A 1,153,433-nucleotide genomic window follows, 5' to 3' on the forward strand; every position below is an offset into this window, starting at 1 on the left:
CGAATAGCTTCCAGGGAAGGTTTCGAGGTCATCAGAGGTCAGAACAACCTGAGTGACGTCCCCGTGGATACCAGGTGAGCGTTACACAAGTGTAGCAGCAGGGGCACCAAAAGGCAAGCCATGTGCATCATATGGTAGCCTTGTACGTGCAGATGCTGGAACTGCACGAATCCAGAATACAGAAATGTAGTGTCAATGCACCAAAACATCAGAGAATAGAGATGTATGAGCTCCACTTGGGCCCTCATCTACTAGGGCAAGTAGCTATGGAAACGACCCAGCAATAGTATGTAAGGTACTATCACAATCATGATCGTAGAATGTCATCACACCTCCATATTGGAGAACAACACAAATATAAAATCCTGAGCATTAGGACTGCAAAGGCTCACGTATGGAAGTCATAAAATAGGCCCAGCAATGGATCACTCATCACCAAGCCAGGGAGCATGTTACCGCAGAAAGACAGCATCTTAACACAGACTCTTCGGAGGCAATCACAAACAATAATTCCACAGAGAGATAAGGAAAGATAAACTGATCCACATGTATGTTTGAAGGGACTTTTAAAACCAATTCTTTGAGGAATTGCAAAGGCACTATGGAACTCTTCATGGAAGGTGTATTTTCTATTAATATTTTGGTTTAATAAAATTATACATATGCATATTTACATGTGTATGATGCAAATGAATATGATCAAGAGCAGGATTTCATTTTTGCCAATCGTTTATTTTTATTTGTTGTAAAAAAAAGAATGTGTATGATGCTTGTAACACTTGTCACATTTGTCTGATACTGTGTAGACCAATTATTTTTTGTATATGCATGTTTAACAATAATAAAGAATGTAGAATGCTGGAACATTTAGTAAAATAAATTGCCAAAAATAAATATTGCACAATAATGCTAATAATTTGCACACAGTATCCTCTAGTTCAGCTAATAAGTGCAATATCACGCAAATACAACTTTGTAGGTTATCACTGTTTGAGAATGTTGTTTCTCTGTTTGTAAACATACCAAAAGAACAGAGGTAAACTTCTGGTCCACGCAGAGCAGGGCGTGCTAAGGCCACTATGAAGTTCGGAGGCCACACTGGCCTGGATGTTCTTCAGTGAAGATCATATTCTATGGAACCTGCTCAGGGACATCATGATAGTATGCGTAACATTTTTGATGTCATCCTTGATGTCATGGGTGTTAGTCTTAGCAGTGCACGAAGCACGAAGCAGTGCGAATTATGGTTGCTGAGCTTAATAACCACAATATAGATAGGTTGTTATTAGTGCAAAGTAACTATAATCTCCCTTTAAAACAGTTTTTGCACTGAATTTGATAGGTTTTTCTTTGGACAACTGAACCATAACGTCCCTTTAAGAACTTTTTTTCACTGAATTTGATAGGTTTTTAGTAGCGCAACTTAACTATAACGTCCCTTTAACAAAGTTTATTCACTGAATTTTATAGGTTTGTAGTAGCGCAACTTAACCATAACGTCCCTTTAACAAAGTTGTTTCCCTGAATTTTATAGGTTTTTAGTAGCTCAACTTAACCATAAAATCCCTTTAACAATGTTTTTTCATTGAATTTTATAGCTTTTTACCACAGTACCCTTAGTTTGTATAGATGTACCATACAACGTACTGAATCCCCTAGCCCTATGTTGATAACCACCGGATCCACAGACTATGCATCTGTCCGCAGACCTCGGGTAGCATCCACACTGCCCAAATGCTCAGAGGTTCTCTTACATTGTTGTAGTGTCCAACTAAGACACTCAACATGTTGAAAGAGCAGCACATAAGAGAATTACAAACAAAAATAAAGTAGATCTACAAACTCTATGCATAAGGAAGCAACAGTGCAATTCCATACGGTATGCAACATAATGAAATGCAGCAAGAAGTAAAATAACCGGTGCCTCCAGCAGAATTACCTCACTGCTGCTTTACACAGAAACTGAAAAGCAACTGTCAACAGCACAACTGCAAAGCACTGACAGCGCAACTGAACTACAAACTGATAAGTGTACTGCATTGTTTCCTATAACTGCACAGTTTGATCAGTGTGCTAAACTAAAAATAATATGATATATTTTTACACAGAAATGGAAAGCACCTTGGAGTGGCTTGAAGAACAATTTTCTCGGGATGAAATGAGTGAAGACAGTAATACTGTTGGTGCACAGTGCAGTTTAAAAAGTAAGACAAATAATACTCACTGCTTCACATGTACCTGATATTTATTTTTTCTTTAACAGTACATACAGAAAATCAAGGGAATGCCCCAGAAACAGTACATTATCCACAAGTCCATGAGCATATAGAATAGCAAAGTAACAGTGTAAAAAATCACCTACTGAGCTTCGAAGAAAAAATGGATCAATTAATGAACACTTTTGCTGATTTAAATGATTTTGTACAAAGACATATCGAAGAGAATATTAAATATCACTGTCCCACCTGCACCTGTACCCCTTCTCCCTGTCCCAGCCAACCATCACCACAAATTCCCTATCACCAAAGATGTTATGATGAGACCTCAATCCCTTCCTCCCCTGATGCACAACCCCTAGAAAACCCAAATTCCCATGTATATGTCTCTAAATCTGCAGCTTTCAGTTTAATTGAACATACCATCCTCATTCTCAGATGACGGGAGGTTGCTAATTTCTCCTATACTGCAGCATCTTGGATTGTCTCCTTTCTCGATCATAGAAGCATCAGAGCGTGCTCTGATTTAACAGAAGCAACACCAATACCTGTATTATACAGAGTCCCACAAGGTGCCAGCACCTCGCTGTATCTATATAATCTCTTCATGGCCCCCTTCTTCTTTATGTTAGAAGAGGAGGGGGTCATGTTTTCAAACTATGCACATGACACTCAATGTGTTATCCCCCTAGCCGGGCACCATGAGAAGGATGAGCAAGAAGTGAATAGAATTCTTTCACTAAGTGAAAAGTGGATGCTGGACAACTAACTTGCCCTCAACCAGAGCAAGACTGAACTTATGATTGTAGGCAGCTCTTATGCCTTGAGTAAACTCAATCAAGCATATAGCTCCTTTAAATTGGGTGACGACATTATATTGCCCCTATCCAAAACTAAAATTCTCTGAGTGACTCTAGAATAGACATTAAACATGAAGGCACATGTTATAACAGTTGTCCCCGGATCAGTCTATTATGTTAAATTGTTATCGTACTTGAGGTCTATGATCTCCCAGGAAAGTGTGGAAACCATTGCTTGAGCAGAAATTGGAGCTAAAATTGATTATTGCAGCAGCCTACTGCTGGGCATTAGCCAGCAAGAATTGCATAGGCTGCAAGTGGTACAGAACTAGGCCATCAGAGTCGTTCTTGGACTATCTAGGCAATACCATGTATCAGACGCCAGGCGCTCGCTTCACTGGTTACCCATCGAATCAAGGATTACATTTAGAGTCTTGGTTACAACATTTAAATGTAAACTACAAATCATGCCTCCATATCTGCAGTGTTATATTAAGGAAAAAACCAACACCAAAATATTAAGGTCTCGGAAGCAAAATCTTTTAGTGCAACCTAGATGCAAAACTGCAAAAGCCGAAAATTCAGCTTTCATCTTAAAAGCTCCTAATCTGTGGAATAAACTGCCGGAATATATGCGCAGCCATAATTCCCCTCAAGCCTTCAAGAAAGTCCTGAAAACATTGCTGTTTTCTTAAGATCTCGACTTACCTGAGATTTCTACCAAAACCATAACAGCCTCTTCAGCTAGACTCCTCTGTGTTTCTGATTCAGTTATTTCTATATCTGAATGTCCCTTTATGTATTGTATGAACAACTTGTCTGCGCCTTCATGCCTGTGGGTCTAGAGCATGCATTATAAATGCAATTTAATGTAATTTTTGCTTCCTCTTCTCGCTCATAATTTGTATATTTATGTGTGTAAATAAAGTGCTATATGTATACTGTTGCTGTATGTGCTTGTGTTTTATTTTTTTAAAACTCTGTTAGGAGTCCGTGAACCACGCGACTGTCCAGAATGTCCGTAATTAATCAGAATGAAGGTGTCCTACAGACACTGCACCTGCCCGGGCTGTTCACAATCAAAATAGAGGTGTCTGTAGAACACTGTGCCTGCCCACATGTCCGCAAAGTTGTGACGCACCTTTAATTAGTTTGGGGACCCGACCCCTGTCCGGCGGACATCTGGGCACATGTGCATTCCACCTTCAGGGTCCTACGCACACTGCACCTGTTCTGAACTGTCCGCTGCACGTGTGTCACACTTTTAATTTGTTTGGGGAGCCCAACCCTGTCCATAGGACACCTGTGTGCATGCACTCCTCTCAGCAAACAGGCCTTCTGCCACAGTCTCTCCTTACACACCACACCCATAAAACCTTATTGACCAATCCCCTGGCCTCCAGAGTCCATTTTCCATGCCTGCCAGTCTCAAAATCCCTGGATGTGGAATGCTCTGTCCTGGAATACCACATTGTCCATGGACCCCGTAACACAGGGACAGCCCTTCTTCCCTTTCCACATCACTCTCTGCACCACTCCCTCATTGGCTACAGACAAGCAGTCACACAACCTTCCACCAAACACATCCAAGAACTCTACATCTACCTCTGTGATCACAGTTCAGCACTTTAGATATACTGTTGACTACTCTGAGTACAAGTCTCCTGTGATTGAAAAGCACCCCAGCACAAAGTACTGTAGAACTCTCCAGGATTTTCTGCTTCCAGATTCATCCACATATGCATCAATTAACACAAACTACAGGTATGCATAAATCCTGTAGAGTACATTTCCAACTCTTTTTAAAATACATTTGAACAGGGTACCTGCCACTTACCCTGTATAACCTATTCAATAAGAATACTGTAATTTATCCCATCTCCTATCATCAAGTGGCACTTACAATGCTGTGTGCTTTGAAAGTTTTCTTTTACCCATATCACCCATTGCAATGTGCAAACTCCTATTCTCTTATTTCCTTCTATCATTTTTACAACCACTTCCCCCACTAACACACCTGCTATAAAATGCCTAGACTGCACACGGAAAATGAAAACTGCATGTATCTTACCTTACCAAAGCATAGCAAGTACATAGATTGCATGCATATCAAGTGGCACTTACTTACAATGATGTGTGCTTACAAACTTTTCTTTTAATGCCCACTTGCATAACTGTTTCAAACTTCATATTTCCATTTTATCACCACTCTCCCTGATGTATTTGTAATTAAAAAAGAAAACCATATTCTCCTTTCCAATCTGTACATCTTTCCGAGCCCTTTTCTCACTGTACTACAACTTACACTAATCCATTTCCAAACCAAATACTGCAACAACAACTCACACACTTGCAAAAGTGCACCTCAGAGGATACACTTAAAAGTACACCACTGGCGCCCATAGCAACAATGCTGGTGCTCCCAACTCCCCATTCAGATATCATGTTGTACAATTTCACATGCACACTAACTCCTCCTGCTAACAAATCCTACTACAATTTTAAATAATGTGTTCTCCAAGTGCAATTACTGTGCCATTAACACACATATGTACTAACTTCCTTCTTTCGCAATTGCAGTGGAGACCAGTCTCTTGAAAGCCAGTGGCGTCTCAACTGCAAAATAGAACCCAGAAGGAACCTACTCTTCACACACAACAAAGTAAGAGCAATACTATCTTAGTGTTCTGCCTCTTACTCAGACAGTGCTGTGTTGTTCTATTGTAGGCTACACAATTCTATCAACCCAACAGCATTTGCATCACTCTTACTCATTGCACCTCAACAGGTGCACACTTTATATTGTCATCTGGATGCCAGTATAGTAATACACACATACCAGTACAGCCTTCACAACCTGAACTAAAAACCCATTCCACAATCACACAATGCTATATTTATGACTACCCTCATATTCAGACACTCATTCACAGTGCACATATATACATTGCCCAACCACCAAACCCACACTTTCCTTTTTTCTCCAACAGAAACTAAACAATGCCTACCAAAAAGCAACTCCATAGAAAGCAACTCAGACGTAGAGCAGATCAAATTAAATGCATCCAAAATAGCCATCTGCCCCTAGCCGAATTTGTACAAAAAGTTCAAACAAAACAGCTAATACACTCGCTGAGCAAAACTGAAGCAGCTAGCAGAAAAGAAACTGTGACTCCTCTTTCAAAATGTAAAACTAAAAAGAAATGTATTAAGAAGATTACAACTACCACCAGTGCTAAAACTGCACCTACCAATGTTAATTTAGCCACAAGTGAACATTCAAAAAATTAATTTTACAAACCATTTTCCACCATAGGATCCTTCAGAATCTTATAAAAAACAGGGGAGAAATCACGCTCCACCCTTAAAACTTACTGCAGAAAACTCATACTGGAAGCTCTCCAGAAAACTAATACTGGAAGCTCTCATAGACAGTGCAATCCTTCCCAAAGGGAAATTATTTATATTAGTTTTAAACAGAATGAAACCACTAACAAAATGAATTACTAAACTACAACTTCGCAACAGACATAATATCAACATAGATAGCTTTGGAAACGTCTGTGCAGGTGAGTGAAGTCACACCACCAACACAGAGCCATATTACAATGAAGAGACATACAAATAAGGGCAAACAAACCCAATTGCCATACATAGCAGTGGTGAGGGTATGAAAAGGTAGACAATACCATTATGGAAGAAGAATCGCTGCTTGTAAGAATATCCCCAGCAAACTACAAATGGCCGTGCACATCAATGTGCAACGTGCAAAAACAATCTTTCAAATCTTTACGGCAGTTCCTCAATCAGTATGTGAAAGGCAAAGACAAGTAAAATATTAAAATATTACAAACTATGGACTCCTGTCCAGTGCGCAAATATGCAGGACTATGAGGACATTAATTAGCCTGCATTTCTGGACCTTCTTGCATAAGCACCTTCCACCATATCAAAATGTTAGCAACACACCATTCCACCGTACGAAATCTCGTTCACAAACTGTACTATGCAAAACGTCCTACTTTAGTACTGGAACATTTAAATTACATTCTCCTACATGGTACAGCCAAACAACTGCTCGAAGAAATAGACCACATCTAAAGCAAATATTTTGGAACTGAAGAGCACTTACAAAATCCAATGGGCCTCATTCCGAGGTTGGAGGTAAGGTACAAACCATGCCGGTAATGATTTACCGGCATGGATTTCCGCTCCATGCCATTCCGACCCTTCAGACCTTAAATTACGGCACCGTAAACAACAATGCCGTAATTTACGGTCTTGGGTCGCGCGGGCACACCGCCATGGCGTAATCAACGGCATGGCGTAAACCGGAGCTGATCGCAAGTAAGGAGCACACGTAAATAACAGTCTCCTTAAGGCCGTAAAGTACCTTACCGGCATGGAGTACATACAGGCATCTCAGAGAAGGAGTTAAGAACACTGAGCAGTGGTTTCCACAGCCACAGGTGCACACAATCAGCACAGGTGTAGCCAATGGAGTCTGGCACAGCACAAAATTAGCATACCCACACACCACACCCTCTCCCACACCAAGATGATACCAATAGTAGTGGCACAACTGGAGCTGGAGGCCTTGCTTGCAAGGTAGTAACAACAACAACCACAGCCCCAACCACAGAGGACACACAGGAGGAGACGGAGGGTGAGACAGGCCCAGCATGCACCACCAGTGCATCCACCGTTACCATGCCGGCAGCCCCCAATCCCTCGCATCTGAGCCACCTCCTTCAACCTAACACCACATCAGATCTACACCCTGTACCGGCTTGACCATGACACCATCACCACCATAGTGGACCTGATACATGGCGACATAGTGAGTTTCATAGAATAAAGCTCTGCCATCCCCCCTCCACTGAAGGTAGTGACTGTGCTCCACTTCCTTGCCACAGGCACCTACCGGCACACAGTGGGGCACATGCATGGTATATCACAACCCTTATTTACCCGGATACTGAACCAAGTGCTGGATGCCCTCCTCAAACACACAAGGGACTACATATACCTACCACGGACTCCCCAGGATGCACATGTTGCCTTCCATGCACTGTGAGACATCAAATGACACCTGCACAATGATCAATGTCCACTCCGTTTTACATTATGAACAACCAGTGTATTGAATAATTGTCATGAAACGTGTACAACAAAACCTCCACCACCCTCCCCCTCCCCCCAACTCCCAAACATACCCTCACTCCCCTCCCCCTCACCCACAACAACCCCAGAATAGTGCCATAAGGCCAACATAGGCCACATGTGTCTGCCAGCATGTTCAAGGCGTGCCCCCAGAGCCAGGGGGATCCATGTTGGGCCGGCGCAATGTACGCAATGAGCGTCGGAGCGGGCTGGTCTGGGTGGAGGAGCACTGTGATGGTGTGTCCTCCCGCTGGGGCTGTCGTGTGGGAGGTGCAGCCTCCAGGGCATCCGCGATGAGTCCCAGGACCGCACACAACCTATTGCTGCTGTCAGTGACCGCCTGACGCATCTGCCTTAGCTCATCCACCCACTCCACCCTGGCCTGGCGGGTGTCCTCCATGAACACATTGATGAGGTCCGTCAGCTGATGTGCACGTGGTTCATCAATGTATGTAGGTACATTCCTGGCGGGTCTTGGGCCTACCTGCCCTGGCATGGCCTCAACTGGTGGAATAGGTCCAGGATCTGCCGGAGCACTACGGCCAGGTGTTTCCTGCTCCACAGAGTCACTGCTTGATGGCAGGGGGACATTGGTGGGCTCCGGGGTGTGGACTGTGGGGTAAAAGTCCTCCTCAGTGGCACCACAGATCGATAAGGGGCTGTCCACATTCTCCTGGGTGGCCGTAGCTGCCAACTCCCCAGCAATGCTTGATTCTGCCGACCTTGGGGTGTCTAATGTGGCAGGTGCCGAGGCAGGGAGGGATTGTGGTGGTGCATCCTCCACTGGCGTTTGTGGTGCCTGGGTTGTTTTCTTATTCCGTGCTGGAATGCTCCGGGACCGGCCTCTGCACGTGGAGGTGGATGGACGGGTCGTCTGGGTATCCCCGCTGTCATGATCGGTGCCTGTGGGGGTAGAGGAGAGAGACAACATGAGTGATTGTATGATGCGCTAATTGCATAGATCGCTGCAGTCACATTTCTGTAATTTGGGGTTTGTGGCCCTCTGGGCGTTGCAACAGTACTAGTACATATGAATGTGAATTGAATGTACGCATGAGTACGCATGTGTCGGAGTGACTCATCCTGCCATAGTAATGTGCAGCCTGGCTCACACACTGCCGAACCTGATGCACAATGTGCATGATGGAATGTGAAAGTTACTGCACTGTGGCTGATGTGTGTTATGTACTTGCACTTGGCCCTTGATTGCGTTGCAGTTGACTCTGCATTAGTTGGATGGGGGGGTGGCTACATGACAAGGTGCCTTTTATGGCCCTTGGGGGAGTCTACATCATGCAATTGCCATTGGCAGTGTTGACTTTGGACACTCACCTCCATCGGCAGACGACGTTGCCCCGCAGTCCATTTCACCGATGCCCTCTATGCCCTCTATGCATTCCGTGCCAATCATTGCGGCGCATGTCTCCTCCCTTGGGCCCCCTCCAGTCTGCATGGCCTGACTCCTGTTGGCAGTGAGGAGTCCCCGCACCCGCACCCGCAAGTCATCCCACCGCTTGCGGCAGTCCTTGGAGCCTACAGCGCTCACCCTTTGGGCGGTTTCTGCCCAGATGTTCTTTTTGCGGATAGTGGACTCCCTCTGCATGTCGGGGCTGAACACCACATCAGCGTGTTCTGCCAGGTAGTCCACCATGACCTGGAGCTCATCAGGGCAGAATCACTTCTTGCGGAGCCGGTCCGCAGACTTCTTAGGTGCTTTAGGCATAGTTCCTGGGTTCCTGATGCTTTCCCCAACTTCGGATTGCTCCCAAGGGTGCTGCCTGATGAGGATGGCAATGGATTGTGTTTTTAAAGATGGCCGCCGCGCTCCTTCCCGTTCCTGTGCGATGACGTAATTTCCGGTTCCGTTGTTTTGCGGTGACCGTAATTTACGGGATCCGTAAATTACGGTCCCTGTTATTTACTGTCGCTGCTGCTTCCATGGCGGTGTTGTAATGTACGTGTCGCAGCAGGCCGGTAGGGGTTTTTCGGGGGGTTTTGCGGCATGCCGCAAGGTACTTTTCCGGCATGGCGAAAAGCCCGTGTCCATGATGTCGGAATGGGACGCAATTAGCGGTCTGTCACCTTGCCGGAGTCGTACTTTCCGCCATGCCGGAAACGACCGGTACTTACCTCCAACCTCGGAATGAGGCCCAATATCTTTAGAAAAGATTAGCAACAACCTTGCAGACGTCAACCTTCTATTACACACATATAAATTAGAATTGTAAAGTTTAAAAGCACATCTGGTGAAGTACCAAACCAAGTATGTGTGTGTTGCTGCAGAACTTTTTATACAAAGAGTTCCAAAATCTGTAGATATAATGTACAAAATAGAAGACAATGAGGAATCCCAATGGCACCAATTAGCTCTCAATCTTATACCAGAAAACAAATACAAAATTACTAACCCCTCAATACTGTGCACATACTGCACTGCAAAACTTGACAATAACCAAATACCTTCACGGGCTATCACTAATAACTTGGAAATATTCCCGCTGCCAAAACCACTCCAACAGCTTAATTTGTCTGAGAGCATTATAATCCAAACAGTACACCCATTTCAAGCAATAATACGCCGTCAACCGAAAACAGCGAAGTTGCCTCCCTTTGAATTACTGAAAGGCATTTGTGGCAAAGTACTTTATTTACCATTAGATCTCAAAGAAAATGTAGACACTCTAGGATTACAACGACCAATAGATCAATCTTTGAATATCCTATTGAATGGTGTACCTACAAAAGACAAAAATATTTGGCAGCAACTAATGGACTTAAACAAAGTTAGAGACGCTCTGCAATATCTTAAAGGCAAAATGAATACTACAAATAAATAAACATAGAAGAAAACCTGAACGAAAGCATCAAAATAATTCAGGATTCCTCAGCAACTGGTAAATTTGAGCTTCTAGATCCTACAAAAGCTTCCTATATTTAAAACCAGTATACAATTCACCCACTGCACTCCACAGACACCATACACGATGCATTGTAAACACATCAAATGTGGCAAGCCAAAGGATCTCTAATCAGCATATGGGAAAAAAAGTGTAGAAGCACAAGCCTTTCCTCTAGCATTTCCTACTGCAAAAGGTGGAAGTTACGATGAAAGATGCACACAAATAACAACATCAGAATACCGCTCTTTACATATGTATTCTGAAGACCCCAGATTCAGACAAAACATGGAATACATATTCCACCTCCTCTTTGAAGTGAACTAGCAACTCTATGTTACGGAGTTGCACACACATTGAAAATAGGTTCCCATTTTCTAAATATGTCTCCTACGCAGCTACTTCAAAAGTTGACAGATACAGATGAAGTTTTATAGTCAAGTATTACAGATCTCATGACAAACATGTGTGGTACGAAAGAATACTGGTTCCAATGTCACGGAGATGCACGGTGTACGCTATGCAATTTGGCCCACCCACATGGTTTGTCACTTTAAGTTGTGCAGGGTATGCATGGGAAGACATACACAATTTCCTATGCATAGCAAACCAAAATAAAGCAGGAATAGAAATTAAAACACCAGGCGATATCTGCTCTTTTGAGCCTGTAAATGTGACGAGGTACTTCCATCATTGCTTTATTGCCATGCTGCACTTCATTTGTAATAAAACAATTACTCCCCTCGGAGAAGTGGAACACATCTTTTGGAGAAAACAATATCACGCCAAAGGAGTGTAAAGACTGGTAGGGGGTGTCTGTACTTCCACTCTCTATATGGTAGAGGAGAGACACAGAGGACCCCAGCCAAGATTCTCTATTTGGTAACAATGGACGAGCAATCAAGGCCTATCTTCTCAGGAGGTGATGCGGGCTGGTTCTTAAGTACAGTGCAGTCCCCTAACCCCCACAAAGGAATGTCCACACACTGTATTACTGAAAACACAGTCTTTATATAATTAATATTCAAAGGTATGTACACGATCACAATAACGCACTTTGTACTCGGAAATCAACAATGATAAATATATGCAATTCTAAAGTGGTACCACCAATGTTATCGAATCTCATTAAAGTGCATCAACTGTACGGTTAAAATGTCACACAGATCAATAGCGAGGAAACCAGCAGTAGAGATAGGAAGGAACGTAAAATGGTTGAAACAGTAGTCTTATTTCCTCCTATTAAGGTTTTACTGCCCCAATGTACCTGGTGGAGTAGAGTTCTCCGAAGATGCGTCGACCGATCCTTCTTGAGTGACTCCCTTTTAAGCAGGAGCCACGGATCATCGAGAGGCGTCAAGGAACTCAGCGTTTGGTGTCGGGGAATCAACGGCCCTTCTTGAGTACCCTCCCTTTAAGGCAGGAGTCACGGGTCGTCGAACGTCCGACGGCGAACAGGTTGAACTATGGCAGTGAAGTGGCAGCTTCGTTCCTAGTGGTGCTCGTCGACGACAGACCGTTGGCGTCCTGCAAGGAAGAGGCATGCTGGGCACCTCGGTGACGATAGTTCTGAACCACAAAGAGATGATGAAGAACTGTGGTCCAGCAAGGGCGTCGAGTCGTCGGTGTCTCTGTGGTCCTCAGGTGGTGGGAAACCCACCGGTGGATGCTCCTCGGCACGTCGACGGTCGGGCCTTCTCCAGCGGGATAAAGCGGGCGACGATGCAGATGAGAGAGTCCGATGATCAAATGAAGTTCTTAGGCAAACGGGAGCACGGCGGCTCCGGTCGGCGACGGCGGTCGTCGACAGTGGCGGACAACAGTCCCGAGTGCTTCTCTTTGAGATTCCGCAGCACTCCCCGTCTCGGGTCGGCAGCCTGTCGAAGGTCTGTCTACCAGGGAGCTTTGGCAAAGATCAGCTGGTGCACAATGGTCCCTCGTAGGTCGGCAAGAGGTCGCCTTACCAGGTCCTCTCTGGGTCAGTCCTTGGAGGCACAGTAGCATTCAGATTGTGAAGGAGAGCAACAGCAATTCTTCTCGTCCAGGAGGGCTTCAAGGTCAAGCTTCAGTTACTCCAGTTACTCGTCGTAGTGGAATTCAGCTTCTGAACACAATTCCTAGCAGTGAGAGGTCCCCAGATATACTGTTGATCTCCCATTCATTCCGCTGGGTCACACTCAAGCATCCAATCACGACTAAGGGCATTCATGCAGGCAGGCGGCCAATCAGGCACACAAGGTATTCAGGCCATTCACTTCTCTCCAGAGACTCACAACAAGTTATGTGTATTGGGACAAGTACCGAGCCATTCAACACTCCAAACTGCATTCATACCGGTTTCGGGCAGGGTTGTCTCAGTCATTGTGTCAACCACCAGATACTAGACATCCACAACACATAATGCATATTCGTCACACACTCTATTCACCCGGGTCCCACCCACAGGAGGTACAGACAAAATACATCACTGGGAAGGCTTCAGCTAGTCTGGCTGGGCCTTCACAACAACACCATATGTGGCATTTCCACCCAACAGCCATTCAGGGGGAAGGGACAGAGTCAGGGCTTCCCAGGACTTTGGGAAAACAAGGAAATAGGTAATAGAAAGCAAGAGGCCACAGGGGCCATCTTGTTTTCCATCAGGAATCAACTGATCCCAATGGCAGGGCCGGGGTATCCCCAAAATGGAGGATACTCCGCACACCTGTCAAATTCAGCATGGAGCTGCCACCAGCCCATACCCTGCTCTGCGGGCCACCCACAGGTGCCCAAAAACATACACTAGGGGCACAGGGTTGTACCCCCACCCATGGGTGCCATAAGGGTATCCCACGGGTCCGTTCAACAAACCAAAAGAGAGAGAGCTGCACCGCCAGGAGTCCCACATGAACTCCTGCGCGGAAAACACGACAGAACACACGATAAAAGCAGTAAAGGACAAGGATACGGAGGCCCTGTCCCTTCCGATGCATTTCCAGCATCACAAGGAGCACCACACATCCACATGCTTTTGTGGATTAAAGATGCTCCTACATTTGGTCAAGACAGTGATGTCACTGTTTTGCAGTTCATTCACAAATATGTCACTTGCAAAATCCCTTCAGAAAGTACACATAGTGACCTACATGCACACAATTTGCAGTTTCAAAGACACAAATGTGGCAAGTATTGTCGACTCAAATGTAAAAACAAAAGCAAATACTGCACCAAATGCTGCATTGGTTTCCCTAGACCAGTTTTAACTGCGGGACAAGTAAACAGCTTCATATCTTCTGTTAGACAAAGTGTGAAAAGCAAATCACATAAGAATACATACTACATAAAGGGACCTGAAGCATCAAAGTACATCAAAGTACATCAATGAATACAATGCAATCATTGCCCTCCTATGGAATGGCTTGACATATCATCCTACAAAATACTTTCACAAAATGTGTACAGCTTTGGCATAAAAATGCTCTCCCATAGAGAATGTGACTGCTACGAATATGCATACCGTTTAACCAGCACCACCTTGTATAGAAACAAACTTTCAGCGGAAACTGCTATGTAGCTACGCAAACTTTTGAAATGAATGAAAATGCTCCTAATAGATGAGGTGAGCATGGTCTCCAACCTAATGTTGGCTTTAATTCACCACAGATTGCAAGAAGTCCTTAAAACAGACTACAAAGTACTCTTTGGAGGAAAACACGTTATTGGTTTTGGACATCTTCTTCAATTAACACCAGTAGAAGGTGAACCTATTTTTAAAACCTTAGGACACAAACTGTGCCATAAAGCTTTTGGCAGCATAGGAAATGTAAATGTTTGGCAACATTTCCAATACCGAGTACTAACTGAAAACGTGTCAGTGTCATGATGCCCGCTCCCGGGGAGCCGGTTCAAGCCCTGCGTCCCCGAAAGCGGACATCCAGCCCCAAGGAAGGACCCAGCAACCCCATATAGGGGCCCTTTGCCAGTGTCCTGACGCCTACGGCGCCAGGCTCATAAAAGACATCAGTCCTGGCGCCATAGGCGCCAGGCTCATTATGGATGTGATTGGGTGCACTTACCTGATGCAGACCATGCTGCAGGATCCCGGTCTCCTTGAGGCCTGAAAGGAATTACTTTACCTGTGGGACTAATTTACCATCTGGGCGTGGTTGGGGAAGGATACATACCTGATTGGAGGAAGGATACATACCTGGAACTTCTTCCAAGGCTATTTAAACCCCACCCGAACAGCCACACGTCCTTCGCGTTGTTCAGCATCTAGCAGCTGGACGCTCACCGTGTCTGCTCCTGCATCCTGACTTCTGCCATGCCTGCCAGCATCCTGGATCACCTGCAAAGGAAGAGAAGAAGAGAACAGAAGAAGGAAAAGTCCTTACCTGTTAAATCCGCATCCCGGAGACATCTCGCCGACAATCCTGAAAAGGAAGACTTTTATTTAAAAGCTCATCGCGTTGATCGCTGCAGCGCCACATTCCACTCACCTTTACTGGGCGCCTCCATGTTCAGCAGCGATCATCCGGATTCGCAGTCACGCCCCAGCGCCTAGGGAGAAAAAGACCAGAACAAAAGGTGAGAGAGAGAAGGGAATAAGGAAAGCTAAATCTCCATGTTAAGACTTACCTGTTGATTCATTCCCTCTTCATTTCGGGTTCGCGCTGCATCCTGGCATTTCCGGACCCTGGCCCCTAAGGGGAAAAAGAGACATCAGCATTAATGAGCGAATGAAAAGATATTACCAAAAAACGGTCATTAAAGACTTACCTGATTTCTACAAGGATTTCACCTCTCATCTCGGGTCAGTGCCTGTTCCTTGGCATTCCGTACCCCGGCCCCTATGGGGAAAAAGACACTAGCATTAGTACATTAATGCATGGACACCAGGGGAACCTCTTATCAAAAAACTTACCTGGAAGCCAAGCAAGTTTGGTTCTCACCAATCCGAAAATCCAGTGAAGTAACTGGATAAAAACACACCCCTGCATCAGAAGCAGGAAGGAGAGCTTGTCCTTCCAGACCCTAAGATGAGACGCTACGAGGAATCACAGAAGGGTTTCGAGGAGGGTGAGAGGGGAAAGTGGGAGGCTGATTGCATTACCCCGCAGACAGTTAATCCCCTATTGTCGCTACAGAAGGATACTTCTGCGAGCCAGACAAGCCAGATTTGGGGGCCCGGTCCAGTCCGTCTTCCGAACCCTGCGCATCACCTTAGAAGAGGTCACAGCAGCGCGAACCAGGCCAGCGCCTCCGTGGGAGTCAGGTGAGCGTTACAGAACGTGAAGCCTTCCTACAAATTCCCACCCAGGCGCTATGGAAAGTTCTGAGACTGATCAGTTGGCCCAATTACTGGGGGAATTACGGGCCGAAGTACATGCCGCTCGTCAAGAGACTAATGCCCTCAGGAGGGAATTAATAATATCAAAGGAAAGAACTGAAGACCTGGCCAGACAGCTTTTGCAAGGTCAAGCTGGGCAAACTCCTCTACCCGGTTCCGGAGGGAACCCCGCTCCTGTGGTTCCAGTAACCCTGTGCAGATTAATCTACCTGGAAACATGCTGCTGGCCCCGCCCGAACGCTTTGCTGGGGACCCCAAACGATTCGCCGTATTCATGAATCAGTGTCGTTTGCACTTCCTATGCAGACCTGGGGCCTTCCCTAATGATCAGACCAAGGTAGCCTTTGTATTGTCATATCTCATGGCTGCGCTGCCAATTGGTCAGTTCCACTGGTTTCTCAAGATGACCCGATTCTCTGTGATTTTCAAAGGTTTCAAGCAAGTATGGAAAGGTTATTTGCTCGACACTCTCAGGGGCAGGCTCTGGATGACGAACTTCTATCCCTGCGACAGGGCAATCAGGACCTCCTATCCTATATTGCAACCTTTAATAGACTAATTGTGGAAACGGGATGGCCAAAGGATAAAAGAGTCACGTTGTTTTATCGAGGCCTATGCGGAGAACTTAAAGATGTCTTGGCCCAAGTTGTAAATCCGCCCCAAGAATGCACAGAGTATATAGACTTTGTGGTCCAATTGGATCACAGACTTCAAAACAGAAAAGCAGATCGGTCCAGGTTTGAGACCCGGGTGTTGGTCAAGACCCATGCTAATCCCAAGGGAGTTGATGTCTCTGAGCCTATGCAAATTGGAGGGGTTAAAGGACCCTTAACTCAAAAGGAACGTGAAAGGAGGCGGCAGTTAAAATTATGTCTTTATTGTGGGAATTCTGGACACTTTCTACGAGATTGCCCGGCAAAACCGCCCCGAAAGGCGGTCGGAGCCGCTGATAAAAACCATGAAGACTCTGTTTCGGGAAACGACTCCGCCCGACAAGTGTAGGGGTCCGCTTGCCGAGCTTGAAAACTAACTCTCAGACCTCGCATTTCATTGTGCCAATGGTTCTCGTAGATCCAGAACAGCCTAAGCGGTTGCATGCAATAAAGGCACACATCGATAATGGGGCTATTGGAAACTATGTGGATCGTGAATTGGTCTCTAGGATTAACCTCCCTCTCCGTCCTAAAACCAGCAAAGATGTCATCACCACAGTCGATGGAACTGAATTGCCTCTGGATCGGTAACACATTCCACTACTGAGGTGACTCTTATTGGTCCCGACAGCCATCGGGAGGGTGTTGTGTTTGATGTAATCAAGGCTCCACAGTTTCAGGTTATTCTTGGAATCCCTTGGTTGGAGACACATAATCCTCGAATTGATTGGCGAGCTAAGAGAATAATCTTCCCGGATTGTACACAAACCTGCTACACAGAAAACCTGAAGATCAATCTAGCATCTGTAACCTCTGCCTCCATGCAACTACCTCCGGAATACCAAGACTTTCAGGACGTCTTCCAAAAGGAACAGGCCAACACGTTACCTCCTCACAGATCGTACGATTGCCAAATCGATCTGGCGCACCGAACCTGAGAATCTGCATTTGAGACAATATTTGGATCAATACCTAGCTAATGGTTTTATTCGCCCGTCAACGTCCCCGGCATCCTCGGCTTTGTTCTTCGTGCCCAAAAAAGAAGGCGACCTTAGAACTTGTATTGATTACCGCGCATTGAACCAGATAACGGTTAAAAACCGTTATCCTCTGCCTCTGATCCCTGAACTCCTTGACCAGGTGAAGGACGCTTGCATATACACCAAGTTAGATCTCCGGGGGGATTATCATCTGGTACGAGTTAAAGAAGGCGACAAATGGAAAACTGCCTTCCGTACTAAATACGGATTATTCGAGTACCAGGTGATGCCTTTCGGATTGTGTAACGCGCCGGCTGCCTTCCAATACTTTATGAATGATGTCCTTTGGGAACTCATCGATGTTTGTGTTGTCGTATATATCGATGACATTCTGGTGTACTCCTCTTCGGAATCTGATCACAGAAAACACGTCAGGGCAGTACTTGAAAAACTGCGCCAACACAAACTATTTGTACGGATTATTTGAGTACCAGGTGATGCCTTTCGGATTGTGTAACGCGCCGGCTGCCTTCCAATACTTCATGAATGATGTCCTTTGGGAACTCATCGATGTTTGTGTTGTCGTATATATTGATGACATTCTGGTGTACTCCTCTTCGGAATCTGATCACAGAAAACACATCAGGGCAGTAATTGAAAAACTGCGCCAACACAAACTATTTGCTAAATTGGAGAAATGTGTTTTCCATACCACAGAAGTCGAGTTTCTAGGTTTCATCCTGACACCCAAAGGAGTCCGAATGGACTCAAGAAAAGTGGATGCCATCCTCAAATGGCCATCACCTAGCTCTGTAAAAGGGGTTCAAAGCATGCTCGGCTTTGCCAATTTCTGTCGCAGGTTTATCCCGGAATTTTCACGCGTGGTACAACCCATTACTGCACTCTTGAGGAAAAATAAACGTTTTGAATGGTCTGAAGAAGCCGAGCAGGCCTTTCAGGATTTAAAAGCTAAGTTTACCTCCGCACCTATATTGAAACACCCGCGTCCAGGTCTCCCTTATGTCGTCGAGACTGACGCATCCAGCCTAGCCATGGGAGCTGTCCTGTCCCAAAGAGATCCCGAAACCAACCAACTGCATCCCGTAGCATTTTGGTCCAGAAAATTCTCGGCACCCGAGGTTAATTATGCAATCACGGACAAAGAACTGTTAGCCATTAAGTCCGCTTTTAAAGCCTGGTGGCATTATCTGCTTGGCGCTCGACATACCATCACAGTGATCACTGATCACCGGAATTTACCGTATTTGAAAACCGCCAAGGCTCAGTCATCACGGCAGCTCCGATGGGCTTTGTTTTTCGCTGAATTTGATTTTGTGATTACCTAATGACCTGGCTGCAAGAATGGCAAAGAAGACGCCTTATCCCGAATTGGAATGGGAGAATCTGATACAAACTCAGAACCAGTACCAATAATTCCCGAAAAGAGGATTCTAGGCATGACTTCGTTACAGATGCTTGAAGACATTCAAGCCAGAGTGAAACAACTCCCGGACCCTACAACCTTACAGGATTGGATACAAAATAGATCAGACTTTACCATAGATAATGGTTTACCTTATTTTCAAGGATGCTTTTTCCTGCCACATAAGGAATTACACGAACTAGTTATTTCCGGTTATCATGATGCATTAATAGAGGGACACCCCGGTATTGCCAATACAGAGGAAAAGGTGAAACGACAATTTTGGTGGCCCTCTTGGTGAAAAGATGTAAAATCTTTTGTGATGTCCTGTGGTGTTTGCGCCCAAAATAAAAGTCAAAAGAAAAGACCAGCCGGTCTCCTTCAACCTCTAGACATACCTCCAGCACCATGGCACACTCTATCAATGGATTTTATTACGGACCTGCCACCTTGTTCAGGGTACAATACTATTCTGGTAATTGTGGATTTGTTTTCCAAAATGGCCCACTTTATTCCTTTGAAAGGTTTACCTTCAGCTTCTGTCCTAGCCAAAGAATTCCTCGAAAATATTGTTCGGCTACATGGATTCCCATCTATACTAATCTCTGACCGGGGAAGCCAATTCATTTCCCACTTCTGGCGCAAATGTTGTCAAATGGCGCAGATCGACGTAAGATTATCGACCAGTCACCACCCTCAGACCGATGGTCAGACCGAGAGGACAAATCAGACCCTTGAGCAATACTTACGGTGTATGTTACAGCAATCTGAAAGCAACTGGAAAGACATTCTTTGGATAGCCGAATACACATATAATAATTCGGTACACTCTGGAACTGGCCACAGTCCTTTTTATACTTTGTTTGGGCATCACCCTCGAACCTCAAACCTTGACTCACCTCAGAACCTCGGAATGCCTGCAGTAGAACATCTGCATTCTACAATTACCCAAGCCTTCAAAGAGGCAACTACGCATTTACAACAAGCCAAGAGAAAATACAAGGAGAATGCTGATCTACATCGGAGTGAAGCACCTCCGTATCAGAATGGGGATCAAGTGTGGTTAGCTACCAGACATTTACCACTCAAAGGGCCTCGAACTTTTAACCCAAAATATCTAGGACCTTATTCTATTACGGCAATAATTAACCCAGTGGCTGTTAAACTTGATTTACCAGCTAGTATGCGAATTCACCCTGTTTTTCATGTGTCACTTCTGAAACCAGTGGTACCCGGAACCCGACTACTCAAACCTCCAGAACCTATTCTAATAGATGGGGAGCCCGAATTCGAAGTGAAGAACATTTTAGACTCAAAAATGTTTAGGTCAAAACTGTTCTACCTGATTGATTGGAAGGGGTACAGACCTCAGGAGAGGTCGTGGGAACCCAGCGACCATGTGCATGCACCTCGATTAGTCAGGGAATTCCACCGACTCTTCCCAGACAAACCAAATCCCCCGGAGGGAACAACCTTGGGAGGGGCTTTGGGGGGGAGTGCTGTCATGATGCCCGCTCCCGGGGAGCCGGTTCAAGCCCTGCGTCCCAGAAAGCGGACATCCAGTCCCCAAGGAAGGACCCAGCAACCCCATATATGGGCCCTTTGGACAGTGTCCTGGTGCCTATGGCGCCAGGCTCATAAAAGACATCAGTCCTGGCGCCATAGGCACCAGGCTCATTATGGATGTGCTTGGGTGCACTTACCTGATGCAGACCATGCTGCAGGATCCCGACCTCCTTGAGGCCTGAAAGGAACTACTTTACCTGTGGGACTAATTTACCATCCGGGCGTGGTCGGGGAAGGATACATACCTGATTGGAGGAAGGATACATACCTGGAACTTCTTCCAAGGCTATTTAAACCCCACCCGAACAGCCACACGTGCTTCGCGTTGTTCTGCATCTAGCAGCTGGACGCTCACCGTGTCTGCTCCTGCATCCTGACTTCTGCCACGCCTGCCAGCATCCTGGATCACCTCCAAAGGAAGAGAAGAAGAGAACAGAAGAAGGAAAAGTCCTTACCTGTTAAAACCGCATCCCGGAGACATCTCGCCGACAATCCTGAAAAGGAAGACTTTTATTTAAAAGCTCATCGCGTCGATCGCTGCAGCGCCGCATTCCACTCACCTTTACTGGGCACCTCCATGTTCAGCAGCGATCATCCGGATTCGCAGTCACGCCCCAGCACCTAGGGAGAAAAAGACCAGAACAAAAGGTGAGAGAGAGAAGGGAATAAGGAAAGCTAAATCTCCATGTTAAGACTTACCTGTTGATTCATTCCCTCTTCATTTCGGGTTCGCACCGCATCCTGGCATTTCCGGACCCCGGCCCCTAAGGGGAAAAAGAGACATCAGCGTTAATGAGCGAATGAAAAGACATTACCAAAAAACGCTCATTAAAGACTTACCTGATTTCTACAAGGATTTCACCTCTCATCTCGGGTCGGTGCCTGTTCCCCGGCATTCCGTACCCTGGCCCCTATGGGGAAAAAGACACTAGCATTAGTATATTAATGCATGGACACAAGGGGAACCACTTATCAAAAAACTTACCTGGAAGCCAAGCAAGTTTGGTTCTCACCAATCCGAAAATCCAGTGAAGTAACTGGATACCAACGCGCCCCTGCATCAGAAGCAGGATGGAGAGCTTGTCCTTCCAGACCCTAAGCTGAGACGCTACGAGGAATCACAGAAGGGTTTCGAGGAGGGTGAGAGGGGAAAGTGGGAGGCTGATTGCATTACCCCGCAGACAGTTAATCCCCTATTTTCTCCTACAGAAGGATACTTCTGCGAGCCAGACAAGCCAGATTTGGGGGCCCGGTCCAGTCCGTCTTCCGAACCCTGCGCATCACCTTAGAAGAGGTCACAGCAGCACGAACCAGGCCAGCGCCTCCGTGGGAGTCCGGTGAGCATTACAGTCAGTCTGCAGACCTCACCTATGCCAACATTTTGAAAAACATTTCAATTGGTGTACTTTCTAAGGAAGCACAATCTATCTTAAATAGCAGATGCATCCATGAGCTATACGGGCATAACACATGTGCTACTGATATTATGGAACAATTACCACACAAAAATGTAAACTGTATCCTTAATGCTAACTCTAGCAAGTTGTGCACAATTCAAAGTTGAAAAAAGAAATGCAACCACTAGTGCAAATTTTCCCCCACAGACAAACTAGACGTGCACGTTATGACAGTACCTATGTGTCAACAAGACACAATACGAATACATTCCTAAGAGAACTCTATCTGTAACACAGCTGGTTTGGAAATAATTTTACCATTGTGTTTACGTTGTAGAGATATGCTAAAGCATAAACTTGACATGGAGCAAGGTGTCGTTAATGGAGCACTTCGTACAATTGTTGGCTTCCAGACCTACCCATGTGACAACAGCATTCAGTTTGTCAATATTCACTTGGACAAACTTTCAGAAATTAAAAGGATAGGACACTCAACAGCCTGATTCGTTCTTTTCGAAGACATGTATGTACGCAGAGAACAGTTTTCTCTCTCTCTAGCATACGCAGTCACCATTCATAAATCACAAGATCTAACCCTAGATCAAGAATTGATTGATATTGGCAGCACAGTCTTTAAAGAAGACATGAGTTACGTACAACTGTCATGCATATGCACACTTGAAGGACTATTTCTAGTCAATTTTGATGCAAGTAAAGTCACAGCTGACATTTCTTGCATTGTAAAGTATAACAGACTATGTGCACTCTACATTACCACATCTCAAAATGTACACTGTTCCTCAAAAAGGCAAACTTTGTTAAGAGAAAAATAGCGCAAACTCAACCATTCCATGATCTCACAACAGTACCACCAAAGAAATTGAAAACAGCTGGTACTTCATCAATTACCACAAACAAAGAAGCATGTACTGAAAAGACAAATGCAAACCCAACTGCACAAACAAAGACAACTACCTCTTCAAAGAAACTATGTTCACTTCCATCAAATGAGTCAGACAAAGAACTGTTTGGTCTATTCAAATTTTCCAATACAACTGGTGTAAATTGCTATGCAAATGTAACAAATAATATTCTATTCCAATTGCCCCCAATTGTTGAAAACATTTACTTAAACAGTGCAGAGCAATTGTGTTTGCAAATGTTAACAGAAATGCAACAAACGATCCTGACAACACTTACAGTGTTTCGGGAATAAGGCAGAAATTGGACTACTGTGCAGGAATGGTGAGCTTCACTATAAATACACAAGAAGATCCACAAGAATTTCGAATGTACGTAATACAAGTACTGGAAAACAAAAACATATCGATAAATGAAATCTTCCAGATTTCATACATGTGGAAAAATACATGCACTCTCTGCAGCCATGTGATGCAAGAACAAGTCCCTAACGAGCACGTTGTGTATGTATCTATACTTAACTGTGAATCCAATCCATTGTAGGAGCTCGCACAAAATTCAAACCATAGCATATTATGTACTACTTGCAAATCCGATAATCGCTCCACCTGATAGATACAATTGCATAGCCAATGAGTAATAGTAATGCTTTTACGATACAATGCAGTTGGTACCAAAAACAACTGCAAGCTTACTAGCTTCACACATGGGCAAGTATCACTTGGCAAGAAAACCTTCACAACAGTAGGCATAATATACCACAGAGGTGCCACAGCCAGTGCAGGTCACTATATTGCATACATTAAAAAGAAATGTGGATGGTTTGAATGCAATGATACTTCCATTTCTCTGAAGCAGAGATTTTGAGAAAATTTTGCAAATGCCTCCTTAATATTCTTGAGACCAAAATGTACTCAACGATCTATAAAAGTAGAAAAACCTACTGCCCAATACCCACCATCAACATATGTAATTGCAAAAGGAAAACAACCTTCTACCCTGTGAAGGTCAAACTGCCAAAATCAACCTTCAGCAATCACAATGCTACACCCATACTCTGAACAACTTCCAAACTATCAACAGTTAGAATACGCCAACAGGTATCTTACTGGCTCCACAATTCTGCAATATTACTGTGCAATACCACAGTACTCAGAAAACATCAACAGCGACCAAACACGTAAAGGAATATTGCTGAAAAGAGGAAACAGATAAACAGTTAGAATAGGACAACTGGGATTTAACTGCAACCATACTACCACCACTTCCAAAACGAAAATCATAAACCATTTCAATTCCTCCTACTACAACAGAGTACCGTAAACATTGCTATAAGTAGTGCACACGTCACTAAAACAGACTGTGCCACATGACAACAAATGAACGTAGACATTTTTTTTTTAATCCTGCTTGGATTTTTTATTCCCACAGACACAATGATTATGCGAACAAACACAGGAACTGAGCACATTGCACGTTACACTTGTTTGAAGCATAGTACTTGTTTAGTATTAATTATGAGGGTCCACAAAGAACATAAATCTGCAATGCAATCCAATAACACATTACAAAGTACCTACCCTAACGTGTTTTGCTTTCTTTTATCAAAGAGAATGAAACAACAGTTTCTGCTGCATTTCCACATACCATGCACAAAACAGCATAGGGCCTCAACAATACCAACAGTAAGTATACAATGATTGGGGTCATACTTCTTTGTAATCTGCAAATTTCATTCTGTACACATATTGTGCAAATAATATACCAGTATCACAATATTGAGTGCATAGTTGTATTATGCTGTGGTGGTTGTGCGCAGACCCTAGACTATTGGGTGTATAGCTTACGGCCTAAGGCCTACAGCCGTGCACCCAAAAGTGTAGGGCCTGGCCACAACTGCAGTGTAATACAGTCATGCATGCAAACATCTACCCACTGACCACAACCCACACACATAACACAGCCGCCTGAGACCTTATCCACTTCAGTTAATATACTGTTACAGTACTTCCAACCAGTAGACAGATTCTTGGCTGCCCACCCAAGACCACACTAACTGCCCATAACCAATACAGCATAATACAGTGAAGTACCCAAGAATCTGTCCAGTGGCCACAACCCAAACACATAACTCACCCACCTAAACCCCTGTCCATTTCACTTCACATACCATAACATTACTCCCACCCACTGCACAGACTATGATACACCCAATAAACCCAGGGCACTCCAACAAGCCACCTGCCACACACCCTGTCCACTTCTGTACACATACTATTACACTACTTGCAGCCACTGGAAAGACTCTTGGGTGAGAGTCTACTAGCTGACACAATCACCACACCATAATAAAACCATGGACCGAACAATCTGTACACTGGCCACAACCCACACACATAAGGCAACCGCCTGAGGCCCTGTTCACTTCTATACACATAGTATTGCAGTACAGCCACCACACTATTGGGTGCAGTAAGCAAGCCACCTGAGGCCCAGTCCACTTTTCTACACATACCATTACAGTACCTCAACCAGCGGGCACACTCTTGAACTCTTGAGTGCATCACCTCTGGCCATGCACCCAAGACTATAGTACCTGTCCACAATTACCTCCCACTGCATACTATATCATACACCCAGGAATATCGAGACAGTCCAACAAACCACCTGACACACACCCTGTCCAATTTTATATACATACTAATACAGTTCTTACAGCCAGTGTACAGACTCTAGGGTGCATGGCCTCCATACAAACAGTCAGCAAACTCTTGCATCCAATAAGCCAGCCACCTAAAGCCCTGTGCACTTTTCTCGATATACTATTATAGTACTTCAACCAGTGGCCAGACTCTGGGGTCTTGGGTGCATGCACCAAAGACTATACTAACTGGCCATGATTACTGCCCACTGTATAGCATATCATACACCCAAAAATCTCAAGACAGTACCCCTGTCCACCTTTGTACACATACTATTACACTACCTGCAGCCAGTGGACAGACTCTTGGGTACATCACCTCCTATGCGATCCATATCCCACTATCAAAAAGTTTGAATGCATGGATGTATTATACTGCAGTGGTTGTGGCCAGAACTAGAGTGTTGGGTACATGGCCTATGGCCTATGGCCTCCAGCCCTATGGCCTCCAGCCATGCACCCAAGCCTCTAGGCTCTGACCACAACCACTACAGTATAATACAGCAATGCATGCAAACAACTGCCCACTTACCAAAACCAACAAACATAACACAGCCACCACAGTCCCTATCCACTTCAGTTGACATACTATTACAGTACTTGCAGCCAATGGACAGACTCTTGGATGCATGGCCTCTCCACCCAGTACTCTACTAACTGCCTGTAACAAATACATCATAATACAGTAGAATACCCAAGAATGCCCAGTGGCCACAACCCAAACAGATAAGCCATCCACTTGAGGCCATGTCTACTTCTATAGACATAGCATTCCAGTATGTGCAACCAGTCAGAACACTCTTCAGTCCAATAAGACAGTCACTGAGGCCCTCCCCACTTTTCTACACATACCATTACAGTACCTCAACCAGTGGGCACACTCCTGGACTCTTGAGTGCATCGCCTCTGGCCATGCACCCAAGACTCTAGTAGCTGGTCACAATCACCACAGCATAACACAGCCATACACCCAACAATCTGTACACTGGCCACAACCCACACACATAATCCAGCCACCTGAGGCCTGTCCACTACTATACACATAGTATTCCAGTACATGCAACCAGTCATCACACTCTTGAATCCAATACACCAGCCACCTGAGGCCCTGTCCACTTTTATACACGTACCATTGCAGTACCTCATCCAGTGGGCACACTCTTGGACTCTTGAGTACATCTCCTCTGGCCATGCACCCAAAACTATAGTAGCTGGCCACAATTACCCCCCCACTGCATACAATATCAAACAGCCAAAGATCGCGAGACAGTCCAACAAATCACCTGACACACACTCTGTCCACTTTTGTCCTCTTACTATTACACTACTTACATCCAGTGGACAGACATTTGGGTACATGGCCTTCAGCCATACACTCAAGACTCTAGTAGCTGGCCAGAAACACCAAAGCACAATACAGCTATACAAACATGCTCATATCATCTACATCCCACTCCCCTACCCTAATGAATCCTGCCTGCAGTCCCCACATAAGCTACTTGCCCGATGACCTATCATTGAACTGCTGCAGTGTTCGTGGACACGACAACTACAACACGGTCTTCTTCCACCTAAACAAATGCATCATATGACCCATCTTTCACTCTCCCACCCTTTCCAGCCCCTTTTCCCACCAGCAGATGCCCCAAAACTGGTTTTCAGCCCTGTTCACCGCCGCGCTATCCGCGGATATCCGCAGATACAACATGGCTGCCATTCCCGAAAATTATGATGCTCATTACGCTCCCATCCAGCCAAATCAGCGGCACATCATTTGTCCACAGACATCACGTGGCCCACTGGGCCAAACAGAGTCATGATCGTGGAGTGAACAGGGAAATGGGTACGCGGAGCAGACCCGGATATCACACATTTTTTGGGACCTACATTTTTCCTGTTTTTAAAAACAATACTGGACAGATTTTCACCATATTTACAAAAACATGCTTTTGGTACCAAGTGACTGCTCCTGCTACAAATTTGGTGAAAATCTGTGCAGCGGTTTGAGCTGTAGGCGTAAGCCAAGTTTTTTCCCATTCAGTCTATAGAAAAAAACGTTTTTGGGACCCCCCCTATAACTTTTCCCCCTCATAACGAAACCTCACCAGACTTACCAAAACAATTCAGAGTGGGCCATATACTTCTTTTGTGAAGTTTGGTAAGGATTCATTTAGGGGTAGCAAAGTTATAAGCCACCCAAATAGTGCTCTTCCTATGAGATGAGCAACTTAACCACAACTATACGGCCGCTAACGCAGGCCATGTAATATATATTACATGGCCTGCGTTGAAAAGCACGTTTTGAGCGGCTCATAACTTCGCCCCCCCCAGATGAATCCTCACAAAACTTGACAAAAAAGTATATGGCCCTGTCAGATTGATTCTGCAAAGTTTTCATGAAGGGGGGCAAAGTTATCGGGGGGTTCCTAAAATGTGTGGGTTTTCCCATAGATGGAATAGAAAACAAATTTTGCTCATGCCTACAGCCCAAAACGCTGGGCGCATTTTCACCAAATTTGCGCCAGTAGAGACGGCTTGGTCCTGAAAGCGTGCTTTTTCTGGTCGGATGTGACAAGTATGATGAACAAGGTTGTCAATGCAGATTTGGAATTTGACTTTGAAACTCTAATACTGGGGGAATCCACCATGCTGGACGATTTAGGGAAACATCAGATTACATGGATTTTACGTGGGGCTATGATGGCGAAATAACTGATCCTGAGAAATTGGAAATCAGATGTTCACCCGATGTTGAACATGTGGATGGAGGAGATATATCGCACAAGCAATATTGAAAATGTGATATATTCTGTGAATGGGGAAGGACGTATTTTTGATAAAATATGGAAGGCCTTTTTGGATAAGGGTTAGTCAGTCGTTGGAGCTTCTTGTGTCGAGTTTACCTGTATTCAGATAAGTATACATGCATGTTTCAATTTACTCATTATAATGTTCATGCCTTTTGCTTCTTGGTTTGTTGCTATGCCAAAGTTTTCTAGAAGGTTGTTCTCAGGTCAATGTTATGAATTGCTATTGCTTTTTGACTTTAGCATCACACCTTTTCTGCCCCCTTTTATTTATTTATTTATTTATTTATTATTATTATGTTTATTATTATTATTTGTTTAAATACATATATATATTTTTTTAATGAATTTTATTATCACATTTTTTTTCTCAATATATTTTTCATTATTATTGTATGGATAATTGTCTATTGTATATCTTTGTTACACTGATTTCTTCTGTTAATATTTAATAAATTGGTTTAAAAAAAGAAAAATGAAAGCGTGCTTTTCTAAATTTGGTATAAAGTCGTTTTTTTTAAACTGACAAAAAGTAGGTAAAAGAAATTAGCGATATCTGGATTTGGTCCACTGACCCACTTCCCTGTTCAGTCACTAATTGGATGGTGAAAAGTATGAGGTGCATCATATTTGTTGTAAATGCCCACCATGTTGGATTTGTGAACATCGTAGCAAAAACATAGTAAAAAACACAACATAACAACATTGCACTTGTCAAACTAATGAAACAATCTCTGGGGAGGTGAGGAGTGATGAGGATCGGATGGGATATGGTTATAAAAAGCCAAACACAGGTGGTTTTTCATCTCTGATGTTTGCAAACAGTTCAGGGACAGCACTGTGATATTAGCGAACATCCTAGATGTTTGGGGAGATCTATGCATATTTTTGTATTACAGGGTTGATGAAAAGCAGTTTGTGAATGGCGTATAACTTTGGCACCACTGAATGAAACTGTATTACATTTTGTGATATTCTTGATGTGACCTTGAATAGTTCTACACAGTTTGGTCATGTTTTGCCAAGAGGGAAAAAAATCAGAGGGGAGCTCCTAAATTATTTGAAAGGCTTATACATTTGGTGCCGTTTCCGGAATGTGCACAAAAGTTTGCAAAACGATTCAAGATCCAGATGTGAATGTTTTTGCAAAGTTTCGCGGGATTTTGTGAAGAGGGGCTAAATTACTGGGGGGGGTTTTAACATTTTTATATGGGTTTTACTTTTGTTGCTGTTTGATGAATGTGCACAAATGATGTTAGAAATATTATAGACCAAACCTTGAATTGTTCTTCAAAGTCTGAATGGATTTTGTCAACTGGGAGCTAAGTTATATGACTATTTTATGCACATACATTTTGACACTTTTCAAAAAATGAAACATGCATGGATGTGCAGGAAATCTGTGCAAGGGGCATTTGCAAGCACTTGAAAACATGGTTTAGCAAATGTGTCTGTGTTTCATTTTTTGAAAAGTGTCATAATGTAGGTCCAGAAATAGTGATATACCAATGGTAACTGAGATATAGCCGGTGGCCATGAACAGTGGCCAGATTGTCAGAGTGATGGCCTGTGGCCATTGGGAGTGGCCAGATTGTCTGAGTCATGGCCAAAGGCCTAAAGTGCTGTACTGAATTACAACATACCTGCGCTAGGAGAACCAGCAAGGACCTGAAAGCATGGTTTAGCAAATCTGTTTTGTGTTTTATTTTTACAAAGTGTCCAAATGTAAGCAGAAAAAATAGTTAGTTGTTCATGGACAATGGGCCTGGCCCTCGGCAAGGACAAAAGGCTCCTCTGAATTACTTGTTGGGGCATGTGGAATGGCTGAAGCTCTTGGTTTCAACGGGAAAAATAATTCTGCTTGTGGCTGCAGCCCGGACTGCTCGATGGGATATCATTAAAGTTGTGCAAGGGATATCAGCAAGAACTCGAAATGATGCTTTGGAAATGTGTCCTGTGTTTACTTATTTGAAATTGTTGAAACACAAGTACATAAAATAGTAATATAACTTTTCTGCCGTGGCCAGAGGGCCTAGTCATCGACAAGGGCAAATGTGTACTCTGATTTGCCTAGTGGGGTATGCGCTGCTGATAACGCCTCACATAATTATGCGTTGCAAAAAAAATGTTTGTTAAAGGAGGTTTATAGTTCTTTTATTTATGTCAAAAGTGGATTTATTAATAATTTATATACAGTGATGTAACATTATGAAACATTTTCACTTATGAAAACATAGTCAATTGACGGAAAAACACTTTTACGAGAGGGAAGTTACGGTTAAGATGTGCCCCACCCTTGGGACATCTCTGCGCCAGAAGTTAGCTAGTGACCTCCCACCTTGGCATCCGTTGGCACTTCCCTCCTGGGCTCCTATGAGCACTTGTCCATCCATACTGCCCCTTTTATTTAGGGGTTCTGTCACTGCACAATACATACGTGCATTTATAGGAGCACTATGTAAAATGTTTTGGTATACGTATGGGAAATGTTGATGAAAAAGATTTGTAGAACATTGTGAAGTGGCAATTGGTGGGTGGAAGTTTAATATGTTGATAAGATATATGTAGAGTTTTTTAAATGAATGTTGGATATAAGTGTGAATTGTTTATAGCAAGCAATGAGGGAGTGTTACAAACATAACCGTAAAAAGAGTAGAAGGGCTGTCATGTGTGATGGTGTGCATGTGCAATCCAGGTTTGCTTATAAGGCTTGGACCACTCAGGGGAATGCAAAGACTGTGGATAGTCATAAAGCAAATGAATTATGGTGTGTATTATATACTGGAGAGAAGAATTTCAGACAGAAATTTGCTTCTGTGCTTTTTTCTTTTTCTCTAGTATACAATTGTCCATTATTTCCATTAGCATAGTAGAACATGCTAATGGAAATGTTGGAGAATCTTATTGAATCTAACTACTGTATTGAAAAATGTAAAGTAGATGGAGTATATAAGCTTATTTTTTTAGTTCCATTTTCTAACTGTGAAAGGTGGTTCATAAAGGAATCTTTTAAAATGTTTTTTTTTCTTTTGCAGGAAGGTAAGAAAGTAAGGTGGGGAGGGAAATGGGGCAAGGGGTAGCCACTACAGATATGGAGGAGCAGGTGGACAGGGGAAGATGCTGTACATGTGTTAAATCTAAAGTAGACAGCAGTGTTTCTCATGTTCCTTGATTACAGCTTCAAAAGCAGTTCAGAATTGCTCCACCTGCAGAGTGGTGTGATGTAGTATATACAGAGTACTGTTGTTTTCAAAAGATATGGATATCTTTTATCGCATGCAAGTTAGCTTGTGGGATTTTGTGTCTACAGAGGTAGGCTGTGTGGTTACAGCATTGGTTGAGGATGATGAGGTAGAGGAAGATGGTCTACTACTTCCTAAAAGTGGAACAGATTTTCTGAGAGCATTGCAGTGGTTGGATTTGGTGTGGCGTTGCATGGAGGTGGTCCTGTAGGAGTACAGCCCAGGTTGTCTGTGACTGAGTACAATCTTGCACTCATCGCATTTCTCTTTGTTAGCTTTAGCCTTTAGTACACTTTCATCAGTGGTAAAGATCTGCCACATCCACAATTCTCTCTGGGTTCTCTCTGGGTGCTAGAGGTAGGCACTTCTTCTACCTCATCTTACCCGTCTTCTTGATTGTCTTTTGACATATTGCGCTTCTTTCATTGTGTAGGTCCTCCAGCTGGTGGCTCTTGGGGAGGAGGGATGGCAGGGCCGGTTTTACAACAGATTGCACCCAGGCATTAAGCATTGTTGGCGCCCCCTCCCCCGAGCTGTGATCTCATGCACGTGTCATGGGCTAAGCAGTGGGAGTGGGGACTATGAGTTAACAAAACTGTCAATGCTGGCATCTACTGAATTTCATGAACCTCAGAAAACAGCAATAAGAAGGTCAAACCCGAACAGGCCTGGTTATGTTAGTCTGCTTTTGCTCTTCATTTTTAGTAACAATGACCAGTTTGCTGCTGTGACTCAGGTCAGAGAATCGACAATTTCAGATCTACACTAATGTCATTCGTATGACCTCAAACATTTAGCCACTCTTAAAAGGTGATGAACTGGTCTTGAACAGTGTTACTCAAACCTCCAAGAACAAGCACCAGCAACATACCCACCGATAGCTGTACAAGCCCGTCTATCTCAGCATTAAAATACAAGCATTTATGCAATATGCACACGTAAACAGTATCACTACTCCATGTGAGTGGTACAGTCTACTTTAAACATATGCAGAGAGTTAACATGCATGTACAATTCAACATAGCTCCCAATGTTAATGTTGGAGAGGTGGCGTTCTAAAATTATGACATTACAATGTGGACTTTACATTGAAACACACTGCAGTGCATTACCGCGGCAGAGAAATGGCAGTTCGAGTATTGGGGTTTGTTTCGCTCATGCTTGTGAACTCTCAAAATTCTTAAATGTTTCCTTCGTGATCACTAGTTTTAGCTCCCGACAGCACCATGAAACTGTAAGATCACAAAGGCAAACGATGTCTACCATCCCAACATAAAAACAAAACCAATCAAATTCTTAAGGGTGGAAGATGACCTTTTCTTCGGACTCATTAAGTTTACTTTTTGCAAATTACTAGTCGCGTGCTGCTTGATTAACAGCCGCTCGTGCACATTGTGCAGTGTATAGATGAATTTCATTTCAAGGGACTTGGAGTACTGCGGGTATCAGGGGAAGCATCTCCAGTGTACCCCAAGCGTAGTGCGCTTTGCCCTCCACCCTCACCCCCCAGCCTTGCAGCCTTGCGCTTTTTCACATTCTCCATTATGGTAAAGAACATTGTCCCGAGCTTGGGAGAGAAATGGACTATGCAGAAGGAGCTGCCTCCCCAGGGTGTGTTTAGTTGCTGGTGTATCAAATGCATAAATGGGTGGCATCAAGAGCTCCACGCTTTGAAACATCTTTTGCGCACTGGTTGGTCACACGACAGAACGTGTGAGCAGGTGATTCACCAACACTTGAACCATTCTTTAGAGACCTGGCTTTGATTAATGTGGTGTTAGCTAGTCATGGCCATTTTCCAGCGTTTGTGTTAAAGGATATCGGAAGCTGCACCGTGCAGGGTATTTTAAAGGCCATGAATTGATGCTACAGCATGTCAAACAAAAAAGAGACTAGATCGGGCTATTTTATAGACCGCTTGGTTCAGCCCTCTTTCTGCCTAGGGACATTCAAAAACTAAAGAACCACACAGTCTTACTTTCTCATTCTCTTCAGTCCATTGTATACCTAATTAGGGCAATGCACCAAATCGGTCCTAAATCGTCAAATTTCTTTAAATCATGTTTTCTTTATTTAGTCAAAAAGGACCCACATATATTGTGAAAATTGATATATACAAATATTACAAACCCTAGTACATACCACTCTACAAGACACAATTCTACAATATTAGCATTTTACACATTCTAAAATTCATCCTAAAAATGAGTCAAAGTGTAAAACCATACATAAAATATTCATAAAACCACACCCTTCCTATACAAAACTAAAACCAATAGTGCAGTGTTATCACCAATTAATTCACAGTACAATGACACATGTCACCCCCAATGGAACAAAGAAAGTGAAGCATGCATCCTGCAAGTCTGGGTATTTGCATTATACGGAAGACGGGCCAACCGTCCACGGAGACAGTTTCTACTGTAGTTGCTGAGTCGCTTTCCCAAGCCAGCTGCTGTGCAGACTTCGCTCAGCTTTTGGTCCAGCGCCTACATCCATCCTTCACACCATCATTCCCAAGGCGCGTTCGTGTAGGTGTTTGTTTATCTGGTTAGACTAGCGTGATTGCTATTCCAAACAAAAGAAGCACAACGACAAAGAAGAGTATAAGACAAGTCTGAGCGAACAGTGAAATGTATGAAACTCTTGTACTAAAATAAAGTCAGCAGTGCATGCCCAAGAAAGAGGGAACGACAAACAATATGCTCGGGTGCGGGAACCAGGAGGGCATGTGACCCCCAAACCAGCCCAAGCGTGGTACCGGCCCCCAGGGCCTCGCCCTCGAAGTGATTTTGGCCCGGCCAACTGACCGACCAATCCAACCCCACTGGAACGTGCAACTGTCTATAAGATCTGCTGACGGTGACACTCTGCCCAGGTCTTCCGAGAACCGGCCTTTTGATCTCCTGAGGAGAGTCCACCACCAGTGCTCGCTTCCTTTTTCATGACTACTTGAGCCTTGACAAAAGTGTCTAGCTTTGTGGCCTCCAGAGGCTGTTCTTGGATGGGCCAGTCATCTCTGCAATACCATTTTAAAATAAATAAAACTCCTATGCAGCAATAGGCCTCACCTGCGAGGACGGGATCAGGAGGAAAGAAGTGTGCTTGCCTCGGCAGTCTGTAGTTACTGCCGGGTTTCCTGAAACAAGGCCAATCAGCGAGGGCAGGATGCAGCAACTGTTTGTATTTGCTCATTCTGCTGCTGCTTGGCAGTGTGTGCTTGTGATGGGAACAACTTCAGGATTTAGTGACCCATTCGCTCCTCTTTTCTGTAATGGCCGGGGCGACAACACCAGCCAGTCCCAATCAATCCATACTTCATTGTCAGTGCGCGCCCATAGCCTGGAGGAGGGCACACCGCATGTGCGCCCATGGGCCTGGCTGGCGCCAGCAGTGCCGGCACCACCCGGGGCCGGGGGAAGGTAATAAAGCAACAAATGTTGCAAATTTATTTGCCAATTGCCCTGCCCTGCCTGAGGGCCGAGGTCAGGCCCGTTTCTTGGCTCAGGCGAGGCGGGCAACTGCCCGGGGCGCAATAGCCCTGTGGCGGCGCATTGACGTAGGTGAAGGTCCATAGGTCAGGTGCTGGCGCTGCCCCTTCCGACTGTAATGTCACGTAGTACAAAAGTACTACGTGACATTACAGAAGTCAGAGGCTCCCTCTGACCACTTTCGCGCCACTTGGGGAGGGGGGCATAAGCACACCAATAAAAACACTTTAGGTCCCCCTGCAGCTAAGACCAGCCCCTTCCATCACAATGCCGACAGGAAACTGCTAATGGTGGCCCATTAGTCACTAAATGGTTTCGTGCTGGCATTGAGATGGAAGGGGGGGTGCAGTGGGCTGTGGGGAGTGGGTGTGCCGTGCAGGGACACACCGTGGGCCCAACACAGTACAAACGGAGACCCGTTTGGGCCCATGGTACGTCCCTGCAAGCCCAGAAAATGGCCAAAATAATAGTTTAAAGCAGCACTATTTCGTTCATGCCACTTCTTTTCCAAACTATATATCAATTACACTTTAAACCACTTCCATGGCACTGGTGATGAGTTACTTCACTATGCGGATAAAAGTTTTGACCAGTGTTGCTAAGTAAATATTCTTTAAGCTACGAACCAGTTTATTTATTTATTTATGCAATGTTTGTCGGGTACATGGAGACAGATAATTTATTTATTCATGCAATGTTTGTCGGATACCTGTATCCGACACACATTCCATAAATAAATATGCAGTTACCTGACAAACATTGCATGAATAAATTAATAATCCTGGTCCATGTATCCTTACAACAGTCAAGTCTTTACTTTATCAAAGCATACACTTGATTCCCATTCAAAGAATGTTATAGTGATTGTTTATTGGGTTCAGGTGTCTCCTTGTCATTGCCCTTTTGGCTTAGGTTGCCTCCAAACCCCCTTCAGCATCTTGTGTTCTTTGTTGTATATACTGCATCCTGTGCCATATTCATGGTCTCTTGGTTGGTGTGCCCAGTCCTCATTATCTGCAGCCTAAGTGGGACTGGGGCATAAAATTGTCTTGGGAACCCGTGAAAAAGTGGCCCACCGTTGCAAATGGCAATTCATTCCTTGTGTGACGGACTGTTTGACTTTGGGTAGGAGTTCCTTAGCGGTGTAGTTTGGGAATGGCGCGCAGGGTGCAGTGGGAGTGGTATGCGGGGTGAGTTGGGAGTGGTGCGCTGGGTGCGGCGGGAGTCGAGTGCGGGCTGCGGTGGGAGTGGCGCATGGAATGGGGCCTGGGGGGCGCCTTCCTAGTGTTTCGCCCTGGGCACCAAATGGACTAGAAACTGCCCTGGCCGAGGCCACAGCCTGCAGCAGTGCCACTGGTAGAATACACGTGTAACACGTTTGTTTCCTAACATTATAAAAATGAACAGGCACATTCATTTTTATAATGTTAGGAAACAAATGTGTTACACTTGTATTCTAGCACTGTGGCACTGTGGACTGCTGGTACAGCGCCCCCTAGAGGCCGACTGACGTCAGGCAGCCGCCTGGGCTGCCTGACGCAAAGACCGGCCCTGAGGGATGGTAATAACTGATGCCATTCTTAAGATAAATAGCAGTGTTCCTAATTTTCTACTAAGTATGTGCTGTGTCCTAGATTGCTAATAGATAATGAGTAAGAATAGGTGTAGGAACTGTGCAGGGGTACAATGATGTCAGATGTCCGCGAATGTCGGCAAGCACAAAAGCGGTGGAAAAAGTTGCAAAACGTATAGAAGTGTTAAAAATGATGCTAGAAGGTGGGGAATGGCAGAGTTTTAATGTGAAACTTTATAAATTGGACACAAATGTTGCTTTGTTGGGGTTTTCATGATATTAGTTAGTTGTAGGAAATTATGGTCCACTGGTAAAAACCCATGAAATTCACAGAAAAACCCTTTGTTAAAGGGATGTTATGGTAAAGTTTCACTAATAAAAATCCATCAAATTCAATGAAAAAACTTTGTTAAAGAGACGTTATGGTTAAGTTGCAACAATAAAAACCTATGAATTTCAAGGAAAAAAATGTGGTAAAGGGACATTATGGTTACAAGTAAAACCGAAACCCCCATATATTCTCCAGTTTGGGTAAGCTAAGCAACCATAACATGTGCCACCACTGTGCACTGCTAAGACAAACACCCAGTACATGAAAGATTACATAACAAATGTCACTGATGAAATCACATATTAAAATAATGTTGATGAATAGTCCCTACAAGGGGTAGTGTTTATAAAATTGGTAACAAGATGTCAGGAGTGATCGGGAGATCTATCATAAACTACTTAATGTATTAAAGAATGTTCTGATCTAACGAAAACATTACATTTGAGTGTTGTTGTTAATACAGGAACCTAATCATAGATACACATAGGCAATGGTTGCAGCATCTTCCAAAGAAGTACAATATTTTTTATCTGGTAATTTCCAATAGTAAAATATTAAATGCTACCTTTTCAAAGTTTTGCGTAATGTTAAATATTGAATAAATACCTAACATTGTCAAACTTACGACACACTTGTGTTAGTACAAAAATACATATAAAAACCCAGAATGCATACAACTTAAAGCCACACACAGGGAAACTAAAATAAGGAAGAAAGAAACAACAGCACCATAAAATGACAATAACATTAAAGCTAATTATCATGTACACAAACTAATTGTATGTTTGATGCCTGCTTATTGCCCCATGTATGTGCATTATGAGGTGAAAGCAAACTAAATAGAAAGTACTTTAAGAAGATATAAAAAGGTTAATGTTATAGCAGCTTCTCAATGTTTAAAATTGTCATTATCAAGAAAAGGAAAAACTAGCCAACACATGTCAGTGAACAAAAACAAGTGGCTAATCTATGTGATGTCATCAATGATGTCATCAATGACATTTGTGATGACACCTTTCATGTACTGGGTGGTTGTCTAAGCAGTGCAGGGTTGTGGCACGAGTTATGGAGTTATGTTTGTTTAGCTTACCATAACTGGCAGATTTCTGTGTTTTTCTTTATTTGTAACCATAACGTCACTTTAACAAAGTGTTTTTATTGAATTTCATAGGTTTTCACTAGTGCATCTTAACCATAACGTCTCGTCAACAATGTTATATTAATATATACATATATTAAAAGAGGTACATCGCTGTCAATTGCCCTTATATGCTGCATGTCATTTCAAATATTCCTAGCTTTATACATTGCATGCTGGTCCTTGTATTATTAAAGGATTGTTAATTAAACACAGCAGACTCAGGAAATTTCTCAGTTTTATGAAAGTTAAATAAGCATGATTTTCAGTGATTCCTCTGTGGTTAGCCAAATATGGCAAGAGCGTGTGCGTGATAGGTACCATCCCTTTGTGGAAACATCATACTGAAAGGAAAAGACTTAGATTTGTAACATAGGTATTAGGATTGCATTTGAAATAATTGACACTATTTTTACAGACCAAATCATTTGGTGAACAAAATTGTAGTGGAACAACAAAAAAAAGGAGAATGAATAACATTTAAGTTGAAAATGGAGAAAGTATGTCTTCCAAGGGTATACTGCTACTCTTACTTTTAATTCAGGGACATGTTTTTCAGGGGTGGAGCACATCATCATTTGAACATTGAGTGTTCTTCTACCACTGCTCATGCTTAGTATTAGAGACGTTCCCCTGTGAGTTCCTTCATCCTTCTCCCAGTCATGACCTGGCAAAGAGTTCTTCTATTCTGAAGTGGTGGTGGCAGATGAAGCAGCTTTTGGTGCCAGGTAAAACAAGGTTAATAAGAGTTCACCTCTATTATGAGCAAGACCAGGTCAGTGGCAGCCGTAGAGTTTTTCATTGATGGTGAGTTACTGTTTCCCCTGAATTTGCATGAGCAATCAAGCATAGAGAGGGAGCCTGAACCATCATCGGAGGATTTGAGGTGGGTTTCTCCCCTCGAGGAATTTTTCTTTAAATAATGGGGGGAAAGGGTGCACTTTACAATGCAACAGTTGGTAGAACATTTTGTAAAAAGCCATGCAATTTACAATTGGTTCTGTCGAAAAATCCTATTGAGGGATGCCATTTCACAAAGTATCCACAGGGCATTGTGAAATTGTGGCAGCACTGGCACTCTAAAGCATCTGTTTATGAGGCCTATATCTATGGGGTATACAACCATTGTCATATGAAACACTTTTCCACGCTTCCGGTGACCAGATATATGCCAGTATTGCCACTGTGAGACACTTTCATGTTAGTACCCAACATATTTGCCAGCATATGTTTATGGTGTCCATGTCAATGAACTATGCCAGCATTGGCTATAAAACATGTTTTCATGTTGCCTGTGATGAAACACATGCCAGTATTGCCACTGTAAAATACTTTCATATTATCCTGTTTGTGGAATTTGCTAGAACTGCAAATGTAAAGCACATGTTAACGGCAACTGTGTCTATGACATATACCAACATTGGCCTGCAAAATACTTTACAGTGCCTGTACTCAGAAATATGCCAATATCACCACTGTAAACACTTTCACGATGATGAATCTGTAAATCCCATTCTAGGACCAGGTTCTCACAATTCATGGAGCCGGTGCCACACACCCTAACATTCCATCGCACACACTCTTTCAAACTCATGCAAACTCACACACATACACACACACACAGACACGCACAGACACAAACTTTAAAACATATATACATACCTCTGCAATGTGGTGTTGCCGGACTCCTTGCAACCTCTGGTTTAAAGGTCCAGTCTGTAGATACCAGTTATGCAGGTGGTGGAGACAGCGATGTGGATCCATGGGAGGGGGCTTAAAACAATTAAGACACACAATAGAGATGTCCTGAACAATTGGGCGGGTTGCTTCAGAGCAGGAATGGCAGTGGACATTTCTGAAAATGAAATGGATAAAGACAAATGTAGCGCTTCGGAGCTGACATGACACAGCCTGAATCAATGACCAGGAGATTGGGAAAGGCAGGCAGACATGCGACATAGCTAGACGTCCCTTGTTGCCCTGCTTGCGTAGCATGCATTGTAGTTACAAAACTTGTGGGACCTTCCCGACCAGAATTGCAGAGTGCAATTCTAATGCCAATCAGTGGTTAAGCAAGCAATGAGGGGATGCACCGCGACACATGGAAGGGACCTAAGGGGGCAACTGCAGCACTTAATCCCCCTTCCTCCATCACTGTTCAGGCTTTACATATCCCTTTAAGAAGAAACACCTCTCTCACAAAGGTTGACAATGCCTAAAGACTTTTGGCCTCATTACGAGTTGGGCGCAAAGGGATTACCGGCACCGGTAAGGACACTGGTGCCGATAATCCCTTTGCCCCCCGATTCCCAGTTCCCTTAGAGGGTCCCTTCCTTAACGCCTGGTCTCACCAGGTGTTGAGGACGGGACCCGTTAAGGGACTTTAGAGAGAATAACGGTACCGCAAATTGCGGTACCGTTATTAGCTACTTCCCCATTCCCCTTGAGCCTTATGGGGGCTGAAATGGGAATGGGGAATGTTTTTTTCAATGGGGACTTACCGGTCCCTCCAAGGTCGGAATGGACCGGTAAGTCCCCATTGAACCAGGTCGGACTCGGTACTGGTATGGGAGGTAGTCATGGTGCAAATAGCACCATGATTACCTCCATACTCGGAATGAGGCCCTTTGTGTAGCTAGTTTCTGGTGCATGCCAAGATGTGTTGTACCATAATCCCATGTAAACCTGGTGTTATGGTTGGGGTGGCTTTGAGGTGTCAGTGGGCCATTAGAAGGATGGTCTGGGGCAACTGACTACAAATTATGGGCCCTGAATGTGTGCCCTGTCATAGCATGACTTAACATAATATTCCATAATACAGCATAGCAAGACATATAAACTGCAGAAAGAATTATTTATATGGACATACACAACTAAATGCAACCTCCTTTGATTTTTTCAAAGTCGATAACGTTTTTAGTAGTTATTGGGTGGATGGATGGAGAAAGTATGGCAACAATAATCACCTCTAAATCATTCTTCCTCCCTCCCGCACCAAAAGCGCATCTTTACACATTACTCCAATACCGTAAAAAGAAAATATGCTTTGTTACGTGTATTTTATGCCACTGCAATCACCACCACAATCGTCTTGCAGCACTGAGACCTTGTCCAATAAATAGGGGCAGAGTGACTCTGCCAGAGATTCCTAGGCCATGGTCTAGAGTAAGAAAGAGTAGCAAGGTTAAGCAAAGCAATAGAAACATTAATAGGTGAAGAGATACATGGTGGCACAAAGGAATGAGCAACATGGGCTTGTGGTATATGTGGTGTCATTATATGTATATGAATATGGATTGTGTGAAGTTGCCAAAATGGAAATGATGATAGCACAATGGAACGTACACCACCGCAAGACAGTGTGTCTACAGTAAATTTCCCTAAGCACTGCACCAACCCACCACAGATACGCCAACACAATGTTCAACACTCTCCTTACACACCCCTGTGCCAGGTACCACAATCACACACAATTGACATTACCAACCTGAAGCACACACATTAACCACTGCTCCATATAACGTTCAAAATACCTAAAAGATACACACCACACAGAGCCCTACCTTTTCAGATTCGCACACATTATGCTGCAATAAACCTATCAAGTTTCTTCTACATCTACATTAGGGCCCTACTCCACTTCTTGCACTTTCAGATACTGAAGTGCCAAAAGGACATGAAATGGCTAAAGATGTGCTATACAAGACCCAAGAATAACATAATTACATAGCAAATAGTTTATTATTCTACTATCGGGTAGAGCTGTGCCTTGTCAAAGCTACTCTTGTGACTGGCAGTAGCAAGGGAGGAAATGAATCTTGGTTCTGCTACAGCCAGTCCACTGTAGTAGAATCTCTTATGCCCTGAATCACTGGTCAGACTATATATCCCCTGCCAAATCAAGTGATGTGGGACTGAGACAGGCTCAGTGTTACAGTAACACAAACTGCCCATGAGACCACCAGCAGAGAAGCACAAAGGGACACAATTTTTCTCCTAAAAAATTGGATCTGACCCATTGTAAGGGATACTTCTTATGAATCAATTGTAGCTATTCCCAAATGTTTGTAGACGGAAAGCAGAGTGAAATTAAATAATTTGCCCACGATCATACACTTTGATTAAAAGACAGGAGTGTAACCTGCTCTGCAATTTATCCACTTGGAACAATACATTCTGAGCTCTACTTGGAACAAATATTTAGATTTTGGCTTTCAATACCTACAATAATACTATCTGATAAATAATGCTTACAAAGTACACAAATCACGTGGTAAAGCAACCTAACAATATATAATAATGGGTTATGTTAATTCAGATGCAAATCAGAAGAGAATGGTGATAAATGTGTTACTGTCCTTTCTCTCCCCATCTGCCTCATTTTGATAAATTTGTATGGGGCGGTTGGGCAGCATGGAGAACATAACATTTCCCCCTTCACCATACAAATGTGGGTGCGTTCACACAAGCATGGATTTTCATGCTGTTCTTAATGTAATGGATTTCTTTGGAAACCGGCTGAAATAGCACCTGGTAAAAAGCAGGTATATCATCTATACGAATCCATTGGATATGCCGCGCCTGCAAACCATACTTTATAGGCAGCATTTACACTTTTCCAATAATGCAGTAAAGGTGATTTTACCTATGTTTATGCCATATTGTTTTACCACTTAGTGGAAAGGAGGAACATTTCACAGATAGGACGTTTTGCAGAATACTGCAAAAGGGGCCAGTCCCCTCTAGTGAAATTAACATGGAAATGAAAAAGACCCCCTGAAATATCAAGAATGCAAAGCATTGCAAGTGCAAAAAGTCTCATCTGTTTTCACTATGTTACATTATAATAATTGTTTAGTACAAACATCCAGCATGCTGTTATGTTTAGTGCGAAGTAAATATGAATATTCAGAGCGCTCAAGTTTTCTGTGGCGATGAGTTAGAAGGCCAACGAATAATGTTGCTTTAAACATTTTCTAGGATTCTGGGACTTTTTTTCCATTTGAAATTGAGTTAAACTACGAGTCCCAGAATTTAAAACAAAGAAAAGAAGGGGATGACTTTCTCACGCATGGCCATGGGAAACTTGAGATCTCTAAATTCTCAAAAAAAGTTGTGTGTAGAAATAGCAGATATTTTGCACCTACACTAAGCTTAACAAAAGGCATTTTTTCTTCATGACTCACTTTTTGCTTAAAGGAAGGCACGTGTTTGCCAAGTGGCAGGCGCTCTCCTTCAGCCTTTCAGATGGAAATGCCCCATTACCGTTTCACTCACGTGTTACCTAGGTAATTGCCAGGCCCTTATTCAGTGCTGCAGCTAGTTCCCTGGGCATTGTAAGTCTTCCGCCTGTGCATAAGAAAGCTCTGAAGACAGGGAGGTCAATGGTCCGAGGTGAGAGGTTAGAGGGGATGGAGGAGGACTAGCACAATGGTGTTTCTGGTCAAACAGAAAGGGCACTCAAATAAAAGGTGCACCTGGAGAGGCGCTAGTGGGAGGGAGGACCCCGTACAGCAAGTCCATAGCTACCAACATGAGCCAAAAAACATGTACAGAAGAACCATCCTCAAACAGACGGGGACTATGAAGTTACAAACATGTGGTTAAGAAGTGCAGGACCCATTGACTGGATTAGATGGCGTCCAGGAAGGCAGAGTGGTTGGACGGCAAAGTGGGCTAATCCAAATCAATGCCCAAAGACTACAGCTCTCTAAAGCCCTGCCCCCAAAAACTCAAACTGATTTCAGGTTGTTGACAGGAATAGACATGAATCTGCACAGTAAGGTCTCCTTCTGGGCAGGAAAAAAAGGAACCCTTGATCCAAAGGATAGACATAGATGTATTACCAAGAAAGGAAGAAGTGGGGAGGTATTGAGATCTGTGGAGCAAGGGCAAATCTCCAAACTGAAATACAATGAACGGGGGGCTTATTCTAATATAAGTAAACAAAGGAGTTTTAGTCTGCAGCTCACCTTAAAATGCACCACCCTGCTTCTTAATATACCCCAACAAGATAACAATCTCAAAACAACAGCTATGGGCGAGACTAAATGGATGGGTACCCTGCTTTGCAGTTTCTATTGCCTCGGACATAGAAGCAGGACCCGGTAATGGAAACACGCCCCATTCAGCATAGGAAAGTTGGACTAGTCCCAGGGACATTATATTTAGAAGCGCTGCCAGGAGTTCCAGGTATCAAGGATGAAAGCCTACATGTCAAAGGCCATACTGACAAATAAAACTAAAATGGCTACCGAATGTGCATTTGAGAGGAATACAGATTGTATTTCACCACAACACACTAAAAGCAATAGAAACTCAAAAAAGTATGGACTTTATATAACAAAGATCATCCATCCACTTAGCGATGCTTCTGAATAAGAGGAACAGATAAGCATGCAGTTATTATATATACATTATTATATTTGGTTATTGGTCTGACAATTTAGAGCACAGTTCTAAAGTAGGGACCGCCCATGTTTTTTCCATAGGCTAGTGCGGTTGTCTGGACATGATTTGGCCAGTAAGATGGGATCTGTGTTGATAAAGAGTGGTGAAGTGTTAATATTATACACTTTGGTGTGACAACGCACATATATGGCTCTAAGAACCGCATAATTCATAGAGTATCACATCACAATCCTGGAAAAGTTGAGACTTAAATCCAACATTGATAGGTATGTTGTTGGGATGAAATGATATTTCTTACTGACAAGGAGATTACAATATTTACAAAAATAGGTTTTTGTCAGGTACACGACTGGACATTTGACACAAATATCAAGAATGACCTCCTAGGAGGAATTATACACACTGTATCTACCATTGACCAGGAATTCATTGTACAAGCTGTTCTGTCTGAACTAATGGATTCACACCCAGGGAATTGTGCAGAGCCAATGAGGTGGGTAGAAACAAAGGTGGGAACTGCCAGTGTTTGCCTGCGTTCCACCAGCCATTCAAACCCCTTCCCTGGGTGCTGTAATGATTTATTGTGGTGCCTCAGCAATTAGCCTCCAAGCTTCACTGCCTACTCCTTAACCCTGACCCATAGGTCTTACCCAAACCCTCCTATCCCATTCTGCCCCACGACTTACCTGCTATTGCAGGGGTATTCGGACTTCAGTGATCTGTTCATTCGCTGCACTGAGCTGAAAGAATATACTTGGAAAAGGGGCTTAGTCCCTTTTCTATTTACTTTAAAGTACGCCATCTTTGTTTATCAATTTGTTTAACAGCAGCTAGGGCTCACAGAATACACGCAGAGTGCATTTCCTGACAGAAAAAAACACTTTAAGAGTACCCACAACCCTGAAGGAGCTCTGCAGTGCAAATAGCCATCACCACCTTATCATGGGCATACTGGGCTGGTAACAGCCCCGAGCCCTCGATGAGGCCCTTGCTTCACTCCGGTCTACCAGGTCTCAGGCTGGCAGGTCGTTAATGGCCCTGTAGGCCTCCAATGCAGGGATGATTGCTATGATCATCTCATTTGATTGGAAGATATGAAAACAATTGCTGTGAATTCAGAATGCATCACCACTGACTAACCCGCATTCATAACAATCATATTTCTTTATCAAGGATCAAGAAAAACAATTGACCCTATGCCATCATCAATATATGCTCTTTCAACTAATTGTGTCCTTAAAGGCTACATGGGCCCCTTCAGCTTTGTTCTTCCTGAAAAGTATGCAGATGGTCAGCAGCTGCCTCATTGCTGCAGGGACCTATGCACCGTTTAAGGATCAGACCCAATACAGTGACATGATGGTCATCCAGCATACTGGGATATGGACAATCCTCTGGGAACCAAACTTCAGAATAATATTCAAAAATATTTGTTGAAGACATAGAGATGTCCAGAGGAAACACATAAGGAAGGCCTCACAGCACTCACCAGAGGAGGGAATCATATTGTGAAACTAATCAAATAACCACACCCATCTGCAAAGGTATTAAATCAAAGATCTTGTAGATTGAATAGTAAAAGAAGAACATGAAATAGGTCTATAGAAGTGAATTGATGTTGGAAGCACACTGACACTCAATGCAAAATTAATGTGTAGAACCCAAGTCATGGCATGACACCTGATGAAGTCCCTTTATGATAGATGAGACGGAAGCAAGTTGGGTAGCATGCAGAATTTCATGTGTAAACGATAACAAGACTATAGAGGATAGTTGAGCTTAGTTAACATTAAAATGGAGAAACGTTGAACCGGTGAATGTGATTGGTCATGTTTAAAACATCTTTTTAAAGTTAGATAGAGAAAGAATTGGTGGTGTGGTGATTTATTTTAATTATTTATTGGACACTTGTATGGTGCCTCTACCTCTACACAGGTGTTCCAGGTGCCACAAGACAATATGGGGTGGGGAACAAGGGAATCATGAACGTAGAACAACAAAAAACAGTTAAATTGGCTTTGTATCAATCCCACCGTGCAAGTGCTTGAGAAGGTGATAAGTGTTAGGGAGAATTCTCCAGAATGGCTAATTTCCCTTACCTACTGAGTCCCTCAGCAGGTTTGCTGGATTTCTAGAATTTATTTTTTAACCTGGTAAGAGTGTGACACTTTTTTACCACTCTTACATGTGTTTTGCTGTGTGTGTTTAACATTTTTGTGTTCATAGACTGTGGAACTTCACTTACTCCATAGGCATCATCTTTTTACTGTGTGTCACACAGCACCTTTAGTGCAGTGACACGGGGTTGTCTTTTTCAGACTTCCCACTTCAAACTCCATTTTCTGGGGCTGACTACTGTCTTCCAGAACATGTAAAGCTGCCATTGGCTTTAGTAGTCTTTTTAAATTCACAGACCCAGTACAAACTATCTTACATAGAGTACTGGAAAGGGTTAATAGTTATCCCTTTTTGTCTGTCTCTCATGGAACATTATTTCTTCCCCTTTCTTTAAGATGTGGCTGCTGGCAGTGGTATCTACCATATTTTTCCTACCATGTTGTATTTAAATAGCCTTGGTACTGTTTTAGGCTAAGTTAGTAGGCTTACACTTAAACTCGCTGGACCCCATTTACTTTTATTTGGTTCCAGCTCGGTTTAGTCGCCATTTCTCTTTGTAAAGGTCTTTCTCGTGTTTTACTCTGCGCCAAACCCGGTTTGGTTCCTCTTTTTGCCATCTTTTGGCAGGCCTCTGCACAGAAGCCCGCTTTAGGCACCTGAATGTCTAAGGGGGACAGGATGTGAGAGAGGGGTTTGAGACTCCCTGCACAGGGTCTCCTTGGAGACCCATGTTGCACTCTGTATGATTGGCTGTCGGGACTGTCCCGCCAGGACAGCCACCCTGCTGTGTAATTGACAGCCAGTCTGTGTGAATGGGGGAAAACTGCATACAAAGCAGGTCTCTGGGACTAGGAAGGCAGAATCGCCACTGGATCGAGTGGACCGAAGAGAAGCTGAAAGAAGAGGGCCACTACCATGACTGAACCTCTCGGTGAAGCCCTCCTGCGGGTCCGAATCTCCAAACTTCGCCGACAGAGAAGATCTGCAAGGAATCTTCTTCCCTTGAGCTGGTGGGACCAACCAGTTCACCAAACATCAAGTAAGGCCGCACTCCTCTGGACGAATTCGCTGTGCACAGCTGCAGTGAACAGGATAGCCAGCAGGACTGGACCCTGTTTGAGTTTTAAGGAGCACACTTTTATTTGTTGCTTTGCTCTGCTGCTGGTTACTTCCCTGGGGAGGGCAGGACCCTCCAGTCTTCCTACTTTGTGTCAGTCCGACTTTCGCTTCAGGAGCTGTGAGCCTGCCGGACCTGCCAGGAACTTCTGCCTCAGCTACAGCCTTCTTCTTCATTTAAGGTACTGTTCAAACCCGGTTGTTCGTTCTGTCCGACCGCAGTGAAAGTGTTTGACATCTTTCGACAATCCGAGGGCTTGTCCTTCCCTACTCTTTTAAGTAACTTTTCTTCGACCAACTTCGTTTCGAACTCTTGGCAAAGACTTAACCGCTAACTACTCTGAACTGTGTGATCCTCTGCAAAGAATCTGAACCATTAACATTGGCCCAGGCCTATTGATTTGAATCCTCATTGTAGCAAGCCTTTTCTAGATTGCCCTGCCTACTTACTTGTTGGTGCTGCTTAATTTTATATAACCTTGTCTTTCCCTCCTTTTTAAATTGCTGGAGTGCCATTTTACTCACACTTCGTTTTGAGCTTAACTTGTCCAGAATTCATCAGGAGTTGTGTAGTGTATTGAGAGTGTGATTTTTCAGCTGTTTTGCTTGGTGAATTGTTTTACAACTGATGCGTAAATAAATGTATACTCTTTTTCTCAGAAACCTTGAGTCAGTGTTTGTTTGAATCATAGTAATGTGTTGTCCTTTGTGTAACTCATTGATACTACTCCCTTTACTCTTGAGATAAGTCTGGCTGCTCAGCCATCGCTACCACTTTACTGTGTAGTACAGGCTTGTACCAAAAGTGAATTTGTACTTGCACGTGTAGCCTTAATTGTGTGTGGGGTTCCCAAAGGGTACTGCATATGATTCTGCCTAACACTGGTGTACTGTGGTGAGGATAAAGTATAATAATTACACATAGAGTTCTGATATTACCTTGGATCAACTAACCACAAGGCTAAACATCACTAAAAAACAATTTTAATCATGTCTGATATGGAAGGCTACAGTCAGGAGACCCTCCTTAGTTACACAGTGGATTATATGAAAATTCTGTGTAGAGAAAGGAATCTCTCTGTGTAAGGCAAAAAGTCAGAATTAATTGAAAGGTTCTTCTAGAAACAAAGTCTGGGGAGTGGGTCTGAAAAACCTGTCCCTCCTGCAAATGTGGAAAATGATGAGGATGATAATCTGTCTGTTATTATGGATGGAAAATGATGAGGATGATAATCTGTCTGTTATTATGGATGAGTTAGATGAGGCAGATGTGTCCCACAGTGTAGGCCTTACTGCTCCTCTAGTTGCTCAGCAACCTCAACCTTTGTCCATTGGGACCCCATCAGGTCCTAAACTAAGTCCTGAATTCATTGCTCTAAAAAAGATGAGGCTTGATATGGAATTTAAACATATGGATGTTCAAACTGAACAAAAACATCAAGAACTACAACTCAGAGAAATGGAGATGAACCATGCCTTAGAAATGAACAAGTTGTCTATTGAAAATGCTTCTCTCCCAGAGTCTTCTAGGTCTTCCAGTCCCAAGAGACCCTGTATGCCTAAAGAAATGGTTGGTATGTATGAGGCTAAGCTTGATATTTTGGATTGGTTGGCAATGTTTGAATATAACCATGGGATTCAAGACATTACAGGGAATCAGTTGCTTCCTTGGCTCTTCTCTAGGCTACCCATTGTTGCATCTGATGTTGTGATGGAGTTGGGGGATGTGGATAGGATGGATTATGAGTGTGTGAAGCCAGCTTTAATTGCTAGATTTGGGAAGACCCCTTCCCAGTACTTTAAGAGGTTTAGGACCCTCAAAAAGCATGATGGTACCCCTTGGGCTACCTGGGTATGTGAATGTTTGAAAAACGTAGATGGTTGGATTAAGGGTTACAGAATAAACACTTATGAAGCTATGAGAAGTCTTGTTATGTTGAAGTCAATTTATGATGCCTGCTCTCCTGAGCTCAGACAGCACTTGGCTGATTCTAAGGAGATAGATCCAAAGAAGTTAGTTAAGGCTGCTGACTTGTGGGTTGCCCAAAGGGCTACTCAGAAGGATTCTGAGGCAACTCAGAAGAAGCATGAGGGGAAGCAGCCAAAGAAAGATAACAAGGATAATTCTAATCCTCCAATCCAAAAGAGGGCCCCAAACAGCAACATAAGGGTAAACCACAAGGGAAACCGAATGAGGCTAGTGTACCCTCTGGACCCAAACCAGATGGAGGTCAGAACAAGCCCCCATTCATTAAAACATTTGGGAAATGTTATGGTTGTGGGTCAACTGACCATGTGAAAGGGGATCCCAGATGTAAGGGTAAACCTTCAGGGGTCCACACTGTCTCCATAGCCTTCTGCCCAGAGGAAGAAGTACCTATGGCAAGTGGAAACATTCTCCTACTGGCTGATGAACCCATGAGAGTCTCAGCTAGTGTTTCTTAAGTGTCCCTGGGTTTGAGGGAACAACATAATTTACATGTCTAAAATTCCATCCCAGATAATACTAAAGAGCATTATAAAGATAGTGTTCTTGTGAATGGCCAGGAGATTACTGCCATCAGAGACACTGGAGCCAGCATAACTGTGGTTGATGAATCATTTTTCAAGGTAGAGGATGTTGCTAAGGCACCCAAACACCTAACCAAGTTAGCTGGAGGCCCTGTGCAAATGCTTCCCCAGTTACCACCTCTCATCCAGTGTAATGATTTGACTGTCAAAATACCTGTTAGTGTGCAGAGTGAGGTGCCTGGGAGAGTCCTGTTGGGTAATGACCTGAAAACTCTTGGAGTTGTGTCTAGTACCCCCAGGCCTCCCACTAAAAGGAAACAGGAGCTCACTAGGCCTGCAAGGGAGAGGACCTTGAGAGGCTCTCCAGGGGAAGAGAAAGAGGAAACTATCATCCCCTCCCACAGGAGTTGCTCACTGCTATTTCAGGAAAGAAAGAGGCAAAGGGAAACCCAAGGCCTCCAGGAAGAAAGCAGATAGCACCCCTGTGCTACCAACAAGGACATCGCCAAGATTGTCCAAAGTCACAACTGTGACTCCTCCACCCGCTGAGGCTGAGTGTGAGGCACAACCCTGTGTGGTTGATCCAGTTTCTGAAGAGTCAGATCTGGAAGAAGACATAACTTTAGTTGGAGATCCGGATCCTGTTGACCATCCTGAGCTGCAGTATTTACTGGCAGAAGGTAGACCCAACAGGGCAGACTTCAGCAGAGGGCAAAGAGAGTGTCCTACTCTTGATGGTCTTCGCCTACAGGCAGCTTCTCAGCCCGATGGGCAAGAGCCTGGGAAGCATAGGTTGCACTGGGAAGATGGCTTCTTCTACAATGAACCGACTGAGTCTATCCCTGGGGACTCCAAAAGACTTGCAGTGCCCCTAGAAAACTGACTCCAGTTCCTACAGTTGGCTCATGAGATACCTTTGGCTGGTCATTTTAGTTTCAAAAAGGGCCAATAATGTGGCACCCCTGGTGCATCTCCCAGAGGGGGGAGTTCCTTATGAGAGGGTGGGCATAAACATTGTTGGTCCCCTTGATCCTCCCACATCTTCAGGAAACAGGTTTATCCTGGTTGTAGTAGACCATGCTACTAGGTATCCTGAAGCAATACCCATGAGGACTGTTATGGCTCAGGCTGTGGCTAAGGCTCTACTTGGTATTTTTTCCAGAGTAGGCTTTCCTAAGGAAGTGATATCTGACAGGGGATCCAATTTTATGTCCCACTACATGCAATCCATGTGGAAAAACTGTGGTGCCACAAGTTCTCTACAGCCTACCATCCACAGACAAATGGACTGGTAGAGAGGTTTAATCGTACTATGAAGAGCATGATAGGTGCTTTAGAGGAACCCCTTAAAAGAAAGTGGGACCTTCTACTGCCATGCCTTCTCTTTGCTTATAGAGAAGTCCCTCAGGAGGGAGTTGGTTATTATCCCTTTGAACCTCTCTATGGCCATCCAGTCTGAGGTCCGTTGGCCCTGATTAAGGAGGGGTTGGAGAGTGCTCCTTCCCCCAAGCCAATCAGAGTGACTGTGAGGGATGTATTAACCCAGTTATGTTCTGCCCTAAGGGCATCATTGTGTCCTGGTGGTGCTAGAATTATCAAAATGGCTACAAAAACCCTTGTGCGTGCCAAGACCTATGGAAATCGCGCTTTGCAACACAAAAAGACGGCTGCCCAATCTGCCATGCATGTTGTCAGTGGTGGAACAGAGAGCACACTCCTGAAACTGGGCTGCCCAACAAGTAAAAATAAAGCCTGCATGAAAAGCAGTGCTTTGCTGAAAGAAATCCAGAATCTTGTTTTTAAATCTTGTTCTTGGTTGCTACAACTGCAGAATGCCGGTACAAAACACCATCAAACATCCAATATTCTTGCTGGGTGTTACAAGTCACTTAGTTCAAGAAATCATTATTTTTAAGTGACTTCAATTCAGCACTCCAACTAAGTCAATGCCTAGTCTGGGATGCCCAAGGGAAGCCCTTATTTATATATTTTTATGACAAGTTCATAGATCTGGACGATAAACCCTTGTATAATGCCCCTATTTTGAATCCCCCTGACCTCACTGAGCCAAGAAGTAAGTTTGTTTTGCAAATTAAAAGATTTATTTTACAAATAAACCGATATATATATATATATCACACTTTTATAAATAAATTAATATTTGATAGCACCCTTATGAATATGACAGTGATCAACAAGGGATAATATTACACTAGCACACTTTTTTAATCACTTAGGAGTTGGTATAGAAAGGATAAGGTAGATGAGAATACTTTAAATAAACTGATATGGTTTCAACAAGAGATAATATAATCACTTTTCCCCTTGTGGCAATTCACACCCCCCTATGCAATATAAAGAGATGGAAGGAGAGCACACAATTTTAAGGAATATAATCAAATGCAATACAAATTCTAGTTCCCCCCTATCAAACTTGGAGCAACCGGTATGCTTTTAAAACATGCAGAAATACTTTTAATGTGATTTACAATGAAGTGAAAATATGCTAAAAATGATTTTAATTCCCTAAAGGAGATTCAGGGTAGGTGACAGCTACTTCGAATTAGTTCAGGTCAACACTAGCAATGACTCATGAGGGATTATCAGGTTGAAAACGAATTTCAGCAATGGAAGCAAAAGACAGCTATTTTTGACAGTTGAAGAAGTTTGAGTCAAATTGCAATTCGCGGCACTTTTTCTGAGTTCGTCGAGCGCGATTATGGAAAAACTGTTGGAAAGCTTAGATTCTTAGCTTTAAGATGACAGTTAAATCTCATTCCTAGCACGTATGGTTCAAAAGATACGGACGATTTAGTGGAGGTAGATTCTCAGAAATAAAGTAAGATTCAAATGACACATGACACTTTCACAGGTTTGAAATTACAGAATGGACACACAATTTCTATGCAGTTCTAAATAGGTGGAAATGGTTTGAATTAGATTATTTTAAACTAAGAGATTGGTTTTGCACAGCTCTGGCTGGATACTCACTCCTATAAATTTGAACTGGGCCGTCAAGATCTGGTCAGGTTGGACTGGACTTCCGGTGGGTGGTTCTGATGTCACAGCTATCTGGGTCAGCTCTGCTCTCTGGGTCTGGTTCTCTGGTTCTGGCAAAAGTTCTTGGCACTGCACAGCGGTCTGGTCTGGGTCTGGTCTGTGGTTGGGATACAGCTCTGCTTTCTGGGTTCTGGCACAGGGTTCTAGCCAGAATCAAACAGCTCGCCCGGCTTTTGAATATCAGGTTGCTAAAAGATTTTGAGGCCTGCTGAAAAGGATTCAGCTTGTGGATTGGCCCCTCTGCTTTAAGTTCTGGAGTCTTCTGGATATTGTCTGGTCCGGAAAAGTGCTTTGCAAGAAATCAGTTTGAAGTGGAAAGTGAATGTCCCTACCTGGGTCTCAGTGGCTCTTTTTATGTCTTTTGAAAGTGGGTGGGAAGGCTGACTTTCTATGCCAAACCCTCTGAGGATCCTGATAGGCTATAGGATTCTCTGTCGCCTCACTGGGGAACTGAATTGTGAGTCATCCGGCATCCAGAAAGAACACTCCCCTTGTCACTTTGCACACAAATCTATTTTTGACTTCAATGCATATTTATCTATGTGCAATTTTTCTAATATTAAATGTCCAGTTAACATATTTTCTGTAGCACCAAACCATCCGATCCCTGTCTTTGTAAGATGTCGTGTACACTTCTGTCAGAATTCTGCCCTTTTCATCCAGAACACAACCTCTAAACTTTTCCAGAATTTACACAAATGTGCGCAAGGAATATGGGCATCAGATGATGAAGTGTCAGATTTTTAACATACATACATTTGGAGTGATACCCTATTTTCCGCTACTACCCCCAGAACATACCACAGAGACCTAACACCTCTTAAAATGTGCACGGAAAAATCACAGAAATCATGATATTATTGATATCATTTTGACAATTATGTACCATGAATTATCCATCTTTCTAAAATTATGCTCTGGCCCAGAGGGGTGTGGTTTCCCAAAGCACATGGGGGAATTTCTGGTTTGTCCACTTCCTCCAAGCTCAGCTGGCTCACAAAGGCAGTTCCCCTCCCATTTCCTTCCAAGAGGAAGCCATTTACGACCCCCTGATTTAGAAATTGCTTGGAACAAAGGGAAGTTCATTGTTCTGTTTCCCTGCTCCCAGGTACTCCTCCCCTGATTCAATCAGAGAGGTGTGATCTCCTTTTGGTGGGGGCAGCAGAATGCAGCCAGGCCTGTGAATGCAGTTGCTGGGCAAGTTTCAACTCCTGTCAGGGGTAGTTGCCGGGCAGAATTCAATCCCTTTAAGCCAGGCTTCAGCCAGATGTCACTTTTGTTCCCATTTTTCTTCATTCAAATCAAACTTACAATTTTGACACATGCAGCTAGAACTCTGATTCTAAGTTCAAAACTATGACATTTAAACAGTTGCAACCTATGTGACACTCCAAAGTAAATCACTCATTTATTTTAAACATTTCGATTTTAGTGGCTTTAAGTCCAATTTCACTTAAGCTGCTGACATCAACAGCTCAGCCAGTTTTGTTATGAACATTATTTTAGGCTCTTCATCTTTTCAGATTTGGTATGCAAACAAGACTTCATTCTACCAGACGTCTGCTGGTGTTCAGTAAGATTTTTGAATATCTTGCAATGTTTGAAATAGGCATTTTGAGCTTGCATTTCAGAGAAACAAAGGTGATTTCAAAGCGCTTTTTGAGCTAACAGGCACTGCTGTTTTTCCTTTGGCACCACGTTTCACTCATGGCGCTTCTGGCCCATCCCGCTCGCACTGGTGGGTGGCAGGTCAGGCAACCATTTTGGTGTGCGCAAAACTGCGTGGTTTTCCTGGATTCTGGTGCAAATGTGGGCTTTTCGGCCATCTTGGATTTTCTAAGCCCACAGCACCAAATGTTGTAGCATAATAATTCAAACGTGGGTCAAGACACCTGACATTATGAACAGACAATGTCCTGAAAAGCTGAATTTGTCATCTAAACATTCACAGAAAAAATGTGCCTGCCTGTGAAATCTGTCAAAATCTGGGCGCAGTACCGGTGTCCACCTGAATTACAGCTGTCAGAAGCCTGCTTTAAAACTGTAAACTTATACAACTGAAATCTAATGTCCATGGTTTAGAAGCTGGAATAAGTGTTGTAGCTGCTTGTTTTGAAATTGCAAGTTTGTTTTAAACCAAGAAAAAAATGTAACAGAATGACATTGAATTTAAGCCTGACTGAAAGCAATTTAACCAGTCCAACAGCTTCCCCCACGGGGGCCAGGCATCTCCCTTCTGCTCACTCCTCCAGGAAATCACACCTCTGTGATGATTAGGTTAAGGGAGGAGAATTTGGTCTGCCAGGGGAAGAGGACAATGGACTTCCTCCAGTCAAAGGAAGGCTAATTGTGAAGAGTTGTAAAATGGCCTAGGCCTCTGGAGGAAATGGGAGGAGACTGCTTCTAACTGCAGAGAGCCAGAAGGAGGCAGAGACAAACAGCCATTTGGGGCTGGACATTCACAAAGAAACATTTTTTAAAGACATATAACTCACCAATTACAATTGTTTAAATTGCAAAAATCACATATTTGTGTATCTAATTTCTGACTGTTTGTTTTGAGAGGCAGCAAAACTGTGTGACATGTTCTAGAAGGAAGCGGTGGAAAAGGTGGTTTTAGACCAAATGTATTTGTGCCAGAAGTATGAAACGTTACACCCTTATGCCCATGTTCAACAAATATTTGTACACATTTTCGGATAAACTGGACATTGTGTTGCGGGAAAAAAGGGCAAAATTCTGTCAAAAGCAGACACAAAATCCCACAGCGATGAGACTTGGAGGAGTATCTGCTGCACAAAATATGTGATTTATATATTTTTTTGTTATAAAGATTGCACCCATGTAAATATGTATTGTACCAAAAGTAGATTTTATGTTCAAAGGGACAAGGGGAGGATTCTCTGACTCATAAACTCACACCATCATGGTGAGACCCTGTTTTCTTCTCCAATCAAGGGAGAGAAGAGATTCTAGCCAATCGCCTGCCTAAGGGAGCATGCTTAGGATAAACCAGCACACACCCCTTTTATGATAGAGACAGCTGAGGACTTAGAAATACACACAGATTCACCCATTAACAGATTGCTGGCAGAGCACCCTGCAAGAGGTCCATCCATTTTCCTTGCTCCATACTTCAGAAACTTGGCAAGCAGAAAGGCCCATTCCATTAGTTGAACCATTTGCAACTAGGCCTTGAATTTCCAGAACCAGAAAGAATCCCACAAAGCTAAGGGGAGCAAAAGAAACAGCCGGGCTGTGCTATAACTGCTTGCCTGCTAAATAATTATCTTCAGAACCAAGAAGGGCAGATTAAACCCAATCGTGTGCCGTGCTGTGCCGTGCTGTGCCAATCCTATCCAGTCCTGTCATGCGGTGACCAGAGTGCCTTGCTGATTGCAGAACCAGTCCAGTCTGGTGTGCCCAGCCGTCTGTCCCAGAACCAGCATCCCTGACCAGAATCCTTGACGGTTCTGTTTGAAACCCATATAGTGAGTATCCATAGATGGGACTGTGTCACTAGCATATGTGCTGTCCATAGTCCAATCCCTTTCTAAACCCATCCTCTCTTGTATTTATAACCTGATATTGTTAGGAGTAGTTTGAATTGTCAGAGCGTTTCTTGCGCTAAGTTTCTCTCATTTGTTTTCTAAAATCATAAATCAATAGTGTTGTGAAGAAATTGAATCTCAGAAAGAAATTGATTACCCACCACATGAAGGGTCTCTGGCCAGGATTGATGGAGATTCATGTGTGGCATTCTCCTTTTCTCTAGTCATAACCTAGTGTAAACGAAATCCCATTTGTCTTTGAAAAGTGCATCCATGTTTTCCCATTCTCGCGCCTATCTCAGAAAAACAACCTCAACTGAAACGTCCATAACTTCCGCAATTTGTATGCTAGAGACAATTTATGCATGTAGCTAACATCCTCAGCTTTCCATAGAACCTAAAACCGCATTCCAAATCCATATAGTTCTCCCGCGATTGCACCCGACCTCAATTTCAAGTTTGCACATTGCTTATTAGTATGAAATCATTGCTAGTGTTTGTCTGTAACTATCTAAAGCGGCTCCCATAAGAATTTAAATAATTTCAGTCATTTAAACCATATTTAGGGTTTTACCCAATCCATTCTCAGATAACTTTAAAACGATTTTGACAGTTTGCCAATTAGTTCTGTTTCTCTCTTGTGTTTGCTGGGGGGAACATGGGATTGACATTTTGTTTGAATTCTGCATTCCTGAATACCTGCTCTCTGTCCTCCTATCTCTTTACATTGCCTGTTGGGGGGATGAGGGGTGTGCAGGGGGAAATAGTAACCATACAGCTATTTGATCTGAACACATGCAAAAGTATTATTTCGGTGCTGAATTGTTTTGCTCACTATTGCTCCTTGTGATAAAAGAGATTGCTTAGTGTTACATCACCCCATTGTGATTATTGTGTATCCATTAAACATAGTGTGATTATATTTTACTACATAAATACATATTTTAACTTTGCAAACCAGCCTGATTCCTGGTTCAGTGTAATCTGGGGGGTTCCAAGAGAGGGGCGTGATATGTGTGGTACATCGCTCAGAATAAAAGAACTTTTAGACACAAAATAAATGAGGATTTCAGTTGTGCATTACACTCTAGGCGTTGACTTAGGTGAAGTACCGGATTGAAATCACTTACAGATTGGGGGCTCGTCATGAGATTTCTGAATTCGACATACCACTTGTGACAGTCTAATACTGCGTGCTAACTGACAGGGTACATAAACCCTGTTGGCCTACCACACTGTGTTATACTGTAAAAACACCCTTCAATAGAAACGCTCTAAGGAGTTTGGCCTGTTTTGCAAAAATAAAATAACTCCTGTAAGTCAGAAGGAAATGAATGCTGAAAAAGTAGATCTGGCAAAAAGGCAAGTACAATCATTAGAAAAAACCCAAACTGATTTGGACTCTGCAGAGCAAACACTACTAAAGAGCCAAGAATCAGAGAATGAAACCAGACAGTACCTGGTAAAAGTAAAAGGAGATCTGGTTATCCTGCAGCAAGAGAAGGTAGAGCAGGACACCAAATTACTGGCACTGCAAGAGTGTCAGGAGAGATTGGACTCTCTACTACAGAGCCAACAAAAGCTGGAGCAGCAATTGAACTGTAATAGGGCCTGTGCAGGGCAGATAGTCATTCTGGAAAATCAGATTGATGAGATAAAAGAAGAAAATAATAAATTGATTCTCAAAGATCTTGAATCTCAAACAAAATTTGATGAAAAGCGTCAGAAAGCTGGTGCATTCAAAAAACAAAAGGACGACCTGGCTGCACAGAGGGGTACTCTAATTCAAGAAAGGGACACCTTAGTTCATGAAGTCAGTTATTTAAAAACCAAGATGGATGAAAATCACCTGGCCCTTCAGGGACTGGTTGAGCTCAAAAAGGACTTACGAAAAACTGTTAGAGCATTCCAGGAGGGTGGAAGATGCTCTACCAAAGAATGGTCAGGCTAGGAAGGATTAGACTCAGTAGGTGACCCTCCTGCAGCAGAAGTTGGCCCAATACTCCAAAATCGGACAGGAAGCACAGAGAGACAATGAGGCTCTCTGTGAGACAAATGACAGGCTCCATAGACAGGTGGCTATGCAGGAACAATTAATAGAGACCAGTAAGGCCTTAATAGAAGAGCAGAAGGGTCAGATTCTTGCATGGCAATTGGGAGTAGGGGCTGAGAGAGATGAGGTCTGCTGGGAGAGGGAAACACCTGAGCATCACCTCAGGAACCCTGGCACCAGAGACTTTCATCTCTTCAACTCCATGGACTCTGCCACCCCCATGTCCACTGGCTCACATGAACCAAGGACCATGGGGATGGTAGACTGCAACCCAAGGTGAAATATGGGGCCAATAGGTCAACGCCTCCCAGAAGATGGGCGGGCAACTATGTATGGGTTCCCAAGTGCTAGGACCATCTTCTCTCATCAGGGAGACTCCAATGAGGGGAGAATCAGATAAATTGATCCTCAGAAATATCACTTATCCAGAGATCAGACAGTAAAATTTAGTGGGGAACTCCATGAGAGTAGGCCCACTAAGGGCATGCTGAAAACCTCTTCCCAGCTAGGACAGTGGAGGGGGGTGTCAGCCAATCCTGGGAGCAAGGAAGAGTCAGAAGACTCTTCTGAGCGCGACAGGACCCAAGAAACTAGACCCCCACATTCTGCCAGCCATTCCCAAGCTCGCAGAATCCAGGAGAGCCTAGAAGACCAGACAGCTTCCTCTGGTAGCAGTGCCTCTGAGCCAGAGGATGAGTGGACTAGGGTGACCCGAACTAAAAACGCCAATAATGTCAAGAGGGCCTTGCTCAAAGACCCCCTGAAACAAATAAAAGCCATTAGGAGTGTCATTACGCCCTACCACAATAATGCAAAATATTCGGTTTGGGAGCACCTTGAGCTATTTGAAGAAATGATGGACACTTTCCATCTGAAGGACAGCCAAAGATGTATTCAGTATGTGAAGTGGACATTTTCTCCTGAGTACTCCAGCTTCTTTGCGGGACTGAAGGATCAGAATCATTCCAGATGGTCCCCCTATAGGGCGGCCATCCTGAAACACTTTTCCATTCACAGGAACCCTCAAGAGGCTCGCCAGCCAGCCTACAATTTACAATGTGGGGAAGATCAGGCCCCACAGGAATTTGTTCAGGAATTAAAATGCACCTTTCCGCAGACCACTAGAAGGGTGTGCACTGACAGTAAAGAATTTGTAAACACCTTCTTTCATGCTCTCCCTAGGTATATCACGACGCAGCTAGTGAGGGACTTTCACGAGAAAAGATCACTAGACTGGGTCATTGAACAAGCCACGTGCATTTATGAGGTACAGAAGCCATTGGAAAATAGAAATAGCGGAAAAAGACCCAAAACAACCAACACCCCTGCTGCTGCTAAAGTGGCAGAGGTGAAGGTTGCCCCCATTTTAGATTTAGAGATGGAGGCCTAAAAACTTTCCTGCACAGAATCCAAACAACCCCAAACCCAGAAGGCCCTCGGGCCAATAACAAACAGGGAGCCGGGGAGGTAACCCCACAAAGGGGACCCCTAACTCCCCTGACTACATCAGCCCACGTTACAATGGTAATAGGCCCATCCTGGGTAATGTGTGGACTCCTCCAGCCCAAGAGGGGGGGATACAACCAGACAGCAGGAAACCCAGGGAACTTCCCTCCTCACTTTCCCCAGGAGGCCAGTAATCCCCCAAATACCGGACCAAATTGCTTTCCCAGATACCCGCCTAATTTCAAACCCCAAAAGAACCCATCCTTCTTTCCCCACTTTCCTGAGCCCAGACAGCCCAATCTGGGAGAGGGGAGGCCAAGTGTGGAGGGGTACCCAAACTTCCCTGACCCGGGGCATTTTGGGAGAAGGGATAGCTACCCTTCCCGGGATCAACCCAGGGGAGACATGAGGACCCCGTACCAGCCAGAGTGGGTGTCCCAACAAGAGCGCCAGGTCCAGAACTTGGCACAGGATCTCGGTCACATGCTGAGGGCTCAACAGAGCCCCCAGATGAACATGGCGGCTCAGAACACCTCAAATTCAGGATCTGGTGCTCCAGAGCAATGACAGGGGGAAGAGCCCCGACAACCCACCGGTTCCCAGGGAGGAGTCACAAGGGGAACGGGGGTGTAAAGCATTTGAGGAAGCTTCCCTCCCCACTTGTGAAAAGCCCCTGGAAACCCAGGAACCGGAACTAAAATCTCCTGCCCCCGAAAGTCTGCCACCCCAGTAGCAGAGGGAGGGTAGGAGAAATAAAGAGCCCAAAAAGACCAATTTTGAGGCTGAGGTACAAATCTCCGAGTTTGAAGGAGAGGGATACTGAGAGGATCCTGGGAAAATGATCTTCTTCTTCAGGGATGGGGGAACTCCTCCCAAAGAAAAATGGGTCCCAAAGGATAAAAATCCAGACTGGGTAGATGTGGGGACCGAGTTAGAAAGGCCCATCAACGAAACCCAGAATCATCAGCACGAAAATCCTCTGGTTCAAACCCATGCTGGTGACTGCCTCCAAAAAGGGGGGATCAGCCCAGAATCAGAACCAGGGGAACCCAAAACTTCCCCTATATCTAGCTGTCACCTTTTTCTTGCCGAGTCCCAAGAGCCCAAACAGAATCCTGCCCAAATCACCTCTTTGTCAGTGTCCAGGACAAAGAAACTAACCCACCAGTTGTCCAAAAATGTGCATTACCTCTGCCCCCTTGAAGAAAAGGAGGGAAGTTTCTATGCCCCGGTCCAAATACAGGGGCAATGTACAATTTTGGCACTGGTGAACACTCGATACCAAGCTACCCTTCTGTCAAAAAGGGCCTTTGATCAACTGAATTCAGGAAGGGGGGAGAAATACCAAATTACTCTCACCTCTCTTCCTGGACAACTTCAGAACTTTGATGGGAAGGAAATTCCTATTGAGAGGACTGCGGATTTGGACAATAAATTGGGTGACACAAGGTGGAGCACCCGGTCATAGTTGTGACTCCAGAGGGCACCCCATGTTTACAAGGGAATGACATCCTGCGTAGGTTGTCTCCCCTCATGGATGGTGTAAACAAGGTCCTCAGATTAACCGAACAATAAAATTAAAACAGAGTGTCAACCATGTTAGTTTAAAAGGCACATGCCACATGGTTGAACAAAAACTTGACCAAATAGAATTTCACTTCCAGAATAATCAAATCCCAGATGTGACAGTAATTGCAGTAGGACAACAAACTGGTGATGGTGAGTCCTCTCTATTTCTGAAAATCAACCTCCCTTCCAGTCTAAGGTGGCATTCCACACTAGAAGGAAACACTCTGAAATTCTTTACTAATTCACAATCAGAAAATCCCACTCCTATAGTCCAGAAAGATGAGAAATCAGCTCAAAGCCTGGCTGATATTCAGAAAATTGGAGAGCAGTTGTTCATCCCTATTCAGTTAAATGAAGGGAAGGACTCTGTTCTCGCCCGAGTATTTGCGAACAACGGTAATAGCTTCATCAGCAAAGCCATGTTCCGCAAACTCCCAAAAGATCCAGCCATTCCCACATTTAAACTGTTAGACAAATGGGAAATGGACCTGGAAACACCCAATTCCAAACATCTCCTGCCATGCAGGTGTATGCTCAAAATTTCCATAGGCAACAAGAGCATAGTCAACAATTTTTGGGTCGTGCGAGATGCTTCTGCTGCATTTTATTTAGGCAGTGACATTCTCAATCACTTTGCAATTAGTTTGGACCTAATAAACTTCAATGCTTGGTCCCTATTAGCGGGTAATCCCATGGACTTTGATGACCCAGAGAAAGCATTTTGGTCAGCTCAACTGCTGCCTTATGCAGTTCAAATTCAGATTGAAGAGGAAGTCACCATCCCAGAACGGACCCGACAATTCTCACTGGAAGTGAAAATTAAAAGAGGACAGAAACTAAAAAAAACCTGACGCCTATGTGCATCATAATGCTCACTTCCAACAGCAATGGTTAGGGGTAAACCCAACACCACTAGTCAACATAGAACACAACACCATTTCAACAGAGGTGGATAACAGCGACCTAAAGAGTATCACTCTGGCCGCAGGCACCATTATTGGAATGGCGGTTGATGACCGACATTTTTGCATAGATTTAGGTAATGAACTTTTAGGACCAATCCCCAAGGACTGTTTTGACAGTGATAGCGAGGATGACACAACACCAGACAGGATCTTCACCCGGCATGGGGGGAATTTTGTGGTGTACACATCATACCCTTATGGTAAGGAAGATGTGACCTGTGACTTCAGGAGGGATGAGGTGATCTTTCAAGTCCGCGTGGACTGCCTTCCCCACCTGAAGCCACCAGTCCAAATATGCACTTTGACCAGGGACTTCTCCACCCAGCTGGAGGAGGCCGCTGAGATAGCCAAACCAGAAGTCTTTCCAGGCTTCAGGCAGATGATTGAAGAGAGAGTCAACCCAGCTGATGCCTGTGAGACTCCGGAGCAAAAGCAAAAATTGAAACACGTTTTCTTTGATTTTCAAGATCTCTTTGCGGTGGACTCATATGACTGTGGTCGCACCGAAATCCACACAACAACAATTCCCACTGACCCTGGCATGTCTCCAGTGTTTGTGAAGCAACATCGCTTGCCTCTCGCATCAATGGATTCCCTTACTGAAATAATTAAGAACCTTGAGTCCCATGGGATAATTCGTCCAGTCCACAGCACCTTCAATAATCCGGTGCTGGGGATTTTGAAACCAAGCGGCCAGTGGGGACTCTGTGCTGACATAAGGGAGCTCAACAAACGGGTCCATACTTCCCGATGGCCTCTTCCCTACATTGGCGTAGGGCTGGCCCAGATCCAGGGGTCAAAGGTATTCACTGCCATTGACCTGACCAATATGTAATGGACTGTACCTGTCAGTAGGGAGGACCAGTACAAGCTGGCCTTTACCTTTGGGGGGCAGCAGTACACATGGACCCGGACTCCCTTCGGATACATCAACTCCGGCATTGAATTTAATATCTTTCTACACAAGGCCATGCCCGATCTGGGTGAGAGGGGTAACCTGGCCTATGTAGATGATGTTCTAGTCAAAGCTCAACTGTGGAGGAACACATAGCGGAGATCTGTTATTTTCTGACACAGTTGAGGGCTGCTGGAGCAAAACTCTCCTTTCAAAAGGCACAGTGGTGCAGAACCCATGTCAATTTCTTGGGGCATGAGATAACTCCTCAGGGTCTCTGTCCCAGGAAAAGAAAGTGGAAGCACTCCAGATATTAAAAGACAGCACAACTCTGTGGGAACTAAGGAGCCTCCTTGGACTAACTAATTACAGCAGAAAGTTCATTGAGGACTATGCAGAGATCACAAGACCCCTGATCCATCTTTTGAAGGGGGGGTCAAGTGGGAGTGGGGTCCAGAACAAGCCGATGCAGTAAGACAACTCAAAAGAAGCCTCTCACAAGCGTCTTGCCTAGCTTACCCTGTCAAAAACAAGGAGTTCTTCTTGGAGACAGGGTTCTCAAATACATGCTTGATTGCAGTATTATATCAAAAGCATGACAAGGTCAATAAAGTAATCTCCTATGCGAGTAAGACTTTATCCTCTGTGGAGGAAAAATGTAAAGATTGTGAGAAGGCACTCCTGGCAACGTTGTGGGCAATGAATAATTACCGCCCGTTTATCCAGGGGGAACACAGCATAGTGGAGACTCCACACTAACCTTTGCAATATCTTCAAAGTGACAGAATCCGGGCCGGAAATGTGAGTAATTCCCGAATTACTTCCTGGATTCTGTCAATGCAAGGTTTTCCTGTGGAGGTCAGATATGGCCAAAACAAGAAGAGTCCCCTCGCGCAAGGTCTGGCTGACTTGCATGATTGTGCCAGAGAAAACTGTCTCAAGGACGAAAGTCTTAAAATCAAGGACAACATGGAGGCATACCTTAATTCCCCACACAAAGTCTTTGAAGAAGACAAGTGTGAGGGAATGCCCACTGTCTATGTGGATGGGTGCTCCTACCATGTTGACAACGATGGGGAAAAGTAACTTGTGGCCGGCGTAGGGAATGCATGGGTGAATGATTCTCCAGAACCCTCCGCTGGGTACAAAATCAGCCCTTGAAGTAGTCAAGTGGCAGAGTTGATGGCTGTACATCAAGCCATCCTCACTGCTGTCCAACACCAACTCCACAAACTGGTCATAATCACAGATTCGGATTTTGTACGGAACGGGTTCGTGGAGCACCTGGTTAACTGGAAAACCAGAGGCATGCTATGTGCTAATAACAATCCATTGAAACATGGAAAACTAATCTAAAACATTGATGATCTGTTTACCTCGAATGAATGGCCATCTACTGGAAAAAGATCAGGGGTCATTCTAAACTAGAGGGACTAGACAAAACTGGAAATGACCTAGCTGATCAGCTGGCCAAAACCGGAGCCATCCAAGGGTATCTACTTGAGATTGAGTCCCTGTTGGGGGATATCCAGGTCACTGCTATCACTAGGTCCCAGAGAAATGCTCACAATGAACTCTCAACTGCACAATGGAGTAAGGAGACCCCAGATGCTGATTTGATTACGGCTCAAAAAGGGTATCCAATAATTGCTAAGTTTTATCCACACATTGAGGACCCTGAGAACTTTCCACTGATGGATACCGATTACATAGGGAAAGAGGACCTCAGAGTGTTGATGAAATGTCCAAAAATGTTCCGAATCCAAGACGGTTTGCTGGTGAGGAGATCCATAACTGCCCATGACCAGTGGGTGGTCCCTACCTCATTCCGAAGCCTGATGCTAATTCACGCCCATGATGCGGCCACAGCCGTCATCAGGGGTTTCATACATCACTAGAAATCTTGAGAGCAGTTGCATACTGGCCACACATGGGGTAGGACCTCGACCAATACATTAAGGGGTGTCTTGTGAGTGCACAATTTCAGCCAACATCACTCACACACCGTGCTCCCCTCCAAAAGAGGGGGATGACACTCTCTTTGTCAGATTTACAAGTCAATTTTATTGGGACTGTGATTCGCTCCTCTAGGGGGAACAAGTACATGTTGACCGTGACATGCTTGTTCACTAAATGTGTGGAATGTCTCCCGGCCCCAAATTGCAAGGCAGAAACAGAAGCTGCCCTGATGATCAACCACATCTTCTCGCGTTTTGGACTACCCGGAAGGATTGAGTCAGACTGAGGTAGCCACTTCACTAGCGAAGTGATGACAAAGATGTGGGAGATACTTGGGGTCAAAAGGAAACTACACATTGCCTACCGGCACCTCTAGTGGTGGAGTTGAGAGATACAACAAGACAATTGTGAGCCTATTAAAAAGTTTGTGGCAGATTCTGGGCCAAGTTGGGACATTCGACTACCTCTTGTCCTGATGGCCATCAGATCTACCCCTTCTTCTGCAACAAAAATGTCGCCGTTTGAGCTGATGACTGGATGAAGGATGGTGCTTCTCCAGCATCTGCTCTACAGAACTCAAGAGCAGACCTTGATATATGCCTCCACAACTCATGAGTATGTTGAGAATCTGAGAAAACACCTTCAACATGCTTTTGCCTATGCTCAGCAGAATCTAGAAAGATCGGCAGACATTATGAAGACCCACTATGACCTTAAGACAACTAGAAAAGAATACCAAGTAGGAGACCCGGTCTACTTGCACAATTTCCAAAGGAACCAGGCCAAACAGCGCAAATGTCTTCCTAGCTAGCGGGGTCCTTTTGAAATTGTAGACAGAATTTCACCAGTCGCCTACAAAATCCGTATCCCCAAAGGCAGTTTGGCAAAAGGGGAAGATAAGTGGGTCCACATTAACCAGCTGAAGTGTTGCCATCCTAGGCATACTCTGTGGCAACTAGAGGAGCCATTTGGAAACCCAGAGGGGGACATTCCGGATCCCTAGAAAATTACAACTATTAAAAACCATTCCACCTGTTAAAAATCAGTAGTAATTAGAGGCAGGAAAGACTGTCAATTGTATGTCCAATGTATGCATCTGCCCCACTACATGCATAGGGGAAATGTCCGTAACCATGCTCTGTTCTGTCATCATAGCACTGAAACCATGGATTCTAAACACCAAGGAGGACCACTCGGGGACCGGAAGGAAAGACCCAAGGGGCCCGGAGTATCGCTCCATACTCCCATCCGGAACCGGCAAGGAGAACCTGTCGATCCAGCACTGATGGGAGAAGCAGACACGTTTTTCCAATTGGACCAAAAAGAAAGAATGACATCCCAATCTCCCGACTTCCCTTTGACGGGCGGTCAAATTCAAGTCGTGAGGGGGTGCTTTGTGGGATGTATTAACCCACTTATGCTCTGCCCTGCGGCATCGCTGTGTCCTGGTGGTGCCAGAATTATCAAAATGGCCACAAAAACCCTTGTGTGCGCCAAAACATATGGAAATCACGCTTTGCAACACAAAAAGGCGGCTGCCCAATCTGCCATGCATGTTGTCAGTGGTGGAACAGAGAGCGCACTCCCGAAACATGTCACTGGGCTACCCAACAAGTAAAAATGAAGCCTGCATGAAAAGCAATGCTTTGCTGAAAGAAATCCAGAATCTTGTTTTTAAATCTTGTTCTTGGTTGCTAAAACTGCAGAATGGCGGTACAAAACACCATCAAACATCCAATATTCTTGCTGGTTGTTACAAGTCACTTAGTTCAAGAAATCATTATGAACAGACAATGTCCTGAAAAGCTGAATTTGTCATCAAAACATTCACAGCAAAAATGTGTCTGCCCGTGAAATCTGTCAAAATCTGGGCGCAGTACCCGTGGCCGCCTGAATTACAGCTTTCAGAAGCCTGCTTTAAAACTGTAAACTTATACAACTGAAATCTAATGTCTGAAAACTAAGTGACCTGTTATTGAGAGTAACCTAGGTTGTAACTATTTAATGACCATGGTTTAGAAGCTGGAATAAATGTTCTAGCTGCTTGTTTTGAAATTGCAAGTTTGTTTTAAACCTTGAAAAAATGTAACAGAATGACATTGAATTGAAGCATGACTGAAAGCAGTTTAACCAGTCCAACAGCTTCCCCCATGGGGCCAGGGATCTCCCTTCTGCTCACTCCTCCAGGAAATCACACCTCTGTGATGATTAAATTAGGGGAGGAGAATTTGGTCTGCCAGGGGAAGAGGACAATGGACTTCCTCCAGTCAAAGGAAGGCTTATTGTGAAGAGTCGTAAAATGGCCTCGGCCTCTGGAGGAAATGGGAGGAGACTGCTTCTAACTGCAGAGAGCCAGAAGGAGGCGGAGACAAACAGCCATTTGGGGCTGGACATTCACAAAGAAACATTTTGTTAAAGACATATAACTCACCACTTAAAATTGTTTAAATTACTAAAATCACATATTTGTGTATCTAATTTCTGACTGTACATTTTGAGAGGCAGAAAAACCATGTTACATGTTCTAGAAGGAAATGGCTGAAAAGGTGGTTTTAGACCAAATGCATTTGTGCCAGAAGTATGAAAGGTTATACCCTTATGCCCATGTTCAACGTGCATATTTGTACACATTTTCGGATAACTTGGACATTGTGTTCCGGACAAAAATGGCAAAATTCTGTCAAAAGAAGACACAAGATCCTGCAGCAACAAAACTTGGAGGAGTATCTGCTGCACAAAATTTGTGATTTATATATGTTATTGTTATAAAGATTGCACCCATGTAAATATGTATTGTACCAAAAGTAGATTTTATGTTCAAAGGGACAAGGGGAGGATTCTCTGACTCATAAACTCACACCATCATGGTGACACCCTGTTTTCTTCTCCAATCAAGGGAGAGAAGAGACTGTAGCCAATTGCCTTCCTAAGGGGCGTGCTTAGGATAAACCAGCACACACCCCTTTTATGATAAGCATAAATAGAGACAGCTGGGGACTTAGAAACACACACAGATTCACCCACTAACCAATTACTGGTCAAACACCCTGCGAGAGGACCATCCATCTTCATTGCTCTAGACTCCAAAAACTTGGCAAGCAGGAAGGCCCATTCCATTAGTTGAGCCATTTTCAACTAGGCCTTGAATTTCCAGAACCAGAAAGAATCCCACAAAGCTGATGGGAACAAAAGAAACAGCCGGGCTGTGCTATAACTGCTTGCCTGCTAAATAATTATCTTCAGAACCAAGAAGGGCAGATTAAACCCAATCCTGTTCTGTACTGTGCCGTGCTGTGCTGTGCTGATCCTGTCCAGTCCTGTCATGCGGTGACCAGAGCGCCTTGCTGATTGCAGACCCAGTCCAGTCCGGTGTGCCCAGCCATCTGTCCCAGAACCAGAATCCCTGACCAGAATCCCTGACGGTTCTGTTTGAAACCCATATAGTGAGTATCCATAGATAGGACTGTATAACTAGCATATGTACTGTCCATAGTCCAATCCCTATCTAAACCCATCCTCTCTTGTATTTATAACCTGATATTGTTAGGAGTAGTTTGAATTGTCAGAGCGTTTCTTGCGCTAAGTTTCTCTCCTTTGTTTTCTAAAATCATAAATCAATAGTGTTGTGAATAAATAAATTGAATCCCAGAAACAAATTGATTATCCACCACATGAAGGGTCCCTGGCCAGGATTGATGGAGATTCATGTGTGGCATTCTCTTTTTCTCTAGTCATAACCTAGTGTAAACGAAATCCCTTTTTTCTTTGAAAAATGGCATCCCTATTTTCCCTTTTTTGCGCCTAGCTCATAAAAACGACCTTCACTAAAACATCCATAACTTCCTCAATGTGTATGCTAGAAACAAACTTCTGCTGCTTGTTAACATCCTCAGCTTTCGATAGAACCTAAAACCGCATTCCAAATCCATATAGTTCTCCCGCGATTGCGATTACCGCGCGCAGAAAAGTTTGCCGCAAATTTTCGCAAAATATTACACGTGCGAAACAGCTTTCGATTGCACCCAACCTCAATTTCAAGTTTGCACATTGCTTATTAGTATTAAATCATTGCTAGTGTTTGTCTGTAACTATCTAAAGCGGCTCCCATAAGAATTTAAATAATTTTAGTCATTTAAACCATATTTAGGGTTTTACCCAATCCATTCTCAGATAACTTTAGAACGATTTTGACAGTTTGCCAATCAGTTCTGTTTCTCTCTTGTGTTTGCTGGGGGGAACTTGGGATTGCCATTTTGTTTGAATTCTGCATTTCTGAATATCTGCTCTCTCACCTCCTATCTCTTTACATTGCCTGTTGGGGGGTTGAGGGGTGTGCAAGGGGAAATAGTAACCATACTGCTATTTGATCTGAACACACACAAAAGTATTATTTTGGTGCTGAATTGTTTTGCTCACTGTTGCTCCTTGTGATTAGAGAGATTGCTTAGTGTTACAACACCCCATTGGTTATTATTGTATATCCATTAAACATAGTGTGATTATATTGTACTACATAAATAAATATTTTAACTTTGCAAACCAGCCTGATTCCTGGTTCAGTGTGACCAGGGGGGTTCCAAGAGGGGGGCGTGATATGAGTTGTACATCATTCAGAATAAAAGACTTTTAGACACAAAATAAATAAGGATTTCAGTTGTGCATTACACGCTAGGCGTTGACTTAGGTTAAGTGCCAGATTGAAATCACTTAGAAACTGACTATGTGATAGGTCTCTGGAGGAGAATGTCACACATGATGGCAGAAGCAAGTGATGACTTAAAAGCAGGTCAGGCTCTGGTCAAACATTGGCATGACCAGAAGGCCAGCATGGTTGAGTTTACTCAAGACCAGCTTGTACTAGTTATGGTGCCAACAAGGCAGAGGGCCTTGTAGGACAAATGGAGAGGACCCTTCAAGGTTGTGTGCAAACTTGGAGAGGTGAACTATTTGGTGGACTTAGGCAGACATAAGGAAGCTCCCAGTACTCTTTCACACCAACCGTTTGAAGGCACATATCTCTAGACTAGAAGTGGGAGCTTTGCTTCTATCTTCAGCTCAAGAGGAGGAGGAGAGTGAACCTCCACCTGGCCTACTCAGAGGTCAACCTTTGGATGAGTACATAGAAGGAGTCAATCTCTCTTCTAATCTGACATCTGAACAACAGGAGGAGTGCAAGGTTCTGTTAAATCAGCTTGCCTCCCTGTTTTCACTTTAACCAGGCTTGACCCGTTGGGGCCAGCATGATATTCTCACTGGTGACTGTTTACCTGTGAAAAGCAGAGGTTACAGAATGTCAGAACATGTGAGATCCAACATCAAATGAGAGGTCAACAAGATGCTTGATCATGGGGTTATAGAGCCCTCTACAAGTCCATGGTCTAGTCCAGTTGTTCTAGTACCAAAGGCAGGATACAGGGAGTTGGGATTCTGTGTGGTCTATAGAACTCCAAATGCAGTCACTAAGACTGATGCCCATCCTTTGCCAAGGACAGAATAACTGGTGGATAAACTTGGTGCAGCCAAGTACCTCAGTACATTTGATCTGACTTCAGGCTATTGGCAAATAGCCCTGACAGATCCAGTGGCGGCTGGTGACTTTAAAAGGTGGTGGGGCGTAAGTTTGCGGGTCCGAATTTGGTAGTGAGCGAGCGCAGTGAGCGAGCCCAACCCACACCAAGGGTGGGGGGATTGTCCCTCCACGAGAAATCTTTTGTAAAATGGCTTCAAAATGTCCAATTTTCTGTCCAAATCCACAGAAATATGATATAAAAAGCATTAGGTTTTACATACTAATGGTGGTATATTATTCTTATGTGTGCAAGTGTGATGGTGTGTTTTACAGCAGCTTGTATTTGAGAATAGCTGGTACTATGTTGTATTGTACAACATAGTAATGGCATATGATGAAATGGCATATAAGGAGGGTCACACAGCCTGTAGTTGTTGTTTTGTTATTTGACCACCCATTGCCTGCTAATGGTCCATTCCCACACAGGTCCTGCCCTTCCCCGCACAAAACACCTCCTCACTGGAACTCTGAGCTTGCCATCAAACTTTGTGCTAAAATGTGCCTGCCAGCAGTGCTTTATCAAAGCAGTCTTCCGGGAGTTAATGACTTAATTGGAGTTGGAAACCCGCTACGGGTGTAATGAAAATGTCTTAACCAGGTCTGCCTCCAGTCTGGACCGTAAGCATGATTGGGGTGTCACATTGCTATGATATGATTTCTTCAAATTTAGAGCATTTAGAGGCTATCCTTTGCACCTTTCTTTGTACCTGAATACTATGACCTGAGAGATCAATACTGTCCTTCCTCAAACGCTGGAGTCAGACTCAAGCTGCTGGGTCTGTCAGAGGGATATGCACTGTAATTGGATCAGAGTAGAGATACAGAGAGTCATCTGTCCATTCAGCACTGCCACAGCTGTCAGATGTCATCCTTTTGTACAGTTCTCACTGCAGGAGGGGCTGTGGCTCTTTTTCGGTTCTATGCTAGCCCAATGCAAATGTCCATTTAGCACATGAACATTGAAGTCTGTAGACACTTCTTTATGCTTATATGCAAAGTAAAGAGCCGTGTCTTGTGTGAATCTCCTGGAAATGGGGTGAAATGTGAGCAGTGAGGGAAAGGAGAAATGGAGCCTGTGAAATGATTTTCTTTTTCCTTGTTCCAGACTTTAAAGGATCTGCTAATGCCATATATTCCTGCAAATTAATATTATTTAATATGGGTGTGTTATCTGATGATATGTAATTAATAGTTGTGAACTTAGGGGAATCGAGAGCTTGGGAATAGTCGCCTAGAGCTAAGTGGGATACACTGGTAGCTTCATCATGGTGCACGCGAAATAGTCACACGTAAATGCATGCAAGCTACATAGGCAGGGCAAGTGCATGTTTTAGGACCTCGTTCCAGAATAGGGACAGCTATGGCAAGCTAACCACACACCAGAGCCAAGCAATATAGTTTACTATATTGAATGTACTGTACTTCAGAGTGACAAGCAGTGTGGACCTGCAGAAGACGAGACTGAATAATATCTTTGTTTAACCGAACATGCTTTATTTTTAATCTGTCAAGAAGAAGGAAACAGTTCAATATCCCCTTCATGTCCCAATGTATAATAGAGGGACACCATTTCATTGTCTGTATATGGCCTAAGGCAGTTGTTTGCCTGTAGCAGCAGATTTCAAAACAGACTGTTTTGTGTGTGTCTGTAATTTCCCATTTTATAAAGAAGAACCCTTCAAATTGTTCTTTTTCCATTTGTCGTGCTTCAAACAGGCAATGCCCATGTAATTTGCAGCCTTGCAGCAATGCTATTCTGTGATCTGAGCGACTGGCTTCCTTCTTTCTGGAGACCACACCTCATACCTGTCAATCACAGGCTGTGTTGGGTCACTGTGGGCCACGAACCCTATTTCAAATAGGTGACCTTAAAGATCAGCGCTCTACCAGGGGATGCATGGACACCATCCAGAGCATTGCTTGGTTTTCTGTCTCTGCCTGGCAATTATTCTAATACTCATGACTGGAGTCGAACACACGGCATTGCTCTACATGTATTGCTCATGTGGTGCTGTATTATGCATGGCTATGCTATTAATATGATCAGTAGCAAAAAATGTATTTTGAAAGGACACACCAATCACATGATAAACACATGTGCCGCGACTGTGTAATTGGAGAATTACGCTTGTGTGGGCTCGGCTTTAACATTTGCAATTGCTAGAAAACGGCCCTGTGCCAGGGCAGTGATTTTGTAGACTGCAAGAGGAACCTTCTGAAGAGATGAAGATAGAGAGATATTGCTTGTACTTTGAGCCATCCCGGGGCTGCACTCTCTGCAATTTAAACATCACAGTCAAAATAGGAGCATGCTTTTCTCAGCGTTGGCAGTGTGGATTTTTAGTGCCTCATTGGTTCGGAGGGGGGCTCGCAGATGGCACACTAGGGCTGCATAGTGCTGCAGCCCACTGCCAGGGCCGCACACTAGGCCATTACACCAGAAAGGCCAGTAATTATAATATCCGTGTGACCTGATAGTGCACACTAGTGCTGCAGCCCGCTCCCAGGGCCGCACACTAGGCCATTACACCAGAAAGGCCAGTAATTATAATATCCGTGTGACCTGATAGTGCACACTAGTGCTGCAGCCCACTCCCAGGGCCGCACACTAGGCCATTACACCAGAAAGGCCAGTAATTATAATATCCGTGTGACCTGATAGTGCACACTAGTGCTGCAGCCCGCTCCCAGGGCCGCACACTAGGCCATTACACCAGAAAGGCCAGTAATTATAATATCCGTGTGACCTGATAGTGCACACTAGTGCTGCAGCCCACTCCCAGGGCCGCACACTAGGCCATTACACCAGAAAGGCCAGAAATTATAACATTCGTGGGACTTGATCTCAGTGGTGCGTCAGCTGTAGGAGAGGGAGGTTAACAAAAACCAAATTTCGCAGGAGATGCAGTTCTGTGGTAAGTGATCAGTGTATTTCTCAGAATGTACACGTGTTGACAAATTAATGCGACTGTGGACAACCATGGTGGCATTAATTTGTCAACTCTTTTCGAAAATGCAAAAAGTGAATGCATATGCTGCTTATAGCGCCAATGCCATGCTACTAGGAGGCCCGGCGCTATGCACATTGGAAACGGATAGCAGTTAATAGCAGAGTTCCTTCTATGTGTTAGTGACTATCAGCAGAGACACAGTAAGGTCGATTTTCTGGAGACTCTAACATAAAATGCAAAATGCTAAGCAGGTTAGGTTGGAAATATTCAGCGTGAGTGACTGCCTAAATTATTTACCGCTGAACACCAGTCTTTTCGTAATGAAGTAAATTCCATCTCCCTCTACAGAATCATTACATGGCTTTTCCCCCAGCCCTTTTACTGTATAAAGTAACTTCCCACCCAGCATTGCCTCCATTTCACTTTTCCCAAAAATTCATCTGCAGCCAAAGCCCTGCTGGCCAGGAAGTATGGGTGATTAGCATGTGTACTGTGATGTGTACTAAAAGTGTATACAGTATGTAATATCCAGGCATTCAGCCCCTACATCTCATTGTTGTCAAACCCTAAAATGATTTAAAGCATAAAAACAGACTTCGGGACTAAACGGCACCTCCAAGCACACAAATAAACTAAAATCAGCTGTCCACTGGACACAATATCCCGACCGCAAAGGAATTATCCACCCTGACTGCATGTCCCCCTCTCAGTCGTGTCGATGTCGCCTATTCCCTGCTGCATCATGTCCACGACCACTCCTCTTAGAATGGAAGAGGAGGAGGACATGATGCAGCCAGGGCCTATTATTGACATCGACACCGACAGCCACTAGGCCCTCCCTGGCCCTGCTGCATTCCCCAGGGCAGGGCTCTAGGAGAGCACTGTCCTCCTGGCCTGGGGAATGATTGAAGGCCAGCCCAGGCCGAGCACAGTCTTTTTCCGAGTTCGAGTTGACCTTTTACTTACCGGAGTTACCAGCACCACATAGGCCGTTGGACGGCCCTCTGTCCAGACTCCTGTTCTGTGGCATGGCTGGCTGGGCAGCTGAGCCTCTTCTCAAATACTCAGTCAGCACAAAGTCATATGTGAGCCTGAGAGAAGTTCTAGAAGGAACAAGGCAACACCGACGTCACCCAGATGCCGGCACCCATCCATCACCCCCAGCCCCACCCACACATGAATGTCATTGGCTGGCAAACAGCCAATGACATTCAGGAAATACCTGTTGCTATGCCCAAGTCAGAGGCTTGTTGGTGGTGCGCTATTTGCGCACAGATTATATACTGGCAGGGCCACCCCTCTAGCGCAGTCTCCTATATCGTGAGATGTAACGTAGAATGCGTGGAGCTACGAGCTCCATGCATCTGCAATACAACTGAAGATGCGTAAACGTGGACACGCCCCTGTGTTGTTGTAGGCCAGGCCCAGTCATCAACATTGCAGAGCGCTCTGAGTCAGACCGTGCTCTGTAATGTTAATGATTGGGCTTTGGGCCCCTCAGCAGTCACATTATTTATGCTTTCGTTTTTATTGCTGCCACAGAGATGCAGCGCTGCAAAAAGAAAATCCCCAAAAAGAAAACAAATACACAGAACTTGTTCAGTGTCTGCACTCTGCAGCACACTATGGGGGTCTGTGGGTGTGGGGGCGGCACCCCCCCCACCCTATGTGAGCGGCCACCACTGGACAGACCATGCCAAGGAGAACATTGCATTCTCAACCCCAGCAGGCCTCTACCAGTTTAAGGTTATGCCTTTTGGATTAAAGAATGCACCTGCTACATTCCAAAGGATGGTCAAACATGTTCTGAATGGGATGGAGGACTTCTGCATGGCATACTTGGATGACATTGCAGTGTTCAACCCTACTTGGAAAGAACATGTTGATCACTTGGGATATGTTTTGCAGGCTCTTGAGCAGGCCCATCAGACCATAAAGGCAAGCAAATGTCAAATTGGTCGGAGAAAAGTGGTCTTCCTTGGTCATGAGGTAGGAGGAGGTGAAATAAGGCCATTGCCTTACAAAGTACAAGCTGTACAAAACTGGGCCACCCCTAATATTCAAACCCAAGTGAGAGCCTTCCAAGGTCTCACTGGATACTACAGGAATTTCATTGAGAACTATGGGTCCATAGCTTCTCCTTTGGATGTAGTCTCCTCTGCAAAATTCCCTAAAAAGGTTAGATGGAATGAGGTGTGCACTCAAGCCTTTAAAAACCTGAAGACAGCCATTTGTCAAGCTCCAGTCCTAAGAGCTCTGATTACCACCAACCCTTCATTGTGCAGACAGATGCATCAAATACAGGTATAGGTGCAGTCCTTAGTCAAATGGATGAGAAAGGTAGGGAGCACCCCATTTGCTTCATCAGTAGGAAACTGAAGGAACCAGAAACAAGGTGGACAACCATAGAGCGTGAGTGTTTTGCCATTGTGTGGTCTCTGAAGAAGTTTAGACCATACCTTTACGGATCTGCTTTTGTGATTCAGACAGACCACTAACCCTTGAGATGGTTAAAATGAAAGGGGAGAACCCAACACTTCTAAGATGGTCAATCTGCCTGCAAGGGTTTGATTTCATCATTGCGCACAGGTCAGGATGTCACCACCAAAATGCTGATGGTCTCTCTATGATGTTTATAACCGACTAGAGAGAAGATATTTATCCAGGATTAGATTAAATCCTCCTCTCCCTTAGTCTGTGGGGGCAAGTGTTAGGGAGAATTCTCCAGAATGGCTACTTTCCCTTACCTACTGAGTCCCTCAGTAGCATTGCTGGATTTCTAGGATTTATTTTTTTCACCTGGTAAGAGTGTGAGCCTTTTTTTCCCACTCTTAAATGTTTTTTGCTGTGTGTGTTTAACATTTTTGTGGTCATAGACTGTGGAACTTCGCCTACTCCATAGGCATCATCTTTTTACCGTGTGTCACACAGCACCTTTAGTTCAGTGACACAGTGTTGTCTTTTTCAGACTTCCCACTTCAAACTCAATTTCCTGGGACTGACTACTGTCTCCCAGAAAATGTAAAGTTGCCATTGAGTTTAGTAGCCTTTTTAAATTCACAGACCCAGTACAAACTATGTTACATTGAGTACTGGAAAGAGTTAATAGTTATCCCTTTTTGTCTGTCTCTCATGGAACATTATTTTGTTCCCCTTTCTTCAAGATTTGGTTGGTGGCAGTGGTATCTACCATATTTTTCCTACCACGGTTTATTTAAATAGCCTTGGTACTGTTTTAGGCTAAGTTAATAGCCTCGAACTTAAACCCGCTGCACCCCATTTACTTTTATTTGTTTCTGGCTCGGTTTAGTCACCATTTCTTTTTGTAAAGGTCTTTCTCATGTTTTACTCTGCACGCCAAACCAGGTTTGGTTCCTTCGTTTGCCATCCTTTGGCGGGCTTCTGCACAGAAGCCCTCCTTAGGTGCCTGAATGTCTGAGGGGGACAGGATGTGATGGAGGGGTTTGAGACTCCCTGCACAGGGTCTCCTTGTAGACCCATGTCACACTCTGTATGATTGGCTGTGGTGACTGTCCCGCCAGGACAGCCACCCTGCTGTGTGATTGACAGCCAGGCTTTGTGAATGGGGGAAAACTGCATAAAAAGCAGGTCTCTGGGACTAGGAAGACAGAGTCGCCACTGGATCGAGAGAACCGAAGAGAAGCTGAAAGAAGAGGACCACTACCATGACTGAACCTCCCGGTGAAGCCCTGCTGCGGGTCTGAATCTCCAAACTTCGATGAGAGAGAAGATCTGCAAGGAATCTTCTTCCCTTGAGCTAGTGGTACCAACCAGTTCGCCAAACACCAAGCAAGGCCTCCTTCACTTTGTTGAATTTGCTGTGCACAGCGGCAGTGAATCAGATAGCCAGGAGGACCGGACTCTGTTTGGATTTTAAGGAGCGCACCATTCATTTGTTGCTTTGCTGTGCTGCTGGTTTCTTCCATGGGCAGGGCAGGACCCTCCAGTCTTTTTACTTCGTGTCAGTCTGACAGTCACTTCAGGAACCGTGAGCCTGCCGGACCTGCCAGGAACTTCTGCCTCAGCTACAGCCTTCTTCTTTTAAGGTACTGTTCAAACCCGGTTGTTTGTTTAGTCCGACCTTGGTGAAAGTGTTTGAAATCTTTCGCGAATCTGAGGGCTTGTCTTTCCCTACTCTTTTAAGTAACTTTTCTTCCGACCAACTTCATTTCAAACTCTTGGCAAAGACTTAACCGCAAACTACTCTGAACTGCCTGATCCTCTGCAAAGACTCTGAACCATTAACATTGGCCCAGGCCTATTGATTTGAAGCCTCATTGTAGCAAGCCTTTTCTATATTGCCCTGCCTACTTACTTGTTGGTGTTGCTTAATTTTGTATAACCTTGTCTTTCCCTCCCTTTTAAATTGCTGGAGTGCCATTTTGCTTACACTTCATTTTGAGCTTAACTTGTCCAGAATTCATCAGGAGTTGTGTAGTGTATTAAAAGTGTGATTTTTCTGTTGCTTTACTTAGTGAATTGTTTTACAACTGATGTGTAAATATATGTATATTCTTTTACTCAGAAACCTTGAGTCAGTGTTTGTTTGAACCACAGTAATGTGTTGTCCTTTGTGTAACTATTGATACTGCTCACTTTACTCTTGAGATCAGGCTGGCTGCTCAGCCATAGCTACCACTTTACTGTGTAGTACAGGCTTGTACCAAAGGTGAATTTGTACTTGTACTTGTTGTCTTAATTGTGTGTGGTGTTCCCACAGGGTACTGCATATGATTCTGCCTAACAGTAAGTGCAGGAGTAGAAGGTAGAGGGAGAAGTGCAGGAGCGTGTTGCCCCCAGGCAAGGGGTCAGGGAAGTGCTGGGTGGGCCAAGCTGGCAAGAGCCACACGAAATAAGGGGAGAAAGGGAGCGTGAGTGCGGTGGGCAGGGAGGACCAAATTGGGTTAGTCTGGGAAAGAGAGTCTGAGGGCAAGTGCTGGCAAAGGATGCATGGGGAACTGGTGGGGGTTGGTCTGGCACTTGTATGACTCTGAAGGGACCAGTACCCAGACCCAGAGGGGGAGTTAGCATGGGAGAGGGAGAAGGAAGGAAGAGGAGGAAAGGAAAGTCTTGAGAAGTTTCTGGAACTTTAGAAGATCCGGCTCAAGTCGAAGGGGGGAAAGGAGGCCATTCCAGCGGGAGGAGTCAACTGAGGAAAGAGATCTACCTCCAACTCTCTGCTTGGAGAAACGTTGTGTCCTGCAAAGAGCTGGAGCCAGAGGACATAAGGATTATGGCTGGGAGGTATTTAGGGTGGGAAAGCTGGATGGTAATGTTGTGTCTCTAAGTGATTATATAATGAAAGGCAATAGTATAGAGAATGATACTAGAATGGTTTCAGTATGAAGATGTATTTAATTAGTACATCAAGGAGTATACAATTGCTATTTTTCAATGGCGACATTTATCTTTTCAATGAGTAGTAAATTGTGAAGCATTAATACATGTAGATGCGCATTTGATACAGAATACATTGAATAGTGTGGTTTCAAAGTGATGCATTCTTTAAACAAACACCAATTACACATTGTGATCCTGTGAAAAACGTCCTCGACCATCCTCAGGGAAAAGGTGTGAGTACCTCACTTTCAATGCCATCCAGTGAAGCCGATAATTGCCAATGATGTTAGTGCCCGGTGACCAATGACTGGTACCTGATAGCAACACCAACCATATCATGTGGTATAGAATGCAAGTACCAATAGATAGCAATACATGGTACAACCTGGCCATGGCACATGATATTAATACCAGCGCATGTGATGGCAGTGACTAGAAAATTCCAAGGCAAGAGCTAAATATGCCCACTTTGCAAATGTTTCCTTATACCATCGGTTGATGGGCACAAAACTCAGCTGGATAATTTACAGGTAATAACATCACATATGTCCTCATCCATTGCAGCAGAGCAACCTATGTGTTACACGTGCCAATGTGCAGTGGGTTGTTAGCAACGATGCCCTATGTATAAAAAACGCATTACTTTAATTAACAAAGGAGAAAGGGCCAGCTTGACATACATGCTTTGCATTCTCTAAGTCCTTGAATGTGTTTTTACAATGTAATCAGTTATTCCGTGGGATTTCTATGATTGCTGTTTCACGTGACTATTCTAAGCGCCACTTGAGTCCATGTCTGAAGCTTCCTCCTTCGTTAATAGATGTTCCATATCGTGCACTGCACGGATGCCACCAGCACATCTACTTTTTGCTGTCCCTCTTGTGGCAGGGCGGCCTGACACACAAAGCGGAATCGCCTGCCGGGAAGCAAAGGGCAGTCCGTGACACCCTGCTACTCCCACTGAGAGTTCTCCGGGGTTTTTCAAGATTCTCCAGAAGCAAAGCGCAGCGGCACAGAGAGCCTTGTCTCGCCTGACCCAGATAGCGAAGCACATCTTGTCAATTCGACTGCAAATGCTACGTGCCTTTCTCCCACAATCTCATTTCTAATAAGACAATGTAATGTGGCTATTACTGGCCCTTTTAGAATCGATATCTTGATTGGGGGAAATCAAATATGTTGACAGTTATCGGAGCCATGTTCAGATCTTTTATTGGCAGATTTGCGCCCAGTCACAATATTGAATCATTTCAAATGTTAGAAGGACCCTGTTTAAAACGATTGGACTTTCAATAAACTTGTAGTCATAGCAGCAATTATAAGCCAGACAATATTAGAAAAGCTGATGATTCAAGCAAGCAATGTAAAATGAAGTATATTATATAACGCTGAGCAAGAACAAGGCAGATATGCTTGCGTTGTACATATTTAGGGGCCGATTCATGGAACAAATGTGCGCCGAAAATCATGGCGCAAGCCAGCGCAAGCGTGAAAAAGCAAGATTCATGGAAGGCCCTTCGCGTGTTTCCCCTGGTGAGTGCGCCAAATCCGTGTGTGGCACACACGGGCACACAGGTCATTGCAACATCCAGAACGCACAGCGAAAGTGCACAATGTCAGCGCACACACCAAAAAGGGGGCATAACACGGGGCGTAATGCGCGGAATGGGGAACAACGTGTGAAAATAAGGGCGTAACTGGGGATGCACTGCTGGGAAGTAAATGGAACGCCCACACGCACGCGAACCACACGTATTCATGAAATCAAATAGGGGAAACACACGCACAGGCCTAAACACTTCCGCCACATGAAGGCAGGCATTAGCATCCCTGCGCATTACAAAAGTGAGCGCAAACAAAAAACACGCAACGCACAGGCATCCCAGAAAAGTAAGAAAAAGAGATAAGCAACCCCTGTTGCCCCGTGCGTGTAACAAAAACACACACAGTACGCTGTGGCAGCCAGGAGCCCAAAAAATACGTACGCGATCAACACGCAGGCTAGTATGCCCGTAGAAAAGGGGGTACGCGACAAACATGGACGCCCGCAGTTGGAAAAATAGCTTGTGTGACTCACCGTCTGCCTTGCGTGTAGAAGAAGAATGCGGAGCCAACACTCACCCGCTGTGAAGTAATCACATGTGAACCCCAACGCCTGGAAAACACACGCACCGCTTCCCACGAAAAGCACGTACATAGCGATGGAAACCCACGTGGGACCTTCAACCCGTGCCAGGGGAATGGCCGCGCGTGTCACATCACAGATGCGCTTACGCGCTAAGGGCCTTTCCTCCAATTACACGCTGACGTGCAGTTTTTTCACATGGCAAATCACTCCATATCAAGCTGGCCACGCGACAACATACGGAAGACCATACTCCTGCCCAGAAGGCCATTTTCCTGCCCCCCAGATCCCCGAGCACACTCCCACCTGCCATCTGCTGCTGCCTGCCTGCCTGGTGGCCACATGCCCTGCTATTTGGTGCCTGCATGTCAGCCATCTGCAGGGGTCCAGTTGCTGTGACCACCCCTGCTGGAACAGAAGACTCCCGACTGGTATTCCATCACTCCACATCCCAGCCCCAGGATCCGGTTGCCCACCAAAACCTGTCTCGGGGGTTGCCATGTCCGACACAACACCATCTGGCACCAGTGGCAACCCCCAGCAGAGAGGCAGAGGGCTGCCAGCTTCACTGCCAATGAAGTTGGCATCCTGGTGGAGCAAGTCCTGGGGCATTATGATGCCCTCTTTGGAAGTTCATGCGCCGACAATGAAGGATGGAAGAGGATCTGGAAGGACATCGTGGCTGCCATCAAGGTGGCGGGGGTGGCAGCCCGCGACATGCAACATGTCCGGAAGCGCTGGGAGGACTTCAGTTCCAGGACCCTCAGCAAGGCCCGGTACCTCTTGAAGGCAAAGCATGCACAGGGGTGCCGGGTCCACCTTACCAACATCCAGATGTGGGTCCTGGAATGCATACACCCAGCGCTCCACCTCCAGATCCTTCAGAGGCAGACCCGTCCGGAGTCGAGCAGTAAGTGTCTACGTAATGATTGAACGCTGTACATGTTGAGGTGTGGCAGGAGTGTGAAGGTTGCACTTATGTCTTGGAAGGCCCATGTATGGATGTGTATGTACAAGGACATGAGGCTGCTGCATGTGAGTCCAGTCATGTGTGAGGCACATCAATGGTCTATGTGTTCAAATGCATGGTGCCCAAATGCATGTGTCGGTGCACACATGTTTAAATTTCGGTGTATGTACTGTGGCATGGTTGTGGTGTGACACATGGATGCTGGTTCCACCTTCATGTATGTGCACAATGTACATGTATGTGTGTGTGTTTGACATTTGTGCCACTGTGATACATCATGGATGCATGTGACACCGACATGTAGGAGCCAGATTGGCAGATGTGACATGGATGACGATGATTTCACTGCGACAGGTGGCGGAGATGTACAGATGCATCTATGTCTGGTGGCGTGTGTGCATGTGTTTGGCACTTCCCGTGTTGCATCTGACATCAGGCTAACCTTCGGATGCTCATGTTGTTGTATGTGTATGGATGATGCTGCCTGCTGCAACATTCCTGTGAATTTGCTCATGTGTGTGGGTTCAAATGATATGCGTGTTGGGGAGTGTGATGTCATGTGTGAAGTTTGACACTGCCACTCATGTGCAACTGTCATGTGTGAATCAGACCATTGTACAGTGCCCTGATGCCTGTGTTCTGTCTCTCCCTGTCTGCAGCATCAACTGATGAAGAGGGCTGAGTCGGTGCTTTGGAGCACAGCGGCAGGGATCCCACCGCCAGCCGGAGATGCAAGGCCCAGCGCCCCTCCCAGGTTGTCATCTTGTCAGGGAGTGAGGAGTCTGGTGCTGCGTCCGTGGCCGCAGCTGCCGAGGGTAGGTCCAAGAGGCGGAGGTCAGAGGTGGACTCCTCGGCAGCAGAAGGGGCAGCTGAGACCCCACAGGGGCCTATGGAGTCATCCAGGTCAGTGGGAGGTTTGGTTGAGGAGGAGGCTGTGGAAGGGCCACACACGGGGTCTCAAGGGGGGATTCCACTGGTGCTAGTGGTGCAGTCCAGGGGCAGGGACATGAGGCAGCACAGGCAGCCACGGAGGTGCCTGTGTGTAATCCTGTCCCCGATCCTGTGACTGCATCATCCCGCACCAGCAGGGATGCCTTCGTTCAGACCCGTCTTCAGGGAGGGGATCCGCTAACAACAACTGGCCTACCTCTCCCTGCGGATGTGGCAATCTGGGACCATGTTGAGCCTGTCCTGTCTGGGGTGGTGTTGCGTCAACGTGGCATCCGGGATGACATGCAGGGTTCTTGTGAGGACTCTGCACGTTGTTTTGGATGCCTCATTGATTACGTTGACCTACTAGGATGGGTCACCAGTGCTGGGTTCCTCCGTCTGCTGGACCTTCTACCGACCCCCTCCTCAACAGAACCCCCTATGTGCCAGCCGTCCTCCATGCCATCTTCCGGCCATGTATCACCTGGCCACCCTGTAGAGCTGCCCCTGACCCAATGGCCAGGCTGGTGGAGGACACATCCCTGCCACAGTCGGGAGTCGGAGGTCCAGCAGGGGTAGCCACACCAACAACTGGACCCCAGCAGGAGGAGGACGTGCAGGCATCAACAGGCAGGGCACATGCAGGGCAGCAGCAGGCTCAAGGTGGGAGCGATGATGGCTCGGGGCCATCAACATCAGAGGGGCAGGCATCGGTCGGAGGGCAGGAGGACCCTGGATTTGGAGTGTCTTCCGTGTGGCAGAGGTTGGGCAAGCAAATTGATGTGGAGCAGCGGCGGGAAGAAGAGGCACGGCTCACTATGGTCAGGGCGGAGAACTTCATGCGCAGGGCGTTAAGGCGGGCTGAGTGCCTCGAGGAAATTCGCAGGGAGTTGGAGGTGGACATGGCTTTATCCCTGCGAGACCTCGGGCCAGGGAACAGGCCCTCCTCCAATACGTTGAACAGGAGTTCGATGATGCCCTGGTCCGGGAAATCAACAAGTGAGCCATAGGAATTGCCGCTGCCATTGTATATAGTTCATTAGTGTTAGTTTCCTTTCTATTTTACTTTCATTTGGGGCGCATGGACTATGCCCCACCTATCCATATATAGTTATTGATTAGGTAGGTTTTTTTTGTAGGTTTCCTTTGGATTCTTGGGCTCATGGACCCTTGGATGTTCTTTTGTAAATAGTTTTCGATGTGGATTTCATTTTCTTGGACCCATGGTGGAATACTTTTCTTTTTTTGAACTGTGAATTTCTTTATGGACAGACCATAGAAGTCATTTTACTTTGGATTTTATTGGTTGCAGCATTTATTTTTTTGGATCAATTTTGGAGTTCCGGACTTGGATTATTTCTTTTCATTATTGTGTGATTTGGTTTTATTCATTTTGTTGATTCTTCAATACACTTTTTTTCTTTACGTTACTTGTGTGGTCTTCTATCATTTGTTTTGTGCATGTCACAATGTTGTTTTTCACAGTCATGTGTCACCATTTTGTGGGTCTGAGGGACATGTATTCAAGGGCATGCTGGTTATGTATTTTCTATCATGACTTTGGGAATTCAATGTGGGGTGTTTGGACTGGGATGGCCTGGGGTGGGATTTGGGTGGCCATAAGGGCCATGGGTCTGGAGTGTGATGATGTGTCAGTTGGGGGGACATGAGTCGGGGCCTGCTGGCAGGTGCCTGTCAATGGTGGGTGGGTGGGAGGACATGAGTCAAGGCCTGCTGGCAGGTGTCCGTCAATGGTGGGTGGGAGGACATGGTTCGGGGCCTGCTGGCAGGTGCCCGTCTCTGGGGTGGGTGGATGGGTGGGGGACATGAGTCGGGGCTCACAAGTGCATGGTGCCATGTGGGCTGCCTGCAGGGCAGGGTGAGGGTTGTAGGGTAGTCCCGTGTGGTGTGGGTTGCCTGCAGGGCATGGGGAGTGGGGAAACTGCACACACGGGAGGGTCCACGATGCCAAATAGCGTGTGAAAATGACTTCTCCCTGCAAACACTCCAAATACACCTACCCCGCTCGCACAGGGCCTATCACGTGTGAAACTCCCTGCATGCCGTCCAAATACACGTACCCTACTCGCACCAGGCCTATCGCATGTAAAACTCCCCGCGCACCCCTCGGAATGCACATACCCCGCTCGCACAGGGCCTATCGCATGTAAAATTCCCCGCGCACCCCTCGGAATGCACATACCCCGCTCGCACAGGGCCTATCACATTTAAAACTCCCAGCGTACCCCCAAATACATGTACCCTGCTTGCACCAGGCCTATTGTATTAAAACTCCCCGCAAACCCCTCGGAATACACGTACCCCCACTCGCACAGGGTCTATTGTGTGTCAAACTCCCTGCGTACACCCCAAATACACGTACCCCGCTCGCACAGGGCCTATCACGTGTGAAACTCCCTGCATACCGCCCAAATACACGTACCCCACTCGCACCAGGCCTATCGCATGTAAAACTCCCCGCGCACCCCTCGGAATGCACATACCCCGCTCGCACAGGCCTATCGCATGTAAAACTCCCCGTGCGCCCCTCGTAAAACATGTACGCTGCTCGCACAGGGCCTATCGCATCTGAAACTCCCCACGTACACCCCAAATACATGTACCCAGCTCGCACCAGGCCTATCGCATCTAAAACTCCCTGTGCACCCCTCAGAATACAAGTACCCTGTTCGCACAGGGCCATCACGTGCAAAACTCCCCACGCACCCCTCGGAATACATGTACCCCGCTTGCACAGGGCCTATCACATGTAAAACTCCCAGCGTACCCCCAAATACATGTACCCTGCTTGCACCAGGCCTATTGTATTAAAACTCCCCGCAAACCCCTCGGAATACACGTACCCCACTCGCACAGGGTCTATTGTGTGTCAAACTCCCTGCGTACACCCCAAATACATTTACCCCGCTCTCACCTGGAGTATCGTGTGTGAAACTTCCTACGCACCCCCTAAATACACGTACCCACGTGCACCAGGCCTACCACATGTAAAACTCCCCACGCACCCCTCGTAATACAGGTACCCCGCTCGCACAGGGCCTATCGCATGTGAAACTCCCCGCGTACACCCCAAATACATGTACCCCGCTCGCACCAGGCCTATCGCGTGTAAAACTCCCTGCGCACCCCTCTGAATACACGTACCCCGCTCGCACAGGGCCTATCGCGTGTAAAACTCCACATGCACCCCTCGGAATACATGTAACCCGCTTGCACAGGGAATATCACGTGTAAAACTCCCTGCGTACCCCACAAATACATGTACCCCACTCACACCAGGCCTATCGCGTGTAAAACTCCCTGCACACCCCTCGGAATACACGTACCCCGCTCGCACAGGGTCTATCGCGTGTCAAACTCCCTGCGTACACCCCAAAAACACGTACCCCGCTCTCACCTGGAGTATCGCGTGTGAAACTTCCTACGCACCCCCTAAATACACGTACCCCACGTGCACCAGGCCTATCACATATAAAACTCCCCGCGCACCCCTCGGAATACACATACCCTGCTCGCACAGGGCCTATTTCGTGTGAAACTCCCCACGTACACCCCAAATAAACGTACCCCGCTCTCGCCTGGAGTATCGCGTTTGAAACTCCCCTCACACCCCCCAAATACACGTACCCCGCTCGCACAGGGCCTATCATGTGTGAAACTGCCCACGTACCCACCAAATACACGTCCCCCACTCTCACCAGGCCTATCGCATGTAAAACTCCCTGCGCACCCCTCGGAATACATGTACCCCGCTCGCACCGGGCCTATCGCATGCAAAACTGCCCGCGCACCCCCGAAATTCGCGCAGGCTGCCCATCCACCCTCCCCATGCCCCACAGGCAGCCCATCCACCTTGGCCATGCCCCACAGGCAGCCCAAACCACAGGGGGGACTTTTTCCACCCAATTTACCTGGCACGAGCGGGGTACGTGTATTCCGAGGGGTGCACGGTGAGTTTTTCACGCGATAGGCCTGGTGCGAGCGGGGTACGTGCATTCCGAGAGTCGTGTGGGGAGTTTTACACGCAATGAGCCTGCCGCGAGTGGGGTACGTGTATTCTGGGGCGTGCGCAGGGAGTTTTACATGTGTTGTCGTGGTTGGGGGTCTGTATGCTGGTACACTGGCCTTTGCGCCATGTACTGGATTTCTGCAATGTTTTTGGCGCATGGGGCGGGGTTGGGAGCATAACTGGCGCTGCTGTAGGGTCGCTGTGCCACTCTGCACCACGGCTGCTTATGGATGTATTAATCCATGAATACGCTGTGCGTCTGAATGAGTTTTGGTGTACCCGGCTGGCGCAGACTGCCGCACGCGCACTCTGTGCGCCAGTCGTGTGCGCCACTTGTGCGCTGAATTCTATGAATTACCGCCTAAATGTATTGTTTAATTTCCAAATTCATAAAATCAAAAGGACATGACCATTGCCTGGATTCCTCACAACATCATGCCTATTTCCCCAATGCCATGTGTGTTCCATACCTTGGAAGCAAGTTTGAGCAAGCAGTGAACATTCATCGTGAAGGGCACATCAGGATCAAGGCTCTGCGCTGGGGCTGATACACATAGAATTTACTGTAACTGTGACGTACTACTGGCATATACCTTCAGAGTTCTATTTGTTTACAAAAGATGTTATCCGGGGTAACCCTTACGCCTGGTTTTCTCCTGACAGGAGTAAATCCGAGTTACTCTTAGTAACTTCTCAGTGAATCAAATAACCCTTTTCAAGTTTAAGTCAAGAGGAAGTGCGAGTAATTTTTTTTTTAAATTGGTCCTTTAGGTCAACGCATAATTCCTTAAGGAAGTCAAGAGATATATGGAGAGAGAGAGAGGGTGGAAAAGAGGACTAGAGAGAGATGAAAGCAAGAGAAGGAAAGAGAGAGTGGTGACATTCAGATGCACTGGAGATGACATCATTATGAAGTCTAAAGTCTTTTAGAGAAACAGGGATGATAAATCAAAGGTCTATTAATGGGGGCGTTTCAAAACAAACACACATGTATTTTATGGGGAACGTTTTTTTATTTGATAATTGTATAGTGCCTTCTGCCATTGTTATGGCCCTGAAGGCATGTGGGGTGCAAGGACTTTTGGATGACCATAGTCTGTGCAAACATGAAAAGAGAATAGTCTGTGCAAACATGAAAAGAGAATAGCATAACATTGCATGCAAATAGTAATTAGAAATTAGGGGACTATTAGTTTCCAACACCTGATGAATTTCAGGGGTTTTGTTGCATTAAATAGACATCCTAATGCCACTTCAACTAAAGGTTCTGTTTCTCAAGTTTCAAGGATCTGGTTGCATTGAACCAATTTACCTTAATTCTCCTGTAACTAAACATGTTTTTACTGAATTTCAAGGTTTTGTTTATAATATATCTCCCATCAACTGTAATTCTGCCTTTTTATTCTTCTGATAATATAACTGATGTAGACAGGATTCTCAGACCTAGGTGTGTTCTATTTAATTGCATTGTGAAAGTAGTGTTGTCTTTGTTTTGCCCTCTTAGCAAAGTGTTCATCTAGAAAACTGTTCTACTACTGTATGACCCCTTGTAGTTTTGTACAATTGTCTTCTATTGTCTCGTCCCTCCTTGTCTCATCTGCTTGCACCCCTCCCTTTGTACTCCCCTATCGACCCCCCTTCCTCTTCTCTCCTCTCCTCTCCCCACCTACTCTATGGTGCTCTCTGTCTCTCCTATCTTGTCCAACTGCTTCTCTTTCGACTATCCTGCTCTCCTCACTAAATCTGGCACATCCTGGTTGCCAACCCAGTCCTCCCTATCGCTGACACATATACCAGTCTTTCATAAAGGCAAACCCTCACCGACATCCTCTTTGTCGTTCCCTCACCAGACCTATGGACTCTTCATATGGTCTCTGTGCTTTCCCCTTTCTCTTCTTCTCCCATTAATGGTGGCACCCTGTCGGAGGCCCTCCAGGCCTCCTTCCACTCCTTTAAGGTCATCATTAATGTTTACCTGAATGGTAATGTCTTGGTCTAAGGCCATCAGGCCAACATTCTCCTCTTTGATAGACACTTCCCGCGCCTCATCAATTTCCTTTCTTCTCCTGCTGTCCCCTCTTTTCCCTTAACGGCTTACTCACCTCTCCCTGTTGTCTCCTCCTTGGCTACCTTGCCCTCTCTTCCTTCCTCTTCTGCCCCCCCCTCTGGCTTACACCTCCGCAGGGCATACCTCTGATTTGTATCCCTCCCCGGAAGTCTTTCAAGGCTGGCAACCTTCTCCATATTGCCACTCTAAACACTTGCTCAGCTGTCAAACACTCCACTGACATCTGCCGCCTTCTTGAAGAACTTGACCTCAATGTCTTCGGTCTCACTGAGACATGGTTCATGGCCAGCTTTGTCACAAGCTTTGACACTCTCCTACCTGATGGCTATAAGATTCTCGCTGCGCCCAGGTCCAATCGTTCCAGAGGGAGTGTAGCCATGATCTTTCTGGAGTGGATTCCTGTCATTCCTACGCAGTCCTACTCCTCCTTAGAATGCCTCATCTGCAGGCTCTCTCTCCTAGCCATTCCCTTACTGTGGATACCATCTATCTGCCACCTGGTCAGATCTCCTCCTTCCTCTCTGAGTGGGCGGACCTCTCATCTTCCCTCCTGGTCTTGACCACTCAACTCCTCCTTCTTAGTGACTTTAACAAGCACCTGGATGCTTCTGTCCTTCCTCTGGACTCTTTTGCGACCTCTGCGACTCTCTCTCACACGCTATCCTCCCTCTGTCCCGACTCACTCTGCAGGGCACACTATGGATGCTCTGATCTCTACAGACATGCCCCTTTCTATCACTGTCACCACCACTCTCTCCTGGAGTGATCACTTTCTCCTTTCCTCCCAGCTCACTCTCTCAACCCCTCAGGCCAAGCCGACTCCATTACTGCCACCTACCTTCTCGGTTATCTGACCCATGAAGCATGTGTCAGCTGAGGCTTTCGCAGCCACATTCTCACCCCACATCCCTGTTCAGCTGACTCATACCCTGACACAGTCCTTTCTATGCCCCACTCTTCTGTATATGACACTCTTGATGTTCCTGCCCCTGCCATGAGGATCCACCTGAAGCCCAAAGCCAAGTGCAACTCCTAGTATGACTCAAACCTCATCACCCTTAAATGCAAGTGAAGGGTGGCTGAGAGGAAATGGCATGCTTCCTGTATATCCTCTGCTAAACTGGCCTGCTGCCTGCTCCAAAGGCAATACCGGCTCTCTGTCCACGGCAAGAAAAGAACCCTCATCCAAGCCTGTGTCTCTTCAGCATCCAACAACTCGGCGGAACTGTTTAATATCTGCAAGGAGCTGACCAATCCTGCTGCAGTCTCTATCTCTCCTGTCCCCTCCCAGGACCTCTCTATGGCCCTGGCTTCTCATTTTATCTCTAAAACTCAGAACATCCTTTCCTCTCTATCTCTTCTTCTCCTCCTCCTCCTCTGTCTACTCCTCGCTCTTCCTCTGACTCTTCTATGGCCACCCCTCCTTCTCTGCCTTTCCCCCTCGCTAGACGAGGTTTCTAGACAAGTCCGATCTATGAAGGTCTTGTCAAAACAGGTTCTCCCCTGTTCTTCTAAAACCACCAAGGACCATATTGCCACCCTGGCTCCTGCTTTAGCTGACTTCTGCAACCACTCTTTCGCCACTGGAGTCTTCCCTTGCCCTATGAAGCACTCCCTTGTGACCCTCTTCTTAAGAAATCCACAGTCGACCCCTCCTGCTCTGCTAACTACCGCCCACTCTCCATCACTCCTTTCCTGCGAAAACCCCTGAAAAGCTGGCCATCTCCCAGCTTAATCTTCACACTGAATCTGTTTGTTGTCTCCATGACCATCAGTCTGGCTTCAGAGCTGCCAGAAGCACAGAAATTGCTCTGCTGAACATCCGTGAAGACCTGCCCTTAAACCTTGACTCCAATACCCCCTGTTTCCTCATCTTACTTGATCTCTCTTCTGCCTTTGACACGGTCAACCATGCCATCCTGCTCACCCATCTCTGTGATAACCTGGGTATCACCAATCAGGCCCTGGCCTGGCTAACCTCTTTCTTCTCCGATCGACCCTCCCAGGTCCAACTTGGGTCCTTCCTCTCCTCTATCTCTTTCTCTACCTGTGGTGTTCCCCAGGGATCTAACCTCTCTCTTTGGTTGTTCAACCAATACCTGGCATGTCTTGCCCACTGCATTGCTGCTCTCTGCTCCAACTTTCAGTGCTATGTGGACAACACTCAGCTCATTTTCAGGATCCCTTCTGCCACTTCTTCTCCTTCTCTCATCTCCGACTGTTTTACCGCTATCCAGGAGTGGTATGCCTCCAATGATCTCTGCCTTAATGCCAGTAAAACTGAGATTCTCCTCATCAGCACACCTGCTCCTTCCTTTCCTATGACTATCTGGCCAGCCTCTCTGGGCTCTCTTCCTTCTCCTACCTGTGAGGCTAAAAACCTCAGGGTCATCTTCGACTCCACACTCTCCTTCTCGCCTCACATCTCTGACATCTCTAAGAAGTCACACTACCAGCTGAACCTCCTCAGAGGTATTCTTCCTTTCCTCTCCTTCCCCCAGAAGCTCACTGTCTCCAGAGCTCTTGTTCTCTCTAGGCTGGGCTACTGCAACAGCCTCTTTCTAAATCTGCCTGCTTCTACTCTTCGCCCTTTGCAACTCATCCAGAACAGGACTGCGAGAATTTTCCTTGGCCTCAAGCCCAGGGATTGCATCTCTCCAGGACTGAGATTTCTGCACTGGATCTCAATGTCTCCGAGGATTATGTTCAAAGCCATGTGCATTGTCCACAATGCCTTCCGGGGCCTAGGATATCAATACCTTCAACTCTCTCTTCTTAAATATCTTCCTTCTCGAGCTCTTCGCTCATCCGCCTCCAACTCCCTCAGAGTCAGTCACTTCACCAATCAACAAGTTGGTTATAGATCTCTTTCTTCGGCTGGGGCCTCCCTGAAACTCAAGAAGAACCATCTCTGGTTCCGGAAGCATCACAAGACCTCCCTCTTTGCTTCTGCTTTCTCTCCTCCTCTCCCCTGATGAAATCCTTACTGAAACTGCACTGGTCACCTGGCTACCCTCTTATCTTGTTATCTTGGGCCCAGGTCCTCTCCCCCACGAGCTGTACACCTGCACTGCCTCCCACGCAACCCCTGCACTTGGGGGGCTGTTTCTGTATTCCTACAGTCCCCACCAGCTCTTGACACTTGATGTCTGCACTTACCCCTGCACTTGCCACTAGCTGGCCGTACTTTTCCCTATTATTATTTTTATTTATTTATTTACTACTGTTGATCCTATGTAGTGCACTGCCCTCTCTGCCTTCCACCCACACTTGCACTTCCCCCCTGCACTTGCGCGATCGCAATGACACCTGGCCTAGTAAGATCGTTGTCTATGTCTTCCCTCTGTTCCCCCCACCCTTGCCTTGTTGTGCTCTGAAACACTTGTGTATAGGTGTGTTAGAAATGCCATATCATATCAAATCATATCATATCATATGGTGTCACATCCTTTGTTATCAATATGTGTTATTCAGAATGCAACATGGGGTTTATGAAGCATTTCATTTTTTAATTGTCCACTAGATAAGAATGGATTACTAATAGTGTACTGGGACGATGAAGAGGGAGATGGGGTAATGTACCAAATTCAATGGATTACTAATGGGTTATTTAGATGAGCAAAGAGAGGTAGGGGAATAGAGAAGTGAGATGAAGTAAAGAGAAGTGGGATAATGGGGTGCTGGACTAAGGAAAAGGGAGTTGGGGTAATGTAACAAATTACTAATGGTGTATTGGGACGAGGAAGAGAGAGGTGGTGATAATGCAAAAGGTTACTATTGGAGCACTGGGACGAGGAAGATGAAGCTGATGGTAATGTAATGGATTAATAATGTGGTACTGGGAAGAGGAAGAGAGAGGCAGTGTAATGGAGTAATCGGATGAGGAGAAGGTGGCAATGGAGTACTAGTTGTGGGAAAGAGGGAGTTGGCATAATGTAATGGATTACTAATGGGGTACTGGGACGAGGCAGGAGCTAGGACAATGCAACAGATTACTAATGTAGTACTGGGGTTAGTGAATAGGTAAGTGGGGTCAATGTAACAGATTATGACTGGGGTACTATGATGGGAAAGAGAGGGGTGAGTGTAATGGAGTACTGGAATGAGGGAGGGAGAGGTGAGGTAATGGAGTACAGAGATAAGCAAGATGGAGTTGGGGTTATGTAATTCATTTCTTATAGGGTACTGGGATGAGGAAAAGGGAGGTGGTGGTAAAGGTCGGATTGCTAATGGTGTACTGGAATGAGAAAGTGTGAAGTGAGAGTAATCAAGGTATGGGACAAGGACGGGCAAGGTGTGGCTAATTGAGTACTGGGACCAGGAAGATGGAGGCCGGGGTAATGTAATGGGTTGCTTCTAGGGTACTGGGATGAGGAAGAAGGATGTGGTGGTTAAGGGTGGCTAACTATTGAGGTACTGGGACAAGGAAGAGTGGTGTGGGGGTAATGACATGGATTATTATTGTTATGTTATGCTGATTTATACCACACACCACTACCACCCAAGGACAGTCCCCAGGCGCTTACGTGGCTCTGCAAGAGATGTGGGTGGGGAGGTTAGGATGAATGGATAGGTTCAGAACCAGGAGAAACCTGCATCTGTCAGTGTTGTTTTGCATGTGGCAGTTAGTGCAGGAGGCCCTGTGCATTGTAAATGTCTGGTATGTGCTAGTGTTTGTGTTGGTGTTAGTGTGTTGTGTGATGCTGGGGTGGGTTGTGGTTGTGCGCACTGCTTAGTGTCCAAGGGGATCCAGAGTCCTGGGTGGCCATAGCTGTAAGACTATCAGGTGTCTTGGTGTGTGCTTGCGTTGTTGACTGTTATATGGACTATGTGGGGTGGTTCACTCTAGGTGTTCTTCCAGCATCTCAGAGATGGTGGGTGTGAACATAGAATTGATTCTCGGTGTGTGTATGTGTAGTGTGGCTAGCTCAAGTTCTGGTGTATTGGAATTGGTTATGTTCAAGGAGCGGGAAGGGGTACTGAGATGAGGAAGAGGGATCTGGCGGTAATGAAACAGATTACTATTGGGGTACTGGGATAAGGAAGTGGGGTCTAGGGTAATGAAATGGATTGCTATTGGGTACTGGAATGAGGAAGATGGATGTGGGGGTGATAACATGTATTACCATTGGGTACAGGGACAAGGAAGAAGGATGTTGGGGTAAGGACATGGATTACTATTGGGATACTGGCATGAGGAAGAGGGATGTCAAGGTATTGACATGCATTCATATTGAGGTACTGGGACAAGGAAGAGGGATACAAAGGGTAATGACACGGATTACTATTGGGGTACTGGATGAGGAAGAGTAGATGAGGAAGAGGGATGTGTGGATAATTACATATTATTGATGGGGTACTGGACTTAGTAAGAGGGATGTGGGGTAAGGACAGGGATTCATATTGGGTTAGTGGAATGAGGAAGAGGGATTTTGTTTTACTGGGATGAGAAAGAGGGATGTGGTGGTAATGGCATGGACTACTATTGTATTACATGGACGAGGAAGAGGGATATGGGGGTAATTACATGAATTACATTTGGGGTACTAGGCAATGGAGAGGGATTTAGGGTAGTGGAGATATCCGCACTGCTGATGTGCCTTCTCTGTTAAGTCACTTGAAAAGCTTGTCCAATCAAAACAAAGTTTATTGAAAACTTGCACTGGCACCACTCAATCTTATGCTGCACACTTTGTATTTAATATCATGAACCAGATAAAGGCTTTTAACGTGAATCAGACACCCCCACACAATAACAGCCCCTTAACACCCTCTCTCACACAGTTTAAGTTAACATAGGAAGGAATCCCTGCATTTCTTTTAATAATATAAACAGGGATTGCTTCCTAAATTCACTTAAAATACTTCCCTCCCCCTAAATAGCATTTTCTGTGATTGCCACGTCACAATATTTTATATTTGTAAAAAAATTCTATGACAAGACTGGAGGCGAGCATTATGCTTCATCTTCGTTTAATTGTACTCTTCAGCAGTCCAACAAAACACATATAAACCATGAAAAAATGTAAAACAACATTTCTTTCTTTTCTTTTTTTTTTAAACTACAACATCCATGAGTCTCTGTAGTCCATGCCCTTTCCACCAGTCACAACCCACTTCCTGTGCCTGGACTCCTCCTCTTCTTTTACTGCTCTTCAAGCAGATAAGTACCATTTCTTCCCTCTCCGCATGTCAGTGATTGTTTTGACTGGGTTTGAATGGGAGACTAATATTAAGGCTAGTCGGGGCACGTTATGTGTGTGTGAGAGAAGAGTCGCTTATACAGCGTATGGAAAAAAAAATGTAATAATTTATAATTGATAATTTTAGTGTATATTAATAATAGTGATTTTACTAATGTTATGCTAGTGGTTCTTTTCATCAGACGACCCGTTAGCATAGCAGTTTAGGCGCGCCCAGCGCGAGGATCATGCGGGAGAATCCCTGTAGCTTTTTGTCAGGCAGGAGTTTGTTCGTGAGGCTGACGGCCCCGTGTCGTAAGCCCGGCACGCTAGGGGTTTAGTCAGCCTCGCGAACCTCGTAGCACAGGCCGTGCCTGCATCTGCGAGCCGGCCCCCACCTTCGCGTAGGCGGAGCCGGCTCCAGCGAGGCACGTAGTGCAGCCGGAGTGCTCCTCAGGCAGCAGCCCCCACCCGCGGGTGGGCGGAGCTACCGCGAGCCGAGTGGAAACCCCATCGCTCCTAAGCATTAGCCCCCACCCGCGGGTGGGAGGAGCTAGTCACGTGTTCCATGCGTTTCTGGACACCGCATTCATGCAACGTTTTATACGGGGCACACCGGCACCAGTACACTCAGGAGTTTCGGATTGATCTTAATTAAGAGATCTTATTTCACAATACAGCGATCTTCATGGTCGCGAGCGCCGTGTTCCGAGGGAGCACTTAGAGGACTGAAATCCACGTGATAAGGAGCTGCAGAAGCCAAGAGTCTGCAGGGCTCATACTCTGCTTGATAGCAGAAGATTGGCGCTACAGGGAAGAGGGCTTTCAGGAGCCATATAAAACTGATTACATTGAAGGTGCAGCCACTGGTAGTAGCAATAAAAAAAAAAAGAGTGCAAAGAAGTAAAACGACTTTACTGACTCAGAATCATCAAGAGGGGGCAGTGGGCGTGCTAAGACACCTGGTTCAGGTATTTTGGGCACACAGCACATTAAAGATGTCTGAATTCGAGTGGAGCGAGGAGGAATAGTCGCAGGACCTCGCTGCCAGCTTTAAGCAAGTGCTGGGAAGCTCCCTTGTTGATGCAGTGGCAGAGGGCGACAGACCCTTACAGGAGAGGTTGGAGACATTGGAAGCTATGCTTTCGCAACCTAGTAGCAGCACCAAGGACTGGAAGCGCAAGCCCACGGATCCCTTGAAGGAGGGACGCAAGGGGAGTACACTAGCCCTTTAGAGGAAAGCCTCTGACGACCCCTGGGGCTCTTCGGAAGGGGCAGCAGATAAGGCCCCAGAGGTGCCTGACGCGTTTGCGAAGCTTAAAGAGGCGTATCTGCAACAGCAGGCAGTGCCACACCTCATGACCCCCTCTCCAGGGGATGAAAATGCAGGAGAAGACCCTGGCTCGGAAGAGGAGCAGGTTGACGATCAGGCCTCGCAGGAAATGAAGAGGTCGAGGATGAAGACTGGGCGAAACCCAGTGGGGGCAAGAGAGCTCGAAAGGAGAAGCATATCCTGGAGCCGCAGGATTATATGTTTGACCCAGATAGCATACGGAATCCGAGGTCCACCGAGTGGCAACCATCCCCCAGAGTAGCACAATACATGGCAGCAAGACTTCGTAAGCATTTAGACAAGGAGGTGAGACAACGACTGCGGGCTGAGTGCCCACGCCCAGATCTTCCAGGAAAAGTAGCGGAAGCCCCCGAGCTCGATCCGAAGATGCTGACATTCGTGTCGAAGACAAGTAAAGATCCCCGCAAAGGCATTGATAGGTCCTGGAAAAGCTGCCAGGAAAAAGTGTTAGACTTGGCAGGCCCCCTTGCGAAAATCATGGACCTGGCAGAGAGGGCAAAGGACACAGGGGAAGAGGTCGACCCGGAAGCTCTCGCAGGATGGGCGCAGAGAGCGGTCTGCCTTCTTAGGAATGCAAATTGTGCCATTGCTTCTGAGAGAAGGAAGGGCCTCTTACTCAAAATGGATTCAAAGCTCAGCGACCTCTCATCGTATGAAGCGGGAGAAGGAGCTCAGGGCCTCCTGTTTGGAGAGAGCTTCGGGAAGGAGATGGGTCGTTTCGTCGGGACATACGCTTCTCTCGAGAAGGCCCAAGCGTCGATCCGCAAAATATTCCTGAGTAGAGTTTTTGGAGGGACCGGCCACTTCAGAGGTCGTGCAGCCGGTCGCAATCAAGGAGGGAGAAGACCTCAGAACCCCAGGGCACAATACTGGGAGAACAAGAGACAGGATACATTCTTCCCGTCCAGAGGGAGGTTCCCAAGTGGCTGCAGGTCCAGAGGATCAGGACGAGGTCAAGGATTTACGCCAGGTGAGAGCGGTTCAGTATCCTCCAGTAGGGGGGAGGACGTGCATGTTTTTAGAGAGTTGCCGCGAGCTTTCAAGCGATTCCTGGATATTGCAGACCATCAGAGGTCTGCGACTAGATTTCATAGAGACCCCAGTTCAGCGGATCAGGCCACAGAGTCAGAGACTAGCGCAAGCGGAACAGGCACGTCTAGACAGCGAGATAGCGCAATTAGTTCACAAGCAGGTGGTAGAGAGATGCAAGACGACACCCAGGTTTGTGAGCAATATGTTCCTGGTGCACAGGAAAGAGAAGGTGCGTCCAGTTATAAATCTCAAAGAGCTGAACGGATGGGTCATATATCGCCACTTCAAGATGGAGGGCATACACCAGCTCAGGGACTCCCTAAGAGAAGCAGACTGGCTGACGCGCTTAGATCTGAAGGACGCATATCTCACAGTCCCCGTACTCGAGGAGTACAGGCCATACCTAGCCTTCCGCTGGCACGGTCAGTTCTGGCAATTCAAGACAATGCCATTCGGACTTGCTTCGGCTCCCTGGGCATTTACGAAGCTGATGAAACCAGTAGCGGCAGCAATCAGAGAAAAGGGCGTCAGACTGATCATCTATCTGGACGACCTGTTACTCCTTGCGGAAGATCGAGAAGTGCTAATATACCAAACGAAATGGGTACAAGACCTCTGGTCTCGCTAGGTTTTCTAGTGAAAATAGAGAAATCCGATACCATACCAGCTCAGAGGTTAGACTTTCTGGGGTTTGTGCTAGACACAAAGAAAGCGACTCTGGAGTTGCCAGCTCGAAAGCTGGAAGACATAAAGAGGGAGATCAGACTATGCCTAGAGAAACAACTGATATACCTCAGGACATTGGCGAGGATAGTTGGGCTATTAGCAGCATCTATTCAGGCCATATTCCCAGGGCCCCTGCACTACCGGGCCCTTCAGAGGTTGAAGATAAAACATCTACAACAGGGCCTGAGGTATCACCAGCAGGTACTTCTAGATCAAGACTCCATTACAGAACTAGAGTGGTGGTTAAAGAATATGGACGCTTGGAATGGGCAAGCCATATTCGGAGACAAGCCAGATCTGATAATAGAATCAGACGCCAGCAGGAAGGGCTGGGGAGCCAGATGTGGGACCCTACAGACCGGGGGCAAATGGAGCGAAGAGGCGCTCCGTCTTCACATAAACTGTCTGGAGCTCCTGGCAGGATCTTTCGCGATCAAGGCCTTCACAAGAGGAAAAGTGAAATCATGTGTGCTGCTGAAGATGGACAACATTTCAGTGGTAAGGTACATAAATCACTTAGGCGGCACGAGGTCCAAGATGCTAGCAGAGCTAGCGAAGGACTTCTGGCACTTTTGCCTTCAGTCAGAGATGTCAGTGACAGCAGAGTGCCTGCCAGGCTCACTGAACATAGTAGCAGACCGGAACTCTCACTACCTGACAGACTCCAGCGATTGGAGACTGGACCCAGCAGTGTTTCAGAGGCTGGAAAGGAGATGGGGACCATTGCGTATAGACCTTTTCGCCTCTCGGCTCAACGCTCAGACGAGCCTCTATTACAGCTGGAGGCTGGATCCAGGAGCCCAAGAAACAGATGCTTTCCTGCAGGAGTGGGCAGGATGCCCGCATTACGCTTTTCCTCCCTTCGCGATGCTGAGCAGAGTTCTAGCGAAGTGTCGGAGGGAGAAAGCGGAACTGGTGTTAGTAGTACCCGTGTGGAAGTCTCAAGTGTGGTTTCCAATGCTAATGGAGCTAGTAGCGGGCATACCCAGAGTCCTCCCCGAAGGAGAGCGACTGATCACGGACCCAGCTGGGTCATGTCTTCCTCTGAGAGTGAGAGGGACACTCCTGCTAGTCGCGTGCAGGATATCAGGAGACGCTGGGCCCTGCCAGGAATTTCGGCGCAGGCTGCTCAGCTTATCGCAGAATCCTGGGCTCCTTCCACTAGGAGGAGCTACGATGCAGCTTGGACAAAATGGACAAGCTGGTGCAAGAACAGAGGTGTCATCCCGTTTCAGCATCTGTAGTGGAAATTCTAAATTTCTTAGCGAGCCTATTGCAGGACGGAAGAGCTTTCCGTACGATAGGAGTATACAGATCAGCTATATCAGTGGGACATATGCCAATAGAAGGTGTACCAGCAGGAGAACATCACACGGTAGTGAGGCTCATCAGAGGAGCGAAATTCAGAGTGCCACCAGTGCCCAAATATAATACAACATGGGACGTGGCGACAGTATTACTGCTCATATCAGATTGGCCAACAGATAAATACCTTTCGCTTAAACAGCTATCAGGTAAACTAGCTATGCTATTATGTCTGATTTCATGCAAATGAGTGTCAGACGTTAAAGCTCTAGAGATTAACAGACGGTCCTTCGGACCAGAAGGAGGCACATTCTCTATAGCCAGGAGAACTAAGACAGGCACCTCCACAGTGCATTATCCTTATTTTCCGAATAATTCAAAATGGTGTGTTGGACGATGTATTAAAGAATACGAGAACAGAACAGCAGAGAATAGAGCAGCTAATACTACTCGGTTGTTAATAGCGCATAGGAAGCCCTATCACGCAGTGGCATCAGCTACCATAGCTAGATGGGTAAAAGAGGTCATGCATGCAGCAGGTGTGAATGTGGACACGTATGGTGCTCATTCAGTGAGAGGAGCAATGGCATCGTCAGCCGCGAGAGCAGGAGTGCCCTTGAGTGAAATAATGCTAGCAGCAGACTGGTCAAGCGATCGTACATTTAAAGAGTTTTACTTTAAGCCAGCAGAGAGTTTGGCTAGTACGGTGTTGGGGCAGCTTTGAACAAGCATAATGCTTGCCTCCAGTCTTGTCATAGAATGTAGATTACCCCTGCTATCTGTGCAGGGAGTACTAATTCTATTAAAGACTAAGGAGGCAAGCATTAAATTCCCACCCGAGTAATGTACTATATATATAAAATGTCGATGCATTATATAAGTGAGTATACTACATACGCACCACCCTAAAAAATGTCCTATTATGTTTTCACAGGGGAAGACCAGAAGAATAGCTGAAGACAGAGTCATGGCTGAGAGTATCAGGAGGCCGGGAGTGCACCGGCAGTTGAGTTTAAAGTTCAGAAGAGCCTTCCCACCGTTGGCGAGGATCAGTTAATGGACATGAGCGACTATCAGAGCGAGTAAAAGCAGAGGAGGAGTCCAGGCACAGGAAGTGGGTTGTGACTGGTGGAAAGGGCATGGACTACAGAGACTCATGGATGTTGTAGTTTAAAAAAAAAAGAAAAGAAAGAAATGTTGTTTTACATTTTTTGATGGTTTATATGTGTTTTGGTGAACTGCTGAAGAGTAGAATTAAAAGAAGATGAAGCATAATGCTTGCCTCCTTAGTCTTTAATAGAATTAATACTCCCTGCGCAGATAGCAGGGGTAATCTACATTGCTCTTTTCTTTTACCACTTGAAACGAATCCAGATATTAATGGATGAAATCACATATGACATCACTTAGGACTTTCCAGATGTCATCATTGATGCCATCATATGAGAAATCAGGATCAAAACCATCTGGGACCTCCTTAATTACCTTATTGGTAAGTAGAAGCTATGGGGAAACATTTTGAACTGTATTTGAAGATATAGCACAGGTGAATATACCCTGTCTTTTATGAAGGACCAACAACATTTGTCAAGTATTATAAATAATGGCTGGATAACTAAAGATAGTTAGTTTTGCACATAGCAATCTAAAGTGTCAGATTCAATACAGTGGGAGTCTGCCACCTTTGGATCTCCAGAGGTTTTACATTAGGACTTCCAAAAACCCTATCCAGTGTATGCAACAGTGAGCGCTTATGGGAATCCTAGTCCAAAACATGTAGTAAAATGTAGGCTGCAAACTATGGCACTAAAACGACGACAGCTTTTAAATAGTAGTAATATTATTATTATTAATGTATTATTATTATTATTATTATTATTATTATTATTATTATTATTATTATTGGTTTTTTTATTGAGTACAGACCTAGCTTTGGGAAGCAACCGAATGCTTTACAATCATGGAGGAAGAACAAAGTGAGGGAAGGACAATTGTAAGCAAATGATCTACAAGCACCCGGGGAAGGAGACAGTGGAGAGCAGATCAGAGTCTCAGGTAGGGTGGGGAGTGGAAGGTGTGTGTACCTAGTTGTTAGGAAGGAGCCATTCCTTGAAGAGGAAGGTTTTAAACTCTTTTCTGAACTGTAGAAATGAAGGGGTATGCCTGATGTTGAGTGGGAGGAGGATCCAGAGTCTTGGAGCATAGGCAGGGAAGTCCTGCCTTCTGGTTCTTTCCTTCCAACTTTCTTCCATTAAGTACATTTGCTACTCTAGCCCTGAGACCCTTGTGTCCATGTGAGTGTTTTTCTACATTTTCTACATTGTTGACCTTTGCAGGCCACCTGCCCTAACCTTTACCATTTTACATGGTCAAGGCCTCTCTTTTGATTTGTTATACTGACAGCAAGTTGTCTGATATATGAATACACTTTGATTTCAGAAACTGTTCCTTCTCATGTATATTGTATTCTTTGGTGGTCTGGTGCAAAGTTGGAATTGTAATACCCAAATGTGTTCCTTGTACAGGGGACTGTAACTCTCATGTGTAAGAAAATATGGATGTAAACTGCAATCAAACTTGGTACTTGGTAATTGAGACCACCCCTATATGCAGAACCACACTTTTAAAATGTTGCATCTCTCGTACTTGCTCACGTGATCTGCTGTTCGATTGTAGTCACTGATAATTTCAAAATGTAGAGTCTTGAATGCTATTTTTAAACATAAGCATGAACAGCAGGACTGGATCAACAACTATTCACATCTACAAACACTGCATAATTTTAAATATATATCAACGATCAGTCATCAGTACCTTAAGACCCAACAGTACCTTTTAAAATGCCCATTTCCTGCCATTCATAATGTTATGGGGAAATTGAGAGCAAATCAACTCCCAGTGCTCGCTTTACAAGGTAGTAATAGTAATATTCCCATTAAACAAAGAATATGTTGAGTTTGCAAAAGTAGCTGAACATCGAAACACCAAGGCCCTGATTCATGGATTATTTGCGCCCAAAAAAACAGGATTTGTGCACCATTCTGCCCGCAGATCCCCATTTGTTAAACAGGGATCTGCAGGCAGAATGGCGCACAAATCCTGTTTTTTTGGGCGCAAACAATCCATGAATCAATGCCATAGACATGTTTTGACATCATGTCCAAAGTTGGGAACACTTTATATGACAACCTGGGTCACTTTGTAAGCAATTATGATGCCATAACAAATTATGAATTTGGGAATTTCGGTCTAAATTCTAACCTACAATTGGTTCAGGTAGCTCTATTTAAGATCTGGAGTGTTGTATCAAAGAATATGAACACTGCGAATACACATCATTGAGGAAAGGTCTGCGTTGTTGTCTTGTATGCATTATATAAGTAAGACTACTGGAAAATATTTGATGAAAAGATATGAAATTGAAAGAAATTAATTTTAAATGAACCGTTGATGTCTTAAAGTTGTTATACATTTTAAAATCTAGAACTTGTGTTTACATCTCTAGCTTGTTATTTTAGCTGTTTTTAGGAAGATGTGGATTGATTGTGAAATTTACCGCAGAGACCATTAGTTATAGCTGTGTCCTGCTGAAAGACAAAGGGAAAGGTTGTTCGTTATATAATTTGAGATAATTAAATGCTATTTGTTACATGTTTTAGGTTATACTACGTCTTGGGCGCTTTGGATTTTTAGATGTTTTATATGTTTAGAGGTTTATACATGTTCTACAGAATGTTTATGTGATTATATGTCTTATGTGTTCTATATATTTCATATGTTTTGTAAATATTCATAATGAATCAATACAAATAGATAAATAATAAATAATAATGTCATATGTGACATCATCAGTGATGTCATTTGTGATGTCGTCAGTGTGTTTAAGGGCTTTCCGGTTTGGGCCTCATTGTCAAGGTGGCATAGTTTTCCAACACCTGCCAAATTTCAGGTGTTTTGTTGCAGTACATGGCACCTTAAGGTCACTTGAACGAAACATTATTTCACTAAATTTCAAGGGTTTCATTGCCTAGGATTGTTTCACCTTAACAGAGCTTCAGAGAAATGTTTTTCACTAAATGTTAAGGATTTTGTTGCATTGAACTAAATCACTGTAACTGTCCCTTAACTAAGGTGTATTCACTGATTTTCCATGGTTTGTTATGCTAAACTTCCTGGAGACTGCTCGTGGGTGGTAGCGTTACACGGTATAAATCAACATAACATGATATAACATCACCTGCAATTCTGGCCTTTTTTCTGTTAACATAATGGATGTCATATAATTTGTTAACAATATGTGCTCTTCAGCTATGCAACGTTGAGCTTATCAAGTATTTCATCTTTATTTGTTGTTCACTAGATTAGGATGGGAGGTGGTGCAATGCAACAGATTACTATCCGGGCATTGAGACAGGGAAGGGGGATGTGTGGGTAATGCAACAGATTACTAATACAGTACTGGGGCAAATAAGGGGGGTGGCAGTAAAGATAGAATTACTGATGGGCACTGGGACAAGGAATAGGGAGGTGAGGGTGGTGCAGGACTGTGATGAGGAAGATTGATATGTGGCCAGCTGGGAACTGTGATGAGGCAGAGTGAGGTAATGATAGTGGGGGACTGTGAAGAGGAAGGGTGATGTGGCATAGTGGGGGACTGTGATGAGCAAGAGTGTGGTGGGGTAGTGGGGACTGTGATGAGGAAGATTTAGGTGGGGTGGTGGTGTACTGTGACAAGGAAGGGTGAGGTGGGGTAGTGGCAGACTGTAACAGGGAAGAGTGAGGTGGGGGACTGTGATGATGAAGAGTGAGGTGGGATACTCAGGGACTGTGATGAGGAAGAGTGAGGTGCAAGTAATTGGAGACTGTGATGAGGAAGAGTGAGACAGGAGTGATGGGGGACTGTGTGGAGAAAAGCGAGTTGAGCATAATGAGAGACTGTGATGAGATAGAGGGAGATAATTGGGAGTTGTGAGGAGGAAGGGTGAGGTGGGATACTCAGGGACTCTGACGTGGAAGAGTGAGATGTGAGTAATGGGGGATTGTGACAAGGTTGAGTGAGGTGTGGTTAGTGGGGGACTGTGATACAGAAGAGGGAGATGGGAGTAATGGGGACTATGGTGAGGAAGAGTGAGGGGGTACTGAAGAACTCTGACGAGGAAGTGTGATATAGGAGTAATGTGGGACTAGGAAAAGAAAGATTGAGTGGCGGCTATTGGGAGACTGGGATGAGTAAGAGTGAGGTGGGGTGGTGGCAGACTGGGATGAGGAAGAGTAGGTTGGGGTAGTGGCAGACTGCGAAGAGAAAGAGTGAGATGTGATAATGGATGACTGTGTTGATGAGAAAGAGTGAGTTGGGGATAGTGGAGAACTGTGACGAGGAAGATTGGTGTTGAGGTGTTGGAGCTTGTTGGAACTGTGGATCCCTGCGCTAATGTTTTGATTGTTCTAAATGCTTGTGTGGTCTTCCTCTGTTAGTAGCCTGCAGCCTACATTGGGATCTCAGAAGGACAGAGCTCCTGCTGTCCCAGTGTTAGTGGATGCTTGTTTTGGTAACTGAGATCCAAAAGTCATACTTTGGCGCTGACCAAGTGATACTTGATGTCTATTAAATGTTAATTTCCACACTTGGTAAGTGTTTGCAACAATTGTTGGTTTATTATTAGAAACATGTTTCAAACAGTGCTTGTCACTCTTGTGACATACATTCTAGTTGGTCAAGGCTTCCATATAGTTCAAATAAAGCAATTGCTTTGGTTTCACTGGTGCTGAGATGTGTTTCAACCTCAAGGTTTTTCTCAAGGCTGTATAGTGGTGATAAATGTGACAATGTGCCAAGTGAATGGTGGCAGAAAGAAATATGTGAGTTGACATGTTGTTAACACAGATTATGGTAATACAAGGAGCGAGACCATGGAGCACATATTGCATAAGATGGTAAGTAATAGGTCCATGACATGTGCCCGGTGTGTGAAGTGTTCACATTATATTGAGTTATTCAAATGCATAGTCATGTGTTTGTAAGCATACGTTGATCGATCGTACAAATATTTACTGTGCACCTTAACGTAGTTTTCCACTTTTGTACGCATGCAAAATCAGGCAGCAGGGTGTGGCCATTATGTGATAATCTGATCCGTTGCCACATCGCCCAAGCAGGACTGCCCTGGCGGCACTAAATCATATCCCCCACCCCTGAGGCTGACATCACCAAACCTAGTGATATTCTCCGCCTTTCTCCATGATGTTACTGGGCAGCATAGCCAAACACGCCCAGTCATCACCTATGTGACGTGACGCAGAACCCGGAAATCAACACACATCATCTCACAACACAGCGTGTCACAATTCGCAATATAAAACTGTACATTAAAATGAAATAGCAAGACTGTACAATTTGTAAAGTACTTTTATTTCACAATAAATGCTCTGAGAACATCAGGCGATTGCCATATTCAATGAAATGGGAAATTGCGTTCTTTTTTTCTCGGTCCACACATTTTTATCGTGAGTCACGACGTGTTATTTTTGGGTACACAAGGTGTTCCTTTTGGGTAAAAGAAGCGCTTTGATCTCACGGTGAATCGCTAACTATACGTTAGTGGTGCCTAGATACAAAAAGAGTACAGCTGGCGGCTCCAGTTTTCTGGTCATAGCTGCGCAAACTTGGAACAAACTCCCTCTGGATCTTAGAATGGACCAACCTTACCATAGTTTCAGGCGGAAAGTCCTCATCTGGATACGTTCCAACGACACTTAGCTTACCGATCCATTGCCACCTGCTTTAGAGACCCAGATGACTGTAACTATATGATCTGACATCTGATTAACCAACCTGAACTGTTGTTTTCGCATTTTCTTGTACATGCAACTTTGTTAGTAATATAAATTGTATAACTGTATTTTTCCTGTAACCAAGTTCTCAAGTATCCTTGTACTGTCTGCGCCCAGCTACCCCTTCGGGTTTGGTTTTGCGCTATACGAAATAAATAAACAAACAAACAAACAAGGCTTGTGCATCAACTTGGCACTAGACCACTTTAAACAATGTTATGTTGCTCCTAATTGCTGGTATCGCGTAAGGGCATATCGGCCCTTGGCGATCGTCCCAAAAAAGAGTCATTGATATCCAGCTATTGATGTGTATCTGCAGCTGCCAGTTGAAAAAGCCATCCGTTGGTATCTGGAATCGATGACATTTTCAGAATGGGAGGATGTACCTGTTTGGAAAACATAACAGAAAAGTGTCTCAGAAGCCGATATTTATTACAATTTATCATTTTACCCATTAATTCAGCATCGTGTTAAAACTAACGATTAGCACAGACGTGAAACAATGTGAACACAGAGAAAACAACGTGGAAAGTACTCCACAATTTGATTTGGAGGTTAGTGATATGGAGTATGTTCAGCTCGAAACAGGATGCGGAAGCTGACGCTACAATTCGAGGAACACATAGATGGCATTTTAATGAAATATTAGCGTTGAAACTGGAGGAACCGAGTGGTGGTCTACATGCATCTCGATGCTGGACTGCCCATGTGCCCGGTAGAAAGACCAGTACACACAAAGGTTGTACTTGCGTTTCATAGCAATATGCCACACAGAACAAACAAGTACAATGTAACCCAGCAATAACGGTCAGCTAATGATAAATTGACTTGTTCGGGTATAAAATTGTTGTAAGTCAAACTTACATTATATTGGGCATTTCCATTCTCTTGGCGTAACGAAGACTGTAACGCAGACTCTGTTCGGATCAATGATTTTTCATAAACTAAACTTACATGTTCCTTAGTCCAGTTTAGGAATGGTGAACCTTATCATATCTTACGTTATTACACCCCTCCTTTAATTCAATTCCTTTTCGGAATGGTCCCTTTCTCTCAAGGTCGAAAAACAATTGAACCTTATACTGTGTGCGATGCGTGGGCTTCCTCAGCTCGCAAGCAAAAATTCAAAGCTGGTGACCTTCACTCAGAATGAAGATACATTCTTAGTTTGCAACATCTTGTCTGACCGCATCCATGAGAACTGGAATTGTGAAGCACAGGCACAGGAGGAAAAATGTGGGGCTGTCATTGCTCGCTGTTCTTGGTGCTGCTGAGGGGTAGGGGAAACTTCGCAATAACAGAATGCCCCATAGTCCAAAATTGGAGTCGAGGGTACACATAATGGAGTCAAAGTGTGTCTAGCAATAGTCCCACCTCTGCCTATGTCAGGGCCTCCTTCCCATAGCAGAAGATGGCCAAAAGAGGCGCCCCCCATGAGTGCAAGATCAGGATGCCACTTTCGCGTATAATGTATATTAGCCGGGGGCTCAACCGACCCACCCCTTCCTTACATTAGCAACGACCCCCAACACATGCCCCCATAAATATATTGGTCAGAGTACTTCTATTTCCCACCAACAACGCACTTTGATGCGCTGTTTTGTTCACAGTCAGTAGTTCTTGCTTTCCGAGTATCTTATGTAGCCTAGGCCTCATCCCTTTTGTGGGACGAGTAGTTATTCAGATATTTGGGCAACTGTATGGTAAGGCAACTGCCAAAACCCAAAGTTTCTTTCACACTGTTATCCATCTGGCCCTCCCATGATCAGTGAAGGTCCCACAGTAGCTCGATGATACTGTGAAATGTGAAAGCACAGTGTTACATTGTATGGCATTCATAAAAATGGTACTAGTTGGAAAAAAAATTGACAAAGAGGATAGATTTCAAAAGACAAATTGGATGCTTTATTTGGACAGTTCATGAAAACATTGTTGATCAAAATGGAAATGTTGGTTTTCTGTCCAAGAGTGAATGTTGCAGTGGTGCATTAGTGACCGCCATTTTTCTAGTAAAATTCCCACAGACCCATCACAAGTTTTGGAGCTCCACCAAAGATGGTTGCTGAAAGACTGAGACCACTGTGAAATACTTTCAGAACCTTTTTTTTCCCTGTAGCTGAGATTTTTTTATTGATGGATTTGGCAACGTGCCGTACATCAAATTGATGGTGAATATTTGGAAACTGCTCTCTCATTGTCTTGGCTATTGAAACGTGTCTGTCCGTGGCTATAGGTGGATTTGCATTCCCCTCGATTGTAGATCTTCCAGTGATTTTATAAAACCAAGTTTCTCCAGGGCTACTGAGGATTTACATTCGGACACCTGCACGACCACCAAACTCACAATTTTTTCACTTTCCATGTCCTGAAAGTGGTATGTGCAGTACTTTTCTGAAAATCCGGGGCTGTCACACTGTCCATTGCCAGCTAGCCTGAACCGTTTTTCGGAGACAATTGTTCAATTTTCCAAGCTTCACTAATGGCAGGGAATAGATATTGACGTTGATATTTGTACTACTGCATTTTAGAAATGAAATGGTGTCCCACAAATTGACAGAAACTGGACAACTTAATGAAACTAGAGCCACTGAAAAGTAAAGCTGCTGCACACAGTAGATTGCCAGTTTGCAGTTTCCCCCGCATCGGTTGAGCGGACCATGAACATTTTTCATGGAGCGCTTCACAGGTGGCATGTATTTTGAGGTTACTGCCTTGTGATAGACGAGTCACATTCACCAATGGCTTCCCACATATTTCCTCTCTCACTAAATGCACACATTTCAGCATCATTATAATCTCCATCAAGCTGCTGTCGAATACTATCTATTTGGCCTCCTTTATTAGAATGTCATTGATATTGATATTGATATTTTATTTCTATCGTGCTCGTGCACAGGTGTCATCCTGCATTAATGTTGTTTCAGACTGAACTGTGGTTGTCATATCAGCCAAACTGGACATACAGTAGTCGAGATCTTTGTCTGGTTCCTCGGTCAGTTGTATTGATGCTTCAGTCTCTGTCATTTCAGCGTCTGTTACTTGAACATGAATCGTAGAAATCATCAATGTCAATTGATTTTTGGGTGGCCCTTTTTTGGCAGGTGATGATTGTGTCAAGTGGTCTGCGACTAATTCAAAAGCATCTTCAATACATTCAGTTTCATCTTCATCTGGTGGAGCAGTCGTATTTTAGCAATGGTCCAAAAACACTTTGCTGGCTTTGCCGGTCACATTAAATTCATTTTCTGCCCATTGGGCAAAAGCATCTAGAGTCTGCTTATTGATTTGAACACACGGCACCTCAAATAATAGTTGCTCCATGGTGAAATCAGTTTGGCAAGCAGCATCTCTCATTTCTGTCACTGTCTGTGTCTGCATAGTTTGTACACCATTGGACAACTAGAAGACAGGTTGGAAAAACATGTTCAATGTAAATCCAACATACAGTATTGGACAACTTAGATTAAAAAAAAAAAGCATGTTTTGAAGGCACCAGCACAAAACACTGTTTGTAAATGAAATTGTTTGTAACTTACTGTATCTTTCTTGCTTTTCTGTGAAACCTTCTTCTTCACAGTAACGACTGCACCAGCAAGCTGGTCCACCAACTAGGATCCACGTGCCTCCACTTCTATATCCCGATCTTGTATACATCCCTGGAAAAGAATATCCATCAAAAATAAGTCATTTGTATTAGAAATCAACTTATGCCTTCGCACACATGGCTTACACATATAAACTTGTACATCATGTATGTCATTTAGTCAAAATATACATTTCGAATTTCACCTGATTGATGGCTAGTTTATTTGATCAAAGTTGTCTGTGCGAAGCACACTGTTCGAAATGTTGCACTCAAGCAATTTGCAAAAACTGCTTGTTTCTAATATTGTCATTGTCTAATAGTATCAGATCTAGGTCCGACTTTCTTTCATTCAAGGGAACTGTCAGTATGCATACATCTGGCTCTGGATCAACTACGAGGGATAATGTAATTGTTGTTGAAGCTTCAGCATCTCCCTGTAACACAGTACGTGTTTTAGTAAGGATGAACAAATTTGCAATTTAACACACACAATATGACACAGACAATGGTACATATCTATCAAAAATCCACGAATGAAACATTGTGCAAACGAATGACACGATATGTAAATATGATCATAGTATCTCAAATTCCATGCATAAAACAATTCCGGAACGGAATAGCTAATTAAGACTACCTGATACGCGCTCGAAGTTGCTGTTGATTCCAGGCAAGACATGGATGCAGAATCATGCTCCTTCATATTCAGTGCATAGAGTTGTAAAGGGAAATTTAATTTGATTTAGAAATGCTAATCTTAAAAATTGGCATGTAAGGAGACAGATTACAAAAACATTATGCTATTTTCAAAGGGCACTATAGCATAGTTATCTGTGCCCATAAATCGTTTTCTATGATGCTCCTAAAACCAAGTACAGATGTTTAGCAAAATGGTATGTATTTAAAAAGCAATACAATCTTGTAAATATGAAAATATGTAAATATGAAAAGTATTATAAGGGACATTAACACCTAAAACACCAATCCGTCCATTAAGTTACCTGTTCACTACCCTGAGGGCTACAGCTAAATCCGGAACCGTGACTCACCTGATGCCGCCTGTGAACGAATATAGAATCGGAATTGCATTTGGGAGCCATTTACAAGTCGTTCTGAGTCAATTCTTCTTTGTGTACATGGATTGGTCGTACATATTCGGGGTAAAGTGCAGGCTGCAGATGCGGAATCTATCACCCCTCGTGTCCTGCAAGACTTCTTTGACTTTACTTTCAAGCTCTGCCGGCGCAAATCCGCAATATCTGACTCATTCTCTTATTCGATCTATATTCTTCGGGAATACATGCATTGTAGCGCCTTCAGTTTTGTCATGGGTCTTAAAATGGCAATGGAAAATCGTACATTCAGGCATTGTTGGAAATTCTGCAAAAAAAAAGGTCAAAATTATGTGAAAACTACTTTGCATAAAAATGTGAGAAAGAAGGAATTATACCATACATTTTTCTATGCAAGCTATGGTTTGGTCACCGCAGAAAAACCAGTGCAGAGTGGCTGGCTGTATTATAGGATAACTTTCATAAACAATTCATTAATGTGACGAAAATCAGAACATGTTACTCGTCCCTTGAATGTACTATCGTACATCAAAAGGAAACATGCTTATAGACAGGGTCCATGAAGGATGCAATTCGATCCCAATTGACACTGATGACAGTTGATATATATCGATAACATAACAAATTAAAATCAAGCCAATGGCAATGAGATGAATGAACATAACACTACTGGGTACGTTCGTTCGAAATAGATAGAAAATTGGAGATCAAGTAGATATGATTATGTGACATGCCCTTACCTTGACCAACAAACAGTTAGATTCTGCAAGCAGGGTAGTTAGTGGCAGGAGAACAGGGAGATGTTCACAGGTAGCACAAAGAGAAGCTGACTCACAGTGGTCACAGAAGTTCTCAGGTAGCACGTTCACGACTTGACTTGCAGTGCTCAAAGATGATCTCATGATAAATATCAAGTGGTTTATAAAGAATTAGAAAAGAGGATGTGTATGTGAATGAATGACATGTATATGTTGTGGTTTTATGTGGATGTAGGGGCACGACCAGCTCCAGGGGAGCATCCCTGGAGACACTGGGTCTGGGGAGGCCATGTGTACAATGGCCCCTGTGCGGAAGATACCTTTGAAGTGTACATGGTGTTTGGCACCGTGTCCATTCCCACCACTGATAGCACCCCTTGGCAGCTCACATCCGCCGGTGTGAACTGCCTTTGATAATGGAGGGGGGATGGATGGACCTGAGGCGTGCAGACAAGGCCCGGAACACTGCTGAATGGAGCCACACTTATGTGGATTGTAGGGGTGCGGCCCGCTTCAGGGGAGCCTGCCTGGAGACACTGGGTCTGGGGAGGCCATGTGTACAATGGCCCCTGTGCGGAAGATACCTTTGAAGTGTACATGGTGTTTGGCACCTTGGCCGTTCCCACCCCTGCCAGCCCACATTGGGAGGGCGCATCCACTGGTGCGAACTGCCTTTGATAATGGAGAAAGGATGGATGGGCCTGAGGCGTGCAGACAAGGCCCGGAACTCTGCCAAATGGAGACACACTTATGTGGATTGTAGGGGCGTGGCCTGCTTCAGGGGAGCCTGCCTGGAGGCAATGGGTCTGGGGAGGCCATGTGTACAATGGCCCCTGTGCGGAAGATACCTTTGAAGTGTACATGGTGTTTAGCACCTTGGCCGTTCCCACCCCTGACAGCGCCCCTTGGCAGCGCACATCCGCCGGTGCGAACTGCCTTTGATAATGGAGGGCGATGGATGGGCGTGAGGCGTGCAGGCAAGGCCCGGAACACTGCTGAATGGAGACACACTTGAATCACTATAAAACTGAAACAACCATTGATAAAACTTCAGTTGTGTTTTATTTTGTTTCTTATTTTGATGGCACAAAACTACTACACATTGTAAAGTTCCGGTTGCAGCACAGTGAGGGAAAATCCCCTGTACTGACCGCTGTCACTGGGGAAGGTTTCTCTAATGGCACCAACGGCACAGGCGAGTATTACTCATCGATCGCGGTGTCCAAGCCTTCCATGAAGCCACCATGTAAACGAATGATAGGCCACCAGCCTGTACCACCTGTGAAAGAGAAAGATACAAACTGTTTTTAAATGAACAAGATAAGTGTATTAAACCTTAATTACCAATGACAATTCTTGTATCCAATGGCATTGTTGCCAGTACAAATGCTACCTAGACACTGTACAATATTAAACAAATATTATATGACTATTACTATAGAATTGCAAGACCACATTCGTTTGGCATTGATATATCAGAGTTACGACAATATAGGAGACAACCATGAAATAGTAGTGGCCTAAGTGACATCACAACTAAAGTACACTTACTCGTTACTTGGATTTCGAGGGCCAACTCAAAGTTCATGCATAAGGACCATCATAATCCTCAACACGGTCTGTGTGAGGTGGGCTGCCCTGAAGTCTGGCAGCTCGTAACGCATTGCGGCCGTGCCTCGCCTTCCGATATGTAGGACAAGCATCCAGAGTTTTCTCGGCAGCAGCAGTTCTCCTCGGTTGGCATTAGCGTGCACCGATTGCAGGTAACCAGGTGGAGACGCCGTCCATGGGACTAGGCTCATGCTCTTGATCTGTTGAATCATCCTCCCAACTGTCGTCCGAAGCCCCATCGTTTCCACATCTTTCTCTTTCGAGAAATTCCACCTCAGAATACTCCGGCTCGTACGGGTAGGGCTGTATTGTTGCCATTTTGGGGGAAACAAAAACAATTGATAGTAATTGTACTGGTATCTGTTTGCACGGGCTACAAGCAACAAAGGTAGCTGACCAGAGCACAGAAACAATGCACATAATACTCAAAAAACGACAGTGAAACGATTTGAAAAGCAAATCTGATGTTGTCTGATGTGAAGCGGTCTGTTTATACTTATTGAGGAAAGAGGCGTCCTTCCATTTACATGGAGACATGTCATTAGCTGAAGCGCAGAGAATATTGACACGAGACGTGCTTTGCCGTTGTGAAATGGGCGGTATGTGTCTAGTGATCTCAGCCTCAGGGGCGGGGGATATGATTTAGTGCCGCTAGGGCAGTCCTGCTTAGGGCGATGCAGCAACGGATCAGATTATCACAAAATGACCACGCCCTGCTGCCTTATTTCGCATGTGTACAAAAGTGGAAAACTACGATAAGGTACATAGGAAATGTTTTTAAGATCGATCAACGTATGCTTAAAACACATGCCCAACCCTCGGGACAATAATATTTCTGAGCGCCCTATTCCTTTGAGGGCGCTAGTTAATGCAGTTTAATCAAATTGACATAAGTAGTATGTACCCCATATTGAGAGCATATGTTACAGTAACATTGTTCCAATGTCGATCACGCAAGACAACAAGTGAATGTTGAGACATTAAACATGATTGAAGTAAAGTACCCGAGTAATGTTATAGCACCATGGCGATTGTGGTGTAGAGAAAAAGGAGAGAAGAAGGGGAAATTCCTGTTGCCATTAGTTGTGTTGCTGTTAATCAGGTTAAACCTCTAGAGTTACTGGCAGCACGCTTACCAAATATGTTGGATGCGTGGTCCAGGATGGTGATAGAAAATGTCAATGAAATCACGTGTACTGGATAGTACCTAAGATTTTTATTCCAACAATCCTTCACACTTTTTTTTCAACATTAATATAAGCATCCCTTGTACAGACTTTTCATGAAAAGTAAATGCACATGTGATGTCATCAGTGATGTCATCAATGACATTTGTAATGTCATCTTTGATGTCTTGGGTGTTAGTCTTCGCAGTGTACGGTGGTGGCACGAGTTATGGTTGCTTAGCGTACCATAACTGGTGAATTTCAAGGGTTTTTAGGTTTTACGTTGAACCATAATGTCCCTTTAACAAAGTTTTTTTCACTGAATTTTACAAGTTTGTAGTAGCGCAACTTAACCATAACATCCCTTTAACAAAGTTTTATTCACTGAATTTCATAGGTTTGTACTAGCTCAACTTCACCATAACGTCCCTTTACAAAGTTATTTTCACTGAATTACACAGCCACGTTAGTGGCCGTGTAGTTATGATTAAGTTGCTGTTTCCATAGGAAAAGCACTTTTTGGGCGGCTTATAACTCAGCTACCCCTGGACGAATCCTCACAAAACTTTACAAAAAAAAGTGTATTGGCACTCTGAATTTTTTTTGCAAAGTTTGGTGATGTTTGGTCGAGGGGTGGGCAAAGTTATAGGGGGGGTCCCAAAACGTCTTTTTTCCCATAGAGTGATGATGAGAAAGGGACAGTTAACTGTCACAACATCACCACCCTGAGAATGTGTCCACGGAAGTGCCACATTGTGTGCATCCCTAGCTACTTAAACACAACCAATCCCATGTGACCAAAAGGAACACATGCAAGGTGCATATCCCCCCTGCAAAACACAGCATGAAAGTACTGGTATGCCACCCAAACCCCCATGTCACCTGTCTGCCACACCATACCATGGTATGCAATGGCAAAATATCAAACCATATGCACAGGACATGACACAATAGTCACGTGAGAAATGTAAATAGGCACCAGACAATTACACCTGACATGGAATCTGAAGAAATGACTGACCAAAACCTCACACCCTGAAAACGGTGGCACAAATGCATGCCACCAGTGGTGCAAGCAACACAAGTCAAAATACCTGCTGCCATGCACATTGGACAATAGAAAATTGGCGTTTCAAACACTGAGTTCTGTGTGTGTGTCCCCTGCAACACACCGCTCACCAGACAGCACAGTGAGTGTGCATTACGTTGGGGAAACACCTTGAGCATCATGAAAAAAAGTGTAATCAACCAGATAGTACCCTGTCATGCATGTACACGATCAATGAATTGGAAGTGAACATGGATCGTTGGGACACAGCATGCCTGAGAAGGCAATCTGGGTGCACGTGTCAACGTAGTTGGTGTGGGGGGGCATTGCCTAAGTGTTTGTGTCAGTAGGGACATGCATCGAATACATGCATGTAAAATGAAGTGAGCCTCAGTGCACTGTACACAGCAAATGTGAACATTGCACTCAAGGAACCCCCTGTGTGTTAAACCGCACCCATTCCCTGACACCTCAAAATAAAACCCAACATAGGATCAGCCATTGACCAGCAGAACATATCATGTACAGAGTACCCCACATCGACAATATCAGACATTGAGCAATCACCGATTCATTGAAAATCCTTATATGGCCTACACACAAAGTGCATCAAAGTGCCTCAAGGAGGGAGGGAACAAGGGAGAATAACAGTACATTCCTACAAGTCCTTCAAACAGTCCAAAATGTGAAAATGAACTATCAAATCAAAGTACATAGTACAAGTGCCTGGAACAATAAGGGACAGTCGAGGGAGGGAATGTGGGAAAACAAAACTAGCTTCAACATTGCTATGCCTGACAGCAATAGTTGCAGTGCAGGAGTCACATAAGGAAGGGGGTGAGTGAAGAGGAGGGAAGAGGTGAGGGGAGTAACAAAACAAGTTACAAACCGTGGAAGGTGGATGAAAAATCAAGATAGTGCTGGGGAGGAGGAGAAGAAATACAGAAGGGAAAGGGGGAACAGACAACCTGTAATCAGTGGTGGAGGGACTGAAGATAAAAGTAAGTGCCAAAATAATACTCAAAAAGATGAAGATGGGGGGCAGATGGATGGAGACAGAGGGGGAAATGTCTGCAAAGAACAAGTGGCTATGTATCACCATGTCTGAGGAAATTGGGGTAGTGCCAGAAAAAGACAGACAGAGGACAAGGAGGAGGGGAAAGGGTGGTGGAGAGGGAGAGGGAGGACAGAAGGGAGGGAGGGGCCTAGGTGTAAAGACAGGAAGGGGGAGAGGGGGAAAGAAAGCACACACGGGGGCAGAGGGAAATAAGACTGTGAAGAAGGGGAGTGGGTGTGATGGTGAAGGGGGGAGACAGAGGGAGACTGGCAGGGGCAGGTGGAGACTGGCGGGGGCATGGGAGACAGGGACAATGAAGGGACCCAGAAGAATGGTGGACAGGGGTGGACAGGGGTAGACATGGCCTCTATTGTGGGACATTGGTAGTGGTGGCAGGCTCCAGCCTCCTGGTTGGCCAGATTGTCACAAGTCCCAAGTGCAACCAATGGGAGGGGTGGAGCAGGTCCAAGCCACAAACATGACAGTCAAGTCAAAAGCAACATGGCCATATTTCCAATGGCACATCAAAACACCAGGCAGGGCTGCAAGATGGACAAAGCAGGGGAAGCAAGGAAATGGGGGTAGTTGAAATGCGTGGTGACAAGGATAACTCAGCGTGCAGTGTTCATGTGGCATATCAAAGTCACTGTAGGCCAAGTGTCCAAATGCAACATTGTCAGCACACGTGGGACCCCTCCCACCATCAGTGTGTGTTACACAGCCAAAGGGTGTATGGTACCGCCTACAGCAAGAAGTGCATGAACATAGACAGTCAATTCTTAAAAAAAACATAAGCAACAAGATGAAATGCACAGTCAACAGAATACTCATCAAAATGAAGTGCAGACATGCATTGGGGAAGCCATCCGGAATACCCACTAGGGGTGTACACACAAGAATCACTGCAGGCTGGCCACAGATATGAGGAAGCCCTATTCCCCTGTGTGAGATGCTGTCACACCGAGCTATCCTATCCATTATTATCCTTGCAAGCCCATGGAAAGGGGAAGCAGGAGTAGCATATGTGCCAGGACCCCAAGCAAAACACATACACGAGACAAGCCAGTATAGGCTCAGCTGGAACACACAGTGGTTGCCTTCACATGCCACAAAGCACCACACTGTGACATGAATGCAAAATAAATATATAATACTTCCAGGAAAAACAAATATAAAAAATGACCACATATGACCCGGGGGGCTAGGGGGAACCCAGGAGGGGGAAGGTACAGGGTGCACCTCAACACCCACATGTGTCTATGTTGAGTTAAAAAAAAAACTCTCTGGGCTCAGCGCCTGCACAGTCCGACCTATGTGGGAGATAGGTTATCATCGTCACCCTCAGGATGGAATTCAGAATGTGGACGCATTACAGTTGCCTCACCATGCCTTTCCGCAGCTTGCCCCTCAATGGCAGCAAGCATGCAAGTCTGGTAAGCCAGGTCCTGCATGGCAATGACACGTAGGTCTGCATGAATTACCTCTCGTGTCACACGTGCTTCCGCCTGCAAGGACTAATGTGTAAGATGGAGTTCTGCCTGCATGGCCTCACATGACATACAGAGTACCTCCCAACTTGCATGGAGTTCAGCTGAGATGGTTCTTTCAAGTTGCTCCATCCTGTCTTCTGCCCGCCTACTATCGTCCATCATGAGAGCACCAAGAGTAGATCTGAGGTTTTGATGTTCGACCCTCAGCGCCTCACGGTGTGCCTCTGACTGAGCAGAAATAGCTTGACAAAGAGCCACCATTTCAGCCCGGCGTGCCCTGTCAAAGGCCGCCAGGCCCAGCCTGAGTGAGCGGTACGTGGACCGCGTAGCCTGCTGCTGGAGCTGCACTTGCCTTTCAGGGGGCAGGATGGAACGGGCCACACTTTCCATACCTTGAGCCATCATCTCAACTGCTGTCCCCTGTTTGTCATGATCTCTGCTTCCAAAAGACCAGGACTTGCCCGACTCCCTTGGAAGCAGACCCATAACCCCGGTTCCGAGTGCCAGCCAGTCCCAATTGGGACCTTTTGGACCCTGTCCTGGCGCCAGTGGCACCAGGCTCATAAAGATGCCCAGTCCCAGCGCTGGAAGCGCCGGGCTCATAATGCTTGGGTGGACTTACCTGCAGCAGACCATGCTGCTTACTTACCTGCCAGTTGAGCCCCTGATCCTCTTCTGTTTGGGACTACTTTTCCTGTTGGGTGGGGCAGGAGCCACTCCCTAGGTTCAGAACACTGGAACTCTTCTGGAAAGCAGGAACTCTTTTCTTACCTAGGCGAGGCTGTGGAAGGAGACACCTAAGCACTACAGGAGGCTATTTAAACCACACCCGACGGATGAATCTTGCTTTGCGTTATTCTGCATTCTCTGCAGCAGAACGCTCATCGTGTCTTCTGCTTCTGATCCTGGGCCTAAGGGAACAAAGGCTTACCATCCTGGAATCCAGTCTTCAGCAGCACCTGTAAAGACAAAGAAAGAACAGGTTAGCACTACGGTCTTCAGTGGCAGCGCATCTCTTACCTGGTCCATCGGCTGTCACCAACGCCTCGCGCTGCATTCCGGCATCTGAAAGACAAAGGCTTACCTACTCTTCGCATGCTCCGGAGGTCTTCGCACTGCATTCCGGCATCTGAAAGACAAAAGCTTACCAGCTCTTCGCACGCTCCGGAGGCCTTCGGCGCTGCATCCCGCATCTGAAAGACAAAAGAAGGTGCGTTTAAAGACATTGGGCAACTTTATTACTCACGTGCCATTACTCCTTCCCACGCCGAATCCAGTGGGTATTCCAGCACCCTTCAGCTTCTCTAAAGCTCCGAACTTGTACCTGCAAGATAAAAGGGACAGTTAGTGCGCATCGTGAAGCAGGCTACAAGCGCTTACTTACGTGCTTCCAGGCGCTTCTATTCCTCACGCGGGTTCGATCCGCAACTCTCATCAGCCCGCCATCCGCCATCGCCGGAACCCTGCAAAACAAGAGATATCATTACAAAAGACTTTTAAGACATTTGAAGTGCCCAGAACTTACCGTTCGTGCAGTTAACGACGGACAGCAGTCCTCTGAGGTCAAGAGGCCTGCACCCTTATCCAGTGAAGAAACTGGTTACGGCACCCTGCCCCGAGGCAGATGGAGAGCTCGGCGTTCGCTTACCTAAGGTGAGGGCGTTAACCTTTGGGGTTCTACAGGAGAAGAGAAAGGGAAGAGGAGAGAGGCACCCAATAACCCCAGTTCATTAATCCCATATTTTCTATCTGCAGACATCTTACTCTTCGAGTCAGACATACAGTGCACAGAGGTCCAGCCCAAAGAGCCAACCGTGTGTTACACATCACCTTGAAGATACGGCATTCACCCAGTCAAGACCGGCGCCTCTGCGGGAATCAGGTGAGCATTACAGAACGCAAAGCCTACTGCAAAACTCCCACCTAGGCGCTATGGAAACCTCGGATACCGACCAGCTAGCCCAGTTACTTGGGGAACTAAGAGCAGAAGTGCATGCAGCCCGTCAGGAAACGAATGCTCTAAGAAGGGAACTGATTATTTCCAAGGAGCGAACAGACGATCTCGCTAGACAATTGCTACAGTCACAAGCCGGACAAACTCCGTTACCCGCATCAGGGGCAAATCTTCCTTCAACATCCTCTACGAACCCAGTGCAGATCAACCTACCTGGGAATGTACCTCTGGCTCCGCCCGAATGATTTTCTGGTGACCCAAAGAGGTTTGCAGTATTTATTAATCAGTGCCGGTTGCACTTCTTATGCCGGCCAGCAGCCTTTCCAACTGATCAAGCTAAGGTAGCTTTCGTGCTTTCGTACCTTAGTGGCAATGCGGCAGACTGGTCGATCCCTCTAGTTAATCAAGATGATCCGGTTCTCCATGATTTTCAAGCTTTTCAGCTCAGTATGGAAAAACTGTTTGCAAGACATTCACAGGGGCAGGCCTTGGACAATGAGCTCCTTTCATTGCGACAGGGTAATCAAGACCTTTTGGCTTATATTGCGTCTTTCAACAGACTGATAGTGGAAACTCAATGGCCTGAGGACAAAAGGATTACGCTGTTTTATAGAGGTCTACGTGGAGAGCTCAAAGATGTGTTAGCCCAAGTAGTGAATCCCCCGCAAGACTGTTCGGACTATATTGACTTAGTCGTTCAAATTGACCACAGACTGCAGAACAGGAAGGCCGATCGTTCCAAGTTTGATGCTCAAGTATTTTCCAAACCACCAACTCCTACCAAAGGAGTAGACTCCGGGGAACCCATGCAAATAGGGGGCCTGAAAGGACCACTAACACAAAAGGAGCGGGAAAGGAGAAAACAGCTGCAATTATGCCTCTATTGCGGAAACTCGGGGCACTTTCTTCGAGACTGTCCGGTGAAACCAGCCAAGAAGGCAGTAGGAGCTGCAGTTACCAGGGTCACAAACTCTGAGCAGGGAAACGACCTCGCCCGACAAGAATAGAGGTCCTCTTGCCGAGCGTTAAAACCAGTTCCGTGACCTCGCATTTCATGATACCTATGGTCCTCATTAGCCCTGAACATCCGGATCGATTACATGCGATTGAAGCTTACGTCGACAGCGGTGCCATCGGCAATTATGTGGATCATGAAATGGTTTTGAGGATGAATCTGACTCTTTGTCCAAAGGCTGTAAAGGACGTCATTACTACGGTGGATGGTACGGAGATAGCCTCCGGACCAGTAACGCATACCACCCAAGAAGTGACGCTAGTAAGTCAAGATGGACACCATGAGAAGATCGTGTTCGATGTGATCAAGGCGCCTCAGTTCAAGATTATTCTAGGAATTCCTTGGTTAGAGAAGCACAATCCTCAGATCGATTGGCGAGCAAGAACGGTTCAGTTTCCAGAATGTGTCTCTACTTGTCACCCTCGACCTGGTGTTGCACTGGCAGCAATTTCCTCAGAGGCTCCCCAGTTACCTCCTGAATACCTAGAATTCCAAGATGTTTTCCGGAAGGATCAGGCTAACTCTCTACCTCCTCATAGGTCTTATGACTGCCAGATAGACCTGATACCTGGATCTACTCCTCCTTGTAGTAGAATTTATGCCCTCACCGAGCCTGAGAATCTTCACCTCCGACAATACCTGGATCAATACCTAGCGAATGGGTTTATTCGTCCTTCCAAGTCCCCTGCTTCCTCAGCTTTGTTCTTCGTTCCAAAAAAAGAAGGGGACCTTAGAACTTGTATAGATTATCGCGCCCTGAACCAGATCACCGTTAAGAATAGATATCCGTTACCTTTGATCCCTGAACTCCTGGACCAAGTCAGAAAAGCATGCATATATACAAAGCTGGATCTTAGAGGAGCCTACCACTTGGTACGAGTAAAAGAGGGCGATGAATGGAAGACGGCCTTCTGCACCAAGTATGGGCTATTTGAATATCCGGTCATGCCCTTCGGACTTTGCAATGCCCCGGCCGCCTTTCAATATTTTATGAACGATGTCCTCAAAGAACTCATAGATGTGTGTGTTGTTGTTTACATTGACGACATCCTCGTTTATTCTTCATCGGAAACTGAACATCGGAAACACGTGAAAATGGTCCTCGAGAGATTGCGTCAACACAAACTTTTCGCTAAGTTGGAAAAATGTGTTTTCAACGTGACTGAAGTTGAATTCTTGGGATTCATATTATCACCTAGCGGAGTGCTTATGGATTCAAAGAAGGTCGATGCAATTCTCAAATGGCCATCGCCATCCTCCGTAAAAGGTGTTCAAAGCATGTTAGGCTTCGCTAACTTTTACCGCAGGTTTATCCCCGAATTCTCTCGAATAGTCCAGCCCATCACCGCCTTGTTAAAGAAAAACAAACGTTTTGAATGGTCTACCGAGGCGGAACAAGCTTTCCAGAATTTGAAGACTAGATTTATCTCTGCACCGATCTTAAAACATCCTCGCCCAGAACTCCCCTACATCGTTGAAACTGATGCTTCGAGCCTTGCCATGGGGGCAGTTCTATCACAAAAGGACCCAGTAACCAATCAGTTGCATCCCGTGGCATTTTGGTCCCGCAAATTCTCGCCTCCTGAAATCAATTACACTATTACTGATAAGGAACTTCTAGCTATCAAGTCCGCCTTTAAGGCTTGGCGGCATTATCTTCTGGGGGCCCGACACACCGTTACTGTGATTACAGATCACCGAAACCTGCAATATTTGAAAACCGCAAAAGCTCAATCCTCTAGGCAACTCCGTTGGGCACTATTCTTTGCCGAGTTTGACTTCATAATTACCTATCGACCTGGTACAAAAAACGGTAAAGCTGATGCCCTTTCTCGGATGGGAGTGGAAGAACATTTGATCAATCCTAAACCTGTACCTATCATTCCCGAACAAAGAATTCTAGGTGTAATCGCCACACAATCCATAGAGGAAGTTAAGGATAAAGCCAGGCTACTGGTAACTCCAGCAGACATACAGAATTGGCATCTGCAGGGAAAGGACTTTACGGTGAAGGACAACATATTATATTTCCAAGAACGGTTATACCTGCCCAGCACAGATTTACAGAAAAAGGTAATCTCTTGTTATCACGATTCTTTAATGGAAGGACATCCCGGTATGACCAAGACCTCGGAAAAGATCAAGCGCTACTTCTGGTGGCCGTCTTGGAAAAAAGATATCAGAGACTTTATAATGTCCTGTGGAGTATGCGCCCAAAACAAGAGTCAAAAGGAAAAACCAGCCGGCCTCTTACGCCCTATTGACATCCCACCTCGCCCTTGGCATACGCTTTCTATGGACTTCATCACCGATCTACCTCCATGCTCCGGATACAATACGATCCTAGTAATCGTGGACCTATTCTCCAAGATGGCGCATTTCATTCCACTCAAAGGCTTACCAACAGCAGCAACTCTGGCCCGAGAATTTCTCGAAAACATCGTCCGACTGCACGGTTTTCCTTCAGTTCTCATTTCGGATCGAGGTAGTCAATTTATTTTTCATTTTTGGCGAAGTTGCTGTTGGTCGGCTCAAATTGCTGTGAGACTTTCGACCAGCCACCACCCTCAAACCGACGGACAAACCGAGAGGACCAATCAAACTCTGGAACAGTATTTGCGCTGCATGCTACAACAAACTGAAAAATCTTGGAAAGATATCCTTTGGATAGCCGAATATGCCTACAATAACTCTGTCCACTCGGGAACTGGTAAGACCCCGTTTTTTCTTTTATACGGTAGTCACCCTCGAACCTCGGAGTTGGATCCACTCCAAGATCTTGGAACACCAGCAGTAGACCACCTGCATTCTACAATCACCCAAGCCTTTAAGGAAGCCGTTTCTCACCTTCAAAGGGCTAAAGAACAATACAAGAAAGGAGCAGACCAACATCGGAAGGAAGCCCCCCAATATCAAGTAGGAGATCAAGTCTGGTTATCCACCAAATATCTACCTCTAAAAGGACCACGCACATTCAACCCAAGATACCTTGGTCCCTATTCCATCACTACCATAGTAAATCCAGTAGCGGTCAAGTTGGACTTGCCCCCTCACATGAAGATACATCCGGTCTTCCACATCTCTCTATTAAAACCCGTGCAACCTCAAACCCGACTAACTAAATCTCCAAAACCTATTCTAGTTGATGGAGAACTCGAGTTTGAAGTCAAAAGCATCCTGGATTCCAAGATCTCCAAATCTAAACTATTTTACCTGATTGACTGGAAAGGCTACGGTCCCCAAGAAAGATCCTGGGAACCTGCAGAATATGTCCACGCCCCTCGGCTAATCAAAAGATTTCATCAAAACAAGCCCAAACCCCCGGAGAAGCCCGGTTTGGGAGGGGCCTTGAGGGGGGGTGCTGTCATGATCTCTGCTTCCAAAAGATCAGGACTTGCCCGACTCCCTTGGAAGCAGACCCATAACCCCGGTTCCGAGTGCCAGCCAGTCCCAATTGGGACCTTTTGGACCCTGTCCTGGCGTCAATGGCACCAGGCTCATAAAGATGCCCAGTCCCAGCGCTGGAAGCGCCGGGCTCATAATGCTTGGGTGGACTTACCTGCAGCAGACCATGCTGCTTACTTACCTGCCAGTTGAGCCCCTGATCCTCTTCTGTTTGGGACTACTTTTCCTGTTGGGTGGGGCAGGAGCCACTCCCTAGGTTCAGAACACTGGAACTCTTCTGGAAAGCAGGAACTCTTTTCTTACCTAGGCGAAGCTGTGGAAGGAGATACCTAAGCACTACAGGAGGCTATTTAAACCACACCCGATGGATGAATCTTGCTTTGCGTTATTCTGCATTCTCTGCAGCAGAACGCTCATCGTGTCTTCTGCTTCTGATCCTGGGCCTAAGGGAACAAAGGCTTACCATCCTGGAATCCAGTCTTCAGCAGCACCTGTAAAGACAAAGAAAGAACAGGTTAGCACTACGGTCTTCAGTGGCAGCGCATCTCTTACCTGGTCCATCGGCTGTCACCAACGCCTTGCGCTGCATTCCGGCATCTGAAAGACAAAGGCTTACCTACTCTTCGCATGCTCCGGAGGTCTTCGCACTGCATTCCGGCATCTGAAAGACAAAAGCTTACCAGCTCTTCGCACGCTCCGGAGGCCTTCGGCGCTGCATCCCGCATCTGAAAGACAAAAGAAGGTGCGTTTAAAGACATTGGGCAACTTTATTACTCACGTGCCATTACTCCTTCCCACGCCGAATCCAGTGGGTATTCCAGCACCCTTCAGCTTCTCTAAAGCTCCGAACTTGTACCTGCAAGATAAAAGGGACAGTTAGTGCGCATCGTGAAGCAGGCTACAAGCGCTTACTTACGTGCTTCCAGGCGCTTCTATTCCTCACGCGGGTTCGATCCGCAACTCTCATCAGCCCGCCATCCGCCATCGCCGGAACCCTGCAAAACAAGAGATATCATTACAAAAGACTTTTAAGACATTTGAAGTGCCCAGAACTTACCGTTCGTGCAGTTAACGACGGACAGCAGTCCTCTGAGGTCAAGAGGCCTGCACCCTTATCCAGTGAAGAAACTGGTTACGGCACCCTGCCCCGAGGCAGATGGAGAGCTCGGCGTTCACTTACCTAAGGTGAGGGCGTTAACCTTTGGGGTTCTACAGGAGAAGAGAAAGGGAAGAGGAGAGAGGCACCCAGTAACCCCAGTTCATTAATCCCATATTTTCTATCTGCAGACATCTTACTCTTCGAGTCAGACATACAGTGCACAGAGGTCCAGCCCAAAGAGCCAACCGTGTGTTACACATCACCTTGAAGATACGGCATTCACCCAGTCAAGACCGGTGCCTCTGCGGGAATCAGGTGAACGTTACACTGTTGCTGTGCTAAGGCAATAATGGCATTCTCCTACTCAGTTGACCCCAGTAGCGCAAAGCCACCACGTTGCCAGACACGACACCTGCCGGGCCCAAGGAGCCGTGGTCCTTGCTGGGTTGGTGCCACCCGCGGCTGCAGGACTGCATCCCTCCGTCGACCTGATGCCCCAGGAACATGGCCAACTGGTGTTGAGTGTGACCGTGCACCCGTAACCACCACAGGCAGACATTCCAACCCCACCTGGCCCCCTACTGCAGGAGTCGCGGACAGAAGATCATAATACACAGGATCACTTATCGGCGACGACACGTCATGATGCAGATCTGGCTCAGCATTGTGATCGCAAGATACATCAGAGCCTGACTCAGAGTCTGCTCTGGACACAATGGCCTGGAGCACCAATGGGTTCTCGTGGGCTGCCACCCTATGACCACCACTGGTGCCTGGATGGTCTGGTGAACTGACCACCTTGTCTGGGATGACATCTTCATCCTCTGCCTCCAGTGCTTCATCACCTGCAACATAAACAAAAGAAACAACAACACGCATGTCAGTAGCACATACCACACACATACAGATCACAACATTGACAGTCAACACATGAAGCAGACATTTCACACGCAACTCAAAGACCAACATGCATCAAGTGGCATTGCAATGCAAGGGTTTCCCAAAAGCAAAAAAGGATGTGTGCAAAATGTGAAGACAACACATGTTTTGCATGTTGCCCATCAGCTGTATCACTCACAACCTCTAGCAGGCACATATCCAAGTCAGAAATCAGAGATGGCAAGAAAGAGATGGCACGTAGCATAAGCATGTGGGAACACACAAGTAGCCACAGCTGGCAATCACACCAAACACACCATCACACATGTAACATGCATGTTCACGTGCATCACTCAACAATCATTGACTATGCAGAGTACATGTGTCACAGGAGGCACCTACTCTACGGCGTTTCAATACATTGAAAGGAGGGACATGGGTACATACATGGCAGGTCACTATCACACAGTAGCATTGTGTTGGCATGTTGAAGGGCTGAACTTGGCACAGGAGTGGGTGTGTGCGGTGCAGCGCATGTGTACCCCCTCAACTTCCAACATCAACATGTATGTAGTGATGTCAATCTTCAAACGTGACGGCAGTGTAAGGGCAATTGCAGCCATCATGTGCAAATGACATGCACCATGTAGCATGGATACCGTTAACACCCACCCTATGGGCAATAGCAGGGAGGCACTGCATGGCAATGAAAGGTTCCCCACAGAAGTGTGCATTGGTAGACAGTGTTGGCATGCGTTTATTGCATGTTGTCAGTCAAATGTCACTACAGCCGATGAGAAGTGGACATGATGCAGGACAGATGAGGAACCATCAATAGTAAACCCATGCATGAAGAAGACACAACACCAGAGAGGCAGTGGGCCTGTAACTGGGTGAGCGATGTGCATGACACAGATGTGGACACCCTACAGTTGTGCGTGATGACACACAGACCCACAGTGAGCATGAAATGGCTGTCCAAATAGCATCACACTTGGATCATCTTGTAGACATACTACAATGAGCAGGCGGTCAAGGACACCTAGGGGTATACACGGAATGCAGATGGAACATGAATGTGCACACATGTGCATGGGGAGCCACTGCCGTCAGCACAGTCAGAGTGAGACACACTGCACCAAGGACAAAGGATGTATATGACATGATATGACATCTCATCAAGATTGCCCTCGTACACAAGTGCTCAGAGTGCAACCAAGCAAAGGGAGGGGAACAACGGAGAAAAGGAAATGAAAACAACGATGGGCACAGTGACATTGAGAACACACAAGTGCATGGAGAATGGATTAAGGGTTGAAGACCCTTGAAGGTGGAGAAGTGGAACGTACCAAACAGAGGAGACCAAAGAATTAAAATGTCCAATGATAGAATAGGCCTCCAAAAGGTGGTAGTGCAGCCAGCAAGTGGCAAGTGCAAGATCATTTGGATAGGGCAAATATGATGAGTGCAGAAGAAGAGGTGGGGACTGTATGGGTACACGTAGAGGACCCATTGCAATGGCAGGGTGAGCAGGTACCTTGGCCTGAAGGATAGAGGGTGTGCAGGTGCAAAGTGCCGAGAGAGGAAACTGTTCAGCTGGGGAGAAGAGGGGCTAATGCAGGAGCAAATAGGAAGGTCTTGAGGTGCTTCTGGAAGGAGAGATGTTTCTCCTGAAGTTTCAACGTGTCAGGTAGGCTGTTCCAAAGGGAGGTCCCAGCCATAGACACAGATCTGCCCCCTGCTTATTTCTTCGATAAAAGACTGACCCGGAGGGAGTGTGAGGTAGAGAGCAAAGCACTCTAGAGGGGAGGTATTGGCAGAGGCATAGTTGAAGGTATTTTGGACCCAGGCCCCAAAAATCCTTGTGCAAAATGCAGGGGGGCTGAAGTATCATCATTGCATCCACTGGTAGCCAATGAAGGGATTTCAGAGCTCAAAGGATAGGATCCCAGGGCTTGAGGCCAAGGACAAGTCTTGCAGTCCTGTACTGGATTAGTGGTAGAGGGCAGAGTGTGGAGGCAGGTAGAATATTGAAAGAGCCTGTCACAGTAGTCCAACCTTGTGACAACCAGAGTTTGAGAGACTGTGTGCTTGTAGGTGAACAAGAGGAAAGGCACAGTGCCCCTGAGGAGGTTAAGCAAGATGTCAATATATCTCAAGAAACATCAGAAATGTGTGTGGAAAAGGAATGTGTGTAGTCAAAGGTGATCCCGAGGTTGTTGGCCTTGCAGGTGGGTATAGGAGGAGGGCCAAGGGGGGCCGGCCAGAGAGTGAGGGGAAAGGATGGCGAAGGTGTACCGATGAGGAGGATGTCAGTCTTTCTGGCATTTAGACAGAGATCATTGGGAGTACACCAATTTAAAATTTCAATGAGGCAATCAGAAATGTGGGAGGGAGAAGAAGTGGCCAAGGGCAGCCTGGAAATTAGTTGAGTGTCATCAGCATAGCACTGGAAGTTGTAGCAGAAAATGAAAATGCAGTGGGCGAGAGCTGCCAGGTGCTGTTTGTAAAGCCAGGCCGAGAGCTCAGACACCTCATGAACACCACAGGTAGAGAGGGAGATTGTGAAAGGAAGGACCCAAGTTGTAGCTGGGAGGGTCACACATGCCAAACACACATGTCATTGAGTAACACACATCAATACTCACTGGACGATGCATCATAATCCATCCTCTCTCCCACTCCACGGATTTGTTCTTCTGGGATGAACTCTGCAGCGATCTCCTCATGCTGAGTGACTTCATCCTCCTCTGGTGCTGGCCCACCACCAGTCACCAGAGACATGGAATAATTGGAGGCATGCTTTAGTTTTGCATCGCGTCGGATGTCATTCCAACGCTTGTAGCAGCCCTGAGCCGTGTGCACCTGGAATCCCATGGCTGTTACACCATCTGCAGTGGACCCAACGCTGATGATGCGTTGTATGGCACTGTGGGCCCACAGCATATCGCGTTGGTGTGCTGACATGTACTGCACAAGGAAGTCCGGTTCCTGCTTGCCGAAAGGCTTCTTCCTCGATGTGCTGGAGGCCGGAGCCGTGTCTGGAGTCGCAGCCTCTTGTGCAGGAGCACGCTTCCTCCTTGTGTGCGGTGGTACCGACCTTGAGTGGCAAATGTGGCCCTGATCAATAGGGGCAGTGGCGCTGGTGGACTGGACCAAGACAGTGGGCGTTGGAATGAGGACAGAAGGTTTGGCTTGGGTCTGACTCACTGCCAGGGTGGTGTTGGCTGCATCTGCCCATGCAGTTGGCACCACCCGGCTACTTTGGGCAGCAGATGTCATAACTACCCCAGCGACGTGTGCCCCAATCACAGCTACACTGGACACATGTGGCCCGCACCTCCGGACAAGATGGAAAATCATCCTGGGAGTCCTCGTCACGCAACGCAACATGCGCTGCCTGACCCCGAGTCCAGGTGGTGGTCCCCACAGCTGCACCTGCAGCTACCACCACCGGTGGGCCCTTGACAGCAGATGTAAGTTGCTGTTGGGTCATATGGGTGCCAGGTTGTGATGCAACAGCTGCACCATCAGGAGCCACACGGGGTGGTGGCATGTCTGCACCAGCACATGGCTGGGCATCCTGCCCCAGTGGGGCACCCCTACCTCTTCCCCCTCTGTAGCCACCCTGGCCACCCTGGACTCCCTGTCCCCCCTGGTCTCCACGCCCACGTGCCCTACCACGCACACCCCTGGGAGGATGGCCAGCTTTGCCCCCCCACCGTTTGGTGGCCTCCCAACCATGGCACTGATGATAAATAGCTGACAGGAGGTGCACTCAGCAATTGTCCTGGGCAATTAGGTTGAAGGGGGCAGGGTACTAGATGGAATAGGTACCCATGTGCTCCTGCAAGGCTGTCTGTGACGCCTGGGGAAAATGATGGGTCACACAACGCTCAGGCCCCCTCCAAAAATTTTTACAAAATTAAATTAAAAAAATAAACAAAAAATGACAAAAAATGTATTAAATTACAAAAGAAAATGTACTTGCGACTCCGGTAGCCCACGTGTGTGGATTTAACCTCCAGCAGTATGGTGTGGCACCCAGGGACACAAATAACACGTGGGCAACTATGACCTCCAAAACGGTACGCAATGCACAGGGGGAACCACAGTGGGAAAAATAGCATGCCTTGCGTGGAAAAGAAAAAGAAAAACACACGCGCTTGTGCGCGTAGGCAACATCCCGCCAAAAGAAGAGGTGCGAACTTCAAACGCTGTGAAGTAATCATGTGTGAATCCAGAAGAGTAAACACACACATCGGTCTCCACGAACAGCACATACAGTGGACTGCTGGCCTGCGCTCACCTTTAACCCATGCTGAAGGCAACGCCCATGTGCAAGGCAACGCCCGCACGCATAACGTCTCTGGCGTGCTTATGCACTAAGGCCCTTTCCTTGAATTACACGCATTCACATGCGCACGTGCGGATTCAATATGCACCCGTGCCGAAGAAAACATCTGCATGCGTTAAGTCACTTACGCGACCCAACGCGCTAAGGCCCTTTCCTCGAATTACACGCTGATGTGCTGTTTTTTCACGTGCCAAATCACTCTGCATCAAGCTGGCCATGCAACAACACATGGAAGACCACGCTCCTGCCCAGAAGGCAATTTTCCTGCCCCCCCAGAGCCTCGGGGAGCCTCCTACAAGCCATCTGCTGCTGCCTGACTGCCTGCATGCCTGCTGCCAACAGTGCCCTGCCATTTGGGTCCAGTTGCTGTGACCATCCCTGCTGGAACAGAAGACTCCCGACTGGTGTTCCATCGCTCCACAGCCCAGCCCCAGGACCCAGTTGCCCACCCGCACCTGCTCAGGGGTTGCCATGTCCGGACAAACACCATCCGGCACCAGTGGCAACCCCCCAGCAGAGAGGCAGAGGGCTGCCAGCTTCACTGCCAATGAAGTTGACATCCTGGTGGAGCAAGTCCTGGGGCATTATGATGCCCTCTTCACACCATTGCGCGCCGACAAGGAAGGACGAAGGAGGATCTGGACGGACATAGTGGGTGCCATCAATGCGTAGGGGGTGGCACCCCATGACATCAAACACGTCCAGAATCACTTTGGGCCTCATTACGACCCTGGCGCTAAGTGAAAAACGATGGCGGTAAATGGTTACCGCCATCGTTTTCCGCCAGGTCCGATCATGACCCGTGACCGTTAACTACGATGCCATTAGCGGCATCGTAGTTAACGCTGCCGCTAACTGCGCTAAGGGTGCGCGCACGCGACCGCCCACACCGTACTTAGCGCCATGGCGGAAAGGTACGCAAATGCCGACCCAAGCGGACATGCACCTAACGCCATCACCCAGCCCGTTAAGTACCTTACCGCCATGGTGCAAATAACGCCATCGCGAACCAACCGTAAAGGGCCATGTTAAGTGAATGCAGCTGCCACAGGTGCACAGAAACAGCACAGGTGAAGGCAATACAGACTCAGGGAAGTACAAAAAGAGCACACCCCACCCCTTCCCACACCCAGTCACACTCCACAATGATGCCAATACGACTAGCAATGTTGGGGCTGGAGGACCTGATAGCAATGCATGTGCTACAACAGCAACAACAACAACAGGCAGCACAGAGGAGACGCAGGAGGAGAAGGAGGGCAAGGCAGGCCCAGCAAGCCCCACCAGCACAGCCAGTGCCACCACGCAGGCAGCCCCCAATCCCACGCATCAGAGCCAATCCATTCAACCTCACTGCTGAGCAGATCCACACCCTGTACCGTTTGGACCGGGACACCATCACCGCCATCGTAGACATGACACACAACGACATCGTCAGCATGATAGAAAGTCCAACCGCCATCCCCCCCCTACTGAAGGTAGTATCTGTACTCCACTTCCTGGCCACAGGCACCTACCAGCACACAGTGGGGCACCTGCATGGCATTTCACAACCATTATTCTCACGAACACTCATCCAAGTGCTCGATGCCCTCCTCAAGCACACAGACGACCACATCTCATTACCACGGACTGCCCAGGAGATTGCAAACACCAAAGTGGGTTTCCATGCACTAGCCGGCATACCCAGTTGCATTGGTGCCATCGACTGCACCCATGTGGAATTGGTGGTTCCACGTGCCATGGAGGTACCGTACCGCAACCGGAAACAGTTCCACTCAATCAACGTGCAAATGGTCTGTGACTCCAACAAGATCATCACACATTGTTGTGCCCGATTCCCCGGATCAACCCATGATTCTATGCTCCTGAGGAACTCCACAATACCACGCTACATGGAGCGACATGCAGGCCCAAGATCCTGGCTACTCGGTGAGTCCAATGTCATGGAAGTGGGCAGGTGAATGACGTACCGATGCATACTCCACCTGGCAGAAAGGGGGGGGGGGATGATGCATACTCCACCTGGCAGAAAGGGGGGGGGGATGATGCATACTCCACCTGGCAGAAAGGGGGGGGGATGATGCATACTCCACCTGGCAGAAAGGGGGGGGGTGATGCATACTCCACCTGGCAGAAAGGGGGGGGATGATGCATACTCCACCTGGCAGAAAGGGGGGGGGATGATGCATACTCCACCTGGCTGAAAGGGGGGGGGGTGATGCATACTCCACCTGGCTGTGAGTGAGACAGAGAACGGAGACAGAGGATGGGCACTCACAATGCACACAACCCCTCTGCATACATTGGGTGATGGCATGCAAAACAGGCCATGGGAGCCATGAGCATATACTGGTTGCATTGTGTGAATCAATCAGTGCATGTAGAAGTGAGCCAAAGTAACAGTTGGATGCGAGCCATGGTGGAACATCATGTTCCTGATCAGACAACATGACTGACACATACATTCTCGCCTACATACAGGTGATGCAGGCTATCCCCTGAAGAGGTGGCTCCTTACACCAGTCCGGAACCCGCAGAACCAGCACGAGGAGGACTTCAACCGTGCACATACACGTACTCGTGTGGTCATAGAGCAGACATTCGGCCTATTGAAGGCACGGTTCCGAAGCCTCAGCAGGTCTGGTGGGACACTCCTGTATGGCCATGAGAAGGTGGCAAAGATCGTCATGGCATGTGTCATGCTACACAATATGTGCGTCAGACGGAATGTGCCCCTGCCCCCTGACGCAGAACTGCAACCACCTGACGATGAGGATGAGGAGGGTGCAGATGGGGCGGCACCCCATGGAGGAGGTGATGCACAGGAGGGGCGTGCAATGCGCCAAAGTATCATCGACCACTGCTTCTAGCACACACGGCTGGTGTTTATCACATGGAGACTGCACTTGGGGCACTGTGTGTCTCTGGGACATGCACACTGTGGACTGTACACCAATAAAGCACACATACGCAATGAAAATGTCCACACATTACTTTTTTTGAAAGAAAAAAGTGTATTGAAACTATGAAATGTCGTGTCACACCCCCTCCCACCTCCCCCCTGCACACCCCAACACACCCCCTCCCACCTCCCCCTGCACACCCCAACACACCCCCTCCCACCTCCCCCCTGCACACCCCAACACACCCCCTCCCCCCTCCCCCCTGCACACCCCAACACACCCCCTCCCACCTCCCCCCTGCACACCCCAACACACCCCCTCCCACCTCCCCCCTGCAAACCCCAACACACCCCCTCCCACCTCCCCCCTGCACACCCCAACACACCCCCTCTAGGTGTCAACAGATGCCTGTGACAGTGGCCACAGGCTGTTACAAGCCCCCTCTCCCGGCCCCCGGGGCACCCCTGGCTGTGGAGCGCAGGTTACGTCCGGAACGTCGCACGGGGCTGCTCTGTGCAGAACTGGCAGTGGAGGATGTCCCTGGCTGCCCCTGTGCATGCACGTCCTGTAGGGTGTGGGTGTGCTCAGTGAGCGCATGACGCAAGGCGGCAAGTTCCGCACAGATGTCCCTGGACATGGCCTGCATGGCATCCCTCAGGGTGGCAGTGCTCTGTGCTACTTCGGCCCTTAGGGTCTCCGTGGCCTGTTCAATGGTAGACCTAGCCCCCACACATTCCGCGGCATGCTCATTCAGCATCGTGGACAGTTGATGCTGCCGTTCTGTGATGTCCTCGAGGGACTGCTGGCCCTGATGGCCCATGGCCAGTGCTGGTGGAGTGATGGAGGGGCTGCTCCCCTCCTGTGGAGTGTGGACAGGGCATGGGGTGGAAGGCCACTCCTCTACCTCTGTGTGCCCCTGTGTGTGATCCTCATGCGGGCTGGCGTCTGAGAAACAGGGGGAATGTAGTAGGTCAGTGGGGCTTCTGACCTCGTGCTCCATGTCTGAGTCTGAACATGCAGCTGTTGCAGCTGTCTCACCGATGTTGCTGCTGGCCGCTGACCCCGTGCCTTCTGTGGCAGGCAATGTCGGTGGAGCAGCTGCTGCTGGCCTGCTGCCTACAGGGGTGCTTGCCGGTGGGACGTCCGGTATGCTTGCAGTGGGACCTGCTTGTAGTGGGGTCTGCCTCACTGCAGCTGAGGTTGAGGGTGCAGGGACGTTATTGATGGCCTTCTTGGCTCTCTTCGGCGCAGGGGTGTCCTGGTCCTCTGGGTGTGAATCTGTGCCTGTGGTGGAGCAAAGGAGGGAGGGCGTTATTGATGGGTCTGCGGACTTTGGAATGACAATGATTGACATTATTCTGGTCAGTAGATGAGGCAGATTTCAGGCAGTGCCATGCAGGTTGTCTCCTTTTAGTGTGGAATGTGGATGCAGGTATGCGGGTGCCAGCAGTGTATACAGGGTGGTGCTTGCATGTGGCTATGGGCAGTGTTGATATGTGTTGCATTTACACTCTAGGGCAACCTTGTGCTACACATGATTGGACTGCAGTGACTATGGCATGTCTTGTTTGAGGCACCTACCTTCATCGCCTGATGTCGAAGCTCCCCTTTCCATCCCTCCGACGCCTTCAATGGATTCCATGCCAATCGTGGTTGCACAGATCTCCTCCCACGGTTGGAGTTTTAGGGGGGATTCCGACCCTCCACCGGTACCCAGGGCAAGGTTGCGGTTTGCAGAGATGACGGCTCTAACCCGTATGTGTAGGTCATCCCAGCGCTTCCTGCACTGCTGAGGGGTGCGGGGTACGGTCCCCACCGCGCTGACGCGCTCAGCCACCAGGGCCCAGATGGCCTTCTTCTTCCCTATCGCTGTCCTGGTCATTTCCGGGGAGAAAACGACACCTGCGTTGTCTTGCAGGGTCTCCGTAAGCATGCAGAGTTCCTCCCGGCTGAATCTCTCCTGGCGCTGGTGGTCACATGCCTTTTTCACAGCTTTAGGCATTTTCGGGTACTTGGATGGGTGGGTGATAGGTTGGGACAGGTGTTAGGGTTGGGTCTGGTGTTGTTCGTTAGGATGGCAATGGATTGTGTTTTTAAAGATGGCCGATGGGCTGTTTCCCGTTCCGGCGCGATGACGCTATTTCCGGTTCTGCTTTTTACGGCCGCCGCTACTTACGGTGGCCGCTACTTACGGTGGCCGCTACTTACGGTGGCGGAAGTGCACCTTGCTCGCTTTACGATGCCGGTAGGGGCCTTTTCCGCCATGGCGTTAATTGCATTACCGCCATGGCGTAATGCTCGTGCGCGATGGCTCGTAATGTGGCGCTCTTTACGCCATCGGCCCACGGCGTAAACGCTCATTACGCCATGGCGGTAATGACGGACGATTACCGCCTGGGTCGTAATGAGGCCCTTTGATCACTACAAGTCCAGGACCCTCAAGAAGGCCCGGTGCCTCTTAGATGCAGCAGATGCAGTGGGGCACCGGGGCCAGATTACCACCAAACAGATGAGGGGCCTGGAGCGCATTCGCCCAGTGCTTCACCACCAGATCCTAAGGATGCAGTCCCATCTGGAGTTGAGCGTAAGTGCCCATGCATTCCCATTTAAACCAGTGAATGTTGCAGTGTGGTGGTAGTGAGCTACTTGGCTGTATGTGCGACATGGGTAATGTATGGATGTGTGTGTGCAGGGACATGATGGTGCTGCATGTGAGTCCAGTCAGGCGTGACCCACATGGATGGTGTATGCATCACAATGCATCATCCGGAGCAGCATGCAGAATGTACATGTGTATGCATGCCTGTGTCTGTACTTGGACATGTTTGGGGTGTGAGAGATGGGTGCTGCTGTCATGGACTTGCATGGTGTACATGTCCGGGTGTCTGAGTAGTGTGTGAGTGAATGGTAAATGCCATGGATGCATGACACATGTCCGTGACGATGTGTTGATTCACTGATACAGCCTAGTCATCTTTGTATCCACTGTGTCTTGGGGTATACGGGGCCAGATGCATGACCCTCCGGTGATGTGTGTGCATGTGATCAGCATGTCCCATGATGCATGTGAGTTTCAGCCCACCATTGAATGATTCTACGGTGCCTTGGACATGGATGCAAATGTGTGTTGCATGTGCCATGCCTGTTCCTGCATGTGTGTTGCCTGCACTGACCCATGTGTTGTGGAGGGACATGATGGAAGTGACGTTTGACAGTGCCACTCATGTGCTATTGCTTTGTGTCTAGGGGACTATTGTACAGTACCCTGATGCTTGTGTTCAATGTCTCCCTTTACACAGTGGCGAGTGAAGAAGAGGGCAGAGACTGCGCTGTGGAGGAAAGCGGCAGGGATGCCTCCACCTGCCAGCGACACATGCCCAGTCAACCTCCAAGGACAATACCATCATCCGGGAGTGAGGGGACTGGTGCCGCATCTGCCACTACAGCTGCAGTGGAAGGGGTGGGTGAGCCCCCACAGGGGCTGGCGACGGTGGAAGACAGCGCAGAGACATCCAGGTTGGTGGTGTGTACGGAGGAGGCCACATCCAAGCTGCAAATGGGGCCTGGTGGGGGTGGTACCACTGGTGCAAGTGGCGCAGTCCAGGAGGCAGCACAGGTCTCCGCGGGGGGGCCTGTGCATGTCACTACCCTGACACTGTGACTGCATCACCATGCACCAGCAGGGATGCCCCGTCCCAGGCTTGTCTGCAGGTAGGGGCGAGGTCGACGTCATCTGGCACTCCTCTACCTGTGGACGTGGGGACCCATGACAGGATCGAGTCCATCCTCATTGGTGTCGCATTGCGCACAGGTGTAATTCGTGATGAAGTGCGTGCTTCCTGGGGGGAGCACACACATCATCACGAAGAGAAGTTTGCCAACGTGGCCCAGTTGAGAGGGCTCGTGGTTGGGGGTTTCCTCCATGTGTCGCTCTGTCTTGCGGCCCTCTCCTGCTCAGTGCACACTATATGCCAGTCGTTCTCTGTGTGGTCTTCTGGCCCACATGACAGCAGGGCCCCCTGTGGACCTGCCCCAACCAACGTAGCCAGGCTGGTGGAGATCCCATCCCTGCCACAGTCGGGAGTCGGAGCTCCAGCACAGGTGGTCACCCCAGCAACTAGACCCCTGGCAATGGACGATGTGCATGCACATTCAAGCAGGGCACCCGCATGACGGCCCCGGGTGTTGCCATCTACCAGGAGGCAGTCGTGGTAGCGGCAGCAGGCAGCAGAAAAGCGGCAGCAGGCTCAGCGTAGGAGGCATGTGGCCTCTGGGCCATCTACATCATTAGGGCAGGCATCGGCCAGCGGGCAGGAGGACCCAGGATTGGGAGTGTCTTCCATGTGGCAGCGGTTGGGCCAGCAAATAGGTGCAGAGCGGCGGCGGGCAGAGAGGGCACGGCTCACAATGGTCAAGGCGGAGAACTCCGTGCACAGGGCATTGAGGTAGGCTGAGTGCCTTGAGGCAACTCGCAGGGAGTTGGAGGAGGCCACGGCTGCATCCCTGCGAGACCTTGAGGCTGCTGCCTTTGTATATAGTTATTTAGGTTTAGATTTAATTTGGTTTATATTTATATTTGGAGTGCATAGACTTTGCTCCACTTTTTGTATATAATTGTATTTTAGATAGGGTTTAGGTAGGTTTCCTTTTGTATTAGGATAATTGATCCTTCCGACTTTTGTTTTCATTATTACGGACTTGTACATACTTCTTTTTTTATTTTTATATGGAGTAATGTTTTTTTATGCTTTTCATCTTGGTCTTTATTTCTATGGACTTTGGGTATGGACGACTTTTATTTTTTCAAGTTTTGAATTTTTATTTTTCCTTGGATTTCACTTTCTTTTTCATATTGCTTTCATTATTTCTTTCTTTGTATGTGTGATTTTCATATTGTCATTTGTTTTTATTTTTAATACATTTCATAATTCTTCATTCTTGGTGTGGCCTACTATGATTTCATTTGTGCATGTCTCCATGGGCATTGGCTCAGTCATGTGTTGCCACTGTGTGGCTCTGTAGGACATTTGTTGATGGGCATGCTGGTTCTTTTCAGGCTATCATGGAATGCAGTCTTTAGTAGGGAGTGGGTGCAGTGGATTGTTGGGTGTTTGTACTGGGGGTTGGGGTGTGGGATTTGGGTTGGCATTAGGGCCATGGGTCTGTATAGTTATGACGTGGTGTTCAGGGGGACATGAGGCGGGGCCTGCTGGCAGGTGCCTGTCAATGGGGTGTGGGGGGCATGAGTCTGGGCATGCTGGCAGGTGCCTGTCAATGGGGGATGGGGGGACATGAGGCGGGGCCTGCTGGCAGGTGCCTGGCAATGAGGGGTGGGGGGACATGAGTCGGGGCCTGCTGGCAGGTGCCTGTCAATGGGGGTGGGTGGGGGAGACATGAGTCAGGGCCTGCTGGCAGGTGCCCATCAATGGGGGCATGGAGGGACATGAAGCAGGGCCTGCTGGCAGGTGCCTGTCAATGGGGGGTGGGTAGACGAAAACATGAGTCGGGGCCTGCTGGCAAGTGCCTGTCAATGGGGGTGGGTGGGGGGGCATGAGTTGGGGCCTGCTGGCAGGTGCCTGTCAATGGGGGTGGGTGGGTGAGACATGAGTCAGGGCCTGCTGGCAGGTGCCTGTCAATGGAGGGGTGGGGGGAACATGAGGCGGGGCTCCCAAGTGCATGGTGCCATGTGGCCTGCCTGCGCGGCATGGGGAGGGTGGATGGGCTACCTGCGGGGCATGGTCAGGGTGGATGGGCTTCCTGCGGGGTAAGGTCAGAGTGGATGGGCTGCCTGCGCGGCATGGTCAGGATGGAGGGGCTATCTGCGGGGCATGGGGAGAGTGGATGGGCTGCCTGTGGGGCATGTTCAGGGTGGATAGGCTGCCTGCGGGGCATGGGGAGGGGTGTAGGGTGGACCCCTGTGGCGTGGTCTGGCTGCAGGGGATGCCTGTGGCTTCTCACCACACTGCTGCGTAAATCTGGGGGTACGGGATTGAGAATTACATGCGATTGGGCTGGCGCAAGCGGGAAACGCATATTCCAGGGGTGCACAGGGAGTTTTACACGCGATTTCTCTGGACCGAGCGAGGTATGTGTATTCTGAGGGGTGAGTGTGGAGTTTTACAAGCAATGTTGCTGGGCGAGCAGGGTACGCATATTCTGAGGGGTGTGTGTGGAGTTTTGCATGTGATTTCATTGGCACGAGCGGGGGACGTGTATTCCAGGGGTGCGCGTGGAGTTTTACACGCGATTTCACTGGACCGAGCGAGGTATGTGTATTCTGAGGGGTGAGTGTGGAGTTTTACAATCAATGTTGCTGGGCGAGCAGGGTACGCATATTCTGAGGGGTGTGTGTGGAGTTTTGCATGCAATTTCACTGGCGCGAGTGGGGTACGTGTATTCCAGGGGTGCGCGTGGAGTTTTACACGCGATTTCACTGGGGCGAGCAGGGTACGCATATTCTGAGGGGTGCGCATGGAGTTATACACACGATTTTGCCGGGGCAAGCGGGGTACGCATATTCCGAGGGGTGCGCATGGAGTTTTACACGTGATTTTGCTGGGGCAAGCAGGGTATGCGTATTTTTAGGGGTGCGCGTGGAGTTTTACATGCGATTTCGCTGGGGCGAGCGGGGTACACATATTCCAAGGGGTGAACATGTAGTTTTACACGCGGTTTCGCTGGCACAAGCGGGGAACGTGTATTCCAGGGGTGCGCAGAGAGTTTTACATGCGATTTAGCTGGCTTGAGCGGGGTACACATAAACCGAGGGGTGCGCAGGGAGTTTTACACATGATTTTGCTGACGCGAGTGGGGTACGTGTAATCCGAGGGGTGCACAGGGAGTTTTACATGTGATTTTGCTGGCGCGTGAGGGCTGTGTGGCGTTTTTAGTGCATTTTCGTGGTTGGGGAGCTGTATGCTGGTACACTAGCCTTTGCACCATGTAGGGGATTTGTCCAATGTTTTTGGCGCACGGGGCGGGGTTCGGGGCGTAACTGGTGCTGCTGCAGTGTCTGTGTGCCACGGCTGATTATGGATATAAGTATCCATGAATACGCTGTACGTAAAAATGGGTTTTGGCGCACGTGGCTGATGCAAACTGGCGCATGCTCCCTCTGTGCGCCAGCCATATGCACCACTTCTGCGCTAAATTCTATGAATTACCCCCATAATGTTTTCATTCTGAAAAAAGGACATACCAACATCTCTCAAAAAGGCACAAACAGACTTGTTAACATTGCGCCTGGCTTTCTCCATTTGTGGACCAAATATAAAAGAATGCAACCACATTTGTCTCTGCGCAATATATGAAAAAATTACTCTGGAGTTTGGATACATGCCCATGACTTTCCCAAGTCCTTCTTTCATTGCAAATTGCAAAGAGATTCCAGACAGATGTCCTAAACTGTTCCCTCCACAATGAATAATTATAATGGCCCTCATTACGACTCTGGCGGAAATCGAAAAACGATGGCGGAAATGCAATACCGCCATCGAATAGCGCTCGGTGCGATAATGACCCGTCACCGTAAAGTACGATGCCATTAGCGACACCGTAGTGAACGCCAACGCTAACTGCACCAAGTACGCGCACGCGCGCCATGCGAAACCGTAATTACCACCATGGCGCAACGGTACGCGAATTCTGACCCTAGCGGACATTTACCTAACGCCATCAAGCATGGCGGAAAGTACCATTCCGCCATGGTGAGAAGTACGGCAACGCGAACCAACCGTAAATGGCCCTACTGAGTGCCTGCACACCACTCCCTGGCCACATTGCACAACTCCTCGTAGGTGCAATGAAGTCACACAATGCAACCAGTGAAATGTACAAGTCACCCATGCATGCCAACGAACAAATGAATGTAGGGGCTCCAAGTGCCTTGTGAGTGGCCATCCATATTTGCCATGTCACCATTGCCGTACTGATGCAGCACAGGCATGTGAAGGTTCAAGTACAGCAATATGAACTGAAATATGAGACAAAACAACAACAGGCCCCCATCGCTTGACACCAGTGTAAGGCAACATTCAAAGCAGTAACCTGAGGGAGACTGCACCAGCCCTGTACTCTTGCCAGTAAACAAACCAACCATCAGCATAAGCATGTACCACACAAGTTGGCAGAGTGACTGAGCAGCCAGGCCCATCTCAAGAGGGGCCAATGGGAGCTGCAGGGCACAGATGACACGAATACAGAAGCTATTCCAATGGACATGACCTCAGTCTCCCTCCAGGAAACGCACGCAAACACAGGCACCTGTGACCAGCCATATTCTGATAATCACATCATTCCACCAATCCACCTGGCTGACCGGCATCTGTTACACAAAAGCTAATCCCCCGCCCCTGAGCATGACATCATTAAAACAGTCATAATGGCAGCCCCTATCCCTGACCTCACTGGGCTTCGTAGGCAAACGCGCCAAGTACAGTACCACGCAACTATACTCAGAAGCCGGAACCCAATGCAGATCTTCTCACAATACATCGCTCCACAAATAGGAATATGCTACATTACTTGCAAAGAATAACGCTACACGGTTAATATCATAATAGAAATTTAATGCACAACAAAATCACCAAGCCCATACAGCTATTAGGTCATGAACTCCAAAATATATTTCATTATTGTGGGCTGCATCCGCAATAAATGACCAGCTTCTTCTTGTGTGACGCCCTGTTCCTTCATGGTACACAGGGGCTACATTCACGTTCAAAAAGGCAACATGGAAGCGCCTAGAACCGCAGGGCCGTCCCATTAGGTAGGCACTAGTCCAGCTGAAAGGTCGATATGTTGCTCCTAGCCACTAGCACTGCGTAAGGGCATGTGGCCCATTGGCGATCGTCCCATAAGATCGTAATGGTGCTCCACTGATTAACACGAAGCAGCAGGTGTCGGGAGTAAAAGCCATCTGCAGGAGTGGCATACAGATGGCAGCGGCAAAAGGGGAGGAGATACCTGTCACCCAAATGAAATGAAAAAGAATGGTATGGGCATCAGAACTTAATTTGAATTACTCACTTCAATGATCACACTAAATCTTCAGCCATATGCATGTTAGCCCACTCAAAAGGATTATTCCCACCCAAAAATCACTTGCGAATCATAACTATACAAATCGAGGTGAAAACACTATTACAAACGAGTCTTTGTGTGCATGCGTCTGTTAAAACAGAATCCATTAGATGGGATTAGTAACGTGCATAGACACAAGTGTTTGAAGGCGCGTCGAGACAGGGAGGGTTCAACAAGGGCAGATAGACGATGGTCCCACTATGGCAGCTCTGCATCACATAGCGCAGGGGAAGTGGATAGATTCCAAAAAGCCATGTACATGGTAAACTCTCAATTAAATCATCTGTCCATGCATCCATACATCATTCCCTCATCCCGGTATGAAAACGCCTGATTATTTACTCACATAACATGTGAAATTTCCATTGAGTCTGTGCGTAATGCAGTCTGCAAAATCCACTGTGCTCCAGCCCGGAATTCTAGTGTTGTGAAGTAACATGTATTTGGGAACGTCCTGCCTTATCGTCCACTACGTCATGCTACACAACATGTGCGTACGTAGAAATGTGCCCATGCCCCCTGACGCAGAACTGCAAGCACCTGAAGATGGTCATGATGAGGGTGGGGATGTGGCAGCACCTCAAGGAGTCCGCGAGGCACAGGAGGGCCGTGAAATTCGTCAGATTATCATAGATTCATGCTTCTAGCACTCACGCCTGGTGGCTGATACATGGACACGGGACTTGTGGCACTGTGTGTGTCTGGAACATGCACAATATGGACTGTACGCCTATAAAGGCCTCGTACACAAAGATCAATGTCCACACATCTCATTGGATGATTGTGAAATGTTTATAGCATATGTGAAATTATGTTACACACCCCATCGACCCGCCACCCAAGAAAGCCCAACACACCCCCTCCACCCTCCTACCTCCCCCCCGAACACCAGTGTCCAAAGATGCTCATTGTCAGTGGGCAGACGCTATTGCAAGCCCCCTCTCCGGGTATCAGGGGCACCCCTGCCTGTGGAGCGCAGGTTCCTCCCAGATCTACGTTGGGGGCTGCCCTGGACGGAACTTGCAACGGATGATGTCTCTGCCTGCTCACGTCCATGCATGTCCCTAAGGGTTTGTGAGAGCTCAGTGAGCACACGGCGCACAGCGGCAAGTTCAGCACATACGTCTTTGGACGTCGCATGCAGTTCCCCCCTCAGGCTCTCGGTGCTTCTCTCCATTTGTACCCTCAGGCTCTCGGTGCTTCTCTCCATTTGTGCCCTTAGTGTCTCTGTACTTCTCTCCATTTCTGACCTAAGTGTCTCAGTTGATGTTTCTATGGCTGCCTTAGTACCCCCACATTCATCAGCATGCTCCTTGAGGAGCGTGGCCAGTTGCTGCTGTTGCACGATCACCTGGTTGAGGGACTGTTGCCTCTGCTGGGCCATGCCCATTTGCGGTGGTGTCACAGAGGGGCTGATCACCTCATGTTGCCTTGCCACAGGGCTTGTGGGGGATGGCCAGTCGTCGTCTTGTGGGTGCCCCTGCGTGGTATCCTCATGGTGTACGGGATGAAACAAACAGGGGGATTGAGACAGGTCATGGATGGATCCTACATCGACAGCACCGTTTTCTGTGTCGGAGCATGCTGCCATTAATGCAGTGTCACCTATGGTGCTGCTGCCACCAGAAGCAGTGCCTTCTGTGGCATCCATTGGGGGGACCTGTGGTGCTGCTGTTGTGGGCATGCTGGCTGCTGGGGTGCCTGTTGAAGTCCCCTCCTGTGTGCTGCCACTTGATTTGTGCTGCTGCCGTGTCTTGATCCGTGCAGCTGAGGTGGAGGGTCTTTGGCTGTTGGTCTTGGCCCTCTTTGCAGGTGTGCTGGTAGGGGTGTCCTGAAGCTCGTTGTTTGAATCGGAACCTGTGTTGGAGTAAAGGAGGGCGAGCGTTATTTATGGGTCTGTGGAAATTGGAATGGCAATGTATCACATGCATCTGGGTGGTACCTGAGGGTGATTTGGGTCAGGGACTTGGAGGTGGATTCATTTTTGTGTGGATTGAGGATGCAGTTGTTTTGCAGCCTGCAGTTAGGGTGTGCATGCTGCACGTGTAGAGGGTGTTTTTAGGATTTTTAATTATTTATGTATTTAAAGTGACTTTTAAAGTGCGCTATCAGGCCAATGTATGTGGACGTTCTCCTGGACATGTGTTTCTGTTGCACTATGTGGACACATGGTACTTCACATGATTGGACATTGTGGATTTAGCATTGTTTTATTTGGCCCACCTACCTGATTCTTCGGATGTCTGCACTCCTTTCTCCATCCCTCCGACTCCCTCTATACTCTCCATTCCAATGGTGGAGGCACAGATTTCTTCCCAGGGGGTCAACTTGATGGGTGATTCCGATCCTCCCCCGGTAGCTGTGGCAATGTTACGGTTGGCTGATAGTATGCTCCGTACGTGTATCCGCAAGTCGTCCCATCGCTTTCTGCATTGCTGTGGGTTGCGGGGTGCGGTCCCCACCGCACTTACCCGCTGTGCCACCAGGGCCCATATGGCCTTCTTGTTCGCAAGTGCCGTCCTGGTCATTTGCGTCGAGAAGACGACGGCAGCATTCTCCTGGAGGGTCTCTGTGAGCACGGTGAGTTCCTCATGGGAGAAGTGGACCTGCCGCTTGCGGTCGCACGCTTTTTTCGCAACTTTTCCCATTTTTATTGTTTTCACTAGGGTGGCTAACGGGTTGGGATGTGTCTCAGGGTAGGATTTTTGATGGTTGTGTTGGGATTCTGATTTTATAGGTGTACGGCGTGCTGTTTCCCGTTCCGGGCCCATGTTTTTACTTCCGTTTCCGTATATTTACGGTCACCGTATTTTGCGATTACCGCTCATTACGGTGACCGCTATGATGGGTGGCGGAATTGCACCTAGGGCGCCGTACGACGGCGGTGAGGGGCGTTTTGGGGACATTTCCGCCATTGCGGACTTTGCACTTCCGCCATGGCGTAGTGCTCGTGCCCGATGGGTCAGAATTAGCCGCACTTTACTCCGTCGTGCAATGGCGGAAACGCTATTTACACTATGGCGGTCAGGTCAGTTACTTTCCGCCAGGGTCGTAATGAGGGCCAATGTCTGGATGACGCTGTGTCACCAAAGAAGCACAGAGAGGTACCAAATCCACCCACTTCATTCCATGCACTTCATGCTAGTGCACTTTCACATGAGAGAATCCAAGATGTGCAGCCACTCCACAGTGATCTGCATGCACCTCCAACCAATTTATCCAAGAATCTCCCAAAATCCAGACAATCTGCTTTCTGAAACACATAGCCATAGCTATCTGCTCTTCTCTCAGGAATAAGACATACTGACAAACTCCCTCCTTACAGAACACACCCAGTAAACCTTCTTAACCAATCCCTTGCTCTGCTCAGTCTCATTTGCATGCCTCTCAATCCCAAAATCCATGTATGTAATATGCGTTGTCCGTGGTCAACCGCGGTGTCTGCGGACAGATCAAAAAATCTGAACGTACGGAATGAAAATTTAAATAGTGAGCCCCATTTCCCCTTTGAGGTTGGCTCTGAAAAGAGCCTTTTTTTGTTTTTTTTTGCAGATGCTTCAAAAACACCTTTTATTTTGTATTTCTTTTTGTTTTTTTTCTTATTTTCCTCCAAAAACCTTCACATTAGCTTCTCCAAAGCAACCCTTATATTCCAAAACAGCATGGCATTTCCCAAAAAAGACAAAGTAATGCCATCTTCTTTAAAATAAGCAACATTACCAGAATCAATGTTCTTATCATCACAAAAGAACATTCCAGCTCTAAGCATGAAAGCAAACATGCCTCGGTTGATTGCACACCTATCAATATTTTGCTGAGGACAAAAAAATAAACTATTGTCCCATACTGCCCTAGGTAACAAAGCATAAAAAATAACCTTGGCATTTGGAAGGACTTTCATGATGGCTTGAACCAAGTTTTGCAGATCTTGCAAGAAAGTACGGGCACTGACAAAGCCCAAATGCACAGCACCGCAGTGCAGGACAACTACATCTGGACTATTGAAAATTGCCATATCCTGACAAACTTTCAAAATTGCCTGCAAATGAAAACCAGGCTAAGTACTCCACACCACCTCCACTCCTTTTACATCAAAATTCTTTGCCACATTCCTACATTTACCATACTGCTCCAAACTATTAACAAACATATCTCCAAGCACATACACCCTGACTTTCTCCACCTCTGCCATCTTCACTACACACAGCCTCTTTCAACACAAACCACAACCTCAACATCTGATTGGCTGATCCCTAAAGTCCCTTTTCTATGGTGAAACCCTGCATGTGGCACGCCCTGTCCGCGGACAACAGTGGTGACCGTGGAGCGCATAACACTGGAGCAGCCCTTCTACCCTTTCCACTTCACTCTCTGCACCATTCCCTCATTGGCTACTGTTAAGCAGTCACACAATCATCCACCAATCACATCCAAGAACTCTACATCTAACTCTATCATCACAGATCAGCATTTCAGATGTACAGTTGATAACTCTCAGTACAATTCGACTGTGACTCCAAAGGACCTACAGCAACAACTACTATAAAACTCCCAAAGAATTCTTTTTGCAGATTCGTGAACATCCACATCAATGAACACAGACTACAGGTATGACTATTTTCTACACAGTACATGTACAGCTCTTCTAGGAATACAATACATCCAGGGAGCATAGCTCAGCAGCAACGTGCGCGCCTTGGAAGCAAGATGACACGAAGCACACAGGTTCGATCCCTGGGTCCTCGCTTTAGAAACCTCTGGGTGTTTAAGCGCGTTATAAATACGCAACTAAGATAAAATAATTACGCAACTAAAAATAAACAATTCCTGAAACAGCGCCTCAAAGCCCACAGGCTGTGTAAGTGCTTTAAAAATGTAAAGTAAAATAAATAAAAATATATACAGAGTAACTGCCACTTACCCTGTAAAAACTGTACAATGAACTTACTGTCATTTCTCCCATCTGCTATGATGAAGTGTCAATTGCAAACTTTCTTGCTCTCCAAATTAGTGTTTACCCACACACCTATCTAAAAATATATTATTTCATATCATAAAATGGGATAAATAACAGTATAATTATGAAGAAAAAATAATGTCTACATTAACAAAAGTGCTATAAACACACATATTCACTAACTTCTTTCTTTTACAATTGCAGTGAAGACCACTCTCCAGAAAAGCAGCAGTGTCTGAAGTACGACTTAGAAGAAACCTGCTCTTTAAATACAAAAAAGTAAGTACAATACTAACATAACGTTCTAACTGTTACTCAACACACTAGCATTTTAGTATTGTAGAATAAACAAGTTTATGAACCCATTACCAGTAGATGTAGTATTAGTGCTTCCCCTTACCAGTTCCATACTTTATATTGTCATCTGAAGCCCAATATAGTAACACACAAATACAAGAATAGCCATCCCAACTTGACGTAGCTGCCCATTGCACAATCACACACCTACACAATCATCCTTACCATCAAACTCAGACACTCATGCACAGAGCACGCATACACTGCACAACAGCCCAACCCACAATTTCTTTTTTTTCTCCAACAGACCCCAAAGAATGCCTACCAAAAAGTAACTCTGTATAAAGGAATGCAGATGTAGAACAAATCAAAATAAAAGTGTGCAATATAAGCATCCATCTCTAGCAGATTTTGTACAAAAGGTTCAAACAAAACAGCTAATACAGACATTAAGCGAAACAAAACAAGCTTCCAGTACAGAAATGTTCCCTCCTCTATCAAAATGTACAACAAAACAGAAAGTAATTAACAAAACTTCAGCTACCACTACTGCTAACGCTTTGCCTATAAATCTTGATGTAGTGGCAAGTAAGCATACCAAAAAAAGTATTTTAGCTAAAATGTTCCACCACCGAGTCCTTCAGAACCTTATAAAAATGGGAGAGAAATCATGCATAACCCTTAAAACCTACTGTAGCAAATTAATCCTAGAAGCTCTCGTAGACAGTGCAATCCTTCTCAAAAGGAAGTTATTTATTTTAGTTTGAAACAGAATGAAACCACTAACAAAACTAACTACTAAACTACAAAAAGACTTCTCAATAAATGGAATATCATCAAAAATAGCTTCTTAAATATCTGTGGAGGTGAATGGAGTCATACCACGACAACAGAACCATATTTGAATGAAGAAGCATATAAACAAAAGCAAACAAAACCAATTGCCATACATAGCAGTGGATGAGGGTATGAAAAACTTAATAATACCATTATGGAACAAGAAACTCTGCTCACAAATATATCCCCAGAAAACTCAGTATCACCTCTCCATCCTACTGAACCAAAACGTCCAGTCTACAAATGGTTGTGCACATCAATGTGTAACATTGCCAAAAATTCTATCAAATCTTTACTCCAGTTCCCCAATTAATATATAAAAAGCAAAGACAAATTCAAAAGGAAACTACTACAAAATTTGGATGCCTGTCCAGAGCGCAAATACACAGGACTACAGGGACATTCATTATCCTGCATTTCAGGACCTATTTGCAAAAGCACTTTCCATCTTATCAAAATGATATCAACACATCATTCAACTATAAGAAATCTGGTCCAAAAACTACTATGCTAAAAGTCCTGCTTTAGCACTAGCCAATTTAAATAACAATCTTCTACAGGTACAGCCAAACAACTACTCAAAGAAATAGAGCATATCCAGAGAAAATATTTTGGAATTAAAAGCCACTTACAAAATGCAATAGATGTACAACAAACTAGCAACTACTCTACAAATAGCAATCTTCTATTAAACACATACAAAAAAGAAATACTAAAGTTTAAAAGTACATCCACTGAAGTACCAAACCATGTGTGTGTGTTGCTGCAGGACTTTTTTTATAAAAGTAACACAAAAACTGTAGACATAACGTACAAAATAGAAGACAATGAATATTCCAAATGGTTTCAATTAGCTCTCTACCTTATAGCAGAAAACAATTACTGCACTGCAAAACTTGACAACAACCAAACACCTTCACATGCTATCACAAATAACTTGGAATTATTCCCACTACCAAAACCCCTACAACACCTTAATGTATATGTGGGCATCATAATTCAAACAGTGTACCTATTTCAAGCAATAATATGCCTCCAACCAAAAACAGCAAAATTACCTCCCTCTGAATTGGTGATAGGCATTCGTGGCAAAGTAGTTTATTTACCGTTAGATCTCAAAATGAAAGAAAATGTACACACTCTAGGAGTGCAACGGCCAATATATCAATCTTTAATTGTCTTAGTAAATGGCTTACCTACAAAAGACAAAAGAATTTGGCAACAACTCGTGGACTTACATAAAGTTAGACAAGCCCTGCAATATCTAAAAAAACAACAATCAATACTACAAAGAAATGAATATTGAAGAAAATCTCTGAGAGAAACCATTGAAATAATTCAAGAGTCACCAGAAACGGGTCAATTTGAACTTCTAAATCCTGCTACAGAATCCAATATTTAGACCATTATACAATTCATCCTTTACACTCTAAAGACACCATAGATGATGCACTATAAACGTACCAAATGCGACAAACCAATCAGCATATGGGAAAAAAGTATAGGAGCACATGCTTTTCCTCTACTCTTTCCTACTGGCAAAGGAAGAAGGTACGATGATAGACCCACACATTTAACAGCATCAGAATATCGCTCTTTATGAATGTATTCTGACGACCCCAGATTCAGACAAAATGTGGAATACATATTCTAACTTCTCTTTGAAAAGTGAACTTGCAGATCTCTGCTATGGAGTTGCGCACACATTAAAATCAGGTAACCATTTTCAAAATATGTCAGCAACGCAATTATTACAAAAAGTTCAAGAAAAAGATGAGCTTATACAGTCAAGTATTACACATCTTTTGGCAAACATGCGTGGTATAAAAGAACACTGGTTCCGACGTCACAGAGAAATACGCTGTATGATAAGAAACCTTAGCCCTGTTACATTTAGATGTGCAGAATATGCATGTGAAGAATTACACAATTTCCTACGCATAGCAAACAAAAACAAAACAAACATAGATATAAAAACACCAGGAGAACTCTGCTCTCTGGATTCTGTAAATGTATCAAGATATTTCCATCATCGCTTCATTGCTATGCTACACTTTATTTGTAATAAGACTGTTCCTCCCCTCAGAGAAGTTCAACACTTCTTTTGGAGAAAGCGTGATAAAGCAAGCGCACATGCATGCGTGCGATTCAAGGAAGGCGCTGCGCGTGTATACCACTGGTTGTACGCCAAATCCATGCGTGGCGCAAGCGGGCGCACAAGTCATCAAACGGCGTGCGCTACGCACACAGCGAAAGCGCACATAGCGCGGCGCACACAACAAAAGTGGGCGGAACAGTGGGCGGAACACGTGGAATGGGGAATACCTCTCCTCTGCCCGCTCCCTCTGGGACATAAGCACACCCAGAGTGGATCTGAGGGAAGCATACTCCTCCCTCATGGCCTCCATGTGTGCCTCTGTGTCAGCAGAAATTGTTCGAAGCAAAGACACCATCTCAGCCAGGCGTACCCTGTCTGCGGCCGCCATGCCCTGCCTCAGCGAGCGGTCCGTGGACTGTGCCGCCTGCTGCTGGAGAAGCACCTGCCTAGCAGGGGGGAGCACGGATTGGGCCACACGCTCCATGCTCACAGCGATGTTCTCCATTGCTGCCCCCTGGCGTTCAGAATTGGCAGTCATGTCTTGCTCCCACTCAGTATACAGCGGTTGCGCGCGGCGACCGCGTTGCTGGGCTTGACCCCTGCGGGACCCAAGGACTGGTGTCCTCGTTGTGTTGGCACCGCCCGCAGCTGCATGACTACATGCCCCCGTCGATGTGATGGCCCAGGCACATCAGTGACTGGTGTGGAGGGGGACCCTGTGTCCCGATCCAAAACAGGCGGAGGTTCCAAGACTGTCTGCCCCCTCAGTGCAGGTGTCGCGGACAGAGGAGTGCCCACATCAGAATCACTCCCCCCTGACATATGGACCTGATGCTCATCCAACTCGACATGGACGTCAGAGTGGTAATCAGGGCTGGACTCATTGCCAGCCAGAGACAAAATGGACTGTAGCACATGTGGGTTTTCGTGGCCTACCACCCCACGACCCCCACTTGTGCCGGGTTGCTGTAGTGATAACAACCCTGTGCCTGGCATGACAACACCATCCTCTGGCTCCATTGCGTCATCATCTGAAAAGTAGAGAGAAAAAAGGTCACTACACATGTTAGAAGCACACAACACACACAGACACAGACATCACACAGACAACAAACACATCAAGCAGACATGTCACACACAAAAGAGAACCTGCCATGCATGCTCGGTCAACTTGACACTGCTTATGTGATTAGGCATGTAGAATGGTGTCATTTTGCGCAGAAGTGGGTTGATGCAGTGCAGCAATTTTGTACGTCACTCACTGTCTACATGTACAAGTACTTCATGATGTGTATCTGAAAATGTGAAGGCAGTGCAAGGTCAACTTCAGCCATCACGTGCAATGTGCATTCAATGGCTAGCATGGCTACAAGCAAACCACCCCTCCCCCCAGGTGCAAATGCAGGGATGCCTAGCATGGTATCAAAAGGCTGACCATAGACCTGTGTATTGACAGACGGTGTAGACTAGCATCAACTGCATCATGTGAGTCAAGTGACAACACAGCAAATGATGATGGGACAGTAAGCAGGACACATGATGAAACCTCCAGAGTACACCCACGTGTGAAGAAGACACTACACCAGTTGGACAGGGTCATTGGCCATTAAACAGGCTGAGGCCTGTGACCCACACAGACTGTCACACCCTAAACATGTGTACGACGCATGACTGAGCCACAGTGTAAATGGGAAGGCTGATGAAATGCCATGCAATGTAGGTCCCCCTGGACTCCTACTACAATGATCATCCAGTCAAGGACACATAGGGGCATGAGTGGAATCACATGGAGCATGAATGGGCACTAATGTCCCTGCGGGGCATTTGACCTCTGCACAGTCCAAGTGAGACACCCTTAATCAAGTACAAAGGATGTACCACACAGCATATGTCTGGCAGATTGGCTGCTGGAAGTTAGCATGTACACAGGATGCATGAACAGGGAAGTACTCAACGGGCAAACTTGAAGCATACCAGTGTTAAGGTGGAATTGGGGTGCAGAGGGGGGGTGGAGGGGCAAGGGAGCATGCCTACATGGAGTACCTGCATGCAGGCAGAGGACATATGCACATCAGTCATGCTATGACATAGTCCCTGGGCTGAGAGGAAGGTCACCCCACGCTACATGCAGAAGGGCCAGTGAGCTGGAACATGGACTTTAGGGGCATCCTGGTGACCAGCATGTGAGTAAGGTGCAATAGTGGTGATGCGGACAGTCCCCGTCTGCTCCACATGTCCACCATCCAGCAGAGCAGACATGCATCAGGGAAGCATTGCATTACTTGCACATCAGAACCATGTACACGTGACATGTAGTGGCAGTCATGCACAACGCATCACACAAGTAAAACACACATGTCCACAACAAACACGCAGCAACACTCACTGGACTGGGCATCAAAGTCCGGCATCTCTCCCACTCCTTCAACTGATTCAGATGGTATGAACTCTCCAACGAGTGACTCATGCGGAGTGAGGTCTTCCTCCTCAGGTGCAGGCCCACTGCCAGTCACCAGAGTCAAATTGTAATTTGAGGCACGCTTAGCCTTAGCGCTGCTTTTGAGGTCATTCCAACGCTTTTTGCACTCTTGCGCCGTGCACACCTCATGGCCGAATGCACTCACATGTTCCGCAACTTGCTTCCAGTGGGTATCACGTGGGCAGCCGTAGTCTGACATTTAGGACCCACTAGCATGTAACAGCTGTGGCCCACCACGTAGTCCACGAGGTAGTCCAGTTCCTGGTTGCAGAAAGGCTTCTTCCTCGACGTGCTGGAGGTCGTGGCTGTGTGTAGGGTCCCAGCCTGTGCTGCAGGTGCAACCTTCCTCCTCTTGGATTGTGGCGCAGACCCTGGCTGGCAAATGCCACCCTGATCACTATGGCCAGTAGCACCAGTGGATTGAGCCAAGAGAGTGGCAGGTGGAGGGACGACCAAAGGCCTGACTTGCGTCAGTGGCAGCTGGGTGCCCTCTAATGGGCCCTGTGCAGCAACATCCGCTGTGGCAGGGTCATTGACCGGGACTGTCCTGGTTGGCAGACTCACAACCGGGGTGTTGTTGGCTGCATCAGCCCCTGCACTTGCCAACACCCGGCTGTTCGGGGCAGCAGATGACATTACTGCCCCAGGGACATGTGTCTTGGTCAGGGCAGCCCTGTGTGTACCTACGGTTTCCCTCCTGGCCTGTAGGAAATCTTCCAAGGGCTCTTCAAGTGCCAACGTAGCATGCGCTGGCAGACCCTGAGCCTGGATGGTGGTGTCCACAGCTGCACCTGCAGCTACCACTACCCTTCAGCCCGTGGCAGTCGATGAAACAGACTGCCGGGTCACACTGGTGCCAGTGCCAGATGCAGAAGCTGCATCTCCCGGAACCACAGGGGGTGGGGGCCTGACTGCAAATACACATGGCACAACATCGTGCTCAAGTGGCGCACCCCTGCCTCTTCCCCCTCTGCGGCCACCCTGGACACCCTGGAGTCCCCCTACTCCCTGGTCACCCAGGCCACATCCCTGACCATACCCGCCACGAGAAGGATGCCCAGTTGAGGCGCACCTCACCTTTGGTGGCCTCCCAACCACGGCACAGCTGGAGGAGTGCCAATGGGAGGTGTACACCACAATTGTCCTGGGCAATTCGGGTGAAGGGGGTGGGATGCAAGATGTTAACAGCCCCCCTGCACCTGCAAGGCTGTATGTGACCCTGGTGATGTAGTGACGGGTCACGGAACGCTCAGGTACCCCAAAACTGCAGTAAAACCGTGCACGTAACCCTGCAGCCTACGTGCGTGGAATCAACCTCCCCCAGTACGTGGTGGCACCCAGTAACACGAAAAATCTTACGTGTGGGACACGCAGGCTACTATGACCTCAAAAACGGGTGCGATACACAGGGGCACCCGCAGTGGGAAAAATAGCATGCGCGACTCACCGTCTGACTAGCGTGATAATGAAAAACACGCGTAGCCAATACCCCCGCCAAAAGAAGAGATACGTCCTTGATCTGCTGTGAAGTTGTGATGGCGCGCGAAACAACACGAAGTAGCAACACACGTCGGTCTCCACGAAAGGCATGTACAGCGAACTGCTGGCCCCGCTCACCTTTAACCTGTGCTGAGGGAAATGCCCGCGCGCATCGCACTTACGCGAGTAGGCCCTTTCCTCGGATTACACGCATTCACATGTGGACATGCAGTTTTTTCACACGCGCGCTGAACCACTATGCCCACGTTACGAGGGAAACTCCCGCACGCGTCGCATCACAGGCCCGCTTACGCGCTAAGGGCCTTTCCTCGAATTACACGCTGACGTGCAATTTTTTCACGTGCCAAATCACTCCGTATCAAGCTGGCCACGCGAATACACACGGAAGACTACGCTCCTGCCCAAAATGCCATTTTCCTGCCCCCAAGATCCCCGAGCACACTCCCACCAGCCATCTGCTGCCTGCCTGCTGCCCACGTGCCCTGCTATTTGGTGCCTGCACGTCAGCCATCTGCAGGGGTCCAGTTGCTGTGTCCACCCCTGCTGGAACAGAAGACTCCCGACTGGGATACCATCGCTCCACAGCCCAGCCCCAGGACCCAGTTGCCCACCCACGCCTCCCTCGGGCGTCGCCGTGTCAGGGCAAACACCATCTGAGACCCCTGGTGACCCCGAGTCAGAGAGGCAGAGGGCCACCAGCTTCAGCGAGAAGGAAGTTGGTGTTCTGGTGGAGCATGTCCTGGGGTATTATGATGCCCTCTTCGGAACATCACGCGCCAACAAGGAAGGACGGTTGAGGATCTGGGAGGACGCAGTGGTTGCCATCAACACGGAGGAGGTGGCAACACACGACATCAAGCACGTCAAGAAGCGCTGGGAGCACCTGAGGTCCAGGACCCTCTAAAAGGCCTGGCGCCTCGCGGATGGGGGCCGGGGCAGTATGAGTAACATCCAGATGAAGGTCCTGGAACACGTATTTCATTGCTGTGTGAGACAGGGCATGTTGCAGTGTGCTGGTAGTCTGATACTTGCCTGTATGTATGACATAGGCCATGTACGGATGTGTGTGCAGGGACATCATGGTAATGCATGTGAGACCAGTAATGTGTGAACCACATGGATGGTGCATGTATGCGGAATGGACACATGAATGCATGCCAGTCTCTGTTCTTGGACATGGATGGGGGGTGAAGGATGGGTGCTGCTGTCATGTACATGTATGGTGCACATGTGTGTGTGTCTGAGAAGTGTGTGTGTGTGACTTTGAAACGCCATGGATGCATGACACATGTCCGTGATGATGTGCAGATTCACTCATGCAGTGCCGTCACCTTTGTATCCACTGTGTCTATCCACTGTGTCTGTGGTGTACAAGCCATGATGCATGACCCTCCGGTGATGTGTGTGCATGGGACCAATGTGAGCCAGGATGCATGTGAGTTTGAAGGCAACATTTTTGTTAACGGAGGCCCTTGTACATGGATGCTGATGTTGATTGAAGGCGCCGGGACTGTTTCTGCATGTGTGTTGCGTGCATTCACCCAGGTGTTGTGGAGGGACAGGATGGAAGTGACATTTGACAGTGCCACTCATGTGTTATTGCTTCCTGTCTAGGGAAATATTGAACTGTACCCTGATGCTTGTGTTCTATGTCTCCCTCTACGCAGCGTCAAGTGAAGAAGAGGGCGGAGACGGCGCTGTGGAGCCAAGCGGCGGGGATGCCTCCACCGGGTGGCGACGCAAGGCCCAGCCACCTTCCCAGGAATTGTCAACATCTGGGAGCGAGGGGGCTGGTGCTGCGTCTGCCACTACGGCTGTAGCGGAAGGGCTGGGTGAGACCCCACAGGGGCTTGCAATGGTGGAAGACGGTGTGGAGGCATCCAGGTTGGTGGTCTCCACAGAGGAGGAGGAGCCCGCTACTGAGCCGCACATAGGGCCTGGTGGGGCTAGTACCACTGGTGCAAGTGGTGCAGTCCAGGGCCACGGTCAGGAGGCAGCACAGGTCACTGCAGAGGGGCCTGTGCATGTCGCTGTCCTTGACCCTGTGACTGAACCACCATGCACCAGCAGGGATGCCCCGTCCCAGGCCCGTCCGCAGGTAGGGGGGAGTGCCACGTCATCTGCCTCTCCACTACCGGCGGACGAGGGGTCCCACAACCGTATGGGCTCCGTCCTGGTTGGTGTCGCGTTGTGCACGCGTGACATTCGTGAGGACGTGCGTGCTTCCTGGGCAGAGCACGCACACATCACGAACAGCAGCGTCGTGACGTGGCACTATTTGAAGGGGCCCTGGTCGGTGGGTTCTTACATGTGTCGCGCACTCTGGCAGACCTCTTCTCCTCTGTATAGACTATGCGCCAGTCGTTATCCCTGCCGTCTTCTGGCCCAGATTCCACCAGGGCCCCCTGTGGACCTGGCCTGACCAACACAGCCAGCTGGGTGGAGATCCCATCCTTGCCACAGTCGGGAGTCGGCGGTCCAGCAGGGGTGGAGACCCAAACAACTGGAGTCCAGCAGATGGAGGATGTGCAGGCATCGGACAGGGCACATGGACAGCAGCAACAGCAGCAGGCTCTAGGTGGGAGCAATGATGGCTCAGGGCCATCGACATCAGAGGGGCAGGCATCGCCCAGAGGGCAGGAGAACCCTGGAATGGGAGTGTCTTCCGTGTGGCTGCGGTTGGGCCAGCGCATATATGCGGAGCAGCGGCGGGCGGAAGAGGCGTGGCTCACCATGGTCAGGGCGGAGTTCTCCATGGGTCGGGCGTTGAGGCGGGCAGAGTGCCCCGAGGCAACTCGCAGGGAGTTGTAACAGGCCATGAGTGCATCCCTGCGAGACTTCGGGGCCAGGGCAGAGGCCCGCCTCCGGGACATCGACATGGAGTTCGATGATGCCCTGGCCCGGGACATCACAGAGTGAGCCGCAGGACTTGCCCGCCGCCATTGTATATAGTTAGATAGTGTTAGGTTTCCTTTGTTCTTCTTTTAATTTGGAGTTAATGGACATTGCTCCACTTCGTGTGTATATAGTTTTTTCTTCCTAGGACTTTTTTGTAGGTTTCCTTTTGTTTGTGGATCATGGACCATTTGGACTTACATTGTATATAGTTGCAGACTTGTACATACTTTATTTTTCTATATTCCCATGGATCAATGGTTTTTTAAAAATTTGGATTATGTTTTTATTATGGACATTGGCAATGGACCACTTTTTTATTCTACGTGATTTTTCTTTTTTTTAACTTCATTGGATTTGCAATAATTTGTTTCAACATCGGTCATTGTACATTGATTTTCAGTTTACTTCTCCTCAAAGTCAGTTCTTTATGTTTTTAATACATTTTTGAATTTCAGAATTGGTGTTGTGTTCTGTAATTGGTTTTGTGCATGTCTCATTGAACATTTCCTCAGTCATGTGTTGCTACTGTGTGGCTACGTGGTGCATTCCTGCATGGGCATGGTGGTTCATTTCATCTATCATGGCATGGGTAATTTGGGAGTGGGTTCTGTGGATGGTTGCATGCTTGGATTTGGGGGCAAGGGGGATTAGGGTTGGCTTTAGGGACATGGGTCTGTTTTGTTAGGACATGTTGTTTGTTGGGACATGAGACTAGGCCTGAGGCTCACTGCTGGGGAGTGGGGGTGCTGGGGGACATGAGTCGGGGGGCCTGCTGGCTTTTGCCCCTCACTGCTGGGGGGTGGGGGTACTGGGGGACATGAGTCGGGGCCTGAGTCTCACTGCTGGGGGGTGGGGGTGCTAGGGGACATGAGTCGGGCCTGCTGGCAGGTGCCCCTCACTGCTGGGGGGTGGGGGTGCTGGGGGACATGAGTCGGGGCCTGTTGGCAGGTGCCCCTCACTGCTGGGGGGTGGGGTTGCTGGGGGACATAAGTCGGGGCCTGAGGCTCACTGCTGGGGGGTGGGGGTGCTGGGGGGCATGAGTTGGGCCTGCTGTCAGGTGCCCCTCACTGCTGGGGGGTGGGGGTGCTGGGGGACATGAGTCTGGGCCTGAGGCTCGTTGCTGGGGGCTCTGGGGGACATGAGTCGGGCCTGCTGGCAGGTACCCCTCACTGCTGGGAGGTGGGGGTGCTGGGGGACATGAGTCTGGGCCTGAGGCTCACTGCTGGGGGTGGGGGTGCTGGGGGACATGAGTCAAGGCCTGCTGGCAGGTTCCCCTCACTGCTGGGGGGTAGGGGTGCTGGGGGACATGAGTCAGGGCCTGAGGCTCACTGCTGCGGGGTGGGGGTGTTGGGGGGCATGAGTCAGGGCCTGCTGGCAGGTGCCCCTCACTGCTGGGGGGTGGGGGTTCTGGGGGACATGAGTCTGGGCCTGAGGCTCACTGCTGGGGGTGGGAGTGCTGGGGGACATGAGTCAGGGCCTGCTGGCAGCTGCCCCTCACTACTGGGGGGTGGGGGTGCTGCGGGACATGAGTCGGGGCCTGCTGGCAGGTGCCGCTCACTGCTGGGGGGTGGGGGTGCTGGAAGACATGAGTCGGGGCCTGCTGGCAGGTGCCCCTCACTGCTGGGGGGTGGGGTTGCTGGGGGACATGAGTCAGGGCCTGAGGCTCACTGCTGGGGGGTGGGGGTGCTGGGGGGCATGTGGCAGGGCCTGAGGCTCACTGCTGGGGGGTGGGGGTGCTGGGGGACATGAGTCGGGCCTGCTGGCAGGTGCCCTCACTGCTGGGGGGTGAGGGTGCTGGGGGACATGAGTCGGGCCTGCTGGCAGGTGCCCCTCACTGCTGGGGGGTAGGGGTGCTGGGGGACATGAGTCGGGGCCTGCTGGCAGGTGCCCCTCACTGCTGGGGGCTGGGGTTGCAGGGGGACATGAGTCGGGCCTGAGGCTCACTGCTGGGGGGTGGGGGTGCTGGGGTGCATGAGTCGGGGCCTGCTGTCAAGTGCCCCTCACTGCTGGGGGGTGGGGGTGCTGGGGGACATGAGTCTGGGCCTGAGGCTCATTGCTGGGGCATGGGGGTTCTTGGGGACATGAGTCGGGGCCTGCTGGCAGGTGCCCCTCACTGCTGGGGGGTGGGGGTGCTGGGGATATGAGTCTGGGCGTGAGGCTCACTGCTGGGGGACATGAGTCAGGGCCTGCTGGCAGGTTCCCCTCACTGCTGGGGGGTAGGGGTGCTGGGGGACATGAGTCAGGGCCTGAGGCTCACTGCTGGGGGGTGGGGGTGTTGGGGGACATGAGTTGGGGCCTGCTGGCAGGTGCCCCTCACTGGTGGGGGGTGGGGATTCTGGGGGACATGAGTCTGGGCCTGAGGCTCACTGCTGGGGGGTGGGAGTGCTGGGGGACATGAGTCAGGGCCTGCTGGCAGGTGCCCCTCGCTGCTGGGGGGTGGGGGTGCTGGGGGACATGAATCGGGGCCTGCTGGCAGGTGCCCCTCACTGCTGAGGGGTGGGGGTGCTGGGGGACATGAGTCTGGGCCTGAGGCTCACTGCTGGGGTGTGGAGGTTCTGGGGGACATGAGTCGGGGCCTGCTGGCAGGTGCCCCTCACTTCTGGGGGTTGGGGGTGCTGGGCGACATGAGTCGGGGCCTGAGGCTCACTGCTGGGGGGTGGGAGTGCTGGGGGACATGAGTCGGGGCCTGCTGGCAGGTGCCCCTCACTGCTGGGGGGTGGGGGTGCTGGGGGACATGAGTCTGGGCCTGAGGCTCACTGCTGGGGTGTGGAGGTGCTGGGGGACATTAGTCGAGGTCTGCTGGCAGGTGCCCCTCACTGCTGGGGGATGGGGTGCTGGGGGACATGAGTCAGGGCCTGAGACTCACTGCTGGGGGGGTGGGAGTGCTGGGGGACATGAGTCGGGGCCTGCTGGCAGGTGCCCCTCACAGCTGGGGGCTGGGGGTGCTGGGGGACATAAGTCGGGGCCTGCTGGCAGGTGCCCCTCACTGCTCGGGGGTGGGGGTGCTGGGGGACATGAGTCTGGGCCTGAGGCTCACTGCTGGGGGGTGGGGGTGCTGGGGGACATGAGTCGGGGCCTGCTGGCAGGTAACCCTCACTGCTGGGGGAGGGGCTGCTGGGGGACATGAGTCGGGGCCTGCTGGCAGGTGCCCCTCACTGCTGGGGTTGGGGGTGCTGGGGGACATGAGTCGGGGCCTGCTGGCAGGTGCCCCTCACTGCCCGGGGGTGGGGGTGCTGGGGGACATGAGTCTGGGCCTGAGGCTCACTGCTGGGGGGTGGGGGCAATGGGGGACATGAGTCGGGCCTGCTGGCAGGTGCCCCTCACTGCTGGGGGACATGGGTTGGTGATCACTAGTGGAAGGTGACATGTGGGCTGGCTGGGGGGCATGCCCATGGTGGATGGGCTGCGTGCGGGACATGACCAGCGGTGCAGGGTAGTCCCCTGTGGTGTGGGTTGCCTGCAGGGGCCGTGGAGGGGGTAGAGGGCACAACTGGGAGGACCCACACTGCCAATTCATGTGTGGGACTCCCTGCGCACCCCACTGGATACACGTACCCCGCTCTGACAGCAGAATCGCATGTGATACTTCCCACGTGCCCTGGAAATACACGTACCCTGCTCGCACAGGGCCAATCATGTGTCAAACTTCCCGCGCACCCCAGTAATACACGTACCCCGCTCGCACAGGGCCAAACATGTGTGAAACTTCCTGCGCATACCCCAAATGCACGTACCCCGCTCGCATCGGGCCAATCGCATGTGAAACTTCCCGCGCACCCCCGAAATGCACATACCCTGCTCGCACAGGGCCAATCGCGTGTGAAACTTCCCGCACACCCCAGTAATACATGTACCCTACTCGCACAGGGCCAATTGTGTGTAAAACTTCCCACGAACCCCTGAAATGCACGTACCCTGCTCGCACAGGGCCAATCGCGTGTGAAACTTCCCGTGCACCCCAGTAGTACACGTACCCTGCTCGCACAGGGCCAATCGCGTGTGAAACTTCCCGCGCACCCCCAAAATGCATGTACCCTGCTTGCACAGGCCCAATCCCGTGTGAAACTTCCTGTGCACCCCAGTAATACGCGTACCCCGCTCGCACAGGGCCAATTGCGTGTGAAACTTCCCGCGCACCCCCGATATACACGTACCCTGCTCGCACAGGGCCAATCGCGTGTGAAACTTCCCGCGCACCCCCGAAATGCATGTACCCTGCTCGCACAGGGCCAATCGTCTGTGAAACTTCCAACGCAGCGGGGTACGTGTATTCGGAGGGGTGCGTGGGGAGTTTTACAGGCGTTTTCATGGTTGGGGGCCTGTGCGCCATGTACGGGATTTGTGTGCTGTACATGGCGCACGGGGAGGGGTTGGGGGCGTAACTGGCGCTGTTGCAGGGTCGCTGCGCCACTCTGCACCACGGCTGGTAATGGATGATAAAATCCATGAATATGCTGTGCGCGGAAATGGATTTTGGCACACGCGTCTGGCGCAGACTGTTGCACACGCACACAGTGCGCCAGCCGCGGGCGCCACTTGTGCGCTGGATTCTATGAATTACCCCCTAAATACCTTAGAAAACTCTATCTCCAACACAGCTGGTTTGGAGAAAATATAAAAATTATCTTTATACTGTAGAGTAATGCTTAACTGTAACCTTGACGTGGAACAAGGACTAATTAATGGAGCACTTGGTACAGTTGTTGGCTTTCAAACATACCCACGTGACAACAACATTCAATTTGTCGATATTCTCTTTGACAAACTATCAAAAGTTAAAAGGATAGGGCGCTCAACAGCCCACTTTCTTCTTTTCAAAGACATGTATGTACACAGAGAACAATTTTCACTAACTCTAGCATACGTAGTTACCATGCCCAAATCACAAGGTCTTACCCTAGATAAAGCATTAATATATTTTGATAGCACAGTCTTTAAAGAAGGCATGAGCTATGTAGCACTATCACGCTTACGTTCACTTGACGGGCTACTTATAATAAACTTTGATGCAAGTAAAGTAAATGCAGATATTCCTTGCATTCTAGAATACAATAGGCTGCGTTCACTCTACACCCTCCATCTAAAAACCTATCCTGTTCCACAAAAAGCAAAACGTTGTAAAAGAAAACTACTTCAAACTGAATAGATACAGGATATCACTGCAATTCCTCCAAAGAAAAAAAAGAAACTAATACTTCATCAAATACCACAACAAAAGAAGAATCTACTGGTCAAAGTAACTCAACTACTTCTTCAAAGAAGCACCACACACTCTGAACAAATGACTTTGACACAGAACTGTCAGGTCCATTCAAATTTTCAAATATAATTGCTGTAACTTGCTACGCAAATGTAGCAATAAATGTTCTATTCCAATTACCACCAATTATTGAGAACATTTACTTACACAGTACAGACCAATTGTGTTTGCAAATGTTAGTCCTTCATAGAAATGCAACCAACAATCCTGACAACACTTACAGTGTTAATGGAATAAGACAAAAATTGGACTACTTTGCTGGAATTGTTAAATTCACTATAAACTCACAAGAAGATCCACAAGAATTTCTAATGTACTTACTACAAGTACTGGAAAACAAAAAAATACCTATAAATGAAATCTTCCAAACATACATGTCGAAACATTGACACACTCTCTGAAACCATGTGGCAAAAGAAGAAGTCTCTAATGAATGCTTTGTGTATGTATCCATACCTAACTGTGAATCCATTCCATTTCAGCAACTTGTACAAAATGCAAACCATGGCAGATTATGTACTACCTGCAATTCAGATAATCGCTCCACCTTACAAATACAGACACAAATTAAATACGTAATAGTAATGCTTTTACGTTACAATGCAGATGGTACCAAAAACAACTGTAAGCTGAGTGGATTCACACATGGTCAAGTATCACTTGGTAAGAAAACCTTCACAACAATAGGTATAATCTACCACGCCGGAACCACAACCAATGCAGGTCACTACACTGCATTTATAAAAAAGAATTGTGGATGGTTCGAATGTAATGATAGTGCCATTACTCTATAGCAGAGATTACCAGCAAATCTTGTAAACACTTACTTAATATTCTTAAAACCAAAATGTAATACATAATCTGTGTATGAACATAAGCAAAACTTCAACTTCAAAACTGTGCACAGTTAGAATATGCCAACATGTATCTAACTGTCCCAAGATTCTGCAACAAGCAAACAGATCAATTAATACCACTAAAATGTAACAGTAAATACACAGTTAGAATATACCAAAAGTATTTAACTGCCTCAAGATTCTACAACAATCAAACAGATAAATAAATACCACTAAAATCAAACAAGAAATATACAGTTAGAATGCGCCAGCAGGTATCTAACTGCCCCAAACAAATCTGCAACAAGCAAACAGATAAATAAATACCACTGATATCAAACAAGAAATATACAGTTAGAATACGCCAACAGGTATCTAACCGCCCCAAGAAATCTGTAACAACCCAACAGATAGATGAATAGCATAAAAGTAGAAATAAACAATTAGAATACGCCAACAGGTATCTAATTGCCCCAAAAATCTGCACCAAGCCAACAGATAGAAGGTTAGCAAGAATCAAGAAATAAACAGTAAAACAATGAAAGAAATATATTGTACCACAACATAGAAGTTTTTTTTTTTTTTAATCCAGAATGGAATTTTTTCCCACAGACCCAATGATTTAGAAAACAAACACAGAAACTGAGCAAATTGAGCAGTACACTGGTTTGAACTATAGTACTTGTAAAGTACTAAATATGAAGGTAAATAAATACAGAAATGTCTATTAGGCAATGCAATAACTCATTATGAACTACCTACTCTAACATATGATCTTTTCTTTTATCACAGAGATCGAAAAAGTATGCCTGGTCCAATTACCCATGTCATGAAAAAACTGCATACAACCACAAAAAACTCAATCACTAAGTATAAAATAAATGGACTCACAAACACTGCAGTCCTTGTTACAAACTCTACGATCTTAATTGCATAGCCTAGCCAAAACTTCACAGACAAACTCTACAAATGAAACAGTACACAAACTTTTGGGTTGTGGATATTTGATGGGTGTTTGTTTCTATGGGTGTGTTATGCTGCGGTGGTTGTGGCCAGGGCCTAGAGTCTTGGGTGCATGGACTACAGCCTATGGCCTTCGGCCATGCACCGAAGACTCTAGGCCCTGGCCACAACCACCGCAGCATAACACACCTATGCTACCAAACAGTTTGACTGTGGTATGTGGGCTGCTTATAGGGGATATTAATTACAATCAATGCTCTACTAACAACCCAAAACCAACATCATACTAAAGTAAAATAGCCAGTAGTGCATGTTACATGTCCGTGAAGACTGCAGACATGGCAAACACATCAGGGGCACTTGCCACCTAAACAAATTTAGTATTTGACCCATCTCTTGCTCCCCAACCCTCCCCAAGCACTCCTGCACACCAACACACTCCCCAAAATTGCATTTTGCCTCTGTTTGCCGCCGAGCTGTCGGTGGATCCAAGATGCCGGGCACATCGAAACAATGTGATGCACCTTACGCCTCATTCCAGCCAATCAGAGGACACGTTGCGTGTCCAAGGACATGACGCAAGCCGATTAGCCAATTGGTGTCCTGTCTGAGGAGCGAACAGGGAAGTGTGTCTGGGGAGCGTACATAGATATCACTAATTTTTTTGCTTTACATTTTGTTCATTTTAAAAAAAACTACTGGATGGATTTACACCATATTAACAAAAGCACACTTTTGGGACTAAGCCGCCGCTCCTGTGTTATAAGTGCCTCTGCACACGGTATCTGCCACTGAGCATCTGTTACGTTCTTTAAAAGCATGCTGTCTTTTTACCCATCCCCTACCATCAAGTGGCACTTCAGTGGTGTGTGCTTGTAACATTTTCATTTGCACATATCATACATTGTAATATCGAAACAGGAGCTCTGTACTTTCCTTCTGGCAATGCTACGAAATTTTTTCCCCACTAACCCATCTCCTACATAAATTGTAAAGATAAGCCACCAAAAGGAGCACTTCATGTATTTTACCAACCTAAAGCAAGTTTCTGAAAGGTCACTGTCTGCACAGCTGTGCTTCTGGCTAGGCTACACTATTGCAACAGGCTTTTTTCACTCGTTGCCTCTTGTGTGAACGGAGGTGCAAGCTGCCTGGCGATCATACGGGGCGCTTTTGTGAGCCTGGTCAAGTATTTATTAAATTCTTCCCCTAGTACTGTCGCACTTCTGTGAGCATATGAATGTCTGCGGAGTGGGGAGTGTGCAGTATGGATGCATCTTCCTGTCACTATTTCATGGGGGGACGAATGGTGGTCCTTGCTGGGTTGATTTCTCAGTTCAAACAAGGCCAGGGGTAAACAGTACACTGAATTCTTTTTTAGCGTAAAACATAATTTCGACAACCTCCCTTTCAGGAGGCCATTTATTTTCTCAACCACGAAGTTCGATTGCGGGTGATAAATAGTGCACAATTTATGTGTTATACCCAGCATTGCTGTTACTTCTTTGACCAGATCATTGACAAAATGTGTCCCATTATCTGAGTGAATTACGTCGCAGATTCCCCTGTGCGGAAACACTTCCCGCACTAGGAACTTTGCAGCGCACTTTGCATCCGGGTAGGCGCATGGTCCAGCCTCCACCTGCCTTGAAAACGGCCAAACCACCACTATCATGTAGCGTGACCCATTGCATCTTTCTCCCATATCGGCGTAATCAATATGCAGCTCTCTAAATGGGCCGATTGGTTTGGGCAATGTTCCTCGCAGTGTTCTCAGTGTCATCCCTGAATTATGTATCTGACATGTTATACATTCCATGGCCATTTTTGATGTTTTTTCTTGCAGCCCTGGTGCAAACCAATTTTTTGTATATCTGCGGCAATGTGTTGTTTCGCATTGTGAGCCAGGAAGTGTAGCTGTTGGAACGCTATTTCTAGTAATTTATGGGGCATTAGTACTTTACCTGTGTTGTTTTGACGCCAAAGGAGGTCTGTGGTTGACTGGCTACACCCTCTTTTTTCCCATAACTCCTTCTCCTCACCTGTCACCTCTTCTTGCAACTCTAATATCTGGGAAATTGGCATTGAATTATACCCATCAGGGCGATCTTCTTCCACGTGTTTCTGTAATATGTATTCACCTGATTTTTCCTTTGCTAAATATGACGCTTCTTTTGTGGCAGCGTCTGCTGCCGTGTTTCATAAAGAGATGATGTCATTGCTGTTTGTATGGGCCTGGCATTTCACTATGGCCACAATTGTAGGTTCCTTTAGTGCCTCTCTCAACTCTTTTAGTAGCCCAGCATGCTGCAGTGGGGATCCGTTTGCTCTGTGGAATCCTCTTCTCCCCCATCTAGCCAATCCCCATGTACTGTTGTGGTCATGTATGCAGAGTCAGTATCGATTGTTACTGCACATCCCTTTGCTGCATGTAATGCCTCGATGAGTGCTACTAACTCTGCTGCTTGTGCTGAGTAGTGGACAGGTAGCCTCTGTTGGACAAGTACTTTATATTCACCTTTATTGATGCTGACCCATCTATAAAATATACTTCTCCTTCAGATAAAGCATTTTCACTTACTGTGTGTGTCTCTCCATCCTCTCCTCTGTATGTAGCACAAACTTGTGTTTGCATGTCTTCTACTGTTCGTGCTGGTAGAGAGATTCCCAGAGCCCCCTTTGTTTTGCATAAATTAACTTTGGGTTTCACCCTAAGTTAACAGGGCGATCCAGCCATGGACCCCTTGCTCACTGTTCTGAGAGAGGCAACAATTTCACCTCACTGATGATGCCCAACAAGGCTGAAACACATGTATGGGGTTACTGATGGTACTCTTGTTCATAGGAGAATTGCCTAGCATTTCGGCGCTGGACTGCCACCGGGCAGGACAAAGGCTGATATGCGGGGAAATTCTTTCTCTGTGAAAGGGACAGTGAGCTAAAGACTTGGTAGAGTCTCTCCCAGGGGTTATTCACCCAAGAACAGGTCATTGGGCTGTGTTCATGCTGGTAGAGAGATTCCTACACCCCCTTTGTTTTGCATAAATTAACTTTGGGTTTCACCCTAAGTTAACAGGGCGATCCAGACGTGGACCCCTTGCTCACTGTTCTTAGAGAGGCAACAATTTCACCTCACTGATGATGCCCCACAAGGCTGAAACACGTGTATGGGGTTACTGATGGTACTCTTGTTCAGAGGAGAATTGCCTAGCATTTTGGCGCTGGACTGCCCCTGGGCAGGACAAAGGCTGATATGCGGGGAAATTTCTTCTCTGTGAAAGGGACAGTGAGCTAAAGACTTGGTAGAGTCTCTCCCAGGGGTTATTCACCCAAGAACAGGTCATTGGGCTGTGTGTGTTCGTGCTGGTAGAGAGATTCCCAGACCCCCCTTTGTTTTGCATAAATTAACTTTGGGTTTCACCCTAAGTTAACAGGGCGATCCAGACGTGGACCCGATGCTCACTGTTCTTAGAGAGGCAACAGTTTCACCTCACTGATAATGCCCAATAAGGCTGAAACACGTGTATGGGGTTACTGATGGTACTCTTGTTCAGAGGAGAATTGCCTAGCATTTTGGCGCTGGACTGCCCCTGGGCAGGACAAAGGCTGATATGCGGGGAAATGTCTTCTCTGTCAAAGGGACAGTGAGCTAAAGACTTGGTAGAGTCTCTCCCAGGGTTATTCACCCAGGAACATGTCATTGGGCTGTGTTCGTGCTGGTACAGAGATTCCCAGAAGCCCTTTGTTTTGCATAAATTAACTTTGGGTTTCACCCTCAGTTAACAGGGCGATCCAGATGTGGACCCCTTGCTCACTGTTCTTAGAGAGGCAACAATTTCACCTCACTGATGATGCCCAACAAGGCTGAAACACGTGTTTGGGGTTACTGATGGTACTCTGTGAAAGGGACAGTGAGCTAAAGACTTGGTAGAGTCTCTCCCAGGGGTTATTCACCCAAGAACAGGTCATTGGGCTGTGTTCATGCTGGTAGAGAGATTATCAGACCCCCCTTTGTTTTGCATAAATTAACTTTGTGTTTCAATCTAAGTTAACAGGGCGATCCAGACGTGGACCCCTTGCTCACTGTTCTTAGGGAGGCAACATTTTCACCTCACTGATGATGCCAACAAGGCTGAATAGCATTTTGGCGCTGGACTGCCCCTGGGCAGGACAAAGGCTGATATGCAAGGAAATTTCTTCTCTGTGAAAGGAACAGTGAGCTAAAGACTTGGTAGAGTCTCTCCCAGGGGTTATTCACCAAAGAACAGGTCGTTGGGCTGTGTTCGTGCTGGTAGAGAGATTCCCAGACCCCCTTTTGTTTTGCATAAATTAACTTTGGGTTTCACCCTAAGTTAACAGGGCAATCCAGACGTGGACCCGATGCTCACTGTTCTTAGAGAGGTAACCGTTTCACCTCACTGATGATGCCCAACAAGGCTGAAACACGTGTATGGGGTTACTGATGGTGCTCTTGTTCAGAGGAGAATTGCCTAGCATGTCGGCGCTGGACTGCATCTGGGCAGGACAAAGGCTGATATGCGGGGAAATGTCTTCTCTGTGAAAGGGACAGTGAGCTAAAGACTTGGTAGAGTCTCTCCCAGGGGTTATTCACCCAAGAACAGGTCATTGGGCTGTGTTCGTGCTGGTAGAGAGATTCCCAGACCCCCCTTTCTTTTGCATAAATTAACTTTGTGTTTCACCCTAAGTTAACAGGGCGATCCAGACGTGGACCCCTTGCTCACTGTTCTTAGAGAGGCAACAATTTCACCTCACTGATGATGCCCAACAAGGCTGAAACACGTGTATGGGGTTACTGATGGTACTCTTGTTCAGAGGAGAATTGCCTAGCATTTCGGCGCTGGACTGCCCTGGGCAGGACAAAGGCTGATATGCGGGAAATTTCTTCTCTGTGAAAGGGACAGTGAGCTAAAGACTTGGTAGAGTCTCTCCTAGGGGTTATTCACCCAAGAACAGGTCATTGGGCTGTGTTCATGCCGGTAGAGAGATTCCCAGACCCCCCTTTGTTTTGCATAAATTAACTTTGGGCTTCACCCTAAGTTAACAGGGCGATCCAGACGTGGACCCCTTGCTCACTGTTCTTAGAGAGGCAACAATTTCACCTCACTGATGATGCCCCACAAGGCTGAAACACGTGTATGGGGTTACTGATGGTACTCCTGTTCAGAGGAGAATTGCCTAGCATGTCGGCGCTGGACTGCCCATGGGCAGGACAAAGGCTGATATGCAGGGACATTTCTTCTCTGTGAAAGGGACAGTGAGCTAAAGACTTGGTAGAGTCTCTCCCAGGGGTTATTCACCCAAGAACAGGTCATTGGGCTGTGTTCGTGCTGGTAGAGAGATTCCCAGACCCCCCTTTGTTTTGCATAAATTAACTTTGGGTTTCACCCTAAGTTAACAGGGCGATGCAGACGTGGACCCCTTGCTCACTGTTCTTAGGGAGGCAACAGTTTCACCTCACTGATGATGCCAACAAGGCTGAAACATGTGTATGGTGTTACTGATGGTGCTCTTGTTCAGAGGAGAATTGCCTAGCATGTCGGCGCTGGACTGCCCCTGGGCAGGACAAAGGCTGATATGCGGGGAAATTTCTTCTCTGTGAAAGGGACAGTGAGCTAAAGACTTGGTAGAGTCTCTCCCAGGGGTTATTCACCCAAGAACAGGTCATTGGGCTGTGTTCGTGCTGGTAGAGAGATTCCCAGACCCCCCTTTGTTTTGCATAAATTAACTTTGGGCTTCACCCTAAGTTAACAGGGCGATCCAGACGTGGACCCCTTGCTCACTGTTCTTAGAGAGGCAACAATTTCACCTCACTGATGATGCCCCACAAGGCTGAAACACGTGTATGGGGTTACTGATGGTACTCTTGTTCAGAGGAGAATTGCCTAGTATGTCGGCGCTGGACTGCCCCTGGGCAGGACAAAGGCTGATATGCAGGGACATTTCTTCTCTGTGAAAGGGACAGTGAGCTAAAGACTTGGTAGAGTCTCTCCCAGGGGTTATTCACCCAAGAACAGGTCATTGGGCTGTGTTCGTGCTGATAGAGAGATTCCCAGACCCCCCTTTGTTTTGCATGAATTAACTTTGGGTTTCACCTAAGTTAACAAGGCGATCCAGACGTGGACCCCTTGCTCACTGTTCTTAGAGAGGCAACAATTTCACCTCACTGATGATGCCCCACAAGGCTGAAACACGTGTATGGGGTTACTGATGGTACTCTTGTTCAGGGGAGAGTTGCCTAGCATTTTGGCACTGGACTGCCCCCGGGCAGGACAAAGGCTGATATGTGGGTAAATTTCTTCTCTGTGAAAGGGACAGTGAGCTAAAGACTCTGTAGAGTCTCTCCCAGGGGTTATTCACCCAAGAACAGGTCATTGGGCTGTGTTCATGCTGGTAGAGAGATTCCCAGACGCCCCTTTGTTTTGCATAAAATAACTTTGGGTTTCACCCTAAATTAACATGGCGATCCAGACGTGGACCCTTTGCTCACTGTTCTTATAGAGGCATCAGTTTCACCTGACTCATGATGCCCAACAAGGCTGAAACACGTGTATGGGGTTACTGATGGTACTCTTGTTCAGAGGAGAATTGCCTAGCATTTCGGCGCTGGACTGCCCCTGGGCAGGACAGAGGCTGATATGCGGGGAAATGTCTTCTCGGTGAATGGGACAGTGAGCTAAAGACTTGGTAGAGTCTCTCCCAGGGGTTATTCACCCAAGAACAGGTCATTGGGCTGTGTTCGTGCTGGTAGAGAGATTCCCAGACCCCCCCTTTGTTTTGCATGTCTTCTACTGTGCACGCTTCTGTGATAAACGTTGCAGGGTTAACCATTTTACATCTCACTATGTGTATTTTTGCTCTGGATAGGATGGTCTCATAGGCTATGGCTCTTTGTGTTGTCAGTGTGCTCTTTGATCTTTCTAATATTGCGAATAGTGAATGTTCCACAAACAGTGTCACAGAACATCCCATCACAATTGTTGCACTTTTCTCTATTGCGAACGCTGCGGCTGCGAGAGACTGCTCACAAGCGAAGTGTCCTTGCATTACTGCATCTAGTGTGCCACTGTAGTACGCCAGAGGCTTGTGACCCAAAGACGTTTTTTGTGTTAGTACTGCTGTCATGAGTGTCCTATTGCAATGTGAAAATAAGTAGAACTTGCGCTCATAATCTGGGTTTGCGAGTACTGGTGCTGTTGAGATCAGTTCTTTTAATGTGCTGAATGCATCCTTCATTTCTGCTGTCCATTGTATTTGTGTATTTTCTCTTTATGCTTCTTTGAGTAAATCAGGAGATCATCTACATATTGAATGATTGTGCTCTTTGTGACGATATTGCCTAGATCTTCATGTAAAATTCTGTTGAATATACTTGGGCTCTCACAGTATCCCTGAGGTAATCTACAGTGCTCATATCTTTTCCCTCCCAGGGTGAATGCTGTCAAATATTGTGACTCAGGGTCCAGTGGGACTGAGAAGAATGCGTTCTTGAAGTCTACTATTGTAAAATATGATGTATCTTTTGGTATACTACACAAGATTGATGCAGGATTTGGGACCAAAGGAAATTCTTTTTGTATGACGTCATTAAGTGGGCATAGGTCCTGGATCATCCTCTATGCCCCGCCCTTTGCTTTCTTGATGGGATAGATACAAGTATTACATGGTGAATTTGAGGGCACTATTATCCCCTGTACTAACAGAGCATATATTGTTTCTTTTATCCCTTCTTCTGCTTCTCAGGACAGGGGGTATTGCTTTACTCGGGGCAGCAACGCCCCTGGTTTAAGTTTTATTTTCACTTGTGTCACCTCGCGCAGCAGACCCTCATTGTGTGGGCCTGTGGTCCACAGTTCGTGTGGCACCAGTTGCATGTCGTCATTGAAAAAGGAAGGTGGCGGCCCTACCACTGCTATTAGCTGTATTGGCACCTGTCTTGTTTGTATCATGATATCGCAGGGGATCGCTATTGCCATTATTATTTCCCCATCGCTTTCTGAATCTGTAAAAAGGTCCTTGTCGGACAAGTCTCGCAGTGCAATGTTAGCATTAATGCACAAACCGTTCGCCACTGACATCCATGTATATCCATTCCTATGACCGCTATTATTTGCCCTGACACCTGTAATGCAGGCAAATCTAAGGACATCACTGTTCCTGGCATTATTTCTGAGCGTGCTACAGGGCGTAAAACAAACTCTGCAGGTACTCTCCACTCTTGGCGTTTCAACTCAGGGACCACTCGTGCTAGTGTTTTTAGCCCCTGGATGAACATGTCTGGGTCAAATGGTATGCCACGTACCTCTGGTGCTGTGGCTCGTGTGTGTACAATATCACTCACAATGGGCAGATCCCCGGGGTCGAGCAGACTTTCCCCCTTTCAGTGAACGATATGGTCATTGCTGAGGAGGTCCCTTCCCAGCAAGTTTATCTGTGATTCTTCATAGTACAGTAAAGGTGCTTGTACTGTATTTCCCCATACTGTTACATCCAAATCTTCTGTGTAAGGAACTTTGAACACCACCCCAGAGAACCCTTGCGTTTCCAATTTACGATTTGATAATGGAAACCTGCCTACTCGTAGGCATGATTTTTCAGCGCCTGAGTCTACCACAAAAATGAATTGTTTATTCCCTATCTCCACCCCCCCAATGGTTCCTCTGCTGCATTGAGGGTCGTTGATAGTACTGGACATGCACATGCTCTTTGTGGGCTGTCCTATGCTGGATGCCTTGTCGTTCCCCCATCATCAGAAACATTCCCCGATACCACTGCCACTCCACCAAAGGGTGTAGGTGCACCATTTGCCGCTGTGACAAAAGGGTTACCTGGTACATGTGTCATGTGTTTGCGGTATTGTGGGTGTCATTGAACATTACCCGGCACTGCTCTGCGCTCATCTGTGTATCTCTGACCCTGCAGTCCTTCTCTCCCTCCCCCTCCCATTGGCAGCCCATGTGGGCTCCCTGGGTGTGGGTGGCCACATACTGCTGTTCATTGTGAACATTATTCATGGTTCTGCTTCTACACTCCCTTGAAAAATGTCCCACCTCCCACAATTCCAACAATTCCCTTGTCCTCCCCTTGGACCTGGACCTCCGTACCCACCATACCCTCCATACCCTCCACGGGTGCTCCTGACTTGCCACTGTGGCCCTCCGTATTTTTCCTCACCATTCCACTGCTCCTGTCCATTTCCCACCCAATTGGCTGCAATTCTTGCTTGTATTACTGCTGACCCTTCCTCCTCCTCTCTGTCCCTGTCTGGGGGGAGCGCAGCTACAGCAGCTTTGACCTTCACTAGTTTTGTCTGAATTATTTTTGTCTCGTCTGCCAGTCTTCTCTGTGCTATCTCCTTCTCCCTTTCTTTGATCGTTTTGCAATGGTGTACTGTGATGCTTTGTATCTCGGGCCAGCCTTTGGCTTCAATCCCAGCTATTTTATCGAGCGCTTTCTGAATTTCCTTCGGGAGCCCTCTCTTTATTATTAAATAAAACAGGGAGTTTGACTGATCCCAGGCCATGCCCGTCTCCGCTCTCCACATCTCCTGCACCCGTAAAATGAAAGCCATTGCATCTTGCTCATCATTCATTGTGCATTGCATTACTGACTGTAAGTCTGGTGTGTCTGGGCATGTGTATTTGTATTTATTTTATTTGTATAGCGCACCAGGCCCAGGGGCAACCGGGCGCATCACTTAGTTACAGCATAATGAAAAAAAGACAGAACCATAATTACAATGTTTACAAGTATAATACAGAATTTACAGGTATAATCATAGCAATGAGAGGACAAGCAGATTATATATATGTGTACAAATTAAGCAGAGAACCCAGAGCTAAATGTCCTGGGCGGCCAGCCAGGTTTTCGTAAGGTGTTTGAATCTCGGGAATGAGGGTTCTGTTCTAAGCTCATTGGAAAGCGTGTTCCAGAGTTTAGCTGCCAAGATAGGGAAGCTAATTCCACCTGATCTTTGGAGATTGAAATGTGGAACCTCAAGGCAGTTTAAATGAGCCATTCAGAGGAGTCTAATGGAGTTGTGGAGGGCAAATCGGTTGGCCAGGTAGCAGGGAGCTTGGTCATATAGGCATTTGTGGGTAAGAGCCAGGGTTTTCAGGGAGATACGGTGTGGGACTGAGAGCCAGCAAATATTGCGTCTGGTGTTGGATATGTGTTGACGCCTGGGAATGTTGAGGGCAGCTCTAATCGCATTGTTTTGGACAATTTGTAACTTGTTTAGGTTGCAGCAATTGGTGCCTAGGTACAGTGCATTGCAGTAATCAATCTTGGATAATACAAGAGTTCTAGCCAGGGTGACACAATTGGTTGCGGAGAGGAAAGGGAAACAGGCTGTAATAAGCTTGCAGGTATATGCCGCTGCGGAAGAGACTGAGTTAGTTTGTCTGGTCAGGGATAGGGTCGAGTCAATGTAGATCCCTAGGGTTTTTGTGTCCTTGGCGTTTGGGATAATATTCCCATCGATGATGAAGGACTTGAACGCAGGGTCGAGTTTGGTAAGTTTTTGTGGCGAACCAAGAATAAGGAGCTCAGTCTTTTCATCATTAAGACAGAGGGCCTCATTACGACCCTGGCGGAAATCGCGGTGCTAAATGCACCGCGGAGCACGGCGGAAAGCTGCCGATAGCGCCATGGAGGTTGGCGGATTTTCCGCCCCATGCCGACCTTGGCGGGGCGGTAAATCCCCATTCCCCATTTTACCCTTCCCCATTCCCATTTTTGCCCCATAGGGTATAATGGGAGTGGGGAAGGCGTTAATTGCGCCACCGCAAAATACGGTGGCGTAATTAACATCAAGGTCCCGTAGCGCCATGGATTTCTCCGCCCGGAAAAACCAGGCGGAAAACGTTCCATGGCGCTACGGGAACTCGTAGTAGGGCGGACGGGTCCGCCGCGAATAACGCTGGCGTAAACCCACTCCGCCAGGGTCGTAATGAGGCCCAGAGTCTGTGTTGTGCCATCCATGCCTGGATGACCTGGTAGATGACATTGAAAGCGAGGGAGTCAGCAGTGTAGTCACCTGAGATAGGGATTAGTATCTGGGTGTCATCAGCGTAGTTGGTGTAAGTGACACCCAGATAGTCCAAGATATCGAAGAGAGGTTTGGTGAGCATGTTATACAATGTGGGTGAAACACAAGATCCTTGTGGCACGCCACAGGAGACAGGTGCAAGTGGGGCGGCTGCTAGTGGGGAGAACACGCGCATTGATCTATTGTCTAAAAAGGAGCTAATCCAGGTTGTAGCTTTATCGGAGAAGTGTGCAGCTGATTTAAGGTGGTGGTAGAGAATTTCATGATTGATGAGATCAAAGGTCGCCAAGAGGTCCAAGAGGAGTAAGAGAGCAAGTTTGCCTTTGTCTTTTAGATCTTCAATCTGTGTTTTTAAATCTATGAGGGCAGTTTCAGTGCTGTGACGTGGCCGGAACCCAGATTGCCTAAGTCCCAAAAGTTTGTTAGATTCAAGGTAATCTTGAATTTGTAGATATGCTGCATATGTGTCCCTCAATGCGTCCCATACTCTCGCTCTTACGGTGTCAAAAGAAGCACCATCATGTTGGTCACAATCGAATGTTATTCCTGGGAAGCCTGCTTTCGCCCAAACTCGATCAGCTTGATCACCCACTGCAGACACCAGCAAACCTTTAACGTCACCTACTGCCAAAGGAACCCCTGCACAGTGTTTCTGGAATGCATATATCCTATTACTTGCACCCCCTGACAACGAGGGCAGTATCTGTGCCCAGGGTATATAATTTGGCCTCACCCCTCCCCGATGTATCAGGGGCAGCTGCAACCTTCCTTTTGTTCCTTTCCTCGTACTCACCTTTTTTCCTCCTTTTTCCAACATGGCCACTCTCCCCACTCTGTTTGTTAGCCTCCCATTCCATTCTCTTCCATTGCCCGCCCCACAGGTGTTTCGTCTAGTCTCACCGGTACTCCCCCTGCTGCGATCCCTATTCTCCTTCCTTCTAACTCCTCTTCCTCTATATCACACCACAGTTCTTCTACTCCTCCCGATGCCATGCCCTCTTCTATTGTTTCCCCCTCAGGTGTGTGTTGCTCTAGCCCTATTATTCTTGTTGGTTCGTCATTTATTCAAAACTTTATCTCCCCTTCTTCCACCCTTCCTCGATGGATCTGTCGGGTGTCAGCGACCTCTGTGTCTGATCGACCCTGGAAGTACCTGATCCACTCTGTTCACATATATCCCTTAGTCTGGACAGTTCACTCCGGGCTAACGATAACCTTGGGTCTAAGGGGGTAATTCATATAATTCAGCGCACAAGTGGCGCACGCTGCTGGCGCACAGTGTGCGCGTGCGAATCCCTGCGCCAGCCGCATGCGCTAAAATCCATTTCTGCGCACAGCGTATTCATGGATTCCAGCCACCAAAAGCAGCCGTGGCGCACAGTGGCGCAGCGACCCTGCAGCAGCGCCAGTTACGCCCCCAAGAACGCCTCTCGCGCAGGGAAAAGCCATCAATATACCCAATCCAGCGCAAAGGGCTGCGCTAACCCTGTACCAGCACGGCAAGCGGGCTACGTGTATCACTGTGGTGCGCGGGAAGTACCTCACGCGATTGGCCCCTTGCGAGCAAGGTACGCGTATTTCAGGGGTGCGCGGGAAGTTCCACACGCGATTGGGCCCGTGCGAGCAGGGTACGCGTATCTCAGGGGTGCGCGGGAAGTGCCACACGCTATTTCAGCAGGGTACGTGTATTTCAGGGGTGCGCAGGAATTTCCACACGCGATTGGGGGTACGCGTATCTCAGGGGTGCGCGGGAAGTGCCACACGCGATTTCATCAGGGTACGTGTATTTCAGGGGTGCGCGGGAAATTCCACAGGCGATTTCATCATGGTACATGTATTTTGGGGTGCGGGGGAAGTTTCACACGCGACATCAGCAGGGCACGTGTATTTCAGGGGTGCACGGGAAGTTCCACACGCGATCTCATCAGGGTACGTGTATTCCGTGGTGCGGGGGAAGTTTCACACGCGACATCAGCAGGGTACGTGTATTCCAGGGGTGCGCTGGAAGTTCCACACGCGATTCCATCAGGGTACGTGTATTCCAGGGGTGCGCGGGAAGTTCCACACGCGATTGGGCCCGTGCGAGCAGGGTACGCGCATTTCAGGGGTGCGTGGGAAGTTCCACACGCGATTCCATCAGGGTACGTGTATTACAGGGGTGCGCGGGGAGCACCACACGTGAATTGCACGTGTGGGTCCTCCCAGGTGTTCCCTCTACACCCTCCACGGCCCCTGCAGGTGGCTCACACCACAGGGGCCTACCCTGCACATGTCCTGCAGGCACACCATCCACCATGGCCATGACCCCCAGCCAACCCACATGTCAACTTGCACTACTGTCCACCAACGCATGTCCCCCTGCACCCCCAGTCACCAGGGGCACCCTCCACCAGGCCCCCACCCATGTCTCCCAGCACCCCCACCCCCCAGCAGTGCAGGGGCACCCACCACCAGGCCCCCACCCATGTCTCCCAGCACCCCCACCCCCCAGCCACCAGGGGCACCCACCACCAGGCCCCCACCCATGTCTCCCAGCACCCCCACCCCCTAGCAGTGCAGGGGCAGCCTCCACCAGGCCCCCACCCATGTCCAACTCATGTCTCCCACCACCCCCGGCCCCCAGCACTGTGGGACACCTGCCAGCAGGCCCCCACCCATGTCCAACTCATGTTCCCCACCACCCCCACCCCCCAGCACTGTGGGGCACCTGCCAGCAGGCCCCCACCCATGTCCAACTCATGTTCCCCAGCACCCCCACCCCCCAGCACTGTGGGGCACCTGCCAGCAGGCCCCCACCCATGTCCAACTCATGTTCCCCACCACCCCCACCCCCCAGCACTGTGGGGCACCTGCCAGCAGGCCCCCACCCATGTCCAACTCATGTTCCCCACCACCCCCACCCCCCAGCACTGTGGGGCACCTGCCAGCAGGCCCCCACCCATGTCCAACTCATGTTCCCCACCACCCCCACCCCCCAGCAGTGCAGGGGCACCCACCACCAGGCCCCCACCCATGTCTCCCAGCACCCCCACCCCCCAGCCACCAGGGGCACCCACCACCAGGCCCCCACCCATGTCTCCCACCACCCCCACCCCCCCAGCAGTGCAGGGGCACCTGACAGCAGGCCCCCACCAATGTCTCCCAGCACCCCCACCCCCCAGCCACCAGGGGCACCCACCACCAGGCCCCCACCCATGTCTCCCACCACCCCCACCCCCCCAGCAGTGCAGGGGCACCTGACAGCAGGCCCCCACCCATGTCTCCCACCACCCCCACCCCCCCAGCAGTGCAGGGGCAGCCTCCACCAGGCCCCCACCCATGTCTCCCACCACCCCCCAGCCACCAGGGGCAGCCTCCACCAGGCCCCCACCCATGTCTCCCACCACCCCCACCCACCCAGCAGTGCAGGGGCAGCCTCCACCAGGCCCCCACCCATGTCTCCCACCACCCCCACCCCCCAGCCACCAGGGGCAGCCTCCACCAGGCCCCCACCCATGTCTCCCACCACCCCCAATCCCCCAGCAGTGCAGGGGCAGCCTCCACCAGGCCCCCACCCATGTCTCCCACCACCCCCACCCCCCAGCCACCAGGGGCAGCCTCCACCAGGCCCCCACCCATGTCTCCCACCACCCCCACCCCCCAGCACTGTGGGGCACCCACCACCGGGCCCCCACCCATGTCTCCCAGCACCCCCATCCCCCAGCAGTGCAGGGGCACCCACCACCAGGCCCCCACCCATGTCTTCCACCACCCCCACCCCCCCAGTCACCAGGGGCAGCCTCCACCAGGCTCCCACCCATGTCTCCCAGCACCCCCACCCCCCAGCCACCAGGGGCAGCCTCCACCAGGCCCCCACCCATGTCTCCCACCACCCCCACCCCCCCAGTCACCAGGGGCACCCACCACCAGGCCCCCACCCATGTCTCCCAGCACCCCCACCCCCCAGCAGTACAGGGGCACCCACCACCAGGCCCCCACCCATGTCTCCCACCACCCCCACCCCCCCAGTCACCAGGGGCAGCCTCCACCAGGCCCCCACCCATGCCTCCCAGCACCCCCACCCCCCAGCACTGTGGGGCACCCTCCACCAGGCCCCCACCCATGTCTCACAGCACCCCCACCCCCCAGCAGTGCAGGGGCACCCACCACCAGGTCCCCACCCATGTCTCCCAGCACCCCCACCCCCAGCCACCAGGGGCACCCACCACCAGGCCCCCACTCATGTCTCCCAGCACCCCCACCCCCCAGCAGTGCCGGGGCAGCCTCCACCAGGCCCCCACCCATGTCTCCCACCACCCCCACCCCCCAGCACTGTGGGGCACCTGCCAGCAGGCCCCCACCCATGTCCAACTCATGTTCCCCAGCACCCCCACCCCCCAGCACTGTGGGGGCACCTGCCAGCAGGCCCCCACCCATGTCCAACTCATGTTCCCCAGCACCCCCACCCCCCAGCACTGTGGGGCACCTGCCAGCAGGCCCCCACCCATGTCCAACTCATGTTCCCCAGCACCCACACCCCCCAGCACTGTGGGGCACCTGCCAGCAGGCCCCCACCCATGTCCAACTCATGTTCCCCACCACCCCCACCCCCCAGCACTGTGGGGCACCTGCCAGCAGGCCCCCACCCATGTCCAACTCATGTTCCTCAGCACCCCCACCCCCCAGCACTGTGGGGCACCTGCCAGCAGGCCCCCACCCATGTCCAACTCATGTTCCCCACCACCCCAACCCCCAGCACTGTGGGGCACCCTCCACCAGGCCCCCACCCATGTCTCCCACCACCCCCACCCCCCAGCAGTGCAGGGGCAGCCTCCACCAGGCCCCCACCCATGACCAACTCATGTCTCCCAGCACCCCCACCCCCCAGCACTGTGGGGCACCTGCCAGCAGGCCCCCACCCATGTCCAACTCATGTTCCCCACCACCCCCACCCCACAGCACTGTGGGGCACCTGCCAGCAGGCCCCCACCCATGTCCAACTCATGTTCCCCAGCACCCCCACCCCCCAGCACTGTGGGGCACCTGCCAGCAGGCCCCCACCCATGTCCAACTCATGTTCCCCACCACCCCCACCCCCCAGCACTGTGGGGCACCTGCCAGCAGGCCCCCACGCATGTCCAACTCATGTTCCCCACCACCCCCACCCCCCAGCACTGTGGGGCACCTGCCAGCAGGCCCCCACCCATGTGCAACTCATGTTCCCCAGCCAACATGTCATCACAATCTAGATCCCTGGTCCCTATGGTCAGCCTCCAAATGCAAAACACCCACCGAGTACTGCATCCACCCACTCATAATTTGCAATTACATCACAGAACAACAATTGCAAGTTCCGAAACAAACACATTTCCCTCACATACACCCAATGGGTGTCAGTGAATCTCAAAACACATATCATGAAATGCATGAAACCAATGAGATACCACACATTGAAGTTCACCAAAATAAATATGTATTAAAGGAAACATAAATAGAATAAAAAATGAAGATACAGAAATGTGAATGTACAAAAATTAAAAGAAGCATGTCCGTGAAAAAAAGCAATGTCCACAAAACAAAATCCAATGGGAAATAAAAAAGAAAGCCATTGCTCCATGGTTAAAAAGTGAAAAAAAATACAATCCAACAGTGAACTACGTACATGTGAACAAGCCAGGGTCCATTATCCCAACAAAAGAAAGGAAACCTATCTAACTACACTAACTAATAAAATAAACTATATTCAAAAATGTGGCCAATGTCCGAAAGGTCCAAATAAAATCAAAACAAAAATGAAACCTAACACTACCTACATAACTATGTACAAGGGCAGCGGGCTAGTTTCACGGCTCACTTGTGGATGTCCCGGGCCAGGGCATCATCGAACTCCTCCTCAATGTCCCGGAGGCGGTCCTCCTCCATGGCCCCGAGGGTCCGCAGGGCCATCGATGTCTCCTCCTCCAAACCCCTGCGGATTGCCTCGAGGCACTCGGCCAGCCTCAGGGCCCTCCGCATGGAGTTCTCCGCCCTGACCATTGTGAGCCGTGCCTCTTCTGCCCGCTGCCGCTCCGCATCTATGGCGTGGCCCAACCGCTGCCACACGGAAGACACTCTCTGTCCTGGGTCCTCCTGCCCTCCGGCCGATGCCTGCCCCTCCGATGTTGAAGGCCCCGAGCCTTCATGGCTCCCACCACGTTGCTGCTGCTGCTGTGCCTCTGCCCGTGCACTGCCTCCTGCTGCCTGCACATCCTCCGCTGGCTGGGGTGCAGTCGTAGATGTGGCCACCCCTGCTGGACGTCCGACTCCCGACTGTGGCAGGGATGCCTCCTCCACCAGCCTGGCCGCACCGTCAGAGGCAGCTCCGCAGGGCACCCAGGTGACTGATGGGTGGTAAGATGGCACAGAGGACGACTGGCGCGTAGGGGGTCCAGTTGAGGAGGGGGTCGTAGCAAGCCCCATCAGACGGAGGAATCTGGCCTGGGTGACCTGTCCCAGCAGGCTGACGTGGTCAACGAGCCATTCGAGATGACATGCAGTCTCTTCATGAAAAGACTGCAGGTCACCTCGCATGGCCCGTTGACGCAACGCCACACCAGCCAGGACAGGCTCAACCCGGACCTGGATAGCCACGTCCGCAGGCAGAGGAAGGCCAGTTGACGTGAGCTCATCCCCTGCCTGAAAACGGGTCTGGACGTAGGCATCCCTGCTGGTGCAAGATGATGCAGGGACAGGATCAGGGACAGGATTGCACACAGGCACCTCCGCGGTGGCCTGTGCTGCCTCCTGTCCCTGGTCCTGCACTGCACCACTAGCACCAGTGGGATCCCCACCTCCAGACCCCGTCTCTGGTGCTTGCACGGCCTCCTCCTCCACCAAACCCCCCACCAACCTGGATGACTCCGTGCCATCTTCCCCTGTTGGGCCCTGTGGGGTCCCAGCTGCCCCTTCTGCTGCCGAGGAGTCCAACTCCAGCCTCCGCCTCTTGGAACTCCCCCCTGCAGCTGCGGCCTGGGACGCGGCACCGGGCTCCTCACTCCCCGACGAGATGACAACATGGGAGGGGAGCTGGGCCTTGCGTCTCCGGCTGGCGGTGGGATCCCCGCCGCTGTGCTCCACAGCACCTTCTCTGCCCTCTTCATCAGTTGACGCTGCAGACAGGGAGAAACAAAACACAGGCATCAGGGCACTGTACAATGGACACATACACACATGACAGTTGTACATGAGTGGCATTGGCAAACCTCAGACATGTCATCACAATCCCCAACACACATGTCATTACAACTCGCACACATGAGCCATACCATAGCCATATCGCAACTGCCACCACCATCCATACACATACAACAGCATGAGCAGCCAAAGGTGAGCCAGACATCAAATGCAACACAGGACGTGCACCACACATGTACACACACCACCACACTTGCATGCATGTGTACACCTCTGCCAAGTGTCGCAGTGTTCAGACGGGCATCCATGTCACATCTGCTAATCAGGCTTCCACATACCGCTGTCACATGCATCCATGTTGCATCACTGTTGCACCCTTGTCAAATACACACACATGCACATGTACACAGTGCTGATACATGCAGCCAAAAACAACATACATGCGTGACATCACGGACATGTCTACTTACATACACATTCATCCAAACATGTGTGCCCACACAACTGCATTTGGCATGCAAGCCTACACACACAAGCACCATCCATGTCTCACACATTCCAGCCCTCGCATGTGTCAGCCCCACGGCCCTGTACACCCCCACCCATACTCGACCCCATACAAACAGATGTGCAACCTGCACACTACTGAATAATCACCACACGCACTGCTCACAATCAGGATGCATGTACACTCACCGCTCGACTCCAGACGGGTCTGCCTCTCAAGGACCTGGACGTGGAGCGCTGGGGATATGCGTTCCAGGACCCTCATCTGTTCTTCCGACAAGTGGCCCCGGCGCCCCTTGGCATCCGCTGCCTTCAAGAGGCGCCGGGCCTTGTTCAGGGTCCTGGACCTGAAGTCCTCCCAGCGCTTCTTGACATGTTGTAAGTCGCGGACTGCCACCCCCTCCGCGTTGATGCCAGTCACGATGTCAGTCCAGATCCGAGTCCGTCCTTCCTTGTCGGCACGGGAACTTCCGAAGAGGGCATCATACTGCCCCAGGACTTGCTCCAAAAGGACACCAACTTCGGTGGCACTGAAGCTGGTGCCCCTCTGCCTCTCTGGCCGGGGGTTGTCAGTGGTCACAGATGGTGTTTGCTCCGACATGACAACCCCAGAGGCAGGAGTGGGTGGGCAACTGGGTCCTGGGGCTGGGCTGTGGAACGATGGAATCCCAGTCGGGAGTCTTCGGTTCCAGCAGGGGTGGTCACAGCAACAGCACCCCTGGCTGATGTGCAGGCAGCAAATGGCAGGGCACGTGGGCAGCAGGCAGTCAGGCAGCAGCAGATGGCAGGTGGGAGCGTGCTCGGGGCTCTGGGGGGCAGTAGTTCGGCCTTCTGGGCAGGAGCGTGGTCTTCTGTGTGCTTACACGTGGCCAGCTTGACACGGAGTGATTTGGCACGTGAAAAATCTGCACGTCAGCGTGTAATTCGAGGAAAGGCCTTTAGCGCGTAAGCGCGTCTGCACGCATACGCATTTTCATTGGACAGAAGGCCCCTCAAGCGCAAGCGCCCCTGTGACGTGACGCGTACAGACGTGCAAACTGCACGTCCGCGTGCAATACGAGGAAAGGCCCTTAGCGCGTATGCACGGCAGCACGCATATGTGATTTCATTGGACCAAAGGCCCTCAGCGCGTGAGCGCGTCTGTGACATGACGCGCGCGGGTTTTTCCCTCATTGCACGTGATGACAGAACACAAGTGGATTTCCACCAATGGCGTGTGAAAGTTCCCAGCACCCCGGAACACACGTACCCAGGCCAATCGCGTGTACGCTCACTCCCCTCCGATCACACGCGATGACACTCGGACCTACAGTCTTACCACGTATCCGAATACGGGAAACCCGCCACGGCAAAAGATGTGCACAGGCGTCAACCCGTCCGCCCACACGAAGGCAGGCGGAGGCGTCCCCGCGCACAGCATAAAAGTGCGCGCAAACAACAAACGCGTATGTACAGCTACGATGAATGCCCCATTTGTCGCTGCACTGATCGTGGGACACCGCAGGAGGAGGAGAATAGCCAGGGCACGCATTTTCGCACCACGGACAATCCTTTTTGGGATGCCTGACGACCAGGTCTACGGCAGGTATAGGTTTCCACCCCATATCATCCTAGACCTGGTCGGGGAGTGGGAAGATGACCTCACATCCCCCACCCTTTGCTCCCAAGCATTGAGCCCCTTGGAGAAGCTGCTCAATGTCCTGCATTTTTTGGCCACTGGGTCATTTCAGCGGACCACTGCCATAGTGGGGGGGGTCTCACAGGCCACGCAGTCACGCTGCCTACACCAGGTACTGGCAATCATGACAGCGCGCCCCTCAGTCCGCAGGCACATATACATGCCCCGAACACCCGCAGAAAGGCAGGCCGTTGTCCTGGATTTTTTCAGGGTGGCACACTTCCCCAAAGTGCTCGGTGCCATAGATTGCACCCATGTGGCCCTACGTCCACCTAGGACCATTGAGCACATCTACCGAAACCGCAAGCACTGGCATTCCATCAATGTACAGGTGGTATGTGATGCAAAGGGAATCATCACCTCTGTCTATGCAAACTACCCTGGCTCCACCCATGACAGTTTCATATACAGAATGTCTGCCCTGAGCCGGGCCCTGGAAGCTGGGCAGCATGGCGACACATGGCTTCTAGGTCAGTACAAATGCCCTTGCACATGCATGCAAGTCACACACAGACAAATATCCAAACCCTAATAATCTCAACTATTATCACCTCCCCAGGGGACAGTGCCTACCCTCTGAGCAACCACATCATGACGCCAATCCGGAACCCCACCACACCACCCCAGGTAAGATACAACGTCGTCCATATTGCAACCAGGGGCATAGTGGAGCGCACATTCGGAGTGCTCAAGTCACGTTTCCGCTCCCTTGACCGCTCTGGTGGGCAACTACTCTATGCATCACCAGTAGTGTGCAGGATCATTGTGGCAACATGTGTCCTGCACAATGTTGCAACACGGCAGGGCGTCCCGGTGGACATGGTGGTGCCCCCACATCCCCAACCACAGGCACAGGCGCTGCCCATGGGAGGGGACAGGGCATGTGGCGAGGAAGCCCGGACCCAGCTTGTGGCCACATTTTTCACCTAAACTCCCACCCCTGCGGAGTGCACCCAGGCCTGGCACATACCAGGTGACAATCGATGATGACAAAGAGACAGTCAACTGTCACAACCCTACCACCCTGAGATAGTTGCCATGGAAGTGCCACATCGTCTGCATCCCTAGCTACTTAAACACAAGCTATCCTGTGTGACCAAAAGGCACACATATGACATATGACATGATATGGGCCATACACAAGTATTCCAAGGCGCAATGAGGGGGGGGGGGACAAGGGAACACAGAGAACGGTACTACTAGGCCAGGTGTCATTGAGATTGTGCAAGTGCAGGGGTAGGGGGAATGGGAAAAGTGCAAGGGGAAGGGTGGGGGGAGTCCAGTACAGGGGAAGTAGCCCAAAAAACAATACATAGGTCGCCTGGTGGCAACTACAAAGGTAAGTGCAGACAAGTGCTGGGAAGGGAGGGCTGTATGGATAGAGAGACAGTACTGCAGTGCAGGGGTTGCCAGGGAGGCAGTGCAAGTGGAGAGTGGCTGGGCCAGGGACCGAGGTCGGTGAGAGTGGCCCAGTTGCAGCTCCTGTGCAGTTCCAGTGAAGAATTCTGCAAGGGAGAGGCAGAGAGTAAGCAGAAGCAAAGAGGAAGGTCTTGAGTTGCTTCCAGAACTGGAGATGGTTCCCCTCAAGTTCAAGTCAGGCCGGAAGTCTGTTCCAGGGGGAGGGCCCTGCTGCGGGGAGAAATCTACCCCCAGATAGTTGCTCTGAGAAGCGGATGACCCGGACATGCAAGGTGTGCATCACACACACCCGCAAAACAGGCCATGGCCATCACTGTCATGTCACTCAAACCCTCCCAAACATCAACATGACATGGCAAGCAATACCCATACACCAACGCAGTAACGATAAGGTACACATTGCCATGTCCTAAATGTACAGTGGCATCGGACACTGCTGCCTGACCCGGAATCAGATGAAATGACAGACCAACAAAATCTCCCACCCAAAATAAGTCATTTCCAAATGCATTACAACAGTCGTAGATGTAACATCACAATGAATGCCTGTCTACATGCACATTATGCATTGCAAAATCAACACTGCAGCTCATGTGTGCAGTGTCCTACTCCTGCATCACACTGCTCAGCGCACAGCACAGTGAACAGCCATTGTGTGTGATGCACACCCTGAGCATCACATCTAAGTGACAGACCACGTCAAACATCAAATTAGGCATGTACTGGATCCATAATCGGTCACAGAACATGTGCTGCCGGGACGCAGTGGGCACCAGAAGGCAAACAGTGTACACATGGATATGCAAGGGTGGAAGTACATGTAGTGCATCAGAGTGCAAGTGTGTGGTCCTGCAAGGACATGCACTCCACATATGCATGTGCACTCAAGTGACCATCAGTGTTCCCTACACATCACATGTGAACATCTACCATGTGTACACCCCAGCATGTCAAACCACAACTATCCCCTCGCACCTGAAAGGAAAACACAACACATGAACAGGCATTGATCAGCAGAACACAACATGTACATAGGATACCACCATTACTATGTCAGAGTTCCCATCACACTGCAGGGCAAGGCAACTATCAACAACAACCCCCCCCCCTCCCTCACAAATGACCATGACCCACTGAACAACTGCACCTGGGTCATGGAGCCTCCAAACCTCAATTCCACCTGGCCACAGGATCACCTTTACCCTTCGTCACCATCTCCCACCTTGTGTGTAAAAAGATGCCTGAACCTCAGAATCCACACTCATTTCCAAAATCACAAAATCCAAGGCATAAAAACGAACCCGAACACCCTCCAGTAGATGACTTGACGTAGCAGTACCTCACAAAGGCCAAGTACTACCACAATGATGCAACAACCAAGGTAGCACAGCAAAACAATGTCACGACAGGATGTGAGACATGTGTGGTACATGACATAGGATGATGCACCATGAATGGATGTGTACTGTCACAGGTCCCCTGTACAGGCGCGGGAGTGTCACGAAACAACCACCCCACCATGTCCCGGGTGCCTGCAAGGTCAAACTCACACAGGCCCCTGAGACCCTGGTGGGGAATGAGGTTCAGGGATATGCAGTCGGGACAGGTGTTGACACACTGGATGACTGGAATGAGTGGTAGGAGAGGGGAGGAGGAATGACACATGAAACTAGGGAATGCACGAAAATGTACAACCTGCATGAACACATACACAATCCAAACAAACTTGGACATCATTGTCATGGCTGTCTGTAGTCCAGGCTCAGGAGTGGTGCGAACCAACCACCCCCTCTAGGGTTTTGGCGCCTGCAAGTTCGGGGCTTACACAGGCATCCGCAACCCCAGTGGGGAAAGAGGGTCAGGGAACGTTGCTTGGATAGGCTGGGGAAGCAGGAACACCGGGTAGAGGGTACAGGTTTCAAAATTGCATAGGATCACGGGTGATTAGGGAGAAAAAAACATACCAAATTGAACCACACATACATCCATGCATCAGTACACTCCCCAGCAAGCCTATGCAGAGCAGTTCGTAAGAAAAACAACAAGACACTTAGCTCTGGTTTTGAGTGCTGGCCTCCTGCCTGCGCACTCTCAGGTCCGGTTACAGGAGCACTGCAATGCTGCAAAGAGAGCCACAGTCAACAACCTGTATGTGCCAATGACACAAAAACACAACACCAAACATGCCCCATAGCAACAAACTACTCTATAAACAGACAATCTGTGCTCGATGCTTCGTACCCATATATAACATCACCCCTGTGACGGGTCATACACAGTCAATGCAGTAAGTCAGCCGCTGGTGGGTGCGTGGCAAATGGAACTCCAATGTGTCACAATTCACACAACATGCAATGTTCCCTGGGTAAGCAGACAGACCCATATAGCAAGCCATGACTACAGAGCAAGTTGCGTATCACCATGACCGAAACAAAGTTGGCAGTGCATTTATCATGAAGTACGTGGATAAGACATGCACTGCACCCGAGTATGTCCCTTGCTGTATGTCCCTGTGAGCTGCCCCTTTCCATGTCTCGGAAGGCTACATGGTTGATACAAGTGTCTCAATGGACCTTGGTGTACCGGAGGGTATGTGCCACTGCCCCTGCATGTGTCTCAGACAACCCTACTATCAACAGCCATCAGTCCACAAACACATCTGAGCTGCATTGTGTGCTTCAACACCAATATTTGTCTAAGCTCACCCTCAGTGCTGTGACTAAGCCTGCATGTGCAACTCGCCTGGTGCAAGCTTTGCTGTGTCGTGGCCCCCCTGTGATGCTCACCTTGCCTGGAGTTTTTTTGGAACATGTCAGCAGTTCTAGGATGTGGGTCTGCAATCACTGTGCCTCTGCTTGTGCACACATGTGCATGTGGGCACCAACAAACGGGTCCAGAATTCCGTCGTCCAATGGGCCATGTCTGCTGGCAAAGGTGCTCTGGAGGCTCATCCCCCTGCAGAAAGGGCATGAAACACATGATTAATGCTTCAAAGTCATCTGTGTGTGTCTCATCAGGCATCTCATTACTTGACCATGTCAGAGAGTCACATCACGAATCACAGCATCAGTCCGTCTTTCACCTCCAAAGTATGGAACACTATCTACAGCATGAATTGCAACAAGCACATGTACAGGAAAGATATGAAACATACTACACAATGCATAGCAATCAATGTCCACATTAATCATGACACACCCCATCTAGCAAAAGCTGAACAGTGGACAATGACACCTAAATCCTCCCCACTAGGGGTGTCAACACAAGTCACACAGCACCAGACATGCCACAGATATGACAGTCCAAAGCCCTTGTGTAAAATGCTGTAACACCGAACCATCCTTGCGAGCCCATGGATAAGGGAGGCAGGAGTGGCATATGTGAGTCAAGGACCCCAAGCAGCAAACACATACACAAGACAACCATGAAGGGCCCAGCTGGAACAGACAGTGGATGCCTTCAAAAGCCACAAAGCACCGCACCGTCACATGAAAGCACAATAGACTAGCAATTTTAAACTAACTCAACTATTAACTAATTACACTAACTATGGAAAACCTACATTACCTATTTAAACTAACTATCAAACAGAAACTTAACTAACTAAACTAAAAGAAAAATCAAAAATGGCCACATACGACCCGGGGGGGGAGGGGAGGCACCCAGGAGGGGGGAGGTACAGGATGCTGCTCAACATCCACATGCGATGATGCTGAGCCAAAAAGAAAATCCTCCATGGGCTCAACGCCTGCACAGCACGACCTATGTGGGAGATAGATGGTTGTCCGAGTCTGGCTCATCCTGGAAAGGAGGACGTGGCACAGTAGCCTGGCCACGCCTAGCTGCAGCTTGCCCCTCGTCAGCAGCAAGTCTGCCGGACGGGTGAGCCTGGTTCTGTGTGGCGATGTGACGTAGGTCTGCATGCAGAACCTCACGTGATACACGTGCTTCCTCTTGCAAGGTAGCACGTGTAACACGGAGTTCCTCCTGCAAGGCCTGGCTGGACAACCGCTGCACCTCCCGGCAAGCCTGTAGCTCAGCTGAGATGGTACGCTCAAGCTGTGCAAACCTCTCCTCTGCCTGCTGCCTCTGGGACATCATATGGACACCCAGAGTGGATCTGAGGGAAGCATACTCCTCCCTCAGGGCATCCATGTGCGCCTCTGCGTGAGCAGCAATTGCTTGACGCAGAGACGACATTTCAGCCTAGTGTGCCCTGTCTGAGGCCGCCATGCCCAGCCTGAGCGAGCGGGCTGTGGACCGTGCCGCCTGCTGCTGGAGAAGCACCTACCTAGCAGGGGGGAGCACAGATCGGGTCACACGCTCCATGCTCTCAGCGATGTTCTCCATTGCTGCCCCCTGCCGTTTGGAATTGGCAGTCATGTCTTGCTCCCACTCAGTATACAGCGGTTGCGCACGGCGACCGCGTTGCCGGGCTTGACCCCTGCGGGACCCAAGGACCGGGGGTCTTCGCTGTGTTGGCACCGCCTGCGGCTGCACGACTACATGCCCCCGTCGACGTGATGTCCCAGGCACATCAGTGACTGGTGTGGAGGGTGACCCTGCGTCCCGATCCACCACGGGCGGAGGAACCAAGACTGTCTGATCCCTCAGTGCAGGTGTCGCAGACAGAGGAGTGTCCACATCAGAATCACTCACCCCTGACACATGGACTTGATGCTCATCCAACTCAACATGGACGTCAGAGTCGTCATCAAGGCTGGACTCATAGGCAGCCAGAGACAAGAGGGACTGCAGCACTTGGGGGTTTTCGTGGCCTACCACCCCACAACCCCCACTAGTGCCGGGTTGATGTGGTGTTACCAACCCTGTGTCTGGCATGACAACACCATCCTCCGCCTCCATTGCGTCATCACCTGAAAAATAGAGACAAAAAGGTCAATACACATGTCAGAAGCACCCACCACACACACACACCGACAGCAAAGGCATCCGGCAGACATGTGACACACAACATATGACCTGGCATGCATGCTGGGTCTACTTTGAATAGCTCTGTGATCAGACCTGTTGAAAGGTAGCAATTTCCATGGAAGTGGGTCTATGCAGTGCAGAAAATGTGTACGCCACTCACTACCTACATGTACAAGCACTACATGGTGTGTGCCAGGAAATGTGAAGGCAGTGCAATGTCAAATTCAGTCATCACGTGCATTGTGCATTCAATGTGTACCATGTCTAGAAGCCAAGCACCCCTCCACCCCAGTACCAAAGCAGGGATGCCTAGCATGGTATCAAAAGGCTGACCATACACCTGTGTATTGACAGGCAGTGTTGACTGGCATCAACAGCTTAATGTGATTCAAATTACAACACTGCAAATGATGCTGGGACAGTGGGCAGGACACATGATGAAAACTCCGGAGGCCGCCCACGTGTGAAGAAGACACAAGAGTTGGACAGAGTCATTGACCATTGAACAGGCTGAGGCCTGTGAGCCACACAGATTGTCAGGGCCTAAACATGTGTGCAACGCAGGACTGAGCCACAGTTGACATGGGGAGGCCGATGAGATGGCAGGCAATGTATGTAACCAAGGACTCATATTACAGTGATCATCCAGTCAAGGACACATAGGGGCATGCGTGCAATGCACATGGAGCATGAATGGGCACTCATGTCCCTGCGGGACATCTGACCCATGCACAGTACAAGTGAGATACCCTGCATCGAGTACTAAGGCTGTACCACACGGCATATGTCTGGCAGTTTCTACGCTGGAAGTTAGCATCTACACAGGACACAAGAACAAGAAACTACACATTGGCAAGATTGGAGCAGACCAGTGCAAAGGTGGAACTGGAGTGCAGAGTGGCGGAGGAGGGGCAAGGGAGCATGCCCACATGGAGTCCCGCATGCAGGCAGAGGAGACATGCATGACGGTAGCATTGCATTACTTACACATCAGAACCATGTACACGTCACATGTAGCAGCAATCATGCACAACACATCCCACAAGTGAAACACACACGTCCTCAACAAACACGCATCAACACTCACTGGACTGGGCATCAAAGTCCAGCATCTCTCCCACTCCTTCGACCAATTCAGGTGGTATGAACTCCGCAACGAGAGCCTCATGTGGAGTGAGTTCTTCCTCCTCTGGTGCAGGCCCACCGCCAGTCACCAGAGTCAAGTTGTAATTTGAGGCACGCTTGGCCTTAGTGCTGCGCTTGATGTCATTCCAACGCTTTTTGCACTCCTGCGCCGTGCGCACCTCATGGCCGAATGAACTGACATGTTCCGCAACATGCTTCCAGTGGGTGTCACGTTGGGCAGCCGTAGTCTGACTATTGGCACCCACTAGCATGTCACGGCTGTGGCCCCGCACGTAGTCCACGAGGAAATCCAGTTCCTGCTTACAGAAAGGCTTCTTCCTCGACGTGCAGGAGGTCGTGGCTGTGTGTGGGGTCCCAGCCTGTGCTGCAGGTGCAACCTTCATCCTCTTGGACTGTGGCGCAGACCCTGGCTGGCTAATGCCGTCCTGACCAGTATGGCCAGTGGGTTCGGTGGATTGAGCCAAGGGAGTGGCAGGTGGAGGGATGACCAAAGGCCTGACTTGTGTCAGTGGCAGCTGGGTGCCCAATAATGGACCCTGCGCAGTAACATCAGCTGTGGCAGGGTCATTGACCGCAACGGTCCTAGTTGGCAGACTCACAACCGGGGTGCTGTTGGGTGCATCTCCCCCTGCACTTGCCAACACCGGGGCAGCAGCTGACATGACTGCCCCAGGGACACGTGTCTTGGTCTGAGCAGCCCGGCCTGCCCCAATGGTTTCCCCCCTGGCCTGTTGGAGATCTACCAAGGGCTCTTCAAGTGCCAACGCAGCCTGCGCTGGCAGACCCTGAGCCTGGGTGGCGGTGTCCACAGCTGCACCTGCAGCTACCACTACCCTTGGGCCCGTGGCAGTCGATGAAATGGACTGCCGGGTCATATGGGTGCCAGTGCCAGATGCAGGAGCTGCATCCCCCGGAACCACATGGGGTGGTGGCATGGCTGCACCGACACATGGCACAACATTGTGCTCAAGTGGCGCACCCCTGCCTCTTCCCCCTCTGTGGCTGCCCTGGACACCCTGGAGTCCACCTACTCCCTGGTCAGCACGGCCACATCCCCGACCACGCCCGCCACGAGGAGTACGCCCAGCTGAGGCGCCCCTCACCTTTGGTGGCCTCCCAACCATGGCACAGATGTAGTAGTGCTGGCACAGATGGAGTGGGGCCAATGGGAGGTGTACACCACAATTGACCTGGGCAATTGGGGTGAAGGGGGTGGGAAGCAAGATGTTAACAGCCCCCCTGCACCTGCAAGGCTTTATGACGGGTCACGCAACGCTCAGGCACCCCAAAACTGCAGTAAAACCGTGCACGCAACCCTGCAGCCTACGTGCGTGGATTCAACCTCCCGCAGTACGCGGTGGCACCCAGTAACACGAATAACGCTTACGCGTGGGACACGCAGGCTACTATGACATCGAAAATGGGTGCGATACACAGGGGCACCCGCAGTGGGAAAAAGAGCGTGTGCGACTCACCGTCTGACTAGCGCGATGCAGAAAAACACGCGTAGCCAACACCCCCGCCAAAAGAAAAGATACGTCCTTGAGAGCTGTGAAGTTGTGATGGCGCGCGAAACAACAGGAAGCAGCAACACACGTCGGTCTCCACGAAAGGCACGTACAGCGAACTGCTGGGCCCGCTCACCTTTAACCCGTGCTGAGGGAAACGCACTTGCGCGTCACGTCACTTACGCGCATGGGCCCTTTCCTCGTATTGCACGCGGACGTGCAGTTTTTCATGCGCGCTTACGCGCATGGGCCCTTTCCTCGTATTGCACGCAGACATGCAGTTTTCCACGCGCGCTTACGCGCATGGGCCCTTTCCTCGTATTACACGCGGACGTGCAGTTTTTCACGCGCGCTGAAATGCCTATGCACGTCTGTACGCGTCACGTCACAGGGGCGCTTGCGCTTGAGGGGCCTTCTGTCCAAAGAAAATGCGTATGCGTGCAGACGCGCTTACGCGCTAAGGGCCTTTCCTCGAATTACACGCTGACGTGCAGATTTTTCACGTGCCAAATCACTCCGTATCAAGCTGGCCACGCGTAAGCACACGGAAGACCACGCTCCTGCCCAGAAGGCCGAACTACTGCCCCCCAGAGCCCCGAGCACGCTCCCACCTGCCATCTGCTGCTGCCTGACTGCCTGCTGCGCACGTGCCCTGCCATTTGCTGCCTGCACATCAGCCAGGGGTGCTGTTGCTGTGACCACCCCTGCTGGAACCGAAGACTCCCGACTGGGATTCCATCACTCCACAGCCCAGCCCCAGGACCCAGTTGCCCACCCACTCCTGCCTCTGGGGTTGTCATGTCGGGGCAAACACCATCTGTGACCACTGACAACCCCCGGCCAGAGAGGTAGAGGGGCACCAGCTTCAGTGCCACTGAAGTTGGTGTCCTGGTGGAGCAAGTCCTGGGGCAGTATGATGCCCTCTTCGGAAGTTCCCGCGCCGACAAGGAAGGACGGACTCGGATCTGGACTGACATCGTGACTGCCATCAACGCGGAGGGGGTGGCAGTCCGCGACTTACAACATGTCAAGAAGCGCTGGGAGGACTTCAGGTCCAGGACCCTGAACAAGGCCCGGCGCCTCTTGAAGGCAGCGGATGCCAAGGGGCGCCGGGGCCACTTGTCGGAAGAACAGATGAGGGTCCTGGAAAGCATATCCCCAGCACTCCACGTCCAGGTGCTTGAGAGGCAGACCCGTCTGGAGTCGAGCGGTGAGTGTACATGCATCCTGATTGTGAGCAGTGCGTGTGGTGATTATTCAGTAGTGTGCAGGTTGCACATCTGTTTGTATGGGGTCGAGTATGGGTGGGGGTGTACAGGGCCGTGGGGCTGACACATGCGAGGGCTGGAATGTGTGAGACATGGATGGTGCTTGTGTGTGTAGGCTTGCATGCCAAATGCAGTTGTGTGGGCACACATGTTTGGATGAATGTGTATGTAAGTAGACATGTCCGTGATGTCACGCATGTATGTTGTTTTTGGCTGCATGTATCAGCACTGTGTACATGTGCATGTGTGTGTATTTGACAAGGGTGCAACAGTGATGCAACATGGATGCATGTGACAGCGGTATGTGGAAGCCTGATTGGCAGATGTGACATGGATGCCCGTCTGAACACTGCAACACTTGGCAGAGGTGTACACATGCATGCAAGTGTGGTGGTGTGTGTACATGTGTGGTGCACTTCCTGTGTTGCATGTGATGTCTGGCTCACCTTTGGCTGCTCATGCTGTTGTATGTGTATGGATGGTGGTGGCAGTTGCGATATGGCTGTGGTATGGCTCATGTGTGCGAGTTGTAATGACATGTGTATTGGGGATTGTGATGACATGTCTGAGGTTTGCCAATGCCACTCATGTACAACTGTGATGTGTGTATGTGTCCATTGTACAGTGCCCTGATGCCTGTGTTTTGTTTCTCCCTGTCTGCAGCGTCAACTGATGAAGAGGGCGGAGAAGGTGCTGTGGAGCACAGCGGCGGGGATCCCACCGCCAGCCGGAGACGCAAGGCCCGGCTCCCCTCCCATGTTGTGATCTCGTCGGGGAGTGAGGAGTCCGGTGCCGCGTCCCAGGCCGCAGCTGCCGGGGGGAGGTCCAAGAGGCGGAGGTTGGAGTTGGACTCCTCGGCAGCAGAAGGGGCAGCTGGGACCCCACAGGGCCCAACAGGGGAAGATGGCACGGAGTCCTCCAGGTTGGTGGGGGGTTTGTTAGAGGAGGAGGCTGTGCAAGCATCAGAGACGGGGTCTGGAGGTGGGGATCCCACTGGTGCTAGTGGTGCAGTGCAGGACCAGGGACAGGAGGCAGCACTGGCTGCCGCGGAGGTGCCTGTGTGCAATCCTGTCCCTGATCCTGTCCCTGCATCATCTTGCACCAGCAGGGATGCCTACGTCCAGACCCGTTTTCAGGCAGGGGATGAGCTCACGTCAACTGGCCTTCCTCTGCCTGTGGACGTGGCTATCCAGGTCCGGGTTGAGCCTGTCCTGGCTGGTGTGGCGTTGCGTCAACGGGCCATGCGAGGTGACCTGCAATCTTTTCATGAAGAGACTGCACGTCATCTCGAATGGCTCGTTGACCACGTCAGCCTGCTGGGACAGGTCACCCAGGCCGGATTCCTCCGTCTGATGGGGCTTGCTATGACCCCCTCCTCAACTGGACCCCCTACGGGCCAGTCGTCCTCTGTGCCATCTTACCACCCATCAGTCACCTGGGTGCCCTGTGGAGCTGCCTCTGACGGTGCGGCCAGGCTGGTGGAGGAGGCATCCCTGCCACAGTCGGGAGTCGGACGTCAAGCAGGGGTGGCCACATCTACGACTGCACCCCAGCCAGCGGAGGATGTGCATGCAGCAGGAGGCAGTGCACGGGCAGAGGCACAGCAGCAGCAGCAACGTGGTGGGAGCCATGAAGGCTCGGGGCCTTCAACATCGGAGGGGCAGGCATCGGCCGGAGGGCAGGAGGACCCAGGACAGAGAGTGTCTTCCGTGTGGCAGCGGTTGGGCCACGCCATAGATGCGGAGCGGCAGCGGGCGGAAGAGGCACGGCTCACAATGGTCAGGCCGGAGAACTCCATGCGGAGGGCCCTGAGGCGGGCCGAGTGCCTCGAGGCAATCCGCAGGGGTTTGGAGGTGGAGACATCGACGGCCTTGCGGACCCTCGGGGGCCATGGAGGAGGACCGCCTCCGGGACATTGAGGAGGAGTTCTATGGGACATCCACAAGTGAGCCGTGAAACTAGCCCGCTGCCCTTGTACATAGTTATGTAGGTAGTGTTAGGTTTCATTTTTGTTTTGATTTTATTTGGACCTTTCGGACATTGGCCACATTTTTGTATATAGTTTATTTTATTTTATTAGTTAGTGTAGTTAGATAGGGTTCCTTTCTTTTGTTGGGATAATGGACCCTGGCTTGTTCACATGTACGTAGTTCACTGTTGGATTGTATTTTTTTTTCACTTTTTAACCATGGAGCAATGGCTTTCTTTTTTATTTCCCATTGGATTTTGTTTTGTGGACATTGACTTTGGACAACATTACTTTGGAATTTTATTTTTGGTTTTGCTTTTTTTCACGGATATGCTTCTTTTAATTTTTGTACATTCACATTTCTGTATCTTCATTTTTTATTCTATTTATGTTTCCTTTAATACATATTTTTTTTGGTGAACTTCAATGTGTGGTATCTCATTGGTTTCATGCATTTCATGATATGTGTTTTGAGATTCACTGACACCCATTGGGTGTATGTGAGGGAAATGTGTTTGTTTCGGAACTTGCAATTGGTGTTCTGTGATATAATTGCAAATTATGAGTGGGTGGATGCAATACTCGGGTGGGTGTTTTGCATTTGGAGGCTGACCATAGGGACCAGGGATCTAGATTGTGATGACATGTTGGCTGGGGAACATGAGTTGCACATGGGTGCACTGCTGGGGGGGTGGGGGTGGTGGGAGACATGGGTGGGGGCCTGGTGGTGGGTGCCCCTGGTGGCTGGGGGGTGGGGGTGCTGGGAGACATGGGTGGGGGCCTGGTGGAGGCTGCCCCTGGTGACTGGGGGGGTGGGGGTGGTGGGAGACATGGGTGGGGGAGTGGTGGAGGCTGCCCCTGCACTGCTGGGGGGTGGGGGTGGTGGGAGACATGGGGAGGGGCCTGGTGGAGGGTGCCCCACAGTGCTGGGGGGTGGGGGTGGTGGGGAACATGAGTTGGACATGGGTGGGGGCCTGCTGGCAGGTGCCCCACAGTGCTGGGGGGTGGGGGTAGTGGGGAACATGAGTTGGACATGGGTGGGGGCCTGCTGGCAGGTGCCCCTGCACTGCTGGGGGGGTGGGGGTGCTGGGAGACATGGGTGGGGGCCTGGTGGAGGCTGCCCCTGGTGGCTGGGGGTGGGGGTGCTGGGAGACATGGGTGGGGGCCTGGTGGAGGCTGCCCCTGGTGACTGGGGGGGGTGGGGGTGGTGTGAGACATGGGTGGGGGCCTGGTGGTGGGTGCCCCTGCACTGCTGGGGGGTGGGGGTGGTGGGAGACATGGGTGGGGGCCTGGTGGAGGCTGCCCCTGGTGGCTGGGGGGTGGGGGTGCTGGGAGACATGGGTGGGGGCCTGGTGGAGGCTGGCCCTGCACTGCTGGGGGGTGGGGGTGGTGGGAGACATGGGTGGGGGCCTGGTGGAGGCTGCCCCTGGTGGCTGGGGGGTGGGGGTGCTGGGAGACATGGGTGGGGGCCTGGTGGAGGCTGCCCCTGGTGACTGGGGGGGTGGGGGTGGTGGGAGACATGGGTGGGGGCCTGGTGGAGGCTGCCCCTGGTGGCTGGGGGTGGAGGTGCTGGGAGACATGGGTGGGGGCCTGGTGGAGGCTCCCCCTGGTGATTGGGGGGTGGGGCTGCTGGGAGACATGGATGGGGGCCTGGTGGTGGGTGCCCCTGGTGGCTGGGGGTTGGGGCTGGGTTAGACATGGGTGGGGGCCTGGTGGAGGCTGCCCCTGCACTGCTGGGGGGTGGGGGTGCTGGGAGACATGGGTGGGGGCCTGGTGGAGGCTGCCCCTGCACTGATGGGGGGTGGGGGTGGTGGGAGACATGGGTGGGGGCCTGGTGGTGGGTGCCCCTGCACTGCTGGGGGGTGGGGGTGGTGGGAGACATGGGTGGGGGCCTGGTGGAGGCTGCCCCTGGTGGCTGGGGGGTGGGGGTGGTGGGAGACATGGGAGGGGGCCTGGTGGAGGCTGCCCCTGGTGACTGGGGGGGTGGGGGTGGTGGGGACATGGGTGGGGGCCTGGTGGAGGCTGCCCCTGGTGGCTGGGGGGTGGGGGTGCTGGGAGACATGGGTGGGGGCCTGGTGGAGGCTGCCCCTGGTGGCTGGGGGGGTGGGGGTGCTGGGAGACATGGGTGGGGGCCTGGTGGAGGCTGCCCCTGCACTGCTGGGGGGTGGGGGTGGTGGGAGACATGGGTGGGGGCCTGGTGGAGGCTGCCCTTGGTGGCTGGGGGGTGGGGGTGGTGGGGAACATGAGTTGGACATGGGTGGGGGCCTGCTGGCAGGTGCCCCACAGTGCTGGGGGGTGGGGGTGGTAGGGAACATGAGTTGGACATGGGTGGGGGCCTGCTGGCAGGTGCCCCTGCACTGCTGGGGGGTGGGGGTGCTGGGAGACATGGGTGGGGGCCTGGTGGAGGCTGCCCCTGGTGGCTGGAGGGTGGGGGTGGTGGGGAACATGAGTTGGACATGGGTGGGGGCCTGCTGGCAGGTGCCCCACAGTGCTGGGGGGTGGGGGTGGTGGGGAACATGAGTTGGACATGGGTGGGGGCCTGCTGGCAGGTGCCCCTGCACTGCTGGGGGGGTGGGGGTGCTGGGAGACATGGGTGGGGGCCTGGTGGAGGCTGCCCCTGGTGGCTGGGGGTGGGGGTGCTGGGAGACATGGGTGGGGGCCTGGTGGAGGCTGGCCCTGCACTGCTGGTGGGTGGGGGTGGTGGGAGACATGGGTGGGGGCCTGGTGGAGGCTGCCCCTGGTGGCTGGGGGGTGGGGGTGGTGGGAGACCTGGGTGGGGGCCTGGTGGAGGCTGCCCCTGGTGACTGGGGGGGTGGTGGGAGACATGGGTGGGGGCCTGGTGGAGGCTGCCCCTGGTGGCTGGGGGGTGGGGGTGCTGGGAGACATGGGTGGGGGCCTGGTGGAGGCTGCCCCTGGTGGCTGGGGGGGTGGGGGTGCTGGGAGACATGGGTGGGGGCCTGGTGGAGGCTACCCCTGCACTGCTGGGGGTGGGGGTGGTGGGAGACATGGGTGGGGGCCTGGTGGAGGCTGCCCCTGGTGGCTGGGGGGTGGGGGTGGTGGGGAACATGAGTTGGACATGGGTGGGGGCCTGCTGGCAGTTGCCCCACAGTGCTGGGGGGAGGGGGTGGTGGGGAACATGAGTTGGACATGGGTGGGGGCCTGCTGGCAGGTGCCCCTGCACTGCTGGGGGGTGGGGGTGGTGGGAGACATGGGCGGGGCCTGGTGGAGGCTGCCCCTGGTGGCTGGGGGGTGGGGGTGGTGGGGAACATGAGTTGGACATGGGTGGGGGTCTGCTGGCAGGTGCCCCACAGTGCTGGGGGGTGGGGGTGGTGGGGAACATGAGTTGGACATGGGTGGGGGCCTGCTGGCAGGTGCCCCTGCACTGCTGGGGGGGTGGGCTGCTGGGAGACATGGGTGGGGGCCTGGTGGAGCCTGCCCCTGGTGACTGGGGGGTTGGGGGTGGTGGGAGACATGAGTGGGGGCCTGGTGGTGGGTGCCCCAGCACTGCTGGGGGGTGGGGGTGGTGGGAGACATGGGTGGGGGCCTGGTGGAGGCTGCCCCTGGTGGCTGGGGGTGGGGGTGCTGGGAGACATGGGTGGGGGCCTGGTGGAGGCTGGCCCTGCACTGCTGGGGGGTGGGGGTGGTGGGAGACATGGGTGGGGGCCTGGTGGAGGCTGCCCCTGGTGGCTGGGGGGTGGGGGTGGTGGGGAACATGAGTTGGACATGGGTGGGGGCCTGCTGGCAGGTGCCCCACAGTGCTGGGGGGTGGGGGTGGTGGGGAACATGAGTTGGACATGGGTGGGGGCCTGCTGGCAGGTGCCCCTGCACTGCTGGGGGGGTGGGGGTGCTGGGAGACATGGGTGGGGGCCTGGTGGAGGCTGCCCCTGGTGTCTGGGGGGGTGGGGGTGCTGGGAGACATGAGTGGGGGCCTGGTGGTGGGTGCCCCAGCACTGCTGGGGGGTGGGGGTGGTGGGAGACATGGGTGGGGGCCTGGTGGAGGCTGCCCCTGCACTGCTGGGGGTTGGGGGTGATGGGAGACATGGGTGGGGGCCTGGTGGTGGGTGCCCCTGCACTGCTGGGGGGTGGAGGTGGTGGGAGACATGGGTGGGGGCCTGGTGGAGGCTGCCCCTGGTGACTGGGGGGGTGGGGGTGGTGGGGACATGGGTGGGGGCCTGGTGGAGGCTGCCCCTGGTGGCTGGGGGGTGGGGGTGCTGGGAGACATGGGTGGGGGCCTGGTGGAGGCTGCCCCTGGTGGCTGGGGGGGTGGGGGTGCTGGGAGACATGGGTGGGGGCCTGGTGGAGGCTGCCCCTGCACTGCTGGGGGGTGGGGGTGGTGGGAGACATGGGTGGGGGCCTGGTGGAGGCTGCCCTTGGTGGCTGGGGGGTGGGGGTGGTGGGGAACATGAGTTGGACATGGGTGGGGGCCTGCTGGCAGGTGCCCCACAGTGCTGGGGGGTGGGGGTGGTGGGGAACATGAGTTGGACATGGGTGGGGGCCTGCTGGCAGGTGCCCCTGCACTGCTGGGGGGTGGGGGTGCTGGGAGACATGGGTGGGGGCCTGGTGGAGGCTGCCCCTGGTGGCTGGGGGGTGGGGGTGGTGGGGAACATGAGTTGGACATGGGTGGGGGCCTGCTGGCAGGTGCCCCACAGTGCTGGGGGGTGGGGGTGGTGGGGAACATGAGTTGGACATGGGTGGGGGCCTGCTGGCAGGTGCCCCTGCACTGCTGGGGGGTGGGGGTGCTGGGAGACATGGGTGGGGGCCTGGTGGAGGCTGCCCCTGGTGGCTGGGGGTGGGGGTGCTGGGAGACATGGGTGGGGGCCTGGTGGAGGCTGGCCCTGCACTGCTGGTGGGTGGGGGTGGTGGGAGACATGGGTGGGGGCCTGGTGGAGGCTGCCCCTGGTGGCTGGGGGGTGGGGGTGGTGGGAGACCTGGGTGGGGGCCTGGTGGAGGCTGCCCCTGGTGACTGGGGGGGTGGTGGGAGACATGGGTGGGGGCCTGGTGGAGGCTGCCCCTGGTGGCTGGGGGGTGGGGGTGCTGGGAGACATGGGTGGGGGCCTGGTGGAGGCTACCCCTGCACTGCTGGGGGTGGGGGTGGTGGGAGACATGGGTGGGGGCCTGGTGGAGGCTGCCCCTGGTGGCTGGGGGGTGGGGGTGGTGGGGAACATGAGTTGGACATGGGTGGGGGCCTGCTGGCAGTTGCCCCACAGTGCTGGGGGGTGGGGGTGGTGGGGAACATGAGTTGGACATGGGTGGGGGCCTGCTGGCAGGTGCCCCTGCACTGCTGGGGGGTGGGGGTGGTGGGAGACATGGGCGGGGCCTGGTGGAGGCTGCCCCTGGTGGCTGGGGGGTGGGGGTGGTGGGGAACATGAGTTGGACATGGGTGGGGGTCTGCTGGCAGGTGCCCCACAGTGCTGGGGGGTGGGGGTGGTGGGGAACATGAGTTGGACATGGGTGGGGGCCTGCTGGCAGGTGCCCCTGCACTGCTGGGGGGGTGGGCTGTTGGGAGACATGGGTGGGGGCCTGGTGGAGCCTGCCCCTGGTGACTGGGGGGGTGGGGGTGGTGGGAGACATGAGTGGGGGCCTGGTGGTGGGTGCCCCAGCACTGCTGGGGGGTGGGGGTGGTGGGAGACATGGGTGGGGGCCTGGTGGAGGCTGCCCCTGGTGGCTGGGGGTGGGGGTGCTGGGAGACATGGGTGGGGGCCTGGTGGAGGCTGGCCCTGCACTGCTGGGGGGTGGGGGTGGTGGGAGACATGGGTGGGGGCCTGGTGGAGGCTGCCCCTGGTGGCTGGGGGGTGGGGGTGGTGGGGAACATGAGTTGGACATGGGTGGGGGCCTGCTGGCAGGTGCTCCACAGTGCTGGGGGGTGGGGGTGGTGGGGAACATGAGTTGGACATGGGTGGGGGCCTGCTGGCAGGTGCCCCTGCACTGCTGGGGGGGTGGGGGTGCTGGGAGACATGGGTGGGGGCCTGGTGGAGGCTGCCCCTGGTGTCTGGGGGGGTGGGGGTGCTGGGAGACATGAGTGGGGGCCTGGTGGTGGGTGCCCCAGCACTGCTGGGGGGTGGGGGTGGTGGGAGACATGGGTGGGGGCCTGGTGGAGGCTGCCCCTGCACTGCTGGGGGGTGGGGGTGATGGGAGACATGGGTGGGGGCCTGGTGGTGGGTGCCCCTGCACTGCTGGGGGGTGGAGGTGGTGGGAGACATGGGTGGGGGCCTGGTGGAGGCTGCCCCTGGTGGCTGGGGGGTGGGGGTGGTGGGAGACATGGGTGGGGGCCTGGTGGAGGCTGCCCCTGGTGACTGGGGGGGGGGTGGGGGTTGTGGGAGACATGGGTGGGGGCCTGGTGGAGGCTGCCCCTGGTGGCTGGGGGGTGGGGTGCTGGGAGACATGGGTGGGGGCCTGGTGGAGGCTGCCCCTGGTGGCTGGGGGGTGGGGGTGCTGGGAGACATGGGTGGGGGCCTGGTGGAGGCTGCCCCTGCACTGCTGGGGGGTGGGGGTGGTGGGAGACATGGGTGGGGGCCTGGTGGTGGGTGCCCTGGTGGCTGGGGGTGCAGGGGGACATGCGTTGGTGGGCAGTAGTGCAAGTTGACATGTGGGTTGGCTGGTGGGCATGGCCATGGTGGATGGGGTGCCTGCAGGACATGTGCTGGGTAGGCCCCTGTGGTGTGAGCCACCTGCAGGGGCCGTGGAGGCTGTAGACGGAACACCTGGGAGGACCCACACGTGCAATTCACGTGTGCTGCTCCCGGCGCACCCCTGTAATACACGTACCCTGATGAGATCGCGTGTGGAACTTCCCGCGCACCCCTGTAATACTCGTACCCTGCTGATGTTTTGTGGGATACTTCCCCCGCACCCCAAAATACAGGTACCCTGATGAGATCGCGTGTGTGACTTCCCGCAAACCCCCGAAAAACATGTACCCCGCTCAATCGTATGTGTGACTTCCCGCGCACCCCCGAAATACACATTCCCTGCTCAATCGCGTGTGTAACTTCCCGTGCGCCCCCAAAATACACGTACCCCGCTCAATCGCCTGTGTAACTTCCCGCGCACCCCCGAAATACACGTACCCCGCTCAATCGCGTGTGTAACTTCCCGCGCACCCCCGAAATACACGTAACCCGCTCAATCGCGTGTGTGACTTCCCGCGCACCCCTGAAATACACGTACCCTGCTCAATCCCGTGTGTAACTTCCCGCGCACCCCCGAAATACACGTATTCCGCTCGCACAGGCCCAATTGCTGTATGTTGCCACTTTTGTGATGCGCTGGGACTCTACCGCCTGCCTTCGTGTGGCGGACATGTTTCAGCTTGTGCGTGTCTTTGGCTGTGCGTTGCTTTGCCCTATTCGATTCCATGAATACGTGTGGTTCGAGTGCGTGTGGGCGTTCCGTCTGCTTCCCTGCAGTACATCCCCAGTTACGCCCTTATTTTCGTGCGTTGTTCCCCATTCCGCGCGTTACGCCCCGTGTCCCGCCCACTTTCTGGTGTATGCGCCAAAGTTGTGCGCTTTCACTGTGCGCGTCGCGCACGCCTTTCGGGATGTTGCAGTGACTTGTGTGCCATGCACGGGTTTGGCTCACATCCAGAGGTGTACACGCACAGGGACTTCCATGCATCGCACGCGTGCGCGTGCGCCTGTTTTTTTCCGCTTGCGCCTGCTTGCGCCTGCTTGCGCCTGCTTGCGCCTGCTTGCGCGGAGATTTTCGGCGCACGTTTGTTCCATGAATCGGCCCCTATATCTTCTGTGAACTTTCAGATATCTATTGCCGGGGTACTCACCTGTCCACTCGCTCTTGGGCACTCATATGGCGGGGGTGCTATGGGTTGTGGCGTGGTTGGGGAGGTGGGTTTTGACACATACACTGGGTCACTGTATCCCTCAGCTGGCACGGGTTTGTTTAAGAGGGGGTATATTCGTACAACCTCTCATGGTCCTTCCTTTTCTTCGTCCTCCTTTCCATTAGTCTCTATTGGCAGGGGAGATGCAACCTGTTCCTTTATCCGTTATTTCCTTTTTACTGGGGGTACCTCTTCAAATAATCTCCATAGGTCCAATATCTCTCGTCTATTCTGCAATTGTTTCCCTTTATATTTTACAAATAGTATAGTACCCACCATGTCCAGGACATTTTTATCAAACGATCCTCCCTGGGGCCATACCTGTGGTAGCCCTTCTTCTTTTAATTCCGTGATCCACTTATCATGGTACTTAGTTATCCTCTCCGCATAACCTCGTAGACTCTGGCAAATATGGGCCAGTGGTGTTTCGGCACCCATGTTAACTTCTCCTCCCCCTTTGTACCTCTTGCTGGTGTGTGTGTGTTATGTAGTTATAATGCTAACTATACCAGTATTGTGGCGTTGATATACCACTTCTGTACACCTACACCAATTCTTAAAGAGTGTCACACTTACAATGACCACTTATTCATAGGACATCAGTACAGTTGTTTTAGCCATTATCAAAATGCAGTGATCACAAAAAACATAACAAATTCAGTACCTGACATTGACCAACAGACTGTTTACATACAACATGTAACACATACCCTCCGTGTCTTCTCTGAATACTCTTATTAATAAGTATCTCCCTTACCTCAACACTTTACACCCCTTATCCCTTAGGTCGTCTGAATATCTTCCCATAGATCAGAAAAGAAAAAGAATAAAGCATTTCTAAGTTGTTCTCCGAGTCTTCCCTTTATGCAAGACTCCCACTGGTTCCTTCTATTTTCCACTTATTCCCAGTACTCGTCAAGATAGCACTATGCGGCGCCGCTTTCTACCCCCTTTCAGAGCTAGGTTCCCGTCTTCCCTTTTCACCTTGTAATCTCTTTAACTCATCCTAATGGCCATATGCAGGGAAAGAAAAAAGAATAAGATAGTATCTATTATACTCCCAAGAGCCCCTTTAACTCAATCTGACCTGGTATACTACGTTCTACATCCAACTCCTTTTTTTAATGTCTCTCGCACTTGATACCACGTGTCCATCTTGATTTGAGACCCTCCGGACCCGGTCTGTCCAGGCGCTGCCCCATGCTCAATGGCCGCCCCCGGCTCCGGTGAGCGGTACTATGGGTTTTGTGAAGTGGGACCTGTACCCTATCGCTCTACTGCGTGCGCACATCTAAGCGCAACAGTTGCCATAGGCAGGCAGCTCTCTTGAGGGGGCACACCGTGGTCTCCGCTGTGGACAGGGAAGTCTCGTGCCAAAAGGAAAGAAAGGACAAATCACTTCTAAGTGGTCACCACTTGAAAGTGAGCGTCCCCCAAAAAAGTCATTTAAAGCTCCACAATGAGAGTCAATAATGGACACACCCCAGATGGGAATGAGACCGGGTGAGGTAAAAAGATAAAAGTTTATCTAAACCAATATAGGGCAAGCAGAGAACTCTGCAAACTCCAAGAGCGCTCTACCCAAACATCAGAAAACGCACATTATATTACAAAATCACGCCGTCTATGACGTGTGCTATAGGGGATACATTGAATTGCGGCCATTGGACAAAGGGGACAGGACAGTATCATTCTGTAGGGGCGGTGCTCCCGGATTGGCTGGCATGGTGCTGATTACTTCATGGAGCTCGTGGGTCAGCTGGGCTCATCTGGGTGAGGTGCAGGGTCAGACGAGATGTCCAAATCATGAAGATATAACCTGCTTAGCATATTGCCCTTGTGGCCACACATACCTTGAACATTATTTATGCATTTTAACATATAAGAGTTATATCACTAGACATTTGACCTGGATAGTAAAAGTGAGACTACATGGGTCCAGGTGCCTAATCTATTCACAATATTACTTTGACACATTCATCCAACATTCCCTTAGATCTCATGAGAGAATGGTTTATTGTTTGTTAGTGTGAAGAGAATATATTGCCACACATGGGATTAGTAGTTTTGGGGTGAGCTTGGATGGCACACAAATGAGGGGCATGCACTCTTAACCAGAGTCTGGAGGTGCCTGGCAGATTCATGGTAGTATCATGAATTACGGGGGCTGAGGGGAGGGTGCATGCTTGGTACAGACTCAACGAAAGAGGTGAGAGGTTATAGTTGTTGTATCACATCATTCACAGGGCTAAGGCTTCGAATCCTGGGACGGCCAGAGGGGGATGGTAGGTGGGGGCTGTTGTTCGTGCTGTAGTACCTGTGAGGGGTGAGGGGAGAAACGGCCCTGTATCATGTTGGGCTGTATATTCGCTATGTTGTGAGGGGCACACATATAAAGCTTGCATTCAACTGAGGTAAAATTAGGTTAGTGTGTGCATTGGTGCAGGGAAAAGTCTGCAAAGTTCTACTTATAATATTACGTGCATGTCTCTATACTCAGGGGGTAAACAAATGTTACAGAGGACACTCTATTATACAGTCAGCACCCATTACATTGAAACCATACATATTGCAACACTTAATGAATACATGTAAAATTGTACATATTTAGGAAATCATAGAGTATATATGGATATCATACACTGCTTTGTGTATTGTGCAGCAGCAGTAATCCCTGATTACTAATGAAAAGACTTGAACATATATTTCATAATTATGGATGCGATCTGGGATGGGTCAAGGCCATCTTATTTCAATATGTACATCAATCTCATGGACTCAAAGCAAATGTATCATCCCTTCAGATGGCTAAGCTGCAGGGGTGAAACAGGGTGGCACACGGGGTTAGCATTCATGTCTGGCACTTCAAACAGGGAACAGGGTTGGGGTTTATCCACAGAATATGTCATGAATGTGGGGTCTGCAGGAGGACAAGACATGTTTTATGGAGGTAGCTTGTTTTTTCAAACCCGAGCTTCAGCCCGGTCATCTGCAGGTCAATGATGGACTGCGGAAGGTGAAAGATACAGTGTTTGTAATGTAGCTTGTTCACGCCTAGTTTCCTGTGAGAACAGGCCTGTAACAGAGCGGCCAAGGGGAGGAGGGTGAGGGAAGCGCCAGGCTTGCTGTGCGTGGTCAGGAGGGGAGAGCTGTAGCCCTGTAGACTGCTTGTGCCAGTGAGGCCTAAATTTGTTATTTTGAAAATGGAGTCTTAGTGTATCACAAAATGGAGTCTGAGTGTATCATACTTACAGATGAGCACACATGTGTCAGTCAACAGTCATCCTGCATCCCTGGCCTTAGGTGCATGGATGGCTGCTGGACGAGTCATAGTCTGAATGCTTGGGAGAAATGGAGGGGAGCGGGGTCATAGAAGACCTTTCCTCCCATACACTAGGCCACACGATTGCAACAGGCTTTCTGGAAATCAGCCCGCTTCTGCACTCCGCCCTCTGCAACGCATCCAGAAGAGGACTGTCCGACTTTTTTCGGCTGGGGTCTCCCTCTGCAACAGCCTACCTGCCTCCCTGAAACTTGAAGAGAACCATCGCTGGTTCTGGAAGCACCTCAAAGCCTTTCTCTTTGTGCCTGCTTCTTCTCCTCCTCCCCCAGGCTGACTGCCTGGCGTAAATTTATTCTGCACTGGGTACCTGGCAACTCTGTGATGGTGGGCCCATGCCACCACCCCCCACCTGGCGAACCCCTGCACTGCCTTGCTAGCAAACCCCGCACTTGGGGACTGTTTTCTGGATCCCTAATAGTTCCTGCACCACCTGATGTGTGCACTTATCCTTGCACTTGGCACAATCGGCCTGTATTTTTACTTATTGTCATTTCTTCTTCTACTCATGTACTGCACCTTCCTCTCGCCCCACCCATGCACTTGGGCGATGGAAGTCACACTTAGCCTAGCAGGTTTGTTGTCTCTGTCTTCCCTCTGTTCCCCCATCCCTTGTCTTAGTGTGCTTTGCTAACGTGTGCATACGCACATTACGCATGCCATAGTATACAGTTGCACATCATATGATATCATACACAGAATGCATTCATAACACTAGGCTGCCAGTCACTTACCTTGTATACTGCACAGTTTTTTTTCCCCACAGTACTCCACTTACTGCACACTTTTCAAAAATGATAGCTCACAAACAGCACTGCATTCATGTTAGGAACTTCAAACAAGTACATACAGTACATGCATACACCCAGGATGCCTGGCCATTACCTTGCCCACTTCCACTATAGCCTTCTGCACTTTTTTGTACAAAGAGACCTTCGACTACACTATTTGTGTACACACCACAACCACAAACCTCATTGAGAAGTGCCTTTCGCTACACAGTCCCATTTCCATGGCTCCCATCCTGAAAATGGCAGGATCTGCCACGTGTAATCCTGAAAGTACAGCATACTCTGCAGAGTGCTCGTGCTAGCAAGGGGGGGGGGGGTGTTGGGAAACCGGGTAGGCAATAGGGTTTGTAGTGGTCCCTCTGGAAAGGTTTTACTTTTCTTTGTTTTTGTGTTTTATGTGCTTTATTTTTGTTTTTTACGTGCTTGCAAACCACCTTTTGGTTTTTTTCTCTTTTTATGACTTTCTATTTTGCTTCTCCTCCTTCATGTGTTACCGAATTACGGGCAATGCTTCATGCACAGCGTAGAAGAAAATGGTACTGCCAATGGCAGTCAAAGAAATTCCATTTGCATGAAAGCAGTGCATGTTTTTAATGCCATTTGTATGAAAGCAGAAATTCATGCTCTCATAGTGGGTGGACAACATGCCATCAGTGCACATAAATGCAGACATGCTTCTGTTCATAAGACACCTTCCGAGCTGTGGCTGGGGACAAATTACAACGGCATGGTCCCATACTCCTTTCGGGGGAATGGGTGAGAAAACGACCTTGGCAGTGGGAAAAATTTGCATCACTGCAGTCATCAACTTCTTCAGGTGACAGCGCAAATGTCCATAGAGATGTATCCCAAATGTAGACCTCCATAATGCACCAGGACAACTTGGTGCCTTTCCTGAGCTCTCGTGCCTGTCCAACTTGGTGCCTTGGTGCCTGTCCTGAGCCCTCCAGAAGGACCCGTACATCTCGATGAGCCGGAACTCATCCCGCACTGCGGGAGCAGTGCCTGCCCTCACCCGGAGAAGCAAGTGTGCCAGGTAAGCCTCTGGCCCTGCACACCCTCGCCAGAGAATTGCCTGCCTGACATCTGCAAGTGCAGTGTTTGGTGCATATTAGCCACTATTCCACTGCTAATCCCTACTCATCGCTGCATTACTTTAGCAAAGCCTTAATAGGCTATTTGGACCCTCGGCTGCTGCCTTATTGCCAGCTGACCCCAATGGCACCATTACGATTCACGAGGGCTGACTCTGAATAAGATGGCCACCGCCTTTTCAGAATAAGCCTCCCCGACTGAATTTCACCCTCTTCACCCGCCCCCAAAGCCAGATTGGTGCTCTGCCCATTTTAAGTGCCAATCACAATGCCGGCAGGCGAGAGCTGGCATCCATGCGAAGGCGCCATACAAAGGTGCCTGGCCTGAGCCTGTCGTGGCCATCTGGGGCCATGGGTCAGAAATGCTGGACCAAGCACATCATCCATTAAGGGTAACACTGGCCCTCTGGGGCAATACTGTTTCAACTCGGTGCTTGCTACCTGGCTCCTATTCACAGACCTTCTTCTACCCTCTCACACTGCCATCTAACCTACTGCCGCTTATTAGCCTCCCGCTACTGAGTATTACCTCCAATGGAGCACACCTGCATTGGGAGGCAACAGCTACGGGCCTAATCTATCGCAAGCCCGTTTGCTCTGCTGCCAGCACTCGTATGTCCTGAGAGTGCTTCACCCCTTCACTAGCCCGCGCCCTATACTCGAACTATAAACTGTACCAGACAACCACTGCACGCGCGGATAAGCTCCTTAACGCCACCAGCCTTACTATCCACAAACAGTCTTCCCCGTGTATCGCCTAGGCATACCATCCAACGATACTCACAAGCATCCAACCTGGCTGACTCTGTGGCGCAAACTATATCCATTTAATGCGTGAGTCATTATCAAAATGTCGTGCCCTCTTTGTTACTTAGGATCCTTTAAGAAATGTACTGCTATGATCATTTGACTTGTGAATTCTTCCATCTGAAGGTTGCCCATGGGCCAATCAGTTATCGAATACTAGTGAAAGAAATTTTGTAAATTCTTAACTTACTATATATCTGAATTACATGGATGCGCAAGTGGACCTCGCAACTGTTTGACACATTGTCTCGGCCTCCCACTAAGCAATTACATTAGATTGAGGTGACTCTGAACTATTAGCGCGATTCAGATTTTTGCTAACCGGATTAGCCTAGTTGTCCTTAGTACCACCCTGTGATTGTGTTAAAATATACTCACTCTGTGAGAAGAATTTTCTTTGTAATACTGCAACTGTAGCCTCCTTTGTCTTGAACAGTACTGAATCAGATTAGGACTAGCCTAGTTGCCCACATCTCCACCCTGTAAATTCGCAAATGTATCTGTACCGAATATCTGAATATCTTTGATTACTGTGACTTATGAGAGTATATGCTGAATATCTTTGATTACTGTGACTTTAGCCCTTTTGCCATGAGTTATGCTATGTCAGAAAGAGACTAGCCTATCTGCCTGCACTACCACTCCACTAATGTGAGCTAGCGCTATCACCTAGTACCCGCCTTGCGTGTCACTGCCCCAGCCCAACCTGGCAATAACTATTATAGCTAAACAGTACCATGCACACCACAAAGAGTCAACTGTCTAACATTCGACTGACACTCCTCTGTGCCCTCATAATAATGGCCTGCATCAATCTCTTACCCTGCACCTTGCAGGACAGAAACTTGAGACTCTGAGCAAGACTGACCAGGATCCATGAACCTAAAATGTATAGAATTAGGTCCCTAGATTCCCTCTGGAGGCATAATACCCTTGCCACAGACTATATTACCACTACACCAACCTTTGACACCCTGCAAAAAACTCAGAGCCACATCAATGCTCTCCTCGCAATCACACTAAATCCAATTGTACTAAAACCAACTACCCTAAACAAAGGCCCTCCCCTCTCTAAGGGCAGAATAAAACAATTATCTCAGGAGCCCTCATCAACGCTAGATCCCTCATGGCGCATACCACTGAAATTGCAGACTTACTTTCTGCTGATGACCTAAAAATCTTGGCCGTCACTGAATCCTGGCTACATGACACAGCAGGCATAGCCCTTATGTTAGCTATACCTGACAACTAGCAAATACTTAGAGATGACAGGCCCAATTCCAGCGGGGGCAGCCTCGCTATCATAGCCAAAACCAAACTGGCATTAAGGCTCACCACACCCCCTGAAATCAAATCTTGTGAATTACTTGTGGCTAAACTCACCATGTCCCATAATAGCATATTAACCATCTTCTTAGTATATAGACCCCCTGGTCCAATAGGCACCTTTGAGGAACACCTCTCAAGCCTCCTCACCAACAACATTAAGAACACCTCACAGCTCCTACTACTAGGAGAATTAAATTTGGTCTTTAATGACACAGGATAAACAGGCCCAATCTATTGAAAACACCCTGACAGAACATGGCCTTACCCAAAAAGTCCTTGCTCCTACTCATACGTAACGACGACTATTAGATTGGGTAGTCAACCTGAACTGTTCTATTACTATCACCAAAATAACCCCCCAACCCTGCACTGACCACCACCTGACTGGTTTCTCGTCCCCAATAGAGCCCATAAGGCAAAAAAACTTTGAAACTGTACCACCGCTCCCTACAAGAAGTAAGTAAGACATCACAGCTGAAAAACTACTCCCTCTCCTCCTACCCACCCTCTCTTCAATCACTAATAACTCCGACCCTAACACACTAGTAGAGACCTTCAACAACATTATGACGAAGGCCCTTGACACTATTGCGCCAATCAAACTATGTAAAAGTAAGCAAAAGTCACACCTTAATACATGGTTCACACCCCCAACTGAAAGATCTACGACTGCAAAAAAAGGAAACTCCAAGCGATTTGGGGACATTCCACTGCAGTCGAGAACAAAACTCTACTTACCAATCTCGGAAATAGGTACAAGAAAGAAATAATCCTCACCAAAAGGAACATGTTCCGTGATAGAATCTCAAAGGCCAATTCAAACACCAAGGAGCTTTTCACCATCCTTCGCGAAATGGAAAACCCTATCCCACCCACAGATAACACCCATAAAGATAAACAATGGTGCACCAGCATCCAAAATACTTTATCTAACACAATAGTTACTCTGCAGACTAAAATAGCCAATAAGAAAGCAGCCTTGCGCTACACCAAGACACATCCTACCCCACCCATTGCTATCCCTAACATTGCCACACCCTTTAGATTCATCAATATCTCCATAGTGGAAACTGAAATGGTCATATTATCCCTAAAGCCTTCTAACTGTCAGGGTGACCGCTGCCCAGCTCAAACAATTAGGGATGCAGCTAGAGATTTAACACCCTTTATCTCCAAGCTTATCAAAGCTTCCTTCAAGTCGTGTATCGTCCCAATCAACCTCAAAGAATCTTGGGTACTACCACTCCTTAAGAAACAGACCCTAGATCCAGCCATCCCCACCAATTACAGACCCATTACAATGGTTCCATTGCTCCTCAAAATCATTGACAGAGTAGCCTACCTCCAAATCCAAAGGTACCTTGAGGCTAACCTCCTACTAGGTTCACGCCAATCCGGATTCAGACCACAACATGGGATTGAAACGGCCCTAATTGATTTAAAGACACAAATCGATGAGTTGAAGGACATAGGTAAAACAGCTACGCTACTCCTCCTCAACCTATCAGCAGCTTTTGACCTGGTGGATCATGCAGTGTTATGCGAACACCTAGCGTCAGCTGCACATTTCTCGAGTGATGCTATAGCTTGGGTACAATCCTTCCTAGCCAACCATACGATGAGAGTGTTCTCCCCTCAGCTTCAGCAGGTCCAATCCAAATTACCTGTGGTGTTCCACAAGGACAAGGTTCATGCATCTCACCGACAATATATAACATCTTTACTAAGCCACTTTTCGACAAACATGACAGGCTGGGTGTCACATATACCAACTACAAGGATGACACCCAGATCCTCATACTGCTCTCGGGCAACTTTGTCGAAGATACAGCTCTGGTAAACAGGATATACCTCCTCATTCAGGCATGGATGGCTTCACGCGACCTCTGCCTGAATGATGACAAAACTGAGATCTTGATTCTGGGCTCTGATTCCAACCTAAATAAACTTAGCCCCAGTTACACTGCCTTTAACATTAATGGTAACGTTATCAAAGCAGTTACTGAGTAAAAACTCTAGGATTTTACCTTGACTCGACCTTAACACTAAAAAAACAAGTTATTTCCATGTCCTCCTCTACAGCTTATACCTGTAAACTGATCAGGGCCTGCAGACCCTTTTTATCCAAAGCTAGCTGCATTACACTGGCCAATGCACTATTAATGTCTAAGATAGACTACTATAATGCCCTCTATATAGGCACCAATAAAACCATCCTAAATAAAATGCAAATACTACAAAATAATGCCCTGAGAGCAGCTCTAAATATACCCCTAGAGAGCACATATCCAACTTCAGTAGAGACCATCACTGGCTAAAAATTAGCGACAGGATACTCCTTAAAACGGTATCCCTTACCTTCATATGCCTCAATAATGCTGCACCTCCCTATCTATCTGCCAGACTGACTAGTAAAATATCCTCTTACCACACCAGATCCTCCAACCACCTTTGCTTAGAAATTCCTAGATTTAGACTATCAAAGCGGGCGGAGGCAGATTCACAGTCAAAGCGGCTCTTTCCTGGAACGCACTCCTGACGGCCTTTAGGGTGGAACAGCCATACTCTAGATTTAGACGTAACGTACTAAACTGGCTTCGGACCAAGGAAATCTAAGAAATCTCTCAGCCTATCGACTTACCCGTGCTCCTGACGTTAGGGCACCCCATGCAATACTATGTGTATCACACTTTGGACCTGGTACCGCACCTACATGTATCCTGCACACCTTATATTAATTGTTTGTACAGTAATTTGTTATGTTATGTACTTACTTTTTATGTTGTAACTAAGCTTCAAATATTCTTGTAACTGCTGCCCCCAGCTACCTGAGGGTTTGGTGTGCATTATCAAATAAACAAACAAACAAACTTCACCAGTAACGATGGGGGGCCACATATCTGCAAAGGTGAATCATCCCACCAAAACTGCACACATTGAGACTGGGACACAAAGCGACCACTCCTTCCAACCCTAAATTAGCAGCAACGCCTCTTTGCATGGCATACCTGTACAAATCTTGTACACATGTATCAGCCACGATCAGCACTGTGCATCTCTCCATGTCCACCAAACTCATTACGCCGAGAGTATTGGGAGTAAGTAGTACCACCCTTGCCTGTGAACCAAACCTTTGACACATGATTGATAATTCCCATAGTTCCAGTCACATGCCCACCATGCTGAGAATGGCAGGATGTGGCACGTGCGCTTTCCCAGCTACAGCGAGGGCTGCACCCCAGTAAAGCAGGGGCAGTCCTTCTCCCCTCTCCACTGTTCTTATTTCAGCACTCCCTCTTTGAGGATTTTGAAATATGCACGCATTCATGCACCAATCACAGCCAAGAAGTCTGCATTCAACACTATCATTTCTGTACAGCACTCCATATTTACTGTTCAACACTCTGAGTACACGTCTCTTGTGTTTCCAAAGCACCTCTGTACAAAGGTGTGGGAAAAAAACACTACGTCAGCATTTAAAATCGTCCAGAGCAGCACCCATCACATTTTATCATGCACAGAAGAGTCCACTGCTTGCCGACACCCATCACAACATAATGGAGCCATGCATGAAGACATGTGGCCATAAACCACAATCCACAAATGTAACATAGCCAGCGGCACTTTTACCCAAGCCCAGCACCATAACAAAGTGATGCATGGAAACATGTCACAGTTAGCAGATTCCACAAACATAACACTGTCTATGCCACCCCTACCCAATTCCATGCACAAATTATTATGTCACTGGCAACCAAATCGCACAATTCTCACAACATTGTGCCTACTCCCAGGAAGCTACAGAAACCAGAATTTCCAAGCACATCAAACATTCACTTTAACCCTACCCTCTTGTATATTGAGAGTGTTCCAACACTGCATCCAGTGGGCACACTGCAAGACTTTTAACTAAACAACCTCCAGCCATAGACCAAAAACCGTAGGATGTTCCAACAATGACTGCACCCATGGAACCAACAATGAATGCATGTTAGTGCACTTCTGATGCTCTACGAAGAGTAAAATGTGTTCCACAACCATTCTGTAAAGGTGACCACCCTCTGAGAGATGCAGTCAAAACTGCATTTGCTGCAGTGGGTGTGGTGAAGGCCTTGGCTTTCGAGTGCATGGCCTACGGCCTACGGACTTTGGCCATTCACCCAATAGTCTAGGCCTTGGCCACACCCACTGCAACGTAATGCAGCCATGCATGGCAACATTTCATAAAGTACCACAATCCACACACATACCACAGCCACCGGCACTCCTACCCAAGCTCTGCATCGTCATACGGCTATGCATAGAAAGATTCACCTTCTACCAGAATATACAAACTTAACCCAGCCTCTTGAACACCTACCCACTGTCATTCACATACAATGGTGTTACTGCCAACCCACCCAATCAGCAGTATTTGCATGTCAGCTGACTTCTGGTGCTCTATCAAGTGTACAATGTGCTCCACAAACATTCTGTAAATGTGAGGAGTCTGCGACAGATTGTTAGGCAGAATCACATGCAGTACCCTTTGGGAACACTACACATAATTAAGACTACAAGTGTCAGTATAATTTCGCCTTTGGTACAAGCCTGTACTACACAGTAATGTGGTAGCAGTGGCTGAGCAGCCAGAATTATCTCAAGAGTAAAGTGAGCAGTACAATAGGTTACACAAAGGACTAGCAATCACAGTGATCCAAACAAACACTTAGACAAGGTTTCTTGGTAAAACAATATACATTTATTTACACAGTCATTTGGAAAACATTCCGCTAGTAAGAGCAGCTCAATATCACAATCTAATACACTGCAATACACAACCAATACTTTCTTGAACAAGTTCAGCTCCCCTGAAGTGAGAGCAAAATGGCACTTCAGTTACTTTAAAAAAGGGGTAAAAAGACAAGGTTATAAGAATCAAATGCACAAATACTTTAAGAAGTAGGGCAAATAGTTTCAGTTCACTACAACCAGCAATTCAATTCAATAGGCCTGGGCCAAAGTCAATGGTTCAGAGTCTTGTATAGGATAGCAGCACAGTTCTGGTAGTAAACGGTTAAGTCTTTACCACAGTTCTTTGAAGTAGTTGGTCAGACGAAAAGTTAGATGATGGTTTAGGGAATGATAAGCCTTCAAAGTTGGGAAAGTTTCACAAACTTTCAACGCGGCCGAACGGAGTTCTGCACCGCACTTGCACATTACCTTTTAAATGAAGAAGAGCTGTAGCTGAGGCAGTTGTTCCTGGCAGTACATGCAGATCTCGCTATTCCTGAGCTTCAGTCGTGGGGACAAGAAGGAGGACATCGGGAGGTTCCTGCACTGCCCAGGGAAGAGGCCATAGGCTTGGCAAAATGTCGGTTTAAGGTGCGAGTGCCTTAAAGACCACAAACTGGTATCCTTCCCACTGGCTATCCGGTTTTCAACAGCACTCTGAAGAAAATTCGACCAGTATAGGGACGTCTCCAGGTGACTTGCGAGTTGGTTGTTCCCACCAAGGGAAGACATTAACCTTGAAGGGCTTCTCTGTCGATGGAGTTTTAGGCAATTTGTACCTGCAGCAGGGTTTCACCAGTGGACCAGGAGTTGCAGCAGTTGTCTTCCTTCAGCTCGTCTTTGGTTCTTTCGTTCCAGTGGTCAACTCCGCTTTCCAAGTCCCAGTGACCTGCTTTTAAACAGTTTTCCCCCATTCATTCCAGCATGGCTGTCACTCACAGCAGGGTGGCTGTCGTTGCCGGACAGCCACCCGGCCAATCATGCCAGAGTGCATTCAGGTCTCCTAGGAGACTGAGCACAGGGAGTTTCGGGCACCTCCCTTACATCCTGTCCACCTCAGACACTCAGGCGCCAGAGGAGGGCTTCAGCACTGAAGCCTGCCAAAGGCCAACAAACAAAGGGACCAAACCTGGTTTGGCACGCAGAGTTAAACACAAGAAGGACCTTTCCTAAAAGAATGGGTTTTTACAGATAGGTCTTGGGCGCCATGTTGGAAAACATGGCTGACCCAATTTTTAGCTACCGGTTTTCGCGGTCAGGAATAAACATGGTAGTTTGTTAAAAACCACTGCCACCAGCCATTTCAAGTAGAAAAGGGTAACATTTGACTGTTACATGTGTGTTTAGACTCAGGGGATGCTATGCAACCCCTGCAGCACTCTATAGGAAGATAGTGTGTGCTGGGCCTGTAAATTTAAAGAGACTGGTAAAGTCAATGTAACTTTACATGCTCTGGGAAACAGTAGTCAGTCCCAGAGAAGGTATTTAAACCTTGGGGAGTCTGAAAGACATCCCTGTGCCACTGCACTGATGCCTATGGAGTCGTTTTAAAACTCTAAATCCAAAGAACACAAAAGTAAAACACATTGAAAATGAAAAGTTCAAAGTCCCAAAATAAAGCAAAAGAGCTGTAGGGCTCTAAGGTAGAGGGAATTTAGCACTTGGGTGACAATTCTCCCTAACACAGATGCCGTGTAAAATGCATTGCTGCAGTGGGTGTGGGCAAGGCCTACACTATTGGGTGCATGGACTACGGCCTTTGGCCATGCACCCAATAATCTAGGCCTTGTCCACATCCACCGCAACATAACGTAGGCATGCATACCATCATGTGCTCACGTACCACACTGCACACACGTAGCACAGCCACCACCACTATTACCAAACCTCCACACCATAATACAGCTATTCATGGTAACATACAGAGCCTCCGGCACCCATACCCACTTTCATTCACATAGTACGTCTCCCAGCTTTCTATCCAGTACAGCAAAGCAATATGTTATACTGCAGTACAGAAGCCACTACTCCGCGCAATAGACACTACACAATCCGATGCGATATGCACTTTAGTCCGTCTCCACTTCTATGCACATATTAATGAAGAATTGTGCCCACTTCACACACTGCAGTACCCATACACATAGAAGGTGCACTTCATCCCTCCCTTCTTCAATGCTCTCATTATTGCAACACTGCAATCAGTGGGCTCACTGCACAACTGTTCACTCCAGTAGCTGCAGCCATGAATTGTACACTATAGGATGTGCTAAGAATCACCGCACCCATGTAATCAACCATCTATGCAATGCTGATGTACCACACACAGAAGGGAACAATGTCACACCTAATTCCAACCACAGCACACAGTTGTTGCTGCAAGGCCTCCATCCATGCAACACATCGGAGTACGCACTATCTTATAATGTGCATGTCATGTGCATTGTACTCCCCTTCTGCAATTGAGCTCCCACCAGTCACCACAGAAATAGGTCTCTGCACCAGCTAGCATGCCATAACGAAGCCTGTCTGCATGCAGCACACATGGGAGGCGGCTGTGCAGAGACCCGCGAAGTGGCACAGTGCACAAGGACACTGTAGGCATATGAACGTCTTCGTCCACCTATTGACATATCTCACTTCCCCACACTTTCCATCCCTTCTTCCCACCACCACATTGTGTAATATATGTTTTGCAATGCACTCCCCATCTGCTATTCAGATACCACCAGTCAGCCCGGTAAGAGGTTGCGGCACAAGCTATTGTGCCATTACGAAGGCTGCATGCATTCACCACACATAGTTGGGGCCTGTGCAGGGACTGGCGAATTGGCGCAGTACACACAGATACTGCAGGCACACCACCGTCTTTGTCCACTTAGTAATCACATATCTCTGATGAACCACTACTCTCTCCCCCACCCTTTCTATCCCCTCTTCCTACCACCACATGCTGTACATTATGTTTTTCAGTCCCTTTCAGCGGCGCACTGTCCTCCGATACACCATGGCGGTGTTTCCCAAAAACTTTGATGCACAACACGCTTCTCTCCAGCCAACCACCGGCCGTGTCCAAAGTTTGTCGCCAGCACGGCGTAATGCAAGCCAATGAGACTTCTGTCCACAGAGTGAACAGGGAAATGGCTCTGTGGAGCAGAGCCAAATCTCACACATTTTTTGAGACGTACATTTCAGTTCTTTGCAACAAAAATACTGGTCAGATTTCCATCAAACACACAAAAGCACACTTTCTGACCCAAGTCACCTCTCCTGCTGCTAATTTGGTGCAAATCTGTCCAGCCGATCGGCCTGTATCCGAGCACAAGGTTTTCACCCATTCAGTCTATGGCAAAAAAATATTTGTGACCCCCTCTATAACTTTTCCCCCCTGCACCAAACCTCACCAAACCTGCTGCAAAAAATTCAGAGTGACCTGTATACTTTTTTTGCAGTTTGGTGAGGATTCCTCCAGGGGGAGCGAAGTTATAAACCATCAAAAAAGTAGTCTTCCTATGAGTTTAGCAACTTAACCATAACTACACGGCTGCTACCACGGGCCGTGCAATGTATATATGTATTTACACACAATGTATAATATATATATATATATATATATATATATATATATATATATATTCAGTAAAAAAACTTCAGTGTTGTCATCAATCACATTTGTGATATCATCTTTGAGGTTTTGGGTGTTAGTCTTAGCAGTGCACTGTGGTGGCACAAATTATGATTGCTTAGCTTACCATAACTAGCGAATTTCAGGGGTTTTTCGATTTTACTTGGAACTATAACGTCCCTTTAACAAAGTTGTTTTACTGAATTTCATAGGTTTTTAGTAGCGCAATTTAACCATAACATCCCTTTAACAAAGTTTTTTTACTGAATTTCATAGGTTTTTAGTAAAGCAACTTAACCATAACGTCCCTTTAACAATGTTTTTTTACTGAATTTCATAGGGGTTTAGTAGCGCAACCTAACCATAACGTCCCTTTAACAAAGTTTTTTTACTGAATATACATTTTCATAGTGTGAATTTGATAGATATTTACTAGGATTCCCTTACTTTATATACATGTAACAAAGAACATACTCAACCCCCTGCTAATGATGTTGATGTCCGCGGACTGTGTGTATGTCCGCGAATGGCCACGGACAACATCAACACTACCCAAACACTCAGGGGGTATCTTAAATTGTTCTAGCATGCCATATAAACACTACAGAAGTTCAAAAAACAGCACATAAACACATTATATGTAATAATAAATAAGAAGTGGAACTTATATATCTAACAGATCAACCATCCATTTAAATACCACATGTACTAAAATGGAATATACCAAAACAAAAAAGATATGCTTCCAACATAACTACCTCACAGAAACTGCACAGTTAGGAGAAACAGCAGACCTACACAACAGTAAGAATACAACTTACCAGAAACTAGTAAGTAAACTTTATTTTTCTTATATATATTTCTAAACTTTTTGTATTAGGTACACTAAAATAAATATATTTTTGTTTTTTACACAGAATGTCCAGTACTTTGGAATGGTTTGAGGAAAATTTCCCACGTGAGGAAATGTCTGAAGACAGTAATACTAATAGTAGAAACTTCTCTTTATAAGCAAATTAATAATCATTACTTTATGTGCACTTAACATATATATATTGTTTTAACAGACCATACAAACATTGAAAATAATACACCAAAAGACACACTGGAAAATACTGTGCAGCGCATGGAACAAAAAATGGACATGCTCATGGAAAATTTCAATCTTTTGAAACATTTTGTGGAGGACCACATAGAAGAAAAAATTAAATACCATTGTCCCACATGTACCTGTTCCCCCTCTCCATGTCCCAGTCAACTATGCCCAACCCTCAAGATCAAGAAAAATATTATGATGAGATTTCCATCCTTTCATCCCCTCCCATCCATCCTCTACAAACCCCTAATTCCCCTAAATTTGTATCAGTTTCTGCTTCCCCCTCTCTTTCATAAATTGTGTATCTGTATATAATTAAAAAAAAATGATGTGTCTTTTAATTCAATCCTTCATGTCTTATTTTTTGTTTAAAGTCAGCACGCCTGTCTGGAATGTTCGTAATCAGCCAAAATGGGGATGTCCTAAGGACACTATACCTGTCTGTACCATTCACAAGCAAGATGGAACTGTTCTCAGAACACACTTGGTGTCCGGGATGTCCGTAAGTGAACATAATGGAGATGTCCTAAGGACACTATACCTGTCCGTACAGTCTGTAGAACATCTACGCACATGCGCACCACACCCATAAATCCTGCGAACATCGCACCTGTCCGTAAATGTCCGTTCTCACTTGTGTCACACTTTTAATTTGTTGAGGACCCATACACTGTCCGTAGAAACCTGTGCACATGCGCATGACCGTGCATGTGCATCTGGTGTCCTGCGGACACCTGTTCCCTTCGCGGACGTGTTCCTGACGTCATCATGTGACCGCACCCATGCTGAGAGCATGTCCTGATTTGCAGACACTGTCCGGTTAGCCAACATTTTAAAATAACTTTTTCAGACAATCCAAATTATTTTACAGTAAAAATTCAGCATTGCACATGTCCCAGACAATGGCCCTGGCTTTCCACATACTTTTTGGAACTTTTAAAATCTTTTTGGGTGTGTTCGATCTGTCCGCGAAGCGCACCCCTCCACCCCTATAAAAGGCCACACCCCAGAGCTGATCTTCATTGTGCTTCTGGCTATTGCAGATTGACTTTTGCTGCCTTTGCTGCTCTTGCTGAGAATTTCTCAACAACCCCGATGGCATCCATGGCTGCTGTTGCTACATCTGCCTCAGTAACACCCCCAAACCCCCCACCACCACCACCTCCCCAGGGACCTGCAGAGGGGAACAGGCGTGAGGATGTAGAGGACGCGGATGAAGAGGATGAGGTAGAGGAACGCCCTACTACCACACTCGCCGGGAGTCTTTGGTGTGGCGGTTGTTTAGCATTCATGGTAACGTACCAAAAGCATGTGCAAACACGGTCACCTGCAACCAGTGCAAAAGGGTGCTGAGTCGTGGGAGACGTGGTTTTTACAGCTTTGGTACGACATTCATGAAGCGACACCTGAAGTCGTTCCACGGTGGGGCCGTTCGCAAGGTTGTACCTTGTGATGAACGTAGTAGGTTGAGTTCCACTACCACATGCTCCGTTTTCGCTCCTCTCACCACAAGAGACACTCCTGTGGGGGAGCGCATCCCTCCAGCTGCCTCACAGGCCATTCATGATGCTGTTGACCCTTACCTTTAGAGGATCACAATATTGTGTATCTACTGCAGCGCAGTACTCTGCAGAGGGAGATTCTTTGAAGTGCTTTTAAGACTGCGGTCATGGAACACCAGAAGACCTGCTACCTACCTAAGTAAGGCCCACCCTACATCTTCATCTCTCCACCTGCCCTTTCTTATCCCCATGGTTGGTGTCCTTTCACTACCCTCCTCTCCTAGTGTGTTGTGTGTATAAAAACAAAAGAAATATAAAAGAACAAAAATTTTAAAAAAGGCTCTTTTCAGAGCCGCCTTTCACAGTTTAAAAATAGAAGTGGCAAATAAACAGTGCAGGGCACTGTGTATTTTTTAGAAGTCCGCTGACAGTTCTAGGACATATAAAGTTTTAGGGTGCTGCGCTAGTAAAACCAATGAACTTTTCTCTGGGAGGAAGTGGTGGCTGTGAAAAGAGCCTTTTAGTGGTGTTTTTGTGTGTTTGAAAAACTTGACATTGTCAACATCTACTGCAAAATAGATGACTGTAATTCCAAAAAAGGTTGCAATGCATTTTGTACATTTCTCAAAAAAATCTGATTGCCAGCATAAGTAAGATGGACTCCATCTCTGCGAAAAATGTATGTGCTACAAAACATAATATTTTCATTGTGAAAGAGGACATGCCAAGGCACAAACAGCCTTATTGACATTGCACCTCGCTTTCTCCACTGGACCAAATGAAGAAGAATGCAGCGCAATACGTGAAAAAATTACTTGGGAATTCGGAAACAGGTCCAGGACCTTCCCAAGTCCTTCTTTCATTGCAAAGAGATTACAGAAACATGTCCTAAACTGTTCCCTCCACAATGAATTATAATTATGTCTGGATGATGCTCTGTCTCTAAAGTAGAACAGAGAGGTAGCAAGTCCAGCCACTTCATTCCATGCACTCCATGCCAGTGCACTTCCACATGAGGGAATCCAAGATCTGCAGCTACTCCACTGTGTTCTGCATGCACCTCCAACCAATGTATGCATGAGTTTCCCAAAATCCAGATAATCTGCTTTCGGAAACAGACAGCCATAGCTATCTGTTCTTCTCTCAGGAAAAAGACGCTCTGACCAACTCTCTCCTTACACAACACACCCAGTGAACTTTACTGACCAATCCCTAGCTCTGCTCACTCTCATTTGCATGCCTCTCCACCCCAAAACCCAGTATGTGATACGCCCTGTCCACGGACTACCGCCATGTCCGTGGTCATATCAGAAACCTGAGCGTGTGTCAAGGATGGCACTCTGTCAAGAGTGGCACAGGGCCCCCAGGTAGGGTTTGGGTGGCTGTGTTGATGTAAGGTGACAGATAAGTACACACACAGCAGGAAACCCATCAAGAAAGAAAAGTAGGCAACTGTAGTTGTGAACAGAAAGGGGCAGGAAATACAAAGATACAAACAAACTGTATTCCCTCTTGGGGTGTATGCAGATATGGAAAAAGAGTGTTCCACGGACCTTTGGAAACTCCAGCCTTCTGCACGGATTACTATTACAGAGGCCCACTCTGTCAGCTCATGGCTGGGAACAACAGCTGTGGGTGTCTGTTAAACAGAAAACGCGACAAGGGAAGGGGCAGAGGTTGCCTGCCGGAAACCAACAGTCAAGCTCTGTACAAAGGATCAACATAAGACACAAGAGAGACAAGAACAGAAATAACCAGGGACAAGGAAGTCTAAGAGAAATCTAGCAGAAGGGAATGAAGGAAGAAACAGTACAATAGAAATGGGTAAACTAAAGGGCAGGACAGAGGAGTCAAGGAAGAGAAGGACAGGGATCAAGAATAAGGGGTTGCAAACAAGGAAGAGAGCAAGGGAGCAGCAGCCAGGAAAGAGGGGGGCTGCAAACAAGGAAGCAGGGCTGCAGTACCAAATGGTACAAGGTACAGAAAAACTGTAGTGGATTGCAGAGGACTGTAGTAGGCTGCTAGGCAGAGAGTCCAGAGGAGCAGGACTGAGAGCTGTAGTAAGCGGCAGACAGAGAGCCCAAAGGAGTAGGGCAGCAAGGAGCGAACCCAAAGGAACAGGGCGTAGAGGCAGAGAGACCCGAGGGTCAGGGCTGAAAGCAGAAGAGAGTAGCAGGCTGCAAGGCAGGGAGCCCAGCGGAGCAGAGCAGCAAGGAGCGAGCTCAGAGGAGCAGAGCAGCGAGGCAGGGAGCCCGGAAGGCTATGGCTGTAGGCAGCAGAGTCTAACAGGCCGCAAGGCAGGAAGCCCAGAGGAGCAGGGCTGTGAGGCAGGGAGCACAAAAGGCTAGGGCTGTAGGCAGCAGGGTGTTGCAGGCTGAAAGGCAGGAAGACCAGAGGAGCCGGGCTGTGAGGCAGAGAGCCCAAAAGGCTAGGGCTGTAGGCAGCAGGGTGTAGCAGGCTGCAAGGCAGGAAGCCCAGCGGAGCAGGGCTGTGAGGCAGGGAGCCCAAAAGGCTACGGCTGTAGGCAGCAGGGTGTAGCAGGCTGCAAGGCAGCACTGGAACAAAAGCAGGAAAATGCAGCAGCAGGAACAGCATACAAATTCGAGACAAAAGGCAAAAAGGGGCTGGGAGGACTCTTGATGCAAGAGACTGCGCTCTTGCAGGCAGATGCTTAAATACCGCCCTGCCCTGTACTGAGGCAGGCTAATTGGCAGCACCTGGAGCAGCACACCTGAATACAATCTGCCTCCTCCCTCTCTGGTCCTGAGATGGTGGAAGCAGCACTGAACCCTAGGGCTTCTGGGGATTGTGGTTCCAATGCTGACGAATGGGAATGGCCAGGAATTGATAGCTGTAGCAAGGTGCAATGTGGTACATGTAGTTAGTTGAGTTATATAAGAAGGCACCAAAGTCACGCAAATGGGAATTAAGTACCAAAGTGTGAATAGGGGTTGTTCCAAGAGTATTCTGAAGATAAATGAATAACAAATAGTCCATGATGGTTGCCAATGTGTGCGCCCATGGCGCAGGCATGACAGCGTGGTAAAAGTAAAATTAAATAGTGTGCCCCATTCCCCCTTTGAGGTTGGCTCTGAAAAGAGCAGTTTTTTAGTTTTTTTTTTTGCAGATGCTTGACAGACACCTGTTATTTTGTATTTTTTGGGTTTTTTTCTTCTCCTTCTCCAAAGCAACCCTTATATTCTAAAACAGCATAGCATTTCCCAAAAAAGATAAGGAAATGCCATCCTCTTTAAAATAAACAGCATTACTGGAATCAATATTCTCATTATTATAGAAAAACATACCAGCTCTAAGCATGAAAGCACAAATGCCTTGGTTGTTTGCACACCTACCAATGTTTTGCTGAGGACAAAAAACAGAACTATTGTCCCAAATTGCTCTAGGTAGTAATCCAGAAAAAATTACTTTCCCAATTGGAAGGATGTTGATTACTGCTTGAACCAAGTGTTCCAAATCTGCCAACAAAGTAGGGGCACTGACGTAGCCCAAATGGAAAACACCATAGTGCAAAACTACCAGATGCAGACTGTTCATCCTGCTCATATCTTCATAAACTTGTACAATTCCCTGTACATTCCAATCAGGCACACTGCTCTACACCACCACAACTCCTTTAACATCGAAATTGTTTTCCACATGCGGAACGGATGAAGTATGTGGATGGAACGGGTGAAGTATGTGGATGGAACAGATGAACTGATGTAGAATGGGTAAAGTGGGTGGAACGAGTGAACTGGTAGAACGGATGAAGTAGGTGGATGAACGAGTGATGTGTTTGGAACTGGTGAAGTGGGTGGAACCGGTGAAGTGGGTGGAACGGGTGAAGTGGATGGAACGTGTGAAATGGGTGGAACCAGTGAAGTGGATGGAACGTGTGAAGATGACGTATGTGGATGGATGATGCATGGAGAAAGGATAACGTGGATAGAACGCATAAAATGGTTGGAGTGCATAAAATAGTTGGACTGCATAAAATGTCTTGGAGTACATGGAATGGATTTGAGTGCATGGAATGGATTGGAGTGCATGGAACAGATTCGAGTGCATGGAACGGAATGGAGTGCATGGAATAGATTGGAGTGCATGGAACGGATTTGAGTGCTTGGAATGGATTGGAGTGCATAGAATGGCGTGACTTACATAGAATGGTTTGGAGTGCATGGATCGTTTGAAAGAGCATTGAAAGGAACGGTTTTGAATGCTTGAAACGGTCGTAATGCATGGAACAGTCGGAGTATGTAGAACGGATGGAGTACATGGAACTATTGGAGTGGGCTCGATCTCAAGCACCTAAGGTAAACCACCATATTACATCTCCACGCTTATTCTCCTCTTTACACCACCACTCAACTAGAACACAGCGATACTATGACACAGCTGTCATAGTACAGCTGTTCTCATACCATCATTTGCCTCATACTCCCCATCACCCTAACTAAACACTGCAGGTTACACACCCTCCAGCCTAGGCGTTCTCCTCAGGCCTAATGCAGCCAGAACCGGTCTGGATAACAACCTGCCAGAATGAACACATACTCTTGATCTCTTAACCACCACACCTACTGCTAAGAAGCAGCTATCACGCGAATGCCACACCAGCTGCACACATATCCGGTGCTCACACGCACCTTTTGATTCTCTCTATTCTCTCTACTGATTTGAACTTTGGTTCCCGAGGGCGTTCAACCTACCAGCGCCTTGAGAACATACCAATGGTGCATAAGGCGCTATATAAATGCAAAGTAACAAAACATGATATAACATGCCTGCATTGAGCATACTGATGTAAAGCATGCACAAACATATCTCCAAGCACAAACATATCTCCAAGCACCAACACCCTGACTTTCTCCACCTCTGCCATCTTCACTACACACAGTCTCTTTCAACACAAATCCACAACCTCAACATCGGATTGGCTGATCCCTACAGTCCCCTTTCCATGCTGGATTTGCTGGAAAACCCCGGATGTGGCACGCCCTGCCCGTGGACAGCCGCGGTGTCCATGGAGCGCGTAACTCTTAGCCAGCCCTTCTACCCTTTCCACATCACTCTCGGTGCCATTCCCTCATTGGATACAGCTAAGCAGTCACACAACCATCCACCAATCACATCCAAGACCTCTACATCTAACTCCATCATCAGAGTTCCACACTTCAAATGTACTGTTGATCACTCTGAGTACAAGTTTCATATCATTGGAAAGCACCTTCTACAAAAACTACTCTACAAGTCTCCAAGATTTCTACTTACAGCTGCATGCATATCCACATGCATGAATACAAACTACAGGTATGCACATTTTATTCACAGTACATGTACAACTCTTATGAATGCATATAAACAGAGTAATGCCACTAAACCTGCATAACCTATAAAATTTACTTATTGCAATTTTTCCCCATCTACTAAAATCAACTGTCACTTCCAAACCTGTCTTCTATCTACAACACAGCTTTAAAAAACCAAGTGAATTTCATACACTTAAAATTCTACTCATTTGCAAACCATGTTGAACTAACATATTGTAAATAAAATATAAAGGCTGCACATAGTCAAATGAAATGCATGCATACACTATGTTCAGATATCAAACAAGAATACTACTACAAAAACATAAAAATCAATGTCTAGTTTAACATCAGTGCTATAAACACACAGAATTACTAAATTCTTTCTTTTACAATTACAGTGAAGACCACGCTCCTGAAAATCAGCAGCATCTAAACTACAAACAACATATCCGAAGAAACTCATTCCACTCATTCCACAAAAAAAGAGTAAGTACATACTACCTTGATATTCTTACTGTTACTTAAACACACTGTGTAGTTCATTCATGTAATTTGTGCACCAAAAAAACAGAGATTTCTGAACAATTCTGCCCAAAAATCCCCATTTATTAAACAGGGATTAGCAGGCAGAATGGCACACAAATCCCCGTTTTTGGAACACAAATAACATAACTCAACCCCTAGAATGTTAGTGTACAAAACCAAGAACTATTTAAATTTCATACCATTAGATTTACCATTAGTGCTTCTCCACACCACTAGCTCAGTTTCTACTGTCATCTGAACCGCAGTATAGTACCACACAAATTGAAGAATAGCCTTCCCAACTAATTGTAGCTGCCCAATGCACAATCATACACCAACACATATATCTTTCATACTCAGACACTCATGCACACAGCACACATACATTGCAGAACGGCCCAACCCATACCTTCTTTTTTTTCAACAGACCCCAAAGGATGCCTACCAAAAAGCAAGTCCGTAGAAAGCAACGCAGAAATAGAGCAAATGAAAATAAAAGTGTCCAAAATAAGCATCCATCTCTAGCATAGTTTGTACAAAAAGTTCAAACAAAACAGCTAATACAGTCATTTAGCAAAACAAAACAAGCTTCCAGTACAGAAAGTTTGCCTCCTCTATCAAAATGTAAAACAAAACAGAAAATGATTAACAAGATCCCCACAAAAAACTCTGTATTAGCCTGCAACATGCCAGCCGATCTGAGTAGTGGCAAAAGTGTTCTCCGTCTTAAGTCTATATAATGTTGGCAGAACAATACAAAGTGTAGGAGATCCTCCGCTGGCCACTGACAAAGGGGGCAAGCTGTAGGTTGCACACTATCTGTTCAGCTTTTAGTTCGTGCCACTATCCATAAGCAATCAAACTGTGCTTGAGTCAAAGCCCAGCGGTCTACAGGATTATCACTATGGAGTAAATATGGCTGAATAGCATCTGTTGTTGCATACACAATGTGCCTTCTGTTTGCACCAATGCGTAAGGCAGCAGACTCCCTATTTGCCACCAAAATGGTTTTCAACAGTTGCTTTTGTGCCCTGACATACATGGGGTCAAAATGTTTGGTGGGCAAACTAGATTGGTGCTGTTCAAATGTCTGATGCATTTCTGAATATACCTGAGCCATGGGATTTTCTTTACTGCTGAGCTGCTTATGAGGGCTCTTAAAATCTTATGTGAGAGAATTGCTTTCTGATTTGCCCATAATGCCAATCAATGCGAGACCGGAGCCAATAACCACTCATCGGCAATATGGGGCATCCTAGTTCCAAATGTGTCCCATAGTTTGAAGAAGACTGCGGCAATCAAATAAGTTTTCTAAGGAAGGCATTCTCCACGTTTTCAATTTTTTGGATCCTTTCCATGCCCCACAGTACAGCACCGTAGTTAGTAGCAGTTTTTGTTTGAGCCCTGTATATTTCTAAGATAAGTTTAAAAGGGCGCCCCACATAGTTATGTTGAAAGTGTGACAGACCCCCAAGCGCCTGCCTCATCCTCAGACACTGCTTATCAACCCTCGCCAATTCTTCGTAAAGCAAATTCCCAGGTAGTCAAAACTAGTGACCCTCGGAATGGGTTTACCTCCACTCGATATCTTGCGCATTTTAAGGTTTCTAACTCCCTACCACAGAACCATATTTTAATGAAGAAGCATACAAACGAAACCAAACAAACACAATTTCCATACATAGCAGTGGACGAGGTTGAGAAAAACATAATTATGGTGCTTACAAAAATATCCCCAGAAAAGTCAGAAGTACCTCTCCATTCGACTGAACCAGAACGTCACTGGCCATGCACGTCAATGTGTAACATTCCCAAAAAATCTTTCACATTTTTACGCCAGTTCCTCAATCAGTATGTGAAAGGCAAAGACAAAATCAAAATGAAACTGCTGCAAAATATGGATTCCTGTCCAGTGCGCAAATACAAAGGACTACAAGGACATTTATTAGCCTGCATTTCAGGACCTATTTGCAAAAGCACCTTCCATCATATCAAAATGATATCAACACATCATTCAACTATAAGAAATCTAGTCTATAAACTGTACTATGCTAAAAGTCCTTCTTTAGCACTAGCCAATTTAAATAACAATCTTCTACATGGTACAGCCAAAGACCTACTCGAAGAAATCAGCCATATCCAGAAAAGATATTTTGGAAGTGAAAGCCACCTACAAAATGCAAAAGCTTTACAACAGACTAGGAACAATTCTACACATGGCAACCTTCGACTAGTCACATACAAAAAAGAAATACTAAAATTTAAAGTACATCCGCTGAAGTACCAAACCATGTGTGTGTGTGTTGCCGCAGAACTTTTTATAAAAGTAACACAAAAACTATAGACGTAACATACAAAATAGAAGACAATGAAGATTCCAAATGGTTTGAATTAGCTGTCTACCTTATAGCAGAAAGCAAATACGAATTAACTGACCCCTTAATACCTTGCAGTTACTGCACTACAAAACTTGACAACAACCAAACTCCTTCACTTGCTATCACAAATAACTTGGAATTATTCCCACTACCAAAACCCCTCCAACAACTCAATTTATATGAGAGCATCATAATTCAAACAGTGAACCCATTTTAAGCAATAATACGCCTTCAACCAAAAACAGCAAAATTACCTCCCTCTGAATTGCTGAAAGGCATTCGTGGCAAAGTAGTTTATTTACCATTAGATCTAAAAGAAAATGGGCACACTCTGGGAGTGCAACGTCCAATAGAGCAATCTTTATTTGTCTTAGTAAATGGTGTACCTAAAAAAGACAAAAAAAATTGGCAACAACTCGTAGACTTACATAAAGTTAGACAAGCCTTGCAATATCTAAAAGACAATAATGAATACTACAAAGAAATAAATATTGAAGAAAACCTAAGGGAAACAACTGAAATAATTCAAGAGTCACCAGAAACTGGTCAATTTGAACTTCTAGATCCTGCTACAGTATCCAATATTTTAGACCATTATACAATTCATCCATTACACTCTAATGACACCATAGATGATGCACTAGAAACGTACCAAATGCGACAAACCAAAGGATCACCAATCAGCATATGGGAAAAAAGTATAGGAGCACATGCTTTTCCTCTACTATTTCCTACTGGCAAAGGAGGAAGGTACAATGATAGACCTATTTAGATAACAGCATCAGAATACTGCTTGTTACGAATGTATTCTGAAGATCCCAGATTTAGACAAAATGTAGAATACATATTCCACTTACTCTTTGAAAGTGAACTAGCAATTCTATGTTACCGAGTTGCACACACATGGAAATCATGCACCCACTTTCGAAATATGTCAGCTATGTAATTAATACAAAAAGTGCAAGAAAAAGATGAGGTTTTACAATCAAGCATTACAAATCTGTTAGCAAACATGCGTGGTATGAAAGAGTATTGGTTCGGACGTCACAGAGATGTACGTTGTATGATAAGAAACCTTGGCCCACCCACTTGGTTTGTTACATTATATGCACGTAATATGTGATGTTACATTATATGCATGTAATATGCATTGGAAAACTTACATGATTTCCTACGCATATCAAACAAAAAAAACAAACATAGATATACTAACACCTGGAGAACTTTGCTCTCTAGATCCTGTTAATGTTTCAAGATTTTTCATCATCGTTTCATTGCTATGCTACACTTTATTTGTAATAAAACTGTTCCTCTCCTCAGAGAAGTGCAACACTTCTTTTGGAGAAAAGAATACCAAGCCAGCAGAGCACCACATATTCACATGCTTTTATGGATTAAAGATGCTCCTAAATTTGGTCAAGACAGTGATGACACTGTTTTACAGTTTATCGAAAAATATGTCAGTTGTGAAATTCCATCGGAAGCAACAAATAGTGATATTCATGCACAAATTGTACAATTTCAAAGACACAAATGTGGCAAACATTGTCGTCGCAAATACAAAAACAAAGGGAAATACTACACCAAATGCTGCTTTGGTTTCCCTAAACTAGGTACAGAAACAGGTGAAGTGAACAACTTCATGTCTTCAGTTAAACATAGTGTTAAAGGTAAATCACCTAAGAACACATATTACATAAAAAGAACAGCAGAATCAAAATATATAAATGATTACAATGCAATCATTGCCCTCTTATGGAATGCAAACATAGATGTGCAGTACATTGCAAACAATTCCACTGCAGTTGCACGATATGTTAAAGCCTACTTAACAAAAGCAGAAAAAAACAGAGCTTCAAGACCTCTGGAATGACCTATCATCGGACAAAACACTATCTCAGAAATTGTACAGCTTAGGCATAAAAATGTTCTCTCATAGAGAATGTGGCTCCTATGAAGCTTCAGATCGTTTAACTGGTATGCTTTGTATGTAAAATCTGAAAATATAGTATGGCTATGTCTTGGTCCTGCTAAATCTAGAAAAAGAGTTCTCAAATCATACGACGACATATAAACAATAGCCAAAAATGATCCCAACAGCCAAGACATTTTGAAAAACAATTTACTAGATACGTACTCCCCAAACAGGAGTACCACTTTGGAAACCATGTGTCTATACCACATAGCCCAAAAATTCACATACAAAAATAATATAAGACCAGATGAAAAAAAAGGAAGATATAGAGTGACAAATTGTGAAGGCAGCTTAGTGAAACTTACCAAACGAAGCTTAATTAATCACATCAAATTGTCATTAAAAACTCCTCAACATAAAGAACTATATTACATGTCCCTACTACAACTTTTTAAACCATGGAGAAAAGAAGAAGAGATACTAGAAAACTATGACTCCTATGAAGACGCTTTCAGAGAAAATAAAAGCACTATCACTGATGTAAACTTTACACAGTACAAAACAATGTTGCACAGTGAACAGCAACGCGAAGAAGAACTCCAGGCCCAACTAGATAAGGACACTCCCGACAGTAGTGAACCTTCTGTAACAGGAAGCCAAGAATGACTGAGACAGCCACTAATAGCAAATGAGGCAGAATTAGCTATGACAGAAGTAGAGAACACCATGTGTCACTACAAAGAAGATACAGAAGACTTAACTGTACCACAATCAAAATTGAACAAAGAGCAGCGTACCATTTCTCAAGAAGTAACAAAACAAATTTCACATGGTGTACAACATGAAAATGAAGAATGTACCTGCCAAAATTACAAACCTATACTACCATACGTCAGTGGTGAAGCTACAACATAGGCGGTGTCACTTTACACCAATTACTACTCCTTCCAGTAGAACACCAAAACAAATTAGAATATTACAAACTTTCTACAGAAGCTGCAATGGAACTACACAGAGTGTTAAACCAAATGAAAATGCTACTAATAGATGAAGTGAGCATGGTCTCCAACCTAATATTGGCTGTGATTCACTTTAGATTGCAAGAAATACTTAAAACAAACTACAAAGAGCTCTTTGGAGGAAAGCACATTATTGTTTCTGGATATCTTCATCAATTGACACCAGTGAAAGGTGAACCTATTTTTAAAACCTTAGGACACAAACTCTACCGTAAAACTGTTGGCAGCATAGGAAATGTCAACCATTGGCAACATTTCCATTACAAAGAATTAACAGAAAACATGGGCCATTCTGCAGACCTCACTTATGCCAACATTTTAAAAAGTATTAGAGTTGGTGTACTATCTCAAGAAGCACAAGCAATATTAAAAACCCAGCTCATCCATGCACTTTGTGGCCATAACTCATGTGCTACTGATGTCATGGAACAATTAGCACACACAAATGTCAATTGTATGTCCTTAATGCCAACTCTTGGAAACTGTTGCAAATTCAATGAAACAATGTTGAAAAAAGAAATGCAACCAACAATTGAAATTTGCTCCACAGAGAAACTGGACGTACAGCCGGAGCGCCCAGGAGGGCAGGAGCCCCCTCTCCCACCGTTCCCACGCTGCATCCAGACAGCCACGACAGCCACGCGACCCGCGACCTGGCTGCATCAGGAAGCCCACATCACGGCCTGATCTGCCTGCATCAGCGGCACGCAGGCACAACAGACCCCCGTTCTGCCGCCTGCAAGCAACGTCCTACGACATCTCGGCACACTCGCTGCCTGGCCCGCCTCGGCCGGCCCCTATAAAATGGCGGTCTAGCGCTCTGTTTACCGTTGCCTAGCAACGCTCCCCGCTCGGCGTAAAGCGCGCGGAAGATCCGCCGGCAGGCGGAAGCCGGCCCCGTGAGCAAAGGCCCACGGGAGATAAGGCCCTGTTCGCCACGGTTCGCCTTGCGGCCGGACGCTTTTCAAAGGTAATTTACTAATGGGCATCTTTGAAGTCTCTATAACCGCCATTCCTACCTCGTGACTATCTGCTCGCCATTGCTCAGATAATGCTTTTTACCTCTCTATGCGAACCACATCCTGGATCTAGGATCATATCTCTTACACTGCCGCACAGTTAGTGCCAGACGTGAATATTGGATTCATACCTGATAGTGCCTCTGCACACTCTTTGGAAAGTACTTTGAACATATCCCATGTAAGTGATTGCTTTAGCATACTATGATAAGATCATAGCGCCTATCCTAGGTTGTTCTGTTTTGTTTTAATACGACATGCCTTAGCTGTTCACTGGGGTACACTCACCTTGGCTGAACTTTACACTGCCCTGCCCAATTACTTTAACAACCTAACTTTGCATACCCCTCAGCCGGGTGTATACCGCTCTCTGCTTTAGCCAATGTGCCTGATACTTGAATCTAGCTGCGCTGTATTTTGCACTGCATTCCCTGATGTGCCTGATGTTTGAATCTAGCTGCATTGTATATTGCACTGCATTCCCTGATATGCCCGATATTTAAATCTAGCTGCACCGTATTTTGCATTGCATTCCCTGATGTGCCTGATGTTTGAATCTAGCTGCACTGTATTCTGCATATTTGAATCTAGGATATTATATATATGCTGTATATTGTGTAATACCACCTAGTCTATCTACATCCTGCCACCTTATGCTTGTCAATGCCCGTTAGCCTCAGTGAGCCTGCCTATACCTAACCTTCTTAAAATACATTGAAATACCTCAATTTTGTACCTAGCTAGTCAGACGCTCCTAGCTTGACGGCACTAAGAATTCTTACGTGCACCTGAATTCCAAACCGCACCTGGCTTGTCTGTCGCATCCAGGCTGCTCGCCTTCAACCAGTTAGCATGTACTCCCTAAATCCAGTGAAACAAACTATTACTGCCAACCTTAGGATAGCTAAGTTACCTCGCCTCATCACCTCCGCCATTATATTAGCAGCATTATCACTTAGCCTAGCTACTAAAGTTAGCATGCTGTCCCACAGCACCAGGCCACTCCATTCCCACCACCCATACCACACCATGCCGATATCACAACTAATCATAGAACCTATAGTGAACCAATATCAGGAAGTTACTATCTTACAAAGGCCTTGTAGTACCACAGACAGAAACCTTAAACTTCGCGCACGCCTGCCTAAATTGCACGAACTACCAGCTAAGAAAATTGAACAACTCAATCTCCAAAAAAAAAAACACCTACTCTCAAAACCAATTATAGATTATACCAGGAAAGATAGCAATCCCAAAAAACCCTCACAAAACTGCTCCAAATTCATCTCCACTGCTAGTCTCAGTACCACGAACCCCAAACCTGAAAGTCACAAACATCATCTCAAAGGTGCGCTCATTAACGCTAGGTCGCTAGTAGCACATGCAACAGAGATTTCAGACATCATTCTCGCAGACAACCTCGACTTCCTGGCTATCTCAGAATCTTGGCTTCATGATGCAGCAGGACCTGCCCTATCATTAGCAGTTCCAGACAATTATACCATCTTACGAGCAGACCGACACACCTCTCGAGGTGGGGGCCTAGCTATCATAGCCAAGCTTAGTCTTGACATGAGAATTAACACAACCCCCATTTCGAAATCTTGCGAATGCCTTGCGGTCAAAATTGCCACCGCTAACTCCCAAACACTGAACCTCATCCTTATCTATAGACCTCCAGGTCCTACTGGAACCTTCGCTGAGGACCTATCTACAACCATATCCAATAATCTAAAAAGCACCTCCCAAACAATAGTGCTAGGGGACTTCAACCTAGGCTATAATGACGCTAAGGATATCCAATCCACAGCCACAGCTCTGGTCCTTGAAGAACTGGGTTTCTCCCAGAAAGTTAACCTTCCTACTCATGACAAAGGCCGCATCCTAGACTGGATAGCGGAACATAACTGTGGAGTAATCATCACAGAAACTATACCCCAGATCTGGACTGACCACCATCTATTACTATTCACAGTAGCCACGAACGCGGCCATGGCTCAGTCGCCACTTGCCCCTCCCATGCCCACGAGGAACAAAAAACTTATGACGGCGGAAAAATTGCTGCCATCATTCTACCACGTCTGAACTCGCTCCCAGCGAATACGGATCCAAATGTGTTAGTTGAACAATTTAATGAAACTATCAACACAGCCCTCGACCACATAGCGCCGCTCAAACTTCGTAATAGTAAACCTAAGAAACATCTCAACTCATGGTTCACTCCTCACCTAAAAAAGCTCAGACTAATCAAAAGAAACCTTGAAACTACCTGGAGACTCTCTCCCTCAGCTGAAAACAAACTCAACCTAGCCAAGGCATCCTCCCAATATAAGAAAGACATCCTACTAGCCAAAAAGGAAACGTACAATACCAGAATATCACAATCTAAATCTAGTGTCAGAGAACTGTTCAACATCCTTAAAGAACTGGAAACTCCTATTGCCCCCCAAGAAAACTGTACCAAGGATAAAAATTGGTGCTCCAGCATACAGTCGGCCCTCACCAACAAAGTAGCCAATCTACAAACTAAAATTGCCCTCAAAAAAGCTTCTCTTACACCTCACATCCCACAGACTACAGTTCCACATCCAAAACCTAAACAAGAACTACGTTTCTGCTTCGCTAAGGTATCGACCATTGAGGTAGAAAAAGTTATCTTGGGACTAAAACCATCCAACTGTAAAGGTGATCAATGCCCTGCCCAATTAATCAAGGATGCTGCGAGAGAATTATCGCCATTCATAACCAAACTCATCAACTCATCCTTTACCACAGGCACTGTACCGAATAACCTAAAAGAGTCCTGGGTACTGCCACTCCTAAAGAAGCAAACCCTTGACCCGGCCATCCCTACTAACTTTAGGCCTATCACGACCGTGCCCTTTCTTCTAAAAATCTTAGACAAAGTGGCATACATGCAAATACAAAACTTCCTTGAATCCAACCTTTTACTTGGAACACGACAATCCGGATTCCGCCCACAGCATGGGACTGAGACAGCCCTAATCGATCTCAAGGCCCAAATAGATCAATGTAGAGACAATGGCCAAGCAGCCCTTCTCCTATTGCTAGACCTCTCAGCGGCCTTTGATTTAGTCGACCACACAGTATTATGCAGTCACCTAGATTCTGCAGCCCACTTCTCCAAAGAGGCCATATTATGGATCAAGTCTTTCTTGAGTAACAGAACTATGAGAGTCTTCTCTCCCTCAGCCTCAGCAGACCCGATCCCCATAACATGTGGGGTACCTCAGGGATCCTGTGTGTCTCCCACCCTCTATAATGTATTCACAAAGCCACTTTTTGACGAAATGGATCATCTGGGTATTGCCTACACCAATTACGCAGACGATACCCAGATCCTCCTCCCGCTTTCAGGTGACTACGTCAGGGATCTGGCTTTAGTGAACAAAATCTACAGCATCGTTCAGGCATGGATGGCCACACACGGCTTATGCCTGAACGATGACAAAACTGAACTCATTATCCTAGGCACCCAAACATACATAACCAAACTCAGCCCGGATTATGCCAATTTCATCATCGATGGGAACAACATAAAAGCAGCGAAGGAAGTGAAGACCCTAGGCTTCTACCTAGATGTCACCCTGAACTTTGCTAAACAAGTTAACTCCCTAGCCTCAGCTACCGCATACACATGCAAACTAATCAGAGCGAGCAAACAATTCCTTTCTACAGACAGCTGCATCACGCTTGCCAGAGCCCTCATACTCTCCAAATTGGATTATTGTAATGGACTATACATTGGGGCTAATAAACAGATTATTCATAAAATCCAGGTCCTCCAGAACAATGCCCTGAGAGCAGCTCTCAACATTAGTAGAAAGGAGCACATATCCTCGGTAAGAAGAGAACATAAATGGCTATCCACTCAGGACAAAATTCAACTTAAAATTGCCTCCCTCACCCACAAGTGCCTCAATAACAAAGCACCACCATATCTCAAGGATAGGCTACACCCTAGAACCTCGACCAGACCCACAAGAACAGCAAATGCTAACTGCCTACAAGTCCCTCGTTTTAAACTTGCGACTATAGGAGGACAGAGCTTCCCAGTCAAGGGTGCACAGCTGTGGAACTCACTTCCCCTTGGCATCAGAGAACCCCAGCCCTTTGCGAAATTCAGGCAGAACTTGATCAATTGGCTGAGAGTAAATGACGACTAACTTACCTCCCTGTCCTGACTGTTTCCATTGATATACTAACTGAAGCTCCACTGGCACCCCTATACCAGACTATCTAAATCAACTCCCTTTTGCACTAGAATGTTCCTGATACCTGTATATTACTACTGTATATATTATTGTACACTATATATTGTATGTATATTACTACTGTAGATATTATTGTATATTCCTGATAGTGTACCCACACCTGTAAAACTGCGCTGACTCTGGACCTAGCTCCGGCCGCGTATATTTATGCCTACTATATACTGTATATTGTATGATACCCTGTACTATTGTATGATACCTTGTACTGTTACCACTTACTATGTACTCGTAACTAAGCCGAGCATTTTCTTGTCCTGTGCGCCCTGATGCCCCAGGGTATGGCGCGCCCTATAAATAATAAACAACTACTACTACTACTACTACATGGTATGACACTACCCATGTGTCAACAAGCCACAACAAGACTAAATACCTTAGAAAATTCTATCTCCAACACAGCTGGTTTGGAAAAAATATTAAAGTTATCCTTAAACTGTAGAGTAATGCTTAAACGTAACCTTGACGTGGAACAAGGACTAGTTAATGGAGCACTGGGTACAGTTGTTGGCTTTCAAACATACCCACGTGACAACAACATTCAGTTTGTCAATATTCTCTTTGACAAGCTTTCAGAATTAAAAAGGATAGGGCACTCAATAGCTCGATTCCTTCTTTTTAAAGGCATGGACGTACGCAGAGAACAATTTTCTCTAACTCTAGCATACGCAGTCACCATTCACAAATGACAAGGTCTTACCCTAGATAAAGCATTGATAGATATTGGGAACACATTCTTTAAAGAAGGCATGAGCTGCTTAGCACTATCACGCTTACGTACACTTGGCGGTCTATTTCTAATCAACTTTGATGCAAGTAAAGTAAACGCTGATATTCCTTGCATATTAGAATACAATAGACTACGTTCACTATACACCCCCATCTAAAAACATATCCTGTTCCACAAAAACAAAAACGTTGTAAAAGAAAACTAATTCAAACAGAAATGCAACAGGATCTCATTGCAAATCCTCCAAAGAGAGTAAAAGAAGCTAATACTTCATCAATTACCACAGCCAAAGAAGAATCTATTACTCAAAATAACTCAGGTACTTCTTCAAAGAAGCAACGCACACCCCGAAAAAATGACTTGGACACAGAACTATCTGGTCCCTTCAAATTTTCTAATATAACTGGTGTAAATTGCTACACAAATGTAGCAATCAATATTCTATTTCAATTGCCACCAATTGTTGACAACATTTACTTACACAGTACAGACCAATTGTGTTTGCAAATGTTAGTCCTTCATAGAAATGCAACCAACAATCCTGACAACACATACAGTGTTCATGGAATAAGACAAGAATTGGACTACTGTGCTGGAATGGTGATATTCACTATAAACTCGCAAGAAGATCCACAATAATTTCTAATGTACTTACTACAAGTACTGGAAAACAAAAACATACCTATAAATGAAATCTTCCAGACATACATGTCGAAACATTGATGCACTCTCTGCAACAATGTGGCAGAGGAACAAATCCCTAATGAGCACTTTGTGTATGTATCCATACCTAATTGTGAATCTGTTCCATTTCAGCAACTTGTACAAAATGCAAACCATAGTAGACTGTGTACTACTTGCAATTCAGATAATCGCTCCACTTTACTAATACAAAGACATAGTAAATATGTAATACTAATGCTTATACATTACAATGCAGATGGTACTAAAAACAACTGTAAGCTGAGTGGATTCACACATGGTCAAAGCAGAGGTTAGCAGCAAATCTTACAAATGCTTATTTAATCTTCTTAAAAACAAAATTTCATAACTAATGTGTACTTAAACATTAATAAAACTTCAATTAGAAAACTATAAACAGTTAGAATGCACCAACAGGTTTCTAACTGCTCCAAGATTTTTCAACAACTAAACAAATAAATCAATACCATTAATAACTAATCTGTGCATAAACATTAATAAAACTTCAATTAAAAAACTATAAACAGAATACGCCAACAGGTATCTAACTTCCCCAAGATTCTCTAACAACCAAACAGATAAATAAATACCACTGAAACATAACAAAAAATAAACAGTTAGAATACACCAACATGTATCTAACTGCCCCAAGACTTTGCAACAACCAAACAAATAAATCAATACCACCAATAACTAATCTGTGCATAAACATTAATAAAACTTCAATTAAAAAACTATAAACAGCTACAATACGCCAACAGGTATCTAACTGCCCCAACATTCTGCAACAACCAAACAAATAAATCAATACCACTAAATTATAAAAAGAAATAAACAGTTAGAATATGCCAACATGTATCTAACTGCCCCAAGAATCTGCAACAACCCAACAGATAGATTAGCAACTTGAGAATATAAATAAAAAACTATAACCAGTTAGGGGGAAAAGTTATGGGGGGGTCCCAAAACGTCTTTTTTCCCATCGACTGAATCGGGGAAAAACTTTGTGCACGCCTACAGCCCAAACCGCTGGATGGATTTTCACCAAATTTGCGGCAGGAGCTTCGTCCCGAAAGCGTGCTTTTGTAAATTTGGTGACAATCCATCCAGCAGTTTTCTTTAAAACGACCAAAAAGTATGTCTCAAAAAATGTGTGATATCTATGTTCGCTCCGCGGTCACACTTCCCTGTTCGCTACACGGACAATATAACGATTGGCTAATGGGCTCGCGTCATGTCCACGGACATGTGACGCGTTCATTCACTGGACGGTGAAGAGCATAAAGTGCGTCAGATTGTTACGATGCGCCCGCCATCTTTCATCCGTGTTTTGGTGTCTGCGGACATCGCCGCTAAAACATATAAAAAAAATACAACATTGCACTTGTTAAACTTATCAAAAACTGTCTTGGAAGGTGAGGGTTGATGAGGCTGCGATGGGATGTGGTAGCAGGAAGAAAGAAAGTGATGTTTTTTTGTCACGAAAGTCATACGGTACATTTGAAGTTGTTGCTCAATATAATGTCCGTAAAGTACTGGCAAAGAATGAATGTGTCTGTGTTAGAATGTATTTAAAATAATATTGCAGTCGGACTGGCACCCTAGAGTTTGAAATCTGAGGCAGCCACCTGCAGTGTTTGATGGAAACAGCGGGTCTGCAAGTATATGGGAGTACCAGTTCTCATGAATGCGTTGAGCCATGTTGTTGCAAAGTGAGAATGTATTTGGATTCTGAGTGAAGGTCACTGGCTTTGCTTTTTGGTTGCGAGCTGAGGAGGCCCACGCATGGGACTGAACCCATAAGGGTCAATTGTTTTTTGACCTTGAGCGAAAGGGAATATTCAGTAAGAATGCAGGGAGTGGAAGTTTGCAATAAGGCAAATTTGATAAGGTTATGCATTCCAAACGTTTGTTAGGCACACGTAATATCAGTTCATGAAGATTCTTTGGTGCAAGCACATTGCTGTCTGAGTTTCACAAAGAGAATAGGGACGGTCAATATCGTGTAAGTTTGCTTTTGACGACTCTACACCGGAACGAGATTTAATTTTTTATTACCTGAACATTAATTTTGGCAATGTAACTGAAGTACTATCTTTCTGTGTATTTGTCATTTTTGTGTAGGTATGGGGAGTCCAGAATCTCGGTGTTTGTAGACTATCACTAGATTCACCCATGTTCAATGCTAATATTTCTTTAAAATGTCATATATGACCACATCGATTTGTGTATCAGTTTCCACTTTCTTTTTGTCATTTTTGAAATTGTTTGCTGTGTGTAGTAAGCGTTACTTTAAACTGTATGCCGAATTAAGAAATGAATAGATGTATTGTAATAAAGGGTGGGTATTGATACGTATTTTCTGTTATGTTTTCCAAATAGTTGCATGCTGCCTTACTGTGATTGCCATGGATTCCAGATGCCAAGTGAAGGATTTTTTGCACGCCAGTTGCATGTCCTCGTGAACGGCTGCATCACTGTGACTATTTTGTGAGGCGATCGCACAGGGCCCATGTGTCCATACGCTGCTCTGGCGCTTAGGAGTAACATAACATCTTTTATGGTGGTCTAGGCCCAAGTTCATGCCGACGCCCTGAAATTCACTGTGCGACCGAAGCGGTTCCTTTATCGAAAATGAATACTTTGTGTATGGGAAAAGAACAACGTGTGCCTCACGATTAACATTTTCGATCACAAGCGCAGAAACAATTTTGCAATTTGCTTGCATATGGGAATAGTCCGATGTTCTCTGACACTTTACAAAACCGGTTCATTATTTCAAATTGTGATGTGCTATGTTGTAAGCCAATGTTTGTTCGTTTTCAGGTTCTGCATCACAACATGTAGGTGCTTATGGGTGCATTTGGCTACGCTGGAGAGGAACGTCATCGAGAAAGGTGTTGAATATCAATGACATTTGTGATGTCATCTTTAATGTCCTGGGTGTTAGTCTTAGCAGTGCACAATGGTGGCACGAGTTATGGTTGCTTACCTTACCATAAATGGCGAATTTTGAAGGGTTTTTCGGTTTTAATTGGAACCATAACGTCCGTTAACAACATTTTTTTAGTGAATTTCATAGGTTTTTAATAGCGCAACTTAACCATAACGTCCCTTTAACAAAGTATTTTTTACTGAATATATATATATATATATATACATTATATAAATATATTCAGTGAAAAAAAAAACTTTGTTAAAGGGACGTTATGGTTATGGTCATAGGTTTTTAGTAGCAAAGCTTAACAATAATAACTTTGACTTTATGTACATGTAATATAGAACATACTGAACCCCTTCTACTGAATTTGATGTCCCCAAACTTTTTTGATGTCCGCGGACATGTTCGGACAACAGTACCACTACCTAAAAAGTCTGGCGGGGTATGTTTAATTGTTATATTATAACATAGTAACATTTAAAAAATTCACAAAGTAGCACACTGTTAGGACACTTACCTGGCCTTCTCGCCGCATCCGTTCCCGGACGTGGCGGTTCTACCCCTGTTACCAACTTGGGAAGCGTGGCTGTGGGCAGCGGGTCGGCGCTCGCTTGCGTGCGCGAGCCCCGCGGGTAACCAGGAACGGGCAGGCAAGCTTGTGTTCCAAGCCTCGTTCCGGTGCCCGCTCGGCCATCGCGCATGCGCTGTCCCGCTAGCGGTCCACGCCTCGCTTTCGTGCTGGACGCTGTAAATAGCGTCCAGCCCTCTACTGTTCACGTCTTAACGCGGTTTGTCCCCACTTACCGTCGCTTGGTGCCTCGCATCAGGTCCCTGCTCCTTGGTTCCTGTTTCCTTGTCCCGACTACGGGCTGCCTTACTCCTGCTACCCGCCAGTTCCTCTCCCTTCCCTGGGTCCAATTCCTTTGGGATTAGCTCCCTTGGCTCCGTGGCTCTTAGGAGGTTGGGGGGGGATTCCCATCTTGGCCTTCTCCCTCTCTTTGGGTCTCCCTGTTCCTGGGTCCATTCTCTCTTCCTGACCTCCTTGTTTGCCTTGAACTTCTTGTCACTTTGGCTCTGGGTGCCAGCCCTCCGGATTATCAACTGCCTTGGTGGATCATGCTGAAGACCTCTCGTCCTCCAGTTGTGGCTTTCTACCGGACCGCACCAGCTCAACCTAGTGACCTCCCTGTCAGTGCTTGCACTGTCCCGACGTCACTGTAATCCACAGGGAGGTGAGCCAGTGGCGTTGGGAGGTGATTCCAATCCATCCCTGTTCCATTAGGGTTGGGTCGGGGTCGCTTCCTAGCGTTGCGATATCTACATTCAGTTTGGGAACTACCAGTCTGGCGTCACCAGTGAGACCAGCAACTGAAACCCCAGGTACGCAGCGCTCCAGAGACGCACAGTTTAACAGATTAAGACGCCTAACAACCAGCTCTGGTTCTGTAATGGAAGACTCCGAAGAATTGAGGAATGAGATCAGGGCCCTACGCGCCGAGATGACCGTACTGCATCAGGAAAATGTGGCCTTACGTCAGCTGGTGGCTCAAGGGACTCACCCCGGTACCTCCGCAGAGTCTGTGATGGCTCAGACCACCCCGATAAAGTTTGACGGAGACCCCAGACGGGTAGCTGAATTCTGCAATCATTGTAGGATACATTTTTTGTGCCGTCCTACACATTTCAACCAAGATAAGGCTAAGATTGGGTATGTTTTGGGGAATCTCACCGGAAACGCATTGGCCTGGGCCACTCCTTTGGTGGCTGCCGAGAGTCCAGTCCTGGAAGACTTTGTGGCCTTTGAGAAGGCTTTTCTGGAAGTATTCCGGTCTCATAACCTTGCCGCTGCTGCGCAAAATCAGCTCATGGACCTGAAGCAAGGATCCAGTGATATAATCGCCTACATCAGCCGTTTTCGTCAGCTGGCCACCGATTCACTATGGCCTGAGATTACTCAAAAGACCCTTTTTCGTAGGGGGTTGAGAGATGAATATAAGGATGAACTCCTCCATATACCAGAACCCGAAACCCTGCAAGCATTACAAGAACAAGTGATGCGGATTGATCACAGGTTGTCGGAGAGAAGGGGTGAGAGGCGCCGTTTAGAAAGGACGGTTTCAAGATTCGTCCCAGTACCAACCAAAGCATCTACCTGGTCTGAACCAAACCCCGAACCAATGCAACTAGGAGCGGTTAGAGGCCCCCTATCTGATGCCGAGAAGAAACGTAGGCGTGACCTACGGTTGTGCCTGTACTGTGGGGCCTCTGGTCATTATCTCAGTGCTTGCCCATCAAGGCCGCTCCGAAGGTCGGAAAACTGAATGGCCTGTCATCCAGGGGTAAGGCGACGATGGGCCCCTCTCCTTCTACAGTCCTTCCCGATACGGTACTGGTTCGGCAACCCATGCAATCAGTCGTGCTTATGGTCTTAACGCTCCGGGTCTCTTGGTCAGGAAGAGAACCCATAGGGGTGCTTGGATTATTGGATTGCGGAGCCTCTGGAAATTATATGGACGCTGATTTTGCCATCAGGAATGGTATCACTTTGATCGAAAAGAACTGCGCTTCAGTGGTGGAAGTTATTGACGGTACCCCGTTGTCTTCGGGTCCGGTCCATCAATATTCCGAGACACTAGGCTTATGGATTGAAGAACATCATGAACAGATCTCTTTGGATATCATCAAGACTCCCTCTTATCCGATCATTTTAGGGCTGCCGTGGTTGTTACATCATAACCCCAACATCAACTGGCAGACTCGGACCTTGGTTTTCAGCTCTGAGCGTTGTGTGCAGGACTGTTGCCATGTCGGTTCTTCTCCAACGCAATCATCAGTCGCCACCCAGACTGAAGGGGTTGGTGTGCCACGCTTACTCTCTGTTTCTTCTGTTCCTTCTGTATATGCTGGCTTTCATGAGGTTTTCTCTGATCCTAAGGACATACCCTTACCACCTCATAGACCTTTCGATTGTGCCATCGACCTGTTGCCAGACGCTGTGATTCCACACGGCAAGGTGTACTCCTTGACCGCTCAAGAAAGGGAGGTCTTGCAGGAGTATCTCGATGAATGTCTTCAGAAAGGGTATATTGCCCCTTCTAATTCCCCGGCAGGATTCCCGCTGTTCTTCGTAAAGAAAAAGGAGGGCACCCTGCGCCCGTGTGTTGATTATCGCCAACTAAACGACATTACACGAAAGGACAGATACCCGCTTCCCTTGATTCGATCCATCCTGGAATCTTTACGTGAGTCAAGGATGTTTTCCAAGTTTGACCTCTGTGGAGCCTACCATTTGGTACAAATAAAGGCCGGGGACGAGTGGAAGACGGCCTTCAAGACCCCAAGCGGGCACTACGAATACAGAGTTATGCCTTTCGGGCTATGTAATGCCCCTGCTGTCTTCCAGCGTTTAATGGATCACATATTCTCCGACTTAATCGGGACCTCAGTCTGGGTATACTTGGATGACATATTGGTGTTTTCAAGAAATCTCGAAGAGCACATTGTCCAAGTAAAGGAGGTACTCCGGCGGCTACATGTGAATAACCTTTACGCTAAGCTTGAGAAATGTCATTTTCATCAGGACCATATCGAATTTCTTGGGTATGTGATCAGTGCGTCGGGTATACACATGGATCCAGCCAAGGTTCGTGCTATCCTAGGATGGAAGGTTCCCAGCGACAGGAATTCTCTTCAACGATTTCTTGGTTTCATTAATTTCTATCGGAGATTCATTCCGTCTTTCTCACTGCTGTCTGCGCCTTTATCCTGTTTGACCAGCAGTAGGAGAACCTTTGTTTGGGGGCACGATGCTGCCGCCTCTTTTGAGCAACTAAGGAAGGCCTTTAGCTCCGCGCCTATCTTACACCATCCCCAAGAAGACCAGCCGTTCATCGTGGAAGCCGACTCTTCGGATTTTGCTGTGGGAGCCGTTCTGCTTCAGATGGATCCGAGCGTTGGAATGGAGTTTCCTGTGGCCTACTATTCTAGAAAACTCACGGCTAGTGAACGGAACTACCCCATTGTCGAAAAAGAACTACTGGCAATCAAAACCGCCTTTGAGGAATGGCGCCATCACCTTCTTGGAGGACGTTTTCCAGTTGAGGTACGCACCGACCATCGAAACCTGCAATTTCTACGTTCCTTACAGTGTCGGACCTCCCGCCAAGCACGATGGGCCTTTTTCTTCTCACAGTATGATTTCCGTATCACCTATGTACCCAGTAACCGTAACGTGAAGGCGGATGCTCTTTCCCGTTCTTTGGCTGCTGATGTGCAACATGAGGGACGGGACCTGCCTGTAATCGCTCCCAAGCATTTCCTACTGGCCGTGCCGTCGTTCCTGCAGAGGGTGGTACAAGCTACTTCGTCGGACTCTTCTCGGGATACATTGGTAAGACGTCGCCAGCTTAGGGAGAAGGACGGATTGCTCTTTTTCCAGAACAAGTTGTACCTACCCACGGATGAGCTTCGCAAGACAATCCTACAGAGTTTTCACGATTCCAAGATTGGGGGTCACCGTGGTATACGGTCTACGCAGGAGCTCGTTTCCCAGCATTTTTGGTGGCCTAAATGGACCTTGCAAGTCAGACGATATGTGGAATGCTGTCCCATCTGTGCCCAGGTCAAGGTTCCGCGCCTGAAGGCTGTGGGTCTTTTACATCCTGTGGAAACACCACCTTTTCCTTGGCATACAATTGCCACTGATTTCATTGTCGACCTTCCGCCCTCCGAAGGACATACCTGCATCATGGTCGTCGTTGACTGTTTCACCAAGATGGCCCACTTCATACCCTTCCCTGGACTTCCCACGGCTGCCCTAGTGGCGCGTGCCTTTTTACACTGTGTATATCGCCTGCACGGATTGCCTGTTAAGATTATCTCCGACCGTGGTTCCCAGTTCGTCTCTTCCTTTTGGGGTCGATTGTGCCAGCATCTGGGCATCCGGAGGGTTCTGGATACCATCCCCAGACCAACGGACTGACAGAAAGGACGAACCAAACGTTGGAGCAGTACCTCCGTTGTTTTGCCAATGCCTCCCAGACTAATTGGATGTCGCATCTCGACATGGCCGAAGTTGCGTACAACAATGCGGTTCATTCTGCAACTGGACTAAGTCCTTTTTTTTGTACTTTTGGCCTTCATCCCAGACTGCTGCCTTTCACTCCAGTGCTACCAAGTAATGTTCCTTCGGCGGATCACCTTGTTACCGAGATCCAGGATCTACAGCGTCGAGCGGCTGGTACCCTGGCCAAGGCACGTGAGGCCATGAAGAGACAGGCCGATAAACGCCGGAGCCCTGAGCCACCGTTCCGGGTGGGTGATCTTGTGTGGTTATCCTCCAGACATTTGCCCGCATGTAACATACCCTTGAAACTAGCCCCCAAGTATTTGGGTCCCTTTCCGATTGTCAGGAGGATTTCTTCGGTGGCTTTTGAACTCAAGTTGCCTGAATCCTGGAGGGTCCATCCTGTTTTTCATGTGTCTCTTTTGAAAGCTTATCTTCCTGATCCCTTCCATCGTGCCTGCCCCCGGCCCGCTGCTATTGATGTGGGTGGTCTCCCTGAATTTGAGGTGCAGGAGATTTGCGATTCCCGTCTCTTCAGGGGTAAATTGCAGTATTTGATTGACTGGAAGGGCTATCCTGCCAGTGATCGCACTTGGGAGCCTGTTGGGAGCGTTCATGCCCCTCGTTTGGTTAGGGAGTTCTATGCCCGTTTTCCTTGGAAGCCAGGTTCTTCCGGCCTTTCCGGAGGGGGGTATGGTGTTAGGACACTTACCTGGCCTTCTCGCCGCATCCGTTCCCGGACGTGGCGGTTCTACCCCTGTTACCAACTTGGGAAGCGTGGCTGTGGGCAGCGGGTCGGCGCTCGCTTGCGTGCGCGAGCCCCGCGGGTAACCAGGAACGGGCAGGCAAGCTTGTGTTCCAAGCCTCGTTCCGGTGCCCGCTCGGCCATCGCGCATGCGCTGTCCCGCTAGCGGTCCACGCCTCGCTTTCGTGCTGGACGCTGTAAATAGCGTCCAGCCCTCTACTGTTCGCGTCTTAACGCGGTTTGTCCCCACTTACCGTCGCTTGGTGCCTCGCATCAGGTCCCTGCTCCTTGGTTCCTGTTTCCTTGTCCCGACTACGGGCTGCCTTACTCCTGCTACCCACCAGTTCCTCTCCCTTCCCTGGGTCCAATTCCTTTGGGATTAGCTCCCTTGGCTCCGTGGCTCTTAGGAGGTTGGGGGGGGATTCCCATCTTGGCCTTCTCCCTCTCTTTGGGTCTCCCTGTTCCTGGGTCCATTCTCTCTTCCTGACCTCCTTGTTTGCCTTGAACTTCTTGTCACTTTGGCTCTGGGTGCCAGCCCTCCGGATTATCAACTGCCTTGGTGGATCGTGCTGAAGACCTCTCGTCCTCCAGTTGTGGCTTTCTACCGGACCGCACCAGCTCAACCTAGTCACCTCCCTGTCAGTGCTTGCACTGTCCCGACGTCACTGTAATCCACAGGGAGGTGAGCCAGTGGCGTTGGGAGGTGATTCCAATCCATCCCTGTTCCATTAGGGTTGGGTCGGGGTCGCTTCCTAGCGTTGCGATATCTACATTCAGTTTGGGAACTACCAGTCTGGCGTCACCAGTGAGACCAGCAACTGAAACCCCAAGTACGCAGCGCTCCAGAGACGCACAGCTTAACACACACATACATATTATATGTAGTAATACATAAGAAATGTAATCCATATATGTAACACACTAACCATTCATTTAAATACAATATGTTCTAAAATGGAATATACCAAATGAAGATAAATTGGCTTCCAACATAATTACCTCACAGACACTCCACAACTAAGAGCAAGACCAGACCTACAGAGTACTCAGAACATATATTACCTGAAATAGTAAGTGTACTTCATTTTACTCATATATTTATAAACTTTCTATATTAGATAAAAGAAAATATATGTTATCTTTTTTTTTTCTCACAGAAATGTCTAGTACTCTGGAATGGCTAGAGGAGCACTTCCCACATGACGAAATGTCAGAAGATAGTGAAGCTAATGGTACACACTTTACAATATAAACCATTTAATTATTATTATTTTATATATATTTAACATATATATATTTTTTTGTACAGAGCATACCAAAATAGAAAATACCTCTGAAGAAACTGTTATGGATAACACGCTTGACAGCATAAAAGAAAAAATGGATTTATTGTTGACCAATTTTAATAATTTGAAAACTTTTGTTGAGGATCATTGTAAAACAAAAACCTCATACCATTGTCCCACATGTACTTGTCCCCACTCACCATATCCCAGTCAATTATGCCCAAACCCTCTCCATAACCCAAAACGTTTTGATGAGACTTCCATCCCTTCTTCACCTGATACCAATCATGTTGAAACCCCTAATTCTCCTGTTTTTGTTTACGTTTCTGCCTCACCTTCTCTGTCATAAATTGTTAATATATGTTAAATAAACTTACATTTTTATATTGTGTTGTAATTAGTTTCAGTTTAAAATAAAAAAACAATTTAGGTGTCCGCGGACAGCACGGTTGTTCTGAAATGTTTGTAAATAAATGAAAATGGAGGTGTCCTGAAGAACACTATACCTGTCCGTACTGTTCGCTAGCAAGTTGAAACTATTCTAGAACACACGCGGTGTCTTGAAATGTTCGTAAATAAATGAAAATGGAGGTGTCCTGAAGAACACTATTCCTGTCCGTAGTGTTCGCTAGCAAGTTAAAACTGTTCTAAGAACACAAGTGGTGTCCTGAAATGTTCGTAAATAAACAAAATGGGGGTGTCCTGAAGAACACTATACCTGTCCATATTGTTCGCTAGCAAGTTGAAACTGTTCTTAGAACACATGTTGTGTCCTGAAATGTTCGTAAATAAACGAAAATGGAGGTGTCTTGAAGAACACTATACCTGTCCGTACTGTTAGCTACCAAGTTGAAAGTGTTCTAAGAACACAAGCAGTGTCCTGAAATGTTCGTAAATAAACGAAAATGGAGGTGTCCTGAGGACGCTATGTCTGTCCGTATTGTTCGCAAGGAAGTTTAAGGGGGTAATTTATAGAATTTAGTGCACAAGTGGCGCACGCGGCTGGCGCACAGTGTGCGCGTGCGATTGTCTGCACCAGCCGGGTGCGCTAAAATCCATTTCCGCGCACAGCGTATTCATGGATTTTAGCTACCAAAACCAGCCGTGGCGCGCAGTGGTGCAGCGACCCTGCAGCAGCGCCAGTTACGCCCCCAAGAACGTCCCTAGCGCAGGGAAAAGCCATCAAAATCCCCAATCCAGCGCAAAGGGCTGCGCTAACCATCTACCAGTATACATGGCTGCCACACAGCACACGGCAAGTGGGGAACGCGTATTACTGGGGTGCACAGGAAGTTTCACACGCGAAGGGCGCTGTGCTAGTGGAGTACATGTATTACTGGGGTTCGCAGGAAGTTTTGCATGCAATTGGCCCTGTGCGAGTGGGGTACGTGCATTACTGGGGTTCGCAGGAATTTTCACATGCGAAGGGCCTTGTGCGAGTGGGGTACGTGTATTACTGGGGTTCGCGGGAAGTTTTACACGCAAAAGGGCCCTGTGCGAGTGTGGTACGTGTATTACTGGGTTCACGGGAATTTTCACACGCGAAGGGCCCTGTGCGAGTGGGGTATGTGTATTACTGGGGTTCGCGGGAAGTTTTACACACGATTGGCCCTGTGCGAGTGGGGTCCATGTATTACTGGGGTTCGCGGGAAGTTTTACACGCGAAAGGGCCCTGTGCGAGTGGGGCACGTGTATTACTGGGGTTTGCAGGAAGTTTTACACGTGATTGGCCCTGTGCGAGTGGGGTATGTGTATTACTGGGGTTCGCGGGAATTTTCACACGCGAAGGGCCCTGTGCGAGTGGGGTACATGTATTACTGGGGCTCTCAGGAATTTTCACACGTGAAGGGCCCTGTGTGAGTGGGGTATGTGTATTACTGGGATTCGCGGAAAGTTTTACACGCTAAAGGGCCCTGTGCGAGTGGGGTATGTGTATTACTGGGGTTTGCAGGAAGTTTTACACGCGATTGGCCCTGTGCGAGTGGGGTACGTGTATTACTGGGGTTCACGGGAAGTTTTACACGCAATTTGCCCTGTGCGAATGGGGTACATGTATTACTGGGGTTCGCGGGAAGTTTTACACGTGAAAGGGCCCTGTGCGAGTGGGGTACATGTATTACTGGGGTTCGCTGAAATTTTCACACGCGAAGGGCCCTGTGCGAGTGGGGTACGTGTATTACTGGGGTTCGCCGGAAGTTTCACACGCGAAGAGCCCTGTGCGAGTGGGGTAGGTGTATTACTGGGGTTCGCAGGAATTTTCCCACGCAAAGGGCCCTGTGCGAGTGGGGTACGTGTATTACAGGGGTTCGCAGGAAGTTTTACACGCGATTGGCCCTGTGCGAGTGGGGTACGTGTATTACTGGGGTTCATGGGAATGTTCACATGTGAAGGGCCCTGTGCGAGTGGGGTACGTGTATTACTGGGTTTCGCAGGAAGTTTTACACACGATTCCGCTGTCAGAGCGGATACGTGTATCTAGTGGGGTGCACGGGGAGTCCCACTTGTGAATTGGCAGTGTGGGTCCTCCCAGGTGTGTCCTCCACCCCATCCACAGCCCCTGCAGGCAACCCACAACACAGGGGACTACCCTGCAACCCTGGCCATGCCCCCCATCCAGCACACATGTCACCTTCCACTAGTGATCACCAACTCATGTCCCCCTGCAGCCCCACCCCCCATCAGTCAGGGGCACCTGCCAGCAGGCCCCCACTCATGTCCCACTCATGTCCCCCTGCACCCCCAGCCCCCAGCAGTCAGGGGCACCTGCCAGCAGGCCCCCACTCATGTCCCACACATGTCCCCCTGCGCCCCCACCGCCCATCAGTCAGGGGCACCTGCCTGCAGGCCCCCACTCATGTCCCCCTGTGCCTCCACGCCCCAGCAGTCAGAGGCACCTGCCAGCAGGCCCCCACTCATGTCCCACACATGTCCCCCTGCGCCCCCAACCCCCATCAGTCAGGGGCACATGCCAGCAGGCCCCCACTCATGTCCCACACATGTCCCCCTGTGCCCCCACCCCACAGCAGTCAGGGGCACCTGCCAGCAGGCCCCCACTCATGTCCCCCTGTGCCCCCAACCCCAGCAGTCAGGGGCACCTGCCAGCAGGCCCCCACTCAAGTCCCACACATGTCCCCCAGCACCCCCGCCCCCCAGCAGTGAGGGACACCTGCCAGCAGGCCCCCACTCATGTCCCCCTGCGCCCCCACCCCCAGCAGTCAGGGGCTCCTGCCAGCAGGCCCCCACTCATGTCCCCCTGCGCCCCATCCCCCAGCAGTCAGGGGCACCTGCCAGCATGCCCCCACTCATGCCCCACACATGTTCCCCTGCGTCCCCACCACCCATCAGTCAGGGGCACCTGCCAGCAGGCCCCCCACTCATGTCCCTCTGCACCCCACACCCCATCAGTCAGGGGCACCTGCCAGCAGGCACCCACTCATGTCCCACTCATGTCCCCCTGCACCCCCAGCAGTCAGGTGCACCTGCCAGCAGGCCCCCACTCATGTCCCACTCATGTCCCCCTGCGCCCCCACCCCCCATCAGTCAGGGGCACCTGCCAGCAGGCCCCCACTCATGTCCCCCTGTGCCTCCACCCCCCAGCAGTCAGGGGCACCTGCCAGCAGGCCCCCACTCATGTCCCACACATGTCCCCCTGTGCCCCCACCCCCACATCAGTCAGGGGCACATGCCAGCAGGCCCCCACTCATGTCCCACACATGTCCCCCTGCGCCCCCACCCCACAGCAGTCAGGGGCACCTGCCAGCAGGCCCCCACTCATGTCCCCCTGTGCCCCCACCCCCCAGCAGTCAGGGGCACCTGCCAGCAGGCCCCCACTCATGTCCCACACATGTCCCCCAGCACCCCCACCCCCCAGCAGTGAGGGACACCTGCCAGCAGGCCCCCACTCATGTCCCCCTACACACCCACCCCCAGCAGTCAGGGGCTCCTGCCTGCAGGCCCCCACTCATGTCCCCCTGCGCCCCCATCCCCCAGCAGTCAGGGGCACCTGCCAGCATGCCCCCACTCATGTCCCACACATGTTCCCCTGCGTCCCCACCCCCCTCAGTCAGGGGCACCTGCCAGCAGGCCCACACTCATGTCCCCCTGAGCCCCCACCCCCCAGCAGTCAGGGGCACCTGCCAGCAGGCCCCCACTCATGTCCCACATATGTCCCCCAGAACCCCCACCCCCCAGCAGTGAGGGGCACCTGCCAGCAGGCCCCCACTCATGTCCTCCTGGGCCCTCATCCCCCAGCAGTCAGGGGCACCTGCCAGCAGGTCCCCACTCATGTCCCCCTGCGCCCCCACCCCCCAGCAGTCAGGGGCACCTGCCAGCAGGCCCCCACTCATGTCCCCCTGCGTCCCCACCCCCCAGCAGTGAGGGGCACCTGCCAGCAGGCCCCCAATCATGTCCCCCCTACACAAAATAAAGAAGCACAATCATGGGCCACTTCTACACCAAAAAACCACATCACGCCACCCCATTCTTGAGACGCAATCATTTCCCAATCCACCCCGCACTGACATGACAGACACAAACCAAAAGTCAATATGTACATCAACACATGTCCGTCACACTGGTTGGCAATGATTGTGTAAACACACATTTTCACATGCATCAACCCAATGAGCGAATCCCACACATGGAAATAAAATAGGAATTTGTACTATGTACAAAAATAAATAAATGAAATGAAATCATACAAAAATAGCAAACATGAAATGAAAAGCATGTGCAAAAGATGAGTGAATGAAAATTATAACCAATCCCAAAAAATTTGAAAGAAAAACAGTCCAAACTCTCCCTCCACCAACGCAAATCCAAAGGAAAGGTACAAAAAAAATCCATTGTTTCATGTTCATAATGGAAAAAAAATTCAAATTATTCCATAGTCCAACTATTTACAAAACATTGTCCCAAAAAAAAAACATTACTCCATGTCCATAATGAAAAAAAATATTCTAATTAATCAATGATCAAACTATTTACAATCCATTGTCCAAAAGAAAAATCCATGAATCCATGTGCAAAATCCAAAAAATAAATCAAATCAATCCATTGTCCAACTATGTAAAGGGTCCATGAGTCCAACCAAACAAATGAAACCTACCTAAGAAACTACATGAAAATAAAACTATATACAAATGTGTGTGGCATTGTTCATTGACCACAAATAAAAGGAAAAGGAAACCTAACTCTAAAAACTATTTACAATGGCAGCGGGCTAGTCCGACGGCTCACTTCCCGATTTCCCGGGCCAGGGCATCATCGAACTCCTGCTCGATGTCCCGGAGGCGGTCCTCTTCCATGGCCCCAAGGGTTCGCAGGGACGATGACATGTGGACCTCCAGGTCCCTGAGAATTGCCTCGAGGCACTCGGCCCGCCTCAGAGCCCTACGCATGGAGTTCTCCGCCCTGACCAGTGTGAGCCGTGCCTCTTCTGTCCACTGCCGCTCCGCATCTATAGCATGGCCTAACCGCTGCCACACAGAAGACACTTCCAGTCCTGGGTCCTCCTGCCCTCTGGCCGATGCCTGCCCCTCTGATGTTGAAGGCCCCGAGCCATCATGGCTACCACCTTGTTGCGGCTGCTGCTGTGCCTCTGCCTCTCTGGCTGGGGGTTGCCAGTGGTCTCAGATGGTGTTGTTCCCAACATGGCAACCCCAGAGGCAGGAGTGGGTGGGCAACTGGGTCCTGGGGCTGGGCTGTGGAGCGATGGAATCCCAGTCGGGAGTCTTCGGTTCCAGCAGGGGTGGTCACAGCAACTGCACCCCTGGCTAACATGCAGGCAGCAAATGGCAGGGCACGTGGGCAGCAGGCAGTCAGGCAGCAGCAGATGGCAGGTGGGAGCGTGCTCGGGGCTCTGGGGGGCAGGAAAATGGCCTTCAGGGCAGGAGCGTGGTCTTCCATGTTTGTACGCGTGGCCAGCTTGATACAGAGTGAATTGGCACGTGAAAAAAGTACACGTCAGTGTGAAATCCATGGAAAGGCCCTTAGCACGTCCGCGCGTCAGCACACGTACGCGATTTCATTGGACCAAAGGCCCTTAGTGGGTAAGCGCGTCTGTGAAGTTTCGCGCACGGGCGTTGCCCTGGCACGGGTTGAAGATCCCACGTGGCTTTTCATTGCTCTGTACGTGCTTTTCGTGGGGTGCGGTGCGTGTGTTTTCCAGACGTTGGGGTTCACACGCTATTACTTCACACAGGTGAGTGTTGGCTATGCGTTCTTCTACACACAAGGCAGACTGTGAGTGGTATCCCGCTCGCCCAGGGCCAATCGCGTGTGAAACTACCCGGGAACCCCAGTAATACACATACCCCACTCGCACAGGGCCAAGCGCGTGTGAAACTTCCCGCGAACCCCAGTAATACACGTACCCCACTGGCACAGGGCCCTTCGCGTGTGAAAATACCTGTGAACCCCATTAATACACGTACCCCACTCGCACAAGGCCCTTCGCGTGTGAAAATTCCTGCTAACCCCAGTAATACACGTACCCCACTCGCACAGGGCCAATTGCGTGTGAAACTTCCCGCGAACCCCAAAAATACACGTACCCCACTCGCACAGGGCCCTTCGCATGTGAAAATTCCCGCGAACCCCAGTAATACATGTACCCCACTCGCATAGGGCCCTTCGCGTGTGAAAATTCCCATGAACCCCAGTAATACACGTACCCCACTCGCACAGGGCAAATCGCGTGTGAAACTTCCAGCGAACCCCAGTAATACACGTACCCCACTCGCACAGGGCCCTTCGCGTGTGAAAATTCCCGCAAACCCCAGTAATACACGTACACCACTCGCACACGGCCAATCGCATTTGACACTTCCGACGAACCCCAGAAATACACATACCCCACTCGCACAGGGCCAATCGCGTGTGAAACTTCCAGCGAACCCCAGTAATACATGTACCCCACTCGCACAGGGCACTTCGCGTGTGAAAATTCCCGCAAACCCCAGTAATACACGTACCCCACTCGCACACGGCTAATCGCGTGTGACACTTCCCACGAACCCCAGTAATACACGTACCCCACTCGCACAGTGCCAATCGCGTGTAAAACTTCCCGCGAACCCCAGTAATACACGTACCCCACTCGCACAGGACCTATCGCATGTGAAACTTCCCGCGCACCCCCGAAATACACGCACACGCTATTTTTCACACAGCGGCTGTCCGTGTTTGTCGCATACCCCTTTTTTTTTAACGGCCATAATGGCCTGCGTGTTGATCGTGTAGGTTTTTTTTTGGCTCCTGGCTGCCACACTGTACTACGTGTGTCATTTTTGCATGCACGTGGGCTACTGGGGGGCGCTTGTCTCTTTTTCTTCTTTTTATGGGGTGCCTGTGTGTTGCGTGCATGTTATTTATCCTAGGGAGCCACAGTTTGGGACATTAATCATAGCTGTATATACGTGCTTTTTGTTTGCGCACACTTTTGTAATGCGCAGGGACGCTACCGCCTGCCTTCGTGTGGCAGACGTGTTTAGGCCTGTGCGTGTCTTTGCCCGTGCGTGGGTTTGCCCTTTTCGATTCCATGAATACGGGTGGTTCACATGCGTGTGGGCGTTCCGTGTACTTCCCAGCAGTACTTCCCCAGTTACGCCTTCGTTTTCATGCGTTGTTCCCCATTCCGCATGTTATGCCCTGTGTCCTGCCCCCTTTTAGTGTGTGCGCGGATGTTGTGCGCGGATGTTGTGCGCTTTCCCTGTGCGCATCGTGCACGGCATTTGAGCTGTTGCAATGACGTTTGCGCCCGTGTGCGCCACGCTCGGGTTTGGCGCACATCCCAAGGAAAACACGCGCAGGGACTTCCATGAATCGCACACGTGCACCTGTTTTTTCATGCTTGCGCCTGCTTGCCCCTGCTTGCGCCAAGATTTTCAGCACAGGTTTGTTCCATGAATCGGCCCCAAACTGTTCTAAGAACCAACGGTTGTCTGTAACTGTTCGTTTGACGTGTGACGCACTTTTAATTACTTCAGGACCTGAACAGTGTCCGTAGGACATCAACACGCATGCGCAAACCAATGTCCGTGCATTTGGTGTCCTGCGGACAGCCGCTTCCTTCGCGAACATGTTCGAGGAGCGATCATGTGAGCGCGCCCACGCTGATCACGTGTTCTGAATGCGGACACTGTTCGTGTTCCCGAACAAATTAAAAGTACATTTTCAAGTGATCCACAATATTTCTCAATAAAAACTCACCATAGCACAAGTCCCACATACTAATCCTGAGTTTCAAAATACTTTTTGAAACCTTTTGAACCTTTTATTGTGTTCGATCTGTCCGCGGACAGCGCGCATGTCCGCAAACCCCGTACAAGTACCCCTATAAAAGACCACGCCCTAGAGCATTCTCATTGTGTTTCTGGCTATTCTTCAGAACACTGCGATTTTTGCTGCCACCTGCAGATTACACCATCATCGAAATGGCATCCATGGCTGAACTACTGCCACCTGGTGCTGCACCTGCTTCAGCACCACCCCCTCCCCAAGGGCCTGAAGAGGGGAACAGGAGTGAGGATGCAGAGGAGGAAGAAGAGGATGACGAGAATGAGGTAGTGGAAATCCCTACTACCCGCACTAGGCGTGAATCTTGGGTGTGGCATTTATTTACCATTGGTGGGAATGGTCCTAAGGCTCGTGCGAACCGAGTCAGCTGTAATGAGTGCAAAATGGTACTCAGTCGCGGGAGGCATGGTTCGTACAGCTTTGGGACCACAACCATGAAGCAACACCTGAGGTCATTTCACTCTGGGGCCATTCGCAGGGTTGTACCTTGCGAGGAACGTAGTAGGTTGATTTCCTCTACTTCAACCTCTGTTTCCGATCCTGTCAACACAAGGAACACTTCTGTGGGACAGCGTCTTCCTCAAGCTGCCTCACAGGCCATACATAATGCTGATGACCCTTAGCTTTCGAGGGTCACAGTTGTGTGTATGTACTGCGACACAGTACTCTGCAGGGGGGAGCGACTTCGTAGTGCTTTTGAGACTATCGTCTCAGAGCACAAGAAGACCTGCTCACTACCCAAATAAAACCCACTCTACATCTTCCTCTCTCAGCTCGCCCTTTCTTATCCCCGTGGTTGGTGCCCTCCCCTTAACCCTCCTTTTCCCTCCTCTCCTAGTGTGTCGTGCATAAAAAAACAAAAAATTTATAAAATAACAAAAATCAAAAAAAAATAAGACTCTTTTCAGAGCCGCCTTTCCCAGTTAAAAAATAGAAGTGAAAATAAATGAATCAGGGCCCTTTGTATTTTTTAGAAGTTAGAATATGACTACTGGTATCTAACTGCTCCAAATTTTACAATATCCAAACAAATAAATAATATGTTACTGCTCCAAAAAACTGAAACAAGCCAATCTATTAAGCATTAGCCAGAAACAACAAGTGAACACTGAAAACAAACAAACAAATAAACTGTAGCATAACAGAAAACGTTTTTTTTTTAATCCAACATGGATTTTTTTTTCACCCACAGACCCAATGATTTTATCAACAAACACAGAAACTGAGCAAATTGCACAGTACTCTGGTTTGTAATCTACTAAATATGAGGGTCCATAAAAAAAAAAAATGTTGATTATACATTGTAATAAGTCATTACAAAATACTAATACTAACATACTATTTTCTTTTATCACATAAATGAACAAAAAATACATGTACTCCAGTTACTAAACCAAACAGTAAGTATATTATAATAAGTACAACCATCGCAGCATATCACACCCATAATGCCTTATAACTTTGTTCCTTATAAATTTATTTTTGACTCAAAGTTATAAGCAACTATAAGTGTGATATGCTGCGGTGGTTGTGGCCAGGGCATAGAGTCTTGGGTGCATGGCCAAATGGCTATGCACCCAAGACTCTATGCCCTGGCCACAACCACCGCAGCATATCACATCCATAGAGTAAAACATTTCAACTATGGTGTATGGAAACGTTTAATGTCCGCAGACATTATGAGTGTTCTTAGAACACTTTCAACTTGCCAGCGAACAATACGGACAATGTCCTCAGAACAGCCCCATTTTTTTATTTGCGAACATTTCAGGACACCGCAAGTGTTCTTAGAACACATTCAACTTGCCAGCGAACAATACGGACAGCGTCTTCAGGACACCCCCTACGAACATTTCAGGACACCACGACAGTTCTTAGAACACTTTTAACTTGACAATGAACAATACGGACAGAGTCCTCAGAACACCCCATTTTGCTTATTTGTGAACATTTCAGGACACCGCGAGTGTTCTTAGAACACCTTCAACTTGCCATCGAACAATATGGACAGCGTCCTCAGGACACCCCCATTTTGTTTATTTACGAACATTTCAGGACACCACGAGTGTTCTTAGAACACATTCAATTTGCCAGAGAACAATACGGACAGTGTCTTCAGGACACCCCCTACGAACATTTCTGTCATGATCTCTGCTTCCAAAAGGTCAGGGTTTTCCCAACTCCCTTGGAAGCAGATCCATAACCCAGGTTCCGAGTGCCAACCAGTCCCAATTGGGACCTTTTGGACCCAGTCCTGGCGCCAGTGGCACCAGGCTCATAAATATGCCCAGTCCCAGCGCTGGAAGCGCCGGGCTCATAATGCTTGGGTGGACTTACCTTCAGCAGACCATGCTGCTTACTTGCCTGCCAGTTGAGCCTCTGATCCTCTTCTGTTTGGAACTACTTTTCCTGTTGGGTGGGGCTGGAGCCACTCCCTAGATTCAGAACACTGGAACTCTTCTGGAAGGCAGGAACTCTTTTCTTACCAGGAACTCTTTTCTTACTTGGGCGTGGCTGTGGAAGGAGACACCTAAGCACTACAGGAGGCTATTTAAACCACACCCGGTGGATGAATCTTGCTTTGCGTTATTCTGCAACCTCTGCAGCAGAACGCTCATCGTGTCTTCTGCATCCGGTCCTGGGCCTAAGGAAAAAGGCTTACCATCCTGAATCCAGTCTTCAGCAACACCTATAAAGACAAGAAAGAACAGGTTAGCATTCCGGCATCTGAAAGGCAAAGGCTTACCATCCTGAATCCAGTCTTCAGCAACACCTATAAAGACAAGAAAGAACAGGTTAGCATTCCGGCATCTGAAAGGCAAAGGCTTACCTACTCTTCGTGCGCTCCGGAGGTCTTCACACTGCATTCCGGCATCTGAAAGACAAAAGTTTACCAACTCTTCGCACGCTCCGGAGGCCTTCGGCGCTGCATCCCGCATCTGAAAGACAAAACAAGGTGCGTTTAAAGACATTGGGGAACTTTAATACTCACGTGCCATTACTCCTTTCCACATCTAATCCAGTGGGTATTCCGGCACCCTGCAGCCGCTCAGAACTCGTACCTGCAAAATAAAAAGACAGTTGGAGCGCATAGTGAAGCAGGCAACAAGCGCTTACTTACGTGCTTCCAGGCGCTTCTATTCATCACACGGGCTCCATCTTCAACTCACTTCAGCCCGTCATCCGCCATCGCCGGAACCCTGCAAAACAAGAGACATCATTACTAAAGACTTTAAAGACATTTGAATGACTCGAAACTTACCGTTCGTGCAGTAAACGACGGACAGCAGTCCTCTGAAGTCAAGAGGCCTGCGCTACCTATCCAGTGAAGAAACTGGTTACAGCACCCTGCCCTGAGGCAGATGGAGAGCTCGGCATTCACTTACCTAAGGTGAGAGCGTTAACCTTTGGGGGTCTACAGGAGAGGAGAAGAGGAAAGAGATAGGGACACCCCAATAACCCCAGTTCATTAACCCCATATTTTCTATCTGCAGACATCTTACTCTACACGTCAGGCATACAGTGCACAGAGGTCCAGCCCAAAGAGCCAACCGGGTGCTACACATCACCTTTGAAGATACGGTAGTCGCCCAGTCAAGACCGGCGCCTCTGCGAGAATCAGGTGAGCGTTACAGAACGCAAAGCCTACCGCAAAACTCTCGCCCAGGCGCTATGGAAAATTCGGATACTGACCCCCTAGCCCGGTTACTTGGGGAACTAAGGGCAGAAGTGCATGCAGCTCGTCAGGAAACGAATGCTCTAAGAAGGGAACTAATTATTTCCAAGGAGAGAACAGACAATCTTGCTAGACAAGTGCTACAGTCACAAGCCGGACAGACCCCGTTACCCGCATCAGGGGCAAATCTTCCTTCAACATCCTCTATGAATCCAGTGCAGATCAACCTACCTGGGAATGTACCTCTGGCTCCGCCCGAACGATTTTCTGGTGACCCAAAGAGGTTTGCAGTATTTATCAATCAGTGCCGGTTGCACTTCTTATGCCGGCCAGCAGCCTTTCCAACTGATCAAGCAAAAGTAGCTTTTGTACTTTCGTACCTTAGTGGCAATGCGGCAGACTGGTCGATCCCTCTAGTTAATCAAGATGATCCGGTTCTCCATGATTTTCAAGCCTTTCAGCTTAGTATGAAAAAACTGTTCGCAAGACATTCACAGGGGCAGGCCTTGGACAATGAGCTTCTTTCGTTGCGACAGGGTAATCAAGACCTTTTGGCTTATATTGCATCTTTCAATAGACTAATAGTGGAAACTCAATGGCCTGAGGACAAAAGGATTACGCTGTTTTATAGAGGTCTACGTGGAGAGCTCAAAGACGTTTTAGCCCAAGTAGTGAATCCCCCACAAGACTGTTCGGATTATATAGACTTGGTCGTTCAAATAGATCACAGGCTGCAGAACAGGAAGGCCGATCGTTCCAAGTTTGATGCTCGAGTATTTTCCAAACCGCCAACTCCTTCCAAAGGAGTAGACTCCGGGGAACCCATGCAAATAGGGGGTCTGAAAGGTCCTCTAACACAAAGGGAGCGGGAAAGGAGGAAACAGTTGCAATTATGCCTATATTGCGGAAACTCAGGGCACTTTCTTCGAGACTGTCCTGTGAAACCTGCCAAGAAGGCAGTAGGAGCTGCAGTTACCAAAGTTACAAACTCTGAGCAGGGAAACGACCTCGCCCGACAAGAATAGAGGTCCTCTTGCCGAGCGTGAAAACCAGTTCCGTGACCTCGCATTTCGTGATACCTATGGTCCTCATTAGCCCTGATAATCCGGATCGATTACATGCAATTGAAGCTTACGTCGACAGCGGTGCCATCGGCAATTATGTGGATCATGAAATGGTTTTGAGGATGAATCTAACTCTTTGTCCCAAGGCTGTAAAGGACGTCATTACTACGGTGGATGGTACGGAGATAGCCTCTGGGCCAGTAACGCATACCACTCAAGAGGTGACGCTAGTAAGTCAAGATGGACACCATGAGAAGATCGTGTTCGATGTGATCAAGGCCCCTCAGTTTCAGATTATTCTAGGAATACCTTGGTTAGAGAAACACAATCCTCTGATCGATTGGCGAGCAAGAACGATCCAGTTTCCAGAATGTGTCTCTACTTGTCACCCTCCACCTGGTGTTGCACTGGCCGCAATTTCTTCAGAGACTCCCCAGTTACCTCCCGAATACCTAGAATACCAAGATGTTTTCCGGAAGGATCAGGCTAACTCTCTACCTCCTCATAGGTCTTATGACTGCCAGATAGACCTGATACCTGGATCTACTCCTCCTTGTAGTAGAATTTATGCCCTCACCGAGCCTGAGAACCTTCACCTTCGACAATACCTGGATCAATACCTGGCAAATGGGTTTATTCGTCCTTCCAAGTCCCCTGCTTCTTCAGCTTTGTTCTTCGTTCCAAAAAAGGAAGGAGACCTTAGAACTTGTATCGATTATCGCTCCCTGAACCAGATCACCGTTAAGAATAGATATCCGTTACCTTTGATCCCTGAACTCCTGGACCAAGTCAGAAAAGCATGCATATATACAAAGCTGGATCTTAGAGGAGCTTACCACTTGGTACGAGTAAAAGAGGGCGATGAATGGAAGACGGCCTTCTGCACCAAGTATGGGCTATTTGAATATCAGGTCATGCCCTTCGGACTTTGCAATGCCCCGGCCGCCTTTCAATATTTTATGAACGATGTCCTCAGAGAGCTCATAGATGGATGTGTTGTTGTTTACATTGACGACATCCTCGTTTATTCTTCATCGGAATCTGAACATCGGAAACACGTGAAAATGGTCCTCGAAAGATTGCGTCAACACAAACTTTTCGCTAAGTTGGAAAAATGTGTTTTCAACGTGACTGAAGTTGAATTCTTGGGATTCATATTATCACCTGGCGGAGTGCGTATGGATTCAAAGAAGGTCGATGCAGTTCTCAAATGGCCATCACCATCCTCCGTAAAAGGTGTGCAAAGCATGCTAGGCTTCGCTAACTTTTACCGCAGGTTTATCCCCGAATTCTCTCGAATAGTCCAGCCCATCACTGCCTTGTTAAAGAAAAACAAACGTTTTGAATGGTCTACCGAGGCGGAACAAGCTTTCCAGGATTTGAAGACTAAATTTATCTCTGCACCAATCTTAAAACACCCTCGCCCCGAACTCCCCTACATCGTGGAAACTGATGCTTCAAGCCTTGCCATGGGGGCAGTTCTATCACAAAAGGACCCGGTAACCAATCAGTTGCATCCCGTGGCATTTTGGTCCCGCAAATTCTCGCCTCCCGAAATCAATTACACGATTACTGACAAGGAACTTCTGGCTATCAAGTCTGCCTTTAAGGCTTGGCGGCATTATCTGCTGGGGGCCCGACACACCGTTACTGTGATTACGGATCACCGAAACCTGCAATATTTGAAGACCGCAAAAGCCCAATCCTCTAGACAACTCCGTTGGGCATTATTCTTTGCCGAGTTTGACTTCATAATTACCTATCGACCTGGTACAAAGAACGGTAAAGCCGATGCCCTTTCTCGGATGAGAGTGGAAGAACACTTGGTCAACCCTAAACCTGTACCAATCATTCCCGAACAAAGAATTCTGGGTGTAATCGCCACAGAATCCATAGAGGAAGTTAAGGATAAAGCCAGGCAACTTGTAACTCCAGCAGACATACAGAATTGGCATCTGCAGGGAAAGGACTTTGCAGTAAAGGACAACTTATTGTATTTCCAAGAACGATTATACCTACCCAGCACAGATTTACAGAAAAAAGTAATCTCTTGTTATCACGACTCTTTAATGGAAGGTCATCCCGGTATAGCCAAGACCTCAGAAAAGATCAAGCGCTACTTCTGGTGGCCGTCTTGGAAAAAAGATATCAGAGACTTTATAATGTCCTGTGGAGTATGCGCCCAAAACAAGAGTCAAAAGGAAAGACCAGCAGGCCTCTTACGCCCTATTGACATCCCACCTCGCCCTTGGCATACGCTTTCTATGGACTTCATCACCGATCTACCTCCATGCTCCGGATACAATACGATTCTAGTAATCGTGGACTTATTCTCCAAGATGGCGCATTTCATTCCGCTCAAAGGCTTGCCAACAGCAGCAACTCTGGCCCGAGAATTTCTCGAAAACATCGTCCGACTGCACGGTTTTCCTTCGGTTCTAATTTCGGATCGAGGTAGTCAATTTATTTCTCATTTTTGGCGAAGTTGCTGTCGGTCGGCTCAAATTGATGTGAGACTATCGACCAGTCACCACCCTCAGACCGACGGACAAACCGAGAGGACCAATCAAACTCTGGAACAGTATTTACGCTGCATGCTGCAACAAACTGAAAAAACCTGGAAAGATATCCTTTGGATAGCCGAGTATGCCTACAATAACTCTGTCCATTCGGGAACTGGGAAAACCCCGTTTTTTTCTTTTGTACGGCAGTCACCCTCGAACCTCGGAGTTGGATGCCCTCCAAGATCTTGAAACACCAGCAGTAGACTACCTGCATTCTACAATCACCCAAGCCTTTAAGGAAGCTGTTTCTCACCTTCAAAGGGCTAAAGAACAATACAAGAAAGGAGCAGATCAACATCGGAAGGAAGCCCCTCACTATCAAGTAGGGGATCAAGTCTGGTTATCCACCAAATATCTATCTCTAAAAGGGCCACGCACATTCAACCCAAGATACCTTGGTCCCTATTCCATCACTACCATAGTAAACCCAGTAGCGGTCAAGTTGGACTTGCCCCCGCACATGAAGATACATCCGGTCTTCCACGTCTCTCTATTAAAACCCGTGCAACCTCAAACCCGACTAACCAAATCTCCAAAACCTATCCTAGTGGATGGAGAACTCGAGTTTGAAGCCAAATGCATTCTGGACTCCAAGATCTCCAAATCTAAACTATTCTACTTAATTGACTGGAAAGGCTACGGCCCCCAAGAGAGATCCTGGGAACCTGCTGAATATGTCCACGCTCCTCGCCTAATCAAAAGATTTCACCGAACATTTCCTGACAAGCCAAAACCCCCGGAGAAGCCCGGTTTGGGAGGGGCCTTGAGGGGGGGTACTGTCATGATCTCTGCTTCCAAAAGGTCAGGGTTTTCCCAACTCCCTTGGAAGCAGATCCATAACCCAGGTTCCGAGTGCCAACCAGTCCCAATTGGGACCTTTTGGACCCAGTCCTGGCGCCAGTGGCACCAGGCTCATAAATATGCCCAGTCCCAGCGCTGGAAGCGCCGGGCTCATAATGCTTGGGTGGACTTACCTTCAGCAGACCATGCTGCTTACTTGCCTGCCAGTTGAGCCTCTGATCCTCTTCTGTTTGGAACTACTTTTCCTGTTGGGTGGGGCTGGAGCCACTCCCTAGATTCAGAACACTGGAACTCTTCTGGAAGGCAAGAACTCTTTTCTTACCAGGAACTCTTTTCTTACTTGGGCGTGGCTGTGGAAGGAGACACCTAAGCACTACAGGAGGCTATTTAAACCACACCCGGTGGATGAATCTTGCTTTGCGTTATTCTGCAACCTCTGCAGCAGAACGCTCATCGTGTCTTCTGCATCCGGTCCTGGGCCTAAGGAAAAAGGCTTACCATCCTGAATCCAGTCTTCAGCAACACCTATAAAGACAAGAAAGAACAGGTTAGCATTCCGGCATCTGAAAGGCAAAGGCTTACCATCCTGAATCCAGTCTTCAACAACACCTATAAAGACAAGAAAGAACAGGTTAGCATTCCGGCATCTGAAAGGCAAAGGCTTACCTACTCTTCGTGCGCTCCGGAGGTCTTCACACTGCATTCCGGCATCTGAAAGACAAAAGTTTACCAACTCTTCGCACGCTCCGGAGGCCTTCGGCGCTGCATCCCGCATCTGAAAGACAAAACAAGGTGCGTTTAAAGACATTGGGGAACTTTAATACTCACGTGCCATTACTCCTTTCCACATCTAATCCAGTGGGTATTCCGGCACCCTGCAGCCGCTCAGAACTCGTACCTGCAAAATAAAAAGACAGTTGGAGCGCATAGGGAAGCAGGCAACAAGCGCTTACTTACGTGCTTCCAGGCGCTTCTATTCATCACACGGGCTCCATCTTCAACTCACTTCAGCCCGTCATCCGCCATCGCCGGAACCCTGCAAAACAAGAGACATCATTACTAAAGACTTTAAAGACATTTGAATGACTCGAAACTTACCGTTCGTGCAGTAAACGACGGACAGCAGTCCTCTGAAGTCAAGAGGCCTGCGCTACCTATCCAGTGAAGAAACTGGTTACAGCACCCTGCCCTGAGGCAGATGGAGAGCTCGGCATTCACTTACCTAAGGTGAGAGCGTTAACCTTTGGGGGTCTACAGGAGAGGAGAAGAGGAAAGAGATAGGGACACCCCAATAACCCCAGTTCATTAACCCCATATTTTCTATCTGCAGACATCTTACTCTACACGTCAGGCATACAGTGCACAGAGGTCCAGCCCAAAGAGCCAACCGGGTGCTACACATCACCTTTGAAGATACGGTAGTCGCCCAGTCAAGACTGGCGCCTCTGCGAGAATCAGGTGAGCGTTACAATTTCAGGACACCGCGAGTGTTCTTAGAACACTTTAAACTTGACAACGAACAATACGGACAGTGTCCTCAGGACCAATGTTCCCTGTAATGATTTTTCTCTATGTGCGGAAATTATTAGCCTTCGTGCGCACATTATTTTCCATGTGCTCAACTGAATAGGATGTAAGCTACTTTGTGAGCATGTGTAGTTAGTGAGCTACCATCTCTGAAGAGTTGCGAAGGAAATTTCCCCTTCCCAACCACTGCACCTCTTTACAAATCAGTTGTAAAAGGAGCATCTTATAACTCTTTTTCCAAACATATAGGCTACAAAATCAAATATTTATATGTGATTATAATGAGAGCCCACTAACCAGTCCAAGACTTCAAGATATGGACAGTACCTACCAAAAGTACTCCTGTGCATAGGGAAAAACGTGTATGTACAAAAAAGCTTTGCATCCTCAGGATGAACAATAGGTTTAGTTGTGCCTATTCATTCATCAACACTGCTCAGAGACAATGCAGAAAGTGTTTAATGCCATTGGGGGAAAAAACTCATGTTTATTACAAAATACAAGTATTGCTAATCACTGATGTTGTTGTCAAAAAATTCAGACATTATGCAATTCTTGCAAAAGGAATAATTGCAACTGAAAGGAATGTGTCAGAAAACATGCCAATAGGAGTTCAAGTGCCACTTTAATAGAGTAATTCAAGGGCCAGAAGAAAATGCCTCATAATTTATGTAAGGATGATAATTGCATCAGAATAACTGCACCACAGAATATGATGATCTGAATTCCTGGGCTTCTGCTTACTATCCACATTATGATGTTGTTCTGTGAGTTGTGACATTTAGTCAAAACCAGCCTTACAGCTAGGAAGCATATACTATTTTATTACAAACAGGGCCATGTACTCAACAAAAACAGGAAACCATGAACATATGGGAATCTACCCCTGCTTCTACCCACAAAGTTCCACTGATCTCTTTTTGAATCAGTGACCATCAGAGCAGTGTCATTGGTAGGAACTTTAATAATATTACTGCATGATCTCAAGAGGAATTTTAAGGGGAAAGAAAATATTTCAATAAGCATGAAATATCCCTACTGGCAAAGTCAATTACTTTCTTACTCACTGAAAAATCTTTTGATTCCAAATATGTAGTAAAATCGTATCAGAGACCTGATTGTAACCCTGACTTAGGAAGTGAAATTACAGGGCACATAAAACAGCCTATAGTTCTGCCCACCCTTGATCACCACAGGCTAGACAAAAATCCACAACTTCTCTTTTGGCACCCCGTTGAAGAAAATCAGATATATTTGCCCTTTAAGTCAATAGCAGCAATGCTCACAGTTCCAACATATTGATTACCTTCTTCTTTAACTAGGGACCCCTCTTCTGAAATTCATTGAACACGATGCATGGGGATGCTAGAAGAAGTAAATGCAAACCCATGAATATATTGATAGGTCCTCAGCAGTTGAGCATACAAAGAAATAGAAGGTGCAGTTTCCTAGGCTATTACTATAGTTTCCTCGCCTTCAGCAAACAAACACTTTTCCTTCACTGTACGGTACTGCCAAAACATCTGATTTGTTTTTTTAAAGTTGCTGATTTGTTCTTCACCCCGAAGGAGTATTCTCCTGTTCCCTTCCACCCGTTCCCCTCCCGGGCGCCTGTGCTAGCCGCGAATATTAGCTGAGAAGGCTCTGTAAAAAGTGAGGGATTGTAGCAGTAAAACTCTAACTGGGATATTTGCATACCAACAATACTTTTCAAGCAAATCCAGTTTAAAGCCTCATGATGATATATGCAGTTTAAGAAAATGTCATAAATCTGCATGTGCACAATTACTATGAAGTGCACACAAGATTGTTTGCAACATACCCCACCTTTCAATTGTTGAGTAGGTTTTGACAAATGATCAGTGAAACCATTTTGTATAGCAGCAAGTTAACATATAATTTGTTATGCCCCATGGAACTCAGAAAATGTTGAAAGGTTGCAGATTGTGTCAAAAACATTCTAGTTATCTGAATACTGTTGCCCTAATTTTATATATGAATAATGCCAGCTAGAGTCCCTACCAATTATCACTTGCAGGCCAAGTAAATGATATTGCAATGTTGCTCTCCAATCATATGGTAATATTAGCAAAAATGTATATTTGAGTGTTACAATGAGTTAACTTGCAAGGGAAGAGCTTGTGTGACATATGTACAACGAATAGGAAGCATGGGATGAGGTTAAATATCCTAGTAGCCTGCTTACTTACAGTCAGTACCCGATATTTGAGCTGACACTCGCGTCACATAATGTGGGTAATGATTTTACTAAGGCACCATGAGTAACAGAAATTCTTGTGCTTGAACGCCATTCATATTAAAACATAAACCAAGACTTGTATCTAAGTCTGTTACCTTTTGCTGAGCTAAGATAGGCAGAGTCAAGGTTGTCTGGTAACATCTGAATGTGGCTTGGGTCAGAGTTAAAGTTATACGGTATAGAGTGTGGTAGAAGTGTAGGATCCTGGGTGGGTAGGGAAGAACATTTAGTTGATGTGTGCAGGCATATCTTAGTTATATCTTCTGTTCATGGAGCCACTTATTCATATTCATATTTAACCTTGTGTAGGTGTATTCTGTTTTTAGAGTTTTTAGGATTTTAAGGTCAAGCTTGCATAGTAGGGTAATGTCAATAGGTTACACCAGAATATCAAGAACAGTTTGTATAATTTAGCTTCATGTTGAGAGAAAGGAAATCTAAGGTACCTGCTGTGGCTTGTGCCTTATTAAATCTTATTTGAATAGGGAGGAATTGTCTGTGTGCGCTGCTAAAATTCTTCAGAGCGGCACCCAGAAGGAAGCTGGGCAAGCGCACATGCGCACAGCTTAGAGGGAACATTGCTCAGGACACCCCCATTTTGTTTATTTTCGAACATTTCAGGACGCCGCCAGTGTTCTAAGAGCACATTCAACTTGCCAGAGAACAATACGGACAGCGTCTTCAGGACACCCCCTACGAACATTTCAGGACACCGCGAGTGTTCCTAGAACACTTTAAACTTGACAACGAACAATACGGACAGCGTCCTCAGGACACCCCCATTTTGTTCATTTACGAACATTTCAGGACACCGCGAGTGTTCTTAGAACACATTCAACTTCCCATCGAACAATACGGACAGCGTCTTCAGGACACCCCCTACGAACATTTCAGAACACCGCGAGTGTTCTCAGAACACATTCAACTTGCCAGAGAACAATACGGACAGCGTCCTCAGGACACCCCCATTTTGTTTATTTACGAACATTTCATGACACCGCGAGTGTTCTTAGAACACATTCAACTTGCCAGAGAACAATACGGACAGCGTCTTCAGGACACCCCATACGAACATTTCAGGACACCGCGAGTGTTCTTAGAACACTTTAAACTTGACAACGAACAATACGGACAGCGTCCTCAGGACACCCCCATTTTGTTTATGTACGAACATTTCAGGACACCGCGAGTGTTCTTAGAACACATTCAACTTCCCATCGAACAATACAGACAGCGTCCTCAGGACACCCCCATTTTGTTTATTTACGAACATTTCAGGACACCACGAGTGTTCTTAGAACACATTCAACTTCCCATCGAACAATACAGACAGCGTCCTCAGGAGACCCCCATTTTGTTTATTTACGAACATTGCAGAACACCACCAGTGTTCTTAGAACACATTCAACTTGCAAGAGAACAATACGGACAGCGTCTTCAGGACACCCCCTAAGAACATTTCAGGACACCGCGAGTGTTCTTAGAACACTTTAAACTTGACAACGAACAATACGGACAGCGTCCTCAGGACACCCCCATTTTGTTTATTTTCGAACATTTCAGGACTCCGCCAGTGTTCTTAAAACACATTCAACTTGCCAGAGAACAATACGGACAGTGTCCTCAGGACACCCCAATTTTGTTTATTTACGAACATTTTAGGACACCGCGAGTGTTCTTAGAACACATTCAACTTCTCAGAGAACAATATGGAGAGCATCTTCAGGACACCCCATACGAACATTTCAGGACACCGCGAGTGTTCTTAGAACACTTTAAACTTGACAACGAACAATACGGACAGCGTCCTCAGGACACCACCATTTTGTTTATTTACGAACATTTCAGGACACCACGAGTGTTCTTAGAACACATTCAACTTCTCATCGAACAATACGGACAGCGTCCTCAGGAGACCCCCATTTTGTTTATTTACGAACATTGCAGAACACCACCAGTGTTCTTAGAACACATTCAACTTGCAAGAGAACAATACGGACAGCGTCTTCAGGACACCCCCTAAGAACATTTCAGGACACCACGAGTGTTCTTAGAACACATTCAACTTCCCATCGAACAATACAGACAGCGTTCTCAGGACACCCCCATTTTGTTTATTTACGAACATTTCAGGACACCACGAGTGTTCTTAGAACACATTCAACTTTTCATCGAACAATACGGACAGCGTCCTCAGGAGACCCCCATTTTGTTTATTTACGAACATTGCAGAACACCACCAGTGTTCTTAGAACACATTCAACTTGCAAGAGAACAATACGGACAGCGTCTTCAGGACACCCCCTAAGAACATTTCAGGACACCGCGAGTGTTCTTAGAACACTTTAAACTTGACAACGAACAATACGGACAGCGTCCTCAGGACATCCCCATTTTGTTTATTTTCGAACATTTCAGGACTCCGCCAGTGTTCTTAAAACACATTCAACTTGCCAGAGAACAATACGGACAGTGTCCTCAGGACACCCCCATTTTGTTTATTTACGAACATTTTAGGACAACGCGAGTGTTCTTAGAACACATTCAACTTCTCAGAGAACAATATGGACAGCATCTTCAGGACACCTGCTACGAACATTTCTGGACACTGCTAGTGTTCTTAGAACACTTTAAACTTGACAACGAACAATACGGACAGCGTCCTCAGGACACCCCCATTTTGTTTATTTACAAACATTTCAGGACCCCCGTGAGTGTTCTTAGAACACATTCAACTTACCATCGAACAATACGGACTGCGTCCTCAGGAGACCCCCATTTTGTTTGTTTACGAACATTTCAGAACACCACCAGTGTTCTTAGAACACATTCAAGTTGCCAGAGAACAATACGGACAGCGTCCTCAGGACACCCCCATTTTGTTTATTTACGAACATTTCAGGACACCGCAAGTGTTCTTAGAACACATTAAACTTGCCAGAGAACAATACACACATCGTCTTCAGGACACCCCCTACGAACATTTCAGGACACTGCGAGTGTTCTTAGAACACTTTAAACTTGACAACGAACAATACGGACAGCATCCTCAGGACACCCCCATTTTGTTTATTTACGAACAATTCAGGACACCGCGAATGTTCTTAGAACACATTCAACTTCCCATCGAACAATACGGACAGCGTCTTCAGGACACCCCCTACGAACATTTCAGGAAAGGACACCGCGAGTGTTCCTAGAACACTTTAAACTTGACAACGAACAATACGGACAGCGTCCTCAGGACACCCCCATTTTGTTCATTTACGAACATTTCAGGACACCGCGAGTGTTCTTAGAACACATTCAACTTCCCATCGAACAATACGGACAGCGTCTTCAGGACACCCCCTACGAACATTTCAGAACACCGCGAGTGTTCTTAGAACACATTCAACTTGCCAGAGAACAATACGGACAGCGTCCTCAGGACACCCCCATTTTGTTTATTTACGAACATTTCAGGACACCGCGAGTGTTCTTAGAACACATTCAACTTGCCAAAGAACAATACGGACAGCGTCTTCAGGCCCCCCCATACGAACATTTCAGGACACCGCAAGTGTTCTTAGAACACTTTAAACTTGACAGCAAACAATACGGACAGCGTCCTCAGGACACCCCCATTTTGTTTATTTACGAACATTTCAGGACACCGCGAGTGTTCTTAGAACACATTCAACTTCCCATCGAACACTGCAGACAGCGTCCTCAGGACACCCCCATTTTGTTTATTTACGAACATTTCAGGACACCACGAGTGTTCTTAGAACACATTCAACTTCCCATCGAACAATACGGACAGCGTCCTCAGGAGACCCCCATTTTGTTTATTTACGAACATTGCAGAACACCACCAGTGTTCTTAGAACACATTCAACTTGCAAGAGAACAATACGGACAGCGTCTTCAGGACACCCCCTAAGAACATTTCAGGACACCGCGAGTGTTCTTAGAACACTTTAAACTTGACAACGAACAATACGGACAGCGTCCTCAGGACACCCCCATTTTGTTTATTTTCGAACATTTCAGGACTCCGCCATTGTTCTTAAAACACATTCAACTTGCCAGAGAACAATACGGACAGTGTCCTCAGGACACCCCCATTTTGTTTATTTACAAACATTTTAGGACACCGCGAGTGTTCTTAGAACACATTCAACTTCTCAGAGAACAATATGGACAGCACCTTCAGGACACCCCCTACGAACATTTCTGGACACTGCTAGTGTTCTTAGAACACTTTAAACTTGACAACGAACAATACGGACAGCGTCCTCAGGACACCCCCATTTTGTTTATTTACAAACATTTCAGGACCCCCGCAAGTGTTCTTAGAACACATTCAACTTACCATCGAAGAATACGGACTGCGTCCTCAGGAGACCCCCATTTTGTTTGTTTACGAACATTTCAGAACACCACCAGTGTTCTTAGAACACATTCAAGTTGCCAGAGAACAATACGGACAGCGTCCTCAGGACACCCCCATTTTGTTTATTTACGAACATTTCAGGACACCGCAAGTGTTCTTAGAACACATTAAACTTGCCAGAGAACAATACACACAGCATCTTCAGGACACCCCCTACGAACATTTCAGGACACTGCGAGTGTTCTTAGAACACTTTAAACTTGACAACGAACAATACAGACAGCATCCTAATGACACCCACATTTTGTTTATTTACGAACAATTCAGGACACCGCGAATGTTCTTAGAACACATTCAACTTCCCATCAAACAATACGGACAGCGTCTTCAGGGCACCCCCTACGAACATTTCAGGACACCGCGAGTGTTCCTAGAACACTTTAAACTTGACAACGAACAATACGGACAGCGTCCTCAGGACACCCCCATTTTGTTCATTTACGAACATTTCAGGACACCGCGAGTGTTCTTAGAACACATTCAACTTCCCATCGAACAATACGGACAGAGTCTTCAGGACACCCCCTACGAACATTTCAGAACACCGCGAGTGTTCCTAGAACACTTTAAACTTGACAACGAACAATACGGACAGCGTCCTCAGGACACCCCCATTTTGTTCATTTACGAACATTTCAGGACACCGCGAGTGTTCTTAGAACACATTCAATTTGCCAGAGAACAATACGGACAGCGTCTTCAGGACACCCCCTACGAACATTTCAGGACACCGCGAGTGTTCCTAGAACACTTTAAACTTGACAATGAACAATACGGACAGCGTCTTCAGGACACCCCCATTTTGTTTATTTTCGAACATTTCAGGACACCGCCAGTGTTCTTAGAACACATTCAACTTGCCAGAGAACAATACGGACAGCGTCCTCAGGACACCCCCATTTTGTTTATTTACGAACATTTCAGGACACCGCGAGTGTTCTTAGAACACATTCAACTTGCCAGAGAACAATACGGACAGCGTCTTCAGGACACCCCATACGAACATTTCAGGACACCGCGAGTGTTCTTAGAACACTTTAAACTTGACAACGAACAATACGGACAGCGTCCTCAGGACACCCCCATTTTGTTTATTTACGAACATTTCAGGACACCGCGAGTGTTCTTAGAACACTTTCAACTTCCCATCGAACAATACAGACAGCGTCCTCAGGACACCCCCATTTTGTTTATTTACGAACATTTCAGGACACCACGAGTGTTCTTAGAACACATTCAACTTCCCATCGAACAATACGGACAGCGTCCTCAGGAGACCCCCATTTTGTTTATTTACGAACATTGCAGAACACCACCAGTGTTCTTAGAACACATTCAACTTGCAAGAGAACAATACGGACAGCGTCTTCAGGACACCCCCTAAGAACATTTCAGGACACCGCAAGTGTTCTTAGAACACTTTAAACTTGACAAAGAACAATGCAGACAGCGTCCTCAGGACACCCCCATTTTGTTTATTTACGAACATTTCAGGACACCACGAGTGTTCTTAGAACACATTCAACTTCCCATCGAACAATACGGACAGCGTCCTCAGGAGACCCCCATTTTGTTTATTTACGAACATTGCAGAACACCACCAGTGTTCTTAGAACACATTCAACTTGCAAGAGAACAATACGGACAGTGTCCTCAGGACACCCCCATTTTGATTATTTACGAACATTTTAGGACACCGCGAGTGTTCTTAGAACACATTCAACTTCTCAGAGAACAATATGGACAGCATCTTCAGGACACCCCCTACGAACATTTCTGGACACTGCTAGTGTTCTTAGAACACTTTAAACTTGACAACGAACAATACGGACAGCATCCTCAGGACACCCCCATTTTGTTTATTTACAAACATTTCAGGACCCCCGCGAGTGTTGTTAGAACACATTCAACTTACCATCGAACAATACGGACAGCGTCTTCAGGACACCCCCTACGAACATTTCAGGACACCGCGAGTGTTCCTAGAACACTTTAAACTTGACAACGAACAATACGGACAGCGTCCTCAGGACACCCCCATTTTGTTTATTTTCGAACATTTCAGGACACCGCCAGTGTTCTTAGAACACATTCAACTTGCCAGAGAACAATACGGACAGCGTCCTCAGGACACCCCCATTTTGTTTATTTACGAACATTTCAGGACACCGCGAGTGTTCTTAGAACACATTCAACTTGCCAGAGAACAATACGGACAGCGTCTTCAGGATACCCCATACGAACATTTCAGGACACCGCGAGTGTTCTTAGAACACATTAAACTTGCCAGAGAACAATACACACAGCGTCTTCAGGACACCCCCTACGAACATTTCAGGACACTGCGAGTGTTCTTAGAACACTTTAAACTTGACAACGAACAATACGGACAGCATCCTCAGGACACCCCCATTTTGTTTATTTACGAACAATTCAGGACACCGCGAATGTTCTTAGAACACATTCAACTTCCCATCAAACAATACGGACAGCGTCTTCAGGACACCTCCTACGAACATTTCAGGACACTGCGAGTGTTCTTAGAACACTTTAAACTTGACAACGAACAATACGGACAGCATCCTCAGGACACCCCCATTTTGTTTATTTACGAACAATTCAGGACACCGCGAATGTTCTTAGAACACATTCAACTTCCCATCGAACAATACGGACAGCGTCTTCAGGACACCCCCTACGAACATTTCAGGACACCGCGAGTGTTCCTAGAACACTTTAAACTTGACAACAAACAATACGGACAGCGTCCTCAGGACACCCTCATTTTGTTTATTTTCGAACATTTCAGGACACCGCCAGTGTTCTTAGAACACATTCAACTTGCCAGAGAACAATACGGACAGCGTCCTCAGGACACCCCCATTTTGTTTATTTACGAACATTTCAGGACACTGCGAGTGTTCTTAGAACACTTTAAACTTGACAACGAACAATACGGACAGCATCCTCAGGACACCCCCATTTTGTTTATTTACGAACAATTAAGGACACCGCGAATGTTCTTAGAACACATTCAACTTCCCGTTGAACAATACGGACAGCGTCTTCAGGACACCCCCTACGAACATTTCAGGACACCGCGAGTGTTCCTAGAACACTTTAAACTTGACAACGAACAATACGGACAGCGTCCACAGGACACCCCCATTTTGTTTATTTTCGAACATTTCAGGACACCGCCAGTGTTCTTAGAACACATTCAACTTGCCAGAGAACAATACGGACAGCGTCTTCAGGACACCCCATACGAACATTTCAGGACACCGCGAGTGTTCCTAGAACACTTTAAACTTGACAATGAACAATACAGACAGCGTCTTCAGGACACCCCCATTTTGTTTATTTTCGAACATTTCAGGACACCGCCAGTGTTCTTAGAACACATTCAACTTGCCAGAGAACAATACGGACAGCGTCCTCAGGACACCCCCATTTTGTTTATTTACGAACATTTCAGGACACCGCGAGTGTTCTTAGAACACATTCAACTTGCCAGAGAACAATACGGACAGCGTCTTCAGGACACCCCATACGAACATTTCAGGACACCGCGAGTGTTCTTAGAACACTTTAAACTTGACAACGAACAATACGGACAGCGTCCTCAGGACACCCCCATTTTGTTTATTTACGAACATTTCAGGACACCGCGAGTGTTCTTAGAACACTTTCAACTTCCCATCGAACAATACAGACAGCGTCCTCAGGACACCCCCATTTTGTTTATTTACGAACATTTCAGGACACCACAAGTGTTCTTAGAACACATTCAACTTCCCATCGAACAATACGGACAGCGTCCTCAGGAGACCCCCATTTTGTTTATTTACGAACATTGCAGAACACCACCAGTGTTCTTAGAACACATTCAACTTGCAAGAGAACAATACGGACAGCGTCTTCAGGACACCCCCTAAGAACATTTCAGGACACCGCGAGTGTTCTTAGAACACTTTAAACTTGACAACGAACAATGCAGACAGCGTCCTCAGGACACCCCCATTTTGTTTATTTGCGAACATTTCAGGACACCACGAGTGTTCTTAGAACACATTCAACTTCCCATCGAACAATACGGACAGCGTCCTCAGGAGACCCCCATTTTGTTTATTTACGAACATTGCAGAACACCACCAGTGTTCTTAGAACACATTCAACTTGCAAGAGAACAATACGGACAGCGTCTTCAGGACACCCCATACGAACATTTCAGGACACCGCGAGTGTTCCTAGAACACTTTAAACTTGACAATGAACAATACAGACAGCGTCTTCAGGACACCCCCATTTTGTTTATTTTCGAACATTTCAGGACACCGCCAGTGTTCTTAGAACACATTCAACTTGCCAGAGAACAATACGGACAGCGTCCTCAGGACACCCCCATTTTGTTTATTTACGAACATTTCAGGACACCGCGAGTGTTCTTAGAACACATTCAACTTGCCAGAGAACAATACGGACAGCGTCTTCAGGACACCCCATACGAACATTTCAGGACACCGCGAGTGTTCTTAGAACACTTTAAACTTGACAACGAACAATACGGACAGCGTCCTCAGGACACCCCCATTTTGTTTATTTACGAACATTTCAGGACACCGCGAGTGTTCTTAGAACACTTTCAACTTCCCATCGAACAATACAGACAGCGTCCTCAGGACACCCCCATTTTGTTTATTTACGAACATTTCAGGACACCACAAGTGTTCTTAGAACACATTCAACTTCCCATCGAACAATACGGACAGCGTCCTCAGGAGACCCCCATTTTGTTTATTTACGAACATTGCAGAACACCACCAGTGTTCTTAGAACACATTCAACTTGCAAGAGAACAATACGGACAGCGTCTTCAGGACACCCCCTAAGAACATTTCAGGACACCGCGAGTGTTCTTAGAACACTTTAAACTTGACAACGAACAATGCAGACAGCGTCCTCAGGACACCCCCATTTTGTTTATTTGCGAACATTTCAGGACACCACGAGTGTTCTTAGAACACATTCAACTTCCCATCGAACAATACGGACAGCGTCCTCAGGAGACCCCCATTTTGTTTATTTACGAACATTGCAGAACACCACCAGTGTTCTTAGAACACATTCAACTTGCAAGAGAACAATACGGACAGTGTCCTCAGGACACCCCCATTTTGATTATTTACGAACATTTTAGGACACCGCGAGTGTTCTTAGAACACATTCAACTTCTCAGAGAACAATATGGACAGCATCTTCAGGACACCCCCTACGAACATTTCTGGACACTGCTAGTGTTCTTAGAACACTTTAAACTTGACAACGAACAATACGGACAGCATCCTCAGGACACCCCCATTTTGTTTATTTACAAACATTTCAGGACCCCCGCGAGTGTTCTTAGAACACATTCAACTTACCATCGAACAATACGGACAGCGTCTTCAGGACACCCCCTACGAACATTTCAGGACACCGCGAGTGTTCCTAGAACACTTTAAACTTGACAACGAACAATACGGACAGCGTCCTCAGGACACCCCCATTTTGTTTATTTTCAAACATTTCAGGACACCGCCAGTGTTCTTAGAACACATTCAACTTGCCAGAGAACAATACGGACAGCGTCCTCAGGACACCCCCATTTTGTTTATTTACGAACATTTCAGGACACCGCGAGTGTTCTTAGAACACATTCAACTTGCCAGAGAACAATACGGACAGCGTCTTCAGGATACCCCATACGAACATTTCAGGACACCGCGAGTGTTCTTAGAACACATTAAACTTCCCATCGAACAATACGGACAGCGTCTTCAGGACACCTCCTACGAACATTTCAGGACACTGCGAGTGTTCTTAGAACACTTTAAACTTGACAACGAACAATACGGACAGCATCCTCAGGACACCCCCATTTTGTTTATTTACGAACAATTCAGGACACCGCGAATGTTCTTAGAACACATTCAACTTCCCATCGAACAATACGGACAGCGTCTTCAGGACACCCCCTACGAACATTTCAGGACACCGCGAGTGTTCCTAGAACACTTTAAACTTGACAACAAACAATACGGACAGCGTCCTCAGGACACCCTCATTTTGTTTATTTTCGAACATTTCAGGACACCGCCAGTGTTCTTAGAACACATTCAACTTGCCAGAGAACAATACGGACAGCGTCCTCAGGACACCCCCATTTTGTTTATTTACGAACATTTCAGGACACTGCGAGTGTTCTTAGAACACTTTAAACTTGACAACGAACAATACGGACAGCATCCTCAGGACACCCCCATTTTGTTTATTTACGAACAATTCAGGACACCGCGAATGTTCTTAGAACACATTCAACTTCCCGTTGAACAATACGGACAGCGTCTTCAGGACACCCCCTACGAACATTTCAGGACACCGCGAGTGTTCCTAGAACACTTTAAACTTGACAACGAACAATACGGACAGCGTCCACAGGACACCCCCATTTTGTTTATTTTCGAACATTTCAGGACACCGCCAGTGTTCTTAGAACACATTCAACTTGCCAGAGAACAATACGGACAGCGTCCTCAGGACACCCCAATTTTGTTTATTTACGAACATTTCAGGACACTGCGAGTGTTCTTAGAACACATTCAACTTGCCAGAGAACAATACGGACAGCGTCTTCAGGACACCCCACACGAACATTTCAGGACACCGCGAGTGTTCTTAGAACACATTAAACTTGCCAGAGAACAATACACACAGCGTCTTCAGGACACCCCCTACGAACATTTCAGGACACTGCGAGTGTTCTTAGAACACTTTAAACTTGACAACGAACAATACGGACAGCATCCTCAGGACACCCCCATTTTGTTTATTTACGAACAATTCAGGACACCGCGAATGTTCTTAGAACACATTCAACTTCCCATCGAACAATACGGACAGCGTCTTCAGGACACCCCCGACGAACATTTCAGGACACCGCGAGTGTTCTTAGAACACTTTAAACTTGACAACGAACAATACGGACAGCGTCCTCAGGACACCCCCATTTTGTTTATTTACGAACATTTCAGGACACCGCGAGTGTTCTTAGAACACTTTCAACTTCCCATCGAACAATACAGACAGCGTCCTCAGGACACCCCCATTTTGTTTATTTACGAACATTTCAGGACACCACAAGTGTTCTTAGAACACATTCAACTTCCCCTCGAACAATACGGACAGCGTCCTCAGGAGACCCCCATTTTGTTTATTTACGAACATTGCAGAACACCACCAGTGTTCTTAGAACACATTCAACTTGCAAGAGAACAATACGGACAGCGTCTTCAGGACACCCCCTAAGAACATTTCAGGACACCGCGAGTGTTCTTAGAACACTTTAAACTTGACAACGAACAATGCAGACAGCGTCCTCAGGACACCCCCATTTTGTTTATTTGCGAACATTTCAGGACACCACGAGTGTTCTTAGAACACATTCAACTTCCCATCGAACAATACGGACAGCGTCCTCAGGAGACCCCCATTTTGTTTATTTACGAACATTGCAGAACACCACCAGTGTTCTTAGAACACATTCAACTTGCAAGAGAACAATACGGACAGCGTCTTCAGGACACCCCATACGAACATTTCAGGACACCGCGAGTGTTCCTAGAACACTTTAAACTTGACAATGAACAATACAGACAGCGTCTTCAGGACACCCCCATTTTGTTTATTTTCGAACATTTCAGGACACCGCCAGTGTTCTTAGAACACATTCAACTTGCCAGAGAACAATACGGACAGCGTCCTCAGGACACCCCCATTTTGTTTATTTACAAACATTTCAGGACACCGCGAGTGTTCTTAGAACACATTCAACTTGCCAGAGAACAATACGGACAGCGTCTTCAGGACACCCCATACGAACATTTCAGGACACCGCGAGTGTTCTTAGAACACTTTAAACTTGACAACGAACAATACGGACAGCGTCCTCAGGACACCCCCATTTTGTTTATTTACGAACATTTCAGGACACCGCGAGTGTTCTTAGAACACTTTCAACTTCCCATCGAACAATACAGACAGCGTCCTCAGGACACCCCCATTTTGTTTATTTACGAACATTTCAGGACACCACAAGTGTTCTTAGAACACATTCAACTTCCCATCGAACAATACGGACAGCGTCCTCAGGAGACCCCCATTTTGTTTATTTACGAACATTGCAGAACACCACCAGTGTTCTTAGAACACATTCAACTTGCAAGAGAACAATACGGACAGCGTCTTCAGGACACCCCCTAAGAACATTTCAGGACACCGCGAGTGTTCTTAGAACACTTTAAACTTGACAACGAACAATGCAGACAGCGTCCTCAGGACACCCCCATTTTGTTTATTTGCGAACATTTCAGGACACCACGAGTGTTCTTAGAACACATTCAACTTCCCATCGAACAATACGGACAGCGTCCTCAGGAGACCCCCATTTTGTTTATTTACGAACATTGCAGAACACCACCAGTGTTCTTAGAACACATTCAACTTGCAAGAGAACAATACGGACAGTGTCCTCAGGACACCCCCATTTTGATTATTTACGAACATTTTAGGACACCGCGAGTGTTCTTAGAACACATTCAACTTCTCAGAGAACAATATGGACAGCATCTTCAGGACACCCCCTACGAACATTTCTGGACACTGCTAGTGTTCTTAGAACACTTTAAACTTGACAACGAACAATACGGACAGCATCCTCAGGACACCCCCATTTTGTTTATTTACAAACATTTCAGGACCCCCGCGAGTGTTCTTAGAACACATTCAACTTACCATCGAACAATACGGACAGCGTCTTCAGGACACCCCCTACGAACATTTCAGGACACCGCGAGTGTTCCTAGAACACTTTAAACTTGACAACGAACAATACGGACAGCGTCCTCAGGACACCCCCATTTTGTTTATTTTCAAACATTTCAGGACACCGCCAGTGTTCTTAGAACACATTCAACTTGCCAGAGAACAATACGGACAGCGTCCTCAGGACACCCCCATTTTGTTTATTTACGAACATTTCAGGACACCGCGAGTGTTCTTAGAACACATTCAACTTGCCAGAGAACAATACGGACAGCGTCTTCAGGATACCCCATACGAACATTTCAGGACACCGCGAGTGTTCTTAGAACACATTAAACTTCCCATCGAACAATACGGACAGCGTCTTCAGGACACCTCCTACGAACATTTCAGGACACTGCGAGTGTTCTTAGAACACTTTAAACTTGACAACGAACAATACGGACAGCATCCTCAGGACACCCCCATTTTGTTTATTTACGAACAATTCAGGACACCGCGAATGTTCTTAGAACACATTCAACTTCCCATCGAACAATACGGACAGCGTCTTCAGGACACCCCCTACGAACATTTCAGGACACCGCGAGTGTTCCTAGAACACTTTAAACTTGACAACAAACAATACGGACAGCGTCCTCAGGACACCCTCATTTTGTTTATTTTCGAACATTTCAGGACACCGCCAGTGTTCTTAGAACACATTCAACTTGCCAGAGAACAATACGGACAGCGTCCTCAGGACACCCCCATTTTGTTTATTTACGAACATTTCAGGACACTGCGAGTGTTCTTAGAACACTTTAAACTTGACAACGAACAATACGGACAGCATCCTCAGGACACCCCCATTTTGTTTATTTACGAACAATTCAGGACACCGCGAATGTTCTTAGAACACATTCAACTTCCCGTTGAACAATACGGACAGCGTCTTCAGGACACCCCCTACGAACATTTCAGGACACCGCGAGTGTTCCTAGAACACTTTAAACTTGACAACGAACAATACGGACAGCGTCCACAGGACACCCCCATTTTGTTTATTTTCGAACATTTCAGGACACCGCCAGTGTTCTTAGAACACATTCAACTTGCCAGAGAACAATACGGACAGCGTCCTCAGGACACCCCAATTTTGTTTATTTACGAACATTTCAGGACACTGCGAGTGTTCTTAGAACACATTCAACTTGCCAGAGAACAATACGGACAGCGTCTTCAGGACACCCCACACGAACATTTCAGGACACCGCGAGTGTTCTTAGAACACATTAAACTTGCCAGAGAACAATACACACAGCGTCTTCAGGACACCCCCTACGAACATTTCAGGACACTGCGAGTGTTCTTAGAACACTTTAAACTTGACAACGAACAATACGGACAGCATCCTCAGGACACCCCCATTTTGTTTATTTACGAACAATTCAGGACACCGCGAATGTTCTTAGAACACATTCAACTTCCCATCGAACAATACGGACAGCGTCTTCAGGACACCCCCGACGAACATTTCAGGACACCGCGAGTGTTCCTAGAACACTTTAAACTTGACAAAGAACAATACGGACAGCGTCCTCAGGACACACCCATTTTGTTCATTTACGAACATTTCAGGACACCGCAAGTGTTCTTAGAACACATTCAACTTCCCATCGAACAATACGGACAGCGTCTTCAGGACACCCCCTACGAACATTTCAGAACACCGCGAGTGTTCCTAGAACACTTTAAACTTGACAACGAACAATACGGACAGCGTCCTCAGGACACCCCCATTTTGTTCATTTAGGAACATTTCAGGACACCGCGAGTGTTCTTAGAACACATTCAATTTGCCAGAGAACAATACGGACAGCGTCTTCAGGACACCCCCTACGAACATTTCAGGACACCGCGAGTGTTCCTAGAACACTTTAAACTTGACAACGAACAATACGGACAGCGTCCTCAGGACACCCCCATTTTGTTTATTTTCGAACATTTAAGGACACCGCCAGTGTTCTTAGAACACATTCAACTTGCCAGAGAAAAATACGGACAGTGTCCTCAGGAGACCCCCATTTTGTTTATTTACGAACATTTCAGGACACCGCGAGTGTTCTTAGAACACATTCAACTTGGCAGAGAACAATACGGACAGCGTCTTCAGGACACCCCATACGAACATTTCAGGACACCGCGAGTGTTCTTAGAACACTTTAAACTTGACAACGAACAATACGGACAGCGTCCTCAGGACACCCCCATTTTGTTTATTTACAAACATTTCAGGACACCGCGAGTGTTCTTAGAACACATTCAACTTCCCATCGAACAATACAGACAGCGTCCTCAGGACACCCCCATTTTGTTTATTTACGAACATTTCAGGACACCACGAGTGTTCTTAGAACACATTCAACTTCCCATCGAACAATACGGAGAGCGTCCTCAGGAGACCCCCATTTTGTTTATTTACGAACATTGCAGAACACCACCAGTGTTCTTAGAACACATTCAACTTGCAAGAGAACAATACGGACAGCGTCTTCAGGACACCCCCTAAGAACATTTCAGGACACCGCGAGTGTTCTTAGAACACTTTAAACTTGACAACGAACAATACGGACAGCGTCCTCAGGACACCCCCAATTTGTTTATTTTCGAACATTTTAGGACATCGCGAGTGTTCTTAGAACACATTCGATTTCTCAGAGAACAATATGGACAGCATCTTCATGACACCCCCTACGAACATTTCTGGACACTGCTAGTGTTCTTAGAACACTTTAAACTTGACAACGAACAATACGGACAGTGTCCTCAGGACACCCCCATTTTGTTTATTTACAAACATTTCAGGATCCCCGCGAGTGTTCTTAGAACACATTCAACTTACCATCGAACAATACGGACTGCGTCCTCAGGTGACCCCCATTTTGTTTGTTTACGAGCATTTCAGAACACCACCAGTGTTCTTAGAACACATTCAAGTTGCCAGAGAACAATACGGACAGCGTCCTCAGGACACCACCATTTTGTTTATTTACGAACATTTCAGGACACCACGAGTGTTCTTAGAACACATTCAACTTCCCATCGAACAATACGGACAGCGTCCTCAGGAGACCCCCATTTGTTTATTTACGAACATTGCAGAACACCACCAGTGTTCTTAGAACACATTCAACTTGCAAGAGAACAATACGGACAGCGTCTTCAGGACACCCCCTAAGAACATTTCAGGACACAGCGAGTGTTCTTAGAACACTTTAAACTTGACAACGAACCATACGGACAGCGTCCTCAGGACACCCCCATTTTGTTTATTTTCGAACATTTCAGGACTCCGCCAGTGTTCTTAAAACACATTCAACTTGCCAGAGAACAATACGGACAGTGTCCTCAGGACACCCCCATTTTGTTTATTTACGAACATTTTAGGACACCGCGAGTGTTCTTAGAACACATTCAATTTCTCAGAGAACAATATGGACAGCATCTTCAGGACACCCCATACGAACATTTCAGGACACCGCGAGTGTTCTTAGAACACTTTAAACTTGACAACGAACAATACGGACAGCGTCCTCAGGACACCCCCATTTTGTTTATTTACAAACATTTCAGGACACCGCGAGTGTTCTTAGAACACATTCAACTTCCCATCGAACAATACAGACAGCGTCCTCAGGACACCCCCATTTTGTTTATTTACGAACAGTTCAGGACACCACGAGTGTTCTTAGAACACATTCAATTTCCCATCGAACAATACGGACAGCGTCCTCAGGAGACCCCCATTTTGTTTATTTACGAACAGTTCAGGACCCCCGCGAGTGTTCTTAGAACACATTCAACTTACCATCGAACAATACGGACTGCGTCCTCAGGAGACCCCCATTTTGTTTGTTTACGAACATTTCAGAACACCACCAGTGTTCTTAGAACACATTCAAGCTGCCAGAGAACAACACGGACAGCGTCCTCAGGACACCCCCATTTTGTTTATTTACGAACATTTCAGGACACTGCAAGTGTTCTTAGAACACATTAAACTTGCCAGAGAACAATACGCACAGCGTCTTCAGGACACCCCCTATGAACATTTCAGGACACTGCGAGTGTTCTTAGAACACTTTAAACTTGACAACGAACAATACGGACAGCATCCTCAGGACACCCCCATTTTGTTTATTTACGAACAATTCAGGACACCGCGAATGTTCTTAGAACACATTCAACTTCCCATCGAACAATACGGACAGCGTCTTCAGGACACCCCTACGAACATTTCAGGACACCGCGAGTGTTCCTAGAACACTTTAAACTTGACAACGAACAATACGGACAGCGTCCTCAGGACACCCCCATTTTGTTCATTTACGAACATTTCAGGACACCGCGAGTGTTCTTAGAACACATTCAACTTCCCATTGAACAATACGGACAGCGTCTTCAGGACACCCCCTACGAACATTTCAGAACACCGCGAGTGTTCCTAGAACACTTTAAACTTGACAACGAACAATACGGACAGCGTCCTCAGGACACCCCCATTTTGTTCATTTACGAACATTTCAGGACACCGCGAGTGTTCTTAGAACACATTCAATTTGCCAGAGAACAATACGGACAGCGTCTTCAGGACACCCCCTACGAACATTTCAGGACACCGCGAGTGTTCCTAGAACACTTTAAACTTGACAACGAACAATACGGACAGCGTCCTCAGGACACCCCCATTTTGTTTATTTTCGAACATTTCAGGACACCGCCAGTGTTCTTAGAACACATTCAACTTGCCAGAGAACAATACGGACAGTGTCCTCTTGACACCCCCATTTTGTTTATTTACGAACATTTCAGGACACCGCAAGTGTTCTTAGAACACATTCAACTTGCCAGAGAACAATACGGACAGCGTCTTCAGGACACCCCATACGAACATTTCAGGACACCGCGAGTGTTCTTAGAACACTTTAAACTTGACAACGAACAATACGGACAGCGTCCTCAGGACACCCCCATTTTGTTTATTTACGAACATTTCAGGACACCGCGAGTGTTCTTAGAACACATTCAACTTCCCATCGAACAATACAGACAGCGTCCTTAGGACACCCCCATTTTGTTTATTTACGAACATTTCAGGACACCACGAGTGTTCTTAGAACACATTCAACTTCCCATCGAACAATACGGACAGCGTCTTCAGGACACCCCCTAAGAACATTTCAGGACACCGCAAGTGTTCTTAGAACACTTTAAACTTGACAACGAACAATACGGACAGCGTCCTCAGGACACCCCCATTTTGTTTATTTTCGAACATTTTAGGACTCCGCCAGTGTTCTTAAAACACATTCAACTTGCCAGAGAACAATACGGACAGTGTCCTCAGGACACCCCCATTTTGTTTATTTACGAACATTTTAGGACACCGCGAGTGTTCTTAGAACACATTCAACTTCTCAGAGAACAATATGGACAGCATCTTCAGGACACCCCCTACGAACATTTCTGGACACTGCTAGTGTTCTTAGAACACTTTAAACTTGACAACGAACAATACGGACAGCATCCTCAGGACACCCCCATTTTGTTTATTTACAAACATTTCAGGACCCCCGCGAGTGTTCTTAGAACACATTCAACTTACCATCGAACAATACGGACAGCGTCTTCAGGACACCCGCTACGAACATTTCAGGACACCGCGAGTGTTCCTAGAACACTTTAAACTTGACAACGAACAATACGGACAGCGTCCTCAGGACACCCTCATTTTATTTATTTTCGAACATTTCAGGACACCGCCAGTGTTCTTAGAACACATTCAACTTGCCAGAGAACAATACGGACAGCGTCCTCAGGACACCCCCATTTTGTTTATTAACGAACATTTCAGGACACCGCGAGTGTTCTTAGAACACATTCAACTTGCCAGAGAACAATACGGACAGCGTCTTCAGGACACCCCATACGAACATTTCAGGACACCGCGAGTGTTCTTAGAACACATTAAACTTGCCAGAGAACAATACACACAGCGTCTTCAGGACACCCCCTACGAACATTTCAGGACACTGCGAGTGTTCTTAGAACACTTTAAACTTGACAACGAACAATACGGACAGCATCCTCAGGACACCCCCATTTTGTTTATTTACGAACAATTCAGGACACCGCGAATGTTCTTAGAACACATTCAACTTCCCATCGAACAATACGGACAGCGTCTTCAGGACACCCCCTACGAACGTTTCAGGACACCGCGAGTGTTCCTAGAACACTTTAAACTTGACAACGAACAATACGGACAGCATCCTCAGGACACCCCCATTTTGTTTATTTTCGAACATTTCAGGACACCGCCAGTGTTCTTAGAACACATTCAACTTGCCAGAGAACAATACGGACAGCGTCCTCAGGACACCCCCATTTTGTTTATTTACAAACATTTCAGGACACTGCGAGTGTTCTTAGAACACTTTTAACTTGACAACGAACAATACGGACAGCATCCTCAGGACACCCCCATTTTGTTTATTTACGAACAATTCAGGACACCGCAAATGTTCTTAGAACACATTCAACTTCCCATCGAACAATACGGACAGCGTCTTCAGGACACTCCCTACGAACATTTCAGGACACCGCGAGTGTTCCTAGAACACTTTAAACTTGACAACGAACAATACGGACAGCGTCCTCAGGACACCCCCATTTTGTTTATTTTCGAACATTTCAGGACACCGCCAGTGTTCTTAGAACACATTCAACTTGCCAGAGAACAATACGGACAGCGTCCTCAGGACACCCCCATTTTGTTTATTTACGAACATTTCAGGACACCGCAAGTGTTCTTAGAACACATTCAACTTGCCAGAGAACAATACGGACAGCGTCTTCAGGACACCCCATACGAACATTTCAGGACACCGCGAGTGTTCTTAGAACACATTAAACTTGCCAGAGAACAATACACACAGCGTCTTCAGGACACCCCCTACGAACATTTCAGGACACGGCGAGTGTTCTTAGAACACTTTAAACATGACAACGAACAATACGGACAGCATCCTCAGGACACCCCTATTTTGTTTATTTACAAACAATTCAGGACACCGCGAATGTTCTTAGAACACATTCAACTTCCCATCGAACAATACGGACAGCGTCTTCAGGACACCCCCTACGAACATTTCAGGACACCGCGAGTGTTCCTAGAACACTTTAAACTTGACAAAGAACAATACGGACAGCGTCCTCAGGACACCCCCATTTTGGTCATTTACGAACATTTCAGGACACCGCGAGTGTTCTTAGAACACATTCAACTTCCCATCGAACAATACGGACAGCGTCTTCAGGACACCCCCTACGAACATTTCAGAACACCGCGAGTGTTCCTAGAACACTTTAAACTTGACAACGAACAATACGGACAGCGTCCTCAGGACACCCCCATTTTGTTCATTTACGAACATTTCAGGACACCGCGAGTGTTCTTAGAACACATTCAATTTGCCAGAGAACAATACGGACAGCGTCTTCAGGACACCCCCTACGAACATTTCAGGACACCGCAAGTGTTCCTAGAACACTTTAAACTTGACAACGAACAATACGGACAGCGTCCTCAGGACACCCCCATTTTGTTTATTTTCGAACATTTCAGGACACCGCCAGTGTTCTTAGAACACATTCAACTTGCCAGAGAACAATACGGACAGCGTCCTCAGGACACCCCCATTTTGTTTATTTACGAACATTTCAGGACACCGCGAGTGTTCTTAGAACACATTCAACTTGCCAGAGAACAAATGGACAGCGTCTTCAGGACACCCCATACGAACATTTCAGGACACCGCGAGTGTTCTTAGAACACTTTAAACTTGACAACGAACAATACGGACAGCGTCGTCAGGACACCCCCATTTTGTTTATTTACAAACATTTCAGGACACCGCGAGTGTTCTTAGAACACATTCAACTTCCCATCGAACAATACAGACAGCGTCCTCAGGACACCCCCATTTTGTTTATTTACGAACATTTCAGGACACCACGAGTGTTCTTAGAACACATTCAACTTCCCATCGAACAATACGGACAGCGTCCTCAGGAGACCCCCATTTTGTTTATTTACGAACATTGCAGAACACCACCAGTGTTCTTAGAACACATTCAACTTGCAAGAGAACAATACGGACAGCGTCTTCAGGACACCCCCTAAGAACATTTCAGGACACTGCGAGTGTTCTTAGAACACTTTAAAATTGACAACGAACAATACTGACAGCGTCCTCAGGACACCCCCATTTTGTTTATTTTCGAACATTTCAGGACTCCGCCAGTGTTCTTAAAACACATTCAACTTGCCAGAGAACAATACGGACAGTGTCCTCAGGACACCCCCATTTTGTTTATTTACGAACATTTTAGGACACCGCGAGTGTTCTTAGAACACATTCAACTTCTCAGAGAACAATATGGACAGCATCTTCAGGACACCCCCTACGAACATTTCTGGACACTGCTAGTGTTCTTAGAACACTTTAAACTTGACAACGAACAATACGGACAGCGTCCTCAGGACACCCCCATTTTGTTTGTTTACGAACATTTCAGAACACCACCAGTGTTCTTAGAACACATTCAAGTTGCCAGAGAACAATACGGACAGCGTCCTCAGGACACCCCCATTTTGTTTATTTACGAACATTTCAGGACACCGCAAGTTTTCTTAGAACACATTAAACTTGCCAGAGAACAATACACACAGCGTCTTCAGGACACCCCCTACGAACATTTCAGGACACTGCGAGTGTTCTTAGAACATTTTAAACTTGACAACGAACAATACGGACAGCATCCTCAGGACACCCCCATTTTGTTTATTTACGAACAATTCAGGACACTGCGAATGTTCTTAGAACACATTCAACTTCCCATTGAACAATACGGACAGCGTCTTCAGGACACCTCCTACGAACATTTCAGGACACCGCGAGTGTTCCTAGAACACTTTAAACTTGACAACGAACAATACGGACAGCGTCCTCAGGACACCCCCATTTTGTTTATTTTCGAACATTTCAGGACACCGCCAGTGTTCTTAGAACACATTCAACTTGCCAGAGAACAATACGGACAGCGTCCTCAGGACACCCCCATTTTGTTTATTTACGAACATTTCAGGACACCGCGAGTGTTCTTAGAACACTTTAAACTTGACAACGAACAATACGGACAGCGTCCTCAGGACACCCCCATTTTGTTTATTTTCGAACATTTCAGGACTCCGCCAGTGTTCTTAAAACACATTCAACTTGCCAGAGAACAATACGGACAGTGTCCTCAGGACACCCCCATTTTGTTTATTTACGAACATTTTAGGACATCGCGAGTGTTCTTAGAACACATTCAACTTCTCAGAGAACAATATGGACAGCATCTTCAGGACACCCCCTACGAACATTTCTGGACACTGCTAGTGTTCTTAGAACACTTTAAACTTGACAACGAACAATACGGACAGTGTCCTCAGGACACCCCCATTTTGTTTATTTACAAACATTTCAGGACCCCCGCGAGTGTTCTTAGAACACATTCAACTTACCATCGAACAATACGGACTGCGTCCTCAGGAGACCCCGATTTTGTTTGTTTACGAGCATTTCAGAACACCTCCAGTGTTCTTAGAACACATTCAAGTTGCCAGAGAACAATACGGACAGCGTCCTCAGGACACCACCATTTTGTTTATTTACGAACATTTCAGGACACCACGAGTGTTCTTAGAACACATTCAACTTCCCATCGAACAATACGGACAGCGTCCTCAGGAGACCCCCATTTTGTTTATTTACGAACATTGCAGAACACCACCAGTGTTCTTAGAACACATTCAACTTGCAAGAGAACAATACGGGCAGCGTCTTCAGGACACCCCCCAAGAACATTTCAGGACACCGTGAGTGTTCTTAGAACACTTTAAACTTGACAACGAACCATACGGACAGCGTCCTCAGGACACCCCCATTTTGTTTATTTTCGAACATTTCAGGACTCCGCCAGTGTTCTTAAAACACATTCAACTTGCCAGAGAACAATACGGACAGTGTCCTCAGGACACCCCCATTTTGTTTATTTACGAACATTTTAGGACACCGCGAGTGTTCTTAGAACACATTCAACTTCTCAGAGAACAATATGGACAGCATCTTCAGGACACCCCATACGAACATTTCAGGACACCGCGAGTGTTCTTAGAACACTTTAAACTTGACAACGAACAATACGGACAGCGTCCTCAGGACACCCCCATTTTGTTTATTTACAAACATTTCAGGACACCGCGAGTGTTCTTAGAACACATTCAACTTCCCATCGAACAATACAGACAGCGTCCTCAGGACACCCCCATTTTGTTTATTTACGAACAGTTCAGGACACCACGAGTGTTCTTAGAACACATTCAACTTCCCATCGAACAATACGGACAGCGTCCTCAGGAGACCCCCATTTTGTTTATTTACGAACAGTTCAGGACCCCCGCGAGTGTTCTTAGAACACATTCAACTTACCATCGAACAATATGGACTGCGTCCTCAGGAGACCCCCATTTTGTTTGTTTACGAACATTTCAGAACACCACCAGTGTTCTTAGAACACATTCAAGTTGCCAAGGAACAATACAGACTTCGTCCTCAGGACACCCCCATTTTGTTTATTTACGAACATTTCAGGACACCGCAAGTGTTCTTAGAACACATTAAACTTGCCAGAGAACAATACGCACAGCGTCTTCAGGACACCCTCTACGAACATTTCAGGACACTGCGAGTGTTCTTAAACACTTTAAACTTGACAACGAACAATACGGACAGCATCCTCAGGACACCCCCATTTTGTTTATTTATGAACAATTCAGGACACCGCGAATGTTCTTAGAACACATTCAACTTCCCATCGAACAATACGTACAGCGTCTTCAGGACACCCCCTACGAACATTTCAGGACACCGCGAGTGTTCCTAGAACACTTTAAACTTGACAACGAACAATACGGACAGCGTCCTCAGGACACCCCCATTTTGTTCATTTACGAACATTTCAGGACACCGCGAGTGTTCTTAGAACACATTCAACTTCCCATTGAACAATACGGACAGCGTCTTCAGGACACCCCCTACGAACATTTCAGAACACCGCGAGTGTTCCTAGAACACTTTAAACTTGACAACGAACAATACGGACAGCGTCCTCAGGACACCCCCATTTTGTTCATTTACGAACATTTCAGGACACCGCGAGTGTTCTTAGAACACATTCAATTTGCCAGAGAACAATACGGACAGCGTCTTCAGGACACCCCCTACGAACATTTCAGGACACCGCGAGTGTTCCTAGAACACTTTGAACTTGACAACGAACAATACGGACAGCGTCCTCAGGACACCCCCATTTTGTTTATTTTCGAACATTTCAGGACACCGCCAGTGTTCTTAGAACACATTCAACTTGCCAGAGAATAATACGGACAGTGTCCTCAGGACACCCCCATTTTGTTTATTTACGAACATTTCAGGACACCGCAAGTGTTCTTAGAACACATTCAACTTGCCAGAGAACAATACGGACAGCGTCTTCAGGACACCCCATACGAACATTTCAGGACACCGCGAGTGTTCTTAGAACACTTTAAACTTGACAACGAACAATACGGACAGCGTCCTCAGGACACCCCCATTTTGTTTATTTACGAACATTTCAGGACACCGCGAGTGTTCTTAGAACACATTCAACTTCCCATCGAACAATACAGACAGCGTCCTTAGGACACCCCCATTTTGTTTATTTACGAACATTTCAGGACACCACGAGTGTTCTTAGAACACATTCAACTTCCCATCGAACAATACGGACAGCGTCCTAGGGAGACCCCCATTTTGTTTATTTACGAACATTGCAGAACACCACCAGTGTTCTTAGAACACATTCAACTTGCAAGAGAACAATACGGACAGCGTCTTCAGGACACCCCCTAAGAACATTTCAGGACACCGCGAGTGTTCTTAGAACACTTTAAACTTGACAACGAACAATACGGACAGCGTCCTCAGGACACCCCCATTTTGTTTATTTTCGAACATTTCAGGACTCCGCCAGTGTTCTTAAAACACATTCAACTTGCCAGAGAACAATACGGACAGTGTCCTCAGGACACCCCCATTTTGTTTATTTACGAACATTTTAGGACACCGCGAGTGTTCTTAGAACACATTCAACTTCTCAGAGAACAATATGGACAGCATCTTCAGGACACTCCCTACGAACATTTCTGGACACTGCTAGTGTTCTTAGAACACTTTAAACTTGACAACGAACAATACGGACAGCATCCTCAGGACACCCCCATTTTGTTTATTTACAAACATTTCAGGACCCCCGCGATTGTTCTTAGAACACATTCAACTTACCATCGAACAATATGGACAGCGTCTTCAGGACACCCGCTACGAACATTTCAGGACACCGCGAGTGTTCCTAGAACACTTTAAACTTGACAACGAACAATACGGACAGCGTCCTCAGGACACCCTCATTTTATTTATTTTCGAACATTTCAGGACACCGCCAGTGTTCTTAGAACACATTCAACTTGCCAGAGAACAATACGGACAGCGTCCTCAGGACACCCCCATTTTGTTTATTAACGAAAATTTCAGGACACCGCGAGTGTTCTTAGAACACATTCAACTTGCCAGAGAACAATACGGACAGCGTCTTCAGGACACCCCATACGAACATTTCAGGACACCGCGAGTGTTCTTAGAACACATTAAACTTGCCAGAGAACAATACACACAGCGTCTTCAGGACACCGCCTACGAACATTTCAGGACACTGCGAGTGTTCTTAGAACACTTTAAACTTGACAACAAACAATACGGACAGCATCCTCAGGACACCCCCATTTTGTTTATTTACGAACAATTCAGGACACCGCGAATGTTCTTAGAACACATTCAACTTCCCATCGAACAATACGGACAGCGTCTTCAGGACACCCCCTACGAACATTTCAGGACACCGCGAGTGTTCCTAGAACACTTTAAACTTGACAACGAACAATACGGACAGCGTCCTCAGGACACCCCCATTTTGTTTATTTTCGAACATTTCAGGACACCGCCAGTGTTCTTAGAACACATTCAACTTGCCAGAGAACAATACGGACAGCGTCCTCAGGACACCCCCATTTTTTTTATTTACAAACATTTCAGGACACTGCGAGTGTTCTTAGAACACTTTAAACTTGACAACGAACAATACGGACAGCATCCTCAGGACACCCCCATTTTGTTTATTTACGAACAATTCAGGACACCGCGAATGTTCTTAGAACACATTCAACTTCCCATCGAACAATACGGACAGCGTCTTCAGGACACTCCCTACGAACATTTCAGGACACCGCGAGTGTTCCTAGAACACTTTAAACTTGACAACGAACAATACGGACAGCGTCCTCAGGACACCCCCATTTTGTTTATTTTCGAACATTTCAGGACACCGCCAGTGTTCTTAGAACACATTCAACTTGCCAGAGAACAATACGGACAGCGTCCTCAGGACACCCCCATTTTGTTTATTTACGAACATTTCAGGACACCGCAAGTGTTCTTAGAACACATTCAACTTGCCAGAGAACAATACGGACAGCGTCTTCAGGACACCCCATACGAACATTTCAGGACACCGCGAGTGTTCTTAGAACACATTAAACTTGCCAGAGAACAATACACACAGCGTCTTCAGGACACCCCCTACGAACATTTCAGGACACTGCGAGTGTTCTTAGAACACTTTAAACTTGACAACGAACAATACGGACAGCATCCTCAGGACACCCCCATTTTGTTCATTTACGAACAATTCAGGACACCGCGAATGTTCTTAGAACACATTCAACTTCCCATTGAACAATACGGACAGCGTCTTCAGGACACCCCCTACGAACATTTCAGGACACCGCGAGTGTTCCTAGAACACTTTAAACTTGACAAAGAACAATACGGACAGCGTCCTCAGGACACCCCCATTTTGTTCATTTACGAACATTTCAGGACACCGCGAGTGTTCTTAGAACACATTCAAATTCCCATCGAACAATACGGACAGCGTCTTCAGGACACCCCCTACGAACATTTCAGAACACCGCGAGTGTTCCTAGAACACTTTAAACTTGACAACGAACAATACGGACAGCGTCCTCAGGACACCCCCATTTTGTTCATTTACGAACATTTCAGGACACCGCGAGTGTTCTTAGAACACATTCAATTTGCCAGAGAACAATACGGACAGCGTCTTCAGGACACCCCCTACGAACATTTCAGGACACCGCGAGTGTTCCTAGAACACTTTAAACTTGACAACGAACAATACGGACAGCGTCCTCAGGACACCCCCATTTTGTTTATTTTCGAACATTTCAGGACACCGCCAGTGTTCTTAGAACACATTCAACTTGCCAGAGAACAATACGGAAAGCGTCCTCAGGACACCCCCATTTTGTTTATTTACGAACATTTCAGGACACCGCGAGTGTTCTTAGAACAAATTCAACTTGCCAGAGAACAATATGGACAGCGTCTTCAGGACACCCCATACGAACATTTCAGGACACCGCGAGTGTTCTTAGAACACTTTAAACTTGACAACGAACAATACGGACAGCGTCCTCAGGACACCCCCATTTTGTTTATTTACAAACATTTCAGGACACCGCGAGTGTTCTTAGAACACATTCAACTTCCCATCGAACAATACAGACAGCGTCCTCAGGACACCCACATTTTGTTTATTTACGAACATTTCAGGACACCACGAGTGTTCTTAGAACACATTCAACTTCCCATCGAACAATATGGACAGCGTCCTCAGGAGACCCCCATTTTGTTTATTTACGAACATTGCAGAACACCACCAGTGTTCTTAGAACACATTCAACTTGCAAGAGAACAATACGGACAGCGTCTTCAGGACACCCCCTAAGAACATTTCAGGACACCGCGAGTGTTCTTAGAACACTTTAAAATTGACAACGAACAATACGGACAGCGTCCTCAGGACACCCCCATTTTGTTTATTTTCGAACATTTCAGGACTCCGCCAGTGTTCTTAAATCACATTCAACTTGCCAGAGAACAAAACGGACAGTGTCCTCAGGACACCCCCATTTTGTTTATTTACGAACATTTTAGGACACCGCGAGTGTTCTTAGAACACATTCAACTTCTCAGAGAACAATATGGACAGCATCTTCAGGACACCCCCTACGAACATTTCTGGACACTGCTAGTGTTCTTAGAACACTTTAAACTTGACAACGAACAATACGGACAGCGTCCTCAGGACACCCCCATTTTGTTTATTTACAAACATTTCAGGACCCCCGCGAGTGTTCTTAGAACACATTCAACTTACCATCGAACAATACGAACTGCGTCCTCAGGAGACCCCCATTTTGTTTGTTTACGAACATTTCAGAACACCACCAGTGTTCTTAGAACACATTCAAGTTGCCAGAGAACAATACGGACAGCGTCCTCAGGACACCCCCATTTTGTTTATTTACGAACATTTTAGGACACCGCAAGTGTTCTTAGAACACATTAAACTTGCCAGAGAACAATACACACAGCGTCTTCAGGACACCCCCTACGAACATTTCAGGACACTGCGAGTGTTCTTAGAACACTTTAAACTTGACAACGAACAATACGGACAGCATCCTCAGGACACCCCCATTTTGTTTATTTACGAACAATTCAGGACACCGCGAATGTTCTTAGAACACATTCAACTTCCCATCGAACAATACGGACAGCGTCTTCAGGACACCTCCTACGAACATTTCAGGACACCGCGAGTGTTCCTAGAACACTTTAAACTTGACAACGAACAATACGGACAGCGTCCTCAGGACACCCCCATTTTGTTTATTTTCGAACATTTCAGGACACCGCCAGTGTTCTTAGAACACATTCAACTTGCCAGAGAACAATACGGACAGCGTCTTCAGGACACCCCATACGAACATTTCAGGACACCGCAAGTGTTCTTAGAACACATTAAACTTGCCAGAGAACAATACACACAGCGTCTTCAGGACACCCCCTACGAACATTTCAGGACACTGCGAGTGTTCTTAGAACACTTCAAACTTGACAACGAACAATACGGACAGCGTCCTCAGGACACCCCCATTTTGTTTATTTACGAACAATTCAGGACACCGCGAATGTTCTTAGAACACATTCAACTTCCCATCGAACAATACGGACAGCGTCCTCAGGACACCCCCAATTTGTTTATTTACGAACATTTCAGGACACCACGAGTGTTCTTAGAACACATTCAACTTCCCATCGAACAATACGGACAGCGTCCTCAGGACACCCCCATTTTGTTTATTTACGAACATTTCAGAACACCACCAGTGTTCTTAGAACACATTCAACTTGCCAGAGAACAATACGGACAGCGTCTTCAGGACACCCCCTATGAACATTTCAGGACACCGCGAGTGTTCTTAGAACAGTTTCAGCTTGCTTGCGAACAAAACGGACACATATTGCGTCCTCAGAACACCCCCCCATTTAGTTTATTTAGAACATTTCAGAACAGCCGTTTTGTCCGCGGACAAATCGAACACAACAAGAGCGTTTACCACATAAAAAAACACAACATTTAACCTATCTCATACTCTCCCACCCTCCCCAAACACTCTTTCACACAAACACACTCTACTAAATACAAATTTGAAACCAAGTTTCACTGCGCTGTCCGCGGACGTTGGCGAAACCAAGATGGCGGGCGCTACTGAAAATCTGACGCCCTCCGCGCTCTGCGCCGTCCAATCAGCGAACACGTCGCATGTCCGTGGACATCACGCAAGCCGATTGGCCAATCAGGAAACTGTCTGTGGAGCAAACAGGGAAGTCTGTCTGCGGACCGAACACAGATATCACACATTTTTTATGACCTACTTTTTGGTCATTTTAAAAAAAACTACTGGACGGATTTTCACCAAATCTGCAAAAGCATGCTTTTGGGACCAAGCCGCTACTCCTGGTCTAAATTTGGTGAAAATCCATCCAGCGGTTTGGGCTGTAGGCGTGAGCAAACATTTTTCCCCATTCAGTCTATGGGGAAAACAAAGTTTTGGGACCCCCCCTATAATTTTGCCCCCCCGGATGAATCCTCACAAAACTTTGCAAAAAAATTCAGAGTGGGCCATATACTTTTTTACAAAGTTTGGTGAGGATTCGTCCAGGGGGGGCAGAGTTATAAGCCGCCCAAAAAGTGCTCTTCCTATGGAAACAGCATTTAACCATAACTACACAGCCACTACTGTGGCTGTGTAATATATATATATATTTTCAATGAAAAGACTTTGTTAAAGGGACGTTATGGTTAAGTTGCGCTACTAAAAACCTATCAAATTCAGTGAAAAAACTTTGTTAAAGGGACGTTATGGTTACATGTAAAACCGAAAAACCCCTCAAATTCAAAAGTTATGGTAAGCTAAGCAACCATAACTAGCGCCACCACCGTGCACTGCTAAGAATAACACCCATGACATCAAAGGTGACATCACAAATATGATTGTTGACATCACTGATGACTTCACATGTGCATTTGATTTTCATAGGAAGTCCCTACAAGAGGTTGTGAATGTAATGTTGGCAAAAAAGTGTCAAGGGTCATCTGAAGATGTGTGATGAACTACATTCTTGATTATGAAATGTATTGCTCCAAAGAACATTCCATTGCAGTGTTGTTTCTAGAACAGGAACCTACTCATACAGAAACATAGGCATTGGCTGCAGCATACACCATAGAGATGTAATATTTCTAATTTTCCCATGTTGGATAGTAAAACAGTGAATGTTTCTGTATCACACATTTGCATACTGTGAAACATATACTAAGTAGGTAATAATGCATCACTTACTACATGCTTGTACTACTACACAGAAAACATTAAGAGACCACAATGTATACAAATATGGGGCTTATACAGGGAGAGTAAAGTAAGTAAACAAGAGGCAGTATCATGAGCCACTGTGTATAACCAACATGATTATCTTTACACATAGAAATTATTGCTGTGTTTCAGGCCTGCTTTTTCCCCTATGTATGTGCATCATAAGATGCGATTGAATTCTAAGGAAAGTACTGTAAGAACATGTGAGAATAGCAACGTCTACAAATGTAATACCTTTTGAATTTTAAGTTTTTGACTGTCAGTGAATAAACTCACCTGGCCTAGATATGTCAGTGAACAAAAAAAGAAGGGGCTAGACATGTGATGTCATCTGTGATGTCATCAATCATATTCGTGATGTCATCATTGATGGCATGGGTTTTATTCTTAGCAGTGCACAGTGGTGGCGTGAGTTATGGTTGCTTAGTTTACCATAACTGGCGAATTTCAGGGGTTTTTCGGTTTTACTTGTAACCATAACATCCCTTTAACAACGTTTTTTCACTGAATTTGATAGGTTTTTAGTAGCGCAACTTAACCATAACGTCCCTTTAACACAGTTTTTTCATTGAATATATATATATATATATATATATATATATATATATATATATATATATATATATATATATGTTGAACGATTGTTTGTTACACCTTTTAAACTCCGTGGCCATCTTTCAGTTATGGTAATTTCGGTCATCTTTATATTCAAATCATAATGAATCTTGCCCCAATATATTATATCCTTTTCCATTGTTTGTGGTGATTCCATGATGGGGTCTGATAGCACAGTGAGTAGAGCCTGCTCACGCAGGTTCTAATCCCGGCAGGGTCAAACTCAGCCTTTCATCCTTCCGAGGTCGATAAATGAGCGCCATACAATGTGGGTAATAATTAGCAGTGCTCAGATACCTGATGTTTCATACCGCTATATAAATGCTAAATTATTATTATTATTATTATTATTATTATTATTATTATTATTATTATTATTATTATGTTAAATAATAGTTTCTTTTTCTTAATTACTTCCGCAAAAAGAAACCTAAGAATGTGTGTATTTTGCAATTAAAGTGTTTAATTTTACACCACGAGCTCTATATCTTAATAATATTAGAAATAGCTAGTTAGACCTATGTGTAACTTGAATAGTATGCTTAACTTATTGCTTACATCGTGCACAAGTGTCATTTGTAAGACTGCTTGAAAATAGATCTTTAAATGTGATCTTGTTAACAATAGGAATATGCAACATTATAATGTTTTTATTGTCAATAGGTTGCATGCTGGACATACTAGAAGACATGCACTGATGTTTGTATATACAATTTATACCTATCATATTGTACACATTTATTCCAGCTATAGGTACTTTTTAAAATATTGGCAACAACAATTAATAAGGATCTTGTTGCTGGTTGGTGGAAAATATGTTGTAATATTTTATTGATTTCTGTATGTATAGAAGTACAACTATGTGTTTGTCCTGAATTGTTACAGAAGTTAGTTATTAAAGAATGTACTGATAAAATAAAAAAACAATTCTTATTTGTAAACTTTATTTTTTCTAGAAAAGGTTGCACTTTGTACAGCATGTGCAAACTCACCTTAGCATAACAATTCACTCCAGTATCATTAATGCAACATGGAGGGCTATTTCTAGGAGAGTTAGCTGTACTTAAAGTACTGCGTTTTACATCTGTATTCATGTTTTGACTTTTCTTTGTACATTTGGGATTTATTTGTTGTACTTTTGAAACTTTGCTTTTACCTTTTGATGTGGCAAGTGATAAGCATACATTGCATGCAGCATGTTGATTATTTTATGGGTGGAATGTGAGCTGTGATTTTAGGTACATTCATTTTTATTATAAATAAACTGCTAAATGTTCATACTGTTGACAAAGTCACATAACTCATTCCATCTTTAAACACTTTACATCCTATATCTATAATGCTGTAGTTACAATTAAACCATCAAATGTATGTTTGGTTATTGCAAATGCTGGAGTTATTACAAATTGTTTGCCTATTACATACATGTCTTTTAAAAGCTAAAAGCGTGCAGTAACTCTTTTGATTCTTTGCACATTTTTAAATGCTATCAAATTGTATTAAAATATATTCAATGAATAGGTGGCTTGCATGGTTTTTAAAATCCAACTTTATAGCCCATGGCATTACTTCATTCGCAAAGCCTTCTTCTAAACCAACATTTCTTTTTCAAAACACTTCAATATTGAAACAAACATTTAAACATCAACGAACGCCAGCTGTTCCAGAAACTGTATGTTGTAATTCTTTACATGTTTTGGAAAGCATTCTCTTGCATCTTTTTAGTTAAACAGAGTCTTCTACTTTGTCTACGTCTTGCAGTGAAATATTGTATTGCAATCTGCTAAAGTTTACATACATTAACATAAGACATACTGTTTTTGTCCTGTTTTACTAAAGCACTATTTACTTTTTCCACAGATACTTCAATTCCATAAAAAACGTATTTGGCGTTGTTCTAATTTACTAATTGAGCATTGAGTTACTTTTCCTATTCTAATTTCTTTTAGCATATCGCCATCCTAAATATTTTCACTTTCTCTTACATTTTCTGTTAACTCAAAGTGAGGGAAATAAATCCATAAAGTAAAATTGCTTATAATTCTGATTGCTTTTACATTATATTGACTGTTAATTGTTTTTAAAACAGGTTCATCATTAACTGGTGTTAACTGTTACATTTCTTCTTTCTGTATATATGAAGCAGAAAATCTGTTAGTTTGCTCCTCATACAATTCCACACCCTTCCAGCAATCTGCACCAAAGTTTGCATAGTTGCCATTATGACCCTCCAGACATTACTGGCTACATGACATTTGGATATCTACTTCTTTCCAAGGATTTCAGCCCCTTCACACATGAGACAGTTGCTTGAAATCAGCAAAACATCATTTAAAGACCGGACAAAGCTAATTGTATACATGTATACACAAATAACACAACTCAAAGGTCCCTGTAGGACCTGTAAAACCATGTTTTAGGATCTTAGGACACCTAATTTCTGTGACATTTGCACCCAATGCACTGCACCGTGCCACAGTGTGGCGACAAATGGGGAGACCGCACCGAATGTTGCAGTGTGCTGCAGCACACCAACTGCTGCCTCCACCGCACGTTTGCTCCGAGGTATGTCAGCCAGCCACACATGCCCTTTCCCAGTGCAATTTACTTCAGAGTGCAAAGCACATCAAGCATTAAGCAACTCGGAACAGCAATTTACAGGATCATTGATTTTCAACAATGGATGAGAGTGTTATCATATCTCTCTACAGAACCCGTAAAGAATATGGGAACTTTTTTCTAGTCCCTAAATAAAATATGTTTACCACCAAATATATTTGTATCATTACTTTAAAAAAATACTTGCATTCAAAGAAATATAAATGCAAACATTAAATTAGATAGTATGTTACTTTCATCAATTATTAAACGGTTCATGTTTTTAATAATGTTAGCAATATTTTGGGCAGCTTCAGCATGTAGTTTTTCATATTGTACATTTTGATCAGGTACTACAGGTAACATAAATAGTTTGTGTTGTTTTATAACACCAATATTATAAGTGACCAGACCAGTCGAAGCATTTGTAACACATTCAAAAGGGTTTTAAAATGTGTGAAGCACCAATTCAGATATAACTTCATTTCAAAAATGTTTTCCAGTAGCTGCTTTTCCCCCAATATATAAGAGGGTTAATGTAAAGTGTACACAATGGCAAAGACTCATTTAATGTAAAAAAAAAAGATGGTCAGTGATGGCAACAAAATCACGAAACACCTTTTTTTTGTACATTCAATTGAGCAACATGTTCTAATCTATATTGCCTAGTGTGACCAAATATCTTTGGGCCTAAAGGCCTGAATCACCGTTTCAATATACAGCTTGTCATTATCATTGGCCCAGGTAACATCTGCTAGCCAACTGTCAACTGTTGATAAATCCTACAGATACATTTTTAAAAATGCAGCTCTTTGCTAACAGATCGCAAACATTCACACATCTTAGTTTAATCAAGATATTGGCCCTCATTACGACCCTGGCGGAAAGTAACTGACCTGACCGCCATAGCGTAAATAGCGTTTCCGCCATTGCACGACGGAGTAAAGTGCGGCTAATTCTTACCCATCGGGCACGAGCACTACGCCATGGCGGAAGTGCAAAGTCCACGATGGCGGAAATGTCCCCAAAACGCCCCTCACCGCCGTCGTATGGCGCCCTAGGTGCAATTCCGCCACCCATCATAGCGGTCACCGTAATGAGCGGTAATCGCAAAATACGGTGACCGTAAATATACGGAAACGGAAGTAAAAACATGGGCCCGGAACGGGAAACAGCACGCCGTACACCTATAAAATCAGAATCCCAACACAACCATCCAAAATCCTACCCTGAGACACATCCCAACCCGTTAGCCACCCTAGTGAAAACAATAAAAATGGGAAAAGTTGCGAAAAAAGCGTGCGACCGCAAGCGGCAGGTCCACTTCTCCCATGAGGAACTCACCGTGCTCACAGAGACCCTCCAGGAGAATGCTGCCGTCGTCTTCTCGACGCAAATGACCAGGACGGCACTTGCGAACAAGAAGGCCATATGGGCCCTGGTGGCACAGCGGGTAAGTGCGGTGGGGACCGCACCCTGCAACCCACAGCAATGCAGAAAGCGATGGGACGACTTGCGGATACGCGTACGGAGCATACTATCAGCCAACCGTAACATTGCCACAGCTACCGGGGGAGGATCGGAATCACCCATCAAGTTGACCCCCTGGGAAGAAATCTGTGCCTCCACCATTGGAATGGAGAGTATAGAGGGAGTCGGAGGGATGGAGAAAGGAGTGCAGACATCCGAAGAATCAGGTAGGTGGGCCAAATAAAACAATGCTAAATCCACAATGTCCAATCATGTGAAGTACCATGTGTCCACATAGTGCAACAGAAACACATGTCCAGGAGAACGTCCACATACATTGGCCTGATAGCGCACTTTAAAAGTAACTTTAAATACATAAATAATTAAAAATCCTAAAAACACCCTCTACACGTGCAGCATGCACACCCTAACTGCAGGCTGCAAAACAACTGCATCCTCAATCCACACAAAAATGAAACCACCTCCAAGGCCCTGACCCAAATCACCCTCAGGTACCACCCCGATGCATGTGATACATTGCCATTCCAATTCCCACAGACCCATAAATAACGCTCGCCCTCCTTTACTCCAACACAGGGTCTGATTCAAACGACGAGCTTCAGGACACCCCTACCAGCACACCTGCAAAGAGGGCCAAGACCAACGGCCAAAGACCCTCCACCTCAGCTGCACGGATCAAGACACGGCAGCAGCACAAATGAAGTGGCAGCACACAGGAGGGGACTTCAACAGGCACCCCAGCAGCCAGCATGCCCACAACAGCAGCACCACAGGTCCCCCCAATGGATGCCACAGAAGGCACTGCTTCTGGTGGCAGCAGCACCATAGGTGACACTGCATTAATGGCAGCATGCTCCGACACAGAAAACGGTGCTGTCGATGTAGGATCCATCCATGACCTGTCTCAATCCCCCTGTTTGTTTCATCCCGTACACCATGAGGATACCACGCAGGGGCACCCACAAGACGACGACTGGCCATCCCCCACAAGCCCTGTGGCAAGGCAACATGAGGTGATCAGCCCCTCTGTGACACCACCGCAAATGGGCATGGCCCAGCAGAGGCAACAGTCCCTCGACCAGGTGATCGTGCAACAGCAGCAACTGGCCACGCTCCTCAAGGAGCATGCTGATGAATGTGGGGGTACTGAGGCAGCCATAGAAACATCAACTGAGACACTTAGGTCAGAAATGGAGAGAAGTACAGAGACACTAAGGGCACAAATGGAGAGAAGCACCGAGAGCCTGAGGGTACAAATGGAGAGAAGCACCGAGAGCCTGAGGGGGGAACTGCATGCGATGTCCAAAGACGTATGTGCTGAACTTGCCGCTGTGCGCCGTGTGCTCACTGAGCTCTCACAAACCCTTAGGGACATGCATGGACGTGAGCAGGCAGAGACATCATCCGTTGCAAGTTCCGTCCAGGGCAGCCCCCAACGTAGATCTGGGAGGAACCTGCGCTCCACAGGCAGGGGTGCCCCTGATACCCGGAGAGGGGGCTTGCAATAGCGTCTGCCCACTGACAATGAGCATCTTTGGACACTGGTGTTCGGGGGGGAGGTAGGAGGGTGGAGGGGGGGTGTTGGGCTTACTTGGGTGGCGGGTCGATGGGGTGTGTAACATAATTTCACATATGCTATAAACATTGCACAATCATCCAATGAGATGTGTGGACATTGATCTTTGTGTACGAGGCCTTTATAGGCGTACAGTCCATATTGTGCATGTTCCAGACACACACAGTGCCACAAGTCCCGTGTCCATGTATCAGCCACCAGGCGTGAGTGCTAGAAGCATGAATCTATGATAATCTGACGAATTTCACGGCCCTCCTGTGCCTCGCGGACTCCTTGAGGTGCTGCCACATCCCCACCCTCATCATGACCATCATCAGGTGCTTGCAGTCCTGCGTCAGGGGGCATGGGCACATTTCTACGTACGCACATGTTGTGTAGCATGACACATGCCATGACCATCTTTGCAACCTTCTCATGGCGGTACAGGAGTGCCCCGCCAGACCTGCTGAGGCAGCGGAAACGAATCTTCAGTAGGCCGAATGCCTGTTCTATGACTACACGGGTACGTGAGTGGGCATGGTTGTAGTCCTCCTCATGCTGGTTCTGTGGGTTCCGGAGTGGTGTAAGGAGCCATCTCTTCAGTGAATACCCGGCATCACCTGTATGTGGACAATAAAGGATGTTTGTGGAATGACATTGCTACGTACGCACCCCCCCCTTCCTGCCAGGTCATTGCCGCATCACATACCCCACATTATCATGCATGAAATGAGACTCACCGAGTAGCCAGGATCTGTTCCCCGCGTGTCGCTCCATGTAGCGTGGTATTGTAGAGTTCCTCAAGACCATAGAATCATGGGTTGATCCAGGAAATCGGGCACAACAATGTGTAATGATCCTGTTGGAGTCACACACCATTTGTACATTAAGAGAATGATATTGTTTTCGGTTGCGGTACTGGGCCTCCATGGCATGTGGGACAACCAATTCTACATGGGTGCAGTCGATGGCACCAATGCAACCCGGTATGCCGGCAAGTGCATGGAATCCCACTTTTGTGTTCGTAATTTCCTGCTCCGAGCGTGGTAGAGAGATGTAGTCGTCTGCGTGCTTCAGGAGGGCATCGAGCACTTGCGATAGTGTCCGTGAGAACAGTGGCTGTGAAATGCCATGCAACTGTCCGACTGTGTGCTGGTAGGTGCCTGTGGCCAGGAAGTGTAGTACAGACACCACCTTCAGTAGGGGTGGGATGGCGGTTGGGCTATCTATCATGCTGGCAAGGTCAGCCTGTGTCATGTCCACAATGGCGGTTATGGTGTCCCGGTCCAAACGGTAGAGGGTGTGGATCTGCTCATCAGTGAGGTTGAACGGATGTGCTCGGAGGCGTGGGATTGCGGGCTGCCTGCGTGGTGGTAGTGGCTGTGCTGGTGGGCCTTGCTGGCCCTGCCTTGCCCTCCTCCTCCTCCTGCGTCTCCTCTGTGCGGCCGGTTGTTGTAGTAGTTGGTGTTCGTCTTCTTCTTGAAGTTGGAGTACTTGCAGTGCTATCAGGTCCCCCAGGGCCAACATCGCTAGTCCTGCCGGTAGCATTTTGGAGTGGGTGTGGTTGTGGGAGGGGGTTGGGTGTGCAATTTATGTGTTTTCAGGCTGTATAGCCTCCACCTGTGGTGATTCATTCCACCTGTGCAAGCTGCAATCCCCTTTGGGCGTGCACGTCCCGCACACAACGCTGCAATTTGACGCATGGCATCTTGCTATTACAATCATGTATTTAATCCCGATGGCAGTGGAATATTGGTTCATATGTTCATTCTGCTATGGTCCCATTGTTTCACATACTATCTTTGCAGTCGCGAACAAACTTGTGAAGGGTCAGTGGAATGTAGTACTCGATTGACGGTGGACCCTCATGCAGCACTGTACCGAGGTTCACCGACGGGCGGGGCGTCCCATTTGTGAGTGAAGCCAGTTGCCGTTTTCACACACTGCCGCACTACATGGATGGATTTGTGATTTCAAGCGGTCACAGATGCCTTTTCGACGTGATGTTGCAAATGAGGAATTCGAAGGACAGCGCTTTCGGTTTTCGGCTAGCGGCGAGGAGACGCCCACAGGTCTGACTGCAAATATAACGTTCTATTGTTTAATGTCCTTGGGACAGGGGCCATGGCGAGAATGCAATGATTGATATGAATAGTATGGGATGCGCAATAGCGTAGTGGACGATAAGGCAGGACGTTCCCAAATACATGTTACTTCACAACACTGGAATTCCGGGCTGGTGCACAGTGGATTTTGCAGACTGCATTACGCACAGACTCAATGGAAATTTCACATGTTATGTGAGTAAATAATCAGGCGTTTTCATACCGGGATGAGGGAATGATGTATGGATGCATGGACAGATGATTTAATAGCGGGTTTGCCATGTACAGGGCTTTTTGGAATCTATCCCCTTCCCCTGCGCTATGTGATGCAGGGCTGCCATAGTGGGACCATCGTCTATCTGCCCTTGTTGAACCCTCCCTGTCTCGACGCGCCTTCAAACACTTGTGTCTATGCACGTTACTAATCCCATCTAATGGATTCTGTTTTGACAGACGCATGCACACAGAGACTCGTTTGTAATAGTGTTTTCACCTCGATTCATATAGTTATGATTCGCAAGTGATTTCTGGGTCGGAATAATCCTTTTGAGTGGGCTAGCATGCATATGGCTGTGGATTTAGTGTGATCATTGAAGTGAGTAATTCAAATGAAGTTCTGATGCCCATACTATTCTTTTTCATTTCATTTGGGTGACAGGTATCTCCTCCCCTTTTGCCGCTGCCATCTGTATGCCACTCCTGCAGATGGCTTTTACTCCCGACACCTGCTGCTTCGTGTTAATCAGTGGAGCACCATTACGATCTTATGGGACGATCGCCAATGGGCCACATGCCCTTACGCAGTACTAGTGGCTAGGAGCAACATATCGACCTTTCAGCTGGACTAGTGCCTACCTAATGGGACGGCCCTGCGGTTCTAGGCACTTCCATGTTGCCTTTTTGAACGTGAATGTAGCCCCTGTGTACCATGAAGGAACAGGGCGTCACACAAGAAGAAGCTGGTCATTTATTGCGGATGCAGCCCACAATAATGAAATATATTTTGGAGTTCATGACCTAATTGCTGTATGGGCTTGGTGATTTTGTTGTGCATAAACTTTTGATAATGATATTGACCGTGTAGCGTTATTCTTTGCAAGTAATGTAGCATATTCCTATTTGTGGAGCGATGTATTGTGAGGAGATCTGCATTGGGTTCCGGCTTCTGAGTGTAGTTGCGTGGTACTGTACTGGCCGCGTTTGCCTACGAAGCCCAGTGAGGTCAGGGATAGGGGCTGCCATTATGACTGTTTTAATGATGTCATGCTCAGGGGCGGGGGATTAGCTTTTGTGTAACAGATGCCGGTCAGCCAGGTGGATTGGTGGAATGATGTGATTATCAGAATATGGCTGGTCACAGGTGCCTGTGTTTGCGTGCGTTTCTTGGAGGGAGACTGAGGTCATGTCCATTGGAATAGCTTCTGTATTCGTGCCATCTGTGCCCTGCAGCTCCCATTGGCCCCTCTTGAGATGAGCCTGGCTGCTCAGTCACTCTGCCAACTTGTGTGGTACATGCGTATGCTGATGGTTGGTTTGTTTACTGGCAGGAGTTCAGGGCTGGTGCAGTCTCACTCAGGATACTGCTTTGAATGTTGCCTTACACTGGTGTCAGGCGATGGGGGGCCTGTTTTTGTTTGTCTCGTATTTCAGTTCATGTTGCTGGACTTGAACCTTCACATGCCTGTGCTGCATCAGTATGGCAATGGTGCCATGGCAAATATGGATGGCCACTCACAAGGCACTTGGAGCCCCTAGATTCATTTGTTCGTTGGCATGCATGGGTGACTTGTACATTTCACTGGTTGCATTGTGTGACTTCATTGCACCTACGAGGAGTTGTGCAATGTGGGCAGGGAGTGGTGTACAGGCACTCAGTAGGGCCTTTTACGGTTGGTTCGCGATGCCGTACTTCTCGCCATGGCGGAATGGAACTTTCCACCATGCTTGATGGCGTTAGGTATATGTCCGCTAGGGTCAGAATTCGCGTACCGTTGCGCCATGGTGGTAATTACGGTTTCGCATGGCGCGCGTGCGCGTACTTGGTGCAGTTAGCGTTGGCGTTCACTACGGTGTCGCTAATGGCATCGTACTTTACGGTGATGGGTCATAATCGCACCGAGCGCTATTCGATGGCGGTATTGCATTTTCCGCCATCGTTTTTCGATTTCCGCCAGGGTCGTAATGAGGGCCATTGTATTTTAAAACCTGAAGTGATAAGTGATAAGTGTTAAGTAGTCCTTAAAAGGAATGTTAACACTATTGTGAAGGAACACTGCATTTCCTTCATCAGTTAGGTATATTCAATCATGTCTATAGAAAATGGCCATGTAGAACTGTTGTTGTTGTTTGAACATTTCTCTGTGATTTCTCCATTTTACCATTTTTGCCTCTGAGTTTGGAAAAGATAAAGATGGTTGAGGAAATAGTTCCATTAGTTTTCCCATTTCTTATTTCATGATTAAAGTAAGGGATACACCTCATACATCCCCCAAATTATTGCCTCCACAATGAATTTGTATGATGTCTGGCTGCCCTGTACTTCTCAAACTGAACAATTTTGGAAAAAACTAGGAACCAATGCTTTCCCCGCAATCCAAACTATTAAATTGTAAAATCTCTCATACCAAGCTCCATGATAATATTTAGTTTCTCACAAAAAGCCAGCAACCAAAGCAGCTAACTGTCTCCAATCAACCACACAGTTTTACAACTAGCTGTGATATCTGCAATCTTTCTCTCTTTCTATGAGTGATTCCTAGTTTGAATTCCTGGCAGTTTGTATGATCAATGTATGTATGATGTATGTGTTTTGGAGTTTTTAATTGGTTGCTGGTACTGTTGTACTTATCCACGGCTATCCAGAATCCATCCAGTGCATGGCGTTGCTTCCCATGGGTAGAGGTGGTCCCCTGTGCAGCTGCAGCTATATTAGGGCAAATGGAACATTGTGTGTTTGTGGGCATGTGGTATTGAGGCCCCAGAAGGCCTTGTGGACAATGCAGAGGGTTTTTAACTTAACCCCCACAGCCACTGGGAGCCAGTGCAGATATTTCAGTCCTGAGGGATACAATCCCTGAGCTTGAGGCCAAGGACAAGTCTCACAGTCCTGTTCTGGATGATGGATCATGTGTCATCTGTTCAGAGATCCCTCCACTGGCTGACAGTGGAGGAGAGAATTAAATTTGAAATTGCCTGTTTAGTTTTAAAATGCCTGAGAGGGCTTGCACCCGACTACCTTGCTGATAAGATCAGGACATACCACCCAAGAAAAAATTTGCATTCGGAAGATAAACCCTTGACCTGTGTACCACGAACCAAATGTGTCTTCAGAGGAGATAGAAGATTTGGAGTCTTTGGGCCTAAGGTCTGGAACCAACTCCCACTGGAGATCAGAATGTATGAGACACTAGACCTCTTAAAGATGAGGTTGAAAACTTTCCTATTTAAGTAAATTAAAGCTCTAACTTAACTAAACTTCTGCAGTTCTTCATGTTTTCATGGCTAGTAGTTATCTGTTCCCGAATACGGTTTATTCTGTCTGTTACACGCAATACATTTCTCAAAATCAAAATCAAAGGAGGGTGCAGGTGTGCCGATGAGGAGAATCTTGGTCTTACTGGCATTAAGGCAGAGATCATTAGCGGCACACCACTCCTGGATACCAGACAGACAGTCAGAGATGAGAGAAGGAGAAGAAGCTTTGGAAGGGAGCCTGAAGATGAGTTGAGTGTCCTAGGTGAAGGTTGGGGCAGAGAGCGGCAATGCAGTGGGCAAGAAGTGGCAGGTATTGGTTGAACAGCCAGGGAGAGAGGTTCGACCCCTGGGGAACACCACAGGTAGAGATAGAGATAGAGGAGAGGAAGAACCCAAGATGGACCTGGAAGGGTCGATCAGAGAGGAAGAGGTCAGCCAATACATGGGCCTGATTGGTGATACCCAGGTTATCATGGAGACGGTTGAGCAGGATGGCATGGTTGACTGTGTTAAAGGCAGAAGAGAGATCAAATAAGATGAGGACACAGGGGGTGTTGGAGTCAAGGTTGGAGAGAAAGTCTTCACAGATGTACAGGAGAGCAGTTTCTGTGCTTCTGGAAGCTCTGAAGGCAGACTGATGGCCATGGAGACAACCAAAAGATTTAGTGTGAAGATTAAGCTGGGAGATGGCCAGCTTTTCCAGAAGTTTACCCAGGAAAAGAGTGATGGAGATTGAGCGATAGTTTGCTGGGCAGAAAGGGTCAGCAGAGGGTTTCTTAAGAAGAGGGTGTGCAAGGAGCATGAGCATGGAGAGGGCTATGTCAGGGTGTGAGTCAGCCAAAGGGGAGGGGAGGATGAGTTCCAAGTCAGACCAACGTGAGTTCTTTAATAAAGAGCATGGGGCATTATCTGATGCAGCAATTCCAATTTGACTCTGGGCGTATTGCTATTAGGACCGTGGCTCATTAGACTGGACTAGTAATAGTGTCTTTATTTGGTTGGAGAACAGCAGCAGTAGTGATGTTTTTTTTCAGAAGATTCCTGCATGTACATTTTAGACTGTGCTTTACAAGGTAGGAGCAGGATGTTCCATGCACATTGTGCAAGAAAACAGTAAGAATTGGCACTTATAATGTTCTGTCACAAATATTGGGAACAAGAATCATGATAAATCCTGAGGTGTGAGTCAGCTTGGATGATGTGGATGAGGCATATTGCACCCCAAGATAAAAATGCTTGGGGCTCATGTGTTACATGCAAGGAAATTGTAATCATGTCCAGTAGATCATATCACCAGTTCAACACCACCAACAGTTCAACAGTTAATGAACCCTCGACTTTGGCAGCAGTGTCAACTCCACATGTTACAGTTTTACCGTGTGACAATGTCTAAGTTATGAGAGTTATCTGTGATCTATGACACCAACTGCTAGCTGTGGGAGGTGATGTTACTAAGGTTTGGGACAGGTTAATACCTCAAAATTGATTTTACTCTGCCTGCAACCTTTTTTGGCTTATATGTGATCTTATAACTTCACTGAAGTGATGAGTAGTTGTTGTGCAGAATCAACCTCCACCCATTAAAGGTGCAGCCAGCAAAAGGCAGAGTCTTCAAACACCTGCAGCACTGTTACACTCTATTAGAAGAGCCATTATACACGCTAGAGAGGTTCAGATAGGAGGCTTAATTTGGCGTGGCATTGTCGTTTTAGAAATGTCATTTTTTTATTTTATGTTTTCCTCACCAGTTGGACATTTGAACATGTCTAATATTGAGCAAGGAACACTAAGACGTGTCCCTTCTAATGTTCCATCAGAAAGCTTGGGAACATCAATCATGACAAATCATCTTGTGCAAGTCTCCTGGGATGATGCGTATTAGAAAATGCATGAGATGGTCTGGACCATTCTGGGCTGCAGCCTTGTTTGGTTTATATGTGTTATTATATCTTCACTGTAGCTGTGAGCATTGGTTGTGCAGAATCAACATCCATCCATTAAATGTGCGGTTAGCAACAGCCAGATTCTATAAAAACCTGCCGCATTGGAACACTATATTTGAAGAATTAATAGAAATACTAGATAGGTTCAGAGAGAAGGCTTCATTTTTTGTGGCATTGTGTTTTTGGAGTTGCCAGTTTTATTATTTTATGTTTTGCTCACCAGGTGGACACTTGAACATGTCTAACATTCTGAAAGAAAACATTAAGGTGTGACCTTTCTAATGTTCCATCACAAAGCTTGAGGACATAATCATGATAAATCATCTGATGCAAGTCTCCTGGGATGCTGTGGATGATGCGTATTGGAAATTGCACAAGATGGTCTGGCCCATACTCGATAGCAACCTTTTGTGGCTTAAATGTGGTTTTATAGCTTCACTGTAGTTGTGAGTGGTGGTTGTGCAGAATCAACCTCCACCCATTAAAGGTGCTGCCAGCAACAGCAAGAGTCTTCAAACACCTGCAGCACAGGAACACTCTATTTCAAGAATCATTAGTAATGCTTGAGAAGTTTAGAGAGGAGGCTTCATTTTGTGTGGCATTGGGCCTCATTACACGGAAGGCGGTGGTCCAGGGTGCTATTAGCACCCTGGACCATGCCGGTAAAATACCGGCACCGCCTTGGCGGAAAGGGGATTTACCGCCCCATTCCAAGGTTGGAGGGGCGGTAAATCCCCTTTCCGCCATTGCCCTTCCCCATTCCCATTTCTGCCCCATAGGGCTCCATGGGACTGGGGAAGGCGCTAATTACGGCACCGCAATTTTGCGGTGCCGTAATTAGCTCCGAGGTCCCTTAGCGGGTTGGTATTTAACGCCTGCAAAAAGCAGGCGTTAAAACTCCAACCCGCTAAGGGACCCCGTAGTACGGCGGTAAGGGTTAACGGTCACCGTTGCCATTAACGGTGACCGTTAACCCTTACCGCCGTCCGTGTAATGAGGCCCATTGTCTTTTTAGAGTTGTTATTGTTTTTATTGTATGTTTTCCTCACCTGTTGGACATTTGGACATGTCTAACATTGTTTAAGAAAATAATAAAACATGGCTCTTCTAATGTTCCGTCAGAAAGCCTGGGGACATCAATCATGATAAATCATCTGGTGTGAGTCTTCTTGAATGATATGGATGATGTGGATGATGTGGATGATGCGTATTAGAAAATGCATGATAAGGTCTCGTCCATACTGAGCTGCAGCCATTTTTGGCTCATATGTGGTTTTATATCTTCACTGTAGCCGTGGTTGGGCTTAATTAACCTCCACCCATTAAAGGTGATGCTAGTGACAGCCAGATTCTTTAAACACCTGCAACACCAGAACACTCTATGTGAAGAGTCATTAGTAATGCTAGAGAGGTTTGGAGAGGAGGCTTAATTTTTTGTGGCATTGTCTTTTTAAAGTTGTCATTGTTGTTATTTTATGTTTTCCTCACTAGTTGGGCAATTGAACATGTCTAAAATTGTGCAAGAAAACACTAAGATGTGGCCCTTGTAAAGCTTGGGAGCATCAACCATGATAAATCCTTGGGTGCATGTCTACTGAGATGATACAGATGTTCCAAACAGGAAATTCCATGAGCACCACAAAATAAAAATACTTGGGACTCATGTATTACATGCATGGAAATCGGCACCATGTCAGCAGCTGATTTCACCAGAGCGACGCCACCAACACTTAATGAACCCTCGACTTTGGCAGCTGTGTCAGCTCTCCATGTTTTTGTTTTACCGTCTGCTAATGTCTAAATTATGAGGGTTATCTGTGATCTATGCCACACATGGGTCGCTATGGGAGGTGGTGCAACTAAGGATTGGGATATGTTTACCTGAATATCACATTAATTGTAATACTTATTTATTTTTTTAAGTAGCAATTTTTCCCATCTTCTTTAAAAGGTAAAAAATATTATGTGTATGTAGATGAAACACTTATGGCATTAGATATGATGTTATTTATATGTTTGGTTATAAAAACATTTAATGTATTGACAATGTAATGTAGGTATGTTTTCAGAAGTCACAATGTGCATATGCTTACTGTGTTGTTGATGTAAACATCTTTGGATCTCTTGGATAAGCAGATAGTAAGTGTCAGAAAATATTTACAGCTTTATTTGTAGCTGAGACTTTGAGAGCTTGCTTTTTGATACAGTCTTGTTTATGCCGTTTACACATTTCTATTTGCTGATTTAAGAACATCAATATGTTTAACAATTTTATTATGCATATTACTTTTCAATAAAAAAGAAAAATTTAAAGAAATTAATTTACACACAGGTTTGAGGAATTACTGTATTTTCAGTCTTAGTGTGTAACATATTGCACATCTGTGTTGCAGAAAATTATTATTTAACAATAAGCTCTGAGCCGGGTGGGCAATATCATGGTAGTTAATGCCCCGGTGACCATAGTTACAGGTCCAACCGAGAGGTTCAGAGAGGAGGGTTTATTTTTTGTGGCATTTTATTCTTACAGTTGTCATTTTTGTTATTTTATATTTTCCTCATCAGTTGGATATTTGAACATGTCTAACCATGAGAATAGCAGCAGCAGTGATGCTTTTTTTGGTTGTATACAAATTGTTCGTTTTACAACTATTCGAATTACAATTGACCTTTTCGAATTGACGAATTGTGAAGGTCAATTGTAACATATATGTGGGGGGAACCCCCCACAACCCCCACCCAACGCCAAACCCCCCAAAACCCTATATATATATAGGGGTTATATATATATATATATATATATATATATATATATATATATATATATATATATATATATATATATACGGTCAATTGTGAAAAGGTCAATTGTGACCCTTTAAATTCGGTCAATTGTTCATTCGAACAATTGTAAACGAACAATTTGGGTAATACCACTTTTTTTTACAGTAGATACCTGTGTGTATATTATAGGTCATGGGTTTATACATTTATATGTAAATTGGCCTTTTGTATAGGGTTCCTCTATATTGACTTAATAGAGCTGGATGAGGTGATTAATCAAATTAGAGGTTGAACAAGTTTGGGAAGTTTTATTGGAAGCTTCCATCTGCAATAGCTTACAATAGGAAACACACATCATTTTTTGAATGTCTTTCTTTCTCCAATGCTACTTGATACAGAAATACTGCAAGCTGCTAGTGAAAGATTTCTGGGCACACTGATTCTTTCGTGGAGTTAGGGTGAATATTTAGCATAACCATGCACATCTGCATACCTTTCTTTAATTGCTTTTTCCTCTTTCTGCTGAGCAGGCTTCCTGCAAGGTTTGAGCAAGTGATTTGCAAATTCCCTAAGAAAGTGACAATGTCCAATGCAATTTAAAGATATCCCTGGTGTTTATTTTATTGATATCACTGGTGAAGGACACATTCTATGGTTGGTGGCATGTCAGTGTTTTAAAATATACAGTTCACATGTTTGAAGTGTTTGCATTGCACACTGCTCATCCTTTCCATGTAATTGTTAGATTGCAAACAAAGATGTCAAACCTGCCTAACAAATCATTAGTGCAAGGTGTGAGATGCAAAGTTTTGTATTTACCTCTCTATTTGGAAGAAAATGTCAACAATCTAGGAGTGAAGTGTGACATTGCAGATTCTTTGTTTGTTTTAGTAAATGGTGTTCCCACTAAAGATACAAAACATTTGAAAACAGTGTATAGATATTGAAAATGTAAAAAACGTATTGGCGTTTCTATTGGCGCACAAGGATTTAGAAAAAGGCAGTCTCACTGTACTAGGCTTGTGTATGCTTGATGTTCAGTTGACAAGAAAAAGCTATTTTTGTTGGTGGCTTCCATTCTGATGACCAGGGATGAATGAGAATGACTGAGTCCATTTTCTTTCTGATAGTATCTTTGTAATTGGTCCCACCACATCCGGTAGCAACGTACTGGCACCATTTCCAGACTGACAAACTAAGAGTTTGTTGGAAGGGGCGCAGAGCGCTCAGCAGTCCTGAGCTGCTGGTGGCTCAGGCCCCTACCGGCAGTGTTTTCACTAAAGAAGCAGCACTGTTGGCAACAGTGCCACGCTTCAGTGACTCATTCGCATGGAGTCTGATAATGTACCATTTCCGCCACCTGCTATAATATCCCGGTGGCACCCGGGAGTCAGGCGGTGGAAACAGTGTTACAGGGTTGCTGGTAACTTGCCACCTATCAGTGTGTTTTACTGGCAACCCTGTAACGAGGCTTGAAATAACTGCAGCACTTGGGTTGTCCATTCGAAGAGTTATCTGAAATGTCAGAGAGGTTCAGAGAGGAGGGTTATTATGAAGTGTCTACAGATGTGCTGCTCCTATCTCTAGCAGTACCACTTAGATGAGCGAGAGATGTTCTCAGGATCGTTTATTTCTCATGTAATGACTCTGCCAGTAGTCTTCATCCACGTTATCCCGGGGTGCTAGAAATGTCTTTATTCAGTTGCAAGGTACTCCGGCTTCCGGCCTTTTGCAACGGAAAAAATAAAAAATAAGATGTCCACCATGGAAAGGGTTATGAAGACTGTTCACCCTTTTGATGGTGGCCATTTAAAAAAGTTTTAAAAAAAATGAAACTAAGAAGATGGCCACCATGGAATGGGAGAAGGGACTACATATATTCTCATCTCCCTTTCCATGGCAGCCACTCAGAGAACGAACACCAAGGGACATAGTGGTGACTGGTCCCTTGTCAGGCTGCTAAGAACCCAGTGAAGGCTAATCAGACTGTTTGTAAAAAAAAATTGTTTATCCCATGTTGGATGCTAATTGTACTTTAAAATGTCTCCTTGGATAACATTAGACAAATGAACACAATCAAGATATAGTGGAAAAGCAAAACCGTTACATGATCCGATTACCTGTTAAAAAAAGGTATGAAGTCACGTAGCTACAGCAATGCAGCTTTCAACGTGATTGGGCCTCTCCTCGACACGCCTAAAACTAAGTACAGGCGCGTCTTCTCATTGATTTAGGCGATTGGTCAATAATTTAGGTGATAACACATTAGTGTACTTGGTCAAACCAGTGCGTACGGAAAACACATTATTGTTCTCTATATCGCATAACTGCGGTTATATCCCTCTCGCAAGCATCTGTTGCCTGTTTTCTGTCATTGCTTTTTGTCTCTTGGTGAGTGAATGTATTTGTAAGCCTTAAGGAACTTTAAAAGCAGTACCTTGATATATCCATTCCTTTATTCCTTTCTTCTTCATATACCTTTGTCCTTTGTCTTGTGGTTTGTCATTTTTTGCTATTTTTGATAGTTATTTTTTTTTAAAGTTTTTTGATATTAAGTGGCAGAGTGCTTTCTGTGTTGGGTATTTTTACAGTATTTATTTTTCGTCCACGGTCCTGCATTTCAAAATGAGTACGACCAGCAGTGATAATGAGGTGGTGTGGGTGGCTTCAGTTTTAACACTACAGAAGAAGCAATGTGCACAAAACAACATTTTGATAGTTGGCGATATATCCACATAAAGGACCAACACAGCAAAAAGGAGATTGAGGAGGTTATGTGCAATTTTTGTTGTAAGGTTTTGTGGAGTGGACCTTAACACAAGCTGTTGCAAAGCTTCAAAACATCCACGTTAATTCAACATCTTGGGATGAAGCGGATGAATCATATAGGAAGGCTCATGTGAAACAAGGTCAAACAATTGTACTAAATATAAATACCTTTTATATTGTATATGTATGAATCCTAGTTTTTTCCCTTCCCAGTTTCTACCTCTTTTTTCCTAATTTACCAAAACTGTCATTTATAGGGCCAACTTATCAGTTATAAAAATAGACAATAAAAACACATACTGAATATATGGATCAAAGACCTTTAATTAATCCTTTCAATACAGTAGGCCTCATTATGAGTTTGCCGGTCCGGATCCAACGGTACCGGTAAGTTTGCCAGTACCATTGTATCAAGACCAGCAAACTCTGAGTTGTGCTCGCGGGTGCCTTTCATTCCGCCAGGTCTGACACCGAGCACGTTTTGCCTGTAGCACTGTTAAGTATTTCAATCAGGCTATATACCATGGTCTCAGCCTAGTATGCAGTGCACAACCAAAATGCTCATTTTATTACATATATAGGTTCAATATTTTGAGTGATATACCACTTATATCACACCCCTTTTGAAATACCCCAGGTCACGATATGATATGATATGATATGGCATTTGTAACGTGCCTATACACAAGTGTTTCAAGGCGCGGCAAGGCGGGGGGGACAAGGGGAGACAGACAACGATCCTACTAGGCCAGGTGTCATTCAGATCGCGCAAGTGCAAGGGTAGAGGGGACTGGGAAAAGTGCAAGGGGAAGGGGAGAGGGGGAAAAGTGTTGTACATGGTTAGTAGAATACAAGATAAATAATAGGGCCAGCTGGTGGCAAGTGCAAGGTAAGTGCCAGGAAAAGGGGCTGTAAGATACAGAGACAGTCCCGTAGTGCAGGTAGGCAGTGCAGGGAAGAGTGGCTGGGCCAAGGACCGAGATCGGTGAGTGGCCCAGTAGCAGATTCAGTGCAGGTTCAGTGATTTTAGCAGGGCAGAGAGGGAGAGAAAGCAGAGGCAAAGAGGAAGGTTTTGAGGTGCTTCCGGAACCGGAGATGGTTCTCCTCAAGTTTCAGGGAGGCAGGAAGGCTGTTCCAGAGGGAGGCCCCTGCTGCAGAGAGAGATCTACCCCCAGCTCGTTGCTTGGAGAAGCGGCTGACCCTGAGGTAGTTGGAGGTGGATGAGCGAAGAGCTCGAGAAGGAAGATATTTCGGAAGAGAGAGTTGAAGGTATTTGGGCCAAGGCCCCAGAAGGCCTTGTGGACAATGCAGAGGGTTTTGAACTTAATCCTCGCAGCCACTGGGAGCCAGTGTAGTGATTTCAGTCCTGGAGAGATACGATCCCTGGGCTTGAGGACAAGGGGGGTCATTACGACCCAGGCGCTAATTGCGCCAACTTTACCACCATGGTGTAAACTATGTTTACACCATGGTGGATGGCGGATTTACCGCCCCATTCCAAGGTGAGTGGGGCGGTAAATCCCCATTTCCCATTTTCCCTTCCCCATTCCCATTTTTGCCCCATAGGGCATAATGGGAGTGGGGAAGGCGCTAATTACGCCACCGTAAATTACGGTGGCGTAATTAGCATCATGGCAGGTTAGCGCCATGGATTTTAACGGCTGCTAAGAGCAGCCGTTAAAATCAGAATAGGCGTTAAGAGTTAACGACGGCGTTAACCCTTAACGCCTGGGTCGTAATGAAGCCCATGGACAAGTCTCGCAGTCCTGTTCTGGATGAGTTGCAAAGGGCGGAGAGTAGAGGCAGGAAGATTTAGATAGAGGCTGTTACAGTAGTCCAGCTTCGAGAGAACCAGGGCTCTGGAGACAGTGAGCTTCTGGGGGAAGGAGAGGAAAGGAAGGTTACCTCTGAGGAGGTGTAGCTGGTAGTGTGACTTCCTAGAGACGTCAGATATGTGAGGATAGAAAGAGAGTGTGGAGTCGAAGATGACCCCAAGGTTTTTTGCCTTGCAGGTAGGCGCAGGAAGAGGGCCAAGGGAGGCCGGCCAGAGAGCTGCAGGGAAGGACGGAGTGGGTGTGCTGATAAGTAGAATCTCAGTCTTACTGGCATTAAGGCAGAGGTCGTTGGCGGCACACCATTCCTGGATAGCAGAGAGACAGTCAGAGATGAGGGAAGGGGAAGAGGAGGCTGAGGGTAGCCTGAAAATGAGCTGGGTATCATCCGCGTAGCACTGAAAGTTGGGACAGAGAGCTGCGATGCGGTGAGCAAGAAGAGACAGATACTGGTTGAACAGCCAGGGGGAGAGGTTAGATCCCTGGGGGACACCACAGGTAGAGAAAAAGATGTCAGAGAGGAAGGAACCCAGTTGGACCTGGGAGGGACGATTGGAGAGGAAGGAGGTCAGCTATGCCAGAGCCTGACCAGTGATACCCAGGTTATCACAGAGACAGTTGAGCAGGATGGTGTGGTTGACAGTGTCAAAGGCAGAAGAGAGGTCGAGCAAAATGAGAACACAAGGGGTGTTCGAGTCAAGGTTAGAGAGCAAGTCCTCACGGATGTTCAGGAGAGCAGTTTCCGTGCTTCTGGCAGCTCTGAAGCCAGACTGATGGTCATGAAGACTACCAACAGATTCAGCTGGGAGATTAAGCTGGGAGATGGCCAGTTTCTCCAGGAGCTTGCCCAGGAAGGGAGTGATAGAGATTGGGCGATAGTTAGCTGGGCAGGAGGGGTCGGAAGAGGGTTTCTTAAGAAGCGGGTGCACAAGGGAGTGCTTGAGGGTGGATGGGAAGACTCCAGAGGCGAAGGAGTGATTGCAGAAGTCAGCCAGGGCAGGGGCCAGGGAGTCGATGAGGTCCTTGATAGTTTTGGAGGAACAGGGGTGGACCTGTTTTGACGAGACTTTCATAGATCGGACTTGTCTCGAAACCTCGTCAGCAGAAAAAAGGGGAAAGGCAGAGAAGGAGGGATGAGGGGTGGCTGCAGAAGGGCCAGAGGGAGAGCAGCGAATAGAGCAGGGGAGGTGATAGGAGGAGAGTGAGGACAGGATGTCCTGAGTTTTTTAAATGAAGTGAGAGGCCAGTGCCGTGCAGAGGGCCTGGGAGGGGACAGGAGAGGTGGAGACTGCAGCAGGGTTGGCCAGCTCCTTGCAGATTTTAAAGAAATCGGCCGAATTGTTAGATGCCGCAGAGATGCGGGCTTGGATAAGGGCTCTCTTCTTAGTGAGAACGGAGAGCCGGTATTGCCTTTGGAGCAGGCGGCAGGCCAGTTTGTCAGAGGATGAACATGAAGCATGCCATTTCCTCTCTGCCACCCTGCACTTGCGTTTAAGGGTGACGAGATCTGAGTCATACCAGGAGTTACATTTGGCTTTGGGCTTCAGGCAGATCCTCATGACAGGGGCAAGGATATCAAGGGTATCAGATATAGCAGAGTGGAGAGTGGAGAGGGCTTTGTCAGGGTGGGAGTCAGCCGAAGGGGGAAGAGGGGTTGAGAAGGTGGTAGCGAAAGCCTCAACTGACATGCGCTTCATGGGTCGGATGACCGAGAAGGTGGGTGGCAGTGATGAGGGTGGCTTTGCCTGTGGGGTAGCGAAGGTGAGGTGGGAGGATAGGAGAAAGTGATCACTCCAGGAGAGAGGAGTGGAGAGAGGGACAGAGAGGGGAAGGTCAGAAGAGATCAGTGCATAAAGAGTGTGCCCTGCAGAATGGGTCGGCTCAGACAGGAGAATAGAGAGTGAGAGAGAGTCGCAGAGGTCGTGAAAGAGTCCAGAGGGAGGACAGGAGGCATAAAGGTGGATGTTGAAGTCTCCAAGAAAGAGGAGTTGAGAGGTTGAGGACAGGAGTGAGGAGGAGAGGTCAGCCCACTCAGAGAGGAAGGCGGAAATTTGACCAGGTGGCCGATAGATAGTAGCCACGCTAAGGGAATGGCTAGGAGAGAGAGAATCGGCAGACAAGGCATTCAAAGGAGGAGTAGGTCTGCATAGGAGTGACAGTGGCAGGAATCCACTCAGGGAAGGTAAGGGCCACACCCCCCCAGCACGGTTGGGCCTGGGCAAGGAGAGGATCTTGTAACCGTCAGGTAGGAGTGTGTCAAAGCTGGTGACAGAGCTGGCAGTGAACCATGTCTCAGTGAGACCGAGGATGTCAAGGTCCAGTTCCTCAAGAAGGCGACAGATATCAGAGGAATGTTTGACAGCAGAGCGAGAGTTGAGAGTGGCAATGTGGAGAAGGTTGCCATCCTTGAAGGACTTCTGGGGAGGGGTACAGATCAGAGGTACGCCCTGTGGAGGTGAAGAAGAAGGAGCCAGAGAGAGGGCAGGGTGAGAGGGTGGAGGCAAGGTAGCCTAGAACAGGAAAGAGGGGACAGCTGGAGAGGAAAGGAGGTTGATGAGGCGTGGGAAGCGTCTATCAAAGAGGTGGAGGTTGGCCTGAGGGCCTTGGACCAAGACGGTCCCATTAGTGTAGACATTAATGATGGCCTTAGAGGAGCGGAAGGAGGCCAAGAGGACATCCCAATGGGTGCCACCATTAATGGGAGAAGAGGAGAAGGGAGAGAGCACAGAGACCATATGAAGGGTCCATTGGTCAGGGGAAGGCACGGAAAAGAGGATGTCAGTAAGAGTTTCCTTGGAAGAGTGTCAGCGATAGGGAGGCCTGGGTTGGAGACCATGATATCGTTTTTAAACTTTTTCCTACCAGATTTCGTGAGGAGAGCAGGATAGTCAATTGAGAAGCATTTAGAGAAGATAGGAGAGATAGAGAGCACCATGGAATAAGGCGGGAGTGGGGGGGTGGACAGACGAGAGCAAGCGGACAGGAATGAAGCGGCAAGCCCTAGTTTACCACAATTACAGAGCAACAGTAACAGTAAATACGAATTAGGTACCCAGTGTAGAGGCCACCTAAGTTTGAGAGACCTGCGAGGGGAGAAAAAGCCCTAGTTGACCAATTACAGAGCAACAGTATCAGTAAATACCAATTAGGTACCCAGTGTAGAGGCCACCTAAGTTTGAAAGTCCTGCGAGGGGAGAAAAAAGCCCTAGTTGACCAATTACAGAGCAACAGTAACAGTAACAGTAAATACGAATTAGGTACCCAGTGTAGAGGCCACCTAAGTTTGAGAGTCCTGCGAGGGAAGAAAAAGCCCTAGTTTACCAATTACAGAGCAACAGTAACAGTAAATACGAATTAGGTACCCAGTGTAGAGGCCACCTAAGTTTGAAAGTCCTGCGAGGGAAGAAAAAAAGCCCTAGTTGACCAATTACAGAGCAACAGTAACAGTAACATTAAATACAAATTAGGTACCCAGTGTAGAGGCCATCTAAGTTTGAGAGTCCTGCGAGGGGAGAAAAAGCCCTAAAGCCCCGATGGACCAGGAATCAGGCTGGTTGGTAAAGGTAATATTTATTTATGTATGTTAAATTCAAATCAAACATATACTTTTTATCGGGAGCAGCAATCACTAATGTGGTGACAATAACAGAAACGAAGGTATGCAATGCACTTAAATTCAGTCTCTAGCAATACAAATATAAAACACCAGAGAAAAGAACACTTTTGGCTGGTTTGGAAAGATATCACTTAAGTTAGGATTTCCCCCTGCAAAATTCCTCAACCCACAAATAAGCAACTCTAAATAGATATAAAGAAGCAGCAGGTAATCAGGAATAAGGAGTAGAAAACAGAATTTAAATCCAACCTTCCCTCCCCAAACAAGAGAGAAAAACGGATTTGAAACCCTACTGTTTAAAATGACATTTCAGAAATGGCTGAATAAAACACTGAAAATGTACAAAAATCCCTAAATCAGTACAAATGTCTATGGGAGCAACATTGGAAAGATACCAACAATCATAAGCAATAGTTTGAGCAAAAGTAAACAATTCGAATTGGAATGTAAGGTTGAAAATAATTTAGAATGAAAATTACACATGTAAAACTTAGCAAAAATGTTGATTCTCGCCCAAAATTAACCAAACGCTATTTAATAAAAATGGGTGAAATACACTGATTTTGCGGTTTTTGGGTTGGGATATAGCTATAGGTCTTAGGTATAATCCAAAGTTGAAATGAGGTCTCTAGCTATTAAACTGAGGGAGGTATGTAATATAGAATGAGAGGCGTTTTTAGAAAAATCGGGTAGTGAAAACAGAAAAGAAACTCAGTTTGGACAAGAAAATATTTACTATAGTTTTACTCTAGACTAGAGCATGCAGCCTAGAATTCCAAAGAGGGACACAGTAAGCTCTGGAGTTCATTCATGACTTCAACCCCAGATACCCAGCGCCCGCTGTGGCAGAACCAGACCGACCACTCGAAATGGGATTGATAGGTTAGTATTAACACAAGATAAAAATGACTAAAGAAATGGCGCTTAGCAAAATAAATCAAAGACAGGATAGCAATAAGGATTCTGACAATGTTACAAGTTATTAAGGTAAGGATAGGATGGTTTAGAGATTGGGATAGGACAAAGCAAGGCAAGGTACGCTATGGTTTTCTATGATTCCTATTAATACTTACAGTCCACTTTAATTTAGGATTTTGGACCATCAAGGGTTCTGGATCACCAACGGATCTGGTCTAACACAGGACAGATGGGTAAATCTGACAGAACAGGATCAGCTGGGTCCTTCTGGTCACCAGACTGCACTGGACTGGCACTTCTGTTACTGGATACTACAGATCAGCGGGATGGCGAGTTTGGAGCAGGCATGCATCTAGTAGCATCAAGCCAAGTGGGATCAGGATGTTTCCCTTAGGTTTGTGGGATTTTTAGAAGGTGAGGCCTAGCTGAAAAGGGGTTCAGCAATGCATAGGCCTTGGCTTTGCAATGAAAATCTGGAATCGGGATCAATCAGTGAAGGGGCCCCTGAGGGACCCTCGTTTGTGGAAACAAGGCACAACAACCACACACGAACTGATACGCCAGACACGAGGTTGTATTCCCAAAATCTAGGGTTTATTGCAAAGCAAATAGTCTCAGTTGGCCAACTGGTCCCACGCCCCGCGACGTGTGTCTACCAGACCTCGGGGGACGCAAGAGAGCGAAATTCGTACAACAGTTACATATATACAAAGCAAGCATCTAGTAACCAGTAGTGTCACAATTTAGACAGCCCCTATTGCATTTCCTTTGAACTGGGCACGATGATTGACAATGGTGACGAGTTTGACACCTTCAAACATTCACTGTGTAAGTTGCAATTTTGTAAGCCCACAGACATTAAGTCTGTGTTTTAAAGAACACAATGCTTCTGTTTCTAGAAACAAGCTGTGCATAGGGAGAGACACATTCCAGGCCTTGCTATCTCCTCGTTTCTATTCGTGTACCGGGGAGTCAATTTGCTCTCCAGGGCTCTACCGGGCTCAGGGAAGGGGGGCCGCAAAGAAGAGCATAATTCAAGTCATTTAATGTTCACTCTAGAGTTTCTACTGTGCTTACCCAGACTATCTGGCACCTGCTGTTCTGATTAAAATGCCTCACTGCTCATCCTTCAAGGATATACGCGGGAGGGACCGGGCATTTCTGTCTGGTTTACTGCGTTATGTTTCAACATGCTGCTCGCGGCCTTGCATTGTGCACCAGTGAAGCAGAATAATATTTCAGCAAAGAAGTTTTACATGAGGCAAAAAGGCAACGTTAGAGAAGACAGAAAGAAAACAAAATGGCGATTTCAGTCACCTTAAAATGGCCGCACTATGGTTGAGCTTTTTCTATACCTTCTTGTTACTACACACATGAGGCGGTTGGTCTACGGCCAAGAAAGTATATTGCCTTACGATCAAGAATTTCTGGACTGACATCAGGATGAAGAAATCAGGAAAAGGACACCATGCAGGAATTCAGCAAGAAAGTCAGGAATCAGTGTGTACCCTGTGTGCAGTCAGTTGCCCTTATTTATCCTGCCAGATGACATCACTACAGTATATGATAGGGGCAGGCTTACTACCCACACCCATAATGCTAGGATTGGGCAAGATAGAAGTCTCCTCCTTGCCCATGGCTGATTGGATCACAGAAAAAGTATGTCATGTTTATGGGGTGACTTTAACAATGCCTAGAAACGTCCCCTAGCTACTGGAACCAAAATCTAATTTTGCTACAAATACATATTTATGCAGTTATAACCTATAAGAATATCAGATCCACAGGTTACATATTTTGTGCGTCATATTTCAATCCAAACCCCAAGTCTGTGGGACCTGGTTTTGCCTTTCTGCTACATTTTGGCAATTTGAACCATGAAAGATTTGGCATAAAATTCCCCAATTTTGTGCACAGATGCACATTTACCCCTGGAATATATGTGTACAAAATGTTATGTTCGCAACATCAACACTTTCCCCGTAATCTGTCATTTTTTACAACTTCTGTTCCTTATGCAGTAATGAGTTCTACCAAGTTTGCAAAGAAAGAACATAAAATTAGATTTAGAACTACAAACTTTTCATATTTTTCCTAATTCTTGCTGCAAAGTTAAACGTCTTTTAAAGTTCAGTTACAAAATAACCTTTAAAACCAAATGTCACGTGATCAGTTTTTTTTTCCTTTCCCCAACTGCAAACCACTGTCAATTCCTTTGAAGCCGGAGGAGGGGCCTCTCTCTTGATTGAAGGTTTTATTGCCCCTCACACTTGACAGGTGAGAGTCTCACCCAGGTATTTTCCCAGCCTGGTGCAAAGACGAATGTCTGATGAGCTTGGGAAGTTCCTTTGTCCTGTTGCATTCAAAGTCCTACAAGCTATCAATTAGCGCTTTCCTGTTTCAGAAGTTTATGAGGTGTCACCCTTTCTCAGGGCTAGCAACTGGCAGAGCAAGTCTTTTTTATATAGTTTGCCAACTAAGCCTGAGTTTTAGCTTTTATTTTCTCATTTTACATCTTGACTTCAACCTATCGAATCAAAACAGTTTATAGGTGTACTTTTGCCAACAACAAATCCTTTTACATTTCTAAGTAAGCAGCCCTTTACCCAACATTGTACTTTTAAATAGGCGTTTTTCTCTCTTCAGTCAGAAAAAGCACATTTTACTATTTCTTTTAATTTGCTTTTCATCTCCAGCAAATACCCACTTTCTGCAGCTATAGTTCTTTTCTTGAGTGCTGGAGTTGTTTTGCAGCATGGATACATTTAACAGGTTTACAGTATGTCTCTGAACAGCTGATTTGTGATACTTTTGCAAAGAAAATAGACGTGTTTCCCGTGTAAAATGAAAACAAAGCCCCTGGTGGATTTTTCAAAGATACTTTTTACAGGAGCTGTCATTCAAGTGAGGCCTGGTTCCTCTGAGACACAATGGATGATCATGGGCATTGCAGGGCCTTTTTAACCACAGTGGTTCATGGTAAATGGATGGATTTAGCGCCAAGCAGCACTTTTAAGGTTAAAAAAGAGGCATTTTGGGTTTTCAGCAAATTAATGCTGCCTCTTTCACTTCACTCTATGTTAAATGTTGCAAAGCACACTGGCACCTTTCTGCAGTGAGTACTCTGTTCCACCCCACCTGAAATGTGTCTGGCAGGGTTGTGCAGCCATTTTCTGGTTGTTGCAAAAATGCAGTTTAGAGATCTTGGCACGCACAGGAGTCAGTGTGGCCAATTTCCTGTTTCTTGCCCCAATGCAGCAAGTGATGTGGTAAGGCACATCTGAGTGGGTCAATATATCCCACAGATCCCCCCCAACTTCCTCTGGACTTCCAGTCGTGGGGGAGTTGGGCAAGTGGGATTCTTTTTTTTTCTTGAAAAAGCAGGTTCAGTCGGATGTGAGTCCTTCTTCCATCAGCGAACGATGCAACACACTCTCCTTGCTGCCTCTGGTTAGAATGTGGAACGATAACCCCAGCCTTCTCTCAGGTTTTCTTTTCTGGTGTGGAGCGACACCCTGGATTTCCTTCGGTTTCTCCTTCTGGGTCCCCAAGGAGGTCCTCCTTGGTAAGGACGGTGCAACCAGTACGAATCTATAAAAGAGAACACAAACTGGTTACGACAATTTCCCACCAACTGTCCTCCAATCGGGATGACAGCAGTGGGATACATATGCATTCAGTGACAATTGAAATATTCCTATGTTTCAGATGTATCCCCTACTGGGTTTTCTATAGACTCCTCTATTTGCTGCAAAGTGTGCCTGGGCTGGCAACTCTTTAGCTGATTGATGTGGACCCACTTCTCTTCCGTCAAGTCGCCATTGGGCATGCAGATTCTGTAGGTGACTGGTGAGATTTTGTCCACAATTTCAAAAGGTCCCCGCCAGTTAGTCTAGTTCATTTGGTAATTGCACAAGTAGACCCTGTCCCCTACTTGGTATTCATTTTTGGTTGTCTTTAGATCATAGTGGGTCTTCGTGCCGTCTGCAGATCTTTCTAGATTCCGCTGAGCGTACAAAAAAGCATGTTGAAGGTGTTTTCTCAGATTCTCAACATACTCATGATTTCTGGAGGCATTTATCAATGTCTGTTCTTGTGTTCTCTAGAGCAGATGCTGGAGTAGCACCATCCTTCGTCCAGTCATCAGCTCAAATGGAGACATCTTAATTTCAGAAGAAGGGGTAGATCTGATGGCCATCAGGACAAGTGGTAATTGGATGTCCCAACTTGCCCCAGAGTCTGCCACAAAAATGTTTAGTATGTTTACAATGGTTTTATTGTAGCTCTCAACTCCACCACTAGAGGTCTTGCGGTATGCAATGTGTAGTTTCCTTTTTACCCCAAGTATCTCCGACATCTTTGTCATCACTTCACCTCGGTCTGACTCAATCCTTTGGGGTAGTCCAAAAGTTGAGAAGATGTGATTGATCATCAGGGCAGCTGCTGTTTCTGCCTTGCAATTTGGGGCCGGGAGACATTCCACCCATTTAGTAAAGAAGCATGTTACGTTCCCCCTAGATGAGCAAATCACGGGCCCGATGAAATCTACTTGTAAATCTGACCAAGGCAGTGTCATCCCCCTATTTTGGAGGGGTGCTCGGTGTATGAGTGATGTTGGCTGAAATTGTGCACACACAAGACAACTCTTAAAGTATTGGTTGAGGTCCTGCCCCATGTGTGGACAGTTTGCTACCTCTCTCAAGATTTCTAATGTAGTATGAAACCCCCGATGACCGGTTGTGGCCGCATCATGGGCGTGAATAAGCATCAGGCTTCAGAATGAGGTAGGGACCACCCACTGGTCACAGCCAGATACGGATCTCCTCACCAAAAAACTGTCTTGGATTCAGAACATTTTTGGACATTTTGAGGTAATTTTTGCACACTCTGAGGTCCTCGTTCCCAATGCAATTGGTATCCGTCAGGGGAAAGTTCTCAGGGTCCTCAATGTGTTGATAAAACTTACATATGATTGATCCCCTTTTTGAGCCATGATTAAATCAGCATCTGGGGTCTCCTTACTCATCTGGGCAGTTGAGAGTTCATTGTGAGCATTTGTCTGGGACCTAGTGATAGCAGTGACCTGGATTTTCCCCAACAGGGACTCGATCTCAAGGAGATCCCCTTGTATGGCTCTGGTTTTGGGCAGCTGATCAGCTAGGTCATTTCCAGTGTTGTCTGGTCCCTCTATTCTGGAATGGCCCATGATCTTTTTCCAGTAGATGGTCATCCCACGAGAGGTGACCAGATCATCAATATTTTGGATTAGCTTGCCATGCTTGAGTGGTTTGTTGTTAGCACATAGCATGCCTCTCGTTTTCCAATTAACCAGGTGCTGCATGAACCCGTTCCTGACATAATCTGAATCAGTGATTATGACCAGTTTGTGGAGTTGGTGTTGGACGGCAGTGAGGATGGCTTGATGAACTGCCATCAGCTCTGCCACCTGACTACTACGGGGACTGATTTTGTACCCAACGCATGGTACCAGGGCATCATTCACCCAGGCATTCAAAACGCCGGCCACCAGTTCCTTTTACCCGTTGTTGGCAACATAGTAAGAGCACCCATCCACAAAAACAGTGGGCATTCCCTCACACTTGTCTTCTTCATAGACTTTGTGCAGGGAATTCAGGTATGCCTCCATGTTGTCCTGGGTTTTAAGACTTTCGTCCTCAGGACAATTTTTTCTGGCACAATCATGCAAATAAGCCAGACCTTGCGCGAGGGGACTCTTCTTGTTTTGCCCATATCTGACCTCCACAGCAAAGCCTTGCATTGACAGAATCCAAGAAGCAATTCTGGAATTACTCACATTTCCGGCCCGGATTCCATCACTTTGGAAATATTGCAAAGGCTGGTGTGGAGTCTCCACTATGATGTGTTCCCCCTGGATGAATGGGATGTAATTTTTCAATGCCCACACCATTGCCAGGAGTGCCTTCTCACAATCGTTGAATTTTTCCTCCACAGAGGATAAAGTCTTGCTTGCATAGGAGATGACTTTATTGACCTTGTCATGCTTTTGATATAATACTGCTGTCAAGCATGTATTCAAGAACCCTGTCTCCAAGAATAACTCCTTGTTTTTGACAGGGTAAGCTAGACAAGTAAATTGTGATAGGCTTTTTTTGAGTTGCTTTACTGCCTCAGCTTGTTCTAGACCCCACTCGCACTTGACCTACCCCTTCAGCAGATGGATCAGGGGTCTTGTTGTCTCTGCGTAATCCTCATTGAACTTCCTACTGTATTTAGTCAGTCCAAGGAGGTTCCTTAGCTCACGCAGAGTTGTGGGGTCTTTTAGTTTCAGGAGTCATTCCACTTTCTGTTCCTGGGGACAGAGACCCTCAGGAGTTATCTCATGGCCCAAGAAATTGACACAGGTCCTGCACCACTGTGCCTTTTGAAAGGATAGTTTTGCTCCAGCAACCCTCAACTGTGTCAGAACATAACAGATGTCTGCTATATGTTCCTCCACAGTTGAACTTTTGATCAGGACATCATCTACATAGGCCAGGTTACCCCTTTCACCCAAATCGGGCATGGCATGGCATGTCGGGCATGGCATGGCATGGCCTTGTGTAAGAAGATGTTAAATTCATTGAGTTGATGTATCGGCAGGGAGTCTGGGTCCATGTATACTGCTGCCCTCCGAAGGTAAAGGCCAGCTTGTATTGGTCCTCTCTACTGACAGGTAAGGTCCTGTACCCATTAGTCAGGTCAATGGTAGAGTACACCTTTGACCCCTGGATCTCGGCCAGCCCCTGGTCAATGTAGGGGAGGGGCCATAGGGACATATGGACCGTTTGTTTATCTCCCTCAGGTCAGCACAGAGTCTCCACTTGCCGTTGGGTTTTAAACTCCCCAGCACTGGATTATTAAAGGTGCTGTAGACTGGACAAATTATTCCACGGGACTCAAGGTTTTTGATAATTTCCGTCAGGGACTCCATCGATGCGAGAGGCGAGCAACATTGCTTCACAAACACTGGAGTCATTCCAGGGTCCGTGGGAATTGTTCTTGTATGGATTTCGGTGCGACCACAGTCATATGAGTCCACCACAAAGAGATCTTGAAAATCTAAGAAACTTTGTTTCAACTTTTGCTTTTGCTCTAGAGTCTCATAGGCATCAGCTAGGTTGACTCTCTCTTCAACCATTTGCCTGAAGCCTGGAAAGACTTCTGGTTTGGCTATTTCAGCAGCCTCCTCCAGCTGGGTGGAGAGGTCCTTGGTTAATGTATTGACCTTGACAGAGGGTTTCAGGCATGGGAGGCAGTCCTTGTGAACCTGGAAGATCACCTCATCCCTCCTGAAATCACAGGTCACCTCTTCCTCACCTCTTCCTCACCATACGGACCCTTGGTGGGTGAAGATCCTATCTGGTGTTATGTCATTGTTGCTATTATTGTCAAAACAGTCATTGGGGATCGGTCCTACCAGTTCATTACCTAAATCTATGGAAAAATGTTGGTCATCAACCGCCATTCCAATAATGGTGCCTGCACACAGGGTGATACTCCTAAGGTCACTGTTATCCATCAATATTGGAATGGTGTTGTGTTCTACATTGACTAATGGGGTTGGGTTTAAACCCAACCCTTGCTATTAGAGATTGGCGTTGAGGTGAACATATTCATCAGGATTTTGCAGTTTCTGTCCTCTTTTAATTTTTAATTGAAGTGGGAATAGCCGTGTCCGTCCTGGGATGGTGACTCCCTCTCCAATTCGAACTTCAACTGCATACGGCAGCAATTGGGCTGACCAAAATGCTTTTTCTGAATGATCAAAGTCCATCGGATTACCCCCTTATCAGGACCATGCTTTGTAGTTTATCAGTTCCAAATTAATGGCAAGGCGATGGAGAATGGCAACTGCCTACATAGAATGCAGCAGGGACATCTCGCACAACCCAACAATTATGTACTATGGTTTTCTGCCTATAGAAATTTTGGGCATACACCTGCTAGCCAGGAAGTGTTTGGAATTGGGAGTTTCCAGGTCCATTTCCCTTTTATCGATCAATTTAAATGTGGGAATGGCTGGATCTTTTGGGAGTTTTCAGAACACGGCTTCGCTGATGAAGCTCTTACTGTTGTTCATGCACACTCGGGCGAGAACAGATTCCTTCCCCTAATTTAACTGAATAGCGATGAATAACTGATCTCTAATTTTCTGAATGTCAGCTAAACTTTGAGCTGGTTTCTCATCACTCTTGACTATGGAGTTGGGATTTTCCGATTGTGAATTAGTCTAGAACTTCAGAGTATTTCCTTCCATTGTGGAATGCTACTTGAAACTGGAAGGAAGGTTGATTTTCAGAAATGGAGAGGAGTTCCCATCACCAGTTTGTTGTCCTACAGCAATTATTGTCACGTTCGGTGTCTGGTTGTTCTGAAAATGGAACTCAATATGATCATGTTTTTGTTCAACCATGTGGGATGTGCCATATAAACTAACATGGTTGACACTATGTTTTAGTTTTATTGGCCGCTTAGTCTGGGTCCAGACGACCTTATTCACACAGTCTATTAGGGGGGACAACCTTTGCAGGATGTCATTCCCCAGTAGACAGGGTGTGCCCTCCAGAGTCACGACTATGACCAGGTGTTTCACTTCCAGATCCGCAGTCCACTTGACAGGAATTTCATTCACATCGAATTCTGAAGTTGTTCAGGAAGAGGGGTGAGAAGGATCTGGTATCTCTCCCCCTTCCTGAATTCAGCAGATCAAAGGCTGTCTTTGACAGAAGAGTGGCTTGGAATGCAGTGTCCACCAGTGCCGAAAATGTACATTGCCCTTGTACTTGGAACGGGGCATAAAATCTTCCCTGCTTCTCCTCAAGGGGGCAAAGATAATGTGCATTGTGGGCCAGTTGGTTGGTCAATTTGCTGATTCTTGACTTCTTCACAGAGGTAGTTTGGGCATGATTTTGTGTGGAAGCTTAAGGATCTGCAAGACAAATGTGACAGTTGGATAGTTGGGGAGTTTTGAGCTCCCCTTTTTCTGTTTCTGGGCCGTCCCCCCTTTTGGAGGCAGTCACCAGAATAGGTTTGGACAGTGTGGTTTCCTTGATTATCATTCTGGGGTTCAATAATGGGTGATTCTGACTCAGTCCTCACATCCCCCCAGTCTTCATTAGGATCTCTTGGGACCCATCTTTCTTTGGGAGGAGTTCCCCCGTCCCTGAAGGCGAAGATTTTTTTTCCCTGAATCCTCTGAGGATCCCTCTCCTTCAAATTGGAGGACACTAACCTCCTTCACAAAATTGACCTTTTTGGGTCCTTTATTTCTCCTATCCACCCTCTGTTCCCTGGATTGCAGGGGCAGGAGATTTTTGTTCCGGTTTCTGGGTTTCCAGGTGCTTTTCACGAAAGTGGAAGCAAGCGACCTCTAAGGATTTACACCTTCCTTCCCCCCGTGCCTCCTCCTCTGCAACCGGTGAGTTGTTGGGGTCCTCTCCCTGTCATTGTTCTGGAGTACCAGACCCTTGGTTTGTGAGGTTCTGAGCCACCATGTTCATCTGAGGGTTCTTGTACGGGGTCTCTGGTCAACCCTAGGTGAGTCATGGGAAGGGTAACTATCCCTTCTCCCATAGTACCCTGGGTATGGAGAATTTTGGTAACCCTCCACTCTTGGCCTCCCCTCTCCCGGATTGGGCTGTCTGAGCTCCTGAAAGCGGGGACAGAATGGAGGGTTGTCCTGCAGGTTGGGGTTTTGTGAGTACTGGGAAAAGAAACTTAACCCGGCATTTGGGGGATTACTGCCCTCCTGCGGAAAGTTAGGAGGGAAGTTTCATGGGGTGGTACCTACCTGGTTGGATCCCCCCTTGGGATGGGGGAGTCCATATATACCACAGGATGGGTCTATTACCCTTTTATCGGAGGCTAATGTAATCAGGGGAGTTAGGGGTCCCATTTGTGGGATTACTTCGCTGACTACCACCTGTCTGGGATAGGCTGAGGGCCTTCTGGTTCTTTGATGGGGTTGATTTGGAACAGGTATGAACACGTATAATTTTAAGCCCCCCCATCTCCAGATCTAAAATGGGAGCGGCCTTCACCTCTGCCACCTTAGCAGCTGCAGGGGTGTTGGCTGGTTTTGGGGTTTTGTTTGTGTTTTTGTTATTTACAGGTTTTTGTACCTCATAAATGCGGGTGGCCTGTTCTATGACCCAGTCCAGTGATCTTTTCTCATGAAAGTCCCTCACCAGCTGGGTCATTATATATTTTGGGAGGGCATGAAAGAAGGTGGTAATAAACTCCCGACCATCTGCTCGCACTCGCCTGGTGGTCTATGCAAAGGCACGTTTAAGCTCCTGCACAAATTCTTGTGGGGCCTGATCTTCCCCGCACTGCAGATTGTAGGCCGCCTTGTGGGCCTCTTGGGGGTTTCTGTGAGCAGAGAAATGTTTTAAGATGGCCGTCCTGTAGGTGGACCATCTGGAGTGGTTCTGGTCCTCCATTCCCGCAAAGAAACTGGAGTATTCAGGGGAGAATGTCCATTTCACATACTGGCCCTCATTACGACCCTGGCGGAAAGTGACTGACCGGACCGCCACAGCGTAAATAGCGTTTCCGCCATTGCACGAAGGAGCAAAGTGCGGCCCATTCCGACCCATCGGGCACGAGCACCACGGCATGGCGGAAGTGCAAAGTCCGCGATGGCGGAAATGACCCCAAAACGGCCCACACCGCCGCCGTACGGCGCCCTAGGTGCAATACCGCCACCCATCACAGCGGACACCGCAGTGTGCGCCTACCGGAAAGTACGGTGACCGGAAATATACGGAAACGGAAGTTAAAACATGGGCCCGGAACGGGAAACATCCCGCCGTACACCTATAAAACCACTAAAACCACACAACCACTAAAATCACTACCCTGAAACACACCCCAACCCGTCATCCACCCTAGCGAAACCAAGAAAAATGGGAAAAGTAGCGAAGAAAGCGTGCGACCGCAAGCGGCAGGTCCACTTCTCCCGTGAGGAACTCACCGTGCTAACAGAGACCCTCCAGGAGAATGCTGCCGTCGTCTTCTGCACGCAAATGACCAGGATGGCACTTGCAAACAAGAAGGCCATATGGGCTCTGGTGGCACAGCGGGTAAGTGCGGTGGGGACCGCACCCCGCACCCCACAGCAATGCCGCAAGCGATGGGACGACCTGCGGATACGCGTCCGCAGCATACTCTCTGCCAACCGCAACATTGCCACAGCCACCGGGGGAGGTCCTGAATCACCCATCAAGTTGACCCCCTGGGAAGAAATCTGTGCCTCCACCATCGGAATGGAGAGCATAGAGGGAGTCGGAGGGATGGAGAAAGGAGTGCAGACATCCGAAGATTCAGGTAGGTGGGCCAAATAAAACAATGCCAAATCCACAAAGTCCATCCATGTGAAGTACCATGCGTCCACATAGTGCAACAGAAACACATGTCCAGGAGAACGTCCACACACATCGGCCTGATAGCGCACGTTAAAACCCACAATAAATACATAAATAATTAAAAACCCCTAAAACACGCACTACACGTGCAGCAGGCACACCCTAACTGCAGGCTGCCAAACAACTGCACCCTCACTCCACACACAAATGAAAGCACCTCCAAGGCCCCGACCCAAATCACCCTCAGGTACCACCCCAATGCATGTGATACAATGCCATTCCAATTCCCACAGACCCATCAATAACCCTCGCCCTCCTTTACTCCACCACAGGGTCCGATCCAAACGACGAGCTTCAGGACACCCCTACCAGCACACCTGCAAAGAGGGCCAAGACCAACGGCCAAAGACCCTCCACCTCAGCTGCACGCATCAAGACACGGCAGCAGCACAAATCAGGTGGCAGCACAGAGGAGGGAACATCAGCAGGCACCCCAGCAGCCAGCATGCCCACAACACCACCACCACAGGTCCCCCCAACGGATGCCACAGAAGGCACTGCCTCTGGTGGCAGCAGCACCATAGGTGACACCCCATTGATGGCAGCATGCTCCGACACAGAAGACAGGGATGTCGAAGTCAGATCCATCCATGACCTGTCCCAATCCCCCTGTCTGTCCCATCCCGTACAACATGAGGATACCACGCAGGGGCACCCACAAGACGACGACTGGCCATCCCCCACAAGCCCTGTGGCAAGGCAACATGAGGACAACAGCCCCTCTGTGACACCCCCGCAAATGGCCATGGCCCAGCAGAGGCAACAGTCCCTCGACCAGTTAATCGTGCAACAGCAGCAACTGGCCACGCTCCTCAAGGACCATGCCGATGAATGTGGGGGCACTAAGGCAGACATAGAAACATCAACTGAGACACTTAGGGCAGAAATGGAGAGAGGTACAGAGACACTAAGGGCACAAATGGAGAGTAGCACCGAGAGCCTGGGAGTCCAAATGGAGAGATGCACCGAGAGCCTGAGGGGGGAACTGCATGCGACGTCCAAGGACGTATGTGCCGAACTTGCCGCAGTGCGCCGTGTGCTCACTGAGCTCTCGCAAACCCTTAGGGACATGCATGGACGTGAGCAGGCAGAGACATCATCCGTTGCAAGTTCCGTCCAGGGCAGCCCCCAACGTAGATCTGGGAGGAACCTGCGCTCCACAGGCAGGGGTGCCCCTGATACCCGCAGAGGGGGCTTGCAATAGCGACTGCCCACTGACAATGAGCATCTTTGGACACTGGTGTTCGGGGGGGAGGTAGGAGGGTGGAGGGGGTGTGTTGGGCTCACTTGGGTGGCGGGTCGATAGGGTGTACAACATGATATCACATATGCCATAAACAGTGCACGATCAACCAATGAGATGTGTGGACATTGATCTTTGTGTACTAGGCCATCATAGGCGTACAGTCCATATTGTGCATGTCCCAGACACACACAGTGCCACGAGTCCCGTGTCCATGTATCAGCCACCAGGCGTGAGTGCTAGAAGCATACATCAATGAGATGCTGACGAATGTCACGGCCCTCCGGTGCCTCGCAGACTCCATGAGGTGCTGCCACATCCCCACCCTCATCATGACCATCATCAGGTGCTTGCAGTTCTGCGTCAGGGGGCATGGGCACATTTCTACGTACGCACATGTTGTGGAGCATGACACATGCCATCACCATCTTTGCAACCTTCTCATGGCGGTACAGGAGTGCCCCGCCAGACCTGCTGAGGCAGCTGAAACGACCCTTCAGTAGGCCGAATGCCTGTTCAATGACTACACGGGTAGGTGAGTGGGCATGGTTGTAGTCCTCCTCATGCTGGTCCCGTGGGTTCCGGACTGGTGTGAGGAGCCATCTCTTCAGTGGATATCCAGCATCACCTGTATGTGGACGAGAAACGTATGATGTGGAATGCCATTGCTACGTACGCACACCCCCCCCCCTTCCTGCCAGGTCATTGCCGAATCACATAGCCCACATTATCATGCATGTAATGAGACTCACCGAGTAGCCAGGATCTGTTCCCTGCGTGTCGCTCCATGTAGCGTGGTATTGTAGAGTTCCTCAAGACCATAGAATCATGGGTTGATCCAGGGAATCGGGCACAACAATGTGTAATGATCCTGTTGGAGTCACACACCATTTGTACATTCAGGGAATGAAATTGTTTTCGGTTGCGGTACTGGGCCTCCATGGCATGTGGGACGACCAATTCCACATGGGTGCAGTCGATGGCACCAATGCAACCCGGTATGCCGGCAAGTGCATGGAATCCCACTTTTGTGTTGGTAATTTCCTGCTCCGAGCGTGGTAGGGAGATGTAGTCGTCTGCGTGCTGCAGGAGGGCATCGAGCACTTGCAATAGTGTCCGTGAGAACAGTGGCTGAGAAATGCCATGCAACTGTCCGACTGTGTGCTGGTAGGTGCCTGTGGCCAGGAAGTGGAGTACAGACACCACCTTCAGTAGGGGTGGGATGGCGGTTGGGCTATCTATCATGCTGACAAGGTCAGCCTGTGTCATGTCCACAATGGCGGCTATGGTGTCCCGGTCCAGACGGTAGAGGGTGTGGATCTGCTCATCAGTGAGGTTGAACGGATGTGCTCGGAGGCGTGGGATTGCGGGCTGCCTGCGTGGTGGTAGTGGCTGTGCTGGCGGCCCTTGCTGGCCCTGCCTTGGCCTCCTCCTCCTCCTGCGTCTCCTCCGTGCGGCCGGTTGTAGTTGGTGTTCGTCTTCTTCTTGGAGTTGGAGTACTTGCAGTGCTATCAGGTCCCCCAGGGCCAACATCGCGAGTCCTGCCGGTAGCATTTCGGTGTGGTTGTGGGAGGAGACTGGCTGTGCAATTTATGTGTTTTCAGGCTGTATGGCCTCCACCTGTGGTGATTCATTCCACCTGTGCAAACTGCTCTCCCCTTTGGCCGAGCACGTCCCGCGCACAACGCTGCAATTCGGGGAATGGCATCTTGCTATTGCAATCATGTATTTGTACCCGATGGCCGTGTAACATTGGTTGATATGTTCATTCTGCTGTGGTCCCATTGTTTCACATACTATCTGTGCAGTCGCGAACAGACTTGTGAAGGGTCAGTGGAACGTAGTACTCGAGTAACGGTGGGCCCTCATGCATCACTGTACCGAGTTGCAACGACGGGCGGGGCGTCCCATTTGTGGGTGAAGGCAGTTGCCATTTTCACACACAGCCGCACTCGATGGATTAATTAGTGATTTCAAACGGCCACAGATGCCTCTTCGACGTGATGTTGCAAATGAGGAATTCGAAGGGCGGCGCTTTCGGTTTTCAGCTAGCGGCGAGGAAATGCCCACAGGTCTGACTGCAAATATAACGTACTATTGTTCAATGTCCTTGAGACAGGGGCCATGGCGAGGATGCAATGATTGATATGAATGGTTTGGGATGCGCAATGGCGACGTGGGCGATGAGGCCGGACGTTCCCAAATACATGTTACTTCACTACACTGGAATTACGGGCTGGGGCACTGTGGATTTTGCAGGCTGCATAACGCACAGACTCAATGGATATTTCTAATGTTATGTGAGTAAATATTCAGGCGTTTTGATCCCGGGATGAGGGAATGATGAATGGATGCATGGGCAGGTGATTTGATACAGAGTTTGCCATGTACAGGGCTTCTTGGGATCTATCCGCCTCCCCTACGCTATGTGATGCAGGGCTGCCATAGTGGGACCATCGTCTATCTGGCCTTGTTGAGCCCTCCCTGTCTCGACGCGCCCTCAGACACTTGTGTCCATGCACGTTAACATTCCCATCTGATGGATTCTGTTTTCACAGACGCATGCACAGGTACACTCGTTTGTGATGGTGTTTGCACCTCGATATAGATGGTTATGAGTCGCAAGTGGTTTTGGGGTGGTGATGATCCTTTGGAGTGGGCTAGCATGCATATGGCTGTGGATTTAGTGTGATCATTGAAGTGAGTTGTTCGAATGTAGTTCTGATGGCCATTCTGTTCTTTTTCTTTTCTTTTGGTTGACAGGTATCTCCTCCCCTTTTGCCACTGCCATCTGTATGCCACTCCTGCAGGTGGGTTTTACTCCCGACACCTGCTGCTTCGTGTTAATCAGTGGAGCAGCATTACGATCTTATGGGACGATCGCCAATGGGCCACATGCCCTTACGCAGTACTGGTGGCTCGGAGCAACATTTCGGCCTTTCAGCTGGACTAGTGCCTCCCCATTGGGACGGCCCTGCGGTTCTGTGCGCTTCCATGTTGCCTTTTCGTACGTGAATGTGGCTCTGTGTACCATGAGAGAACAGGGCGTCACACAAGTAGTGGCTGGTCATTTCTTGCGGATGCAGCCCACAATGGTGAAAAGTGTTTTGGAGTTCATGGCCTGATGGCTGTATGGGCTTGGTGATTTTGATGTGCATTAAATTTCTATTCTGATTTGGCCCGTGTAGCGTTCTTCTTTGCAAGTGATGTGGCATATGCCTATTTGGGGGGCGATGTATTGTGAGGAGATCTGCATTGGGTTCCAGCTTCGGAGTTTAGTTGCGTGTTACTGTACTGGGCGCGTTTGCCTACGAAGCCCGTGAGGTCAGGGATGGGGGCTGCCAATATGACAGTTTGAATGTTGTCATGCTCAGGGGCGGGGGATTGGGTTTTGTGTAACAGATGCCGGTCAGCCAGGTGGACTGGTGGAATGATGTGATTCTCGGAATATTGCTGGTCACAGGTGCCTGTGTTTGCGTGCGTTTCTTGGTGGGGGACTGTGGTCATGTCCATTGGGAGGGCTTCTGTATTCGTGCCATCTGTGCCCTGCAGCTCCCATTGGCCCCTGTTGTGTTTCTTTTGTTCGTTGGCATGCATGGGTGACTTGTACATTTCAATGGTTGCATTGTGACTTCATTGCACCTAAGGGGAGTTGTACTTTGTGGGCAGGGAGCGGTGTACAGGCACTCAGTGGGGCCGTTTACGGTTGATTCGCGATGCCGTACTTCTCACCATGGCGGTATGGTACATTCCGCCATGCTTGATGGCGTTAGGTACATGTCCGCTAGGGTCGGAATTGGCGTACCCTTGCGCCATGGTGGTGTTTGCGGTTTGGCATGGCGCGCGCGCGCGTGCTTGGTGCAGTTAGCGTTGGCGTTCACTACGGTGTTGCTAATGGCTTCGTACTTTGCGGTGACGGGTCATAGTCGCACCGAGCGCTATTCGATGGCGGTATTGAATTTCCGCCATCGTTTTCCGAATTCCGCCAGGGTCGTAATGAGGGCCACTGTCTGCATTTCTGGCTGTCCTTCATATGAAAAGTATCCATCATTGGTTCATATAATTCTAGGTGTTCCCAGACAGAATACTTGCCATTTTTATGATATGGAGTTATAACACTTCTAATGGCCTTGATCTGCCTAATGGGATCTTTTTGCATAGTTCTCTTAATTTTGTTTGCCTTCTTGGTTCTAGTCACCTGAGTCTACTCATCCTCAGACTCAGAGGCGCTGGTACTGGAAGTGGCTTCTTGGTCCTCTAGGTACTCCCAGATTCTGTGTGCTTGAGACGGGCTCACAGAATGTTGGGGCCTAGTTTCTCTACTCCTACGATGCTCAGAAGAGTCTTCTGACTCTCCCCTGCTCCCAAGGTTGGTAGAGTATCCCTCTAACTGGGTAGAGGTCTTCAGGATACTCTTTTTGGGCTTTATTTCCTTGAGTTCCCCACATAATTTCACAAACTGGTCCCTTGGAAGTTGGTATTTTAGTGGATCTAAATTCCCTCCCTTCCCCTAAAAGGAGTCTTCCTTGTCAGAGATAATAGCCCTAACATTTGGGTATCTGTACAGGGATGCCCGTCCATCAATTTCTGGAGGACGCAGATCTGTCAGTCCCATTTTACCAACCCTATTGGCTTCTGCCATCCCCATGGCCCCTGGTTCATATGAGCCAGTAGATATGAAGCTGGCAGTGTTCATGGTATTGAATGGGTTGGAGTCCCTGAATACAGGGATCCTTATGTTATGATCAGGGGTTGCTCTTTTCTTTTCAACCCCTATTTCCTGGTAATAAGCAAAAATCAGAGCCTTTTGATCTCAATGATTCACTCTTGCATTGCTACTTGTTGGTGGAGTCCATCATTCTTTTCACAGAGAGCCTCATAGTCTCTCTGCGCTTCCTCCTTGGTCTGGGAATAGTGGGACAATTTCTGCTGCAGGAGACTCACTTCCTGCGTTTTAGCATCTTTTGTCTGGGTGTTCTCTTCCAGAGCATCCTCCACACGTCTGGCGTGCCCCATTAGCTTCCCATACTCTGTCTTTAATTCATTGAGCTCCTGGAGGGCCATCTTTCTTCCCTCTAACTCAGTTTTTAATTGGCTTACTTCCTGGCCTAAGGCGTCTCTCTCCTGGTTTAGGGTGCCACTCTGTCCAGCCAGGTCGTCCCTTTGTTTTTTTATGTCATTGGATTTCTGGCGCTCCTCATCAAATTCTGTTTGAGAGTGTAGGTCTCTCATAATACATTTATTATATTCCTCTTTCAAGGTTTCTAACTGGTTTTGTACGGTAACTATCTGTTCTGCGCAGGCTCTATTATAATTAAATTGTTGCTCCAGTTTCTTTTAACTCTGTTGCAGCGAGTCAACCCTTTCCTGACACTCCTCTTAAGTGCCTTTAATTGGGTGTCTTGCTCTGCATTCTCTTTCTGTGGGAGAGCCAGATCTTCTTTTAATTTTGTGACATCATGTTTAGATTCTGCCTCCAATTCTTGGCTCTTCTGTAGCTTTTGTTCCGCAGAGTTTAGATCATTCTGGATTTTCTCTAGTGATTCAATTTGATTCTGTGCCAGAATTATGTTTTCAGCGTGCTTTTCTCGTATCACTCCTATGTGGAGGTATAGGTAGGCCGCAATTCTGGCAATTTTGCTTTGCTCCTCCTTAATTTTTGGGGCCATGTACAATTCACTAAGAGCTTTGTGTAATGGGCCCTTGTCCTGCCATGTATCCAGGTCCAGGGCAGTGACCTGTTCTGTGATTTCCTGCAGCCAGACATGTTCATTCTGTTCTGGCCACTCACCCCTGACAGAAAGCTTGTGCAGGGGGTGCTTCCTAGCCATTTTGATTTCCTCTGGGATCACCATTTTGGAAATATCAATTTCTTTATTAATTATTACGGGGTTGATTTACTTTTACTTTTACAGACCAGCCTGGTCTTGGAGTATTTGTTTAGGGAGGAACTTGTACAGTGTAGCACAGTATACCAACCAAGCAAAGTGTCACTACCCTGCAGGCTAGTCTGCTGTGCCAGACTGTCATGGGTGGTAATGAAACTCAAAATCATGACACGAGCCCCCAAATCTGTTAAGTATTTCAATCAGGCGATATACCCTGGTCTCAGCCTAGTATGCAGCGCACAACCAAAATGTTTATTTTATTATATATATAGGTTCAATATTTTGAGTGATACACCACTTATATCACACCCCTTTTCAAATACCCCAGGTCATGATGGACCAGGAATCAGGCTGGTTGGTAAAGGTAATTTTTATTTATTTATGTAAAATTCAAATCAAACATATACTTTTTAATAGGGAGCAGCAATCACCAATATGATGACAATAACAGATACGAAGGTATGTAATGCACTTAAATTCACTCTCTAGCAACACAAATATAAAACACCAGAGAAAAGAACACTTTTGGCTGGTTTGGAAAGATAGCACTTAAGTTGGGATTTCTCCCTGCAATATTCCTCAACCCACAAATAAGCAATTCTAAATAGATGTAAGGAAGCAGCAGGTAATCAGGAATAAGGAATAGAAAACAGAATTCAAATCCAAACTTCCCTCGACAAACAAGAGAGAAAAATGGATTTGAAACCCTACTGTTTAGAATGACATTTCGGAAATGGCTGAATAAAACACTGAAAATGTGCAAAAATCCCTAAATCAGTACACATTTCTATGGGAGCAACACTGGAAAGATACTAACAATCATAAGTAATAGTTTGAGCAAAAGTAAACAATTCGAATTGGAATGGAAGGTCGAAAATAATTTAGAATAAAATAACACATGTAAAACTTTGCAAAAATGTTGATTCCCATCTAAAATTAACCAAACGTTTTTTAATAAAAATGGGTGAAATAAACTGATTTTGAGTGCGGATGTAGCTATAGGTCTTAGGTATAATCCACAGTTGAAAGGAGGTCTCTAGCTATTAAACTGAGGGAGAAATGTAATGCAGAATGAGAGGCGTTTTTAGAAAAATCAGGTAGTAAAAACAGAAAAGAAACTCAGTTTGGACAAGAAAATATTTACTATAGTTTTATTCTAGACTAGAACATGCAGGCTAGAATACCAAAGAGGGACACAGTAATCTCTGGAGTTGATTCATGACTTCAACCCCAGATCCCCAGCGCCTGCTCTGGTGGAAACAGGCCGACCACTCGAAATAGGATTGATAGGTTAGGATTTACACAAGATAACAATGACTAAAGAAATGGCACTTAGCAAAATAAATCAAAGACAGGGTGGCAATAAGGATTCTGACAATGTTACAAGTTATTAAGGTAAGGATAGGGTGGTTTAGAGATTGGCATAGGACAAAGCAAGGCAAGGTATGCTATGGTTTCCTATGATTCCTATTAATACTTACAGTCCACTTTAATTTAGGATTTTGGACCATCAAGGGTTCTGGATCACCACACAGATCTGGTCTAACACAGGACAGCTGGGCAAATCTGGCGGAACAGGATCAGCTGGGCCGTTCTGGTCACCGGACTGCACTGGACTGGCACTTCTGTTATTGGAAACTACAGATCAGCGTGATGGCGAATTTGGAGCAGGCATGCATCTAGTAGCAGCAAGCCAGGTGGGATCAGGATGCTTCCCTTGGGTTTCGTGGGATTTTTAGAATTTGAGGCCTAGCTGAAAATGGGTTCAGCAATGCATAGGCCTTGGCTTTGCAATGAAAATCTGGAATCAGGATCAATCAGGATGAAGAAATCAGGAACAGGACGCCACACAGGAATTCAGCAAGAAAGTCAGGAATCAGTGTGTACCGTGTGTGCTGTCAGGTGCCCTTATTTATCTTGCCAGATGACATCACTACAGTATATGGTAGGGGCAGGCTTACTACTCACACCCATAATGCTAGGATTGGGCAAGATTGAAGTCTTCTCCTTGCCCACAGCTGATAGGATCACAGAAAAAGGATGTCATGTTTATGGGGTGACTTTAACAATGTCTAGAAACCTCCCCTAGCTGCTGGAACCAAAATCTAATTTTGCCACAAATACATATTTATGCAGTTATAACCTCTAAGAAAATCAGATCCATATTTTGTGCGTCATATTTCAATCCAAACCCCGAGTCTGCGGGACCTGGTTTTGCCTTTCTGCTCCATTTTGGCAATTTTAACCATGAATGATTTGGCCTGAAATTCCCCAATTTTGTACACAGATGCGCATTTACCTCTGGAATGTGTGTACAAAATGTTGCATTTGCAACATCAACACTTTCCCCCAATCTGTCATTTTTTACAACTTCTGTTCCTTATGCAGTAATGAGTTCTCCCAAGTTTTTCAAAGAAAAAGCATAACATTTGATTTAGAACTATAAACTTTTCATATTTTTCATAATTATTGCTGCAAAGTTAAACATCTTTTAAAGTTCATTTACAAAATAACCTTTAAAACCAAATGTCACTTGATCAGTTTTTTTTCCTTTCCCCCAACTGCAAGCAGCTGTCAATTCCTTTGAAGCAGGATGAGCAAGTGATGTGGTAAGGCACAATTGAGTGGTTCAATATATCCCACAGCACAGGGACCGTAATGATTGGTGCCGGTGCTAAAGACATCCCCATTCCCATTGAGCCCTACTGGGCCCAATGGGAATGGGGATCACCCCATTCAGGCACCCGTGAAAGAGCATTTTGTGTTATGCTAATGGTAATAATGTAGCAGGGGCTGGAACGGGGATAACGGCCGGGTAGCCCAAATTAATGGCCCCTATGAAGCAAGGGAGGATAACAAGGACTCCAGATCGTTATGCCCCATTTCAGCCCCTGCAATAGGGGATGAAGGCCATTAGCACCCTGGGTTGCCAAAGAGGTAACCAGGGATGCTTAAAAAAAGGATTTTCCTTCCTACAGTGGGGAGCCCATCTTCCCTTTCCATGGTGGCCAGTGGGAGGCAAAGAGAAGGAGCGAATGCAGCAGCAGCATCCACTGTTACCAAAATAAAGTAAGTGGGGGTTAAAAAAAGAATTGGACAGAGGGTGGGGAGGAAGTTGGCGGCAGGGACGGCCGGCCATCAGGCAGCTTGGAACATGGGTGTGTACCAGTGAGTCTGCGTTCCTACCCACCTGATTGGCTAGCTCCCCTGCCCAGAGAGCTAATGTACAATTGTATATTAATGAAAAATAAAAAACAACAGAAACACTTTTCTCTAGCATACAATAAGGACCATAATCGATGCACCTTTTTAACTATGTATGGGTTCCGCAGTCCCCTTTCCATGCCATGGATTATCAAAGACCTGGATGGCACGTGCACACCATCGCACAGGGCAGCCTTTCTACCCTTTTAATTTAATATTTGTAACAATCCCTCAATGCCTCCTTTCAAACAGTCACACATGCATCCACCAATCACTTCCAAAAACTGTACATATAACCCTATGACCATATTAAGCTTCCACACACCAACTGCCACTTAACAATCTTTTACAAATCCTTTGCATTTCCATTTCCATTACACATACAAAGTAATTGTTTTAGCATACTCCTATGGAGAAGTGCATAAATAGAACGGGAAGTACAGATGGGCAAATGCTCATGAGAACCCAGGAGGGAAATGCCAAGGTATGCCAAAGTGGGATGCCACTGGGTAACTACTGGAGCAGAGGAGTCCCAAGGGTGGGATGCATCTTAACCATAACATTCTTTTAACAAAGTTGTTTCTGTCAATTTAATAGGTTTTTATAAATGAAAATGTTTCATGGGGCCTCTTTACGACCCAGGCGGTAACCATGGCGCTATTAGCGCCATGGTTGCCTCCAAAAACTTACTGATTCCGCCATGGTGAATGGAGCAATTACCGCACCATTCCAAGGTTGGCGGAGGCAGTAATTTCCCATTCACCATGGCCCTTCCCCATTCCCATTTGAGCCCCCATCGGGCTCAATGGGAATGGGGAAGGTGCTAATAACGGTACCGCTAATTGCGGTACCGTTATTAGCTCCAAAGTCCCTTTGTGGGTCCTGTCCTTAACACCTGGTAAAACCAGGCATTAAGGGAGGACCCGCAAAGGGACCTCGGAATAGGGCGGTAAGGGATTACCGGCACGAGTGCCTTTACCAGTACCAGTAATCCTTTACCGCCCGGGTCGTAATGAGGCCCATGGTGTTTTAGCACTGTATGTAAGTTATTCATATTATTTTTATTATTAGGATTACTTATATAGTGCAACTCGTCCAAAGGCCTCAGTGCGCAGGTAGTCCAGAAAGAAGGAGAAAGTCAGTTATAGAGCAGATAGGGAGACCTAAAGGGTCTAGCCATTGGAATTAAATAGAACGGTTTTTCGAGGTTTCATAAACTGTGGCAAAGCTGGAACATTATGAAGATAACAGGGCAATGCCCAATAAGTAAATTACAGTGCACATTTCTCCTTGCTGATGGCCAGGCCAATTGCCCAGACACCAATGTTATATCACTTTGTTGTGTACTTACATTTTACACTTAAAAATAAAACACAGGACATGCTTGCAAAACCATACTTTCCAGTTCTTGCTGACCATCCTCATGCATATTTTCTGCAATCCCACCCAGCACTTTCACATACATCAGGATTTGCATTCTGATAGCCTCTTCTGCTGTTTTCTTGATCCTTGCCATGCAGATCTTGATCCTGCACACTGATGCTGCTCCCAGTACGAGGGCTCCTGTTATCACCTTCAGTCCATCTGACAGTCATGATAGCATCCGGGACCATATGTGCCCTAGCCAGTTCTTGTCCTTCCCTGTTCACTGTGCTTCATCTTCCATTTTTGCGTGCATCGGGGCTAACTGCGCTACTGCATCTAAGAGAGTTCTGTTATCTTTGTTGTTAGCTGGTATAAATGTGCAACAGGAAATCCCTATCTTTGTGCAAACTGCTTCCATAGCTGTGAGGCGATCCAGAACATACCCATTCTGGAGAGCCACCAACCTTATTGCTTTGAGCTCTTCCTTTATGGCGTTGAACCCATTGACTGTAGAGTCATTTGTTACCATCAGCTCCCAACGAGTGATCTGTAACCACTTGACATTTGTGTACTTCTATATCCCTGGTATATTGATGCAAAGAACATTTGTGTCCTGCTGAATAGTCTGTGCTCTGTGGGAATCTCGTCCAATGTCGTTTCTGATGCCTCTGAGAAGTAATTGCCCATCTTTTCACTCTGCTCAATCTGTCCTGCTTCTCCGCCTTCTCTATCTGGGCTGTTGGCACCACCTTGAGCGATCTCTTCCTTCTCATTGTTGTTCATCTTTGGGAATTCATTGAGCTTTACATCCTTTTTGGGTACAACCAACAAAGGTATATTGATGTGTACCAACAAGCATACTCCTCCCCATTCAGTTGGCAGCTTCTCATTCGGTTTTGATCCACATGCCAAGCAATGATCCATCAGCACTGCCGTTCCTGCGGTCATTGCTGCAAATTGTTCGATTGTTTTGCATCCTATGTTCTCGTCAAGTTCAACATCACCATTTTTCTGGTAGCACAGGGCTGGCGTCTTCAGGGGGATTATTGGCATTGGTCCAGCTTCGTTCTCTACCCATGTCAGTAATTTTGCACTTGCGTCCCACTCCTTCAGGCACATCTCATTTTCTTCTTGCACCTTGTTCATTGGTGACTGGGCCAGTGTCAGTGCCTTGCTCCCCACCACTCCATCATGCCATCCATCGTTAATGTACACTTGTTAGTGCAAACTCGTCCAAACACTAATGTCTCCCAGCACCCGGGGTCTCCTCCTATCTCCTTCACTCTTGTCAAGGGACACAGCAATTCCTTCAGTGTGATAGCCTTTGTTTCTCCTTTCTTGGGTCTGTCAGTTATGTACTGCAAACCTTCATCTAGCTGCCAATAACTGTTCATCATGTCTGATGTTTTTATGTAATTATCCTCATATGGGAATGTCCCTTTGGACATCCATCTCAATGTTGCTGTATTCCCTTGGAATCTTCCTTGCGTTTGTACCATCGTGGGATACATCAGGTACTGCGCTCTTGCTGCTGGTATTTCAGTTGCTATGAATGTCCTAGATGTACTCATGGTGTAGGGGATTAAAGAGCAGGCATAACAGCTCTTCCCAGTGGTTTCCTTACCCACTTTTGTCATGTGTTTGTACCACATGTTGTTAGATATTCGAGCAGTGTCAATGAGATACATTTCTACTCCCTTCATGTCTGTGTCAACACTACGCTTACCTCTCCTTTCTTATCAGCATTGTCTTCTCGTCCACCCGACATGGTTGTCCCTCCTGCTTGAGTTAGGGGAATGTTAGTATAAGGTACAGCGGTGGTGGTAACAACAACATATAATTGTCAAAATACAAATTCCATCAAGTGACTGGGAATTAATAGACAAAACATGATAATAATGTTCTTTATTGTTTCTTTCATATCCATTTACGCTGCTTGATCCTTGCAGCCTGGTGATGAAGTTGCCTGCCTGAAATTCACAAAAGAAGGTGTTACTGTGTTAGTATGTGTCAGTACCCTGTAAGGATATTTGGCGTGTTACAGCACAGAGTACAGCACTACTGCACAGGTAGCAATTTTTTTTTTGATGCAGCACCACCACATGGGTGTGGTGCATTGCTATATGTGTTGCCAGATTAACATGGACATATAAGTAAAGACAGGCTATTCAGTCAAAAACGATTTTAACATATAAGATGCAAATCTATTTTTACAGTTAAAAGCACACGTGCACATTCAAAAATGCACACTATTTTTCACCTGAAATGCCTATGGTGCAAGAGACACATTTGAAAATTAATAACTAACCTTATTAATAACTAACCTGACTAATAAAACTGCATTTAACATAACCCACTAATAAAAATGTGTCTCCACTGCAGAATTAGGCCTACTCTGAAAGTGAACTTTTAAACGCACATTCATTTTTTTTTCTTTTTCTCTGCTGCTCTGTCCACATAACTACAGGAAGCAAAGGGCTCGAAGGAACAGGAAATCAGTTGGTTACAAATGGTTACTGTAGAAATGAGCCATTGTGTAGTGAGGGAGGAGATGGCATGATTGATTCTGATTGGAGCAGCGTCATAGCAAGTATCATGCTAGAGGCAGTGATTAGAGTTTTGCTGGTGGAGCTTGAGGAGAGGGGGAGGACAGTCGAGATTTGGCAGAGCTGGGAGAAGGACCTGTTTCCTGGCTGAAGCATTCCTGCTGCAAAAGCTGAGAATTCCAGGCAATAACCCCGGTTTGAGAACGAAAGACGCTTGTTTTCACTGGGGTTAATCTTCAAGGGAGCCAAATTCAGAAAGAGAACAGCTGAAGAAAACTCATGCTGAACAGATAAGGTAATTACAGAAGTGTGGGGGCTGAGTGTGTACGAGAATATTCAGTCAGTGTAGGAAAGGAGATTCCTGTGCTTTACTCACATGTTTAATGTTGCAAATTGAGTTCTTGTCTCCGCCACTCTCTTTTCAGTGTATCACAGACAATGCTGTTACTGTGCTATTTTATTTATTTCTGTAAAGAGTAAGATCGTGTTTAAATGCAACTTTTATAATACACAAAAATATTTGAAAGCAGACGGGTGGTGTGTTTTATATTTACCAATACAGTGCTGATGATGTGGGGAGATGTTTAGACAGTGCAATTGTCATTTTCAAGGTAGCTAAACGTCAAATTTGCTGCAGCCGTGTGCACAATGTAATTCAGTATGAGCAATTATAACTAACTGTGTGTGTTGTAGTTTGTCGAGGTCTATGAGTCGGCAAAAAGGGAGGCCCGGGACATAGTTCACTACCGTATATAAGATAGTGAAAATACCACATGATAGCTCGCTGCCGTAGATAAGACAGAGAGAAATTGCCCATGGTGGCACACTAAAAATGAAAATGTGGTGTTCCTGAAATGCAAGCCTGAGGTCTCTCTAGTGATTACACGAAAAATCTAAACAAAAATAAGGGGTTCTGGATATTGGGGCCACAAATAAAACAAGGGAATTATGCTCACCAAAATACCACCAACTACGCATACCAACCACGCATACCAAATACGCATGTCTGTGTGCTGAAATAATGCATGTCCACTGTATTATTGTTGTACATGGCCCAATCTGAATACAAGGAGTGATTGTTGCTAAGTTATTTTTCGGTGGTAAGGAAATACCGTCAGGCCCCAAATCTCCACAAAATACCCTACATATGTATGGTGCGTTGCAGGCCGGGAAAGTGATCACAGAGTACCTACTGGGCGTGGCAAGCGTGTCTCACACTGCCATTTGCACATTAAAGGGAACCCATTTTATAATAGCAGTGTGCCACTAAAAGCGAATTTCAGAATGTCACAAAGGGAAACCACATTCTCAGACCTAGTGCAATATTTAGAGGCAAAGTTGTTTGCACATGGGACTTGGTCGTCGAATAGCACGTTAGAATGACGTGAACGCATTCAGGGTGAGGTGCAGAAAGAAAAACTAGACAATATTTTTGCAGAAGGCAGCATAATTCAGGTCTGCCTTACAAGATTATTGAATGCAGCCGATAAAAGTGCAGAGAAAGACTGTTTAATACGGCTATGCGGCAAAATATGGTTTATTTTGAATAAGTCCCTGCGAATGCAGGAGAATGATACTCAGCTAATTAACAGGTTAAAGACTGAATTAGATGGGGCAAGTAAAAATCAGGAAATGTTAAGAGCAGAATTGGATGTATGCCAAAAAGACATGCAATTAAAATGCAGAGACTTTGATGCTCAGTTATCCAAAAGCAAGAAACAATTTGAGGATAGTGAGCAAGAATTGGTACACTTAAAAGCCTTAGTGGACCACATTAGACAAGATAAAGATGAGGTTGTTTCAGAAATGCAGATTTTACAAAAAGAACATTGTGAAAAAGAATGTGATCTCCAGAGTGCAGAACAAGAAATGATTAAAATGATTCAAGAAAGAGACAAGAGAAATAAAGAGTTCAATGAATGCCAAATGCAAATGTGCGACATGCAGGAGGTGATTAATAAGATGAGTGATGAAAACAACTATTTGCAAAATGAAGCAAACAGACTCCTTAAAAAGTGTAAGGACTTAGAACAGCAAATGTGCATTCCCAGGTCCCAGGAGAGGCGGCAGGGTACCACATTCAATGGAGTGGAGGTGAATTCTAGCTCTGCCCAAAGAGCTAGTGCTCCAGTGACTGGGCCGGTGACTGAACTTGGTTGCAGCACCCTTGGGGGATTTGATACTCCCATTGGGGGCAGCCACCAATCTCATACACCTGAAAACAGGATTGAATCACAAAATAGTGCAATTCCATGCATTGCAACAAGTAGCCCCATAAAAATAATGAAATCCATTAAAGCCCTGATCAAACCATTTAAAAAGGGAGGTGAATGCTGCATTGAGGATCACTTAGAAGCGGTGCATGACATTTTTAAAGCACTCCAGATACCTAAGGAACAGTACAGACAATATTTTCATTTAACTTTAGATGCCCCGACAGCCAGCATCATAAGGGGATTAAATGAACAGCAGAATATGACCTGGTTGGAGTTTGAAAAAGAAATTAGGCGTCATTTTTCTCCTTTTCAGTCATTGCAGGAGGCAAAGAAAGTCGCTTACACAATTACTGCTGGACCTAATAAATCCCCTCGCCAATTTTTACAAGACTTAAAAAGAGCATTTTCTCGCTTTGATGTATCTTTTGACTCAAATTCCAATGAGTTTAAAACTGCATACTTTTATGGGCTACAGAAAGACATCATATCCCAATTGGTCCGTGAATTTGACCGTGACAAGTCCCTTGAATGGATTGTACATCAAAGCACAAAACTATATGAGGTACTCTATTGTCAGGGTAGAGAAAGTGATAAAATGAAAGATACTAGACCTAAATCTAAAGAACCCTCAGCCACAGTAATGGAAATCAGGTCAGCCAAAATGTCCCTTGAGTCCGCTCAAAGCCAAGGTAAAAATAATGTGACACCTGAACAAAGGGGTAATCAACAAAGATCGCCATTTCCTGTACCAATGTTCCAATCACAAGATCCTAGTAATAGAGAGAGCTACATCAGCCCTAGGTATTTAGGGGACAGACCCCGGGTAGGATATCGGCCTGATATGGCAGGTATGAACAATAACCAGAGACAAAATCAAGATCAAAGAAATGATGGTCCCTACCAGTCATTGGGGACACAGAGCAGATTTGATCCCAACACCATGATATATGGTAATCAGGATAGGCCCCGATTTGTGGATCGATTTACTGATAATGGAAATCAACCTAGGGGCCAGTACCCACAATCTGAGAGACAGGACATGAGGCAAAACGTGAACTACAATCCACGTCAATACAATGATTCCCCACCAGGGGACTATAATCAAAGGATGGGTGCAACCCGCTCCCCTCCACAAATGAATCAAGAGTTCAGAAACCATCCCATCCGACATCAATCACCTGAGAGGTATCAGAATAGATCCAATCAGGGGGAAAACAACCAATATTGACCTAGGCCACAGAAAGAGGATCCTAGAGAGATGGAAAGGTTCCAGTGCCTTGAGGCCCAAGTGAAAATGTTAGCTGAGCAAATAGGAAAGCTCTGTACAGCGCAAAAACAACCTTCCAAAGAGGGGGCTGATGGCCATAGCAATGACCGGGGGGCTTCCGAAAAGTGACTAAGTACTCATGATAACTGCAGTGCCAAAATGACAGATTGCTCTGATATAATTTTGCATAACGACTCTGAGATGCCTAATGGATTAAATGTGAAAGTGCCAGTAAATTAACTTGTGACATAAAGTGCAAATACTTCTAAAAAAGAGGTACGGTTTAACCTAGAGCTAAATAAAACAGTAAAGATTTGTACAAATGAAAAAGAAACATTAGGAATTCCAAAAGAACAAAGGGACAGATTTAAGAAAAATGACTCATGCATGGGGAATACCAGTGAACAGGGAGTAAGTGGGGATACTATAGCTCCTTCCCTGGGCAAGCAAAACAATGACCAAACACAGACAGAAAAAGGAAATACTCAAAAGGAGGGTACAAGTCAATCACCTGAAGAATTCTTTGAGCCACATATTTTTGAAGAGGCTGAAAGGGCTGGTATCACACTAAATGATCACAAATGCACAGAATTAAAAAATGACAAATTGCTGAATGATGTTGTTACACATGTTCAGTTGGAAGGTTGTAATGTGGTCTCTGATGTTACCCAGATGGATGGGCGAACAGTGGCCACACTCCAAAAAACCTCTGATCATGGAGAAATAAATAAAGTCTCTCACGCAGTAATGGGTAAAAAGGAGGGAAAAATGTCTTTCCATTTACCAATGTGTTTAGCCAAAAGTGAAAAAGACCTGAGAAAGGTGAGCCCTGAAATCAGTAAGAATTCACATTTCTTATGTGTATTAGAGGAAGTTGAGGACAGATATTATGCACCCATCACTGTAGAAGAAAAATGCCACACCTTTGCTATGATTGACACTGGCACACAGGCCACAATTATGTCCAAGGAGCTGGTAAAGAGTATCAATGAAGGGAGACCCCCACAGAGTCAGATCACAGTGAAGGAAAATCAAGGCCCAGTGCATAACTTTAATGGGGAGGAGGTGCCCATCATAGGTGTAACTGAGGTTGACATAAAAATAGGAAAGCACAGAATGAAACAAGAGGTATTGATCACATCTATTTGTGAAATTCCATTTCTGATGGGGACAGATTGCCTGAAAAGATTGTCTCCTCTCATAGATGGGGTGAATGGAGTGCTGTGGTCCTTAACCAAAAAACCATTGAGGCCTAAGAAACTAAAATCACAAAACAGCAATATAAATGAATGTCACACCGTTGCCAAAACAAATGATGCTGTGGAGGTATATCTCCAGAATAGCTGCATACCTAGTGTCACTGTTATATTAATGTGTCAAGACAAAATGCAGAGCGACAATGAAAAACTACCTGTACAAACATACTTGGACCCAAGGAAAAATTGGCAGACTGCCATAGATGAGCACATAATACGTTTTTATTTAAAAGAGAAAACATGCAAACAGAATATTGCTCCTAAAACAGATTCAGAAAAACACATTACCACTCTGGCAGAAATACACATGGAAGATGAGCAACCATGGGTTCATGTTGGTATAAATTACTATTTTAAAACAATAAAAGCCACTTTAGCGCTTGGACATGAAAGGAGTTTCATTAATGAGAAATTGTTGCAAAAAATAATGGAAAGGGAAGAAATCCCGAGATTTAGGATTAAAAACCAATATGTTTCTGGGTTGGACAGTCCAGACTTTGAAAACCGAATTGCAGGCAGATGCATGCTTAAAATTAGCATTGGGCAGAAAACAATTTACCATAATGTATGGATAGTGAGTGGAGCACAAAATGAATTTTACATGGGCAATGACATCATGCACAGAATGTGTATGGTGTTAGATTTCCTTAATCAAAAAATATGGTCACGCCTAGGTGGTCCGGCACCTGAATTTGAAGACAAAAGAAGGGCTTATCATTGTGCACAACTGGTTCCTTATGCAATCGAATTACAAATGAGGAAAGATACTATTATTCCTGCATTTACAAAACAGTTTGCAATAACACTGAAATGCAAAAATGGACAGCAGATGAAAGGCTCTGATGCATTTGTATGCCTGAATGAATCCATAAAACAGCAAGGCCTGGATTATGAATACATTCCATTGGTAGATATTGGTGAAGGATCTGTAAAAATTATGGTAAATAATAAAGGTTGTCAGGATATTCATTTAGAGGAAAACTCCCCATTAGGAATGGCCATACAAAAATCACATTATACGGCAGATTTAAATAACATGGTGATTGGAAATATTCCTGAAAAGTATGTAGATGCCAAAAGTGAGTTGCCAGAACACCTGGACTCTCAGCCCAAAGGAATATTTAAAATTCATTCTGTGTATCCTTATGATTCGAATGAGACAGTGTGCTGCCATCAAGAGGATTGCATAATATTTAATTTAAATGAAAATGAAACAGAAAATCAGCCCATTGAAGTGGAAGCTGATATGCCAAAATATTTAAAAGTGGCAGCTTTACAAAAAGACACAGCCACACAGTTAGAGGAAAGCACCGAGATTCCCTTACCAGAAGATTTTCCAGAATTTTCCAAAATGGTAGAAGAGCAGATCTCCTTAGCGGATGCGTGTGAAAGCAATGAGGATAGGGACAATCTGAGGGAGATATTTATGGAGTTTAAGGATGTATTTGCAAAAGATGCTTATGATTGTGGTTTAACTGATTTACATGTGGCCACACTACCAGAAGGGTGTAGCAGAAATCCAGTGTTTGTACGCCAGTATAGACTACCGCTGGCATGTTTAGAATCATTGGCAGAGATTATTAAAAATTTGGAATCGCGGGGAAACATCAGGCCCATTCATAGCACATCCAATACACCTATTTTAGGTGTGTTAAAGCCAAATGGTCAATGGCGGCTATGTGCAGACTTGAGAGAGTTAAATAAAAGAGTACCAGTATCTAGATGGCCACTGCCATTCATTGATCAGGGCCTAGCTCAGGTACATGGTTCAAATGTATTTACCACATTAGATCTCACCTCTGGATATTGGTGCGTGCCATTGGCAGAGGAGATACAACATTTATTTTCCTTTACATTTGACAGGACTCAATATGCCTGGCTTAGAGCTCCGTTCGGGTACATCAATAGTGGGAGTGAATTTGGCATATTTTTGAGAAAGGCCATGCCGGATGCAGCGGAAAGAGGAACAATAGTTTATGTGGACGATGTCCTGATAAAAAATGAAAGCCTGAAAAGCCATTTTGATGAAATAAGACATGTACTTGGCCAATTGCAGAAAGCAGGCGCCAAAGTATCTTTGCAAAAAGCACAATGGTGCAAGAAAAAAGTGAACTTTCTAGGGCATGAAGTGACTGAACATGGGCTAAATCCACAAAAGAAGAAAATAGAGGCCATACAAAGATTAAAAGATCCTAAAAATGTGAAAGGAGTAAAAAGTTTATTAGGGATGACAGGCTATAACAGAAAGTTCATTGAAAATTATGGAGAAATCACTCAACCATTGACTAAACTGCTTAAACTGAATACTCCCTGGAAATGGGAAAAAGAGCAGTCTGATGCAGTGGCTAAATTAAAGGAATGTCTTGTAAAGGCACCATGTTTAGCATACCCCATAAAGGACAGGGATTTCTTTATAGAAATAGGTTTTTCTGAACATTGTATGTCAGCAGTGTTATCACAAAAACACGATTTGAATCACAAAACCATTGCATATGCAAGTAAGGCATTTTCCCAAGTTGAAATGAAATTTAATGAATGTGAAAAGGCCCTATTAACCACTGTGTGGGCGCTACAACATTTCCGCCCCATTGTTCAGGGAGAAAAGGTGATTATTGAAACAAATCATCAACCTTTGCAATTTTTAGAGAGTAAAAGAATTAGATCAGGTAATCTAGCGCAATCCAGAATCACTTCATGGGCGCTGGCATTACAATGTTTTCCCGTAGAAGTGAGATATGGACAAAATAAAAAGAACCCAATTGCTCAAGGGTTAGCTGACTTACATGACTGTGCAGCTGAACAAATACCAAATGAAATGGAAGTGGAAACTAGTTTGCAGGAATTTGAACAATCACCACACAAAGCTTTTGATGAAAAAACATGCAAGGATTTGCCAACTGTATATGTGGATGGTTGTGCTTTTCACATTGAAAATGACAGTAATAAACAATTAGTGGCAGGGATAGGAAATGTCTGGTTGAAATGTGAAGGCGTCCCCAGTATAGGGATGAGGATTGGAGATAGGAGCAGTCAGGTGGCAGAATTGGCAGCCATTTATAAAGCAATTGCTACTGCAGTTGATAAAAGGTTCAGTGAAATTGTCCTGGTGACTGATTCTGACTATGCACGGAATAGCTTTGTGGAGTATTTGCCTGGTTGGAAAGCAAGAGGCATGGTTACATACAACAAAAAGCCACTTAAACATGGAAAAATGATACAAGCCATAGACAAATTGGTGTCAGAGAATAATTGAACAATATACTGGAGAAAAATTTGTGGGCATTTAAAAACACCAGGAGAGGATAAGGAGGGAAATGATAAGGCAGACCACCTGGCTAAGATTGGGGCTGTGATGGGAGAATTGCTACCTATTGATTATTTAATGGGTGAAATACAAATTGATGCAGTGACACGTTCTAAAGCACCAAAGGAGGTAGATCAACCGGTGGTGCAGTGGAGTCATGACACGCCAGACCAAGATTTGATTGAGGCAGAAAAGAATGATCGAATTTTGGGAATCTATTATAATCATTTGATAGATCCTGAACAAAATTCTTTAACAGAAAATGATTGTATGGGAAAAGAAGAGTTGAGGGTGCTATTAAAGAACAAAACACGAATTAGATTACAGGATGGACTCATGATTAGAGAGTCCATAACAGGACAAATACAGTGGGTAGTACCCCTTTCATTCAGAGGACTAATGCTACACCATGCACATGATGCCATAACTGCAGGCCATAGAGGTTCACAAAAAACATTAGAAATACTAAAAGATTATGCTTACTGGCCACATATGTCCCAAGATGTGGAATTATATACTAGAGGATGTCTAGTATGCGCCCAATTTAAACCTGCTTCACCAATGCATAGAGCACCATTGATGAAAAGAGGCCTAACTCTCCCATGGTCAGATTTGCAAATAGACTATGTAGGTCCATTAAAAAGGTCGAGTAGGGGAAGCCGTTATATTTTGAGTGTGGTATGTTTGATGTCGAAGTGGATTGAATGCATTCCTGCACCAGATTGTAGTGCGCAAACAGCAGCCACATTGCTGGTGAACCATGTGTTCTCAAGGTGTGGGTTGCCACAAAGAATTGAGTCAGACAGAGGAAGTCATTTCACAAGTACTCTAATGAGTAAGGTATGGCAAATACTAGGTGTGAAAAGGAAACTACATATCGCATATCGGGCAGCGTCTTCAGGTACAGTTGAAAGAAGCAATAGGTCTGTTGTGGATATTTTAAAGAAATTTGTGGCAGAAGCAGGTTCCAGCTGGGATTTACGTTTACCGTTGGTTTTGATGGCAATCAGATCAACTCCTGCCAAAGCAACAGGTGTTAGCCCCCATGAGGTCTTGACAGGTAGGAAAATGGTGTTACCACAACACCTACTATACAGAACACATGAGCAGACACTTGTGAGTGCATCCACAGTTCATGAATATATTGATGAACTGAGGAGGCATTTGCAACATGCATTTGCTTTTGTGCAGAGAAATCTGGAAAGAGCTGCTGACAGTGCAAAGTCTTATTATGACAAAAAGACCTCAGTAAAGGAATACAGTGTAGGGGATCAGGTGTACAAGTTTCATTTTGGAAAAAGTAAACAGAAAAATTCTAAATTTCTAGCAGCCTGGCAGGGGCCATTTCGAATTATAGATAAGGTCTCTCCTGTAGTTTATAAAACTTTGAAAAATGAAGGTGAAACGGCAATAGAGCAGTTTGTCCATGTAAATCAAATCAAACCATGCCATCCCAGACATGAGATCAGGCAGCTTGAGCATGTAGAAACAGATAAAGTCCCTTGAACACAAAAAGAGAAAATAAATGGGTACAATCAGGAGGCAGTGACAAAGAAGTTAAAAAGTTGATTGTTATAATGGCACATAAACACTGTAATATATATAAAAATATATAATATAAAATAAATAAATAAATATATATAATGGAAGCTCATGGTTGGTGTGCAGAGAGAAAATGTATTAAATATTGAATGCTGTTTTATATGTGCTTGTTTTCTTTTTAACTTGTGTTTAATTTCAGAAAAAAAAAAAACGAAATATTTTTACCAAGCATGTTTTATTTTTGGCAAAAGGGTGAAGTTAGTATTGTGCTATGTACTTAATTTGTTTATTTTCTATTTGATTTAGAAAATTACCATTATTTGGTCGGAGGTTCCGGGATCAAAGCCCACGGGAGACGATGGAGTCCTGGAGCCCACGTGGACGGATTCCGGGAAAGCCCCAAAGAGGGGTGAAGACCAAGGCTGCAAAGCGATCAGCATTGAAGATGATACCGATGATATGGTTAATGATGATGATATTTGGAGGGATCTTCAAGAATTCAGAAGCACAGGTTGTCATTGAACCTGGACCAGCATCTGGTATCGCAGTGGAAGAGGCACCAGGATTCATCATGAGTGATAGAAGGATGATTTTCCAAAATATATACATACCATTGAATCCTGAGATTTTGATTGAAAAACACTTGAACAATACCGGAATTAAGATTGAACAGACTAAAGAGTGGCTGGAAATAAGAAAAGAGGACACTAAGCAGTCAATAAGAGATATATTAATGCAATTGGAAAAAACATTCGTGAATTCAGCAGACATTAAGAAGAAGAGAGGAAAGAGAGGTGCGGTGATGCTCGCGATATCATTGGTAATGTCTATAGTTGGAGCCATAATAGGTACCACAATATCAACAGCCAATTCTATTTCGGTAGGAACACTGAGTACTAAAGCGCAACAACTGAGTATTGACCTAGAAATAATACAAAAAACATTAGATGGAATTACAGGGGGACTGGATGAACAAGTAAGATTCATAAATGAAACTGCAATCATTCTAAATGAACAAGCGGATGTAATGCAACGGGCGACTAAAATAATACTTAAGCATGACAGAACTTTAAATGAAATATTGAACATAATGAGTCCTGTTGATAGACTATTAACGAATTATATGAGAGAAGTTCAAACTGCAGTTTCACAATTGATTCAAGGACATATCCCCTTGTATTTTGTTTCGCAGGATATTATTCGTCAAATGATAGAAAGATTGACCAGGAGGGAAATTGATATAATACAGGTAAAAATTGCATTCGAAATGGGTAATGCAATGCCGTTATATGTGGACTTGGAAAGACTAGAGATCGGATTTTTGCTATGCATCCCATATGTAGCCCCTGAACTTATTTATCAAACGAAGTGGGTACACAACGTGGGATTTTGGCAAGAGAACAAATTTATTAAGATTAAGACTCCAGAAGTGGTGGCATTTCAGTCATGGGAACCTGAAGTTTATTTAATACCAAACCTGGAAACATGTGTAAAATTTAAAGAACAAATTATATGTGTCCAGGTAAACCGTTTGTTCCTGATGCCACAGATGCTATTTGTGGTTTGAAATCTGACCCAAGTATATCAGAGGGATGTGAAGTGATTATTAGCAATATGGGGAGTGAAGAAATGGCACAGGCTAAGATGGTCAGAGGTAAATGGTTGGTCAGCACCTGTTTAAAGAACATGACGGTAGTACATTTAAACCATGGAACATACGTGGTTAAACAGGTGAAATATAATGTTTTTTATTTACAGGTTCCAAAGGATACAATTGTGTCAATTGGGGGGTTAACATTGTTTCATGTAACAAATGATGTTTGGGAAAGCCAAGTGGAAAATATCGATTTTTTTCAAAGGGATACTTTTTTCAATAGATCCGGATGTGGAATATTTATTGAATCACAAAGAAAGACATGTTATAAAAATGAATTTGAGAAAAAACAATATTACAATTAGTAATCTGGGGATAATAGAAGTGGAAAGATTTAATTGGGGAACCTGGGGGGAACGCTCAATAGTGGGTTTGGCTGTCCTGGTGCTAATCATGGGTGGATGGTTGATTGTGCTATCAGTAAAAATGAAAATGTTACTGATTTTAATAGCTACGTCAGGAAGAGAAAGATATCCCAATACACATGCATTTTAAAAGAAAAAAAAGAACAAGTTGTTTTTAGGAATTGGCTTGGATCGTAGCCAAGTTCTAAAAACAAAAGGAGGGTATGTAAGGATATTTGGCGTGTTACAGCACAGAGTACAGCACTACTGCACAGGTAGCAATTTCTTTTTTGATGCAGCACCACCACATGGGTGTGGTGCATTGCTATATGTGTTGCCAGATTAACATGGACATACATATAAGTAAAGCGGGCTATTCAGTCAAAAACGATTTTAACATATAAGATGCAAATCTATTTTTACAGTTAAAAGCACACGTGCACATTCAAAAATGCACACTATTTTTCACCTGAAATGCCTATGGTGCAAGAGACACATTTAACTAACCTTATTTATAACTAACCTGACTAATAAAACTGCATTTAACATAACCCACTAATAAAAATGTGTCTCCACTGCAGAATTAGGCCTACTCTGAAAGTGAACTTTTAAACGCACATTCATTTTTTTTTCTTTTTCTCTGCTGCTCTGTCCACATAACTACAGGAAGCAAAGGGCTCGAAGGAACAGGAAATCAGTTGGTTACAAATGGTTACTGTAGAAATGAGCCATTGTGTAGTGAGGGAGGAGATGGCATGATTGATTCTGATTGGAGCAGCGTCATAGCAAGTATCATGCTAGAGGCAGTGATTAGAGTTTTGCTGGGGGAGCTTGAGGAGAGGGGGAGGACAGTCGAGATTTGGCAGAGCTGGGAGAAGGACCTGTTTCCTGGCTGAAGCATTCCTGCTGCAAAAGCTGAGAATTCCAGGCAATAACCCCGGTTTGAGAACGAAAGACGCTTGTTTTCACTGGGGTTAATCTTCAAGGGAGCCAAATTCAGAAAGAGAACAGCTGAAGAAAACTCATGCTGAACAGATAAGGTAATTACAGAAGTGTGGGGGCTGAGTGTGTACGAGAATATTCAGTCAGTGTAGGAAAGGAGATTCCAGTGCTTTACTCACATGTTTAATGTTGCAAATTGAGTTCTTGTCTCCTCCACTCTCTTTTCAGTGTATCACAGACAATGCTGTTACTGTGCTATATTATTTATTTCTGTAAAGAGTGAGATCGTGTTTAAATGCAACTTTTATAATACACCAAAATATTTGAAAGCAGACGGGTGGTGTGTTTTATATTTACCAATACAGTGCTGATGATGTGGGGAGATGTTTAGACAGTGCAATTGTCATTTTCAAGGTAGCTAAACGTCAAATTTGCTGCAGCCGTGTGCACAATGTAATTCAGTATGAGCAATTATAACTAACTGTGTGTGTTGTAGTTTGTCGAGGTCTATGAGTCGGCAAAAAGGGAGGCCCGGGACATAGTTCACTACCGTATATAAGATAGTGAAAATACCACATGATAGCTCGCTGCCGTAGATAAGACAGAGAGAAATTGCCCATGGTGGCACACTAAAAATGAAAATGTGGTGTTCCTGAAATGCAAGCTTGAGGTCTCTCTAGTGATTACACGAAAAATATAAACAAAAATAAGGGGTTCTGGATATTGGGGCCACAAATAAAACAAGGGAATTATGCTCACCAAAATACCACCAACCACGCATACCAACCACGCATATCAAATACGCATGTCTGTGTGCTGAAATAATGCATGTCCACTGTATTATTGTTGTACATGGCCCAATCTGAATACAAGGAGTGATTGTTGCTAAGTTATTTTTCGGCGGTAAGAAAATGCCGTCAGGCCCCAAATCTCCACAAAATACCCTACAACCCTCAAGCTCCGAGAACCAAATAATCACTAATTGCAAAAGCAAAGACCTCCTCCCAGATATTTCTTACTAAAGGTCTCTCAATGTAGCCAAGACTAAGAATTCACAGTGTTCAAGTTGTGAGTATGTGTGGACCAAATGCTGCAGGGGATCTTGCTCTGAATCGTTTGGGTCTCCTTATATAGTGCACAAACTGGTTAGAGAAAGATTGAGTGTGATGGGTGGAAGGTAGCCTCAGGAAAACAACCTATACAATCCCCAAGACATTCATGTAGACCTGCGTGTATGAAAAGGAAAATAACAAACAGACAGTGTATCCTTAGTCAATTTGGACAAGTATTCCAGTTGCTTCTTTAGCTCCTTGGGACCGTGTAACCATGGGGTGCCCGGGTTTCCCTAACTCAGTGAGGTCTGCATGCACTTGTAGTTCATCAAGGTCTTGAACTTTGGCCCTGTCCGTCATGGAGACTCTGTTGCTAGGTGTGGCCACTGCTTTGTAGGGCTTGACATCTTGAAGGTGATTACAGACGGACTTCCCTACTAATTTAACAGCACAGTCTACTACAGCCTCAACCACGTAAGGTTCAATGAATCTTAGCACATTTCAACGTCTCCCAAAGTTCCGCAGGAGAACGATATCTCCCACTTTCACAGAAAGCTTTAGTTCATTGTCTTGTGGTGTGTTGTCACAGTCAATCTCTTTGCCGTCTTCTGGGCCTCCCTGGATCCTTTGTTTCTGGCGTGAGATAAAAGAAGCACCAGAAACCAGAGAAGTACTGTAATCGTTCATTTCCTGTCCTAACACATCTGCACTGTTCTCACAAACTTTCAATGCCCTTCTGGGAGGAGCCAGGGGAAGATGCATGTGCCATCCTGTTACCCCCTCTTGGAGCATTAAATGGTGGTCAGACCCTGGCTTATTGCGCAATTCAAACAAGGTCAAAGGCAAACAATGCAACCAGTTTTTCTTGGTGCTCTGCTGAGTTTTGGCTATGCACTCCTTTAGGAGTCCATGTAGGTGTTAACACACCACATTTGCTTGTCGGTGGTATGCACAGACAAATGTATGCTTGATGCCTAGCAGGATTGTGATGTGCTGAAATAGTTCAATGGCGAAGTGAGGGCCGTTGTCAGACTGCAGGACCTCACACATGCCCCATCTCGGGAAAACCTCCCTGACCAGAAATGTAGTTGCTCTAAAGGCATCAGTATGTAAACAGAGCCCTGCCTCTATCCACCTAGAGAATGGGCAGACAACCACTATCATGTAGCGGTATACTTGGTGAACTTGAACCATTTCCACATACTCCACGTGGAGATGCAGAAATGGGGCTACTGGTTTTGGTATGGCTCCTCTCACAACTCTCAAGTAGTCCTTGCTGTAAACTGCTGGCAAGTCAAGCAGTTACTGACAAAATCAGCTACATGTTCATTCAAATTTGGGCAAAACCACGTTTCTCTAATATGTGTAGGAATGACATATTTCCCTGTGTGTGTTGGAAAATGCAATTGTGTTAATGCTGTCTTCAGCAATGGTAGTGGCATGACCACTTTCCCTGTATTGTTCTGTCACCATAAGGCATCTGTTGGAGACATGGAACATCCTTTCCTTACCCACAACTCCTTCTCCTTCTGAGGTGCAGCTCCCTGCAGCTCCATAATCTGTGTCTCTGGCAGTACATTGTAACCTTCCCTCATCACCATGCTCCTCACTCCTCTCTGAGCCTTTGGTCTCTCCTTCAGTTCCCACAAATGTCCAAAAATGCACTGTGCATTTTGCCTCATAGTCTGCTGCTTTATTTCCTCTTGAAATAGAGCCTTCACCTTTTATGTGGCCCTGGCACTTCACTAGTGCTACCTGTTTTGGATATGCAATAACCTTGATCAATTTGCCCAATAATAGCGCATGCTGCACTGGGGTCCCATCTGCTTTTCTGACACTTCTCCGGAGCCATCGCGCCAGTCCTGAGTTTACTGTTGATGTCGCATAGGCGGAGTCAGAATAAATTGTCACCTCTTTCTCCACCTTGTTTTCTAGTGATAATATAAGACCCACCAGTTCTGCTGCTTGTGCTGAATAATTGCTGAATAATGGGATGGTAGTCGGGCACTTACAACCACCTCGCTTGTCCTGTCCTCCTTCAGTCTTACCACTGCAGTCCCAGTACATCAGTTTGATCAATTGTCGATGAACCATCAATGTACTGCATGTCTCCCCACCCAAGTGTGTCCTGCTCCACCTTGCGTGTCTCACTAAACATTTCTATGTTCTTTGTGCAGTCATATGCATAATCACCTGCCTTAAGATCATCTGCCAAGAATATCAATGGATTTACAGTCTTGCATCTTACTATCTTCAGTCCTACATTTGATAGTATCACCTCATACCCTAATGCTCTCTGTGTGGTCAGTGTGCTTTTTGGGTTATGCACTATCGCAAATAGGGTGTGTTCCACGTACAAGGTGGTGGTGCACCCCATTGTTACTGCTGATGACTTCTCCATGGCAAAGGATGCAGATGCCATAGATTTTTTGCACTGATAATGTCCTCTCATCACCAGGTCAAGTTGTCCACTGCAGTAAGCAATTGGTTTATGGCCCATGATTGTTTTCTGAGTCAACACCACCTTCATCACTACACTGTCAGTGTGTGAGAATAAAAATAACTCCTTTTTGTAGTCTGGGGCCCCTAACACTGGGGCAGTGCTTATGGCCTTCTTCAGTTCCTCAAAGGCCTAAGTAATTTCTGTGGACCACGTCAGTGTCTTTATTCCCCTATGTGCCTCTTTCAGAGTGCCCAGTAGCAGCCTTTTGTATATGCTGTAGTCAAAGACCCATGCTCTGCAGTAATTGCACAACCCCAAAAACTGTTGCATTTCCTTTACTGTCGTGGGCTAGGGTGTTTCGCGTATTGTCTATGCTCTCTTTATTGCAATGTGTCGGCCGTCCTTGGATATCATCTGTCCAATGTATAGCACCTCCTTCTGGCAGTACTGCAATTTGGCTTTGTCCACTTTGTACCCTTTGTCGGCTAACACTGTCAGCATGTGCTCTGAGTCCCTTCTCACTGATCTTCTGTCTCACTGCAAAACAAAATATTGTCTACATACTGTAAAACTGTGCTTTCTGTCTGTTGCTTAAATCCATCTGCATCACTCTGTTAAAGATAGATGGTGACTTGCAGTACGCTTGGGGCAAATGATTATGTTTCCACATCTGGTTTCGGTAAATAAAACTGGTCAAGTCTTGTGATTCTGGGTGTAGTGGCACTGAAAAGAATGCCGCCCCCCCCACATAAGGCACCAACAAAGGCCCCTGCCTGCTCCCTGTCCGCTACCAGAATGCTACATGAAGTATTTTCTTGTCACCCCTGCACTCGAACCTCCTTAATGCGTCAACATTGCGCAACCATGAAAGCTGGACTTCCATAACAGTCTTCCATAACTCTGGTTCATTCCCATCTCTGGACGCACTACTACCCTCGTTTTCCCCTGCTTCCTTCTCGTTTTATCCCCTATGATTGCACTTCTGACTACATTGAGTGTTCTATTCGAATTGGACTGTGTTTTCATGCATTTAGCTTAAGTCCCAGGTTTTGCTGTGTTTTCATGCATTTAGCTTAGTTTGAGAATTGGCAGTGTTTTCATGCATTTAGCTTAGTCCCAGGTTTTACTGTGTTTTCATGCATTTAGCTTAGTTTCAAATTTAACTGTGTTTTTATGCATTTAGCTTAGAACCAGGTTTGACTGTGTGTCCATGCATTTAACTTAGTTTTAACTTTAATTGTGTTTTCATGCATTTAGCTTAATTCCCAGGTTTGACTGTGTTTTCATACATTTAGTTTAAGTCAAAGGTTTCACTGTGTTTTCATGCATTTAGCTTAGTTTTAAAATTGGCTGGCTTTGTTTTCATACGTTTAGCTTAATCCCAGTTTTGACTGTGTTTTCATGCATTTGGCTTAGTTTCTAAATTGGCTGTGTTTTCATGCATTTAGCTTAAGTCCCAGGTTTGGCTGTGTTTTCCTGGAGGACTCTATGCCTGCCTGTTGTATCTCGCCCCCCCTCCTGTTTTCTTTTGATGTCTGTATTCATGCCTGTTGTTCCCCCCAATGCTTGCGTGAGATGTCTGTTAATCTGAATCCTTCTTCTTGCTGTCCCCTCCTCTCTCCTCTCCCTCTCCCCTCACTATATCCCTAGCACTTACTCTATCAGAAATGTCACCTGACCTGTATGATATCAGATTGTCTGTCTGGGAGGAAAGGTCTTTAAGACCCCCTCCCCTCCATTGTAACCCTCATGCAGGGTATGATTCGACCACCAGCCACCCATGCGCCTGTGACCAGGGATGCAGGATGGCTGCTGGATGAACCATATGGATACAAAACTCAGCCAGAAGGCCGACTCCAGACTCCATTTTGTACGACACTCCGACTCCATTTTGTACATGATAAAACAGGCCTCATGAGTAAAAAGCAGCCTGTAGGGCTGCAGCTCTCCCCTCGAGATCGTTCAAAGTGGGCCAGTTATTTCCCCCACCCTCCTCCCTACTGTGTCCCTGCAGCAGGCCTGTTCTCAAGGGAGACTAGGCGCGAACAAGCTACAAGACAAACACTGTATCTTTCACCTTCCGCAGTCCATCACTGACCTGTGAATGACCGAGCATAGGTTTGGGTATGAGAAAAACAATTTATCGCCACAAACATGTCCCCGTCCCCTTGCAGACCCTACATTTATGACATATGCTGTGGATACGCCCCCAACCTCGCTCCTCTTTTGAAGTAACAAGATATATACCCCACGCCTGTGTGACACTCCATTTCGCCCACAGTGCAAATCTTTCTGTAAAGGTTATGAATCTCCTTCTGTAGTTGTGTATCAATGGGCTGATTCTCCGAAACAAAACAAGTGATTTCTACCTATTTTCACTGCACACAAAGCTATGGTTTACATGTGAAGGCCCCATACTAAAATGATCCTTTGCCAAAAATGTACACTGATGTACAATATTTACTCATTTAATATGATGTAAGGTATAAAGATCCAGATGCTCAATGGTTTTTCTAATATTATGAATGTTCACAAACATGCTCAACTAATGTACGTTTCTCATGTGTGTACTATAAAACTGCAAGGCCACAAGGCTAATGTAAATAGATTCATTTCATAACATGATGATCATGGTACCATAACAGTATAACCTATATTGTAATTAGAGCTCATGATTGTTTGATGTACCTATATTCGCAAAGGCCTAGCTCTAGCTCATCCTAATGATTCACCTATAACCCCACAAAGTGAACGGGACCCGGTTCAACAGGCCCCAATGCTCTCTCTCTCCTGCCCTGCAGTGCAGCGCACTCAGCCACCCCCACCATCCTCACCCTCATGCTGGGATGATGGCTGAAGGCTCTTTTTCTCACTGATGCCCTAATGATACAAATGTAACCACTCACCCCTTCCGCTGAGACTGCACCAAGCATGCACCCTCCTCTCAGCCCCCTAAAACATGATGCCACCATGAACTTGCCTTGCACCCCCAGACTCTGGTTAAAGAAATATGGGCAATACGCGCCTCACCTTAATGCCTTTTGAAGCAAGAGTGCATGCCTCACAACCCTGTGTGGCAATGTATTCTTCTCACGATAACAAACAATAAATAATTGCCTTAGGAGATCTAACAGAATGGTTGATGAATGTGACAACATAATCTTATGAGTAATTTTGCCACCTGGACCCATGTATTTTCACTTTTATTTTTCAGGTCAAATGTTTAGTAATGTATCTCTTATGTGTTAAATTAGATAGGTGATGGTCAAGGTATGTGTGGCCACAAGGGCAAATGCTATGTAGCATAAATTGTAACAGCTCGGACATCATCTGACCTTGCGCTCCACCCTGGATTGCCCAGCTGACCCGTGCACCCCGCACTGGCACCACATGGAACTCCGCCAATCCTGGAGCACCGGACTGAAAGATTACATAGTATCTAGTCTTCGCCATCCAATCCCCACAACTTATGTGCCTCGTATAGTTTACATCATCGATGATATTATTTTGTAATAAATATGAATGTCTTTCTATTGTCTGGCAGAGCGCTCATGGAATTTGCAGAGTTCTCAGCTTGCCTTATTTGGTTTTGGATACACTTTACTTTGTATCTTCACCTGCACTTGGTCCTGGTCTCATTCCCTCCTGGGGTGTGTCCATTACTGACTCTCATTGGGGAGTTATTGCTGCATTTTTGGGGGACGCTCACTTTCAAGTGATGACCCCGATGCAATAGCGTTCTTTTTGTCCCTTCTGGCATGAGACGTCCCCGGCCACAGCAGAGACACAGGGCGTGCCCCCTCAAGAGAGCTGCCCACCTACAGCAACCGGTACACTTAGATGTGCGCACGCAGTAGGGCAGAACGGTACAGGTCCCACTTTGCAAAACCCACCGTACCACTCGATGGAACCAGGGTCGGCCATTGTGTGCGGGGCAGCGCCTGGAGAGACCGGGTTCGAGGGTCTCGGATCAAGACGGACACATGAGTATCAAGTACAAGCGACGTTAAAACAAGCTAGAGGAGGGATATAGGTATAGCAGATGGAATCAGATGAAGAAAAGAGGGACTAAAGGAGGGTAAAGGGTAATATAGATAAGGGGGATCTTGTGGGTTCAATCTATTCTTCTTTATTCTTTCTGCATATGGCCATTAGGACAACTTAAGGAGATTATGAGGGAAGGGAAGAGCAACCTGATCAGGGGTACACAGATGATCGCCGAGCACCCCACAGAATGTACAACAAGACCCACAGTCCCGAAACATATGGCTCCTGTTCAAGGTAACCCCTTTGTCACAACGGCAAATGGTGCTCCAGATCCCTTTGGAGGAGTGGCAGTGGTGACAGGAAATGTTTTTGATAGCGAGGGAAACACAAGATATTCAACATAGGACAGCCCACAGAAAGCACTTGCGTGTCCAGTACTATCAACGACCCTCAATGCAGCAGATGAAACACTGGTGGGGTGGAGATAGGAAACAAACAATTCATTTTTATGGTAGATTCGGGAGCAAACAAAAAAATCATGCCTACGAGATAGTAGGTTTCCGTTATCTAATCTTAAAATGGAGATGCAGGGGTTCTATGGGGCGGTGTTCGAGGTTCCATACACAGACGAATTGAATGTAACAGTAGGGGGCAAAACAGTGTGAGCACCCCTATTGTATTACGAAGAATCACCCATCAATTTGCTGGGGAGGGACCTCCTTAGTAAACATAATATGACCATTTTGTTTACAGAGAGGGGGATAGTGTGTTCCACCCCTGGAATCTGTCCACTACAAGCAATGCTAGTGATACATACATGAGCCACAGCACCAGAGGTGCGTGGAATACCGGTTGACCCAGACATGTTCATTCTGGGGCTAAAAACACTAGCGCGGGTTGCACCTGAACTAAAGTGCCAAGAATGGAAAGTGCCAACAGAATTTGTGTTTCACCCTGTAGCACGCCCTGAGATAATGCCAGGAACAATGATGTCCCTAGATTTGCACGGGTGCAGGTATGCGCACAAAGAATAGCAGTGATTGGAGTAGACATACATGGATGTGAATGGCGAACAGTGTTGTGTATCATTGCCAACATACCTCTGCAAGATTTGTCGGATGAGGAACTCTTCACTGACTCAGACAGTAGCGGAGAAATAGTAATGGAGATAGCAATTCCTTGTGAAATAATGATCCAGAAAAGACAAGTGCCCGTACAGCTTATGGCGGTGGTGGGTGCACCACCTACATTTTTTAATGATGACATGCAACTTGTGCCAAAGGAGGTGTGGACAACGGGCCCACATGACGTGGGATTGTTGCGAGAAGTGATACCAGAGAAATTCAAACTCAAACCAGGGGCGTTGTTGCCCCGAGTAAAACAATACCCCTTGTCCAGGGAAGCAGAAGAAGGGAAAAAAGAAACTATATATGCCCTACTACAGCAAGGGATCATGGTACCCTGTAACACTTGAATTTACCCCATTAAAAAATCAAAGGGGGGCTTGGAGGATGATAGAGGGCCTACACCCCCTCAATGACATCATAAAAAAAGAATTCCCACTTGTGCCGAATCCAGCATCAATTTTGTGCAGCATACCCAAAGATGCATCATGTTTCACAGTGGTAGATCTGAAGAACGCATTCTTCTCAGCGCCACTGGACCCTGAATCACAATATTTGACAGCATTCACCCTGGGGGGAAAATATATGAGCATTGCAGATTGCCCTAGGGATACTGTGAGAGCCCAAGCATATACAACAGGATCTTACATAAAGATTTTGGAAATATTGACAGAAAGAGCACAATCATTCAATACGTAGATGACCTCTTGATTTGTGAAAAGAATGAGGATGAGTGCAGACAGGACTCTGTAACACTATTTAGCACACAAAGGCTACAAAGTGGACAGAGAGAAACTACAATACTGCTCAACAGAAGTGTTGTATTTGGGTCAGCTGATATAAAAAATGGCAAAAGAATAATTCCTGACAGGGTAGCTGCAGTGCCAGTTGTGAATGAGCCAAAAACAGTGAAGGAGATGCAGACATTTCTTGGCATGTGCAACTACTGCCGTGCCTGGATATCAGAGTACAGAAGGTATACAAAGCCACTACTACAGGGCCTCAAAGAAGCACAGAGAGAGAACATGGCAATACAATGGACACCAGAAATGCACACTGCCTTCAGTACACTGAAAGAACTAATATCAACGGCACCCGTCCTAGCCAACCCACAGTATGACCGCAAATTTTATTTATTTTCGCATTGTGATGGAACACTCATGACAGCAGTACTGACACAAAAAACATCATTGGGTCACCAGCCGCTGGTGTACTACAGTGGCACACCAGATGCAGTGATGCAGCGATACTTCGCTTGCGAACAAGCCCTCACAGCCGCGGCGTTCGCCATTGAAAAAAGTGCAACAATTGAATGGGATTCTCCGTGATATTGTAGGTGGAGCATTCACTTTTCGCAATACTAGAAAGGTCTAAGAGTACATTGACAACACAGAGAGCCACAGCATACTACATACTACTATCAAGCACAAACATGCTGTCATGATGCCCGCTCCCGGGGAGCCGGTTCAAGCCCTGCGTCCCCGAAAGCGGACATCCAGTCCCCAAGGAAGGACCCAGCAAACCCATATGGGGGCCCTTTGGACAGTGTCCTGGTGCCTATGGCGCCAGGCTCATAAAAGACATCAGTCCTGGCGCCATAGGCGCCAGGCTCATTATGGGAGTGCTTGGGTGCACTTACCTGATGCAGACCATGCTGCAGGATCCCGGCCTCCTTGAGGCATGAAAGGAACTACTTTACCTGTGGGACTAATTTACCATCCGGGCGTGGTCGGGGAAGGATACATACCTGCTTGGAGGAAGGATACATACCTGGAACTTCTTCCAAAGCTATTTAAACCCCACCCGAACAGCCACACGTGCTTCGCGTTGTTCTGCATATAGCAGCTGGACGCTCACCATGTCTGCTCCTGCATCCTGACTTCTGCCATGCCTGCCAGCATCCTGGATCACCTGCAAAGGAAGAGAAGAAGAGAACAGAAGAAGGAAAAGTCCTTACCTGCTAAATCCGCATCCCGGAGACATTTCGCCTACAATCCTGAAAAGGAAAACTTTTATTTAAAAGCTCATCACGTCGATCGCTGCAGCGCCGCATTCCACTCACCTTTACGGGGCGCCTCCATGTTCAGCAGCGATCATCCGGATTCGCAGTCACGCCCCAGCGCCTAGGGAGAAAAAGACCAGAACAAAAGGTGAGAGAGAGAAGGGAATAAGGAAAGCTTAATCTCCATGTTAAGACTTACCTGTCGATTCATTCCCTCTTCATTTCGGGTCCGCGCCGCATCCTGGCATTTCCGGACCCCGGCCCCTAAGGGGAAAAAGAGACATCAGCGTTAATGAGCGAATGAAAAGACATTACCAAAAAACGCTCATTAAAGACTTACCTGATTTCTACAAGGATTTCACCTCTCATCTCGGGTCGGTGCCCGTTTCCCGGCATTCCGTACCCCGGCCCCTATGGGGGAAAAAGACACTAGCATTAGTATATTAATGCATGGACACAAGGGGAACATCTTATCAAAAAACGTACCTGGAAGCCAAGCAAGTTTAGTTCTCACCAATCCGAAAATCCAGTGAAGTAACTGGATACCAACGCGCCCCTGCATCAGAAGCAGGATGGAGAACTCGTCCTTCCAGACCCTAAGGTGAGACGCTACAAGGAATCACAGAAGGGTTTCGAGGAGGGTGAGAGGGGAAAGTGAGAGGCCGATTGCATTACCCCGCAGACAGTTAATCCCCTATTTTCACCTACAGAAGGATACTTCTGCGAGCCAGACAAGCCAGATTTGGGGGCCCGGTCCAGTCCGTCTTCCGAACCCTGCGCATCACCTTAGAAGAGGTCACAGCAGCGCGAACCAGGCCAGCGCCTCTGTGGGAGTCAGGTGAGCGTAACACATACACATAGTGAGGTGTAAAACAGTGAACCCAGTCACATTTCTCACAGAGGTATGCACAGTGGAAGACATACAGACACACGATTGTGCCACATACAGAGGGGAAGATGATGGTACACCCAAGGCTAGTGAGGATGCATTAACTGAAGGAGAAGTATACTTCATAGATCGATCAGCATCAATTAATTCTGAGACAGGAGAAAAATACGTGGGGATGGCAGTCGTACGATTAGAAGAAGGTGAGTATGAAGTAATAGTGCAATAAAGATTGCCCGCCCATTTTTCGGCACAGGCAGCTGAATTAGTGTTACTAATTGAAGCATTACATACAGCAAAGGGATGTGCAGTAACAATATACACTGACTTTGCATACATGACCACAACAGTACATGGATGATTGGCATGCTGGGGAAGGAGGGGGTTTCAGAGAGCAGATGGATCCCCAGTGCAACACGTCAAACTATTAGCAGAACAAATAGAAGCCCTAAAAGAGCCAACGGTTGTGGCATTGGTGAAATGCCATGCCCAAACAAACAGGGATGATGTCATCTCATTAGGTAATGCAGCAGTGGATGCTGCCACCAAAGAAGCGGCCTATCTAACTAAGGAAACAGTAGGTTAGTACATCTTACAAAAGCATATAGAGGAAGAGAAGAGCAGAGGGAGGGATATAACTACATGTCAGTCTCTCAAATACTAGAGTTACAGCAAAAAGCACCAGCTGAGGAAAACGAGTAATGGGAGAAACGAGGGTGTAGCCAGTCATCCACTGATCTTCTTTGGTGACAAAACACTACAGGTAAGGTAGTAATGACCCAGAAACTACTAGAAGTAGCTTTCCAACAGCTTCATTTCCCAGCCTACAATGCTAAACAACACATAGCAGCAGAAATTCAGGAAAACTGGTTTGTACCAGGATTGCAAGAGCAAATATCCAAATTGTCAATAGAATGTACTACATGCCAAATATACAATTCAGGAATGACACTAAGAACACTTCAAGGAACACTGCCTAAACCAATTGGACCATTCAGAGAGCTACTATTGTATTAGTACACCCCACTGCCCCATACAGTTAGTCTGAGTTTAATGTGTATGATATGATATGAATGACCAAGACCCCTCTGAATTACCCTGGCTAGATGATGATTCCGACCCAACTGTATCACTTGTACTTAACACAACTGAACAATATGAAGTATTCCCTAAGCGTTGGTAAATGATGATGAAAACACTGCCGAGAGGTTCATGGCCCTATATAACGAGTGGGAAAAGGGGGGGCAGGTGGAGCACCATTAATGCAGCAGGCTGAAAGAAAAGCTCTGGGGTGCCGAGGAATTAATAGAAGATGGAAAAGGGGGCGGGGCGGAGAAAGTGTGATGAATACCACGGGTTAGGATGAGATACAATAGAAATCCACAGCAACCACACCAGTCTAATAAATGGTACGCAGACATGAGCTCTACTGCAAAGCAAACAACTAATGAGCGCTGTTATGTGTGCTCTCTAATGCCCCTTGCCTTGGGTACTCCTAAAGTGCTGTTACCACAAGAGTCGCCTGTTGCAGATGCACAGTGTCTCCTTCATCTTGCACTATGCAGAATAAAAAATACTTTTCAAGCACACACTATCTCTTTTGAAATGCTGCAAAATGAAAAGACGTGCTACTCGAAACCTAAAGGAGTAATATGCCTGAAAGAACCCTTTCGAGTTATAAAAGGAATATTATATTTGGACAATAAGTGTCAAGACGAGCAGATAACATGCAAGGCACAGACACTACGAGGGCTGGCAGACGAAAAATTGCAATGGATCCAAAGAACGTGCTCACCGATATGGACCCAACACATCACAAAACTGACGTGGGTCATGGGCCTTGAAAAGCCATTCAAGCTGCAGAAAAAAATATCCTATGAACTGTGCTTCCATGGAGAGGGAAAAGTAAATATGGGCACAAACAAGAGCTGTAATAAAACACTAATCATTCCAGACATGAAAAAAGGGACTGCTGCATTAATGGACACTTACTGGGTTTGCGGAAAACAGGTGCACGTTCACCTTCCAAAGTCATTGAGGGGCACATGCTCTCTGGCAATGCTGCATCCCACTCTGATGGTGATACCTGAAAGCCATATCCAAGGGGAGAAAAGGATGTCGGCCGCCAACGATCCAGGACCCCTGCAACCAACTGAAGAATCCCCCATCTATGCCTTATCTGAGGAAAACATGCAAAGCACAGTCTCAATAAAAAGAAGGTAATCAAACTATATCACCAGGGCATCCTCAGAACACTTGGCACAAATTCCAGACAGGTTCCGACTGGTCAACTTCACTGAAACGTTCTTTGCCTCCCTTGTCCCAAGTATCCAGGTGCGGGCAAACGCAACCTGGCTTCAGATAACCCGCTGGGAGCTGATCCAACTGGCCAATGACACAGAAGAAGGATTTAATGTTATGAAGGTGGAGCTAAGGGCCCTGCGGTTAATGACGATGCAGAACAGGTACCTCTTAGACCTGTTGACCGCCATGGATGGAGGCGTTTGCCGAAAAATCAGGAGCGCGTGCTGCACTTTCGTACCTTTTGCAGATGCGACAATGTTTGCTTGTCGCACGTAATAGCAGCCGTGCACAACCTTGACGAGCGTATGAAGGAAGAAGGAGGTTTACAGACCAGCACTTGGTTCAACAACATGTTTTCGCGGGTACCTTCTTGTCTCGGGATGGCAGTCAAATTACTGATACACAGAATCGTTTTCCTGCTTTTGATCTTCTTTGTGTGCCAATTGGGACTGAGGTGCTGCGCAGACGCAGTACCTAACTGCAATGATGATGGTGACAATGAGCCATGCAAAAGGAGTGGCACACATGACACATGAGGCACAGGTACAAACAGGGGATGACTCAGAACCAAAATACAGACTAACAGCCATTTACAATGATGGATACATTGTAGATAGATTATATCACACCACAGTAAATGAGCCCCAGGAGTTAGCTTGGTATAATGAGGTATGGGTGGACCTGGAGGGAGCTGGGGGATGTATCTACATGACTTGTACTCCAGATGAGTATGCCAGGGCAGGGGAGAGTCTCAGAGCAGTGTGCAGAGCATGGAAGCCACGAAAGTGAACACCTGTATGGGATGAGGAAGTGGCTGAAGAAGAGGAGCATAAAAGGCTGGGTGAACTACAATATTCGTTACTTAAGTAATGAAAGGGGAAAAGTATGGGAGGAAAGATCTTTAAGACCCCCCCTCCATTCTAAACCGCATGCAGCGTATGATTCTCTCACCAGCCACCCATGCGCCTGTGGAAAGGGATGCGGGATGGCTGCGGGACGACCCATAAGGATGCAAAACTCAGCCAGAAGGCCGACCCCAGTCTCCATTTTGTACCACACTCCGACTCCATTTTGTACATGATAAAACTGGCCTCATGAGCAAAAAGCAGCCTGCAGGGCTGCAGCTCTCCCTTCGAGATTGCGCACAGCAGGCCAGTTATTTCCCCCACCCTCCTCCCATCTGTGTCCCTGCAGCAGGCCTGTTTGTTAGGGAGAATTCTCTGTTTAGGCTGAATTTCCTAACCTAGTGAGTCCCCCAGCAGCTTTGCTGGATTTCTGGAGTTTGTTTTTTCCATCCTGCCAAGAGTGTGACCCTTTTCCTTTCACTCTTGGACATGTATGTGTGTGATTCCTTTGAGTTGTCAATGTGTTCGATGGGCTATGGGGTCTTTTACTCCATAGGGTCTCATATGTTTTTCTATGTGTGTCACTCCGCACCCTACGTGTCGTGACACGGGGGCACCCTAGCTGGTCCCCCCACCATAGACTCCATACCCGGGGACTGACTACCGTCTCCCCGGGCATGTAAAGTCACCATTGGCTTTACTAGACCTAAATTTACTAACAGAACTAGTACCAACCATCTTATTGTGGACGTGCTAGTAGGGGTAATTCGATTACTCCTGGATCTGTTACTCGAGGGGGCACTGTCCCGTCCCTCCTCGTCGAGTTTTGGCTGGTGGCAGTGGAAACTACTTGTTATGTTCGACCCCGAGCATAACCCCATGGGATCCGTCCCATTGTTGAAGATTGATACTGTTTTTCGTTAATCTCCAAAGTACCACCGATCTACTTATCTTAAATAGGTTTATCGAGTGGTATTTTCTGCCAGAACTCGGGTTGTAAAATGGCGTCTGTGTTTTTCTCTGTGACTCCTAAACCAAAGGTTGAGCCCTTTTGTTCCACTTTTGGCGGGCCTCTGGACAGAGACCCTCCAAAGTGGCGCCATTCTGTCTGGGTTACCTCAGGGGTGTGGGAGGGGGTTTAGGCACCCTGGACCGAGTTGCCTTGCCAACTCAGGTCGCACTCTGGAGTGATTGGCCCAGGTGGTGAGCCTTCCCGCTCACCACTTAGCATGTATTGATTGACAAGCTAGGCTGAATGAATGGGGGACGTCTGCATAAAAGCAGGGCTTTTGGGACTGGATCTGAGGAACGTCGCCACTGGACCTAAAGAATCCGACGAGGGTAACGCTGAGCCGACCTGCACGACGACACCTCCGGTGGAGCCCTGCGGAACCGTCTCACAATCTCCCGACGACAGAAGAGATCTCCCTGCCGGAGAGGCTCTTTCCCTGGCTGGTGGGAACAACCAGTCTTCTTCTTCTTTGTGCTTTTTGATCGCCCTGGACGCAGTGGTCGAATTGCCCGTGCAGAGCACCCGGCAACCGGATAGCCACTACTCCGGCATCGTGATCGAAAGGTGGTGCCTTGTGACGAAGCCCTCCGCGGCTGGTTTCTTCCCTGGTGGTGCACCGGACATCTTCTCTTCGACGACGAGAGCATCTCTTCTCTTGGCCAAGACCCGTCGTGCATCCACCACCAGGAACAACTGCCCCCGCTGGAGTGGTCTTCCACAACAAGGTACCGTAACCGCCTGGCTTCCCTTATCGATCGGTTCGTGTGAGGTATCTGATTCCTCTCCGTTCCGTTGGGTTGCCTCCAAGCTTTATTCACTCTTTGTTCTGAACTGGTTCAACCTGTCACTAACCAAACTGCTAACTGAGACTTGAACGCATCACCCATAGAGACTTTCCAGGACATCGTGCCTTACCTCTCACCGAGTGGGCCTGGCCGCCGAACTGTATAATCTAGTGTGATTAATGCCTTGCATTTTTACCTGCCTCAGTACGAACCGTGTTGACTTCATTACCTGCCTATCTCTTCTCTCCCTTCCTCACTAAATATTCGAGTGTCATCTGGGTTGAGGTATACACCTCTGTCTGAAAATAAGTGGTGCCGTAGGACCTGGAGTTGTCGATATTGTGTTTTCGGGGATTGAGCTTTATTCCATTCTGCAGAGTAATTGTATTTTGATTTGTTTGCCGTGGTTCACTTTAGTACTTTCCGTAGATGTTCTGTTATTAATAAATAACTTGCTACCTTTATACTAAAGCCTGGTTGCGTGTTTACTCGTTTTGCTGCGAAGAATTACCCTATCTTGTATTCTCCCTATACTGACCAACTTTTCTTGAGAGAAGTCTGACTGCTCAGCCACAGCTACCAATTGAATCTGTGTGGTACAGACTGCTACCAAGTGGGTTCATCGCAACACCTGTAGTCCTAAATCTTTTGCAGTGGTCCCAGAGGGAGCTGCACAGGTTTCCGCCTAACACTGTTCTCATGGGAGACTAGGCGCGAACAAGCTACAAGACAAACACTGTAACATTCACATTCCGCAGTCCATCGCTGGCCTGTGAATGACCAAGCATAGGCTTGGGTTTGAGAAAAACAATTTATATCCACAAACATGTCCCCGTCCCCTTACAGACCCTACATTAATGACATATGCTGTGGATAACCCCCCAGCCTCGCTCCTCTTTTGAAGTAACAAATACGTACCTCATGCCTGTGTGACACTCCGTTTCACCCACAGTGCTAATCTTTCTGTAAAGGTTATGAATCTCCTTCTGTAGTTGTGTATCAAGGGGCTGATTCTACAAAACAAAACAAGACGATTTCTACCTATTTTCACTGCACACAAAGCTATGTTTACATGTCTAGGCCCCATACTAAAAGTATCCTTTGTCAAAAAGTACACTGATGTACGATATGTTAATTTATGATGTAAGGTATAAAGATCCAGATGCTCAATGGTTTTTCTAATATTATGAATGTTCACAAACATGTTTAACTAATGTACTTTCCTCATGTGTATACTATAAAACTGCAAGGCCCAAAGGCTAATGTAAATAGATTCATTTTATAGCATGATGATCATGGTACCATAACAGTATAACCTATATTTTAATTAGAGCTCACTCAATGTGTGATGTACCTATATTCACAATGGCCTAGCTCTACCTCATCCTAATGATTCACCTATAACCCCACAAAGTGACCGGTGTTAGGGAGAATTCTCCTGAATGGCTAATTTCCCTTACCTACTGAGTCCCTCAGCAGCTTTGCTGGACTTCTCGGATTAATTTCTTTCACCTGGTAAGAGTGTGAACATTTTTTCCCACTCGTACATGTGTTTTGATGTGTGCTTTACATTTTTGTTTTCATAAACTGTGGAGTCTCACCTACTCCATAGGCATCATCTTTTTACTGTGTGTCACACAGCACCTTTAGTGCAGTGACACAGGGTTGTTGGGTGTCCTGACCCACATTTGGACTATTTATGCTGCAACATTTGGTGCTGTGGGCTTAGGAAATTCAAGATGGCGGAAAAGCCCACATTTGCGCCAGAATCCAGGAGAACCGTGCAGTTTTGGACACACCAAAATGCTCCCCTGACCTGCCACCCACCAGTGCAAAGAAAGATGGTTCTGTTCAAAACCCGTTTTTATTAATGTCAAAAATTGCTAAGATCATGGGCCCGAAACCACCAAACAAAAATCCAACTATGGTTGTGTGTTTTACTTTACTCTACTACAGATCCACATCAATGCCATGTCAAGCAAGGATCATATACTATCAAGTAGAATCCTTTCTTTTTGAAATGTATTAATTCAAGACAGCTGTCAAAAATAGGTGCAGTACCGGCATTGGACACTGACCGGCGCTGGCGCTCTATAAATCCTGACAGGAGAGCTGTCTTGCAGAACTGTGCAGTGAGCAGAAGGGGGTTTTATGTAATTAAAAGTTCAAAAGACTGGCCTTTCCTGAGAACTTTTAACACCCCAGAGACCCACACCAGGAGGCAGGATATCACATGGCCCTGTTGATTGAGAGGGAGGGGCCTTCCCTGCAGCCTGCTGGTCCCAATACAATAGACCCTTTCAATTGAATAGAAATGCAGATTAGGGTGTAGCTGGCAACAGCTGCCCTGCCAAGAAGGAGAGACATGTGATCCCTGACTCCCCCAGTTCCTAGGGGCGGGCCAGACAGGACTGTGGATTCATATTGCACCAGATATATGTTAACGTTAAATGCTTCTAAAATCTTGTATTAAGCTCACAGAAATGATTCACAATTTGGGGATCCTGAAAATGAAAAATGCCCTCACGATTTGAGCCCAAATTCCACTTTGTACAGTGTTCTGGGTCCGAACCCCGCTATTTATTAATATTGCAGACACTGTGTCTAGGATAGAGACATAGTCATTTCCAGTAATATGCAAAGGGAAGGGGTGCAGGTCTGTGTAAATTTTGAGGAAAAACCAATATGGCGAAAGTCACTAAAAAGCAAAAAATGTTGCCATTTGTGAACCCAGGCTCTGAGGGGAATCAGAGTTGGGCGAGAGTGTATCTTAAATTAATCTGTGAAATGTGTATGTAATTTCAACGACGTGTGTATCTGGGAAACCTGTTAGTTATGAAAAATTCATTTTCTAAGTAAAAGCAAAGGGGCGTTTCTTCAATAGACTGTAAGACTCTGACTCACTCTGACACACTATCCCTTCTCAAATCAGGTCACAGAGAATCCTTGACCTATCAAAATATGAGAGGGTTGGGCATGCAGAATGAGCCGACCCACCCACTTTCAAAACACATAATAATAGACTGCTTGGACAGGCAAGACATTCACTTTTCATTTTCTTGCGGAGCGTTTTGCCGGACCACACAACATCTAGAAGTAATATCCAGAACTTAGACTCCAGATAGACTACAGAATTTAAAGCAAAGGCTTAACCCAAAAGCTGAGAACTCTTCTCAGCAGGCCTTCAGAATCCAGCCATCCAACCAAACTATTCTACAGCCGGGCGAGCTGTTGGATTCTTTGCCAAGAACGTTTGCCAGAACCGGTAGCAGACCCAGAAAGCAGTGCTGTATCCAGAATCCACTTGATCCAGACCAGCAGAACAACAGACCAGACCGCTGTGAAGTGCCGACAGCAGAACCACAGACCAGACCAGACCAGAACCAGAGAACCAGTACCAGAAACTGCCCGGAGCCCAGTCCAACCTGCTGACCAGACCCCGACGGCCTATTTCAAATTCATAGTGTGAGCACTCAGCCAGAACTGTGAAAAACCAATCTCTTAGTTTAAAATAATCTGATTCAAAACATTTGAACCTATCCAGAACTGCATCATAGGAATTGTGTGTTCATTCTCCGATTTTAAACCTGTAAAAGTGTCATTTTGCCATTTTGAATCATTATTTCATTTCTGAAAAACTGCCTTCATAAAATCGTCCGTATCTTTGGAATCGTAGGTTTAAGGTGGAGCGTGGTTTAACGTTCATCTTAAAGCTAAGATTCTAGGCTTTCCAACAAGCCTAAAACCGACTTGCTACTCCTTATAGTTCCTCCGTAATTGCGATCGGCACACTCGGAAAAAAGTGCTGAGAATTGACAGTTTGCTTCATTTCAACCACGTGTAAAAATATCTTCCATTACTGAATCCCGTTTTCAACCTGATAACCATCCCTGAATCATTGGTAGGGCTGACCTGAACTGATTTAAAGTATCTCTCACTCACCCTGAACCTCTAGAGGGAATTAAAAGCATTTTCAGCATATTTTTCACTTCATTGCCACCACATTTAAAAGGATCTTGCCTGCTTTAAAATCATACCTGTTTTCCTCTAAGCTCGCTGGGGGGAACTGGAAATTTGTACTGCATTTTGTATTCCTGAGAAATGTGTTTCTCTCCTTCCATCTCATTATCTTGCATAGGGGGAGAAGGAATTGTCAAAGCAAAAGTGATCATATTATCTTTTGTTGAAATCATATCAAGTTTATTTCTGTGCTGCATTTATCCCTCATTGCTTTCATTGAAACTATAAAAGTATTTTCTGCTACCTTATCCTTCCTATACTAACTCCTCATTGATTGTAAAGAAGTGTGCTAGTGTCATATTATCTATTGTCGATCAACATTATATTCATATGCCTAAGTGTGATATCAAATATTAATTTATTATAAAAGTGTGATATATATATATATATTGTTTAATTTTTCCAATACATTTTTTAAATTGCAAAACACACTTACTTCTTGGCTCAGTGAGGTCAGGGTGATTCAAAGAGAGGGGCGTTATATAAGGGGTTTATCATCCAGAGTATAACTTGTCATAAAAATATATAAATAAGGGGTTCCCTTGGGCGTCCCAGACGAGGCACTGACTTAGTGGGATTGCTTGATTGGAGTCACTTGACAGGGTTGTCTTTTTAGACTTCCCACTTTAACATGAAAAAGTTGCCATTGACTTTACTAGTCTTTTTAAATTTCAGACCCAGTACAAACTATCTTACATAGAGTACTGGAAGGGTTAATAGTTATCCCTTTTTGTCTGTTCCTAATGGAACATTATTCTATTCCCCTTTCTCTGAGATTTGGCTGGTGGCAGTGGTATCTACCATTTTATTCCTACCGCGGACTATGAAAATAGCCTTGGTACTGATAGAGGCTATGGTGGTAGCCTCGATCTTTAATCCGCTGGACCCCTTTTAATTTTATTTGGTTCTAGCTGGGTTTATTCACCATTTCTTTTTGTAAAGGTCTTTCTCGTGTTTTACTCTGTGTGCCAAACCAGGTTTGGTTCCTTTGTTCACTGTCCTTTGGCGGGCTTCTGGACAGAAGCCCTCCTTAGGAGCCTGAGTGTCTGGGTAGACAGGATGTGAGGGAGAGGTTTTAAGCCCCCTGCACAGGGTCCCCTTGGAGACCCAAGACGCACTCTTGTTTGATTGGCTAGGTGGCTGTCCTGCCAGGACAGCCACCCTGATGTGTGATTGACAGACAGGCTGTGTGAATGGGGGAAACCTGCTTAAAAGCAGATCTCTGGGACTTGAAAGGCAGAGTCACCACTGGATTGAGAGAACCAAAGAGAAGCCGAAGAGGACTACTGCAACTACTGAACCTCCCGGTGAAGCCCTGCTACGGGTCCGGATCGCCTGAAACTTCAATGACAGGGAAGATCTGCAAGGCATCTTCTCCCTTTGAGCTGGTGGGACCAACCAGTTCGCCAAACACCAAGCAAGGCATCCCTCCCCTGGTCGAATTTGCTGTGCATTGCTGCAGTGAACCAGATAGCCAGGAGGACCGGACCCTGTTTGGGTTTTAAGGAGCACACCTTTTATTCTTCGCTTTGCTCTGCTGCTGGTTTCTTCCCTGCGCAGTGCAGGTCCCTCCAGTCTTCCTCCTTCTTGTCAGTCCGACAGTCACTTCAGGAACCGTGAGCCTGCAAGACCTGCCAGGAACTTTTGCTTCAGCTACAACATTCTTATACTAAGGTACTGTTGAAATCCGGTCGTTCGTTCCGTCCGACCGCGGTGAAAGTGTTTTAAATATTTCGCTAATCCGAGGGCTTGTCCTTTTCTTCTTTTTAAATAACTTTTCTTCCGACCAACTTCATTTCAAACTCTTGGCAAAGACTTAACCGCAAACACTCTGAACTGTGTGATCCTCTGCAAAGACTCTGAACAATTAACATTGACCCAGGCCTATTGATTTAAATCCTAGTTGTAGTAAGCCTTTTCTAGATTGCCCTGCCTACTTACTTGTTGGTGCTGCTTGATTTTGAATAACCTTGTCCCCCCCTTTTTTAAATTGCTGGAGTGCCATTTTGCTCACACTTCATTTTGAGCTTAACTTGTCCAGAATTCATTGGGTGGTGTGTGGTGTATTAAGATTGTGATTTCTGCTGCTTTATATTAGTGAACTGTTTTATAACTGATGGTGTAAATAACTGTATATTCTTTTACTCAGAAACCTTGAATCAGTGTTTGCTTGAACCATAGTCAGTGCTGTCCTTTGTGTAACTTCTGATACTGCTCACTTTACTCTTGAGATAAGTCTGGCTGCTCAGCCATCGCTACCACTTTACTGTGTAGTGCAGGCTTGTACCAAAGGTGACTTTTTACTTGCACTTGTGTCTTAATTGTGTGTGGTGTTCTCATATGATTCTGCCTAACAAACGGGACCCAGTTCAACAGGCCCCAGCGCTCTCTCTCTCCTGCCCTGCAGTGCCGCACACTCAGCCCCCCCGCACCATCCTCCCCCCTCATGCTGGGCTGACAGCTAAAGCCCTTTTTCTCACTGATGCCCTGATGATACAAATGTAACCACTCACCCCTTCCGCTGAGCCTGAACCAAGCATGCACCCTCCCCTCAACCCCTTAACTCATGATGCCACCATGAACATGCCTTGCACCCCCAGACTCTGGTTAAAGAAATATGGGCAATAAGCCCCTCACCTTAATGCCTTTTGAAGTAAGAGCGCATGTCCCTCATCAAGTTTACCACCCCAGCTCACCCCAGACCCCTGACCCCGTGTGTGGCAATATATTCTTCTCACGATAACAAACAATAAATAATTGCCTTAGGAGATCTAACAGAATGGTTGATGAATGTGACAACATAATCTTAGGAGTAATTTTGCCACCTGGACCATGTATTCTCACTTTTATTGTTCAAGTCAAATGTTTGGTAATGTATCTCTAATGTGTTAAACTAGATAGGTGATGGTCAAGGTATGGTTTATAGTCAAAAAGTCGAAAAAATAATGTCGAATAGCAAAAATGTCGAAAAAAAAATGTCGAATGTAAAAAAGTCGAAAATACATACATATAATAGGAAAAGTCATAATTTCGAAAAAAAAATGTCGAAAAAAAAATGAAAACCCAAAACACTCTTTTTTTTTTTTTACCCAGATAGTAACATTTATTATGGGGGGGTCCCCCCCCAACCCCCCCATCCCAAACCCCTACCCCAACCCCCCCCCCTCCCCATCCCCCCCGCCCCCCATAGATATACCTTTAATTATTTAAAAAAATCTTTAATATAATATTAAATAATTAATTAATTATTTAAAAAAACCATCCCAAACCCCTATCCCCAACCCCCCCCCATCCTCCCCATCACCCCCACCCCCCATGGAAATACCTTTAATTATTTTTTAAAAAAAGTTTAATAAAATATTTATTATTAACACATAAAATCGAAAAAAGTCGAAAAAAATTCGACATTTTTGTAATTCGACATTTTTATTTTCGACATTTTTTTTTCGACATGTTGACTTTCGATATTATTGTATTCGACATTATGACTGGACACCTCAAGGTATGTGTGGCCACAAGGGCAACTGCTATGTAGCATAAATTGTGACAGCTCGGACATCATCTGACCCTGGGCTCCACCCGAAGATCCCAGCTGACCCGTGCACCCCGCACTGGCACCACGTAGACCTCAACTTATGTGCCCCCTATAGTTTACATCATCAATGTCGTTATTTTGTAATAAATATGAATGTCTTTCTATTGTCTGGCAGAGTGCTCTCAGAGTTTGCAGAGTTCTCTGCTTGCCCTATTTGGTTTTGGATAAACTTTACTTCTTATCTTCAACCGCACTTGGTCCTGGTCTCATTCCCTCCTGGAGAGTGTCCATTACTGACTCTCATTGGGGAGTTATTGCTGCATTTTGGGGGGACACTCACTTTTACTTCCTCCCTCTCCCCCTCCAGCACTATCTGAAATGTCGTCAGGCTTAGTATGAGAGTTGCTTGTTTTGTTCATCTCCTTCTCCCTGTTCCCCCCTCACCTCTTGGAAATTTCTGGCACTACCAGAAATGTTGTCAGGCCTAGTATGTAAGCCGCTTGTCTGTTCTCATTATCCTTCCCACCCCCATTCCCTCCTTATCATTGTCAAGCTCTTACCCTATCAATAGTCTTGCCAACCTGGATGATAGCAGCTTGTTTGTCTACTCCCTCCCTCACTTATTTCTTCCTCCCTCTCCCCCTCGAGCACTATCTGAAATGTCAGGCCTAGTACGAGAGTTGCTCGTTTTGTTCATCTCCTTCTCCCTAACCCCCCTGACCTCTTGTAAAATTCTGGCACTACCAGAAATGTCATCAGGCCTAGTAAGGTAGCCGCTTGTCTGTTCTCATTCTCCTTCCCACTCCCCCGCCCTTCCTTATTATCGAAGCTCTTGCACTATCTGAAATGTCACCAGGTTGAGTACAGTAGTTAATTTCACATTCTTAATGTATCAAGGACTTGAGAGAATGTCACTGTATTCTCCTTTGTTCCCTCCCTACCTTGAAGTGCTTTGAAACACATTGTATATAGGTGATGTATAAATAAATTATCAATCAATCAATCAATCTTCAAATCAATGACCATGAAACAGGCAGCTTCGGTTGGAATGCCACACAGAATTGTCACTGGGTTTGCTACTACAGTATACTCTGCTTCTACAATATGATTAAGATAAATCCTGAATAAAACATCATGACCCCCTGCTAGCCTTGCGCATGGGGTACACTGATGTGTTGAATGGAGATCCTGAAGGTACCAGAATGCCTTGGTCGATTAGAGCTGTAATTGTCTAATCCATGCACTCATCTGCCTACTTAGTTAGGGGGTATTGCTTTACTCTTGGCAAAATTGCTCCAGGTTTCAGTTTAATCTTCACCCCTCATATGCTCTTTATGCAGCCCATGTCATAGGAACTTATGGTCTATAAACTGCTGAGTACTTTGGCCATGTCTTCCTCCCAGAATTAAGGCGTTGCCTCCTGCAACATCGCCATTCTCTGTGCCACTTCTCTGCAGTGGATCTGTAACGGTTACATTCATTTTGAACACCATCTCCAATTCCTGTTTCTCTTCCTGAAATAGTTCTTCATCTGTCACTGTGGTCAGCCTGCATCCCTCTGCAACTGCTGTTATTGATCTCCATGCCCTCCCATTTTCATCCATTCTGTGTACTGCAATCCAATCCTCCCTCGTCAACACCACCTCTATCTCTATGGATAGTGTAATGTTCCTTCTGGCTCATCCAATGGTGTCTCTAGCCTGAAAAAATATTTGTTTTGTACTCGCCACACCTTCCCTGCAATGCCTGGCATCCATGCAATGGCAATGCCAGGCCCATATGGAAAAATCTCTGGGTCCACTGGCAACCCCCTCTGTACCATGCGTCCACAATATGCTTGAACGATCTGCTTTACATTTAACAAGTGTATGCCTCCCCCACCCCTGCACTTGCGCGATCTGAATGACACCTGGACTAGTAGGATCGTTGTCTGTCTCCCCTTGTTCCTCCCCTCCCTGCCTCGTCGCGCCTTGAAACACCTGTGTATAGGCGCGTTACAAATACCATATCATATCATATCATATCATATCATGTTTAGCACAGTATGCCTTTGTCTGTGAATGAGATGGTCATGTTTAGTCTGCTCAAAATGTCTCAACCCAATATGTTTCCATGTGTCTTTCGAGAGTAGAGCAAAGGTAGTGATAAATCATGATCTCCTATAGATAGTGAGATATTATCAGTAAAAGGAACCACTTCTTGAGGCCCAGAGAATCCTTGAGTGATCATGGCATCGCCTGACAACTTAAATGTTCTTTCCCTAATACATGCCCTAGTCACCCCAGTGTCAATGAGAAAGGAAAAGATTTAGTCACCTATCACCAACCCTATGTGAGGTTTCTCTGCAGGGTTGGGTGTGGTCGACAGGATGGGACGCATCTAGTTCGTCTGCGGGCTGTCCTATTGGGGATACATGGATAATCCATTCCCAGTTAAGGGGTTGTTCCCCACCATTTTAACTCCTCCCTCTTGATATTTACCCTGTATATGCCCCTGTGGCTGTTGATCATGTACATACTAATCTTCTTGTCCCCCTTGATATGGTTGCTGGCCCTACTCTCCCAATTCTGTTGTGTCCCTCTAAATCGACACACCCTTGAAATGTGCCCTACCTGCCCGCAAGTCCAGCACTGTGGTGGCTCCCTCCCTTGTCCCTGGAAATCCCCCAAAAAACCGCCAGGATTCTGCTGCACCTGCTGTCCATACCCCCGAAACCCTCCCGAAAAACCCCCTTGGTTGTGATGCATCTGTGGCCCGAAGCCACGCCTCCTTTGTAGGACTCCCCTTCCTCGGAACCCCTGCTGTGCTGCCCCACCCATGTATCCTCCTCCCATGGGCGGCATGAACTATTGTGGCTGATGGTGCTGCTGCTGTGTTTGTGGGGTGGGACTGGTTATATCTGCCTCTTCCATTGCAAACTTTGATAGGTTTCTCTGTACCAGTTTTGCGTCATCTGCCTTCCTTTCTTCGTTTTTTGCTTAAACTTCTCCTGCCATAGTCTACATTGATTGACTATCGTAAGCTCTATTTCTGGCCATCCTTTCGCTTCCATTCCTACGAATTTCTTCAAACTCTTCTGAACTGGCTCTGGGAGTCCCTGCACTAATGTATGATAAAATATTGATAATGTTTTGTCCCAAGGCTCTTCAGTTTTGAGGCGCCAAAACTCTTGAATCTCCTGAATGTACTGCACAGGATCTTCATCTTCCCTCATTTTACCAGACGCAATCACCCCAATATATGATGTGTCTGGGTATTGTGTTTGTAATGTTTGCCATACTGCAGCCCAGCAATTTGCAAATGGCGCTATTTTTTGTGTCATCACCCCTGGGAACCTTGCGCTTTTTTGTACATCATCATCCGTGTCTCCTAGTATCGATACTAACAATCCCTTTACGTCACCCACTGCTAGCCTGTGGCCAGCCATCATTGTCTCCATCTCATAAATCCATTTCCCCACTCCCGCGCTCAATTAATGTAACCTACACTTTACATTTTCCTTATCTGTGTGTTTCCATGGCACATACTGAGGTCTCACCCCTCCTCTCTCCAGTAGAGGCATCTGTGAATATGCTGTCACCTCCTCAGGTGTCCTTCTGGTCAGTCTGATTTGTTGAGACCCTCTCTCATCCTCAATGTCTGTGCATGCATCTACTGGTTCTAATATAGGTACTCTCCTGTTATCGTCATAAGCCCTAGATGATCGTCCTCTCGAGCAAGCTATGGCTTTCTCTCCCCTCCTTCATTCTGGGAGATCCCTTAGTCTATTGGCATATGTGTTGTGCATGGTGCAAAGGTCGTTCATCTGCTGTGCCTGCTCTTCTGAATCAACCCTTCCTGCTCCTTGTCTGTGGGTCCTAATTTGCCATGACAACCACTTGTCTGTCCCTGTGGACTGTGACCAGCTATGTTCCCCCCTCTCGTCTCTGCTGTATTTATCATCATTCCTGTGGCCATGTTGTTACAAACATCATCGTCAAAACGTAGTCTCCTCGATGTCAGGTCTGTGTTAGGTTTCATGCTAAGATCGATGTCCACTAAATCATACTTGCTACCTCCTGCCTAGGCCCCTAGGCCTGCTCATCCTCCCTCTGTCGTGCTCCTGCCTGATGAGTTTGTGCTATCTGGCTCGGCTCCTTTGTCCTGCTTGCGTCTATTCTTTTCCCTATCCAGCGCTGCCTGCGTCCTCACTGCCCTTATTGCTCACTCTTTCTTCCGGCATGCTCGTTGACTTGCTAGTCTATCCGACTGCAACTTCCTCTGTTCCCTCTCTGCTAACCTATGTTTTTCTTGCTCTGCTGTCTCTCTCTCAGTCTCTATGCCTTCTCCAGTTCTCTCTCCCGTGTCTCCCTCATTTCCCTTTCCACTCTCTTCCTTTCCTTGAGATCCCTCTCAATTTTTTTCTTCCTGCTCCCTTTCCAAGTGTTCCCTCTCTTCCTCCTTTCTTCGTTCCCTGTCTTCTCACTCCAATTTCTCCTCTCTCCTTCTCTCTCTGTCCTCACACTCTAATCTCACATCCGTGTCCTTCTCCCTTCTATCATCCTCGTCCATTAGTTCTGCCCAGTCTGTTGTGTTGCTGTCCCTCTTCAGGCTTTCTATCTCCTCAATCACACCTTCGTCCTCTCCATTTGTCTTTCCTTGAAGCTTTAAAACTACCTCTGCTGCTATCCATTCATTTGCATTTATGTCCTCGAAAACCTTCTTTGCGCGCTGCTGCGCCTCACTGCTTGTCCCTTCATCACCAGCTGGTCGCACTGCGTCTTTCTGCTTGCTTATCCTCCTTAGTATATGGTGGTGGCTTAGAAGTCAGATTTGAATACCGCGCTGCTGCCGTTAGCTCCCTCATTGGATACATTCCCTATTCATTGTCTGTCTCATCAGATACTACACAAGGAGGGGTAGGGGGAGGTGCGGAGGGATGGGTCTCTTGGTCCTTCACCTCCTGCTGGCTTAGCATCTACTGACGTCTCATGGCATCACCCTCTCCCTCCTGAACCATGCAGCACAACTCGAATATGGCCATACAGTTGGTCAATTTCTTCCCCTTGTAGGCACTGTGTACATGTGTCAATAGCGACTGTTGCAAGTCTTTGGAGAAACTTCCACAAGATGGCCATGGTTTGGTTAATTTGCCTTCTGTACCTTTGGACCATTCTATGCTCTATTTGCATATCTTTTGCTTATAAGGCGGAAGTATCTTACACAAGTGCTGAAGGGGAGTAGTCCCCCCACTGTTACCTTGATACATATCAATACCTTTTACATGACCTCAAGTCTAGGGTTTCAATAATTCGCTGTTCAGGGATGAAAGGTCACAATGCAATAATAATACTTTCCAGTTTCTACCAGCCTCTCTGGCTCTACAACTTATCAGGCGTTCTCTGTGCACGCCCCTCCTTCACAATCACTGACTCCTCAGGCACACAACTGCAATCCTGCATGTGCGCATTCCCCGCACCGCCACTGGTTCACCTCGTCTGCCAATCCCAGGTTTTCAATACTAGCTCCTCACTGTCTCAAGCTCTCTGTGTCCTATATGCAAACCTGCGGGTGACGTCACCAAGCTGCCAAAACAACATTGGTAAATCAAATATTGCACGCACACGGTAATGGCCGTTACTCCCAAACCCATACAAAACCCTGCAGCTGTCTTCCTGCACTCCAGGCAGAGTATACTAATATTCTCTTGTGATCGAACTGCACCCATTGCGTCGCCTAACGTGTGAAACGCCTCACTCCAGGAGACTTAACCAGTCGACTCACATTCCACAACATAGGCTAGCTCCCTTGCTAACTCTCACGGGGATACCATTATCTATGACCCAAGCTAAAATACCCAACCCACAGGAATACCTTATTTACATAACTTTTGTCATCCAAGCCCTTGAGTCAATAGTCTCGGTCATTCACCAGAACCTTTTACCTCAAAAAACGAATGTGCCCTTAACATAGAAAAAGGGCTTCTACCTCCACTCCTAAACCTACTCACTATAACAATACTAATCAATACTTCAACAATACTCAGCAATACTAAACAATACTCCACAATACTCAATACCCTCCCTCACACCCACAGCTGCCATTGGACTGGGTCAATACTTACGTTCCGTGTTGTGCTAGCGCTGCTCGTCTGCCGGCTCGCCGTCAAGGTGCTTGCCTCCCGTCCTGGTCTGCCTGGACAACTCGCTGACCTCAGGCAGGATGATTTCCAAGGGTCTCATGATGACCTTTAAAATGTGAGGATCCTGTAGCCTCTCAGGCTCCACGGCGAAGGAGTTGACCTGGTGCCGGGCTAGCGCATTCAACCATCCTCTGTGCTAGCAACTTGTTGGGATAAACTCCAAGTTATGCCAGAGGGCCACTAGGAGTTCGCAGACTCTCGGAAGGACCAACACCTTCCACAGGAGGAACATAAGACTCAGTCAAGCGGCAAGTTCAAACTGCAGTTTATTATAATCAAAACCAACAGGGATCAGTATAAGGACAAAGAAATCTGTGGCCGTCTCAACATCTCCTGGCTCGCAGGCCAGTTTTGACCTAACATTGAAGCAGAGTGATGTCACAACCTCGGCCCTACTCCAGAAAACCTATCTCCATCTGGAATTGGCTTTCAGGAGCTTAATAACCTATATGATCCACTAAACATGTTATTCTACTGTCACTCGCATGTCAGGTGGCTGGCCTGGTCCATCCCCAAATCACTATCTATAACAAAGTTGCAGTGTGATGGTCTTACCATTGGTTCCTGCACGTTACTACCCATCCGTAGGATACTGAAATGTGGTTGGCTAGAGCTGATGTCCCCAGGACTGGGATCCGCAAAGGGTCTCAGCTCTTGGTGTACCTTCTCAAGGTAATAAGAATGACTATGTGTCCGCATTTTAACTTGTGTGCACCACCTTAGGCTATGAGAGTGCTCGATCATCTTGAGCAACACTTGTCTCACCTTATAACATCTTTGTTGCAAGCTTCTGTCCTGGGGTGTGAGATCAACTCCCTTCCCCAGCGCTGCTTGCTGTTCATTGTCTGAGTCGGCTGGGTCACATGTACGGAGACCATGATTTGGAGCTCTGCAGCTCTGATTTACGAAGAATGATTCCCATTTATTGCAGCTGGTGTTACTGTAGTTCAGGGAATGGAATGTTATTCGTATCTGGTGGCCTTGGCAGCGGGTCCTGTCTCACATGTTTTCTCTTGTCCAGCCTGAAGTCAACTCAGCTCAACTCTTGCTGAGAGGCTTGTTTTCCTGAAACATTATGCAGTACCTACAGTGTCCATGCTATTGTATATTCTCCTTTTGTTAGTCACACCTGGCTCTGTCTGGCCCCATAGGTGTTTGTGTAGTTCCATAAGGTAATTTGCATATACACATCTGCAAGCTTTACTCAGGATCCCTTGCTTCTTGCGGTTTCTGCGTTGCTGCGTTTAGCTAATGGCAAAATAATAAAGCAATGACAGTATGTTTATGTGTTTGTCCTCTAACTATAGAACTGTACGCTTGTGTTCTTCATGTATTCAAGTGTGTGCTTGTGGCCGATGTGCGGATGGCACATGTGCTTCATGTCTAATTCTGCTAAGTCATGGTGTCTCTATCGACGTCTGCAACATGGCTTCTCTGCGCTTTAATCAATACTGTCAAATGTAGCCTGGGGCTCCTCGTCCACTCTGGGGCAGATGTGTACCACTGCTGGCCTGCTGGCTCTCTACATACTTGTCTATCATTGGAGCACTAGGAATTTGTCCAAAATAGTATGGGCATTCACAGTACCTTCTGGCCTTCTTCCGCATCATGTATCTTATAGGAGGTGGAGGAGGGGGTGAACTTCCCCATTCCTCTTCAGCACACACTCACTTTAAACCGTTTACTGAGAACGTTCCCATACCTGGACTTCAGTCCAGGAGGGTGTTCCAACCACAATGCATGTTTAGGTCATACAAATGGGAAAAGGCGCTATATAAATGACAACTACAATAGAATACAATAATCTACAATTGAGGCTGGGCAGCAGGCTTCTTTGATGCATACTAGAAAAGAGAAGAATCAGCCATACACTGTTGGCTCTTCCCCTCCATTGTGAAGGGCAGATGTGATTAGAAAAAGTATATAAATTGGGGTACATCTGCTTTTTAGTGTGCTATGACACAGTATTAGAAACATTCGGCCTAGCCGCATGACTAGTGAGTTGGGGTTGTTCCCAATCCCCAGAGCTAGCATACAATACAAAGTTGCCACTAGTTCTTCACGCTTAGCCAACAACACATTGGCCCTCATTACGACCCTGGCGGAAAGTGACTGACCTGACCGCCATAGCGTAAATAGCGTTTCCGCCATCGCACGACGGAGCAAAGTGCGGCCAATTCCGACCCATCGGGCACGAGCACTACGCCATGGCGGAAGTGCAAAGTCCGTGATGGCGTAAATGTCCCCAAAACGCCCCTCACCGCTGTCGTAAGGCGCCCTAGGTGCAATTCCGCCACCCATCTTAGCGGTCACCGTAATGAGCGGCAACCGGAAAGTACGGTGACCGTAAACATACGGAAACGGAAGTAAAAACATGGGCCCGGAACGGGAAACAGCACGCCGTACACCTATAAAATCAGAATTCCCACACAACCATTAAAAATACTACCCTGAGACACATCCCAACCCGTCATCCACCCCAGTGAAAGCAATAGAAATGGGAAAAGTAGCGAAAAAAGCGTGCGACCGCAAGCGGCAGGTCCACTTCTCCCGTGAGGAACTCACCGTGCTCACAGAGACCCTCCAGGAGAATGCTGCCGTCGTCTTCTCCACGCAAATGACCAGGACGGCACTTGCGAACAAGAAGGCCATATGGGCCCTGGTGGCACAGCGGGTAAGTGCGGTGGGGACCGCACCCCACAACCCACAGCAATGCAGAAAGCGATGGGACGACCTGCGGATACGCGTACGGAGCATACTATCCGCCAATCGCAACATTGCCACAGCTACCGGGGGAGGATCGGAATCACCCATCAAGTTGACCCCCTGGGAAGAAATCTGTGCCTCCACCATTGGAATGGAGAGTATAGAGGGAGTCGGAGGGATGGAGAAAGGAGTGCAGACATCCGAAGAATCCGGTAGGTGGGCCAACTAATACAATGCCAAATCCACAATGTCCAATCATGTGAAGTACCATGTGTCCACATAGTGCAACAGTAACACATGTCCAGGAGAACGTCCACATACATTGGCCTGACAGCGCACTTTAAAACTCACATTAAATACATAAATAATTAAAAACCCTAAAAACACCCTCTACACGTGCAGCAGGCACACCCTAACTGCAGGCTGCAAAACAACTGCATCCTCAATCCACACAAAAATTAAACCACCTGCAAGGCCCCGACCCAAATCACCCTCAGGTACCACCCCAATGCATGTGATACATTGCCATTCCAATTTCAACAGACCCATGAATAACGCTTGCCCTCCTTTACTCCACCACAGGGTCTGATTCAAACGACGAGCTCCAGGACACCCCTACCAGCACACCTGCAAAGAGGGCCAAGACCAACGGCCAAAGACCCTCCACCTCAGCTGCACGGATCAAGACACGGCAGCAGCACAAATCAAGTGGCAGCACACAGGAGGGAACATCAACAGGCACCCCAGCAGCCAGCATGCCCACAACAGCACCACCACAGGTCCCCCCAATGGATGCCACAGAAGGCACTGCCTCTGGTGGCAGCAGCACCATAGGTGACACTCCATTAATGGCAGCATGCTCCGACACAGAAGACGGGGATGTCGAAGTAAGATCCATCCATGACCTGTCTCAATCCCCCTGTTTGTTTAATCCCATACACCATGAGGATACCATGCAGGGGCACCCACAAGACGACGACTGGCCATCCCCCACAAGCCCTGTGGCAAGGCAACATGAGGTGACCAGCCCCTCTGTGACACCACCGCAAATGGCCATGGCACAGCAGAGGCAACAGTCCCTCGACCAGGTCATCGTGCAACAGCAGCAACTGGCCACGCTCCTCAAGGACCATGCTGATCAATGTGGGGGTACTAAGGCAGCCATAGAAACAGCAACTGAGACGCTTAGGGCAGAAATGGAGAGAAGCACCGAGAGCCTGAGAGTACAAATGGAGAGAAGCACCGAGAGCCTGAGGGGGGAACTGCATGCGACGTCCAAAGACGTATGTGCTGAACTTGCCGCTGTGCGCCGTGTGCTCACTGAGCTCTCACAAACCCTTAGGGACATGCATGGACGTGAGCAGGCAGAGACATCATCCGTTGCAAGTTCCGTCCAGGGCAGCCCCCAACGTAGATCTGGGAGGAACCTGCGCTCCACAGGCAGGGGTGCCCCTGATACCCGGAGAGGGGGCTTGCAATAGCGTCTGCCCACTGACAATGAGCATCTTTGGACACTGGTGTTCGGGGGGGAGGTAGGAGGGTGGAGGGGGGGTGTTGGGCTCACTTGGGTGGCGGGTCGATGGGGTGTAACATAATTTCACATATGCTATAAACATTGCACAATCATCCAATGAGATGTGTGGACATTGATCTTTGTGTACGAGGCCTTTATAGGCGTACAGTCCATATTGTGCATGTTCCAGACACACACAGTGCCACAAGTCCCGTGTCCATGTAACAGCCACCAGGCGTGAGTGCTAGAAGCATGCATCTATGAGATCCTGACGAATTTCACGGCCCTCCTGTGCCTCGCGGACTCCTTGAGGTGCTGCCACATCCCCACCCTCATCATGACCATCTTCAGGTGCTTGCAGTTCTGCGTCAGGGGGCATGGGCACATTTCTACGTACGCACATGTTGTGTAGCATGACACATGCCATGACCATCTTTGCCACCTTCACATGGTGGTACAGGAGTGCCCCGCCAGACCTGCTGAGGCAGCGGAAACGAGTCTTCAGTAGGCCGAATGCCTGTTCTATGACTACACGGGTACGTGAGTGGGCATGGTTGTAGTCCTCCTCATGCTGGTTCTGTGGGTTCCGGAGTGGTGTAAGGAGCCATCTCTTCAGTGGATACCCGGCATCACCTGTATGTGGACAATAAAGGATGTTTGTGGAATGACATTGCTACGTAAGCACCCCCCCCTTCCTGCCAGGTCATTGCCGCATCACATACCCCACATTATCATGCATGAAATGAGACTCACCGAGTAGCCAGGATCTGTTCCCTGCGTGTCGCTCCATGTAGCGTGGTATTGTAGAGTTCCTCAAGACCATAGAATCATGGGTTGATCCAGGAAATCGGGCACAACAATGTGTAATGATCCTGTTGGAGTCACACACCATTTGTACATTAAGAGAATGAAATTGTTTTCGGTTGCGGTACTGGGCCTCCATGGCATGTGGGACGACCAATTCCACATGGGTGCAGTCGATGGCACCAATGCAACCCGGTATGCCGCCAAGTGCATGGAATCCCACTTTTGTGTTCGTAATTTCCTGCTCCGAGCGTGGTAGAGAGATGTAGTCGTCTGCGTGCTTCAGGAGGGCATCGAGCACTTGCAATAGTGTCCGTGAGAACAGTGGCTGTGAAATGCCATGCAACTGTCCGATTGTGTGCTGGTAGGTGCCTGTGGCCAGGAAGTGGAGTACAGACACCACCTTCAGTAGGGGTGGGATGGCGGTTGGGCTATCTATCATGCTGACAAGGTCAGCCTGTGTCATGTCCACAATGGCGGTTATGGTGTCCCGGTCCAAACGGTAGAGGGTGTGGATCTGCTCATCAGTGAGGTTGAACGGATGAGCTCGGAGGCGTGGGATTGCGGGCTGCCTGCGTGGTGGTAGTGGCTGTGCTGGTGGGCCTTGCTGGCCCTGCCTTGCCCTCCTCCTCCTCCTGCGTCTCCTCTGTGCGGCCGGTTGTTGTAGTAGTTGGTGTTCGTCTTCTTCTTGAAGTTGGAGTACTTGCAGTGCTATCAGGTCCCCCAGGGCCAACATCGCTAGTCCTGCCGGTAGCATTTTGGAGTGGGTGTGGTTGTGGGAGGGGGTTGGGTGTGCAATTTATGTGTTTTCAGGCTGTATTGCCTCCACCTGTGGTGATTCATTCCACCTGTGCCAGCTGCAATCCCCTTTGGGCGAGCACCGTACCGAGGTTCACCGACGGGCGGTGCGTCCCATTTGTGAGTGAAGCCAGTTGCCATTTTCACACACTGCCGCACTACATGGATGAATTTGTGATTTCAAGTGGTCACAGATGCCTTTTCGACGTGATGTTGCAAATGTGGAATTCGAAGGACAGCGCTTTCGGTTTTCAGCTAGCGGCGAGGAGACGCCCACAGGTCTGACTGCAAATATAACGTTCTATTGTTTAATGTCCTTGGGACAGGGGCCATGGCGAGAATGCTATGATTGATATGAATAGTATGGGATGCGCAATAGCGTAGTGGACAAAAAGGCAGGACGTTCCCAAATACATGTTACTTCACAACACTAGAATTCCGGGCTGGAGAACAGTGGATTTTGCAGACTGCATTACGCACAGACTCCATGGAAGTTTCGAATGTGATGTGAGTAAATAATCAGGCGTTTTCATACCGGGATGAGGGAATGATGTATGGATGCATGGATGCATGGACAGATGATTTGATGGAGAGTTTGCCATGTACAGGGCTTTTTGGAATCTATCCACCTCCCCTGCGCTATGTCATGCAGAGCTGCCATAGTGGGACCATCGTCTTTCTGCCCTTGTTGAACCCTCCCTGTCTCGACGCCCCTTCAGGCACTTGTGTCTATGCACGTTACTAATCCCATCTAATGGATTCTGTCTTCACAGACGCATGCACACAAACACTCGTTTGTAATGGTGTTTTCACCTCGATTTTTATGGTTGTGATTCGCAAGTGATTTTTGGGTGGGTATAATCCTTTTGAGTGGGCTAGCATGCATATGGCTGTGGATTTAGTGTGATCATTGAAGTGAGTAATTCAAATGAAGTTCTGATGCCCATACTATTCTTTTTCATTTCATTTGGGTGACAGGTATCTCCTCCCCTTTTGCCGCTGCCATCTGTATGCCACTCCTGCAGATGGCTTTTACTCCCGACACCTGCTGCTTCGTGTCAATCAGTGGAGCACCATTACGATCTTATGGGACGATCGCCAATGGGCCACATGCCCTTACGCAGTGCTAGTGGCTAGGAGCAACATATCGTCCTTTCTGCTGGACTAGTGCCTACCTAATGGGACGGCCCTGCGGTTCCAGGCGCTTCCGTGTTGCCTTTTTGGACGTGAATGTAGCCCCTGTGTACCATGAAGGAACAGGGCGTCACACAAGAAGAAGCTGGTCATTTATTGCGGATGCAGCCCACAATACTGGAATGTATTTTGGAGTCATGACCTAATGGCTGTATGGCCCTTGGTGGTTTTGTGGTGCAGTAAATTTCTATTCTGTTTTTGTTTGTCTCATTTTTCTGCTCATGTTGCTGTACTTGGACCTTCACATGCCTGTGCTGCATCAGTGCGGCAATGGTGCCATGGCAGATATGGATGCCCACTCACAAGGCACTTGGAGCCCCTGGATTCATTTGTTCCTTGGCATGCATGGGTGACTTGTACATTTCACTGGTTGCATTGTGTGACTTCATTGCACCTACGAGGAGTTGTGCAATGTGGCCATGGAGTGGTGTACAGGCACTCAGTAGGGCCGTTTACGGTTGATTCGCGATGCCGTACTTCTCACCATGGCGGAATGGTACTTTCCGCCATGCTTGATGGCGTTAGGTACATGTCCGCTAGGGTCGGAATTCGCGTACCGTTGCGCCATGGTGGTAATTACGGTTTGGCATGGCGCGCGTGCGCGTACTTGGTGCAGTTAGCGTTGGCGTTCACTACGGTGTCGCTAATGGCATCGTACTTTACGGTGACGGGTCATAATCGCACCGAGCGCTATTCGATGGCGGTATTGCATTTCCGCCATCGTTTTTCGATTTCCGCCAGGGTCGTAATGAGGGCCATTGTAACAATGGATGTATACGTTATTTAACAATTAAATAAATACAACACATTACCGTTCATATACATACGGTAGTATTTAATTCCCTCCAAATTGGTTTTGATCACAGCCTACACGTGTTTCGACACTTTGTCTTTGGCAGGGCTGTTTTAGTCCCATAGTGTAATTACCTTGGTGCATGTTAAAATTAACAAGTATATCAAATAATGCAAACTCATAAATACATACCATGGTCACGGTTCCAGGAATCTATGGAAAGGAAAATAAATAAGTACATTCAGAAAAACTGAGTACATGAGACAAAGAGCCTTATCCTTGTAATGCTATTTGATGTAGATGTGTGCAAATCTTCCTAGTAATATCTCAGTATATCGGTTTTATAGCAATAACCGCAATACTGTCATTAACATAGCTTTTGTTGAGAGGAGAGGGTGAGGCAACCCCTAAACCTTAAAGTTATTCTTTAAAAAGATTGTGTATAGTTAATTATTATCATCACCCATATGTGGTGTGGATATCCAAATTGTGTGTTCCCACGTGGTAGAGTGAACAAAATTGAATAAATCAGCTCACCTATAGTTGCTGTGTTTTCAAACCTAAGTGCCAATTATAGGATTACAATTCAAAAGCTAATTACTTTGTTGCCAAACGAGATGAGAACTAACAGATATAAAATGTTTGCAAATGTATTAGATAGTTTGTCGTGTAGTAACTACACTTACCCGGTGGCTCCATAATAAGGCTAATTTAGATTCAATATAGCTGTGATTAGATCTATCTACATGTCTCAATCCACTCCTTACTCTGGCCCACTCAGAGAATGAGATGTTGGTTGAGAAGAGGCTAATAAATATACTTTGTTCTGTTACCAGAGAGAATCGGAGCAATGCTATGTACACTGAGGCAAAAAGTGCAGCAATCCCTTCTATCGAGGTCTAAGCCATTAAGCCTTACATAAAGTCCCAATGTACAAGTATGAATTGTTGACAGTGACTAGGATCTGATTTAATTTGCTCCTGACAAACTCATGGTCTTCCTGCTGTAATAAGCAGGCGAGAGTATCAGTTACTTGCCTTTCTTCCATGATAAGATCCAGTCAGGCTTATATTTCACACTTATTTGGCCAGGTTAGCTAAATATACATGCTCAATATCTGATTTCAATACTGAAATCTAACAACATTAGACAATGCATTCATGCTTTTATGTTTTCCTTATCTTGTAATGATTGTTGGGCGTCCATCACGTTGGGTATATTTTTAAGAAAAGCACATTGACATTGCTCATATTTATTGAAGACTATGATATATATTTCACTGTTACTTGCATGATGACTTGTTAATGTTGATATAGCCCCCGAGAGCCTGGTGAGTGCAACCGCCCGTGTTTTAGGTCCGAATCCACTCTTCTGGTGGCATCCGTAGTCCCCGTTCCCCCCCGTAGCCCATCCGCCTCCCAATCCCTCCCCGCATCCATTTCCTCCCCGCCTCCCGCTCCCGCCCACCCCCTCCCATTGGTCAATCCAACTTCTCATCCACCCTAGCTACTCGCGTGCCCGGCCTGGCTCCCATAGCCCCCGAGAGCCTGGTGAGTGCAGCCGCCCGTGTTTTAGGTCCGAATCCACCCTTCTGGTGGCATCCGTAGTCCCCGTTCCCCCCCGTAGCCCATCCGCCTCCCATTCCCTCCCCGCATCCATTTCCTCCCCGCCTCCCGCTCCCGCCCACCCCCTCCCATTGGTCAATCCAACTTCTCATCCACCCTAGCTACTCGCGTGCCCGGCCTGGTTCCCATAGCCCCCGAGAGCCTGGTGAGTGCAGCCGCCCGTGTTTTAGGTCCGAATCCACCCTTCTGGTGGCATCCGTAGTCCCCGTTCCCCCCCGTAGCCCATCCGCCTCCCATTCCCTCCCCGCATCCATTTCCTCATTCCCCGGCCCTCCCCGCCTCCCGCTCCCGCCCACCCCCTCCCATTGGTCGCATCAAGAGGACTTCCATTCATAGCCAATCCCCCCAGGGCAGCCCCTGCCCGGCAGCCCCATCGGCTAAGGACCCATGGCCAAGGGCGGCTCCAACAGAGGCGGCTCCAGGAAGTGTCAGCAGGTGTCCGCAGGGGACGCCAAGGAAGCCAGCAACCAACAGTCACCACCAAAACCGTGAGTGTGGTATGGGTAGGGGAGTAGAGCAATCACTCCACTCCAGAAAGCCCATGCCACTCTATCTTACCACCAAATAACATAGATTGCCATAATGTTAGCATGTCCACTCCTAGACGGAATTTGTGAAAGTTAGCATGTCCACTCCTAGACGGAATTAGTGAAAGTTGGCATGTCCACTCCTAGATGGAATTTGTGAAAGTTAGCATGTCCACTCCTAGACGGAATTTGTGAAAGTTAGCATGTCCACTCCTAGACGGAATTCGTGAAAGTTAGCATGTCCACTCTAGAACTGTGAAAGTTAGCATGTCCACTCCTAGACGGAATTTATGAAAGTTAGCATGTCCACTCTAGAACTGTGAAAGTTAGCATGTCCACTCTAGAACTGTGAAAGTTAGCATGTCCACTCTAGAACTGTGAAAGTTAGCATGTCCACTCCTAGACGGACTTTATGAAAGTTAGCATGTCCACTCTAGAACTGTGAAAGTTAGCATGTCCACTCCTAGACGGAATTGTGAAAGTTAGCATGTCCACTCCTAGACGGAATTCGTGAAAGTTAGCATGTCCACTCTAGAACTGTGAAAGTTAGCATGTCCACTCCTAGACGGAATTTATGAAAGTTAGCATGTCCACTCTAGAACTGTGAAAGTTAGCATGTCCACTCTAGAACTGTGAAAGTTAGCATGTCCACTCCTAGACGGAATTTGTGAAAGTTAGCATGTCCACTCTAGAACTGTGAAAGTTAGCATGTCCACTCCTAGACGGAATTGTGAAAGTTAGCATGTCCACTCCTAGACGGAATTTGTGAAAGTTAGCATGTCCACTCTAGAACTATGAAAGTTAGCATGTCCACTCCTAGACGGAATTGTGAAAGTTAGCATGTCCACTCCTAGACGGAATTTATGAAAGTTAGCTAACTTTCATAAATTCCGTCTAGGAGTGGACATGCTAACTTTCACAATGTCCACTCTAGAACTGTGAAAGTTAGCATGTCCACTCTAGAACTGTGAAAGTTAGCATGTCCACTCCTAGACGGAATTGTGAAAGTTAGCATGTCCACTCCTAGACGGAATTGTGAAAGTTAGCATGCCCACTCCTAGACGGAATTGTGAAAGTTAGCATGTCCACTCTAGAACCGTGAAAGTTAGCATGTCCACTCCTAGACGGAATTGTGAAAGTTAGCATGTCCACTCCTAAACGGAATTGTGAAAGTTTGCATGTCCACTCTAGAACTGTGAAAGTTAGCATGTCCACTCCTAGACTGAATTGTGAAAGTTGGCATGTCCACTCCTTGATGGAATTGTGAAAGTTAGCATGTCCACTCCTAGACAGAATTGTGAAAGTTAGCATGTCCACTCTAGAACTGTGAAAGTTAGCATGTCCACTCCTAGACGGAATTCGTGAAAGTTAGCATGTCCACTCTAGAACTGTGAAAGTTAGCATGTCCACTCTAGAACTGTGAAAGTTAGCATGTCCACTCCTAGGTGGAATTTATGAAAGTTAGCATGTCCACTCTAGAACTGTGAAAGTTAGCATCTCCACTCTAGAACTGTGAAAGTTAGCATGTCCACTCCTAGACGGAATTTGTGAAAGTTAGCATGTCCACTCTAGAACTGTGAAAGTTAGCATGTCCACTCTAGAACTGTGAAAGTTAGCATGTCCACTCCTAGACGAATTGTGAAAGTTAGCATGTCCACTCCTAGACGGAATTGTGAAAGTTAGCATGTCCACTCTAGAACTGTGAAAGTTAGCATGTCCACTCCTAGACGGAATTTGTGAAAGTTAGCATGTCCACTCTAGAACTGTGAAAGTTAGCATGTCCACTCCTAGACGGAATTGTGAAAGTTAGCATGTCCACTCCTAGACGGAATTTATGAAAGTTAGCATGTCCACTCTAGAACTGTGAAAGTTAGCATGTCCACTCTAGAACTGTGAAAGTTAGCATGTCCACTCCTAGACGGAATTGTGAAAGTTAGCATGTCCACTCCTAGACGGAATTGTGAAAGTTAGCAGGTCCACTCTAGAACTGTGAAAGATAGCATGTCCACTCCTAGACGGAATTGTGAAAGTTAGCATGTCCACTCCTAAACGGAATTGTGAAAGTTTGCATGTCCACTCTAGAACTGTGAAAGTTAGCATGTCCACTCCTAGACGGAATTGTGAAAGTTAGCGTGTCCACTCTAGAACTGTGAAAGTTAGCATGTCCACTCCTAGACTGAATTGTGAAAGTTGGCATGTCCACTCCTTGATGGAATTGTGAAAGTTAGCATGTCCACTCCTAGACGGAATTGTGAAAGTTAGCATGTCCACTCTAGAACTGTGAAAGTTAGCATGTCCACTCCTAGACGGAATTATGAAAGTTAGCATGTCCACTCTAGAACTGTGAAAGTTAGCATGTCCACTCCTAGACGGAATTGTGAAAGTTAGCATGTCCACTCTAAAACTGTGAAAGTTGGCATGTCCACTCCTAGACGGAATTGCGAAAGTTAGCATGTCCACTCTTAGATGGAATTGTGAAAGTTAGCATGTAAAAGTTGCATTTAGAAAGTGTGCCTTACAGCCTCTCCGTCAAGCTTAGAAATGTGCCCAATAGCTTCTCTGGTAAATTGAATTTAGATGTGTGCCCAAGATCCTCTGTGAAAGATGCATTTAGAAGTGAGCCCAATAGCCACTCTGTGAAAATTGCATTCAGTAGTGTGCCCAATAGACACTCTGGAAAGCCGCATTTAGAAATGTACCCAATAGACACTCTGGAAAGTTCCATTAGAAGTGTGCCCAATAACCTCGCTGTGAATTTAGTAGTGTTCCCAATAACTACTCTGTGAAAGTTGCTTTCAGAAGTGTGCCCAACAACCCCTCTGTGAAATTTAGAGGTGTACCCATTAGCCGCAATGAGAGTTACATTTAGAGGTGTGCCCAATAGCCTCCCGGGTAAATTGAATTTAGAAATGTTCCTAATAGCCTCGCTGGAAAACTGAATTTGGAAGTATCCCCAATAGCCTCGCAGGAAAATGAAGTTAATAGTGCGCCCAGTAGCCTCTCTGTGGAAAATTGAATTTAGATATGGGCCCAATATCCTCTGTGAAAGCTACATCTAGAAGTGTGCCCATTAGCCACGCTGTGAAAGCTGCATTTAGAAGTGCTACCAATAGCATCTGTGAAAGTTGATTATAGAAGTGTATCCAATAGACACCCTGGAAAGTCTCAAGTAGAAGTTTGCCCAATAGCCTCTCTGGAAAATTGAACTTAGAAATGTAGCCCAGTAGACGCTCTGTGAAAATTTGCATTTAGAAGTGTACCCAATAGCCTCCGCGAGTGTTACACTTAGAAGTGTGCCTAGTAGCCTCGCTGATAAACTGAATTTAGAAACGTTCCCAATAGCCTCTGTATGGAAAATTGTACTTAGAAGTTCGCCCGGTAGCCTCTCTGGGAAAGTGATTTTAGAAGTTTGCACATTGAAAGAGCATATAACCATTCTTACCACACCCCACGCTTACTCTCTCCTTTACATCACCACTCAACTAGAACACAGAGATACTATGACACCATTCGGTATAACTGTTCCCATACGAACATCCACCGCTTACTCCACATCATTCTATGTAAACACTGCTGGTCTCACACCCCAGCCAGGCGTTTTCCTCAGGCCTAACGCAGCCACATCCGTTCCGGATAAATCCTGCCAGAACGAACACATTCTCCTGATCTCTCAACCACCACACCTATCAATAAGAATCAGCTATTACATGTGTACCGCACAAGCTGCACACATATCCGGTGCACACACGCACCTTTTGACTCTCCCTACTCTCTCTACTGATCTGAACTTCGGTTCCCAAGGGCGTTCAACCTACCAGCGCCTTCAGACCATACCAATGGTATATAAGGCGCTATATAAGTGCAAAATAACAATAACAATAACAATTATATAATTGTATCTGTGATTTCATTTTGATTATTTCTTATTTTTTTTATTTAAGACTTAATCTTCAAGAAAAGAAAAATCCAAATCATAATAACATATTTGCATCATTGGACTCATCATGGTTTATAATGCATCATGTGGCTTGGCTTGAGAATACTTCTTTTAGAAACTGTATTAGGCCAAAAGTCACTTTGAGGCTTTCTCTCAATATAATCTTTGTCCATCACCGTAGCTAATGTTCAAGAAAAGTGAGTGCTCGAGTCTGATCATTATATCATTTAATTCAGGCTACTTGGCTGAGTGTTAGTGGCCAAAACCACCAAGGCTACCTTCTGGACACGTAACTGGCACACAGTGGATCATCAGTCAATATCATCTGTGATTCAGGATAAATATTGAGAGGTGGGGGTAATTGATCTATCCTCTACTGCCTCCATTTTTAAAGATGTGGTGAATCTAGTAGCCCCTCTCAAACTTACTGGAGGGGAGCAGCCGAATGCCTCTGCAGGAAGTCCTGCCCCCCAGGTGCCTGTATGTTGGAAATCTGAAACTGCACCATGCATAACACGAGAAGTTGAGACCATACTGCAACGAGTATTCAATAAAAGGTATCCATTAAAAAAAAGCCATACCAGATATATCCTTGTAGAGATGACCATCTCTTGGAAAAGGTCCCCAGAGGAATATGAAAAAAAGAGAAAGGGAAGTAGGCAATGTCACAAGAGATGAGCGTGACACACTGAGAAGAGTGGTTGAAGAAGAGGATGTATGGACCTTATAGAAACTGATGTGTGTGTGTGTGACGCACTGAAGAAAATGAAAACCTTTTAATAACTGTACGGATGCAGCAACGCAAGTAGACTAAATGATCCTAAAAGCTGGATATACATAGTGAATAGACTTCAGGTGAAGCTGCCATTATATATGAAGAGAATGGACATCAGCGTCACAAGTTTAGTAAACTCGTACCCGTAGAGAAGGAAGGATTGAAACTGTGTTGCAGCAAAGAATTAGCTGGGAGCATGAAGGAATTAAGATAGGCTGCTTGGCCTGATGTCAAGACTGGAGGCAGCCAAGAACTGGTTATCTATTCTCAAAGGTAGAAAACAGGAGAAGCTGGATCATCCCTTATTAAGGTGCAAAGAAAGAACACCATGAGTGCCAAGTTTATTAATTCAAGACAATTAAATGCTATAAAATGGGCCGAATTGCAGTCTCCTGTCACGTGAGCTGAGGATGGAAATAGGAGTTGGGCATGCGGACCAGAACTGTGTTAAGCGTGTACCCATATTCCTTTATATCCCCAGAGAAGAGAAACTACAGGACAAGTTCAAAGACAGTCTGCATGGCAGAAGGCATGGGCGATGAGAGAAGAGGGACTAATTGGGTGGGGAGGTAAAGTCATGTTCACCCCCTGGCACCTGGGTCTGAGCTTATATGCTGCTAGTGAGCCGAATGTTCCAGACATGGCATGTACATGACAACCAATTATAGAGGGCTGTATAGTGAAGGACCTTATAGTTTGAGAACCAATAGTATTCTGTGTACTAAATATATGTTGAGGATGACTTGCACTAGGGGCAGGCTTAAGTTGTCCACCTGGCAGTAGAGACCTAATCACAGCTCAATCCCTTATAGAAAGTATACTTAGATGTTTCCTTTAAGCCTACTACAACCCTTAGTAGGTTTCCCTTATTTGCCACATAGTATGATGTTACTTATGATGAATTTTTAGTATAAAGGACTGTGTTTATGAAAAAAGCACTGAGAGAACTTGAGCGAACGTCCATAGATGTTTGTTGTAACTCCCTGTTTTTGATATTAAAACCGTTGAATGAGATTTTGCCAACTTCCTGAGTCAGTCTGATTATTTGGTGTAAGAGTTACTCTGCATCCCATCCATGCATGACAGGTTACTATTATGTTATGTTATGTTATGTGTGCTTGTATCGCCCCGGTAGCCCACAGGCATCAGGGCGCTGGTGACATATAACAATACTAGACATACATTGGGACACGCCTTAAGTATCCAGACGGACTCTCTATTTCCTAAAATAGGTATGATCACTTGAAAAGGAATGTCTTCAGGCATTTCCTAAACATTTGATAATTCTCTTCCAACCGCATAGTGGGCGGTAGTTTATTCCACTGTTGCACGGCATGCACTGAAAAGGATCTGCCCATTCCTGCCATGAGATTATATCTTGGCACATTGAGCAGTCCTTTGTCTGCTGAGTGTAGCTGTCTCAAGGGGGTGTATCTTATGAATTGGTTTTTGAAATAGCGGGGGGCGTCTCCAAAGAGGCACCTGTATATGATGGTCATTGATTTAAAGTTCACTCTGTCTTCAACTCTTAGCCAGTGCAAGGATTTTCTTGCCCTTGTTATGTGTTCCCTGGTTTTTATTCTCTTTACTATATGTAGCGCGTTGTTTTCCATTACCTGACATCTGGCAAGATCTTTTTTGGTTGCTCTGAGTAACAATGCATTTCCATAATCTAGTCTCGACAGAACTATTGCTCGAGCAATGGTTGCTGTGTTTTCCTCATTCAGATACGGTCTAATTGCTGTTATGAGGCATAGGTAATATGCATTATTTTTATGCAAGAAATTGACCTAAGCAACTGCGCTGACTGAGGCATACACCATCATCCTCAGTGTCTTGACCTGGCTCATGACCTGTATTTTGGCCTCTTTAACCCTTTAAGTGCCATGGGTTTTTCCCCCAGTGCCAAGGCCTTTTTTAGTGATTTTGGCATGTCGCCATTCAACGCCTTGTAACTTTTTTGTTACATGAGATATCTCGGCTAAATTTGGCCCCTTTTTTCCCACATATAGGTGGTCATAACGCTACCCAGGAATTCTAGGTTGCTGTAGGGGGGTGAGAGAAAATAACCAAAAGGTGTAAAAATGTTGTGTTTTTTCAAAAAATGCCAATAAAATGATGTGCAAAGAAGCTTGTAAGAGCTAGGAACAAATGGTTTGCTTTGCTAAATTCCCCAATTTCCTGGCTTTCAAGAACAGGTTGAGTCGAAATAAAAAAAAATATTTTGATGTGGTTAACAACCATTTTTGTGAGAGGTAGACAATTTTGGCCATTTTTCCCAATTGGACATGTGTGGACGGAATGGAAGAAAAGGGTAGGAAAGCTGAATCGGAGGACAGAAAGGCATACATTTCTGAAAAGTAGACAAAATTCCAAGTTTAGGAAGGGGTGATTTGCACAGGTCGGGCAACATCTAGGTAGGGGAAAATGCCATAGTTTGGGGAAAAAGCGGGAAATGACCGAAGAAAAAGTATGTGGTGGACATGGTTGGCTTGGTACGGCAATGGCTTCTATGAATTTTGAGAAAAACAGTGTTCCGCTACATTCCCCAGACTCTTGCAGTTAGGAAAGCACACATTCTTTGTAGTGGTTCACAAAACAAGCAATACCACAAGCCAAACACTGAGCCATGGTACACAGGAGTTTTATGCTTATGGCCTGAACAGACGTACTTAGCATGTGTGAGTCAGGAAAACCAATGTGGTGAGGAACGGCAAGCATATCTTTTTTGAAAGAGAACAGGCAGACCTTTTCAAGGGTAGGGGACTTGTGCAGGTTACAAAAGTGTATGGTGCCTAAAGCAGCGACGAAATGTAGGGCACATTTGGGAAATGAAAGGGTAGTGTGACAAAAGGCACCAGCAAATGGGTTGGAACATAATAAAAACCACACAAACACAACAAATGTCATACCTTCCTGTGTTCCCCCAGGTGTCCCGATGAAAACGGTACCTCACATGTGTGGGTGCACCTACCTGGACGCCAAGGGGAAAACCTAAAACACCCCTAACCCCAAGTCTTTTCTGACAGCTGAATTTGATGATTTTTCCAGACGGGCACACCATACAGATATGGGCCTAGTGTGTCCAAGCCACCAAGGAAAACAGGGAACCAATGTGCCCCTCTGCGCCAATGCAGGTTTGGTAAACAAAGAAAAAAATTGAAAATGGCAGGCTGCACTTTAGGGGGGCTGAGGGGCACCCTACACCGCCAGGGAATTTTGTAATGAGAAGGGGGATGTACCTCTCCACCCCCACCCCAATTGGAGGGGCAGCGCATCTTATGTAGCCCTCCCTGGGGGCAGATAAGGGGGGGCTGTTCTGCACTCCTCCATGGGGTCAGTTGTCCCTTCATAGGAGCAGATATCTGCCCCCAGGGAGGGCTGCATGACATGGCCCCCACTCCATTGTGGGTGGGGGGAGAAGACTACCACCCATTCCCATTAGAAAATTCCCCGTTGGTTTGGGGTGCCCCACAGCCCCCCTAAAATGGTTTTCCTTTGGTAACCCAACTCCCCTTGGTGCAGATGGGCCCAATAGTGTGCCAATCTGGCCCCAGGGTGCCCAAACCTTACTGCCCCACCCACTGGGGGGCCTGTCTGACATTTTGTGGTGGTACTCTCCCCCCTCACCCCAAATGGGTGGCGGAGGCACCTCACGGAGGCCTCCCTGGGCCTCCTACAAATGGATGCATGAGGTACACCCCCCCTCCATTTGCAGTGGGGGAGGAGAGGGCCACCAAAAAATGTCGGACAGGCCCCAGTGGGTGGGGCAGTAAGGTTTGGGCACCCTGGGGCAGATTGGCACACCAATGTGCCCATCTGCGCCAAGGGAAGTTTGATAAACAAAGAAAAAAATTGAAAATGGTACACTACACTTTAGGGCAGGCTGAGGGGCACCCTAAACCTCTGGGGAATTTTCCAATGTAGAGGGGGGTGGCCCTCTCCCCCCCCACCAAATGAAAGGGGGCCATCTCAATCTGCCCTCCCTGGGGACGGATAAGAGGGGGCATCTCATGCAGCCCTCCCTGGAGTCAGATGCCCCTTCCTAGGAGCAGATATCTGCCCCCAGGGAGGGCTACAAGGGGTACCCCATTTCCCTCTGGGGTGAGGGGGAGAGGGTCAACCCCCTCTTCTATAAAATAAATCCCTGATGGTTAGTGGCCCCCTCAACCCCACCCGAATCATTTTCTGTTCTTTTTTTTTTCTTTTTTCTCCCTACCCTTGAAATACAACCGGAGATCGAGGGGAAGAAAGGTGGAGACTAACCTTTCATTTTCACCGCGGCAGCCCGAAATGGCTGCCGCAGTGAAAATTACTTTCACTTTCACACTGGCGTGCATATTAAATTGAAGGTAATCCAGCCCCATGGCGATCCAAACAAGGTGCCAAAAAGGTTGAGCTATCTCGTCCTTGGCACTACGGAGGTAATGTCAAGGACGAGATATCTCATCCTCATCACTTAAGGGGTTAATAGACAAGGTTTTGTAGTCTTCCCCTAATTTAGCTCTGGCTATGCTAGTTACGAAGATCATTAGCTCTGTTTTCATGTTGTTTAAACACATCCAGTGTTGCTGCATCCAGAGATCTATCATGCAGTACACTTCAGCTATTTTAGCACCAGCCCTGGTATATTCTCCCTCCAATTCAATAACAAGTTGCGTATCGTCGGCGTAATTTGTGAAAAAACGCAGACGTCATCCAACAAGTCACAGAGGCTTCTCATGTAGGTATTAAAAAGCAGCAGAGATAAACTTGCTCCCTGAGGTACTCTAAAGATAATTGATATGGCCTCAGAGAAAGTTTCCCCCAGTGCACTCTAGCCTGGCGCTCCGTTTGAAAAAGATGTGAGCCAGACTAGGGCAACTGGGGAGCTCCCAGCTATTCTCCTTAACGCTTTTACTAGGAGTTTATGATCTACCAGATTAAAGGATGCACTAAGAGCAAGCAACATCAGCATCCCTCTTTTTCCTCTATCAACTAACTCAAGCATATGGCTTTGCAGGTCCAACATGGCCGTTTCCGTACTATGGACGGCCCTAAAGCCTGATTGTTGTTTATGAAGTGATTCCTGGTCTTCTATGTGTTTCTGGAGTTGATTAGTCGCTATCTTGTCTAATATCTTGAGAATGAAATTGGAATTAGTAATCGGACGAAGATTACCGAGGTCCGTGGGGTCAAGACCTGCCTTTTTGACCATTGGCCTGATGGTTACTTTCTTGATTTCCTTTGGCACTGAGCCTTCTTTGAAGGAGGCATTGATTATTTTAACAAAAACTGGAGTAAAGATTTCTTTATTTTCTAGTATGATTTTAGATGGCAGAGTATTTTCAGCACACAATGTTGGTTTCATTTGATTCAATACCCCCAACAATTCTTTTTCAGAAACTGGTGTGAAGTTAAAAGTATCTATAACTCCCAGATTAGGACAGTCTTTCTCAGGAGTGGACTTTCCTGAGATTTCTCTGGCCATAATAATATTATTTCTTGTCTTTTGTGATTAAAAACTATATGTTCACTTGGTAGCACTGTTGGATGGTTAAAGACCAATCGACCTGTTAAGCTGCAGAGTTTCGGACGATCGTACATCCTCCACCATCTAGCCAAAACGCAGGGTTTCCTGTGGAGAGTGGCCGATTAGAAATCTTCAAAAAAAATTGAGACGGTGGGCAGGGTCTCTCTATGACCAAATCCCTACATGGTTTCCACAAGTCTTTGCGGACGGAAGCCGAAAGTGTTTGGTGGGAGGAGAAGACCATACCAAAGTCCTTGAGTCAAATGACCGAATGGTGGGTAGGTTGAAGGTAATGGCAAATTAAGGGAACAGGGTTGTGGTAATTTTAAAAGTAACAAGAGTAACGGGAAATATTGTGTGAAGAAATAGATATTGATATTTTATTTCTATCGCGCTTGTACACAGGTGTTTCAGAGCACTTAATGAGTCCTGACTCAAAAGAGTACAGAAGAGTTTGTCTTACACCCCTGTGGGGGTCTTTAGCCTACATATGAACAGGTTCAAATAAGAAGACAACCTAAACTCTCTGATCATGGTATTAATTAGAGGTGAAAGGAAAAAAGGGGGATCACCGTGGTTTTTATGTATAAAGTCGACTAGTCTGTCTGTTTGTGTATTTGTGTGAAGGGAAGGTGTCAAGGAGTGACACGAATTGTGAAAGAATTGAGATCAAAGTTAAGAAGTTATAGTATCTATCTAGGGGAGTGGTTGGTTCCAATCTAGATGTAGACATAGAATATTGAAAAGATAGAGGTGTTGAGCAGCGATTGTTGGAGCGCGCTTATTTTTGTTGTTTTTGGAGAAGGTATTTTTATAAAGTCTGGTAAGTATTGACAGTCAATTGAGACTCATCACAATGGGTTATATCACTCCTCTGATGTATTTATGTAAAACATTGCAAAACATATGCCCAAGCTCCAGTTGTATAGTGCGGAATGGGTGAAAGGCACAGCAGATAAGATGTTCATGCCATGGCCACAAGAGGGATCGCTGTCAAAAGCAGTATTGCAACACATGACCAAATACTTGCACGCTGCATACAAGGGGAAGAAATTGCAGAAAAGGTTAGATATTTTAGAGTTTTGGGAGATGTACCAGAAAGAAAGAGAGGATCTGCCACCTGAGGAGTGGATGCTTAATCAGTGTAAGGAGGAAGGTGTAGAGCCTTCTGCTCCCCTTACCTCGCCTGAAGTGAAAGGCGTTGATATGGAAGATGAAGGGTTGTATCCATTAAGGGAACTAAAAGCAGCAGCCGTGTAGAGTAATCAATATACGAACCGCCCACTTATAGCAGTGACGATAGTCCAGAAGAAAGTAAAAGAAAAGAGGAGATCTTTAAGTTAAAACAAGATAAAAAAGATAAAAGTGAGCAATCAAATGTATTTCACAGAAATAGAACGAGAGATCAAGAGATGGAAAGGAGAGAAATATACAGCAGACAAGATAACGCTCATGCAGAATGAATGGATGGGAGTAGAGATACTTCTCAAGCTAGATGGGAAAAGCATCAAGGAAGTAAGGCAAAGAGAAGATACAGATGAACAGAATAGAAAAGACAGGGAACGTGAAGAAAGATTCAAGGAAGACGAATGCAAAAGAAAAAGCAAAGAGCGGCGAGAGCAGATGTATCAGGAGGAGCAAGAGAAACAGCAAGAACGGGTAGAGGAGTAAAGCAAGTATGACAACAGACAGAGAGCAATAGAAGATAGGGACAGATGAGAAAGGAAGAGAGAAGAGAAAGAAGCGCAGAAATAAAGCGGCAAAAGAATACAGAGACATGGAAGGAGAGCGGGAGTGAGGAGAGAAGAGATAAGGCAATAGGAGGAAAGAATCAAAAGGGAGGCGAGAAAACTAAGGGAATTAAATGAATAATTAGAATGTAAGAGGAGACAATAGGAGCTTGATATTAACTGCATTCAAAAGGAGTCCAACAAAGCAATGTGACAGAATAGAAGAGTTCCTTCCATTAACGGGAGCAACATCAGGGACATCTAGAGTATAATTAGAAGAGGAAAACTTCGACATAGGAAGCATCAGAGGTAGGATTGATGAGGCCTATCAGGAATTAAAGGGAAGGAGTAGCCATGACAGTCGAGGGAAAGGGGATGTGCCCCAGGTATTTAACCCACAAAACGAAGAAGGAAATCTGTTCAGCCTCGAACACAGAGCCTTATCCTTAAGCAGACTGAACTTAGATAATGGTGAAAGGACGAGAGTCACAATAGTTGGGGACTAGACTTGTCAGATAAGGAGAGAGACACCTTCCGGGGAAGAGGGAGGAGGTGCATGCGCCCCCGAGGGAAGCCTGTAGACGGACAAGGAATTAAGATGGTCATATGTGGAACAACCTAAGTACAGGATGTCAGATCACATACGATATCCAGAATGTCCCCGAGGACGTTCACATGGTGAGAAAGGAGAATCACCGCCATATGTGGGAAAATTAAGGTCACTACCAGTGAGGAAACGGTCAGGGACTATTGTTCCTGCCTTGGATAGGCAGATGATGGGAGCCGATTGCGGGTTAGAGTTTACACTGTTTTCCTTATTGGAAAAAGGGGGAGCAAGACTGCAGAATATTCCAAAACTCCTGCCTTTGACATCGGGTGCGGGAAATTGGATTAACTAATTAGAAAAAATGACAGGAGGAACTACGTTGGCCATTGGAGACATTAAGGGTCTCTTGGCAGCCATTATTGGAGAACAAGCTGATGACTTATGGAGGAGACCAGGCTATTAAAGTGTGACAGCATAGAACACAGCGCATGATGGAGCAATGTTTAATAATTGCAGGGCAGAATTTTGGAGGGCTCTCAGGGTGCAGTATCCTGAACCATCAGATATGGGTTCAATTATGACACATAAGATGAAGGAAGATGAAGACCCTATTGCTTACATTAAGGACATTCTAGAGCGTTGGACCTTTGAAATGAAAGTCCTGTGTGAAAAAACAGTGGCATTATTTTAACACATGTTATGTCAGGGATTGTCTGAGCAAGTACAGAGGCAAATGAAGAAACTGGTTGGAATGAAAGCTAAACCGTGGGCTGAGATACAGTTGACAATAGTGCATCACTGTCGGCTATTGCAGGAGAAAAACAAGACGAAAGTTGAGGCTATTAAAGCTGAGGAAGCCAAATTAGTTCAGAAGAAATCGTCAAAATACGCCATAGAACTGGCAGTATTGACAAGCAGGGAAGGGCTGGGAGTACAGCAAGCAGTGGGTGCATCGCAGGTGAATAATCAATGCCCGATGGACCAAGGAGGAAATGGGTTCATGCCTTGAGGCAGAGGTATGGGATAAAGAGCAAGGGGTGGATTTCAAAACAATTAAGATGGGTTTCAAAATGCGCAAAATGAGAATCAGAATGTGCAAGGAGGATTCAACCAAGGGGGACTAGCCAGACTGTCTCCCCCTGTATGTTGGACCGGTGGGATGACAGGGCACATTGCACGCTTATGTAGGAGTCAAGGGAATGTACTGAATGGCCTTTTCTCAAGAGGGGGGACAGCTTTTCCTCCACCATATAGCACACAAACTAGGGAATGGTTTGCCCAAGATCGGACAGTGTGTCAGACACAAGTGCTGCAAATGAAACAGGCACAGCAACCACAGCAAGCACAAATGAATCCACCTCAAGGACAGTTGCAACACACCCCCATGCAGACACAACCATATGCAAACACAGGACAATTATTGACACCTAGAATAGGAGGTGCCACTGTGGTGGGAGGGAATCACTTCACAGGTACGGGGGTATGCATGTACCCAAAATAGGACAGTTCACAGAGTAAACTGATGTGTTCAGTACTACCTGTGACACCAGACCCCAAGAGGAACCAAGGGTCGATGTGACAATAGGACGTAAATCTTTTTCTTTTCTAGTAGACACTGCAGCTAATCGCTCATGTATAAGAGATGGAAAGTATCCAATGTCGGGAATTGCCATGAATGCTCAAGGTTTCTCTGGAGCTACAAGTCGAGTCCCTTTTACTGAATTACCAGTCTCTCTAGGAGAGTGTGACAGGTCCCATTGTTGTACTCACTACAGACACCAGTTAATATTTTAGGAAGAGATTTGATGACGAAACTTAAAATTACATTTTTTTTTACTGACAAATGGATAGTGTGTTCGACTCCTGGAATACACTACATGAATGTGGGCGAATGTATATTGGCGTTCACAGGGCAAGTGGCTCTGCGAGCCATATGAGTAGAGCCAGAGGTTTTTCTTTATGGCATGAACATTCTATTAACATGGCTACCTGGCTTAATGGGAAGAACTATGAGAATACCTGATGAATTCTTGTTTGGACCACAGATACCTATGGACGAAGAGAGGGGACAGACTATCTATATAGAACTAGAAGCAGCCATAGTACGAAGGAAAATGGAAATGCTCGAAGGAACGGATGATGAGGGTAGACCATGGAGGGCAATGATAGCTATCGGAAAAGGGTACAGGTTGACTTACATTACTGATGATGACATGTTCAGAGATGATGAAATGGTGTTCTTCATGAGCATCACATATTGGATAAAGATAGGATAGAGAAAAGGGAAGTCCCACAGAGAATGGCAATAATGTGGCTGCGTCCAGCATTTTTTTGAAGAAGACTCGGACAAAGTGCCGAACATCCTTTGGACCACAGGTCCCTATGAAGTAGGTTTATTTATGGGTATAGGGAAAGTTAAAATGAAGGTGAAGCCAGGGGCAATTTTACCTCGAGCAAAACAGTACCCCATGTCTGGAGAGGCTGATGAGGGTATTTTTAAGACTATTTCAGCACTTATGGAACAAAGTATTCTCGTACCGTCAGAATCATTGTGTAATACCACAGTATAGCCTGTGAAAAAATCGAATGGAGGATCATGGAGATTCATAAAGGACATGAGACTGATTAACCAGATTGTAGAGACAGAGGGCCTCATTACGAGTATTACCATTCCGCCTCCGTGATTCCCGGAATTACCGGGGCATTACAACTCCGGTGACCCGGGAATTCCAGAGGCGGAATTCGGTAAATCCCCATTCCCATTGAGTCCCATAAGGACTCAATGGGAATGGGGACCATGGAAACACCGGCACCATCTCGTGATGGTGCCGGTGTTTTCACGTCCGCCTGCAGGTGGGCGGTGTTAAACCCACCAGGTCAGACCTGGCGGGAATGACACCTCCACCTGCAGGACTAGAGATCACCCGGTATGGATAAAATGGTGGTGGCAGGTTTAACGCCACCGTTATTTCCATACAGGGTGACTCGTAATGAGGCCCAGAGTTTCCTTTAGTTCCTAACCAGGCGATGATACTATGCAGTATCCCAGTGGAAGCACAATATTTCACTCTAATCGATTTGAAAAATGCATTTTTCTCAATCCCGTTGCATAAGGACTCTCAAGACTTGACTTAATTTATGTTCCGCCAGACTCATCTAGAACACAATCATTGCCCCAAGGGTACAGTGAGTCTCCACCGATCTTTAACAGAGTCCTCCAAGCAATTTGTACAGCTCCTGTTATAGAAATTCCCAATTATGCTGAGGAGTTTTTCTCACTTTTGCACAAATGGGACAGTCATGACAGCAGTGCTTACACAGAGGACCAAATTTGGGTATAAACCTCTTGCATATGACAATGGGATTTTAGACCCAGATATGAAAGGGCACCTTCCTTGCGAACAGTCATTGGCAACCACCGCGTTCACAATTGACAAGTCTACAAGCATTTTGATGGGCTGCTCTATGACTCTTTTTGGGAGCATGCCTTGTTTGCCATTTTAGAGAAACCCAAAGGTACATTGACATGTCAGAGAACTTCTGCTTATAAAGTAATGATTTCAAAACCAACATTCAAAATGATCAGATATAAAATAGTGAATGCAGCTACGTTTATAGCAGAGCCAGTGACAGAAGCTGACCATGTGCATGATTGTGAGAATTACATTGAATTTTATGATGATATACCTTGCATGAAAGAGAACGCAATGCCAGTAGGGGGAATTCTCTTTATTGATGATTCTTCGAAAATTGATCAAACTAGTGGAGAAAGGCATTCTGGTGCAGCTGTTATAAGGCATACACTGAATGGCGAATTTGAAGTGGTAGCAAATGCAAGACTACCTTCTCACTTTTCAGTGCAAGCAGCAGAATTGGTAGCGCTCATTGTCACGCTTGAGAAACACAAAGGGCAGAAAATGATGGTGTACAGTGACTCCGAATATGTAACATCAACCATACACGCAGGGCTAGCGTGTTGGAAAGGGAGGGGCTACCTCCATGTGGACGGCACTCCAGTGCAGTACGCATCCTTATTGGATAGGTTTATTAAGGCACTCAACTCCCAGTAACCCTAGCGGTCTCTAAATGCGCTGATCATACTAAACAAACAGACTTTATTTCTTATGGGAATGAAGCTGCAGATGAAGAAGCCAAAACAGTTGCATATTCCCCAGATAGTTCAAGTTTTGACACACCAAATATCAAAGAGAAGGCAGTTACATGTATGGTGATGCAAGATGGGTTTAACAAATTACCAGTGGCACAACTAATGGAGATTCAAGGGAGTTCACCGCAGGAAGAGCAAGAATTATGGAAGCGAAAGGGGTGTTCTTTATCCCCCACAGAAGCATTATAGCGACGGGATAGCACTGGAAAGCCAGTAATGCCAGTAGCATTGTTAAAGGAAGCGTTTGAACAGCTGCACTATCCCGCAAATGTAACTAGGGAATGTCTTGCTGCAACGATTACGGAAGACTGGTTTATTTCAAATTTGTTAGAACACGTTGCATTTTATGTAGTAAACTGCATTGTATGTCAAAGGTTTACTTCTGGGCATACACTGAGAATGATTAGAGGAGTGATTACTCAACCAAATTGTCCTTTTCAGCATTTACATATTGACTATGTTGATATGCTGCAGCTGTGTAGTGGGTACAGGTATCTGATGATGGTGGTTTGTCCCTTTTCTAGGTGGATCGAGGCAGGTCCATGTACACAACCTGACACCACTTGCATTGCAAAGTTTCTAGTGCACAAAGCCTTTCCAAGATGGGGTGTGTCTGAAGTGCTGAGATCCGATAATGGGCCACATTTTGTCAATTAAGTATTTGAACTAATAGGGCTTTTGTTGAGCATTAAGCATACGTTTTCTACTGCTTATCACCCGCAAGCGAACAGAATATGTGAGATAATCAATGGCCCCCTTAAAGAAAGGATTGCCAAACTCAAACTGACATTGAAAATGGGATAGCTATATTGCCTGCCCTTAGCTTTATATGCCCTAAGGAATCAGCCTGGTTCAGACGACCACCTCACACCCCATGAACTAGTGACTCGGAGGTGACTGAGAACGCCACTTACACCTCCATCAAGGAGTAAAAGTGATGCCCAGAGTACAGCAAAAATGTTAGGAAATGAGTTACATGAATATTTATCATGTATGACCTCTAGCAACTCTCTCATTTCAGATCATCTTAAGCACCTGAGGGGGTCAGTCTCGGAACAAAGAAGAAAACCATTCAGCAACCAGATTGCTTGAACTATTATCAGCAACCAAATAATTTACTGATGATTGTATCCTAATTAGAAATGTTACACGGAAGTGGCACCTGCCACGTTTTAATGGCTCATTCATTGTTGAAAATGTCCCTCCTTCAGCAGTAAAAGTCCAAGGCAGATGAGTTTGGATTCATTTAAAACGACGTGAAGTTATACACCGGCGAGACCACACCTTCACTGACTGTCAATCTAGAAGCAAGACAAGAAGAAGAATTTCAGTGTGTGCAGACTCAATCAATGACAAAAAGGAAGGACGACAAATCAACTAGCTGATTAAAAATGCAGATTGCATTTAGACTGTGACTCCCCTTGGACACTACTTATAGATATTATAGCAGGCGTTCAGAAACCGTGCCAAGAGTCACAGGAATCTTTTGAAAATTGGACTCTAGAAAGTTGTTGATGTATCACAAACATGCCTAATCTAGAATTCGAATTTAACGATTGGAAACGCAAAACATTTCCAGACTCCTTTCTCACTGAGTTTCTATTTGGTTGAGTCTATGGTCCTAACAAATAGAGATGCTCAAAGACTTGTTCTTGCTGTTTGTATATTTATCCTTCAAGCTTATCCTGTTCTTGTCAGAAGAGACGTTGACATTCACACTTTTTTACAGGATCCTAAGAATGGCCCTGTAATCAGAAGGCTGCTTGTAGCAATAGTAGAGAAAATATGGCAGTTGCCAGATTTATTGCAGCTGTCAGAGTAAACTTGTTTCCTTAACAATTGAAGTAAAAATGAGGAATGTTGAAGCTGGTACTATTTTAGGGAATGAGCAAGCCCAATAAATTCCAGAATGGCACAATTTGTGGGGATTAAAATGTTGGTTCCTGATATATGCATGTGCAACTATACTTTGTGTCTTTCTGTTTCTCCTGTTTACCATTCCCTATTATATTGTTTATTTATTTATTTATAATATGCATACAACAATAAAAGTTTTACATATTTAAACACATCACATCATAAACATTTTCATCTTAAAAACGCTTCATAAAAATCCACGCTCATCTAATAATATAAAATGTCTTTTGATAATTCTTTTAAAATTTCTAAAATCATCACGTAAAATGTCATCAAATAAAAAATTAAATTCAGGTCGTTCCCACCTAATAACTTCATATTACAAGTATACATTGAATTATCATAGGCCATCAAAGATTTTCTACGTGGTTTGTCTAGACTTTCACACTCACGTGTTATGTGGTATGCCGATTCTAAAGTATTTATTCCACACAGATGACAAAACCTGGTATCTCGAGGAATACCCACCTTTGATCCTAGTATTTCCATAACATCGCAGGCGTTAAATTTAAACAACAAATACCAGCGAACAGTGGAGCAATCAGGATACGCCAATTGATAGTTGGGTTTAGTCACCCTTAACGCCAAATGCTCTACGAATACCCCACTGTTAGATTTAGTTGCCAGATTCACTATTCTTTGTTCTCGATCAATATTGCATATCAGTTTTTTCAGTTCGCGTTTTATCTGGGCCACAGAATATAGTAGCCAGCAAAAGCCCTCATTATTAATCCATTTGAGGTAGATTGATCTCCATCTATCTATCATTGCAAAATCAGCTTTGGTATCAATCACATTGTATTGCTCCATAATTTGCACCATAAAAGTATTATTAGCTAGCCGAGTCAATTTAACATACAGCATGGCTGTTGACTGTTGCACTAATTAACTCGCATTCCAGTAGTATATATTCATTGGGCAGAGTTTTAGGCATCCGCATCAGTATCCTCAGCATTTTTGCCTCGAATTTATCTAGCTCATATCCAAATTGATTTCCCCAGATTTCAGCTCCATAGATCAGGCTGGAGACAATTTTAGCAGAGTAAAATTTGACAACCGTTTCAACCGAAAAACTGCCCTTGTTTCCAACAAACTTGCTTAATGTCATTGTTGCAATCATGCCTTTTCTTTTAGTTTCAGACCAATGTTTGTTCCATGTGAGTTTATTATCCATAATGACTCCTAAATATTTATATTCATTAACCACTTCGATCAGTTGTTTATTCAATGACCACCCACCGTTATACCTTTTCTTATTAGGCTGTTTCATCTCAAACCTCATGATTTTAGTTTTTCCAATATTGATAATGAGATTATTTACTATAGAAAACTTTTCTAATTCATCTAATTTGTCCTGTAAGCCTTTGGGTGTATAGTCTAGTAATAGGAGGTCATCTGCATATCCCAGCCAACTTAACATAAGATTACCTAGCTTCATGTCGTTCATTTGAACATTAATAACATTTCTAAGGAAGTCTTCCAGATATAAATTAAACATGGTGGCAGCTAAAGTGCATCCTTGCTTTACACCATGTGGCGTCTGGATATTTTCAGACAGTTTCCCCTCAACATTCAACCATATAATCACTGAGGTTTCCTGGTAGAGCAGCTGTATCATGTACAGCAGCCCGCGAGGTATTCCCCAGAGCTCTAATTTAGCCCATAGTTAACTTCGTGCAATGTATCAAAGGCTGCTGAGAAGTCAATGTGTGCTACATACACTGGCAGCCGTCGATTCCTCCAACAGTAATAAATAGCACTTACCAAAATAGCTATGTTATGGCCAGTAGGAGACCCACATCTAAATCCAGATTGATATTCCGGTAAAATCCCACAGCTGGATGTCCACTGATTGAATTAAATCAGCAGAATTTTAGCAAAAATGTTTGCTGGGATATCCAGCATGGCTAACAGCCTATAGTTGGCCGGAACTTTAAGGTCACCTTTTTTTTAGATGGGTAATATGATACTCTTCCTCCACGTATCAGGTATCCTCCCATTCACTTGTATCCATTGAAAGATAATGTTTAGGACCTTGGCCCATTTTTCAGGAGACTGATGTAGTAGAGCATTTCAGGTACTATCTGGACCAGCAGCTCTAGACTTAGGTAGTTTTTTTAATTATATTGATGATGGAATCAACAGTATATTTACCGTTCCATATAGTTCTTGTAAGCTGATATTCATTTTCATTGCTCCCGAGGGTACCTATTGTATTTATGACATGGATAATCCATCTATTTTCTAGTACATAATTAATGGGGATTGTCTTTTCTTTTCTCTCATTAATAATAGCCCACATAGTTTAGCTATTCTTATTACTTGATGCATGTGCCAGCGAGAGCCATATTTCATTTTTTTCCTTTAAATGGTATTTCAACCATCTTCTAAACTCAGTTTTACATCTGTGTATCTTATCTATGACGTCTATATCATTCTCTTTAATGCAATTTTGGATATTCTTCCTAAGAGTTTTTCTTTTTAATTGTATCGCTTTATCAAATTTCTTATGATGTTCTATGTTCCATCTTTCATTTACCGACTTATATCCCCATTTTGTGCTAATAGCATCCCTTATCTGCTCTGTCAGTTGTTCAAACATACTTAGCGTGCTGCCTGCATCATACATTTCACTTGAGTCAAATGTTTCAATAAACTGCTCCAACAGGGGTCGGGCAATAGCATTGCCTTTATCTATGCTCCTTGGGCTCCATTTTATTCTGTTCCCTGCTGAATTTACACCAATATCTCAATTTTTTTGATGTTCATCTCTCGTAATCGTTTTACTGGACAGCAGTAAATATAATGGCAGATGATCGCTTTTGTCTCTGGATCCCACAGCTATATCGTTTATACAAAAACACGCTCTTTTGTTCACAATCATTTAGTCTAAGGTACTCATACTGGTTCCAGAGATCCGAGTCACGTTCATCTCACAATCACCCGGTGCATTTCCATTCAAAACAATAAGCTCAAAGTTATTTTGCAATATTACCCATTCTTTAACATCTTTCTTATTAATGTTTTTAGATATTGGTTCGGATAGGTTTTCCTCTATGGCTACCTCAGACATAAAATTGATTCTTACATTAAGGTCACCTACAATGATCAGAGGCATGGTATTACCGATTTCAGCAAGAATTTTAGTTAACATAGCTATATTTTCTTTACTGCATTTATCATCAGGAGGATTATATATATTGACAAGAACAAATGTGTCTATTGTTGACATCGTACATGTGGCCATCACTGCTAACACCATTTTAGTAGATTCGATATGCCTGACCCCACTCCATGGTTGTTTAATAGAGATTAGTGGACCACCTTTGGCCCGGCCTCTAAGTCCTTGCATAGCAGTACTAACATGGTTATTACGCCCATCTATTTCACAGTCAGCAGTCAACCAAGTTTCCTGTAAGGAAATGACTCTAAATGTCTTTATGTTATCCAATAGTCCCTCGTCGCTAGCATAGTGCGAGTTTCCCCTGGTATTCCATGAAAGTATGATATCAGGGACATCAGGAACTAATTTCAAAGTGGGCTTTAAATGCTGATGGAAGCCACTGCCAATAACCATCAGCTATCTCTTGGTTGGTAGGTCTCACAGGCATTTCACTTGCTGGTTTCTTATTATATACAATGAGTTTGATCGTTGGATTTACACGATACCCTCTTGCTAATGTCAGCTTCTTTGGGCATTTTTTGTTCATACTTCTCTTTCGGCATGCGTATTTCTTTGCACGTCTATCCTATATTCTCAAACAAATTTCTGTGGCTAAGTATGAATTCATATATTGTCACATCATGGCACCATAGATTGGTAATAATTTTGGCGGGGCGTACGACTTGGTCGACAATTTTGAAGTCATCAGAAACAATCATCCTCAGTGGGACTATGGACGCACATATTTGCAGCACACAACTTCGGTTAAGTACCATCATCTTAGTTGTGTCCATTTTTTTCTATTTGCAAGGCCTTTATTGAATCCCTCATATTTAATGTTATTTCATTATTATTATCTGTGCTATTTTCACTTATACTTTTTCTCGTCTGTGGCATTTTGTTTTTTTTTTTATCACTCTTAGCTATTTTATTATCTTTTGTTATTCCAGTGCATGCATTACCTTTATCCTCACTCAATATATTCTCGTAGAGCGTATGTACATCTACCATAATCACATCTGTATTAATCATACTTTTTTTTGTTTGTCTTAGACTGCTTCTTACTTGGCTTCTAAGGGTTAATTAAGAAGTCTCTTATATCAGTGTCAGGAATCTTATCTTGCTTCTTATTTTTGTCTACTACCACCTTTACCAAGTGTTTCATGTACAGCTGCTTCATGTGTTCCGACATAATTAGCTTCTTTATACATTGATATACTTTTAGGTTCACTACTGAATGCTTGTGTATTTTTGTCTATCCCAGCCATTGCTATCTTTTTTAATTCTGGCTGTATATTAGTGTCAACTATACACCCATTCTTAGATATGTTTTCCTTATTTGTATTATACATCGCTGCTTGTCCATATCCATTTTGCTTTTTATCATTCTTCTGTGTAGGTGTCCGTTTAGCTCTACGGCTCACACCTGTTCCTGGTAAAACAGAGATTACTTTGATCCTCAACACTCCAGGAACTATTGTTGATTTGCCTGATAGCGACAAGCCTAAACCCTTTGTGTTGTCTCCCCAGAGTAGAGCGGGTTTTGAGTTGTTTCCATGCGCTGCAACCAGTATGTTGGGAAGACACAAGAGAAGTGTGGAAGAAGATAATAAGGGGATACAAACATATTTGGATAAAGAAGCACACCTGGCTAATAACATGTGGTATCAGCCCATGAAAAAGGTGAGAGAGAGCACATCTAAGGAGAGTTCCTACGCGTTTTCCCTCATACCTTATGCTTTAGAGACCCCCATAATATTCATAGCCACAGAAGTATCAGTGAAAAAAGACCATTGCCTGACGCACCTTGCACTTTGCCTGACAAGAGGACAGTTCCAAGGCAGACCAAAATCCATAGTTTGAATGAATTAAACGAAATCTCCAAGAGAAGACAATTATGTGACAGATTTAAAGACAAGAGACAAGACAGAAACCAGGCATCGAATAATAGAATATGAGCAGTCTAGAATGAATGGAGCTGGAATTAAGGTTGAAGAAAATAAGATGCTAAATTGCCAAGTCAAAAATGCAGAAGAGATACAGGTATGTTGGGAAGGAGGACAATTACACATTAAAGGAATAGTGCTTACTCACAAAGGTTGGGTTGATGGACTGGTTGTGTGCAAAGCAGCAGCATTGACCGGACAGTGGGAAGCCATTGTGGAAAAGGAATGCAAGGATCAATGGCCGAAGATTACAAAATTGTTCACATGGGTTGCCGATCAAGGAGGACCATTGCAGATACTATCCCTGAAGGATGCGTCCTTATGTTTCAGAAATAATGGTACGAAGATGGTTGGAGAGAATCACCATTGTGGCTGAATTTTTTATGTACCAGGTATGAAGGAAGGAACAGCCATCTTGATGGATCATTATTGGGTTTGTGTGATAGAGCCTACATGAAGCTGCCCACGGATTGGGGAGGAACATGTTCCTTAGTGATTGTCCATGTTCCAGCGTTAGTAATTCCTCAGAATGATCTGAACATTGGTGAATTTCCGAAAGCAGATGCTCATTTAAGAAGAAGAAGAAGATTGCTTGAATTTCTCAATTGAACAAGGAGAGGGAATTCCTTTACAGCAAAATCAATAGAAGCATTTGATGCTGTCCCGTATCAGCACAGGTTGTTCAGCAAGACAGCTTTAGCATTCAAGGCTATTTTCATGCCTGGGATCCAGACAATGGCCAATGCGAAGTGGTATCACTCGCTGGGAGCTTCTGAAGACAATCAACACCACCATAAAGGGATTCAATGCTATCAAGGAAGAGTTGAGGGCCATACGACTAATGACCCTCCAGAACAGATATGTCCTAGATATGTTTACAGTGATAGAAGGAGGAGTTTGTGCCAAAATCAGTCCATCATGTTGCATATTCATATCTTCTAACAATGACGAGAATGGGACCTTGACACAGGCAATAACATTGCTAACAAATCTGCATGCTAAAATGGAAGATGAGACAGTAGACATCATACATAATGGATGGTTCACATCCATTTTCTCATGGGTCCCACAGTGGATGGCGACCATCTTCAAGTTTCTTCCAGCAATATTGGTGATGGAGATGTTTGGATTCTGTGTGATCAGGATAATAATTGCACAGTGCAAGAAGACAACCAAGAAAGCAGTGGGAATGAGAAGCATGATTGATGTTGAATCAGAATCTGGACCCAAAGAATTGACTGATGAAGAAATCAGACAATGCATACAAGCCAGTATCTTAGCACCTGAGGGAACACGATATCTGTATCCAAATAACCACAAGAAGTATGTGGGACGATGGGTCTATTGCAGTCCAAATGGACAGTGCAGTCAAATGATCTGGAGTGTGGACAAACATGTCAAATCAGCTGGTTCCCTGAAAGGAGTGATGAAGATCTGGACTCCGAAGAAGCACCACTTCAAGAAAAAGTTGCAAGATGTGGAGACTAATGAAGGAGTGGTCAATGAATGAACCAGAGGGGGGAGTGTAGAGGAGGAGCCGAATGCCTCTGTAGGAAGTCCTGCCCCCTTCTGCCTGTATGTTGAAAGCCCAAAACTGCACTATGCTTAACACCAGTAGTTGTGACCATACCGCGACGAGTATTCGAGAAAGGGTATCCATTAAGAAAGCCATACGAGATGTATCCTCATAGAGATGACAAACTCTTGGAAGAGGTCCCCGAAGGAATATGAAAACAAGAGAAAGAGAAGTAGGTGATGTCACAAGGGATGAGCATGATGCACTGAGAAGAGTGGTTGAAGAAGAGGCTGTATGGACCTTATAGAAACTGTTGATAAAATAAGGAATCAAGTGAACATCCTTATGCAGGAAAAAAGACTGCATATTTGTGTATGATGCACTGAAGAAAATGCAAAGCGTTTAATAACTGTACAGATGCAGCAACACAAGTAGACTAAGTGATCATAACAGCTGGCTATACGTAGTGAAAAGACTGCAGGCAAAGCCACCATTATATATGAAGAAACTGGGCATCAGTGTCACATTTTTTGTGAACTCATACCCATGGAGAAGGAAGGATCTAAACTGTGTCACAGCAAAGAATTAGCTGGGAGCATGAAGGAATCAAGAAAGGCTGCCTGGTCTGATGTCAAGACTGGACCCAGCCAAGAACTGGTTATCTATTATCAAAGGCAGAAAACGTGAGAAGCTGGATCATCCCTTATTAGGTGCAAAGAAAGAACACCATGAGTGCCAAGTTTATTATTTCAAAACAATTAAATGCTATACAATGGGCCAAATTGCGGTCTCCTGTCACGTGAGCCAACGATAGAATTAGGAGTTGGACATGAGGACCAGAACTATGATAAGCATGTACCCATACTCCCTTATATTCCAAGATAAGAGAAAGTACTGCAAGGCCAAGTTCAAAGACAGTCTGCATGTCAGAAGGCATGGGCGATGAGAGATCTATTTATTGTCTATTTGGTTATTTCTAACGCGCACCAGGCAGACTGAACTACATTCGGGCGCAGTTGTTAACTAAAAATCGGCATTTAGCTCTGAGGAACTATACTTGCCCTTATTACTGAATTCACTTAAATAGGAAGGTTTTCAGTTCTTTCCTGAAACCTTCTAAGGACATGCATGATCGTATGGCAATTGTTAACTGGTTCCATAACTTTGGGCCAAACACAGAGAACATCCTGTCACCCTTCAATGTGCGTTTGGTCTGTGGAACATCCACTAAAAGTTTATCTCCTGACCGGAGGTCTCTAGTTGGTTGATAATGGTGGATTCTAGTGTTCAGGTATCTGGGTGCAATTTTATAATAACATTTGTAAATAAGACATGCCACTTTAAATTTTACTCGCCAATGGAGTGCTCTCCGGGATGTTGAGACATGATCGTTTTTCTTTAAGTGAGCAATACGCCTGACTGCTGCATTCCGTGCCCTCTGTAGTCTCAGCTTCTGTTTCGCTGGAATCACTGTCATCAGACTGTTACAGTAGTGAAGGTGGGAGTTTACCAGTGCTCCTACAACCACAGAGTGATCTTGGGGTGCTATAAAGGGGATTATGTTCCTAAGCATACGCAAGGAGTAGTATGCAGCTTTTACTTTAGCCCCTACTTGTGCCTCACTGGCCAGGTTCTCTTGCCATATACACCCAAGGTTTTTCACTTTCTTCGAAAACGGAATCTCTTCACCCAGAATCTGTGGTATTATATTTAGTTCTGTGCTTCTATTCCTTTTCTGTAATCTAAATAATATCACCTCTGTTTTCGCTGCATTAAGCTGCAGCTGATTACATGCCATCCATTTTTTTTATATCTTGCATACACCTGTTAATCCCTTCAAATGCTTCAGGCAAGTTGACTGTCTCCACATAGATCTGCGTGTCGTAGGCATAAGAATGGAATCGTAAACTGTGTTTCCTCAAAATATCAAACAGAGGTCGGATATACAAGTTAAAAATCAGAGGTGAGAGCGCTGAACCTTGGGGTACTACACAACTCAGCTGTATTAGCTCAAAGAGGAAAGCTCCCAGTGTCACCTGTTGGGTTCTATCCTGCAGGAAGGAATCAAACCAGTCCACCACTACTATAGCAGCTCTCCCTATTTTTTCGATCCTTTGATGAATGATCTCATGGTTGATCATATCAAATGCCGCAGACAGGTCAAGCATCAAAAGTATAGTGGAGCTTCCCCTGTCTTCAGCTTCCAGTAGATCATCCTGGACCACCAGAAGGGCGGTCTCTGTCCTATGGTTAGGGCGAAACCCCGATGGATATTCATCTAACAGGTCTTTACTATCTATGAACTGCTGGAATTGACTGCAGACCACTTTTTCCAGGATTTTCATTGGCCAACATAAGTTGGCAACTGGGCGATAATTTTTCAGCAACATGGGATCTAAATTAGGCTTCTTCAATAAAGGTTTTACCAGAGGTCCTTTAAGGGAGCATGGAACACAGCCCTCCCTTAAGGATTTATTTATAAAAGAAGTTATAAATGGGGTAAGGCTAGCAGCCAAACAAATGGCTGTACATGCTGGCATGGGAAAGGCCAAGTCCTTTGTGGGTTTTAGTTGCAATATTAAGGCTTGAGCTGCTTCCTTCTCAATTGGTTGGAAGCAGAAGCTTTGCTCTTCTTCCTGATTTTCCACCACTTCTATCTGTTCTCCAGGTTATTGAGAGGCTATTTGGGTGGGGAGGTGAAGTGAAGTTCATTCCGTGGCACCTGCTTCTGAGTTTACATGCTGCTAGTGAGCCGAATATTCCAGACATGGAACAAGTGTGCCAACCAATTGTAGAGGGCCCTATAACGAAGGACCTTATAGTTTGAGAACCAATAGTATTCTGTCTACTAAATGACTGTTGCAGCCTTGAGTTGTCCAACTGACAGTAGAGACACAATCAGAACCCAAACCCTTATAGACAGTAGACTTAGATGTTCGCTCTAAGCCTATTACAACGCTAAGTAGGTTTCTCTTATTTGCCATGTAGTATGATGCCACTTATAATGAATTTCTAGTATAAAGGACTGTGTATATGAAAGAAGCACTGAGAGAACATGAGCGAACATCCGTTGGTGTTCGTTGTAACTCCCTGTTTTAGACAATTGATATTAAAAGAGTTGAATAAGACTTTGCCAACTTTCTGAATCTGTCTGATTATTTGGTGTAAGAGTTACTCTGCATCCCATCCATGCATGGCAGGTCAGTGATTAAGAACTATCAGGGTAATTCATAGAAATTCGCACAAAAATGGCACACGCGGCTGGCGCACAGTGTCCCCGTGCGATACACTGCGCCAGCCGCGTGCGAAAAAATCCTTTTCATCGCACAGAGTATTCATTGATTTTAGCCCCCGAAACCAGCCGTGGCGCAGAGTGGCGCAGCGACCCTGCAGCAGCGCCAGTTACGCCCCCAAGAACGCCCTTGCGCAAGGAAAAGCCTTCAAAATCCCCAAATCATCGCAAAGGGCTGCGCTAACCCTGGACCAGTTCACAGGGCTGGCAAACAGCAAACGCCAAGCGGGGAACGTGTATTTCAGTGGTTTGCGGGAAGTCCCACATGCGATTGTCATGGGTACGCGTACATCAGGGGTGCGTGGGAAGTAACACACGCAATTCCATCAGGGCACGTGTATTCCAGGGGTGCGTGGGAAGTATCACACGCAAAAACAGCAGGGTACGTGTATTCCAGGGGTGCGCGGGAAGTATCACACGCAAAAACAGCAGGGTACGTGTATTCCAGGGGTGCGCGGGAAGTATCACACGCAAAAGCAGCAGGGTACGTGTATTTCAGGGGTGCGCAGGAAGTATCACACGCAAAAGCAGCAGGGTACGTGTATTTCAGGGGTGCGCGGGAAGTATCACACGCGATTCCATCAGGGTACGTGTATTCCAGGAGTGCGCGGGAAGTATCACACGCAAAAGCAGCAGGGTACGTGTATTTCAGGGGTGCGCAGGAAGTATCACACGCGATTCCATCAGGGTACGTGTATTCCAGGGGTGCGCGGGGAGCACCACAAGTGAATTGCACGTGTGGGTCCTCCCAGGTGTTCCCTCTAAACCCTCCACGGCCCCTGCAGGTGGCCCACACCACAGGGCCTACCCTGCACATGTCCCGCAGGCACCTCATCCACCATGGCCATGCCCCCCAGTCAACCCACATGTCACCTTGCACTACTGCCCACCAACGCATGCCCCCCTGCACCCCAGCCACCAGGGGCAGCCTCCACCAGGCCCCCACTCATGTCTACCATCACCCCCACCCCCCAGCAGTGCAGGGGCAGCCTCCACCAGGCCCCCACTCATGTCTACCACCACCCCCACCCCCCAGCAGTGCAGGGGCACCCTCTACCAGGCCCCCACTCATGTCTCCCACCACCCCCACCCCCCAGCAGTGCAGGGGCAGCCTCCACCAGGCCCCTACTCATGTCTACCACCACCCCCACCCCCCAGCATCCAGGGGCACCCTCCACCAGGCCCCCACTCATGTCTACCACCACCCCCCAGCATCCAGGGGCACCCTCCACCAGGCCCCCACTCATGTCCCCTATCACCCCCACCCCCCAGCAGTGCAGGGGCAGCCTTCACCAGGCCCCCACTCATGTCTACCACCACCCCCATCCCCCAGCATCCAGGGGCACCCTCCAACAGGCCCCCACTCATGTCCCCTATCACCCCCACCCCCCAGCATCCAGGGGCAGCCTCCACCAGGCCCCCACTCATGTCTACCATCACCCCCACCCCCCAGCAGTGCAGGGGCAGCCCCCACCAGGCCCCCACTCATGTCTACTACCACCCCCACACCCCAGCATTCAGGGGCACCCTCCACCAGGCCCCCACTCATGTCTACCACCACCCCCACCCCCCAGCCACCAGGGGCAGCCTCCACCAGGCCCCCACTCATGTCTCCCACCACCCCCACCCCCCAGCCACCAGGGGCACCCTCCACCAGGCCACCACTCATGTCTACCATCACCCCCACCCCCCAGCAGTACAGGGGCAGCCTCCACCAGGCCCCCACTCATGTCTCCCACCAACCCCACCCCCCAGCCACCAGGGGCACCCTCCACCAGGCACCCTCTCATGTCTCCCATCACCCCCACCCCCCATCAGTGCAGGGGCAGCCTCCACCAGGCCCCCACTCATGTTCAACTCATGTCTCCCTGCACCCCCACCCCCCAGCCACCAGGGGCACCCTCCACCAGGCCCGCACTCATGTCTACCACCACCCCCACCCCCTAGCCACCAGGGGCACCCTCCACCAGGCCCCCACTCATGTCCCCTATCACCCCCACCCCCCAGCAGTGCAGGCGCACCCTCCACCAGGCCACACTCATGTCCAACTCATGTCTCCTTGCACCCCCACCCCCCAACCACCAGGGGCACCCTCCACCAGGCACCCACAAATGTCTCCCATCACCCCCACCCCCCAGCAGTGCAGGGGAAGCCTCCACCAGATCCCCACTCATATCTACCACCACCCCCACCCCCCAGCCACCAGGGGCACCTTCCACCAGGCCTCCACTCATGTCCCCTATCACCCTAACCCCCCAGCAGTGCAGGGGCACCCTCCACCAGGCCCCCACTCATGTCCAACTCATGTCTCCCTGCACCTCCACCCCCCAGCCACCAGGGGCACCCTCCACCAGGCCCCCACTCATGTCTACCACCACCCCCACTCCCCCAGCCACCATGGGCACCCTCCACCAGGCCCCCACTCATGTCTCCCACTACCCCCATCCCCCAGCATCCAGGGGCACCCTCCACCAGGCCCCCACTCATGTCTACCATCACCCCCACCCCCCAGCAGTTCAGGGGCAGCCTCCACCAGGCCCCCACTCATGTCTCCCAACACCCCCACCCCCCAGCAGTGCAGGGGCAGTCTCCACAGGCCCCCACTCATGTCTACCACCACCCCCACCCCCCAGCAGTGCAGGGGCAGCCTCCACCAGGCCCCCACTCATTTCTCCCATCACCCCCACCCCCCAGCATCCAGGGGCACCCTCCACCAGGCCCCCACTCATGTCCAACGCATGTCCCCCTGCACCCCCACCCCCCAGCAGTGCAGGGGCAGCCTCCACCAGGCCCCCACTCATGTCCCCCTGCACCTCCACCCCCACCCCCCAGCATCCAGGGGCACCCTCCACCAGGCCCCCACTCATGTCTACCACCTCCCCCACCCCCCAGCCACCAGGGGCAGCCTCCACCAGGCCCCCACTCATGTCCCCTATCACCCCCACCCCCCAGCAGTGCAGGGGCACCCTCCACCAGGCCCCCACTCATGTCCAACTCATGTCTCCCTGCACCGCCACCCCCCAGCGGTGCAGGGGCAGCCTCCACCAGGCCACCACTCATGTCTCCCACCACCCCCACCCCCCAGCAGTGCAGGGGCAGCCTCCACCAGGCCCCCACTCATGTCTCCCACCACCCCCACCCACCAGCCACCAGGGGCACCCTCCACCAGGCCCCCACTCATGTCTACCATCACCCCCACCCCCCAGCAGTGCAGGGGCAGCCTCCACCAGGCCCCCACTCATGTCTCCCACAACCCCCACCCCCCAGCCACCAGTGGCACCCTCCACCAGGCCCCCTACTCATGTCTACCATCACCCCCACCCCCCAGCAGTGCAGGGGCAGCCTCTACCAGGCCCCCACTCATGTCCCCTATCACCCCCACCCTCCAGCAGTGCAGGGGCAGCCTCCACCAGGCCCCCACTCATGTCCCCTGCACCCCCAACCCCCAGCATCCAGGGGCACCCTCCACCAGGCCCCGACTCATGTCCAACTCATGTCTCCTTGCACCCCCACCCCCCAGCAGTGCAGGGGCAGCCTCCACCAGGCCACCACTCATTTCTCCCACCACCCCCACCCCCCAGCAGTGCAGGGGCAGCCTCCACCAGGCCCCCACTCATGTCTCCCACCACCCCCACCCACCAGCCACCAGGGGCACCCTCCACCAGGCCCCCACTTATGTCTCCCACCACCCCCACCCCCCAGCAGTGCAGGGGCAGCCTACACCAGGCCCCCACTCATGTCCCCTATCACCCCCACCCCCCAGCAGTGCAGGGGCAGCCTCCACCAGGCCCCCACTCATGTCTACCACCACCCCCACCCCCCAGCAGTGCAGGGGCAGCCTCCACCAGGCCCCCTCTAATGTCCCCCAGCCAACATGTCACCACAATGTAGATCCCTGGCCCTTATGGTCAGCCTCCAAATGCCAAACACCCACCCGAGTATTGCATCCACCCACTTAGAAATGGCAAAAACATGATAGAACCCCAATTGCAAGTTTGGAAATGAACACATGTCCCTCACATACACCCAATGGGTCTCGGTGAATGTCAAAACCCATATCATGATATGCATGAAACCAATGAGATGATACTACACATTGAACTTTGAAGAAAAAATATGTATTAAAAGCAACATAAATTGAATCAAAAATAAACAAACAATAATAGAAATAAAAAAAAAAAAAACAGCAGGTCCGTGAAATAATGGAAATCCACAAATCATAATGCAAAGGAAAGGTGTCCAAAGTCACAGTCCACAAAAGTAAATCCAATGGAAAATTAAAATCGAAAATTATTGCTCCATGGGGAAATCATAAAAAAAATTGAAAATCCAAAAGTCAACTATATACAGATAAACAATCCAGGGTCCATGATACCAACCGAAGAAATGAAACCTATCTAATAACACTACCTAAAAAAAAAAAAACTATATACAAAAATGTGGCCCATTGTCCAAAAGGTCCAAAAAAAATGCTAAACCAAAGGAAACCCGACACTAACTACAGAACTATTTACAAGGGCAGCAGGCTAGTCCGACGGCTCACTTCGGGATGTTCCGGGCCAGGGCATCATCGAACTCCTACTCAATGTCCCGGAGGCGGTCCTCCTCCATGGCCCCGAGGGTCCGCAGGGCCGTCCACATGTTCACCCCAAACTCCCTGCGTATTGCCTGGAGGCACTCGGCCCGCCTCAGAGACCTCCGCATGGAGTTCTCCGCCCTGACCATCGTGAGCCGTGCCTCTTCCGCCCGCTGCCGCTCCGCATCTATGGCGTGGCCCAACCGCTGCCACACGGAAGACACTTCCCGTCCTGGGTCCTCCTGCCCTCCGGCCGATGCCTGCCCCTCCGATGTGGAAGGCTCTGAGCCATCATGGCTCCCACCACGTTGCTGCTGCGCCTCTGCCCATGCACTGCCTCCTGTTGCCTGCACATCCTCCGCTGGCTGGGGTGCAGTCGTTGATGTGGCCACCCCTGCTGGACTTCCGACTCCCGACTGTTTCAGGGATGCCTCCTCCACCAGCCTGGCCGCACCGTCAGAGGCAGTTCCACAGGGCACCCAGGTGACTGATGGGTGGGAAGATGGCACGGAGGACGACTGGCGCATAGGGGGTTCAGTTGAGGAGGGGGTCGTAGCAAGCCCCAACAAACGGAGGAATCCGGCCTGGGTGACCTGTCCCAGTAGGCCGACGCGGTCAACGAGCCATTTGAGATGACGTGCAGTCTCCTCATGAAAAGACTGCAGGTCACCTCGCATGGCCCGTTGACGCAACGCCACACCAGTCAGGACAGGCTCAACCCGGACCCGGATAGCCACGTCCACAGGCAGAGGAAGGCCAGTTGTCGTGAGCTCATCCCCTGCCTGAAAACGGGTCTGGACGTATGCATCCCTGCTGGTGCAAGATGATGCAGTGACAGGATCAGGGACAGGATTGCACACAGGCACCTCCGCGGCGACCTGTGCTGCCTCCTGTCCCTGGTCCTGCACTGCACCACTAGCACCAGTGGAATCCCCACCTCCAGACCCCATCTCTGTTGCTTGCACTGCCTCCTCCTCCACCAAACCCCCCACCAACCTGGATGACTCCGTGCCATCTTCCCCCGTTGGGCCCTGTGGGGTCTCAGCTGCCCCTTCTGCTGCCGAGGAGTCCAACTCCGACCTCCGCCTCTTGGACCTCCGCCCGGCAGCTGCGGCCTGGGACGCTGCACCGGACTCCTCACTCCCGGACGAGATCACAACCTGGGAGGGGAGCCGGGCCTTGCGTCTCCGGCTGGCGGTGCGATCCCCGCCGCTGTGCTCCACAGCACCTTCTCCGCCCTCTTCATCAGTTGACGCTGCAGACAGGGAGAAATAAAACACAGGCATCAGGGCACTGTACAATGGACACATACACACATGACAGTTGCACATGAGTGGCATTGGCAAACCTCAGACATAGCATCACAATCGGCAACACACATGTCATTTCAACTTGCACACATGAGCCATACCACAGCCACATCGCAATTGCCAGCACCATCCATACACATACAACAGCATGAGCAGGCAAAGGTGAGCCAGACATCACATGCAACACAGGGAGTGCACTACACATGCACGCACACCACCACACTTGCATGCATGTGTACACCTCAGCCAACTGTCGCAGTGTTCCGATGGGCATCCATGTCACATCTGCCAATCAGGCTTCCACATCCCGCTGTCACATGCATCCATGTTGCATCACTGTTGCACCCTTGTCAAATACACACACATGCACATGTACACAGTGCTGATACATGCAGCTGAAAACAACATACATGCGTGACATCACGAGCATGCCCACTTACATACACATTCATCCAAACATGTGTGCCCACACAACTGCATTTGGCATGCAAGCCTACACACACAAGCACCATCCATGTCTCACACATGACAGCCCTCGCATGTGTTAGCCTCACGGTCCTGTACACCCCCACCCATACTCGGCCCCATACAAACAGATGTGCAACCGGCACACTACTGGCACATCATCACACGCACAGCTTACAATCATGATGCATGTACACTTACCGCTCGACTCCAGACGGGTCCGCCTCTCAAGGACCTGGACGTGGAGCGCTGGGGATATGCGTTCCAGGACCCTCATCTGATCTTCCGACAAGTGGCCCCGGCGCCCCTTAGCATCCGCTTCCTTCAAGAGGCGCCGGGCCTTGTTCAGGGTCCTGGACCTGAAGTCCTCCCAGCGCTTCTTGACATGTTGGAAGTCGCGGACTGCCACCCCCTCCACGTTGATGGCAGTCACGATGCCCGTCCAGATCTGAGTCCGTCCTTCCTTGTCGGCGCGCACACTTCCGTAGAGGGCATCATACTGCCCCAGGACTTGCTCCACCAGGACACCAACTTCCCTGGCACTGAAGCTGGTGCCCCTCTGCCTCTCTGGCCGGGGGTTGTCAGTGGTGCCAGATGTTGCAGTGCCCGACATGACAACCCCAGAGGCAGGAGTGGGTGGGCAACTGGGTCCTGGGGCTGGGCTGTGGAGCGATGGAATCCCAGTCGGGAGTCTTCGGTTCCAACAGGGGTGGTCACAGCAACAGCACCCCTGGCAGATGTGCAGGCAGCAAATGGCAGGGCACGTGGGCAGCAGGCAGTCAGGCAGCAGCAGATGGCAGGTGGGAGCGTGCTCAGGGCTCTGGGGGGGCAGTAATTCGGCCTTCTGGGCAGGAGCGTGGTCTTCCGTGTGCTTACGCGTGGCCAGCTTGATACGGAGTGATTTTGCACGTGAAAATCCTGCACGTCTGCGTGTAAATCGAGGAAAGGCCCTTAGCGCGTATGCACGTCAGCACGCATATGCGATTTCATTGGACCAAAGGCCCTTAGCGCGTAAGCGTGTCTGTGACGTGACGCGCGCGGGTGTTTCCCTCATAACACGTGATGACAGAGCACACGTTGTGTTAGGCGGAAACCTGTGCAGTTCCCTTTGGGACCACTGCAAAAGATTTAGGACTACAGGTGTTTGGCAGTAAAGCCACTTGGTAGCAGTCTGTACCACACAGATTCACTTGGTAGCTGTGGCTGAGCAGTCAGACTTCCCTCAAGAAGAGTTAGGCAGTATGTGGAGTATACAATATAGGGCAATCTACACAGTAGAACAAGCAAACACGGAACAAGGCTTCGGTGTAAAGATATAAAGGTATTTATTTATAACGACACATCTATAGAAAACACTTTGGCACTAATACGGCAAACAACTTCAATCACAATACTATACGAAGAAAAAGATCAATCCCCCTAACAATAGTTCGATAAGTCTAGGTTTACCGGCATCGCTTATTTGCAGACAGAGGTGTATGCTTTAAACTAGATGGCACTCTAGTATTCGTTAGGTAGGGAGAGAAAAAAATAAGGCAGGTTATGAAGTCAACTCGGTACCAATACTTTACGGACAAATGCAAGGCAAATAAGGCAGGGTCTACTGTAGATCACAAAGTTCAGAGGCCAGGCCCACTCGGAGAGAGGCAAGGCGATATGTCCCAAAAGTGTCTCAGTGGAAATGCGCTTCGAGTCTTTATCGCAAAGTGTTATGGAAAGTTTGGAACCAGTTCAGAACCACATGTTAAAGAAAGCTTGGAGGCGACCCAATGGAAAGGAGAGGATTAAGACACCTCACTCGATCTGGCAGAAAGGGAAGCCAGGCGGACACGGTACCTTGTTTGTGGAGAGACAGCTCTGGCGGGGGCAGTTGTTCCTGGTGGTGGATGCACGTCGGGTCTTTGCCAAGAGTAGAGATGATCTCGTCGTCGAAGAAAAGTGAAGTCCGGTGCACCACCAGGGAAGAGACCAGCCGCGGAGTGCTCCGTCACAAGGCACCACCTTTTGGTCGCGGTACAGGGGTAGTGGCTATCCGGTTGCCGGGGTGCTCTGCACGGGCAATTCGACCACTGCTTCCTGGAGCGAAGAAAAAGCAAAGGGGACTGGTTGTTCCCACCAGTCAGGGGAAGAGACTCTCCGGCAGGGAGATCTCCTCTGTTGTCAGGAAGTGGTGAGTCGGTTCCGCAGGGCTCCACCGGAGGTGTCGTCGTTGCAGGTCGGCTCAGCGTTACCCTCGTCGGATTCTTAGGTCCTGTGGCGACTTCTGAAGATCCAGTCCCAAAAGCCCTGCTTTTATGTAGAAAACCCCCATTCATTCAGCCTAGCTGTCAATCAACACACGCTAAGTGGTGAGCGGGGAGGCTCACCACTTGGGCCAATCACACCAGAGTGCCACCGGAGTTGGCAAGGCAACTCGGTCCAGGGTGCCTAAACCCCCTCCAACACCCCTGTGGTAACCCAGACAGAATGGCACCACTTTGGAGGGTCTCTGTACAGAAGCCCGCCAAAAGTGGAACAAAGGGCTCAACCTTTGGTTTAGGAGTCACAGAGACGAACACAGACGCCATTTTAAAAACTGAGTTCTGGCAGAAAATACCATCCGATACTCTTATTTAAGATAAGTAAACCGGTGGTATGTTAGAGATTACGAGGAAAAGTATCAATCTCCAACAATGGGAAGAATCCCATAGGGTTATGTTCGGGGTCGAACATAACAAATAGTTTCCACTGCCACCAGCCAAAACTCGACGATGGGGGATGGGACAGTGCCCCCTCGAGTAACAGACCTAGGAGTAATCGAATTACCCCTGCTAGCACGTCCACAATAAGATGGTGTGTACTAGTTCTGTTAGTAAATTTAGGTCTAGTAAAGCCAATGGTGACTTTACATGCCCGGGGAGAAAGTAGTCAGTCCCCGGGTATGGAGCCTATGGTGGAGGTCCGCTAGGACGCTCCAGTGTTACGGCACGTAGGGTGCGGTGTAACACACATAGAAAAACATATGAGACCCTATGGAGTAAAAGACCCCATAGCCCATAGAACACATGGACATTCAAAGGAATTACACACATTCATGTCCAAGAGTGGGAGAAAAAGAGTCTCACTCTTGGCAGGATGGAAAAAAACAAACTCCAGAAATCCAGCAAAGCTGCTGGGGTACTCACTAGGTTAGGAAATTCAGCCTAAACAGAGAATTCTCCCTAACACTCGGCCCCCCCAGACTAAGGGACAGGAGGATTTAATCCACTCCTGGATGAATCTCATACCTCTAGTCGATGACATACATCCTAGAGAGACCATCAGCATTTTAGTGGTGACACCCTGACCTGTGCTCAATGGTGAAATCAAACCCTTGCAGGCAGATCGACCATCTCAATAGTTTTGGGTTTTCCCCTTTCATTTGAATTAACCATCTCAAGGGTTGGTGGTCAGTCTGAATGACAAAAGTAGAACCATACAAGTACGGCCTAAACTTCTTCAGAGCCCACACAATAGCAAAGCACTCTCTTTCGATTGTTGCCCACCTTGTTTCAGGATCCTTCAGCTTGCGGCTGATGAAGCAAACGGGGTGCTCCCTACCCTTCCCATCCAGTTGACTGAGTACGGCACCTATCCCTACATTGGAAGCATCTGTCTGCACAATGAAGTGTTGGCGGTAATCAGTAGCTCTGAGTACTGGGGCTTGGCAAAGAGCCTTTTTCAGGTTTTCAAAAGCCTGATTGCACTCCTCGTTCCATGTAACCTTTTTAGGAAATTTGGGCGAGGAGATGACATTCAGTGGAGAAGCTATGGTCCCATAGTTCTCTATGAAATTCTTGTAGTACCCAGTGAGGCCTGGGAAGGCTCTCACTTGGGTTTGAGTAGTAGGTGTTGTCCAATTTTGCACAGCTTCAATCTTACTGAGCAAAGGCCTTATTTCTCCACCTCCTACCTCATGTCCAAGATAGACTATCTTACTCTGTCCAATTTGGCATTTACTCGCCTTTATGGTCAGATTGGCTCGTCCAAGAGCCTGCAAAACATCTCTCAGGTTGGTTACATGTTCTTCCCAGGAATTGCTGAACACTGCGATGTCATCCAAGTATGTCATGCAGAAGTCCTCCATCCCATTCAGAACCTGGTTTACCATCCGTTGAAACGTAGCAGGTGCATTCTTCAATCCGAAAGTCATTACCTTAAACTGGTATAAGCCAACGGGGGTAGAAAATGCAGTTTTCTCCTTGGCATGGTCTGTCAGGGCTATTTGCCAATAGCCTGACGTCAAGTCAAATGTGCTGAGGAACTTGGCGGCGCCAAGTTTATCCACCAACTCATCTGTTCTTGGCAAAGGATGGGCATCAGTCTTGGTGACTGCATTAAGAGCTCTATAATCCACGCAGAATCTAAGCTCTTTAGATCCGGCCTTTGGTACTAACACAACTGGGCTAGACCATGGACTAGTAGAGGGCTCTATTACCCCGAGATCAAGCATCTTGCTGACCTCACCTTTGATGTGGGTTCGTACGTGTTCTGACATTCGGTATCCTCTGCTTTTGACTGGCAGACAGTCACCAGTGAGTATGTCATGCTGGCCCCAAGGGGTCAAGCCTGGTGAAAGCGAGAACAGAGAGGCAAACTGATTCAACATGGATTTGCACTCTTCTTGTTGCTCGCGTGTCAGATTGGAGGAGAGATTTACTCCTTCAATTTGTTCGTCTAAAGGTAAGCCTTTGAGGAGATCCGGAAGAGCTTCACTCTCTTCTTCTTCCTCGGATGATGCTAGAAGCAACGCTCCTACATCAGGTCGTGAGACATACGCTTTGAGTCGGTTGGTGTGGAAGACTGTCGGAGCCTCCTTGGGATTGCCAAGTCCACCAGATAGTTTTTTTTTTTTTAAAGATTTTTATTTTGAAAACAAATAAACAATACAAACCAAACTTGCAGCATTATTTACAATAAACTCGTGAACATCAATTAACGCTCATTACTGCTCCCCAAATCCCCCCCCCTCAAGAGCTTATTTGCATTTCTAGTTCTGTATCCGCTGCGTGTGGCTGGGTATTGCTTCCTTCCGAAGCTGCAGGATCCACTACTGTGCCAAACATTCCTGTTATTAACGTTCTCCAAGCCATCAGGTTACCCACATCTTCTTCCCCGCACTTGCTACATACCTCCTGCCACACCACCGTTTCAGCCTCCGCCCATTTTTGTAAGTCCCGCCACCATACCTCTACCCGTGGCTTGTGGCATTGCTTCCAGCCCATGGTGATCCTTCTTTTAGCAAGCACATATGCCAGGTCCCTCAGTTTCCCAAGGTGTTTAGTATTCCGTGGTCTGGGAAACCCTCCCAACAGGCAGGCCCAGGCTGTATCTATGTTGAGCGTGACCCCTTTATCCGCTAGTTTCCGTGCCACTTCCCCCCAAAAAGCTTCAATCACTGGGCAAGACCAGAACATGTGTGTCATATCAGCATCTTCCTCATCGCATTTTGGGCATGCTTGTCTTCCTGCGTTTGCAAACTTAGATATTCTCATTGGGGTCATATAGGCTCTATGCATTATGTATAACTGTATCTGCTGCAATCTTGCATTTCTGGACACTTTCTTGTGCTATCCTATAGCACGTTCCCACATTCCATCGGTCATCTGTGCCCCCACCTCCGCTTCCCAGTCCAGCCTCAGATGAGTCAAATCCTTCCCCACCCGGGTCATCACCATCTCATATAGTCTAGAGATCTCGTGCCCTCCTTCTGATATGTCATATATTGTTCCCATTAGAACGTCTGGCTCTTCCGCCAGTACAATCTCTGGCCAGGTTTTGCGAATAGTCTGCACTAGCCTAAGATACGTGACATATTGGCCTCCATGCAAGCCTGTCTCTTCTCCCAGTTCTTCGAAATCTTTAATAGTCCCTTCTTGCCATATGTCTCCCAATGTGACCAGCCCAACCGATTCCCAATAGGTCCTGATTATCATCCTGAGCTGGTTGTCTCCCCTAGCTAAGGCAACTAGTGGCACCTGTGGGGAACACGGGCATGGGTTCTCCATCAGTTGGCACACTCTGTGCCACATCTTCCACCCAAGCAACAGCATACCCGGGGGTTCTTTCATTTCAAGTCTAGGCACCCAGATAATCTCTTTTAAGTAAAACGGGGTGCAGTCCTGCCCAAACAGCCTAGATTCAGGAGTTTCTTCATCAGAGAGCCATTTGGTTACATATTGCAACTGACTGGCTACATAATAGGCCTCAAAGTTTGGCAGCTTGATGCCCCCTCTATCATGGAGGTTCTGTAGCTTCCATAGCGCCACTCTATTGCGAGTGCCGTGCCATAGGAAGTCCCTACACATGCTGTTCAGTTTGACAAAAAACTTTTTGGGTATCAAGTATGCTATATTACTGAAGAAATGTAACAGCCTAGGCAGGACCACCATTTTGAGCATCGCCCCCCGTCCCATCATCGCCAGCGGCAGCTTCTCCCAAAACTTCATATTTGTGCGGATTTTTTTCACAGCCACCTCGGTGTTGTGCAAGTGTTCCCCCTCCACAGTATGATATACATCTATTCCGAGGTAGCGGAAGGAATCAGCCGCCCAAGGTACGGACAACACTGGCAACTGTTCCAGAGGGGCTCCTATGTAGCTCCCCAATGGGAACATGCTCGATTTTTGGGGGTTCACCGCTATGCCGGACAGTTCTGCATACTTTTCCATGACCTCTAGAATATACTGAAGATTTTCCTCCGGATATTTCAAATACAGTAGCAAATCGTCAGCATACAAGGATATTAGGTGTTTCTCTCCCCCTGCTTCAATACCGACCATGTCATATTGTTGTCTGAGGTACACTGCCAGGGGCTCTAGGGCCAGAATGTATAACATCGGGGACCAGGGGCACCCTTGTCTGGTGCCTCTACTGAGTTGCCACCTCTCAGATATCACCGATCCTGTGCGTACTCTGGCCAGTGGTTCACTGTACAACAATTTCGCCCACCTAACATAACCCGGCCCCATCCCGTATTCTTCCAGGGCCGCCAGCAACCATGGCCACCTCACTGAATCAAAAGCTTTGACTGCATCTAGGGACACCACCGCCATTTCCCCATCGCACCTGTTTCCCTCTTCAATCACCCGGTGGAGTCGCCTGTGGTTGTGGGTTATATTTCTGTTGGGGACATAACCTGTCTGATCCGGGTGTATCAGTTTGCTGATAACCCTTCGCAGCCTATTGGCTAGGACCACCGTCAAGATCTTGCTGTCCTGGTTCAACATTGACAATGGCCTATAGGAGCCGCAGCAATGCCCTGGCTTGTTGGGCTTGGGGAGCGGCACGATTAGTGCTTCTCTGAGCGTTTCCGGTAGCCGACCCTTCTCAAAAGACTCATTGAGCATCTCTAGCATAGGGGGGAGTACTTCTGCTTTATATATTTTGTAAAACTCACCCGGGAATCCGTCCGTACCCGGGGTCTTGCAGGTGGGCAGCTGTTTCACCACCTCCTCTAATTCCTCCAAGGTAATCGGTGCGTCCAGCTCCTCCCTTTCTTCATCACTAATCTTAGGTAATTCCATGTCTTTTAGTGTTTCTCTAATCTCCTCCTGATTGTCCCCTCCTCTGTCCTCATATAATGTTCTATAATAGTCCAAGAATGCATCGTTGACTCCTTCCTGGGTGTCAACCACCTCCCCGTCTTCTCTAGTTATTATCCTAATCAGGGGTCTGGGGGTTTCGCTCTTATATAACCACGCCAACAAGCGGCCAGTTTTATCCCCACCTGCATGTTGCCTCTCGACATACTTCTTGTAGTTAAGGTTGCAGAGCCTTTCCCAAAGCTAAGCGCACCTCTGCTGCAACTCGAGTACAAGTTCTGCATCCTCTCCTGCCCTATTGCTCTCGTACTCCAGTTTCTCTTCTGCTTCCTCTAGTTCCGTTAGGACCCCACCCTGTAGGCCTTTTGACTTAGCAACAGCAGCACCCCGCAACACTACCTTAAAGACTTCCCAGAGTGTGCACGCTGAATCTACGCTGCCTGTGTTTACCTCAAAGTACTGTGAGATCGCATCCCTGATATCTTCCCTGAAGACTGGGTCTCTGAGCGCCTCCGCCTGCAGGTGCCACGTCGGTATCCGCGCCCTGGGGCGGCAGTGCTGCCAGGTCAGCATCAAAGGCGAGTGGTCCGACAGGATCCTCGCTCTATATTCTATTTGGGTGGTCTCTATCATCACATCTGGCGTGGCAAAAAATAATCCAGTCTCGTGTGCAGGTGCTGCGGAGCTGAGTAGTGCGAGTACTGTGTTTCATTAGGGTGTTTCAGTCTCCAAACATCCGCCAGCCCAAAGTCATCTAGTAATGTCTGCAATACCCTGGCCGCTGGGGTGGGCCTATCAATCTTCCCATCAGATCTGTCTGCCTTTGGGTTGAGCACACAGTTAAAGTCCCCTCCCCAGATAACCGCTCCCCCCACACACGCACCCAGATGAGTACATAGGGTTCTAAAATACGTCGCAGTGTTTTGATTGGGGGCATATGTATTTATAATGCACACCTCTTTATTCTCTACCAAGGCCTTTAATATGACCAACCTCCCCTCTGTGTCCACCACCTCTTGTGTAAGTTGGAGCGGAACGTGCGGTGCCACCCAGACCAGCACTCCCCTAGCGTAGGCAGAGTACAGAGAGCCCACTACAGTACCTCTCCACTTCTTCCCAACCAGTTCCAATTTTTGCTGGGTCAAATGTGTTTCCTGCAACAACGCAATATCAATCCTCTGTCTTTTTAAGTACATCATGACTTTGTTTCTTTTTAAGTAGCTGTTAAGTCCCCTGACATTCCATGTTATGATCTTAAGGTCTCCCATGGCTCATGAGTGTCTTCTTGCCTCCCATGTAGCGACTCCCCTTTGCCCACGTGATACAGATACAGCCCTCCATTTTTGCTTGTAGCTTCTCGTACCAGCTCAAACTCCCCATAACTATGTACACGATAAATCCCCAACTTCCCTCCCCTCCCCCCACCCGTCCCTTCCCCAACATCATACACCCCAACTGCTGCCCAGCTCCATTCTCGGAACTCAGGCACCCCCACATCTAGCCCTGCAAGCACCAAACGATGCACAGAGCTCAGTAGGGTGAAGTCGCTCAGTAGGGTGAAGTCGCCCTAATGGCCACTTTACTAAAACTGTTGTGGGGTAGAGAGAACCGCTCCGTAAGGCTCCCGTTAATTCAACATTAACCACAGTGCTTATAACATATAGTGCAATAGTCTGACCTTCTCTACTGAAGGCTGCGCAAGCGACTATATTCAAGTCCCACGTGCCGCGCCATCTTGCGGCACCTTCTTCGTGCATCACTTATCTCTTCCAAGCTCTTTCTCCGTCCGAACTTCTGACTCCTGGGGACATCCTTGCGCGTCGAGCCATCCCATGGCATCCTCCGGGGTCTCAAAAACAAAGTTTTGTGTTTATGAATGACTTTCAATTTTGCCGGATACAATAACATATATTTGTGGCCCGCTTCTCTCAATCTCCGCTTTACCGTCCCAAAGTTCATGCGGCTACGCTGCACAGGCAGGGTGTAGTCCGGGTAAGCCGTGATGTTTGCCGCTCCTCGTGTGATCGTTCCTCCCTTACGAAAGTGTTCCAATATCCTCTCCCGGTCACGGTAATTAAGAATTTTGGCTATCACCGGCCTAGGCGGGTTCCCCGGTGGCGGCCTCCTTGTTAGGGCTCTATGTGCCCTTTCCACTGCAAATCCTTGGGATAGGGCTCCTCCGGGTATCTCTTGCAGTAGCATGGATTCGATGAATTCCGTGGGATCGTGGCCCTCCAATCTCTCTGGCAGGCCCACAATGCGGATGTTGTTTCGTCGGGCTCGTCCTTCCGCCTCCTCCGCTGTGCTCTCCAAGTTGCCCACTCTTTGTATCAGGGCGTGCAATTCGGCTTTATGGGAGGCGCAATCCGCAATATTCGGGCTAACTTCCTTCTCAAGGGCCTCCGTGCGCTCCGCCAAGGCCCTGACATCCTGTCGGAGTAGGTTAACGTCCTCCTGCACCTCTCCGACCTTGAGGTCCAGTGCTGTTTTTAGTTCAGTGACGGCTAGTTCGAGTTTAGATTCCCAGGCCCCCCTTAGGTCCGCAATCGCAGCTAGGACTTCTTGGTTAGCGCCCAAAGTCGTCATGCCGCTTGCAGGCAGCTTGTCCCTGCTCTTGGTAATGTCTTGACCCGGGGACGTATTAGCGAAGTCGTCTAAGGTGGGCTGTTTCGCCTTCGGCCTCACCGTTCTATTCGACATGACCCAGAGGACCTGTATTTTGCACAAGTGACAAATGTGCACTCAGTACGCCCCTTTCGCTAGGTCACCGTGCAACCTGCTTCTTCTTTTGTTCCGGACATTGGTCAGCCATTTTGTATCGTCTTTCTCTCCGGCGCTCCTTATCTCTTCCGCACCGATCTCTGCCGCCGTTCCTCCTGCACCATCCAGAAGTTCACCACACGTAGCCCAATCATTCACACACCGGCATGTGTATTTTCAGCGGTCGACGGCCCGTCAACACGCACTTTTTTGCCCGGATCATTACAGGATCTCGGGAGCTCCTCCAGATCGCGTCCTCCTACATGGCCCTCATAGCCACGCCCCAGTCCACCAGATAGTTAACCTCTCCGAGTTTACCAACAACTCTGAAGGGTCCCATCCATTTGTTTGCAAGGCCCTCTGCCTTGTTGGGATCATAACGAGAACAAGCTGGTCTTGAGCGAACTCAACCATGTTAGCCTTTTGATCGTGCCAGTGCTTGACCAATGCTTGTCCAGCTTTCAAGTTATCACTTGCTTCTGCCATCATGTGTGACATTCTCCTCCGGAGACCTATCACGTAGTCAGTCACTCTGACTGGCTCGGGGGAAGGAGCACTCTCCAACCCCTCCTTAATCAGGGCCAATGGACCTCTGACAGGATTACCATAGAGAAGCTCAAAGGGAGAATAACCTACTCCCTCCTGAGGGACTTCTCTATAAGCAAAGAGAAGGCATGGCAGTAGAAGATCCCACTTTCATTTAAGGGGGTCCTCTAAAGCACCTATCATGCTCTTCATGGTTCGGTTGAACCTTTCGACCAACCCATTGGTTTGTGGGTGGTAAGCTGTTGAGAACTTATAAGTAACTCCACAGGTTTTCCACATGGCTTTCATGTAATGGGACATAAAGTTTGACCCCCTGTCAGAGATTACTTCCTTAGGAAACCCGACCCTAGTAAAAATACCAAGGAGGGCCTTAGCCACAGCCGGAGCTGTAACAGTCCTCATAGGAATTGCCTCAGGATACCTAGTAGCATGGTCTACTACAACAAGTATAAACCTGTTGCCTGAGGAGGTTGGAGGATCAAGGGGACCAACAATGTCAATCCCTACTCTCTCAAACGGGACTCCCACAACTGGGAGAGTCACTAAAGGTGCCACATTCTTGGAGCCAACCTTACCAGAGGTCTGGCAGGTGTGGCAGCTCCTGCAGTGTTTTTCTACTTCGGCCCCCATCTTTGGCCAATAGAAGTAGAGAGAGAGCCTTTCCTTAATCTTCTTGAAACTCAAGTGACCAGCCAAAGGAATCTCGTGGGCTAACTGCAAGAACTGTGGTCTGTTCTCTTGGGGTACTACAAGTCGCTTGTAGTCTCCAGGTGCAGACTCGGTCGGTTCACTATAGAAGAGGCCATCTTCCCAGTGCAACCTGTATTTCCCAGGCTCTTGCCCTTCAGCCTGAGCTTCTGCCTGGTGGCGAAGACCTTCCAGAGTTGGACATTCTCTCTGTCCCTTACTGAAGTCTTCCCTGCTGGGTCCACCTTCTGCCAGTAAAGACTGCAGCTCTGGATGGTCAACAGGATCCAGATCTCCAATGAGTTCCTGGCCTTCCATTAGCTCTTCCTCAGAGTCTAATTCTACCACACAGGGTTGTACCTCCCTCTCAGCCTCAGCTGGAGGTGGAGTTATGGGTGTAACTTTGGACAACCGCGGGGAAGTCCGTGTTGGCTGCACTGAAATGCTGGCTGCTGGTTTCGGGGTAGAAGTCTTAGGTTTCCCTTTCGCTTCTGATTTCTTCGAGACAGCTGCCGACAATTCCAGTGGAGCAGGAGTGATCTCTTTCTTCATCATCTCCTCGAGAGTACCGCGCATGGTCCTCTCTTTTGCGGGTCTGGTTAGCTCCTGTAACCGTTTATTAGGAGGTCTGGGAGTATGCGATACAACTCCGAGAGTTTTCAAATCGTTACCCAACAGTACGCGTCCTGGTACCTCACTCTGTATGCTGACAGGTATCTTCACAGTCATGTCGTTACAATGGATGAGAACTGGTAATTGGGGAAGCATCTGCACAGGCCCTCCAGCTAACTTGGTGAGGCGTTTGGGTGCCTTAGCAACATCCTCAGCCTGAAAAAATGATTTATCCACCACAGTTATGCTGGTCCCAGTGTCCCTAATGGCAGGAGTCTCCTGACCATTCACCTGGACACTGTCCTTATAATACTCTTTAGTATTATCGGGGATAGAATTATAGACATCTAAATTCTGTTGTTCCCACAACCCAAGAGATACTAAAGAAACGCTGGCTGAGACTCCAATGGGTTCGTCAGCTAGCAGTAGAAAGTTTCCACTTGCCATTTGGACTTCCTCCTCTGGAGCGAAGGCTAAGGAGACAAGCTGGACCCCTGAAGGTTTACCCTTACATCTGGGATCTCCTTTCACGTGGTCAGTCGAGCCACAAGCAAAGCATTTACCGAATGCATTTTGGAATGGTGGCTTGTTCTGGCCTCCTTCCGGTTTGACACCAGAAGACACACTATTCTGCTGCGGTTTTCCTTGTGGCTTACCCTTCTGGTTTTGTTTGGGGCCCTCTTTGGAATTTGAGTTATTCGAATTCTCTTTTGAGTCTTTTTTAGGCTGTTTACCCTCATCCTTCTTCTGAGTTGCCCCAGAATCCTTATGAGTAGCCCTGTTGGCAACCCATGAATCAGCAGCCTTAGCTAGCTTCCGGGAATCCAATTCCTTCGAATCAGCCAAATGCTGTCTGAGCTCAGGAGAACAGGCATCATAAATCGACTCCAACATAAAAATATTCTTCATACCCTCATAAGTGTTCACTTTGTAACCCTTAATCCATCCCTCTAAGTTTTTCAACCCTTCACTCACCCAGGTAGCCCAAGGGGTACCATCATGCTTTTTGAGGGTTCTAAACCTCTTAAGATACTGAGAAGGGGTCTTCCCAAATCTAGCTATCAAAGCTAGTTTCACACTTTCATAATCCGTCTTATCCGCCTCCCCCAACTCCATTACCACATCAGTCGCAACAGGGGGGAGCCTAGAGAACAACCAGGGAAGTAAATCATTCCCGGTGATGTCCTGGAGCCCATGATTGTACTCAAACAGTTTTAACCAATCCAACACATCCAATCTCGGTTCATACAAACCCACTAATTCCTTCGGCATCCGGGGTCTTTTGGGACTGGAGCTCCTAGAGGAACCAGAGGAGGGAGAAGCACTTTCCACAGACAACTTTTTCATCTCTAACTCGTGATTAAGTTCTATTTCCCTGAGTCTTAACTCAGCTTGCTTCTGCTCAGCCTGGGCATTCATCCGTCTGAACTCGAGCTCTTGGTTTCGTTCAGATTGAGCCAAGAACCGTTTGTATTCTAATTCGAGCTTCATTTTTTCAAGTTCAAAATAAGCAGGGTTACATGTGGGACCTGGTATGGGCCCCGTAGGTACAGCTGGTAAGGCAGGTAGAGGAGCAGGGGAGACAGTTTCGTTAGCCTCTCCTTCATCGTCAGCCTCTTCATCACTATCGTCAGAATTACGATTTAGATCAACACCATCACTGTTATCTACATCTGCTGGAGAAGTTGGTTTCTCTGAACCAGTACCCAGACTTTGGTTTTCCAGAAATCTCGCTATAAGTTCTAACTTCTTGCCTCTTACAGAAAGATTCTCTTGCCTACAGAGAGCTCGTAAACCCTCAGTATTTTCACCGGACAAGGATTCTTGACTGTAAGTTTCCGTAGTAGACATGTTTTTGAAGTTGCTTTTTAGTGCTAAGCTTTGTGGTTAGTTATCCTAAAGTGTCGAAAAGCACTCTAAACTGTATACTCGATACAAATCCCACTGCTGTACACCAGTGTTAGGCGGAAACCTGTGCAGTTCCCTCTGGGACCACTGCAAAAGATTTAGGACTACAGGTGTTTGGCAGTAAACCCACTTGGTAGCAGTCTGTATCACACAGATTCACTTGGTAGCTGTGGCTGAGCAGTCAGACTTCCCTCAAGAAGAGTTAGGCAGTATGTGGAGTATACAATCTAGGGCAATCTACACAGTAGAACAAGCAAACACGGAACAAGGCTTCGGTGTAAAGATATAAAGGTATTTATTTATAACGACACATCTATAGAAAACACTCTGGCACTAATACGGCAAACAACTTCAATCACAATACTATACAAAGAAAAAGATCAATCCCCCTAACAATAGTTCGACAAGTCTAGGTTTACCGGCATCACTTATTTGCAGACAGAGGTGTATGCTTTAACCTAGATGGCACTCTAGTATTCGTTAGGTAGGGAGAGAAAAAAATAAGGCAGGTTATGAAGTCAACTCGGTACCAATACTTTACGGACAAATGCAAGGCAAATAAGGCAGGGTCTACTGTAGATCACAAAGTTCAGAGGCCAGGCCCACTCGGAGAGAGGCAAGGCGATATGTCCCAAAAGTGTCTCAGTGGAAATGCGCTTCGAGTCTTTATCCCAAAGTGTTATGGAAAGTTTGGAACCAGTTCAGAACCACACGTTAAAGAAAGCTTGGAGGCGACCCAATGGAAAGGCGAGGATTAAGACACATCACTCGATCCGGCAGAAAGGGAAGCCAGGCGGACACGGTACCTTGTTTGTGGAGAGACAGCTCCGGTGGGGGCAGTTGTTCCTGGTGATGGATGCACGTCGGGTCTTTGCCAAGAGTAGAGATGATCTCGTCGTTTAAGAAAAGTGAAGTCCGGTGCACCACCAGGGAAGAGACCAGCCGCGGAGTGCTCCGTCACAAGACACCACCTTTTGGTCGCAGTACAGGGGTAGTGGCTATCCGGTTGCCGAGGTGCTCTGCACGGGCAATTCGACCACTGCTTCCTGGAGCGAAGAAAAAGCAAAGGGGACTGGTTGTTCCCACCAGTCAGGGGAAGAGACTCTCCGGCAGGCAGATCTCCTCTGTCGTCGGGAAGTGGTGAGTCGGTTCCGCAGGGCTCCACCGGAGGTGTCGTCGTTGCAGGTCGGCTCAGCCTTACCCTCATCGGATTCTTAGGTCCTGTGGCGACTTCTGAAGATCCAGTCCCAAAAGCCCTGCTTTTATGCAGAAAACCCCCATTCATTCAGCCTAGCTGTCAATCAACACACGCTAAGTGGTGAGCGGGGAGGCTCACCACTTGGGCCAATCACACCAGAGTGCGACCGGAGTTGGCAAGGCAACTCGTTCCAGGGTGCCTAAACCCCCTCCCACACCCCTGTGGTAACCCAGACAGAATGGCACCACTTTGGAGGGTCTCTGTACAGAAGCCCGCCAAAAGTGGAACAAAGGTCTCAACCTTTGGTTTAGGAGTCACAGAGACGAACACAGACGCCATTTTAAAAACCGAGTTCTGGCAGAAAATACCACCCGATATTCTTATTTAAGATAAGTAAGCGGTGGTATGTTAGAGATTAACGAGGAAAAGTATCAATCTCCAACAATGGGAAGAATCCCATAGGGTTATGTTCGGGGTCGAACATAACAAGTAGTTTCCACTGCCACCAGCCAAAACTCGACAAGGGGGGACAGGACAGTGCCCCCTCGAGTAACAGACCTAGGAGTAATCCAATTACCCCTACTAGCACGTCCACAATAAGATGGTGTGTACTAGTTCTGTTAGTAAATTTAGGTCTAGTAAAGCCAATGGTGACTTTACATGCCCGGGGAGACAGTAGTCAGTCCCCGGGTATGGAGTCTATGGTGGAGGTCTGCTGGGACGCTCCAGTGTTACGGCACGTAGAGTGCGGTGTAACACACATAGAAAAACATATGAGACACTATGGAGTAAAAGACCCCATAGCCCATAGAACACATGGACATTCAAAGGAATTACACACATTCATGTCCAAGAGTGGGAGAAAAAGAGTCTCACTCTTGGCAGGATGAAAAAAATCCAGTAAAGCTGCTGGGGGACTCACTAGGTTAGGAAATTCAGCCTAAACAGCCTAAACAGAGAATTCTCCCTAACACGTGGTAAAACTGCACGTCCGAGTGTCATCGTGTGTAGTCGGAGGGAAGTGAGCGTACACACGATTGGCCTGGGTATGTGTATTTCTGGGGTGCGCAGGAAGTTTCACACGCGATTGGTGGAAATCCACGTGTGCTCTGTCATCACGTGTTATGAGGGAAACACCCGCGCGCGTCACGTCACAGACGCGCTTACGCGCTAAGGGCCTTTGGTCCAATGAAATCGCATATGCGTGCTGACGTGCATACGCGCTAAGGGCCTTTCCTCGATTTACACGCAGACGTGCAGGATTTTCACGTGCAAAATCACTCCGTATCAAGCTGGCCACGCGTAAGCACACGGAAGACCACGTTCCTGCCCAGAAGGCCGAATTACTTCCCCCCAGAGCCCCGAGCACGCTCCCACCTGCCATCTGCTGCTGCCTGACTGCCTGCTGCCCACGTGCCCTGCCATTTTCTGCCTGCACATCAGCCAGGGGTGCTGTTGCTGTGACCACCCCTGCTGGAACCGAAGACTCCCGACTGGGATTCCATCGCTCCACAGCCCAGCCCCAGGACCCAGTTGCCCACCCACTCGTGCCTCTGGGTTTGTCATGTCGGGCACTCCAACATCTGGCACCACTGACAACCCCCGGCCAGAGAGGCAGAGGGGCACCAGCTTCAGTGCCAGGGAAGTTGGTGTCCTGGTGGAGCAAGTCCTGGGGCAGTATGATGCCCTCTACGGAAGAGTGCGCGCCGACAAGGAAGGACGGACTCGGATCTGGACGGACATCGTGACTGCCATCAACGCGGAGGGGGTGGCAGTGCGCGACTTCCAACATGTCAAGAAGCGCTGGGAGGACTTCAGGTCCAGGACCCTGAACAAGGCCCGGCGCCTCTTGAAGGCAGCGGATGCTAAGGGGAGCCGTGGCCACTTGTCGGAAGATCAGATGAGGGTCCTGGAACGCATATCCCCAGCGCTCCACGTCCAGGTCCTTGAGAGGCAGACCCGTCTGGAGTCGAGCGGTAAGTGTACATGCATCATGATTGTAAGCTGTGCGTGTGGTGATGTGCCAGTAGTGTGCCGGTTGCACATCTGTTTGTATGGGGCCGAGTATGGGTGGGGGTGTACAGGACCGTGAGGCTAACACATGCGAGGGCTGTCATGTGTGAGACATGGATGGTGCTTGTGTGTGTAGGCTTGCATGCCAAATGCAGTTGTGTGGGCACACATGTTTGGATGAATGTGTATGTAAGTGGGCATGCTCGTGATGTCACGCATGTATGTTGTTTTCAGCTGCATGTATCAGCACTGTGTACATGTGCATGTGTGTGTATTTGACAAGGGTGCAACAGTGATGCAACATGGATGCATGTGACAGCGGGATGTGGAAGCCTGATTGGCAGATGTGACATGGATGCCCATCTGAACACTGCGACAGTTGGCAGAGGTGTACACATGCATGCAAGTGTGGTGGTGTGCGTGCATGTGTAGTGCACTCCCTGTGCTGAATGTGATGTCTGGCTCACCTTTGCTTGCTCATGCTGTTGTATGTGTATGGATGGTGCTGGCAGTTGCGATATGGCTGTGGTATGGCTCATGTGTGCAAGTTGAAATGACATATGTGTTGCCGATTGTGATGCCATGTCTGAGGTTTGCCAATGCCACTCATGCGCAACTGTCATGTGTGTATGTGTCCATTGTACAGTGCCCTGATGCCTGTGTTTTATTTCTCCCTGTCTGCAGCGTCAACTGATGAAGAGGGCGGAGAAGGTGCTGTGGAGCACAGCGGCGGTGATCGCACCGCCAGCCGGAGACGCAAGGCCCGGCTCCCCTCCCAGGTTGTGATCTCGTCGGGGAGTCAGGAGTCCGGTGCAGCGTCCCAGGCCGCAGCTGCCGGGGGGAGGTCCAAGAGGCGGAGGTCGGAGTTGGACTCCTCGGCAGCAGAAGGGGCAGCTGGGACCCCACAGGGCCCAACGGGGGAAGATGGCACGGAGTCATCCAGGTTGGTTGGGGTTTGGTGGAGGAGGAGGCCGTGCAAGCAACAGAGACGGGGTCTGGAGGTGGGGATTCCACTGGTGCTAGTGGTGCAGTGCAGGACCAGGGACAGGAGGCAGCACAGGTCGCCGCGGAGGTGCCTGTGTGCAATCCTGTCCCTGATCCTGTCACTGCATCATCTTGCACCAGCAGGGATGCCTACGTCCAGACCCGTTTTCAGGCAGGGGATGAGCTCACGACAACTGGCCTTCCTCTGCCTGCAGACGTGGCTATCCGGGTACGGGTTGAGCCTGTCCTGACAGGTGTGGCGTTGTGTCAACGGGCCATGCGAGGTGACCTGCAGTCTTTTCATTAGGAGACTGCACGTCATCTCGAATGGCTCGTTGACCGCGTCGGCCTACTGGGACAGGTCACCCAGGCCGGATTCCTCTGTTTGATGGGGCTTGCTACGACCCCCTCCTCAAATGAACCCCCTATGCGCCAGTCGTCCTCCGTGCCATCTTCTCACCCATCAGTCACCTGGGTGCCCTGTGGAGCTGCCTCTTACGGTGCGGCCAGGCTGGTGGAGGAGGCATCCCTGCCACAGTCGGGAGTCGGACGTCCAGCAGGGGTGGCCACATCAACGACTGCACCCCAGCCAGCGGAGGATGTGCAGGCAGCAGGAGGCAGTGCACGGGCAGAGGCGCAGCAGCAACGTGGTGGGAGCCATGATGGCTCGGGGCCTTCCACATCGGAGGGGCAGGCATCGGCCGGAGGGCAGGAGGACCCAGGATGGGAAGTGTCTTCCGTGTGGCAGCGGTTGGGCCACGCCATAGATGCGGAGCGGCAGCGGGCGGAAGAGGCACGGCTCACGATGGTCAGGGCGGAGAACCCCATGCGGAGGGCCCTGAGGCAGGCCGAGTGCCTCGAGGCAATCCGCAGGGAGTTTGGGGTGAACATGTGGACGGCCCTGCGGACCCTCGGGGCCATGGAGGAGGACCGCCTCCGGGACATTGAGCAGGAGTTCGATGATGCCCTGGCCCGGAACATCCCGAAGTGAGCTGTCGGACTAGCCCGCTGCCTTTGTAAATAGTTCGATTGTTAGTGTTAGGTTTCCTTTGGTTTAGCATTTTTTTTGGACCTTTTGGACAATGGGCCACATTTTTGTATATAGTTTTTTTTTTTAGGTAGTGTTATTAGATAGGTTTCATTTCTTCGGTTGGGATCATGGACCCTGGATTGTTTATCTGTACATAGTTGACTTTTGGATTTTTTTTCTGATTTCCCCATGGAGCAATGGTTTTCGATTTTAATTTTCCATTGGATTTACTTTTGTGGACTGTGACTTTGGACACCTTTCCTTTGCATTATGATTTGTGGTTTTGCATTATTTCACGGACCTGCTGTTTTTTTTTTTTTTAATTTCTATTATTGTTTGTTTATTTTTGATTAAATTTATGTTGCTTTTAATACATATTTTTTCTTCAAAGTTCAATGCCTAGTATCATCTCATTGGTTTCATGCATATCATGATATGGGTTTTGACATTCACTGACACCCATTGGGTGTATGTGAGGGACATGTGTTCAATTGGGGTTCTATCATGTTTTTGCCATTTCTAAGTGGGTGGATGCAATACTCGGGTGGGTGTTTGGCATTTGGAGGCTGACCATAAGGGCCAGGGATCTACATTGTGGTGACATGTTGGCTGGGGGACATGAGTGGGGACCTGGTGGAGGCTGCCCCTGCACTGCTGGGGGGTGGGGGTGATGGGAGACATGAGTGGGTGCCTGGTGGAGGGTGCCCCTGGTGGCTGGGGGGTGGGGGTGCAGGGAGACATGAGTTGGACATGAGTGGGGGCCTGGCGGAGGGTGCCCCTGCACTGCTGGGGGGTGGGGGTGATAGGGGACATGAGTGGGGGCCTGGTGGAAGCTGCCCCTGGTGGCTGGGGGGTGGGGGTGGTGGGAGACATGAGTTGGACATGAGTGGGGGCCTGGTGGAGGCTGCCCCTGCACTGCTGGGGGGGTGGGGGTGGTGGTAGACATGAGTGGGGGCCTGGTGGAGGGTGCCCCTGGATGCTGGGGGCTGGGGGTGCAGGGGGACATGAGTGGGGGCCTGGTGGAGGGTGCCCCTGGATGCTGCGAGTGGGGGTGGTGGGAGACATGAGTGGGGGTCTGGTGGAGGGTGCCCCTGGATGCTGGGGGGTGGGGTTGGTGGGAGACATGAGTGGGGGCCTGGTGGCGGGTTCCCCTTGATGCTGCGGTGTTGGGGCAGTGGGAGACATGATTGGCATCTGGTGGAGGGTTCCCCTGCACTGCTGGGGTGTGGGGTGATAGGGGACATGAGTGGGGGCCTGGTGGAGGCTGCCCCTGGTGGCTGGGGGGTGGGGGTGGTGGGAGACATGAGTTGGACATGAGTGGGGGCCTGGTGGAGGCTGCCCCTGGTGGCTGGGGGAGTGGGGGTGGTGGTAGACATGAGTGGGGGCCTGGTGGAGGGTGCCCCTGGATGCTGGGGGGTGGGGGTGCAGGGGGACATGAGTGGGGGCCTGGTGGAGGCTGCCCCTGCACTGCTGGGGGGTGGGGGTGCAGGGGGACATGAGTGGGGGCCTGGTGGAGGGTGCCCCTGGTGGCTGGGGGATGGGGGTGGTGGTAGACATGAGTGGGGGGCTGGTGGAGGGTGCCCCTGCACTGCTGGGGGTGGGGGTGGTGGGAGACATGAGTGGGGGCCTGGTGGAGGGTGCCCCTGGATGCTGGGGGGTGGGGGTACAGGGGGACATGAGTGGTGGCCTGGTGGAGGCTGCCCCTGCACTGCTGGGGGGTGGGGGTGGTGGTAGACATGAGTGGGGGCCTGGTGGAGGCTGCCCCTGCACTGCTGGGGGGTGGGGGTGCAGGGAGACATGAGTTGGACATGAGTGGGGGCCTGGTGGAGGGTGCCCCTGGATGCTGGGGGGTGTGGGTGATGGGAGACATGAGTTGGGGCCTGATGGAGGCTGCCCCTGCACTGCTGGGGGGTGGGGGTGGTGATAGACATGAGTGGGGGCCTGGTGGAGGCTGCCCCTGCACTGCTGGGGGGTGGGGATGGTGGGAGACTTGAGTGAGGGCCTGGTGGAGGCTGCCCCTGCACTGCTGGGGGTGGGGGTGATGGTAGACATGAGTGGGGGCCTGGTGGTGGGTGCCCCTGGATGCTGGGGGGTGGTGGGTGGTGGGAGACATGAGTGGGGGCCTGGTGGAGGCTGCCCCTGCAGTGCTGGGGGGTGGGGGTGATGGGAGACATGAGTGGGGGCCTGGTGGAGGCTGCCCCTGCACTGCTGGGGGGTGGGGGTGCAGGGAGACATGAGTTGGACATGAGTGGGGCCTGGAGGAGGGTGCCCCTGGATGCTGGGGGGTGGGGGTGCAGGGGGACATGAGTGGGGGCCTGGTGGAGGCTGCCCCTGGATGCTGGGGGGTGGGGGTGATAGGGGACATGAGTGGGGGCCTGGTGGAGGGTGCCCCTGGATGCTGGGGGGTGGGGGTGTTGGTAGACACGAGTGGGGGCCTGGTGGAGGGTGCCCCTGGAGGCTGGGGGGTGGGGGTGGTGGTAGACATGAGTGGGGGCCTGGTGGAGGGTGCCCCTGGATGCTGGGGGGTGGGGGTGGTGGGAGACATGAGTTGGGGCCTGGTGGAGGGTACCCCTGGATGCTGGGGGGTGGGGGTGGTGGGAGACATGAGTGGGGGCCTGGTGGAGGGTGCCCCTGGATGCTGGGGGTTGGGGGTGGTGGGAGACATGAGTGGGGGCCTGGTGTAGGGTGCCCCTGGATGCTGGGGGGTGGGGGTGGTGGGAGACATGAGTGGGAGCTTGGTGGAGGGTGCCCCTGGATGCTGGGGGGTGGGGGTGCTGGGAGACATGTGTTTGTGATCAGTAGTGCAAGGTGACATGTGGGTTGGCTGGGGGGCATGGCCATGGTGGATGGGTTGCCTGTGGGACATGAGCAGGGGTGCAGGGTAGTCTCCTGTGGTGTGGGCTGCCTGCAGGGGCCGTGGAGGGTGTAGAGGGAACACCTGGGAGGACCCACACGGCCAAATCACGTGTAGCATTCCCCGGCACCACCGAAATACACGTACCCTGCTGAAATCGCTTGTGAATCTTCCAGCGCACCTCGGAATACACGTACCCAGGCCAATCGCGTGTGGAACTTCCAGCGCATCCCGAAGTACACGTACCCAGGCCAATCGCGTGTGGAACTTCCCGTGCAGCCGAAGTACACGTACCCAGGCCAATCGCGTGCGGTACTTCTCGCGCATCCCGAAGTACACGTACCCAGGCCAATCGCGTGTGGAACTTCCCGCGCACCCGAAGTACACGTACCCAGGCCAATCGCATGTTTGGTACTTCCCGCGCATCCCGAAGTACACGTACCCAGGCCAATCACGTGTGGAACTTCTCGCGCATCCCGAGTACACGTACCCAGGCCAATCGCGTGTGGAACTTCCCGTACACCCCGAAGTACACGTACCCAGGCCAATCGCGTGTGGAACTTCCCGCGCACCCCGAAACACACGTACCCAGGCTAATCGCGTGTGGAACTTCCCGCACACCCCGTAGTACACGTACCCAGGCTAATCGCGTGTGGGACTTCCCGCGCACCCCGAAGTACACGTACCCAGGCCAATCGCGTGTGGGACTTCCCGCGCACCCCGAAGTACACGTACCCAGGCCAATCGCGTGTGGAACTTCCCGCGCATCCCGAAGTACACGTACCCAGGCCAATCGCGTGTGGAACTTCCCGCGCACCCCGAAGTACACATACCCAGGCCAATCGGGGGTGGAACTTCCCACGCACCCCGAAGTACACGTACCCAGGCCAATCGCGTGTGGAACGTCCCGCACAACCCGAAACACACGTACCCAGGCTAATCGCGTGTGGAACTTCCTGCGCACCCCGAAGTACACGTACCCAGGCCAATCGCGTGTGGAACTTCCCGCGCATTCCGAAGTACACGTACCCAGGCCAATCGCGTGTGGAACTTCCCGCGCACCCCGAAGTACACATACCCAGGCCAATCGCGTGTGGAACTTCCCACGCACCCCGAAGTACACGTACCCAGGCCAATCGCGTGTGGAACGTCCCGCGCAACCCGAAACACACGTACCCAGGCTAATCGCGTGTGGAACTTCCTGCGCACCCCGTAGTACACGTACCCAGGCTAATCGCGTGTGGGACTTCCCGCGCACCCCGAAGTACACGTACCCAGGCCAATCGCGTGTGGAACTTCCCGCGCACCCAGGAACACACGCACACGCTATTTTTCACACAGCGGGTGTCCGTGTTTGTCGGTACCCCTTTGCACCTCATTTGTCCTAGAGGGCCACTGTATGGACCATTCATCATGGCTGTGTATGGGTGCTTTTTGTTATCGCACATTTTGGCGCACATTTTTTTCAGGCGCAGGGACGCTACCGCCTGCTTTCTTGTGGCGTACTTGTTTGGCCCTGTGCGCGTCTTTGACCGTGCGCTGGTTTGCCCTATTCGATTCCATGAATACGGGTTGTAGGCGAGCATGTGGGCGTTCCGCGCACTTGCCTCCTGTACTTCCCCAGTGACGCCCATATTTTCACGCGTTGTTCCCCATTCCGAGTGTTACGCCCCGTGTTCCGCCTACTTTTGTGATGTGCGCCGCGCTATGTGCGATTTCGCAGTGGCCGTGGCGCACGCTGTTGGATGACCTGTGCGCCGGCGTGCGCAGCGCACATTTTCAGCGCACATCCAATGTTTTTCTCGCGCACGGACTTCCATGAATCGATGTGCGCTGGTTTCCCTGCGATTTTCACACTTGCATTGTGATTTTCGCACTTTTACTGCGAATCGCACGTTTTGGCACCTCTGCGCAGGAATTTTTGGCGCACATTAATTCCATGAATCGACCCCTATATGTTCATTACCCAGGCACAGAAGAGTCCCTCTGAACCTTGGTTTACTGACCAATTAAAAGTCACCGACCTCAAAGTGAGGCAGGCTGAGTGTAAATGGTGCAGGCTGAGCTAAATGGTATTACTCTTACAGCCTTTTAGAGAAAACAATATTCCAACAACTTACGAGAGAGTATTATCAAGATATTCACCTTGCCAAATAGGCTTTTTTCACTTGCAAAGTGGAACAGGCTCTTAATCAGCACAAAGAAAATGTTTGTGTTGTTAAGTCGCTTTCTTCTATGACTCGCTTCTCCTCTTTGGTCCTTCCTTCCCATGTTCGCAGTGACCCTTTGTCTGACTTTTCTATACTAAAGTAGCTGACATTCGGAAGAACATCACTACTGGTGAAGTATGTGTCATTCAACTTCTCTCTGAATCTTGTGGTGTTCCTCAGGGCTCCGCCCTGCACCTATGTTGTTTGACCTATATTTTCAGCCGCTGGATCGCCTCATCCTCTCAAATGGCTTTCGTTGCTATTCCTATGCCGGCGAAACTCAAATCCTGGTCCATTTAGATCTCAGTAAGGTTACTGAGTCTCTTCGACTCCAGTAGTTTCTGTCGGCAGTGGGGGGAGGGGCCAGTTGCTGAGTGCAAACTGGCTTAAACAGAACAGGGACAAGATGGAGGTCCTGGTGGTGGGCACTCCTGCTAGAGATGTCTTATGGACTCTCTCTTTTTGGCCTGACACTTTGGGTGCTCTTCCAATCCCAGTGAAGGAATCTTGGGATCCTTCTGTCCTCTTCATTGTCGATGGCCCCGCAAGTAAGCACAGTATGTAAAGACGGGCATTTCTTGTTTAGAGTGCTGCGTAAATTACTTCATTTTTTACCTAATCAATTATGATCTTTGGTGGTAGCATCACTAAGCACCAGTCATATTGTTTACTGCTATGCACTCTATTTGGACCAAACTGCGGGATCTATACATCGCCTGCAGCTGCTTCAAAATCTAGCAGCTAGCATGGCCACCAGTTCCCCATATGTATCCCATATCAGCCCTCTGCTTCATGCCCTACATTTGATTCTGGTGGATCAGAGGATTACATTTAAATCTATGTGCCTTGTCCATCGAGCTTACTATCGCCAGGCGGCTGAATACTTGCAAGGCACATTTTGTCCCTATGTCCCAGGTCGATCACGCCGCTCTGGTGGGGCCAATCTGGTGACTATTTCTAAAATCTGTCTGGCTCCAGTTGGAAGATAGGTGTTCTCTTTAGCAGCTGTTAAGCAGTGGAAGAGTCTGCTGGTTGATCTTAGATGTGTGACCAACCATCTTGAGTCCAGGTGCGCTCTGAAAGCGGTTTAGTTTTAATCTGCTTATAGGGAGGCTGCTTTCCTTCGAATCTTCGCACCAAGATGACTTTGGGTGAAAGCGCACGGTATAAATACTTATAACATAACATAACTATTCATCTATTGACTAAGTTGTCATCTCTCCAAGGATAAGTCCCTAATAACTTGTTCTCAACCTAGTCAAACGTGGGCATGACAGGACAATGAGTTGCAATGTTTCTGTCATTCCTTCAGTTTTGCAGAATCTGCAGTTAAGATTGTCATGCGATTTTTTATGAGAATCCAAAGCTTCCTTTGTCAGAAAAATATTCAAGTGGAATCTCGGCAACTCATCTCGGTATTTCAGGCTTGGAAATTTTACTAGGTATTTTTGAAGGCAGTTATAAATCATTGCTTCCCTACTCAGGTTTGAATGTAGTTTATATTCATGTTTTGTTAGTTCCATCCCAAACCAGTCGTATTCCATAGCTTCCTCTTGACATGATCTGGGTTTCTTTCAAGTGTTTTATCTGAGGTAGTCAAGGATGTGTAGGCATCATTCATTCTACTGTTTTAAGGTGAACGCCTCTCTCATGTTGACATTGATAAGTATCTAATATGGAAGAGGCGATTCCTTTGTAAGACATTTCCTGTATAAAGAAAGGGTCTTCCAGACTGTCATAGTGTAGGCTGAGATCAGGTCTAGTTTGTGTCTGATGACTGAAATCGGGACCCTCCTTGGTAGGCACGGATTCTCCTCCAAAAAGTGCACTCTGGTTGAGGCCATAGTGGCCAGTAGGTGGATAAGAAAGCCCTGTTCCATATGTTAGTGTTGGGATGACTTTGGTCTTGCAGAAGGTGAGTACAGGAATTAATGAACATTTTCCATATGTATTGTTGACCACCATTCCTTGGGCTGTTAGGCGCTTGATTCTAGTTGACGCGGTTTATTGTTTATACTGGAGTTTATGCATGTTCCCAAGTAGATTATTTCATTGACTTGGGCCAGTTCATTCTGCCCTAAAAACCATCTAAAAGGAGACCCACATCTTTCTCTTAATGGTCGAAATGTTAGGATATTGGTCTTTTCTGCATTGATTGGTAGCCCATTTCTGTTGACATACTCTTGTAGGCTTGATATGCTTTGTTGAAGACCTATTGGGGTCTGATCGATCAGTACCAGGTCATCAGCATAGATGACCCATGGTACATTTTTGCCATTGATTTTCAGGGGGAAGACTCGCCCAGTAGTCATTGTCACGTGTAGATCTGATAGAAAAAGATTGAACAGGATTGGGGCCACAGGGCATCCCTGTTGATTATATACTTTGATGAATTGATGAATACAATTCAAATTAAGTGTTATATAACAATACAATAATAAATATGTGCATTAATGTACACATATATACCTATATGAAACAAATTTACATAAACAGCTAGTGTGCAACTAAACAGCTCCCTTTGTTTTTTTTTCTCACGCCTTTAGGACTTCTCCAGTACGGTCCATACTAAGGGGTAAATGGGTATACAAAAAAGACATGTAGTACATCCCTATTGGGAGAATAGCGTACAGGTAGTGCCCCTGTCTGATGGCAAAGTAAGATTGTTTTCAATTATAATAAAGCGTAGGTCTCTGGAGGGGTGCTACCTCAATCGTACATAATTGAGGTGACATATTTTATGCTAAGTCTCCTTTCAGGAAAGATCCTGTTGAATAAGATGACCTGTGGTAGTCCATGTCTAGAACATAATGTTGTCCGTGTAATTCCAGTATGTGGGATGGACAGTTTTCGCAACACAAGATTGTTTCAAAATACTGCCTTATGCTCCTAATGAATTCTCTTGTGCAGAGTGTGGTGTGCTTATGTATTGTTTGGCTAATGATTGGCAAAAGGTTCACAGAGAAATGTTTTTGGCCATAATAACTGGGTTAAGGAAGGTGTAATTGAAGGCTCACCACGCATGATCAAATAGGTAGACTGATTTATTTTCCAAACGTATCTGTGTCTTGCTTAATCATTGTTGTTTTTGGACGCGCTACTTGGTTCTCTATTCTTTCATCTTTCCTCTACAGATTGCCACATTACTGCTTATTTCAAAAGATAGATGTTATCTATGGCTTTTTGAGTTATGTGCTGTTTAGTTTCTAAATGCTCATTCTTTTAAATATCAATATTAATATTGCTCGTGACGTATTGATAATCTTCATGGCAGATAAAGCTTTCAGATGAAAACACTGACTTAATGTTGAGTTCCTAAGTGGCTTCTACCCCTTGTTATCAGGCACAGGTACATGGCTTCCTGACTTCAGCAAGCACTGAATCCTGGAACTGGGAATGGCATATCCACACTTTTACTAGAGCAGCTGTTGATAAGTAGCTCTCAGGTCGTTTGGTGGACACTCCATATTTCCAGTATGGACATCGCATTCAAGGATTACAGATGGTTTTTCACCATTCTTTCCACATCTTTTAAGGCTGGGGGGTTAACAGGTAATTTTTCCCACACCCAACGACTGTTTTCAGCTGTTAACCCACATTCAGACATGCTCAATTTTTAGAAGAACTGCTTTCTGAACCAATGCTCGAAGTGTAGCTACAAGACCCAATGGCTCACTCTAACTTGAATGAAGCAACAGTCATTCATCCAATGTGCTTTTCCAATGGCTAACTCCTTGCAATTACTTGTACAATGCATCCTTCATTCGAGGATTTCCTTCATTCCTGCACATTAATTTGCTGTTCTCAATAAAAGTACTGTCCCCCAGTACTCGAGCAAAAGAACATAAGGTACTGCGTTCTACATCTTCATTAGGAAGGACTGTGACGAGTCTAGGGCGAATGGAACAGAATCGCAGATTTTAGTATGGTGCAGTAATCCTCATTAGACTTAGTTCACCCATCTCGCCACAGTCCTTATGTTCCTCCCTCCTCTCTTGGTTAATTCTGTCTCCTTGTTTAATAAAAACAGAACAAAACAGGCAGATGACAAGAGAAGACAGAGTTGTTTTCTTCCCAATTAGGGAGTAGGGACAAATTCCAGGGATTTCTGATAATTTAATTGGTTTCTGACTGGAATACAGGGAGACTTTGAATAGTAAGGACTGTGATGAGATGGGAGGACTAGCAGTAATATGAATTACCAAAAGTAATCTGCCAATAATCCCTGTATGAGTAATATGTATACACTTGCTGTTCCAGGAGTAATATACACCATTCTACCATGTCTTAAAGGTAAATATTGGTCTGTATTTCATAGGGTCACTTCTGTCCCCCTTCATAAATTTCGGAATTACCATGTATTGCTTCCAGCAAGTGGGCGTAGGTCCCTGTGACTTAATAATGGTCATTGAAAAGAATAAGCATATAGGAAACTGTCCTCTTTTGACTTTGAAAGGCATATTTGTATGAAATGGAATGAGAGGTGTGTGCGGTATAAAAATAGTATCTAATTTTAATCCATCGATTACACAGACGTCTATGATGTGTCTTTGTAGATGCGTAATTCTCAACCTTGTTCCATTGCAGAGTCCCTGTGATGGCATAAGATTGCGTAGTAGCATTATACCAGCACATACTCTCAGTTTTAGCTCTTTAGGAGGCATTCGTCATACAGCATTTAGCTATTTAAAGACTGAAACGTTGAGCCAGTACTTAACTCTTCATTGACACTGGAACCACTATGTCCTGCCTGAAGAGAAATGGGGGTGGAATGAAGTAACTTGAAATTATCCCGAATGTTTGCGATTGTGGAAGATGAAGGTAAAGGCGTAGAACCATGCTCATTCTGGTTGTTAAAATGATTGCTGTTGTTGAAGTGGAAGGGCACGCCGAGGTGCACTTTGCCAATTGGAGAGCAGAGGGCAACCTAAGACTGATAAATTGCATCAGCTGAGTACGGAAACATACCTAAGCGTTTTATATAAAGATAATACCCAACTAATACCTTCATCCTTGTGAGTGAACATATCCAAATCAACAGCAAAGAAGGGTGGAGGGAAAGGGAGTTGAATAAAACAAGGCAGAGTAAAAGAATTTCTTTGATGCTGTTGTGAGGGAAGATTACACTTTTTGGAACTGTCAGAGGAAGGTGGCACCATAATGAACATGGTGCGGTCATGTATTGTATGATTGGTCTTTTGGAATTATGTTTCTGCATTACTAGATTTAATTCTGCAAGAACAACTGTCTAGGAGTATGTCTAAGGTGACTAAAGAGGATACCACTTCCATTCACAGCACACGTAAACCTTGGATGATGCCCTTGCCATTGTAAAAACTGTGAAAAATGCAAAGAAGAAAATAATTGAGAATGTGTGCATGTGTGTGTGTCTTTATTCTATGAATTATTGTGCCTATCTTTTTCAATAATTAATTGTGGACTATTATTTTCTTGCTTTTCAGGAACTGTAATACAATATTTTAAACAAACGTCAACTCATACCTATCTCTGAAACCCATCTAAAATCTCAGCTTAAACACCAAGCAATTCAAAAAGAATACATGTTTAAAAAATAACTGGACATATTTAGGAATCAAAGAGAAGAGAGGACTAGAAAACCCACTTTGAATATAAAAGTGAAGTAGACTTGCATACACTAAAGAGAGAAAACGCTCTAATTACTGGAAAGCATTTAAATAAATGGATTGATTCTATAACCGAATTACTTTGCCCACGTGAATATTACAAATTATGTAGTAGAAAAATACATTAATGCTCTTAAAGAGATCAATTTAAAAATAAGGCTCAACATGTCAAAACTACACACCACCACTGGAGAAAATGGCATGTGAATAGCACACGTCTCTGTACATAATCCAGCTTGTACAGACGCCATGGTAAATAAATAAGCACATGCAGACATGTGTTAAAGAAACATTGGAGCATGTTTAACCATAGTGAAATGAGTTCCCTTAATGTTGGATGAGCGAAAATACCATACTGTCCATCCATCAGCACACTTAAACAGGTGAGCCTGGAAGAAGGCACGCAGAGGACCCGATTTTGATGATGTCAAAGTAGACACATTACCTTCTGGTGCATAACGGAAGTGCATCAATTGATTGTTTGCAATCAATTTTGAGTGAAACCACATTTGGAGTAAATTATGTTTTACTTCAGTCATTAAGTTGGCAATTCTTTTTGCATATGCATTATTTTTTATGTCTGTTTTTCCCTCTTGCACTAGTTTGTAACATCAAATAGTGAGGTTGGCAGGAACATGGCTTTTACACCTCTAATTAGTTCATGTTTGCTTTGGTTTTCCTACTGTGTCTTTGATGCACATTACTGTCAGATTTTAATGTAAAGCTTCGGAGTTCTGCTCCCAACGCATTTTTATTGCAAAGCAGTCCCGATTTCCCCATTGCAGAGCATTCAGAGTTAGCTATTGGGGAGGTGAATTTGAGTATTTAGCTTATACTTGCCAAAACCTAAGGTCACCCAATAGGAAGATCTTTAGACTGACAGGCAGATCATTGGGTTTACTCATTGATTTGCATTTAGGGGAGGGATAGTTGAGGATCAGCATAAGTGAATGATAGCAATATACTTAGCTAAATTATATGGGGCCGAATTCACAGAAATAAAGCGCTAAATCCACGCAGAAGCGTGAACATGAACATTGTATGCCCTAAATGTAATGCGGCCAGAGCTGATTCACAGATTGATATGTGCGCGGAAAAATGCATTGCAAAGAAAAATGAGTAGCGCCTGGGTCACCCACAAAGCGCCCCCTGGAAATAGCGAACAGAACGCTGTCTAAATACTCTGCCCAACGATGTGAAGTATGACATTTTCCGGACCAATGGGAAAGACGTAATCAAGGATTACTTTCAAGCAATCACCATTACTTCCACTCCTCCATTGCGACTGACAAGTCCTTATCCCAGTACCTAAACTAATCTGCACCGCATAAAACCACATTAAGGCTGCGCCTACAAATCCTCATAGCAGTTCCTCCACTCATATGTGCCCACCAATACCACATTAAGGTTGCACCTACAAGTCCTCATCCCAGTACCTTCAGTAATCTGCGCCCCCCAATCCCAAATTAAGGTCGAACTTGCAAGTCCTCATCCCAGTAACTCCACTAAACTGCGCACCCCAATCCACATTAAGGCCACACCCACAAATCCTCATCCACGTACTTCCACTAATCTGCGCCACAAAATCTGCATCATTCTATGGCCACTCACTTCCACACAGTATTTGCCCCAACAAGGTGCAAACTCACAATCATGCCCTGCAATTCATATCGCCCCCAACAGTGACAATTCCATAGCACAGACCTGACACCTGGTGTTGGATTAGGTGTCAAAACTGTTAATGAAATCCTTTTGAATTAGCTTGCTGCATAGGTCCATGATGAATCCCCATCCCACCTTAGTAGTCCTCACCAACACCCTTGTAACTGTGTTGATGAAATCCTTTTGAATTAGCTTGCTGCATAGGTCCATGATGAATCCCCATCCCACCTTAGTAGTCCTCACCAACACCCTTGTAACACTCTCTTGATAACAGCTCACTGGATACACCTCCATACCCCTTGCACTTAGGAACACAACAATTGGACTCCCACTGATTTACTAATCATGTTGGCTGCTGAACACACAGAACTGTTTGTTGGCCCACAATCATTAACTGTTGTGCAAAAGGCGCAGTCACATCCAAAAAGCAATGAATCCCCATACCGACTCAGAGATGCTAGAAGCTTCTGAACAGGCTTGCAGGCCTTGCTCAGTACGAGTGTGGTGTCAGCCTTACAAGGTTTGTAAGTGCAAGGACACTTGCCACATATGCACCTTCAATGCCTATGACACAGTTTAGAGTTGACCACTTACCTTCTTCAACTCTTCAGGCTTTGTCTTCCATGAACTACACCTGCCAGATATCCTCCTCCAACATGATCACTTGGAAGTAGTGCTAGTGGTCCCAGGACAGTCACCTCTTCCATGGCTTCCCCTTGGATCACTCTCAGCTGCACAACAACAGTAAACCACATGCTTCCTGCTGCTACAGCTTGGTCATTTGCCCTACAGGTGACATAGTCATCAAATAAGGTGGAGAGCCCATTGAATCAAAGGGATCCAACATCCATTCTTATCAACCACAATGAAAAGCCACATCTGTTATGGAAATTTGAGCACATCCACATGGATAAGGAAGTGCCAAATGTCCACCTAAACAGCTGTGGCAGCAGAAAGGAACATGATGTAGAAGTATAATCAATCTTGAGATGTGAATGGGCAGAGGTGAATGAGCTGTCTCCAGATTCGTCAAATGTTGCTGCACTGGGGAACATCTGACCAACCACCTGAACAAATGTGTGCATATCCTCAATAAGCGACTCAAAATATCTTCAGAAAAAAAGACCCCCTTTCACAAAACATCAACCACTTTGCCACCAGTAGACAACATAATTCTAATCATACTCTACCACTAGAGATACACTGAAAGCAAACATGCAACTCCCCTGCAAAATAAATGGCAAATGTCAACCATAACTTGCTACCCACACCCTTGTGAGTCTCCCTTACCTACTGGCAAAGCACCCATCCACATGGCCATATGGGCAAGTCAATCTAAGTAATCCCACCATCCAGACCTCAAAACAACCACCATGAATCATCACTGATGAAAACATTTACAAAGTAAGTGCCATGCAAACCACAATATACATGGTTGACACACCAAATTCACACCATGTATGTTAATGAGCATCGTGCCTGTACGATAAAGCACAGAAGTGGCCAAACAACAGATGTGTCGTCTCCCTACATCAACCATAGTCTACATAAATACATTGGCCATGAAGGCATCCTACATCACATACACCCAAAGCATGCACAGATGTCCCCCAGTAAATAGGCGATCACCACTATGAACCACAGAGTGTGTCCTAAAATCCCCTGACTGCCATAGGACACACTACGTTGGATATCATGTGATAATAAAAGGTGCACATGGGCAAAGAACCACAAAAGCACACATACAACAGCAGGCAAAAACATGCTGCACATGGTACAAAGAGATGCCAAACTGTTGCATTGAATGATACACTATTCATGTATTAATGGTAAATCATATATAAATTTGGAAGGAAAAAAGTCTTATGCACACAAATAAATAGAGTACTGCATAACTATTTACAGGAATCAGCAGGCCAGTACCTTGACATTTTGGACAATGCCTGTGCCCAGGCGGTTTCCCTCTCAACATCTGCCTCCTGTGGGCATGCCTCTGTTGTTTCATGGAGGGCTTGCAGGGCCTCCCTCATCCTTGACTCTATATCCTCTGCTGTTCTGCAAGACTACTCCAGAATGGAAGCCTGCACCAGCACTAACTTCTATGCAGACTGGGCCCGACCCTAGTATTTGATGCCTCATTTGCCTACGGCCTATCCTCATCATGCAGTCTCAGGAATTCCACCTCGGACGACACCAGGGCATGTACCCGCCATCTTGCCTCCTGCCTTACATGCATCGCATGTGCACCTTGTTGCTTCTTTCTGGCAGCTATTCTATCATGGATTTGCCTCCTGAGCACCAACATATCCTGCTGCCTGGCAATGTGCCTCTGACGCAGGTACTCTTTCCGATTTTATGACAGTCCGCACCCGGAGAGTACTGCACCTGCACTTCCAACAGTTTCCAGACATTCCTCTACAAACTGTTCCCCTGTTACTTCATGGGCAGACTCTGTGACCACTCATCTGCAACCGGTACAGACTTCCACCTCCAGCAGGGAAACATCCAGACTCTCCAATGACGGGATGGGGCACAGGAGCCCGTGGTGTTGGCCTACCTGGAGGCCTCATGGAGGTTGACTGGGGAACATGTGTGGAGGAGAGGGCCATTGCAGTGGCCTGTCCAAAGAGGCCACTGCCAAACAATGCTGTTGTCAGTTGTGACAAGAAGTGGCCTAGCTGACCGTGAAGGTGTGCAAGCAGCTCATGAGTCAGGTGAACAGCATCACAGAGAGACGCCTGCAACCTCAAGCCACCCAGTGGCAGCACTGAATCAGCCTGCCCGCTTCCTTTTCCCATTCACAGACATCTGAGTGTGTAGCATACAGGACCTGTTCAAATGATATGTCACCTGACATGTAAGGATAAGTACTGCACATCTGGGTGATCCATGCCATTGACAAGAAGAACCAAAGGAAATGGTCCTTTCCAACTTAAGTATTAACTCTCACATGCATCTGCTTGTGGGGCAATTCATGGTGACTTGCAGGTAGGTATTGAAGGTGAGCAATGTGGCACAGCCAATGGGTATCTCTTGCACAGCGTTGGACAGTGTTGGTAGAATACACCCTGAGACACATTATGCAAGGTAACGCCTACAATACTTAACTGTGTTGTCTTAGACATGCACATACACTGGACAAGTGTTAGGACACACGCACCTGTCATTGTGTGAGTACTGTTGCAAATCATCTTAAGTTGCATTTTCTATTGTACATGCTATGATACATGTGACAGAGGTGGACTCACATATTTAGTTATGTACGGAGACAAGTAAGAGGTACAAGCAGGTATTGCCAGCTGGGAGCCAGTAGATGGAACGTTCATTGAGTAGTGCACATAATGATTCTTGTTTGGCCTATGGTGTTCTTACAGGTGGATGAAGGAGTGACAGTGCAAGCTGCCTGCGAGTTGGAATTTGTTTCTGATAGTGTAGCGTGAGCAGAAGGACTCTCATCAGACTTTTTGCAAATAATTGTGTGTTTCTTTTTCTGTTTACGGTGTGTGTTTGTTCCATGTGCATAGAAAGTGGTGGTACAAACATGACATATACTTTGGAGCCACTGATGTCCAGGGGAGATTGAAGAGGGTCTCATGAGTTGTCTTTCACTAACGTTGGCTTGTGTAGGATGGTCATATGGCAAATGTGTGTGTTCATGCACACGGGTGAGTCCCTGCAACATGTCATTATGAACTCAGCCATTGGGTGGCAGTTGCAGCACAAGAGCAGGTATGTAGTAGTACATCTGCCTCTACATATATTGACTGTGTTCCATAGGAGGATGATCTGGCAATGGTGTTGGTATAGTATTCCAAAGACACGACACACCCTTTGCCATTAGTGGTGTGAGGGTTGGCACAGCATGTTGTACATGTATGTTTCATGTGTCTGTGATGTATTGAGGCATGTGCAGATGTTCTGATGTCTGTGCTGGTGTGTGCATGCTGTGCATGTTGTGCCCCAGAGCTCACACTGTGCACTTTGTTCTTCATGGATATTTGGACACTGCATTGGGGCAAGGGACAGCAGGGTGGGTGTGGCTGAGCACCCATGGGACATGTCTGCTGGGCAAACAAGGTTTTCGGTATTGTCTGGGCTGCGCTGCATTAGCTGTAGGACATGGCTTTCCATGCACAACCATGACATGACAAGATGTGGATAGACTTGTGGAGCAACCAGCTACAGTGCAGGCCCGGCCATGACAAGAGGGGCACACGAAGGAAGCAACCATTGCAGCAGCCATTGCTGGTGCGTGGGAGAGAGGGTGAGGGCAGGACTCCATGTTGCCTTTTCCCAGGGAGCAGAACAAAGGGACACCCTATGAATTTGTGTTTGTCAGGCAGGGCCAACAGGGGGATGACTGGAGGTGGGGGTGAAACAAGTATCATAGGGTGGGTAACATTCAGGGGTGAATAGGTTGTGTTTATTCATGGTATTTTGCAAGGGTACCTTTACCTTCACAGACCTCTGTGAGTTGTTGCCTGGACCAGTGGTGAGGGTGAATAGCAATGGAAGGGGGGGCATGGGCCCCAAGAGAAGCACAGGGTGGGCCTTTGTCTCATTGGTAGGGAATGCATGCAGCAGCTGGCTTAGATGGTGTCAGCTATGAGAGGTCAGGTGCGGGTGGAGGGGGGATGCCTTGGAGGTGGGTGCACTGACACATGGAATGCCAAAGTGGTAGGAGGTCAACCCAGAGGCGCAGGGTGCAGACACACGGAGAGAATGAAGAGAAGGAAAGCTAACAGAAGTGGGCAGAGTGGGGGATATAACATGGCGATTGGTGCTGGTGAGGTTTTAGACACATGTGCACAACTGTACATCTATAGGGGAAATGGGTGCATTCTGGGGAGCAGGAGGGAGCATACGCGTATGGACAGGGTTACACCAACAAATGTGGGAACAGATGACAGGCAAAGTGTTCAGACCCTGACAAAGGGGGTGGCAGAGCAGCAGGTGTAGAGTGGTGCTACACGGTGGGTGGAGAGAGAGGGAGGGGCATTAGGTGGTATGCCCACAAATGTCGTGTGCAGCAGGGTAATGGGCAGGCCAGTACCCACCCAGGTAGGAGCAGAGATGTATGGGGACTCCACCCCTCCTGGTAAGATGTAGACGAGACAGTCACTGGGTGTATGGGGTGTGTGCAGTGGTACAGGGTGCTACAGGAGACGTGAGGGTGCAATGATGGATTTATAGCAAGGGCATGATGATGACTGGGGGATGTACATGGCATTGAAGAGGATTACATGGTAGAGATGGGGTAAGTAGATGTAAGTGGCAGGGGTATGGATGGGATTAGGGTAGTGGGGAGAGGCAAAGGAAGGTTAACAGGCACAGTGGCTGAGGAGCTGTTGATTTTCCCCATTGCAATAGTATGTGCATTGCAGTGGTGAGTGAAGGTGAGCGGGACCAACAGCAATGGGGAAGAGGGACCCAGCATCAAGATGGCAGTTAGGGGAGCCTTTTCTGTTACGTTTGATGCATGCGACTCAGGGAAACACATGTTATGGAGCCATTATGTCAGGGGTTGGCTTTGCAATATTTTCTATTTTTGCTGTTTGACATGGCCAAATCTCTTCCTATTTGACATGAGTGTGGACGTGGTTTGTGCACTTTATGGTAAGGATGTCGATGAGGTGGCAGTGTACTTTTAATGTTATGTGGCACACATGTTTGTCAATCCAAGAGCCACATTCTCATGGTGTTGTCATGGGCAAGCTGAATTGGCCCGATTTTATCAGTGAAGGTATCAGGGATGTGGCTTTAGTGTGTCTGTTCGACAGGACTTGTACTTTATGTGAACAAGGTTTTGGGGATTGTCTGGGCTGCGCTGCATTAGCTGCAGGACATGGTGAAGTAGGTTTGTACTACCTGGTTGCATGTGCCCAGTCCCTGTGCCCTTTGGCTTGCTAACGGAATGTGTGGTGCCTGTGGATGAGGTCAGAAGGCCTCCTGCACCTCTACTGCTATGCCATGATATGCAGCAATATTATACAGGACACAACATGCCTCAATGATTTTGCATCCGGCATTGTGGCAATGGATTGTTCATTGGGATTGCATTGCGCTTTTTATAGGTGGGGTTTCATATCGCTCTTGTGCTTTGCGATGGGTGACGGGTGGCGGTAGGATTGTTCTCCTTTGCAGCACCTCTTGTTTCTGTGAATAGGGTTTACTTAGCGTCTGATGGGGCGTGTTTTAAGTTTGCACAGTGCTTGCCGCCCCACACCCATGTTGTTTCTCATTCTCTTCATTTAATGCGGATATTTGCGTGTTCTGCCCCTTTTTCCTTCGTTGCGCTGGTCCTTCCAGTGCGCTGAGTTCTATCCTATGCAAAGCACGTGGGCGGGGTGCTAAGTCGGAAGGGCCATTGCAAAGTACGATCAGTAAATCGGTAAATGGTTTTTAACGTGGTGCAAAGTCTACGTTTGCTGTGCAAATTCAATTTGCGCTGCGCTAAACCTTTTGTAAATTAGGGCCTACGACTCATGTATTAAAACACAAGTAAAATAGTATCATTCCATCTGTTGTGGTCTCCCACTTGATGTTCCTATCTCTTCCAACTAACTCAGGCCTGTCACCCCTGCCCTTCCATCGACATGCGCCTGCTTCATGAGGACTTTGGAAACGTTTGTGTGGCTCCAGCCATTTCAAAGTGTACCTATAGAGGGTTCAATTAAGACTTATCTTAATTACATGACAACTAGCAAACAGTCCCTGTTTCCCTTTTCTGAAATGGCATAGTGTAGCAACACTACACTAGCCCTGAAGCAACATCTTTAGTTTACAAGCACATGTCATAACCACATATCCTGTCTCCTCCCATGAAGCACCATTTCTTTTCATTTCCTACAGTATAGGGTAGAGGATCCTCTAAACAAATAAAATAACATTAATGGTGTGGCTCTTTTTCGCCGATATTGACCGTAAAATAATGTCATGCTGAATTATGCTATCCCCAATTCCTTGTAATGGGCAATGATTCTTTGAGATAAAACAACGTTTTCTAGTGTTTACATTATTCCAAGTCTTCCTTCGGGCATTAAAACATGTATTTATATATGGTCTGAAAATGAATAAACAAGCTTATACATTGACGTTCTGTGAATGACTGCTGTGTAAGAACACAGTACTATTAAGTACACATATTAGCTTTGGATTCTTTTGATTAATCAGAGCAGGCTGCAGAGCCTGCGCATCTGTGTGCTACAGTGTGAAAAACACGTGTATTACAGGTAAGTGAAATAGATTTCGTTTGGAATATAAACTGTGAAAACACTGGCTGTACGATATGTTCTAAGATTCACACCTTTATGTGTGCACTTGTGTGTCAATATAAATTGGGAGACAAAGCTATAAAACAGGTGCTGGAGTAAAAACCTTGACTGAAGAGGGGAGGGACCAACCAATATATAAAAAGATCAACATCATTTTTAATAATAAATCATAAAAGTTAAAACATATGATTAAATTCAATGGTCCACAATACAAAACTTCACATCCAATATAAAACAAGGAATACGTAACAGGCTCTAAATGCAAGCTAAAACAAATTCAAAGAAAACATTCATAGAAAAAACAGCACACTTGGTACATATAAAGCAAATGATCATGTACCAAACTCCATTAGGATTAGTATAACATTAGTTTATGTCTCTGTTTTTAATCCAGAGAATTGTCTCGACATGTTTCTGTTCTTTCAACATAAGTACCGAATATTCATCAGGAAGAGGTCGTTATTACGAAAAGACCTAATTCTGATTGGATCATGGATTAGATCAGACTCAGTCTCATAGCACCTGTAAGGTTAAAAACACATAAAAGACAAAGGATCAGCTGGTGGATAGCTTGAATAGTTCGAAAGGTTCAAATAATTGAACTAGAGGACCAAATAGAAGGGAGAATTACCTTATCTGGTGCTCATGGGGGCTCTCTTCTTCAGTAGATGAGTAGGGGTAGGTGACAGAATCATTCCTACAAAGTTTAGAAAAAGCATCTGAATGAGCTTTTTGTACAAAGCAATATACGTGCTCACAACACTTGTCTACATTACATATTTTAATTTAAGGTAACATTACGTTGACAAAGCCCAGAATGCTAAATGAATGCTAACACGTTCCTGAAATATCAGCCTTGCAGCTGTGGGGTCTGCACTGAAATTACGTGCCCTACACTTCAGGAAGGACGTGAAGACCGTACTCTTCAAAGAGCATCTTGCTAACTGCTGATCACTCCACTAAAGCCTCCCTCCTGCTACCCCACAAGCTTGCTGGTAAACCCGCAAGGGGTGTGTCCTATATCTACAGCACTCCATTGATTCTCCATTGGTGGCACTTTACAAATAGCATATATACATACGCACATGAATGCAGGTCAAATATTAAAAACAATTTAGTGGCTAAATGCATTTTTACTAAGGTCTGCCTGTCCACATTCTAACAAAAACAAAACATTTCAATGAGGATCAGTAATGACACTATGGCAAGAAGTAAGCAAATCAAACCAATAAATAAATAAATAAGTAAGCACATCACCGGAACATTCGCGGTGGTCTCAACTTACTCAAACTACTTTTTTTTCTAGTTGAGGCACAACATTAGCAAACTTTGTTTGATTATGGCAGTGGCACAAATGTTCATTTAACTGTATTCGCAGATCTGCTCAAAGTTAAAAAATCCTGGAAGAAAAATGAAGACATTTACCCTAATAACTGCCAGTTCAACCTTAGTAATGGAATGATTTTGTGCTCTTGGCATTATTCACGCTTGCATGCATGAAGTGGAAGAATGGGCATGGGGAGAGGACTGGCTGAAATGCCAAAAGCCTCTCTTCTCTTCATCATTCATAGCTAGGAGGTCATGAAATGTCATCTTAGTTTTCATGTACCTTCAACAGATTTTTCAGCGCATGTAATGACTCACTCATTATCTAGAATGTGCCGGTGTAAGCTGTCAAGAGTGGAGATAATTTGGCTGGAAAAAGAGCCCATTTGCTGGACCAGTCTCCCAGTGGAAAACTGAGCTGAACTGTCCAGCGCAGAATGCTCTGCCAATCCAAGGCTGTGCTATTATCTTCAGCCTGCTAAACACTTCCACCGTTTCTCACTCTTCTGACCCAGTTCCTGTACATCCTGTACTGTGTGTCCCTCCCCATCATTATCCATTCAGCACTGTAATCATTTTTCCTAACACTGACTCGAAGCAGATGCGCGGCAATTGTGAACTCCGCAAAACGTCAAAATTAAGAAATAAATAACTTTGTGTAATAAATTGGTTATACCAATCACATTCTCTTCACTTTACGCTTTTCGGGTTGCCCTGCCTGAAATGCTTTTCACATGCACTACTGAATCTCATTTTACACAAGGCGGTATGCAGTTTCTCAAGTGATATGATATATGATATGATATTTTATTTATATCGCGCCTATGCACAAGTGTTTCAAGGCACGACGCGGAGGGGCAGAGGAACAAAAGGAAAAAGACAACTATTTTACTTGGCCCAGTGACATTGAGATCTCGCAAGTGTAGGGAGGGAGGGAGGGAAGGGGAAAAGTGCCACGGAAAGGGGAGGAGGAGCAAGTGCATGAACTAGGATAAGACAACAAACAAGAAGTGCGGCCAGCAGGTGGCAGTGCAAGGGTTAAGTGCAGGAGCAGGTGAAAGATGAGTGCAAGTAAGGGTGGGGTTGTAGGGTTGCAGATACAGCCCCAAGTGCAGGGTTTCCAGGGTCAGTGCAGGTGTGCAACTTGCCTGGGCCGGTGGTACAGAGGGTAGCCAGGTAACTTTTGCAGTATCAGACAGGAGATCAGCAAGGTAGAGGAAGAGAGAAGGCAGAAGCAAAGTGGAAAGTCTTGAGCTGCTGCTGGTCGCAGGAGATGGTTCTGCTCAAGTTTCAGAGAGGCAGGGAGGATGTTCCAGGGGGAGGTGCCAGCCGAAGAGAGAGATCTTTTTTATTCATTTCCAACACGAGCATTGCTGTTTGGTAGCATTTGTGAGTTGGATTAAGTATTAGTTTGGGTCAAGAAGTCACTCTCCTCCAGATCAAAGTGTGTGTACCTTAACATCCATATACATCGTACAAAAATGCTTTCAGAATGCATTCCAGCTTTCTTTAAAGTTAGAAATATTGCTTTTTGGGATTGACAAAACATTTCATTTTGAAAGTATGTTATGTTAGAAACTGTTTTTCACTTGCCTGGAAGTTCTGAATGCCCTCCACCCATATGGATCTTGTTCATGGCTAATAATCTGACCCATGAAGACCCCCTATTCCCTCTAACCAACATTGACTAACATTTTTTGGGCATCAATCTTTGCTTTCTTTAAATGTGACAAATGTTGCCCTCCAAATTAATGTCCTGCAACTGCATGCCAGTTTTGCAAACCTAACTTGCATGAAGACTCTGCATTTCTGGGGCTGAAAGGGAGGTTTGTCAAGAAATTGCCCCACTGCACACTAAGACTTCACTGGTATGGGGCATCAGAAAAAGGGATGAACAGAGATATCCTCGCAGCCTTTGTGACATAATGGTGACATAATGGTGACATTCTCCAAAATCAGATTTTGACCGACATGCACACACATGGCTCTGTGGTGCACATTCAAAGGTAATGCAGAAAAAATTGCCCTAACTCCTCCTTCTATCAACACAGCGAAATTATTATGGCCAAATCATAAAATCAGGTCACAAGTGAACAGGGAGACATGGAAGGCTGATGGGAGAATGATGGGAGAATGAATAGACACGAATGATATTAGAGATCTAGGCCCAGAGAAGAAGACACGTGCTTTCCCTACTCTCAATGATACTCAGAGGATGGAGGAAAAAAGATAAAAGTTAATGTAGTTTCAGGACTAAACGTGGTAGCCATTAATCACCCACATACGAGGAACTGATTAAAGAAGAGGTCTTGAAAAGGTATATATCTCCTGATATAAAGAGATAATAAAACCTCTGCACAAGTAACAGATTATGGACTTCACATCTAACAGAGATGGGAAGCACCGATGCATGTGATGTGGTAATGTTAGAGTAACAAAGATGCCTCTGAGTGGCCAGATGCAATTTAGCACCACTGTGAAATGTATCCACAACTGTCACAAGCATCTTCCAAAGGTGCAGAAAGCACACCAATTTGTGGCTGATTCCTATAAGTGCCTCTAAACTGAACACGAGGGGCACCTTCAACATGGCAGTTCCTGGAAGTACAAGCTTGTGAACTGAAGTTTGGTAAATAAGTAACAAACATCAAGAATCTAGAAACCCATACAAGTGAAAATGCACATTAAGCCATACAAGTGAAAAGGCACATTTAGGGACCTTAAGTAAATTCAAGGTTTAAACACGGAATAAACAATACTGAAAGAGATGTCTTAGTATTACCAACAAACTTTTCGTGAGTAAATGGAAACTCCAATAAGATGAACATATTAAGCAAAAATAACAGAAATGACAGGAATTGTCCCACAAGAGAGGTCAATATAGAAGTTAAAATACCAAAAAGAACATGGCAGCAAACGCTGGGAATATTAATTCATTGATTAGAAAAAATGGACGAGATGATCAGATGGCTCAGTAGGAATACCTCTTTCAGAAAATAGTAAAAAGGAGTTCTGATGTCTGTGGATAAGGGCTTATAAAGTCTCACACTTTATCATCTAGACAAAGACAACTATAAATAACTCTGTCGTAATTGATTACATCTGTTCGACATATCATTGATATTTATTTTATTCTTCAAATAGAACGATTAAAGAGCCCTTTGTCATGTGCTCATATTACCTGTAGGATAACTTCGTTCTCACTGAGAACCATTGGGCTGATATCAAAACATTGAGGTGTCTTTGAAACCAAGTCTCTGACTTGTCCTGATCAAATAAAGATTATTTGACAAATGTTTGTTGTGAAGTTGTTCACCAAAAGGCCCATTTGAACAGTATTAACGTTTCTGTGAACTACTCTGCCACCAACAACTACTGTTTGAAAGAAATTAATCACAAAGGAGCATCATTGGAAATAAGTGATGGAGATGGCTGCCCATTCACATTCTGTTTCTTCTGCTGTTTATAGTTATCCTCCACTCTGCCACGTCATCACTGCGCAAATCTGTTGAGATACTCTGGGTCCATGGACCTTCCTTGCAGCACGGTCTGCAACTGGCTCCAAATGCAGTGCCAGGAGTTTGAGTGAAGCTTATGAATTTGTGTCGGCAGTGCAAAGTCACTTTTCAGCAGTGCAAAGTCACTTTGAACCATGCAAACAATTCCATAAATCAGGACCACAGTTTTGTGTGCATTGGCACAGTTGTTTTTTGTCCTCTGTTCTTTACCAAATGTCTCGGGCTGTCATATCTAGCACTGTGTGTGACAGCAGGTCCCTTCCACTCGAACCCAGTTCTTTGTGCAATGCAAACTATTTCCCATGAAATGCAGCTCAGTGCACAATTTTAACAGTAGCATTTCTCCTTGCAGATTATGATTGCATGAACAATAAGGAACAGACTGTGCAGCAAACAGTTACATTGAGATACCTGCTGTATCCTTTCCATTAGGCGTTGGCAGATCAAGTCACCTACTGAAATATCCTTTTTGCATTTTGAAACTGGAATGCAAAACCTTGCACACTATTTCTGCCTCATGTTGCAACTTGTCAACATTGATGTGATTTATCCTCCACTGGATTCATAATGCGCTGAATTCTGAAGCAGAAAAGCTTTGACCGTAATCATTGTTTTGGTTTCTTACTTGAATGGAGAATAAAGGGCAATTTGGATGGAGCTTGGTGAGAATCTATTGCAATCAGGCTCTAAAATGATGGTTCTCGCCCAAATCTCCTGGTGTGCAATAATAATGTTGCTGGGGAAATGGCCACCGGGTGGCAATATTTCCCTAAGAATGCACTCGCCAGACATTCAAACAATGTCCCTAAATATTCTGGCATTGAAGGTAATAATTTATAATTATAACCCTCCTAGAATATTTAGGGAAAGAATTTTAGGGGTCAGGAAAATAAAGTCGCCTACCTGGCGACTTTTTCACAGTGACATTAATAGATGGAGCCAATTTCCGTTGGATATGGTTTCAAAGATATGATTTCGTTTGGTCTTTGACTGTTACTGTGACATATACAAGGGACAAGGCAGGAACACAGTTCTTCAGGCTCTGTCTCATTTAGATTCAAGTAGAGTATCTGTTCTGTCAGTCTCTAGAAGGGAGTTTATCCTTCAGTCAGCTAATTTCCACAGTGCAAGTGTTGCCTAGAGTCATAAAGTGATAAGGATTCATGTATAAAACTTTTTCTCATCCACAGTATTGTGAGGAATTTCCATCTGGCAAGGGTGCAAAGCCCGGCTTTTTTATTTTTAGTACCTAAAATTATGCGGTTGATTCCTTCTCCAAAGGGGTAATCTACTAACTAGATCGCTCTATGCTAAAAGCATAGTGCACTTGTGCCCTACTGCATCAGTGGCCTGATCTACAGCACCCGCTCTGCTCATGTTGCAGAGCAGGTTCAAAGGTCACAAGTTGCCAACTCAACTGCTGCGATGACAACAAAGTCATGGTAAGACAGGGGTGCCATTTAAAATATGCCCCCTGTACCTAAACTACAATGATCATGAGTATCCCATGCTGGTGCTGTGTAATCTCTAAGAATAAGCTATGCCTGAGTTTAGGTATAGTACATGGCGTTAAGAGGTGGGAGTAGGATAGGCAGTAGTACTCTGACAATGGAAGAACCCTCCACAACCTTGTTTCTAGCTGTGTCTCTTTTACTTTCCTGTCTCCTGCACTTCCACTGCAGCAAAGTACTTTGGGTGCAAGATTAAGTGGGCAAGGTCCACTCCCACCAGGAGCAGAGAATAGTTGCCTAAAGCATGTTACCTTTAGACCTGAGGACGTAAGCCCTTAAAAGAAGGAGTCTCACACCCCTTCAACAGAATACCGTGCATTCCTTGGGGACACTTTAAGGAAAAAGACACGTTCTGGGGAGTCCCACCTAGACTTCCTTTCGGACACTTGCACTGCCCAAAGCTATCTGCTAGAGCTGAAGAAGGAGCCGTCCAAGACAGAAGGAATATATGTCCCCTAACCACTGCCAAGGACTGTCAGGAGTGAGCAGTGCTATGGACCTCAACCAACCAATCTGAAACAATGATTCTGTGCCAGAGCCCATCAATTGCCAGGCCCAAAGAGTCTGCTCAATGAAGAAAACCAAACTGAATCTCTGGAGGGTCACTTACCGATCTTAACTGGAGGTTACAACATGGCTCGGCCCTGCTAGCTCGAGAACTGCAGCCTCATTGCTTGCACCTTGATGCACCCTTGCTCACCACTTCACAACTGACACCGCCGACTCAATCCGCTGGAGCATCACTTGCCAACCTCTGCCAGTGGCCCTAGCAAGACTCAGCTCGGCCAACGTTGAAGCGGTCTTGGGGCTGCCCTGACTGGCATCACATGAACCACTGCCATTCAACCACACCAAGCACCCGCATTCGACCCTGCTCGACACGCGCTTGCTGCCATGGCCTCTGCTACTGCTTGACTGAGCCTGATCAGCTCACATAAATGTTCAACCTGGGTCAGATGCATCAGCCCACCAAGAACTGAATTCAGGTTCTGTGACACTGAACTACCCCTCCGGTCCACTTGGGCCCTAAAGACCAGTTAGGTTTCGATCGTCCTTGTCTTCACCCATCTATCCTTTTTGGTAGTTCCTTACCTCCCACCGCTGGAACTAAGCTCGAAGTGCTACTATCTCTAGTCTGTTGCACCTTCTCTGTCTTTCCTCTGGGGTGGGATTATATGCATTTGCATTTTCTTTTTTTTGTATAGCGCAACAAACCTTCAGGCATCTGATTGCAGTTTATTATTACCCTCTGTGTGTGGTGCTCATTTACCGACCTCGGAAGGATGAAAGGCTGAGTTTGGCCCTGCCGGGATTTGAACCTGCATCGATAGGCTCTGCACGGATGTCAAAACAAGCGCTCTACTTGCTGTGCTATCTGACCTGCAGTAATCTCTTTTTGTTCTACTTGCAGATGGTGTATTTTATTAATGTGTTTATATTGTGAACCTTGATTGGAAATTCCTTTTTAATTTGGACTGTGATACTGTGTTGTTTGGGTCCCCACTGGTTCACCTTCACACCACTCTTAGGAGTATAGCCTGCCTTCAGATTGTGTTACCACAAACGGCGAAGGAGGCATATCTCTTAACTCTCCCTGTTTTACCTTATGATTGTGCTGTCTTTTGGGTTGTAGAAGTGTGAGGGCTGAGCAAGCCATTTTGTACCTGCTCACACTTTTACTCCTGTGAGGCAGAATCCAATTTGTCACACTGGTGGCATCGGTGGGACCTGAAACAGACTCTGCCTACAGCCAGCTAGACAAAATAAATGTGTGTTGTTTACGTTTTTTTTTTTTACTGCCAGGATATTTTTACAACCATCAAACTCAACATGACCACTGTATATGCCTTGACATCAAGTGCCATGCATGACATCTGTCGAGAGAGGGGTCTCCTTCATGGTGTTAATGTTAAGAAAGCCAAACTGCTGAAAGGTCGCCAAGCTTTTGATGAATCTAGGAGGGTGGAGGGCTGTCCGGGCACCAGCAGCAAGCTGGATCCCCCAGTCCTATTGCCCATGCACTGGGGGGGGAGGGGTTGATACTGCTGAGGAGAGTGACAATGATAGTGCTTCTAAGCATTCCACCCACCAGCCGTGCACAGTGGTCTCCCAAAGGTCATAAGTCTCCTAGAGGTTGCATGCATGCAGCGGAGCCTGAGATTCAGCCAGCCACCTAGGGCATCCCACTTTAATCGGCCCCAAGAGGCTCTACCTCCTAGAAGAAAGGAGAGTAGCCCTGAAGGAGAAGAAGCAGAGGGACATAGTTAGGCTGTGCAAGATGGAGCTTGAGGCCAAGAAAGAGGCCACCAAGACTTCCAACAGGAAAGGAAGTGTCTCCAGTAGTAGCTCCCCAGGAAAGCCTAGGCGCCATGTCCCCAATGACTTAGTCCAACCATATAAGGGGAAGGATATTTTCAACTGGTTCAAAAGGATAGAGTTAGCTTTCTGCCTACAGGAAGTGGAAGAGGAGTTGTGTGGATCAGCCCTTATGAGCCATATACTGGTGGTTGGAACTGTTGTTATTATTCAGTTGACTCTGAGAGACCTATCTATTCCAAGAAGAAGGCAGTACTCCTACAGAAGTTTTGCAAGACCCCAGAACCGTACCTCAAGGTTGTCAGAGGGCATTTGTGCATCAGTCGCTGAAATATCTGATTGGTTGGGTGACAGGTAACAAAGTTGACACGTTTACAGGAATGTTTAGTGTGATTGTATGTGAGAGTATGCTCAACAATGCAAGATGGAGTTACACCATCATCTAGTGGACAAGACTATCATGGACAGTTGGGAGCTTGCTAGGGTTGCCGATCGGTTTATGGCTACTCACATTCAAAAAAAGGCTGTGGTTGATCGAGCCACACCGGATGACATGGGGCACGAGACACATAAACCAGAAGAGGCTAAAGACAAAGGTTTGCATCCTCATGACAATAAAGGGCCCCAAAAGTCTGAGGGGAGACATCACCTACATCATCCGCTCCAGCAGAGAGATATGAGGGCACCCCTAGCACTGGGGTGTCTACACTCACAGCCCCTCAAGGCTGCTTTACCTGTGGAAGTTGGCAATATAGGAAGGCAGAACCTGCCTACAAGGGTACACCCAAGCTGACCATAGTTAACACTACACCCATTGAAGATAAAGAGGAAATAGTCATTGTGGACATCTTAGACGATGAATTACCACTTGACTAGGAGTTGGCTGAATGCACCCTTCTATCCCTGAGGTACTGGGTCTCCCACCAAGGCCTCTGCCTGTCAGTCATCCTTCCAGAGTTTGAAACAATGCCTGTGCCAGGCCCCGTTCATACGATCCCCGATTTCAGTGAAGAGTTTATCGTACACACAGATGTTTGCAAATTTGGAATCAGTGACGTGTTAGCACAACTGAACTCTGAGGGCATAGAGCAACCTTGTGTGTGCCTGAGCAGGTAGATGGCAACCAGGAGCGCAACTGGGACACAATTGTTAAGCAGGTGTTTAAAGTAGTTTGCGCAGTATGCTAGCTGAAACCCTACATCCTTGGGTCTCACTTCACTGTCCAAACTGACCACAAAACTCTGAGGTGGCTTATGGCCATGTAGGGAGAGAACCCCAAGTTACTGCGTTGGGTCATATTCCTACAGTGATTACACATGGACATCCAACACAAACTTGCCTGAGTAGGCACTTTCGCCAGGAGGATGAGCCAGACCCTTACAATGATAAGTTTCAACATTTTTGGCGGGTGTGTGTGCGAGGAATTGCCGTTCGGCAAGGGTGCAAAGCCCTGGATTTTTTTGTATTTTTAGTGCCTAAAATGCAGGTGATTCCTTCTCCAAATGGATAATCTACTAACTAGATCTCCCGTTGAAGCAACTCCATGCCAAAATCATAGTGCACTTTTACCCTGCTGCATCAGTGGCCTAATCCACATCACCCACTCTGCTCACAAGGCACAGCGTAGGTTCAAAGGTCACACAATGCCCTCTCGCCTACCATGATGACGGCAAAGCCACTGCAGCACAAGGCCGACATTTAAGATATGCCTCCAGTACCCAAATTACGATGATCATGAGTACTCCATGCTGGTTGCAGGGTAATCTCTAAGAACAAACTATGCCTGAGTTTAGGCATAGTGCATGATGATACCTATGATCGTGGCCGCCACAAACCAATTGATAAGGCACATGTGTCAGCTCCTGTGAGTCAGCTGTGTTTTGGAAGGGAATGTGATTTAGGGGCCGATTCATGGAACAAATGTATGCCGAAAATTGTGGTGCAAGCTGCTGCAAGCGTGAAAAAGCAAGCGCACTCGCATGCATGCGATTTATGGAAGGCCCTGCGCGTGTATTCCCTGGGATGTGCACCAAATCCATGCGTGGTGCACATGGGGGCACACGTCATTGCAACATCCCGAACGCTGTGCACGACGTGCACAGTGAAAGTGCCCAACGTTAGCACGCACACCAAAAAGGGGGCGGAACACACGGAATGGGGAACAACGCATGAAAAAGAAGGCGTAACTGGGGAAGTACTGCACGGAACGCCCACACGCACGTGAACAACACGTATTCATGGAATTGAATAGGGGAAACACGCACATGCCAAAATACACGCACAGGCCTAAACACGTCCGCCACACGAAGGCAGGCGGAAGCGTCCCGGTGCAGCATAAAAGAGCGCACAAACAACAAACACGTTCATACAGCTACGATGAATGTCCCATTCTGTGGCCCCTTAGGAGAAATGACGTGTCATGCAATGCTCAGGCACCCCAAAATACAAGAAAAACATATACGCAACCCCTGTAGCCCACGTGCGTGTAAAAAAAACCTCATGCAGCAAGCTGTGGCACCCAGGAACACAAAAAAGCATACGCGATCAACACGCGGGCTACAATGACCCCAATAAATGGGGTAAGCGACAAACAGGGGCACCCGCAGTGGGGAAAATAGCATGCAATAGCGTGCGCGACTCACCGTCTGCGTGTAAAAGAAATGCATGTAGGCACTGCAACCGCTGTGAAGAAAACGCGTGTGAACCCCAAAGTTGGAAAAACACACGGGTCGGTCTCCACTGAAAGCATGTACTTCGCGCTGCAGACCCACGTGGACCATTAACACGTGCAGAATGAAACACCCGTGCACGTCACGTCACTTACGCGCTTACATGCTAAGGGCCTTTCCTCGAATTACACGCTGACGTGCTGTTTTTTCACGTGCCAAACCACTCTGTATTAAGCTGGCCCCGTGACAACACACGGAAGACCACGCTCCTGCCCAGAAGGCCGAATTACTGTCCCCCAGAGCCCCAAGAAGCCTCCCATAAGCCATCTGCTGCTGCCTGCCTGCTGCCACCGTGCCCTGCCATTTGGTGCCTGCACATCTGCCATCTGCAGGGGTCCAGTTGCTGTGACCACCCCTGCTAGAAGAGAAGACTCCCAGCTGGTGTTCCATCGCTCCACAGCCCAGCCCCAGGACCCAGTTGCCCACCCACACCTGCCTTGGGGTTTGCCATGTCCGAACCAACACCATCCGGCATCAGTGGTAAAACCCCAGCACAGAGGTAGAGGGCTACCAGCTTCAGTGAAAAAGAAGTTGGTATCCTGGTGGAGCAAGTCCTGGGGCATTATGATGCCCTCTTCACACTATCGTGCACCGACAAGGAAGGACGAAGAGGATCTGGAAGGACATAGTGGGTGCCATCAACGCAGAGGGGGTGGTACCCCGTGACGCGAAACATGTCCAGAAGCGCTGGGAGGACTACAAGTCCAGGACCCTCAAGAAGGCCCGGCACCTTTTGGAGGCACCGGATGCAGTGGGGTGCTGGGTCCAGTTTACCACCCAGCAGATGAGGGTCCTGGAGTGCATTCGCCCAGTGCTTCACCACCAGATCCTCAGGATGCAGGTCCGTCTTGAGTTGAGCGGTAAGTGGCCATGCATTTACGTTTTAAAAAGGGCATGTTGCAGTGTGTGTGCAGGGACATGATGGTGCTGCATGTGAGTCCAGTCAGGCGTGACCCACATGGATGGTGTATGTGTTACTATGCATCATGCAGAGCAGCATGCGGAACGCACACATGTATGCATGCCTGTGCCTGTACTTTAACATAATTGGGGTGTGAGAGATGTGTGCTGCTGTCATGGACATGCATGATGTACATGTCCGTGTGTCTGAGTGGTGTTTGCGCCATGGATGCATGACACGTGTCCGTGATGATGTGTTGATTCACTGATACAGCCTAGTTATCCTTGTATCCACTGTGTCTGTAGGTATACGGGGCCAGATGCATGACCCTCCGGTGATGCGTGTGCATGTGATCAGCATGTCCTATGAGCATGTGAGTTACAGCCCACCATTGGTTGTTTGTATGCTGCCGTGGACATGGATGCAAATGTTTGTTGCATGTGCCATGCCGGTTCCTGCATGTGTGTTGCCTGCACTGACCCATGTGTTGTTGGGAGACATGATGGAAATGACGTTTGACTGTGCCACTCATGTGCTATTGCTTCCTGTCTAGGGGATTCTTGTACAGTACCCTGATGTGTGTCTTCAATGTCTCGCTTTACACAGCAGCGATTGAAGAAGAAGGCGGAGACGGCGCTGTGGAGGAGAGCAGCAGGGATGCCTCCTCCGGCCGGCAAGGCAAGGCCCAGTCACCCTCCCAGGAAATTCGATCATCCGGGAGTGAGGGGACTGGTGCCGCGTCTGCCACTACGGCTGCAGCGGAAGGGGCGGATGAACCCCCACAGGGGCTTGCAATGGCAGAAAACGGTGCAGAGCCATCCAGGTCGGTGGTGTGTATAGAGGAGGAGGAGGCTGCTACAGAGCCGCACATGGGGCCTGCTGGGGGTGGTACCACTGGTGCAAATGGTGCAGTCCAGGGGCAGGGGCAGGAGCCAGCACAGGTCGCCGCGGAGGTGCCTTTGCATGTCGCTGTCCCTGACACTGTGACTGCATCACCATACACCAGCAGGGATGCCCCGTCCCAGGTCCGTCCGCAGGTAGAGGGGAGGTCCACATCATCTGGCACTCCTCTACCTGCGGACGAGGGGACACGTGACCGGATGGAGTCCGTCCTGATTGGTGTCGCGTTGCGCAAACGTGACATTCGTGATGAGGTGAGTGCTTCCCAGGGGGACCACGCACGTCATCACAAAGAACTGTGTGCCAACGTGGGCCAGTTGGGAGGGTCCATGTTCGGGGGTTTCCTCCATGTGTCGCCCAATCTTGCGGCCCTCTCCTACTCTGTGCTCACTATACGCCAGTCGTTCTCGGTGCCATCTTCCAGCCCAGATGCCACCAGGGCCCGCTGTGGATCTGCCCAAACCAACACAGCCAGCCAGGTGGAGTTCCCATCCCTGCCGCAGTCGGGAGTCGGATGTCCAGCAGGGGTGGCCACCCCACCAACTGGACTCCAGCGGATGGAGGATGTGCCAGCATCATCGGGCAGGGCACGGCGCCAGGGGATTGCATCAGCCTGGATGCCGTTGTGGTGGCAGAGGCAGTTGTGTCGGAGGCAGCAGCAGGCTCAGCGTGGAAGGCATCATGGCTCGGGGCCATCAACACCCCAGGGGCAGGCATCGGCCAAGGGGCAGGAGGACCCCGGACTGGGAGTGTCTTCCGTGTGGCAGCGGTTGGGCCGGCAAATAGATGCGCAGAGGCGGCGGGCAGAGAGGGCACGGCTCAGGATGGTCAGGGCGGAGAACTCCATGAACCGGGCTGTGAGGCAGGCGGAGGGCCTCTAGGAAACTTGCAGGGAGTTGAGGGATTCCATGGCTGCATCCCTGCGAGACCTCGAGGCCAGGGAACAGTCCCGCCTCTGAAAAAATCGATGTGGAGTTCGATTATGCACTGGGCCGGAACAACAAACAGTGAGCTGTGGGACTAGCCCGCCACCTTTGTAAATAGTTATGTAGTTGTAGGTTTCCTTTATTTATTTTTTCCTTTGGGGCTCATGGAATATGCCCCGCCTTTTTGTAAATAGTTATTTATTAGGTAGGTTTTTTACATATTTTACATATTTATTTTTACCATGGAGGAATGGTTTTGTTTTTATTTTGACTTTGGATTTGGTGTTATGGACGGACACATTGGAGGCATTTTTCTTTGCATTTCATTGATTTCACCATTATTATTATTTCCTTCATTTCGGACATGCTTTTATTGATCACTTATCTCTTGTGTCATTTCTTTTCATTCATTCATTTCTGTATATAATACATTTTTATTTTTAACTTCATTTATGTGGTCTTCTCTCATTGGTTTTGTGCATGTCACAATGTGGGTTTTCTCATGCATGTGTCGCCATTGTGTGGGTCTGATGGACTTGTACTCATGCGCATACTGGGGATTTCAATGTGGAGTGGATGGAATGCTTGGTTGGGTGTTTGGACTGGGGTGGCGTGGGGTGGGATTTGGGTGGCCATAAGGACCAAGGATCTGGATTGTGATGATGTGTTGGGTGGGGACATGAGTCGGGGCCTGCTGGCAGGTGCCCGTCACTGTGGGGTGGGGTGGGGACATGAGTCGAGGCCTGCTGGCAGGTGCCCGTCACTGGGGGTGGGCTGGGGACATGAGTCGGGCCTGCTGGTAGGTGCCCGTCACTGGGGGTGGGGTGGGGACATGAGTCTGGGGCCTGCTGGCAGGTGCCCGTCACTGGGGGTGGGGTGGGGACATGAGTCGGGGCTCCCAAGTGCATGGTGCCATGTGGCCTGCGTGCGGGGCATGCCCATGGATTTCGGGTGGTCCCCTGTGGTGTTGGCTGCCTGACGGGTATGGGGAAGGAGGGGTTCACACCCGGGAGGGAACACACTGCCAAATTGCATGTAAAACTTCACACGCACCCCTCGGAAAACACGTACCCCGCTCGCGCCAGGCCAATAGCGTGTAAAACTCCACATGCACACCCGGAATACACGTACCCTGCTCGCGCCAGGCCAATAGCGTGTAAAACTCCACACGCACCTCTCGGAATACACGAACCCCGCTCGCGCCAGGCCAATAGCGTGTAAAACTCCATGAGCACCCCTCAGAATACACGTACCCGCTCGCGCCAGGCCTATCGCATTTGAATCTACACGCGCACCTCCGGAATACGCGCAGGCAGCCCATAACCCCAGTCCATAGCCCGCAGGCAGTCCATCAGCCCAGCCAATAGCCCGCAGGCAGCCCATCACCCCTGGGCATGCCCCGCAGGCAGCCCATCACCCCTGGGCATGCCCCGCAGGCAGCCTGCTCCACAGGCAGGTCTTTCTCCACATGTTTTCGCTGGTGCGAGCGGGGTACGTGTATTCTGAGGGGTGCGTGTGGAGTGAATTTTAAACGCTATTGGCCTGGTGCGAGCGGGGTACGTGTATTCCGAGGGGTGCGTGTGAAGTTTTACATGCTATTGGCCTGGCGCGAGCGGGGCACGTGTATTCCGAGGGGTGTGCGTGGAGTTTTACACGCTATTGGCCTGGCGCGAGTGGGGTACATATATTCCGGGTGTGCGCAGGGAGTTTTACACGCGATAGGCCTGGCGCGAGCAGTGTATGTGTATTCCGAGGGGTGCGCTGGGAGTTTTTCATGCTATTGGCCTGGCGCGAGCGGGGTACTGTATTCCGAGGAGTGCTCAGGGAGTTTTACACGCTATTGGCCTGGCGCGAACATGGTACGTGTATTCTGAGGCGTGCGCAGGGAGTTTTACATGCGTTTTCGTGGTTGGGGGGCTGTATGCTTGTCCACTGGCCTTTGCGCCATGTACTGGATTTGTGCGATGTTTTTGGTGCATAGGGCGGGGTTGGGGGCGTAACTGGCGCTGCTGGAGGGTTGCTGCGCCACTCTGCGCCACGGCTGCTTATGGATGTATAAATCCATGAATACGCTGTGCACGTAAATGGGTTTTGGCACATGCGACTGGCACAGACTGCCGCACGCACACTCTATGTGCCAGCCGCGTGCGCCACTTGTGCGCAGATTTCTATGAATTACATGCCAATACTGATGTCTGGTAGGACAGAAAGCCAATGAACCCACCTCCTCTTCGATTCTCTTTGTGAGGGCCGGTAACCCCGCCCCCGAGACTATCGCACAGCAGGCAGAGGCCCTGGGACAAAGTATCAAAGGAGCTCACCCATTCAGGAGGGAGGAGTTGCCTCACACCAGGCTACTGCATGTCTAATGGTCTTTTGCTGTCAGTAGGAGGTAACGGGGTCAGGAGCAGGATCAGTGGGAGTGCTCTGGACAATGGAAGAAGCCTTCCACTATCTTGTTTCTTGCTATTTCTCTTTCCCTTTCCTGTCTCCTTTGATTCCCCTGGACCAAATCAGTTTGGATGCATGATCAAATGGGCAATGTCCATGCCTGCCAGAAGCAGGGATTGGTCCCTTAAGGCCAAACACCTGTGGACTTATGCTCTTAAAAAAAGGAGTCTTGCACCCCTTCAATAGAATACAATCTGTTCCTCGAGGATCCTTTTTGGGAGAAGATTTGTTCTGGAGAATCTCTTCTGGACTTCCTTTGGGACAGTTGCACTGTCCAAAGCACTCCGCCGGAGTTCAAGAGGGAGTTGTCCAAGACAGAAGGAAGATCCGTCCCCTAACTAACCATAGGGACTATCAGGAGTGACCAGTGTTGTGGACCAGGACCAACCAATCTGTAACTGATGTTCTGTGCCAGAAGAGCAGACCCTGAAGTGGAGTATCCTCTCCTCGAGCCTGTTGCAAAGTCCTTACAGCAACTCGAAGGGCTAAACAAGCCAAAGCTCTGTGTTCACCCCCAACAAACCAGTCGCGTTCCTTGCATCCTGAATGAGAGGGAAGGTGCTGATATCTGCATTCCTCCAACCAGCCAAACAATGGCACTGCATCTCCATCAGCCTGACACAGAATTGCTTACTAGTAGAGCCTGTCAACTGCCAGGCACTAAGCATCTGCTCAACACGGGAAACCGAACCAAATCTCTGGAGGGTCAGTCGTTGACCTGACCCTTAGTTCCCACAAGGTTCAGCCCAGCTTGCCCTAGAACCGCTGCCTCACTGCTTGCACCATAACACCCCTTTGATCACCACTTCATGACTGCCACCCTCCGACTCGACCCTCTGGAGTGTCACTCGCCAACCTCTGCCAACAGCTAAAGCAAGACTTGACCAGGCCAACATTGAAGCATTCTTGGGACCGCCAAAACCCGCTGCACTTAAACCACCGCCATTTGACTGAACTGAGCACCTGCATTCAAAGCCGCCCAATGCGTTGCTTGCTTCCAGGGCCTCCAGGATCCGATGTGCCTGACTGAGCCTGCTCAGCTCACATCAACGTTCAACCAGGGTAATTTGCGTCAGTCAATCGAGAACTGAATTTGGGTACTGTGACACTGAACTGGACCCCCATCCACTTGGGCCCTAGGCAAAGTGAATTGTAAGACAACCTCATTCAACCGAAGTCGATTTCATTACCCATGGGTCACCACTACCAGAAATTGGAAACACACCTTGTGTGAATTTTGCAATTTTGCATTCTACGTACCAGAGTCTTACGAGCACGATCCTAATCACAGGATACCTCTTGAATGAGTTTGTCTTACAATTCCCCGTCCTTATGAAAGCCAATGTACCTATAGCTCCACAATTGTTGAAGGGCTGAAACACAGTCGTGTCGACAATCCTATTTTAACACAGTGTCTATTTTACAACCCTGTCAACCGAGCTGATTGATTGAGAATACGTAGTAGTAGACTGCTCCAGATAATGGTTAAGGGACGTTAAGCTTTGAACTTGATCTTTCATTTGTATAATATTCTCCCAAGTATTATTGATAGTTTTGTTTGCATGCAATGAATGTGCTTTACTATCCTGTACCATGTGTTGATTTAATATATGTAAATGTTGTAAGTTAAGATATTAAATGTAATAAAGTGGTGGGTCACACCATAATCTGACTCGCCCTGATCAGTCTTTCGATATATATGTCCCCCAATCATCTCTATACATCGTAGCCATGGCCACACCAGATGATGTTCCAAATTGTTAACCAGACCGTCCACTAACCCTCCCCAAAAACCTTTACCTTTCCAACCTCTGCACTCAGACACACTATACTCATACCAACAAAGCCACACACAAACGACAATCAAAAAAATAAACTCCCAACATACATCAAGCAGAACCCTACACCTCAACACATAACTTACATAGCACTGTCCTGGCCAATGCATCCTAACACTATGGGAACACAAGGCTCCCCTCAGAACACAAGGGACTGTGCTAACGGCAGCGAGCAAGCAACTATAAAGAGACCCACACACAGAGCACCAAGTACTTCCGTTCTGCAAGTATCAACACAACAGCAAAGTTTTGTTGCATTGTTCCTCTCTCCCCTCTAGCCTAACCCAATCCTCCCTCTTTCAGGTCTGAAAGTACCTGGAGAACATGAAAATAGCAGTGGTGCATGATAAAAATCCTAATAACGTTATTTAATATAACATAACACATATCATTGATGTGGACTTAACACAAAATGATGCTGTACTTGCTTATTCCAGTAGATGGAGTGGGGAGCAGTCCAGTGTTGCTACAGCATACCTCATCTCAGGACTAAGAAAATTCAACTGCATCACCCCATCCTCAAGGACCTGCATTGGACACCCTATCAATCACATATATGTTCAAGAAAGACTGCACCACATACAAAGCATTTATCACCAAAACACCTGTCTATCTGGCTTAAAAATCCACCATCTCTGGAAGTCAAAGTACCACTAAAAGCCACAATATTGGCAGTCTCTAAACAAAGAACAGAAAGAGGCCTAGAAATAAGAAACATGCCGTTTCCTTTATGCATTTGGTCTCTGAAACAAGTTACTAATGTAACTACGCCTACACCCCTCCAGCCTACAATTAAGTAAGGACCTAAAGACCTTACTCTTCAAAGAACATCTCACACACTGCTGATTGCTTCACTCCACCCTACTCCTCTCCTTCCAGAGCTCCCTGTTTCTCCTGCTCTCATTACCCCTTCTGGCTACAGTTCCTTACTCCTGCCCTGAGCTGCAACCTCAGGGATGCAGCCCCTAATGAAGCAGTCTTTTGTTTCCCAGCTAGGCCTGTGCTTCATAAATCCCATGCATGCATCACCATATGCACACATTGCTAATCATCTGGAAAACAAACTTGAAATTGATTGAAAAATCAGGTCTCTGCAATATAATTTCGCTCACCACGAATAAACCCACTTTCAACATGCCATAAAAGAATCTTTAATTCGGAATGTTGCATTTCTTGGCAGCAGTCTGCGGGCTTCGTCTTCAAGCTAACTCTGAAGCAGAATAATGATGAGTGCAATCTGGGCTTCACTCCTAGGCACGATTTTCAATTTTGTTTAGATCTAGCACGCTTTATTTTCTTCTCTATTTTGATAGACTTTTTTTAAAGTAAAATTTGGAGATGAAACAAACGTGCAAGAAAGCTTCCAGGCATAACAGGCACGATGTTAGCCTCTGTGAGTTGAAATGAACAATACGTTTAAAAAAAAAATAGAAATCGAAGGCGCTGATTCTTTCCAGCTACATGAGCCTCATTTCGCCCACCCATGGAACCATGGCCCCCATTACCCTTCCCTGTTTATGGCGATGGCGTGCTGGTGCCCATTAGGCTCCCCATTGCTAGGAGTAAGCCGTGCAGAGGGCAGATCGAGCAGTTATGCTGTACATGTCAGAGCAGATGGCCAAACACGATGTGAGGGTGAAACAAGTTTAAAAAAACAACAAAAAAAAAACATGTCTCAAAGCTGTAAATGAAGTGAAAGAAATGTAAGCGCTGCAAAAAAATGTATTCCTAATGCTATGGCTTCATATCTCAGTGATTCTGATGCTAATGAATTGGCATAACCGCGAGCGCCTGTGTGGGACGAGCGAATTGGGCTATAAATGAAAGACTGTGCGGCTTAATGAGAGCTAATTGGAATGGGCACTCCCACGGACAGTGCTACCGCACATGATGGGAACCTGGTAATTGAAAATATGCTTTAAAGCTTTCGGACTGCTCGAGGGAGGCACGAGTGGCAGGCATTGAAAAATGTTTATGGGATAAAATACGCTATGGAAAAATCGACATCTTTATAACATTTAGGTACTACCAGGAATGCATGGCGATTTTGGAGCACCCATATTATAACCTGCGTTTTTTTTACGCGTGTTTTGTCCATATGTTTACGACCCCGCTAGAAAAGGTGATTTTGGAGCATATAGTCATAATGAGTATTATTTATTTTCTTACTCATGCAGATTTTGCAGGAAACTCAGTTATTTCCACTAAGCAGTTTCTTTTTTCTGCAAGCGAACATATTGCTTCGACTTTACTATCCTCGGTGATCGTGAAGTGTAAACAAATTAAACAATAAATTATACATGTGTGTCTCTAATTAAATTCGGCATCTAATTAAGATTTAATACACAATTGCAATAGGCTTTGCTGCGGCAGGGTGGTGTTTTGCTCTGGGCAGCTTACTTTCCATTCCAGCACGTGTCCATTTCCTCTCTTTTGCAGTGTGGGAAATGTTAAAACTCACGAATTTGCATGTCATATAAAATGTCCGTCTGGCTGGTCAGCTTCACTACTGAATTCTAAATCGTGCTAGAGAAATCGCATGTGTTACACGTAACAAGCGTTAGCAGATTTAGAGTGTGACACATCTTCCAGCCAGGGAGGTTTACATTCATTGTTAGGTTAGGCTATTAGGTGGTGCTTAAGAAGATTGCATTGGAGTATAGGTAAGGGAGAGATGACATTTGAGGACGGACTCACAGACTGTGGGTGTTGTTTGGGTATTTACCGACCCATTGAAGGCCCATAGCCATGCTAATCCCTATGGCCATTCCCACCCATTACTGGCCTCTCTCAGCCCTAAACACCTTCTCCAGGGATTTCTTTGAGCAAGCTCTTTCAAGCAATATAATCAAACTTCAAGCTGAGGCCTGCCAGTGTTTTTTTCTAAGCAGTCTTATTACAGTCACTAGGGGTCATTACGAGTGTGCCGGTCCGGTAAAAATGCATGAAAAAATGCTGGTAATATGTTTTTGGCAGACAGGCACACTCCAAGTTTAATCTTAATTGCAGCTGTAAATGATAACTGGTGTAATAAAAATGTCAAAACCAAGTATGCCTTCAGCCACTTGATTTATATCTCTTGCATGCCCTGAAATCCTGTTGAAAAGAAGTAACGACAAAGCCAACAATGTTGACTTTAGGTATTAGATAAGCATTTGTCAGGTACTGACATCACATACCCAGGTAATCACTCCATTGTCTAGCTGGTGTGATCTTATGGCCAGATAGTATTATTATATCAGTGCCTAGGAAATGTCTATCCCATGCCTACCCAAAACCCCAAACTGTTGTCTTTGTCAATGCTTGTTTAGCTTAGTTTAGTTTAGTTTATTCATTTGTAGAGCTCACCTAACCCTGAGGTATCTGGGCGCTTAATGGCAGGGTTTGAATGACAGTCTCTCTTCTTATTAAGAGTGGCTTCAATATTTTGCATTCAGCAAATATGCCTCACAGCTAGATGCTGCTCTTTTCATTGGTCGTTATAAGGTATAAAACCATCATACACACAGAGCCAGGCCTACACAAGACCTCTTATCCTGTGGCTGCCTTCCTCAGCACAATCCACTTATGTGAGGCATTACCTCCACACCGTCTCTACTTCATCACATTGATGCAAATCAATAAAAAAAAATGCAGCATCACCCCAGATTCTGCACTTAACTTTGCTTTTAGCACCCCATCCTCAACTCGTCCTGCCAAACCCTTCAGCTTCTCACCCCACCCCATATGGGACGTAGAGAATATCATCAAAAAACTCAAACCTTTCAACTGTCAAGGTGACTCTTGCACAGCACCTATTATTAAAGATAATGCCCACAGACTTGTCCCATTTATCACTACCTTCAGACACGCCTCCTTCAAACGGCGATTGTACCTGATAATCTCAAGGATGCCTGGGTGATACTTTCATTTAAAAAACATACCCTTGATCCAAGCAATCCAGCCAATTATAGACCTGTTACAACGGTACCCTTCCTCCTAAAAATCTTGGACAGGGCAGCTTACATACAAATTCAGGCCTACCTTGAATCAAACAAACTTCTTGGCCTCAGGCAATTGGGCTTCCTAGACACGGTACCGAAACCACCCTTATTGACCTCACAACACGAATTGAGGACTTAAAAGATAAAGGCAAACTGGCTCTACTTCTATTGCTTGACCTATCAGCAGCTTTCGATTTGGTCAACACACAATTCGTATTCCAACTCCTTAAAACAGCGGCCCACATCTCTGATGAAGCCACCTCATGGATCAGATCGTTCTTAGCAAACAGAATAATGTGTCTCTTCTCACCGACCACATCCGTCAAATCCTCACCAGTTTTATGCGGAGTCCCTCAAGGCTCCTGTGTCTCCCCAACACTTTACAATGTATTTACGAAGCCCCTCTTTGGCATTCTCGACTATCTGCTATCTGGGTGTCTCATACACTAATTATGCTGATGACACCCAGATACTCATCCCCAACACAGGCGACCATGCTATCGACTCGAAAAGCACTTAATGATGTCTACTCCGTCATCCAGACCTGGATGGCACATCATGGACTGTGCCTAAACGATGAGAAAACCGAGCTACTCATCCTAGGTTCTCACACTAGACTCAGTAAATTGGATCCCACCTTCGAATCTTTCACCATTGACGGAAATATTATCAACGTCTGCAAGGACACAAAACACTAGGTATCTACCTTGACTCCACTCTGTCACCTATACAACAAACTAATGCTGTTGTTTCGGCATTAGCTTACACCTGCAAGCTTATAACAGCATGCAGACCCTTCATAACAGCTTCTAACTGCATTGCCCTAGTTTAAACTTTGGTTATGGCTAAAATTGATTATTGTAATGTCTTATATCTTGGCACTAGCCAAAGAAACATCAACAAGCTCCAAGTCACCCAGAATAATGCCATAAGTGCGGCCTTCAATATCCCTAGGAAATCTCGCATATCTGACACACAATTCAGTTTACACTGGCTTCCTATTGCCTCCAGAATATCTCTCAAAACTCTTGCACTTACTCACAAATCCAGAAATAACCTGGCACCTATTTATCTTTCTAACCGTTTCACCACCTACACTCCTTACAGACCGCTAAAATCTGCGCAAGACCACTTACTGGTAATACCAAGATTAAAGCTCCAGAAAGCGGGTTGATCTAGCATCCCTGTACTCGCCGCCAAACTCTGGAACACACTACCAGTCACATTGAGAGCCGAACCTTCTTACCTGACTTTTAAGAATAAAGCTAAATCATGGCTCACCGAGAAGGACCTCATTACATAAACTTTGTAATCTGCCATATCCCCCCTATCATCCCCTTCATCATGTGCAAACACTCTACAATATGCAAGTAACTGTGCCTCCCGTGTACATATGTCTGCCAACTTGGATACACTGCCTCGCTGCATAACTGTACATCTGTCTTCCACCACTGTATTTGCCAATATTGTTAATTCTTTGTTACTGTATGTACCTACCTTGTTACCCCTCCCTAAGAAATGCGCCCAAATGCCTTTGGGCCAGGTGTGCAATACAAATAAATAAACATAAAACATAAACACAGTACTAACCTTATGAAGGCCATCCGGCTTCTGACATAACCATTTTACAAAATTCTTCTTCTTTTCTTTGAGCCCTCTCCATCATAGCCCAGCAAAACACTTTAATTGTTCCATAATCTACCTGTTCTCCTTTCTGCCCTTCTGGGCAGTGAATGCAAAAGGCCTGCTGGGCTAGTGGCTAGTTTATCCTGAGGGTTTGACCCAGCTTCTGTGTTTCTTGGGTCTAAGAATGCTTTTTTAAGATTGTCCCCTTATTTCTGGCTGGGCTTGAATTTTGGGAGGTGAGGGCAGCCCTAGGACTGGTGAGTATGGAGCACCCCGGAAGTTTCTACAGGGATGAGGCTTGAAGGTGGCTGCAACAAGCCGAGCAGCTGCTGTCTTGCTTCCATATATTGTGACCCTGCAGCTGGGCTTTGGGGGTCTATGTTTGCTGTTTACTCGCCCTGTAATTCCCTGCTGTGCTTGATTTTGGGAGGAAAGAGCAGCCCCAGGACTGGTGAGTATGGGTCATCCCGAGAGGCTTGGCTGGGCTGGGTGCAAGGGGTGCTCTCCCTGTGCATGCAAAAGGGCAACACACTGGGATGGGATTGAGTGGCAGAAGTCAATGGAGGAAGGAATGCTGTATGAGGGTGTGTGGATTGCTGATGGCCATTCACAGTGCCTTGAGGTCACAGTGAGTAGGAGAGACGTTGTTATTCTCTACACCTCATGTTTGTGGGCCCTATTCTTCGTAAGGCGTCTGCTCGTTCCCCACTTTAAAGTTTGCAAATTACAAGTCTTCTTGTAGGGTCTGCTGGACTTCCCTTCCTCTTGGGGGTGCTGCCCTCTGTTGTACATGTGGCAGCGTGATCATGGCGTAGGGGGTGAGTGTCATTTTCGGGAATCCTTTCACAGCACATCAAACAGGTTGCTGGTGCTTTTGGGATAACCCAGTCTCTAGCCCTCCCTCCCCCAAATTGAAGGAAGGACTGCCGTAAGTGGATGTATGGATTGCAGATTCCCCTCCATGGAGACTTAAGGCTGTCACTGTGTTAGTAGTAGCACATATGTTGCCTCTAATCTGTGCATGGGGCTTTTGATGGTACTCCAATCTCAGGGCTGCAGATATGGCCTCTTGTAGAGTCTGCTGGGCTTCCGAGTTTCTTCATCTGGGTACAGATGTGGATCCTCTACTCTGTAATCAGTGGCAGACAGACATTGGAGGTGAGTGTTATTCTGGCTGTGAATCCTTCCACAGCCGTGGATGAGCTGCCAGTGTGGACGAGGAAACTATATCATCTGTTCCTCCTCCCTCCCAAACAATGCTTGTGGGGCATTCTGTGCTGCTGGAATGATAGGGTTATCAGGCAGACAGACCCCAAGGCTCCATTCTCTCCTGCCTTTACTGTCCTGTTAGTGTACCTGTAGATCTTTAAACCCGGTCGCAGCTTGATCTGGCCAACATGAGGAAGCTGGTGGGGGTTCTCTTCAAGGCACCATGCATGAGGAATGAGGTTCTTAACCAGAGAGAGTGGGTGTTTGTTTTATGTGCTATCTGAACTGTCTCTCATTGTGAATGAACTTTATTTCACTAGTTACAATGATAATCCTGCAAGCGACAGCAGCTGAAAGCATTTGGTGAAACGACCTGCCCATCTGGTGACTCCACAGTTTCAATGACATGTAGGTGCAGGGTTCCAAGCCTGTTTTGTGTAATCTTTCCTTCTTGCGGAAATGTGTTTGATCTCAAAAATAGTGTGTAGGTGTCAGGCTTGGAATATTTATGAAGGAAAATGTGAATGTGATACAAGCATTACTGCTGAGGAAATGTCTTGTTTTCAGTGAAAAACGGTTGTGCAATTATGTTGGGCTTGGAGGGAAATGTCTATGTTTGCCCTTATTCAGGCTCCAGGGAATGTATGAAAGAGGGTTGGATATTACCGGTCTTGACCGTTTTTACAGGGATACATGCACAGACTGCTGTAGCTGCTGGATTCCTGTTGCCATCAATTTTCAAGGAGTCACCAAGTTTGGGTACCTGTGGGATGGTTGACAGGTACTAGCTGTGCCTCACATCTTGGTGGGTCTACGTGGGTAATGGCAGGTTGGGTCCCTTGGAAATACTGTACGCTGCAGCAGAGTACTTCAGGTGAGAGTGAGTACGTTTGGATTCCTCCTCTCCTACCCTTCTACAGTTACTGCCAGCAATGTTAGGTGGAGGTTTGCACTCCCCTCTCTGGCTGGTTGTGATGGCTTTCAGTGATAAATGGTGCCTCCATTCTGGATGAGATAGGATGTCTCGTAATAGTACATACAATACTCAGTGGAGTGTGGATGTATTGGCCCTACTAGCAGGCTGATTGATTTATTGATTGATTGTATTTCCTGGTAGTGGCTTGGCAAGGGTCAGTGATCTCAGGACAAAACCCTGGCACTTGTCTTCTTTTGATCCTCTGAGTCCTTAGGTTGCGCTACAGTACTGCCAGAGGTTCATGAGATTCTGAGAGTTAAGTCATTCTGCCTGTACCACAGCAGCATCAGATTTCCGTGGGCATGGCAGGCTCTGCTCTTGAGCCATAGAAGTGGCCTTGTCCAGGGACGTATTATGTATAGTTATACCCAAGCAATCTAAGAGTATGGGTACATATTGGCTGTTTGTATCAGGCCTCTAAAAATGTAGGCATATAGGGTAGGCAGTGTATGCCCTCAGTGATTTATAACCTCTGATTTCATGTAGCACTGTAAGAGGTGAGGTGGAGATTGTGCATTGTCTTGAGCCTTTTCTCCCTTTGTGGTTAGGAGAAGTGGTGCTGCTGACACTCCTTGGGTTCCTGCCGTCTGCCGACTGAAGGAAAATGGCCCGTTCTTCCAAGGTTTTAGTGTGTAATTTATGAAGTAATGTAACATGATTGAGAGGGATCTCTGTCAGTGTGCAACGCTTTGATGCTAGTTGAGAGGAGAAGGGAGCATCTGAATCTGCATTTTTGGCACATGGTTCTTCCAACCTTTGGTGTCTGCATCTTTTACCCACCTGAGATGGGGCTCTAGGGCGCAGTCTGGAAGACGAGATCCCCTTTTGGTGATATTTGAAGCAGCATCCTCTGGGTAGGAGGTCTTTGGGCTGACCCCCCATTCAGGTTTTTTTTTCTCACCTCTGTGACCGATATTACCTATGTGGGGGATATGGATTTAGGAGACACAGCCACCTTCATGCTCGCCACCACAGGACCCTGGCAGCCTTGTTGAAGCCCTTTGGTTCCACTATGTTTCAATGATACGGCAGTCCCAAACTTAGATTTCGGATCAGCAGTAGTTAGTGGGTTATTCTCAGATGGGGGGGTCTTTCCAGGAAGGCTCTTCCTGATAATCTATCTCTGGGACAATAGTTGCAGTTATTGCCCTTGTATGTTGTGAGGTATGCTGGGCCCCTGCCATTTTCTGTTATTCCTCTGGGCTGATCCAGGTGGGACTTGGCCTAGGGTTGCTTTATTCCCTGGCATTTGCCTGGGACTTCTGTGATTTTCTGGCAGTCCCTGTGGCTGTACTGTTCAGGACCAAGACACTTGGCTTACTTAAAGTAGGCATGTTGAAGAGTCTGAATACTCTTCTATCCATAGCGCCTGGATTTTTTCCCACCCATGTTGAATTCTGTGAGGGGTGACCTTCTCACCCTACTTTATCTCCATGGGGGGATTGCCTGTAACTCTCCATGTGATGCCGATGCACATGTTGTGCAGTGGGGAGGCCTTTTCTTTTTGGTCCAATTATGTGTCAGTCTGATCTTCGGATAATTAGCATAGCTAATAGAGTAAGTGCTGTGACAATGAAGTGAGAATTTGGAGCTAATGCCCTGATTACTTACTGGTAATCTTCATTACGCCTAGTCCTACTCTCATCACTTTATTAATACCAGTCTTTCCCTCCTAGTGGTAATATTATTCCAGTTCCTTTTGTATCATCAGGAGGGTTATGGGATGGGTCAGGTGCTTTATTTCTTAGGCTATGAGGGGTAGGGCCAAAGAGAAAAACAGAATTTAAGAAAAAGGTTCTGTCGGACGGCAGATAGTTGAAAAGAATAAGTATGGTGAGGAGTAGGACTAGGCATAATGGAGGTTACCTGAAAATAATCAAGGCAATAACCGCTAACATGTCCAAATAATTTAGAAGACGACCATAGGCTCTACCATACTCCTTCTTCTATGTTTGTTGATTTTTTTTGCCATGTGATCTATGTGCCATGGTCAGGTGAGGATGGAGTGTACTGTAGTGTAGTGGAGAGGAGGGATTAGTAGTGTGGGGAGGGAAGAGTAGTAGTGTGAAGAGGAGAGAGTCACAGAGTGAAGACAGGATAGTATAAGAGTGGAACGGGGAGGGTGGTGGTGTGGAGAGGGGAGATTGGTAGTGTGGAGAGGGGAGAGTGGTGGCCTAGCAAAGGGAGAGTACTGGCGTGGAGAAAGGAGAGTAGTGCATTGGAGATGGGAGAGGAGTAGAACAGGGTAGAAATAAGAATTAGAGAGGAGAGGGAGAACATCAGAGGGACCTGGATGGAGATAGCTAGATAAGGCATTTGCCTTTAAGCCATCACAACCTGGCAGTCAGCTGTTAGATAATAGGGTTTACTGATCTCTAATGAACATCCTGGGATTTAAGGGCCAACTAGGATTTAGAGAGAGAGAGTGATTGCCCTTAGTGAAGCCCTCCTTGAGCATTTCAATAAATGCCCTTGAGGTGTCTTTGAGAGTTGTGTTCTTGGGGCCATCTGTGACATGTAGTGTACTCGTGGGATCATTCAGACACTGACACGGAAGTCACCCACAGTCAAGGCAGATGTTGAGGATAGAGTGAGCAACTAAGACTGCCCATTCTCTACCAAAGCAGCACAGAGGGTCAAGGGATGGGACCTGCATGGAGATGAGGAGGTAAAAGTTCCACCTCGGGGAAAAACCCTAGTCAATACTGGTATAGAAGTGAAAATACCTAAGGGGAAATGTGGGTGGATTGCACCCAAACCAGAATTCGCCCATAAGCACCCACTGGATGTTGGGGCTCGAGTCATAAATGAGGTCTACCAAGGGCAGCTGAAGGTAGTCCTATTTAATCTGTTAAATCTCGACTATGTCATTAAAACATGTCAGTCCATCACCCAATTTGTGTGCACTAAGATCCTAGTACCAGAGATTGAAGACGTGGAAGATCTTGATCACAACAAGTGACCCAAAGCCAGGTCTGGGGTAATGACTGAGGCACAGAGGGGAGACTCTCATCCCCTCTGATGACCAAGCCCCACATCAGCAGATTTTGCAGAGGCTCATAGAATGGATCCTCTTCTGAAAGAGGCTCATATGAACTCTCAGAAACTGAGAGCTGAACTCTGAATACCCCCATATCCATCACCGGGAACAGGCTCTTGGAGAAGGTCTACAAGAAACCAAAGGGGGAAGGCACCAATCATTACCAGCTCCCAAAACTATTTTGGAAGGAAGTTCTGAAGTTAGCCAACTCCAACCTGACCACTGCACTCCTGGGCCAGGAGAAGATGAAGAAAAACATTCTTAGCAGATTCTACTGGCTATGTGTGTTTGCCCAAGTCAAAATATGTGCACACTCTTCACAATCAGTCAGAAATATTTGCAGGGTTACATACCTACGGCCCTACTCCAGCCATTACTGATTATTGAAGTACTTTTCTACAGACTTGGCATGGTCATTGTGGGACCGCTGGAGCCTTTCAGAGAAGGGAGAAAATACATCCTGGTGATACTGGATTATTCTACCAGGTATCCAGAGGTGTTTCCCCTGAGAAACAGCAATTCCCAAGTTGACCTGCAGACAGAAATTCTCTGTGACCAAAGGAGTGTTTTCATGTCTACGATGACGGTAAAATGACGATCTCATGAAGTTGAACACCGTGATTGAATTGGTGTTCCACCCTCATATCAAATACTTAGTGGAAAAGTTTAACCAGACTCCATGTTGCATCCTAAGAAGGTTGATCACCAAGGATAGAAATAACTGAGACAACTTAATCCCATGGTCTCTTTTTGCTGTGACAAGGATACCTTAATCCATAATATTGTTTATTCAGAACCCATGAGTTGTGTTGGAGATCATGAGGGAAGAGTGGGAAGGGCCTGAAAGTTGACAGACCTGCAAGGGCCACCTTTAAAGGCCTTGCCTGTCTGGACTATTACACCTTTGATCCAATCTCCTCTCCCACACCATGAGGAAACAGTTCCATGTGTTAAAATCGCAGCAAAAATTGCTGTTGTTACAAAATATTGTGGCAAAAATGTAGTGATTTTGCCGCTGCAATCCATGTAAAGGATGCGGGGGACACCCCCGCAACCCCTGGACCCAATATACCATTTAAGGGTTGCGGGGGACACCCCCACAAACCCTGCTCCCCTTAAATTCAATAACGGGGTTCACCTTTACCGGGTCAAACCGCAGCATTTTTGCCACGATTTTTGTATAGGCGACATTTTTGCTGCGATTTTATCACTACGCACCGAGGAAACTCTGTAAAGGATTGAAGACTCCCTGGATTATCTGCCTAGCACCAGAGCTACAATACCGCTCCGCTCGACCCTGCAGCCAGAATCTTGCATTGATGACCGAGCGCCCTCCCTTTTAAGATGGCTGCCATGCTTTCTGAGCACACCAACAGCCCCTGGGCAGTTCCACTCTGCACCCCGCCCTCCCCTGCAACACCTCTGATTGGTCCAAAGGTATTACAACACCAGAGTGGCGACAGATTTTAGGGCCTTGCCTGTTTGGGCCTATCAGGGCATGGAAGGTGCCCATCCTCTTTGCCTCATACCAGCTCAGACCTCCAAAAAGCCCATAGTAAACAATCTGATACCGCCTATCTTGCTACCAGACCCATCCGCCATCAATTGCCTCACGTTAACTCCTCCTCTCCAGGCCTCACCTGCTCCTGGCCTAGCACCCCACAATCCTTCACAGGTAAGCATATTGTTGCTTCTATGAGCTGCAGCATGCAATTCACTTTCACCTTCCACATAATTCCTCCTTCCTACTACTACACATTACACACAGAGCAACTGCTCTCGACCTCAATCACCCCACCTTGCCCAAACCCACCCCATTCCTACCTCCACTTACCCCACCCACCTCATTTACCCTCCTCTCCCAGTCCCCTCCTACGCCAACTACAACTCTACTAAACCTCGCTCCTCTACGCTACTGAAAAACCACACCCTGCATTCTCCCATCTAACCCTCTCCTAGGATTTCTCAGAAAAAACTGTCTTTCATCACACACTATACCACCACCCACTCCTTTTAACACACACCTCCCCACACACCCCATCTCACCAACCCCTACCCCACTTCTAACACCTATTAACAACTCTAGCCTTCATTGTGCCCTTATTAACGCATGATCACTATGCGCACATGCTATTGACATCCATGACCTCATTGATGACAAGCATCTCGATATACTTGCAGTCACTGAAACCTGGCTACACAATGCAGCTGGACCCATCCTGTCGTTGGCTATACCCCATGGATATACCATCCTCAGAAGTGACAGACTTGACAAGCACAGGGGTGAAGTTGCTTTTATCTTTAAATGTTACCTGGCCATCAGAGAAATCCCCATCCCCACACAGCAAGGATACACATTCCTCGACACCAAACGTTCACTTAACCGCCAAAATACCATCAACCGCATCCTCTTCTAGCGCCACCCCAACAACATAAACCCCCCAGAATCGGAGATACCATCACTTCTATCCCCTCTTATCACACTCACAGATATTCTACTAGGCGATTTCAACCTTGGATTTAATCGTTCTCAATACCACATTTGTCGAAATGAATCCGAACCAAATGGTGAAATACCCCACTCACTCCAAAGGCCATAACCTTGGATGGATTGTAAATCTAAACACAAACCTTTCTTTCACTGCAACCTACCCCGTTCCTTGCTATGTCCACTCCCTGATCGAATTCAATATTCTACTTGTTCACATGCCCACCACTCAGACCCCTACACCCGTCATCACTACAGCTCATAACACATGCAAACACACGGAGGCAGCACTAACTCATACCATCACCCACCTTCTCACCCCACCTACCAACCCAACTGACCCTGAAACCCACGCTGATGCTTACAACTCCACTCTGATACAAGCCCTAGACTCACTTGCCCCACTCAGAAAATCATCCTCGAAAAACGCAACAACATAAGAATTGCTTCACAGAAGATTTCCTATCCCTCCGCAGGCGCAAACCTGCCCTTGAAAAACCTCTGAAGGAAGCATCCCTTCACAAAACAAAGACCCTTTCCTTATGTCACTGGAAGTACACAAAACCATTATCTTTACTGCTAAATCCTACTCCTACAACACCAGGATCTTTGAAGCCAGCTCTAACTCTAGAGAACTATTTAAATTTGTTAAAGAACTTGAAACCCCTGTTCCGCCCTCCTTCCAGCTCCAAAGATATGGTACGGTGCCCCACTATACAGTCAGTGCTCTCTATCAAAACACACAAGCTGAGAACCAAAACCCTTGCCAAAAAATCCACCCTCAACCCTATTATCGCACTTTTTCCTTACCACACCACCATCCCTCCAACCCGTCACCTTTCCAATTCTCTACAATCACTGCCGTTGATGTCCACGATACCATCAAAACCCTCAAACTTTCCATATGTAAAGGTGACGTCTGCCCAGCATTTTTCATCAAACTGTGCACAGAGACTCTTGCCCCCTCCATCACAGACTTCATCAACACCTCATTTACCTCCTGCATTGTACCATCCAAAATCAAAGAGGCTTTGGTTACCCCTCTTCTCAAGAAACCCTGGCTCAACCCCACCTTACAAACTAACTACCACCTCATCCCGACTGCACAATTCCTACTCAAAACAGCTTCCTTAAAAATCCAATCCTACCTGGAACACCACTACCTACTTGGAGCCCACCAATCTGGCTATAGGCCACACCACAGCACTGAATCGGCCCTCCTAGGCCTAAAATTCCAACTTGGCAGCATCCGTGAAACAGGCAACCTTGCCCTTCTTCTACTCCTCGACCTCTTGACCAGCTTCGACCTCGTTGACCACGATATCCTATGGGAGCACATCAGCACTACATTTCATTTCACCCTGGAAGCAACCAGTTGGGTAAAATCCTTCCTTAACGAGCACTCCCCCAGAATCTCCATCGTCAACGAGGCCACTGACCCTATCCGAGTTCCTTTAGGCATACCCCAAGGCTCATGCATCTTCCCCACCGTATACAATATTCACACCAAACCATTGTTTGATCACCTAGATATTTTGAACATTTAGTACACCAACTTCCCTAATGACACTCAAATCCTCTTAAATATCTCAGGCAACTACTCCAAAGATGCCGCCTTGATCAATCAGACTAATGGCATCATTCACAGCTGGATGGCTACCCACCACATCTGCCTCAACGATGACAAAACTGAGATACTCATTGTTGGTTCTCCTCACAGCCTTAAGCACCTTGAACCCACTTACACGTCCTTCACTATAGATGGTAACTCTGTTTTGGTTTCAAAACATGTAAAAACAGTTGGTGTCTTTGTTGATACTGAACTTTATATGCATAAACATCAACGCTCTTGCCTTCTCCACTGCTTACACGACCAAGCTCATCAACCTCAGTTGAAAATTCCTATTGTCCGACAACTGCATAACTCTCGCCAGAGCCCTCATAGTCAACACATTGGATTACTGTAATGCCTTACTCACTGGCACCTCAGGCAAGAACATATCTAAACTCTAACCTTTGCAAAACAATGCACCCAGAGCTGCCTGGGGCCTAAAATACACTGACCACATCACACAAGCCAGAAGAGATGCACACTACTTCCCCATCAGAGCACACAATTACTTTATGGTCCTTACTATCGCCCACCGCTGCATCCACAAGGCTGCCCATACCTACCTCAATTCCCTCTGACATAAAAAAAACAAGACATGCAAACTACCAATCCCTTCTGACTCCCAGATTCAATAGAAAACGTGCTGGAATCCAGTTTCTTGGTCAATGCCCCTGTGCTTTGAAACTCTATCTCCCATCATTAGAAAGTAATCTTCCTATTTATCCTTCTGAAAACTCCTAAAATACTGGCTCTTCAACAAATACGACTGCGTCATACTGAGACTACAAGACTCACTCTCCATTCACATTATACTAAACTATTATTTATGTACATTGACCTATTGCACTAATTTTTAAGCTGCTATTTACATACCATTGTATTTTCATCTGTCAGCTAATATTTCACCTGTGATACTTTACCTATGTAGTTGATACCAGCACCATGAAACCACAGGGTCTTGGGCACTGTCAACAAATTTTATAAATAAATAAAAAATAAAATAAAAATAAAATCACTCTCTTGAACAGAAGACAAGGTAATGCTTGAAAAAGCTAGAAAGCCTGGTCAGCGTGCATCTTCAAACAGCTCAGGAACGCTAAGAGAAAGCATTCCACAAAGACACCAAGCTACATACCTTTCAAGAAGCGGACAAATGGGCCTCATTACAAGTATGACAGTGCAGGTAAAAATGGTGGTAATGCAGTGGTAATTCAGTTACTGCCACATTGCACTGCATCAAGTTTGGTGGTTATGTCCAGGATTTACCTCCAGAAAAAAGATGGATCTAAATCCTCCACCTTACCACCTAAAATCGGCAAAATCGGCGGAATTTACCAAAATACCCATGGAGTTCTAAGGTCTCCAAAAATGGGGATTAACACCACCCTAACATCACTTGTAATATTGCAGTAAATCCCCAGGAACAAGTGGTGGAAATGTCAATCGAGTTTGGCAGTAATCTGGCTCCCTTGTAACTGTATTGCAGTCTGGAGGGTTTAATTGATAAAATACACTACAGATTTACTTTCAAAGGAAGGTATTTTTCAAAAACATTTGAACAATTAAGGGGAACAGCTGGAAAACACACTGATGTAATCAATCTTGCATCTTCTAGGATGCTTGCTATCTGTGTGGCAGGTCGGTTGAATGTCAGTCTGCTGAACACTGCTATGCAGGCTAGCCACTCAAAACCTAACTCAGCGACCAGTGCGCTTGTATGGATAGGACACCCCTCCGGCCCCTGCAACGGCAGAATGATGAATAGGTAACGTATGTGGCCACACACACTACTGGGCAGTTACTTCCTGAAAATTGACAGGTCCAGGGTTTATGCACCAAACAGGGATTCTACTGGCAGTAGCTGTCCCTTTCACTACAGGCACACCGGTACAAAAGCACAGGTGGCACAACATGGGTTGCATAGTACTGCATGACAATCCCAGTTCTCAACTGATTGCAACACCTCTTCCCTGACTCACCCACTGCTATCAGATGCAACATATACTTTAAAGCTAAGATATCTGAGATATTTAAATTTACTGGGAGAAGTGACATACACTGTGACACTGCTGTATTTCACTTCAATAGTGCTTTGCATTTTGGCAGGCCGACTCTCTATCTCTGCTTAGGGAATTGGTAAGGCACCCCAAAGGGGTCCAGTAATCAATGTTAACTGCCCCTTACTGTCCTGTGCTTTCTCCCTCCAAGTTTCCTCTTACTGGACATATGTGGAATAGCTCATTCAAGACTCAGCTATTTTCCAATTAGAAATGTGCCATCTTTTAGCATAGCAAGTAAGATAGCCAAGTGACCCTCTGCCCCTATCTCTTAACACCACCGTTTCACAATATTTATTATGCCCTATATTCACATATTTCATGGAAGGAGGCAGTTTATGGCTTTAACACTGCCACAATTTCGGAAGTTCTGTGATGTAACAAATCCTAAGCAGTCACATTTTTTCTTCAAAGCAACTAAGTGGTTTCCACTCTCAGTCATTGATTCGACACACCATTCGACACACCAACAATTCTACAGTGTGAAGCAATCTCAATGATATTTCTAATGGTATCAATCTCATCTACTGCCGCGGTACCCTTTGATGCCTTTGTCCATTCAAATGTGGCTCTCTGCACATATCTGATGATATAACACAACCCTGCTAATGTCCCCCTATGCTGCATTTTGATTGGCTGCCTGGTTCCTTCTGATTCATACAGGGCATTAGGCCCTCCTCGTCCAGTCTACCCCAGCTCTTCAGTCTCCCATGACCTCCCCCACCCCTCGACCTGCATGTGCACTACCAGGCTCCCTCCCCCTGCACTAGCCTGGCTGGGCCTGCACCCCTATTGAGCACATCCAGTCCTGTACTCACACTTAGCACGTGGACCCTCATTCCCCTGCACTCTCTGCATTCCCTTGCCACTTGTCCACCTGGCCTCCCCTTAGCACTCGCCTAGCACAGGGGCCCTATTCCCTACATTCCTCCTACCCCCAGCACTTGCGTGCTCTCCACTTCGACCTCCAATTCCTTTCTCTCCTCAGCATTAGCGCATTCCTCTCTGACCATCACATCCCCCACCTCCCCACTCCCCTGCACTTCTTGTTACTGCCCTTGCACAATCGGAATGACACAAGGCCTAATAGGACCATTTTTTGTAATTCTTCATCCCTATCTTCCCCTCCTTTGTCTTGTTGCGCCTTGAAAGACCTTTTGCTGTATAGATGCGTTATAACCCAATAAATAAAAGAAAAATACATTGCCAGCCCAACCTTCCCCCTACAAGTGGTCTCACAACCCATTCAGATGACAATGGCATTAGGGTTCAGAGATTTGGTTAAGGCTGGGACCATATTGCACCCCAAGTGATTCGGAAGGAGTCATACTCTATAGCAGTCTTGCGCATCACAAGAAGATCAGCACCTACTGTTAATGAAATGGGTGCATGGCTAAATTGCTTAGCGTTCATTTCAGAGGACTATGCTATTAAATGGATGGTCTTGGAACTAATGGTAAAGCAGGTCACCAATCTTGACCCAATGTCCGACTCTCTGAGTGGTCTGCTAATGGGAGGATCATTTCCACTTCCATTCCTCACCGTCAAACCTTGGGTGTCATCAATGTTTCAGGAGCCTGATGTTTCCCTTGATCAGTAAAATACATTAGACAATTCCATAGTCTTACTCGGGTGACTATCACATAACAAACCCTTAGCTTGTGAGGACTGCTTCACATTATGGTTCAAAAGACTCACAGAACTATTGTTAACACTACAGCACAAGGAAAGGCACTCGCGGTGTTCCTCCATTTCTTGGCCTGGGTGTCCATTTGTCAAAAGAATAAGTAAATCTCTAAGGGGATAGGTGAGTTCTGTAGTCAGGGTGTAGTTCAAAGGTCGAAGGGAGAGAATAGCTTTCACTCAGTTGGCCCTAGGATCTCATTTCAATCACAATGTTTTCCTGCCCTTTAACCGTATATATCTCAGCATGGTGAAGTGCTTGTTTTATTGTCTTCCAGTGGTAGGGAGTCTTTCCTAGCCCTTAAAAGGATTGTCCTTGTTGTATCAGCCCCTTGATAGTGTTCTCAGCTAGGTATCTTTGGATGAGATACAACTGTAGCCTCAGCCTTAGTATAGGGGGTTGACCGAGGACAGTGACCAGTCTCTCGATATCTGGCATAGGTGTTAATGCACTCCCTCAGGGCCACTTAGTTCAGTAAATATCCCATTGGACTTTTTCATCTTTAAATGGTAAACACATGCCACTATTAGACTGTACAATTGACACAAGATATTTGGACTTCATGATGTGTCCAGGTCATACCATGCATCTGGTAGTACAGTGCTACTTGTATGGATGGGATCACATGGGGCAGATCCCTAACAATTGTAACCCACATGTTCTGGCACACATGTGTATAGATATGTTATGGCACAGTGCAAATCTGCTTTGGGTAGACCTCTTACATGTCAGATCTACTGAATTGGGAATCAACTTTCATGGCTCATGGTGTGTGGCAACCCTAATGTGCTTCTTCAGTGTCCAACTACCCAATGGCAGCTTTTCCTCCTCCTGTCATTTTTCTCATGCTCATACAAAGGTTGTGAACCTCACAAATGGTGCACTTGTCACTTATGTGTTAATTGTCTCCTGTTTGTGTTTGTTCAAGTACACCTTTTTTAATTCTTCCTGCTCCTGCCAGGGGTGTGAAATACTGCACATAAATGACTCCAACCAATCACAACTGTGTTAATTTTATTCTGATTTACCGGCCACCCTCAGTGATGCCTGGTTTCAACAAAGAGATAGTTCATTTGCTGAGCAGCTTTAACGGACCAAATTGTGCTACCCACTTCCTAGAAGACCTAAATCAATGGAGTCGTAACCCTACTGACAGAGAATCCCAGGATCTGGAAATATTGCTCAACAACATTAATTACTAAGTCCTTAACAATGAGCCGACCACCGCTGAAAACAATGTGCTGGACTGCGTGGTGTCTCACAAATCTTGAGCCCACAATCAACAGCACCTCCCCCTGCATATGGTCTGACCACTATCACAATGACTTCCTTATCTAGCTTCAGGGACGTATCTCAAAAGTCCGCGTTCACCTCCACTTTTCGGGAAATGGTAGAGAGGATTGCCCCACTTCCGTTGAAACTTGTCAGGGCCAATCCTGGGCATCAAAAATGGTTTCTCCTCTGCTTTGAGCCCAAAAGAAAGAAAAAAGGAAGCTTGAAGACTGGCGGCTAAAGTAGCCTTCATGTAAGAATAAGAACAATTGGAAAGCTGAAGAAAAAATGTACAAATTAAACATCATGGAATCTAAGATTTGTTTTTGCAATGACCAAATTAGAACGGCACCTACTCCACTGGGAAATTCTTGAGATCCTTAGATCACTTGAGCAGCTCAAGGCCCTGTCCATCACAGTTAAGCCTACATCTGCAGACTGCGTAGAAGTACAAGGTGCTTTTGAGGTCAAAACCTTTAAGGCCAGGGACACTATTAGAGATATACAAGCACGATCTTCCCCAATATCGGGACTAATGACCGACCAAACTAAATCACGTGACTTTGCTAATTTCACTTTTGTGCCGATCACTACTGCTGACATGAGGGCCTTGTTGTCCACCATGCGACCCACCTCTTGTGCCGAAAACATCTTACCACTGAGGATAATCCTGGCACACCAAGAGCTATTCATCCCTTTTTTCACCCGCATGGTTAAATCTTCCTTTAGAGATAATCGTGTTCCTGAATCCATCAAGGCTGTTATGGCAACCCCTCTACTAAAATAATCTGGACTGGACCCGGAAGATCCACGTAACCTTAGGCCAATTACCAACTGCAATTTTCTGCAAACAATTCTAGACAAGTGTGCCACGGTGCAACTCCAAAGTTTGGTGGAAGCCAATAATATCCTACATAAACAATACTCCTGTTTCAGGCCAGCTCACAGCGCTGAGACGGCACTTATCGACCTACAGACTCACATGCTGCAATTCATGGATGAGGAGAAAGCCAGAGTGCTGGTCTTACTCGACCTATCCTCAGCCTTCGATCTACTGGATCATGACAAGCTACTACGGTCTCTGGAGCACGGAGGTAAATGCTCAAGGGGGGCGGTCAAATGCATCCACTCATTTCTATCCAATCGAATGTTCATCATTTCTATCCAAAATGTCCAAAATACACTTCGGCAACACTTTCTTCCCTGGGTGCCCATTAAGTGTGGAGTGCTGCAGCGTCCCTGCTTGTTCCCCCTGCTCTTTAACCTATATCTTAGACAACTCTGCTCACTTCTTGAGGACCCCAGCGTATTCTTTACGAATTACACTGATGATACTCAGTTGATACTAGAGGTGAGTGGCAAGGATGCACATGATTCCACCAACCTCCAAGGTGTCTTTCACCTCATCGAGCCCCGGATGACCAGGAATTGAATGTGCCTAAATGGCAGCAAACGGAACTGCTCATCTTCGTTTCCTGTAATCCTGGTTCAGGACAAGGAGAACACATTTGGCATCAAGTTGGAATTCTCAGTAAGTTCAGATGCTCATTTGAACCAAATCAATAATACCTGTCAGTACCATCTCCGTATGCTCAGTCACATCATGCCATTTGTTAATGAAAAGAACTGTGCCACCATGGCTCTAGCAACTATTCTCTTGAGGCTGGATTATGGCAATGCACTGCTAATTGGAGACAATAGTTCCTGTCTGGCAAGATGCCAGACAATACAGAACAGTGCAGTGCAAATCATCCGATAGGAAAGACTTACAGTGGCTGGCGGTGAAGGATCACATCACCTTTAAATCAAACACTATTTTACATTGATCTCACTTGTCTCCCACTACGTACTAAGCAGATCTCTGGGCTAAGGAAATCTGGGACGGATTAACGGCTTAAGTTTCAGATGTTCTAACAGTTTGGGCATATCCTTCCCTGTAAGAGCTGCAAAGCTATGGAACGCCCTGCCGAAGGCGATTAGACTGGAAGAAAACAGCCTGGCCTTTCGTAGGGCTTTGGAGATCTTACTGTTCAAGCAATCACATAGTTACAGCAGGGCTTGATCCATCACAAGTCCGTTTGTCCCATTTATCTTTCTTGTTTGTCTTCTGTCTGATTGTTGCACCCTGATGCCTGCAGGCTTTGGCGCACTATAAGAGGCTGCTTAGTGTTTTTCCTCATTTCCATGTTTTGCTAAAAGGAGTGTAAGGTCTGACAGTTGCTCTGAATACGTAATCCTGGGCTCCTCTTAAAACAATAAGGAACACAGGGTGAGGCTCAGACACAACCCCCGTAAGCCTCCTGCCTTAAACTTACCTCTCTGATATCATTCCATGGGCATCCTGAGACTGGAGAGTATAGGTCCTCTATAATCTTGACAGAGTCTTCCATGTTGCCTGTTCTACTGACCTGCCATGAGAATAAGCACCATAGCTAGCATGTTTATGTTGTGGCTCTAAGGGGTCTTTGGCACTGATATCCTCCATTCTCAGTTGATTCCAGTAGGATGGGTTCCTCCTGGACATTCTCTTCTCCCCTACAGGTCAATGAGGTGCCAGTCATGCATTCAGGATCTCCTGAGAGTGGTGCCAGTCATGCATTCAGGATCTCCTGAGAGGGGGACCATGGAAACAATCCCTCCACAGTTTGACCTACATCTCCACTCACCGGTTTGAGGTTGCCTGCTTAGCGACTGCTGCTGGTTCCGCAGGTGCTACAGTCCTACCCATGTGGTTCCATCTCATTTGTCTCTCTAAGGGCATGCGTTCCAATGTGCCTCCCTGGTGGTTTGGTTTCAGGATAAATGGAGGTACAACATTTTGCGCCTTCTGTCACCTTGGATTCACTGGAGGCGAGTAGTAACATTGTTAATCATTCCTATTCTGTTTGCCCGTGTGTGATTGTCATCAGATCACTACACTAAGATGAGGGTCCTCCAGCTTTGCTCAGGAGAGGTTTCTAAACCATTGTTCAGGGAACAAGCTCCACTTGAGGCTGTGCTATGACCACTCAAACTGCATTCTGGAGTGATTGCATCGCTTGACATCACTCCAGAGTTCTTGTTCAGAACCTTGAGGCTGAGGAGATGGCTAATGACTTTCCTGTTGTCTCTTGAGTAGGTGGGGTTAGTGACCCAGCTCCACAGCTTCCTTGGAAACTTTCACACCAACGTCTGCATTGGTCCAGTAGCATTCTACCTTAGTGGTATTGTATTTATGGCACATCTTGGGACACCTCTTGCCATTCCATCTATTGTCATTTAAGTAGGCATGGCCCATGGCATACATCACCATTTCAGGTAGCAAAGGGATATGTCTCTGCTGTCTATATTGGGCATAATGGTACTTGTCTGTTTTTCACTTTCCACTGTATGGTTTTATGGTGTGTGTGACATTTCCTGTTTTTTTTTTATTTTTTATCCAAAGGCTGCTTGGTAGACTCTCATATACCCAAGGACTGCTACGTGGAAGATGGACAAGAGTATAATGGCCAGATTGCTTATTGGTAATCATCATTAAACTGAGTCCTCATCACAGAAAAGAGGCCACACATCTTGTATCACATAAACAAAAGTATCACTTCTAATCTTTTATACCTTAATCAATCTTGCTCTATATAAAAACTAATCTCACCCTTAGATATGGTGTACATCCCTACTATAGGATAATGTGCCACCTATCTAAGAAAGCAGAAGGAAAAAAACTATATATAAAAATTCTAATCAGAGGGAAAGGATGGAACTTGCATTGTTATTCTCCCTTGCTCTATGACCTGCAAACAAGAAAATTAAATTAAATTCTTGCAGAGGGTATCCCAAATGCTATTAGGTATCTCTATTATTTTATGGTGTGGACCGGTTTCAGTGGCATCATGTACTTAGGTCGCCTTCTTCAGGAGAAGCTACAACACTTATTGGGGGAGCATTGTATATCATAGCAGAGGGTCCTTATTGCATTACTGTCTTAAAACATCATTTGTTTAGAGGATTCAATTTTGACATTTTTTGTTTTGTTTTGTTTTGTTCTACTGCGACACCAAAAATAGAATGATTTACACCCAGTACAGCAAACAGAATCGTTGCTAAAGTGGGATTTGAACTGTGAAAAAAAGAAAACAAGAAAATAAGAAAAAAGAAAAAATGAAAAATTGATGCATATGAACAAATGTCATTTTAAGACAGAAACGCCAATACAGATCCTCTAATACGATATACAATGCTCCCACAATTAGGGTTGTAGCTTGTACTGAATAAGGCCACCTAAGTAGATGATATCGCTGGAACTAGTTGACACCCGAGATAAAGAATAGCATTTGATATACCCTAAGCAAAAGAAGTTTCTTTTCTCTTTAAAAAGCATTGTAGTTCAAGAAATTAATTTTATTTTATTTTTTGAGGCACATAGAGGGGGGGAGACTACAAATGGGATTTCCAGCCTGTCCCTCTGATGAGAATTTTAACATATTTTTTCTGAGCCAGTTGTTGGCAATGTTTTGCGGTTGGCCTGTAAATCACGGTTAATCAAAACACTATTCTAGAATTGGTAAGGATTCGTTTTTCTTCTCTATCCACTTTCTTAGATAGGTGGTACATCACCTTATACTAGGGATTTAAACCGTATCTAAGGGTAGATTTGTTTTTCTATTGGGCAAGACTGATTATGGTATAAAAGATTAGAATTGATTCTTTATCAGTCACACTGTAAAAAATAAGCTACAAATATAAAAAGACTAAGGAGATATCTATGTTCTCCTAAATAGTTTGGGATGGATAGTAAGTAGTGGCTATCCCATGAGCATGCGTCTCACATATGTAAAGACTGTGACAAGGAAGTCTAGGAGAGAGTAAAACAAAGATTACCAGTTATTATTATTATTATTATTATTATTATTATTATTATTATTATTATTATTATTATTATTATTTTGTTGTTATTTATTGACCGCAGACTTACCTTCAGGAAGCATCAGAGAGATTTACAAGTCGTAGGTGTAAGTACATGGCGAGGGAAGAGGATCATAAGGGATAAAAACAAGGGAGTGGAGAGCAAACAACAGGGGAAGGGAAGTGTAGACTTTACGCAGCACAGGATCTACAAGCATGCTGGGGAGGAAACACACGGAGAAGCTCAACAAGTCTCAAGTTAGTTGGGTAGTGAAGAAGGTTTTGATCTGGTGATAAGGAGGAGTCAATACCAATAAGTAATTGAGACATTAGAGATAGCACCTTCAGGTGGTTCGGTGTGTGTGTGAGTGAATTTTCTTATATGGCAAACATTTTGAACTCAGTTGATTTTCAGATTCTCTTCCGCTTTTGAATTGTTGTCAGCTTTGGAAAAGAGAATACAAAATGACCTGAAAAGTAGTTGCATATGTATGGCTTAAGCTATATTTAGAACCACTTGATCTAAATATAGCATCAACAATGCCTGGCCTGCAACACCAGTATTGGAAACCACTAACAGTGACATGCAAACCCCATGAAAAACAAATAGTGGCATTTTACCAGGTCAGTGCCAATGTCACATTCATCTTCCAGCACAGTGGCATGCACACAGGTTGGCTAAAGAGATGGACACTATCATATTTAGGGTGCCTAAAGGTTCCTTGATGGCTCTGCTTCACTCTATTAAACTAAACATATTATACCACTCTAACAACTTCGCTACACACGCTCCCCTTGGAACAGGGCATTATGGGCTCCCGCAAAATGGGTGTTGCTACCATTTGCATGAGAGATGACCAGGGCTTAGATTATGTCTGATACTCTGGGAGGGGATTAAGGGTTTGACTATGAATGTATATGCACGCTGGTACCATGCTCTATGGAGATCTGTGTTTTGAAGGGGATGCCACAGTCTGTGGTATGACCAAGAGATGTTGTACTGGGAGAGACTTGAGACACGAATCCATCAAGCTTCATGTTTCTCATCCAATTTGGGACTTATTCATTCTTGGTGGGGCTTCCAAGGAAAATGTAGTTGGTCTTTATTAGTTTAAGCTTCAAGCAGGCCTTAACATGCAGGATGTGATGAGGGGAATACAGTGCTTAAGGGGATGTATATGCTTGATGCAAATGATTTTTATGTAAAGCTGAATGTCATCTTCATATTGGTGTATCTTGGTTTTCATTTTATTCCATGTAGAGGCTGGAAATTACAGGAACTCTGCAGGTGCTTGTGTAGCGCTGGGATCTTTTGAGGTCCATTTGTCATAGTTTGTCTCTGTTGGAGATGTAGGAGGCAAACCACTGCCGGACTGCACCTTTGAAGCTTTGTGAGGATATTGTGGCGAGCATCATGGATCACAGTATCGTAGGTGGCAGAGAGAAAAATTAGGATGACTAAGTAGGATGTCGTCTTTGTCCTTGTGGTCAAGAGCATTGTTGCTGGAAGATGCTGCTCTCCACGCTGCATTATGGCCAGAATCAATATTTGTAGTCATTTAAGAGATTGTGCTGAGTGGATGTCGTTTGTCTTCTAAACCGCTTTGCTGAGGAAGAGGAGATGGGTGCTGGTGCGATAGTTGTCCAGGTCATCCGGGTTCAGTGTGGGTTTGTTCAGGGGAAGGATCTGTCCAATTTTCATTGTATCTGAGGAGGTGTTTTGTATGAGTGATGCATGGATGACATTGGGTTGTCGTGGGAGTGTTTCACTTGTGATGATATCATACGCCATACTCATGATTGGGAGTTTAAGGGTCCACCCAATCATGAGTATGGCGTATTTACCTGCAGCTCAGAGCTGGGGATAACCACGCCTGAAAAATTATGATTTTTGACGCAATTAGCGCACAGTAATACCGCTGGCGGTAATTGCACAGAAAATTCCCGGACCCAATGGGGAATAATGTTTACTGCCCAACCCATGATCTGGCGGTAGGTACCACCAGACGGGTAGGTGGTAACAGAGGTAAAGTTGGGCAGTATCCCAGTCTGGATACCGTCCAACCTGCGATGAGGCCCAAAAAGTTGTAGCACACACATCCCACGTTGTGCTGGGATGAAAATGGCCTTATTTGATTTGTGTAAGTGAAAGTAATCTGAAGAATTGATTATTAACTTGATCTCATGTGTGCAATGTGGTGTTTTAGAAAGTTAGAACTGTTTAATGAAGACATTTCCAAGAATCCAATGAGAGGAAACTGGGTTTATGAAGTCACTCCCAATAGACTACCTTCTTCATTAATATGCTTAACGAGCATGGAGGGGATGTGTCACTTTTAAAACACTATCCAGTCACATACATTGACCAATTAGATTAGAGAAATTATACACACAGGGAAGTGTTGGCAATAGTACTGGCAGTTGGTGGCAGCAGGAGCCTGTAATTTCTCTGCTCTTTGTTTGCAGGACAAAAGGGTTGCTTTACCTTTAACAAGACAAATGAGGCAGACTCTTTAAAATGCTTGTGTGGCGTGATGTCCCGAAGGAAATGCTGCCAGAAGTACTGGCAGTCAGAGGTTGCAGCAGCGGCTGCAGCAGTGAAGGGTGGTCATCTTCCATGCCCCAGCGTACACCAACATAACCGCGCCTGGAAATCTGTGGTTATTTTAAGACAGACCTTCAGACGTCAACACAGGTAAACTGGACCAATCATCTGCGTATAGCCATCTTCTCAGATTTAAACTGTTGTGGAAATTAGCCCGGCATAGTACAGCGTTTTTGTTTGTCTTTGCATTTTCTTCTCGGAGTGTGAACTGCGCACATCTGTGGTGAATTTGATGAAGTCAGAGTATTCTTTGTGGAGACACTCCTGGATGATATGCCTGAAATGGCCTCTTGTACAGAGGCCCGTCCAGTCACCCAGGCTTGGGGTGAAGAGACAGAGGGAGGTAGAGCGCGGGAGTAAAACTCTGGTATATACAGCATGACACCCGTTGGATAATGCCCTGCCTGGCTAAACTAAACCGAATGGGTCTATGCTGGTTTTATGTTGCTTGCCGCGGGTGGAAGCCTCAAACCTGCTTACACCGGGCTGTAAGCTCGCTCTGAAACAGCTTTGCTCTCCCTTGGTAGGGCGGCTCCCAGAACCTTATGATCAAATCCACTCCAAGTGTAATATGTTGCTTGCCAAAGAAATAACAGATGCAGAAATATTGAACGCAGCAGGAGCAGCACGCTCTGGGATGGAGCCGGCTGCATTTGATTCCATTGAAGGAAACCCCTCTTTGGCGAAGGGGGCCTGCAAAAAATTGAATTAAATGAATCATTCATTAGAGGGTCCCAGGTGCAGCTCACCAATGAGCAGCCATGAAATAAAGGGGAAAATAAAGGAATCACAGCCAAGGTGATGGCTCGCCAAACCTATTGTTTGACTCAGACAGTATTGGGTCCTCATTGGAGTCTGAAAGTGTAGCCTCCAAACAGTTTTCACCACATCTGTGGGGCTTTTCAACACAGTGAATACAAACTTAGTGGACCAGTGTAATTTGATAGTACAAACAAATGTCAAAATCACTTTACTTGATGAGTTGTTGGTGGGGGGATGTCATGACACAGGGATTAGGCCTGTACATGTGGATTAGTAATCAACTAGTAATATAACCTGTTAAATGCCAAGTGTCAAGGAACCTGACAAAGCTCCCCTTACAGTCATGTATGACTCCCCTAATAGGGTAATAATGGAGGTAGTGCACAATCCTAGAGACAAGCAGCTGCAATTACAGAACAGTGCTGGTGAAGAACCCTTTACACTCCTAGAAGACGAGGGGGTGAGGCAGTGACCCTTAGTAGAGACTCAAGAGTGGAGGAAGAAGACAGTGAAGTCAATTTGTTTTCTATTTTTCAGAAGTCTACAAAATGGAGGCATGCAAAAGTACAAACAAAATTCTGTCAAAATAATCTAAAAATTCAGATGGGCAAAAATGTTAATACAAATTGAGGCTCCCGGAAGTATTTGAAGAACTTGACTATCCCCCTCTCCAGAGTAACACTACTAGAACATGCGCAGGGTTAACCTGGTAACAGTGAAGAACTGGGGGCTCAGAGAATGCAACAAAAAGGTATAAACACCAATTTAAAAGATGAGTATCATAAAAATACAAATAAAAGCACAAGAAAGCCAAGGACCGTAATTAGGCCACAGAGGGACCAGTACCACCAACATGGCGATCTGGATGATGAGGAAGTAGTAAACAACATCTCAGTCTATTCACACTCTGTACAGGATCAGGATGACGGCAAATATTAAACCTAGTCTGCACTGGTGGGCCGCCTATCTAGGTGAAAAAAAGGGATTTCAAGGCCTCTCCCTGACTGTCTAGTACCTCAATGTAAGTACTCACAACCACTAAGTATACAGCATTTAAAACAATTGAACTAGGACTTGTAATTTCACCCAATTTTATTCATGTACAGCCCAGTCTATCTTATATTAAAAAGGAGTCTAACTAAAAAAAAAAGTAACAGAACTGTGGAACAACAATTTTTGCCGGAAAACCCTCTATTCACTGAGCTGTTACCAAACAACTCATTTCCAAACGTACTGAAAAAGTCCTGAAAGAGTGATTATTTGACAGATGACCACATTTATTTCTGCTCATTCCCTTACAACGTCAACCGGTTTCAGTGGCGTTTACCATATTGAGCCAACTTCTTCAGGACAAAAACACACATATATATCTGTTATATTTACCATACCTTCAATGTTGCTAGAACAGTCCACACTTTTATTGTTTCCTCTGGTTCATGCACTTTCCACCTGTACGGGCAGTCAAAAGGAACACTTGTCAATGCTCGCATTCTCACAGTTACTACTGAGGTCAATACCTTATGACCCAAACATTAACATGTACCAAACAATAAAAACACGCTACCATCATCGATGGAATGAGATGCCATTCTGTCTCACAAAGTTGTTCTATAAGTGTGCAATCACTCACCACTATTTTCTTTATGTGGCTGGTGCACACAAACGTATTAGTCAGATGTGTAATGTCTAGTGCCTAGGACTGCAGATTTTCCTTACAACGCAGCTGACTGTTCTGCCATCTTAGAACTATTGTGAAAAAACAGGAACATAACTTATACTCTGTTTTTATGAATTTGCCCTTCTTAGTTCCCTTGTCTAATGACTTCCAACGTGGCACACGTTATGGTGCTGGTTCCCCTTTCCTTATTATTCACACCAAATTCGGTAAACACTAGAGCCACTGCCTTGCATCTTTTCTTATCTTGCTAACGGGTTTGCAGCACCCAGGTGAGTGCTGTGTCTGCAACTGCTTTTCCCGTTCCAGTGATTACCTTGCTGCCGCATCACATTGTTCTTTAACTCAAAGCGACTCCAGGGCTGTAGCAAGCGATGACGCTCTTGCCAGGCCGGCCCTTCATGGGGTGTCACTAAACTGGCAGTCATTTTATAACATTCCTTACTCATGCTTGCCCTAGTATGTTATTCTCGGTGCGAGTCACAGTTCTCTTATTTTCAGCCACTTCATTTTGTATGTTCTCTCATCATATTACATCAAGATAATGTGTTTTCATTATTTTCATTTGTGAACTGGCTTAGTCAGCCAACCAGTCAGTCTTGTCAGAACCACCGAAATCACAACCAGTTTTGCTCTGGTGATATGGAACCCTCTTTGTTACCTAAACATCTTAAGCCTAGTGTTCGCTAGTGTCACCCACTTGCATTCACTGGTATCAGTGTTTGTATGGATCCCAATAGTCATACAGAAATCTTATCCTATAAATATTGACAAGGAAATGTGTCAGATTTGTTACCTTAGGAGCAACATGTTTAGTGTGTTCCCATCTCTGGTTGGAACCTTAACCTGTTTGATTATGGTCTACAGTAGATCATTCCCTGAGTGGCCCTTCTCCACACAGTATGCTACCATCAGAGCAGCCACTTTCTTAGTTCTTATGCACGATTTGTACTTCGTTATTCTCTGTAGAATTTTCTATGTAGTCATCCCCACATACCGAAATTCAAACGGGCAAGCAATTGCATAAACAACATTCTGGGTATTATAGTTGGTAAACCCCCTTTGTTGCCATGGAGTGTGGAGCCCACAATATATCTCTCAGCTTCTAGCTGTTTGAGGGCAAACTGAACAATTCCCACATGGTCTGTGTCTTGTCAGCTGCCCAGCCACCCACAAGGTCCCTCGTCTATACACCTGGGCAGTAGCAGTGGTAAGCAAGCTCTTAATCAGCAGGTCCCTTACACTTATACATCTCTATACCGCAAAAAATGGGTTTTCAATGTTCCCGATGCCCAGATTCAAGAGCGGCCACAAGCGATAGATCCTCTTCTTGATCTGATTCACCAAAGGTGAATTGGTTATCAAAACTACTATCTCGGTGTCCCTTATCTTTCCTTTTGGAAGTTGTTGTAGTGTTATGTCTCTCGGGATATTGCTTGCTCTCTCAGGAGCCTGTTTAATCACCTTAGTATGATAGCCCTGCGCTTGTAACTTGTGACTCACATAGCTTGCTTGAGTCAAATATTTCTGTTTAGTGGAGCAATTCCACTGGTACTTAAGGTATGTCCAAAAGGCACATTTTCATGCACATTTCTAGGGTGATAACTGGCATATCGCAATAGAGAGTTCCTGTCAGTTTTCTTATGATACACAGTAGTCACCAGAATGCCCTGATCCAATGTGATTCAGAGGTCAAGGAATTGGATGGATCCCTTACTGTGTGTCTTTAAGAATCTGAGATGTTGCTTTTGTGTGTTCAGCCATTGAAAAAAGATAGCGAGTTCTAATTCTGTCCCCTTGAATATGACAAAAATGTCATCAGTGTAATGTCGGCACACACCTATATGTTGACTAAATGAGTTATTGGCATAAATGCAATCTTCCTCAAAAGCATTGATGTAAAAGATTCTCAAACTAGGGGCAAAGATTGCCCCCATAGCTGTGCCCAAGATTTGTTGATAGAATTGCCCATGAACACGAAATAAATTAATTGTGAGCACGGTCTCTGTAAGCTGTAAGATAAATTGTATCAGGACCTGCAGAGCTGGAGTGCATTGTTCTAAACCCCTATAGATTACACGTAGGGTCTTGATTTGTGGTATCTTGGTATAAAGAGACTCCACATCTATAGTTGCCAGCTATTCATTTTGTTCATCGAATGGTCTATTCTTAAACAGCACTAACATTGCTGTGGTGTCTTTGATATCGGACCTGCATTTGGGTACCAAGTCTCTCAGAAAAAAGGCAACAAATTGTGACAAAGGCTCTAGTGTAGACTCTATCCCTGAGACTATAGGTCTCCCTGGTGGGGGGTCAATAGCTTTGTTTATCTCAGGTAGTGCATATAGCATTGATGGCCATGGGAAATCAACCAGCAACTGCCAGAGTCCCGAAATGGATACAAAGTTCTGCTGGAGAGCTTGCCATCCCTCAGCATGCGAGGCTCCTTAAATTGTGCTAAGGTATTAACCCTATTTGCAAGCTTGTGGATGTTACAAAACATCAAAACAGCACACGTTGATAGGGTTGAGTTCTGGGACAATTACAATGTCCAAAAAGTGGCACTTCATGTTAAATTTAAATGAGTGTTTAACATACTCATGAAATCAAAGGAACAATGCCTGGCTCGGGGATACATTTTGGAGAGTGGGTGTAGTGACATTGGAAAGGACTAGAAGCCGTACCCTACCCCGGGTTATGGAGGGAGTAGTTCAGAAATGTGCAGTTTACATGTGTGGGAGGAAGTAGGGCTTGTAAAGAGCTGGGACAAAATGACCTTGAGTCATGGGTGGCCTGTAACGAGACCAAGGTTGATTGGACATGGTTGGCCAAAGCACTGAATGGAGGTCCTTTGGGAAGAACATAGCGGCAAGACACTAGGGAATCTTTAATGGTGCTGGTTTGGAAATCAAGGGGACACAGCCATCTGTTCCAAGTGGGGGAATGGACATATTCTTGCTGCAGGAGATGTGGCTCCTTAACAAACCACTCCTGAATGGGTACAGTCAGTTCTTAAACCCAGCAATTTACCAGGGTAAGGGACGACCGTCTGTAGGGCTTTTAATTGGCATTAGAAACTCTATCAGCGTTGATGTGATGAAAACAATTTTCCCTAACCCCTTCATTCAAGCAGTTATGATCTCTTGGTATGAAACCATATATTGTAAGTGATTCCAGTTAGGCACACACCCAAGTCATGGCCAGCATGTAGTGCACAAATGACACCCTTATTTATTTTATTTATAAGTTCAATTTTCTGAACGATATACCACTCATATCACACCCTTCTCCTGAGACCCCGCCAGACACACTGAACCAGGAATCAGGCTCGTTTGCAAAGATAAATATTTATTTATGTATTTAAAATTTAATCACAATATATTTTAATAGGTACACAACAATCACCAAAGGGGTGACAGAATACTGAGTAATATCTTTAATACACTAGGAATCAAGTAATGAGCACAAAAACAAATGCAGCACAGAAAAGAATACTTTTGGGTTGGTTTGGACAGATGGCACTATGGTTAGAGGTTCCCCCTGCAACACGCCTCAACCCCCCAATAGGCAAGTTAAAAAGATGTGAGGAGAGGAGGTATTCAGGAATAGAACAAATCAAACAGAATATCACTCCCACCTTTCCCCTTCAAACACAAGAGAAAAACAGAATTGACTTTTCAGCTGTCAACATGGCTGTGAAATTGTCTTTGGAATTGATTGGGCAAAAACACCAAATGTGGTCAAAAATAATTACATTGTTATACATTCTTATGGAATCTGCTTTGAACAGTTGCACACAATCACAAACAATGATTTAGTCAAAAGAAAACATTTGAAATCTCAAAGTCCAAGTGGGAAAAAATTTATAACTGTTTCACAAGTGTAAAACCTTTCAGAATTTCAATTTGCAGCAAACTTTTCCTTGCATGATTTTTTTTGCAAAATAGGCGCGAGAATGGAAAACAGAAATGCACTTTGGAAGATGACAGATGGGTTTGATCACACTAGATTATGACTATGAAAAAGCAAATGCCACAGATGGATCTTACAGTCATGTGATCAGCGTAACCCGCCTGTTGTGGATACTCTACTTCTTCCAGGGGTTTACTTCTCTTAATAAAATCGATAAGAAGTTGGGGTTTAATAACACAGATGAGAAAAAAGTCAGCACAAAGATAGTTCTAGCAATACTATGGTTCTGAATTAAAGATGGGATGGGTTTGATATTGGGATCATACAATGCTGATATATAATGAGTCACTGTTCTTCCTATTAAGACTCACAGAATAAATTATTAAATTAGACCGTCAGCTCTGGTCATGGATTGGATCTGTCAAGGAAGGACAGCACATCAGGCACGGATTGGATCAGCTAGGCCAGACCCCGGATTTGCACAGGCTCTGCCCTTATTGTTGTGGGTATTTTAACCAGCTGTATAGTGAGTTCCTCAGGCAAGCCTTGTGGTAGCAAGCCAGGGAATTTCAGGATACTAGTTTAAAAGGCCTTCCCACACCACAGCGTTTCACTGGGTTGTGAGAAAAAGTTTGAGAATTTAGGCCTTGCAGAAAGTCAATAGTTCTCTACTGCTGGCAAGAGTCTGGGCATCTGGATCTGGAAGGATGTTAAAGGCTGGATTTAGGATGCTGAATCCGAGTGCTTTGCTGGAATCAGGAAAGTGGGTGAATCAGTGAGTCCCTATGTGTTGTCAGCTGTCTCTAATTATCCTTTCAAATGACATCACAAAATGGATGTATGGGCCGGCTTAACTAAGCTGCCCCTTTGAGCTGAGATTGGATCAAGACGTCATCTCTGCCTTGCATTTGAGTCATTGGATCAAGGCCGGATGATGTCACATTTTATGGTTTGCTTTACAGTCCTTAGAAACCTCCCTTTAGCCACTGGTCTCAAAATCGGATTTTATCTTAAATACATATTTCTACATTGGTCACCTTTACACAAATCACACAAAAAGATTCCATATTTTATGTAGTAGTTGTTCCTCAAAATCCTGCAGCTGTGGGATCTTGTTTCATCTTTCTACAGAATTTTGTCTTTTTTGCCATGAACACAATTTCCAAACTTTCTGCAACTTTCCACAAATGTTTGTGTATACCATAGGGATGTGTGTGTAAAGTTTCATAATTTTAGCATTAACACAGTCCACATAAAACCACATATATTGCCGTTCCTGTCCACAATATGTTACACAGTTCTACCGCCTCTTAGAACGTGCAGCCAAAAATTAGATTAAAAAATCTGTCCTTTGTATATTTTTCACCACTTTGAATCACAAGTTATGATTCTTTAAAAATTGTTCATTGTTCATACTTAACAGTAAATGGTCTCCCTTTGTCTCTCCCTGCAGTCCAGGAGCAGCCCCCTCCCGTGGGAGTTCCTTCCAGGAGCAGTTTATGACCCCTTTCACACCTCTGTTTCTTGGGCTGAAGGGTCTTCTATTGTTCATTCGCTTTCTGTAGACAAGAGTCTGGTCTAACCCGCAATTATCATCTACCAGTGAGTTTCTGCTGAGATGATTAACCCTCCCCTTGGAAGAAACCTGTTTTTCCACTTCTAAAGGGTTGTAGCTCAGCCAGGCTAATTTATTCTTAATTAAATATCCAGCAGAAACCAAACTTGTTGCATCAAATCCCCTAAATACATTACTTTCTTAGCTTTAAAACTGTGGGATCAAAAAAATAAGTACGATCTGTATTCCTTTTAGTAACAATCCTTTTATGTTTGCTAATCTGGCAGTTTCAGTTTAAATACATTGAAGTTTCATCAGGAGCTCAGCTGACAGCTGTCATTCACAGGTAGCCCAGGCTACTGCACACACATTTTGACAGGGGCTGTCAGTTTACAGACAATCAGTTTTTCTGAAGAAATATTTTACTCTTTACACTTTAGGACTTTATATGTTCGCAGTGCTTCATAAGATTGCATGAATTCTAGCGTCAAGCAAGATTTTGAATGTTAAGAAGTGTTGTGTTATAGGCATTTTGGAGTTTTTAGCAACAAAGCAGATGTCAGTTGTAGGCACATTTTGGAGTTTCATTTGCAAAGCGCTGTTTCTCTCTCTGCACTCTGTTTGCTGATCATGGAGCCCACTGGCACATTTACTGTAGTTTGTGCTCTACCCCACCACACATGTATCATGGGTGGCAGGTTGTGCATCCATCTTTTTTTGTGTTGCAGAACACAGTTTTGTAGGTTTTTGGCGCGCACCAGAGTTTTGCCGCCATTATTGCTGTTTCTTGCACCATAACTCTCATAGTGATGCTGCGTAGCAGAGCAGAGTGGGGTAATACATCCCACAGATCCTCCCTCCCGAATTAGCTTTGACTTCCAGTCGAGGGGGAGTAGGGAGATTGGGATGTTCTTTTCTGTCCGTGTGGAGACTTCAGTTGCTTCTCCCATCAGTGATTGAGGCGACTCGCTCTCCTTGCTGGTTCTGGTTGGGAGTATGGAGCGGCACTCCGAATTCCTTGGGTTTCTCCTCCCGCTCCCCAAGTGGTTCACCTTGGTGATTCTTGGGATAATTTTAAGTCCAAATGTAGAAAATAGAACATAGCATGGTTATGGAAATGTTCCCACTTCTGTACCCACACATCTTCGGGGGATGTCAGCAGTGGGAAAGACACTTGCATTGGTTAACAATTGGCAATATTCTCCATCTATTCTTCAGTGATCCTTTATTCACTTTCTTTGGTGTGATAAATGAGGATCTAATAATTTTTCTAGGTGTCTGGAACTTCACCCTCTGGGTTTCTGATAAGCCCTTCTATCTGCTGCAAAGTATGCCTGGGGTGGCTACTCTTCAGCTGGTTTATATGGACCCACTTGTCTTCCCCTTCTGCCAAACTGCCCTTGGGGATGCAGATTCTGTGGGCGAATGGTGAGATTCTGCCCACAATATCAAAAGGACCCTGCTAAATTGGGAGGAATTTGCTCTCTTTGGCTTGGTTCCTTTGGAAATTGTACAAGTAGACACGGTCTCCTACTTGATACTCCTTTTAGTTGTCTAAAGGTCATAGTGGGTCTTCATACTGTCTGCAGATCTTTCTAGATTCTGCTGAGCATAAGCAAAAGCATGTTGAAGGTGTTTTCTCAGATTCTCAACATACTCATGAGTTTTGGATGGATTTATCAAGGTCTGCTCTTGGGTTCTGTAGAGCAGATGCTGGGCTAGCACCATCCTTCGTCCAGTCATCAGCTCAAATTGAGACATTTTTGTTGCAGAAGAAGGGGTAGATCTGATGGCCATCAGGACAAGGGGTAATCGAATGTCCCAACTTGCCCAGAATCTGCCACAAACTTTTTTAACATGCTCAAAATAGTTTTATTGTACCTCTCAACTCCACCACTAGAGGACACCGGTAGGCAATGTGTAGTTTCATTTTGACCCCAAGTATCTCCCACATCTTTGGCATCACTTCGCTGGTGAAGTGGCAACCTCGGTCTGACTCAATCCTTTGGGGTAGTCCAAAACGCGAGAAAATGTGATTGATCATCAGGGCAGCTGCTGTTTCTGCCTTACAATTTGGGGCCCGGGAGACATTCCACCCATTTAGTAAATAAGCATGTTACAGTCAACATGTACTTGTTCCGCCTAGAGGAGCGAATCACAGGCCTGACAAAATTGACTTGTAAATCTCACCAAGGCAGTGTCATCCCCCTCTTTTGGAGGGGAGCACGGTGTATGAGTGATGTTGTCTGAAATTGTGCACACACAAGACACCACTTCAAGTATTGGTCCAGGTCCTTCCCCATGTGTGGCCAGTATGCAACCTCTCGCAAGATTTCTAATGTCGTATGAAACCGCAGATGACCGGCTGTGGCCGCATCATGGCTGTGACTTAGCATCAGGCTTCGGAATGAGGTAGGGACAATCCACTGGTCAGGGCAAGATGTGGATATCCTCACCAACAAACCGTCTTGGATTCGGCATATTTTATGACATTTCATCAACACTCTGAGGTCCTCTTTCCCAATATAATCGGTATCCGTCAGGGGAAAGTTCTCAGGGTCCTCAATGTGTTGATAACACTTACCAATTATTGGATCCCCTTTTTGAGCCATAATCAAATCAGCATCTGGGGTCTCCTTACTCCATTGTGCAGTTGAGAGTTCATTGTGAGCATTTGTCTGGGACCTAGTGATAGCAGTGACCTGATTTTCCCCCAACAGGACTCAATCTCAAGTAGATCCCCTTGGATGGCTCTGGTTTTGGCCAGCTGATCAGGTAGGTCATTTCCAGTTTTGTCTGGTCCCTCTACTTTAGAATGACCATTAATCTTTTTCCAGAAGATAGTCATCTCATTCGAGGTGACCAGATCATCAATATTTTGTATTAATTTTCTGTGTTTTAATGGTTTATTATTAGCACTTAGCATGCCTCTGGTTTTCCAGTTAACCAGGTGCTCCACAAACCCGTTCCGTACATAATCTGAATCAGTGATTATGACCAGTTCATGGAGTTCGTTTTGGACAGCAGTGAGGATGGCTTGATGCACAGCCATCAGCTCTGCCACTTGACTACTTCGGGGATGGATTTGTACCCAGCGGAGGGTTCTGGGGCACCATTCACCCATGCATTCCCTACACAGGCCACAAGTTCCTTTTCCCGTTGTTGTCAACGTGGTAGGAGCACCCAACCACATAGACAGTGGGCATTCCCTCACACTGGTCTTCTTCATAGACTTTATGTAGGGAATTAAGGTATGCCTCCATGTTGTCCTTGATTTTAAGACTTTCGTCCTCGAGACAGTTTTCTCTGTCACAATCATGCAAGTCAGCCAGACCTTGCGTGAGGGGACTCTTCTTGTTTTGGCCATATCTGACCTCCACAGGAAAGCCTTGCATTGACAGAATCCAGGAAGTAATTCAGGAATTACTCACATTTCCGGCCCGGATTGTATCACTTTGAAGAAATTACGAAGGTTGGTGTGGAGTCTCCACTATGATGTGTTCCTCCTGGATAAACGGGCGGTAATTCTTCAATGCCCACACCATTGCCAGGAGTGCCTCTCACAATTGTTGAATTTTTCCTCCACAGAGGATAAAGTCTTGCTTGCATAGGAGATGACTTAATTGCTTTATTGACCTTGTCATGCTTTTGATAAAATACTGCTGTCCAGCATGTATTCAAGAACCCTGTCTCCAAGAAGAACTCCTTGTTTTTGACAGGGTAAGCTAGGCAAGGCGCTCGTGAGAGGCTTCTTTTGAGTTGTCTTACTGCCTCAGCTTTTTCTGGACCCCACTCCCACTTGACCCCCCTTCAACAGATGGATCAGGGGTCTTGTGATCGCTGCGTAATCGTCAATGTACTTTCTGCTGTAATTAGTCAGTCCAAGGAGGCTCCTTAGTTCCTGCAGAGTTGTGGGATCTTTTATTTTCTGGAGTGCTTCTACTTTCTTTTCCTGGGGACAGAAACCCTCAGGAGTTATCTCATGGCCCAAGAAATTGACACGGGTCCTGCACCAGTGTGCCTTTTGGAAAGAGAGTTTTGCTCCGGCAGCCCTCAACTGTGTCAGAACATAACGGATTGCTGCTATGTGTTCCTCCACAGCTGGGCTTTTGATTAGAACATCATCTACATAGGCCAGGTTACCCCTTTCACCCAGGTCGGCATGGCCTTATGCAGAAAGATGTTAAATTATTTGCCGGAGTTGATGTATTCGAAGGGAGTCCGGGTCCAAGTGTACTGCTGCCCCCCGAAGGTAAAGGCCAGCTTGTATTGGTCCTCCCTACTGACAGGTACAGTCCAGTACCCATTGGTCAGGTCAATGGCAGTACATACCTTTGAGCCCTGGATCTGGGCCAGCCCTTGGTCATTGTAGGGAAGAGGCCATCGGGAAGTATGGACCCATTTGGTGAGCTCCCTTAGGTCAGTACAGAGTCTACACTGGCCGTTTGGTTTCAAAATCCCCAGCACTGGATTATTTAAGGTGCTGTGGACTGGACAAATTATCCCACGGGACTCAAGGTTTTTAATTATTTCAGTAAGGGATTCCATTGATGCAAGAGCAAGCGAAATTGCTTCACAAACACTGGAGTCATGCCAGGGTCCGTGGGAATTGTTGTTGTGTGGATGTCGGTGCAACCACAGTCATATGAGTCCACCGCAAATAGATCTTGAAAATCTAAGAAAACTTGTTTCAATTTTTGCTTTTGCTCCAGAGTCTCACAGGCATCAGCTAGGATGACTCTCTCTTCGACCATCTGCCTGAAGCCCGGAAAGACGTCTGGTTTGGCTATCTCAGCGGCCTCCGGGTGGAGAAGTCCATAGTCAAAGTAGTGACTTGGACTGATGGCTTCAGATGGGGAAGGCAGTCCTGCTGGACTTGAAAGATCACCTCATCCTTCCCAAAGTCACAGGTCACATCTTCCTTACTATAAGGGCAGGAAGACTACACCAGGAAATTCCCCCCATGCCGGGTGAAGAGCCTGTCTGGTGTTGTGTCATTGTCGCTATCACTGTCAAAACAGTTATTGGGGTTTTGTCCTACCAGTTTGTTACCTAAATCTTTGGAAAAATTTCGGTCATCAACCGCCAATCCAATAATGGTGCCTGTGCCCAGAGTGATACTCCTAAGGTCGCTGTTATCTACCTCTATTGGAATGGTGTCTTGTTCTGTATTGACTAGTGGTGTTGGGTTTAACCCCAACCCTTGCAGTTGGAAATGAGCATTGAGATGAACACAGGTGTCAGGATTTTTCAGTTTCTGTGCTCTTTTAATTTTTACTTCAAATGAGAATTGTCGGGTCCGTTCTGGGATGGTGACTTCCTCTCCAGTCTGAATTTCAACTGTATATGGCAGCAGTTGGACTGACCAAAATGCTTTCTCTGGGTCATCAAAGTCCATGGGATTACCCGCTAATCAGGACCAGGCTTTGAAGTTTATTAGGTCCAAACTAATGGCAAAGCGAATGAGAATGTCATTGCCTAAATAAAATGCAGCAGGGACAACTCGCACAACCCAACAATTATGTCCTATGCTCTTGTTGCCTATTGACATTTTGAGCATGCACCTGCTAGGCAGGAGATGTTTGGAATTGGGGGGGTTTCCAGGTCCATTTCCCATTTGTCTATACATTTAAATGTGGGAATGGCTGGATCTTTTGGGAGTTTTCGGAACATGGCCTTGCTTATGATGCTCTTACCGTTGTTCACGCAGACTCGGGCGAGAACAGAGTCCTTCCCCTCATTTAACTGAATAGTGATGAACAACTGCTCTCCAATTTTCTGAATGTCAGCCAAGCTTTGAGCTGGTTTCTCATCATTTTGGACTACAGAAGTGGGATTTTCTGATTGTAAATTTGTTTAGAATTTCAGAGTATTCCATTCCAGTGTGGAATGCCAGTTAAGACTGGAAGGAAGGTTGATTTTCAGAAATAGAGAGAACTTCCCATCACCAGTTTTTTGTCCTACTGCAATTACTGTCACGTCAGGGATTTGATTATTTTGGAAATGGAATTCAATTTGGTCAGGTTTTTTTTCAACCATGTGGCATGTGACATTTAAACTAACATGGTTGACACTATGTTTTAGTTTGATTGGTCGGTTAGTCTGGGTCCAAAGGACCTTGTTTGCATAATCTATGAGGGAAGACAAACTATGCAGGATGTCATTCCCTAGTAAAAATGCTGTGCCCTCAGGAGTCACAACTATGTCTGGGTGCTTCACCTTGTAACGCCCAATTTTAATGTCTAAATCTGCAGTCCCTTCGACAGGAATTTCATTCCCATCAAAGTTCTGAAGTTGTCCAGGAAGAGGGGTGAGATGGATTTGGTATTTCTCCCACCTTCCAGAATTCAGCAGATTAAAGGCCCTTTTTGACAGATGGGAGGCTTGGGATCCAGTTTCCACCAGTGCCAAAATTGTACATTGCCCCTGTATTTGGACCGGGGCATAAAATCTTCCTTCCTTCTCCTCAAGGGGGCAAAAAGAATGCACATTTTTGGCCAATTAGTGGGTTAATTTCTTTGCTCTTGATTCTGACAGAGGGGTGATTTGGGTAGGATTTTGTTTGGGATCTTGGGAACCTGTAAGAAAAAGGTGACAGTTGGCTATGGGGGGAGTTTTAGTCCCCCCCTGGTTCTGGTTCTGGGTTGCCCCCCCTTTTTGGAGGCAGTCACCAGAATTGGTTTGAACAAGGTAATTTTCTAGCTGGTCATTCTGGGGTTCAATGTTGGGAGGTTTAAACTCGGTCCCCCCATCTACCCAGTCTTGATCAGGATCCCTTGGGACCCATTTTTCTTTGGGAGGAGTTCCCCCATCCCTGAAGGAGAAGATATTTTCCCAGAATCCTCTGAGAACCCCTCTCCTTCAAATTGGAAGATTCGAACCTCCTCCACAAAATGGGCCATTTTATTTCTCCTATTCGGCCTCTGTTACCTAGGTTGCAGACTTTCGAGGGCAGGAGATTCTGGTTCTGGTTCCTGGGCTTCCAGGGGCTTTTCACAAGTGGTGAAGGAAGCTTCCTTTAAGTCTTTGTACCCCCCTTCTCCTGTGCCTCCTCCCTGGGAACCGGTGGGTTGTCGGGGTTCTATCCCCGTCATTGCTCTGGAGTACCAGACCCTTGATTTGAGGGTTTCTGAGCCGCCATGTTCATCTGAGGGTTCTGCTGAGCCCTCAACATGCAACCCAGATCCTGTGTCAAGTTCTGGACCTGGCGCTCCAGTTGGGACACCCGCTCTGGCTGGTACGGGGTTCTCTGGTCTACCCTTGGTTGATCACGGGGAGGGTAACTGTCCCTTCTCCCATAATACTCTTAGTTGGGATAGTTTTGGTACCCCTCCACCCTTAGCCTCCCCTCTCCCGGATTGGGCTGTCTGGGCTCAGGAAAGTGGGGAAAGAAAGAAGGGTTGTTTTGGGGATTTATGTTTGGTGAGTACCGGGGAAAGAAACTCAGCCTGGCATTTGGGGGATTACTGCCCTCCTGGGGAAAGTGAGGAGGGAAGTTTCCTGTGTTGGCAGCTGCCTGGTTGGAGTCCACACATAGCCCAGGATGGGTCTGTTGCCCTTGTAACAGGGGCTGATGTAGTCAGGGGAGTTAAGGGTCCCATTTGTGGGGTTACCTCCCTGACTCGCTGTTCGGGATTGGCCCGAGGGCCTTCTGGGTCTTTGGTTAGTAGGATTTTGCACAGGAATGTTTTTAGGCCCCCCTTCTCCAGATCTAAAATGGGGGCAACCTTCACCTCCGTCACCTTAGCAGCAGCAGGGGTGTTGGTTGGTTATGGGCTTTTATAAGCACTTTTATTTTCTACTATAATGTATTTAGGGAGTGCATGAAAGAAGGTATTGATGAACTCCCTGCTGTCTGTGTGCACCCTCCTTGTGGTCTGCGCAAAGGCACGTTTCAGTTCTTGGACAAATTCTTGTGGGGCCTGGTATTGTCACGCTCACCTGAGTCTCCACAGGAGTGATGGAGTTTACCGACCACTGCCCTGCCCTCTCCTCACCCGGAATACTTGGAGTTCTACCTGTAAGGAGAATGACGGGTTGGTGAGTGGTGTTACCCTAGCCCAGGGAACCTTTCCCCCTCTGTGTGCTGAAATATAGTGTCTGGGGGCTCACCTGTAGGTTTGGAATGGCGAGCTCTCCGTCCTTCCTCTGCAGGGGTGCTATGGTGTGGGTCAGCTGGCTGTCGCACTGACTTGGTGCTGGTTTTGCTGGTTGCTGCGCTGGTACTGCTATGCAAACACCACCGTTTATTTTGGATAGTGAAGTCTTGTGCTCCTAAAGAATGTTCCAAGGCCAGTTACCACACTGGAACCTTTGTACTGCCAGAATAGCAGATGTGCAGAAATGGATTCCTTTTCGGATCAGGTAAGTGCTATATGTCCTTGGAATCCCAGTTGCTTCACTGGGTTAAAGCATGTGAAATAAGTTCAGGTTCATATTGTCTATGAATGTTTTTGCCAACGATGTGTCTTCAAGTTCTAACCTGTCGTTCCTTGTTCTTTTCTCTTTGCAGGTTGCCAAAAAATCACTCGGTGACGGAAAATCCGGAAGCGCTTGCAGAGAAGACAAGTGGGAGTGACTTGTCAGCCCGTGAGTGGAAAAGAAGTCGCGAAACCTCCAGACGAGCGCTGAAAAGGTGAGTAGAAAACCGCTTATCAGTTTACGCCTCTGTTCTTCTCTTTTCAGGAGCGATGGTCGCAGTGAAGAAGACTGATCTGCCAGTCACAAGGGCTGAAGAATGCTGTAAAAATCTCAGGAACCAGGTAAGCGTGTGCTCAAAGCTACAGAAAGCACACGAAGCATGGGTTGCTCATTGTGCGTGGCTTTTATAGAGAGCCACGCCCGAAGACTAGAGTGTTCAACTTAGTTCTGGGGCGGGCACCAAAGGATCCATACTAGTGGAAACAGGAAGTCTCATGTTACTCTATGGGAGTAGGGAGTACCAATGGATGAAATGGATACTAACCCTATCCTTGCTCACCATGCTCTCACCCACAGTGCTCCTGCCTGTTTTCCCCTCTTGCCATAATGAATTGAATATGAAGGTGACTTGGTAGTGCTAGCTAAGCTAGTGCCCATGACAGTCCTCCCCCTCACGGCCCCTCTAAAAGGTGTGCTTCCTGGACCAGGCTTGGTGGGATTGTACTGATGGTATTTGAGTAGTAACCGAGGGGCATGAATGTTCCTGCTTGGCTCCCATGACCTATCTTGGGGCCCATATCCCTTCCAATCCACTAAGTAATACAGGGTGTTTCGTACTATCTTGGAATCCAGTATTTGTTTGACCTCATACTCTGGTTCTTCCCCTTTGATTTCTATGGGGGCTAGTGGAGCTAGTGTTCTAGTCCCATGGTGTACAGATTTCAACAAGGAAACATGAAAACCAGGTGTATGCGCATTTGTGGTGGTAGAATCAACCTCATGGCAACAGGAGTAACTACGCTTTCAATTGTGAACGGGCCTAAGAACTTGGGTTGGAATTTCCTGGCCCCTTTTAATGCTATGTATTTAGATGCAAGCCATACTGAATCTCCTGCTTGGTAGTTTGGGGCCTCTCGTCGGTGATGGTCAGCACACCTCTTTTGTGTAGCCTTGACTGCCTCAAGATGTTCTACTGCATCTTTGGTTGCTTGTGAGATGTTTTCGTGTAAGGTCTTAATGGCTGGCATTTCGATGGCTTTTGGCGGGTTGTATGTCGAAGTTCTTGGGTTGCGGCAATAAAGAGTATAAAATGGCATCATGCGTGTGGAGGCGTGTATTGAATTATTGTATGCGTATTCAGCTATCCACAGGATTTCCACCCAACAGCATTCTGTATGATTTAATAAACAATGATGGTATTGCTCCAGAGTCTGATTTGTGCGCTCTGTTTGCCTGTCTGTTTGCGGATGGTGACTGGTGGACAGTCGGATTTCTATTCCGGCCAACGAGCAACAATGCTTCCAGAATCGTGACACAAATTGGCTTCCCCTATCAGAGACTAATATGGACGGAAACCCATGCAACTTCACTATGTTATTGAGAAATACCCGAGCCAAGGCCTGAGCAGATGGAATGCCTTTTAAGGCGATGAAATGGGCCATCTTGGTGAATAAATCTACCACCACAAGGATGGTGTTAAATTTGGAACTGGGTGATATGTATGTGACAAATCCATGGAGACAGTGTGCCAGGGTGTGGGTGGTATCACCAGTGGTTGTAATATACCGGCGGGTCTTTGTCTTGAGACCTTGTTCTGAGCACATGTTCCACATGAGTTGACAAAGTCGTGGGTGTCTTGTCGCCAAGTTGGCCACCAGTAGGATCTTTCAATTTTTTCAGCAGTCTTTGCCACTCCTGGGTGCCCTTCAATTAGTGAATTGTGATAGTTAGTGAGTATTTCTTCCTGCAAGGTGCGCATTGGAAGGTAAAGACGATCTTGGTAATACGGTAGGCCATCCTTGATGGAAAAGTTAACTCCCTTATTTCTCCATGTTCATAATTCTCTTATGGACAGGCTGTCATTTATCTTCTGCTTGAATGCCTCCCATGAAGAATCACCTCCACACAGACCCAGGATCTTGTCACCAGGGATGATGTCCACCGGATCAGGAATGCTGTAAGCTTGTTCCCCTTTGCCAATGCATGATAAAGCGTCTGCCTTCCCATTTTTTACTCCGGGCCAGTAAGTGATTAAAAAATCTTATTCTGATAGGAACAGAGCCCAGCGAAGCTGTCGGGATGATTGTGCTTTAGCAGAACGCAAGTACTGGTGATTTCGATGATCAGTTATTATGGTGATGGAATGCTTGGCTCCGAGTAAATAATGCCTCCATTCCTTGTGGGGCTCCTTAATCGCAAGCAGTTCCTTATCCGTGACTGCGAAATTTAGTTTGGCTGGAGAACATTTCTTCGACCAGAAAGCCACGGGGTGAAGATGACCTGTGTGGGGATTCCGTTGGGATAAGACCGCTCCCATGGCTACAATAGCGTCAGTCTCAACGATGTAAAAGAGGTCTGGTTGTGGATGTTGTAATACGGGGGCTGACGTAAATCTGCTCTTTAGAGCACAGAATGTCTCTTCTGCTGCGGGAGTCCATTCAAATTTTCGGTGCTTGTGTAGGAGAGTAGTGATAGGATGCACCTTGTGCGAAAATCCTAGTATAAAACGTCGGTAGAAGTTTGCAAAACCAAGAAAGCTCTGCACTCCCTTTAGATACGAGGGTGATGGCCAAGTGAGGATCACCTCTACTTTCCTGTTGTCCATTCGGATCCCTTGTGGATACAACACAAATCTTAGAAACTCGACTTCGGTGACATGGAAGGAGCATTTTTCAAGCTTGGCATGTAGGTGGTTTTCGTGTAACTTGTGGGGAACTGCTGGCACATGTGCTACATGTTCTTGTACGGTAGTCGAGTAAATGAGGATGTCATCTATGTACACTATGGCACATACGTTTAACAGTTCTCGCAGGACATCATTCATGAAGTGTTGGAATTCTGCCGGTGCATTACATAGCCCGAACGGCATTACCTGATACTCGTAGAGGCCGTACCTAGTGCAGAACGCAGTCTTACATTCATCACCCTCCTTTACGCGTACCAGGTGATAGGCCCCACGAAGATCCAGCTTCGTAAGCACTTGCACTTCTCGTACTTGGTCGAGCAACACAGGCATTAGCGGTAACGGGTACCGGTTCTTTACCATGACCTGGTTTAACACGCGATAATAGATGCACGTTCTTAGGTCCCCCTCCTTCTTTGGGATGAGGAAGAGGGGAGAAGCCACAGGGGATTTGGAAGGGCGAATAAAACCGTTTGTGAGATACTGGTCCAAGTAGGTCTTTAGATGGGCGTTTTCCCCTTCTGTCAGGGCATATATGCGACTGCATGGTACCTTTGCCCCCGGTACCAGGTCTATCTGGTAGTCATAGGAACGATGTGGGGGCAGTGTATTGGCTTGTTCTTTGGCGAATACATCTTGAAAGTCCTGGTATTCTTTGGGTAAGGCCCCTAGTATTCCTAATACTGGGAGCATGTTCTGAGATGCAGATATCGGATGTTTTGGTGCCTGACCTGTCTCATAACAGTGTCTGCAGTCCCTGGGAAAGGTTAATGACCTGCTACGCAATCTATGAGCGGGTTGTGTTTCTCGAGCCAAGGTATACCAAGGATCATCTGAAATTGTGGGGCCGAAATCAGATCAAATGAAATTGTTACGCTCACCTGGTATCCACAGGGACGCCACCCAGCCTGGTTACTCGCTGGTATGCTTCTCAGCTTTGTCCAGATGTGGTCGGCGGGGAAGGTTCTCCCTTATGGTAGAGTTAGGCATGCTCTCCGTCCTGCCTTCTTTGCAGTGGCGCGTTGTCTTTCATGGGCATGTGCGGGTCCAGTTACTTCACTGATGCGGCCAGTTTGATATGGTTCAGGTAGGTCTTATTGCTGTTCTTTAGTTTTGTTGCTATCCTGCATGCCTTTCTTTGTTTAAAATGTCTCTTTTTTCTGCCTTAGGTATGCGGAGCTTCAGTGCGGCGAACTGGCTTGGTTGAGGCCTGCTGGTAAATGATGGCGCATTAAGAGCGCTATGATGTGGTAAGTAAGCGATATGCGCAGCGCTGCAAAGTCTTGCCTTTGCTAACCTGTGTTTTCCTTCCTTGTAGGTCGCGGTGTTCTTCAGCGCGAGTGGAATGTCCGGAGTGGTGCCAGCCGAGAGGCGACCAGCCAGGTAAGCCTTTTGAGCAGTTCGTAATTTGCAAATGTCTCTACTGCTTACTTTAATGTTGCCTCTATCTTCCTCTTTCAGGTTGTGCTGTCCGGGAGGTGTGCAGATTCGAGGAAGCTGTTTTCAGTAGCTGTGAGTGGCTAAAGATGAAGACTGCAGGTAAGATGCTGCTGCTAATGATGTTCCTTTTGTCTCCTTGCAGGTTCGAGGAAATAGCTGGACACGGAGAGTGTCACGTTGCAAGCTGCAAAGTAACGCGAAGCGTGTTGACTTGCTCGGGTGTGGTTTAAATAGCCCCAACAAAATAGTCCAGGTAAAATAGTCCCTAGGCTACCACACCCAGAACACTAGACTGCATAGCTTGGTTCCTTGGAACCAAGCTATGTAGATGCCTCCATGTTGGCTGACAATACATTAAGAAGTTCCCAAGCACATGTTTTTTTCATGATGTATGTGCCTGGCGCCATAGGCGCCAGGAGTGGCCCCAAGAGGGTTTTGGAAGAGGATGCCAGGCTCTAGAGGCCCAGGTCCTGACTCCACCTGGCCAATGGGTTTGCCAGAGGGGGTTTTGGGCGAGGGTCGTGACAGAAATGTCTTCCTTATGTCCGTCTTGACAGAGCATAATGATCTTTGCAGTACAACGGGTAACCGGGCCTGATAGTAGCTGAGTTCCATCGACTGCGGTTACATTGTCTATGACTTCCTTTGCACAGACTGGTAAACCGATTTTGTCTGCTGTCTCCAAGTCCAAATAATTCCCAATGGCTGCGCTATCCACAAATGCTTCAAGTGCGTATAACCTGGAGGGCTGGCGTTGGTCCACGATGATCACCGAGATGGTGAAGTGGGGGGTCAAGGGATTCTTAGTTGCGCTTGACGAACCGACCTCTATGTTTGTCGGGCGTTGGAGTTTTCCACCTCGGTTGCTTCCTTTGCTCAGTGTATAGCTCCAACTGTCTTTCGAGGGGGTTTTGCCGGGCAATTACAGAGATAATGGCCAGATTGTCCACAGTACAAGCATAACTGCTCTTGCCGCCTTCTGTCGCGTTCTGCCTTGGTGAGTGGACCTCGAACTCCACCAATTGCATGGGTTCAGGATGTGCTTCCATGGGCTGGCGAACCGGAGTCTCTTTGGGCCACATGTACAACGCCCTGCTCTCAGAGCGTGTGCGGTCGGCCCTCCGGGTTTGTAAACGGTGATCAAGCTGAACTGCTAGGTCAATGTATTCGGTGCACCCAGCAGGCGGGTTGACTTCTTGTGCCAGGACGTCTTTGAGTTCCCCTCGTAGACCTTGGTAAAATAGAGTTGTACGTTTTTCTTCGAGCCAGTTTGTTTCGGCTACCAGATGATTAAAAGTTGCTACATAAGCCAAAAGATCCTGATTTCCTTGCCGAAGAGATAACAACTCGTCATCCAAGGCCTGTCCTTGTATGCTACGAGCGAAGAGCTTTTCCAACTCACACTAGAAACTGGCAAAATTCCAGAGCAATGGGTCATCCCTGTTGACTAACGGCATGGACCAGTCCGCGGCATGTCCCCCAAGTATAACAGCACAAAGGCCACTTTTGATAGGTCTGTGGGGAACAACCCTGGTTTGCACAGGAAATGTAGATGACACTGGTTCATGACATTTCTGAACCTTTTGGGTTCTCCTAAGAACCTCTCAGGAGGTGCCAGTGGTATGTTTCCTGGAAGGACTACTTGTACTGGTGCTGCTATGGGTTGAGGTGGTGACGTTGGCGTAGCCGTGGCTCCCCCTGGCAACAGAGCTAATCCCGCTTGAGTCTGTAGTAATTGGCGAGCAATCTCATCTGGTTTGTCTCTGTTCACTATCAGTTCACGCCTCAAGGCGCTTGTCTCAGAATGGGCTGCATGCACCTCAGCCCGCAGTTCCCCCAATAACTGTGACAGCTGATCTACCTCCAAGGTCTCCATCGCTCAGGCGGAGGTGTTTTAGGGTTGGCTTCATGTTCTGTCACACTCACCTGAGTCACCGCAGGAGCAATGGAGTTTACCGACCTCTGCCCTGCCCTCTCCACACCCGAAATACTGGGAGTTCTACCTGTAAGGAGAATGACGGGTTAGTGAGTGGTGCTACCCAACCCAGGGAACCTTTCCCCCCCACTGTGTGCTGAAATATAGTGTCTGGGGGATCACCTCTTAGTTTGGAATGGCGAGCTCTCTGTCCTGCCTTTGCAGGGGCGCTATGGTGTGGGTCAGCTGGCTGTCGCGCTGACTTGGTGCTGGTTTTGCTGGTTGCTGCGCTGGTACTGCGATGTAAACACCACTGTTTATTTTGGATAGTTAAGTCTTGTGCTCCTAAGAAGTGTCCCAAGGCCAGTTACCTCACTGGACCCTCCGTACCACGGGAATAGCAGATGTGCAGAAATGGATCCCTTTTCGGATCAGGTAAGTGCTATATGTCCTTGGAATCCCAGTTGCTTCACTGGGTTAAAGCATGTGAAAAAAGTTCAGGTTCGTATTGTCTATGAATGTTTTTGCCAACAATGTGTCTTCAAGTTCTAACCTGTCTTTCCTTGTTCTTTTCTCTTTGCAGGTTGCCAAAAAATCACTCAGGGACGGAAAATCCGGAAGCGCTTGCAGAGAAGACGAGCGGGAGTGACTTGTCGGTCTGTGAGTGGAAAAGAAGTCGTGAAACCTCCGGACGAGCGCTGAAAAGGTGAGTAGAAAACTGCTTATCAGTTTAGGCCTCTGTTCTTCTCTTTTCAGGAGTGATGTTTGCAGTGAAGAAGACTGATCTGCCAGTCACAAGGGCTGAAGAATAATGTAGAAATCTCAGGAACCAGGTACGCGTGTGCTCGAAGCTACAGAAAGCACACGAAGCATGGGTTGCTAATTGGGCATGGCTTTTATAGAGAGCCACGCCTGAAGACTAGAGTGTTCAATTTAGTTCTGGGTTGGCACCAAAGGATCCATACTAGTGGAAACAGGAAGTCTCATGTTACTCTATGGGAGTAGGGAGTACCAATGGATGAAATGGATATTAACCCTATCTTTGCTCTCACCCACAGTGCTCCTGCCTGTTTTCCCCTCTTGCCATCATGAATTGAATATGAAGGTGACTTGTTAGTGCTAGCTAAGCTAGTGCCCATGACAGGTATTCCTCACATTTCAGATTGTGGGCCACCTTGCGGGCCTCTTGAGGGTTTCTGTGTATTGCGAAATGCTTTAAGATGGCCACCCTATAGGTGGACCATCTTGAATGGTTCTGATCCTCCAGCCCCGCAAAGAAGCTGGAGTATTTAGGTGAAAATGTCCACTTGACATACTGAATACAACTTTGACCGTCCTTCAGGTGGAAAGTCTCCATCATTTGCTCATACAATTCGAGGTGCCCCCAAACTGAATATTTGTCATTTTTATGGTAGGGCATTATGACGCTCCTCATAGCCTTGATTTGCTTCATGGGATCTTTCAGTAGGGCCCTATTAATTTTGTTGGCCTTTTTAGTTTTGGTCACCCTTGTCCACTCATCCTCTGACTCAGAGGCACTGATACCAGAGGTGGCTGCCTGGTTCTCTAGGCTCTCCCTGCTTCTGCAGGCTTGGGAATGGCTGGCAGAAGGTGGGGGCCTAGTCTCTTGGAACCTGTGGCGCTCAGAAGAGTCTTCTGACTCTCCCTTACTCCCAGCATTGGCTGAGTACCCCCCCCAATGTCCTAGCTGGGAAGAAGTTTTTAAGATGCTCTTTGTGGGCCTATTTTCATGGAATTTCCCACCAAATTTGACTGACTGATCCCTTGATAGGTGATATTTCTGAGGATCCAGTTCTCTGATTCTCCCCTAATATTTGGGAACCTGTACATAGATGCCTGCCCATCCATTTCTGGGAGGCGCTGATCTGTCAGTCCCATATTTCCCATTGTGTTGAAGTATACCATCCCTGTGGCTCTTGGTTCATATGATCAAGTGGACATGGCGGTGGCAGAGTCCATGGAACTGAAGGGATTAAAGTCCCTGATGCCAGGGGTCCTGAGGTTATGCTCAGGGGTTTCTCTTTCCCATCTTAGCTCATATCTTTCAGCCCCTGTTCCCTGATAACATGCCAGAATCTGACCCTTTTGCTCCTCTATTAAGGCCTTACTGGTCTCTTTGATTTGTTCTTGCATGGCTATCTGTTTGTGGAGCCTGTCATTCTTTTCACAGAGAGCCTCATTGTTTCTCTGTGCTTCCTGCCTGGGATGGGAATACTGGGCCAATTTTTGCTTCAGGAGACTCCCCTCCTGAGTTTGGTCCTTATTGGTCTGATCGTTCTTTACCAGAGAATCCTCCACCCGCCTGGTGTGCTCTAGTAGCTTTTGGTAATCAGTTTTGATTTCACCAAATTCCTGAAGGGCAAGCTTACTTTCCACCAACTTTGTTTTTAAATGGCTGACTTCCTAGCCTAAGGCGTCCCTCTCCTGAGTTAGAGTGCCCCTCTGGGCAGCCAGGTCGTCCCTCTGCTTTTTAAATTCAGCAGCTTTTTGGCGCTCCTCTTCAAACTCTGCTTGGGATTCTAGGTCTTTCATAATTAACTTATTATTTTCCTCTTTCAAGGATTCTACATGGTTCTGTAATGTGACTACATGCTCTGTGCAGGTTCTGTTAAAATGTAACTGTTGTGCCAGCTATTGTTGACTCTGTTGTAGAGAATCCAACCTTTCTTGACACTCTTATTGCAGTGTCTGTACCTGGGCATCTTGCTCTGCAGTCTTTTGCAGCAAGAGAGCCAGATCTTCTTGGAGTTTGGTGGCATACTGCCTATCCTCTGTTTCAGATTCTTGGCTATCCTGGAGCCTTTGCTCTGCAGAGTCCAGATTGCTCTGGATTTTCTGCAGTGCTTCCTCTTGCCTTTTGGTCAAATCTATATAGTCTGGGTGCTTTTCCTGTATGACTCCTATGTGGAGGTACATGTAGGCCGCTATTTTGGCAATTTTGCACTGCTCCTCTTTTATTTAAGGGGCCATATATAATTCGCTAAGTGCTTGATGTAATGGATCCTTGTCCTGCCCGGTATCAAGGTTAATTTCAGTGATTTCAGTGATTTGCTGTTTTATTTCCTGCAGCCATACCCTTTTGTCCTGTTCTGGCCATAAGTACTTGACAAACAATTTGTGCTGTTAGTGTTCCCTAGCAATATTAATTTCCACTGGGGTCGCCATTCCGGAAATATTAATTTCCTTCGGACTTATCTCACGGTTACTTTACTTTTGCAAATAGGCCAAATTCCTTTGAGTATTTCTTTTGAGGGGTGCTTGTACAGTGTAGCACAGTATGGTAATCCAACAAGTTATATGTACCCCTTCGGCTAGCACGCTGTGTTAGACTGTCATGAGTGGTATGTCAAATTCAGGATTCCGGCACCTAGCCCCTGTAAGTGATTTCAATCTGGCACACACCCAAGTCACGCCCAGCATGTAGTGCACAAATGAAACCCTTATTTATTTTACCTATAAGTTCAATATTCTGAACGATATACCACTCATATCACACCCTTCTCCTGAGACACCCCAGGTCACACTGAACCAAGAATCAGGCTAGTTTGCAAAGGTAAATATTTATGTATTTAAAATGTAATCACAATATATTTTAATAGGTACACAACAATCACCAATGGGGTGACAGAACACTGAGTAATATATTTAATACACTAGGAATCAAGTAATGAGCACAAAAACAAATGCAGCACAGAAAATAATACTTTTGGGTTGGTTTGGACAGATGGCCCTATGGTTAGAGGTTCCCCCTGCAACACCCCTCAACCCTCCAATAGGCAAGTTAAATAGATGTGAGGAGAGAGCATGTTTTCAGGAATAGCACAAATCAAACAGAATATCACTCCCACCTTCCCCCTTCAAACACAAGAGAAAAACAGAATTGACTTTTCAGCTGTCAGAATTGGCTTTGAAACTTAAATTATTATACATTCTTATGGCAGCCACTTTGAACAGTTGCACACAATCATAAACAATGATTTAGTCAAAAGAAAACATTTCAAATCTCAAAGTCCAAGTAGGAAACAATTTAAAGCTATTTCACACGTGTACAACCTTTCAGAATTTCAATTCACTGCAAACTTTTCCTTGCATGATCTTTATAGCTAAGGATGTTAGGTACAAGTAAGAGTTTAAATTTCGGTTCTATCATAAAAACTGAGCCAGTTATAGAGGTTTTAGTAAGAGTCATTTTTTTGCAAAATAGGCGCGAGAATGGAAAACAGAAATGCACTTTGGAAGATGACAGATGGGTTTGATTACACTAGATTATGACTATGAAAAATCAAATGCCACAGATGGATCTTACAGTCACGTGATCAGCGTAACCCGCCTATTGTGGATACTCTACTTCTTCCTGGGATTTACTTTTCTTAAATCAATATGAAGTTGGGGTTTAAAAACACAGATGAGAAAATAGTCAGTGCAAAGATAGTTCTAGCAATACTATGGTTCTGAATTAAAGATGGGATGGGTTTGTGATTGGGATCATACAATGCAGATATATTATGGGTCACTGTTCTTCATATTAATACTCACAGAATAAGTTATTAAATTGGACCGTCAGCTCTGGTCATGGATTGGATCTGTCAAGGAAGGACAGCACATCAGGCACGGGACTGGATAAGCTAGGCCGGTCCCCGGATTTGCACAGGCTCTGCCCTTCTTGTTGTGGTTATTTCAATCAGCTGGATAGCGAATTCCTCAGGCAAGCCTTGTGTTAGCAAGCCAGGGAATTTCAGGATACTAGTTCAAAAGGCCTTCCCACACCACAGCGCTTGACTGGGTTGTGAGAAAAAGTTTGAGAATTTAGGCCTTGCAGAAAGTCAATAGTTCTCTACTGCTGGCAAGAGTCTTGGCATCTGGATCTGGAAGGATGTTAAAGGCTGGATGTAGGATGCCGAATCAGAATACTTCGCCAGAATCAGGAAAGTGAGTGAATCAGTGAGTCCCTAAGTCTATGTTTTGTCAGCAGTCTCTATTTATCCTTTCAAATGACATCACAAAATGGTTGTATGGGCCAGATTAACTAAGCTTGCCCTTTTGAGCAGGGATTGGATCAAGACCTCATCTCCACCTTGCACTTGAGTCATTGGATCAAGGCCGGATGATGTCACATTTTATGGTTTGCTTTACAGTCCTTACAAACCTCCTTTTAGCCACTGGTCTCAAAATCAGATTTTATCCTAAATACATATTTCTACATTGGTGTCACTCACCGTAAGGGGGGGCCTGGATTGGCGACTACGTCTGTATGGTTGTTGATTTGCCTGAAGAGCTTGGGTTGGAGCCTCCACCCGAGCCTCCTCTCTGTGAGGGATAAAGATCTTTTTAATGATATGGCCCTCTACTGATGAACAGTACAAAGGACCCAATCACTCAAAAGAGCAGGGAGAACACACCGCCATGGTACCAGCTGCAAGGAAAAAAGAGACCGTGAGCAACGGGTGACAGGTAAGATGGCATGACCTATAGCCTTGCTCTGCTGTATACCTGATAAGTCCTTCCCTCTGATTAGTGGCTAGAAACACATAGACGCCTTCACACCTAATGGTACAAAACAAAAGAAATACCAATGTGATAAGCTGGAATATAAATTCTTGATGAAGTACCCAAAAAGGATGATGTCAGATCTTACCAGTGAATGTACTGGCTCGACTTCCAGGGAAACAACGACAGGTATAAAATAAAAAAAGGGAATTAGTGATTAGTAGAGAAACTAGACCCGGGCGGCACGAGGGGCGCTCTAGTTCCGGGTTGGTGCACAATCAGCGTAGCGTCCCAAGTGCACGTAAGTAATCATCAACAGGAGAAATGCCAGTACAGGTTGGAAAAGGGAAGTTTAGGATAGGCAGTCCAATAACAGCAATAAGTCACTAATTAGCGAGTGGAAAATTAACCTCAAAGACAGGAAAAGGAGCACTCACATTACCAGAGGACCCAGATCCAGAGGATGTATAGCGAGTTGCTGAAGATGGGATGTCACGGCAATCGTTATGTGGTGCAATCCGTGAGAGTAGCCAAGGGTCTGGTACACAAGCTGACAAGCCAATAACAAAAATCGTCATCAGAAGCAGTCCGTGGGAGTAGCAGGGTCTGGTACACGGTTGGGAAACCAAGGACAGAATCGTAATCTAACTCAGTCCGTGAGAGTAGCAAGAGGTCTGGTACACGAGTTGAAATGCCAGGAACAGAATCGCAAGGCAGGGAAGTCCGTAAACGAAAGCAGGAATCAAATTGGCACGGAAGCAAGTAAGACGTGACTTTGGGGAGTAACTTCAAATAGAAGCAGCGAAGAACGTTTCACAGCTGCTTAAGTAGGCGGAGCTGCTCCATGACTGGAAAAAATAGTTCACCTGACACAAGCATGGCAGCTTGGGAGATGTAGTCCCAATACAGGCACCTCTTGTCTAGTGACGCCGAAGACACAATCTAGCAAAAAACGGTGCAACAAAATGGTGCACACCATGCAGGATGGCCACAGTTCTGTGCGCAGTCCCACGGCGCCCGCGAGAGTGTTTATCCAGGAGCACGGGGAAGCCGAACCGCCGCATGCGCACAGGGTGAAGTGTGACAATTGTTCACCTCCACACAAATCACACACAAAGATTCCATATTTCATGTAGTAGCTGTTCCTCAAAATCCCGCAGGTGTGGGATCTTGTTTCATCTTTCTACAGAATTTTGTCCTTTTTGCCATGAACACAATTCCCAAACTTTCTGCAACTTTCCACAAATGTGTGTGTATACCATAGGGATGTGTGTGTAAAGTTTCATAATTTTAGCATTAACACAGTTCACATAAAACCACATATATTGCCATTCCTGTCCACAATATGTTACACTGTTCTGCCGCCTCTTAGAACATGCAGCCAAAAATTACTTTAACAAATCTGTCCTTTGTATATTTTTCACCACTTTGAATCACAAGTTATGAGTCTTTAAAAATTGTTCATTGTTCAAGCTTAACAGCAAATGGTCTCCTTTTGTCTCTCCCTTCACTCCAGGAGCACCCGCCTCCCTTGGACGTTCCTTCGAGGAGCAGTTTATGACCACTTTCACATCTCTGTTTCCTGCATGAAGCATCTTCTATTGTTCATTCTCTTTCTGTAGACAAGATTCTGGTCTAACCCACAATTATCATCTACCAATGAGTTTCTGCTGAGAGGATTTCCCCTCTCCTTGCAAGAAACCTGTTTCTCCACTTCCAAAGGGTTGTAGCTCAGCCAGGCTAATTTATTCTTAATCAAAAATCCAGCAGAAACCAAACTTGTTCCATCAAATCACCTAAATACATTACTTTCTTAGCTTTAAATCTGTGGGATCAAAAACACAACTAAGATCTGGATTCCTTTTAGCAACAATCCTTTTATGTTTGCAGTTTTAGTTTAAATACTTTGAAGTTTCATCAGGAGCTCTTCTGACAGCTGTCATTCACAGGTAGCCTAGGGTACTGCACACAGATTTTGACAGGGTCTGTCAGTTTACAGACAATCAGTTTTTCTGAAGAAATGTTTTACTCTTTACACTCTAGGACTTTATGGGCCTCATTCCGACCCAGGCGGTAAGTTACCGCCTGGGTCGTACCTTTACCACCATGGCGTAAACTACGTTTACGCCATGGTGGTTGGCGGACTTACCGCCCCATTCCGAGGTTGGCGGGGCGGTAAATCCCCAATCCCCATTTACCCTTCCCCATTCCCATTTTTGCCCCATAGGGCATAATGGGAGTGGGGAAGGCGTTAATTACGCCACCGTAAATTACGGTGGCGTAATTAACAACAAGGTCCCTTAGCGCCATGGATTTTAACACCTGCCAAAAGCAGGTGTTAAATCCTCCATGGCGCTAAGGGACCTCGGAATCAGGCGGTAAGGGTCGGCGCTGTTTACGCTGCCGTAAACCCCTTACTGCCTGGGTCGGAATGAGGCCCTATATGTTCGCAATGCTTCATAAGATTACATGAATTTTAGCATCAAGCAAAATATTGAATGTTGAGAAGTGTTGTTTTATAGGCATTTTGGAGTTTTTAGCAACAAAGCAGATGTCAATTGTAGGCACATTTGGAGTTTCATTTGCAAAACGCGGTTTCTCTCGCTGCGCTCTGTTTGCTGGTCATGGAGCCAACTGCCACATTTTCTGTAGTGTGTGCTCTACCCCACCACACATGCACCATGGGTGGCAGGTTGTGCATCCATCTTTTTGTTGTGTTTCAGAACGCAGTTTTTGTAGGTTTTTGCCGCACACCAGAGTTTTGCCGCCATTATTGCTGTTCCTTGCACCATAACTATCAGAGTGATGCCGCAGAGCACAGCGGAGTGTGTCAATACATCCCACAATATGGAAAAAGGGCCCCAACATTACTAATCATCATGTGTTGGAATCCAGTGGCTTTGTCCAGGCGTGTTGTGAAAGAGGACCCAGCCAGGTTATGGAGCACATGAATATCAGGTTTCTGGGTATGGAAACACTGATTGGAGGGGACCTTAACTGTTGCTCTCTCCAGGAAGAGGGGATGAGCCTGATTTGTAGACCCATGAATAAAGGTTTAATAGCATGTGGGAAAGCTTGATGTGATTTTTGGGATGAGTGGGGTATTCATAATTTAAATGGAGCAATGGTTGATAACATTCCCCCAAAATCCACTTGGAAAAATTGCCCATACCTCTCCTTTATAGATAACATCTTAATCTCTAACACACTGATGTTTCAATGTATTAATCTGCAAGTAAATTAGTATTTGGAAAGTGATCATGCATGTTTACAACTTAAGTTAAAGGTAATGAGTAGGAAAGTCTCTCAAGACTTCCATCCCATTAACATGGAATGCAATGAGGCTGGAAACCTTTTAATTTGGAAAGGGTTTCTTGTGGATACATGTAATACTCTTCTGAGTAAGCAGCTGAAAGAATCCACAGTGGCATGGGGACTCTGTTTCCATACAATACCAAATGATGTTGGAGATGTATAAAATCCTGGTTCGCCCTGTAGAAAATGGTTTGTTCGTCATCATGTATTTGACAGTCACATTAAAGAACAGAAGAAACAGCTAAGAAAGAGGGCAAGAGCTTTGCAAGTTGATTTCCTGGAAAATTACCAGGAGATGCGTAACGGGTTATACAAGTAGCATAAATGCTGGCTTAGACAACATTGTAGCACGATAATCCAACAGGATGCAGAAAAAATGCTGGGCAGCTTAAAGAACCAGAATTTGGGGCATTTCTGGGATGTGGTGAGGAAAGTATTCAACTGTCAAACTCAAATCCAGCTTACCCCTTTTATTAAGGAATCAGTTAAGAACTTGGGGTTGTGTTCAATACTTGTTTGAATTTTTATATGAGTTGTACTCAGGAACCTCTTTGAAAATCAGGCTGAACGCAGAAGCCTCTGGTCTAGATCAATAACACCAACACAGCCTAAAACAAGGCTGTGTTCTGGCACCACTACTTTTTTTATCTCTTTATTGCTGACTTGGGATCTACTCTTAATGGGGCCAGATCATTCCCACCGAGAATAGATATCCTTCATGCGATCCATCTTTTATATGCAGATGATCTGGTGTTACCAACCCCCTATTGACCTTAAACAGCAATTAGCAGTGTTGGTGCATTTTAAATGGTTTTTATTAGATGAAGTTATAGGTAAAATTATGGATTTTGCATACTTGCATACTTGGGTTTTAATATTTAGGAAGTTGAGATACCTAAGCTACACTATACAGTTCTTTGGAAAAAACTATGTAATTTGATCACCCAGCCAAAAATGATTGATCGCCACTATGGTAAATGTACTGCTAACCCCCTAATACAATTCTGTCATAGAAAAGTTTGTTTTGCGCATCCAGGAAGTGCACGGAAGTGCACGTCTACTGTTAGACTGTTCTGGTCTGCTACGCTGCTTGCATCAGCGTTTGGATTCACGGAATTGTGGAGTACCTTGGAGTCGAGTCGGCAAGGATCTTTTGTGATTGGCTGTGATTGGCGCCTGCCCCCATCCGAGTCCCGCCCCTCAAACTTCACCACTAAGCTACATAATCCTGGTGCACGCGCATCCAGTGCGCGCATGCAGGAAGAGCACCGGAAGTGCAGGTCTACTGTTAGACTGTTCGACGGGTCGCGGATTGACGGATTGGGGGAGGGTATATCGCCAGTCTGACATTTAATGTCCTAAAACGGGGTTACATGTAAGGTTTGTAACTTCAAGCATATAGAATTGGACGCAGGTGTGCGATTCTGCTCTGCTGTGAGAAGCGGGCCCTTTCATAACAGCAAGACTGTTGTTGAGAGCAAGTATACAGAGGTCTGTCTAGTACACCTCATACACTGAATAGGTGGGCAGCTTTTGTTATAATAACTGTGCAGTATTTACTATTTGGTTCATTTTGCCTTGAAGATAAGGAAATATTATTGTCTGGCATACCTCCCCTCTTTCCACTCGCCACTCTCGGCAAGTGAGTGTCTTGGACCGGATAGTGGAAGAATTAATTGGACACAGCATTATGGTAAACGGCTTAAGAAGTGGTAGGAAATTAACAAATGTACATAGTCCTACCATGCTGAATGAGGAAATGCTTAATGTAATGTCCCCAATGAAGAGCTGGGGACTCAAGCAAACCCACAGGGAGAGATGGTCAATTTTGAATGTAATGAACCAAGCCCCTAATCGGTATCTCAAATTACTGACAATATTGTTGAAGAAGCAGACATAGTTGTGGGAGGTATTCATGTTAACTCAAAGCAATGTGAAACTAAAAATCTGGAATCGTCCCCTGTCAAATTTAATGTAACAGAAGTCAATGATATAACAATTATGGATGTGACTAATAAGATTATGACAGAGGAGTTGGGAAGGCTGCGCAATAAAGTAGCATTAAGTGAAATCACTCAAGCCGCTAATATAGGGTTAAACGATTGTTCCATTCTGGGTCCCGCTATTGAAGCCGAAGTGGGGAAGAGGATGAGATTTTCCCTCGGTCCCTCCACCCCAGTGTCAAAACGAGCATTTGTAATAGAGGATGTACACATGTTCATTCTTCCCCCACAGCATAAACAGGGTACCTATGCATTTGCATGTGATATGAATGATGCTGACTTGCGCAAAAAAGAATGGCATAGGGAACAGATGCAAGAAAATGATCAGGTTCCATATGTTAACATGCCTCTGGGTCAGTGCAAATCCCATTCTATTTCCAAGGAACAAATAGATATGTTTGACCTGACAACAGGGATATTTCCCATAGGAATGCATCACGAGCGTGGAGATAATGATGAAGAGACTGATCTCCGTGCTAGTGATATGGATAGGTTTGGTATGAACTTCCCTGTGATATCTAGAATCTTAGATTTGCTAGACAAGGGCCATGAGTTGACACATCTTGAACTGGGGAATCTAAAAACTACCTTGACAGAGCTGCTATGTAAAATTAACAAAGTGGAAGGTATGCTATTTACATGTCAAGCTGTATCTAACTTAGTAGGTGACCTCAAAGAAATTAAGTTCACACAAACTCCAGCTGATGCTAGAATGGTCGATGCTGAAATGAAATCATTTGCAGAAATGGCAGCTCTACCAGTAGCCAGTAAAAAGACAGTAGTTTCACATTCTCCACCTCCTTATTGGGGTAGCGGGGAGGGTATTGTGACTGCAATTGAGCAAATAAAAGCAGATATTGTGGATATCAAAATCGCTATTACTAATGGACAATGTGAAACTTTTGGAACCCCTAATCCATCAAATCACATTCCCAATCCCACTGAGGAAGGTAGAGATAGCCTGACAGCTTTGTTAGGTTTGATTGACCTGACTGAAGGGGATATGAAAGAACTGGGAGAAGTGATGGATACTCCAGCTTTGGATGAGCAGAGGGACAAAGAATGTGTGGTATTAACCCGTAGAGAAAAAAGAGTAATTGCTAGAGCACAAAAAAGAAACACTCGCAACAAAAAGATGGTCATTGCAATAAAAAAAAAGAACACAAATACGGTTAAAACATGTGACCAAATGAGTGAAGCCCTCAATAATCAAAATGATGATAATGGCTTTGATTTACAGCAACTTGATGAGGAGTCAAAGGAACATCTGAATCTGTTGCCAGAGTGTCCTGCAAGCACATCCAAGGTGGCAAAAAATGCCTAAAGAAGTTTAAACATCTAACCATATTAGACTCTCAGGCAGAGGTGTTAGGGTCTGAGGTGAGAAGTTGTCCATCCAAGAAAAATGGGAAAATAGCTCCGACTCAAACAGGTCCTCTAGGGGTACAAACTGCACTTTCACAATTTTATGAAATCAAAAATATGAAGACTAATATTAACATTACCAACAATCCCATTAAGGGGGTTGTCCAGGGTTGTCCTACTAGGCCACAGGATATGAAGAATGGAGGAGTGCAAATGGTTGAAACTGCCGCAAGCACTATAGCTGTAAGTGAGGAACTGCTGGCAAGTAGTGAGGAAGAAGATGAGGAACTCCAGGTAGTTGACTCTCAAGTCTCTCGCCTAGTTAAAGACACTCCTCTTTGCAATATCCCAGATAGAAAGTCTACACCAGAGGAGAATAATGGACAGACACTAAACGGTGAGCGTAATAATGCGAACAAAGATGAGTCAGAAACTGGGAATCTATTGTTATTAGACAATCTAGTACCAGTGACACCGATTATCATGGGATGGGAGAGTGATGTAGCAATCAAAGGTAGAACTAGCTTCAACAGAACATGTATGTTAAAAACTTTTGAAGCGATCCCTCCTCTCAGAACTCTACGTTCTGTTGATATAGAGTGGATTCGGTTGGCCACCAATTACAATCACCGCATTATATATGGTTTTCATTCCACGATCATCACAAGGATGGTTTGGGATCAGAGAGAGAATTTCTCTATGATTGGCATTGTACCATTCTTATTTCAGAATGAAGAAGATGCAAAGTCCTTCCTGGTAACACCACTTGTAAAAGAGGGTGCTAATAGCGGGTTAAAATTGAATGCGCCTTTATCTAACCTCAACGATGAAACCATTAAACAAATCCTAGCACTGGCAGCATCTTTGAATAGTATTATATCAGCAGCACACAACAATGATATGCTGCCTAGAAAAGGCAAACAGGTACAATAGCATAATGAGAAGGCCCTGTATATAATGTCATGGAATAGCTGTGGTCAGGCCAATTTTTTAAGGTGGTTTAATAACAAGGAGGCAATTAATCTTCAGAAGTGATCTTACTCAGGAAACTATGCATACTGAACCTTTTGGTGTAGCATATCCATACATATCCAGCATCTAAAGGATTAAAGGGATGACCCTCTGGGGGTCTTGCTGTATTGGTGAACAATAAGTGCAGATTTGATGTTGAACTTATCCATCAGGATACCTCTGTGTTGGCACTGCAACTCAATCCTTACCAATCTACAGATATTAAGATTGCAATTCTATGCATTTATTGGAATAGAGCAACAACTGCATGGGAAAGAATTGAGAACAATTTATATTATATATAATATATATAGAATTATATTATAATTCTTGAAGGGATATTTATCAGAAGCAATCATGTATGGGGTGATATTAGGTGGAGATTTAAATTCCGCATGTTTTACTACCCATGTGAAAATTGAAGGTAAGAACAAAAAAAAGTTATTGCCTTTGTTAAAGTATGGACAGCAATGGGTTAATTATCTCCTAGGATGGGACATACAATTGGTGCCCCGCCTGGTAGAGGTTAACCCTGTTACTTGGAGGCGTGGAGATTTAAAGTCTTACATTGACCACTTCTCTAACTCCTCCTCCATGCTGCACTATTGTTAAAAAGTAAAGATTTCTGATTTAGGTCTTGGTGATCACTCTGCAATCTCCATAGGACTAAGCCTCTTCTCAAATTGGCTCTATCATTCGGATACAACTCTGCATCTTATTGAGACTGATAGACCAGGGATATCTCTTGTCCTTCATTATATATACTCAACTCCCTATTGGGGTGGACACAGTGATGGAAAGAGAATTGTATTACTAAGCACATTAAAACCATTTTATCGAGTGTCAATTTGGTCCGGACTCCCATTCAGCACAGACATGCGTTTAATTTACAAATCCATCATTTGAAAATAAGGAAAAACGCTATTCTATGGCAGTTGCTAAAGCTCGAGTTAGATTCGGAGTTGCATAAAATTGAGAAAAATCGCATTATCTTGAGACATAAAAACCAGGGTATTGCTTTGAAAGACAATCAATACATGATGTATATTATCAAAAATGATACACGTAAGATCTGGACTCTCTTAAGAACAATTACTATCCCTACACCATATACGCATCAACCAGCCTTTCTAGCCTCCACTTGGGAAACTTATTTTACTGCTAAATTTAAACTACCCTCTTCCTTTAATACCGTGGGTCTGCAAGATTTATCCTTGAGCGTTGCCCTTGGTCTATTGAGGATATAGTTTTGGTGATATCAAGATTAAGAGAATCCAAAGCATCAGGTCCGGACGGGATTCCGCCATGTTTAATTAAAACAGATCCACATCTATGGTCTCCAATTTAAAAAAATAAATTTGACAACATATTTGCAACAAAACAGATTCCGATCTCCTGGTGCTCTGCAATTATTGTTCCGGTATATAAAAAGGGATACACCAAGGAACCTGAAAATTATAGGCCAATTGCACTTACAGATGCCTCCTATGAAGTATTTTCACAACTGATCCTCAATGACCTACAGAATTTCCTAGCAAAGAATAATACTCTCTCGAAATTTCAAATAGGCTTCAGGAAGTTTATGGGATGTTCATTCAATGCCACACTAATCTCTCTTCTCCAGTGCCAAACCAAGGACAAACAGGTAGGAGCAATTTATATTGTGGCACTGGATCTGTGTGCAGCATTCAATACTGTGATTAGAGAAATACTGTGGGAAAAATGATTCTTTTGCACTCTTGCATACTCAGACAATTTATAGGGTCCGTATTAACCACACTGGTGCCCTGTCTGATCCCATTAATGCTGCAATTGGGCTTCAACAAGGTTGCTTATTAGCAGCAGTTTTATTCAACCTGTATCTTTCAGACTTGGATTGGTACTGGAGAGATATAATAAGCTATCCTGCCAGATTGAATCATCTAAAAATCAATTCTATACGTTTTGCGGATGACATACTTTTGATAGATAGAACGGCATTCGGGCTACATAATAAATTAAACTGCACTTTTGAATATGCTCAATCCTATAATTTGAAGATAATTGAATCTAAATCTCAGATTTTTATCTTCGCTGATGGGATGTTGAGGATACATAGATTTAACTGGTCTATTGGTCTATTGGTATGGTCAGTCTGCAAGAGGTGAAGAGAGTTAGGTACCTGGGATACACTTTAACTGACCATAACTCGATCAAATGGTGGAAAAAACTTCTAAATGAAAAGCTGAAGCCCTTAACATCTCAGATGTGCATTATTCGAGGTAAATACTGTAACTTTTCCTTTCTTCTGTTGGTCCAATTTTATCTACTAAAAATGTAACCTATTATTCTTTATTGTCTTGACATTTGCACCGTCGAGATTGATGTTCTGCTTGACACAGTTCAAGATAAATTATGGAAAAAGACATTAGGGTTAGCAAAATCTATCCCTAATGATATTATCCGGCATGAATTTGGCCTATTACCACTCTCAGCTAAAAGGAATAGGAGAATGCTTAATAACTATAAAAAGATGCTATATTTGCCAAAGACTTCATTGAATGAGGATTTAAAAATCATGATTGCCTCAGGTTCCTCAATTTCGCTCACTAAATCTGTGAGGAAAATGGATATGATTTTGGAACTAATCAATGTGACTAAAGAAGATCTTATAGCATGCATACCAGCTAACAAGAGGACATTTCAACTATTGTAATGAGGTATAGGATTGAACTTCCCAGGTCTAGCAGAAAGGGATCTGCATTTACGCTTTAGGTTAAATCAATTTCTTACCCTTGAACGTGTGAAAAATTGGGCCTTGTATAAAGAGACATTCTTGGACAAAGGCACTCATTGTCATTTCTGTGGTATGGTAAATCTGTCTGAGACCCTAAAACACCTAGTAATATTTGAATCATTGAGAATCAGTGAATTTGGGAAGTATTGGTACTCAGGATCCCTTAATTTTAGAACTTCATTATGGAACAGATGCATGTGGGGTAATAGTATCAATCTGATTATCAGGTTGACTAAAATTCTCGAGGTGCTTAATATGCAATTGTCACAGGTTGGTATATGAGGGAAACAATGAACACTCCCATTGTTACATTGTCCACGTGAATTTGAAATATGTAAGGTATCCACATTTGTATTCGTTTTTAGCACTATCTAACGAAATAAAATATGTAAGACACTGAGGAAAACTGATCTAACTTATGATTAGAGTTGGGATGTCTCATTGACCATGTTTTACTGGTTAAGTTTTATATGTGAATTATGTTGACGATGACATTGATGTGTCAGAAATTATAGTGAAAATGTAATTTAAGAGTGTAATTAAGAAATAGCTACTGAGACTAAGAGGGTAATTCATAGAAATTCGCACAAAAGTGGTGCACGCGGCTGGCGCACGGTGTCCCCGTGCGATACACTGCGCCAGCCGCGTGCGAAAAAATCCTTTTCATCGCACAGCGTATTCATGGATTTTAGCATCCAAAACCAGCCGTGGCGCAGAGTGGCGCAGCGACCCTGCAGCAGCGCCAGTTACGCCCCCAAGAACGCCCTCGCGCAAGGAAAAGCCTTCAAAATTCCCAAATCATCGCAAAGGGCTGCGCTAACCCTGGACCATTTCACAGGGCTGCCAAACAGCAAACGCCAAGCGGGGAACGTGTATTTCAGTGGTTCTCGGGAAGTTTCACACGTGATTGTCCTGGGTACGTGTACATCAGGGGTGCGTGGGAAGTAACACACGCGATTCCATCAGGGCACGTGTATTCCAGGGGTGCGCGGGAAGTATCACACGAAAAAACAGCAGGGTATGTGCATTTCAGGGGTGCGCAGGAAATATCACACGCGATTCCATCAGGGTACGTGTATTCCAGGGGTGCGCGGGAAGTATCACACGCAAAAGCAGCAGGGTACGTGTACTCCAGGGGTGCGCGGGAAGTATCACACGCAAAAGCAGCAGGGTACGTGTATTTCAGGGGTGCGCAGGAAGTATCACATGCGATTCCATCAGGGTACGTGTATTCCAGAGGTGCGTGGGGAGCACCACACGTGAATTGCATGTGTGGGTCCTCCCAGGTGTACCCTCTACACCCTCCACGGCCCCTGCAGGCGGCCCACACCACAGGGGCCTACCCTGCACATGTCCCGCAGGCAGCCCATCCACCATGCCCATGCCCCCCAGCCAACCCACATGTTACCTTGCACTACTGCCCACCAACGCATGTCCCCCTGCACCTGCAGCCCCCAGCATCCAGGGGCAACCTCCACCAGGCCCCCACTCATGTCCAACTCATGTCTCCCAGCACCCCCACCCCCCACCAGGCCCCCACTCATGTCCCCCTGCACCCCCAACCCCCAGCAGTGCAGGACACCCTCCACCAGGCCCCCACTCATGTCCCCCTGCACCTTCACCACCCAGCAGTCAGGGGCACCCTCCACCAGGCCCCCACACATGTCTCCCTGCACCCCCCCCCCCAGCAGTGCAGGGCACCCTCCACCAGGCCCCCACACATGTCTCCCTGCACCCCCAGCCCCCAGCAGTGCAGGGCACCCTCCACCAGGCCCCCACTCATGTCCCCCTGCACCGCCACCACCCAGCGATCAGGGGCGCCCTCCACCAGGCCCCCACACATGTCTCCCTGCACCCCCACCCCCCAGCAGTACAGGGCACACTCCACCAGGCCCCCACTCATGTCCAACTCATGTCTCCCACCACCCCCAACCCCCAGCAGTGCAGGGCACCCTCCACCAGGCCCCCACTCATGTCCCCCTGCACCCCAACCCCCCAGCATCCAGGGGCACCCTCCACTAGGCCCCCACTCATGTCTCCCATCACCCCCACCCCCCAGAATCCAGGGGCACCCTCCACCAGGCCCCCACTCATGTCCCCCTGCACCCCCACCCCCCAGCATCCAGGGGCACCCTCCACAAGGCCCCCACTCATGTCCAACTCATGTCTCCCAGCACCCCCACCCCCCAGCATCCAGGGGCACCCTCCACCAGGCCCCCACTCATGTCCAACTCATGTCTCCCACCACCCCCACCCCCCAGCAGTGCAGAGCACCCTCCACCAGGCCCCCACGCATGTCCCCCTGCACCCCCACCCCCCAGCATCCAGGGGCACCCTCCACCAGGCCCCCACTCATGTCCAACTCATGTCTCCCATCACCCCCACCCCTCAGCAGTGCAGGGCACCCTCCACCAGGCCCCCACTCATGTCGAACTCATGTCTCCCAGCACCCCCACCCCCAGCAGTGCAGGGCACCCTCCACCAGGCCCCCACACATGTCTCCTAGCACTCCCACCCCCCACCAGTGCAGGGCACCCTCCACCAGGCCCCCACTCATGTCCAACTCATGTCTCCTAGCACCCCCACCCCCCAGCAGTGCAGGGCACCCTCCACCAGGCCCCCTCTCATGTCCCCCTGCACCCCCACCCCCCAGCAGCCAGGGGCACCCTCCACCAGGCCCCCACTCATGTCCAACTCATGTCTCCCATCACCCCCACCCCCCAGCAGTGCAGGGCACCCTCCACCAGGCCCCCACACATGTCTCCCAGCACCCCCACCCCCCAGCAGTGCAGGGCACCCTCCACCAGGCCCCCACACATGTCTCCCAGCACCCCCACCTCCCAGCAATGCAGGGCACCCTCCACCAGGCCCCCACTCATGTCCAACTCATCACCCCCACCCCTCAGCAGTGCAGGGCACCCTCCACCAGGCCCCCACACATGTCTCCCAGCACCCCCACCCCCCAGCAGTGCAGGGCACCTTCCACCAGGCCCCCACTCATGTCCAACTCATGTCTCCCAGCACCCCCACCCCCCAGCAGTGCAGGGCACCCTCCACCAGGCCCCCACTCATGTCCAACTCATGTCTCCCACCACCCCCACCCCCCAGCAGTGCAGGGCACCCTCCACCAGGCCCCCACTCATGTCTCCCATCACCCCACCCCCAGTAGTCAGGGGCACCCTCCACCAGGCCCCCACTCATGTCCCCCTGCACCCCCACCCACCAGCATCCAGGGGCACCCTCCACCAGGCCCCCACTCATGTCCCCCTGCACCCCCACCCCCCAGCAGTCAGGGGCACCCTCCACCAGGCCCCCACACATGTCTCCCTGCACCCCCACCCCCCAGCAGTGCAGGGCACCCTCCACCAGGCCCCCACACATGTCTCCCAGCACCCCCAACCCCCAGCATCCAGGGGCACCCTCCACCAGGCCCCCACTCATGTCTCCCATCACCCCCACCCCCCAGCATCCAGGGGCACCCTCCACTAGGCCCCCACTCATGTCTCCCATCACCCCCACCCCCCAGCATCCAGGGGCACCCTCCACCAGGCCCCCATTCATGTCCCCCTGCACCCCCACCCACCAGCATCCAGGGGCACCCTCCACCAGGCCCCCACTCATGTCTCCCTGCACCCCCACCCCCCAGCAGTGCAGGGCACCCTCCACCAGGCCCCAACACATGTCTCCCAGGACCCCCAACCCCCAGCATCCAGGGGCACCCTTCACCAGGCCCCCACTCATGTCTCCCATCACCCCCACCCCCAGCATCCAAGGGCACCCTCCACTAGGCCCCCACTCATGTCTCCCAGCACCCCCACCCCCCAGCATTCAGGGGCACCCTCCACCAGGACCCCACTCATGTCCAACTCATGTCTCCCAGCACCCCCACCCCCAGCAGTGCAGGGCACCCTCCACCAGGACCCCACTCATGTCCCCCTACACCCCCACCCCCAAGCATCCAGGGGCACCCTCCACCAGGCCCCCACTCATGTCCAACTCATGTCTCCCATCAACCCCACCCCCCAGCAGTGCAGGGCATCCTCCACCAGGCCCCCACACATGTCTCCCAGCACCCCCACCCCCTAGCAGTGCAGGGCACCCTCCATCAGGCCCCCACTCATGTCCAACTCATGTCTCCTAGCACTCCCACCGCCCAGCACTGTGGGGCGCCCTCCACCAGGCCCCCACACATGTCCCCCAGCCAACATGTCATCACAATCTAGATCCCTGGCCCTTATTGTCAGCCTCCAAATGCCAAACACCCACCCGAGTATTGCATCCACCCACTTTGAAATGGCAATAACATGATAGAACCCCAATTGCAAGTTTGGAAATGAACACATGTCCCTCACATACACCCAATGGGTGTCAGTGAATGTCAAAACCCATATCATGATATGCATGAAACCAATGAGATGATACTACACATTGAAGTTTGAAGAAAAAATATGTATTAAACGCAACATAAATTGAATCAAAAATAAACAAACAAAAATGGGAATTTAAAAAAAAAAAAAAAGCATGTCCGTGAAATAATGCAAAAATACAAATCATAATCCAAAGGAAAGGGGTCCAAAGTCACAGTCCACAAAAGTAAATCCAATGGAAAATTAAAATCGAAAATCATTGCTCCATGGGTAAATCATAAAAAAAATGAAAATCCAACAGTCAACTGTATACAGATAAACAATCCAGGGTCCATGATCCCAACAGAAGAAATGAAACCTATCTAATAACACTACCTAATAAAAATAAACTATATACAAAAATGTGGCCCATTGTCCAAAAAGTCCAAAAAAAAGCAAAACCAAAGAAAACCTAACACTAACTACAGAACTATTTACAAGGGCAGCGGGCTAGTCTGACGGCTCACTTCGGGATGTTCCGGGCCAGGGCATCATCCAACTCCTGCTCAATGTCCCGGAGGCGGTCCTCCTCCATGGCCCCGAGGGTCCGCAGGGCCGTCGACATGTTCACCTCCAACTCCCTGCGGATTGCCTCGAGGCACTCGGCCCACCTCAGGGCCCTCCGCATGGAGTTCTCCGCCCTGACCATTGTGAGCCGTGCCTCTTCAGTCCGCTGCCGCTCCGCATCTATGGTGTGGCCCAACCGCTGCCACACGGAAGACACTTCCGTCCTGGGTCCTCCTGCCCTCCGGCCAATGCCTGCCCCTCCGATGTCGAAGGCCCCGAGCCATCATGGCTCCCACCACTTTGCTGCTGTGCCTCTGCCCGTCCACTGCCTCCTGCTGCCTGCACATCCTCCGCTGGCTGGGGTGCAGTCATTGATGTGGCCACCCCTGCTGGATGTCCGACTCCCGACTGTGGCAGGGATGCCTCCTCCACCAGCCTGGCCGCACCGTCAGATGCAGCTCTACAGGGCACCCAGGTGACTAATGGGTGGGAAGATGGCACGGAGGACGACTGGCGCATAGGGGGTTCAGTTGAGGAGGGGGTCTGAGCAAGCCCCATCAAACGGAGGAATCCGGCCTGGGTGACCTGTCCCAGTAGGCCGACGCGGTCAACGAGCCATTTGAGATGACGTGCAGTCTCCTCATGAAAAGACTGCAGGTCACCTCGCATGGCCCGTTGATGCAACGCCACACCAGTCAGGACAGGCTCAACCCGGACCCGGATAGCCACGTCCGCAGGCAGAGGAAGACCAGTTGTTGTGAGCTCATCCCCTGCCTGAAAACGGGTCTGGACGTAGGCACCCCTGCTGGTGCAAGATGATGCAGTGACAGGATCAGGGATAGGATTGCACACAGGCACCTCTGCGGCGGCCTGTGCTGCCTCCTGTCCCTGGTCCTGCACTGCACCACTAGCACCAGTGGAATCCCCACCTCCAGACCCCGTCTCTGTTGCTTGCACGGCCTCCTCCTCCACCAAACCCCCCACCAACCTGGATGACTCCGTGCCATCTTCCCCCGTTGGGCCCTGTGGGGTCCCAGCTGCCCCTTCTGCTGCCGAGGAGTCCAACTCCGACCTCCGCCTCTTGGACCTCCCCCCGGCAGCTGCGGCCTGGGACGCGGCACCGGACTCCTCACTCCCCGACGAGATCACAACCTGGGAGGGGAGCCGGGCCTTGCGTCTCCGGCTGGCGGTGCGATCCCCGCCGCTGTGCTCCACAGCACCTTCTCCGCCCTCTTCATCAGTTGACGCTGCAGACAGGGAGAAATAAAACACAGGCATCAGGGCACTGTACAATGGACACATACACACATGACAGTTGTACATGAGTGGCATTGGCAAACCTCAGACATGGCATCACAATCGCCAACACATATGTCATTTCAACTTGCACACATGAGCCATACCACAGCCATATCGCAACTGCCAGCACCATCCATACACATACAACAGCATGAGCAAGCAAAGGCGAGCCAGACATCACATGCAGCACAGGGAGTGCACTACACATGCACGCACACCACCACACTTGCATGCATGTGTACACCTCTGCCAACTGTCGCAGTGTTCAGATGGGCATCCATGTCACATCTGCCAATCAGGCTTCCACATCCCGCTGTCACATGCATCCATGTTGCATCACTGTTGCACCCTTGTCAAATACACACACATGCACATGTACACAGTGCTGATAAATGCAGCTGAAAACAACATACATGCGTGACATCACGAACATGCCTACTTACATACACATTCATCCAAACATGTGTGCCCACACAACTGCATTTGGCATGCAAGCCTACACACACAAGCACCATCCATGTCTCACACATGACAGCCCTCGCATGTGTTAGCCTCACGGGCCTGTACACCCCCACCCATACTCGGCCCCATACAAACAGATGTGCAACCTGCACACTACTGGCACATCACCACACGCACAGCTTACAATCATGATGCATGTACACTTACCGCTCGACTCCAGACGGGTCTGCCTCTCAAGGACCTGGACGTGGAGCGCTGGGGATATGCGTTCCAGGACCCTCATCTGATCTTCCGACAAGTGGCCCCGGCGCCCCTTAGAATCCGCTGCCTTCAAGAGGCGCCGGGCCTTGTTGAGGGTCCTGGACCTGAAGTCCTCCCAGCGCTTCTTGACATGTTGGAAGTCGTGGACTGCCACCCCCTCCGCGTTGATGGCAGTCACGATGTCCGTCCAGATCCGAGTCTGGCCTTCCTTGTCAGCGCAGGAACTTCCGAAGAGGGCATCATACTGCCCCAGGACTTGCTCCACCAGGACACCAACTTCGGTGGCAGTGAAGCTGGTGCCACTCTGCCTCTCTGGCCGGGGGTTGTCAGTGGTGCGAGATGTTGCAGTGCCTGACATGACAACTCCAGAGGCAGGAGTGGGTGGGCAACTGGGTCCTGGGGCTGGGCTGTGGAACGATGGAATCCCAGTCGGGAGTCTTCGGTTCCAGCAGGGGTGGTCACAGCAACAGCACCCCTGGCTGATGTGCAGGCAGCAAATGGCAGGGCACGTGGGCAGCAGGCAGTCAGGCAGCAGCAGATGGCAGGTGGGAGCGTGCTCGGGGTACTGGGGGGCAGTAAATCGGCTTTCTGGGCAGGAGCGTGGTCTTCCGTGTGCTTACGAATGGCCAGCTTGATACGGAGTGATTTGGTATGTGAAAATCCTGCACGTCTGCGTGTAATTCGAGGAAAGGCCCTTAGCGCGTAAGCGCGTCAGCACACGTACGTTAATTCATTGGCCCAAAGGCCCCCATGCGCATCTATGACGTCACGCGCATGGCCGTAGAGAAAAAGATACACGTCCGAGTGTCAAAGTGTGTAATTGGTGGAAATGGCCTCATCGCGTATGCGCGTCTGTGACGTGTATATAAAAGGTATGTTTAGAACGCCATTTCCTTGTACGTGCTTTTCGTGGAGAGCGAGTGGGTGAAATCTGTACTTCTTGTCGGTTCACACGCGATTTACTTCACAGCGTTTCAAGTTCGTACTCCCTGTTACCTCTGACAGCTTTTTCTCTTTTCTTCTTTTTCCTGGGCCTGTTTCCTCAAACAGCGTTCCCTTCTGCTGTTGTCCTGTCTCCTCAGACAGCGTAGAATTCTTCTTTTGGCGGGGTGTTGCCAACGCGCACACGCGCATATTTTTCACGCTTTTGTTCCTGGCAGACGGTGAGTCGCGCACGTATTTAACATTTGTGTTTGCCCCGTGTGTCGCATACCCCTTCAGAGGTCATTCTATGCTGCGTGTGACACGCATACGTTCATCCTTGTGTTTCTGGCGGCCGCAGCGTAGTGCAGGTTTATTTTTCCACACGTGGTCTAGGAGGGGTTGCGTGCACCTTACTTCCCTTTTTTGGGGTGCCTATGCGTTGCGTGACCCGTCATCTTTCCCCAGGGGTGACATACAACCTTGCTAGAGCACTAGGGTACGATTACCATCTGGTACCCAACCCCTTTGACCCCCATTTGCCCAGGACAATAGTTCACAGCGACTCCCATACGCACAATAACATCAGTGCCATGGCTGGGAGGTGAACAAGCCGTAAGGGTGGCAAAGGTGGCCGAGCCCCAAGTGGTGGCCGTGGTAGGGGACGTGGCCGTGACTTGCAGGGTGCCCCTAGCCCCCATGTGTGGAGGACCAGTCAGGGACACCCATGCCCCCCCCCTGGTTGAGGGTAACATGACTGACACCATCCATGCTCAGCCCTTGTTGGACCAGCCCACTGTGGAACCAGACCTGGCACAGGGTGACTCCATGGCTGACTTCCAGGTCAGCAGGTCTAGGCCACGTGCGCCGGTGCATGTTGGTGTCATCAGGCCACGTGGATCAGGGGCAGGCTGGGGAGGCTGCAGGGGCAGCTGCAGCTCCATCCACTCCACCTCTCACACACCCAGCCAGGACAGTGTCGGTCCAAGTCCATCCTGCTGACATTCCACCTGACACCATCACGCTTGAGCTAATGCCTGCACCAACTCCCATGCTGAGTGTGCAATCCCACACTCCTAGTACAGAGTCCACCGGGGCTCCTGCCCCTAGTGTCCAGAGAGGCGTAGGACACTCAGGATCCCCACCACCTTCCAAGCGGAAGAGGAAGAGTGCTCGTCCAGTAGAGGCTGATGCCCCAGACACGGCTACACAGTCCGGCCCGTCAAGGAAGCCCAGCTTCAATGAGGCCGAACTGAATGCACTTGTAGAGTATGTGTCCGCACATGACCGCGAAATGGTGATTGTTGCAGGATCCAAGACCACACCTGCACAACGTCTGGCACACTGGCAGACCATCGCGGACATCATAAGTGCCCTTGGAATCATGAGGCGCACTGCTCCGAATGCTACAAGCTCTGGAATGAACTGAAGCGCAGGGCAAAGAATAAGCTGGCCTCAAGTCATGCCACTACTCTAGTGACTGGAGGTGGGTCTCCAGCAGAGGACATAGAACTCACTCCACATGAGCATGTTGCTGGGACCTACGTCATGGAGGAACAGATCCAAGGCGTGGGAGAACTGGCAGATTATGAGGCATTGTCCGGTGAGTGCACATGCATGTGTGTGTCATCCATGCGCATGGTGTGTGTGTGAGGGCTTCTGTTTGGGTGCCAAGTGAGGGTATGTGTGCCTGAGTGGTTTGGGTCACCCATGTGCCTCATCCAATACATTCTGCGCACCAGCATTTGGGTATAGCAGTATCCCTTCTGCCAACACCAGACATCTAGCCCAACACCACGCCAGTTGCCCTTGAAGTGTCATCTTGCCACAACATTGTTGCTTATTAAAAAATCAATTTCATGAGCAAACTAGACTGAATGAACAATTGGTGCCCTCCTCTCCCTCTTCACTTTATGGCTAGGGCACATGCCATCTGTGTGATGGCATGTGTATTTGACCTGCCAATCACAGGCCAATGTGTGATGCCACTGCTAGGCAGCATGCAGCAAATGTGTTCATCTTCCATCTTGGTGTCATCAATGTGTGCCATCTGCCTCCCCTTCACACGCAGTGACGGTGCATGCATGGGAGGGTTTTAGTCATGTGTTTCTGTAGCTTCTCAGGCCTAATTGTGTGCAATAGTGCTAATGCCTGTTTCCATTTGTTTTCTTTTGTCTTTGCAGGGGATGACGCACTTGATACTGCTGGGGTTGTGGAGATGGTGCAGACCAGGAGGGGTCTCAGGCCCGACCGACCACCAGTGAGGGACGTGGTGTGGTGGTGGGTGAGAACCCACAACTGCTGCAGGTCGTGCTCTCAAGGGGTGTCTCTGGCTGCACCTCCCCCGAGCTGTATTCAGGTGTCGATTCGGATGATGAGACCTATGTGCCTTCGCAGGTGAGTGTTACTGGGAGGGATTCTGTTCTGTCCGACCCACCTGCACCAGGGTTAGAACCCTCAATGGGGATGTCAGTGTTGGCAGGTACGCCTTTGGTGGTTATGGATGCAGGGTCACACTCCGCAACATCTGATCCTGTTCCTGGGCCAGCAGATCAGAGGGGGAATGCAGTCCTGCAGCCTCAGGCAGTGCCGGCACAGCAAGGCGCAGTTCGCCTTGCCCCAGACAGGTGTGGTGCCCGCCGACGTGGTGGCCGTACGCCACCTGGCAATACCGCATGGGAGCAATCCATATACGGTATGGCAACCCAACAGGCAGCATCATCAGAGATGATGGCTCAGGCCATGGATAGGGTGGCCACTTCCATTGTCCCCCCCGAAAGGCTGATGGAGCGACTACAGCAGGCAACAGGCTCCATCTGCCAGTGACACAGGGAGGACATGTTGGCGTCCGACAGGGACAGGCGGGCAGCACTGGCGACTCTGCGGGAAGCCATTTCCATAGAGTCCCAGGGCCACAGGGAAGCCCTGAGGGTGGAACTCCTTCACCTCAGGACGACTCTTGTTGAGCTTGAGGCTTCAACAAACATAAGGACAGAACAGCAGCTGGAGCGTCTCACACGTACGCTCTCAGCTGAGATGCAGGCAACTCGTGAGGAGGTCCGGGCATCCCGTGAGTTGTTGCATGGGGATCTACGCACAATTATTCTCCAGAACGAGACCTTCCACACCCACATGCTTGCTGCCATGGAGGACCAGAATAGGGCTTTGCGTGGGCTGCCTCCCATAGTGCCACCACCTCCTGATGCAACTGCAGAGGGTGAGGAGAACGACGGCAGTGATTCTCTCACAATAGGGTAGCCGTGCAGGCCATGAGCCCATGGAGGTGTTTTTTTTTCGCAAGATCCACACAGGTGGGTTTTGGTGTGCACCCTGTCCTTGGACCTCCTGGGTGGCCTCCCCCACCCCCCAGGCCCATTAATGGCCATTTTTGATATTTTGTTTTTATTTTTATTTTTTTATTTTTGTTTTTTGGACAGTGTGTTGCCTTGTGTGGCTCCCGTGGGCATACGCTGTATTGTGGCTGGGCACATGCAGGCTTGTCATGAATTTGGGTCAGATGCTTGGGTTTGTGTGACACACACCCCTCCTGCATCCCGTTTCCATGGGCTTGCAAAGGGTGTGCCCAAGTGACATTGACGTACATGGTGACGTTGGACTCCCATTTGATGTGTGGGTAGTCTGTAGTCAATACTGTGTATACATTCATAGTGCATATTGTTGTTGTATTGTACACTGCATGGTGTATTGATAAGTGCCTCTGCATCCATCTCATCCTCCTAATTTGCAGGTCCATTTCTCATGTCTTCACAAGGAGGTCTACCTTGGAACTGGAGTCCATGTTGTAAGCAGTGCACCTACACTCTTGCGTGGTGCTATCACTGTATACTTGGAAGTGTTCAAAGTGCTGGCATTATCAGGTAGTGAGGCTACCAATTTTTTAAGTCTGTAATGTCATGTTTAAAGTAGGTTGAAGGTTGTGTAGGTGATTGGTATTCTTGGTAAGTATTTGGTAATCTGTGTTGTAGGTCCTGCATTACTGTGAACATTTCATGTGTGGCCAGCTTCCATTAGGGACACTGTAGTTGGTGACACTTGGGGCATGCTGTGGGGATTAATTTGTTTGCTCTCACATTGCATGACATGCCATGGTGTGTTGTGTGGCCGTGCCGGGGAGGGGTTGGGTGACATGGCACTGTTCTCATGTAGTATTTTGCAAGTGGGTATTCATTTCTGCTGCATGGAAGTGTGTCTTTTGATGACACTACATTGGTGGTGTTTGTGAAGTTAGGGATGCACACATTCTGACACTTCCACATGAACAATCTCAGGCTGCTATGGTTCTGACAGTTGACTGTCCCATTGTTCGTCATAATTGTCAGGTCGAGTCATCATTGCTTATCAGATGGTATGTGCCAGGGCTGTGTGCACTCCACAGGGGTGTGATTTCTATGTGAAGTAATTAGCCACCAGCTGCGTACGGGCTGCCTCACCCCGTACCCTTTCCCCTCCCATGCGCAGCGGGCGTGCATGTGGTTGGGGATGTGGGGGCACCACCATGTCCACAGCCAGGCCCCGGCGTGTTGCAACATTGTACAGGACACATGCTGCCACTATGATCCTGCACACTACTGGGGGCGCATATAACAGCTGCCCGCCAGAACGGTCAAGGGAGCGAAAGCGTGACTTGAGCACTCCGAATGTGCGCTCCACTATGCCCCGGGTTGCAATATGGGCTGTGTTGTATCTTACCTCGGGAGGCGTGATGAGGTTCCGAATTGGCGTCATCATGTGGGTGCTCAGAGGGTAGGCACTGTCCCCTGGTGAGGAGGTGATGGGTATAATTAGTGGGGTAGTGACATAACTCTGCATCTGACATGCATGCATATGCAGTGGCATTCATACTCACCAAGCAGCCATGTATCGCCATGCCGCCCAGTTTCTAGGTCCCGGCTTAGGGTAGACATTCGGTAAATGAAGCTGTCGTGGGTGGACCCTGGATAGTTGGCATGTACTGAGGTGATGATTCCCTTGGCATCACATACCACCTGCACGTTGATGGAATGACAGTGCTTGCGGTTCCTATAGATGTGCTCAGATGCCCTGGGGGGACGTAGTGCCACATGGGTGCAGTCAATGGCACCTAGCACTTTGGGGAATTGTGCGACACCGTAGAAATCCAGGGTGGCAGCCTGCCTTTCTGCAGGTGTCCTGGGCAGGTATATGTGCCTGCGGGCTGATGAGCGTGCAGTGATGATGTTCAAGACCTCGTGTAGGCAGCGTGACTGTGTGGCCTGTGACATACCACCCACTATGGCACTTGTCCGCTGAAATGATCCAGTGGCCAAGAAGTGCAGTACATTAAGGACCTTCTCCAGGGGGCTGAGTGCTTGGGAGCACAGGGTGGGTGATGTGAGGTCATCCTCCCACTCACTGACCAGGTCCAGTATTATGTGTGGTGGAAACCTGTACCTCGCATACACCTGGTCATCAGGCATCCCAAAAAGGCTGGTTCTGGGAGTGAAAATTCGGGCCCTCACTATCCTCCTCCTCCTCCTTTGGTAACCCAGGGCCACTGCTGCTAGGAACGGTATATTCATCCTGGCGTCTGAGCTTGTTTGTTGTTTGCGCGCACTTTTATGCTGCGCGAGTCGACGTACGCCTGCTTCATGCTGGCGTACGTGTTTTAGGATTGGACCATTTATTTTTTGGCGCGTTGTAGGCGACCGTGTGAATCTTCCCGCCCACCCCAGGAATACACGTAACACGATCTCCCAGGCACAGTCGCGAGTAAATATTCCCGCCCACCCCTGGAATACACATACCCCACTCTCAGAGGCCCAGTCGCGTGTGGAACTTCACGCGCACACCGAAATACACATACCCTGCAAATTCGCATGTGAAACTTCACACGCACCCCGAAATACACGTACCCAGGGCAATCGCGTGTGGAACTTCCCGCGAACCCCGTAATACACGTAGCCTGCTGGTATCGCGTGTGGAAGTTCACGCGGACCCATAATACACGTACCCTGACGGTATCGCATGTGAGACTACCCGCGCACCCCAGGAATACACGTACCCAGGCAAATCGCACCGCTGGGGGATGGGGGTGCAGGGGGACATGAGTGGGGGCCTGGTGGAGGGTGCCTCTGGATGCTAGGGGGTGGGGGTGCTGGGAGACATGAGTTGGACATGAGTGGGGGCCTGGTGGAGGGTGCCCCTGGATGCTGGGGGGTGGGGGTGCAGGGGGACATGAGTGGGGGCCTGGTGGAGGGTGCCCCTGGATGCTGGGGGGTGGGGGTGCAGGGGGACATGAGTTGGGCATGAGTGGGGGCCTGGTGGAGGGTGCGCCTGGATGCTGGGGGGTGGGGGTGCAGGGGGACATGAGTGGGGGCCTGGTGGAGGGTGCCCTGCACTGCTGGGGGGTGGGGGTGATGGGAGACATGAGTTGGACATGAGTGGGGGCCTGGTGGAGGGTGCCCCTGGATGCTGGGGGGTGGGGGTGCAGGTGGACATGAGTGGGGGCCTGGTGGAGGGTGCCCTACACTGATGGGGGTGGGGGTGCTGGGAGACATGAGTTGGACATGAGTGGGGGCCTGGTGGAGGGTGCCCCTGGATGCTGGGGGGTGGGGGTGATGGGAGACATGAGTAGGGGCCTGGTGGAGGGTGCCCCTGGATGCAGGGGGGTGGGGTGCTGGGAGACATGAGTGGGGGCCTGGTGGAGGGTGCCCTGCACTGCTGGAGGGTGGGGGTGCTGGGAGACATGTGTTGGACATGAGTGGGGGCCTGGTGGAGGGTGCCCCTGGATGCTGGGGGGTGGGGGTGCAGGGGGACATGAGTTGGGCATGAGTGGGGGCCTGGTGGAGGGTGCCCCTGGATGCTGGGGGGTGGGGGTGCTGGGAGACATGAGTTGGACTTGAGTGGGGGCCTGGTGGAGGGTGCCCCTGGATGCTGGGGGGTGGGGCTGCAGGGGGACATGAGTGGGGGCCTGGTGGAGGGTGCCCTGCACTGCTGGGGGGTGGGGGTGATGGGAGACATGAGTTGGACATGAGTGGGGGCCTGGTGGAGGGTGCCCCTGGATGCTGGGGGTGGGGGTGGGGGTGCAGGGGGACATGAGTGGGGGCCTGGTGGAGGGTGCCCTGCACTGCTGGGGGTGGGGGTGCTGGGAGACATGAGTTGGACATGAGTGGGGGCCTGGTGGAGGGTGCCCCTGGATGCCTGGGGGTGGGGGTGATGGGAGACATGAGTAGGGGCCTGGTGGAGGGTGCCCCTGGATGCAGGGGGGTGGGGTGCTGGGAGACATGAGTGGGGGCCTGGTGGAGGGTGCCCCTGGATGCTGGAGGGTGGGGGTGCTGGGAGACATGAGTTGGACATGAGTGGGGGCCTGGTGGAGGGTGCCTCTGGATGCTGGGAGGTGGGGGTGCAGGGGGATATGAGTTGGACATGAGTGGGGGCCTGGTGGAGGGTGCCCCTGGATGTTGGGGGGTGGGGGTGCTGGAGACATGAGTTGGACATGAGTGGGGGCCTGGTGGAGGGTGCCCCTGGATGCTGGGGGGTGGGGGTGATGGGAGACATGAGTAGGGGCCTGGTGGAGGGTGCCCCTGGATGCTGGAGGGTGGGGGTGCTGGGAGACATGAGTTGGACATGAGTGGGGGCCTGGTGGAGGGTGCCTCTGGATGCTGGGAGGTGGGGGTGCAGGGGGACATGAGTTGGACATGAGTGGGGGCCTGGTGGAGGGTGCCCCTGGACGTTGGGGGGTGGGGGTGCTGGAGACATGAGTTGGACATGAGTGGGGGCCTGGTGGAGGGTGCCCCTGGATGCTGGGGGGTGGGGGTGCAGGGGGACATGAGTGGGGGCCTGGTGGAGGGTGCCCTGCACTGCTGGGGGGTGGGGGTGATGGGAGACATGAGTTGGACATGAGTGGGGGCCTGGTGGAGGGTGCCCCTGGATGCTGGGGTGTGGGGGTGCAGGGGGACATGAGTGGGGGCCTGGTGGAGGGTGCCCTGCACTGCTGGGGGTGGGGGTGCTTGGAGACATGAGTTGGACATGAGAGGGGGCCTGGTGGAGGATGCCCCTGGATGCTGGGGGGTGGGGGTGATGGGAGACATGAGTGGGGGCCTGGTGGTGGGTGCCCCTGGATGCAGGGGGGTGGGGGTGCTGGGAGACATGAGTGGGGGCCTGGTGGAGGGTGCCCCTGGATGCTGGTGGGTGGGGGTGCAGGGGGACAAGAGTGGGGGCCTGGTGGAGGGTGCCCTGCACTGCTGGGGGGTGGGGGTGATGGGAGACATGTGTGGGGGCCTGGTGGAGGGTGCCCCTGGATGCTGGGGGGTGGGGGTGCTGGGAGACATAAATTGGACATGAGTGGGGGCCTGGTGGAGGGTGCCCTGCACTGCTGGGGGGTGGGGGTGATGGGAGACATGAGTTGGACATGAGTGGGGGCCTGGTGGAGGGTGCCCCTGGATGCTGGGGGGTGGGGGTGCAGGGGGACATGAGTGGGGGCCTGGTGGAGGGTGCCCTGCACTGCTGGGGGTGGGGGTGCTGGGAGACATGAGTTGGACATGAGTGGGGGCCTGGTGGATGGTACCCTGCACTGCTGGGGGTTGGGGGTGCTGGGAGACATGAGTTGGACATGAGTGGGGGCCTGGTGGCGGGTGCCCTGCACTGCTGGGGGGTAGGGGTGATGGGAGACATGAGTTGGACATGAGTGGGGGCCTGGTGGAGGGTGCCTGCACTGCTGGGGGGTGGGGGTGGTGGGAGACATGAGTTGGACATGAGTGGGGGCCTGGTGGATGGTGCCCTGCACTGCTGGGGTGGGGGTGCTGGGAGACATGAGTTGGACATCAGTGGGGGCCTGGTGGAGGATGCCCCTGGATGCAGGTGGGGTGGGGGTGCTGGGGGACATGAGTTGGACATGAGTGGGGGCCTGGTGGAGGGTGCTCCTGGATGCTGGGGGGTGGGGGTGCAGGGGGACATGAGTGGGGGCCTGGTGGAGGGTGCCCTGCACTGCTGGGGGGTGGGGGTGCAGGGGGACATGAGTTGGACATGAGTGGGGGCCTGGTGGAGGGTGTCCCTGGATGCTGGGGGTGCAGGGGGACATGAGTGGGGGCCTGGTGGAGGGTGCCCTGCACTGCTGCGGGTGGGGGTGCTGGGAGACATGAGTTGGACATGGGTGGGGGCCTGGTGGAGGGTGCCCCTGGATGCTGTGGGATGGGGGTGCTGGGAGACATGAGTTGGACATGAGTGGGGGCCTGTTGGAGGGTGCCCCTGGATGCTGGGGTGTGGGGGTGCAGGGGGACATGAGTGGGGGCCTGGTGGAGGGTGCCCCTGGATGCTGGGGGGTGAGGGTGCGGGGGGACATGAGTTGGACATGAGTGGGGGCCTGGTGGAGGGTGCCCCTGGATGCTGGGGGGTGGGGATGCTGGGAGACATGAGTTGGACATGAGTGGGGGCCTGGTGGAGGGTGCCCCTGGATGCTGGGGGGCGGGGGTGCAAGGGGACATGCGTTGGTGATCAGTAGTGCAAGGTGACATGTGGGTTGGCTGGGGGGACATGGCCATGGTGGATGGGCTGCCTGCGGGACATGAGCAGGGGTGCAGGGTAGTCCCCTGTGGTGTGGGCTGCCTGCAGCGGCCATGGAGGGTGTAGAGGGAACACCTGGGAGGACCCACACAGTCAATTCACGTGTAGTACTACCCGGCATCCCCGAAATACACGTAGCCTGCTGAAATTCCGTGTGGAACTTCACGCGCACCCGGAATACACGTACCCTGCTGAAATCGCGTGTGGAACTTCCTGCGCACCCGGAATACACGTACCCTGCAGGATTAGCGTGTGGAACTTCCCGCGCACCCCGGAATCCACATACCCTGCAGAATTAGCGTGTGGAACTTCACGCACACCCCGGAATACACGTACCCTGCAGGATTAGTGTGTGGAACTTCCCGCGCACCCCGGAATCCATGTACCCTGCAGAATTAGCGTGTGGAACTTCACGCGCACCCCGGAATACATCTACCCTGCAGGATTAGCGTGTGGAACTTCCCGCGGACCCCGGAATCCACGTACCCTGCAGGATTAGCGTGTGGAACTTCACACGCACCCCGGAATCCACGTACCCTGCAGAATTAGCGTGTGGAACTTCACACGCACCCCGGAATACACGTACCCTGCAGGATTACAGGATTAGCATGTGGAATTTCCCCCGCACCCCGGAATCCACGTACCCTGCAGAATTAGCGTGTGGAACTTCACACGCACCCCGGAATACACGTAGCCTGCAGAATTAGCGTGTGGAACTTCCTGCGCACCCCGGAATACACGTACCCAGGCCAATTGCGTGTGGGACTTCCCGCGCACTCCGGAATACACAGACCCAGCCAATTTGCGTGTGGGATTTTCCGTGCAGCACAGAATGCACGCACACGCTATTTTTCACACAGCGGGTGTCCGTGTTTGTCGCGTACCTCTTTGCACGTCATTTGTCTTAGAGGGCCACAGTATGTGACATTCATCATAGCTGTATATTGGTGCTTTTTGTTGGCGCACATTTTGGCGCACATTTATTTCAGGGGCAGGGACACTACCGCCTGCTTTCTTGTGGCGGACGTGTTTGGGCCTGTGCGCTGGTTTGACCGTGCACTGGTTTGCACTATTGGATTCCATGAATACGTGTTGTAGGCGAGCGTGTGGGCGTTCCGCGTACTTGCCTCCTGTACTTCCCCCGTGACACCCACATTTTGACGAGTTGTTCCCCATTCTGAGTGTTACACCCCGTGTTCCGCCTACTTTTGTTGTGTGCTCCGTGCTATGTGCGATTTCGCTGTGGCCGTGGCGCACGCCGTTAGATATCCTGTGCGCCGGCATGTGCCGCGCACTTTTTCAGTGCACATCCGATATTTTTCTCGCGGACGGCCTTCCATGAATCGATGTGCGCTGGTTTCCCTGCGATTTTCGCACTTGCACTGCGATTTTCGCACTTTTACTGCGAATCGCATGTTTTGGAACCTCTGCGCAGGAATTTTCGGCGCACATTAATTCCATGAATTGACACCTAATTCGTGTAGCTTGAACTGTTTTATAGAAGCTCAAAGCTGGATTGTACATAGAATATTAATAACATAAAGTGATGTACATATGTCAAATTGTAAGATATTGTAAAGGTGATTTTGTTAATCAAACACAATTTAAAAAAAAGTTTTTTCAATAATTACCAATGGGGCGGGTGCCTTACTGATGTGGAAGGAGGTGAACTTGGCCAGATTGGAGGGAAAAAGTACTAGATGTGTCTTTGAGTACCCCCATGTGCTGTTCCGTTTCAAGTTAGGTTTAACGTCCCTCAGGTCTCAGGTTATATGGAGAGCTCTAACCTTTTACAGGAACATTTTATTTGTAGGACATGACTCTGTGAAGGAGCTGATTTTTTTGGTTCAGGAAAAAAAGAAGGCGTCTAGATTATGCAAATGGGGAGTCATGTGATATTTTATTATCAGAAGCAGACCTTACTGTGCAAATGCTAAACGATTGTCCAGAGTTAGTAAGGAAACATTTGATTGCGGCTGATTGGACAGGCACTCTAGAGACTTGTAAAACGTATGTCCATGAGCACTATTTAACATTGGATGGGAAAGCAGCAAACACTGTCCCGAATGATATGTCCCTGTTTCCAGATAGCTCTTGGAGAAAATTATTTTTAAGAATCAAGCTGAATTTGCTAATTGTATAGGAAACTCTGGGACCAAGATTACACATTGCAAGGGAAAATACAACCTGCCAGTTGTGAAAAGGCCCTCACATTGAATCCTTATTTCTCTAGTGTTTGCAATTTGAGAAATTAGCAGTTTTGCAACAAGTACATACTGGTAACATTTTAGCTGACTTTTCTACAATGAACAAGGATACAATTAAGAAAGTTATTTTAGAGGGCTCAAATGTCCACATTAAATTTAATAGAATGAGATTGTTTAAAGTGGTTTTTAAGATGATGGAAGATCTACATACATTGGAAGGGATGCTGGTGGTGGTGGATGCACAATTTGGATTTTTTTTTTATTGACATGTAGGATAAATATGTGTTAATTAATGTATGTATTTATTAGGCTATATAGAACCTTTCAATGTTAGACTAAGGCCCTCATTACGACCCTGGCGCTAAGCGAAAAACGATGGCGGTAAAGGATTACCGCCATCGTTTTCCGCTAGCTCCGATTAAGACCCGTGACCGTTAACTACGATGCCATTAGCGGCATCGTAGTTAACGCTGCCGCTAACTGCACCAAGGACGCGCGCACGCGACCCCCACACCGTAATTACCGGCATGGCGGAAAGGTACGCGAATGCCGACCCAAGCGGACATGCACCTAACGCCATCACCCAGCCCGTTAAGTACCTTACCGCCATGCCGGTAATTACGCCATCGCGAACCAACCGTAAAGGGCCTTGTGCAGTGAATCCAGCTGCCACAGGTGCACAGAATCAGCACAGGTGGAGGCAATACAGACTCAGGAAGTACAAAAAGAGCACACCCAACCCCTTCCCAGACCCAGTCACACTCCACAATGATACCAATAGGACTAGCAATGTTGGGGCTGGAAGACCTGATAGCAATGCAAGTGCTACAACTACAACTACAAAAACAACAACAACAACAACAACAACAACAGGCTGCACAGAGAAGACGCAGGAGGAGAAGGAGGGCAAGGCAGGCCCAGCAAGGCCAACCAGCACAGCCAGTACCACCACGCAGGCAGCCCACAATCCCACGCATCAGAGCCAGTCCATTCAACCTCACCGCAGAGCAGATCCACACCCTGTACCGTTTGGACCTGGACACCATCACCGCCATCGTGGACATGACGCACAACGACATTGTCAGCAAGATAGAAACACCAACTGCCATCCCACCCCTACTGAAGGTAGTGTCTGTACTCCACTTCCTGGCCACAGGCACCTACCAGCACACAGTGGGGCACTTGCATGGTATTTCACAATCATTATTCTCACGTACACTGATCCAAGTGCTCGATGCCCTCCTCAACCACACAGACGACCACATCTCATTACCACGGTCTGCCCAGGAGATTGCAAACACCAAAGTGGGTTTCCATGCACTAGCCGGCATACCTGGTTGCATTGGTGCCATCGACTGCACCCATGTGGAATTGGTGGTCCCACATGCCATGGAGGTACCGTACCGCAACCGTAAACTATTTCACTCAATCAACGTGCAGATGGTCTGTGACTCCAACAGGATCCTCACACATTGTTGTGCCCGATTCCCCGGATCAACCCATGATTCAATGGTCCTGAGGAACTCCACAATACCACGCTACATGGAGCGACATGCAGGCCCAAGATCCTGGCTACTCGGTGAGTCTCACGTCATGACCTTGGTATGGCAGAAAGGAGGGGGGGTGATGCATACTCCACCTGGCAGAAGGGGGGGGTGATGCATACTCCACCTGGCAGAAAGGGGGGGGGGTGATGCATACTCCACCTGGCAGAAAGGGGGGGATGATGCATACTCCACCTGGCAGAAAGGGGGGGAATGATGCATACTCCACCTGGCAGAAAGGGGGGGGGATGATGCATACTCCACCTGGCAGAAATGGGGGGAATGATGCATACTACACCTGGCAGAAAAGGAGGGGGAATGATGCATACTCCACCTGGCAGAAAGGGGGGGAATGATGCATACTCCACCTGGCTGCGGCTAGCAGAGACGATCATATCCTAAAGCAGCACTAACGTAATCTCACAACTTTAGACATTATGCCTGACAGAAGCAGCCCCACCATGTCAAAGAAGGTGTGTTCCAACCATGACACAACCATCTGCAAGTGCATTGTACCAATTTGGACCATTGACTCCAACGAAATGCACCTACATTCACGTCACTATACACCATCTACTGAAAGGCCTGTCCCACATAACAGCGCACAAAGGAGGCACATGACGGACAGAAACATCACAACACCACAGCACAGACAGCAAGGCCCACAAAATGTCCCTATCAACATCCGGATAGTTCACTAGGGTCATAATGATGCAGACAGCAATGTAGCAATCATGTGAGCGTTGACATCACAGGACACGTGCCAGGTCACCTAAACATACGGCATGGACGGACACAGTGGATGGGCACTCACAAGGCACTCGACCACCCTGCATACATGGTTTGTTGGCATGCAAAACTGTCCATGAGAGCCATGGACATATACCGTTTGCATAGCGTGAATCCATCAGCGCAACTGAAAGTGGTCCAAAGTAACAGTTCAATGTGCATGTTGGCACGTCATGTTCAGAATTAGATGTAATGACTGACACATACATTGATTCCTACATACAGGCGATGCTGGCTATCCCCTGAAGAGGTGGCTCCTTACACCAGTCCGGAACCCACAGAACCAGCATGAGGCGGACTTCAACCGTGCCCATGCACGTACCCGTGTGGTGATTGAGCAGGCATTTGGCCTACTGAAGGCACGGTTTCGCTGCCTCAGCAGGTCTGGCGGGGCACTCCTGTACTGCCATGAGAAGGTTGCAAAGATTGTCATGGCATGTGTAATGCTACACAATATGTGTGTCAGACGGAATGTTCCACTGCCCCCTGACGCAGAACTGCAACCACCTGACGATGAGGATGATGAGGGTGGGGATGGGGCAGCACCTCAAGGAGGCAGCGATGCACAGGAGGACCATGAAATGCGTCAGAATATCATTGACCAATGCTTCTAGCACACACGGCTGGTGTGTGTAACATGGAGACGACACTTGGGGCACTGTGTGCGTCTGGGACATGCACACTGTGGACTGTACACCAATAAAGCACACATACGCAATGAGCAATGTCCACACATTTGATTTGTGCAAATCAAAAAAGTGTATTATCAATGTGCATAGGTCTGAAACACCCAATCCCCTATCCCCCTCCCCCCTGAACTCCCCAACACACCCAATCCCCCCTCCCCCTCCCCCCTGAACTCCCCAATTCCCCCTCCCCCTCCCCCCTGAACTCCCCAACACACCCAATCCCCCCTCCCCCTCCCCCCTGAACTCCCCAACACACCCAATCCCTCCTCCCCCTCCCCCCTGAACTCCCTGCAAAGGTGTGACGGTGCCCCTGGTGAAGTGGGTAATGTTCCATTGGTGCACTGGACGGCCACTATTGGCAGCCCCCTCTCCCGGCACCTGGGGGCCCCCTGCCTGTGCTCCTCAGGTTCCTGGATGACCTGCGGACGGGGCTGGCTGGGGCAGAACTTGCAGCGGAGGAGGTACTGGCCTGCTCGCTACGCTGTGTGTCCATGATTGTCTGTATGAGTTGACTTATCATATTCCGCAACGCGGCTAGTTCTGCACAAATGTCCTTGCTTGCTGATTGGATGGCTGCCTTGATGTTCTCAGCACATCTCTCCATGCCTGCACTGGCGCCTCCACAATCAGCAACATGCTGCGTCAGTAGTGAGGCCAATTGTTGTTGCCTCATTGATATTTGGTCCAGCGATTGCTGGAAATCAGGGGCAATGGAGGTTGCAATTGCCAGCCCAATTGGACTACTCCCCTCCTCCCCTACTCCCACTGTGCTGGGAGTGGCTGGCCATGCATCTCCAGGGGATAGCCCCTGTGTGTCGTCTCCGTGCAGGCTACATGGGGACAGGTGTGGGGAGTGAAGGTGGGCGCTGGGGGAACCTTCAGTGTCATCCTCCATATTCCCCACATCGCTGTCGGAGCATGCTGCGACGGCAGCAGTCTCCCCAATGGTACTTCTCCCCGCAGACACATTCCCCTCAGTGGGCAGCAGCTGTTGTGTGTCTTCCGTGGGTGCTATCATGGCACTTTCGTCGGGAGTCATTGCTGCCCTGGGCTGTCTTTCAACAGGGATTTTGGCCTGGTGTGGTTTGGGCATGGGTTCAGCAGAGGTGGAGGGTTGTTGTGCTCTTCCCTCTGTCCTGGGCTTCTTGGCTGGGGTGGTGCCACTCTCGTCCCTGACGGTGTCCGATTGTGAGCCTGTGGTGGAGCAGAGGAGAGAATGTGTTATTGATGGGTCAGCGAACATTGAGCAGGCATGAAGATTGCCATGGTTTTGAAGGATAGATGGTGGACTTTGTAGGCTGTGACATACAGGTTGTCTCCCTTTTGGGTGGGTTGAGCATGCAGAAATGTGTGTGTCTGCTGTGGAGTGTGCATGCTGCATGTGTGCAGGGTGTGGGTCTCCTGCTGATGTGTTGTGTTTACCGTATTGGGCAACATTGTGATTCCCATGTAAGTGTAATTCAGGGTGCTTTGCATGGCTGAATTGAAGACACCTACCTGTGTCTCCTGATGTCGGGGCTCCTCTCTCCATTCCACCAACGCCCTCAATGCACTCTATGCCGATCGTCGAGGCACAAATCTCCTCCCATGGCTGCATCTTGATTGGGCAGTCTGCTCCCCCGCCAGTTGCCAGGCCCAGGTGGCGATTGGCTGACAGTATGCTCCTTACTCGGAGCCGGAGGTCATCCCACCTTTTGCGGCACTGTTTGAAGGTGCGTGGGGTGGTATCTACGGCACTGACACGTTGTGCCACGAGTTCCCATATTTCCTTTTTGCCGGTTATGGCTGCTCTTGTCATTTCTGGCGAGAAGACGATGTCCGCCTTTTCCTGCAGCGTGTCTGCCAACATCGTTAGTTTCTCCCGACTGAAGCGGTCCTGCCGCTGCCGATCGCAGGCTTTTTTCACAACTTTGGGCATGTTTAGGTGGGGAAATGGGTGGGTAATGGGTTTTACAAGGTCTCAGGGTCAGATGTGGTGTGGTTGGGTAGGATGGCAATGGATTGTGTTTTTAAAGATGGCCGCCGTGCTCTTTCCCGTTCCGCCGCGATGACGCTCCTTCTGGTTCTGCTTATTTACGGTGACCGCTAATTACGGTGACCGCTAATTATGGTCGCCGCAATGATGGGTGGCGGTAGTGCACCTTGCCCGGCGTACGATGCCAGTAAGGGCCGTTTGGGGGTCATTTACGCCATGGCGTAGTTTACATTACCGGCATGGCGTAATGCTCGTGCGCGATGGGTCGTAATGTGCCGCACTTTACGGCATCGGACCAAGGCGTAAACGCTAATTACGCCATGCCGGTAATGTTGGATACTTACCGCCTGGGTTGTAATGAGGGCCTAAATGTGTGATGTGGATTTTGTTCTTCATTTTTGCTTTGTGTTTATGAAAGGCTACTTGAGCCAAACACAATAAATACATAAAAAAAAAAAAAAATTATACACACGTCTAGCGGGATTGGTTTCTGATCCATAAAAGTTCAAACCCATAGCCTCTAGACACACAATCGCTCGCTCACTCACTGTCTGGTTGGCTTGATGGAAGGGAAGAAGGAGAGAAAGGAGAATTGATAACAATAGAAATGAGAAGGCAATAGATTGCTTTCCTTTGAGCCGACATTTAGATTTAAGCAGAACACTGAAAGAAAGGCCTGCCTGGAGTTAAAGAGCCAAGCTTTCTTAGGTGGAAAAGACAACAACGATGCCCAAAACAGAAGGAAGAGAAGAAGAATGTGGATGGAAACTTGGTGATGCAATCGAAACACCATTGAAGGGAACCTAACAAACAGGCATGCTAAACAGATATATTTCACTTTACACATGATTACCATGCAGGAATGTCAAGTAGCAGGTATTTCAATTGAGTTTTCTTTAACATTGTTTGAAATACTGACATGTCCATTGAGTAAGGGGGAGGTATCTATGTTCAAAAAAGGGAAAGTAGGAAGACTTAGATAGGCAGAGATCTGCTGATTCAATGTTGAGTCCTCATTCATGTTGTAATCTATAGTGGATATAGTGGGCACTCACTGCAAACCAAATGTATAGATGTTGATGAGTGTGGTTATAAAGGTCTATTCATGTAAATGTACCATAGAAAAGTGATATGACTGGTGCGTTGATAATTTTTCAATGAAGTTGGAGTTTCATGGATGCATAATTTGTATACATTTGAATGGATTCAATTATTTCTATTTATTAATAGATCTTCTGTGGAACCCTGTGTCTCTCTTTCTTGAGAGAGGCTGTAGGGAATCAATATTGTTAAACTCGGGTTCCAGGTTCATAAAACAAACTTTATTAAATACATGAATATTGTGCATGCCTGATTTAGGGTGGGGGAAAATTCCCCCAAACTAGATGTTGCTCGATTAAAACATCTTGTTTAATAAATAAACCACCTACTCAGCCCTCACAACTCTACAAACCAACAGTGATCCCAATTGCACAGGTAAAACAGGCACAATCAATAGATGAACCCCATTCACATTTTGTGGTAACGTGGGCTGAGGTATGACAATAATGTTAAGAGGGGTGTGAATCTGATTCACTAGTGACCCAAACATCAAAGAATTACAGCTCAAAATAAAGGACATGTCCAATCAAGGTTCTATACAAATATATATTCTTTAATTAAACACGCCACCTGCAAGAAATTTGAATAGAAAAAAGTACAAAAACCCACCCCTGTAGAAAGAACAGAGAAAATGCAAAAAGTATAGAATGCAGGTGAGAATATTGTGGGCAAAAAGTTATTTAAACAAGCACAATGTCCCCGAAACTTGATGCTTAACCTTGATGCCCAGCTGGAAGAAGAATGTTTTGCTGCTGCTTGCCGTCATCTAAATATGAAAGCTGTCATGTCTTTCAAGGACTGATCCAAGAGAGGACCTGGCTAGGAGACCTCTTCCCGAGCTACAAGGGAACATGTGCAGAAAGCCAATTTTCACCACAGCGCCCTGGAATCCAGTCACGAAAGACTGTCGACTGGCAATGTGGTCTGCCAAGGAATCTGAAGTGAAGTACCCCAACACCAAAGTCCATCGTCGTCAACCAGGGTTAGAAGGTTTGCCATAACTGCTGGAAGCCCGTCAAGTCGTGTTGCCCAGAAGCGGGGACAGCTTGATGCCATGCTGCCCGACGACCGGAGCCACAAAGCTCCACCTTTGCCTAAGACATTTGAAACAAAGGATTCCCTTGCCATCACTGTTGACCGATTTGTCCCGCCAGAGAAATTTGACAAGCTGAGGAGAATCCGCTGGTGGGTTTCCTGCCACCTGAAGTCAACAAAGACACAGACCAATGGAGATCTGAAAGCTAGCCGTGGTCGAGTCCCGACTGTCAACGTCAGCACTGACACCCGACGCCCGCTGCCGGACCTACATTCTTCATCAATCTGCTTTGTGGCAGTGCACTCTTGTCATCGAGCCTTACTGGCTGTTGGGTGGAAGAACCACATATGGTTGGTATTGTGGGGAAGTCCAGGCCAGACTGGGTGAAGCCTTCCCAGTGACTGTATGTTGTGGGTACACCCTTTGGGTGGGACCTGGGTGAATGGAGTGTGTGACCAATATGCATTTCATGTTATGGGTGTCTGGTATCTGTGTGTGTGACACAAAGAATGCGACAGCCCTGCCCGAAACTGACATGAATGCAGTGTAGTGTGCTGAAAGGCTGGGTGCTTGCCTCAGTCCACATTCCTTGTTATGGGTGTCTGGATGGGAGAGAATGGCCTGAATGCACTGTAAGCCTGATTGGCTTCGTGCCTGCATGAATGTCCTTCTGAATTATTGGCTGCCTGAGCTTGGCTCAGCAGTGTGAATGAGAGACAGAACACCATATCTGGGGACCTCTCACTTACCAGAATTGTTCAGAAGCTGAAGTCGAAACTCGATGCTTAACTTTGATGCCCAGCCGGTAAATTTTAACGTGTCTGGCAGCAACCCGCCAGTATCATCAGCTGGGTTACCGCCGGGCCCATAATGAGGCCTTTTGGATTTGCTCATCGGAAATCACACTTTTCACTGCATTTCAAAACTATCTGTCATTATTTCCTCAATCCTTTTCTAATAACTATAGGTAGAATAACCAAAGAAAGGGAAATACCAATCAAGAGCACATCACCAAAGGAGAATGACATAACTGTGTGCTTATCAAAATGGAGTACGCAGACCAGCTCAGATTTACCCAAACATATTTTGTTCACAACAGTATGGGGATGTCATCAGCTTAATGACTAGGGGTCATGGCTGCCTTATTACAACACATGCAAGGTTAGCTGACCTCCTGGGCTCTTTCAGCTCTCTGCGGGCTGAGTGACGGAGAGAAGGTCCATATTGGGAACTTTCTCCACATTCTTGATAGAGCCAGACACAAGTGCTGCTTGATAAAGTCAACTGACTGCAGTGTACACTCTACTCTCATACCGTGTCCCATCCTGGGAACCTGTGCAACCATATCACAACCCACTCAATCAGATGGGCTTTTCATGTGCTTAAAATAGTCCAGAAGCACTCATCTTAATTAGCATTCTTCCGTAGCAGCGCTTCTGGTGCTGTCCTTGACTTCTGCCTGGTCCAATCCTGGCAGAGACTGTTACGCTATGAATCTTCCAGTGTGAGGCTCATGTCAAGCATTGAAATTATTAATTCCTGTGGATTACAGATAGCAGTGAACATCAGTTGGTATCGAGCAGTTTACTGTTTTAGAAAGCTTCTAACTGCTCTTTCTTTAGCACTTTTGTAATAATAGACAATGGGCCTCATTACGAGGTGGGCGTTAAGGGATTACCGATACCGGTAAGGGCACCGGTACCGGTAATCCCTTACCGCCCTATTACGTGTTCCCTTTGTGAGTCCTCCCTTAATGCCTGGTTTTACCAGGCGTTAAGGACGGGACCCGCAAAGGGACTTTGGTGCTAATAATACAATTTGCGGTACCGTTATTAGCTCCTTCCCCATTCCCATTGAGCCCTATGGGGGCTCAAATGGGAATGGGGAAGGGCCCTGGTGAATGGGGAATTACCGCCCCTGCCAACCTTGGAATGGGGCGCTAATAGCTCCATTCACCAGGGCGGAGTCGGTAAGGATTTGGAGGCAGCCATGGCACTAATAGCGCCATGGTTACCTCCAAACTCCTAATGAGGCCCAACAATCCCCTGTGAGGCTGATCAGTTAAGGTGCACGCTATGAAACAGGATGATGAAACATGGCAACAGGTCACAGTTCCCTGGACAGGCTTCGAAAATCAAGGCAGCATTCGTCTTGCCCAGGTATTTAACAGTCATAGAAGGTGGTGTTGAATGGATAGCTGATCTGTTTAAGGATGGGCGCTGGATGACAGCGAGAGAATAACAGCTGTGTTGTAACATTGAGAATTTCATAGTTTTTGACTACAGAAAGCTCAGATGTTCAATTGGGGATATTGACTTGGAAAAGAGGCTTAATTTAGACTTGTTTACAAGGAAGGCAATAGGAGTGGAAGGTGGACTAGCCAGCCGTGTTTACATTATGATTGTATCTGAATACAAGGGTAATTACTCATTAAAAGAAGAGAGGGGCTTAAGAATTGGTTCGGATATTTCAGAAGAGTTGTGGAAGCAAATGAGTAGGAATGTCTGGCAATGCTCTTTGGGGCTTACAGACATATCTAGACAGATTAAGATCTTAAATTGGGTTTATTGGACACCCGAAAGAATGTGGAAGCGCGGTATGTTGGAGAATTCTGATTGTTGGACATGTACACATGAATCAGGTACCCTGGAACACATGTTGTGGGATTGCAGGATGGTGAGAGTGTTTCGGAGAGAGATAGGTGCAGTTTGTGAAAAGGTGATTGGGGGGTTGCCTTAGACTTTAAAACAGTGGTGTTGTGGAGTGATTAAGCTCTGGATGACCTTACTCAGTGTCAGAAAAAGTGACTGTTCAGGGGGGCTATGATTGGGAAGAAAATAATTTTAAGCAATTGGAAATGTGCTCTGAACCTGAAAATTGAGGCTTGGACTACGAACATGCATGCATTAGCAGTAATGGAGAAGGTACTATATAAGAGGGAGGGGAAAAAAGGATTGTTTGAAAAAATTTGGGGGAAATTTGTGTCACTGTACTAAACCGTATTATAATAGGAAATGTATCTAAAAGCAGTGGGTAGGTGTTTGGGTGGGGTGATTAGGGAGGTGGTATGGGATCATTTGTGAGATGATGTAGTAGTTGTATCCTTCAAAGTAAATTGTTGTATTGTTTATCTGATCCGTACAATGTTTTTCTGACCATTTTGTAACATAACTACGTATTAGTCTGTATTTTGTTAACTTGTAAATAAATGTTTTAAAAAAAAGACTCATAGAAGGTTCTGTCTGTCTCTCTCTCCCTCTTAAACACCTGCTCAATAGTGCCATGCTCTTACACCACAAAGCTCATGGAGTCCCGACCCTTTAATAGTTTGAGAAATATAACATGAATGTGGCCACAAGTGTTCTGATTGGCCAGCTCAATTCTTGCTGCGTCTCCCTGGCCCTGATTGCTAACATCCTTTCCTTGGGCCAGCCTTGCCAACATTAATTCCAGGTCAGGGGAGCTTTCAAAGTGTTTGATTTGCGTCCTGCCAAAGCCCACCATGTTAGACTCAATCCGAAAAGTCATAGCTACTTACTGGCCCGGTGTTCTGCCTGACATGTTCATGGGGACTGGATCTCTTGAGCCAGTACTTTGCTTGGCAGCTTTACAGTGAACTGGTCCTTCCCTCTCTGTTTGTGCACCTTTAACTGAATGCTGCGGTTTGTGCTTGCAGGTCCAGTGCAAATGCCAAATGTCTGTGTCTGTGGTAGGTGTTTCTTTAGAGCCCATTTGGGACCTGACTCTCATCAGCTACCTGTATGAATATGCATGAGTCCCTAACCCAGCTTTGGATTTTCTAACGGATATCTGTAAGAGACTTTCTTTACAGCTCCAGGAGGACTGGGGGGTTGTGATAGATCCCCCACTTACCACCTCCATGGGTCACAGGGTTACATCACAGAGCAGCTGACTCCTGCTTGCCCACATAGATCCCCAGTTTTCCTTGGCTGATGTGGCTATGTTAATGTTAATGTTAAAGGATATTTATACTGCACACTATCACCACCGGAGTGGGCCCCTGGCGCTCTGGCGGCTCTGAAAAAGGTAAAGGGGGGGCGAGTTAGTGGGAATAAGGTGGAAAAGTGCAAGAGAGCAGTGATGTGCTGTTGGCAGCCTCAGCCCGGTGGGTCCGTTGGCTGGGCTTGGGGTGTTTTACGGTCGGTAGTCGCTGTGTGCTGTTGTGCAAGTCTCTGTGTGGTTTGTCTTGTTGTTGCAGTCTAGTGAAGTTTGTGCGGATTGCTATGCTGTAGGTTTGTGGTTGTGTTTGATTAGATTTTGAGAGGTGTATGCAGAGGGATGAAGTTGTTAGTGGATTGGTTAATTGGCATTGCTGTCCTTGCAATTATGTCTAGATGTGATGTTTGCTATCATTCACTATTCCATCCAAGTGTGGCACTTGCAAATCTTCAATATCCTATCTAGAGGTGAGGCAGGTTAGTGATCACTATTCCATCTGAGTGTGGCACTTGCTAATCTTCAATATCCTATCTAGATGTGAGGCAGCCTAGTGATCACTTTTCCATCCGAGTGTGGCACTTGCTAATCTTCAATATCCTATCCATGTGCGATGCAGGCTACAGGTGAGCATTGCAACTAAGTCCATCTAAGTGTGGCACATGCTACCATTAACATTTCTATCTAGGTGTGAAGCAGGCTCCAGTTAAGCATTCCATCTGAGTCGATCTAAGTGTGGCACATGCTACCATTAACATTTCCATCTAGGTGTGACACAGGCTGCAGTTGAGTATTTCATCAAAGTGTGGCACATGCTGACATTCACAGTCCTACCTAGATGTGACGCAGGCTAAAGTTAGGAGTTCCATCTAAGTGTGGCACATGCTAACATTCACATTTCTATCTAGGTGTGATGCAGGTTTAGATGAGCATTCCATCTAAGTGTAGTGCATGCAAACATTCATAATCCTATCTAGATGTGATGTGGTCTAAAGTTGGGAGTTCCATCTTAGTGTGGCACATGCTAACATTCATCTATCTAGGTGCGACACAGATAGACATCCCATAATATACTTCCCAGCCATAGTAGAGGCAATTGGAGTTAGAAGGATGCGACTCAGGGTCAGAACCCACCAGCGATCCCCTAATATTCTTCACAGTCAAAGCAGAGGCAGTTGGAGTTTGAAGGATTGGTGCAGGGTCAGTGCCCACCAGACATCTCATAATGGTCTTCTCAGCCAGAGTAGAGGCAATTGAAGTTGGAAAGGATGGGATGCAGGGTCTAAACTCACCAGACATCCCATAATATTCTTCACAGTCAGAGAAGAGGCAGTTGGAGTTAGAAGGATGGGTACAGGGTCAGGGCCCACCAGACATCCCATAATATTCTTCCCAGACAGAGTAGAAGCAGTTGGAGTTCGAAGAATGGGATGCAGGGTCAAGGACCACTAAACATCCCATAATATACTTCCCAGCCAGAGTAGAGGCAGTTGGAGTAAGAAGGATGTGAGGCACGGTCAGGGACCACCAGACATCCCATAATATTCTTCACAGACAAAGTAGAAGCAGCTGGAGTAAGAAGAATGAGACGCAAGGTCAGGGCCCACCAGACATCCCATGATATTCTTCCCAGACATTGTAGAGTCAGTTAGAGTTAGATTGATGGATGCAGGGTTAGCTCCCACTAGATATCCCATAATATTCTTCCAAGCGAGAGTAGAGGCAGTTGGAGTTTGAATGATGTAAGCAGGATCTGGGCCCACCAGACATCTCATAATATTCTTCCCAGCCAGAGTAGATCCAGTTCGAGTTAGAAAAATGGAATTCAGGGTGAGAGCTCACTAGACATCCCATAATATATCTCCCAGCTGGAGTAGAGGCAGTTGGAGTTAGAAGGTTAGAAGAATGGGGCGCAGGGTCAGAGCCCGCCAGCCATCCCATAATATTCTTCACATACAGAGTAGAGGCATTTGGAGTTAGAAGGATGGATGCATGGTCATGGCACACTAGACATCCTATAATATTCTTCCCAGCCAGAGTAGAGGCAGTTGCAGTTAGAAGTATGGATGCAGGGTCAGGGCCCACTAGACATCTCATAATATTCTTGGTGTTAGAAGGATGGGACTCACGGTTAGGGCCCACCAAACAACCCATACTATTCTGCACAGCCAGAGAAGAGGCAGTTGGAGTTAGAAGGATGGATTCAGGGTCAGGGCCTACTAGAAATCCCATAATATTATTCCCAGCGAGAGTAGAGGCAGTTGGAGTTAGAAGGATGGATGCAGGATCAGGGCCTACCAGACATCCCATAATATTCTTCACAGCCTGACTAGAGGCATCTGGAGTTAGAAGGATGGGACGCAGGGTGAGGGCCCACCAGCCATCCCATAATAGTATTACCATCCAGAGTAGAGGCAGTTGGAGTTTGAAGGATGGATGCAGGATCAGGGTCCACCAGACATCCCATAATATTCTTCCCAGCCTGACTAGAGCCAGCTGGAGTTAGAAGGATGGGACGCAGTGTGAGGGCCCACCAGCCATCCCATAATAGTCTTACCAGCCGGAGTAGAGGCAGTTGGAGTTTGAAGGATGGATGCAGGATCAGGGTCCACCAGACATCCCATAATATTCTTCCAAGCCACAGTAGAAGCAGATGGAGTTAGAAGGATGGGACACAGGGTCAGGGCCCACCAGACATCCCATAATATTGGGACTTCATTACATGTATTTTAATTAGGCTTCCCCATAAATAGACCTATCTGCCCTCTTCAAATGTGCTAACATTGGGAGTCGTTATTCCATAGTGGAAAACATAAACTCTGCCCTAAAATGAAGTATGTTTATACACAGGCCTTTGCATTATATTAGAGGCTTGGGAGAACAAATGGCATTCTAACACTATTTAACAAGACACATTTTGTTTTTAGGTCATACAATAGCCTTTGCATGGGTTAAAAAGTGTTTTCTTTATTTTTAAATAGCAAGTTATACTCAGATGAACAAGTAGATAAAGAGACAGACAGACTATTAGATAGCAGGATTTGGAGAAGGAAATACAGATGGACAGATGGTTGGACAGATGGATGATTGGTTGGGTACATGAATGTATGCAATCTGGATGGGTGAATAAGTGTTGACTAATGGATGAAATGATAGGTAGATGAATGGTTGGATGGACAGGAACGGGGGAGATGGATTTGAATTAACGATCAACTTGATCTTATACACTTTATATACAACTGGTAACATTTAATACTAGTCCTGAGAAAACCAATCTCACTGAAAATACAAGTTCATTCAAATATTAATTAAATTCAATAATCTTCAACAAAATTCTTCAACAAACATGATTTACAGGCTAAGTTATGTTGCAATCAGTCCAATTTTCTTAATTATTGCATACCAACATATTATAACACCTGTAATTAAGGCATTGTTGTCCCAATCATCAACACTTTCCTAAGTGCTTATTTTTTTGCTGAAACTCCTAAGCGGATATACCGGTTCCTCTCAATATCATTCACTTAACAATACATCACTAAGTGCCTGGTTCTTTCAACAGCTTTTTCACACCATAGACAAGTGTGTTAATTACCAGGCATGTTCATCCAAGCACACATTTTTTCAATGGTTGGTAATAAGTAAAATGTCATTAGTAAATAGAATCTTTTTTGTGTAGACAAGGACATTCAATTATGTATTTGGGTAACTCAGTCAATGTTGGTGCTTACACTTAGTATCTGAACGTGTAGTTTATTGTGCATGTCAACCCAGTTTTTATTGTTCTACTTTGATCAAACTTGCCCCTGAGCTTGAGTTTAAGTATGGTTATAGGTTTATCATTCATATTTATTTTATGTAAATCAGCGGGCACCATGTTCAATCGTTTGCACTGAACCACAGTGTTCGAACTGTTGCTAATTGGGAGTTAACAAGTAAATCGTTGATCATCCCTATTAGTATATTTACTCGTGCTCGTTGGTATTCAATGTATGAAAGATGTATTGATTGCATGGCTTGAGATTTAGCAGATCTAATTCCTAATTCAGTCCTCATGACCGCCAAAATAGCAATTTTGGACAGATCTAACGAAATAGGGATATTTAGATGTTAGTTCAATATTAGTTTGGTTAATATGCCATTTAAAATTGATTTACTTTTTGAGGTTGAATGCCATCATTTTTGTTTTCAAATGGTTTATATTAAGAGCATTATATCTTCAGTTGGGCATGCAATGCACACAACAGATAGAGTCCAGAGTAGTACAGCCAAGGGCCACTTGATAGTCTGCATGACCAAGCCAACTAATGTTAGTGCAGCCTAGACGAGGTGGAAAGGCCATATCGGAGACTTGTTTTAAGGCACTAGGTACGTCTGCTAAATATAAATTAAACAACAAAGGGGCAAGGACGCAGGCCTGTATCAAACCATTGTAAGTGGGAATATTTGGGGAGATGTGACTTTGCATGTGCATATGGCCACAGGAATTGGTGTTTCACCATGTCAAAGGGAGCAGAGAAGTCCATGTACGCAACATACATTGGGCGTGAGTAGGTGAATAGATTGTTCAACGAGTAATGTAAGGGCCAGCATATTAACAGCCATTAACGATAATGAACTTGCCCATTTATTTAGTTGTGCGAGGAGTATACAGGCACATAATTGGGGGGGGGGGGTGTCTATAGACATACGGAAAGACAGAGGAAGACAAGAAAACAGATACATTAGTGATTTCATAAAGTCTTAAATCTATTGAGAAACACAGTGGGCCTCATTAGGACCCTGGCGGAGTGGGTTTCCGCCAGCGCTAATCGCGGCGGACCCGTCCGCCGTACTACGAGTTCCCTTAGCGCCATGGCGCCGTTTTCCGCCTGGTTTTACCAGGCGGAGAAAACCATGGCGCTACGGGACCTCGTTGTTAATTACGCCACCGTATTTTACGGTGGCGTAATTAACTCCTTCCCCACTCCCATTATACCCTATGGGGCAAGAATGGGAATGGGGAAGGGCAGAATGGGGATTGGGGATTTACCGCTCCGCCAAGGTCGGAATGGGGCGGTAAATCCGCCAACCCCCATGGCGCTATCGACGGCTTTCCGCCGTGCTTCGCGGTGCATTTAGCACCGCGAAATCCGCCAGGGTCCTAATGAGGCCCAGTGACTTAACTGCATTCCTTGTGCTTCTTTCTTCTGCTGACTATGTGAAACAATAGCCCTGAGGAAGTATCTTCACCTTCTCCCAGCTACTTTACATGGGTGGCATGTTTGCATAGCACACAATAAAACTCTTGTGCTCCTAAATGTGCCCTTGAAACATTTCCTGTTCATGTTGCTCCAATAGACAGTTGTCTCTTCTTGTTAGCATTGCTGATAGTTGGATGCTGAACCTCCAAGGGAGAGAGCCTTCTCATTTGCCATGCTGTCACCATTGATTATCGGCTAAACATTGTAAGAGACTGTGATAAAATGCTGGCTAATAATGTATTTCCTGTTACAATAAAATACATTATCGTCCATGGACTCGCCTTTTTTGGGCGCAGGCGCGCATGTAGTTATAACTCTGCTTCGCGGAAATACGCAGATGGGAATTGAGGTTACAGCAATATATATCCTGAGCTGTTATCACAACCTGTTTATTGCGTTCACTTGAGCGACATCCTTGTTTCACAATGTTACCAATGTACGCGCCGCAGTAAATAAGTGAGTATTTGGATCTATTACCAAATCATAGCCGAGAATGATGGCGGGTTTCAGAATGCGATGGCGTTTATTCAGATGTGTATATTAAAGGGTTGACCCGGCCCGGTGGAATTATAAGAAACATTGGTGGCACTATAAAATGATACGATCCGTTTGGGATCGTAGCCGGAAGGTTTATGACACGGGTAATGGGGTCTGTCAAAGACGTCCCAGTCACAATGCAGGCCTTATCGCAATAAATGAGCTGCCATAAGCTGGATGTGTTATCTGTGGACTGCAATGCCGGCTAGCAAATGTCTTTATGGTTCTGAGGAAAGCCCTCTAAGTGAAATGGAGCCTATTGTATTTCACATCTACCACTTAAGCCTTAAATGTGACATTGAGACACGCTGTGAATTCATGAGCATATGACGCATGTTAACCCATGACAGGATAAAAGAACACAAGACCGGTTTTATTTCCGATTTTTTTTTTTTGCCACAAGGCAGTGGTTTGCCTGATTACACACTTTCTCAAGGTGCGCGGTGTTGTGGCACAGGCAGGGCACTATCAATGACGACTATTTTCTTTCAAATGATATAACAGACCGGAGGTGGACACTTTGAAAGGCGTTATTTTGTTAAGATGTTTTTCTCACGTTGCACCCCCAATTTCTATACACACACCGAGAGCCGAATGGATGCAGTGCATAGAGCCGCGCGCCCTTCACGAAACAAACCTCGCGCTGCCCCTAATGGAAAAAGAAAGCAAAGCATTCTTCAGGTTGGAGTGGCGCAGAGGGGCCACGGGCAACGCTCTAGAATTGAAGGGAAAATGGCGGATTAGGAGAAATATGAACAGGCTTTCTTTTTATAAACGAGCGGCGGGTCTGTTAAATCACACGCGGAAGGATGTGATGAACCGGAGCATTGTGGGTGTGCATTTAAAGTGAAATTGGAAAACATTCTTCAGGGAAATAACACGAGGGTAATAAAGCCCGGTGTTAGCAACTGTGTTCTACCTTGTCAGTGAGCAATAGCCAGGAGTAGCCTTGAATTTCTGGAAGCTTCTTCTGCTGACAGATGCGTTTTCCCAGAGGGACACCGGCATGGTCCTGGAAATCATAAGCCAATGGTTCCTCTTTGTCACTCTATCACGGCCAAAGCTGCCCCGCTCCAGGACATTCGTTTTCTTAAAGCAATTGTGAGGGACTCATTCAGTCAACTGGAATATTTGTATAGCACACAGCACAGGCTGAATTGCCTGTTGGCGCTGATTGAATGTCTGATAAAGAACGCAGCCAAAGAACCAGAACAGATCGCTTGCTGAGACATGGCAATGCCTTTCAAACATTGCAATAGTCATCGCTGGGTTGAGACAAACTTTTTTTTCGCCTGGAATCAGGCTTAGAAATGTTCCCCTTTGTATTCTATTTTGTATGAGTCCTTTATCACAAATGAAACAAAAGAAGTTTCATTTGGCTTTCACCTTTAATTACATTGTTTAAATGACATTAAAATCTTGAACCCTTAGTCATTTATCCAAAGGCTAAAAAAGAAAAATGATCATGCCTTGAATGAACCACCCCAATACAATACGTTTCACAACCAAAAAGGCCATTAAAACAAATTACATTCTCTATATAAAAATGTTCAAATGCATTGTTATAATAAAAACCATGCAAATTAAAGATGATACTCCATAATGTATCACAGTGTCACGGGCAGGCACGATCAAATTGAAAACCTCCACTCTTCAGCTGACTACCATGTCTAAGCAGGTGTGGCCGGATGTACTTTTTCCCTTGCCCGGTGTGTTTAGTAGTGGGGAGTATAAAATTCATCAGATCATCGATTCCCCGTTCCCTTCCTCCTATTGACCCCTTCACCACCATGCTTTATGACGTGTCCTTAGGCGGATGCCAGTAATTAATGTCTTTAAACCCGCTGATCTCAAGTCCATTATATTTGACTCCGTTGCTAGAGGGTCTTTTATCAGGACTACATGTGTTTCGCCAACAATTACAATCTGCAAGCTGGGGAGCTTTCCAACTTTTCTGCAACACTCTTAGCATTTTATTCTTTTTGTGACAATTAAATTTTTAATGTGGCCCGAAACTTAACATAAGTCCAAACGGGTGATGCTAGATTAACAACACATCAGGCTCTGAGATGAGGCAGCGATTGATAGTCAGAAAACCAGATCAGAAACATGCTCATTTGCTTGACATTACACCAAAGTGCTTAGCCCACTCCGTCTAGTCTAACTGCTCTCCAGCTCATGAAATCCTTTACCAATATATCCAGAAATGCAGTCAGTCCATAGGGAACAACCAAGAGTCTGGCCATTGCTCTCCCAATCAAGGATTGTAATTGTAATTGTAACTCTAAAATTCCCATTGGATATTTTCATAAAATACACACCTTTTGACATGTGATCTTCTTCCATTATCAGAAATTACGTATTTTCACATGATACACATATTGAATAACCAAGTTCATTGTTATTCATACCATGTGACTGAAACACATTAACTCAGATGGTGACTGTGCAGGGCTATTATTCCTTTGGAACTACAATTAAATTCAAACCTGCTCATGTCTTTGTATTATTTCTCCAATGTAACCTAATATAGCCTTATTTGAGACTGCTAACTCAGACCATATAATCTTTAACCTACACCCTGCTTATCTCTTTTGGAGCCCATAAAAACCTCGGGCCAGCATATGGTTTATTATCTAACCCTTCCTTCACCCTGCCAGGCAAGTACCTACGCTTGCCCAAGAAAATTGCCTCTTGTATCTACAATTCAATCCGACAATAAAGAATCTACAAAAATTGCTTCGAATCCTGCTTCCCTCTGCAATATTATCACAGCCTGCAATATGCAGCTCGCTTACATTCCCCTATCGTGCGCTCAGTCATGCCACCTTCTAGACCAGCTGAAAATCCTCTTCCCTTCAAACCAACAAATTCTGCAACTTACATAGACTTTTAACTGAGTGAAAAACCCTTGCACGTCCCACAATGTCTTCATACACTGTAATGTTTTTACATTTGAAATTTTTGCAAAACCCTCACATGTACAATGTTTCCACCTTGAGTAAACGGCATAGATATCCCAATGTTGGCCTATGCTGATGATATCATAAAATTTGACCATACCCAGATTGTTCAGATTGGGTTACAGAGATCATTAAACACTCTGGCACAATAATCTAAAGAGAATGCAATGGTGATCAACATAGAGAAAACAAAAACATTGCGTCTATTTAAAAAGAATATTTGTAATAAGAAAAAATGTATCTGGCACATCAATGATGCTCCATTAGTAAACGTATTGGAGTACAACTATGTCGGATTCTGTATAACAGCTAACTACTCTGGGAAATTTTACTAAGAAAAAGTGTGTGACAAATTATGGAAGAAGTAGCTGTCATGATCTCTGCTTCCAAAAGGTCAGGGTTTTCCCAACTCCCTTGGAAGCAGATCCATAACCCAGGTTCCGAGTGCCAACCAGTCCCAATTGGGACCTTTTGGAACCAGTCCTGGCGCCAGTGGCACCAGGCTCATAAATATGCCCAGTCCCAGCGCTGGAAGCGCCGGGCTCATAATGCTTGGGTGGACTTACCTGCAGCAGACCATGCTGCTTACTTGCCTGCCAGTTGAGCCTCTGATCCTCTTCTGTTTGGAACTACTTTTCCTGTTGGGTGGGGCAGGAGCCACTCCCTAGGTTCAGAACACTGGAACTCTTCTGGAAAGCAGGAACTCTTTTCTTACCTAGGCGTGGCTGTGGAAGGAGACACCTAAGCACTACAGGAGGCTATTTAAACCACACCCGATGGATGAATCTTGATTTGCGTTATTCTGCATCCTCTGCAGCAGAACGCTCATCGTGTCTTCTGCATCTGATCCTGGGCCTAAGGAAAAAGGCTTACCATCCTGAATCCAGTCTTCAGCATCACCTATAAAGACAAGAAAGAACAGGTTAGCATTACGGTCTTCAGTGACAGCGCTTCACTTACCAGGTCCATCGGCTGTCACCAACGCCTCGCGCTGCATTCCGGCATCTGAAAGACAAAGGCTTACCTACACTTCGTGCGCTCCGGAGGTCTTCGCACTGCATTCCGGCATCTGAAAGACAAAAGCTTACCAACTCTTCGCACGCTCCGGAGGCCTTCGGCGCTGCATCCCGCATCTGAAAGACAAAACAAGGTGCGTTTAAAGACATTGGGGAACTTTAATACTCACGTGCCATTACTCCTTTCCACATCTAACCCAGTGGGTATTCCGGCACCCTGCAGCCGCTCCGAACTTGTACCTGCAAAATAAAAAGACAGTTAGAGCGCATCGTGAAGCAGGCAACAAGCGCTTACTTACGTGCTTCCAGGCGCTTCTATTCATCACACGGGCTCCATCTTCAACTCACTTCAGCCCGTCATCCGCCATCGCCGGAACCCTGCAAAACAAGAGACATCATTACTAAAGACTTTTAAAGACATTAGAATTACTCGAAACTTACCGTTCGTGCAGTAAACGACGGACAGCAGTCCTCTGAAGTCAAGAGGCCTGCTCCCCTTATCCAGTGAAGAAACTGGTTACAGCACCCTGCCCCGAGGCAGATGGAGAGCACGGCGTTCACTTACCTAAGGTGAGAGCGTTAACCTTTGGGGTTCTACAGGAGAAGGGAAAGGGAAGAAGAGAGAGACATTCAATAACCCAGTTCATTAATCCCATATTTTCTATCTGCAGACATCTTACCCTTCGAGTCAGACATACAGTGCACAGAGGTCCAGCCCAAAGAGCCAGCCGTGTGTTACACATCACCTTTGAAGATACGGTATACGCCCAGTCTAGACCGGCGCCTCTACGGGAATCAGGTGAGCGTTACAGTAGCTAGTGAGAAAGCATTATGTAAACCACTGTGGGGGTAACAACATAGAAAATATATTAGCAATATACAGCGTTAGCATAACTCCCCCTATAATGAACGGATTCTCAGTACTGGATACTGACCAGATAAATTGGCTGGAGCTATTAGAAGATAAAATCTTGTGATCCATTATAAACGTCACTGGATCAGTACCAGTGGAAGCATTACGTCTTGAATATAGGGTGACGTCATTACGAACTACCTGGCGAGTGCAAAGAACACTGTTATATGTAAAATTGAAATGTAGCACTGACGAGTCAAGTTACTTGTGTAGGCTGTTGGGTAAAACCCTAGACAACCATTGTAAAAATAGTTTTTTGACATCTCTTAAAGGATCTGCAGAATGGTTTATTGCTCAGCTGAACCTTGACCTGGAAATGTTGTTACAGGACCCTAACGCAGAGAGTAAAATAAAAAAGAAAGCAAAAGACTGGGACATGGCTAACAATGTGGATATTTTACACAAAACAATATGATATCAAGAATTAGCTCGACAGGGATGGCAAAGACATATACTGTCACTCTATCTGACAAAGATAATCAGTATTGATCTCAAGCAATTTATATTTCACCTGCACATGAACATTTTGCATACAAGGGAATTTACAGGACTATGGCTGAGCATTCCCTATGCGGAATGATTACGCAGATGCTGTAATAAAGAAGTAGAAACCAGTTGTCATATTTTGTCTCAAAGTAAAGCCTTGATTACAATGTACACAAAGGGATATGGAACATTTTTGAGTAAACCAGCAGATATTATAGGTGACCAATTTCGGTCATTTATTTAGGGAGCAACATCTGTGGTAGTATGTACAGCAGCATATGATATATGTAAGGAAATTCAGAAAAAAGTGAATTAATTCTCAAATTGTACTCCTGAGAGACTGTGTACCTAGAGTGATACTTTTGTTGTAACGAATATGTATTTTTATTTTTTTAATATGAAATGTGTTTAAAGTTTTAATGAATTAAACTAATTGCACAATAAAAAAAAATTAAAAAACATTGTTCAGAATCACTGCGTCTCCCCATGTTAACTTCCTTTTTCCAGGATCCCTTTTCCCATGTGCGTGGAGACGTTTATAGTCAAAAAGTCGAAAACAAAAATGTCGAATTTTTTTCTGGTTGCTTTTTTTCGAAATGGGGGGTTCCCCCTCTTTTTTTTTTTGTTTTACCCCTTTTTTTTACCCCCGGAGCCCAAAAAAAATATATAAATAAAAAAATAAAAAATTCGACATTTTTGTTTTCGACTTTTTTGATTCGACATTTTTGTAATTCGACATTATTGGTTCGACATTATGACTGGACACCGCGTGGAGTTTCCCGCTTCATGTCTCTAAGTGCTACTAATAGTACAGTGTGCAATAAATGATCCATTACACTAATAATGTTACTATCTACTGTAACTGCACTTTGTGAATAAAAAGTAACACTCCAATCTTCTAACTACATTGAATCACATGTTTTAGGTGCTACATAGCCTTTCAACTCTACCACAGTGGGGCCCAATACACTTTGTGCAATGTAAATCTCTTTCCCACGTTGGGGCTTAAAATGTCTTCCCCAAAAGAGCTTACTTAAGGCTCTGTCTACTGGCACATGGTGCCAGACATACTGAGACTTCTGCCTGAAAGGATTATGTGTCCTCATCGTGGCCAGACGAAGAAGGATCGATCCACTCTCTTCCCTGACACCCGGCGACTTGTCTCGGCTGCAGTTCCGATAAAATATATATATATTTTTTTTAGATTTATACATTTCTTAACCAACAATAATTCATCCACAACCGTCATGAATTAGTGAAACCCTCTTCAACCCCATTTGACACCTCCCCAAATTGTACAGTCCGGAGTCATTGATCAGGTCAAGTTCTATGAATCTACTCCATATTCATTCTTAAAACAGAAACTGTTTTTGCATTGTATACAGTATTTTTTCACCAATGACAAATTATAAAGCTCTCTTATCCATTTCCCTCTCAGTGGTCTCTTATCAGACTTCGAACTTTTTTAGAATCAGCTTTTTTGACGCCTTTACTGCTGTGAACAACCATTTAATTTGTAGGCCTGATATGTCATCTTCACCTAGGATCAGGATTTCAAAATCATATGCTATATTCAATCTTAATACCTTGTTAATCATGCAACTAACCTCTTCCCAGAATGGTCTCACTCTATTGCATTCCCATCTCATATTTCCTAGTGTTCCTTCTCTACGTTCACACGCACAGCATACACTTCAGTTACATATCTACAACTTAAACATTCTATCCGGTGTCCAATATGCTCTATTTAGAAATTTGATTTGCATTGCACGTTCCCCATCATTTGGAGACAAGAGAGGGATGCTTCTACAGTTCATCTCCCATCTCCTTTCGTACATACCAGACGTGAGGTTGCATGACCATTTCACAATCAATGTAGAGTACTCTTTTCTAGCTTTTAGTAAGAGATCATACATGGGCTAAAAAGTGTTTTTAGATCATAAATTGCTGAGGCTATATGATGTTGTTTCACAAGTTGTATAATAGTGGTTCCCAGGTCTTCTTCTATGTTGTTATTAGCTTCAGCCAATTTTACTTTTTATAATTCAATATTCTTTGCTTATATAGCCTTCTAGGTTGTGTTCTGCTTTAATCCTGTCCAAAGAGATCCAGGCACCATCCTCAACTAAATCTTCGAGCCATTTTACAACTCCCAAGTACCATGTGAGCCGTAAAAGCCGCTTCTCTTTAAACTTCATCTTCTGATTCAGGCATATGGAAGCTTTCCAGACTCTCTGTCTTAGACATTTCAAATCCACAATTCCTCAAGAAATCTGTTAGAGGGTATGATTCTGATTTGTGTCTTGTTTTGGTTGTCAGTATAGTATAAGGCTCCAACAGAAAAATGAGATTTGTCTGATTCTTAGCCAATTCATCTTGTGTATCCTCTAAGAAAGGTACAATGAGCTGAGAGGAACAAGCTAAGTGGTACGACCCAAAAATTGACACATTCATGCTTCCTTGGCTTATTGTCATTTGCAGTTTCAATTTCAACCTGGTTTTATTGTCCCAAATATAATTTTTTAAATCATTTTATCCAATTCATTCTAGCTACCATTTCTTGTACGGGGAGGAATCATTTCAAGTAAAGAATGAACTCTTGGCCAGCAATAATTTTAATCATATTAGCTTTACCCCTGTAATATCAAATTTAGCTTAGACCACCTCTCAATGTACTGTTTGTATTTTGCTGTTGCTATTGACATGTTTTTGTCCAGCATTTGTCCTAATTCTTTCATGAGCCAGACCTCAAGATATTTCACTTTTGTTGGTCACAACCAGAAACCTTCTTTGATGAGATCTGTTTTTATTACAAAATGATTTTATCGGCATAGCCTAAGATTTCTCCCAATTAATTTTATAATGAGAATATTTTCCAAATCCTTCTATTATTTTCCATCAGTGCTGTGAGCAAATCTTTCATATCTTGTATCACTAGCAACAGGTAATCTCCATTAAACCATAATTCCTGCTCTATTCTGCTATATTTCACACCCCCTTCACCTTCTTACACCTTCCTTACATCTAATAGATGAGATAATTGCTAGTGGTTTCATCTCAATGATGAATATCAAAGGTGAAAGGTGCCACCCGTATCTGGTCCCTCTCTCCAATTTAAATGATTCTGAAATATTGCCATTGGTCACAAATTCAGCGGTCAGCATCTGGTGGAATTGGTTTTTCCATTTAATGAACTTCAAACCAATCCAAATCTTCCCAGGTTATAAAAAGGAAATCCCAGTCAATTTGGTCAATCACATTTCTGCATCCACAGAGAGGGCCACCACATCATTTCACCACTTAATTTCTTAGGCTATTTCCTTCATGGATAGTTAGCAAAAATGTTTCTCATGTTTATTGATGTGTGTCTTCCTTTCACAAATACTGTTTCCTTATGATTTATTAACTTGTGAAACCTGTTCCAAATGGCAGGCCAACAATTTTGTCAGTATCTTATCATCCATATTGATCACACTGATAGGTCTATAGCTTGCCTGTTAGTAAGGGGTTTTGTCTTTTTTGAGTATTACCATGACATTAGCACGGTGGACCTATTAATGACATAATTTTGGCATAGGCTGCACGACAGGGGGCGTGAAGTTAGGGTGGCTTGAGCTACATTTCAGGGGTTTTGTTGCATTAAGTAATCACCTAAACGTCCCTGAAACTAATGCTTTTCCTTACATCTCAAGGGTTTTGTTATTGCATAGACCCCCCCACTGGCCACTGTATATTTTAGAACACTACCAGACCACTAGTCACGGCCTTTGGCCATAGCCAGTGGGCATGCCTTCAGCCATGCCCGCTGTCCATTCTAAAACACTACCAGACCACTATTCATGGCATTCGGCCATGGCCATCGGGCATGGCCCATCTACATTTTAAAATACTCGCAACCCATTACCCAAAGATGTTCATCAATCACAGACTGATTTTTACCGGTTTTGATAGTGGCATTGTTATGTATAAAAGACGGCATGCTTTGAGAACTATACATTTTAAAAAACTACGAGACCACTAGCCATGGCCTTCAACTGTGCCCACTGTATATTTTAGAACACTACTAGACCACCAGCCGTGGCCTTTGGCCATGGCCATTGGGCAAAGCAACTGACTGCTCACTTTTTATTTTAAAACACTTGCAACCCATCACTCAAAGATGAACATTAATCACTGGCTGATTTTGACATGTTTGACGCTGGTTACTTATGTATACAATATGGCATGTTTCGAGAACTGTCCATTTTAAAACACTACCAGACCACTAGCCATGGTGTTCGGCAATGGCAGTGGGCACGGCCTTCGCCCATGTCCACTGTAGATTCTAGAACACTACCAGACCACTAGCCATGGCCTTTGGCCATGTCCGTGCCCACTGACCATTTTACAACACTACCAGACGACTAGCTATGGCTTAGGCCATTTCCAGTGTGCCCAGCCTTCATTCATGCCCACTCCATATTTTAAAACACTTGCAAACCACCACCAGTTCGCACTGTCCATTTTAGAACACTACCAAACCACGCAAGTAGGTACGGCCACTGTCCATTTTAAAACACTGCCAGACCACTAGCCATGACCTTTGTCCGTGCCCACTGTATATTTTAAAAGTGATTGGCAGATTACTGCGCTGGAGATTTTTGTCACATGAGAATTGGTCCCAATTATTTTAATGCATTTTGCCACATATATGTGGGGGGTGGGTTTAGGGATATAATTAATGTAAAGGGGTTATGGGGAGATGCAGGGGGTCTCCCCTGCATGTATATGCAGCAAAAATAACCTCTCAAAATAAATGCAACTAATTCTCCAACAACCAAATAGAAATTACCTAATCAATTTAAACCTTTTAAAACACTTGTAACCCATTGCTTAAAGACATCCATTAATCACAGACGGATTTTGACCTGTTTTGACAGTGGCATTATTATGTACAAAATATGGCAGGCTTTGTGAACTCACAATTATTTTAGGCAATGCGCAGTGAGATTACATTCATTGCCAAGTATCACAAACTTTGGTTAAGCAGCGTGCTACGAGCCCCTTGTTTTATGGCTGGTTTCTTGCTGACTATTGTGCTACATCGCACAACCTCAAATAACCACATTTAAGCAGCGCATAAAAGGGAAAAAAAGACCAGCTGCAAAATAGCATATGCCCAGGTACTCTTGCCCCCATAGCGATAGTCAAAAGCTTACATCCATGAATATATGCACAGTATGTGAACATATAACTTAAAGTGAAATATACAAATGTAATTCAACTGACCTTCCCCCTTCGAAGAAAGTGCACAAGACAAAATAGCATTGGATTTTAAAAAAAATAACCTGAGTGAGGAAATGTTCCAAAAATATGTAGGCAAGGTGTAAAAGGTGCTCACCTTTTAAACCAAGCAATCTGGAGTGACATTTTCCTTGGAAAACAAAATCTCAGTACGATTGTGGGTAAGTGTCTACACTGGGAATATGCCATGCTAAGTAAAATCCTGAAAGCCAAATACTTGAGCAAGCTTGCCAACCTAAAATAAAAAAAAGGATTACATCCATTCTCTTAAAAAACGTTACGTTGTCCAACCACATGTGTCTTTTACTTGTGCCCAGCCACAATCAGGGGAAAATAACTGCACCAGTGTCAGTATTGCAACCTTTCTTGCCACACCCTGGGCAAATATTCATGACTTACTTGCCCTCTCATCATGTCCACTCCTCACCACCATTCTTGGTTTCAACAATACTCTACTTTATAAATATAACTTGAACATTGCACATAGCACAACACCACTCAAATATATACATACTTATAGAACTATGTTAGGCAAAAAAAGTGGCACAATTGTGGCATTATTCCCCCAACTTGACTAGGAGAGTACAAATACCATAATACAATTCAGAAAAATAAAAATAAATGGTCTCCCTGAGAGCACTGGGAAGTTAGAAGATCTTTAATCCATATTGGGAAATATTTTATATGTGTAACAAAAGATTATTCTAGTTTGCCTCGCACCTGCAAGATGGATTTGCATTTCTCCATGTATTTACAGCTCCTTACCCAAAGATGCCTGCTCTTTTCATGTGGGCCTAGTGGCAGCTTGACTTTCAGAGTGCAATACTTGCAAGGTCTTACAGTAGCACAGTTTAAAAAAATGCAGTTGCTGTGTGTTTTTTTAGTGTGTTATGAGATGTTTAAAACTAAAACACACGCCATCTGGAACTATGGACTGTCTCCCATCCATGCAGTAACCGGGACGGACCCCACTTTGCTTAAAAGCAAGGAAGGGACTAGCCTCCTCAAGCCATGTTGCTCTAAGTGGTCTTGTAGCGTGCTCCAACTTATTAGGAAACATGGCCTGAGGTGGCTGGCTGCTTCCTTGCTTAGAAGCTAATCAGGGCCAGTCTCAATGACTGCATGGATGTGAATCCCAGATGTATGAGCAGTGAATTTTCACCCCCAAATTTGCTGTTGCTGTAAAAATATACATTTAATAAAAACTTTTTCTAAAACCACGGGTATAAAGCTACAAATACCCTGAGCTATCTGTAGTCATTATAGAGGCGAATATCGGAAAAAAACGGCTTCCCTGCCCCCAGACATGCCTGGGTTTGTTTTTATTTCCATGCAGAGGGGACCTGGTCAAGCAGTTCGGTCAGGGCTGCCCCCATTGGTGGCATTACCTGATCGATTTGCATATGGCTGGACCCCTTTTGCAGTGGTGCAGACAGGCTAAAAAATGGTGGTGTGGAAAGTTGCCCAGAGCAATGCCAGTGTTACAGATGAATTCAAAATCTTCCACCCATCACTTTTTTTTGTTTCAGTTTGTCTCCCTATGTGAGAGAGAGTATGCCCAGACGTGGGTCCCTTGCTCGCTGTGTCATAGGGTACCAAGCTACACCTCAATGAGGAAGCACAACAAGGCCGACACATGTCTGGGATTGCTTGTTTTTCCATGCAGACGGAACCTGGCCTAGCAGTTCTGTCAGGGCTGCTCCCATTGGTGCCACTATCAGACTGATTTGCATATAGCTGGACCCCTTTTGCAATGGCACAGACATGCGTAAAACAGCGCTGTTGAAAGTTGCACAGAGCAGTGCCAGTGGTTCAGATTAATTAAAAATCTTCCACCCATCATTTTTCTGGTTATTAACAACTGTGAACTCCACTTAACAAATGTGCAAAACGTGCAATTATTATATAGACACTGTTGTAGATCTATCAGCCCATCATATGCACAACATGTTGTGTTCCTTTGTAATTTTAATACATCTCTAGAACTTCTTCAGAGACTTTTAACGCTTGCCTCTACTCTACCTCTATGCTACTAGGAGCCGTACAATCTCTAGTCAGTACCCTCTCACAGCACTAGGACCGGTTTAAACTCTTTTACCTACACAAGCTAGGGGTGCTCATTAGCCCTTAGCATTGCTACAAGGTTACAAGACAGCCTAATTTAGTATTGTGCTTGACTTGAAAGATCCTCTCAATAGGATTACACCAGAGAGAGGAATTATATGTGAAATGTATATTACCTTCAAAGCTAGATAACCACCAACTCTCTAGTCACAGCAGTGGTGGGCAACTTTTCAGACACATTCAGTATCTTCCCCATTGAGTAAATGCTATTCAATTCATATGGTTTCAAAGTTTGTCAAACAAAAATCTGAATAAACGTCTGAATACCTGATATAGCATCATTTTCCACAAAAATCCCTATTTTAAGCCACCACCTTCCAAATTCAGACCTCTCTCGACCAAGATCCAAATGGTTCAAGGTCTCCCGTTCCCTAATGTCTATCCCCAAGGACCTATTTATTAATTTGTCAGATATCCAAATGTAATCCAAACTCGAAAATGACTCATGTACTGGTCAGTAGAATGTGAATTCCTTTACGGTTGGATGTAAAACCATCCAAATGTCCACCAAGTCAAACGTCTGAGGAAAAATACCAAACTCCTTACATACTCCTAGATTTGTGTATCTGCAATTACTAGTATGATCCATTTAGTTGTCAATAACGAGGTTAAAGTCACCCCCCCAAAATTACGGACTCACCATACGTACCACGCAACAACTGTGTTAGTTCCTCAAAAATAAACATTACCCAGTGAGCATGGACCATAGACACAGCCCAGAGTAAAAGCCTTGCCATTATAATTCAAATCCTCAAAAATCATCCGGGCTTCGCCATCCATAGCTACACTGTCAACTATGATGTTCTTGCTTTTCCTAAACAGAATGCTAACCACTCTCAACCTTGTTGAGAAGCAATTTGACAATTCACAAGGATATATTGAATACGTCAGAAATGTCCTGTCCCTGTCAGTCAAATGTGTTTCTCCTAAAAGGACGAAATCTGCTTTTGCTCTCCATATCCTAGCCATCACCTTTTTCCTCTTTGGTGGGCAATTCAGCCCTTTAACATTCCAGGTCACTACTGTGAGTTCAGTCGTTCATTTTGAAGATAAAAACATATTTCTATAAACACATTGTTCCCAAATATTCCAGTAGCAGCAAGCCTTCGCAACATATTTTCCCCAAGCAACAAAACCCAAATACATGTCAGAACCGCAAGAACAACAAACATGAATCCTGAGCCAAATTAGATCTTTCACGTAACATATCACATATTGAGTAACATAAACACATATAGCACAAGACACGGACACAAACAATACACTTGAAAAACACACATAAATATATTAAAGTTTAGCAGTCCAGCGCAGCCCAGACTGCATATGAGCAACAAATAGTCCAATACACAGCATATTCTGAACCATACCCCCCAAGTTTCCAGTGCCCACCAATCTCCACAACATTTGCTAACCCATAAACTCAACTACCATCCTAAGTATTATTGAAATCCTGTGGGCCTACTAATATGGCTTAATCAATGCCCTCAAAACATACCTACAAATTATTCAAACATCACACCCACAAGCCGTATTGTATTCTGAAAGCCTATAAGATAATTTCAATATTCTTGCCCTCCCGAGACAGTTGTTGCCCACCTCCAGCCCCCAGTTTGCTAAAATTCGAAATCAACGAGTTCCTGTTCCACATTGGTTCTGCTAATCCTCCTTCCCTCACAATACATTCCTTTCGATATGTACCTGTGCACAATTTTCATTAGTACAGCTGTCCCCTCAACACTATATTCACTCGAATACATGTTTCTTCCCTTGAAAAACATAGACAAATTCCAAGTTGTTCACTTTTGCATCCCACAGCATGAATTGCGTCAGGAAATCTGCCTCACTGTGCATGCCACAGGGCTCCAATAAGAGAAGCAAACACAGATTTATAATTCAGATATAGCTGACCATCATGAAGCCCAAGTACATAAAACACATGGGCCATGGACATAGGAAACAGAGTGACAATGGGTGCATATGAGTCATTGCCCAACCTGAAAACAAGAGCATCAGTAGTCATTTCATAGTCTTATCTTTGAAAGCATCTCAAACAAGAACCACAAAGATGCAAGTCTCTGTGAAGTGCTGAGCTTAAAGAAACCGGATACCGTATTATATACCGCTGCAGCAAGAATAAGAAAACTAGAATTTGGCTGGAGTTGTAGGCTCTGTCATACAAATGCCCCTGAGAAACTGAAATTATTATGGCAAAGCGTCTCTTTACAGTAGTATATTCTGAATACAGCAGTAAACATGTCCACGGTTGCCATACAGAACAGCCTTTGAGTTGTGAAAGCGTAATTGTTGCAGCGGTGAGCACATTTCATTAACGAGCATCACAAGTCCTCACATACCAATCAATCTCATTCCCGGCACCACAGATGCGTGATGACAACGTAAACCCAGCATTCTAATGGACACTGCCTCTTACACCTCAGAGTCACCCTGCAATCCGGTCATTAGTCTTCCATCAGGGTGTCGCATATCCAAAAGTACTAGTCACTTCCTAGTTACAAGTCATTAGGCTTGAACACGCTACGTCCCATTGTTACCTCCTCCATTCCTCTAATGTTTTTCCTCGAACTCTTTCCTTTCAACAAGCGAATAAAAAAAGTCTAGAATCATAAATGGTTTAACGGTTATCATTGGGCATGAACAAAAAAATGTAACTTACATTTTGAGTGATATCCTAGTATAGCTAAAAGAAACACATGTCCACCAAAACTATAGTCTCCTGTTGAGAGAGACAAACGAGAGAAATGCTGAGCTCAATCCAATTTTCATCTTGTCTTCCTTCTAAACACCACATTCCTCTGTGATGCTGTAGACTCTTCCATTGATTCTTGATCAAGGTCACATGGGTAAGCTTCTGCTCCGCAATGATCAACAAAAGAGTGAACCTTGCCCTCCAGAACGGCTCTAAAAATTGTAGGATACACCATGTAGTATTTCAAGTGTTTGTTTCTTGCTTTCTCTTTAGCCATGTTGAAGGACTTTCTCTTCTCCTAGACATCTCTACTCAGATCCCCAAAGATCATTATCTTATGACCCCACCCAAGCAAAGGCACCAATTTCACGAGCTTTCTTCAAGATCAACTCTCTTATGGGGAACCTCAAAAATGTCACTATGAAATGTCTTGGCCTCTATCCAAGTGCAGGTTTTGGACCCAAGGATCTATGGGCCCTCTCAATTTCCAATGACAGTTTTGGGTCCAGGTTGATTAGTTTAATTAAGGTCCACAGGTCAGCTTCTTTCAACATTCTCTGGAAATCCTGCAATACAGATGTTTTTCCTTCCTTAGAAATGTTCCTGCTCAGAGCATTTAAGAGCTAGTTTGTCATTCTGTATTTGTAGGTCCATTATTTGCTCAATCATTCTCCTTGTTCCAAAATCCATTGAATTTAAATGACTCTCCACAGAAGTAACCTTACTTGATGGTTCAACATATCTCTCCTCTGATACAAATAGCTTTGATTTTATCTCTGCAGTGTTAGCAGTCACTTTGGTTAAAAGTTCCAGCAGGTTGTTCTCTCTTCTTTCAGTCTGAGTTACATCTTCTTCACCTTTCTGCCTCTTTGGTGGTTGGATTGCGTCAGAAGGATTGATGTCAGTCATTAGGAGTGCACGTAGGAGATGAATGCAGTTGAATGAATAGCACAGGAGCTCAACACCTCAATCTGCCATTCCTGAGACTGTTGGTTCTAGACAGTCTTCTAATATATGAAGAGGGGATCTATTGACAGCAATTCATTGTCATAACTTGACTGGAGATAATGCTCTTTGCTATGCATGGAAATTCAAGTATTTGCTAAGCAAACAATTTTGATTTTTGCAGTTAATTATTGTATTTTACATTTAAAGTTAAGTACTTGTGCCAGCCTCACAATGAATAAGCCCACACTCAAAGAACAAGCAAGCTAAAGGGCTCATCATTATGTGATGATTATTACATGATTATTACATGAGCTATTAGTCTATGCTGGCTGACTAATACTTGCAACAATGTATCTCAACAGCTGCAAAACAATGCCTGCAGTTTATACAAACTATATAATGCTTTTAATCTCTGTACCATCTGGCACGGCAGCGTCAATATTGGTAAAACATACTCCCCAGTCCCAATTTAGAGAGTTGAAAAGATCTAAAAGAGAGCATAGTAACCCCTAATAATCCATGCAGTGCATGGCCAAGAACCAAGAATTAGGACTATAACAGTGAAATGCAATACAGACATACATTACATGTGAGCCTATATCAGCACTCATTACGAGTTTCCCCGAAGAATGCTGGTAATTCCGATTTGCCGGTACTACCGTTACCGGCAAACTGGCCCGCAGAATTACTGGCATATTGCAAGTCTGCAGGCATGTGCTAACCCCCTTGCCAGAAACGGTACTACTGCCATGCCGGAATTACCCGCATATATTAAAAATGTACAGTAATTCTGGAAGAAATCTGCCGCAAACAAAAGTAGTGACACCCAGACTGCTGGAATTACTGGTGCAGTTAATTCCAAATCTAAATATTCCAGAACCGGAATTACAGGCTCTGGAAATAGCATCATCACAGTAATGGGAAGCTCTCCAGTGGCCATTTTGAAAACAGAATCCACTTAAAACCATCCGCTTCCTGCTACCATGCACCCCACCCAACACAGCAGACCTTCCAGGGAGTGGCAAAACAAGAGTGGCAGAGGTCTGGCTGCGCAGCCACACTTCACAGGGCCTGAACTCACTTCCCTGACACATCAAGGTGTGTCAAATGCAGAGGCACTATTTGGGACCTGAAATCATAGGGTCAGCCAGAGGAGGAAGACGGCCATATGGCACAAGGTGGTGGACAGGGTGACGGCAGTGGGATCTGTCCCACGCACGCTGTGTGACTGCCACAAGAGCTGGGATGACTTGTGACTGCAGGTCAGGAACATCCTGGCCACCCATCAGAGGGAATCTGCTGCCACACGAGGAGGGATAGTGGCCAGCTCCACCTCATCCTGCACCTGCAACACTGCCAGATGTGCCAGCTCCACCTCCTCCTGCACTTGCTCCACTGCCAGCTGTGCCACTGCTAGTTGCCGGAAGACCCACACCTGTGGTCAGTGACCATACCTCCTGGCCGGTACAGCACATCGGAGGAGGAGGAGGACCACTCCTCCTACCCAACCCCATCATTCAGCCCAACATGTCTGCACAGCCCCCTCATCCACCCCTGCCCAACATCTGAGACGTGGATGTGCGTATCTATGCAATGGAAGACCGGCACCGGTCCAGTGCTGATCTCGTACAGAAGCAGCTTGATGAGCTGTGCCTGTTGCGTGACTGCATAAAGTCCAGCATCCTCAGGAGAGTACAGCCTCAAGGAAGCACCTCCTCTCCGCTGGTCAAGCTGACCCAGAGGTCTATGAGGGGAATGAGGGACTCTCAGCCATGGCTGAGTCCCTCTCTCATGCCCTACATGTCACCCTTGAGTGCTTGGCGGTCCAGGGGTCTGACCCACCCGCTACCATCACTACCCTTGGGAGCTCACAGCAGGGCAGCATGAGGTGCCCTCCGAGCAGTTTTCTCCAACATGTGGGTCCTCCAAGGGCCCTGTGACCAAGAGGCAGAAGAAATAATTCTTTGATTGACACTATTGCGGTTGACATTATGACTTTTCAGTGTTTGGAGTTTGTGGGGAACGGGGGGTGGGTACAGGGTGTATGGGGAGGAGAGGGATGTGTGTGTGGACAGGGTGTGTGGGGAAAGGGAGTGTGAGGAGGGGTTGTGTGAGGAGGGGGTATGGGGACAGGGTGTCTGGGGAGTGGGGGTGTGGGAAAAGGTTGCATGGGGGAGATAGGTGTGTGGGGAGTAGGAGGGGCAAGGGTGTTGTCATTTCAATATATAATAGTTTACGCTTGAAGCAATGAGTGGACATTCATTATTTTGGTGCAGGTATTTATTGTCTGCACACATCATATTCAGTAAGGTGCAAGGGAAGTGCAGAATGAAAGGGGAACTCAGAAAACGTTAGCAATGAGTTCTTGACGTGCCATGCACCCATTCCTGGCTTCCATGTGCATATGCCTGGGCCTGGCTGGTGCTGCAGCGTCACCATCATACTTATCCTCTGGCAGAGGAATGTCCAGATCTGGGGGCAGTGGTATGTTGTGTCTGATGCAGATTTTTTGCAACATAGCACAGGCCAGGACTACCTGCCCCACGTTCTGTGGCCTGTACCTGAGTGCACACCAGACTGTTATAGGCAGCTGAAACATGGCTTCAAGAGCCCAAAGGTTCACTCGATGGTCACCCTGGTCTTCATATGCACCCTGTTGTATGCCATTCCCTCCAACGTCTGGGGATCCCTCAAGGAGTCATCTGCCACTGAAGCATCGGGTAACCAGAGTTACCTGCAAGTGGCAAAGACACCAGTTAGCCTTATCTTGCATGTAGCAGAATTGTATAAATTAGTCATAAATTACACCTAGCCTCTATGTGTCGGTTACCCACATCACGTTAACAAGGAGGTCCTGAGATTCCCTCTAACAGAGATTAGTCCTGGTTACGAGAGACTTACCCAGAGTCTTTAGCTCACTATTTTTCACAGAAGAGAAATATCCAAAACATATCAGTCTTTGTCCTACCCTTGGGCAGTCCAGCAACAAAATGCTAGGCAATTCTCCTCTTAACAAGAGTACCAACAGCAACCCCAGACACCTGTTTCGGTCTCGTTGGACCTCATCGGTACGGTGGAGCTGTGCCTCTCTAAGAGTAGTGAGCAAGGGGTTCACGTCTGGATTACTCTAGTAACTTAGGGTGAGACCCAAAGTTACTTAAATTATACAAATTAACAAGAGTGTTCCTGGGAGTCCCTCTGCCAGAGTTTAGTCCTGGTTACGAGAGACTTACCCAGAGTCTTTAGCTCACTATCTTTCACAGAAGAGAAATATCCAAAACATATCAGTCTTTGCCCTACCCTGGGGCAGTCCAGCACCAAAATACTAGGCAATTATCCTCTCACCAAGAGTACCAACTGCAAACCCAGAAATGTGTTTCGGTCTCGTTGGACCTCATCAGTACGGTGGAGCTGTGCCTCTCTAAGAATAGTGAGCAAGGGGTCCACGTCTGGATTCCCCTAGTAACTTAGGGTGAGGCCCAAAGTTACTTAAATTAAGTAAATTAACAAGGGAGGTCCTGGGAGTCCCTCTGCCAGACATTAGTCATGTTTATGAGAGACTTACCCAGAGTCTTTAGCTCACTATCTTTCACAGAAGAGAATTATCCCAAAAATATCAGTCTTTGTCCTACCCTGTGGCAGTCCAGAACCAATTGTCCTCTGAACAAGAACACCAACAGCAACCCCAGACACGTGTTTCAGTCTGGTTGAACCTCATAAGTAGGTTGGAGCTGTGCCTCTCTAAGAATAGTGAGCAAGGGGTCCACGTCTGTATTCCCTGGGGCAAAAATGACAAAAGTAATCTAAAAAGGAGTGTAACACAATTTATTCTGGTTAAGTTACAGCTGGGAAATCGAAATTCAATCAGTATGCAGAACAGAACTGCATGAAAAGCGCTGTCAAAGTTACATCCCAAGATGAAAACTTTTATAATGGTGCAAACTAATTAGCATCAAAACAAATTGCAACAATATGCCAATCCTCCAAATAAAACTTATTGGTGAAGCTACGTTATTCCCTTATAGTGGGACATGCATTATCCATAAATGATTGGGTCCCACAAGCCTTAACACATCACCCTCGGCCCCTGCTGTGACTTCATAGTCCAACCCACAGTTCCCACATCATAGTGCCAAAACAATGAGACATTAAAAATGACCAGCAGAACTTTATTGAGCAGCCGCTAGGCATGTCCAAAAGTTTCCCATCAGAACGCAATTGATCATGACACCACATGAGCTTTGAACTATTAACAAGTTATGGACGTAAAATATTGCAGCCTAGGAACTTGTTGAGCCACATCTCAGGCTGACTGGAAACCGCCATAGGGTATTTTGAAACTGTCAGTAGACCAGTTTCTAGAACTAATATGCTGAATTATAAAATAGTTGTAGAGTTGCTGCCTTCCCCTGGAACCCATGAGCTTCGCTTCCTGACCTCGAATTTATTGAGAGCAGTTTATATCTTTCTGCAATAGCCTGGGAACGTGTAGTTTGCAATGTGCTGTCAGATTCCACCCCTGCTAGGCAAATTAATAAACGTGCAAATTTAATTTCTAGTCGACATGAGCACCAGGCCTGTTTGTAATACCTAAATCTAATGTTATGTCCCACATACTTACCTGCAGTTTAAGCCTCATTGTGTGTAAGTTATTTAGTTAGAACATCATCAAAAAGGAGCATTTGCCAGCCTGATGCATAACCCTATGCAGCCATCACTGCACCCCTCCCCTTTTTGGTGGGCTATTCCCGCAGCTGATAAGTTTGCCTTTTCTCTGCGCAGATCTTGCATCCCCACTACAATGGCACGCCTACGCCTCGCCACCTGCATCACCTGTATCCCTATTATCAACATCCTCTTCCTCCTCCTCCATCGGTCACTGGCCTCCTGTCACCACTGCTGCTGCTCCAGCACCATCAGCTGCACATCAGCATGCAGAGCTTCCAGGTCCATGACAGCAGCAATGAGTGACAGTATGGTTGTGATGGGAAGTCTTCCTGGGGTAGGTGTGGCCCTTTATGATATGATATGATATTTTATTTGCATCGCGCTCATGCACAAGTGTTTCAGTACTGCTCCTGTGTGCATTGGGTGCACCTGGGTGGATGTGATGCATCTGTGGCCTTATTTCCTCCACTTGGGTCCATTTACCGACAGCTCTGAGGTGGTGGTGTATCTGGCATGGAATATCTGCCTGTATTCCCGGCAAACCCATTCTCATAATGTGCCGGTAATAGCATTCTGCCGGTATCACCAGCACATGTTTCCGGCATTGCTGGTATTTACATTGCCTTTGTTGCCAGCACTGATAATTCCGTGAGAGGTGTTACAGGCACTGGTAATTCGGACAAATGGGTTCTGTGTAACAAATACTATGCCGGTCCTGTAAACCTGAAGATACATGGTATTATCAGCACTTTTAAAGGATATCAGCAAACTTGTAACGAGCCCCTATGTGTTGAAGGGCATGCACTGCTTGATAACTATTGTTTGTAGTATGGTGAGAATATTGTGCTGTACCAGGTCCCAGCAACAGTTCCATGCCCATGTAAAGAGGGCATCAACGTTCATGTGCTGTAACTTATGTAAGGAATATCCGATAGTGTGACGGATATATGCCCATTTCTGACTGAGAAACATTCAAGAAGCATTTATGCATTACCATTTCACTCTGGGGCAATTGAAGCAGTTGTTCTACTTAGTGCTTGCATGCAAGTGTAATGCATAATAACAGTGCTTAAATTCCATGCAACCAAGTGAGGCCTCCAGCTGTCCAATGTCAAAATGCCAAACACAAAACCATATGCATGCTTACAGCATGGTTGTTTCAGCATAACAGAGTGATATTTTCATAGATTGCATCACATCATATGCATTCAGCATCGAGGGAGAGCAAAAAGAGGGGTGCATGGAAGGGAAGAAAGTGAGCAAAACAGAGAGAGAGGGAGAGAAAGAGTGAGAGAGAAACAGAGAGAGAGAGAGGAGGAGGAGGATGCATTGGGGGGATGAAAGTAAGAACATGAGAAACTGAGCAAGAGAGAGAGAGACAGGGAGAGCTAGAGAGAGTGTGTGTGAGATAAAAAAAAGGGAGAGAGAGAGAGAAAGAGAGAGTGAGAGAGAGAGAGAGAGAGAGAGACTGATAGAGAGAGAGAGAGAGAGAGAGAGAGAGAGAGAGAGATGGAGAGAAGGGGGTTGCATGGAGGGGGAAAAAGTGAGCAAAACCGAGAGGGAGAGGTAGAGACTGCGACTGACAGAGACACTATTACTGAAAGACTTAGAAAAGTAGAGGCTGTGACTGGGAAATTGTGACTGAGAAATACTGACAAGGGCTAGGAATGGTACTAGGACTAAGACAAAAGATTAGGACGTGCGTCTTGGGCGAGAATCTATGTAGAGGGCTTGGACAAAAGACTAACGTTAAGAAAACAGACAGTGGCTACAAAGAAAGATTAGGACACGTCAGAGAGACTAGGGTAAGTGACTAGCACTTGGTTAATAAACCTGTATGAGGAACTATGACGAGGATTAGTGACATGGGTGTACAAGGATGAGGGACGAAGGTAAGTGTCTAGGGTGATTAGGGTCTAGGAAAAGGAACTAGGGTGAGGGGGTAGCATGATGAGTGACTAGGATGAGAGATTTGGAGGAGGCACTGTGAACAGGATGGTTGACGCAAAGGACCATGATGGTAAACTAAAATGAGGAATTGGATATGTTCCAGGGACTAGGGTAAGGTCCAGGAGAAGGACAAGAGACTAGGACTAGGATGAGTGACTAGCATGAGAGACTAGAATTAGGAACTAGGAATATGCTGAGGGACTAGGAGGAGAGTGTAGGTTGAGAAACAAAGAGGAAGCACTAGACCAAGGGTCTAATATAGGGGACTAGGATGAAGAGACTAGAATGAGGAGCTATGAAGAGAGACTAGGCTAATGTACTAAGATGAAAGACTAGGACAATGAGAAGAGACTAAGATGAAGTTGGAATCGAGGTCCATGGACTAGGATGAAATACTAGGGCTAAGAGGAGAGCCCAGGGGTAGGGCAGAAACTTGAATCAGGATGAGAGACCAGGATAAAAGACTAGGTCTAAAAAAAGGATAAGAAGCATAGATGAGAAACTGGAATAGAATGACAGATTTGGATAAAAAGAGACTATAATGAGAGACTCAGATAAGAGACTAGGACTGGGATAAGAGACTCAGACTAAGGCCAGGATGAAAGAGAAGATAATGATAGGACTAAAATGAGAGACAAGGACTAGAACAAGCAACTTCAACTAGGATGCGAGATGAGGATGGGAGACTGTCTGTGACTAGGACTGGGAGCTATCTATTGGCATGGGGCTTTTTACTCTGCTGCCACCAATCAAACAGCAGGAAGGTGGGACAATGCTCAACTGTGCATGTCCGCCAATCACCATTTCTTGAACACCCTCCTACATGAATCCTGATGCAGCATCTATGCTGGTGCTGAGACATGCTTGCAGAATAAACCACTGCAAGAAGCATGAACAAACAGCATTCCGACATCCTAAATTGCTGATTGACATCTATTTTGTAAAATCCAGGTGACTGTTCATTCAATTGATTCAAGGGTAACAACCCCCCAGTGTTTGTTAAAGCAGAAACCAAAGACAAATAACAATGTGTGCTGCAACCAACACATGCCAAATGCATTCCCAGTTACTATGCCAACAAAAGACCCGTCTTCTAGTAACCCCTCCCCTGATAGCTGTGGTATTGTCTTGACTATGAGGTGGTGCCAAAGCACTACTATATGAGTAACAGCAAATGTATGTAGTGGCATATAGCTTTAGATAGTGGACATCACTGTGCGAAACCAGAGTCTGCCACACACCCATCAGATCCATAGTCCCAATGCCTACTACAGGTTGTCCTACTCACTTGTATTAACGTAACCAATTTGAGACACGCCCCATAAGAGTCCATATTTGGCTAATACAAACATTTACGTAAAGTATGTAAAGTAAATCTGGTGTATGAAATTTATCAGACAGAGCAGGAAATATCACTATGAATAGTTGGAACCTGAAACCCTGCTCTTAGATGAAACAATTACTGCTCTCTCAACCTCATTAATGCCCAAATGCTGTCTCTTTGCCAAGCTGTTCATAAAGCTTTCTGTAGGGACTTTAAGAGCATACTAAGTCCCATGTGGAGTCTATGTACATTTACATTAATAATTGAACATTCAAGGCAGGTTTGTCAAAGGTCAAGAAAATGAATTATCCCTCCTTTATCCTCTGCCTCAGCTCAACACCACCCCTCTCTTCTCTATGTCCCCACTTTCCGAGGGCAGATTTAATTGCAAAACTTTTATTAAAGTTGGAAGCAATACCAGAAGTAATTGGCATAGTTCTTACTTTGAAATTGTACAAAATAAAAATTAAAAATAATATACAGTTGACAGTTGATATATTGTTTTATTTAAGGCTGGCATTGTTGAAAGTTAATAATAACATAAAAAATGAAGTCCTATGCAGATAATACCTCCTTGGACATCTATGATGAAGCAGACCAAAAATCGAAGGTCTTTCGGTGAAGAGGAACAATAGCAAGGAGTGAATTATCCCTAAGGGAGGAGCCATTTTTAATAATACCACGTGCCTATCTTCAGTCAAGCAACACATTGTTGAGTGGATCTCTGCATAGCTAGTAGCCTGGAACTTACTGCCACTATCGTAACTTACATTCTGGCAGCTAATATTCCACCAAGTACTTTTTTGCGCATCTAGTAAATGGATCAGAAATATGTATTAGGGTCTGAGAGAGTAGTAAATGTGAACAGTTCGTTTGTGGAGTAGAGCAACAAAATGACTTCTACTCTGCAGGACTATAGGTATGAGCAGTGGCTAGACCACCTATTCATCATGCACACTTCTACAAACCCACAGTGATTCTTTATTATAAAGGTACAACAGACCCAGCTAAGAGATATACCTCCTTTGCTTTCAGAGGTCTTAGGCAAGATTGTGTGCAGTACCCTTTGGGAGACTACAGCAACGTTGACCTCCTGGCAATAGGGACTCAACCTTTGGTATAAGTCTGTACTACACAGGTTGGTAGTGTGGCTGAGCAGGCAGGTTTATATCAAGAGGGGTCAATGTGTGCAGTAGGGATTTTCCACAGAGATAGACAGTGACACGTATTCAAACAAACTTTTACACTCAAGGTTTCTTGATCAAACAAATATTAATTTATTTAACAGTCAGTTCAATAAGCCTTCTTCAGAAGGGAGCAATATAAAAGCAACACACACATACACTTCAAAATACACACTCTTATTTCCTCTAAATCAGTAAGTACCCATTTGGGATGGCACACAGAGGGTTCCTACACCTACACCCTGAGGTGACTTAAATAACTAGGACACTGTGGACATTAGTATATCACTGGTAGATTTAAAGCAATACTGAGTTGGTGTCAAAGAAAAGGGTTTGGGAATAAAACAAAGGTTACACATATATTCGGAAGCAGGTAAGTACTTTTTAACCCCCCAATGCAAAGTAAATGAACCCTTTCCTGGATGAAACATAAACCACAAAGTCAGAGGTAAGAAGAGTCTTTCAGGGAGCCAGACAGCCAATGTTAATTGAACAAACGTGTAGGTGAACTGTAGCACTTCTTGCAGGCAAGTAAAAGTCTTTCACAATGTTTTAGAAGTCTTTGTAGAAATAAAGAATCATAGTAGGGCCACAAGCTGGGAGGTTTGTGAAGGGCAAAGCTGCAAGCAACTCTGCAAAAGCAACCAAGACAAGTCTCAACTGGCAAGGCTACACAACAAGAGGTAAGTCCCCTTAATGTTACAGTACCTTTGGTTTGAAGAAATAGTTCCAGCTGGCTTCTGTTCCTGTACAGCTCTGCAGATCCTATTGTTCCTTGGCCTCAGTCATGGGGACTCCTGTACTGCAATGGGAAGGTCGGCGGCAGCAATAGGCAACCTTCAATTCAGCGACACTTTGCGGTTTCAGCTCCTCGCATCTATAGCAAACAGCAACACCACAGTTCTCAGATACCCCTTCAGACTTTCCTTGCATCTGGTGTCCAGCACTCTGTTGAGGTGGCTCAGGCTTGGCTAGTCATGCTTCCTGGGAGTCCGGAGGATCTTCCTGGACCACAGGTACGACTTACAGACACTCACTCGATTCTGGTGTTCCTCTCCCTGGAACTTCGGTTCCTGCAGCAGCAATGGAAATATAGCCAGCACCGAGAGGATTTCCAGATGAGCTTGTCTTCGGGTCGAATGGTCCCACCAACCCAAGGGGAGAAGTTGTCCTTTGCAGGTCTTCTCTAGTCGAGGCAAATTCAAAGCTTCAGCACAACAGCAGCGATTCAGCAGGCAAACCAACAATCCAGGAGTTGCAGCAGGCGTCTCTTGCAAGTTCTTCTTTGGATTCCTTCGTCCGGTGTTGGACTCTGCCTTCCAAGCCAAAAAAGCCTCACCTTTTATGCAGGTTTCTCACAGTCATTCGAAGCCTAGCTGTCAATCACACAGCAGGGTGGCGTTTCTCTAAGGACAGCCCTCCAGCCAATCACCCTTGGGTGGATTCCTGTAACCAAGGAGACCAGGCACAGGGAATTTCGGGCACCTCCTTCACTTTCTGCCCCTGCCAGAAATGCTGGAGCCAGAGGCAAGGTTCACTCGTGGATCCAGCCAAAGACAAAACGAACACAGGGAACAAACCTGGTTTGGCGTGCAGAGTAAATCTCAAGAAGGACTTTTCCAACAAGAAATGGCGAAAAATGAAGACCAGGGCCATTCTGTCAAAATGGGCACCCATGGGTGTCTTACTGCAGCTGCAGTTGCAGCCCGCGGTAAAAACACACAATGGTAGTAAAAAGTAAACCAATGCCACCTGTCATTGACTGATGGACGGGTACCATAAAAATGTTACATGAGAAACCTGACAAAGGGGATACTAAGTAACCCCTCCAACACCCTATTGTAAGATAGTGTATGATGGGTCTAGAAAGTTACACAACGTAAGTAAAGTCAATTTCACTCACTACTCTTGGAAACAGTAGTTTTACCAAGAGAAGGTATTTAAACCTTTGGGAAAGCTAAGAGACTTCCCTTTGCCACTGCACTGAAGGTGCTGTGTGTCACAATGTAAAGATGAGGCCTATGGAGTTTGTCAGACTCCAAGGTCAATAGAAACACAGAGCCCAAATCACAGAAAAATACATGAGAGAGTGGAAAAAAGGTCTCACTCTCTCCAGGTTAGAAATTAAAAGTCCTAAAGTCCAGCAAAAAAGCTGGGGTCTTTAAGGCATAAGGGAATTAGCACATTTCTGTGAATTCTCCCTAACAAGAGGTAACATGGGCCAAGGGAAGGCTATAATCTTAGAAGGGTTGTGAATGTGGGACAGAAGCAACCAAAACAGCAATAGTGCAGCAGTTACTAAAATAAAATAAAGTCCAATCAAGATTTTATAAACATATATCTATACTTTAGTTAAACAGATCAATCCTACAACTCATGAAGAACAGTTTAAAAAACACCCCTGTTAAATAAGACAGAATATGCAGAACAGACTTGTATAAGCATCCTGGGTACTTTTTCAGGGAGGAAAACAGGCAAGACATGCAACAATATTATCAAAAAGGATATTCCTTGATTGCAAAAGCAGCAAAAGGTACTTAAAGACTCTCTATGGCCGCACAGGTGGACCGGTGTCACAGGGTTACTTAAAAGTACCTGATTCCAATGTTAGGCATTTTGAGAGTGTCTAAACAGTATTCAGATTATTGTGCTTGCAGTTCAAACCAGTTTTTTAGTCATTGTGTCACATTGATCCCAGGCGGTTAGTCGTCAGATGTGCAATCTGATGTTCCCAAATGAGGTATCCCTTTCTCTGGAGGGTGAGGAGGTGGTGGAGGGCAGCAATGAATGAAACAGTTATCCCCATACCTCCTAGAGGGCAGAGAACATAGACTCTCATAGCTCAGAGGGGTATGTTATGTCCCAGGTTTCTGTCAGGTTCCATGTCTCAGCCTATTGCCAGGGTGTTCTACTTGGACAGAGTAGTTTGTGAGGCAGTTCCACTAAGAGGAGCAGAGATTGGCATTCGAGGAAAATAAACAAAGGGTTGTATGTAAACTTGAGCTGGCTAATAAGGAGACCTGTAAGCAGACTTCCAGGGGGCAGGGAAGGGTTTCAAGGGGTGTCTACCAGGGAACGCATCAGCACCACATCCCCAAGGACTTAGTCCAATCATATGAGGTGGGGAAGAACGTTATTGACTGGTTTGAAACACTAGAATTACCTTTCGGCCTCCAGGAGATGGAAGAGAATTTATAGGGCACAGCCAATATGAGTCACCCATCTGCTCCTGGTACTGATGTTATTATTACGTTGACCCCTGCAGTGAGGGCCAATTATGCCTAAATGTAGGACACTGTCTCCAGCAAGTTCTGAAAAATGCCAGAGCAGTACTTCCAGAGCTTTAGAGAGATCACCAAAAAAGGGGAGTCAAACATTTGCAGCTTTTACACATCAGTCTTAAAAGTATCTGAGTGGATGGGTCACAGGTAACACAAATGATACTTTTGAAGGTATACACAATTTAGTTCCATGAGAAAATATCCTTAACACTTTGGGAAAGAGTTACACCAGCATTTAGTAGCTTGGAGTATCACAGATCCTAGGGAGCTTGCAAAGGAGGCCAACTGGCATATTGGCACTCAAGTCTAGGAAGGCTCAAATGACAAATCTCAATTATATGTTTCATCCACTTCCACAGAATGGAGAAGTGAATGCACCCCTAACACTCGGGCACACACATTTTCAGCACCTTCACGGGTTACCTGGGGTATGCAGACCATACTCTTGAGAAGGGAGAACCTGCCTGCAAGGGTAGACCAAAGGAGGCTGTAAATAGCACAGGTATCATGGAAGAAGAGGCCATAGTCACTGTGGGCATATTAGATGATACATTCCAATCAGGTCAGGTTTTGTCTAAATGTTCCCTTATTACTCTGAGTGGGAAAGGTACTGGCTCTCCAGCAAAGGCTTGGTTCAATCAATTACTCAGATATTTTAGGACAATATCTTCATTAATGGGAACAACCGCCCAGCACTATGTGATACTGAGCCTGTGACGCATGGTTATTCTAAGGTGTTTGGGACGCAGGACCATTAGAGACAGGATTCGGATCGGAAGCAGCCTCTGTAGACGAATTGGAGAAGTGTTGTGAGGTGCGGCTTGATCTGGAATTCCGGTGTTGTTCCTGTTCCTGCGTGTCTGCGTTCCCAGGACGTTCAGAGGTGCATTCCTCTAACGGATCCAGACCGTAGCACTCAGAGTCGGAGGAAGGAAGGCGACCTTTGGCAGTGTGGGCAGAGCACGAGTGTGGACCCCAGGCTTAGGACTTTTGAACTTTGAATGGTCCGTGAGCAGCCGGAGGACGCCTCGTGGATTGGCACAGTACGCAGTGTGAGTTAAGGGCTTGCTTCCGGGTTCCGCGTACGTTGGACTGCGTGCAGACCTGGAGCAGCCTTGGGGACTATTCCACTACCGAGTACCCCCTGTCCCCCCATGTTCCCCCCCATCAGTAATCAGTGGTGGGACGTGGGCTCGGGCGACACTGCTCGGGGGGCCTGGCCTGTCCTTCTGTGGCTATTGGGTCAGTGCCGGCGGATTGCTGGTGACCCTTTTGGAACACGGGGGGAGTATGAAAACTTGTTGGGCGGGAGAGAACTGTGGAGTGGCTGTGGATGTCACTGTACTGGTCAAGGCTTAGAATCAGTGCAAGTGTGGGAGGTGGCTACGCCCAAGGGCTACTATAGTTATCTCTAGACGGGGAGATAATTCCAAAATATATAACAGAGATGGTACAGTGAGGGGCTCACATACTCTGACCTTACCCGGCCAGTGACCAATAGCCCACCCTAAGGCTGCAGCAACTCTCCCAAAAAAAAAACTAAACTGAATAAATCTGGGGTACTCTACTACGCTGGACAATACTCACCAGAAGATTGAGCCAGAACACCGGTGGAGATCATGGGTGATACGGCAGCATCAGGAGACTGTGTGCCAAGTGCCTTTGATCCTGATACTGGACTGAAGTGAGTCCTGGCAAACTGAGTCCGGTGGACAGATCTTAGTAAGTGAAGATCCACAGAGTGCTGAGGGCTATTTGTCTAGGATATACTACTTTCCCACTGAAAGAGGAGTATTGTCTGGTTAATTCAAATGCAATCAGGAAAAGGGCGGATTCAGTCCAAATACAATTTAAGAAGAACCAAGGAGATGGCAAATACCCAGATTCCAGTAAGTAAGGAGGTCGACAAAGAAATCTAAGAACACTATCCCAGCAAACCAAGGTGTTATTGCTGTTTTTTTCCCAAAGAAGCCGCCCCCCTGAAATAAATTCTACAACTATCGAGGAAACAACTAGACCAGAAAACTGGGAAAACGGCCCTCTGAGCTCATCAAACTTTGAAGACATTGATAACAACTCGCTATAGAACCATGCCTGAACATTCAAAGAAGTATGACACCACATCCTGAAGCAAGGACAATCAATAACAGTGGAACACAGGTAGATAGACTGTCGACCACACCCCCGGGGACATCCACCACTGGAGGGGGATCAGGAAGACTATCAATTTCACCCAATCTAGCAATGGTGTCTATGGAGGATGTTCTAGTTGTTGAAATAGATTGTTTGGATAAGCCCTATCCAGGGGCTGTAGAGATAGCAGAGATTCAGTCATCAGTAGCATCCCTACAAGTTGCGCTCAAGATTCTGCTGAAGATGTCTGGGCGAATACTGGCCAATACTAATGCACTAACTATGGAAAACAATGGGAGGGAGAAAACCTGTAAAGAAGTACAAACCAATCTCTACGAAGCCATTCATATTGCTGAAGAAATAGAAGAGCAGCAAAACCTGGAGATTTACCAAAATTTGGGCAGTCCTGATCCATTCTTCTCAAGAAAACAGCAAAGTCTAGCAAAGAGGGCTGGAAAGAGCAAAAGAGCAAGTATCATGACCTCCCCGACGGTGGAGCAGGGCCCTGTGGGGGTTCCCACTAAGAAGACCAAGAAAAGATCTGCAAGAGCCAAGAAAAGGAAGGAAGCAAGTGAAGGTTACCTCACTAGCTGGCTGTTACCTGAACAAGTCATTGAAAACGAGTTGGAGGAGTTGATAGACATCTCGGCGGTGGAAGTCGTGTGCCACAAGGAGGTTATAATTATGGACAAGGTGTTAAGCCAACCTACTGTGCTGTAAAAATTGGGATCTACATTAACTGTCACCACAGAGAACAAAGGGGAGGCGACAGGAAGTCGAATATGTCTGATCAAGAACCTATATCAAAGCAGTGACAATAAATGGTTATCACGCTCAGAATTCTTGACGAGACTATATTCAGTACCACAATTGCGGGTCCTTAAATCTGATGACTTTCAATTTGTGAAACCATTCAAAGGCCCAAACCCTAATGTTTCTGCGCTGCATTGTAAGTTCCTATCCAGAGCCCAATTAATAAGAAGCTACAAAGAGTAACTGAAAGCAGTGGATGTGGAAGTAGATGCTGATTTGAATGAAATAGACCTGAGCTGCCCGTTTGGAGAGGAAGATATCCCTTTGGTAGAAGTAGAGTGTTCAAGTTCACCTAAGGGAAAGAAGGTTGAGGCATCAGATGTCCACCAAGTACTAAAATGGTTGGTGGATGCACTTCCCAAGATTTTATCAAAACAATGAGTTCTCTCCATATTGTCCTGGAACTGTCGGGGCTTCGCACATCTTCTATCATCGGAGGGCTCTACGAAATTGCTCGAAAAACATAGTTGTTTCTCCCTACATGAGACATAGGCTATGGACCCTTTAATATTAGATGGTTATGTGATATACCATTCCGCAGCTAAAAGAGGAGAAAAAGGCAGGCCATATGGAGGATTGATTATAGGGGTGGCTAATACTCTGGGCTCAAAGCAGAATAATTCTAAGCTTGAAAGCAATATGATTGCAGTAGAAGTGATCTTTGATAACAAGAGCCCCAAGGGATAACTTCTACTTATGAGCCTGTATAATCCACCTGGTGAGGTGCAAAGCGAGCTATTGCAAGATTCTCTCCATGACCTATTGCCAAATTGGTTAATCATATCTTGTGACACAGGAATAATAGTTGTGGGCGACTTTAACTACCATATGACTAGGCAGGGAGGTAAATCTCAGAATCCTAAACTAAAAGAGAAGGGAGCAATGGATCATACTAAAAAAGATCTTGAGGGTGGAGCTTGGGAATATCTATTTGAGTCCTGGGATATGGAAATGCTAAATGGTAGAACAACTAGCGATCATCCTGGTCATCATACATGGTCAAACGGTAGCTCCCATTATACGCTGGATAATATATTTGTGTGACCTAAGATCCAACTACAGGTGGAGCACATGATAGTCATCCCCAATGAATGGAGTGACCATGCTGCTCTGAAATGTGAGATCAACATTCCTAGAGGGGAGTGCCTCGTCAGCAATATGGGTAACATGGAAATTAATAAAGCGGGTACCAGGATCTCCTGGTCTGATAAAAATATAACACACGCCATCGAATCCCTTGGGTTGGTAAGACCAAATCGACTCTATAGAGGACTGGATCTATGCCTGTGCAGGAAAGTATGCGGCTACACCTATGGGGGCTATGATAAGTCCTGAGCGGAAAAAACTGCCCTATGATAAGATGTTCAGAGATGCGAAAAGGAATCTTAGAGCAGAGCTTCGCAATGCCAAGAAATCAATGGCCCCATTTGAGGTATATTATGCACATTTTACGGGGGTCAAAAACAGATATAGATCATTCATTAAGGTGAAAAGAAGAGCTGATAAGAATTCTTCTTGGCAAAGATTAGTAAAGACTATATGCAAAGGAAAGACCGCAACATCCGGTCTCTTCTGGGCGAGGCTCGAGGGGTCGAGAAAGGGGCACTAAGAAATCCCATTGAAGCTATGGTGTGGACAAAATTCATGGAAAATTTGAATGCCGAACCAGAGAATGAGAAATTAACAGCATTGGGTAGTCCCCCTCTAGTGGCACCTATTGATATATCACATGAAATTATATTGAATAATATCAAAGAGATAAAATCCTCACAAGCACCGGGTCCTAATGGATTGGCCACCATTGTGATTAAATTGTATCTTGAGTTCTGAGCCAGTTTGTTGGGTATACTATTTGAGAAGATTCTAAAAACAGGTAAAATACCCCGGTCATGGCAAACGGCAATATTAATCCCTGTATTTAAAAAGGGAAATAGGCTAGACCCAAGCAACTATAAGTTGCTTTCTATGTTAGACGCCACAGGGAAGATATTTGCCTCACTTTTGTTAAAAGAACTACAGCTATGGGTGGAGGACTCTGGCATACTATCCAAATTCCAAAGTGGGTTTAGACAGGGATATTCCACCTCCCATAACATCATGGTGATGAATCGGCTACGATCTAGAGCTAAGAAAAGGGGGCCGCCCCCCATATGCCTTATATATAGACTTCACAGCGCCTGTGGAGGAAATTGAAATTAATGGGCTGCCCTGAAGGACTGTTATACTATCTCAAACTACTACATCAAGACAGCTCAGTAAAATTGAAGCTAGACCAAGAAGGCCAGACTACAGATAAAGTTTTCCAAAATAGGGGAGTAAAACAAGGTTGCGTTACAGCGCCTTTAATTTACAACCTATATGTTCATGACATCCCGGCAGTAATATCTGCTGCAAAAAATTTCCCCCCCCAAAATTGGTGAAGCCATTTGTCCGGTATTAGCTTACGCGGACGATCTGGTGATATTTGACTACACCATTAGTGGGATACCAGGTCGGCTGCAGCCCTCTGGGAATATGCAGATGCGAATGGCCTTAGTATTAACCTGGGGAAAACGAAGGTCATGAGATGTACCAATAAGAAAGTAACACGTGTGCAGTTTATGGTAGGTACAGTGAAAATCTCCTACGTTCCCCAATGTCGATATTTGGGCATTGACTTTGAACTAAGTGGTGATTTTGTGGTATGTAAACAAATGCGTACCATTAGAGCAGCACAATTGACTTCCCTGTTTTACAGGTTTACTGTCAATCAGGGCAGTTTTACTCTATGGGGCACTCGCCAACTATATATACAAGCCTTTTCTCTGGCGATAACATATGAGTTGGAAGCCCTCCTTGAGATCGACCTAAAGTGTCTTCAGGTGATTGAAGGGAGATTTTAGTGCCGTATTCTTGACCTACCCCCTGGTATCCCAATGGCCTTAATAAGGTTAGAGCTTGGGCTGATCTCCTTAACGGCCACAGTGTTGAAGAAGCGGGCCTCACTATATCTAAAAATGACCCGAGACACGACCAATGGATCATTAACAGCAGTCCAAGAAGAAATGGTTAGGGAGAACTCTATGTACAACTATTGTACAGATGGCTAAACTGTTCACTGAAATAGGCTGGCAATCTAGGGAAGGGTGCTATTCCGATGAGGCACAAAGGGCACTGTGTAAACATATAGATCTCTGGGATTGGTTAGAGAACTATGAGCATCTAAGGAGTTTAAAAAAGCTATCAATTTGTGGAGCACAGATTGTATGAGTTTAAGAAACCTAAGAGATACCTGAACCTTTGCCCATCAGCAAGACTTAGAAGGTTTATCTTATTACTCAGAGTGGAGCAATTACCCACTAGGATGATCACAGGGAGAAAGGACAAGATTGCTGTAGAACTTCGAACATGCCGTCTGTGTAAAGTACAAGATCAGTTGGAGACAGCTAAGCACCTTCTGATGGAATGCCCTGAAATGGCTAGCACATTCAATCTTCTCCTTGGTAGATATGTCCATGATAAGGAGCACATCAAGGATGACCTCTTTTGGCTCCATTGCGTTAATCCTAAAAGTATGTGCCTATTGACAGCTTTATATAACTTCTGGCTGAGAGTTGAAGTTAGCTTGGGCATAACACTATAAGAAGTTGATTAAGTAAGTTTATATTGTATTGATAATTGAAAGTCGGACATATGATTATATATTCGTTCAATTTATGGTTTATATGTTATGCTTTTTTATATTTTTACTTGTAATTTGAATTCTTATCTTATTATCCGAAAAAAGTTTGTGTAAAGTTTAGAATTAAAACTATATCACAATAAATATTATTATTATTATTATTACAATGTGATACTGCTGCAATATCACCTCTGTCTGATGATGCTGAGTGCAGGATGACCAGATCATTCCTGGTCAAGTCAAACTAGTATGGGGATTTAATGGCCTTTCCTGATACTCACTGGTTATCATGGAGTTTGATTGGAGATGTGAGACTCCTCAGCACCATGTTGCTGTCATGGACACAATATCGGAGGACAGTCTGGTAGGGAATAACCTGCCCGCTGAAGAAATCATTGCTGCGGTCACTAGATCTACAGCCAAGGAAGTAGCCTATGAAGCAGCATATGAGGCCAAAGAGAAGCATGCTCCTGGCAGAGGGGACCTAGTGTCCACTGAAGTGCCTACTGTGGGGGAACAGGATTCAGTGATCTCCGGGTTGCCTACAGGCATACAACCACAACCTTAGATGGAGGACATAGTGGTTTCAGATCTCAATGGCCTGCCAAAGCTGAGTGAGATGTCCTCAGCTGAAGTCAAAGTCAGACTGTCTTCTGCCAGGTCTTGCCTTAGTGCCTCACTCTCTGATCTGCGTGAGTAAGCAGAGAAACAGGCTTAGGAGTAAGCCTCTCTGATGTTCCGGTTGTACTGGAAGAATGGTCTCCTATACAGTGAATTCTGATGCAGGGGCTAAAAAAGGTTGGTTGTGCCACAATGCCACAGGAGGTTCATACTAAAATTGTCTCACAAACATATTTTTTGGGGGGTCACACTGGGGTGATCAAGACCGCTGGCAGGCTCTCTGAACATTTTTAATGGCCCCAGATGGGATTAAAATAAAAAGTCCTGCCACACTTGGCAAGCAACTGGCAAGTCTGGTGTAGTTACTATGGCCCCTTGAATCCTGCTACCAGTGATTGGGAGGTCTTTCAATAAAACAGGTCTGGATATTGTGGGCCCTTTGAATCCTCTGTCCACCTCAGGAAACTGTCACATTTTGATTGTGGTAGACCATGCCACTGGAACTCAGAGGTTGTGCCCTTAACACGCATCACAGACCCTGTGCTTGAGAAGCCTATGATAGTGTTATTTTTACGCTCACCTGGTCTCTGCAGAGGTGTTGGGGCATGGTTGCAGTCCTCCCGGGGGTGAGGTTGCTCGGGTCTGACTTCGCCCTCTGTGCTTATGTGGTGACTGATGGTAATAAGTGATGCTGCTCGGGACTGCTCCTGCGTGGAGAATAGGGGGCATGAGTATGCCAGCTTTTGCCCCTGATCCCCTTCCAGACTCTTTCTCCCAAACCTTGGAACCCGTGGGATGCGTTGTCCCTGGAAAACTCACCTGTTGATTAGATTTGGCAAGCACTCTGACCTGCTGCTTCTGGCAGGGGCACTTGTATGATCTGGACCGAGTTCCTTCACTTGTCCCTTGCACATGGTAGTCCAGTCCTGCTGTGACTCAGCCACTATACTTCAGGTAAGTGTTCCTGTTTGCCTTTGTCTTTCCTCGTCTGTTTTTGTTGTATGGTAAAGTTTGTTGTCTTGTGCTGCTGTCCGTTACACTTTTGATGTTTGCTCTTTTACTTTCTTCCCTTGCAGGTGATGCTGCCGGCCCGGCAGAAGCTGCAGAGCTCAAGGTGACAGCCAGAGGGAATGAGGAACAAAGCTGCAGCAGTACAGTAGCTGGTAAATTGTTAAATAGGGGGCGCGTGGGGTTCAAAGGCGGTGCGGCTCTAGGACGGATGTTCTAACCTTGTCCTTCTACTTCTTCACAGGTCCGAGTTCGTGGATGCGGAGTGCGGTGCTGCGGCGTCGGGATCAAGATCACTGGATGTCAGGAGATGAGTCTGCAGATGAAACGATGAAGCACTGGTTTCCTGGAGGTGAGTATGCAGGAGAATGCCTGGTTTCAAAGGTAAGTAAAGTGGTCCAAGTAGCGGTGAGCGTCACATTGCACACAAGTGCACAGTAACACGAAGCACCGGCCTCAAGGATGGATCAGCTTATATAGCTGAGCTTCTGAAGCCACGCCCACCAGGTTCAGCCTGCCTGCCACACCCTGCCACACCCGATGAGTCAGCACATGAAGACCAGGCCTAGGGAACCACACCCGATGCGTCAACACATGATGATGTTCTCTGGAATAAAGGCTTTCAGCTCCTGAAAAGTTCTTGTACAATAAAAGCACTCCTGCACTGAAATAAAGTAAAAGCACTTCTGCACTAAAATAAAGTGTTCCTGCTCACATGGTGCCAGGACGGAGTCCAGCCAGGGCCCCTGTGTTTATAGGTCCCAAAGGGACATAAGTGAGTCAAGTGACCCATTGCCCCCATCACTAGATGGTGTGGTTTTTGTTTTCTGGGGCCTGTGGCCATGACAGTTATTCATGTGTGGGGTTCCTTAAAGATGTAAGGTCTAACAGGGGAACCAACTTTATATCTGCATATAAGAAGGCCTTGTTGGATGAATGTTGAATAAATTACAAGTTCTCCACATCCAGTCACCCACAAACCAATGGGCCTGTTGAGTGGTTTAACATAACAAAACCATGAAAAACATGGCAGGTGGAGAAAGTAGGTTAATCCCTGCCATACCTTCTGTTTGACTACAGTGAGGTAACACAGAGTGGTTTAGCGTTCAGTCACTTTGAGCTCCTGTTTGGGTATCCTGTTAGGGGTCCCCTAAGTCTGGTGCAAGACGGGTTTGAAGGCAATCCACATACACCCACCCATGACATAGTGGATTATGCACTTTGACTCAGATCCAAGAACAGAGAACAGATTACACACAATCTTAAGGTCAATAAGGAGTTTATGAAGCACAGGAGTATGGTCCAGGTCAGATGATCTGGAACATGAAACCAGTCTAGCCCAGTACTCTTCATTGCAAGTGTTATGGCCCTTATGTAGTGCTGAAAAATATCAGTGAGTTTAACTGCCTATTTGAAACCAAGTCCCCAAGGCAGACGAATTGGGTCTTCAATGTCAGCTGGCTGAAGCCTCATTTCAGCTGGGATGAATTAGTGATGGCTCTCGTGATTGATGATGGGATGGAGGATGCACCAGATCCTCTCCCAGACTTCTTGTGAGGCTACCAACAGCTGCTGGCACAGTTCACAGATCTATTCACTCTTACTCCAGGAAATATTGATAAGTGCATCCATGATATTGACACAGGAGAGTGTAAGCTGGTAAAGAGAAGAACTCACTAGATGTCTGCCAAGGCAAAGGTCAAGGACATCATTAAGGAGGACGTTTCCAAGATTCTAGACTTGGAGATGAGTGAACCTTTCCACAGCCAATGTGTCATTCCTGTGGCCCAGGTACCTGAAAAGTCTAGTACTGGGAAGACTGACATCCACTTTTTTGTGGACTACAGAGGGCTCAATTCTGTCACCAAGATAGATGCACTCCTCATAACTTGGACAGATGATCTAATTGACTGGGCTACTGAAAAAAAGGCAGCCCAACTTACAAAGCAAAAGAGAGGTCAGCCTTCGTAACTCCATCAGAGCACTACCAGTTCAATGGTATTCTCTTTGAGATAACAAATGCTCCAGCCACATTTTTGAGGATGGTGAACCAGGTCCTGTCATGACTAGAGGACTTCAGCATTGCCTACTTAGATGACATTGTTTTCAGTCACATTCGGGAAGACCATATATCGTATCTGAAATAGGTGCTTAACGCCATTCAAAAGGCTTGATTATCCAGCCCTTCAAGTGCCACATAGCATAACGTACCTATTATGAAGTCAAAGAGGCAGGTAACATTTCACAAGTCGTTATTGGTAAACACAGACATTCGTCCATAATTACGATGCCCCCCATTTGGTGCATCTGCTCCTGACACTCTTCAGCCTCTAACTGCCTCTTGTTTTACATATACACACTACTTAATCTTCTGAATGGACTCCCATTCTATTCTGGAATGCAAGACACTCTTCAGCTACATAAAACAAGACACACACTCTGGCAATTGCTGCTTTATGGTCCTGTCACTGGATCATGGGTAAAAGAGAATACATATAACACTACTGTTATTTACTTGAGATACTGACTCAGTGGTGCTAAGGACAGCCTCTCCAGGTCAAAGTCCAAGCAGTCATGGATTGGGGGTTCCCCATTACCCAGACACAAGTGAGACACTTCTAGGGACTTACTGGTTACTACCAGCTTTTTATCAAAGTGTATGGAACATTTGCCCACCACCACCCCTAATGCATTTGCCTCTATGAAATTGACAAAGAGGTTCACCTGTTCACCTGCGTGTCAGATATCTTTTCAGAGTTTGAAGGATTGTGTAGTCAAGGCCTCCATTATAAAGATCCCAGATTATGGCCAGGAATTCATCATTCAGAAAGACGCATGTGAATTTGGAATTGATGCAATCTTAGCAGAGCTGAACTCCAAGGGGGTTGGGCAACCTTGTACATACCTTAATAGGATCTTAACCAAGCAAGAACCCAACTGGGCCACAATTGAAAAGGAGGCCTTTCAGTAGTGTTATCCATGCATAAACTGAAAACCTATATTTGTGTGTCTCACTTCAGGATTCAAATAGTCCACAGGCCCCTTTGGTAGCTTATGTACATGCAGTTAGAGAATCCCAAGTTATTGCATTGAGCCATTTCCCTACAGGTACTAGATATGGACATCCAACATAAGCTGTGGTCCAAGCTTTCTAATGCAGATGGCCTCAGTAAAACATTTCACCTCAATGATGAGCCAGACCCTTAGAAGTGTGAGTCTCAACCGTTTTGCTGGGTGAGGGCACAAAAGAACTAGCTTTTTTATTTCTATTAATGATACATGATTTGGATAATCCATCTCAGAGAGGTTGTTCTGCAAACCAGACCCCACGCCCCCTTTCATTATTCTCCATGTTAAAAGCAAAGTGTCCACCTGTGCCCTGCTTCTTCAGTATTCTGATCTTCAGCCCCTGCTCGCTATTGGCACAGAGTAAGTTTGACAGCTGCTATGATAGTGGTGTAGACTTCAATGCACCCTCTGCACTGCAATGACATGGCTATCGCAGCAGCTGTTAAACAGAGCCCCTGTGACCTCTGAACCTGCTCTGTGCCACTTAAGATCAGGAGCTGCGGCTCAGGATACTGATGAAGCAGGGTGCTGGTGTACACTAAGCCTTTGGCATGGAGTTTAATGAAAGGGGTTCTGGTTAGCAAACTACCCTTTATGAGATGGATTGCCTGCATCATTTTATCATTAATAAGAATGAATAAATCGAGGGCTTTACACCATCACCAGATCACAATACTTCATGGTTAGAATGACATTGTTGTCTAAGAAAGTACTGATTGAGCATCCATGAATTCCCCAATGGCTTCTGCTAACTGGATGGCCAACCAGAGAAAATATGCGGTAATGGGATCTCAGAGTCTGGTTGTAAAGCAGGCAGCAGCCTCTATAGAAACGCACCACAGCCAACTCATCTGCACCAAACAGATTCTGGAACACATCTGGCTTCTCAGGGAAAAGTGGTAAGAGGTTTGTGTAAATCCTTGTTTGGTTAGTATAAGCTTTAAGAGGAAATCTCAGTAGGCACAAAGCCTGCAAAATGTACATCCAAAGGCAATACTATAGAAATATGTTTAGCCACTGAAAGCCATTTGGTTACCGGTAATGTGTGCCATGTTAGATTGCAGTGATGTTTAGCACTCTTATTTCATGCACTAGAGCGCCAGAGTACCACTCTGGTGGTGACAGTGCACAATGTAAGTATCTGTTAATATCCTAAGACTGAGATCCTCCTTAATGGGACACCCGCTCCCTCCTTTCCCCACCCTCTCTGGCCCCCCACTCTATGCCCTCTTCCTGCTCCTTCCTGTGAGGCTAAGAACCTTGGTGTCATCTTTGACTCCGCCCTCTCCTTCTCTACTCACATCTCTGACTTCTCTAAGAAGTTCAAAAACATGTATTAGATATTGTTCAGTGTTACCTACCATGTTATATGTTAAAGCAAATAAAGCTGTTACTCAAATCAACCAGTGCGCTGATCACTATACCACAGAGACACCGATGAACAACCCAGCTCTCCCACAAAATCGGTGGATGTGGAGAAAATCTGGAAATCCTTTCCCAGCATTGTTTTGAGCATGCCATGAATGAGATCCTGTATCGATGCAATTCTAACCATTTGACAATATAATACACATCTGAAAAATAAGCACGGAACCGTGCAAGAAAGACTAACGCAAATGACATTAGCATTTTGTTATTTAGGTGAAAAGGCTTTCAGGCACTTGATTTCAGTGTGCATTTTCCCTCCAGCATGTTCTAGCTGCATCTTCAGTGGAGCCCGGATGCGTTTCCATCACACGTCTCCTTCCCCTCCAGAGAATACACCTTCCCAGTGAGTAAATAGTTTACCGATCCAACTGCTGTGCTGTGCTGGAAGTGTTCAACTTTCAATGAAATATGTTCCCTCCGCTTTGTTTTTATCAAAATATATTTTCAAGCATCTCATATTTAGAAATCATCTGCTTTTGACACATCAGCAGTTCAAGCAGGATTATGATGTGAAATACGCTCCCACAGGTGCCATGCATCAGCAGCTGTCACTACGCATCGCCGTGGAAGCTCTCCTGTGACAAGCCACTTCACTAGAATGCTAAGCTCAGGAAGATTATTTTAAGGTGAAGTCAGACAATTGTCATCGCACTGGAAGTGCAGCGCGAACCTGTTTATCATTATCTCTGCACGGAAACGTGTGCTGCCAAACTGAACTCGAGCAAGTGGGCAGTCAAACTCAACCCGGTCCAGGAAATGGAACATGCATTGCTATTTCAATCATACATATTTAAATGCATACCTGACACAACCAAGATTAAATACGATAGCATCAATGTTTTTAAGCAAAAAACATTGCAAAGTATATTTTTCATACTTCTGATAGGTATCCCTGAGGCTATACTTGTCTTTTGCACATTGTTCTTTTGTATGATAGATGCTTTGGAGGCGATTATTTATTTTGTGAACATTCGCCACAGCTGTTAAAAACATTTCTGATTTTCGCGTCTAGAGCTTGGGTATTTGTTGACTCGAGAAGCGCATCCGTGCCAATAAACACCCAACTTCAATCATGACATCCTCATTTCTAAAGTTAACGTTTACTTGAATTGCAAATTGTTTAATCCAAGAAACCCACAACGTATAGAATGGGAAATCACCATCTTTCTTTACTAAAGTGAAAGCACTAAGGGGGTAATTCATAGATTTCAGCACAGAGGCAGCGCACGCGAGCAGCGCAGAGAGGTCTCGTGCACCAGCATGCGCCAGCTGTGTGCGCTAAACAGCATTCTGGTGCACCGCGTATTCATGGAATTCCCAAGGCAAAAAGAGCCATGGCGCAGAGAACATCCTGCAGCGCCAGTTACGCCCCCAAGAACGCCCCTTGCGCAAGGAAAAGCCATCAAAATCCCAAATCCACCGCAAAGGGCTGTGCTAACCCTGGACCAGCTTACAGGGCCGCTACACAGCAAACGCCGAGCGGGGAACGTGTATTCCTGGGGTGCGCTGGAATTATCACACGCGGTAGGGCCTGTGCAAGTGGGGTACATGTATTACTGGGGTTCACGGGGAGTTTCACACGCGATTGGGCCTGTGCGAGCAGGCTATGTGTATTTGGGGGGTACGCAGGGAGTTCCACAGGCGGTAGGCCCTGTGCGAGCATGGTACATGGATTTCGGGGGTGCGTGGGAAGTTTCATATGCGATTGGCCCTGTGCGAGCGGGATACGTGTATTTCGGGGGTGCGCTGGAAGTTTCACACGCAATTGGCCCTGTTCGAGCGGGGTATGTGTATGTCGGGGGTGCGCGGGAAGTTTCACACGCGATTGGCCCTGTGCGAGCGGGGTACGTGTATTTCGGGGGTGCGCAGGAAGTTTCACACGCAATTGGCCATGTGTGAGCAGGGTATGTGTATTTCGGGGGTGCGCGGGAAGTTTCACACGCGATTGGCCCTGTGTGAGCGGGGTTCGTGAATTTCGGGGGTGCGCAGGAAGTTTCACACGTGATTGGCCCTGTGCGGACGGGGTACGTGTATTTCGGGTGTGCGCGGGAATTTTCACACCCAATTTCGCTGTCAGACTAGGGTACATGTATCCAGTGGGGTGCGTGGGGAGACCTACACGTGAATTGGCAGTGTGGGTCCTCCCAGGTGTGCCCTCTACCCTACCCCCTCCACAGGTGTTAGGCAGAAACCTGTGCAGTTCCCTCTGGGACCACTGCAAAAGATTTAGGACTACAGGTGTTTGGCAGTAAACCCACTTGGTAGCAGTCTGTACCACACAGATTCACTTGGTAGCTGTGGCTGATCAGTCAGACTTCCCTCAAGAAGAGTTAGGCCGTATTTGGAGTATACAGGATAGGGCAATTTACACAGTAGAACAAGCGGACACTGATCAGAGCTTGGGTGTAAAGATATATAATTATTTATTTAAAAACACATCTATGGAAAACACACTGGCACTAATATGGCAAACAACTTCAATCACAGTTACTACAAGTATATATCAATCCCATAACAATATTTCGACAAGTCTAGGTTCAACGGCACCACTTATTTGCAGACAGAGGTGAATGCTTTAACCTAGATGGCACTCTAGTATTCGTTAGAAAGTGAGAGAAAAAGGCAGGGTATGAAACCAACTTAGTACCAACACTTTTACGAAACAAATGCAAGGCGAGCAAGGCAGGGTATACTGTAAATCACAAAGTTCAGAGGCCAGGCCCACTCGGAGAGAGGCAAGGCTGTATGTCCCAAAAGTATCACAGTGGAAATGCACTTCAAGTCTTTGTGGCAAAATGTCACAGAAAGGTTGGACCAGTTTAGAACAAACGTTTAAGAAGGTCTGGAGGCGACCCAATGGAAAGGTAAGGATTTAAGACACCACACGCTAACCGTTTCAAGGGAAGCCAGGCGGAGACAATACCTTGCAAGTGAAGAGCCAGCTCTGGCGGGGGCAGTTGTTCCTGGTGGTGGATGCAAGTCAGGGCTTTGCCAGAAGATGAGAGGATCTCGTCGTTGAGGAAAAGTTGAAGAATGTTGCACCACCAGGGAAGAGACCAGCCGCGGAGTGCTCCGTCACAAGGCACCACCTTTTGGTCGCGGTACAGTGGTCAGTGGCTATCCGGTTGCCGGGGTGCTCAGCACGAGCGATTCGCCCACTAGACGTCCTGGAAGCGAAGAAAAAGCAAGGGACTGGTTGTTCCCACCAGTCAGGGGAAGAAGACACTCCAGCAGGGAGATCTCCTCTGTCGTTGGGAAGTGGTGAGTCGGTTCAGCAGGGCTCCACCGGAGGTGTCGTCGTTGCAGGTCGGCTCAGTTTTACCCTTGTCGGATTCTTAGGTCCTGTGGCGACTTCTGAAGTTCCAGTCCCAAAAGCCCTGCTTTTATGCAGAAAACCCCCATTCATTCAGCCTAGCAGTCAATCAAACATGCTAAGTGGTGAGCGGGGCGGCTCACCACTCGGGCCAATCACACAAGAGTGCGACTTGAGTTGGCAAGGCAACTCAGTCCAGGGTGCCTAAACCCCCTCCCAGGCCCCCTGTGGTACCCAGATAGAATGGCACCACTCTGGAGGGCTTCTGTGCAGAAGCCCGCCAAAAGTGGAACAAAGGGCTCAACCTTTGGTTTCGGAGTTACAGAGGCAAACACATACGCCATTTTAAAAACCGAGTTCTGGCAGAAAATACCACCCGGTGGATTTATTTAAGACAAATAAACCGGAGATATGTTAGAGACTAATGTGAAAAAGTATTAGCCTCCAACAATGGGAAGAATCCCATAGGAATATATTCGCAGTCAAATATAAAAAGTAGTATCCGCTGCCACCAGCCAAATCTCGACGAGGGGGACGGGACAGTGCCCCCTCAAACAACAGACCCACCGGTAATCTAATTACCCCTACCAGTACGTCCACAATAGGATGGTTTGTACTAGTTCTGTTAGTAAATTTAGGTCTAGTAAAGCCAATGGTGACTTTACATGCCCTGGGAGACATTAGTCAGTCCCAGGGTATGGAGTCTATGGTGGGGATCCTCTAGGACACCCCAGTGTTACGGCACGGAGGGTGCAGTGTAACACACATAGCAAAACACATGAGGCCCTATGGAGTAAAAGACCCCATAGCCCATAGAACACATTGACATTCAAAGAAATCAACCACATTCATGTCCAAGAGTGGGAGGAAAAGAGTCTCACTCTTGGCAGGATGAAAAAAACAAACTCCAGACATCCAGCAAAGCTGCTGGGGGACTCACTAGGTTAGGAAATTCAGCCTAAACAGAGAATTCTCCCTAACAACGGGCCCTGCAGGCAGCCCACACCACAGGGGACTACCCTTCACCCCTGGTCATGTCCCGCAGGCAGCCCATCCACCATGGGCATGCCCCCCAGCCAGGCCACATGTAACCTTGCACTAGTGATCACCAAGAAATGTCGCCCTGCACCCACATCCACCAGCAGTGAGGGGCACCTGCCAGCAGGCCCCCACTCATGTCCCCTGCACCCCCACCCCACAGCAGTGAGGGGCACCTGCCAGCAGGCCCCCATTCATGTCCCACTCATGTCCCCCTGTACCCCCACCCCCAGCAGTGAGGGGCCCCTTCCGGCAGGCCCCCATTCATGTCCCCCTGCACCCCCACCCCCCAGCAGTGAGGGGCACCTGCCAGCAGGCCCCCACTCATGTCCCCCTGCACCCCCACCCCCCAGCAGTGAGGGGCACCTGCCAGCAGGACCCACTCATGTCCCCCTGCACCCCCACCCCCCAGCAGTGAGGGGCACCTGCCAGCAGGCCCCCACTCATGTCCCACGCATGTCCCCCTGCACACCCACCCCCCAGCAATGAGGGTCACCTGCCAGCAGGCCCCTACTCATGTCCCCCTGCACCCCCACCCCCCAGCAGTGAGGGGCACCTGCCAGCAGGTCCCCACTCATGTCCCCTTGTACGCCACACCCCAGCAGTGAGGGGCACCTGCCAGCAGGCCCCCATTCATGACCCCCTGCACCCCCACCCCCCAGCAGTGAGGGTCACCTGCCAGCAGGCCCCACTCATGTCCCCCTGCACCCCCACACCCCAGCAGTGAGGGGCACCTGCCAGCAGGCCCCCACTCATGTCCCACACATGTCCCCCTGCACCCCCACCCCCCAGCAGTGAGGGGCACCTGCCAGCAGGCCCCCACTCATTTCCCCCTGCACCCCCACTCCCCAGAAGTGAGGGGCACCTGCCAGCAGGCCCCCACTCATGTCCCACTCATGTCCACCTGCACCGCCACCGCCCAGCAGTGAGGGGCACCTGCCAGCAGGCCCCCACTCATGTCCCCCTGTACCCCCACTCCCCAGCAGTGAGGGGCACCCGCCAGCAGGCCCCCACTCATGTCCCCAGCACCCCCACCCTCCAGCATTGAGGGGTACCTGCCAGTAGGCCCCCGCTCATGTCCCCCTGCACCCCCACCCCCCAGCAGTGAGGGGCACCTGCTAGTAGGCCCCCACTCATGTTCCCCTGCACCCCCACCCCCCAGCAGTGAGGGGCACCTGCCAGCAGGCCCCCACTCATGTCCCACTCATGTCCCGCTGCACCCCCATCCCCCAGCAGTTGGGGGCACCTGCCAGCAGGCCCCCACTCATGTCCCCCTGCACCCCCACCCCCCAGCATTGAGGGGGACCTGCCAGCAGGCCCCCACTCATGTCCCCCTGCACCCCCACCCCCCACAAGTGAGGGGCACCTGCCAGCAGGCCCCCACTCATGTCCCACTCATGTCCCCCTGCACCCCGACACTCAGCAGTGAGGGTCACCTGCCAGCAGGCCCCCACTCATGTCCCCCTGCACCCCCACCGCCCAGCAGTGAGGGGCACCTGACAGCAGGCCCCCACTCATGTCCCCCTGCACCCCCACCCCCTAGCAGTGAGGGGCACCTGCCAGCAGGCCCCCACTCATGTCCCCCTGCACCCCCAGCAGTGAGGGGCACCTGCCAGCAGGCCCCCACTCATGCCCCCCCCTACATGACATAAAGACGCACAATCATGGCCCACTTCTACACTAAAATACCACAGCACGCCACCCCAGTCTTGAGACGCAATGATTTCCCAATCCACCCCACACTGACATGCCTATCTCAAGACACAAACCAAAAGTCAACTATGTACATCAACACATGTCTGTCACACACACACACACACACTGGTTGGCATTGATTGCGTAAACCCACATTTTCACATGCATGAACCCAATGAGCAAATCACCCACATGGAAGTAAAATATCAAAATGTATAATGGACCAAAATAAAGCAATGAAATGAAAGCATAAAAAAATAGCAAATATGAAATGAAAAGCATGTCCAAAAGATGAGTAAATGAAAAGTATAACCAATCCAGAGAAATCCAAAAGAAAAATAGTCCAAACTTTCCCTCCACCAAAGCAAATCCAAAGGAAACGTAAAAAGAAAAATCCATTAATCCATGTTCAAATCCCAATGAAAAGTTCAAATAAATCCATTGTCCAACTATGTACAATCCATTGTCAAGGGTCCATGAGCCCAACGAAAGAAATGAAACCTACCTAAGAAACTACCTAAGAAAAAAACTATATACAAATGTGTGGGGCATAGTCCAATCGCCCCAAATCAAAGGAAAATGAAAATGAAACCTAACACTAAAAACTATTTACAATGGCAGCAGGCTAGTCCGACGGCTCACTTTTGAATGTCCCGGGCCAGGGCATCATCGAACTCCCGCTCAATGTCCTGGAGGCGGTCCTCTTCCATGGCCCTGAGGGTTCGCAGGGACGATGACATGTTGACCTCCAACTCCCTGAGAAATGCCTCAAGGCACTTGGCCCGCCTCAGTGCCCTCTGCATGGAGTTCTCCGCCCTGACCATTGTGAGCCGTACCTCTTCCACTCGCTGCCGCTCCGCATCTATGGCGTGGCCCAACCGCTGCCACACGGAAGACACTTGTAATCCTGGGTCTTCCTGCCCTCTGGCCGATGCCTGCCCCTCCGATGTCGATGGCCCCGAGCCATCATGGCTCCCACCTTGTTGCTGCTGCTGCTGTGCTTGTGCCCCTGCTTTTGCTGCCTGCACATCCTCCTATGGCTGGGGTGCAGTTGTCGTGGTGGCCACCCCTACTGGATGTCCGACTCCCGACTGTGGCAGGGATGTGTCCCCCACCAGCCTGGCCGCTGGGTCAGAGGCAGCTCCACAGGGTACCCAGGTGATACATGGGTGGGAAGATGGCACAGAGGACGACTGGCGCGTAGGGTGTTCAGGTGAGGAGGGGGTTGGAACAAGGTTCAGCAAACGGAGGAATTCAGCACTGGTGACCAGTCCCAGTAGGTCAACGCAGTCCATGAGGCATTCGAGTTGACATGCAGTGTCTTCATGAAAACACTGCAGGTCACCTTGCATGCCCCGTTGACGCAACGCCATCCTACTCAGGACAGGCTCATCCCAGTCCCGGATAGCCACGTCTGCAGGGAGTGGAAGGCCAGTTGTTGTAAGCGGATCCCCTCCCTGAAAACGGGTCTGGACGTAGGCATCCCTGCTGGTGCGGGATGATGTAGTCACAGGATCGGGGACAGGATTACACACAGGCACCTCGTGGTGGCCTGTGCTGCCTCCTGTCCCTGCACTGCACCACTAGCACCAGTGGAATCCCCACCTCCAGACCCCGTGCTGTGTCCCTTCCACGGCCTCCTCTCCTCCTCCACCAAACCCCCCACCAACCTGGATGACTCCATGCCATCTTCCTCTGTCGGACCCTGTGGGGTCTCAGCTGCCCCTTCTGCTGCCGAGGAGTCCACCTCCAACCTCCGCCTCTTGGACCTACCCTCGGCAGCTGCGGCCTGGGACGCGGCACCAGACTCCTCACTCCCTGACAAGATGGCAACCTGGGAGGGGAGCCAGGCCTTGCGTTTCTGGCTGGTGGTGCAATCCCTGCCACTCTGCTCCACTGCACCCTCTCCTCCCTCTTCATCAGTTGACGCTGCAGACAGGAAGAGATAGAACACACGCATCAGGGCACTGGACAATGGACTGATACACACATGACAGTTGTACATGAGTGTCAGTGTCAAACTTCAGACATGGCATCACACTCCCCAACACACATGTCATTTCAACTCACACACATGATCAATTCAACAGCATTATTCCACCAGGCAGCACCATCCATACACAAACAACAGCACGAGCAGCCGAAGGTGAGCTTGATGTCACATGAAACACGGGGAGTGCACAACACATGCACGCAGGCCACCACACTTAAATGCATGTGTACATATCCACCAACTGTCACAGTGATGAGATTGCCATCCATGTCACATCTGCCATTCAGCCTTCTACATGTCAGTGTCACATGCATCCATGTTGCATCATAGTTGTACACTTGTCAAATACACACACATGCACATGTACACAGTGCAGATACATGCAGCTGGAACCACCATCCATGTGTGACACCACAACCATACCAACGTGCATACACAGTAATTCAAACATGTGGGCTCCCACAGCTGCATTTGCACAGCATGCTTACCAACACATACATCATCCATGTGTCTCACACATGAGAGGACTCACATGTGTCAGCCTCACGTCCCTGTACATACACATCCATACACGGCCCTACAAAAACACATGTGCAACCTGCACACTACTGGCACACCACAACACGCACAGTGTCCAATCAGTATGCATGTACACTTACCACTCGACTCCAGACGGGTCTGCCTCTCAAGGACATGGATGTGGAGCGCTGGGCGTGTGCATTCCAGGACCCTCATTTGGTGGTCCGACAGGTGGTCCCGGCACCCCTTCGCAACTGCTGCCTTCAAGAGGCGCTGGGCCTTGTCGAGGGTCCTGGGCCTGAAGTCCTCCCAGCGCTTCCGGACATGTTTGATGTTGCGGACTGCCACCCCCTGCTCGTTGATGGCAGTCATGATGTCCATCCAGATCCTGGTCCGTCCTTCATTGTCGGCGCGCAAACTTCCAAAGAGGGCATCATACTGCCCCAGGACTTGCTCCATCAGGACACCAACTTCCCTGGCACTGAAGCTGGTGGCCCTCTGCCTCTCTGGCTGGGGGTTGCCAGTGGTGTCAGATGGTGTTGTGCCCGACATGGCAACCCCAGAGGCAGGTGTGGGTGGGCAACTGGGACTTGGTGCTGGGCTGTGGAGGGATGGTATCCCAGTTGGTAGGCTTCAGTTCCAGCAGGGGTGGTCACAGCAACTGCACCCCTGGCTGACGTGCAGGCAGTAAATAGCAGGGCACGTGGGCAGCAGGCAGGCAGCAGCAGATGGCAGGTGGGAGTGTGCTCAGGGCTCTGGGGGGCAGGAAAATGGCCTTTGGGCAGGAGCGTGGTCTTCCGTGTGTATTTGTGTGGCCAGCTTGATATGGAGTGATTTGGCACGTGAAAAAATTGCACGTCAGCATGTAATTCGAGGAAAGGCCCTTAGCGTGTAAGTGCGTCAGTGACGTTAGGCGCGCAGGCGTTGCCCACAACATGGGTGCATAGTGAATCAGCATGTGAGAAAACTGCATGACACCGTGCTATTGGAGGAAAGGGCCTTAGCGCGTAAGTGACGTTTCACGTGTGGGCTGGCTTAAAAGGTACGAGTATCACGCTATTTCCTTGTACGTGCTTTTTGTGGAGAGCGAGCAAGTGTATCTTGTACTTTTTGTCGGTTCACACGCGATTACTTCACAATGTTTCAAGTTCGTACTCCCTGTTTCCTCAGACTGCGTTCTATTCTTCTTTTGGCGGGGGTGTTGCCTACGCGCACACGCACGTCTTTTTCATGTTCTTTTCAAGGCAGACGGTGCGTCGCGCATGTATTTTCCAACTGTGGTTACCCCCGTGTGTCGCGTACCCCTTCAGAGGTCATTGTAGGCTGTGTGTAACACGCGTATGCTCATTTTTGTGTTTCTGGGTGCCACAGCATAGTGCAGGTTTATTTTTCCATGCACGTGGTCTACCAGGGGTTGCATGCACGTGTGCTTTTGTTTTTGGGGTGCCTGTGCATTGCGTGACCCGTCATCTTCCCCCAGGGGTCACATACAGCCTTGCTACAGCACTAGGGTACGAATTCCATCTAGTACCCAACACCTTTCACCCCAATTGCCCAGGACAATTGTTTACTGCAACTCCCATACGCACAACAACATCAGTGCCATGGTTGGGAGGTGACCAAGCAGTAAGGGAGGCAAAGGTGGCCGACCTCCAAAAGGTGGGCGTGGTGGGCATGATAGGGGGCGTGGCCAGGATTTGCAGGGTGCCCCTAGACCCCCGTGTGTGGAGGACCAATCAGGGACACCCATGCCCCCCCATCGTTGTGGGAAACGTAGCTGACACCATCCCAGCTCAGCCCTTGTTGGACCGGCCCATTTTGGCACCTGAACCGGCACAGGATGACTCCCAGGCTGACTTCCAGGTCAGCAAGTCTAAGCCATGTTTGGCGGTGCAAGTTGCTGTCACCAGGCCACGTGGATCTGGGGCAGCAATGTCATCTGCTGCCCCAAGTAGGCAGGGTGGGGAGGCTGCAGGGGCAGCTGCAGCTCTATCCACCCCAGCTCTGAGTCTCCGAGCCGGGACAGTGTCGGTCCAGGTCCATCAAACCGACGTTGGCCCTGCCAACGTCACCCTGCAGCAAATGCCTGCACCAAGACATATGGTCATTGTTTATTCGCACACTTCTAGTACCCAGTCCACCTGCGCTTCTCCTCCTACTGACCAGAGCGGTGTAAGCCACTCAGGATCCACACCACCTTTGAAAAAGAAGAAGAAGGGTGCTCTGGCACTACAGGCTGAGACCCCAGACACGGCTACACACTCCGGCACGTCAAGGAAGCCTAGCTTTAATGGCGCCGAACTTGATGCACTTGTGGCCTATGTGTCGGCACATAGCCGCGAAATGGTGGTGACTGCAGGGTGCAAGACCACACCTGGTCAACGTAGGGCACACTGGCAGACCATCATGGACCACATTAGTGCCCTTGGATTTGTGAAGCGCACAGCTGATGATTGCTACAAGCGGTGGAATGACCTGAAACACAGAGCAAAGAACAAGCTTGTCTGAAATCATGCCTCTACTCTGGTGACTGGCAGTGGGTCTCCACCAGAGGACAACCAGCTCACTGAACATGAGTCTGTTGCTGGAACCTTCGTCAGAGGAACAGATCCAAGGCGTGGGAGACCTACCAGATTACGACGCATTATCCAGTGACTGCACATGCATGTGCGTGTAATCCATGTGTATGTTGTTTGGGTGACGGGTTCTGATTGAGTGCCAGGTGAGGGTATGTACTCCTAAGTGGTATGGGTCACCCATGTGCTTCCTCCAAAACATTCACCAGCCTTGGATTTGGGTATGACAGTATCCCTTCTGCCCACAGTAGCCAATTAGCGCCACAATACTTCAGTTGCCCTTGAACTGTCATCTTGCTACAACATTGTTCTGAATTTTTCAGTGTTTATTCAGGCTGATTGTTTCAATTCTCCCATTTTTGCAACACATTTTTCAGCCCTAATGCCACATATGTGACATACTTCTGTCATTGATTACACCCCACATTGGCCCACATTTGTTGCCTTCTTATGTGAATGATTAGACCATTCAGGCTGATTGAGTATTGGCCTGCTCACATTCAATTTTGGGGCCTGTTTGAATGTGGAACATGATAGTTGTTTCCTGTCATGTTGAAGTGACCAACCATTGATGTGTACATCTGCCTGCGATCACTGTATTATTGTACACTGGATGTGTTGCAGTGTGTGGCACATGCGTATTTTGTCACACTATTTAGCATTTTTAATCTCATCATGCCCATCTCGCATGGATGGGTAACAGTACTCATTCACCCACATATGGCTGTACTTGTCAAATGTACCATGGCTAGGCTACATGCCATCTGTGTGCTGGCATGTGTCATGTATGTGTATTGGACATGCCACTCACAGGCTAATGTGTGATGCCAGTGCTACCCAGCATGCAGCAAATGTGTTGCTTTTCCATCTTGGTGTCCTCAATGTCTGCTTTTTGCCTCCCCTTCCAACTCATTGACAGTGCATGTATGCCAGGTTTATTGTCATGTGGGACATGTGTAAATCATGTACTGGATATCTGGCTTGTCAGGCCAATGTGTGGGCTATGGTGATCATGCCTGTTTCCATTTGTTGTCTTTCATGTTTTTGCAGGTGATGACGCACTTGATGCTTTTGAGGTTGAGGAGATGGTGCAGACTCAGGAGGAATCTCAGGCACGACCGGGCACCAGTGGAGGACGTGGTGTGGTGGTGGGTGAAAACCCAATCTTATTGCAGTCCATACTATCCAGGGGTGTCTCTGGGTGCACCTCCCCAGACCTCTATGATTCAGGTGCTGAATCGGATGATGAGACTTATGTGCTGTCGCAGGTGAGTGTTTCTGGCAGGGATTCTGTTCTGTCCAACCCACCTGCACCAGGGGTAGAACCCTCTATGGGGATGTCAGTGTTGGTAACTCCGCCTTTGGCGGTTATGGATGCAGGGTCACACTCCACAACATCTGATCTTCCTGGGCCAGCAAATCAGAGGGGGAATGCAGTCCTGCAGCCTCAGGCAGTGCCGGCACAGCAAGGTGCAGATCGCCTTGCCCCAAACAGGTGTGGTGCCCGCCGACGCGGTGGCCGTGCGACACCAGGCAATACTGTATGGGAAAACTCCATGTACGTTATAGCAGCACAACAGGGAGCATCAGTTGAAATGATGGCTCAGGCAATGGAGAGGGTGGCCACTTCCATTCTCCCCCCTGAAAGGCAGATGGAGCACCAACAGCAGGCAATAGACTCCATTTGCCAATCACACAGGGAAAACATGTTGGCGTCCAACAGGGACCGACGGGCAACACTGGAGACTCTGCGGGAAGCCATTTCTGTAGAGTCACAGGGCCACAGGGAAGCCCTGAGGTTAGAACTCCTGTTCCACAGGCAGACTCTAAGTGAACTTGAGGCTTCCAAAAATTTAAAGTCAGAACAGCAGCTGGAGCAGCTCACAGGTTCACTCTCAGCTGAGCTGCACGCAACTCGGGAGGAGATCCGGCCATCACGCGAGGCCATGCGTGCAGAAATGCAGGCAACCCGTGAGGTGCTGCATGGGGATCTCTGCACTATCATCCTCCAGATTCAGACCTTCAACACCTGCATGCTTGCTGCCATGGAGGACCATACCAGGGCTTTGCGTGGGCTGCCTCCCATACCACCACCACCTCCTGATGCAGAAGCAGAGGGTGAAGAGAGCGACAGCAGCAGTTCTCCCACAATAGCGTAGCCGTGCAGGCCATGAGCGCATGGAGGTATTTTTTTTTCCGCAACATCCACGCAGGTGGGTGTTGGTGTGCATCCTGTCCTCGAACCTCCTGGGTGGCCTCCCCCCCTTCCCCCTGGCCATTATTTTTTTTATTTTTATTTTTTACAGTGTGCTGCCTTGTGTGGCTCCTGTGAGCATCCACTGTGTATTCCCACTGGGCACATGCAGGCTTGTCCTGTGTTTGGGTTAGATGCTTGGGTTCCTGACACACACACCCCTCCTGCTTCCCTTTCCATGGGCTTGCAAAGGGTGTGACCAAGTGACAGTGACTTACACAGTGACATTGGGCTCCCATGAGATGTGTGGGTAGCAGGTAGTCAAAACTGTGTGTACATCCCTAGTGGGGATTGTTGTTGTATTGAACACTGCATGGTGTATTGATATGTGCTTGTGCATCTATGTCTTCCTCCTTATACACAGGTACCATCTTCATGTCTTCACAAGGCCGTCTCCTTTGCGGATGCAGTTCATGGTGTATGCAGTACACTGACACATTTGCCTGACGTCAACACTCTGCAGTTGGAAGGGGTGGAAGTGCTGACTTATTCAGGTTGTAAAAATTGCACTACTTTGATTTGTTACTGTCATATTTTGGCAATGTTTCATCCTGTGTTGCTGTATTGTGTTGCTTGTAAGTATTTGGTCATGTGTGCTGTATTGTTATTGATTACTGGGAGCATATTGTCTGTGGCCTGTTTCCATTTGGGACAGTGCACTTTGTGACACTTGTGTCATGTGTTGTGCATTCCTTTGTTTGCTTTCACATTGCATGACATGCCATGGTGTGTTGGGTAGCGGAGATTGGGAGGGGTTGGGTGATATGGCGCTGTTTTCATGTTCTATTTTGCAAGGGGGTAGTCATTCAAGCAGCATAAATGTGTGTCTTTTTGTGACACAGCATTGGTTGTCTTTAGGTAGGTAGGGATGCACACAATGTAACACTTCCAGGTGACCAATATCAGGCTGGTATGGTTGTGACAGTTGACTGTCCCTTATGTCATCACCATTGATTGTCAGCTGGTATGTACCAGGGCTGTGTGCACTCCACAGGGGTGTGATTTTAGGTGAAGTAATTAGCCACCAGCTGCGTACGGAATGCCTCACCACGTGCCTTTTCCCCTCCCATGCTCAGCAGCCGTTCATGTGGTTGGGGATATGGGGGCACCACCATGTCCACCGGCAGGCCCCGGCGGGTTGCAACGTTGTGCAGGACACATGCTGCCACTATGATCCTGCACACTACTGGGGGCGTGTATAGCAGCTGCCCACCAGAGCGGTCAAGGGGAGCGAAAGCGTGACTTGAGCACTCCGAATGTGCACTCCACTATGCCCCGGGTTGCAATATGGGCTGTGTCGTATCTTACCTCGGGTGGTGTGGTGGGGTTCCGAATTGGCATCATCAGGTGGGTGCTCAGAGGGTAGGTACTGTCCCCTGGGGATGTGATGATGGGTATCATTAGTGGGGTTGTGACATTACTCGGTATCTGACATGCATGCATGTGCAGAGGCTTTTATACTCACCAAGCAGCCATGTATCGCTATGCCGCCCAGCTTCTAGGTCCCGATTTAGGGTTGACATTCTGTAAATAAAACTCATGGGTGGACCCTGGATAGTTGGCATATACTGAGGTGATGATTCCCTTGGCATCACATACTACCTGCACGTTGATGGAATGCCAGTGCTTGCGGTTTCTATAGATGTGCTCAGTTTCCCTGGGAGGACGTAGAGCCACATGGGTGCAATCAATGGCACCTAGCACTTTGGGGAAGTGTGCCACCCCTTAAAAATCCTGGACGGCAGACTGCCTTTCTGTAGACAGCGTGACTGCTTGGCCTGTGGCAGCCCCCCACTATGGCACTATGTCCGCTGAAATGAACCAGTGGCCAAGAAGTGCAGTACATTGAGCACCTTTTCCAAGGGACTCAGTGCTTGGGAGCACAGGGTGGGTGATGTGAGGTTGAGTATTATGTGAGGTGGAAACCTGTACCTCCCATACACCTGGTCATCAGGCATCCCAAAAAGGCTGGTCCTGGGTGTAAAAATTCTGGCCCTAACTATCCTCCTCCTCCTGCGGTGTCCCACGACCACTGCGAGGAACGGTATATTCATCGTAGCATTGTTTGTTGTTTGCGCGCACTTTTATGCTGCGCGGGTCCGCGTACGCCTGCATCCTACTGGCATACGTGTTTCCGGATTAGCGCATCTTTTTAGTGCACGCGTTTCCCCTGTTCGATTCCATGAATACGTGTTGTAGGCGCGCATGTGGGCGTTCTGCGCATTTGCCTCCTGTACTTCCCCTGTAACGCCCACATTTTCACGCGTTGTTCCCCATTCCGCGTGTTACGCCCCGTGTTACGCCTACTTTTGTTGTGTGTAGCGCGCTATGTGCACTTTCGCTGTGCGCGTAGTGCAGGCCGTTTGATGACGTGTGCGCCTGCGTGCACCACGCAGGATTTTAGCGCACATCCCAGTATTTACACGCGCACTGACTTCCATGAATCAATTTGCGCAGCTTTCGCACGCTTGCACTGCGATTTTTTTTGCACTTGCGCTGCGATTCGCACGCTTTCGCACGCTTGCGCTGAGATTTTTGGCGCACATTTATTCCATTAATCGGCCTGTATATATTTTGAACAATTGCATTATTATTTGAATTGAATACATACATGCAGCACAATACAGAATGCCGTATTCATCACGGGTCAGCGTGAGCAAACAAAGCTGGCAAATACAGTAGAGTAGAAAGCTCAGAACAAAATTCGGACTCAATAGAAAATCGAATTTCCAAAAGGAAATGCACAGAAAATAAGAAAAAAAGGAACAACGCTTCAAGTGGTGGGGGAGATTTATCACAGGTCACTTTAGTAATGTTGACAACTCAAGTTCAAATAATTAAAGTGTTACTGGTGATTTGCATTACCCCTGGTCCTACTCTTCCTCGGCATACAGTCTCCCATCCCCGAGCCTGAAATCCCCTTGAATGTTTTAAGCCTTGCATGCCTGGCCTTATGAGGAATATGACCTCCTCTCCGCCCACAAGCCTACTGTTATGTATGTTGTTAAGTTATGTTAAAGGTTCTTATACTGCGCAGTTTCACTTGGCGCTGTGGCAGATCTGTAAAGCACTCTGTTAGGGGGGCAGGGGGTGTAGGTTAGGACACCCAAAACAAAAAGGACACATACATCCCATCATCAGATGGTAAGTTAATCTCATCCAAGTACTTAATTATGATGTATACCAAAGCCAAACAGATGGAGTCCGAATGTCAGAAATTCAATACAAGTACACTGCTGGGCACACACAGGACCAACTTGAACCCTCAACTACTCGTGACTTGAGTGTGCTTTAAGATGTCTCTGTACTTTCACCTAGAACCCCAAAGTCCAGGAGGAAAGCTCATGGGATACACCTATACGGTCGCCTTGGGAACAAGAACATGATATGCAACATGGTCTTGATCCACAGTCCAGTGTTTTGAAGGTGAAGTAGTCTGTGATTAAGCGCAATATAAATTAACCATGATAAATAAACAAATAAATAATCCTACTGTGCATCTTACCATGGGAACCCTGGGCCATCACTATTTCTTCTTCTTCTTCTTCTTCTTCTTCTTCTTCTTCTTCTTCTTCTTCTTCTTCTTCTTCTTCTTCTTCTTCTTCCTTCTCTACCCTCCTTTTCCCATCACATCAGCCTTCCCTCCCCAACCACTGGAATACAGTCACTATTAACCCGGATCTAGCCAACTTTCTTCTAAACTCACTCCCAGCACTCAGTCCAGGAAGACCCAGTCCCCCATTGAACCTTTCAATCATTGGCTCTCCAGTGCCCTCATCCACCTCACTCCAACCAGATGTACCTCTCAGAGACCGGGCCCCAACCCCTCGTGGTACACAGCCCACCTCAAATCATCAAAACCATCAAGCACTGCCTGGCGCGGACATGGAGAACCAAACCCGTGCCTCAAAAGAAATCATCTCTTGCAAGACTGAGCAGGGCCTACCGGTCAAAAATTAGAAAAGCCCAAAAAAACTTCTATGCACACCGAATATCCAACTCCTGTAGCCCCAGCCAGGAACTGCCCAGAATCATCACAGAATTCTAGATGCCAAGCTGCTCAACCCCCTCCCTCCAACTCCCAATTACTCTGCAACTCTCTGTCTGACCACTTTCACAATACTGCTATTAATAGACACTGTTCCATTCACACTCCCACCTCTTCCTGTTCCCAACCAAATCCAAGCCCTACTTCCCCATCTATGCCAGCATTCTCTTCTTTCACCCCCATCTCATACCCTGAGTTCATCTAACCTTTAGCTCAAAGCTGACCTTCAGGCTCCCCAGGAGACTCCTGTCCCCTTCGTAAGAACATCCTAACAACAACATGTGCAGGTAGCATTGAACGTTCCATCATCAACAAGCCCCTCTCCTTAAGCATTTTCCCGGATACCTTCAAAACTTCTTAAGTCAAACATCTCCTCGGAAGACCCTCCCTCGACCACTCCCTTCCCTCCATCTACCACCCTTTTTCTAACGCCTGCTTCATTGCCAAACTATTGGATTGCACTGCGTACAAACAGCTGGGCCTCTTCACAGAAACCAACAACCTTCTTGACCCAGCCCAAACAGGTTTCAGACCCCTCGAAAGAACTGAGTCCTCCCTGGTGTCGGTTTGGGAGGTCTCAAAAGAAACAGCAGATTCGGAAGGATGCCCAGTGCTCATCTTCCTCGACCTATCTGCCGCCTTTGACATCATTGACCACATCATACTCGCAGACAGGCCACACTCCTTAGGAACCAAAGACTCTGCTGTATCATGGTTCTCCTCTTTCCTCTCTAGCTGCTTGAAAATTATGCTCCTCCCTCCCTTCTCACCCGAAAGGAGTCCTGCATGGAGCCTCCCGTCTCCCCTCCTCTTCAATATCTACTTAATCCCAATCCCTGCACTCATCCACTTCCATAACCTGATCTGCTACAATAATGAGGATGACTCCCAGATCATTCACAAGATCCATAAGATTCCAGCCTCCCCCGTCCGGATCTCTCCTCCTGCCTTTCTGAAATTGACCATTGGGTGGCAGTCAACCATCGCCTCCTCAACCTCGGCATAATGGAAATCCTAACATGTGGCAAATCCTCTCTACTTCCCCAACCTATCCCCTGGCCACACTCCTTAGGACTCACTCCTGCAACATCCACTTCTGTAAAGAATCTCGGATGCATGCTGGAATCAAATCTATAATTTGCCTACCACATCAACTCCATGTCCATAACCTGCCTCTTCAACATATGCATCCTCAGATGAATCTTCCCATACCTCTCCTACCCCCACAGAATCTCGGCTATGCTTCCCTTCCTCCTCTCCCGCATAAACTTTGCAAACTCCCTTTACTTAAGTGCTCTGGCATACCAGCTTAGGAAGCTCCAAATAATCCAAAGTTGACCATCTCCTCCTTGTCCTCTCACCAAGTAAACATATTAGCCCAACACTCTGAGTGCTAAACTGGCTCCCTAATGGCCAAAAGTACTAGTTGTATAGCCATGTGCATCACTCACCATGCCCTCCATAGCACCGGAGGCAAATTCCTCCAGGATACGTTCACACAGTATTAACCCACGAGAAACATCAGATATAATTCTGCCCTTCTCCTTGTTATCCCTCATTACAATTCCACCAGATTGGGAGAATCCTCATTCTCCATCCAAGCCCCGGCCATCTTGAACTCCCTTTCATGCCACATCCACTGCATTGACAACTATCTCTCATTTAGAAAGCCCCTTAAAACTTTGCTATTCCCTACAGCAAAATTAATTCTTCTTCACCACCCCTATTTCTATCAATACGGCATAATTTTTATGCATCAGTCTCACTCACATCAAAACACCAACAAGTCACATGTGCATACAACTACAGGCAGATGCCGGCCATTCTAGCGATGGCCTGCCTGACTGACATGAAATGCTAACAAGTCACAAGTACATACAAATACAGATGGATCCCGGCTGACGTTGAGGTAGTCCACCCTACACACATCAAACAACATCAAGTCATAAATGCATACACCTGGAGTCAGATGCTGTCTAATTCTCAGCCTGATGTGCACTCACCTCCTGTATATAGCTCATGACAGTTTGAGGGTAGCCGGTACCTTACTAAAGAAAAATATTAAGATAGCCCCCGGGGCACAAAATAAGAAGTTGGGCCCCCATCCATTATACCCTGCCTTTGCTCCACATATAGAGGATCCACACTGTTAGCTTATCAACTGTCAAAAGATTTATGGGGATTTCGGATAAATACACTCAGAAGATACTTGAAAATGGAACTATAAGTTCCAGGACGGCATTACGATTTGAAGATGTATTTTGGCCAGCATGTTCTGTCCCAATTAGAGATAACGCAGCCTTTACAGATGACCTTAGCACCCAACTACTTCAAAAACAAGGCTCCACCCGAGCCTCAAGATGATCTGATCACAGAGAGAGATGAAAGATAAGCTCCATCTGAACTTAAGGTAAGTATAATGCACCACTGCAATGGACATCTGCCGCAGGCATGGCGATCCATCCACACACATTACAATGCACATACAGCTATGACAAATTTGGTCTAGCTGGACAATTATGTCTTCACCTCCTTACACCAGTCTTGCCTCAACACCTCTTCGATTAAAAAACAGCGACTACCCACGACAACATTTAGTCTAGCTGGACGTATAATGAATCTCTTGATCTAGCACACTCTCACGACCTGCCTTAGCACCCATGCAGGTGCCTGATCTCTTGAGTTGCTTACTGGAGCCTAGCCAGCCCACTTAATTCCTGACCTTTGCCAAATGCATACGTGCATTATAAGCCTTTTCTGAGAATTCTCCCACACCTGGACTTCGGTCCCCGACTTCGGTCCCTGAGGCCGTTCCCACCACAAGTACGATGAGGCCATACAAATGGGAAGAGGTGCTATATAAATGACTACTACTACTACTACTACTACTACTACTACTACTACTACTACAACAACTGCTTCAACTACTTCTGATGTTGATGTTCCCTATTGGACATCACCTGCCACCTCAAAAAGAAACAGATCCAGACCCTGTAGGTGCACCTGTGGACAGATTTCTTGGACTGCAGGTTGCCATGGTCTCCCTAAAGACTAGGGGCAGATTGCCATACTCAAGGAGATGTGATCCCCAACTCTTTCCACCTTCTACTCGATGCAGGGGAGGTGGAGGCCCAACTAGAAGATCAGCTTAACAGAACACATCATCTGCTCCCAGGGGGTAAAATTAGGGGGTTCAGTGAAACACCTAGAGCAAGATTCCCAGAAGGAAACATGTGGAAGCTCTTCTGAGAGAGGCCCACACCTGTCCCACTCATTGGGCTGGTGATGACTATGATATCCAACCTAATGTGCACCCCATATAAATAGTAAACAAAAAGAGTAAAGCGATCATTACCATGCCTGCGACCAAGAACTTGTACAGCCACTTCCCAACCCATAAAATGATCTCCAGTTGGAGTGCCAGTTTCAGAAGCTAAAGGACAGACCGATATCTGGATGCATTTTAGGGAATAAAAAGAAATATTGAGTTCTAAGGCATGTACTGGCCAAATTCCACAGTTCAAGGCCATTTTGCCAAATGACCAAGAGTGGCTTTGTGACAGATTGTCATTTGGCAAGGGTGTACATCCCTTGCTTTTTTGATTGCTATTAAATGACTAAAATGATGCGGGCAACTCAATCTCTGAAAGGTAATCTTCTTATCAGATGCCCTTTTCCTAAGCTCAATGACAAACACATAGTATGTACTTCTGCAGTGCCTGTGGCACAGATTAGGGTCAAAGGACATAAGTGCCAATTTTACAGCTGCAGGAACAGCCAAGTGTCTGCAGCACAGGGGCTGCATTTAAGACATGCATCCCTGTACCAACAACCCATAGTTATGAGTTTACTGTCCTGGTGGCATATACATCTTTGAAAACAAGCATTAACAAAGCCAACAGTTTGGGCTTTTATGTAGGCTTGGGAAAGGCATTTGTCAGGCACCGCTCTAGTGGTATTAACTTGCCATCGATGGTAGCAGTTGCAAAAAGGTGCCAGTACCTTGGCATCTAATAGCAGTGCCTGGCAAATTCCTAATTCTTTTTTTTTTTTAACTTTGTTTATTTTAAATCAAGGCAGGATGGTAAATACACACATTACAAGCAATGCTTTTCCAGGCATGTTGATCCCCAGTCCTTATTCCCCCCACCGGGCTTCCTCCCTCCCACCTCCCTCTGGCCTCTCCACCCCTCAGTTTTGGAGGTGGAATTTTCCCTCCTGGGTTACCCAGTTCGCGCCTTAGCGTCTATGTGTCTTCCTTAGGGTTCTCTTGGTTTTTCAGGATCCATCGGGCCCTGATCGGTTTATAGGTCCGGGCGGGGAAGCACTGGTCGTATTCAAGCACTGGGCCCCAAATATTCTGGAAGCGATGAAGAGTTCCCGCCTGTGCTGCCGTCACCTTCTCCGCAATCAGAATGTCCCAGAGTTTAGTCCACCATTGGGCTATGTGAGGGCCTTCTGGGGATTTCCAGGCTCGGGCCAACACTGTTTTCCCCGCCAGTAGGCAGTGAGTCAATAGTTTTGATCTGGTCCCGGAGCGCGGGTAGATCGCGGGGATCTGGGCTCCCAGCAAAACTGGTTCTGGTTCCAGAGGAATCGCCATTCCCGTAATTTGTGTGATGGTCTTCAGGCATATCCTCCAGAACTGTGGAATCTTTGGGCAAGCCCACCACATATGGAAAAAGGAGCCTGGGTGGCCACATCCTCTCCAGCAGGCATGATCCACTTGTGGGTTCATGTGGTGAAGTCGAAGGGGCGGGTAATACCACCGCAGCAGCACCTTGTACGCACATTCCCTGTTGGTAATGCAGGTGGAAGAGGTGTGTGTTCTGGTCCATATGTCCACCCAGGTTTGGTCCTCTATTGGATGACCCAGGTCCGCCTCCCACTGGGCCATACAGCGGGTCTTTGTGGACAGGAAGTCGCTTAAGAAGCGCCTATATAGGGTGGATACCCTGCCCTGGGTCGGAAGGTCCCCCAGTGTGAGTTCCAAGGCGGTGGGTGGGCGTGTCTGCTTGCAGAGTTTTGGGGTGTGAGCACCAGTGGCGTAGCTGGATATAAGTGAATCTGTCCCTTTCCTGGAGTTGGAACTTCTCCTTACATTGGTCGAAAGTGAGGGGTATCCCTCCCATATATAGCTGGTCTATAGTCTCCAGCCCACCCTTTATCCAGTTCCGAAAATTGTGGGGATTCGCTCCGGGTGAGAAGGATGGGTTATGGAAGACCGGGGAGCATGGGCTCAGTCCTCTTGGCACTCCCTTTGCTTTAGCGCCCAGTCCCAGGAGCTAAGTGTATGTTTAGTTGATAGAAGGAGGTCTCCCCAGTGTGTTCTGAGGGGGGGCAAGATGTGTGGCAGAAATCGCAAGGGTAGGGGCACTTGTGATTGTTCCAGCTCTACCCATCTAGGGCGGTTTGTTATATTTTGCCATGCCTGAACCTGTGCTAGTTGTGCTGCCACTCTATAGGCCTGCAAGTCCGGGACCCCTAGTCCTCCTAGCTTGGAGCCCTCCAGCATCGTTCTGAGAGGGATTCTCGCTCTCTTACCTTTCCAAATGAATTTCAGCATTTGCCTTTGGATATCCCTGAGGGTTGGTGTGGGAATCGCTACTGGAAGGGAGGCGCAGGCATAAAGGAACCTCGGAAGTAGGTTCATTTTACATGCTGTGATGCGCCCCAGCAGTGAGATCTCTTGGGTCTCCCATCATTTCAAGTCACCTTCCAGTTCTTTCAGTAGCCGGGGGAAGTTGGCTTTGTATGTGTCTCTTGGGTTAGCCGGGATGTGGACCCCTAGGTAGGGGATGGCCTTCTTCACCCATGTCATCGGGCACATCGCAGTCAGTGGCTCCCGTTCTGCTGGGGTGAGGCCGATGCCCAAGGCCGAGGATTTGTCGAAGTTTATAGTAAAGCCTGAGACCTCACCATAGGTGGTAAGTTCTCGTATCGCATGTTTCAATGATGAGTGGGCCTCTGAGATCGTGAATAGAACATCGTCCGCATATAGGGCGATTTTGTGTTGCATGGGGCCGCTCTGTAGCCCTTTAATTTGGTTGTTTCCCCTAATCCTTTGGGCCAAAGGCTCCATGGTGAGTGCGAAGAGTAAGGGCGACAGCGGGCAGCCCTGCCGGGTTCCGCATAACAGGGGGATCGGAGCTGAGCTGTGTCCGTTGATTCTCAGGCTAGTGCTATTATAGTTGGCTAGAACCATCGTTTGTAAAGTTGACCCGAAGCCGAAGGCCTCTAGGGTGTGTTTCATAAAAGTCCAATCTACCCGATCAAATGCCTTGGCTGCGTCCAGAGCCACTAAGACTAGTTTCTGGGAGTTCCGGGAGGCAAGGTCCACCAGGTTCAAGGTTCTCCGTATGTTGTCACCTGTTGACCGGTGAAGGATGAAGCCTGCTTGATCGGGGTGGATGATCTTCGGGAGGACGCGATTCAAGCGGTTTCCCAGAATTTTTGAATATATGTTTGCATCAATGTTTAAGAGTGCAATCGGTCTACAGGAGGTCAGACTCCTTGGGTCCTTTCCTGGTTTGGGCAGGAGGATGGTGGTTGATTCCTGCATCGATGGGGTGACTGATCCTGTTTCCCTGAAGGAGTTGAACAGGGTCACCAGGTGGGGGGTCAGTTGTGGCCTGAATAGTTTATAGAACCTGGTTGAAAAGCCGTCTGGTCCTGGGGCTTGTGTTTTAAGCGATTTAATGGCCTCCTCAACCTCCTCCCCTGTAATGGGCTCCTCCAATTCGTCTCTCGCTGTATCGGCGAGACGGGGCACTGCTGCCTTCTGCAGATATTCCATCTGTTGCGGTAGGTTCCGTGGGGTTGCCTTCATGATTTGGGTTAGGTAGTATGTTGCGAGCCGTTGCTTTTCGGGCTCTGAGTACCTTGTGACCCCCTTGGAATCACGCAGACCCGCGATCGTGTTGACGTGTCTCCGCTTGGCTAGTTTGGCCACCAGGAACCTGTTCGCCTTGTTGCCCTTTGCGTAGTATGATTGTTTGGCCTTCGCCATCAGTAGAGCGGTTTGTTCTGCATAGTGGGCTTCTAGCTTTTTCCTCGCTGTTCGTATAATCCGTTGCGTCTTAGGGGACCAGCCTTTTTCCTTGTGGATTGCCTCGGCCTCTCTTAGCTCATCCTCTAGATGAGCTAGCCGGGTCTGGCGTCTGTTCCGATGGTAGGCCGCTCCTTGAGCAATCAGGGAACCCCTGATTATTGCCTTCATGGCATCCCAATTACTCGCTAGCGAAGTGTCCGAGGCTGGGTTTTCGTCAAAGCAATTTCTTATCCCCGTTGCGATCTTGTCTCTCGTAGCAATGTCATTGAGGATCGGGTCGTATAAAGACCATTTACGTGGGTTATTGAGGTTGGGGTTCTGAACCCGGAGTTCCAGGATCACTGGAGCGTGGTCGGATATGGCTCTCGTGCCGATGGAAACCTCTTTGACAGAGGGGAAGGTTTGCAGGGAGATCAGGAACAGGTCGATCCTTGAGAAGGTGCGGTGGACAAACGAGTAGAAGGAGTAATCTCTTTCGTCGGGGTGAAACACCCACCATGAGTCTATTATCTCCAAGGACCTGAACAGCTGGAGGAGGCTGAGTGCCTGGGCGAAATCGCTTGGAGTCGGGGGGTGTGACCGGTCTTTAGTAGGGTCGGGAACCCCATTGAAGTCCCCTCCGACAATCGTTTGGCCCTCCACAAAACTAGCGAGCGTCGTGCCCAAGAAATCATAGAAGTGTGATTGTCCAGTGTTAGGGGCATACACCGAGATTAGGGTGTATAGGTCTCCCATTAGGAGGCATTTGACTGCTGTGTATCGGCCTTCCGGGCATATTTTCGTTTCCAGGATTTGCAGGTTCAAGTCTTTTCTAAAGAGGATCTCTGTGCCTCCCTTTTTGCTTGTTCCAGAGGCAAAAAATTGAAGCGGGAATAGCCCAGAGCGAAGCCGGATCACGTCCGCCGGCAGCAAGTGAGTCTCTTGGAGCATAGCTATCGCTGCGTCTTCGTCCTGGAGTTTTAATAGAATTGCCTTTTGTTTGTTTGGGGAGTTCAGTCCATTAACATATAGGGAGAGGATTCGCAGAACCTGGTGGTCCAGTGGTGTCCCATTCTCTGTCTCTTGGGTTGGGGGGCATTGTGAGCCGGTGATTCAGCTGCCATGTTTGTCGTGAGATCTCGTGATACCATCCTGCACTTGAGGTTTTAACGCAGAGCCCCAACGGGGGGCCGCAACTTTAACTGGCGGGTAGACCGACATTGTAAGTACGGGCGTACCGTTGGCCAACAGGGCCAACTGTCCCATCGCGTATCGAATACTGTGGGTTTCCAAGGAACGAAAGTGGAAAGTATCCTTGGAGTGGGTATGAACCGTGGGTATGGTCCGCCGTCTCCGCCTTCAGAGCACATTAGTCTAAGCGTTAGGTGGCGGATCCGTATTTAGGTCAGGTCAGAAGAGACCAGGGAAAGATGCTGTTGGAACCTAGGGGCGCGGGAGCGCCATTGTTCATCTCTTTCTGTTGCTCCGCTGAGTTGACGACCATGGCGAACGTTTAGGTTTTGGGGAGGGAAGCGGCCCAGAGTCCTCAGATCCCTCCGGCTTTGGCGTGGAAAGTTCCTGGGGAGAGATTTGAGGTATGATTCTCTCTGCATCCTCAAAGTGACTAATCCGGCGTAGGGTGCCTTTATATGTGAATTGTAGAGCCGTTGGAAACAGCCATCTATAGCGGACTTGCTGCTTCTGGAGGAACAATGCCAGGGGTCGGAGTGCTCTTCTTTTCTGAAGGGTGAGTGGTGAGAGGTCCTGATAAATTTGAAGTGGCGTGCTCTGGAAGGTGATTTCCTCCCCTTGGCGGCTAATCGCCGAAATCGCCTCTTTAGTTGTGAAAAAGTGGACCCTGATGATGACATCTGGGGGGGGTCCGAATCTGCCCCTCGGCGCGGGCGGAGTCTGTGGGTCCGGTCTAGCAAGAGCTGAGATTTATCCTCCAGGATCTCGCATTTGTGATGCAGGGTGTCAATGGCTCTTTGCATTTCCCCTAGAGTGGTAGTATGATCCCGAGAGTGGTCTTCGATTTCTCCAAGCCTCTGTTCGACCTCCGTAACCCTTTGGTCTGTCTGTTCGACTTTGGTGGTGAGTTCTGAGAGGCATGAGCGAAACTCCGACTTAATGTCCTCCATGAAGGCTATCAGGTCCCCTTTGGTAGTGAGGGCTCCCCCGTCCTCCTGCGGTTTCTGTGGGGTAAGTTTAGGGGGCTCTTGCTTCTTGCTTTTATCTAATGCAGTAAGCATGGTGGAAATATCTGCACCTTTGCTAACCTTTGTTTGCCTAGACATGATGATCGTTTTGGGCGGTCTTGGCTGGAAGAGTTGCAGCGGGGACCAAAACTGTGGGGGACGGCACTCAGCCCCCTCCAGGTCTGCAGAGTTTAGTGCGTTGTAGGGGTGGGAGGTTGTGTGCTTTTGGCGCCAGCCGCCCAGGAGTGTCCAAGCGTAAGAGTGTGAGCGAGAAGCCGGTGGGAGTAGCCGTGATCCCGCAGTGGTCTAGATCGCTGGCTGGATGAATGGGCCGGGGCGCCCCGGGAAGTACTAGTGCAGGAAGGATCTCAGTGGGACCGGACCGGAGCAGGACAACCCATCGGTGCGTGGAGGGAGGGGGTGTGTCGCTGCGGTATGGCCCGCGAGGTCGAGGCTTCTCTGGGTAGCAGGGATTATCTCGCGGCCTCCGTATTTTCCCCCCTGTCCTCACCGTATGTCGATCGCTGGGGGGAGTCCGTGATCCCTCTGTGGGACCCCCGCGTGTGACTCCGTAGTGCCGCCGGCTGATGCTGGGCGGGGGGCCGGAATCGAGCTTCAGAGCGGGGGAGGGGAAGATCCCATCACTCCCTTGATGTGTGCGTCTAGGCCCCGGGCCCCGCCAGGCAGCGAAGAGGGAGAAGGCTCCACGCAGCAGCCCCCGAGGAAGCTCTCACGTGCACTCCGGGCAACCCTGATATGATCCAGCTGGCTCTGTGTTGGCGGGTCCGTCCGCTCCTCTTCTTCGGCGCTCCAGAGCCCCGTCACCACCAGATGTGTAATATGTTGCTGAGTTCCGGCGAGGCCACCATCTTGGTTTCTTCAGATGGTGACGGGGGAGAGATTCGGCCGCTAAATTCTAGGAGAACGCTCCCACGTTCGGAGGTCATCTTGGGCCAGGTTGTGCCATATCGGTTCCGATTGCCGTAGATGGCATTGGTGACTCGGAAGCTCAATCAGAACCGCCAGAATTTGACGGCACGGGCGGCATCAAGGGAGCGACCACATTGATGCCGCTCCAAGCCACGCCCCTCCAAATTCCTAATTCTTATACAGAAACCAAAACTGTTGGCTTTGCCAATGCTCGTTTTGAAACCACATGATTGAATGACACACAGGGTGCTTATAAATCGATTGGCAGCTCAAAGATTTCCCATGAGGAGGTGCTTTGGGCAGAGAGGGGCGGGAACTGGGTGGGATAAGCTATAGGAATTAGCATAGTATGGCCATGGGCAGTCAATGGGTGGGAAAATAACCAAATAACACATACAAGTTGTGTGTCCCTCCTTATTTGCCATTTTTCCCTATCTGTACTGTAATGCAATAGCTTCAGCATACAAGTATCACAAACAACAGCTAATTACTCTAACAAGACATACCTAAAGTTAGGTATGGCGGATGGTATTTCTCTTATTTATTACAGCCACAGCAATTTGATAGCACACGTGTCAGACCTGTGAGCTCATCTCATTTGTGAAAGGATTACAGGCCCGATTCACAAAGCATTTCCCAATGGGATTGCGCCATCATAAAACACTTCTGTGAATCAGGCCCTATGTGTATTATGTCCAAACACCTGGTGAAGAGTAACCCCTCAAAACTCACACCGAAAAAATACAACCCACTAGGGAAAAAGGCCCAGCACAACTCTTGCAAGGAGAATCATGTTTAATATCACAAAAATAGAAGTATGTGCCAACAAAGAACTCTGCTGCCACGGAGCGCTCAAAAGAATAAATAGAATGAGCAGTAGTTATTAAGGATACACATCGTCATGAGTGACATACATCACATAGGTTACAAATCCAGGTAGCTGGTTGGTGCATCCCTATACACATATAACCTGCTCCATACGGGATGCCAGGTGATTAGTGCCAGCATCTCCTGTCCATCTTCTTCCATGTGGAAACGTTCTTCTTTCATCAGTGAAGTATAAAGCATTAATTGGCAATTGAGTTACACACACAACTCATTATTCTTCAGTTCTACAGTGCACCTGGTACCAAGGACATGAGCAAGGCTACTTTAGAGGTCGCAATAACTACACAGAACTACATGAACCGCAGCGCTCCTTTACCAGAAACACCAGTGCCCCCCAGCTTTCCCACCCGAGGCATACACTTGTTACCTTCTCTCCTGGCACCTTGCAGCACAAATCACATGAACTGATATCGGGGGCAACCAGTCGCTGTTCTTTGATCTTCCTGATCGATTGGTCACTTAACAGTTTTATGGCCACAGGTCTTAGGCTGGTCAGTGTACTCAAATGTTTATGTCTAAAACTTGGGGGTCTCAGGTCATTATAACTTACAGATCTGGACTGGCAAGGGCATAAAGCCAAAAGCCCTCATCTTGTGGGATTGCTATTTGAAGATTCTTTCGGGCCACTCTTGACTTTACTGGGTTCATTCATTCTGGGTTGCATGCACTACGGATATGATACAATAAATGACTGTTTGTGCGTGCGTTCAGGAATTAACTTTACGTGGAGCTGCCAGTGCTGTGAGTGAAGAATGCACCGACACCCTTCTAACCCTCGAGACTAACTATAAACATAAACGCATAGCCATGGCAGCAGGCCTCAATTTCAAAATGGCGAGTGAAGAATGCCCAGACACCCTTCTAACCCTCTAGACTAACTATAAACATACTAGCTTAGCCACGGCAATAGGCCTCAATTTCAAAATGGTGTCTACCTTCTGAAATGGAGTTTTGCTACAAACGTGGTTCTGAGGTTACAATTTGCTACATTTCCATTATAAACTAACTTCTATAAGTGAGTCCCCTTCCCCCCTTTGATCTTCTAACTCTCCAGCAATGCTTCCTTCTACAATCACCTTGTCCTAAATCACTGCAGGACATGGGAATTACGCCCCTGCTCCCCAGCACTGGCCTTGCTACTGCTAGCATGACTGTAGCCCTGGGGATTGCCTCTATTTGTTCCTTTGTGACACAGTAAGACCATCCCCAGAGTGACAGCCCCTCCACAGGAATCTGTCCTGGGAACATGAATGAAAGGGCACACCTATTCACAAAAAGAGTATCTACATACCAGTGTGCTGCATATCTAAAGGCTGCTGATTCTATTGAGAAGGGAAAGGGCAGAATTAATGTAGTCAGAGGAAGTTCTTCACAGCTGGGAGAAGGTTCCACCATCTTATTTCTCTATGTCTCTATCTTTTCTTCCTGTCCCCCCTGCTTCCTTTGTTACAAAGCACTTTGAGTGTGATGTCAGAAGGCAAAGTCCACTTGTTCTAATAACGGGGATTGGAAACCTAAATAAGGCTAGCTTTTGTCCGATTCTCTATGCAATTTTGACTTTAAAATAAGGGGTCTCTCTCTCTCTCCTTCTATGATTCAAGTTTGGACAAACACATAAGGAAGAATTCATTGGACTCTCTTGGGAGGGAGAATACTTAGTGTCCAAGGCAGAGGTGAGCTCTGTCCCTTAAATATGGCCAGGAACTGTTGGAGGTTATTCATTGTTGGGACCAGACCTGCCTCAATGCAGTAACTTATTTAGGCTTTCTGCTTCCCGAGGCCCAAATAAGGGCATGCACCCCCCAACTTTACCCCAGCTCTGCTCGACTATGCACCTTCACCAAGTCCACCCCTTCAACAAACTCTGTCAGCGTTGTCCAAACTGCGCCCCTTCACCCCCATTCTGTGCACATTTTTGGCCCCATAACATTATAAGGATGTGTTTATGGTTGCAGGGATTAGAATGTTTTTGCGCCCTCTCTATTAAATGAAGCCCGTTATCTTCTATGTTATGTTAGTAGAAAGAGTGTTTTCAGATCTCTGCTGCACAAGATTTGGAGAAGGTAGTGTGTTCTACAGTTGAGTGCACTAGAGGTAATTGTTACAGCTAATTGTCTACTTTCGGTCAGGTCCAAAAACAATCTTTAATAGGAAGTGATAAGAACAACTGGACACAAGTGAGAGAAGGTTGGAATGAGGAATTATGGTTTCAATGCGAATATCTGGTTACTCTCATAAATTGCCTGCTGTCACTTTATGAGAAGCACCTAGACTTGTCTGTAATATTAATACAACATACCAGAATTTCTACATCTGGTCTTGTCAAATGGAAATGTTTGCAGATGCAAGTGGTACAAATATGTGGAATTAAAACAACTCAACCCCCTTCTCATGGTTACAGATCTGGTGTTGCCAGGGGGCAAAATGGAAATAAGGCAAGTTACCTGCTGCACCCTATGCACAGTTGGAGTAAAGACAGTCGGAGAAGGTTCTTGGAATCTTTGGCTGTGCATTTCCCACAGTGGAGTAATGGATAATGGGGACCCTGAACATTCATGAATGGGAAGCAACAGCATTCCTCGTAGCTGCAAAATGCAGCTACCTTTTATAACAATTGAAGGGGCACAAGCTGTTTACATCATAGCTGTTTATGCAATTGTTCAAGATTTCCAACATTCCAAGAGTAAAATTGAGCAATGGATCTGGCATTCCAGCACAATATTACCTTTGTGGGTGTGGTTTAGTCTATGGATTGTGCCATCTTGCGTTTCAGGTAATTTAAAATGTTTGTTAACTCAGTAGAGTAAGTTGGACTGTACAATACATAGGATTTTGTTTGAGATGTGTGGGTATAGATATAGATGTCCTACCTTGTTTTTAAAACATAATTAATGTAAAGATTATTTATAAGCATTGTTTGACATACTTTGCAGTTGGTTCTCCTGGTAGTACTAAGCATCAAAGACAGTTGATAAACCCAGCACGGATTCCATTTGCCTGTTTAGCACTGAGCAGCTTCTGTAAAGATGGCACAATGGATATTTTTATGGGATGCCTTTACCGCTGTAAAACAGGGTGTACCTTGAGCACACAGTTTTTGTTCTCCCCCTTCTACGGCTTTGGGCATCTTTTCACAGGTTTCTTGATGCACTTGCGCATTCAGATTTACTCTTCTCCATTTTAACTTCTATATGATAAATTTCATTGCACCTGTTTGGGACGGCGACAGACCTCTGAAATGTTGAACCAGCAAGACAAATTAGTACTTGCTTCTGACCATCATTTTAGTGCCACCTGTGGGAACTCTGTGCTTGATTTAGCATACATATAATATTGTAAAATTATGCATCATTTTTAACCAGAAATCAGATGGAACCCTTACCAGTTGGTTAATTAAGGATGTTTGAGATGCAACCATATTGGGCACAAAGGAAACCTCTACAATTAATGTACCACTGACCCTCACTGCTACACAAGACCCAACTGGTGGAGTGAAGCAAGCGACAGCATGAATACCACAGCTGACAAAGTAGACAATGGAGCACAGCACCAGAGCTTAGTGGATGTGTCTAGTCCCACTGCTCTTGATCCTATAATATTTTCCATTGCTCCACTCAATCCGAAACAAGGGCTACAATATTTCAATAGGCCTGAGGTGCTGAGGCTCTTGTCTAAGATACCAACACTCATGATACTTAGCACCACAGATTATGATTTTATTGAGCAGATTGATGTGAGTGGAAGAAAAGTGACACAACTGCATTGTTCTATTCCGGATACTGTTGCCCTAGTACGCCTACAACAGTCTACCTTAACTGCATTGGGATATTAATTAGATATTAAGGTGCCTGTTGTTTCACCATCTACCTGTTGTGAAAAATGCACTAGAAAGTGTAACATGTTCTGTGCAACCGAGAATATTGTAACAGTACAAACACCAAAGTGCAGTGTAACCAACAATATTGTAAGAGCACAAACACCAAAGGAAAACGTTTTACCCCAACAGTGTCTCTTTCCTTGAACTGAGGTTTAACGATCCTCAGTTGGAATACTAAAGTCAAAAATCATCTGTTCTGCCAAAAAGTTTCCCTGCCCCTATTACTAAGGCACAACATCTTCCTTTTCCAGGAAACATGGATAACCGATAGAGTACATGTTGAAGGTTTTGCAATCCATCAGAAACTGGCAAGAAAGGACATCCGGGGGAGGCCTTATGGTGGCCTGATAATTGGGCTTATGAAATCTGTGGATTCAATACTCCTTCCCACTGGCACTAACAGCAGTAATATCATGGCAGTCGAAATTAAACTGCAAGGCGAGGCCGTAAACTGCAAAATTCTTTTGTTTAATGTATGCAACCCTCCAGGGGGGTTTGACATTCAAGACATTTTTACATGTATCGACAAAGTGTTTGTTGACTGGGGTGGAAGTGTGGATCATGACAGGATTCTCTTGGGAGGAGATTTGAATGTGTCCTGTCCAGACAAATCACTCTGCCACCTCTATGCTAACATCTGCCCATAATCCAGGCTATTACAGCAATAGGGGAATGCACAGGGTTGCCTGTGGGTTGACTCATTAAAGGAATGCAAACTTGTCCTGTTAAATGGCCGTGCTAGTGTGGACAGCCCGGGTGCATTGACCTGGAGGAATGGTCTGAGCAAGGCCACATTGGATTATTATTTTGGAAGTGAGGCCATCTTAGAGAGTGTATTCGACCTGGAAATAGCCTGGGCTGAGAATATTGATCATGCCATATTAAGCCTGACCCTACAGCTCCCGGTGAAATAGGTTTTGGGCTCGTGCATAAAAGATCTAATGCCGAGCCATTCAGCTAATGGAATACATTGGACAGGGGCCATTATAACCAAAGCCACGGCCACTAAACAAGCAGTGGATCAGGATGAGTGGCAGACATATCTTGTTCTTTCAGTGGATGAGATGGAGACCTGGATTGGTTCTCTGACCACTGGTTCAGCATCTGTTGATCCTAGGAGTGTGATTGTGACAGAAAACACAAACAGGAAGCCATTTGATATTGCAATACACAACTCTAAAAGAAACATGTGCAGAGAAATCAGATGGCTGAGAAAGAAAATACCCCCAGTCCATAAACTATGGAGTGAAATTAATAGGGTTAAGACTACCTATTGACACAGGCTTTACCACTGGAAACGTTCAGGTCTGAACATTTGGTGGCAACATATGATTGGTGCCTTTGGCAGTGGAAACCCAAGATCAATATGGCAAATATTGTCTGCTGCCAAGAGGTATCAGGAAAAGCAGATTCTCAGCTACCTGGCTGTGTTTTGTAGATGAAAAGATGAACTCTCAGATGTCGCCCCCGTCCCTCAGTTATTCAGGGGAAGGGGAAATAGGGCCACTAGACATCTCCACACTGGCTATATGGGCAGCTATAAAAAATGCAAAGGTCTCCAAGGCGACAGGTCCCAATGGCTTGGCCAACGTGGTACTCAGGAATGATCCTGAGAGCTGGCTACCTTAACTGAAGGCCCTATTTGACAATGTCTGCATAGAGCAAATGATTCCGTCCACATGGAGGCAGTTGGTTCTGATACCTGTCTTTAAGAAAGGAGACAGGGCTCTGCCAGCAAACTATATGCTGCTCTCCAAGTTGGATGTGACCGGGAAGATGTTTGCTGCTTTTGTCATGAAAGAACTTGAGTCCTGGGTCAAAGTTCAGAAAATTATGTATAATTTCCTGAATCTTGGCTTTTGACCTGGGTTTTCAACAACCCATAACATTTGACTTCTTGTCCATCTCATAACAGAGGCGGTAAAAAGAGATGATCCAGTTGTATATATTGCATTTGTTGATTTTAAATCAGCATTTGACCTTGGCTCTGGAACAAAATGAAGCTTCAACGTTGTCCCGGGTGTCTCTTAGATATGGCGGTCTATATGCAACTGTACCTATTGGTAGGGGGGGTCAAGCAAGGTTTGCGTGTTGTCCCCCTTTTCACAGATTCACCTATGCAATTTAATTGGCCCATACCTATATGGACCCAGGCTTCAACGGTCAGCATTCAATATTTTGCTTGCCGTTTATGACATTAGCTGCAGCAAATTTCTCCTCCATTAAGGAATTTGTGTAGCTCCTGATGTACAGATATATGTGAAAGCCAACACTCGAATTTGGAGTGTACGATTTGTCACAGCCACTGTCTGATTGATAGTGGGCAGCACTTTGTTGCTAGACCCTTGCGTAAGCACACACTCGTTTCTGTGTTTTTAACCAGTAAGAGTCTTCTTTAATTAAAAAGACCTGCACTTTGCAGCCTGTGTTTCGATTTACCGAATAAGAGAAAAACAATAAGAAAAATCACTTGATTTGCGTATCCATCCACTCAAGTCCATTTTTTTTACCCTTTTTCTCTTTTTCCGCCCCAGTGGCTCTAGCTTTGACCGCTGTTGCAACATGCTTACACACACGTTTAGCCACACAATGCCCACACTTTGTATTGCCCTTCTCGGTTTTCCCCGCTGCCGTCTCTGACCCACAGGGAGGTCCGTGTGCATACCCTTCCATGGCTGACCAATCAGGTGTGGTCTAGGGGACACCACTCATTGTTCTTGCCGTCCGTCTGGATAACTTTTAGCGTGTCGTTATTCCGACACTTCCGGGTTTTGCAGTACATGACGCTCTGTGGGTCCTCCATTACCTAGCAGCCAGTCCCAGCTAGCCAAGCTTGCAGCCGCAGGCATTTCTCGCAGCACCCGCGGATGGATGACTCAGTGTCGGATGCAGCCGCTAGCGAGCCGTAAACTGGCAAGTAATACATATCATGCTTCCTGTACAACTGTAAGGTTACTTTACTTCACACATTACGCTGCATCAAGATACAGACTTTTCACTCGTGTACGGAGACTAATCCGCTCCTTGTTTCTATTTAATTGCTCAGTGTCAACAACTGAACTCATGTGATTTTGGGATCTCTTCCTCTGCGCTTCACACAGCAGCTATTTCTCCTTCAATTGTTTCTCCTTTTGAAGCATTCCCGGTAGGTTGATACCCATCTATCGTCACTCTGTATTTCACCCCAGTAGTTTAATACAGCATAGAATGGAATATGTTTATTCATGTGAGGTTGCAATATATAACTTATTGGAAATTATTCTTGCAACTCATTTTTCTACAGATTCTGAGCATGTATGCCGAACCATAGCATCTGTACACTCATGCCTCTTTGACTCAGGCTGGCCAGGTGTTCCTTTGCCAGCCTCGGTGTGGGTGCATCGAGTTGGCGTGGACCAGCACGTCAGTTTTTCAGTCTCACATTTTTGGAGACTGTTCAACCTAACCCCTCTAGGTGAGGAATGGATAATTTTATTTTCTCCTCGCCTTGGGGGCTTTTTGATACACATGTGTGATCCAGGCAGAACCTTTCATGCCCTTTTTCAAACCAATTTTTAGCAAGCTTGTGTTAGAAGTTCAGATGTATACTCAAGCATGCATTGTGACCACTGCAGCCCAACATTTCCAGTTGGAAACTTAGTTTTTTCATTCTTTCTCCCAATAGGGTATGATGAATTTGCCCCGATGAAGGTGGTAACATATAACCACCGAAACGTGAAAAAGGACTAGGGGGATTGGCTTCCAGATTGTCCGTCTTGAAGCATTTGGACATCTGTTCCCTTGTTTGGAACGTATTAAATATTCTGGCAGCCTACAACACCAAAAATTGTTTTTGCCTTATCTGGTCTTTCTACCTATGTTTTTTGTTCCCCCTACATGCGTAGGCAAACGCAGTGGGGGTTTCCCATAAGAGCCCTGCAAAAAAGATTTCTAAAAACAATTATAAAATTCTAGGACTTGTTTAGAAGAAATTGTACATAAATATCCAGCAGCAGATATTAAAGAATTGAGGGATACCTAACCTCCATTTGATTTGTTTAGTTCCTTCCACAATTTGAATAATATGAAACTGCTATTATGAAATTGTTGCATTTATTTCTCTTATTCTTTTTCTAATTAGAGGACTTTTTCCTCTTTCCCTCTCCCTCTCCCTTTTTTCTGAGCACCAGGTTTTCGCTTACTCACCTTTTTTCACTCACCATTATTACCTTTTTCATCCATTTACTTTGGGTATGTGTAACCATATGATTAACGAATGATGTAAATAAGTGTTTAATCTTTCTATATGTTTACGATTTGGTGTATATTTATTTGGTTCAAATTTGCTATTGAACACACTGCAACTTTTGTTTGCAATGTTTATAGCATTAAATTAGTATAATTAACATACTGAAAATGTTGTGGTATATGTGGTCATCTTTTTCATTAACCATGCATTAATATGGTTTTAACTAGGGGTGCGATTTGACACAAGAGAACCCCAGTTACTGTAAGGCACTCTGCTAATTCAGCACACTAGGCTAGGTGTTGGGTGCAGTTTTCCCTTCTTTGCAGCATTACTTTGTTGTCTTATTTAGTACTCCATGTGCCCAGCTGCTGTCTATATGTTCTCTCCCCAAAGGGCACGCCAACTCCATTTTGTGTTAGAGGTTTGCTGGACGGGGGCGTGGCTTACCAGCCATGGAGTAGGACGTGCGGGCTAGAGCTGCTCCCATGATCCGACACTGATCCTTGAGGAAATGCACGTAATACCGGCCAAAATTGTCACCAGAAGGGATGTGCGTGCGTGGGAACGTATACGCTACTAGACCCAAGAAGATTTCAGCTTGCTGGGCAATTATCGGCGAGATTGAGGAACCCGAGGAGCCTAGCTGCATGGATACATTGTATCCAAAATGGCGGCGAACAAAGGATGAGCGGCCGTAACTGCAGTACGGATAAAAGCGCACCGCACATTGCTGCCCTGCCACTGAGAAGAGGGGCCGATCCCCTGCTAACGACCTGGAGGGAGATTTACACGCGAAGCGGACAATAAATGAGAGCAGAGACGAGGTAGCTTTCCTCGGCCACCAGCTGACTCGATGTGCGGCTCCTGCTGCCTGCAGGAAACGAAACAAAAGCATCGGGGGCCTCAAATCGAAATGCGCGAGAAATGATGGACAAGATGGACACAATGTAGCAGCAGAGGACGTGAGGAGCGACACTCAGACACTCAGACCATTGGCTGGCGTGTTATGCGGGGAAGCCGAATGCACGGTGAGGCTCCGCTGCTCAGCTGAACAAACAGAACAGCTGCTGTGACACGGAGCTGGAAGTGGATGCGGCGGGCTCAGAGGAGGACTGAAGGCCCTGCAACCAGCATTGTGGATGCTGGCATAACACGGGGAGACATGCGAACGGCAGCTTAAGCAGGAGGCCCGTGAAGGACTGGCACACAACTGGAAGGGAAACACTTCCCTTTGTTCTGGAAGCGTGGGGCTCCCCGCAGGCCATAACTGGAACATTGCACAGAACGAACGTGCGCCGCACTACAGCGAATGGGACTCATGGACCTGGAGGTCTTGGCCCCTGACGGAGTGCTAAATTGGGCATAATTAACAGGTCTGCGCGGAAGGGTGAAAGCGCAGTGATATGCCACATGGACTTTGGGATAGTGGCTCACAGGGTGTCTGATGCGAGGACCCCACCTACGACAAGACCGAGAAGGTGAGCCAGCGAGAATACATGCGAGAGGCCAGGGGGGCATGGTGCACAGAACTGTTATGCTGGTAGGTGCTGCCCAGTGGTACACTGAAGTGGGATGTGACAGTGCCTAAACGCAGCCGGCACCACGGTATATGGTGGTGCGCGGGGAAGACAGCTGAAGATATACCCGGCGGTGCACATTGCGCAGAGAGCCCAAAAGTCAGGGGCCAGCGATATAAGGAGTTGCCCCTGCGATCACCAAAAGGAGCCAATACGTGGGAGAGCACAACCCACTCCAGGAATAGCCCGGCGAACGTAAGCTGGTACGGAGGCTCTCCTGGTAAACTTTCTTGGCCCTGGGTGTGCGTCGGAACAGAAGTGCGGAGCAGACACGTCGGAGACTAAGCGCCCACAGGCAAGATGGCAGGAAGAGGGACCATAACCAAGAGTAAGAATAAACAGTCCACTATGGAAACATTTGCCAAGACGCAGTTGTCTCCAGCGACCACGGCACTCAAGGGAGCGTCAGGACCGATGGAGAGCGCCATAACGATCGAAAACCACCAGATTTTGGCGGCTATCACGGAACTAAAAGATTCATGGGGGTTAGCGATGGCTGACTTGCGCATTTCCCTGGAGGCCAAGATAGATGCAGTGGGCATTGATGTCACCCTGCTGAGGCAAGATGTCAGGGCGTTGGCAGAGAGAACGAGCTGCTTGGAAAGTGCGGTGAAAACCAACACGGACACCAGTAGCAGCAATGCAAAGGAGGTCCACGTGCTAAAGCAACAGGTAGCTAACCTGGAGAATCGGGCGGAGGAGGCGGAAGGTAGAGCAAGGAGAAACAACATTCGTGTCGTCGGACTCCCAGAGGGAGAGGAAGGCCGAGACCCCACATACTACATCGAAAATTTACTCCTGCAAGAAATCGGGGCCGAAAAACTCTCGCAAGGCTTTACTGTGGAGCGGGCGCATAGGGCCCTCATGAGGAGGCCACAACCGGGGGCTCCCCCCCGGCCTATCATAGCGAAAATACTGAACTATAAGGATCGCAAGAAGATTTTGGAATACTTCCGCAAGGGTGGAACCATTGAGAGAGCGTCGTGCACCGTCACGGCGTATCCAGATTACACGATGCTGGTCCAAAGGCAGCGGTACAGCTACGTGGCGATCAAAAGAAGGCTACGTGCGATGGGGATCAAATATATGCTGCTGTATCCCGCGAAGCTAAAAGTGATACATAAGAGCAAGATGTTTCTTTTCCACACGCCCGAAGAAGTGACGACCTGGCTAGACCTTCAGGGGTGCCCGGAACAGGAGGTGGATCAGGCGCAGAAGTAATACGATAAGTGGCTGGGACATTACATGTTGCGGGACATGATGTGCGGTGGGTATCCATTAGAATTATGAGCGATGACTATGGCTGAGGGGTAGTAATGGGTACGGATGGCACCTGAAGCAGATCCCATGGACTTGGGCGAACACAAGGACTTGAATATAGCAAAGAGGATAGACATATGTGGTAATTGTACAGTTAAGTGTGTTGAATTCTTAGCAAATAGGAGCGGCAGAACGCGAGCACTCTACCCTCCCCCCATACTAGTCTTAGTAGGCTAGCCAGTAGGGCGGCCTTACCCCGCGGAGCATTGAGTACAGGCGGAAGCCAGAAAAGTGCTAGATGCGGGCGAGCCTGAGATCCAGGGATGGAGCTGGGCAACAGTTGGGGAGGGGGGCGGGGGGTTTGGGAGGGAAAATGGGGGGTGGGAGGTGTGGGGAGTTGGGTGTGGTTGGGAGGGAGAAGGGGAAGGGAGGAGTGTCAGGGGTGTGTGTAGTTAAGGGGAGTTTGAACTGGGATACGAGCCTAAACAGACAAAAACGGGTACAAACAGTTGATTGCGGGGCAGAGGTGGGGGTGGAAAACATAACAAGCCATGGGGGACCTTAAAATGATTACGTGGAATGTTAGGGGTCTAAACAGTTATTTGAAGAGAAACAAGGTTATGCTATACTTGCGAAGACAAAAAATAGACATTGCGTTATTACAAGAGACCCATCTGACAAGTGAGAGACTGGGAATGATCAAGAAGAAATGGAAAGGAGTGGTGGTGGGCTCAAAATACTCGTCTTATGCTAGAGGGGTCCTTATCTGGGTGGCCCCACATGTCCCCTTTCATGTGTTACAGGAAACTGCTGGAGCGGACGGGAGAATGGTAATACTCAGGGGCCTGGTAGAGAACAGAGAGATAAGTGTAATCAATACATATGCTCCCAATCAGAATACAGCGAGGTATTTCAGAACCCTGAGTGCTACCCTGGGTATGTGCATGGGAAGTGCGGTACTATGGGGTGGGGATTTTAACTGCGTACTAGACCCAAGGGTGGACAGATCAGACCAGAAGATGGAAAAACCCGCCCCGGCGGCACGGGTGTTACAAGCACTGCTCAATGATTTTGACCTGACTGACGTATGGAGAGCGAAGCACCCCCAAGAAAGACAGTACTCGCATTACTCGGCCCCACAACAGCTGTCCACCAGATTAGACTATGTCTTTGCTACGTCAGGCCTAATAACGGAAGTGGTGCGGGTGGAATACAAAGCGAGAGTCCTGTCGGACCACTCGCCCTTGATTGTTACCTGGCAGTCCTGCCCTCCAAGAGCAGGGATCCCGACGTGGAGGCTCCGAGCAGAAGCGCTTAAGGATCCTGTGTTCAAGGAAGAGTTAAGGGAAGAGATCATAACCTACTTTGAGGAGAACACGGGTAGTGTAGACTCAGCGTGCACACTTTGGGAGGCCTTTAAAGTAGTGTTGAGGGGCGTGGCCATAGCGAATTCCCACAGTCTGCAAGGTAGTATCCTGGCTGATTTACGGGAGGCTGAGAGGGATTTAGAAAAAACACAAAGAGAGGAGGGCGATACTGGTCCGAATGCGGAGCGGATACTTCAACTTCAACAAACGTGTGGAGAGCACTGGGACAGGTTGTGTAAACTGAATTATAGGAAATACATAGAGAGGCAGCACACGGGTGGTGACAAAACAGGACGGCTTTTAGCGTGGTTATATAAGAGCGAAACCCCTAGACCCACCATCAGGGCGATAACAAGGGAGGACAGTAGTGTAGTGGACACCCAGGAGGGAGTTAATCATGAATTTGCCAAATATTACAGAGAACTATATGGGGATGTTGAAGAGGATAATCAAGAGAGGATAAAAGAAACACTCGAAGATATAGGCCTACCCAGGATAAGTGCTGAAGAGAGAGAAGAGCTGGATGCACCAATCACTTTAGAAGAATTAAAGGCGGTGGTGAGACAATTGCCTACTAGTAAAACCCCAGGGGCGGACGGGTTTCTGAGCGAGTTTTATAAAGCATACATGGCAGAGGTGCTCCCTCCGATGCTAAATATGCTAAATGAAGCGTTTGAGGTGGGACAGCTGCCGGAGTCGCTAAGGGAAGCAATTATAATTCCGCTCCCTAAACCAAATAAGCTTGGGCACAGTTGCGGCTCCTACAGACCACTATCAATGCTGAATCAAGACAGCAAGATATTAACAGCCGTTTTGGCGAGCAGACTGCGAAGAGTCATAGATAAACTCATACACCCGGACCAGACGGGCTATGTCCCAAACAGAAACATAACTCATAATCACAGACGACTCCACCGAGTCCTTGAACGGGCGGGGCGGAATGGAGGTGATATGGCAGTAGTGTCCTTGGATATGGTAAAGGCTTTCGATTCTGTTAGGTGGCCATGGTTGCTGTCGATGTTAGAGGAATATGGGATGGGGCCCGGATATGTCAGATGGGCAAAGATGTTATACAGTGCGCCGCTCGCTAGAGTTAAGACGGGTGCAGTTATTTCAGAGAGATGGCGGTTAAGCAGAGGTACTAGACAGGGATGCCCATGGTCCCCTATGTTATACATATTGGCATTGGAACCGTTGGCTATATACCTCAGACAGCAGTATGACACCATAGGCATTGAAGTGGGTGGGGAGCGACACTTAATCTCTTTATATGCAGATGATATGTTATTGTATCTGAATCATCCCGAGGAGAACCTCCAGTATATTTTAGAGGTTATGGATCGGTACGCGGAGCTGTCTGGAATAGCTGTGAACCCTCAGAAGTCCGTAATTTTCCCGTTGGGTAACTATAGGGGACTCCTTGCAGAGCAGTTGCCGGTATTGCAAGCCCCTTGGGCGGTTGACACCTTTCGATACCTTGGGATAGACGTGTATCATACGGTTGAACAAGAACATAAGCACAATACGGAGGTAGCTTTGGGAAAGATAGAGCACAGTATGCAATTTTGGGGAAAGCTGCCGCTAGCTATGACGGGGCGTAGTGCAATGCTTAAGATGGTGGTCCTGCCCAGACTCTTGCATTATTTTGGGAACATTCCATACCTCATACCTGGGAAGTTTTTTGCCAAACTGAATAGCATATGCAGGGACTTTTTGTGGCAGGGGACTAGATGCAGGATGGCATTGTGGAAACTGCAAAACTCTTATGAAAAAGGGGGGATACGGCTCCCCAACTATGAGGCCTACTACGTGGCGGGCCAACTGCAGTATGTTGCTAAATGGCTCTCGGATGAAAGTACCCCCGAATCCGGATTGTTTAGAGCAGACTGTGCCCCATTTTATTTAAATGAAGTGATCTGGTTGTCCGAAACAGATATGCAAGGGCCCCCCAATATATTGATGCTAGGGTGGAGGATTTGGCGCCGCGCATGCAGGATGATGGAAACCTCAGCTCCGCGCTCCCTGCAGATACCGCTGGTGGCACTGGCTACTGGAGATGAGCAACTGCGGAAGAGGATCAGAAGCCACTGGGAGCCAGTGGGTTTGGCAACGATTGGAGATGTTTGGCGGGAGGGATCCATCATAAGTTTCGAGGAGTTGGGCGAGGAAACAGGTTTACACGCAGGCCAATATATTACATATCATAGACTGGCGCGCGAAATTAAAAAGACTTGGCCCGAAACTGTCCTCGAAGCAGAGCCGGATGGTATTTTAGACACTATATATGACATAACAGAGGGAGGGCATGAGATCTCAAGGTTGTATGATATGCTGATGCTTAGGATAGGTAAAGAACCAATGCAACTTCGATTAGATTGGGAAACTGAGGTGGGAGCCCCAATGGAGGATGGGATGTGGGAGCGGGCTTTGTGGTATCATCAGAAGGTGTCGAGAAATGCTAGGTTGAAACAGATACAATTATATATTACGCATAGAGCGTACATGACACCCCTGAGGATATCAAGGTTTAAAAATGCAGGTAGACAAGCATGTCCCAAGTGTGATGAAGAACAGGCTGACATGACACACATGTTTTGGTCCTGCCCTGTGGTTGGGCGCTTCTGGGGCGAGATAGCGGCGAGACTGGCAGATAAAGGAGTTGCACTGGTTGTAGAGTCAGCTTCGGCCTGCTTATTGGGGGGGTTCCCTAGATCGCAGAAACTGAAGCATGTGAACAAATTGAAAGACTTGGCATATGTGCTGGCTAAGAGAAGGATTGCCATGGGGTGGAAGGCCTGTCATAAACCGCAGGTGGAGATATGGTGGAAGGAATTGCAAAAGTGGGCGGAAGCAGAGACAATGGTATGGCAGGAGTCCAGTATAAGGGGAGGGGAAGAAGAGGTGGGAACCCTGCTGGCTTGGAAATCACTGATAGCGGAATTGTTTGGAACGATGCCAGACCTGGCGGATTCCAATGGAGAACGGACCCCACCGCGCAGCGTGAACACAGAGTGAACAGACTTGACGGGCTCGTAGGGGGGGGGTGGGTTTTGGGGAGCGGAGATCAAATTGTATAATGACCACATTCGAAACTGTATTATGCATCTTGTATTATATATTTGGTCTGTATTGTTTTGTTGGTTGAAGTATAATAAAAAACGTTTATAAAAAAAAAAGAGGTTTGCTGGACAACCAAGGTTGTTTGAGTTGGTATAAGGGGAGCCCAGCAACAGGCATTCCTTTTCCAATCCTTTACCTGTTGGCGTGAGATGTAATTTTTTCTTTCTTTTGACATTTGTTTGATAGATCAATTAGATTGGTTTTGCCATACATTTGGTGCTTTATACAAACACCACAAACTGCTTGCTGGCTGTCGCCCACCGTGACCTATTGCCGGACTGCTTTGTGACACTATGGCAGAGAGTGCAACTCTAAGCTATACAGAAGAACAAATTCTAGAAATAACCCGTGGTCCCTCTATTTTTGACCAATCTGGCCAAAACATACGCAGTGGCCACACCAACACCAGCGAGGACTTATTAAAACTAAAAAAGAAGGTATTGCGTATGGAGCTCCATGGTCATTTCCTTCGAGAATACCTAAAAGCTAGCATTATACCAGCTGGACTCATGTATTCCGTACGGAGCTCCATGGTCATTTCCTTCGAGAATACCTAAAAGCTAGCATTATACCAGCTGGACTCATTGTGAGAAACGAACCGGTCCTATTCCTTACTGATAAGGAATACACTACAAACTTTAGTTATATAGCAACAAAATGCAGTAGGGACCTTATGGTCCTCACAATCTCTACAGCTCAAAGGATTGCCTCAGAGATTGAAAAGACACTAGACATTGAGGAAACAAAATTCAAAAACAGCACAGTGATTACAAATGCAGAGGAACAACTACGTGCAGTAGATAAACAATTTGATATCTTCAAAACTTTAAGTAAAAAAAACAACAAGCTGCAGAAAGATATCCAAGAATTCAAAACCAAAGTGGTGTACCCCTACACTTCGGAAGACTATATCAACTCCATAAACAAACCGGGTGCACAGTCTAATCAACGGACGGGAGGTAGGAAAAAGTGGGTATCCTTTTCAGGCTCAAGTAGCAGCTCATCGGGGAGTAGTCAGGTCAAAATTATCAGCCTGGTGTATACAATCAGTTTGGACAACCCTTAATACCCCTGTCTTTTCCCACTTTTTTAGGCAGAGGTGGCCAAGGAGGCAGGTGGGGCCCACCACCATGGCAAATGCTACTTTACGGCTATCGGCGCCGAACAGGACGCTGTCGCCGTCAACACCAGTGATTAATCAGGATGAACACCTCCCAATTTTTAATCTTGCAAATATAGATTTAACACCAGGCCAAACCTCGATCCTAAGCAAAGGTTTGACGTTCGTACCCACTACACGTACAGATTGGTACCAAACCGAGATGGAGATCAGATGCTTCCTGCGTACTGTGCGACTACGAACCTTCTTCCAGGAGAGAGAACCATTGGATCAGGAGGAAGACACAGGCTTATATCCCAAATCCACTTTTTGCCCGACAGAGAATCAGGTGCTGAGTGACTTGATTACATTTGAGAAATGTATACTCAAGGAATACAAAAAATTAGTCCAGAGATATAACAACAACAAAATACAAATCAGACACAACTGCTCAAAACTTGAGAGAGAGGTTCTTACTCAATTAGCAAGCGACAACAACATTGTAATAAAACCGGCAGATAAAGGCGGAGGCATCGTCATCATGTCATCTGAACAATACAAGGGCATGATCATGACTTTGTTAAGTGACACAGAAAGCTATGGTATGACTTTGTTAAGTGACAGAGAAAGCTATCGCCTTTTGCAAAAAGATCCAACTAAGGAATTGAAGACTGAAATCACTGAGATAATCAATTTGCTTTAGAAAGAGGGTGGATTACGGAGAAGGAGTCCACCTATTTGACCACATCGGAGGAACGCACCCCATGCCTTTATGCATTACCAAAAATGCATAAAGACACGATCAATCCACTGGGTCGCCCAATTGTATCAGGGTGTGGCTCCCTGCTAGAACCCATTTGCAAATTCATTGATGAATTTCCAAAACCTATGATTGGAAATACAGACTCTTATCTCAGAGATACAACACATACTAAACAGATCTTCAAAAATCTTGAATTCAATTCAGACACTCAAATCTTGGTCACAATGGACATCAAAGTGCTTTATACATGTATTCCACAAAATGCCGCTATTGACTGCATTTATGATTTTTTAACAGCAACAAATGTACAGTCACGGGTCCCTCCAGCCTTCATCATTGAACTCTTAACGGTAGCCTTGAGCAAAAACTTTTTCACTTTCAGTGACCAATTTTACTTACAAACTAAGGGCACAGCTATGGGCGCTACTTTTGACCCCTGCTTGGCTATTTTATACATTGCAGCCTACGAGAAAAAATATATTGCAAATGAGACCAATCCTTGGCAACAAAACATCATTAGGTGGCGTTGATTCATTGACGACATCATATTTATATGGGATGGTAATCAGGAAGAACTTGGACATTTCTTCGCATGGATAAACATGCGTGATCCAGACATTCAATTTACTATGGAAAGTGACAGGCAAGCTATACACTTCCTTGATTTAAAAATCAGTAATCAGGAAGGGAAACTAGGTTGTAATTTGTACAGGAAACCAACGGATCGTAATACATTGCTGCATTTCTCAAGCAACCACCCACAACACTTAAAAGAAAATTTGCCTTATGGTCAGTTTCTACGTAGATACTGCACACAACTGGAGGACTTCTATAAAAATGCAGCTGATCTAAGTGAATGTTTAAGAAACAGAGGCTACCCAAAGAAATGAGTAACCACATCTAAAAAATGAGCTAGGTTTACGTGCCGTGAGTCTATTCTGACACCACAAGCCAATCAGCAAAAGACAAATCAAGATATAAGACTGACGTGTGTACTCACACATGGCCGCACACATTTGACATCAAAAAGATAATTCGCAAATATTGGCCTTTAGCCAAACTTAACCTACCGGAAGAAAGGGAACCTCGTTTTGCCTTTAAAAGATCACAGAAAATCAGAGACCTTTTGGTTCAATCTTGTTTCACCGATAAAACAACCCAAGGTGGCACTTGGAATTTGAGACCTCTAAAAGGGCACTGTAACGCTCACCTGGTTCCCACGGGGGCGCTGGTCTAGTCTGGATTGCTGTGGCCTCTTCTAGCGTGATGCGCAGGACCCAGAACACCGATTGGACAGGACCTCCAAATCGTGCTTGCCTGGCCCGTAGGAATATCCTTCTGCAAATGAGAAAGGGGATTAACAGTCTGCAGAATAGTGTGCTAGCTCCCCCCTTCCCCCTTCCCCCTTCGTTCCTCTCTAACTTCCTCCAAACCCCGGTTTAAGCTCACCTTATGGTTTGGAAGGATGAAGTCTCCATCCTGCTTCTGGTGCAGGGGCGCGTGTTCCTCCAGTTACTTCACTGGTTTTCAGAATGGCGCTGGCAAAATCCACTTGACTTTCCTGAGCGATGCGCCGTAAATATGAAAGTTCAAAGTTCAAGTGAGGCCCCCTTTATGTTGTCTTTCTAACCTGTGATCTGTCCTTTATTTCAGGTCCAGAATGAAGGCGATGCGTCGAGGGGTTAAACTGCCGAGGTGAGTAGTGATGAGGGCGATCCCTCTAAATGTCCTTATCATTCCCCAGAAATGTCTCTTGTCCTTTCCCCATAGGGGCCGGGGTACGGTACCTGCCAACGGGGCGGCGCCGACCCGAAATGTGGAAGAAAAGCCGGTAAGTATTATGGCTGTTAATCAGGCTTTCCTTCTGTGTTCCTTCTGCTCACCTTTTGTTTCTTCCTCTCTCCCCTAGGTGGAGAGATGTGGCGTCCGATGCTGACAGCCGCGATGGAGCCGGGAGATGTCTTGAGGACAGGTGAGTGAAGCGTGGCGCTGCAGCGAGCAACGCGATGCTTTTAAATGGAAGTCTTTCTTCAGGGATGCTGGCGAGAAGATTCTGGATGCAGGTAAGAAGTTTGAAATAGTCCTTGGTTTTCACCTTTCTCTTCTCTTCCTTCCTTGCAGGTCTTCCAGGTTTGAGGCGGGCGTGGCTGGAGTCCAGGAGCAGGAGCAGACACGGTGAGTGTTAAGCTGCAGGAAGCAGAACAACGCAAAGCATGAGCTGCTGTCTGGGCGTGGCTTAAATAGCCTCCAAAGAAGTCCCAGGTATGTATCCTTCCCCAACTAGGTATGTATCCTTCCCTGGCCACGCCCGAGTGAAAAAATAGTCCCTATGAAAAAATAGTCCCTTTCAGGTCTCAGGGAGGCCTGAAGCGTGAAGCATGGTCTGCATCAGGTAAGTGCACAAAACACCTCCCTTTATGAGCCTGGCGCCTATGGCGCCAGGACTGATGTCCAATATGAGCCTGGCGCCAAAGGCGCCAGGACTGAGTCCAAAGAGCCCCTATAAGGGGCCGCTGGGCTTTTACCCGAGGGCATGATGCCTGCTTCCGGGGGTGCTGGGCTTGGCCTGGTGCTCCGGGGGTAGGCATCATGACAGCACTCCCCCCCAAGGCCCCTCCCAAGGTCGTTCCTTCTGGAGGTTTCGGTTTGTTTGGGAAATTCCGATGGAACCTTTTTACCAGCCGAGGTGCATGTACGTGATCACTGGGTTCCCAAGACCTTTCCTGAGGCCCGTACCCTTTCCAATCAATTAGATAGAAAAGTTTTGATTTTGAGATCTTAGAATCCAAAATGTTCTTCACCTCGAATTCAGGCTCCCCATCTATCTGAATCGGTTCTGGTGGCTTTGTTAATCTGGTTCCTGGGTGCATTGGTTTCAAAAGTGACACATGAAAAACGGGGTGAATCCGCATGTTAGCTGGTAGATCGAGCTTGACTGCCACTGGGTTGATTATAGCTTTGATTGAGTAAGGGCCTAAATACCTTGGATTAAAAGTTTGAGGCCCCTTGAGTGATAGGTGTTTGGTAGCCAACCATACTTGATCCCCTATTTGGTATGGAGGCGCCTCTCTTCGATGCAGATCCGCATTCTTTTTGTATTTCTCTTTCGCATGTTGCAAATGTGCAGTTGCATCCTTGAAGGCTTGAGTAATCGTAGAATGCAAATAGTCCACTGCGGGCATTTCAAGGCTCAGAGGTGAGTCCAAGTCTGAAGTACGAGGGTGATGTCCATATAGGGTATAAAAGGGGCTCTGACCAGTTCCAGAGTGTATCGAGTTATTGTATGCATATTCTGCCACCCATAAAATGTCCTTCCAATTACCCTCCGATTGGTGCAACATACATTGTAGATATTGTTCAAGGGTCTGGTTCGTTCTCTCCGTCTGACCATCGTTCTGTGGGTGGTGGCTGGTCGAGAGTCTTACGGCGATTTGTGCCAGTTGACAACACTTTTTCCAAAAATGAGAAATAAACTGGCTTCCCCGATCGGAGACTAGTATGGACGGGAATCCATGCAAACGGATGATATTTTCGAGGAATTCTTTGGCAAGAACAAAGGCTGAAGGTAATCCTTTCAACGGAATAAAGTGGGCCATTTTGGAAAATAAATCCACCACGACCAGAATAGTATTGTAACCATTACAAGTGGGCAGGTCCGTGATAAAATCTAGTGACAGGGTGTGCCAAGGTGCTGGTGGAATGTCTAAGGGCTGAAGAAGACCGGCGGGTCTTGTCTTTTGACCTTCGTTTTGGGCACAAACTCCACAGGACATCACGAAAGATTTAATATCCTTTCGCCAGGAAGGCCACCAGAATTGTCATTTAACCTTTTCCTCTGTTTTGACAACCATGATGTCCTTCCATCAGGGTATCATGATGAGGGGAAATAACCAGTTCTTGCAATTCCTTTTCTGGCAAAAATAAACGTCCTTGGAAGTAAGGTAAGCCATCCTTGACTGAAAAGTTAGACCCCCTTTTGATCCAATCCTGCAAGGCTGAAGAGTCCAGGAATTGTTTCACTCGTGCTTGAATGTCTTCAAGGGTTTGTAAAGTGGTTATCCCCAAAATTCTTTGTTCGGGAATTATCGGCACAGGTTCTGAGTTTGTGTCTATTTCTTCCATTCCAATTCGGGATAGAGCGTCCGCCTTACCATTCTTATAGCCGGGGCGGTAGTTGATTACAAAATCGAACTCAGCAAAGAACAAAGCCCATCGGAGCTGTCGAGACGATTGAGCCTTGGCAGTTTTTAAATATTGTAAATTTCGGTGATCAGTGATCACAGTGATGGTATGCCGGGCGCCGAGGAGATAATGCCGCCAAGCCTTGAAGGCGGACTTAATGGCTAATAGTTCCTTATCGGTGATCGCATAACTTATCTCTGGCGGCGAGAACTTTCTGGACCAAAATGCTACGGGGTGCAGTTGGTTGGTTTCAGGGTCTCTTTGAGACAGGACAGCTCCCATGGCTAAGCTGGACGCGTCGGTTTCGACTATATATGGGAGATCGGGACGCGGGTGCTTCAAAATAGGTGCGGACGTGAACTTAGTTTTCAACTCCTGAAAGGCCTGTTCGGCTTCCTCGGTCCATTCAAAACGTTTATTTTTTCGCAAGGGTGCAGTGATGGGTTGCACCACACGTGAAAACTCCGAGATAAACCTGCGATTAAAGTTGGCAAAACCAAGCATGCTTTGGACACCTTTCACCGAACTAGGTGATGGCCATTTGAGGATGGCATCCACTTTCCGTGAATCCATTCGGACCCCTTTAGGTGTCAGGATGAATCTGAGAAACTCAACCTCGGTGGTATGGAAAACACATTTTTCCAGCTTGGCAAACAGTTTGTGCTGGCGCAGTTTCTCTAGGACGGCCCTGACATGCTTTTTGTGATCAGATTCCGAAGAGGCGTACACAAGAATGTCATCGATATACACGACAACACAGACATCGATGAGTTCCCGAAGGACATCGTTCATGAAGAATTGGAAAGCTGCAGGCGCGTTGCACAACCCGAAAGGCATCACCTGGTATTCGAATAGTCCATATTTTGTACGGAAGGCCGTTTTCCATTCGTCGCCTTCTATTACTCGTACCAGATGATAAGCCCCCCGGAGATCTAACTTGGTGTATACGCAAGCGTCCTTCACCTGGTCAAGGAGTTCAGGGATCAGAGGCAGAGGGTAACGATTTTTAACAGTTATCTGGTTCAATGCGCGGTAATCGATACAAGTTCTAAGGTCGCCTTCTTTTTTAGGCACGAAGAACAAAGCTGAGGATGCTGGGGACTTTGACGGGCGAATGAAACCATTGGCGAGGTATTGATCTAAATATTGTCTCAAATGCAGATTCTCTGGTACAGTAAGGGCGTAAATCCTGCTACAAGGGGGTTGTGCACCGGGCACCAGATCGATTTGGCAGTCATACGATCTGTGGGGAGGTAACGTGTTGGCCTGTTCCTTTTGGAAGACGTCCTGAAAGTCTTGGTACTCTGGAGGTAGTTGCAAGGGGACAGAGGTTTCTGATGCTAGATTAATCTTTGGATTTTCTGGGTAGCAGGTTTGTGCACAATCCGGGAAGGTTATTCTCTTCGCTCACCAATCAATTCGAGGATTATGTGTCTCTAACCAAGGGATTCCGAGAATAAGCTGAAACTGTGGAGCCTTGATTACATCAAACACAACTGCCTCCCTATGGCCATCCGGTCCTACAAGTGTCACCTTAGCTGTGGAATGTGTTACCGGTCCAGAGGCACTTTCGGTTCCATCTACTGTGGTGATGACATCTTTGTTGGTTTTAGGACGCAGAGGGAGGTTTATCCTAGAGACCAATTCTTGATCCACATAGTTTCCTATAGCCCCGCTATCGATGTATGCCTTTATAGCATGCAACCGTTTAGGCTGTTCCAGATCTACGAGGACCATTGGCACAATGAAATGCGAGGTCTGAGAGTTAGTTTTCAAGCTCGGCAAGCGGACCCCTACGCTTGCCGGGCGTGGTCGTTTCCCGATACAGAGTTTCCATGGATTTTATCAGCGGCTCCTACCACCCTCTTGGGCGGCTTAACCGGGCAATCTCGTAGAAAGTGTCCAGAGGACCCACAATAAAGGCATAATTGCATCTGTCGTCTTCTTTCCCGTTCTTTTTGAGTTAGGGGTCCTTTAACACCTCCGATTTGCATAGGCTCCGAGGCATCAGCCCCCTTGGGGTTAGCGTGGGTCTTGGCCAACACCCGGGTTTCAAACTTGGACCGATCTGCTTTTCTGTTTTGCAGCCTGTGATCCAATTGGACCACTAAGTCTATATATTCAGTGCATTCTTGGGGCGGATTTACAACTTGTGCCAGGACATCTTTAAGTTCTCCGCGTAGACCTCGATAGAATAACGTGATTCTTTTATCCTCTTGCCAACCAGTTTCCACAATTAGTCTAATGAAGGTTGCAATGTAGGATAGAAGGTCTTGATTGCCCTGTCGCAGAGATAGAAGTTCGTCATCCAGAGCCTGTCCCTGGGAGTGTTGAGCAAATAACCTTTCCATGCTTGTTTGAAATCCTTGAAAATCACGAAGAATCGGGTCATCTTGAGTTACCAGTGGGACTGACCAATCCGCAGCACAGCCGCTGAGATATGACAACACAAAGGCTACCTTGGTCTGATCATTAGGGAAGGCCCCAGGTCTGCATAGGAAGTGCAAACGACACTGATTCATGAATACAGCGAATCATTTGGAGTCCCCAGCAAAGCGTTCAGGTGGGGCCAGCGGCATGTTTCCAGGTAGATTAATCTGCACCGGGTTACTGGAAACCACAGGAGCGGGGTTCCCTCCGGAACCGGGTAAAGGAGTTTGTCCAGCTTGACCTTGCAAAAGCTGTCTAGCCAGGTCAACAGCTCTATCCTTTATTACAATCACTTCCCTCCTGAGGGCACTAGTCTCTTGATGAGCGGCGTGTACTTCGGCCCGTAATTCCCCCAGTAATTGGGCCAACTGGTCAGTTTCGGAAGTTTCCATAGCACCTGGGTGGGAATTTGTAGGAAGGCTTTGCGTTCTGTAACGCTCACCTGGTTCCCACGGGGGCGCTGGTCTAGTTTGGATTGCTGTGGCCTCTTCTAGCGTGATGCGCAGGACCCGGAACACCGATTGGACAGGACCTCCAAATCGTGCTTGCCTGGCTCGTAGGAATATCCTTCTGCAGATGAGAAAGGGGATTAACAGTCTGCAGAATAGTGTGCTAGCTCCCCCCTTTCCCCCCTCCCCCTTCGTTCCTCTCTAACTTCCTCCAAACCCCGGTTTAAGCTCACCTTATGGTTTGGAAGGATGAACTCTCCATCCTGCTTCTGGTGCAGGGGCGCGTGTTCGTCCAGTTACTTCACTGGTTTTCAAATGGCGCTGGCAAAATCCACTTGACTTTCCTGAGCGATGCGCCGTAAATATGAAAGTTCAAAGTTCAAGTGAGGCCCCCTTTATGTTGTCTTTCTAACCTGTGATCTGTCCTTTATTTCAGGTGCAGAATGAAGGCGATGCGTCGAGGGGTTAAACTGCCGAGGTGAGTAGTGATGAGGGCGATCCCTCTAAATGTCCTTATCATTCCCCAGAAATGTCTCTTGTCCTTTCCCCATAGGGGCCGGGGTACGGTACCTGCCAACGGGGCGGCGCCGACCCGAAATGTGGAAGAAAAGCCGGTAAGTATTATGGCTGTTAATCAGGCTTTCCTTCTGTGTTCCTTCTGCTCACCTTTTGTTTCTTCCTCTCTCCCCTAGGTGCAGAGATGTGGCGTCCGATGCTGACAGCCGCGATGGAGCTGGGAGATGAGGACAGGTGAGTGAAGCGTGGCGCTGCAGCGAGCAACGCGATGCTTTTAAATGGAAGTCTTTCTTCAGGGATGCTGGCGAAAAGATTCCGGATGCAGGTAAGAAGTTTGAAATAGTCCTTGGTTTTCACCTTTCTCTTCTCTTCCTTCCTTGCAGGTCTTCCAGGTTCGAGGCGGGCGTGGCTGGAGTCCAGGAGCAGGAGCAGACACGGTGAGCGTTAAGCTGCAGGAAGCAGAACAACGCGAAGCATGAGCTGCTGTCTGGGCGTGGCTTAAATAGCCTCCAAAGAAGTCCCAGGTATGTATCCTTCCCCAATTAGGTATGTCCCCTTCCCTGACCATGCCCGAGTGAAAATATAGTCCCTATGAAAAAATAGTCCCTTTCAGGTCTCAGGGAGCCCTGAAGCGTGCAGCATGGTCTGCATCAGGTAAGTGCACAAAACACCTCCCTTTATGAGCCTGGCGCCTATGGCGCCAGGACTGAGTCCAAAGAGCCCCTATAAGGGGCCGCTGGGCTTTTACCCGAGGGCATGATGCCTGCTTCCGGGGGTGCTGGGCCTGGCCTGGTGCTCCGGGGGTAAGCATCATGACAGGCACCACCCTTGTGGCTCATGTGTAGCCTGCAAATACACTAAGAAAATGTTAAGCTTCACTTTTGGGAGCAAAATCTGGACTTTTAGACATTTTTCAAACTGCAAATCAACAGAGATAGTATACTGTATTGAATGTCCCTGTGGCTTACGGTACGTTGGTCAGACCATGTGGAGTATCAACATTCGGATATCTGAACATAGATCCAGAATCTGTTGTAAGAAGGAAACCTCACCTTTGGTCCAGCACTATCTCAACCTAAAGCATACACCAGAGGACCTATTATGGTGGGTCCTCGAGAAAGTGCCTATTGGTTCTGGTACACAACAATGCCTTTTGAATTTAGCAAGCAGATGGATTCATAGGCTGGACAGTTGTGACAAAGGCCTTAATGAACAATTTGTACCACTTTGGACAACACACCGATCGTGTTTGTTTCTAACAAGTCAAAACCCTCCTGTTGGTATCCTCACCTTGTAAATTGTTGTTTGTATGTACACCCTAAGAGGTTTTCTGACCCAACAGGGGTAGATGCATGATCTCCAGCTGGAAAATCAAAGGGTTCACGGTCCATAAGGCTGGCGCCACTGTGACAGTCCATCTACAGATTCACCTATGCAATTTAATTGGCCCATACCTATATGGACCCAGGCTTCAACGGCCAACATTCAATATTTTGCTTGCCGTTTATGACATTAGCTGCAGCAAATTTCTCCTCCATTAAGGAATTTGTGTACCTCCTGGTGTACAGATATATGTGAAAGCAAAAACTCGAATTTGGCACGTACGATCTGTCACAGCCACTGTCTGATTGATAATGGGCAGCACTTTGTTGCTAGACCCTTGTGTAAGCACACACTCGTTTCTGTGCTTTTAACCAGTAAGAGTCTCCTTTAATTAAAAAGACCTGCACTTTGCAGCCTGTGTTTCGATTTACCAAATAAGAGAAAAGCAATAAGAAAAATCATTTGATTTGCGTATCCATCCACTCAAGTCCATGTTTTGGACCCTTTTTCTCTTTTTCTGCTCCAGTGGCTCTAGCTTCGAGCGCTGTTGCAACATGCTTAGACACACGTTTAGCCACACAATGCCCACACTTTGCATTGCCCTTCTCGGTTTTCCCCGCTGCCGTCTCTGACCCAGAGGGAGGTCCGTGTGCACACCCTTCCATGGCTGACCAATCAGGTGCAGTCTAGGGGACACCACTCATTGTTCTTGCCGTCCAACTGGATAACTTTTCGCGTGTCGGTATTCTGACACTTCCGGGTCACGCAGTACGTGACACTCCATGGGTCCTCCATTACCTCGCAATCAGTCCCGGGTAGCCAAGCTTGCAGCCGCAGGCATTTCTCGCAGCACTTGCGGATGGATGACTCAGCGTCTGATGCAGCCGCTAGTGAGCCGTAAACTGGCAAGTAATACATATCGTGCTTCCTGTAGAACTGTGAGGTTACTTTACTTCACACATTACGCTGCATCAACATGCAGACTTTTCACTCGTGTATGGAGACTAATCCACTCCTCGTTTCTATTTAATTCCTCAGTGTCAATAACTGAACTCACGTGATTTTGGGATCTCTTCCTCAGCGCTTCACACAGCAGCCATTTCTCCTTCAATTGATTCTTCTTTTGAAGCATTCCCGGTAGGTTGATTACCCATCTATCTTCACTCTTTATTTCACCCCAGTGGTTCAGTACAGCATAGAATGGAATATGTTTATTCCTGTGAGGTTGCAATATATAACTTATTGAACATTTTTCTTGCAACTCATTTTTCTACAGATTCTGAGCATGTATGCCGAACTGTAGCATCTGTACACTCATGCCTCTTTGACTCAGGCTTGCCAGGTGTTCCTTTGGCAGCTTCGGTGTGGGTACATCGAGTTGGCGTAGATGAGCACGTCAGTTTTTCAGTCTCACATCTTTGGAGACTGTTCAACCTAACCCCTCTAGGTGAGGAATGGATAACTTTATTTTCTCCTCCCCTTGGGGGCTTTTTGATACACATGTGCGATCCAGGCAGAACCTTTCATGTCCTTTTTTAAAACAATTTTTAGCAAGCTGGTGTTAGAAGTTCAGATGTATACTCAAGCATGCATTGTGACCACTGCAGCCCAACATTTCCAGTTGGAAACTTAGTTTTTTCCTTTTTCTGTTTTTTTCTTTCTCCCAATAGGCTATGATGAATTTGCCCCGATGAAGGTGGTAACATATAACCACCGAAACACGAAAAAGGACTAGGGGGATTGGCTTCCAGATTGTCCGTCTTGAAGCATTTGGACATCTGTTCCCTTGTTTGGAACGTATTAAATATTCTGGCAGCCTACAACACCAAAAATTGTTTTTGCCTTATCTGGTCTCTCTACCTATGTTTTTTTTCCCCCTACATGCGTGGGCAAACCCAGTGGGGGTTTCCCATAAGAGCTCTGCAAAAAAGATGTATAAAAACAATTATAAAATTCTAGAACTCGTTTAGAAGAAATTGTACATAAATATCCAGCAACAGATATCAAAGAATTGAGGGATTCCTAACCTCCATATGATTTGTTTGGTTCCTTCCACAATTTGAATAATATGAAACTGCTATTATGAAATTGTTGCATTTATTTCTCTTATTCTTTTTCTAATTAGAGGACTTTTTCCTCTTTCCCTCTCCCTCTCCCTTTTTTCTGAGCACCGGGCTTTCGCTTACTCACCTTTTTTTCACTCACCATTATTACGTTTTTCATCCATTTACTTTGGTTATGTGTAACCACATGATTGACAAATGATGTAAATAATTGTTTTGTCTTTCCATATGTTTAGGACTTGGTGTATATTTATTTGGTTCAAATTTGCTATTGAACACACTGCAACATTTGTTTGCAACGTTTATAGCATTAAATTGGTATAATTAACATACTGAATATGTTGTGGTATATGTGGTCATCTTTTTCATTAACCATGCATCCATATGGTTTTAACTAGGGGTGCGATTTGACACAAGAGAACCCCAGTTACTGTAAGGCACTCTGCTAATTCAGCACACTAGGCTAGGTGTTGAGTGCAGTTTTCCCTTCTTTGCAGCATCACTTTGTTGTGTTATTTAGTACTCCATGTGCCCAGCTGCTGTCTATATTTTCTCTCCCAGAGGGCATGTCAACTCCATTTTGTGTTAGAGACCCCTTTTTTATTTAACATGTACATCTCTGATCTTCCTGAGAGAATGCTCGCAGTTGTTGGGTGCCCCTCTAAGACTGGTCAAACACAAATTGCAAGCATGTTATATGCAGATGACCATGTCATTTTTTTACCACATTCTGAGAGGTTGTAGAGCAAATTTGAATGAACTGGCCAGATATGTCAAAGAGAATGACCTGGAGATCAACCTACAAAAAACTAAGATTCTCCTAATAGCCTGAAAAAGGGTGAATAGGTTGAAGCTAGATTTCTCCTTTGGTTGTGTAGAGTCTGTGGAACATTATCCCTATCTTGGTTTAGAGATGAGCGTGGAGACCACTTACTTACACATCATTGCAGATAAAAAGAGTTAGGCAGTACAGCTGACGCATCCCTTCTACAGCTTCACCCAACGGTCCGCAGGTTACTCACTCCAAGTCATATTAATCCTTCGTAGGCAGTGCTTCTGTCCTTCGATTTGTATTGCCTTGAGCACTGACTATGAAGGATTTTAGGTGGTTGGATTCCCTTGAGGGAGTGTTCTGGAGGAAATTATTAGGGCTGCGACCTTCAGTCATGATGGAGGCACTATGCCTCGTGTTAGGTTTAATCTCACTGAAGGTTTACTAATGAGTTACCGATTTCTGTATTAGAAAATGATGTACCTATATCATTATTGTTCTCTCAACAGGCACCCGTTAACATATTGGGATGAGATCTGATGACAAAACTAAACATGACGATATCTTTTATTGAGAAAGGGTTTGTTTGGTTTCCTCTCCAGGAATACATCTTTTAAATGTGAGAGAGCTTTTATTAGCATTTCCAAAACATAAGCAGTACGAGGAGTTCCTCTAGATCCGGAAGTATTTGTGTATGGAGTAACCATTCTGTTAACGTGGCTTTCCAGAATAGCAGGCAAAATACTGAGAATACCTAATGATTTTTTGTTTAGACCAGAAATACCTATGGATAAGGAAGATGGACACATTATTACTCTAGAATTAGAAGCAGCAGTAGTCAGAGAGGAAAGAGTAGTTGTCCATGGGACAGACAATGATGAGAAGGGTGGAGGGCAGTGATACCCTTGGTGAAGGATATAGACTGACAGACTTGACTGACATGGAATTGTTCAGCGATGGTTATTAAGATGATGAATTGGTATTTTATATAAGTCTTAATTATTGGATTAAAAGAGAGAACAGAGGCATCCCACGGGGAATGGCATTAGTGAGACATAAACTGTCATACTTCCAGGAAGACTTAGTGAAAGTGCCAAGCATCTTATGGACTAGTAGTCCTTATGACGTAGGTCTGCAAAATGGTTTTGGACAGTCAAAATCAAGCTTAAGACTGGAGCTATCTTGCAATGAGCAAACCAATACCGATGTCCAGAGAAGCTAAAAAGGGTATATTTGAAACCCTTTCCACTTTAATGCAGCAATGAATATTAGTGCCATCAGATTTTCCATGAAACACATCTGTGTGCCCTGTGAAGAAAGCGAAAAGGGGTCATAGAGATGTATTCAGGATCTCCACTCGCTTACTAATATTGTTGAAGTAGAGTTTCCTATAGTTCCAAATCCACCCACAATATTGTGCAGTATTCCATCCACAACCAAATATTTTACAGTGATACATTTTAAAAAATGTGTTCTTCTCAATTCCCCTTCATGAAGACTCACAGGATCTGACTTAATTTTCATGTAGAAAAATGCATCTAAAATCCACTTGTTTGCCTCAGGGGTACCGTGAGTCTCCCTCAATATTTAATAGGGTCCTTCAGATGGAACCAGGCATTGTACAGCTCGAGAGTGCCATGATCCAATATGTAGATGCTATATTAGTGTGCAGCAAGACAGAAGACAGATGCAGAGAAGGCTCAGTTCAACTTATGACTATACTAGCAGAGAAAGGCTATAAAGTATATAAGGAGAAACTACAATATTGTCAGGAATAGGTCCTGTACATAGGACATCTGACTTCTCAAAATGGGAAAATGTGACACCCGAGAGAGCAGAAGCAAATGAACAGAATCCTCATTCAGAGACTTTGAGATGGATACAACAATTTCTAGGCCTATGTAACTAATGTAGGGCCTTCTTTTTTATTGTAATACATACATTCAACCACTTTTAAGGGGACTCAAGGAAGCAGAGGTGGACATGAACAAGATAATATGGACTGAGGAAATGACTGAAGGGTTTGAAGAATTAAAAAGAACATTTTGCACAGCCCCTTTGTAAGGAATGCCAGATTATAATAAAGAGATTTACTTATACTCGCATTCAAGTGGAGTAGTGATGACAGCGGTACTTACACTGAAAACAACTTTAGGACATGGACACAAACCATTAGCTTGTTACAGTGAGAATTTAGAAACAGTATTGCAAGGACACTACCCCTGCAAAAAAGCTTTAGCTGCAGTCACAATTGCGATTGAAAAGGCTACAAGTATTACAATGTGGTGCTCAATGACTTTGTTTGTCAAACATGTCTTATTCGCTATTTTAGAGAAACTTAAAAGTACATTGACTACACAACGAGCATCCGCATATGAGGTGATTATTTTGAATCCAGCCATTGAAATTGTTAGATGCAGAGTAATTAATCCAGTGACATTTAGAGCAGAATTGGTAGGTAGAGAAGTCTATGAGAATGATTGTACAACATATAATGAATTTTATGATTACATTCTCCATTTAGAGAAAATGCCCTTGCAGGGGGGCAGCTTCTATTTATTGATGGTTCTTCATAAATTGACCAAACGACTGGGATGGCAGTAGGGAAACTGAACTGTGAGGTAAAAATTGAGGTAGTGACAAGTTCAAGACTACCTTTCCATTTTTCAGTGCAAGCTGGGGAGTCAGTGCCACTTATTGCCAAGCTCCAGAGTTTCAAGGATGAGGAAGTGACAGTGTACTCTGACTCCACTATGTGACGTCAACTGTACATGCACATGTTGAAAAAGTAGGGGTTTCCTCAGCACAGGCAGCTCACATGTGCAACATGCACAGCTAATGGACAAGCTTATTAAAGTACTAATGCTTCCATTGGCTATTGTACTTTTGGAGTGTGCAGCCCATACTAAAAGGGAAGATTTAATTTCTCACAGTAATAACGTCACAGATGGAGAAGCCAAGGGAGCATCGTATTTCCCAAATGTTTCTGATTTTGCAGTGGAGAGTGTTAAGCAATTGTCAAGAAGGTGCATGATGATGAAGGAAGGGTTTATTATGTTATTCATTGCACAATTAAGTGAGCTTCAAGGTAGATCACTACAGGAAGAACAGGCTCTTTGGAAAAAACAGGGGCTTTCTTCATCCCCCACTGAGGCTTTAAGGAGACAGGATAGTACTGGAAAGCCAGTTATGCCTCTAGCATTATAGAAGGTGGCACTGGAGCAGCTTCACTACCCAGAAAACACAAGAGAGAGCCTTGCTGCCACAATTGCAGAAGACTGGTCCTCACCAAATTTATTAGAACACATGCCACAGTTATTTGTGAACGGCATTGTGTGTCCACAATTCACAGCAGGACACACTTTAAGGACAGCGAGAGGAGCAAACCCAAGTCCTAATGGTCCTTTTCAACATCGACACATATATTATGTGGATATGTTTCAAGTATGCAATGGCTATAGGGCTGTAAGTACATGGTGGTGGTAGTATGACCCTTTTCCAGATGGATTGAGGCAGGTCCTTGTACGCACCCCAATGCCACATGCGCTGCCAAGTTTCTCAGGTGTGAGGTATTTCTGAGATGGGGTGTTTGCAAAGTCCTGTGTTCTGACAATGGACCACATTTAAACCATTTAACTATTTGATCAGATCACTCTCTCTAAAGCATAGGTTCTCTTGTGCCTATCACCCACAGATGAATGGGATTTGCACATGTTTAAACGGACTCCCTAAGGAAAGGATAGATAAAATAAAAAAATGACTTTAAAGAAGGGGTGGCTGCATTGCTTACCCCTTCCTTTGTTCACACTGAGAAACCAGACTGGTTCAGATCACCACCTGACTCCTCTTGAGTTGGTGACTGGAAATCACATGAGAATACCCCTTTCTCCTCCCAATCAAACAGAAACTGATGCCCACAGTGTAGGGAAGGCTTTAGGTGATGAGATGCATGTTTATATGACAAACACAAAAGCACATGTTTATTTTATTTCACAACAAATAAAACACCAGAGTGAAGGGTCAAAGAAGATTGAAGAAGACAGCCCAACTGGTGATTTGTGTCACCTATCAAAGCAGCCTAGTCTGTATCCAGGGGGCCAGGTGCTAGCACAATGCTTTGTGCGCACTTGGAATAAGCCCTGCTTCAAAGGACCGTACCTAGTAGAAGAGGTCACACCCACGACTGTTAAACTAAATGGGAGAAGAGCCTAGATACATCTAAATGACATGAATCTCTACAAAGGAGAGACCCCATCCTCTAAAACATCTGTTAACTGTGAAGCAAGAGATGAAGTTCCAAGCATGCAGACCAGATTGGGTACCAAGACCAAGATAAAGAATTTATGGATTAAAATTACAGCATTACTTTGTAACAGGAAAAAAACGGACATTTACTAAGTTGAAGTCTAAAAGGGAATGCATGAGTTTGCAGCTGTTCCAGAATAATTTTAGATAGGATCAATAGACAATGGCCCTCATTCTGAGTAGGGCAGTAAGGGATACCGGGCAACGGTAAGGAGACCGGTGCCGGCAATCCCTTACCGCCCTACTACGAGGTCCCTTAGCGGGTCCCTTCCTTAACGCCTGGTCTGACCAGGCGTTAAGGACGGGACCTGTTAAGGGACCTGGGTGCAAATAACGGGCTTGGCATATGCCGGCCTGTTATTTGCGCCCTCCCCATTCCCATTCCCATTCCCACTGGAGTCGGTACTGGTATGGGAGGCAGTCATGGCGCAAATAGCACCATGACTATCACCATACTCGGAATGAGGGCCAATGCGTTGAAGTACTACATCCAAAGAAAAGAGCACAATTCCAAGCACAATAGCATTGCACACATTCTTGAATTCTGTTTTTACCAACATACTGCAGTCTTATCCATCTTTAATAAGACGACATCTGGATAGTGAAACATTTTTTGGCAATCGTAAAAACAGTCATATTATTTTCAGAATCATTGTTGCAATAATTCTGCAGTTTTTGATATAAAAGCGTAATTTACAAGAAATAACAAAATTACATATTGAATTACAACAAAATGGGAATCTTTCGGTATATGGAATGCAAACTAACAAGAATACCAGCTACTCCACAAGAAATTGTGTGGCATTTGAATACTATGGCAATACTTCATATGAGTATATTGTGTCTCATGACTTGTTTATATTTCCTTATAATTTATATATTTTGTGAAATTTTGTTTTAGAATTCAAGTGAAATATCTGAAAATGAGACATCCCTTATTATCCCCGACAAAGGTACAAGAAATATTTTTCCTGACATGTTTCAACAAATTGTTCGATCTGAAAGACATGTTGGGGAAAACAATGAAAATATAAATGAATATTTTGATAATTCAGTCCATTTAAAAGAATAACATGTGGCATCAGCACATGAAGGAGGTGGGAGTAAAAACGTCAGATGAAATCTGCTATGTATGTTCTCTCATCCCCTATGCCATGAACGCAGCCAGAACATTTATTGTAAATGAAATATCTGCACACGATGCAAAGTGCCTCAGCCATCTAGAAGTGTGCACAAAAACAGGACAATTCAAAGGAAGATGGGCAAACCTATAATGGCGATCAAGGAGATCATTTCCATATGAACATGCGTATGTGAAAACACAAAAGGTCGAAAAAGAGATAGGTTGGATGAGCAAGATGCTTATATATTCATTCTTGACTGGAGAACAAAAAAAGTTTGCTGAAATGAATAGGTTGCAATGGTCAGACATACAGGAAAAGTCAGGAGTACCAGGATGCTGGGAGCGACCTCAGCTGTTGGTATATGGACAAGTTGCCACCAGTACAGGCTTGGAAGAAGGAATGCTATCCTGCACTGCACACTTATTGAAGAAGGAACCAGTAAGCATAGTGCAAGAGTTAGTGACATATGCCTGAAGCCGTGGGTCAAGTTATCAAAGCTACTAACATGGGTTAACAATGAAGCAGGACCGGTATCCATAATACCTCTACAGTATGCAAACATATGCTTCACGAACAAAGGCCTGGTCCTAGTTGGAGAAAATAAAGGATGCAAGCAGGTGCTTAAACTACCAGGAATGAATGATAGAACTGATGTGCTAATGGACTGTTACTGCACCTGTGGATCCAGAGCTTGTATGCAGCTGCCTAAGAATTGGGGATGGATATGTTATTTTGTGATCATACATTTCCATGCATTGATGATACCCTGAAGTGTCCTCCATATTGAAAAAAAGATGGATACACACCAGATAATGAAGAGTTCGCTCAACATCTGTCGAATAAAGAGGGAGAACTACTTCTCAGCAAAATCAATAGCAGTCTATGACGATATTCCAGCAGAGTATAAATTGTTCAGCAAGACAGCAGTGATATTTACAGCCATAGTCATGCCATGAATGCAGACTGCAGTAAAAGCCAATTGGTTACAGATCACTGCAGATGAGCTGCTACCAACTATCAACATGAGAATAAAACAATTTAATGCAATCAAGGAAGAACAGAGGGCTATCAGGCTCATGACCCTCCAGAACAGGTATGTCCTGGACTTAATGACAGCAATGGAAGGAGGTGTCTGAGCCAAGATCTGGCCTTCTTGCTGTATATTCACACCTGCCCAAGATGGAGAAAATGGAACCTTAACAGAGGCGACAACTATGCTGACAACCCTGCATACAAAAATGGAGGAGGAAGTTGATGAGACAGAGGAAGATGACCGGTTCTCGTCTCTGTTTTCATGGATTCCAACTTGGCTGGTGAATGCTTTCAAACTACTTGGAGCAATACTAGTGTTGGTATTGCGAGGATTCTTTCTTATAAGTGTCATTATAGGAAAATGCAACAAACAGCAAAGAAAACCATTGGGAAGAAGATAATGCTGGATGTCAAGGGTGATGGCTGTGATGCTGGAAATGCATCAGAGGGACAGGGCCTCTGAATCCTTGTCCTTTACTGCTTTTTATCGTGTGTTCTGTCGTGTTTTCAGCCCAGGAGTCCATGTGGGACTCCTGGCAGTGCAGCTCTCTCTTTTGGTTTGGTGAACAGACCCATGGGATACCCTTATGGCACCCATGGGTAGGGGTACAACCCTGTACCCCTAGTGTATGTTTTTGGGCACCTGTGGGTGGCCCACAGAGCAGGGTATGGGCTGGTGGCAGCTCCATGCTGAATTTGACAGGTGCTCTGGGTGTCCTCCATTTTGGGATACCTAGGCCCTGCCATTGGGATCAGTTGATTCCTGATAGGAAACAAGATGGCCCCTGTGGCAATTGCCTTTCTATTGCCTGTTACCTTGTTTTCCCAAAGTCCTGGGAAGCCCTGACTCTGTCCCTTCCCCCTGACTGGCTGTTGGGTGGAAGTTCCATATATGGTGTTGTTGTGAAGGCCCAGCTAGACTGACTGGAGCCTTCCCAGTGACTGTATGTTGTGGGTACCTCCTGTGGGTGGGACTTGGGTGAATGGAGTGTGTGACCAATATGCACTCCTTGTTGTGGTTGTCTGGTTTCTGGCATGAGAGACAAAGACTGAGACAGACCTGCCCGAAACTGGCCTGAATGCAGTGTGTAGTGTTGAATGGCTGGGTACTTGTCCCAATCCACATTCCTTGTTGTGAGTGTCTGAAAGGGAGGAGTGTGGCCTGAATGCACTGTGTGCCTGATTGGCTGACTGACTGCATGAATGCCCTTCTGTATGATTGGCTGCTGAGTGTGTGCCAGCAGTGTGGATGAGAGACAGAATAGTATATCTGGGGACCTCTCACCACTGGTAATTGTTCAAAAGCGTTCAGAAGCGTTCTGGAGTTGAGTCTCCACTGGAGTAACTGGAACTGCTGATCCTCGACGTCCAGCTAGAAGAAGAAGACTTGCTGTTGCATTTGCTTCAACCGATCCGAAGGCTGCCGAAATCATCGAAGACTGACCCAAGAGAGGACCTGGTAAGGCGCCCTCTTCCCGTGCTCCGAGGGACCATCGAGCACCGCTCCATCTTCGCCGAAGCGCCCTGGAAGTCACACCCTCGAAAGGCTGCCTACCCGAGACGGGACCGCCGAGAAGATCGAAGTGAAGCACCCGGACATCGCCGCCGTCGAAGTCCATTGCCATCGACCAGGGTTCACAGGTTTGTGTAACCGCTGGAGGCCCGTCGAAGTTGTGTTGCCCAGCCGTGGGAACCACTTGACGCCGTGCCGCCGACGACCAGAGCCGTCCGCTCCTTGCCTAAGAACATTTGAATCGAAGGACTCCCTCGTCCGCACCGTCGACCGCTTTATCCTGCCGGAGAAAGTCGAGGACGACCAACGCGCCGAGGAGAAACCTACCGGTGGGTTTTCCGCCACCCGAAGACCACAAAGACTCGAACGACTCGACGCCCTTGCTGGGGCTCCGTCTCCACAATCTTTGCGGTCCAGAACTATTGTCACTGAGGTGCCCCGCACGCCTCTGCCTTGCAGGACGCCGACGCTCTGACGCAGACGAGCACCGCTCGGACGAAGCTGCCACCTCATCGACGCCGTTCTACCCTGTTTGTTATCGGACGTTTGACGCCCGTGTCTCCTGCTTGAAAGGGAAGGCATTCAAGAAGGGCCGTCGATTCCCCGACGCCGAACGCCGAGTTCCTCGACGGACGTTCGACGCCCCGTGTCTCCCGCTTGAAAGGGAAGGCATTCAAGAAGGGCCGTCGATTCCCCGCCGCCGAACGCCGAGTTCCTCGACGCTTCTCGACGCCTCTCGATGATCCGTGACTCCCGCTTGAAAGGGGGTCGCTCAAGAAGTTTCTGTCGACGCCTCTTCGAAGAACTCGACTCCACCAGGTACATTGGGGCAGTAAAAAAATTATAGGAGGGAATAAGACTTGCAGAACAATATATGGACTGGGCTTGTGCTATATCTTTATTTTACAGGTTGCCCAGGTGGGGGGATCTCCACACAGAACTGTGTCTAGTGGTAGGGGCCAGTATTCTGCCTATTGCTCAACCATCTTATTTTCTCTCCTCTCTCTATTGCTGGTTTCACTCTATTGATCTGTGTGACATTGTTACAGTATTGTTGATGCACTTTAATGAGATCTAATACAAAGGGTGGTACCACTTTAGAATTGTATATATTTGCCATTGTTGATTTTCCTAAGTACAAAGTGAGTTATTATGATAAGTGTACATAACCTTGAATATTGATTATATAAAGACTGTGTTCTAACCAATACAGTGTGTGGACATTCCTTTGTGGGGGCTTGGGGACTACACTGTACTTAAGAACCAGCCTGCATCACCTCCTGAGAAGCTAGGCCTTGATTGCTCGTCCATTGCTACCGTAATAGAGAATCTTGGCTTGGGTCTTCTGTGCCTCTCTTCTACCATATAGAGAGCAGAAGTACAGACACCCCCCACCGGTCCTTTACAGCTGGTGGCAGCGGTGGGATGCTTATGGTTTTAAGAATCAGTGTATAACCGTGCCACTTACAAAATATCTGCACTTTATTAAATTAAGGTTTAGTTGTGTACAAGATAACTGCATTACAAACAATGGAGTCTATTGCAAATGGCAAATTGACTCGGATGAGCTTGGAGGCTCTCCAGAGTGCTTGTGAAGCCAGGGAGTTAGACTTTGTGGATAAGTCTAGGGCTGAACTGATAGCTGCTCTGATGGACTACCAGACTGATGGTGAAACTCTTGATGAGGGGGGGAATGCAACCAATGAGGACTCTGCCCCTGGGGTTTCTGCTGAATCTGTTTCTGGGAATGTCGCCATTCCTGCTGCCTCTGTTCCAAACCCCAGCAATTCCTTGGAGCTTGAGTTATTAAGGATGAAATTGGCCTTTGAATACCGCAAGTTGGAAATAGATGCTGAACTTAAGAAAGAGGAGTTGGCTCAACAAGTGGAGCTCAAGAATAGGGATCTTGAACTCAGAAATAAGGACCTTGAACTCAAGAGCCAGGACACTGAATGTCAGAGAATCCAGCTAGAGAAAGCTAGGGTAGAGACTTCAGCTAAAACCAGTGAGAGTGTCAGGTCCCCAGCCACCAAGTTTATGAAATATTTGGTTGGTGTATTTATGGAGGGTTCAGATATCCTCCAATGGATTGAAGCGTTTGAAATGGCTTGTGCGATTCATGATGTTGATAAAAGAGATTGGGCTAAGTGTTTGTTAAGCAGAGTGCCTCAAACTGGATATGACTGTATTCTGAAGCTCAGTGTGGAAGAAAGGGGTCAGTATGAGTGTATGAAGTCTGCTTTGATTGCCAAGTTTGGCAAGACACCTACCCAATACCTTAGAAGGTTCAGGGATTTTAAGAAAAGAGAGAATGTGTCTTGGGTTGACTGGGTGAGTGCTGCGCACATGAACATGATGGGGTGGATTGATGGATACAAGGTTAAGACTTTTGTTGAATTGTCCCACCTCTTGTTTTTTGAGCATTTTTCTGAAGCCTGTTCACCAGAGCTGCGTCAGTATGTGGCTGACCAGAACATTTTGGACCCCTTTAAGCTGGCTAGGTTGGCTGACAAGTGGGTCTCCCACCGGGTGTCCCCTAAGGACTCCAGTGGGAAGGACAAGGACAAAGAAAAGGGGGCCTCTGAGAAAGCTGAGGAGTCCCACAAGCAGTCACAGTCGGGTAAACCTAAACCTTCCTCTCCCAAGACCCAAAAATCTAGTGGGGATAAGTCATCTGTGGGTGGGAATAAGAGTAGTGGTTCACCTGCTGCAAAGCAGGCTCCCAGTGGTTCCAGTACCGTACACAGCACTCCTGGCGCTTGTTGGGACTGTGGGGCTCTGGATCACAGAAGGGGTGACTCCAAGTGTAAAGGTAAGGCACTTGGAGTACATGCTGTCAGCCTGACCTACCCTTAGCCCGTGTCTGAGGTGGAGGCCTCTGTCCTCCCCTTCTCTACCGGGATCACATTTGGTGCTCCGGTAGAGATTTCCTTAGTGTCCCTTGGGGCCTGGGACCAGTATGCAGAAGTACTGGCGACTATCCCACAGAAACACCCGTAGGTTTTTAAGAAGTGTCCTCTTCAATGGCCAGCCTTCTACTGGTTTGACAGACACTGGGGCAAGCATGACAGTGGTGGACAGGACCCTGCTCAAGCCAGAGGACTATGTAGGTGCTCCTCTGAGAACCACCAGGTTAGCTGGTGGGCCTCCCCAAGTATCGCCTGTAGCCTTAGTCACACTCATGATTGGAGACAAGACAGCAAAGCTTCCTGTCCTGGTTCAGGACAATGTCCCTGCTAACATTCTGTTAGGAAATGATCTAGTAGAGTTGGGGTTGATCTCGGATGGTCTTCCCATGCATGTTGCTGCAGCCTCTTGGTCACAGGTGACACCGGGTCTGGCTGTGAGTCAGGTACCCGAGCCAAAGGCGAGGCCTAAGGCAAGAAGAAGGAAGACCAAGAAGGCCATCTCTGTGGAGGGAACACCTTCTCTTCCTGCTGTTCCGACAGCACCCATTGGGATCCATGCTCCGGACGGGCTGGGTCCAGTGGAAAACCCAAACTCAACTCCTGTGGGAGAAGAGACAGAAGACTCTCCTGTGGGAGAGGTTCTCAACCCGGAGGATCATCCCGACCTTCAATGCTTGTTAGCTGAAGGAGGACCCTCCCGGGTAGACTTCTGTAAGGGACAGAGAGAGTGCCACTCTCTCAAGGGACTGAGGAAACCGGCCCTGTCCCAGGCACAAGGAGAAGTGCCTAGGACATTCTGGATTTATTGGGAGGGTGAGCTCCTTGTTGGTGAGCCCACTAAGCCTGAACCTGGTGCCCTCAAGAGGTTGGAGGTACCCCAGGTTTACAGGCCCTTCCTACTGCAGTTGGCGCATGCGGTGCCCTTGGCTGGTCATCTTGGGACCAAGAAGACTAAGCAGAGGCCCTCTGCCCATTTCTACTGGCCACGGATGGGAGTAGACCTGCAGGACCTGCCCAACTTGTCAGTTGTCTGGCAAGACTGGAGGCAGTGTCATTGCCCCACTGCAGCCATTGCCAGTGGTTGGCACACCATTTGAGAGGGTGGGCATCGACATCGTCGGTCCCCTTGACCCTCCCACTTCAGGTGGACATCGGTTCATCATGGTCTTGGTAGATCATGCCACCAGGTACCCTGAGGCAATACCCCTTCGGACTGTTACTGCCAAGGTGGTTGCCAGGGCTCTCCTGGGCATTTTCACCCATGTTGGATTCCCCAAGGAGGTTGTCTCTGACAGAGGATCCAACTTCATGTCTAGTTACATGAAAACCATGTGGAAAGAGTGCGGGGTAACCTACAAGTTCTCCACCTCTTACCACCCCCAGACCAATGGTCTGGTTGAGAGATTTAATAAAACTCTCAAGGGCATGCTAGGGGCTTTGGAAGAACCCCTAAGGAGGGAATGGGATCTCCTCCTGCCATGCCTGCTGTTTGCTTACAGAGAGGTACCTCAAGAGGGTGTTGGTTTCAGCCCCTTTGAGTTACTCTTTGGACATCCCGTGAGGGGGCCCCTCGCCTTGATCAGAGAAGGCTTGGAAGCCACCCCTCCAGGTCCCGCCAAGCAATTGGGGGACTATGTGTTAGGCCTCAGACGGAGGATGACACAGATGATCGGTCAGGCAACAGCAAATCTCAAGGCCAGCCAGGAATTGAATAAGTACTGGCATGACCTTAAAGCCTCGCAAGTGGATTGGACTCCGGGACAGGAAATCCTTGTGATGGAGCCTACCAAGCCTAGAGCTTTGGCAGACAAGTGGACTGGACCCTCCAGGATCATCTTCAAGATGGGCGAAGTCAATTATCTGGTTGACATGGGAGCCTCTGGGGTAGCCTCTCAGATATTCCATGTCAACCGGCTCAAGCCTTTCCACCGGCGAGCAGAAGTCTCATGTCTCTTGCTAGCTTCAGGGCAAGAAGAGGATGAGAGTGAGCCCCTTCCTGATTTGCTGCATAGCAACCCTCAGGATGGCTCAGTGGAGGGAGTACATCTCTCTACGGATTTGACAACAGAGCAACAGAGGGCCTGCAGGGCTTTGCTCCAACAGTATGCCTCTCTGTTTTCACTGACGCCAGGCCTTACACCGTGGTGTAGGCATGAAATAGACACTGGTGACAGTGTGCCTGTCAAAAGCAGGTGCTACCGTATGTCAAATACCGTCAAGAACCACATCCAGGCTGAGGTCGCCAAGATGTTGGATCTGGGTGTTATTGAACCCTCAACCAGTCCCTGGTCCAGTCCAGTGGTCCTTGTCCCCAAGGCAAGTTCCCAGGCGGGTACCAAGGATTGGAGGTTCTGTGTGGACTACCGAGGAGTCAATGCCGTCACCAAAACTGACGCGCACCCATTGCCCAGGGCTGATGAGCTTGTGGACACCATAAGTGCTGCCAAATTTGTGAGCACCTTTGACCCTACCTCAGGCTATTGGCAAATAGCTCTGACGGACCATGCCAAGGAAAAGACGGCCTTCTCAACACCTGAGGGACTCTACCAGTTTAGGGTCATGCCTTTTGGGTTGAAGAATGCCACTGCCACCTTCCAGAGATTGGTCAACCATGCGCTCAGTGGGCTGGAAGCCTTTTGTGTGGCTTACTTAGACGACATTGCCGTCTACAGTTCCACCTGGGAAGAGCATTTGACACATCTGGATAAGGTGTTGCAGGCCTTGAAAAGGGCTCACCTCACTATCAAGGCCACCAAGTGCCAGATAGCTCAGGAGAAAGTTACCTATCTTGGTCATGAGGTAGGAGGGGGTCAAATCCAACCTCTCTCCAGTAAAGTACAGGATGTACAGAACTGGGAGACTCCCACTACTCAAACCCAGGTGAGAGCCTTTTTGGGCCTCACTGGGTACTATCGCAATTTCATGGCAGACTATGGAACCATAGCTGCACCCCTGACAGCTCTAACTTCACCCAAACAGCCTAGGAAGGTTAATTGGACCGAAGACTGTCAGAGGGCCTTTGATGGCTTGAAAGAAAGTCTGTGTAGGGCACCTGTGTTGTGTGCGCCTGACTACAGCCGACCCTTTATCGTCCAGACGGATGCCTGCGACACCGGAATTGGAGCTGTCTTGTCCCAGTTAGATGACAAAGGGAGAGAACATCCTATCATATTCATCAGTAGACAACTCAAGGGTAGAGAACTTAGGTGGGCTACTGTTGAAAAGGAGTGTTTTAGCATAGTTTGGAGCCTTAGGCGTCTTAGGCCTTACCTTACGGGGTCTACCTTCAAGGTCCAAACAGATCATAAGCCCCTGAAGTGGCTTATGCAGATGAAGGGTGAGAATCCGAAATTGCTCAGGTGGTCCATTAGCCTGCAAGGGCTAGACTTCACCATAGAGCACAGACCAGGGAAGAGTCACGATAATGCAGATGGCCTTTCCAGAAGGTATATTGACCGTCTGGATGAGGGTGTCTATCCCGTGGGAGATTAGACACCCTCCACCTCAGTCTGGGGGGGGGCGACTGTGATGCTGGAAATGCATCAGAGGGACAGGGCCTCTGAATCCTTGTCCTTTACTGCTTTTTATCATGTGTTCTGTCGTGTTTTCTGCCCAGAAGTCCATGTGGGACTCCTGGCAGTGCAGCTCTCTCTTTTGGTTTGGTGAACAGACCCATGTGATACCCTTATGGCACCCATGGGTAGGGGTACAACCCTATACCCCTAGTGTATGTTTTTGGGCACCTGTGGGTGGCCCACAGAGCAGGGTATGGGCTGGTGGCAGCTCCATGCTGAATTTGACAGGTGCTCTGGGTGTCCTCCATTTTGGGATACCCAGGCCCTGCCATTGGGATCAGTTGATTCCTGATAGGAAACAAGATGGCCCCTGTGGCCTCTTGCTTTCTATTGCCTGTTACCTTGTTTTCCCAAAGTCCTGGGAAGCCCTGACTCTGTCCCTTCCCCCTGACTGGCTGTTGGGTGGAAGTTCCATATATGGTGTTGTTGTGAAGGCCCAGCTAGACTGACTGGAGCCTTCCCAGTGACTGTATGTTGTGGGTACCTCCTGTGGGTGGGACCTGGGTGAATGGAGTGTGTGACCAATATGCACTCCTTGTTGTGGTTGTCTGGTTTCTGGCATGAGAGTCAAAGACTGAGACAGACCTGCCCGAAACTGGCCTGAATGCAGTGTGTAGTGTTGAATGGCTGGGTACTTGTCCTAATCCACATTCCTTGTTGTGAGTGTCTGAAAGGGAGGAGTGTGGCCTGAATGCACTGTGTGCCTGATTGGCTGACTGACTGCATGAATGCCCTTCTGTATGATTGGCTGCTGAGTGTGTGCCAGCAGTGTGGATGAGAGACAGAATAGTATATCTGGGGACCTCTCACCAGTGGTAATTGTTCAGAAGCGTTCAGAAGCGTTCTGGAGTTGAGTCTCCACTCTAAGAGTAACTGGATGATCCTCGACGTCCAGCTGGAAGAAGAAGACTTGCTGTTGCATTTGCTTCGACCGATCCGAAGGCTGCCGAAATCGTCGAAGACTGACCCGAGAGAAGACCTGGTAAGGCGCCCTCTTCCCGTGCTCTGAGGGACCATCGAGCACCGCTCCATCTTCGCCAAAGCGCCCTGGAAGTCAGACCCTCAAAAGGCTGCCGACCCGAGAAGGGACCGCCGAGGAGATCGAAGTGAAGCACCCGGACATCGCCGCCGTCGAAGTCCATTGCCGTCAACCAGGGTTCGCAGGTTTGTGTAACCGCTGGAGGCCCATCGAAGTTGTGTTGCCCAGCCGTGGGAACCACTTGACGCTGTGCCGCCGACGACCGGAGCCGTCCGCTCCTTGCCTAAGAACATTTGAATCGAAGGACTCCCTCGTCCGCACCGTCGACCGCTTTATCCTGCCAGAGAAAGTCGAGGACGACCAACGTGCCGAGGAGAAACCTACCGGTGGGTTTCCCGCCACCCGAAGACCACAAAGACTCGAACGACTCGACGCCCTGGCTGGGCCTCCGTCTCCACAATCTTTGCGGTCCAGAACTATTGTCACCGAGGTGCCCCGCACGCCTCTGCCTTGCAGGACGCCGACGCTCCGACGCTGACGAGCACCGCTCGGACGAAGCTGCCGCCTCATCGACGCCGTTCTACCCTGTTTGTTGTCGGACGTTCGACGCCCCGTGTCTCCCGCTTGAAAGGGAAGGCATTCAAGAAGGGCCGTCGATTCCCCGACTCCGAACGCTGAGTTCCTCGACGGACGTTCGACGCCCCATGTCTCCCGCTTGAAAGGGAAGGTATTCAAGAAGGGCCGTCGATTCCCCGCCGCCGAACGCCGAGTTACTCGACGCTTCTCGACGCCTCTCGACGATCCGTGACTCCCGCTTGAAAGGGGGTCGCTCACGAAGGATCTGTCGACACCTCTTCGAAGAACTCGACTCGACCAGGTACATTGGGGGGGTAAAAACATTATAGGAGGGAATAAGACTTGCAGAACAATATATGGACTGGGCTTGTGCTATATCTTTATTTTACAGGTTGCCCAGGTGGGGGGATCTCCACACAGAACTGTGTCTAGTGGTAGGGGCCAGTATTCTGCCTATTGCTCAACCATCTTATTTTCTCTCCTCTCTCTATTGCTGGTTTCACTCTATTGATCTGTGTGACATTGTTACAGTATTGTTGATGCACTTTAATGAGATCTAATACAAAGGGTGGTACCACTTTAGAATTGTATATATTTGCCATTGTTGATTTTCCTAAGTACAAAGTGAGTTATTATGATAAGTGTACATAACCTTGAATATTGATTATATAAAGACTGTGTTCTAACCAATACAGTGTGTGGACATTCCTTTGTGGGGGCTTGGGGACTACACTGTACTTAAGAACTAGCCTGCATCACCTCCTGAGAAGCTAGGCCTTGATTGCTCGTCCATTGCTACCGTAATAGAGAATCTTGGCTGGGGTCTTCTGTGCCTCTCTTCTACCATATAGAGAGCAGAAGTACAGACACCCCCCACCGGTCCTTTACAATCGCACACCAAAGACAGAAGACACCACCCATGAAAACATAAAGAAGTGTTCACTGGCACACCCAGGGATGAAGTACTATTACACAAATGATCATAAGAACTACATTGGACAATGGGTATTCTGTCAACTGATTGGAGTGTGGATGAGCATAAAAAGAAAGAATGCATGCAACCCAAGGGGGGTGATGAAAGTATGGATCCCAAAGAAATCAAGGTGTGGCAAAAAGATGAAGAAGATTGAAGAGGGGGTGATCAAGAACTTGACCAGAGGGCGGAATATAGAGGAGCAGATGAGTACGCCACTACTAGACTCTGCCCCCTCACACCTGTCATATTGGAACAACAGTAGAAGGGCCCTATGTGTGACACCAGGTATTGTCCCAATACCACACTGAGGGCCTCATTACGACCCAGGCGGTAAGTTACCGCCTGGGCCGTGACTTTACCACCATGGCGTAAACTATGTTTACGCCATGGTGGTTGGCGGACTTACCGCCCCATTCTGACCTTGGCGGGGCGGTAAGTCCCCAATCCCCATTTACCCTTCCCCATTCCCATTTTTGCCCCATAGGGCATAATGGGAGTGGGGAAGGCGTTAATTACGCCACCGTAAATTACGGTGCCGTAATTAACTCCATGGTCCCTTAGCGCCATGGATTAAATCCGCCATGGCGCTAAGGGACCTCGTACTCAGGCGGTAAGGGTCGGCGCTGTTTACGCTGCCGTAAACCCCTTACCGCCTGGGTCGTAATGAGGCCCAGAGTGTATGAGAGATGCTATATATGCAGACAACCATATTGAATGTGCCCTCGCACTGAGGTGGTAGGCAAATGGCGACATACACCATTGTACATAGAAGAGCAGTAAGTACAAAGTGACAGCTGCAGAGTGACGTCATAAAGGAAAGACACAAGGATGCACTGAAATAATATGCAAATACTTAAAGAATAAACATGCAACTGAAGTGACAAGAGAAATATATAATTAAATATGAAGACATCATGTGCACCAAAGAAATAAGCGAGAAGAAACAAAGTGAATGCACATATGCAGAACTTCAAGGTAGATGAGACATATTGAAGCTTGCTTCAGAAGAAAACATAACATGACTAAAGCGGCCATGAGAAAAAGATCGATGTTGGACTTGTGTTGAAACCAATCGCGCTACCTCAGAGAAAGAGCAGGACTGCAGATTCAGAAGATGCTGGAAAAATAGCTTTGCGTGAGGAACAAAGAGGAGTCTTTTTGCCTGGGATCAGGAATGCTACATCAAGTAATAATTGCAAGTTGTAAAAGGAGTGAAAGAGGATAATCCAAGTACGTAAAAGTACGTAAGACATATTTCTCTTAGATTAAGCAGAAGAGAAAACATCTGCAAGTGGCAATATTGGACCCTCAAGGATGCAAAAAGCATATGTAAAATGGAGTGATCATGTCTCCAGTGGCCAAGAGGAGTACTAGCACCCAGCACAATTAAATCAAATGGCAGTAAACAAATGGTTGAAATTGTGGTCTCCTCACATGTGACTCAGAAGTTAAAAACAAAGGCTGTTCATTATAAAGTTAATGGTGTATCTACACTCCATAAAAAGTCACAGAGCAGGGAAAAGACTGCAAGTTCACCCATACAGAAGAAGCCTTGGCTTGGGGCTTGACAGATGAGAGATGATGGACTAATTGGGTAAGTCGGTAGTAGTTTGACGTTGTTCTCTGCACCTGATTTTTATTTTGCTTACATGCTGGTAATCAGCCAAAAGTCCAAGGTTGGGAGAGAATGCCAACCAATCATAGGGATCTATGCAGTGTGGCACAGGCCAATCCACTCTTGTTAATCTTCTATAATCTGTATTATACGTAGTTAGAGGGAGTTCACGGTGTGCCTTTCAGATAAGAAGGCAGCCAATTATATAAATAACACCTAAACAAAGTATAGGTACAATATCCCCCAACCAATCCAATCCTTCAACAGGTTTTTAAGTTTGTCTCGTAGGATGATGTCATAGCTGATGTACATTGAGGACTAAGGGCCTCATTACGATGCTGGCGCTAATGGGTTAACGGCGCCGATTACGAGGTCACTTTGCGGGACCCAACATTAACCGCTGCTCTACACCAGCCGTTAAAATAATTTGCGGTAACGTACTTAGCGCCTTCCCCATTCCCATAGAGCCCAATGGGGAATTACCGCCCCGCCAACCTTGGAATGGGGTGGTAATTCCCCATTGAACCATGGCAGACCCGTTACAACACCGGTGCCAACCATGGTGCTATTAGCACCATGGTTTAGCGCCGGTGTTGTAATGAGGGCCTAAAACCTTTGCGTAATCAAAATTGAAGTGTGAGTGCATTGACTGAAGCTTTTTTTCACCAGATTTTCCTACCTTATTGAGCTGATAATAAACTAGTACTTTGCCATATGCCTTTAGTCTGGACGGTTATTTGGGTCTGAGGTCATTTTTGGTAATTCCATTGAGCACATGATAAGCTTCAAGGTCTGGATTGCCTACCTCTTCCCAGAGATGTGACATGAGACAGACACTATAACGATCTAAACCCAATGTCTTCACACTTAATACATCTTCCTACCCACATGAAAAATCAGTGTGCTGGTATTCAGCCACAAATCCTATTCACCTCAATTGACGATAAATGGGCAAAAGACGCACAAGTCTGACTAAATCTCCAATTAAAAGCAGCAGCAGTTGTTAAACGAAGATCCACTGAGAAATGGTAGTTGTGGCGCTGCCCGTAGTGACGGGCTTACGCGGCAGCGTGATGTAGCACGCCGCCGCCGAAGGTATAAATAAAGGGGCGTTCCCGGCCACGAGCAGAGCGACCGGGAATCCCGAACCGAAAGGCTGTGTGCGTGTGTCCTTTCAGGTGGGGGGGCTTATGGGAACGCAGCGGGAGGGCTCAGGACCGCCCCCCAACAGTGGCGACGAGCGAGTGCGCATGCCCGGGCCCGGCGGTGCAGACTTCCGAATTTTTCTGCATACACGCAGCACCTGGATGCTCCGTCTTACGCCGTGGCTGCGGCTCGTACACGCGGCCGACGGCCATTTTGTCTGACAGGCCGCGGATGTTCTCCGAGCTCCGGTTTGGAGGGGGAAGTGAATCCGGGCCTAATTTTTGGCAATTCTGCTTGCAGGCAGCTTGATCTGCACACAATGTTTGGATTGTGGATTTTTATGTAGTTTTGGTGCAACTACGTCGTGTGAAAGCCAGGAGAAGGGTTAATATGGCTGGACCTGATTAGCCTACTCCATGCTCATGGCTTAATTTTTGGGACACCCATACATTGGTGGATGCCAGCGGATGGAGACAGCAGTTTTCTTCATCCCCTTCATCATCAAGTGTTAGGACACTTACCTGGCCTTCTCAACGCATCCGTTCCCGGACGTGGCAGTTATACCCATATTACCGGATTGGGAAGCGTGGCTGTAGGCAGCAGGCCGGTGCTCACTTACGTGCGCGGACCTCGCGGGTAACCAGGAACGGGCAGTCAAGCTTGTGTTCCAAGCCTCGTTCTGGTGCCCGCTCGGCCAGTACGCGGGCACAGTCTCGCTAGCGTTCCACGCCTCGCTTTCGTGCCGGACGCTGTAAATAGCGTCCGGCCCTCTGCTGATCGCGTCTTAACGCGGTTTGTTCCCACTTACCGTTGCTTGGTGCCTGGCATCAGGTTCCTGCTCCTTGGTTCCTGCTTCCTTGTCCTTTTCTCTGGTCTTGGCTCCCTTAATTCCTGTTGGGTCCCTTCCTTGTGGTTCCTGTCCTCCAGCTCCTCTCCCTCTCCTTGGGCCTTCCTGTTCCCTGGTTCCACTCTCTTCCTGATCTCCTTGTTTACCTGGATCTCTCTTGTCTATTGGCTCTGGGTACCAGTCTTCCTGATTTTCAACTGCCTTGGTGGATCGTGCCTGGACATCTTTTGTGGACTTCTCATCCTCCAGTTGTGAACCTCTACCGGATCCGAGCAGCTCACCACCTCATCACCTCCCTGTCAGTGCTTGCACTGTCCCGACATCACTTTAATCCACAGGGAGGTGACCCAGTGGCGTTGGGAGGTAATTCCAATCCATCCCTGTTCCATTAGGGTTGGGTTGGGGTCGCTTCCTAGCGTTACAATTTCTGCATTCAGTTTGGAGGTTTACCAGTCTGGCATCACCGGCGAGACCAGCAACTGAAACTTCAGGTACGCAGCGCTCCAGAGACGCGCAGCTTAACAGATTAAGATGCCTAACGACCAGTTCCGATTCCGAAATGGAGGATTCTGAAGAATTGAGGAATGAGATCAGGGCCTTACGCGCCGAGATGTCTGTATTGCATCAGGAGAACTTGGCCTAACGTCAGCTGGTAGCTCAAGGGACTAACCCCAGTACCTCTGCAGAGTCTGTGATGGCTCAGACCACCCCAATAAAGTTTGACGGAGATCCTAGACGGGTGGCAGAATTTTGCAATCTTTGTAGAATACATTTTTTGTGTCGTCCTACGCATTTCAACCAGGATAAGGCTAAGATTGGGTATATTCTGGGAAATCTCACCGGAAACGCATTGGCCTGGGCCACTCCTTTGGTAGCTGCCAAGAGTCCAGTTCTGGACGACTTTGGGGCCTTTGAGAAGGCTTTTTTGGAAGTGTTCCAGTCTCCCAACCTCGCCGCAGCTGCGCAAAATCAGCTCATGGACTTGAAGCAGGGATCCAGCGATATAATCGCCTACATCAGCCGTTTTCGTCAGCTGGCCACCGATTCACAATGGCCTGAGATTACTCAAAAGACCCTTTTTCGTAGGGGGTTGAGAGATGAATATAAGGATGAACTTCTCCATATTCCTGAACCTGAAACCCTGCAAGCATTGCAAGAACAGGTGATGCGGATCGATCACAGGTTGTCTGAGAGAAGGGGTGAGAGGCGCCGTTTGGAAAGGTCAATATCAAAATTCATTCCAGTACCAGCCAAAGCATCTACCTCGTCTGAACCAACTCCTGAACCAATGCAACTAGGAGCGGTCAGAGGTCCTCTATCTGATGCCGAGAAGAAACGTAGGCGTGACCTACGGTTGTGCCTGTATTGTGGGGCCTCCGGCCATTATCTCAGTACGTGTCCATCAAGACCACTTCGAAAGTCGGAAAACTGAATGGCCTATCGTCTAGGGGAAAGGCGACGATGGGCCCCTCTTCTTCTTCAGTCCTTCCCGATTCGGTACAGGTCCGACAACCCATGCAGTCAGTCGTGCTTATGGTTTTAACACTCAAGGTCTCTTGGCCAGGAAGGGAACCCATGAAGGTGCTAGGATTATTGGATTGTGGAGCCTCTGGAAATTATATGGACGCAGAATTTGCCATCAGGAATGGTATCACCTTGATTGAAAAGAACTGTGCTTCGGTGGTGGAAGTTATTGACGGTACCCCGTTGTCTTCGGGTCCGGTCCATCAACACTCCGATACACCAAGTTTGTGGATTGAAGAACATCATGAACAGATCTCTTTGGATATTATCAAGACTCCCTCTTATCCGATCATCTTAGGGCTGCCTTGGTTGTTACATCATAACCCCAACATCAACTGGCAGACTCGGACCATGGTCTTCAGCTCTGATCGTTGCATGCAGGACTGTTGCCATGTCAGTTCTTCTTCGACGCAATCTTCAATCGCCACCCAGACTGAGGGGGTTGGTGTGCCACGCTTACTCTCTGTTTCTTCAGTTCCCTCTGAATATGCTGAATTTCATGAGGTTTTCTCTGAACCTAAGGACATACCCTTACCTCCTCACAGATCTTTCGATTGTGCCATCAACCTATTGCCCGATGCTGTGATTCCACACGGCAAGGTGTATTCCCTGACCGCTCAAGAAAAAGAGGTTTTGCAGGAGTATCTTGATGAATGTCTTCAGAAAGGGTATGTTGCCCCTTCTAATTCACCGGCAGGATTTCCACTGTTTTTCGTAAGAAAGAAGGAGGGTACTCTGCGCCCATGTGTTGATTATCGCCATCTAAATGACATTACTCGAAAGGACAGATACCCACTTCCCTTGATTCGATCCATCTTGGAATCTCTACGTGAGTCAAGAATGTTTTCCAAGTTTGATCTCCGTGGAGCCTACCATTTGGTACGGATAAAGGCCGGGGATGAATGGAAGACGGCCTTCAAGACTCCAAACGGACACTATGAATACAGAGTTATGCCTTTTGGGCTATGTAATGCCCCAGCAGTCTTTCAGCGCCTAATGGATCATATATTTTCTGATTTAATCGGGACCTCAGTCTGGGTTTATTTGGATGATATATTGGTGTTTTCAAGGAATCTCGAAGAGCACATAGTACAAGTAAAAGAGGTACTTCGGCGGCTACGTGTAAATAACCTTTACGCTAAGCTGGAGAAATGTCATTTTCACCAAGACCATATTGAATTTCTTGGATATGTGATCAGTACGTCGGGTATACACATGGAACCAGCCAAGGTCCGTGCGATCCTAGGATGGAAGGTCCCCAGCGACAGAAATTCTCTTCAACGTTTTCTTGGATTCATTCATTTCTACCGGAGATTCATTCCAGTACCAGCCAAAGCATCTACCTCGTCTGAACCAACTCCTGAACCAATGCAACTAGGAGCGGTCAGAGGTCCTCTATCTGATGCCGAGAAGAAACGTAGGCGTGACCTACGGTTGTGCCTGTATTGCGGGGCCTCCGGCCATTATCTCAGTACGTGTCCATCAAGACCACTTCGAAAGTCGGAAAACTGAATGGCCTATCGTCTAGGGGAAAGGCGACGATGGGCCCCTCTTCTTCTTCAGTCCTTCCCGATTCGGTACAGGTCCGACAACCCATGCAGTCAGTCGTGCTTATGGTTTTAACACTCAAGGTCTCTTGGTAAGGAAGAGAACCCATGAAGGTGCTAGGATTATTGGATTGTGGAGCCTCTGGAAATTATATGGACGCAGAATTTGCCATCAGGAATGGTATCACCTTGATTGAAAAGAACTGTGCTTCGGTGGTGGAAGTTATTGACGGTACCCCGTTGTCTTCGGGTCCGGTCCATCAACACTCCGATACACTAAGTTTGTGGATTGAAGAACATCATGAACAGATCTCTTTGGATATTATCAAGACTCCCTCTTATCCGATCATCTTAGGGCTGCCTTGGTTGTTACATCATAACCCCAACATCAACTGGCAGACTCGGACCATGGTCTTCAGCTCTGATCGTTGCATGCAGGACTGTTGCCATGTCAGTTCTTCTTCGACGCAATCTTCAATCGCCACCCAGACTGAGGGGGTTGATGTGCCACGCTTACTCTCTGTTTCTTCAGTTCCCTCTGAATATGCTGAATTTCATGAGGTTTTCTCTGAACCTAAGGACATACCCTTACCTCCTCACAGATCTTTCGATTGTGCCATCAACCTATTGCCCGATGCTGTGATTCCACACGGCAAGGTGTATTCCCTGACCGCTCAAGAAAAAGAGGTTTTGCAGGAGTATCTTGATGAATGTCTTCAGAAAGGGTATGTTGCCCCTTCTAATTCACCGGCAGGATTTCCACTGTTTTTCGTATGAAAGAAGGAGGGTACTCTGCGCCCATGTGTTGATTATCGCCATCTAAATGACATTACTCGAAAGGACAGATACCCACTTCCCTTGATTCGATCCATCTTGGAATCTCTACGTGAGTCAAGAATGTTTTCCAAGTTTGATCTCCGTGGAGCCTACCATTTGGTACGGATAAAGGCCGGGGATGAATGGAAGACGGCCTTCAAGACTCCAAACGGACACTATGAATACAGAGTTATGCCTTTTGGGCTATGTAATGCCCCAGCAGTCTTTCAGCGCCTAATGGATCATATATTTTCTGATTTAATCGGGACCTCAGTCTGGGTTTATTTGGATGATATATTGGTGTTTTCAAGGAATCTCGAAGAGCACATAGTACAAGTAAAAGAGGTACTTCGGCGGCTACGTGTAAATAACCTTTACGCTAAACTGGAGAAATGTCATTTTCACCAAGACCATATTGAATTTCTTGGATATGTGATCAGTACGTCGGGTATACACATGGATCCAGCCAAGGTCCGTGCGATCCTAGGATGGAAGGTCCCCAGCGACAGAAATTCTCTTCAACGTTTTCTTGGATTCATTCATTTCTACCGGAGATTCATTCCATCCTTTTCGCAATTAACTGCACCTTTGACCTGTTTGACCAGCAGTAAGAGAATCTTTGTTTGGGGGCATGATGCTGCCGCCTCATTTGAGCAACTAAAGAAAGCCTTTAGTTCTGCGCCTATTTTACATCATCCCCAAGACGACCAGCCATTTATCGTGGAGGCCGACTCTTCGGATTTTGCTGTGGGAGCCGTTCTTCTTCAGATGGATCCTAGCATTGGGATGGAGTTTCCTGTGGCCTACTATTCCAGAAAACTTACGGCTAGTGAACGGAATTATCCCATTATCGAAAAGGAACTACTGGCCATCAAGACCGCCTTTGAAGAATGGAGTGAGGAGTTTTCTGGGGATGGTGACCTACTGTGGACGTTTCATCCAAAACCTTGCCTCAAGGTCGGAACCACTCCGGGCCCTGGCAAAGAAGGAGTCACCATGGCACTGGGGCCCACTTGAGCAGGCCGCTTTCGAAGACATCAAAGCTGCCCTCACGACGGAAGGCACCATGGCATTCTTCGACCCAGCCCTGGAGTCAGAGATCGTTGTTGATGGCAGTCCTTTTGGCCTGTGCGCCGTGCTGACTCAGGTGGACCGAAACGGGGGAGTTCGGCCAGTAGCATATGCCAGCAAGGCACTATCAGAGACTGAGCAGAGGTACTCCCAGATCGAGCGGGAGGCCCTGGCGGTGCTGTGGGGCTGCAGACATTTTCGACTCTATGGCCCTCATTACGACCCTGGCGCTAAGTAATCGAAATTACCGCCATGGCGTAATGAGCGTTAACGCCATGGTCCGATGGTGATAAGAGCGCCATATTATGACCCATCGCGCACGAGCATTATGCCATGGCGGTAATGTAAACTGCGCCATGGCGTTAATGCCCCCAAAACGGCACCTACCGGCATCGTATGCCGCGCAAGGTGCACCACCGCCACCCCGACCACCGTTCATAGCGGTGACCGTAGTTAGCGGTCACCGCAATTAGCGGTGACCGTAGATAAGCCATCCTTTGCCATCCTCCGCAACCACTGGACATCCGAGCCTGGGACCCGGCAAATACCATCATCAACCTTCTTCCTGCTTGAAAATGCCTAAAGTGGTTAAGAAATCCTGTGACCGCCAGCGGCAAGACCGCTTCACCATAGAGGAGCTCACCATGCTTGCGGAGACCCTCCAGGAGAACGCCGCAGTGGTATTCTCCAACCAAATGACCAGACCGGCCATAGCCAAGAAGAAGGCCATATGGGCACTGGTAGCTCAGCGGGTTAGTGCCGTGGGAACAACACCCCGCAATGTGAGACAGTGCCGCAAGCGGTGGGACGATCTCCGGCTCAGAGTCAGGAGCATACTATCGGCGAACAGAAACCTGGCCATGGAAACCGGTGGAGGATCGCAGTCCCCTATCAAATTGCAGCCATGGGAGGAAATCTGTGCCTCCACCATCGGAATGGAGAGCATAGAAGGAGTAGGAGGAATGGAGAGAGGAGCCCCGACATCAGGCGATGCAGGTAGATGGCTCAAATCAAGCCATGCAAAAATCACCAAAGTCCATTCATGTGAAGTACAATGTTGCCCCATAGTGTAAATGCAACACATCAGCAGGAGACTGCCCACAGATACATCCGATCTCCACCCTGTACACATGCAGTATGCACACCCTAACTGCAGGCACCCACATACCTCCATGCTACTTCCACACAAAAGGGAGACAACCTGTTTTCCCCTGCCTCAAATGTGCCGCATGTACTATCTGATAAGATGTCAGTCGTCACAATGCCCGCCCAATGTCCACAGACCCATCAATAACACTTTCCCTCCTTTGCTCCACCACAGGCTCAAATTCCGACCTTGAGGATGAGGACACCACTGCCTCCACACCCACCAAGAGGGCCAGGACAACTGTGCCAACACCACAACCCTCCACCTCTGCCGTCCCGAGGAAAACCCCACAGCAGCCAAAATCCAAGCCAGGAAAACAGGACAGGGCACTGACAGCCACCCCAGCAGGCAGCACAGTAGCAGCAGCAGCCATTACCCAAATCGTGCCCACAGAAGGGACAGGCTCTGCTGCAAGCAGCACTATTGGGGAAACTGCTGCCATCGCAGCCTCCTCCGATAGCGAAGGAGGGATCATTGAGGAGTCTGATGTTGGAAGCCCCACTGCCCACCCTCATTCCCCCTACCTGTCCCTAAGCAGCCCGCATGCGGGTGCTACACAGGGGCAGTCAGAGGATGACGATTGGCCAGGCTCTCTATCCCCGCTGCAGGAGGTGAGTAGCCCAATGGGAATACCACTGCCATTAGCCATGGCCCAGAAAGAACAACTAAGCCTGGAGGAGATCGTCACCCGGCAGCAGCAACTATCCTCGCTCCTCAATGAGCATGTTGCAGAATGTGGGGGGTCAACGGCAGCAATGGAGAAATGTGCGGAGACAGTGAAGGCTGCTATAGAGTCCTCCACAAAGGACATCTGCGCAGAACTCTCCGCTGTGCGGCACGCCATCACTGAACTTGTGCAGACAATTCAGGACATGCGTCCAAATGAGCAGGCAGGAACCTCCTCGGCTGCCAGCTCGACACCAAGCAGCCCCATCCGCCGATCGGGGAGGAACCTGCGCAGCACAGGCAGGGGTGCCCCGGGGGCCAGGGGAGGGGGCTGCCAATAGTGGCCGGACAGTGGAGAAATCCTGCATCAGACACTGCTGCACAGACTTACTCACACCTTTGTAGGGATTCCAGGGGGGAGGGTGGAGGGGGGAGTGGGTGTGTTGGGGAGTTCAGGGGAGAGGGGGGAGTGGGTGTGTTGGGGAGTTCAGGGGGGAGGGGGGAGTGGGTGTGTTGGGGAGTTCAGGGGGGAGGGGGGAGTGGGTGTGTTGGGGAGTTCAGGGGGGAGGGGGGAGTGGGTGTGTTGGGGTGTTCAGGGGGAGGGGGGAGTGGGTGTGTTCAACAAAATCACTTTCACAATACACTTTTCATATTTGCTCAAATCAGATGTGTGGACATTGCTCATTGCGTATGTGTGATGTATTGGTAAACAGTCCCCAGTGTCCATATAACAGACGCACACAGTGCCACAATCGTCATCTCCAGGTGACACCCCACATTCGCGTGTGCTAGAATAATTGGTTGATCAGAGTACTATGCATTTCACGCCCCTCCTGTGCATCGCCGCCTCCATGAGGTGCTGCCGAATCCCCACCTTCATCATCCTCATCGACAGGTGGTTGCAGTCCAGCATCAGGGGGCAGGGGCACATTGCGTCTGACGCACATATTGTGTAGCATGACACATGCCATGACGATCTTTGCCATCTTCTCATGGTGGTACAGGAGTGCCCCACCAGACCTGCTGAGGCAGCGAAACCGTGCCTTCAATAGGCCAAAAGCCTGCTCAATCACCGCACGGGTACGTGTATGTGCACGGTTGGAGTCCTCCTCGTGCTGGTTCTGTGGGTTCCGGACTGGTGTAAGTAGCCACCTCTTCAGGGGATAGCCTGCATCACCTGTATTTGGGCGAGAATGTATGTGTCAGTCATGACGTCTATTTCAAAACATGACGTGCCACCATGGCTTGCATCCAACTGTTACTTCGGACCTCTTTTGAATGCACTAATTGATTCACACTATGCGACCAGTATATGCTCATGGCTCCTATGGAATGTGGTGCATGCCATCAACCAATGTATGCAGGGGGGTCAAGTGCCTTGTGAGTGTCCATCCACTGTGTTCGTTCATACCGTTTGTTTTGGTGGCCTGGCACGTGTCCTGTGAGGTCAACGCTCACATCATTGCAACATTGCTGTCATTGCATTGCATTGCATTGCATGACCCCAGTGAGCAATACTGATGTTGATAGGGACATTTTGTGGGACTTGCTGTCTGTGTGATGGTGTGTTGATGTTTCTGTCCGTCATGTGCCTCATTCGTGCGCAGTTATGGGGACAGGCCTTTCAGTGGATGGTGTCTGGTGACGTGCATGTAGGTGCATTTCGTTCATTTCACCTTCATTCACGTGGTGGGGCTGCATAGATCGGGCATTAGGTTTAGTGGTGTCAGCTGAGGTTTGTGCTGCTTTAGGGTATGATCTGGCTCCGTTGTCTCTGCTACTCACAGCCAGGTGGGGTATTCAGTAGGGGTGGGATGGCGGTTGGTGTTTCTATCATGCTGTTTGTGTATCATGTATACGATGGTGTTGATGGTGTCCCGGTCCAAACGGTACAGGGTGTGGATCTGCTCTGCGGTGGGGTTGAATGGACTGGCTCTGATGCGTGGGATTGTGGGCTGCCTGTGTGGTGCCACTGGCTGTGCTGGTGGGGCTTGCTGGCCCTGCCTTGCCCTCCTTCTCCTCCTGCGTCTCCTCTGTGCAGCCTATTGTTGTTGTTGTTGTAGTTGAAGTTGTAGCACTTGCATTGCTATCAGGTCCTCCAGCCCCAACATTGCTAGTCCTATTGGAATCATTGTGGAGTGTGACTGGGTCTGGGAAGGGGTTGGGTGTGCTCTTTTTGTACTTCCTGACTCTGTATTGCCTCCACCTGTGCTGATTCTGTGCGCCTGTGGCAGCTGGATTCACTGCACAAGGCCCTTTACGGTTGGTTCGCGATGGCGTAATTTGCACCATGGCGGTAAGGTACTTAACGGGCTGGGTGATGGCGTTAGGTGCATGTCCGCTTGGGTCGGCATTCGCGTACCTTTACGCCATGGCGCTAAGTACGGTGTGGGAGGTCACGTGCGCGCGCCATTGGCGCAGTTAGCGGCAGCGTTAACTACGATGCCACTAATGGCATCGTAGTTAACGGTCACGGGTCATGATCGGACCTAGCGGAAAACGATGGTGGTAACCATTTACCGCCATCGTTTTTCACTTAGCGCCAGGGTCGTAATGAGGGCCTATGTCTTGGGTCGTCCGGTGACGGTGGTAACCGATCACAAGCCGTTGCTTCCAATCCTGGTGGGGTCATCGTCAAAGCCACTGGCAAGGATTGAGAGGTAGATGCTCGCCCTCCTTGAGTATTCTGTCACCCTGGTGTACCGGCCTGGGGCCAACAATGCGGCGGACTACCTGTCCCGCCACCCGGGGGTGTGCGGGGGAGAGGGGCACGACGTCTGTGGAGAAGAGGCTGACAGCCATGTACAGATGGTGGTGGAGGCGGCCACACCAAACGCGATGCCGCTGGCGAAGCTGGAGGCTGCGGCGGCCCAAGATGAATGCTTTCAAGTACTGAGGCACTCGATGCAACACAGCTCCTGGAAGTCCGTCCTCGAGGCTGTGGCCGGGCAGACACATGAGGCCAAAACGACGCTTGAGCAGCTGTGGAAAGTGAAGGACGAGTTGTTGTTTTCGGAGTCGGGCCTGCTGCTCCGCGGTGACCGGATTGTCGTCCCCCTGTCAAAAGTGAGGGAGGTCATCACGTTGGCACACCATGGACACCAAGGCACGGCCAAGACCAAGGCGCGACTCCGGTTGAAGGTCTGGTTTCCCGAACTAGAAAAGAAGGTTGATGACTTTGTAGCGGCATGCGTGTGGTGTCAGGCAGCCTCTCCTCTGCAACGGGAGCCAGCAATAGAAGTGATGCCCCGAGGCATCCGGCCCTGGGAGGTCGTCCACGCGGATTTTGGATCGACGGCGGTGGGCACCCACTTCCTGGTAATTGTCGACGAGTACTCTAGATATCCAGAGGTGGAGTTCGTCGAATCCGTGGCGTTTGAGCATGTGGTGGTGGCGGTGGAGAAGATCTTTCCAGCCCACGGTTTTCCACACACCCTGTGCTCAGACAATGGGGCTCCTTTCCAAAGTGAGCGGTTCTCCGAGCTAATGGAGAGCTGTGGGGTGCAGCACAGAAAGGTGTCACCACTGTTGCCCCGAGCCAATGGCGATGCGGAGAGACTCATGCGGACTCTTAATAAGACATTCCGGATCGCCCAGGGACAGGCTCAACCCCTACAACGGGCCCTGTACCAATTCCTGCGGGTGTATCGAACCACCGCGCATGCCTCGACTGGAGTGGCTCCCGCAGAAGCGCTGTTCAAGAGATGTCCCCGAGGTCTGCTCCCTGAGGTTGGGGAGAAGGAACCGGGAGTGATTGACAACCAGCGGGTTGCAACGGAAAGGCGAGTGAGAATTGACCAAGAAAACCTGCGACGGGTCTCTGGCCTCAACGGCTTGAGCCGGGAGACGAAGTTCTAGTCCGCAACCGACACCCCCATGGGAATCTCTCACTCCCCTATGAACCCGAGCCTTTGGATGTCGTGGCTGTCAAGGGATCCATGGTGACGGCCTCGGATGGGCGATCGGCCGTCACCCGGAATGTGAGTTTCTTCAAGAAACTGGGTGATCCCCGGAATGAAACTCTGCCTGAACCTGACCCACCAGAGGACCCCGACGCTGGAAATTTCCGGGGAGCCGCAGCTGAAGGACACCACGGGCCGGAGGTAGGCAGGAGGTACCCCCAGAGGGCTGGGCGAGGGAAACCTGCTTACCTCAGCGAGTATGTTCTTGGACACTTAGCATGTAAACTGTGATGAAGGGATCCGGGTGGTTGACAATAAAGGGGTGTTGGGTGTGCAGTGGTGGTTTAGAGTATAGCTGTGTGTTAAAAGTTATGATCATTAAACGTGCCGTTGTTGTGGTTCCTCCCGAAAAAGGAGGAGTGTGGCGCTGCCCGTAGTGACGGGTTTACGCGGCGGCGTGACGTAGCACGCCGCCGCCGAAGGTATAAATAAGGGGGCGTTCCCGGCCGCAAGCAGAGCGACCGGGAAGCCCGAACTGTGGGGCTGTGTTTGGTGTCCTTTCAGGTGGGGGGGCTTACGGGAACGCAGCGGGGGGGCTCAGGACCGCCCCCCAACAGTAGTCTTATACATATGTAAACAAAGATATTTGACAGGCCTAAAGAAGGTTTGGTCTACTGAGAAGTGCAGACGGTACTTAATCAATGACAGTAACAGATACAATGAACTTCCTTCCACCAGAGAACCAATCAAGTTACTGTATAAATTATCATACACAGCTGCAAACACTCCTGTGGTGGCCAGGTGCTTCAAAGCGACTAATTCTTACAAAACAGCAGATACCTGCACTATAGCAAGGGTTTAATGAGTCACAGATTGAGCAGCTGATGTGACTGCTGGCAAAATTAAGAGGGCTTCCAGAGACTGAAGAAGGGGGTTTGTGGGAGGAGAACAAATGAGCCTGATGTGGAGCAGAATGAGAAATGGAGCAGAATGAGAAAGTTGGAGCAGAGATTGGAGTGAGAGAGGAAAGGGGTTGAAGGAGGGTTCAGGGGGAGTTTAAGAGAGCTGCTGAAGCATAGTGGGTGGAGGCTCAGGCTAAGTCCTGCACATTTCCTTATGAAGATGAGCTTGAGGCGGGTGGAGGTATGAGCATGCATGTAGCACAGAATGCTCTTATGTACATTTGTAAAAAAAAGTAAATACATGTAAATAAGGAGGTGGATAAGAGAAAACAGGTTAAAGGGGAGCGTTGAGGAGGGAAAGGGAGGTTCCCCTAGGTAGGAGAACATGGTGAGACATTGGGGAGGAATCAGACAATGGGGCATTTAACTATAGAGCCAGGCTCCAGAGAAACAGATGTGGTGAAAGAATAATAGCACAGCTGCTAAGCTCTCTCTGACTTCTCATTTTTTAGACAAAGCTCTGGTGTTTTGTCTAGTATTGCTGCATCCCAGCTTCTGCCTTTGCCGAGGGGTCGTACACAGTGCACACAGTGCCTAAAGACATCCCAAAAGTGGACTCTCCAGATCAGGGACTAGAAGCAGAGAAGCAGAAACTGTGAACCACGACGACAAGAAAGAAGCGGGTGAGTGTGAAATGATCAGCTATTCAGGGACGAGAACCCTAATTGTGCTTTATAAAATAAACAACTTAAGCTGCTTCTTTCACTGGAGGTTACATTAAATGTTTCTTGATTTGGCCCAAATGTGTCATTTAACTCAATAAAAACCTGTTGAAACATATTGTCTCATATTGATCTAATGTTGCTTTTTGACACCAATCTATATTGAGAACTGTCATCCAACAACATTATTGTTGTCCATATTTCCACCCATTGTCTAATGGTAGGCACCAGCCTTTCTTTCCAATCGGTGGTGATTGGAGCTTAGCAACTAAAATTGCAGCATATGTATCATCAGGGGACCTTTTCTATTTTTTTACTAATTTACTTATTGATAACTAACCCTAGCATTGCCATTCATGAATTAAGCCAGATTTCCTCCGTCAATAATCTGTTAAATTCACTGAAAACCCTTCTTCCAAGTTTGGGCAAATTCAGAACATATGTGTCCATGTACCTCTTGATGCTCTGCAATTGAAACATATGGGGTCTGCCCAAGGGCACCTGATATTTATCCCTACTAGTGTTAAGTAAAATCTATGCATGACCAGGAGGCATTTAGGGTGGCAGTCTAGGCGACGTGATAGTAGACCGCATGCATTTTCAAAACATATGACGAGAAGTTGGATCAGAACCATCTCCAAACAGCAGCACTTGAAAGCATATTGTCAATTCCAATGTATGTTATAGCAGCTAATACAAAACAGAAAAGCTTGGCCATAGCAGTCCACCACAGAAATTAAATACTTTTGAAGGAAATCCTCAGTAAACATTATTAACACAAAGAATATCACCATATTAATACTAAAGCACCCAACAAAGAATCAATGGAACAGGAAATCTGGGACATATCAGAAGAAGATTGTGTAGAAACACAGCTGCCCTGAGAGAATGCGTCAATAGGTCAAAATGTTGTTAAAATGTATGTAAGTACTTTGTTGACTACACACTACCAATGTAATAAAACTGAGGTCCAGATGTGTGTTTTTATTGCAGTAATTTCTGAAATATATTATCTGCCCGATTAACTTTATTTGAATTTCACATGGCAATAAAAATAATATATAAATCAAGAAAGGTATGCAACAAAAATAGGCAAGCAAGAACATCAGAAAGGAACTGTCAAATAAGTTTTAACAATTTAGATATTGCAACTTTGATCACTAGAAAAAGTGCACAAGATCATTAGAAAACATATCAGTTCACATGCAATAGTGTCCAGTAGTGAGCATCGAAGAGATTACATTACTATTAGCAATCCACTTACAGTGTATGAATGTTACCTCAGGTGGGTCAGAGATGTTGGAAATGGAGTATTCCCCTAGTTACATTAAGCATTTCACCCTCCATTCCATGATGCATAACATCATTGAGGGACAGAGAGACCAATGGTGGAAAAATCAACGTTGCCATACTTAAATTAGCTGTAATCTAGAGCATCATGCCATGTCTACTGAGTACACCTATTGATTGTTCCCCAATCAACAGCTACTCCCATTTCCTTTGTGGGTGACTGTAGCTATCCCCAGCTCGTGTGGCTGATGACACCTGTCCAGAAACCACATACAGCACATGAAGTGGCATCTAATGAGGCACACATTGGGACTAGGCTTTGTATTAAGCATACATTTGTTCTGCAGCAGTCTTTGTTGTCCTGCAGTAGAGTGCAAACAGTCACCAACATGTCATGTATGTCTGTTGTGAAGGCATCATGAAGCTAGACACAGACAGCGTATTCAGTTTTATTAACACAAAGATGTATTAACTTGTCACGATGGTGTAAGGCCTAACTTGCCCTAAGCTAATGTGGAATTTCCCTACCTAAAGAAACTAAGGATACTCTGTGTCATTAAGTTCAACTCAAAAGTCTGTCTGTTTCCAAAGCTATACTTGCCCTCACAACTAAAGATATACAATGACTAGGGATGTCAGCACCTGGCTTGTTTTAGCTTCCCCTTCCCCAAGATCCAAAAAGTTCCAAAATGGTCTTGGGGTTCCCTTCCCCAACAGTTCCAAGATGCATCGGGATTCCCTTCCCCAAGTTCAACACAGTTCCAGATATCTCAAGGTACCCTTCCCCAAGCAGGTAGCTCCTCCAACAGAAATACAGTCAGTTCAAGTCTCTTGACTTTCAATGATACTTCCAGTATACTGTGGCAATTTCTCAAGCTCTTTAATAATTCACAAAGATCAGTTCTTTCACTTCAGCACTTATTATATCACACATCCTAGTATCATTGCTTTCCTTCATTCTTTCCCACGTAGGGGCTACTCTGTCTTGGCACAGTTGTCGGACCACACGGTCCACACTTTACAGGTCACACAACCGATAATCCTTGCCACTTTGTGATGCTCTTGATTTCCCTTGCTTCGTTCAGAAAACCAGCGAGAGAGTCACTCAGTCTAGGCACAGTTGCTGAACCACATGGTCCACCCACTGCAGGTCACGCAACTGATGACTCATGATACTCGGTTGCCAACTTGTGTATCTTCTCCGCCACCCTGTTTCAAAATGTCAACACTCAATTCCTGGTTTTGCCACCATGTGTTGTCTATTCCTGGGATATCTCTGTGCTCACATTTGGTTCCGATTTTCTTTGATACACTTCATATTTCTGACACTCTGTCCGGCCTTTTCCAACACAAGCACCCTCTCTGAACCTGTGTCAGTAATCACCTTTTGCTGAAGTGTCCTCTTGGCAGTGTTTTGGCTCTGCCACAACTTGTATTCCATTCATTCTAGGGTGCTCATCGTTTTCCACCAACTTGCTTTCAAAAGGTCCATCAAAGGTCCATCAAAGTTCATTAACTTGCCTTTCACACTGGCTTTAAATTTAATTCATAAGTGTTCATTGTGGGCTTTGACTGTGTTCATAAATGCTTCTTAACAGTTTTCACTGTGTTTATAATTGCACATCATTCGGTTTCACTCGTGCTGTATTTTCATTTAGTTTCCTTATCTTCCCTTTAGTTCCGTATTCAATAAAGGGTGTTGCATTTCACAAAATAATTGGTAGGTTGTTTGTGGTTCAATATTCTTTCATTAGGTCTCCAGACCCCTTTATTAGAAGTTTTAATTTGATCAGCACTAGCAAATGTCCAATTCCCACCCCTGAAGCACCCCAGTGCGAGTGTTCCCTTTCTCACCCACAACAGCTCTCTGCAGTTCCTCCGGCTGTCTTTCTTCTGTTCTCCAGCTTTCCACTTGCTTACTGGGTATACATTGAGAGTTCAAGCATGCAGTGCTCGCCACCTGTGAACCTAGCTGCAGTGGCCCACAGCTCTTTTGAGTCTTCTGAGTCTTCAGTGTTCCTCAGCTGGTCACACACGGCATAGGGGATTGCAGAGGCACCGACCTTCTCATGGCCTGGATGGGTCACAGTGCCTCTCTCACCCAGCTGCAATACACAGCGTCTTCTATGCCAGCCCCTCTCCAGCATGCTCCTCGCCGCACAGCTGTGCCCTTCTCGCCAGTCAGGTTCTCCCTTTCTCTCTGCCGGTCTCTCCATGTGTGCACCTGCGGCCTCTCAATTGGTTGCAGGTCCAAGTCCTTTGCCTGATCACAATTATAACTATTAATGGGACTTGCCTGACCATAATTGACTAGAAGTGTGCACTACTCCTAGTTGCCTCTGCCTCACCCCAGTCGTTAAGGCATATGACTGTGGGACAGTTGGTGTATAGGGAAGAGAAAAAAACTGAACGATAGGGTGTATTATTCCTGGTTTTTTACTCATTGGTTTGGCCTGGGTTTGATATGTCTTGGGCTCGATAAAACTAGTTTGAGGGGTGTTAACCTTGCTCTCATAAAGAGAGGATCTCCTAGTTTATCTATTTCTTGTCTTTTTACAGTAATGGTACTCCTGAGGGTCCTTTTGAAAGGAAGGAAAATGGAGCGGTCGACAGTATCCTATAAAAGCTTCTGGGACTGAGGGTTCAATGTGAAAATGGAATGGGAAATACATGTCTAACCTAAGGACACCCTCCTTCCATTTTCCCAAATCTCCTACACCCAGATGATCCTCCCTCACATCTCCACCCCAAGGGTCGGGATCCAAAAATGATGGCCTTACTCTGGTTACCTGAACAGAAGATGTTGGGGAGAAGGAAGTGAGGATGCCCTCAGGTTCCTCACACTGTCCAGGTGGCATTCATCCTCTGGATAGTTGTTTTCCATTGCTGCATCCCCAACTTCTCACCAGCATGGATGACCAATTCTTCAGCAAAGACCTGGATCCCTGCTTTGCTGAATTTTGTTTTTTTTTACCCACATTTAGGGCACCTTCCCTTTGTCTTTTTCACCCACCATACTTGGCTATACTTGTAGGGTTGCATGGCAATAGGAAATGGTTGATTTTATATGGATCGAGCTTTCAAAGATGGCCATTGCTGAGATTCCCATTTACGGAATGATAATATTCGGCTATGTATGCTCAGCGCTAATTTCACCTGTGCAATTACTGTTCAGTAAACTTTTCCTGTGGTAATCAATTTTTTTATGTGCTAATTCCACAGAATGTAATTAACGTTTCTGCAGATTTTTATAATGCACACACACATGGCCTCGCAATCTGGTGCTAGTTCCAGCAGAACTGTGCCCGATCTGTACAGGCAAACTCACAATGAGGCCCATTTGGCCTCAATATATGTTTGCTGGTCTGGTAACAACGGTACCGATAAGCTACCGGTACTGTTGTTACTTTACTGGCAACCTACGAGTTCTGCTCGTGGGTGCCTTCCTGCCCGCCAGGTCTGACCTGGTGGGCCTACCGGCACCCACGAGCAGAGCATGTCTGATGCACCGGCACCATTCACAAATGGCGCCGGTGCATCCGATGGGAATGGGGAGAATTTTTTTACGGCACACGCAAACAAGCAATTACCGGGTCTGGCAAGGCCGTAATGACCCAGTAATTTCCCAATCGCGGGCACGGGAAAAAAAATGATACCAGCGGCAGCCATGCCAGCATCTTAATGAGGTCCATTGTTTTATGTGTGCTCATATTGCGATATTGCTATACCAATCCTGATATTCTAATCTTTTAGGCAACGCATACTCATTATATTAATTTTGAAGTGCTTTATGCCAATCTGCTTCCATATATTGAAGGGTTGAAATTGATAGTTTTTGACAGAGTGCGACAGAGTACTGTGTTGGTAAGATATTAAATTTAATGGGATGTGTTTCCATCCCCGATATATAATTCACTTGGACTGGTTGCCACCCCCAGATTCAACCGCAAGATATCGGGGGTAATTGCGTTTGGCAGTATTCTGGCAGATTTACCACCAGAATACTGCCAAACCTATTGAGGTCATTTGTCCTATAGAAGTTGCCTTTTGGAGGTTTTTACTGTTTTATTGTGGAGATGCTTAGTGAATGTTCCATTTCACAGAAGGAGAAAGGGGAGTGGTGGCAAACAGAGGGGGACAAAGTGAGATTCAGTATTCAGGATGCTATATAGGAGGGAAAACATCTAAAATAGCACGGGGCAAAGGAAATATATATAAAGTGAGGACAGCTGTATCTTGAAACTATCTCTTGGTCAAATTAGCACAATACTGTTCCCTTTAACCAAATGAGCCCATGGTTACACATGTCTTAATGCCACTGACATCGAATTAGTGAATATAGAAGGGGGGATTCAGCAAAAATGCCAAATGTGGCATCGCCAAAACCATTCAAACAATTCTTATCAGTCACTGGGCACATCAATGCTCAGTGGGAGTTCTGGTAAGATTTTTTAAAAAGCCTGTTGGGGTCAAAGTTTTGAGGACCGAGAGAAGCAGCTGCTTATCCTGCATCATTTAGGAAAGGAGTCCATTTGAATATTTCGGTTATTATCAGACCTCCAGTTGTATATTGGGGATCAGGACAAACTAGGAAGCTCATCACATTGAAACAAGACATTAGAGTAACTCTAAATACATTTTGGTAACAATACTTATGTCGTTGTGTAAAAACATGCACTTTTGTCCAGAAAACAATTAAGAGGAGAATCAGAGAATCAGTGGATAGCTGTGTTGTCTCCTTGAGAACTACGAACCATGTCTAAGTTCAGGTGTGTTCAAGAGGAGTAGCTATGATATCAATGCATGTGACACACTTAAAATGCATCCATTCTTGAGAGGTTGAGACAGGTTAAAGATTGGAGCTTAAAAGACAGGCATGGAAATGGCAGATTGGTGTGTAACTATTATACGTTATCATTAGAAAAAAATAGCGGGAAAGAAATGATATGATAGGTTATTTATAACGCGCTTAATACCCTGAGATTTCTAAGTGCTGACCCAGGGACCAAACCTGTGTCCCTCAGTGTCGAGGACGTTGCCCCTAAGCTATCCTCCTGGGACAATCAAAGTCTATGGGAGACAGAGTTGTAGAGATCAGCATTTTAAAAATCAACAAATTGCATGTACCTGAATGAAATGGGATGGGAAATCACCATCTGGTGAACGGTTTAATAGGTGGGGTCAGGCGGATGCCTTCACAAGTGCAGGGAATGCTGCAGTGTGAAGTGCAGTAGATGTAGTGGAGATGGACACAGACAGTCATTGAATTGGGTTAATAAATGTCCTGCGCTTATGATGGAGGACATTTTGTGTGAATATTTCCCAAAACCAACAGAGTTAAAGATGGAAATAAGAGATTAATGTTGAGACAGATTTAACTTGATCTGTGGAGACGATATGAGCAAGCGACCATGGTACACCATGAAGCTAGACAGAACATACACTGATATGTTACTGCACTCTGGTTTGCCTTATACTATAATTCACAAAAATATATTTGTCAGAAATCCCAGAAGATTGTTTAACAGTTCATCAAGCCAAGCATTAATCTAGGTACATTTATCCATAATCGGACAGAGGGTACACATGGTGCACACTGACATTTGAGAAACGAGCCGGGGCTTCTGCATTGCGTTGCGATGAACAAGCAGCGTTAAAGTTTAAATTGGACCCAGAGATGAACAAGCAGTGTTAAAGTTTAAATTGGACCCAGAAGTGTGGCTAGGAGCAAAGATGGAGAGGTCTTGGTGATGAAGAATCAAGAATTATTTGATGACAACATCAGATTGATTACATATTCCTAAGAATGTATAATTTTCTCTGGGTTTCTGACCAGAACCCAGAACCTCAGAACAATAAATACAGGTACCGAGGAGGAACTGCAACAGGAGCTACAACATTTGTGAGATAGGAATGTAATAGAACCTATCAAGTGTTCAGAGTGGTTGGCACCAGTGGTTATTGCTCAGAAATACACCAAATAGCATTGTGTGAGTCCTCTTGGCACTTGAACCCTTTTGTAACATCATTTGGGTTTTACCCCAAAGATAGCGAAATGTGGGAGTAAGCTGGATGAAGTCACACACCTTGTGCATACCACATGTAAATCAGGAGTCAAGCCGAAAAGAATTTTGTGGGTGTGGTGCTGACTATGGCAGTTTTCGATAATATGGAGAAACTGTGCTCATTTGACTTAATTGATTATCAGACAAACGGTATTCCCAATATTGCTGCTAAATCAGTAAACATGAGATACTTCTTCAAGAAAGGGGTCGTTTTTGAGGGGGCACCTTGTAAGGAAGAAGCAGACACATTTGCAGCCAGATTTCTGTGTTGCAGATTTTTGATATTACATCCAGGCCACATATAAGGGCGAATGTCTGTCATCACGGCCTGGATGATGTGAGTATTCAAAAGCAGACAGGTATGGTCGTTGTCTTTGCATCTAGACCTTTAAGGGGGGCTGGGAAAACGATGCCACAAAAGAGTGAGAGGCATTTGAATCCTAGAATTCTAAAAAGCAATCAAAGATTTTAATACATTTCTATGTAGCAGCCAATTCTGATCATACACCATTAGTCCATATGTTCAATACAAGGGTTCTCTCCCTTTGTCTCTCAATGATTCTGTAGCTGGATGGTAAAACTCAAGAGTATCACATTAGGGTGACTATGCTGGTAGTTAGAGAATATGTATGTTGACTGCTTTTCAATTACCACTGAAAGAATCTCCACAGCGATCCACCCAACCATGATATCCCATTCCTGGATTGAGATCGATAAGCAACTGGTTAGTATCATCTGCATACTTTGAAACCCCATATAAACCTCTTCATCAGCCATGCCAGGAGGGGCAGGAAAGCAATGGAGAGAGGGGAGCTTGGAGGGTTTCGAGGGCATGGAGCCTTCACGGACTCTACATATTACTTCCATCACCCATAGCCAGGGCTCAGCAAGCCTCACCTGCCTTTTATGCCAGGAAAAGCCAGCCCCTATTTACAATGCTTCATTGCTTCCCAGCTAGGCCCATGCTTTATAAACCCCAAACATACATAAATATACTTGTATACTCTCAGCAGGTTGCTCACGGAAGTTAGCTTATCACATGTGCCAAATAGTCTTTACAGAAATCCAAATGGTTTTCTTGTACTGCACTAGTTCATGGATATTTTACTTTTCTAACTCTCTCTCGACACAATCATATTTCAGTTGTACACCTTACACTCAACTACGTGTAATGTACATGTTCCACCACTCTATTAACTGTTTCTGCAGCCTGTACCTCTGCCTCTCCTTACAGCACAGCTCACAAACTCCAGCTGAAGATATATGTGTTGTAAACTTTGAGGTTGAACATGCCTGAAACCTGCTCTGCGCATGTTCAGGAAAGAAGTTCAGTAATGTCCAGTACAGCTGAGTCGTGTAAAGTTCGGGTAATTCAGGTTTTGGCCGGATACATTCAACCAGTCTTAGGTCCACAAATTACGATTTTGCAGTTGGTGTATGCCTAGGTTTCAGTTTTTACCAATTATATTTGGATGTGTTATTAGACTGAGATTTTGTTACTTATTTCATTTCACTATTAAATATTCTGGTGCTTAATGGTTAGAACTGGATTCCTCTGCCTATGTAAAATATATGTGGATGAATCTGCTACACGATTTGGAAACTAAATTTAAATAATAAGCATAGAATGGCAGTTTCATTGCTTGCAGAATGAATAAAGAATACTCAGCTGGATACATGTGCTTCTTGCTGTTTAATTAGGATTTGTGTTTAGTGTACAGCGTTGCTCTTTAAACAAAGACAGAGTGAAATGCACACATCATATTTTCTACTTTCCTAGAAAGGATGTGAGCTCTTAATTTCCACAATATGATCTGCATGTCAGATTAATTAAGCTAACAGTTCATCAAAATAATACATTTATTGGTAGTGTGAGCAGCAGACAAAACAAAATGCATTTCTTCCCGAATTTCGCATGTGGCAATATGACTAATGTCCAGTATATGGGTCCAGCTGCAATGCTTTTTTTAAAAAAATTTTTTAATTTTGGTTTATTTAACATGCCGTAGTCAATACATTGACTTTTCATATGTCAAAAACACCATTTTTTCTTTTACCCTATAAAATTAATAAAATAGATTTATCACACAGTTTCCGTCCAGTCCTCAGGGATAATCGTTATACAGAGCCAACAAGGCTTTTTCCATATGTAAGTTATGTTAAGGAGAATTATACTGTGCACCGCTGCCAATACCATGGTCTCCAGGAACTCAGGCGGTTCTTAAAGGACGGAGGGGGCTCGGGGACGGTTAGTTAGTGGGAAGAAAACGAGAGCACAAGCGTGCTTTTGTAGTTCTGTTGATAGTTTCAGTTCGGAAAAACTGATCACTGTGTGTTGAGTTTGCTTCTAGATGGCATCGGCTTGAGGTTGTTTTGGTGTGTGAGCCTGTATAGGATTGCTTTGTGTGTCTGTGGCATAGTGTTGGAGATTGTGTTATTATTAAGTGGGATGTCGGTGGTGATTAGTTTGCGTTGTGATTTCATGTTGGTGCTGTGGTAGAGGTATGTGTTTTGTTCACTTTAGTTTAGTTTAGTTTAATATTTACAACACACCAAAGGCCTGTAGGCAAAAGGCGCACATATGAAATGAAGACAAGCAATATACCAAGACAAGTGAGGCATGACAAGAGTAGTCCGATGATTGTAAAAAACCATACAGGAAATCGGATGAAATTAGATCTTTAGTCAACATATGCATCAAGAGTTTAAGTGAAGAAGTAGGTCTTCAAAGTCTTCTTAAAGATTGAGAGAGAACATAAATCTCTGAGATTGGATGGGAGGCTGTTCTAAAGACAAGGCGTTATGGAATCAAATGCCAGATTCCCAGCTCTAACAAGTTTGACGCATGGTTCGACCAGAAGGATAGTTGTTGGATCACAGTGCATGGGAATTTGGTTTAAAGGCTAAACTATTTTGAAAGTAAATGGGAGCCTTCCTGTATAAACACGTATGTGTGATGGTAATGAGCCTGAAAGTAATGCACTCCCTTACATGGAGCCAGCGTAGTGCGCAGTAGGCCTCACTGATACAGTCCCTGCCCTGGAGTAGATGAATTATCTGCACAGGCCTATTTTGCAATGTTTGCAGTTTGGTCATATTACACTGGGATGAGCCGAATAATAGGCTGCCACAATAGTCTATTTTTGCCCCAATAGTGCCATGTGCCAAATGGGTACAATTATCCTTACATAAGAAGGAATGAATGGAGGAGAGAAGCTTCCAGTAATAGGAGGTTTTTGAGACAATATGATTGGTTTGCACTTTAATGTTCAATGAGGCATCAAGATACACCCCCAAGGTCTTCACTTTGTCTGCCACTGGAATTGTGCAGCCAGCAATTGTAAACTCCTTGTACTCAGGCGGTGGCTTATTTAACCTCTGCTGTGTACCAATAATCAGGAGTTCGGTTTTAGAGTCATTGAGGGCAAATTTGTTGTGGGCCATCCATTTCTGGATAATGTGGTAAATCTTATTGATGTAACCAAGGTTATGCATATAGATCCCAGATAACTGAAATAGTATGTGAGTGTCGTCCACATAATTGATTTAGAAAACACCTAAATCATCAATGATTTCAAAGAGGGGCTTAGTGAATATATTGTAGAGCATGGGGGACAAGCATGATCTTTGCATAACTTTGCAAACAAGTGTAACTTGAACAGTTGCTGTTAATCACTAATTGCTCTTGTTGAATGCTCAGATAGAAAGGAATGAATCCTACTAGCCTCCTTTGATGCAATGTTAACTGATGTGTGTAATCGCTCTGCTAGTATCTCATGGTCAACAAAGTCAAAAGTTGCTTAGGATCAAGGAGCATAAGCAAAGTTAATCATCCTGTCTCCACTGGCTGTAGCATGCTGGATTTAAGATTCATGGGGTCAGTCTTGGTACCATGTGCCACTCTAAAACACGACTGCCTTTGACCAAAAATATTATGCTCTTCTATGTACGACTGTACCTGAAGATAAGCAGTCCAATCAATGGTTTTTAACAAAAAAGGGACACTCGTTATCTGCTAATAGTTGGTGAACACCTTGGAATTAAGGGACAATGGGCCTCATTACGACCCAGGCGGTAAGTTACCGCCTGGGCCGTGACTTTACCACCATGGCGTAAACTACGTTTACGCCATGGTGGTTGGCGGACTTACCGCCCCATTCCGACCTTGGCGGGGCGGTAAGTCCCCAATCCCCATTTACCCTTCCCCATTCCCATTTTCGCCCCATAGGGCATAATGGGAGTGGGGAAGGCGTTAATTACGCCACCGTAAATTACGGTGGCGTAATTAACTCCATGGTCCCTTAGCGCCATGGATTTTAACACCTGCTAAAAGCAGGTGTTAAAACCTCCATGGCGCTAAGGGACCTCGTACTCAGGCGGTAAGGGTCGGCGCTGTTTACGCTGCCGTAAACCCCTTACCGCCTGGGTCGTAATGAGGCCCAATATCTTTCAGCAAAGGGGTGATCCAGGCCTGTTTAATTGAAGATGAATAGTGACTAACCTAAAGGAAGCATTTAAGAACTTAGTAATAGGTCCAACCAGGACAGTGGCACATTCCTTAACAATGACTGTGGTACATGGAGCTCCTTTACATGACGTAGGTTTAAGGGACCTAATAATACCAGTAATGTCTTGTTCAGAGACCTCTGTGACTTGATAAGATGGAAAACCTGGCAAAAAAGGGGTCTTTTGGTCCTTAGTGAATGGGAGTAGATATAACGTCATTATAAATTGCGATGTGTGTTGTATTTGGTGTCTGAGTGGTGTGTTTGTTGGAAAATTGAGCGTTTTAATAGGGTTGATGGTATAAGAAAGGTCTGTGTGCCCTTATAGGCTACATTGTTTCATTTAGGATGACAATTCCTTAAATGGTGGTTAGTGATGTTATGTTTTCTTTTGTTGGGCCTAACCAGTTTGGTTAATGCGGTTATGGTGGTCCTGTTGTTTGTGGTCTTACCGATTGTATTGAGGTTGGGTGTTTCTCTTAGATAGTGCTTTGCGTTAAGGTTGGCAAATTAAAGAGTTAGGTTTCGTAGTTTCCTGAGGGACAGGTGTGATTCTGTTGTTCATTGTTCCTCGAGGAGTGAGCTTCAGAGTTTTGCTGGTTCTATGTGATTTCCCCGCAGGCCGGTTTTCCCTGAAAACGCAGTTCACTGTCCCAGTTTTTGTGCTGTGGGATAATCACATCCCTTTGGCAAGACCTTTTTCGCTTGCTCCCAAAACGGGAGGAGACACTCACACAACCAGCCTTCCCTCCCCTGCCGTCCTCCCTGCATAACCTGTTTCTTGTTTGGCGGGGACACCCCTGGCACCCAGGACTCCCAACCCACCCCCACTGTTGCCGACCTACAATACATTCATACACACACATGCACCCCAAACATACATACATACACAGATACCGACACTCCCAAAAATCCTCCTTGAGTTTTTATTGGTCAAATGTATTTTGCCACATGACATTGGGAGACATTTCTCTCCTCTGCTCCCATATTAGGGTCAAATTGCTATGAGATATATCTTCCTCTTATCAGTTTTTATGTGGACGCCTATATGTTTGGAATCGCTAGAACATTCTGAATTCTTGACCATGCTTCATGTTTCAGTAAATGGAAATATGGGAAAGTTATTAAAATAATTAAATATATCACTAATTCACACAAATTCATAAATGTGTTTACATGCAATGGACGTGGAGCACTTTTCCAAATTCAAATCCATTTTTGTTTTTTAAATCCAGGAAAGGTTTCAAAAGTTATAGCAATAATATGCTTTCATATTTGGTGTTTTTCTTTTTAAATGAACCCTTTTACATTGTTTTCAAAAACTGTACATTGCATCTTTTTTTAAATTCATCATTAACAGAAAATCATGCTATACAAATATTCTGAGACCTCAGGCCATGAGGCAGACACATAATAAGCAATGGCGTATTGCTCTACTTCAGATCAATATGTCAGTTATTTTTGGACCTAGTCTTTTGAAGCAGCCTTAATAAAGGAACATGCCTGTGACTTGTGACCTTGCACCCCTTATTAAAGGTGAATCACCATGGACATTTGGATTTTGTAATGTCATTACTTGAAATTAATGTGATTTTAAGAACAGGATATGTTCTCTGAATCCCCACAGCTGTGTCTGTTCAACTCAGATAATAAAGTAATTACTGGTTAATAGTGCAACAGTTTTACCAACAAACTGACATCTGGGCCTTCTGTCTTCTAGACTGAGCTCTGAATAAGCATTGGATAGATGTAATGGAATCTGGCTGCACTGACCATTTTTGAAGTTACATACACATCGAAAACAATGTCAGGTTACGATTTGCACAAATAAATACTGTTTGCAGAAAACATTTCCTTTGAAACACTTTTTTTTCTGTGACATGTTAACTTTATAGGAATGAAACACCATACACAGAGCACCTTTTTGTGTGAAATCCATTATCCTTGTATGATATAAATTTGACACCTACAAGAAAGCATCTGTTCCTGCTAGTGGTTACATTATATGTATATGTATCGAGATGCTCCCACTGATAATAGCAACATTTCAAGGTAATATAAATTCTCTGAATTCTCACAATTCTCAATTTTCAAGTGGGAAATTCTCAGATGACTATCCCACATTTTCTTGGAATACATCCTTTCTGTAAGGTATGCTGATGTCAGCAACATTGATAAATCAAGATAACTCATTAATCTGGGTCTAAAACTTTTATGTGATGTTTGTTCTCAATCTGGACACTTTTTTTCTAGTGCAGGTGAGGACAGAACAAGGGTTACAAAGGAATGAACAAAGCTCAATATTGGATTATTCCACATAATGGAAGATATTTCTTGATGTTAAGAAAACATCAGCTATCAAAATAAATATGTGTTGTTTGGAGGTGGGGTTATAAAGTCTACAGTGGTCAATTTGTTCAGAGTTAGAGGAAACATCTGAATGAGTGATTGGCCTTTAGAGTGCAAAACTTGCACTTTGATGACCTACAGAGTAGAGAATCAAATAACATTTGGATTCACCACCAATTACAATCAAGTTAGTACTTAGTGAAAGGGGCCCTTAGGGGTCCCTCGCGATATATGGAAACAAGGCAATAACCATACACGAAAAGGTGCACCAGACACAAGGTTCAAATTCCCAATGCTAGGGTTCATTGCAAGCAAAAATAGTCCCAATTGGCCAACTGTGGTCTCACGCCCGCGACGTGAGTTTTCTAGACCTCGAGGGACGCAAGAGAGCGAATTACGTACATCAGTTACATATATACAAAATGCATATCATACAATCAGCTATGTCATGTTTAACACCCCCCTTTATTAAGTTTCTTTGAACTCGGGATGACGATGGACATTTCCGACGGGTATGACAATTATGACACTTTCGATGTCTATTCTAGTAACAATGTGCAATTAGAAAGTGTGGAGGCATCTTTTAGTTGTTGAACAGAACACGGTGGTTCTGTTCTTGGAAGCAAGCTGCACACGGGGGAAGAGCCACATTCCAAGCTTTGCTATCTATGAGGTACTATTCGTGTCCTGGGAGCCGACACGCTCTGTAGGGTTTTGCGAAGGGGGCCGTAGGAAGAGCATAATTCAAGCCTTTAGCTGCTTTATTCTAACATATTCTACCACAGTACGAGACTGGCTGGCAGCTGTGAAATGATTAAATGCCCTGCAGCTCTCCCTCAAGGCTACAGAGAGGGAGCGTGGGCATTCCTTTCTGGGCTACTCATGAGGAGTTTCAACGAACTCCTCAGTCCCGCGACCTTGCCCTTTCATGTTCAGACAACAATGTTAACAGTTGAGCAGAGTAAGCAGAATTCGCAAGAATTGCAAGCTGCAAAGCAGTTTAGACAGAAAGCAATGAGCAATGGTTAACAAGCAAAATGCCGATTCTTGCAACGTTTAAAATGGCCGCTTGTTGGTCAAGCATAGCAGTTTGTATTTCTATAATTCTGTGCATAACACGGTTGGCCTTCGGCCATCAAGTTACGTCTATCATTCAAATGAAGGGTATTCACTTTTCCAGATTGACAAACCCTCCTTTGGCCGTATGCCAAACGTCTTATTCATTCATTGCATCCTCTTCCGATGAGGATAAGTCTGGGGTATCTATGTCTGAACCTTTCATGCTATCATGAGCATCGTCTTCATCATTAATGTCTATAGCCATGAATTGTTTTACTGTTTTTGTTTCATCAGTGTCTCTGTTATTTCGGCCATGCGTTTGTTTTCCTCTCGACACCATGTGCATACATCCCTTAGTACATCCATCAGTTATTTCAGTGCAAACTATTGGTAAGCATTGTATGCAACAGCAACAGGTTATGAATATACCAAGTACCACCATTAGTATCGAAAATAACTTCCATCCCCAGGACCGCAACAGTCCCCACAACCGGGATCCTACCCCCCAACCCCCTTCTTCAGTAGAGAGTGTGGAACATAGGACATGTAATTTCCGGATTGCTTTAAATATCGTAGGGGAGTAATCATCTATATACACACAGCATGCAGTTTTTACGAGTTTGCAAACTCCTCCACGATCAACTAATATTATATCGAGACCCATCCTGTTTTGTAGTGCCATTAGTCTTATTCCTTTCTCTTCTACCATCATATTCAATAAAATATCCGTTGTTGAATCTATTGTATTTTTTAATATTCTAGACAGTTTTCTTATATTGTAGGAATTATCTATTTGGGACAAGAATGGTATAAATGATTTGGCTATATCTATTGCTATCATTCCATCCTTGCTACTCCTTTGAGTTCTACCTTTTGTTCGTCTGGCTACTTCTGCTGTTTCCAAGAGGAACACTCCTGGAAACAGTAGACCTAAGTAGCATGTACCTCCCCAGTTCCTAGGTAACCATGGATATGCTTTTTCCCCACATATAAAGTAAACAGGGTCCCCTACGTACACGGGTTCTATTTCGTGCTTTAAAACCACTGTGTTCAGTCAGTTGCTAAACGTTCCTACTTTATAGGAACCTTTTTTCTGTAAACATAGGGGAGCAGTTTCGGGGCTGTGATCCACTGTATAGGCAGGGGGCACAGCATCTTTATTCCATTCATTCCTCATTCGAAATGTCATTACTGATGTTTCTTCTGCTGGCGGGGTTGGTCTATTCTGCCTATGTAATCTATCTAGTCTTGTTGTCTTTCGTGTATTCTTCCTCATGGGATCTGGTGAAAACACGCAAGCTTTGTGGAATATGGAACAACCCACAGGTCTCATGATCACTTCCTCAAATTCATTCATATTGGTCTCATCTAGCTGACCCGTATTACTCTTATTCCATTTCCCAAAGAACATTGCACTCAACGATACTTCACATGAATAAACCAATGGTAACGGTTGTACATACCAGCCTATCCCTTTCCCACCGAGCTGTGGTAAATGGGCACAAACCCAGCAATCTTTTTTCTTTAAAACCGCATGAGTCATGTTCATGATGAGCAACAATGTATTGTTGCCGTATCCTTCTCTATGTCTTTCTTCCATTGGGGGCAAAGTACCAGTGATTACATGAACCGAGCTTTCAGTAGCTGCTTTTGGCAAAAGTGTTTCTAATGGGTGCGCGGACTCCAGGAACCATAGTTTAATAGCTGTTATTGTTGGTACTACCATACTTAAGAAACACAGGACCAATGTCCAAATCAGTACCTTATTCCTTTTACCATGCTTTTTCCCTAAATTTACAGTCTCTAAATCTATCATCTTTTCAGCAGGGGTGCAGGAGGAGGCTGAAACCGGTCTTGATTTGTTCTTCATCGTCCTTCTTCTTGCTGGCAAAGTTCGTCGCAAATGTCTCTCGTTCCTGATGCCAGAAAAGTTCAACGAAAATGTCACAGTTCAATTCTGCCAGCCCTTTCACAGCCTAGATCACTTATCCACTCCGAGCAAGATTAGTTGTTCTTTCTCCCACTGCTCAGACGACTTCTGAACAGTTTTTTATTGATAGAGTACTATGTGCATCCAGCTTCTCCCGCTTTGGCTTAGGACACATGTACTCTATCAGCCTTAGTACTTATGTGCGTCCAGCTTGTCCTGCTCTGGCTCCTGACACATGTACTTTTATAAGCGCACCGAGGAGCCGTGAGTCTTGAATTGTCCGACTTGCACAACTCTCACACTTCTCTCCTCTACGCCCCTGGCTCCTACTCCGTCCGTGAGTGGAACCAAAGGCAAAAGAAAAGCACCAAAGATCTGTAGATTACTTTGCCAGTCGAGGCCGCAAATTATACCGTTTCACTCCTGGTATTGTATGATCTGTGAATAGTGCCGTTGCACTTCCAATATCAGACTCAGTGTCAGCCTGCGGCACAATGATGGGTAGCGATGAGCGCCGTGGCAATGATGTAGTTTCTTTCTTTGGCTTTGGTGTGTTTCAGAAACTGGTGGGCGCCAAAGGGGTTGAAGAAACTTTGTGATAAGGGCTTGCCTGAATGACAGTGTCTCAGAACTGGGGGCATACATTCACAATGTAATGCATATGTAGATCCTCAAAAGCCCTCTCTGGAATATTTGTATCTAACTTTAATGTCTGCAAAATTGCAATTATTTTGGCTTCACACTGCTTTAGCGAGAGATATAGTTACTCTGCCTCTCTCACAAAGAGAAGGCGAGACAACAATTGCATCTTTCCAAACACTGTTGCATTCAATGATTTTCCAATGGGCATCTCTTTGATCAACTTGACAGTCGCATGGCGTCTATGAAGGTGATCTATTATTGTGCATCTCTTGACATAGTGTCTGAGACCATGGAGACTGAGTGAGGCTAAAGTCCATCATCAGTGTTACTTATTTTATGGAAAGGGGAACACCTCCTCTTTTTATGTATTGTCTATGAGTCTGTTATTATCATTGAAACATATTTACAATATAATTAAATATGAAAGCTAACTTCATGATATAGAACACTCTCTACCAAAGTTGAGGGAAATTCTCAGACATAGAAAGCTGACAAGGCAGCACCATCATGCTGCTCAAAACCAGTCTGCACAGAGTAATACTTTAAAGAACAGATGGAATGCATGTAACTTTATTACCCCTGTAAGGGGCAATGTGCAATGAGTGACTCAGCTTCAAGTGAAACATATTTGTTTATAAATTTGTTGTTAACCAATATTCAGTGTATTAAGGGTGAAAGCATAAAAACCAAAAGTAAAGTATTAGATTCAAATACCAATTGATGTTCCAACGTGTCAAATTATGGTATCTTGATTTATAATGTGCACCACTGCCACCCAAGCACAGTCTACAGGCGCTCACGTGGCTCTACAAGAGAAGAGGGATGGGTGTGTTAGTGGGGATAGGATAGGCTCAGAACCAGGAGGAACTTGCATCTGTGTGCATTGTCTTGCATGCGGGAGTTGGTTCAGGAGGCACTTTGTTTTGTAACTGCATGGGTAGGATTCAGTGCCTCAGATGTGTGCTAGTGTTTGTGTTCAGTGTGTGTGTGTATGTGTCGAGTGATGTTAGGGTGGTGATTGTGGTTGTGTGCACCGGTTTGTTGTATCCATAAGGGTCCAGAGTCATGGATGGCTGTTAGGGTTGTTAGGGTGTGAGCATTAGATTAATCCTCTGTGTATTTATGTGTAGTGTGACTAGCCCCTAGTCATGTGTAGTGGGGTTGGTTAGGTTTGAGGACCAGGAAGGGGGAAATGGGTTAGTAAGTCCGTCAGTTTAATGATGCCTCTGGCGTGAGTCTTTGGTTGCTGTTCGATGGTATCTACCAAATTCTATGGTAGATATATGATCATAGTAAGAAGCAAATATGCACTAGACAATACATGTTATTCAGGTAGCAGGCCCCATGGCTTCAGGATGAAACACATGCTGGGATTTACTTAATTTTACCTGATCTAAGATATTATTTCCAGAAATAATTTGCAATATTGCAGATAATGTTTAGGTCTAGGTCCCCAAACATGGTTGTAGAACTAGAAATATCTTTCTGACAGCAACAGGTGTGTCTAAACGTAAGCTATGGTATCACCTTCTATAAGTAAACTTTAAAATCATCACTTCTTGAATCCCAAAGATTGTTCAGTTGAAATGCTAGTTTTGATTTTCTGAACCCAGGATTGTCTCATGCAGTCGACAAATTTAAAGGATCTTGGGCTTAATTATTTTAATATCCTTTATGCGGCCAGAGATGTGAAGCCATCTGTCTGTAAACTTTAGAGCAAATTCCAGAATGTTTTCTTAATGCCGACACATTAGCCTGGATGTTTTCTATAGTGCTCAAGTAGAACTTAGATTGTGTAGAAGGGATTCAAATGATGATCAACCAAAGGGGACATGGTTTGCTTTCGCCAAAGTCAAAGGTGAATGGGGGGTTTCATTCTGTCAGCCTTATATCCTTTTACAGTCACTAACATTTTGGAGATATAGTACTGATACACATTAGAAGGAGCCACTCTGGTAAAAACAGCCCTCAAGATGATGCATAGCCAAGACCACAGCAACTTCACATTGACTGAGTAGTCTTCCTTTTATATTATTACTTAAGGAGTTGCTTGTGGCTTGAAGAAGAGAAATATCATAGGCAAGGATGATTGCAAGGTTGATCTCTTCTATCTAGTGTTTGTAGGTGAGGTGTGAATGAAACCATTATTTTAAGCAAACATGATTACTATAAAGTGAATTGAATTCCTTGTAGCAAAGAAAACAAATTGAACAATGATGAAAGGGGAAGAGAGAAAAGGCATCCAATATGTTTGATTTAAATTGTTATTCTTTTACATACACGTGATGGTTATCTAATCTAATAGTTGTTTAATTAAAGAACAGTATGATATGCTTCAAATCATTCACTTGCATTTTTTGTATTAACTTACTTGGAAATTCAATGGAGGAAGAAGAGCCATAATAAGTTAGTCATAGACATATGTGGAACACAAGAGAAAATATAACCTCTGTCTAAAATAATACAAGCCTTTCAGTCAACCTTTGAACTCACTTTTGTCAACTTATTGTAAACTATTTCTAGTTTTGAAAATATTGGTGATGACATTTATTGTACACCGTGCTGGAAAGGCAACCTACCATCTCCTGGCATGTAAGCAGTAACCCTCTTAGTAAAAGCATTAGACATATTAGTCCTAATTCACAGAAGCATTTTATGACAGGAAAACCCCATTGGAAAACATTCTGTGAATTAGGCCCTTTATGTATTCATTGTATAGTGTATATTCATTGTATAAAGAAAGTAGGTTCCTGTGTTTAGCTGTAATGTACATGTACATGTACTACTGTAACACAAAATTTGATAATACACCAATGGCATTCCTTTCCGGATGTGCTACAAATAAAAACATTTTTTTAAGTGAGTGATTGATAGTTGGGATTTACAGATTTACAATGATCACAAATGCAGAGGAAAGAAGACATGCATATTTAACTTCAGTGTATTTGTACCTAATAATTAGAGGTTGATAATCAATGGGTGTCTAAAGAAATATGTTTTTTTCTCTTTGTAGGCTTTTAGTGGACCTTTGGAATTAGGGGCAGTGTGCTGCTTCACCTTACATGCGAGTCAGTACTAAAGACCAAAAAACAGTTGTGTTGTAGGATTGTAAGTATCAAATACGAAACATTTACATTTATTCATCTTTTGAATAATACTTAAAGCTGGTAACATTGTGTGAAAATTAACTCCACACATTTATGTCACATATGCATATGTGCCTTTGGCCCAGAGAATTGCACAAATATGGGCTCCATCCATATGATATGTTGCTATGAAAAATATAAAAGAAAAACTTATTTAGAATTCAATATTACAATGAGCAAATCATCAACCACCCTTTTCATATTTAGACATATGAACATCCAATTGAGATTGAGGTGTATATAAAGGCAGGAGTGTTGACTGTTAGATGAGCCAATGAATAAATTAGACCAATCAAAACCTGTGACATATTATTGCACATTTTAAAAAGCAGGAAAACACAGGAAATATGATTCTGTTTCTGTAATTAAAGCTGTAGGGAAGAAGAATACCTGTTCCCACTAGATGAGTGCTGCATCTGAATACCGCCTGAAAATTGAGGCCTTATCCATGAGGGTTTACAAACCAACTTAATCAGAAGCAGATCTCTTTTCTTGAAAAATGGAGGAGTGAACAAGGAGAGACCTGCTGGCTGGGAATTCCCAGGGAACACTCAAAGGTATCTGCTGGCTTTGTGCCTTATATAAATATTCAATGCGAGTATGAGAATTCCTCAAATTAAATGATATATGCTTTCCATAACCAGTTGTCTGCAGTCCCAGAAGGGGATGGACTGGGAATGGTGCTACTAAAATCAATTGATTTTGTACTGGGAAATGAACAGTGCATTCTCACTGCCTTTCAAATCAAGTGTGATGTTATTTCAATCCAACCACATATTTTCTTTTTGCTGCGTGCACAGTGTGATACAGAGACCACATATGTACACCCTCCATGCAGCACTTTGTAAATACGGTCTAATTAAATGTGTTTTCACAGATATAGTTAACATTGGGCTGTGATTGGAAGATGTCCACACAATAGCATAGTGAAGATTTGATTGATAATGTGTGTTCTGTGAAAACCATGGATAATTAAACAAGATTGGAAAGTGAAAGAGAGACTAGCAGTATGTTTGTTCCCATAGAAAATAATGCTAATGTAAATTCCATGCACCATTCATTCATGATAGTAGAGAAAAAGAATTGCTTGCCAGTAGGACTCAATTTGAAGTATACAAGGAGAGGAGCACTCACGCGTGTATGTATACAAATATCCTAAAACTATTCTCCTAGGTTTGATGTGTGGAATTCTGTGCATTCATAATAAATAGTACTGTTCTTTAGCCCAAAACCTACCGAATTCTGATGTAACTCATTGTAAAGCTACTTTGAAATTGCACACATATACTAGCAACCCACATCACTATTTTTACATGCGAAATTGGATGCAAGTAACAATTCTCTGATTCCAGCATTTGTTTGTGTCATTGGGGAAGCAAGTACCTTTGAATAATTTGTCAGGTCATGTGATGGTTAACTGTGAAATAAAGAGAGTTTTCAGTGTGTAATATTGTGGTGACTCCACCTGCATACTGTAAGGGGATCACCTTTAATTTTGTGTATTTAAATACATTTGAGTTTTAATCACAAAACTTGTTTTTTGTCCAAGAATTGTGGATTGGGACCGTACATCAGGTAGTGTTATATTAGTCATGGCCGCTAAGCAAAAATATCAACATATATCAAAATTATTGCTTCAAAAAATCTAGAGTGTGATTTTGTGGCTTCAGGCAAATGATCAGACCAATAAACTTATGATTCAAAATGTTCAATGGATAATATATTCAGAACCTAAAATGTGAGCCCCTAGATATGATCACACAGCTAATGGAAGATGAGGAACAAGCCTGGGATATTCCAGCATCATTTTGCAAAGAATAAAAGAGAGAACATAGATTGACTGTCCCCACCAAAGAATCACTAATGTGCAGCAGGAGACTGAGTAGAGACCAACCAGCAAGACATACATTTCAAAGAGGTGCAATAACCTCCTTGATTGACTATACATTGCTGAACCTACAAGAATGTATTTGAGCCAAGAATATTGAAGTGATTTGCAGAGCTGAGAATGACCACAACCCCATACAATTGATCATGAACATCCATGTGGGACACCTAGTCAGCATCAATGAGGTGATTGATCTCTATGGCTAGGGAGCAAAAAAAAACAAATAAAATGGGCACATGCCAATCAGAAAGAAAAAAATATTGACCGTTTACACAGTTATTATCTTTAATTTAAACCACACATAAATGCAGAAGTTGAAAATTGTGCAGATTAGTGTGCCACCTATGACCAAGTAGTGGGAAAAACAGGGTTCACTTCTTGAAACCCTGTCCCATGTGGCAAATTAGGATCATACCCAAAGATAATTGGTTTGACAAAGGGTGCAAGGAGGCGAAGCGACAGATAATAAACTTGAAAAAAACTCAAAGGCAACGGGCACTGCTTAATTAAAAGCAACCCGCCAATCCTATAAAACCATCATAAAAGACAATAAAGGACCAGTTTTCAGCTCGTAAATGAGAAAACCTCCTTGAAGCAATAGCAGCAGGGAACAGCAAAGAGTTCTGGAGGATCATTCAGATGGGGGAAAAACAAATTTGCTTCTTCGCTGGAACTATGTATCCCGGGTAATGAATGGTAAAGTTATTTTGCAGATTTTTACAATGAGACTAGATCACATTTTATGGAATCTAACTATCTTCCTAATCACTCAGAAACTAATATAGTAGCCACAAGACAACTTATATTTAGTGAATCAGAAATTGTAAAGCGATAAAATTCCACAGGGTAGAAAAGGCACCAGATCTCAATGGCATTCCAATTGATCTAGCTAAAACTATTGGAATTAGACACCCTACATGACAGGTGTCTTTAATGCGATCTGTGTTCAGGAAAGGATCCTAAACTCTTGGACAAATGTGATCATAGTACCAATATATAAGAAGGATGAGAGAGAATCACCAAGCAACCACCAGCTCATCTCTTCCTTAGACAGCATGGGGAAAGTTTTCAGGAAAGCCCTCTTGTCACAACTAGAAGAATGGCTCACAGGAAAAAATACGACTACTCATTTGCAGGGGTGTTTTAAAAAAGGTGTAAGCACGGTTGAACAGGGATTTATGCTATTCATTTTAGTGGGAAAATATGTAACCCTGAAAAAACAATCCCTGTTCATGAAATTCGCCGATGGGGGTCCTAGAATCGAGCTGGAAAGCTGCTTGAAACAACTTAGTATACCCAGCAACATCATCAAGGCAATCTTTTGGATAGATACAAAAAATACACCCTCAGTTAGATGGAGTGTGTATAGTGAAATTACAGAGGGCTTCCCAGTACAAAATGAAGGAAGGCAATGCTGTGTCCTTGCCCCCACCCAATTCTGCATATTACATGGCCTGCGGTTGGTGAAAAGCAGTTATTGGATGGCTTATAACTTTGGTGCCACTTAATGAAACTGCATGAATTATTTGCAATTATGTTTGTGAACTGATTCTGAATGAGTTTGCAAAGTTTTGTGGGATTCTACCAAGAGGGGGCAAAATTAGAAGGGGGGTTCCAAAATGATGTAAATGCTTATAAATGAGGTACCATTTGACGAATCTACACTTAATTTGGCAAACTGATAATAGATCCAGATATAAATGTTTTTGCTAAGTTTGGTAGGATTTTGTCAAGAGGGGCAACATTTGAGGGGTGGTCCCATAATATTGACAAGGCTTATAAATGTGGTGCCATTTGACAAATCTACACAAAGGTTTGCAAAAAGATTATAGATCTAGATATACATGTTTTCAAAAAGTCTGAATGCATTTTGTCAAGTGGGGGCTAGGTTATATGACTATTGTATGTGCATACATTTGACACTTGTGAAAAAATAAAAGATTAATGGATTTCCAGCAAACCTGTGTGAGGAGCATTGGCAAGGACCTGAAAGCATGGTTTTGCAAATGTGCCCGGGTTTTATTTTTTGACAAGTGTCATAATGTTACTAGTGATATACCTTTGGTGACTGAGGTGTAGCCTGTGGCCATGGGCAGTGGCCATATTGTCCGGGCTATAGAATAAGGTCATGATGCAGACAATCTGGCTACTGGCCATGTCCATGAGGGACAACACATGGGGTTAAAGTGGCCATGTCCACCTGGGACTGGCTTTGTGGTAAAGTTATTCGAAATTGGGATAGGTTTGAAAGAGAAGAATAATGTGCTTGTGGTATTAAGGTCATAGAGTTCTCTTTTCACCTTCTGCAGACTGCCATGGAAAGTGAAGAGGGGCCCTTTATGGAACCCCACCTTCCATTTCCATGGTGGCGTCCCGGTCTAGGAATAAAAATCCTTTTTTTAGCACCCCAGGTTCCCGCTTTGGTAACCTAGAGTGCTAATGGCCTTTTAACCGCATTACAGGGGCTGGAATGGGGGGGATAATGGTCCGGCCATGCACTCAAGACTCTAGGCCCTGGCCACGACCACCGCAGAATATCACGCCCATAGATCACACCCATAGAATTAAACATTTTAACTATGTCATATGGGCAATTTTTATGTCCGCGGACACCCTGTGTGTTCTTAGAACAGTTTCATCTTGACTGCGGACAGTACGGACAGGTATAGTGTCCTTAGGACACCTCCATTTCTGTTTAATTACGGACATCCCGGACACCGTGTGTGTACTTAGAACAGTTTCAACTTGCCTGCGAACAGTACGGACAGGTATAGTGTCCTTAGGACACCTCCATTTCTGTTTAATTACGGACATCCCGGACACCGTGTGTGTTCTTAGAACAGTTTCAACTTGCCTGCGAACAGTACGGACAGGTATAGTGTCCTTAGGACACATCCATTTTGGTTAATTGCGGCCATCCCGGACACCGTGTGTGTTCAAAGAAAGGTTCCATTTTGCTTGCAGACAGTACGGACAGGTATAGTGTCCTTGGGACACCTCCATTTTGGTTAATTATGGACATCCTGGATACCGAGTGTGTTCTTAGAACAGGTTCAACTTGCCTGCAAACAGTACGGACAGGTATGGCGTTCTTAGGACACCTCCATTTTTTGTTTAATTACGGACATCCCGGACACCGCGTGTGTTCTTAGAACAGTTCCAAATTGCCTGAAAACAGTACGGACAGTTATAGTGTCCTTAGAACACATCCATTTTGGTTAATTGCAGAGCTCCCGGACACTGAGTGTGTTCTAAGAGTGGTTCCATTTTGCTTGCGGACAGTGCGGACAGGTATAGTGTCCTTAAAACAGCCCCATTTTGGTTAATTACGGACATCCTGGACACCCGCGCTGTCAGCAGACACCCTAACTGCCTTTTAAAAAAAAAGAAAGACACAGAGGACTGAATTAAAACACACATAATATTTTTTTTATTATATACAAATATAAAATTTAGGAAAGAGAGGGGGAAGCAGAAACTGAAACAAACACAGGGGAATGGGGGGTTTCAAGAGGATGGATATGAGGAGATGAAGGGATGGACGTCTCATCAAAATGTTTTTCTTCGGGGAGAGGGTTTGGGGATAATTGACTGGGATATGGAGAGGGGGCACAGGTACATGTGGGACAATGGTATTTATTTCTTTCTTTTATGTGGTCCTCCACAAAGTTTTTCAAATGGTTGAAATTTGCCATGAGCATGTCCATTTTTTCTTCCATGCGCTGAAGAGTCTTTTCCAATGTATCTTTTGGTGTACTATTTTCAATGTTTGCATGGTCTGTTACAAAAAAATATATATATGTGTTAAGTGTACATAAAGTAATGCTTATTAATTTGGATATATATATATAAGTGTCTACCATTAGTATCACTATCTTCAGACATTTCCTCACGTGGGAAATTCTTCTCAAGCCACTCCAAAGTACTGGACATTTCTGTGAAAAAAAATAATTTCTATTACTTTTATTGTATCTAATACAGAAATTTTAGAAATATATAAGAAAAATCAAGTACACTTACTAGCTTCTGGTAAATTGTGTTCTCACTGGTCTGTAGATCTGCTCTTGCTCCTAGTTGTGCAGTTTCTGTGAGGTAATTATGTTGGAAGCCTATCTTTCTTCTTTTGGTATATTCCATTTTAGTACATATGTTATTTAAATGGATAGTTGATGTGTTAGATATATAGGTTCCCCTTCTTATTTATTACTACATATAATGTGTTTGTGTGCTGGTTTTTACTTGTGTACTGTTCATAAGGCGCGATATAACAATTTAAGATACCCCCTGAGTTTTTGGGTAGTGTTGCTATCGTCTGCATCCTTTACGCGGACATACGCACAGTCCGCGGACATCAAAATCACTAGCTGGGGTTCAGTATGTTCTATGTTACATGTATATAAAGCCAGGGATATTATGGTTAAGTTGTGCTACTAAAAACCTATGAAATTGAGTAAAAAAACTTTGTTAAAGGGACGTTATGGTTAAGTTGCGCTACCAAAAAACTATGAATTTCAGAAAAAAAACTTTGTTAAAGGGACGTTATGGTTCCAAGTAAAACTGAAAAACCCCAGAAATTCGCCAGTTATGGTAAGCTAAGCAACCATAACTCGCACCACCACCATGCACTGCTAAAACTAACACCCAGGACATCAAAGATGACATCACAAATGTCATTGATGACATCACATGTCCATTCACTTTTCATGAAAAGTGTGTATTAGGGATTGTTATTATAATGTTGACAAAAAAGTGTCAAGGGTCATTGGACTAAATATGTGCGGACATCCAACGTGCCCACTGATTGGCTGGAGGAAAGCGTGATGTGCATCATAAACGCCTGCCATGTTGAATTTGCAGATATTCACGGATAGCGCAGAGGCGAACAGGGCTGGAAAACATGTTTTGGGGCATCTGTGTTGGGTAGAGGGGCTGGAAAGGATGGGGGAGTGAAAGATGGTTCATGTGATGTATTTGTTTTGTTGGAAGAAGACTGTGTTGAGTCTGCTGTGTCTAATGACACTGTGGCAGTTCGCGGGTTTGGTCCTCAGCCGAGCAGTTTATGTGGTGACTGCAGGCAGGCTTCATTAGGGTAGGGGAGTGGAATGTAGATGATATGAAGATGTTTGTATACGCTGTATTATGCTGTGGTGTTTGTGGCAAGCTACTAGACTTTTGGGTGCATGACCATAGGCCATGTACCCAAGAGTCTGCCCACTGGTTGAAGTACTGTATTAGCACGGGTAGGGGAAGTGTACAGGGCCACAGTTTAGGGTAGGGGAGTGGAATGTGAATGGTTGCAAGTACTGCAATAGTATGTGTACAGAAGTGGGCAGCACCTCTGATGGTTGGATTATTTGTGTGGGTTGTGGCCAGTGTTCAGATTGTTGGGTGAATGTCTGTATTATTCCGTGGTGATTGTGGGCAGCTACTAATCCCTTGGGTGCATGGGCAGAGGTCATGGACCCAAGAGTCTGCCCACTGGCTGCAAATACTGTAATAGTATGTGTACAGAAGTGGACAGGGTGTGTGGGAAATGGCTTTTTGGACTGTCCTGAGATTCCTGGGTGTATGAGAGTCTGTGCGACCGGGTGGTTGCCAGCTGCCTGCTGAAGGGGTGAGTCGATAACCCCTTATTTATCAAACAGTTTGGTTTGGAAAACAGAAATGTTTAGCATTGATGAATATCCCCTGTTAGACGCCTTGGTGATATGAGTGTTTGTAAGGGTTTTGCTATTATCACTGACAACTCTTAGGTAGTACATCTGAGCCTTAGCTGATCCCAGTCATCCTTAGCTGCCCCCATGGTGGGGTTTTGGGGGCTTACTTGGAGAGCCCGTGCCCCTTTAGCTATTTGAGCATTCCCTACTGCAGTGACATGTATCTTTGTAATGACAATTGCTCGGAATAAGAATCTAGATAGAAAGTAGGAACTAGACTAGAGGGCCCATATACTTGGAAATTGAACATAGGCTTTGCCACGTTCTTGTATATACTAGTTCTAAAAACTAAAAATGCTAAGGCCAAAGTGAATGACTGGAAGGGAATTATGCAGAGAATGTTCTTTAGCACATGGAGGCTCTTCTGCCGTATTGTTTAGCAATACATAAAGCTTATGAACTTTGGGCTGCCCTGCCTTTTGGGCCAGAAATATTTACTTTGTGCACATGTTTACAAGGATTGTACAAACCAATTTGAAGTTGGAGACAACTGAGTCAGCTGGTGCATTGTTTAATTGAAGGTGTGTACATGTTTGCCTGAAATATACCCGAGCGACAGAGAGTAGAGAGAGAGCCCAAACTAACAATTTTTGAATATGGGGTTAAAATGGTGCATTGTATTCGACACTAAGTGAAATATTGATTGACAAGCCAGACAGTTTAGTTTCCAGTTTGTTTTGTAGGCTAATTCATGAAAAAAAAAATCAAATACATGCAATTCACCAACAGTGCACAAGAGTATTTCCAAATGCTTATTAATGATGTCTTTGCCCACAATACATGTGTGACAAATTGACTTCTGCTCTGCAGGAGTAAGTACAAGGATGAGTAGAGGCTAAAGCACCCACTCAGCCCTCACACTTTCCAAACTAAGAGCCAACACATTTATAAAGGTGAAACAGGCACAGTTAAGAGATATACATCCTTCACCTTTTGTGGCAATGTGGGCAGAGGGACGGTTATACTCTCAAGAGGACTGTGAGTGTGGTTCAGTAGCAACCCAAACAGTGAAGTATAACAGTCCAAAATAAAAGAATGCCCAATCAAGGTTCTATACATATATATCCTTTAATCAAACATATCATGTCTAATAATAACTAACTAGAAAACTCTGTAAAACCCATCCCAGTAGAAAAAACGCAGGAAATGCAAAGATAGAAAAAATGCAGCACTCTGGGTAGTGAGGCTGGGTTAGAAAAGGCAATTAAAAATCACTGCTCAAAAAGGAAATTTCTTGAAGTTGCAAAAGGAAATAAAATTACCTATCAGTCAATAGGGCCTAAATGTGGACATTGGGGGAAGATACCAGTCAATAATACCTTTGCAAATGTCCTTGTGGTTCGACAGCATCAAACCAGGCTTCTGTGCATTTTTTGTGTGTTCTCTTAGGTTCGAGGATGCAGCAGTCGCAATAGTCCAGTAGTGAGCTTGCATTGAGTTGCGGTGGAACGGAAGGTAGCTGCGGTATCTAATTGTCTACTCGAGCTAGGTGGATCGGGTATTCATCAGGTTCAGTTTGGCAGTGGAGGATCGAGAGCGGTCGAGCTGGTAGCAGGATGTGTAGGTGAGTCAATTCTATGTAGAGGCTTGGAGGATGTGGTTCAGGAGACACCAGGGTCAGGTCGATCGACTTACAGGATCAGCATTGAAGAGGCTGGTGCTTTGGACGGGGTCTAAAGGAATGCAAGGCAGCACTACTTTGTTGGTTCGTGCTGAGGCAACAAGCTCCAGCTGGTGCAGGTAATGCTGCTAACAGAGTCGAACAGGCAAACAGGAGTTCAAAGAAGACTGAACACCAAAGGCATCATCGAAGGGCCCAGATAGATTGCTCAGATTCGAATATGCTCCAAACACATCTCACAGCAAATTGAAGTAAAAAAAAATGGGTATCTTGGTTGCTCTGGCTTCCAGGCACTCTGAGTCCCACTCTTGAGTCTCAAGGGGATTCCTCTTGCTCCCAAACACACGTAGGCTGGTACACCTCTCTAAGGATTATGCAACATGGTGAGGTCCTAGGCAACAGGGTGCCTGGCAGAGTTGCAGGCCTTGGTGTAGCAGCAGAGCTCATACCCAATGACCATGGGGATGGTTATGGAACAGAGCTCATCTCTGCCTTGGAACACCTGCCTTCGCCTCACAACTGGATGATTTTAGAAAGGACTGCTCTCTCAGCAGGGTCCAGGAAAATCTTCTTCCAGGGTTGGATTCCAGAGATGATACAACAAAGTGATGGCAGACCCCCACAAAAGCCCACAAGTGATTGGAATAAACATAGCCTTCCTGAGTGGTTCAATCCATGTTCTTGAAAGAAGTGGACTTTGCCCTTCTGACATTACACCAAAGTACTTTTCTCTAGAGGACATGGAGGGGACAGGAAGGCGAGAGAGGGAGAGGGGCAGAGAGAAACAATATGTCAGAATCTTTCCCAAACTGTACCGGTCTCTCCCTATCTACCCTAACCCCACCATCCCTTCTCAATAGAATCAAAGGCCTTTAGAAATGAATCACCCTGGTGTGAAGCCTAGCCTTTTGTCTATGGGTGAGTCCTTTTATTCCTCTTCCTAGGCTAGCCTCCTGTGGAGTTGCTGTCCCAGGGGGAAAGGGTGTTACTTGCCCTTACAAATGAAAAATGAGAAGCAATCTGAAAGGAATGATATCATGCAGGAAAATACCAATTTGCTACACAATTAATATAAACATTCATGCCGGGAGGCCAGAACAGGCATTAGAAAAAGTTATAGATGAAAACAGGATTTATAGAAAGAAATGTTGAAACAGCATGGGCTCAACTCAGAGTGGCAGTGCAATAAAAAAGGGCACCTGGCCAAAGAAAAGACTGTTCGGCCATCAGTATTGATATTTATTTGTATCACGCTAGTACACGAGAGTTTCAGAGCGGAATGAGGCAAGGGAGGGGAACAAGGGAGAACAGACAATGATCGTACTAGACCCAGTGACATTGAGAATGCGCACGTGCATGGGAGAGAATAAAAATAAGTAAATAAAGCATGAATACATTTTTTTTTTTTAAATATCGAAGGCAACAAACAGTGGTAGTGAAGTCAGCAAGTGGCGAGTGCTAGGAATAAGGCAACAGACAGGATGTGTCTGAATAAGTGCAGAAGAAGAAAAGGGTGGGGGGCTATAGGGTTACAGATACAGACCCCAGTGCAAGGGAATGCCCAGAGGCATTGCAGGTGGGTGGCAGAGTGAGCAGGTACCTGGGCCCTAAAGACAGAGGGAGACAAGGAGCACAATGCTGATACAGAACAGATCAACAGGGGAGAAGGGGAGTGAAGGCAGAAGCAAAGAGGAAGGACTTGAGGTGCTTCCGGAACCAGAGATGGTTCTCAAGTTTTAGAGTGGCAGGGAGGCTGTTCCAGGCGGAGGCCCCAGCCGAAGACAGAGATCTACCCCCAGCTCATTTCTTAGAAAAGCGGCTGACCCTGAGAGAGTTAGTGGTGGAGGAGCGAAGGGCTTGAGAGGGAAGGGAAGGTATTTGCAGAGGAACACCTGAAGTTATTTTGGACCCAGGCCCCAGAAAGCCTTGAGGACAATGCAGAGAGTCTTTAATTTTATTCTTGTAGCCACTGAGAGCCAGTGGAGAGATTTCAGGGCTGACGAGATACAATTACAGAGCTTAAGGCCAAGGACTAGTCTCGCAGTCCTGTTCTGGATAAGTTTCAAAGGACAGAGAGTAGTTGCAATTAGATTTAGAAAGAGGCTGTTGCAATAGTCCAACCTTGAGAGAACCAGGGCTCGAGGGACAGTGCGTTTCTGGGGGGAGGAGAGGAAAGGCAGAATACCTCTGAGGAGGTGCAGTAGGAAGTTTGACTTTTTTGAGACATCGAAGATGTGGGCAGAAAAGGAAAGCGAGGAGTTAAAGATTACTGCAACGCTCTTGGCCTCAAGGGTGGGGGTATGAGGAGGGCCAAGGGAGGCTAGCCAGACAGTGACAGGAAAGGAGGGTGAAGGTGTGCCCATGAGGAGGATCTCAGTCTTGCTGGCATTAAGGCAGAAATCATTGCCAGCACACCAATCCTGAATGGCAGATAGGCAGTCGGAGATGAGAGAAGGAAAGAGGTGGCCAAGGAAAGCCTGAAAATGAAATGAGTGTCATCAGCATAACACTGGAAATTTGAGCAGAAAATGGCAATGCGGTGGGCGAGAGTTGCCAGGTATTAGTTAAAGACCCAGAGAGAGAGGTTGGACCCCTGGGGAACAGTGCTGGTAGAGAGAGAGAGATTGAGGAAAGGAAGGGCCCAAGTTGGACCTGGGAGGATCGTTCAGAGAGGAAAGAGGTCAGCCAGGCCAGAGCCTGATCAGTGATGCCCAGGTTTTTACGGAGACGGTTGAACATGATGGTATGGTTGATCGTGTCGAAGGCAGAAGATAAATTGAGTAGGATGAGGACAGAGGCAATGTTAGAGTAAAGGTTGGATAGCAAATCTTCAAGGATGTTCAGGAGTGCAGTTTCCATGCTTCTGGCAGCTCTAAAGCCAGGCTGATGGGTGTGGAGACAGCCAAAAGAATAAGAGTGGAGGTTAAGCTGAGAGATGGCCAGCTTTTCCAGGAGTTTGCCCAGAAATTAGTAATGGAAATTGACCAATAGTTAGCTGGGCAGGAAGGATCAGCTGTTGGTTTCTTGAGAAGAGGATGCACAAGACAGTGTTTCCGAGGGGAGGTGAAGGCTCCTGAGACAAAGGAGGTGTTGCAGATATCTGCCAGGGCAGGAGCAAGGGTTTCAATGTGGTCCTTTATAGTTTTAGAAGAACAAGGATGAACAAGACTTTCATAGATTGGTCTTGTCTAGTGACCTCGTCGGGGGAGAAAAGAGGAAAGGAGGAGAAAGAGGGTGCGGGGTGGCTGAAGGAGGGTCAGATTTCACAAAAGGAGGGAGGACAGGAGGGGCAGGGGAGGAAACGGCGGACAGGATGTCATGGGTTTTTATTATTTATTTATTTGCATATAGATTTACACAAAAGGTCCCAGTCACACTGCGACAATTGGTGTGAAAATTGAGTAACAGCTTGGTGTTTATCTAGGATGGTAAGACAGCCTGACACGTGTTTCGAGCTTTTCTGGCTCTTCATCTGAGGCTTATGTTTGAAGTTCAATTGACCAATTCCGGATATGGCAACCTAAAAAATTAAATGAAAAAAATTCTGTTAAACAAACGTTATGGTTGCAAGGCAGAATAAAATAAATAAATAAATAAATGTGCCCGTTAAGTTAAGCTGTAGTGGTAGTATATTGGCAGTATAGCCACACCTCCCAGACACCCGCAACCTTTGTGCCACTCTAACTATTGCATACAATCGCTGAGGATAATATTGGCTTACCCTGCCAAATGTTGTTCTTTTATTTGCATGTAGTTTATACAAAATTTAGCAAAACAAAAAAACAGAAGGAATAAAAGAAAATCAACTTAGTTTACATGCAAATAGAATGAATCATATCAAACTAAGACTCAAGACAATTTCAACATGATTAAACCCAATTGTAGAACAAAACAGAATACATCAAGAACAAACAATATCATACTCTTAATAAACAGAATTAATTCATTTCATCACACTCACATAAAAAGCAACATATAAATACCTAACATTTTAAAATTTTAAAAACACATTCTTAAAATATAAACTCAAGTATCTTGGGTTGGCAGAAAGTACCAAAGTAGGTCAGCTTCCAAGATACATATTAAGCATATATATGGATTGAATTTGATCAGTTACCCAGAATTCATGGAAATTACTTATGATAAATCACAAATATTTTTCAAAAACGCAGTTAATCTTATCTTTAGAGCCATCCTATTTCCATGCAACATTTAGTAGCATAACGGGTCTATATTCAAATGAATTGACTCAACAAAATGTGAAAAGTATAAGATTCTTTTTCGGAAGAAGAGCTGAACATACCAATAAAAGATGTTGAAGTGATTCCACTTCTCCTTCAACTTTACAAAATCTACACCTATTTTCATTAGCATTGTTCTTATTTCTAATACTGGATATTTTTTTAGTCATCATAATATTGATTCTAAATCTCATGGTTTGATTTCATACAAGATTACTAGGATACTTTACTAAATATTCTTCTAGTATAGGAAAAAATGTCCAGAATGAATATACTTCATTATAAAGTCCAGATTTGATAATACTTTCATTATTGGTACACCATCTTGACTTTTTAATATTTTTTTTTACTTTATTCGGATTCTTTATCAAGGTATTGATAGATAATTCCAAGGTGCATAGTAGCAATTCTACCTCTGTATGAAGTTTCAACATAAAGATCCCTACTTTATAAGTCCTTGCAATGGCATAATAGTTATTCTGCTTAGATGTTAGACATTTCCTTAGTAATAAGGCTCTTTTCCATTGAACTAGGGATCTCAATGACTGTAGTCCAAGCTCATACCTGATCACTTCAATTGGAACGCATTTTGGCAAAAAGAATAGCACTCCTTTCCACATTAGACTTTCATAAACTTTTCGGTAGTCCATAAATTCATAAGCACAAAATTCTAGCCATACAAAAGTCTTGGTACAATTTTCATTCAGTAAAATTCTATAACTGGTACCACAGAAAATTTGCCATATTTTTTCTTAATTATATGCATTTGTCAGAGTGTGATTTAGGCTTTCGTCTTTATACAATTTTTAGCTATTATTGTCGATCCTGTATAGGAGGAGTCAAGTACTGCCACTCCACCGGCCCTGCCTACATTACCTGAAAAGTATGAAGCAAAGTATGCGATGTATACTGAACAGGTAAACCAGCAAAGAGACGAGAAGAGTGTGGGCTCTGTGCAGTACCCATAAGAATACCTATACCTAAGAGAATATGGGAAGTAAAGTACCCATTAAGGAAACTATACCTACATCCAAGACAATATAATGGCCATTTGAATGCGATTCCTGACGAAGCAAAGAAACTGAATGACCAGGATGAATGGTGATGTCATACAAAATTGAATCAACACGCAGGTAGAAAGATAAACAGACCAGAGAGGCAGATGATTTACAAGGAATGAAGAAGTCTAAAGGATAAGTGACATCTTGGGATCAAGATGAAGAAACTTATGCCACAAACACAATGAAGATACTTAGATAGTTTAAACGTGTAGAGATGCAAAGAAACGCAAGCAGCAAAGCAATCATGAAGCTAGCCACATGCTTTTAAATAGTTAGACTGCAGAAAGCGCCAACATATAGATATTTACCTCATAGATAGATAAATAAAGAATTAATGTTTCCACTACGTATAAAGCAGTCCTGAACAACGAGGAAGGCCTCAAGTCAGTGTCACAGTTACAAAAGCAATTGAATTAAACAGAATATATTTCAGTTTAGGAGTTGGCTGAGCCATGAAAGCCAAGGTCTTATCAGAACTGGAATTGGCTGACATTGAATACAATTAATGTGAAAGAACAGAAGCTCCTGTTCAAGAAGGTCAAGTGAAAATAAAAGACAACAGAGGACTATTGGAGGATAAAAACAAATACGCAAAGAGGCTAAATTCATGGTGTCCAGTCACGTGATGGAAGAAAGTTGGACGCATGAGAAGATCACACCTACACACAGAAACAGTACCCATACTTCTTAAAAAGTCCCAGAGAACAGTACAAACTCAGGGCTAACTTCAAAGCACTAATTGACACTGGACCATTGAGGTGATGATGGAGTATATTTTTAATTGTGGGAAGCTGTTATCAAGACAAGCTCACGCGCACCTGGTTGTTCGGTCTGCGTGCTGCTCACGTAGGTCGAAAGTTATTGATGGGGGTTAGAAGCCAACCAATTGTAGGGGACCACGTAGTTGGGGGTCCAATAGTTTGTGTAGCCAAGAGACATTGCACATTATGTGACGTTCATAGTGGCCATTTTGAAGGGAGGGCTTAGTTGCCCACCTGTTGTTAAATATCCAATTATTTCTCTCCGTTACTCTATACAGATATTACACATACACTTAGTTGTTTACTTAGAACCAATCCAGCTTCCCGATAAGTTTCTAAATTTGCCACGTAGGATGACGTTAGTAATGATGCAGGTCAACACGTCAGCTATGACCAATTATGGGTTTAAGAATTCAGCTCTTTTATGAAATGATTGAGAATTAGAGTTTCAAGCGATTGCTGATGTTCGTTGTGCTCCCTGTTTTAAAGACTTACATTAAAACAGACAAAAGCTTGCCAAGCTATTTGTGTCATCTGAATTATTGATGTTTGATTAAAATCTGCATCCCCATCCATCTCCAGGGTATTGCCACTCATCTTAAAGAGCTGGATGACTCCAGTTCAATCCTATACCTGAAAAGGAATAGCCCAAAAACTCAAGGTATTTTGTAATTTTACCTGCTTACCCTCACAGTACCAGGAGAATTTGGCTTGTATCTTATTTCTTTTCCCCAACCGCATAATTACTGTCTTATTAGGGTTAACTTGTGGAAATTTAACAAATTCATTAATTAAACGTTGTAATCTTACTTTGGTGCTATCTATTAAAAAACAAATCATCGGCATATGAAATCCATCCCACTGCCACATCACCAAACTTAGAAGAGATCAATCCCTTATCTTTAAGAGCATGTCCTGCACCAGATGTATAAAGATAAAAAAGTGTTGGTGCTAGCACACACCCTTGTCTTAAACCATTTAAAATGTCAAACTTTTTGGATAACAGACCTTTGGTGAACTTACATTTTAGTGTTTCAATATAGTGTAATAATAATATCCAACAGACTTCACGGCATACCTGGCTTAATCAGCAATTTCCATAAATGCCATACTGAGGTCCACCGATGCTGCGAATACTGGCATCAAATCTTTCCCCGGACTGGCCTTCTGTAAGGAGCTAATAATAAGACCCCCACAATCCGTCCCCATCTCTTTTTTAACCCCAATTTGATTAGTATTCAAAATGTGGTTATCATCTATCCTTATCTGTATCTAAGTTAACACCAGTGATGCAAACATTTTTGAGTCAGCGTCACTAATGGCAATAGGCTTGTAGCCTGTAGGATTAAGAAGTAGGCCTTTATGTAAATAGGAACCACACATGAACGTCTTCAGGAAACTGGAATGATCTTGGTATTGAGAATGTCATCAAAAAGAAGATAGAGCACTCTTGACCATAGACTGATATTATATTTTAGAATTACGTTTGAAAGACTGTTCGGCCCCACACTCCGTGAGTCTTTAGAGTGGTTAATAAGTCTACAAATATTTTTGAGTGTATTGTCTAGGATCCAGTTAAAAGGTTCCGTGCTATCAACCACAGAACTATTCCCATGTGTTTTATGAAGGTTGCTAAAGTGCTCTATCCATATGTGTTCACTAATAGGATTCAGGGTCTTTGCAAATTGAGTAGATTTCAGATTATTCAATACCTCCCAGAAGGAAGCTGAGTTGTTATTCTTTACAGCATAAAGAAGAGCTTCACCATCTTTCTGATAAAGCATTCCTCTATACCATATGAGCCAATTTTTAAAATGCTGTTTGAGACTTTAAATTTTGTGTGATTTTGCCAAAAAATCTTCTTCCCCCCTCCTAGTCCGTCTAGTTTCTTTACACAGCCATACCTTACAATATCCGAATTTCAGATCTATGTAAATGATTATGATTTAACTTGAGTGGTATTATGTTTTTGGACTCCAAAGTACTCATAATATCCTTCAAATAAGGTGTAAAAATGATTGGCCGAATATATATGAATCTTCGATTCTAATTTAGAAGATTCAAAATCATGCAGCACCATTGACATACATTTGTCTGTTTTACGTTGAGTCCATTTCTTTCTATTACCACTAGTGTTAACCATAAGATCAGCCTTAAAGAAGTCAATATTGTCGGTAAGTATATTACATAGAAAGGATATGTCAAACATTGAGTGATCACTATGCCCAGAGTGTTTTATTAAAAATGTATCCATTCTCATACTCATTTGACAGGACAAAAACACATAATCTATAGTCAAAGAGATTCCTCTTGCTTTCAAGGTGGGTTGACGGTTGTCTAATAGCTCCAAACCCCATGTTTTGGCAAAAGTTAACCGTAGTTCTCCTCGAATTTTGGAGTTACCTCTCGTTGACATATAGATATCATGGGATTTTGAGATGAACTGTGAGGCGACAGGAGGGGTAGAGACTGCAGCAGGGTTGCAGATTTTAAATAGTTCAGCCAAGTTGTTAGATGCCGCAGAAACACAGGCTTGGTTGTGGGCTCTCTTCTTAGTGTGGACAGAGAGTTGGTATTGCCTTTCTAGCAGGCGACACGCCAGTTTGTCTTTAACATTTCTATGTTATGTTACTAATTCTTGTCTTTAACATTTCTATGTTATGTTACAATGTTGATTTTTATGTGTATATTATAATATGTGAACTCCGTGGCAAACCACAACCGAGGTTGAGTTTGTCTTATACACATAAATTGGCCGATGTGCCAAAAAATGTTTGGTTCTGTGTGTTGTATATATTGCTGTCTGTATTTTCGTTTTAACACCGTTTGATGTCATCTCTTAAATGTTAATTTTATGTTGATTTACACAAATTTAGATATATAAAAATAAGTGATTTGTTTCACAAACAGAGTATGGAAAAGTGATTCTTTCTTTATACATGCAGAGGGTGACAATAGAGAGGAATATTTTTTGAGCACAGTCTCTTTGGACCTATTCAACTGTATTTTCTGTTTCCATTGTTCAAGTGTGCCAGCCTGAAAGTAAATCCCTAGCAAGAGAGCATGCAACATCACATGGGACTTATGAGGCAACCCAGACCTGACTCACAGATGTAAAGAAATAATTAGCCCAACATACAAAACAAGTAATGGTATAATGGATCATGATAATACATTAAGACTAGAAAATAATGTACAAGGTTTGTGGAAACTACAAGGGGCAATTATTATTATTATTATTATTATTATTATTATTATTATTATTATTATTATTGCACCTGCACACAATCTCCATTGCACACTCTTATTGCACTTGGACCTGCTCACAATCTACAAAGGAAAAGAGGCTAGATGGTTGCTTAAGAAGAGAAAAAGGGTAGCAAAACACAAAGGCACCAATAGTTTAACAATGATTGACAGATGGGTGTGGCTTCGGTAACGTGACCTAGATCCACTTGCACCTACTCACATCTACATTTGTTCTACTACTGTTCTGTTCCTAAACCCTGGTAACACTATTAAAACCATAAGAGTGGAGCATAACACCATCTTCCAACAGGGCAAAATAAACCCCTGAGTATTTTGTAAGTTCTCCCCACGGCACGAGAGCTTTAAACAGGGGAATTTGTTTTGAGTTTCTCTGTTACAAGAAAGCCACAAACATGAGCATGTTTCATGTTCCCAATACTATCTGCGAGTCACAAACATGAGATTGTTTTAGGTTCATCCTTCTACAGAAGAGATACAAACATGAGGATGTTTCAACTCTTCCCACTGCACGAGAGGGACATATTCTTAGGTTCTCCCTGCTATGTTACAGCAGCAGTCTAAATATTTCTCATGGTCCCCACGAGTAGTTCTCAGGGTCTCCCGACTATTATTTCCCATGGTCTCACAGTATACAATAGCTGTGGCAGTAAATATTCATCTGCCCCCCTACTACGTCTCTGAATCCGAATGCTATGGGATGCAGTTATAACCACAGATACTTCTCAGTGACACCCCACTACTATTTCTTGTGTGCTTGCCTGCTAATATCTCCCAGGGTCCTTCTGAAACTATTTTATAGAGTCTGCCTGCTATAAATAAAGTCACAAGAAATATTTAATACGTTCTTTCTAATAAATGATTGCAACTTCCTGACCGTTTTCTCATAGCTGTAATCAGTGATTCTAACCGTGCCCAATTGAGTGGGTTGTTGGAATGATAAACCTGCTGGAAAGCCTGCACATCATCTTAGACTGCAGTGCAATGCAAGAAACATATAGCTGCTACATGCTGGAATAGGAAACCCTGCTGAGGCAAGTGTGTGTTTCCCATGAAAATGTGGGTAGGAAACAAACACAGGCCTGAAAGTTATTATTGGAAGTTATTATGGTGACACTCCCTGTGGTTGAGCCTTTTTTCCCATTCACCTATGCTCAGCATTATTTTGGGAATTACCTGCATCTTCAGCTGTGCTGGTGAAGTCATACTCCAACACACTGTGTGAAAAGAGAAAAATAATATGAGGCCGGGAAACCCAAAGGAAACACACCAAACACTGGTTACAAAGGAACATACAAAGTACTTTATTTTAAGGTCAAGCAATGACAAAGTCAATGACAAATCAGATAGCTATCGGCCCTCAGTACAACACAACGAACTTCAACGGGGTTCGATGTATTCAGTGAGAGACTGTACATTGGGACATTCAGGCTTACATACATTTTTCCAGCCTGTTGTCCAACCCCTTCGCAGGTTAACCATTACATTAATGTATTACTGGTCTAGGGTCGCTGCCAGGTCAATCTTCTAATATATACATCTGTATGCGCATAGATCAGTTCCGTTGATACAGGTAATCCATTTACACACAGGTCAACAGAAGGACAAGGTCTCAGTTCGCGACCCTATCAAGTGGCCTATAGGCAAGTTATACATTAGCTGTACGGAGGTCAAGACGACCTAGATTCTATTCGGAATGGCATCGTCCACCATTTTGATGTACAGGGTGACTTTTACACAGCAAGAGAACCTAAAATGGCGGTTTGATTCAAGATGGCGGCCTACATCAATTTCTAAGGTCAAGACCTTGCTGTAGAGTTATTCGCGTACAGTTTTAGGCAACTTGGCGTAGGCCAATATACATACAATCGTTACAATAGGAGGCATAATTTAATATCCAGTTTGACAAACCCTCCTTTTGGCCTATGCCAAGTGCTAACACTACTTCTGATTTCCTTGCAAGTAACTCCATACGTCATCGTCCATACACCCTGAATCGCTGTCAAAGATATCTATGGCCATCAGGTCGTTCGCTATGATCTCTTTTAACACATGCTCCTTGGAAGTTTTATCCGGGGCATATACTTTATGTCCTATCGTACCTATCGCCTGAGCACAACATCCCCCTAGCATCGAACATATACTAGGCAGACATTGGCTACAACAACAAAGGAATAGCAGATCTCCCAAAATGATCAGCAAAACTGAAAGTACCTTCGAACCCCAAGTTCGCAAGAAATCCCAAAACCAAGCACTAAGATTCCAGTTCCCCTTGGGAACGTGCACTTCTGAGCTAAGGACGTGTAGATTCTAAATTGCTTTGAAAATGGTTGGGGAGGAGTCCGGTGCGAAAACACAGCAAGCGGACCCCACTAATTTACATACTCCACCACGTTCAGCCAGAATGACATCTAATGCCATCCGGTTCTGGAGTGCTACTAATCTTATCGCTTTCTGCTCTAATGTCATGTTGTAGAGTATATCTGTGGTCCGGTTGATGGTTCTCTCCAGTACTCTCGCTAGTCTCCTGATGTCTTCGGAATTTGCTATCTGCCCCCAAAATTGCACAACTGATTTTGCTATATCTCCCATCACTTGTGCGGGGGTATCACCATTCTCGTCCCGGCGTGGACGAGCCTTTGAAGCTTCCAAAGTGCTTGCTATGAATACCCCAGGTAACAGGATCCCTAAATAACAGGTTCCCTGCCAATCCCTGGGCAACCATGGAAATGCTACATTACCGCAAACGAAATAGACAGGTTCGCCTACATACAAAGGTCTGTTTTCCACAGTCAAATTTGCAACGTTGGCACAGCCTTTAAAATCTCCCATTGACCGGGTACCATTCCTCTGTATGCAGAAAGAAACTGAATCGGGGCTATGGTTAACAGACTAAGAAGGAGTCACGGCATCCTTATTGCCTATCAAAGCCATTTTAAAGGAAACCAAAGATTGGAAAGGATGAGATAGTCTATCAGAAGGCCTAATTAAAGCAACGCTGAGTTTACTCCTATTTGCGAAAAGCGAGCATCCCAGGGGAGTCAGAACACGTTTTTCAAAATTATTCAAATTAGTTCCATCAAAATTCCCCGTGATGCTATCATTCCATCGGCCAAAGAACAGTGTTCTAAGAGAGGCATAACAAGCAGTTGTCAAAGGTAAGGGATGAATATACCAACCTAGCCCCTTATCCCCATGTTGCGGTAAATGCGAGCAGACCCAACAATTGTTTTTGTTAAAAATGGCATGTGTCAAATTCATAATCAACATCATAGTATTATTGTGATACTTCTGTCTATGCTGAGAGTCCCTAGGTGACAGAGTATGCACATGTACAAAAGGAGTAAAAACAGTAGGTACAATTTCAGTTGGCAAAAGAGGCTCTAGAGGATAAATCTCCTCGACGTACCAGAATCCTAAAGCAGTTACTATAAAAACCCCACTTAATATCATCAAAACACAGCAATACGTTTTCGGGTCCCAGGCACATTGTTCATTGTCCAAGTTGGTCACCCCCTTATTTACAAGTCCAATACGGGCAGTAGCGGTGGCAGGCATCGTAGTCTTCAGATGGAAACCCCAATGTTCGTTGCTGGCGACCCCCCGGTCGCGCGGATTCTTAGTCCTTCCCCAATCCTAGCCAACAGAACCCTCTTTTCTCAAATTTGGGCAAAAGCAAGCCTTTCATGATCATTTCCTTCTTTTGAATGCACAGTCGAACCGTGCCGTAGGTCTATTTTCTCCGCCAAAGATTATGTCTGGTGGTTCCCGGTACTGTTTGATCCAGAAATAATGTAACGTCACTTCTTGAGGGAAGCAAAGTATCAGAGGCAACGGAAGTTGCAGAATTCGGAGCAATGGTTTCCGGAAATGACTTTTCCAAAGAGTGTGGAGACAAAATGGATGGTTCCCCAAACCCCACGGGCTCAGAGAGATTCTCCGATTCACTCACAGTGCTATTTGCTGCTTCAGGATCATCGATTGCAGCGTTAGTGAGGGGTTCTGCTTCTTCTGTAACGTGCAGCGTTGGGTGAGGAAGTTTCTTGACATGCGTCGCATGTATCCAGTTCTTCTTTCCAGCCACCCGCACTGCCGTTTGGGTGACCAACAAGACTTGGAATGGTCCCCGCCAGCGAGGCGCGAGTCAAGAGGACCGCTCGTATGCTCTCACCAGGACCCAGCTTCCAGGCCGGATGTTGTGACCTGGGCCCTCATAGCGTACAGGTAAAGCTGATCGTACCTGATGATAAATGAAATACAGATTTTTAGTCAACTGGTTACAGTAGTCTGAAAGCAATACATTCTCAACACTTCTCAATGCTTTAGGTTTCGGAAGACCCCAAATATTGGCAGGCCTCCCCATCACCACCTCAAATGGAGAGAGCCCAGTCTTAGTTTGAGGGGTAGTGCGCATGGCTAGTAACACGATCGGTAAGGCGTCCGGCCATTTTAGTTTGGTACCGGCACATGTCTTAGCGAGTTTGTTCTTTAGGATACCGTTATGTCTCTCTACTAACCCGGCACTTTGAGGATGTCTAGCCGAATGAAATCGCTTATCAATATGTAGCGCCGTACATATCTGTAGAATTACAGCAGCAACAAAATGTGGACCATTGTCTGACCAAATGACTCTTGGCAACCCAAACCGCGGGAAGTACTCTTTTATCATAATTTTCGCAGAGGTCATTGCTGTAGCATCTTTGAAAGGGAAAGCCTCAACCCATTTACTAAAGGCACAAATGACCACAAGGACATATTTTAAGCTATTGCACCGCTCCATCTCAATAAAATCAAAATGAATCACTTCAAACGGGACAGAAGGAGGCCCAAAGCTACCCCTTGGAGTTACCGTCCCCTTCCCCACATTGTGCTGTAGGCAAATCATGCAATTTTGGACATAATGCTGAGCAATTTTTGAAATCTTATCATTTACCCAGACTTTCTCTAACATTTTCGTAATCTGTTGAGCACACACATCTGTGGGACCGTGTGCCATAGTAACCATCATGGCTATGTAGGCATTAGGAAGTAACCATTTCCCTTCAACTGTGTCCACCCAACACCCATCATCATCTAATTTCCCCAAGCCTTCAGCCCATTTCTTAGATTCTTCCATTGTGGCATCAGCTTGGATATCCCGCACAGACCCAATATCCTCGTCCATTACATAGACATCCCTAGTTTCTCTTAGAGCATACATTTCTATGCGAAGATCTGTGGCAGTTTGTCTGGCTATCTGATCAGCGAAAGCATTCCCTTTTCCTACATCGTCTGTGATCTTGCGATGCGCTGCACATTTCATGATCGCTAACTGACTAGGGAGCGTGAGCGCCGAGAGCAATTGTACTATCAGGGGGCCATGCTGAATCTTGGTCCCATGTTAAGTTAGAAACCCTCTCTCTGACCAAGGTCTCCCAAAGTTGTGAGCCACCCCAAAAGCATACTGACTGCCAGTATATATATTCACCATTAGCCCTTCGGAAAGCTTGCAAGCTCGGGTTAATGCTATAATCTCTGCGGCCTGCGCGGAGTTATGTGTAATTCGCTTGGTCTCTACAACCGTGCTTAATGTAGTGACTGCATAAGCAGCTGTGGATGTACCATCCGGAGGTTTGAAGCAGGAGCCATCACAAAATAGCTCCCCTTGCACGTTATCCAAAGGAGTGTCCTTAAGATCAATTCTGCCCTTTGTTTCTTGTTCAGTAGTATACAGGCGGATTAAGAACACAGCACCTCCTAATTTGTATGTGGGGAGCAAACAAAATCAATTCATATCTCGTCAATCGTGCGGAAGTGAGGTGTTGCTTTTGGGTTTTGTTCAATAGAAAATCTACAGAGTGAGGCACCATCAGGGGTAGATCATGGCCTAGGACCATTCCCTCACTCTGCTTTACAGGCGCGGCAGCAGCGACAGCTCACAAACATCTTGGCAAAGTGCATGCAAAAGGATCAAGGGCGGAAGAGTGTTAACCGCACAGCCTATTCTTCCCTCCATGTTCCTGCGTTAATTCAGCCAAAGCACATCCATCACATTTATGCACAAACAACACAAAGGCCTTGTTGTAATTTGGTGTACCCAAAACTGGTGCAGAGCATTATGCAGTCTTGAGAAGCTCAAATGTTGATGTTCCGATTTCCATGGCAATGGCGAAGAAATGCCCTTCTTTGTCAAAGCCAACATCGGTTTTTATCACTAGTGAAAAGTTCGGGATCCATAACCTACAGTAAGAAGCCATACCTATTAAGGCTCTGACTTCCTTCTGTGTATTTGGGACAGACATGCCAGAAATATGTTTTATTCTTTCAGGTGTCAATCTTCTTCCCTCCTTTGACAGGAGGTAGCCTAAATAGGCGACCTCCTGGCAACAATATTGAAACTTTTAAGCAAAGCTTTGTGACCATGCTTAGCTAGATGGATGAGCAACAATACAGTGCCCTCTTTACAAGAGCTCTCAGAATCTGCTGCTAAAAGCAAGTTGTCAACATACTGAAGCAGCGTGCAAGTAGGGGGTAATTCAAGAGTATAAAGCTGTTCTTTCAAGACCCTACTATAAATGCTAGGACTCTCGATGTAGCCTTGAGGTGCATGAGTAAATGTGAACGTGCGTCCTTCTAAGGTGAACGCGAACAAATATCTACTGTCCTTGTGTATAGGAATAATGAAGAAAGCATTCTTCAAGTCCACAACACTGAAGTAAGTAGCCGTAGCTGGAATCATAGTTAATATCGTCATCACATCAGGCACAATTGGAAATTGCGGAGCGACAACTCTATTGATGGCACGCAAATCAATTATAAAACGAAACGGAATAGCATTATCGCCTTTTTTGTACACGGGTAAAATCGGACTATTGCACAAACTTCCTGTAATCTCCTCAATCACACCACGCTGCACAAAATCAGAAACAATGCTCTTCAAAGCTCGCTCACCTTCAATCGAGATCTTATACTGTGGGATACGTGGCAGCTTAATACCATGTTTCAAGACTATTCTAACAGGCGAAATCTGTAGAACACCGACATCATTGTCGTCAGCCGCCCATAAACACTCCGGGACATTACTGAATTCTGGTGGCAAAGGTCTAGTCAAAAATTGTGAAAGAGAAAACTGCTGTGGTGAAATCGTCAAACGCACTCCATCAGATGAACAATGAATTACCGCATTTAATTCCTTCAACAGATTCAACCCCAACAAATTCTCTCCACAATTCGAAGTCAAAAGAAATGGACAGTGGTCTGTAAAGGGACCCAAAGAAATAGGTACCGGCGAAGAAACCGGACAAATGACTGGTGTGCCAGAAAACCCTACGGAGACATTGGTTTGCCCTGACAGTGGAATGTTTGGAACCCGAGAATGATCAATGGAGCACTTCTGTGCTCCAGTGTCTATCAAGAACTGATAGTTATTCATCTGTACTAAGAACGGATGCTGTAGTACCAGAAATGTGGTTACACCCATAACCAAGTAATAATAAATACATTACGTTTGTTTCTGTGACTCGTGTGCCGATCTTTGAATAATTGGCAAGAAAAACAAGACCCAAATCTTTTGGACTGGTCATTGAAAGTTGACTTTTAATCGCGGATAAGACATTTATCCATATTGAAAGTGACTAAAGACTAGAAGAACAGGGGTCTTTAACAGATAGGTGTCTACACAATACCACACAACCAGGACTTGAACAAAGAACATAGAACTAAGATACTTGACATGAATATTGCATACCTAAGGAACAACAAGTGCATGTGAGTATGTGCATAGCCTTGAAAACATTTATTTTTCATTTATTTATTGGATATTTGTAAGACACATATACAACTGGTGTTTCAAGGCGCCACAAGATAAAAAAAAGGGGTGGGGAACAAGGGAGAAAGATACAATAACGTTCCTACTAGGCCTTGTGACATTCTGATTGTGCAAGCGCAGAACAGCAAGTGTGAGGGCGGCAATGGGGGAAGTGCTGGTCTGCGCAAAAAACAAGTTGAAGGTGTGCTAAGGTGTGAAGAGAAAAGGGTGAGGGGTAAAGTGCAAGTGCTAATGGGAGGCCATAGGGCAAGTGCTAGGGAATGTAAGGTAAGTGCAGGGAAAGGGGGCGGTGGACTGGCCAGGGCAGTGGAGCCCTGGAGTACTGAGAGGGAACCAGGCAGCCCATCACTGAGGCTGAAGAAGGTGTTCACAGAGGAGTGGGAATGTTAAGGAGGAGTAGAAACTGAGTGTCTTGAGGAGCTTCCAGAAGTAAAGGAGATCCGGCTCAAGCCTGAGTGGGGCAGGGCGTCCATTCCAAAGGGAGGCTCCTGCGGAGGGGAGACATCTACCCCCCAATCTTTGCTTAGAGAAGCGTCTGACTCCCAGAGAGTTGGAGCTAGCAGACCGAAAGGCTCTAGTAGAGGGGTATTTAGGGAGAGCGAGTTGGATGTAGCGGGGTACTGGGCCCCAGAAAGCCTGGTGGATAATACAGAGGGTCTCAAATTTGATCCTAGCAGCAACTGGGAGCCTTTTGAGAGAAATTAGGGCTGCAGAGAGGCAGTCCCTTGGCGTGAGGCCAATAATATGTCTTGCAGTCCTATTCTGGATTAGTTGAAGGGGACAAATGGAGGATGAAGGAAGATTGATGAAGAGGCTATACAGTAGTCAAGCCTAGAGAGGACCACCACTCTAGAGACATTGAGTTTTTGGGGTAAGGTGAGGAAAGGGAGAATACCTTTGAGCAGGTGCAGTTGACAGTAGGCCTTCTTAGAAAGGTCCATGATGTGAGGAGAGAAGGAGAGAGAGGAATCAAAGATGACACCCAGGTTTTTTGCCTTACAAGAGGGTGAGGAGCGGGGACCCATAGAGGGCGGGCAGAGGGAGCGAAGGTGAGAGCTGAGGTCCCAATGAAAAGGACTGCAGTCTTACTGGCATTAAGGAAGAGATATTTTGCAGAGTATCATGACTGAATGGCAGACAGACAGTCACGGATAAGAGAGGAGGAGGGGGAGGGACGTGTGAAGGAGAGCTATGTGTCCTCTGCATAACACCCGAGGAGAGAAGGAAAAGATTGAGGCAAGGTAGATGTTGAAAAGTCATGGGGAGAGGATAGAGCCATGAGGGATGCTGCAGGTAGAAGGTGTTTATAGGGAAGAGAAAAGAGCTGAGTTGAACCTGGGAAGGTCAGTTGGAGGGGAAGCAGGTCAACCAGTCCAGTGCCAGACCTGTGATGCCAAGGGTGTCACAGAGCTGATTTTCTGGGGTTGAATCATTGACTGTGTCGAGGGCAGAGGAAAGATCCAGAAGGAATAAGAACGGAAGGAGAGTCAGAGTGATGATTAGAGAGCAAGCCATCATTGGTCTTCAGTAGAGGGGTTTCCATGCCTCTGGCAGTTCTGAAGCCAGACTAGTGGTCTTGGAGGCAGCCGACAGATTTGTTATGTGGCTATGATGGGTCAGTTGGGAGATGGCAAGCCTCCCCAGGAGTTTGCCCAGGAAGGGGCTAATTGAGATAGGGTAATAGTTAGCAGGGTAAGTAAGCAGGACAGGAAGGGTCCGACGAGGGCTTTTTAAGGAGGGGATACACAAGGGAATTCCTGAGGGGTAGAGGGAAGGAGCCAGTGGAAAGGGAGTGGTTAATGAAATCAGCTACGGAAGGTGCAAGGGAAGCAATGTTGTCCTTGAAAGTTCTGGAGGAACAGGGGAGCACCAGTTTGGAGGAGACTTTCATAGAGAGGACTAGTCTAGAGACCTCATCCATTGCTATGCGAGAGAAGGAGGAGAGAAGTAGGGAAGTTGAAAGGGGGGTCAAAGCAGACCTGAAAGCTGGGGTGCGGGAGGTGTCAAGGAGAGTGAGGCTAAATGTTCTGGGTTTTGGAAAGGAAGTGGTAGACCTGAGAGGTATAGATGATAAGGGGTGACAGGGGAGATGTGGAGACTGCAGAAGGATTGGCGAGTTCCTTTCAGATTTGAAACAGTTTTCCAGAGTTGTTAGTGGCCCCAGAGATGTAGACTTGTATGTAAGTCCTCTTCTTCGAGCAAATTGAGAGTCTGTATTAACTTTGGAGCAGGTCACAGGCCAGTTGGTCAGAGGATGCAGCTGATGCCCGCCACTTCCGCTCATCCACTCTGCACTTGCATTTCAGAGGCTAGGTTGGAGTCAAACCAGGTGTTGCGCTTGGAGGCAGGATTCATTCAGATACTCATGACAGAGACAAGGATATCTAGGGAGTTGGTGATAGAAAGGTGAAGATTTGCATGGGCATTGTCAATGTGGGAGTCTGTGGCCGGGGTGGGAGCAGGAATGAAGGTGGCAGCAAAGGCAGCAACTGGCACTCGCTTCATCGAATGACAGAGGAGGCAGACAGTGCCGGCAGGGGCTTATCTGGGGCACCTAAGAGATTCAGATGAGAAGACAGGAGGGAATGATCAGACCAGGAGAGAGGATGAGTGAGAAGGTTAGAAATAGGAATGTCTGAGGAGATGAGAGATTCTAAGGTATGTCCGGCAGAGAGCGTCGGACCGGACAGATGAATGAGGGGGGAAAAAACATTGCAGAGACTGCGGAAGAGTCCAGTGGCCATCCTAGAGCAGTCAAGGTGAATATTGAAGTCACTGAGGAGGAAATGTTTGGGGTAGAGGCTGGAAGGGAAGAGGTGAGGTCAGACCACTCAGAGAGGAAGATGGCAACCGGGCCACGGGTCCTGTAGATGGTAGTGAGAGTCAGCGAAAGGGTTGCAAAGATGCAGAGCCTGCAGACAAGACATTAACAGGAGGAGTAGGACTGAGTGGAAATGATAGGGGCAGGGATCCAGTCGGGGAAGGTCAAAGCCACTCCACTTCCAGACCAATTAGCCCTGGGCTTGAAGTGGATCTTGTAACCCTCAGGCAGGATGTGTCAAAAGTAGTGACAGAGCTTACATTACATCACACTACATTACATTATTTGTATTGCGTGCTATGTACTGTGTGGCATAAAGGCGCCAACAGTTGAGACATAAACATAAATATATTGCTGAACATATATCCTGCAAGGGGTGGGACCTGCGGTACCAGTTTATGGAGAAAGAGAGTTGCTAGCTTATTCAAACAGGTACGTTTTTAGGTTTTTCTTAAAGACAGCCAAGGAAATTTGGGATCTCAGAGTGATCGGTAACTGATTCCAGAGTTTGGGTGCCACCCATTGGGGGGGACCCCTTTTTGGCTTTAGAGGTTCTGCTCCTAGGAACTAGTAGCAGACTCTGTCAACAGGATCTCATTGTTCTGCCGTTATCTTTATCAATGATATAGTCCTGCAAGTATAAGGGCAATAGTCCTTGTGTATACTTGCATGTGATGGTTAATATCCTAAACTTGACGCGTGCTTCTATGGGGAGCCAATGAAGCGATCATCTCGCTTCTGTGACGTGGTCTCTCCTAGTCAGACACATCACCACTCTTACGGCCCTGTTTTGTATAATATGAAGTTTGTGACTATCTCATTTAGTAATGCCCATAAGCAAATGATCACAATAATGCATCTTTGCACCAATTCTGGCTCTGGCAATAGTTTCTGCACTTGCCTGTGTGATAAGGGGCCTAAGATGGTAGAGCAGTTTCACATAAAACAGTGATGTAGATACTACGCTGGTGACGTGAGAGCTCATAGTTAGCTTCTGATCAAGAAGCACACCCAAGATCTTGAGTTTGGAGACTTGGTTGATTTGTTCAACACCTAATCTAAAGGATCCAAAATTGTTGTCCAATTTATTACGGGCAGCTGAACTACCCACAATCATGAGTTCCGTTTTGCTCTTGTTCAGTGCCAAGTTATTGTTGAGCATTCACTTCTCTATACGGTCAAAGACTCTATTTAGCTCTACTTCGTCCCGTGTGTGGCAACCTGAGAGCGGAGCGACACATTGTGTGTCATCCACGCAATTCGAGGAAAAGATGCCCTCTGCCGCTAACTCGAAAACAAAGGGGGCCATGAAAATATTGGACATGCATGGAGATGTGCTAGCTCCCTGAGGGACCCCAAAGAGAACCGGGATGGGAGAGGCCTCTGCTACTTCTGAGCAGACCCTGCTGTGTCTACTCTTCAAGAAGGATGCGACCCATGAGATCGCCAATGGTGAGAAGTTGGCTACATCAGACAATCTAAACAACAGTATTAAATGATCAATCAAATCAAACGCTGCTGATTGATCAAGAGATATTAGCAGGGATAAAGACCCTTTATTGAGACCATCCAGCAGTTTTGATTTTAACTCGAGAAGAGACGTCTCGGTGCCAAAATTGCACCTGAAACCTGATTGATGGTCGTTCAGCATAGGATACATATTTAAATGTTCTGCAATTTGGCTGTAAGCCACCTTATCTAGAATTGTTAAAAAAAATGGAGTGTTAGATATAGGACTATAATTCAAAGGGTTGGTCTTGGCCAGGCCGACTTTTTTCAGCAAGGGCGCAACCGTGGTTTGTTTCAGGCTATCTGGCAGAATGCCTTCACTCAATGAGGTGTTGACAAAATGGCAGATAGCCTTTATGAGAAGAACAGAAGTCCCCTTTGCACTGAGTCGGTTTTAACTTTTCGATAACTTTTTGTAAGGTCTCCTCTTTAATTAGATGAAACTGAAATTGAGCAACTGACAACTTACACCTTGAAGGCTTGAAATGTCCCTTAGTGACCATTAAGGGTGATTCCTTCTTGAGATCTAGCATCCCTGCTCTTATGCATGATAGTTTGGTTTGCATGCTATCTTGGATGTGCTGGCAGTGAACCACATCTCAGTGAGGGAGGGAATGTTGAGGTCAAAGTCTTCAAGGAGGAGACAGATATCAGAAGCGTGTTTGATAGCAGAGTGAGTGTTGAGGGTAGCAAGTTGGACATGTTTACCACCTTTGAAGGTCTTCCGAGGGGGGTACATGGACGTGGTATGCCCATCGGAGGTGGAGAAGGGGTGGGCGGGTTGCTGTCAGAGGAGTGGTGGGAGAAGGGAGGGAGTTCATGAGGGATTGAAGACGCCTATCAAGAAGGAGAAGATTGGGCTGAGAGCCCTGAGCCAAAACAGTGCCATTGTGATAGACATTAATGATGTTCCTGGAGGATGAGAAGCCAGCCAAGAGTTATTCCCATCTGGTGCCTCCATTAATGGGAGACGAGGAGAAAGGAGAGAGGACAGAGACCATATATGGAGTCCATAGGTCTGGGGAGGGAGTGACAAAGAGGATGTCAGTGGCAGTCTGCCTGGAAGAAGCAGTGGCAGAGGTGTCGATGATGGGCAGGCTAGGATTGGAGACCAGGAGATCCTTTTTTAAAAGTTTCCTTCCAAGTTTCAAGAGGGAGGCAGCATAGGTGATAGGGTTGCAGTTCGAGCAAATAGGTGAGATAGAGAGCACCATTGATGGAGGGAGAGAGCAGAGAGATGGAAAGAAATAGGGGGAGAGATAACAGAGAACTGCACAAAGCACAATTAACTCTCCAGCTGGCCTAGCAGCAGATAGATGCCAATAGACAGGAGCAGACAGTGTCTTTTCTGGACTCTTCCAACTGGACTATTGCAAAATGCAGCGGGTGAAGGCCTTAGGTTCTTAAGTCAATGATGCCTTCAGGTAGGTACATTTCCTCTCCGGTCAAGGTCTCACGGAGGAGACAATGTGCATTGTCAGTGATGTTCAACAGGCGGTCGTTATTATGATGAGTGATGTCAAATCATTGATCCACTGATTTTAACGGATCTGAGATCAACAGCACTCAAGAGCCCAGCACCGGAGCCGCTAATCCAGTAGGATTTACAGTTGCAGGGACTACCATGTTCCTGATGAAGACAGATCAAAGTGAATACCACGGAGGAGAAAATACCTTGATGGTCGAAACACGTGTTAGCTAGGCTGAAACTCAGAATGTGAATCATGTATGGACAATTCTCAAAAACAATTGCAATAAACTATTTGATGTATCAATTGATCAACTGAAATAGTGTTACTCTACCACTATAACTAGGTTTCTAAAATCAGCAATCAATGACATAATCAAAAAGTATTGAGTCAATTTTCTCTTGCCAATTATCCAAAGAGCAGTGCATGAATCACAGAAACAACCATCATTTATGTGTTATTACCTGGCTTGGTTGGCTTTTTGTTAGCCAGTTTAGCCCTTTCTTACTGTGGGATTACATTTTTAATGGACATCTATGATAAACCAAGCATGGTATCTGTTACTTGGCAAGGCTGGCATTTTGTTTGAGCCAGTCTCGCCCAATCTTACTGTGACATTGATTTTAAATTATGGACATCTATGATAAAACAAGCTTGTTAAGTCTTATTACATGGCTGGACTGGCATTTTTGTGCAGCCAGTCTAGCTATATCTTTATGTGGTGTGGCATTTTATTCTGCGCATCTATGATCAAGTAAGCATGATAAGTGGTATTACGTGTCTAGTCTGAAATACATTGTGCACCAAGTTTGTATATGTTTTCCTATTGTGCCATGGCATTTTTAAAGGCAAACCCAACATGAGTGTGTGCTTTTGTAGGGGATATTGCCATCTCTTTGCAGAGTCAGTGTGGACATGTTTTTTTTATAGTGCCATTACTTCGATTATGTGCAAAGCAAACATGAGTATATTTTGAAATAGAGATTCCGGCATATGTAGGAACAGCCAGCATGGAAATGTATGGGTGCAGCCAGTCTGAACATATTTTTTATACTGGCATATATTGTGGGTGAAGGCATGATAATGCATTGGGAAATGTTCCTTTGCACTGTTGGTGACTTGCAGCTAATGCTTTTTTGGATTGAAGTTACTCTGCAAAATCAATTCTATGTCAAGACAGGAGGCGAGCATTATGCCTCACTTCTTTTATCAGCTAATCACCAGCAGACTCCCTGTGCTGTAAACGTGGGTAATCTTCAATGAATACTGTTTGTCTTTTCACCCGGTTGTTCACTGAAAGTGGGCTGTATAATGCACCATTTTAACCCAATACTGAAAAAAAAAATGTTGGGTGAGACCTCCCTCAAATTCTCCTTTGTTTGTTCGGGCTCCCCCGCTATGCTCGGTTGTTTAGGCATATTTGTGGGAACTATTTACGCCCCTCCTATTCCAAAAATCACCTGCCATACACCAGCTCATGCTCCACCTTTTCCCTATGTTCCACCCATTGTCCTGCATTGCCCTCCTTTTGTGACGCATGACCCTTCTATGGCATCAGAGCTCTCAGCATTTTACAACTCTGCTGAATCCTGAAGATGGGATTTGATTTAACTTTCTAGTTCGGCAGGTGGGAAATTTACCCAGCCAGGTGTAGCTCACACATGTATTTCATGGGAGCTGTATGTGTAATAATTCTGAAGTAAGTCCAAAAGAAACATGCAATGGGAAGTGCTAATTTAGAAATGTTGGTAGTATGGCCTGATTTCAGTCCATGGACTAACTCTCATCAAAAATGAAGTCTACCATGGAAGTGAAGGACTTGGTGCAAAGATGCTTGGGCAGCAGTCATCGGTATGCAGTGGGCAAAGTGGTAAACACTTAAAGGCAATTAGGTTGACAGTGTGCAATAGAAAGGTCCTTCATTGAGCAATGAAAGACGACTTAGCCCTGTCGTATTTATGTGAATAAAACTGATTCGTCTCTCTGACTCTGTCACTAACTCTTCAGCAGCGACTAGGAACATTTTAGATTTCTGCATTTAAGGAGAAATTAAATGTGCAGTTTAATTATGGTTTCCCTCAATTACGTATTATGCATTTGATGTCATTACCACCAAAGGATTTAAGAACTTTAGAATCAGCCTACACTGCATACTTTTTTAATGAGCACCATTACGTTCTTGCGTTTTGCTCTTCTCTGGGTATAATTTCATAAATAAGTCAAGCTTCTTTAAACAGATGTGAGCATTTCAATGGCATGCCAACAGCTTCCCTTTAAAAGCCATTTTCAGCCAGTAGACCCGTGAAAGGAGAAGTAATTCCTTAAGTAAACTCTAAGCAACCATTTAACTTCGCTTAGATGTTAATGTCTTGCCATACTGTGAAGATGCTAAAAGCCACGTTTCTTTTTTTTTGGTTTGGCAAAGTCTCTTTCTCTTACTCAATTCATCTGCAAGCCATCTTCATTACCATCCCCTAACTTTAATCTGATGTGCTCTTTATGAGAGTCTTTTTACAATGGCTTCAGGGCATCATTTGCTTTTTGCCTAGATGATGAAAGCCCATTTTTACATGTTTACGTAATCGGCTGTTGTTTTAAAATGCAGAATTCAGTCATTAAATCTAAGTTTTAAAGCGTTTGAGCCAATTCTGAATTTCCCTTCAGATTATAGTTTTATGTTTCATTTTAAGAACACTTTGCATGATACATTAGGGCATGCTGATCTGTTCATATGAAACGAGGGCGAGGTCTCAAAACACCTCACAGGGAGCATTACGCTGATCTGGTATCATTTCAGCTACAGCCAAGTGTTGGTCAGAACAAATATTAATATGTATTTGTATTTGTATTTGTATTTTATGTATATAGCGCACCAAGCCCTTAGACATCTGGGCACATGCCTGAAACTGGCATAAATTAGTAATTTACAACTACATAAAGTGGTATTAACAAGTGACACAAAGAAGGTATTTACAATTGCATATAAAAGTGTTAACAGGTGACAAAGAGAAGGTATTTACATGATCGGAGGTCAGTAAGGTGGAAATGCTAAAGGAACATGCTAATCCATATGTTCGAGCCTGCAACAAGGTTAGAATATGACACATATACTTGAGCCAGCGTTTTGCAGCTCAATTTAGTGCCATGAAGCCAAATAGTTGGGCCACTACTCAGCTCCTCTGAGGAAAGTTGAGTTGAAAACAGACAGCAGAGATGTGGTAACTTGTGAGCGTTAACACAAAAGAGCTGTCTTAAGAGCTTTGTGAAATTGTAAACAAAAGATTTCTAAGCACGGAAAAATGGGAGTTTTACAGATTTGGGCCAAGATAGCAAAATGACGGTCACCCCTAGATGTTTTAAAATGAGATCTAGTGAAGGTGAATGCTAATTGAATTGGTAATAGTAGACCACTAGAGTGATGGTTTGACTGGACACAATTTTGTAAGAATTTTAGGGCGAGACTGAGAATGGACTAAAACAAGAGACATATATTTTTCATAAATACTTTACTTTTTACTGGAAGCAACCAGAGGGAAAATCCCTTCTATCAAGGCTGAAAAGTACCCGGACTGTCTTCTTCTGAACCTTTTGTTATCAGGCTAATTAATATTCAGAAATGCCCAGATACGAGTTACAGTAATTTAGTTTAGAATCCATAAGGGCATTGGTGACCATAAGTAATAGAACACTATAAAATATTAAAAGATCCTACTAAGCAAACACAGCTAAAAAAAATGATACTTTGAAAAAATGATTGACTTGAACTCATATTTTCAACTCATGCCTGAAATAATCAGACACGTACTTGGTATGTACATTGATTAATGTGGATGAAGGGGAAATATTGAAGAACATCATCCTTTTAGGCTGGTCACAAAGAATAACTTCTGTTTTGCTGGGATTAAGTGACAGAGAATGTTCTAACATGCAGTATTTGACTTCCCTAAAACAATAAACTAAATGAGTCACATTAACGCTCAAATTCTCAGTTCAGTTAAAAATCCACGTAGGAATTTAATCACTATGAAAAAAGTCTAACAATGGTCTTATATAGATGTTAAAAAGAAGAGGGCAAAAGGGAGAATCCTGAGGAACTTGTCATGTTACATTTTAATGAGAATGAAATGGACCCAGTTGGACCTGCTAGGTTCTAGCTTACAAAAAAGAACAAAAGCAGTTCATGGCATGAGCTGAAATCTTTGCACCATTTTTCAGACTTGGGAGCCGCATATCGTTGTCAACCGTATTGAGGGCTCCTGACATGTCCACCAGTACTAAAATAGTAATACCTCCATTGTCAGTGCTTCAGTGTGAGGAATCGCCACCTAATAATAAAAGCCCTTGCATTTATTTTTATTTCAGCTATAATCCCCAACAGGCAGAGGCATTACTGGTTTAGGTAATGCCTCTGAGCCGGGCATGCCCCTGCCTGGAGGGGTTTATTGCTATTGGCATCCTGTTTTACTGGGATGCTAATCGCTTTTTGTTCAAGTTGAGAAATGACTTGTTTGCCATTTCTCAACTTGAAAAATACTGCAATGAGAGATGAGAGCCATCAAGAAGGGAGACAGGCACTACATATAGTCCCTTCTCCCTTTCCATTGCTCACATCGCTGCAACTGTGATATTATGGGAACATTGAGTGTTCCCGAGGGCCAGTGTAAGTGGGGTGGAGGAGTGTGAGAGATGTGGAAATTGTGGTTGTGCAGTGGGGAAGGGGATGAATTTGAGCGTGGGAGCACGCTTAACTTCATCCCGATAGACAATATTTTGGCCCCCCACTTCTGAGGAGTCTAAGAACGGGGGATTTGCCATGAGGTAAAGCCCCATTCCAAACTTCCTTGATAGCTGGGAGACCATCTGCTGCAGAACAGGGCACTCTGGGCATTACATCAGAATGCAAGGGGTGCTTGCTTTTCACAGGGGCAGGGATTGGACCACCTAAAGAAGGCTTGCTTTCCTACAATCCCATGTTGTGTTCTGCGCCCTCTTTGATTCAGTTTTAGACATTTAAGGACTTAAGAAAAATGTATTTGGAACTCTTTTGGGTGAGTTGATATTTCTGCACCCCTCACCCATTGAGGTGAAGAAGGAGTGCTCCAAGGCAGATTCAGGCTCAACTCTCTCACCACTCCCAGGGCACATTGGGGGTGGATCTTGCTGAGGACCAAGGCCTACCACTCTTTTGCAAACCTCCCTAGCCTGGGGGAGCAAAGACTGAAAGGACCCACATTATCCTAGATCTCCTACAAAGTGTCTCTCATCATCCTGTGAGCCAGCAGAGACAGGGTCCCTGTTGTCATTGCCTCAAACCAATCAAACAGATTTTGGACCATGTTTGCTGCATTTGAAACAATAGGACTCACCAGTACTACACTCACTCAAATTTCGAACCACTGTTGTACGCATCATCAAACTGGCTTGATGCCACATCATCGCAGCAGAGCCTTGTCACCTGTCTGGCTCAAGTACCAGCGTACCATGCAGATGACTTTGAATGATTCATCAACCAACCATTGAACTGTCAGGACTTCACATCGAATCTCAACACTAACTGCTGGACCATCACGTAACTCGTTAACTTAAACCAATGGTACTTATTGTTTTGAATGATGCTAGGTCCTCATTCCTCATCTAGTGATCCATTCTTCCTGCATCACTTGACACTGCCTAAACTTCACAGAGCACCTGATTCAATCTGATTGGATGCTGATTGGAAGCCGACTCACCGCCTGGGACTAACAGGGCTTATGACTTTAAACCCAGTTGCATCTGCAAGCAGAACATCTCAAAGCCTGATTCAATATAATTGAAACCCCTATCACTGGAATTAGGTACTTTCAAGTGACCCCGTTCTCCTGGCCTATCTTGTGGGACACTAGAGGCTGGTTATGACCCTCGTTTACCTTTTACCACCATATCCTTTTAACATATTGGGCCACATTACAAGTTTGACAGTAGCCTTGCCGGTAAAACCAGCAGGCTGCCGCCAAACTTGCAATTTTTTCTGGCGCCCGCAAATGGGCAATTACCAGGTCACGCATGTAGGACCCTCAGATTGTATTGTTTCTGATATGAGGTAGCATGAGGAGTAGCGTGAGTATAGAGTGTCCAAGCAGATAAGATAGATAAGACTACAAGCATCCATGCGCCTTCTCTCAGAGGGGAGGAAGGGCGGGCACATGTGAATCTAAGCAGATACAAGCATCAGATATACGATTACAGTGAGTAATGTATCCCTTCTGAGGCTTGTGGAATCTGCTTAGATCACATGCTGTGCATAGATTAGCGAGCAGTGTTAGAAGAAGGACGTGGGATGTGAGAAGGGTCATGAGCGAACAAATGTCTTAGAACCGCTTGTCCCACTTGAGTATCTGTCTTGGAATGAGTGTCAATGCAGTAGTGCTGAGTTAAGGTGTGAATAGAGCTCCATGTAGCTATTTTGCAAATGGGGTCAAGGGGTACATTTGCAATGAAAGCCAGAGTGGCCCCAGTACCTCTTGTAGAGTGGGCCCTTGGCATAAAAGGCAGTGTTTCATCTGAAAGGGAGTAGCACAGTTGGATACATCTGACTATGCATTTAGAGATGGCACCTTTAGAGACGCGATCTCCTTCTCTGCCTAGAGCTATGGAGATGAACAGTTGATCTGTCTTTCTTAGCGGTCTGGTCTTGTCCACGTAGTAGAGGACTGCTCTCCTGACATCTAGCATGTGGAGTTTCATCTCAGCAGAGCTTTTGGGTTCTTGGAAGAAGGCCGGCAGCTCAATGGAATTTTGAAATGAACTTAGGTGAAAACCTAGGGTGAGTGCTTAAAACCAGTTTAACCTTATGAACAGTAAAGAAAGGATCCTGCACTGACAGAGCTTGAATTTTACTGACCCTTCTTATGGATGTTATCGCTACTAAAAAGGCAGTTTTATAAGTCAGGTGTTTGAGACTAGATTTATGCATGGGTTCAAAGGGAGGTCCCACGAGTTTAGCAAGCACCACCTTAAGGTCCCAATCTGGTGGTGGGTTAGAAATTGGAGGGTGGAGTCTCTTTACCCCTTCCATAAAGGCCTTGACAAATAGCACTTTCCACCATGACACCTGTTATGGGAGGTGGTGTAGGCTTACAGCGCTGCCAGGTGTACCTTGAGTGAATTAAATACTAACCCTGCATGCAGTAGGTGGAACATATAGGTGACAATATTGGAAGGAGTACAATCAATTGGGTTGATTAGTTTATTCTGGCACCAAATAACAAATACTTTCCATTTATCAAAGTAACAGTCCCTTGTGTTAGGTTTTGTTGACTATTTTAAGATATCCATACATCTCTGGGGTAAATTGAGATGGCCGAACTCTATGACTACAGGAGCCATGCTGGCAAGTTCATCGAGTTGGGTTGAGGATGTACTGTTTGTCCTTCATGCTGTGAGAGTAGGTTGTATCAGCACGGGAGTCTGATGGGGTCGCACACCACCAGTTTGCATAGGTGTGGAAACCATGGTTGTCACGCCCACATAGGAGCAACTAGGATGATCGTCATCGATTCCCTGTGTATCTTGTTGATGACCTTCCTCATCAGAGGGGTTGGTGGAAAAGTGTAGGCAAAGATCCCTGACCAATTCATCCATAGTGCGTTCCCCTTGGAGCCTTGCTGGGGGAACCTGGATGCGAAGTCTGGGCATTGTCTGTTTTTGCCTGTGGCAAATAGGTCTATAGAGGGGAAACCCCACTGAGAGAAAAGATCTTCTACGACTTCTTTGTGTGATCGCCATTCTGTTCCTTTGGGAGGGGATCTCTGCACAGCGCTCCTGCTAGTGAATTGAGATCCCCTGGAACATGTGGGGATGACAGGTAAATCTTCCGTCTGAGTGGCCATTTGCAAATTTTCTGGGCAAGCTTGGACAGATTTGGTGAACGAGTGCCCCCTTGTTTGTTTAAGTAAAACATTGCTGTCGTGCTATCTGTTTGCACTGACAGGTTGGATAAGAGGGGTTTGAATGCCCGAAGCGCTCTGAAGACTGCCAGAAGTTCTAGCAGATTGATATGGTTCTGAGCTACTGTGTGAGACCAGAGACCCTGAGCTGTGTGGTGAAGGTAGTGAGATACCCATCCTGCCAGGGAAGCATCTATTGTGATGACAGCTTGTATCTATGGATCGTAAAAGGGCTTCCCCCTTGTAAGATTCTCTCTTGTCCACCAGCAAAGACTTTGTACTAATGTTGGCGAAACGACCACTAGATCGTCCCACTGACCACTTGCTTGAGACCATTGTTTTGCCAACCATTCCTGCATGGGTCGCATGTGCAGGCGCGCATGGGCTACCAGGTAAATGCAAGATGCCATCATGCCTAGCAAACACATAGCTTTGCGTACCCTTATTTGGCGACCGGACTGATATTGTGGAATTTGCAACACCAAATTTCGAATTCTTTCATCTGATGGAAAGGCCAACCCCTCTTGGGTGTTTAGGATAGCTCCTAGGAACTGTTTTGAGGTGCTCGGCACCAGGCTTGATTGTTTCTCGTTGATTGAGAAGCCCAATTGGAAGAGGAGGTTGATTGTTCTTTGAATGTTCAATCTGCAAATTACAGGGGTTTCCCCTGTGATGAGCCAGTCGTCCAGGTAAGTGTGCACCGGGATTGCGCCGCCACCACCACCAGTACCTTGGTGAATACCCTTTGAGCCGAGGCTATTCTGAAGGGCAGCACCCTGAACTGGTAGTGCTGGCTGTCTTTCTTGAAACGCAAGAATCTTCTGTGCGCTGGGAACATGGAAATATGAAAATAGGCATCTTTCATATCAAATGTTGCCATGTAATCCCCCTTTTTTAGTAGGGGGATTACCTCCTGGAGTGTAGTCATGCAGAATTTCTGTGGCTTGACATATTTGTTTGTAGGGCGCAAGTCTAATACTGGGCTCATCGTTAGATCTTTTTTTAGCACAAGGAAGTAGGTTGAATAAATACCGTTGTTTACCCGGTTGCCCGAGATGAGTTCTATTGCGTCCTTTGCAAGAAGAATGATGATATCCTCTAGGAGGATTCTTTGGTGCTCCAAGGAGTGTACTTTCTGTTTTGGAGGATGGTTACGGGGGCGTTCTCGTAGCTCTATACAGTACCCTGTGGACAATGTGGACAGCACCCATCTGTCCGAAGTGATCCCTTCCCAGGCGTGGGTGAAGGTGGAAATGCGCCCCCCTACTGGGGATGAATGGGAAGGGACCCGGAGCGGAACGTCACTGTTTATTGGGTGGGGTACCACCTCTTCCGGGGCTGCCTCTACCACTAGTGCGGCCCCTGCATTGACCTCTGGTGAAACCATGAGTAGCCTGGGATTGATTGCTGCCCAATGAGGTTCCTTGCCTTTGGTAGTAATTGGAACCCCTCTGGGAACTTTGGCTGCAAAAGGGACAAAAATTATTATTTCCCCTTTGACCTGAGGGCTTATTTGTCAGTTGGCCGAGGGATTTTAAGGTCTCATATTCGTCCTTAGCCATATTTAGTGCCTCCTCCATTGCTTTCCCAAATAGGACGTTCGGCTCTACTGGCATGTCTATGAGGGTGGCTTGTGTCTCGGGCTTGAACCCGAATTGTCTTAGCCAAGCATGGCTTTTAATAAGTGTGGCTTCGGCTATTAATCTCCCTGCATTATCTGCTGAATCAAATTTCACCTTAAGGATGCATCCAGCCACAAATCTTCCGTCTGATACAATTTGAGCCAACTGGCTCTTTAGAGGTTCAGGTGCAGATGCTATTAGGGCAGCTACTTTTTCCCATTTGTGGCAAATGTAGCTTGCTAACAGAGTGGTGGTGTTGGCAATCCGTGCTTGGTATGCTGACGTGGATGCCACCTTCCTCCCCAGAGACTATATTTTCTTGCTCTCTTTGTCAGGGGGTGCTTCTGAAGAAGCTAGTGGTGTACCCACCCTCTTTCTGGTGGTTGTTACTACTAATGAGTTGGGTTTTAACTGAACCCTTATGTATAAGGGATCAAAGGAAGCGCCTCGAAATAATTTTTCTATTCGTGGATTAACCGCCAGAGTAAGATTAGGGGTTACCAGAGAAGGATCAATTCTGCGCTGGGTTGATTTTAATATGGGGATAGCTTGGGCAATGGATTTCCTGTCCCCTAGGATTTCTTCTGCAAAATCTCTACCTTCTTGGACATCCTGTGTGTCTATCTGAAAATGGGCTGCAGCTTTAGCTAGTACCTCATTAAGTAATGGTTGATTATCAACCGGTGATTCATTCACTGGGGATCTTTAGGAATAGGGGAGTCAAGACTATAGGCTTCCACCTCATCTTCCTCTTCCTGGTCCTCATCATCCCCATAGTAATCAACCTCTGTCTGGTCCTTCAGCATCTGCATTTCTGACTCCTCACCATATGGCTGGTAAGGCTGAATTATAGAAGGGTCTGAAACCAAACCCTGAACTGAAATCTCAGAACGGAGCCTTTTAGTAGGGAGTTGAGGGTCTTTGGATCCCGAAGGGGCAGAGGTAGCTGGTGTACTTAGATAGCTATGAAAATAATTTGGGTCATTTTCGTAGAAATCCACAAAAAAGGACATCCTCCTCATTACACTATCAATGTCCTCTGCGTTCCATTGCTTGGAACTGGGGATAACCCTTTCTTGCTGTGGTTTCTCATCCATGTTCATATCTTGAGGAGTGGGAGGAACAATCTTTTCTTTGGTGACAGGGTCAGGGACCTTGGATTATTCTTTTTGTTTTCCATTCTGAACATGATGTTCTGAGGTTTTTTATGTTATTTTTCCACTTTTCCATGACTAGAGGAACATTTTCCTGAACCTTTAGGGTTTTCTGAATGTTTCTGCGCTTGGCGAAGTTACACGTATTGTGTTTGTCTACCCAGGGACACTTATGGTTACACTTTGGGCAGAATTTAAAGGGAGTACTCGCCATATGTTACTAATTGGCAGCTGACGGTTATACGTAGGAAACAAGTGTGTGTGTGTGTGTGTGTCCACCCCCCATTCTTCCTACTTGTATAGGGCTGAGGCCAGAGGACTTCTGAGGTCCGGGCCGAGACCAGAGGCCTTCCGAGGCCCAAAGTCTGTTGTGTAGTCTCGACGGCTGTTTTCCTCAGTCTCGATTCACTGACGACGATCTTCAGCGTAGGGTTGGAAAACGGGGACATTTTCTAATTATATTGATAAATTGCTAAAGCCAAGGGAACTCCGTGATATGCTTCCGACAAGTATGGCGGAAAAAAACAATCTGAGGGTCCTACGCGCATGAGGGATCATGGGTACAGTGGATGTCACACCAGGGATAGTATTACTGGCACGCCCTAGTTCGATGACACTTTTCGAGTTTCGAAAAACAAACTGTAATACTCCGCAGCTTCCACTAGATGTCGGCCTATGCATAGCATGTGATCTAAGCAGATTCCACAAGCCTCAGAAGTATGCTTATAGAACCATGTTTGGGAATTCTTCTATTTTGGAACTGTTGTACTATTGTTGTTTGGGTTGCTATTAGCTCACATTCACCTTATAAGTATAGCCTACCCTCAGCCCACATTACCACAAAAGGTGATGGGTGTATATTGCTTGGCTGTGCATGTTTTATCTTTATGATTGCAATCACTGTTGGTTTTTGGAAGAGTGTGAGCTGAGTCAATTTAGCCACTTCTCATCCTTGTACTCCTACAGAGCAGAAGTCATTTCATCACATTCAGTATCAAGTCTGGAACAAAATCTGACTTGGAAAGTATCTAGAATAGAATTTGATTTGATACGAATTTATAGCGGAGTGATAACTTTTTGCACAAAGATTTTTGAAATCCATGGAAGACTAGCTACCAGGCAATCATTATTTTAAACTATTGGATCTAATGTAGGCATTTGTATTAGTGGAGAGATAATAGAAGCTTTTAGGCTTACTGGGACCATACCTTCATTCACGTATTATTAACAAATATGGTGATGGAGTCAGCAATATGGCTTGCAAAATTCTTCGCTGAGAGGGTTGGGAGGGAATCGACAAACAGATTTCATTTGGGGACACAGGGTGAAAATCAACTCAAAGCTTATATCATGTTGAGTTGTCTCAAAAGAGTACCATGATATGCCTCGATGATTAAAGGTCACATATTTTTGCAATGCAATCAATGAATGATTGTCAGAAAATTTGGTAATAAAATAGTCATTCAATGCTAAACAATGATCCTGAGGAATAAGGAGAGTGGAATGCACTACAGAACTCTTCAAATTGGCGTCAAGCCCCTGTTCCAAGGGCTGGATAGGGGGATAACGGGCTGAAAGCCCAAGCCGCGAGGGCCATTAACAAGGGATCTGGGCCATCACCCCCCATTCCAACACTTGGAACAGGGGCTTAAGGCCATTAGCACCCCAGGCTACCATGGCCATAACCCAGGGAGTTACACAAAATATTTTTCTTCATTCAACGGGACGCACGCAGCCGCCCATTGAAAAAGAAAATACTTTTCCGCGATGGCTGTCATAGAAAGGGAAACAGGGCTTCATATGGAGCCCCTCTTCCCCTTCCGTGGTGGCCTGAAACAGTGGAGAGGAAGGAGCAGCACTGTCGGGGAGTGCCGCCGGCATAGAAATAAGGCAAGTGGGGGGTGGGAAAGGACACAAAAAGAAAATAATGGGACGGAGGGTGGGTGGACGAAGGCGGCGGGTGGAGCCGGCCATTAGGTGGGGGGAAGGAGGCTTTCACCGGCAGTTCAAGCCTGTGTTCCTAGCCACCTGATTGACTAGCTCGCTCCCAGGGTGCTAATAGTGATTCAACAATTTGCTATCTGTTTGTGGGGCATTATTTGCATACCAACATGTTATTATGAAGAACATTTGTTTTAGCTTCAAAATCAGCATTTTTATACCTTCTACAGATCGATTTAACTTTACTGAGATATTCCTTTGTTTTAACTGACCACTAAAAATATTCTGCTTTCAGTTAGGTTTGCAGTAATAGTGTACGCGTCATTTTTCTCCTTTTCAGTCATTGCAGGAGGCAAAGAAAGTCGCGTACACTATTACTGCTGGACCTAATACATCCCCTCGCCAATTTTTACAAGACTTAAAAAGAGCATTCTCTCGCTTTGATGTATCTTTTGACTCAAATTCCAATGAGTTTAAAACCGCATACTTCTATGGGCTACAGAAAGACATCATATCCCAATTGGTCCGTGAATTTGACCGTGACAAGTCCCTTGAATGGATTGTACATCAAAGCACTAAGCTATATGAGGTACTCTATTGTCAGGATAGAGAAAGTGATAAAATGAAAGATACTAGGCCTAAATCTAAAGAACCCTCAGCCACAGTAATGGAAATCAGGTCAGCCAAAATGTCCCTTGAGTCTGCTCAAAGCCAAGGTAAAAATAATGTGACACCTGAACAAAGGGGTAATCAACAAAGATCGCCATTTCCTGTACCAATGTTCCAAACACATGATCCTAGTAATAGAGAGAGCTACATCAGCCCTAGATATTTAGGGGATATCAGCCTGATATGGCAGGTATGAACAATAACCAGAGACAAAATCAAGATCAAAGAAATGATGGTCCCTACCAGTCATTGGGGACACAGAGTAGGTTTGATCCCAACACCATGATATATGGTAATCAGGATAGGCCCCGATATGTGGATCGATTTACTGATAATGGAAATCAACATAGGGGCCAGTACCCACAATCTGAGAGACAGGACATGAGGCAAAACGTGAACTACAGTCCACGCCAGTACAATGATTCCCCACCAGGGGACTATAATCAAAGGATGGGTGCAACCCGCTCCCCTCCACAAATGAATCAAGAGTTCAGAAACCATCCCAACCGGTATCAATCACCTGAGAGGTATCAGAATAGATCCAATCAGGGGGAAAACAACCAATATCGACCTAGGCCACAGAAAGAGGATCCTAGAGAGATGGAAAGGTTCCAGTGCCTTGAGGCCCAAGTGAAAATGTTAGCTGAGCAAATAGGAAAGCTCTATACAGCGCAAAAACAACCTTCCAAAGAGGGGGCTGATGGCCATAGCAATGACCGGGGGGCTTCCGAAAAGTGACTAAGTACTCATGATAACTGCAGTGCCAAAATGACAGATTGCTCTGATATAATTTTGCATAACGACTCTGAGATGCCTAATGGATTAAAAATGAAAGTACCAGTAAATGAAATTGTGACAGAAAGTGCAAATACTTCTAAAAAAGAGGTACGGTTTAGCTTAGAGCTAAATAAAACAGTAAAGATTTGCACAAATGAAAAAGAAACATTAGGAATTCCAAAAGAACAAAGGAACAGATTTAAGAAAAATGACTCGTGCATGGGGAATACCAGTGAACAGGGAGTAAGTGGGGATGCCATAGCTCCTTCCCTGGGCAAGCAAAACAATGACCAAACACAGACAGAAAAAGGAAATACTCACAAGGAGGGTACAAGTCAATCACCTGAAGAATTCTTTGAGCCACATATTCTTGAAGAGGCTGCAAGGGCTGGTATTACACTAAATGATCACAAATGCACAGAATTAAAAAATGACAAATTGCTGAATGATGTTGTTACACATGTTCAGTTGGAAGGTTGTAATGTGGTCTCTGATGTTACCCAGATGGATGGGCGAACAGTGGCCACACTCCAAAAAACTTCTGATCATGGAGAAATGAATAAAATATCTCGCACAGAAATGGGTAAAAAGGAGGGAAAAATGTCTTTTCATTTACCAATGTGCTTAGCCAAAAGTGAAAAAGACCTGAGAAAGGTGAGCCCTGAAATCAGTAAGAATTCACATTTCTTATGTGTATTAGAGGAAGTTGAGGACAGATATTATGCACCCATCACTGTAGAAGAAAAATGCCACACCTTCGCTATGATTGACACTGGCGCACAGGCCACAATTATGTCCAAGGAGCTGGTAAAGAGTATCAATGAAGGGAGGCCTCCACAGAGTCAGATCACAGTGAAGGCAAATCAAGGCCCAGTGCATAACTTTAATGGGGAGGAGGTGCCCATCATAGGTGTAACTGAGGTTGACATAAAAATAGGAAAGCACAGAATGAAACAAGAGGTATTGATCACATCTATTTGTGAAATTCCATTTCTGATGGGGACAGATTGCCTGAAAAGATTGTCTCCTCTCATAGATGGGGTGAATGGAGTGCTGTGGTCCTTAACCAAAAAACAATTGAGGCCTAAGAAACTAAAATCACAAAACAGCAATATAAAAGAATGTCACACCGTTGCCAAAACAAATGATGCTGTGGAGGTATATCTCCAGAATAGCTGCATACCTAGTGTCACTGTTATATTAATGTGTCAAGACAAAGATCAGAGCGACAATGAAAAACTACCTGTACAAATATACTTGGACCCAAGGAAAGATTGGCAGACTGCTATAGATGAGCACACATTACGTTTTTACTTAAAAGAGAATACATGCAAACAGAATATTGTTCCTAAAACAGATTCAGAAAAACACATTACCACTCTGGCAGAAATACACATGGAAGATGAGCAACCATGGGTTCACGTTGGTATAAATGATTATCTTAAAACAATAAAAGCCACTTTAGCGCTTGAACATGAAAGGAGTTTCATTAATGAGAAATTGTTGCAAAAAATTATGGAGAGGGAAGAAATCCCGAAATTTAGGATTAAAAACCAATATGTTTCTGGGTTGGACAGTCCAGACTTTGAAAACCGAATTGCAGGCAGATGCATGCTTAAAATTAGCATTGGGCAGAAAATAATTTACCATAATGTATGGATAGTGAGTGGAGCACAAAATGAATTTTACATGGGCAATGACATCATGCACAGAATGTGTATGGTGTTAGATTTCCTTAATCAAAAAATATGGTCACGCCTAGGTGGTCCGGCACCTGAATTTGAAGACAAAAGAAGGGCTTATCATTGTGCACAACTAGTTCCTTATGCAGTCGAATTACAAATGAGGAAAAATACTATTGTTCCTGCATTTACAAAACAGTTTGCAATAACACTGAAATGCAAAAATGGACAGCAGATGAAAGGCTCTGATGCATTTGTATGCCTGAATGAATCCATAAAACAGCAAGGCCTGGATTATGAATACATTCCATTGGTAGACATTGGTGAGGGATCTGTAAAAATCATGGTAAATAATAAAGGTTGTCAGGATATTCATTTAGAGGAAAACTCCCCATTAGGAATGGCCATACAAAAATCACATTATACGGCAGATTTAAATAACATGGTGATTGGGAATATTCCTGAAAAATATGTAGATGCCAAGAGCGAGTTGCCAGAACACCTGGACTCTCAGCCCAAAGGAATATTTAAAATTCATTCTGTGTATCCTTATGATTCAAATGAGACAGTGTGCTGCCATCAAGAGGATTGCATAATATTTAATTTAAATGAAAATGAAACAGGAAATCAGCCCATTGAAGTGGAAGCTGATATGCCAAAATATTTAAAAGTGGCAGCTCTACAAAAAGACACAGCCACACAGTTAGAGGAAAGCGCTGAGATTCCTTTACCAGAAGAGTTTCCAGAATTTTCCAGAATGGTAGAAGAGCAGATCTCCTTAGCGGATGCATGTGACAGCGATGAGGATCGAGACGACCTGAGGGAAATATTTATGGAGTTTAAGGATGTATTTGCAAAAGATGCTTATGATTGTGGTTTAACTGATTTACATGTGGCCACACTACCAGAAGGTTGTAGCAGAAATCCAGTGTTTGTACGCCAGTATAGACTACCGCTGGCATGTTTAGAATCATTGGCAGAGATTATTAAAAATTTGGAATCACGGGGAATAATCAGGCCCATTCATAGCACATCCAATACGCCTATTTTAGGTGTGTTAAAGCCAAATGGTCAATGGCGGCTGTGTGCAGACTTAAGAGAGTTAAATAAAAGAGTACCAGTATCTAGATGGCCACTACCATTCATTGATCAGGGCCTAGCTCAGATACATGGTTCAAAGGTATTTACCACATTAGATCTCACCTCTGGATATTGGTGTGTGCCATTGGCAGAGGAGATACAACACTTATTTTCCTTTACATTTGACAGGACTCAATATGCCTGGCTTAGAGCTCCGTTCGGGTACATCAATAGTGGGAGTGAATTTGGCATATTTTTGAGAAAGGCCATGCCGGATGCAGCGGAAAGAGGAACAATAGTTTATGTGGATGATGTCCTGATAAAAAATGAAAACCTTAAAAGCCATTTTGATGAAATAAGACATGTGCTTGGCCAATTGCAGAAAGCAGGCGCCAAAGTATCTGTGCAAAAAGCACAATGGTGCAAGAAAAAAGTGAACTTTCTAGGGCATGAAGTGACTGAACATGGGCTAAATCCACAAAGGAAGAAAATAGAGGCCATACAAAGATTAAAAGATCCTAAAAATGTGAAAGGAGTAAAAAGTTTATTAGGGATGACAGGCTATAACAGAAAGTTCATTGAGAATTATGCAGAAATCACTCAACCATTGACTAAACTGCTTAAACTAAATACTCCCTGGAGATGGGAAAGAGAGCAGTCTGATGCAGTGGATAGATTGAAGGAATATCTTGTAAAGGCACCATGTTTAGCATACCCCATAAAGGACAGGGATGTCTTTATAGAAATAGGCTTTTCTGAACATTGTATGTCAGCAGTGTTATCACAAAAACACGATTTGAATCACAAAACCATTGCATATGCAAGTAAGGCATTTTCCCAAGTTGAAATGAAATTTAATGAATGTGAGAAGGCCCTATTAACCACTGTGTGGGCGCTACAACATTTCCGCCCCATTGTTCAGGGAGAAAAGGTGATTATTGAAACAAATCATCAACCGTTGCAATTTTTAGAGAGTAAAAGAATTAGATCAGGCAATCTAGCGCAATCCAGAATCACTTCATGGACGCTGGCATTACAAGGTTTTCCCGTAGAAGTGAGATATGGACAAAATAAAAAGAGCCCAATTGCTCAAGGGTTAGCTGACTTACATGACTGTGCAGCTGAACAAATACCAAATGAAATGGAAGTGGAAGCTAGTTTACAGGAATTTGAACAATCACCACACAAAGCTTTTGATGAAAAAACATGCAAGGATTTGCCAACTGTATATGTGGATGGTTGTGCTTTTCACATTGAAAATGACAGTAATAAACAATTAGTGGCAGGAATAGGAAATGTCTGGTTGAAATGTGAAGGCGTTCCTAGTATAGGGATGAGGATTGGAGATAGGAGCAGTCAGGTGGCGGAATTGGCAGCCATCTATAAAGCAATTGCTACTGCAGTTGATAAAAAGTTCAGTGAAATTGTCCTGGTGACTGATTCTGACTATGCACGGAATAGCTTTGTGGAGTATTTGCCTGGTTGGAAAGCAAGAGGCATGGTTACATACAACAAAAAGCCACTTAAACATGGAAAAATGATACAAGCCATAGACAAATTGGTGTCAGAAAATAATTTAACAATATACTGGAGAAAAATTCGTGGGCATTTAAAAACACCAGGAGAGGATAAGGAGGGAAATGATAAGGCAGACCATCTGGCTAAGATTGGGGCTGTGATGGGAGAATTGCTACCTATTGATTATTTAATGGGTGAAATACAAATTGATGCAGTCACACGTTCTAAAGCACCAAAGGAGGTAGATCAACCGGTGGTGCAGTGGAGTCATGACACGCCAGACCAAGATTTGATTGAGGCACAAAAGAATGATCAAATTTTGGGAATCTATTATAATCATTTGATAGATCCTGAACAAAATCCTGTAACAGAAAAAGATTGTATGGGAAAAGAAGAGTTGAGGGTGTTATTAAAGAACAAAACACGAATTAGATTACAGGATGGGCTCATGATTAGAGAGTCCATAACAGGGCAAATACAGTGGGTAGTACCCCTTTCATTCAGAGGACTAATGCTACACCATGCACATGATGCCATAACTGCAGGCCATAGAGGTTCACAAAAGACATTAGAAATACTAAAAGATTATGCTTACTGGCCACATATGTCCCAAGATGTGGAATTATATACTAGAGGATGTCTAGTATGCGCCCAATTTAAACCTGCTTCACCAATGCATAGAGCACCATTGATGAAAAGAGGCCTAACTCTCCCATGGTCAGATTTGCAAATAGACTATGTAGGTCCTTTAAAAAGGTCGAGCAGGGGACACCGTTATATTTTGAGTGTGGTATGTTTGATGTCGAAGTGGATTGAGTGCATTCCTGCACCAGATTGTAGTGCGCAAACAGCAGCCACATTACTGGTGAACCATGTGTTCTCAAGGTTTGGGTTGCCACAAAGAATTGAGTCAGACAGAGGAAGTCATTTCACAAGTAATCTAATGAGTAAGGTATGGCAAATACTAGGTGTGAAAAGGAAACTACATATCGCATATCGGGCGGCGTCTTCAGGTACAGTTGAAAGAAGCAATAGGTCTGTTGTGGATATTTTAAAGAAATTTGTGGCAGAAGCAGGTTCCAGCTGGGATTTGCGTTTACCATTGGTTTTGATGGCAATCAGGTCGACTCCTGCCAAAGCAACAGGTGTTAGCCCCCATGAGGTCTTAACAGGTAGGAAAATGGTGTTACCACAACACCTACTATACAGAACACATGAGCAAACTCTAGTGAGTGCATCCACAGTTCATGAATATATTGATGAACTGAGGAGGCATTTGCAACATGCATTTGCTTTTGTGCAGAGAAATCTGGAAAGAGCTGCTGACAGTGCAAAGTCATATTATGATAAAAAGACATCAGTAAAGGAATACAGTGTAGGAATACAGTGTAGGGGATCAGGTGTACAAGTTTCATTTTGGAAAAAGTAAACAGAAAAAATTCTAAATTTCTAGCAGCCTGGCAGGGGCCATTTCGAATTATAGATAAGGTTTCTCCTGTAGTGTATAAAATTTTGAAAAATGAAGGTGAAACAGCAATAGAGCAGTTTGTCCATGTAAATCAAATCAAACCATGCCATCCCAGGCATGAGATCAGGCAGCTTGAGCATGTAGAAACAGATAGAGTCCCTTGAGAAAATAAATGGGTGTAATCAGGAGGCAGTGACAAAGAAGTTAAAAAAAAGTTGATTGTTATGATGGCACATAAACACTGTAATATATATAAAAATATATAATATAAATATATAAATAAATAAATAAATAAATGCACATATAACAGAAGCTCGTGGTTGGTGTGCAGAGAGAAAGTGTATTAAATATTGAATGCTGTTTTATATGTGTTTGTTTTCTTTTAACTTGTGTTTAATTTCAGAAAAAAAAAAAAAAAACGAAGTATTTTTACCAAGCATGTTTTGGCAAAAGGATGAAGTTAGTATTGTGCTATGTACTTAATCTGTTTATTTTCTATTTTGATTTAGACAATTAACATTATTTGGTCGGAGGTTCCGGGATCAGAGGCCACGGGAGACGATGGAGTCCTGGAGTCCCCTGGATGAAGACCAAAAGATGCCTGCCTCCAGGTGGAGGTGAAGACAAAATAACCGGAATGCCAAAAGAGATGACTACTGTGGATTCAAGATTGCCAAGATGAAAGAGTACTCGAATGAACCGAATAACATCGCTGGTCGGGACATACCAAAAGAGACAAAACAAAAGTTCCGGCATATGAAGTTCCACGTATTTATTATTTTAATAATTTATTTTAACTTGTTATATTACTTATTTGTTTTAGTTAGTTGTTTTATTTCATTGTTTTTAATTGACTTGGAAAATTTAAACTTAAAGTAATGCCACTTCCACTGAGAAGGCAAATGTGGAACATTTTATGAACTGATGGACTCAGATGAAATGTTGATTGCATATTTTCATTGATGCACATGAATATTCATTTTGTTGGATTGCTATAGTGTAAAAAAAATAGAACAAGTTGTTTTTAGGAATTGGCTTGGATTATAGCCAAGTTCTAAAAACAAAAGGAGGGTATATGTAAGGATATTTGGCGTGTTACAGTACAGAGTACAGCAATACTGCACAAGTAGCACAATTTTTTTGCAGCACCACCACAAGGGTGCGGTGCATTGCTATATGGGTTGCCAGATTAACAAGGAAAGACAGGCTATTCAGTCAAAAACGATTTTAACATATAAGATGCAAATCTATTTTTACAGTTAAAAGCACACGTGCTCATTTAAAAATGCACACTATTTTTCACCTGAAATGCCTATATTGCTAGAGACACATTTGAAAATTAACAGCTAACCTATTAACAATTAACCTGACTAATAAAACCTTATTTAACATAACCCAATAATAAAATGTGTTCTCCACTGCAGAATTAGGCATACTATGAAAACCATTTAAATGCGTGTGCAGATTTTTTTCTTCTCTTCTCTGCCTGATTCTCCGTGTTTTTGTGCACAGTAACTGCAGGAAGAAGGAAGTCAGATTTGCAACAATTGCAAATGTATAAGCGAAGCTATTGTTGAAGAGTAGGAGGATGAGAGATGATGGATTTCATTGGAACACGTCATACAGAGAGCTGAGAGGAAAGTTTTAGTGGGCAGTATCAGGGAAAAAGACAGGCAGACATCTTTCTGCACTACTGGGGAGAAGACCTGGCTGTGGGGTCCTGACTGAATGCAGATTCCTGTGTCCTGCTGCAGTCGAGATTGGGGAGAGCTGAAAGAAAAACCTTTCCACTGGCTGAGGCATTCCTATCTGAAAAAGCTGAGAATTCCAGGCAATGACCCCGGCTTGAGAAGGCAAGCGTTCCTTTTTGCTGGAGTTAATCCAAGAGAGCCACATTCACAAAGAGAACAACTAAAAAGATAAGGTAATGAGAAGTGTGGGAGCTGAGTGTGTACGGTAATATGCAGTCAGTGTAGGATTCCTGTGCGTGTCTTAATCAAATACCAATGTTGCAATTTGAATTCTGTTCTCCGCCACGCTCTTTGCAGTGTGTCATAGACAATGCTTTGACTGTACCATTTTATTTATTTCTGTAAAGAATGAGATCGTGTCTAAATGCAGCTTTTATAATACAGAAAATATTTGAAAACAGACGGGTGTTTTATTTTCTATTTACCATTACAATGCCGATGATGTGGGGAGATTTTTAAACAGTGCAATGGTCATTTTAAGACAGATGTGTGCATGTCAGAATCAGTATGAATAATTGTGAGTGACTGTAGCATAGCTTGTTGGAGGTACATGAGCCAACGGGAAGAGAGACTCTCTGAACATAGCTCCCTACCGTATATAAGGTAGTGGAAATTACCACAAGACTACCACATATAGCTCTCTGTCGTAAATAAGTCAGTGAGTTCGCCCATGGTGGCACACCAACACTATCACTGGAAATGTGGTATTCCTAGAATGCAGGTCTGAGGTCTCTCTAGTGATCACACGAAAAATCTAAGCAAAGATAAGGGATTCTGGACATTGGGGCCACAAATAAAACAAGGGAATTATGCTCACCAAAATACCACCAACCACGTATACCAAATATGCAGGTCTGGGTGCTGAAATAATGCATGTCCATTGTATTATTGTTGCACATGGCCAAATCTGAATACAAAGAGTGATTATTGCTAAGTTATTTTTCGGCGGTAATAAAATACCGTCAGGCCCCAAATCTCCACAAAATACCCTACAACCTGAAGTGTGCCTATTACCATGAACACGTCCAAGAAGTTGACTTAGACATTTGAAATGGGGCGATGAGGTTACACATACTTTGGAACAAAAAGAAAAGACTGGTAAAATAGTTTGTCTTAATTCCTATGCATAGCAAGAGAAACACATGTATTCGTACTGCCTTAACAAGAATTCATATTGCCAGAGGATTTGACAGTAGAAATCAGGGCGAGTAACAATTTAAAAATCTGGTATAATATTCTAACCACCAAACTTGTATAGTTTGGTTATATTCAATTTTATATCACTAATTAATACTTGGTGCAAATATTGACACTTTTGGTGTATTCAAAACTCTTGGATAAAGTTACAATTTAACCCATTAAGATGATCTAAAATGATGTTAAATGTATTGAATGTATCCCAGGGAAAGTCAAGTCTAGGGCAAGCTCACATTTAAAAAAAGTAAAGTCTTGTGAATGGCGACTTTTAACCATTTTCAATTTTGAAAATTGAAAGTTGGACACAGGAACGTAGACTTTTTTAGTCGTGTGAATGGTTAACTCACAAGTGCAATTTGGCCTTTGACCATGGATCCTGTATTGAGCGCTGGTGATTTTAAATGCATTTGCCTCATGGTGTATTCATATAACATCCCAAGTAACGCAGTCCTGATTTCTTCCTGGGAAAAGGTGAATGGGGATTTGAAAGATATTTTGTGTGAACAAATCTCCACACATTTTTTAACTGATAGCAACAGACTCTGGGAGAGAAAGTGTAGGGAATGTGCAGTTGTTTGTGGATCATCTTTCATTTTTCTCTCACCACACTATTGATAGCAGTTTCCTTCTGAGCACATGGTGCACTGACCCAGTATGACCCTGCAATACATTACAGCAAATGAAACCAACCCGGTGTATGTATTTCCAGGAAACCTCATTCTGTTACATCACTACCTCCTCCTGTCTTTTTATAGCTACATAAGGTATCCGAAACAAAGATGCCACCAGCTATAGCCTAAATCCTTATAGTTTTGTGTTATGAGATGCAATTCAGGGAACCTCCTTCTGTGCAGTCAGACTATAACTAATAATAAAGTCAAGATAAACTATAATTAATTTAAAAAATTGAGGCTGGACTCCACTGTAATGGCACTTCAAACTAACCAACCTTTTACAAGATATAACATATTACATGGCCTGCGGTAGCGGCCATGTAGTTATGGTTAAGTTGTTAAACCCACAGGAAGAGCACTTTAAGAGCGGCTTAAACCTTCGCTCCCCCTGGACGAATCCTCACCAAAATTTGCATAAAAATTATATGGCCCTCTCTGAATTTGTTTGCAAAGAATTGTGAAGTTTGGTCAAGGGGGGTCAAAGTTATAGAGGGGTCCCAACATTTATTTTTTTCCCATAGAGTCAATCGAGAAAAAATTTTGCTCACGCCTACAGCCCACACCGCTGGACTGATTTTCATCAAATTTGCAGCAGGGGCACCGGCTTGGTCCCGAAAGTGTGCTTTTGTAAATTTGGAGAAATTCCGTCCAGTAGTTTCTTTAAAAACAACCAAAAAGTGGGTTTAAAATAATTAGTGATAGCTATGTCCACTTTGCGGACACACTTCCATGTTCACTCCCCAGACAGGACACCAATTGAATAATCGGCTTGCGTCGTGTCCGCGGACACGTGATGTGTTTGCTGATTGGTTGGGGTGAAGCGAGAGGTGTGTCATATTCTTTCAATGTGCCAGCCATATTGGATCCGGGGACAGGGCAGCATGGAAGTGAGCATAAATCCAATTTTGGGGAGTGTGTTGGTGTGTAGGAGTGCTTGGAGAGGTTGGGGGAGTAAGAGATGGGTCAAAAGATCCAGCTGACCCTATACCACTTACCTTGCTTGAAGACATCTTAGGCAAGGTTATTTCCCATATTACAGCGGCAGTCAACATGTCATTTTCTGAGGGCTCTATTCCCAGTCCATTGAAACATGCACTGGTTATACCTCTGCTGAAAAAGCCCACTCTTGATCCTGGGCTGCTTGAAAATTTTCGCCCCATCTCACCTCTCCCTGTATTGATGAAGGTCATGGAGGCCCTTGTTTCCCCTCTTTTATCCTCCTTCCTGGAATCTTCTGGATGTTTTGACATCTTTCAATCAGGTTTTCGCCCAGAAGGGGCACTGAGTCGGCACTCAAATCTTTACTTGACGATCTCGCTCATCTGGTTGACCAGGTGGAGTGGGTGCAGTACTGTTGCTGGATTTATCCGCAGCTTTCAACACGGTGGATCATACCATACTTATCTCCCGGTTGTCGGAAGTCGGGATATCCGACAAGGTTCTAAATTGGTTTTCTGCCTTTCTGGCTGACCGTTCTCAGTCCGTCTCCCTCCCCCTTTTCTGCTCTAAACTGATAGGTCTTAATTGTGGGGTTCTGCAAGGCTCTGCTTCCCCCTCTACTCTTTAATATATATATATATATATCAGATACCTTCTCATTCTCATCCGCTTCCATGGATTTAGATTCTGCTCCTATGCCGATGACACCCAGCTGTTGGTTCGTTTTGATCTCACTCGTCCCGACACTGCTGCCAGGTTTAGGAGTTGCCTGGAGGACCTGGGAGCATGGATGGCCTTAAATTCACTCAAACTTAACGGGAACAAGACAGAGGTCTTGGTTGTGGGAACTACCAGTCCCCTTTCCTACTGGACCCCTGACTTCTGGACCTCCTCTCTTGGCCTGTTTCCCCCTCCGTCCACCTCTGTGAAAAATCTTGAGGTTAAGCTCTCCTCTTCTTTATCTATGGCTGATAAGGCTGCTGCTGTTAGTAAAACTGGCAATTTTAAACTCTGTGTATTGAGGAAGGTCCTTCCCTTCATCCCCGCCCAATTCCATGTTCCTGTAGCTGCGGCTCTAGTTTTGAGAACAGTTGACTACTGCAACTCACTGTATCTGGGCCAACCTGCCTATATTATAAATAGACTTCAGCTGCTTCAAAACGCAACCACCAGAGTAGTCTCCCGTCCTCCCCCTCATACTCACATGTCACCTGTGCTCAGAGAACTTCACTGGCTTCCTGTGGAGAAGCGCATCTTGTTTAAATCACTGTGCATTGTCCACTGTGCCTTTTATAAAGAAGGCGCTGAATCCTCCAGGAAATGTTCTCCCAATGCGTGCCTTCATGTGCCCACCTATCTCAGTATGCTCTACTTCTATTGGTCCCCGTATCAGGCTGGTTAGGATGGGGGGACATGCTTTCTCTCTGGTGACCACTAGGTCCTGGAACAGACTCCCATTTACGTAACATGCCACTACTGACCATCTCTCTTTTTCGACGTTCTCTCAAAACTCTGCTTTTTTAGTCTTGTAACTTCTTCCTCCTCTCTCAGCACCATGGTGACTTTGGTTTTACAGTGCTTTATAAATTTGAAAAAGAAAAACAAAAATGATGTATTTGTTTAGGTGGGAGAAGGCTGTGATTTGTTTTCAGTGTCCGCAGTCACTGTGGTTGTCCGTGGACATACTAAAGACTGGGCGCACTACTGGCTATTGTACGTTACTATGATGTTGGTTTTGGGTTGTTAGTAGGCAATTGGGTGAAGAGGGTATGTATTGAAGAGTTTGTGCATTGGTTGTAATTATTATTTTAGAATGTTAATTGAAGTGGATAGGTTTTGAGGTGGATATGTTATGTTTTTGGGTTGTGGTCATTCGGTAGCTGTTTGTTTCTATGGGTGTATTATGCTGCAGTGGTTGTAGCCAGGGCCTAGAGTCTTGGGTGCATGGCCGTAGAAAAAAACGTTCTACGTTGTGGTACAATATATTCTTTCATTGATTTCAGTAGGAGGAAATGAATAGGTGTATGGTTTTTGATTTGGAAGTGCTAGCAGTATTGTTTCAATTAGTCAGCAGTTGGTGTATTCTATTTGTTTATTTAATTTTCCATTTTAGTGGTATTCATCTATCTGTTGGCTTGTTGCAGATTTTTGGGGCTGTTAGATACCTGTTGGCGTATTGTAATGTTTTTTTTCTTGTTTCATTTTAGTGGTATTCATTTATCTGTTTGCTTGTTGAATAATCTTGGGGCAGTTCGATACCTGTTGGCGTATTGTAACTGTTCATAGTTTTGAAGTTGAAGTTTTGTTTACGTTCATACACAGATTAGTTATTAATTTTGGTTTTAAGAATATTAAGTAAGCGTTTACAAGATTTGCTGGTAATCTCTGTTTTAGAGTAATGGTAGTATCATTACATTCGAAACATCCACAATTCTTTTTTATATATGCAGTGTAGTGACCTGCATTGGTTGGGGCTCCTGTGTATTATACCTATTGTTGTGAAGGTTTTCTTACCAAGTGATACTTAACCATGTGTGAATCCAGTCAGCGTGTAGTTGTTTTTGGTACCATCTGCATTGTAACGTAAAAGCATTACTATTACGTATTTACTATGTGTCTGTGTTTGTAAGGTGGAGCGATTATCTGAATTGCAGGTAGTTCATAATATGCTATGGTTTGCATTTTGTACAAGTTGCTGAAAAGGAATGGATTCACAGTTAGGTATGGATACATATACAATCGGCCTCATTACGACCCTGTCGGTATGGGGTTAACGCCTCTGTTAACCCCATGCTGCCTCATTACGAGGTCTGCTCGCGGAACCCGCTCAGGATGCCTGGTTTTACCAGACATCCTTAGCAGGTACTGCGAGCGGCCCAGCATGCTAACAACGGGCCCGTCATTAACGGGACCATTGTTAGCATGCTCCCCATTCCCATTGAGCCCTATTGGGCTCAAATGGGAATGGGGATTCATTTTTACAGAGTCCAAGAAAAGGGCAATTACCGGTTCCGCCAAGGTTGGCATGACACGGTTATTGCCCTTTTCTTGGACCTGGTAAAAAATCATTACCGGTGGCAGCCGTGCCCTTAATAAGGGTCGCCAGGGTCGTAATGAGGCCCAATGCGTTCATTAGGAAGTTCTTCTTGTGCGACATGGCTGCAAAAAGTGCATGTATGTTTCCACATGTATGAAATCTGGAAGATTTCTAGGTATGTTTTTGTTTTCTAGTACTTGTTCTAAGTACATTAGAAATGCTTGTGGATCTTGTTGTGTGCTTATAGTGAATTTGACCATTCCAGCACGGTAGTCCAATTCCTGCCTTATTCCAGAAACACTGTAAGTGTTGTCAGGATTATTGGTTGCATTTCTATGAAGGTTTAACATTTGCAAACACAATCGGTCTGTCCGGTGTAAGTAAATGTTGTCAATAATTGGTGGCAATTGGAATAGAATATTGATTGCTATATTTGCGTAGCATTTGTATTGTATTGTATTGCGTTGTATTTGAAAATTTGAATGGACCTGACAGTTCTGTGTCCAAGCCATTTGTTCGGAGTGTGCATTGTTTCTTTGAAGAGGGTTGACTTTGTTTGTGCAGTAGATTCTTCTTTGGTTGTGGTCCTTGATGAAGTATGTGCTTCTTTTAATTTCTTTGGAGGAATTGCAGTGAGATCCTGCATAATTTGAGAGTGAAGTAGTTTTCTTTTTCAAAGGTTTGCTTTTTTTTAGGAACAGGATAGGTTTTTAGATGGGGTGTAGCGTGCACGCAGTCTATTGTATTCTAGAGTGCAAGGAATATCAGCATTTACTTTACTTGCATCAAAGTTGATTAGAAATAGTCCATCAAGTGTACATAAGTGTGATAGTGCTACATAGCTCATGCCTTCTTTAAACGCTGTGCTACCAATATCTATCAATGCTTTATATAGTGTAAGACCTTGTGATTTGTGAATGGTGACTGCGTATGCTAGAGTCAGAGAAAATTCTTCTCTGCATACATACATTTCTTTGAAAAGAAGGAAGCGGGCTGTTGAGCGTCGTATCCTTTTAACTTCTGAAAGTTTGTCAAAGAGAATATTGACAAACTGAATGTTATCATTTATTTATTTATTTATTCGCATTTGTTGAGCGCACATCAGACCGAAGGCATTGTGGCGCTAGTTACAGTGTTGCTTATACTTAGTTACATACAGTTCATGTCCGTACGGTTACATTGGACGAGATATACTTTTTTTTACAGATATGCAAGGACAGCAGGAGCACATGAAAACTGGGTTAGTTGAATAGGGCAGTTTTGAGCTTTTTTTCGGAAGGAGAAGAGAGATGCATCAGCTCTGAGGTCAGAAGTTAGGGAATTCCAGAGTTTAGGTGCGAGGAAGGGGAAGCCTATGCCTCTTGCTTTGGTTCTGTTGATGCAGGTATTGCTAGTTGATTTGAATGAGTTTAGTACTCAGTGCTGAGGCCGAGACTATGGTGCTGATTTGTTTGTCAATGGATAGCGTTGCGTCTATGTGAACCCCCAGTAGATAGGACTGGGATGATACAATTGTCTATGTTGAAATTGATGTACAGTGGGTTGAGGTTGGAGAGGGTGGATTTCTGTCCTAGAATGAGGATTTCGGTCTTGTCCCCGTTCAAGCAGAGGTCGTTAGTAGCCATCCATGCTTGTATGGTAGAGTAGATTTACTGTAGCGTAGAGGCGTCTTGGTGATAATTCCCTGTCAGGGGGAGGAGAACCTGCATGTCGTCGGCGTAGTTTGTTTAAGTGATCCCCAGCGTGTCTAGTTTATCAAATAGTGGTTTGGTAAAAAGATTATAGAGCGTGGGGGCAGTACAGGAACCTTGTGGCACACCACGGTGGATGATGGAGGGTGCTGCATGTGGGAAGGTTTAAAATCCGACAACTGTACCAAGTGCTCCATTAACTAGTTTTTGGTCCATGTCAGGGTTATGTTTAAGCATTACTCTACAGTTTAAAGATAATTTTAATATTTTCTCCAAACCAGTTGTGTTAGATGTTAGGCAGAAACCTGTGCAGTTCCCTCAGGGACCACTGCAAAAAGTTTAGGACTACAGGAGTTAGCAGTAAACTCAATTGGGAGCAGTCTGCACCACCCAGATTTACCTGGTAGTTGTTTCTGAGCAGTCAGACTTCTCTCAAGAAGAGATAGGCAGTATACATAGCATACACAATAGGGCAGGTAAACACAGTAGAACAAGCAAACACTGACCAGAGCTTTGGTGTAAAAGATATATAATTATCTATTTAAAAACACATCTAAGAAAACACACTGGCACTAATCTCAAGCAAGTTCACAAACACAGTCACTAAAGTATATACACTCCCTGAAAAGAATATTAGACAAGTCTTAAGTAAAGCCCCACTTATTTTCAGACAGCGGTGATGCGCTTAACACAGATGGCACTCTAATAATTCAGTTTAAAAGGGAGAGAAAGGCAGAGCATAAATTGAAACAGATCCCAACACTTTCAAAAGAACACAGCAAGAGAGGAAGGCAGAATCAAACCGTGAAGTTAGAGTTCAGAAAGCCGGATCCACTTTAAGAGGATCAGCACGAAATGTGTCCAAGGTCACACGATTGAAAAGTGCACAAAAGTCTCGAAAAGGTTCAGAAAGAAATTGGACCAAACGAAAGGGACCAGTTAGATGGTCAAGAGGCCAGCCCAGTTTAGAAGGTTAAGGATTTACTGTCACCTTGTAGCAATCTATAGAAAGGGAGGCCAGGCGGACACAGTACCTTGAAATGGTGAGAACACTCCAGCGGGGGCAGTTGTTCCTGGCAGCGGTTGCGAGTCGCTGCTTCGTCCGGCAGAAGAGAATATCTCATCGGGGAGGAAAGCAGGAGGTCGTTGTGCTGTCAGGGAAAAAACCAGCCGCGGAGTTTCTCGATTCAAAGGAGTGGTCCTTTCTTTCGCGGTTCAGTGGTAAGTGGCTATCCGGTTGCCGGGGTGCTTAGCACGGGCAATTCGACCACTAGACGTCCTAGTAGGTGAAAAAGGAAAGCAAACTGGTTGTCCCCACCAGCTCAAGGGGAAGAGACTCTCCGGCAGGAAGATCTCCTCTGTCGTCGGGAAGTGGTGAGACAGTTCAGCAGGGCTCCACCGGTGGTGTAATCGTTGCAGGTCGGCTCAGCTTCTCCCTCTTCGGATTCTCAGGTCCTGTGGTGACTTCTGAAGTTCCAGTCCCAAAAGCCCTGCTTTTATGCAAGAAACCCCCATTCATTCAACCTAGCTGTCAATCAAACATGCTGCTAAGTGGTGAGCCGGCCAGCTCATCACTTGGGCCAATCACACAAGAGTGCGACTTGAGTTGCCAAGGCAACTCAGTCCAGGGTGCCTAAACCCCCTCCCACACCCCCTGTGGTACCCAGACAGAGTGGCACCACTTTTGGAGGCTTCTGTGGAGAAGCCCGCCAAAAAGTGGAACAAAAGGCTCGACTTGGGTTGGAGTCACAGAAGAGAACACAAACGCCATTTTAGAATCGAGCTCTGGCAAAAAATACCAACCGGTGAATTAATATTAAATAAATATCCTGGCGGTATGTTCGAGGCTATAGGAATTAAATAATTAAAGTTGGTAGCCTCGAACAATATAGAGATATATTCGCGGTCGAATATAAAAGTAGTATCCACTGCCACCAGCCAAAACTCGATCGGGGGGGATGGAGATGTGCCCCCTCGAATAACAGACCGTGGGGCAATCGAATTGCCCCGACCAGTACGTCCACAATATGATGGTTTGTACTGGTTTCTGTTCATAATTTGGGACTAGTAAAGCCAATGGTGACTTTACATGCCCTGGGAGACAGTAGTCAGTCCCAGGGTATGGAGTCTATGGCGGGGTGTCACTATGACACCCCTGTGTCACTGCACTGAGGGTGCTGTGTAACACACATTGTAAAAACACATGAGACCCTATGGAGTAAAAGACCCCATAGCCCATAAAACACATTAACAGTCAAAGGAACCGCTCAAATCATGTCCAAGAGTGTGAGGAAAAGAGTCTCACTCTTGGCAGGAGAAAAAAAACAAACTCCAGAAATCCAGCAAAGCTGCTGGGGGACTCACTAGGTTAGGAAATTCAGCCTAAACAGAGAATTCTCCCTAACACCCGCCCCCCCCAGACTAAGGGACAGGAGGATTTAATCGACTCCTGGATGAATCTCATACCTCTAGTTGATGACATACATCCTAGAGAGACCCTCAGCATTTTGGTGGTGACACCTTGACCTATGTTCTATGGTCAAATCAAAGGTTTTCCTTTGTAAGCTATATGACCTACAAACCCTTTGAGGAACATCAGTCTTTTTAAAGTTATAGGGCATCTAGTTGACCAGTCCCTCAGAAGTTGGTACAACCTCTGAACCTGTGTTAGGCTTTTTAAGGGGTCCTTATAAAGGATTCCCTTAGATCTAGAGGGGCCTCCAGAGGTCCTCACCACCTCTCTGTTGGGAGAAGTTTGGGGTTTAGGCCTCTTGGTTGGAGGGGATGGAGATAAGCGAGGTGCATGCTTCTCCTTCCTCTTAAATCTAGCTTTACCTACTTTAGGAGTTTCCCCATCAAGACTAGGAATTGGGTTGGAGTCTTCTGTGGAAGGTCCAACAGTCTGAAGGTTTTTGGCCTTAGACTTTTCTTTTCTGGTTTTCCACCAGCACTGAGAATTACCAGTTCTCTTAGGCCTAGTTAGGGTTCCAGTAGGTCTATCCACCTCTTCCTCAGAAGCAGGGGGAGTCACAGACTCCATAACTGGGGGAACAATGATGGAGCTTGGTTGGGGCTCCCATTTCCCTAACATTTGAGCCTGAAATTTGCCTGAGTTAGAGGTCATCTTACCAACATCAGGGCTTGTAGTGGGGGTCTCAGTAGAGGTTCCCACAGGCTTAGAGTGGTTCCTTAAGGTGGCCTCTCTAGCCAATTTGGTTTGGTTCCGGGTCTCCATACTGGGAAGCCTGGGGGTACTGGATACTACTCCTAGAGTTCTTAGATCATTTCCCAACAGGTCTCTCCCAGGCACCTCAGTCTGAACACTGACAGGAATCAACACTGTCATGTCATTACACTGAATGAGGGCTGGTAGAATTGGAACCTTTGGACAGGGCCTCCAGACATCTTAGTGGAACCTTTGGGTGCCTTAGCAACATCCTCAGGCCTGAAAAAGCTTTCATCCACTACTGTTCTGCTGGCCCCAGAGTCTCGCCTGGCAGGAGTATCCTGGCCATTGACAAGAACACTGTCCATATAATAAACTTTAGAGTTTTCTGGTATGGAGTTGTACACACTCCTATTCAGATCACTAACCAGACCCATGGATTCTACTGTTACACTTTCTTGAAGACCCAGAGGTTCTTCAGCAAAGACTTCAAAGTGAGCACTAGCCATTTGGACTTCCTCCTCAGGAGTGAAGGCTAAGGAGACAAGCTGGATCCCTGAAAGTTTACCCTTACATCTGAGATCTCCTTTGATGTGGTCAGTTGCCCCACAGAGATCACATGTTCCAAATGCTCTCTGGAAGGGTGGCTTGGCCTGACGTCCTTCTGGTTTGTGACCAGAAGGTACACTAGCCTGTTGTGGTTTATGCTGGGGCTTACCCTGGTTATATTGTTGTTTGGGGCCCTCTTTGGTTTGGGAGGTATTAGAAATCTCTTGGTTCCCTTTTGGTGGCTGCTTTCCCTCATCCTTTTTCTGAGTGACCCCTGAATCCTTGTGAGTAGCCCTGTTGGCAACCCACAAGTCAGCAGCCTTAGCTAGCTTTCTAGGATCTAATTCCTTTGAATCAGCCAAGTGCTGTCTGAGCTCAGGAGAGCAGGCATCATAAATTGACTCCAACATTACAAGATGTCTCATTCCCTCATAAGTGTTCCCCTTGTAACCCTTAATCCATCCCTCTAAGTGTTTCAAACACTCACTCACCCAGGTAGCCCAAGGGCTACCATCATGCTTTTTGAGGGTCCTAAACCTCTTAAGGTACTGGGAAGGGGTCTTCCCAAATCTAGCTATCAAAGCTAGTTTCACACATTTATAATCCTTCTTATCCTCCTCCCCCAACTCCATTACCACATCAGTTGCAACAGGGGGGAGCCTAGAGAACAACCAAGGAAGTAGCTCATTCCCTGTGATGTCCTGGATCCCATGATTATATTCAAACATGTTCAACCAATCCAACACATCCAACTTAGGTTCATACATACCCACTAATTCCTTAGGCATCCAGGGTCTTTTGGGACTGGAAATCCTAGAGGAACCAGAAGCGAGAGAAGCAGTTTCCACAGACAACTTTTTCTTTTCCAGTTCATGATTAGCTCTATTTCTCTGAGCTTCAACTCAGCTTGCTTCTGCTCAGCTTGGGCATTGATTCTTCTGAACTCTAACTCTTGATTCTGTTCAGATTGAGCAATGAAACATTTGTGTTCTAATTCCAGCTTCATTTTTTCAAGTTCAAAATATTCAGGATTACATGTGGGACCTGGTATAGGTCCAGTAGGTACAGTTGGTAATGCAGAGAGAGGTTCAGGGTGCCTAACTGCATTGGGCTCACTTTCCTCTTCTGACTCATTATCAATATTATCAATACTTTGATTCAGCTCAATACTATCACTGTTATCTACATTTGCAGGAGAAAGAAAACAAACTCCAGAAATCCAGCAAAGATGCTGGGGGACTCACTAGGTTAAGAAATTCAGCCTAAACAGAGAATTCTCCCTAACATTAGAGATAGAGTTTTCTAAGGTATTTAGAATTGTTGTGGCTTGTTGACACATGGGTAGTGTCATACCATGTACGCCCAGTTTGTCTTTGGAGCAAATTTGAAGTATTGGTAGCATTTCTTTTTTACCATTGTTTCATTAAATTTTGAACAGCTTGCAAGAGTTGGCATCATGGACATACAGTTCGAATTTTTGTGAGCTAATTGTTCCATGACATCAGTAGCACATGAGTTATGGCCATAGAGTTCATGGATGTGCCTGGTTTTTAATATAGAGTATCCTTCTTGAGATAGTACACCAACTCTAATACTTTTTAAAATGTTGGCATATGTAAGGTCTGCAGACTGACACATGTTTTCAGTTAATTCTCTGTATTGGAAATGTTGCCAAAGGTTGACACTTCCTATGCTGCCAAGAGTTTTACGGCATAGTGTGTGCCCTAAGGTTTTAAAAATAGGTTCACCCTTAACTGAAGATCTCCGAAAACTAGAATGTGTTTTCCTCCAAAGAGTTCTTCATAGCCTGTTTTCAGGACCTCTTGTAGTCTGAGGTGAATGAAGGCTAACATTAGATTGGAAAGCATGCTTACCTCATCTATTAGCAGCATTTTAATTTGAAATCTCTGCGTAGTTCCATTGCAGCTTCTGCAGAAAGTCTGTAATACTCTAATTTGTTTTGGTGTTATACGGGAAGGAGTAGTAATTGGTATAAAGTGACATCGCCTATGTTGTAGGCAGCTAAACCTGTGGGGGCAGATAGAACAGCTGACAGTTTGTTTGTCAGTTGTTGGAGGAACTTGCTGATGATTTTGATTAAGAACGTTTTGCCTGAACCAGCTTAACCACTCACGTATAGCAGTATAGGTTTGAAGTCTTGGCAGGTACAATTTTTACTTTCATGCTGCACACCATGTTCAATTTGTTTTGTTATTTCTTGGAAAATGCTACGCTGCTCATTGTTTAGTTGTGATTTTAGTAGAGCAAAGACTTCTGTAGATTGCTCATACTGACACATGGGGCCTCATTAAGTCCCAGGCGGTAATGGGTTAACGGCACCGCAGCCTTTTACGGTAGCCTATTAGCGCCTAATTACGAGGTCCCTTCGCGGGACCCGACCTTAACAGCTGGTTTTACCAGCCGTTAAAGTAGGGACCCCGCAAAGGGACCTTGGTGCTAAGTACGGTGCCGCAATTTGCGGCACCGTACTTAGCGCCTTCCCCATTCCCATTGAGCCCTATGGGGAAAAAATGGGAATGGGGAAGGGCCATGGCGGCATGGGGAATTACCACCCCGCCAACCTCGGAATGGGGTGGTAATTCCCCATTCCGCCATGGCGGACTCCGGCATGGACCATGGTGCTAATAGCATCATGGTCCTCTGCCTGGGTCGTAATGAGGCCCATGGTGTTTTCTGCTTCTGTCATGGCTAAATCTGCCTCAATTGCTATTAGTGGCTGTCCAAGTGGTTCTTGGCTTCCTGTTACAGAAGGATGACTACTGTCAGGAGTGTCAGAAGTTCATCTTCTTGTTGCTGGTCATTGTGCAACATAGTTTTGTACTGTGTAAAGTTTACATCTGTAATAGTGCTTTCATTTGATTTGAAAGTATCTTCATAGGAGTCATAGGTATATGGTAAATCTTCTTCTTTTCTCCATGGTTTAAAAAGATGTAGTAGGGACATGTAATACAGTTCTTTATGTTGAGGAGTTTTTAATGACAATTTGATATAACTAATTAAGCTTTGTTTGGTAAGTTTCACTAAGCTGTTTTCACAATTTTCCACTCTGTATCTACTTTTCTTCTCATCTGGTTTAATATTATTTTTGTATGTGAAGTTTTGGGCTATGTGGTATAGACATAGGTTTTTCCGACTCGGTTACCGCCGGACTCGTATTACCATTCCGCCTCCATGACTCCCAGAATTACCAGGGCATTACGACCCTGGTGTCCCGGGAATTTCGGAAGCGGAATTCGTGATGATGCTGGTGTTTCCACGTCTGCCTGCAGGCGGGCGTTGTTAAACCGGCCAGGTCAGACATGGCGGAACGCCACCTCCCACCTGCAGGACTCGAGATCGGACGGTCCGGAATTAACAGTAGCGGCGGGTTTACCGCCACTGTTATTTCCGGACCGCCTGACCCGTAATGAGGCCCAGGGTTTCCAAAGTGGAACTCCTGTTCGAGTAGTATGTGTCTAGGAAATTGTTTTTCAAAATGTCTTGGCTGTTGGGATCATTTTTGGCATTTTTTTCAATGTCTTCATATGATTTCAGAACATGTTTTCTAGATTTAGCAGGACCAAGGCTTAGCCATACTATATTTTCAGATTTTCCATACAAGTCAGTACCGGTTAAACGGTCTGCAGCTTCATAGCATCCACATTCTGTATGGGAGAGCATTTGTATGCCTAAGCTGTACAAATTCTGTGATAGTGTTTTGTCAGATGATATGTTATCCCAGAGGTCTTGGAGCTCTGTTTTTCTGCTTTGGTTAAGTAGACTGTGGCATATCGTGCAACTGCAGTGGAATTGTCTGCAATGTACTGCACATCTATATTTGCATTCCATAGTAGGGCAATGATTGCATTGTAATGTTCTTTTTATGTAATATGTGTTCTTAAGTGATTTATCTTTGACAGTATGTCTAACAGAAGACATGAAGTTGTTTACTTGACCTGTTGTTGAAACTGGTCTAAGGAAACCAAAGCAGCTTTTGGTGTAGTATTTCCCTTTGTTTTTATATTTGCGACGACAATACTTCCCACATTTGTGTCTTTGAAATTATAATATTTGTGCATGAAGGTCACTATGTGTCATTTGTGAAGGGATTTCACAAGTGACATATTTTTGGATGAACAGCAAAATAGTAACATCACTGTCCTGACCAAATTTAGGAGTATATTTAATTCACAAAAGCATGTGGATGTGTGGTGCTCCTCTGGCTTGGTATTCTTTTTTCCCAAAAAAGTGTTGCACTTCTCCGAGGGGATGAACAGTTTTATTACAAATGAAATATAGCATAGCAATGAAGCGATGTTGAAATATCTTGATACATTTAGAGGATCTAGAGAGCAGAGTTCTCCTGGTGTTCTTATATCTACATTGTTTTGTTTTTGTTTGCTAAGCATAGGAAATTGTGTAAATCTTCCCATGCATATTTTGCACAACTTAATGTCACAAACCAAGTGAGTGGGCCCAGGTTTGTTATCATGCAGCGTACATCTCTGTGACATCAAAACCAGTATTCTTTTGTACCACGCATGTTTGCTAAAGGATTTGTAATGCTTGACTGTAAAAACTCATCTTTTTCTTACACTTTTTATCAGCAATTGCATAGCTGACATATTTTGAAAAGTGGTACCTGATTCCAATGTGTGTGCAGCTCCGTAGCATAGAGTTGCTAGTTCACCTTCAAAGAGAAGGTGGAATATGTATTCCACGTTTTGTCTGAATCTGGGGTATTCAGAATGCATTTGTAAAGGGAGGTATTCTGATGCTGTTATTTTTATGGGTCTACCATGGTACCTTCCTCCTTTTCCAATTGGAAAGAGTAGAGGAAAGGCACATGCTTCTATACTTTTTTCCTATATGCTGATTGGAGATCCTTTGGCTTTTCGCATTTGTTACATTTCCAGTGCATCATCTATGCAGTCTTTAGAGTGTAATGGGTGAATTATATAATGGTCTAAAATATTGGATTCTGTAGCAGGATCTAGAAGTTGAAATTGACCAGTTTCTGATGAGTCTTGAATTATTGCAGTGGTTTCCCTCAGGTTTTCTTCAATATTTATTTCTTTGTAGTATTCATTGTTGTCTTTTAGATATTGCAGGGCTCTAACTTTATGTAAGTCGACGAGTTGTTGCCAATTAAAGATTGATCTATTGGACGGTGCACTCTAGAGTGTGTACATGTTCTTTGAGATTTAATGGCAAATAAACTACTTTGCCACAAATGCCTTTCAGTAATTCAGAGGGAGGTAGTTTTGCTGTTTTTTGTTGAAGGCGTATTATTGCTTGAAATGGGTGCACTGTTTGAATTATGATGCTTGCATATAAATTAAGATGTTGTAGGGGTTTTTGTAGTGGGAATAATTCCAAGTTATTTGTGATAGCATGTGAAGGTGTTTGGTTGTTGTCAGGTTTTGCAGTGCAGTAACTGCAAAATATTAAAGGGACAGTAATTTCGTATTTGTTTTCCGCTATAAGATAGAAAGATAATTGGAACCATTTGAATCTTCATTTTCTTCTAGTTTGTACATTATGTCTACAGTTTTTGTACTATTCTTATGAAAATTCCCGCGGCAACACACATACACATGGTTTGGTACTTCAGCAGGTTTAATTTTAAACTTTAGTATTTCTTTTTTGTATGTGTGTAGCATAAGGTTGCCATCTGTAAAGTTGTTGCTAGTCTGTTGTAAAGTTATTGCATTTTGTAACTGGCTTTCACTTCCACTTCCAAAGTATTTTCTCTGGATATACTCTATTTCTTCAAGTAGTTCGTTTGATGTACCATGTAGAAGATTGTTATTTAAAATGACTAGTGCTGAAGCAGGACCTTTGGCATAGTACAGTTTATGAACCAGATTTCTTATAGTTGAATGGTGTGTTCATATCATTTTGATATGGCGGAAGGTACTTTTGTAAATAGGTCCAGAAATGCAGGCTAATGAATGTCCTTGTAGTCCTGTATATTTGCGCACTGGACATACTTTGTAATAGTTTTATTTTCAATTTGTCTTTGCCTTTCACATACTGATTGAGAAACTGGCATACAGATCTGAAAGACTTTTTGGCTATGTAACACGTTGATGTGCACGGCCATTTGTAGACTAGAGGTATTGGTTCAATGGAATGGAGAGTTGATGCTAAGTTTTCTGGGGATATTTTTGTTAGCAGCGTTTCCTGTTCATGATGGTATTAAGTTTGTCATACCCACATCCACTGTTATGTATGGCAATTGGGTTCATTTGCTTTTGTTTGTATGCTTCTGCATTGAAATATGGTTCAGTGCTGGTGGTGTGAGTCCATTCAACTCCACAGATGTTTGCAAAGTTATCTTTGTTGATATTCCGTTTATTGAAAAGTCTTTTTTGTAGTTTAGTACTTAGTTTTGTTAGTGGTTTCATTCTGTTTAAAACTTAAATAAATAATTTCCTTTTGAGAAGGATTGCACTCTCTATGAGAGCTTCTAGGATTATTATTCTACGTTAGGTTTTAGGGTTTTTAGTGATTTCTCTCCTGTTTTTATAAGGTTCAGAGGACTCTGTGGCAGAACATTTTTTGTAAAATAATTATTTTGGTATGCTTTCTTTTGGCTACATCGAGATTTATATCTGCAGTGTTAGAACTAGTGGTAGCTGCAGTCTTGTTAATCATCTTCTGTTTTGTTTTACATTTTGAAAGAGGAGGCAAAGTTTCTTTACTGAAAGCTGGTTTTGTTTCACTTAGTGACTGTATTAGCTGATTTGTTTGAACTTTTTGTACAAATTCTGCTAGAGGTGGATGCTTATTTTGGTCACTTTTATTTTGATGTCTACTTCTGCGCTGCTTTCTGCAGAGTTGCTTTTTGGTAGCCATTCTTTGGTGTGTGTTGGAGAAAAAAAGAAAGTGTGGGTTGGGATGTTGTGCAGTGTATGTGTGCTTTGTGCATGAGTGTCTGAGTATGATTGTAAGCATGTATGTAGATGTGTGTGATTGTGCAATGGGCTGTTTCTTCATGTTGGGAAGGCTATTCTCGTATTTGTGTGTTACTATACTGGTAATCAGATGACAATACAAAGTATGCAGCTCCTGAGGGGCAAGCAGTAATACTGAATCTAATGCTGCAGGGTTAATACAATTGTTTGTTCTACAATACTATAATACAGTGTTTGAGTAACAATTAAAACATTATGGCAGTATTTCACTTACTTTTTTGTCTGGAAAGAGTAGGTTTCTTCTGAGTTCTGGTTTGTACTTCAGATGCTGCTGGTTTTCAGGAGAGTGGTCTTCACTGCAATTGTGAAAGAAAGAAGTTAGTAAATATGTGTGTTAATAGCACTGTTGTTATTGTAGACATGAATTTGTTTGTTTTTGCAGTAGTAGTGTTTTCTGATAACTTTGCATAGCATGTAGATGCACTTTCCTTGGTCTATGTGCATTTTGTATATTTTACATATAATCTGTCAGTTGAACGTGCTTTAGAAAAGATTACAATAATAAGCACATAGAGCACACTTGGCTTTTTAAGGCAGTGTTATTGAATGTTAGGCGAAAGGAGAATAACCATATGCTTTTCTTTCTATTTCTACAGGGTAAATGGCAGGAACTGTGGGGGAAAAGCATGCAATGTATGCATTTGTGAAGGTGTGGGAAATAAAGCAGAAGGATTTGATGGGTTCAGCAGCTTATTACTCTCCAGGATAGTTGTAGAGAAGAAGGTTCAGATAAGAAAACCTGGAAACGTGGCAAAGGGATAAAGCAAGTTTACCAGGCTGCAGGTGATTACCAAACTACTGGGTGATCCTGTGGTGCTTGGAGATGGGAGTGCCTGAAATAAAGTAGGGGTTGCAATGAAGGGTCTGGTGCTTGCATTGCAGACTGAAGAGAAGGTGGGAGATGTTGTATGTGTTGGTTTATTACACTGTTTGTACATAGTTGTACATGATGTGATAGACATGACTGCACCTGTGTATAGTTCAATGCTGTTGTTAATTCTAGAACTGAATGGGCAACCAGCTGGAATGAGAGAGTGGTCTAGATTGGAAAAACAGTTGTAGAGGCAGTGCCGTTGTTTCAGCTGGGAGCCTTTCAAATGATATTGGCTAGCTGTGTGCATTAATAAAGATGCATGTACTCATCCTGGCTGTGTGTCATTTTATAACACACTGCAAAGCCTCCTCCCACAATTATACTGCTATTTCTCCCATCTTTTAACATGAAATGACACTTCGTTAGACAGCTGTGTGTGGTGTGTTCGATTACTATTATAATCATTCCTAAAGGAAGTTCAAATGATAGATTGTATGTAAAATATCCAGAATGTATATAAAGGAAAGTTTATGTATGTCCTATGCACTATAATGCATTAAATGCCATTATAGTTGAAATGTGGATAAATAGGTGGCATCGGTTACACAAATGACAGAATGAATGAAGAGAATAACAGTTTGCACATTACAGTTAGTAGAATGGGTAAATACAAATTTGGAGAGCAGACAGCTTTGCAAGTGACACGATCATAGCAAATGGGAGAAATTACAGTATGCTTTTTTACAAGTGACACGATCATAGCAAATGGGAGAAATTACAGTATGCTTTTTTACAGGTTATATAGGGTAAGTAGCAGTTACCCTGTTTGTATGCATTTATACAAGAGCTGTACATGTATTGTGCAGAAAATATTCCTACCTGTAGTTTGTGTTCATGCATGTGGATGTGCATGAATCTGCAAGCAGAAATCCTGGAGAGTTTTACAATAGTTGTTGCTGTAAGTGCTTTGCAATCACAGCCCAATTGTACCCAGAGTGATCAACAGTACATCTAAAGTGCTGAACTGTGCTGATGGACTTAGATGTTGAGTTCTTGGATGTGATTGGTGGATGGTTGTGTGACTGCCTAACACTAACCAATGAGGGAATGGTGCAGAGAGTGAAGTGGAAAGGGTAGAAGGGCTACCCCAGTGTTACATGCTCCACGGACATGGCGGGTGTTCGCAGACAGGGTGTGCCACATCCGGGGCTTCTCTGCACATGTGGCATGTAAATAGGACATGGGAATTAGCCAATCAGGTGCTGAGGGTGTCATTCATAGGGCGGGAGGGTACTCATTTTGTTTGCTGTGAAGATGGCTGTGGTTGCTAAGATTGACAGAGTTATAGTGTGGATAGTGGGAGATCATTATATTACTAATCTGCAGTGGTATGCAAACATGTGTGGCATTTCAGACAATGTTGGAATGCAGGGAGTGGAGGCTACCTGGTGTGATGTCAGAGGGAAACATTTGCAAGGTGTTCATACACTTTGTAGAAATATGGCTTATTTTAACACTCCTGATATTCTGGTGGTAAATTGTGGAGCAATGTATTTGGGCTATCTGAGTGCAACAAGTTTGCTGGGTGCACTGAAGCAGTTGCTAAAGGAACTGATGCACCTGTTTCCATCTGCTAATATAATTATTTCACATATACCACCTAGGACTGCATGGATGCCTTGTAATGTATTTAAGCCTCAACACGACATAGAAAGATGTCTTGTTAATCAAGGAATTTCTTGTTTTATGTATTCTTTGGGCATGTCATCATTCCAAAATGAGAACGTTTTTGGAAGATGGTGCAATTTTTTCTTGTAATGGAATGACTTTCACAGATTTTGGTCATTCAATATATCTTGGTAATATGCAGACCTCAATCAGGAAGTTGTTGTGAAGTCATGTAACAGATATAGGCCCTCATTGTGAGTTGGGCGGTTAGTGATACTGGGCACCGGTAAGGAGACCGGTGCTAGTAATCCCTTACCACCCAATTCCGAGGTCCCTTAGCGGGAACCGCAAAGGACGTGTGGTTGGACCACACGTTCTTTACGGGTCCCGCTAAGTGACCAGGGCGCTAATTACGGGCCTGCAATTAGCAATTAGCAGGCCCGTAATTAGCGCCTTCCCCATTCCCATTGAGCCCTATGGGGGCTCAAATGGGAATGGGGAATGGTCGGGTGAATGGGGACTTACCGGGTCCGCACAGGTCGGAATGTCCCTGTAAGTCCTCATTCACCCAGACCGGACACAGACCCGGGTTTGGAGGCAGCCATGGCGCAAAAAGCGCCATGGCTACCTCCAAACTCGTAATGAAGGACATAATCTGAAAAAAGCCTGCAGAGCCAACCTCAAAGGGGAAGTGGGGCACATTATTAAAATGTTCATTACCCACTCTCCGATTTTACGATTTCTCCGCAGACACAGCGATTGTCCGTGGATAGCGCGTATTACATACAGGGATTTTGAGGCTGAGAGGCATGCAAATGAGACTTAGCAGGGCAAGGGATTGGTTAATGGTTTACTGGGTGTGATGTGTAAGGAGAGACTTTGTCAGAAAGTCTTTTTTCCTGAGAGGAGAGCAGATAGCTATGGCTGTGTCTTTCAGAAGGCAGATTGCCTGGATTTTGGGAGACTCGTGGATAACATGGTTGCAGTTGCATGCAGATTGCTGTGGAGTGGCTGTACATCTTAGATTCCCTCATGTGGAAGTTCACTGCCATGGAGTGCATGGAATGAAGTTGCTGGATTTGGTACCACTTTGTGCTACTTTGGTGACACAGCATCATCCAGACATTATTATTATCATTCATTGTGGAAGGAACAGTTTAGGACATGTCTCTGTAATCTCTTTGCAATTTGCAATGCAAGAAGGACTTGGGAAAGTCATGGACATGTTTCTAAAGTCCAGAGTAATTTTTTCTCGTATTGCGCAGAGACAAATGTGGCTGCGTTCTTCTTCATATGGCCCACAAATGGGAAAGATGTTGGCATGTCATCTTTTCACAATGAAAATATTATGTTTTGTAGTACACACATTTTTCGCAGAGATGGGGTACATCTTACTTATGCTTGTAGTCAGATTTTTCTGCGAAATATACAAAATGCATTGCGACCCTTTTTGGAATTATAGCAATACTGTTTCCAGTAGGTGTTGACCATTTGAAGTTTTCGAAACACAAAAAAACACCACTTCCTCCCAGAGAAGAGTGCAATGGTTTGGCTAGGGCAGCACCCCAAAAATGTAAATGTCTGCAGACTTTTAAAAATGCACAGGTAGCTGCAGCATTTCATTGACACTTCTATTTTTGAACTCTGAAAAGAGCCTTTTTTGGTTTTTTTTTGTAGTTTTGTATTTTTTTGTTTGTTTTTCAGACATGACACATAAGGAAACGAAGGGAAGGGAGGGTAAGGAAGGGGCACCAACCACAGGGATAAGAAGGGGCAGGTGGAGAGAGGAAGATGTAGGGTGGGCCTTACTCAGGTAGTTGGCAGTCCCTCTCATGCTTCCAGACTACAGCCTTGAAAGCACTTGGAAGGGTTTCCCCCTGCAGAGTGCTCTGTCGCAGAACAAACATAACACTGTGACCCTCGAAAGGTAAGGGTATACAGAATCACAGGATGCTGCAGAGGAACTCAACCTACTATGTTTATCAGAAGGTACAACCTTACGAATAGCCCCATCGTGGAATGACTTTAGGTGTCGCTTCATTGAGGTAGTACCGTAGCTGTACAAACCTGGTTTGCCACGACTCAGCACCAACTGGCACTGAGTGCAGCGCACCTTGTTTGAACAAGCTTTCGGTACTCCATCAAGAGTGGCAAACAACCTCCACACACAAGACTCACGGTGAGTGCTAGCATCAGGGACTTCCACTAACTCATCCTCATCCTTATCATCCTTTTATCTTCCTCTGCATCCTCATGCCTTTTCCCCTCCGCAGGCCCTTGGGGAGGTGGTAGTGGTGGAGGGGGTGGGGTGGTGGTGAGGCAGAAGCAACTGCAGCAGGAACAGCCATGGATGCCACCTCCAAAGTTCTCAGTAACCACCAAGAAGTCAGAAATTCAGGAACACAAAAGAGCAATCCAGCAATGGGGAGTAGTGTCTCTCCTGGAAGTTCAAAAACAGGATGAGGAGAATCTCTGGGGTGTGGCCTTTTATAGAGGTGCTGGCGAGCACTTCGAGGTTAGCACGGCTGTCTGCAGACACTTCGAACACAAAAAAAGGGCTCAAAAAGTTCCAAAAAGTATATAGATTGCTAGGGACATTGTCTGGGACATGTGCAAGGGTGGACTTTCACAGGAAAATACATTGGATTGCTCAAAAAAGCACTATTTTGATGTCCAGGGGCCCGGACTGTTTTCACAAACAAGGACCCACGCTTAGCGTGGATGCGGTCACATGATGACATTGCGGACATGTTCGCGAATGGGACTGGTGTCCTTAGGACACCAAATGCGTGGGGTCGGGTGTACTCATGCATGCGAGTGTTCTACAGACATAGTTTGTGTCCCTGAACTAATTAAAAGTGTGACACACTTGCTGCGGACAGTTACGGACAGGCGTGATGTTTGTAGGACCCAAGGGTGTAATACGCATGTGTGCGGGAGTTCATGTCCCCGAACAAATTAAATGTGCGTCACAACTTTGCGGACAGGTGTACGGGCTATTTGTTCTATGGAAATATTCATTCTGGTTGCGGACAATGCAAACAGAGAACACCTTATTTTGAATAGTTGTGGACATGCGGACGGTTTTAGTGTCCTGCGGACACCTCCAGTTTAATTGTGGTCAGAGCAAACAGGCATAGTGTCCTTAGGACACCCCCATTTTGGTTAATTACGGACATTCCAGACATCCGCACTGTCACGGACACCCTAACTGCCTTTTTAAAAAAAACAAGACACAGAGGACTATAGTAACATCACACGTAATATTTTATTATTGTATACAAATATGAAAATTATGAAAGAGAGGGGAAGCAGAAATTGATACAAACACAGGGGAATCAGGGGTTTGTACATGTTGGATGGTAGTGGAGGAAAGGATTGAAGTCCCATCATAATGTTTTTCTTGCTGGGGATTTTTTGGGGATGGTTGGCTGGGACGTGGAACATTTTTCAAAATATTGAAATTTGTCATTAATAGATCAATGTTTTGCTCTAAACGCTTCAGATGATTTTCCAAGGTGTCGGTTTCTGTATTAATCTTATTGTCTGTATGATCTGTTAAAAATAATATATGTTAAGTTCACATAAAATAATGGTTATTAATTGGTTTATTTAGAGAAGTGCAGTGTCTACCATTAGTATCACTGTTTTCACTCATTTCGTCCCAATGAAAATTTTCTTCTAGCCATTCCATAGTACTAGACATGTCTGTGTAAAATATATATATACATATATATATATTTATTTTTTATTAATTTTTCAGTGTACCCTACTACAGAAAGTTTATAAATATATGAAATTAATGTAGTGTACTCACCAGTTTGTTTTTTCGTTTTGCTGTTACTGATTCGTAGGTGTGCTGTTGATTTTTGCTGTGCAGTTTCTGTGAGGTAATTCTGCTGAAGGCATATGTTATTTTCTTTTGGTATGTTCCATTATGTTGCACATGCTATGTAATTGGACTGTTGCTGTCTTACATATACAGTTTGCACTTCTTATTTATTATTGAATGTAATGTATTTATATGCTGCTCTTTGAACATGTTCAGTGTTTTTATTGCATGATTCAAAAAAGGGACGTTATGGTTACAAGTAAAACCGAATAACCCCTGAAATTCACCAGTTATGGTAAACTAAGCAACCATAACTCGCGCCACCTCCATGCACTGCTAAGACTAACACCCAGGACATCAAAGATGACATCACAAATGTAATTGATGACATCACTGATGGCATCACATGTGCATTTAGTTTTCATGAAAAGTCTGTATAAAGGATTCTTATTATAATGTTGACAAAAAAGTGTGAAGGATCATTGGAATAAATCTCATGAGGTACGTAGTGCATTAAGCAATGCATTGATATAAATAGCATTCTATTATGAAGATCTTTCCGGTATACTAAGCTACTCATGTAGACATATAGGCATTGTGTGCAGCATACATGATGGAGGTGCAATATTTATAACTTTCCATGTTGAATAGTGAAATGATAAATGCTTTCTTATTAGAGTCTTGCGTACTATGAAAAATGTAATAAGTAGCTAATAAAACCCACTTACTACATAATTGCATTATTACAGACAAAACACAAAGAGACAACAACGCACACAAATATGAACATATACAGGGAAAGTGAGGTAATCAAAAAAGCAGCAGTACTACCAGAAAGTGTTCACGACCTAACTGACTATATTCATGCACAGAAAGGATTGCTCTGTTTCAAAGCTGCTACTTCCCCTATGTATATGTATCACATGATGTGACTGGACCCTAAGGAAAGTAGAGTACAATGTATACAAATATGAGCATATACAGGGAAAGTACAGTAATAAAAAAAAACAACAGAACTATCAGAAAGTGTTCATATCCTTACTGATTATCTTCATGCACAGAAAGGATTTCTGTCTTTCGAGCCTGTGTCTTCCCCTATGTCTATGTTTCAGATGATGTGACTGGACCCTAAGGGAATTACTGTAAGAACGTATTTGAAGGATAAATCTACAAATATAGTACCTTTTGAGTTTAGTTCCTGACTGTTACTGAAGAAAACCATGTGGCCTAGATATGTCAGTTAAGGAAAAAAAGAGGGAGCCAGACATGTGATGTCATCAGTGATGTCATCAATGACATTTGTGATGTCCTCTTTGATATCCTGGGTATTAGTCTTAGCAGTGCACAGTGGTGGCGCGAGTTATGTTTGCTTAGCTTACCATAACTGTTTAATTTCAGGGGTTTTTCGGTTTTACTTGTAACCATAACGTCCCTTAAACAACGTGTTTTCACTGAATATTTATATACTTACTTCTGTGTGAATATTTCTTTATTCTGTTTAATACTATGCTATGCTGTATTCATTGCTGTCTCACTTGCCTTCTAGAAACACACATTTCTTTCTTTAGGTTTCAGAAGGGACTCGCTTCGAGTTGTAGCAATTGTGGATTCCACCAAACAGGGCTCTTATTGTTTTGATCGTCACCAGTACTGTCATATAACCATGTTTTTAATCAACCTGTCAGTGATTTTCTTGAGCACCATTTTCTATAGACTGTTACACTTAGCAGTTCTGCTCTTCACATTGACACAGGACTGCTTAATCTGAGAAGGGTTTGGGTTCAGTTCTAAATAGGGATGCATTAAGTATTCAGCAGCTTTCAACTGACAACACAGTTTATTTTCCCAAATGTAATCTGTGTTCATAAAAAAGAGTGTAAACTGTCTTGTGCCGTTGGAAGACCTATTACACCAAGTTAATCTCATTGCATCTCTTTGCCCTGATCTGGGAGTCCCTCATGATTGTAAAAATAGTTCCTTTAGATGCCGTTAAGGACAAACAATGACATAAGGACACTGTTTGTGGTTTGCCACAATCACTATGTTTTTTTCAGCTTCCTCCTGAAATTAAATATGTTGTCTGTTGAGGATGTGCTAGGTACTGAATCCAGAGGGTGGCCTTTTGATGAAGTCTAGTCCTCTTTAACTTTGCTTCATGGGTCAAACTGTGCGTTCCGCCTTTTTAAATCTCTGACATCAATAGACGCCTAGAGACCAGGGGGGCATCATATTTGACAGGGATTCTGAGTGGTATCTGAGTATATTTTCACCAGGGCATGTGTCACACTCCTTGAAGAGCAGGGGCACTCAGTGTGGTGACTCAGAGTGCATTATTAGAAATCTCTGTTGTGTACCTGGACATTTGTTCACCCTTGCTGACCTTCTTCCATCTGCAAGAGAAGTGGCACCTTTACTGATGTCAGTGAGCTGACAGTTAGATGACATATTGTTTGAAAGTGTCTGCTCCCCTTTGAGATGGTTAGCTGGCAGAGCAGCATGCCTGGCACATTTGGCAGTGTTGGCCCAATATGGAACAAAGTTGAATTAATTGTGATTTGCTACTGAAGCAGATGCAAGTGTCTGAGTGAGGCAAAGGGTAACACAATAGATAGTGTGTTACATCCACAGGGAGAGATATGCATATTTCATATTGTATCCTATATCCGTGGTATTCTGAGGGGAATTTCTTTGTCAAACACAATAGCAAAAGGTGTCTTGCCCCAAATGTCCATTCAATGGTGCTGAAGAAAGTGAGGGTTTTTAATTTGACCATAACCACTAATAATAGGCCGAGGCTCACCAAGGATACACAGACACATGACTGCATAAGGAAGAAAATGGGGCTGAAACATTGACAACACAAAGAAACAAAGAATATCAACCACAATATTTGTTTTTTGCATAGCCTGTAAAAAGTTATGGGGCAAGGCAATAGGACCATTCTCCAAAAAGTGAGTTTTACATCTTGCAATATTCTTTGAATTCAGAGCATCTTGCTGAGCTATGGTCATGTGTTCATGATATCACCACAGTGGCCTTTAGCTAAACCTGAAGGGATGACCATTGCCCTGATTCAGATCTGAATATCCAGCACCTCCCTAACTGAAACATGATGGATTTCATGAACTCCACCCACTTGTAGTTCCTGCGCCTTCCTAACAATATCAAAAACAGCCACATCCAGACCTCAAGGGCTTCACCCACATGTAATTCCTGCTCCTCGCCAACAATATCAAAAACTGCCACGTCCAGACCTCAAGGGCTTCACACCACATGTGATCACCTGCATCAAGTCTCTGGGGTTTTACATACATGCCCATTCCTTATTTAAAGCACATACCAGAGGAAACTCAGAACAAAACATGACCATATTCCCATCCACCATGCAGGCTCTGGTCCTCATCTGGACAAAGGAAATTCCCTGTTCATGGTCTACCCACCACCCTATGATAAATGAGAAGTGTCCTCCATGCCACTGTCCTCCTCTATCACAGGTCTATGCAAATATGACCAAATGCCACTCATCGGCTACTCAAGCAAGCACAACCTAAGACATATGTTTTTTATACAAAGCTGTCATCATGCCTGTTCTCTCTTACCTTGCAGAAAATGTCACCATCTCTGGCAGTCTGTGCATTACCAGAAGATGGGACCTGTCCGGGACCTGGCCAGACTAGAGCAGCAATACTGCAAATAATAATGAATACTAAAACACCCATTCCCAATGTACTCCTAGAGACTGTGTAACCTCATACCCATCAACATTACACCCATCCTCATCCAATTCAGAAGGGAAATCATGGCCCACACCCTCAAGCAGCTCATTATGTATACTCATAGGATAAACCACCTTACACCACCCAGCTCAATGTTCCTTCTGATGGACACCCTTTACAGCCCACATACCCCTTTCAGCATTTTTACATATCCGCACAAACTAGAAATGTTAACTATACCATGCTATCCAACTGGCATTCCGTTAATAAATACTATTTTGTGAGCACTGCTCCCCTGTTTCCATCTAATGTATGCCAGTGACTCTCACCATTGGACATTGCTCTATCGCTTCCAGAAGCTTAGGTTCACACAAAAAAGGTAATGATACTAGTAATAATAATAATAATGTTAATAATATTAATAATAATAATATAAGGAATAAGACATATTTACTAAATAGAAATTTTATATGCAGCATTTCGTTTTATAAAACAAAAATCGAATTGTATTAAAACTAAGATAAGATTAGCCATAAACATTAAAATTAGTACCAACTTTTTTTAATAACCTAAAACATATATGCATACTACATGGCAAAGTGAAAAGCAATAGACATTATTTTAGTTTTACATTCCCAGCAATTTAATCTAGTTATTTTAACTGGTCATATAAAAAAGCCTCTGAAGAACACGTCTGGAACATTCTTTAGTGTTTACATTAATTCTAAAATACTGTGTTAAAATTTCATGAATCCATCCTCAATGTTTTACATATCCTAGTGTATTCATTGTAAAACAAAAACTAAACATGAACTTGATATCTTACTGTTCTGTATCACTGGTGTTTGACATTCATCAGGGCTGTAATAGAATACAAATGCACTCATTTATTTGTAATAAGTGGTTGAGATTTTACCCACACTAAAATTATGAGTATTGATTTCACGTAAGCACTGTTTCGTTGACTTGTGTGTAGAGGATTACCTGCGCCAACAAAGCTAATCCGCGAGCATATGTTAAACACAATGTATTCAAATACCGAAATGTGTACACTTGTTTGACTGCATTGTATAAAACTGTTTGAGAAGGCTCTACGAGAAATCCTAAGACATACTGTTGCCATTGTGACTTGTTAGTGAATGTATTAATGGTAAACCCTAAATGCATAGATATATGAACTCGGCACAAACCCTAGATCCGTGATGTATTAACTTGTATTAACTTGTAGGTGGGTTGAACATCATGTTTCTGATAGTATAAAAGGTGCGACTATTCTAATGTACATTCCCACTCACTGAGCACACCGAACAACACTGGAGTTCGTTGTGTTGTACTGAGGGCCGATAGCTATCTGTTGCTTTGTCCTTTGAAACTGTTCAGTATAGAATAAAGATCTTTGTATCTTTCTTTGTAACCCGCGTTTGGTGTATTTCCTTTTGGGGTACTCAGCCTCAATATCTTTGTTTTGTTTTCACAGATGGCGCCCGAATAGGGACCCTCAAGATTGATGCCAGCTCGTTGAAGGTTGACGCAAGCTATCAGACCGGTATCGGACAGTGTGACCAAAAAAAGGGGGCCCCTTTCTGAAAGAGATGCAACACCTCGACAGCGCTGCACGGCCCGATCCCTGAACGATGAGCTTGCGGTCCGAGTCGGCATCTTGACGAGGGTCCACTTATCGAGGCGGGCAGATTTGCCTAAATCACCAAACACGAGGTAAAACTTGTTAGAAAAGAATTTTGTAATCCTATCGGACCTCCTTAGGTTTGATCGGGTGAGTCGTGACCCGATTCTTAAGTATCCTGATAATTTGTTTTGGCGCATTGTATTGTCGGGGGGGGAATTCTGCCGGGGTCGGCCGGGCCGTCCGCAGACCTCCGGGCAGGGAGGCCCCAACTCCTCCCGTATATCCCAAACGAGATAGAGTATGCAACACACACAAGAAGCAAGGTGACTTCTGCTGTTTATTAAACACAAACGGCAGGGATGGGTCAAGGAGCGTACGCGTCCGTCCTGACACACACACAATCGTGGGCTCGCAGGCCCTTTTTACCTTAGTATGACGCGCTACTTGCGTCATCTTGAAAAGTTAGCAAAAACCTATCTCCACTCTGGATTGGTTGCTCGAGTGGTAGGGTTAGTATAGCATACGTATAGAGAACAATATTAGTGGGTAAAGTGGGTCAGGTGATGTATCTGGGTTGTCCCTACAATTAGATACATGAGAACTGTTACATGAAGACTACTAATGGTTGGTCAATGTTAAATGGCGTCAGTGATAAGAGCCCCATGTTCTGATTGGTGCGTTCGCGAGCCTCCCAGTCTGGGACCATCGTTGTTCCCAGCTCGCGGTGCACCTGTTATTTGCAACAATGTTTCACTATGAATACGTGTAGACAATGTGAAGACTTATTCATGAGCTGGAAGGCCGACTACTCCCACTGTCGCAGATGCCCATTGAGCCTTTCAAGTGTATCTGCCTGTGTCTCGTACTGAGGGATCCAGACGCCTTCTTTCTTCTGGGCTTGGCATCCTGTCAGGTTCGGCTTGGTCACGTGAGGTGGGACCGTGTTTGAGGCAGACTTTTCACCATTAATATTGTTTTTCCACTGTGCGCTTAGTTTAATTTTGCAGGTGTGACTTTAACGTTGGTGTGCGGCATGCGAGGTTGCAACATCGTGCCCTTGATGGTCTGCTTTCGGAATGTGGGTTTGCAACATTACGACCTTGGCTTTCTGCTCTCGCCAGGTTCCTTCTGCAGGATCAGCAACTCGACTCTTGTTCTTTTCTCGTTCATGGGAGCTCTTGCTTGCGGCCTACTTAGGCCTGGTGTATAGGTAGAACCATTTGGTGCACGGCGCTTTAGGTTATAGTAACATATTGTCTTATGACCAGTATCATGTCTTCGTTATATTTCTCATTATTGCATCTGGTTCTAGGAGAAGCGTAAGCAAGCTCTTTAGGTGAGTTCATGATGCGTCTTGCGTTTCTGCATTTAAAAGCCTATATGAAAAATAATAAAGATGCACGTCCGTGAGTATGTCTGTCGCCTACGTCATAGCACTGAGTATATTCTTCGTGTAGATTGGTGCGGGAGTATCCAGCGTGTATATTTGCACAGGTGCGCTGGTCGTTGACTAGGTCGTCATGGCATCTCTAACGACGTGTTGGCTTTAGTCTAGTTGATCCGTGCCGCAGGTGTCAGCATGGGCAGGTCGTGCTGTCGGGCAGGCAGATGGACACATCCGTATGTTCCTGTACCAGGGTATTTGGTCGTCTGGTAGATGGGCAAACTCTTGTCGTGGCGGGTGCCGGGGCCGTGATCCTTTAGGCCAGGCGCGAGAGGGCAGGGACGGGAGTCTGTTTTTCCATTCTCCCAATTCAGTCCCCCCTCTGGTCGACTTGTCGACCACAAACATATCCTTTTCGTTATCACCTCTCACTCTCCATATTTTAGTTATCCCTCCTAGATGTCCATAGTGGTTAACATGATCTTCAAACGACCAGTACATATATTCACATGTTCCTCCAGGAGTACAGTATACCCATTTCCCTATTTAAATCCTGGGGTTCCTTGGGTTTTCGATCTTCACTGAAGGTGGGTCCAGATGGTTGGTGATGATCTGGTTTCGCAGCTTCTCCCTTTCTTGTATTATTATGCCTGTGTGTTGGCCGTCATCTACTGGCATCAAGGGGTGATTACCAACCATTTCAAGCAATTCGTCAGTGGTGCGTGCCTTTCGGGCCTTCCAAAATCTTATTATGATCAGTGTAGCTCCAGCCAAAATAGTACAACCAACTATAATTTTCAGTCCATCTGACAGCCAAGATGGCATCCATGACCATAATAGTGAAAACCAGCTCTCATCCTTTTTTACACCGTTGCTTTCATCCATCATTTTGGAGTGCATCTGGGCCAATTGTGAAACTGCTTCTGTCAGTGTGCCGTTGTCAGCATCGTTGGCAGGAATGAACGTGCAGCATGATTGTCCAATCTTTGCGCATACTCCTCCTTCCATGGCTGTGAGGAGGTCCAATACATATCTGTTCTGGAGTGCTACCATCCTTACAGCTCGCAATTCCTCTTTGATTGCGTTAAACCCATTCACTGTAGAATTGATGGTCATCATTAATTCCCATCTAGTTATCTGGAGCCATTTTGCATTTGCGTAAGCCTGCAGTCCTGGGTGTATTATTGAGGAGAAGAACATTGCTGCCCTGCTGAATAGTCTGTGTTCTGGCGGAATTGAAGTCAGTGCTGTTTCCGACCTTCCCCATAGGTAATTTCCAGTCAGAGGTTCTCCTTGTCTTTTCCTTCTATTCAGGACGGTTTTGTTACCGTTGGTCCTGTTCCCTTGCTCCTCCTGGGGTGGTGCGGATCTCTTCTTTCTCCTGTCCCCTTCATCCATTTTGGGAAAGCTTGCCACATTCACATGCTTCTTGGGTACCACTAGTGACGGTACATTCACGTGTACCATCGTGCATACACCATTCCACAGGGGGGGCAGTGTGTGGTATGCTTTCTCTCCACAGGCCCAGTAATGGTCCATTATTACTGCTGTTCCTGCTCCCCCCTCAGGCAACTCCATCACGCTGGCACAATTGGTGTTGTATCCTACGTCCACTTCCCCTTTATGTTGGTAGCATACCTTAGGCGCAGTCAGCGGCAGAATTGTTATTGGGTCTTCATCTGTCTCTACCCATGTGAGCATTGGTACGTACTTGATCCAAGTCGTCCAACATCTGTGGTTGTGTGCCTCGATAGTTGAGATAGTTTCCTTTGTCACCATGTTACTTCCAATCACTCCTATCTCCTAATTGTTATCCAAGTACACCTTCCCTGTTATCGTCACCAGTGGCCTCTCCCAGCATCCTAGTTTACCAGGAACTTCTGTTGCATACCAATCACATGGCAAATACTGCAACGTCACTTTCTTTGTTTTCCCTTTTGCAGGACTACTTGTTATGTATCTGAATGCTTCAGCATGTAAACTGCTCTTGTGGTAACTCAAATAGGTCTTGAGGAAGTTGTTTTCGTATGGGTATGAATCTCGTGTTTTCCACACCATGTGCACCACTGTCCCTTGAAATCTTCCTTTCGTTTGGAACAGTGCCAAGTATATAATGCATCGTGATGTCTTTTCATCTATTTCCGTGGCCACAAATGTTCGGGACGCGCTCATGGCGTATGGTATTAATGAGCAAACGTAGCAGCTGTCTTCTGTTGTCTGCTTACCAATGCGGGTCATGTGTTGATACCATATGTTGTTTGAGACATGTGCTGAATCTTGGATATAATTATCAATACCTTTATTATCTGAGTATGTGCTGCGTTTAACTCTATTTTGTTTGTGTATAGTTTTGCTAATATCACCTGACGTAACACCTGTTGCAGCTGGGGATGGGGGTATATTAGGTTTGGGTACAGCAATAATATTGATAGCACAGCTGTACTGCCATACAGAGGCAGCCAAGAACCCGGTGATCATCAAAATCCCTATTATTTTTATTACATATGCTAATTTCACCGGCATTTTGCTCTTACCTTTGCTGCGGTCCGGCAGCGTATTCTTGCGACGTTAAAGTTGCCCGCCTGAAAATTCTCAATATGCTTATTATTAAATATTAGTTGTTGTTAGTTAAGCTCTCCCTATCAGATAGTCATTCAGTGCCCAGGCGAAGAGTTGTTCCCACGCCAATCTAAGCGACCTATCTCTTAGGGCAGGCAGGTATGGGTGGAGGTGGGGCATTGAGTGTTCTATGGCCAAGAGGAATGCTGTGTAGTACACACATACCCTTCTCTTTTTCAGATACGTTGGCCTTTTTATTTCATATACAAATTGGTGTGACAATTCTTCTGGGTAGTAATCGTCTGGGGGTACCATCTACTACTGGGCAATGAATTTGTTAGTTATCTATTTTCTTAACAGTACAATAATACGCAGTTCCTGTATGTGCGAGACAAAAAAAAAAAAGAACGCATTCACGTGTTTACATGTGTACTTGTGCAATATAATGTCCTTTAGTACAGTTATTACTCGTAGTGGGGGTAGGGGTCAATGGGCAGGGGGTTTTTGTTCAAGTGGCGGAAGTAGTTTTACTCTTGGAGCGTGTGACCATGGGGTGGGCAGTATGGGAATCACCCTTTTCTTCTTCGGGTATTGTCTCTGGGCAATTTGGGAAGTGACAGGGTATGGGGACACTTGGGTCGTTGGCTGTGATAGTACTCTCTTCTTCCGTTGGCGATGTTGTTGTTATTCTTCCAACAGACCTGTCGGTGGCGCTGGGGCGGGTCTGAGGTCTGTAGATCTTTACATCGTGTAGGTGATTCCAGGCGCGCTTGTCCTGTAGCTTTACTGCTCTCGTTGATACCTCTTCTACTAGATGTGGACCAGTAAACCGGGGGTCGCTCCACTTTCTATTGAAGTTGCGGAGCAATACGTGGTCACCTTTAGTAACTTTACACAATCTTTCTTTGTCCAATTCTTTATCCGCGTCTTCTTGTTGACTGCTGTTAGACCCGCCCCGTGTGCGCTCGAGCTGTTGAGACACAAACACCACACTAGTAATCAAAGAAGACACATATTGGTACATTTCATCTCCAAAGACATCGGCAGTACTTTCATTGTCAGTAAATGCTCTTGATGTTGGCGTTAGGGGAAGGCGCATCTGACGTCCGGTAACCACCTCGTGAGGGGTGAGGTGGTGGTCGGACCCGGGTTTATTCCTTAGCTCGAATAGGGCTAATGGAAGACAATATAACCAATTCTTATTTGTTGCTTGCTTTATCTTTGCTATAGCCTCCTTTAATCGGCCATTCAGGCGTTCACATATACCGTTAGCCTGTGGGTGGTATGCACATGCAAATTTATGTTTTATGTTCAACAAGGATGTAATATGCTGGAACATTTCGTTTGCGAAATGTGGGCCATTGTCTGATCTTAACACCTCGCACACTCCCCATCTTGGAAAGACCTCCCTCACTAGAAATTTAGCTGCTCTAAATGCATCTGGGTGTGAACAGGGCCCTGCTTCAATCCACCTAGAGAATGGGCATACTACTACGATCATATACCTTTTTCCTTGGCATATATTGATCATATCAACATAATCAATATGGAGATGCCGGAAAGGTCCCTCTGGCCGGGGTATAGTACCTCTTACCACCTTTAGAGTATGGCCGGCCGTAAACTGTTGACATGTGAGACAATTACTGATAAACTTAGACACATGAGAATTTAGCTCGGGGCAGAACCAGTCTTCCCTAATTCGTGCTGCAATTACTTCTTTGCCTGTGTGGGCTGGATGATGTAGTTGGCTTAGGGCAGTGTCCAAAAGTGCCAATGGTATTACAACTTTTCCAGTGCCACCTTGGCGCCATAGTGCGTCAGTTGGTGACATTATGCATCCTCTTTTTACCCATATTTGTTTTTCGGCCATTGGTGCGGCCGCTTGTAGCTCCATAATCTGCGTGGCTGGGAGGTGGGAGTACCCTTCTCTTATCAACATCTCCTTAGCTATTCCCCTCCCTCTCCCTCTCTGTGACTCTGGGGGGTTCCATATCTCACCAAAGTATGCAGCATACTTCGCATGTGCGTCTGCTGCTGCATTCCCCTTTGAGACGTGATCTTCACCATTGGTGTGTGCTGTGCATTTTACTAAAGCTAATTCTTGAGGGTCGTTTATTACTTCAATTAGTTCAGCCAATAACAGGGCATGTTGCACTGGAGTGCCATCAGCTCTTCTAAATCCTCTCCTTCTCCATTTTGACAGCCCTGAGTGGACAGTAGATGTAACATATGCGCTGTCAGAGTATATGGTTACTCGTTTGTGAAGGCTTTCCTTTAACGCCAAGATCAGTGCAACCAATTCAGCTGCTTGAGCGGAGTAATGCTGTGGTAATTGTACACATTTTATTGCCACACACACCGGTACTTCCATCATTTTTACCACTGCTGCCCCAGTTCTCCTAATACCGTCCCCTTGGTCGATAGTTGATGACCCATCAATAAATAAGAGCTCACCACCCTCCAGTGCGTTTTCTTCCACCTTCCTGCTACATGAGTATATTTCAGTTATCTCTGTACAGTCGTGGGCATAATCTCCCTCCTCAATTACTTCTGCTATGAACCTTGCAGGGTTCACCGTGCTACATCTAACAATTGATAGTTCAGCTCTTGATAAAATGATCTCATAACCAGATGCTCTCTGCGTGGTTAGGGTGGACTTAGGTTTATTCAATATCGCAAATAGTGCATGCTCCACAAACAAGGTAGTTGGGCATCCCATGGTGATTGTTGATGCCTTTTCCACTGCGAAGGCAGCTGCGGCTAGACCTTGTTCGCAAGGGAAGTGACCCAACATTACAGGATCTAAGTGGCCGCTGTAAAATGCTACTGGTTTGTAGCCCATGCTTGTTCTTTGAGCCAACACTGCTTTCATTACTGCTGAGTCGCAGTGTGAGAATATAAAAAATCGTCTCTCATAATCTGGGGATGCAAGCACTGGAGCAGTAGATATCGCATCTTTTAATTCACCAAAAGCCTCTTTCATCTCCATTGTCCACCCCAGCTTTTTCTCCCCTTTATTAGCTTCCCTCAACGCCTCAAGCAGGGGTCCTATGTACGAGCTGTAATCAAACACCCATGCCCTACAATAGTTGCACAGCCCCAGAAACTGCTGCAGTTCCCTCACAGTTTGTGGCAGTGGAGTGTTCGAAATTGCTTGTACTCTTTGTGGTGCAATCTTTCTTCCATATTGGGATATAAGTTGACCAATGTAAAGTACCTGTTCTTGACAGTACTGTATCTTTTCCATGTCTACCTTGTAACCTTTTTCAGCCAATATTTTCAACATCTTTAAAGAGTCCTCTCTGCATGTTCTCTCGTTCGTGCTGCATATTATTATGTCATCCACATACTGCAACACCGTGCTTTCCACTTCAATATTACCCAAATCCATCTGTATCACTCTATTGAAAATTGAGGGTGATTCGCAATACCCTTGTGGCAATCTAGTGTGTTTCCACTTTGTGTTTCTGTAAGTAAAGCTCGTCAGATCTTGTGAGTCGGGGTGTAATGGTATTGAGAAAAAAGCATTTTTAAGGTCGATCACTGTAAATCGTGATGCCTCTGCTGGAATGCCACATAATATCGTGGCCGGGTTTGCTGCTACGGGATATTCAGCTTCTACTATGTTGTTCAAGGGCCTGAGGTCCTGTATGAAGCGCCAAGACCCCCCTTTAGCCTTGCACACTGGGTACACAGCCGTGTTGCAAGGTGATTCCGAGGGGACCAATATGCCATTATTTACAAGGGCCGTTATGGTTTCATAGATACCCTCATCTGCCTCTTTTGATAGTGGGTACTGTTTAACTCTGGGAAGTATTGCACCTTTTTTCAATTTTATTCTTACTCCCCCTATACTTTTTATACACCCCACGTCATAGGGGCCGGTAGTCCACAATGATTTGGGTACTTTTGACATATCCTCTTCAAAGAAGGGAACTGGGGTGCATGCGGGTGCCTCAAGTGCCATTGCAATTTTCTGTGCTACTTGTTTGTACGCCACCCTTAGCCATATTTCCACACTCATCATAAACACCATTTCATCTTCTTCCTTTTCATCCGAGAACAGCTCCTCATCTGACACCTGGGTGAGCCTACATCCTTCTGCTAATGCTATCACTGCCCTCCATGCTCTTCCTTCTTTGTCTTGAGCATGTACAGCAATGTAGTCAGCTGTTGCAATAATACTCTCAATGTCCATTAAGAACACCTTCCCTTCTGGTTCATTAGCAGGTGTTTCTGGTCTGAACAGATAGGTTGCTGGCCTCCTCCATATTTTCCCTTCTATCCCTGGCATCCATGCAATTGCCACATCAGTTCCATACTGGAATAGTTCGCCATCTATTGGCTCCGCCCTAATCGCGGTCTGTCCGCAATATGCCTGCATAATTTGTCGCGCTGTGAGCATGTTAATCCCTGGAGTAGAACAAATTATGCCGTCCTCAGTAAAGGAGATCGTCATATTCAACCTGTTCATTATGTCTCTCCCCAATATATTCACTGGTGAGGCACTATAATATAAAAGTGGGACTGACAAATCATAATCTCCAATAGATAAGGGAATGTTATCAGTAAAGGGAACCAACCCTCTAGCCCCAGAGAATCCTTGGGTGTTCATGGCTTCGCCTGACATCTTAAACTTACCTTCCCTTATGCAAGACCGGGTTGCCCCGATGTCGACAAGGAATGATAATTTTTTGTCACCTATCGTTACCTCTATGCGTGGCTCCTCCGCACTATTAGGTGTTACTGACAGGATGGGACACACCAAGGCCGTCTGTGGGCTGTCCTATTGGGGGTACAATGATTGGCCATTCCCTGTGTAAGGGTTGTGTCCCAAGACCGTCACCCTACCCAGTTGTGTTTGTTGTGCTTGGGACTGCTGTGTCATCGCTACCTGTTGTTGTGGCAGCGAACACGTCTGTGGCTGTTGTTGTGCCAGTTGTGGTTGTTGTTCATTTCCCTGTTGCAACGCCTGCTGTTGCTGTATGCCCTGCTGTTCCTGTGAGGGTCTTTGTTGTCCCTGTTCACTCCATGATGGTATACCAGGTCTAACTCTACACGTGCGGGACATGTGTCCTAATAGTCCACAACTCCAACACACCGGTGGTTCCCTACTTTGCCATGGAAAGCTCCCTGTGTTGTCCTGGTATACTGGTTGCCCTGTGGGGTAGGGGTTTCTAAATCCTCCCACCTGTTTTTGGGTGTTATATCCGTATCCTCTCCCTCTCATAAATCCTCCTCTCCCCCTGTTATAATTATAATAACCAGCTCCTGTCATTGTGTGTCCACCTCCCATGCTAGTCATGTATGGTTGTATTTGCGGCGCCTGTTGTGTTACAGTCTGCGAAGGTGGTATTTGTGCACAATCTTGTGCAGCCACTACTTGTGCAGGGCTTTGGGTCATTGTTGTGGGCGTAGTTATTAGTGCCCCTTCCATCGTATACTTGGTAAGTTTTTTCTGTACTAGTTTAGCCTCTTCTGTTTTCCTGTCCTCTTCCTTTTGTTTCATTTTACCTTGCCATGTTCTGCAATGATGTACTATAGTAAGTTGTATTTCTGGCCATGGTTTTGCTTCCATTCCCACTACTTTCTTTAGTTGTTTCTGAACTCCTTCTGGGAGCCCTTGTACTAGTATATGATAGAATATTGCTGGTGTTTTATCCCATTGTTCCCTCGTTTCCATACGCCACTTCTCTTGGATCTCCTGGATATAATCAACAGGATCTTCATTTTCACGCATCTTACGAGAGGTAATTGCACCTATGTCTGATGTGTCTGGGTACTGTACCCTCAGTGCCTGCCATAGTGCATGTCTGCAGTTTGCGAATGGTGCCCCATCGTGCGATGTGTTTGTTATTGTTACCCCGTGGAATCCCGCTCTCTTCCAAATGTCATCCGCTCTATCCCCTAATATTGATATTAACAGGCCCTTTACATCTCCTACTGCTAGTTTCTGTCCTGCGGTGTGTTTTTCCATTTCATATATCCATTTACCCGCGCCTCCACTTAATGATGGGAGCCTGCATTTTATATTTTCTTTATCTGTATGCTTCCAAGGGACGTACTGTGGTCTAACCCCTCCTCTCTCTAAAAGTGGCATCAAGTTATGTCTTGTTTCACCCAGTGTGTTCCACAATACCAAGTCCTCACACCCTTCCTCCTCCTCCCTTTCTTTTACAGCTTCAATTTTGTCCGTATTTCCCCTTGTCTCAACTTTTTCTTCTACATTTTTTCCTGCGTTTAATGTGGGCATGTTTATTCGACTTTCTTGTCTGCGACTGGGGAGGTTTCTAAGCCGGTATGCATAGGGTGTCAATTCTTCTGTGAATGGTGCGAGTTTTACTTTGTGTAACGAGCGTGAGGTGGTTGACCATGTAGGGTGCAATGGGTGAGGGCGTGATGGTGATGGGAGGGAGGGTGGACATGGAGATGGTGTTGTTTCATGTGTTTGTCTTTCCACTACTCTTCGCTCTCCCGCCTCACTTCTTCCCAGTTCATCCATTCTCCTACTTATTCATGGTGAATCTACGTTGGTTCGGGTGATGTATAGTTTATCTAGACTTTCCCTTCCACTGCTACTTCCTTCTTTCTCCACTCCTTCTTCTTCCCCACTACAAAAGTCAGACATAGACGGTAACCCCCACTCGGTTTTTTTCCCCTTGATCGTCACTGTTTCTAAATCTATCAGGTCCAGTTGTCTTGTTTCTCCTTTATCAACCACTCCCCTTTGCGCTGATGTTGTTGCTACTTCTGTGTTTCTATATATATTCCCCCATTCTCCACTCTCCCTACTCCTATCTTCTCTTTCTCCTTCATCTCTCTCCTCCATCTCCCTACTGTTTTCCTCCCTTTTCCTTTTTAACTCCTCCATCACTTCGCTTCTCATCTTTTCTAATATTCTTTCATCCTCCTTTTTTCTTTCCCATTTCATCCTTTCTCTTTCTACTATACTCTCCATCACTCTCTCTTCTTCGTATTTCTTACTAGTTTCTAATAATACTCTCCTCCTCAATATTGCCATTTCTTTTTCTTTTTCTTCCTCTTCCCTTTTCTTTTCTCGCAGTACTACTCTTGATACCCTTTCTGCTGCTGCTTTTACCCTTTCAGCCTCTCTCTTTTTCTCCTCCCTTCGTTCCCGTATTCTCTCCAATTCGTCCTTACCTTCTTTCCTTTTTCTCGCTCTCTCTTTCTCCTCCCTTTCAAGCTCCTTAATCAATTCATTCCGCTCATCCCTTAATGTTGCTAGTCGTTCCTCCAAAATCTCTTCCTGTTGTCGCAACAGCTCTTCTCCCCTCATTTCACTATCTCTGGCATTATCCTCATCTGTTTTCTTTACTACCTCCTTCTCTTCTCCTGTTAATGAACCCCGTAGTTTTAATAATATCTGTGCAGCTACCCACTCATCGTTTCCTATTTCCACAGTCTGGTTTACTCCAGTTCCCCCTTCCCCCGCTATCATCTTCTTCTGAGCCACATATGGTGGAGGGCTGTATGCCGGGTTCGAGTATCCCTCAGCCGCCCTTAACTGTCCTCTTTCTATTTCACCTAGTTCTCTTAAAGGGTACAACCCCCCTACCTCTGTTTTTTCCCCCTTTGCTATAGGTATCTCGTTGCTCTGTTCCTTTTTTATCTCATCTGTTTTATTTTTCTCTTCTCCTCCCTCTATTCGGTTCCCCGTGTTCTTTGGGTTCTCACTCCCCTTTTCCCCGTCCTTTCCTTCCTCCTTAATCTCTTTTCCTTCCGGTATTTCCCCCATGGCGAACATTCCATTTGATCCTGGCCTGGACCCCTGGAACATCCTCCATAAGTTAAACACCTCCACATGGTTTGCCAACTTCTTCCCTTTATATGTATTGTGCAGATGGTTTAATAATGAATGTTGGACATATCGATCAAAGCTACCATTAGGCGGCCATGGTGTTAGCATCTTGTTATCCGTCCCCTGGGTCCATTCTATGCTATATTTAATCAGTTTCTCCCTATGGGGTGTCAGTGTTGTGCAGATGTGTTGTAGTGGGGTAGTGAGTGTGTTCCCCCACCCTCCCGATCCTGCCCCGTATGACATAGTAGCGCTCCAATCGTTACCCTTCCCCTATCTGGTAGCAGTTTATCTCACTAGCAGATTGCAATATACAGCCTTATATTTCTTACCTGGCCCCGTAGGTTTGGGGACTTACGATAGTCCGTTTAAGAAAAATTACAGAAAATACGTTATGTTACATTTATATGTTTCCTTCTGTCCCCCCTACGGCCCCCTGCGGCTGAGGCGCACGTAGCCCCCTGCGGCTGCGTACCCCTTGATACGTTCTTATACAGTCGTCCTATTTCCACACGCTCCTCCCCCTTCTACACTGGCCGTTGCCGGCGTTCTCCATTCGTGGCCACGTTCCCCCTGTTCACCTTTCCCCAATTCACTTATTTCCCTTTATCCCCCTTTCCACTTCCTTACCACAATTCTCTCCCCCACCAACCTCACTATTCAATACGCCTTGTGCTTGGGATATCCTATGAAAACCCTACTGGTGACGTCACCGATTTCTTCGAGCTACTGATGAGTTCTTCATATATTCTTTATGTTCAAAATACACTTCTAATCTACCCCCGTTAACCCTACAGCTGTCTTCCTGTCACTCCTGGAACAAGGTAATCAAATCAATCATATAATCGGACTGCGCACGCTGCGTCGCCTCGCGTGTGATACTCCCCTCAACAGGAGGGCTTAACCAGCCAACTATCTTCCGTATTAGGCAACTACCTAGCTACCGCCTACAGGGAAACGTCATCTACCTATCGAGTTTCTTGCTCGAACAATAGGGATCCTCATCTACTCATTGATCGATAAATGTCAAATCGTAGGAAACCACGCACACCCACACCCTTACACGTAGTAGCGACCTAGGCCAATCAGTGTCTATGAGCGGCCGCACGTGATGTTTTCGTGCTCCGCCCCCTCCCTTCGCGTAACGTGGCCGTCTGCTCTCGCACTTGTTCGGCTACCATTCACTCCATTTCCAACACCAAATTCTCAAACCCTCGCCGCAAACCTGTGTAACACCTCCCGCCTCCCTTATTTAACTCCTCCCCCCTCCCTCACAATTTCACATTTCTTGTTGTGCGTGGCATGCTCACCAAGTTCTCTTGATGCGGGGCCGCTCGACTGCGTGCACCCCTCCAAGCGGCTCGCCACCTCCCCTCATCTGGACCACGTCTGGACACTCGCCAACCGCGGGCGGGATACTTCTCAACCGGCTCCCGAGGGCCAATATCCGGAGTGCGCTGTCCGGTCTTCTCGCAGCTCCGAGATGGTCCTGTAGTCCTCAGAAGGGGGCAACGGCAGAGGGGGCCGCGCCGCCGGGCCTCCTCGCAACCGGAGTCCCTGGAAAAAGTAAAAAATAAAAAGGCGGATCTTAAACAGATCTCAGCAGTGCCTCCAACTTGTCGGGGGGGAAATTCTGCCGGGTCGGCCGGGCCGTCCGCAGACCTCCAGGCAGGGAGGTCCCAACTCCTCCCGTATATCCCAAACGAGATAGAGTATGCAACACACACAAGAAGCAAGGTGACTTCTGCTGTTTATTAAACACAAACGGCAGGGATGGGTCAAGGAGCGTACGCGTCCGTCCTGACACACACACAATCGTGGGCTCGCAGGCCCTTTTTACCTTAGTATGACGCGCTACTTGCGTCATCTTGAAAAGTTAGCAAAAACCTATCTCCACTCTGGATTGGTTGCTCAAGTGGTAGGGTTAGTATAGCATACGTATAGAGAACAATATTAGTGGGTAAAGTGGGTCAGGTGATATATCTGGGTTGTCCCTACAATTAGATACATGAGAATTGTTACATGAAGACTACTAATGATTGGTCAATGTTAAATGGCGTCAGTGATAAGAGCCCCATGTTCTGATTGGTGCGTTCGCGAGCCTCCCAGTCTGGGACCATCGTTGTTCCCAGCTCGCGGTGCACCTGTTATTTGCAACAATGTTTCACTATGAATACGTGTAGACAATGTGAAGACTTATTCATGAGCTGGAAGGCCGACTACTCCCACTGTCGCAGATGCCCATTGAGCCTTTCAAGTGTATCTGCCTGTGTCTCGTACTGAGGGATCCAGACGCCTTCTTTCTTCTTTGCTTGGCATCCTGTTAGGTTCGGCTTGGTCACGTGAGGTTGGACCGTGTTTGAGGCAGACTTTTCACCATTAATATTGTTTTTCCACTGTGCGCTTAGTTTAATTTTGCAGGTGTGACTTTAACGTTGGTGTGCGGCATGCAAGGTTCCAACATCGTGCCCTTGATGGTCTGCTTTCGGAATGTGGGTTTGCAACATTACGACCTTGGCTTTCTGCTCTCGCCGGGCTCCTTCTGCAGGATCAGCAACTCGACTCTTGTTCTTTTCTCGTTCATGGGAGCTCTTGCTTGCGGCCTACTTAGGCCTGGTGTATAGGTAGAACCATTTGGTGCACGGCGCTTTAGGTTATAGTAACATATTGTCTTATGACCAGTATCATGTCTTCGTTATATTTCTCATTATTGCATCTGGTTCTAGGAGAAGCGTAAGCAAGCTCTTTAGGTGAGTTCATGATGCGTCTTGCGTTTCTGCATTTAAAAGCCTATATGAAAAATAATAAAGATGCACGTCCGTGAGTATGTCTGTCGCCTACGTCATAGCACTGAGTATATTCTACGTGTAGATTGGCGCGGGAGTGTCCAGCGTGTATATTTGCACAGGTGCGCTGGTCGTTGACTAGGTCGTCATGGCATCTCTAACGACGTGTTGGCTTTAGTCTAGTTGATCCATGCCGCAGGTGTCAGCATGGGCAGGTCGTGCTGTCGGGCAGGCAGATGGACACATCCGTATGTTCCTGTACCAGGGTATTTGGTAGTCTGGTAGATGGGCAAACTCTTCTCGTGGCGGGTGCTGGGGCCGTGATCCTTTAGGCCAGGCGCGAGAGGGCAGGGACGGGAGTCTGTTTTTCCATTCTCCCACTTCAGTATCTGCAAATACAATTATTGACCAGGTAACACCAGTGTTCTAATATGCCTGGGAAATTGTCTGCCTGCTTCAGGTCGTTATTCCACGGTGACAGAAAATCTTTGGAATTTAGCCATCCAGCACCACAGGAGGGGTCGCCGTCTTGTACTATGTACTGTAAGCATGGCATTGGTAGTATAGTGTTTTATGATATTTGGCACAGACAAACTAGACATGCTTCCGAACTTTAGTGGCCAATCAATGGTAGTTTTGAAATCCCTCGTATTGAATATTTAGAATCCATTTTATTAAAGAAAAAGGCTAGACCTGCAGCATTCGATGTTTTACAGAATTGGAAGAAAGAAGCTTTGTGTTACGCTCACCTGGCTCCCACAGGGGCGTTGATCGGAACTGGACAGCTGCGGTCTCCACCAATGTGACGCGTAGTGCAGGGATGACAGATTGGACTGGCCCGCCTAATTTCGTCTCCTTGATCCATAGAAATATTTTCCTGAAAGTGGAGAAAGGGAATTAGCCACCCGTGGATTTGAGTGATAACACCCCACTGTTCTTCCCACTAATCACCTCCGATATCTCCTTTCATAGTCTCACCTTATGTTTATAAAAGATGAGCTCTCCATCCTACGTGGAATGCAGGGGCGCGTAGATAACCAGTTACTTCACTGGTCTGAAGGAGTTGGGAGAGTTCCAGACCAATATTGACTATGAGGTCCCTGGCAAGGAACCGTAAGTATTTAGTTTGTAAGAGTTCAAAAATGTCTGATATTCACTCTTGTCCGATTCCTTTTATCTTGCAGCTTGTCCCACGAGAAGATTGCCTCATGGCAGCTGGTAGCGTTCAGGTTAGTGTCTGTATTACCCAACACTGTCCGGTAAATGATACCTGTGTTTAATCTGTTGCTTTCCCTCCTTTTACAGGCGCAGCAAGAGAAATTATGACGTCTTGATGAATAATGCCTCCGGCGGTAAAATCAGGTAAGTCTATGGTGGTAAACAGATTGTCTTTGTTTATTCTCTCGGCTCACCTTGCTGTTCTTTTGTTCCCCTTAGGTGCCGGAGTGCGGCGAAGATGAGATGGAGACTGCGCCGGACCGTGGAGATGAAAAATGCCTCTGGCGGTAAAATCAGGTAAGTCTATGGTGGTAACAGAGATTGCCTTTGTTTATTCTCTCAGCTCACCTTGCTGTTCTTTTGTCCCCCTTGGGTGGTGGAGTACGGCAAAGATGTGATGGAGACTGCGGCGGATCGTGGAGGTGAAGCGAAGGCTGGTGAGAATAGCGCGGCGCTACAGCTGGCGATGCGACGCGTATAGAATTAACGTCTCTTTCCTTGTTTGAAGGCACGATGGATCCGGAATCAGGTGAGAAATAGAAGTAATGTTCTAGTTCTAATCTTTCCTCCTTCTTTCTAGGAGCTCCAGACTCGAGGTCTGCGTGGCAGAGGCTGGAGGCTGACTTGCAGGCACGGTGAGTGTTACGCTGCTGGATGCAGAATAACGCAAAGCGTGAGCTGCTCTTCAGGCGGGCGTGGTTTAAATAGCCTTCAAAGTAGTCCCAGGTAAGAAGTTCCCCCAAGACCACACCCGAGTAAGAAAATAGTCCCTGAAGTAAAGTAGTTCCCTTCAGGCTTCACGTTGGCTTGGATTCTTAGCAGCATGGTCTGCATGAGGTAAGTGTAAGCATATGAGCCTGGCGCCTATAGCGCCAGGACTGACCCTTTCTATGAGCCTGGTGCCTACGGCGCCAGGACTGTACCCAGATAGCACCTAGCCGGGGCTGCTCGGCTTTTTCTAAGCATCTGGATGCCTGCTCCCGGGACTGATGGGCCTGGTCCGGATGCCCGGAGGTAGGCATCATGACAGCACTCCCCCCCAAGGCCCCTCCTAAGGTCGTTCTTCCTCTTGGCCCTGGTTTGTTTGGGAAGTTCCGATGGAATATTTTCACCAATCGAGGTGCATGAACGTGGTCACTAGGCTCCCATGACCTTTCTTGTGGTCCGTAACCTTTCCAGTCAAGTAAATAAAAAAGTCTTGAGTTCACTATCTTAGAGTTCAAGATATTTTTAACTTCAAATTCGGGTTCCCCATCTATTAGGATGGGGTCAGGTGGTTTGGTTAATCTTGTCCCGGGTTGAACTGGTTTCAGAAGTGAAACTTGAAAGACGGGATGGATTTGCATGTTAGAAGGTAATTCCAATTTGACGGCCACCGGGTTGATAATGGCCTTAATATTGTAAGGTCCCAAATATCTAGGATTAAAGGTCCGAGTTCCTTTTAGGGATATGTGTTTTGTACCCAGCCAAACTTGATCCCCAATCTGGTATTGTGGAGCATCACTCTTATGTTGTTCAGCTTTTTTTTTGTATTTTTCTTTTGCTTGTCTTAAATGTTCTGTTGCCTCCTTGAAGGCTTGTGTAATAGTAGAGTGCAGATGATTCACCGCGGGCATTTGTAGGTGTTGGGGCGAATCGAGTTCTGAACTTCGAGGATGATGCCCATATATGGTATAAAAGGGGCTTTGTCCGGTTCCTGAATGTACAGAGTTGTTGTATGCGTATTCGGAAATCCACAAAATATCCTTCCAATTGCCTTCGGTTTGGTGTAGCATGCAACATAGGTATTGCTCAAGAGTCTGGTTGGTTCTCTCTGTCTGACCATTGGTCTGGGGATGGTGACTGGTAGATAACCTCCGTTGATTTGCGCTAATTGACAGCATTTCCTCCAAAATTGCGAAATTAATTGACTACCTCAGTCCGAGACCAATACGGAAGGGAATCCATGTAGTCGAACAATATTTTCAAGAAATTCCTTGGCCAAAATCGAAGCAGAAGGTAATTCCTTCAAAGGAATAAAGTGAGCCATCTTGGAAAAAAGATCCACTACAACTAGAATGGTGTTAAATCCACTACATGGAGGCAGATCAGTAATGAAGTCTAGGGACAAAGTGTGCCATGGTGTAGGTGGAATATCCAAAGGTTGTAAAAGACCGGCTGGTCTTTTCTTGAGGCTTTTGTTTTGGGCACAGATCCCACAAGATAGCACAAATGACTTTACATCTTTTCGCCAGGTGGGCCACCAAAATTGTCTCTTAATTTTAGCTTTAGTTTTTGCGACTGCTGGATGTCCTTCAATCAGTGCATCGTGATAATTGGAGATAACCAATTCTTGTAGTTCCTTGTGTGGTATGAATAGACGACCTTGATAGTAAGGTAGGTCATTGGTGATTGAATAATCTTGGCCTTTCTTTACCCAGTTCTGTAGGGCTGCTGGATCAAAAAGTTGCTTGATTTTTAGATGAATATCTTCTAGAGTCTGTAGAGTAGTTATGCCAAGAATTCTTTCTTCTGACATTATAGGTACCGGTTCTGGGTTCCAGTATGCTTCTCCCATTCCTATTCGGGATAAGGCATCTGCCTTGCCATTTTTACAACCTGGTCGATAAGTGATCACGAAATCGAATTCTGCAAAGAATAATGCCCACCTAAGTTGACGTGATGATTGGGCCTTGGCTGTCTTCAAATATTGCAAATTCCTGTGATCGGTGATTACAGTGATGGTATGCCTGGCGCCGAGAAGATAATGCCGCCAAGCCTTGAAGGCAGATTTGATGGCCAATAACTCTTTATCAGTAACTGCATAGTTTAATTCGGGCGACGAGAATTTTCTGGACCAGAATGCTTCTGGATGAAGTCGGCCGGTTTCAGGATCCTTCTGAGACAGGACAGCTCCCATGGCTAAACTGGATGCATCCGTTTCAACTATGTATGGAAGCTTGGGGCGTGGGTGCTTTAAGACAGGTGCAGACATGAATTTCAATTTTAGATCTTGGAAGGCTCTTTCAGCTTCTTCGGTCCACAAGAAGCGCTTGTTCTTTTGCAAGAGTGCTGTGATGGGATGTACAATATGTGAGAATTCAGGGATAAATCTTCGGTAGAAATTAGCGAAGCCAAGCATGCTTTGTACTCCTTTGACTGAACTGGGTGATGGCCATTTGAGAATGGCATCCAGCTTCCGAGAGTCCATTCGGACTCCTTTTGGGGTCAGGATAAATCCAAGAAATTTGACTTCTGTAGAGTGAAACACACATTTCTCCAATTTTGCATATAACTTGTGCTGGCGTCATTTCTCAAGGACTGCACAAACGTGCTTAACATGGTCTGATTTTGAGGTGGAGTACACTAGAATATCGTCTATGTATACGACAACACAGACGTCAATGAGTTCACGAAAGACATCGTTCATAAAATACTGGAAGGCTGCAGGTGTATTGCACAACCCGAAAGGCATCACCTGATATTCGAATAATCCGTACTTGGTGCGAAAGGCTCCATTCATCACCTTTCTTCACACGTACCAGATGATATGCCCTTTGGACATCTAACTTAGTCTAGATACAAGCATCCTTAACTTGGTCCAGTAATTCGAGGATCAGAGGCAATGGGTATCGTTTTTTTACCGTAATTTGGTTTAATGCGTGGTAATCTATACACGTTCTAAGGTCACCTTCCTTTTTAGGCACGAAAAATAGAGCTGAGGATGCAGGAGACTTGGATGGGCGAATGAAGCCATTAGCAAGGTATTGGTCCAAATATTGCCATAGGTGAAGGTTTTCGGGCTCTGTAAGGGCGTAGATCCTGCTGCATGGGGGTTGTGCACCGGGTAAGAGATCGATTTGACAATCGTAAGATCTGTGAGGTGGTAAGGTGTTTACCTGTTCTTTCTGAAAAACATCTTGGAATTCTTGATATTCCTGAGTTAACTGCACAACTGGATTAGTGACTCTGGTCAGGCCTTGGTTCAAGGTTTTTTCTCGGGAACAGGTGTGTGCACAATCTGGGAAGGTCACTTTCTTCTCTCGCCATTCAATACAAGGATTATGTGTTTCCAACCATGGCATTCCCATAATTATTTGGAATTGCAGAGCCTTGATTAGGTCAAACACAATACTTTCTTGATGCCCATCTTGACCCAACAGTGTCATCTCTGTAGTGGAATGAGTTACTGGCCCAGAGGCAATTTCAGTTCCATCGACGGTAGTGATGACGTCTGTAGTGGTCCTTTTGCAAAGAGATAGGTTCATCCTTGAAGCCAGTTCGTGGTCCATGTAGTTTCCTATGGCCCCACTATCAATGTACGCTCTTACTGCATGCATACGTGATGGCTGCCTTGGATCTATAAGGACCATTGGTATGATTAGATGCGAGGTCTGAGTGTCCTTCTTTAAGCTTGGCAAGCGGACCTCTACGCTTGTTGGGTGTGGTCGTTTCCCAAATCAGACTCTGTATGGCTTTTGTCCACAACTCCTACCACCTTTTTGGGTCGTTTTACCGGGCAATCCCATAGAAAATGTCCTGAGGTTCCACAGTACAGACACAAGTGCAATTGCCGTCTTTTTTCTCTTTCCTTCTGAGTTAAAGGTCCTTTAACCCCCCCGATCTGCATGGGTTCTGGTGCATCTGTTCCTTTGGGGGTAACGTTGGGTTTAACCAACACTCGATTCTCGAACCTAGCTCGATCAGCCTTTCTATTCTGAAGTCGGTGATCTATCTGGACCACTAAGTCTATATATTCAGCGCAATCCTGAGGTGGGTTCACAACTTGAGCCAAAGCATCTTTGAGTTCTCCTCGCAGCCCACGATGGAATAATGTAATTCGTTTTACCTCGAGCCATCCGGTTTCCACCACCAACCTATTGAAGGTGGCGATATAGGTTAGCAGATGCTGGTTACCCTGTCGCAGGGACAAGAGTTCGTTATCCAGGGCCTGTCCCTGTGAATGTCGGGCAAATAGTCTTTCCATGCTCATTTGAAAACCCTGAAAATCCCGAAGAAGAGGGTCATCCTGGTTGACTAGTGGAATTGACCAATCAGCTGCGCTGCCGCTGAGGTATGATAGTACAAAGGCTACTTTGGCTTGGTCGTTTGGAAAGGCTCCAGGTCTGCATAAAAAGTGCAGGGGGCATTGGTTCATAAACACGGCGAACCTTTTGGGGTCCCCAGCAAAGCGTTTGGGTGGAGCTAAAGGAATAGTTCCTGGTAGAATTACTTGCACATGGTTGCTTGATGAAACAGGAGTTGGGTTTCCCCCGAGTCCAGGTAGGGGTGTTTGCCCAGCCTGGCTTTGCAGTAGTTGTCTAGCAAGGTCATCAGTGCGCTCCTTTGATACAATCAGTTCCCTCCTGAGGGCATTAGTTTCTTGGCGGGCGGAATATACTTCAGCCCTAAGTTCCCCTAATAATTGGGCCAGTTGGTCAGTTTCAGAGGTCTCCATAACGCCGGGTGGGAATTTGTAGGGAGGCTTCGCGTTCTGTTACGCTCACCTGGCTCCCACAGGGGCATTGATCGGAACTGGACAGCTGTGGTCTCCACCAACGTGACATGTAGTGCAGAGATGACAGATTGGACTGGCCCGCTTAATTTCGTCTGCTTGATCCGTAGAAGTATTTTCCTGAAAGAGGAGAAAGGGAATTAGCCACCTGTGGATTTGAGTGGTAACACCCCACTGTTCTTCCCACTAATCACCTCTGATATCTCCTTTCATAGTCTCACCTTATGTTTATAAAAGATGAGCTCTCCATCCTGCGTGGAATGCAGGGGCGCGTAGATAACCAGTTACTTCACTGGTCCGAAGGATTTGGGAGAGTTCCACACCAATATTGACTCTGAGGTCCCTGGCGAGGAACCGTAAGTATATAGTTCGTAAGAGTTCAAAAATGTCTGATATTCACTCTTGTCCAATTCCTTTTATCTTGCAGCTTGACCCAAGAGAAGATTGCCTCGTGGCAGCTGGTAGCGTTCAGGTAAGAGTCTGTATTACCCAACAATGACCGGTAAATGATACCTGTGTTTAATCTGTTGCTTTCCCTCCTTTTACAGGTGCGGCGTGAGAAATTATGACGTCTTGATGAATAATGCCTCCGGCTGTAAAATCAGGTAAGTCTATGGTGGTAAACAGATTGTCTTTGTTTATTCTCTCAGCTCACCTTGCTGTTCTTTTGTTCCCCTTAGGTGCCGGTGTTCGGCGAAGATGAGATGGAGACTGCGCCGGACCATGGAGATGAAAAATGCCTCTGGCGGTAAAATCAGGTAAGTCTATGGTGGTAACAGAGCTTGCCTTTGTTTATTCTCTCGGCTCACCTTGCTGTTCTTTTGTCCCCCTTAGGTGCCGGAGTTCGGCGAAGATGTGATGGCGGATCGTGGAGGTGCTGAGAAGGCTGGTGAGAATAGCGCGGCACTACAGCTGGCGATGCAACGCGTATAGAATTAACGTCTCTTTCCTTGTTTGAAGCCGCAATGGATCCGGAATCAGGTGAGAAATAGAAGTAATGTTCTTGTTCTAATCTTTCCTCCTTCTTTCTAGGAGGCGGGCGTGGCAGAAGGCTGGAGGCTGACTTGCAGGCACGGTGAGCGTTACGCTGCTGGATGCAGAATAACGCAAAGCATGTGCTGCTCTTCGGGCATGGTTTAAATAGCCTTCAAAGTAGTCCCAGGTAAGAAATTCCCCCAAGACCACACACGAGTAAGAAAATAGTCCCTGAAGTAAAGTAGTTCACTTCAGGCTTCACGTTGGCTTGGATTCTTAGCAGCATGGTCTGCATGAAGTAAGTGTAAGCATATGAGCCTGGTGCCTATGGCGCCAGGACTGACCCCTTCTATGAGCCTGGTGCCTATGGTGCTAGGAATGTACCCAGATAGCCCCTAGCCGAATCTGCTGGGCTTTTTCTAAGCATCTGGATGCCTACTCCCGGGACTGATGGGCCTGGTCTGGATGCCCGGGGGTAGGCATCATGACACTTTGTCACAGCTTAAAAGTAGAGAAAAACATGCACGCCGCTATAAGACGAACGCCGAAAAAGCATTGTTATATGATCAAGATAAACAGTCTAAGTCAGCTAGCAATATGGATAGGGCTTTCTAACTTGGCATTCAGAAAATCTATCCTTCAAAATACTTTCATGTTTCCAACTAACTTATTGATAAATTGCTAAATGAACGAAGGCCTGGTCCCACTGTGCCACCTCCGTATGTTCCTCTTCCTGTTGCTCTCCCTGCTGTTCCTGCTCTTCCTACTGTTCCTCTTCCTCCACCTCTTCCTATTGTACCAGCGATAGTATCTCCGTTGAACTTGCTTGCTCTCCCTCTTCCAAATGGTCCTGCACCGCTTGAAGTTGATGAGGGAGCGGGATCGAGGATTGTCACTCGCAATACTGTACCTCCTTAGAAGAAATGTGAATTGGTTGCGTGGGCTAAGCATTGTATAGAAAGGGATGATCGAGCTAATGTTTTTGCCACACTTTCTAAGATGGACAATTTTCTGAGAAAAATGTTTTTATTGAAGGATTAGGGATTCACTTATGTGTAATATGGGATAGATTAAACAATACAGAACTCTCACAAGGGTTGAGGGATCTGAACAACCTTGCGCTTTCTAGAGACACTGTGGAGAAGGTGCAAGAACATGTTGAGAGGGTATTTGAGTTTAGAAAGGAGTTGGAAAGGTTACAGAATGAGGATGACGATGGGGATAGTATGTATGTACAGAAACGGTTCCTTCCTTGTCGTAAATCCATATCTGAGGAAACACAAATTTGTACAAAAGATGCGATTAGATGGATCTCAGAAACGTCGGTAACTCCAGTTGAAGTATATGACACATATAGTCAGTATACACCGGAAATGCAGAGGAAAGTGATACAGGTAATGGTAGAGTACCTACAGGATGAGTGTGTAAAGAGAAAGATTTGTTGTCCCACAGAGTTATTGAGCATTTATAAGAGAGCTTTTTCACATGACAATTCTTCGACTGCTTTAGTGCTCGATTTGGCTCTTTTGCTTAGTAAGCGTTCGGAGTTACCTACTTCTCAGTTGCCTATGAGAGAGGTTCCTCCGGCATTTGTCCCGAAGGTTGAGATTGCAGCTAATCTTGCAATGGGTGCAGCTGCTGTGGATATTCCTGCACATTATGTGTCGCAGTTTGTTCACGTCCCGTTCTCAAGGCAGGAAGTGAACACCATTAGGCAATCTATTCCCGACATTAGGAAAAATCCGACAGGGTTCTATAAAGAAATGGAGTCTGTCTTGCAATCCTCAGTATTCACCTTAAGTGACATTGGAGGTCATTACGACCTTGGTGCTAAGTGCACCAACTTTACCACCATGGTGTAAACTCTGTTTACACCATGGTGGATGGCGGATTTACCGCCCCATTCCAAGGTGAGTGGGGCGGTAAATCCCCATTTCCCATTTTCCCTTCCCCATTCCGATTTTTGCCCCATAGGGCATAATGGGAGTGGGGAAGGGGCTAATTACGCCGCCGTAAACTACGGCGGCGTAATTAGCACCATGGCGGGTTAGCGCCATGGATTTTAACGCCTGCTAAAAGCAGGCGTTAAAATCAGAATCAGGCGTTAAGGGTTAACGGTGGCGTTAACCCTTAACGCCTGAGTTGTAATGAGGGCCATTGACTTGTTATTTCCTGTACTCCTGCCCGTAGATTTGTTGAAACAGGTTAGGACTATAGACGACGTACCAGGGTTAGGAGACACATGGGCTAACATAATCAGACTCGATGGAGAAAGGCCAGCAGGCGAGAGACCACCTCAGGTGATACTAACTTTACCTGACAGAATCATTGCGAAATTGAAAACCATAATTCCCGAAAAGAGAATTATTTGGGACAAGCTTACGACCTGTGTCCAAGGGAAATCTGAGGGTGCTACCGAGTTCTTCAATCGGTTCGAACAGGTATATTCAGATTTCAGTGGACAAGACTTAGGCACAGAGTCTGGGAAAAGATTATTTGTGGACAAATTTGTGCGTGGATTGTTGCCTGATATCCAGTCGTAAATGATGTCTTCTGAGAGCGCTTGGCAAGCGAAGTCTCAATCAGAAATACTGCACATGGCTCAGTACTATTAGAATCATGTCAATAATGAAAAGGAAAGAGTCAAAAAGAGAAAAGGTGATTTAAAGACAAAAGTATTATTTCAGCAAATTGTTAGAAGCCCTAGAGGGGGTAATTCGCAGTTTAGAGGTCAGTATGTTCCACAAGGAAATGTGCCCTTGGGTCCTGTAAACATTAACCAGTGTGCCTATTGTCGACAAGAGGGTCATTGGCGTGCACAATGCCTGATCCTTCGACAAAGGTCAAATAATACATTTGGAAATATGGGTAGATGATCCAGAGGTCTCCGGGGTGTAGGGGGCCCTGGTAGGGGTCAGTTTGCACAGGATCCACAGCAACCTTTTTCACAGGATAATCAGGTACCAAGTATGGATACGAGAAACCTTTTTGATCATCCATCTGCTGCTTACCTCTCTGAAGAACTCCCTTTCGATGATATTATGTTTCGTTAATATTGCCCGAAGCAGGGTTTGGAACCGACAACTATTCCCGTTAATCAGAAAGGTCCCTACGTTGAGATGATAGTGGGAAATAGGAAACATCTATTCTTGATAGATACTGGGGCACAGAAGTGTTCCATTGATCATTCTCAGGTTCCAAACATTCCACTGTCAGGGCAAACCAATGTTCTGTAGGCTTTTCTGGCACACCAGTTGTCTGTCTGGTTTCTTTGGGTCCCTTTACGGACCACTGTCCATTTCTTTTGAATTCGAATTGTGGAGAGAATTTGCTGGGGTTGAATCTGTTGCTGGAATTAAATGCGGTAATTCATTGTTCTTCTGACGGAGGGCGTTTGACGATTTCACCACAGCAACTTTCCGGTTTCCCAATTATTGGCTAGACCTTTGCCGCCAGAATTCAGTGGTGTACCAGAGTGTTTATGGGCAATTGACGACAATGATGTCAGTGTTTTACAGATTGAGCCTGTTAAAATAGTTTTGAAACATGGAGTAAAGCTGCCACATATTCCACAATATAAAATTTCATTTGAGGGTGAGCAAGCTTTGAAATGCATCGTCTCCGATTTTGTGCATCGAGGGGTGATTGAGGAAATCGCAGGTAGTTTGTGCAATAGTCCAATTTTGCCCGTGTACAAAAAAGGCGATAATGCAATTCCATTTAGTTTCATAATTGATCTACGTGCCATCAATAAGGTTGTCGCTCCACAATTTCCAATTATGCCTGATGTGACGACGATATTAACTATGATTCCGGCTTCAGCTACTTACTTTAGTGTTGTGGATCTGAAGAATGCTTTCTTTAGTATTCCTATACACAAGGACAGTAGATATTTGTTCGCGTTCACCTTAGGGGGATGCTCGTTCACCTTTAACCGTGCACCGCAAGGTTACACGGAAAGTCCCAGTATCTATAGTAGGGCTTTGAAAGAACAGCTTGATGGTCTTAAATTGCCCTCTACTTGTATACTGCTTCAATATGTTGATGACTTGCTTTTAGCTGCCGACTCAGAGAGCACTTGCAAGTAGGGCACTGTCTTATTACTTATATACTTGGCAAGAAATGGACACAAATCTTCGCCTAAAAAATTTCAATATTGTTGTCAGGAGGTCACCTATTTGGGCTATTTCCTGTCAAAGGAGGGAAGAAGATTGACGCCTGAACGGATAAAACTCATTTCTAGCATGTCTGTCCCAAATACACAGATGGAAGTCAGAGCCTTGATAGGTGTGGCTTCTTACTGTAGGCAGTGGATCGCCAGTTTTTCACTAGTGATTAAGCCAATGTTGGCTTTGACGAAGAAGGGCATTTCTTTGCCGTTGCCGTGGAACATGGAGCACCAGCATGTATTTGATCTGCTCAAGACTGCATTGTGCTCGGCACCGGTTTTGGGCACACCAAACTATGAAAAGGCCTTTGCGTTGTTTGTGCATGAATGTGATGGATGTGCTTTGGCTGTGTTAACACAGGAACATGGAGGGAAGAATAGGCCATGCGGTTACTTTTCTTCCGCCCTTGATCCTGTAGCATGCGCTTTGCCAAGATGTTTGCGAGCTGTCGCTGCTGCTGCTGCATCTGTAAAAAAGAGCGAGGGAATGGTCCTGGGCCATCCTCTAACCCTGATGGTGCCTCACTCTGTAGATGTTCTATTGAACAGAACTCAAACGCAACACCTCACTTCCTCACGGTTGATGAGATATGAATTGATCTTGTTTGCTCCTCACTTACAAATTAAGAGGTGTTGTGTTCTTAATCCAGCTGAACTCTTACCTTTCCCGCAAGGTACTGCTTGCAGTGACGAAGAGCCACATGACTGTCTGTACACTACTGAACAAGAGACAAAGGATAGAATTGACCTAAAAGACACTCCTTTGAACAATCCACAAGGGGAACTGTTTTGCGATGGCGTCTGCTTCAAACTTCCGGATGGTACATCCACAGCTGCTTATGCAATTACCACATTAAGCACGTTCGTGGAAACCAAGAGAATCATGCATAACTCTGCACAGGCGCAGAGATTATAGCATTGCCCAGAGCTTGTAAACTTTCCAAAGGGCTTACAGTAAACATATATACTGACAGTTAGTATGCCTTTGGGGTGGTCCACAACTTTGGGAGACTTTGGTCAGAAAGAGGGTTCTTAACTTCAAATGGTACAAAGATTCAGCATGGCTCCCTAATAGTACAACTGCTCTCAGCACTTGCACTCCCTACTCAGTTAGCTGTTGTAAAATGTGCAGCACATCAAAAGATTGTAGATGGTGAAGGAAAAGGGAATGCTTTTGCTGATCAGATAGCAAAACAGACTGCTACCGATCTCTCTGCAGATATATATATTTCAAGGAAGACCGTAAATGCCTATTTAATGGATGAGGGTGTTGATTCTGTAAGGGACATCCAAGCCGATGCCACATTAGAAGAGTCTAAGAAATGGGCTGAAGGCTTGGGGAACCTTGATGATGATGGGTGTTGGGTGGATATAGTCGAAGGGAAATGGCTACTCCCTGACGCATACATAATGATGATGGGCATCATGGCTCATGGCCCTACACATATATTTGCCAGGAAACTTACAAAAATGTTGGAGAAAGTTTGGGCAAATGACAAAATCTCTGGACTAGCTGAACGATGTGTTCAGAACTGCATGATCTGTTTACAGCACAATGTGGGAAAGGGTACATCAACTACTAGGGGAAGTTTTGGTCCACCTTCTCTCCCCTTTGAGGTCATACGCTTTGATTTTATCGAAATGGAACGGTGCAATAATTTGAAATATGCGTTAGTTGTCATTTGTGCTTTCAGCAAATGGGTTAAGGCTTTTCCTGTTAAAGACGCTACAGCCATGACTACTGCAAAAACAATGTTAAAGGAGTACTTTCGTAGGTTTGGGCTACCAAGAGTCATCTGGTCGGACAATGGTCCACACTACACACTTTGTCGTTGCTGTAAATCTGCAGATATGTGCGGCACTACAAATCGACAAACGGTTCCATTCGGCCAGACACGCCCAGAGTGCCGGACTAGTAGAAAGACACAACGGCATCATCAAGAACAAGCTCGCTAAAGCGTGTGCCGGCACCAAACTAAAATGACCGGACGCCTTACCGATCGTGTTAATAGCCATGCATACAACCCCTCAAACTAAGACTGGGCTCTCTCCTTTTGAGGTGGTAATGGGGAGAACTGCTAATATTTGGAACCTTCCAAAATGTCGGTCTTTGAGAAATGTTGAAAATGTACTTCTTTCAGATTATTGTAGCCAGTTGACTAAAAACTTGTATTTGATTTATCACCAGGTGCGAGAGGCTTTACCTGTACGATACGGGGCCCAGGTCATAGCATTCGGCCCGGTGACTGAGGGTTGACGAAGGCATTTGAGCGATCCTCTTGCCTTGTGGCGGGGCCCATTCCAGGTCCTGCTGGTCATAAAGACGGCGGTGCGGTTCACAGGAAGAAAAAACTGGATCCACGTGACCCACATTTAGAGGATTCCACGCCCGGTGCCCTACGATACAGAAGAAACAGACCCCCTCAACAATACTGCACCCAAACTGTTGTTCCGGATCTTGCATCTTCACTTGCTCCTGATACGTCGCTTCCAACAGGAAGTGACGATACGTTGTTCTTGGATCAATCAGTACCAGGGACAATGAGGTAGAATTTTCGTCCAAGGAAATAGACTTACGGCACGGTACGGCTGTGCATTCGAAGAAGGAGGAAAAAAAAACATTAAGGGCTTGCTTTTTGCCAAAGTAATTGTTTTAAAAGAGGATTCTGTTGGCTAGGGTTGTGGAAGGACTAAGAAGTCGCTCGGCCGGGAGGTCGCCAGCCAAAAACACTGGGGTTTTACGTTTGAAGACTGCAATGCCTGCAACCACTACCGCTCATACAGGACTGATAAATGATCGTGTGACCAGCTATGAGACTGGACAAACTGTTTCGGCCCCGAAAACGTACTGCTGTCTTTTTATAATGTCAATTGGTTTTATAATAGTAATTGTTTTAGGCTTTTGGTACCTGGTAGAAGTGCATCCATTTGAAACCTTGTTACTGACTGAAAATGTACCCACTGTCTCTACTCCTTTTATGCATCTGCACACTTTATCTCCCAGAGACTCTCAGCATAGACAGACATACTACAATAATACATCATTACTCATCATGAATGCTACACATGCCATTTCTAATAAGTCCAACTGTTGGATCTGTTCGCATTTACCGCAAGAAGGGGCTAGGTTGGTATATTCATCCTTTACCTTTGACAACTGCTTGTTATGCATCTCTTAGAGCACTGTTCTTTGGCCGATGGAATGATAGCATCTCAGGGAACTTTGATGGTACTAATTTGAATAATTTTGAGAAACATGTTCTTACGTCCTTGGGATGTTTGCTTTTCGCGAATAGGAGCAAGCTCAACGTTGCTTCTATTAGGCCTTCTGATAGATTGTCTCGTCCTTTCCAATCTTTGATTTCCTTTAAAATGGCTCCTATAGGCAGTAAGGATGCCATGCCTCCTTCTTACACTGTTAACCATAGCCCCGATTCAGTTTCTTTCTGCATACAGAGGAAAGGTACTCAGTCAATGGGAAATTTTAGAGGTTGTGCCAACGTTGCGAATTTGACTGGGGAAGACAGAACTTTTTTTGTAGACGAACTTGTCTACTTTGTTTGCGGTAATGTAGCATTTCCATGGCTACCCAGGGATTGGCAGGGAACTTGCTATTTAGGGATCCTGTTACCCGGGGTATTCATATCCAGTACTGTAGAGGTTTCAAAGGCTCGCCCATGGCAGGATGAGAATGGTGACACTCCAGCACAGGTTCTGGGAGATGTAGCAAAATCCTTTGTGCCATTCTGGGGACAAATAGCGAACTCTGAAGACATCAGGAGACTAGCGAGAGTACTGGAGAGAACCATCAACCGGACCACGGACATAGTCTATAGTATGACATTAGAGCAAAAAGCAACAAGATTAGTAGCACTTCAGAACCGGATGGCATTAGATGTCATTCTAGCTGAACGTGGTGGAGTGTTAGTGGGGTCCGCTTGCTGTGTTTTCGTGTCAGATTCCTCCCCAACTATCTTTAAGGCAATACAAAATCTGAATGTCCTTAGTTCAGAAGTGCATGTTCCAGAAGGAAACTGGGATCTTAGAGCTTGGTTCTGGGACTTCTTGCGATCTTGGGTTTGGAAGGGGCTTTCAGTCTTACTGATCATTTTGGGAATTCTGTTGTTCCTTTGTTGCTGTATACAGTGTCTACCTAGTATATGTTCGATGCTAGGGGGATGTTGTGCACAGGCGATAGGTACATTAGGACACAAGGTATACGCCCCAGATAAGAACTCCAAAGAGTATGTGTTGAAAGAGATTTTGATAACCAATCTAATGGCAATAGATATTTCTGACAGTGATTCAGGGTGTATGGATGTTGAGACATGGAGTTGTTCGTAAAGTGACCAGAAATAGTTTTAGAGCTTGGCATAGGTCAAAAAGAGGGTTTGTTGAACGGGAAATCATATCATGCCTCCTATACTATATGAATATATGTATATTGGCCTACGCCAAGCTGCTTACAAGCTACTTACGAAGAAAATCTGAGTAAGCCGCCATTTTAGGTCTATCTGCCATTTTAGATTCTCTCTCTAAAGGTACCATGTGTTCTAAGATGGTGGACAGTGTCATTCCGAATGTAACATGGCCGTCTTGACCTCTGTGTACAAACTAATATGTAACTTGCCTGCAGGCCACATGTTAGGGTCATGAACTGAGACCTTGTCCTTCGTTGACCTGTGTGTAGAGGATTACCTGCGTCAACGAAGATAATCCCCGAGCATATGTTAAACACAATGTATTCAAATACCAAAATGTGAACACTTGTTTGACTGCATTGTATAAAACTGTTTGAGAAGGCTCTACGAGAAATCCTAAGACATACTGTTGCCATTGTGACTTGTTAGTGAATGTATTAATGGTAAACCCTAAATGCATAGATATATGAACTCAGCACGAACCCTAGATCCGTGATGTATTAACTTGTGTTAACTTGTAGGTGGGCTGAACATCATGTTTCTGATAGTATAAAAGGTGCGACTATTCTAATGTACAGTCCCACTCACTGAGCACACCGAACAGCGCTGGAGTTCGTTGTGTTGTACTGAGGGCCGAGAGCTATCTGTTGCTTTGTCCTTTGAAACTGTTCAGTATAGAATAAAGATCTTTGCATCTTTCTTTGTAACCCATGTTTGGTGTATTTCCTTTTGGGGTACTCAGCCTCGATATCTTCTTTTTGTTTTCACAATCTCACTATACTTAATACCTATTTTTCCTAAAAGTCCATGGCCAGTTTGTGGCCGTAAGCCTTGCACTAAGCCTAAATGCCCATGTTGCCTTGAAGCAACCTATCTGCCACAAATCCTCAAATATGGTTATCTCAAACTACATACATCACCTCATTCGTACACATACCACTGGTCATTACACTCCCAGACCATTAAAGTGTTATCACACCCTAAACATCTGTTACTCACTCACACCAAACTATTAAGTTTAATCACAATATGTAAATGCTTCAGTGATTTTTCCATAACATGTCACATTACTGCAGCACTCAGCTAACATTCTCCATTGCCATACTTCTAAAATATAGGATGCAATATCCTCGACACACATTCGTCAACCAGAAAGGATACTCATGGTGCTTTCCTTCATCTTCTTCTTTACATATATCCTACAGTGAAACATTATCTCTGCTCGCCACCTTTTCCTACTTCGGCAGAAAGCTCCTTTGTCCTCCATGTCTGCTCCTTGTTCCTATCGAGCAAACGCAGTTGCACAAACCTCTGAACTAGACAGGACCCGCTATCCGCAGCTTCCTGGTCATTGTTCCCCTTGTGCACAGTGTCGGTACCACCACCATCCCAAAAAATTGGCACATTCACCTGCCCGCATTGCTCCTTCTCGCAACATCCCTCTTGCAATGGTCAACAAGTCGCATAATCCCATGCCGACTCTCTTCATGCTATTCATGTTTTGTGCATTAGAGGGCAACTTCCTCTTGCCTCCGGCTCACATTACTAAAACATTGTAGGGTGCCTTACTCTTGTCTTTTAAGAACATCAGCAAAAAAGTTTTCTCTTCGCGGGGCACTACCTCTTCATTCTGAGTGCACTAGCGTAGCATTCGTAACTTCTACAGGGAACGTTGGAATTTCATTCAGCTCAGGATCGGCAACTCCCCAGTCTTCTGCTGTGACATCACCACTACTGCTTTGGTTACAGCATTGCACGGAGCTCTGCAGCTCCAACTGTAAGACGTTTCTCTTCCTCTCGCCCACATCCATCCAGGACTTCCAGCACAGACGCGTCGCATCCATGAGGTAGGCGACCACTTCTACATCAAAATATGGTGCCTTTCTTACTCAGGTACTCACGCCATACCTACCCCAGACAAAATGTTTCTTCTGCAAAGTAAAGTTCCCTTGTTTACACTGGACGGGGCACAGCACCTTATCTTATGCACTCATTGGCTAAACATCATCCTCCTTTTATAGTCAGCTTCCCTTTACCTTATGGCTCTGCTCCCTACTTCAGCTTGCGGAGACAGCTTCCCCTTTTCACCTTTTGGGCCTGCTCCCTTCTTCATTTATGGGACAGCTTTCCCTTCCTCAGTTTGTGGGCACGGCTTCCCTTTTTTCCAGTTTATGGGACCGCTTCCTTCCCGTTCTCCTGCTTATGGGACAGCTTCCCTGGGCGCTGCTTCCCCTTCTCCTGCTTATAGGAAAGCTCCCCTTCTCCAGTTTATGGGACAGCTTCCCCTCCTCCCCCTTTTGGTGCCCTTGGTGATGGGTCTTACTTGTCTGGGGGCAGTGTTTTCTCTTTCTTTTTCTGTCTGCACCCCCTGCAGTAGATTTTCCAGCTTTACTTCTTTTTCTTACGCATAGGTTCTTCTTCTTGTCGCCAGTGTAAAATAGTGACCTCCAGGCTTCTTCTTGGGTTACTTTATCTTTAATTACAGCTTCTTAAGTTACAGTTTACATTAAGTATATTGAACATGAAAACACTGGCACCCATCACCCAAGCAGGGGAGCTCTAACTGCCTGAGTGTGGAACCCTCAACCCTAACATTCTGGCATTTACAAGACAACATTCCACATAACATCACATGCTCTCTACATACACAGACAAGCACTATACAACAGTTACTATAATATGTAAGTTCATCCCCACATTTTCAAAGACCCTGCAAAGGCAAAACCCCTATATGGTGAAGAGAATCTGCTTGGGAAAATGACTTGAATGTTCACCTGCCTTTCATTTCTTGGAGCAGCACGTTTCTGGGCTGAATTCAGAGGATCTTGAGCTCTAAGAGTGCGTTGCAATGTTGCTTTGCTTCTTACGTATGTCACTAGCAGCACATTTGAATCTGCACAAATTAAAGCTGGATATCAATGGCCTATGTGGATGCAAAGTGTCCCATCCCCGTACATATCATTTGACTCCCATTAAAATGGTAGTTCAGATGTTGTAGTACAACTTATTTATATTTATTTCGTTTCATACACTTTTTCATCTTGTTTTTTTATATCACATGCTTAAACAATAGATGTTTGCATTCTGCTTTTTTTTCAAGGCACTTAATTACAGGTGAGTATTGCATTTAATTACAGGTGGTTTAAAAATAGTTAAATAAACACAAATTGAATTGTACTTTGTTTGTCTCAAGAAGGTTTACTTTAGTGAATGAGGTAGGATGTTCACTCTGGTCAACAGTAAATAAGGCTGCCATTGGGATCAGAATTTCCGGTAAGCACCATCTGTGTCACAGGAAGGCCACGTTCTGACTGTTGTCAAAAAACGATGATTTTGTATCTATGTTGTTATGACAATAGCCAGGTATTGCTTCTCTAAATGTAGCATGCTTGCACATTGTGTTTCCTTTTTAGCAAGCTGTATACGGAACGATTTATGGAATTGGTATCAGTACCTGTCACCTTCACCCATTATTTTTTTACTGTTTATGAAATTGACACATTTTTCTTTTGACAATTCAAGAAAAGGTTTTACTACTTTTTGTCAATTTCATGAAATTTTTCAACATGGGACAAATACAGCAGTGCCATATCAGCAGTGTGGTCAAAGTGCTGTTAATCCACAAAATGAACATCATGCTAACAGATTGGAATTGTTTTATCACTACTCAGCAATGGCAAAGGCTTCATGTATGCATTCACCTGAGAGATCTTGAGTCAGAGAAGTGAAGAAACCACTGTATTTTATTAATTCATGTATAATCTGATATAATCCGATATCTCGTGTGATGATAATGCTGCAAATCTGTGGTACCTGAGACCGACCGTGACGTACAGACCCTTTCCAGAACACGGGAACAGGTACAAGCAACCTTGCCACTAGAAGCCCATGATACAGCCCTAGGAAACCTGATGCTCCGAGACTGTGTGGTTGCTTTTAATAAATCTTCACCCACTGCAAATACCCATTTGAGGGCTCCGCGCAAACCATACTGGATTTCTTCACCATCCAGCCGCAACCGGCAACTCTTGCTACTTGCTGCGCATCCCACAATCCATATTACCTTCATTCAGCAATGCAAGACATTAGACTTGAGTTCATCCATACTAGACTAATGTAGTGTTACTAATCAGCCTCCACTCTGGTCTGGGTCCGGACGATGATCGACGAGGACATTCGTTTAACGATCATTACGACAGTGAACATATATGTGTCTTAAACAACACGCGGCTCTGTTTTCATTTCCGGTTATGCCTTTGATCGCTGGTCATTAGGAGAACAATTGATGGGCTTTCCATAACTGTTTCTCTCTTTTGAGTTATGTGACGCCTATGTGTAATGACACAATAATCATTGAGTTCATGTAAAGCTCTCATATGTGTTTGTATTGAATACTGTTTTCTCTCCTTTTAAACACCATTTCTTAAGAATAGTGCATTCAGTGGATTGCAGACAGTCCCTGATGGATTTCCGTATAATTTTGAACATATGAAGTTGGAAAGAAACATTTTGGTAGAATCTGATGTAAGAAAGAATGAGTATGAGTGATTTCAGAGTAGTATGAAAGACACTTTCTCTTTGGTAAAACCTTATAGGGCTGGACATTAGAAGCCCACAAGACATAACCCTGTATGTTCCATTGTTGCACTGAATACTTGACATATTATCTAATAATGGTCGCATATTATTTTGTGTTTTTGGCAATTTGATTGAAAAAAGAAATGCTTTACATTGCGTACTTACTGCCTCATGAGTTTGATTGAGGCACTTTGCTCTCCTAAACCTTTTGCTTTCTGGTTGGCGTCAACTATGATGCATTAGAGTGATTCGCCCCCTTACATAGGTTTGTCTGTTGTTAAAGGTTTTTTTAATCTAGTTGAGGGATTGTTAGGTGTGGGCTTTGCTTCCCTTGCACCTCTCTTTGTTTTGATGATAATGCATGTAGCTGACTTGCTGGCAGTTTATGCAATGTTCATACCTTTTGAGCATACACCGCTGTGTATGTCTGAGATGGGGCGCTAATTATGTCTTATTAACTAGTATTGCATTTCAGATGCAAGCATAAGTTAACAATAACATAATTATTAACTAGAACGAAACCATGCCACATTCTGAAATAGAGTAATTTCAGATAAAACGTTATAATATTTCCAATTGATCTGATGACTAAACCATTCCCTCTCCAGCTTTGCATTTTCTTTTTCCAATTTCCTCCCACCATTGCTACTTGCTATCCTCATTGTCATGCAACTGCTAAAAAACATCGTTGGCTATTCATTTGAGCCCTGTAAATCCACCCTTCGGATGTCATAGTGATTGTTTAGTTGAAGTGTATGCGTTTGATAATACATGGATGCCTGTGATAAACATACAAAGGTTTTGACACAATTGTCTTAATACAGTCTTAGTTATAACAATACTATTCACCTGAATAAGAAAACAACATTACTGATAAACTCTGATCACTCTTTAGCACCCGTGAGCGAGTCTGGAGTCAATCAGGTGACCTTGAATGTGGGAGAAATTGGCCAGTAACCACACTTGTTCCCACCACCTGATCCTCTCCCCCTGGTCTGCCATTTTTAGTTTTGGTTATTAGGTGAAGCTGAAAGCATTACCTTTAAAGCCAAAACTATTGTCACTAAAATAAGATCTTTAACATAAGAGCTTGAAATAGAGGCTTTGAATGTAGGTTTGCAATTTGTTTCCATGCAGATGACATATGAGGATGGATTTATGTAGTTTGGCTATGAGTCACACCCATTTAACACCCATTTCTAAGTGAAATCTATAGGACTTTCTTCCCATTCCCACCCATTGTTCCTCCAACCACACCTCTTTTTGCACTCTTTGGCTGAATTTGTATTGTGTGGTGAATTTGTCAGCCATTTTTACTTCCAAAATGGTGGCCGTCATCTGTTAATGTTATTCAAAGTTATTTGACTTGATTGATGCTTTAAAATATATTTCCTGCAGGTTTTAAGCTATGTTACACATTTCAGAGTATTTTATATTTTAAAAAACAAGGTAGTGTAATAGTTATTTTTTGGTTTAGAATGGCTCTAAAAATGTACATCTAGTGACTTGTGGGGGATTGGTCAAGTGTTTTTCGTGTGAGGAGCACCTGATTGGTCTGCAGTTAGTTATGTGACTGGATGTGCAGTGTTTGTTAGTACTACAAGTATGCAATTTGGTTCTGGTAAGCATTGGAGAAATGTGCTTTAGGATATGGGGATTATTAGGGAACCTGTGGCGCAGAGCGGAGGGGAGCAAGGCAGTGGGAGAGCAGGGCCTCTGGACCCCCTCTCTTTTCCATGCTCTTTCGTGTTATGCATGACTTGACTATGATCCAAATACTTAGGCTCCTGCATTTATTCCCTGCCCAAAACTAGTTACACTGCATCCACAAACACACGCATTCACTGTACGAAAAGCGATCAAGGTCATGCAAGTTCTATGCCATTCTTACATGTAGTTAATATTTGTTAAGTATGCACGTTTGTTGATACTCTGCAGTTAGAGTTCTGAAGCCAGGTCGTATGCTTACTGGCAGTGTCTTTACATTCTGGCTCTCGCTCATTTTCATGGCAGACTGAGATTGGAAAACAGAGGCAAGTTGGGAACCACCAGAAGCAATTTAAAACTACCTCTAATGATCCCCAGAAATGGCGGCATAGTTTTCCAGCGAAAATGGTCCAATTACGGGTTACTAGAATCAGTAATTGCTGGTTTGTTTACAGAATATGCAAGCAAAGAAGTCTTGACTTGGAATGACAAAACGCTCCCAGTAGCATTTTCAAATTAGATATTTCCTGGGGAATTATTCAGAACTCGCTCTCAGCGCAGACACATTCAGGGGGGATATTTTCTGTCAAGGCTGGTTTTCAGCGTTCGTATAAATGTGTAAATCTTTCAAAATCGTAAGTGCACAGGAGCAAGTGTACATATGCATGTTTGCAACCACATTCCACGTCCCATCCCCACCACATATCGGATAGCGAGCCCACGTCACGCAGGCATGTCCAATACCCTAGCGTGGTGTAACACAGCCTTCTTCCAGTCAGCCATGACAATGGTACAGACCCACTTTAGGTGTCTCTATTTATGCAAGGGGTACTTTTGAGCATGCAAGAGAACTTTCATTGAACACTAATCATCATGCCTATAGAAAGGTAATCCCTGAAGAAGTACACAAGCACGCTTTCTCCGTAGCCTCCTACCATGCAGGCGAGAGTTAGTTTCACATATGAAATGCATATTGTATTCTTTTATGTATTGTGATGATAAAGAGTGAGTGTCTTTGTTTGCGATGCTATGTTCCCTTACCATGTGAACCTGTTTCAAAGCATCTTGATCCCCCTTTGCGCTGTTGCCTCAACCCCCACACACACTTTCTTTCTAGCTCTCCCTCCTTTTCCTTATCCCTTTATTTATTCACCCCTTTCTGTAGAGTATGGAAGTCACCTGTTTTTAAGTTAATACATATATTTCTTAAGTTATGCATTCAGTCTAGTAGATCGCCAATTGACAATTAATGTTAGGTAGCTACAATGCCTGGCAGCCTGCAATACCTGTAAAAAACCTGCCAATTATTTTCTTATTACAAGGTAGTTGTGATATCACTGTTGACCTATATAATAAGAAAATAACACCACTGATGCACTTGTAAACAGTTATTACATCTGAGTCTTGACGTTACAGTGCATGCTGCCTGAGACAGCAGATACATCACTGTCAGCTGTCACTGCAGCACTTAAAACTGTTGCAAGATTTTTAAAGTAATTTCTCCTAAATAACTTTGTTTTTAATTCACAGCCAACAAAGGAACTGTTTACGTGATATGTTTACTTTGCGCATCCCTGAAGTTTAACACACGAGGGCAAGGATCTGTGTGCAAGTTATTACTTGTTTTAAAGCACAACATTTTTTGGATGAGTTTCATTAAACTGCCTAGACCTTAAAAGCTGCATATTGTTGCTTTATTTGTTACCATCTCCCTCTCACCCTTTCTCACTCATATTTCTTCTAACTCATTATTGAGGGCACCCTCTTTCAATGGCTTCCTCCCTTGCTCTATTCCACTGCTTCTTCCATTTCACACCTGCACCCCTTATTAAATCCTACTTTGTAACATTGCATTCTCCTCCCTGCAACGTGGTGCCTATAAATGCAACATGCAAAGAACAGCAGTAAACGCCAACACTATTGGCTTTGTTAATGCTTATTTTCATAATGACAGTGTACTAGTTTAATTTTCTTCTTTGGCCTGCTCTCCCTTCCATCCCCCTCCTACCCACGCCTGCCCCTGAAACATAAGTAGTCTACACTTACTAGCCCACCTCCTTCCCATGGATTGTGCTCCCTGTCCAGTATGCATGACACAGGTCCATGGAACTAGTAAAGGAACTATTTTCTAACATTGAGGAACTTTTTTGAGATATCATAGGCCTGTACCTTTGCGACCAAATCGGGGTTACTTGGTGATTATTAGCCTTTTTAGGGTTTTTGTCTTTTATGGTTGGTTCTTTGTCACATGAGTGTAGGTCACTACGGAGACACTGAGTTCCTCTGCTCCGTTTGTAAACTGTAGGAAAATTTGCAACTGTGCCTGCACTTATTTGCGCCAAGATAAATTACTCGTGTATTTCCTTTTGCTATGAATGACAAAACCCGACGCTTGTAGCGCGAGCATTTTTTCAGGTGGGATTGAGCCCAAGACTAAAAGTGCTTCATTTACAACAAGAACATTATTCTTTGTGTCAACCGTAATGACACATTAAAGGCCCGGATTTGAAAAAGGCGCAGGTTGTATGCCGAAACACGTCTCATCCAAGAGGGGCTGAAAATTCAAAATAAAAAACTTTATCAAATACAACAGAACTTTTGGATTTGTCATTCATAGCAAAAGGAAATACACCAGTAATTTATCTTGGCGCAAATAAGTGCAGGCACAGTTGCAAATTTTCCTATAGTAAAGAAACTAGCTGCATTCATCTTACTTTTTAGGAGCAGGTGCTATTAGCATAAACCCCAAGGCTCACCAGCTGGGATTGTTATGGTGGCCTATTTTTGCAGTGTCTGCCCCTGAGTCCAGGCATTAACACTATACTAAAGTTGAGTTTTGATGTCACAAAGCCAGGAGCCAAACCCAGTACACATTGTGAAAGGCAGATTTTGTGCACTCATTTTATTTTATTAGCCTGTATTTATAATACCTATTTCTATGGTTTCAAATATACATAAACCCCACAGGGTGTGCTGTCCCTGCTGGTAAAGACCCACCTGTGTGAGGTAGATTCTAGAGCTCAGCAAGCGGCAAGGGCCTTAATATGGTCTGCATGGCACCATGGCCTGTAGTGACAGCCCTCCTTCTGTGTTCTTATCACTATTATCACTGGCGTTATGATATAGCATCATGGAGCTGATGGGATCGTAGAAAATCTAGAAAAATGAAGCAGTTTTCAGGGAATAATCGGAAAAGATGAAGCAGGGGCAGAGAAAGTGGAACATACTTGGTACAAAAGCAAACAAAGAAGGACAAACAGGAAGTGTGGCTTGCAGTACATGGAATGACCATGTATGTGTTGATGTGATCAATGGTAAGAGAACAAAAGCTTTTACCTAACAGTCCATGTTTTCTCACACCTGATTGGAACAGCGACTCACTTTACGATGTGAATTATTCATATGGAGTCATTGACGGTGCAATATTTATTTCAACAAAATAAAGGGTGCTGGCTGCAAGGTATTGAATAAATCATAGCCACTGGTATTGCTCTGGGCAACTTTCTAGACCATAGTTGTTCAGCCTGCCAAATTAGAAAAGGGTAAAGACTGTATGGTAATCATCACTGCTTTGGATGAAGGCACCTATTGCACACACATGACTGAGCTTTTACAGAAGCAAATCAAGTTCAAATTAAACAATACCTGCAATTATCTGCTTATTGATGCCGGGGCGGGGGGTTATTGAGGCACTCTGTGCTAGGAATCTGCCATGCAGCTTTGATCTTTGGAAGAAGCACAACCTTCTTTTAACTAGAGAGAACACTGGTTCACCTAGGTATTGCTCTTATACTCAGCTGTCAGGCTCTCATTCAGAGGGACACATTGTTGATGAAATTCTACTTTGACAACCAGAGGGGGTCAAGGTGTCAGTTCTTGAAAACAGTGCTAGACTAACTGTGCACTGGGCAGACCAGAATGTATTTTCCTTGGGGTGACCTATTCCACAGTATTGGAGACAGTCCGCTGGACATCCGGTGCTGGCATTATCCTTCATTGTGGGGACTCACCATCAAACAAGAGGTCTTCTTTTAGATGTGCACACGTTTTGGATTCCTGATGATATATCGCTTTTTTCTCCAGGGAGGCTCTCTGGTCATTCAGAACTTTATTTAAGAAGTGATTTTGCATAAATTCAGTTACAGTACATTATTAAAACAAAAAATCGATTCAATAAAACATTACCCTTGTCAGTAAATAGGCCTGCACATATCATGACATACTATGCTGAGATATGTCAAACTTGAATGATCATAAAAACAGAAATCTCATTAAGGCCATTAAAGCAATCTTAATATATGAAAAGTAATTAAAGAAATGCATACCACTATTAGATACAATGATAGGTGCTTTGCTACAGTTTTAGCTGTATTCTATATCAAGGCACACTTTTCAGGTGTCAAGTACAGTTATACAGTGTCAAAACATAGTGTAATCTCCAATAAAACCTGATAAAACATCAGCAATAGTTTATACAAGTATCACTGAATAAATCGTATTAGTTAGCATCTTCTTCCTTAAATTGAGGGCTGACACAGACATCTATTGGAATGCCCAAGTATGATCAATAGCATTGCACTTTGTAAGAGCAGAGCAGGGTGCAAAATGCAATATTCACCTCCCTCACTATAGGGACTGCAACACCCATAGGCCAAAAGCGGATCAAAGTCCTTAATTGCAAAAGATAAATGGACAAACAGCAGCTTTTGATTAGTCCCCTTTAGAGGTTAGGCCTGCTGCATTTAATATCTGGCAATTAAACCACAGCCTTGTCGTTATGAAGTGCTATACTGGAGACTAATATAGGCAAGATTGGTGGCCAGACATCCCCATGATAATTTCACATAATCTGTTGGAAGATTTACTCGGCTTTGCATGTTTCCCTCACTTTCTCTTGCGGTCATTAAGGCAGATTCTATGTTACAAGTATACTAAAGTATACTAAAGAGAAACCTTCACCCAGCGGACTGACTTTTTTTTTACCTTGACCAGTTAAATTTTTTATGAAGAAAATGAATATTACCCAAGCATACAGCACAGAGACTTGACTCCATTAAAGACAGTGAGGCAGACATTATGCTTCAACTTAGTTATTCTCACTGTCCAGCAGTTTAAAAACTCCTCTTTTAATCTTCAATGTTCTTTTCTTTTTTAAACAAAAAAAAAAATGAAAAGGAACGACAAATGCCCATCATTATCTGCTGTTATGTGGTCATCCTAGCCAGCCTTCTTCGCTCTGGACCCTCTATGTCACATCCAGGGTGGAAGGATAGCTCAGGGGCAAAGTGTTGATCTTGGAAGCAAGACAATACAGCACAACACATATTCGAATCCCGATACACATGCTTAGAAACCGCTTGCTGGTATTAAGCCTGTTATAAAAGAACAATTATAATTATAATTGTAATCCTGTATAGGTCCCTTCCTCTTCTTTGATGTTCTGAATCATCCCAGACTGAACCATTGTCTCTTTAGACAACTGAGACCCTCACTAACAACAGGTGCACTTGAAAAAGACTGACATTGCTTGCTCAAATTAAACTGCAGCCATTGCTACCATATCTCTAGCCCCTGCCTTGAATGTGTGAACTATTCTTCTTGTCTTCTCCTAAATGATGAGAAAAACAACCTGATATTTCGGAGGGAATATGCTCTCATCATATCTAGTACAATTGAACATATAATCAATTCTTGAAGTACCAAACAATGCGTATCATGGGAGGGATAATGCTCACCACTGTGTCTTTAAAAGAATCAAGACTCCCTGTGCTGCAAGCTTGGGTAATCGTCATTCTATGTCAAGACCCGAAGCAAGCATTATGCTTGTTGAAAGCTATGAACTACTACTGACACTGCCACTGAAGATAATGCCCTAAAAGAGGAATTGTTCGACCATTCGGCTGCTCACTGAATGTCTTGAAGACTAGATCCTGATGCAAAGGCTTTTGATGCCATAGCCCCTCTATCAGAAGGCGCTCCAAACGTGGTCATGTCTACTCCTGCCTGCGCCATAACTTTGCATACACACCTGGCAATGGTCATTGCCGTCACTCCCTTGAAAGACTTGCTGCGCGCAATTAATAGTTAAATGCCCTGCTTGTCTAACCTCTTCTGTATGAAGTTCGTATTCCTTAATAAAGGAAGCCATGCATCGCTGAGGCTGAGCAGGCAAGTAGCGATAAGATGTAACTGACAAACTACTATTAGTACTCTTTGCAATGATAAATCTTACTCCCTCCTGGTAGTACATCTTCATATCTAACTCTAGAGCGTTAACGTCAGACACTCTTCTACAAGATACTAAGCACAGCAACATCGCTAATTTATCTGAGAGCTGATGCATTATAAAATCTCTGTTCATTGGCCAGACACTGAACAATCTTATCATGACATGAACATCCCACAGATAGGCATACTTAGGAAGGGTGGAGAGTGGAACTTCACTCCTTTAATCAACCTAACCATCACTAGGTGTTCTCCTACCGCTTTACCATCAACTAATTCATGCCCTGTTGAGATCGCTGATCTGTAAACTCCCAGCATTCTAAATGCCCAGCCCCCTGATGATAGACACTAAGAAATACTAGCAGTGGTAGGGCTCTTGCTCTCCTAGAGGATGAAACCTAGGAAAGCTATTTGAATCCAACTTTCCCCCGATCATGGTGAAGATATGTAACAACCTTATACGCTGGGCACCTCTGACTCTCTCGTGGTTTGGGTGCATGGTCACGGTTAAAATGAATGTTTGCCCCAGCTTCTCTATCTCTTTTCGGGCCTTCCTATTGTTATGCCAGAAGCTTTCTTCAAGTTATTACAGGCCCGAGTTCACCGATTTATTTGGAATGGCAAACGGGCTCTAATAAAATTCTCAACCTTAACATTACCGAAATCTTGTGGTGGTTTTGGTCTCTCCGACTTTAGGTTATATCACAAAGCAGCCCAGCTGTGAGTAATGTTAGAACACATGAGGGACGACATGGGGACATATTGGACCTATGTCGAGGAAGTTCACTCCCATCCAAAGAAAGTTAGAGATCTCTTGTGGGCCTCTCCCAAATCCCTCCCACACATCTTAAAACACACCCAACCCTGGGCGCCTTGTGGGCGTCTTTGAAGCCAACCAAGGATAATCTGTTGCTTTCCTCTTGGCCGTCCCCCCTGACGTCCCTCTGGGGGCCTCCCTTTGATATGGGATCCAAGTGTTTCCGTGATAACCAGTTATGGTCAGATAAGGGGCTGGAGAGGGCAGCTCAACTCTTTTGCCAGGGTATCTTTATTGAGTATGACCAGCTGTCCGAGGCAATGGGGCACAACCCGCCCTCCATCTTTGAATATTTAAACCTCAAGGAGATCCTCACCCACCCCAGGTGGTTGGCTGCCTTGACTTGCTCCCTCACCCCTTTTGAGAGGATTATGGTGGAATCAATGACTTGGAAGGGCTCCCTCTCTAAGATCTACAAAACTCTAATCATGGCTAATTTGGGGGGTAGGCAGCCATTCAAACGGACATGAGAGGGAAGGTTGGGGGTGACCCTTGAGGAACCGACATGGAGGGCGATCTTCAGGTCAATTTTTTCAGGGTCGTTGTACACCTCGGCCATGGAGCATGGCTTCAAAATGCTTCATTCTTGGCACTGCTCCCCAGTCACCCTGTCCAAGATGTTCAAGGGTGCATCCCCACTCTGGCCTAGGACGTGCACACCATGGGGAACCTGGTACCATATGTGGTGGGAGTTCCTGGCTGTCTGGGTGTACTGGACCAAGTTACTTAGTTGGATGAAAGATATTGTGGCCCTGTGTCTCTCCCTTCTCCCTCTGGAGGTCCTCCTGGGCACTCCATCACCCGATTCTAAGGTGCACACCTTTCCAAAAGTGGTCGAGGCGATGTTGAGAGCGGGAAGACTTGCCCTCGCTTAAAAATGGAAGAGCTCTTCCACCCCCTCCAAGGCTGAGTGGCTCGCTAAACTATGGTCCATATTTACATATGAAAAATTGTTGGCTATAACCAACAATGCAATTACCTCTTTTGTGCAGAATTGGTCCGTTGTTCTCCTGAATGAGGAGTGTGATGCTATGAGATTGCAAATCTGTTGTGCTGCCGGAGCCATTGCATCTCTACTAGTTCTGGACACCACCTGTATTCTGCCTTGTCTCGCTGGTATAATTTTCAACCTCACTATGTCAGTCATCCGGAGCTGTTTTAACTTATGTCCTGTTTCGCCCCAATGCTTTCCGTACCCATTGTCTGACTGGGCTTGGTAAGGTTATGTGCGTGGGGGAGGTGTGCTTAGGGAATAAAATCTTGCATTCTTCTACTGGTGTTCCATATTGTTGTCGCCAGGGGTTACCTGGTTTTTCTTGCATGTTGAAATGCTCAATAAAAACAATGTTAAAAAAAAGTCCTGGAAGCCAGGCTTGCGAATTCCAGATCGGAGTCACAATCACTACTTCTGTCTTCTCTCTGCAAATCCTTGTTTGTACTCTGGTCAACATAATGAACAGAGGAAAGGCTTAATATACTGCTCCTTTCCAGCTGTGAAGAAAGGCCTCTGTACCTAGAGGTTCCGTAACCTCCAACTGTGAAACTTGGGAACTTGTGAGTTCAGCCTGGAGCCGAACAGTCGACCTCCAGGTGTTGCCAGATCCTTACTATTCTCTCAATCACAGCTCTGTCAAGCATCTAGACATTGGTGTTGCACAGACACCCGGAGTTCCAGTCCGCTACCCTGTTTTGCTTCGCCGGTAGATACTCCGCCTGGACTGAGACCAGCCTCTGCAGGCAATAGTACCAGAAATCTTTTGCTAACTACACTAGCATCTTGGGCTTGGTACTGGACTGCTGACACATTGTCCATTTTCAGGAGAATGCTGCTTTTCACTCTGTGTTTTGTGAATGTTTTGATTGTGAAAGACCCTGCTAAGAGTTCTGGGCAGTTGATGTGCAAGTGCAACTCTCGTTCTTCTGCAACCCATTTGCCTCCTTTTCTCTAACTTCCTGCACCTTGCTCCTGTAAAGCAGAAAATGCAGTGCACTCATTTCAACCGTGCTCTGATTTCAACGGGGTCACTGATTTCAACAGAGATGGTGTGCGTCAGTTTCAACTATGGTACTTTAGAACTAAGTTCAACGGTGGCACTCATTTCAACAATGTCACCAGTCTCAAATTATGCTACATTGCAGCACATGCTGTGTGTATATGATGTATTATGCTAGTACTGATGTGCAGCATTGAGGGTAAACTAAAGAAGGGGTTAGCTTTGGGGGCTTCAAGCCTTAACATATTAACTTTAGAACATCTGCATCGACAGCTGTGCTTGCGAGGATTAGATTCAGAAAACATAAAAGCAGAGAAATTAAAGGGTGATTTGCCTGGTGTGTCAAAATGAGAGGGCCATAAATAAATGCCCATTGTTTGCACAAAGCGAATGCAGGAAGAAAGGATGATATGTAGCATTTCTTCTTGCAAGCACAGGGAGAGATGGGTGCAGTACGCCAAAAGTCCTCATCACAAGTTGGGCTGTATTCCCGGCTGTAATACCGCCGACTGTAATAGCCCTAGCGCCGACCGGTCTGGCGGTATTACCACCGGATCACGGGTTGGGCCTTAACGGTAAATCCCCATTCCTGAAAGGGTCCATTCGATCCAATGGGGAATTTTCTGGGCTAATACTGCGGGCTAATACAACTGGCTTTAATACAGCCGTAAACAGGGATTTTCACCTCCAGAAAAAAGCTGGAGGTAAAACAGATGATTTAGCGCCCAACTCGTGATAGGGCCAGCCCTTAAATGCGGCAGTAATACCATTACCACCGTATTTAAGGGCTACAGCCCAACTCGTGATGAGGCCCTATAGAAGTGAGATAGTGCTACAAGACTCTGTAATATTCCCATAGGGTCTGGTTTGTGTTTAGTTACACAAAGGGCTGGGGAAAAGAACTGAAATCAACAAATAGGTGGCTAAAATGTGCGTATGTGATATAGGTCCTTGGCTGGGTTTTGAGAAAGGCTATATAAGAAACGGCAAGCTGGAAGGCAGGGCCTTTTGCTGAAAGTGCTGCATAAGAAGTAGACAGGGGTTTTTGGCCTTTTGCTGATTCCATGAGGGGCAGGTTGCCTTTTGCTGCTTCCACAAGGCTTGTGGGCTGGTGAATTTTGCATGGGGCGCTTTAAACTCAGGTTTTCCACATAAGTCTATGGCTTGGGTTTTGACAGAGCTTGCTCTGTCTATTGCATTGCTGAGATTTTTTTTAAAAAAGGACAGGGTTTAGAGATCAGAAACTCTGACTTTGAAAAGGAAAACCAGGAGCTGTGTCTTTTTTCAAACATTGAAAGGTTTTCCTCGTGTGTGAGAGCCAAGCTGCCAGTCCAGCTGAGCTGTCTGAACATAAAGGCATCTCGCCAAATCTCACTGGGCTTTTGAAGCTCCTGAAAGCAGAGTTTGCTATCTGTGTGCCGTTACGTGGCCAGGACAGCGTGAGCTGAGTTCCGAATGCCAGGAGGTGGGAGTGCTGCCGTGACTGGTGCTGAGAAAGGTGCTGGAATTGCAGACAGGCAGGTGGAGCTGGGGTTGAATAGGGTCTCAAGTAAAAGTGAAGTGAGTATAAACAGGGATCACCAAAGAATTGGATTTGGAATTTCTTGCAAGGGAATCTTGATTTGGCCAGTTCAGACTGACCTAATAGGCAATGCCCTTGTTTTTTATGGTACCCGAAGAATAAGGAACCTTCCTGTATCTAAATTGATTATGGGAATAATTATGTTATGCAAGAGATTCTATTGTTTCTAACATCAGACTAACTTGACATTTGGCGAAAGGTATTGGCTGTTTTCTGTGATGAAACATAATATAACAAGAAAAAGCCCAATCACAAAAGAGGGTTGTAGTTCTCATTGCTTTTGAACTTTAGTTTAGTTTATGTAAAAGATTGTTTCCCTACTGCCTGGCATGGCACCATGCCTTTCCAATGCTTAGCCAAAGGGTGTGTGATGAAAGTAAAGTGACAGAGAGTTGGAAATATACATTTTCTTACACTCCCCAACATGTTCTGCTGGCGTCTGACTGTGTCACTAGTTTCAGGACGTCCCGAAATATGGCATGCACATTCCACGCTTCCATGTTTTGGAGCCACCACAGCATCTTTGTCTCCCTTTTTTGGTCTAGAGGAATCATCTGATGATATTTGAGACCCTCCTGCATATGTTTCATCTATAGTCTCTGGAGCGCTCTGTAATATAGTGGTCCCGGATAAATGACTTGTATAGAAGATGCTAGGAGTCCCATTATCCTTTTCAAGGTCCAGAGAGAGACCACTTCTTCTTGAGACAGAGACTGATCTCTTTCTTGATAGCTCTCATCTTTTGAGACAGAAGTTCAAGCATAGCTTTCCTGGTATCTACAATGAACCCCATGAAGTCCTTCCTTCTCTCTGGAGTCAGCTGTGTTTTTTCCCAACATATATGGAAATCTAGAGATAAGAGCAGATCTCTTACTCAATGCTCCTCTCTTATTGCAGATGCCACCGGTCTCATGTGCTTGGTGAAAGCCCATGGTGCTGATTATAGGCCGAAAGGTATCGTCTTGAATTGCCAAATCGGCTTCCCCCATTTGAAGCTCAGGAAGAGATAGTGACTCATCACGACTGGTATCGTGAGATGTGCATCATTGAGGTCTATTCTTGCTAACCAGTCTCCCTTCCTGAGGATGTCTCTGGGGAGGTGAATGCCCACCATCTTGAAATGCCTGTGCACTATCCATCCATTGCGCTGCCTCATGTTTATTACTGGCCTCACTTTGTCTTTTCTGAGCACTAAGAACCTATTGTTGACACCCATGGTGTCTCTATTTTTCTGTGCTCTATCGCCACTTTCTGTCTGAGCTGCTTTAGCTGCGCTTACAGAGTCTGCTCTTCCTCCTATGACATTTTTAGTTGTGCCGGATCTTTGCTTTAAAATAAGGTTCCCGTGAACTCCAGCGTGAATCCCACGACTGTTTGTAAAAACCAGCAATTGTTCGATAATGCTTGCCATTGTTGTAGACATGCACTTTGTCCTTCCTCCTGCTGGTGAGTAAGGTATGCTACGTTTTCTCACCTGATAGAGTTCCCTGATATTGAGAGAATTCTCTTACTCTAAGACCTGTGGTACTCTCCCCCGGGCTGGAAAGAAGGAGTCTTGTTGGCAGGATTCCCAATAATTTTCTCTAGGGCTCTGAGTTCTTTCTTTGCGAGCTGAAGCTACCAACCAAACAACCTGCATATCGGTTGGTACCTGCAAAAATCCTATTGGAAAGATTTTCTTGATAGAGGATTGTGTTTTCTCTAGCACAGAATATATGCCCACAAACTTGCTAATTTCCTAGGAGAAGGCTATACCAAATAAGAGACACTTTGCAGCTCATCCTGTCTAATAGGAAGTGAGGTCACCTAATTTGCTGTCTATTTTTAGTTATCAACCTCTCCTCGTCTCCGTGGATGGGGAAGTCCCCAGCAGACATACTGTTTGTTGCACCCAGCTACCCAGAATATTAGGGTCTACCGGTTCTGCAATGTACTTTGCCCTCTCTGCCAGATTCATGATCTTGGCTATTGGTCCTGTCAAATTGAGAACCTTCTCCTGGTAGCTCTTCTAGAACCTGTGCATTCAATTTTGGACATCTTTAGAGGCTTTAGTTTCGAAAGTAATCATTATGGGATTGTTATGGGATCGAGCTCTGGTGTCTCAGCTACCTTGTCGGTTGGCTCAGGTCTCAGAAACTTTATCCAGAGTCTGGTATTTTTCTCTGGAGGCTTCCTCGATCTCTGCCCCATATATAATGCCATTTTAGGGTATGTCTGCCATTCAGTGGACCTGGGGTGTCTGATGCTGTCCAGATTGAACATATGAGACAACTCCACTACACCTTCCTCGATATTCTTGTCCTTCCTCAGCCTCTTTCTGCCTTGGTCTGGGATTTTGTTGGTGTATTTCTGAGGGGACTTATCAGTATCGGTTGATGTATTGGTTGATGTATTGGTATCTTTCCGTAGTCCGTATCATCCTCTCTGTCACCCAAATTATCATCCACTGGGTTAGGTGGTCAGAGGCTTGGCACCACTGACTTAATCAGGAAAGCGTCACGTAGCTTGCTGAAAGTGTCCACGACCTCTGAGTCCTTTTCTTGGCCCCATTACCATGACCGAAGGGGAGTAGAAGAGTTTTTCCTCTTCCAGGACTGTTCCCTCCCCTGTTTTCCCACCACTTTCTAGGTGTGAGAGGTGGACGCATTGCAAAGTTATCCTTATCTTTGCCCACCTTTCTTTTAAGCTCTCATTAGGGTCTCTAGAGAGTCTAGTCTGTCTTGCAGAGGTCTAACTCCTTGGGCTACAGCCTATGTCAGAGAGTCCCCCAGCTCCAAGTGTCAGGTCGGTCTCCATACTGACACTGATGTCCTCCTGACTGCCTTCACTCCAGCTGTCCTTATGTGTCAACATCCTAGCTGGCAAAGGTGCTGATATGTGCCAACTGCCTGTAACAAGCAGATTGGTCTGTGTGCCTGCCAGGGTACGCCTGACTCCCACTACAGAGTGAATGCTGCTGGAGGTCTTTATTCTTGCTCCGTACCACTTAAATGTGATCAATTTCTTCTAAAGTGTTCAGCGTGTCACCCACTGCTTGCTGTGCGGATTAGTGATCTCTGCACTCTGGTTGCATTAACCATTCCTAGGCTGTGTTTTGTATACTTGCTATGATACTCCCGAAATGATCTGCATGTTACTGGCTGCTTGCCGTGAGGATTAATGACCTGTGCTTCTTGGTTGCCTCTGAATTTCTGTGGCTCTGTTGAGAGACGCAGTGCGTGTCACAGGTGGGCATGCACTGTGCGATTTTGTTCTCCATGATGCTCCTGACCATCTGAGGCTACAGAAGGCATGTCGATCAATCGCGCCGGGTTGACAGCATATGCAGGTCTCCTTGGTGTGAGCTGAAATGCTCAAGGACCCTGCTGGAATTCTCGCTTCTCCCACTCCTTTAGGGTAGAGGTCTGTCTGTTGTTCTTGTATAAGGAATACGCAGATTTCTGCCAAAATATCGAAATGTAGCTTGAAGCTACAAACCATCTCAAAAACCTTTCATTACCAAGAAATATATCCTTCATTTGTGAAAATCTGTTAACAATCCACAAAACAAAGTCACATTATGCTCTACTGCTAAAAGGGTTACTTATCTTGCTGAAAAGCAGAAAAGAAGAGTAAAGTACCCATACAGGATGTGACATACAGGGTCCAGATGGATGAAGGTCGGCCAGGAGGACTACATAACAGCAGTACATAACAGCAGAGACTGATGGGTATTCGTAGTTCACTTATTTTGGTTTAAAAAAATATAAAAAGTAGATTAAACGAGGAGTTTTGAAACTGCTGGAGAGTGAGAATAAAGAAGCTGAAGCATAATGCTTGCCTCCGATCTTGACATAGGATACAGGAATTAAAATGAGCACTCTCCTTCTACCATATATCGAATAGTATACCTAGTACGTACCTCTTTCTCATTCAAAATCAAGTATGAATACAATTCAACAGGAGTGTCATAAATTAATATTCAATAGCGATGAGGCCTAATTCTCTGAAAGACGATAAGTTTGAAGCTGATTGGGGACGGCCAGTCTTTGACAAAAAAGATTGTCTGTGTGTTGCAAAATGTGGACATTACTGGTGTCCGAGACATTTGCCCTGTACAGACTTTATTGCTTACCACATCTTTTTAACCTTTCAACAAATGATCTACTGGTGAAACTTCAAATGGTTTCATAATACTAAATATGGCCTCTACTGCTTGTCATATTCGACTTTGTTGGGTTACGTGACCAGACTTTAACAAAGATGCAAAAAAACACACCTCAATTTAGTCATATTCCCTTTTAACAATATAATAACAGTATGTGTAAAACATCTTGGTAGCTTGCAACTATGAAGTTCTGGCCAACAAAATGCTGTCATCAGTAAAAGAAAAGATGGAAATCTTCAAATTTCCAGCACAGGGTGTGTCAACACTGCCACTTCATAGAACGCTATATAAATAATTAGTAAGGAGGTTGTACAGAAGAGATGCTAAAAAACAACCAAGGTGAAAACCCCAAATAATGAAAATATCATTATTTTTGCAAGATAGTGCATTTTTTTTAAATGAAATTTTTTCAAAGCTGCTGATGGCAAAGGTTGTTAAGTGTACCACTTTTTTGTATCACAATGCATCATATTTCTGTTAAATGTATTTCTAATGAACATGCTTTTTAAAAGTAGGATTGGTATTCAAAAAGCTATTTCTGGAAAACCTCAAAGTTAGACCGTGCTATGCAAGAAGAAGGAATCAGGGTCTAAGCCATGGCTTGATGAGTATACAACTGAGACCTGGCAGATATCTGGAGCATGCATTAAAGATGTTGTGGAGAGAAATGAAAATAGAAACAACGCTGGAGATCAAACAGATAGCATGGCAATGTAGCAGACATTAAGAGGTATAAGCATTGGGAATTCTCTTCAATTTCAAGTCCACGTTAACAAGCCTTTGCAAATCCAATATTTTTGGCTTTGGCAATGAGTTTGGTTCTTGTCTGCAGGGCCAGTAGAAAATGAAAGCAACACACAGACATCTTTAATCAGTACACTCACTACAGAGACATAGATGTGATATCTGAATTTCGTTCAGAGGTTCAAATATTTTTTCAAGGTCCCAGATGTCACTTCTGTTTAACACATTGCCACGCACTTGAAAAGAGGTGTATGCCACAGAATGGTGAGCACTGAGAGGTATGTCTATGGGCAGATGTTTCTAGATTGACAACATGCAGAGTTGCTTTCCGTATATGTCCTGCTATCCTTGCTCTGCTATTAACCCCCAGTCAGGTAAGAGAACGGGAGAAACAAATACCCCACATGACCCCACATCATGATCTATTATTTCCCTTGGTTCATCTTCATTTCCCTTTTCTACAGTAGGCCACAACTCTATCCAAAAGGGTGCATGGTGAGTTTCCTGTCTTGGCTAATAGAACACACTCATCTTACATCATTAGATATAACACTCCAAATAAAGGATATATAAATACATGACTTATTACATTTGGTGCGTTCACATTTCTGGGGGGTTTCTTTCAGTTAAAATAAACTCTTCATGGACGAATTGGCTTTTATATCGGACACCAGGACATATTGTAAGATTTTATATAGTTACACATGTTTAGTCAGTGTGCAGAATGGGAACTTAACTATTATGTACAAGTGTTTTTTTAGGAATATACAAAATACAGCATTCACTGCCTGTTGACCCCATATGCTTTGAAGCAGTCAGTTGCAAAACAACTTCTAGTGTAGGGTAAAATCTTCTGTATACTATTAGAAGGCTCAGTAAGGGTAAAAAACTGGAAGAAACGATCTTGATATAGTGGTATGGGAATAGCTCTAGTGAGTTCTTACTGATATAAATTTCAGCATGCCAGGCCCCTGACTGTCTGAAATCGTGGACTGCTCCCTGTGTCTGTTTTTAATCTCCACCTATAAGACTGTCTACCATGTCTCAGATGCTTGTGCCCACTTTAGTCTGTCTTTTGTTTCTATTTCACTTTTACGACTGCATTTATAGATCATAATCACTGCCTATTTCAAATGATTTTGTTCCTGTGCCTCATTTAGAAAGTCAATAAGGCATCTGGTTTCAAAGTTGAGGTGCATTTCCTTTTTGATCAATATCAGGAAAATCATCCATACCATATGACTTTTATTACACAAAGTATCGAAATATTTTACACAATAATGGACCAGAGGATTCATCAAAACCATTGAACATATGCAGATCCTTTGATCTATAATTACTGCATGTTAGCTTTAATGTCAACTTTCTGATTTATCATATTCGACAAAAACAGGTGCTTATATAGAATGCAATGGGCCTCATTAAGAGGCTGGCGGCCGCGGAATGAACGGTGCCGATAAGGGGCCGGCACTGTTCATTCCGGGCTGCCAGATTACGAGTTTGCTCATGGGTGGCGGTATGCACATCTGGGCCACACCAGGCGTGCATACCGCCACCCTCGAGCAGACCAGGATGCTAACAACAGGCCCGTCATTAACGGGTCCATTGTTAGAATCCTCCCCATTCCAATTGAGCCCTATGGTGGTTCGAATGGGAATGGGGATGTACCGGGACCTGGACACGAGTTTGGAGGCAGCCATGTCGCTAAGAACAGCATGGCTATCTCCAAACTCGTAACAAGGCCCAATGTCTCTACTGCAATTGGTAAACTCCTGTTGCTGCCACTGTGTTTTATTTAATCTAGGGGATTATTTTAGTGAAGACACAAACACTACATTTACCAAATGGGTATTTGCTGCTCATCTGGGGGTTCCAATACAACTGCAATGTTCTTGGAAGGGACTGGCTTAGATTTGGATCACATATTGGGCCTCATTTGGAGTTTGCCGGTGCAGAATTAGCGTGCTTGTAATCCCATTTATCGGCACGTTTCTGCACCAGCAAACTCCAAGTTTGCTAGTGGGGTGGCCGGAATTACCTCCTGCCAAGAGCTGGAAGTAATTCCGCCACTCATCAGCAGAAATTGCCAGTATTGGAGGTGCTGGTATTCCCAGTGCTGCTAATAAAGGCAAATCTACCCTTACCAGCACTTCCGTTTGATGGTATCCCGCCGCACCACCAAACTTGTAATGATGGCCATTATTTCTTAAGATATGATTGCTGATTTGATATGTGCACCTTATAAATGCATAAAGGGTTCTTCTATCTCACCTGTTCCACAATGCAATATGTAAGAATGCTTTTTCACTATTTGTTTAGTCCAAAAGACAAACCTGACGATGTTCTAACAAATCACTGTATTGCATGTGGCATATTTCTCACCCCTTCCTCTAATACCACTTCCCTCCCGTTATTACATGCCCTTCTATATGCACACTATGGGCCAAATTACAGAAACTGTGCACCGGTGCAAGTGCAAAGTTGCACAATATTAGTAACAGTGCAAAAAACATTGGGGCCATATTTGAAAACATTTTCACTGTGATACTTGCCATTTTTCATAGTATATAAAATTGTCCAAGTGCAAAAAACATGCACTTTCAAAGCATTTTTGCAACAAGGCATACTCTGCCCTAGTGCTAACATGGAATGATATTAACACTAAGGCACACTTTACCCTGTTTCAAAAATGCATTGAACTTGCATGTTTTTTCACTAGGGAAAGTGCTTATACCATGAAAAATGGCAACTGTCAGGTTGCACATGTTTTTGAATATGGCACCAAGTGTTTTTTTGAAGCTAGGGCAAACTTTTCCCTAGTGCTAATACAGTGAAACTATGCACTTGCACCGGTGCAACGTTTCTGTAATCTGGCCATTCATATCATTTTACTGGGTGCAATTTTAGACTGAGACCTAGCTTTTTTATTCTGTTTTAAACACCTCTCTGTTTGTACTGTTGCTATGAAGGCAAATAAACTGGCCAGGTCGTGCCAAAGACTCTTCCGATGGAATGAGTCATGTGTTAATAGACCATAAGTCCATACGTTTCCATTACAGTTTCAACATCATTATTTCTGTACTTGCAAATACTATGAGGTGTAGAAAGTTGATCTATACATTTTTCATTCTGTGGTGAACTTTCAAAGTGGCTTTCTCTAATTTATCTACACTCCAAATATCTCTGATTCTATGATGCCCTGAAACATGACTAAACTATCATTCATATTTCTTTTCCAGGGAAACAACTTGTCACTAAATATGTTTTCATCTCTCGATATCACTCTATTTCCAAATGCTTCAACCTAATGTTTGGCCATCTTCAGCAGAACCATCGTGCTCAATGCCACGCCTTCTAGATGTTTGTATAGTTGACCAATGAACTGTACTAATTTTCTTTGAGAGTCATTTCAGTGCACAACATTATTATTTTTTCATGGACCGCATCTTTGGTGTCACTTCTCTCCAGTGCTTCATTTATGAAATTGAGGGACTCCCTCTGGTGAAGCTACCTATTAAGGAATTGTTGTTCCATGCAAATTAGAAGTTGTTGTATGGCATTGTATTCTCCCACTTCAATAAACCTCATTTTATCATATGGCTTTCATCCCCAATGTCGGGGGCCAGTCATGGCCTGTAAGCCTACGTAGGTTTGAGTGGAGTGAGGGTCTCAGCGGGGGCTGTGGGCTGTTACCAGCCATGGCCGCACCCTGCCGTGACGGTGAAAGCCATTCACACCCCATGGTTACTCCGGGGCGCAAAAGGCTTTTTTTTCAGGAGTTGAGCTCATTTAAGCCGGAAAGGCTTAAAAATAGAGGTTTGTCTGATTCTGATGTTTGTTGGTGTTGTTGGAGTGGGAAAGGCAGTATGGAACATTTGCTGTGGGACTGTGTGAGGGTTCGTGGCTTTTGGCATGAGGTTTGTATTATTTGTCTCGGGGTTCTGAACCTAAATATTGACTTGGATTTTAAGACTATGGTGCTGGGCTGTGATGATTTACTGGACGACCTTTCACTATCGGAAAATAAATTTTTGTTCAGAGGTGCTTCTATTTGCAAAAAAATGATTTTGAGGAGCTGGAAATCGTGTGTCTCACCAATATTGGAGGATTGGATTACAGAAATGAACTGCTTAGCGAATGTTGAGAAATTTATATACAGAAAAATGGGGAAATTGAGTTTATATACAAAGGTCTGGGGAGCTTTTTTGAGTAAGTACTAGTTCATCGCTAAATTCTTTCCTTTTGCTATTCCTATATGTATATATCCTTTATGCTGTGTTATGATATTTTGTGATTTATTGTTCAGTTCTGTTCTAAGTACTAAAATTAAAATAAAGAAGCAAAAAAAAAAAAAAAAAGGAGTTGAGCTCATCGCCTAGTATACAAGCTCAACCTCCTGAGAAGAAAATTAGAAAATGCCTGCCTCTATAGGAATATAGGGACCGGAGCACAATCCTCTGGTCCCAAAGGAAAGTGGGGAGAAGAGTGTCAGGGGTGGGCTTACCTGTATTCTGCGGAGTTCCTTGTTGTCCCTGCTTGTTGTAGTGGCGCCGGTGAAGCCTGAAGGAGTGAAAACAATGCCCAATAGAAGCCCAATAGTCTGAAATGAGTCAGTAACCAGACCAAATGAGCCCAAACAACATATTTTGCAGCATGGGAGCGGGCGGAGATTAGTGATTCTTGCCATGGAAAGACAGTTTCTCATTGGATAAACTGTCTTCCCCGGTTGCAAATCTGTTATTCTTAATTATTCTTAATGTAGTAAGGAATAGTTGTTATCTCACATATTCCACGTATAAAGATACATGATTCTAGCACTGACAGATATGTGGTACTGTGGGCCATCCTACATGTTTGGTATTACGTTTACTGCATGCAGTAAGAATGCATGTTTTGAGGATTCCGCATGATTCATGTTAAGTGGAGCCTGTATTTTTCCCCATTCGGAAATGGCACATTGTGATATACTGGATTACATGTGCAACAATAATATTGCATCCCTTAATGCGTTTGTGTGAGTGTAGTTTCCTCCACAAAAAATCAGGCAAAATTGAAGAGTGTTCAAACAGAAACTGGGAATTCGACGCAGTGTTAAAATATGCAGAATTCAGATAAACATAATGTTTTACTGTGACTGCCTTGCTTAAAATCAGGCCCTCAAGGGGTATGTAGAAAGATATAATATGCGTTAGTTTATTTATTCAGCATGCCAGGTCCCAATGTTTAACTTTCATTTTCCACATTCAATTTGCCTTAGTTCAAAATGTGTTTTATAAAATTCCAAATGTCTGCTTCTAAATTTCTTCTGGACAGTTCAGATAATTGGACCTCATTATCAGTTTGCTCTCATTAGTTTGGGCTATTAGGTATCTCTTGTGACACAAAGCCCAAACTATTGAATTCAAATACTGATTCTTGTATACGAAGGGAGGAAGGCTTATGGTGAGGGAACAGACAAATGCCATCTGAGGAGGTACACACAGTCGTTTGGCTGCCCATGGCCATGCTAATCCCTATCGGCATTCCCACCCATTCCTGCCACTGCCTGCCCAAAACCAGGGACGTCATTTCACCAAAATGCCAGGGGTAGCGGAAGTGATATCACACAACCCTTGACCTCCTGATGACATCACAGGAAGGGATGGAACGCGACCTTTCACCCGTTGACAAAACAGGAAGTGGCATCACATAGCATTGTACACTATGAAAAATATGGTTACAATATCACTATAATGTTATGTACGTTTCATACAAGATTGGATCGCCATATGTATCGTTAAGATCAGTGTGTATAGGCCCATATTACCAAATTACTGTGAATGCATGCAGACGTTCATGACCAAATGATAATGATGTGTTATTATATAGCACTTACGCTCAAGCACTGTATAAAGAAAAAATATACACACAATATCAAACAACCTGTTTTGGTACTCATTTATCGACCTCAGAAGGATGAAAAGCTGAGTTGAGGCGTTTAAGAACAGACTAAATCAGTGACTCACGCCATGAAGTGTGCCTGAAATAAACCTTTAATGAGTCTAGCAATTATTGCATAGAATTCTAGAAGACATATTATTTGGTATTCCTATTCTTTATTATTTAGGGTCAGTGCTGAAAGTGTTACACTTGTGGCACTCCTGTTCTTATTTTTCTTCGTTTTTTAAGAGGCCTGAAGAAGAAAGCCAACCACTCCATAAGCAAAGAGCCACATGGTGCTGGCCACATCCCAAAAGCTTGCATTACAAAAAAAATCCCCCTTTTTTTTTTTTCTTTTTTTTTTTAGAGGTTGCAAGGGAGATCTCAGAGGTCGCAGTTGCGACCTCTGGCGACCCCTAAATGACGTCCATGCCCAAAACTCCTCCTCCTTTGAACTGTTTGAGCTTGCTTTAATCAACAGCCGTTATTGAATAAAAACATCTTTCATGTCAATCATTATCCGAGATCCACGTTATTTGATTATTTATTTCGTTTTAACTAAACAGTTATGATGCATGTTTTTCTAAAGTTGCATTTTTTTAACTTTATCAAAAATTATGTCAAATCATGTATAATTTCAAAATATGTGCATGTTTCTAAAGGTAAATTACTTCATTTTGTTCTTTTATTATAAAATGTTAGTATGTAGTCCATTTTACAACTTGGATTGTCAGGGTGAGGCAAACAATCCTGTTAATGTACCAGGACGCAGCAATGGTAAACAGTTTTTTATATCAACATATGTCTGTTTATATACACAAAAGGCAACAATAAAAAGGAAAGGCAATGGGCCTCGTTACAAGGTTGGAGGTAGCCATGGTGCTATTAGCATCATGGCTAGCCCTTACCGCATTCCGGGTACGGGTCCGGGTTCTCGGAATAAGGACTTATCGGGTCATTCCAACCTTGGAGGACCCGGTAAGTCCCCATTCTGAGAACCATTCCCCATTCCCATTTGAGCCCCCATAGGGCTCAATGGGAATGGGGATGGAGCTAATAACGGGCCCACTAATAGCGGGCCCGTTATTAGCTCCCTGGTCCCTTAGCGGCTCCCGCTAAGGGACCTCGTAATGCGGCGGTAAGGGGTTAACGGCAGCGGTACCCTTACCATTGCCATTAACCCCTTACCGCTTACCTTGTAATGAGGACCATTGAGTGTAAAGTTGCGTGTTTCAGGGGCAACAGGCATGTCAGGGCTCGTGTGAGCAGACGCAGCCCTGCAAGTGATTATGGGCCTTTGAAACTAGTGGCTGAATCGCCTCGGCTCTCAGCTCCCGGCGGCCGCTACAAATATCCTGCAAGAACTCCCGTTAAAGTGTATTATTCCTACCCCGGCTGTGCCTTGGGGGTAGTGGATGCAGTAGAGAACCAGTGTCCTCAACCCCGAAGAAAATCGGAGTTGGAGACGCAAGATCCTCCACGAAGTCGGCAGACGGACGAGGCGAGGCTGTTGAGGCCCTGACGCAGCGCCCGCCCACTCCACGACATGGCATGCACGGGGAACCCTCCTTGAGAAGGCACACAGAGACAACCCGACTCCAAGAACCGGTGCCCTGCAGATACCGCTGGAGACCCACAGTGATCTCCTCTGTCGACCCGACACTGGCAGTGGGCGAATCCTCAAGGCGCTTCTCATGGCCCGTCGGCGAAGTGAGTGGGTGAGGCTCCGCGGCTGACTACCTGCGGCTCGGGCCTACGCTGCCTGTCTTTTACCCCCTCCCCCCAATCAGCAGGACAGTGGCACCGGGGTCGAGCTGCAGCAGGACAAGGAGAACCGGGGGCTGCGCTCCCCCGTGGGCCGGAGATACGCTGCCAACAAACTATATTAAGGCGCAGCCAGCATACGGACACACGATTGGGCCCCTGCGCTGCTTGAGCGCACCCGCTTGGCATACGCTAGCCCTTTTCCAAAACCTACACAAACTCCTTGGGTGAACACTTGAAGCAGCTGTACCCACACTGCACGGGCCAATCAACCGTGACATGGGGAAGGAAAAGACGAAGCGACAAACACTGCAAACCAAAATGGACCTCTACACCGTGGAGGCCCCTCCACGCCACGGACCTCAGCCCCCAGAGGACAAAGGGGCCGGCGACGAGCCTCAGGACCCTCCAATTTCCTTGACTGACCTCATGAGAGCGATTGGGGAATCGAGGACATCACTGGAACTTAAAATAGGTGGCATATTCACCGAGGTGTCCCTCATACGCCAAGACCTCCGCAATCTATCGGCCAGGGTTGGTGAGACGGAACAGAGAGTGTCGGACACAGAAGACACGGTGCACCGCTTGGAGCAACAACTTGCCGCGATCACCCAAAAAATTGCCCAACTGGAATACCGTGCTGAGGACAGCAAAGGGAGAGCGCGGCGCAAAAACCTCAGGATCCTCGGAATACCGGAGAAGAAGGAAGGCCCCAGCGCTGAACTGTTCCTGGAGGATTGGCTAACTCATGTCTTTGCCCCCAAAAAACTATCCAAATTCTTCTCCATGGAAAGGGCGCACAGAGTCCCCACCGGCCCACCTACCCGGGCGCCCCGCCTAGAACGATAATCGCACGCCTGCTGAACTACCGTGATCGAGATGCAATCCTACAAATGGCAAGGGCCTCCGGCCCGATTACATACAACGGCTATAGGGTCGGGTTATACCCCGACTACACCAAGGAAGTCCAAAAGGCCCGCCAATCTTTTGACACGGTCAAGAAGAAACTTCAGTCGCTTTCTATCAAATATGCTTTATTTTTCCCGGCATCGCTCAAAGTCCACTATGAGGGCACCACTCATCTATTTTACACTCCCAAAGAAGCATGGGACTGACTGGAAACCCAAGTTCTCTTGGATTTTAGAACGAGGCGCACACCACCGGGCCCACCCACACAGAGGCCCCGACCCGAGCGGCTCTCGCCCCCTCGATCACCGGCCAACGCAGACAATGACATGACGGGGACCCCCACAGAAAAGGGGTAAGGCCCACGCAGTGGAGGGGACTAAGTGCAACGTGTTAACATGGAAGCGCTCACCTAGCGGCCGCCGCTCCTAATGCGACGCGGGCAATATCGCAGTCAGGGTTATCCCGAGGAAGTTTACCAAGTTATAAGTTCAATGTTTGGGCGACAGGTGCTCCCAGTTGGGGGGAAGTACAGGGTGGGGGGCGCTTGGGGGACCTAAGGAACCATAGGACAAGAAGGCTTGAAGCCGACAAACGTATGCAAGGAAAGCAAACACTGTCCCTGGCCAGGACCGTGGACGCCATTATCAGCCAGTCAGCAGGCACCTCAATGCGAGGCTACCCTCGGATGTCTCCCTTAGAAGAAAAACCGCCATATGTCCCCAAAAAAAGCACAATTGCCACTGATCCTTCCAGATGTCCCAACAAGAAGCCTCACGCAGATAGATTGAATTCCAACAAGGTAACCATACTGTCCTGGAACGTCAATGGCCTTGGCTCCAGCATAAAGCAAAGATTGGTGCTCCAGTACGTAAACCGACACTCGCCAGACATTGCCCTCCTAAATGAAACGCACTTGATAGGCACAAACGCCAACTTTTTCAAAAGATCCAATTATTTGCATACCTACCATGCCGGATTCACGAAAGGTGCCAGGGGCACGATGATACTCGTTCATAAACGAGTTCCCCTCCAGGTAAGGAAGATCAAGACCGACCCCCGAGGCCGAAATGTACTGTTGTTAGCTGATATCTGGGGTGAGAAATAGGACCTGGCAGCAATCTATGCCCCCCCCCACGCTGGCGAAAGAACTACTCTCCGAACTATAGAGCTTGCTCCTGGATGAAGAGGCTGACACTTGGGTGATTGGGGGGGACTTTAATGAAGTAATGGACACCACAGTCGATAGATCATATAGGAGATCTGGAACCCGCCCCACCTCTACACCTCTCGCCGCGTTCGCCGAGGCCTTAGGACTGACGGACACATGGTGTTCGCTTCATAACAACGAGGCTGGCTTTTCCTTCTATTCGGGCGTCCACAAATCGTTCTCCAGGATCGATTATGCCTTTATCCCCCGCAACATAAATCACAGGCTTCTCGACGCTGAATTCCTTGCAAGAGGAATTTCGGACCACTCTCCGCTCCTCCTAACCATGAAAAACTCCTGCCGCCACCCAGACCGTAACTGGCGCCTAAACGCATACCATCTCCGCCTCCCTGAAATCGCTGAGGAGCTTGAAAAAAAGACAACGGAATATTTTGAACTCAATGAAGGCTCTGTGGACTGCCCTATCTCGATCTGGGAACGGTCCTCCGGGGGGAAGCTATCTCAGTGGTTTCCGCCTATCAACAACGTCAAGAAGGTCAGAGTAGCGGAAGCACAAGTCCTGGAGTGTGAACGGCAAGTCCTAGTACACGGCACCCAAGAAGCAAAAGAGGCGATGCTCACGGCGCAACACGCCCTTAGCAACCTATCTCTAGATAATGCACGAACGGCCCACCAATTAGTTCGAAGCCAAATATATGAACGGGGCGACAAAGCTAACAAGACTCTGGCCTGGTTAGAGAGACGCGAACAAAGCAGGGGACATGTACGGGCCATTAGATCTCCAGATGGAACACTGCTGACAGAAGACTCTGACATTGTCGAGGCATTTGCCGACTACTACAAAAATCTCTACACCCCACCCACTGAGAACCCGCCAGTTGAACCCTCACGCTACCTCGACCGAATCGAGATTCCGATACTCCCACAACACCAATCAGATCTCCTGAATGCTGACATCACCGACACCGAGGTGCAACAGGCGCTGGCACAGCTCCAGTCCGGGAAAATTCCAGGCCCCAACGGGTTCCCAACGGAAACGTGGAAATGCCTTGGGGGCACACTATCTACCCACATGCACCGCATGTTCCTACCCAGCAGAGATCTTGGAGCACTACCCCCAGACCTCAGGAAGGCATGCATTGTAGTCATACACAAGCCTGGAAAACCCCCAGAGGAATGTGCCTCCTACCGCCCGATATCCCTGATCAACGGCAAGGCCAAGGTCCTCGCCAGAACACTGGCCAAGAGTCTATTGCAGGTGATTGAGACCCTCGTCCATCCGGACCAATGTGGATTCATGCCCAATAAATCAACTCGAATGAACTTACATAGAGTCCAACTGGCGCTGAGCAGAGCCAAAGAAATACCAGCCCCACTCGCCCTCCTGGCGGTGGACTTTGAAAAGGCGTTTGACTCTGTGGGGTGGGAAGCTCTGTGGGTGATCATGGCTAGGATGAACCTGGGGCAGACATTTATATCATGGGTAAAACTTCTTTATGCATCCCCGGGAGCCACGGTGAGGGTGAATGGCAGGTCTTCCAAATCATTTCCCTTGGGTAGGGGCACGAGGCAGGGGTGCCCGCTATCCCCACTCCTCTTCCTCCTGGCCATTGAACCGCTAGCAATTGAGCTTAGAGCCAATACCAACTGGACCGGTTTCGTTTGGCCGGAAGTTGGAGAGGACCGCCTTTTGCTCTATGCGGATGACCTTCTCATATACCTCAGTAACCCATGCATCTCATGCCCGGCAGTCTCCCTCATTCTCAGGGAATATCAGAATTATGCGGGCCTGAAGGTTAATGAAGCCAAAACCATCTTCTTCCTGATTTAGGGGGGCGAGTCTGCGATCCCGGAGACCTGCCCATAACATGTCTCTATTAAGGAATTTAAATACCTGGGTATACGGCTTGACCCGACACTCGAGGAGTATTCCCGACTTAATTTACAACCAGTAATTGAGCGGTTCACCAGAGACACCCCCCATTGGCAATCACTTCCCCTATCGCTAATGGGTAGAGCCACGCTATTCAAAATGATGACCCTCCCCAGGCTGTTGTATGTCCTTCAGAACGCCCCATTCCTCATCCCCCAAGAAACCTTTGCATTCATTGACAAGTACCTACGCACACTGCTATGGGGCAGGAAACAAGCCCGGATCGCCCTTGACACACTCCAGAGATCAGTATGGGAGGGAGGCATCGGTTTACCCTGCATACGCACCTATTACCTTGCAACACAGATAGGAGTGGTAAACGACTGGATGCACGCAGACCCCACATTGCCACACATCCGTATCGAACTGGAGATCATGGCCCCGTTAACACCGCTGCAAATCCTGTACGCCACCCATGCCCAACTTCCGGCGCTGCCCAAAATGACCCACCATATACGTCGCGCCTGGCGAGACGCACACAAACTAATCGGCTGGAAAGGACAGCCAACGCTATCACAACCCATATGGCACAATGCGCTCCTTCCAGAAATAGTGAGAATGGGCTCCTTTGGTCACTGGCATGCAAAAGGAATACACACACTAGAACAGGTGATACAAGGGGGTCGCCTCCTGGGCTTTGAGACCATCCGAGAACAATTCGACCTGGCACCCATTGACCAGTTTCGGCATGCGCAACTAGCCCACGCTATCCGCACCCAATTCCCTGATACGACAATCATACCCCCTTGCTCCCCCATCGAGACCAATATCCTCCCACAACGCATCTCCTCTAAGGTCACCTCTACTCTTTACCAGGCCCTCAACTCCTTCGGGGCTACACAGCTAGACGGGCTCAAAGCAAAGTGGGAAAGGGACGTAGGTCACCTTGAACCTGAAGATTGGGTTGATGCATTAATGTCTCCTAGAGAAATTGGTATGGAATCCAAGCTTAGGCTAATACAGTTGAGAATCCTCCATCGCTCATACCACTCACGTGCTGTAATGGCCAGATGGGGTGGACTAGAAGACGAGACATGCGTTCGATGCAAAAATGTACCTGCCACCTTCTACCACATGATATGGGACTGTCGGGTGTTACAGGTCTTCTGGGAGGACTGTATTAATACAATCTCTGCCGCCCTGGCGACACCAATCCCCAGGGATCCCAAAATGGTTCTCTTAGGCATCTGGGGTGAAGTAGACCTGTCAAAATATGAGAAAATGTTTCTGGCAATTGTGTTGGGGGCAGGCAAAAGACTTATTGCAGCTAATTGGGGATCTGCCGACCCACTGTGCCTGACCCGTTGGAGTAACGAGCTGGACAGGTGCGCAGCTTCAGAGCGCCGGATTTATAATGCACGTAAATTTGAAAAAATATGGGGTAAATGGCTAGATGCTCACTGAGATCCGCTGGTGGGGATAGATCAATATCACTGTTAGCATTGGTTACCTGCCTTGTTTTGTTATTGTTTTACGGTCCTCTGCCTTATGGGCCTCTTCTAACTGTTATTAATGCTATGCTGCCTTTATCCTATGTATGCCGATGATCTATGTTTGTTTTTCTATGTTGTGTTGTTCAAACTCAATAAACAGAGTTATAAAAAAAAAATTAAAAAAGCCTAGTGGCTGCAGCAACCTAATCATTGTATCCCTCTTTGTTAAGTACATAGAGTTGATGCATTAATCCTCATTTATTAAAGTTCTGGAGTGTGCAAAATGCGTTACGCCACCTGTGTGAAGCATTTATTTAAGACTTCCAACTTCCCCTTCTCAGTCTCTCGAGGGAGGTCATCCGGAAAAGTCTGTAGTTTTGTGAGCTCGCTGCCAGAGCATAATGAAGGGCTGTCATGCTCGTTAGTGGGAAATGAAAACATCTGTCTGATTAGAGACCTCAATCATTTGTAAGCATCTCTCACTGGTTGACACATGTGCACATGTGCCTGTCAAAAGATAGCTTGACTTTCTTGAGCTCGATTTGTGGATAATCTATCACAGTACTCTTATGACCGATTGTCATACCTCTCCATCTTCCGCTTGGAAGAATAGAAAAGACTCTTCACCAAAGCATATAAAAGAAACTCCCAACTTTGTTCTACCATGTGGAAGTAACAAGAATGCCTTTATCAGTTACATCTATTCATCATTCAGAACGGCTTTACCAACCAGGCATGTTGAAAGTGATTATCCAAACTCTTTCCATCAGCCATCCACAATGGACTCCTTTTCCCACAATCTCATGAATACTGGGATGAGGAAGAGGAGAAGAGCAGTGCAGAGCAGTATCGCTTTCAACCCAGTGAGCACTCTAGCTGTTGGCCAGAAACACCTATGCCCATGAAATCTAAAGACAGGCAGCCCAGTGTCAAAGGCTGCAGCGGTTGGCGAGAGAACATTCCGCCTCTTCCCGAGGCTTGACATCCGAAACAAGTGTAGGGGAGCTGCGCGGCTTAGAGAAGAGGAAGAAGGGACACACTGCGAGAAGGTGACATGCTGTAGAGATGCCAGGAGACAGGAAGAGACTCCTGGGCATGCACCGACCATAGAAAGCAGACCCTTACCTACAAGAGCCCAAACCGAAACAGCGTGCTAACGGAAAGCTGCAGGAGATGAAGGGATGCTGAGAAAGCAGCCATGAAGGGAAAGCAGGAAGAGTACCTTCACTGACTGACCGTGAACAAGCCTGAGAGCACCAACAAGAGCCAGTGAGTCAACCCAAGGATAATGGGAGAGTATTGGCGGGTGCAACACATGCAAATAATAGTAAAGCAGACTGAAGAACAATAGGAAGTGAAGAGACTTATTGTAAGAAGGGAAAGTTAATTGAAACCAAAGCCCTTACCAGTTTGTGAATGCATGGAATGCAAATACATGGAAACACAGAAACAAATAATTTATCAAGAGGATATATTATTCAACCAAGCAAATGTACAGTTGTGGAAGTGGATGAATATAAGAGTCCTGGCAGGAGAGTACACTATACCATGCAATTACAAGTGCATGAATATAAGAAGCCCTGGCAGGAGAGTATACCAGGCAATTACTACTGTGTGACATACAAAGGCGCCCTGGCAGGAAAGTATACTGAGCAATCTCAAGTGTGTGAACATAAGAACACATGGCAGGAGAGTATACCCGGCAACAACAAGGGTGTAAACACAAGAAGCCCTGGCAGAAGAATATAACGGGCAATTTGCAAATATGTGGAAACAAGAGGTCCTAACAGAGGATATTAGAATTTTCCTGGCCAATCATGAAGGAACAAAATCCTGGCCATAGAACTATGAAATTAATAGAACCATAGAACGTTGTGTGTGATAGCGCCACTTACCGCCCAACAAGACACAAGGAACTGTTGAATAAATAATTGTTTGTGATAAAGAGGAATCCAGGGGAATGGAGTCAACCTCTGGAACAAGGATGTTTTATTGCTGAAGAACTTTTGACTTAGAGCAAGTTATTCCTTCTTTACAAACACTTTTTCAAAAGACATCAAAGCTTGAAGACATTTCACTTTTCACCTTGTTGTTTAGTTTATAGTCTAAGGGTCAGAACACGTCTTTTGCACACAGGGACAGTTTTGTTTATGACATCCTGACACAGACACATCCTTAGTTTCGGTTTAGGTAGGGAAAATGCTCTTAGAGCAAGGTCAGAGAGATATTTTCCTAACCCCTTTGTTTTAATAAATGTCTTTAACCAAAAACATGGCTAACTTGTGTCTGGATTTCATTCCTAACTCCTCACACTGCACAGGAAGTTATTAACTGTCTACTGTTTCAATGCAGCTTAGCGGGGGTCTAAGTACCATTAGAAATGAAACTTATCAGCAGGGGTTAGCACCACAGCGGTGAAGTAAAGAGGCCAACAATAAGCCACAGGGAAGTTAACTCCTATTTCAACCATGTTCTAATTTGGAAAGGGATTGAACTGGGAGTGACTTTCCTGTGGATTATTGTCACACTTCTTCACTTCACCGCTGTAGGGGTCGGCGCTGCAGTAGTGAAGCGAAGAAGCACCACAATGAGCCACAGGGAAGTTAACTCCGATTTCATTCATTTTGAAGCTTATTAGCTAGCACGCAGGGCTGCGACAGTGAAGTAAACAAGGGCAACAATTAGCTGTTAATAAGTCTGAAAAGTTGACAAAAAGCAACCAGCATAAAATATAAGCAACTTTGGGAAAAAACAACCCAAAGTCGCTTATTATAAGTGGACATGGCAACACTGGTCACTCTGGGGTTTGCATGGCTACCGCGATTAAGGAGGGGCAGAATGGAGGCGCGTCTGATGAGGGGTTGTTGGGTTGATTCAACTGTCCTGGAGTGGGGTTTAGGGGTCAGACGGAGGAGCAGTGATTTTAATGGAAATATGGAAAACCGATGCACATGATTCCTTTTCTGTGCCTACACAAAAGCCCAAACTGTTGGCATTGCCAATGCTTGTTTTTTGTAGGAATTACCAGAGCTAAGGTAGCATTACTGACAGTCTAGCCGAATAACCACAAGATCATAATGGCATTGTCCATGGAACGCCACAAGGGATTATGACGGATAACCACATGCACTAAATCTTCCCATGGTAATTCCTCCAGCTTTTGGTGTCAAAGTGGAGGGGATAACACCCGTGGATGTCTCTCCTCCACTTTAACGCAAAACCAGGAATTTGGTGGTGCATTTAATTTGGTAGTAATTCCGTTGCGGCAAATGTCTTCTCTCTGGTGGTATCATTGTGCTGCTTTTATTTCTACAGTGGTAGCTACTTAGTACATACTTGCTATTTATTGAATATATTGTGTATGGATTCTGCATTCTTAATATGTAATAACTGCTATGCATCGTACTTCAAATTGCATGGATCCCCAAATGCTTCTTCGAGGTTTAAGCTTTGCGCTCAGTCAAGGTTATAAACGGTGAAGAAAGGCTACTTAAGAGAATTCCTGCTTTATCTACATTTTTGAAAACCTTAATTCAAGCACTGTAGAACATAGGGAAATCACATTGGTCGTTTCTTTTTTTTCTTCCACTCATATAGCCAGGTACTTACTCATAACTGAACAATCCTAACCATTAATCTGATTCTTTGGCAGTACAGCTTTTGGTTGATGAAGATTTCTTTTTTTTTTTAAAGTAAGCATTTTTAGCTCAAGGATTTGACAAGTTCACATATAAACACATCAGATCGGAATTATTGTTTCTTTATCTTGAGGTTTTATAACTGGCAAATTGAAGTATATCTACTTCGAAAGCCCATGGGACAAGTGGGAATGGATGACAGTTAACTGCCGATCACAAAGCGTGTGAGCATATTACTGGATAGGCGCACCCAAAACACAAACATCTTAAAACTAGTGGGCCAAATAAGTAGGGATACATTATTCTAAGAGATAGTATTGCAAAACATGTGTATGGTAACAGTGGCTGAAGAGGGTGGCAAGTAATCGACAAAGTACACTTGCAAGACCGAAAGTGCAAATAGAAATATGGCAAAAACATGGTAATAAAGGGTAAAAGGATGGTGGTTAATGGGCGAAGTTAAGGTTGGGTTCCAAAGGACCATGAGCATATTTGGCAACAGCAGAAACTGAAGCAGAGATATGTAGGGGAAATGACTTAATGACATAAGTGTAGGCATACTTGGATGTGTTGCCAGTGGGGGAGCATTTCAATCATGATAAATAGGATCTCGTTAGATCAGTGACTGAATGGTGTGCTACTTAACAGTCAGACTCCTAAATTAAAGAAAACGAGATCTGAACACAGAGACATATGGCACAAAGGGAATCACTATAATTAACATATCATGCATCATTCCACTTTTAAGTAATCTTAGAACATGTTCATGTGTATTACATTTCTTCTCTTACCCATAATTCAATCGTTCTGTGTGTAAGATGTCAAATTTATATTTCCTTACCAGAATGTCCAAAAAATTCCATTGCATTCCATCAGAATCTGAGAGTGTAAATCCATTTAATTCCACATAATTCAATATTACCCTGTGCCTGCTGAAGATAAGGTTTAATAGTAAGTAAAAGCGATTACCAATGTCATTATCAATCCAATTATACAATAGAAAGTTGTGCTTTTTGTAGGCCGTTGAAAGGTGTCTGACACCTCAACCTTATATTGCTACAGGTTTAGTTTTCCTCCTGAAGCCATTTTGTGTATGTGAAATGTCTTCCAATGAATACCATTCTGATAACATCCTTTGACAAGGCCAGAGTATGTGCTCTCCAGTTCCTTCTTTATCACATCTGGGACAGAGACAGTGACAATCTAGTTTCTGGAGGCAGGCCTGAGTAAAATATAATTGCTGTAGTGTATAGAATTACATCTTGTAAAATGACGTCCTTATGTCATTTTTACACTAAACCAATGTAGCTTTTTTTTACTTATTAAATGCATGCAGAGTTTGAGTAAAGTCAGCTTTTGGTGATTTCATTTAAAGTATATTGATTATTAAATATTTTTTTCATTCTAAAGTGTTCTTAGCAGTTAGGTATTTCTTCAGTTTTAAATATTTGTAACGTGTTCTATCTTAAATCATAAACTCGTGTTTCACCTACTGGCTGATTATAAATTCCAATCCAAGCCTGTTGCCATATATGTGTGTTTTTTGTGTATCTTCTCAAAGATTTCTAATGGAGTTTTCAATGCCAGTGATGTTAGCCCAACTTCTTCTCTATCTCCATTCATAATGAATGCACACATAATCTGAACCTATCATTAATATAATATATTCAGTGAAAACATGTTTTAAAGGGATGCTATGGTTAACTTGCACTGGTAAAAACCTACCAAATTCAGTGAAAACACCTTTGTTAAGAGGATGTTATGCTTACAATGCAAAATTGAAAAACCCAAGAAATACACTAGTAATGGTTTGCTATGCAGCCATAATTAACACCATCCAAGCACTGCTAAGACTAACAACCAGGATATCAAAGATGACATCACATATGGCATCATAACTGATGACATCTCATGTTACATCAAACCTAATGAAATGTCCCTACAAAGGGTTATTTTCTGAGTGTTGTTATAAACATACGCAGAGTGATCAGGAAACCTCTCATCAACTACTTCATGTATCACAAAATATTATGGACCATAGAAGTAGAGTATGTTGAACCTGGTATGCTTCACTTGTAGATTCATATCTACAAGCCTAAACAAATCTTCACTAATGTTCAATTTTCTCTTCACTGCTAACAATACAAGAATTAATACACACTTGTATATGTATAAATAAATATACATTGAGAGCATAGTGCATACAAATCTGAGGAACAAACAGGAAAACTGTTGGAAACAAATATCATGAATAGAAAATGACATGAATATCAGATTGTCTCTCTGGGGCTTGTTTAAAGTTCCATAGACACATTGTGAAGATTAGCCATGTGTCATATTAGATAGAATTATGAAGATTAGCAATGTGACACTTTTAGACAGATTTGTGAAGATTAGACATGCATAACACCAGATAGAATTGTGACGATAGCCATGCATCACATTTACATAGATTTTTGAAGATTAGCCATGATTCACGCTTAGATAGAATTGTGAAGATTAGCCATGCATCACATTAGCTATCATCATGAAGATTAGCCATGCATAGCACTAGATAGAATTTTGAAGGTTAGTCATGCATCGCATTTAGATAGATTTGTGAATATTAGCCATGCGTCACACTTAGACAAATTTGTGAAGATGAGCAATGCGTCACATTAGATAGAATTGTGAAGAATAGCCACCTGGAAGAAACTTTGAGAGTACCCAATGAACTAACAACCCACCTCTGCTCCCCTCCAACACACCTCCAATGTACTATACAGACCCTATGGGCTAGCAAAATTAGACACAAACACACACACATTATAAGTAATACTTGCATACAACATGTATAGCACCTATAGAGGTTGTGTATCATGTTTGCAATGCATTCTAAGTCTTCTGCATTGAACAAAAAACAACTTCCCATGATATGTGATGTCATCAATTATGTCATCAATTATGCCATTTGTGAGGTAATCTTTGATGTCCTGGTTGTTAGTCTTAGCAGTGCATTGTGGTGCTGCTAGTTATGTTTCCATAGCAAACACAAACTGGTGTTTTTCTTTGGTTTTCCGATGTTACCTTGCAACCAAAATATTCTCTTAACAAAAGTTTGCCACTGAGCTTGATAGGTTTTTTCCAGTGCAACTTAACCATAATGTCCCTTTAACAAAGATTTTCCATAGAATTTCATGGGTTTTTATCAGTGAACCCCAATTTCCTAGACGTTCCTAATATCTGTTTTCAATATTGGCACCTAAAAATCGATCTCCTCTCCTGGGTAGCAGCTCTAACGTCCACAAACAGACTGGGTGCAAGAAGAACTCCCTGGGACGAGGTAGCATTAAGATAACGCAAAAGCGCTGGCATCGACACAATATTTCTTACCCTTCTAATAAAAACTTATACATAAATCAACATTACCAATATTTAGTACACCCCAAATATACATCTATATAAATTAAACCTTTACACATGTAAAAATAAATGTGTTATTTAGCACACAATATTATGGCGTATGCCAAACACAAAGCATAACTATATGCCTCATGTCATCAGTTCACTGTAACTTCACACACACTGAGACACAGGAACCACACAGTGCAAAACAATCTCTCACAAAATAGTAAGTCAACTTTATTTTTGTTTGTATTGTAACCATTAATTATGTAAACATTATTTTAAACAAATATCACCACTCTATATTTTGACAGAAATGGCAAGCACACTTGAGTGGCTGGAGGAGTACTTCCCGAAAGATAATATGAGTGATGAGTGATGAACAAGTCATAAAAGGTAAACAATATATGTTATAAAGCAAGCAAACAATGTAACTTTTACATAACTTGTTGAACATTTACATTTCTCATTTTTTATACTGCATAAAGCACATCCAAATGTAATCATGAAGAAGCTGAAGTAATACAAAGAGAACCCCCAATTACCAAATCTACAAAATGAAAGCACCAACTTATTTTTGCAAATAGGAGCTCTAAGTAATCAATTTAAAGAACTTGTGACATGTTAAAATTCATGTAATCAGAAATGTTGATTTTCATGGCCCTACTTGTGCCTTATCCACCTTCCCCCCAGCAATCACCTGAATCAATTCAAGGAAATATAAATTACAGACATTATGATGACATTTCTCTCCCTGCGTCACCTGATCATGACAATCTGCAACACACCAAATACCCCTATTTATGTTTCTCTCTCTGATTCCCCATCCCTTTCTTAAAATTACATATTGGTCATATTATGTATATACATGTAAAAACACCAATTAATAGTCTGCAGACTTCACACATGTTCATGTCCGCATACATTCGCCACTATCCCGCCTAGTTTGGGCATGTCTGTTCCCTGATGACACACTTATAATGAGTTTGCGAATGCCACGCCCTATCGTGACTGCCACCACGCACGTGTGCAAGGGTTTCATGTGTGTCATAGTTCACGGACGTCATAACATTGTTGCAGACGCTCACTAACGTCATCATGTGCCCGTGTTGTGTAATGCTGTGTCTGCGACCGTGTCCGTGCTCCCCTGACATTTTGAAACTGCATTTTCAGCCAAAATAGGATGTGTGAAGTTGAAATCTTATCATTCTCCACCTGCTAGGAAAATTCTTAATATTTTTATAAACCTTTTGTGCTTTTGTATGAAGTTTTTTCACCTTCGACATTTGCGGACATGTGACGACATTGCGGATGCTCGTGAATGTCTTCACATGACCGTGCATGTGTGGCATGATGACGTCTCTGGGACCACTGTCTGTTCTCTATGGAAATCTTGAAATCGAATTTTCAGCCAATATAGGAAGTTTGAAGTTGAAACCTTACCCTTCCATGTCTGTTAATGCCATTCTTAGTTGTTCTCTGAACTTTGTGCAACTTTTCACTGCCTTTTTTAGACTCTGGACAGGAGGAAACACTGCACACAGATCCTCCAAGGAGACCCAACCATTACGTTTAGTCATTCTGATTCTGACTGGTCACAGGAGAGCAGGTTGATTTGGGCAGACAGAAACCTTTTCTACAACCAAGAATGGCATCTGTCATGGCCATCCCTCCTCACCAGTGGCCACCATCAAATGGAGGACTTAGACAGGGCATCAGGGGCACTGCAGCAGAGGAGGAAGAGGACAAACAAGATGAGGTATAGGAGGTACCTACTACCACAAGCACCCAAATAGAATAATGGTTATGGCAGTTTTGTTACCACCATGGGAGGGTTGTCAAAGGTTTGGGCTGCCTGTGTTAAATGCATTGTGTGTCGAGCCAGTCTCAGTTGCGGACAACACGGGCAGTACACCTTTGGTACTACCTCCATGTGGTGCCACACCCACACAATCCACCCAGGTGCCCTCAAAAAGGCTTTGCCTTTCTCAGATAGTAGGCTCACCTCCTCTACCTCATCTCCCTAAACTGCTCCTGCAACCACGCAATCAACCGCAGTGCGGCAGAGGATTCACAGTCCATACAAGAGGCTGTTGCTAATTTCCTTTCATGGACAACAGTCCTCTATTTGTACTGCGATACAGTCCTATTCAGGGAGGAGCAGCTTTAAAGCGACTTCAAGGCTACTGTGAAGTGCTATTGGAACTGCTTCCCTCTACATTAGAGTTAAGACCAGGCCCAACATCTACCTCTGTCCACATGTCCCTCCCTTTCAGTGGCTGGTACCCAGTCCCTCCGTGCCTTTCCATACCTCCAGAAAAAGAGAAAAAAAAATGTTAAAAACTTTTTAAAAAAGGTTCCATGGGGAACTGCCTTTCTCAGTTAAAAAATTGAAATAAAAAATAAACATAATCTTATAGACGCCATCTACTTTACATCTCTGTGTAAAGTAGTTAAATTCGATAAGATTCTCCAACAACATTTTCATTAGCATTATGTTCTATGCTAATGCTAGTGGAAATAATGGAGCTTGTGTATGGTAAAGATAAAGAAAATGTGACAGAATTAAATATAAAAAAAAACCAAAGTGTAACATGCATGGTAGGTGTTTCAGCCATACTCAAGGCTTTTAAACTTCCTATACACATTAAACCACCCAACACCATAACCTCCTCTCCTTTTCTGCCCCTATTTAGTCCGCAGATGGTAAAATAGTCTGTGGAATAAACTGTGCACAAAATAAAGCAGGTCTTACCTTACTGCATTTGTTCATTACTATAGTGTTGGCTTTTAAAAGAACCTTTTTAATGTTTTTTTTTCTTCTCTTTAAACTACTATCAGTTGTTTCACTACATTCCATTCTATCTTTTTGATTTATTTCCCAAAACTGTTTCAAAGCATTCTGTATAGTAGACAGAAAAATGTAATTTCCAACATTAGTTAAATGTACTTCATCATTTTCCAAAAATGTTCACTCCATCATGTCGTATATTCTCATTGTGAAAAGATGCCATTCATACATCTTGTGCAAATGCACATACAGCTTTATTAAAATTCCACCTGGCTTTTTCAGTTTGTGGACAAAACAAGTTTGATCTCTTCCACATTTGCGTTTGACTAATTCAGGAAAAAGGAATCATTGTTTCTGGAAATATTTCCATAAGTCTTCTGAAAGTATCTTTCATGTCAAACTGCAATATCCTAAACTATCGCCTCCACAATGTACGACAATCATGTCTGGATGTTTCAAATACACCGTATTTTCACACATGGCTAACAGTTGACTCCATTTCATTTCACACACACCATGCCATGACACCTCCACATACTCAAATCCAACATTGTGAGAGATGCCAAGGTGCTCTGCATATAACTTCATTAAATGAATCCACTAATCTTCTAGCATCCAAACAGTCTTCTTGTTCGTAGCCATGCTTGCAGCCCTTCAAACAACAAATTAACCACTTCCTACACTGTGCACCTGTACAGTTCAACTCCTCCTCCATAACCAGTAAAGCTGATTGGGTATTCCCTCTGCCATGTGTGGACAGTTGCGAACGTCGACGGTCTAAGCTGTCCTCTTTCCATGCAGAGCATCATTAAATGACCTGGATGGCACAGCGGAAAGTCTGCAAACGCTTGCAGACGTGGGGTGGACTTCATGGCACAGGCAGCCTTTTAGCCTTTTTACTTTTATCTGTGTAACACTCCCTCATCTGCGACTTTCAAACAGTCACACATCCATCCACCAAGCATATCCAAAACCTCTAAATGTAACCCTGTCACCTAAGTTGAACAGTTCAGATGTACCTTTCAACTATAAGAGTATATTTGTCCTGTTTTTCAGATCCTCCTTTATCACAAACTACTGTTCAAACTGTTCCAGATTTCTATTTGCAGATTCAACAATACCTATATCTAAGAAGACATATTATAGGCATGCTTGAATTTTGAAATGTAATTTTTGTTCACCACATTTGTATGTATGTATCAGCACCTTCATAAGGTATGCTTCTTTTTAACCACTGCATTCAGATGCCATGTAGTGCCAACATTTCACAGTAGGCACTGCTACCACATTATAAGTAATGTCAATCTATTACACCTCCAACATCACGTGCCAATTAACACTATTGTATAAATATATTGCAACTACATTTTCCTTACTTGTAATAAAGTTAAAATGGTGAGACTGCTATTGCACCTCTATGTTTTTTTGCCTTTCACTAAACCCCTCCTAAAAAGAGCAATTATAAAGGCAAAACCTTTCCTTAAAGATGAATGTCTCCTGTTTTGCCATCAGTGCAATCAGCTGCCATATAGTGCCAAAATTTCCCACCTACTCAAATTAAGTGTGAATTAATACTAGAGTTAATACTACCACAGCAGTGTTTATCAAGTGTGTTTCCCTTACTTTAACACACATGTAAAACTGTTACTACTGCTCAAACACCTATGCATTGTGTGTCTTATATTGAAATGCTGTTACCAATAGGCATTCCTAAAATGAATCCACTTTACCTACCTATAAGGCTCCACTATTTTACAGGCAGTACTACCACATTCCATATAGTACCCACTTAAACCACCAGCTTCCAGCCAATGCAGTTACAACTATTGCAGGCATATTTGCAAAACCATTTTCCTTTTAACAAGTGATATCAGATCCCATACAGTGCCAATATTTCACATTAGGCACTGCTACCACTACATGTAGTGTCAACATATTGTATCTGTCCACATCAACTGCCAGTTAACACTATTGCAAACAAATGTTGCAACTGCATTTTACTTACCAGTGAAAACGTTAGAATGTCATGGCTTCTATTGCACCAATGCATGTTTTGCCTTTCAATAAACTCCTGCTAAAAAAAGCAATCTTAAAGGCAAACCATTTCCTTATATAGGAATGCCTCCTGTTGTCCAACCAGTGCAATCAGATGCCATGTATTGCCAATAATTTCCACTCACTCAAATGAACTGCAAATTAATACTACCACAGCAGTATTTATCAAGTGCATTTTCCTCACCTTAACATTTCACAATAAGCACTGCCATCACATTCCATGTAGTGCCTCCAAATACCACCACCTTATCGCAAATGCAGTTGGGAGGTATTGCACACATCTTTGCAAAACCATTTCCTGTACTTCGAAAAAAGATAGCAATATCCTATCTATGACCATCCCTACTTCTTAAACCACTTAAAAATGATGACATTACATTTGGAGAAACAAGAAGATTGCCAAAGACACTTACAGGAGAAAGAAAACGCTTCAATTGCTACAAGGTAAACATATTAATATACTACATATGTCAACTTAATTGTACTAAGATAATTAAGTCAATACAAAACCCTCATTTCTCTCTCTACACCAACACCCACATAAGCCCTTCTTCTACTTTAAAATACAGACTTTCTTTGTTCCAACAGATATAACAGAATGCCTACTAAAAGCGGACTCTGTAGAAAACAAAGAAAAGCTATAGCAGATAAAAATAAGGAGAAGTAATATAGTCAGCCTCCACTAAAATAATGTATAGAAAACATTTAAACAGAAGAACGAATAATCTAGTTTAAGCAAACTGAAACAATCACTATAAAACAAAATCTACCTCCTTCCAAAAATAAAAGTAAAACAATATATAGTAAGGAAAGTACTCCTGAACATCAACTTCAAAGTATATCTACCAATGTTGAGGTATCACAGTAAATAATTCCAAAAAATCAATTTTATAAAAAAATGTTCTGGTGCAGAGTTCTCAGCAATCTGAGAACAAAATTTGAAAAGTCACGTTCTACACTTAAAAACGACCAGTGAAATATTTTCCTTGAATCTCTGATTAACTGCCCTTTTAAGCTAAAGAGGAAATTCTTCATATTACTTTTACTCAGTATGAAACCACTGACTAAATTAACAAAGAAACTACACAGCCAACTTGTAAACTTGAACACAGTCAATATAGATACCTTTTCTAACTTCTTTGTAGGTGAATGGTTTCACACCACCAGCACAGAAACACACTTCAATGATGAAGCATATAGACAAAAACAACCTAACCCAATTGCCATAGACAATAATGGAAAAGGCTATGAAGTGCTAGCAGACACCATTATAGCTAAAGAAATCTTAATAGAAAAATATTCACCAACAAACTTTCAACCAAATGTTTTTTTTTGTCCAAACAACTGGTCCAGTTTACAAGTGGACATGCAGCTCAATATGCAAGGTGCGCCAACAGTTGTTCAAATCTTTATGAGAATTCCTCAATCAATATTAATCAATTAATCAATCAGCTATTTGTATAGGGCTCTTTCACCAAAAAGCATCATGGTGGTTAAACAGATGACAGCCAATAAAGATGGGAAGAAATCAAAACTGGAAGAAAGCTAGAACTGCTTCAAAGGGAACGTTTTAAGGCTCCTCTTAAAGGATAGGAAGTATTTGGTGGTCCTTAGCTCAAAGGATAGAGAATTCCAGAACTTGGGCCCTGCCACTGAAAATGCCCGGCCTCCCAAGCTCTCTTTCCTATATTTAGGTATATGCAACAACACTGCATTAAAAGATCTTAGGGAGCGTGCCGGAATATTTCTATCCAGTTTCTCCTGGATGGCTAGGCATCCCTTGCCACTTAAAGGACGGTGTATGATGCACAATGCGTTACATTTTCTCAGTGCTTCAATCAGCAACCAATGAAAGGATTTTCGGACCATAGTTACTCCGGCTCTAGCCGGAGTATGTGTAACCAAGCACACTGCTGCATTTTGTAGCACTTGCAGACATGGGATAAGAAAGGATGGATGTGCCAAGTAGATTGCATTACAGTAGTCCAAACTCCCATTTACACATGATGCCACTATCTGAGCATGAGACATATCTGGTATGAAAGGGAGAACTTTCTTTAATTGTTTCAGTTTGACAAAGCCCACTCCATATACTGAATTAACTTGTGCTTCCATGGACAGGGTTTCAGATATTTTAATCCCTAGGTTATGGACTGTTTTGCAGGTTTTGGTAAACGGCCCAACAATGCTGGCCAGAAGTCATCGGTCCATCCCTCGGCCGTCCCTGCAGGCCGAGATCAGGATCTCTGTCTTCCCACCATTCATTTTGAGCGAGTTTGACTCCATCCAAACTTGAATGGCTTCCAGACAGTTTATTAACCTATCCCTTAGATCCACTTGCCTCGAGTCCAGTCTAAACAAAATCTGTGCGTCATCTGCATATGAGAAGACCCTAAAGCCAAATGAATGTATTAGCATCATCAAGGGGCAGATATATAAATTGAAGAGTAAGGGACATAGGGTTGATACCTGTGGGACTCCACAAACAATCATGACCAGGAATGATAGAAAGGGGTGAAGGGAAACTACTTGGCAGCGTGAGATCAAACAAAAGGGCATGAAACCAGTCCAACACTACCTCATCTTGCCTCGCTGTCAGTATCCCATGATCAATAGTATTGAAAGCAGCCGACAGGTCCAGGAGAATGAGACCTGTCGTACCGCCCTCGTCCCTGATCATAGTGAGGTTGCCCAGCACGATACCAGGACCAATTCTGTTCCCATCAAGGTGTGAAAGCCCATTTGGCAGCTGTCTAAACTGTTTTGGCCCATGAGAAACATTCTCAATTGAGGGGTCACCACTGCTTCTAAAACCTTCATAATAAAGGGCAGAAGTGGATGGGCCGCTAATTTGCCAGAATCGAGTTGTGCATGGTCGGCTTTTTTAATAGAGCTATAACTAAGGCTTCTTTAAGCTGAGAGGGGACTTGGCCCCAAGTCAGAGATGAATTAATTGCTGTAGCAAATGCGTCATAAAAATGTATTGGAGCCAATTTAAACAGTTTTAGTGCGATAGGATCGAGGGGCAATGTCAATTTGAGCTTTGCTACTGTCTTGGTCATTCTCTCCCTATTTGTTAGAGTGAAAACAGAAAAACGCCTCTCTACCTTTTCTTCTGATACCAGTGTCAGGGTGCTGCTTTCAACACACGCACCATTTCCATCTTTGGAGTTCTCTTTCTCTGTAATTCCACTACTAATCTCTTCAATTTTACTAATGAAAAATGCAGAGACATTGTCACATAAGAGTGGTGAGTTGGCCATCTGCATATTGCTGCTTGGTTTCGTCAATTTATTTATAATCTCAAACAGTGTTTGGGGCATTCGCTGCTGTTTGATTCAAATCCTCAAAATACATAGATTTGGCTACTTTCAAGGCCTTTTGGTCGGCCGCACATTTCTGCCTATATTCTTCACAGAGATGGGCTTCATAAAGTTTCCTCCATTGTCGCTCTGTCTATGGTGTCTCCATATAAAACAATGAAAAAATATGTTAAACTAAATGACAAAAGTAAAAGTAAAAGTAAAATTATACAAACCATGAACTGCTGCCCAGTGCACACTGGACCATGAGGACATTCATTAGCCTGCACTTCAGCAACATCCTGTAACAGCACGTTTTATCATATGAAAATATTAGCAAGACGCCATTCTGAAATGCAAAACCTTGTCCATAGATTGTACTATGCAAAAATGTGTAAAACACATACAAATTCAATATTTTGGAACTGAAGAAGAGTTTGAAAATTAAGTTAGTTTAGAAAACACCAACCAACAATTTATAAGAGTTACCTCCTTACAAACACATACAAAAAAGAAATAGCAACGATTTAAAACACATCTGCAGAAATTCCAGACAAAGTATGTGTCTGTTGCTGCAGAACCTTTTATAAAAATAGTACAGAATTAGTAGATATGGCCTACAAAATAGAACAGAAAGAAGAATCCCAATGGTTCCAATTAGCTTTATAACTAACGACAGAAAATAAATACAAAATAACTGATCCCTTAATAGTATGTACATACAGCAAATCTAAGCTTGATCATAACCACATTCCAAAACAGGCTATCAATAGTAACTTGGAAATATTTCCACTTACACAAACTCTCCAACAACTTAACCTGTACGAGAGCATCATAATTCAAAAAGTAAACCGATTGCCACCTTCAGAATTACTCAAAGACATTTGTGGCAAAATAGTGTATTTACCATTTGATTTTAATGAAAATGTAGAAATTCTAGGAGTAGGTCGACCACTATAATAATCTTTGATTGTATTAGTGAATGGTGTGCCAACAAAAGACAAAAGAATCTGTAAACAACTAGTTGACTTATATAAAGTTAAACAAACCCTAGCATGTATTAAGGAAAACAATGAATTCTATAGATATATAAACATAGAGGAACACCTATCAGAAAACACCCAAATGTTTCAAGATTCAACACAAACTGGCCAATTTCAACATGTTGATTCTATAGCAGTGGACAACGTTTTAGACTAGTATAATATTCACAAACTTCATTCCAGACACACCATGGAATATGAATTAGAAACATATCAAAGCACCAAGCCAAAGGCTCTCCAATAAACATATCGTAGAAAAGTGTAGAAGATGTTTTTTTCCACTACTCTTTGCCACAGGAAGGGGAGGACGATATGACGGCAGACCGACACTAATCAGTGCAGCTGAATATAGTTCTTTACATAGGTTTTCTGAAGACCCAAGATTCCACCTCTTGTTTGAAAGCAAACTTGCAACTCTATGTTACAGAGTGGCACACACACTAAAAACAGACTCTTATTTCTTTAACATGTCAGCTACTCAACTCCTTCAAAACATAAAAGACAAAGCTGAGGTTTTGCAGTCAAGTATCACAAATCTCTTGGCAAACATGTGTGGTACAAAGGTATATTTGTTTCAATGTCATGCTGATGTATGTTGTATGATAAGGAACCTAGGTCCACCCACATGGTTTTCTACTTTCTTTAAGTTGTGCAGAATATGTATGGGATGACTTGCATGACTTCCTACGCACTGCAAACCATAATAAAAAAGGAATAGACATAAAATGTCCTGGAGAACTCTGTTCTCTTGATCCAGTCAGTGTATTATAATACCAGGGTATAACAATACCTTTGCATAAAAAGCTCTTTTATTCCCTGCGGCTCCTACGACAAGTACTTCCCTATATTCCTATATTACGAATGCTCACCTGGACTACTGTAATAGTCAACAGGTGGGCATTTTGAAAAAACAAATCAGCAGACTGCAAAGATCGCAGAATGCTGCGCTCAGGCTGATCTATGGGCTCAAAAAAACAGCCCATGTCTCATTTTTCCGCCGTCAACTCCATTGTCTGAATAATATGCACCAGACTATCTTAAGGAAATGTTTAGATATTATCAACCATCAAGACCCCTTTGCTCCAGTGACCAAGCACTATTAATCATCCACCATCTACATTTGTTTCTAGAGGGGATAGAAGATTCTTGGTGTATGGTCCCAGACTTTGGAACAGTCTACCCAGGGAAATACGGAATTCAGACACCCTGCTTATTTTCCGTAAGGCCTTAAAGACCTTCTTGTTCAAATAAAATGTGCCCACTGGATAATAATTAGATCTTTTTCTTGCTCTCAAATATACATTTTTTTTTAAACAGTTTTTATTATTTTTTAAAACAAACAAACAATACAAACCAAACTGCCAGTGCTTTTTGCAACAATTACATGAACATCAATTAGTCAAGACCACTGCTCCCCAATCCCTCCCCCCTCAAGAGCTTGTTTGTCCTTCTCATTCCGTATCTGCTGCGTCTGGCAGGGTATCACCTCCTTCTGAGACTGCAGAATCCGTTATTGTTCCAAACAGTCCTGCTATTAATACTCTCCATGCCAGCTGGGTACTCACTTCTTCTTCCCCACACTTGCTACATGCCTCCTGCCATACCACCGTTTCAGCCTCCGCCCATTTCTGCAATTCCTGCCACCATACCTCCACCCGTGGCTTATGGCACTGCTTCCATCCCATGGCAATCCTTCGTTTTGCGAGCACATATGCCAAGTCCTTCAATTTCCCAACATGTTTAAGTTTCTGTGGTCTGGGAAACCCTCCCAACAGGCAGGCCCAGGCCGTATCTATAATGAGCGTGACCCCTTTGTCTGCTGGTTTTTGCGCCACTTCTCCCCAGAAACTCTCAATCACTGGGCAAGACCAGAACATGTGTGTCATATCAGTATTTTCCTTATCGCATTTTGGGCACGCTTGTCGTCCCGCATTTACAAACTTCGATATTCTCATCGGGGTCATGTAAGCTCTGTGCGTTATATACAACTGTATTTGTTGTAATCTGGTATTTCTTGAAACCTTCTTGTGGTATCCCATAGCACGCTACCACATCCCATCTTCCATCTGTGCTCCCACCTCTGTTTCCCAATCCAACCTCAAATGCGTCAATTCCTTCCCAACCCGGGTCATCACCATCTCATACAATCTAGAGATCTCATGCCCCCCTTCTGATATGTCATATATTGTCCCCATCGTGGCGTCTGGTTCCTCCGCCAATACAGTCTCAGGCCAGATTTTACGAATATTCTGCACCAGCCTTAGCCCGCCTCTTCCCCTAGTCCTTCAAAATCCTTAATGGCCCCCTCTTGCCAGACATCCCCCAATGTAACCAGCCCGACCGACTCCCAGTAGGTCCTGATTATCATCCTTAGTTGTTTGTCTTCCCCTGCCAAAGCAACCAACGGCACCTGCGGGGAATACGGGTACGTGTCCTCCATCATTCGACATACTCTACGCCACATCTTCCACCCCAGCAACATCATTCCCGGGCGCTCCTTCATTTCTGACCTAGGCAACCAAATAATTTCCTTCAGGTAGAACGGAGTACAGTTCTGTCCAAACAGCCTAAATTCGGGAGTTACCTCATCAGGGAGCCATTTGACCACATATTGCAACTGACCAGCTACATAATAGGCCTCAAAATTAGGCAGCTTAATACCCCCCTTTTCATAGAAATTCTGCAACTTCCATAGCGCCACTCTATTCCGAGTGCCATGCCATCGGAAGTCTCTGCACATACTATTCAGCTTGGCAAAAAACTTCTTAGGTATCATGTACGGAATATTGCTGAAAAAATGTACGAGCCTGGGTAGGACCACCATTTTGAGCATCGCTCCCTGTCCCATCATCGCCAACCGCAACTTCTCCCAAAACTTCATGCTTATACGGATTTTTCCCACAGCCACCTCGGTGTTATGCAAATGTTCCTGCTCTACCGTGTGATACATATCTATTCCGAGGTAGCGGAAGGAACCAACCGCCCATGGTATCGGCAACGCTGGCAACCGCTCCGGAAGGGTTCCTCTGTAGCTACCCAATGGGAAAATGCTCGATTTTTGGGGGTTCACCGCTTTGCCAGACAGTTCTGCATACCTTTCCATTACCTCCAGAATATATTGAAGATTTTCCTCCGGATATTTCAAATATAATAGCAAATCGTCAGCATACAGGGATATTAGGTGTTTCTCTCCCCCTACCTCAATGCCTATCATGTCATATTGTTGCTGAAGGCACACTGCCAGGGGCTCCAGGGCCAGAATATATAACATCGGGGACCAGGGGCACCCTTGTCTGGTGCCTCTGCTAAGTTGCCACCTCTCGGATATCACCGCTCCTGTACGTACCCTAACCAGCAGCTCATTGTACAGCAACTTCGCCCACCTAACATAGCCCGGCCCCATCCCGTATTCATTCAGGGCCTCCAGCAACCACGACCACCTGAGTGAGTCAAAAGCTTTGACTGCATCTAGGGACACAACCGCCATTTCACCCTCGCTCCTGCTCCCCCATTCAATCACCCGGTGGAGTCGCCTATGGTTGTGGGTTATATTTCTGTTGGGAACATAACCTGTTTGGTCCGGATGTATCAATTTACTAATAACTCTCCGCAATCTATTGGCCAGGACCGCCGTCAATATCTTTCCGTCCTGGTTCAGCATTGACAAGGGCCTATAGGAGCCGCAGCTATGCCCTGGTTTGTTGGGTTTAGGGAGCAGTATTATTATCGCTTCTCTAAGCGATTCCGGCAGCCGTCCCACCTCTCACGATTCATTAAGCATTTCTAGCATGGGGGGGTCCCTCCTCTCTATATGCTTTATAAAATTTGCTAGGGAGTCCGTCCGCACCCGGGGTCTTACTGGTGGGCAGCTGCCTCACCACCTCCTCCAATTCCTCCAAAGTAATCGGTGCGTCCAGCTCCTCTCTTTCTTCGGCACTAATCTTAGGTAATCCCATATCTCTTAAAGTTTCCCTTATCTCCTCTCGGCCGCCCCCCCCCCTTGTCCTCATATAGTGCCCTGTAATAATCTAAGAATGCCTCATTGACTCCTTCTTGGGTGTTCGCTACCTCTCCATCCTTTCTGGTTATCGTCCTAATCGGGGACCTAGGGGTTTCACTCTTGTATAGCCATGCCAAGAGACGGCCCGTTTTATCCCCACCTGCATGCTGTCTCTCAACATACTTCTTATAGTTGAGATTGCAGAGCCTTTCCCAAAGTTCCCCACACCGCTGCTGTAGTTTAAGTACTGGCTCTGCATTCCCCCTCCCCTATTGAGTTCCCATTCCAGTTCATCCTCAGCTTCCCCTAACTCCGTTAGGACCCCACCCTGCAGGCCCTTTGATTTAGCAATGGCAGCACCCCGCAATACCACCTTAAAGGCTTCCCAGAGTGTGCTCGCCGAATCCACGCTGCCAGCGTTCTCTTAGAAATAATGTGTGATCTCGTCCCTGATATCCTCTCTGAAGACCGGATCCTTGAGCGCCTCAGCCCGGAGGCGCCACGTCGGTATCCGCGCTCTGGGGCGGCAGTACTGCCATCCCAGGACCAGAGGTGAGTGGTCCGACAGGACCCTCGCTTTGTATTCTATTTGGGTGGTCTCTACCACCACATCTGGCGTGGCAAAAAAATTATCAAGTCTTGTATGCAGTTGTTGCGGGGCTGAGTAATGCGAATACTGTTCCTCATTAGGATGTTTCAGCCTCCAAACATCAGCCAGCCCGAAGTCGTCGAGCAGTGTTTGCTCTGCCCTGGCCGCTGGGGTGGGCCTATCAATCTTATCATGAGATCTGTCTACCTTGGGGTTCAGCACACAATTAAAATCCCCTCCCCAAATAACCACCCCACCCACACACGCACCCAGGTTGGTACACAGAGTCCTAAAATATGCCGCCGTATTTTGATTGGGGGCATACGTATTTACAATGCACACCTCCTTATTCTCCACCAGTGCCTTCAATATGACCATCCTCCCCTCTGTATCCACCACCTCTTGTGTAAGTTGGAGCGGAACGTGCGGTGCCACCCAGACCAGCACTCCCCTAGCGTAGGCAGAATACGGAGAGCCCACTACAATACCTCTCCACTTCTTCCCCACCAGTTCCAACTTTTCCCGAGTCAGATGCGTCTCCTGCAACAGTGCAATATCAATCTTCTGTCTTTTCAAATACATCATGACCTTGTTCCTCTTTAAGTAACTATTGAGTCCCCTGACATTCCACGTTACGATCTTAAGATCCCCCATAGCTCATAAGTATCCTCCCCCCTTCCGTGCAGCAAATCCCACCTGCCCACGCGATACAGATACAGCCCTCTTGCTTTTTCTTGTAGCCTCATATACAAACTCAAACTCCCCATAACTATACACACCCCAAACTCCCCACTTCCCTCCCCACCCTCTAACCATCCCTTGCCCAACACCACACTCCCCAATTGCTGCCCAGCTCCATCCATGGAACTCAGGCACCCCCACATCTAGCCCTGCAAGCACCAACCAATGCCCAGAGCTCAGTAGGGTGAAGTGGCCCTAATGGCCACTTAACTAAAGGTACTAAGTGGGGTAAGGCTCCCCTAAATACAGCAATAGTCACAGTGCTCATAATATATTGTGCAACAGTCTGACCTTCTCTGCCTAAGGCCGCTCAAATGACTATAATCAAGTCCCAGGGACCTATTCTGCGCCATCTTGTCGCACCCTCCTCGTGCACTACTTATCTCCTCCATCTCCTCTTCCCGTCCGAACGTCAGGCTCCTGGGGACATCCCTGTGCGTCGAGCCATCCCATGGCGTCCTCCGGAGTCTCAAAAAACAAAGTTTTGTGTTTGTGAAAAACCTTCAATTTCGCCGGGTACAGCAACATGTATTTATGGCCCGCCTCTCTCAATCTCCGCTTTACCGTCCCAAAGTTCATGCAGCTACGCTGCACAGTCAGGGTATAGTCTGAGTAGGCCATTATGTTTGCCACTCCTCGTGTAATCGTTCCTCCCTTGCGGAAGTGTTCTAGTATCCTCTCCCGGTCCCGGTAATTAAGGATTTTGGCAATTACTGGCCTAGGTGAGTTTCCCGCGGCGGCCTCCTTGTTAGAGCTCTATGCGCACGTTCCACCGGGAATCCTTGAGATAAGGCTCCTCCGGGTATCTCCTGCAACAGCATAGATTCGATGAACTCCGTGGGATCGTGGCCCTCCGATCCTTCTGGCAGGCCCACGATGCGAATGTTATTCCGTCGGGCGTGTCCTTCCGCCTCCTCCGCCCTGTTCTCCAAGTTGCCCACTCTCTGCACCAGGGCATGCAATTCGGCCTTATGGGAGGCACAATCCGTGGTGTTCGGGCTCACTTCTTTCTCTAGGGTCTCAGTGCGCTCCGCCAAGGACCTGACGTCCTGCCGGAGTAAATTCACCTCCTCCTGCACCTCACCGACCTTAAGGTCCAATGCCGTTTTCAACTCAGTTACGGCCAGTTCAAGCTTAGCCTCCCAGGCCGCCTTCAAGTCCGCAATCGCAGCCAGGCCCTCTTGGTTAGTACCCGTTGCAGGCATGCCGCCTGTAGGCGACTTATCCTTGCTCTTGGAACTTTCCGGACCAGGGGACGTCTTGGCGAAGTCGTCCAACATGGGCTGCTTCGCCTTCGGTCTCACTGTTCTATTAGACATGACCCAAGTAAGTAACATAGATTGTATTACAGGCAAAGTTTAAAACCATGTAAATGCCAGAAACTGTAACTATTTGCAATGTTTATTCAAGTCACCCTGGATTTGTTTCCCATGTTAATGCAACAACAGTGTACCACACACAAATGGTGTACCAAACATAGTACATACAATGCACTCCTTATGAGGGTCAACAAAGTAAATATATGTTTACAAATGTAACTAATTACATTTTTGAAAGTATGCTCTATAACTAATTATATTTTCTTTTCTGTACAGAAAAACAAGCACAGGTAGATTGTAGTGTAAGAATTCCGCAGGCACACGTTTGTGTTCTTCCACCCAAGTACAAGTGCAGAGCCAGGTTGCAGCCTTCTTACCATATACAACTAAGTATCAAATGACCAGTATCCAACATATTGCAATTTGTAAGACCAATAAGCACATTACTGTCCACATATAACTATTGTCATAATTACTGACAGCAGACACAGGGCTGTGTTCTTTCACCCTAGTATGAATGCCAAGCCATGTTGCAGCCTTCTTACCATATGCTACTAAGTAGCCGTGCCCAGTATCAGACTTATTAAAATTTGTAAACCCAATAAGCGCATTGGTGTGCATATAACTATTGACATAATTACTGAGAGCAAATTTCTGTGCCCATGTCCAGTGTCGAGATTCTTGGGGGCATGGCCCCCAAGTATCTGTACACTGGCAATTGGCCACAACAATACAATTCAGCTATGTTATAAATACTGTATACACTTCAGTAACCAATACAATATTTGTTTGTATTACAAACACACATAGATTGTAGTATGAGATGTCGGAGGACATATGTTCATGTTAGTTGATCAAAGTGCACCCCAGAGTTATGTCCACATCTGTAATGACTGCAGACAGAATAATTGACTTTGTACTCAGCGACAACCACACAGCTCTTTTCGATCAATAAAATGCTGCCATTTCAAAATGTTATGTCTCCACCACCCGTCCCATTCTTTTTTTCCTTAAAACAACCCCAAATGTATTTTTGGAGCACATTTCTAACACAATGGGTCTCATTACAAGTGAGGCGGTAAGGATTTAATGGCGCCGGTAAAGGTGCCGGCGCTGTTAACCCCCGTACTGCCTCATTATGAGGTTCCCTCGCGGGACCCGCTCTGGACGTCTGGTCAGACCAGATGTCCTTTGTGGGCCCCGCGAGGGGACCAGCATGCTAACAACAGGCCCGTCATTAACGGACCCATTGGTAGCATGCTCCCCATTCCCATTGAGCCCTATATGGGGGATATCACAGAGTAAGGGAAATGTCTTTTTTTTAAAAGCAATTAGAGCATTTGACAGGTATAATTGCTTACCATTCATCAAACGGCACTAAAAGATATCAGCAATCACAGCCAAGGGTGAATGTATAATTTTTCATAATAAAATAATCTTTTCTTCAAACTGACACACACCTCCTTTTTTCTAAGATACACGATCGACACACGCTCTTGTCGCCAGCTAATCCCAACCACAGGCCCAAAACCTCACGGGTGTGGAGGCAATTACAACTAAATCTCAGGAACCATATTCTGTGACAACAAAAGGACATTTAGAAATATAAGCCATTAGAGTTCCAGCCCCAGGAATACACTTTGTCCATTCCTTGTAGAGAGTTAGATGGCTTAAGCGTTCTATATTTTCAATATAGTCCCACTCTCTGAGCTTCTTCTTCATCACTAAGTCTTGAGGTTCACAATTTATACCTCTTTCATTCAAAAAGCTTTCACAAACCTTCAAAAACTCATTCAGTTGTGCTTCAGAACCCAAGCAAGATATATCTCCCAATCTCACAAAGCGCGAGTACCCCCTTGATTTTCCTACACAGGCCAGTTTTCTCATTTTAGACGAGAACCACCATGAGCATAATCCCAGCTCTGATCTGATAACCCCTATAAAAAGGGAAGTGGACAGGCCTAATAATTTATGCCAAATGTTACCCTCAAGCACGTTTAGCCATTTCTAATTTTTATTGCTAATAATTCAAGTCCATACAAAATGGTTGATGACACTGGCTCTGTAAAACTCTAAAAGGGGGCTTACGGAAAACTGGCAGTAGTTAGAATCTATTAATTTCATATGGATTATAAAAGACTCAATCCTTATTCCCAATTTGGACTTTATCAAACCTGGGTGAACCCCAGATAGACTAATTGGTACACTTCTTCTATTTTATTTCCATTGACAAACCACTTGAATTATTTTGTAACTTCTTTTTCTTGTTAAAAGGCAGAATGCAAGACTTTTCGGGGTTAATCTCTGAACGATTCACCTTTGCAAACTGCCCCACTTTGTCTAAAGTTCTTTGAAGATCAATAGGCGCAGCAGCGTAGCCAATCACGTGGTGCCTGAAGCTAATGTTGTTGGGCCCACGGAAGTGACATTCACATCTGTAAATGCACACACAGCATTGTTGAGTGGGCATTTCCAGATTTTGTGTGGGCCTTGCCCGCTCAGGTCAAGTCCTACCCTGTCTACACCTCTCTAGCATGATAAGGTCATCAGCGTAGGCAATCCATCCACATTCAATAGTCGTTATCTTCCAAGGAAAAAAAGCCACTTTCTGAAATATGATTGACAGGTCCAACAGATGGAAATTAAATAGGGTGGGGGATAAAACACACCTTTATCTCAGGCCAACCACGACCTGTGCGTCTCTAGAAAGTGCTCCCTGTTAATTCAGGCATACCGCTAAATTGTTTTCAGAATGAAAAACCAAAGTCATATTTAAAAGTCCCAGTGGAACCCCAACTTCAATGTTTAGACCAAAGAAGACATATGTGCATCCTATCAAAGGTAGGTGGAAGATTGCAGAATAGAGAGGTTGTCCTTTGCCCTACATATCGTTTCTTGACAGAGAGTGTACATGATATGATATGATAACATATGATATCATATGATATATGAGATAAATCATTTATAACGTGCCTGTACACAAGTGTTTCTAGGCACGACAAGACAAGGAATGGGAAGACAAAGGGGAGCAAAACAAACAATCTTACTAGGCCTTGTATCATTCGGGTCATGATCATGCAAGTGCAAGGGGAAGGGAGAGGTAAAGTGCCACAGGGAGGGAAAGGGAGAGTGCAATAGCAAAGCTCTACTAGGTTCCCCCCGGGCTAGCCAGTTCTAAGTAAGAGCAAGGAGGCAGTGGATTGTACGGTTGCAGATACAGTCCGTAGTGTGCGGTAGGCCCGGAGGAAGTGTATGGGGCTACTGGTCATGAAGGAACCTGGTCCCCATAAGGTTCAGAGGGAGGCCAGGTAACCAGTAAGTGCAGCAGACAAGAACATCAGCAGGGGAGAGAGAGAGAGAAGGCAGAAGTGAAAAGGAAGGTCTTGAGTTGCTTCTGGAACCTGAGGTGGTGCTGCTCAAGTTTGAGAGAGGCAGGGAGGCTATTCCAGAGGGAGGCACCAGACGAGGAGAAGGATCAACCCCCCCACTCTCAGCCTGGAGAAGCACCTGATCCTTAGAAAGTTGGCGGTGGATGAGCGGAGAGCTCGAGAAGGAAAATGCTTAGGAAGAGAGAGTTGGATGTAGTGTGTTCTCTGGTCGCAGAAAGCCTTGAAGGCAAAGCAGTGTCTTGAACTTGATCCTTTCGGAAATGGGCTAGAGCTAATGAAAATGGGTAGACCCAGTGAAGTAATACCCGGCACTGCCCAGCACTTTCCAGCAAAACGTGCAGCGTTCAGCGAAACCCAATTCCTCTGATATGCCAAGTGCTACGTCACCACGCAGGACTCATTGCACTTGCTGATTCTAGGTCAAAATACTGCAGAGCTGAGGAAATCAAAGCAGCACCAAGGACGCTGAGCGTCAATCCACACCGCACCGGAAAAAAACAGGGCATTCGCTTTGCTTCCCTGCTTGCTTATCAATAGAAGAGAGGAACGGACCTCACAGCTTCCCTGCGTGTCAAGCCGCGCCTCTCATCAGACCGTCAAAATGCTTTGCTTTGCTTTGCTCAGTATGCAGTACTCACACAAGAGAGGCCGCCTCCGACACAGTTTGATTTCTTTTATTAAAAAGCAGGCCTCTCCTGTGAGCTTGATAGGGTTACAATCTTTCCCCACAGAGACAATATCAATGTCATACCCCATACCATGGGGGGGAGGGGCACATTGTCTGTTTTTGCCTCACAATCAGGATCTTGCGCTTGGGTTTTGGGCAGGCTTACGTAGTTGAGGCATAGATGTGAACAAAGTGTGGAAAAGATGGAGGGGGGCTTCAAATGGGGCTCCAGCAACTCGGTTGAGACTTTCCACTATGGCCCACAAATGTTTGAGTTAAACAGTCCTCACACTGTGTCCACCCACCTCAGCCCGGCCCTTCTACTCTCTCACCTTATAGTGTTTCAGTGGGGTACCAATGGAGCTCTAAATAGCACTGCTGATGGTTGGGACTCTAGGAAGAAATACCTCTGCTTCGATGGGAAACCTCTCACCTTGCTATTGTTCAACACCCCTGCGGAGTGCAACACCCTGAGCCCTTTATCCTGGTGGGCTCTCTGCAGTCCTTTTACTGGGTTGGGGGCATGGCCTATCTCGATCCAGCAACGGAAGCCGTCCTGGGCCTGAAAAAAGCTTGGAGCGGAGATGATGGGAGCAGAGTGCAACACCCCACATCCTTGTTACCTGCGGCCATTTAGCCACACCACCTATTTCACTCTCACTTGTAAGCAGACATTGCTTACTGCTGCCCCCTTGTCTCCCAAACTGATAGGTATCCTCTTCTTCCTGAACCAAAGGGAGCGTGGCTAATTTACTCCCATAGCACTACTTTCCACCCCAATAAAAAACACCCTCTGATGTTTCAAAATACTACAGCGAATTACAAGAAGGCCTTATTAGTTAGGAAGGATACTTTCAGGTATGACCATTCCCAAAGCGAATTCCAAGCATCATCTAGAAGCACTAAAATAATATCACCTTACAACAATACATTAACACATCACACAACAAAGCTCATAATTGTATATATACACAAGTGAACGTTTAGTTTAGTTTAGTTAGTTTATTTATTTATAATGCGCATCAAATCCAGGGGCATCAGGGCGCAGAGGAAAAGAATATGTTGGGCTTAGTTACAGGGTACATGGGTACATGAAATACAGGAGAAAATATACAACAGAACATCAGTATATACAGTGTAAATTACATGATCAAGTAGCATAGAATTAAAGTGAGCGAAATACATCAGGAAAGGAGTCCAAGTGGACTAGCACATAGTAAGCGAATCAGTAAGCAGAAGGGTAGGCGTGAGTAAGGAGCGTCAAGAGGGTGTTAGTCAGAGTGATTATTTATCATTTTCTTTTAGCCAGTTGGCCAGATTCTGTCTGAATTTAGAGAAGGGCTGGGGTTCTCTAATACCAGGAGGTAGGGAGTTCCACAATTGCGCAGCCTTAACTGGGAAACTGTGTCCTCCGATAGTAGAGTCTGAATCATGGTACTTGGAGGCAATTAGAGTTGACAGTTCTAGTCAGTCTGGACGAGTTTTTTTTTACAGATTCTGTTCGTAAGGTATGGCAGTGCATTATTATTAAGGCACTTGTGGGTAAGGGAGGCAATCTTAAGTTGGATTTTATCAAAGGTGGATAGCCATTTGTGTGCTCTTCTTGTAGAGGAAATATGCTCATTTCTATTGATCTTGAGTGCTGGTCTCAGGGCATTGTTCTGGAGAACCTGTATTTTGTGGAGATTCTGTTTATTCGCTCCAATGTAGAGCGTGTTACAGTAATCCAATTTGGAAAGTATGAGGGCTCTGGTGAGCATAAGGCAGCTGTCGGTGGAGAGGAATTGTTTACTGGCTCTGATAAGTTTGCATGTGTATGCGGTAGCAGAGGCAAGGGAGTTGAATTGTTTAGAGAAGTTCAGGGTGGCATCTAGGTAAAACCCTAGGGCCTTCACTTCCTTTGCTACTTTTATGTTGTTGCCATCAATAGTGAAGATGGCATGATCTGGGCTAAGTTTGGATATGTGGGTCGGGGTGCCTAAGATAATAAGCTCAGTTTTGTCGTTGTTCAGGCATAGACCATGGGTGGCCATCCATGCCTGAACGATGCTGTAAATTCTATTCACCAAAGCCAGATCCACGGCATAATCTCCTGAAAGCGGAAGGAGGATTTGGGTATCGTCTGCATAGTTTGTGTAGGCGATACCCAAATGGTCCATTTTGTCGAAGAGGGGCTTAGTGAATACATTGTAGAGTGTAGGTGACACACAGGATCCCAGTGGTACACCGCAGTTTATAGGGATATGGTCTGCTGAGGCCGATGGAGAGAAGACTCTCATGGTCCGGTTGCTCAGAAAAGACTCGAACCAGGTTATAGCCTCCTTAGAGAAGTGAGCTGCGGAGTCTAGTTGGCTGCATAAGACTTTGTGGTCAACCAAGTCGAATGCAGCCAAGAGGTCTAGAAGGAGGAGTAAGCCTGCTTGGCCTTTATCTCTAAACTCATCTATTTGGGCCCTAAGATCAATTAAGGCCGTCTCCGTGCCATGTTGTGAGCGGAATCCGGATTAACGAGATCCTAGTAGGAAGTTAGATTCCAGGAAGCTCTGTATTTGAATATAGGATTATTTAGAAGAAATGGCACAGTCGTGATGGGCCTGAAGTTCGTGGGAATGGCAGGGTCAAGGGTTTGCTTTTTCAGTAATGGCAGTACCCAGGATTCTTTCAGGTTGTTCAAGACAGTACCGGTAGTGAATGAGGAGTTGATAAGTTTAGTTATGAAGGGTGAGAGTTCTCTCGCAGCATCCTTAATAAGTTGTGCCGGGCATTGGTCACCTTTGCAATTGGACGGATTAAGTCCCAGTATGACCTTCTCCACCTCAATGGTCGATACTTTAGAGAAGCTAAAGCGTATTTCTTGTTTATAATGTGGTGGGGGAGCTATGCTCTGAGGAGTTTGAGGTGCTAGAGAGGCTTTCTTGTGGGCAATTTCGGTTTGTAAATTGGCGACTTTGTTAGTTAAGGCGTGTTGGATACTGGAGCACCACTTTTTGTCTTTGATGCAGTTTTCTTGTGGTACAATGGGTGTTTTCAGTTCTTTCAGAATACTGAACAATTCTTTGACACTAGATTTGGATTGAGATATTCTGTTATTATAAGTCTCCTGTTTGGCTAAGAGGATGTCTTTCTTATATTGGGTTGAGACCTTAGTAAGGTTTAGTTTGTTTTCTGCTGATGGGGAGAGTCTCCAAGCAGTTTCAAGCTTTTTCTAAGTAGTCTAAGGTTTTTTAAGTGAGGGGTGAACTGAGTTAAGGTGTTTTTTAGGTTTGCTATTCCTTAATTTGAGCGGTGCGATATTGTCAAGGGCTGAGTTCATGACTTTGTTGTACTGTTCGACTAGAGAGTTTTGGTCCATATTGTTCGATACAGAATTAAGTTTAGGTATTGTGTGGGGCAGCAGTTTTTCAACTGTCATGAGGTTGTGTTCCTTGTAAGTGAAGGTGGGGCGAGCGAGGACTGGGCGTGGCTAGGTTGGTTGCCAATGTGAATACTAGGAGATAGTGGTCTGTCCAGATCTGAGGCGCAATAGACGTGATATTTACCTCACAGTTATATTCTGCTAACCAGTCGAGGATTCAACCTTTATTATGCGTGGGTGCGTTAACTTTCTGGGAGAGGCCAAGCTCTTTCAGAGTCATAGCAATGGCAGTGGAGTGGGTATCCTTAGTATCGTTGTAACCTAGATTAAAATCACCTAACACTAATCTTTGGGAGGTGTTTTTTAGATTATTAGACAAGGCCGTAGAAACATCTCCTGAGAAGGTTCCAATGGGACCTGGTGGTATATAGATAAGAAAGATATTTAGTGTTTGTGAATTGGCAGTGGCGATTTTGACCGTGGGGCATTCACAAGATTTCATAGAGGGTGTTGTGACAATTCTCATGTCTAAGTTGGTCTTGGCTATAATTGCTACTCCTCCACCTCGAGAGATATGTCTATCTGCTCACAAGACAGTATAGCTATCGGGGACTGCCAGTGATGGGGCAGGGCCTGCCACATCATGTAACCAAGATTCTGAGATGGCCAAGAAGTCCAGGTTGTCTGTTAGTATGATATCTGATATTTTGGTTTCATGGGCAATTAGAGACCTAGCATTTATCTGAGCTCCTTTAAGGTTAGGTTGGTGGCTTTCTGATGTGGGGGTGGTGCTAGAACTATCTTCGGTCGTCCATTTAGTATGGTTCAGTGTAGGTCTTTTGTGATTGGTGAGACTAATATTGGGCTCTGCGGTTACTATCTGGAGTAGGCACTTTTTTAGGTGGTTTAATTGTTCAATTATTTTTAGCCGGTAACTCATACAGTTTGGATAGGCGAGCGCGCAATCTTAAATTTCTGTCAGTAGTACTACATGGTATCTGTACGGTCGAGTATTCTTGAAACTGGCTCATTTTGTGTGCCGTTTTATGCTTTTGTGTGTCTAGCACTGTAGGGCAGATGAGAGTGTTGGGAAGGGTCATAGTACAGGAAATCATCATGGTGCTAGTTTTGGTGAGCAGGCTGTTAGTCTGTAATGCTAGTATGAGGGAGGAGGCGATGTAAAGCTTTAACCAAGCTATCTTAGAAAGGGTACCTGTTGGGAGTTTGCCTGGACCGTGAATGTACATCCTGGTAAGGGGTGGTAGGCAGTCCTAGGTGAGCCAGATGGGCTGCCAGTCGGCTGATTCCAGGACACGGTGCAATGGGGTACGGAATAGGTAGACTAGAATAGGTATATTCAAGTTAACTACCTGTTGTAATCACTATGGTACACAGTTAGGCTGGTTACTTTAGTCTATACTAGAACAACAAGGTGCATCGACTAACTACTATATCTGGGGAGGCAAGCTAATGCTGGTGCAAAGACATACCAAAGGCAGGGCACTGACAGTAATGCTGTGCAGTGATTGGCAGGCTATAATATACCTATGTCTAACATCCATAATATGGGGCATTGACTAGGATAAGGAGAACTAATGTAGGATCAATAGCAAATCAAGGCAAGGCACTAACAGTAGTACGGCACAAAGACTAGCAGGATATAACATACCTGAATCTAACAGAAATTATGTTGTGCAGTGACTGGGATAAGGCGACTAGTACAGGTGCAATGGCAAATCAAAGGCAAGGCGCTGACAGTGATGCTGCGCAACAGCTAACATAAAGCAAGGTTGGAGCAATGATAACATCAGTCATATGGCAAGGCTAATTACAGTGCAAGTAAGCTAAATACAGTACAGCTAAATGCGACAATCAAACAGTGGGCAGCAAAAGGCTGAATGCAACATTCAAGTGGTGGGTAGCATACAGCTAGATGCGACAATCAAATAGTGGGCAGCAAAAGGCTTAATGCACAATTCAAGTGGTGGGTAGCATACAGCTAGATGTGACAATCAAATATTGGGCAATAGGCAATAAGCAGTTACAGAGGACATAGGAGGGACATCGGCGTAGGCAGTTAGAAAAAGTATGCATGGTATATCAATAAAGGCATGTCAGTGCATTCTGGTAGAGGCATTTAGTTCGAAGCAATGAACAGTTAATATTGACATACGTGAGCAGTGGAACATCGAGCACAGGCAGAGAGCATGGTCAAAAGCGTTGTTTAGGCAGAATAGGATGAGGCTGACTGCAATATTATGAATACAATAGTAGGTTATCTTACAAAGTTATTGTAGTACTTACATCAGGTAGGTACCTGTGAAAGATGCATGTCCATGGAGTAAGGTTCGAGTTAAAGAAACAACTTGTGTCGCTCAGCGGCGAACAGGGGGCAAACAGGGGCCTTTGTATGGGCCTTCGTGTGGCCGGCATTGTAAGGTCAGGCGGGTGGGTCAGGCACAAGCTCCCAGCTTCCAGCACAAGCTCTCGAAATTGCTTACATTGCTACCCTCTATAAACTGGACCTTTTACCTATCACTGAGACCATTGATTTGGAAATTCCAAATGGGTTCAACACCTGGCACGAAAACAGATGCAAGGCTAGAGGAGGAGGGGATGCTCTCATTCACAAGTTCTCACTGAAAATCCATCTCGTTAACAGTCTTAGCATTCCAGGCTCAGGCTACAATCTCATCTGCGCCAGAATCCGCATGGTCAACTCCCCGGCTCTGCACTGCATAATCCTATACCGGCCCCCTTCCATGCCATTAGATTTCTCATTTTACCTGTTAGAGCTCATCACCATGGAAGGACAGACATAAATATGGGAGACTTTAACTGTAGCTTCCATGGCCCATGTAAAACAAAAGCTACCGATTTGTGGTCATTGCTCGACTGCCTTAATTTGTACCAAATTGTTACAGGCAGCAAACATAACAATGGCCTCATTTTGTATTTGGTCTTAAAAAGAAACCTGAAAATAACATGCACAATTTTAAGCCCCTTGAGCTGAACACATCACTTCTTAATCTGTTTTAACTTAGTTCTGAGAAACCCGATTTTAAACCATGCCACACAAAACCAAATGAAAAGAATATTAAAATAGTCATTTTGGTGGCCAACAAAAAATTCTATGGAAACCAAATTGATGCCTCCTCTAATGCACAAAAGAAACTATTTAAATATTACAATAGCCCGCAGGCATGCACGAAAACAGCACCAGAACCTTCTAAATGGTGCGAGACCTTAGCCCCAGCTTTTTGCATCAAGACAAGTAAGATTCACAACGCCATAGCAAAGAATTTAGCACTGTTGCAGCAAGCACAGACAATCCTTCCCATCACTAAATAGGGATTAAATCCGAATGTTTACTCACGCCTATCAACCCTGATCAAGTGTCAGTAGTCACAACTTCTATTGACCTGACTACATGTCTTGGTGACCCATGCCCCTCCACCATCCTTAAATTGTGTTGCCCCATTGTCACCTCATTTATCACTCACCTCATTAACAGGTCCTTGGCCAGAGGTGTTATTGCCAAAGATCTAAAACATGTGGCTGTTTCTACTTCTAAAAGAGAAATCTTTAGACCCATCAGAGGTAGGCAACAACATACCCATTCCCAATTGTCTGATCCTTCTCAAAATTCTTGATTAAATAATTTCCATTTAACTCAAGAGCACTTGGAGAAAAGCTAATTATTTATTCATTTCCAGTCCAGCTTTACACTTAGGTGAAGCACTGAAACTGTGCTACTTTACGTCAAGGATCTTCTCTTACCTATCATGGACAAAGGTTCATCTCTATATTGCTGTTGCTTGATTTATTGGCAGCATTCAACTACCTGGATCCTTCTGTACTGTTATCATGGCTGCAATGTATTACAAACATGTCCGGTGATGCACTATGATGGTTTGCTTCATTCCTAACTGATTGTACAACCTGCATCAGGATCAACAGATCAGAGTCCAAAACATTTCAACTTGATTGTGGAGTTTCACAAGGAGCATGCCCCTCCCCTTCTTTTAAATATGTACCTTAAACCGCTATTCAACTACGTCCAGGATAATGTTAGTATCATGTTTCAGAACTATGTTGATAACAGACAATGAAGATTACCCCTGCTAGCTGCGCAGGGAGTATTAATTTCATTAAAGACTAGGAGGCGAGCATTATGCTTCAACTTCTTTAATTTACCACTCTTCAGCAGTTTCAACAAACTCAAAACCATAACAAAACACTGAAAACTGTCTGTAGTCCATCTCACTCCCTGCTCAGCTTATGACCACATCCTGTCCCTGAGCTCCTCCTCTCTTTTACTCGCTCTGAAAGTCCATTGAGAATTCCACACAAAAGTCCTGCAACTGGCAACGACTTGAACCACTCCAAACGAATGTCGAACTTCCTTGACTCAGGCAACTACCTATGCTAGTCTCATACTTCAATTGTTCTTCTGCTCTTCTCCTATGAATAAAAGAAAAGCAGAAAATCAGGGTGGTGTCCATGTATTGCCGATAACATCATAACATCATCCTCTACGATCATCCAATATTCTGCACAATACATGATTCAGGTGGGAATTTAATGCTTGCCTCCTAGTCTTTAATAGAATTAATACTCCCTGCGCAGCTAGCAGGGGTAATCTTCATTCTATGACAAGACTGGAGGCGAGCATTATGCTTGTTCAAAGCTTCCCAACACTGTGACCGCTAAACTCTCAGTCGGCTTAAAATAAAACTCCTTAAAAGTTCGATCATTCGACCAGTCTGCTGTCAGCATGATATCTCTAAGGGATACCCCCGTCTTAAATGCTTTAGATGCCATAGCTCCATGCACCGAATGCGCTCCATACTTCCCCACATCTATCCCTGCTGCATGCATGATTTCTCTAACCCATCTGGCGATTGTCGCTGTGGATACCCCCTTGAAGGGTTTTTTGCACATTCGCTGCTCTGTACTCTGCTGTCCTTCTCTTGTACTCTTTTATGCAGCTTGCTACGCACCATTTAGGTTTACTCGGGAAATATCGATAGTAAACTGAAGACGTCCCTGATTTATTCCTTCCCTCTATTGTAAAAGTCACGCCTTCCGGCCCGAACGACTTCCTATCAACATCCAGAGCTCTCACGTCTGACACACATTTACAAGACACTAGGCATAAAAGCATTGCTAACTTTCCTGATAGCTGCTTCAGCGATAGGTATCTGTTCCCTGGCCAACTCTCTAACAGCTTAAGGACTGCTAGCACGTCCCAAACCATCTTATATCGAGGTTCTGGTGGTGCCTTGAATCTGGCTCCTCTAATGAGGCGAACCACTGCTGGATGCTCGCCCACTGGAACACTTTCGATAGGGAGATGTCCTGCAAATATGGCAGATCTATATACTCCTATGGTGCTGAACGCTTTACTGCCTTGCAATAATTGAGCTAAAAAATTCAAGATCATCACTACAGGCGCAGAAAAGGGATGAACACCTCTCCCTCTGCACCAGTTCGTCCACTTGGCCCAAGCCACGTCGTAGCTCCTCCTTGTGGACAGAGCCCAGGAGACTGCGATGAGCTGTGCAGCCTGAGACGAAATGCCTGGCAACGCCCAGCGTCTCCTGATATCCTGCACGCGATGAGCGGGAGAGTCCCCCTCACTCTCAGAGGGTGATGCGACCCAGTTGGGTCCATGAGCAGGTGTTCTCCTTCTGGGAGAAGCCTTGGACAATCCACTACCAATTCCATCAACGTCAGGAACCATACTTGCGATTTCCAGCACGGCGCTACTAATAGCAACTCCGCCGTTTCCCTCCGACACTTCGCTAGAACTCTGCTCAGCATCATAAATAGAGGGAGCGCATAGTGAGGACCTCCGCCCCACTCTTGCAGGAACGCATCCATCCCTCGAGCACCCGGGTCCAGCCTCCAGCTGAAATAATCTGCTGTCTGGGCGTTCAGGCGGGATGCGAAAAGGTCTATGTGTACTGGCCCCCATCTCTCGGTCATCCTCTGAAATACTGCTGGATCCAGCCTCCAATCGCTGGAGTCCATGAGGTAGCGAGAGTTCCAGTCCGCTATTATGTTCAGCATTCCGGGGAGGTACTCCGCTGTGACCGATGTCTCTGACTGCAGGCAGAAATGCCAAAAATCCTTCGCTAGCTCAGCTAACATTCTGGATTTGGTGCTGCCTAGGTGATTTATGTATCACACCGCTGATATGTTGTCCATCTTTAACAGGATGTACAACCTCCTCTTCCCTTTCGTGAAGGCTCTGATCGCGAAGGATCCTGCCAACAGTTCTAGGCAATTTATGTGTAACCGGAGCTCCTCCTCTCTCCATTTCCCCCCTGTTTGCAGGTCTCCGCACCTTGCGCCTCTGCCCAGGAGGCTAGCGTCAGATTCTATAATCAGATCTTGTCTGTCTCCGAAAATGGCACGTCCATTCCAGGCGTCCATGTTCTTCAACCACCATTCCAGCTCTGTCCTGGATTCCTGATCCAGCGGCACTGATTGGTGATATCTCAGGCCCTGTTGAAGATGCCTTATCTTCAACCTCTGCAGTGCTCGATAATGTAAAGAACCTGGAAATATGGCTTGAATAGAGGCTGCCAAGAGCCCCACAATCCTCGCCAAAGTCCGGAGGGACACTACCTGCCTTTGCAAGCACACTCTCAATTCCCTCTTGATATCGCAAATCTTCCGAGCAGGAAGCTCGAGCGTCGCTTTCCTGGTATCCAGGACAAAGCCCAGAAAATCCAGTCTTTGCGCTGGCTCGGTGTCCGACTTTTCTATGTTTACTAGGAATCCTAAGGAAGCTAGCAGGTCCTGGACCCAACTTGTCTGGTACTTGAGGGTCTCTCAATCCTCGGATAGGAGTAGTAGATCGTCTAGATAAATGGTCAACCTTATCCCTTTCTCTCTTATTGCTGCCGCTACGGGCTTCATCACCTTGGTAAAAGCCCAGGGCGCTGAGGCAAGCCCGAAGGGCATGGTCTTGAACCGCCAGAGCTGTCCTTTCCAACAAAAAGCTAGGAAAGTTCTGAATTCCTCTGCTATAGGGATCATTAGGTATGCATCCTTCAGATCCAGTCTCGTCAGCCAATCCTTTTCTCTGAGCGAGTCTCGGAGCTGATTGATGCCCTCCATCTTGAAATGTCGGTAGTCTATCCAGTCGTTCAGCTCTTTTAGATTTATAACTGGACGCACTTTCTCTTTTCTGTGCACCAGAAATATATTGCTTATAAATTTGGGGGCTCTCGGACACTTTTCTACGGTGTTCTTTGCCGCCAATAAGGCTAGTTCCTGGTCTAGGAGCCTCTGCTCTGCGCGCTTCAAACGCTGCTGGTGCAGTCTGCGCCCTTGCACGGGCTGTTGCACGAATTCTAGGCGCATCCCCACAATCGTTTGTAACACCCAGGCATCGCTGGAAAGCTCGTGAGAATTTCTCAAGAACATACCAGTTCTCCCCCCACAGGGGGGAAAGCGCTGCTCTCACCTTGAGTGAATCCTTGTCCACGACCCGATCCTCTTCCTCTGCGACCTCATGGGAAGCGTCCTCGGGACGGGAAGAAGGAGTCCTGCTGCCTATTCTTCCAGTATTGGGTTCTGGGATTCTGGGGTCTTCTTCCACTCCTGTTACGACCTGTCGAATGACCCCTGTGGTGGCTGGTCACTCCAAAAACTCGGTTGGGAAAAATCTTACGGATGGAGGCCTGTGCCTTCTCCAAGGATGTGTAGGTGCCTACAAAGCGGCCCATTTCTTTGCCACAGGTCACTCCGAAGAAAAGTCCCTGGGCTGCCTCTGCGGCTTCGTATGATGCTAAGTCCCTAAGCTTCTCGTCAATCTTCAATAGTAGGCCTCTCCGGCGTTCTGACGCGATGGCAGAGTGCGCATTTCCTAATAGGCATACTGCTCTCTGCGCCCAGCCTGCGAGAGCGTCGGGGTCTACCTCTTCCCCCATATCTCTGGCTCTCTCCGCCAGATCCATGATCTTCGCGAGTGGCCGGCCAGGTCCAACACTTTCTCCTGGAAACTCCTCCAAGATACATCAATACCTTTCCGGGGGTCTTTGCTTGTTTTCGACACGAAAGTTAACATTTTAGGGTCTGACTCCAGTGTCTCGGCCACTTTCCCCGGAAGGTCTGGCCTCAGGCACTTTACTCGAAGTCTCTGACGGACTTCCTTGTCTAGCGCTTTTCTTAACCTTTTGGTCATATATTGAGCCACTCTTGGCGGGGTCTGCCAATCTGAGGATTCTGGATTCCGGATGCTGTCCGGATCAAACATCCCTTCCTCCTCCTCATCGAGGTGTTTTTCTTTGCGGATTCTTTTGCTTCCGCTGGGCCTGGAGTCCTCCTCTTCTCGTTCCTCCTCGTCTTGGGAGGGAGGATCCCCATCCTCCGGCTCTTCCTCCGAGCCTGGGTTATCTACTCCATCACCTTCCTCCCCTGGAGCGGGGGTCGTGAGGTCCGGCACAGTCTGACACCGCATATATGCTTCACGGAGCTTTGCGAAAGCGTCGACGACCTACGGGGCCTTATTTTTCGCCCCATCCGAAGGGCCCTGGGGGTCAAGAGGGGCTTTCCTCTTTCGGGCCTTAGTACTCCCTACTGACCCTGCTTCTGAGGGTTCTGCGGGCGTGCGCTCCTATCGTCTGGTGTTGTCAAAAGGCTGGTTCAGCATAGCCTCAAGGGACTCCAGCCTATCTCGTAGGGGTTTAACTCCCTGCGCCACTACATCTATAAGTGAACTACCCAGCACCTCCTTGAAGCTGGCAGCGAGGTCTGATGGCTGCTCCTCCTCGCTCTATTCAAAATCAGACATTATGGGACTGTGCTATGTGCCTCCTGTACCCGCGAGGGTGTCGCTGCACGCCCTGTTCACTATAGGTGCTTCTGGTCTCATGTCAATAGACCTTCTCTTTCTTTTCTTGTTTTTTTCTTTTTATTAAGTGGCTGCACCAGACTTACAATAGCTACTAAATCAGCCTGGTATGGGCTCTAATCATAATGACCTCACTGTCTGTGAGGATCGCTGCGTAGGCTTCAAGTTAGCGACCTGTTCCACAGCTCGAGGCCGTAGATCTTTATCAGCTGACTGCTGAATCGCCTCTGCGCTACGAGCGCTTATAACTTTAAGAGCTCCTGCTCTGAAATATATCTGAAAATGCTTTCCCAAACGCTACTGCGTAGCTTATTAGACAGTCACCGCCGGGCCCGGCTCTTGCGTGTGCTCCGAACCGCGTCGCAGGGATCAATGCGAACGCGGAAGCACCCGTGCCGGCTCCGGCTACTCCCCTGCAAAGGTGGGGGCCGGAGGGCTTCAGCGCCCCGGGTGCTGCAGGCCCCGCCTCCCTAAGGGAGGGGGCCGCTACAGATGCTCTCCGCCTTGCCGCTTCTCCTCAGCGGAGGGGCAGGAGCTCTGTTCCCCCGTACGGCTCCTCTGAGCCGCCGCGAGCACCCTGACAGCGGAAGGCCACCCCTAGAGTGCCGTGAATACGGCACGGGGCGGACACGTCAAGGAAAAGGAAACGCTTGCAAGAAACCCATAATGATCCGCTACTCAAAGCCGCTCACTCCACACGAATGTCGCGCCCTCTACAATAATACTATCGATATTAACCTTCCGAACACACCATGTAAAATAAACGTTCCTGCTATGAAACTTGCGCTTGCATATTCTAATAGCTCTGTGAAACACTGTACCTCATGCTACTGACTGCCCTAATGTATTTCCACAATCAGCAGGAGAATAACTAAAATAGTGCTTATCTGCTTGAAGTGCAGTAAAAGAAGAGGAGGAGCTCAGGGACAGGATGTGGTCATAAGCTGAGCAGGGAGTGAGATGGACTACAGTGACTATGAGGATTGTAGTTTAAAGGAAGAAAAGTCTGTTCCAGACAGTTTTCAGTGTTTTGTTATGGTTTTGAGTTTGTTGAAACTGCTGACGAGTGGTAAATTAAAGAAGTTGAAGCATAATGCTCGCCTCCAGTCGTGTCATAGAATTCATTTTTGTCTTTTCATCCTGCAACCGGGACCAGGTGTATGCTAAAATCAGTGACACCAAGAATCATATTGAACACTGTATGGACCTTAAATGGATCATCCTGAATACAAGTAATGTCTTAATACCTGAATATCTACAATATATATATACATAAAGATATATCCCACCCTGTATCAAAAGTAAATCTCAAAAGGAACAAAATTTCAAAATGATCACTCAGTTAATTTCCAGGTGACCTTTAAGTTGCATCAATCATCTAATTAAATTATTAATGTGTGTTTTTTAGAATAATTGAGCTAGTTGGAGAGAGAAAACATTTTTAGATAACATGTGCTTTTTAATTCATGTTGATGAAAAATAAACCAATGATACCAAAATATTCAGTGTTCAACATAAATATCCGTGATGTAAACATATCATAATCAAAAGAAAAACATTAATCTTCATAATCACAAAAATCCATTCAACAATCTGACAAACAAGATTAGAAATGTCCAAATTGTGACATTTAAAAGTAAATTTTGAAAGGGAAAAACTTGAATTCAATTCCCTAATTAGACTCCCAATAGTGGATGTCTTGAAAAAGGCTCCCTATATCTTTCCCTTATAGTTATTCTGTTAGGTAAATTAAGCCAAAATTAGCGAGAGTTCCAAAAAGAAAAATATTCTTTATCCTGGGGCTTTAAATTGTCCAAATATCTGGGTCTTATACAGTAAAAGAATTCTTTGCCTATGTGGGGCTTAGTTTTCAACCAAGCTTTCCACGTTTCAGCGGTCCTTCAACTTTATTGTTCGTCCGACTTCATCAGGGCGTCTTATTTGAAGACCCTGCCGATCATATCATCCCAGGCCTTGAGTCGTGTCTGGTCTGGAGCCTCGAACCGCCCCACAACCTGAAGCACGGCTGCCGTTATACCTCTGTGTTCCAGAAGTTTTAAGATAGGTCAATTATCTGATTGTGATGACTCTTGTCTCTGGCAAGAGGTCCAGGCTTCTATTCATATGCAGGGACCTTAAAAGGTGGCTGGAGGAACATCCCAATCGCTGCAAAGATCATCTCTAGATCTGGAGTGGTCCAGTGGTGAGAGCCTGCACACAGAAGGCTGTCTGGTGAGGCTGCATGTGGGATGCCGTAGTTGTTCCAGTTCAGTCCCCTACGGTCTGTGGGCCTGTGTCAGCCTTACGAGGTGCCGTCGGGATACAGATGCCGTCGTATGTGTCTGTATCTGCTTGCTTTCAGCGTTTCGTATCTACAAAATCTAAACTATCCAATGGCCAATTGCTCTTAAATAAGGCCAATATTGAACTATCCCCAGTTCTGAAAAATGTAGCAGTATATTTAGGCCAACACCTCTTCATGTTTAGCAACAGAAATAAATGAGTCCTATGCCACCAGTTTCTATTTTATGATTCTAAGACAGATCATAAAATATATTTTGGAAGATTGCACAGCTAGTATTGCCTGGGCAGTCTTCAGGTCATGTCGAAACTATGGCAACTCTCTATTGCTCGGTGCCCCCATATGTGTTGTAAATAAATTACAAGTGACTCAACACACAATTGCACTCACAGCCGTCGGACCACCGCCTAGCTTGCACAGTTCCTATGTAATAAAATAAACTTCACGGGTTGCCAGTAGCGATAGGATTCAGTTTAAATGTCTAGCTCTCGTTTTTAAAGCCCTGCAGAACACCTTCACAAGATATCTTGCCGGTACATTTTTTTGTGTTTTTGTTTTTTAATTAAATGTTTATTGGTTAATTCTTACTTATTACCATGGAATTAAAGAAAAAATAAAAACAACCATTTACATTATCATACAGCCTCTTACATACACAGCGAAAGTATAAACCTCACAATAACACTCACATTTTAAAATAATTGAGATTCAGGTAACAGCCCGATTAAAAACAATCTATCCAGATGACATCAATTTGACCATTGCCCTATCTTAAAACGAGGCCTTAGCTGCTTACCTATCTCTTTGTATCCAATCCCAACCTTCACACTTAACTTCACCTCTCTCTCCCCCTCAATAGCTTTTCTTCAATAGACACTTAGCAACTATTTACTCACTAGGTTAAGGTCTACTGTTGCATACTCTACCAATTTCAAATCCGTTATGGTGAGACGAGGTCTCTCCCCCATCAGTATCCAATCCCACCATTCGCAAACTGGCATTGATATCACTTCTGGGGCAAACAATTTCAGTCTTTCCACATGCGCCTTAGAAGAGGTAGCAAGATGAAACACAGTTTCCACCATCCCCATTGTCCCACGATGTCTGCATTCAGTTTCCTTGGGGCTGCTCATCCTTCGCGATAACAGGTCCTCTTTGGTGGCCAGAATATTAAGCCGACATCTAAGAAGAAGGTCCCTGTGATGGGCAGACGGAAACTTCAGAAGGTATAGGGGGATGATTAAGACCTATTCTTTCTCTATCCATAGGAGGTCTTAGCCTTCTCTCATATATCCTATTACATGTGCCTATCTAATCAATTTGCCAGAGTTTTTTTTTTTAATCATCTGTGGGTTTGAGATAAGGCCATCAATCTCCAACCCTTTCTCCATCAAAATTGATTCTATTTCTCCCCTCACACTGATTAGTCCGTGATCACACTCAAAGTTCTCTAATCTAAAGATATCAAATGGAGCTTCATTTATCCTACTCTTCATTTCCTATACAGTGTTAACAACCTCCAAAGCACTATTGATTCCAATGACTGTATCCGTAACACATGCCTAAGCATAGTCACCCCCAAGGAGTTTGGAAGTCTTAACATCTTCCGCCAGAACAGGCCCTCTAAAGTGGGCCACACTTTCCAGTACATGTTAAGCATTGCCTCCGCACTGTAGGTCAGGACTGGAGTAACATTCTGCCGGTAGAATGTCATAATAGGAGATAGGGAGTATTTGCAGTATTTTTGGGTCAGAGCCTTAGCTTGATTGGCCAAGTTCGTAGTCTTCAATCTAAGTACTTTGTAATGAGCTCTCTCCTCTATATTTTTGTTAATGGTAACCCCTAAGTATAACATGGTATTTACCACCTCCAGTTCCTGTTTCCTGGCATACCAGTTAAAGCCCATTTTTGGGTTCCAGGTCGCAGCGGCCATAATAAGTATCTTGGATTTTTTAACATTCATTTTCATTTCATGGCCCTCCAGGAATTAATTGAATCCATCAATCCTTCTCTGGAGACCAATCGGAGTAAGATCCAAAAGCAATAGATCATCGGCATAGATAATCCAGGGGATGTCTATGCCGTTGACCTTCGGGGGGGAAGGCTCTAACTAGTCATTGTGGGATTCCCAAGTCAGAGATGTAAAGGTTGAACAACAAAGGAGCTAGTGCGCACCCCTGTTTTAAACCCTGAAATGTCGCAGGATACCGGCCTGATTCAGCAGGTCCCGCACAGAGGTGTCAGCGTAAAGAGCCATAATTGTCTCCAAAAGATCACTAGGGCAATCCCAATCTCTTAGTTTTTCCCAAAAGAATTCTTGATTGACACAGTTAAAGGCCTGCTCCAGGTCCATAAAGGCCATGTAGTGGCAGGTCTTCGACTCAAATGCTCTTTGTTTAAGGATGCCCAGTATAAATAGGTTTAGAGGTGTACCTACACCTTTTTAAACCCAATGTGCCTTGGGTCTAATCTTTCCATTTGGCTGGCCCATGCTTCAAGATCTGTCAGCAGAATAGTGGCAAAATGTTTTCCCAGTGAATCAAGAAGGGCAATTGTGCAATAATTCCATGGATCACTCCGATCACCCTTCTTATAAATTGGGACTATGATGGCTTCACACCATGTCCAAGGCAGGCGCTTTGATCGTAAAATCTGATCAAAGATCAACTTTGCCAAATTCCCCCATGCCACAGGATTGCCTTTCAGCACTTCATTAGAAATACTATCGGGCCCAATACCCTTGAAGAGCTCAGTCTTCCTATCAAGAGCTCAAGCTCATCTTTATCAAACTTGATGTTCCAGAGGCCCAAGATCTGCTCTTAAATCAGTCTCTCCCAGGATAGCAGTACCAGCACACAGCGAGGAGTAATGGGCTATCCATGATGCTTCATTGACTTAACCGAGCAAACTGCACGATCTGAACTGGCCTCCGTTGTTTAATATTTCCCAAAGGTTACGGTGTTATATTGGTAGACAGCTTTCAGCGTTACCTCTGCATCCCTCTGAGCTCTTAGTGCTCTAGAAGCTATGAGCCAGTTTCTAAACTTCTGTTTGCACTGTTTTACCTATTCAAATCTATTAGGATTTAGTGAGGATTTGATCTTTCTCATGTATGCTCGCAATTCTTTTCTCTTATTGACAACCATAGGGTCATAAACATGTCTGGCTCTAATTTCGCTCTTTTTATTTGATCTAATAGGGACTATATATTCTTTAAGGATCCACACATAATCTAGACTGGAAAGATCACCTTTGGAGACTTCCACGCTGTTAGGGAGAATTCTCCAGAATGGCTAATTTCCCTTACCTACTGAGTCCCTCAGCAGCTTTGCTGGATTTCTGGGATTTATTTTTTCACCTGGTAAGAGTGTGAGCCTTTTTTCCCACTCTTACATGTGTTTTGCCGTGTGTGTTTAACATTTTTGTGTTCATAGACTGTTGAACCTCACCTACTCCACAGGCATCATCGTTTTACTGTCTTTTAGACTTCCCAACTCGGACTCCATTTTCTGGGACTGACTACTGTCTCCCAGAACATATAAAGTTGCCATTAACTTTATTAGCCTCTGTAAAACCACAGACTTAGTACAAACCATCTCACATGGAGTACTGGACAGGGTTAATACTTATCCCTTTTTGTCAGTTTCTCTTGGAGCATTGTTTCGCTCCCTTTTCATCAAGACTTAGCTGGTGGCAGTGGTAACTACCCTATTTTTCCTTCTGTGGTTATCTTAAATAACCTTGTTATTGTTTTAGGCTATCTTCGTAGTCTCAAACTTAAATCCGCTAGACCATATATGTTTTATTACGCTTCTGGCTGGGTTTATTCACCATTTCTTTTTGTAAAAGTCTTTCTCGTGTTTTACTCTGCGTTCCAAACCAGGTTTGGTTCCTTTGTTCACCGTCTTTTCGCAGGCTTCTACACAGAAGCCCTCCTTAGGCGCCTCTATGTCTGGGGGGGGACAGGATGTGAGGGAGGGGTTTAGGACTCCCCGCACAGGGTCTCCTTGGAGACCCATGTCACACTCTGAACTGATTGGCTGTGGTGACTGTTCCGGCAGGACAGCCACCCTGCTGTGTGATTGACAGCCAGGCTGTGTGAATGTGGGAAAACTGCATAAAAAGCAGGTCTCTGGGTCTGGAAAGGCAGTGTCGCCACTGGAACGAAAGAACCGACAAGTAGCTGATGTAAGAGGGCCCCTACCATGACTGAACCTCCCGGTGAAGCCCTGCTGCAGGTCCAAATCCTCGAACTCCAGCGACAGAGAAGATCCTCCAGGAATCTTCTTCCCATGAGCTGGTGGGACCAACCAATTCACCCAAATTCGCAAGCCAGGACTCCCTCCTTTGGTCGAATTCGCTGTACAGAGCTACAGTGGGGCGGATAGCTCGGCAGGTCGGACCCTGCTTGGGTTTTAAGGAGCGCACCTTTTATTTGTTGCGTTTACTCTGCTGCTGGTTTCTTCCCTGAGCAGTGCAGGACCCTCTAGTCTTCCTACTTCATGTCAATCTGACAGTCGCTTCAGGAACCGTGAGCCTGTAGGAACTGCCAGGATCGTCTGCCTCAGCTACAGCTTCTTCTCCATTGAAAGGTACTGTGCTAATCCGGTTGTTCGTTTCGTTCAGCCGCGGTGAAAGTGTGGGAAATCTTTCTCCAATCCAAGGGCTTGTCCTTCTCTACTCTTTAAACTAACTTTTCTGCTGACCAACTTCATCCGGAATTCTTGGCAAAGACTTAACAGCAAACTAGCCTGAACTGTGGGATCTTGAGCAAAAGACTTATGTCCTATTGACTTTGGCCCTAAGCCTTTTTGATTTGATTCCATCACTGTAGTTCCTCTTTCTAGATTGCCCTGATTACTTACCTGTTGGTGCTGTTCAATTTCTGCCTAACTTTGTCTTTCCCTCCCTTTTAAATTTCTGGAGTCCCATTTTGCTCCTACTTCATTTGTGAGCTTAACTTGTCTGGAACCTATTGGGAGTTTTGTGGTGTATTAAGAGTGTGATTTTTAAACTGCTTTACTTTAGTGAAATGTTATACATCTGATGTGTAAATAAATTGATATTCTTTTACTCAGAAACCTTGAGTCAGTGTTTTTTTGAATCATAGTAATTGCTGTCCTTTGTGTAACTATTGATACTGCTCACTTTCTCTTGAGATAAGTCTGGCTGCTTAGCCATTGCTACCACGTTTACTGTGTAGTACAGGCTTGTGCCAAAGGTGAATTTGTACTGTCACTTGTAGTCTTAATTGTGTGTGGTGTTCCCAAAGGGTACTGCATATAATTCTGCCGAACATGCGTAGCGACCAGCAATGTATTGATTTCCTTCCTACCCACCCTTATACAGTTTTTGCCTCTATTTACCTCCGCCTGAGCTATTACTATCCTTGGGCCAGGTCTCTCAACACCCATCATTGAGATAAACACCAGATCATGGTCACTTAGAGATTGTTTGATCATTTTAAATCTAGTAACCCTCTTTGCTAAATCCCCTGACAAAAAGCAATAGTCTAGACAAGACCTGTGTAGGCCTCGACCCCAAGAACAAGCTCCAGATATATCTCCTAATGCCTGTCGTTTTAGCATATATAGTCCACGAGCAGTAATTTGTTGGACCCAATGCAGTGCTTGTCCCTCTAGATAACACTCTCTGCGTGGCAAACCACTATCATCCAACAGACACATGTTCAGCTCTCTGCACAGAAGGATATTCATTGGCTATCTCACGCACAAGATTTTGTCAATCACTTTCATTACTAATTTTACAAAGTTTAGCTTTTTGCTCATATTCACCCTCCAATACACATTCAGCAATACAAAGAGTTCTTTTTTTTTTAAAGTCTCTTGCAAGAGCTTTATAATCTGAAAGTACGGACTTCAATTTTCCATGCTCAACACAGTAAAACCTGCATCCACTTTAATATGAGTTAGAAGCCCTGCCCAGGATGCCCTTACCTGCAAGATTTAAGTTGGACTCATAACCATCACAGGTTGGTATCGATCTAAGCCAGGTTTACTGCAGGCACAGGATATTACCCCCGCCCAATTCGTTGAGCTTTTTGTTTGACAATGGTTTAAATCCATGCATATTCCATGGGCCAACGTGAAGGTCAGGTTTCTCCTCAATAAGATCATTCTATATGAAATTCTTGGTAGCCAACACTCTGGCCAAGCACTCCCAGTTGGATTTCAATAGGCCATTAATTTCACCCTCATTGGTCTTAATACCAAACTTCCTGCAACGTTCATGACTGTCCACTGTAAATATTATTGGGAGCAGCACATCCTGTCTTAGTCTTTGTTGCTCCCGAGAGCCATCATTGCTCGTCACAGACTTCCCACTCACTTTGATAATTTGGTCATGTGAGGGACTAGAATCGCCTTGTTTCATATCTTCTTCCAATGACTTTTTTAAGTGGCGGTTGTTGGGGACCTCCTTCATTTTTAACATTCCCCCTCTCCAATGTCTCTTAGATCGTAGCTTAATTGCCAGTACTTCTCACAAGACGATAGTAATTTCATTTTTACTCCCAAAGAGACTAAGTGGAGGATCACCCTACCCATCTTATTTTGTGTTAAAAACTCTACCACTTTTATGTCATCCGAAGTGATATGTCCAATGGAACATACACATTGAAAGAGCTTCATCATGTGGTGCCGTTTTAGGATCACAGAGTTTGGACCTTCTAGGATCATTTCTAGTTGGACTTTGCAGTTTTCAGTGGCTGAAACCATCTCACCCTTTTCCGGTCTTAGTGGTCGCGACCAATTAACTTTTCTCTTCCAATGTCTGAAACCCCTCCTCTTTTCTTTTTAAGCTCACCCATTCCACTTTCTGATCGCAGTGAGCATTTTACCTCTGTCTTTACTCTTCCATAGCCAAAAACACCTCCCCTTAGGGTTCAGCCTGGGCAAACCTACATGTATAGATTGGAGCAATCCCCTCTCGAGGAGGCGAATTATGACTTATTAAATTTGCCTGCCTTTCTATTTCCACCCATTCTGACATACTCAAGTTGTTCCATTCATTATCATCCTGTTCTTGATCTATGGCTTCAAGTAAATCACTTAGGCAAGTTTCCTCCAGTGTGACAATTTCTCCACTTGGGCAGCTTTTCGGTAGCTTTCAGCTTGAAACATCAGTTCTTTTCTAGGTCTTTTCACAGGCTGGTGCATAATGAGCGGTGGTGGAGTCCTAGGATTCCGCAGAAACACCCTAGATCCATTGGAACAGCCTTCTTCTTGGCTGGCTGATTTTTAGTCTTCTTGCTCATAGAGCAAGTGCCTTCTTTTTGATCATTCATTGTAACTTCCCCAGGGGGCTTCTCTCAGACTATAGAGGTTTCTTTTTGAATATTTGTTGTTGTTTTAACAGGGGGCCTCTCTCTAAATGTGGAGAAGATATTAGACTCATTTCCTGGGGCACTGCAAATCGATGGTTCTCCTATGGAGGGGACAAGGCTCATGATATCAGTCGCCTTAGGATCTTTCCCTCGGTCCAAATTGGGCTGCTTTAAAGATCCCATCCCTGTTTCTTTCCATTTGGATCGTATCCATTTACAGTCCTCCATGTGTGCTTCCATTAGGAAGGATTTGTTTGTGGACTCTCTTCGAGCCATATTGCACAAGTGATTTTGGTATTGCTGCAAAGTTTCAGCTTCCTTATTTAGGCGCTTTTCCACCTGGGTATCCAACCCTTCTAAAGCACACATTTTGGTTTGAAACATCGCTATCAGAGTTGCTTGATCTTGTAAACTCCATGGATCGACTCATACAACTTAGCAAGCAGCATTAAGGACATTGATACTGCAGACAAGATCACTTGCTGCAGTTCCCCTGAATCCATCCTGTGCATTCCATTTTGGCCATTTTGATTGTCCCAGCACGTATTATCGCAGCTGGAAATCGGGGTGTCGATCGTTGCATTGGTCATAGGGCCATTAGTCCCTGGGATAGACAGTAACGGGGCGTCCTCAAACACTGAGTTAGGGGTCAGACATGGATTGCATTTTGTCTGAAGGGCAGTTTCCCAATCATCCCCCATGGAGGATCTATTTGTTCGGTCCACTATTTTCAAGGAGTCCACTTCAATAGCCTTTTGCTGATCAGTCGATAGGTCCAACTCCAAAGCCGTGAGCCTATCCTGAATTGATGCCAGACTTTTCCGTTTTTGGGTGGACATTTTGGCTGTTTATTCAGTAAGATCCTGAGAGAGATGGGCTGCTAGTTCAAGGTTTTTCAACGAGTTCCTCAATGGCATCACTGATTCTGACAGCACTTTCGAGTTTGTCATTTCCGGTGTGCTGCCTCATTGTCTGTGACAGTTATCACTCTCTCTGTAGCTGGATCCAAAGGCTCCCCTTTTTCTGACTCTTTGAGGATATCTGCTCTCAGGGGAGTCATTTGACAGGCGTCACTAGAGGAGTCCAATATCACGCTCCCCGAAGAGAGAAGTAGGGAACTCCATGCCGAGGGAGCACTGATGCAAGGCTCCACAGTGCTCACCTCTGAAGTGGTCTTAAGTTGTATATCCAGCTCTAGAGGTTTAGATGGTAGCTGTTTTTCTTTCCTGCCACACTCTCATCCTGTCAGGGCTGAAAGTGCACCCCCTGCTCAAATTCTCATTAGATTGATCCACCACCAGAGACTCAGGCTCTTCACTAAATGACAACAGCATTTGCATCCTTTTGCTCGCTGTTTGTTTAGTTTACAACGCGTTCTCATTCTTGTTTGATTATTTCCTTGAGGCAAAGGCACAGGGCTCTTAATAGGTGGCATATAGGTAGCACAAATTAGCTCCTTTATAAAGTTCAATGTTTTAGCTATACACAGTAGTCAGTTAACTCCAGATTCTCTACCTTGAGGCTTTAGTCAACACGCCGTTCGGTGGCCCACTTGCTGAATACTCTTTAAAACTGTAACCCACTGATGAGTGCACTGCCTTCATGCAACTCCTCTGCTTCCTTTTACAGCGAGCACAGTAGTCTGCCAATTGTTATCCGATAACCAAGTCTCACTCCCTCAGTAATACTTCCTTGGTTTCTCTTGATTTGAAGGAAAGTTCAAAAGGGAAAGATCCCATAGGATTACTCACAGTGCTCACCTTGATTCAGTGTCAGCAGGTTACAAGGAGACAGAGTCACATTCCAGGCCACGGCCTACTGACCACCGAACACCAAACACTTAGCAAAGACAATTTGTGCAAGCGATTTGTGTAGGGGGCCAGTTAATAAAGGAATGCCTCCTAGCATTGTTAAATGTGCAGGCAACGGAGATGATAGCTTCTTTAGCTGCTTTCCTTCTCTCCAAGGATAGTAATGTGATCCCAGCAGTATATCAGCACAGCTTATCAGTATGGTAGAAGTGTAGCCCAGAAACAGTCAGGACACAATGTAGCCAACTCGTCGTCTTGCACCAGACACTTAGCAAAGACACTACAATACATTTCAGAGGTACTCTTCGTCATGCATCACATGCTCTTTGCATACTCTTCTCCTGGCGGAGCAATGTTTTAAACTTTGGAGGGCTCTGGGGAGATCCTTACAAGTCCAAGCAGCCAAGCTCTGGAATGGACTACCCTGGATTTGCACAGCAGTAGTAACCTGTCCTTCAGGAAGGAATTAAAAACTGTCCAAGTTGCATAAACATTCTCTTTTTGAGCACTCCCTCCAGGCTTGCAACAGCGCTTAGATGACTTGCCCATATACAAGGAACCATAAACCAAAAAGTATTCTCGTACTTTTATCCTTTGAAGGTAATTTAATGAAGCTACCGAATAATGAGGTTTTATATCTAGATAGCTGACCTCCATTTTGCATTCAACACAATGGGCCTCATTACGAGTTTGAAGGTAGCCGTGCCCTTAACAAGGGCATGGCTACCCCCAAACCTGGGTTCGGGTTCCCTGAATGGGGAAATATCGGTCCATTCCGACCTTGGAGGGCCCAGTATTTTGCCATTCAGGGAACCCGGACCTGGTCCCTCCCCATTTCCATTTGAGCCCCAATAGGGCTCAATGGGAATGGGGAGCATGCTAACAACGGGCCCGTTAATGACGGGCCCATTGTTAGCATGCTGGGCTGCTCGCGGGACACGCTAAGGATGCCTGCTAAAACCAGGTGCCCTGAGCGGGTCCCGCGAGCGTACCTCGCAAAGGGGTGGTAAGGGGTTAACGGCTCTGCCACCTTTACCGGCGCCGTTAACCCCTTACCACCCTCCTCGTAATGAGGCCCAATATGTTATTTCTGCTCATCTGTGGAACATTTACATTCAAATGGAAGCAAAAATTGTAAAAGAACCATAGTGGACAATTGTGCACATACTTCTAGCTGTTGAACATTTACCCTAGTTTTATTATGGTGGGGGCATAATTGAGATTATACATTTAACAAAAAGGATAAGACCCAAGAAATGTTATCAAGGTAACTGGGATCAAGAGGTATTGCACTGTGGTGTGCGCCAACATTGCATCAATTTTTAACTCGTGTATGGCTTACCCAGCAATGTTAGAATGTCCAGCTGATTTGTAATTAACAGCTTCAACCACAGATCTCAATGCTAATTTGGTGCGAATCTATCTTTGATACTAGTCATGCACATCCTTTCGAGATACTGTTCATTGCTTCATCATTAAGTGGCTCCTTGCTCCATCTACATTGAAGCTGCTGGGTGCTAGTGACCCTGCCCCTTCTCTCTCCTCCATCGGGAGATGTCAACGTTCTTCCCTCTCCATAAGGATGCAAGGTGAGCCCTGGGGCATATTAGAAACATTTTCGCGATCGAGCACGAGCTCCTGCATATTCACTGAATTTGACATGCACACTTTGTCTAGGCATTGGTACGCCGCTGCACCACTGTTAGGTGTGATTTATCTCTGCCTCACATTGGCCCTTGGTGGACTAAGCTTTGCCTGCACATTCATTTCCTTTGTGTTCTGGCCATTCCATCATGGCCACTCGCACCGTATGTTCCTAAGTGCCTGGGCCTCGGCTCCTGCTGCTGGCCGTGATTGACAGGGACTCTGATGACACTGGCCAGCCCTCCCACCAAAGGCCCACTTCTAAGGCCCCTGTCTGCTACCTGTCAGCTTCAGGTGTGCTTCCCACCCCCCCTGGTTGCATGTGATGTTGATGTGTGCCCCCCAACCCCCTGGTCGAATGTGATGCTGGTGTGTGCTCCCCACCCCCCTGGTCACCTGTGATGTTGATGTGTGCCCCCCACCCCACTGGTCACCTGTGATGCTGGCGTTTGCCCCCCCGGTCACCTGGTCACCTGTGATGCTGGTGTGTGCACCCCACCCGCATGATCACCTGCGATGTTGGTGTGTGCCCTCACCCTCCCCTCTGGACCCTTGAAGTCCTCCTCCCTCCCCCTTCCTTTAACCATTTTTCCAAGCCCGAGAGTGCCCGCCTAATTGACTTTTGCATTTGTTATGCCTTTGCCGCCTTGCAAACATGGGGTTAGGCACTATGTATCTGCTACCCAATTCAGCGTTGAATTTGTATGCTGCTTCCGCCCTGCAACATCAGGTTAGGCACCATGTATCTGCCGCCTAATTGATGTTTGCATTTGTATGCTGTTGGTGCCCTACAACATGGGGTTAGGCACCATCTATCTGCCGCCTTATTGACTTTCCCACTTGTATGCCGCTGCCGCCTGCAACATTGGGTTAGGCACCATGTATCTGCTACCTAATTGACCTTTGCATTTGTATACCTCTGCCGCCCTGAAACATGGGGTTAGGCACCTTGTATCTGCCACCTAATTGAGCTTTGCATTTGTATCCCTCTGCCGCCCTACAACACGGGGTTAGGCACCATACATCTGCTATCTAATTGACGTTTGCATTTGTATGCCGCTGTCATCCTGTAACATGGGATTAGGTACCATGTATCTGCACATCTGAACTCTTTTCTGCACTTTGAGTGTGATGTATTACTTCTGTACATGTTCCTTGTTTATGTAATCACTTCTTGTGCTTCATTTCTGTAACCTGAAGCACTACTGTAACCAATTTCTTAAGCATAAGCGGCTAGATACCTCTGGGTTTGTTGCATTATATAAATAAACAAATACATAAATGAAATAAATTATGGGAGTGGAAGTACCCACACCTGCATGTGTTTGTATTGGCCTCAGGAATGTGTGGTAAATCATAAGAAGGAGTTGGACAAAGGGGCAGCATTTCAACTCAAGAACTTGTATTTAACAACTTAAGAGTTTTCCCTAACCTAACTGAATTCTAACTTGGGTGCTCGTCATCACGGTGGTTGTCAACTAAACTGACAATCCTCTGTCCAAAACAGAAACTATCCTACTCTGACCCTACCACTAATCAAAGGTATTCAATACACAAAAGAAGGTCATCAGGATAATGACTCCTTTTGCTTTGTTCAGCAGGTTCAGCCTTGGGGCTGTTTTCTAACTATCCTTTGAAATAGCTATTGATTCAACAAAAGGTGAAACCAGGAAAATGACTCTCTTCTCCTGGTCAAACTGGATTAGTCTTAAAGACTGGTTTCGGTAGGTCTCTGGCGACAGCCTTCGAGAGTCCTTGTAGTTGCTCCCAGGGACTTTCTTTGGCTTGATCAATTGTATAATAATTCTTCCATTTCATTATAACATATAGTCCCAGGCTTCCTTGTTACTTCCTTGATTCTCAAAGTCTCTCTTATGATTGTTGTGACGAGGGAGATTAATCTGATTAGGAAGATTACTTTTATCGCTGTCCTCACTCTTGGTAGTTTTGTCACTGATACTGTGACGGGGAGTTAATCCTGATTCACTCTTCCCTTGCAATGTATTTATCACTGTTAATGTGACATGGGAGATAACTCCTGATGTACTCTTCACTTATGAAGCTTTTACCACTGTTACAGTGATGAGGGAGATTACTCCTTAGGTGTTCTTCACCGTTCATACCTTCTCTGTAATTACTGTAACAAGGGTGATTGCACCTAAAGTGCTCTTCAGTAATCCCCAAACCCCTACTGGGTCTCCCATGACTCCTGTTGCTTTTTTTCTCATGAGGGCACGTCACTGGCTCTTCTCTAAGAGTTGGTCTCTCGCCTTCACGCTGAATGCTCTCACCTCGACTCCATGCTGTACTGCGTTGGCTCAGTGGCTTACTAGGCATTTTAGTGTTGGCATAGTTGAAGGACTCCACATACCACCTACCAGAGGTCATGCCACCATTAGCCTGGTTCTCTGCTCCACAACGGGGAGTTCATCTGAGCCTTTCACAATGATTTCATGACTGAGGCCCAGCTTCTTCTGCTTGCTTCCTCTGTCCCAGGTTTGAACCGGTATCATGTCTTTCCATCTAAGCATTTACCATCCAATTAAAATCCAATGAAAATGATCAATTGAAATGCATTTCCATCGAAAAGCATTTTCATTGAATCATTTTCATTGGATTTTAGGGTTAGGGTCAGGGCTAGGGTTAGGGTTAGGGTTACGGTTACGGTTAGGGTTAGGGTTAGGGTTGGGTTAGAGCTAAGGTTAGGGGTGTGCCCTTGGGAGTTAGGAGGACCCCCCCCAATACCAATAAACACTAAAATGTTACATGGAGCTGGCCAGTGCGGAAATCTTAAAAGATTTCAGCACTGGACAGCTCCATGTAATGTGTTAACGTTAGGTGTATTTAATAAAATTTTCATGCAAATAATGTGAAGTGTTTATACAACAAAACCCTTTTCGATGAAAGGGTTTTGATGCATAAACACTTTGCATTGAAAGTATGGTAATTGGATGGAACATTTTTTGTTGAATAAGTTTCGATGCATTCCGTCTTCGATGGGAAGACCATGAACCGTTTGAACCTTGTGGGGTTGACAGGTTTCACACCAGGTTCTCTCTTCAGTGAGTCCTTTCTTGCTTTTTATGGTCTGTGGCTGGGTCTTCCCCAGTGGAGTACCAGGGTCCCTCTTTTGTATCAATCAGATATTCTTCAGACTTCCTTGGGGCCACCGCTCATCAGCACTGTTGATACTCAACACAGGATTAGTTCAGAACACACCTGCAATTTTCCTCTTTTCCATACTTTTGAGAGATGACTCATGATCACATTGTGTGTTCCTCCATTAGCTGGTATTATCATGTTTTATATGAGGAAAGGAGGGAGTGTTACAATAATAGACAGTAGTCTTCTCATGTTCGTTCTTTGAAGACCTCAAGGATTTCATGATCTCAAAGGTAAGGGGTTTAAGGAGTTCCATCATGAAACAGGAGTCATTGTCCCCATGAGGGAAGTCTCTCCCTGTAAGGTCCTGCATTCTGCCACCTCTAGGGCAATTGTTGCACAGCGTGCTCAACTTCCTAGCCTCACAGGGAAGAGCTCCCCTCTAGGGAGAAGTGAAAAGATCCTGTGAATCATCACGAATGCTGCAGGTTGGAGGAGAGTTTGACATAAGCATCCTTTCAAGCATACAGGCATTCAGACACCCATCGCTCTTTGTAAAAGCAGGGGCTGTGGATGAAAGCCTAACTGGTGTACCCATGATAGTTTGGGGATAGTAAGGTTAAAAACTGGTGTGAGCCTCATCAATTAGACACTGAAAGAGATTGTTTTACATGGTATGAAAGTATTTACTTTCCGGCCTGAGTGGAATGTTAGAGAACAGGTAGAGCATCTTAGGGTGGACCACCATTTGTATTACAGCTATTCGTCCCGCCATAGACAAAGGTAAGCACCTCCAACTATTTAGTTTATCGGTCAGTTGCTTTGTGTGCTCCACATGATTGGTGCTGAGTAGGGAGCAATAGGTTCTGCTTACCCAGACACCCAAGTATTTAATGCGGGTCGTGGACCATATCAGTATACCTGAGGTAAATGGAGGAGGAGTGACATGTTTGAGCGGGAACACTTCAGACTTAGTTTGATTACTTTGGAGTCCCGAATAACAGCCACAGTTTACAATATCATCTAGCATTGGGGTCAAGTTGATATGTTAATCCCTGATGTATAGTATGTCATCAGCATAAATAGAAATTATTTCAGGGGTTCCCACTGCTTTGTGCCCGTGTTTGGCCTTGATCAGATCTGCCAGCAGGCTCCATGGCCAGCACAAATAGCAATGGGGACAACCCTGAATTGTACTCTTACCCCTAACCCTACCAAGTTGTATAGGTTGGGAAAATTGGCCATAAGTACGCACCGTGGTGACGGGTATGGTATATAGTAGTTGGATACTGCAAATTATGGCAGTGCAGCAAAGAGGAAGCACCAGGACACCATGTCAAAAGCTTTTTGATTTTCCAGAGATACCGCTACAACTTTTGTGGGCGTGTTGATCAGCGCAATAATTTTGAATAGATGGCAGAAAATCAGGGATGTGGATCGGCCCGGGATGCAGCATGCCTGATTGTGGTGCACCATGTATTTCATATGTGGTAGGAGATGACTGGCGAGCACCTTAGAATATATTAGAATATTTGTGTTGATAAGAGAGAGGGGCCGGTATGAGCTGGCTACTCCTCACTGATGAGACCCACCAAGGCTGAAGCATGCATGGAATGCTTGTGGTCTCATGCAGAAGGGATGAGATCTAGCAGTTCGGGCTGGGACTGCCCCTTTTGGGGTGGGTCCAGTCTGAATTGCATATGGTCTTCCTCCTTCTGTAATAGCTTGACAGGTGAATAACTATGGTCTGGAGGGTTGCCCAAAGCAATGTCAGAGGTTGATATGAATTCTAAACCTTCCAGTCATCAGCTCTTGTGTTTGCTATAGTCCCCCTTAGTGGGACGGTTATGCTAAAATGTGCGTCCTGTGCCCGCTGGTCCTAGAGACCCAAGCTACTCCTTACTGATGAGGCTCAACAAGACTGAAACCAGTATGGGGATGCTTGTGGCCTTGTGCAGAAGGGATGTGACCTATCAGTTTGAGCTGAACGATCCCTCTTTTGGGGTGGGACAAAGCCTGATTTGCATATGGTCTTTCCCTTTTTTGTAATGGCTTGGCAGGCAAAGAACGGTGGTCTGGAAGGGTTAAATGTTATTTCATCCCTTTGAAAAACATTGAGGGGGTACTCAATATTTTTTTAAACCCACTAAACACCCTTCCCAACATATTTTAGGACTGGTGCAGATATAGAAACAAAATCAAGTCCTAGAATATTTGGGGAAATTGTTGGATAGTGGGTTCAGAAAAATATTGGAATGCCCCTCAATGTTTTTTTTCAGCAGTGAAATCACTGGGTACCGTCTGGATGGTGCCCAGAGCAATGCCAGAGGTTAGGATTAAGCATAACATTCCAGTCATCACATCTTCTGTTTTGCCAAAGATTATTTTCCTATCCTTTAGAACAGATTTTAGAATAAACATTAAAAAAGTGATGGAATGGAATAATCCAAAATGTATTGTAAGGTGTATTGTAGGGGAGAAAGGGGCGGCTGATTGTATTCCTAGTACTCACCCCCGTGTCTCTGATTTTCCAAAGTGACTAGGCAGGTTGACTGGGAGTCTCTGGGGGTAGGCTTTTCCACCATACTTTCCAGTAGAAGATGCCTAGGAGATGCAGGTGTGGAGAAGATTTTGGTCTGGTCCAGGAGCTGAGTGCAACCCTTTTTGATGAGGAAATGCAGCAGGAACAATGCAGGCCACTTCCAAACACTCGACCAGATGACGAAAAGCTGGTTCCATGGTTCCATCAACAGTCACTGCACACAGATAACAGTTGCAGTTGAAGAAGACCTTCCAGGACAGTATCCCTTAATGATGAGAAGCTGAAACTTGACAGAAAGCAGACTTGTGTAACAAGCTGGTGACCTGCGAAGCTCCAGACAAAAATGAGGACGAGTGACGCTACTGTCAAGGTAGACCACTGGAAAGCTAGTCAGTCCACCTGGTGGTCCAGGGGTGATTCTGAGGTCTCAGGATGGCTGGATCCTGAAAAGGCCTCAAGACCGGTTGGTCCAACCAGTCCAAGGGTTCAAGAGCCGTAGACAGCCTTCACAGATCAGGTAGTCGAGCCGGGGCCTCACCTGGCCACACGCAAGAAGCGATGCCAGGTCTCTTTGGAAGTCGTCCACGTATCTTCCGTTGGCTACTTGACTCCTGGATACTCAGGATACTTGACTCCAATCCTGATCTGAAGAAATGGCTGCAGCCACCCTCTTCTTATCCTAAATATTTGCTGGAAGCAAGTCCAAGCCCACCAATACTAAGTAATTGCACCATTCAAATAGCCAGCATTGGTCCAATCCGGGACCACTGTGTGTTTCACTAATGCATGCACTCCAGACTCCCTGGCACCAAAGATGTGGAATGGGACAAGCCAGTCCCATCCACTTGCTGGGTCCACACACAAATGCATGCACTAGCCTGTGAAAAAAACATCTTTCCTGGACAAATTCATAATTATATTAGGGATTTCCTGACCTGAGAAGGCAGGAATAAGGCCAAGAAACAATACGACCAAAGGACATGCATGGTATAGCCATTTTAGGACACTAACCATGTTTAATAGTCAGACACAGTAAACATAAATGTACACACTAAAAATAATGCATGCCACCAGCTTATCCTTAGGCACATATACAAATAACCCAAAATCCTCAGTGTAAAAGACTAGGGTGATGCAAACGTATCCCTACTGCACTGCATTGTAAGATGCTGTGTTCACTGTTAAAAAGTTACTCAAAATGGTAAAAAGTAAAAAGACAAAAGGCAAACATAGTACTGATAGTCTGGAGGACTGATCAGGTTCTCCATGACAAATGAGCAAAATGAAAAGGGGGGTGAAGCTTAAGGTTTCACTTCCCTGCAAGATGTCATGACAGGTTCAAAAACAAAATCAAATGCATTGGGGGTCCATAGAATATGGAAAGAAAGTTACCTAAAAGAATAATATTTCCTAATACTTGCCCCCCACAGACTAGAGACTGGGGGGTCTAATCCACCCCTGAATGTGTCTCCTGTTCCAGTCTGTTATATATTCTGGAGAGTCTTTCAGCATTGCTAATTTGTGCAACTGGCCTATACTCAATGGTCAAGTCAAACCCTTGAAGGTTTATGGATCTTCTGAGCAACTTAGCATTCTCTCCCTTCATGTTCATTGGCCACTTTAAAGAATTTTGTGTCCGCTTGCACAGAGGTGGGGGCTCAGCTCCTTTTAAACAGTTGCCGACCTGAGCTCCCTGTCCTTAAGCCAGTATCTAATAAAACATATAGGATGTTTCCTGCCTTTGTCATCTAACTGTGAAGGGACAGCACTAATCCCAGCGTTAGAGGCATCTGTCTGCACAATAAAAGGTCTCTGGCAGTCAGGTGCCTTGAAGACAGGGCCTGACAAAGGGAATCCTTCAGGCCTCAGAAGCACTTCTCACACTCCTCAGACCAAGAACATTTCTTAGGTGTCTTTGGAGTAGTGAGGACCATCATAGGGGCAGCTATGGTGCCACAGTCTGCCATTGAGTGCTTTGAAACACTGCCTGCGTATAGGTGCTATATAAATAATACAATACAATAAAGGTTTCGTAGAACCCAATGAGGCTTAGAAAACGCTCTCACCAGGGTTTGGGTCATAGGCATTGCCCAGTCTCGTACAGCCTGTACTTTGTTGGGAAGAGGCTGGATTTTGCCCCCACCAACCTCATGCCAAAGGTAAATTACTGAACCCTGACCAATCAGGCACTCAGTAGCCTTTAGTAGCCTTTATGGTCAGGTGGCCCTTCTGAAGAGCCATTAACACAATTTCCAGGTGTCTTACATACATTCCACCCAAGTGAAGACTGCTATATCATCCAGGTGGTCAATGCAGAAATCATCCAACCCATTCAGAACATGGTTGGCCAGCCTTTGAAATGTGGCAGATGCATTTGTCATACCAACTAACATTACCCTGAACCGGTAAAGACTACTTCTTGGCATTTTCTGTCTGGGATATTTGCCAATACCCTGCAGTGAGGGCTAATGTGCTAAGGCAGCAACTATCTTGTCCACCAACTCATCTGTTCATGGGGCTGAGCATCTATCTTGGTGACAGCATTAAGAGCTCTGTATTTCACACAGAATTTCAAATCAGTTGTACCTGCTTTTGGTACCCACACCACAGGACTGGAACAAGGACTACTGGAGGGCTTGATCACCCCTAGATCCAACATTTTGTTGACTTCAGACTTAATGTGGGATGCCACCTCGTCTGACATCCTATAGCTCCTTCTTTTGGTAGGCACACTGTCTCCGGTATCAATGTCATGTTTGCACCATGGGGTCACACCTCGAGTAAGAACAAGGGGGGAAACTGCCTAAGCAGAGTGTTCGCCTCACCTTGTTACTGTGGAGTAAGTTGAGGGGACAATTTTACAACCTCAATGGAGCCATCAGAAGGGCTGCCTTGGAACAGGTAAGGGGGAGGCTCTGATCCTTCCTCTTCCATATCTGAAGCCAGAAGCAAGGCTCTCATTTCAAACCTAGGGGTGAATGCCATCAACCTATGTACATGAAACACGTTGGCGGCCTGTTCCGGTCTGCAAAGTCCACTAAATAGTTCACCTCACCAAGTCTTTTAAAAATACAGTAAGAACCTGACCACTCATAATCAGGATTTCCTGGCCTGGGGTAAAATGAACAAGTGAAGTCTTCTGGTCATACGACTATTTGACCAACGCCTGACCAACCTTCAATTTATTGTTGGCCTGAGCCATCAGCAAGGCCATCCTCTTCCTAAAGCCTAACACATTGGGCCTCATTACAACCCTGCCAGTCCGGAAACAATGGTGGTGGTAGAAATGCTGCCACTGTTGTTTCCAGACAGTCTGATTCAGAGTCCTTCAGGCGGGAGGTGTCACTCCCACCAAGTCTGACCTGGCGGAATTAACACCACCCACCTGCAGGCGGACATGGAAACACCGGCTCTGTCAAAGACAGAACACGTGTTTCCATGTTCCCCATCCCTGTGGAGTCCTATGGGACTCCATTGGAATGGAGATTAACAGAATTCTCCCTCCAGAATTACCGGGTCACCAGGGTTGTAATGCCCTGGTGATTCCGGAAATCACGGAGGCGGAATGGTATTAAGGGTCCGGCGGCAGCCTGCCGGTTTTTCTGACAAGGCTACCACCGGATTTGTAATGAGGCCCATAGTCCATTACATTGGCAATGACAGGTGTGGTGGGTATCTCTCATCCCTCCTTGGCTATAGCCAGGAGGCTCCTGATAGGTTGACCAAAAATGAGTTCAAAGGGACTAAAGCCAACCACTTCTGGAGGTACCTCTCTTTAGGCAAAACACAAGCATGGATCTGGTGATCCAACTTTTTCCTCTGGGGTACCTTAAGATCTTCAATCATGCTTTTGAGAGTTCTATTGAATCTAATCAACTATGCCATTGGTTTTTGGATGATAAACTGATTCAAATGTATGGGATATCTCACATTCCTTCCACATGGCCTGCATATACATGGAAATAAAGTTGCTGCAAATGTCAGCCACCACTTCGTTAGTAAGGCCAACCCTAGTGAATATGCCCAGTAATGCCTTAGCAACTGACTTGACAGTCACTGTCTTCAGTGGGATGGCTTCAGGATATCTTGTGGCATGATCAAATACCACAAGGATAAACCGACTGCCAGAGGATGTAGGAGGATAAAGGGGAACAGCGATGGCAATCCTTATCCTCTCAAATGGTATACCCACTACAGGTAATGGTAGAGCCTGGATTTCTGCACCACTTGTGCCAAAAATCAGACAAGTAGCACAACTCATACAATGGCTTTCTACTTGTGGCCCCACCTTAGGCCTTGATATGCATACTTGACCTCTCCTTAGTCTTATTGATACCAAGGTGACCTGCAAGGGAGATCTCATGTGCCAATTGCAGGTGGGAGGGTCTCACCTGAAGGAGAAATACCCATCTCTTATTGTCTCCTCTAGAGGTCTCTGTGGGCTCACTGTACACGAGCCCACCTTCACTCTAAATCATGTGCTTTCCAGGGGCTTCACTCTGTAGTCAATTTCTCCTGCAGGAAGTCCCATCACTCTCCCACCTATATGCTGGAAGCCAGAAATCGTTCCATGCTTGACACCAGCAGTTGTGACTATTCCACAGAGAATCTTCCAGAAAAGGTATCCACTAAGAAAACCCTATTATATGCATTCCTGAAGAAATGACAATCTCTTGGAGGAGTTCCCCAAAGGAATATGAAAATAAGAGAAACAGAAGTTGGTGATATCACAAAAAACGAGCGTGACACACTGAGAAGACTGGATGAAGAATAGAATGTATGGACTGTATAGAAACTGATGACGAAGTAAAGAATTGAGTAAATGTTTATATATGCGAGATGAGGATTGCACGTGTGAAGAGCACTGCAGAATACGCAAGTCATTTAATAATTGTACAGATGCAGCAAGGCAAGTAGATTAAGTGATTATAGAAGCTAGCAATATGTAGTGAATAGACTGCAGGCGAAGCCACTATTATATAGAAGCTGGGCATCAGTGTCACAACTTTAGTAAGCTCAAACCCGTGGAGAAGGGCTGATGGCTGTGTCGCAGCAAAGAAGCAGCTTTGTATCTTGGAAGAACCGAGAAGGGCTGTCTGGCCTGATGTCAAGGGCTGGAGCAGCCAAGAACTGGCTAGCTATCCTTGAAGAACAGTGAACTTGAGAAGCTGAGTCATCCCTTGTTAAGGTGCAAGAAAAAAACAGCCTATTTCACTGGCTCTGGCTCTGTTTAGAAAGCAGATAAAAACACACCTATTTGAATGTTTTGTAACATGAATTGCTTCCTTGTATGACACTCAATTTCTGATAAAAATCTTCTGATAAAAATATGCACCTGGATGTGGCTTGCCACTTGGTTCCCTCAGGATCTGCACTATACACATTCAAATGTATTAATTCATTCATTCGCCATGAGTGCCAAGTTGTATTCATTTAATACAACGAAGTGCTAGAAAATTGTGCCGAATATCGATCTTCTGTTATGTGAGCTATGAATGGAAATAGAAATTGGGCATGCAGCTCTCTCTAGAACTAAAATAGCGCATGCTCACACTCCCTTATATTTCCATAGTTGAGTATACACTGCAAGGACAAGTTAAAAGACAATCTGCATGGCAGAAGGCATGGGTGATGAAAGATGATGAGCTAATTCGGTGGGGAAGTACAGTCAAGTCCACGTCTGGGCACCTGGGGTATGAGATTACATGCTGCTAGTGAAACAAATGTTCCAGAAGGGCCTGAGCATGCCAACCAATCGTTGAAGGCCATATAACGAAGCGCCTTATAGTCTGAGAGCCAATGATATACCGTGTGTCGAATAAATGCAGAAGATGACTTGCACTAGGGGTGGGCATGAGTTGTCCACCTGACTGTAGCGACCCAATCACTCCCCAATCTCTTAAAGAAAGTATATTTAGATGTTCCCCTTGAGCCTATCACAACCTCCATAAGTTTTCACTTATTTGCCATATAGTATGACATCACGTATGATGAATTTCTACTATATAAATATTGTTTTTTATGAACTGCTTCAAGAGAGATAATGCTGTGCGACATCTGTTGGTGGCCGTTGTGACTCCCTGTTTTAGATAATTGATAATGAAACAGTAAACACACATTGCCATCTTCCTGAGTTGGTTTTATTATTTGATGTAAAGAGTTACTCTGTATCCCATCTACTGCATGACATGCTATCTTTTAAGGGCCATAAACCTATGTGGTAGCAGTGGTAGGATGGTTCTGACCCATCGATCTGCTAGCTTCAATATTTTGGATGATCGAATATCCTCTGCCATCTAGCCAAAATATTGCGGGTTTTCCTGTGGAGAGCGGCCGAATAGAAATCTTGCAAGACGAACCAAGACGGTGGGCAGGGTCCCTCTTTGATGAAATCCCAGCCTGGTTTCCACGGGCACTCTGCGGACGGAAGACAAAAGTGGTCAGTTGGAGGAGGAGACGATACCGAGGGCCTTGAGTTAAGCAGATGAATGGTAAGTAGACTAAGGAGAATGGGAAATTAAGGGGGTAGGGTTGTGGGAATTTTAAAGTAACAGGATTAACAGGAAACATAGTGTAGAGAGAGAAATGCCCGAGAAAACTGACCCAAAGGGGTCTAGATGAAGTTGTCTCATACTCCAGCGGGCGCCACTAGGCTACGTGTGAACAGGTTCACATAAGCAGACGAGTTAAACTCTTTGACAGAATACTGAATAGAGGCAAGGAGAACATGGTGATCACAGATTATTTTTAGTGCATGTGTAAAGTCGACTAGTCTGTGTACTATGTGTTGAATTAAGGTGTTGAAGAGCGATACGAAAAGTTGTGAAAGAACTGAGATAAAGTCAAAGAGTTATATTATCTATCTAGGGAAGTGGTTGGTACCAATCCAGAGATAGGCAGAGATAATTGAAAAGGTAGAGTCTTGAGTGGCGGTTGTTGGAACACAATCATATTTGTTATTTTTAAACTATTGAAACATTGGTGAAGGTACTTTACAAAGTCTGGTAAGTATTGACTGTCAATTGAGACTCGTCACAATGGGAAACACTCCTCTGATGCATTATGTGAGATATTGCCAAAGCACATGCCCAAGCTCAAACAGTATAGTGTGGAATGGGTGAAAGGCACTGCAGATAAAATGCTGATGGCTTGGACACAAGGGGATCACTGTCAAAAGCGGTATTGCAACACATGACCACATACTTGTACGTTGCATACACAGGGAAGAAATTGGAGAAAAGGCTAGCTATTTTAGAGCTTTGGAAGATGTACCAAGAAGAAAGGGAAGATCTGCCAACCTAGGAGCAGATGCTTAACCAGTGTAAGGAAGAAGGTGTTAAGCCCTCAGCTCCCCTTAAGTGAAAGGCTCTAGCGCGGATGACGCAGGATTGTAACCTTAAAATGGAACTGAAAGTGGCGATGGAGTATAGTAATCCGAAATACTAACCACCCACTTATAGCAGTGATGATAGTCCAGAGGTGAATAAGAGAAAAGATGAGATCTTTAAGATCATACAGAACAAGGAAGAGAAAAGTGAGCAATCAAATGTATCGACAGAATTAGAAAGAGAGATTATGGAAAGGGGAGAAGGATAAAGCTCACGAGTTAACGCTCGTGGAGAACGATTGGATGGGATGACAGATATTACTCAAGCTAGCATTGAGGAAATAAGGCAAAGAGAAGATCAGGATGAACAGGATAGAAAAGACAGGGAATGAGAGATGAGGTTGAAGGAAGACAAGTATAAAAGAAAGAGCAGAGAGCAACAAGAATGGGCAGAGGAGCAAAGAAAGTATGACAACAGGCAGAGAGCAATTGAACATAGGGACAAACAAGAAAGGAAGAGAGAGGAGGAGGAATAACAGAAATTAAGGGACAAGAGAATACAGAGACAAAGATAAGAAGAAGAAAGGAGAGCAGGAGAAAGGAGATAAAAACAAAGACAAGAGGAGGAGAGAATTAGAAGGGAGGTGAGAAAACAAAGTGAATTAGATGAAGTTAGAACACAGGAGGAGACAGCGGGAGCTTGATGTTGCCATCATTCGAAAGGAGCCAGTAGGGCTAAGCCCAGCAATACAATAGGACAGAATAGACGGGTCCCTTCCGTTAAATGGTGCATTGGCAGGGGCATCTAGAGTAGCATTAGATGAAGAAAATGTTGATATAGGAAGTATCAGAGAAAGAATTGATAAAGCCTATCAATAAGTAAAGGAAGGTAGCAAATCTGGAATCTAAGGGAAGGGGGATCAATCCCTAGTATTTCAATCATGAGGAGAAGGAGAAAATCCATTTAGCCTCGAGCACAGCGCCTTGCCTAAAAGGGACTGAACTTAGACAAGGGCGAAGGAGACGGGAATCCTTCTGTGGGACAGAGGGAGGAAGCGCATGTGCCCCCAGGGGAAGCCTGCAGGTGGTCAAAGAAGTAAAATGGTCCAATCGAGAGCAACCTAAAGATAGGACGCTAGATCCCACAACATACCCAGAGCATCCCAGAGGACGATCGTATAGTGAGAAAGGAGAATCACTGCCATATGTGAGCAGGTTAAGGTCATTACCGACAAGGAGACGGTCAGGGACAAATGTCTCTGCCATGGATAGGTAGATCATGGGAGCAGATTGTGGATTAGGGTTTACACAGTTTCCCTTATTGGCCAAGGTGGGAGCAATACCACAGTGTATTCCATGGCCCGAGTTTGACATCGGGTGTGGGAAAATTAATCTTTGAATTAGAGAAAATGACAGGAGGAAACACATTTGCCATACGGAACATTAAGGGTCTCCTGGCAGCCATTCTCGGGGGAAGAGCTGATGACATATGGAGGAGAGCAGGCTATTCAAGTGTGACAGCACAGAACACAGCGCACAATGGACCGCCGTTCAATAATTGCAGAGCAGATGTTTGCAGGGCTCTCAGGGTGCGGTATCCTGACACATCAGATATGGGTGCAATCATGACAAGGAAGATGAAGACCCTATTGCTTACATTCAGGATATTCAAGAGCATTGGCAACTTGAAACAAGGGCACCGTGGGGAAAAATAGTGGCATTATTTTACCACATTTTAGGGCAGAGCTTACCTGAGGAAGTACAGTGGCAAATGAAGAAACATGTGGGAATGAAAGCCGAACCATGGGCTGAAATACAGCTGACGATAGTGCATCACTGTCGGCTATTGCAGGAGAAAAATAAGAAGAAAGATGAGGACAGGAAAATTGAGGAAGCTAAATTAGTTCAGAAGAAATTGTCCAAATTTGCCATAGAAGGGGTGGTATTGACAAGCAGAGAAGGATTGGGAATGCAGCAAACAGTGGGTATATCTCAGGTTAATAATCAGTACCCGATGGACCAAGGAGGGAATGGATTCACGCCACAAGGTAGAGGCATGGGCTATATAGGAAGGTGGGGATTCCAAAACAATCAAGGTGGGTTTCAAAATGCACAGAATCAGAATGTGCAAGACTGATTCAACCAAAGAGGACCAGTCACGCGGGCTCCTCCTGTATTTTGGACTTGTGGGATGACAGGACACATTGCATGCATATGTGTGAGCCAAGTTAATGTACAGAATTGGCAATTTGCAATAGGGGGGGCATCTTACACTTCACAATATAGCACAGAAACTAGAGAAGGGTTTACCCAAGATCAGACAGTGTATCAGACACAAGTGCCACAAATGCAACAGACACAGCAACCAGAGGAAGTGCAAATTAATCCACCGCAAGAGCAGTTGCAACATGCCCCCATGCAGACACAACAGTATGCAAACACAGGACAGTTACTGACCCCGAGAATAGGGGGTGTCACTGTGATAGGAGTTAATCCTTTCACATATATGGGGGTATGCTTGTACCCACAATAGGACAGCTCACAGAACGTCTTGATGTGTTCAGTTCTATCAGTGACACCAGATCCCAAAGAAGAACCAAAGGTTAATGTGACGATAAGGGGCACATCTTTTTCTTTTTTTGCAGACACTAGGGCTACTCGTTCATGTATACGAGAGGGAAAATATCCAGTGTTGGGAATTGCCTTGAATGCTCAAGGGTTCTTTGGAGCTACAAGTCGAGTTCCTTTACTGATAAATTACCATTCTATATAGGGGAATGTGATATGTCTGTTCCATTGTTGTAGTCACAACAGATGCCAGTTAACATTTTGGGAAGAGATTTGATGATAAAACTTAACATGATGATTTCATTTACTGACAAAGGTGTAGTGTGTTCCACTCCCGGAATACAATACTTGAATGTTGGACGAGTTTACACTAGAATTCACAGGGCAAGTGGCTCTGCAAGGTTTTCCAATGGAGCCAGACTATTTATTTATGGGGTGAGCATTCTACTGACATGGCTACCTTGCCGAGTGGGAAAAACTGTGAGGATACCTGACACATTCTTGTTTGGACCACAGATACCTATGGACAAAGAGAGGGAACAGACTATCCCACTATAATTGGAAGCTGCCATAGTAAGAAAGGAAATGGCGATGACCAAAGGAATTGATGATGAGGGTAGATCATGGAGGACAGTGATAGCTCTCGAGGAAGGTTATAGATTGACTGACATAACTAATGATGACATGTTTAGGGAACACCGAATAGATGATGAAGTAGTGTTCTTTATGAGCATTACATAATGGATAAGAATAGAAAAGATGGAAATCCCACAGTGAATGGCAATAATGCAGCAGTGTCCAGCAGATTTGTTTGAAGAGGACGTGGAGAAGGTGCCCAGCGTCCTATTGACTACACGCCCTTGTGAAATAGGATTATTAAAGGGAATAGAGGAAGTCAAAATAAAGCTGAAGCCAGGGGCGATTTTACCTCAAGCAAGACGGTACCCCATGTCTCGGGAGGCCGATCAAGGTATATTTAAGACCATTTTATCACCGATGAAACAAGGTATTCTCGTGCCATCAGAATCTTCGGTTAACACTGCGAAGTATCCAATCAAAAAATCAAAAGGAGTGTCATGGAGATTCATAACAGACATGAGACCGATTAACCAGATTGTAGAGGCAGAGTTTCCTTTAGTTCCTAACCCGGGCAACAATACTATGCAGTATCCCAGTGGAAGCATGATATTTCAAAGTGATTGATTTGAAAGATTTGTTTTTCTGAATTCCTTTGCACAAGGACTCACCAGACCTGACTTCATTTACGTTCCAACAGACTCATCTGAAACATACGAGGCTGCCCCAAAGGTACTGTGAGTCTTCATCAATCTTTAACAGAGTCCTACAGATGGATTTAGGCTGTTGAATTGAAAAGTGTGGTGATACAGTACGTAGATGACATTTTAATTTGTAACACTACAGAAGATGAGTGCGGACAGGACTCGATTCAGTTGATGGCTATTTTGGCAGACAAGGGATACAACGTAGACAAAGAAAAGCAACAGTATTGTCAAGAAGAGGTGGTATACATAGGACCGTTGATTTCACATGAGGGCAAAAAAGTGACACCTGAAAGAGCTGAGGCAATTATGAAATCTGCAAAACCGCACACAGTGAAACAGATGCAACCATTTTTGGGACTATGGAATTATTTTAAACCCTGGATGTTTGACTAGAGTTTGTACACAAGACCCCTTTTGCAGGCTTTCAAGAAAGCACAGATGAATGATGTTACAATAGAATGGACTGAGGGAATGGAGGAAGGGTTTGAAGAGTTGAAAAAATCAATTGGCGCAGCTCCTGTTTTGCGAATCCCCAATTATGCTGAGGAGTTTTTCTTGTTTTCACACATGAATGGGACAGTTATGATAGCAGTAATTACACAGAGGACTACATTAGGGTACAAACCTCTATGGTATTACAGTAGGTTTTTATACTATTGCAATGGGCTGCTCTATGACACTTTTTGTTGATCATGCTTTGTTTGCCATTTTAGAAAAACCCAAATTTACATTGACATCGCAGAGAGCTTCTGCTTATGAAGTAATGAATTTGAATCCAAAGATCAAAATTGTTAGATGTAAAATAGTAAATCCTGCTACATTTGCAGTTGAGCCAGTGGCAGAGGGTGATCAAGTGCATGACTGTTCAAATTATGTTGAGTTTTATGATAATATTATGATAATATCCTGTGTGTGAAAAAGAATGCTTTGTCGGGGGGGGGATTCTTTTCATTGATCGTTCTTTGAAAATTGATCAGACGAGTGTAGTAAGACATTCTGACACAGATGTAGTAAGGCATAAATCAAATGGGGAATTTGAGGTTATAGTGAGTATAAGGCTACCATCTCACTTTTCAGCACAAGCAGCAAAATTAGTGGTGCTTATTGTCATGCTTGAGAAACATGAAGGACAGGAAGTGATGGTGTACAGACTCTGCCCATGTGACATCAACCATGCACGCAGGGCTAGCACATTGGAAAAGGAGGGGCTACCTTCATGCGGATGGCACTCCAGTGCAACACGCATCTTTATTGGACAAGCTTATTAAGGCACTTCAACTCCCAGCAGCCATAGCGATAGTTAAATGCGCAGCTCATACTAAGCAAACATATTTTATCTCTTGCGGAAATGCAGCCACAGATGTGGAAGCCAAAAGGGTTGCTTGTTCTTTGGATATATCGAGATTTGATAGAGTAGCCATGATCATGGTAATGCGAAAAGGGTTCAATAATTTCCCAAGGACCCAATTAATGGAGATTCAAGGAAGTGCACCGCAGGAAGAGCAGGAATCATGGAAACAAAGGGGGTGTCCTTTATCCCCCACAGAAGCATTATGATATGATATGATATGGCATTTATAATGCGCCTATACACAAGTGTTTCAAGGCGCAACGAGGCAAGGGAGGGGGAACAGAGGAAAGACAGACACTGATCCTACTAGGCCAGGTGTTATTCAGATCACGCAAGTGCATGGGAGGGGGAAGTGGGAAAGGGCGGGGGAAGGGGAGGAGACCATGCAGTACATAATAGAATAAATACCAGTAAGTAAAAGTACGGCCAGCAGGTGGCAAGTGCAGGGGTAAGTGCAGAAAAAAGGTGTCAGGTGCTGATAGTGGGACTGTAAGGATACAGAAACAGTCCCCAAGTGTAAGGGTTGCTGGGAAGTCAGTGCGGGCGTGTGACTGGCAGGGGAGGGGACCTGGGCCAGAGATAAGAAGGTGGCCAGGTAACCAGCGCAGTTTCAGTTTTGGTCAGAAAATCAGCACGGGAGAGGAGGAGAAAAAGCAGAAGCAAAGAGAAAGGTTTTGAGGTGCTCCCGGAACCTGAGATGATTCTCCTAAAGTTTCAGGGAGGCTGTTCCCGGGGGAGGCCCCAGTCGAAGAAAGAGACCTACCGCCAACTTGTTGCTTGGAGAAGGGAATGACCCTGAGGAAGTTGGAGGCAGATGAGGGAAGAGCTTGAGAAGAAAGATATATAGGAAGAGAGAGTTGGAGGTATTGAGGCCCCAGGTCCCAGCAGGCCCTGTGGACAATACAGAGGGTTTTGAACTCAATCCTCGCAGCCCCTGGGAGCCAGTAGAGAGATTTCAGTCCTGGAGAGATAGGATCTCTGGGCTTGAGGCCAAGGACAAGTCTCGCAGTCCTGTTCTGGATGCGTTGCAGAAGTGCCAGGTATTGGTTGGACAGCCAGGGAGAGAGGTTAGACCCCTAAAGAACACCACAAGCAGAGATAGAGATGGAGGAGAGGAAGGACCCGGGTTGAACCTGGGAGGGTCTATCAGAGAGGAAAGAAGTCAGCCACGCGGATCATTAAAGGTACCTCTTTTGATTATGATACCGGACTCTGTTTGGAACCTTGAGGGGTACCTTTAATCATCCGCGAGGTGAATAAGGAATATACAATCATCTCGGATTCGGGAATCTGTAAACAATTCATCTGCCCGCATCCAAGGACCCTTATATTGGGGAGTTGCTTCGCTTGTTAAGGGGCAATCTCCTATTCTGAACTTAGAGATTCACCATCACCAGCAGAAGAAATCTGACCACACACTAAGGGGTGTTGGTCCCTAGCCCTGAAGAAAGTGGTTCTAACAACCTTAATACCACTGAAACCGGTCGGCTTCTATGTGACCTGATTGGAATAATTATGGATCAGAGATATCCCCAAATCAAGTCACACCCCTGAAACCAACACAAAAAGGGATTGTGTAAATTAAATTTTATAAAAACTTGAGGTTCGGAGTTCACATTAAGAAATACACCTCTGGATCACAAGGGATAGGAGTTGTTTTTCGACTAGCCTTGGTCCATACACTCTAAAGAATGTTTTTTTAACAACTATGACTTATGATACAGTTTCATGAGTCCCATCTCTCGACTTATATAATTTCTTCTACAGCCGAGAAGATATTAGATCAACACCTCTAATTTTTTAATAAAGGTTACATTCCAAAGAAACAAAATAAACATGTAATGTTTTATTTGGGAAACAACAGACCATGGGAAAAAGCCTTGAAGGATAAAGTAATAACAGGAATCCAACAGTTTGGAGCAAACAAACATCATAAAAAAAGCAATATTTTAATTAAATTGACTCAAATCAAATTGTGATATAACGATAGGGAAGATTTGAGTTTCAGATCCCCCAACCAGGTTCCTATTTTGTGGATACTTTCACTTGAACAATGTAAAATTGTATTACAGCAAGACTGCAACTCCCACAGCTGCAGACCCAGAAGCAAGACAAGAAGAAGAATTTCAGCGGGTGCAGACTCAATCTATGACGAGGAAGAAGGACAATAAAGCGACCAGATTTGGTCTATGGACTAAGGTTCAGTCGGACACTCCTTATAGATATTATAGGACATCCTGGTCTCAAACCCAGGCCTCCCTATCGCTGACACCTACACCAGTGCCTCCTCCAAGGAAACTCTCACCGACATCCTCTTTTTCATGCCTTCACCTAACCTATGGACCCTTCATATGGTTTCTGTGCTCTCTCCATTCTCCTACTCTCCCATTAATGGTGGTGCCCGTTGGGATGTCCTCTTGGCTTCCTTCCACTCCTCTAAAGCCATCATTAATGTCTACTCTAATGGGACCATCCTGGTCCAAGGCCCTCAGGCCAACCTTCACCTCTTTGATAGACGCTTCCCGCGCCTCATCAACTTCCTTTCCTCTCCTGCTGTCCCCTCTCCTCTGTCCTGAGCTACCTTGCCTTCCCCCTCCCTCTCCGCCCCCCTCGTGCTCCTTCTTCTTCTCCGCAGGGCATACCTCTGATCTGTACCCCTCCCGGAAGTCCTTCAAGGATGGCAACCTTCTCCACATTGCCACTCTAAACTCTCACTCTGCTGTCAAACATTTCTCTGATATCTGTCGCCTTCTAGAGGAGCTGGACCTTGATGTCCTCGGCCTCACTGAGACATGGTTCATGGCCAGCTCTGTCACCAGCTTTGACACACTCCTTCCTGACAGTTACAAGAGCCTCTGCGTGCCCAGGCCCAACCATCCTGGTGGGGGTGTTGCCCTCATCTTCCCTGAGTGGATTCCTGCCACTGTCACTCCTACTCAGACCTGCTCCTCCTTTGAATGCCTTGTCTGCCGACTCTCTCTCTCTCCTAGCCATTCCCTTACTGTGGCTACTATCTATCGGCCACCCAGGCAAATTTCCTCCTTCTCTCCGAGTGGGCGGACCTCTCCTCCTCACTCCTGTCCTCAACCACTCAACTCCTCTTTCTTGGAGACTTCAACATCCACCTGAATGCCTCCTGCCCCCCCTCTGGACAACTTTGCGACCTCTGCTACTCTCACTTTCTATTCTCCCGTCTGAGCCGACTCATTCTGCAGGGCACACTCTTGATGCCCTGATCTCTTCTGACCTCCCCCTCTCTGTCCCTCTCTCCACTCCTCTCTCCTGGAGTGATCACTTTCTCCTATCCTCCCACCTCACCCTCCCTTGTCATGATCTCTGCTTGGAAAAGATCAGGACTTGCCCGACTGCCTTGGAAACAGACACATAACCCCGGTTCCGAGTGCCAGCCAGTCCCAATTGGGACCTTTTGGACCCTGTCCTGGCGCCAGTGGAACCAGGCTCATAAAGATGCCCAGTCCCAGCGCTGGAAGCGCCGGGCTCATAATGCTTGGGTGGACTTACCTGGAGCAGACCATGCTGCTTACTTACCTGCCAGTTGAACCCCTGATCCTCTTCTGTTTGGGACTACTTTTCCTGTTGGGTGGGGCAGGAGCCACTCCGTAGGTTCAGAACACTGGAACACTTCTGGAAAGCAGGAACTCTTTTCTTACCTATGCGTGGCTGTGGAAGGAGACACCTAAGCACTACAGGAGGCTATTTAAACCACACCCGATGGATGAATCTTGCTTTGCGTTATTCTGCATTCTCTGCAGCAGAACGCTCATCGTGTCTTCTGCTTCTGATCCTGGGCCTAAGGGAACAAAGGCTTACCATCCTGGAATCCAGTCTTCAGCAGCACCTGTAAATTCAAAGAAAGAACAGGTTAGCACTACGGTCTTCAGTGGCAGCGCATCTCTTACCTGGTCCATCGGCTGTCACCAACGCCTCGTGCTGCATTCCGGCATCTGAAAGACAAAGGCTTACCTACTCTTCGCATGCTCCGGAGGTCTTCGCACTGCATTCCGGCCTGCACCCTTATCCAGTGAAGAAACTGGTTACGGCACCCTGCCCCGAGGCAGATGGAGAGCTCGGCGTTCACTTACCTAAGGTGAGGGCGTTAACCTTTGGGGTTCTACAGGAGAAGAGAAAGGGAAGAGGAGAGAGGCACCCAATAACCCCAGTTCATTAATCCCATAGTTTCTATCTGCAGACATCTTACTCTTCGAGTCAGACATGCAGTGCACAGAGGTCCAGCCCAAAGAGCCAACCGTGTGTTACACATCACCTTTGAAGATACGGCATTCACCCAGTCAAGACCAGCGCCTCTGCGGGAATCAGGTGAGCGTTACACCCTCCCCCTCATGAAAAGCCACCTTCATCAGTGCCACCATCCTTCTCGGTCATCCGACCTATGAAGTGCGTGTCAGTTGAGGCTTTCGCCACCACCTTCTCATCCCCTCCTCCCCCTTTGGCTGACTCCCACCCTGACACAGCCCTCTCCACTCTCCACTCTGCTATATCTGATACTCTTGATATCCTTGCCCCTGTCATGAGAATCCGCCTGAAGCCCAAAGCCAAATGTAACTCCTGGTATGACTTGTATCTCGTCACCCTAAAACGCAAGTGCAGGGTGGCAGAGAGGAAATGGCGTGCTTCATGTTCATCCTCTGACAAACTGGCCTGCCGCCTGCTCCAAAGGCAATACCGGCTCTCTGTTCTCACCAAGAAGAGAGCCCTTATCCAAGCCCGTATCTCTGCATCATCTAACAACTCAGCTGAACTCTTTAAAATCTGCAAGGAACTGGCCAACCCTGCTGCAGTCTCTACCTCTCCTGTCCCCTCCAGGCCCTCTGCACTGCACTGGCCTCTCACTTCATTTAAAAAACTCAGGACATCCTCTCCTTACTCTCCTCCTATCACCTCCCTCCCTCTATTCCCTGCTCCTCTGGCCCTTCTGCAGCCACCCCTCCTCCCTCCTTCTCTGCCTTTCCCCTTTTCTCTGCTGAAGAGGTTTCCAGACAAGTCTGATCTATGAAAGTCTCGTCAAAACAGGTTCACCCCTGTTCCTCCAAAACTATCAAGGACCACATCGACTCCCTGGCTCCTGCCCTGGCTGACTCTGCAATCACTCCTTCGCCTCCTGAGTCTTCCCTACCCCCCTTAAGCTCTCCCTTGTGCACCCTCTTCTTAAGAAACCCTCTTCCGACCCCTCCTACCAGGCTAACTATCGCCCAATCTCCATCACTCCCTTCCTGGGCAAGCTCCTGGAGAAACTGGCCATTTCCCAGCTTAATCTTCACGCTGATTCTGTTGGTAGTCTTCATGACCATCAGTCTGGCTTCAGAGCTGCCAGAAGCACGGAAACTGCTCTCCTGAACATCCGTGAAGACCTGCTCTCCAGCCTTGACTCTAACACTCTGTGTGTTCTCATTTTGCTCGATCTCTCTTCTGCCTTTGATACTGTCAACCATGCCATCTGCTCAACCGCCTCCGTGAAAACCTGGGTATCACTGGTCAGGCTCTGGCGTGGCTGACCTCTTTCCTCTCCAATCGACCCTCCCAGGTCCAACTGGGGTTCTTTCGCTCTGACATCTTTTTCTCTACCTGTGGTGTCCCCCAGGGATCTAACCTCTCTCCCTGGCTGTTCAACCAGTATCTGGCACTCCTTGCCCACCGCATCGCCGCTCTCTGTGTCAACTTTCAGTGCTATGCGGATGATACCCAGCTCATTTTCAGGCTGCCCTCGGCCTCTTCCTCTCCTTCCCTTATCTCTGACTGTCTATCTGCTATCCAGGAATGGTGTGCCACCAATGACCTCTGCCTTAATGCCAGTAAGACTGATATTCTACTCATCAGCACACCCACTCCCTCCTTCCCTGCAGCTCTCTGGCCGGCCTCTCTTGGCCCTCTTCCTGCTCCTACCGGCAAGTCAAAAAACCTCAGGGTCATCCTCGACTTCACACTCTCCTTCTCTCCTCACATATCTGACGTCTCTAAGAAGTCACACTACATGCTGCACCTCCTCAGAGGTATTCTTCCTTTCCTCTCCTTCCCCCAGAAGCTCACTGTCTCCAGAGCCCTGGTTCTCTCCAAGCTGGTCTACTGTAACAGCCTCTATCTAAATCTACCTGCCTCTACACTCCGCCCTCTGCAACTCATCCAGAACAAGACTGCGAGACTTGTCCTTGGCCTCAAGCCCAGGGACTGTATCTCTCCAGGACTGAAATCTCTACACTGGCTCCCAGTGGCTGCGAGGATTAAGTTCAAAACCCTCTGCATTGTCCACAGGCCTTCTGGGGCCTGGGGCAAAAATACCTTCAACTCTCTCTTCCTAAATATCTTCCTTCTCGAGCTCTTCGCTCATCCGCCTCCAACTCCCTCAGGGTCAGCTGCTTGGGGGTAGATCTCTCTCCACAGCAGGGGCCTCCCTCTGGAACAGCCTTCCTGCATCCCTGAAACTTGAGGAGAACCATCTCTTTGTTCCGGAAGCACCTCAAAACCTTCCTCTTTGCTTCTGCTTTCTCTCCCCCTCTCCCCTGCTAAATTCCTTACTGAAACTGCACTGATTCTGCAACTGGGCCACTCTCACCGATCTCGGTCCTTGGCCCAGCCACTCTCCCCTTGCACTGCCTCCCTGGCAACTCCTGCACTACGGGACTGTCTCTGTATCCCTACAGCCCCCCTTCCCAGCACTTGTCTTCACTTATCTTGCACTTGCCACCAGCTGGCCCTTATTATTTATCTTGTTATTCTTCTACCACTGTACTGCACTTTCCCCTCTCCCTTTCCCCTTGCACTTTTCCCTTCCCCTCTGCACTTGCGCGATCTGACTGACACCTGGGATAGTAGGATCGTTGTCTGTCTTCTCTTTGTTCCCCCCTCCCTGCCTAGTCGCGCCTTGAAACACTTGTGTGTAGGCACGTTACAAATGCCATATCATATCATATCATACAGTAGGAGTTCAAACCCTTGCTGCAAGCCTTAGGAATCTTTTGGAAATTAACTTTAGAAAAATATCGATGTGTCACAAATATGCATGAGCTTGATTTCGAATTCGAAAACTGGAAACGAAAGCAATATACAGATTCATTTCTCACTAGATACCTGTTTGGTTGACTTTATGGTGCTCACAGACGGAGATGTGCACAGACTTGTGTTTACTGTTTTTGTATTTATCCTTCAAGCTTATCCTGCTCTTGTCAGAAGAGACTTTGATGTTCGCAATTTTTTACAGTATCCTAAAATTGGCCCTGTAATTGGGAGACTGCTCATAGCAATAATAGAAGAAATATAGCAGTTGCAGGAGTGAACGTGTTTTTTCCTTAAACAATCGTAGTAAACATGAGGAATGTTGAAACTAGTACAATTTTAGGAAATGAGCAAGCCCGACCAACCCTAAAATGGAGAGAGAAGTGGATGTCCATGGTATTGGGCATATTATACGCCTGCACAATTACACGCCTTGTCTTTATATCTCTCTTCTTTTTCAGTCTTTATCATACAGGCACTCACAATGAGGCAGAGGCCACTATGATTTCCCCTACTACAGGGACTGTTTGTGATTTACTCACTTCCACAGAGATAGACGCTCCTATGGTTCTCACCACAAAGAAAACTCTTTTTGATATACTTCATAATTACTATGCAAGCACTGACTTTGTAGTGAAGAGACATAAGAGAAATGCAGAGGAGAATAATGAAGGGATACACACATATATAAATAATACAGCACACTTGGGCAATATCATGTGTTATCAGCACATGAGAAAGGTGGGAGAGAAAACATCTAAGGAGAGTTGCTGCATGTGTTCCTAATACCTTATTCATTGGGAACCTCTAATATATACCATAGCCACAGAATTATCATTGAAAAAAGCACATTGCCTGACGCATCTCTCACTTTGCCTGACAAGAAGACAGTTCCAAGGCAGAACAGCATCCATAGTGTAGATGGATAAATCGACATCTCAAAGAGGAGACACTTATGTGCAATATTTAAAGACAAGAGAGAAGCCAGAAAAAAAGCATCAAATAATAAAATATGAACTGCCTGGAATAAATGGAGCAGGAATCACAATTTAAGAAAACGTCTGCTATGCAAAGATAAGAATGTGAAGGAAATGAGAGATTGCTGGAAGAGAGGTCAACTACAAATCAATGGAACAGTGCTTACTAATGGAGGATGGGTTGATGGACTAGTTGTGTGCAAAGCAGTAGCATTAACTGGACAGTGGGAAGCAGTTGTGGCGAATGCAGAAAAAGAATGCAAGGATCAATGACCAAAGATTGCAAGCTTGTTGACATGGGTCGAAGATAAGGGAGGACCATTGTGGATACTACCCCTGAAAAATGCATTCTTATGTTTCAGAAATAATGGTGCAAAGAAAGTTGGAGAGAATAGCCAGTGTGGCTGAAGTTTTGATATTCCAGGAATGATGGAAGGGACAGCTGCCCTGATGGATCATTACTGGGCTTGTGGGTCCAGAGCCCACATGAAGCTGCCCAAGGACTGAGAAGTGACGTGTTCCTTGGTGCTCATCCTCGTTCCAGTGTTAGTGATTCCACAGAATGACATGAACTTTGGAGAATTTCCAAAAGCCGATGCCCATTTGAGAAGGAGAAGGTAACTCACATTTCTCAATCGAACAAAGAGGGAGAATATTTATCGCAAAATCAGCAGAAGCCTTTGATGCTATTCCATATGAACACAGGTTATTTAGCCAGACTGCTGCAATATTCACGACTATCTTTATGCCTGGGATCCAGATGATGGTGAATGCTAAATGGTTACAGATAACCAGATGGGAGCTCCTGCAGACCATCAACACCACTATAAAGGGATTCAATGCTATCAAAGAAGAATTAAGGGCCATATGACTTTTGGCCCACCAGAATATATGTCCTTGGCATGATCACAACGATGGATGGAGGAGTTTGCACCAAAATTGGGCCATCATGTTGCACGTTCACACCTTCTCACGATAACGAGAATGGCATCTTGACAGAGGCCATAACATTACTGACGAAACTGCGCAATCAGATGGAAGACAAGACAGAGGGCATTGCAGATGAGGGTTGGTTTGCGTCCATTTTCTCATGTGTTCCACAATGATTGGCGAATATCTTCAAGTTTCTTGGAGCAGTATTGGTGATGGTGATGTTTGGATTCTGCGTAATCAAGATAATAATTAAACAGTGCAAGAAGATTGCAAAGAAGGCAGTAGGAATGAAAATCATGATTGATGCCGAATCAGAGTTTGGACCCAAGGAGTTGACAGATGAAGATATCAGAACATATATAGAGGCCAGCATCGTAGCACCTAAGGGAATGAAGTTTCTGCATCCAAAGAATCATAAGACGTATGTAGGATGATGGGTCTATTGTAATCTGAACGGATAGTGCAGCTACATGACCTGGAGTGTGGATGAACATGTAAAATCAGCAGGAACCCTGAAGGGAGTAGTGAAGATCTGGACCCCGAAGAAGAAATTCTTCAAGAGAACAAATCAAAATATGGAGATTAATGAAGGTGTGTTCGATGTATCAACCAGAGGGAGGAGTGTAGAGGTGCATCACACTTCCCTTGCAGGAAGTCCCGCCCTTCTCCCACTTATATGCTTGAAGCCAGAAATCATGCCATGCTTTACACCAGACGTTGTGACTATTCTGCAGAGAATCTTCGAGAAAAGGTACCCACTAAGAAAACCCTATCGGATGTATTCCCGAAGAAATGACAATCTCTTGGAGGAGATCCCAAAGGAATCTGAAAATAAGAGAAAGAGAAGAAACAAGCGTGAAGCAGTGAGAAGACTGGCTGAAGAATAGAATGTATGGACTGTATAGAAACTGATGACGAAGCAAAGACTCAAGTAAACTTTCATATGCGAGATGAAGATTGCACATGTGAATAGCACTGCAGAAAATGCAAGCCAGTTAATAATTGTACAGATGCAGCACTGCAAGTAGATTAAGTGATCATAGAAGCTAGCTCTATGTAGTGAATAGACTGCAGGCAAAGCCACCATTATATAGAAGCTGGACATCGGTGTCACAACTTTAGAAGCTCAAACTAATGGAGAAGGGCTGAAGGCTGTGTCGCAGCAAAGAAGCAGCTGGAATCATGGAAGAACCGAGAAGGGCTGTCTGGTCTGGTGTCAATGGCTGGAGCAGACAAGAACTGGCTATCTATCCTTGAAGAACAGTGAGAAGCTGAGTCATCCCTTGTTAAGGTGCAAGAAAGAACACCATGAGTGCCAGGTTTTATTAATTTAATGAAATTAAGTGCTATAAAATGGGCCAAATTGCGGTCTCCTGTCACGTGAGCTAAGGATGGAAATAGAAGTTGCGCATGCGGCTCTAGACCTAAGATAGCGCATGTCAGACTCCCTTATATCCCCAGAAATGAGAATACACTCAAGGCAAAGTTCAAAGACAATCTGCATGGCAGAAGACATGGGTGATGAGAGATGATGGGTTAATTGGGTGGGGAGGTACAGTCGAGTCCACCTTCTGGCACCTGGGGTCTGAGCTTACATGCTGCTTGTGAAATGAATGTTCCAGAAGGACACAAGCGTGCCAACCAATTGTAGATGGCCATATCACCAAGAGCCTTATAGTCAGAGAGCCATTGATGTACAGTGTGTATAATAAATGTAGAAGATGATTTGCACTAGGGGTGGGCATGAGTTGTCCACTGACTGTAGAGACCCAATCACTACCCGATGCCTTAAAGAAAGCATAGTTAGATGTTCCCCTTGAGCATATCACAACCCCCCGTAGGTTTTGCTTATTTGCCACGAAGTATGACGTCACGTATGATGAATTTTTACTATACAAGTATTGTTTTTTATGAAATGCATCGAGAGAGATAATGTTGTGCAACATCCGTTGATGTCCGTTGTACCTCTCTGTATTAGACAATTGATACTAAAACAGTAAATGCACTTTGCCATCTTCCTAAGCTGGTTTGATTATTTGGTCTAAAGAGTTACTATGAATCCCATTTACTGCATGACACTCTACCCGTTAAGGGCCATAAGCTAAAACCTCTAACTGGGAGCAGGCCTATCTCTGTAGGCCTTCAATTAATGAAAAAACTCATGTTGCCCCTTACTAAACTCTTCCCTTGATGGTCCCCCTTCTGCTAGTAACCTCTGCAGTTCATGGTGATCATGGGGGTTGAGAATTTCAGGGAGCCCCTCTTCCTCATCAGGTTCAGGTTCTTGGCCAACTATCTCCACCTCAGTGGTAGGTGAGTAAGGGGTATGTTTTCTTTCCCTCTTTTATGTGTTTCAATCCCTTAGCCTTAAGTTTCCCCTTTGGCTGGGCCTTAGGATTGGCTAAGGCAGACTTGGTCTGAGACTTATTGTGTGGATGAATTCTGCAGTTTCCTCCACAAGACTAGGACTAAGTCTATAAAGTTGTCCCCTAACAGAACCTTTCCAGGCACTCACGGCTAAAGTTACAGGCATTCCTGGAAACTTGAGAGGTGGACCATCAGTTACTTAGTGGGCATCAGAGGAGCTCAGTCCATAGCCACTGAATTTACCAGTGTGGCAACTCTTCAAACTTCAAATCACAGTGTTCTGTTTAAGTAGAATTGGGATACACCACCAGTGCACAACACTGGGGTACCCACGACATTATCCCCACACTGTAACACCAATTTGTTAACATTGATTTCTAAAATCCAGCCTGGTGGACAGATGTCTGGAAGCCACCCTAGTTATTGTGAACAGGAGAACAACTCTGAGAGGTTAGCCAAACTCGTTCAAGGTAAACATGGAGTGAGTGAGTGTGGTCAGGGGTCCACAATGAGTCTGCACAGTGAAGCATATGATAATTCTTCTTAGACACGTAAGTGCAGAAATACTCTATTTATTATAGTAACATGGAGTGGAGGTATATTTGGGGATGGGGTTGAGGGGGACACAAGCCTCTTTGCTGTTGTTTAGAGGCATACAGAGTGATAGTCCATGAACTTTGCAAGTTTGGGTTTCTAGCGGTTTTTGGCCAGAGCAAAGCCATTTTGCCTCTTGGGCCCCTGTACCCATGATGCGAAGATGCATTGGTCAGGGGGCAAGGCAGTTGTAGTGGTTTTATGAGAGGGATGCAGTACCATCTTAAGGAGATGTTGTTGTCCTGTGAATGCACACATTTGTGCTACAACCCTCCAAAGCCAATGAAATTGAGGGTTCCATAAATCTATAGTTGCACCCCCTTCACTCCCCATCATGGTCACAGCCTGTGCTTGATATGATTCCCCAAAAGTGATCAAATAAGCTTGGTTATTCCTCAAGTCCCCTGTCCACCTTCATCCCTGTTGGAATCAGAAGAATGAACGAGTGACACTTCAGCAGTACACAAAGCGTGTACTTTTGTTCTAGAAAGGCAGCATGTTTCTTATGCTTTCCTCTTGTAGAGACCTACCTATTGTTTAGGTGCTAGAACAGGACACAATCAGCTATGAGGCAGGAAAATGGGCTGTAGAATAGATGGAGGATGCAGACTAGTAGCTCAGGTATCAGAGGGAAGTCTGGTTTGCAGACTCACACTAGTGTCACAGAATGCACACATGCACAAGCATGGGTACAGGACACTTGGAAGCAAAGAGGAAGGACCACATACAAGAACATAACAGCTACTGATTGCAAGTTACCAGAGGGGTGCAGGTATCTGACCATTGACTGAAATTAGAAGATGGCCATGGTTTCCGGGGGCGCTGTTGAGCGCGATAGAAGATGGCCGCCTAGAGCGCGAACTCCGTTCCGACAAATATCCTTAATAAAACGATCCTAACTTGGAGCACCCCGCGGATGATTTTGAAGAGTGGAGGCTGCAGCGGAACAATCCTGCACTCAACGGCAGAAATCCGGAAGAAAAACGCTATTTTAGGACGGAAATAGAGCGCATGCAACTGTTGGCGGTGAGAGTGGGGGACGCGGGCCGCCTCTCAGATCCACGCGGATATTGGTAGCAACCGCAGACGCTCTAGCCGGCAGACCATAGAGGTCCGGCGATCCGACACCAACAAGCGAATGAACCAAAGGGCACTTCATACAAGCTGAGGCGGCCAACGTGTCTGTGGTGGGAAAAAGAACAGTGAAGGTGCGGCAGGAACGGGTGAGGAGTGTAGACGGCACAGTAACCCAAGCGACACGTACCGAATCCGCCATTAAGCTACGTATTGTGAGTGCGTCGAGGAGGAGACGGTGCTGTAGAGACTGCTGGCCCTGGCCACGAGGACAGCACTAATGCCTGATAAACCGATGAAAGGAGTGGGGGCTAGGAAAAGGGGCCCAATGGACTCGTTCACCAACAGCCAAGGGACGGAGTCGATGGCAGAAACATCCGCTGCCCCTAACGTCGGAACTTAAGTTGTAAGTGAGGTCGACAAGTTAACCACGATTGTACAAAATGGCTTCCTTGCAATAAACGTGAAACTGGATGACATTGTCTCAACTATTGGGTCATTGAAGGCAAGAGTGGATAAAGAAAGCTCCAGAATAACAGAGGCCGAAGGCAGAATTAGTAACAACGAGGACACTATTGCAAGCCATGCTCGAGACATAACACAATTAAAAAACGACTTTCCCCGAATACAGTCTAAATGCGAGGATCTTGAATCTCTCTCAAGAAGAAATAACATAAGAATTGTCGGGGTATCCGAAAAATTTGGCAAGGGAGCTATGGAACAACAAGTAGAAGCTCTCCTACAGACCCTCTTTGGACCTGAAACCTTTTCGGAACACTTTCTGATAGAAAGGGCACATCGCACACTGGCTCCAACACCAAAACCAGGGGAGCCGCCCCGCACGATCATAGCGCGCCTCCTAAATTAAAGGGACAGAGATGCGATTCTTAAAAAAGCCCGTGAGCAAGGCACACTACACTATGAGGAGAACCGTATCCACATATACCCGGATTTTTCGGCAGGTGTTCAGGCCAACCGACGATCCTACGAACCAGTGAAAAGACTGTTACGAGCACGTCAGGTCCAGTATGCATTAATATTCCCTGCCAAAATGCGTATTCAGCACGGAGGAAGAGCACACTTTTTTGAGAATCCGGCGGCTCCAATGACCTATATCGAGTCACATATACCTCTTCCCCCAGCAGGCCGGGGCCCGGATCAAAATGGCGGACCCCTCCCTGAGGCGGACCGATGATACCCTGATGCAGGAGGAACCAAAGCACATGCCTGCCACAAAAAACGGAACAGGAATGAGACAAAATAAGCGGTGGTGCACCACAGGAAAATGTGGAAGTCGGACTGCGAGCTCGAGCGGGCGGCCACACAGCGACAACATGGCAACCCCAGGAGATCTCCAGCAGTTTGTAAGGTTAAATCATCCAGTTGGGGCGGATGATGGGGGTGGGGGGTCAGGGGGAAGGGGAGAAAATGGACCTTTTGTTGAAAAGTTGAAAAGTTGTTTTGTTGAAGGTCGAACAGATAATTGCGCTATGCATGTTGCACGGTATTTGGATAACACTGTAATGGTCAGGGGGCGGAACAAACCCTCCAAAACTAGGAAAAGAGGAACTTACATTAATAGACACTCACCCCATATAGTCATGTTACAGGAGGCACATACACAGGGCCCCAGCAACACAAATATACTGGCCGCATGGGGCAAGCAAAGATACCACACAGAATATTCCACTCAGGCACGAGGAGTCATAACCATACTACATCCATCACTGGGATTCCTGACCAAAGGACATAAAGAGGACCCCCTGGGGAGATATGTACTGATCTGGGGAGAGGTAGCGGGGAAATCGATTGCATTGGTTAACACTTATGGCCCCAATATAGATGACCCGGACTTTTATCTCAATATATTGGAATTACTGATTACACTTGATACTACTAGTATTGTCTGGGGGGGGAGATTTCAATTTAATACTACACCCAAATCTAGACAGATCCTCCAGAGCCAAGCGGGTGCGGTCTAAAGCATCTATAGTCCTAGATCAAGTTATGCTACAGCTGATGCTACGTGATGCCTGGAGGGCACTGCATCCGGATGCGAAGGAGTACACGTACTACTCGAGCATATATGACTCAGAATCTCGTATAGATTATTGGTGGGTGTCGGAAGACATGCTGGGAGGGCTAGAAAGCTGTGAAATATACCCACGAACATTAACTGATCATTCTCCAGTATCCCTGGACTTAATGTTTGGGGATGTCCCGAAACCGCAGAAGAGATGGAGAATGCCCACACATATACTCAAAGACCCTAATGTTGCGGAGGCATTACATATAGAAATGAAAGAATTCTTTAACAACAATATGGGAACAGTGGATAAATATTCAACAGTATGGGAGGCTTTCAAGGTCTGGGTAAGGGGAACTCTGATCTCAAAATCCTCAGGGCTGCTTAAAGCGGTGAGACAGGAACTAACTGAAACAGAAACGCGACTTTGGCAATTAGAGAACTCTTATAGCGAGACCCGAAATAAGGGTACGTTAGCTGAAATAAATCACCTCCTAAAGGAATTTAATAAGCTGGCCACAAAAGAACTGCAATACATAGCAGCCCCAGCCAGGGCACGTAGATACGGGGAGGGGAACAAGGCAGGAAGAGCTCTGGCCAACATCATCAGGGCGGATCGCCAACACACTCCGATAACATGCATTTAAAGCATGGAGAGTGGGATGGTGACCGGGGGTAGATCCATCAATCTTGAATTCCTGAAATTTTACCAGAAACTGTACTCAAATGCAGACAAGAAAACTGTACCGGAAATACAGGCATACTTGAATGACCTGGAATTCCCGACCCTCCCACCAGACACAAAACTGACCCTTGATAGCCCAATCACGGAGGAAGAAATCATAGAAGCCATAAAAGCATTGCATTCGGGAAAGGCCCCGGGATCTGATGGGTTGGGGGTGGAACTATACAAAGAATTTGAAAAGGAACTTGCCCAATTTTGTTAAAAGTATGGGAGGAAGCGCTGGAACTTGGGGAGCTCCCCGGATCCATGCGAGAAGCTGTAATAACAGTATTATCGAAGCCCCGCCGTCCCCCACAGGATATGTCATCGTACAGGCCATTATCACTCATTAACGTTGACGCTAACATTTTCGCCAAAGTCCTGGCAAATAGACTATTACCAAGCATGCCATCTTTGATTCATCCGGATCAGAACGGATTCATCCCTACAAGATCCACTGCGTTCAATTTGCGCAGACTGTTTGCAATAATGGCGCAGATCGACACAGAGGCTCAAGCTGTGGCGGTGTCACTGGACGCTGAGAAAGCATTTGATTCGGTGTCCTGGGTGTACCTATTTGAAGTATTAGGAAGATTTGGAATGGGTCCCAATTTCATTAGCTATGTTAAATTACTGTACAGAAAAACCTGGGGCGAGGGTCCTTACAAACACTGTGGTCTCTGAGTTCTTTGCACTGGGCAGAGGTACCAGGCAGGGTTGTCCATTCTCACCAATATTGTTTGCACTGACTATTGAACCAATGGCCATAATGATTAGGCTAAAACACGGGGATAAAGGAATAAGAATGTCTGGCCCACCCCAATCGATCTCTTTATATGCGGATGATACTTTACTTTACCTTAGGAACCCTGAGACTAATCTGACGCCTGTAATGCAAGATATAAATGAATTTGCTAAATACTCGGGATATAAAATAAATAACAAAAAATCTGAAATATTACCGCTGACACCTCAAACCACATGCCCGGGATCCACTGGAAACCTTAAGTGGGCAACCGGACACATCCGATATTTAGGCATGCTGGTGTCTCGAGACAAAAAAACACTCTTTGCAGACAACTATGAAACAATAATGCAGACTTTGAAGGCAAAACTGCAAACGTAGGCCAGGTTACCCATATCCCTGAATGGCAGGGTTGCGATCCTTAAAATGGTCGTACTCCCTAAATTACTATATTTATTTACTAATATACCAATCTGGCCAGGCAAAAACTTTTTTGAGAAAATAAGATCAATGGTGGTCTCCTTTGTGTGGGACGGGAAAACCCCTAGAATGAAATGGGAAAAACTCCCTGAACCTTATTGTACAGGGGGGCTAACCGCGCCGGATTTCGAGCTATATTATCTTACAGCACAGACCCAGTTCGCGAAGCACTGGTATGACCCCGAGGATAGATCGCCCCATATATGGCTTGAGAAGTTTGCGGCACATCCCATAGACCTCCGTTCTATAATATTTTCTTCTCAATACAAAGATCCTTGTCCCTTTGACCCAGTCGGGACCACGGTACGCGCATGGAAGGCATTATATAAAAAACTGAAGATAGATACCCCATATGACCCAGAAGTACCCCTTGGGAAATACCCCGGCATACCACCCACATTGGATAAGACGATACAAAGACACTGGGACCCAGACAGGTAAATCCAAATGCGAGACATGTTCCCGAATGGCAGATTTGTAACGCTCGAGGAACTCAGGGAGGCATTAGGGGGGGGGCCAACCAAAACACTTGAATACCATAGGATGAAATCTGCGTTCAGTGCACGCTGGCCACTCTTCCCGGACGAGCCACCATCCCATATCTGCATACAAGCCGCCACATCTGGTACGGGGCTGGGAGTCTCTAAACTTTATGCACTGGTACAACTACATACACCCACCACAAACCAGGTAAAAGCCAATTGGGAGGAAGACCTGAACTTGAATATCCCGGAAGAAAAATGGGCGAAATATTGTATGCTTACCAAAGCTGTATCCATGAACGCTGGGCTCAGACTTATTTAGTTCAAGATCTTAAATAGACTGCACTACACTCCTACAAAGATGGCCAAGTTCTCAATGAATCACTCGGGGGACTGCCCTAAATGCAAGGCTAGCCAAGCGGGAGCATATCACATGTATTGGGAATGCCCCCCTGTTGCTGCATTCTGGAGAGAAGTGGCAGAGGTACTTGAAGACATTACGCAAATCCCTGCGGACATGCATTCACCGAAATATTTGTTCTGAGATATAGGCAAACAAGGTGAAAACATCCATCGGCTATTCAATGTAGCATGTGCTGTGGCCAAACGGTGTATACTGAGATGTTGGACAAGTACCTCTCCGCCAAAAACTGAACATTTTATTTGTGATCTGGCCTACATAAACGAATGTGAGGAACAATATACCATGACTGTGACAATGAGATGTCGCCCCAAGGACATATGGGCCCCGTTTAGAATGTACTTATGTGAAATGGCCTCTGATGAGGAAATGCCTGTGTAAATTGTTTTGTGATTTCTGAGTTATGCCTTTAACAACTATTGAATTGTATGTACCGACATATGCGGGTGCAATGAGTTTAATCTGTGTTGACCTTCAGTAATAAAAAGAGTTTAAAAAAAAAGAAAAGAAGATGGCCATGGTTTCCAAGGGGTATTGGCACAAGTGAGCTACTACTTACTTTGTAGTGTTTGCTATGCCAATGGTCACTATGGTATGTTAACCAACAGTTACACTATTAGTGAGGCTTTATGTCACCTGAGCTAAATTTCTATAAAGGACTGGCAACTTGTCAGGTTTCAGCACTGCATGATTAAATGATTTGGCCAGTATCACACACTTTGGTTAAACGAAGCTGGGATTTCCCAGCCCGGAGAACACAAGTAGTTACCACAGGGCTCGAACAGCCCTCAAAGCCCTTGCAGGTAATCCATTCATTTTTGGGGCTTACAATTCCGCTGAATGTGCCTCCATTGAACATCTAGGCCCCAGAGCGATCTCTGCCTCCCCCACGCCCACCACTTGCCCTGGACGAGCCATAATGGTATTCCAGGTAACAAGACCCCAGACACCAAGAAGACTAGCTGATGCAGGCAGATTTGCCTATTTCCTGGCCCAGAGACCATGAGGAGTCACCAAAGGGATCAAGCAGCCCTTGCAGGTAATCCATTCATTTTTGGGGCATTCAATCCCCCCTAACGTGCCTCCAGTGTGCATCCAGGCCCCCGCAGCCTGCTCCACCTGCCCATGCCCACTGCCATCCCTCGATGAGCCCTATTGGTGTTCCAGGTCACGAAATCCGGAATACCAAGAAGACTCAACCACAAAAATAGATTTGCCCATTTCCCGGCCCAAAGACCACAAGGAGTTACAAGGCTCGAGCAGTCCTTGCAGCCATTGCAGGTAATCTGTTCCTTTTTGGGGTATCCAATCCCACCTAATGTGCCTCCACTTCGAATCCTTCCAGCTCTCTCTGCTCTTTTCTCCATCTCTCACCTTCCTCTTTTTCCTTGGCTGTCTAAAAGGATTCACAAATGTGAGGTTGAGACCTTTTTGGAGGAACATAGTAAACAAGATTAATACCCCACAGAGTGAGGGACCGCACTGAACCTACAATTGCGGCAGGGCGTTACTTCAGGAAAGTAACAAACTATTGTCAGAAGGTAAACAAGAGTGACTAACACATTTAGAAAATGTCTATTGGGACAGAGGATGGAAAATACTATAGGGTAATATGAACATGAATGACCTACAGAGAGGAAATGTAACACAGCGTCTATTTTTGATATTAACAGGCAGGAAATGAACCGTCCAGAGGGCACTCTTGGTAGGCATTGATAGCCAATATAGATCCTCCAGAGGAAGTACATCCAATTGGAAACGCCCTGGACCAGAGGTGGTCCAGGCGCCTGCCAGCCATTCTCTCACTTGGGTAAGGCGCAGGACTAGGACTGCATAAGGACCTCTTTTTTGATCAGTGGGAATCAAAATAGGCAATGGCTCTTAACTGTATATAGGAGTACTCGAGCTCCTTAATTCTGGGTGCGTTGCCTCCGGCAGGGTGTTGAGGGGGTTACCCAGTGCTTTTGTTAGCGACATCACCTTTCCAGAAATAAAAGGAACAAATGTAATTTCCCTTGCTCAAATTAGGGTATTAATACCCATATTGTACAATGCTCACAACAATGGAGAAGCATGGCTCCAGATAAATTGTGGTAGGATGTGCTTTAGACATTAAGCATACAAGCAGTTATGTTGTAAAATTTTCAGAAATATGGCTGAGAGTGATTTATATCAAAATTATTGTTTATATTTCTTTCTTTTTGGTTTCTCTCTGTCTCTCCCTCTTTTTTGATTAAAGAGCTCTGCACAGAAACACAGCTTGACCCACAGAAGTATGAAACTCAGTTGGAAAATGGAAAGAAGTCACAGTGTGAACATCTAGATGACACGCATTACATATCAAATTGAACGCTAACATGAACTAGTTTTTTGGTATTCAATAATGTATATGTCCTGATGAGGAGCACCAGATAGAAATCTCTATTGGGGTGCCCGAACCTCGAGTAGACAACACCATAGAGCCCATTTTGTTGAGTTGGGCCTCTTTGAGTTTCTGTAAAATATACAAACAATTGACACATGTTCATGAGTAAGCTTTTTTTGAACATCTGTCCTGTTTAACTCTGTGAAAGGAAAAATTCAAGGCCAAATAGATCTTTGGAATTATATAACAATATTGGAGCCCTAATAGAGGGGGGTTTCTATTTCTAGAACAGAGGGATCAGAATTGCGGTTTTTTGCACAGTACGAATGTTGGATGGTATGAATGTGAATAAAAGTGGATGTGAGTAAGACTGGGTGAAATGTGATCACTGTTTTTTGATATGATATGTGTTCTTTCTAGATGTGATATGTATATCTTTAAAATTGATTTTTAATATATGAAATGTTACTGTGTTATGTGCAGTTTTTTCTATAAATGGACGTTATAGAATGAATCTTGAGCAATAAATGGATGAAAATGAACTTTAAGCACGCCTACTGTGATTTATCTACAATATATGTCCTTTGAGTAGGGATATTCGTGTGGAAAGGATGTTTTGTCAGCGTTTCTACGCATGAATTGTTTCATAAATGAAGGGAGGGGATGCACTTATCTAGTGATAACCGCAGTTTTTGTATCCACTTCGAATCCAGGCACAAGAGCCTGATCCACCTCCGCCATGCTCACTGCCTTCCCTCAATGAGCCCTATTGGTGTTCCAAGTCATGAGACCCGGAACACCTTATTTGAAGCCTTCTCCTAGGGCAGCCTTGCCTGGGCAGCCGACTGAGGGCACTAGCAAAGTGTGCCTTCCTGTGAACACCTACCACGTCTGTTTGTCTGTTGGCCCTGGTGCTCCAGCCCTGTAGAATTCCATGCTAGCCATCTCCAGCTACTTCTAGATAAGGGACATCTTCACTAAACCATGCCACTGTTTGTATTTTATTGCCCTTACTTTTGAAGGCCTGGGTTTGCCATTTATTTTGTGGTTTCTATCATGCCGTTGTCTGTATTTTTGCCACATTTGCAGTTTGAAGGCCTCGGTTTTCCATCTAGGTTGCTCTTTCAAACATGGCACTCTCTGTGTGTTATCATAATTGCATTCTGAAAGCATGGGTTTCCCATTTAGTTTGCTTTTTCAATCATGTCGCTGTCGGTATTTTTGCCACATTTGCATTTTGAAGGACTATGATTTCTAATTTAGTTTTTCTGTTTCAATCATGCCACTGTCTGTATTTGTGCCACACTTTCAATTTGAAGGCGTGGGTTTTCTATCTAGATTGCTGGTTCAAACATGTCACTGTCTGTATTTTGCCACACTTCGATTGTGCAACACTTGAACTGCTAACTTAGATTACATTGCATACAGCCTTTCACATTTGACATGTACTCTCTTTGACTACACCCTACACTAAACATACATCAACACTGGCCCCAGTGCCACCACCAGTAGAATACAGCTGAGTCCCACGACAAACTCAGTCAATTTATTCATGTAACTCAGTTCTCTTGACAATTTGACAAAGCATCCGCCCCACACCTTATAATATGGGCTGTTGTTAGGGACATAGCTATTCCCTACCGATCTTCGATTGGGCTAAAAGTTCACACATGCTTTTTTACCACACTTCTCCCAAATTCACAACTCAGAACACGGTCTTCCAAAGGGCGATCATCCTCACAGCACTTTGAGGCCATGCCAATGGCAGTAGGCGCTATACAAATGCCAAATAACATAACATAAGATAGGCCAAAAACACACTAGAAACATGATACAAGCAAGTATTATTATCACGTAGCACTCAGTTATCAAACATATATACAGTCAGGTTTGTAGAAATGCATACAATAACTTATTCAACACAATGAAGGTAAGTAATGATGCAGTAAAAACAAAACAGTTCAAAAGTATAATGCCCTAACTTTATAAGTCCAATACCTATGTTGAATGGGGCCTTGTGCCCAAAGGTCACAGAGCTTCTTCTGGGAGACGGATCAAATGTAGGAAGAGTTCTTGTGGTGGTGAAAATTTTTCCATAAGACTTATCAACAAAAATACAGTTAAGTAAGATTATTTTCCTATCCCTTAGAACAGCTTTTTGAACAAACGTTCAAAAAGAGATGGAATGGAACAAACCAACGTTTAGTCTAAGGTTTATTATAGGGAAGACAGGGGAAGCTGATTGTATTGTGAGTACTGACCCCCTGACTCTGATTTTCCCAAGTGGCTCAACAGGTTGTTTGGGAGCTGATGGAGGTAGGTTTTCCCACCTTTCGATCGAGTAGAAGATGCCCAGGATGTGCGGGTGCAGAGATTATTCCGGCCAGGTCCAGAAGCTGAGTGCAACCCTTTTTGACAAAGAAATACAGTAGGCACTGATGCAGGCCTCTTTAAGGCACTCTACCAGATGGCGGAAAGATGGTTCCACAAACAGTTACCACTCACAGGTGACAGCAGGCATCTCTCCAGTCTTTGTCAAAGGAGACCGTCCAGGACAGGCTCCCGTAATGCTGAAACTTGGCGACCACTGAAATTCTGGCCAAAAATACAGAACAGCGACATTTCTGTCACAGTAGCCCACTGGAGAGCAGGTCGGTCCACCGGGTGGTCCAGGGACGTTTCTGAGGGCTCAGGATTGCTAGCTCTTAAGAAGGTGTTGAGAATGGTTGGTCCCCCCCTCAAAAGGCTAAAGCACTGCAGAGGGCCTTAGTAGATAAAGTAGTCCAGCAGAGCTTCACTGGGTCAAATGCTGGCCTAACATAATGAGGCTGACAGGCTGGCTGCCGACATGACATCTCCTCATTTCTTAACTATTGAGGGATGTCAGGCCTCTTCGGGAGTTATCCACAAATCTTCAGTTGGCTGTTCTTCCACTCAGGATACTTGTCTCCAACTCTGATCTGAATAAATGGCTACAGGAGTCTTCTTCTTATCCAACCCCACTAATGGTAAGGATCTGCAACATTCAAACAACCTGCAGTGGCCCAATCAGGGTACACTGTGGGTTTCACTCATGCATGCACCCCATACGCCCTGGCACAACAGATGTGGAATGGGACCAGCCAGTCCCACCCACTTCTTGGTTTAACGCACAATGCACAAATGGCATGCACTAGCCCAACAAATCAGCAACTTTTCCGGTCAAATGCATGACTATATTATGGACCTATTAGAGATTTCCTGACCTGAGAAGGAGGCAGGAAGAAGGCCATGAAACAATATGACCAAAGGACAAGCAAAATATCTTGTAGCAATTACATTTTAGGGCATTTTAGCCAGATGTAGTAAACGCATAAAAACCAAAAATGCCCAGCATAAAAGACTAGCGTAATACAAAAGTATCCCCACTACATTGTAAGATGTTGTGTGCACTGCTAAAAAGTTACCCAAACCGGTAAAAAGTAAAAAGGCAAAAGGGAAATATAGTTGCCCAGTACTGATAGTCTGAAGGACTGATCAGTTTCCCCATTACAAATGAGCAAAAGCCCAAGGGAGTGAAGCTGAAGGCTTCACTTCCCTGTAAAAATCCAGGACAGGTTAGAAAACCCAAGCAAAAACTTTGGGTGTCCATAAAATATGGAGGGAAAGTTGACTAAAATGAAAATCTTGCCTAACAATGGGTAATTCTATCTCTGAATGGAAAATCTGCTGATCAGTTGCCTGTTTCATAAGCTCCATACCAAAAGCATAGTGTACACCTGTGTCCTGCTGCATCAGTAGCCAGATGTGTAGCACATATTCCCCAGTGGTGACTAGCAGTTTAAGAGGAAACGGGTGAACATCTGACAGCTGCAGTGAGAGCCAAGTCTCTGAAGCACAGGGGGAAGCATTTATGACATGCACCCCTGTACGAAAACCCTATAATTGGGAGTCATGGTGGCAGATAACTCATTAACTATATGTCTTATCTGAGTTATGGTATGGTATGGTATGGTATGGTATGGTGGATGTTATTTCTCATAATTATTACAGCCAGAGAAAATTGATATCACACATGTGTCAGCCCTGTGTGTCCAGCTCGGCCATGAAAGGATTGTGTGTATTGACTCCATTAACCCTGTCTTTGCTACTGCTGGCAAGACTGTAGCCTTGGTGTTTGCCTTTCTTTGTTCCTTTGTGAGTGAAGTTAACACCCTCCCCAGAGATGCAGCCACTCCACAGGAGGCTATCCTGAGAACAGGAATCAAAGGCACACTCATCCACAACAAGAGTAGCCTCACACAAGCATGCTGATTATCTAAAGGCCTTTAATTCTGTTGATATGGAGGGGCCGAGGTTAGTGTAGACAGAAGGACCTTTCTTTACAGCTGGAGGAAGACTCACCATCTTGTGTCTCTCCACCTCTGTCTTTCTTTCCTGCCCCTCACACTTTCTGTAGAATAAATCACCTTTGGTGTTATGTCAGGAGGCGAGGTCCAGTGGTTCCAAGAAAAGGGACTGGACACCTAAAGCAGGCTTGCTTTACTCCAATCACCTGGGGGATTTTGCCTTTAATAGAGGGGTCTCACACTGATTTTTAGATTCACTTTAGAGCAAATTCCTTAGAAGAATTTGCTTGGACTGCAGTTGAGAAAGTTGACTTTCCAGAACCCTCTACCAGTGAGTTTTAGACTGTTCAAGGAAAAAGCAAGCTCTGTTCGTTATGCATCCCCAGGGCACATTGAGGGTGAAACTGTTGCTAGAACAAGGCCTGCATTGCTGCCAGTCACTCTGCTGCCCAGGACCTCATTGTGGCAAAGGACCCCTTACTGTGTGCACCAGCCTCATTTTCTGGGAGCCAGAGACCTAGGACTGAACTTTGCCTTGAGATTCCCAGAGTGGGATCACAGCATGCTTAAAGTCAAAGCAGCCATGATCCCTGTGTTCCATTGCATCAAATACTACCTTTGATTTGTGACTCGTCCCACCAGTATCTTTGCTGCCGATCGTCATTGCCAGTCGAACCAAACCTGGTGCATCCTCAAGCTCTGACCAACTGACACTGCATAGAACAGCCCCAACTGAACCTGCTCATCAGTCAACAGCATGTTCTCCATCTACCCAACCACTGAAACAACCCTGGTGGGCCTCACAATACACAGTTCCTCAAGCACTTCATCAAACTGATCACACAGACCAGTGCATGCAGTCTCCAAACTATTTGAACTTAACATTGAACCGACCCTGGTGGCCGTCACAATCCACACTTCTTCAGGCATTGCCATTGACCCCCAACAAGCTCCTGTTCGACCCTGGCCAGCATCGAGCCCCATCTAGACAATGCAACTGCTGCTCTCGGATAACCTCAAACTGCATGAACAGCACTGAAAATCCTTATACGCTGTGTCAAACTGCCAAGAAGTTTATATTGACCCATAACTGCACCCCTATTCATCCAGTTTGGGCCCTAGAAACTGTTAGGCCACATGTGCATCTTTTTCCTCAAGCCATATCCTTTCAAAAGAATATTGTGGTAATTGACATTGCCTTTCATCTCTGCATTCTCACCCAGAGTGCTGTATTTCCTCTTCTTCATATTTTCTATTCTTTCTACAAGGGAGTTTTTTAAAAAATGTTTTTCTATTCAGGCATGTGAGTTATGAGTAGGTGGTTTATTCACTGCTCTCTCCTATACTCCTGCAGAACAGAAGTCGTTTTTTTACACTGGTGGAAGCTGTTGGGATTTGAGACAGACTGTGCCTAAAGTTTAGTCAGCCAAATAAAAGTGTGCCGTTAATGTTAAATTCACTGCCAGGTATTTTTGTATTACTACCATAGAACTTGACATGAGCTCTGCATTCACTTTGTCACTAGGTGAACTGCAGGAGTTATTTTTTTTATTATTGCATTTGGTTTGTAACAAACCTTTACATACATCTAATGTTACATAAAATAATTTCATTAAAAAAGATTAAAAACATTTACCAGATAACAAATATACGTTTAAGGACCATTGCATGATTTCAAAAAGCAGAAAGAAAGTATCTAAAAGGCCTCATTCATAATCACATTACTTCCATAAGTATATCCAAAATTCCCTTAGGGGCAACAGGTAGATGTCATCCTATAGGCCTCACCCGCCATTTTCAGTTATGAGATAATAATTCCTTACGTTTTTCAAATCATTTTTCATCAATGTAGAACAATACTTTCATCATTTTAAGTACTAATTTTAAGCTGTTGCCCCACATAACATCTTCTCTATAATGATTCTCTAGACAAAACTGACTTAGATGTGAAATAATTATCAAATGAGCATATCCTAAGATTTTCAAATTGTTCACAATACAACACCAAATTTGTCAATGTTTTCAGCTCATTAGAATTATTACAAAATTGACAATTCCCAGTAACACCATTAGCAGCTTTAATATCCCAGTATTGAACTCTTTCATTAGTATACAGTTGATTCAATTTACCGCGCATATAGATTTTCCTTGCTCTATCACATTGAAGTATCAGGATATACTTTGCTCTTTCAGCCCATTTTCTCCTATATTTTCCATAATCATAAAAGGACTTATAGGAAACCAATCGATCGCACAGAAGACACCATTGGTATACTTGAAATTTCCATTTACAGCAAGGAAGTCTAGCACCTAGCTCCTTTTTGGTTTCCATAATTGCTTCTAGGAGTGCATTAATTTCATTGGTAAACTTTAAAATCGAAAGAGGACGACTTACCATAATCATTTGATGTAGCTCTTCATACATCAAATGTCTAGGAGGAACCAACATTTTAGCATAGCTATTTAACATATGCCATTTCCATTTAATAGATACGGGTAACACTCCCAATTCATGATATATCTAGTCATTGGGGATGGATAACACTAAGACCAACACATTCTTTCAAAGCTTACCCTGGATAATATCTAAGTATGTATCCACCATCTCCATTGTGCATCTGTCGCATATAAAATAATGGGTTCAACCTTCAGTAAGTAGAATTGAATAATAGGGAGTAAGGAAAACTTACAATGCTTATGAAGAATAATCTTCATTTGTGAGGTCAAAGGTTTGATTTTGTTGGATAATTCCTCCTTCCACATAGCAATGGAATATCTGTCAGTAAGAAAATATCCCAGATAGCGTATTGACAGGGTGTATTCAATAACTGAGTCATCCAGGGTCCAGGTGAAGCTCGAAGTTCTCTTTTTATCATCGTCAAATGTAATAATAAAAGATTTAGATGGATTGACTTGTAAGTTATGAGTATGGGCAAAACAAGAAAAAATGTTCAATTTGGTCTGTCGACCGAATGGTGTCTTATCGAACAGGTCGTCAGCTAAACCAATCAGGACCAGATTACCTAATTTTTCTGGGTACATAATGTCTTGATTCCAAGAAACACCCAAGTCAGATAGATATAAATTAAAAAGTACCGCAGCCAAATTACAACCCTGTTTAAGTCCTATTTCCGTGGGAATCGGATCAGTAAGCACCCCTTCTTTGGTCAGCCTAATTCTATAATTTGTGTTGCTATGCAACAGAGCAATCATAGCAACCAGGTATGATGGGAATCCGAGCTGCATGAGTTATGCATAGAAAGGGGTCTCCCATGCAGCAGTAAGGTAAAGAAAACTGAACTGTTAAAAATCCAGGAGGCCAGTATCAATACGGACTGCCCATCTCAGTCACCCAACTCGCTCGGGGTGTCAGAAATGCAAGTCATCCCTATCTTCCCCCAAGAGAGTAGTGTAGTTTCCATGAAATCCCACTGTTATCAGAGCTCCGCCTGATTCCAAGCTTCTGTGAAATCCAAGGCCTCTAGTAGGTCCTGATTGCATCACACAAGAGAATTCCTTCTAGAGGGGAGGAGGATTGCCTTGGAAGAACAGAAACAGCAGGACAAGAGGCAGGCACAAATGACAGATGCTCTCCTAATGATTTCACCAACAGAGCATAGCTCATCTACTACATCTCATGCAAATAGTCCTCACACCTATATGTTCTATCTGGAAGACTCTCCCACCAAGGAATTGGAGAGATTTTCCGAAATTAAGTTCCTCTAAGAGGCCTCTTAGGCAGGGACTTTGCCTGACATATAACTGTCTAACTTAGCCCTAATGGCCTCCACTATTGGTTGGGAAGTCTTCAATCTTCTCAGTAGGCATTTCCCATAGGAAAAAAAAAATCACCTCTCACCCATCCTCAACAGTCCTCATTTCAAAAATAAAAATAAAAATGTGTTTAGTCTTATATTCAATCATGTATTTTTTCAGGCAAGGTTTAATTCAATTCCCTTTTTGCAAACTAGACTCCCTATGAATGGTTACACTGAATTTATAGGAGAAAACTAAGTATTTGGCTCGGGCCAAATATCAAGACACTTTTGCTTTTTTTGATTCAATACTTACTCAAAGCCGATGTAAAGAACAGACTGTATATTAAATAGAACCACCTGAGATTATAGAGTGTAACATGGATTACTTCATACTGATATTTTTACAAGGTGCTAGCCCAGATATAAATGTAAATAGCGTCAAAAGTTTTTATTGGTATTTGTATTTGTGATTTATAATACGCATCTGGCAGAATAAACTGCATGTGTGCGCTGATCTTGAATTAGCTGCCAAATGCGATATGAAATAATGTGATCCTGAATACCTTATTGAAATAGATACATTTTTAGTGTTTTACTGAATAAAAATAGAGCAGTGATATTCCTTAGTTCAATAAGCAGAGATCCAATGTTGTGGTCCATCGACAGACAAGCGTCTATCTCCTCTTTGAACAAAGGAGGATGATGGTACCTTTAACAATTTTTTATCTTATGATCTCAATGATTGCTATGATTTCTTATGCAAGTCCTGCAAAGCAATTCTAGATATCAGAAGCTGGTACCACCCACAGAAAGGGCAACTCTAGGGAATCAGTTGTGCTCCACAAACTGTAAATCTGGATCAATAGAAAGGGAACAGTCCCTTCAAAAGGGCAAATATAGCCTGTTGTGGCTTAAGTAGAACAGACCTCCTGCGTGAGCTCTGGTTTTGCCCAATGAAGTCAGTTTTTCAACGAGGGTGTTGAACAGTATGTGATATTCCGCTTTTGCTGGGCATTCATCATTATGAGGGGGCCTCCCTCGATCTTAATGAGGACACATACAAGGGCATACGCCTAATCGCAATACTTTATTTTCCAAACTGAGGAGCTCGCCTTCTCCTGCGTCACTTCCCCATCCCGCCCAAATCCCTGCCTCTAACATAATGAGGCTGACAGGCTGGCTGCCGACATGACATCTCCTTCTTTCTTACCTATTGAGTTCTTACTAACACATCTCTTCAATCAGTTTTATTTCTACTCTGACGGGTCACCCTTCTCTATGCCATTCTGGGCTTCTTCTGGGCACAGTTTGCACTGGCACCTCTCAATCTTCTTCTGATGCTCATTACCTCCTTGATATGTGTTCTGACTGCCACTCACACCTTCTTCTTCTCGGTGGTCTCCATGGCCCATTGTCCATTCTTCTGCACGCTTTGAAGTGTGATACATTTCTCGTAATTGTCCTTCCTTCCTCATCTCCTGCCATAACCATGGTGCCCTTTCTATGCATGACCGTTAATACCTCCAGCATAAAAGTGGAATCTTCTTTTCATTATTTTAGTTGTTTGACCACCACTGGGTCACCTACTTCAATGGATCGTCTCTTGGCGTCTGCAGTTGCTTTCAATCTTCTCTTCCCTTGCCTGTAATTTTCCCAGATCTGTTAGTCCCGGTCACTCCTTCTCTGTGGTCCCTGACCTTGAGGAAGTCTGGTACTTATTTGTCTTCCAAACTTTAGCTACACCGGACACATTCCTGTGTTGCTATGAGGAGTTTGATGGTAGTCCTTTAGAAGCTAGTAGAGGACATGTTCAAATGGTTTATCCATGACACCTGCCACTTGTAGAACCTTCCTGACATTCCCCATGAATCACTCCACTGTTTTTTTTATGTTTTACCCAAAAAAAGTTAGACACAATTTTGACTTTTAACACATCTTGAACATAACAAAGAGAATGTTCAAAATTAGACATCTTTAGACAAAATAGGACAACCATGAAATCAAACCCAATGAAAACAATACGTAACACAGGAGAAAGAGCAATTCATAAATATAAAACACATGTTATATTACAAACACACACACCAAGGAAAACTGAAAGGTAAATTCTTGTTCAAAAACAACTGTTACTCTCAGACCAAAAAAAATATCTCAAACCTTAATACATGATAAGAGGAGGAGACAGTAAGTGCCACCAAAATAGAGAACCCATACTTAACTTAGATGGACAAATACTATAAACTCCAACAAATACACACAGTTAAAGAGAGCTATTAGCCCCCCAAAGGAGAAACGTTCTGGACAAAGGGGAGAGGAGGGTGTATTTGCTTTCATCTCCTCACTGGACTACATTTCCCTACGCCCACCCGCCCAGGTTCAGTTCCTTCAAAAGAATAACAACTTCCGCAGTCAGAAAGATTTCCTTCCCCGAGGCCAATCTATCCCAAAACCTGTCAGAGTTCAACCACCATACATCGTGCACAAATCTCCAAAATCTTGCCACTGTCAGATTCCAAGTGCCAGGACAATTTGACAATAGATGTTTAAGTGACTGCCGTTCTTTCTCATCACATTTATCGCATTCATCAGTAGTATATTTATTTTTGTCCCTGATCGACAGGATTTCTAGGGTTGGGAGTAGATTTAATTTGAATATCAGAAATTCGAATCTTGAAACTGGGTGTGGTGATTTTTTTTTAAATAATGGGGCAATACTGACCTTCCTTTATCTATTGATGAAAAAGATGCTGGATTTTTGCCCCCCTCATCTTGCCACTCGTCCGTATCCAATCCATGCGCTTCATACGTTCTTTTACTTTACATGAATTTTGGATAAGGAGATCGGCTGTACCATCTGAATTAGCAAATATTTCGCAACACTTGGATCTTAATTTAGGTAAGACCATGTTGTCAGCTCTTTGCATTACTAGAGCTACATCAACATAGAGGGAACCCTTTAGTCGTTCCAGGATCAACCTTAACAAGGCTATGTATTTCCACTCCATCCAAGCCATCACAGAAGTGAGACCCAATTAATTTTTTAAGCATACAATGGGCACACAGCTAGACAAGACATTATAACTCACCTGGAAGACAGCAAGCAGAGTCAGAGTCACAGTCATACCCGACATAAGGGCACACGGACCAGTAAAGCAACTAGGTCCACGGACCGCCCGCACCAACCACGCGCCCCTGCACAGAGACCCAGGACGGACAGTTCAACGCACAAAAACCTAAGGTGAGCAATAACCCCAAGGGAGGGGATTTGGACCAGAGGGAGGTGGGAGTCCACCCATCACAGAACCTGTATATTAACCCTCCATTCTCCTGTTATAGGCGCTACCCAACGTCTGGTACATAACCAAGCAGAGAGAGGTCCGGGATAGGGCTTAGACCTCCATCCAGTATCGTGTGGTGCCCCTGTGGATACCAGGTAAGTGTAACACACTTAGAGGTAACTTTTGTTATAGGTACCACCCTTACTGAGGGTTCATAAACCTTAGAGAAATGGGCAATCCATGTCTGTTACTGTATAATGTTTTCCTGACAAGATTTAGTAAAATTATTCATCGATCCAACCATTTTCCAGAAATTTCAGGAATTGTTCATGCCCAGTGCACTTAACATTTTTCTCCATCCTGTTGGATAATCATGTATCTATGCAAACAAATTCAAGTTCTATGCTTGTTATTTAGGCATCTCAATTTATCATTGTACTCATTAATATAATTTGCACATTTCTTAATAGGGCCCTTTGTTGTCATGTATACCTCTTATTAACTAGCATTAGTGCATCAAAAGAGGGTTTGTGCACCAAATGATGTTTATGTACTGAGGTGTTAGGAGGGTCTAGGTGCCAAAAAAGGAGAAGAAACTGACAGGCTCACAGCATACCGAGAGTTGTTGGTCAGATAAATGCTTGAGAGTATCATTTAATTTATTGGTGAGGGTTCGCTCCCCTCTGTCAAACTTTCTTATCTGATTATCAGACGCATTTAATGATAGTTATTGGGTGTAAACAAGACTCATCTGATTTACCTCAAAGCCCAGAACAACTTCCAGCATAGCATGGTGATCACTGTTGCCCTTCAAAATATGGAATTCAACACAATTTTCAAAAAATGTTCTGCCAAGATGGGACGCTAGGAATATCCCCCCAAACTTTTCCACTGAGCATCCATAAATCCCATTCACTCATGAAATTTAACCAAGTATTTCCATTTTTAGTTTTAAGATACATTTTTTCTGAATCCCGATCTTTAGTCGAAATACATTGTGAATTCATATCTCTCGCTATTATTATTTCATCTGAGGGAAATAGGAATGAACACTCTAGTAGACAGTCAGATACATTTTTGCAAACACTCGGTTAACGAGATGACCTGAGGATTCCAATACACATTTACCACTATCCAACTCATACCAAACTTCGGCCTGCTTCTCTCCACTCTCACCACTAATATATCCTGAATTTCATTTGAGAACAAGTTGGAGGTACAGAAAATGTCATTTTTACAAGCAATCATCAGTCCCCCGTTAGGTCTCCTTCCCCCCAGCTCAATACCAGCTGTTGGTAGGTTGAAAAACCATCTACACCCAAAGCTACGGTTAGCCACGTTTCTTAAAAAAGAACCAAATCAGATTTCTGGAATATATGGTTTCTTCTAGGGTCCTGATAAAAAGAGATGTGCCCCCTCGTATTCCAAGAAAATAAACTAATCAGAGGATTTACTAAAGTTTCTGTTGGGGAATACCCATTTTGAGAAAGACTTGGGTGATGATCTTCGGAAACATTTCCCACATATTTATGGGGAGGGATGTGTCTGTTTCTTCACTGAAAAGAGTCTGACTTGTAACCTAGTTTAAGACTTTCGATGGTTGTGTGTCCTCAATCACCAGCCATTGTTTAGAGACCTGCAATCCCCTCAAAGCCAAGGCCTCCGTCACATCCAAAATTGATTCTTGATCCAATCTTGATTTTAGCACCAATTCAGCAATATTAGTGTTCAGGCTGAAAGGGAAGCTCACTCATTCAATGTCAGAAGATGAAAAGTCCTTTAAATAATGAATAGGTTTTGTTTGCAATAGAATTGCAGATTGGTTCAAGGGTGAAGTTCCAAGCTTGTTAAAAGTCTATCTTGATAGGAAAACTCTCCACTCAGAGAGCTTTTCCTGAAAATTACGTATTTGAGGTCGACGCTTGTGAGCCTTAGTGAACAAAGCTTGGTTCGAAACACAGCCATTTGTCCGGCTCATAGAGTCAGAGGCCCCAGAGATACGTTGAAAAACAGGCAACATTTCTTTGGTACCAGCATTCTGCAGGTCTTCTCTCTCTTGCAGGCCTATTACGCCTGTTTTTTTTTTGCTTTTTGCACCCATTTTCAAAGTGGCCACAGGGAATTTATCCGAATTCTTAGGTTCTAGTTTTTGACGGCTGTCAAGAAAATGGGTGCGACCTTCCGCATTGGACTCTTCATTTTAGTTTTCTGTTTCGCTTTTAGAAAGATTGGAGCAATATTTTTTGGGGGCTCATTTGGTTCTGTTTGGATGGCCACAGAACTTTTTGCTATTTCTACCAAGATCAACGAGCTCTCCCCCATTGGTTCCTGTGTTTTAGAGCCCTTATTGTCCTTTTTTCTTTTTTCCTCATTTGACACCTTAATTTTATTTATTTTCAATTCAGGCCCCAAGGCCCGCTTCACCTTTTTAATAAAGCAATTGGTGTCTGTTATCCACTTTATCTTCTTGTGCTTGTTTGTTTTCTTCTACCATGGGGATTTCCCCTCAAACCCCTGTTACTTCTTTTGCTCCGCTTTTTGGTCTTGCCATTGGACTTCTTCTTTTGGGTCTCTTCCTCTTCCTCTAAAATTGAGGAAACATCTACTACTGATCCCTGATCAGTAATTTTGGCGGGGGGGCTTCAGCTCTGCCATTTGCGCCAGGCGTAAGAACTCCTCCATGACCGAAGCTGAGAGGGGGAGTCATTGGAGAAATGCTTCGAGCTGGTATTCATTTGGGACGGAATATCGCTCCCGCATCTGGCTTGGGCAGTGTCAACCTGTCCTGTCCGAAAGGGATCTTAGCTCTTCCTTAAGGCCCCCCCACTGTTCAGTCAGGAGGTCCATTTTTGCCCCAAGGCCTTCGTTGCAGAATGGAATTCAGCCAGGATCTCTCCGACAGAGTCATTGAGTGCTGATTTTATTGCAACCATAGTTATCTCATTTATGTCCAGTTCTTTTGTAATCTCTAGAAGAACGCCCGAATGCTGCTGTACTTCTAGTTTCAGATTTTCAAAGACTCTGACTATAGAACTTAACACAAAATTGAGGGCCTTTATTGTGGGCGGACGCAGTTCTTTTGGGCTATTGTCCTCTATTGGGATACCCTTCGCTGGGGAGCTTGATTTATTTTGAGGTAAAATCACAGGTAGACCCTTCCAACCTTGTTCCATTTCCCATGCCACCGATATTGCATTCAGCTGGTAGGATCAGTCGGCCAAGATTGGATTTTACATCTCTAACAGCTCTTCATCGAGCAGGTCAATGGCATTTAGGTCAATTCCTTTTTGTATAGTTTGAACCTGGACCATGCTTTGTTGTTCTATGGACGCCTCTTCAGCCAGTCCCTCTAAGCACGGAGGAAAATGGTCCGAGATTGCATTCTTCATTGTCATAGTTCTTAGAGTGTAGTTTAGGTTGGCTGCTAGTAGATCCCGGATGGGCTGATTAAGTGGGGTTGACTCCCCAGATTCTTGTCTGGGTGTACCCAAAGGTCCCATGAGCCCGAGCTCATCGGAAGTTGGTTGTCAATTGGATAAACGCTGTATGGAGGAATAAACACACCCCCTCCAGACTTATATAGTTTAAAATGTGCTTTCTCTGCTGTGTTGTCTTTTTGAAACGGAGTATGGACAAGGTCGGATTTTATCGGAGTCAAATCATTGCTTTGTGGTGCACTCCGGAGGTTATATGTCTTTGACATATTAAACAGCTCGCCAAAGATTCCTTGTCTTTCGCCCTCGCGCTTAGGTCCTGCAGTCTTATATACCTTTGCGCACTAGAAATAATAAGCGGATCAAAAGCTTTCCGCCCACAGTCCTCGCTTTAGTGCGTTTGCCGTTCTGCAGCAGGAGAGACAACACCGGCCACTGGCTGGATCGGCCTATGAAACAAATAGTGTCAAATAGTATCAGGAGCCCCTGTCGGCATTGAAAAAACTTTAATCACCAATGTTGTGCTGCTCCCACGGCGCTTGTTGAAAGTCAGGGCCCTACCCACTCTGCAATGTAGACCACAAGAGCTTATAGAGAGAGGTAGTTCATGGCATAACGTGCTAAAGAGTCTGAACAGTCTTATTTAATGATTAAAGCAAAACACACCAAGGCGACTCACAAATTAAAGGCACAGCTAAACACTGCGCTGTACAAAAACACTTGATGTGTGGAAAAACTGCTTTCATTAAATTTCTCGAAACAACTTCTCCTGCAGAGAGAAAGATTAAACTTTGCTGATGCAAGTTACCTTCAGTTCTCTTGGAGTCCAAAGAGAACTTGAGCGCACCCAGGCGCCCATCCATGAACAGACTGCAGAGACTGCAGCACACACTCTGCTGCCACACTCTGTGGCCCACTCTGTGGCTGAAATAGGCTTTTAAAGTATCAAGGTGAGGTTCCAGGCAGTAAGCTCCTCCTTCCAGTAGTGAACACGGGAAACAGACTGCTTCACTGAACTCACAGACTGCAGCACACACTCTGCTGCCACACTACGCCATGCCATTGTCCTGGGGCCAGAGGGGTGTGATCTGATCTTTAAATTCTATGTTGGGCAAAATTAGAAATGCCCTAACTCATATACAGTGGGCCATTTTCTGATCTGATGATCTTTGGAATGCCATATTCTAGGAGAATGCAGTGTAGTGCTGGAATAACTGATGTGGCTGCTGTGGAAGGTTCTATCTGAATCTCAGGGATTCTAGAGTATTAATCTACAACGACCGATACATATGACCTATGCCTAACTGGGCCAAAAAAATAATTGCCAGCTCTTCCCATTCTCCTGGCAGAGGTGACATTTTTGATAGGTGAGGTTGCAGAGCCGGAACCACAACCGCAGGTATAGCACACTTCTCCGGTGTCTCTTCAACTCTGCTGTCCAATTTGTGGATCCAGATTTTTTGGTTCAGTAGTGGATGTTATCCCTTGATGTCCTCCGTGGGCCAGGTCTATTACTTGCTGTTGTAGAGACATGCTCAACACAATTTTACACCCTTTCATGATGATGTCGTCTTCACAACCCGCAGGATTTTCTTGTACCAGGACCATGCCCTTCAGGTCTTCCTGCGTGTCTTGATCTTGGGTTTTCACCATGTTCTTTGCATGTCTCATCTTTCCTAGTCTGATGCACTTTGTGATGATGTCCTGGTCTCACAGATCCTGTGGGGTGATGGGACAAATAGTCAGCTGGATTTGTATTTTTTCCTGGCCTGTGACAAATCGTAAATTTATAATCTTGAAACCACAACCACCACCTCGCAGTGCCCAGTGGCATCAGTGATTTCAGGTTGACATAGATTGTGAAAAGAGCCTCATTATCTGTGAAGACAGTGAATGCCTTCCATAGAGAAACAGGTGGAAATGTTTGCAGGCCCAGACCACCACCACCTTATCTGGATTTGGTCTCATGCGTTGCTCCGAAAAGGTGTGTTAAAAAAAGTTGAGTGTCCATTTCCAGAATTCACATTTGGCTTTGTTTAGTGCCAACATTGCTTCCACCAGTGCTAAGCAGACACATTGTAATGTGTCCTCATGATCTTCCATTGATTTGGCAAGCATCAATATATTGTCCCTATAATTTAGGCAGTGTGATACTTGATGACTTGATGAATCTCTTCTTGAAAGAATTCTGCCGCAGAGTATATTCCAAAACGGAGACATTTATAGCAGTAAAGTCCCCTGTGGATTACACATGTGGTGACCTACTGTGATTCATGGACCAGTTCCAGTTGGTGGTAACCCTTGTTAAGGTCTAGTTTTGAAAACACTGTCGCCCCATTTAATAGATGGGACATGTCCGTTATCTTGGGTGTGTTAGGCAGAATTACATGGAGTACCCTTTGGGTACACTACAAAATTAAGACTACAAGTGTAAGCACAATTTCACCTTTGGTACAAACCTGTACTACACAGTTATGTGGTAGCAGTGGCTAAGCAGCCAGACTTATGTCAAGAGTAATGTGAGCAGTAAAACATGGTACACAAAGGCCTTGCAATCACAGTAGTTCAAACAAACACTATTCAAGATTTCTTGGTAAAAGAATATACATTTATTTACACAGTCATTTGGAAAACATTCCACTAGTAAGAAAGCCGCTCAATATCACACACTAATATTTTACAGTACACAACCAATACGTTTCTGAACAAGTTAAGACCTGAAGTGGGAGAAAAATGGCACTTCAGTTACTTTCAAAAGGGGTCAAAAGACAAGGTTAAAAGAAGTTAAAGCAAAATTACTTTCATACGCAGGGCAAATAGTTTCAGTTCACTACAACCAGCAATTCAGTTCAATTGGCCTGGGCCAAAGTCAATGGTTCAGAGTCTTGGATACGATAGACCAGTTCTGGTAGTAAACGGTTAGGTCTTTGCCAATGTTCGAGGAAGTAGTTTGTAAGAAAAAGAGTTATATGTCGGTTTAGGAGTGAACAAGGCGCCAAAGTTGGGAAAGTTTCACAAACTTTCAAAGCGGCAGAAACGAGTTCCACACCGCGTTTGCACAGTACCTTAGGTATGAAGAAAAGCTGGAGCTGAGGCAGTTGTTCCTGGCAGTTCCTGCAGATCTCGCTTTTCCTGAGCTTCAGTCATGGGGACAAGAAGGAAGATATCGGGAGGTTCCTGCACTGCCCAGGGAAGAGGCCACAAGCTTGGCTAAGTGTCAGTTTAAGGTGTGAGTGCCCTAAAACCCACAAACTGGTATCCTTCTAACTGGCTATCCGGTTTTCAACAGCACTCTGAAGAAAATTCGACCATTATGGAGACGGTGTCCAGGCGGCTTACGAGTTGGTTGTTCCCACCAGCTCAAGGGAAGAAGTCGTCCTTGAAGGAGCTTCTTTGTCGATGGAGTTTTAGGCGATTCGGACCTGCAGCAGTGCTTCACTGGGCAAATCAACAGTCCAGGAGTTGCAGCAGTCATCTTCCTTCAGCTCATCTTCGGTTCTTTCATTCCAGTGGTCGACTCTGCCTTCCAGTCCTGGAGACTTGCCTTTTAAACAGTTTTCTCCCATTCATACCAGCCTAGCTGCCACTCACCCAGTAGGGTGGCTGTCCTTGCTGGACAGTCAGCCAGCCAACCATGCCAGAGTGCATTCAGGTTGCCTAGGATACTAAGCACAGGAAGTTTTGGGCACCTCCCTCACATCCTGTCCACCCCAGACAGTCAGGTGCCAGAAGTGGGCTTCGGCACTAAAGCCCGCAAAAGGGCATCGAACAAAGGGACCAAACCTGGTTTGGTGCGCAGAGTTAAACACAAGAAGGATCTTTCCTAAAAGAAACGGTGAAAAAAGATGACCAGAGTCTGTTTTTACAGGGGGGTCATGGGCGCCATATTGAAAAACATGGCTGACCCGATTTTTAGCTACCGGTGTTCGTTGTCGGGATAAATCATGGTAGTTTGTTCTAAAGCCACTGCCACCAGCCATTTCAAGAGCAAAGGGTAACATTTGACTGTTACTTGAGTGTTCAGACACAGGGGATGCTACGCAACCCCCACAGCACTCTATAGGAAGATAGTGTGTGCTGGGTCTATGAATTTAAAAGGACTAGTAAAGTCAATTTAACTTCAAATGCTCTGGGAGACAGTCAGCAGTCCCAGAGAAGGTATTTAAACCCTGGGGAGTCTGAAAGACACCCCTGTGCCACTGCACTGAAGGTGCTGTGTGACACACAAGAAAACGATGATGCCTATGGAGTTGATTTAAAACTCCATATCCAAAGAACACAGGAGTAAAACACATTGAAAATGAAAAGTTCAAAGTCCCAAAATATAGCAAAAGAGCTGGAGGGCTCTAATGTAAAGGGAATTTAGCACTTGGGTGAGAATTCTCCCTAACAGGGTGCTTGGTGTTTTTCCTTTTGTATAGCTTGTTTTGGAGATATAAAAAGGTGTCAGATTTCCTCCTCTACTTGTTTCTGTATGCTGCTCTGTGACCCCTCTGTAATGTTCGGCCACTGCTTTGACTGACTGATATATGTGCAAATGCACTTTGCACTTTACAATTCCACAGTTTGCCCAGGCCCAGGCCTGTGAATAGTCTTGAGAATTACTTTTCTACATTGCCATCTCTCAAAATATATGCACCATGTTGTATAGAACATGTACTAGCCCCATGCCGATCGCCGTCAGTGGAGAGCTTGTGCAGTTGGATAATTGCAGAGTGTGATTTGTGTGTGCACACCATTGAATCGAAAACATTCCTTTGATGGGTAGTAGGGGTGCTTGACCCATAATGAGAAATATCTACATTGGATGGTTTTAGTTTCGGTGGATGCAGTAGATTAGGGTATGCCTCTTCACTCAGCACATTTACTGTCACACCTGCATGAATCAAGAATGTGTTGGGTGTGTCATTGATGTGCATCATAAGCATAGGGCTATGTTCTTTGGCTGCTTTGTTGCCCAGTGCCCACACGTTACCTTTTTTTTCTGGTCATCTGGGGATGAAGATGACTCACTCCCTGAATGTGATCATACCTCCTTCCTCTCTGGGGAATGGTGTTCTCTTTTTGAATGTTATCTACTGCTCTCACCTTTAGGCGGTCATTATTTCCAGTGTTAACGGCTATGGATGTAGTACTCTGGCCTCTGTTTCATGTATCGTTGTATCGTCTTCCGCCTCTTGGTGGTGTGCTTTCTTTGCAGTGATGACACAGGAGATTTTCTACACACAGCTGTGAAGTGATTCCCACCCCCCCCCCACATGCTACACATTTTTTACCCAGCTCTTGGCAGGTGCTTTTTTGAGGACTTTCATAGCCAAATCTAAAGCAGTGTTTGTCCATCCGACGGCATCCACTGGCACTGGCGTACGTTTTTTAATTGCGTCCTGTTCTTTCATCCCAGGTGTCAAATTGACTTTGTAAATGTTTATCACTTGATGTGCAATAGTCGATTCTGTCCTTGTCATTGCCAAAATCTCTTCCAGGGATCTTTGTTTCTGGAGAAGCTTCTTTCTGAAGTCAGAGGACCCACACCCTGACACGACTTGCCACCTTAGTGCTTTCTCATTGGAATATCGATGGAATGTGCAGTGTTTTATGCATATGCATAATCTCCTCAACACGTTGTCCAGTGTCTCACCTTTATCCTGCATCGCTATATGGAACACGTGTCTTTCATAATATACATTGGTGTGAGGGTCAAAATATGTCGATAATGCTTCCTGTATCTCTCTGAACGTTGCCTATTCTTCATCTACCAGTTCATATAAAATGTAATGCATCAGTGGACCTAATGCTAGTGCTAGCATATTCATTTTCCTGTCATCATCTGATAGACCCATTGCCCCACATACACCTTGAAGTCCTTGATCCAATGAGTATATCGCAGACCCAGATTTCCAGTGTCTGTGAGATCGAATCCTGTGGGTAACTGCCATGGCAAGCCCTTTCCTTGTGCCATTTGCAATGCCCTGTGGAGTGCGCACCATCGCTGGGATGTCCTCTTCCAACATCTTGTACAATGCCCTCCAAGCAGCTCTGGACCAAGCAAACTTAAGCAAGTTTGACCACATCTCTAAAGCTAGGAAATCGCTCCACTGGCTCCTAGTCAGAGAAAGGATTACTTTCAAAATCCTCTCTACCACCTACAAATGTCTGTCTAACACTTCCCCACCTTAACTTACTCGGGAAATCACTCCTCGCACCTCATCCTGACCTCTGAAATCTGCCCAGACCCATTGTCTGGTCAATTCAGACACAAAAGTGCTGGAGGCTCCAGCTTCCCAGCAATGGCAGCTAACCACTTCAACAACCCACCCCTACACCTGCGCTCTGAACCATCTTAGTACTGCCTCTGAAAACTTCTAAAGACTCATCTGTTCATCTAACTAGTATTCTACTGTACCTTATTGTCTGCAACCAGCACCTAGATATCCTTGGGCTTTGCACGCTTTACAAATGGAACATAAATAAAAAAAATGGCCTGAAACACTGGTGCAGTTCTCATGCCCTTGGCGTCACTATACTTGTTCAGGCCACGTGTGCGCTCTTCCTGCTAGGCCTTGTCATCTTCTGTTGAACCAGAACACACCCTTTATGACAGGCCGCTCTCCTGTTCCTTCAGGAGCGCGAGCACTTGCCTTTCCGCTCTGGTGATGGAGAACACATTGTGGAGACGTTGCAAAATCTCAGGAGCACAGTCTCGCGGGATCTCGGGCTGACGAGATCCCGAGGACCCGCGCTCTGGGCAGAATGTTGACAGAGCACCAGCGAAGCGGTCCGCTCCAGTGCTGCTCCTGATAAGGAGACTTCCTAACTGCAGATCACAGAGGGCTGTGGAGCCTGGCTTCCAGGGGCGTAAGTCCAATGCCATAGGAGGCCTCATGGGTGCCCTGGAAGCCTACAGTGTGCCATCAGTGTGCACACCCTGCCTCCAGTGAAGCAACTGGGAGGCCCCTGACTGCAACTGTGAGTTCTTCTCCTGCCCACGCCTGGACAATATTATATTCGCCCCTTTTTGTAACTCCTCAATAAATACAGTTAGAAGCACCCCAGGCATCCTGTCATCTATTCAGGCCATCACACAATTGGCGACAAGGATACCAAAAGACCCACGGACCCACCATGCAAGGCGCCACACCACCCCCTGCGTTTCTCCCCTGTCCTGGGATCCCAGCAATTCCGTGGATGCAGTGGGAGCCCCTTTTCTCCATGTATCTGAAGGCTGCGGGTGGCATGGGATATGCTCCCACCAGGAAGAAGGCGATGTTGCTGAATGCAATGGGGGTTGAAGGGGGTTGAAGGACAGCTCCTCTTTGCCAGTCTAAAGGCCATACCAGTGGACGACGATGACGACGACGTCTATAAGGAGGCAACCTGCCGCATAGTGAAGTGGTTCACCAATAAGCAGAACGTGGTGTTACACAGGCTGAAGTTCTACACCCGCAAACAAGAAGGGAACGAGCCCGTGGGCGACTACATCACCAGGATGAGGGAGCTGGCATCCCTATGCGCTTTTGGCGAAAACGCAGAACACGTCATCTGTGACATGCTGGTTGTTCGCACAAACTCCAGGAAAGTGCAGGACAAGTTCATTCAAGAAAAACGAGGCCATCCAAATAGCCAGGGTGGAAGAAGAAACCTCCAGCAGGCGCAAAGAGGTGGGAAGCCAACTGCCAGTTCCCGAACTTACGGTGCTGCAATGGAGAGGGTGTAGAGATAAGCAGTCCCGTGGCATCCCCAGAGACAAAAGGATGCGCCGAAATACTACAGGTGTGCCAGCACCAAACCCATGGCGAACGATCACGACTGCCCCACCAGGAACCAAGTGCGGACGCATAGGTCACGTGGCCCCGGCATGCACGTGGCGGGAAAAAAACCCATCTCCTGTGTCGATGGCGACCGCGCTTCAAGTGAAGATGACGAGCTACAGGACAGACCCATGGTCATCATGGTCAACGCCCTCCACGCCAGGAGAGAAAAGCCCCACTGTACCATTAAAGTGAGCAGCATGGAAACACGTGTCATGACCGACTCAGGCTCAGATCTCACAATCCTTCCCATCGACACGCACAAGGAGATGGTGGGACAAGCAAGAGTGGAAATTAGAATGACCAGGCAAATGCTGACATTTTCAGAGGCTCAACTGTCGATCTGCTCGGCTACATCAGAGCCCAAATTGAGTTCAAAGGCAGGTCCACCACCACCAAGGTGTACTTCTCGTCCAAAGGCCCCGCCATGCTCGGATGGGACGATCAACACAGGCTCAGTATAAAACTGGACCCCAGCACCCCAGAACAGGTACTCATGGTCTCCTCAGGAGCAGCGCAAAATTACAGAGAAGTCTTTCCAAGCCTGTTTTCCAAAACCCCGGGGAAAGTGAGGAACTACATCCACAAGATCCGTCTGAAACCCAATGCAGTGCCAGTGAAACATAAAGTCAGACCAGTACCCGCCACGGCTAGACCAGCGTTAGAAGCCCACCTCAGGAAGATGGTCGAAGAAGGGACCATCAAAACAGTGCAATCCTCCGAGTGGCTGAGCCCAGTGGTCCTAGTAAAGAAGAAATCCAGCAACGACCTCAGGATATGCATCGCCCTGAGAAGTCTCAACCTAGAGGTTGTTACCGATAGCTTCCCGCTCCCCAGCATCAGCTAAATTGTGCTTATGATGAAAGAAGCGGCAATCTTCTCCAAGCTGGACATGCGTGATGCTTAACACCAGATTCCATTACACAAAACTTTGCGCTCCCTAACAGCATTCATCACCCCCTTTGGCACATTCTAATACACCCGCATGCCATTTGGGTTGTCTTTGGCAGAGTCTGCATTCCAGAGGATGATGAACTCACTATTAAAAGGAGTCGCCAACATTTCATACTTTCAGGAAACATTGTTGTGTATGCCAAAGACAATGAGACCCATGACAAAGCTCTCAGGGTAGTCTTGAGCAAACTTCAAGAAGCAGGCGTCCATCTACGCCATGAGAAATGTGCTTTTGGAGTGAGTGAGGTAGTGTACCTTGGGTATCGCATCTCGAAAGAAGGGATGAGCCCCAAGAAGAACCTACTGGAGGCCATAACAGACGCCCTAGCCCCGATGTCCAAAGAAGAATTACGCTTGTTCCTGGGCCTCACAGAGTACTATACAAAATTTGTTCCAAGGTTCTCCGAAACCACATCCCCCATGAGGGAACTCTTGAATAACGGGGCAACCTACTCCTAGGGGCCAAAGCAAGACAAAGCCTTCACTGAAATCAAAAGATGGATCCTACATGCACTGTGCCTGAAACCGTTCAACCCTGACTGGGACACCGGCATCACAACGGACGCCAGCGCATACGGGTTGGGGGCCACGCTGGCCCAGAAGAAAGGCAACACAGAAAACATTGTAGCATTTGCATCGAAAGCCTTATCTTCAGCGGAGATAAATTACTCCACCGTAGAAAAAGAAATGCTAGCATGTGGCTGGGCTGTCGACTACTTCAGATCTTACTTTTGGGGCACGAAATTTAGATTGGTCACCAACCACAAACCCCTCATTCACATGTTGAGCCCAGGCGGCACCAAGACTGCCACCATGAGGCTGGCCAGGATCGCTGCAAAGCTTCAAGAGTACACTTATGAGATAGACCACATTGCTGGCTGGAAAAATGCACAAGCAGACTGCATGTCCAGGCTCCTGAACCAAAGCGCCACAGGGACCACATTCCTGGAAGATGAATGTGCCATAGCCCCAATAGGTGACTTGCGGAACGTCGAGTACATGGATATGAGCAAGTGCCACTGGCAGGAGGAGTACAAGCTGGATGATGCCCTAAGGTGCGTAGCAGCCTGGGTCCACGAAGGGTGGCCCGGTGAAAGAGCAATCCCGGAAGTCCTACGTCCCTACTGGAAAGTGAGCGATGAAATCACCACCATGAACGGGCCTCATTCTGAGAGGCGATCAAGTGATACCCCATCTGGGGTGCAACATGACCAGACGCAGGATACGTGATGCCTATTGGTGGCCCGGCATGGATCAGCACATAGGCAAATGGTTGAAAGATGCCACAAATGCACGAACAGCGACAAGCGCCTGTCGGTGAGACAAGCCGCCATGCTGCCCACTGAAGTCCCCAAAGGGGTATGGCGCAAATTAGGATTGGACTTCATCTGCCACTGGACAACATGTCCCCAGAATATGGGAGAGTCACGGTTGATTACTCTAAGTGGGTCGAAGTTGACTTTACCTCGGACATTACCACGAACACAGTCATCGAAGCGCTCACCACCATATTCCAGCGCAAAGGCCTCCCCGAAGAAATTGTGAAGGACAATGGGGTCCAGTTGGTCTCGTGAGAAATGGAGAAGTTCCTGAAACTTAACAATGTCCGACAGCAGAGAGCAAGCCTCTATCACCCACAGGCCAATGGGCTCGTTGAGCGGGCGAACCGCTTCATCAAAGGCACGCTGCAACTGACGCATGCCTCGGGCCCAGACCCATACGAGACTGTCAAGGAAGCTGTCGTAGGCCCACCGCATCACTCCCAATGCCATCACCAGCGTTTCACTGTTCCATCTGCTAAGGGAGAGAAGGGCAGCATCCACACTGGTGCCATCTTGGTTCCACCAAGTGAGGGCTGACGAAGATGTAGACATGAAAGACGTTGTTTTTCCGTATGCAACGAACCAAAGAAGCCATGAAGGCTCAAGGGGACACACGCTGAGCCACTCACCACACAGAAGTTAACAAAGGCGATTTAGTGAAGATACGCCTTCCCCACAAAGACACTACGACCGGCTCCAAATACAGTAGTCCCATAGAAGTAATTGCAAAAGGGTCGAACCACATCTGCACCAACAACGGAAGGAAATGGAATCTAGAAAGAGTGGCTATGTACCACAGAAAGGAGTCCATTGAACAACCACTGTGGGAAACCGGAGAAGATCAAAACCAACAAGAGTCGCCCGACAACCCTCGCCACTCACCAAAAGATGCATCTGAGTCACCCTACCACGACGAGTTCTCAGGCACCAACTCCTCAACCCCACCCTGGGAGTAAGAGCTCAAGGCAAGACAAGGAGAACCTACCTGATTCACCTGCATCTCCCCAAGAGTGCTCCCGCAAACCTGCTTTGCTCCTCGATCAGGGCAGACCACAGAGAGAGAAAAGAAAGCCCAGCAAGTTTGCAGACTTTGTCATGGAATGACCCTTCATTCTTTTCCCAGCGCTGCTCCTGATAAGGAGACTTCCTAACTGCAGATCACAGAGGGCTATGGAGCCTGGCTTCCAGGGGCGTAAGTCCAATGTATAGGAGGACTCATGGGTGCCCTGGAAGCCTACAGCGTGCCATCAGTGTGCACACCAAGCCTCCAGTGAAGCAACTGGGAGGCCCCTGACTGCAAATATGAGTACTGCTCCTGCCCACGCCTGGACAATATTATATTCGCCCCTTTTTGTAACTTCTCAATAAATACAGTTAGAAGAACCCCAGGCTTCCTGTCATCTTTTAGGCCACCACACATGTGTTCCTGATTTCCAACTCTCTGCCTGCAGACGTGTTATCTCGGGTCGCTTTCGCCGTCTGTGTGGGACTGTCTGCCAACCCGGGAGCCGACGGAGTCATGCACGTGGGCGACTGATGGCGAATTCACTCACCGCAGTTGGCCGCCCAGGTTCGCGATCGGTGCCCGACCGGATCGAGTGTCATAGCAGTAATCACTGCGGTGCATTGGAGTGGATCCTTACCCTCATGGCCAATGTGATATTCCCATTTTCGCGTAGATTTAAATTATGATCACTAATGGGAGTCTCATAATTTAATTTTAAATGGTAAAGAAATAAATTAATGTTCGGAAAAAAGACGAAATACCACAGATTCACATTTTAATCTAGGCAATGATTGGAAAATGCAGGAAGAAAGGCAGCTGCTGGGAAAACAATGGAGGAACCCTTAAGAAAACATGTCAGTTTTCCCTAGCCTTGCACATTGGGACAGGCATCGCGTGCTGATCATAATCTAATCTGGATTCCAATGCATACCCCAGGCCGGCTCGGCACTGCGAGGCCGAATATATTACCTTTACAGTCACTGTCTCCAGCCTTGCGGATAAATGGATGGCCCTCGACTCTAATGCCATCAGTCCATTTCACTTTCACGGCCACGCGATATATTACAGTTTTTAAGGTACTGTGGATTTGAAAAAAATAATGGATGGCTCAGGCTGAAACGGTGCTGTGGAGGGGCTAAGTAGCAACCATTTGGACTGCATCTCACCGATAAATACATACTCCCGGGAAAATGTAAGAAATCTCCTATTTGAAGATCACTTTACAGTCAAAAAGAAAAAGGGAAATGCCTCCATGTATTATTGTATTTTAACGTGTTCACTTGTATGCAACCGCGATGAATGGATACTATCTATTGTGTTGCCAAGGTTTATAATTGCAATAAACATATTCACAGAAAGCAAACAACTTCAATGTATTTCAATTGTGATGCTGCCATGTCAGCTGTTGCACCCCCGCTGTGCACTGGTGTGTTCTTTTGTATTACGGATTTGCATTGCGACTACAATTATAACATTTAATTATGCCCTATTATTAAAAATTTAAGGGCTGATAATTGTATTCCTTCAGTCTACTCTTAAGATAATATAATATTAGCTATTCATTTGAAACCCTGACACTTAAAACACGGAAGATAATTTGCTACAGTAAGCTATACACATAACCCTAATTGCTATATTATTGAGAGACGTGCTTGCCAACAGGCTGTAGCCTAGTGATGCTATGCCAATCTGTTTACATTTAACCTTCTGAATCGGGTTGCAAAAGGAAGGACGTGTGTGTAAGTGTATGTGTAGCAGGCCTCAGCCGCCCTTTGATGGCCATAAACCTTGCTGCGTGGACAGATAACATAATACTTTGAAGATCGCAAATCAAAATTGGGTCTGTGTGCAGTGAAGACCAGCTTCCCATAACATAGCTCTTTTGGCTCTGTGGTTTTCTGTTGCTTAGTGAAGCATATTTTGAGAGGTTTTCTGTTGCTTAGTGGAGCATGTTTTGAGAGCCTTTCTTGAAGCCACAGTGCTGTTGGACTAAATCACCTATTTCGAGCAGAGGAAAGGTCCCATAGGAAATTGTTAATAAACATCACCTTATATTGTATACTTGACATCCGTTACAGTCAGTTGTATCTGTTGGGATGCACATCTAACTCCCATGCCCCCCTGAACGAGTTAAGCTGCGGAAAATATATTAGTGCACAGGAAAATGGACATGCACAGCTGCAAGGGGATGGAATGTGTGAAATGGGAATAATAAAAATAGTGTTTTGTAGCAGTTATGGAAACATAGGTAGGTCTCTGCATGGAGCATGAGTGATAGTGAAGTACAGTAGTTAGAATAATAGTGGAACATTTTTATGACGTAGGCCCAGATCCCATACGCGAGAAATACTGAAGCACCACCATATTGGTAGTGAGGTCTAGTAGTTTGCAGGTCCTGTTAGAAGCAGCAGCATAGTGCTAAAAGAGTTTGCATTACTTTCCCATCTGAAGCCCAAGCAGTGAAACCGAATACACAGGTCTTCAGGCTGAGCCGACACAAATATAATTGTATCATTTTGTAGACCTGCAAGACTAGAAAGGAATGTGAATGGGCAAGCACGGGCTGGCCTTTGCTGGTCCTGCAGGACAAACCCAGAGGAGCCGGGGAAGAGGTCTTGAGCTGTCAAAGGGCCTGGTCTAGATTTAGGGCACTAGCGCCCCCCCAGAATAACGGCCACCCCATTTAAACTGTCAGACACCCATAAAACAGAATACCTAAATCCATGGGAGTTTGGCTGATTCATGTGGACGAGAGGCCCAGGAGAAGCTCCAGTGAGAGGTAGCTGATAAGAGGTGAGCAAGAAGTGAAACATCCCGTGATTTGTGATACAAGGAGAAAGAGGTGATGCCAACAAATGTAGTCCTGCGACTAGGGAAGCATGGTGGGGCCGCCCTCATATATGGTATCAAGAGAAGCATGCCATCATTCTGCAGGGCCAATTTGACCTCAAAGGTATCCACTGAGCTCATAGTAATGACCAGCTCCATGGCAGTTGGTTTATGACCCTCTGTCACCTTTTTCCTTTTTGTATACAAAATAAACATGTTTTCCTTGCAAAAAGGTGCACCAAGCTTTTTCCTTAGATGAGTGTTTTTTCTTGTCTGGTTGTCTGGAGGTCTTGCCCTACAAATTTGGAGACCCAGATGTGATCCCAGACACTCCACAGTGATGGAGGATACCTGACTCCACATCCGGAGGGGCCAAGCCAGCTGCAGAGACCAATCACTTATGCACAAACTGCAGAGGTTTTGAGGAGCCATGTTTCTTGAATTCCTGCCTGCTCTTTGGAGCACGGTTGTCGCTCCCAGATTGTGCAGGCCGTTGATGGGACCCTGTGACAGAGGAACTCAGGAGACCACGTAGATGTAAGTGCACCTTTTGTGGGAGAAAACAACACAGGTGTGGGGTGTGAGTGTGTTAGGGAGTGCAGGAATGTGTTGTGGCTGAAATTAATGTGGGGTGAAACGATCACACTGGGTACCACAGCTTTTCCCACTTCTCCATGAGTTACAGGGATTTTCTTATGGAGTTTAGTTCTGAAGGGTGGTCCTGCCTGGATAGGGTCAGCTATGCTCTGGTCTGGCAGTGGGTCTGGAATCTGCAGGATGAAGATGAAATGTCTGGATACGCAGGTGCTGGAAAATTCAGGAGAGGGTGTCCTTTGTCTCTGTGAGCTCCCCTTTTTATAAGGTGGATGGCACCACTGGATTATAGGGAGGGTCAGGCTTAGGCTGGGCATGCCTATAACAACTGGATTTGTCAGGGGTGATTGTTACCATCTTGCTGTCAGCCGGTTAGGTTTCAGCGGCATGACATCAGATTCATGATGTGTGCTTTACAATGCATAGGATCATCCAACAGTTACTTTAGCTAAAACCAGTTATGGCACAAACATGCACCTTTTTACAGTTGTGGCACTTTTGAAACTTACATAGGGATAGTACATATTTCACACAGAGCATGGCAGTCCAACTCCCAAGTTTGTAGGACTTTGTTTTCGTCCGTCTAATAATTTTTCATCATTTTCAGTGAGGAATATTTTACCTAAAATTCTATAACTTTTTTTTTTTTAACAACTTTCTTTATTAGCTTTTCATATAACAACACAAAACAATCCAACCAGCATCCCCCCCACCTCTCCCCTGGTACACACATAGAGGTGGCATTAGAGAATCTAAGGTCAGCTCGGGTCCCAAAGCCAATACCCTGCCTGTAGCCCCTCCAACCGGTCTCCAAGCCGATGGTATCATGACATCCACATTGTCTCACCCATATATCCAGCTTCAGGGAGCATGCAGAGCCCTCGCCCCAGGACCAGGCCGAATGGGAGACCCCCGTGTAGCAGGGGACACTGAGTCCTCCCTCCCTGGACGACCGAGGAGGTACAATGTATACGCATCCCACATCTGATTGTCACCCTGACAGGCCTGCCGCAGCGCACCCCAGCGAGTATCCATATCATTGCAATACAATATGTCCCTTGACCATTGCGCAATTGTGGGACTCCGCTTTTTCCCCATCCCATGGCCACATAGCGCTTTGCCAAAATTAAGAGGGGACCTATTAATTTCCTAGTCCCCTCGGGTATCTGCTTCGTATATCCCAGCAGTGCCATACAGGATCTGGTGTGAGCCGCTGCCCCATTATGTCACCAATTACCTCAAACACCTGCTGCCAAAACTGCACCAGCTCCACACACTCCCAAGCCACATGGAGAAACCCTGCCATCGCCTGGCTGCATCTGAGACAGGCCCCGACCTCTGAGGGAAATAATCTTTTAGCTGAGCCAGAGAGTAATAACATTGATGCAGAAATTTGAAGTGGACCAGCTTGAAATTCGAGTTAACCGCCCCTCTCCTGGTCAGCTCACAGCTGTACTCCCAAACATCAGTAGGAATTTCCTGCCCTAAGGACCTCTCCCACAATCCCCTTGAGGAAAACCCAGCACCAGGCCTACCCTTCAGAGCCAATCTGTACAATTCGGAAAGTACCTGCCTATGTCCCCCCCAACCACCCTATCAAGCATCCCAGCCACTTCAGGTGGTGCGAGAAAGGAAGGGAACAGTCGCTGCAACATCATTCCTCAGTATAGAAACACATCCAATGCCGACAAGGCTCCCTTTTCCCTCAGTTGATCGACAGAGACAAACTTCCAATTAGGAAACAGCTCCCCCTAGGTAGTGATACCCAACCGTTTCATCGTAGCCACATAATGCGTATTCACTGGTCAGGGGGATCCCAGGAATTAACAATGGCGGGAGTCTCGGTGAATAGAGCAATCCCCCACTGGGGGTTGACTCCAAAGACGACCAGGCCCAGCATGTAAGCCCCACCAAGTCCCAGGGGACCGGGAGCTGCTTTGAGCCGTCAGAAAAACCGACCTTAGCAGCGCTGGGGATGCAATTGACCTTTCTATCTCCACGTGTCTATGATCCGCTGCCATACCATACCAGTACCTAAGATAACTGGCCTGCGCCACCCTATAGTGTACCTTGAAATCCGGCAGTGCCAGACCACCCTCCTGAACCGGCGCTGTGAGCTTCCCCCAGGAAACCCTAGCTTTTTTGCCTGCCCATATGAAGTGCGTTATCAATGAACGGAGGTCCCAAAAATATTTTTGAGATACCCTGATAGGCACATTTAAAAACACATACAAAAATGTGGGGAGGAGAGCCATTTTAAGCACCGAGATCCTGCCGTATAGGTTAAGTGGGAGCGACATCCAACCCAACATCACCCGTCTAGTCGAGTTCAGCACCTCCACATAATTTGTGGCATATACCTCCCGCTCATCCCTCACCACAGTGACCCCCAGGTAACGAGTGCTTTGGAGATCCCACTGAAATCCCCAGCTATCCCGATACTGGGATACCCCATTTGTCAATGGGAAGATGACTGACTTACTGACATTTATGTGCAGCCCCGAAAGCTCGCCAAAGCGTTGTAGATCCGACATAATCGGGCTCAGGTTAACTTCAGGATGACGGATGAACAGGACCATATCATCCGTGTATAACGATATTACCACCTTATGGGTATGCAGCTGGACCACCCGATGTAAATGAAACTCACGAACCCATTCCGCCCAGGGTTCTATCGTCAAGGCAAATAACAGTGGGGACAACTGGCAACCCTGACGCGTCTGCCTCTCAAGCAACAGTACCCCAGTGGACCGCCCATTCACCCTCACCCGAGCCACCGGGTCGGTATATAGAAGTGACACCAAGGAGATAAAGGACCTGCCCAGGCCCAACCTACGCAGGACGGTGAACAAAAACGGCCATTCAACAGAATCAAATGCCTTGGCATCCAATGGGACCGCCACCACCGGATCCTCTGCTGGCAGCGCCGACATCCGGCCGAACACTCTCCGCAGTCCGAACGAGGTCGAACGACCAGGAGCAAATCCCGCCTGATTGGCCCTCACCAAGGTGGGCATCAGGGGCATCAATCGCCTCGCTATGATTTTCATCAAGATCTTATTATCGAGATCAATGAGCGAAATCGGGCGATATGATGAGCAATCTCCTTCCGGTTTCCCCTGCTTCGACAGTACGACCACCACAGCCTCCCGAAGTGAGTCCAGTAAACGCCCCCTGGACACCGCCTCCTGATACATTAACAGTAAGTATGGAGCCAACTTTTCAGCATAGCCCTTATAAAATTCAGCTGTAAAGCCGTCGGGAACGGAGACTTCCCACCCGGCAAAGACTTAATAGCGTCCATCACCTCTTCCATTGTCACTGGCCCATTCAACCCCTCCCTCTGCTCCTCTGAGCACCAGTACAACCCACTTCATTGAGAAAAGCTTCTATGTCTGCCTGTGCCACCGCCGACTGTGACGTGTATAGGCGGCCATTGAACCGCCCAAACTCCTGTACAATGCCCTCATCCTCATAATGATCGACTCCCTTCTCATCGGTAATCACTGTCAGCCTATTATCCCAACAACCCGGTCGAATAATACTGGCGAGCGACTGCCCTGGGGCATGCCCCTCACCATATTTCCGAGGAGCCTTCTTGTCCCACATATACTTAACCTCCCGCTGTGCCAAGGTCTGAAACTCCTGCAGTTTCCGCTTAATGATACCCTGTTGAACCTGAGTCGGGATGTGGGCCCCCTCCTGTAACACCCGTATTTCCTCCTCCGTATCAATCAGATCTTTCTGCAGCTTCTTCAGAATCCCCAGCTCTTTGGCTATACATTCACCCCTGATCACACACTTAAAACCTTCCCACAGGATACCAGCAGACGACACCAACCTAACATTGGCCTCAAAGTATGCATCAATAGCCCTCGCTAGTTCCTCTCGAAAGACCCCATCTGTAAGCACCTCACTCGTAAACCTCCAGGGAGGTTTTGCCTCATCGCGACCTTCCAAGCGGATCGATAGCAAAACGGGGGCATGGTTCGAGAGGGTGCGGGCCAAAATACCTACCCCCACGGACTGACCCATGGCCGCCCGAGACACCAGGAAATAGTCCAACCGAGCCACTGAGCCGTGCGGTGCAGAATAATGTGTAAACTGGCTCACCCCAGGGTGCTCACCCTCCAAATATCCTCAATACCCCACACTGGAAACATGCCCCGGATTTTATCAGAGGTCCTAATACCCAATCGCACCGTATTGCCCACCTTATCCAGGGAGGCGTCCAAGACTGAATTAAAATCTCCGGCCCATATAATTTCGCCTTCAGGAAGCGCCCCCAATTGCCTCTCAACCCAGTCAAGGGATTCTGTGGTATCCTGGTTAGGACCATAGAAACATGTTAGTGTATGCAATCTCCCCTGGATGACCCCCTGTACCACCAAAACCCTACCCTCCTGATCTTTCACCACATTAATCAATCGGAACCCCACCGATCTATGTACCAAGATGCGCACACCACTGGAGTAAGAAGAATAAGAAGAAAAATATCTATGACACCCCCAGCTCTTACCAAACTTAGATTCAGAAGCCGTTGTCAGGTGGGTCTCCTGAAGGAAGGCCACCCCCACCCTGTGTCGCTCCAGGTAGTGCAAAACCTTCCGGCATTTAGGCAGACTGTTAAGGCCCCTAACATTCCAGGTCATAAAGTGTAGTGTCGCCATCTGCAGATGTTTGATCGCACACTACTCTACCCTTAGTGAACCCCACTAGCCTCCAAGCCCCCAGTGCATACCATTGAGATCCCCCTCTTCCCTCCCACCCCCCCATTCTACCGGCAACCCCCCAACTCGCCGGTGCTCACATCCCACCCCACCCCCACTGCAACCTCCCGTGAAAGCCCCCCCCAAACTGGAGACCCCAACATTCCAGCACCCCAACCACCATTAATGTAAATGCAACCAGCTTTCGCTCAAGGGGCAACTACGAGCCCAACCCTCCGTCACATCTCCACAGGATAATTGTCTCTGCGCATGGGGCAGTCACCAACTACCCTAAACCACAGCAGCATCTACCAATTTCCTCCATATTTAAGCGGAATCAGGCAACATCCATCCGTGCTCTGGGCGGCCCAGCCAACATATCAAGAACAGAAGAGGCTTCTTCCGGTGTATGAAAAAACAATGACTTCCCATCATGTAACACCCGCAGTTTGGCCGGGAATAGCATTGCATATTGCAGACCCTTGTCTCTCGGTCTCTTCTTAACTTCCAAGAAAGATTTTCTGGCAGCTTGCACCCTATCGGAAAAGTCCGGGAAGAATTTGATCACATCCCCTTTGTAAGACAAAGTACCTTTCTCTCTGGCTTTTCTAAATGCCATATCCCTTTCCCTATAATTCAGCAATCGGGCAATCAATGGGCGGGGCGGAGCTCCCTGAACCGGCCTCCGGCCACTGGGGATCCTGTGTGCCCTCTCTACGATGCAGAACGGGGAGAAGCCCTCAGACCCCAGGGTCTCTCACAAAATCTCCTCCACCAATGCCCCCATGTCCTTCTGACCTGCCGACTAAGACAAGCTGACAATTCGTATATTATTCCGGCGAGATCTCGATTCAAGGTCATCCTGCTTCTCCCGAAGCTCCTTCAGGGCTTTCCTGACCCCAGACATTTCCCTGGAGACTGCCGTTGCTACGCCCTCCACTCCTGTCAGGCGCCCCTCCGCCTCATTCAACCTCTCCCCGTGTTTATCCAAGCGGACCTGCATGTGATCCACCTTACAGGTCAGAGTGTCCAATTGCCATCCAATGATTGTATCCCAGACTGCAGCTGAAGGAGCATAGCTTTAATGTCTTGAAAGGCAGCCACAGGATCCTGCTAAAGCCCCACCGCAGGCGACAGCGCCACCTCTCCCCCGAGCTGAAACTCTTGTCCTGCGCTGTCATCTGAAAGTTCAATTTGGACTGCTGCTTACTCCCCTTTCCTGACTTAGACATAGTTAGTGGTGGAGCCAGTGCCTCGAGATATTTTGCAGGCTATAATGATCAGGGCCAGCCACGCTCCTGCCTCCCGTGTCCTCCCTCGCACCAGAGTCAACCAGGCTTAAGCCCTAAATCCGCCACCAGAACACACTGCTGCCAACTCAGGTTTCAGATGTAAGGCGTCCAGCAGAAGTCCAGTGCCGCCCAGGGAACCCGCCACCAGAAACTCCTAGAGCTCGCCTCCCAGGGGCAGTCGACCTCAATCCTCACACCGAACCTCGCACAGCGCTCGTACCATCTTACATGGACCTCGCCAACAGTCCAAACAGCGCCATGCCTGCCACTGTGACCAGTCCCCTAATTCATCAAAGTCAGCATAGCAAATGGACAGATGGCACCAGGCCCGGCCCGTGCAGCAAATGTCCTCCGCCGGCTCTGTGACTGCACAGCACTACTCCGAGGATAAGAGCCGGGAGCCACCATCGCACGTCTCCCCGATGGCAAGCAGACCCAAACTGCTCAATTCAGATCTCAACACGATGTCCATATCACTCTATGTGAGCCGGCTAAAAAGCACTTCAGCATCGGGTCTGCCATTAAATTCAGTCCACCAGCCTGTTATACTTAAAGACCTCCGTTGGTGAGAGATCTGACCTCCCACCACGTCAGTCTCCACAACGGCAGGCCAGGGCAGCACAGCACAGCAGGGGATGGACGTCCCAGGGCCTGCCGATGAGCGCCCCCGCGCCTGCCTCAGGGCTCCTCTCCAAGCACTAGGCGCACTGTCCTCCTCCACCCCCCTAGGGAGTGCACGGAGCCTGCCATCAGGGAGCAGGATCGCCGCCGGCCCTCCACTCACTGCTACATGGCCGTGACGGCCATTAACCGCACCTGCCGCGACTTCAAAGGTGCCGAATCCTCCTGTGCCACGGTCCACAGGGGGGCAGTCCGGCCAGGCCGGACCGCCCTGATGCGCTCCACCTCTGCCTGCTCCCTCAGCACCGCTCCAAGCAGAGGGGCGCCCCGGCAGGCACCGCTCCCCAAGCCGCCAACACCTGAATAAGAGAGAGGGAGCTCGCCCCGGCTCGCTGCTCTCAGTGAATCCGCCACGGGCAGCGGCCTGGGAGAACCGCCGCCCCGTGTCTCCAGCAAGCCCACTCCTCCCCACACCTCTCCAGAGCGGGATCTCGTCAGGCTCCATGGAGTCCACACACCGCCTCACTGGTACCAGGTCCGCCCGGAAAGAGCCCCGCGATGGCCCGATGTACTCCAATTGCAGATGCTGCCGCACAAACAAGGAGATCTTCTCAGAGACCGCCGGATAGCATACCGGATAGAAGATGTGCTGGAGAGCCTCACGGGCCTGCGGCCATCTTGGTCGGGCTCACTAGCGCCCCCCTAAAATTCTATAACTTTATACATGTGTACATATTATCATAAGACATACTATTATTGAATTTCAAAGCGGCACCATATACACTTTCGTCAGAATATTCAAATGTCTGCAAATTCCATCCCCAATATGCTAGTGAAGGCTCCCACGTCTTAATTTAAAGCCACAAAAATTGCATTTAAACTGTGAAACTCTTGCATTACTACGTTGTCCAATAGCAGAAATAACAGTCTTAAAGTGTATTAATTAAAACAGTCTTTTGAGCCAGATGTCCAGCACTATCTCCCAAATAAGGGCATAGTTTACAAGGCTGTTCTGTAGCTGGCTTTGAAGCCCCCAGTTGAAGTTGAGGAGAGGTGTTATTTGCAATTTCACACCTGAGTGTCCTGGAACTCTATTGTAACAGGCTAGATCCCAGACACAAAGTCTGACGAGCGTGTTACATTCTCCCCCTTAGTGCATTCTGAGTTTCCAAGGGGCTGGCCCTTTGGGGGTGGCCATACATTCTGTTCCCCAGTGTGTATAGATATATATATATATATATATATATATATTTTTCTGAGCCAAAAGCAAGGCTGTTGGAATAAAACATAAAACATTATATTAGATGTCAAACAAACCCCCCCCTACATTTCTAGGCAAGGACAGGGCCTCATTCAACATAACACTTTTATAACAGAAATGTTTCTTTTTTGCAAAAGCAACCCTTTTTACACGTGGTGAATTCGGCTGGGGTGTCACTTTCAAATGCGGCCTTCTTACATCCATTTTCTGAATCTTTCCAAAGCCCCAGCCATGTTTCTAATGCACAAGCATCTGTCAAAATAAAGAACCCTTGAAACTGACATATGCATAGAGAGATTGGGTTTCTTTTGAAGAGTTTAGCTGGGATTTGTTGTAGCAAAAAGTCAAGCATTTTTCCGTACGGCTTGGAGTATTGATTTATGTTTATGATTTCATTGATTTTGCCTGACACAGCCTGCCATTCAGTGATAAACGCTATCTTTAGCTGGGGCACACCCAATGGGGGAGTGCTGCAAAAATGCCTGTACAAAGGGAATAATTACTGTGTGTGCTTTACTGGGCCGTGCCCATCAGTGTAGATAGGAAAGCGCACGTGCCACATTCTACCATTATGAGCATGGTGGACATGGAAATGGAATTGTGGGAAATAGGCAATTAGGTGTTTAGGGTGTGATTGACCAGAAGGTGTGGTACCATTTCGTCCCAATACTGTGTCGTGAGGTTGGTGGAGATAGAGAGACGCACAGTGCTTATCATCGGTGATACCTTTGTGCGCCATCTGCACAGGTGTTGTGTACAAAGGGGTGTTGCTGGTAATTTCGGGTTGGAAGGAGTGGACGCTTTCTGGGGCTGTCAGGGTGACTGCAGTTTCCGCAAAATGGTTCGCTTTTGCAGCTATGTGGCATCCGTCACGAACATTGACTTTGTTGTTGTGCACTGTGGAAGTTTACATTTGGGTTATATGTCATGTGGACCTTTAATCCGTCACGTGAAGAAGTTACTGAACGCAGTGATGCAGATTTTTCCTACTGTCAAAGTCGTTTTCTCATGCATAACACCAAGAGGAATATGGGCCCATGACGGTGTAATTTGTCCCCAGCCAGAGGTCGGAAGGTGTTTCATAAACAGAATTATGCATGAATTTATGCAGACTGCTGGCATGTTCTCCAACCACTAAGGGATCATGAGGTTGCAAAATATGCAGTGGTTCTGTAGAAATGGCATTTGTTTCAGCGCCATTGGCAATACCGTTTTCTTTTAACTGTGCAAGAAGCATTGTCCAGAATATGGTAAAAATGTGAGGAGAGGCAAACAGAAACGCATTTACAGAGAAAAAAATGAAAAAAGTTGCTCGCACGCACGTAAACCCCCCCCCAAAAAAAACCTTCATACATCTACGATGGAAGAGCCAATCCACTACCCAGCTTGATATTTCTTACCCCGCCACCCCCTGCTCCCCCCACCCTAACATCCCCTCACTATCATGAAAAGGTAGCGGATTCCGTGGTTCTTTTGGGATTACACATGCCATCACCACTGGGTGGCCATGCAGATGTCTGCGGATGGAGAAATTGTGCATACTTTTACTGAACTTTGTAGTGGACGTGCTTTGGAATGGCACAACACTTGTATTGTAAATATGTAATGGTACATTTGAAGTGTTATACAGGAGTGACAGTGTTGGATGATGGTGGCTTCTATGCGATTGGTGGATGCGTGTGTGCCTATTTAAGCGTAACCCAATGAGATAGTGCTGCAGAGAAGATAGTGCAAAGGGAAGAAGGACTGCTTCAGCTTTACAGGGGTGCAGCCCTTGCTGTACTTTGGGAGGCGCACTTGCCAGAATCTGCCCTTCAGACCATGTTACCCAATTGACATGGCACTGTGGGAATTAGCCAATCAGGTACTGTGATTATGGTTAACAGGAAGGGGTAGTGAAGCTGCTGTATATTATTCTCTGCATACTGATGGTGGCTGACATGACGAAACACAGTGTGTTGACTGTAGGCAATCCCTTTGTCATAGATCTGCACAACTATGCCCTGGAAAGACACTTTGATGCCAATTTTGGTTTGGAAGGAATGGACGCGTTGCGGAACGCTGTGTATGAGTGCAATTTTGCTGAAATGGTTGCACTTTGCAAGAAATCACAAAAGCAAATAAAAACTGAAAAACACTGTAGAATCATCTAAAAAAAAAGACTCTTCTAAATGCCGCCGCTTACCACGATTTCCCCCTACCCTGGTGGCAAGTTATTCCCCCATGCCCCAACGCAGCACAAAAGCCGCATCCGTTGATTTTGCAGGTGCCGGTCATGTGAATGGGACTGTGGGGATTGTCCAGTCAGGTGCTTAGGGTGTGTGGCAATAGGAAGAAGGACTCCTGCTTCACACGGGCCCAGCCCATGCCGTACTTGGGGAACCGCACATGCCACATTCGGCGCTTCTCACCATGCTGGCCTATGGAAATGGGAATGTAGGGATTGTCCTATCAGGTGCTCAGGGTGTGCGTCACAGGAAGCGCACCAGTAGGATGAAGGACACCTAAAGCTTCACTGGGGTGCGGCCCTCGCGGTACTTGGGGAAAGGCACGTGCCACATTCTGCGCTTCTCACCATGCAGGCCAACTGAAATGGAACTATGGACTTTGGCCAATCAGGTGCTCAGGGTGTACATCACAGGAAAGAGCACCAATAGGGAGAAGGACTCCCCCTGCTTTACTGGGGTGTGGCCCTCGCTCTAATTGGGGAAAGGCACGTGCCACATTCTGTGCTTCTCACCATGGTGGCCAATGGAAATGGGAATATGGCCTTTGGCCAATCAGGTGCTCAGGGTGTACATCACAGGAAAGGGCAACAATCATTTCTTCCATTACTTTGTGTAGTGCGGCTGGCAAACATGGCAGGATGCACAGTTTTCGTCATAGGTGATGCCTGTGGAAGACCTCCAATAAGGCTTTTTTGGCAATTTCGGTTTGGAGGGAATGGAGGCTTTGTGTTGCAGTGTAGAAGAGTGCTGTTTAAGCGGAGTGCTTGTAGAACGTCAATGCATGGCCACTTCTGGACCTGTACATGTTGTGGTTGTGCACTTTGGAGCCTTTTTTTGGGTTCCATGCCTTGTTCCTGTGTGTACCATCAACTGAAGAAGATGATGAAAGAAGTGCAGAGCATGTTTCCCACTGCCAAGATGCTTTTCTCATGAATACCCCCGAGAATAGTGTGGAACTATCCCAATCATTCCTGTCGCCAGCCAGAGGTCAAAAGGAGTTTCATCAACAGAAGGATGTGTGACTTCTTGAATGCTGCTGGGATGTTCTCCTGTGAGAATGACAACATTTGTTCTCGATATATGCACCTTTTCAAACGAAATGGCATGTCTTTGTCAACCATTGGCAATGACATTTTCTTTCCAATCTACAGGCTGCAGTGAAGACCCTATTGTGAGAATGTGAGAATCGGAGCTGACTTTGAAAACACAGAAATACTTACTTATAAAAACCGCAAAAAAAGGTGTTTCCATGGAAGCACCTTAAAAAAAGTCAAAGGCCCTCATTACAACTCAGGCGGTAAGGGGTTTACGGCGCCGTAAACAGCGCCGACCCTTACCGCCTGAGTACGAGGTCCCTTAGTGCCATGGCGGACTTAACACCTGCTTTTAGCAGGTGTTAAAATCCATGGCGCTAAGGGACCATGGAGTTAATTACGCCACCGTAATTTACGGTGGCGTAATTAACGCCTTCCCCACTCCCATTATGCCCTATGGGGCAAAAATGGGAATGGGGAAGGGTGAATGGGGATTGGGGACTTACCGCCCCGCCAAGGTCGGAATGGGGCGGTAAGTCCGCCAACCACCATGGCGTAAACATAGTTTACGCCATGGTGGTAAAGTCACGGCCCAGGCGGTAACTTACCGCCTGGGTCGTAATGAGGGCCAAAGGCTCTTTCAAGATCCACCACAACTAATGACGTCCCGTACCCTGGTTGAAAGTTATTCCCCCAATCCTGTGCATGCACAGCATGAAAAGTCTGTGAATATTGCGATAGTGGCAGAGTGCAGGGTGGCACGTGTTAGATATGCCCCTTTTGCAAATTATGCCCATACAAATGGGACTGTACAGGCTACGGGATTGGTCAATAAGGTTTGTGGGTGTGGTGTGATGTGTACATGACTGTGGTACACAGTGTATTTGTGTATTTGTTGACAGAAATTCAGAGGGCGCGGTTATGGCTGCGTGTTTCATGAGCCACAATGTGCAGATTTTAGGGGAGTTTGAAATACATTTGCTAAAAGTGAATGGAAAACACTGTGCAGTGGCTGCTCATTTTGGAATCTATCATGTGGATGTGTAGTGCTATGCAGTCCCTACAATGAGGGGACTGATTTTGGTTTGTCTGTTTGACACATTGGTGACATGCAATCTTACCAATATTATTGTTGTTCATTGTGGAGGGAAAATTGCACAGCATGTTACATGAGTTTCAGTGCCGTTTGTGTAACGCTCACCTGGTATCCACGGGGACCGCACTCAGCCTGTTCTGACCTCTTACGACCTCGAACCCTTCCCTGGAGTCTACTCGACTGGAGACTGGGCCTTTTTTTCTTGGAAAGTGTGCTCTCCATCCTGCTTTTAGCGCAGGAGTGCTTTGATTGATGCAGGCTCGTTGCTGCCTAGTTACTTCACAGGCAAGAGTCCGACAGGTAAGTATAATGAGTCTTTTGAACAGTTCTCTAACTTCATTGCTTTACTTCCTTAGATGATGGCCGGCGTCCGGGGATGGCGACGTGCTGTTGAGATGAGTAGCGCTGAAGGTGAGTGAGAGTGCGATGCGTGATGCGACCCTTTTGTATTTGAATTGAATTGAGTTATTTTTCTGTGTCTTTTAGGTGCCACGACGTTTTCAGCGTGAATGCCGGTTATGAAGAAGAAATGCGGTGAGTAAGCGTGGTATGCGGCACCTCTAGATGTTTCCATGCTAACCTGGAGTGTCTTTTCCGTCTTGCAGATGGATGAGAAGTTCCGGAGACAGAGTTCCCCCAGAGAGGCTGGGATTCAGGTACGCCTTTGAAGCTCATACAGTCTTTAAAAATAAGCGAAGATTTGCTGAATGCTTACTAATGCCTTTTTTCTGTTCTTTTCCCTTTTCCTTAGGAAGCGGTGTGCCAGGGTGGGAATGACACCGCCGAAGATGCCCGCAGAACAGAAGGAGTGATGAATGATGGGCAGAAGCGCCGCAAGGTAAGGCTGTTCCTAACAGTGTTCTTGTTCTTGCAGGAGCTGAGAGCAGAAGAAAGATGCAGGCCTACTGGAGACCGATCCGAACACAGTGAGTGTCACGTTGCACGTGCAGAAAACACAAAGCATGTTTCTCAGTCTGGCCATGGCTTAAATAGACTCTGGGTATCCCAGTTGTCTCTGGGCTGAACCACACCATAATGACTAGGCTGCACATGCAGTTCTGGGAACCGAAATATGTGAGGGCATCCATCTTGTCCCCATCAATGCACTACAAGTCCAATCCCCAATGTTATCCTATGGGAGTGAGTGAGTCTGGTGCCACAAGCGCCAAGTCTGGCTCCAAGTGGGTCTTTGGAGGGTTGGAGAGGCCCTTGAGGGCCATGTAGGTGATCCTGGCCTGGCTCCAGTCTGACATCTTGGAGGGCTGGAGACATGAGGGGCAGGAATCATGACAGTTTGCGATGAAGGAGGCATTTGTCCAGGGCATGTGTTTGTTTCTGATCTCTTGCATAACTTTCTATCGCATTATGCAGACACCAATGTGACTACGTCATTTTCTATTTGGTCTGCAAATGGAGAAACGCAGTACATACAAAGAAGTGTATTTGTGCCTTTGTACATGATCCAATGGCATACCTCACATATGGGAATATGATGTTTCACAGCACGAACAGTTTTCCCCTGTTATACCGTTCATCTTACTATGCCTGCCATCCTGATTTCTGCACAACCCACGTTTTTTGTAGTAAGTGTTGTGCCCTGACACTCTTGAAAATGCTCTGCAACACGTAAAGAAACCTCCTTCTATAGTGACCCCCTTTTGAACCGATTGAACTACAGTGTTTTGCACAGTGCCACGCCTCCCGCCCTGCATCCGTTCATTGGCAATTCCATTGTTCATTCATCTCTAAAAGGTGCTTTCCTTATTTCCCTTTTTTCCTTTCCCAGTTCATTTCCATTTATTATGGTCTTCTGACACACGCCACAGAAGGAACGGCAGGAAAGGCCCGGTACAGAAGGGGCAGCACTTGCATGGACATTATAGGGGACATGCCGAGAGACAGAACTAATGGGTGGCCCTCACCTACATAGGTGCCAGTCATTGTCAGGCTCCCAGAAGGACCCTTCCCATGCACTTCCAACTACCTTCCCGCTATAGAGTAGCGTGTTGCAGTACATGCACAATACAATGCCCTTTGCCGGGTAAAGGTCTGTAGTGCGGCATATGGTCTGCAATGATGTTTTAGAGCTACGCTGGCCTACAGGAGTGCCCCTCTTGTTGCCCGCAGTAGATGTGGTAAATGCTGTATATGAAATTACCCTACGTAATTGTTGGAAGGGCGGTAGACTATCCACTGGTCTCTTGTTCTTTCATTTCAGTTGTAGTCTCATGCAGTACAAACACTTCATGCTACGCCATTAGTCTTAGGGGTAGCATTCCCGGAGATGCATACATTTTGGAATACAAGAATATTTACAACAACGTGAAACACAGCTTCATTCCGTGGAGCAGGAAACCATTTTTTCTGTGTGGTCCATGCAGCTACAGTACTTTTCTAACCACCACTAAGATTGTTTGTGCTCTGCATATTGTACTGTTTGCTTACTTGCCTTTACATGCACTGGTATGTTCATGACCAAGACGTAGCAGGTTTGTCATTTTGCAGACTCACTACAAACTGTCCCACCTGCAGTTACATGTTTTCTTCAACTGTACGACCCACGGGTGACCTCTTGACACTTTCCGTCACACTGCTCAGTGCAGACACGATATGTCATTTTCACGGGTCATGGAAAGGCAAGCAGCACATCAATAAAATGAATGCGACATTTAACACGTCCACGTTACACTACAGGTTACTGTTCCTTGTTTACCAGTGGGCATCAAACAGTCAGGTGTGCTTTAGCCACCAATTGGTAGGTTTGCAGACCAACCCACGTAGTTGGCAGGAGTACTTGAAATCCAGTAGCCTACTGTATGAATCGGTAGGAATGGCGACAGAGGTGGTGTTAAAGCTTGTAAGGTGGGCACCACTTTTGAGTAAGTATTTTCCATTTTAGATTAACCTTGTTTATTTTGTATCCATAATTTAAAAGGAGCTAACTGAAGAATAGTCCAGAGATACCCAGACTTACAGAAAGACCATGCAAATAAGCTGGATATTATATCCAGCTATTCAGTTGCTCACATAGTGTCCCAAAGCTTCGGTTTCAAAATAAAGTTGTATATATTCATCCAATGTGTTCCTTAAATTCTTGTCAGTAAAAAAGTAGCCCCAAGTCATGAATTCCTTTTCCATAAAGTAATTATATTTAGTTATTTTCACTAAACATTCAAACGAGGCATACTTCAGCACATGTGTAAGTATCTTTAAGAATTAAATTGCCAATGCATTTCGGAATTATTCCTTCATCAGGGCAATCCTTTTCATATATCTACTCAAAACATTACATCAATATAAATACAATCATGTAATTTTACAATTCAAATAAAGCAAATGAATGAAACACATACCATAGATTAAAACGTTTCATGTGGTTGTCAACCCATGTAAAAAGGAAATACAGAAAGGTATATAAGTGATTGAACAGTGTCTTCCTAAGTTTGAAAGTAAATAAAAATAACAATAAGAATTCTTTATATGTTACCTTCAGACATTGTGTCTTTAACAAGTGCTGGATTTCTCTCTCATCTCATAAATTGTGACTAATGCGGGACAGCAACTACGCGCCCGTGTGAAACGAAGCAGTCTACACGGAGAGGTAAGCAGGGGACACATATGATTCAGTTACGACAAATTTAGTTGAATGAAGGTGAAATTAAACAAGGATATGTTTATTGAACAGCTTGTGAGTTTTGCAGTATGGCTGTTCAGCCACTGAATGGATAAAAGGTCGTTTTTGGGGCTTTGATCCTTTAGTTGGTGTTTCGAGCACAATGTTTAGATCCTCACAGATTATGGTAGAATGTATCTCATTTTCTGCCATGGCTTTATCCAATATTGCCATGACCAGGTCAATGAATTTTTCATCTGAAATTGCTGACAGGTTCCAATAACAAGTTACTATTAGCAAGTTACCAGGTCTGCTGATCTTGTTAGAGTCGGTGGTTGATTGCCATTCCCTTTTGGTCGACAAGCAGGACAGGTCTGAGTAGATGATTTCAGTGAGATGTAGGCCCACTCCTGTTCTTATAACTATCAAAAGGCCTGAGAAGGGGCGCCCCTTGTCGCCCTTTGCTGCATCTGCTATCACATCGTAGCCGTCTCGGTGTGGACGGTTAATCAGCCAAGTCTCTTGTAAGCAGAGTATATTGTAATCACCCAGGTTTACGTCACTTGGGACAGTAAGATGATGAAAACATTTAGTATTCCAGCATGCCAGCCTTAAGGGTGTCACTTTGGTCAGTGTGACAGGTGAATTCCTGTTTTCACGGTGGTATGTTCCAGACTCCTTTACCAGACGGATGCCATGTGATTAATGGATATGCTTTCCCCTTACAAAGTGCATCCTGGATCCATGACCAGTCGCCTGTTGATGGTTCATAGATGTCTTTTTTCGACATGATGCCCTATAATTACTTTATGGAAAAGGAATTCATGACTTTGGCCTATTTTTTACCGATAAGAATTTAAGGAACACATTGGATGAATATATACAACATTATTTTGAAACCCAAGCTTTGGGACGTTATGTGAGCAACTGAATAGCTGGATATAATATCCAGCTTTTTTTCATGGACAGGGGAGGTGTTACCAGCACACTGTGCATGACCTATGCATGGGTACAGGTGTGGAACGGATACACGTGCACCTCCACAACTACTGAAAAGTTCATTAGAAGATGCGAACATGCGGCCACTAATGGAGTCCTACGGATACTTGCAGTTTGATTACACATACGCTGATCAGGTGCAGTCTCCCTAGGAAACATCCATATTGCTCATCTGTACTCATCCCGGCCAGTACTGTGCGGCACAGATTCACCTTACAATTTTAACACAAAAAGAGAAACTACTCAAACACCATGTACATCTGTATTTGCTATGATACACCAACACTATTCTGAAAAGGAAGGGATAGCGCAAACGGATACATACAGCAGACATTTTGGCCTTTTCACATGTTAATCATAAGGGAAGGCAAGGAATAAGTAACAACCCGTTGTTAACGAAACTAAATTGGTTCTGTTGCAGTTCCAAACAGCTATCATCTTTACAGAAAACACTATGCTAAAGCACAATTGTGGTTACAGTGCCCTACTAAAAACCTATGGAGGAACACAAACATTGTTAAAGGGACATTATGGTTAAGTTGCACTAGCAAAAACCTATGAAATTCTATGGAAAAACGTTGTTACAGGTACGTTATGGTTACAGGTAAAACCGAAACCCCCCTGAAATTTGTCAGTTATGGTAAGATAAGCAACCATAACTCATACCATCAGTGTGCACTGCAAGGACTAACACCCATGACATCAAATATGCATCACAAATCACATTGATGACATCACTTGGTGGGCGGAGATACAGTTTATAATTGTACATCATGGTAAATGGTTGAGAGAAAAAACAAAGGAAACAGCAGAAAGGGTACAGACAGAGGAGAGAGGAAGTGAAACTAGTGCGGAAGAAACTAGCAAAGTTAACAGTGGAGGGTGAGGTAATAACTCACAAGGAGCACACACACAGCAGAGGGTGATATTGGGAGAGGTACATTATGCCCCTTTATGGGGAGGAAGGTATGAGTAGAATGCTGGATATTAAGGGACATTTCAGGGAGGACCCCTGTATGGTACCCCAGGGCAAGGGAAGAATTTGTGGGGTCTCGGGGAAGCAGAGGAGGTGTTTAAAGGAATGGGTCTGAGAGGGGGAAGTATGGGACAATGCTGGACTTGCGGCACGAAGGCCCACTTCTCATGGGAGAGTACAAGTAGAGAAGCGGCAGCATACAACCCACAAATTCCCTCATTCATGCAAGTTGCCCCAGCACCTTACCCACAGCCTTATGCCATGGTACACTCAAATGCTTTGTACAGTACACCATCACCTATGGCCCCTCCTGCACCTCCACCACAGTTCCTGCAGTTGGCAGCACCGGCATCCAACAGAGCACCAGTTTATGCAATACATCCAGCACAGCCACAAACCCCTCAAGTACCCAACAGTAACATGGTTCCACATGGCATAGTAACGAACTACCAGGGGGCCAGTGTGGTGGGGGAAATCCTTTCATTTTCCCAGGTATGAACACCTATCCACCCCAGGACAGATCACAGATAACTTTAGTGTGCCCAGTCCTGTCAGTCACTGCCAACTAGGAAGAGGAATTATTGGAGGGTGTGGAAATAAACCATTTGTATTCACAGTAGACACAGGTGCAAAGAAATCATGTATTAGGGAGTGGCATCCCCTTGTCGTGTGAGGTAATGGACATACAAGGGTTCTCTGGGGCAATAAAATAGGTTGCAATCACAGAAGAGTTGCCCATCAAAGTAGGTAACAGAGAAGTACAAGCCCACTGTCAATGGTGTCCCTTGTAAATGTATTGGGAAAAGATGTGTTAAGCAACTTGAACATGACAATCTCATTCATGGAGGAGGCGGTAGTGCATTCCACCCCTAGCATATGTTACTTGAGGGCAGTGATTATTGTGCACACACCAGGGAATGAAGGGGCAACTGGAGGAGTACCCGTGCAACCACTTGTTCATGTAAGGGGCTAGAGAAATTCTCAATGCAGTGCCAGGCGTAGGTAAACAGTCATGGAGAGTGCCATCTAAATCTTTGTTCAGGCCATTCCAGCCCCTAGACCATGTTGCTGGGACAATTATCACACTTGACTTGGAAGGGTGATGTTATCAAATGACAATATTGTGCTGATAGGGACAGATGCTGATGGAGGAGAATGATGCACAGTTTTCTGCAACGACCCAGCCTAGCCATTGCAGGGGGTGTAAGACAGTCAGCTGCTTGAAGACAGGGACAATGATGGAGAGATGATATTGGCAATGTTTGTGCCATGTGAAATAATGATCTAATACCAAAATGTTCCATGCCCCATGATGTTAGCATGGAATGCCCCACAGTTCGCTCAAAGAGATTTAGCGCAGGTGCCAGATGGTTTGTGGACAACAAATCCCCATGACTTAGGGTTATTGTGGAGTCTGACACCAGTACACATTACCCTCAAACCAGGTGCAGTGTTGCCCAGGGTAGGACAATATCCATCGTCCAAAGACACAGATGGGGGGATACATGACATTATCACGGCTCAGTTACATCAGGGTATTATAGTGCTACCTAATTCCCCTTGCAACATGGCTATATGCCCTGTCAAAAAATCTAAGGGATCAGGTTGGAGGATGATTCAGGATTTATGCCCCCTAAACAATATAGTGTAGGGTGAGTTTCTGTTGTACCAAACCCAGCCAATATACTTTGTAATATACCCAACACAGCGACCACTTTACTTCCATTGATTTGAAGAATGCCTTCTTCTCTATCCAGTTACATCCCGATTCACAGTTCCTAACCATGTTTACCTATCGTGGGATGCTATTCCTGCATTTTAGGCTCCCACTGGGGTACTGTGAGTCACCCAATATCTTCAACAGAGTAGCCACCGCAGATTTAGGCAACATGCATGTGCCCAGTACCATCATCCAGTATGATGAGGATTTATTGGTGTGTAGCGCAAATTTAAAGCAGTGCATAGAGGATTACAGCATGCTCCTGAAACTGCTTGCAAACAAGACCACAAGGCAGACAGAACGAAAATGCAGTATTGTCAACAGGTAGTGCTAAATTTGGTTCAATTGATTTCCATTGACGGTAAGAGAGGAACTGCTGAGAGGGCAGTGGCAGTGTGCAGCACCCCCAGCCAGTCACAGTAAAAGACATGCAGAAGTTCCTAGGGTTTTTTAATTACTGCAGGGCATGGATTTCTCAATTATACCACATACATAAGGCCATTACTGCATGCACTCAAGGAAGCACAAAAGACAAAAGGCACCATTGCATGGACTGAGGAAATTCCCACGAGCTTCCAGGAGCACAAAAGTGTTATTAGTATGGCACCTGTCTGAGTGACTATGGGATGACTATGCACAAGAAGTTTATCTGTTTTCACATTCGGATGGGCAGATGACTGCATTTTGACACTAAAAAGTACTATGCGTCACAAACCCCTGGCGTATTAGAGTGGTATGCTGGACTCAGAAATTTAGGGGCAGTTTCCCTGTGAGCAGGCTCTGGCAGCAGCAGCCTTCTCAATTGAAAAATCTGTCACTATTACAATGGGGTGTTCAGTGACATTGAATGTAGAACACACAGTATTTGCAATATTGGAAAGGTCTCAATCCACACTGACAACACAAAGGACCTCAGCATACGAGGTGATATTATCCAGCCCGTCCATTCACATTATCAGATGTAAAACAGTGAAACCATCTACATTTATCACTGAACCAGTCATTGAGGATGATGATGTACATCACTGTGTCACTTATGAGGGACCAGAGGATGACACACCCAAAGCAAGGGACTGTGCTCTTGATGATGCGGAAGTATTTTTCTTTGATGGGTCAGAAACTATTCACAAGGAAATGGGCAAAAGGCACACAGGGGCAGCAGTGGTCCACCAAATGGATAGAGAGTATGAAGTACTAGTGCAGAAGAGATTGCCCATGCATTATTCTGCTCAAGCTGCAGAGGTCATTGGCCTGATTGAGGCACTGGTGTCTAGTTACTATCTGCTCCGATTCAGCATATGTCACCACCACCATGCACTCTGGACTATCGCGATGGAAAAAGAGGGGTTTTCAAAAGGCAGTTGGGTCCCCCGTGCAGAACACTGCATTAATAGACAGATGGATTTATGCGCTCTCATGGCCTACACTGTCGTAGTCGCCAAATTGCAGTGTATACTAATAACACTGACCCAATTTCTCTTGGTAACCAAGTTGCAGATCAAGTGCTAAAATATCTCATATTTTCCAGTGCCAGAAGAAATGGTGGCCTTCCAGAAGTGGCAACTGCACAAGTACAAATAGAGGTCCCAAACACAGCACTATCCATTAACCAGGTTATCAAGTGTCAGGGTCAGACACCCCAGGAAGAGAAACTGTTATAGCAACAGATAAGGTGTGTCAAATCTCCCACTGACCTGATATGGAGCAGGTCATCACAGGTAAGGTAGGGATGCCTCAAGAGTTAGTGGTGGTTGCCTTTGAACAATTTTACTATCCCTTAAAAATATCAAAGCAGCACATCGCTGACGACATACAAGAGAATTGGTTTGTGAGTCTTTATTGCCAATGGCACTACTTGCCAAATGTATATGTGGCACAAATCAAGGACACTGGGAGGCACATTACCATGCCCCAGTGTACCATTCCAAGAACTACATATCGACCTTGATGACATGGGAGAGCGGTGCAACACTTACCGGTATCTCATCATTATGGTTTGGACGTTATACCATTATATTGGGGCTGGGCCATGTGCACATCCAGACGTTAAACCAGAGGCCATATTTTTAGTTTGAGAAGTCTTCTACCACTAGGGAGTGTGTGAAGTATTCAAGTCCGATAATAGCATGACCTTCTTCAATGGGCTGTTTAAAGAAATAGGTTTCCTGTTAGTAGGTCGATATAAAATATGCTCCATCTAACACCCTCATGCCAACGGCATTCTCAAGGGAATGCATGCCCCCTTATAGGGCACATTTTCAAAATTGTCTTTTACCCTAAAAAATAACTGGGTCCACTGTTTGCCCATGGCCCTATTCAGTTTGAGAATGTAGGCTGGTAAGGAGTATCAACGTTCACCTCACAAAACAGTGTGGGAGGAGAATGCAAATACCACTTTTGGCTACAAACAGTGCATCCGATGCTCACAGGGCTGCAACAGTGTTAGGAGAAGAATTTACAGGATATTTGGATTTGTTAACAAAGTGCAAAAATATGTGTTCTAACCAGATAGTGCCAAGAAGAACAGAATTGGAAATTGGTATGGTGCCAGAAGCTGAGATCTCGGCACCACTACAGCTACTACCTGGAGATGCCATCTATATTTTATTTGCAGCTGTGTCCATAGATGGAGCGAGCCGTGCTTTAACTGGCCATATAACATGGTCTATTCCACATCATTTGCAGTCAAGGTAAAGGATTGGTGGCATTGGGTATACCTTTCTGATGTCCGGAATGCTCCCTATAAAACTACCCCCCTGCCAGATTCTTAGTGCTTGTTTGAATAAAGTTACTAGCATTTTGATCCTGTGTAAATAAAAGTCGAACCAAATGATGTGTTTCCCTTTTTGGACCATATATGTCCAGTGGAACAAAGCGATCCTTTTGATACTGTATTACATGAGGAACTATATGTAAATTTCATGGTTGTCTCATTCTTCTCACCACCTGCAGGCTTGATATGATATGATAAGTCATTCATAACGCGCCTGTCCACAAGTGTTTCTAGGTACAACAAGACAAGGGAGGGAAGACAGAGGGAGGACATACAATCTTACTGGGCCTTGTGTAATTCAGACCGGGCAAGTGCGAGAATGAGAAGTGTAAGGGGAAAGGGAGCGGGGAAGTGCAAGGGACAGGAGGGGAAAAAGGGCAGCAATACTCTGAGTAAGTCCAGCCAGGACAGCGCAACTCGGGTAGTGAAAGGAAAATAAGGATCTGTAGGGTTACAGTTACAGCCCCTAGGTACATGGTAGGCCCAGAGGCAGTGCAAGGGGGACTGATCAAGAAAGAGCCTTGTACATAATGAGGCCCCTGCAGGTAGCCAAGCAACCAGTCGGTACACCAGACAGGTAGGTCAGGTAGGTCAGTAGGAGAGGGAGGAAAAGAGGAGAAGAGGAACATTTTGAGCTGCTTCCAGAACTTCAGGTGTTCCGGCTCAAGTTTGACACGGGCAGGGAGGCCATTCCAAAGAGAGGCACCTGCAGAGGAAAGATATGTACCCCTCACTCTCTGTATGGAGAAGCGTCTGACCCTTAGAGTGTTGGAGGTTGCTGAGTGAAGGGCTCAAGAAGGAGGGTACTTTGGAACAGAGCGTTGGATGAAGTGTGGGGCCCAGCCCCAGTAAGCCTTGTGGACAATGCGAAGGGTCTTGCACCTGATCCGTGCAGCCACTGGGAGCCAGTGGAGAGATTTCAGGGCTGGGTTTCTCATCACAAACATAGTGTATTAATGTCTATATTGTATATATGTCAAGGGTCTATTTCAGGACTGTGTATATACTTACTAGGTCAGTTTATATGCTTGGACATATAAAAGGGGGTGTATTTTAGGGTGTACTCAAATAGAATTTTGGAATATGGTACTTTTCAAAATGCTGTGCTGCAACATGAGTAAATTAAAATGAAAAGAACCTGAACATTCTATATAGTCACATGGCAAATAAAATATATAATTATAATTGTTCATTTATAACACGCTTAATACCAACAAGTGGTTTTTAAATGCGGGATTGGGATTTAAACCTTTGTTGCACTTCATTGTCTGCCTTCCAAGAGAAACATGCTCCTGATCTATCCTTCCTCCTTTCATGGAAACCAGGGGTTAAAAGAGGGCTTGAAGAAGAGAAAACAAACAAATGACATTTATAGTCAAATCCAGTTCATTGAAACACACAAAAACTATGCAGTATCAAAAAGAATGCAACCATAAAAAGATCAGCAATGATAAATGGTGCAACCTAAGGCCACACAAATTGACAAACAAATTGTAGATGCTTCTCTATCTAGCTAATCAACAATACAATTCAACAAAAATCCTACACAGCAATCAAGTCAGTGGGCTCAGGGGTCTATTCTGGTCTCAGATACCTAATATGAGAGACCTTCAACCTTTAGGGACATGTGGTTAACTGCCACTCAAGGCTGAGTACGTTTTGTCGGTGATATACTGGATAAATCTGCCTTCCTCAGGTCCAGCAAAAAGAAGTTGTTCTAAAGCAAACCCTGAGGAACAAAATATTTTAAACCATTTTTACTCTACGGTGGGCTCTCCCACTGTACATAGTTAAAACACTATCTACAATTGTTGGGCCCCCATCACCAGTGATATAGCAAAGAAGGTGAAAGATGCACGTGGAGAGTTAACTAACAACCTAAATCTACCAACAAAGCATCAAATCCACACCTAAAGTGTTGTAGTGCCCATACAGAAAGGAGCAAGCACTGTTAAAAGAGTGAAAGAGGGGAAAGGGAAAGGTGCAGCACATGTCTGTGGTACCGTGCTTCCAGATCACAAAAAAAAACAATGGATGATCCCTGTGAGGGGTATTTCTGATGTGAGTATTATTGTGGGAGTATTATCATGAGAGTATTATAGTCTTACTTACCCTCAGTAGAACTCCAACTTGAGGGTCTGTATTAGTATCATTAACAAATGAGGGCTTGAGTTGAAAGGCTGAGAACAACATAGGGAATAATAAACAGAGCATTTTGCTTAATTCATGTTGGGCATCCCATTGTCTATGCTTGATAAGTGTGGTGGGAACAGGGCAACTAGTTATGTATAGCGCTGGAAGGAGGATAGTACCATTCTATTTGCTGTGTTATCCTGCCCTTGTTGCATGTAGTATGTTCAGGATCCTCAGGTTTGACCTCGAAATGAACTTGCAATGTACTCTCAGCCAGAATGTAATGTTTCCTATATAAAATCGTGGGGAGAGACAAAAAGAACAAGCAAGAAGTTGTCATGCAAACTAAGAGACTTTAATCGAACGTGCATATATTTCAATGAGCATTGAGACTGACCTCTTTGTACCAATGCCAGGGAGCCATATTCCCAATGTCCGTATCTGTTAGCACTTGTCAGCTATTACTTGCTGTTTTACTGCATGCTACTTTTGTCAGGTATGCGTGAAGCTGAACTAAAGTAGAAGAGAAAAGGACACGGTTGTGTTAGGTCTCTATGAGTTATAGATCTACATATTGTGATCTAGCATTGGTGGCACCTTTATATTCTGTATGAGCAGATCATTAATGAGACTATTACAACTCACCTTGTGCTGCTGTCACAGGAAGGTTTGTCTGTAACATACAGACCCCTGTGTAAATAAATCCATACGTGTTCCTCCTGTTGCAGTCTTTTGTCAGTCCATATATATGCGAACAAGCTAAATGGGAAATGAAAATTCCCATTATAGCTACGTGCGCGGCAAGTGCAATGAGACTAATCACATTCATAACATGTATCGGATCGCTACTTTTTGGTGTAGTAGTGGGTATCCTCAGCTCGCTATACCCTGTAGCGACCGGTCTCCAGTGTTCCGTGGTTGTGTAGACAACAGAGTCTACTGACAAAGTCCACTGTAACGTGGTGCTTCTGTCCTTGAAGTATTAGAATCCACCACTGGTTGGAGAATAAATCATACCTGTATGTCGGCCATGTTGGGGAGGTCTTGAGCATGTAAAGATTGAAACTGTGACCTCCCAAAATGGGGTGTGAGTGTCACTGATCATACTGTATTCGTGTCACATATATGAAACCTCTTGCAGCAGATGGCTCTGTATGGAGCCCCACAGCTCTCCTGTGGTCGGTGTCCTGTATACATCCTGGGATCATGTTATTAAGTGAACACAAGAATGACTGCCTGTTATTGTGGTTATCTTGATTAGGTGTCATGTCTATGGATTGGTGATATGGATAGTTTATGATTATAATTGAAGAAAATAAATGTGCTTGTCTGTTCATGCTATTGCAAATTAGGAACATCATTATTGCGATTCTGGTGGTTAAAAATAAGTCCTGAGGGCAGAGCATGATGAGACTGCCCTGGCTCGGTGCTGATTGATTGGTACTCCTATAGGGAATTGTTGGAGCATAGAAATGGGTAATAGAAGCACATAGAGTGGTATCACTCATATTATATTCATGCCAGCAAGAACCAGGTTGCAGAAAAGTCATTTTGGGTGGATGTAAAGCATCCAATGCCTTCTTGAGTAGTACTTGGTTACTCCCTATGAACTGATTTTTGGAACATAGGCATTTCTTCATTCAGCCCTTCATGTAGACTATTAAAGCGGTGTATCTAGTGAGCCTCTTTATTTAATAAAGCCCTTTGTGAATTCAATGCATTTTTACTATATCCAGCACCCACCATTTAATGTCTTCTGCTTTGTGCTGTTTCTAGAGGTAGTGTGAGACAGGGGAGATGGCATGTTTTTGCACCTTAATCTAGACCTGTGTTTGTTTATTCTCAGGTGCACTGCCCTTGATGTCTGACCCACATATTTTAAGCCGCATGGGTACTGTAGGCAGTAGACAACGTTAGTGGTTTTACATTTAGACAGGAATCTGATCTCCAATTCCTTTCCCTGGACCATAAACAATGTAGTTTTGTTGGCAAATAGGTAAGCTTTGCATGTGCTGGGTGGGAAATGTCCTTTAAGTAGGCGTAAATCCCACGTTGACAGACTTGCCCTGGTTTTCTGTATTCTGGAATGGACAAGATTGTCCCTTAGGTTTTTGGGCTTCAAAAGTCAAATAAGGGTAAGGCAGTATTTTGCATGCATGTCCTGATCTGTGGCCAGTATTTACTGATCATTTTCTTAATCTGGAAAGAATTTGTGTTGTACGTTGTTATACAAAAATGTTTCTCTTGCGACAAATCTCGCTCTTTTGAGGGTATGTGACACCAATTTTCTCAGGTATCCTCTTCCCTAAAGTTTGTGCCCAGTTTGGTGGCATGTGTATAGTAGTCCTGTGTTGTGGAGCAGTTTCATCTCAGACGTAAAAACTGACTGAACGGTAGGTTGCCCTTGAGGGATCTTAGATGTAAGCTGTCATAGTGAAGCCTAGTGTTCCTGTCTGTGGTTTTCTTGTATAGTGAGTATTCTAATTTGCCATTTGCTTCTTTAATAATTAAGTCCAGCAAATGTGTCTGTGTTTTGTCTGCCTCCATTGTGAATCTGATAGTTGGGTGGCAGCCATTGAGCCAGGAGAGGTAGTTGTCCAATAGTTCCCTAGGGCCCTTCCAGATGAAAATAATATCATCAACATACCTATACCACTAGGTAATGTGTTGTCTGTAGACATTCCTCTCACTTAGCATATGTTCTTCCTCAAAGGCCACCATGTACAGTATTGCTAGGCTCGGGGCAAAAGCTGCCCCTATCGCTGTTCCTTGAATTTGCAAATAGTACTGGTTACTATAAGTGAAAGTTATTTGTTAAGACAATACTCATCCAGTCCACAATGAATTCTGTTGGAACTCTATGTTGGGTGGCTCCAAGTGTGAGTGCCACTCCATGGTCAGCAATGACAATTATGTTATATCCTGTGAGACCTAAACAGGTTCTCACTTATGTCTGAGTAGTGGGGTCTACAAATTGTGTACAGCTTGTACCTTGCTGGGTAAGGGCATTATTTCACCCCCTCCTACCTCGTGTCCAAGGTAGACCACTTTGCTCTGACCAACTTGGCATTTTCTTTGTCTGATGGTTAGATTTGCTGCTTGAAGAGCCTGCAACACCATGGCAAGATGTGATAGATGTTCCTCCTAAGTAGGACTGAGCACTGCAATCTCCTCCAATTATGCCACGCAGAAGTTCTCTAGCCCATTCAGAACATGGTTCACTAATCTTTGAAAGGTGGCAGGTGCATTTCTCAGTCCATAAGGCATAATGCTAAACTGCTAGAGACCTTCTCGGGTAGAAAAACACATTTTTTTCCTTCGCACAGTCTGTCCTAGCTATTTGACAATAGCATATGGTCAATTCAAATGCACCGAGGAACTTGGCTAAACCAAGTCTATCCACCAGCTCATCTGTCTTTGGTAAAGGATGTGCATCAGTCTGTGTTACTGCATTCAAATCCCTGTAGTCCACACAACATTTAATCTCCTTAAATCCTACCTTTGTCACTAGTACAACTGGACTAGACCATGGAATGCTGGAGTGTTCAATTACTCCAAGTTCAAGCATCTTATTGAACTCTGTCTTTATGTGATTTCTTATGATTTCTTACATTATCTGACAGTCAGTAACCCTGCTCTTCATAGGGAAACAATCACCATTGTCAATGTCATGCTGGCTCCAATGAGTCAGGACTGGTGCAAGTGAAAAACAGAGGCGCAAACTGATTTAACAGTGCTTTGCAATCTCTCTGCTGGTCTAGAGTCAGAGGCGTTGCTAGGGGGTGCTGATGGGGCTATAGCCACGGGCCTTTTGGTTGTAGCCCCGGATAGAAGCTCAGGAGCTACAACCAAAAGACTAGCTAGCCCCGAGTCTCGACAGTCCCAACATTAGTGTAGCCCTGGATCTTTTCCAGACCTAGCAACACCACAGTCTAGAGTTAAATTAGAAGACAGTTGGACTCATTATAAAGACCCATCTGAAGGGTGCCCCTGAAGGAGGTCATGGACAGGTTTACTCTCCCCTACTTCATGATCAGGAGCTAAGAGCAAATCTCCTATTTCAGCCTGAGGGACATAGGCCTTCAAACAGTTGGTGTGAAGGACCCTAGGGGCCTCCTTGGGTTGCCCAAGTCCACCAAATAATTAACCTCTGCGAGCTTTCCAACAGCTTTGAAGGGTCCTGTCCCCTTATCCTGTAAAGCTATGGGCTTTAGTGGAATAATAACAAGATCTTGCTGGTCTGGAGGAAACTCCACCATGTTAGCCTTCTGATTGTTCCAATGTTTTGCCAGGGCCTGATCAGCTTTCAAGTCTTCAGTGGATTCTGTCATCAAAAGTGCCATCCGTTTCCCAAGGACCTAGCACATAGTGATGTTCACTGGTTTGGAAGGTGGCGCATCATCCAGACCTTCTGTCAGTGTCCAGTCAGAGGTGCCTGGGACTGTGTTGCTTGTCAATGACCTGAAGGCCTTGGGTGTTGCCGCTAACACAGCAGAGCACCCAAGTCTTCTGAATGGCTGGTAGCAGTGGTTGATTTTCTATTGATTTTGGGAAGCTTACATCGCTGACTGTAGTTGCAGCTGCGGTAGGGACACATGGGGCGCCATTGACCCAAAATGTTGCCTGGCTTCTTTTTTTGCCAACTTGCGATGACTTGTAATTTCTTGAGCTTTCTTCTGCTGAAGTAGGTGGGGCTAGTCCTGCTCATTCTTATGTATTTGATGGGCTCACATGTGGAATCCCACACAGAGGTAACAATGTCTGGGAGGACAGGAAAGGGGGGGGGGGACCTCACAACTCCTCAGGCTCTAGTGTCCCTGCTTAGATCCAGTTCTGACTGGGTGCCTGACTGTCCTTTGGCGAAGGGAGAAGAGCTAGAGGGGGTGAGAGGAAGGAGTGAGTCGTTCAGCCAGGAGTCAAAGATCTCGATGAGTACTGGCCTATCTGTGACCAGGAGTGAGGAGAGGGCACACAGCAAGGCTTCTGCCAGGCCAGGTAATATCCTGATCTTGTTCCAGCACTTGACTGGAATAGAGGTATAGAGGAAGCATTGAAGGTAGGGGTGTGTGCAGAGAGAGAAAGATATGGCTGAGTGGTCTGTCCAGATGAAGGGTTAAGGAGTGGATGGGAAATGGGGAAATGAGGTCGGGAGAGTTGAAAATGGCATCAAGAGTGTAACTGGCAGTATGGGTGGCTCCTGATGGTTGAGTGCCTCTAGACTGTCAACCAGCGGTTGAGTCATGGAGCTGTTGGGCATGTCAAACCAGATATTAAAGTCCGCTTTTTGGGTGAGTGCTGGGTAGCTAATTAATGTGGCTGCTAGCGATTCGCATAGGTTGTTGGAAAAATGTCTACTCTTTCCAGGGGGCCTGGAGATGAGTAGGACACAGTGTGAGAAAGTGGCTCTAGAGAGAGTTTGACTAGTAGAGATTCACAGTGTGCTGTGCAGGGCTGTGTTTTGGTAAAGGTTATGTATATGTGTGGTCTGTGGAGGATTGCTACTCTACCTCCTCTAGAGGGTCTGTTCTGGGGGTTGAGTGAGTAGTCAGGTGGGAATGCTTCGTGTGCTATTGATTTGAAATGAAAATGAGATTGTTGCAGGTTAGAAGGTGCGTTGATAAGGAGTCAGGTGAGTTTGAGGGAAGTTGCAGGGGCAGTGCTTTCCCAGTTGTCCGGGGCCAGCAGGCCTGGGGTGGTTAATGTGCCCAGATTGGTGTAGGTGGTCACTGGGAAGGACGGTGTAGTCGGTTGAACTGGGTAGATTAGTGTGACTGGAGGGAAGGTGTTGGTCAGAGGGATGGATTCCGTTGATGGGTGTGGGTGGTGGTTCTGGAGCATGAAGAGGGAGCGGGCAGAGGGAGTGGGTGGTCACAGGCCTTCAAGACAGTCTAGGTGGGGAGTACAGCAGTTACCGAACTCCATATAAAAAAAATAACCACTCTTTTTACCTTACATAATTTTGCATACCCATGTTATCCCGCTAGTAAGTCGTTTTCCAATCACTGCAGTGTCCAAAAGAGGTAGTCTTCCATCTGCTGCTGCATCTCAAATATAGGTGTTTTCCCTCTTTCCAGGTATCTCAATTCTGAGTGTTTTCTACTTGCTGCTGTTTCTCGAATTTAGGCATTTTCTCCCACTGCCAGATATCTCAAATCTAGGTTTTCTCTACCTACTGCTGTGTCTCAAATATAGGCGTTTTTCCCACTTGTCAGGTATCTCAAATCGAGGTTTTCTCTAGTTATTGCTGTGGCTCAAATGTAGGCATTTAATCCCACCAACCAGGTATCTCAAGTCAAATCTAAGGGTTTTCTACTTACTGCTGGCTGTGTCCCAAATATAGGTGTTTTCCACTTGCCAGGTATCGCAAATCTAGGTGTGCTCTAGTTACTGCTGTGACTCAAATTTGGTTGTTTTCTCCCACCAGCCAGGTATCTCAAACCTAGGTGTTCTCTAGTTACTGCTGTGGCTCAAATGTAGGCGTTGTCTCCCACCAGCCAGGTATCTCAAGTCAAATCCATGGTCCTCATTGCAAGGTGGGTGGTAAAACCCATCGGTAGGCAGTGGACTACCGCTGACCACGTAACACTGTTAACGCCGCCTGACATCCCAGTGCATACAGTCATAAGGCACATTTTGCTTGACACATTTGGTATGTTGCTAAACCACCTCCCAAGATATACATTCCATATAGTTGGTCGATTGTTTAGTGGGGCATAGAGGTTAGCCATAATGTTAGGATCAACACATTTAAATTGACTAGCTTGTGGTGTGTCCAATTATATTTTTGTCACTTTAGCTACATTGTTGTCAATGTTTCTCTTTGCGTTATTTGTTGTGCTCTAACATATAGTAGATCCTCTTAGACTTTGCTGAAGTGGCCTAGTTCTTGCCAAACTGTTTTGTCTCTTGTTGACACACCATCGACCAACACAATTAAAGATTGGTTTAGTTCACATCCTGTTCCTGGAGTTTTAACATTTCTTTTGCAGTCTAATGGTAACTCTACAACATTGACACAGAAGCCTCTTAGTAATTTTGATGGAAACAAGTTAGCAGTTTTGGGTTAGTATCACATGGTAAATTAGAATGGTTCTAACATAGATTCAATTGTTTATTTATTGATGGATACAGAGCATCTGGTTGTCATCAAGGCCATCATTGCAATATGCGCACATGATAATAATTATGGTAATGAATCAGTTAGATAATATCAGCTTTGTGCATCATGGAGATAGGCATTTCTCTGTTTTAGTGTAACTGCAACTCTTTTACCTTCAGCCTGCGTGCTTTGGACTATTTTCCCTCGTTTCATAAAGCACTTAATACTCACCTTTTTCTATAACCTTTTGACATCTGCAGTTTGCTTTTGCTAATTTCTGCAATAACATCTGAATCCAGATGCAGTTTATTCGGCTAGGTTTTTGCACATTTCTAAATTAAAAATAGATATACTTACGTTCTACAGTGAGGAGCAAGGACAATTTAAACCTTCTCATTGTCCTATGTTTTCAGACATAAGTCTACTGTTGGTGTGCTTTGTTTGTGAAATGTTCGATGACAGCAGGTACATATTTTGTCTGGATTTTCAGCAGTGGTGCTTTGAAACTTTTCCATTTGTTTTTTAAAAGTAGTGGAAAGGAACGAATTGCTTGAACACTCTTGTGTGATAGTGTGTGCTTTGGTACCGTGTTTCAGTACCATACCGTGTTCTTTCTCTATTGCAGTACCAAATTATAAATGTAGCTTGTCATTTATTTGTCTAAGGACTGCTTGTGCTGAGCATGATAACAAAGTTTGTTTTGGTTTTAGTAATTCTGTAACCACTGTAAAAAAATATACACAACAATGTGCGTTATAGTGAAGCGTTTTTCCAGCATTTATATATGATGAAAGGTACTTTTGCATGAGGCTTCTGAAATGCATCCCAACCAATGCCCACTTAGCCACATATGGATGGAAACAGGAAAGGAGCCCATGTTTTCAAGCGTTTTGATTTGACCGTTTTCTTTTGCATTTATGTGCTGTTTTGATTTAAACGCATGTGGTCACACATTGCAGATTGAGCTGCATGATTGTTTGTATACTGGGCATGGTGCCCAGTGAAGAGGAAGAGTTGGTTAAATAATTCTAATGGAAGGTTTTGAGATAAAAGTTTATTTTTTTTTTCATGTTTCCTTTGAGCATCTCAGAGCCCGCCATCAACTGCCATTGCAATAGTTTGTGTTGTTCATTGTAGTCGGCCTCTTGATGATAGAAATGTTCGAGGTTACTAGTATGAAACCAGTCATCCTCACTAATGTTGCAGACATTATCGACATGCAGAGTATGCATGTTTCTAAATGTATTTTCTAGTTTTCTAATTTTGTTTACAGATTCATTCTGTTCAGGATTAGAATAAACTGTTTTCTCTTTAGTTTGAATGTGCTATGTGCTATCAAGTACTGCTTTTGAGACAAGTAGTCATTAATAATGCATAAGTGAGCAACAGATTAGTGAGTACACTATGATGGAATATGTTTTGTAAAATGTGTTTGTTTAATACAATGTTAGTACCACTTTGCCTTGGAAGATATGCCTTCTTTGTCTGTGGTTGGGGTCAGGATTTCGTTTTGTTGCAGGTGGAGGAGTATAGACTATCTTAGTGCTTATTGTGTAGTAGCAACCAAAGATGACATGTAGAATTAAAATTGGTTAGCTGAGAACTATGGAGAAATATTCGATATTCTGACGGGGTATGAAGCGATTTCCGAAAGACAATGATTGTGAAGTTTGAGGTGTGTACAATGTCTGTCAGAAACTTCATGTGAAATGGACTCTGTAGTTTAAAGCTACCAATCTAAAATGGTATGATGTGCGTCCCCCTTCACCCGGTGTGCTGCACATTATAGACCAACATATCAAGAGGCCTAGAGTGGAGTCATGAGGGATTTTGTACAAGACAAACCATACAAAGAGCCTGATTGTGAGTGTGGTGGTGTAGGATGACATGCTGGTAAAGCATTAGTAATTCGATTACAGGCAATTTACCAATCATTTTCCACACCACTCAATTTTGATTTGGGGCTGACGTGGAGGAAATATTTAAGCAATTTCTGCAGTTTTTTCCTCCACTTAATCTCCACAAAATGGAGCATTTACTGTGGTTGAAATTAGTGTCAGCAGTAAATCCAAATACACAATGAACTCATGCGAACGGCAAGGTTGGGGTTAAAAACTACCCTTTGCCCACTGGTTATCTGGTGGATTTTCCATGGTAGAAAAAAAACATTTATTTCCCAGTTTGTATTCCCAGAACAATTTGCTAAACATCAATAACTGAGTACATGCTCAATGTAACTGTGCAAGAGCAATATACATATATGTATAACTATAATTGCTGTATTTATCACACGCTTAACACAGAGACGTTTCTGAACACGGGCCCAGGATCACACCTGTGCTGTTCAGCATCATCTTGTTTTCACGGCGAGGGCGTTTCCCCTGAGCTATCCTATGGAGACAATGCTAATATTTTAGAAAGTGTATACGGCCATTCTTAATATTTTTGTTGTTCAAACTGCAACTTCATCTTCAATAGGAGAATATAAGGCAATCATGTGTGTATGTCCAACGTGTTCATTCAACAGTATATAATTACAATACAAATACGAGATTGTAGAACATAAGCTTTTGCCATGTCTTAAAAAACCTTTAGTCTTTTTGTGTTTGTTTCTGCAGTAAATTAATTGCACTGTAAATGAACATCTAACTGCTTTGTCTGTTGTGTTTATTCTGGACTTTTGAAAGGGATTATTATACTATTCTCAGGAAAGAATTGGTTTAGGCATCCATTTTTCTGTTTTGCATACCCTTTTATAGATTGGTAGTTTTTCAGTCTGGGCTTTGGTATGTGGAAGATTAGTTCTGGGATTGGTAAAGGTTTGCCCTTTGCTCTAGGAGAAGTCAGTTGGGTGTGAGGGCTGTGCAGATGAAACTGGAATTCTCTTATGCAGGTTCTAATGGGCCATTTATTTAACTGGCGTACTTAGCTCCCTTGGGAAACAAAGGGCCTCATTACACGGTAGGCGGAGAGCCATGGCGCTATTAGCGCCATGGCTCATGCCGGTAAAATACCGGCACCGCCTTGGCGGAAAGGGGATTTACCGCCCCATTCCAAGGTTGGAGGGGCGGTAAATCCCCTTTCCGCCATTGCCCTTCCCCATTCCCATTTCTGCCCCATAGGGCTCTATGGAAATGGGGAAGGCGCTAATTACGGCGCCGCAATTTTGCGGTGCCGTAATTAGCTCCGAGGTCCATTAGCGGGTTGGATTTTAACGCCTGCAAGAAGCAGGCGTTAAATCCTCCAACCCGCAAAGGGACCTCGTAGTACGGCGGTAAGGGTTAACGGTCACCGTTGCCATTAACGGTGACCGTTAACCCTTACCGCCGTCCGTGTAATGAGGCCCAAAGACTTATGTTGATTAAGTACTCTCTCGTTGTGCCTCACGTGTCTGTGAAAATTAGGAAGGAGCTATGTGGTATTGTGAGATTTATGAAAACTATATCATATATCGACAAGATACACGAATTGTTCAGGCAACATGGAATGTGTATGGTGTTGCAGGCCGTTATGGTATGTTGAGGATTGAGGGGACGACATAAGAGTTGTAGTTAACAACCAAATGCTGGTTGCAGGGAAATCTAGAAGATGAACAGGTAGGTTTATCATTCTGTATGCATGATATATGGCTCAAAAGCACATGAGGTGTGCAAAAGATTGGGAAGGCCTCTTCTTAGAAGAGGTTGATACACATCTCTGGTATGGCAGTAAAACAAGCACTTTACACCAGTCCCCACTCCCAGACAACAGATTGTCCCCTTTAAGGGAATTACACAAGATAAATGAAATATAATTCCTCATGAGCCATCCCTTGACCATTATAGAATGCAGCTTTGTGAATTACATTCAAGGTAACAAGGCCTGCTGCATGTTTTATTGCTTCTTTGTGCATGCATTAAATTGATGCAAGAAATATGGCTAAAAGAATTTCACACAGGCCGATATGTCAAGTCAGCTTTAAGCTGCCATGATTTGACCAACACATATTCCTACAGTCGGTACCTTTCAACCAGATGGCTTTGTAATGTAAAACATACTAATCTGTGAATCACCTGATCTTGTATTTTGGTTTGACAAATTTTAGGGCACTACCCTGATTATTTTATTTCCTCTTTCAGAGGTTGCAAGCTCGGTAACATGTTGACATATGTAAGCACCACAATTCATAGCATGATGTTTATATTAAGAAGCTAAGTCACAAATCACTAGAAAGCCTTGGGTCAAGCTCTCTTTTTTGGGGTGAGCACATACTGGACAAAGTGTGTTTTAAAGTTGTTAGTCACTGCCTCTTCCGTAATCTGGTCACACAAAGACAGATTCAATATTTGCCTTTTAAGTTTAGCTTGTCCATCATGGCTAGACTTCTTGGTCAAACAGGCTTGCAAACATAGGCTAGAGCAATGGTAGATGCTTTAGACATAATATTAGCAGTTGTCATGCTTCCATGCATTCTCATATTGCATTCTGATATGGTTATGTGTGCTAATTATGCATTATGTGCTGCTAAATATTTTCTACCCTGCTAGAATTTTGATGTTTCCATAAACATTGAGCCTATTGTTATCATTACTCCCTTTCCGGCAGTGACCTTCCCCCATGTGGCGAGGGGAAGGCGCTGCTACCTGATCCTGACTCTGGGGGCGGCTATATGAGGCAGGATCACATGTGGGCAGAGAACCTCAAGGAGGGATTGCTGGTATAAGAAGATGAGACATGGTATCCTCCTTTTCCCTTGCAGACATGCAACACTCTAATGGCCTATTGTGATTCTTTGCCTGCTCCCTTACGGGAGAGTACTTAACCTCTCTCATTTCAATCTACAGATCAACGTTCAAACATTGATTTGTCCTCAAAATCTCATGGAAACATTCCTCCAATGTTTTCGTGCAAGATAACTAAAAGGGACTACAACCCCAGAACCACCTTGACATTGCGACAAGAAGAGGAGTTGAGGAATGCAGAGCAGGAGAAGTCCTGAGCACAGGCAATGATCTAGTTGTTGGGAGTGGACACCAGCCCCCAAGACATTTAAAGCAGGATGGCCTTAAATGAGGGTACACTGCTGGTCTAAGCAGGGTTGCTCCTGTCTGTGCTGAGAAGAGGAAAGCTGCCCGAGAATGCCAGAATTAAGAGCAGGGCTCCTGGACATTCAGCAGTAGAAGGAAGCAGCAAGACACTTACTGGAGACCTCTGTAAAGCAGGGAAGCCCAGCTGGAACCACATGAAGCAATGACGTGGGAAGTTGAGTTCGAAAGGAAGACATCACCCGAAGACTGTCATCGGGATTCTGTGAAAAGGTCCAAGAATGCCACGAATAGCTGGTGAGTCTGCGCTTGGAAGAAGAGAACACCGGGCATATTGACAAGCAGTTTGCATGCAAGTAATTAAACAAAGTAGAACAGAGAAATAAAGAAAGCTGTTTGTTAAGTCTGAAAGAGAGAACGTGCAAGTGCACCATTTAAAGAAGGGAGCCTTTTAAGTTTTCCATATGTACAAACTATACATATAACAAACAGTAACCAGTCAATAAATAATGGACAAAGTGTACTAGCCAACAAGGTGAAAGTGGAAGATTACCAAGAGTGCAAGAGTAAGCAAAACACTAATGAAGCGATATGCCAGAGACAGAATGCATTAGCCAGAAGGGTTAATGTAGTGAATTGTCAAGGGTGGAAGTACAGTCAAGTCTGTGAATACGAGATGCCCTGGCAGGAGATTATACCACACACTCACAAGTGAGTGAATACAAGAAACCCTGGCAGGAGAGTATACCAGGCAATCACAAGTGTGTTAACTGTAGAAGTCCTGGCAAGAGAGTATAGCAGGCAACTGCAAGTGTATGAATTGAAAAGAGCAAAGATACCCTGGCAGGACAGTACACCAGGTATCCTGACAACTCAAATTACATTATGTAAGAGTTTTTGCATTGACAAAAGGAAAAGACAAGAACTGTTGTTGTTAAGAATACATGAAGAAGGATCCAGTGGAAGGGAAACATCCTCTGGAAAAGGGAACACTATCCTTCAGAGACATTTTTTGGAGTCACTTATTGCTTTGCCCATTTGAACATTTCTAGAACACTGAAGGCCAAAGACATTATCCTTTTCACTTTAGAATTCATTTCCTTAGGATTTGAGGGTCAGAATAGTACTTTGGACACAGGACAGTTTTGTTTTGGACATTCTGACACTGACAGATCCTTAGTTTTGAGTTTAGGTAGGGAAACACCTACAGTGACGGAACAGCAAAGCATTTTCCCAACCCCTTCTTAAAATGGTCAATAAATGTCTTTAGACATTACTATGTCTAATATGTGTCTGAGTTTCATTCCTGACTCCTCACACTTCACAGAAGAGAAACATAGGCTTGGAAGTTGAACATGAATATTATTGAGCTGCTGGTTTGCCGTTTTCTCAGAAAAAGGCCTCGTTAACAATAACACATGCCTTCCATTTTGTAGCTTCCATCTGGCACAGGGGTTGGCTAAACATCCTTGCAAACAAAAGAAATTATATGCTGTGGGAAGTGGCCTGCTGTGGTCTGCTGTCAAATTATCAGATCTTCCCCCCAGCCATGAGAATCCAATTCACACCTTTGGAGACCCGTTAGGTAATTCATAGAATTTAGCGCACAAGTGGCACACGCGGCTGGTGCACAGTGTGCTTGTGCGAATCTCTGCGCCAGCCGCGTGCGCTAAAATCCATTTCCACGCAAAGCGTATTCATGGATTTCAGCTACCAAAACCAGCCGTGGCGCACAGTGGCGCAGCGACCCTGCAGCAGCACAGGCTACGCACCCAAGAACGCCCCTCGCGCAGGGAAAAGCCATCAAAATCCCCAATCCAGCGCAAAGGGCTGCGCTAACCCTGTACCAGCACGGCAAGCGGGGAACCTGTATTACTGGGTTCGCGGGAAGTTTCACACGCGATTGGCCCTGTGCGAGTGGGGTACGTGTATATCAGGGGTGCGTGGGAAGTTTCACACGCGATTTCAGCAGGGTACGTGTATTTCAGGGGTGCGCGGGAAGTTTCACACGCGATTTCAGCAGGGTACGTGTATTACTGGGGATCGCAGGAAGTTTCACACGCGATTGGCCATGTGCGAGCGGGGTATGTGCATTACTGGGGTGCGCAGGAAGTTTCACACGCAATTTCAGCAGGGTATGTGTATTTCGGGGGTGCGCGGGAAGTTTCACACGCAATTCCAGCAGGGTACGTGTATTACTGGGGATCGCGGAAAGTTTCACACGTGATTGGCCCTGTGCGAGCGGGATACGTGTATTACTGGGGTGCGCGGGAAGTTTCACATGCGATTTCAGCAGGGTAGGTGTATTTCGGGGGTGCCGGGGAGCCCTACACGTGATTTGGCAGTGTGGGTCCTCCCAGGTGTTCCCTGTACACCCTCCACGGCCCCTGCAGGCAGCCCACACCACAGGGGACTACCCTGCACCCCTGGTCATGTCCCGCAGGCAGCCCACCCAACATGGGCATGCCCCCCAGCAAAGGCACATGTCTCCTTGCACTACTGATCACCAACTCATGTCCCCTTGCACCCCCACCCCCCAGCAGTGCGGGGCACCTGCCAGCAGGCCCCCACTCATGTCCTACTCATGTCCCCTTGCACCCCCACCCCCCAGCATTGCGGGGCACCTGCCAGCAGGCCCCCACTCATGTCCCCTTGCACCCCCAGCATTGCGGGGCACCTGTCAGCAGGTCCCCACTCATGTCCCCTTGTACCCCCACCCCCTAGCAGTGCAGGGCTCCTGCCAGCAGGCCCCCACTCATGTCCCCTTGCACCCCCACCCCCCAGCATTGCGGGGCACCTGCCAGCAGGCCCCCACTCATATCCCACTCATGTCCCCTTGCACCCCCACCCCCCAGCACTGAGGGGCACCTGCCAGCAGGCCCCCACTCATGTCCCACTCATGTCCCCTTGCACCCCCACCCCCCAGCATTGCGGGGCACCTGCCAGCAGGCCCCCACTCATGTTCCCTTGCACCCCCACGCCCCAGCAGTGCAGGGCACCTGCCAGCAGGCCCCCACTCATGTCCCCTTGCACCCCCACCCCCAGCAGTGCAGGGCACCTGCCAGCAGGCCCCCACTCATGTCCCACTCATGTCCCCTTGCACCCCCACCCCCCAGCATTGCGGGGCACCTGCCAGCAGGCCCCCACTCATGTCCCCTTGCACCCCCACCCCCAGCAGTGCAGGGCACCTGCCAGCAGGCCCCAACACATGTCCACCAAACACCATGCCATGACTATACAGACCAATGGCCCTAATGCCAACCCAAATCCCACCCCTACACCCCCCAGTGCAAACACCCAACAAACCACTGCACCCACTCCCTAGTAAATCACCCATTCCATGATAGTCTGAAAAGAACCAGCATGCCCATCAGCAAATGTCCTACAGAGCCACACAGTTGCAACACATGACTGCCAATGCTCATGGAGACATGCACCAAAATCATCACTGTACACCACACCAATAATGTTGAATAAAGAAATGTATTAAAAAGTATAACAAATGTCAAAATGAAAAGCACACATGCAAATGAAGAAATCATTTTTGAAATAAGAAAAATAAACTCAAATTCAAGCAAGAAAAGAAATCCAAAATATGAAAAAATATAAGTGGTGCATCCCCAAAGTCCATAGAACGAAATCCAAAGATGAAATGCATAAAAAACATTACTCCATGTAAATATGACTAAAAGAAAGTATATACATGTCCAGAAAATTGAAAAAGAAAGTCTGAAGGGTCCATTATCCCAAAAGCAAATGAACCCTACCAAAAACACTATCTAAAATACAACTATATACAAAAAGTGGAGCAAAGTCCGTGGACTCCAAATCATAATAATAAAGAAATTATACCTAAACCTAAATAACTATATACAAAGGCGGCGGGCTAGTCCGACGGCTCACTGGTTGATGTCATGGGCCAGGGCATCATCGAACTCCTGTTCAATGGCTTGGAGGCGGGCATGTTCCCTGGCCCTGAGGTCTTGCAGGGATAATGCGGTGTCCAGCTCCAACTCCCTGCGAATACCCTGGAGGCACTCAGCCCACCTCAGCACCCTCCGCATGGAGTTCTCCGCCCTGACCATTGTGAGCCGTTCCTCCTCCGCCCGCCGCCGCTCCGCACCTATCTGCTGGCCCAACCGCTCCCACACGGAAGACACTCCCATTCCAGGGCTGTCCTGCCCTCCGGCCAATGCCTGCCCCCCTGATGTTGATGGCCCCAAGCCATGATGCCTCCCACGTCGAGCCTGCCGCTGCCTCCGACGCAACTGCCTGTGCCAGCACGACGGCATCCAGGCTGATAGAATCCACCGACGCCATCATGCACGTGCCCTGCCCGATGATGCCGTCACATCCTCCTTCTGCTGGGGTCCAGTTGCTGGTGTGTCCACCCCTGCTGGACCTCCGACTCCCGACTGTGGCAGGGATGGGATCCCCACCGAGTTGGCTGCGTTGGTCGGGGCAGGTCCACAGGGGGTCCTGGTGGCATCTGGGCTGGAAGACGGCATGGAGAACGACTGGCGCATAGCCTCCACAGAGGAGGAGAGGGTCGCCAGAATGGCCGACACATGTACGAAACCCCCGACCACGGCTGCTCCCAACTGGGCAACGTTGGCAGGGTGCTCTTCGTGATGACGTGTGTGCTCCACCCAGGAAGCACGCACGTCATCACGAATGACACCCGTGCGCAATGTGACACCAATCAGGACCTTCTCCATATGGCCAGGGGTCCCCTCGTCCGCAGGTGGAGGGGAGTCAGATGACATGGACATCCCCCCTACCAGCGGACAACCCTGGGATGGGGCATCCCTGCTGGTGCATGGTGTTGCAGTCTCAGTGTCAGGGACAGTGACATGCACAGGCCCCTCCACGGCGACCTGTGCTGCCTCCTGCCCCTGCCCCTGGACTGCACCACTTGCACCAGCAGGGATGCCCCCACCAGGCCCCATGTGCAGCTCAGTAGCAGCCTCTTCCTCCTCTGTGGAAACCACCATCTGGATGGCTCCACCCCGTCTTCCGCTGTTGCAAGCCCCTGTGGGGGCTCACCCACCCCTTCCGCTACAGCCGTGGGGGCATCCCTGCCGCTTTGCTCCACAGCGCCGTTTCCGCCCTCTTCTTCACTTGCCGCTGTGTAGAGAAGACATAGAACACAAGCATCAGGGTACTGTACAATGGTCCCCTAGACAGGAAGCAATAGCAGATGAGTGGCACTGTCAAATATCACTTCCATCATGTCCCTCCACAACACATGGGTCAGTGCAGGCAAAACACATGCAGTAACAGGCATGGCGCATGCTATGGACATTAGCATACATGTCCAAGGGACTCTTGAAACATACAATGTTGTTTTGGAACTCACATGCATCATGGGTCATGCCTATCACATGCACACACTTCACCGTAGTTTCATCCATCTGGGCTCGTACACCCCAGACACAGTGGATGCAAGGATAATTAGGCTGCATCAGTGATTCTGAACATTGTCACAGACATGTGTCATGCATCCATGGCATTCACAAGTCACAGACACGCAGGTCAGACACACAGACATGGACACCATACATGTGCATGGCATCAGCACCCATCCCTCACCCCCACCCATGTCCCGGAACAGACTGGCATGCTCTCATGTGTCCATTCCGCATAGGGCTCCCCATGTTGCATTTAAACAGATATACCAACCGTGTGCTTCACACATTACTGGTCTCACATGCCTGACCATGATGTGCCTGCACACTCACATGCGTACATGGCCTATGTCACACATACAGGCAAGTATTAGACAACCAGCACACTGCAACATGCCCTGTCTCACACAGCAATGCTTGGCCACTTACCGCTCGACTCCAGACGGGTCTGCCTCTCAAGGATCTGGGCATGGAGCGCTGGGCGTACGCGTTCCAGGACCCTCATCTGGATGGTACTCATGCTGCCCCGGCCCCACTCCACGAGGCGCCGGCCCTTTATGAGGGTCCTGGACCTCAAGTCCTCCCAGCGCTTCTTGACTTGCTTGATGTTGCGGGTTGCCACCCCCTCCGCGTTGATGGCAACCACAAAGTCGTCCCAGATCCTGTCCCGTCCTTCCTTGTCGGCGCGTGATGATCCAAAGAGGGCATCATAATGCCCCAGGACAAGCTCCACCAGGACACCAACTTCTTTCTGACTGAAGCTGGTGGCCCTCTGCCCCTCTGGCTGGGGGTCACCAGTGGTCTCAGATGGTGTTTGCCCCGACATGGCGACCCCCGAGGCAGGCGTGGGTGGGCAACTGGGTCCTGGGGCTGGGCTGTGGAGCAATGGTATCCCAGTCGGGAGTCTTCTGTTCCAGCAGGGGTGGGCACCGCAACTGGACCCCTGCAGATGGCTGATGTGCAGGCACCAAATGGCAGGGCACGAGGGCAGCAGGCAGTCAGGCAGCAGCAGATGGCAGGTGGGAGCGTGCTCGGGGCTCTGGGGGGCAGTGATTCGGCCATTTGGGCAGGAGCATGGTCTTCCGTGTGTTTTCGCATTGCCAGCTTGATACGGAGTGATTTGGCACATGAAAAAATTGCACGTCAGCGTGTAATTCGAGGAAAGGCCCTTAGCGCGTAAGCGCGTCTGCACGCATATGCGATTTCATTGGACCAAAGGCCCTTCAAGCGTAAGCGCGTCTGTGGCGTATCGCGCATGGGCGTTGCCCTGGCAGAGCTTGAGGATCCCACGTGGATTTCCATTGCTCTGTACGTGGGGGTGCGGTGCGTGTGTTTTCCAGGCGTTGGGGTTCACACACTATTACTTCACAGCGGGTGGGTGTTGGCTACGCGTTCTTCTACACGCAGACGATGAGTAGTACCCCGCTCGCCCAAGGCCTATCGCGTGTGAAACTTGCCCTGCACCCCCGTAATACATGTACCCCACTCAAACGCGTGTGAAACTTCCCGCGAACCCCGTAATGCACATACCCTGCTGAAAACGCGGGTGAAACTGCACGCGAACCCCGTAATACACATACCCTGCTGAAAACGTGGGTGAAACTGTACACGAACCCCAGGAATACACGTACCCCGCTCGCTAGCACAGGGCCAACATTCTTGGGGTTTGCGTGAATTTTCACCCGCGATAGGCCCTGTGAGAGTGGGGTACGTGTAATTAAGGTGTTTGCAGGAAGTTTCAAACGCGATTTAGCTGTCAGTGTGGGGTATGTGAATTTCGGGGGTGCGCAGGGAATCCTACACGTGAATTGGCAGTGTGGGTCCTCCCAGCTGTTCCATCTACACCCTCCACGGCCCCTGCAGGCAGACCTCACCACAGGGGACTACCTTGCACCCCTGGTCATGTCCCGCAGGTAGCCCATCCACCATGGCCATGCACCACAGACAAGCCACCTGTCCGCTTGCACCACTGATCACCAACTCATGTCCCCCTGCACCCGCACCCCCCAGCAGTGCAGTGCACCTGCCCGCAGGCCCCCACTCATGCCCCACTCATGTCCCCTGCACACCCACCCCCCAGCAGTGCAGGGCACCTGCCCGCAGGCCCCCACTCATGTCCCCCTGCACCACCACCCCCCAGCAGTGCAGGGCACCTGCCCGCAGGCACCCACTCATGTCCCACTCATGCCCCCCTGCACCCCCAACCCCCAGCAGTGCAGGGCACCTGCCCGCAGGCCCCCACTCATGTCCCACTCATGTCCCCCTGCACCCCCACCCCCCAGCAGTGCAGGGCACCTGCCTGCAGGCCCCCACTCATGTCCCCCTGCACCCCCACCCCCCAGCAGTGCGGGGCACCTGCCAGCAGGCCCCCACTCATGTCCCACTCATATCCCCCTGCACCCCCAGCCCCCAGCAGTGCAGGGCACCTGCCCGCAGGCCCCCACTCATGTCCCCCTCATGTCCCCCTGCACCCCCACCCCCCAGCAGTGTGGGGCACCTGCCAGCAGGCCCCCACTCATGTCCCACTCATGTCCCCCTGCATCCCCACCCCCCAGCAGTGCAGGGCACCTGCCCGCAGGCCCCCACTCATGACCCACTCATGTCCCCCTGCACCCCCATCCCCTAGCAGTGCAGGTCACCTGCCCGCAGGCCCCGACACATGTCCCCCAGCCAACACATCATCACAATCTAGATCCCTGGTCCTTATGGGCAGCCTCCACATGCCAAACACTTACCCAAGTATTGCATCCACCCATTTAGAAATGCCAATTACATGATACAACCCCAATGGCAAGTATGTAAATGAACACATGTCCCTCACATACACACAATGGGTGTAAGTGAATGTCAAAACCCATATCATGACATGCATGAAACCAATGAGATGATACTACACATTGAAGTTTGATGAAACAAATGTATTAAAAGCAACATAAATGGATTAAAGATAAACAAACGACAATGGGAATTAAAAACGAAAAGCAGCATGTCCGTAAAATAATGAAAAACAACAAATCATAATCCAAAGGAAAGGTGTCCAAAGTCACAGTTCAAAAAAGTAAATCCAAGGGAAAAACAAAACGGAAAACCATTGCTCCATGGGTAAATCCAAGAAAAAAAGTATAATCCAACAGTCAACTATATACAGATAATCAATCCAGGGTCCACGATCCCAACTGAAGAAATGAAACCTATCTAAAAATACTACCTAATAAAAAAAATATATACAAAAATGTGGTCCATTGTCCAAAAGGTCCAAAATAAATAAAAAAGCAAAGGAAACCTAACACTAACTACATAACTATTTACAAGGGCAGCGGGCTAGTCCGACGGCTTACTTTTGGATGTCCCGGGCCAGGGCATCATAGAACTCCTGCTCGATGTCCCGGAGGCGGTCCTCTTCCATGGCCCCGAGGGTTCGCAGGGACGATGTCATCTGGAACTCCAGGTCCCTGTGAATGGCCTCGAGGCACTCGGCCCGCCTCAGGGCCCTCCGCATGGAGTTCTCTGCCCTGACCATCGTTGGCCGTGCCTCTTCCGCCCGCTGCCGCTCCGCATCTATTGCCTGGCCCAACCGCTGCCACACGGAAGACACTTCCCGTCCAGGGTCCTCCTCCCCTCTGGCCGATGCCTGCCCCTCCGATGATGAAGGCCCCAAGTCATCATGGCTCCCACCTTGTTGCTGCTGCTGCTGTGCTGCTGCCTGTGCCCTGGCACCTGCTGCCTGCACATCCTCCTCCATCTGGGGTGCAGTTGTGGAGGTGGCCACCCCTGCTGGACGTCCGACTCCCGACTGTGGCAGGGATCTGTTGTCCACCAGCCTGGCCGCAGGGTCAGAGGCAGCTCCACAGGTGATACATGGGTGGGAAGATGGCATGGAGGACGACTGGGGCATAGGGGTTCAGTTGAGGAGGGGGTCGGAACAAGGTCCAGGAAATGGAGGAATCCGGCCCTGGTGAGCTGTCCCAGTGGGTCACTGCGGTCAACGAGCCATGCGAGAAGACGTGCAGTCTCCTCATGAAAAGACTGCAGCTCACCTCGCATGGCACGTTGACGCAACGCCACCCCACCCAGGACAGGCTCAACCTGGTGCCGGATAGCCACATCCGAAGGGAGAGGAAGGCCAGTTGGTGTAAGCCAATCCCCTCCCTGAGAACGGGTCTGGACGTAGGCATCCCTGCTGGTGCAAGATGATGCAGTAACAGTATCAGGGACAGGATTGCACACAGGCACCTCTGTGGCGGCCTGTGCTGCCTCCTGTCCCTGGTCCTGCACTGCACCACTAGCACCAGTGGAATCCCCACCTCCAGAACCCATCTCTGTCCCTTGCACGGCCTCCTCCTCCACCAAACCCCCCACCAACCTGCCATCTTCCTCCATTGGGCCCTGTGGGGTCTCAGCTGCCCCTTCTGCTGCCGAGGAGTCCAACTCCGACCTCCGCCTCTTGGACCCCCCTCAGCAGCTGCAGCCTGGGACACGGTACCGGACTCCTCACTCCCCGACGAGATGGCAACCTGGGAGGGGAGCCGGGCCTTGCGTCTCCAGCTGGCGGTGCGATCCCTGCCGCTGTGCTCCACAGCACCTTCTCTGCCCTCTTCATCAGTTGACACTGCAGACAGGGAGAAATAAACACAGGCATCAGGGCACTGTACAATGGACTCATACACACATGACAGTTCCACATGAGTGGCATTGTCAAACTTCAGACAAGGCATCACAATCCCCAACACACATGTCATTTTGACTCACACACATGAGCTATTCCACAGCCATATTGCAACAGCCAGCACCATCCATACACATACAACAGCATGAGCAGCCAAAGGTGAGCCAGACATCACATGAAACACAGGGAGTGCACTACACATGCACACACACCAACACACTTACATGCATGTGTACACCTCCGCCAACTGTCGCAGTGTTGAGATCGGCATCCATGTCACATCTGCAAATCTGTTTTCCACATATCAGTGTCACATGCATCCATGTTGCATCACTGTTGCACCCTTGTCAAATAGACACACATGCACATGTACACGGTGCGCATACATGCAGCTGGAACCAACATCCATGTGTGACACCACAACCATGCCAACTGACATACACAGTAATCCAAACATGTGTGCTCACACATCTGCATTTGGCTAGCATGCTTACCCACACATACACCAGCCATGTGTCTCACACATGAAAGGACTTGCATGTGTCTGCCTCACAGCCCTGTACATACACATCCATACATGGCCCTATAAAAACACATGTACAACCTGCACACTACTGGCACGCCACCACACGCACAGCTTCCAATCAGTATGCATTTACACTTACCGCTCGACTCCAGGCGGGTCTGCCTCTCAAGGACCTGGACGTGGAGCGCTGGGCATATGCGTTCCAGGACCCACATCTGATGTTCCGACAGGTGGCCCGGCACCCCTTAGCATCCGCTGCCTTCAAGAGGCGCCGGGCCTTGTTGAGGGTCCTCGACCTGAAGTCCTCCCAGCGCATCTTAACATGTTGGAAGTCGTGGACTGCCACCCCCTCCGCGTTGATGGCAGTCACGATGTCTGTCCAGATCCGAGTCCGTCCTTCCTTGTCGGCGTGGGAACTTCCGAAGAGGGCATCATACTGCCCCAGGACTTGCTCCACTAGGACACCAACTTCGGTGGCAGTGAAGCTGGTGGCCCTCTGCCTCTCTGGCTGGGGGTTGCCAGTGGTGCCAGATGGTGTACTGCCGACATGGCAACCACAGAGGCAGGAGTTGGTGGGCAACTGGGTCCTGGGGCTGGGCTGTGGAGCGATGGTATCCCAGTCGGGAGTCTTCAGTTCCAGCAGGGGTGGTCACAGCAACTGCACCCCTGGCTGATGTGCAGGCAGCAAATAGCAGGGCACGTGGGCAGCAGGCAGTTAGGCATCAGCAGATGGCAGGTGGGAGCGTGCTCGGGGCTCTGGGGGGCAGTGGTTCGGCCTTTTGGGCAGGAGCGTGGTCTTCTGTGTGTTTTCGCGTGGCCAGCTTGATATAGAGTGATTTGGCACGTGAAAAATGTGCATGTCAGCGTGTGATTCGAGGAAAGGCCCCTAGCGCATAAGCGCGTCAGCACTCGTACGCGCTTTCATTGGAACAAAGGCCATTCAAGCGTAAGCGCCTCTGTGACGTGATGCGCGCGGGCGTGCGCGGACGCTTCCCTCGTGACGTTAGCATAGTGGTTCAGCGCGTGTGAAAAACTGCACGTCACGTGGGAATGCGTGTAATCCGAGGAAAGGGCCCATGCGCGTAAGTGACGTGACGCGCGCTGGCGTTTCCCTCAGCACGGGTTAAAGGTGAGCGGGGGCAGCAGTTCGCTGTACATGGCTTTCGTGGAAACCGACGTGTGTTGCTGCTTCCTGTTGTTTCGCGCGCCATCACAACTTCACAGCTATCAAGGACGTATCTCTTCTTTTGGCGGGGTATTGGCTACGCGTGTTTTTCTGCATTGCGCTAGTCAGACGGTGAGTCGCACACGCTATTTTTCCCACTGCGGGTGCCCCTGTGTATCGCACCCATTTTCGAGGTCATAGTAGCCTGTGTGTCCCACGCATACGTGTTATTCGTGTTACTGGGTGCCACCGCGTACTGTGGGAGGTTGATTCCACGCATGTAGGCTGCAGGGTTGCGTGCACAGTTTTACTGCAGTTTTGGGGTGCCTGAGTGTTGCGTGACCCGTCACTACATCACAGGGGTCACATACAGCCTTGCAGGTGCAGGGGGGCTGTTAACATCTTGCTTCCCACCCCCTTCACCCCAATTGCCCAGGTCAATTGTGGTGTACACCTCCCATTGGCACTACTCCATCTGTGCCGGCACTACTACATCTGTGCCATGGTTGGGAGGCCACCAAAGGGGAGGGGCTCCTCAGCTGGGCGTACTCCTCGTGGCAGGCGTGGTCGGGGACGTGGTCGTGGTGACCAGGGAGTAGGGGGACTCCAGGGTGTCCAGGGCGGCCACAGAGGGGGAAGAGGCAGGGGTGCGCCACTTGAGCACAATGTTGTGCCATGTGTTGGTGCAGTCATGCCACCACCCCCTGTGGTTCCAGGGGATGCAGCTTCTGCATCTGGCACTGGCGCCCGTGTGACCCGGCAGTCCGTTCCATCGACTGCCACGGGCCCAAGGGTAGTGGTAACTGAAGGTGCAGCTGTGGACACCGCCACCCAAGCTCAGGGTCTGCCAGCGCAGGCTGCGTTGGCACTTGAGGAGCCCTTGGTAGATTTCCAACAGGCCAGGAGGGAAATCATAGGGGAACGCAGGGCTGCTCTGACCAAGACACGTGTCCCTGGGGCAGTTATGTCATCTGCTGCCCCGAACAGCCGGGTGTTGGCAAGTGCAGGGGCAGATGCATCCAACAACACCCCGGTTTTGAGTCTGCCAACCAGGACCGTTAGAGGGCACCCAGCTGCCACTGAAACAAGTCAGGCCTTTGGTCGTCCCTCCACCTGCCACTCCCTTGGCTCAATCCACCGAACCCACTGGCCATACTGGTCAGGGCGGCATTAGCCAGCCAGGGTCTGCGCCACAGTCAAAGTGGATGAAGGTTGCACCTGCAGCACAGGCTGGGACCCCACACACAGCCACGACCTCCTGCACATCGAGGAAGAAGCCTTTCTGCAAGCAGGAACTGGACTTCCTCGTGGACTACTTGCGGGGCCACAGCCGTGACATGGTAGTGGGTGCCAATAGTCAGACTACGGCTGCCCACCGTGACACCCACTGGAAGCATGTTGCGGAACATGTCAGTTCATTCGGCCATGAGGTGCGCACGGCGCAAGAGTGCAAAAAGCGTTGGAATGACCTCAAACGCAGTGCTAAGGCTAAGCGTGCCTCAAATTACAACTTGACTCTGGTGACTGGCGGTGGGCCTGCACCAGAGGAGGAAGAGCTCACTCCGCATGAGTCACTCATTGCAGAGTTCATACCACCTGAATCGGTCGAAGGAGTGGGAGAGATGCTGGACTTTGATGCCCAGTCCAGTGAGTGTTGATGCGTGTTTGTTGAGGACGTGTGCGTTTTACTTGTGGGATGTGTTGTGTATGATTGCCACTACATGTGACGTGTACACGATTCTGATGTGTAAGTAATGCAATGCTTCCATGATGCATGTCTGCTCTGCTGGATGGTGGACATGTGGAGCAGACAGGGACTGTCTGCATCACCACTATTGCACCCTACTCACATGCTGGTTACCAGTATACCCCTCTGGTGCATGTTCCAGCTCACTGGACCTTCTGCATGTGGCGTGGGGTGACCTTCCTCTCAGCCCAGGCACAATGTTATAGCATGACTGACGTGCATGTGTCCTCTGCCTGCATGCGGGTACTCCATGTAGGCATGCTCCCTTGCCCCTCCTCTGCCACTCTGCACCCCAGTTCCACCTTTGCACTGGTCTGCTTCATTCTTGCCATTGTGTACTTTCCTGTTCATGTGTCCTGTGTTCATGCTAACTTCCAGCGTACAATCTGCCAGACATATGCTGTGTGGTACAGCCTTAGTACTTGATGCAGGGTATCTCACATGTATTGTGCATAGGTCAGATGCCCCGCAGGGACATGAGTGCCCATTCATGCTCCATGTGCATTTCACGCATGCCCCTATGTGTCCTTGACTGGATGATCACTGTAATACAAGTCCTGGGTGACATACATTGCATGGCATCTCAGCAGCCTTCCCATGTCAACTGTGGCTCAGTTCTGCGTTGCACACATGTTTAGGGTCTGGCAATCTGTGTGGGTCACAGGCCTCAGCCTGTTTAATGGCCAATGACTCTGTCCGACTGTTGTAGTGTCTTCTTCACACGTGGGCGGCCTCCAGAGTTTTCATCATGTGTCCTGCTTACAGTCCCACCATCATTTGCAGTGTTGTCACTTGAATCAAATTAAGCTGTTGATGCCAGTCAACACTGCCTGTCAATAGACAGGTCTATGGTCAGCCTTTTGATACCATGCTAGGCATCCCTGCATTTGTACTTGGGTGGAGGGGTGCTTTGCTTGTAGATATGCTACCCATTGAATGCACAGTGCACGTGATGCCTGAATTTGACCTTGCACTTCCTTCACATTTCCTGACACACACCATGGAGTCCTTGGACATGTAGGTAGTGAGTGACATACACATTTGCTGCACTGCATAGACCCACTTCTATGCAAACTGCCACCTTTCAACAGGTCTGATCACAGAAGGAATTCAAAGTTGACCCAGCATGCATGCCAGGTTCTATTTTGTGTGTCACATGTCTGCCTGATGTGTTTGTTGTCGGTGTGTGTGTGTGTTGTGTGCTTCTGACATGTGTAGTGACCTTTTTTCTCTCTATTTTTCAGGTGATGACTCAATGGAGGCGGAGATGGTGTTGTCATGCCAAACACAGGGTTGTTACCACTAAATCAAACCGGCACAAGTGGGGGTCGTAGGGTGGTAGGCCACGAAAACCCCCAAGTGCTACAGTTCATCTTGTCTCTGGCTGCCTATGACTCCAGCCCTGATGACGACTCTGACATCCATGTCGAGTTGGATGAGCATCAAGTCCATGTGTCAGGGGTGAGTGATTCTGATGTGGACACTCCTCTGTCTGTGACACCTGCACTGAGGGGTCAGACAGTCTTGGTTCCTCCGCCCGTGGTGGATCGGGACGCAGGGTCACCCACCACACCAGTCACTGATGTGCCTGGGACATCACGTCGATGGGGCATGTAGTCGTGCTGCCGCGGGCGGTGCCAACACAGCGAGGACACCCAGTCCTTGGGTACAGTAGGGGTCAAGCCCAGCAACGCGGTCGCCGCGCGCATCCGCAGTATACTGAATGGGAGCAAGACATGACTGCCAATTCAGAATGGCAGGGGGCAGCAATGGAGAACATCGCTGAGAGCATGGAGCGTGTGGCCCGATCTCTACTCACCCCTGCTAGGCAGGTGCTTCTCCAGCAGCAGGCGGCACGGTCCACGTCCCGCTCGCTCAGGCTGGGCATTGCGGCCTCAGACAGGGAACGCCAGACTGAAATGTCGTCTCTGCGTAAAGCAATTGCTGCTCATGCAGAGGCGCACATGGATGCCCTGAGGGAGGAGTATGCTTCCCTCAAATCCACTCTAGGTGTCCTTATGATGTCCCAGAGACAGCTGGCAGAGGAGAGGTTTGCACAGCTTGAGTGTACCATCTCGGCTGAGCTATAGGCTTGCCGGGAGGTGCAGCGGTTGTCCAGCCAGGCTTGCAGGAGGAATTCCGTGTTACACGTGCTCCCTTGCAAGAGGAAGCATGTGTATCACGTGAGGTTCTGCATGCAGACCTACGTCACATCGCCACACAGAACCAGGCTCACCCGTCCGGCAGACTTGCTGCCGTCGAGGAGCAAGCTGCGGCTAGGCATGGCCAGGCTACTGTGCCACGTCCTCCTTTCCAGGATGAGCCAGACTTGGACGACCATCTATCTCCCACATAGGTCGGGCTGTGCAGGCGTTGAGCCCATGGGGTTTTTTTTTTGGCTCAGCATCATCGCATGCAGGTGTTGAGCAGCACCCTGTACCTCCCCCCTCCTGGGTGCATCCCCTCCCCCCGGGTCGTATGTGGCCATTTTTGATTTTTCTTTTAGTTTAGTTAGTTAAGTTTCTGTTTGATAGTTAGTTTAATTAGGTAATGTAGGTTTTTCATAGTTAGTGTAATTAGTTAATATAGTTTAAAATTGCTTGTCTATTGTGCTTTCATGTGACGGTGCGGTGCTTTGTGGCTTTTGAAAGCATCCACTGTCTGTTCCAGCTGGGCTCTTCAGGCTTGTCTTGTGTATGTGTTTGCTGCTTGGGGTCCTTGACTCACATATGCCACTCCTGCCTCCCTTATCCATGGGCTCGCAAGGATGGTTTGGTGTAACAGCCTATTACACAAGGGCTTTGGACTGTCATATCTGTGGCATGTCTGGTGCTGTGTAACTTGTGTTAACACCCCTAGTGGGGATGATTGCGGTGTTATTGACCACTGTTCTGCTTTTGCTAGATGGGGTGTTTCATGATTAATGTGTACATTCATTGCTATGCATTGTGTAGTATGTTTCTTATCTTTACTGTACACGTCGTATTTGTTGCAATTCATGCCGTAGATAGTATGTTCCACACTTTGGAAGTGAAAGACGGACTGATGGTGTAATTTCTGATGTACGTCTCTGACATGGTCCAGTAATGAGATGCCTGAAGAGACACACACAGATGACTTTAAAGCATTAATCATGTGTTTCATGCCCTTTTGCAGGTGGATGAGCCTCCAGACCACCTTTGCCAGCAGACATGGCCCATTGGACGTCTGGATTCTGGACACGTTTGTTGCTGCCCACATGCACATTTGTGCGCAAGCATAGGCACATGGATTGCAGACATACATCCTAGAACTGCTGACGTGTTCCAAGGAACTCCAGGCAAGGTGAGCAGCACAGGGGGGCCACAACACAGCAAAGCTTCCACCAGGCCAGTTGCACATGCAGGCTTAGTAGCAGCACTGAGGGTGAGCTTGGACGAATATTGGTGTTGAAGCACACAATACAGCTCAGATGCGTTGGTGGACTGATGGCTAGTTGATTGTAAAGTTTTCTGGGGCACCTGCAGGGGCAGTGGCACATACCCTCCGGTCCACCATGGACCATTGAGGTACTTGTATCACCCATGTAGCCTTCCGAGACATGGAAAGGAGCAGCTCACAGGGACATACAGCAAGGGACATACTCGGGTTCAGTGCATTTGATTTCCATGTTCATTTTGAAACATGCACTGCCTACTTTGTTTCGGTCATGGTGGAACACGACTTGTTCTGAAGTCATACCTTGCTATATGCGTCTGTCTGCTTACCCAGGGAACATTGCATGTTGTGTGAATTGTGACACATTGGTGTTCCATTTGCCACGCACCCACCGGCGGCTGACTTACTGCATTGACTGTGTATGACCCATCACAAGGGTAATGTTACATATAGGTACGAATCATCCACACCAGATTGTCTGTTTGTAGAGTAGTTTGTTGCTATGGGGCATATTTGGTGGTGTGTTTGTGTGTTATGGGCACGCACAGATTATTAACTGTGGCTCTCTTTGCAGCATTGAAGTGCTCCTGTAACCGGACCTGAGAGTGCGGAGACAGGAGGCCAGAGCTAAGTGTCTTGTTGTTTTTCTTTCAAACTGCTCTGCATAGGCTTGCTGGGGGTGCACTAGTGCATAGATGAATGTGTAATTCAATTTGGTATGTTTTTTTTTCCCTAATCACCCCGAGTCCTAGCCAATACTAAACCCTGTACCCTCTACCCGGTGTTCCTGCTTCCCGTACCTATCCAACCAACGTTCCCTAACCCTCTTTACCCACTGGGCTTGCGGATGCCTGTGTAAGCCCCAAGCTTACAAGTGCCGAAACCCTAGAGGGGGTGGTTGGTTCGTGCCACTCCTAAGCCTGGACTCCAGAAAGCCCTGACAATGATGTACAACTTTGTTAGGATTGTGTATGTGTTCATGCAGGTAGTACATTTTTGTGCATTCCCCACTTTCACGTGTCATTCCTCCTCCCCTCTCCTGCCACTCATTCCAGTTATCCAGCGTGCCAACGCCTTTCCTGACTGCATATCTCTGACCCTCCTTCCCCACTAGGGTCTCAGAAGCCTGTGTGAGTTTGACCTTGCAGGCACCCGGGCCACGGTGGGGGTGGTTGGTTCGTGCAACTCCTGCGCCTGTACACGGGAGCTGTGACAGTACACATCCGTTCGTGGTGCATCATTCTATGTTATGTACCACACATGGTTCACATCCTGTTGTGACATTGTTTTACTGTGCTACCTTGGTTGTTACATCATTGTGGTAGTACTTGGCCTTTGTGAGGTACTGCTACTTCAAGTCATCTACTGGAGGCTGTTCTGGTTCGTTTTTCTGCCTTGGATTTTGGGTTTTTGCAAATCAAGGTGGACTCTGAGGGTGCAGGCAACTTTTTACACACAAGGTGGGAGATGGTGACGAAGGGGAAGGGTGATCCTGTGGCCAGGTGAAATTGAGGGTTGAAGGCTCCATGACCCAGGTGCAGTTGTTCAGTGGGTCTTGGTGATTTGTGAGGGAGGGGGGGTGTTTTGTTGTTGATAGTTGCCTTGCCCTGCAGTGTGATGGGAACCCTGGCATTGTAATTGTGGTATCCTATGTACATGATGTGTTCTGCTGATCAATGCCTGTTCATGTCTTGTGTTTACCTTTCAGGTGTGAGGGGATAGTTGTGGTTTGGCATGCTGGGGTGTACACATGGTGAATGTTCACATATGATGTGTAGAGGAAACTGATGGTCACTTGATTGCACATGCATATGTTGAGTGCATGTCCTTACTGACCCACACACTCACGCTATGATGCACTACATGTACAACCACCCTTGGATATCCACATGTACACTCTGTTTGCCTTCTGGTGCCCACTGTGTCCCTGCAGCACATGTTCTGTGACCAATTATGGATCCTGTACATGCCTAATTTGCTTTTTGATTTAGTTTGTCGCTTAGATGTGATGCTCAGGGTGTGCATCACACACAATAGCTGTTCACTGCGCTGTGCGCTGAGCAGTGTGTTGCAGGAGTTGGACACAGCACACAGAAGCTGCTGTGTGGATTTTGCAATGCACAATGTGCATGTAGACAGGCATTCATTGTTATGTTACGGCTACAACTTTTGTAATGCATTTGGGAATGACTTATTTTGGGTGGGAGGTTGTTGGTCAGTCATTTCATCTGATTCCATGTCAGGCATCATTGTCTGATGCCAATGTACATTTTTAACATGGCAATGTGTACCTTATTGGTACTGTGTTGGTATATGGCTATTGCTTGCCATGTCATATTGTGGTTTGGGAGGGTTTGAGTGACATAACAGGGATGGTCATGGCCTGTTTCGCAGGTGTGTGTGATTCACACCTTGCATGTCAGGGTCAGCCGCTTCTCGAAGCAACGAGCTGGGGGTAGATCTCTCTCTGCAGCAGGGGCCTCCCTCTGGAACAGCCTTCCTGCCTCCCTGGAACTTGAGGAGAACCATCTCCGGTTCCGGAAGCACCTCAAAACCTTCCTCTTTGCTTCTGCTTTCTCTCTCCCTCTCCCTTGCTAAATTCTTCAATGAAACTGCACTGAATCTGCAACTGGGCCACTCTCACCAACCTCGGTCCCTGGCCCAGCCACTCTCCACTTTCACTGCCTCCCTGGCAACCCCTGCACTGCGGGACTGTCTCTCTATCCCTACAGCCCCCCCTTCCCAGCACTTGTCTGCACTTACCTTTGCACTTGCCAACAGATGGCCTATTTATTTATTTTTTATTCTACTTACCCTGTACTGCACTCCCCCGCTCTACTTCCCCTTGCACTTTTCCCTTCCCCCTACCCCTGCACTTGCGCAATCTAAATGACACCTGGCCTAGTAGGAACTTTGTCTGTCTTCCCTTGTTCCCCCCTCCCTGCCTCGTCGCACCTTGAAACACTTGTGTATAGGCACGTTACAAATGCCATATCATATGTCATATGTGTGCCTTTTGGTCACACATGATAGCTTATGTTTAAGTAGCTAGGGATGCAGACAATGTGGCACTTCCATGGCAACAATCTCAGGGTGGTAAGGTTGTGACAGTTGACTGTCTCTTTGTCATCACAGATTGTCACCTGGTATGTGCCAGGCCTGTGTGCACTTCGCAGGGGTGGGAGTTTAGGTGACAAATGTGGCCACAAGCTGGGTCCGGGCTTCCTCGCCACGTGCCCTGTCCCCTCCCATGGGCAGCGCCTGTGCCTGTGGTTGGGGATGTGGGGGCACCACCATGTCCACCGGTACACCCTGTCATGTTGCAACATTGTGCAGGACACATGCTGCCACAATGATCCTGCACACTACTCGGGGTGCACCAGAGGAGGAAGAGCTCACTCCGCATGAGTCACTCGTTGCGGAGTTCATACCACCTGAATCGGTCGAAGGAGTGGGAGAGATGCTGGACTTGGATGCCCAGTCCAGTGAGTGTTGATGCGTGTTTGTTGAGGACATGTGCGTTTTACTTGTGGGATGTGTTGTGCATGATTGCCACTACATGTGACGTGTACACTGTTCTGATGTGTAAGTAATGCAATGCTTCCATGATGCATGTCTGCTCTGCTGGATGGTGGACATGTGGAGCAGACAGGGACTGTCTGCATCACGACTATGGCACTCTACTCACATGCTGGGTACCAGTATACCCCTCTGGTCCATGTTCCAGCTCACTGGCCCTTCTGCATGTGGCGTGGGGTGACCTTCCTCTCAGCCCAGGCACAATGTTATAGCATGACTGACATGCATGTGTCCTCTGCCTACATGCGGGTGCTCCATGTAGGCATGCTCCCTTGCCCCTCCTCTGCCACTATGCATCCCAGTTCCACCTTTGCACTGGTCTGCTTCATTCTTGCCATTGTGTACTTTCATGTTCATGTGTCCTGTGTTCATGCTAACTTCCAGCGTACAATCTGCCAGACATATGCTGTGTGGTACAGCCTTAGTACTTGATGCAGGGTATCTCACTTGTATTGTGCATAGGTCAGATGCCCCGCAGGGACATGAGTGCCCATTCATGCTCCATGTGCATTGCAGGCATGCCCCTATGTGTCCTTGACTGGATGATCACTGTAATACAAGTCCTGGGTAACATACATTGCATGGCATCTCATCAGCCTTCCCATGTCAACTGTGGCTCAGTACTGTGTTGCACACATGTTTAGGGTCTGACAATCTGTGTGGGTCACAGGCCTCAGCCTGTTTAATGGCCAATGACTCTGTCCGACTGTTGTAGTGTCTTCTTCACACGTGGGTGGCCTCCAGAGTTTTCATCATGTGTCCTGCTTACAGTCCCATCATCATTTGCAGTGTTGTCACTTGAATCAAATTAAGCTGTTGATGCCAGTCAACACTGCCTGTCAATACACAGGTCTATGGTCAGCCTTTTGATACCATGCTAGGCATCCCTGCGTTTGTACTTGGGTGTAGGGGTGCTTTGCTTGTAGATATGCTACCCATTGAATGCACAGTGCACGTGATGTCTGAATTTGACCTGGCACTGCCTTCACATTTCCTGACACACACCATGGAGTCCTTGGACATGTAGGTAGTGAGTGACATACACATTTGCTGCACTGCATAGACCCACTTCTATGCAAACTGCCACCTTTCAACAGGTCTGATCACAGAAGGAATTCAAAGTTGACCCAGCATGCATGCCAGGTTCTATTTTGTGTGTCACATGTCTGCCTGATGTGTTTGTTGTCGGTGTGTGTGTGTGTTGTGTGCTTCTGACATGTGTAGTGACCTTTTTTCTCTCTATTTTTCAGGTGATGACTCAATGGAGGCGGAGGATGGTGTTGTCATGCCAGACACAGGGTTGTTACCACTACATGAACCCGGCACAAGTGGGGGTCGTGGGGTGGTAGGCCACGAAAACCCCCAAGTGCTACAGTTCATCTTGTCTCTGGCTGCCTATGACTCCAGCCCTGATGACGACTCTGACATCCATGTTGAGTTGGATGAACATCAAGTCCATGTGTCAGGGGTGAGTGATTCTGATGTGGACACTCCTCTGTCCGTGACACCTGCACTGAGGGTTCAGACAGTCTTGGTTCCTCCGCCCATGGTGGATCGGTACGCAGGGTCACCCACCACACCAGTCAGTGATGTACCTGGGACATCACGTCGATGGGGGCATGTAGTCGTGCAGCCGTGGGCGGTGCCAACACAGCGAGGACACCCAGTCCTTGGGTCCCGTAGGGGTCAAGCCCAGCAACGCGGTCGCCACACGCATCCGCAGTATACTGAGTGGGAGCAAGACATGACTGCCAATTCAGAATGGCAGGGGGCAGCAATGGAGAACATCGCTGAGAGCATGGAGCGTGTGGCCCGATCTCTGCTCCCCCCTGCTAGGCAGGTGCTTCTCCAGCAGCAGGCGGCACGGTCCACGGCCCGCTCGCTCAGGCTGGGCATGGCGGCCTCAGACAGGGAACGCCAGGCTGAAATGTCGTCTCTGCGTAAAGCAATTGCTGCTCACGCAGAGGCGCACATGGATGCCATGAGGGAGGAGTATGCTTCCCTCAAATCCACTCTGGGTGTCCTTATGATGTCCCAGAGACAGCTGGCAGAGGAGAGGTTTGCACAGCTTGCGCGTACCATCTCGGCTGAGCTACAGGCTTGCCGGGAGGTGCAGCGGTTGTCCAGCCAGGCTTGCAGGAGGAATTCCGTGTTACACGTGCTACCTTGCAAGAGGAAGCACGTGTATCACGTGAGGTTCTGCATGCAGACCTACGTCACACCGCCACACAGAACGAGGCTCACCCGTCCAGCAGACTTGCTGCCGTCGAGGAGCAAGCTGTGGCTAGGCATAGCCAGGCTACTGTGCCATGTCCTCCTTTCCAGGATGAGCCAGACTCGGACGACCATCTATCTCCCACATAGGTCAGGCTGTGCAGGCATTGAGCCCATGTAGGTTTTTTTTTTTGGCTCAGCATCATTGCCTGTGGGTGTTGAGCAGCACCCCGTACCTCCCCCCTCTCCCCCTGGGTGCCTCTTCTCCCCCCCGGGTCGTATGTGGCCATTTTTGATTTTTCTTTTAGTTTAGTTAGTTATGTTTCTGTTTGATAGTTAGTTTAATTAGGTAATGTAGGTTTTTCATAGTTAGTGTAATTAGTTAATATAGTTTAAAATTGCTTGTCTATTGTGCTTTCATGTGACGGTGCAGTGCTTTGTGGCTTCTGAAAGCATCCACTGTCTGTTCCAGCTGGGCTCTTCAGGCTTGTCTTGTGTATGTGTTTGCTGCTTGGGGTCCTTGACTCACATATGCCACTCCTGCCTCCCTTATCCATGGGCTCGCAAGGATGGTTCGGTGCAACAGCCTATTACACAAGGGCTTTGGACTGTCATATCTGTGGCATGTCTGCTGCTGTGTAACTTGTGTTAACACCCCTAGTGGGGATGATTGCAGTGTTATTGACCACTGTTCTGCTTTTGCTAGATGGGGTGTTTCATGATTAATGTGTACATTCATTGCTATGCATTGTGTAGTATGTTTCTTATCTTTACTGTACACGTGTTTGTTGCAATTCATGCCGTAGATAGTGTGTTCCACACTTTGGATGTGAAGGAAGGACTGATGGTGTAATTTCTGATGTACGTCTCTGACATGGTCCAGTAATGAGATGCCTGAAGAGACACACACAGATGACTTTAAAGCATTAATCATGTGTTTCATGCCCTTTTGCAGGTGGATGAGCCTCCAGACCACCTTTGCCAGCAGACATGGCCCATTGGACGTCTGGATTCTGGACACGTTTGTTGGTGCCCACATGCACATGTGTGCGCAAGCAGAGGCACAGGGATTTCAGACATACATCCTAGAACTGCTGACGTGTTCCAAGGAACTCCAGGCAAGGTGAACAGCACAGGGGGGCCACAACACAGCAAAGCTTCCACCAGGCCAGTTGCACATGCAGGCTTAGTAGCAGCACTGAGGGTGAGCTTGGACGAATATTGGTGTTGAAGCACACAATACAGCTCAGATGTGTTGGTGGACTGATGGCTAGTTGATTGTAAGGTTGTCTGGGGCACCTGCAGGGGCAGTGGCACATACCCTCCGGTCCACCATGGGCCATTGAGGTACTTGTGTCACCCATGTAGCCTTCCGAGACATGGAAAGGAGCAGCTCACAGATACATACAGCAAGGGACAGACTCGGGTTCAGTGCATTTAATTTCCATGTACATTTTGAAACATGCACTGCCTACTTTGTTTCGGTCATGGTGGAACACGACTTGTTCTGAAGTCATACCTTGCTATATGCGTCTGTCTGCTTACCCAGGGAACATTGCATGTTGTGTGAATTGTGACACATTGGTGTTCCATTTGCCACGCACCCACCGGCGGCTGACTTACTTCATTGACTGTGTATGACCTATCACAGGGTTAATGTTACATATAGGTACGAAGCATCCACACCAGATTGTCTGTTTGTAGAGTAGTTTGTTGCTATGGGGCATATTTGGTGGTGTGTTTGTGTGTTATGGGCACGCACAGATTACTAACTGTGGCTCTCTTTGCAGCATTGAAGTGCTCCTGTAACCGGACCTGAGAGTGCACAGGCAGGAGGCCAGCACTCAAAACCAGAGCTAAGTGTCTTGTTGTTTTTCTTTCAAACTGCTCTGCATAGGCTTGCTGGGGGGTGCACTAATGCATAGATGAATGTGTAATTCAATTTGGTATGTTTTTTTTTCCCTAATCACCCCGAGTCCTAGCCAATTCTAAACCCTGTACCCTCTACCCGGTGTTCCTGCTTCCCGTACCTATCCAACCAACGTTCCCTAACCCTCTTTCCCCGCTGGGGTTGCGGATGCCTGTGTAAGCCCCAAGCTTGCAGGTGCCGAAACCCTAGAGGGGGCGGTTGGTTCGTGCCACTCCTAAACCTGGACTCCAGAAGGCCCTGACAATGATGTACAACTTTGTTAGGATTATGTATGTGTTCATGCAGGTAGTACATGTTTGTGCATTCCCTACTTTCACGTGTCATTCCTCCTCCCCTCTCCTGCCACTCATTCCAGTTATCCAGTGTGCCAACGCCTGTCCCGACTGCATATCTCTGACCCTCCTTCCCCACCAGGGTCTCAGAGACCTGTGTGAGTTTGACCTTGCAGGCACCTGGGCCACGGTGGCGGTGGTTGGTTCGTGCCACTGCTGCGCCTGTACACGGGAGCTGTGACAGTACACATCCGTTCGTGGTGCATCATTCTATGTTATGTACCACACATGGTTCACATCCTGTTGTTTCATTGTTTTACTGTGCTACCTTGGTTGTTACATCATTGTGGTAGTACTTGGCCTTTGTGAGGTACTGCTACTTCAAGTCATCTACTGGAGGCTGTTCTGGTTCGTTTTTCTGCCTTGGATTTTGGGTTTTTGCAAATCAAGGTGGACTCTGAGGGTGCAGGCAACTTTTTACACACAAGGTGGGAGATGGTGACGAAGGGGAAGGGTGATCCTGTGGCCAGGTGAAATTGAGGGTTGAAGGCTCCATGACCCAGGTGCAGTTGTTCAGTGGGTCATGGTGATTTGTGAGGGAGGGGGGGTGTTTTGTTGTTGATACTTGCCTTGCCCTGCAGTGTGATGGGAACCCTGACATTGTAATTGTGGTATCCTATGTACATGATGTGTTCTGCTGATCAATGCCTGTTCATGTCTTGTGTTTTCCTTTCAGGTGTGAGGGGATAGTTGTGGTTTGACATGCTGGGGTGTACACATGGTGAATGTTCACATGTGATGTGTAGAGGACACTGATGGTCACTTGATTGCACATGCATATGTTGAGTGCATGTCCTTACTGACCCACACACTCGCACTATGATGCACTACATGTACAACCACCCTTGGATATCCACATGTACACTCTGTTTGCCTTCTGGTGCCCACTGTGTCCCTGCAGCACATGTTCTGTGACCAATTATGGATCCTGTACATGCCTAATTTGCTTTTTGATGTAGTTTGTCGCTTAGATGTGATGCTCAGGGTGTGCATCACACACAATAGCTGTTCACTGTGCTGTGCGCTGAGCAGTGCGTTGCAGGAGTTGGACACAGCACACAGAAGCTGCAGTGTTGATTTTGCAATGCACAATGTGCATGTAGACAGGCATTCATTGTTATGTTACGGCTACAACTTTTGTAATGCATTTGGGAATGACTTATTTTGGGTGGGAGGTTGTTGGTCAGTCATTTCATCTGATTCCATGTCAGGCATCATTGTCTGATGCCAATGTACATTTTTAACATGGCAATGTGTACCTTATTGGTACTGTGTTGGTGTATGGCTATTGCTTGCCATGTCATGTTGTGGTTTGGGAGGGTTTGAGTGACATAACAGGGATGGTCATGGCCTGTTTCGCAGGTGTGTGTGATTTACACCTTGCATGTCAGGGTCAGCCGCTTCTCGAAGCAACGAGCTGGGGGTAGATCTCTCTCCGCGGCAGGGGCCTCCCTCTGGAACAGCCTTCCCGTCTCCCTGGAACTTGAGGAGAACCATCTCCGGTTCCGGAAGCACCTCAAAACCTTCCTCTTTGCTTCTGCTTTCTCTCTCCCTCTCCCTTGCTAAATTCTTCACTGAAACTGCACTGAATCTGCAACTGGGCCACTCTACCAACCTCGGTCCCTGGCCCAGCCACTCTCCACTTTCACTGCCTCCCTGGCAACCCCTGCACTGCGGGACTGTCTCTCTATCTCTACAGCCCCCCCTTCCCAGCACTTGTCTGCACTTACCTTTGCACTTGCCACCAGCTGGCCTATTTATTTATTTTTTATTCTACTTACCCTGTACTGCACTCCCCCCTCCACTTCCCCTTGCACTTTTCCCTTCCCCCTACCCCTGCACTTGCGCAATCTAAATGACACCTGGCCTAGTAGGAACTTTGTCTGTCTTCCCTTGTTCTCCCCTCCCTGCCTCGTCGCACCTTGAAACACTTGTGTATAGGCACGTTACAAATGCCATATCATATCATATGTCACATGTGTACCTTTTGGTCACACAGGATAGCTTGTGTTTAAGTAGCTAGGGATGCAGACAATGTGGCACTTCCATGGCAAAAATCTCAGGGTGGTAAGGTTGTGACAGTTGACTGTCTCTTTGTCATCAAAGATTGTCACCTGGTATGTGCCAGGCCTGTGTGCACTCCGCAGGGGTGGGAGTTTAGGTGAAAAATGTGGCCACAAGCTGGGTCCGGGCTTCCTCGCCACGTGCCCTGTCCCCTCCCATGGGCAGCGCCTGCGCCTGTGGTTGGGGATGTGGGGGCACCACCATGTCCACTGGTACGCCCTGCCATGTTGCAACATTGTGCAGGACACATGCTGCCACAATGATCCTGCACACTACTGGGGGTGCATAGAGTAGCTGCCCGCCAGAGCGGTCAAGGTAGCGGAAGCGTGACTTGAGCACTCCGAATGTGCGCTCCACTATGGCCCTGGTTGCAATATGGGCAGCATTGTATCTTACCTGGGGTGGTGTGGTGGGGTTCCGGATTGGCGTCATCATGTGGTTGCTCAGAGGGTAGGCACTGTCCCCTGGGGAGGTGTAAATGGTTGTGATTATTGGGGTTTGTGTATTTGTGTGTGTGTGACATGCATGCATGTGCAAGGGCATTTGTACTCACCTAGGAGCCATGTGTCGCCATGCTGCCCAGCTTCCAGGGCCCGGCTCAGGGCAGACATTCTGTATATGAAACTGTCATGGGTGGAGCCAGGGTAGTTTCCATAGACAGAGGTGATGATTCCCTTTGCATCGCATACCACCTGTACATTGATGGAATGCCAGTGCTTGCGGTTTCGGTAGATGTGCTCAATGGCCCTAGGTGGACGTAGGGCCACATGGGTGCAATCTATGGCACCGAGCACTTAGGGGAAGTGTGCCACCCTGTAAAAATCCAGGACAACGACCTGCCTTTCTGCGGGTGTTCTGGGCATGTATATGTACCTGCAGACTGAGGGGCGCGCTGCCATGATTGCCAAGACCTAGTGTAGGCAGCGTGACTGCGTGGCCTGTGAACCCCCCCCCCCACTATGGCAGTAGTGCGCTGAAATGACCCAGTGGCCAAGAAATGCAGGACATTGAGCACTTTCTCCAAGGGGCTCAATGCTTGGGAGCAAAGGGTGGGGGATGTAAGGTCATCTTCCCACTCCCAGACCAGGTCTAGGATGATATGGGGTGGAAATCTATACCTGCCGTAGACCTGGTCATCAGGCATCCCAAAAAGGCTTGTCCGTGGTGCGAAAATGCGTGCCCTAGCTATTCTCCCCCTCTTGCGGTGTCCCACGATCAGTGCTGCGACAAATGGGGCATTCATCGTAGCTGTATATATGTGTTTGTTGTTTGCGCGCACTTTTATACTGTGCGCAGGGACGCTTCCACCTGCCTTTGTGTGCGTCTTTTGCTGTGCACGGGTTTCCCGTATTCGAATCCATGAATACGGGTTGTTCGCGTGCGTGTGGGCGTTCCGTGTAGTTCCCTGCAGTACTTCCCCAGTTACGCCTTCCTTTTCACGTGTTATTCCCCATTCCGCGTGTTACACCCACTGTTCTGCCCACTTTGGTTGTGTGTGCCACGCTATGTGCGCTTTTGCTGTGCACGTAGCGCATGGCGTTTGGTGGAGTGTGTGCCCGCGTGCGCCATGCAAGGATTTGGCGCACGGACAGCAGGAAACACATGCAGCTTCTTTCTTGAATCGCACGCGTGCACGTGCGCTGGCTTTCTCACGCTTGTGCCACCTTGCGCCTGCTTGCGCTCGGATTTTCGGTGCACGTTTGTTCCATGAATCGACCCCCTGATGTCTGACATAAGGGACATAATATTAAAGTGAGAGGGGACCAGTAGATCAGGATGGCATAAGTAATTCAATAATTACAAATTGTAATCAATAATCACATCAACATATAACTGTATGTATTCACTAAAACAAATGTCTCGTTCCATCAACATATCTTTCATATCTCAGACATCAATTCTCAATCCCACATTTTATCATTCATACTTTCTTACATAAAACCAATTTGGCATATTATACATTGTGTAGTCATGTTCTAGTTCTACACCAAAGTTTCCATACATTTTGCAAATGTTTATGACCCAGTCCTTATTTTTAGGTACCATATCTCATCTGATTCTACTTGCCAGATTGTTCATATAGTCGTCGACATGTGTTTCGGTCCAAATATAACAGAAATTGATGTCTCTCTTTTTTCAAGACCTTCTTCAGGACGTAGGGCAAGGTATAACTGTTCTGCCCTTCATGGAATTGCATAAGCCATTCTTAAATCTAAAAAAACAAACGGAATAACCCATCAGAGTCTAGTTTCATCCATATTTAATCTTAGCGTTGACTGATATTGTCACATGTGTGGTTCTCATAAGTAAACACATAGCGTCCTACTCACCCCAATGTCTCAACTCTAGGGATAGCGAGTAGGTAGTTGGATTTAATCCTTCACTGGCATCTATAACCTTGTTAAGACCCAGTGAAGAAACAGAGAAAGACTCTGAATTCTCTGTTCTTTTATTCGTATGAGGCATCTTCAACTCAACTCTTATTCCAAATCCAAAAAACGTATAAAATTTAAAATGTCAAAACTTACAGTGTCCACTTGTCTCTGCGCCAAAATTTATGTCAATGGCAAATATTTTCCTTAATTGTCCTCAGACATCAACAAGCCACATCCGACCCAATAGGGACAGAACCATTCTGATATACCCACTCACTTCAGAATTTTAGTTTTACATATTTATTTCACATATGCTCAGACATGCGGATGCAGCACGAGCAAACTCACCCACACACAGAATGTTACTATGTGCACAATCCGAGTGCTAGTTGGTTTCCCTCAGACTTTATGGGATGCACCCCCAATGGTTTGTAATGAGATTTTGAAATTCCTACAAAATGGAGAGAACACTCCTTAGTGGTACATCCATACTTATAGCTGTTCTGTGCCACATATAACACATTTCACTCAATGTTCATTTTTGCCACTGTTGGGGGCTATTCGGTTAGAACATTGTCAGAGTTATAAATTGTTTGTTTTTGATCTTGCATAGCCACACGTTTACATGCCCACTGATCCCGTGCTAATAAGGCCCCGTTCAGCGCCTCAAAGTTTTTGCACTGAGATTCATCATTCCATTTGCTCTCCCATATTCCTTTGCTCACTCTCCTCGATACGTAGAGTCGCAGCGCATCCCCAACTTTATCCAGGACAAAGTGTTTCACTCGTGGAATCAAAATAGACAAAGGACTTTATTTTTATCCATTCTGGGCCCGTAGTAGACATAGAAACTGGACTATTTATTTCCAAACATCTATCCGAACGCGGGACTTCCTGCATTGTTCACCTCCACATTCATGATCACAGAAACAGGACTATATCTACTTTATGTGTATTTCTCTGTGCCTGTCTTACAGAAACCAAACACAGCCAATCGAGACAAATCCTACTAAGGGGGAATTTTTCAAACTATAGAAATAGATGACTTCTATATTCCCAAATGAAATATATACATTAACTACTCCACCTCTTAAGATACTGTTTCATATGTGGCTCAATGGACCATACATGTTATAAACTGAACACTGACAGATCATGGTGGAATGCCATGCGTCATCACAGTGATCAATTCTTAGTTCACTAGTCACGCTCAAATACAGTACACTAATTAATTCATTTTGCTCACTTTCTTGTTATAAGAGCATTCCATTCAATAGAAACATTGAGCCCATTCTGGACAATGTCCAGAGTATGGATCCAGCGTTGCTCAATACGGTGCAGTACTGTTCTTACGTCACCTCCTCGCATCTTTTTTTTTATATGTTGGAGGACAAACCATTTTAGATCAGTGTCCTTGTGTTGTAATTTCATGAAATGCTCCACAAGATGCTTATCTGCCACTTTATTTCTTATGCAACGTCTATATTCTGATATGCGCTGCCTAACCTCTCTCGTGGTCTTTCCCATATAGAGAAGTTTGCAGGGGCAACTAATAATGCAAATCACGTACTTAGTGAGACAGTTAGTGCGGTTATTCATTTTCCATACTTTATTTCCATAGTGGAATTCGGGTTTAGTCTTGGTTAGTGGACATGCCACACATTTGACAAATTTATAATGCCCGATAATGGGGGCAAACCCCACTGGTTAGTGATGGATTATTCTTTAATGGGTTTTTTATAGGTATGGACCAGTTTTTGTCTCAGGTTTTGGTTTCTTTTAAACGCAAACATAGGTTTCTGTGCTAGGGAGCCCGGCTGTTTGACTAAATTCCAATGCCTATTGATGATCCTCTTTACATCTCCACTCACAGGATTGAATGTGGTAACACAGACTAGACGTTTGTTCTTCTGTTTTTCTCGAGTGGTCAGACATATATCTCTGCTGGTGTATTCTGCTCTTTTCATATGGTCTCTCACCATTCTCTTGGGATACCCCCTGCTCATGAGCCTCACTTTCAACTGCTCAACATGAAATTTAAATTCCTCTTTTTCCGTACAATTCCGCCGTATACGTAGGAATTGCCCATATGGTAAATTCTGACGTAAGTTGGAGGGGTGAAAACTATTAAAGTGAAGGAGAGAGTTCTTATCAGTAGGTTTCTTAAATAGAGTGGTAATGAGCCGATTCTCTGATTTTTTTATCAGGAGATCAAGAAAGCTCACCTTTCGGTGACTTCACTCCATGGTGAATTTGATATTAATGTCACATTTGTTCAACCACTCGTGAAACTCCATCAGAGATGTAATGGAGTCTCTCCAAATGAGAAAGACATCATCAATATAACGGCGCCACAGCCGAAGGTGGGAGCGTAGTGCCGAATGAGCCTCCAGAGAATTATCAGTCCCAAGGATAAATTTGTTCTCATAGTTGGCCATATACAAATTTGCCACATTGGAGACAAAAGTAGCCCCCATGCTCCCTCCCATCTCTTGTTTGTATAATTGTCTCTTGAAAAGGAACAAGTTTTCAGTCATAGCCAACCGTATACACTCTTGAATAAATTCAGTTGGTGTCTGGTGGGGTCTTGTTCTTGTATTAAGATACTTGCCAAGAACTTGAAGACATTCCATTTGCGGGATAGCCGTATATAGGGACTCAACATCCATGGTTACGAGGGTGTCTTCCTCATTGATCTGGATGTTATGAATAATCTTAATCATGTCCATTGAATCTCTTACATAAGATGGCATCTCAAGTACAAAAGTCTTCAGGAAGATTTCCGAATATACAGAGGTTCCAACAGGGAATCTATTGTAGACACAACAGGTCTACCTGGTGGATTTATTTGATTTTTATGGATTTCTGGCAGTATATAAAATGCTGTCTTTTTGGGCCCAGTCTAATTGAGAAAACTACCTTCGTCTTGGCTAATCCACTTCTCTTTTACTGCATGATTAGTGAGACTTTTGATCTCCTCTTGAAGTCTCAGGGTTGGATCCCTATCCAGCTTTTTGTACGATTTCCTGTCATCCAATAAACACATACATTCTGCTTCGTATGCTATAGATTCTAAAATAACAATCCTGCCCCCCTTATAGATTCAACCCCACATAATTTAGTAAGGCTTTCCTTTGTTAGATTGTCAGGTTCATAGTTCTTTTTCTTGATAGCATCCTTTACTTCTTGGGTCACAATATTTTCAAAGGCCATCATTTCGGCTGAGCAGGTGTGTGGCGGAGGAAGAAAAGTAGATTTCACCTTCAAACCACTCACGTTGGGTAAGTTATCAGAATCTTTTCCCTTTTCCCCTTGGTGGGCCGGAAGATAGATCTAAAAGAAATGTTTGAGGCTTAGGTTTCTGAAGTATTTTTGTAATTCTAATTCTGTATTGAAAACATCTGCTCTCGTGGTGGGGAAATAGGACCGTCCCTTGGATAATAGATCCAGGTCAGAGTTCTCTATATGGTAAAGAGAAAGATTAAAAATAGGCATTTGATTGTGGGTACTTTGACTCACTGGTTTGAGTACCACTTCCTGGTTCTCATGCCTTGTCCCTGCCCGTATTGTGGTTGTCTCTGTCTCGGTCTGCCTCTCTGCCCCCCTCTGAAAAAAAAACGTTGTTGGTTCTGTCCTCTCCCCCACACTCCCACATTAGTCCCAACTTGGGCATTCAGGGAAGAATCTGATCCACTCGAGGATATAGAGGTGTTAGAGAAGGTGACATGTCTATTATTAATTTGGTAATTGTTACCCCCAATAGGTGGGTCAATGATAAAACCTTGTGTTAAAATAAGGATAAGTTCTTTCCTCATTACAGTTTGTAATATCCTTCTGTAGTTTGTTAATTTTGCGTTCCAGATTGAGTTGTTTGAACTTCTTAATTTCTTCCTCTAACCCCTCAAGTTGTTTCTTTGCATCACTCACTGTAGTACTTTCCAAAAAAGCCTTTTCCAGAGCTTCTAATTCTTCACCCTGTTTCTTTGTTTCCTCTTGTGCTGTTTCTACAATTAAGATAATCCAATCCCGAGAATACTTGTTGCTAACCCCAGTGAAGTTTATTTGTAACTTGGGGTTGTCAACAAATATTCTTGGGATGTTCTTTGCCTACAAACCCTCCGGAATAATGCTGGATATGAGATACTATAACATAAATTGTCCATGTAGATCAGTGCGTGTCAATTTTTTCATTTTTTTGTAGACTTTTTTCAACTTCATTTGTTGCGGCCACCTTATCACCAAGCAGACCCTCTCCAAAGGGCAACATAGGAGCTTCCAACATTTTTTTGTAATGATCTTCTGAGATATAACACCTAAAAATAAGGACGGGGTCATAAACCTTTGCAAAATGTATGGAAACTTTGGTGTAGAACTAGAACATGATTACACAATGTATAATATGCCAAATTAGTTTTATGTAAGAATGTATGAATGAGAAAATATGGGATTGAGAATTTATGTCTGAGATATGAAAGATATGTTGATGTAACAGGACAATTGTTTTAATGGATACATACAGTTATATGTTGATGTGATTATTGATTAAAATTTGTAATTATTGAATGACTTGTGTCATCCTGATCTACTGGTCCACCTCTCACTTTAATATTATGTATCTTACCTGAAGGACCAGGGATTTGATTGCAGGTACACCCCTTTATTTATAATTTGACATAAGGGACAGGCAGATGCTGGAGTCATTCAATGGGGTTTAACTGGGTACACAGATGGTCCGCTAGCTTTGTGCTTCAAAAAGTGACACTGGTCTCTCCGCAACCAAATTCTGAGGAGTCATGAATGGTCTGGGTTACAAAATACCATTTGGCTGTTATTAGGTCATGAACTGTATTTACCATTCATATTTTGTTCAACCCACTACAAGTAACCAGGAAGTACAACCTATGTAAAGTTTGCATATGGAATGTTATATTATTTTAAAGGTTCTAATACTGTGCACTGTTGCCACCTGAGAGGTCTCTTGGGTTTCTGCCAGGTCTGTAATGCAAGGGAGGTGGCAGGTATGTTAGTAGATTGAGCGGGAAAGAGAGCAAAAAAGCTGTGATATGCTGTTGGCAGCTTTAGTTTGGGTACACCGGTCACTGAGCGCATGTGTGTTTTTCGGTTGGTGGCCGCCATGTGGTGTTGGGATAGATTATGTGAGGTTTGTTTCATTGTTGTGGTGTGAAGTATATGCAGTTTGGGGTGCTGTAGAGGTATGGTTGTGTTTAGTTCAGAATTTGAGAGGTGTGTGCAGGAGGGGGAGTTTTTAGTATGTTTAGTTAGTGGCAGTACACACACTTTGGCTGAATGCAAAGCTATGGCTCACTAATACAGATGGACTAAATGCGAGATATGGCTCACTAACAAAGATGGTCTAAATGAGAGATATGGCTCACTAACACAGATGGGCTAAATGTGAGATATGGCTCACTAACAAAGGTGGGCTAAATGAGAGATATGAAATGGCATTTAGAATATGCCTATACACTAGTGTTTCAGGGTGCGACAAGGCAAGGGAGGGGAAACAGAGGGAAGACAGAGACAACAATCCTACTATGCCAGGTGCATTGAGATTGTGCAAGTGCAGGGGAGGGGGAAGGGGAAAAGTGCAGGGGGAAAGGGGATGGGGCAGTGCAGTACATAAGATAACAACAGTAAAATAAATAAAGACAGTAAATAAAAGTGCAGCCAGCTGGTCGCAAGTGCAAGGGCAAGTGCAGACATAAGGTGTCAAGTGCTAGTAGAGACTGTAGGGATACAGAAACAGTCCCCAAGTGCAAGGGTTGCCAGGGGGGGGGGCAGTGCAGTTGTGCACCTGGCAGGGGGACCAGGGCCCGAGATCAGAGGGTAGCCAAGCAAACAGTGCAGTTTCAGATTCACAGGAGATCAGCAGGGGAGAGGAGGAGAGAATGCAGAAGCAACGAGGAAGGTCTTGAGGTGCTTCTGGAACCAGAGATGGTTCTCCTCAAGTTTCAGAGAGGCAGGGAGGTTGTTCCAGAGGGAGGCCCCAGCAGACGAAAGAGATCTACCACCAACTTGCTGCTCAGAGACGCAACTAAACTTGAGAGAGTTGGAGGCAGATGGCGCACTAACACAGATGGGCTAAATGTGAGGTATGGTTCCCTAACACAGATGGGCTAAATGTAAGCTATGGCTCACTAATACAGATGAGCGAAATGCGTGATATGGCTCACTAACACCGATGGGCTAAATGAGAGATATGGCTCACTGATACAGATGGGCTAAATGTGAAATACGGCTCACTAATACAGATGAGCTAAATGTGAGATATGGCTTACTAACACCGAGGGTGACTAGACTAAGTAGGGTGACTAAACCCATGAGGGGTTTCAGGCAGCGCTCAAAGGGCTGATCAACGCTCATGGAGGGGTGTGAGGAGGCAAAGGGAGGGAAACAGGAGGAGGATCAGGGAGGCAGCTGAGCAGTGATTGACGCTGAAAATTGACCCAAATTAAATTTTAAAGCCAACAAATGCCAAAACTACTAGAAGCTGGGGCTGCACAGCAGGCAACGGGTGGGACACTCACCAAACTAGGAGAGGGGGGTGGATATGCCACGAGGGCTGCAAAGCAGGGCAGGGCACAAAGGCCCAATCAGCGTTCGTGGGAGCGCTGGGAGGAAGCAAGGGGAGGAAAGCAGGAAGAGGGTCAGGGAGGCAGGGGGAGTGGTGAATGACACTGAAAATTGGCACAAAGTAAATGTTAAAGCCTATAAATGCCAAAGCTACTAGAAGCTTCTATACTCACTGAGCTTGAGGGTCCAATCAATCACCATTTTTGTTTATAACCTTTGAAGGCAATGCTGTATTAGCTCACTTTTTGAATTGTTCAGTTTAAAAAACGTTATCAGCTGAATCTAAAACAATATTTTGTTTGCATTTGTGCAATTATGTAAATTAGGTGAATGTGCATATTTTCATGCTTACACAGTGTGTGTTAGCGATTCAAATAGCCTAGTGTCCCTACAGGCTACATCATTATTCTGAGATGGAAAAATAACTTGTATATAAAAGTATCAGAGGGAAACATGTAAACATCTATAATACACATCACACGTCATGCAGAGATGAGAATTGCATGAATGGATTCACCTGAGTGAGAGCAATCTTGTGAACCGATTAGTAACATGATCACATGTGAAGAATATGATGTGTCTGAAAATGACTATTGTTTAATGTATACATTTCCACAATGCTGTCACATCAAGTGGGAGGATAACTAGGTTTGGAAGTGACTCCCATTAGACTTCCCTCTTCATCAATATGCCCAATGAGTACAAAGGGAATGGCTTAGTGTGATGGCACTTTTGGAACATTGTCGAATTATATAGACTGACATATTGGACTAGAAAACCGATATACACCTCTAAAGGAGGGATTTCTAATCTATGAAAGTCCAAACTATTAGAATGTGGGGGGAATCACTTGTTCACACACTGACCAACTGGCTGACTGATGGATTGGAAGAAGTAGAGAAAGGAGACTTGACAACAAAGAGAATAGATTGCTTTCCTTTTGGACCCCTTTTTGGATTACTAGCAGGTCGCAGTACGAGAGGACTCCCTACGGTCAGATTACAGAACCTTTGCACAGATGCAAGTGCAAAGTTGCACATTATTAGCACTAAGTGTTCCCTATTTCTAAAATCCTGGGACATATTAGAAAACCATTGCACCATGACAAGTGCAGTTTGGCACTGTATACAATGCAGTTTGGCATGGTATAGGCCACAGTGCAAAAACTGCCCTAGTGCAAAAAATATACATTTTCACTGCATTTGTCTACAGGCAACGTTTGCCCTAAGGCTAAAAAAAGAATGACATTAGCACTAGGGCTAACTTTTCCCTGGTGAAAATAAGCATCCAAAGTGTATCTTTTGTCCACTGGGGAAATGTTTGCCCCGTGCTTATACCATGCCAAACAGCGCTTGGCATGGTGCAATGTTTTTTGTTTTTTTAAACTTCATTTAACAAGTTGGCAGTGGTTTACAAGGAACTCATCCTTTTGTTCATAACATTAGCATTATTCATACATTTGTCTTGACAAACGTGCACATTCCTTCCACAGTTCGTTACGGTGAAGTCGTCTATCATGATACATATACTTTACTTTGTTTCTCAACATTGTAAGGCAGAATGACATGCAGTACCCTTTAGAACACTACACACAATTAAGACTGCAGGTGTAAGCACAATCTCACCTTTGGTATAAGTCTGTACTGCACAGTTTTGTGGTAGCAGGCCTAAGCAACCAGGCTTCTCTCAAGAGGGATGTGAGCAGTACAAGGTGTTACACAAAGGACTTGCAATCACAGTGGTTCAAACAAACACTTACTCAAGGTTTCTTGGTAAAGCAATATTAATTTATGTACACAGTCGTTCAGAAAACATTCGACTAGCAATAAGCAGCTCAATATCACACTATAATAAATTCCAGTACGTAACCAATACGTTTCTGAACAAGTTAGGCTCCTCAGAAGTGAGAGCAAAATGGCACTTCGGTATCTTTAAATTGGAGAAAAAGACACAAGTTATAAGTATTAAACACAAATACTTTCTTAGGCAGGGCAAATAGGTTCAGTTCACTACAAGGGGCAGTTCAATTGAATAGGCCCGGGCCAAAGTCAGTGGATCAGTGTCTTGGATAGGATAGCACAGTTCTGGTAGTAAACAGTCAAGTCTTTGCCAATGTTCTTAGAAGTAGTTTGAACGAAAAAGAGTCGGATTAGGAGCGAAAAAGACTCCAAAGTTGGGAAAGTTTCACAAACTTTCACCGCGGCAGAGAGGATTTCTCAATTGCATTTGCACAGTACCTTGGTAATGAAGAAAAGCTGTAGCTGAGGCAATTGTTCCTGGCAGTTCCTGCAGATCTCGCTGTTCCTGGGCCTCAGTTATGGGGACAAGAGGGAGGAAGTCGGGAGGTTCCTGCACTGCACGGGGACGGATCCACAAGCTTGGCAAGACGTCGGTTTAAGGTGTGAGTGCCTTAAAGTCCACAAACTGGTATCCTTCTCACTGGCTATCTGGTTTTCAACAGCACTCTAAAGAAAACTCGACCAGTATGGAGATGGTTTCCAGGTGGCTTGCGAGTTGGTTGTTCCCACCAGCTCAAGGGAAGAAGTCGTCCTTGAAGGGGCTTCTCTGTCGAGGGAGTTTCAGACTATTCGGACCTTCAGCAGGGCTTCACCAGGCAAACAAAAGGTCCAGGAGTTGAGGCAGTTGTCTTCCTTCAGCTCATCTTTGGTTCTTTCATTCCAGTGGTCAACTCTGCCGTCTAAGTCCCAGAGACCTGCCTTTAAAACAGTTTTCTCCAACTCATTCCAGTCTAGCTGCCACTCACCCAGCAGGGTGGCTGTCCTTGCCGGACAGTCAGCCAGTCAATCATGCCAAAGTGCATTCAGGTCTCTTAGGAGATTAAGCACAGGTAGTTTCGGGCACCTCCCTCACTTCTTGTCCACCCTAAACACTCAGGCGCCAGAGGCGGTCTTCAGGTCTGAAGCGCGCCAAAGGCAAATGAACAAAGGGACCAAACCTGGTTTGGCACGCAGAGACAAATTCTAGAAGGACCTTTCCAAAAAGAAATGGCAAAAAAAGTCGATCGGAACCTGTTTTTACAGAGGGGGCTCTGACGCCATCTTGAAAAACATGGCTCTGGTGGATTTAATGCAACCAGAGCGTTTAAATGGGTTGCGGTAGAGAAAATCATGGTCATACCACTGCCACCAGCCATTCTGAGAGGAAAGGGTAGCATTTGAGTACACATGAGTTTTCTAGGCATAGGTCATACTAGATATTCCCTCCAGCACTCTGCTGTAAGGCAGCGTGTGCTGGGTCTAGCAATTTAAAAAAACTAGCGATGTCAATTTAACTTTACATTCACTGGGAGACAGTAGTCAGTACCAGAGAATGTATTTAAACCTTGGGAAGTCTGAAAGGCATACCTGTGCCACTGGACTGAGGGTGCTGTGTGACACACAAGAAAAGATGATGCCTATAGAGTTGTCCAAAACTCCATATCCAAAGGGACAGGTGGATTTAATCCACTCCTGGATGAATCTCCAGTCGGTCAAACATCCTCGAGAGACTATCAGCATTTTGGTGGTTACACCCTGACCTGTGTTCAATGGTGAAATCAAATCCTTGCAGGCTGATTCACCTTCTCAATAGTTTTTGATTTTCCCCTTTCATTTGCATCAGCCATCTCAAGGGTTGGTGGTCAGTCTGAATCACAAAAGTAGATCCATACAAGTATGGCCTAAACCTCTTCAGTGACCACACAATAGCAAAACATTCTCTTTCAATAGATGCCCACCTGGTTTCTGGTTCCTTCAGCTTCCTGCTGATGAAGCAAATGCGGTGCTCCCTACCTTTCTCATCCAGCTGACTCAGAACTGCACCTATATCTGTATTGGAAGCATCTTTTAGCACAATGAAGGTTTGGTTGCAGTCAGGAACTCTTAAGACTGGAGCTTGACAAAGGGTTTTCTTAAGTCCTTCAAATGCATGAGTGCACTCCTCATTCCACCTGACCTTTATGGGAAATTTGGGTGAGGAGACTACATTCAGGGTTGAAGCTATGGTCCCATATTTATCTATGACGTTCCTATAGTAACCAGTGAGGCCTAGGAAGGCTCTCACTTAGGTTTGAGTAGTAGGGGTGGCCCAGTTTGTACAGCTTGTACCTTGCTAGGCAATGGCCTGATTTCACCTCCTCCTACCTCATGTCCAAGGGAGACCACTTTACTCTGACCAATTTGATACCTACTTGCCTTTATGGTCAGATGGGCCTGCTCAAGAGCCTGTCAAGGTGTCAACATTTTCTTTCCAAGTAGGGTTGAACATGCAGTGTCATCCAAGTATGCCATTCAGAGGTCCTCCATCCCATTCAAAACTTGATTAATCATCCTTTGACATGTTGCAGGTGCATTCTTTAGTCCAAAAGGCATTACCTTAAACTGGTAGAGGCCTGCTGGGGTGGAGAATGCAATTTGTCCTTGGCATGGCCTGTCAGATCTATTTGCCAATAGCCTGACGTGAGATCAAATGTATTGAGGTACTTGGCTGATCCAAGTTTGTCTACCAGTTCATTTGTCCTTGGTAAAGGATGGACATCAGTCTTTGTGTCTGCATTAAGAGCTCTATAGTCCACACAGAATCTCAATTCTTTGCATCCTGCCTTTGGCACTAGTACAACTGGACTAGACAATGGACTGGTAGATGGCTCTATTACCCGGGATCAAGCGTCTTGTTGACCTCTTACTTTATGTGGGTTCTTACATGATCAGACATCCTGTAACCTCTGCTTTTAACAGGTAAACAGTCACCAGTGAGGATATCATGCTGGCCCCAAGGGGTCAAGCCTGGTGATAGTGAAAATGTCAATAAATGGGAGGGTAGGGTATCGACCCCCTCTCCTGAACCACAGAAGCCGAATAGATCGACCCTCCCACCGTGGTTGGCACGGGCGTCTAAATATTAATATCACAGAGAACCACGTGGCAGCAAATGGGGGGAAGATGGGGTTAGGGAAAGGGTATGGACTGACAAAGGGAAGGTGGGGAAGAAAAAACATACATATCTCTATAGCTAGCACAGATACCTATTACTGAAGAGATTATACTCTTGATCCTGACCTCCACCATAGTTACAGTCTCTTCATACTCCACTCCGACCTGCCTACATACATAACTAGCATACTAGACAGTGCTGTGCACATAACATGATTGGTCAACATACAGAGATCAAAATAATATGGACCCACATTCTGGACATACAGTTAGCAGCAAGCTGGATGACACAGATAAGGAAGCTGCTTCCATGATGAATAAACATGACACATGGCCCAATGAGCTTGCAAAGCAACATAAAACATGATTTCCTAATGTGGCAAGACTCTGAAACCCTACAGCTGCACAGATAATGTAGCCTGTTGCTACTTAATTAGCCAGGAGCCATGTTCTGAATGACCTAGATTGCCAAGTTATACCCAACACTCTGATATCGGTCTTCCTGGAGAGTATTTACTTCATACTCTGTGACCAAGATTGCCAGAAAGATAATGCTGTAATGCTTGCATAACCCTTAACTCTCACCCTTAACTTTTTCCTGAGCATACAGTTTGTAGGACTCAAGTTGCAAGATTAGGCATTGCCCCAGATGAGGATTACCCAACAGAAAGCTCGAAGCACACCGCGCTTAAAGGGATAGTCCCCTAAAAAAAATGTTATTTTAAAAATAGATAGGCAACATTAAAAAAAATAATACCAGCACTTTTTTTAAAAAAAACTTCCTATGTAAAATGTTGAGCTATTCAAGCTCAAAATTCGCAAAAGCAAGCACATGGGCGCATCCATTTTGTGAAATGGATGCCCGCCTGTGCTGGCTTTTGCTTTTGTGGCACTAATGAAGGAAAAGCCAGCCAGCTGTAGTAAACAAAAGCTACCGCTGGCTGGCTTTTCCTTCATTGGTGCTGTACGCGGAGGACGGGGACCGGAGACCAGAGCAGGAAAGCTGCAGCTGAATCTCAGTAAGTGCTATTTATTTTTTAAATAAAATAAGCACTAGCTGCGTTTTTCTTTCTAACTTTTCCAGGCTGGAGGAAAAAAAAAACGCAGCTTTAAAAACGTTGTATTTATGTTTGCGGTCGCTTTTGAAGCGACTGCAAACATAAATACAAGGTTGTGTTTGAAAACGCTGCGGTTTTTCTTTCCAAGTTTCTCAGGCTCCTCCGGCTCGAAACCGCGTTGTGTTTCTGCCTGCTCTGGCTATTACTTTGGGTCTCCGGTGCTCCCCTTCACTCTTTTTTGTAGAAATATTATACCGGCCAATTGCATGAAGCAAACAATGTACTTGTGTATCTGGATATGGAACATATGTTACTCCTCTTAGCTTTATAAGTGAAGCACCTATCTGCCCACTAGCCACACTCATTCTGATATGTGATGCCCTTATTCTGCAACGTTTTGCAAAATGTGTTTAACTACAGCTCTCATCAGTTCTACCCAGAAAAGACAATGGCCCTCATTACGACCCCGGCGGTAAGTAATGGACATTACCGGCATGGCGCAACTAAATGTCCGTGCTGGTCTGGAACCATTAAAAGCAGTAAATTACGACCTCTCGGGCACGAGCATTGCGCCATGCCAGTAATGTAATCTGCGCCATGCCGGTAACGTCCCAAAAACGTCAAATACCGGCATCGTATGTCGTGCAAGCTGCACCACCACCAACCTACCCACCGATATTAGCGAGCACCGCTATTAGCGGTGATCGCTATTAGCAGTGCCTGTAAAGAAGCGGATCCGGAACTTACGCCATCGCACTGGAACGGGAAAGAGCGCGGCGGCCATCTTTAAAAACACAATCCATTGCAATCCTCCACAACCAGTGCACATCTGACCCTGAGACCTGGTTCGAAACTTCACCCACATCCATGCATCCCCACAATGCCGAAAGTTGTAAAAAAATCTTGCGATCGGCAGCGGCAGGAGCGATTCAGTAGGGAAGAGCTTACAATGTTGGCGGAAAAGCTCCATGGAAAACGCGGACATCGTATTCTCCACTGAAATGACCAGAACGGCAATAGGGCGGAAAAAGGCCACATGGAAACTAGTCGCACAACGGGTCAGTGCAGTAGGAACAACACTCCGCACCACCAAAAAGTGCCATAAAAGGTGGGACGACCTCCGGCCCCGTGTAAGGAGCATACTTTCGGCCAACCGAAACATGGGCATGGCAACTGGCGGAGGAGCACACTCACCAATTAAAATGGAGCCGTGGGAGGAGATATGTGCCGCAATGATTGGCATCGAGAGCATCGAGGGGGTCGGTGGAATGGAGAGAGGAGCCCCGACATCAGGTGACACAGGTAGGTGCCTCAAATTAAGCCATGCCAAACTCCCTAAAGTCCACTTACATGGGAATCACAATCGTGCCCAATAGGGTTAATGCAACACATCAGCAGAAGGACTGCCAACAGGCATCATTGACCTACACCCTGTACACATGCAGTATGCACACTCCACTGTAGGCATCCACATTACAGCATGCTTAACCCACCCAAAAGGGATACAACCTGCATGTCACTTCCTCCAAAGTGCACCATCTATTCATCAAATTCATGGCAGTCATCACAATGCCTGCTCAATGTCCGCAGACCCATCAATAACACTTTCCTTCCTTTGCTCCACCACAGGCTCCCATTCGGACCCCGGTGAGGACGAGACTGGCACCACACCTGCCAAGAAGGCCAGGCCAGAGGCAACACCACACCAACCCTCCACCTCTGCTGGACCCAAAAAAAAAACAGAGCAGCCAAAATTGACTGCCACAACAAAGCCCAGGGCAGCAATGATCCCCAAGGCAAGCAGCATGGTACCACCAGCAACAGACATGCAACAACTGGTGGCCACTGAAGGGAATGTGTCTGCAGGAAGCAGTACACTTGGGGAGACTGCTGCCATTGCAGCTTGCTCTGATAGTGATGTGGGGAATGATGAGGATGACATAGAATGTCCCCCCACTGCCCACCCTCATTCCCCCCACCTGTCCCCATGTAGCCTGCACGCTGATAACACACAGGGGCTATCCCCTGATAACTCCTGGCCAGCCACTCCATGCCCAGTGGGAGGTGTGGAGGAGGGGAGTAGCCCAATGGCCCCGCCAATTGCATCATTCAATGCCTCAAAATACCAACAGTCGCTGGACCAAATATTGACAAGGCAACACCAACTGTCCTCACTCCTCACGCAGCATGTGGCTGATTGTGTAGGTGCCAGTGCTGAAATGCAAAGATGTGCCGAGACTGTGAAGGCAGCCAGCCAATCCTCCAGCAAGGACATCTGTGCTGAACTTGCCGCGGTGCGGCACGTGCTCTCTGAGCTCGTACAGACAATGAGGGACATGCGTCCTAGCGAGCAGCCGAGTTCCTCCTCCGCTGCCAGTTCTGCCCCAAGCAGCCCCGTCCGCAGGTCAGCCAGGAACCTACGGAGTACAGGCAGGGGTGCCCCGGGGGCCGGCAGAGGGGGCTGCCAGTAGAGGCCACCCAGTGGATCAATTTCACATGAGGCACTTCGACACAGGGATCCACGCACTCTTGCGGGGAGCTGAAGGGGGAGGGGGGAGTGGGTGTGTTGGGGAGTTGAGGGGGTAGGGGGGAGTGGGTGTGTTGGGGAGTTGCGGGGGGAGGGGGGAGTGGGTGTGTTGGGGAGTTGAGGGGGGAAGGGGGAGTAGGTGTGTTGGGGAGTTTAGAGGGGCGGGGGGAGTGGGTGTGTTAATTGAATTCACATTTACAATACAATTTTTTCTTGATCACAAATCACATGTGTGGACATTGCTCATTGCGTATGTGTGATTTATTGGTGAACAGTCCACAGTGTCCATATTCCAGAGAAACACAGTGCCCCAATTGCCATCTCCATGTGACACCCCCCATCTGTGTGTGCTAGAAACATTGGTTGATCAGAGTCCGACGCATTTCACACCCCTCCTGTGCATCGCTGCCTCCCTGAGGTGCTGCCCCATCCCCACCCTACTCATCCTCATCGTCAGGTGGTTGCAGTTCTGCGTCAGAGGGCAGGGGCACATTTCGTCTGATGCACATATTGTGTAGCATGACACATGCCATGACGATCTTTGCCACCTTCTCATGGTGGTACAGGAGTGCCCCACCAGACCTGCTGAGGCAGCGAATCCGTGCCTTCAGTAGGCCGAATGCCTGCTCAATCACCACACGGGTACGTGTATGTGCACGGTTGAAGTCCTCCTCGTGCTGGTTCTGTGGGTTCCGGACTAGTGTAAGGTGCCACCACTTCAGCGGATAGCCTGTATCACCTGTATGTGGGCAACAATGTATGTGTCAGTCATGACATCAAATTCCAAACATGACGTGCCACCATGGCATGCATTCAACTGTTACTTTGTACCACTTTTACATGCACAAATGGATTCACACTATGTGACCGGTATATGTGTATTCCTCTCATGGACTGTTTTGCATGGCATCAACCAATGTATGCAGGGGGGTCAAGTGCCTTGTGAGTGCCCATCCACTGTGTTTGTTCATGGCGTTTGTTTTGGTGACCTGACAGGTGTCCTGTGATATCAACGCTCTCATCATGGCAACATTGCTGTCAGCCTCATGATGACCCCACTGAGCACTACTAATGTTGATAGGGATTTTTTTGGGGCCTCGGTGTCTCCGTAGTGGTGTATTGATGTTTTTGTCCGTCATGTGCCTACTTTGTGCGCAGTTATGGGGGACTGGCCTTTCAGTTGATGGTGTTTGGTGCCGTGTATTGGCTAAAGTCATTGCATGTAGGTGCATTTTGTTCAAGTCAATGTGGTCCGAATCGGTAGAATGCACTTGCAGATGGTTGTGTCATGGTTGGGACACACCTTCATTCACATGGTACGGCTGTTTACATCGGGCATTATGTGTACAGGTGTCAGTTGACGTTTGTGCTGCTTTAGGGTATGAGCTGGCTCCATTGCCTCTGCTACTCACAGCCAGGTAAAGTGTGCATCATTCCCCCGCCCCCCTTTCAGCCAGGTAAAGTATGTATTGGTACGTCAATCACCTACCCACTTCACATTTCCATGGCCATGACATGAGACTCACTGAGTAGCCAGGATCTTGGCCCTGCATGTCGCCCCATGCAGCGTGGTATTGTGGAGTTCCGCAGGACCATTGAATCATGGGTTGATCCGGGGAATCGGGCACAACAATGTGTGATGATCCTGTTGGAGTCACCGACCATTTGCACGTTGATTGAGTGAAATAGTTTACGGTTGCGGTACGCTACCTCCATGGCATGTGGGACCACCAATTCCGCATGGGTGCAGTCGATGGCACCAATGCAACCAGGTATGCCGGCTAGTGCATGGAAACCCACTTTGGTGTTTGCAATCTCCTGGGCAGACCGTGGTAAGGAAATGTGGTCATCTGTGTGCTTGAGGAGGGCATCGAGCACTTGGATCAGTGTACGTGAGAATAATGTTTGTGAAATGCCATGCAAGTGCCCCACTGTGTGCTGGTAGGTGCCTGTGGCCAGGAGGTGGAGCACAGACACTACCTTCAGTAGGGGGGGATGGCGGTGGGTGTTTCTATCATGCTGACGATGTCGTTGTGTATCATGTCAACAATGGTGGTGATGGTGTCCCGGTCCAAACGGTACAAGGTATGGATCTGCTCAGCGGTGAGGTTGAATGGACTGGCTCGGATGCGTGGGATTGGGGGCTGCCTGCGTGGTGGCACTGGCTGTGCTGGTGGGGCTTGCTGGCCCTGCCTTGCCCTCCTTCTCCTCCTGCGTCTCCTCTGTGCTGCCTGTTGTTGTTGTTGTTGTTGTTGTAGTTGTAGCACTTGCATTGCAATCAGGTCCTCCAGCCCCAACATTGCTAGCCGCATTGGAATCATTGTGGAGTGTGACTGGGTGTGGGAAGGGGTGGGGTGTGCTCTTTTTGTACTTGGTGAGTCTGTATTGCCTCCACCTGTGCTGATTCTGTCCACCTGTGGCAGCTGGGAACACTGCACATGGCCATTTACGGTTGGTTCGCGATGGCGGAATTAGCACCATGGCGGTAAGGTACTTAACGGCCTTTGTGATGGCGTTAAGAGCATGTCCGCTTGGTTCATGATTTGCCTACCTTTGCGCGATGCTGGTACTTACGGCGTGGAAGGTCGCGTGCGCGCGAACTTGGTGCTGTTAGCGGCACCGTTAACTACGATACCGCTAATAGCACTTTCACGGGTCATGATCGGACCTAGCGGTAAACAATGCCGGTAATCATTTACCGGCATCGTTTTTCGCTTACCGCCGGGGTCGTAATGAGGGCCAATGGGTAGGGATGCGTGGAGTTACTTTCTAAAAAATCTTGAGAGCCATGGTTGGAGAACCAGCCCTATCTTGATATGCATAGCTCAGCATAGTCATGTACCCCCCCAGTGATTAGTAATGTCAATTGACATGAGCTTTTTGACTTCTCACATGTCTGCCCCACAAAACGGTAGAGATGTAAAAACAATGGGCCTCATTACGAGGTTGGAGATGGCCTTGCCGGTAAAACCAGCAAAGATACCTCCAAACTCGTAAAAAAATCTGGCACTTGGCAATGAGGAATTAACGGGGTATTCCAACTTTGCCGGACCCGGTAATTCCTCCATTGCTGGGTGCCGGTGCCTGTCAGTCCCCATTCCCATTTAGCCCCACAGGGCTAAATGGGAATGGGGACGTTGGATGCACCAGCACCGTTTACAATGGTGCTGGTGCATCCGAATTCTTGTGCTCGTGGGTGCCGCTCTGCCCGCCAGGTCAGACCTGGCAGGCTGACAGGCACACACGAGCACAGCTCGTAGTATGGCAGTACGGTAGCAACGTTGCCGGTAGCACTACCGGCACCATTGTCACCTTACTGCCATACTTGTAATGAGGCCCAATGGGCCTCATTACAATATTGATTGATCGATTGATTGATTGATTTATATAGCGCTTTATACCAAGGCACTGTACAGCGGAACAACATAATACAAAATAACAACAACATTTAACAATGAGAGCAAAATTTACATCATGAATCATTCAACAAAACAGTGCAAAGAGCAATTAACTTAGGTGGGGGGGTGGAAAGGGGAGAGGCAAGAGGTGGGGGAGTAGGAGATGGACAGGGCGAGGGAGAATGGAAGGGGAAAAGAGAGGAGTAGGAGAGGGGAGAGAGGAATCAGATGAGGGTAAGAAGAGGGGGTGTGTGGGGGGAAGTGAAGAGGGCAGAGGAGAAGTTTTCAAGGAGGGGAATGAGGAGGAGGGATTTAAGGGAAGTGCGAAATGAGGTGAAGGTTGTGGTAGAGCGGATTGTAAGAGGGAGCGAGTTCCAATGCAGGGGTGCAAGGAGTTGGAATGAGCGGAAACGGGAGGAAGCGGAAGGGGAAGGATGAACAGTGAGAAGGAAATGGTCAGCGGAGCGAAGGGAGCGGGAGGGGGAGTAGAAGGAGAGGAGGGAGGAGAGATAAGGAGGAGCAAGACCATGGAGGGATTTGAAGACAAGGCAGAGAAAGTAGAACTTTAGTTATGAGTGGAAAGGTAGCGAGCCAAGGTGAGAGAGCGAGGAAGAGATTTAGTCACGGGAGGTAAGGAGACAAAGGGTACGGACAGCAGAGTGGTATATGGATTTTAGAGGGGTAAGCTGAGATGCGGGAAGTCCAAAGATTAGAGAGGAGCAGTAGAAGAGGCGGGAAAAGATGAGAGAGGAAATTAGGAGTTTTGTGGCATGGAATGTGAGGAAGGGACAGATTTCGCATATATTGTAGAGATGGTATCGGCAGGAGCGGGAGGTGAGTGAAATGTGTTGTGAGAAGGTGAGAGAGGAGTCAAAGAGAACGCCTAGATTACGAGCTTGGGAGGAGATAGGGAGATTGGAGGGAGGAAAGTGAATGAAAGGAGGAGGGGAGGGAGGGAGGGGGAAGAGAGTTAGAGGGGAAGAAAGGACTTCGGTTTTATCTGTGTTAAGAGAGAGAAAGCGGGAGGACATCCAGTTCTTGATAGCAGTGAGACAGGAGGAGAGTTTAAGGTGGAGGTCAGGCGAGAAGGAGGAGAAAGAAAGAGTTGAGTATCGTCAGCATAGAATGGTGAGAAATGCCAAACGAAGAGATGACAGGGGCAATGAGAGAGGTGTAAAGAGAGAAAAGGAAAGGACCAAGTACAGAGCCTTGAGGAACACCGTAGTTAAGAGGGAAGGAAGGAGAGGACTGGCCTCCCCACGATACAGCAAAGGAACGGGAGGAGAGGTAGGAGGATAGCCATTTTAGAACAGGGCTGTTAAACCCGAAGGAGGAAAGAATATGAAGCAGGAGTGGGTGATCGACAGTGTCAAACGCTGCGGAGAGATCAAGTAGAATAAAGATAGAGGATTGCTTAGCATGTCGAGCAGTTTGGCGGTAAGGCAACAACGGCGCCGGTATCGCTACAGGCACCGTTGCTACCATACTGCCATACTACGAGTTGTGTTCACGGGTCTCGCTCTGCCCGCGAGGCCCGACCGGGCAGGCAGTGCGGCACCCAGAAGCACAACTCTTGGATGCACCGGCACCGTTATGAATGGTGCTGGTGTATTCGAGCTCCCCATTCCCATACAGCTCTATGGGGCTGAATGGGGATGCGGAGTCCCTTATTGCTGGCACCCGCAATGGGCAATACCGGGTCCGCCAAACTCAGCATGACCCAGTAATTGCCGATTCGTCAGAGCCGGTAAAATCACGGTTACGGCGGCAGCCATGCCTTCGTTACAGGCACGGCTACCGCCAAACCGGTAATGAGCACCAATGCGTTTTTAATTCTTTATTTGGTGCTATTGATTGATCAGGAATAGGGTAGAACAAAACATTGTATGTTGATATAGCACATTCCAGAGCCTGATTCATATAAAGATAATAGTAACCCAAAACCAGTTCAGTAAATATAATCCAAGAGACCAAATGATCATTGCATCGTTTTTCAAGGGAAACAAGGTTTATTACATGCAAAATGGTCGCAGATGCTCCTGTAGAATCGAACTGATATGGACCTCGTCACACCCCAAAAAGTTACAGTCTACATAGGGGGAAACCGCAAATCAGCATACATAGGTTACAATGTCATCCCACAACCCTCATTGGCCACCACCTATAGAACATGAAAATACCCCTCTATACTCCCTGGAATTATTGGAAACACCTTATCTAAACCCATTCCCCCATTCACGCGGCCCACTACGTTGTCTTCGTTAAATCCAGGTAAGGATTGGCTAATAAGTAAAGTGTTAAAATAATCAATCATGACCGCCATGTGATGTGTACCCCTCCAATCCAGACACATTCAAAGTAAAACTGGCGAGGCCAACTCTGCTTTGATACGACAAGGTAAGGTTCCATACATGGCTACCCCTCTTATCTCCTTCATATCCCATGTGCCCAGTAATGTCATGCTAGGGCACAACTCTTGAGTCTGAATTTCAGGGATTTATTTGCTTTTGGTTATGCATCTACCTGTAAGTCAAATGGGAAGATAGCCCTTGGGTGAGGGCAGTAGTGTTCTCAATCTTTGCCTGGCCTATTGGCATCAAGAAATCTCATGCCCTATTCTCATAAATTTGCCCCTTGAGGGGCGTATCCCCAGATATCCTCCTCACAGCTAACATTCTGTTCCCTGAGCTTTCAGGCCCTGTAGCGAGATAAAAGTGCACTGGTGCTGCCTTTTGCCACAGCTTCTACCCTGGGGCCAGAAAAGGTATTTATCTGGGGACTGAGCTTAACGGAGCCCCAGCTTCACATCAAGGCCTGTGTTCTATTCTGTTCATTGTGAACTAGGCCTTTAAATCCAATATGGGAGCACCCCTGCCATGTTAACATGCTGACCTTGCTCCTGCCACAGTACCTTTCTGTCTCCATCTTCCACCTGCTTTAGCTCTTTCCTCACACCTCACTGAAAAACATAGTTTTGTATACACCTCCTGAAGACAGGGTCTATAACACGGCCCTATCTATAACATCTGCAACCACAAGATTTATACATTTGTCGCTCCTTCTGTGTTGTTATAGGTTGGTATCTAATATGTGTCAAAACTAACTAAAAGTGACATGTGCACCTTCTGCCATTCCAACATCACCCTGCTCACACTGTGTACATGCTAATAGGGTTTTGTCAGCCTGAACCGTTTTTCCTGGCTGGCACACTGTAAATGCATACCTGCATTTATTTCTTTAGTTATTTTTTTATTTAGAAAGCACACCTTTACCAACATGGGCACATGGTGCTAACTGAGTTAGATAAGGCAGCAGAGGATCAGAAGGAGAGCCTAAAATAAAAAAGTATTCAAAGCACAACAGAAGGGACAGTGATCCTGCGTGGCACAAAAGGCCTAGGGAAGAGAGTTCCAGAGCCGGGCAGCCACAACCAAAAAGGATCACCCCTCTGTCCTGCAGCATTGAAAATGAGGGATCTGAATGCGAAATAGAGAGTCACAGCGGAGAGGACGAGATGGGACATAGGGACATAATTTAGCCTGTAGATCCTCAGTCCGAGTGCCATAAAAAGCACAATGCACAATGCATGTAGCCTTAAATTCAACACGCTTGGCCACAGGAAGCCAGTGTAATGAGGCAAGAATAGGAGAAGCTGATGCCCGAAAAGAAGCCTCGGAAGACACTATTGCTGCCATGTTCTGAAGGACCTGCAGATGGCAAAACAAATAGAGAGGCTGGGCCAGATACACAGACAGAGCTAACCTTTGGCTCCAGAGACAGAGATCAGGCCCCTTTGATTCCAAGATTTTTAACTACCTGAACAGGCTTAGGTATAGGTCGAAGAGCCAAAGGACACAAATCTATGGTCCGTAGAGAGGAACTTGAAGCAGGACTCACCATCAAGACCTCAGTCTTGTTGCCATTAAGAAGAAGCCAGTTTTCACTCATCCAGGTATCAACTGAGAGAAGCCAAGTATGGAAATGTGAAGCCATAGCCTTCTGCATAAGATCCAGGTGCACCAATATCTGGGTGTCATTCTCATAAGAATAACACCTGAAACCAAAAGAGTTGATACGTTTATGCATATAGGCTGCATACAGATATTAAAAAGAAGAGGAGACAGAAATGAACCCTAAGGAACACCACAAGAAATAGTCACAAGATCAGAGAGAAATGGATAAAGGGGGAGAGATGGAGAATGACCAGAGAGAAAAGAACACAACCAGATGAGAACCGGACCAGCAATTCCCACTGAGGACATCCTGTCAGCTAGAATGGAGTGATCAAAGGTGTCAAATGCAGCTGAATGTTCTAAAAAGATCAGCACCCCGACACCACCATGATCCACCAGACGAGCAAGGTCATCCACGATTGACACCAGCGTCGATTCAGAACCCCGCCCAGGCCAGAAATCTGATTGAAAAGGATCATGAAAACCAGAGTCCTCAAGAAAAGAACGAAGAAGAGACATCACCAAACATTCAAGCAGCTTCATAAAGAAAGAAAGTAAGGAAATAAGCCAACAATTTGAGGGACTGGAGGAATCCAGAGAAGGTTTTTTTTCAATAGAGGAATCACCATTGTGCAGATGACACCCACTGGCCTATAAGAGGCATGATCTTTTTCAAAAGAAACGGTATGGGATCCGAGTGAGTGGTAGATTTTAGGCCATTAGAACCCCTAATAACATCAGCGATGTTGAAAAGTGGAAATGTCACCCAAGACAGAGAAGGATCAAGAAGTCACTTCACCCGGCAGATGAAAATGATTGTGACTTTGAATCTACAATATGCTGGCAGGAAGTGACAATCTTATATTGAAAGAACTCACTGAGAGAGTCACACATTATTCAATGCTGCCAACGGGGGGTGTTTCACCTACCAGTTGTGGGACTGATGTTGGAGGGGAGGGGGAATTCCCAGAGGTGGGGACATCATTTACAGCTGCAGGGTGTAACTCATGTGCCATCTGTGAAGGTGCTGCTAGAGAACTCTGTGGGGAAGAGCCGGCTTGGGGGCACCATGGAAAGGAGTACATAAGTGGACTAGGGATCAGGGGCAGAGACAATAAGGAGAAGTGGTAGTGCCGTATAATATGAACCACAGAACAGCCATTTTGGAGCATAGGCCGCAGTTAAGTAAACCATTTGTCTCATTACAACCACAGACCCTGTTTAGGGCAGACATGAAATTCTATAGTGCTCAGCTACAGCAGTGTGCTGGCGATATTTAACAAGTTGACTGTTCCCAGGAGGCGGTAGTCACTGGGAAATGGGACGAGCAGATACTTTTGAGGTCAATGAGCCAGTCACATGGGCGCTCGCTGTGAAATGTAGGGATTCAAAGAATAAATACAGGCATATAGAAGTAAAATCACGATGGGGTTAGCAGTTCCAAATCGCCCCTTGAAAGATGGGGCTGGGAAGAGTATTATGGGGTGATTGGGTGAGCCAGGAGGGGAACAATCATTGGGAGAGTTTTGGTGTCACTAGGGTGCAACAGTGTTTTGTGTTCTTGCTGATGTCCGCGGGGCACCACATTGGTTGGATACCATGTGAATGTCTCCCCTTTGCCAAGCTTAGGTTTTCATGTGTGTCTCATGAGAACTGACCAATGGCAGGATAACAATGTTCTAGCGGTCAGCACAATAACTTAATGTTAATAAAAGTTATAATGGGGTGGTATGGTAAGGTGTGTGACATCACAACGGACTGTTTTGGACAGCGTGGATCATGATGGCCTGCTCCAATCATGAGTAGGTACTGTATGCTTAGCTATAAGGGATTGATGTGGTCCCACCAATAAGCTTTGTAGGATGATTTAACAGTTGCTACAATTTATTCATGCTAATTATGTGAGGAGTGCATAACATGTTTGCCCGGAGTAGGCAGCGTCAACAGCTCTCTTCATTCAGTTTAGTTCCACCATGCTTTTTGAGCCGTGCTCGTCCAGCTGCGTCCGGTGCTGTAATAAACTGCATTACTTCTTGCTTGGTGTACGCTCTCCTTTTTGGATTCTTTGGTGTTCTAGTCGTTACTTGTCTTTGGAGGTCTCCTGATACAACAATAAGATCAGAAAAGCACTGATTCAAATGTGCAATGACCTCTGCAAAGGCCAATGGAAATGTAGAATCAGAGGAAGGATGTCAGTATGTTAAACAAAAATGAATTACTTTAAAGGAGGAAATAGCAATCTGCCGGAGGAGTGCTCCATCTTAAGATCATGGGTAAAAGTAAGAGCAGTGCAGGGAAAGCGAGAGTGAAAGTTCAGCACCACCCACCACCAACATGGAGTGTGGGGTCTATCATGCCTTAAAGTACTATAATCTCTCAGAAGCGCAAGGACCACCCGAGGACCCGATGCTTCATTAAGAAAGGTTCCTGTGTTGAAAACCAAGTTGGCCGTGTGTTTCTGAAGTAAATCACGACATACTAGAGCATGTGCCCCCAGCGAACCCGCAATTAGCAATAGACACTAAACCTAAGTAGGCACACCTGAAGTGGCTACTGTATGAGACGTCGCCGCCCTCCTTGGGGGCATAGCAGTATGACGCGGTGCAAGCTAAAGTAAAGTTTCATGAGTAAGCATTACCTGTTGCCCCTGCGAGCACAACATCCATAACCCGTCTGGAATGTGAATAGACGCAGATGTGCTGGACTTTGGCATGACTGTGGCACATAATAGGCACTTCCATTGCGCTCGCTGATGGAAACAGCTGCCCTTAACAAGACACATAATATTAGCAGGTGCCAATTGCCTTGATCAAATGGTTAAAGAGCAAGAAAAGACTTGCTGTTTATGCAAGTCAGACAAATAAAAAACCTGTGAAGACAGGCAAACACGGCACAAAACCCCAGGAAAGCCAAATGTGGCTACCAAACTCAGCTGACTCCAAATGGCCTTAAAAGGAAATAAAACTAATTAAATAAAGCAAACAAAATAATAACACTGAAAGCAAAATAACAACGTGAGCTGAATGCAGAAAAATGAAAACCGGCGACCAGTCAAACGCCCAGGTAGCAGCAAAGCGGACCGCCTGTAAAAGGATATTAAATTACCACAAATCAAACATAATAATACATAAAATAGGGGCATAGGGCTAAAATAATGCCGTACCTGGCCAGGTGTACTTGAGAATATCAAATGAAATGCTGAATATGTAATGACCCAAATGATGATTTTAGCTTGAAATTGAATGTAATGTTACTGTGTGCAGATTGGCCTTCTTGGTAGCAACATTGTCAAGTGGTTATTGCGAGATAATGCTTGCCTGCTAATCGTAACGGTTTATTGAGAGACCATCCTCAATACGGGTAGTTCCATCCCTCCCCACTCAAGGTGTTTGTAACACACTGTTTAATTGATTATTTTATTTAGCCATATCTCCAATCAATCTAATACACCTTGGATCCCTCCCCCTGAGCTACCAATGAGCTAAGAACCTGGCCAGTGTACAGGAAATATATTTATGTTTATTTGAATTGGATGTTAAGAAAAATCACACAAACTACACCCACCACATTCTTTGTGGCTCACAATCAACTTCTTTTACAAAAATAAATCACACAAATGAATTGGGGAAACACAAAAAATCACATTACTTTATCTAAATTTCAATTCAAGAAATAATTTGAGCCTGTCTGCGAAGACAAGCAATTACAAATGTAGTTCTGTGCAATTTCAATTTTCCTGCATGCTTAAAAGCCTAGCAGTTTTATAAATTTAGGCATATGCATGTGGCAATTATTATTTCACCCATGTTTTAAAATAAACTTTGTTTTTCAACGCCCCCACTGATTTGGTCTGGGTTGGGGAAGTCTGACAGAAAAATTATAATGATTGAAGAATTTTGGATTTCAGACCCCTTTCACTGAAAGGCATCTGTTGGGGAAACTGGATAGCAAAATGGGATGATTGGAGAATTTACGATTTCAGACTGCCCCCTCCACTTTAAGCCCTGTGTTAACGGAAAATTGGACAAAAAGGTTGGACTGATTTACAAACAAAGACACCCCTCTTCCTTAAAGAAGTCGGGGTCAACAGAAAAAAAAGGATTACCAAATTAAAGTATAGGCTATAGTTTTTCAGCGCACACTGGGAAGTGAGCCTTGTTAATTTTGAATTTTAACAAAAATCAACCCGTAGTGTTCAGCCAAAGGGAAGTAATTAAATTAATATTTTTAGTTAAATAGGCTAAGGCTCTACACAGTTTTACCCACACCCACCGGCTACAAAGGGAAATGATCTAAGGCCGGCCGATTCCCCCACCTTTGGGTTGCACAGGGTGTGCTTCTACTTACATAGAAAACCTCTGTTTAAAATTCATGAAAGCCAGCTGCATTTCAGGACCCTCTGGAAAGGTAGGGCCTGATCACTCAATTCTCAAGGATGGCCCCCAACACTCCACCATAGGACCCCGTTAGCTTTTAGGCCTTCCCAGAAATAAACAGCTTCAGCCAGATGCACTCACAGCAGTCTCCTCTGGTCTTTCCTTGCATGCAGCTGTCAGATGGTAATTTTCAGCAGCTCTCTTGATGGTCATTTTAACAGCTCCTCTTCGATGGTTATTTTACAGCAACTCTATCGCTTCCTCATAATGCATCCCCTTAATATAGCAGTGATGATACCACCAGGTTTACAATCCTGAGGAGTACCCTGTAAGAGTTCTTGTAAATAGTATTGGACAGTCACCCTTCTCTCTCGTCTCAACTCCCACCTCTCTGTACGGATTGCACTATTTTGCATGACCGTTTTGCAATTTTCCACCATTTTCACAAAAAGCATAACAGTTATGAACATGTCATTTATTCTCCACATTCATAATTTCACCCTTCGCCAGTTTGACAACTTTTAAATTTGGAACTTTTTCCGATCAGCCAGGAACCTAGTTTTAACTGGACATTACAGTTCTCTAAGTCACAGGTAGATTACTTTTTTATGGCATCAAAATCGCCTGAACATTATCTAAAAAAATACACATCAATAAAGAAAATCTGACTTATGGTTGCTGGGAAAATGCATAAATGATAATAGTCCTTTTAAACAAAAGGAATCATCATATGTGCAAACATGAGCTTCCCTTCCTCCAAGCCATTTGTCTCTCTCGGCCAGTGTTTATATCAGTCTATTTGAAGTTGGTTGCCTGTTTAAAGTTGGAATTTCAGCTTTGCTAAATTGCAGCCTCTGCTTTCACACCTTGTTCGTACATTCTGGTCATGCATCAGCCAAAACAGTTGGCCTGCATATAGCTGCCTTTGGAGACAGCAAGTCTAAAGGACACTTGGTTTTCACACCTTTCAGGCAAGTCACATTTTATTGTTGTTGTAAACCACTCGGATGCAAGCCAGGCTTTCTGGTGGGGGAGTCTTTGTGGCATTTGTTCCACAGAAAGCAAAGAGTTTGTCTTGGGCCTACAGAAACCTTTTTCATGGAAAACAAAGTGGGATTTATTTTCTTTTCATGTTGGTATTTTGCATGCAAAACATAATATACATTACGTTTTTGTCAACATGCATTATGTATTTTCCCTGACATTTTTATTTTAGCAGGGGAACATTTTCACATTTAAACTGCAAAGCCGTTTTGGTGACAATGTTTAAAAATTCTGTTTTTCATGTAAAAGGGACCTTTGATTTTCTTCTGCTTTTTTTAATTAAAATGCTGCTTTTCATTTGGTAATGACAGGTAGGCCCTTTCCACATGACAGTTCAGTTCTGTTGGTTTTGGGCCTTTGATTACGCCCCACATAATTCTGATGGTTTATTGTTATGTATGGAAAACAAAAATAATGATTTAAAATAAAATTAAAAAAACAATGAATACATGATTCTGTATTCATCAGGAATACCACCTGATAGGGGAGGAGCTTCGTGGTGTGTTGGGCAGAGTGAATGGGAGTCATTACGACCTGGGCGCAAAGGGATACCCGGCACCGGTAATGGCACATGTGCCGGTAATCCCTTTGCACCCTATTCCGAGTTCCCTTTGCGGGTCCCTCCCTTAAGGACGGGACCGGCAAAGGGATACCAGGGTCAATAATGGTACCACAATTTGCGGTACCGTTATTGATGCCTTCCCCCTTCCCATTGAGCCCTATGGGGGCTCAAATGGGAATGGGGAATGGCTTTTCAAATGGGGTCCCCATACCACCAAGTCAGTGGCGGTACCGGTATTGGTGCTAGTCATGGTGCTAATAGCGCCATGACTAACACCAACTTCAGAATGAGGGCCAATGTGTTTTGACTGGATGTGTTTCCTGGCTAATGTCTGCGCCATTTCTGTGCAGACGGCCGTCGCGAGGTAAGGAAGCCCTCCGGGCATGCCTCCGTTTATGGAGCCTACTAGGCCCCCAGGCCCTTGGAGCGTCCCTCTCCCACCCCGCACCCTCTTCCTGTTTCCCGCCCCCCAACCCGCCCACCCCCGCTCTGATTGGGCCGTGAGCCCGAGCTGGAAGGGTCTAGCGACCCTCCTCGCGGCGGCCCCTGCATTTCTGTGCAGACGGCCGTCGCGAGGTAAGGAAGCCCTCCGGGCATGCCTCCGTTTATGGAGCCTACTAGGCCCCCAGGCCCTTGGAGCGTCCCTCTCCCACCCCGCACCCTCTTCCTGTTTCCCGCCCCCCAACCCGCCCACCCCCGCTCTGATTGGGCCGTGAGCCCTTCATCACAGGTCCTCCCAGGGCAGCCCTCTGCCCGGCAGCCCCCAGCGGCTAAGGGCCCCAAGGCCAAGGGCGGCTCCAACAGAGGCGGCTCCAAGATGTGTCTGCAGGTGTCCGCAGGGGAAGCCAATGAAGCCAGCAACTAACAGACACCACCAAAAAACCGTGAGTGTGGTGTGGGTGGGGAGTAGAGCAATCACTCCACTCCTGAAAGCCCATGCCACTCTATCTTACATCCAAATAACATAGACTGCCATAATGTTTGCATGTCCACACTTAGATGGAATTCTGAAAGTTATCATGTCCACTCTTTGATGGAATTGTGAATATTCGCATGCCCACACCTGGTTGGAACTGTGAAAGTTAGCATGTCCACTCTTTGATGGAATTGTGAATGTCCGCATGCCCACACTTGGTTGGAACTGTGAAAGTTAGCATGTCCACTCTTTGATGGAATTGTGAATATTCGCATGCCCACACCTGGTTGGAACTGTGAATATTTGCATGCCCACACTTGGTTGGAACTGTGAATATTCGCATGCCCACACTTGGTTGGAACTGTGAAAGTTAGCATGTCCACTCTTAGATGGAATTGTGAAAGTTAGCATGTCCACTCTTAGATGGAATTGTGAAAGTTAGCATGTCCACTCTTAGATGGAATTGTGAAAGTTAGCATGTCCACGCTTAGATGGAATTATGAAAGCTAGCATGTCCACTCTTAGATGGAATTCCGAATACTATCTTGCCCACACTTAGTTAAAACTTTGAAAGTTAGCATGTCCACTCTTAGATGGAATTGTGAATATTAGCATGTCCACCCTTAGATGGAATTGTGAATATTAGCATGTCCACCCTTAGATGGAATTTTGAAAGTTAGCATGCCCACACTTGGATAGAACTGTCAATAGTAAATTTAGAAGTATACCCAATCGCCTCTCTGTAAAAAGGGAATTAGAAGTGTACCCAACAGCCTCTCTGTGAAAGTTAATTTAGAATTGCATTTAGAAGTTGCATTTAGAAGTGTGCCCAATAGCCTCTATGTGGAAAGTTGCATTTAGAAGTACATTTAGAAAGTTGCATTGAAAGTGCATTTAGAAGCAGCATTTAGAAGTGTACCCAACAGCCTCTCTGTGAAAGTGAATTTAGAAGCATACCGAATATCCTCTCTGTGAAAGTGAATTTAGAAGTGTACCCAACAGCCTCTCTGTGAAAAGGGAATTAGAAGTGTACCCAACAGCCTCTCTGTGAAAGTTAATTTAGAATTGCATTTAGAAGTTGCATTTAGAAGTGTGCCCAATAGCCTCTATGTGGAAAGTTGCATTTAGAAGTACATTTAGAAAATTGCATTGAAAGTGCATTTAGAAGCAGCATTTAGAAGTGTACCCAACAGCCTCTCTGTGAAAGTGAATTTAGAAGCATACCGAATATCCTCTCTGTGAAAGTGAATTTAGAAGTGTACCCAACAGCCTCTCTGTGAAAAGTTGAATTTAGAAGTGTACCCACTCTGTGATAAGTTGAATATAGAATTGCATTTAAAAGTGTGCCCAATAGCCTGTCTGTGATTCTAGAAATGTGCCCAACAACCCGCTGAATTTAGAAGTGTGCCCTGTAGCCTCTCTGTGAATCAAGAAGTACGCCCAAGAGCCTCCCGTGGAAAGTTGAATATAGAAGTGTACCCCATGTAACCCATCATATCTCACCAACACGCTTACTCTCTCCTTACATCACCACTCAAATAGAACACAGAGATACTATGACACCATTCGGTATAACTGTTCTCATATCAACATTTGCCGCTCACCCCACATCACTCTAAGTAATCACTGCTGGTTACGCTCCCCCCAGCGAGGCGTTCTCCTCAGGCCTAACGCAGCCACATCCGATCTGGATAAATCCTGCCAGAACGAACACATACCCCTGACCTCTCAACCACCACACCTACCGCTAGAAAACAGCTATTACACCGATACTGCACGAGCTGTACACATACCCGGTGCTCACACGCACCTTTTTAACTCTCTCGACTCTCTCTACTGATATGAACTTCGGTTCCCAAGGGCGTTCAACCTACCAGCGCCTTCAGACCATACCAATGGTATATAAGGCGCTATATAAGTGCAAAATAACAATAACAATAACAATAACAATAACAATGTAGGTGGGGTCAGATGCAGTTGTGTGGGACTGCAACAGTGGCCATAAATGTCAGTGGAAGAGGTTGAAAAATGTGTTTATTCTGTCCTTAATGAGCCAGTGGGATAGCTCAGGGGCAATGCATTTCTCATTGAAGCAAGAGAACACAGAGCAATACAGATTGTAATCCTGGTCCAACGTTTAGAGACTGATCTCCGGAAACATATTGCATTATGAAAGATTAATTAATTAATTAATTAATTAATGTACTTGATGTGATCACCCATGAATCTTGCTTGGGCAAACGACAGAATCATGGTACTGAGATTAAGCAACAGGGATAATTGATTTTGAGATTTTGTTTATCATTCTTGATATTTTTGAAAGGTATCAGAATTTGGACCTTCTCCTCATGGTAATGGCTCATAATGGGTAGTCGGGCAATGGGGAATGAGAGCTCTTATTCCGTGCACGTGTGATGAAGGATCCATGCTATGTCAGGGAGAACCTGGGGCAAGAGGCTGCCTGGAGGGATGGCCTGGCTGTATACTGATGCCCATTACACATGGTTGTAGTGTTCTGGTGGAAGCTGCCATGAGTGATGCTCTCAAGAAGATAGGTGTCAAGAGTGGGGCAACAGAGAGATTGGGTGGGCAGAGTGTTGAAGATTGAAAGGGGCACTGGGATCAGCAGTCCTTAGAGCACTTGTAGTGCCATTTCTGGGTGCTGGAGTAATGGAGCACGGCACAGGCCACACTTCATGGTCATGGCTTCTTCATGAAAGAATTGATCTTCAATGGTATATTGTAATTCTGTAGTAGAAAGTGAACTCTGGTGCAGTGGAAATTGTACAGCCAATATCCAGTGTTCTTTTTGCAACATCCTGCTTAACAGGCACACATTTTTCTTCATTACGTGTATGGTGGTATGGTAAAAAATTAACATACATGCCACCACTTTTACCACACTGCCACTGGGGTTGTCAGCTCATGGAGGCTTGTCCTCCAGTATACCTCAACAAAATGGAGGAAACACTATCTGTTGAGTTGCTAATGATGTTAATTCTTCCAAACCTCAATGAAGTCATATGGGACTAACACTACCTCGGAATCAAGTTCCAAGGCAGCAATTTGGCAGTAAATGTAAAGAGGTTCTGCAGTGGTTACATGGAGAATAAGCCATTTCCATTGGGGGGTCCAAATGTGTATTCCCATGACACAGTTTGGAGCAGCACATTGTGGTGGCCACCCAAAAGTCCTTCTTCAAATGAATAACATTCCTCTACCTCCTTAACATCAGTCTCACCACCAAACTCATAAGTAGGTTTTGAGACCTTATCCTTCCCTCACACAATGGTGACATCCATTGTCTTATTGTGCATTCCTTTCATCTGTCCACAACTCTTCTCTTTATTGCCAAGGTTGGAGGCAGTTTGCTCTAGACCCTAGCCTGTGTCCTCCATTGTTTCATCCAGTGATCCAACTAATTGTATTATCTATTGAGAATGCAAATGGATACACAGAGGTGTTGGCACTAAAGAAAAGAAAAATACAGAATGTTAATTAATGTCATAGTCCAGACATTACTGTACCCCCATTCCATATCAAGTCATTAGAATGTCAATAGAAAATGCATTACACATATGCAAAGGGAAGGACTCTAATGGTTTGCAATTTGAGGAACACAACGGTCACCAGTGTACACCCACAATTGTCAAATCCCGCCAATGCCAATAGAACATGCATACAGTGGATGCAACAGGCTGCAGTGAGATGAACACAACGGACAGTTCTGCACTTACCGGTAATAGAATACTATTTGGTGATTGTGGAATAGCTAGAGCTTTTTTATTTGTATTACGTAAAATGGTGCAGGTAATTCTGTTGCACAATCTGAGGTCGGCTAATTATAACCCCAAACCATTAATGCTCCAATCCAAAATTATAGTGCAAACACGTCTCTTAATATAAGCCATGCAATGTTGCGGCATGTTGGCTACTAAGAGTACACAATTATACAGCCAAAGAAATTTGATCTTGCCTGGTGTAAGCACTGTGAGCAGGACCAAGCTATCACAGGACTGATGTGGATTGGTATCAGGTATGCATGTCTCCACAACTGCCATGTGGAACAATAGCCCGGATGCTGCTTCTTTGAGCCCCACGATGAAGGCCAACACTTTCCTCCAAGGTCACAGGATCCTCCCCAGAAGTGCTTCTAGGAACCAACACCTCAAAGGTAGTACTGATATAACAAATGCAATCTTGCTAGAGGGTGCTCAACAGTGGAGTTCCTTTGAAGTCCGCAGACATGTGAAAAGGATCAAGTTAGAATAGCCAGCAGGGAAAGGTAAGCTAAGAGAGGGGTTCCACCAACTTGGTTTCTGTTAGGGCGCTCCACTACTTCCTGTACTCCCCATTCCCTGCAGGACAGGCACCCTGGTTGTGATGTCTTAAGGCAAAGGGCACTTGTTACAACAGCATGGGCTGGACCCCTCACAGTAAGCTTTCTTTGGACCAATTCTCTGTGAAATGTTGCCTTTATGAGGAGAGGAAAGGTAAACCTCTCATTCTTTGATTCATCTATAGACTCGGTAAGGAAGGCATGGCATCAACAGTAAGATAAACATAAGTGGCCGCAGTTCAAGGGTGTTTATTAAACTTTTGCAAGTGTATGATGAACGCCTATCTAAACCTAAATCTAAGATGGGAGCAAGCTATGACCATCAAATAATAAAGAAGGAAGTCCTAGTGGACTGGCATCAGCATAAAAGGGTCTATACTAGAAAACCCAATGCCAATCCTTACCACTAATTTACAAGTACTGTGGGGTGAAGTTCATGAAAAAGAAAGAAGTGTTCACAAAATGATAAGTCAGGATGATTGGGTCATTGGCCTCCAGTGCCCACATTTTCAACAAGGGGCAAGGCGGGTCACTCAAGCAAAGCACACACTCTGGCACTGTGGTACAAGGATACAGTTCAATTTCCACAGTTCAGGACCTTCTGGGTCCAATCCTCTTTACTCCTGATAAGCCTCTTCACTCAGAGGACCTGCTGTACAAAAATAATAAGACAACTTTCCTTTCTCTCGGTCTGTATTCACGTAGGGTTTTCACTGTGGAACCCCCTCGCCGGGCTCAAATTGCTTTCACACCAATGTCCAAGATGTTTCACATGTAACGTACGGTTCACCCGGATCCCCCCAGCCGGGCTTGGACCAATTGCGATGCACTTTAAACTATCAAAGACTTTTGATTGTGCACAGGATTTAGCAAGACCTGTTGCATGACCACTTTGATCTCAGTATTCCTTTTTCTCACACTCTGCATCAGTTGGATACCTAACAGAGACCTTTGAATGAGAGCCCTGTGGTGACAGACCACTCTGTGTATGGTATTGTGTTTGCCTCACAAAGTTCAATTTCTTTTGGTTCTAATTATACTTGTGTCGCACATCGTTAACACTTCACACATTGTTCTCTTCGTTCAATGTTGCAGCTTGCAACCTTGGTTCAAAACTCATGCTGGTTTGGTATCAGTCTCTCCGACTCACCGGCTGTGTTGTCTTTTCTGATGCCACTTTCTTGCAGGAGCCAAGACCAGTAACACGGTGGCAATCGCTCCTCCCGAACTTGGTTATCGATGCAGGAGAGCTCTGGGTACCTCTGACACACTTCGTAGGTTCGATCAGCGTTAATTCCTAGTCTTTGATTTCTTACTTTTCAAGGCTCACGAAAGTAATGGTCCCTAGAGGTCACCAGTACTTCCCTCCTTGTGACTGGTGGTCTTGCCATCTTTTTCCATGTGTAAAACTGCAATCTTGAAACTGCTGTTTCCTCGTGTGGTTTGCCTCGCTCAGAGTGTGCTTTCGTGCTCTGCCTTTATGGGTGTGGGGAAGTGTAATGGAAGTCAGGTGTGTGTAATAATCCATAATTGCCTGACCTTGCCTGCCCATGGTGTTGGGACATGTCAGGTATAAGGCTCTGGTGTTAGTCCGTTGTCGTTCATGGTGAGCTGTCCGTGAAAAAGAGTTTGTGTAGTAGGGAAAGGGGTGGGGGGGGTTGAGTTCCTAGGTCTCCTGGGGAAAAGGTGTTATTGGGAAGGGGATACCTCGCCTCACCTTCCGGTGTCCCACTTCCACTCCCTGAGGACCCTTCATCCAATTGATCCGCCCACACTGATCCACTCCCAGGAACTGGATCCAAAAGTGATGGCCGTATCCTGGCCACCTGGGTGACAGATCCCCAGGGACTAGTGGGTGAGACACCTTCAGGTTTCTCATAACTCCTACAAATACAAGAATGGTTCTCTGGGCCTATATTAGAAATACAGACTGTTCTAAAGTATGTGCCAGATATATGAAGACAGTAGGCATCCACAGAAGAGTATAACATTGGTGTTTTACTGCTATGGACCAAGGCCAGGCATCTGACTGCCCTGGAACCAGGACCCCATTAATTGGAAGTGCAGTATCTGCTGTCAGTGCCAGTAAAACTCCCTAGAGGGGGAGTCCAGGACAGAATGACTCATCTTATCCTGGAACCCATGGATTGGGACTCCCAACAGGTCAGAAGCCCAAAAGCAGATGGAATCCTGCTATGTCACCTAAACACAACTTTGAGTTCATCCACCACTCTCAACAAATTTCAAGTCACCACAGAACCTGCAGCACTGCCTTTGTCACTCTACACACTCTTTGAACTGCTAGCAGCATTTTGAGCCATCCAAATGCCAACTTGACCCATTGAAATGGACCAACTCGACATTCTCAGAACAACTGACTCAATTGCTGACTCAACTGCCGGAAACATCAAACTTGCTATATATTGAACACTGACTCAATCCAGCAGATCCAGAGTATCACTGCTGAATAGCCTGCAGCACTGAACTGTTGGAAGCCAACATCATGCCATCTTGAATGTCAACTCAACCCATTGGTAGTCTGCATCTTAAACAATAACTCAATGCTGACCACCAGTATGATTGCATTGACCTGAACACCTTGATTCCATCTTGACCCCAACAAAAGCACCTTGCGCAGCTCAACTTTGTTGAGTGCCAAAGTGAAGAATAAAGTTACTTTGAAGAGGCTCTTTCCTAATGGTCCACTTTTTGTGACCGTAGTGCCCATTAAGCACCCCTTCTCCACCTTGATTTTCAAAGAGATATCCTTGAACATTGTTTTTACTACTTACCACAAGTGGCGAAAGAGATATGCCTCTTGGGCTGTTTCTGTTTCACGTTTATGATTGCGGTCCCTGTTGTATTAGTAGTAGTGCAGGAAAGAATAGGCAGTTTAACCACTACATATCCCTGTACTCCTGCATAGCAGTAGTCATTTTGTTAAACCATTCTGATTGCAATGCAGAAAAAGAACATTAATTACTAACAGTATAGTTTGGTCCTGCACCTTCCCCGGGATGGTAAAGAGGACCTTGTTCTTTGTTGAGGTGCTCAGGTGTCACCATTATCTTTGCCTTCCGAGTGCTTTATTTCAATGTGGGCATATCATGTCCCAAAGGTGACCTACTGGTGGAGGCAAGATTTTGACTGTCAAGATATGTTTCTTGTTGTGGAACCTGTTTGCCTCCATTTAGAGATTGTTGTTATTGAGCTGTTTTGGGTATAATCAAATACATTGTTCAGAATTGAACAAGCACTAAAGCTCAAGCACAGCTAAAGCCCCTGACTGTCCTGCTTTGCTCTGTTCCCCTCAATGTCAATCACCCATCCGACATGGCCAGTTTTAAACTGTATACCTCCCATTGGACGCATGTCATTCAAACAATCATTTAAGACGCATGTAACCTTAGGTCACAGTGCTTCCATTGGATTTGCTTTTGAATGTACAATAGTTATCTACAGTACTTAGAAATGACATTTTTAATATTAGTGGATACACAATGCATCTTTTGCCAAGATAAGAGAACAGTTGCCTGGGCTAATGGACTCTGGTGAATGCATTCCTTTTTTGCCCTATGGGCAGTCGCAGCTTAAAGGATAACAGGGCATGCTAGGATCACATATGCCACTTCTGGTGATTCTTGGCAGCTATACCCACAATTCAGTTTTACAATGACACTGAGAATCACTACTGTAAACATCAAACAGTTAAGTGTGCTGAATACTGTATCTCCCAACCACACAAATAAATAATTAAATAACAATACATTAAAACTAAACATATAATGCTCATTAGAGTCTCTTGTATACAGTGACAACATTTAAACCTGGCACCAAATGATTGAGTGGCTCACCAAGTTGATGAATGGTTTACCAGGATCAAACTCTGTCTCCCCATCAATTGCGGCACACCAGGCAAGCACTGAACCTGGCATCCTTCAACGTTAAGGGGAACCCAGGTGCCTTAACGCACCCACGTGCTTACAAGGATATCAACAATTGCTCCTCCTCACAGCGCATCTATGGACATTTTCGACACAGCCAGGGAATATCGGAGTAGGACTACCCTCTTTGAGTGACAAGGAGTCATCTGTTGGCAAAACGATAAGTAACATTTCAGAAAGCCGTGTTGAGTGATTTTCTGAGGAGATCTGGGCCCAAAACAGTAGCACAAAGTGAATGTGAGGAAGCCATTTTGGGTGTATACTTGTCACTCTAAAGTACAATAGATTCGAGAATGCATCCAAAGCAAAGCCTAACGAGGCAGACACATGATCAGAGCGATTTCCGAAGTAACGCTGGAGCGTGTCTGCTGAAAAGGGCAAGCCATCAAATTGGAGTACCAAGCATATGTTCAACAAAAGATTGATCCTACTTTTGAGCAGCTGTGACTGGCTAAGTCCTTTAAACCGAGTAGTGCGAAAGTTAAGAAAGCATATTATAGAACCTGATAAGTCACACCAAAGGGCCCTTTTCTACAATTGAAAGCATTGTAATGCAGAGACTTTGGGAACAGCGAAAGCCACATTGATGTTTGCTTTGAAAATGTAACTGCTTATTTTTTATTTGAACCTTGCACAAGTTAATTGCAATAGTAAGCTGATAAGAACGATCCCGGTGTTCAAAGTGCTCCCTTTCTAGGGCCTAATGAATTGCAGACTGCCCTGGAAATCTTTTGATTTTTTATTTTTATGTTTGTATTATTGTTGTTTGGCAATTAAGCATTTAAAAAAATCCATGAAAGATAACAATATACACAGAGTACATACAAATGCATATTATGTTTAGACAAACAACAATTATTCATAACCATTAAGAACCTAAAAAAAATCATAATTTCTTTAAAACACACCCAGCAGAGACACTAATACACAACACTCCATAATTCCCATTCTAAAAGACAGACATTATGGCTCTTCGCAGTTAGTGCGTTCATCGCTTCCCAGGTTAAGTGTTAAAACATAGCAACAATTTAGTATCCATAAAAAAGCAATCACAGTCAAAACACCATAAGCAGCATTAGCCAGGTTTAAAAACGTAGAAGCCAAGCAGGCTGTTAGATTTGATTGACATGTCCCACTTTAGAGTCCACCAGTAAAGAGACAGAAGCAGCCTTCTAAGTTGAGACTGTTAACAAATCCTACTACAGGGACAACTGTACTGGTGGTATATCGAGATAACAATCCAGGCCACATATACCCAGTAGCCATACCATGAATTCTGTGGAGAAACTTTCGGAAATATAATACCCGGTTTGTTATTAACACTGGGCAGGATAGAATCAGATGTTCAAGATTTTCCACCCCATTGTTGTTTCCCCAAAAGCGACAGTTACCCATAGCAACCTCACACTGGCCATAATGAACCAGTAAGTCATTGGTCTGCTGCAAATAGAGTTGAAACAATAAAAAGCTCCTCCTTGCCCTACAAATAGGATTCATTGACAAGTAGGGCGCAAGCACCCCATGACTCTTATGTTCCCTATTCAAATGTTTTAGGGAGTCGTGGGAGTGCATGCGCACAACCATCTCAGTCCATTCCTGGTGATAGAGTGCTGTTTTTACCGTGGTTGGCTCTCTCCCAAGATCATCCGTAGAGAGACCCAGCTGAGCCAAAATCGACTCACAAAAGACAGAGGGCCTAATTACATGTATGCCGGCCTGGAAAGAGCGCTGCTGATAGCACTGTACCAGCGCCGTTTTTCAAGACCGGCACATTCAGAGTCGAAAGTGCGGAAACACTATCACCGCAAACTGATACCCACGGTGATATCGGACCCGGTAGCACCAGGACCGTAAACAGCGGGAATAGTCGCTGGACGTCCCTGAATTACCGGCACAGCGGTAGTACGGGAACATTCAGAGTTCTGCCTATACAGAAACACATTCATAAAAATGCTGGTGGCACCGTGACCAGAGACTCCGCCAAAGAGGAGACAATGTTCCCTTACATTGTTAAAAGCCTCCATGTTGCTTGTGACCTCAATGAATTTATACTCAGTTTGTATTGAATAACAGCTAAAGTGACTGACTTCTGCAAATTTAAGGATTTTTTCCATATATCATTTTCAATCTGCGGAAGGGAAGCAATGGTACAAAAGAGATGGATTTCACAACCGTATAATAATTTAGGAACAATATTCCCCTCATAGAATCAAGTGATGGTAATAACAAAAACCTAACATATTTTAAGTCCACTCATATCAATTGATTTCTTAGGCCAATATATCGAGCCCGCAACCACTCAGTAATCTGGGCTTTACAAGGTCGGGACACAATAGGAAAACCCAGCTAAATGAAACTAGCAACCCATTCCAGGAGTTGATCTTAAACCCATCATCGAAAAGTGGTTGATGTCTTTCTCCATGAACAGTGCATTATTTGAGTTTTCTTTGAGTTGATGATAAATGAGTGACTGTTTACAAAGCTGCAAAAGCCTTCAACTGTCTTTGAAGTCCAATTTCTGTGGTGTCAAATAGTAAGAAATCATCAGCATAACTTAAATAAGTAACTCTCAAATACCTCAATTTAGGTGGAACAAGTACCGCCGGATGTAAATATTCCTCCACATCAGTCATGTAAAGTTTGAAAAGACAAGGAGCCACAATGCACCCCTGTCTGACCCCCGCTTGATGTGGTTGTAAGTCTAGAAAAAGCACCAGGTGCATTAAGTCTGACCTTAATTACAGACTGTTCATGGAGAGCCTTAATCTGTGCTCTCAGCACCCACTTTCTATCTACTACCTCCACATCATAGATGTGGACATTTTGGCCATTAAAAAGTTTAAATCCGTTTTCAAGCTCACAGACTTATTGGCAAAGTGAGCTACAAAAAGCTCAACACGGTCTACTGTGAAGGTTTCTAGTTTCCAAGCATAAGAAGTCTCTGTCAAAGTTTTACAGTGCATTTATTTGCCTGCTTCTGTAAATACTTTCTTCTCCTTCTCTATAAATGAAGAGACAGAATGATGTTTGAGAAGTTAATTTGAGCATTGCATGAATTCAGTGTAATAAAGAGCTTTACTGTTTTCTAATGTCTCATATCTAACCCTAAGAGTTGTGCCTATGCCACACTACCCTTAGTTGGCAGATGGTATTAATAGAGCCAGAGCTCTGAGAATCAGGCCCACAGTCTCTGGTGATGTTCTTTACAACACTGTCTATATGACAGCAACTTTAGGGGACAGTGCAGTCAAATGAACACTAAAGACTTTCCTACACTTAACTTTAGGAAAATAAATTAGATTGCACCTTCATTTTATCCCGAAACACCTATATAATAATAATCTTTATTGTGATTTAGCTCAAAGAGCTTTACACAAATAATGATGATAATCTTGACATAGACATTACATAGCAATTTGATCATCACGACTTCATCATTTAACCATACAAGGACAACTAATTTTAACGTCATCAGCAATCAATTTCATTATTTACAATTGAGCTAAAAACTAACAACTAAAACACTAAAATCTCCATATAATCAAAAGTTAATTGTAAAAATAAAATATTCATCGTAACAGTATCAGTATCAGTGTCAGTGTAAACAATAAATGAATTGATGGCATACACACGCCAGGCAACCGAGCAGACAAGCACCCAAACATACTTACATATATATACTTACATACGATCTTCTAAAAAAAAACTACATTTCCTGTAAGTAGGTAACCAAGTGGATAATACTCCCTTTTTCCACTACTCTGTTACAGATAGAGAGAGAGAGAGAGAGAGAGAGAGAGAGAGAAAGAGAGAGAGAGAGAGCGAGAGAAAGAAGGAGAGAGAGAGAGAGAGAGAGAGAGAGAGAGAGAGAAAGAGAGAGAGAGAGACAGAGTGGCTTTAGTCATGCAGTTTGGGAGGGGGACGGGGTGTATCTAACAATTAGGTCCTTAGGTTGTAAATGTTCTTTTACACGTGTCCATACACAGTACTGTTGTATAGTGCCTGTAAGTGCGTGTGGAAGTCTGTGATGTCATGTGGAATGTTATGTTGTAGGTGTGAGAATGTTCTGGTGAGGGTTCCAAGCCCAGGCAGTTAGAGAGTCACTGTCTGGGTGATAGGTGTCAGTGTTTATGTTCTATGTAACTTACCTATGTGACTGTAACTGAAGAAGCTGTTAATAAACTTGAAGTAACCTAAAGAGGCCGAAGAAGGTCACTTCATTACATTGGCGCCTCCAAACAATTAACACCCATCACCAGGACTGATAAAGAGGGAGGACTTTAAGCCTTGCAGATCAAAAAGGGAAGGTCAGGGAGAAACATACCCCAAAAGAGACTCAGGGCCGTAGAACCCCAGAAAAGATCCAGGGCTGATCCAAAAGGAGAGCTGTTCCTAAACCTGGGCAGAAAAGGGGAGGAGTGCAGGAGATTGAAGGTTTCGGTGTTAAATGCTAAGTGAGAAAGTAGCTGGGTTTACAGGAGCTGTAAAGCAGTTGTCTGTCTGAAGTGAAAATTGCTGGTTTTACAGTACTGGTAAAGCGGTTGCCCTCGAAGTGAAAATAGGCAGTGTTTGAAAGGAGAAAACAATTTGTTTTGCCTTGTTGTTTGCTGGGCCATTAAGTGACCGTTGATCAGCTGGAGCTCTGCAGTGCTCCGCTGTGGTCCTGTGACTGGTGATGTCACAGCTTCTTCTTCTTCTTAATTATCGGATGCATGGGCGGACCCACGCAGGTGCTTCCCCATCCTAAAGGATGATGTGCACCAGACCCACCAATCAATACTTAGCTTACATAAACTCACAACTCCTCCCACCACCCCGTTTGCCTCACAAAATCCAACATCACACTATTCCTCCTCCTGCCTCTCTCCCCTTCACCTCCCAGCAAAGTCTTCCCACTCAGATCAGCCACACCCAGCGCAGACAATTGAACCCTCATCAATCCTCTCTCCTCAACATGTCTCTCACACCTAAGCAGGAAATGTCCCACAGTCTCAGGCACCCCACACACCGCACAATCCCTCGACTCACGCTTCCCCACTCAAAACAAACAATCATTTAGTCCCGCATGCCCTATCCTCAACCGATTCAGCATCACCTCCTCGCCCCTCCTCCATTCCAGACTCCCCGCATCCACCTTCACCGACACTTTCCCACGAACACCAAACATCCACCTGCCCTTCACCCCACTCACCCACCTCTCCTACCACTCATCTATGACCCGTCTCACCACCACTGCCTTCACCTCATCCACACTCAAAGGTAATCTCACATCAACTGCTCCCCTTCTCACACCCTCACCCACCGCCAGATACACAAACTCACTACCCAAAATACCACTGTGACGGGGGACCCACGCCAACTCCAAATCCATTTCCTGATGTCCATAATTACGTCCTTCCTATCACCATCTCCTGCCATAATCGCCTGCAACCCACTCAATGAATCTGAAAATATCACCACCTTATCTAACCCCAACTCGCACACCCTATCGATCGCCTATGCAATTGCCACCAACTCAGCCGTACAAATTGACACATCATTCGTCAATCGTCCCCCTTTATACTCCCCAGTGCTTTCCAGATAATACGCCATACCCACTCTCCCAGACACAGGATCCTTCGAACCATCCGTAAACACCTTGCATCCTTCCTTTCCTGCCACATACGCCTGTCCCAAAGCTTTGATCTTGCTCCGCAATCCTATTTTCTTCGACACCACATTCGCTAACTCCAAACACACCTTTGGAGACCCCATCATCCACCTCGGCCATCTCTCCAAATCCGTATCTGTTACAGTCATCAAATCGCCCACACCCCACTGCACTCCCTTTTCCCACATGTGAAACCCTAAAGTGCCTCCTTTCCTCCTCCACCGGTCTCTATAATAATCAAACCTCCAATTATACTTCAAACATTCACGCACCGGATGAGCCACACTCTTCGCACTGCACTTCACCCACCATCTCATATTCAACGCATCTCTCCTCAACCCCAACGGCATCTCCCCCACAAGCACCTGAACCGCATTCGCTGGAGAGGACCTCATCACACCCGAACACACCCTCAATGCCCTTGCCAGAAACCTGTCCAGCCGCAACTTCTGACTTGCCGTGAAACCCACTGACACTTGACATCCGAAATCCATCACACTCAAAATTAACCCCTTATACAACATTCGTAGACACTTCCGTTGAGCGCCTCATTCTTTCCCAGTCACTGCCCGCAACAAATTCAACCTTTGTTTGCTCTTATCCACCATTCCATTCACCTGCAAATTCCAGTTTAACTTCCTATCCAAAATCACCCCCAAATACCGAAACTATTCCACGCTTTTCACCCTCTCACCTTTCAAAACCAAGTCCAACCCTTGCTGCACTCTTCTCCTTGAGAAAACCATACTTACGCTTTTATCCACAGACATCGAAAAGCCCCATTTCCCACACCACTCCTCCATATGCACTATCGCAGCTTGCAACCGATTCTGCATCAACAAAAAACTTTGCCCTCTTACCCATACCACACCATCATCTGCAAAGAAATCCACCTGATACCCTAAACCCTCCAAATCTCGAATCAACCCGTCCACCATCACATTAAACAGCATCGCACTAATCACACTCCCCTGCGGTGTCCCATTCCCCATCTTCCAAACCTCAGACAACACCCCCCTCACTCTCACCTGAAAGGTCCTGTCAGCCAAAAATGCCTTAATCCACCGAAAACATCCTCCCCTTCACACCCATCTCCAACAGTCTCACCAGCAACCCATTCTTCCACACCATATCATACGCCTTCTCCAAATCCAAAAAGAACGCCCCCACCATCTCCCCATCACACAAAGCCTCCTCCACTCCAGTCACCAACCTCATTAACGGATCTGCCACTGACTGATTCTTCCTGAACCCACTCTGAAAATCGCTCAGACACCCATTCGACTCCAAATAGAACCCCAAGCGCTCAACTATCATCTATTCCATAACCTTACACATCACGACAGTCAGCGCAATCGGCCTATATGACTTACACTCCGTCGGGACCTTGCCACTCTTCAAAATCGCTACCACAATCGCTCTCTTCCATAATCTCGGTAAAACTCCACTCTTCCAGATCTCATTGAACAATGCTAACACCTCCAATTTGCATTCCAGCGACAACTTCTCCAAAAATACATACATGACTCCATCCACCCCTGGACTTGACCACTTCCCCTTTCGAATCGCCCTATCCAACTCTGCCATAGAAAACAGAGCCTCATACTGCTCTTCCCAAGGCCCAACATTCGCCAACAACTCCCGCATCTCCTCCTCAACCACTCCCATACTTAGTCTCACTGCCTCCGGAAAGTTCTCTGAACTGTGCACTCCCGCAAAATGTTCCCCTTCTTCCCATCTTCACTGACCACCTCCACCCCTTTCAACAACACAGACATGCCACCCTGCGACTTCATTAACCCGGACATCCGCTTGAACTGCTTCCAAACCTCACCCACATCAGAATTACTCCCCAGAGACCCACAATAGCTCCTCCAATATCCACGCTTTCTTTCACTAATCACCCTCTGCACCACCGCCTTCGCCTTCTTATATGCCAACAAATCCTCCAACATTCCCGTTCTCACTGCCCTGGCCCTCGCCTTCTTACACGCTGCCACAGCCCGTGAACATTCCACCGACCACCAAGGAACCTCAACCTTCCCCCCTTTCCCCTTCTCTACCTCCGGAACTGCCGCTACTGACACCGCTCTCATTACCTGCACCAAATGATCATTCCATTTATCCACCCCCCCATCCCTATCCCGAGAAACAATCAATTCCTGACACAATTTCTTATACAACTCCCAATCAGCCTTCCTAAAATTCAACCGACTTCCAAGCATCTGGGATCTGACCCCTACCTCACCCCTCACAGTCACTAAAATGCTAGAGTGATCACTCCCCATATCCCCATCCTCACGCACCATCCAGTCACATTCACCCGCAATCGCAGCAGACACCCAGGTCAGATCCAAACACGACAACATCCCAGTCCTCACATCCAATCGTGTGCCCGAACCCTCATTCAGCAAAAACAGACTCAATTCATCCGCCATACCCTCCAACAGTTCCCCATTTGCATCCATCCGATCACTGCCCCACAACGTATTGGCACTGTTGAAATCACCACATAAAACACAAGGTCCCACATGTCCCCTTATCACTTCAGACAGCACATCCACCTCCACCACCTCACACAGATTATAATAATTCAACACTAAGACTTCTGATCCTCCTACCTGAATCCCCACCCCGATAACCTCCACTGCTCCATCTACCACAATCTCCCTTGCAACCAACCCCTTCCGAACTGCCACAGCTACACTCCCCCCTCTCTGCTCCGTCCTATCCTTACGAAACAACTCAAAACCCGGAATCACAAACCTCAGATCACCCCTTAACCACATTTCCTGAATACAAACCACATCAACATCCAATTCCCCACACAACACCGTTTTCAACTCCTGCCCATTCCTCAACATGCTCCTCGCATTCCACTGCAAAATTCTCAGGCCGACGCCCCACTCTGTTTCCGCACTTTAGTAACCTTCTTGAACACATCTTCTTCCGACACATCTACAACATTCAAAAACCTCCTCCCTGCTTCCGCCACTCCTTTCGTAAGATTCGACACACTGACTGACAAATTCCCCTGAACCAGCTCCAGCACATTTATTATAAAACACATGAACTCAGTTTTCGGGACAACCACCATTTCTACGCCTTTCACCTCTCTCACCACTACCTTCTTTCCTGCAGCCTCATCCACCACCGGCTCTCTCCTACACATTTCACTCACTACTCGAACCGGTTTCACCTTAGCCACAGCCTCCTCATAAGATAAACCTTCCGCAGCCCTCACCTGCACCACCTCTCTCGCCAGCCTTTGACTCTCACACCCCCTAAATGCAGTAGAGTGCCCCCCCACAATTCACACACTTCTCCGGAGTTTCCACCTTACATTCTTTAATATCATGATCTGCACCACACCTCCCACAGTGCCTCTCATTCCTGCATACTCTCGCCACATGTCCAAACTGCTGACACTTATAACATCTCAAAGGCAATGCTACATAAGCTTTCACACGAAACCTCTGATATCCCAAATTCACCACCTCCGGGCACTCCGCTCTTGCAAACCTCACTGCCACAGTTGTAGACACCACATTCCCATGTGTATCTCTCCTCCCCAGCCTCCACGCCTCCACTACCCCCACCTCTGCCAGCTGCTCCTCCATCATAGACATATTCACAGTCAACGGTACCCTATACAACACCCCCTTACACAACACACCACTCTGATCAAACACTCGCACTGCGCGCCTACCCAGACAACCCACCTCCAGTATCTTAGCCTTACTATCAGCACCCATCCCCTCCACCAACAACCGACCCCCAGTCACCACTTGCACTCGAGTGACATTCCCCACAGCATCTTTCAAACACCCAGCAATCACCATCGGATTCTCCCCCTGAAACGTTTTCCCACGACTATCTGGCTTCAACACCACCTTCCACACACTGTTATACTGCATCTGCTCCTCCCCAGGCACACCGCTTCCTGAGGCCCTGAGGCCCCCAGACCCTCCAAACTACTTTTTTCCTGGGTCCCCGACCCTCAGATATCCCTAACCGTCTCCCCACCATCATTCTTTTGTGGAGACCTGCTGCGATGCTGCCCCTCATTTCCCTGCTTCCCCCCCTCCACAGATGTAGACTTCACAGTCAGTGTCCTCCCCCTTTTCTCCCCTTCCTCCACCCCTCCCTTCATTTCAGCCTTCCCACCCCCTTTCCCATTCTTACCACTTCCTCCGAGCACACTCTCCCCCTGCACCCTCCTGGAGAGTCTGCTCTATTTCCTTAATCCCAGCTCCCTCCACCCAAACACTGCTCCGCCCTGCCTGGGTCCACCCACTTCCAGAGTGCCAAAGCGTTTATCTCCTCACACGCCTTCCGACGCGCCTCTTTCCTGCCCACCGCGACCGTTACTGGCGCTCTGCCATCTTTCGTCACTGCACTCGTGATGTCACAGCTGGAATCTGTTGAGTTGGCAATCAGATAGAATGCCCCCAATGTTCGAGTTCGGCCCCAGGGCTGTTGCGGTCAGATGTTAATGCTAGCATAGTGACTAGTTTTTGAGTAACGAACCTAATAATGTTATCCAAAGTGAGCAGGAAGTAAATTTTCTGCAAGCCTATGAGGTATGGCATGCTTTTTGGGAGGCGGAAAAGGTCAAGATGTTGGAGTCATCCGGGGCTACGGGAGACAATCTGCACTACGCGTTGTAGGAAAGGACTGCTGACCCGATGCCTGGGAAAGCGGTTCTAACTAAATGGGATTGCGCACACCGTTTATCCCAAATACAGAGTCGCATGGGTGTTGCGAGAAACAGTCTGTAATACGTGTTTTGGGAAAGGATTGCTGCGCCAATGTCTGAGAAAGCGGCGGATTTGTAGTCTCGCTTCAATGGAAAGTGATGCAGGATGACGAACATGGATTGTGCCGAAGTGTTGCGTTTGATTAAAGGTTTTGTTTTCTGCACTGGAGTCAGAGGAGCTACCATGGGCAAAGTGGAACTCCATGAGATGCAGGAAGAAGAGCACAGTTCTTACCACATAATGACATTTTTTGTGCTTGTTTTGTGTGGTAAAAGGGGAAGGTGTGAAACTGTCTATATAGAAAGTCTTTTACACCCATTTAGGTCAATAATGAAGTTAAATTCTACTGTGTTTGCTAGTATGCAGGAATGTTTGTAGAAATAGCAATGCACATAAAGTGTGGGAATGGATAACAATGGTAGTTTTTGAGCAGCATGATAGAGCAGTGGGGATGGCTATGTTTGCATGATAGAGGAGAGATGTTGGCTATGTTTAGCTGCAATGCAGAATGTAACCATTTGAAGCAATTTCAGGTTAGAGCCGTAAGGGCTGTGGACTTTTAGGTTTACAAAATGGAAATGCAGGTTAGAGCCATGGACTGGCTACAGACGTTTAGGCTAAATGGTTATGAGGTTGTGCAGAGATTTATATGGCTAATGTAAGATATAACCATAGATATAACCAAAATATGAGGTTTTGCAGATTTAGGTTGGTTTAATTCCACAAGGATGTTAAGTTTGTTTAAATACTTTGAAAATTCACTTTAAAATATTTTTTACTTACTGTAAGGTATGTTTTACAAAGGTTAGAGTGGTCAGGAGTTTGGTCTGTAAGAGTGGTGTGTGTGAGGTCTCGCCAGGTCAGTAAGAGTGGTGTGTGTGAGTTACGCCAGGTCAGTATGAGTGGTGTGTGTGAAGTTGTAAGGGAGAATACTCCAAGATGGCTAATTTCCCTTACCTACTGATTCCTTCAGCAGCTTTGCCGGATTTCTAGGATTTATTTTTTCATTTGCTCAGAGTGTGAGCCTTTTTTTTCCCACTCTTACATGTGTTTCGCTGTGTGTGTTTAACATTTTTGTGTTCGTAGACTGTGGAGCCTCACCTACTACCTACTCCATAGGCATCATCTTTTTACTGTGTGTTATACAGCACCTTCAGTGCAGTGACACAGGGTTGTCTTTTTCAGACTTCAAACTTTAAACTCCATTTTCTGGGACTGACTACTGTCTCCCAGAACATGTAAAGTTGCCATTGACTTTATTAGTCGCTTTAAAAATCACAGACCCAGTACGAACTATCTTACATAGAGTTCTGGAAAGGGTTAATAGATGTCCCTTTTTTTCTGTTTCTCATGGAACATTATTTCGTTCCCTTTTCATTAAGATTTGGCTGGTGGCAGTGGTATCTACCCTATTTGTTCTACCGCGGTTATTTTAAATAGCCTTGGTATTATTTTAGGCTATCTTACTAGCCTCGAACTTAAACCCGCTGGACCATATTTACTTTTATATGGTTCCGGCTGGGTTTATTCGCCATTTATTTTTGTAAAAGTCTTTCTCATGTTTTACTCTGCGCGCCAAACTAGGTTTGGTTCCTTTGTTTGCCGACCTTTGGCGGGCTTATGCACAGAAGCTCTCCTTAGGCACCTGAATGTCTGAGGGGGACAGGATGTGAGGGAGGGATTTGAGACTCCCTGCACAGGGTCTTGGAGACCCATGTCGCACTCGGTGTGATTGGCTGTGATGACTGTCCCGCCGGGACAGCCACCCTGCTGTGTGATTGACAGCCAGGCTGTTTGAATGGGGGAAAACTGCATAAAAAGCAGGTCTCTGGGACTGAGAAGGCAGAGTCGCCACTGGATCGAGAGAACTGAAGAGAAGCTGACAGAAGAGGACCTCTACCATGACTGAACCTCACGGTGAAGCCCTGCTGCGGGTCCGAATTTTCAAACTTCTACAACAGGGAAGATCTGCAAGGAATCTTCTCCCCTTGAGCTTGTGGGAACAACCAGTTCGCCAAACTGCAAGCCAGGCCTCCCTCCTCTGGTCGAATCTTCTGTGCACATCTACAGTGAACCGGATAGTCAGGAGGATTGGACCCTTCTTTGGTTTTAAGGAGCGCACCTTTTATTTGTTGCTTTGCTCTGCTGCTGGTTTCTTCCCTGGTCAGTGCAGGACCCTCCAGTCTTCCTACTTCGTGTCAGTCTGACAGTCACTTCAGGACCTGTGAGCCAGCAGGACCTGCCAGGAGTGTCTGCTTCAGCTACAGCCTTCTTCTCCATTTAAGGTACTGTTCAAATCCGGTTGTTCGTTCCGTCTGACCGCGGTAAGAGTGTTTGAAATCTTTTGCCAGTCCTTCTCTATTCTTTAAAGTAACTTTTCATCCAACCAACTTTGTTCTGAACTCTTGGCAAAGACTTAACCGCAAACTACTCTGAACTGTGTGATCCTTTGCAAAGACTTTGGTCCATTGACCTTAGCCCTAACCTCTTGATTTGATTTCCACACTGTAGTTACTTTTTCTACATTGCCCTGCTTACTTACTTGTTGGTGCTGCTCAACTTTTGTCTGACTTTGTCTTTCCCTCCCTTTTTAATTACTGGAGTGCCTTTTTGCTCATACTTCATTTTGGGCTTAACTTGTCCAGAATCTACTGGTTGTGGTGTAGTGTATTAAGATTGTGATTTTTCAACTGCTTGATAATAGTGAAATGTTTTATAACTGATGTGTAAATAAATGTATATTCTTTTACTCAGAATGCTTGGGTCAGTGTTTGTTTGAACCATAGTAATTGCTGTCCGTTGTGTAACTATTGGTACTGCTCCTTTACTTTTGAGATAAGTCTGGCTGCTCAGCCATCACTACCACTTTACTGTGTAGTACAGGCTTGTACCAAAGGTGAATTTGTACTGTCACTTGTAGTCTTAATTGTGTGTGGTTTTCCCAAAGGGTACTGCATATGATTCTGCCCAGCACTGGTGTACATTGGTGAGGATCAAGTATAGTGATGAAACTTAGAGTACTGCTATTACCTTGGATCAACTAACCACAAGGCTAAACATCTGTAAAAAGCAATATTAATCATTTTTGATATGGAAAGCTACAGTCAGGAGACCCTCCTTAGTTGCACTGTGGATTATCTGAAAAATCTGTGTAGAGAAAGGAATCTCTCTGTAAAAGGCAAATAGTCTTAATTGATTGAAAGGTTGTTAGAGAAACAAAGTCTGGAAGGTGGGTCTGAAATACCTAACCGCTCAGCAAATGTGAATAATGATGAGGTTGATAATCTGTCCAATATTGATGAGTTAGATACAACAGATGTGTCCCACAATGTAGGCCTCACTGCTCCTTTACCTGCTCAGCAACCTCAACCTTTGTCCACTGGGACCCCTACAGGTCGTACATTCAGTCCTGAATTCATTGCTCTAGAAAAGATAAGGCTTTAATTGGAAATTAAACGTTTACATGCTCAAACTGAACAAAATCATCAAGAACTTAAGCTCAGAGAAATGGAGATGAACCATGCCTTAAAAATGAAAAAGTTGTCTATTGAAAATGCTTCTCTTCCAGAGTCTACAAGGTCTTCCAGTCCTAAGAGACCCCACATTCCTAAAGAAATTGTGGGTATGTATGAGGTTAAGCTTGATATTTTGAAACAGTTGGCAAGGTTTGAATATAACCATGGGATTCAAGACATTACAGGGAATCAGTTGCTTCCTTGGCTCTTCTCTAGGCTACCCACTGTTGCATCTGATGTTGTGATGGAGTTGGGAGAGGTGGATAGGATGGATTATGAGTGTGTGAAGCTAGCTTTGCTATATTTGGGAAGACCCCTTCCCAGTACCTTAAGAGGTTTAGGACCATCAAAAAGCATGATGGTACCCCTTGGGCTACCTAGATATGTGAATGTTTGAAAAACTTAGATGGTTGAGTTAAGGGTTACAGAGTAAACACTTATGAAGGTATAAGAAATCTTGTTATGTTTGAGTCAATTTATGATGCCTGCTCTCCTGAGCTCAGACAGCACTTGACTGATTCTAAGAAGCTAGATCCAAAGAGGTTAGCTAAGGCTGCTGACTTGTGGGTTGCCAACAGGGTTACTCACAAGGATTCTGGGGCAACTCAGAAGAAGGATGAGGGAAAGTAGCCCAAAAAAGATAACAAGGAGAATTCAAATACCTCAAACCCAAAAGAGAGCCCCAAACAGCAACATAAGGGTAAACCCCAAGGGAAACCGAATCAGGCTAGTGTACCATCTGGACCCAAACCAGATGGAGATCAGAACAAACCCCCATTCATCCAAACATTTGTGAAATGTTATGTTTGTGGGTCAACTGACCATGTGAAAGTGGATCCCAGATGTAAGGGTAAACCTTCAGGGGTCCATACTGTCTACTTAGCCTTTTCCCCAGAGGAAGAAATACCTATGGCAAGTGGAAACTTTCAGCTACTGGCTGATGAACCCATGAGAGTCTCACCTAGTGTTTCTTTAGTGCCTCTAGGCTTGTGGGAACAACAGAATTTAGATGTCTATAATTCCATACCAGATAATACTAAAGAGTATTATAAAGATAGTGTTCTTGTGAATGGCCAGGGGACCCCTGCCATCAGAGACACTCTAGCCAGCATAACTGTGGTTAATGAATCATTTTTCAAGGTGGAGAATGTTGCTAAGGCACCCAAATGCCTAACCAAGTTAGCTGGAGGCCCTGTGCAAATTCTTCCCCAGTTACCAGCTCTCAGCCAGTGTAATGATATGACTGTCAAGATACCTGTTAGTGTGCAGAGTGAAGTGCCTGGGCGAGCCCTGTTGGGTAATGACCTGAAAACTCTTGGAGTTGTGTCTAGAACCCCCAGGCCTCCCAGTAAAAAGAAACAGGAGCTCACTAGGCCTGCAAGGGAGAGGACGTTGAGAAGCTCTCCAAGGGAGGAGATAGAGGAAGCTATCACCCACAGGAGTTGCACACTGCTATTCCTGGAAAGAAGGAGGCAAAAGTGAAACCCAAGACCTCCAAGAAAAAGACAGATAACACCCATGTGCTACCAACAAGGACATCCCCAAGATTGTCCAAATTCACACCTGTGACTCCTCCACCTGCTGAGGCAGACTGTGAGGTACAACCCTGTGTGGTTGATCCAGTTTCCGAAGAGTCAGATTTGGAGGAAGACATTGTTTTGGTTGGAGATCTTGACCCTTTTGACCATCCTGAGCTGTAGTCTTTACTGGCAGAAGGTGGACCCAACAGGGCAGACTTCAGCTAAGGACAAAGAGAGTGTCCTACTCTTGAAGGTTTTCACCTACAGGCAGCTTCTTAGCTCGATGGGCAAGAACCTGGGAAGCACAGGTTGCACTGGGAAGATGGCCTCTTCTACAGTGAACCGACTGAGTCTATCCCTGGGGACTGCAAAAAACATGTAGTGCCCCTAGTAAACAGACTCCAGTGCCTACAGTTGGCCCATGAGATACCCTTGGCTGGTCATTTGAGTTTCAAAAAGACCAAGGAAAGGCTCTCCTTATACTTCTACTGGCCTAACATGGGTTCAGAAGTTGACACATTCTGTAGGAGCTGTCACACTTGCCAAACATCTGGCAAGAGTGGAGCCAAGAATGTGGCACCCCTGGTGCCTCTCCCAGTGGTGGGAATTCCTTTTGAGAGGGTGGGCATCAGCATTGTTGGTCCCCTTGATCCTCCCACATCTTCAGGGAACAGGTTTATCCTGGTTGTGGTAGACCATGCTTCTAGGTACCCAGAAGCCATACCTATGAGGACTGTTACGGCTCAGGCTGTGGCTAAGTCTCTACTTGGTATTTTTACCAGAGTAAGGTTTCCAAAGGAAGTAATATCTGACAGGGGATCCAATTTTATATCCCACTACATGCAAGCCATGTGGAAAAACTGTGGTGTCACTTACAAGTTCTCTACAGCCTACCATCCACAAACAAATGGACTGGTAGAGAGGTTTAATCATACTATGAAGAGCATGATAGGTGCTTTAGAGTAACCCCTTAAAAGAAAGTGGGACCTTCTACTGTCATGTCTTCAGGAGGGAGTTGGTTACAGTCCCTTTGAACTTCTCTAAGGCCATCCAGTCAGAGGTCCATTGGCTCTGATTAAGGAGAGGTTGGAGAGTGCTCCCTCCCTCCAAGCCAGTCAGAGTGACTGACTATGTGATAGGTCCCCGGAGGAGAATGTCTCAGATGATGGCAGAAGCTAGTGATAATTTAAAATCAGGTCAGGCTCTGGTCAAACATTGGCATGACCAGAAGGCCAGCATGGTTGAGTTTACTCAAGACCAGCTTGTACTAGTTATGGTGCCAACAAGACAGAGGGCCTTGCAGGACAAATGGATAGGACCCTTCAAGGTTGTGGGCAAACTTGGAGAGGTGAACTATTTGCTGGACTTAGGCAGACGTAAGGAGGCTCCCAGAGTCTTTCACATCAACCGTTAGAAGGCATGTCTCAAGACCAGAAGTGGGAGCTTTGCTTCTAGCTTCAGCTCAAGAGGAGGAGGAGAGTGAACCTTTACCTGACCTCCTCAGAGGACAACCTTTAGATGAGAACATAGAAGGAGTCAATCTTTCTTCTCAACTGACATCTGAACAACTGGAGGTGTGAAAAGGCAAAGTTCTGTTAAATCAGTTTTCCTCCCTGTTTTCACTTTCACCAGGCTTGACCCCTTGGGACCAGCATGATATTCTCACTGGTGACTGTTTACCTGTGGAAGAAGAGGTTGCAGAATGTCAGAACATGTGAGATCCCACATCAAAGGAGAGGTCAACAAGATGCCTGATGTCAGGGTTATAACGCCCTCTACAAGTCCATGGTCTAGTCCAGTTGTTCTAGTACCAAAGGCAGGATCCAAGGAGTTGAGATTCTGTGCGGACTATAGAGCTCTAAATGCAGTCGCTAAGACGGATGCCCATCCTTTGCCAAGGACAGATGAACTTGTGGATAGACTTGGTGCAGCCAAGTACCTCAGTCCATTTGATCTGACGTCAGGCTATTGGCAAATAGCCCTGACAGACCATGCCAAGGAGAAAACTGCATTCTTAATACCAGCATGCCTCTACCAGTTTAAGGTTATGCCTTTTGGATTAAAGAATGCACCTGCTACATTCCAAAAGATGATCAATCAATTTCTGAATGGGATGGAGGACTTCTGAATGGCATACTTGGATGACATTGCAGTGTTCAGCCCTACTTGGAAACAACATGTTGATCACTTAGGATATGTTTTGCAGGCTTTTGAGCAGGCCCATCTGACCATAAAGGCAAGCAAATGTCAAATTGGTCAGAGCAATGTGGTCTACCTTGGTCATGAGGTAGGAGAAGGTGACATAAGGCCATTGCTTAGAAAAGTACAAGCTGTACACAACTGGGCCACCCCTACTACTGAAACCCAAGTGAGTGCCTTCCTAGGTCTCACTGGGTACTACAGGAATTTCATAGAGAACTATGGGTCCATAGCTTCTTCCTTGAATGTGATCTCCTCTCCAGAATTCCCTAAAAAGGTTAGATGGAATGAGGAGTGCACCCAAGCCTTTGAAAACCTGAAAAAGCCCCTTTTCAAGCTCCAGTCTAAGAGCTCCTGATTATCACCAACCCTTCATTGTGCAGACAGATGTCTCCAATACAGGTATAGGTGCAGTCCTTAGTCAACTGGATGATGAGAAAGGTAGGGAACACCCCATTGTCTTCATCAGTAGGAAACTGAAGGAGCCAGAAACATGGTGGGCAACCATGGAGCATGAATGTTTTGCCATTGTGTGGTCTTTGAAGAAGTTTTGACCATAGTTGTATGGATCTACTTTTGTGATTAAAACAGACCATCAACCCTTGAGATGGTTAATGCAAATGAAAGGGGAGAACCCAAAACTTCTAAGATGGTCAATCTGCCTGCAAGGGTTTGATATCATCATTGAGCACAGAGCAGGATGTCACCACCAAAATGCTGATGGTCTCTCTAGGATGTTTATAACTGACTAGAGTGAAGAGATTCATCCAGGAGTGGATTAAATCCTCCTTCCCTTAGTCTGGCAGGGGTAGGGGGGGCGAGTGTTAGGGAGAATTCTCCAAGATGGCTAATTTCCCTTACCTACTGAGTCCCTCAGCAGCTTTGATGGATTTCTAGGATTTATTTTTTCATTTGGTTAGAGTGTGAGCTTTTTCTTTTTTCCCCACTCTTACATGTGTTGTTGCTGTGTGTGTTTAACATTTTTGTCTTCATAGACTGTGGAGCTTCACCTACTCCATAGGCATCATCTTTTTACTGTGTGTTACAAAGAACCTTCAGTGCAGTGACACAGGATTGTCTTTTTCTGACTTCCCACTTTAAACTCCATTTTCTGGGACTGACTACTGTCTCCCAGAACATGTAAAGTTGCCATTGACTTTATTAGTCTCTTTAAAAATCACAGACCGAGTACAAACTATCTTACACAGAGTTCTGGAAAGGGTTAATAGTTATCCCTTTTTGTCTGTTTCTCATGGAACATTATTTCGTTCCCTTTTCATTAAGATTTGGCTGGTGGCAGTGGTATCTACCCTATTTTTTCTACCGCGGTTATTTTAAATAGCCTTGGTATTGTTTTAGGCTATCTTAGTAGCCTCGAACTTAAACCCGCTGGACCATATTTACTTTTATACGGTTCCGGATGGGTTTATTCGCTATTTCTTTTTGTAAAAGTCTTCCTCGTGTTTTACTCTGCGTAACAACCAGTTCAACAAACTGCAAGCCAGGCCTCCCTCCTCTGGTCGAATTTGCTGTGCACAGCTACAGTGAACCGAATAGCCAGGAGGATCGGACCTTACTTGGGATTTAAGGAGCGTACCTTTTTTTTGTTGCTTAGCTCTGCTGCTGGTTTCTTCCCTGGGCAGTGCAGAATCCTCCAGTCTTCCTACTTCGTGTCAGTCTGACAGTCGCTTCAGGAACCGTGAGCATTCAGGACCTGGCAGGAATGTCTGCCTCAGCTACAGCCTTCTTCTCCATTTAAGGTACTGTTCAAATCCAGTTGTTCGTTCCCTCCGACCGCGGTAAAAGTTTTGAAATCTTTTGCCAATCCGAGTGCTCGTCCTTCTCTATCCTTTAAAGTAACTTTTAGTCTGACCAACTTTGTTCTGAACTCTTGGCAAAGACTTAACCGCAAACTACTCTGAACTGTGTGATCCTCTGCAAAGACTTTGGTCCATTTACTTTGGCACTAGCCTCTTGATTTGATTTCCTCACTGTAGTTACTTTTTGTAGATTGCCTTGCTTACTTACTTGTTGGTGCTGCTCAACTTTTGTCTCACTTTGTCTTTCCCTCCCTTTTTAATTACTGGAGTGCCATTTTGCTCACACTTCATTTTGGGCTTAACTTGTCCAGAATCTATTGGGTGTGGTGTAGTGTATTAAGATTGTGATTTTTCAACTGCTTGATAATAGTGAAATGTTTTATAAGTGATGTGCAAATAAATGTATATTCTTTTACTCAGATACCTTGAGTCAGTGTTTGTTTGAACCATAGTAATTGCTGTCCTTTGTGTAGCTATTGGTACTGCTCACTTTACTCTTGAGATAAGTTTGGCTGCTAAGCTATCGCTACCACTTTACTGTGTAGTACAGGCTTGTACCAAAGGTGAATTTGTACTGTCACTTGTAGTCTTAATTGTCTGTGGTGTTCCCAAAGGGTACTGCATATGATTCTGCCTAACAGAAGTCATGCCAGGTCAGTAAGAGTGGGATGTGTGAATCACGCTGGGTTAGTCTGGTTGGTGTGTGTGAGTCATGCCAGGTCAGTATGAGTGGTGTGTGTTTGAATCACGCCGGGTTAGTCTTTGTGGTGTGTGTGAGTCATGCCAGGTCATTAAGAGTGGTGTGTGTGAATCACGGCAGGTTAGACTGAGTGGTGTGTGTGTGTCATGCCAGGTCAGTAAGAGTGGTGTGTGTGAAGTCATGCCAGATCAGAATGAGTGGTGTGTGTGAAGTCATGGGAAGTCAGTAAGAGTGGTGTGTGTGAATCACACCAGGTTAGTCTGAGTGGTGGGTGTGAGTCACGCTAGGTCAGTATGAATGGTGTGTGTGAATCACACCAGGTTAGTCTGAGTGGTGTGTGTGAGTTGTGCCAGGTCAGTAAGAGTGGTGAGTGTGAATCACGCCGGGTTAGTCTGAGTGGTGTGTGTGAGTCACGCCAGGTCAGTATGAGTGGTGTATGTGAATCATGCCAGGTTAGTCTTCTGAGTGCTGTGTCTGAGTCATGCCAGGTCAGTAAGAGGGGGTGTGTGACATCATGCCAGGTTAGTATGAGTGGTGTGTGTGAAGTCACGCCAGGTCAGTAAGTGTGGTGTGTGTGAATCACACCGGGTTAGTCTGAGTGGTGTGTGTGAGTCACGCCAGGTCAGTAAGTGTGGTGTGTGTGAATCAAGCCAGGTTAGTGGTGTGTGTTTTAATCATGCCAGGCTTTGTGTTGTTTTGAAGATACAGTTTGGGTAGAGAGGTAGGGACGCCTTCCAGGTGCGGATTCTAAGTTAAAAGGATCGAGGCACTCCTTTTTTTTGTTTCACAGAGTTGCCTAATCTCTAACAAGACGTTTTGCATGTTTGGGTGAGTGCAGTGATGTGTTGTGATGTGCTGCTGCGTGTGTGTGTGTGTGTGTGTGTGTGTGCGTCATCTACTATTTATAAGGAAGGGAGATGTGTTGTATAGTGGCTGTAAGTGCTTTTGAAAGTCTGTGATGTTTTATGGAATGTTATGTTGTAGATGTGAGAATGTTGTGGTGAGGGTTCCAAGCCCAGGCAGTTAGAGAGTTCTTGCCTGGGTGGTGGGTGCCAGTGTTTATGTTCTATGTAACTTACTTATGTAACTGTAACCGAAGAAGCTGTTAATAAACTTGAAGTAACCTAAAGAAGCCTAAGAAGGTCACTTCATTACAAGTACAATGCCAATTGGGTAGCTGTAGATTGTGCATTTAAACAATATGACCAAAATGTTTCAGTTTTGATTGTCTCGTACAAATTGACAAAACTGCCCAGGTTACACATGTACACTGTGCCCAATTTCATGTAGGTACGTGTTTAACTGACTCTGACTCATGTTGTATCCTATATATCTGACAAAACCGCTCCCTGGAATTTAGACCCAATTGTGCACCAAAAACAGACAGCACTGACAGTTTGTTTAGTCTTGCGGTTTCAGATAGGTATGTGACATCTTGGCTAGGCCCTCCCAACTTTACAATTTCCCTAGATGGTAGTAATTATTTTGCCATTCCCATCTGTTCAATTAATTTTTGAATGTCCTTACTATCACCCCCTGAATTGTGTAGCTCTCAATATCCAGCCATCACTCAATCTGTTCAAAAAAGCTCCTTCATCAGCACACCATAGGTCCTTTTTCACATACTGTACTTTCGCTCTTGGATACCACCCAAGCTTCTCAGTAGCCCACATTTAGGGTGCATTTAGGCTTTTATATATAACAGGCCCCTACCCCTTTGTACCAGGCCCTGCAATGATATGAGAGCCACTTCCAAACTAACCAATTGACTGGGCACGAGGGCCGAAGGCCTATTGTTGTTTGCCAAAACGTGCCCTCAATCCTATCCAAACATGTTAGGTCCTGTAATGTCAATCGAGACCATATAGTATAGTCGGACAGAAACATTGTTTGTAAAGGAGACTAACCCCAGAAAGGGAGAAACCTGCTTGGGCTTCAGCCACCTTTGATATTTGGGCTGTGAGTTGTTTGGCTCTTCATACTTTGTTCTCAATCTGAGACTTCGATTCCCAGGTACTTGTAGGTCTGTGTGCAATTTACTATGCCTAAAGCGATCTCGAGTCTTACCCGGTTAACCTTTTTTTTTTTTAGCATAATCTGGGATTTCTCACGGTTTATGGCCCGGTCGTGTATTATCATGAACTGCGCCAACTTGTTGCATAATGTTTTCATATCGGATATAGTTCTCATGAACATGATTAAGTCATCCGTGTATAACATTGCAACTATAGGGCTAGTAACAGTTTTCAGTGGGCACAAGGATTTGGCCTCCAGTATACCCAGGAGATTGGAGATATATATAGATTGAATTCAGTGAAAAAACTTTGTTAAATGGGACGTTATGGTTAAGTTGCGCTACTAAATACCTATCAAATTCAGTAAAGAAACGTTGTTAAAGGGACGTTATGGTTAAGTTGCGCTACTAAATATCTATCAAATTCAGTAAAAAAAAGTTGTTAAAGGGACGTTATGGTTCAAAGTAAAAGCGAAAAACCCCTGAAATTCGGCAGTTATGGTAAAATAAGCAACCATAACTCGCGCCACTGTGCACTGCTAACACTAACACCCAGGACATCAAAGATGACATCACAAATGTCATTGATGACATCACTGATGACATCACATGGCTGGCTCTCCATTTTTTTCATTTACTGACATATCTAAGCCACATAGTTTTCTTCAGTAACAGTCAGGAAGTAAAAATTGAAAAGGTACTATATTTGTACACTTAGGGTCAAGTCATATCATATGAAACATATATATAGCGGAAGACACAGGCTTGAAAGAGAGCAATCCTTTCTGTGCATGAAGATAATCATTAGAGTTATCAGCACTTTCTCATAGTTTTATTTTTATTACTATACCTTCCCTGTATATGCTCATATTTGTATACATTGTACTCACACTCTTTTCCTTAGGGTTCACTGACATCATTTGATACACATACATACAGTAAGTAGCAGCTTTGAAACAGAGCAATCATTTCTCTGCATAAAGATAATCAGTTAGGTTATGAACTCTTTCTGCTACTACTTCTGCTTTTTTCCTTAATTCTCTGTCTCTGTATATACTCATATTTGTATGTGTTGTTGTCTCTTTGTGTTTTGTCTGTATTCAGTGTAATTATGTATTAAGTGGGTTTTATTAGCTACTTATTACATGTTTCACAGTACGCAAAACTCTAATAAGAAAGCAGTTATCATTTCATTATTCTACCTGGCAAGATTATGAATATTGCACCTTCATCATGTATACTGCACACACTGCCTAAGTGTCTGCATGAGTTGCTTAGTATACTGGATAGAACTTCATAATAGAATGCTATTTATATCAATGCATTGCTTAATGCACTAATTAGCTCATGAAATTTATTCAAATTATCCTTCACACTTTTTGGTCAACATTATAAGAATCGCTCCTACAGACTTTTCATGAAAAGTAAATGCACATGTGATGTCATCAGTGATGTCATCAATGACATTTGTGATGTCATCTTTGATGTCCTGGGTGTTAGTGTTAGCAGTGCACGGTGGCGCGAGTTATGCTTGCTTATCTTACCATAACTGCCGAATTTCAGGGGTTTTTCAGTTTTACTTTGAACCATAATGTCCCTTTAACAAAGTTTTTTTACTGAATTTGATAGGTTTTTAGTAGCGCAACTTAATCATAATGTCCCTTTTAACAACATTTTTTCACTGAATTTCATAGGTTTTTAGTAGCGCAATTTAACCATAACGTCCCTTTAACAAAGTTTCTTTACTGAATTTCATAGGTTTTTAGTAGCGCAACTTAACCATGACGTCCCTTTAACAAAGTTTTCTTACTGAATTTCATAGTTTTTTAGTAGCACAACTTAACAATAATAACCTTGACTTTATGTACATGTAATATGGAACATACTGAACCCTTTCTACTGAATTTGACGGTCCGCGGACATGTTCCGA

Source organism: Ambystoma mexicanum, chromosome 7p (assembly GCF_040938575.1).
Source record: "Ambystoma mexicanum isolate Mex_15411 chromosome 7p, UKY_AmexF1_1, whole genome shotgun sequence".
Classification (NCBI taxonomy): Eukaryota; Metazoa; Chordata; class Amphibia; order Caudata; family Ambystomatidae; genus Ambystoma; species Ambystoma mexicanum.